Source organism: Ranitomeya imitator, chromosome 1, assembly GCF_032444005.1.
Source record: "Ranitomeya imitator isolate aRanImi1 chromosome 1, aRanImi1.pri, whole genome shotgun sequence".
In the NCBI taxonomy this organism is placed as follows: domain Eukaryota; kingdom Metazoa; phylum Chordata; class Amphibia; order Anura; family Dendrobatidae; genus Ranitomeya; species Ranitomeya imitator.
Genome location: NC_091282.1, coordinates 1,036,002,543 through 1,037,155,975, shown reverse-complemented (window position 1 = coordinate 1,037,155,975; position 1,153,433 = coordinate 1,036,002,543).

Genomic DNA, 1,153,433 nt, shown 5'->3' with positions numbered 1-1,153,433 from the left:
CGAGACAAACTGGGAACCTCTGTCAGAAACAATATTCTCAGGAATGCCATGTAAACGAACCACATGCTGGAAGAACAAAGGCACCAAATCAGAGGAGGAAGGCAATTTAGCCAAGGGCACCAGATGGACCATTTTAGAAAAGCTATCACAGACCACCCAAATGACCAACATTTTTTGAGAAACGGGAAGGTCAGAAATGAAATCCATCGAAATATGTGTCCAAGGCCTCTTCGGGACCGGCAAGGGCAAAAGCACTGGCACGTGAACAGCAGGGCTTAGCCCTAGCACAAATTCCACAGGACTGCACAAAAGCACGCACATCCCGTGACAGAGATGGCCACCAGAAGGATCTAGCAACCAACTCCCTGGTACCAAAGATTCCTGGATGACCGGCCAGCACCGAACAATGAAGTTCAGAGATAACTTTACTAGTCCACCTATCAGGGACGAACAGTTTCTCGGCCGGACAACGATCAGGTTTATTAGCCTGAAATTTCTGCAACACTCTCCGCAAATCAGGGGAGATGGCAGACACAATGACTCCTTCCTTGAGGATACTCGCCGGCTCAGATAACCCCGGAGAGTCGGGCACAAAACTCCTAGACAGAGCATCCGCCTTCACATTTTTAGAGCCCGGAAGGTATGAAATCACAAAATCAAAACGAGCAAAAAATAACGACCAACGGGCCTGTCTAGGATTCAAGCGCTTGGCAGACTCAAGATAAGTAAGGTTCTTATGATCAGTCAATACCACCACGCGATGCTTAGCACCCTCAAGCCAATGACGCCACTCCTCGAATGCCCACTTCATGGCCAGCAACTCTCGGTTGCCCACATCATAATTACGCTCAGCAGCAGAAAATTTCCTGGAAAAGAAAGCACATGGTTTGAGCACCGAGCAACCAGAACCTCTCTGCGACAAAACCGCCCCTGCACCAATCCCAGAAGCATCAACCTCGACCTGGAACGGAAGAGAAACATCAGGTTGACACAACACAGGGGCACAGCAAAAACGACGCTTCAACTCCTGAAAAGCTTCCACGGCAGCAGAAGACCAATTAACCAAATCAGCACCCTTCTTGGTCAAATCGGTCAATGGTCTGGCAATGCTAGAAAAATTACAAATGAAGCGACGATAAAAATTAGCAAAGCCCAGGAATTTCTGCAGACTTTTTAGAGATGTCGGCTGAGTCCAATCCTGGATGGCCTGAACCTTAACCGGATCCATCTCGATAGTAGAAGGGGAAAAGATGAACCCCAAAAATGAAACTTTCTGCACACCGAAGAGACACTTTGATCCCTTCACGAACAAGGAATTAGCACGCAGTACCTTGAAAACCATTCTGACTTGCTTCACATGAGACTCCCAATCATCTGAGAAGATCAAAATGTCATCCAAGTAAACAATCAAGAATTTATCCAGATACTCACGGAAAATGTCATGCATAAAAGACTGAAAAACAGATGGAGCATTGGCAAGTCCGAACGGCATCACCAGATACTCAAAATGACCCTCGGGCGTATTAAATGCCGTTTTCCATTCATCTCCCTGCCTGATTCTCACCAGATTATACGCACCACGAAGATCAATCTTAGTAAACCAACTAGCCCCCTTAATCCGAGCAAACAAGTCAGAAATCAATGGCAAGGGATACTGAAACTTAACAGTGATCTTATTAAGAAGGCGGTAATCAATACACGGTCTTAGCGAACCATCCTTCTTGGCTACAAAAAAGAACCCTGCTCCCAATGGTGACGACGATGGGCGAATATGTCCCTTCTCCAGGGACTCCTTCACATAACTGCGCATAGCGGTGTGTTCAGGTACGGACAAATTAAATAAACGACCCTTAGGGAATTTACTACCAGGAATCAAATCGATAGCACAATCACAATTCCTATGCGGAGGTAGGGCATCAGACTTGGACTCTTCAAATACATCCTGAAAGTCAGACAAGAACTCTGGGATGTCAGAAGGAATGGATGACGAAATAGACAAAAATGGAACATCACCATGTACTCCCTGACAACCCCAGCTGGTTACCGACATAGAGTTCCAATCCAATACTGGATTATGGGTTTGTAGCCATGGCAACCCCAACACGACCACATCATGCAAATTATGCAGTACCAGAAAGCGAATAACTTCCTGATGTGCAGGAGCCATGCACATGGTCAGCTGGGCCCAGTACTGAGGCTTATTCTTGGCCAAAGGTGTAGCATCAATTCCTCTCAACGGAATAGGACACCGCAAAGGCTCCAAGAAAAATCCACAACGTTTAGCATAATCCAAATCCATCAGATTCAGGGCAGCGCCTGAATCCACAAACGCCATGACAGAATACGATGACAAAGAGCACATTAAGGTAATGGACAAAAGGAATTTGGACTGTACAGTACCAATAACGGCAGAGCTATCGAACCGCCTAGTGCGTTTAGGACAATTAGAAATAGCATGAGTAGAATCACCACAATAGAAACACAGTCTGTTCAGACGTCTGTGTTCTTGCCGTTCTACTTTAGTCATAGTCCTGTCGCACTGCATAGGCTCAGGTTTACTCTCAGACAATACCGCCAGATGGTGCACAGATTTACGCTCGCGCAAGCGACGACCGATCTGAATGGCCAAGGACATAGACTCATTCAAACCAGCAGGCATAGGAAATCCCACCATTACATCCTTAAGAGCTTCAGAGAGACCCTTTCTGAACAAAGCCGCTAGTGCAGATTCATTCCACAGAGTGAGTACTGACCACTTCCTAAATTTCTGACAATATACTTCTACATCATCCTGACCCTGGCATAAAGCCAGCAGATTTTTCTCAGCCTGATCCACTGAATTAGGCTCATCGTAAAGCAATCCCAGCGCCTGGAAAAATGCATCAACATTACTCAATGCAGAATCTCCTGGTGCAAGAGAAAACGCCCAGTCCTGTGGGTCGCCGCGCAAAAAAGAAATAATAATCAAAACCTGTTGAATAGGATTACCAGAAGAATGAGGTTTCAAGGCCAAAAATAGCTTACAATTATTTCTGAAGCTCAGGAACTTAGTTCTGTCACCAAAAAACAAATCAGGAATCGGAATTCTTGGTTCTAGCATCGATTTCTGATCAATAGTATCTTGAATCTTTTGTACATTTACAACGAGATTATCCATTGAGGAGCACAGAGCCTGAATATCCATGTCCACAGCTGTGTCCTGAAGCACTCTAATGTCTAGGGGAAAAAAAAGACTGAAGACAGAGCTAAGAAAAAAAAATGATGTCAGGATTTCTTTTTTCCCTCTATTGGGAATCATTGGTGTGGCTCCTTGTACTGTTATGGCTGGCAATCAGGCAACACAGCGTGCAGTAATCAGCGCACATACAGAGATCTGGCAATAACCAAAAACAATAGGACGAGCTCTGAGACGTGGAATCTCTGTAGACTGCAGTACCTGATCTATCCTCACACAACTATAAGCAGCAGTGGATTGCGCCTATCACTACCTATGCAACTCGGCACTGCCTGAGGAGCTGACTAGCCTGAAGATAGAAATACAAGCCTGACTTACCTCAGAGAAATACCCCAAAGGAATAGGCAGCCCCCCACATATAATGACTGTTAGCAAGATGAAAAGACAAACGTAGGAATGAAATAGATTCAGCAAAGTGAGGCCCGATATTCTAGACAGAGCGAGGATAGCAAAGAGAACTATGCAGTCTACAAAAAACCCTAAAACGAAAACCACGCAAAGGGGCAAAAAGACCCACCGTGCCGAACTAACAGCACGGCGGTGCACCCCTTTGCTTCTCAGAGCTTCCAGCAAAAGTTAATAGCAAGCTGGACAGAAAAAACAGAAAACAAACTAGAAGCACTTATCTAGCAGAGCAGCAGGCCCAAGGAAAGATGCAGTAGCTCAGATCCAACACTGGAACATTGACAAGGAGCAAGGAAGACAGACTCAGGTGGAGCTAAATAGCAAGGCAGCCAACGAGCTCACCAAAACACCTGAGGGAGGAAGCCCAGAGACTGCAATACCACTTGTGACCACAGAAGTGAACTCAGCCACAGAATTCACAACAGTTCAGGGTCCGTTCCTCGCTAGCACAGATCGGGCATCTGCACTAGCGGGATTCCCGAACGCAACCCATTTTTGGAAATTGCGTTAGCGCAATCCGTTAGCGTATCCGCTAAATGGATTGCACTAACGCAATGTGAACCTAGCCTAAGGTATGCCTTGACGGTGGCAGTTGGGCACTGTGAAGCAGGGAGGGGGATCATATGCAAGGGTCAATATGTGTCCCCCAGCATGCGGATGGAGTCCTATTAAACCCGCTGGAGTGCCTTGAGTTCACAGCAGGACGCCTATGGATTACAAGGCAAAATAAAAGAAAGAATGGATTGGGTCCAAGTAGTGACTCAGTCAGATTTTTATGAAAACCTTTAGAGGCATTTGCAGGTTTGGTAGTGGGGCGAATCCCTCTCTCTACTCCAGGTTTTGGAAGTGGCTCTATGGCCACAATTTCCATTTAAATCTGTCAGTTTTTGCCTTGGGTGGGTCAATGTTGGAGTTTGCAAGTTGCAGAGCATGTGGCTCTGTGCAACCCTGATCTGTGTGGAGCTAACACAGAGCTAGGCACTTCCAGGCAGCTGACGCACCCAAAAGACACGGTGGTGCCATTGTCCACGGCAACAGGTTTTTGGAGTTCTGGACTGTGTTTATGGAAACCCGGCTGCAAACTGAAGGGCATCACTCCTTTGTGTGAGTTCTGAAAATAAAGACTCCATTTATGTTGAACTTTCTGTAGTCTCTGCTTATCTGTCGTACTGCACCAACCCCGCTGCACTAAATGCTCATAAACATTGGCCAATTTATTTGCAAAGTACCTTCTTTTTGCTGTAAATTTTCCTGTAGCAATAATACAGTTCCAATTTTCCATATGTTCTTAATGTAGCACTTACCCATTTTCTATGGCAGTAATGCAGTTCCAGGTTTTTAGATTTACTCTTCTTAACACTCCAGATTGCATCTGTTAGGTGCTGAGTTCACACTGCTGCACAGGGGGAATCTCAAACCATGTCCTCTGTGGTCTCCCATTCTTCCCCAGCCGCAGTGGAGTCAGCTCAGCAGAGACATTGGTCCCAGCGTCTGGCTCAAGCTGATTCTGAGCATCTGGTTACAGCTGCTGTCCCAGGTTCAGCCTTTGTAACCAGCATTGATCTGCGGTGAGCAGACGTTCCAGGGACTAAGTCCTGCTTTTCGTCTACTGAGCATGCCCGTGGGACGTCCTCTCATTTGAGGTCAGAGGTCACAGGCTTAGGTCCTGTAGCAGCTCCGATTGGACCACTGGAAAGGTCCCGGAAGGCTGCATCTATAAAAGACTCGCATGGCCTTACACTGAACACGCGTGTGAGTGGATGTGTGATTCTTATCTGGTGAAAGCTTCTACTCATTCTCCTCCCTAGCGTTGTTCCATGTACTTGGTTGATTGTGCTAACTAGCACCAGACTGTGCCATTCAGCACTAGGCATGAGTATACTGCATCAAATTAGCGTCAGCCAGTGCAGCGCCATGTGCAATTAGTGTGCTTTCCAGGCACTAGTCAGGGTGGTTATTCCTCGGTAGTGCGGTTCCTTGAATTAACAGAGTCCGCCTCTGTACACACTGGGTGATGTTAACCCACGCCTGTTCATTTATTATACCGCCATATAGCATCCGTCATTACCGAGCAGTAAGTAACATCACTGCACAGTGGACCCCGGGCTGCGAACGCACCTTATTACTACCTTTCTATTATTTGGTGCGTTCCGCCAGCCTTAACAGCATCTTTGTTTTTTATTAGAATTGTGTTAGCTAGCACCTGTTCACACCAGTTTGGATGTACTGGTCAATTTTTCTGTTTTTCGCAAACCTCACAAGCGGATACAAAATCCTTAATGCCATTAAGCATGGATGGCCCAAAAGAGTTTAGCTATAGCTTTCTGTGTAGCAGTGATCCCCGAGTGAACACTTAAGATGCAATTATGAAACTCCTTCAATAGATGTAATCTTAGATACATAGGCCGAAAAAGTTTAGATTGAGGAGTAGTGGATGAGGCCAATGAGTGGACCACATAAATTTCAGCTTCCGATTCTGAGAATACCATAGAAATCACAATTCCTAGAAGAATGGAGGATGGAGGTTCTGGAGGAGAAACAGGATCAAGACTGCATTACAAAGCATCAACCCTAACATTCTTAGACCCTTGCAATAAAGAAGTGATATTAAAAAAAATGTAAATTTTTATTCATATAAATCCCATTAAAAGCATTTAAAATAGAAGGGTACTGAAAAATAAGAGGGATACAAACCATAAGTATACATGCGACTCAGGTAAAGCAAGGTAAATATAATCAATATTTCTAAATGTATAATTAAATCCCATATGAGTCAAAACAAGTCTATTAACCCCTTTCTGCCATTGGACGTACTATTCCGTCCATTTGGGGTGGGCCCTACTTCCCAAGGACTGAATAGTACGACCAGCGCGATCGGCCGCACTCACGGGGGGAGCGCGGCCGATCGCGGCCGGGTGTCAGCTGCCTATCGCAGCTGACATCCAGCACTATGTGCCAGGAGCAGTCACGGACCGCCGCCGACACATTAACCCCCGGCACACCGCGATCAAACATGATCGCGATGTGCCGTCGGTATAGGGAAGCATCGTGCAGGGAGGGGGCTCCCTGTGGGCTTTCCTGAGCCCCCCGCAGCAATGTGATGTGATCGCGTTGCTGCGAGGGTCTTCTCACCTCCTTTCCTGCTCCAGACCCGGATCCAAGATGGCCGCGGCATCCGGGTCCTGCAGGGAGGGAGGTGGCTTCACAGAGCCTGCTCAGAGCAGGCACTGTGAAGCCTGCAGCGCTGTAAGTCAGATCGGTGATCTGACAGAGTGCTATGCAAACTGTCAGATCATCGATCTGTGCTGTCCCCACCTGGGACAAAGTAAAAAAGTTAAAAAAAAAATTCCTAAATAATGAAAAATAAAAAATATTATTCCCATAAATTCATTTCTTTATCTAAATTAAAAAAAACAAACAATAAAAGTACACATATTTAGTATCGCCGCGTCCGTAACGACCCCACCTATAAAACTATATCACTAGTTAACCCCTTCAGTAAACACCGTAAGAAAAAAAAAAACGAGGCAAAAAACAACGCTTTATTATCATACCGCCGAACAAAAAGTGGAATAACACGCGATCAAAAAGACAGATATAAATAACCATGGTACCGCTGAAAGCATCATCTTGTCCCGCAAAAAACGAGCCACCATACAGCATCATCAGCAAAAAAAATAAAAAAGTTATAGTCCTCAGAATAAAGCGATGCAAAATAATTATTTTTTCTATAAAATAGTTTTTATCGTATAAAAGCGCCAAAACATAAAAAAAAATATAAATGAGGTATCACTGTAATCGTACTGACCCAAAGAATAAAACTGCTTTATCAATTTTACCAAATGCGGAACGGTATAAACACCTCCCCCAAAAGAAATTCATGAATAGCTGGTTTTTGGTCATTCTGCCTCACAAAAATCGGAATAAAAAGCGATCAAAAAATGTCACATGCCCGAAAATGTTACCAATAAAAATGTCAACTCGTCCCGCAAAAAACAAGACCTCACATGACTCTGTGGACCAAAATATAGAAAAATTAAAGCTCTCAAAATGTGGTAATGCAAAAAATATTTTTTGCAATAAAAAGCGTCTTTTAGTGTGTGACGGCTGCCAATCATAAAAATCCGCTAAAAAACCCGCTATAAAAGTAAACCAAACCCCCCTTCATCACCCCCTTAGTTAGGGAAAAATTAAAAAAATTAAAAAATGTATTTATTTCCATTCTCACATTAGGGCTAGGGTTAGGGCTAGGATTAGTGTTAGGGTTAGGGTTAGGGCTAGGATTAGGGTTAGGGTTAGGGCTAGGGCTAGGGTTAGGGCTAGGGTTAGGGTTAGGGTTAGGGCTAGGGTTAGGGCTAGGGTTAGGGCTAGGGTTAGGGTTAGGGCTAGGGTTAGGGCTAGGGTTAGGGCTAGGGTTAGGGTTAAGGCTACAGTTAGGGTTGGGGCTGAAGTTAGGGTTGGGGCTAAAGTTAGGGTTAGGGTTTGGATTACATTTACGGTTGGGAATAGGGTTGGGATTAGGGTTAGGGGTGTGTCTGGGTTAGAGGTGTGGTTAGGGTTACCGTTGGGATTAGGGTTAGGGGTGTGTTTGGATTAGGGTTTCAGTTATAATTGGGGGGTTTCCACTGTTTAGGCACATCAGGGGCTCTCCAAATGCGACATGGCGTCCAATCTCAATTCCAGCCAATTCTGCGTTGAAAAAGTAAAACAGTGCTCCTTCCCTTCCAAGCTCTCCCGTTTACCCCAACATATGTGGTATCAGCGTACTCAGGACAAATTGGACAACAACTTCTGGGGTCCAATTTCTCCTGTTACCCTTGGGAAAATACAAAACTGGGGGCTAAAAAATAATTTTTGTGGGAAAAAAAGGATTTTTTATTTTCACGGCTCTGCGATATAAACTGTAGTGAAACACTTGGGGGTTCAAAGTTCTCACAACACATCTAGATAAGTTCCTTGGGGGGTCTAGTTTCCAATATGGGGTCACTTGTGAGGGGTTTCTACTGTTTAGGTACATATGGGGCTCTGCAAACGCAATGTGACGCCTGCAGACCAATCCATCTAAGTCTGCATTCCAAATGATGCTCCTTCCCTTCCGAGCTCTGCCATGCGCTCAAACGGTGGTTCCCCCCCCACATATTGGGTATCAGCGTACTCAGGACAAATTGGACAACAATATTTAGGGTCCAATTTCTCCTGTTACCCTTGGAAAAATACAAAACTGGGGGATAAAAAATAATTTTTGTGGAAAAAAAATATTTGTTATTTGCGCGGCTCTGCGTTATAAATTGTAGTGAAATACTTGAGTGAGTTCCTTAGGGGGTCTACTTTCCAAAATGGTGTCACTTGTGGGGGGTTTCTACTGTTTAGGTACATTAGGGGCTCTGCAAACGCAATGTGACTCCTGCAGACCATTCCATCTAAGTCTGCATTCCAAATGGCGCTCCTTCCCTTCCGAGCCCTCCCATGTGCCCAAACGGTGGTTCCACCCCCCACATATGGGGTATCAGCGCACTCAGGACAAATTGGACAACAACTTTTGGGGTCCAATTTCTCCTATTACCCTCAGGAAAATACAAAACTGGGGGCTAAAAAATAATTTTTGTGGGAAAAAGTGTTTGTTTTATTTTTACGGCTCTGCATTATAAACTTCTGTGAAGCCCTTGGTGGGTCAAAGTGCTCACCACACCTCTAGATAAGTTCCTTAGTGGGTCTACTTTCCAAAATGGTGTCACTTGTGGGGGGTTTCAATGTTTAGGCACATCAGTGGCTCTCCAAACGCAACATGGCGTCCCATCTCAATTCCTATCAATTTTGCATTAAAAAGTCAAACGGCGCTCCTTCCCTTCCAAGCTCTCCCATGCGCCCAAACAGTGGTTTACCCCCACATATGGGGTATCAGCGTACTCAGGACAAATTGTACAACAACTTTTGTGGTCCAATTTTTTCTCTTACCCTTGGGAAAATAAAAAATTGGGGGCAAAAAGAAAATTTTTGTGAAAAAAAATGATTTTTTATTTTTACGGTTCTGCATTATAAACTTCTGTGAAGCGCTTGGTGGGTCAAAGTGCTCACTACACCTCTAGATAAGTTCCTTAGGGGGTCTACTTTCCAAAATGGTGTCACTTGTGGGGGGTTTCAATGTTTAGGCACATTAGTGGCTCTCCAAAAGCAACATGGCGTCCCATCTCAATTCCAGTCAATTTTGCATTGAAAAGTCAAATGGCACTCCTTCGCTTCCGAGCTTCTGTCATGCGCCCAAACAGTGGTTTACCCCCACATGTCGGGTATCGGCGTACTCAGGACAAATTGTACAACAATTTTTGGTGTCCATTTTCTCCTGTTACCCTTGGTAAAATAAAACAAATTGGAGCTGAATTAAATTTTTTGTGAAAAAAAGTTAAATGTTCATTTTTATTTAAACATTCCAAAAATTCCTGTGAAACACCTGAAGGGTTAATAAACTTCTTGAATGTGGTTTTGAGCACTTTGAGGGGTGCAGTTTTTAGAATGGTGTCACACTTGGGTATTTTCTATCATATAGACCCCTCAAAATGACTTCAAATGAGATGTGGTCCCTAGAAAAAAATGGTGTTGTAAAAATGAGAAATTGCTGGTCAACTTTTAACCCTTATAACTCCCTAAAAAAAAAAATTTTTGGTTTCAAAATTGTGCTGATGTAAAGTAGACATGTGGGAAATGTTACTTTTTAAGTATTTTGTGTGACATATCTCTGTGATTTAATTGCATAAAACTTCAAAGTTGGAAAATTGCAAAATTTTCAAAATTTTCGCCAAATTTCCATTTTTTTCACAAATAAATGCAGGTAATATCAAAGAAATTTTACTACTATCATGAAGTACAATATGTCTCGAGAAAACAGTGTCAGAATCACCGGGATCCGTTGAAGCGTTCCAGAGTTATAACCTCATAAAGGGACAGTGGTCAGAATTGTAAAAATTGTCCAGGTCCATAACGTGCAAACCACCCTTGGGGGTAAAGGGGTTAATAAGCAATTTCGAGTATGTTTTTAAAAGCCCTTATTATTCTATAAAAATAGCATTAGACCATATTGGAATTTCAGCCACCCATGTGAAAGAGAGTAAACAGGAGGTAACTGCAGCTTAATACTAACAGTTTTTATGGCTACTAGTATGATTCCTGAACAAAGGGTTGAATGTAATAGATATATGTACAGCTTTCAGGAAAGTACTTTGCCATTAGAACATTATACAAAGGAAAAGCCTTTACCTGGTACTAATAATTACCAAATGGGGCTGTCAATCATACAGGTAAGCAACTGTTCAGACCTAATTTATGTTTGGATGGGACGGTCAGTTCTTTTGATATTTATATGTATTAGCCTTCTGACTGAGCACTCTGCCCCTTAGTCTCAGGCGTTTTTAATTGCAGTAGGATCCTACCCCTCCATAGAGATTTAGACTTCAGTCTAAGAGAGAATTCACATTAGGTTCCCAGAGAGATGTAGACTGTCTAAGAGAGGATTGGCATTAGGTCCGTGGAATGAGAATTGCCTTATCGTGGCTGCCAGGTACACATGAATTGGCCAATTTATGCGCTAAGCATTCTCAATTTTTCATATTTCTAGTGCAGTAATGCAAGTCAATTTTCATATTTCATGTTTGCATGCTGTAGCGCTACAGAGTGCTGTTTTATTTGTTTGATTGTATATGAGTTGGCGACTCTAGGTAAGCACCTGTTTAGACCTAATTTATGTTTGGATGTGACTGTCAGTTTTTTTGATATTTAAATAATAAGTGTCTCCCAGTCATTGGCTGGGGAAACATTAGGACAGCGCACCCTGTCCCTTTAAGACAGTGGAAGTGCGTGCATCCTAAGCACAGTGCCCGAGGTCTGTGAGCCATCCACAGGTCTCAGGCACCAGCAGCAGCAGGAGGAGTAGGTGCGGTATCGGAGCCGTGTCAGTGAGTAAGGCTGGAGTCACACTTAACGTATAAAAAAATCAGTCCAATTTTGACGGCCGAGAATCACACAAATGTTCTCATAGTAACATAGTTATTAAGGTTGAAGGAAGACTTTAAGTCCATCTAGTTCAACCCATAGCCTAACCTAACATGCCCTAACATGTTGATCCAGAGGAAGGCAAAGAGTAAGCTCCACATTGGGGGAAAAATTCCTTCCCAACTCCACATACGGCAATCAGACTTGTTCCCTGGATCAACGCCCTATCAAGGAATCTAGTATATATAACCTGTAATATTATACTTTTCAAGAAAGGTATCCAGTCCCCTCTTAAATTTTAGTAATGAATCACTCATTACAACATCATACGGCAGAGAGTTCCATAGTCTCACTGCTCTTACAGTAAAGAATCCGCGTCTGTTATTATGCTTAAGCCTTCTTTCCTCCAGACGTAGAGGATGCCCCGCTTGTCCCTGTCTAAGGTCAATCATTAAAAAGATCACCAGAAAGGTCTTTGTACTGTCCCTTCATATAATTATACATTAAAATAAGATCACCCCTTAGCCTTCGTTTTTTCAAACTAAATAGCTCCAAGTGTAATAACCTATCTTGGTATTGCAGACCCCCCAGTCCTCTAATAACCTTGGTCGCTCTTCTCTGCACCCGCTCTAGTTCAGTTATGTCTTTCTTATACACCGGAGACCAGAGCTGTACACAGTATTCTAAGTGTGGTCGAACTAGTGACTCGTACAGAGGTAAAATTATGTTCTCCTCATGAGCATCTATGCCTCTTTTAATGCATCCCATTATTTTATTCACTTTTGCTGCAGCTGTCTGACACTGGCCTCTAAATGTGAGTTTGTCATCCACCCAGGTCTTTTTCATTGACGGTTTTGCCCAGAGTTTTAAAAATAAGCACATAGTTGTACATCTTATTACTTCTACTCAAGTGCATGACCTTACATTTATCCCCATTAAAGCTCATTTGCCATTTATCAGCCCAAGCTTCTAGTTTACATAAATCATCCTGTAATATAAAATTGTCCTCCTCTGTATTGATTACCCTGCAGAGTTTAGTGTCATCTGCAAATATTGAAATTCTGCTCTGTATGCCCCCTACAAGGTCATTAACCCCTTTACCCCAATGGTGGTTTGCACGTTAATGACCAGGCCAATTTTTACAATTCTGATCACTGTCCCTTTATGAGGTTATAACTCTGGAATGCTTCAATGGATCCTGATGATTCTGACATTGTTTCCTCATGACATATTGTTAGTGATGAGCGAATATACTCGTTACTCGAGATTTCTCAAGTACGCTCGGGTGTCCTCCGAGTATTTTTTAGTGCTCGGAGATTTAGTTTTCATTGCCCCAGCTGAATGATTTACATCTGTTAGCCAGCATAAGTACATGTGGGGGTTGCCTGGTTGCTAGGGAATCCCCACATGTAATCAAGCTGGCTAAGAGATGTAAATCATTCAGCTGAGGTGAGGAAAACTTAATCTCCAAGCACTTACAAATACTCGGAGGACTCCCAAGCGTGCTTGGGAAATATCGAGTAACGAGTATATTTGCTCATCGCTACATATTGTACTTCATGATAGTGGTAAAATATCTTTGATATTACCTGCGTTTATTTGTGAAAAAAATGGAAATTTGGCAAAAATTGTGAAAATTTCGCAATTTTCCAACTTTGAATGTTTATGCCCTTAAATCACAGAGATATGTCGCACAAAATACTTAATAAGTAACATTTCCCACATGTCTACTTTACATCAGCACAATTTTGGAACCAACATTTTTTTTAGTTAGGGAGTTATAAAGGTTAAAAGTTGACCAGCAATTTCTCATTTTTACAACACCATTTTTTTTTAGGGACTACATCACATTTGAAGTCACTTTGAGGGGTCTGATAGAAAATGCCCAAGTGTGACACCATTCTAAAAACTTCCCAACTCAAGCTGCTCAAAACCACATTCAAGAAGTTTATTAACCCTTCAGGTGTTTCACAGGAATTTTTTGAATGGTTTAAAAAAAAATTAACATTAACTTTTTTCACAAAAAATTTACTTCAGCTCCAATTTGTTTTATTTTACCAAGGGTAAAAGGAGAAAATAGACCCTAAAAGTTGTTGTACAATTTGTCCTGAGTACGCTAATACCCCATATGTGGGGGTAAACCACAGTTTGGGCGCATGGCAGAGCTCGGAAGGGAAGGAGCGCCATTTGACTTTTCAAAGCAAAATTGACTGGAATTGAGATGAGGTGCCATGTCGCGTTTGGAGAGCCCCTGATGTGCCTAGCATTGAAACCCCCCACAAGTGACACCATTTTGGAAAGTAGAACCCCTAAGGAACTTATGCCCAGACTCATATTAATCAGTAAGCCAAGCGCCATCACCTAGCTACCTGTATACCACTCCATTACCATATACTAACAAAAGGAGAAACAAAGGAGCTTTATGGTAGAAAAACTTATGACAAATCTTTATTAATACAATCACACATATATTGACAAACAATTTTTAAAAAAGAATATATATGATGGTAAAGGACACCAATAAGCAACATACAGCACCATATGAATATAAACGTCCAACGAAAAGGACTAAAAGTATGAGGTCAATAACCCTACCCATTAGTGTGTCCAAAGATATCCCCTCAAGACCTCTAGGGGGAGGACAGCACAAGTTCTGTCCCAATGGTTAATGCATGATAATGTCTACAGTTGATAATAGCTCCGTCTCACATGCCACCATGTAGGTACAAAGTTACAACATAGGTATTAGACAGAAAGAATAAGGGTTAACTTTACCGGTGCCGTAATGCGCCACAGGATGCACCCTGATGTACGTTTTGCCGCTTTACAGCATGGCTTTCTCAAGGGGAACTTATCTAGATGTGTTGTGAGAACTTTGAACCTCCAAGTGTTTCACTACAGTTTATAACGCAGAGCGTTGAAAATAAAAACTCTTTTTTTTTTCCACAAAAATTATATTTCAGCCCCCAGTTTTGTATTTTCCCAAGGGTAACAGGGGAAATTGGACCCCAAAAGTTGTTGTCCAATTTGTCCTGAGTACGTTGATACCCCATATGTGGGGGGAACCACTGTTTGGGCGCATGGCAGAGCTCGGAAGGGAAGGAGCGCCGTTTGGAATGCAGACTTAGATGGAATGGTCTGCAGGCGCTACATTGCGTTTGCAGAGCCCCTTATGCACCTAAACAGTAGAAACCCCCCACCTGTGACCCCATATTGGAAACTAGACCCCCCAAGGAACTTATCTAAATGTGTTGTGAGAACTTTGAACCCCTAAGTGTTCCAGTACAGTTTATAACGCAGAGCCGTGAAAATAAAAAATCTTTTTTTTCCACAAAAATTATTTTTTAACCCCCTGGTTTTGTATTTTCCCAACAGGAGAAATTGGACCCCAAAAGTTGTCCAATTTGTCGTGAGTATGCTGATACCCCATATGTTGGGGTAAACCCCTGTTTGGGCCCACGGGAGAGCTCGGAAGGGCAGGAGCACTGTTTTACTTTTTCAATGCAGAATTGGATGGAATTGAGATCGTAAGCCATGTCGTGTTTGGAGAGCCCCTGATGTGCCTAAACAGTGGAATCCCCCCCAATTCTAACTGAAACCCTAACCCAAACACACCCCTAACCCTAATCCCAACCCTAACCACACCCCTAACCCGAATATGCCCCTAACCATAATCCCAACCACACCGTAACCCCAAAACACCCCTAACCTCAATACACCCCTAACCCTAATCCCAACCAAAACCCTAACCACACACCTAACCCTAATCCCAACCCTAATCCCAACCGTAAATGTAATCCAAACCCAAACTTTAGCCCCAACCCTAACCCTAACTGTAGCCCCAACCCTAACTTTAGCCCCAACCCTATCCCTAACTTTAGCCCCAACTCTAACCATAACTGTAGCCCTAACCCTCCGTCCCTCAAGGTTCAGTTCTAGGACCCCTGCTCTTCTCCATTTACACCTTTGGCCTGGGACAGCTCATAGATTCTCACAGATTTCAGTATCATCTCTATGCTGACGACACACAGATCTACATCTCCGGACCAGATATCACCTCTCTACTAATCAGAATCCCTCAATGTCTGTCTGCTATTTCATCCTTCTTCTCCACTAGATTTCTAAAACTTAACATGGACAAAACAGAATTCATCATCTTTCCCCCATCTCACACGACCTCCCCAACGAACCTATCCATTACAGTAAACGGCTGCCCAATCTCCCCAGTCCCACAAGCCCGCTGTCTTGGGGTAATCCTTGACACTGATCTCTCCTTCAAACCACATATCCAAACCCTTTCTACTTCCTGCCGCCTCCAACTCAAAAATATTTCACGGATCCGTACATTCCTAAACCAAGAATCTGCAAAAACCCTAGTCCATGCCCTCATCATCTCCCGCCTCGACTACTGTAACCTCCTGCTCTGTGGCCTCCCCTCTAACACTCTTGCACCCCTCCAATCTATTCTAAACTCTGCTGCCAGACTCATCCACCTGTCCTCCCGCTATTCCCCGGCCTCTCCCCTCTGTCAATCCTTGCACTGGCTCCCCATCACCCGGAGACTCCAGTACAAAAGCCTAACCATGACATACAAAGCCATCCACAACCTGTCTCCTCCATACATCTGTGACCTCGTCTCCCGGTATTTTCCTGCACGCAACCTCTGATCCTCACAAGATCTCCTTCTCTACTCCCCTCTTATCTCCTCTTCCCACAATCACATACAAGATTTCTCTCGTGCATCCCCCCTACTCTGGAACTCTCTACCACAACATATCAGACTCTCACCTACCATCGAAACCTTCAAAAAGAACCTGAAGACGCACCTCTTCCGACAAGCCTACAACCTGCAGTAACCACCGATCGACCAAACCGCTGCATGACCAGCTCTACCCTCACCCACTGTATCCTCACCCATCCCTTGTAGATTGTGAGCCCTCGCGGGCAGGGTCCTCTCTCCTCCTGTACCAGTTGTGACTTGTATTGTTCAAGATTATTGTACTTGTTTTATTATGAATACCCCTCCTCACATGTAAAGCGCCATGGAATAAATGGCGCTATAATAATAAATAATAATAATAATAACCCTAACTTTAGCCCCAACCCTAATGGGAAAATGGAAATAAATACTTTTTATAAATTTAATTATTTCTCCTTAACTAAGAGGGTGATGAAGGGGGGTATTAGGGCTAGCAGAATGCACCAAATAATTAGAGAAAAGGAATAAGGTGCGTTCGCAGCCCGGGGTCCACCGTGCAGAGATGGAACCTGCTGCTAAGCAAGATATAGACAAAAAAAAGAAAAAAGCTGCTGACCAATACCAAGGATCACCATAAACAATTGAAATATTTTATTGATACAGAACAGACCAAACACATAAAAACATGTAAAAAGTCACTAACGTGACATGAACACAGCGCATATGGCCCATAATGAAGCCAAAAGGGCCCCCACCCTAGGTGTCAAAGTATCAAAGTACAAACAAAGGCAACACAGTAACATGCAAAAATGTATATATGAATGATTGAATAATATTGTAAACCATACAATGTAGTGGGGATGAATAGTCTGTATACATCTAATACGGCAAACAAACAAAAAAAGCTCACAAACAAATAGCAGATGAAAAGCATATGCATGAAATAAAGTGAAAATCAAAAAAGGCCTAATAAGGATGAACATACCCAAGTTCAAAAAAGGGCCTAGATGAATAAAGAGGGCTTCAATGTACAGAGAATCCCTAGGGCTGAAATAGACCAAAATCCTAGAAGGGTGTCCTAGCCATTAAAAAGTAGATGGGCAAGGTACAGCAAATGTCTAAAGAAGCATACCCAGAAGCCAGCAAAGAAAGAACCGGTGTGACGATACTTAGACAACCATGTGGTGGGGGAGCCTGTGGAGATGTCCGACGCGTGTCGCCACCGCTAGGTGGCTTCGTCAGAGGCAGAAGATCTGATCCGTTCGGTAACCGTTAAATATACAAATCAATCAGAGTAAATATGATACAGCTGTAGTAGTATTACCTGAAAGGCAAGAACACCAGCTTCTGGGACGGCGAGGCGAACAGCATGGGCTGCATGTGAGTACGTAACCATGGAGGACAAAGAAGGAAGTAGTACACATAAAAATGCGCATGCGCAAGTACGGAGCAAGGAACTCGCGCTTGCGTGCTAATATTTACCATTACCATGGCAAAAAGACACGCTTCCTGGGTGCCGTAAAGCTGCACAAGCAAAGTGTAAAACTGCGCATGCGCATACGAGGGTATAAAACATGACGTCTGCACAGTGGATGTTGTCATGGTGACAACAAGCAATAACCTTCTAATACACCAAAGAGGCAGCAATGCACAAAACTAAAGCAGTCATAATTTAGACAAAATCGATATAAATATACTAGATGGTGGCCCGATTCTAACGCATCGGGTATTCTAGAATATGCATGTCCTCGTAGTATATTGCCCAGCCATGTAGTATGTTGCCCAATGACATAGTATATTGCCCAGCGACGTAGTATACAGCACAGAGCTACGTAGTATATTGCCCAGTCACGTACTATATTGCCCAGCTAGGTAGTATATTGCCCAATCACGTAGTATATTGCACAGGCCACGTAGTATATTGCCCAGTCACTTGGGTATGTTCATCCTTATTAGGCCTTTTTTGAATTTCACTTTATTTCATGCTTATGCTTTTCATCTGCTATTTGTTTGTGAGCTCTTTTTTTGTTTGTTTGCCGTATTAGAGGTATACAGACTATTCATCCTCACTACATTGTATGGTTTACAATATTATTCAATCATTCATATATACATTTTTGCATGTTACTGTGTTGCCTTTGTTTGTACTTTGATACTTTGACACCTAGGGTGGGGGCCCTTTTGGCTTCATTATGAGCCATATGTGTTGTGATCATGTCATGTTAGTGACTTTTTAAATGTTTTTATGTGTTTCGCCTGTTTTGTATCAATAAAATATTTCAATTGTTTATGGTGATCCCTGGTATTGGTCAGCAGCTTTTTTCTTTTTTTTTTGCCTATATCTTGTATGTGTTGTGTTGACCACGGGCGTATCCCTGTGTTATGGTGCGGTGCCCTCCCTTGAATAATTTCACCTGCTGCTAAGCAATGACGAACTATATGGCAGTACAATGAGGATACACACACTGGATAGCTTCACCATGTGTGAAAGAAGCGAACCCTGTTGTGTCGCAGAGCTGCAGTACCGCACGTAATAGAAATAATAATAAAGTAGCACGAGAGTGCATGCAGGACGCCACTAACCACCCAGACTTGGGTTAGGAAAACGCGGAGATAGCGCATGGCGTCGCACTGGCGGACACAGTAATAGACGCTGTTTGTGTACTAGTGTTGGTAACAAGTCGGGAGCTAGATTACATCGTCCTCCTTACGCGAGCATTCAAACACAAGGGAGGGGATGTTTAAAGAGCGACTTTCACTCACAACACACACAAGTAAACAAGAGTATGTGCAGCCATACGAACCTTTTATAGCTGCAGCAAGTTCAGGGCCTTTCTAGAGGACCAATGAGAACTGTTACAGTAACTGAGCAACTTCAGGACCTTCCTAGAGGACCAATAGGAGTTACTGCGGTACCTGAGCATGTGACCCCAGACCTCCACTGAGAGGTCTTCCTTTGGGCATGCTAAGAAGGGAAAAAGCAGGACTTCGTCCCAGAGACATCTGTTCGCCGCTAATCAGTACAAGCTACAAATGGCAGAGCCTGGAAAAGCAGCAGTAACCCTTTGCACAGAATCAGACAGAGCGAGACGCTGGGACCGACGTCTCCGCTGAGCAGGCTCAACTGCGGCTGATGCAGAATGAGAGACTGCAGCAGACATGGTTTGAGATTCCTCCTGTGCAGCGGTGGGAACTCAACTCCTAACAGGGGGTTTACTTTTATAGCGGATTTTTATGATTGGCAGCTGTTACACACTAAAAGACACTTTTTTATTGCAAAAAAATAGTTTTTGCGTCTCCACATTTTGAGAGCTATAATTTTTCCTTATTTTGGTCCACAGAGTCATGTGAGGTCTTGTTTTTTGGGCACGAGTTGACGTTTTTATTGGTACCATTTTCGGGCTCGTGACATTTTTTGATTGCTTTTTATTCCGATTTTTGTGAGGCAGAATGACCAAAAACCAGCTATTCAGGAAATTCTTTGGGGGGGTGGGGGTTGTGCGTTTATACCGTTCCTTGTTTGGTAAAATCGATAAAGCAGATTTATTCTTCGGGTCATAACGATTACAGCGATACCTCATTTATATAATTTTTTTTATGTTTTGGCGCTTTTATATGATAAAAACTTTTACATAAAAAATAATTTTTGCATCGCTTTTTTCTGAGGACTATAACTTTTTTATTTTTTCACTGATGATGCTGTATGGTGGCTCGTTTTTTGCGGGACAAGATGACGTTTTCCGTGGTACCATGGTTATTTATATCCTTCTTTTTGTTCGCATGTTATTCCACTTCTTGTTCGGCTGTAAGATAATAAAGCGTTGTTTTTTGCTTCCTTTTTTTACGGTGTTCACTGAAGGGGTTAACTAGTGAGACAGTTTTATAGGTCGGGTCATTACGGACGCGGTGATACTAAATATGTGTACTGTTATTGTGATTTTTTATTTACATAAAGAAATGTATTTATTGGAACAATATTTTTTTATTTATTTAGGATTTGTTTTTTTTTTACACATGTAAATGTTTTTTTTTTAAACTTTCTGTTGGCCTAATGCATATTGATCTGTATGTATTGCAACAACTATTGTTTGTTTAATATGATGTGATTTATATATCTGCATGCATATTGTTCACATGTCAACAAAGTTAAAAAAAAAAGAGTCCTCATTTACAGACAAGATGTTCCTCCTCCCCCTTCCCTGTGAGCACATTTCTTGTGTGTAGCTGAAGCAGAGGGACTCACATCAGATCTCTCTCTCTCAGAAACCAGATTGATCCTGTTCTCATGTTGTAATGCTGGATGTTCTTGATTCTTAATAAATGAACATTCTCTGTTGCTCGTTGTGGACATCACGCTGATTAACCCGCTGCTAACACTTTCTTACTTTGTCCCAATGTGGGACATCATGTTATAGTGTCAGATCGCTGATCTGACACTTTGCAATGCACTGTCAGATCAGCGATCTGACAGGCACTGCAGGAGGCTTGCCAGCGCCTTCTCTTAGCAGGCGCTTGCAAGCCACCTCCCTGCAGGACCCAGAAGGAGCCCCGTGGCCATCTTGGATCCGGGATCTGAAGGGAGGAGGACAGAGGAGACGCTCGGAGCAACACGATCACATCGCGCTGCTCCACGGGTCTGAGGGAAGTACGCGGGGAGCCCCCTCCCTGTGCGATGCTTCCCTATGCTGCCAGAACGCTGTGATCATGTTTTACCGCAGTGTTCCGGGGGTTAATGTGCCAGGAGCGGTCTGTGACCGCTCCTGGCACATACTGCCGGATGTCAGCTGTGATAGTCAGCTGACACCCGGCCGTGAGCGCAGCTGATCGCGTTAGACGTACTATTCCGTCGGTGGTCATACGGGCCCATACCACCTCGATGGTATAGTAAGTCTAATGTCAGAAAGGGGTTCATAAATATGTTAAAAAGAAGAGGACCCAATACTTACCCCTGTGGTACCCTACTGCTGACTGCGACCCAGTCCGAGTGTGCTCCATTAATAACCACCCTTTGTTTCCTAACCCTGAGCCAGCTCTTAACCCGCTTGCACATATTTTCCCCTATCCCCATTATTCTCATTTTATATATCAACCTTTTGTGTGGCACCGTATCAAAAGCTTTTGAAAAGTCCATATACATTACGTCCACTGCGTTCCCTTGGTCCAGTCCGGAACTTACCTCTTCATAGAAATTGATCAGATTTGTCTGACAGGAACGGTCCCTAGTAAACCCGTGCTGATATTGGGTCATGAGGTTATTCCTCTTCAGATACTCCAGCATAGCATCTCTTAGAATACCCTCCAGGATTTTACCCACAGTAGAGGTTAAGCTTACTGGCCTATAATTTCCGAGTTCAATTTTTGTACCCCTTTTTGAATATTGGCACCACATTTGCTATACGCCAGCCCTGTGGTACAGACCCTGTTATTATGAAGTCTTTAAAAATAATGGTCTATCAATGACTGCACTTAATTCCTGCAGTACTCGGGAGTGTATCCCATCTGGGCCCGGAGATTTATCAATGTTAGTGATTTTTAGATGCTGCCGTACTTCCTGCTGGGTTAAGCAGGTGACATTTAATGGGGAATTTTTGTTATCACTGATCATATTGTCTGCCATGGGATTTTCTTGTGTAAATACTGATGAAAGAAAAAAAAAAAAAAACTATAGAAAAACACTGGCGCTCACCCTAAAACACAATGCTCCTCAGCTGCTGGGATCAAACCGGGTAGTGCCCACCCGTACGCGTAATGTGTAGAATAAAATGGGGTAGAAACCGCGATTGAGGAGAAAAAACAACAATAATAACGGAGTAATCCAAAGATAAGGTGCCCCAGGCAGAATAACAATACTACTCCACTCCTTGGTGGAGTAGTATTGTTATTCTGCCTGGGGCACCTTATCTTTGGATTACTCCGTTACAATTGTTGTTTTTTTCTCAATAAGCGCGGTTTCTACCCCATTTTATTCTACTAATGAAAAAAAGTCATTTAGCATATTGGCTTTTTCCTCATCTTCATCCACCATTTCACCCAGACTATTTTTAAGGGGGCCAACACTATCATTTTTTAGTTTCTTACTATTTATGTAGTTAAAGAATATTTTGGTATTATTTTTACTCTCTCTGGCAATGAGTCTCTCTGTCTCAATTTTTGCTGCCTTGATTTGCTTTTTACAGAATTTATTTAATTTCTCTGTATAGTGATCCGTGTGTAATCCATTTGCAATGCGAGGATGCGATTTCCTCGCATCTAGTGACCGTATGACATCCGTATGCAATGCGATTTTAACATGAGCTTTTACATACAGCAGTTCTCTGTATGTAAAAGCTCATGTTAAAATCGCATTGTAATACACAACTGTACACATCGTTTTAAAACCAAATATTCTTAAAAAAAAAATTATATATATATGTATATACACATACATACATACACACACACACATATATATACAGCTCAGGCAAAAAATAAGAGACCACTGCAAAATGTTCAATTTGTCTGATTTTTCTCTTTATAGGTATATTTTTGAGTAAAATGTAAATTGTTCTTTCATTCTATAAACCTCTGACAACATGTCTCTGAATTTCCAAGCAATACATTTTATATTTTTTTCTGGAAAGGAAAAATGGTCAAAATAACAAAAAACAAAAAAACCCTCAGTGCTTTCAGACCTCAAATAATGCGAAGAAAACAAATTCATAATCATTTAGAAACAACAATTCTAATGTTTTAACTCAGGAAGAGTTCAGAAATCAATATTTTGTGGAATAACCAGGCTTTTTAATCACAGCTTTCATGCATCTTGGCATGCTTTCCACCAGTCTTTCACAATGCTTCATACGCAAAAATGTAAGCAGTTCTTTCTTAGTTTGATGGCTTGTGACTATCCATCAGCCTATTGATTACATTCCAGAGGTTTTCAATGGGGTTCAGGTCTGGAGATTGGGCTGCCCATGACAGGGTTTTGATGTGGTGGTCTCTTAATTTTTGCCAGAACTGTATATATTAGATAGATTAAAAGCCAGCAAATGATCTGCAGCATACAGTATAGATTAGAGTAGGTTATAATAGAGTAGATAGAATAGATATACACATTGAATATATATATATATATATATATATATATATATACATACACACAGTATATACACACACATATACCGTACAGATCAAAAGTTTGGACACACCTCATTTAAAGGTTTTTCTGTATTTTCATGACTATGAAAATTGTAAATTCACACTGAAGGCATCAAAACTATGAATTAACACATGTGGAATTATATACTTAACTAAAAAGTGTGAAACAACTGAAAATTTGACTTATATTCTAGGTTCTTCAAAGTAGCCACCTTTTGCTTTGATGACTGCTTTGCACACTCTTACCTTACCTGGCTTATCCATGGCTTTTCCTTTTTTTTTCTATACTATGTTGTGCATAAATATGTGATTCTTCACAATTTTTTTAGTCTTTGCCTGATGAAGAGATGTATGTAGTCTCGAAAGCTTGCAATTCGTTACCATCTTTTCAGTTAGCCAATAAAAGGTATCAACCACTGAGGACTCTCAATTCTAAATATTTTTCTATCTACTGGCTAACACGGTACCAAGATATATTTCTTTCCTGTTGCACACTCTTGGCATTCTCTTGATGAGCTTCAAGAGGTAGTCACCGGAAATGGTTTTCACTTCACAGGTGTGCCCTGTCAGGTTTCATAAGTGGGATTTCTTGCCTTATAAATGGGGTTGGGACCATCAGTTGTGTTGAGCAGAAGTCTGGTGGATACATAGCTGATAGTCCTACTGAATAGACTGTTAGAATTTGTATTATGGCAAGAAAAAAGCAGCTAAGTAAAGAAAAACGAGTTGCCATCATTACTTTACGAAATGAAGGTCAGTCAGTCCGAAAAATTGGGCAAACTTTGAAAGTGTCCCCAAGTGCAGTGGCAAAAAACATTAAGCGCTACAAAGAAACTGGCTCACATGAGAACCGCCCCAGGAAAGGAAGACCAAGAATCAATGCTTCTGAGGATAAGTGTTGTGAATTCTGTGGCTGAGTTCACTTCTGTGGTCACAAGTGGTATTGCAGTCTCTGGGCTTCCTCCCTCAGGTGTTTTGGTGAGCTCGTTGGCTGCCTTGCTATTTAGCTCCACCTGAGTCTGTCTTCCTTGCTCCTTGTCAATGTTCCAGTGTTGGATCTGAGCTACTGCATCTTTCCTTGGGCCTGCTGCTCTGCTAGATAAGTGCTTCTAGTTTGTTTTCTGTTTTTTTCTGTCCAGCTTGCTATTGTCTTTTGCTGGAAGCTCTGAGAAGCAGAGGGGTGCACCGCCGTGCTGTTAGTTCGGCACGGTGGGTCTTTTTGCCCCTTTGCGTGGTTTTCATTTTAGGGTTTTTTGTAGACTGCATAGTTCTCTTTGCTATCCTCGCTCTGTCTAGAATATCGGGCCTCACTTTGCTGAATCTATTTCATTCCTACGTTTGTCTTTTCATCTTGCTAACAGTCATTATATGTGGGGGGCTGCCTATTCCTTTGGGGTATTTCTCTGAGGTAAGTCAGGCTTGTATTTCTATCTTCAGGCTAGTCAGCTCCTCAGGCAGTGCCGAGTTGCATAGGTAGTTGTTAGGCGCAATCCACTGCTGCTTATAGTTGTGTGAGGATAGATCAGGTACTGCAGTCTACAGAGATTCCACGTCTCAGAGCTCGTCCTATTGTTTTTGGTTATTGCCAGATCTCTGTATGTGCGCTGATTACTGCACGCTGTGTTGCCTGATTGCCAGCCATAACAGTACAAGGAGCCACACCAATGATTCCCAATAGAGGGAAAAAAGAAATCCTGACATCATTTTTTTTTCTTAGCTCTGTCTTCAGTCTTTTTTTTCCCCTAGACATTAGAGTGCTTCAGGACACAGCTGTGGACATGGATATTCAGGCTCTGTGCTCCTCAATGGATAATCTCGTTGTAAATGTACAAAAGATTCAAGATACTATTGATCAGAAATCGATGCTAGAACCAAGAATTCCGATTCCTGATTTGTTTTTTGGTGACAGAACTAAGTTCCTGAGCTTCAGAAATAATTGTAAGCTATTTTTGGCCTTGAAACCTCATTCTTCTGGTAATCCTATTCAACAGGTTTTGATTATTATTTCTTTTTTGCGCGGCGACCCACAGGACTGGGCGTTTTCTCTTGCACCAGGAGATTCTGCATTGAGTAATGTTGATGCATTTTTCCTGGCGCTCGGATTGCTTTACGATGAGCCTAATTCAGTAGATCAGGCTGAGAAAAATCTGCTGGCTTTATGCCAGGGTCAGGATGATGTAGAAGTATATTGTCAGAAATTTAGGAAATGGTCAGTACTCACTCTGTGGAATGAATCTGCACTAGCGGCTTTGTTCAGAAAGGGTCTCTCTGAAGCTCTTAAGGATGTAATGGTGGGATTTCCTATGCCTGCTGGTTTGAATGAGTCTATGTCCTTGGCCATTCAGATCGGTCGTCGCTTGCGCGAGCGTAAATCTGTGCACCATCTGGCGGTACTGCCTGAGAGTAAACCTGAGCCTATGCAGTGCGACAGGACTATGACTAAAGTAGAACGGCAAGAACACAGACGTCTGAACAGACTGTGTTTCTATTGTGGTGATTCTACTCATGCTATTTCTAATTGTCCTAAACGCACTAGGCGGTTCGATAGCTCTGCCGTTATTGGTACTGTACAGTCCAAATTCCTTTTGTCCATTACCTTAATGTGCTCTTTGTCATCGTATTCTGTCATGGCGTTTGTGGATTCAGGCGCTGCCCTGAATCTGATGGATTTGGATTATGCTAAACGTTGTGGATTTTTCTTGGAGCCTTTGCGGTGTCCTATTCCGTTGAGAGGAATTGATGCTACACCTTTGGCCAAGAATAAGCCTCAGTACTGGGCCCAGCTGACCATGTGCATGGCTCCTGCACATCAGGAAGTTATTCGCTTTCTGGTACTGCATAATTTGCATGATGTGGTCGTGTTGGGGTTGCCATGGCTACAAACCCATAATCCAGTATTGGATTGGAACTCTATGTCGGTAACCAGCTGGGGTTGTCAGGGAGTACATGGTGATGTTCCATTTTTGTCTATTTCGTCATCCATTCCTTCTGACATCCCAGAGTTCTTGTCGGACTTTCAGGATGTATTTGAAGAGTCCAAGTCTGATGCCCTACCTCCGCATAGGAATTGTGATTGTGCTATCGATTTGATTCCTGGTAGTAAATTCCCTAAGGGTCGTTTATTTAATTTGTCCGTACCTGAACACACCGCTATGCGCAGTTATGTGAAGGAGTCCCTGGAGAAGGGACATATTCGCCCATCGTCGTCACCATTGGGAGCAGGGTTCTTTTTTGTAGCCAAGAAGGATGGTTCGCTAAGACCGTGTATTGATTACCGCCTTCTTAATAAGATCACTGTTAAGTTTCAGTATCCCTTGCCATTGATTTCTGACTTGTTTGCTCGGATTAAGGGGGCTAGTTGGTTTACTAAGATTGATCTTCGTGGTGCGTATAATCTGGTGAGAATCAGGCAGGGAGATGAATGGAAAACGGCATTTAATACGCCCGAGGGTCATTTTGAGTATCTGGTGATGCCGTTCGGACTTGCCAATGCTCCATCTGTTTTTCAGTCTTTTATGCATGACATTTTCCGTGAGTATCTGGATAAATTCTTGATTGTTTACTTGGATGACATTTTGATCTTCTCAGATGATTGGGAGTCTCATGTGACGCAAGTCAGAATGGTTTTCCAGGTACTGCGTGCTAATTCCTTGTTCGTGAAGGGATCAAAGTGTCTCTTCGGTGTGCAGAAAGTTTCATTTTTGGGGTTCATCTTTTCCCCTTCTACTATCGAGATGGATCCGGTTAAGGTTCAGGCCATCCAGGATTGGACTCAGCCGACATCTCTAAAAAGTCTGCAGAAATTCCTGGGCTTTGCTAATTTTTATCGTCGCTTCATCTGTAATTTTTCTAGCATTGCCAGACCATTGACCGATTTGACCAAGAAGGGTGCTGATTTGGTTAATTGGTCTTCTGCTGCCGTGGAAGCTTTTCAGGAGTTGAAGCGTCGTTTTTGCTGTGCCCCTGTGTTGTGTCAACCTGATGTTTCTCTTCCGTTCCAGGTCGAGGTTGATGCTTCTGAGATTGGTGCAGGGGCGGTTTTGTCACAGAGAGGTTCTGGTTGCTCTGTGTTCAAACCATGTGCTTTCTTTTCCAGGAAATTTTCTGCTGCTGAGCGTAATTATGATGTGGGCAACCGAGAGTTGCTGGCCATGAAGTGGGCATTCGAGGAGTGGCGTCATTGGCTTGAGGGTGCTAAGCATCGCGTGGTGGTATTGACTGATCATAAGAACTTGACTTATCTCGAGTCTGCCAAGCGCTTGAATCCTAGACAGGCCCGTTGGTCGTTATTTTTTGCTCATTTTGATTTTGTGATTTCATACCTTCCGGTCTCTAAAAATGTGAAGGCGGATGCTCTGTCTAGGAGTTTTGTGCCCGACTCTCCGGGGTTATCTGAGCCGGCGAGTATCCTCAAGGAAGGAGTCATTGTGTCTGCCATCTCCCCTGATTTGCGGAGAGTGTTGCAGAAATTTCAGGCTAATAAACCTGATCGTTGTCCGGCCGAGAAACTGTTCGTCCCTGATAGGTGGACTAGTAAAGTTATCTCTGAACTTCATTGTTCGGTGTTGGCCGGTCATCCAGGAATCTTTGGTACCAGGGAGTTGGTTGCTAGATCCTTCTGGTGGCCATCTCTGTCACGGGATGTGCGTGCTTTTGTGCAGTCCTGTGGAATTTGTGCTAGGGCTAAGCCCTGCTGTTCACGTGCCAGTGGGTTGCTTTTGCCCTTGCCGGTCCCGAAGAGGCCTTGGACACATATTTCGATGGATTTCATTTCTGACCTTCCCGTTTCTCAAAAAATGTCGGTCATTTGGGTGGTCTGTGATCGCTTTTCTAAAATGGTCCATCTGGTGCCCTTGGTTAAATTGCCTTCCTCCTCTGATTTGGTGCCTTTGTTCTTCCAGCATGTGGTTCGTTTACATGGCATTCCTGAGAATATTGTTTCTGACAGAGGTTCCCAGTTTGTCTCGAGGTTCTGGCGAGCCTTTTGTGGTAGGATGGGCATTGACCTATCTTTCTCCTCGGCCTTCCATCCTCAGACTAATGGCCAGACCGAACGAACCAATCAGACCTTGGAAACATATCTGAGATGTTTTGCTTCCGCTGACCAGGATGATTGGGTGTCATTTTTGCCGTTGGCTGAGTTCGCCCTTAATAATCGGGCCAGCTCGGCTACCTTGGTCTCTCCATTTTTCTGCAATTCTGGGTTCCATCCTCGTTTCTCTTCAGGACAGGTTGAGTCTTCGGACTGTCCTGGTGTGGATTCTGTGGTGGACAGGTTGCAGCAGATCTGGACTCAGGTAGTGGACAATTTGACCTTGTCCCAGGAGAAGGCTCAGCTTTTCGCTAATCGCAGACGCCGTGTGGGACCCCGACTTCGTGTTGGGGATTTGGTTTGGTTATCTTCTCGTCATATTCCTATGAAGGTTTCCTCTCCTAAATTTAAACCTCGTTTTATTGGTCCGTATAGGATTTCTGAGATTCTCAATCCGGTGTCTTTTCGTCTGACCCTCCCAGACTCCTTTTCCATACATAATGTATTCCATAGGTCGTTGTTGAGGAGATACGTGGCACCTATGGTTCCATCTGTGGAGCCTCCTGCCCCTGTTTTGGTGGAGGGGGAATTGGAGTATATTGTGGAGAAGATTTTGTATTCTCGTGTCTCTAGACGGAAACTCCAGTATCTGGTCAAATGGAAGGGTTATGCTCAGGAAGATAATTCCTGGGTTTTTGCCTCTGATGTCCATGCCCCAGATCTTGTTCGTGCCTTTCATGTGGCTCATCCTGGTCGGCCTGGGGGTTCTGGTGAGGGTTCGGTGACCCCTCCTCAAGGGGGGGGTACTGTTGTGAATTCTGTGGCTGAGTTCACTTCTGTGGTCACAAGTGGTATTGCAGTCTCTGGGCTTCCTCCCTCAGGTGTTTTGGTGAGCTCGTTGGCTGCCTTGCTATTTAGCTCCACCTGAGTCTGTCTTCCTTGCTCCTTGTCAATGTTCCAGTGTTGGATCTGAGCTACTGCATCTTTCCTTGGGCCTGCTGCTCTGCTAGATAAGTGCTTTTAGTTTGTTTTCTGTTTTTTTCTGTCCAGCTTGCTATTGTCTTTTGCTGGAAGCTCTGAGAAGCAGAGGGGTGCACCGCCGTGCTGATAGTTCGGCACGGTGGGTCTTTTTGCCCCTTTGCGTGGTTTTCGTTTTAGGGTTTTTTGTAGACTGCATAGTTCTCTTTGCTATCCTCGCTCTGTCTAGAATATCGGGCCTCACTTTGCTGAATCTATTTCATTCCTACGTTTGTCTTTTCATCTTGCTAACAGTCATTATATGTGGGGGGCTGCCTATTCCTTTGGGGTATTTCTCTGAGGTAAGTCAGGCTTGTATTTCTATCTTCAGGCTAGTCAGCTCCTCAGGCAGTGCCGAGTTGCATAGGTAGTTGTTAGGCGCAATCCACTGCTGCTTATAGTTGTGTGAGGATAGATCAGGTACTGCAGTCTACAGAGATTCCACGTCTCAGAGCTCGTCCTATTGTTTTTGGTTATTGCCAGATCTCTGTATGTGCGCTGATTACTGCACGCTGTGTTGCCTGATTGCCAGCCATAACAGATAAGTTTATCTGAGTCACCAGCCTCAGAAATCGCAGGTTAACAGCAGCTCAGATTAGAGACCAGGTCAATGCCACACAGAGTTCTAGTAGCAGACACATCTCTACAACAACTGTTAAGAGGAAACTTTATGCAGCAGCCCCTCATGGTAAAATAGCTGTTAGGAAACCTCTGCTAAGGATAGGCAACAAGTTTGGGCTAAAGAACACAAGGAATGGACATTAGACCAGTGGAAATCTGTGCTTTGGTCTGATAAGTCCAAATTTGAGATCTTTGGTTCCAACCACCGTGTCTTTGTGCGACGCAGAAAAGGTGAACGGATGGACTCTACATGCCTTGTTCACACCGTGAAGCATGGAGAAGGAGGTGTGATGGTGTGGGTGTGCTTTGCTGGTGACACTGTTGGGGATTTATTTAAAATTGAAGGCATACTGAACCAGCATGGCTACCACAGCATCTTGCAGCGGCATGCTACTCCATCCGGTTTGCGTTTAGTTGGACCATCATTTATTTTTCAACAGGACAATGACCCCAAACACACCTCCAGGCTGTGTAAGGGCTATTTGACCAAGAAGGAGAGTGATGGGGTGCTACGTCAGATGACCTGGCCTCCACAGTCACCAGACCTGAACTCAATCGAGATGGTTTGGGGTGAGCTGGACCGCAGAGTGAAGGCAAAAGGGCCAACAAGGGCTAAGCATCTCTTCAAACTCCTTCAAGATTGTTGGAAGACCATTTCCGGTGACTACCTCTTGAAGCTCATCAAGAGAATGCCAAGAGTGTGCAAAGCAGTCATCAAAGCAAAAGGTGGCTACTTTGAAGAACCTAGAATATAAGACATAATTTCAGTTGTTTCACACTTTTTTGTTAAGTATATAATTCCACCTGTGTTAATTCATAGTTTTGATGCCTTCAGTGTGAATTTACAATTTTCATAGTCATGAAAATACAGAGAAATCTTTAAATGAGATATGTCCAAACTTTTGGTCTGTACTGTGTATATATATATATATATATATATATATATATATATACATACATATATATATATATACACAAACATACATACACATACACGTCAGTGGCACACATATACAGTATATATTTGTCTTTATATTGCATAGAGAGATACATAGAAGACAAGCCATTAATTTATTTGTCGGCGTCTGCAAAATCACTGCAGGAGCCGACAGGATGGGAGATATGGTTTTCATACAGTAAACACATGCAAAATAGTTTGATATATAGATGTCAGTGACCAATACAATTAGTATAGTGTGTGCAAATTATGGGACTTGTATGTATTTAATAAAATAATCTTTTCTGGGAAAAAAATGGCGTGGGCTCCTGCGCAATTTTCTGCGCCAGAGAGGGAAAGCCAGTGACTGGGGGCTGATATTTATAGCTTAGGAAAGGGTTAGTACCCATGGATCTTCCCAGGCTATGAATATCAGCCCGCAGCTGTGTATTTAGCCTTTACTGACTATTAAAATTTTGTATTGTAAGGCGACATCAAGCTGGCTTAGTAATGGAGAGGTGTCAATAAGACACCTCTCCATTACTAATCCTATAGTTAGTAAAGGGTTCAATAAACACCACACAGTAAGAGTAAAGTATTTTAATGAAATCATACACCACACAGTTTTGCCATCTTTATTATACTGCTAATTCATGTGATACCCTCGACCTCCTGTAATAAAGAAAAAATAACAAACCAACAATATACCCATACCTGTCCGGCGTTCAGTCCCACGCCATAATCCATATCTGGGGTATATACAGTTTACAACCGGGAGCGGTGCTAATGTGACTGCCCTGGCTGTAAACTACTGGGGAATGAATGAAATGCTGCTGGCGCAGACTCAGTGACTAGCGGCGCCGTCACTGAAGCTACGCTCCCTCACAACCTGAACTCAGATGAACTCGAGTGTGGGAAAATGCCAGCTGATTTTCCCATGCTCAAGTGTTCAGTGTGGGTTAGCCTTTGAGGGAGAGCAGCATCAGTGACATCACCTCTTATCACTGAAGCTGTTCTCGCAGCCGGCATGAGCTGCTGTGAATTCAGGACCGTAGGGAAATGCCAGGGATGAGGTCACAGTAGTTCATGCCGGCTGCTAGAATAGCTTCAGTGAATAGAGGTGATGTCACCGATGCTGTGTTCCCTTACAGCCTGAACCACACTGAACTCTTGAGCGTGGGAAAATCAGCTGGCATTTTCCCACGCTCATGAGTTCATCTGAGTTCAGGCTGTGAGCGAGCGCAGATTCAGTGATGGCACCGCTAGTTACTGAGCTTGCATTGGCAGCCTTTCATTCATTCACCAGTAGTTTGCAACCGTGACGGTCACATTAGCACCATCCTGGTTGCTAACTGTATATAGCCCAGATATGGATTACGGTGTGGGATACAACGACGGACATGTATGGATGTATTTATATCAAGTAAGGAAAAGGGGAAGTTGTACGCCATAAAAAAATCAAGAGTTTATTGGAATATATTAAAAGATAACATGAACAGCTGAATAAAAGTATTTTAAAATGGGGAAAAAAGTACAAAAAAAGCTGCAAAGAAGGAAAGAAGCCCGACGCGCATTTCGCGTGTAGCTTTTTCCAGGGGAAACTCGCGTCAGGGTGTTTTCTCGCTGCTTAAAGGTACAGTGTCCCATATATCTTTCCTACCCATCTTTGCTCCACTGTTTCTTTTTACATAATATAGTACTCACCATTATAATATATTCATATATCTTACTAAACCTCATGGTGTTTATCATTATAGCCATGGGTCAATGGATAGTTGCACATTGTCCACATTACCTAATTTAAACTATACAGACAGGCTTAGATGATATACATATACATTGTTTATTTGGCAAACAAAGACTGCATGGTTACTTAGAAGCACTAGGCCCCTCATAATTAATGTATGCACTTGTTAAGAACATTTGCCATTTCTCTTATTGTACTCTGGGATTCATTGTATAACTAGTATATAGATGCACTATTTTGGCACTGTTTCCTTCTTTGCAGCATTTTTTTGTACTTTTGTCCCCATTTTAAAATACTTTTATTCAGATGTTCATGTTATTTTTAATAAATTCCAATAAACTTGTAACAACCCTGCCGGCATCACTGCATGACCTTCCATTCCCCACCTGCCTGTTACATCTACTCACTCACCCAGTGCCATGCTGTGAGATCTGTCTGCTGCTGGTTCCATGCCATGTGCTTCATGGCGGCCTGCTCTGTGTACACTTCCTGGCTGTGTGCACAGGGGGGCGGCGCCAGCCACTCCGGATTCTTATTGAGACTGTGTGCACCTCCCTAAGGTGCTTCTGGCCAATAGCCTTGAGGCCTCTGATACTTAAGGCATCCTCACCCATTGGAGGATGCCTGAGCAAACTATTCCCCTCAGTTAGCATTTGCTACTGAGCTGCTAGGTTGTGTCTGCTTCCTGTATCAGAGGGCTGCACTACTGCAGGCCTTCATCTGTGTTCTGTTTGCGTATCCGTGTCCGTTCCTGTCTGTACTCTGGTCTATGTCCGTCCCTGCTCCTTCTTTGTCATTAGTCATTTCCCACTCTGCTGTGTGTACCTCTGCCTTATCTTTCTGCTCTGTTCGCCACTGTCTGTGGCTCTGCTTCTCTCTGCTCAGTTCTACCACAACCTGTGGTTCTGTGTCTCTCAGCTTTTCTCTCAGCTCTGCTCTCTGTAAACTTTGCTCTGCACTCTGACCTTGCTTTACACTCTGTGGCTTTGCTCTGCGGCTCCGCTCCTTGCTGTTCCACCTGGCACCGCTCCTTGCGGTTCTACGTCTTTAGCTCTTGGCGTTACCTCCTGCGGTTCCGCTCTTGGCTCCGCCTCCAGCGTCTCCACTCTTGGCTCCGCCTCCAGCATCTCCGCTCTTGGCTCCGCCTCCAGCGTCTCCGCTCTTGGCTCCGCCTCCAGCGTCTCCGCTCTTGGCTCCGCCTCCAGCGTCTCCGCTCTTGGCTCCGCCTCCAGCGTCTCCGCTCTTGGCTCTGCCTCCTGCGGCTCCGTCCTTGGCTCTGCCTTCTCCTTCTCTACTCTCTGCTCTGTCTTCTCCTTCTCTGCTCATAGCTCTGCCTTCTCCTTCTCTTCTCTTAGCTCCACCTTCTACTCGTACTCAGCCTCCTGCTATTCAGCTTTGCTTCCACTCTTGCTCTATCTTTATTCTGCAACTTTCCATTCAGGTCTCTACCTGTTCCTTTATATTCTCCAGTCTGAACAGGTTCTTACCTGTTTCCACACATCCATCTGAATACCAGTTCCTACCAGAGTATCAGTCCTGTCTGCCAGTGCCAACCGTGCCCGCCTGTCTACCTGAGTGCCAGCCGTGCCCGTCTGCCTGCCTGTATCTCCGTCAAGCCAGTCCGCCCGTCAAGGCCTCTGCCATACCCGTCTGTCAGCCAGTGTCACAGCCGTGCCTGCCTGCCCGTGTCTTGTCCCCGGTGGGATCAGCATCCACAGTCCGACTCCACCCTGGAGTGGTACCTGGTAGCTTCCTATTGCACAAGTCTGACATCACCATAAGAGGCTCCAGCGAACACCTAGGAAGCTACTTAGTTACGCCCCTTCCAGGGAAGTTCGGTCTGTGGTCCAGTGGGGCCACACCTCCAGGCGCCAGCGCCAACCAGTCTCGGCGCGAGCGTTACAAAACTCTTGATTTTTTATTGCGTACAACTTCCCTTTTTCCTTATTTGATATATTTAAAGATTGGAAGTGCTAATAAACTAGGCAGTTATTCATATACGGTATTTTTGATATGTATGGATATATTGTTGGTTTATTATTTTATGTTTATTACAGGAGATCAAGGGCTTCAGGGAATTAGCAGATGCAGATGTTATAGGTATGGTTAAATTAAGAACAATAAAGGAGTCTGTGTGTTTATTTCAATTAAAGGATATTTTAATGGGTGTCTGTTTTATTAACTATTTCACTATATGAGGTTAGTAATGGGAGCTTCTAATTGATGCATCTTCACTACTAACCTCGGGGCTTGATGTCACAAAGGTAGCATCATCCCCCAACTATTACCCCATATGCCACAGCTTCAGGTCAGTGGGAAGAGAGAAGCCAAGTGCCAGAATTGGCGCATCTTAGAGATGCAACTTTTCTGGGGTGGCTGGTGGCAGATGTTTTTAGCCCTTTGGCAATAATCATGGTCCCTTCCTAGGCTAATATCTGCCCCCAGTCACTGGCTTTCCCTCTCTGGCGCAGAAAATTGCATGGGAGCGCACGCCATATTTTTCCCCGAAAATAATCTTTTATTAAATACATGCATGTCCCCTAATTTGCACACACACTATACTAATTGTATTGATCACACACATTTATATATCTAACTATTCTGCATGGATTTACTGTATGTAAACCATGTCTCCCATCCCGTCGGCTCCTGCATTGATTTTACAGAAGCCGACAAATAACGACTAATCTTCTATCTATCTGTCTAGGAAATATAAAGACTTATATGTGTGTGTGTGACACTGACATATATATATGAGCCAGGAGCTCAAGATGTATAGCACACTGGCTCACGAATGCCCTACACAGCTTACTGTCACCAACAAACTTGTCTGGCAACGGGAGACGGGATAATGTCGGAGCAGGGGTGGCAGTGGACAAACTAGCTGCAGCCACGCTAGCAGCCTGAACAGCAACTGCAGTAACATCCACAGCTGAGGTTGTGCGCTCGAGAGCCGCCAACCTGCCCTCCAGCTGCTCAATGTACCATTGTACTCGCTGTTCATCCGCCATTACTAGCCAGACCCTGGCGCTAGTATAATGAACTTAGGACTGGCGGAACCAAATATAAATAAGAGGTGATATAAGATGCATTCGCAGTCCGGGGTCCACCGTGCAGAGAAGACACCTACTGCTCGGTAATGGCAGACTATATGGTGGTATTAAGAGAAAACACACATGGGTTAGCTTCACCTGGTATGAAGGATGCAAACCCTGCTGCGTCACAGGGCCGCGATACTGCACAGAGAGCGCAAGCAAGGAGTCACAGAATTCTGCCCTAAGACTCAGGGTCAGAGTCCCTCGAGACCTCCTGCGCTCGACACAGCTACAGTGGTGTCAGGAGTAAACTAATCTAAAATAGGTTTAGCGCACTGGGTGCTCGCAGCGCCGCTCTGGGGAACACCACTAACCGCCCTAACTGGCTAACGCTGCTCATAGACGCTGTAGATTGTGCCTGGTGCTGGATGGCACTAACTGGTGCTAGACAGCTCCAACATTTGCGAACATTCATCAACACTAGGGATGGGAATGATTCGGAGCTTTCACCAGAACAGGCATACACCCACACACAAAAACTGATTTATACTAGCACATGGCCGAGCGGCCATGCAAACCTTTTATATCTGTAGCCTTCCAGGACCTTCCTAGTGCTCCAATCGGAGCTGCTACAGGACCTGAGCATGTGACCCCTGACCACCAATGAGAGGTCAGTCCTTGGAACGTCTGCTCGCCGCTGATCAATGCTGGTTACAAAGACTGAGCCTGGAATGGCAGCTGTAACCAAACGCACAGTATCTGCTTGAGGTGCATTTATACGGAGACTTGATTACACACAGGTGGATTATATTTATCATCATTAGCCATTTAGGACAACATTGAATCATTCAGAGATCCACAATGAACTTCTGGAGTGAGGTTGCTGCACTGAAAGTAAAGGGACCGAATAATATTAGCACGCCCCACTTTTCAGTTTTTGATTTTCCGCAAAAATTTAAAATAACCAATACATTTCGTTCAACTTCACAATTGTGTTCCACTTGCTGTTGATTCTTCACCAAAAATTTACATTTGGTGTCTTTATGTTTGAAGCATGATATGTGGGAAAAGGGTGAAAAGTTCCAGGGGGTCGAATACTTTCGCAAGGCACTGTAGATATATATTAAAGGGAACCTGTCACCTGAATTTGGCGGGACTGGTTTTCGGTCATATGGGCGGAGTTTTCGGGTGTTTGATTCACCCTTTCCTTACCTGCTGGCTGCATGCTGGCCGCAATATTGGATTAAGACGCAGACGTGTACTACGGAGGACAGAGAATGAACTTCAATCCAATATTGCGGCCAGTATGCAGCCAGCGGGTAAGGAAAGGGTGAGTCAAACACCCGAAAACTCTGTCCATATGACCGAAAACCGGTCCCGCCAAATTCAGGTGACAGGTTCCCTTTAAATAAGCAGCAGCAGAAGACCGTAACAGAGCTTTTGGAGGTATGCAGTGAGATATGTGTACTCACATACAGTGCCTGCAGGCCTTGCACTGATGTGGATATGTGCACATAGACTCCCCTGCCTACCTAGCGCTGCAATCTCTGGACTCCCGAATTAGCCCTAAAAAGGACTGTTGGTTTCTCAGGAGTTGTGGACTGAACAGTTGCAGACCTACACTAACAATTAAAAGAACGATTCTGAACCTATCTCAGCAGCAGCTCTCCCTACACTCGCTAAATCCGGAGCAGAATGCGGGGAGCATGGTGGCGCCAGGTCTCTTATAGACCTGATGATGATGTGCAGCCAGCAAATAACTTTAATACCACAACAAAGATGGCTGCGGCATTACAGTGCATGGCTGACAATTCCTGCATTGTAATTGGTGCTCTAAAGAGCGCCAGAATTGCAGGGTGGAGACCTGAGCTCCCGCCAAATAATCCCTGAAATACTTGGCGCTCGCCGAGTACACTGAGCATAGTGATACTCGGGCGAGTACCGAGTAGTGGCGAGCACGTTCGCTCATCACTAATTATTACTTTTGTCAGATTCAAGTTATTTCTGTGACCATTGTGGGATTTTCTGTCATTAAACGAGGGGTACCAACAATTTTGACCACACGTGTATGTATGCTATATGTGTGCATGCAGTATATTGTGTATATATACTGTATGTATAATCTGTTTATGTATGTAAGCATAAACTTAATTTATGTATTTGTGTGTATATACTTTATGTATGTGTCTGTACATATTTTTGTGAATCCTATTTTATGAGGATTCAGGCAGAACCCCTGAACGCACTGCAGAAGCTCATTGTGAACAGGGTTTAATGTACCATTGTATGGAATAGTGCAGTCTACTATATAATTGCAAATTATACCAGTATTCCAGCCAGTCACAGTCACCGACCAGAAGACACATTTTGTTTTTATACAAATCTACTGCAGGTCAAGTCTTTCAGCAATTTTGCAGCATTTTTTTCCGCTATTCAAATGAACGGCAAGTGAAATGGCTGCAAAAATGCAGAATTTTCCCTGCCAACACTCTGGTTTTTGATGAAGAACAGTCTGCAACAAAAATGGTGCGTGTGAACAGACTTTACAGCACAGGTCTCCACTGACTCTATAGGGTTTAGGTTCAAGTTTGGGAAGAGTTCTGGTACGCTATCCGAACTTTTCACTAAAGTTCTCTCGAACCCAACAAATCCATACATCGATGGGCCCGCTCATCCCCAGTCCTAAGGCCTCATTCAGACATCCATGTATGCCAAAAGGGTAGTTTGAATTTTATCAGTGTTTTTTTATTTGAGTGTCGGTGTATTTTTGTAATCTTTTTATTTTATCAAAAATTAAACACTGTTTCTCCTATCCTTTGCGATGAAAATCACGGACTTCAAACTATTGCCATCTGTGTGCTGTCTAATTTTCACATACCTATAGCCTTGTATTGGAACTTTTCATATTGATGCTGGTAAAAAACAGCCAGGTCTCTGATATTTGCATGGACAAATGTTCTGCAAAAATGTATAAATGTGAACAACCCCATAGACTATTGGTATGTTTTCCATCCATTAAAATCTTTTATAAAACACTTACGTGAAAAATATAAGTCTAAATGAGGCCATACACTATTATGTTAGCACAACATTAGTAAGGTTATACTGACATCATATCTGATATGTGTAGTATCGCGTTATGGACGCAATGGATTGTATTAAGTCAAAATGAAGACTAATTTGATTGAACACTATGATCATTTTCAACACTATTTCAGAAGTCACATTTAACTTTGCTCACGTTCATCATCAATTATAGAAATACATTTCTTTCCAATGGTATGATTAGTTCTCAGTTTTCTAAATTGTTGGTCAATTCATGTTACGGATTTTCATAGGGTATCCGTAGACTTTTCCAGCTTATACAGTATGCTGGAAGCACATACCAAAATTGTTAGTGAGAAGAGAGCCAAAGGTCGCTAAGGTTTCAGCCTCAGAATATTTATTTTTTACTCATTTATAAGCTACAAACATTGAAAATGTTGAGGAATATTAGACATGTATTAGAAAGTTACATAGCTTTTCATTATTTGAGGATTAAGTTTGATTGAAATAAAGCCACAAGAAACATTATTTTATCTTATGTTTTCCTTTCTCCACACACGTTAGATTCAGTACTTCACAAAAATAATTGATAAAAACTCTACTATGGATACCAAAAGCACAGTGGAGGTGAATTATATCCTCAGGCAAAAAAAAACTGAATAAGATAAAAGTAGCACATTCTGCCCTATACTTAGTGTTATGCAAGTCTTGTTTCATTACAGGTTATATCTGAGCTCGCTTGTGCCATCTGCTGTTTATTATGTGAAATACTGACAGTTTTGCTAACATGGAAAATTTTGTACAGGTAAAAGGTAAAAATATTGAAATATTCAGATTTCAATACTTTTGAAATGGAAAACTTTGATGTGGATTTCAAGAGAAATTCACCGCTAAAAAACCATGTTTTTTTTAATGAAGTTTTTAGATCTGATGAGGTTTTTGAAGAGTTTTTTTTTAATCTTTATATGGTTTTTAAGAGGTTTGAAGGTGTGTGCACACAGTGTCTTTTTGAGGCCTCAAATTCCGCCTGAAAAAGTGCTGCAAAAGTGCCCCAGAAAATGAACATAATGGACACCAATGTCAAAGCGATATTGCTGTGCACTTGTTCTGTCTTAAGTCACTTCTTTTAACCACTTCAGGGTTCAGAAACCATAAAGTCGTTAAAATAAGTAACATCAATATACCCAATTTGGACGTGTCCGTGTGTCTGTGCACAATGAGTCATCCACAGTTGGGCATAACCATGGATACCTAAGGAGAGGAGCTCCCCCTGGTGGTGAGTTAAGGCATAAGCCTTTTTTGAATGTTAGCCTGTGAGGCAACACTGTGAGGCAAGATTGCAAAGATGGATCAAATTGAGCGCGCTGCTGATGCAGCCTGACAGAGCGGCCAGAGCAAGAGAACCGAATGAAGTAACTGAATCACGTAGAGCATCTAATGCTGCAAGACAACGAGCAACACACAATTTCACAAAAAAGAGAACAAGATAGAATACGTGTCCAAAATGCAAGAGCCACTCTACGACGACAAGTTACATTTGCCGCTAGAGGACTTCTCAATCAAATTGATGAGACACGTATTGAAGAGCACTATGCTAGCAAACTGACATTTCGATGTCAGTTCTGCCAATGTAAAAATTTCAAAGGTGAAATGGCGCAGGACAAAACATTCCCTTCCTGCTGCAAGAGAGGGTGCATCCAATTATGTCCCATTTGTATGGATGATCACTTAGTCAAGTTGATGAAAGGAGAGCATCAGCACCCCAATAACTTTATGGCTATTATAAGGCAATACAATAGCTCGCTTGCTTTGGCATCAATGGGAGCAGAAGTAGCGCCACCTCCTGGGCATGGTCCATACGGTTTTCGAATTCATGGACAAATTTACCACAGAACTGCCCCATTGCATCCCGCTGTGGGTAGTACTCCCAAGTTTTCCCAGATTTATATCTTGGACAGTGAAGAAGCATTAAGTACAAGAAGTCAAGCAAATAAAAAGTGCCTCACAGCACTGCCATCTTCTCTTGGAGAGAAAATGAAAGTAATTAACCCACTTGCAAGATCCTTCACAATGATGAGGGAATTTGAAATAGAGGAAGAGAGGATTGCTGAATTAGAAAATCGCGATCCACTCGAAATAACAATGCCAATTATAAATGACTACAACCATGACCAGAGGTGCTACAATGCACCAAGGTGCAATGAAGTAGCTATAATTTATGAAAATGCAATGGGTGAACCCCCATTTAATAAGGACATCAGAGGAGTTCACCTCAAAAGTGAAAACCAAACTGTTGAAATCAGCTTTCTTCTCAGAAAGTGTAATGCAATGACATATCCACTTCTATTCCCATATGGGGACAGTGGATCGACAATAAATTTGACAACTCCAATTGCCTTAAGTGTGCAACATCAAGGAATTGTTGACATTCATACAAGAAAATATCACCCTGTTGCTGTACTATGCATACAGGCTTGCCATTCATGACGAGTTCAATCCCCTTTTAAATGCTGAGAAGTTGACGCAACAATTTATCGTTGACAGTTATGTCAAAATTGAATCTGACAGGATTGAATATATAAAACAAAATCAAAAGGCATTACGCGTTGACAGTTATGTCGGCATTATGGATCACATCCATAATGCTGCGTTACACCAAGGGCTAAAAACTGGGACACCAGTAATTTTAACATCCACTTTCATTGGAAGCCTAAGAGCTATGCAGCAAAATTACCAAGACACCATGACAATTGTCTGAAAATTTGGAAAGCCAGATCTTTTTACTACAATGACCTGTATCCCAAAGTGGAAAGAAATTACTGAATACTTAGAACCATGGCAAAGGCCAGAGTTCAAACCAGATTTGGTTGCACGAGTATGTAAAAATCAAACTCCAAGCCATGCTTAAAGGGACACTGTCACCTGAATTTGGAGGGAACAATCTTCAGCCATGGAGGCGGGGTTTTTGGGTGTTTGATTCACCCTTTCCTTACCCGCTGGCTGCATGCTGGCTGCAATATTGGATTGAAGTTTATTCTCTGTCCTCCGTAGTACATGCCTGCACCAGGCAATCTTGCCTTGCGCAGGCGTGTACTATGGAGGACAGAGAATGAACTTCAATCCAATATTGCAGCCAGCATGCAGCCAGCGGGTAATGAAAGGGTGAATCAAACACCCAAAAACCCCGCCTCCATGGCTGAAGATTGTTCCCTCCAAATTCAGGTGACAGTGTCCCTTTAACGAGATTTTGAATAGACACATTTTTGGCCATGTGGTTTCCTATGTGCATGTAATAGAATTTCGAAAGCGTGGACTACCACATGCTCACATGCTCTTAATCCTTGGAGAGGAAGATAAACCGAGGGACAAAGGAATAATTGACAAATTGGTCTCTGTTGAAATCCCAAAAGAGACAGCAAATCCGAAACTCCCAAAACTGCATGAGGCAGTGATGAAGCACATGATTCATGGCCCATGTGGCGAAGATCAACCTGGTGCTATATGCATGACAGATGGTCAATGCGCAAAAAAATCCCAAAGGAATTTAATGCAGAGATAAACCCCAATGTTGATAGTTATCCACAGTACCATCGACGCAATACTGGGCAAACCAGACGAGCAACGCGAGAAATCGACAATAGATGGGTAGTTCCATACAACCCTTATTTATTACTCAAGTACAATTGCCATATCAATGTTGAGATATGAGCTTCAATAAAAAGTGTTAAATATCTTTTCAAATATGTATACAAAGGACATGACTGTGCCAATATCAAGTTTGATACATTAAACTAGAATGAACCAGCCATTTACCTAGATTCTCGGTATATAAGCACCCCTGAGGGCATGTGGAGAATCAGAAAAAATAAAATGCATGTTGCTTCACATACCATTAATAGGCTTTCTGTTCACCTTGAAAACATGAAGCAAGTGTTTTTTGAAGATGGTAATGTGGATATGGTTATTTCAGACTCAAAAGCCTCTACTCTGCAGGCTTATTTTGAGCTAAACAGAGGTGACGCTTCAGCCCGTCAGTATTTGTACAGTGAAATCCCTGAGCACTATGTCTGGGATAGAAAGGCTGTACTAGAAGGATGGAAAAAACGATGGGCTCAATTGTGGAAAACAATTGCCCGAATGTATACAGTCTCTTTAACAGATGGTGAGCTGTGTTACCTAAAGGTACCTTCACACATAACGATATCGTTAACGATATCGGTGCTTTTTGTGATGTAGCAACGATATCGTTAAGGAAATCGTTCTGTGTGACAGCGACCAACGATCAGGCCCCTGCTGGGAGATCGTTAGTCGCTGAGGAAAGTCCAGAACTTTATTTCGTCGCTGGACTCCCTGCAGACATCGCTGGATCGGCGTGTGTGACACCGATCAGCGATGTCTTCACTGGTAACCAGGGTAAACATCGGGTTACTAAGCGCAGGGCCGCGCTTAATAACCCGATGTTTACCCTGGTTACCAGCGTAAAAGTAAAAAAAACAAACACTACATACTTACCTACCGCTGTCTGTCCCCGGCGCTCAGCTTCTCTGCACTCCTCCTGCACTGGCTGTGAGCGTCGGTCAGCCGGAAAGCAGAGCGGTGACGTCACCGCTCTGCTTTCCGGCCGCTGTGTAAACATCGGGTTACTAAGCGTGGCCCTGCGCTTAGTAACCCGATGTTTACCCTGGTTACCCGGGGACCTCGGGATCGTTGGTCGCTGGAGAGCTGTCTGTGTGACAGCTCTCCAGCGACCAAACAGCGACGCTGCAGCGATCGACATCGTTGTCGGTATCGCTGCAGCGTCGCTGAGTGTGAAGGTACCTTAAGACTCCTTTTACTTCACGTAAGAGGAGCAAAGTCTTATGCTGACTTAACCCCTTAATCCCATTGGACGTACTATCCCGTCAAGGTGACCTGGGACTTAATTCCCAGTGATGGGATAGTACGTCCAGCGCAATCAGCTGCGCTCACGGGGGGAGTGCGGCCGATCGCGGACGGGTGTGAGCTGACTATCGCAGCTGACATCTGGCACTATGTGCAAGGAGTGGTCATGGACCGCCCCCGGCACATTAACCCCCGGCACACTGCGATCAAACATGATCGCAGTGTTCCGGCGATGTGATCACGTTGCTCCGAGGGTCTGTTACCTCCTCCTCCCTGCAGGCCCGGATCCAAAATGGCCATGGGGCTGCATTCGGGTCCTGCAGGGAGCGCCTGCTCAGAGCTGTGCCTGTGTGATCGCTGATCTGACACAGTGCACAGCAAAGTGTCAGATCAGCGATCTGTCAATAAAATGTGATGCCCCCCCTGGGGCAAAGTAAAAAAAAAAGTTTTTTTACATGTGTAGAAAAAAAAAACCTAAATAAATAAATATATTGTTCCAATAAATGCATTCCATTATCTAAATAGAAAAACCAAAACAATAAAAGTACACATATTTAGTATCGCCGCGTCCGTAAAGACCCAACCTATAAAACTGTCCCCCTAGTTAACCCCTTCAGTGAACACCGTAAAAAAAAAAAAAAAACGAGGCAAAAAACAACCCTTTATTATCATAAAACCGAACAAAAAGTGGAATAGTGGAATAGCAAGCGATCAAAAAGACAGATATAAATAACCATGGTACCGCTGAAAACGTCATCTTGTCCTGCAAAGAACGAGCCACCATACAGTGTCATAAGTGAAAAAATAAAAAAGTTATAGTCCTCAGAATAAAGAGATGCAAAAATTATTATTTTTTCTATAAAATAGTTTTTATCGTAGAAAAGCGTCAAAACATGAAAAAATAATTTAAATGAGGTATCGCTATAATCGTACTGACCCGAAGAATCTAATTGCTTTATCTATTTTACCAAACGCAGAATGGTATAAACGCCCCCCCCAAAAGAAATTCATGAATAGCTGGTTTTTGGTCATACTGCCTCACAAAAATTGGAATAAAATGCGATCAAAAAATGTCACGTGCCCAAAAATGTTACCAATAAAGACGTCAACTCGTCCCACAAAAAACAAGACCCACATGACTCCGTGCACCAAAATATGGAAAAATTATAGCTCTCAAAATGTGGTAACGCCAAAAAATATTTTATGCAATAAAAAGCGTCTTTTAGTGTGTGACAGCTGCCAATCATAAAAATCCGATAAAAACCCCGCTATAAGAGTAAATCAAACCCCCTTCATCACCCCCTTAGTTAGGGAAAAAAATAAAAAAAAATAAAAAAAAGTATTTATTTCCATTTTCCCATTATGGTTAGGGCTAGGGTTAGGGATATGGTTTGGATTACATTTACGGTTGGGATTAGAGTTAGGGGTGTGTCAGGGTTAGGGGTGTGGTTAGGGTTATGGTTGGGATTAGGGTTAGTGGTGTGTTGGAGTTAGGAGTGTGGTTAGGGTTGGGGTTAGGGGTGTGGTTGGGATTAGGGGTGTGTTTGGGTTAAGGTTTAAGTTAGAATGTCATTGTTTAGGCACATCAGGGGCTCTCCAAATGCGACATGGCGTCCGATCTCAATTCTAGCCAATTCTGCGTTGAAGAAGTAAAACAGTCCTCCTTCCCTTCCGAGCTCTCCCGTGCGCCAAAACAGGGGTTTATCCCAACATATGGGGTATCAGCGTACTCAGGACAAATTGGACAACAACTTCTGTGGTCCAATTTCTCTTGTTACCCTTAGGAAAATAAAAATTTGGGGGGCTAAATAACCATTTTTGTAGGAAAAAAAATATTTTTTATTTTCACGGCTCTGCGTTATAAACTGCAGTGAAATACTTGGGGGTTCAAAGTTCTCACATCTAGATAAGATCCTTGGGGGTCTAGGTTCCAATATGCAGTCACTTGTGGGGGGGTTTCTACTGTTTAGGTACATCAGGGGCTCTGCAAATGCAACATGATGCCTGCAGACTAATCCATCTAAGTCTGCATTCCAAATGGCGCTCCTTCCCTTCCGAGCTCTGCCATGCGCCCAAACGGTGGTTCCCCCCCACATATGAGGTATCAGCGTACTCAGGATAAATTGGACAACAAATTTTGAGGTCCAATTTCTCTTGTTTCTCTTGGGAAATTACAAAACTGGGTGTTAAAGATAATTTTTGTGGAAAAAAAATAATTTTTATTTTCACGGCTCTGTGTCATAAACTGTAGTGAAACACTTGGGGGTTGAAAACTCTCACAACACATCTAGATAAGATCCTTAGGGGGTCTACTTTCCAAAATGGTGTCACTTGTGGGGGGCTTCAATGTTTAGGCACATCAGGGGTTCTCCAAATGCAGCATGGAATCCCATGCTAATTCCAGCCAATTTTGCATTGAAAAGTCAAACGGCGCTCCTTCCCTTCCGAGCTCTGCCATGCACCCAAACAGTGGTTTACCACACATATGGGGTATCACCATACTCAGAAGAAATTGCACAACAACTTTTGGGGTACAGTTTCTTCTAGTACCCTTGGGAAAATTAAAAATTGGGGGCAAAAATTTCATTTTTGTGAAAAATTATTATATTTTATTTTTACAGCTCTACATTATAAACTTCTGTGAAGCACTTGGTGGGTCAAAATGCTCACCACACATCTAGATAAGTTCCTTAGGGGGTCTACTTTCCAAAATGGTGTCACTTGTGGGGGGTTTCAATGTTTAGGCACATTAGTGGCTCTCCAAAAGCAACATGGCGTCCCATCTCAATTCCAGCCAATTTTGCATTGGAAAGTCAAATGGGGGTAAACAGTGGTTTACCCCCACATATGGGGTATCGAGTACTCAGGACAAATTGTACAACAACTTTTGGGGTCCATTTTCTCCTGTTACTGGATCGCCCCCAGACACAGGGCCGCAGGTCACTCGGTACTGGTCCTCTGCTTGCTCAGTTCTGGGGATGTCACACACCTCTAGATAAGTTCCTTAGGGGGTCTACTTTCCAAAATGGTGTCACTTGTGGGGGGTTTCAATGTTTAGGCACATTAGTGGCTCTCCAAAAGCAACATGGCGTCCCATCTCAATTCCAGCCAATTTTGCATTGGAAAGTCAAATGGGGGTAAACAGTGGTTTACCCCCACATATGGGGTATCGAGTACTCAGGACAAATTGTACAACAACTTTTGGGGTCCATTTTCTCCTGTTACTGGATCGCCCCCAGACACAGGGCCACAGGTCACTCGGTACTGGTCCTCTGCTTGCTCAGTTCTGGGGATGTCACAGTGACTGGACCCGGTCCGTGACCCTGCTAAGAGGCATCCAATAAAGAGTGATAGGAGTCTGTCAAGGTTTCGTGACGCCACCTATGGTGTTCGGTCAGGATGACCGACGCTGCTTGGGGTCCGCTGGGGTGATGGTATGGCAGCTAGATGGTATACCTTCCCACAGGTGAAGTATGTCCCCAGGGCTTCCCAGTGATGTAGATGGCGATGGTGTGAGGTGCAGACAATAACGAGGACACAAGGTTGCAGTCTCTTTACCTCTTTACTGAAGACTTCAGGATCCGCAATCCAGAGCACGATTAACAGGGCTTTCTGAGACCGGCTGGTCCGATGGGCACATCAGAGTTCCCTTTGCAGGTGGAAATCGTTGCCTACCACTAGCGCCTGTGTGTTGTAGTGCTACCCTGCTGAGCATTCGGAATAGTCCTCACAACTTCTGTTCTCGTTCGTTCGTTCTTTCTAATTCTCTCTCTCTCTCTTGTTCCAGATGTTACTAGTTTCTCGTCCCCCAGATATGTTATGGCTAGGACGCACCCATATGACGGGAAGGCTCGGAGCTCTTCCGGGACCCTAGAGGCGCCCCTCTCCACGCGTTGCCCTTTATGTCTTCGTAGGAAATTTAAGGTAGACAGCCAACTTATAATTAACTGTCCTGCGGAGTTCGAAGTAAGGCCTAGAGTCAGTTACTTCCGCGGTGTTCCGGCCACCGGCTACACGCCTCAGTAGGAAGTTGCCTCGGTCTCACGGCACGACTCCTACTGGCTCTCCTTTGTGCTTGATCTCGTTTCTCACTGTTCCACAATACCCTTCGCTTCATGTCTCTTTCTTAGGATACCACCGCAAAGTAGTGCAGGCACGGTTCCGTAACGTTCTGCTCTGTTCGCTAGGTACCTGCCAGGTTCCCACGCCCGACAGGGACCCCCCTGTGTCTTCTCCCTGCAACACCCCCTGCCACGGGATGTTGCCTGAATCCAACCCAGTCAGCTTCTGACTAACTTCCTGCCCAATCCCTAGTTTTACCAGTGTGAGGAGTGGCCCAATAAATAAAGCCTTTTTCTCCTCCTAGTGGCCGGAGTGTGAAGTGTAATGTGTGCTGGTGATACCTGGTCAATAGAATTCCTTAAGTGCCTTCAGACGTACCATCACTCCCCTTAGCGGCAGAGTGTCATACTGCAACGACCAGATCTCTGGGGCGCTGCACTACCCTTTGTAAAATAAAACAAGTTGGAGCTGAAGTAGATTTTTTGTGAAAAAAAATTAAATGTTAATTTTTTTTAAAACATTCCAAAAATTCCTGTGAAGCACCAGAAGGGTTAATAAACTTTTTGAATGTGGTTTTGAGCACCTTGAGGGGTGCAGGTTTTAGAATGGTGTCACACTTGGTTATTTTCTATCATATAGACCCCTCAAAATGACTTCAAATGTGATGTGGTCCCTAAAAAAAAATGGTGTTGTAAAAATGAGAAATTGCTGGTCAAATTTTAACCCTTATAACTCCCTAACAAAAAAAATGTTGTTTCCAAAATTGTGCTGATGTAAAGTAGACATGTGGGAAATGTTACTTATTAAGTATTTTTTGTGACATCTCTGTGATTGAAGGGCATAAAAATTCAAATTTGGAAAATTGCGAAATTTTCTAAATTTTCACCAAATTTCCGTTTTTTTCACAAATAAATGCAGGTGTTATCAAAGAAATTTTACCACTATCATGAAGTACAATATGTCTGGAGAAAACAGTATCAGAATCACCAGGATCCTTTGAAGCGTTCCAGAGTTATAACCTCATAAAAGGGACAGTGGTCAGAATTGTAAAAATTGGCCTGGTCATTAACGTGCAAACCACTCTCGGGGCTTAAGGGGTTAAGGACTGTCAATGGAGTCGTACATGACATGTATAAAAATGCGTGCATTGGTCTTTTGTAAGACAATTCCCAATGGAAAGACAGTATTACGTATGCAATCGCTTTTCAAATGCCGTACCAACTTCGCAAATTATTTGCTATAATTTGTGTATATCGGGAACCAGCCAAACCATTGGCATTATGGCAAAAATATAAAACCGAATTTATGGAGGCATATACTCCAGAAATTGCTGAGCAACTGGCTCTTTGTAATATTAATGAAGTGCTTTTAAGCAATAAAAAGTCCTGTGCTGACTATGGATTGCCAACTCCAGTAAATGTTCCAGAAGAAATACTGGACCAACTGAATTATGCTGTAATAAAGCAGGAGGCTGAGCAATTGAAAGCTATGCTTAATGAAGCTCAGAAATCAGCTTTCGATGCAATTATCTAAGCAGTCAATGCTGCATCACAGCCAGACGACACTAGCTCACACTGTTTTTTTCTGGACGCCCAGGAGGCAGTGGGAAGACATTTTTGTACAACTGCTTGCACAAGACACTACAAGCAGAAAAGAAGTCTATTTGCTCAGTAGCCTTCACTGGATTGGCGGCAACATTGCTACAAAACAATAGCACCTACCATTCCAAGTTTGGCCTTGGAATTACAACAAATGAGACCAGTGTGTCCAAATTAAGCCAACCTCACTTCAAGCAAAAGAGCTTAGGGAGTCATCTGTCGTTATTTGGGACGAAGTAACAATGACTGCTGTGAATAATTTGCTCCAAGACATATGTGGGAAAAAAAAGACCATTTGGTGGAAAAGTTTTCATAAACGGTGGTGACTTTCGTCAAACCCTACCAATAGTGGAAGGTGGAAAAAGAGCCCAAAGTGTACAGTCCACCATTAAATACTCAAAATCCTGGAATCAGTTTTCACGGTTCCAGTTACAACAGAATATGAGAACGTCTCAGGATGAAGTTGAGTACAACTCATGGTTACTGAAACTTGGCAATGGAGAGTTGTCAAATGTACAGTATATGGTCTACAGCTATTTTTGGCGACTCAATTAGTAACATAGTAACATAGTAACATAGTTAGTAAGGCCGAAAAAAGACATTTGTCCATCCAGTTCAGCCTATATTCCATCATAATAAATACCCAGATCTACGTCCTTCTACAGAACCTAATAATTGTATGATACAATATTGTTCTGCTCCAGGAAGACATCCAGGCCTCTCTTGAACCCCTCGACTGAGTTCGCCATCACCACCTCCTCAGGCAAGCAATTCCAGATTCTCACTGCCCTAACAGTAAAGAATCCTCTTCTATGTTGGTGGAAAAACCTTCTCTCCTCCAGACGCAAAGAATGCCCCCTTGTGCCCGTCACCTTCCTTGGTATAAACAGATCCTCAGCGAGATATTTGTATTGTCCCCTTATATACTTATACATGGTTATTAGATCGCCCCTCAGTCGTCTTTTTTCTAGACTAAATAATCCTAATTTCGCTAATCTATCTGGGTATTGTAGTTCTCCCATCCCCTTTATTAATTTTGTTGCCCTCCTTTGTACTCTCTCTAGTTCCATTATATCCTTCCTGAGCACCGGTGCCCAAAACTGGACACAGTACTCCATGTGCGGTCTAACTAGGGATTTGTACAGAGGCAGTATAATGCTCTCATCATGTGTATCCAGACCTCTTTTAATGCACCCCATGATCCTGTTTGCCTTGGCAGCTGCTGCCTGGCACTGGCTGCTCCAGGTAAGTTTATCATTAACTAGGATCCCCAAGTCCTTCTCCCTGTCAGATTTACCCTGTGGTTTCCCGTTCAGTGTGTAATGGTGATATTGATTCCCTCTTCCCATGTGTATAACCTTACATTTATCATTGTTAAACCTCATCTGCCACCTTTCAGCCCAAGTTTCCAACTTATCCAGATCCATCTGTAGCAGAATACTATCTTCTCTTGTATTAACTGCTTTACATAGTTTTGTATCATCTGCAAATATCGATATTTTACTGTGTAAACCTTCTACCAGATCATTAATGAATATGTTGAAGAGAACAGGTCCCAATACTGACCCCTGCGGTACCCCACTGGTCACAGCGACCCAGTTAGAGACTATACCATTTATAACCACCCTCTGCTTTCTATCACTAAGCCAGTTACTAACCCATTTACACAAATTTTCCCCCAGACCAAGCATTCTCATTTTGTGTACCAACCTCTTGTGCGGCACGGTATCAAACGCTTTGGAAAAATCGAGATATACCACGTCCAATGACTCACCGTGGTCCAGTCTATAGCTTACCTCTTCATAAAAACTGATTAGATTGGTTTGACAGGAGCAATTTCTCATAAACCCATGCTGATATGGAGTTAAACAGTTATTCTCATTGAGATAATCCAGAATAACATCCCTCAGAAACCCTTCAAATATTTTACCAACAATAGAGGTTAGACTTACTGGCCTATAATTTCCAGGTTCACTTTTAGAGCCCTTTTTGAATATTGGCACCACATTTGCTATGCGCCAGTCCTGCGGAACAGACCCTGTCGCTATAGAGTCACTAAAAATAAGAAATAATGGTTTATCTATTACATTACTTAGTTCTCTTAGTACTCGTGGGTGTATGCCATCCGGACCCGGAGATTTATCTATTTTAATCTTATTTAGCCGGTTTCGCACCTCTTCTTGGGTTAGATTGGTGACCCTTAATATAGGGTTTTCATTGTTTCTTGGGATTTCACCTAGCATTTCATTTTCCACCGTGAATACCGTGGAGAAGAAGGTGTTTAATATGTTAGCTTTTTCCTCGTCATCTACAACCATTCTTTCCTCACTATTTTTTAAGGGGCCTACATTTTCAGTTTTTATTCTTTTACTATTGATATAGTTGAAGAACAGTTTGGGATTAGTTTTACTCTCCTTAGCAATGTGCTTCTCTGTTTCCTTTTTGGCAGCTTTAATTAGTTTTTTAGATAAAGTATTTTTCTCCCTATAGTTTTTTAGAGCTTCAATGGTGCCATCCTGCTTTAGTAGTGCAAATGCTTTCTTTTTACTGTTAATTGCCTGTCTTACTTCTTTGTTTAGCCACATTGGGTTTTTCCTATTTCTAGTCCTTTTATTCCCACAAGGTATAAACCGCTTACACTGCCTATTTAGGATGTTCTTAAACATTTCCCATTTATTATCTGTATTCTCATTTCTGAGGATATTGTCCCAGTCTACCAGATTAAGGGCATCTCTAAGCTGTTCAAACTTTGCCTTCCTAAAGTTCAATGTTTTTGTGACTCCCTGACAAGTCCCCCTAGTGAAAGACAGGTGAAACTGCACAATATTGTGGTCGCTATTTCCTAAATGCCCAACCACCTGCAGATTTGTTATTCTGTCAGGTCTATTAGATAGTATTAGGTCTAAAAGTGCTGCTCCTCTGGTTGGATTCTGCACCAATTGTGAAAGATAATTTTTCTTGGTTATTAGCAGAAACCTGTTGCCTTTATGGGTTTCACAGGTTTCTGTTTCCCAGTTAATATCCGGGTAGTTAAAGTCCCCCATAACCAGGACCTCATTATGGGTTGCAGCTTCATCTATCTGCTTTAGAAGTAGACTTTCCATGGTTTCTGTTATATTTGGGGGTTTGTAACAGACCCCAATGAGAATTTTGTTACCATTTTTCCCTCCATGAATTTCGACCCATATGGACTCGACATCCTCATTCCCTTCGCTAATATCCTCCCTTAAAGTGGACTTTAGACAAGACTTTACATAGAGACAAACCCCTCCTCCTCTCCGATTTTTACGATCCTTTCTAAACAGACTGTAACCCTGTAAGTTAACTGCCCAGTCATAGCTTTCATCTAACCATGTCTCGGTTATTCCCACTATGTCAAAGTTACCTGTAGATATTTCTGCTTCTAGTTCTTCCATCTTGTTTGTCAGGCTTCTGGCGTTTGCGAGCATGCAGTTTAGAGGATTTTGTTTTGTTCCAATCTCCTCACTGTGGATTGTTTTAGAAATGTTCTTACCTCCCTTCTGAGTATGTTTTCCTGGGTCGTCTTTGTTCGAGTCTAATGTTTTTCTTCCCGTCCCCTCTTCTTCTAGTTTAACGCCCTCCTGATGAGTGTAGCGAGTCTTCTGGCGAATGTGTGTTTCCCAGGTTTGTTGAGGTGTAGTCCGTCTCTGGCGAGGAGTCCATCATACCAGTAATTCACACCGTGGTCCAGGAATCCAAATCCTTGTTGTCTGCACCATCGTCTTAGCCAGTTGTTTGCATCAAGGATCCTGTTCCATCTCCTGGTGCCATGCCCGTCTACTGGAAGGATAGAAGAAAAAACTACCTGTGCATCCAGTTCCTTTACTTTCTTCCCCAACTCTTCAAAGTCCTTGCAGATTGTCGGTAGGTCCTTCCTTGCCGTGTCATTGGTGCCAACATGTATCAGAAGAAATGGGTGGACGTCCTTGGAGCTGAAGAGCTTTGGTATCCTATCGGTCACATCCTTGATCATCGCACCTGGAAGGCAGCATACTTCTCTTGCAGTTATGTCCGGTCTGCAGATGGCTGCTTCGGTGCCTCTCAGTAGTGAGTCTCCCACCACCACCACTCTTCGTTGCTTCTTGGCTGTACTTTTTGCTGTCACTTGTTGCTGTGTGCCCTTTTCTTTTTTGCTTGCTGGTATTGCTTCATTCTTAGGTGTGCCATCTTCATCCTCTACAAAGATTTGATATCGGTTCTTCAGTTGTGTGGTTGGTGATTTCTCCATGGTCTTCTTGCTTCTTTTGGTCACATGCTTCCACTCATCTGCTTTTGGAGGTTCTCTGACACTTTTTGCACCTTCTGTGACCAGTAGAGATGCTTCTGTTCTGTCTAGAAAGTCTTCATTCTCTTTGATGAGTTTCAAAGTTGCTATTCTTTCTTCCAGACCCCGCACCTTTTCTTCTAAAAGGGCCACTAGTCTACACTTCTGACAGGTGAAATTGGATTCTTCTTCTGGTCGATCTGTGAACATGTAGCACATGCTGCAGCTCACCATGTAGGTTGTCACATCTGCCATGTTGCTCCTAGATCCTGCTGACTTGCTGTGTGTTTTCCTTCTTGTGTAATCTACTCAGCCAAGCCCTCTTGCAATAATGTCCTACAGGCAAAAAGACTTCGCTTCTCCCAGAAGGCATCTGGAATATGCAAATTAGCCTCCTGAAGCTTGAATCCCTGGTTTGGTGATGCTTTCGAAGCAGCTGGTCCCGGCTGTATGCAATTGAGATTACCAATGCAATGGTAGAAGCAATTACCAATAAAGCAATTCTTACGCCATTGAATGATGACGTTCACGCCTTGAATGACAAAATTCTTAGTCAAGTTCAAGGTGAACACTCAACATATCGCCCCATCGACACAATTGCTGAAGAGGAGGGTGTGATTCTCATAGATTACCCTGTAGCGCAGGGGTGGGCAATTAATTTTACCATGGGGCCGCATGAGAAAATTGGATGGTTTTAGAGGGCCGGACTAATATAATTAACTCATTTTTGCCCAATACTGTAGTATACATATGCTATCTTTTCATAAACAAACAGTATGTTAAACAATGCAGAGATTTACAATACAAAGAAAATATGGAAGACATACTTACATCATTATTTAATGATGAGATGATGAACTGCACTGCAACGAGCTTGTGTTAACTGTAGAAAACTGTAGAAAACTTGCTGTTGTTACAACAGTGTTGTAGATCAAGATATGTTAGTTTTTTTTAAAGACCCCATCATTGCCCATTCCAACACCTCCATCATTGCCTTCCCTCACCACCATCATTCCCCATTCCTCCACCTCTATTATTGCCTTCTCCCCCACCACTGCTATCTCCATTACCCACATCATTGCCCTCTCCAATACACACACACACAGCACCGCACCACTCTCACACGCACGCAGACAGACAGACACACAGCACCACTCTGCACGTTCCCCGCAGCCGCAACACATCCTGGTGTAACAATTAGGCCGGGGTCACACTTGCGAGTCTGATGCGAGAAACTCTCGCATCAGTACCCGGCACAGCTGCCTGCACTTGGGACCGGAGTGTGAGCTGCATAGAAATACATGCAGCCTCACAATCCGGTCCCGAGTGCCGGTGGCAGTGCTGGGTATTGATGCGAGAGACTCGTGCGAGTTTCTTGCATCACACTCGCAAGTGTGACCCCAGCCTTATGAAGGTACTATGGAATCTGATTGCATGGGATAAAACGAATCTGAGATCAAAGTTGAGGCAAATAAACTGTATTTAACAAAGCAAGGAGTATAACAAACTAACAGACAATCCTGAAATTACAGCCAACACAAAAGGAAAATTTCAAGCAACTATGATAGCATGGCCTGACCGCTAATAGGGCTCATACTCACATGCGAGAAACTCGGATGAGTCTTGCACGTCAATGCCCAGCATTCAGTTTGAAGCGTGCAGCCGAATAGCAATATGCTTCACTCTTCCGAGTTTCTCGCATGTGAGTATGAGCACATACAAGCAAGTCCGGCAAGTCCAGCAGATATATGAAGCAAGAGTGCGACCATCACTCCTACGTGGTGGTCCAGAAATATGCAGTCAGTGGAGCCGACACCTTTTATAGAAGTGCAGAAATATGCAGGTGGAGCACAAATAGAAGGTTTTTCAGTTTACCTCTTTTTGGGCTGAAAAGTCCCGCTCAAGTTCAGTACAGCAGCCCGCACAGAACAGTCCTAGAATTAGTACTCAGATAATAGAAAAGTCAGACATTCTTACGGATCACGGCAGAACCAGAAATGTATAGCTCCTCTCTTTAGAAGTTTGGACAAAAGGTAACCACCACCAGGATCAGGAAGCAGCACAGAGGACTGAAGGAAGCTGAAAGTGATGAGGCAGCACAAAGAGTAAACAAGCAGCAGCAGGAACTCCAGAAGCAAGCCAGAAGCCAACAGCAACAAAATACTCAGACAAGGATTATTTCCCGACCCAGACTTAAATAACAGAACTGACAGGAAGTTCAAGGACAGGGCAAAGTACCAGACTCCATCTTGGACGAGGGCAAAACAGGCTCCATAGAACATCCGGAAACCTTACATTACTCCCACCTTAGAAGCGGACGATCCAGGACCAGGTTTCCCAGGATTTATGCAGGCACTGGAGCATCTGGGAAAAAGGATGATAACCAAGGTTGGCAAAGAAGGGCGTTACCTTACTAGATGCTTTCTGCGAGTTACTGTAATTAGAGAACTCTGCTAGAGGAAGCAATTCCATCCAGTCATCCTGCGAGTTACTGATATAGCACCGAAGATACTGCTCCAGAGTATGATTAGTCCGTCTGTCCATTAGTCTGAGGATGATACGCTGAAGACAGACATTAGCAACAAGTGCAGAACAGAAACCCTTCCAGAATCTGGACGGAAACTGCACTCCCCGATAAAGAAATGATTTCATCTGGAACTCCATGCAGCCAGAACACATTCTGAATGATTGGATTTACCGTCTCCTTAGCTGAGGAAAGACCAGTACAAGGAATGAAGTGGGCAGCTTCAGTAAGGTAACATAGTAACATAGTAACATAGTTAGTAAGGCCGAAAAAAGACATTTGTCCATCCAGTTCAGCCTATATTCCATCATAATAAATCCCCAGATCTACGTCCTTCTACAGAACCTAATAATTGTATGATACAATATTGTTCTGCTCCAGGAAGACATCCAGGCCTCTCTTGAACCCCTCGACTGAGTTCGCCATCACCACCTCCTCAGGCAAGCAATTCCAGATTCTCACTGCCCTAACAGTAAAGAATCCTCTTCTATGTTGGTGGAAAAACCTTTTCTCCTCCAGACGCAAAGAATGCCCCCTTGTGCCCGTCACCTTCCTTGGTATAAACAGATCCTCAGCGAGATATTTGTATTGTCCCCTTATATACTTATACATGGTTATTAGATCGCCCCTCAGTCGTCTTTTTTCTAGACTAAATAATCCTAATTTCGCTAATCTATCTGGGTATTGTAGTTCTCCCATCCCCTTTATTAATTTTGTTGCCCTCCTTTGTACTCTCTCTAGTTCCATTATATCCTTCCTGAGCACCGGTGCCCAAAACTGGACACAGTACTCCATGTGTGGTCTAACTAGGGATTTGTACAGAGGCAGTATAATGCTCTCATCATGTGTATCCAGACCTCTTTTAATGCACCCCATGATCCTGTTTGCCTTGGCAGCTGCTGCCTGGCACTGGCTGCTCCAGGTAAGTTTATCATTAACTAGGATCCCCAAGTCCTTCTCCCTGTCAGATTTACCCAGTGGTTTCCCATTCAGTGTGTAATGGTGACATTGATTCCTTCTTCCCATGTGTATAACCTTACATTTATCATTGTTAAACCTCATCTGCCACCTTTCAGCCCAAGTTTCCAACTTATCCAGATCCATCTGTAGCAGAATACTATCTTCTCTTGTATTAACTGCTTTACATAGTTTTGTATCATCTGCAAATATCGATATTTTACTGTGTAAACCTTCTACCAGATCATTAATGAATATGTTGAAGAGAACAGGTCCCAATACTGACCCCTGCGGTACCCCACTGGTCACAGCGACCCAGTTAGAGACTATACCATTTATAACCACCCTCTGCTTTCTATCACTAAGCCAGTTACTAACCCATTTACACACAATTTCCCCCAGACCAAGCATTCTCATTTTGTGTACCAACCTCTTGTGCGGCACGGTATCAAACGCTTTGGAAAAATCGAGATATACCACGTCCAATGACTCACCGTGGTCCAGCCTATAGCTTACCTCTTCATAAAAACTGATTAGATTGGTTTGACAGGAGCGATTTCTCATAAACCCATGCTGATATGGAGATAAACAGTTATTGTCATTGAGATAATCCAGAATAACATCCCTCAGAAACCCTTCAAATATTTTACCAACAATAGAGGTTAGACTTACTGGCCTATAATTTCCAGGTTCACTTTTAGAGCCCTTTTTGAATATTGGCACCACATTTGCTATGCGCCAATCCTGCGGAACAGACCCTGTCGCTATAGAGTCCCTAAAAATAAGAAATAATGGTTTATCTATTACATTACTTAGTTCTCTTAGTACTCGTGGGTAGAGTTGAGCGACCTTGACCTTTTTAGAGTCGAGCCGGGTTTCGCGAAACCCGACTATCTCAAAAGTCGGGTCGAGTGAAATCGGCCGATTATGATGTAAAGTCGGGATCGACCGAAACACGAAACCCAATGCAAGTCAATGGGGCAGCATAGTCGGCAGTGAGTGGGGGCCAGGAAAACACCTAGAGTGCCCATTTTAATGTCAAAATCATCCATTCTTCTTAATGAAGCTTGTCAAGCGTAATTTACCTTATAATAATTGGAAGGCATTTGAAATTGGGGGTCATTTGGCTAAAGTTGTGGTGGGTAGGGCTGGTTCAAGTAATTAGTGGGCCCAGGAAATCTGGACCACGTCACGGCAGTGGAGCAGGGAGAGGTAAGTATTTCAACTTTGCAAGTGCTGTGAACCTGAGCAAGCAGGGGGGGCCCACTCGTTGGCATTGGCACTGGCACAGGGCCCCTCAAAGTACAGCGGTGTGTTTGCACGGCGGGGGCGCCTCCCACCGGCAGCAACACTTTTGCGTACCATGAGAGGCCCTGTGCCAGTGACGTCGCCAACTAGTATTCCTCCCCCCACCTGATGAAGGAACCTGCACTTTCATCTGCACCTTCCTGTTTGTCCCCGTGTAAGGTGGTATGGTATGCGGGAAGGGGGACCTGACTTTCAGCAGGGTCACAATCTTGCAGTGTAGCGTGCACGGGAAATGTTGCGTTATGGGTCAATGTACCAGCAGACTCATCTATCACTGGCTGGGCAATGGGCAGGATGAGGAGGAAACACAGATATAGGCCCAAAGAATAAAGTGGGCTAAATGCAGTTCAAAATTGGTAACACAGGACTAATCAGGGGGCATTGCAGTGGAGGACAACTGGAATGAGAGGCTGACACAGAGAGTAGGCCCAAATCAGTAAGTAGTCGAAATGCAGTTCAAAATTGGCAACAGTAGTAAACAGGCGGCACAGCTTTGTTCAGTGGAGGAGAACAGCAAGGAGTGGCAGACACCGATAGTAGGCCCCAACCCAACTAGTAGGCCAAATGCAGTCTAACATTAACAACTACTTAACGAGCGCCTGAAAACGGAATTACAGGACAGGAAACCAGGAGAACAGCAAGGAGCGGCAGACACCGATAGTAGGCCCCAAACCAACTAGTACGCCAAATGCAGTTGTTCCGTTTAACCACAATTTAATGAGAGCCTGAAGATAGAAGTTCAGGAAAGGCAACCTGGAGAACACCTTGGAGTGGAACACACCATCTCTCTACACCCCATACCCAATTTGTAGGTCTAATGCAGCGTAGTTTCCAACAACTACTAAACGAGAGCATGATGATCGAAGCATTGGCGAGGAAACCTGGGGAACACCTTGGAGTGGAACACACCATCTCTCTACACCCCATACCCAATTTGTAGGCCTAATGCAGCGTAGTTTCCAACAACTACTAAACGAGAGCATGATGATCGAAGCATTGGCGAGGAAACCTGGGGAACACCTTGGAGTGGAACACACCATCTCTCTACAGTGGAACACACCATCTCTCTACACCCCATACCCAATTTGTAGGCCTAATGCAGCGTAGTTTCCAACAACTACTAAACGAGAGCCGGAAGATCGAAGCTCAGGAAAGGCAACCTGGAGAACACCTTGGAGTGGAACACACCATCTCTCTACACCCCATACCCAATTTGTAGGCCCAATGCAGCGTAGTTTCCAACAACTACTAAACGAGAGCCGGAAGATCGAAGCAATGGAGAGGAAACCTGGGGAACACCTTGGAGTGTAACACACCATCTCTCTACACCCCATACCCAATTTGTAGGCCTAATGCAGCGTAGTTTCCAACAACTACTAAACGAGAGCCGGAAGATCGAAGCAATGGAGAGGAAACCTGGGGAACACCTTGGAGTGTAACACACCATCTCTCTACACCCCATACCCAATTTGTAGGCCTAATGCAGCGTAGTTTCCAACAACTACTAAACGAGAGCCGGAAGATCGAAGCAATGGAGAGGAAACCTGGGGAACACCTTGGAGTGTAACACACCATCTCTCTACACCCCATACCCAATTTGTAGGCCTAATGCAGCGTAGTTTCCAACAACTACTAAACGAGAGCATGAAGATCGAAGCAATGGAGAGGAAACCTGGGGAACACCTTGGAGTGGAACACACCATCTCTCTACACCCCATACCCAATTTGTAGGCCTAATGCAGCGTAGTTTCCAACAACTACTAAACGAGAGCATGATGATCGAAGCATTGGCGAGGAAACCTGGGGAACACCTTGGAGTGGAACACACCATCTCTCTACAGTGGAACACACCATCTCTCTACACCCCATACCCAATTTGTAGGCCTAATGCAGCGTAGTTTCCAACAACTACTAAACGAGAGCCGGAAGATCGAAGCTCAGGAAAGGCAACCTGGGGAACACCTTGGAGTGTAACAAACCCTCTCTCTACACCACGGAAGGGCTGATTCTTAGGAAGGAAGGCTGTCGGAAAGAAGCAGGGCGCGTCCGAGGGTGATTATATTCTTATTAGGTATATACTCACCCTCGGACGCGCCCTGCTTCTTTATTTGTAATGAATGTTTATTTGCAATGTGGTTTTGACTTACTCTATTTTTTTGGTAAATAATGATTTTATTATTTTCATTGTTTTGCATCTTCTTGGCAATAATATAAAGAAGACGCGACAGGACAACACTCGGTGGATGCCATATCTGTGTTTAAAATTGAAAAAACCTTTCAGTTAACTACTTGCAGGAGAAAGTTATTGTAGCTGGTGGCCATTTTTAGTACTGTACCAGATTTTTGTTGTATGTGTTTGTTTTTAATGTTAAAATGTCTGCATTTGATATCTCTCCAGTATTTTCTTTTTTATAAGCAAAATACTTATTTTTATATTTTCTGATGTTGGTTCCAGGGGTACACGGGCAGCAGTGGTGTGGTCAGTGGAGGCCTAGTGGAAGGAGTGACCGCAGACAGGCATCGAAGGCCTAAAATAATAACACATGGCTGTAGGCAATTTTAAATTGGTTCCAGGGGTACACGGGCAGCAGTGGTGTGGTCAGTGGAGGCCTAGTGGAAGGAGTGACCGCAGACAGGCATCGAAGGCCTAAAATAATAACACATGACTGTAGGCAATTTTAAATTGGTTCCAGGGGTACACGGGCAGCAGTGGTGTGGTCAGTGGAGGCCTAGTGGAAGGAGTGACCGCAGACAGGCATCGAAGACCTAAAATAATAACACATGGCTGTAGGCAATTTTAAATTGGTTCCAGGGGTACACGGGCAGCAGTGGTGTGGTCAGTGGAGGCCTAGTGGAAGGAGTGACCGCAGACAGGCATCGAAGGCCTAAAATAATAACACATGGCTGTAGGCAATTTTAAATTGGTTCCAGGGGTACACGGGCAGCAGTGGTGTGGTCAGTGGAGGCCTAGTGGAAGGAGTGACCGCAGACAGGCATCGAAGGCCTAAAATAATAACACATGGCTGTAGGCAATTTTAAATTGGTTCCAGGGGTACACGGGCAGCAGTGGTGTGGTCAGTGGAGGCCTAGTGGAAGGAGTCACCGCAGACAGGCATCGAAGGCCTAAAATAATAACCCATGGCTGTAGGCAATTTTAAATTGGTTCCAGGGGTACACGGGCAGCAGTGGTGTGGTCAGTGGAGGCCTAGTGGAAGGAGTCACCGCAGACAGGCATCGAAGGCCTAAAATAATAACACATGGCTGTAGGCAATTTTAAATTGGTTCCAGGGGTACACGGGCAGTAGTGGTGTGGTCAGTGGAGGCCTAGTGGAAGGAGTCACCGCAGACAGGCATCGAAGGCCTAAAATAATAACACATGGCTGTAGGCAATTTTAAATTGGTTCCAGGGGTACACGGGCAGCAGTGGTGTGGTCAGTGGAGGCCTAGTGGAAGGAGTGACCGCAGACAGGCATCGAAGGCCTAAAATAATAACACATGGCTGTAGGCAATTTTAAATTGGTTCCAGGGGTACACGGGCAGCAGTGGTGTGGTCAGTGGAGGCCTAGTGGAAGGAGTGACCGCAGACAGGCATCGAAGGCCTAAAATAATAACACATGGCTGTAGGCAATTTTAAATTGGTTCCAGGGGTACACGGGCAGCAGTGGTGTGGTCAGTGGAGGCCTAGTGGAAGGAGTGACCGCAGACAGGCATCGAAGGCCTAAAATAATAACACATGGCTGTAGGCAATTTTAAATTGGTTCCAGGGGTACACGGGCAGCAGTGGTGTGGTCAGTGGAGGCCTAGTGGAAGGAGTGACCGCAGACAGGCATCGAAGGCCTAAAATAATAACACATGGCTGTAGGCAATTTTAAATTGGTTCCAGGGGTACACGGGCAGCAGTGGTGTGGTCAGTGGAGGCCTAGTGGAAGGAGTGACCGCAGACAGGCATCGAAGGCCTAAAATAATAACACATGGCTGTAGGCAATTTTAAATTGGTTCCAGGGGTACACGGGCAGCAGTGGTGTGGTCAGTGGAGGCCTAGTGGAAGGAGTCACCGCAGACAGGCATCGAAGGCCTAAAATAATAACACATGGCTGTAGGCAATTTTAAATTGGTTCCAGGGGTACACGGGCAGCAGTGGTGTGGTCATTGGAGGCCTAGTGGAAGGAGTGACCGCAGACAGGCATCGAAGGCCTAAAATAATAACACATGGCTGTAAGCAATTTTAAATTGGTTCCAGGGGTACACGGGCAGCAGTGGTGTGGTCAGTGGAGGCCTAGTGGAAGGAGTGACCGCAGACAGGCATCGAAGGCCTAAAATAATAACACATGGCTGTAGGCAATTTTAAATTGGTTCCAGGGGTACACGGGCAGCAGTGGTGTGGTCAGTGGAGGCCTAGTGGAAGGAGTGACCGCAGACAGGCATCGAAGGCCTAAAATAATAACACATGGCTGTAGGCAATTTTAAATTGGTTTCAGGGGTACACGGGCAGCAGTGGTGTGGTCAGTGGAGGCCTAGTGGAAGGAGTGACCGCAGACAGGCATCGAAGGCCTAAAATAATAACACATGGCTGTAGGCAATTTTAAATTGGTTCCAGGGGTACACGGGCAGCAGTGGTGTGGTCAGTGGAGGCCTAGTGGAAGGAGTGACCGCAGACAGGCATCGAAGGCCTAAAATAATAACACATGGCTGTAGGCAATTTTAAATTGGTTCCAGGGGTACACGGGCAGCAGTGGTGTGGTCAGTGGAGGCCTAGTGGAAGGAGTGACCGCAGACAGGCATCGAAGGCCTAAAATAATAACACATGGCTGTAGGCAATTTTAAATTGGTTCCAGGGGTACACGGGCAGCAGTGGTGTGGTCAGTGGAGGCCTAGTGGAAGGAGTCACCGCAGACAGGCATCGAAGGCCTAAAATAATAACACATGGCTGTAGGCAATTTCAAATTGGTTCCAGGGGTACACGGGCAGCAGTGGTGTGGTCAGTGGAGGCCTAGTGGAAGGAGTGACCGCAGACAGGCATCGAAGGCCTAAAATAATAACACATGGCTGTAGGCAATTTTAAATTGGTTACAGGGGTACACGGGCAGCAGTGGTGTGGTCAGTGGAGGCCTAGTGGAAGGAGTGACCGCAGACAGGCATCGAAGGCCTAAAATAATAACACATGGCTGTAGGCAATATTAAATTGGTTTCAGGGGTACACGGGCAGCAGTGGTGTGGTCAGTGGAGGCCTAGTGGAAGGAGTGACCGCAGACAGGCATCGAAGGCCTAAAATAATAACACATGGCTGTAGGCAATTTTAAATTGGTTCCAGGGGTACACGGGCAGCAGTGGTGTGGTCAGTGGAGGCCTAGTGGAAGGAGTGACCGCAGACAGGCATCGAAGGCCTAAAATAATAACACATGGCTGTAGGCAATTTTAAATTGGTTCCAGGGGTACACGGGCAGCAGTGGTGTGGTCAGTGGAGGCCTAGTGGAAGGAGTGACCGCAGACAGGCATCGAAGGCCTAAAATAATAACACATAGCTGTAGGCAATTTTAAATTGGTTCCAGGGGTACACGGGCAGCAGTGGTGTGGTCAGTGGAGGCCTAGTGGAAGGAGTCACCGCAGACAGGCATCGAAGGCCTAAAATAATAACACATGGCTGTAGGCAATTTTAAATTGGTTCCAGGGGTACACGGGCAGCAGTGGTGTGGTCAGTGGAGGCCTAGTGGAAGGAGTGACCGCAGACAGGCATCGAAGGCCTAAAATAATAACACATGGCTGTAGGCAATTTTAAATTTGTTACAGGGGTACACGGGCAGCAGTGGTGTGGTCAGTGGAGGCATAGTGGAAGGAGTGACCACAGACAGGCATCGAAGGCCTAACATAACAAAAATGTCAATACAATGGTATTGTCAGTGGCAGGTATTGAAGGATGTCAGCGCATAGACTAAACATTGGTGGAGCTGTGAGATAATTTTGCAAGTGGTAGAGCACTGTTTGAGCTGGGGTGGGGGGAAACTGTCTTGTGGCCGGCGGTACAGGCCCAGGGCCCCTCATATTACAACGGTGTGTCTGACGTTGGGTGCGCACCACCACCGCCAGAGACACTTTATTGTACTAGGAGGGACCCAGTGGCAGTGCCGTCGACCAAAAGCGGGCTCACCCACCTCTTCAGACAAACTGCACTCTCACGGGTGCTGTCGCCAAGTGTCGATACCACGGCCCTGTGTGGGGAGTTTGGCCATTTAGTGAGGTGTAAACATGTCGTATGCTGGACAATCAGGTGCAGAAAATTACGAGATTGGAAAAGGCATTCAGAATAGTCCACAGGCAAGACCTTTTCATAGGAAAGCTAGGTGTCAGCCGGGCAAGGTGGGGCAAAAGATTTCGAAATCCAGTTGTGGTTCATTTTAATGAAGGTTAGATCATCTACATTTTGGGTAGCCAGACGAGTCCTTTTTTCTGTTAGTATTGAACCTGCAGCACTGAATACTCTTTCTGATAGGACACTAGCTGCCGGGCAAGCAAGCTCCTGCAATGCATATTCTGCCAATTCTGGCCAGGTGTCTAATTTTGATGCCCAGTAATCAAATGGGAATGACGGTTGAGGGAGAACATCGATAAGGGATGAAAAATAGTTTGTAACCATACTGGACAAATGTTGTCTCCCGTCACTTTGAATTGATGCTGCAGTACCTGTCCTGTCTGCGGTCATAGCAAAATCACTCCACAACCTGGTCAGAAAACCCCTCTGGCCAACGCCACTTCAGAATTTCTGCCCCTCTATCTCCTCTGGTCTGCTGGCCCCTGCAGCTCGTGTGAGAACGATCACGGGCGCTGTGTGCAGGGAATGCCAGAAGCAAACGGTCAACAAGAGTTGATTGTTTGGTTGCTAATATTAGTTCCAAGTTCTCATGTGGCATTATATTTTGCAATTTGCCTTTATAGCGAGGATCAAGGAGGCAGGCCAACCAGTAATCGTCATCATTCATCATTTTAGTTATGCGTGTGTCCCTTTTGAGGATACGTAAGGCATAATCCGCCATGTGGGTCAAAGTTCCAGTTCTCAAATCTGCGGTTGTGCTTGGTTGAGGGGCAGTTTCAGGCAAATCCACGTCACTTGTGTCCCTCAAAAAACCAGAACCCGGCCTTGTCGCGCCACCAATTTCCAGTGGCCCCGGAAAAGCTTCCTCATTAAAAATATAATCATCCCCATCATCCTCCTCATCCTCCTCCTCCTCTTCGCCCGCTACCTCGTCCTGTACACTGCCCTGGCCAGACAATGGCTGACTGTCATCAAGGCTTTCCTCTTCCTCAGCTGCAGACGCCTGATCCTTTATGTGCGTCAAACTTTGCATCAGCAGACGCATTAGGGGGATGCTCATGCTTATTATGGCGTTGTCTGCACTAACCAGCCGTGTGCATTCCTCAAAACACTGAAGGACTTGACACATGTCTTGAATCTTCGACCACTGCACACCTGACAACTCCATGTCTGCCATCCTACTGCCTGCCCGTGTATGTGTATCCTCCCACAAAAACATAACAGCCCGCCTCTGTTCACACAGTCTCTGAAGCATGTGCAGTGTTGAGTTCCACCTTGTTGCAACGTCTATGATTAGGCGATGCTGGGGAAGGTTCAAAGAACGCTGATAGGTCTGCATACGGCTGGAGTGTACGGGCGAACGGCGGATATGTGAGCAAAGTCCACGCACTTTGAGGAGCAAGTCGGATAACCCCGGATAACTTTTCAGGAAGCACTGCACCACCAGGTTTAAGGTGTGAGCCAGGCAAGGAATGTGTTTCAGTTGGGAAAGGGAGATGGCAGCCATGAAATTCCTTCCGTTATCACTCACTACCTTGCCTGCCTCAAGATCTACAGTGCCCAGCCACGACTGCGTTTCTTTCTGCAAGAACTCGGACAGAACTTCCGCGGTGTGTCTGTTGTCGCCCAAACACTTCATAGCCAATACAGCCTGCTGACGTTTGCCAGTAGCTGCCCCATAATGGGAGACCTGGTGTGCAACAGTGGCAGCTGCGGATGGAGTGGTTGTGCGACTGCGGTCTGTGGACGAGCTCTCGCTTCTGCAGGAGGACGAAGAGGAGGAGGAGGGGGTGCGAACGGCTACAGCCAATTGTTTCCTAGACCGTGGGCTAGGCAGAACTGTCCCAAACTTGCTGTCCCCTGTGGACCCTGCATCCACCACATTTACCCAGTGTGCCGTGATGGACACGTAACGTCCCTGGCCATGCCTACTGGTCCATGCATCTGTTGTCAGGTGCACCTTTGTGCTCACAGATTGCCTGAGTGCATGGACGATGCGCTCTTTAACATGCTGGTGGAGGGCTGGGATGGCTTTTCTGGAAAAAAAGTGTCGACTGGGTAGCTCGTAGCGTGGTACAACGTAGTCCATCAGGGCTTTGAAAGCTTCGCTTTCAACTAACCGGTAGGGCATCATCTCTAATGAGATTAGTCTAGCTATGTGTGCGTTCAAACCCTGTGTACGCGGATGCGAGGCTAAGTACTTCCTTTTTCTAACCATAGTCTCATGTAGGGTGAGCTGGACTGGAGAGCTGGAGATCGTGGAACTAGCGGGGGTGCCGGTGGACATGGCAGACTGAGAGACGGTGGGAGATGGTATTGTTGCCACCGGTGCCCTAGATGCAGTGTTTCCTACTACGAAACTGGTGATTCCCTGACCCTGACTGCTTTGGCCTGGCAAAGAAACCTGCACAGATACTGCAGGTGGTGCGGAAAATGGTGGCCCTACACTGCCGGAAGGGATGTTGCGTTGCTGACTAGCTTCATTGGCCGAGGGTGCTACAACCTTAAGGGACGTTTGGTAGTTAGTCCAGGCTTGCAAATGCATGGTGGTTAAATGTCTATGCATGCAACTTGTATTGAGACTTTTCAGATTCTGTCCTCTGCTTAAGGTAGTTGAACATTTTTGACAGATGACTTTGCGCTGATCAATTGGATGTTGTTTAAAAAAATGCCAGACTGCACTCTTTCTAGCATCGGATACCTTTTCAGGCATTGCAGACTGAGCTTTAACCGGATGGCCACGCTGTCCTCTACAGGTTTTGGCTTTGCCACGCGTTTTGGGCAAGATACGGGCCCGGCAGATGGAACCTGTTGTGATGTTGATGCCTGCTGCGGCCCCTCCTCCTCCGCTTCAGAACTGCTGCCGCCTGCACCCTGTTCCCCCAATGGCTGCCAATCGGGGTCAAGAACTGGGTCATCTATTACCTCTTCTTGTAGCTCGTGTGCAACTTCGTCTGTGTCACCGTGTCGGTCGGTGGTATAGCGTTCGTGATGGGGCAACATAGTCTCATCAGGGTCTGATTCTTGATCAGCACCCTGCGAGGGCAATGTTGTGGTCTGAGTCAAAGGACCAGCATAGTAGTCTGGCTGTGGCTGTGCATCAGTGCACTCCATGTCAGATTCAACTTGTAATGGGCATGGACTGTTAACTGCTTCACTTTCTAAGCCAGGGACGGTATGTGTAAAGAGCTCCATGGAGTAGCCCGTTGTGTCGCCTGCTGCATTCTTCTCTGTTGTTGTTTTTGCTGAAGAGGACAAGGAAGCGACTTGTCCCTGACCGTGAACATCCACTAACGACGCGCTGCTTTGACATTTACCAGTTTCACGAGAGGAGGCAAAAAGCTAGAGGCTGAGTCAGCAAGATAAGCCAAAACTTGCTCTTGCTGCTCCGGCTTTAAAAGCGGTTTTCCTACTCCCAGAAAAGGGAGCGTTCGAGGCCTTGTGTAGCCAGACGACGAACCTGGCTCCACAGCTCCAGACTTAGGTGCAATATTTTTTTTCCCACGACCAGCTGATGCTCCACCACTACCACTACCCTCATTACCAGCTGACAATGAACGCCCCCGGCCACGACCTCTTCCACCATACTTCCTCATTGTTTTAAAAACGTAAACAAACTAACGGTATTTGTTGCTGTCACACAAATTACACGGTGAGCTATAACTTCAGTATGATTTAGCTACCCCTTTACAGGTGAGTGAGACCACAACGAAAATCAGGCACAATGTTACACACTCTGTTGTTGGTGGCAACAAATGAGAGAGATGCCACACACGCAGGACTGTCACTGAAGCACAAATGTAAATATTAATCTCCCACTGATTTGATTTTTTTTTTTTTTTAAGGGAGACTTTAGGAAAAAAAAATAATAGAATAAAATGATTTTTTCAGGAAGAATTTAGAAACCAAATAAAATAAAATGATTTTTTCAGGGAGAATTTAGAAAACAAATAAAACAAAAAAAGGCTTTCTATGGCCCACTGAGTGAGAGATGACGCACACAGGAGTCAGGAGTGGCACACAAGCCCAGAGGCCAATATTTATCTCCCACTGATTGATGTAGTGATTTTTTCAGGTAGATTTTATAACCCAAATCAAGCAAAAAAATAAATAGGCTTTCTATGGCCCACTGAGTGAGTGATGATGCACACAGGAGTCAAGAGTGGCACACAAGCCCTGAGGCCAATATTTTTCTCCCACTGATTGATGTAGTGATTTTTTCAGGTAGATTTTATAACCCAAATCAAGCAAAAAAATAAATAGGCTTTCTATGGCCCACTGAGTGAGAGATGACACAGACAGGGATGGCACTCTAGCAGAAATGTCAATCTTAATCTCACACAAAAAAAAAAACACAGGGAGTGTCCTTCAATTACTATCTCCCTGCAGTAATCTCAGCCAGGTATGGCAGGCAGCAATAAGGAGTGGACTGATGCACAAATTAAATAAAAAGTGTGTACAAACCAAAAAGATAGCTGTGCAGAAAGGAAGGAACAAGAGGATTTGTGCTTTGAAAAAAGCAGTTGGTTTGCACAGCGGCGTACACACAGCAATGCAGCTATCAGGGAGCCTTCTAGGGCAGCCCAATGAGCTACAGCGCTGAGGGGAAAAAAAAAAAATGTAGCTTCCACTGTCCCTGCACACCGAAGGTGGTGTTGGGCAGTGGAAATCGCTACAGCACAAGCGGTTTGGTGGTTAATGGACCCTGCCTAACGCTATCCCTGCTTCTGACGAAGCGGCAGCAACCTCTCCCTAAGCTCAGATCAGCAGCAGTAACATGGCGGTCGGCGGGAACTCCCCTTTATAGCCCCTGTGACGCCGCAGACAGCAAGCCAATCACTGCAATGCCCTTCTCTAAGATGGTGGGGACCAGGACCTATGTCATCACGCTGCCCACACTCTGCGTTTACCTTCATTGGCTGAGAAATGGCGCTTTTCGCGTCATTGAAACGCGACTTTGGCGCGAAAGTCGCGTACCACATGGCCGACCCCGCCCAGGGGTCGGATCGGGTTTCATGAAACCCGACTTTGCCAAAAATCGGCGACTTTTGAAAATGAACGACCCGTTTCGCTCAACCCTACTCGTGGGTGTATGCCATCCGGACCCGGAGATTTATCTATTTTAATCTTATTTAGCCGGTTTCGCACCTCTTCTTGGGTTAGATTGGTGACCCTTAATATAGGGTTTTCATTGTTTCTTGGGATTTCACCTAGCATTTCATTTTCCACCGTGAATACCGTGGAGAAGAAGGTGTTTAATATGTTAGCTTTTTCCTCGTCATCTACAACCATTCTTTCCTCACTATTTTTTAAGGGGCCTACATTTTCAGTTTTTATTCTTTTACTATTGATATAGTTGAAGAACAGTTTGGGATTAGTTTTACTCTCCTTAGCAATGTGCTTCTCTGTTTCCTTTTTGGCAGCTTTAATTAGTTTTTTAGATAAAGTATTTTTCTCCCTATAGTTTTTTAGAGCTTCAATGGTGCCATCCTGCTTTAGTAGTGCAAATGCTTTCTTTTTACTGTTAATTGCCTGTCTTACTTCTTTGTTTAGCCACATTGGGTTTTTCCTATTTCTAGTCCTTTTATTCCCACAAGGTATAAACCGCTTACACTGCCTATTTAGGATGTTCTTAAACATTTCCCATTTATTATCTGTATTCTTATTTCTGAGGATATTGTCCCAGTCTACCAGATTAAGGGCATCTCTAAGCTGGTCAAACTTTGCCTTCCTAAAGTTCAGTGTTTTTGTGACTCCCTGACAAGTCCCCCTAGTGAAAGACAGGTGAAACTGTACAATATTGTGGTCGCTATTTCCTAGATGCCCGACCACCTGCAGATTTGTTATTCTGTCAGGTCTATTAGATAGTATTAGGTCTAAAAGTGCTGCTCCTCTGGTTGGATTCTGCACCAATTGTGAAAGATAATTTTTCTTGGTTATTAGCAGAAACCTGTTGCCTTTATGGGTTTCACAGGTTTCTGTTTCCCAGTTAATATCCGGGTAGTTAAAGTCCCCCCATAACCAGGACCTCATTATGGGTTGCAGCTTCATCTATCTGCTTTAGAAGTAGACTTTCCATGGTTTCTGTTATATTTGGGGGTTTGTAACAGACCCCAATGAGAATTTTGTTACCATTTTTCCCTCCATGAATTTCGACCCATATGGACTCGACATCCTCATTTCCTTCGCTAATATCCTCCCTTAAAGTGGACTTTAGACAAGACTTTACATAGAGACAAACCCCTCCTCCTCTCCGATTTTTACGATCCTTTCTAAACAGACTGTAACCCTGTAAGTTAACTGCCCAGTCATAGCTTTCATCTAACCATGTCTCGGTTATTCCCACTATGTCAAAGTTACCTGTAGATATTTCTGCTTCTAGTTCTTCCATCTTGTTTGTCAGGCTTCTGGCGTTTGCGAGCATGCAGTTTAGAGGATTTTGTTTTGTTCCGATCTCCTCGCTGTGGATTGTTTTAGAAATGTTCTTACCTCCCTTCTGAGTATGTTTTCCTGGATCTTCTTTGTTCAAGTCTAATGTTTTTCTTCCCGTCCCCTCTTCTTCTAGTTTAACGCCCTCCTGATGAGTGTAGCGAGTCTTCTGGCGAATGTGTGTTTCCCAGGTTTGTTGAGGTGTAGTCCGTCTCTGGCGAGGAGTCCATCGTACAAGTAATTCACACCGTGGTCCAGGAATCCGAATCCTTGTTGTCTGCACCATCGTCTTAGCCAGTTGTTTGCATCAAGGATCCTGTTCCATCTCCTGGTGCCATGCCCGTCTACTGGAAGGATAGAAGAAAAAACTACCTGTGCATCCAGTTCCTTTACTTTCTTCCCCAACTCTTCAAAGTCTTTGCAGATTGTCGGTAGGTCCTTCCTTGCTGTATCATTGGTGCCAACATGTATCAGAAGAAATGGGTGGACGTCCTTGGAGTTGAAGAGCTTTGGTATCCTATCGGTCACATCCTTGATCATCGCACCTGGAAGGCAGCATACTTCTCTTGCAGTTATGTCCGGTCTGCAGATGGCTGCTTCTGTGCCTCTCAGTAGTGAGTCTCCCACCACCACCACTCTTCGTTGCTTCTTGGCTGTACTTTTTGCTGTCACTTGTTGCTGTGTGCCCTTTTCTTTTTTGCTTGCTGGTATTGCTTCATCCTTAGGTGTGCCATCTTCATCCTCTACAAAGATTTGATATCGGTTCTTCAGTTGTGTGGTTGGTGATTTCTCCATGGTCTTCTTGCTTCTTTTGGTCACATGCTTCCACTCATCTGCTTTTGGAGGTTCTCTGACACTTTTTTCACCTTCTGTGACCAGTAGAGATGCTTCTGTTCTGTCTAGAAAGTCTTCATTCTCTTTGATGAGTTTCAAAGTTGCTATTCTTTCTTCCAGACCCCGCACCTTTTCTTCTAAAAGGGCCACTAGTCTACACTTCTGACAGGTGAAATTTAATTCTTCTTCTGGTCGATCTGTGAACATGTAGCACATGCTGCAGCTCACCATGTAGGTTGTCACATCTGCCATGTTGCTCCTAGATCCTGCTGACTTGCTGTGTGTTATCCTTCTTGTGTAATCTACTCAGCCAAGCTTTCTTGCATTAATGTCCTACAGGCAAAAATTCTTCTAGCTTAGGGAGACTCTTCGCTTTTCCCAGAAGGCACCTGGAATATGCAAATTAGCCTCCTCAAGCTTGAATCCCTGGTTTGGTGATTCTTTCCAAGCAGCTGGTCCCGGCTCTACCCAACGATCTTCTAGCTTAGGGAGACTCTTCGCTTTTCCCAGAAGGCACCTGGAATATGCAAATTAGCCTCCTCAAGCTTGAATCCCTGGTTTGGTGATTCTTTCCAAGCAGCTGGTCCCGGCTGTACCCAACGATCTTCTAGCTTAGGGAGACTCTTCGCTTTTCCCAGAAGGCACCTGGAATATGCAAATTAGCCTCCTCAAGCTTGAATCCCTGGTTTGGTGATTCTTTCCAAGCAGCTGGTCCCGGCTGTACCCAACGATCTTCTAGCTTAGGGAGACTCTTCGCTTTTCCCAGAAGGCACCTGGAATATGCAAATTAGCCTCCTCAAGCTTGAATCCCTGGTTTGGTGATTCTTTCCAAGCAGCTGGTCCCGGCTCTACCCAACGATCTTCTAGCTTAGGGAGACTCTTCGCTTTTCCCAGAAGGCACCTGGAATATGCAAATTAGCCTCCTCAAGCTTGAATCCCTGGTTTGGTGATTCTTTCCAAGCAGCTGGTCCCGGCTGTACCCAACGATCTTCTAGCTTAGGGAGACTCTTCGCTTTTCCCAGAAGGCACCTGGAATATGCAAATTAGCCTCCTCAAGCTTGAATCCCTGGTTTGGTGATTCTTTCCAAGCAGCTGGTCCTGGCTGTACCCAACGATCTTCTAGCTTAGGGAGACTCTTCGCTTTTCCCAGAAGGCACCTGGAATATGCAAATTAGCCTCCTCAAGCTTGAATCCCTGGTTTGGTGATTCTTTCCAAGCAGCTGGTCCCGGCTGTACCCAACGATCTTCTAGCTTAGGGAGACTCTTCGCTTTTCCCAGAAGGCACCTGGAATATGCAAATTAGCCTCCTCAAGCTTGAATCCCTGGTTTGGTGATTCTTTCCAAGCAGCTGGTCCCGGCTGTACCCAACGATCTTCTAGCTTAGGGAGACTCTTCGCTTTTCCCAGAAGGCACCTGGAATATGCAAATTAGCCTCCTCAAGCTTGAATCCCTGGTTTGGTGATTCTTTCCAAGCAGCTGGTCCCGGCTGTACCCAACGATCTTCTAGCTTAGGGAGACTCTTCGCTTTTCCCAGAAGGCACCTGGAATATGCAAATTAGCCTCCTCAAGCTTGAATCCCTGGTTTGGTGATTCTTTCCAAGCAGCTGGTCCCGGCTGTACCCAACGATCTTCTAGCTTAGGGAGACTCTTCGCTTTTCCCAGAAGGCACCTGGAATATGCAAATTAGCCTCCTCAAGCTTGAATCCCTGGTTTGGTGATTCTTTCCAAGCAGCTGGTCCCGGCTGTACCCAACGATCTTCTAGCTTAGGGAGACTCTTCGCTTTTCCCAGAAGGCACCTGGAATATGCAAATTAGCTTCCTCAAGCTTGAATCCCTGGTTTGGTGATTCTTTCCAAGCAGCTGGTCCCGGCTGTACCCAACGATCCTCTAGCTTAGGGAGACTCCTCGCTTTTCCCAGAAGGCACCTGGAATATGCAAATTAGCCTCCTCAAGCTTGAATCCCTGGTTTGGTGATTCTTTCCAAGCAGCTGGTCCCGGCTGTACCCAACGATCTTCTAGCTTAGGGAGACTCTTCGCTTTTCCCAGAAGGCACCAGGAATATGCAAATTAGCCTCCTCAAGCTTGAATCCCTGGTTTGGTGATTCTTTCCAAGCAGCTGGTCCCGGCTGTACCCAACGATCTTCTAGCTTAGGGAGACTCTTCGCTTTTCCCAGAAGGCACCTGGAATATGCAAATTAGCCTCCTCAAGCTTGAATCCCTGGTTTGGTGATTCTTTCCAAGCAGCTGGTCCCGGCTGTACCCAACGATCTTCTAGCTTAGGGAGACTCTTCGCTTTTCCCAGAAGGCACCTGGAATATGCAAATTAGCCTCCTCAAGCTTGAATCCCTGGTTTGGTGATTCTTTCCAAGCAGCTGGTCCCGGCTGTACCCAACGATCTTCTAGCTTAGGGAGACTCTTCGCTTTTCCCAGAAGGCACCTGGAATATGCAAATTAGCCTCCTCAAGCTTGAATCCCTGGTTTGGTGATTCTTTCCAAGCAGCTGGTCCCGGCTGTACCCAACGATCTTCTAGCTTAGGGAGACTCTTCGCTTTTCCCAGAAGGCACCTGGAATATGCAAATTAGCCTCCTCAAGCTTGAATCCCTGGTTTGGTGATTCTTTCCAAGCAGCTGGTCCCGGCTGTACCCAACGATCTTCTAGCTTAGGGAGACTCTTCGCTTTTCCCAGAAAGCACCTGGAATATGCAAATTAGCCTCCTCAAGCTTGAATCCCTGGTTTGGTGATTCTTTCCAAGCAGCTGGTCCCGGCTGTACCCAACGATCCTCTAGCTTAGGGAGACTCTTCGCTTTTCCCAGAAGGCACCTGGAATATGCAAATTAGCCTCCTCAAGCTTGAATCCCTGGTTTGGTGATTCTTTCCAAGCAGCTGGTCCCGGCTGTACCCAACGATCTTCTAGTTTAGGGAGACTTTTCGCTTTTCCCAGAAGGCACCAGGAATATGCAAATTAGCCTCCTCAAGCTTGAATCCCTGGTTTGGTGATTCTTTCCAAGCAGCTGGTTCCGGCTGTACCCAACGATCTTCTAGCTTAGGGAGACTCTTCGCTTTTCCCAGAAGGCACCTGGAATATGCAAATTAGCCTCCTCAAGCTTGAATCCCTGGTTTGGTGATTCTTTCCAAGCAGCTGGTCCCGGCTGTACCCAACGATCTTCTAGCTTAGGGAGACTCTTCGCTTTTCCCAGAAGGCACCTGGAATATGCAAATTAGCCTCCTCAAGCTTGAATCCCTGGTTTGGTGATTCTTTCCAAGCAGCTGGTCCCGGCTGTACCCAACGATCTTCTAGCTTAGGGAGACTCTTCGCTTTCCCCAGAAGGCACCTGGAATATGCAAATTAGCCTCCTCAAGCTTGAATCCCTGGTTTGGTGATTCTTTCCAAGCAGCTGGTCCCAGCTGTACCCAACGATCTTCTAGCTTAGGGAGACTCTTCGCTTTTCCCAGAAGGCACCTGGAATATGCAAATTAGCGTCCTCAAGCTTGAATCCCTGGTTTGGTGATTCTTTCCAAGCAGCTGGTCCCGGCTGTACCCAACGATCTTCTAGCTTAGGGAGACTCTTCGCTTTTCCCAGAAGGCACCTGGAATATGCAAATTAGCCTCCTCAAGCTTGAATCCCTGGTTTGGTGATTCTTTCCAAGCAGCTGGTCCCGGCTGTACCCAACGATCTTCTAGCTTAGGGAGACTCTTCGCTTTTCCCAGAAGGCACCTGGAATATGCAAATTAGCCTCCTCAAGCTTGAATCCCTGGTTTGGTGATTCTTTCCAAGCAGCTGGTCCCGGCTGTACCCAACGATCTTCTAGCTTAGGTAGACTCTTCGCTTTTCCCAGAAGGCACCTGGAATATGCAAATTAGCCTCCTCAAGCTTGAATCCCTGGTTTGGTGATTCTTTCCAAGCAGCTGGTCCCGGCTGTACCCAACGATCTTCTAGCTTAGGGAGACTCTTCGCTTTTCCCAGAAGGCACCTGGAATATGCAAATTAGCCTCCTCAAGCTTGAATCCCTGGTTTGGTGATTCTTTCCAAGCAGCTGGTCCCGGCTGTACCCAACGATCTTCTAGCTTAGGGAGACTCTTCGCTTTTCCCAGAAGGCACCTGGAATATGCAAATTAGCCTCCTCAAGCTTGAATCCCTGGTTTGGTGATTATTTCCAAGCAGCTGGTCCCGGCTGTACCCAACGATCCTCTAGCTTAGGGAGACTCCTCGCTTTTCCCAGAAGGCACCTGGAATATGCAAATTAGCCTCCTCAAGCTTGAATCCCTGGTTTGGTGATTCTTTCCAAGCAGCTGGTCCCGGCTGTATCCAACGATCTTCTAGCTTAGGGAGACTCTTCGCTTTTCCCAGAAGGCACCAGGAATATGCAAATTAGCCTCCTCAACCTTGAATCCCTGGTTTGGTGATTCTTTCCAAGCAGCTGGTCCCGGCTGTACCCAACGATCTTCTAGCTTAGGGAGACTCTTCGCTTTTCCCAGAAGGCACCTGGAATATGCAAATTAGCCTCCTCAAGCTTGAATCCCTGGTTTGGTGATTCTTTCCAAGCAGCTGGTCCCGGCTGTACCCAACGATCTTCTAGCTTAGGGAGACTCTTCGCTTTTCCCAGAAGGCACCTGGAATATGCAAATTAGCCTCCTCAAGCTTGAATCCCTGGTTTGGTGATTCTTTCCAAGCAGCTGGTCCCGGCTGTACCCAACGATCTTCTAGCTTAGGTAGACTCTTCGCTTTTCCCAGAAGGCACCTGGAATATGCAAATTAGCCTCCTCAAGCTTGAATCCCTGGTTTGGTGATTCTTTCTAAGCAGCTGGTCCCGGCTGTACCCAACGATCTTCTAGCTTAGGGAGACTCTTCGCTTTTCCCAGAAGGCACCTGGAATATGCAAATTAGCCTCCTCAAGCTTGAATCCCTGGTTTGGTGATTCTTTCCAAGCAGCTGGTCCCGGCTGTACCCAACGATCTTCTAGCTTAGGGAGACTCTTCGCTTTTCCCAGAAGGCACCTGGAATATGCAAATTAGCCTCCTCAAGCTTGAATCCCTGGTTTGGTGATTCTTTCCAAGCAGCTGGTCCCGGCTGTACCCAACGATCCTCTAGCTTAGGGAGACTCTTCGCTTTTCCCAGAAGGTACCTGGAATATGCAAATTAGCCTCCTCAAGCTTGAATCCCTGATTTGGTGATTCTTTCCAAGCAGCTGGTCCCGGCTGTACCCAACGATCTTCTAGCTTAGGGAGACTCTTCGCTTTTCCCAGAAGGCACCAGGAATATGCAAATTAGCCTCCTCAAGCTTGAATCCCTGGTTTGGTGATTCTTTCCAAGCAGCTGGTCCCGGCTGTACCCAACGATCTTCTAGCTTAGGGAGACTCTTCGCTTTTCCCAGAAGGCACCTGGAATATGCAAATTAGCCTCCTCAAGCTTGAATCCCTGGTTTGGTGATTCTTTCCAAGCAGCTGGTCCCGGCTGTACCCAACGATCTTCTAGCTTAGGGAGACTCTTCGCTTTTCCCAGAAGGCACCTGGAATATGCAAATTAGCCTCCTCAAGCTTGAATCCCTGGTTTGGTGATTCTTTCCAAGCAGCTGGTCCCGGCTGTACCCAACGATCTTCTAGCTTAGGGAGACTCTTCGCTTTTCCCAGAAGGCACCTGGAATATGCAAATTAGCCTCCTCAAGCTTGAATCCCTGGTTTGGTGATTCTTTCTAAGCAGCTGGTCCCGGCTGTACCCAACGATCTTCTAGCTTAGGGAGACTCTTCGCTTTTCCCAGAAGGCACCTGGAATATGCAAATTAGCCTCCTCAAGCTTGAATCCCTGGTTTGGTGATTCTTTCCAAGCAGCTGGTCCCGGCTGTACCCAACGATCTTCTAGCTTAGGGAGACTCTTCGCTTTTCCCAGAAGGCACCTGGAATATGCAAATTAGCCTCCTCAAGCTTGAATCCCTGGTTTGGTGATTCTTTCCAAGCAGCTGGTCCCGGCTGTACCCAACGATCCTCTAGCTTAGGGAGACTCTTCGCTTTTCCCAGAAGGTACCTGGAATATGCAAATTAGCCTCCTCAAGCTTGAATCCCTGATTTGGTGATTCTTTCCAAGCAGCTGGTCCCGGCTGTACCCAACGATCTTCTAGCTTAGGGAGACTCTTCGCTTTTCCCAGAAGGCACCAGGAATATGCAAATTAGCCTCCTCAAGCTTGAATCCCTGGTTTGGTGATTCTTTCCAAGCAGCTGGTCCCGGCTGTACCCAACGATCTTCTAGCTTAGGGAGACTCTTCGCTTTTCCCAGAAGGCACCTGGAATATGCAAATTAGCCTCCTCAAGCTTGAATCCCTGGTTTGGTGATTCTTTCCAAGCAGCTGGTCCCGGCTGTACCCAACGATCTTCTAGCTTAGGGAGACTCTTCGCTTTTCCCAGAAGGCACCTAGAATATGCAAATTAGCCTCCTCAAGCTTGAATCCCTGGTTTGGTGATTCTTTCCAAGCAGCTGGTCCCGGCTGTACCCAACGATCTTCTAGCTTAGGGAGACTCTTCGCTTTCCCCAGAAGGCACCTGGAATATGCAAATTAGCCTCCTCAAGCTTGAATCCCTGGTTTGGTGATTCTTTCCAAGCAGCTGGTCCCGGCTGTACCCAACGATCTTCTAGCTTAGGGAGACTCTTCGCTTTTCCCAGAAGGCACCTGGAATATGCAAATTAGCCTCCTCAAGCTTGAATCCCTGGTTTGGTGATTCTTTCCAAGCACCTGGTCCCGGCTGTACCCAACGATCTTCTAGCTTAGGGAGACTCTTTGCTTTTCCCAGAAGGCACCTGGAATATGCAAATTAGCCTCCTCAAGCTTGAATCCCTGGTTTGGTGATTCTTTCCAAGCAGCTGGTCCCGGCTGTACCCAACGATCTTCTAGCTTAGGGAGACTCTTCTCTTTTCCCAGAAGGCACCTGGAATATGCAAATTAGCCTCCTCAAGCTTGAATCCCTGGTTTCTACTACAATCCCTGGTGATCTACTACAACCAGGATAGAATTTTGTTATGGGCGAGCACTAAAATGCTTGGGTGCTCGTTGCTCAGGTCGAGCAAATTGGAATGCTCGGGTGCTCAACCTGAGCAACAAGCCCAATGTAAGTTTATGGGAAACTCGAGCATTTTTCCAGTGGCCCCCCTGGCGGTCTTTAGAGGGTCTAGAAATTGCAGAAATTGATGGGAACAGTGCTCAAATGACATGGTAATGGAATGCCCGTCAAGGCCATGGGGTAAGTCCGGTACTTAAAGGGATGTGTCACGGCACGGGGTGACCCGGTCCATGCCCTAGGTGCCTATGTTAAAGGAAAAGTCTTTAAAGGGGCTTGTGAAGTAGTAAAAGTTTGTGACGACACCTGTGGTACTTGGTCAGGGATGAGTGATGCTGCTTAAAGGGGTCCACTGGGGTGATGTTATGGCAGCTGGGATGGTATGGCTTCCCACAGGTGAAGCTGGGTCCCCAGAACTCCCGGTGCAGTAGGGACAGATGGTACGTGGTGTAGAAAGAAACGGAGGACACAGGATTGCAGTCTCTACCTCTTTACTGAAGGGTTCAGGCTTCCACAGTCCAGGGTACTGGATCACAGGTACTGGTATGGTCCGGCCAGCTTTGAAGCAAATCTGGAGTCCCCCTTACCAGGTGGGGTTAGAAGCCTCCCCTCTAGCACTGTGGTGTAGTCCCTTGCTGCCTTAGGCCTCATACAAGGTCCTCGCGTTCTCTCTGTCTCTTCTTGGTAGGACACTGACCCGTACGACAGGTAAATCGAGCCTTTTTACAGGATCTCTAGCACGACCTGGGCTCTATCTGCTACTGTGTCCTCGGGTGTCAATGGTGGACGAGTAACTTGCAATCTGCTGTCCACCGGTTTCATGAAGTTACCCCCACAACCTTCTGGCTACCGGTATCTGCGTTCAGCGTGGAGGAAGCTCAGTGGCAACTTCTCTCTCCAGCTCTTCACTTCGCCTTTGCTCTTTCCTCCTTTCAGTCTCTTTACAAGTTGCTCTGCTCTCTTTTTCCTTCCCAGGAGCTGCACAATCACTCATCTGCATGGCCCCAGATCTCCTTCCTCACTACTCGCTCTCCTCTCACCAACTGTCTCTCTCCAACTGCCTAGCAACTGACTCCTCCTCCCGACCAGAGAGAGCAGCTCCCCTGATGTCGGGTGTAGAGCTCCCCCCTCTGGCCAGGAGATAGAACGGTGTTGTATGTGCTTAATACCTGTAAAAGGGATCCTTCCTCGCTTCCAAGCATGACATCACTCTCCCCGTGAGGAAAGCAATGCCACTGTAACACCCAGGAACCTGTCGTGTTACAGTAACATTGTAGGGAAGACCCCTGGTAGCATTTCTGACTCCCAGGTCACTGCTGTGAATAATGTTGTCAAAGTCTTATGCCACTTATACAGACTCACAATAAAACATACAAAAACGAAACTAAAATGGATTTTCCTGGGCAATCTGTAAAGGAACATCCTTTCCAGTGTAATGACTTGTATATAAGGTAAAATAAATAACCAAAAATGCTCCTCCACCTTGGGCTATGTTCACACATAGCGCTTTTGACGCATTTTGAGTTTTAGCATTGCTTTCAACCAAGACAAATGCATTCACTGGAAATGTAATTTTAACCCCTTACTGACCTCGGACGGGATAGTACGTCCGAGGTCAGCTCCCCTGCTTTGATGCAGGGCTCCGCAATGACATGGGCCCGCAATAGCGGCGGGTGAAATCGCGATTCACCCGCCGCTATTAGCTAGTTAAATGCCGCTGTCAAACGCAGACAGCGGCATTTAACTACCGCATTGAGCCGGGCGGCCGGATATGAGCGCATCGCTGACCCCCGTCACATGATCGGGGTCGGCGATGCTTCTCCATTGTAACCATAGAGGTCCTTGAGACCTCTATGGTTACTGATCGCCGGTAGCTGTGAGCGCCACCCTGTGGTCGGCGCTCACAGCACACCTGATTTTCTACTACATAGCAGCGAACAGCAGATCGCTGCTATGTAGCAGAGGCGATCGTGCTGTGCCTGCTTCTAGCCTCCCATGGAGGCTATTGAAGCATGGCAAAAGTTAAAGAAAAAAGTTTAAAAAAATGTGAAAAAAATAAAAAAAATATAAACGTTAAAATCACCCCCCTTTTGCCCCTATCAAAATAAATCAATAAAAGAAAAATCAAACCTACACATATTTAGTATCACCGTGTTCAGAATCGCCCGATCTATCAATAAAAAAAAAGCATTAACCTGATAGCTAAACGGCGTAACGAGAAAAAAAATCGAAACTCCAGAATTACTTTTTTTAGTCACCGCGACATTGCATTAAAATGCAATAACGGGCGATCAAATGAACGTATCTGCACCGAATTGGAATCATTAAAAACGCCAGCTCGGCACGCAAAAAATAAGCCCTCAAACGACCCCAGATCATGAAAAATGGAGACGCTACGAGTATCGGAAAATGGCACAATTTTTTTTTTTTTTTTAGCAAAGTTTGGAATTTTTTTTCACCACTTAGGTAAAAAATAACCTAGACATGTTAGGTGTCTGTGAACTCGTAGTGACCTGGAGAATCATAATAGCAGGTCAGTTTTAGCATTTAGTGAACCTAGCAAAAAAGCCAAACAAAAAACAAGTGTGGGACTGCACTTTTTTTGCAATTTCACTGCACTTGGAATTTTTTTCCCGTTTTCTAGTACACGAAATGGTAAAACCAATGATGTCATTCAAAAGTACAACTCGTCCCGCAAAAAATAAGCCCTCACATGGCCAAATGGACGGATCCATCAGCTGGCTATGCTTTGTTGTTTCCATTATTAGGAAGTGGGTCTCCCATACTGTTTGCCTATGTAGTGAATTCAAGGCCTGGCCAAAATTTAGATGCACCCCAATAGCCCTTTGAAGAGACGTACACAGGACCTCCTGAAAACAATGTTCCCATTATTAGGAAATGGTTCTCCCATACTGTTTGCCTATGCAGTGAATGCAAGGCTGCCAAAAATTGGGATGCACCCTAATTCCCCTTGAAAGAGACGTACAGCAGGACCTCCTGAAATCAGTGTTCTCATTATTAGGAAGTGGTTCTCCCATACTGTTTGCCTATGCAGTGAATTGCAGTGCTAAGGCTGAAGAACCTGCAGTGGGGAATTGCAATATTGAAGCTGAAGAACCTGCAGTGAATTGCAGTGTTGAGGCTGAAGAACTTGCAGTGGAGAATTGCAGTGGTAAGGCTGAAGAACCTGCAGTGGAGAATTTCAATATTGAAGCTGAAGAACCTGCAGTGAATTGCAGTGTTGAGGCTGTAGAACCTGCAGTGGAGAACTGCATTGTTGAGGCTGAAGAATCTACAATGGAGGATTGCACTGTTGAGGCTTTCCTGACGGTGTTTGAAAGGGTCACCGAGAAAGAGAAACTCCCGCCAGAGCAGTGGGCAGAGGTACTGGCTTGAAAGTGGAAACCCCACAAAACATACTATGATTTAGCTTTTCAGGATGCTAAAGAGCATAGCAAGCTAAAAACAGAGAGTCTTGCATGCTTGGGGGTAAGGCTGGGTTCATACTGCGTTAAAGCAGCCCATTCAATGCATAGCATTGACGGGCTGTGTTAACACTATAGCATAGACGCCATCGTCCGAGGCTCCGTCACTGATTGATGGCACATCGCTAGGGCATGCCGATTATGACATGCGTTGATGATGCGCCCGATGATAGGGGTTAATGGCAGCGTTAACGGACTGCGTTAAACCACGTTATGCCGTGGTGTAACGCAGTCCAATGGACTGCCATAACGCAGTGTAACCCCAGCCTTACAATGACTTTTAGGGCACTGGGGCTTCACCGTTGGGCTTATCACTGGGAAAAACCACTGTGCTCCAAAATGTTTGACCTGTTGGTCCTGGTCCAGAAATGGATGCAGCCAAAGTCCTCTATGCCTGCGCAGATCGTAGAATGGGTGGTGTTGTGAATTCTGTGGCAGAGTTCACTCCTGTGGTCACAAGTGGTACTTCGGATGATTCTCTCTGGGATCTTCCGTTTGTGGAGGAAAGTGGTACTGCAGCTTCTGAGTTTCCTCCCTCAGGTGATCTGGTGAGCTCGTTAGCTTCTTCTCTACTTAACTCCACCTGATGCTTTGATCCATGCTTCCTGTCAATGTTCCAGTGTAGGACTTGTTTTTTCCCTGGATCATTCCTGTGGCCTGCTGCTCTGCAAAGCTAAGTTTTGCTTATGTTATTTTGTTGCTATTTTTCAGTCCAGCTTGCTTTATTGGTTTTTCTCGCCTGCTGGAAGCTCTGAGACGCAGAGGGACCACCTCCGTACCGTTAGTCGGTGCGGAGGGTCTTTTTGTCCCCTCTGCGTGGTTATTTATAGGTTTTTGTGCTGACCGCAAAGTTATCTTCCCTATCCTCGTTCTGTTCAGCTAGTCGGGCCTCACTTTGCTAAATCTGTTTCATCTCTATGTTTGTGTTTTCATCTTACTCACAGTCATTATATGTGGGGGGCTGCCTTTTCCTTTGGGGAATTTCTCTGAGGCAAGGTAGGCTTATTTTTCTATCTTCAGGACTAGCTAGTTTCTCAGGCTGTGACGAGGCGCCTAGGTTCTGGTCAGGAGCGCTCCACGGCTACCTTTAGTGTGGTTTGATAGGTTTAGGGATTGCGGTCTGCAGAGTTCCCACGTCTCAGAGCTCGTTCTATTATTTTGGGTTATTGTCAGATCACTGTATGTGCTCTGACCTCCATGTCCATTGTGATTCTGAATTGCCTTTCATAACAGGGTGGTGATGGACCGGTTTGTACACTCCCTGCTGAGGCCCATACAGACTTGGGTTGCCCAGGGTGATCCCCGAAATGTGGATGAACTGGTTGGACTGGTCGAGAGATACCAGGGGATGGAACGTTCCGTGGGAAAGCAGTCTACTCCATGCTGGGGGTCCCAACAGGGGCGGAGGCCAAAAAGGGGGTGGGGCGCTCATACTGTTTGCCTATGCAGTGAATGCAATCGCTGCCATAAATTTGGACACACCCCAACACCCCTTGAAAAAAAGACGTGGAGGACAACCTCAAAACAATTGTCCCATTATTAGGAAGTGGGTCTCACATACTGTTTGCCTATGCAATGAATGCAAGAGATGCGAAAAATTTGGACGCAGCATGATACCCCTTGAAGAGATTACAGCAGGGCCTCCTGAAAACAATATTCCCTTTATTAGGAAGTGGGTCTCCCATACTGTTTGCCTATGCAGTGAATGCAAGGGCTGCCAAAAATTTGGAGGCACTCAAATGCCCCTTGGAAGAGACGTGGAGGAGGCCCTCATAAAAAAATGTTCCCATTAGAAAGGAGCGGGTCTCCTATACTTGTAATGCCCATGCACTAAGAGTATGGCCTGACAAACATTTACCCCTGGGGGGGTATACATGAACATACTGTATAACCATTTTTTTTTTGAACGTGCATCTTTCAAAAAAAAAAAAAAAATATGTAGGTGTGCCATCACAGACCATGGTCACCTTGGTGATCTGGTGATGGAGGACGAGGAGAAGGTGGAGGGCAACAGCAAATAGCCAAAATCAGGAATAATATACCCATGTGTGGGTGTGAAGAGGTGCATGGGAATAGATCCCCCCCCCCAAAAAAAAAGACACTGGATTTGAGTATGTTATGCTGCTATCGTTCGGTTGTGTTGAGAACTCTGGCCCAATCCAGCCCTTGTTCATTTTTACAACAGTCAGCCTGTCAGCATTTCCAGTTGACAGGTGGATATGCTTATCAGTTATGATTCTACCAGCGGCACCAAAAATCAACTCTGACAAAACGCTAGCGTCAGGGCAGGCCAGGACCTCCGAGGCATAGAGAGCCAGTTCATGGCACGTGTCCAGCTTGAATAACCAATAATTATAAGGTACAGAGGAATCCCAGAGGACATTCGTATGGTCAGCAAGGTACACCCTCAGCATCTTTCAAAACTTTGCACTCCTTGTGAGAGTACCCCACACTAGGGTTGAGCGAAACGGATTGGACAAATTCAAAGATCGCCGACTTTCAGCAAAGTCGGGTTTCATGAAACCCAACCCTAGTGTGGGATCGGCCACGAGGTCAGCGATCTTCACGCCAAAGTTGTATTTCGTATGACGCTTTCAGCACCATTTTTCAGCCAATGAAGGATGACGCAGAGTGTGGGCAGCGTGATGACATAGGTCTCGGTCCCCACCATCTTAGAGAAGGGCATGACAGTGATTGGCTTGCTTTCTGCGGCGTCACAGGGGCTATAAAGGGGCATGCACGCCAACCGCCATCTTACTTCTGCCGATCGTAGCATAGGGAGAGGTTGCTGCAGCTTCATCAGAAGAAGGGATATAGTTAGGGAGGGAAGATTAACCCCCAAACCGCTTGTGCTGTAGCGATTTCCACTGTCCAACACCACCTTTTCTTTGCAGGGACAGTAGAGGCTATATTTTTGTGCATCAGCTCTGCAGCTTATTAGGCTGCCTTATAAGGCTCCCTGATAGCTGCATTGCTGTTTGTACGCTGCTGTGCAAACCAACTGCTTTTTTAAAAGCAAAAATCCTGTTGCTCCTTTCTGCACAGTTATCTTGTTTATTTGTCCACACTTTTGTGTGCAGAAGTCCTTTTTATTGCTGCCATACTTGTCCTGAGATCATTGTAGGGAGATTGAAATTGTACTACAGTCCTTGTATTTTTTCATATATTTTCCAGCCATGTACTGCCACTTACATTGTGTAGTGTTATACACTGGGCCTGAGTTTTGGTGCATTCTCCCCCCCAAAAAAGGGAGATTCAAATTGTCACAAAGTGGATCTACGTCAGTTCTGTTGGTTTGTCGTATATCAGCCAGCCACGTTCTGCCACTTACATTGTGTAGTGTTACACTCTGGGCCAGAAACCACCGGAGACTAGACGGAGGTGGACATGACTTGGGGATGGGTGGACTGAGAACTCCTGCAGCTTTTGTTTGTATTGTGGTGTAGATTTTAAACAAGAGTGATGTTGCTTTAAGAGGAAGGAGTTTAGATGTTTGTGCCTGGTGTATTACTGTGAGGAGGGTGGGGCTTATATAGGGGAGGCAACTCTGGCTCTCCCTCTTTCTCTCACACGATGGACAGGAGGAAACATTACCCGCCCTCCCGCCCTGTTTATAATCTCTGTCCTTAAACTTTTTAATTATTGCTTGTATAATGATAAATGCTTTATTGTATTTTTGAATTTGTCATTGTATATCTTGTACCAGGTTCAATTGTATATTGGCTATAAAGAGTTATTATTTGTGGTAACCTTCTAAGCCCAAGGGAAGGGCAATCCTTCAGCCATGGTTCCCTGGAGGTTTCCTCCACAGGGGGTTTTTCCTCTCCTGAGCGCTGTAGGATGACTCTTTGTGAGTCGGGGGTTTGCCAAGTTTAGTCCCATTAATGCTTTTGCAGGGACTCCTAATTTTTAAGTTTGCAAAAATGATTTAATTATAAAAAAAAAAAAAAAAAAAGGTGTCAAATGAGACTTGGAATTTATAACCCGTCACGGCTTTGCGGTTTAGGAGTCAGGTGGAAGTTGCAGACAAGTTAAGGTGGACTCATTTTAACTAATAGAGGATGTAAAACCTCTTGGTGGTGAGCAGGCTCGGCTTTGGTGGCCAGCCTCAAGGACGTTGTAATGGTAACATCAATCAGGGGGCGGGCACAGTGGTTAAGCACAGGAGTGAGGATAATAGGGTCATTGGTGCCCTGAAAGTTTACTGGCTCTGCTTGAATGGCAAGCCAGTGCGTGCCGCCCCTTTATGGCTGTCTGTCCTGGTGCTGTATGTCAGACAGCTGGGGATATCGCAGTACTTGTGAATCCCAATGTACTAGCACTCCACCTGACTCCTACTGTGATTATTTAATCCTGTGATTTGAATAAAAGCTGTGGCCATTTTGACAACCAAAATAATGTGTTTTGTGTATTTATTTTAGTACCTAGGTTTACAGTAGTTATGGTGGTTTTAAGAAGGAGTGGGGTCCATCCTATATCCAAAAGTCATGAGTTTTGGTTCAGTCTCCCCCCCCCAAAAAAAAAGGGAGATTTAAATTCTCAACAAGTTTATATACACCTTCTACCTTGTTTTACAGTACCATATAACGGTTGTTATTTTGGTTAGATTTTCCCAAAAATTAGGAAGTCTGGTGGAAGAAGCCGTGGGCGGTCATTGCCAGCTGGTACTGATGGTGGTGGTGGAGCATCTGGTGGTAGTGGGAAAAGCAAAATAGCACCTAAGGCTCGAGGTGTTTAGCCAGCGTCATCGTCTGGCTACACAAGGCCTCGAAGGCTCCCTTATCTGGGAGTAGGAAAACAGCTTTTAAAGCCGGAGCAGCAGGAAAAAGTTTTGTCTTTCCTTGCTGACTCAGCCTCTAGCTCTTTCGCCTCTTCAGAAAGTTCCAAATATAAAAGCAGCGAGTCATCAGTGGATGCTCCCGGTCAGGAACAAGTCGCTTCCTTGTGTCCTTCACCCAAACCAAAAGTGAAGGATGCGGCAGGAGACACTAAAGGTTACTCCATGGAGCTCTTTACACATACCGTGCCTGGGTTAGAAAGGGAAATTGTTAACAGCCCATTACAAGATGAATAGGACATGGAGTGCACTGATGCACAGACACAGCTAGATTATTATGCTGTTCCATTGACTCAGATCACTACATTGCCTTCGCAGTGTACTGAGCTAGAATCTGACCCTGATGAGACTATGGTGCCCCATCCCGAACGCTATAACACCTTACACGGTGACACAGAGGAAGGTGCACATAACATTGAAGAGGCGGTGATAGATGACCCAGTTGTTGACCCAGATTGGCAGCCATTGGGGGAAGAGGGTGCCACTGCCAGTAGCTCAGAAGCGGAGGAGGATGATCCGCAGCAGCCATCTACATCGCAACAGCTTTCATCTGGCAGGCCCGTATCTGGTCAAAAACATTTGTCAAAAACAGTTTTAGGACAGCGTGGCCATCCGGTGAAAGTAGCACAGCGTGCAATGCCTGAAAAGGTGTTCCATAGTAGGAAGAGTGTAGTGTGGCAATTTTTTAACCAAGATCCGAATGATCAGTGCAAAGTTATCTGTAAGAAATGCTCAAAGACCTTTAGCAGAGGGAAGAATCTTCAAAATTTAAATACAACGTGCATGCTTAAATATTTAACCATCATGCACTTGCAAGCCTGGACTAACTACCAAACATCCCGTACTGTTGGTGCACCTGCTCAGAATGAAGGTAGTTAGCAACGCTACATTGCTTTCCTCACTGTAAGCCCACCGGTTAGGACACCACCAGCAGCAAATGTGGAGGTATCGTCGCAAGGCCAAAGCAGTCAGGGAATCACAAGGTTATTGGTAGGAAACACTGTATGTAGGCCAACATCGAGAATACCATCACCAACCCTCTCTCAATCCGCCATGTCCACCACCACCACCGCTAGTTCCACCATATGCAGCTCTCCAGTCCAGCTCACCCTACAAGAGACTCTCATTAGGAAAAGGAAGTACTCATCCTCTCATCTGCGTACACAGGGTTTGAACGCCCACATTGCTATACTAATCTTATTAGAGATGATGCCCTACCAATTGGTTGAAAGCGAAGCTTTCAAAGACCTGATGGCCTACGCAGTACCACGCTATGACCTACCCAGTCGGCACTTCTTTGCGAGAAAAGCCATCCCAGCCCTCCACCAGCATGTCAAAGACCGCATTGTCCATGCACTGAGGCAATCAGTCAGTAGAAAAGTGCACCTCACAACAGATGCATGGACCAGTAGGCATGGCCAGGGACGTTACGTGTCCATCACAGCGCACTGGGTTAATGTGGTGGATGCAGGGTCCACAGGGGACAGCCATAGTGGGACAGTTCTGCCTAGCCCACGGTCTAGGAAACAGTTGGCTGTAGGCGTTCGCCACCCATCCTCCTCCTCGTCCACAGAGCACAGTCGCAAGACCACTCCATCCGCAGCTGCCAGTGTTGCACACGAGGTGTCCCATTATCGAACAGCTAGTGGTAAGCGTCAGCAGGCTGTGTTAGAAATGAAGTGTTTGGGCGACAACAGACACACCGCGGAAGTACTGGCCGAGTTCTTGCAGCAACAAACTCAGTCATGGCTGGGCAGTGTACATCTTAAGGCAGGCAAGGTAGTCAGTGATAACGGAAGGAATTTTATGGCTGCCATAGCCCTCTCAGAACTGAAACACATACCTTGCCTGGCTCACACCTTGAACCTGGTGGTGCAGTGCTTCCTGAAAAATTATCCGGAGTTACCAGCCTGCTCCTGAAGGTGCGAAGACTTTGCTCGCACATCTGCCGGTCGCCCGTACACTCCAGCAGTATGCTGAACCATCAGCGATTGCTGAATCTTCCCCAGCACCGCCTAATAATCGACGTTGCAACAAGGTGGAACTCCACACTGCTGATGCAAAGTTTGACGCACATTAAGGAGCTGGCGTCTGCAGCCGAGGAGGAGGGAAGCCTTGATGACAGTCAGCCATTGTCTGCTCAGGGAACTCTCTTGGACGAGGTGGCGGACGAAGAGGAGGAGGATGATGGGGATGAATATTTGTGGGAGGAGGATGCTTCTCAGGGGGCAATAGAAACTGGTGGCATTGCAAGGTCAGGTGCAGGGTTTTTGCAGGACACAAGTGATGTTGATTTGCAAGAAAGTGCTCCTCAACCCAGCACAAGCAGTGAATTGACACCTGGAACATTGGCCCACATGGCTGAGTATGCCTTGCGTATCCTAAAAAGGGACCCCCACATGATCAAAATGATGACTAGGGTTGAGCGACCTTGACCTTTTTAGAGTCGAGTCGTGTTTCGCGAAACCCGACTATCTTAGAAGTCGAGTCGAGTGGAATCGGCTGATTATGGCGAAAAGTCGGGTATCGCCCGAAACACGAAACCCAATGCAAGTCAATGGGGGAGCATAGTCGGCAGTGAGTGGAGGCCAGGAAAACACCTACACTGCCCATTTTAATGGCAAAAACATCCATTCTTGTTACAGAAGCTTGTCAATCGTAATTTAGCTTATAATAATTGGAAGGCATTTGAAATTGGGGGTCATTTGGCTAAAGTTGTGGTGGGTAGGGCTGGTTCAAGTAATTAGTGGGCCCAGGAAATCTGGACCGCGTCACGGCAGTGGAGCAGGGAGAGGTAAGTATTTCAACTTTGCAAGTGCTGTGATCCTGAGCAAGCAGGGGGGGCCCACTCGTTGGCATTGGCACTGGCACAGGGCCCCTCAAAGTACAGCGGTGTGTTTGCACGGCGGGGGCGCCTCCCACCGGCAGCAACACTTTTGCGTACTATGAGAGGCCCTGTGCCAGTGACGTCGCCAACTAGTATTCCTCCCCCCACCTGATGAAGGAACCTGCACTTTCATCTGCACCTTCCTCTTTGTCCCCGTGTAAGGTGGTATGGTATGCGGGAAGAGGAACCTGACTTTCAGCAGGGTCACAATCTTGCTGTGTAGCGTGCACGGGGAATTTTGCATTATGGGTCAATGTACCAGCAGACTCATCTATCACTGGCTGGGCAATGGGCAGGATGAGGAGGAAACACAGATATAGGCCCAAAGAATAAAGTTGGCTAAATGCAGTTCAAAATTGGTAACACAGGACTAACCAGGGGGCATTGCAGTGGAGGACAACTGGAATGAGAGGCTGACACAGAGAGTAGGCCCAAATCAGTAAGTAGACATGGTTAGATGAAAGCTATGACTGGGCAGTTAACTTACAGGGTTACAGTCTGTTTAGAAAGGATCGTAAAAATCGGAGAGGAGGAGGGGTTTGTCTCTATGTAAAGTCTTGTCTAAAGTCCACTTTAAGGGAGGATATTAGCGAAGGGAATGAGGATGTCGAGTCCATATGGGTTGAAATTCATGGAGGGAAAAATGGTAACAAAATTCTCATTGGGGTCTGTTACAAACCCCCAAATATAACAGAAACCATGGAAAGTCTACTTCTAAAGCAGATAGATGAAGCTGCAACCCATAATGAGGTCCTGGTTATGGGGGACTACCCGGATATTAACTGGGAAACAGAAACCTGTAAAACCCATAAAGGCAACAGGTTTCTGCTAATAACCAAGAAAAATTATCTTTCACAATTGGTGCAGAATCCAACCAGAGGAGCAGCACTTTTAGACCTAATACTATCTAATAGACCTGACAGAATAACAAATCTGCAGGTGGTTGGGCATTTAGGAAATAGCGACCACAATATTGTGCAGTTTCACCTGTCTTTCACTAGGGGGACTTGTCAGGGAGTCACAAAAACATTGAACTTTAGGAAGGCAAAGTTTGAACAGCTTAGAGATGCCCTTAATCTGGTAGACTGGGACAATATCCTCAGAAATGAGAATACAGATAATAAATGGGAAATGTTTAAGAACATCCTAAATAGGCAGTGTAAGCGGTTTATACCTTGTGGGAATAAAAGGACTAGAAATAGGAAAAACCCAATGTGGCTAAACAAAGAAGTAAGACAGGCAATTAACAGTAAAAAGAAAGCATTTGCACTACTAAAGCAGGATGGCACCATTGAAGCTCTAAAAAACTATAGGGAGAAAAATACTTTATCTAAAAAACTAATTAAAGCTGCCAAAAAGGAAACAGAGAAGCACATTGCTAAGGAGAGTAAAACTAATCCCAAACTGTTCTTCAACTATATCAATAGTAAAAGAATAAAAACTGAAAATGTAGGCCCCTTAAAAAATAGTGAGGAAAGAATGGTTGTAGATGACGAGGAAAAAGCTAACATATTAAACACCTTCTTCTCCACGGTATTCACGGTGGAAAATGAAATGCTAGGTGAAATCCCAAGAAACAATGAAAACCCTATATTAAGGGTCACCAATCTAACCCAAGAAGAGGTGCGAAACCGGCTAAATAAGATTAAAATAGATAAATCTCCGGGTCCGGATGGCATACACCCACGAGTACTAAGAGAACTAAGTAATGTAATAGATAAACCATTATTTCTTATTTTTAGGGACTCTATAGCGACAGGGTCTGTTCCGCAGGACTGGCGCATAGCAAATGTGGTGCCAATATTCAAAAAGGGCTCTAAAAGTGAACCTGGAAATTATAGGCCAGTAAGTCTAACCTCTATTGTTGGTAAAATATTTGAAGGGTTTCTGAGGGATGTTATTCTGGATTATCTCAATGAGAATAACTGTTTAACTCCATATCAGCATGGGTTTATGAGAAATCGCTCCTGTCAAACCAATCTAATCAGTTTTTATGAAGAGGTAAGCTATAGGCTGGACCACGGTGAGTCATTGGACGTGGTATATCTCGATTTTTCCAAAGCGTTTGATACCGTGCCGCACAAGAGGTTGGTATACAAAATGAGAATGCTTGGTCTGGGGGAAAATGTGTGTAAATGGGTTAGTAACTGGCTTAGTGATAGAAAGCAGAGGGTGGTTATAAATGGTATAGTCTCTAACTGGGTCGCTGTGACCAGTGGGGTACCGCAGGGGTCAGTATTGGGACCTGTTCTCTTCAACATATTCATTAATGATCTGGTAGAAGGTTTACACAGTAAAATATCGATATTTGCAGATGATACAAAACTATGTAAAGCAGTTAATACAAGAGAAGATAGTATTCTGCTACAGATGGATCTGGATAAGTTGGAAACTTGGGCTGAAAGGTGGCAGATGAGGTTTAACAATGATAAATGTAAGGTTATACACATGGGAAGAGGGAATCAATATCACCATTACACACTGAACGGGAAACCACTGGGTAAATCTGACAGGGAGAAGGACTTGGGGATCCTAGTTAATGATAAACTTACCTGGAGCAGCCAGTGCCAGGCAGCAGCTGCCAAGGCAAACAGGATCATGGGGTGCATTAAAAGAGGTCTGGATACACATGATGAGAGCATTATACTGCCTCTGTACAAATCCCTAGTTAGACCGCACATGGAGTACTGTGTCCAGTTTTGGGCACCGGTGCTCAGGAAGGATATAATGGAACTAGAGAGAGTACAAAGGAGGGCAACAAAATTAATAAAGGGGATGGGAGAACTACAATACCCAGATAGATTAGCGAAATTAGGATTATTTAGTCTAGAAAAAAGACGACTGAGGGGCGATCTAATAACCATGTATAAGTATATAAGGGGACAATACAAATATCTCGCTGAGGATCTGTTTATACCAAGGAAGGTGACGGGCACAAGGGGGCATTCTTTGCGTCTGGAGGAGAGAAGGTTTTTCCACCAACATAGAAGAGGATTCTTTACTGTTAGGGCAGTGAGAATCTGGAATTGCTTGCCTGAGGAGGTGGTGATGGTGAACTCAGTCGAGGGGTTCAAGAGAGGCCTGGATGTCTTCCTGGAGCAGAACAATATTGTATCATACAATTATTAGGTTCTGTAGAAGGACGTAGATCTGGGTATTTATTATAATGGAATATAGGCTGAACTGGATGGACAAATGTCTTTTTTCGGCCTTACTAACTATGTTACTATGTTACTATGTTAGTCGAAATGCAGTTCAAAATTGGCAACCGTAGTAAACAGGCGGCACAGCTTTGTTCAGTGGAGGAGAACAGCAAGGAGTGGCAGACACCGATAGTAGGCCCCAACCCAACTAGTAGGCCAAATGCAGTCTAACATTAACAACTACTTAACGAGAGCCTGAAAATGGAATTTCAGGACAGGAAACCAGGAGAACAGCAAGGAGTGGCAGACACCGATAGTAGGCCCCAAACCAACTAGTACGCCAAATGCAGTTGTTCCATTTAACCACAATTTAATGAGAGCCTGAAGATAGAAGTTCAGGAAAGGCAACCTGGAGAACACCTTGGAGTGTAACACACCATCTCTCTACACCCCATACCCAATTTGTAGGCCTAATGCAGTGTAGTTTTCAACAACTACTAAATGAGAGTCGGAAGATCGAAGCAATGTGGACGAAACCTGGGGAATACCTTGGAATGTAACACACCATCTCTCTACACCCCATACCCAATTTGTAGGCCTAATGCAGTGTAGTTTTCTACAACTACTAAACGAGAGTCAGAAGACCGAAGCAATGTGGACGAAACCTGGGGAACACCTTGGAGTGGAACACACCATCTCTCTACACCCCATACCCAATTTGTAGGCCTAATGCAGTGTAGTTTCCAACAACTACTAAACGAGAGCATGAAGATCGAAGCAATGGAGAGGAAACCTGGGGAACACCTTGGAGTGGAACACACCATCTCTCTACACCCCATACCCAATTTGTAGGCCTATTGCAGTGTAGTTTCCAACAACTACTAAACGAGAGCATGAAGATCGAAGCAATGGAGAGGAAACCTGGGGAACACCTTGGAGTGGAACACACCATCTCTCTACACCCCATACCCAATTTGTAGGCCTAATGCAGCGTAGTTTCCAACAACTACTAAACGAGAGCCAGAAGATCGAAGCTCAGGAAAGGCAACCTGGAGAACACCTTGGAGTAGAACACACCATCTCTCTACACCCCATACCCAATTTGTAGGCCTAATGCAGCGTAGTTTCCAACAACTACTAAACGAGAGCATGAAGATCGAAGCAATGGCGAGGAAACCTGGGGAACACCTTGGAGTGTAACACACCATATCTCTACACCCCATACCCAATTTGTAGGCCTAATGCAGTGTAGTTTCCAACAACTACTAAACGAGAGCCGGAAGATCGAAGCTCAGGAAAGGCAACCTGGAGAACACCTTGGAGTGGAACACACCATCTCTCTACACCCCATACCCAATTTGTAGGCCTAATGCAGCGTAGTTTCCAACAACTACTAAACGAGAGCATGAAGATCGAAGCAATGGAGAGGAAACCTGTGGAACACCTTGGAGTATAACACACCATCTCTCTACACCCCATACCCAATTTGTAGGCCTAATGCAGTGTAGTTTCCAACAACTACTAAACGAGAGCCGGAAGATCGAAGCTCAGGAAAGGCAACCTGGAGAACACCTTGGAGTGGAACACACCAGCTCTCTACACCCCATACCCAATTTGTAGGTCTAATGCAGCGTAGTTTCCAACAACTACTAAACGAGTGCATGAAGATCGAAGCAATGGAGAGGAAACCTGGGGAACACCTTGGAGTGTAACACACCATCTCTCTACACCCCATACCCAATTTGTAGGCCTAATGCAGTGTAGTTTCCAACAACTACTAAACGAGAGCCGGAAGATCGAAGCTCAGGAAAGGCAACCTGGAGAACACCTTGGAGTGGAACACACCATCTCTCTACACCCCATACCCAATTTGTAGGCCTAATGCAGTGTAGTTTCCAACAACTACTAAACGAGAGCATGAAGATCGAAGCATTGGCGAGGAAACCTGGGGAACACCTTGGAGGGGAACACACCATCTCTCTACACCCCATACCCAATTTGTAGGCCTAATGCAGTGTAGTTTCCAACAACTACTAAACGTGAGCATTAAGATCGAAGCAATGGCGAGGAAACCTGGGGCACACCTTGGGGAGGCAGACACCGTTAGTAGGCCCTACCAAAGTTGTACCCCCAATGTAGTTTTAAAATTCCTAGAGGCTGAAAACAAGACTATTGACGCTCAGCTTTTTTCAAAGGAACACAGCTGAATTGAGTGGCGCAGACAGACACAGGTAGTAGGACTTAAACCAAAAATGTGGCTCACTGCAGCTTAAAAAAGTTACAGGGGTACACAAGCAGCAGTGCTCTGGGCAGTGGAGGACAATTTCAATAGTGGACCGCAGACAGACTTTGTACGCCTACTATTAAAAATAAGATGCTCTATGCAATTAAAAATAGGTTCCAGGGGTCCACGGGCAGCAGTGGTGTGGTCAGTGGACGACTATTGGAAGGAGGGACCGCAGACAGGCGTAGTAGGCCTAACAACAAAATTAGGCTGTAGACACTGTAAAATTGGTTCCAGGGGTACACGGGCAGCAGTGGTGTGGTCAGCGGAGGAAAATTGGAATTAGGGACTGCAGACAGACTTTGTAGGCTGTCCCCTGTGGACCATGCATCCAACACATTAACCCAGTGCGCCGTAATGGACACGTAACTTTTTGTGGACATGCCTACTGGTCCATGCGTCTCTTGTCAGGTGCACCTTTCTACTGTTTGATTGCCTGAGTGCTATGACAATGCAGACTTTTTCATGCCGCTGGAGGGCTGGGATGGCTTTTCTCGCAAAAGAAATGTCGACTGGGTAGCTTGAACCGTTGCACAGCGTAGTTCATCTGGGCTTTCTAAATATAAAACAAAGAAAAAAAGGAGGCTACATGCACTTTCAGCTGGGTTCCAGGGGTACACGGCCAGCATTGGTCTGGTCAGTGAAGAACTATTGGAAGGAAGGACCGCAGACAGGCTTCGAAGGCCTAACATAATAACAGATGGCTGTAGGCAATTTTAAATTGGTTCCAGGGGTACACGGGCAGCAGTGGTGTGGTCAGTGGAGGCCTAGTGGAAGGAGTGACCGCAGACAGGCATCGAAGGCCTAACATAATAACTGATGGCTGTAGGCAATTTTAAATTGGTTCAAGGGGTACACAGGCAGCAGTGGTGTGGTCAGTGGAGGCCTAGTGGAAGGAGTGACCGCAGACAGTCATCGAAGGCATAACATAATACCAGATGGCTGTAGGCAATTTTAAATTGGTTCCAGGGGTACACGGGCAGCAGTGGTGTGGTCAGTGGAGGCCTAGTGGAAGGAGTGACCGCAAACAGGCATCGAAGGCCTAACATAATAACAGATGGCTGTAGGCAATTTTAAATTGGTTCCAGGGGTACACGGGCAGCAGTGGTGTGGTCAGTGGAGGCCTAGTGGAAGGAGTGACCGCAGACAGGCATCGAAGGCCTAACATAATAACACATGGCTGTAGGCAATTTTAAATTGGTTCCAGGGGAACACGGGCAGCAGTGGCCTGGTCAGTGTAGTAGTAGTAGAAAGAACGGACCGCAGACAGGCATCGAAGGCCTAAAATAAAAAAATTGGGCTGGCTGTAGGCAATTTTAAATTGGTTCCAGGGGTACACGGGCAGCAGTGGTGTGGTCAGTGGAGGCCTAGTGGAAGGAGTGATCGCAGACAGGCATCGAAGGCCTAACATATTAACACATAGCTGTAGGCAATTTTAAATTGGTTCCAGGGGAACACGGGCAGCAGTGGCCTGGTCAGTGTAGTAGTAGTAGAAAGAACGGACCGCAGACAGGCTTCGAAGGCCTAACATAATAAAATTGGGCTGGCTGTAGGCAATTTTAAATTGGTTCCAGGGGTACACGGGCAGCAGTGGTGTGGTCAGTGGAGGCCTAGTGGAAGGAGTGACCGCAGACAGGCATCGAAGGCCTAACATAATAACACATGGCTGTAGGCAATTTTAAATTGGTTCCAGGGGAGCACGGGCAGCAGTGGCCTGGTCAGTGTAGTAGTAGTAGAAAGAACGGACCGCAGACAGGCTTCGAAGGCCTAACATAATAAAATTGGGCTGGCTGTAGGCAATTTTAAATTGGTTCCAGGGGTACACGGGCAGCAGTGGTGTGGTCAGTGGAGGCCTAGTGGAAGGAGTGACCGCAGACAGGCATCGAAGGCCTAACATAATAACACATGGCTGTAGGCAATTTTAAATTGGTTCCAGGGGAACACGGGCAGCAGTGGCCTGGTCAGTGTAGTAGTAGTAGAAAGAACGGACCACAGACAGGCTTCGAAGGCCTAACATAATAAAATTGGGCTGGCTGTAGGCAATTTTAAATTGGTTCCAGGGGTACACGGGCAGCAGTGGTGTGGTCAGTGGAGGCCTAGTGGAAGGAGTGACCGCAGACAGGCATCGAAGGCCTAACATAATAACACATGGCTGTAGGCAATTTTAAATTGGTTCCAGGGGAACACGGGCAGCAGTGGCCTGGTCAGTGTAGTAGTAGTAGAAAGAACGGACCGCAGACAGGCTTCGAAGGCCTAACATAATAAAATTGGGCTGGCTGTCGGCAATTTTAAATTGGTTCCAGGGGTACACGGGCAGCAGTGGTGTGGTCAGTGGAGGCCTAGTGGAAGGAGGGACCGCAGACAGGCTTCGAAGGCCTAACATAAAAAAATAGGGCTGTTGGCAATTTAAAATTGGTTCCAGTGGTACAAGGGCAGCAGTACAATGGTCAGTGGAGGCCTAGTGGAAGGAGTGACCGCAGACAGGCTTCGAAGGCCTAACATAAAAAAATAGGGCTGTTGGCAATTTAAAATTGGTTCCAGTGGTACAAGGGCAGCAGTACAATGGTCAGTGGAGGCCTAGTGGAAGGAGGGACCGCAGACAGGCTTCGAAGGCCTAACATAAAAAATAGGGCTGTTGGTAATTTAAAATTGGTTCCAGTGGTACAAGGGCAGCAGTACAATGGTCAGTGGAGGCCTAGTGGAAGGAGGGACCGCAGACAGGCTTCGAAGGCCTAACATAAAAAAATAGGGCTGTTGGCAATTTAAAATTGGTTCCAGGGGTACACGGGCATCAGTACAATGGTCAGTGGAGGCCTAGTGGAAGGAGGGACCGCAGACAGGCTTCAAAGGCCTAACATAACAAAAATGTCAATACAATGGTATTGTCAGTGCCAGGCATTGAAGGATGTCAGCGCATAGACTAAACATTGGTGGAGCTGTGAGAGATAATTTTGCAAGTGGTAGAGCACTGTTTGAGCTGGGGGGGGAACTGTCTTGTGGCCGGCGGTACAGGCCCAGGGCCCCTCATATTACAACGGTGTGTCTGACGTTGGGTGCGCACCACCACCGCCAGAGACACTTTATTGTACTATGAGGGACCCAGTGGCAGTGCCGTCGACCAAAAGTGGGCACACCCACCTCTTCAGACAAACAGCACTCTCACGGGTGCTGGCGCCAAGTGGCGATACCACGGCCCCGTGTGGGGAGTTTGGCCATTTAGTGAGGTGTAAACATGTCGTATGCTGGACAATCAGGTGGAGAAAATTACGAGATTGGAAAAGTCATTCAGAATAGTCCACAGGCAAGACCTTTTCATAGGAAAGCTAGGTGTCAGCCGGGCAAGGTGGGGCAAAAGATTTCGAAATCCAGTTGTGGTTCATTTTAATGAAGGTTAGATCATCTACATTTTGGGTAGCCAGACGAGTCCTTTTTTCTGTTAGTATTGAACCTGCAGCACTGAATACTCTTTCTGATAGGACACTAGCTGCCGGGCAAGCAAGCTCCTGCAATGCATATTCTGCCAATTCTGGCCAGGTGTCTAATTTGGATGCCCAGTAATCAAATGGGAATGACGGTTGAGGGAGAACGTCGATAAGGGATGAAAAATAATTTGTAACCATACTGGACAAATGTTGTCTCCTGTCACTTTGAATTGATGCTGCAGTACCTGTCCTGTCTGCGGTCATAGCAAAATCACTCCACAACCTGGTCAGAAAACCCCTCTGGCCAACGCCACTTCTGATTTCTGCCCCTCTAACACCTCTGGTCTGCTGGCCCCTGCAGCTCGTGTGAGAACGATCACGGGCGCTGTGTGCAGGGAATGCCAGAAGCAAACGGTCAACAAGAGTTGATTGTTTGGTTGCTAATATTAGTTCCAAGTTCTCATGTGGCATTATATTTTGCAATTTGCCTTTATAGCGAGAATCAAGGAGGCAGGCCAACCAGTAATCGTCATCGTTCATCATTTTAGTAATGCGTGTGTCCCTTTTGAGGATACGTAAGGCATAATCCGCCATGTGGGCCAAAGTTCCTGTTCTCAAATCTGCGGTTGTGCTTGGTTGAGGGGCAGTTTCAGGCAAATCCACGTCACTTGTGTACCTCAAAAAACCAGAACCCGGCCTTGCCGCGCCAACAATTTCCAGTGGCCCCGGAAAAGCTTCCTCATTAAAAATATAATCATCCCCATCATCCTCCTCGTCCTCCTCCTCCTCTTCGCCCGCTACCTCGTCCTGTACACTGCCCTGGCCAGACAATGGCTGACTGTCATCAAGGCTTTCCTCTTCCTCAGCTGCAGACGCCTGATCCTTTATGTGCGTCAAACTTTGCATCAGCAGACGCATTAGGGGGATGCTCATGCTTATTATGGCGTTGTCTGCACTAACCAGCCGTGTGCATTCCTCAAAAAACTGAAGGACTTGACACATGTCTTGAATCTTCGACCACTGCACACCTGACAACTCCATGTCTGCCATCCTACTGCCTGCCCGTGTATGTGTATCCTCCCACAAAAACATAACAGTCCGCCTCTGTTCACACAGTCTCTGAAGCATGTGCAGTGTTGAGTTCCACCTTGTTGCAACGTCTATGATTAGGCGATGCTGGGGAAGGTTCAAAGAACGCTGATAGGTCTGCATACGGCTGGAGTGTACGGGCGAACGGCGGATATGTGAGCAAAGTCCACGCACTTTGAGGAGCAGGTCGGATAACCCCGGATAACTTTTCAGGAAGCACTGCACCACCAGGTTTAAGGTGTGAGCCAGGCAAGGAATGTGTTTCAGTTGGGAAAGGGAGATGGCAGCCATGAAATTCCTTCCGTTATCACTCACTACCTTGCCTGCCTCAAGATCTACAGTGCCCAGCCACGACTGCGTTTCTTTCTGCAAGAACTCGGACAGAACTTCCGCGGTGTGTCTGTTGTCGCCCAAACACTTCATAGCCAATACAGCCTGCTGACGTTTGCCAGTAGCTGCCCCATAATGGGAGACCTGGTGTGCAACAGTGGCAGCTGCGGATGGAGTGGTTGTGCGACTGCGGTCTGTGGACGAGCTCTCGCTTCTGCAGGAGGACGAGGAGGAGGAGGAGGGGGTGCGAACGGCTACAGCCAACTGTTTCCTAGACCGTGGGCTAGGCAGAACTGTCCCAAACTTGCTGTCCCCTGTGGACCCTGCATCCAAAACATTCACCCAGTGTGCCGTGATGGACACGTAACGTCCCTGGCCATGGCTACTGGTCCATGCATCTGTTGTCAGGTGCACCTTTGTGCTCACAGATTGCCTGAGTGCATGGACGATGCGCTCTTTAACATGCTGGTGGAGGGCTGGGATGGCTTTTCTGGAAAAAAAGTGTCGACTGGGTAGCTCGTAGCGTGGTACAGCGTAGTCCATCAGGGCTTTGAAAGCTTCGCTTTCAACTAACCGGTAGGGCATCATGTCTAATGAGATTAGTCTAGCTATGTGGGCGTTCAAACCCTGTGTACGCGGATGCGAGGCTAAGTACTTCCTTTTTCTAACCATAGTCTCATGTAGGGTGAGCTGGACTGGAGAGATGGAGATCGTGGAACTAGCGGGGGTGCCGGTGGACATGGCAGACTGAGAGACGGTGGGAGATGGTATCGTTGCCGCCGGTGCCCTAGATGCAGTGTTTCCTACTACGAAACTGGTGATTCCCTGACCCTGACTGCTTTGGCCTGGCAAAGAAACCTGCACAGATACGGCAGGGGGTGCGGAAAATGGTGGCCCTACACTGCCGGAAGGGATGTTGCGTTGATGACTAGCTTCATTGGCCGAGGGTGCTACAACCTTAAGGGACGTTTGGTAGTTAGTCCAAGCTTGCAAATGCATGGTGGTTAAATGTCTATGCATGCAACTTGTATTGAGACTTTTCAGATTCTGCCCTCTGCTTAAGGTAGTTGAACATTTTTGACAGATGACTTTGCGCTGATCAATTGGATGTTGTTTAAAAAAATGCCAGACTGCACTCTTTCTAGCATCGGATACCTTTTCAGGCATTGCAGACTGAGCTTTAACCGGATGGCCACGCTGTCCTCCAACAGGTTTTGGCTTTGCCACGCGTTTTGGGCAAGATACGGGCCCGGCAGATGGAACCTGTTGTGATGTTGATGCCTGCTGCGGCCCCTCCTCCTCCGCTTCAGAACTGCTGCCGCCTGCACCCTGTTCCCCCAATGGCTGCCAATCGGGGTCAACAACTGGGTCATCTATTACCTCTTCTTGTAGCTCGTGTGCAACTTCGTCTGTGTCACCGTGTCGGTCGGTGGTATAGCATTCGTGATGGGGCAACATAGTCTCATCAGGGTCTGATTCTTGATCATTACCCTGCGAGGGCAATATTGTGGTCTGAGTCAAAGGACCAGCATAGTAGTCTGGCTGTGGCTGTGCATCAGTGCACTCCATGTCAGATTCAACTTGTAATGGGCATGGACTGTTAACTGCTTCACTTTCTAAGCCAGGGACGGTATGTGTAAAGAGCTCCATGGAGTAACCCGTTGTGTCGCCTGCTGCATTCTTCTCTGTTGTTGTTTTTGCTGAAGAGGACAAGTAAGCGACTTGTCCCTGACTGTGAACATCCACTAACGACGCGCTGCTTTTACATTTACCAGTTTCACGAGAGGAGGCAAAAGAGCTAGAGGCTGAGTCAGCAAGATAAGCCAAAACTTGCTCTTGCTGCTCCGGCTTTAAAAGCGGTTTTCCTACTCCCAGAAAAGGGAGCGTTCGAGGCCTTGTGTAGCCAGACGACGAACCTGGCTCCACAGCTCCAGACTTAGGTGCAATATTTTTTTTCCCACGACCACCTGATGTTCCACCACTACCACTACCCTCATTACCAGCTGACAATGAACGCCCCCGGCCACGACCTCTTCCACCAGACTTCCTCATTGTTTTAAAAACGTAACCAAACTAACGGTATTTGTTGCTGTCACACAACTTACACGGTGAGCTATAACTTCAGTATGATTTAGCTACCCCTTTACAGGTGGGTGAGACCGCAAGGAAAATCAGGCACAATGTTACACACTCTGTTTTTGGTGGCAACAAATGAGAGAGATGCCACACACGCAGGACTGTCACTGAAGCACAAATGTAAATATTAATCTCCCACTGATTTTTTTTTTTTTTTTTTTTTTCAGGGAGACTTTAGAAAAAAAAATAATAGAATAAAATGATTTTTTAAGGAAGAATTTAGAAACCAAATAAAATAAAATGATTTCTTCAGGGAGAATTTAGAAAACAAATAAAACAAAAAATAGGCTTTCTATGGCCCACTGAGTGAGAGATGACGCACACAGGAGTCAGGAGTGGCACACAAGCCCAGAGGCCAATATTGTTCTCCCACTGATTGATTTAGTGATTTTTTCAGGTAGATTTTGGAACCCAAATCAAGCAAAAAAAATAATAGGCTTTCTATGGCCCACAATTGGAGAGAGAGAGAGAGATGGCACACCCAGGAGTCAAGACTGGCACACAAGCAGAAAGGGCAATATTAATCTCCCACTGATTTGATTTTTTTTTTTTTTTCAGGGAGACTTTAGAAAAAAAAAATAATTAAAAAAAATGATTTTTTCAGGAAGAATTTAGAAACCAAATAAAATAAAACGATTTTTTCAGGGAGAATTTAGAAAACAAATAAAACAAAAAATAGGCTTTCTATGGCCCACTGAGTGAGAGATGACGCACACAGGAGTCAGGAGTGGCACACAAGCCCAGAGGCCAATATTGTTCTCCCAATGATTGATGTAGTGATTTTTTCAGGTAGATTTTGGAACCCAAATCAAGCAAAAAAAATAATAGGCTTTCTATGGCCCACAATTGGAGAGAGAGAGAGAGATGGCACACCCAGGAGTCAAGACTGGCACACAAGCAGAAAGGGCAATATTAATCTCCCACTGAATAGTTTTTTTTTGTTTTTTTTTCAGGGAGACTTTAGAAAAAAAAAATAATAAAAAAAAATGATTTTTTCAGGAAGAATTTAGAAACCAAATAAAATAAAACGATTTTTTCAGGGAGAATTTAGAAAACGAATAAAACAAAAAATAGGCTTTCTATGGCCCACTGAGTGAGAGATGACGCACACAGGAGTCAGGAGTGGCACACAAGCCCAGAGGCCAATATTGTTCTCCCACTGATTGATTTAGTGATTTTTTCAGGTAGATTTTGGAACCCAAATCAAGCAAAAAAAATAATAGGCTTTCTATGGCCCACAATTGGAGAGAGAGAGAGAGATGGCACACCCAGGAGTCAAGACTGGCACACAAGCAGAAAGGGCAATATTAATCTCCCACTGATTTGATTTTTTTTTTTTTTCAGGGAGACTTTAGAAAAAAAAATAATTAAAAAAAAATGATTTTTTCAGGAAGAATTTAGAAACCAAATAAAATAAAACGATTTTTTCAGGGAGAATTTAGAAAACAAATAAAACAAAAAATAGGCTTTCTATGGCCCACTGAGTGAGAGATGACGCACACAGGAGTCAGGAGTGGCACACAAGCCCAGAGGCCAATATTGTTCTCCCACTGATTGATTTAGTGATTTTTTCAGGTAGATTTTGGAACCCAAATCAAGCAAAAAAAATAATAGGCTTTCTATGGCCCACAATTGGAGAGAGAGAGAGAGATGGCACACCCAGGAGTCAAGACTGGCACACAAGCAGAAAGGGCAATATTAATCTCCCACTGATTTGATTTTTTTTTTTTTTTCAGGGAGACTTTAGAAAAAAAAATAATAAAAAAAAAAGATTTTTTCAGGAAGAATTTAGAAACCAAATAAAATAAAATGATTTTTTCAGGGAGAATTTAGAAAACAAATAAAACAAAAAATAGGCTTTCTATGGCCCACTGAGTGAGAGATGACGCACACAGGAGTCAGGAGTGGCACACAAGCCCAGAGGCCAATATTTATCTCCCACTGATTGATTTATTGATTTTTTCAGGTAGAATTTAGAACCCAAATCAACCAAAAAAATAAATAGGCTTTCTATGGCCCACTATTTGTGAGAGAGATGGCACGCTCAGGACTGGCACACAAGCCCAGAGGCCAATATTAATCTCCCACTTTTTTTTTTTCTTTTTCAGGGAAAATTTATAAACCCAATAAAAAAAATAAATAGGCTTTCTATGGCCCACTATCTGAGAGAGAGAGAGAGAGATGGCACGCTTAGGACTGGCACACAAGCCCAAAGGCCAATATTAATCTCCCACTGATTGATTTATTGATTTTTTCAGGTAGAATTTAGAACCCAAATAAAGCAAAAAAAAAAAATAGGCTTTCTATGGCCCACTGAGTGAGTGATGATGCACACAGGAGTCAGGAGTGGCACACAAGCCCTGAGGCCAATATTTTTCTCCCACTGATTGATGTAGTGATTTTTTCAGGTAGATTTTGGAACCCAAATCAAGCAAAAAAATTAATAGGCTTTCTATGGCCCACTGAGTGAGAGATGGCACACACAGGAGTCAGGAGTGGCACACAAGCCCTGAGGCCAATATTTTTCTCCCACTGATTGATGTAGTGATTTTTTCAGGTAGATTTTAGAACCCAAATCAAGCAAAAAAATAAATAGGCTTTCTATGGCCCACTGAGTGAGAGATGGCACAGACAGGGATGGCACTCTAGCAGAAATGTCAATCTTAATTTCCCACAAAAAAAAAAAAGGAACTGTCCTTCAATTACTATCTCCCTGCAGTAATCTCAGCCAGGTATGGCAGGCAGCAATAAGGAGTGGACTGATGCACAAATTAAATAAAAAGTGTGGACAAACAAACAAGATAGCTGTGCAGAAAGGAAGGAACAAGAGGATTTGTGCTTTGAAAAAAGCAGTTGGTTTGCACAGCGGCGTACACACAGCAATGCAGCTATCAGGGAGCCTTCTAGGGCAGCCCAATGAGCTACAGCGCTGAGTAAAAAAAAAAAAATGTAGCTTCCACTGTCCCTGCACACCGAAGGTAGTGTTGGACAGTGGAAATCGCTACAGCACAAGCGGTTTGGTGGTTAATGGACCCTGCCTAACGCTATCCCTGCTTCTGACGAAGCGGCAGCAACCTCTCCCTAAGCTCAGATCAGCAGCAGTAAGATGGCGGTCAGCGGGAACGCCCCTTTATAGCCCCTGTGACGCCGCAGACAGCAAGCCAATCACTGCAATGCCCTTCTCTAAGATGATGGGGACCAGGACCTATGTCATCACGCTGCCCACACTCTGCGTTTACCTTCATTGGTTGAGAAATGGCGCTTTTCGCGTCATTGAAACGCGACTTTGGCGCGAAAGTCGCGTACCGCATGGCCGACAACGCACAGGGGTCGGATCGGGTTTCATGAAACCCAACTTTGCCAAAAGTCGGCGACTTTTGAAAATGAACGACCCATTTCGCTCAACCCTAATGATGACCAATGACGATTACTGGTTGGCCTGCCTCCTGGATCCACGATACAAAGGAAAATTACAAAATATCATGCCACATGAGAACCTGGAGCAAATATTGGCTACCAAACAAGCAACTCTTGTAGACCGTTTGAGTCAGGCATTCCCATCACACAGCAGCGGTGATGGTTCTCACACGAGCCGTAGGGGGAAACTGTTGTGAATTCTGTTGTCGGGCTCCCTCCTGTGGTCATGAATGGTACTTCGGCTGGTTCTGTCCATGGACTTCCTCTGGTGGGTGTTTCTGAGTTTCCTTCCTCAGGTGACGAGGTTAATTCGTTAGCTGGCTGCTCTATTTAACTCCACTTAGTTCTTTGCTCCATGCCACCTGTCAATGTTCCAGTATTGGTTTAGTTCACTCCTGGATCGTTCTTGTGTCCTGTCTTCCCAGCAGAAGCTAAGTTCCAGCTTGTATTTATTTGGTTTGCTATTTTTCTGTCCAGCTTGCAATTTTTATTGTTGTCTTGCTTGCTGGAAGCTCTGGGACGCAGAGGGAGCGCCTCCGCACCGTGAGTCGGTGCAGAGGGTCTTTTTGCGCCCTCTGCGTGGTCTTTTTGTAGGTTTTGTGCTGACCGCAAAGTAACCTTTCCTATCCTCGGTCTGTTCAGTAAGTCGGGCCTCACTTTGCTAAATCTATTTCATCTCTGTGTTTGTATTTTCATCTTACTCACAGTCATTATATGTGGGGGGCTGCCTTTTTCTTTGGGGAATTTCTCTGAGGCAAGGTAGGCTTTATTTTTCTATCTTCAGGGCTAGCTAGTTTCTTAGGCTGTGCCGAGTTGCATAGGGAGCGTTGGGCGCAATCCACGGCTATTTCTAGTGTGTTTGATAGGATTAGGGATTGCGGTCAGCAGAGTTCCCACGTCCCAGAGCTCGTCCTTATTATCAGTAACTATCAGGTCATTCCGTGTGCTCTTAACCACCAGGTCCATTATTGTCCTGACCACCAGGTCATAACAGGAAACATGGCAGCGGTGTTAGAGGTGCACAAATCCGAAGTGGCGTTGGACAGAGGGGTTTTATGACCAGGTTGTGGAGTGATTTCGCAATGACCGCTGACACGACAGGTACTGCTGCATCGATTCAAAGTGAAATGAGACAGCAATTGTCCAGTATGGTTACGAACTACTTTTCCTCCCTTATTGATCTTCTCCCTCACAGGTCATTCCCCTTTGATTACTGGGTATCTAAAATAGACACCTGGCCTGAATTGGCAGAATATGCATTACAGGAGCTCGCTTGCCCTGCTGCTAGTGTGCTATCAGAAATAGTCTTCAGTGCTGCTGGTTCAATACTGACCGAAAAAAAAGGACATGTCTGGCTACCCAGAATGTTGATGATCTAACCTTCATTAAAATGAACCAATCATGGATTTCAAATTATTTTACCCCACCTTCACCTGCTGACACGTAGCTTGCCTGAAAAATGTCTTGCTTTTGGCCTCCTCCTATTGACTTCTCCAATTCCTCCATTTGCAGCTGCTGAATGTCCACCATAGGCCATTTTTATACCTCCCTAAATGGGCTGACTCCCCCCACAGGGCCGTGGTCACCACCTGGCGCAAGCACCCGTGCAAGTGCCGTTTGCCTGGATAGGTGGGTGGGGCCACTCTTGGGCGACGGCATTGGCACAGGGTCCCTCATAGTACAATGAAGTGTCTCTGATGGTGGTGGTGCACAACCAACGTCAGACACACCGTCGTAATTTGAGGGGCCCTGTGCCAGTACCGCCGCCCACGATAGTGTTCCCCCCCAGCTCGAACAGTGATCTACCACTTGCAAAACTTACCTCTCCCTGCACCACCACTGTGTAGTCTGTGCTGTTAAATTCTTCAATGGCACTGCCAATACAAATTTGCTAAAATGATAGATGATAGTAAAAATATACAGGGCCTTCATTTGGACCAGTTAATACTTTGTGCCAGCTACCACTGTCTGCTACTCAGCAGAGGAGCCCACCCCTGTACCTAGCTATGCCACCAGTTTATTTATGACCAATTTTTTGGCAGACATTTAGCCCACTTTATTATTTTGGCCTACTGACTGTGTCAGCCACTTATTACAGTTGTCCTCCACTGAACAAAGCTATGTCGCCTGGGTATTCCTCTTACCAATTTTGAACTTCATTTAGCCTACTTACTTACTTGGGCCTAGTAACTGTCAGCCTCTCATTACAGTTGTCCTCCGCTGAACAAAGCAATGCCACCTGTGTACTCCTCTTACAAATTTTGAACTGCATTTAGCCTACTTACTTACTTGGGCCTAGTAACTATGTGAGCCTCTAGTTACAGTTGTCCTCCTCCGCTGAACAAAGCTATGCCGCCTGTGTACTCCTGTTACCAATTTTGAACTGCATTTAGCCTACTTTTTTATTTTAGGCCTACTAAGTCTGTGTGAGCCTCTCATTACAGTTGTCCTCCGCTGAACAAAGCAATGCCACCTGTGTACTCCTCTTACCAATTTTGAACTGCATTTAGCCTACTTACTTACTTGGGCCTAGTAACTGTGTGAGCCTCTCATTACAGTTGTCCTACTCCGCTGAACAAAGCTATGCTGCCTGTTTACTCCTCTTACTAATTTTGAACTGCATTTAGCCTACTTACTTACTTGGGCCTAGTAACTGTGTGAGCCTCTCATTACAGTTGTCCTCCTCCGCTGAACAAAGCTATGCCGCCTGTGTACTTCTCTTACCAATTTTGAACTGCATTTAGCCTACTTTTTTATTTTAGGCCTACTAAGTCTGTGTGAGCCTCTCATTACAGTTGTCCTCCTCCGCTGAACAAAGCTATGCCACCTGTGTACTCCTGTTACCAATTTTGAACTGCATTTAGCCTACTTTTTTATTTTAGGCCTACTAAGTCTGTGTGAGCCTCTCATTACAGTTGTCCTCATCCGCTGAACAAAGCTATGCCGCCTGTGTACTCCTCTTACCAATTTTGAACTGCATTTAGCCTACTTACTTACTTGGGCCTAGTAACTGTGTGAGCCTCTCATTACAGTTGTCCTCCGCTGAACAAAGCATTGCCACCTGTGTACTCCTCTTACCAATTTTGAACTACATTTACTGTAGCCTACTTACTTACTTGGGCCTAGTAACTGTGTGAGCCTCTCATTACAGTTGTCCTCCTCCGCTGAACAAAGCTATGCCGCCTGTGTACTCCTCTTACCAATTTTGAACTGCATTTAGCCTACTTACTTACTTGGGCCTAGTAACTGTGTGAGCCTCTCATTACAGTTGTCCTCCTCCGCTGAACAAAGCTATGCCGCCTGTTTAGTCCTGTTACCAATTTTGAACTGCATTTAGCCTACTTTATTATTTGGGCCCATATCTGTGTTTCCTCCTCATCCTCCCCATTGCCCAGCCACTGCTAGATGAGTCTGCTGGTGCATTAACCCAGACCACTACATTCTCCTTGCATTCTACACAGCCAGAATGTTACCCTGCTGAAAGTCATGTTCCCCTTCCCGCATACTATACCACCTTACACGGGGACAAAGAGGAAGGTGCAGATGAAAGTGCAGGTTCCTTCTTCAGGTGGGGGGCATACTCGTTGGCGATGTCACTGGCACAGGGCCCCTCATAGTACGCAAAAGTGTCTCTGCCAGTGGGAGGCGCCACCCGCCATCAAACACACCGCCGTACTATGAGGGGCCCTGTGCCAGTGCCAACGAGTGGGCCCCACCTGCTTGCTCAGGATCACAGCACTTGCAAAGTTGAAATACTTACCTCTCCCTGTTTCACTGCCATGACGTAATCCGAGTTTCCTGGGCCCACGAAAATCTTGAGCCAGCCCTACCCCCCCACAACTTTAGCCAAATGACCCCCAGATTTCAATGCCTAACTATTATTATAAAGTAAATTAAGATTGACAAGCTTAAGTAATAAGAATTGATGTTTTTGGCATTAAAATGGGCACTGTAGGTGTTTTCCTGTCCTCCACTCACTGCCGACTTTGATTCCCCATTGACTTTCATTGGGTTTTGTGTTTCAGTCGGCCCCCGACTTTTTGCAATAATCGGCCGATTTCACCCGACCCGACTTTTGACAAAGTCGGGTTTCACGAAACCCGACTCGATCCGAAAAAAGTAAAAGTCGCTCAACTCTAGTTTTGAGTTCTCTGAAATTTGACGATTTCCCTCTGATAAACTGGTCCCAAAGACCTTGGAAAGGAACATGATTCATCCTGGCACCCTGACTTGATTGTGGTTAGCGGAACCTGAATCCAGCTTACAACTTTGAGGAGGTTTTTGGAATTCATCCACCATGTCAATGACACTTTCACTCGACCTGGTGTGTGAATCCTTTTGCTCAAGGTACCAAGAACGACCGTCCCAATTGTCTAGAATGTGAGCTTGAAGGATTATTGAGTGGGCTGGAGCCCAGGCCACTGACTGAATACAGGCTGTCATGGAGCCTAAGAGCGACATTGTCTCTCGGAGTGTAGGAGATCTCATCTCTCCGAATTTTTTTACCTTTGCTACTAATGGTAGCCTGTGATCGTCTGGAAGAAAGGACATCTGTTTTGCAGAATCCAGGAGTACTCCCAAAAATTTTCTGGTTTTGGAGGGTTGAAGCTGGGATTTTTTTTAGATTTGGAATCCAACCCAGAGACCTCAATATCTCTAAAGTGGTTGACATGTGGGATATCAGGATCATCTCGGTGGGAGCTACTATCAGGAGGTCGTCCAGATAGGGCACTATACAGACACCTTGTCTCCAGATAAATGACACTACCTCTGCCATTACCTTGGAAAAGACTCTCGGCACAGATGAAATGCCAAAAGGAAGGACTCTGAACTGATAGTGCTCCACTTGACGACACCCCTGTACCGCAAACCTGAGATATTTTCTGTGTCTCGGGTGGATTGGAATGTGGAAATACGCATCCTTTAGGTCGATGGTTGCCATAAAGGAGTGATGCCCTATCAAAGGAATGGCTGATTTTACAGACTCCATCTTGAACTTGCGGTATTTCACATGTTGATTCAGACCCTTTAGATTTATAATGATATGAATGTCTCCTGACGGTTTGGGTACCATAAATAATCGGGAATAATGTCCTAGCCCCCAATCCAATTGTGGAACTGGGGAGATCACGTTTGAGTTTACAAGATCCCTGAGACCTAATAACAATAAGTTGTGATCTTTTGACGTTGGAAGGGAAGTGACCTTTAGACCCTGAGGGGGGTACAGATTAACTCTATCAATAGGCCATCTTTGATAACATTGAGGACCCAGTGGGAACTGGTGATGTTTTCCCACTGACCAGTATATCTTGAGAGTCTTCCCCCCACCGGGTCATAGTCATTGTTTGTCTTGTTGGGATTGCTGCTGCTGTGGGACAAAAATATTTTTCCCTCTACCCTTTGCATAGCTCCATCTGCCAGTCTTGCCTTTACCGCTTGCTTGAGAGGGCTAAAACTGTGAAGCTCAAAAAAACAGTTTCCTAGGAGGTTTTTGCTCCGGGAGTGCTTATTTCTTGTCAGTAGCTTTGTCAAGAATGTCGTCTAGGGCTGGACCAAAGACATATTCTCCTTTAAAGGGTATGGCACACAGTTTGGCTTTAGAAGTAATGTCAACGCTTCACATTTTGAGCCAGAGAGCTCTTCTGGCAGAGTTGGAAAGCACTAGAGACCCCTGCGGCAACTCTAACAGATTCCAGAGAAGCGTCCGCCAGGAATCCAGTAGCCTTATGAAGAATAGGAAGTGAGTCCAACATCTCACCTCTTGAGGTACTCTGAGAGATATGGGTTTCCAATTTTTCTAGCCAGCGGGAGAGGACCCTAGCTACACAAGTGGAGGCGATGTTAGCCTTCAGGATGGATGTAGAAGTTTCCCATGACTTTTTTAGGAGACTTTCAATTTTCCTGTCCATCGGATCCTTCAATTGTGAAGAATCCTCAAAGGGGAGCACGGTTCTTTTGGCAACTCTAGCCACCTGAACATCAACCCTGGGAACGTCCCACTTAACGAATTCACCCTCCAGAGGAAATCTATGTTTCATTTCTGAGGGGGTGCTGAAGCACTTCTCTGGTAGTTCCCATTCCTGATCAATCATACTAAGGATATTAGCATGTACCGGGAACCCCAACCTTTTCTCCGATCTAAGCCCACCAAACATTTCATCCTGGATGGACTGGGGTTCAGATTCCTTCTCCAGTCCCATGGTGTTATGAACATCGGACACTAAATCCTCAATATATTCCGAGGAGAAGAGGTATTTCCTGACGTTAGCCTTGGGTGAAACCGGATCCTCCCAACCAACGGACGAGGTATGAGAGAGGTCTGATTCAGAGTCAGAGTCCACGACCTGCATTTTCCTCTTTTTAGCTGGGGAATGTGGTGGTGGAGGTGGGGGTGAAGGAGTAAAAGCTGCCAAGGAAGCTTGCACTTCCTGTTTTACGTGAGAGCGTATTCCATCTAATAGAGATGGTTGCTCGGCTTTCACTATCCTGTCAGTGCACGGCTGGCAGAGTTTTTTATCCCATAGAGGAGGGAATTTGGTATTACAGACCGGGCACTTCTTCCTATAGGCGGTTTGGGGGCAGACTTTTCTCCCTAAAATGAAAGGGAGAGAGGAGTGAGGGCAGAGGATCCCCCTAATTATCACTACCTCCCGGACCCAATCCCTGCATACACTCATTGTTGCAGGGGCAGCGCTGGGCTCTGCAGATGCAGGGCATGAAGTGCCATCCATACTGAGAGTGTTCAGTCTTAATAATATAATAATAATCTTTATTTTTAATATATAGCGCTAACATATTCCGCAGCGCTTTACAGGTTGCACACATTATCATCGCTGTCCCCGTTGGGGCTCACAATCTAAATTCCCTATCAGTATGTCTTTTGGAATGTGGGAGGAAACCGGAGTGCCCGGAGGAAACCCACGCAAACACGGAGAGAACATACAAACTCTTTGCAGATGTTGTCCTTGGTGGGATTTGAACCCAGGACTCCAGCGCTGCCCTCTGTGACAACTTCTGCAGGATTTTTATGGAGATTCATCACCAGCACCTACCTCCAGTGTGGTACACTCCCCTTCCCCCTCCTTGGTCCATGTGTCAGCGACGCCGCAAATGCAGGCCTGACACGCCGGCCGGCGAAACCCGGAAGTCTAAGCTCTCCAGGAGGAACACAAGAACCAGAAGTGACGCGCGTGAGACCGCTGACGTCACTTCCGGAACACTGAGCCGAGCAAGGAGGGGGAGAAGCCGGGAAACTCAGAGAGGAGCCCGGCTGGGGATCCCTGGCCTGCTTTGCCCTCTTGGAGGCGTGGGTAGGCCAGGAGGAGTCCCGAGGTACCCACACACGGGACAACGGGAGCAGCAAAGGAAGAGGCGAGGAGCGACTAGCAGCTGCCCGGCTACACAGGCAAAGCCTGCACGAGGTACTGCAGTTGCCAGCCACTACAGCACATGGAACCTCTCCCTGTCCCATGGGGAACAGGAAAGACACTGGCAAGTGGGAGGTGGGAGGTACTTTTAACCTCTCTGTATTTCCTGTTCCCCATTAGGGCAAAGAGACAACCTCCATATGCCGTCGTGGAAGGTGACTAGAGGAAACAAAAATCTTTCTCCTCAGTATGAAAAAAAATTACATCTGGTTAAATTCCAAGTCAGTCTATTCACATCAAGCTAAGTCCTGAAAACATTGAAATTTTTTGTGTGTTTGTTATTTTGTGTTTTTTTCTTCCAGAGAACATATCTGTCTTTTGGCAATGTATTTCACAGGAAATTGTGTCATTGCGTGGTCATGCCCACGGACATTATTATGACACTCTGTTGAAACTCCTTTTTTGTACTGTCTAATAGTCTACTGGTTCTTAAATTAAGCTTTTTAAATGGCTTAATTAAAAGTTCCCTCTCTGAATTCCTCCCTCCTTTCTGATGTTCATGCTGCAGCTACTCTGGCTTCATAATTCACCACGTGTAATGAATTTTTTGAAAAATTTTATTTTTAGCGAATTGAATTGCTGTGAATCGCCATAGTACAAGATGTGCTAAATGGTTTACTACCGTACCTTCAAACAGCAAAAAACTGACCAGCACTACCCCACAGAATAAACCAAATGTGAACAAGTACAAGCTGCTATGACTGCATAATATACAAATAAAAGAATACCGAAGCACTCTAAGTGCCAAGATATTCTGCAAACGTTGAATATATTAAATTTAAGCTGCATTACTGCTGTATAGAATATATTTATAAAATAAATGAACTTTGCACACAAGTTGGGTAATTCATGAGAGCCCACCAGCTAAGACAAAGAAATTGTTCTATGGCATTACTCTAAACCCAATATCTGCGGATTTACCGCGGATTTCCTGCGTTTTTACACCTGTGGATTCCTATTGAGGAGCAAGTGCAAAACGCTGCGAAATCCGCACAAAGAATTGACATGCTGCGGAAAATAAACCGCAGCGTTTCCGCGCGGTATTTTCCGCAGTATAGGCACTGTGGATTTTTTTTTCCATAGGTCTACATGGTACTGTAAACCGCATGGGAAACTGCTACGAATCTGCAGTGGCCAATCCGCTGCGGATCCGCAGCCAAATCCGCAACATGTACACATAATGCACATACCCTCAAGGTGCTGGTAAGACTCAGCACTAACTAATAAACAGCCTTTGGACAGCCGCAGACGACCTTATGAAAAATCGTCCATGTTACATCCAGAAAGCTCTGACAATTTCCATCTGGTTTTCATTTGTGTGCCATCCGTATGTCCATTTTTTACGTACATGGGACATAATCCATGTGACGTCCTTGGACAAACTGCATTAAAAAATGCACATGATCAAACAGTTTCCTAGGTTTGTTATAGAAATCCTTATTGGAAGCCATAGGGATGTTCTGTGTAGGATTTGATTTTTTTTTTACCCACTAATAAACTTGAATGGGTGAGCCACTTCCATAACACAGAAGAAAGTGCATGCTGCAATTTTTTGCTCATGGACAATCAGACCAAGAGAAAAATCATTCATCTGAAGTTGAACATCACTATTGAATAACATGGGTCAGGCTACGTGCCCAAGTTGCGCTTTTTAAGCATTTCCACCGCATTTTTCTGCTGTGGAAGCGCTTAAAAAACACATTTCACTAATTTTAATTGCATTCCGCAATTGCTGTGCCCATGCTGCGTATTTTTCCACAGCGGAATCGCATTGCAGAAAGATAAGCAGCATGTTCATTAATTTTGTGGAATCGCAGGGATCGGTTTCACTGCCAAAGACTTGCATAGGAAAACGCTTGAAAAAAAAAAACGCAACAAAAATGCATCAAAATCAGCAAGCATTTTCCTTGGCAAGGGAGTGCAGTTTTGATGTGGAAAAATCTGCTTCTATTCTGCAACGTGGGTACATAGCCTCAGTGTGCACTCCATGTACCATCTGATTTTAAAAAAAAAAAATCAGACGGTAATTGTCCGATTTATAGGCTTGTCTATATGAGTCCTTTCAGGGCCGGCGTCAGCACCCGGCGCACCCGGGCAAGTGCCGGGGCCCTGGCGAGACGGGGGGCCCATTTATGGTAGCACACGTGACTCACTACATCCCTGCTGTGTGTTGTGTGTGACTGTCTTCAGTGAGTGACTCATATCAAATCGGACATCACCCCCCCCCCCGGCGCCTGGCGGCGCCTCAGCTGCAGGGGGCACAGAGCTCTGTCTGTGCCGTTTCGCTGGCGCTTGGCGCTGCGCAGCTGCAATAGCAGCAATACTCACCTCCGCCGGCCCTCACCATGGATACACAATATACTTCCGGGCGACGCTGGGTCATCTCTCCTGTTACTTCCGGTCAGCTCTTCATCCTAAGAGCAAGAAGACAGAGAGAGCCCCTCGTCGTCCAGCGTCCACCATCCAGGTCCAGGACACGAGGACAGGTCCAGCAGCGGCAGCACCAAGCAGGAGAAGACGAGCAGCAGCTGTGCTGCAGTGAGGACGGTGCACCCTCTCTTGCTGTGTCCACAACGAGGGCGATGGACGGGCCGGCGAAGCAGTGAGTGAGTCAGTGACTCGTCTGCACTTTGCGGGGGAGGGGGAACATGGGATGCAGCCTGCTGCTGAGCCAGGGTCTGCTGCGTGTCTCGCTGACCCTTTTACTTTCACAATCTCATCTCAGACAGCCAGTTTCACCCATTTTAGGTGTTGCCTTATATACTACGTCACGGGGCTGTGATATTACTACGTGCGCTGTGCTGTATACTGCGTGGGCTGTGCGTTATATACTGCGTGGGCTGTGCGTTATATACTGCGTGGGCTGTGCGTTATATACTGCGTGGGCTGTGTGTTATATACTGCATGGGCTGTGCGTTATATACTGCGTGGGCTGTGCGTTATATACTGCGTGGGCTGTGCGTTATATACTGCGTGGGCTGTGCATTATATACTGCGTGGGCTGTGCGTTATATACTGCGTGAGCTGTGCGTTATATACTGCATGGGCTGTGCGTTATATACTGCGTGGGCTGTGCGTTATATACTGCGTGGGCTGTGCGTTATATACTGCGTGGGCTGTGCATTATATACTGCGTGGGCTGTGCGTTATATACTGCGTGGGCTGTGCGTTATATACTGCGTGAGCTGTGTGTTATATACTGCATGGGCTGTGCGTTATATACTGCGTGGGCTGTGCGTTATATACTGCTTGGGCTGTGCGTTATATACTGCATGGGCTGTGCGTTATATACTGCGTGGGCTGTGCGTTATATACTGCGTGGGCTGTGCGTTATATACTGCGTGGGCTGTGTGCGTTATATACTGCGTGGGCTGTGCGTTATATACTGCGTGGGCTGTGCGTTATATACTGCGTCGTGGGCTGTGCGTTATATACTGCGTCGTGGGCTGTGTATTATATACTGCGTCACGGGCTGTGCCTTGCGTTATATACTGGGTCACGGGCTGTGCGTTATATACTGCGTCTGCGTGGGCTGTGTGTTATATACTGCGTGGGCTGTGTGTTATACGTCGTCCACCACCCGGGACATGAGGACCGGTCCAGCAGCGGCAGCGCCAAGCAGGAGAAGACAAGCAGCAGCTGCAGTGAGGTGCACGGTCGGTGCACCCTCTCCTGTGTCCACAACGAGGGCGACGGATGGGCCGGCGAAGCAGTGAGTGAGTGACTCGGGTATGTGTTAAAGGGGGGGGGGGCCCACTGAGACTCGTTCGCCCGGGGCCCTCAAAAATCTGGAGCCGGCCCTGAGTCCTTTGACTGATGAGAGAAATGATCATATTATAAATATATCTGTATTATAAGTATATTTTATATAACAGTAATGCAGAATACATTTTTTCATTATGTTTTGCATAGATCCTGGAACGGACATATTATTGGTGCAACCTGTGTAGTCACACAAGGGCCCAAGAGGCAGGGGTGCCCACTTCTACCTCAAAATCAGGTGGAATTGTGCATTATGATGAGCTATCAGGCTGTAAAGTGCCCCTATATTGTACTTGCACCAGGGCTCTATCCTGTTGGTGTCCGCTACTGCATAGCTCTTAGCATACACGGAGTGCAGCTGTATTCTTTTGTTTGCTAGTTTACTACTTTTTGTATTTATTTTTTTTCACAAAAAAAAAAAAAAATAATAATTTTTCGTACGGTCCTCCTGCAACTGCATTGCAATATTTCTGTGTGGCAAAGTATTATGTAAGGGTACAGCATAATGCACATTTGACTGGCTTTTAGGACCCAGTGACAGAGGATTATAAATCATTATATGGTAGAGATGCATTGTGGGGTCACACTTGTGAGTGTGATGCAAGAAAATACACGCAGCTGCATGTATTTCTATTTAGCAGCACCCTCCGGTCCCTAGAGCCAGCGGCAGCGCCCGGTATTGATGAGCAACTTTCTTGCATCACACTCGCAAGTGTGACCCCGGCCTAACTTATATTTCAGCATGCACATGTAATAAAGTGCAGGGTTGAGTATGTCACCACGGAACAGACAGACCAACTGTTGAAGGGGATTTATTAACAGGGGTAAAATTCTCCTCGCAGGGAGTAAACAGGGGGTTAATAGAGACAAATCAAACAGTAAACAGTTAAGCGGAATCAAAAGGGTTAACGAGTTTTCTTGTAACTTATTAGTCCAGGGAGGTCCTGACTGGAGGGTCCTTTTTACAACATGGGTACAGTCACCAGCAGGGCTTGAGATCCTGAAGTCTCTTCTCTGTCTCCTGGAAACTGGAAACTCCGGGGTTAAGCCTCTGCAGCCTGTTCTCCCTGTGTAGCTGGAAGTCACACAGCCACTCTGCTGTGAGTCTCTGGATATTAGGCTGACAGTCTCTCTCTCTGCAGCATGAACACACACACACTGAGCAGTTTCCTTAGTCACACTCAGGGGTCCTGGCTTGTCAGTGCGGTCACCGGGGCTGCGCGCTCAGGTCACTGTAAGGGGATACGTCATCTCTGATTATGGAGGTTTCCAAGTCCCCACTCTCACTCCAGCCTTAGTGCCCTTACGGAGTGCACTCTGTCATGGGAAGCGCGGCGCTGCAGCCTGCTTTCTTTCTGGTACGCTGTCCCCTCTGTCTGGCGCGCTCTGCTCTCCCGCACTTTTCTGACCACACCCCCGTCTCTTCCTCCCTGCCCCAGCCGTCACATGGTCCCTTCTGTGCAGGGCAGAAAGTCTACCCCCCGACAACCCAGCTGTCTGACTAAGTGGTTCCAGGTAAGGAGCAGGGAGAGCAACCTCCTTACATTCCCCCTCTCTTGAATCTCGCCATTCCACGGGCGAGGACTCTTCGTGCTTCTCTTTGTTCTTTTGAGGGGAGTCAGATACCTGCGATTCTCGCATCTCCTTCTGCCTTTCTTCTTTCACATACTGCCAAACTAAATGGTCTAGGAGTTATTCATCGGTCAAGTGGTTCCAGGTAAGGAGCAGGGAAAGCAACCTCCTTACACACATGATAGTTTGAGCAGTTTAGGGGAGAAAGAAAGTGACAGATTCCTATAAAACAGATTAAAATATATATATTATCTACTTACTAGTCACAACTCACGGACAGGCCGTGAAGCAGAGAAGTCAGACGTTTTGGGGTCAGCACCAATGGAGCACATAATAAACTAAGGGAAAAGACGAAGGTGCTAACTCAGGTCACAGTCCAGGGTCAGAATACCAGATAAGCAAAGGGGGCAATAACAAATATACCAGAGAGCAGAAACTTTTGACTGACATTTATCTGGGCCAGACAGCTCACTGAGAACAGGGGGCATCTGGAGAAATCTCTGCACTTCCCAGTCTCAGATAGGTCACCTTAGCTGTCAATCAAAGCACCAACAGCTCAGCACGCCCCAGCACAGGATTGGATGGTAGACCTGTCCATCACTGAGTCCCAAACACATTGATCCGAGGAATCGTTCGTGACACATACACATTGTTTGCTGTTTTCTGCTATATCCTTGTTGGTACGTGTGGCACTATCTGTGAAATATTAATTTCCTTTTTACTTGTCTTTCATGGCTGCTGATAACAAGCAAACATCACGTGGCATTTTTTGATCTGTGTTTCTATTTTCATAGACTTTGTTTATTTCCAGCCTTTTTGAAGAATGTCTGAAGCAGCAGCAGTACAACGTGTATACATGTAGTATTTATTAGCAACTACTAACAGGTGATATTGTGTGGAAGACCTTTCACAAGCTTTTGACACCTGCAGGAGAGAATAATATAACCTTGTGAATATAAGCCAGAAGTGTCTAATAAGTAATTCGCTTCTCTGTGAGGCAGAAAACATTTCAGCTATGTTGTAACCAGCTGTTATTTTAAAAAAATGACCATTTTTCTCAAACCTGGCGTAGAAATGTCAAAATTCTCTACATGAGACATTTGCATTTGCTCCTGCCAAACATATTACATAAGGTGTGGAGATGTCAACCTCAAAATCTACCCAGTAATAGCACAATAGCACAAACCACCCAGTGATAACACAGTAATAAAGCAATAGTGGTATTATAGCAAAGATTTGTGCTATGAAAAATGCTTTAGATATACTTAACCCCTTTCCCCCCAAGGGTGGTTTGCACGTTAATGACCGGGCCAATTTTTACAATTCTGACCACTGTCCCTTTATGAGGTTATAACTCTGGAACGCTTCAACGGATCCCAGTGATTCTGACATTGTTTTCTCGTGACATATTGTACTTCATGACAATGGTAAAAATTCTTTGATAGTACCTGCGTTTATTTGTGAAAAAAACGGAAATTTGGCGAAAATTATGAAAATTTCGCAATTTTCCAACTTTGAATTTTTATGCAATTAAATCACAGAGATATGTCACACAAAATACTTAATAAGTAACATTTCCCACATGTCTACTTTACATCAGCACAATTTTGGAACCAAAATTTTTTTTTGTTAGGGAGTTATAAGGGTTAAAAGTTGACCAGCAATTTCTCATTTCTACAACACCATTTTTTTTTAGGGACCACATCTCATTTGAAGTCATTTTGAGGGGTCTATATGATAGAAAATACCCAAGTGTGACACCATTCTAAAAACTACACTCCTCAAGGTGCTCAAAACCATATTCAAGAAGTTTATTAACCCTTCTGGTGCTTCACAGGAATTTTTTGAATGTTTAAATAAAAATGAACATTTAACTTTTTTTCACAAAACATTTAATTCAGCTCCAATTTGTTTTATTTTACCAAGGGTAACAGGAGAAAATGGACCCCAAACATTGTTGTACAATTTGTCCTCAGTACGCCAATACCCCACATGTGGGGGTAAACCACTGTTTGGGCGCATGGCAGAGCTCGGAAGCGAAGGAGCGCCATTTGACTTTTCAATGCAAAATTGACTGGAATTGAGATGGGACGCCATGTTTCGTTTGGAGAGCCCCTGATGTGCCTAAACATTGAAACCCCCCACAAGTGACACCATTTTGGAAAGTAGACCCCCTAAGGAACTTATCTAGAGGTGTGGTGAGCACTTTGACCCACCAAGTGCTTCACAGAAGTTTATAATGTAGAACCGTAAAAATAAAAAATCATATTTTTTCACAAAAATTATCTTTTCGCCACCAATTTTTTATTTTCCCAAGGGTAAGAGAAGAAATTGGACCCCAAAAGTTGTTGTACAATTTGTCCTGAGTATGCTGATAGCCCATATGTGGGGGTAAACCACTGTTTGGGCGGATGGGAGAGCTCGGAAGGGAAGGAGCGCCGATTGACTTTTCAATGCAAAATTGACAGGAATTGAGATGGGACGCCATGTTGCGTTTGAAGAGCCACTGATAAGCCTAAACATTGAAACCCCCCACAAGTGACACCATTTTGGAAAGTAGACCCCCTAAGGAACTTATCTAGAGGTGTGGTGAGCACTTTGACCCACCAAGTGCTTCACAGAAGTTTATAATGCAGAGCCGTAAAAATAAAACAAAATTTTTTTCCCACAAAAATTATTTTTTTAGCCCCTAGTTTTGTATTTTCCCGAGGGTAACAGGAGAAATTGGACCCCAAAATTTGTTGCCCAATTTGTCCTGAGTGCGATGATACACCATATGTGGGGGGAACCACTGTTTGGGCACATGGGAGGGCTCGGAAGGGAAGGAGTGCCATTTGAATGCAGACTTAGATGGAATGGTCTGCAGGTGTCACATTGCGTTTGCAGAGCCCCTAATGTACCTAAACAGTAGAAACCCCCCACAAGTGACCCCATATTGGAAACTAGACCCCCCAGGGAACTAATCTAGATGTGTTGTGAGAACTTTGAACCCCCAAGTGTTTCACTACAGTTTATAACGCAGAGCCGTGAAAATAAAAAAATCCTTTTTTTTCCCACAAAAATTATTTTTTAGCCCCCAGTTTTGTATTTTCCCAAGGGTAACAGGAGAAATTGGACCCCAAAAGTTGTTGTCCTATTTGTCCTGAGTACGCTGATACCCCATATGTTGGGGTAAACCTCTGTTTGGGCACACGGGAGAGCTCGGAAGGGAAGGAGCACTGTTTTACTTTTTCAACGCAGAATTGGCTGGAATTGAGATCGGACGCCATGTCGCGTTTGGAGAGCCCCTGATGTGCCTAAACAGTGGAAACCCCCCAATTATAACTGAAACCCTAATCCAAACACACCCCTAACCCTAATCCCAACGGTAACCCTAACCACACCTATAACCCTGACACACCCCTAATCCCAACCCTATTCCCAACTGTAAATGTAATCTAAACCCTAACCCTAACTTTAGCCCCAACCCAAACTGTAGCCCCAACCCTAACCCTAACCCTAGCCCTAACCCTAACCCTAGCTCTAACCCTAACCCTAGCCCTAACCCTAACCCTAGCCCTAACCCTAGCCCTAACCCTAGCCCTAACCCTAGCCCTAACCCTAGCCCTAACCCTAGCCCTAACCCTAATGGGAAGATGGAAATAAATACATTTTTTTAATTTTTCCCTAACTAAGGGGGTGATAAAGGGGGGTTTGATTTACTTTTAGAGCGGGTTTTTTAGCGGATTTTTATGATTGGCAGCTGTCACACACTGAAAGACGCTTTTTATTGCAAAAAATATTTTTTGCGTTACCACATTTTGAGAGCTATAATTTTTCCATATTTTGGTCCACAGAGTCATGTGAGGTCTTGTTTTTTGCGGGACGAGTTGACGTTTTTATTGGTAACATTTTCGGGCATGTGACATTTTTTGATCGCTTTTTATTCCGATTTTTGTGAGGCAAAATGACCAAAAACCAGCTATTCATGAAATTCTTTTGGGGGAGGCGTTTATACCGTTCCGCGTTTGGTAAAATTGATAAAGCAGTTTTATTCTTCGGGTCAGTACGATTACAGCGACACCTCATTTATATCATTTTTTTATGTTTTGGCGCTTTTATACGATAAAAACTATTTTATAGAAAAAATAATTATTTTTGCATCGCTTTATTCTCAGGACTATAACTTTTTTATTTTTTTGCTGATGTTGCCGTATGGTGGCTCTTTTTTTGCGGGACAAGATGACGCTTTCAGCGGTACCATGGTTATTTATATCTGTCTTTTTGATCTCGTGTTATTCCACTTTTTGTTCGGCGGTATGATAATAAAGCGTTGTTTTTTGCCTCGTTTTTTTTTTTTTTTCTTACGGTGTTTACTGAAGGGGTTAACTAGTGGGCCAGTTTTATAGGTCGGGCCGTTACGGACGCGGCGATACTAAATATATGTACTTTTATTGTTTTTGTTTTTTTATTTAGATAAAGAAATGTATTTATGGGAATAATATTTTTTTTTTTTTCATTATTTTGGAATATTTTTTTTTATTTTTTTTTACACATTTGAAAAAATTTTTTTTTACTTTTTTACATTGTCCCAGGGGGGGACATCATAGATCGGTGATCTGACAGTGTGCACAGCACTCTGTCAGATCACCGATCTGATAGCAGTGCAGGCTGCTTCACAGTGCCTGCTCTGAGCAGGCTTCTGTGAAGCCATCTCCCTCCCTGCAGGACCCGGATCCGCGGCCATCTTGGATCCGGGGCTCAAGCAGGGAGGGAGGTGAGGAGACCCTCGCAGCAACGCGATCACATCGCGTTGCTGCGGGGGGCTCAGGGAAGCCCGCAGGGAGCCCCCTCCCTGCGCGATGCTTCCCTGCACCGCCGGCACATCGAGATCATCTTTGATCGCGGTGTGCCAGGGGTTAATGTGCCGGGGGCGGTCCGTGACCGCTCCTGGCACATAGTGCCGGATGTCAGCTGCGATAGGCAGCTGACACCCGGCCGCGATCGGCGGCGCTCCCCCCGTGAGCGCCGCCGATCGCGCTGGACGTACTATCCCGTCCGTGGTTATGGGGGCCCACCCCACCTCGATGGGATAGTACGTCCCATGTCAGAAAGGGGTTAAAGTGAACCAGTCACCAGGTTTTCCTAATGCAAACTAAAGCCACCTCTCTTAACTCCTCTATGACCTGGATCTAAGCCCCCAACACACCCTATATATGCAATTTTACCACAAAACACTGGGAAAACTTATTGAATCGAGTAAAAGCCAGGTGTGTGTTGTCCCCTCATCCCCATCCTGGTAATGAATGGCCTCTTCATCCCAATCCTTGTATGATGGCTCCTCATCCCTATCCTGGTATGCGCGACCTCCTCATCCCCATCCTTGTATACATTGCCTCCTCATCCCTATCCTGGTATGCATGGCTTCCTCATCCCTCTACTGGTATGCACGACCTCCTCATCCCCATCCTTGTATGATGGCTCCTCATCCCTATCCTGGTATGTATAGGCTCCTTATCCCTACCCTGGCATGCATGGCCTCCTCATCCCTATCCTTGTATGATGGCTCCTCATCCCCATCCTCGTATGCATGGCTCTTCATCGCTATCCTGGTAGGCACGGCCTCTTCATCCCTATCCTGGTATGCACAGCCTCCTCATCCCCATCCTGGTATGCATGGCTCTTCATCCCTATCCTGGTATGTGTAAGGTATTAGCAGGAACGCAGGATGCGGTGACGAACGGGAGGCAGAGCAAGGGTTAACAGGTTTATTTACAGGGGAATACTCCACGCAGGGAGGTAAAGAGTGAAACAGTATACATGGCAAAGTGAAGTACAACCGTTCAAATAACAACAGTTCGGTAGCAAGCGTATCAGGAAGTCCCAAAACTACAGCTCCTGCTGTGAACTCAATAACATCGGCAATGGCGGGTGCAATGTAACATAGTAACATAGTTAGTAAGGCCGAAAAAAGACATTTGTCCATCCAGTTCAGCCTATATTCCATCATAATAAATCCCCAGATCTACGTCCTTCTACAGAACCTAATTGTATGATACAATATTGTTCTGCTCCAGGAAGACATCCAGGCCTCTCTTGAACCCCTCGACTGAGTTCGCCATCACCACCTCCTCAGGCAAGCAATTCCAGATTCTCACTGCCCTAACAGTAAAGAATCCTCTTCTATGTTGGTGGAAAAACCTTCTCTCCTCCAGACGCAAAGAATGCCCCCTTGTGCCCGTCACCTTCCTTGGTATAAACAGATCCTCAGCGAGATATTTGTATTGTCCCCTTATATACTTATACATGGTTATTAGATCGCCCCTCAGTCGTCTTTTTTCTAGACTAAATAATCCTAATTTCGCTAATCTATCTGGGTATTGTAGTTCTCCCATCCCCTTTATTAATTTTGTTGCCCTCCTTTGTACTCTCTCTAGTTCCATTATATCCTTCCTGAGCACCGGTGCCCAAAACTGGACACAGTACTCCATGTGCGGTCTAACTAGGGATTTGTACAGAGGCAGTATAATGCTCTCATCATGTGTATCCAGACCTCTTTTAATGCACCCCATGATCCTGTTTGCCTTGGCAGCTGCTGCCTGGCACTGGCTGCTCCAGGTAAGTTTATCATTAACTAGGATCCCCAAGTCCTTCTCCCTGTCAGATTTACCCAGTGGTTTCCCATTCAGTGTGTAATGGTGACATTGATTCCTTCTTCCCATGTGTATAACCTTACATTTATCATTGTTAAACCTCATCTGCCACCTTTCAGCCCAAGTTTCCAACTTATCCAGATCCATCTGTAGCAGAATACTATCTTCTCTTGTATTAACTGCTTTACATAGTTTTGTATCATCTGCAAATATCGATATTTTACTGTGTAAACCTTCTACCAGATCATTAATGAATATGTTGAAGAGAACAGGTCCCAATACTGACCCCTGCGGTACCCCACTGGTCACAGCGACCCAGTTAGAGACTATACCATTTATAACCACCCTCTGCTTTCTATCACTAAGCCAGTTACTAACCCATTTACACACAATTTCCCCCAGACCAAGCATTCTCATTTTGTGTACCAACCTCTTGTGCGGCACGGTATCAAACGCTTTGGAAAAATCGAGATATACCACGTCCAATGACTCACCGTGGTCCAGCCTATAGCTTACCTCTTCATAAAAACTGATTAGATTGGTTTGACAGGAGCGATTTCTCATAAACCCATGCTGATATGGAGTTAAACAGTTATTCTCATTGAGATAATCCAGAATAACATCCCTCAGAAACCCTTCAAATATTTTACCAACAATAGAGGTTAGACTTACTGGCCTATAATTTCCAGGTTCACTTTTAGAGCCCTTTTTGAATATTGGCACCACATTTGCTATGCGCCAATCCTGCGGAACAGACCCTGTCGCTATAGAGTCCCTAAAAATAAGAAATAATGGTTTATCTATTACATTACTTAGTTCTCTTAGTACTCGTGGGTGTATGCCATCCGGACCCGGAGATTTATCTATTTTAATCTTATTTAGCCGGTTTCGCACCTCTTCTTGGGTTAGATTGGTGACCCTTAATATAGGGTTTTCATTGTTTCTTGGGATTTCACCTAGCATTTCATTTTCCACCGTGAATACCGTGGAGAAGAAGGTGTTTAATATGTTAGCTTTTTCCTCGTCATCTACAACCATTCTTTCCTCACTATTTTTTAAGGGGCCTACATTTTCAGTTTTTATTCTTTTACTATTGATATAGTTGAAGAACAGTTTGGGATTAGTTTTACTCTCCTTAGCAATGTGCTTCTCTGTTTCCTTTTTGGCAGCTTTAATTAGTTTTTTAGATAAAGTATTTTTCTCCCTATAGTTTTTTAGAGCTTCAATGGTGCCATCCTGCTTTAGTAGTGCAAATGCTTTCTTTTTACTGTTAATTGCCTGTCTTACTTCTTTGTTTAGCCACATTGGGTTTTTCCTATTTCTAGTCCTTTTATTCCCACAAGGTATAAACCGCTTACACTGCCTATTTAGGATGTTCTTAAACATTTCCCATTTATTATCTGTATTATTAGTTCTGAGGATATTGTCCCAGTCTACCAGATTAAGGGCATCTCTAAGCTGGTCAAACTTTGCCTTCCTAAAGTTCAGTGTTTTTGTGACTCCCTGACAAGTCCCCCTAGTGAAAGACAGGTGAAACTGTACAATATTGTGGTCGCTATTTCCTAGATGCCCGACCACCTGCAGATTTGTTATTCTGTCAGGTCTATTAGATAGTATTAGGTCTAAAAGTGCTGCTCCTCTGGTTGGATTCTGCACCAATTGTGAAAGATAATTTTTCTTGGTTATTAGCAGAAACCTGTTGCCTTTATGGGTTTCACAGGTTTCTGTTTCCCAGTTAATATCCGGGTAGTTAAAGTCCCCCATAACCAGGACCTCATTATGGGTTGCAGCTTCATCTATCTGCTTTAGAAGTAGACTTTCCATGGTTTCTGTTATATTTGGGGGTTTGTAACAGACCCCAGAGAGAATTTTGTTACCATTTTTCCCTCCATGAATTTCGACCCATATGGACTCGACATCCTCATTTCCTTCGCTAATATCCTCCCTTAAAGTGGACTTTAGACAAGACTTTACATAGAGACAAACCCCTCCTCCTCTCCGATTTTTACGATCCTTTCTAAACAGACTGTAACCCTGTAAGTTAACTGCCCAGTCATAGCTTTCATCTAACCATGTCTCGGTTATTCCCACTATGTCAAAGTTACCTGTAGATATTTCTGCTTCTAGTTCTTCCATCTTGTTTGTCAGGCTTCTGGCGTTTGCAAGCATGCAGTTTAGAGGATTTTGTTTTGTTCCAATCTCCTCGCTGTGGATTGTTTTAGAAATGTTCTTACCTCCCTTCTGAGTATGTTTTCCTGGATCTTCTTTGTTCAAGTCTAATGTTTTTCTTCCCGTCCCCTCTTCTTCTAGTTTAACGCCCTCCTGATGAGTGTAGCGAGTCTTCTGGCGAATGTGTGTTTCCCAGGTTTGTTGAGGTGTAGTCCGTCTCTGGCGAGGAGTCCATCGTACAAGTAATTCACACCGTGGTCCAGGAATCCGAATCCTTGTTGTCTGCACCATCGTCTTAGCCAGTTGTTTGCATCAAGGATCCTGTTCCATCTCCTGGTGCCATGCCCGTCTACTGGAAGGATAGAAGAAAAAACTACCTGTGCATCCAGTTCCTTTACTTTCTTCCCCAACTCTTCAAAGTCTTTGCAGATTGTCGGTAGGTCCTTCCTTGCCGTGTCATTGGTGCCAACATGTATCAGAAGAAATGGGTGGACGTCCTTGGAGTTGAAGAGCTTTGGTATCCTATCGGTCACATCCTTGATCATCGCACCTGGAAGGCAGCATACTTCTCTTGCAGTTATGTCCGGTCTGCAGATGGCTGCTTCTGTGCCTCTCAGTAGTGAGTCTCCCACCACCACCACTCTTCGTTGCTTCTTGGCTGTACTTTTTGCTGTCACTTGTTGCTGTGTGCCCTTTTCTTTTTTGCTTGCTGGTATTGCTTCATCCTTAGGTGTGCCATCTTCATCCTCTACAAAGATTTGATATCGGTTCTTCAGTTGTGTGGTTGGTGATTTCTCCATGGTCTTCTTGCTTCTTTTGGTCACATGCTTCCACTCATCTGCTTTTGGAGGTTCTCTGACACTTTTTTCACCTTCTGTGACCAGTAGAGATGCTTCTGTTCTGTCTAGAAAGTCTTCATTCTCTTTGATGAGTTCCAAGGTTGCTATTCTTTCTTCCAGACCCCGCACCTTTTCTTCTAAAAGGGCCACTAGTCTACACTTCTGACAGGTGAAATTTAATTCTTCTTCTGGTCGATCTGTGAACATGTAGCACATGCTGCAGCTCACCATGTAGGTTGTCACATCTGCCATGTTGCTCCTAGATCCTGCTGACTTGCTGTGTGTTTTCCTTCTTGTGTAATCTACTCAGCCAAGCTCTCTTGCAATAATGTCCTACAGGCAAAAATTCGGTTTGGTGATTCTTTCCAAGCAGCTGGTCCCGGCTGTACCCAACGATCTTCTAGCTTAGGGAGACTCTTCGCTTTCCCAGAAGGCACCTGGAATATGCAAATTAGCCTCCTCAAGCTTGAATCCCTGGTTTGGTGATTCTTTCCAAGCAGCTGGTCCCGGCTGTACCCAACGATCTTCTAGCTTAGGGAGACTCTTCGCTTTCCCAGAAGGCACCTGGAATATGCAAATTAGCCTCCTCAAGCTTGAATCCCTGGTTTGGTGATTCTTTCCAAGCAGCTGGTCCCGGCTGTACCCAACGATCTTCTAGCTTAGGGAGACTCTTCGCTTTCCCAGAAGGCACCTGGAATATGCAAATTAGCCTCCTCAAGCTTGAATCCCTGGTTTGGTGATTCTTTCCAAGCAGCTGGTCCCGGCTGTACCCAACGATCTTCTAGCTTAGGGAGACTCTTCGCTTTCCCAGAAGGCACCTGGAATATGCAAATTAGCCTCCTCAAGCTTGAATGTCTTTTCCTGAATGATGCTGTAGTTGATGGTCCGTCTTCTGGCGGCAGTGGTCGGTCTCTGGTACTTAACACTGCCCTTAGTTCATATACTGCTGTGACTAACAGAGGTACGGGCCAAAGTCCTGTACAAGCCCAACGTGGCTCCTAAACTATCTTCAATAGAAAAGTCAGGTCACAAATCTTTGGGCAACTATCTGCTCACAACGTCAGGGCACAAGTGTCAGTCTAATATGTGGTCTCTCTTGAGCAGAGCTTGTACGGTACTCACGGTCACGTATTGTACAGCACCCGTTTCTGTGGCAGTCACTGGACACACACTGCACGTCCCGCTCTCCCTGGTCCCCGCTGTTGGCGGCGGGCAACAGCGGACGCTGGTCTGTGTGGTACTGGTGCTCCCAGGGCAGAGCACTCCTCTCTGTGGCTGCTGCAACACCCGGCTCTGCTCTGCTCTGTGGGCACGGCTCTGCACTGCTCTGGACGGCTCTGCTCCACATGCGATGGAGGCTCCTTCTATATGGCCCATCGCCACGCCGGTACTCTCTGGTGGGGCAGCAGAGAGCACTGCTCACCGCTCTGCATGCTGCTCTCTGTGCTGCCCTCTGCACTGCTCTGCGCCAGCACCAGACTCTCCTGCTTCTGCTGCGCACCCTTTACAGGCTCTCCCCGACCCCATTCATCAGGAGGAAGGTCCGACTCATTCAGGTTGTCCCCAGGCAGCAGGGGAAAGTCCGCCCCCTTCAAGCTTCCCCCGGGAACAGAGGATGCAGCCTTTTTAGTTCCAGAGCCGCTGTAACAGGCCAGATAACCCCCCCGCCCAGAATATACCCGGGGTTTAAGTGGCCTAGGCCAGATTATACACAGGTATATTCTGGCCTAGGCCAAACTACATCCTGGGGTATAAATTGGCCCTGTATGCTGCCTGGGGCCCTTGTATGCTGCCAGGGGCCCCTGTATGCTGCCTGGGGCACTTTTGTGCTGCTTGGGGCCCTGTGTGCTGCGTGCGGCCCCCATGTGCTGCCTGGGGCCCCATGCACTGCCTGTGGCCCCTGTATGCTGCCTGGGGCCCTGTGCACTGCCTGGGGCCCTGTGTGCTGCCTGGGGCCCCAGTGCTGCCAGGGGCCAGTGTATGCTGCCTGAGACCCCTGTGTATTGCCTGGGGCCCTTTGCGCTGCCAGGGGCCCCTGTATGCTGTCTGGGACCCCATTCACTGTCTCTTCACCTCCATTTACTGCCTGGGGCTACATTATTAAGTATATCACTCAATGGTTCTCAAACACCTGAAAAATCTGATCTACAGCAGCTGGGGTATATTCTGGCCCAGAGGGGTATAAACTGGCCTAGACCACTTGAACCCCGGGTATATTCTGGGCGGGAGGTTAATCTGGCCTATTACAGCGGCATGCAGGTACCCGCGGTCCGGTCGACCTCCCTACATATGCATGGCTCCTCATCCTTATCCTTGTATACATGACTCTTCATCTCTATTCTGGTGTGCATGGCTCCTCATCCCTATCCTGGTAGGCATGGGTCATCATCTACATCTTGGTTGCATGGCTCTTCATCCCTCTTCTGGTAGTCATGACTCTTCAACCCTATCCTTGTATGCATTGTCCCATCAGAAAAGCATAAAAATATTAAACCATTTTATTTACCATTCCTGCTCTCCCTCGCAGCGTATTACTCCGGTGCCAGCAGCTGCAGCGATGGGGCGATAACATGTGCCCGCTACTTAAGGGAATTAATATTTACTGCCCTCCATGCCTATGATCATCCCGCCACTGCAGGAAGCCGGCAGCTGCGACTACCATACCCACTGTTAAAGAGAAATGAATATTCACTGCCAGCATAGTGAATATTAATTTGTCTTTAGCAGCGGGCACTGGCTTTAGCTGCAGCAGCCGACTTCTGCCTCCTGTGACCTACTGCTCTGACGCTCCAGCTCCCCCACCGTCTTCTTGGACCCTCACTCGTGTATAAGACGAGGGAACACTTTTTCAGCACAAAAATGTGCTGAAAAACTCAGCTTATACTCGAGTATATATGGTATTTTTTTTTTGACTGATGTGGATGATGTGTCCTTCATCATGCACAGATCACCCCAAGTCTTGTACCTGCATAGTTGAAGTGCAGGCCTTCATTGGTACTCTACACTCTGCCCTACTAAAGACAGAGCAACGTCATGCATTGACACCAATTTCACTCACGGGTTAATAGGTGTCTGTGTTGGTGCATAGGCTTTACTCTACCCTTACCATTATTTATTTACTCTTCTGTCACAAAAAAATGCATAGTGAGTGCCATGCTGTGAATTGAAGCTTCGGCAAAGAGGTTAGAGGTAATTGTAATTGCTCCTTGGCATGACTGAAAGCCAGCGGCTCCTGGTAGGAATAAAGTTGTTTTTTCGCCTGTGTGCTGCGCTTTCAGTACATTGCCCTGGCGCCTTCATAACGCTATTAACCTACAGATTAACCCTATGTCTGCAAGCAATTAGCATTACCTGACCTGATAGGTTCCCTTTAAAAAACAAATTAATACATATTAATATATATCCACACAACCATTATAGCTTGAAGGCATCACTATTAAGACTCCCTTCTTAGTCCAGGGTACATTGCGACAAAATTCCTATGTGTTTTGGTCTGATGGCATACACTGATGATATTGAGGAGACAGCCTGACAGCAGAGAAAACTGCTAAGGAGGGAGCTTGAGGGCAGAGAAGAATGTTGAGTAGATAGCCTGAGAGCAGATAAGAACACTGAGGAGATGGCCTGAGGACAGGCCGTGGGGTACTCGGGTTGGATGGTCCTTTATGGGGTAGTCATGGCAGCAGTGACCCGATCCGTGGCCCTGGGTGCGCAATTAAAAGGGATGGATGTTGGAAAGGAATAAAGTTTGTAGGGAATAAAGGTAATGTTTGTGACACCACCTGTGGTAATTGGCCAGGAATGGTCGATGCTGCTTAAAGGGCCCTCTGGGGAAGGTGGTGACGCAGCTGAGATGGTTTGGCTCCCCACAGGTGGAGAGGGGGACCCCAGGGCTACCAGAGCAGTCTATGAGGGATTTTGGATGTTGGGGTGCAGGAATAATTGGAGGACACCGGGACCGTAGTTTCTTTACCTTTAATTGTAGGTGCAGTCCGGAGCACAGGTAACAGGTGGTAATGGAGATCTGGGCAGCCTGGAAGCAGTTCAGAATTCCCCTAGCCAGGTGGGATTGGAAGCCTCCCTATTCTGTTGCTCCTGGGTTCCTGATGCTTGTAGTTCTGCTCAAGTCTCTTTCTCAGACTGTCCAATTAGTGAAACATTACCCACATGACAGGCAGCTTGAACCTGTTCCAAGTATGATTCCCTCGTGGTGACTCCGGGCTCTGGCATGCGGCTGTGCCTTCGGGTGTCAGTTGTGGCAATCTCCTGTCCTCCAGACTTGGCTGCGGGCCTGTAGTTCCCACACAACCACAGACTCCGGCGTCTGCTCTGTTGCGCTCAATCCTGGGGTGAGCTCAGTCGCAGCTCCACTCCCAGGCTTCTCATCACATGCTTCCTCTCCCTTCACTGTGTCACACTGAACTCTTCACTAAACTGACTAACCCCGTCTCCAGGCCAGAATTTATAGGGAAACTACCCTGAATCCGGGTTTAGAGCTCCCCCTTCTGGTATAGAGTCAGGAAAGGTGTTCCAGGCATGTGTTATTGAAATTTGGTTTGTTAAATCTATCTCTGTGTGTGCTGCGGCCGTTCCCAATAAGACTGAGTATTTTGAGCGCTCATCAAGAATGGACTGTACACCATTGTGACAGAAAAGCATTCCATCAATACTGATCATTTATTGTACATACATAGTTTTATAATTGCATATAGAAAGGAGTGGTTAGGGGTGGTTAGTTATTACCATATTGTCTAGCTCCTCTGTTATTAGTTATCCTCGTATATATGGAATATTGTGATTAATGCACATATGAATGCTGATTAAGCAACTAAAATGTAGTTCTCTGCATCTAGGACAAAGTTGAGACATCTCATCAGCACTTAATACATCTGGAGTTCTTCTGCTTTTCGGGTGTTTGAAAAGCACCAAGGAACCATCTGGCCTAGCTCATGTGGTCAAGCTGAGCAATTGATTATAAACTAGCTGAGCATATATTAGCTGTGGATATATGAGTATATATGATTATAGAGGAGTATACATGCAAGTGAGATCTACATGATATACATATTTCTATCACAAGCCCCCCTTAGATATCACTTGCCCTAATCCTAGCCTCCTGTCCCAAAGCGCTGCAACTCTTTTGTGCTGCCGGTGAACTGATGCAAGCCTAGCGCCTACGCCCCACTCCGAACAGACTTTTCGCAAATGGGCGGTCAGGAGATCTGTCCCTAACGGGGGTTTGTTACAGTCAGTCTCTTAGTCAATAGCATGTGTAGTGTATTCTTTATCAGGTAGGTCATCTATTCGGTCAGGCAGGGCATCCACAACATCATTCTGGCTTGGGGGTCATTCTCTGGTAGGGGAGCTTTCTTCCAACGCGATGAGTGGATCCAAGTGGGTCTTCCCTCCAGTTTCACAGAGGTTGGTGTCATCAGCGGCACTTGGAAAGGACCATCAAATCTGGGATCGAGTGGTGTTCTCCTTACAAACTTTTTTCACCAACACCCAGTCTCCTGGCTTCAAGGAGTGCGTACCGGACACTGAATCTGGAGGCTGCATTAGGACTGAAGCATCAGGGATCCAGGCTCTACAATACGAAACTAGACCAAGGAAGGCCTGTAGCACCTTTGGAGTTGTTGGAGGAACCATCTTCTCCACTGTGGTCTTCCAGTCATCTGTCAGGTGTTTCGTCTGGTAAGCAATACAGTGTCCCTGGAACGTAACTCGCTTCAGACACCACTGGACCTTGTTCTTTGAGACCTTGCAGTGCTGCTCCGCCAGGTAGAATAGGAGAGACAAGGAATGGGCTTTACACGTGCACAAAGGAGTAGATTGTCTACGTATTGTAGCGGGGTTACTTCTGCATGTTCTGTGACCCAGTTGGCGAGGACTGTGGACATTGCTTTGGTGAACCGTGAATTGCTGTTCCGTGCCCGCTATGGCATCACTGTCCATGTGTGCTGTCCCCCTTGGTGCGTTAAGGCAAGCAGGTACTGGTCATCTGGGTGAAGGGGAACACTGAAGAATACATTAGCCAGGTCGGTCACTGTGAACACTTTTGCTGTGGCATTCACATTTGAGAGCAGAGTGTGCGGATTCGGCACAATTTGAATTTCAAACACCGTGGCGTCTTTCACATCTCTCAGGCCATGTACCATTTTTAACTTGGTTGGCTCTCCTTTTACAGTCTTTTTCTTGACTGGGAAAAGCAGGGTATTGCAAGGCGATGTGCAAGGAACAATGATTCCTCTTTCCAGGTAGATCTACAGTTGGTCAGAGACAGCTTGACTCTAGGCGATGGACAGGGGATGCTGGACCATACGAGGGTACAGGGTACCTGGCTTGAGTGAGACCCGTACTGGTGCAACTTGAGGTTTTCCCACATCTTGGGGTTCCTTAGACCATAGACTTTTTGGTACTACATCCAGTACCTCCTTGGGTAGGCCTCCGTTGGTTGTTTGAGGTTCTTGTAGGGCCGCCAGCATGATTCCTCTTGGGTCAGGGATGAAGAAAGTGTCACAGTCCCATCTTCCTGGAACACTGTGGTTGCCTTCAGCTTCTGCAGTAGGTCCGCTTCCAGCTGATTAAGTGGCAGGTCCTTGACACAACAAACTGGGACAGGATAGAGTGTCCTGGCTGAGTGCACACGCTCAGAGGCTTTGTAAGCTGAGAATGTCTGACGTGACCATCAATGCCCATGCGAGACACAGAGGATTCTGGTAGGCAGGTGGGATCAGGGAGTTCCACAGGTCCCATCACACTTCTGGCTGCACCGGTGTGCAGAAGAAAAGATCTGACAACGCCATCCACTTTCAGGGTAATTTGAGGTATTGGTCCTGCAGATGGGGTTTTACATGTCAGGAGCGTAGTGTCTTGTGGACCTGGCTTGCTTGCCCCTGTCCTATGGACGGGGTACTTCACTGCTTTCTGTACTTCTTCCTTGACCTGTTTCTCTGGACCAACTCTTGGGTTGCATGGGTGCTCTGCACTGGTTCCGAAAATGGCCAAACTTGCCACAGTTGCAACACTTGACACTTCTTCTGTCTTTGTAGGGTGGTTGCGCTTCCAGGTCAGTGGTCACCATGAGAGGGACTGTCTTCTGCACTCCTGGTTGGGACTCAATCCCTTTGGCTACTGTGGGCAATGGCATGATGGGCACTGTAGCAGCAGCGGGGTCCGGCCTGCTGATTGAAGCTGTGGGCCCTGCGGGGCCTGGTGGTGAGATGGGGCCTGCAGGTGCATCCGTGGCGAGGCCCGTGGGTGCCATGAGACCGGCGGCTGCATCCATCCCGAGGTCTTGGGGCATTACAGGGGCTGCGGCTGCATCTGCCACCACTTCTTCCCCCTGGTTTGACATAGCTTCTCCCCTTTGCTAACCTTGTTGAGGTCAGTATCTCCTCTCTGGAGTCTGCAGCGGTTCTTCCGGTGTGTCGCTTGGCACTTTTCAGCGTCTTCACTTCTGGCTCCTCTTCCCGTGTTCTCAGCAGCGTGGCACCTGTTTCCTTCTTTGCGCTCTTTGTGGCGCTATGATGGCGACAGTTTTGGCGACAATCGGCAATAAACAGCCGGCAACACAGAAGAAAAAGAATCTGAAACAGGAGGAGATATATGGGGCAGAGAAGAAGAGATCCAGCAGAGAAGAAGGAGGAGATGAAGAAGAAGAAGGGGTTAATGAAAGGTGTGTAGGAGGAGGAGGTGAGGAGTGAGGGAAAAGGAACAGAGGGAGGAGAAGATGGGAGGTGTGGAGGAGAGAGAAGAGGAGGAGAAGAGAGACGTGGAGATGGGTGTGGAGAAGGAAGAGCAGGAGGAGATAGGTGTGGTGGGGGAGTGAAGAAGGAGGAGAGAGAGAGCGGATGAGTGAAGTAGGAAAGAGGTGTGGAGAAGAAGGAGAAGGAGGAGTAGAGGTGTAGAGGAGAGAGATAGAGAGGGAGAGAGCGAGAGAGAGAAAAATGTGGAGAAAGAGGAGAGGAAAGGAGAGTAAGAGAAGAAGAAGGTAAGAAAGAGTGACAGAAAAAAAGGAGGATAGAGAGGAGAATTCCTCCCCTTTCTGTGCAGTCTCTTAGGGCATGGTTGGAATAAAATTACCTTCTCCCCAAAGGGAGGGTCAGGGCGCGCCACATATTGCGCAAAAACTCCCTATACCATTGATTCTGTTGAGAGCAGACTGCACATGTCTAATAGATGGGGAGGCGCTGATGGCTTAATACCTTTCCTCATTTTATACACACAAAAATCACTTCCTGGTTTGCTCACATGTCTTTCTGTACCACCTAAGCAATGTAAGCTCTGCTGCTACTTTATACCATGTATTAGTATTCAGCAATTTAGCATCAGCTAACTTCCCTTATTTTCCTTTCTACATCATGCCATTCTGCAGCTTGAAGTCTGCCATTCTTATGGATTTCACATATGTTATACCTTCTAAAATTCTTCACATACTTAACACCTTCGTGCTTTGCCACTCTCTGGGGGGCCGTTTTCTCATCAGGAAGTAGAAGACCCTCCTGTTACCTGGCCACCTTATTTCCCATTGCAAAAATAAAAATAAAAAAGACAACAACAAAAAACTTCAAAAAATTGGTATATAAAAACACAAAAACCAAAAAGAAAAGAAAACCTTCAAAAAAAAAATTGGTACAATTAGTTAAAACCAAAAGAAAAGAAACCATCAAAAACTTGGTATACAACCAAAAACTTAAAATTTTGATACAGACGGGAAAACTTTAAAAAAGTAAAGAGACAGAAAGGAAACTTTTTGAAAACTTAAAAAACGAGTAAAAAGTTAAAACGGCTTCTCTTTTTTTTTTCAAAACTCTCTGCGCTCAAACGCAGTCAGACACACACTTCCCCTTTTCTTATACTGCTATCTCCAATGTCACTAAAATCACGTATCTGAAAACAAGTATGTCACAGCAAAAATGATAGATACCACTTAGTTTCAAATCTTCAAAAATGGCTACACCATAGCCAGCACTGCAGAAACAGGAAACTTAGCAAAAAAAGAAAAAAACAGATGTGACAGTGTGATTTACAATGGATATATCTTTGCTACAGCAGAAGGGGAAGGAAAAAGAAAAAAACTTCTCTATACAATTGTATGCATTTAAAGCAGCAATACATGACAAGGACAAAAAACGATACAGACGTCTGGGAGATGCCCTTTTTATTATTCTGTGACACGTGCAGGTTACTCTGGGAACAGACTACTGCTAATCGCACTGGGCACACCTGTGCCCGGGCCGCCTGAGTGAGAAACACAACAAGCGGGAAATCTACCACCCTGGTCCGGTTGTCCTCACTGGCTCACCGGCACTATGGGAATCTGCAGTAGCCCTCTACATTATCACTACCCGAGCCTGGAACATGGGACTACCTGACCAGGGACTACCTGTCCCTCCTAGGCATGGGAATCCTGCAATAGCTTATCGAGCGATTTGACCTCCTGCGGTCTATTACCCAGCAACCACAAACAAAACAGTCACCGTCCCAACTGTCTCCTGGATCTTACACAAACATAGAACACATACACGGCACACAGCAGACACCTTGATCCCAGGGTTTTGGATACGGGCTTGGACTTTTTACACTACCTTGGAATGTGGTGGTGACCACACCTGACCGGCAAGAGGTATAGACCCGGACTGAGCACAGGGGACTTTCAGGTAAGATGATAACATTTTCTTACCTTACTTATGGAGCTGCGCAGTCTCTGTCCCGTGAACCAAGGCTGTGGTCAACACCTCCGTCTCTCCGGTCAGCAGGGTCCCCGTGTGTTTCATCCACGCCTTGCGGTAGGCGCCAGTTGTTATGGAAATTTCGTTTGGATAAATCTATCCCTGTGTGTGCTGCGGCCGTTCCCAATAAGACTGAGTATTTTGAGCGCTCATCAAGAATGGACTGTACACCATTGTGACAGAAAAGCATTCCATCAACACTGATCATTTATTGTACATACATAGTTTTATAATTGCATATAGAAAGGAGTGGTTAGGGGTGGTTAGTTAATTACCATATTGTCTAGCTGCTCTGTTATTGGTTATCTAAATATATTTGGAATATTGTGATTAATGCACATATGAATGCTGCAACTAAAATGTAGTTCTCTGCATCTAGTACAAAGTTGAGACATCTCATCAGCACTTAATACATCTGGAGTTCTTCCGCTTTTCGGGTGTCTGGAAAGCACCGAGGAACCATCTGGCCAAGCTCATGTGGTCAAGCTGAGCATTTGATTATAAACTAGCTGAGTATATATTAGCTGTGGATATATGAGTATATATGATTATAGAGGAGTATACATGCAAGTGAGATCTACATGATATACATATTTCTATCACATATGGAATTACCCCCTGTGAGGGAGGCAATGCCACTGTGGCAACCGGACTCCTGGGGTGCGACATTAGCATGGCCGATGGAAGACACAATTGTCTCTTTTGCGGGCACAACATTTGATCACCAGTGACATGAAAGATTAGCCTAATCTTTCATTTCACTGGTGATCAAATGCTGCAAAAGAGACGACAATTATGTCTTCTCCTCAGGGTCACCCATAGCTGCAGCAGCTCCTATATGTTCCATTGTGGCTACTATCTGAGTCCTCGTGTGTGCCTACTTCTTCATTGCTGTCACGATATGCAGTTACTTGGGGACTCAGAGAGCAGCCACAATGGAGCACACAGGAGCTGCTGCTGCTGGAGGTCACTGTTCTTCTTGCTCTGGCTGCAGAAATTACCTCAGTCCAGGAGATCGTAAGGAGGACGATGAGCTGAGCTCTCTGGGCGATGAGATTAGGGGGAAATAGAGGGGGTGTGTCCTGATACAAGAGGGGAAATGTCGGTTACTTCTCACTAGTACAGTGCTCCGCCTATGCTCCGCCTACTTCCGCATGAATCCTGCATCGTCCTGTGTACTTATATTTAACATTGGGCACACAGGGACATGCGTTGTATGTGGATGTGTCCGCATGCGGCATTTTGAAGTGCACGCCGACCGCTAGAAAATGCAACATGTTCCGTTCGGCGGGCACGTCAAAACACCGCATGCATACAACGCAGGTCCCTGCGTGCCCAATGTTAAAGATAGGTACACAGGACAACAAGGTGCATGCAGAAGTAGGAGGAGCAAAGGCGGAGCTTACGGGAGGAAGTAAGCAGACCAGCCAAACGCAAGTGTGAACCTGGCCTTACAAATACAAAGAGGGGCCAATATATTGTTCCTGCATAGGGGCCTTATTCTGTCTGTCTGGACTTGGTCTGCCACTGCTCAATACATTACAGGATATACACGATGTTTACATGGCACACACATATAGTATACATATAGATATATAACGGTTATGTCAAAATGAATACACAATTTTATTGATGGGATCTACCAACATTCTCTTACATAAGGGGAAGTATAATATGTACAGACCATACACATACCTAATGCAGGACCAAGAGAGAGTCCGTGTCATGCCTATGCCACTCCTTTAAGCTTTTTTCAGTTTTGCATTTTGAAAAAGTGTTACTTTACATTCACAACAAGAAGTTACACTGTTTCTACATTTGCTAGCTGTGAATATCTAAATGTAGAATAAATATTTGGAAGTTTGATATTTTCCATTAGTGCTGATGTGAATCTACCCATGGCACACTGTGATTGCCTTATTGTGCATTGGTGGCTGTGAGATCTAGATTGACTCAGCTCCTGCATAGCAGAGAACAGTGCTTGTGTAGTCAGCTTGAGGCCAAGCAAAGGAGATTGTGACCTGCTGCTAAAGCAGTAGTTGGTGAAATCCTAAGTGCATATTACGCTATTATCACAGTGGTCACTGCTGTAAAGCCATTATAAGCATTTACAAATTGAGGCTTGTATATTGTGATCATTGCAGTAAACTCTTGAACTGATGTACTGTAACAAGAAAAGTGTTGGTGTTTGTTATCTCTGGGTACAAACAGAGAAGCATAGTGCACAGCTGTGGCTAAATTAATTTTTTAAAATTTGTAATTTGTCTAGCATCAACTTTATAGCTAAAGTTATAGGTTTTACTGGTAGGTAATGAAAGCTATGTATTTTTATATGACTTTTAAGCATGATGGTGCCACGTTGTCTATGCATAGAGATGAGCAAAGTAGTGATAAGGCTGTGTAGGTGCTTTTCCCCCAACTAAAATAATAATTTTTTCTGTAGAGAACCAAATCACCACTCATGAGAAGTCTAGCATAGAAGTCATATGCAAATTAGGCTGGAAGTGCAAATTGGGGTAGAGGGGTGTGTGTTGATGCACTTGGATGAAGCAGTTAAACCACCCCAGTGCGTTGGCAACTCAGAGGCGTAGCTAGAGCTTTTGCCGCCCGGGGCTGTTCCCGAGTTTGGCGCCCCCCCCCCCCTCCCCCGGCTCAATACACACAAAGGTTACCAAAAATGGTTTTCCTGTTTTGTAGAACTTAAACTGGGCCTAATGGTGTCACCCCCACATGCCAAACCTGTGACTTAATACCACCACACCATGACCAGGCCACATAGTGACCGAATAATACTACATACAAGGGACAAATACCACAACACCATTTCCAGACCACATATTACCACCACATAGTGACTGAATACTACAATACTGATCAGTAATAAAAAAAAAACAAAACACAATACTATCACCATAAGTGCCAGTATTCACAGGAGATCTGTACTTAGTATGCAGTGTCTGTGTAGAGGTAATACAGAGATCACTGGTGACATTATACACAGGACCTCTATATAGTATACAGTGTATAGTGTCAGTGTATAGGTAACACTGACTCACCAGTGACGTCTCTAGGTGAAGTCCTTCATCTTTCATCCAGCACAGACCGCCATCATTCCTTCCAGCCAGGACTCGTTTCTGCAGGAAATAACACAGTTATCTCGAGCTCCGCTTGCAGAACACATTACTTAATTTTTCACAACTTCTACATTACATCACATGAAGATAAAAAGGCGATATAGTGTCACTCTGCACAGTAACAGGACCGCCCCCCCCATTTAAAACAGTGTCCTCAAAAAATAAAATAAATACATCACTGCAGTAATAATATCCCTTAATTAGCCCCTATGGTAACACTATTCCCCACCCTGGCCCCGTTTATCTCATTCCTGGCTCCAGCCATATGTTCTCGCATCCTGCCCTCATGAGTATCCATTCTACCCCATATGATCTCCCCATCCTGCCCCACCAGCCTCCATCGTATCCGTCCTGCCCCATGATCCAATCCTGCCCCGTGTCTCCAATCATGCCCCGTATCTACATTCTGCCCATGCCTCAAGTCCTGCCCCCAGTGTGTCCAGCAATCTGCCCCAGTGTGTCCAGCATATTACCCCCATGTTGTCCAGCAATCTGCCCCAGTGTGTCCAGCATATTACCCCCAGTGTGTCCAGCAATCTGCCCCAGTGTGTCCAGCATTCTGCCCCATGGTATCCAGTATTGCCCCAGTGTGTCCAGCAATCTGCCCCATGGTCTCCAGTATTGCCCCAGTGTGTCCAGCAATCTGCCCCATGGTCTCCAGTATTGCCCCGGTGTGTCCAGCAATCTGCCCAGTGGTCTCCAGTATTGCCCCAGTATGTCCAGAAGTCTGCCCCAGGGTCTCCAGCATTGCCTCAATGTGTCCTGAAATCTGCCCCATGGTCTCCAGTATTCAGTGTGTCCAGCAATCTGCCCCATAGTCTCCTTTATTGCCCCAGTGTGTCCAGCATTCTGCCCCATGGTCTCCAGTATTGCCCCAGTGTGTCCAGCAATCTGCCCCATGGTCTCCAGTATTGCCCCGGTGTGTCCAGCAATCTGCCCCGTGGTCTCCAGTATTGCCCCAGTATGTCCAGAAGTCTGCCCCAGGGTCTCCAGCATTGCCTCAATGTGTCCTGAAATCTGCCCCATGGTCTCCAGTATTCAGTGTGTCCAGCAATCTGCCCCATAGTCTCCTTTATTGCCCCAGTGTGTCCAGCATTCTGCCCCATGGTCTCCAGTATTGCCCCAATGTGTCCAGCATTCTGCCCCATGGTCTCCAGTATTGCCCCAGTGTGTCCAGCAATCTGCCCCATAGTCTCCTGTATTGCCCCAGTGTGTCCAGCATTCTGCCCCATGGTCTCCAGTATTGCCCCAGTGTGTCCAGCAATCTGCCCCATGGTCTCCAGTATTGCCCCAGTGTGTCCAGCATTGCTCCCAGACAGAGTCAGACATAAAGAAAAAAAAAAAAAGTAAAATCCTCACCTCTCCCGTTCCTAGCGCAGGTCCGGTGCAGCCAGTCAGCGTCTCTCCGGCTCTGCGACGCTCAGGACAGAGAGGCTGAGCGGCGCGCACAGTAGTGACGTCATCGCGCCTTCTGCTCTGAGATGTCGCAGAGTCAGAGGACGCTGCAGCTGCCGCAGGAACCAGGAGAGGTGAGTATTAGGGCGGGGAGCGGGGAGCGGGGGGCGGGGAGTGGGGGGAGCCTGGTCGTGGCGGCGGACGGCGCCGCCCGAAGATTTAAAGGGGCGTCTTTTTTTTTTTTCTCTCTCTTTCTCCTCCTGCAGCGCCGGACGCCCCCCGCATTGTGCCGCCTGGGGCGGACCGCCCCCCCCGTACCCCCCTTCCTACGCCACTGTGGCAACTTGATTCACATATAGCTTCTATGCTGGATTTATCATGACTGGCACAGTAGAGCTCTACAAAAAATGTATTTTTTTATTTCAGGATTGAATACCTACAGTATGTTGTCATACAAATGCATCCATATGTAAAAACATGCTGACATGTTCCCTTTAACCCCTTCACCACCTTGGATTTTTCTGTTTTCATTTTTTGCTCCCCTCCTTTATAGAGCCATAACTTTTTTATTTTTCCATCAATATGGCCATGTGTGGGCTTGTTTTTTGTAGGCCGAGTTGTCCTCTTGATTAACACCATTGGTTTTACCATGTAGTGCACTAGAAAATGGGAAAAAAATTCAAATGGGGTGAAATTGCAAAAAAAGTGCAATTCTATAATTTTTTTTTTTATCGTGTGCACTAAATGCTAAAACTATCCGTGATTACGATTCTCCAGGTCATTATGAGTTCATAGTGTGAAACAGTGACCTCTGTTACAGCTAGGGGGCACTGTTTGTGCTCCCCAGAATGTGCACAGAGGCATAGTGAGGCCATGAGGGGGTACTGCAGTTGCAGGCGTAGCTGTGATTTCAATGGTGCAGCAGTGACCGATGTCACAGGTAGGGTTCGCTGTGTGTTCTCCAAAGGTTGTGCATGGAGACGTATGAAGTCCATAAGTGTGCATCACAGTCACGAGCGTAGCGGTGACTGCAATGCAGGTTAAATATAATAATAAATAAGATCAGTCTTGGACATACTGTTGGTCCAAGACAGATTTAGGGAAAACCTGCTCTGGGTTTTGTGTTACGAAACTGACTGCAGTATGTCAGTATGTTAATGGTGCAGTCTATTTCATTTCCGGTCTTTGTTTTCCATGGGGCAGGAAGCCAGAGGTTTGTATGTTAAAAACCCTGCAGTAAAGGGTATGGGTGTGCTAGGTGTCAGAGTCAGTGTCTGGCTGGTGTTTGGAGGACAGAGCAAGAGGCTCTGCGGAGCTTTGTGGGTGTGCGGTGACACATGAGAGAGCGGAGCCAAGCAGCCAGGGGAGCTGAGACGCCTGGCATTCACAGCTAACACAGCGCTGCCGCCACCCACGGTAACTGGTCAGAGGAGGATCAGCATGTTTAGTGGCTGCAACCAATGGAGTTGTGAGTAAAAGCTGTGTGAGTAAAGACACTGTGATACAGCGGTGCAGGACACCCACGGGGACAAGTCAGAGGAGGACTGGCATGTGTAGTGTCTGCAACATATGAAGCTGTGTGTGTAAGAGACTTGGTCAAGTCCTGCAGTCACCCCACAGAAACTGAGCAAAGAGAAGTCAGGTGTGTGTAGGGACTGTGACTTGGAAGAGGCCATGTATTATGTAGTGCAATGTTTATTTGAACTAAACATGAATTCTATGCACTTGTGAGAAATGGACTGTGTGAAGTGAACGTTTTGTGTTTGAACTTTGTGGGTCATTGCCTCTTCACTGCATACGGGTGCTACCGCTGCACTACAATAGATACCAAACATGTGTAGGTTCTTTTTTATTTAAGTGGTAAAAAAAAAGCCGCCATTTTCCGAGACCCATAGCGTTTCCCTTTTTTCGTGATCTGGGGCCGGGTGAGGGCTTATATTTTAAGTGCTGAACTATTGTTTTTAATGATACCATTGTGGTGTAGATACAATCATTTAATTGCCAGTTATTGCATTTTAATGCAATGTTGCGGCGACCATAAAAATGCAATTTTGGCGGTTTGATTTTTTTCTCATTACACCGTTTGTATATTTTGTATTGTTTTATTTTGAATGAGGTAAATGGGACAGGATTTAAACTTATTTTTTTTTAATTTTTAAAAACTTTAAAAAAACCTTTTTACTGGCTTCAATAGTCTCCATGGGAGACCAGAAGCTGTGATCTTCTGATCACTTGTGCTACACATAGCAGGGCTTCAGCTAAAATGCTCATCAGCTATGAGAGCCAGCCATTGGGCGGTGCTCATAGCTATCCAGCAATGACAACCACAAGGGACTCCTGCAGACTCTGGGTTGTCAGGCCAATCCATCAGCGACCCACAGTCATGTGACACTGGTGCCAATGGGTGGGTCAGTGATGCGCTTCTGGTGCAAGAGATTGACAGCAGCATTTAACATGTTAACAGCTGCCATGGGATCGCAATTACACCCACGGCTATTAAGGACACATGTCAGTTTATGAAATCAGTTGACATGTGCTGGAAAAGTTGTGGGCTCGTTGCCGGAGCCCACATCAAACAGGTGGAGGTGACGTTGTACATTCCTATATGTCCAAGGTCATAAAGGGGTTAAAGAGGTTGTCCACCACTAAGACAACTACTTCTCAATCTGAATATTTGCCACCATTAAAATAAAAACACTTATACTCAACCTCTGATGCCGGTGTAATGATTATAATGGATGACTCAGGGGTCTTCTTGCGTGGAGCAAAGACACTACAGAACACAGTTTATAGGTGAAAAAGTCTATTTAAAAAAACACACGGTGTTGCAAACTAAGTGCAGAGGAAAACTCAAAGTCCATAAACACTCAGTGTAAATATTGAATGTAAACTTAACAAAGTCTTTTGGCAACCTCAGACGAAAAGGCAAACAGCGGAGCAGTCTGAGAAGCACAGTTCACACTTGAGGATGCTTGAAACAAGTAAGTCTTTGTCTAGTCCATACACAGATATATATATATATATATATATATACTAGATGGTGGCCCGATTCTAACGCATCGGGTATTCTAGAATATGCATGTCCACGTAGTATATTGCCCAGCCACGTAGTATATTTCCCAGCCACGTAGTATATTGCCCAACCACGTAGTATATTGCCCAGTCACGTAGTATATTGCCCAGTGACGTAGCATATTGCCCAGCCACGTAGTATATTGCCCAGTTACATAGTATATTGCCCAGTGACGTAGTATACAGCACAGAGCCACGTAGTATATTGCACAGCGACGTAGTATACAGCACAGAGCCACGAAGTATATTGCCCAGCTATGTAGTATATTGCCCAGCCACGTATGTCACAGGTTAAAAAATAAAAAATAAACATATACTCACCTTCCGAGGGCCCCTTGTAGTTCAGGCACATGACCGTGACGTCATGGCAGGTCGTTCTCGTGCAGGCGCGCAGGACCTGTGATGACGTCGCAGTCACATGACTGTGACATCATGGCAGGTCCTTCTCCCATACCATCCTTGCCACCGGAACCTGCCACTTGCATGGAGCGGTCACCGGAGCGTAGCGAGGAGCGGAAAAGGCGGCGGAAGGTGAGTATATAATGATTTTTTAATTTTTTTATTACTTTTAACATTAGATGTTTTTACTATTGACGCTGCATAGGCAGCATCAATAGTAAAAACTTGGTCACACAGTGTTAATAGCGGCGGTAACGGAGCGAGTTACCCACGGCATAACGCGGTCCGTTACCGCTGGCATTAACCCTGTGTGAGCGGTGACTGCGGGGAGTATGGAGCGGGCGCCGGGCGCTGACTGCAGGGGAGTAGGGAGGGATAAATCAGACTGTGGCCGTCGCTGATTGGTCGCGGCAGCCATGACAGGCAGCTGGCGAGACCAATCAGCAACTTGGATTTCATGACAGACAGAGGCCACGACCAATGAATATCCGTGACAGAAAGAAGGACAGACAGAAGGACAGACAGAAAGACGGAAGTTACCCTTAGACAATTATATAGTAGATATATATATATATATATATATATACAGTACAGACAAGAAGTTTGGACACACCTCATTTAAAGATATTTCTGTATTTTCATGACTATGAAAATTGGACATTCACATTGAAGGTATCAAAACTGTGAATTAACACATGTGGAATTATATACTTGACAAAAAAGTGTGAAACAACTGAAATTATGTCTTATATTCTAGGTTCTTCCAAGTAGCCACCTTTTGCTTTGATGACTGCTTTGCACACTCTTGGCATTCTCTGGATGAGCTTCAAGAGGTAGTCACCGGGAATGGTCTTCCAACAATCTTGAAGGAGTTCCCATAGATGCTTAGCACTTATTGGCCCTTTTGCCTTCACTCTACAGTCCAGCTCACCCCAAACCATCTCGATTGGGTTCAGGTCTGGTGACTATGGAGGCCAGGTCATCTGGCGTAGCACCCCATCACTCTCCTTCTTGGTCAAATAGCCCTTACACAGCCTGGAGGTGTGTTTGGGGTCATTGTCCTGTTGAAAAATAAATGATGGTCCAACTAAACGCAAACCGGATGGAATAGCATGCCGCTGCAAGATGCTCTGGTAGTCATCCTGTTATGATCAGGTGGCCTAGGAGCAGCATGAGATGGACTCTGGAGAAGGTGGTCCCTGTACTGACTGCAAACCCTGAACCTAGCAGCGCAACTAGAAGTAGCCGTGGGGGGTACCTAACACTCCCTAGACCCCTCGACACAGCCTAAGATCTAACTACCCCTAAAGACAGAAACAGGAAACCTATCTTGCCTCAGAGAAAATCCCCAAAGGATAGATAGCCCCCCACAAATATTGACTGTGAGAGGAGAGGGAAATAACGTACGCAGATATGAAATCAGATTTTAGCATAGGAGGCCATACTAGCTAAAAAGAAAGAATAGAACAGAGTACTATGCGGTCAGTATAAAAACACTAGAAAATATCCACCACAGAAAATACGAAACACCACATCTGACTAAAGACATGGGGGGTATATCTGCATCTCCAGAGAAATAGCTAGGCTGCAAAAAATCCTTCACAGACTAAGCTGGACAAGACAAAAACATGAAAATGCACAGAACAATAAGGTCCAGAGCAGGTGGACAGCAAAAACAAAGCCAGGACTTATCTTTGTAGAAAAGCACAGCAAACTGGAGAGACCAGCAGGGAAGTGAATCCTTCAAAAACAATGGACAACTGGCACTGACTAAAGGATCCTAAGCTATATACCCCAGTCAGTTTTGCAATTAGTAGATACACCTGTCCACTCCTGCAGTCCAGGCACAACTGCATTACCCTCTACCACCACCAGAGGGAGCCCAAAAGCTGAATTCACAACAGTACCCCCCCCCTTGAGAAGGGGTCACCGAACCCTCACCAGAGACCCCAGGCCGATCAGGATGAGCCCGATGAAAGGCACGAACCAAATCAACGGCATGGACATCAGAGGCAGAAACCCAAGAATTATCCTCCTGGCCATAACCCTTCCACTTGACAAGGTACTGAAGCTTCCGCCTCGAAAAACGAGAATCCAAAATCTTCTCAACAACATATTCCAACTCCCCATCGACCAATACAGGGGCCGGAGGATCAACAGAGGGAACAACGGGCTCCACATATTTCCGCAACAAAGATCTATGGAAGACATTATGAATAGCAAAAGAGGCCGGAAGCGCCAGGCGAAAGGACACTGGATTAATAATCTCAGAAATCCTATAAGGACCAATAAATCGAGGCTTAAACTTAGGGGAAGAAACCTTCATAGGAACATGACGGGAAGATAACCAAACCAGATCACCAACCCAAAGCCGGGAACCAACACACCGACGACGATTAGCAAAACGCTGAGCCTCCTCCTGAGACAGCACCAAATTGTCCACCACATAAGCCCAAATCTGCTGCAACCTGTCGACCACAGAATCCACACCAGGAAGGTCAGAAGGCTCAACCTGCCCAGAAGAAAAACTAGGATGAAAACCAAAATTACAAAAAAAAGGAGAAACCAAAGTAGCCGAACTAGCCCGATTATTAAGGGCAAACTCGGCCAATGGCAAAAAAGCCACCCAATCATCCTGATCAGCAGACACAAAGCATCTCAAATAGGTCTCCAAGGTCTGATTAGTTCGCTCAGTCTGGCCATTTGTCTGAGGATGAAATGCAGAAGAAAAAGACAAATCAATGCCCAGCTTGGCACAAAAGGCTCGCCAAAACCTAGAAACAAACTGGGAACCTCTGTCGGACACAATATTCTCCGGAATACCATGCAAACGTACCACATGCTGAAAAAACAACGGAACCAAATCAGAAGAAGAAGGCAATTTAGGCAAAGGCACCAAATGAACCATCTTAGAAAATCGGTCACAGACAACCCAGATAACCGAAATTCTTTGGGAAACAGGAAGATCAGAAATAAAATCCATAGAAATATGCGTCCAAGGTCTCTCAGGGACCGGCAAAGGTAGAAGCAACCCACTAGCGCGGGAACAGCAAGGCTTAGCCCGCGCACAAATCCCACAGGACTGAACAAAAGAACGCACATCCCGCGACAAAGAAGGCCACCAAAAGGACCTACTAACCAAATCTCTGGTACCAAAAATCCAAGGATGGCCAGCCAACACAGAACAATGAACCTCAGAAATCACTTTACTAGTCCATCTATCAGGAACAAACAGTTTCCCCACAGGACAGCGGTCAGGCTTATCAGCCTGAAATTCCTGAAGAACCCGTCGCAAATCAGGGGAGATGGCAGAAAGAATCACCCCTTCCTTCAAAATGCCGACCGGCTCAAGAACCCCAGGGGAATCAGGAAAAAAACTCCTAGAGAGGGCATCCGCCTTAACATTCTTAGTACCAGGAATGTACGAGACCACAAAATCAAAACGGGAGAAAAACAGGGACCATCGAGCCTGTCTAGGATTCAGCCATTTGGCAGACTCGAGGTAAATCAGATTCTTATGATCGGTCAGGACCACAATACGGTGCCTGGCCCTCTCAAGCCAATGTCGCCACTCCTCAAATGCCCACTTCATAGCCAACAACTCCCGATTGCCGACATCATAATTGCGTTCCGCAGGCGAAAACTTCCGAGAAAAGAAGGCACACGGTTTCATCAAGGAACCATCAGAATTCCTCTGAGACAAAACGACCCCTGCCCCAATCTCAGACGCGTCAACCTCAACCTGAAATGGAGGAGAAACATCTGGCTGACGCAACACAGGGGCAGAAGTAAATCGGCGTTTAAGCTCCTGAAAGGCAGAAACAGCCGCGGAGGACCAATTCGTCACATCAGCGCCTTTCTTGGTCAAATCGGTTAGAGGTTTAACCACACTAGAGAAGTTGGCAATGAAACGACGATAAAAATTAGCAAAGCCCAAGAATTTCTGAAGGCTCTTCACAGATGTGGGCTGAATCCAATCATGAATGGCCTGAACCTTAACCGGATCCATTTCTATAGATGAGGGAGAAAAAATGAAACCCAAAAAAGAGACCTTCTGCACTCCAAAGAGACACTTTGACCCCTTCACAAATAAAGCATTATTACGGAGGATCTGAAATACCATCCTGACCTGTTTCACATGAGACTCCCAATCATTGGAAAAAATCAAAATATCATCCAAATATACAACCATGAATTTATCAAGATAACTCCGAAAGATATCATACATGAAGGATTGGAACACAGATGGGGCATTAGAGAGTCCGAATGGCATCACAAGGTATTCAAAATGGCCTTCGGGCGTATTAAATGCAGTTTTCCATTCGTCACCCTGCTTGATACGAATAAGATTATATGCCCCTCGAAGGTCAATCTTCGTAAACCAGCTAGCCCCCTTAATCCTAGCAAACAAATCAGTAAGCAAAGGCAAGGGGTATTGAAATTTGACCGTGATCTTATTCAAGAGGCGATAATCAATACAGGGGCTCAAGGAGCCATCCTTCTTGGCAACAAAAAAGAACCCCGCTCCCAACGGTGAAGAAGATGGCCGAATATGCCCTTTCTCCAAAGACTCCTTAATATAGCTCCGCATGGCGGTATGTTCAGGCACAGACGGGTTGAAAAGTCGGCCCTTAGGGAACTTACAACCTGGAATCAAGTCAATAGCACAATCACAGTCCTTATGCGGTGGAAGGGAGCTGGATTTGGGCTCATCGAATACATCCTGTAAGTCAGACAAAAACTCAGGAACTTCAGAAGAGGGGGAAGAGGAAATTGACATCAAAGGAACCTGATCATGAACCCCCTGACAACCCCAACTAGTCACAGACATGGATTTCCAATCTAACACCAGATTATGTAGCTGCAACCATGGAAAACCCAGCACAATATCATCATGCAAATTATGCAACACCAGAAAACGACAATCTTCCTGATGGGCTGGCGCCATGTGCATGGTCAGCTGTGTCCAAAACTGAGTTTTATTTTTAGCGAACGGTGTAGCATCAATGCCCCTCAAAGGAATAGGGTTCTGCAAAGGCTGCAAGGGAAAACCACAACGTCTGGCAAATTCTAAGTCCATTAAGTTCAGAGCGGCGCCTGAATCCACAAATGCCATGACAGAAAATGATGATAATGAGCAGATCAAGGTCACAGATAACAGAAATTTAGGTTGTATAGTACTGATGGCAACAGAACTAGTGATTCTCTTTGTACGCTTAGGGCAATCAGAAATAACATGAGCAGAATCGCCGCAGTAAAAACACAACCTATTCTGACGCCTGAATGTTTGACGTTCAGCTCTAGACAAAATCCTATCACACTGCATAGGCTCAGGGCTCCGCTCAGATGACAACGCCACAGTGTGCACAACTCTGCGCTCACGCAAGCGCCGATCAATCTGAATGGCCAGAGACATAGAATCACTCAGACCAGCAGGCGTGGGGAACCCCACCATAACATCTTTAACGGATTCAGAAAGACCCTTTCTGGAAATTGCCGCCAAGGCATCCTCATTCCATTTAGTCAGTACAGACCATTTTCTAAATTTCTGGCAATACGATTCTGCCGCTTCTTGACCTTGACACAGGGCTAACAAGATTTTCTCAGCCTGATGCACAGAATTCGGCTCATCATACAACAACCCCAATGCCTGAAAGAACGAATCAACATTAAACAAAGCAGGATTGCCAGTTTCCAGGGAAAATGCCCAATCCTGTGGGTCACCACGCAGCAGAGATATGATGATTTTAACCTGCTGAATAGGATCACCAGAAGACCGGGGTCTTAATGCAAAAAACAGTTAACAGTTATTTTTGAAACTCAAAAATTTGGATCTGTCACCAAAGAATAAGTCAGGAGTGGGAATCTTAGGTTCTAAGGCAGGAGTCTGAACAATAAAATCTGAAATACCCTGTACCCTAGCAGCAAGCTGATCCACCCGAGAAACTAACTCCTGAACATTCATGTTAATACTAGATTCCGTAGCCACCCAGAGATAAAGAGGGAGGAACAGACCAAACAGGCTAAGGAAAAAAAAAAAGGCTCAAAAGCTTCCCTCCCTTCTTCTGAGATGCAATTAACTCTTTGTCGGCCAGTTGTACTGTTATGATCTTGTGGCCTATGAGCAGCATGAGACGGACTCTGGAGAAGGTGGTCCCTGTACTGACCGCAAACCCTGAACCTAGCAGCGCAACTAGAAGTAGCCGTGGGGGGTACCTAACACTCCCTAGACCCCTCGACACAGTCTAAGATCTAACTACCCCTAAAGACAAAAACAGGAAACCTATCTTGCCTCAGAGAAAATCCCCAAAGGATAGATAGCCCTCCACAAATATTGACTGTGAGAGGAGAGGGAAATAACGTACGCAGATATGAAATCAGATTTTAGCATAGGAGGCCATACTAGCTAAAAAGAAAGAATAGAACAGAGTACTATGCGGTCAGTATAAAAACACTAGAAAATATCCACCACAGAAAATACGAAACACCACATCTGACTAAAGACATGGGGGGTATATCTGCATCTCCAGAGAAATAGCTAGGCTGCAAAAAATCCTTCACAGACTTAGCTGGACAAGACAAAAACATGAAAATGCACAGAACAATAAGATCCACAGCAGGTGGACAGCAAAAACAAAGCCAGGACTTATCTTTGTAGAAAAGCACAGCAAACTGGAGAAACCAGCAGGGAAGTGAATCCTTCAAAAACAATGGACAACTGGCACTGACTAAAGGATCCTGCAAAGCTATATACCCCAGTCAGTTTTGCAATTAGTAGATACACCTGTCCACTCCTGCAGTCCAGGCACAACTGCATTACCCTCTACCACCACCGGAGGGAGCCCAAAAGCTGAATTCACAACACCATGCTGGTTCAGTATGCCTTCAATTTTGAATAAATCCCCAAGTGTCACCAGCAAAGCACCCCCACACCATCACACCTCCTCCTCCATGCTTCACAGTGGGAAAGAGGCATGTAGAGTCCATCCGTTCACCTTTTCTGTGTCGCACAAAGACACGGTGGTTGGAACCAAAGATCTCAAATTTGGACTCATCAAACCAAAGAACAGATTTCCCCTGGTCTAATGTCCATTCCTTGTGTTCTTTAGCCCAAATGTCATGATCCAGTTCTGAGTTTATGTTCAGCTGTTTTATCTCTGGACTGGTCATGTGGCAGTTAATCCCCTCTGCCTCACTTTGAAGCTGGCTGAGCTATTTAAGTCCTCTGCAGCCTGTGGGCCAGTGTCAGCTATAGTTCATGCTGCACGGTTTGAGCACCTGACCTGGATCCCTGTACTAGTGTTCCTCTTTATTAACCCAAAAACATATAAGGCAACCAACACTAAAATAGAAGGGATGCCAGGATGCACATATAAGGGTTCAGTGCATATAAATACAAATAACCAAAAAGAAAAAGAAGCACCAGCAGAACCAATATAACAAATATAATAATTTATTAGACAAATATTAAAAACACCAATCGGAACAGGAACACAAGACAAACGACAGGGAACACATCACAAGGGGTGGCAACATGGTGACCACTAGGCAACCCTATGTATAAGAATAACAAACATAGCACACCTATAAGTACAAGGATAACAACCATAGCACACCTGTAGGTATGTATGGCCCAAATGAAAAGCAACAGTGCAGAGTCTATGGGAGTGCCTAGGTACATACAAGCAACTATAAGGCACCAAAAGGAAGCTATGACCGTACAGAGAGGACAAGCACAGATGAGCTTGAAAGAGGGTTTACCTGCGGAGACCAAGGTGCCACCCACCCCAACGCGCGTTTCGGCTCCGTGCCTTCTTCCGGGGACCCCCGGGGACCCCCGGAAGAAGGCACGGAGCCAAAACGCGCGTTGGGGTGGGTGGCACCTTGGTCTCCGCAGGTAAACCCTCTTTCAAGCTCATCTGTGCTTGTCCTCTCTGTACGGTCATAGCTTCCTTTTGGTGCCTTATAGTTGCTTGTATGTACCTAGGCACTCCCATAGACTCTGCACTGTTGCTTTTCATTTGGGTCATACATACCTACAGGTGTGCTATGGTTGTTATCCTTGTACTTATAGGTGTGCTATGTTTGTTATTCTTATACATAGGGTTGCCTAGTGGTCACCATGTTGCCACCCCTTGTGATGTGTTCCCTGTCGTTTGTCTTGTGTTCCTGTTCCGATTAGTGTTTTTAATATTTGTCTAATAAATTATTATATTTGTTATATTGGTTCTGCTGGTGCTTCTTTTTCTTTTTAGTGTTCCTCTTTGCCTCTGACTGCCTGCACCCGTTTATGACTTGTTCCGACCTTTGGCCTGTACCCCGACTCTGTCTTACGTCTCACGTTTTGGTTACCACATTCCCGGTAGGTTCTTACGTCTTGCTTGTTCCCAACTGTTCTCTGCTCGCCCCTTCTGTACCGCGCTGCTATCTCCGTGTATGACCTTGGCTTGTCTTACGTCTCTTTCTTTACCTGTGACACCTGTGTTGTTGTTCAGTGTTGCTGCGTTGTGTGTACAACCTCCTTTCCTTAACCAGCACCCCCTGGTGGAGGTTGCTCTATACTGCACTGTAGCAGCACATTACACCAAACAAGTCTCTTCTGCTTGTTGCCTGTCCTTAGTATTGGTTTCCTAGCAGCTATTTTGCCATGAAGACCTGCTGCACAAAGTCTCCTCTTAACAGTTGTTGTAGAGATGTGTCTGCTGCTAGAACTCTGTGTGGCATTGACCTGGTCTCTAATCTGAGCTGCTGTTAACCTGCGATTTATGAGGCTGGTGACTCGGATAAACCTATGCTCAGAAGCAGAGGTGACTCTTGGTCTTCCTTTCCTGGGGCGGTCCTCATGTGAACCAGTTTCTTTATAGCGCTTGATGGTTTTTTGCCACTGCACTTGGGGACACTTTCAAGGTATGTGCACACGTCAGGATTTTTTCCTGACAAAATCCGGAGAATTCTGCCAGAAATCCACGTGCTTTTTTGTGCGGATTTCTCGTGGAATTTGCGCGTTTTTGACGCGTTTTTTGCGTGGATTTTTTGCGGAATTTTTGCGGATTTTTCCGGAATGTCCATTTTGATAGGAAATCCGCAAAAAGATAGAGCATGTCCGGATTTTTTGCGGTATGCGTTTTTTTTGCGGAAAAAAACGCTAACATATGCACAAAAAATGCGGAATGCATTATAAATGATAGGATGCATAATGTTACCATTTTTTTAGCGGATTCATAGCGTTTTTATGGCGAAATTCCGCAAAAAAAACGCTAAAAATCCGGACGTGTGCACATACCCTCAAAGTTTGCCCAATTTTTCGGACTGACTGACCTTCATTTCTTAAAGTAATAATGGCCATTCGTTTTTCTTTACTTAGCTGCTCTTTTCTTGCCATAATACAAATTCTAACAGTCTAGGACTAGTAGGACTATCAGCTGCGTATCCACCAGACTTCTGCACAACACAACTGATTGTCCCAACCCCAATTATAAGGCAAGAAATCCCACTTATTAAACCTGACAAGGCACATCTGTGAATTGAAAACTATTCCTTGTGACTACCTCTTGAAGCTCATCAAGAGAATGCCAAGAGTGTCCAAAGCAGTCATCAAAGCAAAAGGTGGCTACTTTGAAGAACCTAGACTATAAGACATAATTTCAGTTGTTTCACACTTTTTTTGTTAAGTATATAATTCCACATGTGTTAATTCATAGTTTTGATGCCTTCAGTGTGAATGTACAATTTTCATAGTCATGAAAATACAGAAAAATCTTTAAATGAGAAGGTGTGTTTAAACTTTTGGTCTGTACTGTATATATATATATATATACACAGTATGCTCTACATTCCAATCTCCTCTGCCATATTGAATGGAACTAATTTAGTCATGTAATCTGATAAAAAAAAAAAGATTTAATTTTTATAACTTTTCTACTAGATTTGGATATATAACCTTGCAGATTATTTGCGTGTCTGGATATCTATACCATTTAGATGACACTTTGAGATTTGTCCTTTGTTTAATGGAGTATTCCAGAAATTTCACTTCCTTTTCTATGCAAAAATATAGAGATTTTGCCTTCTTTTCTTCATCACCATGTTAAAGGTTTCACTTGTTTAGATGGATTCTTAAAGCCTCAGGTTTCAATAAGCAGCTCTGACCTGTGATGCCCATTTTTTTGTATTTTCTTCAAATTTCATCTTTTATTAAATACAAATGTAAAATGCAGCAATTGTAAATCTTTCACTTAATCAATGTATTTTTAATTTTATCTTAAAATCTAATTTAAAAACAAACAAAAAACAAACCAAAGAATCCCCAAAAATAAATACTATATTCCACCTCTGAATTTGCCCGAGGAACTCTAATTATGTGGATGTCATAATAAACCTGATGCATTCACTATTCAGCGGCAATATCACACTTTGTTGTAAAACCCTATGGAAGAAAGGGGAACCTAATCCTAGTTGTTTTATGCAGAAAGAAAAATTGTCAAGGGATTAAATCAATTGTTTAATGTAACAGAGACTGAATAGCAGCAGTGGTCTAATTTGTAGCTTTATAAATTAGTAACATAGATTATGGTTGAAAACTTCTTTCAAAGAGACTGAGTTCTGTAGAGGAAAATAAAGGCAATTATAGAAACATTTTAAGCCTAATGATTCATTTCTCCCATGTGGGAAATGCAAGTAACATTTTAATTCATATAGCGTCTCTGTATAATAGAAGATCATTTGAGTCAACAGTTATTACATTGGAGCAGTACACAAAATGCTTCAGTTTATGTTATTAAAATGCTGTAAAACAGTCTTGGCTTTTGATTCTCTAGACATGAAAAGCTCAAACACATTTTTAAAATCTAAAAAGCAAAAATGGATAGGTTCAGCAATTCATTTTAAATGCGTGGCCTTTATGGGACTTGTGGAGCGATCGTATTTCCAGGCAGAGGCCTGCTTGATGACATTATCGTGCCACCCTGCATATCTATGCAGCCTGTGTATGCCACTATTTGGTAAAGACCTAGGAATCCACACCCAAAGTGGGACAGAGTATAGATAAATTAAAATTGCTGGTTTGATGCTTGTGGGATTTTGAGGGATCTTTGAGACACTGGGCAAAGTGAGGAGTTTAAGTGTCACTTATGGACACTCTATGCCACTAAATTAACTTTATTGGCCCAATTCTTCTAAGTTTTTACACCAAAAAGTTGGGTAAAAGCTTTGAACAGTCACAAAAGTTTGGTGCAACTAATAGTGCTAAAATTTTGCAACTTTTGGCACTTTCATTACAATTTTTAACCAGCTCTGCCAAAATGTGTGGAACTAGGGAAGGATGGGGCTGCGGCAGGGGTATGATGCCATAGCTCAATTAATTCACCGGTCTTGATGACGGGTCTTGATGATCAAACAAATAATGGCCTCTGAACAACAATCACTTTACGAAGTATTAATTTCTCTTTAAAAAGTAATGAGTTTCCCACAGTGCTAATTTCAGCAGTAGTAATGTCCCCTTTGTGTAGGGTCAGCATGGTGGCTTAGTGGTTAGCACTGCAGCCTTGCAGCGCTGGAGTCCTGGGTTCAAATCCCACCAAGGACAACATCTGCAAAGAGTTTGCTTGCGTAGGTTTTCTCCAGGCACTCCGGTTTCTTCCCACATTCCAAAGACATACTGACAGGGAATTTAGATTGTGAGCCCCATTGGGGACAGCGATGATAATGTCTGTAAAGCGCTGCAGAATATGTTAGCGCTATATAAAAAATAAAGATTATTATAATTATTGTGTCACTATGCACAAAAAAGAAAAGTTAATACTCACCTAATCTTACAGTCTGAGTCATCTTCTCCCCTACACACAGAGCGATCAGCAATTCAGTGAGGTTGTGTAACATGCGGCCTACAGAGTGGAGAGGGGTGACAGGGAGCCTATGACTCCTTTTTACCATAAAGAGCCAAATGTATTGTTATCATGTTGAATCCACTACAGTTCAAAGTGACATACACCTGGAGATCCCATGCACCCTCTCAGGAGACCCATTACCCCAGATCTGCAGTGGTTACAACACCACTTTTAATTGCAAAAATTACACCAGGAAGAATTTTCTTCCCGAGGCAACCATTCTGGTTGCTACTACACAGGTGCGGGAGGATGATTTCTTTTTCTTCTCTAGCAAGATGGCGACGTCAGCGCCTGTGCAATTCCAGCAATATGATCACTTCTATATACACTGATAGCTGCTACTGTGCAGGTGCGGCGGGCGCCATTCTCAAATGGATTTTTTTATACTATCAGGATAACCTCAACCACATTTATTATTGGGACAGTAAACATGCGATTATGCTGCAGCGCAGGTGCTGTGGCTAGCACCAACCTGAAGAAGGGTTTTTTTTTCTTTCAGTATGTACATATATTCATTATGTATACTAGGGGGCAGGTCAGGGAGGGATCAGTCCATTATGACATGTAACTCTTTTATTTTACTTTTTTAGCTCATCTAGGCAAATTTATGACCACAGACTACATCAAAGTTGATTGTGGAGGTAAAATTAAAAGCCTGTAAAAGCCAAACGGTGCAAACATTTTCAATGCACCCAAATTGGAAAGATGATTTTTAGCTCCAAATACATGCATCTAAGTTAAATAAATGTCCTAAAAGGTGGACATCCTCTTTGAAGCTAAACTAATTTGTGCTGTAGCATGGTTATATAGTCATGGCTGAAAATGTTGGTACCCTTGAAATTGTTCCAGAAAAGGAAGTATTTCCCCCAGAAAATTATTGAAATTACACGTTTTGTATAAACACGTTTATTTTATTTGTGTGTATTGGAACAACAACAACACAAAAAAAACCCAAACTGGACACAATTTCACACAAATCCCCAACTGGTTGGATTATGTTATACTACTAACTGGGTTGGAGAAGTGAATTAATAACAATCCTAGAACTGGCAAATTAGCAAAAAACAATTGACATACACTCTTGACCTATTCACTTTATTACAGGGTATTCCCAGGTCACAGCCACAATATAGCCTTCTAAAGGTACCGTCACATTAAGGCCTCTTTCACACTTCAGTTGTTTGGCGTCAGTCTAAAACCACCATTTTCCTCAAATAACGGATCCGTCATTTTTTTTTGACGGATCCGCTATTTTCCCATAGACTTGCATTAGCGACGGATTGTGACGGATGGTCGTCCGTTCCATCCGCCATGCGTCGAAATTTGGCGGACGTTGTCTGGACATAGACAGACATTGAAACGTTTTTTGTCAATGCCGAAATGGCGGATCGCGATGGATCCGTCGCGTCCGCCATTCCATAGAATGGCCGCCTATGGGCGACGGATCCGTCGCGACCGCCATTTCGGCGGATCCGTCGCCCCAATCCGCTTTTTCAATTGTGCATGCTCCAAAAAGTAGATACTTTTCCCAGACAACCCCCAAGTAACGGATCCTTCAAAAAAATGGATCCGTTAGAACCGTTTTCTCAACAATTGTGACGGATCCGCCGATCCGCCACTATGTCGGAAGTGACTGACCCCAAACAACTGAAGTGTGAAAGAAGCCTAAGTGACGCTGCAGCGATCTAGACAACGATCGCTGTGTGGTCGCTGGAGAGCTGTCACACAGACAGCTCTCCAGCGAACAACTATGCGAAGTCCCCTGGTAACCAGGGTAAACATCGGGTTACTAAGCGCAGGGCCGCGCTTAGTAACCCGATGTTTACCCTGGTTCCCAGCGTAAACGTTAAAAAAACAAACACTACATACTTACATTCCGGTGTCTGTCCTCTCCGGCGCTCTGCTTCTCTGCACTAAGCGCCGGCCGGAAAGCAGAGCACAGCGGTGACGTCACCGCTGTGCTTTCCGGCCGGCGCTCACAGGCAGTGCAGAGAAGCAGAGTGCCGGAGACGACAGACACCGGAATGTAAGTATGTACTGTTTTTTTTTTTTTTACGTTTACGCTGGTAACCAGGGTAAACATTGGGTTACTAAGCGCGGCCCTGCGCTTAGTAACCCGATGTTTACTCTGGTTACCAGTGAAGACATCGCTGAATCGGCGTCACACACGCCGATTCAGCGATGTCTGCGGGAGTCCAGCGATGAAATAAAGTTCTGGACTCTCTGCGCCGACCAACGATGGCACAGCAGGATCCAGATCGCTGCTGCTTGTCAAACTCAACGATATCGCTAGCCAGGACGCTGCAACGTCACGGATTGCTAGCGATATCGTTCAGTGTGAAGGTACCTTAAGACGATAACTGGCTTTGGAAAATAGAAGAAATGGCAGATATAGTCAACTAACTGTAGAGATCACTGATAACAGAAGGCTTAGGTGACTGATAGATGGGAAATCATCACTTCCTGCATGATATCCCATTCATCAGTCACCTGACCTTACCATCAACCAATAGCCTCAGTTTTACACACTTGAAAAGAGCATCTATGTGGATAATAATAATAATCTTTATTTTGTGGATCAATTAATGGTGTTTACATATAGGTATTGGATAAAGCAATCCATGGGTGATAGTGAGACACTTTGTTCTTGGATACTTCTGGTTTGGAAAATTACTGGATTTCTTTTATCTTTCTATAGACAGAAGCCAAGAGTGCCAATGCTGTCTGAAATTTTGGTTAATGTACACCACGTAGTGCATACAGCATGATCTGGTCTACTGTCGTTAAGTAGTTGACACTAGCAAAGGTATTTTTTATGTTGTCCAGAAGAAGGTGATGGAGGAGAGGACAGTGAAAAAGGACCATGACAATGATGCTTTAAGCCTGAATTGATGAAGGATGCTGTGACACCTGAGCATTATGCCACATTGTCTGTAGGTTAGACTGAGGTCCTTTCATATATGAGTGAGTGTTTGGCACATCTGGTAGGCATGTATGCAGTATGCATGTGTCAGACCGAGGGACCTACTGGTAGTTGGGGGGGAAGTTTTAGCCTAGTCAGCAACTAAAAAGCAGGTGTCTTCATTACAAAGACACATGGAGGCTGGTGAGTTGCAAGGGAGGTCGTAGACTTTTCTGCTTTTCAGTCCCTAAAGAAGTTCAGCATAGTACTAAGGACCTGTGCCCTTGACAAAGGGCAAATAGAGAGTCTGACTGAAAAAAGTGTGCTGTAACCGAAGAACAAGGGGAATGTGTCTACATGCACCCATGTATCATTTTCCATTGACCTCTTGCCTTGTTGTGTCCAGTAGTTCCACTAGAAATAAGTGACCCAAAAGAACAAACAAACATAGGGCAGCACAGTCCAAGTTTAGGCAGCCTTCCTGAGAAGAAACCGACATGCGAAACCTAGATCCAGATGATAGCTGCCATGCTGTGTGGGATTTTAATGAATTTTATGTGCTTTTTATAATTTGGAATCTTGTGAGCATAATTAAACCCTTGTAAGAAGCTACTTGTTCATCTCCACAGCCTATGTTGTTTGATTGGCCTTAAGGACGATGTATTGCTGGTAGAACTACTGGACATGGTAAAGCAAGTGGACAGTTATGTTGCAGTTCAGAACAAACTCTCTCCCTGAATGATGGATGAAGGCGGATATAGAAGGATTCTTTGTAAGCTAGAATTTATTCTAAGTATGCTGTGGCAGAGACTAGTATTCAGGCAAAGCCCATAGAAGCACAATTTGTTCTCAGGTTAGAATCATTGCTCTACTTGTGCACAACCTGATTAGTATTTGTTTTATTGTGACACACACAGTCCCTTATTCCCACTAAGAGACTATATTTCTGCAACTTTTCTGAAGTCCTTGAGTGATCCACTAAGTAAGAAAGAAACCATCACACATGTGCACAACTTAAGGTTTGTCACTAGTGTTGAGCGATACCTTCCGATATCGGAAAGTATCGGTATCGGTTTGGATCGGCCGATATTCAAAAAATATCGGATATCGCCGATACCGATACCCGATCCCAATGCAAGTCAATGGGACCAAAATATCGGAATTAAAATAAACCCTTTCTTTCCTTGTAGGTTCATTCTACATGAAGGAAAACAACTAAGAATAATGCCGGATGTATTTGGGGAGGTGGCGGAGACATTAAAGTCATAGAGGTTTATCCCAATCAAATAGAATAGCATGTTTTTTGTTTTTTTTTAAGACGTTCGGAGTGACAAAGATATTGACTATGTAAATTTTTTTTTTATTTTGTCAGATATTGATGTTTCACTATTCCACGCCCTTCCCCTTCTTTTTTTTCTTTTTTTTTTTCTTTTCCCACACTTTCATCTTCATCATCATCAGCATCTTTGACATCAACTTCTTCACCTTATTCATCTTCTTCATCTTCTACCTATTTTTTTTTTTTTATTACATTCTTCATATTCATTTTATTCAACTATTATTATTCTTCTTATTCTACATATTCTTTTTATTCCACTGTTATTATTCTTCCTATTCTACTTCTTCATCATATTCTCATTTGTGACAGGCATTCCCGTAGTTGTTATCTATAAAAGTTTGAAGATTACACCTTCCGTTCTGCCAGTCACAAAAGTTACATTTGTCCGCGTTCAGTTTGGCCTGCAGCATCAGGCTTTATCCAGGGGCACCACGAGGAGGAACGGACTCACCCCCATACACTGCTTAGTCTTCTTCTGCATATAATTTAGATAATATCTTTTGCTCTGATATTAAGTCTTATGCTTAATGTTCTTCTGCTCTTTGTTCTGCAGCCTCTTGTTCTTCTGCTTCTCGGTCTTCCATGTTGTCGTCTCCAGGGTCGTCGTCTCCAGTGTCGTCATCTCCGCCGTCGTCGTCTCCGCCGTCGTCGTCGTCGTCATCGGGGTGGTCTTCCGTGTCGTCGTCATCGTGGTGGTCTTCCGGGTCGTCGACGTTAGGGTCTTCAACTTGGAAATGTAGCAGAAGGTACAAGAAGGCTGAGAAAATGCCAAGAACCAGCTGATGGAACTGGAACTCGGATGGCTACCCGAAGGTTCAAGAGCCTATGGAACTACCGAGGACCAGCTGACGTTACTGGAACCCGGTTACTAAGCAGGAGGTACCCGTGCTAAAAAGCACTACCAAGGACCGCCTGACGTTGACGGAACTCGGATACCCAGAAGGAGGCACCTAAGCCAAAGGCTCTGCCCGGAACCAGCTGACGTTACTGGAACCAGGATGGGGAGCAGAAGGTACAAGAGCAAAAGACACTGCCGAGAACCAGCTGACGGTACTGGAACCCGGATGGGTAGCCGAAGGTCCAAGAGCCAATGGAACTACCGAGGACCAGCTGACGTTACTGGAACCCGGTTACTAAGCAGGAGGTACCCGTGCCTGAAAGCACTACCAAGGACCACCTGACGTTGGTGGAACTTGGATACCCAGAAGGAGGCACCTAAGCCAAAGGCTCTGCCCGGAACCAGCTGACGGTACTGGAACCAGGATGGGGAGCAGAAGGTACAAGAGCAAAAGACACTGCCGAGAACCAGCTGACGGTGCTGGAACCAGGTGGTGGACCCGAAGGCCCACAGGAGAGGAGAGAACAGCTAGGCCGCGAGGCAGCCGCAGTTACCGAACCCCAACAGTCCTACAGGGGGAGCTGGGCCTACTGGCACTACATAACCAGCCTTGACTACCAGTTCACGCAGCCCACATAGGAAGCTCCTAAACTGGAGGCACCCTGGAGTTGGCTAACTCGACCGCACCACGACGGGGCAAGCATAGGCGTCTCAGTGAAGTTGACACAACCCGGAAACAGCTGACGGTGCTGAAACCAGGCTTGGCACGAGGGAGTACCTGTGACAAGAACACTGCCGAGAACCAGCTGGCGGTGCTGGAACCCGGATGCGTTGCCCCAGTGTGCAAGAGCCAATGGCACGACCGAGGACCAGCTGACGGTGCTGGAACCCGGTTACTAAGCTGTAGGTGCCCGCGCTTAAAAGCACTACCAAGGACCGCCTGGCGTTGGCGGAACTCGGATACCCAGGAGGAGGCACCTAAGCCAAAGGCTCGGCCCGGAACCAGCTGACGGTGCTGGAACCAGGTGGTGGACCCCAAGGCCCACAGGAGAGGAGAGAACAGCTAGGCCGCGAGGCAGCCGCAGTTAACGAACCCCAACAGTCCTACAGGGGGAGCTGGGCCTACTGGCACTACAGAACCAGCCTTGACTACCAGTTCACGCAGCCCACATAGGAAGCTCCTAAACTGGAGGCACCCTGGAGTTGGCTAACCCGACCGCACCACGACGAGGCAAGCATAGGTGTCTCAGTGAGCTTGACACAACCCGGAAACAGCTGACGGTGCTGAAACCAGGCTTGGCACGAGGGAGTACCTGTGACAAAAACACTGCCGAGAACCAGCTGGCGGTGCTGGAACCCGGATGCGTTGCCCCAGTGTGCAAGAGCCAATGGCACGACCGAGGACCAGCTGACGGTGCTGGAACCCGGTTACTAAGCTGTAGGTGCCCGCGCTTAAAAGCACTACCAAGGACCGCCTGGCGTTGGCGGAACTCGGATACCCAGGAGGAGGCACCTAAGCCAAAGGCTCGGCCCGGAACCAGCTGACGGTGCTGGAACCAGGTGGTGGACCCCAAGGCCCACAGGAGAGGAGAGAACAGCTAGGCCGCGAGGCAGCCGCAGTTACCGAACCCCAACAGTCCTACAGGGGGAGCTGGGCCTACTGGCACTACAGAACCAGCCTTGACTACCAGTTCACGCAGCCCACATAGGAAGCTCCTAAACTGGAGGCACCCTGGAGTTGGCTAACCCGACCGCACCACGACGAGGCAAGCATAGGTGTCTCAGTGAGCTTGACACAACCCGGAAACAGCTGACGGTGCTGAAACCAGGCTTGGCACGAGGGAGTACCTGTGACAAAAACACTGCCGAGAACCAGCTGGCGGTGCTGGAACCCGGATGCGTTGCCCCAGTGTGCAAGAGCCAATGGCACGACCGAGGACCAGCTGACGGTGCTGGAACCCGGTTACTAAGCTGTAGGTGCCCGCGCTTAAAAGCACTACCAAGGACCGCCTGGCGTTGGCGGAACTCGGATACCCAGGAGGAGGCACCTAAGCCAAAGGCTCGGCCCGGAACCAGCTGACGGTGCTGGAACCAGGTGGTGGACCCCAAGGCCCACAGGAGAGGAGAGAACAGCTAGGCCGCGAGGCAGCCGCAGTTACCGAACCCCAACAGTCCTACAGGGGGAGCTGGGCCTACTGGCACTACAGAACCAGCCTTGACTACCAGTTCACGCAGCCCACATAGGAAGCTCCTAAACTGGAGGCACCCTGGAGTTGGCTAACCCGACCGCACCACGACGAGGCAAGCATAGGTGTCTCAGTGAGCTTGACACAACCCGGAAACAGCTGACGGTGCTGAAACCAGGCTTGGCACGAGGGAGTACCTGTGACAAAAACACTGCCGAGAACCAGCTGGCGGTGCTGGAACCCGGATGCGTTGCCCCAGTGTGCAAGAGCCAATGGCACGACCGAGGACCAGCTGACGGTGCTGGAACCCGGTTACTAAGCTGTAGGTGCCCGCGCTTAAAAGCACTACCAAGGACCGCCTGGCGTTGGCGGAACTCGGATACCCAGGAGGAGGCACCTAAGCCAAAGGCTCGGCCCGGAACCAGCTGACGGTGCTGGAACCAGGTGGTGGACCCCAAGGCCCACAGGAGAGGAGAGAACAGCTAGGCCGCGAGGCAGCCGCAGTTACCGAACCCCAACAGTCCTACAGGGGGAGCTGGGCCTACTGGCACTACAGAACCAGCCTTGACTACCAGTTCACGCAGCCCACATAGGAAGCTCCTAAACTGGAGGCACCCTGGAGTTGGCTAACCCGACCGCACCACGACGAGGCAAGCATAGGTGTCTCAGTGAGCTTGACACAACCCGGAAACAGCTGACGGTGCTGAAACCAGGCTTGGCACGAGGGAGTACCTGTGACAAAAACACTGCCGAGAACCAGCTGGCGGTGCTGGAACCCGGATGCGTTGCCCCAGTGTGCAAGAGCCAATGGCACGACCGAGGACCAGCTGACGGTGCTGGAACCCGGTTACTAAGCTGTAGGTGCCCGCGCTTAAAAGCACTACCAAGGACCGCCTGGCGTTGGCGGAACTCGGATACCCAGGAGGAGGCACCTAAGCCAAAGGCTCGGCCCGGAACCAGCTGACGGTGCTGGAACCAGGTGGTGGACCCCAAGGCCCACAGGAGAGGAGAGAACAGCTAGGCCGCGAGGCAGCCGCAGTTACCGAACCCCAACAGTCCTACAGGGGGAGCTGGGCCTACTGGCACTACAGAACCAGCCTTGACTACCAGTTCACGCAGCCCACATAGGAAGCTCCTAAACTGGAGGCACCCTGGAGTTGGCTAACCCGACCGCACCACGACGAGGCAAGCATAGGTGTCTCAGTGAGCTTGACACAACCCGGAAACAGCTGACGGTGCTGAAACCAGGCTTGGCACGAGGGAGTACCTGTGACAAAAACACTGCCGAGAACCAGCTGGCGGTGCTGGAACCCGGATGCGTTGCCCCAGTGTGCAAGAGCCAATGGCACGACCGAGGACCAGCTGACGGTGCTGGAACCCGGTTACTAAGCTGTAGGTGCCCGCGCTTAAAAGCACTACCAAGGACCGCCTGGCGTTGGCGGAACTCGGATACCCAGGAGGAGGCACCTAAGCCAAAGGCTCGGCCCGGAACCAGCTGACGGTGCTGGAACCAGGTGGTGGACCCGAAGGTCCACAGGAGAGGAGAGAACAGCTAGGCCGCGAGGCAGCCGCAGTTACCGAACCCCAACAGTCCTACAGGGGGAGCTGGGCCTACTGGCACTACAGAACCAGCCTTGACTACCAGTTCACGCAGCCCACATAGGAAGCTCCTAAACTGGAGGCACCCTGGAGTTGGCTAACCCGACCGCACCACGACGAGGCAAGCATAGGTGTCTCAGTGAGCTTGACACAACCCGGAAACAGCTGACGGTGCTGAAACCAGGCTTGGCACGAGGGAGTACCTGTGACAAAAACACTGCCGAGAACCAGCTGGCGGTGCTGGAACCCGGATGCGTTGCCCCAGTGTGCAAGAGCCAATGGCACGACCGAGGACCAGCTGACGGTGCTGGAACCCGGTTACTAAGCTGTAGGTGCCCGCGCTTAAAAGCACTACCAAGGACCGCCTGGCGTTGGCGGAACTCGGATACCCAGGAGGAGGCACCTAAGCCAAAGGCTCGGCCCGGAACCAGCTGACGGTGCTGGAACCAGGTGGTGGACCCGAAGGTCCACAGGAGAGGAGAGAACAGCTAGGCCGCGAGGCAGCCGCAGTTACCGAACCCCAACAGTCCTACAGGGGGAGCTGGGCCTACTGGCACTACAGAACCAGCCTTGACTACCAGTTCACGCAGCCCACATAGGAAGCTCCTAAACTGGAGGCACCCTGGAGTTGGCTAACCCGACCGCACCACGACGAGGCAAGCATAGGTGTCTCAGTGAGCTTGACACAACCCGGAAACAGCTGACGGTGCTGAAACCAGGCTTGGCACGAGGGAGTACCTGTGACAAAAACACTGCCGAGAACCAGCTGGCGGTGCTGGAACCCGGATGCGTTGCCCCAGTGTGCAAGAGCCAATGGCACGACCGAGGACCAGCTGACGGTGCTGGAACCCGGTTACTAAGCTGTAGGTGCCCGCGCTTAAAAGCACTACCAAGGACCGCCTGGCGTTGGCGGAACTCGGATACCCAGGAGGAGGCACCTAAGCCAAAGGCTCGGCCCGGAACCAGCTGACGGTGCTGGAACCAGGTGGTGGACCCCAAGGCCCACAGGAGAGGAGAGAACAGCTAGGCCGCGAGGCAGCCGCAGTTACCGAACCCCAACAGTCCTACAGGGGGAGCTGGGCCTACTGGCACTACAGAACCAGCCTTGACTACCAGTTCACGCAGCCCACATAGGAAGCTCCTAAACTGGAGGCACCCTGGAGTTGGCTAACTCGACCGCACCACGACGGGGCAAGCATAGGCGTCTCAGTGAAGTTGACACAACCCGGAAACAGCTGACGGTGCTGAAACCAGGCTTGGCACGAGGGAGTACCTGTGACAAGAACACTGCCGAGAACCAGCTGGCGGTGCTGGAACACGGATGCGTTGCCTTGCCTATTAAAGATTGTCTTCCTAGAGCCCCAACTAGCGGTGTTGGAGCAAAGGGTAAGCAGGGGGAGATGAGTGTAGGCCGAAGCCTGCACTGGAGGCAGCTTTGTGTCTGCGTTGCGTTTGCAGGACACTTTGCCGGCTACACACTGGGGGAACAGCTGGCGTTGCTGAACCCCACTAACACAATGGCGTGTGTTTTTCTCTGTGCAGCTAGCACTTGCGGGCAAAAACTAGCGATGTTAGAGCCCGTGTTGAAGCAGGAGGAGGAGGAGAGGAGCAGAGTGTAGGCCGAAGCTTAGTTGAACCAATTTCAAAGGAAACCTTTAACCCCCCCCTCAGGTGTTACAAAGTACAAGAGACACACCTTGTGCAGTATTAATGCTGCACAAGTGAAAGGTTGCTCTATTAATTTGTCTACTTGCACACGCTGAATGAAAGACATACACAATTTACCCCATTCTACAGTCAAACTGTAGTGGATGCGTGACTTGGTTTTTTGATGAGACGCAGCACAGGTGTCCAAAATAACGCCTTGGTGCTTGGAGCAGCTTCCTGAGCGTTGTTATTTGCTGTACAGGAGTCTGCGCTCTTGTGTTATCCCTTGGCAATGCCCTGTTAGCGCTGCCCATCTTATGACATCATTTCATGTTGGCCGGTGCGGTTAACGATGGCCATAAATCCCAGACCCACAGTGTCTTTTCATAAAGCCACACTGCGGTGCTGGGATTCGTGGCCTTGAGCAGTAAATATTTTGGCCGCTCACACACGTCCTTACACCTGCTTCAGACTGGGCGGCCTCTGCTGATCCCTTCTCGCATGCCGCGGCCATGAGGCTGCACAGTCTGAAGAAGGCTGAAGGAGATGAGTTAAGACAGGCGAAGATATGCACTGCTCGTGCCCATCAATCACACCCTCGCAGTCAAAATAATTAAGACAACGAGGAGCATTTTATTCAGGCAGGGCGGACGAACAGGCGCAAGTAGCCAACCAATGATGTCAGAAGACGGGAAGCGCTACCAAGGGGGGTGCTGCGTATCATTAGAAAGGAAAGTCACACCTCAGGGACAGTGGAATGGTCTCAAAGAGACACATTTTGTACGTGTTGAGTTCCACGTGGGCAAGGAGAAAACATCAGCCACCTTGTACAAATGCAGCAGTACTGCTGTACAAGGTGGCTGTTATACATAGAAACACCTGGGGGTGGGGGCCAGGCTCCCTTCAATTTCAGTTCATGTGCCTGCGTGGCGTTTGCAGGTCACGTTGCAAGCTGCACAGCAGGGGAACAGCTGGCGGTGCTGAACCCCACTAACACATTGGCTGGTGTTTTTCTCTGTGCAGCTAGCATTTCCGGGCAAAAACTAGCGGTGTTTGAGCCCAGGGTCAGCAGGAGGAGGAGGAGAGGAGCAAAGTGTAGGCCGAAGCCTGCACTGGTGGCAGCTTTTGGTCGGTTGTGCCAGCGTGGCTTGTGCTGGACACGATGCCGGCTACACAGCGGGGGAACAGCTGGCGTTGCTGAACCCCACTAACACATTGGCTGGTGTTTTTCTCTGTGCAGCTAGCATTTCCGGGCAAAAACTAGCGGTGTTTGAGCCCAGGGTCAGCAGGAGGAGGAGGAGAGGAGCAAAGTGTAGGCCGAAGCCTGCACTGGTGGCAGCTTTTGGTCGGTTGTGCCAGCGTGGCTTGTGCTGGACACGATGCCGGCTACACAGCGGGGGAACAGCTGGCGTTGCTGAACCCCACTAACACATTGGCTGGTGTTTTTCTCTGTGCAGCTAGCATTTCCGGGCAAAAACTAGCGGTGTTTGAGCCCAGGGTCAGCAGGAGGAGGAGGAGAGGAGCAAAGTGTAGGCCGAAGCCTGCACTGGTGGCAGCTTTTGGTCGGTTGTGCCAGCGTGGCTTGTGCTGGACACGATGCCGGCTACACAGCGGGGGAACAGCTGGCGTTGCTGAACCCCACTAACACATTGGCTGGTGTTTTTCTCTGTGCAGCTAGCATTTCCGGGCAAAAACTAGCGTTGTTAGAGCCCAGGGTCAGCAGGAGGAGGAGAGGAGCAGAGTGTAGGCCGAAGCCTAGTTGAACCAATTTCAAAGGTTACCTTTAACCCCCCTCAGGTGTTACAAAGAACAAGAGCCACTCCTTCTGCAGCATTAATGCTGCACAAGTAAAAGGTTGCTCTATTAATTTGTCTACTTGCACAAGCTGAATGCAACACGTAGACTATTTAGCCCATTATACTGTTTAACAGTAGTGGAGGCGTGACTTGTCTTTTTAAAGAAAAGCAGCACAGGTGTCGAAAACAACACCTTTTTGCATGGGCGCAGCTTCCTGAGCGTTGTTAGTTGCTGTACAGGAGTCTGCGCTCTTGTGATCCTTTGGCCATGCGCTGTGAGCGCTTCCTGTCTTATGACCTCATTTCATGTTGGCCGTTGCGGTTAGCGATGGACATGAATCCCAGACCCACAGTGTGTTTTTAAAAAATCACACTGCGGTGCTGGGATTCGTGCCCTGGTGCAGTAAATATGTTTGCCGCTCACACATGTCCTTACACCTGCTTCAGACTGGACGGCCTCATCTGATCCCTTATCGCCTGCCGAGGCCATGAGGACACCCAGTCTGAAGAAGGCGGAAGGAGATGAGTGAACACAGGCAAACATATGCACTGCACATGCCCATCAATCACACCCTCGCTGTCCAAAAAAATAAGACACCGAGGGGCGTTGTTTCGAGCAGGGGAGATGCACAGGCGCAGCCAGCTAACCAATGATGTCAAAAGACGGGCAGCGCTAACAAGGGTGGTGCTGCGTGTCATTACAAAGGAAAGTCACACCTCAGGGACATTGTAATGGTCTCTAATGAGAAACATTTTCTACGTGTTGAGTTCCACGTGGGCAAGGAGAAAAAGTCAGCCACCTTGTACAAATGCAGCAGTACTGCTGTACAAGGTGGCTGTTATACATAGAAACACCTGTGGGTGGGGGGCAGGCTCCCTTCAATTTCAGTTCATGTGCCTGCGTGGCGTTTGCAGGTCACGTTGCAAGCTACACAGCAGGGGAACAGCTGGCGTTGCTGAACCCCACTGACACATTGACTGGTGTTTTTCTCTGTGCAGATTGCATGTCCGGGCAAAAACTAGCGGTGTTAGAGCCCAGGGTCAGCAGGAGGAGGAGGAGAGGAGCAAAGTGTAGGCCGAAGCCTGCACTGGTGGCAGCTTTTGGTCGGTTGTGCCAGCGTGGCTTGTGCTGGACACGATGCCGGCTACACAGCGGGGGAACAGCTGGCGGTGCTGAACCCCACTAACACATTGGCTGGTGTTTTTCTCTGTGCAGCTAGCATTTCCGGGCAAAAACTAGCGGTGTTTGAGCCCAGGGTCAGCAGGAGGAGTAGAGGAGCAGAGTGTAGGCCGAAGCCTAGTTGAACCAATTTCAAAGGTTACCTTTAACCCCCCCCCTCAGGTGTTGCAAGGTACAAGAGCCACACCTTGAACAGCATTAATGATGCACAAGTCAAAGGTTGCTCTATTTAATTTTGCTCCTTGCACACGCTGAATTAAACACGTACACTATTTAGCCCATTATACTGTCAAACAGTAGTGGAGGCGTGACTACTAGTCTTTTTAAGGTGACGCAGCACAGGTGTACAAATTTACACCTAGGTGCTGTGCGCAGATTCCTTACCGTTGTTATTTGCAGTACAGGAAACTGCGCTCTTGTGTTATCCCTTGGCAATACCCTGTTAGTGCAGACCGTCTCATGACCTCATTTCATGTTGGCCGCTGCGGTTAACGATGGCCATAAATCCCAGACCCACAGTGGCTTTTCATAAAGTCACACTGCGGTGCTGGGATTCGTGGCCTTGTGCAGTAAATATGTTCGCCGCTCACACATGTCCTTACACCTGCTTCAGACTGGGCGGCCTCAGCTGATCCCTTATCGCATGCCGCGGCCATGAGGCCGCACAGTCAGAAGAAGGCGGAAGGAGGGGAGTGAAGACAGGGGAACATATGCACTGCTCGTGCCCATCAATCACACCCTCGCAGTCAAAATATATGAGACAACGGGGGGCGTTGTGTCGGGCAGGGGGACGCACAGGCACAGCCAGCCAACCAATGATGTCAGGAGACGGGCAGCGCTAACAATGGGGGTGCTGCGTGTCATTAAAAAGGAAAGTCACACCTCAGGGACATTGTAATGGTCTGTAATGAGACACATTTTGTACTTGTTGAGTTCCACGTGTGCAAGGAGAAAAAGTCAGCCACCTTGTACAAATGCAGCAGTACTGCTGTACAAGGTGGCTGTTATACATAGAAACACCTGGGGGGGTGGGGGGCAGGCTCCCTTCAATTTCAGTTCATGTGCCTGCGTGGCGTTTGCAGGACACGTTGCCAGCTACACAGCAGGGGAACAGCTGGCGGTGCTGAACCCCACTAACACATTGGCTGGTGTTTATCTCTGTGCAGCTAGCATGTCCGGGCAGAAACTGGCGTTGTTTGAGCCCAGGGTCAGCAGGAGGAGGAGAGGAGCAAAGTGTAGGCCGAAGCCTGCACTGGTGGCAGCTTTTGGTCAGTTGTGCCAGCGTGGCTTGTGCTGGACACGTTGCCGACTACACAGCAGGGGAACAGCTGGCGTTGCTGAACCCCACTAACACATTGGCTGGTGTTTTTCTCTGTGCAGCTAGCCGTTCCGGGCAAAAACTAGCGGTGTTTGAGCCCAGGGTCAGCAGGAGGAGTAGAGGAGCAGAGTGTAGGCCGAAGCCTAGTTGAACCAATTTCAAAGGTTACCTTTAACCCCCCCCCTCAGGTGTTGCAAGGTACAAGAGCCACACCTTGAACAGCATTAATGATGCACAAGTCAAAGGTTGCTCTATTTAATTTTGCTCCTTGCACACGCTGAATTAAACACGTACACTATTTAGCCCATTATACTGTCAAACAGTAGTGGAGGCGTGACTACTAGTCTTTTTAAGGAGACGCAGCACAGGTGTACAAATTTACACCTAGGTGCTGTGCGCAGATTCCTTACCGTTGTTATTTGCAGTACAGGAAACTGCGCTCTTGTGTTATCCCTTGGCAATACCCTGTTAGTGCAGGCCGTCTCATGACCTCATTTCATGTTGGCCGGTGCGGTTAACGATGGCCATAAATCCCAGACCCACAGTGGCTTTTCCTAAAGTCACACTGCGGTGCTGGGATTCGTGGCCTTGTGCAGTAAATATGTTCGCCGCTCACACATGTCCTTACACCTGCTTCAGACTGGGCGGCCTCAGCTGATCCCTTATCGCATGCCGCGGCCATGAGGCCGCACAGTCAGAAGAAGGCGGAAGGAGGGGAGTGAAAACAGGGGAACATATGCACTGCTCGTGCCCATCAATCACACCCTCGCAGTCAAAATATATGAGACAACGGGGGGCGTTGTGTCGGGCAGGGGGGACGCACAGGCACAGCCAGCCAACCAATGATGTCAGGAGACGGGCAGCGCTAACAATGGGGGTGCTGCGTGTCATTAAAAAGGAAAGTCACACCTCAGGGACATTGTAATGGTCTGTAATGAGACACATTTTGTACGTGTTGAGTTCCACGTGGGCAAGGAGAAAAAGTCAGCCACCTTGTACAAATGCAGCAGTACTGCTGTACAAGGTGGCTGATATACATAGAAACACCTGTGGGTGGGGGGCAGGCTCCCTTCAATTTCAGTTCATGTGCCTGCGTGGCGTTTGCAGGTCACGTTGCAAGCTACACAGCAGGGGAACAGCTGGCGTTGCTGAACCCCACTGACACATTGACTGGTGTTTTTCTCTGTGCAGATTGCATGTCCGGGCAAAAACTAGCGGTGTTAGAGCCCAGGGTCAGCAGGAGGAGGAGGAGAGGAGCAAAGTGTAGGCCGAAGCCTGCACTGGTGGCAGCTTTTGGTCGGTTGTGCCAGCGTGGCTTGTGCTGGACACGATGCCGGCTACACAGCGGGGGAACAGCAGGCGGTGCTGAACCCCACTAACACATTGGCTGGTGTTTTTCTCTGTGCAGCTAGCATGTCCGGGCAGAAACTGGCGTTGTTAGAGCCCAGGGTCAGCAGGAGGAGGAGAGGAGCAAAGTGTAGGCCGAAGCCTGCACTGGTGGCAGCTTTTGTTCTGTTGTGCCAGCGTGGCTTGTGCTGGACACGTTGCCGACTACACAGCAGGGGAACAGCTGGCGGTGCTGAACCCCACTAACACATTGGCTGGTGTTTTTCTCTGTGCAGCTAGCATTTCCTGGCAAAAACTAGCGGTGTTTGAGCCCAGGGTCAGCAGGAGGAGTAGAGGAGCAGAGTGTAGGCCGAAGCCTAGTTGAACCAATTTCAAAGGTTACCTTTAACCCCCCCCTCAGGTGTTGCAAGGTACAAGAGCCACACCTTGTGCAGCATTAATGCTGCACAAGTGAAAGGTTGCTCTATTTGTTTTGCTCCTTGCACACGCTGACTAAAACACGTACACTATTTAGCCCATTATACTGTCAAACAGTTGTGGAGGCGTGACTTGTCTTTTTAACGAGACGCAGCACAGGTGTCAAAATTTGCACCTAGGTACTGGGCGCAGATTCCTGAGCGTTGTTATTTGCTGTACAGGAGTCTGCGCTATTGTGATCCCTTGGCCATGCGCTGTGAGCGCTTCCTGTCTTCTGACCTCATTTCATGTCGGCCGTTGCGGTTAGCGATGGACATGAATCCCAGACCCACAGTGTGTTTTCAAAAAATCACACTGCGTGGCTGGGATTCGTGGCCTTGTGCAGTAAATAGGTTTGCCGCTTACACATGTCCTTACACCTGCTCCAGACTGGGCGGCCTCAGCTGATCCCTTATCGCCTACCACGGCCAGGAGGCCGCACAGTCTGAAGAAGGCGGAAGGAGATGAGTGAACACAGGCAAACATATGCACTGCACATGCCCATCAATCACACCCTCGCTGTCCAAAAAAATAAGACACCGAGGGCCGTTGTTTCGAGCAGGGGAGATGCACAGGCGCAGCCAGCTAACCAATGATGTCAAAAGACGGGCAGCGCTAACAAGGGTGGTGCTGCGTGTCATTACAAAGGAAAGTCACACCTCAGGGACATTGTAATGGTCTGTAATGAGACACATTTTGTACGTGTTGAGTTCCACGTGGGCAAGGAGAAAAAGTCAGCCACCTTGTACAAATGCAGCAGTACTGCTGTACAAGGTGGCTGATATACATAGAAACACCTGTGGGTGGGGGGCAGGCTCCCTTCAATTTCAGTTCATGTGCCTGCGTGGCGTTTGCAGGTCACGTTGCAAGCTACACAGCAGGGGAACAGCTGGCGTTGCTGAACCCCACTGACACATTGACTGGTGTTTTTCTCTGTGCAGATTGCATGTCCGGGCAAAAACTAGCGGTGTTAGAGCCCAGGGTCAGCAGGAGGAGAGGAGCAAAGTGTAGGCCGAAGCCTGCACTGGTGGCAGCTTTTGGTCGGTTGTGCCAGCGTGGCTTGTGCTGGACACGATGCCGGCTACACAGCGGGGGAACAGCAGGCGGTGCTGAACCCCACTAACACATTGGCTGGTGTTTTTCTCTGTGCAGCTAGCATGTCCGGGCAGAAACTGGCGTTGTTTGAGCCCAGGGTCAGCAGGAGGAGGAGAGGAGCAAAGTGTAGGCCGAAGCCTGCACTGGTGGCAGCTTTTGTTCTGTTGTGCCAGCGTGGCTTGTGCTGGACACGTTGCCGACTACACAGCAGGGGAACAGCTGGCGGTGCTGAACCCCACTAACACATTGGCTGGTGTTTTTCTCTGTGCAGCTAGCATTTCCGGGCAAAAACTAGCGGTGTTTGAGCCCAGGGTCAGCAGGAGGAGTAGAGGAGCAGAGTGTAGGCCGAAGCCTAGTTGAACCAATTTCAAAGGTTACCTTTAACCCCCCCCTCAGGTGTTGCAAGGTACAAGAGCCACACCTTGTGCAGCATTAATGCTGCACAAGTAAAAGGTTGCTCTATTTGTTTTGCTCCTTGCACACGCTGACTAAAACACGTACACTATTTAGCCCATTATACTGTCAAACAGTTGTGGAGGCGTGACTTGTCTTTTTAACGAGACGCAGCACAGGTGTCAAAATTTGCACCTAGGTACTGGGCGCAGATTCCTGAGCGTTGTTATTTGCTGTACAGGAGTCTGCGCTATTGTGATCCCTTGGCCATGCGCTGTGAGCGCTTCCTGTCTTCTGACCTCATTTCATGTCGGCCGCTGCGGTTAGCGATGGACATGAATCCCAGACCCACAGTGTGTTTTCAAAAAATCACACTGCGTGGCTGGGATTCGTGGCCTTGTGCAGTAAATAGGTTTGCCGCTTACACATGTCCTTACACCTGCTCCAGACTGGGCGGCCTCAGCTGATCCCTTATCGCCTACCACGGCCAGGAGGCCGCACAGTCTGAAGAAGGCGGAAGGAGATGAGTTAAGACAGGCGAACATATGCACTGCTCGTGCCCATAAACCACACCCTCGCTGACAAAATAAATATGACAACGAGGGGCGTTGTTTCTAGCAGGGCGGATGCACAGGCGCAGCCAGCTAACCATGATGACAAAAGACGGGAAACGCTACCAAGGGGGGTGCTGCGTATCATTACAAAGGAAAGTCACACCTCAGGGACAGTGGAATGGTCTCAATGAGACACATTTTGTACGTGTTGAGTTCCACGTGGGCAAGGAGAAAAAGTCAGCCACCTTGTACAAATGCAGCAGTACTGCTGTACTAGGTGGCTGTTATACATAGAAACACCTGGGGGGGTGGGGCCAGGTTCCCTTTTAATTTCAGTTCCTGTGCCTGCATGGCGTTTGCAGGTCACGTTGCCGGCTACACAGCAGGGGAACAGCTGGCGTTGCTGAACCCCACTAACACATTGGCTGGTGTTTTTCTCTGTGCAGCTAGCACTTCCGGGCAAAAACTAGCGGTGTTTGAGCCCAGGGTCAGCAGGAGGAGGAGAGGAGCAGAGTGTAGGCCGAAGCCTGCACTGGTGGCAGCTTTTGTTCTGTTGTGCCAGCGTGGCTTGTGCTGGACACGTTGCCGACTACACAGCAGGGGAACAGCTGGCGGTGCTGAACCCCACTGACACATCACCTAGTGTTTTTTTCTGTGTAGACAACACTTCCAGGTGGCAACTGACAGTGTTGAAACCCAGGGAATCAAAGAGGAGCAGAGTGTAGGCCGAAGCCTGCAGTGGAGCAAGTTGAAAGGGACCCTTTAACCCCCCCCCCAGGCATTTGTTGCTGAAAGAGCCATCTTGTACAGCAGTAATACTGCACATGGAAAATGGTGGCTCCGAAAATTATGCTCCTTGCAAACGCTGAAGTACACACTCATATAATGTGTCCCCTCACACCGTCAAACCATCCCGGAAGTGGGACTTTCCTTTGTAATGTGACACAGCACAGCCGTCATTCCAACCCCCTTGGTGCCGGGCACCACCTCCTCAACGTTGTTTGGTTCTGTCACGGAGCCCGCACTGTAATGTTATCCCTTGGCCATGCACAGTTAGCGGTGCCCGTCTTCTGACATCATGTAGGTGTCAGGCTGGCAGTGCCTGTGCGTCCAAGCTGCCCGAGATCCAACCTTGCAGTGTCATCTAATGTAGTCCCACTGCGGGCCAGGGATCCATGGGCATGCGCAGTGCATATCATCGCCTCTCACTCACCTCCTTCCTGCTTCTTCAGACTGTGCGGCGTCACGGCCGTGGCATGCTATTAGGGATCAGCTGACGCCGCCTAGTCTGAAGAAGCGTGAAGAAGGGGAGTGAGAGGCTAGTATATGCACTGCGCATGGCCATGGATACCAGGCCCACTGTGGGATCACATTAGACGACACTGCGAGGTGTGATTTCGGGCAGCGTGGACGCACAGGCGCAGCCAGGACGACAACAAATGATGTCAGAGGACGGGCAGCGCAAACTGTGCATGGCCAAGGGATAACATAACAGCGCAGGGTCCATGACGGAATCAAACAACGCTAAGGAGGCAGCGCACGGTGCCAAGGGGGTAGCAATGACGGCTGTGCTGTGTCACATTGCAAAGGAAAGTCCCACCTCCGGGACGGTTGGACGGTGTGAGGGGACACATTACATGAGTGTGTAGTTCAGCGTTTGCAAGGAGCATAATTTCAAGAGCGACCTTTCCCTTGTGCAGTATTAGTGCTGCACATGGTGGCTCTTTCAGTAACAAACGCCTAGGGGGGGGGGGACAGGTCCCCTTACATTTTAGTTGTGCCAGCGTGGCGGTCGCATGACACGTTGCCGGATACACAGCTGGGGATCAGCTGACGTTACTGAACCCCAATAACAGAGGAGCGACTGTTGACTGTGCACACAGCACTTCCAGGCACCAACTGGCGGTGTTAGAGCCCAGGGACAGCAGGAGGAGCAGATTGGAGGTATTGCCGCACACACAGCTGGGGATCAGCTGACGTTACTGAACCCCAATAACAGAGGAGCGACTGTTGACTGTGCACACAGCACTTCCAGGCACCAACTGGCGGTGTTAGAGCCCAGGGACAGCAGGAGGAGCAGAGGAACAGAGTGTAGGCCGAAGCCTGATTGGAGCAAGTTGAAAGGAAACCTTTAACCCCCCCCCCCCCAAGACGTTTGTAGCTGAAAGAGCCATGTTGTGCAGCACTAAGGATGCAAAAGGAAAAGGTTGCTCTTTTAATTATGCTCCTTGCAAACACCGAAGTAAACACTAAAAATGTGTCCCTTTATACCGTTAAACCGTTCCGGAGGTGCGAATTTCCTTCGTAATGGGACACAGCACAGCTGTCATTCCTATCCCCTTGATGCCGTGCGCTGCCTCCTCAGCGTTGTTTTAAGCTGCCACGGAGCCTGCGCTGTTCTGTTAGCCCTTGGCCATGCCCAATTAGCGCTGCCTGTCTTCTGACATAATTTGGTGTCAGGCTGTCAGTGCCTGTGCGTCCACGCTGCTCCAGATCCCACCTCGCAGTCTCATCTAACGTAATCCCACTGCGGGCCTTGGAACCATGGGCATGCACAGTGCATAACCTCGACTCTCACTCCCCTCCTTCCCTCTTCTTCAGACTGTGCGGTGTCACGGCCGTGGCATGCTAGGGATCAGCTGACGGCGCACAGTCTAAAGAAGGCGGAGGGAAATGAGCGAGAGCCCGAGGGGAAGATATGCACTGCGCATGCCCATGGATCCCAGGCCCGCAGTGTGACTCAATCAGAAGACACTGCGAGGCGGGATCTCGGGCACCGCGGCCGCACAGGCGCAGCCAGCCTGACACCAAATTATGTCAGAAGACAGGCAGCGCAAATAGGGCATGCCCAAGGGATAACAGAACAGCGCAGGCTCCGTGACAGCTTAAAACAACGCTGAGGAGGCAGCGCATGGCACCAAGGGGGTAGGAATGACGGCTGTGCTGCGTCACATTACGAAGGAAAGTCCCAGCTCCGGGACGGTATAACGGTATCAGTGAACACATTTTATAAGTGTTAAGTTCTGCGTGTGCAAAGAGCTAAAAAAAAAGAGCTACCTTTTCCTTGTGCAGCATTACTGCTGCACAAGATGGCTCTTTCAGTAACAAACGACGGGGGGGGGGGGGGGGGACAGGTTCCCTTACATTTAGGTTGTTGTGCCAGCGTGGCGGTCGCAGGACACATTGCCGGCTACACAGCTGGGGATCAGCTGACGTTACTGAAACCCAATAACACTGGGTCGTATGTTTTTACTGTGCAGCCTGCACTTCTGAGCCGCAACTGGCGGTGTTGGAGCCCAGGAATAGCAGTTCAGGTGGTAGAAAGATGAACACAGCAGAGACCTGGATGACACCCAATTACTTAATCAGGCAGAGGAGTGGCAAATTCCTGCGAGATCCAGGCCTGGTTCATTTTCAGGAAAGTAAGCCGGTCAACGTTATCGGAGGATAGTCGCATGCGACGGTCTGTTAGTACACCACCTGCGGCACTAAAGACACGTTCCGATAAGACACTAGCCGCAGGGCAAGCCAGCACCTCCAATGCATACTGGCTTAGCTCTGGCCATGTATCCAGCTTAGAGACCCAAAACTTGAACGGGGAAGAGCCGTCTGGGAGTACAGTAAGAGGGCAAGCCATGTAGTCTGTCACCATCTGACGGAACCGTTGCCTCCTGCTGACTGGAGCCGCCGGTGATGGTGTAGACATTTGGGGCGGGCACACAAAAGTGTGCCAGAGTTGTGCCATACTGGGCTTGCCTTGGGCAGAGGCACTGCTTCTGCTCCCTCTTTGGGCAGAGCCTCCCCCACTGCCTCGACGCACTGAGCTGCTTTGTAAAGCACTAGCAGCACTCCTCTCAGTTGGACAGGAGAAGATGATGGAATTCACCAGTGTGTCGTGGTACTCCCGCAATTTACGCTCCCGGGTCAACGCAGGGATGAGGTTTTGGACGTTGTCCCGGTAGCGAGGATCGAGGAGGGTGAACACCCAATAATCAGGCATGTTGAGAATGTGGTCGATGCGGCGGTCGTTTCTCAGGCACTGCAGCATGAAATCCACCATGTGCTGCAGAGTGCCAACCGGCCCAGAAACGCTGTCCCCTGCTTGAGACATGATCTCTGCCCGCTCGTCATCACCCCACCCTCGCTGTACACACTGACCACTGGACAATTGTGTCGCTCCCTCCTCTGGACGGAGCTCTTCCTCCTCCATTGACTCCTCCTCATCCTCCTCACAAATTGGCCCCTGCGTACCCCTTTGTGAGGAACCACGTGGCGCTGACTCTCCAGAAGCTGATGGAAAAGGTGACTCCTCATCCTCCACCTCTTCCACCACATCATCCCTTAACCCTTGCAAAGTTTGCTGAAGCAGGCAGATAAGGGGGACAGTCATGCTGACTAGTGCATCATCTGCACTTGCCATCCGCGTGGAATAATCAAAAGGACGCAAAACCTGGCAGACGTCCTTCATAGTGGCCCACTCTGTGGTTGTGAAGTCTGATCGGCGCTGACTGCGACTTCTTTGCGCCTGATGCAGCTGGTACTCCATAACTGCTTGCTGCTGCTCACACAACCGCTCCAACATATGTAACGTGGAATTCCACCGGGTAGGTAGGTCACATATGATGCGGTGTTCCGGAAGGCGGAATCGGCGCTGCAGAGCAGCAATGCGGGATCTGGCCAAGCTGGAACGCCGCAAGTGAGCACACTCTAGGCGGACCTTGTGCAGCAGGGCATCAAGATCCGGATAGTCCCTCAGAAAACTCTGCACAACCAAATTGAGCACATGTGCCAGACATGGGATGTGAGTGAGGTTGCCAAGGGCCAAAGCTGCCACCAGATTTCGGCCATTGTCACACACTACCATGCCTGGCTGGAGATTCGCTGGCAGTAACCACACATCGCTCTCCTGCTTTATGGCATTCCAGAGCTCCTGCGCTGTGTGGCTTCGATGCCCCAATGAAACTAGTTTCAAGACGGCCTGCTGACGTTTGGCCACGGCTGTGCTCATGTCGGTCATAGGTAAACGTTCACGGGTCCATGTGGGGGTGGACTGTGACGGATCCTGCAGAGAGGAATCAGAGGAACTGGTGTAAGAGGAGGAGTCGATGCGTACAGACTGGATTCCTGCAATCCTTGGAGTGGGCAGGACACGTCCTGCGCCACTCGCACGATCTGTACCTGGCTCAACAACATTAACCCAATGGGCAGTGAGGGAAACATATCGCCCCTGTCCATGCTGACTGGTCCACGCATCGGTGGTGAGGTGGACCTTGCTACTGACGGCGTTCAGTAGCGCATGTTTTATGTTTGCCTCAACATGCCTGTGCAGGGCAGGGACAGCCTGCCTGCTGAAGTAAAAGCGGCTGGGCACCTTGTACTGTGGGACTGCCAATGCCATCAAGTCACGGAAGCTGTCAGTCTCCACCAGCCTGAACGAGAGCATTTCCAGGGACAACAGTTTGGCAATGCCTGCATTCAGAGCCTGTGCTCGGGGGTGGTTGGCCGAGAATGCCCGCCTTTTCTCCCATGCCTGTACTACCGATGGCTGTAGAGTAGACTGGGAGTGTGAGGATGACTGGGAAGGTGGTGCTGTGGGTGGAATTACACAAGGTCTCTGGGAGGAAGCCAAACCAGCTGTGCGTGAGCTGGAGGAAGAGGCAACACGAGCTGAAGAGGTGGTAGCTGCCGCTGTTGGTTGGCCTACATCTTCAGTGTGTTTCTGTAACTCCACCGCGTGCCTGGTCCGCACATGTTTCCACATATTTGTGGTATTGAGGTTGCTGACATTTTTCCCTCTTTTTACTTTATGATGACACAGCTTGCATTTGACAAAACAAATGTCATCTGCAACTGTGTCAAAAAAGGACCAGGCACTGCAAGTCTTGGGAGCGCCCTTTTTGGCTTTGGAAAGAGACAGGCTCCTAACGGGTGCCAAAGTGGAGGCTACAGGCTCCGCAGTCTTCCCCCTCCCTCTCCCTCTTTGGCCCGTAAGAGGAAGCTCTTCCTCTGAGCTGCTCCCACCACCTTCCTGTTCCTCACGCCACGATGGGTCAAGGACCTCATCATCTCCACTACCCTCTGCCACCAACTGCTCCTCCTGGGTAGTCTCAGCAGCACAGTACGCACGAGAAAGCGGCACCTGAGTTTCATCATCAGATGCGTACTGCGCTGTGGTCACCGGAGGCACTGGCCCACCTGCCTCTTCAGAGTCAGAGAGAAAAAGGTGTTGGGCATCACTGCACACTGCCTCTTCTTCCATTTCTCCAATGCTGCTTGGCTGGCCCCCTGTTTCCAAGCCAAGAGATTCAGAGAACAGAAGTAGAGACGGCTCCTGTCCTGGGCTCTCTGACTGCCTGGCCAATTTGGCAGGTGGTGAAGAGACAGATGGCTGCTCTCCAGTGCTCTGTGCCTGAGAGGATGTGGCACTAACTGAAGTCGATGCCGAGGCGTTAGCTGCCATCCACCCGACAACGGCTTCAATTTGGTCTTCACGCAGCAGCGGTGCACGGCGCTCTCCGACAAAGCTGCGCATGAAGGACTGTTCCCTGCTGAAACTGAGTGACGACGAGTCACCGGCGCCCGCAGCAGGCACAGAATCACCACGTCCTCTCCCTGCTCCTCTCCCTGCTCCGCGCCCACGCCCACGTGCCTTACTCCCTGCCCTCTTCATCTTGGTTGACAGATAAAGATAAGCAGAAAAGTACTAAGGCCTTAGTGTGCTTATTCCTGTAATGCTCCTCCTAACAGGTGTAAGAAACACTAATGTTGTAAATTGTGGACTAAACTTTATTATTTTTCAAATGTGGCCTACACAAGTGTAAGTTGTGTTTGGTGAACTTAACCTTTTTTTTGGTGCAGATCGGGCTACAGAGCTAGTTTAAATCACACGGAGACCGTGCAGACAGCCGTAAACGGCGCTGCAAGGCCAAGAAACCCTCCTCTAGGTTATCCTATATAGTGTTTTTCCACTATTTAGCTGGATACAAGTGGAAAGACACTAATAGGAATTTTTTTTTTCAAATTTTAAACTGGCTGCACTATTTGAAAAAAAGGAAATTGTTTTTCAAGGTATGAGGCAGTAACGCACCCTGAGCTGAATCCAACCGGCTATGGCTGCACACAGACTACAGGGCGAGCTGGGCTCACACGGAGACCGTGCAGACAGCCGTAAACGGCGCTGCAAGGCCAAAAAACCCTCCTCTAGGTTATCCTATATAGTGTTTTTCCACTATTTAGCTGGATACGAGTGGAAAGACACTAATAGGAATTTTTTTTTTCAAATTTTAAACAGGCTGCACTATTTGAAAAAAAGGAAAATTTTTCTCAAGGTATGAGCCAGTAACGAACCCTGAGCTGAATCCAACCGGCTATGGCTGCACACAGACTACAGGGCGAGCTGGGCTCACACGGAGACCGTGCAGACAGCCGTAAACGGCGCTGCAAGGCCAAAAAACCCTCCTCTAGGTTATCCTATATAGTGTTTTTCCACTATTTAGCTGGATACGAGTGGAAAGACACTAATAGGAATTTTTTTTTTCAAATTTTAAACAGGCTGCACTATTTGAAAAAAAGGAAAATTTTTCTCAAGGTATGAGCCAGTAACGAACCCTGAGCTGAATCCAACCGGCTATGGCTGCACACAGACTACAGGGCGAGCTGGGCTCACACGGAGACCGTGCAGACAGCCGTAAACGGCGCTGCAAGGCCCAAAAACCCCCCTCTAGGTTATCCTATGTAGTGTTTTTCCACAATAGAGCTGGAGACTGGTGGAAAAACACTAATAGGAAATTTGAGAAAAAATGTGCAGCAGGCTGCACTAAGAGCAAAAAAGAACAACTGTGTGAGGCAGTGTGAACCCCCCCTGAGCTGAATACAACCGGGTATATGGCTGCACACAGACTACAGAGTGAGCTGCACACACACACACACAGAGACCTTGCAGAACGCTGTTAAAACAGCGCTGCAAGGCAAGAGCAAGGTGAACAGTGAAGAACACACAGCGTTTTGCTAAATTAGCCTTTGGAAAGGAAAATAAAGCAATTAGCTAGCTCAACTGGCCCTCAGTTAGAACACAGCGTCCTGTCCCTAACTGAAATCACAGCAGAGTGAGCGCAAAATGGCGGCAGCGCTTTTTTATAGTGCAGAGTGACATCATTTCAGCAGCCAATCCAAGCCTTGCCAGTACTTACATGCCCACCATGCTAAACAGGATGTGCCCACACTTTCATTCATTCCTCATTGGCTGCTGCGTTCAATTTGAATTCTGGGAACTTCCGATTCCGGTATCCGATACGCGGGAAGTATCGGAATTCAGTATCGGAATTCCGATACCGCAAATATCGGCCGATACCCGATACTTGCGGTATCGGAATGCTCAACACTATTTGTCACTTAAATCTGCTGTCACTCTATAGAGTGTAGAATTATGAATCCTCATGGCGAGCACTGTGAGGATTCTCCAGTACCTGTGGTGAGACCAAGTGGTCATGTGATTGCAAGTATGCGATATACATACTCCCAGCCACATACTGACTGGACGTGTGCGGCTTTGTTTAATTCACTTGTATTGAGCAAGACCGCACACGTCTAGTCGAACTGTGAGGATTCACAAGTCTGCTGTCACATAGATTGACTGTAGACTTTTGTGAAAAACTGAAACAACCCCTTTAAATCTTACCCTAACTATTACAAGTTTGTGCTTCATTGTGCAAGTTTGTGCATTACTATGTGCACACGTTGCGGATTTTGATGTGGCTCCGCAGCGTTTTTGGATACGCGGAATTGCATCAAATCTGCAGTGTAGTGCACAAGCAATGTTAGTCAATGGTAAATTGACATTTGTTGTGCACATGCTGTGGAAAAAAATGCGTGGAATCATAGCTTTTTTTTCCGCAGCATGTCAATTCTTTTTGTGAATCTGCAGCGTTTCTGCACCCATTGACTTCCATTATGTCAGGCCAATATGCAGCAAAACTGCAGGTTTAAAAAAGATCTGCGGATTTGCTGCAGATGTGCCTGCGAGAAATGCTGCAGATCCGGAGGGGGAAGAGTGTGTGGGCAGATACTGTATCTGAGCGGAGACCGTGTTTGCGGAGAAGATGTGCGTGGATGTGTGCGGGTGTTTGTATCTATGTGTGGGTGTGCGGGGATGCGTGAGTGCAGGCCTGTCTGTGTGTACATGAAGGTCTTTATGTAGGCAGGCATCGTCCGATGGGTCTACTAGTCCCATCCAACTATGCCTGCTACAGTGACAGGTAGCCGGATGATGGGACAGTAGTAATCTACATCATCCGGCTGCTGTGTTCAAGTGTAAAAAACAAACAAAAAAACACATATACACATACAGCACATATAACATACAGTACATGCTCACCATACAGATAATCCCGGAAGCTCTCGGTTACCTATAAAAAATATTAAAATAATAAACCAGAAGTATACTCCCTGATCCGATGTAATCCACTTAATAATGAGTGTCCCACGATGATCTCCCATGGAAAGCTGTCACATCGGCATATGCGACTGCTCTCCAGGGGCTCCAGGATACAATGAAGGAAGGTATCCTTCCGTACTGTATCCTGGAGCCGCTGTAAGTACAGTAAGTTCATACTGTCACTTGCAGCACCGCTGCGTGGGAAAATTGTCACACAGTAGTGCCATAAAGTGAGAGGCCATTGAACCTGATGTGACTGCTCCCTATACTCGTTATATTTACTCGTTAGTAAATTGACTGTGTAGGAAGTATTTGTGTTGGTTTATTTTTTTTAACTTTTTTCCAGGAGATAGAGGGCGTCGCATGGATTGGCAGAAAAATAAAGATGTGTGGTGTTTTATTTAATTAAAATACTTTATTCTGCAAGTGTGTGTATTTATTTAACCCATTAACAACTTTAGGATTAGTAATGGATAGGTATCTTATTGACGCCTCACCATTACTAAGCCGGATTGATGTCACCTTACAATTCAAAGGTGACATTAACCCCCAATGGTGTTTTGCATGTTAATGACGGGCCAATTTTTGCAATTCTGACCATTGTCCTTCTATGAGATTACAACTCTGGAACGCTTCAACGAATCCCAGTGATTTTGACATTGTTTTCTCGTGACATATTGTACTTCATGATAGTGGTAAACAGTCCTTGACATTACTTGGGTTTATTTGTAAAAAAAACCCGGAAATTTGGCGAAAATTTTGAATATTTCGCAATTTTACAAATTTGAATTTTCATGCCCTTAAATCACAGAGATATGTCACCCAAAATACTTAAAAAATAACATTTCCCACATGTCTACTTTACATCAGCACAATTTTGGAACCAAAATTTTTTTGTTAGGAAGTTATAAGGGTTAAAAGTTGACCAGCAATTTCTCATTTTTACAACATCATTTTTTTAGGGATCACATCACATTTGAAGTGTGACATCATTCTAAAAACTGCACCCCTCATGGAGCTCAAAATCACATTCAAGAAGTTTATTAACCCTTCTGGTGTTTCACAGGAATTTTTTGGAATGTTTAAAAAAAATGAACATTTAACTTTTTTTCACAAAAAATTTACATCAGCTCCAATTTGTTTTATTTTACCAAGGGTAACAGAAGAAATTGGACCCCAAAAGTTGTTGTAAATTTGTCCTGAGTACGCAGATACCCCCACATGTGGTGCGGAACCACTGTGCCGAGCACTGGTGCATAGCAGAGCTCGGAAGGGAAATAGCGCCGTTTGACTTTTCAATGCAAAATGGGCTAGAATTGAGAAAGGATGCCATGTCGCGTTTGGAGAGCCCCTGATGTGCCTAAATAGTGAAACCCCCCAGATGTGACACCATTTTGGAAAGAAGACCTTCTAAGGAACCTATCTAGATGTGTGGTGAGCTCTTTGATCCACCAAGTACTTCACAGATGTTTATAATGTAGAGCCGTAAAAATAAAAAAATCATATTTTTTCACAAAAATGATATTTTCGCCCCCAATTTTTTATTTTCCCAAGGGTAACAGAAGAAATTGGACCCCAAAGGTTGTTGTGCAATTTGTTCTGACTATGCTGATACCCCATATATGGGGGTAAACCACTGTTTGGGCGCATGGCAGAGCACGGAAGGGAAGGAGCAACGTTTGACTTTTCAAAACAAAATTGACTGGAATTGAGATAGGATGCCATGTCACGTTTGGAGAGCCCCTGATGTGCCTAAACAGTGAAAACCCCCCACAAGTGACCCCATTTTGGAAATTAGACCCTCTAAGGAACTTATCTAGATGTGTTGTGAGAACTTTGAACCCCCAAGTGTTTCACTACAGCTTATAACGCAGAGCCCTGAAAATAAAAATAAAAATTTTTTCCATAAAAATTATTTTTAAGCCCCCAGCTCTGTATTTTCCCAAGAGTAACACGGGAAATTGGACCACAAAAATTGTTGTCCAATTTGTCCTCAGTACGCTGATACCCCATATGTGGGGGGGAACCACCGTTTGGGCGCATGGCAGAGCTCGGAAGGGAAGGAGCGCCATTTGGAATGCCGACTTAGATGGAATGGTCTGCGGGCATCACGTTGCATTTGCAGAGCCCCTGCTGTACCTAAACAGTAGAAATCCCCCACAAGTGACCCCATATTGGAAACTAGATCCTCCAAGGAACTTACCTAGGTGTGTTGTGAGAACTTTGAACCCCCAGGTGTTTCACTGCAGTTTATAATGCAGAGCAGTGAAAATAAAAAAAATCCTTTTTTTCCACCAAAAATGATTTTTTAGCCCCCAAATTTTTATTTTCCCAAGGGCAACAAGAGAATTTGGACCCGAAAAGTTGAAAGTTGTTGACTAATTTGTTCTGAGTACGCTGATACCCCATATGTTGGGTACACCCCTGTTTGGGCTTAAGGGAGAGCTCGGAAGCAGCACTGTTTTATTTTTTCAAAGCAGAATTGGCTGGAATTAAGATCGGACGCCATGTCGCATTTGGAGTGCCCCTGATGTGCCTAAACAGTGGAAACTCCAATTCTAACTCCAACCCTAACCCCAACACACCCCTAACCCTAATCCCAACCCTAACCCTAACCACACCCCTATCCCGATCACGCCCTTAACCCTAATCCCAACCCTAACCACACCCCTAACTCCAACACACCCCTAACCCTAATCCAAACCATAAACCTAAGCACACCCCTAACCCTGACACACCCCTAACCCTAATTCCAACTATAATCCTAACCGTAAATGTAATCCAAACCCTAACCCTAACTTTAGCCCTAACCCTAACTGTAGTCCTAACACTAATTTTAGCCCAAACCCTAACATTAATGGGAAAGTAGAAATAAATATATTTTAAATTTTTTTCTAACTAATTTGGTGATAAAGGGGGTTTGATTTACTATTTATAGCCAGTTTATATAGAGGGGTTTTTGTGTTTGGCAGCTGTCACACACTAAATGACGTTTTTATTGTAAAGAATAGTTTTTGAGTTACCACATTTTGAGAGCTATACTTTTTCCATATTTTGGTCCACAAAGTCATGGGAGGTCTTGTTTTTTGCAGGACGAGTTGACATTTTTATTTGTACCATTTTTGGGCACATGACATTTTTTGATCCCTTTTTATTCCGATTTTTGTTAGGCAGAATGAACAAAAACCAGCAATTCATGAATTTCTTTTGGGGGGTGTTTATACTGTTCCGCGTTTGGTAAAATTGATAAAGCAGTTTTTTCCTTGGGTCAGTACAATTACAGTGATACCTCATTTAAATCTTTTTTTATGTTTTGGCACTTTTATACAATAAAAACTATTTTATAGAAAAAATAAATATTTTTGCATCGCTTTATTCTGAGGGCTATAACTTTTTTATTTTTTCACTGATGACACTGTATCATGGGTCGATTTTTGCGGGGCAAGATGACGTTTTCAGCAGTACCATGTTTATTTATATCCATCTTTTTGATCGCGTGCTATTCCACTTTTTGTTCGGCGGTATGATGATAAAGCATTGTTTTTTGCCTCGTTTTATATTTATTTTTTTACGGTGTTCACTGAAGGGGTTAACTAGTGGGACGGTTTTATAGGTTGGGTCGTTACAGATGCGGCGATACTAAATATGTGTACTTTTATTGTATTTTTTTTTTTCTTATTTACATAAATAAATGAATTTATAATAATATATATTTTTTCTTTATTTAGGATTTTTTTTTTTACACATTTGTTTTTTTAGTTTATAACATTGTCGCAGGGGGGACATGACTATATATGGTAGGTGTCGAGTTCCCACCGCTGCACAGGGGGAATCTCGAACCATGTCTGCTGTGGTCTCCCATTCCCCTCCAGCCGCAGTATAACCTGCTCAGCAGAGACGTCGGGCTCAGCCTCATACTGTGAAATGGTTCTGCCTTTGTAGCCAGGACTGGTCAGCGGCGAGCAGGCTTTTCTAGGACTAACATTTTTTCAAACTGAGTGTTTTTGGTTTTACTATTCTCTTTTGTGTCTTCAGGTTTCTTGGTGGTGTGTGAACATGATCATACAGACTTGTTCACTGTGCAAGTAGCCCATGTGTTCCTGTTTCCATAATTGTTCTCTTGTGTCTACAAGACTGGGGAGTTCCACCACTCCTCTTGGGCTATCTGCACAAAAGCTGTTCTACCCTGTATGCACACATGGATTTTTCCTCTCTGAACCCTGTTCACACAGGTTATATACAGATGATCAGGTTTTTAAATACATCAGATAGGGATTGCATACATTAGTTAGGACTGCTCTGATAAGGGTATACCGTGAAGATTGGTAGAGCAGCTTAGTATACATTTTTTGCAAAAAACGTATCAACCAAATACCCTGTTTTTTACATCTTTTACTAGCACTTGCGGATTACTGCAACATTTTTTCAAACTGAGTGTTTTTGGTTTTACTATTCTCTTTTGTGTCTTCAGGTTTCTTGGTGGTGTGTGAACATGATCATACAGACTTCTTCACTGTGCAAGTAGCCCATGTGTTCCTGTTTCCATAATTGTTCTCTTGTGTCTACAAGACTGGGGAGTTCCACCACTCCTCTTGGGCTATCTGCACAAAAGCTGTTCTACCCTGTATGCACACATGGATTTTTCCTCTCTGAACCCTGTTCACACAGGTTATATACAGATGATCAGGTTTTTAAATACATCAGATAGGGATTGCATACATTAGTTAGGACTGCTCTGATAAGGGTATACCGTGAAGATTGGTAGAGCAGCTTAGTATACATTTTTTGCAAAAAACGTATCAACCAAATACCCTGTTTTTTACATCTTTTACTAGCACTTGCGGATTACTGCAACATTTTTTCAAACTGAGTGTTTTTGGTTTTACTATTCTCTTTTGTGTCTTCAGGTTTCTTGGTGGTGTGTGAACATGATCATACAGACTTCTTCACTGTGCAAGTAGCCCATGTGTTCCTGTTTTCTAGGACTAAGTCCTGCTTTTTATGCACTGAGCATGCCCACGGGAGGACCTCTCATTGGAGGTCGGGGGTCACACGCTCAGGCCCTGTAGCAGCTCCTATTGGTCCACCAGGAAGGTCCTGAAAGAACTGCAACTATAAAAGGTTTGCATGGCTGCACGGGCATGCACTAGTATTAATTGTGTTTGGCTTATGCCAGTAGATACTATACCACTCTATACATATGTGGTGTGAGGCTGTAGCTTTGGGACTGTACACTTAGGCAGGCAGCTAGCGTCAGTGGGGGTAATTAGTCGCTTGGCTTAGCATCTGGTTCCTTCATGTGTGTGGTTAGCACAGAAGAGTTCCAGAGCAAGCACAACCCTGATTTGGGTAATAGTTTTGTGTACAGCGTGACTCTGTGAGGCAACAGTGATCGCTTCCAGTTCACATGGGGTGAAGCTTAGTTTATCCGCCGTTACTTAGCAGCAGATATCTCTGCACGGTGGACCCCGAGCTGTGAACGCACCTTGTTGCTACTTATCTATCCTCGGTGCATTCCGCTAGCCCTAACAATATAGTGTCTGATCGCTGATCTGACACTTTACAAAGCACTGTGTCAGATCAGCGATCTGACAGGCAGTGCAGGAGGCTTGCCGGCGCCTGCTCTCAGCCACTTCCCTGCAGGACCCGGAAGGCCCACTGCAGCCATCTTGGATCCGGGGCCTGCAGGGAGGAGGATGGAGGAGACCCTCGGAACAACGAGATCACAACGCGTTGTTTTGAGGGTCTCAGGGAAGCACGCAGGGAGCCCCCTCCCTGCGCATGCTTCCCTATGCCGCCGGAAAGCTGCGATCATGTTTGATCACAGTGTTCCGGGGGTTAATGTGCTGGGAGCGGTCCATGACCTCTCCTGGCACATAGTGCCAGATGTCAACCATCATAACTAGCCACCCTGCTGCGATCTACTACTATCCCGTCCTTGGGAATTAAGTCCCAGGTCACCTTGATGGGATAGTACGTCAGATGGCAGAAAGGGGTTAACCCCCAATTACCCCATATGCCACCACTACAGGGCAGTGGGAAGAGAGAGGCTAAGTGCTGGAATTGGCACATCTTACAGGTGGCTGAGTGCTGGTGTTTGTAGCTGGGGTGGCCAATATCCATGGTCTTTTGCTAGGCTATGAATATCAACCCGCAGCTGTCTGCATAGCTTTTTCTGGCTATCAATTATAGGGAGACCCCACATCGTTTTTTTAGGGGTCCCCCTATTTTAATAGCCAGTAAAGGCTAAATATACAGCTGTGGGCTGATATTCATAGCCTGGGAAGATTCATGGGTATTAACTCCTTCTCAGGCTATAAACACCGGCCCCTAGTCGCTGGCTTTTCCTCTCTGGTGCAGAAAATTGTGCGGGAGCCCACGCCATTTTTTAAATTTTTTTTTAAAATAAATTAAACAGATATTTCTTTTAAGGCCAGGGTCACACTTGTGAGAAACTCGCATGAGTCTATCGCATCAATACCCGGCACTGACACCGGCACTTGGGACCAGAGCGTGCGGCTGCATGTATTTCTATGCAGCTGAACGCTCTGGTCCTGAGTGCCGGCAGCAGTGCCGGGTATTTAGGTGCGAGACTCGTGCGAGTTTCTCACAAGTGTGAATCCGACCTAACGCAGATTTTGTGTGTGTGTGTGTGTGTGTCTTTATTTAACTCTTTATATACCATTTTATTGTGTTTATTACTAAACATCGGGCTTGGTATTATCTATCTATTTATATATTATCTATCTCTCCATCTATCTATCTGTGTGTGTAAACATTATTCAATGGAGTATGCAAATAAGAGGTTGGACAAGAAATTACAAGAAATTTTTATTTGTTGTTAAATAGTAGATCTTTATTTAGCTTTCAAAAACGCATACAAATACGCATGAAAATGGCATGAAAATCCGAATAAAAAATGTGTAAAAAATGAGCAGATTTTTACCTGCGTTTTCTGCCAAGAGATGCAGAATCTGCGCAGAAAATTCCACAGGCACATCTACAACGTATGCACATACCCTAATAAGAGTTCTTCATTTTTGCACCATCTGCAATATTTACCAGCGAATCATAGACTCCCAAAAGGCAAGAGTTTTAGTGGCAGGCAAGTTTGCTGTGAACTAACAGGATGTCCATACTGAGAACATGTCAGGAGATTGCCAGGGGTAGATGTGGTGTCATTGTGGAAAACCACAGCAACTATTTATTTTGTTCATTCACTTTGCATTTTTCTAACTGACAAAATTACGAAATAAACCAATAACAGTTCTATTTTAAAATGATTCTTACTTTCCAGCATTTTTCATACCAGTATAAAATTTTTGCACAATACTTTGCAGATATATAGATATATATTGTGAACGTTTAGATTTCCTATTAATTATAATTATTTCTAATAAATCCATATAAATTCAATATTTGCAATTTTTTAGAATGACCTAAGTATTATTCTATCTATCTATCTATCTATCTATCTATCTATCTATCTATCTATCTATCTATCTATCTATCTATCTATCTATCTATCTATCTCTATCCTGTCATGTCCTAGAAAACTATTGCCTGTGATACACTAAAAATCCTGAAGGTGGCAGTATTGAAGAAGCAAAGACTCTAAATACTAAGAAAACCAATAATGTTCCCAGAATGAATTATTTTCTAAAAAAACAAATCCAAAATAAGCCAGTCTCTCAAGGTCCAAGAATCTCATTAAATGTATGTTTTTAATATTGCTTTTGGGTATTCGTGTGAATTTGTGTCTAAAGAGAAAACACCTTTCATAAGCCTGACCTAATTAGAAGTACTTTTCAGCAGGAAATTATTGCATGGACAATATCACAAAATTAAGAATACAGATATCTCAATATTAGGCAGCACATTACAGAATGTCTGTATATGTATTTGGGCAAAAATACATTTTGCATGTTATTTTCTTGGCAATTATTAACAGGTAAAAGTACAAATCGATCCTATTAACAAGCAAATATTTTAAAGGGGCCGATTCAAACACATTGAACCAAATTTTGTGTAAAATTGGCTTCATCTTCTGATTGTCAGTACATTTAGATTTGGTTCTCAATTTTTAGAGCTTGTGTTTTACAACTTGCATAATATCTATCTGAGAGCAATGTAAATCCTCAGTACTGGCCAGCTGCTTATTAAAAGTAAATGACTAAATCAGCATATTGAAATATATAACAAATGTCCAAAATACGGTCAGTGGGCACTTGCAGAACTACTTTTTAATGTAGATGTATGTAAGTAACCATACCAAACATAATAGTCCAAATGTTCAGTTGCTGATCAAATAAAGCTTCAGCATCGGGGAAAGACGTGACAAGTCATTTTCTCCATGGAATTATTGTCGGTGCCAGACAAGGAAATTTAAAAGGTTGCTAAATGTCTAAAAATTGTTTTAATGTTATAGCCTTTGTACATTACAGCTGATAAATTGGGGACAAGGTCCCGAGTTATTTAATGATTGTTCAGTCCATGAAAGAGAAAACAGCTTATCATCAAGCTCAATGTACAGGTTAGATAGGAAGTATATGGATCCCTGCACTGCTCTGATTGCACTTAAAGTGAACCTATCATCAGGTTTTCACAATATAAAGCAAAGTACTTTAATGCGGTTGTACTGGGAAAGGCCAAAGAGCACCAATGATCTGAAAGTAAAGTCACAGCATGCGCATTACAGTACTTTGCTCTGCCATCGGTAAGACAACGAGAAGCGCGCCTGCACATGAGCAAAATCGCTGGGCACTGTTTGGATGACGTGTCATCCACATGAAGCAGGGCAGCAATTGCAGGAAGAGAGAAGGTGCCGAAGACAGCAACACCCAATAGACTGGATCACACTGTGTGGGAGTATACTTACATTTTTTGTGCTATTCAGAGGGCATTGGGGACTTATATACAACTTACTAGAATGCTGTAAAATAGGCTTTAAAGTGAACCTGTCGGCAGGATTTTGCTAAGTAAACTACAGACATTGTCAGGTTGGCAGTTTTAAACTTGCTAAAATGATACCTGGGTTGAAGAAATCAGTCTTGTGGTTCTTGTGTAATCATTGTTATAAGTTTTCAGTTAATGAGATGCCCGGGGCAGGACTTTTTAGGCAGAGTCTTATCTTCCTGCTCTAAGCCAGAGAAACCAAGGAAAGACCTGCCCACAGGCCTGTCCCGAAGCAAAAACACATTCCTCATCATAGAGACAGAAAGAGAAACAGACTGTTTGTGCTTAGGGGCGGCCCGTGGGCAGGTTTTTTCTTGGTTTCTCTGACTTAAGGTACCTTCACACATAACGATATCGTTAATGATATCGTTGCAACGTCATGCTTTTTGTGACGTAGCAACGATCCCGCTAACGATCTCGTTATGTGTGACAGCGACCAACGATCAGGCCCCTGCTGGGAGATCGTTGGTGGTTGGGGAATGATCAGGACCTTTTTTTAGTCGCTGATCACCCGCTGTCATCACTGGATCGGCGTGTGTGACGCCGATCCAGCGATGTGTTCACTTGTAACCAGGGTAAATATCAGGTTACTAAGCGCAGGGCCGTGCTTGGTGACCCAATATTTACCCTGGTTACCATTGTAAAAGTAAAAAAAAAAAAAACAGTACATACTCACATTCCGATGTCTGTCACGTCCCCCGCCGTCAGCTTCCCTGCACTGACTGTCAGCGCCGGCCGTAAAGCAGAGCACAGCGGTGATGTCACCGCTGTGCTCTAATTTACGGCCGGCACTGACACAGTCAGTGCGGGAAGCTGACGGCAGGGGATGTGACAGACATTGGAATGTGAGTATGTAGTGGGTTTTTTTTTACTTTTACAATGGTAACCAGGGTAAATATCGGATTACTAAGCGCGGCCCTGCACTTAGTAACCCGATGTTTTCCCTGGTTACCCGGGTGCTGCAGGGGGACTTCGGCATCGTTGAAGACAGTTTTAACGATGCCGAAGTCGTTCCCCTGATCGTTGGTCGCTGGAGAGAGCTGTCTGTGTGACAGCTCCCCAGTGACCACACAATGACTTACCAACGATCACGGCCAGGTCGTATCGCTGGTCGTGATCGTTGGTAAGTCATTTAGTGTAACGGTACCTTTAGAGCAGAGAGATAAGACTCTGCCTACAGTCTAGAGTCCTGCCTCAGAGCATGAGAATATCATTAACTGAAAACGTCTTACACTGATTACACAAGAACCACAAGTCGGATTTCTTCACTCCAGATATCATTTAAATAATTTTAACAGCGGCAACATGACAAAGCCTGCAGTTTATTTAGCAATATCCTGCTGACAACTACACTTTAAAGGTGTTGGCTACATTCTATATTGGGAAAACTTGGTGACAGGTTCCCTTTAAAGATGACCTGTCAATAGTTGAAAAGTGGCCACTTTTCACTCTTATTTTATTCCTGCTGCTTCCTTGAGTTTTTCATCTTTAAAAACAAAACAAAAAACATGTTTCTTGAAATATGGGCCTTTTTATTTAGTGCTGGTTTCTATGGTCATTATCACAGATTCTCTTGGGGGTTGTCCTTGGGCTGCTTTGCATATAATTACCTTGTGAGTCACACCCCCTTAGTAAAGACCATAAAATTCACAATAAATAAAAAGGCCCAAATCTTTAGAGCAGTCTGGCGAATTAAAAAAAATAAAACAAAACACTTAGAAGTGCAGCAGGAATAAAATAAGACCAAAAACTGTCAACTTTGATCTAGTGAGTGGTCCTCTTTAAGGATAAAGTTCCTATTCTGTATTTGCTTCACACATTCATGTGTGTGCCAGTTCCTGGATCCCCATTGGATTCTTTAAACAGTGTTTACCTGGGGTTCCAAAGTCTCACTAGCAACATTCACTTTGAGGGTCCACTCTGTAGCTACATGAAAATATTATATTACCCTCATTCATAAAATGTATCTGTGCTTTTATATAATAATGAAATGGGTAGTTTGTGTTAGGGGTCGAGTTCCCGCCTCTGCACGGGAGGAATCTTGGGCCATCTCAGCTGCGGTCTCCCATTCTTCTTCTGCCGCAGTGGAGCCTGCTCAGCGGAGACGTCCGTCCCAGCATCTTGCTCAGTTTCACTCTGTGCAAAGGGTTACTGCTGCTTTTCCAGTTTCTGCCATTGAGGCCAATGCTGGGCAGCGGCAAGCAGATGCTTTTGGGACTAAGTCCTGCTTTTCCTCTTCTGAGCATGCCCAGGGCAAGATCTCCCATTGGAGATCGAGGGTCACATGCTCAGATACTGCAGCAGATTCCATTGGTCCTCCAGGAAGGTCCTGAAGGTGCTCAACTTCTGTGGCAGCCTCCCACTGGTCCTGTACATGCTGCAGCTATAAAAGGTTCGCATGACCGCACGGCCATGCGCTAGTGTACATTTGTAATCGTGTGTGTTGATGAGTGCAAGTCGTTCCTTAAAAAACCCATCCCTTGTGTATGACTGTTTGCGTAAGGTGTATGGCTGCTATCTAGCGCGCGGCTGAACTCACAGCATTAACACACGATACAGCGTCTACTGCTGTGACCACCAGTATGGCGCCATGCGCCATTAGAGCGCTTCTTTAGCCCAAGTCTGGGTGGTTGGTGGCGTCCGCCATTACGTCACAGCTCACATTCTCTTGCTCAAAATTATTATTTCAGTTTTCCTCTTACACCCAGTAACGGTGCAGAGCGCAAGTAGTCTAGATGGACTCAAATCCCGAGTCTTGGGACTGAGTTCGGTGACTCCTTGTTTGCGCTCTTTTGTGCGGTACCGCGGCCCTGTGACTTAACAGGGTTCGCTTCTACTGCCATATAGCGCTGCCATTTGCTAGCAGCAGGTTCTCACTTGCACGGTGGACCCCGGACTGCGAACGTACCTAATAACATTTTACTTTTTACTCTGTGCGTTCCGCCAGTCCTAACAGTTTGTTACATGAATAATGAAATGCTGTATTTGTCACTTACAGTGTAGGAAAGACTAAGTGCAATACAAAGGGATAAGGGAAAAGGAACCCAACACTAGGGAAGGGGGGAGTGGAGACACATAGGCAGATCTAACATCACCCTGTCTACCCTAAATGTCCCTATAAAGGTTCTGCACATATCGCCGAGCAGGAACCTAATCCCTGCCTTACCCTAGTGATAAGCCCTGCATAGGAAAGGACATGATATGCACCAGTAGACAAATAAAGGGAACACTTATCTTTAGAAGACTCGTAGAAGTAACACAGACTTCCTCTAGCAACACTAAAGAGGATGAAAGCCGACTGCTATAGCTCCAAGCCTCAACAGGGGAAAATGGAAATATCACCAGCAACTCCCAGCAGCAGGCTGGGAGTCTATAACAGGTGTATCAATTAGAGCCGGAGAAAGATTGCCACTGGGTAAAAGAGTCAGAAGGGTTAAAAACATGTCTGTAAAGCCAACTGCAAAGACCTTCTGCTGCCAGATGCAGTGCGACTTTCTGCGACTGTCTATTCTGAATATTTATTTCTCTTAAGTATCGGCACATGTGACCGCCGGCAACAGCAGGGAGGAGGCGGCAGACAGTGCGCACTACTGAAGAGGAATGGATACTCACCACGATCTCTGATGATTTCTGTAGCCCTATATACAGGCCCACTCACTGATTCCAAGATTGTAGACACCTGTGATGCTAGTTAGTAGACACACCTTGATTTAACATGTCCCTTTTGTCACATTATTTTCAGGAGTACCATCATTTCTGTCCAGGCCTATTTCATGAGTTTTAATTTTTTTTAAATTCTGTGGAAGCATGGATGAAAAGCAATGTCTGACTTTTTTTTGATCATTTTCACAGATTTATTATTACTAGTGATGAGTGAGCATGCTTGCCACTACTCAGTACTCTCACTACTCGAGATGCTTGTGTGACACCCCAGGTTCCTGGTTGTCACAGTGGCACTGCTTTCCTCATGGGGAGAGTGATGAAATGCTTGGAAGCGAGAAAGGATTTCTCTTATCAGGTAAGAAGAAACATGCAACATGTTCACACTCCAGGCCAGAAGGGGGAGCTCTGTTCCAGTTCCAGTGGCTCCCATATATATATTCTGGTCTGGAGGGAAAGGAAGTCAGTCAGTCAGTGAGTGCCAGACAGCAGACTGGAACAAATGTAGAAAAGGAAGCAGCATCCATTCCAGGTGAAGGATATATCAAAAGAGGTCTTTATTCTGCCATTACATCATACAACGTTTCGGCCAAACATGGCCTTTGTCAAGTATATAGCATAGTTCACATGGCCACCTTAAATAGTGTGGAGCCAAAACAAGCAACAATCACCAACAAGGGGCGGCCTTTATTTAATCATACAGAAAAATAAAAAAATACATAGATAACACCATTAACCCCTTAATCCCATATGACGTACTATCCCGTCCAGGTGACCTGGGACTTAATTCCCATGGACGGGATAGTACGTCATATGCGATCGGCCGCGCTCACGGGGGGAGCGCGGCCGATCGCGGCCGGGTGTCAGCTGCCTATCGCAGCTGACATCCGGCACTATGTGCCAGGAGCGGTCACGGACCGCTCCCGGCACATTAACCCCCGGCACACCGCGATCAAAGATGATCGCGGTGTGCCGGCGGTGCAGGGAAGCATCGCGCAGGGAGAGGGCTCCCTGCGGGCTTCCCTGAGACGATCGGTACACGGTGATGTGCTCACCGTGTACCGAGCGTCTTCTCCCTGCAGTCCCCGGATCCAAAATGGCCGCCGGGCTGCATCCGGGTCCTGCAGGGAGCACTTCCGGGTCAGGATCAGGCTGCAGCTGCAGCTCTAACCCTGCCCGGCTGTATGTCAGATCACCGATCTAACAGAGTGCTGTGCACACTGTCAGATCGGTGATCTGTGATGTCCCCCCCTGGGACAAAGTGAAAAAGTAAAAAAAAAAATTTCCACACTTGTAAAAAAAAATAAAAAAAAAATTCCTAAATAAAGCAGAAAAAAAAAAATATTATTCCCATAAATACATTTCTTTACATAAAAAAAAAACAAAAAAAACAATAAAAGTACACATATTTAGTATCGCCGCGTCCGTAACGACCCGACCTATAAAACTGGCCCACTAGTTAACCCCTTCAGTGAACACCGTAAGAAAAAAAAAAAAAAAACGAGCCAAAAAACAACGCTTTATTATCATAACGCTGAACAAAAAGTGGAATAACACGCGATCAAAAAGACGGATATAAATAACCATGGTACCTCTGAAAACATCATCTTGTCCCGCAAAAAACGAGCCACCATATAGCATCATAACCAAAAAAATAAAAAAGTTATAGTCCTGAGAATAAAGCGATGCCAAAATAATTATTTTTTCTATAAAATAGCTTTTATCGTATAAAAGCGCCAAAACATAAAAAAAAATGATATAAATGAGGTATCGCTGTAATCGTACTGACCCGAAGAATAAAACTGCTTCATCAATTTTACCAAACGCGGAACGGTATAAACGCCTCCCCCAAAAGAAATTCATGAATAGCTGGTTTTTGGTCATTCTGCCTCACAAAAAATCGGAATAAAAAGCGATCAAAAACTGTCACATGTCCGAAAATGTAACCGATAAAAACGTCAACTCGTCCCGCAAAAAACAAGACCTCACATGACTCTGTGGACCAAAATATGGAAAAATTATAGGTCTCAAAATGTGGAGACGCAAAAACTTTTTTGCTATAAAAAGCGTCTTTTAGTGTGTGACGGCTGCCAATCATAAAAATCCGATATAAAAAACTCGCTATAAAAGTAAATCAAACCCCCCTTCATCACCCCCTTAGTTAGGCTAGGTTCACATTGCGTTAATGGGTTAACGCTAACGGACAGCGTTGCACGGCGAAAATGTCACAATTAACGCCGTGCAACGGGTCCGTTAGCACAACCATTGACAGCAATGTGATTTTCGGGTGTAGCGCATCGCTAGAGCGTGCCATTTTCGGCTCGCGCTAGCAAGGTGCCGTTCTTTTGTGGCGCGCCTCAGACGCTGCTTGCAGCGTCCGCGGCGCGCCCGAGGTCCGATCCCCGATCTTCCAGAGCGGGGACGTTAACGCGACCACTAAACACGACACCTAAAAAGACATTGCGTTAGCGCAATCCGCTAGTGCTAAAGGAATTTCCCTAATGCAATGTGAACCTAGCCTTAGGGAAAAATAATAAAATTAAAAAAAATGTATTTATTTCCATTTTCCCATTAGGGTTAGGGTTAGGGCTAGGGTTAGGGCTAGGGTTAGGGTTAGGGTTTGTATTACATTTACGGTTGGGATTAGGGTTGGGATTAGAATTAGGGGTGTGTCAGGGTTAGGTGTGTGGTTAGGGTTACAGTTGGGATTAGGGTTAGGGGTGCGTTTGGATTAGGGTTTCAGTTATAATTGGGGGTTTCCACTGTTTAGACACATCAGGGGCTCTCCAAACGCGACATGGCGTCCGATCTCAATTCCAGCCAATTCTGCATTGAAAAAGTAAAACAGTGCTCCTTCACTTCCGAGCTCTCCCGTGCGCCCAAACAGGGGTTTACCCCAACATATGGGGTATCATCGTACTCGAGACAAATTGGACAACAACTTTTTGGGTCCAAGTTCTCTTGTTATCCTTGGGAAAATAAAAATTTGGGGGGCTAAAAATCATTTTTGTGGGAAAAAAAAGGATTTTTTATTTTCACGGCTCTGCGTTGTAAACTGTAGTGAAACACTTGGGGGTTCAAAGTTTTCACAACACATCTAGATAAGTTCCATGGGAGGTCTAGTTTCAATATGGGGTCACTTGTGGGTGGTTTCTACTGTTTGGGTACATCAGGGGCTCTGCAAATGCAACGTGACGCCTGCAGACCAATCCATCTAAGTCTGCATTCCAAATGGCGCTCCTTCCCTTCCGAGCTCTGCCATGCGCCCAAACAGTGGTTCCCCCCCACATACGGGGTATCAGCGTACTCAGGACAAATTGAACAACAACTTTTGGGGTCCAATTTATTCTGTTACCCTTGTAAAAATACAAAGCTGGGGGCTAAAAAATCATTTTTGTGAAAAAAAAAAAGAATTTTTATTTTCACGGCTCTGCGTTATAAACTGTAGTGAAACACTTAGGGGTTCAAAGTTCTCACAACACATCTAGATAAGTTCCTTGGGAGGTCTAGTTTCTAATATGGGGTCACTTGTGGGGGGTTTGTACTGTTTGGGTACATCAGGGGCTCTGCAAATGCAACGTGACTCCTGCAGACCAATCCATCTAAGTCTGCATTCCAAATGGCGCTCCTTCCCTTCCGAGCTCTGCCATGCGCCCAAACAGTGGTTCCCCCCCACATATGGGGTATCAGCGTACTCAGGACAAATTGGACAACAACTTTTGGGGTCCAATTTATTATGTTACCCTTGTGAAAATACAAAACTGGGGGCTAAAAAATAATTTTTGCGAAAAAAAAAAAAAATTATTTTAACGGCTCTGCGTTATAAACTGTAGTGAAACATTTGGGGGTTCAAAGCTCTCAAAACACATCTAGATAAGTTCCTTATGGGGTCTAGTTTCCAAAATGGTGTCACTTGTGGGGGGTTTTAATGTTTAGGCACATCAGGGGCTCTCCAAACCAACATGGCGTCCCAACTTAATTCCAGTCAATTTTGCATTGAAAAGTCAAATGGCGCTCCTTCCCTTCCGAGCTCTGCTATGCACCCAAAAAGTGGTTTACCCCCACATATGGGGTATCGTCGCACTCAGGACAAATTGCACAACAACTTTTGTGGTCTAATTTCTTCTCTTACCCTTGGGAAAATAAAAAATTGGGGGCGAAAAGATCATTTTTGTGAAAAAATAAGATTTTTTATTTTTACGGCTCTGCATTATAAACTTCTGTGAAGCACTTGTTGGGTCAAAGTGCTCACCACACATCTAGATAAGTTCCTTAAGGGGTCTACTTTTCAAAATGGTGTCACTTGTGAGGGGTTCCAATGTTTAGGCACATCAGGGGCTCTCCAAACGCAACATGGCGTCCCATCTCAATTCCAGTCAGTTTTGCATTGAAAAGTCAAATGGCGCTCCTTCCCTTCCGAGCTCTGCCATACGCCCAAACAATGGTTTACACCCATATATGGGGTATCAGCGTACTCAGGACAAATTGGCCAACAATTTTTGAGGTCCAATTTCTTCTCTTACTCTTGGGAAAATAAAAAATTGGGGGCGAAAAGATCATTTTTGTGAAAAAATATGATTTTTTATTTTTACGGCTCTGCATTATAAACTTCTGTGAAGCAATTGGTGGGTCAAAGTGGTCACCACACATCTAGATAAGTTCCTTAGGGTGTCTACTTTCCAAAATGGTGTCACTTGTGGGGGGTTTCAATGTTTAGGCACATCAGTGGCTCTCCAAAGGCAACATGGCGTCCCATCTCAATTCCTGTCAATTTTGCATTTAAAAGTCAAATGGCGCTCCTTCCCTTCCGAGCTCTGCCATGCGCCCAAACAGTGGTTTACTCCCACATATGGGCTATCAGCGTACTCAGTACAGATTGTACAACAATGTTTGGCATCCATTTTATCCTGTTACCCTTGGTAAAATAAAACAAATTGGAGCTGAAATAAATTTTGTGTGAAAAAAAGTTAAATATTCATTCTTATTTAAACATTCCAAAAATTCCTGTGAAACCCCTGAAGGGTTAATAAACTTCTTGAATGTGGTTTTGAGCACCTTGAGGGGTGCAGTTTTTAGAATGGTCTCACACTTGGGTATTTTCTATCATATAGACCCCTCAAAATGACATCAAATGAGATGTGGTCCCTAAAAAAAAATGGTGTTGTAAAAATGAGAAATTGCTGGTCAACTTTTAACCCTTATAACTCCCTAACAAAAAAAAATTTTGGTTCCAAAATTGTGCTGATGTAAAGTAGACATGTGGGAAATGTTACTTATTAAGTATTTTGCGTGAGATATCTCTGTGATTTAAGGGCATAAAAATTTAAAGTTGGAAAATTGCGAAACTTTCTAAATTTTCGCCAAATTTCCGTTTTTTTCACAAATAAACGCAAGTTATATCGAATAAATGTTACTACTAAAATGAAGTACAATATGTCACGAGAAAACAATGTCAGAATCGCCAAGATCCGTTGAAGCGTTCCAGAGTTATAACCTCATAAAGGGACAGTGGTCAGAATTGTAAAAATTGGCCCGGTCATTAACGTGCAAACCACCCTCGGGGCTTAAGGGGTTAAATGTTAAAATACATATAATGCATAAGTGCCACATTGCATAACACCTAGAAAATATATACAGAAACAGGGGAGTATTTAATTTCCAAAGACGTGCTCCAATCGTAGAATAGTTGTTTAGTTATCATGGTAACCATCCACCAATGAGCCGTTCTGTCGTCATTAGCAAACATTTCCTCCTTCCCCCAGAGGTCTTCTTGTCTGTGCTTCAACCGATATCGGCCAATCATCTCAAGTCTAACAACATGTATCAGCAACGCCATATCTGCCGGCCCGAGACCGCCAGAGCGAGCGCACAAGGCACATCACGTGCACGCGGTCACATGACCGCAGCACAGACGCAACCCACAGCGCACGCGCCAGCCGTGCAGAGCCGTACGTCACTCGCAGCAGCGCTAGGCACTGATGCGACCATGTGAATTACCGGGAGGAGCCGAGGCGGAACACCGCCCTGACACCACCCCCTGAGAATCACAGGACGCAACGAACCCACGCCCACTTAGAGGACCCAGACCCAGGCAACTCCATGGCAACCAGCGTACATGTAGATATCTAAACACATCCTGTGCATAGAGATTTGGCACACAGGGGGAAAAAAAAGGAGAAAAAAAGCATATGCTAACAATTGTAGACATATAAAAAGACTCCAATGGCTTGTAAATCTCCCTGGATGTCAAATCCCAAATGCACTACAGAAAAAAGAAAAGAAAAACAAATATTAGCACTTAAAATCAATTACACAGAATCAGACGCCACCTATATAAAGAAGGATCAGGAAATACATGGCTGTAAATTATATTCAATATTCAGCCCTTTCGGTTGCAAAGTCTCCAATATAGAAATCCATCTGAGTTCCTTTTGTTTTAATTGTTGTATTCTATTGCCTCCCCTTCTCAATACAGGGACCCCATCGATCACTTTAAATCTAAGTTGATTGACAGAGTGTCTGCATACATCAAAATGTTTAGGGACTGGTAATTCAAGTTTCTTGGTCCTAATGGTGCTCTTGTGTTTGCTTATACGAGCTCTGATCTCCATAGTAGTTTCCCCTACATACATAAGTCCACACTGACATACTATCAAATAAATAACGAAACTAGAGGAGCACGTATAGCGTTCCTTGATCAAATTTTTTTTTCCGGTCTGGGGGTGATAAAAACTATCACCCTTTAACATATTACCACAACAGGCACAATTGAGACAAGGAAAGTTACCCATCCTAGGTGGACACAAGGTCCTCTGGAGGGCAACCTTCCTTGTACCCACATCTGACCTTCCCAGTCTATCCTTCAAGTTCCGCCCCCCGCCTATAGGAAAGAATAGGACGTGAGTGAAAATCCTGAATTTGCGGCAAACCTTTGTTCAAAAAACCCCAATGCTTATTCAAAATATTCGCAATTCCACTACTAGCTGGACAATATGTAGAAACAAAAGGGGCACGTTTTTCTTTAACCCTATTTCTTTGAGCCTGTAACTCCCCGTCTGTTAACTTGGTCACTCGATTTTTTTGACTTATGACCTTCTTTCTAGGGTAACCTCTACAGATAAATTTATTGCACATTTCATCCAACCTGGCATCACATATATCATCATCAGAAACAATCCGTCGTACTCGTAGCAGCTGGCTCCAAGGAAGCGAATCCATCATCCTCCTTTGATGATAACTACAATATTCCAAAAGACTGTTTCTATTGGTAGCTTTTGTGAACAGATCATCCTGTTTATAAACCATGGTATCAGACAGGAAGTCAAAAAGATCACTCTGGGTTCCTTCCCATATACAAAAATGTCGTCGATGTAGCGCCACCAGGCTCGGACATGGCGCCAGTAGATGGAACTGTACACAAATTGGTCCTCGAGTACCGCCATATAGATGTTAGCATAAGTGGGGGCCAGTCTGAGGCAGAACGTGTGAGGAAGGGGCTGTGCAGCCAAGAGGGTGCTGCAGCTCCTGAAAGGAAAGAGATAAAACAAAATGCTGCACAAGGTATAGGGAGCGTGGAGGGGAAGAGAAGCACAGGAGAGTGAGAACTGGGGAGAATAGCTGCGACTGGACTACCTCCCTACAGAGCGCCGACACCGGTAGCCGGAAGACCGGGGTTGTGTCTTACTCAAAGTGGCACAGCAGAAACTGGCAGGACATCTGGACTACATGTCACCTGTCTGCCCTGACACCTGAGGACACAGTATCGTATGGAGCCCGGGTCATGAGAGAGACCCTGTAAAAAGGCTCGAGCTACCTGTCATATGGGTATTGTCCTACCAACCTGAAGGACAGAGAGAACACGTGAGGACCTTGTGAGAGGCATAAGGCAGCAAGGGACTACACCACAGCGCTAGAAGAAAGGCTTCTAACCCCATCTGGTAAGGGGGACTCCCAACTCGCTTCCAAGCCGGCCGGACCCTACCTGTACCTGTAATCCGGGACCGTGGCTGCCTGAATTCTTCAGTAAACCAGGTAAAGAGACTGCAAACCTGTGTCCTCTGTTTCTTCACCTGTTGGAAGCCATACCATCTTAGCTGCCATAATATCACCCCAGCGGATGGTCATCACTGTCCGAGAACCACAGGTGGCATCACAAACACAAACTTTATTCATAACTCCTTTAAAAACTTTTCCCTTAACATGGGCACCCAGAGCCATGGACCGGGTCGCCGCCGACTTGACACATCCCTTTAAGTACCAGACCCAGTACCGAGTACCCCACGGCCCTGACGGGCGTTTCATTTTGAGCTTGCAAAGTATTCAGAATATTAATTTCTCTTAATTCCAAAAATAAGGGCCATAAATCATAAGCTCATCCACAGAAATATAAGCATTAGACCAAAAGAAAAGAGTGGGCCTTAGAGCAATTCTTGAAAACATATATAGAAATTTTATTGAAAAAATTCAGACAAAACAATAATCTTATCATAAAAGCAATTAAATGCAGAGAATATCAGGGTATAATGACGTCAAGGTGCCATGTCCGCAAAACAATTGGTAAGGTTGTAGTGAAAAAGAAATAATACAAATATGTAAGTATAATCCCAATGCAGGTGGCAGAAACCCTCATTCTCTCCTTGAAAGCCCAAATGGCATCCTGTGTGCGGTCCAAAATGTCACGTGCCTCCACTGCCCAGTCTGCCACCCTGGAATCAGTGGGTGACACAGGCATGGGCACAGGGAAACGCGGATGCTGGCCGTAATTAAGGAGAAAAGGAGTCTGCCCAGTGGAATCGGCTACGGTGTTGTTCAGAGCAAATTCTGCCCAAGGTAGCAAAGATGCCCAGTCATCCTGCCTAGCAGAGACAAAATGTCGCAAATATGTCACTAGAGTCTGGTTGGCTCTCTCTACCAACCAATTCATCTCGGGATGATATGCAGAGGAGAGATTTAGTTCTATGCTGAGTAAACAACAGAGCTCTCTCCAAAACCGAGACACAAACTGGGGACCCCGGTCACTGACAGTTTTATCAGGCATGCCATGTAAACGGAAAATATGTTTAATGAACAACGCCGCCAAGGGCTGTGCAGAAGGTAACCGTGGAAGCGGCACCAAGTGCACCACCTTAGAGAAATGATTGGTGACAACCCAGATAATGGTGCAGTTACGAGACTTGGGTAAGCCCACCATGAAGTCCATCCTGACCATCTCCCAGGGCCTGTCATATTTAGCATCACCATCCTGCTTCTCTGTGTTCTGAACCGCTCTCTGCTCACAATCAGAAAGGATGAATTGCAGGCGAAGCACTATGAGATGGAGCAAGGCACCATACAGGGTGACTACACAGCCAGCCTCATCTCATCCCAACGTGGATTGGGTTACAATGAGGAAGAGGAGGAGGAGGAACAGGAGGTAGTTTCATGCGCTGTAGACAGTACTACCTGCACAACTGTCATACCGTCTGTTCAGCATGGATGGCCTGAGGACAGGGAGGAGGAGGAGGAGAGCATGGTCAGTCGTCCTCTTGGTGAGGACACGGAAGTCATGCCTGTTAGCAGTCTGGCACACATGTCTGAGTTTATGTTTCGCTGCCTTTCCCGTGACCCTCGCATTCTCAAAACTTTGGATGACAGTCATTACTGGTTGGTGACACTTTTAGACCCACACTACAAGGAGAACTTTCTAGCTCTTATTCCTGAGGTGGACAGGTTTACTAAAATGGGGCAGTACCAGAAGGTTCTTGTTGCGGAATTATTAAAAAAGTCTCATCTGAAAATGCTGGCGGAAGAGGTCACAGTTCATTGGACAGCCAAGGAGTACAGGCGAGAGAGACACAACTACAATCTAGCAGAGGCAGGGGAACACTACCAAAGTTCTGGGAGAGTTTTCTCAGACCCTCACACTGTACAGACCCTGATGCGCAGGGTGCTCTCACAAGGAGTGCAAAGTTTGGGAAGATGCTGAGGGAGAACCTTACTGACCGTACCAACATCCTCCGTGATTCCTCTGTGCCTTATAATTATTGGGAATCCAAGCTGGACATTTGGCATGAACTGGCTCTTTATGCCTTGGAGATCATGGCCTGCCCTGCCGCTTGCATTTTATCAGAGTGGGTTTTTAGTGCTGCTGGTGAAATTATAACTGATAAGTGCATCTGCCTGTCAACTGAAAATGCTGACAGGCTGACTGTTATAAAAATGAACAAAGGCTGGATTGGGCCAGACTTCTCAACACCACCGAATCATAGCAGCGTAACATAAACTCAAATTCAGTGTTTTTTTTGGGAGGTCTATTCCCATGCACCTCTTCCCACCCACACATGGGTATACACTTCCTGATTTGGGCTATTTGCTGTTGTCCTCCTCCTTCTCCTCACCCTCCACCACCATATCACCAGGGTGACCATGGTCCGTGATGCAACACCCACATAATTTTTTAAAAGGGTGTTTATGATGACCGTAATAAAAATATTTGCTATACAGTATGGTCATGTATACCCCCAGGGGTAAATGTTTGTCAGCGCATACACTTAGTGCATGGGCATTACATGTAAAGGAGACCTGCTCCTTTCTAATTGAAACTTTTTTTATGATGCCCTCCTCCATGTCTCTTCCAAGGGGCATTGGAGTGACTCCAAATTTTTGGCAGCCCTTGCATTCACTGCTTAGGCAAACACTATGGAAGACCCACTTCCTAATAATGGGAACATTTTTTCATGAGGCCTTACTCTAAGTCTCTTCAAAGGGGCATTGGAGTGGCTCCAATTTTTTGGCAGCCGTTGCATTCAATGCATAGGCAAACACTATGGGAGACATGCTTCATAATAATGGGAACATTTTTTTCATGAGGCCCTCCTCTACGTCTCTTCCAAGGTGCATTGGAGTAGGTCCAAACTTTGGCAGCCCTTTCATTCACTGCATAGGCAAACAGTATGAGAGACCCACTTCCTAATAATGGGAACATTGTTTTCAGGAGGCTCTCCTGTACGTCTCTTCAAAGGAGTATTGGGGTGCGTCCAAATTCTGGGCAGCCCTATCACTCACTGAATACGCAATAACAGTATAAGAGACCCACTGTTTAATAATGGGAACAACAAAGCATAGCCAGCTGATGAATAATGAGGTCCAACTGCTGGCCCTTTAAGAATAGTAGAGGCCGCTTGATGGCCCTATAAAAATAGGCTTTGTGACTTTTAGAGTCCCTCCTTTATAAATGAAACAGGATGTGTCTGATGATGAGTCACACACCACATGGACAGATAAGTTTGTAAAATGTTAAAATGATATTTCCCAGTGAATGCATTTGACTTGGTTGAAAGCAATGCTGAAGATCAAAAACGCTACGTGTGAACATAGCCCAAGGTGTGGAGGAGCATTTTTGTTTATTTATTTTGCCTTATATAATAATAATAATAATAATAATAATATATTATATAAAAGTGATTACCCTTGAAAGGATGTTCCTTAACATATTTCCCAGGAAAATTCATTTTGGTTTAGTTTTTGTATCTTTTATTGTGTGTCTGTAAAGGTGGCATAAAACTCTGACATCATTGTTCATAGCAGTGACCTGGGAGTCAGAAATGTTTCCAGGGGTCTTCCACATGCTGTTCCCATGTCATTTGAGCACTGTTCCTATTAATTTCCTCAATTTCTAGTACTTCTGCAGACCACTGGGGGCGCCGGAAAAATGCTCGAGTTTCCCATACACTTACATTGGGCTCGTTGCTTGGGTCGAGCACCCGAGTATTCCAATTTGCTCATCCTGAGCAACAAGCATTCAAGCATTTTAGTGCTTGCCCATCACTAATTATTACTTTTTTCATATTCAAGTTATTCTGTGACCATTGTGGGTTTTTCTGTCATTAAACGAGGAGTACCAATATTTTTGACCACGTGTGTAAATGAGTTACAGCAGCAGAAGGTCATGCAGAGTCCTTTTGGACCATACAGAAAAGCTAATGATAGTGTGTAAACCACATTTTATGAGCTCTTAACTGAGCATTTACCACTGATCTCAGTAGATGCAATACAACTTGAGATGTACTGTGATGTGAAATGTCCAGGTGTGTTCATGGAAAAATCATACTTACCATCCTATCCCTTGCAGCTCCCATTACTTGTTTCCCGCTAGTCTTTGCTTAGTAATCCTGGCCACAACCCATGGAAATGACATTCAAAGGATGACTTATCCAAATACTAGCACAGTGGTGGACCGCATCCGTCAATAATGTCTAAGTGGGGATTTTTGTCTATTTCCAGTGTGTTGAAAAAGGGACCTGGAGCAGATACAAAAGAGGACCAAATAAGAGCCAGAAACGGAGCTGCGGTAGACTGTAGATAATATGATTTATTTTATTATTTTAAAGCAGTCAAAAGTGGAGATGAGTCAATCTTTTGAAATTCAAATTTGCTGACATTTCCACAAAAATGTTATTTGCAGCAAATTAATTTGCATGATTCTCAGTACTGTAATGCTTGTAATTTCTTAGAAAACACATGGGGAGAAAGGTGAGTGAGAAAGAGAGAGAACCCTGCTGACCATAAGAACTTGCACTCTACAGGACAGAGAGATGACCCTGCTGACCATAAGAACTTGCACTCTACAGGAAAGATAGAGAGAGGACTCTGCTGACCATAAGAGCTGACACTCTACAGAGCAGAGAGAGACTCTGGTGATGGAACACAACTCTGCCCAACAAACTGGGCTCCACTGGGTATCACTGATCTATGATGGGCCAGGTACTGACTGCCACTTTATAAGGTATGATAATCCATAAGATGTTATAACTGCAGGGCATTATGGGGATGCCTGCATAGCAACAAAAAATGATATTAGCCCAATCTCTAATGTTTCATCAGGGTGGAAAATGGTTCTGGGCAAGTATTTTTTATTTTGCAAACCACAAATCGAATCTCAGAATGTACAAATTCGAATGAAATCACAAATTTAACGCGAACTCGATCCTCCGTCGATTCATCCACTAATCTCCAGATTTAAATTAGTTTTAAAAAATATTTTCTGTATATTCCTTTATTTAATCAGAGCAGATATGATTCTGCTCAATATTAGAAATGTGTAGCTAGCAAAGTACTATTTAGTGTATGTCTCTACACCGTGTGTGTATAATCTGTGGCTCACAGTGCCATTTTGTGTGGCATACAATCATGTGGACACAAAAATGCTTGTCTGGCAGGTTAATTATATGTGAGTACCAAACTCACAGAAGAGTAGTGGCAAGCAACTGAGGAACAGGCTCTGGCAAGTATGTGAAATGCACAGGTGGCCTTCCGTGCCTGCAACTTTTTTCACTGTAGTTCATTGTAGTGCGAAACTTTAGGCAGTAACAACCACAAAACCAATAACCTCTGTTGTAGAGAACTATGTGCATTTATGACCTTCATTAGAATATATTCACAGTTTTTTATGAGGACCAATAAGCAGATTTTAATACAAAATGCCATATATAAATGTCAATAAAGTTTGCATTCGTTTATCAAATTATCAAAAATTTAGTAAAAATTTATAAAACAATTGTAGTTTTTAAACGTTATATTCTTATGCCCTTATAGCAGATGGTCATACAAAAAAAGGTTAATAAATAACTTTTCCCATATGTGTCCTTTCCTTTGAGTCAGCATCATTTTTCCAGTGCTATTTTATTTTGCTAGGATGTTAGAAGGATTAAATGTTTAGCTGCAAATGAACATTTTTTCAAGTCCTATTTTGTTATTTTGCTATTCATGTTTGAAGTTACTTTGAGGAGCCTATTTAAGTGAAAATCTCCCAAAGTGATACTATTTTAAAAACTGGACCCCTTAATATACTCAATACTGCTGCCAGAAAGTTTGTTAACCATTCACGTGCTTCACAGGGATTAATGCAATATGTTCTATAAAAATGAGAAATTATATTTTTCCACTAAAATATTGTTTTAGCCCTAATTTTATTTCATTTTCACAAGGGAAAATAGGAAAAAATGAACCCTACAATTTATTTATTAAGCAATTTCTCCCAAATGTGGTAATACCCCATATGTGGTCAGAATACCACATATGTTGTTTTGGAATCTGGCAACCACAGATGCTTCACAGCAGGGGTGTCAAACTGCATTCCTCGAGGGCCGCAAACCATGCATGTCTTCAAGATTTCCTTAGCATTGCACAAGGTGCTCAAATCATTCTCTGTGCAGGTGATTAAATTATCACCTGTGCAATACAAGGAAATCCGGAAAACATGACCTGTTTGCTGCCCGTGAGGAATGCAGTTTGACACCCCTGCTTCACAGGACTCTAAATGATGATATTTTGCCACTAAATGTTACATTAGCCTCAAAGTTTTCACTCTCACAAACAGTAATAGGAGAAAGAAGACCCTAAAATTTGTTATACAATTTCACATAAATACAGCTGTACCCCCAAAAGTGGCTAGGAATTACTTTTTAGCCTTACAGTGGGGCTTGGATGCAAAGGAGTGGTGGTATTTGACTTTTGGAGTATAATTTTGGCTGGAATAGATTGGTGATGCCATGTCGCACTAGCAAAACCCCTGAGATGGCAGAGCAAAAAATAAAAACATGATTAACCCCATTTCGGAAATTATAACAGTCAATAAATTAATCTAGAGGTTTAGTGAGTATTTTGAACTCGCATTTGTGCCTGACAGCATTTTATAACATTGAGCTGTGGAAATGAAAAATTTCATTTTTATCACTAAAATGTTATATTAGTTGCAAATTTTTCATTTTCAGAAGGGGTAGTGGGTAAATTAAGCCCGCTATTACTATTATGCAATTTCTCCTGCTTGCACCTATACCCCATATGTGTTTGGAAGCTAGTGTTTGACCATACAGCGGAGCTCCAAAGAGAAGGAACACTACTTGACTTTTGGTGGAGTAGATTGTGGGCACCATTTGCAGATCCTAGACATGCCAAAACAGTAAAAATTCCTAGCAGTTACCCCATTTTGAAAAATTGCAACCCTGATTGAATTGATTTATAGTTGCAGTGTATTTGGTCTCAATGGTGTTTTTCAGAAAAAAAAGCACTGACTCCATGGTACAAAGAAAAAATGGCATGCATTCCAGTTTAAGGCTCATACATTGTGTAAATCATTTATAAATATGAAAAACAAAAATGCTCACAGTATTAAAAATTGGGTTATAAGTTAGAACTGATAACATAATGAGTCCTTGAGTTGATACATATACAGGTGCTTCTCACAAAATTAGAATATCATCAAAAAGTTAATTTATTTCAGTCTTTCAATACAGAAAGTGAAACTCATATATTATATAGAGTCATTACAAACAGAGTGATCTATTTCAGGTGTTTATTTATTTTTCTGCTGATGATTATGGCTTAAAGCCAATGAAAACCCAAAAGTAATTATCTCATTAAATTAGAATAATTAAAAAAAATAACCTGCATAGGCCTCCTAAGTGTTTAAAAAGGTCTCTTAGTCTGTTGCAGTAGGCTCCACAATCATGGGGAAGACTGCTGACTTGACAGATGCCCAGAAGGCAGTCATTGACACACTCCACAAGGAGGGTAATCCACAAAAGGTCATTGCTAAAGAAGCCGGCTGTTCACAGAGTGCTGTATCCAAGCATACTAATGGAAAGTTGAGTGAAGGTAAAAAGTGTGGTAGAAAAAGGTGCACAAGCATCCGGGATAACTGCAACCTTGAAAAGATTGTTAAGAAAAGGCCATTCAAAAATTTGAGGGAGGTTCACAAGGAGTGGACTACTGTTTAAGTCATTGCTTCAAGAGCCACCACACACAGACGTATCCAGGACATGGGCTACAAGTGCAACATTCCTTGTGTCAATGTCAAGCCACTCATGACCAATAGACAATGCCAGAAGTATCTTATCTGCGCCAAAGAGAAAAATAATTGGACTGTTGCTCAGTGGTCCAATGTGTTGTTTTCAGTTGAAAGTAAATTTAACATTTAATTTTGAAATCAAGGTCCCAGAGTCTGGAGGAAGAGTGGAGAGGCACACAATCCAAGTTGCTTGAGGTCTAGTGTGAAGTTTCTACAATCAGTGCTGGTTTGGGGAGCCATGTCATCTGCTGGTGTAGGTTCACTGTGTTTTATTAAGACCAAAGCCAGTGCAGCCGTCTACCAGGAAATTTTACTTCTCTCTGCCGACAAGTGTTTTGGAGATGGGAATTTCATTCTTCAGCAGGACATAGCACCTGTCCACACTGCCAAAAGTACCAATACCTGGTTTAAAAACAACAGTATCACTGTGCTTGATTGGCCAGCAAACTCACGTGACCTTAACTCTTTACAGAATCTATGGGGTATTGTCAAGAGGAAGATGAGAGACACCAGACCCAACAATGCAGATGAGCTGAAGGCTGCTAAATGATTTTTCAAGCTGGTGTTATAAAGCATTCTAATTTACTGAGATTATCACTTTTGAGTTTACATTGGCTGTAAGCAGGGTTGGACTGGGGTGTCTGGGGCCCACCAGGGGAATGGACTCTAGGGGTCCACCCTACAGCTATATACAAATATCTGTCATTATAGCGGGGCATCAGCTGTAAAACACAGGCGGCTGCTGCACATCTACTGTGCGCCCCAATAACTGGGATATATAATCACGATAGTTTACATTAATGGGGTTCTTGGTTAAAACAAGTTATCACCAATCCATGGGCTCCACAGGATAGGTGATCGCTTAGGTCTGACCATTAGAAACTGCACCGATCAGAAGAATGGGGAAGTTTTATCCCTGACAGGACACTTTTATCCCTATTTTAAAATGCAGCGGCAGATGGGATGTCTGACCGCAGCTCCATTCATTCTCTTTTGAGCTTCCAGAAAAAAACAAGTGCAGCCACTGAGGGAATGAATGGATCAGTGATCTAGTCGGGCATGCCACTCCAGTCTAATGGGGATAACAAGTTGCACATTTTGCTGAATGGGTCCAAGCAGTCAGACCCCCCGCCAATCAATACATTATCACCTATCCTGTGGAGAGGTGATTACTTTTTCCACAGGAAACCCCTGTAAGTGCATCTCCGCTGCTGTGTACAAAGCATTAAAACTCTAATGGAAATAAAGAATATTCTCCTAATTAATATCAGAGAGAACAAATGACCGCCATACACAGCACAATCCACTATACCAAGACCAATATTACCACATACAGGGAAGAAATACCACCACACCATGACCAGACCACATAGTGACCGAATAATACTACACATAAGGGACAAATACCACCACACCATGACCAGATCACATATTACCACCACATAGTGACCGAATAATATGACATATTAGGGCAGCACAGTTCAGAGGTTAGCACTGCAGCCTTGCAGTGCTGGGGTCCTCGGTTCAAATCCCATCAAGGACAACATCTGCAATGTATGTTTTCCCCGTGTTTGCGTTGGTTTCCTCCAGATACTCTGGTTTCCTCCCACATTTACAAAGACATACTGATAGGGAATCTAGATTGTGAGCCCCATTGGGGACAGTGGCAATAATATCTGTAAAGCACTGTGAAATTAATAGCGCTATATAAATGAGTAAAAATAAATAAAAATAAATATTACCAGCATATTGGGACCAAATGATACTACATAAAAGGAGAAATACTGCCACGCTGTGACCAGACCACAAATTACCAACATATAGTGCCCGAATACTACAATATTGATTATGAATACAAACCACAATACTAACAACACTGTTATTACCAAAAGTGACAATATACACAGTACCTCTGTATATAGTGTCAGTGTACAGGTAATACAGTGATCACAGGTGACATTATTCACAGGAGATATGCATATAGTGTCAGTATACAGGTAATACAGTGACCACCAATGACATTATACACAGGAGCTCTGTATAAAGTGTACATGTAATACAGTGATCACCATCATTGTACACAGGAGCTCTGTATATAGTGTCAGTGTCCAGGTAATATAGTGATCACCAGTGACATTATACACAGGAGCTCTGTATATGGTGTATAGTGTACAGGTAATACAAGGATCACGAATGACATTATACACAGGAGTTCTGTATATAGTGTACAGATAATACAGTGATCACCAATGACATTATACACAGGAGCTCTGTATATAGTGTATAGTGTACAGGTAATCCAGTGATCACCGGTGACATTATACACAGGAGCTCTGTATATAGTGTATAGTGTACAGTTAATACAGTGATCACCAGTGACATTATACACAGGAGCTCTGTATATAGTGTCAGTGTACACATAATAGTGATCACCAGTGACATTATACAAAGGAGCTCTGTACACAGTATACAGTATGTAGTGTAAGTGTACAAGTAACACACTGACTCACCGGTGACATCTGTAGTTGAAGTCTTTTTTCTTCATCCAGTGCAGACAGCCATTACTTCTTCCAGCAAAGACTCGTCTCTGCAGAAAATAACACAGTTTGCTATAGCTGATCGCTTCCAGAGAACATTCCCCACTATTTTCCTCGACTTCTATACTATGTCAGATGAAGAAAAGAAAGACATAGTGCCACCCTGCACAGTAGCAGGACCCCCTTTTGTTCTCCCCATGGAAGACAGTAAGCTCAAAAGTAAATTACATCAGTAATAATGTCCCCTGATTGGCTCCTACAGTAATTATGTCCCCACTTGCCACCATAAACCAATAATGTATGTTCCTCATCCTGACCTCAATACAGTAATTATGTCACCCCATTATTTAATAAGGTGCCAGATCTTTGGCCCCTTTATTTAATGTCTCCATCTTGGACCCCAATGTCCACCTTAATAAGTTCCCTATCCTGCGCCCCTTCCAGTAATAATGTCCTGATCCTGGGCCCCTTTATTTAATGTACCTTTCCTGGGCCCCATGTCCGTCCCTATGGCCACTACCTTGCCCAACTACAGAGGGTTGATTCTTCTCACCTTCTTGCGCTCCCCGGCATCCTCTCGTGGCTTCATATTCGGCGTGGTCGTTACAATGGCTGCAGCTGTGACAGGGTGCTCTGCTCTGTGACAGGCCGCACGGTGACGTCACATAGCAGTAGCATTGAAAGGCCGCCGGCCTATCAAAGGCTGCAGGAGTCATTTAACAAAACTGCTATGTTCTTCAACACATGGCCTGTCACAGAGCAGAGCACCCTGTCACAGCAGCATCCGGCATTCTTCTTGATGTGCGTTGTCGCCAGGGTCGGCTCCAGGTTTCCATGGGCCTCGGGCGAAAGAGTATCAGTGGGCCCCTTTAATTCATACCATGATTTCTGATGCACAGATAAAAAACAGATATAGTACAATATATGCGCACCACACAGTGCGCCATACAGTATTACGGGCACCTCATAGTCCTCCATACAGTATTATGCGCAACCACCTAGTGCTCCATACAGTATTACGGGCACCTCATAGTCCTCCATACAGTATTATGGGCAACCACATAGTGCTCCATACAGTATTACGGGCACCTCATAGTCTTCCATACAGTATTATGGGCAACCACATAGTCCTCCATACAGTATTATTGGCCCCATATAATGCTCCTCCATACAGAATTATTGGCCCCTCATAGTCCTCCATACAGTATTATGGCCAACCACATAGTTCACCATACAGTATTATTGCCCCATATAATGCTCCACCATACAGTATTATTGGCCCCATATAATGCTCCTTCATACAGTATTATGGGCACCTCATAGTCCTCCATACAGTATTATGGCCAACCACATAGTCCTCCATAAAGTATTATGGGCCCCATATAATGCTCCTCCATACAGCACATCATGGCCCCCTGCTCCTACATACAGTATTGTGGGCCCCGTGCTTCTCCACACAGTATTATGCCCCCCAGCTCCTCCACACAGTATTATGGGACACAGTATTATGCATCCCCGCTCCTCCATACAGTATTATGGGACCCCGTTCCTACACACAGTATCATGGGACCCCGCTCCCCCATACAGTATTATGCCCCCCACTCCTCTATACAGTATTATGTGACTCCACGCTCCTCCACACAGTATCATGTGACCCTGTTCCCCCATACAGTATTATGCCCCCCACGCTCCTCCATACAGTATTATGGGACACCACTCCTCCATACAGTATTATGACCCCCAGCTCCTCCACACAGTATTATGCCCCCGCACAGTATAATGCCCCCCAGCACAGTATTATGCCCACCCCCAGCACAGTATTATGCCTCCCCCTCACAGTATTATGCTCCGCACACAGTATTATGTCCACCCCCCGCACAGTATTATGCCCACCCCCGCAAAGTATTATGCCCCCCCAGCTCCGCCATACAGTATTATGGGCCCCCTGCTCTTCCACACAGTATTATGCCCCCCCAGCTCCTTCAGACAGTATTCCCCCCCACAGTATTATGCCTTCCACAGTATTATGCACAGTATTATGTCCACCCCCGCACAGTATTATGCCTCCCCCCTCTCCTCCATACATTACTATGGGCCCCATTCATAAAGAAAAAAAAAAAAGAAAAATCCTCACCTCTCCCGTTCCCACCGCAGGTCTGGTACTCTCAGCGCCTCTCCGACTCTGCAACGTTCAGGACAGAGAGGCTGAGCGTGCAGTGATGACATCATCGCACCCTCTACCCTGAGACGTCGCAGAGTCAGATGGCACTGAAGACACTGCAGCTGCCACTGGAACGAGGAGAGGTGAGTATTAGAAGGGTGGCCCGATGCCAGCACTGGCATCGGCGGTGTCCTGGTCGTGGCGGCAGTCGGCGCCGCCACGAGGTTTAAAGGGCCTGCATTGTTATGATAAGGTAATTGAGTACCACAATGGACATAGAAGTCAGAGCACATACAGTGACCTGACAATAACCCAAAAACATAGAACGAGCTCTGAGACGTGGGAACTCTGCTGACCGCAATCCCTAATCCTCTCCAACCACACTAGAGGCAGCCGTGGATTGCGCCTAATGCTCCCTATGCAACTCGGCACAGCCTGAGAAACTAGCTAGCCTGAAGATAGAAAATAAGCCTACCTTGCCTCAGAGAAATACCCCAAAGGAAAAGGCAGCCCCCACATATAATGACTGTGAGTTAAGATGAAAAGACAAACGTAGAGATGAAATAGATTTAGCAAAGTGAGGCCCGACTTTCTGAACAGAGCGAGGATAGGAAAGGTAACTTTGCGGTCAACACAAAACCCTACAAAAAACCACGCAAAGGGGGCAAAAAGACCCTCCGTACCGAACTAACGGCACGGAGGTACACCCTCTGCATCCCAGAGCTTCCAGCAAGCAAGGGAAAACAAATAAGCCAGCTGGACAGAAAAAAAAAGCAAACAAAATAGCAAAAGCGGAACTTAGCTATGCAGAGCAGCAGGCCACAGGAACGATCCAGGAGGAAACAGGTCCAATACTAGAACATTGACTGGAGGCCAGGATCAAAGCACTAGGTGGAGTTAAATAGAGCAGCACCTAACGACTTCACCACATCACCTGAGGAAGGAAACCCAGAAGCCGCAGTACCACTCTCCTCCACCAACGGAAGCTCACAGAGAGAATCAGCCGAAGTACCACTTGTGACCACAGGAGGGAGCTCTGCCACAGAATTCACAACAGTACCCCCACCTTGAGGAGGGGTCACCGAACCCTCACCAGAGCCCCCAGGACGACCAGGATGAGCCATATGAAAGGCACGAACAAGATCGGGAGCATGGACATCAGAGGCAAAGACCCAGGAATTATCTTCCTGAGCATAACCCTTCCACTTAACCAGATACTGGAGTTTCCGTCTTGAAACACGAGAATCCAAAATCTTCTCCACAATATACTCCAACTCCCCCTCCACCAAAACCGGGGCAGGAGGATCAACAGATGGAACCATAGGTGCCACGTATCTCCGCAACAATGACCTATGGAATACGTTATGTATGGAAAAAGAATCTGGAAGGGTCAGACGAAAAGACACAGGATTAAGAACCTCAGAAATCCTATACGGACCAATGAAACGAGGTTTAATCTTAGGAGAGGAAACCTTCATAGGAATATGACGAGAAGATAACCAAACCAAATCCCCAACACGAAGTCGGGGACCCACACAGCGTCTGCGATTAGCGAAACGTTGAGCCTTCTCCTGGGACAAGGTCAAATTGTCCACTACATGAGTCCAAATCTGCTGCAACCTGTCCACCACAGTATCCAAACCAGGACAGTCCGAAGACTCAACCTGCCCTGAAGAGAAACGAGGATGGAACCCAGAGTTGCAGAAAAACGGCGAAACCAAGGTAGCCGAGCTGGCCCGATTATTAAGGGCGAACTCAGCCAAAGGCAAAAAGGACACCCAGTCATCCTGATCAGCAGAAACAAAGCATCTCAGATATGTTTCCAAGGTCTGATTGGTTCGTTCGGTCTGGCCATTAGTCTGAGGATGGAAAGCCGAGGAAAAAGACAAGTCAATGCCCATCCTAGCACAAAAGGCTCGCCAAAACCTCGATACAAACTGGAAACCTCTGTCAGAAATGATATTCTCTGGAATGCCATGTAAACGAACCACATGCTGGAAGAACAATGGCACCAAATCAGAGGAGGAAGGTAATTTAGACAAGGGTACCAAATGGACCATCTTAGAGAAGCGATCACAGACCACCCAAATGACTGACATCTTTTGAGAGACGGGAAGATCTGAAATAAAATCCATAGAGATATGTGTCCAAGGCCTCTTCGGGACCGGCAAGGGCAAAAGCAACCCACTGGCACGAGAACAGCAGGGCTTAGCCCGAGCACAAATCCCACAGGACTGCACAAAAGAACGCACATCCCGCGACAGAGATGGCCACCAAAAGGATCTAGCCACTAACTCTCTGGTACCAAAGATTCCAGGATGACCAGCCAACACCGAACAATGAACCTCAGAGATAACTTTATTCGTCCACCTATCAGGGACAAACAGTTTCTCCGGTGGGCAACGATCAGGTGTATTAACCTGAAATTTTTGCAGCACCCGCCGCAAATCAGGGGAGATGGCAGACACAATTACTCCCTCTTTGAGAATACCCGCCGGCTCAGATAAACCTCGTTCGGTCTGGCCATTAGTCTGAGGATGGAAAGCCGAGGAAAAAGACAAGTCAATGCCCATCCTAGCACAAAAGGCTCGCCAAAACCTCGAAACAAACTGGGAACCTCTGTCAGAAATGATATTCTCTGGAATGCCATGTAAACGAACCACATGCTGGAAGAACAATGGCACCAAATCAGAGGAGGAAGGTAATTTAGACAAGGGTACCAAATGGACCATCTTAGAGAAGCGATCACAGACCACCCAAATGACTGACATCTTTTGAGAGACGGGAAGATCTGAAATAAAATCCATAGAGATATGTGTCCAAGGCCTCTTCGGGACCGGCAAGGGCAAAAGCAACCCACTGGCACGAGAACAGCAGGGCTTAGCCCGAGCACAAATCCCACAGGACTGCACAAAAGAACGCACATCCCGCGACAGAGATGGCCACCAAAAGGATCTAGCCACTAACTCTCTGGTACCAAAGATTCCAGGATGACCAGCCAACACCGAACAATGAACCTCAGAGATAACTTTATTCGTCCACCTATCAGGGACAAACAGTTTCTCCGCTGGGCAACGATCAGGTGTATTAACCTGAAATTTTTGCAGCACCCGCCGCAAATCAGGGGAGATGGCAGACACAATTACTCCCTCTTTGAGAATACCCGCCGGCTCAGATAAACCCGGAGAGTCGGGCACAAAACTCCTAGACAGAGCATCCGCCTTCACATTTTTAGAGCCCGGAAGGTACGAAATCACAAAGTCAAAACGGGCAAAAAACAGCGACCAACGAGCCTGTCTAGGATCCAACCGCTTGGCAGACTCGAGATAAGTCAAGTTCTTATGATCAGTCAAGACCACCACGCGATGCTTAGCTCCTTCAAGCCAATGACGCCACTCCTCGAATGCCTACTTCATGGCCAGCAACTCTCGATTGCCAACATCATAATTTCGCTCAGCAGGCGAAAACTTCCTAGAAAAGAAGGCGCATGGTTTCATCACCGAGCAATCAGAACTTCTCTGCGACAAAACAGCCCCTGCTCCAATCTCAGAAGCATCAACCTCGACCTGGAATGGAAGCGAAACATCTGGTTGACACAACACAGGGGCAGAAGAAAAACGATGCTTCAACTCTTGAAAAGCTTCCACAGCAGCAGAAGACCAATTGACCACATCAGCACCTTTCTTGGTCAAATCGGTCAATGGTTTAGCAATACTAGAAAAATTGCAGATGAAGCGACGATAAAAATTAGCAAAGCCCAGGAACTTTTGCAGACTTTTCAGAGATGTCGGTTGAGTCCAATCATGGATGGCTTGGACCTTAACAGGATCCATCTCGATAGTAGAAGGGGAAAAGATGACCCCCAAAAATGAAACCTTCTGAACACCAAAGAGACACTTTGATCCCTTCACAAACAAAGAATTAGCACGCAGGACCTGAAACACCGTTCTGACCTGCTTCACATGAGACTCCCAATCATCCGAGAAGATCAAAATGTCATCCAAGTACACAATCAGGAATTTATCCAGGTACTCTCGGAAGATGTCATGCATAAAGGACTGAAACACTGATGGAGCATTGGCAAGTCCGACTGGCATTACTAGATACTCAAAATGGCCCTCAGGCGTATTAAATGCAGTTTTCCATTCATCGCCTCGCTTAATACGCACAATATTATACGCACCACGAAGATCTATCTTGGTGAACCAACTAGCCCCCTTAATCCGAGCAAACAAATCAGATAACAATGGCAAGGGGTACTGAAATTTAACCGTGATCTTATTTAGAAGGCGGTAATCTATGCAAGGTCTCAGCGAACCATCCTTCTTGGCCACAAAAAAGAACCCTGCTCCTAATGGCGACGATGACGGGCGAATATGCCCCTTCTCCAAGGACTCCTTCACATAACTCCGCATAGCGGCGTGCTCAGGCACAGATAAATTAAACAGTCGACCTTTTGGGAATTTACTACCAGGAATCAAATCGATAGCACAATCACAATCCCTATGCGGAGGTAGGGTATCGGACTTGGGCTCATCAAATACATCCCGGTAATCAGACAAGAACTCTGGAACCTCAGAAGGGGTGGATGACGAAATAGACAGAAATGGGACATCACCATGTACCCCCTGACAACCCCAGCTGGACACAGACATGGATTTCCAATCTAATACTTGATTATGGACCTGTAGCCATGGCAACCCCAACACGACCACATCATGCAGATTATGCAACACCAGAAAGCGAATAACCTCCTGATGTGCAGGAGCCATGCACATGGTCAGCTGGGTCCAGTACTGAGGCTTATTCTTGGCCAAAGGCGTAGCATCAATTCCTCTTAATGGAATAGGACACTGCAAGGGCTCCAAGAAAAACCCACAACGCCTAGCATACTCCAAGTCCATCAAATTCAGGGCAGCGCCTGAATCCACAAATGCCATGACAGAATAAGATGACAAAGAGCAGATCAAGGTAACGGACAAAATAAATTTTGACTGTACCGTACCAATGGTGGCAGACCTAGCGAACCGCTTAGTGCGCTTAGGACAATCAGAGATAGCATGAGTGGAATCACCACAGTAGAAACACAGCCCATTCAGACGTCTGTGTTCTTGCCGTTCAACTCTGGTCAAAGTCCTATCGCACTGCATAGGCTCAGGTTTATGCACAGATAATACCGCCAAATGGTGCACAGATTTACGCTCACGCAAGCGTCAACCGATCTGAATGGCCAAAGACATAGACTCATTCAGACCAGCAGGCATAGGAAATCCCACCATGACATCCTTAAGGGCTTCAGAGAGACCCTTTCTGAAAATAGCTGCGAGCGCACCTTCATTCCATTGAGTGAGTACGGACCACTTTCTAAATTTCTGACAATACACCTCTATCTCATCCTGACCCTGACACAGAGCCAGCAAATTTTTCTCTGCCTGATCCACTGAATTAGGTTCATCGTACAGCAATCCGAGCGCCAGGAAAAACGCATCAATATTACTTAATGCAGGATCTCCTGACGCAAGAGAAAATGCCCAGTCCTGAGGGTCGCCACGTAAAAAAGAAATAATGATCCTAACTTGTTGAACTGGGTCACCAGAGGAGCGAGGTTTCAAAGCCAGAAATAGTTTACAATTATTTTTGAAACTCAGAAATTTAGTGCTATCTCCAAAAAACAAATCAGGAATAGGAATTCTTGGTTCTAACATAGAATTCTGAACCACAAAGTCTTGAATATTTTGTACTCTTGCCGTGAGCTGATCCACACATGAAGACAGACCTTTAATGTCCATCGCTACACCTGTGTCCTGAACCACCCAAATGTCTAGGGGAAAAAAAAGGCAAAACACAGTGCAGAGAAAAAAAAATGGTCTCAGAACTTCTTTTTTCCCTCTATTGAGAATCATCAGTACTTTGGGCCTCCAGTACTGTTATGATAAGGTAATTGAGTACCACAATGGACATAGAAGTCAGAGCACATACAGTGACCTGACAATAACCCAAAAACATAGAACGAGCTCTGAGACGTGGGAACTCTGCTGACCGCAATCCCTAATCCTCTCCAACCACACTAGAGGCAGCCGTGGATTGCGCCTAATGCTCCCTATGCAACTCGGCACAGCCTGAGAAACTAGCTAGTCTGAAGATAGAAAATAAGCCTACCTTGCCTCAGAGAAATACCCCAAAGGAAAAGGCAGCCCCCACATATAATGACTGTGAGTTAAGATGAAAAGACAAACGTAGAGATGAAATAGATTTAGCAAAGAGAGGCCCGACTTTCTGAACAGAGCGAGGATAGGAAAGGTAACTTTGCGGTCAACACAAAACCCTACAAAAAACCACGCAAAGGGGGCAAAAAGACCCTCCGTACCGAACTAACGGCACGGAGGTACACCCTCTGCGTCCCAGAGCTTCCAGCAAGCAAGGGAAAACAAATCAGCCAGCTGGACAGAAAAAAAACAGCAAACAAAATAGCAAAAGCGGAACTTAGCTATGCAGAGCAGCAGGCCACAGGAACGATCCAGGAGGAAACAGGTCCAATACTAGAACATTGACTGGAGGCCAGGATCAAAGCACTAGGTGGAGTTAAATAGAGCAGCACCTAACGACTTCACCACATCACCTGAGGAAGGAAACTCAGAAGCCGCAGTACCACTCTCCTCCACCAACGGAAGCTCACAGAGAGAATCAGCCGGAGTACCACTTGTGACCACAGGAGGGAGCTCTGCCACAGAATTCACAACACTGCATCTTTTTTTTTCTTCCTCCTCCTCTCTGGGGCGGGGCCCACCAGGCATTTCACCGGTGACCCGGTGGGCCAGTCCGACCCTGGCTGTAAGCCATAATCATCAACATTAACAGAAATAAACACTTGAAATAGATCACTGTAATGACTGTATATAATATATGAGTTTCACTTTTTGTATTGAAGAACTGAAATAAATTAACTTTTTGATGATATTCTAATTTGTGAGAAGTACCTGTACTCTTTTTATAAAGGGAACCTGTCACCCCCCCAGGCGTTTGCAACTAAAAGAGCCACCTTGTGCCGCACTAATGCTGCATTCTGACAAGTTGGCTATTTTAGTCCTGGTACCTGGCACTGCTGAAATAATCGTTTTTGAAATTTGTCCCTCATACCTCAAAATCGTCAGGTAGGCAGGTCTTTCCCCCCTAATCCAGATGCCTCACAGCCGTCATTCATGGCCTCTGCGCGCTGGGCCCGCCTCCTCTTCCCTCATTAGCGTTCCCGGGGCCTGCGCAGTTATTTTTTTTTTCGGGCATGCGCAGTTGCACTGCCCTTCGAACTTACAGCACAGGTACCGGGAACGCTAATAAAGGAAGAGGAGGTGGCTCCTGGCTCACAGAGCCCAACTTTTTGATGATATTCTAATTTTGTGAGAAGCACTTGTACTCTTTTTTAATGAGCAACCCTAATTACATAAATTAGTAATTTTTTTTTAATATGTTGCCCTCTTTGAATAACAGCACTCTGGCTGTTTTGCATTAATATGGTGACAGAGTAAGGCTACTTTCACACATCAGGTTTTTGCCGTCAGGCACAATCCGGCGATTTTTGAAAAAAAACGGATTCGTTTTTTTCCCGCCGGATCTGTTTTTTTCTCATAGAGTTATATTAGCGCCGGATTGCGCCTGATGGCCACACGTTTCATCCATTTTTTTTCGGATCTGTTTAAAATTATTTGTCCGGTAGACGGAGAAAATGTACAGAGGAACTTTTTTTTTTGTCTTGCGAAAAAAGGCACAGCGACGGTTCCAGCGATAAACAGATGAAACGTGAGATGAAATGACTGGATGCGGCCACCGATTCCGGTATTTTTACACTGAGCATGCCCCGTAGCTTCGTTTTCCATTCTGAAGTCTCTCTCTCTCTCTTCTAGGCCCGATAAACAAAAACGGATCCAGCAAAAAAAGGATCCGGCAAAAAACTTATGTGTGAAAGCAGCCTATTACATTGACACTATCCAACTACCTTTACAGCTATAAAAATAAGTTAACTTTGAGGACTTTCATAGTTCTGTCTGATGTTTATCAAAGAGTCATATAACTTAATTGTTGGCTGTATGACTTTCTTATTCCACATATTATGATTCAAAATGACGGTACACTAAAATATAAACCTCAAAAATAGGAGAAAGCTAATTTTTTTCACTTTAACAGTTATCTCAAGACTCACTGAACTGTAAAACTGAAGCGGTAGAATTTCTCTCAGGAATCAACTGTAAGTGACTCAGAAAAATGTTTTAACTTTGAGTCATAACATGCTGCTTTTCTAATCATAATGCAATTACAAGTAGCTTTCAATCAAGTAGCAAGGGAAGGATATTTTTTTATATTGCAGCTAACTTGTGCAAGGCTACTCAAAGACAACTCTATTAAATCCAAAGGAATACTAAAAGCTGCTCGGCCTTGCAGTTTAGTGCAATCAGATTGAAAGAATATACCCTTCAATCTGAGGTTGTAAAATTTTAAAATTAAATTCCTTGAGGATTCAGCTTCGCTGCAGGTATTATAGCCTTTAAATTAATTATTGTGTTAAACTGTCAGTGCAATATTTTATCTCATGGCACTCCGCTTCCTCCTTACTTGAAATTATTTGTATGCTTTATTAAATGTGTAGCCAGTAAACAGTTATTATTTTTTGTATTGTTTCCTACGGCCTGACTGTAGATAATAACTCTGGAATGAAGAAATAACTTACAAAGCTTTTTAAGAGCACTGACATAATGGAATCAATGCATTTACGTTACAAATTAAAGTTTTTGCAACTTTGCACTTAATTTTTGGTTTTCATAACATTTTTAAGATCGAAAGAAGATAAGTCCATTGAGTTGAATCTGTACTCTAGCATGCTGATTAAGAGGAATTCAAAAATCCCATATTTCAGATGCGAACTGCCCCATACTAATTTGACCTCCCTATAGTTACAATTTAGTACAGCTGTCTGCTCTTTACCCTCTGTAGGTGTTTCTGCTCATTGTTAGCCACTTGGATATGCATAGGGTGTTTATATCAATATAGAATTAAAATAGAATAAAGTGTATTCTCTTTCATAAACTTTACAGCTCCAAACTAAAAAAATAGCCTTTCTTCAGCACCAATGAATAAGAAATGGTACTTTCCTTAGCAAAAAAGCAATCGCAAAAACAGTACTTTCTCTGGGTAAGGCAAAGTAAATTAAAATGTTCTTACCAAATTGGTATTAAAGGCACTTCTCAGTCTCTAGCATAGACTGTCCGTTATTACTGGTCTTTCTTCAGCTCCAACACATCAAACTCTGTTATGCTTACCCAGTTACATGTTATAATGCCTGTAAGACCCTGACTAGTGTATTGGAGAGACCTTTTCCACCCATGCACTTTTGGTTGCTGTTATATCCCGGACCCAAAATTCATTCAAATAAAAACCCTATCAGTAATGTTGCTGTGATATCCCGGACCCAAAATTAATTCAAATAAAAACCCTGTCAGTAATCTAGTGTTACTGGTACAGACTTCCTGGAACTTACGCCACCGAGGCAAGCTGCCTCGGTGACACATACCTGTCATTTAGGACCTTAACTTCTGCTTTCTTCCATATCCCCACCTCAGTCCATAGCTGCTGAGTTCCTTCTGTCAACACTCAGTGTACCCTTGACAGAGCATCTCCATTTCCATGCAGTTTACTGGGTCTATGTTCTGCAATTGAGTCATATTACTTGAATAAAGAAAGCTTTCTATTCAAATAGACTATCAGGTGTTTCTTCCCATTGATCTCCTTGGACATGAACGCTCCTAGCCTGACATCTGATGCACTTGTCTGGATTATGAACTCTTTGGAGAGATCTGGTGCTACCAACACTGTTTGCCTATAGAGAGTGAGTTTGAGCTCCTGAAATGCCCTTTCAACCTCTAGAGACCACATAACCATAACTAATTTTGTGCACTTTAGAAGATTAGTTAGAGACTCTGAAATTATGGCAAATTTAGGGACAACCTTCCTGCAATGGCCTACAGTTCCCAGGAATGCTCTGACCTGTTTTTCTTGAGGGGGCGAGACCATCTCTAGATCACCTCCTTTGAAATTACCCCCCAGGCTTTAGAATTCCCTTAGGGTATTAAATGTACCTGACCATGAGCCTCAGTGGGTATACAGGTCCTTCTCAAAAAATTAGCATATAGTGTTAAATTTCATTATTTACCATAATGTAATGATTACAATTAAACTTTCATATATTATAGATTCATTATCCACCAACTGAAATTTGTCAGGTCTTTTATTGTTTTAATACTGATGATTTTGGCATACAACTCCTGATAACCCAAAAAACCTGTCTCAATAAATTAGCATATCAAGAAAAGGTTCTCTAAACGACCTATTACCCTAATCTTCTGAATCAACTAATTAACTCTAAACACATGCAAAAGATACCTGAGGCTTTTATAAACTCCCTGCCTGGTTCATTACTCAAAACCCCCATCATGGGTAAGACTAGCGACCTGACAGATGTCAAGAAGGCCATCATTGACACCCTCAAGCAAGAGGGTAAGACCCAGAAAGAAATTTCTCAACAAATAGGCTGTTCCCAGAGTGCTGTATCAAGGCACCTCAATGGTAAGTCTGTTGGAAGGAAACAATGTGGCAGAAAACGCTGTACAACGAGAAGAGGAGACCGGACCCTGAGGAAGATTGTGGAGAAGTACCGATTCCAGACCTTGGGGAACCTGAGGAAGCAGTGGACTGAGTCTGGTGTGGAAACATCCAGAGCCACCGTGCACAGGCGTGTGCAGGAAATGGGCTACAGGTGCCGCATTCCCCAGGTAAAGCCACTTTTGAACCATAAACAGCGGCAGAGGCGCCTGACCTGGGCTACAGAGAAGCAGCACTGGACTGTTGCTAAGTGGTCCCAAGTACTTTTTTCTGATGAAAGCAAATTTTGCATGTCATTCGGAAATCAAGGTGCCAGAGTCTGGAGGAAGACTGGGGAGAAGGAAATGCCAAAATGCCTGAAGTCCAGTGTCAAGTACCCACAGTCAGTGATGGTGTGGGGTGCCATGTCAGCTGCTGGTGTTGGTCCACTGTGTTTCATCAAGGGCAGGGTCAATGCAGCTAGCTATCAGGAGATTTTGGAGCACTTCATGCTTCCATCGGCTGAAATGCTTTATGGAGATGAAGATTTCATTTTTCAGCACGACCTGGCACCTGCTCACAGTGCCAAAACCACTGGTAAATGGTTTACTGACCATGGTATTACTGTGCTCAATTGGCCTGCCAACTCTCCTGACCTGAACCCCATAGAGAATCTGTGGGATATTGTGAAGAGAAAGTTGAGAGACGCAAGACCCAACACTCTGGATGAGCTTAAGGCCGCTATTGAAGCATCCTGGGCCTCCATAACATCTCAGCAGTGTCACAGGCTGATTGCCTCCATGCCACGCCGCATTGAAGCAGTCATTTCTGCCAAAGGATTCCCGACCAAGTATTGAGTGCATAACTGAACATTATTATTTGATGATTTTTTTGTTTGTTATTAAAAAACACTTTAATTTGATTGGATGGGTGAAATATGCTAATTTATTGAGACAGGTTTTTTGGGTTATCAGGAGTTGTATGCCAAAATCATCAGTATTAAAACAATAAAAGACCTGACAAATTTCAGTTGGTGGATAATGAATCTATAATATATGAAAGTTTAATTGTAATCATTACATTATGGTAAATAATGAAATTTAACACTATATGCTAATTTTTTGAGAAGGACCTGTACTATATCATGCTTGATGACATGAGTGAGACCTAGTATCTCTGAGAACATGTCCCTACTGTGATGTACCACTTTTTGACACTGCTATTTTTGTAAAGGCAACAAAGTTTCTGCTACTTTGACACCCGAAATGCAAATGTTGGCTTCTGACTGGGCTAATAAGCAAGGGATTTTAAATGGCTCCCTATTCTTCCATGGTTTTAGTAGATTGATATGATATATCAGAAAATGTGTCCTTTTCCCTGGTCAGTATATTTTATAGCTGACCTTGCCCACCTTTTCCATCACCTCATAGGGTCCCTGCCACTTGACAAGGAACTTGCTCTCCACTGTGAGCACTAACTAAGTACCTGATCCTCAGGCTTAAATTGTCTCACTCGAGCAGACCTACAGTGGGTACAGAAAGTATTCAGACCCCTTTAAACTTTTTACTCTTTATTTCATTGCAGCCATTTGGTAAATTTAAAAAAGTTCATTTTTTTCACATTAATATACACTCTGCACCCCATCTTGATTGAAAGAAAACAGACATGTAGAAATTTTTGCTAATTTAATAAAAAAGAAAAACTGAAATATCACATGGTCATAAGTAGGGTTGAGCGAAACGGGTCGAAATTGTTCAAAAGTCGCCGACTTTTGGCAAGGTCGGGTTTCATGAAACCCGACCCGACCCCAGTGGGGGGTCGGCCATGAAGTCGGCGATCTTTTGAATCTGGAATCGGAATTCCGATCCCGATTCCCGATATGTTTAAGATATAACGGGAATTGGTATCGGAATTCAGATTAAAGTGTAAAATATAGAATTAAAATAAAAAATATTGCAATACTTACCCTCTGACGCGCCCTGGTACTAACCGGCAGCCTTCCTCCTTCGAATCCGCGCTTCTAGGACCTTGCCGTGACGTCGCGGTGACGTCGCGGCTTGTGATTGGCCGCGCGGCCGCCCATGTGACCGCTCGCGCGGCCAATCACAAGCCGCGACGTCACCCGCGACGTCACCGAAGGTCCTGGAAGGGCTGATTCTTAGGAAGGAAGGCTGTCGGAAGGAAGCAGGGCGCTTCCGAGGGTGAGTATATACCTAATAGGAATATACTCACCCTCGGAAGCGCCCTGCTTTCTTCCGACAGCCTTCCTTCCTAAGAATCAGCCCTTCCAGGACCTTCGGTGACGTCGCGGGTGACGTCGCGGCTTGTGATTGGCCGCGCGAGCGGTCACATGGGCGGCCGCGCGGCCAATCACAAGCCGCGACGTCACCCGCGACGTCACCGAAGGTCCTGGAAGGCTGATTCTAAGGAAGGAAGGTTCCCGGTTAGTACCAGGGCGCGTCAGAGGGTAAGTATAAGGATATTTTTTATTTTAATTCTATATTTTACACTTAAATATGGATCCCAGGGCCTGAAGGAGAGTTTCCGCTCCTTCAGACCCTGGGAACCATGGAAACCCAATGCACTGCATTGGGTTTCGAGTTTCGGCCGACCCCGACCCCGACTTTTTTATAGGATCGGCCGATTTCACTCGACCCGACTTTTCCAAAAGTCGGGTTTCGTGAAACCCGACCCGATCCTATAAAAGTGAAGGTCGCTCAACCCTAGTCATAAGTATTCAGACCCTTTGTTCAGACACTCATATTTAAGTCACATGCTGTCCATTTCCTTGTGATCCTCCTTGAGATGATTCTACACCTTCATTAGAGGCCAGCTGTGTTTAATTAAACTGATAGGACTTGATTTGGAAAGGCACACATCTGTCTATGTAAGACCTCACAGCTCACAGTGCATGTTAGATCAAATGAGAATCATAAGGTCAAAGGAAGCAGCCAAGGAGCTCAGAGACAGAATTGTGGCAAGGCACAGATCTGGCCAAGGTTACAAACAGAATTTCTGCAGTGCTTAAGGCTCCTAAGAGCACAGTGGCCTCCATAATCCTCAAATGGAAGAAGTTTGGGACCACCAGAGGTCTTCCTAGACCTGGCCGTCCATCCAAACTGAACAATCGTGGGAGAAGAGTCTTGGTGAGAGAGGTAAAGAAGAACCCCAAGATCACTGTGGCTGAGCTCCAGAGATGCAGTAGGGAGATGGGAGAAAGTTCCACAAAGTCAACTATCACTGCAGCCCTCCACCAGTCGGGCCTTTATGGCTGAGTGGCCAGGCGGAAGCCTCTCCTCAGGGCAAGACATATGAAATCCCACATAGAGTTTGCTAAAAAACACAAGAAGGACTCCCAGACTATGAGAAATAAGATTCTCTTGTCTGATGAGACAAATATAGACCTTTTTGGTGATAATTCTAAGTGGTACATGTGGAGAAAACCAGGCACTGCTCATCACCTGCCCAATACAATCCCAACAAAGAAACATGGCGCTGGCAGCATCATGCTATGGTGGTGTTTTTCAGCTGCAGGAACAGGATGACTGGTTGTCATTGAATGAAACATGAATGCGGCCAAGTACAGAGATATCCTGGATGAAAACCTCTTCCAGAGTGCTCTGGACCTCAGACTTGGCTAAACGTTCACCTTCCAACAAGACAATGACCCTAAGCACACAGCTAAAATAACAAAGGAATGGCTTTGTATCACAAATATTCAGGTGTATTTGCAGTTTTCTTACAACTCTTAAAATGCAACTATTGATAATTATTTTGTGACTGATAAAGTTTTCTATGGAAGGAGCCGATAAAGAAAATAATCAATACAACTATTGTAATCTATTGTTTGCCAATATGTTGTATACTTTGTTGTATGTCAGCTATATACCAGCATTATAAAATTGTGTTTCATTTCAGTTACTGTATAGTGTCAGCCTGTGTAAATAATTAGATTACATTCCATATAACTATGGGTTTGAATAAAGGTACCGTCACACTTAGCGACGCTGCAGCGATACCGACAACGATCCGGATCGCTGCAGCGTCGCTGTTTGGTCGCTGGAGAGCTGTCACACAGACAGCTCTCCAGCGACCAACGATGCCGGTAACCAGGGTAAACATCGGGTAACTAAGCGCAGGGCCGCGCTTAGTAACCCGATGTTTACCCTGGTTACCATCCTAAAAGTAAAAAAAACAAACACTACATACTTACCTACCGCTGTCTGTCCTCCAGCGCTGTGCTCTGCACTCCTCCTGTACTGGCTGTGAGCACAGCGGCCGGAAAGCAGAGCGGTGACGTCACCGCTCTGCTTTCCAGCTGACCGACGCTCACAGCCAGTACATGAGGAGTGCAGAGCACAGCGCCGAGGACAGACAGCGGTAGGTAAGTATGTACTGTTTGTTTTTTTTACTTTTAGGATGGTAACCAGGGTAAACATCGGGTTACTAAGTGCAGCCCTGCGCTTAGTTACCCGATGTTTACCCTGGTTACCAGTGAAGACATCCTGAATCGGTGTCACACACGCCGATTCAGCGATGTCTGCGGGGAGTCCAGCGACCAAATAAAGTTCTGGACTTTCTTCCCCGACCAGCGACAGCACAGCAGGGGCCTGATCGCTGCTGCCTGTCACACTGGACGATATCGCTAGCCAGGACGCTGCAACGTCACGGATCGCTAGCGATATCGTCTAGTGTGACGGTACCTTAAGGTGAATGTCCCCTGTGGCAAAGTCACTGGCATAGTGCTTGAGGGGAGATACGTTTCACTGAGATTATTAGCTTCAGTGATTGAAACCCAATAGTTTGCTTCAGCACACTATGTGTTGAGAGGGGCCAATCAGCCATTTTAAGGGCTGGCTTTTTGTGGACAACCATAGAGCGGATGAGAGTTTGTCCACTTTATCTCCACTCCAGGGTGTGTTTGGGATTTAAATAGTCGGCTTTCTGAGGCCTTCAGAGTTCAGTGTGTCTGGAGAGGCTAACTTCACAAAATTGCTCATGTTGGTGCTAAACTAAACCATGCATTTTTGCTAACCCTAAGCGGGCAGATCCCCGAAGACGGGGATTGCCTTCCATTGCACCATGTGACCACACACAGGCTATTATGGGTGAGATATTTTTCTTTGTGCATTTACATTTGTATTGACTTAACCACATTGCGCAAATGTCTGTGGGATTGTCCGCATATACTCCTTATATTATGATATAATCATTTGACCATGCGAATACTCCCCCGCTATGGGCACATTGAACTAGCTTATATATTGACCACTTTGGTCTTTCGACTGTTGCTAGTTGATCAGTGTTTACAGTTTTTGATGTTTATCATTATAATCAATGTGCCAGTCTTTACCCTGCGCCTGACACTTTAAAGTGTGGAATAGTGCAATGGTTTCTTTTGACACTGTGCGCCATTTGTCCATTGCCTTTTTCTTTTTGAATAAAATTGTTATTTTTTACTTTTCGATTTTGTACTCTATGTCCCTTATAGGTTATAGATCTATCAGAGTGTCCATTTATTCTGGTCCAGTAATATATACTATGACATTACATGGTGTCTTAAATGTTCTTTTGGTTTGGTAGATATTGATTAGATCCCCGAAGATGTATCGACTGTGATGTGCTATTTTGTTTTAGTTTTCCTGTTTTGCCTAAAGGGCTGTTTATTTTTTACTTCACCATGGTTCTACCGCATGTACCTAATAAACCAGTGAAGGACTTAAGCTATGTGCACATGTTGCGGATTTTGATGCGTTTCTGCAACGTTTTTGGCTGCACGGATTCGTATCAAATCCGCAGTGAAGTGCACAGCCAATGTTAGTCTATGTGAAATTGACATTTGTTATGCACATGCTGTGGAAAAAAATGATACGGAATCGGGGCTTTTTTTCCGCAGGATGTCAATTCTTTTGGCGGATCTGCAGCATTTCTGCACCCATTGACTTCCATTGAGTCAAACACAACCGCAGCAAACCCGAAGATGTAAAAAAGATCTGCGGTTTTGCTGCAGATGAAACACTGCAGATCGGGAGGAAGGAGTGTGTGGGTGGAGTTTGGGCGGAGCTGAGTGCATGTATAGTGTGTGGGGGTCTGCATGTGTGTATCTGTGTGTGTGCTTGTGTCCCTGTGTGTGTACTTGTCTGTGTAGGCATCCATTGTCTGATAGGACTACTGCTTCCATCTGGCAATGAATGCTCACAGTGACAGCATTATCGATGATGTGAAAGTAGTCCCATCAGACAATGGCTGTATTCAGTAGTAAAAAAATACAAAACACATAGAACATACAACATATAACATACAGTGGACATAACATACAACACATAACATAGAGTACATACTTACCAAACACCTAGTCCCAGAAGCCCTCAATTCTCCTGTAATAAAAATAACATAGTAAGCCAACCTATACTTAGCTTTCCGCCATAGTCCAGTTAATAATGAGTGTCCCATGATGATCTCCCGTGTAGAACAGTTACATCAGGTGATGTTAGCGCTCTACAGGGACCCCGCGATGAACTGACAGCGGAGGTAATCCTCCGCGATGTATATCCCTCCACCGCTGCTGGGAGAAAGGTCACTTATGATCATTCTCTCGCTGGCAATGCTGTTTGAGAAAATTCCCATGCAACATTGCCGTAAAGCGAGAGAATGAACTAAGGTAACCTCTTGAGTGATTCACTGCAGGAGCCATTGTCTCCTAACAGTGTGTCACTGGAGGCCCTATTGAGCAGTGACATCACCCGATGTCACTGTTCTGTAGGGGAGATCGTCGTGGGACACTCGTTATTAATTGGACTGTGTCTGACCAGAGAGCATACAGTTGGTTTAATATATTTTATTTTTCGCAGGTGATCGATAGCTTCGGGGAATTAGGCGTGGTTGTAAGTATGCTGAAATGAAGGATATTAAAATACTTTTTTTCTGGCTGCGTCTTTCTTTTAACACTACTATGGGTTTAGTAATGGATAGGTATCTTATTGACGCCTCTCCATTACTAAGCCAGCTTGATGTCATCTTACAATACAAAGGTCACATTAACCCCTTATTAACCCATATGCCACTGCTACAGGGCAGTGGGATGAGAGAGGCTAAGTGCTGGAATTGGTGTATCTTACAGATGCGCCATTTCTGGGGTAGCTGGGAGCTGGTATTTGTAGCCAGGGGGACAATATCCATGGCCCCTCTCTATGCTATGAATATCAATCTGCAGCTGCTTGCATAGCCTTTCTGGCTATAAATTATAGGGGGGACCCCAAGTCATTTTCTTAGAGGGGTCCGCCCTATTTTAATAGCCAGTAAGGGCTAAATATACAGCTGCGGGCTGATATTTATAGCCTGGGAAGATCCATGGGTATTAACCCCTTCCCAAGCTATAAACATCAGCCCCCGGATGTAAGCTTTCCCTCTATGGTGCAGAAAATTCCATCTTTTGTAGCAGACATGGCAGACCATGAGTGCATGAGCGGTCTGGGACATAGATGCCGCTCGTGACACCCCCATGGCCTCCTGAGGCTCTGACGTGTTGTGAGTTCTGTTGTCGGGCTCCCTCCTGTGGTCATGAATGGTACTTCGGCTGGTTCTGTCCATGGACTTTCTCTGGTGGCTGTGGGTGTTTCTGAGTTTCCTTCCTCAGGTGTAGAGGTTAATTCGTTAGCTGGCTGCTCTATTTAACTCCACTTAGATCTTTGCTCCAGGCCACCTGTCAATGTTCCAGTATTGGTCTAGATCACTCCTGGATCGTTCTTGTGACCAGTCTTCCCAGCAGAAGCTAAGTGACTGCTTGTTTTTCTCTGGTTTGCTATTTTTCTGTCCAGCTTGCTATTTCGATTGTTCTTGCTTGCTGGAAGCTCTGGGACGCAGAGGGAGCGCCTCCGCACCGTGAGTCGGTGCGGAGGGTCTTTTTGCGCCCTCTGCGTGGTCTTTTTGTAGGTTTTTGTGCTGACCGCAAAGTAACCTTTCCTATCCTCGGTCTGTTCAGTAAGTCGGGCCTCACTTTGCTAAATCTATTTCATCTCTGTGTTTGTATTTTCATCTTTACTCACAGCCATTATATGTGGGGGGCTGCCTTTTCCTTTGGGGAATTTCTCTGAGGCAAGGTAGGCTTTATTTTTCTATCTTCAGGGCTAGCTAGTTTCTTATGCTGTGCCGAGTTGCATAGGGAGCGTTAGGCGCAATCCACGGCTATTTCTAGTGTGGTTGATAGGATTAGGGATTGCGGTCAGCAGAGTTCCCACGTCCCAGAGCTCGTCCTATATTATCAGTAACTATCAGGTCATTCCGTGTGCTCTTATCCACCAGGTCCATTATTGTCCTGACCACCAGGTCATAACACTGACGCCTGGATCGGAGATTCCAGAGGCTCGGTGAATTTAGGAGCCAACCAAAACCTCTGCTGACACTGGGCTCACTCCAACCTTCGCTCGGAGAAACGAAGGTCAATGCTAGTAGAGACTAATATTAACTCTTCCAGTGTGGCCGGAATCTCCCTAGTGGCCAGAGCATCCTTCACATGGTCAGCCAGCCTCCTCCAGAAAACAGGGATGAGGACTTTAGCCGACCTCTCTAGCTCAGATGCTAAAGTCCATAACTGGACGGCAAAGTGACTGACCATGGATGAGCCCTGAATCAATGCCTGTAGTTGGAGCGCCATATCATGGGTGACTCGCGGTCCCAAGAAGACCTGCTTGAGAGTGCTCAGAAACAACGGAGCACTCCGCACAACATGATCATCATGCTCCTACAGTGGCATAGCCCACTCCAAAGCCCAGTCCAACAAGAGTGAAGTTACAAATCCCACTCTGGCCCGCTCTGAAGGGAAACGTGCAGCCAGCAGCTCTAGGTGTATCGCACACTGGTTCACGAATCCCCTACATGACTTGCTATCACCTGATTACCTTTCAGGCAGCAGGAGGCAGGATAAGGTCGGAACAGGGGTGGCAGCAGACATACGGGCTGCAGCTTCACTAGCAGCCTGAACAGCTACTGCAGTTACATCCACAGCTGAGGTTCTATGTTCGAGAGTCACCAACCTGCCCTCCAGCTGCTGGATGTACTGCTGTAGTCCCTGTTCATCCAACATTACTAGCCAGACCCAGGCACTAGTATAATGTTAGGTCTGGCGGAACGCACCAAATAAATTAATAACAATAAGGTGCGCTTGTGGCCCGGTGTCCACCGTGCAGAGATGGTAACAGCTGCTCGGCAGTGGCGGACACTAAATGGCGGTATCGCACTGGACACACGTGTGTTAACAGATAGCCGGTGTGTACTGGCAGCGAACTCTGTTATCTCACAGAGCCACAGTACCGCAGAATATGAATGCCGTACCCTGTTAAGCCTCACAGAGCACAGCAAAATGAGCACTAGTGTTCAGGCACAGGACTCAGTCCCAAGGATGCGGGGTTAGTGTCCCTCTAGACCCACTATTATGTGCACGGTGTCGCCCTTGCGATGCCTCAGCAAGAAATAACTAAAGAGTTAGCGCACTGAGTGCGCACAGCATCGCTCTGGCAAATGCCACTAAGCACCCAGTCTAGGAAATTTAGTGCAGTGCTTGAGCACGGTGCCACCCAGGTGAACGCCACTAATAGACGCTGGTATCGTGCTCAGTGCTAGCTATGCACTACTTGGCACTGTACTTGCTCCAATCACCCTGACTCAGACACAACAGGAGGGAATGGGATAATTAGGAGCCTGCACCAGTTACATACATGCATCCACACACCACGATTACGGATATTCTAGCGCACGTCCTTGCGATCCTTTTATAGCGGCAGTCTTCTGGGACCTTGCTGATGGCCCAATCCAAACTGCTTGAGAACCTGAGCATGTGACCTCTGACCACCAATGAGCGGTCGTCTCATGGGTATGCTCAGATGGAGAAAACCACTTAGTCCCAGGAGCGTCTGCTCACTGCTGACTAATGCTAGTTGCTATAGCTGGACCTGGGACAGCAGCAGCAACAAGACGCAAAGCATTAGCCTGAGCAAGACGCTGGGACCGTTGTCTCTGCTGAGCAGGATCCTCTGCGGCTGAGGAAGAATGGGAGACCACAGAGGACATGGCTTGAGATTCTCCTGTGCAGCAGCCGGAGCTCAATGCCTAACAAGTGGCAAATCAGAAGACTAGTTTTCCACTTAAAAATTGTTAGGCCTAATATAGTAGTGCAGCCACGAGGCCCAATTAGCTACTAAAAATTAATTTGTGCTAAACCTGTGTTTCAGTGGCAAATCAGAAGGCCAGATTTCCACGTAAAAATCATTAGGCTTACTATAGTGGTGCAGCAACAAGGCCCAATTAGCTACTAAAAATTTGCTTGTACTAAAACTATGTTTCAGTGGCAAATCAGAAGGCCTGATTTCCGCTTAAAAATTGTTAGGCCTAATATATTGGTGCAGCTACGACGTCCAATTCGCTACTCCTAATCGTTTGTGCTAAAACTGTATTTCCACTTAAAAATCATTAGGCATAACAATTGTTCAGGCGCACTATCTAAGAAAATAAATAGTGATTGTTCATTGAGTGACCGGTGACTGACAGCTGTGGGCCTAAGATTGTGAAACAGCAGAGTACAAGAGGAGAAGGCTACCTCAGTGTGGGAATCTCATTGTAACACTATCGTTTGTGACATCTGAGTGTGGTAGGAACAAAAAAATATAAAAATTCGAGGTATTGCATGAGGTGTGAAGTCTCCCAGCTTAAAAGGCTTACACAGCTCTCCTAACCACCAGGTCCTCATAATAACATTAAAACTTCAGTTTCAAGCTGTAAATGCTGGTCCAGAGCTTGATACCTCATGCATGGCTCATGGCTGACTGCTGTTGTGCCATTTGCAAATTTTTACTGTGAGTCAATTAATGCCATTTTTCCTGGTGTTTGTCCTTATTTTTAGCAGTTTGGGAAGTTTTTTTTCACCCCTTAAGGTGTTGGTTAAACGTTTGGTTTTTGCCTCCCATTGAATCTACTGGGGTACGGGTACATTCATCGAACCGTTCGATAAACTATTCGGAGAATGGAGGTCCATTCTGTGAATCCAAACCTCTTTAACCCCTTCCTGATATGTGCTGTACATATACGGCGCAGCGGGAGCTGCGGTCCCACAAACCGACGTATATGTTCAGCGCTATGATCACTGAACGCCAACGCAATCAAATGTGGGTGTCAGCTCTATATGAGAGCTGGCACCCTGCATCAACGCTGACGATCAGTGCTAGTACCGATTGTGGGTGTTTAACCCCTATGATGCCACTGCAAAACTTACAAAGGCATCTATGGGCATCGCAGAGGGAGATCCCTATGGGCTCCCATTAGCACAACGCGTTATGCCAATGGACTCCATTGTGATTATGGGCAGAAAGATGGCTCCACAGTGACCCAGGGACGGTAGCATGTGAGCTCATGCTCCGAGCACGAGCTTACATGCCTCCTTCCTGCATGTCAGAAGCTTATCTAATGCTCTACAATGCAGAAGCATTGCAGAGCACTAGATCAGCCATCATTCAGTGTAAAGTTGATGTCCCTTCCAGGGACAATGTAAAAAAGTTAATAAGTTTAAAAATATTTAAAAATATTTAAAAAAATCACAAAAGAAAAAAGATGAATAAATACATTTATTTATGTAAAAAAAGTACACATAAAAACTGTCCCACTATTTAACCCCTTTATTGTACACCTTCAAAAATTAAATAAAAAATAGGCAAAAAACTATGCGCTATCATCATAGTGCCAAACAAAAAGTGAAAAAAAACTTAATCAAAAAGATGAATATAAATAAAAATGGCATCTCTGAAAACATCATTTTGTCCCACATAAGCAAGTTGCCATACAGCTCTATCAGCGGAAAAATAAAAAAGTTAAAGCTCTCAAATATGGTATCGCTCTAATCATACTGATCTGAAGAATAAAGCTGAATATCAATTTTACCACATGTGGAATGGCATAAACCCCCCCCACAAAAAAACAATTCCTAAATTGCAGATAAAATTGTGTACATTCTGCCTCCCATAAATCAGAATAGAAAGCAATTAAAAAATGTCATGTGCCGAAAATGGTACCAATAAAAATGTTGAATCATCCCACAAAAAACAAGCCTTCACATGACTGTCGCCAGAAATATGGGAAAATTATAGCTATCAAAATATGGCAATGAAAAACTTGTTTTTACAATAAAAAGCATATTTTAGTGTGCAGCCAACATAGAGGTCAGCGCACATACAGTGACCTGACAATAACCCAAAAACATAGAACGAGCTCTGAGACGTGGGAACTCTGCTGACCGCAATCCCTAATCCTCTCCAACCACACTAGAGGCAGCCGTGGATTGCGCCTAACGCTCCCTATGCAACTCGGCACAGCCTGAGAAACTAGCTAGCCTGAAGATAGAAAATAAGCCTACCTTGCCTCAGAGAAATACTCCAAAGGAAAAGGCAGCCCCCACATGTAATGACTGTGAGTAAAGATGAAAAGACAAACGTAGAGATGAAATAGATTTAGCAAAGTGAGGCCCGACTTTCTGAACAGAGCGAGGATAGGAAAGGTAACTATGCGGTCAACACAAAACCCTACAAAAACCACGCAAAGGGGGCAAAAAGACCCTCCGTACCGAACTAACGGCACGGAGGTACACCCTCTGCGTCCCAGAGCTTCTAGCAAGCAGAAAAAAACAAATAGACAAGCTGGACAGAAAAAAACAGCAAACAAAATATCAAAGCGGAACTTAGCTATGCAGAGCAGCAGGACACAGGTACTGTTGTGAATTCTGTGGCAGAGCTCCCTCCTGTGGTCACAAGTGGTATTTCGGCTGATTCTCTCTGTGAGCTTCCGTTGGTGGAGGAAAGTGGTACTGCGGCTTCTGAGTTTCCTTCCTCAGGTGATGTGGTGAAGTCGTTAGGTGCTGCTCTATTTAACTCCACCTAGTGCCTTGATCCTGGCCTCCAGTACTGTTATGATAAGGTAATTCAGTACCACAATGGACATAGAGGTCAGCGCACATACAGTGACCTGACAATAACCCAAAAACATAGAACGAGCTCTGAGACGTGGGAACTCTGCTGACCGCAATCCCTAATCCTCTCCAACCACACTAGATGCAGCCGTGGATTGCGCCTAACGCTCCCTAAGCAACTCGGCACAGCCTGAGAAACTAGCTAGCCTGAAGATAGAAAATAAGCCTACCTTGCCTCAGAGAAATACCCTAAAGGAAAAGGCAGCCCCCACATGTAATGACTGTGAGTAAAGTTGAAAAGACAAACGTAGAGATGAAATAGATTTAGCAAAGTGAGGCCCGACTTTCTGAACAGAGCGAGGATAGGAAAGGTAACTATGCGGTCAACACAAAACCCTACAAAAACCATGCAAAGGGGGCAAAAAGACCCTCCGTACCGAACTAACGGCACGGAGGTACACCCTCTGCGTCCCAGAGCTTCCAGCAAGCAGAAAAAAACAAATAGACAAGCTGGACAGAAAAAAACAGCAAACAAAATAGCAAAGCGGAACTTAGCTATGCAGAGCAGCAGGCCACAGGAACGATCCAGGAGGAAACAGGTCCAATACTAGAACATTGACTGGAGGCCAGGATCAAGGCACTAGGTGGAGTTAAATAGAGCAGCACCTAACGACTTCACCACATCACCTGAGGAAGGAAACTCAGAAGCCGCAGTACCACTTTCCTCCACCAACGGAAGCTCACAGAGAGAATCAGCCGAAATACCACTTGTGACCACAGGAGGGAGCTCTGCCACAGAATTCACAACAGGAGGCACTGTGGATGCCATCTGGCTGCCAATCTTTCCTAAGGAAACTGAGGTGTTTTAATGTGTGCAGCAAAATGTTAGAAATGTTCTACCAGTCGGTGGTGGCAAGTGCCATCTTTTTTGCAATCATATGCTGGGGTAATAGTGTGCGGGCCTCTGATGCTAATAAGCTGAATAAGCTTATCAAAAAGGCAAGCTCTGCTGTCGGCTGCAATTTGGACTCTCTTGAGGAGGTAGTGGAGAGAAGAACTCTGAGAAAGTGTATGGCGATTATGAACAATAATGCACATCCACTATATGAGCTATTCATGAGACAGAAGAGCACCTTCAGTAACCGGCTAATACTTCTGAGGTGTAAGAAGGAAAAATTTAGGAAATCGTTTGTGCCAACTGCTATGGGGATGTACAACAATAACATTAGGGTTAAATCATAAAGGTGATTGTCTACTTATTTCTTCTACTTTTCAGTTCACCCTCTGTGTATGTCCTATTCTAACGTATAATGTTCTTCTGTCAACAAACTGTCATGTCAACTAAGTAATTCATTTTCTGATTTTTATGATGTGCTGCTGTGATACCATAATTTCCCACGGGATCAATAAAGTATATCATATCGTATCGTATCGTATCGTAATCATCCAGTGGTATTTGTCTTTTTCGGCATGCATAAAAGCACAGTCAGCTACAGTTTTGTGCACCTCTGAATAGACGGACACTGCTTAACAGAGGCCCAGTAGCATAGCTACTGGGGGGGCAGAGGGGGCCGTCGCCCCGGGCCCTGTCACATGAAGGGGCCCACTGGGAGCCAGGGCGAGCCCACTTCTGTGAGGAGGCAGATCACAGCATAGGAGCAGAGCAGTATAACGTCTGCTCCCGTCTGACAGAGACTCTGCAAGCTGCTAGCACAGTGGCCGGCTGCAGAGTCTCCCTCCTGCAGTGAATGGTATTGCCTGTCTTTTCCTGGGCTGCAGCTCTGAATCTTGACTCTGTGCTGTGTGCACGCTGGGTCCTAGTGCCATTTCACTAACACAGAGACACTTCCTGGTTCTGCCTGCAAACTTCATCAGTAAGTGGGGATGGAACTTATTAGCTCTACTAAATTCAGGTATGTCACTGTGAGGTGAATGTGAGACCATTGGGGTATTGTGGGAGAGGGGAGACAGGGCACTGGGGGGTGAATGTGAGACCACGGGGGTATAGTGGGGGAGGGGACAGGGCACTGAGGGGGTGGATGTGAGATGATGGGGGTATTGTTGGGGCTGAAATGGGGGAGGGGGACAGGGCACTGGGGGCTGAATATTATGTTTTGTTATGTTTTATTATATGTACTCCACATGTAATATTTGCTGTCTGGGGGGAGGAGGGGGAAGGGGGCGTTTGATGCGTACCACTTGGGTCTTCTATGAGTATTAATATAAGAAGCCCCATACAGTAACCAAGAGCTGCATCACATTTACAGCACCATTCCAGTATTTTTCTTTTTATTTCACTGCTGGAGCGGAGCTGAAAATCCAAGTCCCCTGCTCCCTGTCTAATACTCACCTTCAGGGGTTTTCATTGGTTTTCACCTCGGCTCCGTCTCCTGCAGTGTTTCATGGAGTGGTGCAGAGGTCACTAATCATGTAAGTCTATGGGAGCCTCGTTCTGGCCTGTTCCTCGCTCTCATCGTCTTACATTGAGCGCTTGTGACATAGCTTCTCACTTCTGGCCAGTCAGAAGCTACGCTCACAAGTTTGAGCCGCCACACTGCAGCAGTACCACAAAATAGTGCGCTTAAAGCACCATTCCAGCGGTAGAAAAAAAACCCTGCAGAGAGGTGCTTTAATAATTTAATAATAAGCAATTTTTTACTATAAAGTTGATAAAGGCTTGGAATAAATGTCTGCAGTCACTTTATATGACTGCAGACTGCGAAATCATGATCGTGAGCTGCGGGCCCATCATATTGTGTATAAGGGAGCTGCGGGCCCATCATACTGTGTGTAAGGGAGCTGCGGGCCAATCATACTGTGTATAAGGGAGCTGCGGGCCCATCATACTGTGTATAGGGGAGCTGCGGGCCAATCATATTGTGTATAGGGGAGCTGTGGACCCATCATACTATGTATAAGGGAGCTACGGGCCCATCATACTGTGTATAAGGAAGCTGTGGCCCCATCATACTGTGTATAAGGAAGCTGTGGCCCCATCATACTGTGTATAAGGAAGCTGTGGGCCCATCATATTGTGTATAAGGGAGCTGCGGGTCCATCATACTGTGTATAAGGGAGCTGTGACCTCATCATACTGTGTATTAGGAAGCTGTGGCCCCATCATACTGTGTATAAGGAAGCTGTGGCCCCATCATACTGTGTATAAGGGAGCTGCGGGCCCATCATACTGTGTATAAGGGAGCTGCGAGCCCATCATACTGTGTATAAGGGAGCTGCGGGCCCATCATACTGTGTATAAGGGAGCTGTGGCCCCATCATACTGTGTATAAGGGAGCTGTGGCCCCATCATACTGTGTATAAGGGAGCTGTGGCCCCATCATACTGTGTATAAGGAAGCTGTGGCCCCATCATATTGTGTATAAGGGAGCTGCTGGCCAATCATACTGTGTATAAGGGAGCTGTCGACCCACCATACTTTGTATAATGAACTGTAAAGGCATTAAATTGTGCATATGGGAGCTGTTGGCCCATTACACTGTATATAGGGGAGCTCTGGGGGCATTATACTTTCTATAGTGGAGCTCTGTCAGCATTATACTGTGTAAAGGGGAGCATTGGGCTTATACTTTCTATACGGGAGCAGTGGGAACATCATACTGTGTAATGGGGAGCAGTGGGAACATCATACGATGTATAGGGGAGTTGTAGAATCATAATTTGTATAGGGGAGCTGTGGGGGCCTTATACTGTGTATAGGGAAGCTTTGAGCTCACCATACTGTGTATAATGGGGAAGTACATGGGGGAACTTAGGGGACATTATTAAATGTTAAGTGGGCACTTAAGCATTATTGTTATAGGGGCACTCAGAGTATTGTGACCATCAAAGTTGCATATGGGGTATTATTACTTTCTAGGTCAAAAATGTGGAGGGCACTAGCAAAGGGCATTAATATTTTCTAGGAGGCAATTTTACTCTCTAGAGAGCAAAAAAGAGTCATTATTACTATGTAAGGGGCACACAGTGGTGGCATTATTATGTGGGGTGGTAAGAGGAGCCGTTATTGTACCACACAGTAGGTGCAGTAATAGGGACACATATGGCAGCAGCGGCTCAGTATTGGGATATCAGCAGGATGAGGAGTTTGTGCAGATTGGGGAAAGATGGGGACAGTGCAGGAAATGTGAGGAGTCAGATGTGTTGTTGTCATGTCAGTGTGGGCCAGATGGAAGAGATGGGAAAGTGAATGACTCCATCAGAGAAAACGTCAGATGTAAGTCACCATCTATGACTGTAGTGCAATCTCTTATATGGTCTGCAGAACTGGTATCTACCACTATATGGTCACAATATGGCAGTAAAATCAATGTTTGTTTTTGTATATAGATTTATTTTCAATAACAGCGCGGTCATATTCTGAGGTTCCACTATATTCACAATTAGAGTGCGCAACCATAGCTGTAATCAGGGTAAGGCTACTTTCACACTAGCGTCGGAATCTCCCCGTCGCAATGCGTCGGGGAGAGATTCTGACGCTAGCGTTTGCTGCACTGCACAACGGAGGCAGCGGATGCATTTCTCCGGCGCATCCGCTGCCTCATTGTAAGGTGCGGGGAGGTGGGGGCGGAGTTCCGGCCGCGCATGCGCGGTCGGAAAAAGCGGTCCGTCAGGAGCAAAAAACGTTACATGTAGCGTTTTTTGCTCCCGACGGTCCGCCAAAGCACGACGCATCCGTCGCACGACGGATGCGATGTGTGGCAATCCGTCGCAATGCGTTGTCAATATAAGTCTATGGGGAAAAAACGCATCCTGCAAGCACTTTTGCAGGATGCGTTTTTTCTGCAAAACGACGCATTGTGATGGATTGCAGTTAACGCTAGTGTGAAAGTAGCCTAAGCTGGTTAGGGGCCCACTCAGGTGTTTCGCCCCCCCCTAAGGTGAAACCCTAGCTACGCCTCTGCAGAGGCCAGATGGAGTCCAGAAAAACTGCTGCCGAATTATAGAGAATGGATCCCTCGGAGGGTTTCATCTAAATCACATTACTCAGAGAATTAACCCCTTAATTCCCAAGGGTGGTTTGCATGTTACTAACCGGGCCAATTTTTACAATTCTAACAACTGTCCCTTTATGAGGTTATAACTCTGGAACAGTTCAACAGATCCTGATGATTATGGCATGGTTTTCTTGGGACATACTGCACTTCATGATAGTGGTAAAATTTCTTTGATATTACCTGCATTTATTTGTGAAAAAAATGGAAATTTGGCAAAAATTTTGAAAATTTTGCAATTTTCCAACTTAGAATTTTTATGCCCTTAAATCACAGAGATTTGTCACAAAATAAACGTAATAAATAACATTTCCCACATGTCTACTTTACATCAGCACAAATTTAGAACCCAATTTTTTTTTGTTAGGGAGTTATAAGGGTCAAACGTTGACCGGCAATTTCTCATTTTTAAAATACCATTTTTTTAGGGACCACATCACATTTGAAGTTACTTTGAGGGGTCTATATGATAGAAAATACCCAAGTGTGACACCATTCTGCAAACAGCACCCCTCAAGGTGCTCAAAACCACATTCAAAAAGTTTATTAACCCTTCAGGTATTTCACCGGAATTTTTGGAATGTTTAAAAAAAATGAACATTTAACTATTTTACACAAGAAATTTACTAGAGCTTCAATTTGTTTAATTTTACAAAAGGTAACAGGAGAAATTGGACCCCAAAAGTTGTTGTCCAATTTGTCCTGAGTACGCTGATACCCCATATATTGTGGGAAACAACCGTTTGGGTGCATGGCAGAGCTCGGAAGGGAAAGAGCGCTGTTTGGAATGCAGACTTAGATGGATTAGTCTGCAGGCGTCACGTAGCATTTGCAGAGCCCCTGATGTACCTAAACAGTAGAAACCCCCCACAAGTGACCCCATATTGGAAACTAGACCCCCAAGGAATCTATCTAGATGTGTTTTGAGAATTTTGAACCCCAAAGTGTTTCACTACAATTTATAATGCAGAGCCGTGAAAATAAAAAATCTTTTTTTCCACAAAAATTTTTTTTTTAGCCCCCAGTTTTATATTTTCCCAAGAGTAACAGGAGAAATTAGACCCCAATCGTTGTTGTCCAATTTGTCCTGAGTACGTTTATACCCCTTATGTGGGGTGGGGGGAAACCATCGTTTGGGCGAATGGCAGAGATCGGAAGGTACGGAGTGCCATTTGGAATGCAGACTTTGATGGATTGGTCTGCAGGCATCACATTGCATTTGCAGAGCCCCTGATGTACCTAAAAAATAGAAACCCCCCACAAGTGAGCCCATATTGGAAACTAGACCCCCAAGGAACTTATCTAGATGTGTTGTGAGAACTTTGAACCCCAAAGTGTTTCACTACAGTTTATAATGCAGAGCCGTGAAAATAAAAAATCTTTTTTTCCACAAAAATTATTTTTTAGCCCCTAGTTTAGTATTTTCCCAAGAGTAACAGGAGAAATTGGACCCCAATCATTGTTGTCCAATTTGTCCTGAGTACGCTTATATCCCTTATGTGGGGTGGGGGGGGAAACACCGTTTGGGCGAATGGCAGAGATCGGAGGGGAAGGAGTGCCATTTGGAATGCAGACTTAGATGGATTGGTCTGCAGGTGTCACGTTGCATTTGCAGAGCCCCTGATGTACCTAAACAGTAGAAACTCCCTACAAGTGACCCCATATTGGAAACTAGACCCCCAAGGAACTTATCTAGATGTGCTGTGAGATCTTTGAACCCCCAAATGTTTCACTACAATTTATAATGCAGAGCCGTGAAAATAAAAAATCTTTTTTTTCCACAAAATTTTTTTTTTAGCCACCAGTTTTGTATTTTCCCAAGAGTAACAGGAGAAATTGGATCCCAATCGTTGTTGTCCAATTTGTCCTGAGTACGTTTATACCCCTTATGTGGGGTGGGGGGAAACCATCGTTTGGGCGAATGGCAGAGATCGGAAGGGAAGGAGCGCCATTTGGAATGCAGACTTTGATGGATTGGTCTGCAGGCATCACATTGCATTTGCAGAGCTCCTGATGTACCTAAAAAGTAGAAACCCCCCACAAGTGACCCCATATTGGAAACTAGACACCAAGGAACTTATCTAGATGTGTTGTGAGATCTTTGAACCCCCAAGTGTTTCACTACAGTTTATAACGCAGAGCCGTGAAAATAAAAAATCTTTTCTCCACAAAAATTATTTTTTTAGCCCCTAGGTTTGTATTTTCCCAAGAGTTACAGGAGAATTTGGACCCCAATCATTGTTTTCCAATTTGTCCTGAGTACGCTTATACCCCTTATGTGGGGTGGGGACCACCGTTTGGGCGAATGGCAGAGATCGGAAGGGAAGGAGCGCCATTTGGAATGCAGACTTAGATGGATTGGTCTGCAGTTGTCACGTTGCATTTGCAGAGCCCCTGATGTACCTAAACAGTAGAAACTCCCTACAATTGACCCCATATTGGAAACTAGACCCCCAAGGAACTTATCTAGATGTGCTGTGAGAAATTTGAACCCCCAAATGTTTAAATACAGTTTATAAGGCAGAGCCGTGAAAATAAAAAATCATTTTTTCCCACAAAAATGATTTTTTAGCCCCCATTTTTTTTCCAAGGGTAACAAGAGAAATTGGACCCCACAAGTTTTTGTCCAATTTGTCCTGAGTACGCTGATACTCCATATGTTGGGGTAAACCCCTGTTTGGGTGCACAGGAGAGCTCAGAAGGGAAGAAGCACTATTTTACTTTTTCAACGCAGAATTGGCTGTTATTGAGATCGGACGCCATGTCGCGTTTGGAGAGCCCCTGATGTGCCTAAACAGTGGAAACCCCCCAATTCTAACTGAAACCCTAACCCAATCACACCCTTAACCCTATTCCCAACTTTAACCATAACCCTAATTACACCCCTAACCCGAACATGCCCCTAATGTAATCCCAACCACACCACTAACCCCAACACACCCCTAACCCCAACACACCCCTAACCGTAATCCCAACCCTAACCACACCCCTAACCCCAACACACCCCTAACCCTAATCCCAACCATAACCCTAACCACACCCCTAACTTTAGCCCCAACTCTAACCCTAACTTTAGCCTCTCACCCTAACCCTAACTTTAGCCCCAACCCTAACCCTAACTTTAGCCCCAACCCTAACTATAGCCCCAACCCTAACTGTAGCGCTAACCCTAAATAAATACATTTCTTTCATTTTATTATTTTTCCCTAACTAAGGTGATGATAAAGGGGGTTTGATTTACTATTTATAGTGGCCTTTTAGTGGATTTTTATGATTGGCAGCTGTCACACACTAAAAGACGCTTTTTATTGCAAAAAATAGTTTTTGCGTTACCACATTTTGAGAGCTATAATTTTTCCATATTTGTTCCACAGACTCATTTGAGGTCTTGTTTTTTGCGGGATGAGTTGACGTTTTTATTGGTACCATTTTCGGGCATGTGACATTTTTTAGTCGCCTTTTATTCCATTTTTGTGAGGCAGAATGACCAAAAACCAGCTATTCATGAATTTTTTTGGGGGGGTGGGGAGGGCATTTATACCGTTCCACGTTTGGTAAAATTGTTGAGAAAGCAGTTTTATTCTTCGGGTCAGTATGATTACAGCGATTCCTCATTTATATAATTTTTTGTTATGTTTTGGTGCTTTTATACGATAAAAATTATTTTGTATAAAAAATAATTATTTTTGCATCGCTTTATTCTATAACCTTTTTATTTTTTCGCTGATGACACTGTATGGTGGCTTGTTTTTTGCGGGACAAGATGACGTTTTCAGCGGTACCATGTTTATTTATATCCGTCTTTTTGTTCGCGTGTTATTCCACTTTTTGTTCGGCGGTATGATAATAAAGTGTTGTTTTTTGCCTCGGTTTTTTTTAATGGTGTCCACTGAAGGGGTTAACTAGTGGGACAGTTTTATAGGTCGGATCGTTACGGACACGGGGATATTAAATATGTGTACTTTTATTGTTTTTTTTAATTTAGATAAAGAAATGTATTTTCTGGAACAATATATAGATATTTTTTTCTTTATTTAGAATTTTTTTTTTTACACATGTAAATATATATATTTTTTTAACTTTTTTACTTTGTCCCAGGGTGGGACAAGGTTGTATAGTATCAGATTGCTGATCTGACACTTTGCAAAGCACTGTGTCTCTCAGCAAATGCTTGCAAGCCACCTCCCTGAAGGACCCAGAAGGAGCCCCGCGGCCATCTTGGATCCAGGGCCTGCAGGGAGGAGATGCTCGGAACAACGTGATCACATCGTGTTGTTCCAAGGGTTTCAGGGAAGCACACAGGGAGCCCCCTCCCTGCACGATGCTTCCCTATGCCGCCGGAACACTGCAATCATATTTGATCGCAGTGTTCTGGGGCTTAATATGCTGGGTGCGGTCCGTGACCACTCCTGGCACACAGTGCCGAATGTCAGCTGTAATAATCAGCTGACACCCTGAGGCGATCGTTCGCGCTCCCCCCGTGAACACGGTTGATTGCCCATGACATACTTTCCGGGCCCTGGGAATTAAGTCCTAGGTCACCTCAAAGGGATAGTACGTCATATGGCCGAAAGGGGTTAAATATAAACCCTGATGTAAGTGCTCAGTGTAGATAAATATAATAACAAATGTTATGTAAAATTTTCCCAACAAAAGCTTCAAGTCAATACACAAAAACAGCAAGTTTCTGCTAAGCTCTGTCATCTGTTAATGGAATTATTGGGGGCTTCCATGTTACTGGTAACGGAAAGTCTCTGGAAAAGAGCTATAGCTCCTCATCGCCAAAAGAGTTTCAGCAAATTCTGCACTCTCAAATACAAATTCCCCCTTCCTTTTGAGCCCCAGTGTGCCTAAACCACATGTAGCATACACATGTTTGGCATTTCTATATTGATCACAGCTCGACTAATGTAGAGGTGCGTGTTTCTAGACGCATGAGCTGAACATCACAACGTAATTTACACTACAACGTACTGGTGACCAGAATGTACTGGTGACTTCAACGTACTGGGCACTACAATGTCAGTTTGCAATTTTCACTCGGCGTCATCCTTCTGTTTGTTTCTTGAAAACAGCCATGGAGTCAAAATCATCACTACATCTGTAGATAAATTCTCAAAGGGGTATGATATCCAAAATGGGGTCACTTGAGGGGGGATTCTGCTTTTCTTGCACTTAGGGGATCTGTATATGAGGTTTGCTAACTATTCTAGCAAAATCTGCTCTCCAGGAGGAGAAAAGCACTAGATTCCTCCCGAGTCCTGCTGTATGCTCTATAGGTTAGCCAAACATACTGTCATGGTCTCCTGGCTAAATTCTATTTGGAGTATCTAGGGTTAAATCTGGATAGCCTCCTATTGGTTTCTCTGAGGCTTTTTATAGCCTCTTTGTGGGACCTGCTCTGTCGGTTATTCTTTTGCCCTCGGCAGAGAGTGTTGACCACTGTGTGTCTGTGCCTTGTGCCTGTGTTCTTGCTTGCTTGTATATTTCTGACCTGGTTCTGTCCCATATTGTGGTTTTGTCTTTTGTTTCTGTACTGTGTATCTGCTTCTCCAGTGTTCTGACTCCTGCTACGTCCCTGACTATTCCTGATTAGCTTGCCCCCTGTGTACTATGTTTGCCTCTCTAGTTTACTGACCTTGGCTTGTCTTGGATTATGCCTCCCTCTGGTGTTCCTCTGTTTCCCTGGTGTCCGGTGGGCCTGTCCCCTCTCCTCGGCCCCGGGGTCCTTGCAGCGTCCCACACTCATCTCCTACAGCAGCGCGCGAGGCCTCCTTCCCCTCTGACCTGCAGCCACATGCCACAAGTAAGATTTGAGTCATAGCAAACTCCACAGCTCATCATAAATTTGCTTTTGAATATCCCTGTCCCACCCCAGTTCTGCCCACTTTGTCAGAGACTAGTGAAAATTCTGTGAGTACGGCAAAAGTTGTAAAGTTTTAGCGCAGCCTTGAGTTGCTCCAAAATTAAGCGACTTTTCAGCAAAGCTTATGGGCCAGAATACTGCCGTAAAAATCTCTCTGTTATTATATGTAACGTCTGCAAGTATCAATTTTCTTACTTCGTTAAATAGATTACCAGATAAGAGTATGTAGATCGAGTGCTTGAAATCCAAAATGTCATTATTGCTGGCTTTGCTGCTAGTAAGATCAGATGTAAACTTTATTGTAGTAAAGTAATTTAATTGCAACATTGTCAGTATAGTCAGAATGTATGATACATTGGGTTATTATAATTTGATCTTACCTTAATATTTTCATTTTAGTATTTATAATTTTTTAAGCTTTTGCTTGCATCCTCTGTTTTTGATCCAAATATGAAAATCACAAAGCATGAATCTTAAATATTATTTACATGAGTTATGTAGGTATTGGCAATACACACATGTGAAGTGACTTCTTTCTTATCATTCAACAGCCTGGAATCTTCTTTTCCAGGCTGTGAGCTCTTTAATGTTTGTAATCCTTTTCAGTCTCCCAGAAATCTAGTGTGATTTAGTAAATACAAAAAACGGAGGAGGTAGAGGGTAAGGCCGGGATCACACATGCGAGAAACAAGTCCGTGTCTCGCATTTGAAATCCAAGTTCTGGCGCTGGCACTCCAGAGCGGAGCGTGTGGCTCCATGTGTTGCTATGCGGCGCACGCTCCGCTCTGGAGTGCCGGCGCCAGAGCTTGGATTTCACATGCGAGACACGGACGTGGTTCTCGCATGTGTGATCCCGGCCTAAGGAAGGAATCCTTCCTTCCTACACTTGCATAACAAAAAAGTGACCATACCTTGTATTCGTAAGGTAGCTTTGATAAATATGGAGCTGCTTATACATGTCATTCTTTTTATGTTAGAATGCTCCAAAAAACTACCACACAAATAGCTATAATGATAAACATTTTCAACATTTTAATTAATCCCGCCAAGGACAACATCTGCAAAGAGTTTATATGTTCTCTCCGTGTTTGCGTGGGTTTCCTCTGGGTACTCCGGTTTCCTCCCACATTCCAAAGACTTACTGTTAGGGAATTTAGATTGTGAGCCCCAACGGGGACAGCGACGATAATGTGTGTAAAGCGCTGCGAATTATGTTAGCGCTATATAAAAATAAAGATTATTATAACTGATTATTTTTATTTAACTAGATTTTTTTTCTTTTCAGCTTGTTCTACTATAATCGTAGCATTTTCAAGACACTAAAAAATTACAAGCTTAGGAATTCGTAATACTTTTTTATATTAAAAAGTTAACTTCTATAAATAAATATTTTATACATTTCAGAGAATGTCTAAAGCGAACAGATTGGTAACATATTTTTTAATTATTTGATAATATTAAGAAATCTACTAATATTAAATTACAAAAGGCTATTAACTGAGATGCATAATATAGCATCTGCACACTTTTTTTTAGAATATCTGCTGTGTTGCTCTTTAAGAATTCTGATCTCATCAACTTTCAGGGAATGTAAGACATAAACCAAAAATAAGGACAGAATCATTTGTCTGAGGCATTGGCTTGTGAGTGGGACAGGTACATTAACACCTATTCGCTTCAAAAATAATCCTGTACCCCAATAAATGACAACTATATGGTTTCAAAGTGAGTGAATTATGGCTAAGGTCAGAAAATGTACTTTTTGGTGTTGTATCATAATCAGACTTGTGATGATATATCCGCTAGTCCTGAAAATGCTGATGCTTCACCTTGGTTGCTTTGAAATATTAACATTGCAAGTGACAAGGCTCTTCTTTTTTGATGCTTATTTTATATGTGAATTGGCCCCACAGCACATAAATTTGAGGTATTGCTCAAAGTTAGTTTAGCTACTCCATATCTCAGGGGAGGAAGCCTAGCGAAAAGAGTTTGGCTTGCTTATATTTCTTTCATAATTTTGACCTTTTTAAGTAAAGGTTATATGCACTTTACAACAAAAGCATTGTCTCACTGTGCTATTTCTCAACATTGCTTGGCAAGTTTCTTGTCTAATGTACCAATGCACCTTTCACATTTATTAGTCTTTTGCACTTAGACCTAGTATTTTTGATCAACAATGTAAAGTCTGTCTTTTTATATTAGCATGGGATTTTTTTTTCCCAGTGATTAATGAAGCAAATTACTCATATAACATAAAAGGGCGTTCAGCTGGATACTTTTCTCAGCCATCATATTATAGGTATGGTGCTATGTAATTTTGTGGTGCCCAAAATGATGGGTTCACTGTGAAAGCATTTAAGTTTAAGGAATGCTGTGCAGTAAGTTTCAATTAATTTAAAATGCAAGCATATTTTCCTATTTTATACAAAGAACATAAGTGAAAGTCATAAAATAACTTTAGATATGCTTCTTTTACATTATGGGCATAAGTATTCGTCCGTGCTGGGGGGACTATATGTGGAGGTGGCTTACGACTGGAGCTTAGCTCCTTCTATTGTACTTGAGGCTGATGTCAGCTGTATTAAATAGTCTCTGAGGCCAGGGTCGCACAACACGCCATTCATGTCTATAGGCCCCTGGAAAAAAATGGACCGCGCTCCTATGACATTTAAGTGGAATCCAATTTTTACAGACGGACAGAAAGTAGAAGATGGAGGATTTTTTTTTATTCTCATTTGAGAAAGTCTGGAAGATTATGCTATCAAACTCTGATCAAACTCTGATCAAACTCTGATCAAACTCTGATCAAACTCTGATCAAACTCTGATCAAAGTTTGACCAGAGTATGACCAGAGTGCGATCCAATTTTTCTTCTACATTTTGTCAGTCTGTGAAAATTGGATTGCACTTGGATGTCATCTGAGCATGGTCCATTTTTTTCCATGGACCTATAGACTTGAATGGCCCAGTGTAATCCTACTCGTGTATGCTTCAATTATTCCTTTCACATTTGCATGGCGGCATAGAATAACATGGGGACCAGTTCTATCCATCAAGACAAACGGTAGCATTTGTCCGATTTTTACAGTCATCTGCACGAGCCTCCCTGACAGACGTCCGGAGTTTCCCCCGTGGCGATTTAATCACCACTGTCAAACATTGAACACTAGCACTGAAATTCATTTAAAAACATAAAAAAAATTGAAAAGATAAAAATTTGAATAGCCCCCTTTTCCCTTATTAAAAGTAAACAAAGAAATAAACAAATTTGCCGCAATCATAAAATTGCGATCTATTAAAATATAAAAATTAACCAGATGAGTAAATGCCGTAGCAAAAAAACAAAAACAAAGCAAAAACAGAATGTCAGAATTAAGTTTTTTTTGGTTACCAAAACTCCTTAAAAAAGCAATAAAATTAAAATGTGGTGCATTCCTTAAAATGTTATCAAAGAAAATGTAAGTTCACCGAGCAAAAAACAAGCCTCACACAGCTGCATTAATGGAAAGGTAAAAACGTTATTGGTCTTGGAAAATGATGACACAAAACAATTTTTTTTCCAAATTTCTGATTTTTTTTTAACATCTAAATATAGAAAAACAGTGCTATTGTTATAATCATACTAACATGGGGAGTAATGTTTCCAGCTAATAATTACCTTACAATGAACGTCGTAAACCCTCCCACATAAAACAATGTTTTTCACCATTTCACTCTACATGGAACTTTGCTCCCGTTATTGAGTACTACAGATGGTCTAATTTTATTTGAGTGGGATTAAATTTTATTCAAATTTTACAAAAATTCTGGAGAATACAGATTTTTGGTTATTTGCTTCCTGCTAAGGCTACTTTCACACTAGCGTCGGTACGGGCCCGTCGCAGTGCGTCGGGCCGACGTACCAACGCATGCTGTGAAGTAAAAGCACAACGGGGGCAGCGGATGCAGTTTTACAACGCATCCACTGCCCCATTGTAAGGTCCGGGGAGGAGGGGGCAGAGTTCCGGTCGCGCATGCGCGGTCGGAAAAAGCGGATCCGACAGACAAAAAACGTTGCAAACAATGTTTTTTGTCCCGACGGACTGTAAAAACACATCGCATCCGTCGCACGACGGATGCAACGTGTGGTAATCCGTCTCAATGCGTGGCTAATGAAAGTCTATGGAGAAAAAACGCATCCTGCAGGCAACTTTGCAGGATGCGTTTTTTCTTCAAAACGACGCATTGTGACGAGCGTCGAACGATGCTAGTGTGAAAGTAGCCTAACTCAGCAAAGTGACTGTTGGCTGTGGCATCCACCTTGCTGAACAATAGAGGCCTGGCAAAAGGTTGAAAAGAAAAAAAAATACTTGCCTCACCGCTCACCTTTCCATCCACCCCCGGAGGACTGGACAGGGGTATGTTTTTTTGTTTTTTATCTCTTGCTGGCAACTCACCTCTGTAGCTGCCCCCGCTGCACTCTGTCTGTTGCCTGTTCCTCCACCTCACCACATCTCAGGCGCAGTTTTCACTTTAGGCCAGAATAGGGACCCAGAGTTGACTGTGCATGCAAAGTGAACACTGGGCCGGAGATGCAGTGCAACAGTAGCGCAGAGGACTGGACTTCAGGCAATGAACAGAAGGGGCAGTTGAACAGGTGAGAATGATTTGTCTATGTGACTGCAGACTAGCGAATCCTCGCAGCACGCGCACTGCATGCTGTGAAGATTCTCCAATGAGTTGCAGTCATGTGAATGCAAGTATGCGATATGCACACTCCCGGTCAGAATCCAATTACACTGTTTCCGGCACGTTCAATGCAAGTGTATTGAGCGAGGCCGTAAATAGTCATCTAGTTGGATTCTGGCTAGGAGTATGCATAGAGCATACTTGAGGTCATAAGACCACTGTTCCCGGTGCTGACATTGAGAATCGTCACAGCGCACAGTGTGTAATTGTGAGAATTCACAAGTCTGCAATTACATATAGTGACTGAATATTTAGACTTGAGAACCCCTTTACTATTCCAGCGACTTTTAAAGTTAAAAAATTATTTTTGATCCCACTCTACTCTACCTTGCTGTCTATTTGTTTTTTTTGTTTGTTTTTTTACTTCTGATGACATTTTGTTTTAGTATCCCAGGCATACCCTGGGGATTCTCAAATGGGACGTCATCAGGGGACTGACACTGTGGTCGCTGCCCGAGCTGCTGAAAACAAGTAATGCCACGTCAGGGGTTGGGCAAGTCCCTGCTCTGCTGAGCATGTTCCGGTTGTGAATTCTTATGCATGCTCATCATACACTACCTGCTCACTGTACTATATTCTTTTGAATACTCACTGACATTATGCTCTGTTGCTGAGTTAAAAGAGAAGTGATGAACTGGCAAGAATGTGCACTGTCACTACACACTGAAAAGGAGAGAACACAGTAAGAAGGGAAGCAAAGTCCAGCTCAGGGCATTTAAGGGTGGTGATGTCCATGTAATGGGCTGTGCTGGAAACTGCAGAAGAAATAGTTTAAATTATTTAAATTCCCAGGGAAGAATTGCATGAATAATAAGTCTTACAATATCTACTTGGTGCTCTACATAAGGAGAAACTTTACCCTTTTGACCACCTGTTTGAGGACCCTCAGCTAGCCAAATCAGTTCTCCTGCTTTCCACTGATGAGAGGCAACCAATCTGAAACACAGGTCTGTAAATTGAGTTTCTAATTTGGTTTCTTATTCTAAAGGTATCATCACATTAAGCAACTTACCAACGAGAACGACAGCGATCCGTGACGTTGCAGCGTCCTGGATAGCGATCTCGTTGTGTTTGACACGCAGCAGCGATCAGGATCCTGCTGTGACATCGCTGGTCATTGCTGAAAGTCCGGAACTTTATTTGGTCATCAGGTTGGCATGATTCGTCAAGTTTGACAGCAAAGCAACGATGCCTGCAATGTTTCTTCATGGAGCGAACAACCAGCGAGAACGATAAGTACGTCACTGGATCGCTCCTGCATCGTTCTGTGTTGCCGGTGTTTGACGTCTCCTAGCGACCTAAACAGCGACGCTGCAGCGATCGGCATCGTTGTCTATATCGCTGCAGCGTCGCTAAATGTGACGGTACCTTAAGTCAAATGCCTAGGTCCTTTCAAGAGTCAATATTGACTTTTTGGATTGCTATCTCCAATATGTGGCACTAAAGTTCCAGTCCTCTTCCTTTCTGAAGAGGCTATTTGCATTTAAGTTCCCAGGAAAGTATTGAATGACCTATACGTTTCCTTACAACAACTTGGCATTTACATAATGTGTCACCAGTCATACAATGCCTTGCGAAAATATTCGGCTTCCTGGAACTTTTCAACCTTTTCCCACATATCATGCTTCAAGCATAAAGAAACTAAATGTAAATTTTTGGTGAAGAATCAACAACAAGTGGAACACAATTGTGAAGTTGAACGAAATTTATTGGTTATTTTAAATTTTTGTGGAAATTCAAAAACTGAAAAGTGGGGCATGCAATATTATTCGGCCCCTTTAACTTAATACTTTGTTGTGCCACCTTTTGCTGCGATTACAGCTGCAAGTCGCTTGAGGTATGTCTCTGTCAGTTTTGTACATTGAGAGACTGAAATTCTTGCCCATTCCTCCTTGGCAAACAGCTCGAGCTCAGTGAGGTTTGATAGAGATCGTTTGTGAACCGCAGTTTTCAGCTCTTTCCACAGATTCTCGATTGGATTGAGGTCTGGACTTGGTCATTCTAACCCCTGGATATGTTTATTTGTGATCCATTCCATTGTAGATTTTGCTTTATGTTTGGGATCATTCTCTTGTTGGAAGACAAATCTCTGTCCCAGTCTCAGGTCATTTGCAGACTCCAACAGCTTTTCTTCAAGAATGGTCCTGTATTTGGCTCCATCCATCTTCCCATAAATTTTAACATCTACCCTGTCTCTGCTGAAGAAAAGCAGGCCCAAACCATGATGCTGCCACCACCATGTTTGACAGTGGAGATGGTGTGTTCAGGGTGATGAGCTGTGTTGCCTTTATGCCAAGCATATCGTTTGGCATTGTTGCCAAAAAGTTACATTTTGGTTTTATCTGACCAGAGCACCTTCTTCCACATGTTTGGTGTGTCTCCCAGGTGGCTTGTTGCAAACTTTAAACAACACTTCTTATGGATATCTTTTAGAAATGGCTTTTTTCTTGCCACTTTTCCATAAAGGCCAGATTTGTGCAGTGTACGACTGAGAGGCTGAGATGCTTCAGATGAAAGTTTAGAGGGACAGCCGGGTCTTGGTAGATTTGCAGTGGTATGATGCGCTTCCATTTGAAAATGATCGCTTGCATTGTGCTCCTTGGGATGTTTAAAGTTTTGAAAATCATTTTGCATCCAAATCCAGCTTTAAACTTCTCCACAACAGTATCACGGACCTGCCTGTTGTGTTCCTTGGTCTTCATGATGCTCTCTGTGCTTCAAACAGAACCCTGAGACTATCACAGAACAGGTGCATTTATACGGAGACTTGATTACACACAGGTGGATTATATTTATCATCATTAGGCATTTAGGACAACATTGGATTATTCAGAGATCCACAATGAACTTCTGGAGTGAGTTTGCTGCACTGAAAGTAAAGGGGCTGAATAATATTGAACGCCCCACTTTTCAGTTTTTGAATTTCCACAAACATGTAAAATAACCAAGAAATTTCGTTCAACTACACAATTGTGTTCCACTTGTTGTTGATTCTTCACCAAAAATTTACATTTGGTATCTTTGTATTTGAAACATACTTGCTGTTTTCTTTTACTCTTGACTGTTTCCCTTTGTGTCTGTAAATTAAAGCAGGACTAGCATTCCTGCTGTCCCATGCACTAGCCAGGGCTGTTCTTAGGGTAAGACAGGGATAGGAACGTGATCGCCGCATTGAGTGAAATAACACATTTAAGGATGTCAGAGAGCTCAGGGTGTGCAGGGCAAGTTTCAGGGGTTGCCCCTCTAATCTTTCCCTAGTGGCAGTTCTCTCCTTCCCATCTGTCTTGCCGTGTGCCCTCTGGCTCCTTGGCGGAGCGTGACATTCATGTAGACAACTCAATGATATTTTATCCAAAGTTTAAACATTCAAGGAGACTGCTGCCTTGAGCGCTGGACAATATTTCATATATCACTTGGATGATCTGATATTTGTAGATTGTAATTTGTTTACTTGTGATACATAACAATTAATGTTTTCTGTAAACAACTTAATCTTGAGGACTGGTTCATGCTTCTTTCTATGACATTTTGATGTTTTCTTGGCAAGAGAATGACAACATGAAATTATGTCTTATATTCAGCTACTTGCTTTGATTTTCTTCACGTTTTCCTAAATTGAAATTGACCTTTACATTTCTGTTAGTAAACACACAATTTGTCAAGTTGTTTTAAACAGTGGTGTTTGCTAAGACAATTTAGTTATGTAATGGACTGAGATTTGGGTTAACCACTAGTCTACACCTCAAAAACTTTTAATTATTGGTCAATTAAAATAACATGACACTTACTCACGATTCTTTACAGGGATTTTTCCAATATCCTATTGGCAAAAAATTGTACCTTGGTCCCACCACCCTATAATGTCTGAATATTATCCTTATCATCTTACTGAAAAAAACACACTATACCAACATCAATATTACCTAATATCACCATACCATGTCCCCATACTACCAGCATATACAGTGGTGACTGAATAAGACCACCATACTGATCATTAACAAAACCACTGTTTTACGACCATTATTCCCACCATAAAGAGACCATGTAGCATTAGATACCAGTCATACCGAGGAGCTCTGTAGACTATATAAACATGTACAATACAGATAAATCTGATGGCTCACAGGAGACATCTTCAAATTAAATAAATCATTTTCTCTTTTCTTCTTCAACCTGCACAGACTCATGACTTCAGAATGGAAAACACAAACATCTGGCTGATCATCTTAGAGCACTCTCCCTACTTTTTCCCCCACCGCTACACAAACGCATTAGGTCATCCATAGTGCATCCTCCGATGCCCTACATAGCAATTTTCCCATAAACAAAATAAATAATAGTGGTGATATATGCACACTAGACCGTAGAAACATCCCTTTTAGAAATGAGCAAAAAGCGATTTACACTACTCTGGTGCAGCATCCAGTTTTGTATTCCGCGGCAATCAGATCAGGGTAGCGGGAACATCTGTGGCTGGCACTTGAATGTCAGTTTTCTGGGTGCCTGTTGTGAGGACCCTGCAATGTAATAATGTTGCATGAGGCTTAGTTACTAGGCTTCATGCGATGTCATTACATGACCCACTTGGCACCATACAGTATTAGTTTCCGCTTTTTTGTCCTATACAGTAATAATGTAATATATTCCCCACATTCCTCCATGATAGTAGTAGCCCTTATGTCCCCTTTTGTGACCTCCATACAATAGTAAAATTTCCCTTTGTGTTACCAACAGTAGCATTGTCTCTTTTTGGGACCAAATACTATGCGCCATGCCCTGTTTGCCACCCATATAGTATTAACATTGATATATTATGCCCCATGCAGTAATAACATGCAACTTTTAAACCACATACAGTAATAATATACATCCAACACAGCAGCAATGTCCCAATACAATAATATCAACAACAATTTTTCCCCCATACAGTAGAAAGTTCCCTCTTTATGGTCTTATAAAGTAGAGACATGCCTCCATTTTTGTGGATTCCATATAGTTGTATTATGCCTCTTTGTTCTTCTATGCAGTAATAATGCCTCACTTAGTGCCTCCTTATGTTAATAACATCTCCTTTGTGGCCCACAATAGAAATAACCCATTTCGTCAATCAATAAAGTGACACTAAAATTAGTGACACCATTTATCGGTCCTTTTCACACTAAATAGCGCTATTGCATCTTTGTACTATCAATATCATCCAAACAGAATAAATATAGTGATACAATGGTATCTCATAACTATATGTAAATAGTGGACCAAAATTAAACAAATATTGGACACTCCACCAGAACGTGTATCCTACAAGAGACTTGGAGTACAAAATCCAGAGTATATATAAAATAATGGTAGCAGTCATAACAACAGTGATAGAAATTCTCCGGGGTAACACGACCAATCAGAGAGTTATAAAACTGAGCAAGGCATACACATAAAAAAGAGCATCTTACCAAAAGTGACTTGTATGTGGTAATAGCAGCCCCAACGTGTGTTTCGCGTGGGCTGTTACCCTTTTTTTATGTTATGGCACACCAACTTAGTTAAATACTGGGGAGCCTTCCTTATTTAGCAGATAGATGAAGCTGCAACCCGTAATGAGGTCCTGGTTATGGGGGACTTTAACTACCCAGATATTACCTGGGAAACAGAAACCTGTGAAACCCATAAAGGCAACAGGTTTCTGCTAATAACCAAGAAAAATTATCTTTCACAATTGGTGCAGAATCCAACCAGAGGAGCAGCACTTTTAGACCTAATACTATCTAATAGACCTGACAGAATAACAAATCTGCAGGTGGTCGGGCATCTAGGAAATAGCGACCACAATATTGTAGAGTTTCACCTGTCTTTCACTAGGGGGACTTGTCAGGGAGTCACAAAAACACTGAACTTTAGGAAGGCAAAGTTTGACCAGCTTAGAGATGCCCTTAATCTGGTAGACTGGGAGAATATCCTCAGAAATAAGAATACAGATAATAAAAGGGAAATGTTTAAGAACATCCTAAATAGGCAGTGTAAGCGGTTTATACCTTGTGGGAATAAAAGGACTAGAAATAGGAAAAACCCAATGTGGCTAAACAAAGAAGTAAGACAGGCAATTAACAGTAAAAAAAAAAACATTTGCACTACTAAAGCAGGATGGCACCATTGAAGCTCTAAAAAACTATAGGGAGAAAAATACTTTATCTAAAAAACTAATTAAAGCTGCCAAAAAGGAAACAGAGAAGCACATTGCTAAGGAGAGTAAAACTAATCCCAAACTGTTCTTCAACTATATCAATAGTAAAAGAATAAATACTGAAAATGTAGGCCCCTTAAAAAATAGTGAGGAAAGAATGGTTGTAGATGACGAGGAAAAAGCTAACATATTAAACACCTTCTTCTCCACGGAATTCACGGTGGAAAATGAAATGCTAGGTGAAATCCCAAGAAACAATAAAAACCCTATATTACGGGTCACCAATCTAACCCAAGAAGAGGTGCGAAACCGGCTAAATAAGATTAAAATAGATAAATCTCCAGGTCCGGATGGCATACACCCACGAGTACTAAGAGAACTAAGTAATGTAATAGATAAACCATTATTTCTTTTTTTTAGGGACTCTATAGCGACGGGGTCTGTTCCGCAGGACTGGCGCATAGCAAATGCGGTGCCAATATTCAAAAAGGGCTCTAAAAGTGAACCTGGAAATTATAGGCCAGTAAGTCTAACCTCTATTGTTGGTAAAATATTTGAAGGGTTTCTGAGGGATGTTATTCTGGATTATCTCAATGAGAATAACTGTTTAACTTCATATCAGCATGGGTTTATGAGAACTCGCTCCTGTCAAACCAATCTAATCAGTTTTTATGAAGAGGTAAGCTATAGGCTGGACCACGGTGAGTCATTGGACGTGGTATATCTCGATTTTTCCAAAGCGTTTGATACCGTGCCGCACAAGAGGTTGGTACACAAAATGAGAATGCTTGGTCTAGGGGAAAATGTGTGTAAATGGGTTAGTAACTGGTTTAGTGATAGAAAGCAGAGGGTGGTTATAAATGGTATAGTCTCTAACTGGGTCGCTGTGACCAGTGGGGTACCGCAGGGGTCGGTATTGGGACCTGTTCTCTTCAACATATTCATTAATGATCTGGTAGAAGGTTTACACAGTAAAATATCGATATTTGCAGATGATACAAAACTATGTAAAGCAGTTAATACAAGAGAAGATAGTATTCTGCTACAGATGGATCTGGATAAGTTGGAAACTTGGGCTGGAAGGTGGCAGATGAGGTTTAACAATGATAAATGTAAGGTTATACACATGGGAAGAAGGAATCAATATCACCATTACACACTGAACGGGAAACCACTGGGTAAATCTGAGAGGAAGAAGAACTTGGGGATCCTAGTTAATGATAAACTTACCTGGAGCAGCCAGTGCCAGGCAGCAGCTGCCAAGGCAAACAGGATCATGGGGTGCATTAAAAGAGGTCTGGATACACATGATGAGAGCATTATACTGCCTCTGTACAAATCCCTAGTTAGACCGCACATGGAGTACTGTGTCCAGTTTTGGGCACCGGTGCTCAGGAAGGATATAATGGAACTAGAGAGAGTATAAAGGAGGGCAACAAAATTAATAAAGGGGATGGGAGAACTACAATACCCAGATAGATTAGCGAAATTAGGATTATTTAGTCTAGAAAAAAGATGACTGAGGGGCGATCTAATAACCATGTATAAGTATATAAGGGGACAATACAAATATCTCGCTGAGGATCTGTTTATACCAAGGAAGGTGACGGGCACAAGGGGGCATTCTTTGCGTCTGGAGGAGAGAAGGTTTTTCCACCAACATTGAAGAGGATTCTTTACTGTTAGGGCAGTGAGAATCTGGAATTGCTTGCCTGAGGAGGTGGTGATGGCGAACTCAGTCGAGGGGTTCAAGAGAGGCCTGGATGTCTTCCTGGAGCAGAACAATATTGTATCATACAATTATTAGGTTCTGTAGAAGGACGTAGATCTGGGGATTTATTATGATGGAATATAGGCTGAACTGGATGGACAAATGTCTTTTTTCGACCTTACTAACTATGTTACTATGTTACTATGTTATTTATATTTGGTTATCTCCATATGGGATCAATGTTATCCAACAGTGCACTTATAGCCTATTTGTTACCTATATGTAAATGCCATCTGTTGTTTGCTCCAAAAATTATTTGTGCATCTTGATTCCCATGCCTGTTATTGTTCTTGTGGACATGTGGTTTGTTGACACTGTGCGCCATTGCCTTTATTCTTTATGTATCTATTGTACTTATTACTACTTTTTTATGTGATCAATGATAAATTACTTTTCTATTATACTCTGGATTTTGTACTCCAAGTCTCTTGTAGGATGCATGGCATCTTTGTACTTTGTACTCCTTCTAGACCTTTCCTCTGCTTTCGACACAGTTGACCACTGCCTCCTACTACAGATTCTCTCCTCCTCTGGCATCAAAGACCTTGCCCTATCCTGTATCTCCTCATACCTTTCCAACCGCACATTCAGCGTCTCCCACTCCCACACTACCTCCCAATCCCACCCTGTTGTGAGTTCTGTTGTCGGGCTCCCTCCTGTGGTCATGAATGGTACTTCGGCTGGTTCTGTCCATGGACTTTCTCTGGTGGCTGTGGGTGTTTCTGAGTTTCCTTCCTCAGGTGTAGAGGTTAATTTGTTAGCTGGCTGCTCTATTTAACTCCACTTAGATCTTTGCTCCAGGCCACCTGTCAATGTTCCAGTATTGGTCTAGTTCACTCCTGGATCGTTCTTGTGACCAGTCTTCCCAGCAGAAGCTAAGTGACTGCTTGTTTTTTCTCTGGTTTGCTATTTTTCTGTCCAGCTTGCTATTTCGATTGTTCTTGCTTGCTGGAAGCTCTGGGACGCAGAGGAAGCGCCTCCGCACCGTGAGTCGGTGCGGAGGGTCTTTTTGCGCCCTCTGCGTGGTCTTTTTGTAGGTTTTTGTGCTGACTGCAAAGTAACCTTTCCTATCCTCGGTCTGTTCAGTAAGTCGGGCCTCACTTTGCTAAATCTATTTAATCTCTGTGTTTGTATTTTCATCTTTACTCACAGTCATTATATGTGGGGGCTGCCTTTTCCTTTGGGGAATTTCTCTGAGGCAAGGTAGGCTTTATTTTTCTATCGTCAGGGCTAGCTAGTTTCTTAGGCTGTGCCGAGTTGCATAGGGAGCGTTAAGCGCAATCCACGGCTATTTCTAGTGTGGTTGATAGGATTAGGGATTGCGGTCAGCAGAGTTCCCACGTCCCAGAGCTCGTCCTATATTATCAGTAACTATCAGGTCATTCCGTGTGCTCTTATCCACCAGGTCCATTATTGTCCTGACCACCAGATTATAACAGTACAGGTGCCCCAAAGTACTAATGCATCTCAATAGAGGGATAAGAGAAGTTCTGAGACCATTTTTTTTTCTTTGTAGTGTGTTTTGTCTCTCTTTTCCCCTTTACATCTGGGTGGTTCAGAACACAGGTGTAGACATGGACATTCAAGGTCTGTCCTCTTTGATGGATAATCTCACTATAAGTGTATAAAACATTCAAGATTTTGTGGTTCAGAATCCGATGTCAGAGCCTAGGATTCCAATTCCTGATTTGTTTTTTTGGTGATAGATCTAAGTTCTTGAATTTCAAAAATAATTGTAAATTGTTTCTTGCCTTGAAACCTCGCTCCTCAGGTGACCCTGTTCAACAAGTAAAGATCATTATTTCTTTGTTACGCGGTGACCCTCAAGACTGGGCATTTTCCCTTGCGCCAGGAGATCCGGCATTGCGTGATGTTGATGCGTTTTTCCTGGCGCTTGGATTGCTTTATGACGAACCTAATTCAGTGGATCAGGCAGAGAAAATCTTGCTGGCTCTGTGTCAGGGTCAGGATGAAGCGGAGATATATTGTCAGAAGTTTAGAAAGTGGTCTGTGCTCACTCAGTGGAATGAATGTGCCCTGGCAGCAATCTTCAGAAAGGGTCTCTCTGAAGCCCTTAAGGATGTCATGGTGGGGTTTCCCATGCCTGCTGGACTGAATGAGTCTATGTCCTTAGCCATTCAGATCGATCGACGCTTGCGTGAGCGTAAAGCTGTGCACCATTTGGCGGTACTATCTGAGCATGGACCTGAGCCTATGCAATGTGATAGGACTTTGACCAGAGCTGAACGGCAAGAACACAGACGTCGGAATGGGCTATGTTTTTACTGTGGTGATGCCACTCATGCTATCTCCAATTGTCCTAAGCGCACTAAGCGGTTCGCTAGGTCTGACACCATTGGTACTGTACAGTCTAAATTTCTATTGTCCGTTACTCTGATTTGTTCTTTGTCATCATATTCTGTTATGGCATTTGTGGATTCAGGCGCTGCCCTGAATTTGATGGACTTGGAGTATGCTAGGCGCTGTGGTTTTTTCTTGGAGCCCTTGCAGTATCCTATTCCATTAAGAGGAATTGATGCTACGCCTTTGGCCAAGAATAAGCCTCAGTACTGGACCCAATTGACCATGTGTGTTATGAAAGGTAATTCAGTACCACAATGGACATAGAGGTCAGCGCACATACAGTGACCTGGCAATAACCCAAAAAACAAGAACGAGCTCTGAGACGTGGGAACTCTGCTGACCGCAATCCCTAATCCTCTCCAACAACACTAAAGGCAGCCGTGGATTGCGCCTAACACTCCCTATGCAACTCGGCACGGCCTGAGAAACTAGCTAGCCTGAAGATAGAAAATAAGCCTACCTTGCCTCAGAGAAATACCCCAAAGGAAAAGGCAGCCCCCACATATAATGACTGTGAGTTAAGATGAAAAGACAAACGTAGAGGTGAAATAGATTTAGCAAAGTGAGGCCCAACTTTCTGAACAGAGCGAGGATAGGAAAGGTAACTTTGCGGTCAACATAAAACCCTACAAAAACCACGCAAAGGGGGCAAAAAGACCCTCCGTACCGAACTAACGGCACGGAGGTACCCCCTCTGCGTCCCAGAGCTTCCAGCAAGCAGAAAAAAACAAATTGGCAAGCTGGACAGAAAAAAACAGCAAACAAATAGCAAAGAGGAACTTAGCTATGCAGAGCAGCAGGCCACAGGAACGATCCAGGAGGAAACAGGTCCAATACTAGAACATTGACTGGAGGCCAGGATCAAAGCACTAGGTGGAGTTAAATAGAGCAGCACCTAACGACTTCACCACATCACCTGAGGAAGGAAACTCAGAAGCCGCAGTACCACTTTCCTCCACCAACGGAAGCTCACAGAGAGAACCAGCCGAAGTACCACTTGTGACCACAGGAGGGAGCTCTGCCACAGAATTCACAACAGTACCCCCCCCTTGAGGAGGGGTTACCGAACCCTCACCAGAGCTCCCAGGACGACCAGGATGAGCCATATGAAAGGCACGAACAAGATCGGGAGCATGGACATCAGAGGCAAAGACCCAGGAATTATCTTCCTGAGCATAACCCTTCCACTTAACCAGATACTGGAGTTTCCGCCTTGAAACACGAGAATCCAAAATCTTCTCCACAATATACTCCAACTCCCCCTCCACCAAAACCGGGGCAGGAGGATCAACAGATGGAACCATAGGTGCCACGTATCTCCGCAACAATGACCTATGGAATACGTTATGTATGGAAAAAGAATCTGGAAGGGTCAGAGGAAAAGACACAGGATTAAGAACCTCAGAAATCCTATACGGACCAATAAAACGAGGTTTAAACTTAGGAGAGGAAACCTTCATAGGAATATGACGAGAAGACAACCAAACCAAGTCCCCAACCCGAAGTCGGGGACCCACACAGCGTCTGCGATTAGCGAAACGTTGAGCCTTCTCCTGGGACAAAGTCAAATTGTCCACTACATGAGTCCAAATCTGCTGCAACCTGTCCACCACAGTATCCACACCAGGACAGTCCGAAGACTCAACCTGCCCTGAAGAGAAACGAGGATGGAACCCAGAGTTGCAGAAAAATGGCGAAACCAAGGTAGCCGAGCTGGCCCGATTATTAAGGGCGAACTCAGCCAAAGGCAAAAAGGACACCCAGTCATCCTGATCAGCAGAAACAAAGCATCTCAGATATGTTTCCAACATCTGATTGGTTCGTTCGGTCTGGCCATTAGTCTGAGGATGGAAAGCCGAGGAAAAAGACAAGTCAATGCCCATCCTACCACAAAAGGCTTGCCAAAACCTCGAAACAAACTGGGAACCTCTGTCAGAAACGATATTCTCTGGAATGCCATGTAAACGAACCACATGCTGGAAAAACAATGGCACCAAATCAGAGGAGGAAGGCAATTTAGACAAAGGTACCAAATGGACCATCTTAGAGAAGCGATCACAGACCACCCAAATGACTGACATCTTTTGAGAGACGGGAAGATCTGAAATAAAATCCATAGAGATATGTGTCCAAGGCCTCTTCGGGACCGGCAAGGGCAAAAGCAACCCACTGGCACGAGAACAGCAGGGCTTAGCCCGAGCACAAATCCCACAGGACTGCACAAAAGTACGCACATCCCGCGACAGAGATGGCCACCAAAAGGATCTAGCCACTAACTCTCTGGTACCAAAGATTCCAGGATGACCAGCCAACACCGAACAATGAACCTCAGAGATAACTTTATTCGTCCACCTATCAGGGACAAACAGTTTCTCCGCTGGGCAACGATCAGGTTTATTAGCCTGAAATTTTTGCAGCACCCGCCGCAAATCAGGGGAGATGGCAGACACAATTACTCCCTCTTTGAGGATACCCGCCGGCTCAGATACACCCGGAGAGTCGGGCACAAAACTCCTAGACAGAGCATCCGCCTTCACATTTTTAGAGCCCGGAAGGTATGAAATCACAAAGTCAAAACGGGCAAAAAACAACGACCAACGAGCTTGTCTAGGATTCAACCGCTTGGCGGACTCGAGATAAGTCAAGTTCTTATGATCAGTCAAGACCACCACGCGATGCTTAGCTCTTTCAAGCCAATGACGTCACTCCTCGAATGCCCACTTCATGGCCAGCAACTCTCGATTACCCACATCATAATTTCGCTCAGCAGGCGAAAACTTCCTGGAAAAGAAGGTGCATGGTTTCATCACCGAGCAATCAGAACTTCTCTGCGACAAAACAGCCCCTGCTCCAATCTCAGAAGCATCAACCTCGACCTGGAACGGAAGCGAAACATCTGGTTGACACAACACAGGGGCAGAAGAAAAACGACGCTTCAACTCTTGAAAAGCTTCCACCGCAGCAGAAGACCAATTGACCAAATCAGCACCTTTCTTGGTCAAATCGGTCAATGGTTTAGCAATACTAGAAAAATTGCAGATAAAGCGACGATAAAAATTAGCAAAGCCCAGGATCTTTTGCAGACTTTTCAGAGATGTCGGCTGAGTCCAATTATGGATGGCTTGGACCTTAACAGGGTCCATCTTGATAGTAGAAGGGGAAAAGATGAACCCCAAAAATGAAACCTTCTGAACTCCAAAGAGACACTTTGATCCCTTCACAAACAAAGAATTAGCACGCAGGACCTGAAACACTGTTCTGACCTGCTTCACATGAGACTCCCAATCATCCGAGAAGATCAAAATGTCATCTAAGTACACAATCAGGAATTTATCGAGGTACTCTCGGAAGATGTCATGCATAAAGGACTGAAACACTGATGGAGCATTGGCAAGTCCGAATGGCATTACTAGATACTCAAAATGGCCCTCGGGCGTATTAAATGCAGTTTTCCACTCATCGCCTCGCTTAATACGCACAAGATAATACGCACCACGAAGATCTATCTTGGTGAACCAACTAGCCCCCTTAATCCGAGCAAACAAATCAGATAACAACGGCAAGGGGTACTGAAATTTAACCGTGATCTTATTTAGAAGGCGGTAATCTATACAAGGTCTCAGTGAACCATCCTTCTTGGCTACAAAAAAGAACCCTGCTCCTAATGGCGACGATGACGGGCGAATATGCCCCTTCTCCAAAGACTCCTTCACATAACTCCGCATAGCGGCGTGCTCAGGCACAGATAAATTAAACAGTCGACCTTTTGGGAATTTACTACCAGGAATCAAATCGGAAGCACAATCACAATCCCTATGCGGAGGTAGGGTATCGGACTTGGGCTCATCAAATAAATCCCGGTAATCAGACAAGAACTCAGGAACCTCAGAAGGGGTGGATGATGAAATAGTCAGAAATGGGACATCACCATGTACCCCCTGACAACCCCAGCTGGACACAGACATTGATTTCCAATCTAATACTGGATTATGGACTTGTAGCCATGGTAACCCCAACACGACCACATCATGCAGATTATGCAACACCAGAAGCGAATAACCTCCTGATGTGCAGGAGCCATGCACATGGTCAGCTGGGTCCAGTGCTGAGGCTTATTCTTGGCCAAAGGCGTAGCATCAATTCCTCTCAATGGAATAGGACACTGCAAGGGCTCCAAGAAAAACCCACAACGCCTAGCATACTCCAAGTCCATCAAATTCAGAGCAGCACCTGAGTCCACAAATGCCATGACAGAATACGATGACAAAGAGCAGATCAAGGTAACAGACAGAAGAAATTTTGACTGTACCGTACCAATGGTGGCAGACCTAGCGAACCGCTTAGTGCGCTTAGGACAATCAGAGATAGCATGAGTGGAATCACCACAGTAGAAACACAGCCCATTCAGACGTCTGTGTTCTTGCCGTTCAACTCTGGTCAAAGTCCTATCGCACTGCATAGGCTCAGGTTTAAGCTCAGGTAATACCGCCAAATGGTGCACAGATTTACGCTCGCGCAAGCGTCGACCGATCATTCCACTAAGTGAGTACGGACCACTTTCTAAATTTCTGACAATATACCTCTATTTCATCCTGACCCTGACACAGAGCCAGCAAATTCTTCTCTGCCTGATCCACAGAATTAGGCTCATCGTACAGCAATCCGAGCGCCAGGAAAAATGCATTGATATTACTTAATGCAGGATCTCCTGACGCAAGAGAAAATGTCCCGTCCTGAGGGTCGCCACGCAAAAAAGAAATAACGATCCTAACTTGTTGAACTGGGTCACCAGAGGAGCGAGGTTTCAAAGCCAGAAATAGTTTACAATTATTTTTGAAACTCAGAAATTTAGTTCTATCTCCAAAAAACAAATCAGGAATAGGAATTCTCGGTTCTAACATAGAATTCTGAACCACAATGTCTTGAATACTTTGTACTCTTGCCGTGAGCTGATCCACACATGAAGACAGACCTTTAATGTCCATTGCTACACCTGTGTCCTGAACCACCCAAATGTCTAGGGGAAAAAGAAGGCAAAACACAGTGCAAAGAAAAAAAAATGGTCTCAGAACTTCTTTTTTCCCTCTATTGGGAATCATTAGTACTTTGGCCTCCAGTACTGTTATGAAAGGTAATTCAGTACCACAATGGACATAGAGGTCAGCGCACATACAGTGACCTGGCAATAACCCAAAAAACAAGAACGAGCTCTGAGACGTGGGAACTCTGCTGACCGCAATCCCTAATCCTCTCCAACAACACTAAAGGCAGCCGTGGATTGCGCCTAACGCTCCCTATGCAACTCGGCACGGCCTGAGAAAGTAGCTAGCCTGAAGATAGAAAATAAGCCTACCTTGCCTCAGAGAAATACTCCAAAGGAAAAGGCAGCCCCCACATATAATGACTGTGAGTTAAGATGAAAAGACAAACGTAGAGATGAAATAGATTTAGCAAAGTGAGGCCCAACTTTCTGAACAGAGCGAGGATAGGAAAGGTAACTTTGCGGTCAACACAAAACCCTACAAAAACCACGCAAAGGGGGCAAATAGACCCTCCGTACCGAACTAACGGCACGGAGGTACACCCTCTGCGTCCCAGAGATTCCAGCAAGCAGAAAAAAACAAATTGACAAGCTGGACAGAAAAAAACAGCAAACAAATAGCAAAGAGGAACTTAGCTATGCAGAGCAGAACAGGAACGATCAAGGAGGAAACAGGTCCAATACTAGAACATTGACTGGAGGCCAGGATCAAAGCACTAGGTGGAGTTAAATAGAGCAGCACCTAACGACTTCACCACATCACCTGAGGAAGGAAACTCAGAAGCCGCAGTACCACTTTCCTCCACCAACGGAAGCTCACAGAGAGAACCAGCCGAAGTACCACTTGTGACCACAGGAGGGAGCTCTGCCACAGAATTCACAACACATGTGCATGGCTCCTGCACATCAGTAGGATATCCGCTTTCTGGTGTTGCATAATCTGCATGATGTGGTCGTTTTGCCATGGCTACAGGTTCATAATCCAGTATTGGACTGGAAATCTATGTCTGTGTCCAGCTGGGGTTGCCAGGGGGTACATGGTGATGTTCCATTGTTGTCTATTTCGTCTTCCACTCCTTCTGAAGTTCCAGAGTTTTTGTCGGATTATCGGGATGTATTTGATGAGCCCAAAGCCAGTGCCCTACCTCCTCATAGGGATTGCGATTGTGCAATTAATTTGATTCCTGGTAGTAAGTTTCCTAAGGGCCGATTGTTCAATTTATCTGTGCCAGAACACGCCGCTATGTGGAGTTATATAAAGGAATCCTTGGAGAAGGGTCATATTCGCCCGTCGTCGTCACCATTAGGAGCAGGGTTCTTTTTTGTGGCCAAGAAGGATGGTTCTTTGAGACCTTGTATTGATTACCGCCTTCTCAATAAAATTACAGTCAAATTTCAGTATCCTTTGCCGTTGCTGTATGATTTGTTTGCTCGTATTAAAGGGGCTAGTTGGTTCACCAAGATAGATCTTCGAGGGGCGTATAATCTTGTGCGTATTAAACAAGGCGATGAATGGAAAACAGCATTTAATACGCCCGAGGGCCATTTTGAGTACCTGGTTATGCCATTCGAGCTTTCCAATGCTCCATCAGTATTTCAGTCCATTATGCATGACATCTTCCGAGAGTACCTGGATAAATTCCTGATTGTATATTTGGATGACATTTTGGTCTTTTTGGATGATTGGAAGTCTCATGTGAAGCAGGTCAGAATGGTGTTCCAGGTCCTTCGTGCGAATTCCTTGTTTGTGAAGGGGTCAAAGTGTCTCTTTGGAGTTCAGAAGGTTTCATTTTTGGGGTTCATTTTTTCCCCTTCTACTATCGAGATGGACCCTGTTAAAGTCCAAGCCATTTACGATTGGACTCAGCCGACATCTGTGAAGAGCCTGCAAAAGTTCCTGGGCTTTGCTAATTTTTATCGGCACTTCATTGCTAATTTTTCTAGTGTTGCTAAACCGTTGACTGATTTGACCAAGAAAGATGCTGATGTGGTCAATTGGTCTTCTGCAGCTGTAGAGGCTTTTCAGGAGTTGAAGCATCGTTTTTCTTCTGCCCCTGTGCTGTGCCAGCCAGATGTTTCGCTCCCGTTTCAGGTTGAGGTTGATGCTTCTGAGATTGGAGCTGGGGCTGTTTTGTCGCAAAGAAGTTCTGATGGCTCGGTGATGAAGCCATGTGCTTTCTATTCTAGAAAGTTTTCGCCTGCTGAGCGCAATTATGATGTTGGTAATCGAGAGTTGTTGGCCATGAAGTGGGCATTCGAGGAGTGGCGTCATTGGCTTGAAGGAGCCAAGCATCGCGTGGTGGTCTTGACAGATCACAAGAATTTGACTTATCTCGAGTCTGCCAAACGGTTGAATCTGAGACAGGCTCGATGGTCATTATTTTTCTCCCATTTTGATTTTGTGGTTTCGTACCTTCCAGGCTCTAAGAATGTGAAGGCTGATGCCCTGTCAAGGAGTTTTGTGCCTGACTCTCCGGGTGTTCCTGAGCCGGCGGGTATTCTTAAAGAGGGGGTAATTTTGTCTGCCATCTCCCCTGATTTGCGGCGGGTGCTGCAAAAATTTCAGGCTGATAGACCTGACCGTTGCCCAGCGGAGAAACTGTTTGTCCCTGATAGATGGACTAGTAGAGTTATCTCTGAGATTCATTGTTCAGTGTTGGCTGGGCATCCTGGAATCTTTGGTACCAGAGATTTGGTGGCTAGATCCTTTTGGTGGCCGTCTTTGTCACGGGATGTGCGTTCTTTTGTGCAGTCCTGTGGGACTTGTGCTCGGGCTAAGCCCTGCTGTTCTCGTGCCAGTGGGTTGCTTTTGCCCTTGCCGGTCCCGAAGAGGCCCTGGACGCATATTTCTATGGATTTTATTTCGGATCTCCCCGTCTCTCAAAAGATGTCGGTCATTTGGGTGGTTTGTGATCGCTTCTCTAAGATGGTCCATTTGGTACCCTTGTCTAAATTGCCTTCCTCCTCTGATTTGGTGCCACTATTTTTCCGGCATGTGGTTCGTTTACATGGTATCCCGGAAAACATAGTTTCTGACAGAGGTTCCCAGTTTGTTTCGAGGTTTTGGCGATCTTTTTGTGCTAGGATGGGCATTGATTTGTCTTTTTCCTCGGCTTTCCATCCTCAGACAAATGGCCAAACCGAACGAACTAATCAGACTTTGGAAACATATCTGAGATGCTTTGTTTCTGCTGATCAGGATGATTGGGTGTCCTTTTTGCCGTTTTCTGAGTTCGCCCTTAATAATCGGGCCAGCTCGGCTACTTTGGTTTCGCCGTTTTTCTGCAATTCTGGTTTCCATCCGCGTTTCTCTTCAGGGCAGGTTGAGTCTTCGGACTGTCCTGGTGTAGATACTGTGGTGGATAGGTTGCAGCAGATTTGGACTCATGTGGTGGACAATTTGACATTGTCCCAGGAGAAGGCTCAACGTTTCGCTAACCGCCGGCATTGTGTGGGTCCCCGACTTCGTGTTGGGGATTTTGTTTGGTTGTCGTCTCGTTATGTTCCTATGAAGGTTTCCTCTCCTAAGTTTAAGCCTCGTTTCATTGGTCCGTATACGATTTCTGAGGTTATCAATCCTGTGTCATTTCGTTTGGCCCTTCCTGCTTCTTTTGCCATCCATAATGTGTTCCATAGGTCATTGTTGCGGAAATACGTGGCGCCTGTGGTTCCATCCGTTGATCCTCCTGCCCCGGTGTTGGTTGAGGGGGAGTTGGAGTATGTGGTGGAGAAGATTTTAGATTCTCGTATTTCGAGACGGAAACTCCAGTACCTGGTCAAGTGGAAGGGTTATGGTCAGGAAGATAATTCCTGGGTTTTTGCCTCTGATGTTCATGCTGCCGATCTGGTTCGTGCCTTTCATTTGGCTCGTCCTGGTCGGCCTGGGGGCTCTGGTGAGGGTTCGGTGACCCCTCCTCAAGGGGGGGTACTGTTGTGAGTTCTGTTGTCGGGCTCCCTCCTGTGGTCATGAATGGTACTTCGGCTGGTTCTGTCCATGGACTTTATCTGGTGGCTGTGGGTGTTTCTGAGTTTCCATCCTCAGGTGACGAAGTTAATTCGTTAGCTGGCTGCTCTATTTAACTCCACTTAGATCTTTGCTCCAGGCCACCTGTCAATGTTCCAGTATTGGTCTAGTTCACTCCTGGATTGTTGTTGTGACCAGTCTTCCCAGCAGAAGCTAAGTGACTGCTTGTTTTTTCTCTGGTTTGCTATTTTTCTGTCCAGCTTGCTATTTCGATTGTTCTTGCTTGCTGGAAGCTCTGGGACGCAGAGGGAGCGCCACCGTGAGTCGGTGCGGAGGGTCTTTTTGCGCCCTCTGCGTGGTCTTTTTGTAGGTTTTTGTGCTGACCGCAAAGTAACCTTTCCTATCCTCGGTCTGGTCAGTAAGTCGGGCCTCACTTTGCTAAATCTATTTCATCTCTGTGTTTGTATTTTCATCTTTACTCACAGTCATTATATGTGGGGGGCTGCCTTTTCCTTTGGGGAATTTCTCTGAGGCAAGGTAGGCTTTATTTTTCTATCTTCAGGGCTAGCTAGTTTCTTAGGCTGTGCCGAGTTGCATAGGGAGCGTTAGGCGCAATCCACGGCTATTTCTAGTGTGGTTGATAGGATTAGGGATTGCGGTCAGCAGAGTTCCCACGTCCCAGAGCTCGTCCTATATTATCAGTAACTATCAGGTCATTCCGTGTGCTCTTATCCACCAGGTCCATTATTGTCCTGACCACCAGGTTATAACACCACCCTATCTCTGTTGGAGTCCCCCAAGGCTCTACTCTTCACAATCTATACACTTGGCCTGGGACAACTCATAAAGTCCCATGGATTCCAGTACCACCTTTATGCTGATGACACTCAGATCTACCTTTCTGGCCCAGACGTCACCTCTCTGCTGTCCAGAATCCAGGAGTGTCTATCAGCCATATCCTCCTTCTTCTCCTCTCACTTCCTCAAACTCAATGTGGACAAATCTGAACTCATCATCTTTCCTCCATTTCATGGCTGTGGGTGTTTCTGAGTTTCCATCCTCAGGTGACGAGGTTAATTCGTTAGCTGGCTGCTCTATTTAACTCCACTTAGATCTTTGCTCCAGGCCACCTGTCAATGTTCCAGTATTGGTCTAGTTCACTCCTGGATCGTTGTTGTGACCAGTCTTCCCAGCAGAAGCTAAGTGACTGCTTGTTTTTTCTCTGGTTTGCTATTTTTCTGTCCAGCTTGCTATTTCGATTGTTCTTGCTTGTTGGAAGCTCTGGGACGCAGAGGGAGCGCCACCGTGAGTCGGTGCGGAGGGTCTTTTTGCGCCCTCTGCGTGGTCTTTTTGTAGGTTTTTGTGCTGACCGCAAAGTAACCTTTCCTATCCTCGGTCTGGTCAGTAAGTCGGGCCTCACTTTGCTAAATCTATTTCATCTCTGTGTTTGTATTTTCATCTTTACTCACAGTCATTATATGTGGGGGGCTGCCTTTTCCTTTGGGGAATTTCTCTGAGGCAAGGTAGGCTTTATTTTTCTATCTTCAGGGCTAGCTAGTTTCTTAGGCTGTGCCGAGTTGCATAGGGAGCGTTAGGCGCAATCCACGGCTATTTCTAGTGTGGTTGATAGGATTAGGGATTGCGGTCAGCAGAGTTCCCACGTCCCAGAGCTCGTCCTATATTATCAGTAACTATCAGGTCATTCCGTGTGCTCTTATCCACCAGGTCCATTATTGTCCTGACCACCAGGTTATAACACCACCCTATCTCTGTTGGAGTCCCCCAAGGCTCTACTCTTCACAATCTATACACTTGGCCTGGGACAACTCATAAAGTCCCATGGATTCCAGTACCACCTTTATGCTGATGACACTCAGATCTACCTTTCTGGCCCAGACGTCACCTCTCTGCTGTCCAGAATCCAGGAGTGTCTATCAGCCATATCCTCCTTCTTCTCCTCTCACTTCCTCAAACTCAATGTGGACAAATCTGAACTCATCATCTTTCCTCCATCTCATAGATCTTCCTTACCTAACCTATCTATCGCAATTAACGACATTACGCTTTCCCCTGTACCGGAAGTCCACAGCCTCGGAGTAACCCTTGACTCTGCCCTGTCTTTCAAACTGCACATCGATGCTCTTTCCACCTCCTGTCGCCTCCAGCTCAAAAATATCTCCAGAATCCGTCCTTTCCTCAACCGTCAATTTACTAAAATGCTTGCGCATGCCCTCATCATCATCTGCCTTGACTACTGCAACATCCCTTTCTGTGGCCTCCCTGCTTACACCCTTGCACCTCTCCAGTCCATCCTTAACTCTGCTGCCTGACTAATTCATCTTTCTCCTCGCTACTCCTCCACTTTCCCCCTCTGCAAATCTCTTCACTGGCTCCCATTCCCTCAGCATATCCAGTTGAAATTACTAATACTAATCTCCTGATATCTTCCCTCACATAATCTCTGAACCTCCCAAGACCTCCTTCTCTCCTCCACACGTATTCGCTCCTCACCCAACCGCCTCCAAAACTTCTCCCGAATATCCCCCATCCTTCGGAATTCTTTGCCCCACATGTCCAACTATCAACCACATTTGGATCCTTAATAATAAATAAATAATAATAATAATCTTTATTTATATAGCGCCAACATATTCCGCAGCGCTTTACAGTTTAACAGTTTCAAACACAAAAGTCATAAGTAACAACATTAACAATACAATAATTAAAGCGAAATAAGACGACCCTGCTCGTGAGAGCTTACAATCTACAATGAGGAGGGGGAGATACAAAGTACAGGTGTGTATTTACTATGATGTATTTACAATGATGGTCCAGCCATCTTCAGGGATTGGGGAATAAATAGGGATAGTGAATGGGCTACACACACACAAACATAAAATGACTTTGATTAGTGAACGTGATAGGCCGCTCTGAACAAATGTGTTTTGAGCGAGCGCCTAAAACTATGCAAATTTTCCTTCAGACAGAACCTGAAAACCCACCTCTTCAGGAAAGCCTACAGCCTGCACTGACCCCACTGCATCCTCACCACTACTGAAGCTACCGCCTCACCAACACTGCAGCTCCTGCAACCCTCAACCTACAGGTCCTTCTCAAAAAATTAGCATATAGTGTTAAATTTCATTATTTACCATAATGTAATGATTACAATTAAACTTTCATATATTATAGATTCATTATCCACCAACTGAAATTTGTCAGGTCTTTTATTGTTTTAATACTGATGATTTTGGCATACAACTCCTGATAACCCAAAAAACCTGTCTCAATAAATTAGCATATCAAGAAAAGGTTCTCTAAACGACCTATTACCCTAATCTTCTGAATCAACTAATTAACTCTAAACACATGCAAAAGATACCTGAGGCTTTTATAAACTCCCTGCCTGGTTCATTACTCAAAACCCCCATCATGGGTAAGACTAGCGACCTGACAGATGTCAAGAAGGCCATCATTGACACCCTCAAGCAAGAGGGTAAGACCCAGAAAGAAATTTCTCAACAAATAGGCTGTTCCCAGAGTGCTGCATCAAGGCACCTCAATGGTAAGTCTGTTGGAAGGAAACAATGTGGCAGAAAACGCTGTACAACGAGAAGAGGAGACCGGACCCTGAGGAAGATTGTGGAGAAGGACCGATTCCAGACCTTGGGGAACCTGAGGAAGCAGTGGACTGAGTCTGGTGTGGAAACATCCAGAGCCACCGTGCACAGGCGTGTGCAGGAAATGGGCTACAGGTGCCGCATTCCCCAGGTAAAGCCACTTTTGAGCTACAGAGAAGCAGCACTGGACTGTTGCTAAGTGGTCCCAAGTACTTTTTTCTGATGAAAGCAAATTTTGCATGTCATTCGGAAATCAAGGTGCCAGAGTCTGGAGGAAGACTGGGGAGAAGGAAATGCCAAAATGCCTGAAGTCCAGTGTCAAGTACCCACAGTCAGTGATGGTGTGGGGTGCCATGTCAGCTGCTGGTGTTGGTCCACTGTGTTTCATCAAGGGCAGGGTCAATGCAGCTAGCTATCAGGAGATTTTGGAGCACTTCATGCTTCCATCGGCTGAAATGCTTTATGGAGATGAAGATTTCATTTTTCAGCACGACCTGGCACCTGCTCTCAGTGCCAAAACCACTGGTAAATGGTTTACTGACCATGGTATTACTGTGCTCAATTGGCCTGCCAACTCTCCTGACCTGAACCCCATAGAGAATCTGTGGGATATTGTGAAGAGAAAGTTGAGAGACGCAAGACCCAACACTCTGGATGAGCTTAAGGCCGCTATTGAAGCATCCTGGGCCTCCATAACATCTCAGCAGTGTCACAGGCTGATTGCCTCCATGCCACGCCGCATTGAAGCAGTCATTTCTGCCAAAGGATTCCCGACCAAGTATTGAGTGCATAACTGAACATTATTATTTGTTGGTTTTTTTGTTTGTTATTAAAAAACACTTTTATTTGATTGGATGGGTGAAATATGCTAATTTATTGAGACAGGTTTTTTGGGTTATCAGGAGTTGTATGCCAAAATCATCAGTATTAAAACAATAAAAGACCTGACAAATTTCAGTTGGTGGATAATGAATCTATAATATATGAAAGTTTAATTGTAATCATTACATTATGGTAAATAATGAAATTTAACACTATATGCTAATTTTTTGAGAAGGACCTGTATTGTCTCCATCCCCACCATCCTGTAGAATGTAAGCCCGCAAGGGTAGGGTCCTCGCCCCTCTGTATCAGTCTGTCATTGTTAGTTTGCTTACTGTAAGTGATATCTGTAATTTGTATGTAACCCCTTCTCATGTACAGCACCATTGGAATCAATGGTGCTATATTAACAAATAATAATAATAATAAATAATAATTGTAGCAAAAAAACAACAACAAACCTCTCATCAGTCCTTGATCCAACTACTAGAGTCTCCGTCTTTTTCCTCCTTTAGCCATTCACAAAGAGCAATGCAATGACATAATTCTGCTGCCTGCAACTGGGTGTCAATGTAATAGGGTTGCTGCAGGCTTCAGATAGATCTGTGACTTTCATAGTTCATGTGGGCATGGATGGAGCCAATGCCCCCTGCTCTACAATAGTTTTAAACTGGATATGCAACCGAGAAAGCAGATTCAGTTTAACATAGCAGAGGCCATTGGTGGGCACCCCACCAGTATGAGTCAGGTCATGGTTGCATCCCCTGTGACCATAATCAGTAAGCCGCTTCTTCCTACCTTCACCTTTACCAGGCACAGATTATAAACAACTAAACAAATTACTTCAACTTCTGTCCTGAGAAGTTCTATTAAGAAACATGGTGTTCTAACAGTGATTGCATTTTAATTTTTTTTTGCATTTTAAATGTTGAGTAGTGTATATAATTCAAATAAAAACAATAAAAACTCAACTAAAAACTTTACAGGGTATAGCATTACTTTTGTTAATGGTCCTTAAAAAATAAAACAGATAATTAATAGTGAAGAGCGAATATGCTCAGATAAGGTGTTATCCGAGCATGCTCATGTGCTAACAAGAGATGAGCGAACTTTTAAGGTTCGGTTCGGTTCGGTTCGGTTCAATTCATCGAATATTTAGACGTTACTAACGATTATAGATTTTATACCAGAAAATGTATCTGATCGGTATGGGAGCTTGATTAATAGGGAAAGTTTCTGGATTTTTAAGTTGGGGACTCTGGCGCCTGAAGGGTTAAATCTTACCATTGAAAGGGTTAACAAGTGATCTCTCTGTTTTTAATCGTTTTTATAGTGTTTTTATAGTGTAATTTTATTATATGTTGTCTTATTTCTGCTTTTTACCATGTTTTATATTTTAATCAGGTCTAGGGGCTTTATTTAATCTTTTTTATATATACATAGTTTTGTTCCTATTGCGTTTTTACCATGTGACCTTACTATTTTATCATGTGACTTGTTCTTATCATGTGACCTGCTGACTGTGAATTTTATTGGTTGCTATTTGTTTAAATACCCCTTCCTGCTCTCCTTTAATAAACTTCCACCTGATGAAGATGGTTTAACCGTTGAAACGAATTGTGGTTCAACACTAAAATCCTCGTTTTATTCTAATTTCCATCACTCCTAGGACAGTTATTACTATTCTTTACTGTGTTTACTATAACTTAGACATGTTTGATGTTTATGAACTCGCAATGACCTGGAGAATCATAATAGCAGGTCAGTTTTAGCATTTAGCGAACACGGAAAAAAAAAACAATAAAAAAAAACTACTGGTGAAATGCACTTTTTTTGCAATTTCACCGCACTTGGAATTTTTTTCCTGTTTTCCAGTACATATGTTAAAACTAATAGTGTTTTTCAAAAGCACAATTTGTCCTGCAAAAAACAAGCCCTCACATTGCCATAATGATGGAAAAATAAGAACGTTATGGCTCTGGGAAGAAGAGGAGCAAAAAACGAAATGCAACAACAGAAATACCTCTGGTCATCAAGGGGTTAATTCCAACAAAATTCTTAAGTTACTCTCTCCAACTCATTATAACATTATTGTTTTATTTCTCTGAACAACTTTCTACCTGCTTTTTAGAAGATATTAAAGGGTTTTTTCACTACGGTGATATTGAGAACCTATTCTTAGCTGAGAGCAATCACTAAACAGTGTGACATAATGTGGTGTACACTGTTTATATCTAGCTGCTGCCAGAGATGACAACAGCTGATGGTTCCTCATGAACCTGATATTGAAGACCTATGCTACAGTGGGTACGGAAAGTATTCAGACCCCTTTACATTTTTCACTCTTTGTTTCATTGCACCCATTTGGTAAATTCAAAAAAGTTCATTTTTTTCACATTAGTGTACACTCTGCACCCCATCTTGACTGAAAAAAACAGAAAAGTAGAAAGTTTTGCAAATTTAATAAAAAGGAAAAACTGAAATATCACATGGTCATATGTATTCAGACCCTTTGCTCAGACACTCATATTTAAGCCGCATGCTGTCCATTCCCTCGTGATCCTCCTTGAGATGGTTCTACTCCTTCATTGGAGGCCAGCTGTGTTTAATTAAACTGATTGGACTTGATTTGGAAAGGCACACACCTGTCTATATAAGACCTCACAGCTCACAGTGCATATCAGACCAAATGAGAATCATGAGGTCAAAGCAACTGGCCACGGAGCTCAGAGACAGAAATATGGCAAGGCACAGATGGGGCCAAGGTTACAACAGAATTTCTGCAGTACTCAAGGTTCCTAAGAACACAGTGGCCTCCATAATCCTTACATGGAAGAAGTTTGGGACCACCAGAAGTCTTCCTAGACCTGGTCATCCAGCCAAACTGTGCAATCTTGGGGGAAGAGCCTTGGTGAGAGAGGTCAAGAAGAACCCCAAGATCACTGTGGCTGAGCTCCAGAGATGCAGTAGGGAGATGGGAGAAAGTTCCACAAAGTCAACTATCACTGCAGCCCTCCACCAGTCGGGCCTTTATGGCAGAGTGGCCTGACAGAAGCCTCTTCTCAGTGCAAGACATATGAAAGCCTACAATGAAAGAAAAAAATCGGCACCGCTGAGACCCAAAATCTGTACCTCCACCGCTTAATGTCGCTGCTATTGCCACAACTGCCTAAACAAACAAGACCCTCGGGTGCAAAGATCCAAAGATAATGTAAAATCCAATACAAGAAAAAATAGGAATGCACTCACCGGTCTCTTGAAGCAAAAAAATCCTTTATTGGGACATGTGCAGTGAGACGACAGGGAGAGCGTGGAATAAAAAGACGACGATCGTTTCGCGCTACTGCGCTTCTAAGGGTCCTAATACGTATTAGGACCCGTAGAAGCGCAGCAGCTCGAAATGATCGTTGTCCTTTTATTCCACGTTTTCCCTGTCGTCTCCTGCACATGTCCCAATAAAGGATTTTTTTGCTTCAACAGACTGGTGAGTGCATTCCTATTTTTTCTTGTATTGGATATGAAAGCCTACAGACTGCATGGAGTTGGCTAAAAAACACAAGAAGGTCTCCCAGACTATGAGAAATAAGATTCTCTGGTCTGATGAGACAAAGATAGACCTTTTTGGTGATAATTCTAAGCGGTATGTGTGGAGAAAACCAGGCACTGCTCATCACCTGCCCAATACAATCCCAACAGTGAAACATAGCAGTGGCAGCATCATGCTATGGGGGTGTTTTTTAGCTACAGGGACAGGACGGCTGGTTGTCATTGAAGGGAACATGAATGTGGCCACGTACAGAGATATCCTGGCCAAACCAAAGGTTGACCTTCCCACAAGGCAATGACCCTAAGCACACAGCTAAAACAACAAAGGAGTGGCTTCAGAACAACTCTTGACCATTCTTGACTGACCCAGCCTGAGCCCTGACCTAAACCCAATTGAACATCTCTGGAGAGACCTGAAAATGTCTGTCCATCAATGTTCACCACCCAATATCACGGAACTGGAGAGAATCTGCACAGAAGAAAAGCAGAGGATCCCAAAATCCAGGTGTGAGAAACTTGTTGCACCATTCTCAGGAAGACTCATGGCTGTACTAGCTCAAAAGGGTGCTTCTACTCAATGCTGAGCAAAGGGTCTGAATACTTATGACGATGTGATATTTCAGTTTTTCTTTTTTAATAAATTTGCAAAAATTACTACATTTCTGTTTTTTTTGGTCAAGATGGGGTGCAGAGAGTACATTAATAAGAAAAAAAGAACTTTATTGAATTTACCAAATGGCTACAATATATAGCCATATCATTGTATGATATGTATATCATTGCAGTGGACACTCCCAGGAGCCCTGGTTAGCAATGTTTCATGAAACTTTGTAAAGACATCACATAAGGTGTAGCCAAATAACATGCATCTTAAATTAAAATTATATACTGTAGATTGTTCCCAATTATGAGCAGTAGAGATGAATGAATATATTCGAGTGGAACTGAATTCTACTTTAATATTTCAAACTTCGGAATTTCCCAAAATGCGGAGCTTTTGGAATCTGCTTTTGCACGTATTTAGTGAAATGGTGGCTAGTGGCCGACATTTTTCTGAACCATAAAGGGACATCAAACAGTTAAATTCTTTTAAAAACCTCATATTCACCTCACTACTTACCTCTATGGCCCCACTGCTCCTCACCTGTCCAGACCTCGCTGCATCTTCTTATCACCACTGCGAGTACTCAATCCCTTTTAGGTCAGGATTTGCAGCTCTGATGTGGTCCGTGACAGTTCTGTGCATACATCACATCATGAGTTTGTGAATTTTTGCTCACTTGTGTACAAACATCTGGGGCTTTGTGAAAGCAGGAAGTCCCGGCCTAGTGTGAGAGGGCCAGGGAATTCAGACCTCATGGCAGTGATAAGAAGATGCATCAAGGACCGCATGGATGACACTGAGGAGTGGAGGCACCAGAGAGATGAGAGGTACAGGTGAGTAAGTTTTTTTTTATATATATCTCATGCTTATTATGTCCTGAGGTCTAAAAAGACCCTAGAGCATAATAAGTGGCATTAAATTTGTGGAAAATATCTTCTCTCTGTGAATCAAATTTACCTGGAAAATCAGTGCGAGTTCAAATTTTGCCTGATCTGCTCATTTCTAATATATTATAAAACATGAAGTCTGCTGAAATTTCACTGACAACAGCAGAATGCAAGGCTGAAAAAATTATAATTGTCTGCCATTGGATTATAGATTCCTGCTATGAAAAAGCCTCAACAATTTTTTGTCTCATATGATATTCAGAAACCTAAATGACATAACAGTGATATCAGACATCATGTTTACGGATGAGAATTTCCTTTCTTGTTCACATGTGAATAGTACGGAATTACAAAAGCGACTGAACATAAGACCGTTATGATACTGAAGATGACTTAATCACAATACCTCACAGGAAGATAAGCATAGAAATACATTCTGGTGTTTAAATCAAACAATGACTTGTTTTCTTAAAGGCTGTTAATCTCTTTATTGAATAACAAATACATGCTTCTCTCTTATGTAATTAATATAACCAGTTGAAGTCTATGGAGGTTTCCACTGTTGAATCATACATTGAACGTGGCTACAAGTATTTCATTACCAAACAAATTTAGTAATTTCTGTAGACTTATGGAAAGTGCTATTCAACCCTGGGGAGACTTTTGGCAGCAAAACAGATTTTTGCTATGCATCTCATTTACATTAATTTAATATCTTGTTAGTCCAAACATGTATTTGATAGGCACTGTTCAAATCTTCAAGTAGCGAAATGAAGTCTGGTATTGTAAATCTTAATGTTTTTGCTCAGGGCACATTCACTCATTTTAAGAATTTTTCTATACCTCTTCCTTTATAAAGCAAATTACAGATATAAATGTTAGAAACAATTATGCTCAAGATAACATGTAATATTTGATAAATATGCTTTTATTGAGAATTAAAGCGGAAACAAAATGAATTTTCATGAGAACAAAGCAAGAAGAATGGGCTTTAACCCCTTCATGACCAGGGGATTTTTCGTTTTTCCGTGTTCGTTTTTCGCTCCCCTCCTTCCCAGAGCCATAACTTTTTTATTTTTCCGTCAATTTGGCTATGTGAGGGCTTATTTTTTGCGGGACGAGTTGTACTTTTGAACGACATCATTGGTTTTAACATGTCGTGTACTAGAAAACGGGAAAAAAATTCCAAGTGCGGTGAAATTGCAAAAAAAGTGCAATCCCACATTGGTTTTTTGTTTGGCTTTTTTGCTAGGTTCACTAAATGCTAAAAATGACCTGCCATTATGATTCTCCAGGTCATTACGAGTTCATAGACACCAAACATGACTAGGTTATTTTATATCTAAGTGGTGAAAAAAAATTCCAAACTTTGCTAAAAAAAAAAAAAAAAAAATTGCGCCATTTTCCAATACTCGTAGCGTCTCCATTTTTCGTGATCTGGGGTCGGTTGAGGGCTTATTTTTTGCGTGCCGAGATGACGTTTTTAATGATAGCATTTCGGTGCAGATACGTTCTTTTGATCGCCCGTTATTGCATTTTAATGCAATGTCGCGGCGACCAAAAAAACGTAATTCTGGCGTTTCGAGTTTTTTTCCCGCTACGCTGTTTAGCGATCAGGTTAATACTTTTTTTTATTTGATAGATCGGGCAATTCTGAGCGCGGCGATACCAAATATGCGTAGATTTGATATTTTTTTTATTGATTTATTTTGATTGGGGCGAAAGGGGGGTGATTTAAACTTTTATGTTTTTTTTATTTTTTTCACATTTTTTTAAACTTTTTTTTTTAACTTTTGCCATGCTTCAATAGCCTCCATGAGAGGCTAGAAGCAGGCACAAGCCGATCGGCTCTGCTACATAGCAGCGATCTGCTGATCGCTGCTATGTAGCAGAATTGCACGTGTGCTGTGAGCGCCGACCACAGGGTGGCGCTCACAGCGACGGGCAATCAGTAACCATAGAGGTCTCAAGGACCTCTATGGCTACAATGGAGACGCATCGCCGACCCCCGGACATGTGACGGGGGTCGGCGATGACGTCATTTCCGGCCGCCCGGCCGGAAGCGGTAGTTAAATGCCGCTGTCTGCGTTTGACAGCGGCATTTAACTAGTTAATAGGTGCGGGCAGATCGCGATTCTGCCCGCGCCTATTACGGGCACATGTCAGCTGTTCAAAACAGCTGACATGTCCCGGCTTTGGTGCGGGCTCACCGCCGAGCCCTGCATCAAAGCAGGGGAGCCGGCATCGGACGGTATAGTACGTCCGATGCCGGTAAGGGGTTAAAGGCGCAGGTATCAGGAATCCAATGCTTTTTCATGGTTGGACTACAGTAAGCTTGTTACTTTTAGTGCTTTAACCCTGGCTATTTTCTTACTGTCGTTGTTCAAGTACATGATGTTAATTGATACATTTAGCATCTGCTACCTTATGGTGAGGAAAGCATTCAATGGGTTGAATTGTACCAATGTGTTTTAAAATTACTGTGATTTGGTCTTGTTCCAAAAAAAATAACATCTGTTTTTAAATGGCTTTTGACCTGTTGCACTGACTTCAGTTATAAAGAAGTACTTTGAGAGATAAATTGTGGAACTTGAATAAGGTTATGCCGGGTTCTTATGATCAACAGCAATTCATTTAACATTCCAACAGATGCACAGATGATGATTTCATCTTGGTGACTCATGTCACACTTGAACATCTTAATTTAAGTAAGGATATTCCTTATAAGTTACACGAATTCTTTTTATATTTAATCGTTTGGACTGTATTAGCAAATTTTCAGTAGTTGCATATGATCCAACCTGCAGTTAGATTATATGTTTATAAAGAGGTTGTCTTGTTAAGACAACTACATTCCATTTACCTTATCAGAGCTTATGGATGTATTGGAGAAGGGATCCTCCTATAAGTCAGAACGTATAGTAGATAAGTAAAAGAAATTACTTCCAAATTATATCACAAATTCCCTGCAGCAACTATTCCCAGGAGCTCAATACTTCGACTAATACCTCATGTATATTATGTATATTATACTGCACATTTTTCATTTTTATGCAGGATGCGGCCTAGCTCCTCACCATTGGCCTTGTACAGTAGAAGTGCCTGTCACTGTAGGGTGCACTTATATAGTGCTGGGCAGAAGTAATAGAGTGGACACTGTGCACTGCATCTGTATAACTACCGCCGTATACAAGCCTTAACCACATGCAATTTTAAGAGTAGGCAACCACCCCCTCCTATGAACTGGTAGGTGTGTGAGTGGTTGCGTCATCAGAATTTTTCCCCTGTGCTGCCACCAACTTCATTGAGGAGGGGGCTGCTGCATCTTGCAAGTGTATTCGCTTTGTGACCTGTGTTGATAAATATGGCTGCCTTTTTTATACCCTATGTTTTTAATTTCTTGTGTCCCTTTATTGTTTTTTTTTTTAATTAACTCATTAGGTGACAAATACTTTGATCATAGAGGAGGACAAAATAAAGTTGAACGGGCTGTGCTGTGGTAAACAAGAAGCATTTGGTGTTCCAAAATGGTTCTTAATTGACCAAACGCATATCAGCGTCTTTCTCAAGGTAAAAAAGCAAATACAACTCTTCAAATACTTTACTAATATATGCAATTTAAACAACATACAATAAAAAGAAAACATTTTATTCCGCTCTGCAGCCAATATTGCTTCCTGTGTCCAGTTCAACATGAAACATTTTACGAAAGGTTCTTTTTATGTACAAAGGTAGAAATTGACAGCTCGTCACCACATTTGCAATGAATTCATCCTCGGTTCTCGGCAGCTAGAGCAATGAAGATATTTATTTCCACTCCTTTTTATCACAATCAGAAATATGTTGACATGTCCTTAGTTTAAGAGGTCCTGCTGTGATATATATCCCACATATTGCACTTTTCAAGAAATACAAATGATTAAATATGTCATAAAGTTACTGTTACAATTAATGTAGGTTTTTATAGGATATGAAATACCCATCTTCATCAATGTAAATTCTTTTTACACCAACAGACACATAATTTGCATATGTTGTGCCCACACTTATAATAACCCTTTACTTTAAAGGCCCCTTCATATTAAGCGACGCTGCAGCGATACCGACAACGATCCGGATCGCTGCAGCGTCGCTGTTTGGTCGCTGGAGAGCTGTCACACAGACCACTCTCCAGCGACCAACGATGCCGGTAACCAGGGTAAATATCGGGTAACTAAGCGCAGGGCCGCGCTTAGTAACTCGATGTTTACCCTGGTTACCATGCTAAAAGTAAAAAAAAACAAACACTAGATACTTACCTACCGCTGTCTGTCCTCCAGCGCTGTGCTCTGCTTCTCTGCTCTCCTCCTGTACTGGCTGTGAGCCGGAAAGCAGAGCGGTGACGTCACCGCTCTGCTTTCCGGCTCACAGCCAGTACAGGAGGAGTGCAGAGCACAGCGCTGGAGGACAGACAGCGGTAGGTAAGTATCTAGTGTTTTTTTTTTTTTTACTTTTAGCATGGTAACCAGGGTAAACATCGGGTTACTAAGCGCGGCCCTGCGCTTAGTTACCCGATGTTTACCCTGGTTACCAGTGAAGACATCGCTGGATCGGTGTCACACACGCCGATCCAGCGATGTCCACGGGAGATCCAGCGACGAAATAAAGTTCTGGACTTTATTCAGCGACCAACGATCTCCCAGCAGGGGCCTGATCGTTGGTCGCTGTCACACATAACGATTTCATTAACGATATCGTTGCTACGTCACAAATAGCAACGATATCGTTAACAATATCGTTATGTGTGAAGGTACCTTAAGACAAGAATTGTCACCTCTTTGCAGACTTTGAAATAGACTTGAAGATAATTTTGTGATAAACAAAGGGACTTTTTTAGAATCACTGTGACCCATTTTGTCATAATGTCACATAAGATCACATCTTGTTTTACAATCAGTTGACTGTTATAACAATTCTCATTGTTTTGCTACGTCCTACACTGTTACCTTTAGAAAAAAAAAATATAGCGCAACACATCAGAAAAAATCTATTTTTTTCTTATACACGATAGCTGTCTTTATAGACATATTTGGGTATCCTCATTCACTCAATCTTGCACATACCCTACTGCATTCTTCACCCCCAACATTTTGGAATAAACAACTCCTTGCTGCAATTATCTGCTTTATAGTGCTAAGACACATTTTTTTGTAAAGTCCCTCACTATGTCCCACACTATGAAACAACATTGGTCAGAAATGGGAGAGATCTCGCCATCTAATACTGATAAAAGATAATGTGAACAGAGTCTTTGGTTTCCAAGTAATCAGTCCAGTAGAACATCCACAGTGAAACAGGTATCCTTGTAAAGGTTACAATTTAGAAGAAGAAAATTGGATATATACTGGTGACACGTTGCTTAAACTTATAAAAAGGAATTTAGTGTAAATCCACTAGACTGGATAATTAGTTAAAAGGTATTTTGTAGTGATGAGCGCGCATGTTCGCCAGTGCTTGATAGAGTATCGTGGGTGCTCGAGAGCCATACTTGAATCACCGCCCCACATGTTTAAGAACAAGAAACAGTAATAATTATCATATAATGGCATTTATGAGAGGCAAATAGTGTGAAACTGTAATTTTATTACATATAAAGCGGAAAAAAAACAATTAAAAACACTTAAAAAGGTGGAAAATGGGGGAAAGACTAGACCACCTGTACAGAGTCCATATTATGATAAAAAATGAACAAAACAATCTCCCACATAATCCAGCAATATGGAACACATATAAGATTTATAAAATATGCAGCTCTGGCAAAAATTTAGAGACCACCACATCAAAACCCTGTCATTGGCAGCCCAGATCTGATCCCCATTGAAAAGCTCTGGAATGTAATCAAGAGGATGATGGAAAGTCACATAAAGCCACGTGCACATTGATGATACAGGGATGACATCATGTGTCATCAGTTTGACACGTATCGACGCCTGGAAATCAGTGGTACTCTTCGGCGCTGTTTCCCAGTGCCGGATGCTGAAGAAGACAGCTTACATCACTGTCCCCTGCTCACGCTGCAATCAGCACTAGCAGGGGACAATGTTGAGAGTTGTTTTCAACTGTTAACAGCAAGAGCAGGCGGCGTCTGATGGGAGTATTGATCAGCCGCTGCCTGCGCTATAAATAAATAAATGTGATAAAAAAATATGTGGGGTTCCGCTGTATTTTTGATAACCAGCTAGGCAAAACTGACAGCTGCGGGCTACAACCCTCTGCTTTTAGCTGGTTATCAAAAACAGAAGGGGACCCACCATATATTTTTTAATTGTTAAAATAAAATTTTTTTACAAAATGGCATGGAGTTCCCCCATTTTTGACAACCAGCCAAGTTAAAGAAGACAGCTGGGGGCTTGTATTCTCAGAATGGTAAGGGGCCATGGGTATTGGCCCTGGCAACTTTGAGTTTCAGCTCCCTCCAAAGATTTTCTATAGGGTTCAGGTTTGGAGACTGCCTAGGCCACTCCAGGCCCTTGAAATGCTTCTTACAGAGCCACTCCTTAGGTGCCCTGGCTGTGTGTGGTCATTGTAATGCTGGAAAACTCAGACATGACCCATCTTCAATGCTCTTACTGAGGGAAGGAAATTGTTGTCCAAAATCTCACTATACATGTCCCTATCCATCCTCCCTTCAATACAGTCTTCAATTCAATCTTTCTGTCCCCTTTGCAGAAAAGCATCCACAAAGAATGATGGTTCCCCCACCATGCTTCACAAGTGGGATGGTGTCCTTAAGATTGTACTCATCCTTCTTCCTGAAAAATACAGCGAGTGTAGTTGAAGCCAAAAAGTTCTATTTTGGTCTCATCTGACCACATGACCTTACATGCCTCCTCTGGATCATCCAGATGGTCATTGGTGAACTTCAAACGAGCCTAGACATATGCTGGTGTGAGCAGGGGGATCTTGCTTGCTTTGCTGGATTTTAATCCATGATTGCATAGTGTGTTACTAATGGTATTGTTTGAGACTGTGGTCCCAGATATCTTCAGGTCATTGGCCAGGTCCTCCAGTGTAGATTTGGGCTGATTCCTGACCTTTGTCAGAATCATCCTTGCTCCACGAGGCGAGATCTTGTCTCTTCCTATTTGTAATAATTGTGCTAACAGTTGTTGGCTTCTCACCAAGCTGCTTACCTATTGTCCTACAGCCCATTCCAGCCTTCTGCAGGCCTACAGTTTTGTCTATGATATCCTTAGACAGCTCTTTGGTCTTGGTCATGGTGGAGAGATTGGAGTGTGATTGATTGTGTGAACAGGTGTCTTTTATACAGGTAACGAGTTCAAACAGATGCAACTAATACAAAATTTTGGAGGAAAGTGAGGAGTGCATCTTATAGTCCGGATAAACCTCATCTTATAGTCTAGCTGTGGCAGAAGGGGGCAGCACTGATGGGTCTGCTGGTCACAGGAGGCAGGAGCAGGCGACTGCAGCTAACACTATGCTCGCTGCTAAAGAAAATGAATATTCATTGCTCCCCATACCCATAGACTCTCTCACCTCTATGCACTGAAACCAGCGCCGAGATTTGGGAGGGGCTATGGGTTTGGGAGCAGTGAATATTATCTTCTTTAATAGTGGACACATTGTCAGTCGCAGCCACCGGCTTCCTGCAGCGTCTGGGCAATCAGGTGTGCCCGCAATTAAAGAGAATGAATATTCACAGCTATCCACGTCCATGCCTTCATAGGTATTGTGTCTGCACACAATACCTCTAGGTGAGTGCTTCCATTGATTATGCCTATTTCTTACCAGATGGTATTGCCCTATTTTGTGTGTGCTTCTGTTCCTCTCCAGAGCTTCTCAGGTTCAGACTAGGAAATGCACTTATCTGACCCTGGTCTGCTCCTGACTGACTGATGAAGTTGGCATCCCAGGATAACACAATGACTCCCTCACTTGATGACGGCTTACCCTGAATGTCCTTAGCAGCTCCTAGGATCACTAGAGAAGCAGTTCCATAAGGATTAAAGAAATCACATGCAAAACAACTGCAACCAACACAAACTGCAGCAAAATTAATGAATCCAACAAAATCTATCACAAGCAGTAAACACAAGAAGGGGAAGGTATTTAAAGCTGCACCTGAAAAGTGATCGGGCAGACAAACAGAGTAAATGAAGAACTCCTGTGTTAAGTTAGACAAACTGCAGTCAGAATAGCAGAACGCAAACACCCAAAGAAAAGCTGTATCTCCTGTGGTTCGGCAGAAAGAGAAGCCGATCACAGAACACAAAGTCAAGGCATTGAATCCAAGAGCATGAACATATGGCATAAATTGAGAATAGCACCATAGTATTAATTGTGCAAAGTATGACATTATTGCTTGTTGTTATATTGCATTTCCATGCTTATCATATCTCATACTCAGTCCTCAGCATTCCTTCCAGGGCACATGGTATCACACATAGTTGTGGCCAAAAGTATTGACACCCCTGCAATTCTGTCAGATAATACTCAGTTTCTTCCTGAAAATGATTGCAATCACAAATTCTTAAATGAAAAAAACACAAAAGAGAATGAAGCAAAAAGCAAAACATTGATCATTTCACACAAAACTCCAAAAATGATCCAGACAAACGTATTGGCACCCTCAGCCTAATACTTGGTTGCACAACCTTTAGCCAAAATAACTGCGACCAACCGCTTTCCGGTAACCATCAATGAGTTTCTTACAATGCCCTGCTTGAATTTTAGACCATTCTTCTTTGGCAAAATGCTCCAGGTCCCTGATATTTGAAGGGAGCCTTCTCCAAACTGCCATTTTTAGATCTCTCCACAGGTGTTCTATGGGATTCAGGTCTGGACTCATTGCTGGCCACCTTAGAAGTCTCCAGTGCTTGCTCTCAATCCATTTTCTAGTGCTTTTTGAAGTGTGTTTTGGGTCATTGTCCTGCTGGAAGACCCATGACCTCTGAGGGAGACCCAGCTTTCTCACACTGGGCCCTACATTATGCTGCAAAATTTGTTGGTAGTCTTCAGACTTCAGAATGCCATGCACACGGTCAAGCAGTCCAGTGCCAGAGGCAGCAAAGCATTCTTCCAAGACTTTCAGGTAAGTTTTGGCATACTCCAGCCTGGCTTTTTTATGTCTCGGGGTAAGAAGTGGGGTCTTCCTGGATCTCCTACCATACAGTCCCTTTTCATTCAGACGTCGACAGATAGCACGGGTTGACACTGTTGTACCCTCGGACTGCAGGGCAGCTTGAACTTATTTGGATGTTAGTCGAGGTTCTTTATCCAACATCCGCACAATCTTGCATTGAAATCTCTTGTCAATTTTTCTTTTCCGTCCACATCTAGGGAGGTTAGCCACAGTGCCATGGGCTTTAAACTTCTTGATGGCACTGCGCACGGTAGACACAGGAACATTCAGGTCTTTGGAGATGGACTTGTAGCCTTGAGATTGCTCATGCTTCCTCACAATTTGGTTTCTCAAGTCCTCAGACAGTTATTTGGTCTTTCTTTTCTCCATGCTCAATGTGGTACACACAAGGACACGGACAGAGGTTGAGTCAACTTTAATCCATGTCAACTGGCTGCAAGTGTGATTTAGTTCTTGCCAACACCTGTTAGGTGTCACAGGTAAGTTACAGGTGCTGTTAATTACACAAATTAGAGAAGCATCACATGATTTTTCGAACAGTGCCAATACTTTTGTCCACCCCCTTTTTTATGTTTGGTGTGGAATTATATCCAATTTGGCTTTAGGACAATTCTTTCTGTGTTTTTTTCTGCAACCAAGTATTAGGCTGAGGGTGCCAATACTTTTGTCTGGCACATTTTTGGAGTTTTGTGTGAAATGATCAATGTTTTGCTTTTTGCTTCATTCTCTTTTGTGTTTTTTCATTTAAGACAAATTAAATGAAGATATTAATAACAAAGAATTTGTGTTTGTAATCATTTTCAGGAAGAAACTGAGTATTATCTGACAGAATTGCAGGGGTGTCAATACTTTTGGCCACAACTGTATAACGCTACTACATACTATATTTGGTGTATATTTACTGACAGTACACAGTAAAGAGACAAAGCTTATCAATCAATACACAATTGGTTAATAGTATACGCCTTAAGTGTGTAGAGTTTCACGCTCTCAGGCAGGCATTAGGTAGCCTTCACACAGTCACTGGATTCTTGGGTCAAAACAATGAGACGTTTATTTCAACATGTTGCACGGCACCAAAACAAAACCATAAACACAAAATCCCTAGCCTTGTCCAGGTACTAACTAAACAAAATAGACTCTGGCTACTAATGCATGGTTCAGCTATCCCCAGATTGGTCAAACACAAAGGCTATTGTCCAAAGCAACCAATAATACTTTCAGTTTGGTGTACATGCCCTGTGCAGACTCTAGGGATTCTTCCTTTTCTCTCTGTCCAGTCCAGTACAATCAACTCTGGTCAGCTTCTCCCAGCTGATTGACTAAGGTAAACACTTAGCCTGATTGCATGCAGAGCCAGCCAAGTGCAAACAATTAAGGTACCATTAAGGTACGTTCACACATAACGATATTGTTAACGATATCATTGCTATTTGTGACGTAGCAACGATATCGTTAATGAAATCGTTATGTGTGACAGCGACCAACGATCAGGCCCCTGCTGGGAGATCGTTGGTCGCTGAGGAAAGTCCAGAACTTTATTTCGTCGCTGGACTCCCTGGAGACATCGCTGGATCGGCGTGTGTGACACCGATCCAGCGATGTCTTCACTGGTAACCAGGGTAAACATCGGGTAACTAAGCGCAGGGCCGCGCTTAGTAACCCGATGTTTACCCTGGTTACCATGCTAAAAGTAAAAAAAAACAAACACTAGATACTTACCTACCGCTGTCTGTCCTCCAGCGCTGCGCTCTGCACTCCTCCTGTACTGGCTGTGAGCCGGAAAGCAGAGCGGTGACGTCACCGCTCTGCTTTCCGGCTCCCAGACAGTACAAGAGGAGAGCAGAGAAGCAGAGCGGTGACGTCACCGCTCTGCTTTCCGGCTCACAGCCAGTACAGGAGGAGTGCAGAGCGCAGCGCTGGAGGACAGACGGCTGTAGGTAAGTATCTAGTGTTTGTTTTTTTTTACTTTTAGCATGGTAACCAGGGTAAACATCGGGTTACTAAGCGCGGCCCTGCGCTTAGTTACCCGATGTTTACCCTGGTTACCGGCATAGTTGGTCGCTGGAGAGCGGTCTGTGTGACAGCTCTCCAGCGACCAAACAGCGACGCTGCAGCGATTCGGATCGTTGTCGGTATCGCTGCAGCGTCGCTAAATGTGAAGGGGCCTTTACACTAAACGATTTACCAACGATCATGACCAGCGATACGACCTGCCCGTGATCGTTGGTAAGTCGTTGTGTGGTCGCTGGGGAGCTGTCACACAGACAGCTCTCTCCAGTGACGAACGATCTGGGGAAAGACTTCGGCATCATTGAAATGGTCTTCAACGATGTCGAAGTCCCCCTGCAGCACCCGGGTAACCAGGGTAAACATCGGGTTACTAAGCGCAGGGCCGCGCTTAGTAGCCCGATATTTACCCTGGTTACCATTGTAAAAGTAAAAAAAAAACACTACATACTCACATTCTGATGTCTGTCACGTCCCCCGGCGTCCACAGGGTTAAAACTGCTTTCGGCAGGAGCACTGCTAATGCACGCGCTGCTGCCGAGAGTTTCCCTGCACTGACTGTGTCAGTGCCGGCAGTAACAGCGGTGATGTCACCGCTGTGCTCTGCTTTACAGCCGGCACTGACAGTCAGTGCAGGGAAGCTCTCGGCCGGAGCGCGTGCATTAGCAGCGCTCCTGCCGAAAGCAGTTTTAACCCTGTGGACGCCGGGGGACGTGACAGACATCAGAATGTGAGTATGTACTGGTTTTTTTTTAACTTTTACAATGGTAACCAGGTTAAATATCGGGTTACTAAGCACGGCCCTGCGCTTAGTAACCCGATATTTACCCTGGTTACAAGTGAACACATCGCTGGGTCGGCGTCACACACGCCGATCCAGCGATGACAGCTGGTGATCAGCGACCAAAAAAAGGTCCTGATCATTCCCCAGCGACCAACGATCTCCCAGCAGGGGCCTGATCGTTGGTGGCTGTCACACATAATGACATCGTTAGCGGGATCGTTGCTATGTCACAAAAAGCGTGACGTTGCAACGATTTCGTTAAAGATATCGTTATGTGTGAAGGTACCTTTAGAGCTTGTAGACCTAGGATTTCACCCTAGCCTACTTAACTACACTACAGATGTTAATTGCTTTGTTTGTGTCACATCTTTGGTGAGAGATGAAGGAAAGAAAGAAGAAAAGCAGATCATAAAGCCTAAAGTTTGAACTTGGGCAGGACACAAAACTTAGCTAACACAAATTCACAACATCCATAGAAATTTCACACATCTATCTTGTAAGTTCTTTTCTTAGGCTACTTTCACACATCAGGTTTTCAGTGTCAGGCTAAATCCGGCTAATTTTCAAAAAACCGGATCAGGCGAATGTTGCCGCCGGATCAGGTTTTTTTTTTTTCCCATAGACTTGTATTAGTGCCAGATTGCACCGGATGACATTGCGTTTCATCCAGTTTTCGCCGAATACAGCAAATCTGCCGCTTCCGGTTTCTCGAAAAAAGCGTCCATAGCAACATTTTTTGTCTCTGGCAAAAAAGCCTGAAGTGCCGGATCCGATGCTTCCGGCTGTTTGGTAGAATGGAAGCCTATGGGAGCCGGAAGGTGTCGGATCCGGAAAAAGGCGGATCCGGCGGCCGGATCTGGTTTTTTAAACTGAGCATGCTCCAAATTTTTTTTTATCCAATAATCTAGATATGCTAGCCAGATCCGTCAAAAAAAAAGATCCGTCGCATCAGTTTTTCCCAATCTGCGCCGCATACAGTTTTCCCAACATTCGCCTGATTTAGCCTGACACTGAAAACCTGATGTGTGAAAGTAGCCTAAACCACCAATGTGTTAAGGTACCTTCACACATAACGATATTGTTAACGATATCGTTGCTATTTGTGACGTAGCAACGATATCGTTAATGAAATCGTTATGCGTGACAGCGACCAACGATCAGGCCCCTGCTGGGAGATCGTTGGTCGCTGAATAAAGTCCAGAACTTTATTTCGTCGCTGGATCTCCCGCTGACATCGCTGGATCGGCGTGTGTGACACCGATCCAGCGATGTCTTCACTGGTAACCAGGGTAAACATCGGGTAACTAAGCGCAGGGCCGCGCTTAGTAACCCGATGTTTACCCTGGATACCATGCTAAAAGTAAAAAAAAACAAACACTACATACTTACCTACAGCCGTCTGTCCTCCAGCGCTGTGCTCTGCACTCCTCCTGTACTGGCTGTGAGCCGGAAAGCAGAGCGGTGACGTCACCGCTCTGCTTTCCGGCTCACAGCCAGTACAGGAGGAGACCAGAGAAGCAGAGCGCAGCGCTGGAGGACAGACAGCGGTAGGTAAGTATCTAGTGTTTGTTTTTTTTTACTTTTAGCATGGTATCCAGGGTAAACATCGGGTTACTAAGCGCGGCCCTGCGCTTAGTTACCCGATGTTTACCCTGGTTACCGGGGACCTCGGGATAGTTGGTCGCTGGAGAGCTGTCTGTGTGACAGCTCTCCAGCGACCAAACAGCGATGCTGCAGCGATCCGGATCGTTGTCGGTATCGCTGCAGCGTCGCTTAATGTGAAGGGGCCTTTAGACTAACGTAGGTAGCCTGTAGAAGATAAATATAAAACTTTAAAAAATGCCTCCTGCTTTACCATTAACTTTCATTCCACTTTGAATGAATTTCCCTACATCTATACTGCATGGTTGTCTTGCATCTGAGTTCCTTTGTTGACCTAGCTGCAGTTCTTGACATTGTAAATTATCCTTCTCCTTTTCTGTTCCTTCCTGGCTAAGAATTATATGACTCATTTCTTGTCGCATTCCCAATTAGCTTTGTTATACTTTATATTAGCCCAATCTCACTATTTCTTGTCAGGGTCTTGGTCTCCTGCTTTTGATTTGATCAATTTTACTGCAGGTGTCATTTTTGTGTGGCACTTCATGAATTTTTAACCAAATTGAAATTCATTACATTATAAATATTTCCAATCAATATTTAATGGTAATTGTGCACCAAACATTTGTTGGATGTGCTAAGTCCAGACAGGTACATCAGGTGCCTTTGCATTAAAATTATTAATTATTACTGGCATTACTCTTACTGAAAAACATGAGCTATATCCTTTTTATGCAAGACACTTCAACCATATGTTCAGTATACAAGAGCTGTTGGCACCAACTTAAAACTACTCCTCATTGCTCAATAGCGTTGTACACAGCTCTTATTACAGTATCTCACTTCCTTTCACATCCATTAAAAGTACATATGGGAAACCGTGTGTGCCACAAACCCCTGTCAATCCGAAAAATGTAAAGTACAACTTAGTAGTTGCTAACTTTTTTTAAACATGCTCACAGTTCTGGGTCATGCTCTCATCTGTATGCAGATCCTTCTGCTGTTAACATGACCAGCACACATATGGTCATATGACATTATCTGTGCAGATCCTTCTCTGAAAATAGTTAAGACCCTGGAGATCATTGCACTTTAGGTTTCTTTCATTTTTTAATTCAATTTGTAGAAAAAAGGGATGAACCTGTCATGTGCATAAAATCCTTGTACTCTTATTAAATTACTGATCCCAAATCTTTACTTCTAGCAAATGCCCTTGATGCCCTAATTTGGAAGTAGGCTAGACCATCAGATAACTAAAGGTACCGTCACACTCAGCGACGCTGCAGCGATATAGACAGCGAGCCAATCGCTGGAGCGTTGCTGTTTAGGTCGCTGTAGAGACGTCAAACACTGCAGCTCCAGAACGATGCAGGAGCGATCCAGTGACGCAACAGCGACACACTTATCGTTCTTGCTGGTTGTTAGCTCCATGTAAAACGTTGCTGGCATCGTTGCTTTTGATGTCAAACATGATGATACACGCCGACCTGACGACAAAATAAAGTTCTGGACTTGTAGCTCCGACCAACGATGGCACAGCGGGATCCAGATCGCTGCTGCGTGTCAAACACAACGAGATCGCTATCCAGGAAGCTGCAACGTCACAGATCGTTGTCGTTCTCGTTGCAAAGTTGCTGAGTGTGACGGTACCTTAAGTCTCTACGTTTTTGATTAAAAGGCAATCACATCATGAAGTGGGAAAGATGGAACCTTAATTTAATGGAAACTAAGCAGAAAAATAGGTCCCTTGGCACAGTCAAATTGCAAAGGGCAGAAAAAAAATACATGACTCACCATATGGCTTGTGGACCTCATGGTGCTCTACTTAAATATTATACATATGATCACCATCACTTGAATATAATTACCATCCATAAAAAATACTTTTATTAAACCATAATACCCACAAAAGTGTTTTTACAGGCAAAACGGTCCTTGTCCACACGCATTCTGTGAGCTCCTCAGCAATGTGGTTTTTAACAGTGGTACAATAAGAGTAACGGTGGTACAATAAGAGTAACGGTGGTACAATAAGAGTAACGGTGGTACAATAAGAGTAACAGTGGTACAATAAGTAACGGTGGTACAATAAGAGTAATGGTAGTACAATAAGAGTAACGGTGGTACAATAAGAGCAATAAGAGTAACGGTGGAACAATAAGAGTAACGGTGGTACAATAAGTAACGGTGGTACAATAAGAGTAACGGTGGTACAATAAGAGTAACGGTGGTACAATAAGAGTAACGGTGGTACAATAAGAGTAATGGTAGTACAATAAGAGTAACGGTGGTACAATAAGAGTAACAGTTGTACAATAAGTAACGGTGGTACAATAAGAGTAATGGTGGTACAATAAGAGTAACGGTAGTACAATAAGAGTAACGGTGGTACAATAAAAGTATTTTTTATTGATAGTGAGTGCCACTTTTCTACATTGAATCATTGGACTCATCATTTAGCCAAGACTCTGACTTGTTTTCCTAATTCAAATATTTTCAGGTTTGATACCTGTTTGCCCCAGTCCTGGGACTAACTAAATACTTGTAGCATGAATTACTCATATGAAAAGGTGGTTCTATTGGTGAATAACCCATTCTGCCGTGTCATTATCACTGGCTGTATCTGGAAGAATATTATACCACAGCATCATCTTCAAAACATTCTACTAATACTTCTCGGAAGAGTGCTACTGTGCATGCCTAATATGGTTAATAGGGCATCTAAATTCTCCTATGTGAACAGTGATATGTGATGTTTGAAGCTAAGCAACCTTGAAGTCTTTTTTGAGAATAGAATTAGTTTTATAATTTCTTATGTACTTGTTTTCTATTTTGTGTGCAAGCGTAATTTATTATGCCTGCAGCAGCCTGTGGAAACATTTGAAAATCCGATGATTTATTTCAAGTGCTTTATGCCAGTGAGCAAAATTTTAATCAGCCAGTTTTCCATTCTCATTTATTGGCATTGCCTGCATCCTTGCAAGGTCACTTCCTCTGCTTACACTGCACTTATTATAGTAAATTGCCGAACTGCAAGGAGTGGCTTCATGTGAAAATCCTAATCTATGTTTAGAATCAGATTAAATAAGTTTCAGAAGAAGCTAATATCTAGCTATCTAATTTAACTCCTTCCCATAATAGGACGTAAAAGTACATCCTACATTTAGTCCCCATGTACAGAGCACATTGAAGGCTTGAGCCTGCACATACTAGGTAGATGCCAGCTGCATTACATAGCCAGCATCTGCCTGTAACAGCAGCGACAGGAGGTTGCTCTGATTGTTCTTAATCATTTAAGTGCTGCTGTCAATCACTGACAGCGACATTAAAGGATTTAAATGACGCTTTTACCGGTGTGTTTAATGGATTGTTATGATAGCCGCAGCCTGCTAAAGGCATGACTGCCAACTTATTCCTCATTTGAAGCCTTGCCTACAGATGGGCTTCATATTTGAACTTAAGTTTTTCTATATATTGCAATACTACAGTTATAGTATGTTTAGAACCAAAATTCAGACTTAAATCCTAATTAGCCAAAGGAAGAGACCCATCAAGTAAATTTGAAATAATAGACTCTGTAGACTGTGAGCCCTCGCAGGCAGGGTCCTCTCTCCTCCTGTACTTGTGTGTGCCTTGTTTTACTCATGTTTATTGTACTTGTCTAAATTTGCCCCGTTCACATGTAAAGCGCCATGGAATAAATGGCGCTATAAAAATGTATAATAATAATTACAATTATTTAAAAAGTATATAAAAACATATAAAAAATGATCACAGAATGACCAGTAGGAGGAGCCCTAATCCAATCCTGTTCAGGGATGTGTAGAATATTATTAGAAATAATAATAGTGGCCGAAAGAATAGATATAGGTGGGATGTAGGAAATATATAAATATATCGAATAAAGAATCTCACTCATATGTTTTCAAACAGGATAACCTTCTTAATGCAAGATAAAGAAATATAATTTTACCATGATAAATATTGTCTGCCATATGTACACTCCCACATGGTATATCCTATGTAATATCGTTATGGAATGCAGGAAACCGACAACATGAATAGCACAATCATCTTGTCACATGGAGGCAAAGAGTGCTAACTTGAAAGAAGTAGATAAAACGTCCAAAATATACAAAAAAGTTTAGCGTCTGCTCACCACCTCCTAGAGCCCGCGGATCCTGCTGTTTGGCGAGTTTTTCAGAACTTGAAAGGAATAAGTCCAGCACTGTAAGTCCATAAAATCCCTTTCCTTTTATTCCATAGCTTCAAATAACATTAAAACAATTAAGCCATAGTCCAGACATTAAAATATACGCGTTTCAACATAAAAACATGCATCTTAATCATTGGCCAATCATTTAGACGCACGTTTTTGAGTTGAAACGCATATGTTTTTAATGTCTTGACTATGACTTAATTGTTTTAATGTTATTTGAAGCTATGGAATAAAAGAAAATTGATTTTATGGACTTATTCCTTTCAAGTAGATAAAACGTCCCTCTTCACCCTGACATACGTTTTGCCTTTAGCTTCTTCCAGGAGCTTTATAGTATACTGAATTAGCAAGCACACATTCACGGGTTTAAGCCCCTAAGGGGTCAAAAAATCTGAAAATGAAATAAAAAATTAAAACAAAACTTTTAAAATGATAAACAAATGTTAATATTATACAAATTTGAATTACCTCTTTTCCCAGTATAAAAGCAAAGAAATAAACAATAAGCCTATTTTGCGTTGCTGAGTCCGTAAAAGATAAATCTGTAAAGAGAAAAAAATCAAATAGCTGAGTTTTTTTGGTTGCCACACCTCGCTGAAAAAATGCAGCATAAAGTAATGAAAACATCATGTGGACTGTTGTGAATTCTGTGGCTAAGTTCACTTCTGTGGTCACAAGTGGTATTGCAGTCTCTGGGCTTCCTCCCTCAGGTGTTTTGGTGAGCTCGTTGGCTGCCTTGCTATTTAGCTCCACCTGAGTCTGTCTTCCTTGCTCCTTGTCAATGTTCCAGTGTTGGATCTGAGCTACTGCATCTTTCCTTGGGCCTGCTGCTCTGCTAGATAAGTGCTTCTAGTTTGTTTTCTGTTTTTTCTGTCCAGCTTGCTATTAACTTTTGCTGGAAGCTCTGAGAATCAAAGGGGTGCACCGCCGTGCTGTTAGTTCGGCACGGTGGGTCTTTTTGCCCCTTTGCGTGGTTTTCGTTTTAGGGTTTTTTGTAGACTGCATAGTTCTCTTTGCTATCCTCGCTCTGTCTAGAATATCGGGCCTCACTTTGCTGAATCTATTTCATTCCTACGTTTGTCTTTTCATCTTGCTAACAGTCATTATATGTGGGGGGCTGCCTATTCCTTTGGGGTATTTCTCTGAGGTAAGTCAGGCTTGTATTTCTATCTTCAGGCTAGTCAGCTCCTCAGGCAGTGCCGAGTTGCATAGGTAGTTGATAGGCGCAATCCACTGCTGCTTATAGTTGTGTGAGGATAGATCAGGTACTGCAGTCTACAGAGATTCCACGTCTCAGAGCTCGTCCTATTGTTTTTGGTTATTGCCAGATCTCTGTATGTGCGCTGATTACTGCACGCTGTGTTGCCTGATTGCCAGCCATAGCAGTACAAGGAGCCCTTCAATGATTTCCAATAGAGGGAAAAAAGAAATCCTGACATTTTTTTTTCTTAGCTCTGTCTTCAGTCTTTTTTTTCCCCTAGACATTGGAGTGCTTCAGGACACAGCTGTGGACATGGATATTCAGGCTCTGTGCTCCTCAATGGATAATCTCGTTGTAAATGTACAAAAGATTCAAGATACTATTGATCAGAAATCGATGCTAGAACCAAGAATTCCGATTCCTGATTTGTTTTTTGGTGACAGAACTAAGTTCCTGAGCTTCAGAAATAATTGTAAGCTATTTTTGGCCTTGAAACCTCATTCTTCTGGTAATCCTATTCAACAGGTTTTGATTATTATTTCTTTTTTGCGCGGCGACCCACAGGACTGGGCGTTTTCTCTTGCACCAGGAGATTCTGCATTGAGTAATGTTGATGCATTTTTCCAGGCGCTGGGATTGCTTTACGATGAGCCTAATTCAGTGGATCAAGCTGAGAAAAATCTGCTGGCTTTATGCCAGGGTCAGGATGATGTAGAAGTATATTGTCAGAAATTTAGGAAATGGTCAGTACTCACTCTGTGGAATGAATCTGCACTAGCGGCTTTGTTCAGAAAGGGTCTCTCTGAAGCTCTTAAGGATGTAATGGTGGGATTTCCTATGCCTGCTGGTTTGAATGAGTCTATGTCCTTGGCCATTCAGATCGGTCGTCGCTTGCGCGAGCGTAAATCTGTGCACCATCTGGCGGTATTGTCTGAGAGTAAGCCTGAGCCTATGCAGTGCGACAGGACTATGACTAAAGTAGAACGGCACGAACACAGACGTCTGAACAGACTGTGTTTCTATTGTGGTGTTTCTACTCATGCTATTTCTAATTGTCCTAAACGCACTAGGCGGTTCGATAGCTCTGCCGTTATTGGTACTGTACAGTCCAAATTCCTTTTGTCCATTACCTTAATGTGCTCTTTGTCATCATATTCTGTCATGGCGTTTGTGGATTCAGGCGCTGCCCTGAATCTGATGGATTTGGATTATGCTAAACGTTGTGGATTTTTCTTGGAGTCTTTGCGGTGTCCTATTCCGTTGAGAGGAATTGATGCTACACCTTTGGCCAAGAATAAGCCTCAGTACTGGGCCCAGCTGACCATGTGCATGGCTCCTGCACATCAGGAAGTTATTCGCTTTTTGGTACTGCATAATTTGCATGATGTGGTCGTGTTGGGGTTGCCATGGCTACAAACCCATAATCCAGTATTGGATTGGAACTCTATGTCGGTAACCAGCTGGGGTTGTCAGGGAGTACATGGTGATGTTCCATTTTTGTCTATTTCGTCATCCATTCCTTCTGACATCCCAGAGTTCTTGTCGGACTTTCAGGATGTATTTGAAGAGTCCAAGTCTGATGCCCTACCTCCGCATAGGAATTGTGATTGTGCTATCGATTTGATTCCTGGTAGTAAATTCCCTAAGGGTCGTTTATTTAATTTGTCCGTACCTGAACACACCGCTATGCGCAGTTATGTGAAGGAGTCCCTGGAGAAGGGACATATTCGCCCATCGTCGTCACCATTGGGAGCAGGGTTCTTTTTTGTAGCCAAGAAGGATGGTTCGCTAAGACCGTGTATTGATTACCGCCTTCTTAATAAGATCACTGTTAAGTTTCAGTATCCCTTGCCATTGATTTCTGACTTGTTTGCTCGGATTAAGGGGGCTAGTTGGTTTACTAAGATTGATCTTCGTGGTGCGTATAATCTGGTGAGAATCAGGCAGGGAGATGAATGGAAAACGGCATTTAATACGCCCGAGGGTCATTTTGAGTATCTGGTGATGCCGTTCGGACTTGCCAATGCTCCATCTGTTTTTCAGTCTTTTATGCATGACATTTTCCGTGAGTATCTGGATAAATTCTTGATTGTTTACTTGGATGACATTTTGATCTTCTCAGATGATTGGGAGTCTCATGTGAAGCAAGTCAGAATGGTTTTCCAGGTACTGCGTGCTAATTCCTTGTTCGTGAAGGGATCAAAGTGTCTCTTCGGTGTGCAGAAAGTTTCATTTTTGGGGTTCATCTTTTCCCCTTCTACTATCGAGATGGATCCGGTTAAGGTTCAGGCCATCCAGGATTGGACTCAGCCGACATCTCTAAAAAGTCTGCAGAAATTCCTGGGCTTTGCTAATTTTTATCGTCGCTTCATCTGTAATTTTTCTAGCATTGCCAGACCATTGACCGATTTGACCAAGAAGGGTGCTGATTTGGTTAATTGGTCTTCTGCTGCCGTGGAAGCTTTTCAGGAGTTGAAGCGTCGTTTTTGCTGTGCCCCTGTGTTGTGTCAACCTGATGTTTCTCTTCCGTTCCAGGTCGAGGTTGATGCTTCTGAGATTGGTGCAGGGGCGGTTTTGTCACAGAGAGGTTCTGGTTGCTCAGTGTTCAAACCATGTGCTTTCTTTTCCAGGAAATTTTCTGCTGCTGAGCGTAATTATGATGTGGGCAACCGAGAGTTGCTGGCCATGAAGTGGGCATTCGAGGAGTGGCGTCATTGGCTTGAGGGTGCTAAGCATCGCGTGGTGGTATTGACTGATCATAAGAACTTGACTTATCTCGAGTCTGCCAAGCGCTTGAATCCTAGACAGGCCCGTTGGTCGTTATTTTTTGCTCATTTTGATTTTGTGATTTCATACCTTCCGGGCTCTAAAAATGTGAAGGCGGATGCTCTGTCTAGGAGTTTTGTGCCCGACTCTCCGGGGTTATCTGAGCCGGCGAGTATCCTCAAGGAAGGAGTCATTGTGTCTGCCATCTCCCCTGATTTGCGGAGAGTGTTGCAGAAATTTCAGGCTAATAAACCTGATCGTTGTCCGGCCGAGAAACTGTTCGTCCCTGATAGGTGGACTAGTAAAGTTATCTCTGAACTTCATTGTTCGGTGCTGGCCGGTCATCCAGGAATCTTTGGTACCAGGGAGTTGGTTGCTAGATCCTTCTGGTGGCCATCTCTGTCACGGGATGTGCGTGCTTTTGTGCAGTCCTGTGGAATTTGTGCTAGGGCTAAGCCCTGCTGTTCACGTGCCAGTGGGTTGCTTTTGCCCTTGCCGGTCCCGAAGAGGCCTTGGACACATATTTCGATGGATTTCATTTCTGACCTTCCCGTTTCTCAAAAAATGTCGGTCATTTGGGTGGTCTGTGATCGCTTTTCTAAAATGGTCCATCTGGTGCCCTTGGTTAAATTGCCTTCCTCCTCTGATTTGGTGCCTTTGTTCTTCCAGCATGTGGTTCGTTTACATGGCATTCCTGAGAATATTGTTTCTGACAGAGGTTCCCAGTTTGTCTCGAGGTTCTGGCGAGCCTTTTGTGGTAGGATGGGCATTGACCTATCTTTTTCCTCGGCCTTCCATCCTCAGACTAATGGCCAGACCGAACGAACCAATCAGACCTTGGAAACATATCTGAGATGTTTTGTTTCCGCTGACCAGGATGATTAGGTGTCATTTTTGCCGTTGGCTGAGTTCGCCCTTAATAATCGGGCCAGCTCGGCTACCTTGGTCTCTCCATTTTTCTGCAATTCTGGGTTCCATCCTCGTTTCTCTTCAGGACAGGTTGAGTCTTCGGACTGTCCTGGTGTGGATTATGTGGTGGACAGGTTGCAGCAGATCTGGACTCAGGTAGTGGACAATTTGACCTTGTCCCAGGAGAAGGCTCAGCTTTTCGCTAATCGCAGACGCCGTGTGGGACCCCGACTTCGTGTTGGGGATCTGGTTTGGTTATCTTCTCGTCATATACCTATGAAGGTTTCCTCTCCTAAATTTAAACCTCGTTTTATTGGTCCGTATAGGATTTCTGAGATTCTCAATCCGGTGTCTTTTTGTCTGACCCTCCCAGACTCCTTTTCCATACATAATGTATTCCATAGGTCGTTGTTGAGGAGATACGTGGCACCTATGGTTCCATCTGTGGAGCCTCCTGCCCCTGTTTTGGTGGAGGGGGAATTGGAGTATATTGTGGAGAAGATTTTGGATTCTCGTGTCTCTAGACGGAAACTCCAGTATCTGGTCAAATGGAAGGGTTATGCTCAGGAAGATAATTCCTGGGTTTTTGCCTCTGATGTCCATGCCCCAGATCTTGTTCGTGCCTTTCATGTGGCTCATCCTGGTCGGCCTGGGGGTTCTGGTGAGGGTTCGGTGACCCCTCCTCAAGGGGGGGGTACTGTTGTGAATTCTGTGGCTAAGTTCACTTCTGTGGTCACAAGTGGTATTGCAGTCTCTGGGCTTCCTCCCTCAGGTGTTTTGGTGAGCTCGTTGGCTGCCTTGCTATTTAGCTCCACCTGAGTCTGTCTTCCTTGCTCCTTGTCAATGTTCCAGTGTTGGATCTGAGCTACTGCATCTTTCCTTGGGCCTGCTGCTCTGCTAGATAAGTGCTTCTAGTTTGTTTTCTGTTTTTTCTGTCCAGCTTGCTATTAACTTTTGCTGGAAGCTCTGAGAAGCAAAGGGGTGCACCGCCGTGCTGTTAGTTCGGCACGGTGGGTCTTTTTGCCCCTTTGCATGGTTTTCGTTTTAGGGTTTTTTGTAGACTGCATAGTTCTCTTTGCTATCCTCGCTCTGTCTAGAATATCGGGCCTCACTTTGCTGAATCTATTTCATTCCTACGTTTGTCTTTTCATCTTGCTAACAGTCATTATATGTGGGGGGCTGCCTATTCCTTTGGGGTATTTCTCTGAGGTAAGTCAGGCTTGTATTTCTATCTTCAGGCTAGTCAGCTCCTCAGGCAGTGCCGAGTTGCATAGGTAGTTGATAGGCGCAATCCACTGCTGCTTATAGTTGTGTGAGGATAGATCAGGTACTGCAGTCTACAGAGATTCCACGTCTCAGAGCTCGTCCTATTGTTTTTGGTTATTGCCAGATCTCTGTATGTGCGCTGATTACTGCACGCTGTGTTGCCTGATTGCCAGCCATAACAGTGGACCACATAAAAGTATCAATTTAAATATCAGCTGCCATACAACATGAAAAGTCCTTACGGTTATATCACTAGAAAAATAAACATTTTATCTGAGAAAATGGCGACACAAACGAAATTATTTTTTCTCACAAATTTCCAAATTTATTTTCACCACTTACATATAAAAATAGGCAAATTTGGTATCACTTTATGGGTACTGACTTGGAAAATCATGTTGCATGCTTATTTTTACTACATAATGAATACTGCAAAAGCAAACCCTGAAAGGCAATGGCAGAATTGTGTTTTTTTCACCACACTTGAAATTTCTACTGATTAAAATGATACCTTGGTTAATGAAATCCATCTTGTGGTTGTTGTTTAATCTTTATTTTCAGTTTTGAGTTAATGATATGCCTGTGGCGGGCCTGCATGTGGTGGTCTGATTAGCTATTCATAATTCAGACTGCTGACAGGTCACGTATCCATCAGTGACCTGCCACCTAGTCTGCATAATGAATATCTGTGGCACCAGCTCTGCAGCATAATCGCATGTTTTATGTGGCAGTAATACATTTTCTCGGAGATAGCCGAGAGCTACTACTGTGGAGGTTCAGGCGGCGCCAACTTGGAGGATTTTTTCTTCTCCAATAAGAAATGCACCGCTGGCGCATGCACAGTAGCAGCTATTGGATCACAGCTATAGACAACGATAGCAGCTACTGCGCAGGTGCGATGGGCGCCATTTTCAAATAGTTTTTTTTTCCAAGCTGAGTCTATGGGGCCTCGTTCTGATGCTCCATAGACTTACATTGTAATAGTCACTTTCGGATCACACATTGAGCAAAGTGTGATCTAGAGAGCCTAAATCTCCATCATGTGACTCAGAAGAGGAGTGGAATGGTGTTAAATACTGGAGAAGACAGTGAATGGTGAGTATATTAGCATCTTACATTGCAAATACATTACAAATACATTACATTACAAAATACATTAACACAGGTGAGTAAAACCATTATTGGGAGTGCTTCTTTATTTTTATTACATTAAATTTCTGCATAAATTATTAATAAATTAAAAACATTTTAATGCTCTACATTTACTAGCCAGTAAATGTAGGTTAATAAAAATCACTGAGAAATTGTCATTGTACATTTTTCTCAGATTTTCCTAAATGGTTGATGCAAATGACAGTCAGTCTAATAAACGTCATCATCACCGGTTAGAGTACACATCGAATTTTGTTGAAGAAACCTCACACTGATAACAGTATAATCTCCAAAATGAATAAAAATTCAAAATTCACTGTTCCAAATTATTAGGCACAATAGAACTTCTAAACATTTGATATGGTTTAAAGAACAGAAAATGCTCATTTGTGGAATTTGCAGCATTGGGAGGTCACATTCACTGAACAAAAAAGCTATTTAACTCCAAAACATCCTAAAAGGCCAAGTTACATGTTAACATAGGACCCCTTCTTTGATATCACCTTCACAATTCTTGCATCCATTGAACTTGTGAGTTTTTGGAGAGTTTTTGCTTGTACTTCTTTGCATGAAGTCAGAATAGCCTCCCAGAGCTGATGATTTGATGTGAACTGCCTCCCACTCTCATAGATCTTTTGCTTGATGATACTTCAAAGGTTCTCTATAGGGTTGAGGTCAGGGGAAGATGGTGGCCACATCATGAGTTTATCTCCTTTTATGGCCATAGCAGCCAATGACTCAGAGGTATTCTTTGCAGCATGAGATGGTGCATTGTCGTGCATGAAGATGATTTTGCTCCTGAAGGTACGTTTCTGCTTTTTATACCATGGAAGAAAGTTGTCAGTCAGAAACTCTATATAATTTGCAGAGGTCATTTTCACACCTTCAGGAACCTTAAAGGGCCCTACCAGCTGTTTCCCCATGATTCTGGCCCAAAACATGACTCCTCCACCTCCTTGCTGACGTCGCAGTCTTGTTAGGATATGGTGGCCATCCACCAACCATCCACTACTCCATCCATCTGAACCATCCAGAGTTGCTCGACACTCATCAGTAAACAAGACTGTTTTAAAAATTAGTCTTCATGTATGTCTGGGCCCACTGCAACCGTTTCTGCTTGTGAACACTGTTTAGGGGTGGCCGAATAGTAGGTTTATGCACCACAGCAAGCCTTTGAAGGATCCTACACCTTGAGGTTCGAGGGACTCCAGAGGCACCAGGAGCTTGAAACTGTGTGCTGCTTTGTAATGTTATTTTGGCAGCTGCTCTCTTAATCCAATGAATTTGTTAGGCAGAAACCTTCCTCGTTATGCCTTTATCTGCATGAACTCTGTGTGTGCTCTGTTTCCGTCACAAATCTCTGATGATCATTCTTAAGGTTTCGTGAAATATCTAATGTTTTCATACCTTGTCCAAGGCATTGCACTATTTAACGCTTTTCAGCAGCAGAGAGATCCTTTTTCTTTCCCATGTTACTTGAAAACTGTGGCGTGCCTAATATTGTGGAACATCATTTTTAAAGGGACTCTGTCACCTGAATTTGGAGGGAACAATTTTCAGCCATAGGGGCGGGGTTTTCGTGTGTTTGATTCACCCTTTCCTTACCCGCTGGCTGCATGCTGGCTGCAATATTGGATTGAAGTTCATTCTCTGTCCTCTGTAGTACATGCATGCACAAGGCAATTAAATCTTTATGACACTTAAATCCAATTTGCATAATAATTTTGAGCGCAGTGTATGTTTAGGACATTACTAGCTATTATTGCCAAACCTTTGGGTGCTTTCATATTGTGTTCTGTTACATGCTCATTGGCCCTGTCAGGGCATGTGGCCGAACTGCCCCTCACTCTGGGAGGTGGACACCCGAATGTAGTCAACTACAATAGACATATATGTAAGAAATTGATGCCCATGTTCACTCTGTCGGCACCATTATAGTCTATGGCCCTGTCGGAGTATATGCGCAAATCCGGTTTTGCTGGGGGCAGTTCAGATGTAGGCACCAATGGGACAGACAAGCGTGTGGCAAAACGCAATGTGAAAGCCCACTTATTTATATCAATTCTTGTGATTTTTAAATCTTACCTTGACAATAATTATATCACTTCTCCTTTTTGATTGATATTTAAGTGTGTTTTCAGACTGCCACTTACAGTATTATTGTAAATAATCAGAAACAGCTCACAATTATAGATTAGAATTATATCTGAGCTTCTCGCATAAACAATGTTTATATGTTAGCATTAAATCAATTTTATATTTCCCTGCCAAAACTCTAGACTCACTCTCTAACATCTCATGAGAATGATGTGCTGCTGGTGTGCTACAGATCCAATGAGGCATTAGTGTCATTATCATTAAATTAGACTAATATTCACCTATTGTCCAGTGAAACAATTACTATGCTTCTCACTTCAGTGGGGTCAAAAATAAAAGCAACAAGTGTGAAATACACAATATAATTAAAAATTATTGTTATGTAGGACAAAAAATGGTTCTACACCATAATAGAATAAATCATATAAAAATAAGATGTAAAAATGAACCCACATGAGAAGGAAGTATAAAAAGTATATTAATCTTTATTATTACATAGATATAAATAACAAAAAATCATAGTAGTATTCCAAAATTAGCCATACTATGGAATACTACTATGATTTTTGGTTATTTATATCTATGTAATAATAAAGACTAATATACTTTTTTATACCTCCTTCTCATGTGGGCTCATTTTTACGTCTTATTTTTATATGATTTATTCTCACTTCAGTGGCAGATTTATTTTTGTGATGTATACAAATAAATGAGTAGAAATGTTCCTATTATATGTGAATATGGCTACTATACTTCATTGACATGCATGAAATGCGAATTGTCATCAGGTTGGACCATGTCAAATCCGACAGGTGAACTGACCTTCCAAGTCAAACTAAAGTCTTACATGAATTACGGTAAGTCCAGCTACTGGACAATGAAAGTTTTTGGGTTGTTATTTTTGCCCTTAGAAGAGTGAATGGTAAGGAATATAATTCAGCAAGCATAAAATCAATGTTGTAATTTTGCTATTAACCCTTTTACAACCTTGGACGTACAGGTAAGTACAAAATCGTTCTCCTGCATTTGATGTGGGCACCGACGCTGAGCCCACATCTTTCTATTCACATGACAGCTGATCTGATCTGCTATCCACCCGCAGCTGTGAATAAGTTAAATTTTGCTGTCAATCTGCTGTCATTACAACTGGGGGTCTGCCGAAAATCCCCGCGCCTGTCATTGTTAATCTCCTATGAATGCCAGCTCGAGGTCGACATTTATGAGAGATCACAATTTATGCTACAAAAAGCAGGGCTAAAGCCCTGCTCTGTGTAGCACAGGCAATCAAATGATCACAGCTTGAAGTCTCCTAAAAAGACTATTGAAGCAAGTAAAAAGTAAAAAAAAGTTTTAAAAATAATAAATAAAAGTTCAAATCAGCCCCCTTCAAAATAAAAGATTTTAAAAAATACAAATACACATATTTGGTATCACTGAGTTCAGAAATGCCCGATCTATGAAAATATAAATTAATCTGATGGGTAAAAATGGCATAACAAGAAAAAAAATAAAAATGCCACAATTACGATTGCAATAAAATGCAATAATAGGCAATCAAAACATTGTATCTAAACCAAAATGGTATCAATAAAAAAAGTCAGCTTGGCGTGGGAAAAATAAGCCTTTCTCCAGCCCCAAGTAACAAATAAACTGAGAGGCTACGGGTCTCGGGAAATGGCGACCTTTTCTTTTTCTTACAAACTTTGGATTTTTTCACTACTTAAATAAAAAAACTTATACATGTTTGGTATCTTTATACTCGTACTTATGTGGAGAATCATATTGTCAGATCAGTTTTAGCATTTAGTGAACACAGTAAATAAAAAAAAAAATTGTGAAATTGCACTTTTTTGGCAATTTCACCGCCCTTGGAATCTTTTTCCCGTTTTCTAGTACAATTTATGGTAAAATTAATGGTGTCATTCAACTTGTCCCACAAAAAACAAGCCCTCATACTGCTATAATGTTGGAAAAATGAAAAAGTTATGGATCTTGCCAGAAGGGAGCAAAAAAATGAAAACTCTAAAAGGAAAATCGCAAGGTTGTGAAGGGATTAAGATCACACACAATGTGTAATTATAGATCATAGGTCATTAGGGAATACAAATCTAAATATGAAATTTAAAATATTTTTTTTCCTTCATTTTACTTTGTCTTAAACAAATACAGCAAAATTTTGAGTATAATTACCATTAACGTCTTGTGTTTTGATTAACCAAACATATCTCTATAGAGATTACAACAAGGTCAAAAGTCCGTCGGCATTTAATAGTCAAGAATATGCTTACCTAAAAGGAGCAAAACTCTAGAACTGCTTGGTTCTGTTTATCCGTATTATATAACCAAGCACATTAGCTGTTAATAGTATTATATAACTAATTTAAAAGACATCAAAGATTTTAGGATAGTATTAATTCTGACTCAACAGAATGCTATTCGGTGCAAATTAAAACGTACAAGTTATATGTACCGCTATTCCCGAATTGTATGATAATAGCTAAAAAAGGATTAGCAAAACGATGAGATCCTTTAAAAAAACTCTGAATTGTTTTGTTTACTACATTTATTAGTAGTTGTTCTTTATGCTTTTAAGTATTTGTAACTTTATACCAACTGGGCCTAACATGCCATATGTGAAACCCATGCAGCTGCACAGGTGTCCTGTAGACAAGGAGGGTCCACTGCTACCTTGAAAAGTATAGTACTCCCTAAAACTAGGTCACATGCAAGCTACTACACTCACTATCATCCATTTTTATAGAGCTGTGAATGGAAAACAAGGGTCCATATACTTTTCTTGCACAAGGGACTCTATACTGTTTGGGCTGGCCCCTATTGTCAGTCCCTGCCCCATGCATGGCCCATTATTCTACATATACTATTGCTGTTGACAATTGTAGAACCTTCTTGAACAATCTGTTAAAGGCCAAATACATCTATTATTATTATTATACATTTTTTATGGCGCCATTTATTCCATGGCGCTTTACATGTGAATACGGGGCAAATATAGACAAATACATTAAACATGAGCAGATAACAAGGCACACGAGTACATAAGGAGGGAGGACCCTGCCCACGAGGGCTCACAGTCTGCAGGGGGTGGGTGAGGATACACTAGGAGAGGGAAGAGCTGGCTGTGCGGCTGTTCAGTAGGTTGAGGATCACTGCAGGCTGTAGGCTTGTCGGAAGAGCTGAGTCTTCAGGTTCTTTTTGAAGGTTTCTATGGTAGGTGCGAGTCTGATGTGTTGGGGTAGAGAGTTCCAGAGTATGGGGGAAGCACGGGAGAAGTCTTGGATGCGGTTATGGGAAGAAGAGATGAGAGGGGAGTAGAGAAGGAGGTCTTGAGAGGATCGGAGGTTGCATGTAGGTAGGTACCGGGAGACCATGTCACAGATGTATGGAGGAGACAGGTTGTGGATGGCTTTGTATGTCAGTGTGAGGGTTTTGAACTGGAGTCTCTGGGCGATAGGAAGCCAGTGAAGGGCTTGACACAGGGGAGAGGCTGGGGAATAGCGGGGGGACAGGTGGATTAGTCGGGCAGCAGAGTGTAGGATGGATTGGAGTGGTGCCAGAGTGCTAGAGGGGAGTCCAGAGAGTAGGAAGTTGCAGTAGTCGAGGCGGGAGATGATAAGGGCATGCACTAGCGTTTTTGCAGTGTTGCGGTCAAGGAAAGCACGGATCCGGGAAATATTTTTGAGTTTGAGACGACAGGAGGAGGCAAGGGCTTGGATATGTGGCTTGAATGACAGGGCAGAGTCGAGGATCACCCCGAGGCATCGGGCGTGTGGGACTGGGGATAGTGAGCAGCCATTGACATTGATGGATATGTCTGGTGGAGGGGTAGAGTGAGATGGGGGAAAGATGATGAATTCTGTTTTGTCCATGTTCAGTTGTAGAAAGCGAGCAGAAAAGAAGGCTGAAATGGCAGACAGACAGTGCGGGATTTTGGTAAGCAAGGAGGAGAGGTCAGGTCCGGAGAGGTAGATCTGCGTGTCATCAGCGTACAGATGGTACTGCATACCGTGGGATTCTATGAGCTGTCCCAGGCCGAAAGTGTAGATGGAGAAGAGTAGGGGTCCTAGAACAGAGCCTTGATGAACACCGACTGACAAGGGGCGAAGTGAGGAGGTGGTGTGGGGGAGGGAGACACTGAATGTACGGTCTGTTAGATATGACGAGATCCAGGAAAGGGCCAAGTCTGTGATGCCAAGAGATGAGAGGATTTGTAGCAAAAGGGAGTGGTCTACAGTGTCAAAGGCAGAAGACAGGTCCAGGAGAAGGAGGATAGAGTAGTGTTGCTTCCTCTTGGCGGTTAGTAGGTCATTGGTGACTTTAGTTAGGGCAGTTTCAGTTGAGTGATGGGAACGGAAGCCTGATTGTAACCGATCAAAGAGGGAGCAGGAGGAGAAGTGGGAGGACAGTTCAAGATGGACGTGTTGCTCCAGCAATTTGGAGGCATAAGGGAGAAGAGATATTAAGCGATAGCTAGACACAGAGGATGGGTCGAGGGAGGGCTTTTTGAGGATGGGTGTGATCTTGGCATGCTTGAAGGATGATGGAAAGACACCTGTTGTGAGTGAGAGGTTGAAGAGGTGCGTTAGGGTTGGGATGAAGACCGTGGAAAGGTTAGGGATGAGGTGGGACGGGAGTAGGTCAAGCGTGCAGGTGGTGAGGTGTGATCTTGACAGGAGGGTGGAGAGCTGATCTTCTGTCATGGTGGAGAAGCTGGTTTTTGAGGAGCAGGGTTGAGGAGCTAAGAGGGGTAGTGGGCGCTGTGGGCCAAAGCTTTCTCTGATCGTATCGATCTTCTGTTTAAAGAAAGAGGCGAAGTCATCAGCAGAAATGAGGGGGGAGGGAGGAGGTGCGGGGGGACGGAGTAGAGAATTGAAAGTGTTGAAAAGCTGTTTAGGGTTGTGGGACAGGGAGGATATGAGAGATGAGAAGTAAGTTTGTTTTGCGGCAGTGAGCGCAGACTTGAAGCTGGCGAGGGACTGCTTGTATGCAGTGAAGTGGTCGGCAGAGTGGGATCGCTTCCATCTCCGCTCAGCAATCCTGGAAGCCCGTCTCAATTCTTTGGTCAGGCTGGTCAGCCAGGGCTGCCTGTTAATTGTACGAGTTTTACTATGCATGAGCGGGGCGGCCGAATTGAGTGTTGCTGTTATTGTGGTGTTATGAAAAGTGGCAGCAGCATCTGTGTCATGAAGGGAAGCTATGTCTGTGAGAGGGAGAAGGGACTCAGAGAGTGATTGTAAGTTGAGATGTTTGAGATTTCTGCGAGGGTGAGTGAGTTTGTGGAGTGGGGGTTGCACACTAGGAGAGGAGAGGGATGAGAATGTCAGTAGGTTGTGATCAGACAGGGGGAGGGGTGTGTTAGTGAGATTAGTAAGGGAGCAGAGGCGGGTGAAGATGAGGTCCAGCGTGTGGCCATCTTTGTGAGTGGCCTCAGAGGACCATTGAGTGAGGCCGAAGGAGGCAGTGAGTGATAAAAGTTTAGAGGCATCTGAGGTGGAAGTGTCAATGGGGACATTGAAATCACCCATGATGATAGTGGGGATGTCAACAGAGAGGAAATGAAGTAGCCAGGTGGTGAAGTGGTCGAGAAAGGTGGAGATGGCTAGTTCTGGGGGGTGGTAGATGACAGCCAGCTGGAGGTTGGAGGGGGAATAGATGCGGACAGAGGGCACCTCAAACGAGGAAAGAGAAGCGGAAGGTGGTAGCGGTATTGGAGTAAAGGAGCAGGTGTCGGACAGGAGCAGGCCAACTCCTCCACCGCGTTTGTTGCTGGGGCGAGGGGTGTGAGAGAGGTGGAATCCGCCATAGGAGAGCGCAGCTGGAGAGGCAGAGTCAGAGGGGGTGAGCCAGGTTTCAGTGAGGCCGAGGAAGGAGAGTTTGTTGGTGATGAAGAGGTCATGGATAAATGGCAGTTTGTTGCAGATGGAGCGTGCGTTCCATAGTGCTCCAAGTAGGGGGAGCGGGGGAGTGGGGGCTGGATGAATGGGTATGAGGTTGTCATGGTTGGGAAAACATGCGGAGGATCGTGGCAGAGGGTTAGAAACGAGTGTGGGGATGAATTGGGGAGGGCCGGGATTTGGGGATATGTCACCAGCAATGAGGAGTAGCAGACAGAGCATTAGAATGTGGGAGCAGGATAGGACATGATGCGGCCGTGTGTGTCTGGAGAAAAAGGATTGTATGTGGAGGAACAGTTCTGAGGAGAAGGTGAGATGACTGGGGAGGATGGAGGGAGAAATTACTATTTCCTTACTGGGTGGAGGGATTGCAGGAGATTGTAAGAAGGAATGTAGTATGGGGGTGAAAGAGAAAAGAAACCGAAACATTGTAGTGGTTGGTATTCTGTTAACTTCCAGTCAATTCCAGTCCAATTCAGTCTAATTCAGAATCATAATTAAAAAGATGTAATTTAAAAGATGGAAGTTAAAAGATGAATTGCAGCAGACTGAGTCTGTAGCAGACTCCTGCATGTGAATATATCCCCAGTTAGGGGCAATCAGGTGTGAATGAGGAGGTGGCTGGGTATGGGAGACCAGATGTAGAGACTTAAGCAGAAGTCATAAAGAGATGCTAGGATAACACAGAGATACATGAAGACAGGTCATGGAAAACAAGCTGATAGGTAAGAAAGCATACTAAAAAGGATTATATGTGCAGCACCAAGACACTCAGATCCAGGGGAAGCATAGAAAAATCAGTGCAATATACATAGTGGATGCTTTCCTGAAACGGAAAGTACTTGCAAGCAGCATAATACAAAGAATAGCAGGTTTACCCAGAATCCTTTGCAGTAGGTGGAGCTATGCAAATCATCTCTTTCCACCCCAGTCTAATCCACAGCGCTTGGAACGGCCAAGCGTGCAATGCTGCGGATTAGTTTCTAAATTTACACAGCCAACCAATTCCTACCTGTGGACACGTGTTTCGGGCTTTAGGCCCTCATCAGCACAGGGCTGGAATTGGTTGGCTGTATGGAGTGGGGCTCGGTGAGCAAGCGATACATATATGCTAGCCACCTTAGGGAGAGACCCAAGTTGGGCTAAATGTAGCGGGACGAAAGAGACCGAAAAGCCCTCTACTTAAAGGAAATACATAGTGGATGCTTTCCTGAAACGGAAAGTACTTGCAAGCAGCATAATACAAAGAATAGCAGGTTTACCCAGAATCCTTTGCAGTAGGCGGAGCTATGCAAATCATCTCTTTCCACCCCAGTCTAATCCACAGCGCTTGGAACCGCCAAGCGTGCAATGCTGCGGATTAGTTTCTAAATTTACGCAGCCAACCAATTCCTACCTGTGGACACGTGTTTCGGGCTTTAGGCCCTCATCAGCATAGGACTGGAATTGGTTGGCTGTATGGAGTGGGGCTCGGTGAGCAAGCGATACATATATGCTAGCCACCTTAGGGAGAGACCGAAAAGGTCTCTTTCGTCCCGCTACATTTAGCCCAACTTGGGTCTCTCCCTAAGGTGGCTAGCATATATGTATCGCTTGCTCACCGAGCCCCACTCCATACAGCCAACCAATTCCAGCCCTGTGCTGATGAGGGCCTAAAGCCCGAAACACGTGTCCACAGGTAGGAATTGGTTGGCTGTGTAAATTTAGAAACTAATCCGCAGCATTGCACGCTTGGCGGTTCCAAGCGCTGTGGATTAGACTGGGGTGGAAAGAGATTATTTGCATAGCTCCGCCTACTGCAAAGGATTCTGGGTAAACCTGCTATTCTTTGTATTATGCTGCTTGCAAGTACTTTCCGCTTCAGGAAAGCATCCACTATGTATTTCCTTTAAGTAGAGGGCTTTTCGGTCTCTTTCGTCCCGCTACATTTAGCCCAACTTGGGTCTCTCCCTAAGGTGGCTAGCATATATGTATGTGCAATATACAGAGACATTCGGGAGCCAGGGAGAGCTGGGTAAAGTCAGTGCATACCATGGAAAATCAATGCAGTATACAGAGACATTCAGAAGCCAGGGAGAGCTGGGTAAAGTCAGTGCATACCATGGAAAATCAATGCAGTATACAGAGACATTCGGGAGCCAGGGAGAGATCTAGATGCAGTTCATGTCTAACAAACATATCCTGAATGTTCAATAACTTCAGACTATGACCATTTTCTTTTTCCCTTGGGGAGACCCTTCCTTAGTTAAATTGCTTCTACTTTAAGTTCTTTCATGGATTTTCCCAAGGCTAGGGTCACAACTTCTAACAGGTCACTTTACTTTATTCCTGTTTTCTTATCTTCATCTAGTTAAAAAGTTTTGCACTAGCTTTACTTATAAGTTAGAATCTGCTGGTAATCTAATGCAGCTATACTTTATATGTTTTATCTACTATCTCTAATAAAAGAATCCCTGTACATTAAAATGCCAACATCACATTTCATGCTCAGCTGAACCAATTCCCAAGTCAAGCCGAGATGTTTTTTTAATATTTACTTAGTTCCTATTTGTATTCATGTTTTACAATGATTTTAATGGAAAATATGTAACAAAAATACATAACAATCTGACACATGTAATATACGTCAAATCGTTAAATTGAGAGATGCACTATTTGTTTCAATCTTTGAAACTGAGTTTTCGCTGATTAGTTTTTTAACTGTTATGGATTGTAATGTAATGTCTGTTAGATTGTAAAATGTATGATTACATTTCTTTTCATATAAAATGCTAAAGGGGTTGTCTGCTACTAGACCTCTGACCTGACTGAATTGTGAAGTCTGCCGTGGTCGAGACAGTTTATGTCAGGTGTCCTGCGGCTGATGTAGGTGTGACGTCCCGGCAGGGCCACTACGATTATGGTACTGGTGTACTGCGGTCCGAGTGCTGTTATGGTCTGACCGGGGAGCACGTGCCAGTCTTTGTCAATTTTGGGGGTTAATAATAAAATAAAAAAAGGTTTGTGGCACCAGTTGGCATGGTTGGTCTGGTATGGCTTGCCACTGATGAGAGTCCCTGGGAGTTAGGTAGTGATGAACAGTGCCAGATGATTAACCCCTTCCCAACTAGGGCTGGCTCTCAGGGGAGTTGGAGCAGGAATAGTACAGCAGAGAATAATCAGCATTAGACAGGGTAATGATCAGTTTGTACCTTTTACTGCAGTCCTGCAAACAGTTCCAAAATCTTCAATACAATTCACATACAGGGTGTTGATCAGACCTGCATGGTCAGGGTTCAGTTTCTCTGCAGTAAGATTGTGTAGCCTTCCTGCTACTAATTATACCTCTAGTAAATGATTCCTTGGACCCCCAGGGGTTCAAGGTAAACGGTCACTGGATCTATGATCCCTTCCAGTGAGTAGGCAGCTCGAATCCTGTGGCAAACACTTTCTCTTGCAGCAGTTTCCTTGATTCTATGCACTACTGCTCATTATATGAAAACCAAGCAGTCTTTCAGTTTAGCACGGACCCTGGAAATCGCTGTGCTCTAGGGACTGATACCCTGCCTCTTGCAGCTTGTCCTGGCAGGGAGAGCACTTTCCACTCCTCTGCCTGCAGACATCCATGTTTCTACCGCTTCCTACATCTTCAATGCTCTGCACATTGCAGAAACACCTCCTCCCCCCTCAGGGATCCTGCAAACTTCCTGGTTTAAGCAAAAGTGCCCAATCTCCCAGGAAGGGATAGGGTAAAATGTGTCGATGCAGTTATAACAGCAGAAAACGTAGAACTTAGTCCTCACCATAGCTGGCAATACCGTTAAATTATATTACACAAGCAGACATTTTGCAGCGCTACAGGCTAGGGTGCCACATGACTCAGAGCAGAAGAGCAGCATGTCGGAGACGTAAGTATAAATATATTTTTATTTTAGGCAGCACTCTGGAGCCTTTCGTAAGTGGACAAACCCTTTATAGGGAATCAGTCAGTAAAACACCACTCCCTTTAAAAAGACCACATCCCCTAAAACTCACATAAAAAGCTGATTCTTAGAATATAGTTTTGGACAAAAGTTTTGAGACTGTCACAAATTTTTGTTTTCTAAAAGTTTTCCAACTCTATGGTTTTATTGAAGTACAAGTCTAGGTATTTCACTGGTTTTTAAACTTTATTATCAAATGCATCAAGTATATGGAAATAATTTAGTGATTTCCATTATTTTTCAAGTGTTCTTCATACCAGAAATCAGCTTCTGAGCCAAATTCTGACTATTCTTGCCTCATCAGTGTTTGGAGTTTATAACAATTTCTGTTATTTTATTTGTGCACCCACTTTTTGAGATTGACCAAAGGTTGTCACAAATTGAGATCTGAGGATCTTACTGTTTATGGGCCCAAAATGTCAATGTGTTATTCCTCTGAGAAACTTGCTTATTACTTTTAGCTTGTGACGTTGTCTCCATTATGCAGGAAATAGCATTGGTCAACACCAAATTGCTCCTGGATTATTGGGAAAAGTTGCTACTGGAAGATGTTTAGTAGTGTTGAGCCACCTCCCTAGTGTTTGGGTTCGGTTCGTCGAACAGGGAGGTGTTCGCCGAACGTTCGACGAACACCGACGAACCCCATTGAAACCAATGGCAGGCAAACACAAACACATACAAACACATGGAAAACACATAAAAAACACCTTAAACACCTATTTGCAGCAGTATGAAAGAATGGAAGATGAGTATGTGTGTATTTTAAAACTATTAGGTAGTATTGAGCCACCTCCCTAGTGTTTGGGTTCGGTTCGGTTCGGTTCGTCGAACCCCATTGAAATCAATGGCAGGCAAACACAAACACATACAAACACATAGAAAACACCTTAAAAGGTGTCCAAAAGCTGACAAACTGCTCAGAATACACAACAAACACATGGAAAAGTAACAACTACATATAGTCATGCGAAAAGAAAAGAGGTGGAGGAGTAAAAGGAGGAGGAGACAGATATAGGCATGTCATGCCCTTCTAAAATCAAGAAAGGCTGGAGTAAAAATCTAAAATCACTCTACCAACACTCAGACGTCTTGGCAAAAGAAATAAAAAAAGAAATATCTTTAGGTAGAATGGCGGCGGGTCCATTCAGAACACTTTCCTTAGAAGACGTAGTGGTACCCCCGTTGGGAGTTGTGCCAAAAAAAGAACCCAATACATTCAGACTAATCCACCATTTGTCATATCCAAGGGGCAGGTCAGTAAACGACAACATCGAGGCGGAACCAAGTACAGTGCTATGTACTGTACCTCCTTTGATGAGGCAATCAGGCGGGTCAGGAAGTTGGTAAGGGGCAGCCTAATGGCCAAAACAGACATTGAGGGGGCGTTCCGGTTACTACCTGTGCCTCAGAATAGTGTCCTCCCATTGGGCTGCTTCTGTGAAGGAGCATAGTACTTAGGTAAACAAGCGGTGTAGCTTGCTTCATGGGTGGGGTACGCTGCTGAGTAGCACTAAATTCTAATGGGCCCAAAAGGATTTCCTGTGCTAGATGCCGTTACAAAATAGTAGTTAGGTAAACAGGCGCTGTAGCTTGCTTCATGGGTGGGGTACGCTGCTGAGTAGCAGAAATTGCTACTAGGCCCAAAAGGATTTCCTGGGCCAGATGCCATTAAGAATAGTACTTAGGTAAACAGGCGGTGGGTGGCTGGGCTACTCTGCTGACTAGCAGACACTGACGCTTTGGAGCAGACCTCTGAATCCCAGGCCATAGTATGAATAAACAACTCTGCAGATGACCCCACCCACCTGGAATTGATGATGGCAACGTCATGTAAAACTCAGCCAGGGGACTAAATAAAGAGTCTCCATTTTTTCAAAAAAATCGGCCACAGACACCACTTAAGTAGCATCAATTTCACCAGAGTTTTTTAAAACAGTTGGTGAGGTGATTTTCAAAAATCATCAAGCTTTTAGTCTCCCCAAGATGACACAGGGGTAGAAAAGTCCTTGCAGATCCAGGATTTGTTCATCTTGATGAACGTTAGTCTTTCTACATTGTCACTGGACAGCCGTGTGCGCTTATCTGTCAGCACACCACCAGCAGTGCTGAACACACGTTCAGAGAGAACGCTGGCTGCGGGGCACGACAAGATCTCCAAAGTGTGAGTGGCGAGTTCAGGCCATTTTTCAAGATTGGAAGCCCAAAATGAGCAAGGGTCCAGTTCCACAGTCATGGCATCGATGTTAACTTGGAGATACTCTTGTACCATCCTCTCTAGGCGTTGGCTGTGCGGCAGACTTCTGGTCTCCTGTAGTCTTGCAAAGGATGGTCTAAAAAAAATGTTCAAACGATTAGAAAAAATTGCTGTTACCACAAGATACGATGCTACTGTTACGATTTGAGTGATGACTCGATAGTCCCACGGTTGGCAAGTTAGAACTCAGAGATTCACTGCGTGCACCACTGGTGTTTTGTGGAAAAGCAGATGTTAGATTCTGTAACAGTCTCTACAGATACTCCTGCAAGCGTGAGTCCCTTTCTATGGCAGGAATTATTTCACCAAATTTGCTTTTGTACCGGGGATCTAAGAGTGTGGCAACCCAGTAGTCGGCATTACTTCGGATTCTGACAATCCGAGGGTCATGTTGCAGGTAGTGCAGCAAGAAGGCACTCATGTGTCTTGCACATCCAGGAGGACCAAGTCCTTGTTGTCTTGGTGGTGGCGAGGTGAGAATCATGCTTGCTTCGTCTGCCCTCTCCCCCCAACCTCACACAACAGAAATTTGATCAAGATCTCCCTCATCTGATGAGTCTTCCATGCCCAGCGCCAGTTCGTCCTCCACTTCTTCCTCGCCTCCTGCACCTTCCTCAACAGTTTGGCTGCTACCATGCGCCCTCGGTAATCCCTCTCTCCCAGCCTCCAATGCCAGCCTGTTATGGACCTGGTGGTTAGGAGCACCCGAAAAGACCTGATGGTTAAACTAACAAAGGACAAGCTCTGGGAAGTGGGAGCTCTGCTGGCCGCAACCCCTAATCCTATCACACACACTAGAAATAGCCGTGGAGCGTACCTAACTCTGCCTAGACGCCTCTTCACAGCCTAAGAGCTAACTAGCCCTAGAGATAGAAAATAAAGCCTACCTTGCCTCAGAGAAATTCCCCAAAGAAAAAGGCAGCCCCCCACATATATTGACTGTGAGTTAAGATGAAAGTCACAAACACAGAAATGAAACAGATTTCAGCAAAGGGAGGCCAGACTTACTAAACAGACTGAGGATAGGAAAGGTAACTTTGCGGTCAGCACAAAAAACTACAAAAAGACCACGCAGAGAGGGCGCATGCGCGGACCTTGGCGCCAACGGTCATGTCGTGCTGAGCTCCGCTCCTAGACCGATCCCACGCAGCCCTACCTAGCCATCAGAGCACAACTGACTCACCGGATCCGGGTCGCCTACACCTCCTAGAACGGCGCCACCGGTAATGCCGAAGAAGGGGAACGTAGCTCAACCCGCAGGCCGCTCCATTACGGACCTTCTTCTGTGCGGTAACACATCCAAGATGGCCGCCGCAGCAGCTCCGTCCCCAGCCACAGCGCCGCAGGCAGAGGAGAACACAGACCAGGGGGGAGCTGCCTCGGGCATGGAGACTGTGATCTCCACAGCAGCGCTCACAAAATCGCTGCAGGAGACCTTTAGAGCAGAGCTCTCTGCAGCCATGCAGGGCATTGCGTCTCAATTACAAGACATCATGCAGCGTACAAACAGCTTAGAAGAAAAAATGGAGACAATGACAGATGCTTTAGAGGAGGACCACGAGGCAATCAAAAATCACACAGATCGCATTAATGAGCTGGAACTCCGCTGTGAGGACTACGAAAGCAGGTCTCGCAGGAGCAATTTGAGAATAAGAGGCCTCCCGGAGCACATTGTTGCCCTTAAAGAAACAGCGACCGCACTGTTCGCAGCTCTCCTGCCTGATACAGATCCATCCCTCCTTCATATTACCAGGATCCACAGGGCTCTGGGTAAGCCTCGTTCTATTGACATGCCTAGAGACGTTATTCTGAAACTACATTACGAAGAAACGAGAGATTTGATCCTAATAGCGGCCAGGGACTGCTCCTCCTTGCCTAACTTGCCAAATACCGTGCATATATATGCGGACATAGCCACGGCTACACTAGCCAGGAGGAGATCCCTCAAACCCATCACGGCCTCCCTTCAGAAGGCCCAAATTAAATACCGCTGGGGATTTCCTTTCGCCCTGAACTTCACAGCCAACTCCCAATCATTTACCTGCAGGTCTCTGGAGGAGGGAAAACAAGCCTTGGTTAAAGCAGGAATACCGATCAGCATAGACACCCCCTCGCTCCCCCAGCAAAAATCCAGACCAGCAAGGGAATGGAAAGACTCCCCCAGAACAAGGAGTCAAAACTCACGGATCACTTGATGTGGACTTGCAGTTATGTGAAAGAAAGAGAGCTGAATCTTCCAAGACCATCTTTACCGAAAATGGAAACCTCCGTCTTGGTTGAACTCCCCTTCGTGTGAAAAATACTCTGAACTCGGATGAGTAATTAGCCATGTTGTGCCTGACCTATCTTTATCAGGTTTACTAAACCCATCTGATCCCCACCTACCCCTTCCTACCCTCCCCCACCTCACTCATTCCTTCGCCTCTTACCTCCCTCTCCCTATACTTCACCCTACCCTTTTCCCCCCCCCTCCCCTCCCTTTTTTTTTTTATTTATTATGAGTACTATTATTTTTCCTAATATATCAAGGGTTGGACCCCTTGGGATTATGGCATGCTGCCCAAAACTGGCGACCCCTGGTTTACTGCCTAATATGGGAACCCAGATCGCCATACTTGTTGGACTTAACGTCCTTTTGAAAATGTTATTGGATTTGTTTGTCGTTGTCTTCCCCCCGTTTGTCCCTTACCTACTGATTCCATACAGCAATAGATATTTTGACCTCAAATTAACCAAACGCAGAGATAGAGTGAACTTAGCTTTGACCACAACACTTAGCCTCACAAATATTAGCAATAGTATCATGCTTAATTATGTGTAGAGTTCTGTCCCATAATGTCCGGGGATTCAATTCACCATTAAAGCGCAGAAAGGCCTTCCTTGACTACCAGAAACATAAGCCCGACATAATCTGTCTGCAAGAGACCCACTTTACCACTTCTTCATACCCTAAATATTTTAACTCTCACTACTCACAACACTACCTGTCATCTTGGGACCGTAAGAGAAGAGGTGTAGCCATCTTTATTAAAAATAATTTCCCATTCCACCACTCCAGCACATATCTGAACCCTGAGGGTAGATTCATCATTCTACTTGGTACTTTACAGGGCCTGGACATCTGTATCGTTAATAGTTATTCCCCTGCAACTGCCCAGACCCACACCTTCCAACTAATCCTATCTAAGCTGATCTCACTTAAATACCACCACCTTGTGTGGTGTGGAGACTTTAACCTTACTATGAATCCATCAATCGATAGCAGCTCTCTGAAAAGGATGGACATAACAAAAACTGACAGGAAGAAAATACTCCAGCTGACGAGGGAGAGACACATTGCGGACGTGTGGAGGGAGACGAATGGGGGCATTAGAGGGTACACATACTACTCCCCAGCACAAAAATCCTACTCAAGAATAGACCTTCACTTAACCTCTGCCTCAACACTCCCATCAGTCCTCTATTCCCGACATATCCCATCTTCATGGTCAGATCATGATGTAGTCTTATCAATGTTCAAATTTAATACTGTCTCTTCCAGATTGTTCAAATGGAGACTAAACGAATCTTTACTTACTGACCCCTCCACCCTAACCGATGTCAAAATAGATCTAAACGTATATTTTGAAACCAATTCTACAGGTGATCTATCACCCGGGTCAGTGTGGATGGCACATAAAAAATTCATAACTGGAACACTGATTAAAATTGCCTCCACCAAAAAGAAGCGAAGATCGGAGCAGCAGCTGCAACTAGAAAACAAACTGTTTAGGTTAGAACAGGCAAATCAATCAGCTACATCACTCTATCTAATCAAACAGATCCATGACACTAAATTAAAATTGGATGCACTTCTCACAAACAAAACCGAAAAAGCACTGACATGGACCAAGTCGTCCTTCTACAAGCACGCCAACAAACCTAGTTCTATGCTAGCTCGTAAACTTAGACATAAAGAGCTATTAAACAGTATCCCCTCCATTAGAGACCAAACAGGTCAAACTACAGCTAATCCGGAGGCTATCTACAGCACATTCCACAAATATTATCAATCTCTCTACGCCACCCCCCAACCTCCCCCTCCGCAGCACCTTCAGACCTTCTTGGAAAGTTTGAATCTCCCTAAGATGTCTGCCTCCGCAATTGACCACCTCCAAACGCCCATTACCACAGAGGAGATAACGTCAACAATTAAGAATCTTAAAAAAGGCAAAGCCCCTGGTCCTGATGGCCTCACGGCACTTTACTATAAAAAATTTGGAGACATACTCACACCTCACATTCAACAATTTTGCAATACCCTCCTTAACGGAAACCAAATGCCACCCGAATTTTATATCACACACGTAACAATAATCCCTAAATCTAAAAAAGATCATCTCTACCCCAAGAATTATAGGCCCATTTCCTTGTTGAATGTAGACCTTAAAATATTCACATCTATTCTGACAGCCAGACTCAATTCAGTCTTGCCCTCATTGGTCCATCGAGATCAAGTGGGGTTCATACCTAAGAGACAGGGTCCAGATAATATTAGAAAGAACCTGAACCTCATACACTCAGCAAATCACCTTAAACGGCCTTTATTGATGCTGGCTCTTGACATAGAAAAAGCCTTCGATTCGGTCTCATGGACCTACCTATTTGAAGCCCTAGCAAAATGTGGTATCCTGGCAGGAATTATAACAAGCCTCAAGCTATTATATGATAACCCCACAGCCTATTTAAAGCTACCCTCTAATCAACCTGTCCCCATCAAAATTCAAAGAGGCACAAGGCAAGGCTGCCCGTTGTCACCAGCATTGTTCGCCCTGGCTATGGAGCCCCTGGCGGAAGCCATTCGAACCAACCCTAACATCCATGGGCCCCAGGATCTGGGTGACCAATATAAGACAAGTCTCTTTGCAGACGATTTACTCCTGGCCATTGTCAATCCAGTTACCTCACTCCCGAACCTATTCACCGTTCTGCGCGAATTCGAACTCATATCAGGCCTTAAGATTAATGTTGACAAGTCCGAGGCCCTATTCATCAATACTCCAAAAGATGCCCAAACCAACATAGTTTCTCAATTTAAATTCTCTAAAAAAGATCATTATCTGACTTATCTAGGAGTTAACCTGACCTCTCATAGGTCGACCTTGTTTAAATGGAATTACCTACCACTGCTAAAGAACCTGCAATCGGATCTCGCCAGATGGTCCTCTATGCAATTGTCCTGGCTCGGTAGATTGCACGCCATTAAGATGGTTACCCTCCCAAAATTTCTCTACCGCTTCCGATCTCTGCCTATCCCACTACCACCCAGGACACTGCATGAAATCCATACCTTGATCTCAAGGTTCCTGTGGCAGGGCAAAAGATCCCGGATACGGCTTAAAACCCTATTCATACACAGAAGATTGGGAGGTTTATCCTTTCCCAATTTTATTTTATACTATAAGTCGGCCCAACTGGCCCAATTAATTAGTGTTTGTACTAGCAGGGACAATCGGCCCAGATGGATTGACCTGGAATCATCTTTCATGGCCCCCTACTCTCTACCAGGTCTACTCTGGTCTATGCAGAAGCTCCCAAAGGGAATTCACATAACGGCCCCATTCTCTTTTCACTCCCTTATCATGTGGCGGAAGGAAAGATTTAAGTATGATCTACAATCTAGATCCTCTCTTCTGACCAACTTCTTCCATAACCCAGATTTTATTTCAGGATTAGATCCCCGTCCCTTCTCCTGGTGGATTCTTAACGGCATAACTAGCCTGAGACACCTTTGCACACCCTTCCATACTCTACTTTCCCAACAGGATTTCATTCAAAAACTTAAACCACCAGTAGAGGAAACACTACGCATTTGCCAAATTTTCCACTTTGCCAAACAGATCCTACAATACAAAACCCCTCCACGCCCTACAAGCTACGAACAGAGAGGTCTAAATGACCCCTTGGGCGGAGGAACTATCTCCCTTATCTACGCATCCCTAAATAACACCCAGGGTGACGAAAAACTTAAATTTATGAAACAGTGGGAGGCAGATCTAAATATATCAATGTCCCTGGAAGACTGGAGGAAAAACTGTACTACACTTTCTAAGGGTAGTTACCAGTCCTCGATGGTTGAGACGTCCATTAAACTTTTGCATAGGACATACCAGGTTCCGAGTAAATTACACACCATCTACCCAAATGTATCAGACCGCTGCTTCAGAGGGTGCGGGGCTCAGGGCAACCTAAAACATATTTGGTGGGAGTGCCCGATAGTATCTGCACTTTGGCGGAAGGTACAGTCCACAGTGGTAAAAATGTATGGTAAAGCGATCCCTCTGGACCCGGCTGTGTTTCTTTTAGGTGCTAAGTTACCCGTCTTGTCTAAAAAACTCCACAACCTAGTCAGCCAACTTTGTATGGCTACAAAGTTACATATTGCATCGAGGTGGAGAACTACTTCTTTATCAATGCCACTTGTGATGGACAAGATGAATACTATTTTGCTCTACGAAAGAATCCAAGCTACAAGGAATGACGCATGGGACATTTTCTATCAGACTTGGCAACCCTGGATGGAACTGGACACTAATGTAAATCTGGGACAGACCCTAATATTGTCCTTGTGATAGCTATGTATATTGTTTGCGATCACTCTTGTATCTTGTATGAGATATTCTATTGACCCCCCCCTATGTACTTCCCCCCTCTGTCTATGTCTTGTTACTCATGAAAGTTATTTCGAGTAATTTAATCGTTGATCGACTTTTGTTTATTTCCCACGTCTCAAACTGTATATTACCCTCTTGTACGGGAAATCTGTTGTTAATATTTCTACTTCCTGTTCGGAAAATAAAACTTATTGAAACTAAAGACCACGCAGAGTGTGCAAAAAGACCTCCGCACCGACTCACGGTGCGGAGGTGCCACTCTGCATCCCAGAGCTTCCAGCTAGCAAGGCAAAATCATGATAGCAAGCTGGAAAAGAAAACAATGAACAAATAATTAACTAGCAGGGACTTAGCTTCTGCTGGAGTAGACAGGTCACCAGAAAGATCCAAGAGTGAACAGAACCAGTACAAGAACATTGACAGCTGGCATGGAGTAACGATCTGAGCGGAGTTAAATAGAGCAGCCAGCCAAAGAATAAACTAAGTACCTGTGGAAGGAACCTCAGAAGCAGCAGCTCCACTCACAGCCACCAGAGGGAGTCCATGGACAGAACTCGCCAAAGTACCATTCATGACCACAGGAGGGAGTTCGATAACAGAATTCAAAACAGTCCCCCCCCCCCTTGAGGAGGGGTCACCGGACCCTCACCAGAGCCCCCAGGCCGATCAGGACGAGCCAAATGAAAGGCACGAACTAGATCGGCAGCATGAACATCAGAGGCAAAAACCCAGGAATTATCTTCCTGACCATAACCCTTCCACTTGACCAGGTACTGGAGTTTCCGTCTCGAAATACGAGAATCCAAAATCTTCTCCACCACATACTCCAACTCCCCCTCGACCAACACCGGGGCAGGAGGATCAACGGAGGGAACCATAGGCGCCACGTATCTCCGCAATAACGACCTATGGAACACATTATGGATGGCAAAAGAAGCTGGAAGGGCCAAACGAAATGACACAGGATTGCGAACTTCAGAAATCTTATACGGACCAATGAAACAAGGCTTAAACTTAGGAGAGGAAACCTTCATAGGAACATAACGAGACGACAACCAAACCAAATCCCCAACATGAAGTCGGGGACCAACACAGCGCCGGCGGTTAGCGAAACGTTGAGCCTTCTCCTGGGACAATGTCAAATTGTCCATCACATGAGTCAAAATCTGCTGCAACCTGTCCACCACAGTATCCACACCAGGACAGTCCGAAGGCTCAACCTGCCCTGAAGAGAAACGAGGATGGAAACCAGAATTACAGAAAAAAGGCAAAACCAAAGTAGCCGAGCTGGCCCGATTATTAAGGGCGAACTCAGCCAAAGGCAAGAAGGACACCCAATCATCCTGATCAGCAGAAACAAAGCATCTCAGATATGTTTCCAAAGTCTGATTAGTTCGTTCGGTTTGGCCATTAGTCTGAGGATGGAAAGCCAGAGAAAAAGACAAATCAATGCCCATCTTAGCACAAAAGGACCGCCAAAACCTCGAAACAAACTGGGAACCTCTGTCCGAGACGATGTTCTCCGAAATGCCATGCAAACGAGCCACATGCTGGAAAAACAATGGCACCAAATCAGAGGAGGAAGGCAATTTAGACAAGGGTACCAAATGGACCATCTTAGAGAAGCGATCACAAACCACCCAAATGACTGACATCCTTTGAGAGACAGGGAGATCTGAAATAAAATCCATGGAAATATGCGTCCAGGGCCTCTTCGGGACCGGCAAGGGCAAAAGCAACCCACTGGCACGAGAACAGCAGGGCTTAGCCCGAGCACAAGTCCCACAGGACTGCACAAAAGAATGCACATCCCGTGACAAAGAAGGCCACCAAAAGGATCTAGCCACCAAATCTCTGGTACCAAAGATTCCAGGATGACCAGCCAACACCAAACAATGAACCTCAGAGATAACTCTACTAGTCCATCTATCAGGGACAAACAGTTTCTCCGCTGGACAACGGTCAGGTCTATCAGCCTGAAACTTCTGCAGCACCCGCCGCAAATCAGGGGAGATGGCAGACAAAATTACCCCCTCTTTGAGAATACCCGCCGGCTCAGGAACACCCGGAGAGTCAGGCACAAAACTCCTTGACAGGGCATCAGCCTTCACATTCTTAGAGCCCGGAAGGTACGAAACCACAAAATCAAAATGGGAGAAAAACAGGGACCATCGAGCCTGTCTAGGATTCAACCGTTTGGCAGACTCGAGATAAGTCAAATTCTTGTGATCCGTCAAGACCACAACGCGATGCTTGGCTCCTTCAAGCCAATGTCGCCACTCCTCGAATGCCCACTTCATGGCCAACAACTCTCGATTGCCAACATCATAATTGCGCTCAGCAGGTGAGAACTTTCTAGAAAAGAAGGCACATGGTTTCATCACCGAGCCATCAGAACTTCTTTGCGACAAAACAGCCCCTGCTCCAATCTCAGAAGCATCAACCTCGACCTGAAACGGGAGCGAAACATCTGGCTGGCACAACACAGGGGCAGAAGAAAAACGACGCTTCAACTCCTGAAAAGCCTCTACAGCCGCAGAGGACCAATTGACCACATCAGCACCTTTCTTTGTCAAATCAGTCAACGGTTTAGCAACACTAGAAAAATTAGCGATGAAGTGACGGTAAAAATTAGCAAAGCCCAGGAAATTCTGCAGGCTCTTCACAGATGTCGGCTGAGTCCAATCATAAATGGCCTGAACTTTAACAGGGTCCATCTCGATAGTAGAAGGAGAAAAAATGAAACCCAAAAATGAAACCTTCTGAACTCCAAAGAGACACTTTGACCCCTTCACAAACAAGGAATTCGCGCGAAGGACCTCGAACTCCATTCTGACCTGCTTCACATGAGACTCCCAATCATCCGAAAAGACCAAAATATCATCCAAATATACAATCAAGAATCTATCCAGGTACTTTCGGAAGATGTCATGCATAAAGACTGAAACACAGATGGAGCATTAGAAAGCCCGAATGGCATAACCAGGTACTCAAAATGGCCCTCGGGCGTATTAAATGCTGTTTTCCATTCATCGCCCTGTTTAATACGCACAAGATTATACGCCCCTCGAAGATCTATCTTGGTGAACCAACTAGCCCCCTTAATCCGAGCAAACAAATCAGACAGCAGCGGCAAAGGGTACTGAAATTTGACTGTGATCTTATTAAGAAGGCGGTAATCAATACAAGGTCTCAAAGAACCATCCTTCTTGGCCACAAAAAAGAACCCTGCTCCCAACGGTGATGACGACGGGCGAATATGACCTTTCTCCAAGGATTCCTTTATATAACTCCGCATAGCGGCGTGCTCTGGCACAGATAAATTGAACAGTCGGCCCTTAGGAAACTTACTACCAGGAATCAAATTATTAGCACAATCGCTATCCCTATGAGGAGGTAGGGCACTGGATTTGGGCTCATCAAATACATCCCGGTAATCCGACAAAAACTCAGGGACTTCAGAAGGAGTGGAAGGCGAAATTGACAGCAATGGAACATCACCATGTACCCCTTGACAACCCCAGCTGGACACAGACATAGATTTCCAATCCAATACTGGATTATGGACCTGTAGCCATGGCAACCCCAAAACAACCACATCATGCAGATTATGCAACACCAAAAAGCGAATATCCACCTGATGTGCAGGAGCCATGCACATGGTCAATTGAGTCCAGTACTGAGGCTTATTCTTGGCCAAAGGCGTAGCATCAATTCCTCTCAATGGAATAGGATACTGCAAGGGCTCCAAGAAAAAACCACAGCGCCTGGCAAACTCCAAGTCCATCAAATTCAGGGCAGCGCCTGAATTCACAAATGCCATAACAGAATAGGACGACAAGGAGCAAATCAGAGTAACGGACAAAAGAAATTTTAGACTGTACTGTACCAATAGTGGCAGACCTAGCGAACCGCTTAGTGCGCTTAGGACAATCGGAGATAGCATGAGTGGAATCACCACAGTAAAAACACAGCCCATTCTGACGTCTGTGTTCTTGCCATTCAGCTCTGGTCAAAGTCCTATCACATTGCATAGGCTCAGGCCTATGCTCAGAGAATACCGCCAAATGGTGCACAGCTTTGCGCTCACGCATGCGCCGATCGATCTGAATGGCCAAGGACATAGACTCATTCAGACCAGCAGGCATGGGAAATCCCACCATGACATCCTTAAGGGCTTCAGAAAGACCCTTTCTGAAAATTGCCGCCAGGGCACACTCATTCCACTGAGTAAGCACAGACCACTTTCTAAACTTCTGACAATATACCTCCGCTTCATCCTGACCCTGACACAAAGCCAGCAAGATTTTCTCTGCCTGATCCACTGAATTTGGTTCATCATAAAGCAATCCAAGTGCCAGAAAAAACGCATCTACATCACGCAATGCAGGATCTCCTGGCACAAGGGAAAATGCCCAGTCTTGAGGGTCTCCACGCAACAAAGAAATAATGATTTTTACTTGTTGAACGGGGTCACCAGAGGAGCGGGGTTTCAAAGCAAGAAACAGTTTACAATTATTTTTGAAATTCAGGAACTTAGATCTATCCCCAGAAAATAAATCAGGAATCGGAATTCTAGGCTCTAACATCAGATTCTGAACCACAAAATCTTGAATGTTTTATACCCTTGCAGTGAGATGATCCACACAAGAGGACAGACCTTGAATGTCCATAGCTACACCTGTGTCCTGAACCGCCCAGAGGTTTAGGGGAAAAGAAAGACAAAACACACTGCAGAGAAAAAAAAATGGTCTCAGAACTTCTCTTATCCCTCTATTGAGATGCATTAACACTTTGGGCCAGCTGTACTGTTATGTTTCAAAAACCTGACCTGCACATCCAAACATAGACTAAGTGTGAACAGGTGCTGAACCTAGAGTCCTGGTATAAGAGAGATGCCGTAAAGTGGCTACCAGGTACACATAAAATTGGCCATTTTTATGCGCTGAACGCTCTCATTTTTCATATTTCTAGTGCAGTAATGCAGTTCAAATTTCGTATTTCAAGTTTGTATGTTCTAGCGCTGCAGTGTGCTGCCTCATTTATTTAACTATATACGAGTTGGCGACTCTAGGTTCAGCACCTGTTCACACTTAGTCTATGTTTGGATGTGCAGGTCAGGTTTTTGAAATGTATTCTCTAGCCTTCTGATCGTGCACTCCGCCTTCTAGCCACAGGTGTTTTAATTACAGCAGGTCCAATACCCCTCCATAGAGAGAGAGAATTTTTAGTCTAGGAAGAGGTTTCGCATGTACCCATTCAGATGGAGACGTTTATTCTCAGCGAGGTAAGGCAAGCGTAGGACCTGGTATAAGAGAGATGCCGTAAAGTGGCTACCAGGTACACATAAAATTGGCCATTTTTATGCGCTAAACGCTCTCATTTTTCATATTTCTAGTGCAGTAATGCAGTTCAAATTTCGTATTTCAAGTTTGTATGTTCTAGCGCTGCAGTGTGCTGCCTTATTTATTTAGCTGTACTGTTATGGACCTGGTGGTTAGGAGCACCCGAAAAGACCTGATGGTTAAACTAACAAAGGACAAGCTCTGGGAAGTGTGAGCTCTGCTGACCGCAACCCCTAATCCTATCACACACACTAGAAATAGCCGTGGAGCGTACCTAACTCTGCCTAGACGCCTCTTCACAGCCTAAGAGCTAACTAGCCCTAGAGATAGAAAATAAAGCCTACCTTGCCTCAGAGAGATTCCCCAAAGAAAAAGGCAGCCCCCCACATATATTGACTGTGAGTTAAGATGAAAGTCACAAACACAGAAATGAAACAGGTTTCAGCAAAGGGAGGCCAGACTTACTAAACAGACTGAGGATAGGAAAGGTAACTTTGCGGTCAGCACAAAAAACTACAAAAAGACCACCCAGAGTGTGCAAAAAGACCTCCGCACCGACTCACGGTGCGGAGGTGCCACTCTGCATCCCAGAGATTCCAGCTAGCAAGGCAAAATCATGATAGCAAGCTGGACAAGAAAACAATGAACAAATAATTAACTAGCAGGGACTTAGCTTCTGCTGGAGTAGACAGGTCACCAGAAAGATCCAAGAGCAAACAGAACCAGTACAAGAACATTGACAGCTGGCATGGAGTAACGATCTGAGTGGACTTAAATAGAGAAGCCAGCCAAAGAATAAACTAAGTCACCTGTGGAAGGAACCTCAGAAGCAGCAGCTCCACTCACAGTCACCAGAGGGAGTCCATGGACAGAACTCACCGAAGTAAAAATTCATGACCACGGGAGGGAGTTCGATAACAGAATTCACAACACCAGCCACCTTGGCGCTGCCGACCCTCTTGACCTTGGAGATATGATCCCTTCCGCATATGACTCCTCCTGTTCCTCCTCCTCCTCCTCTTGTTCCACCACCTGACTCAGAACACTGTGTAAGGTGTGCTCCAGCATGTAAATCACCGGAATGGTCATGCTGATAATGGCATCGTCAGCACTAAACATCTTCATCGCTATTTCAAAACTGTGCAGAAGGGTGCATAGGTCCCTGATCTGAGACCACTCCTGCTGCGTGACTTGCCCCACCTCTTGATCTCGTTGGCCCAGGCTATACGTCATAACGTATTGCACCAGGGCTCGTCGGTGCTGCCACAGTCGCGGCAACATGTGCAGAGTTGAATTCCACCATGTGGGCACATCGCATTTCAGCCAGTGAACTGGCAGGCCCAACGACTTCTGTAGAGTGAGCACACAGCGACTGTGCCTTCTGCAGAAGCCAATCTATTCTGGGATAGTGAGATAAAAATTGCTGGACAACCAGGTTCAAAACGTGAGCCATACAAGGCACGTGTGTGACATTGCCCCGGCGAAGGGCCGCACCCAGGTTTGCAGCATTGTCGCACACAGCCTTCCCTGGCTGCAGGTTGAGTTGAGATAACCATTGATGGAACTCGGCCTCCAGAGCTGACCACTAGAGTTGAGCGACTTTTACTTTTCAGGATCGAGTCGGGTTTCGCGAAACCTGACTTTGAGAAAAGTCGGGTCGGGTGAAATCGGACGATTATTTCGAAAAGCCAGGGGCAGACCGAAACACGAAACCCAATGCAAGTCAATGGGGAATAAACGTTGGCAGTGAGTGGAGGACAGGAAAACACATACAGTGCCCATTTTAATGCCAAAAACATAAATTCTTATTTCTTAAGCTTGTCAATCTTAATTTACTTTATAATAATAGTTAGGCATGGAAAACAGGGGGTCATTTGGCTAAAGTTGTGGAGGGTAGGGCTGGCTCAAGATTTTCGTGGGCCCAGAAAACGCTGAATACGTCATGGCGGTGGTGCAGGGAGAGGTAAGTATTTCAACTTTGCAAGTGCTGTGATCCTGAGCAAGCAGGGGGGCCCACTCATTGGCACTTGGCACTGGCACAGGGCCCCTCATAGTACGGCGGTGTGTTTGATGGCAGGTGGCGCCTCCTTTCCAGAGACACTTTTGCGTACTATGAGGCGCCCTGTACCAGTGAAATCGCCAACAAGTATGCCCCCCAACCTGATAAAGGAACCTGCACTTTCATCTGCACCTTCCTCTTTGTCCACGTGTAAGGTGGTATAGTATGCGGGAAGGGGAACCTAACTTTCAGCAGGGTCAGATTCTGGCTGTGCAGAGTGCAAGGGGAATGTAGTGGTCTGGGTCAATGTACCAGCAGACTCATCTAGCAGTGGCTGGGCAATGGGCAGGATGAGGAGGAAACACAGATATAGGCCCAAATAATAAAATAGGCTAAATGCAGTTCAAAATTGGTAACAGGACTAAACAGGCGGCCTAGCTTTGTTCAGTGGGGGACAACTGTAATGAGTGGTGCAGACACAGTTAGTAGGCCCAAAATAAAAAGATAGGCTAAAAGCAGTTCAAAATTGGTAACAGGATTAAACAGGCGGTATTGGTTTGTTCAGTGGAGGACAACTGTAATGGATGGCACAGATACGGTTAGTAGGCCCAAATACAAAAGTAGGCTAAAAGCAGTTCAAAATTGGTAACAGGACTAAACAGGTGGCATAACTAGGTACTGGGGTGGGCTCCTCTGCTGAGTAGCAGAAAGTGGTAGTAGGCGCAAAGAATTAACTGGTCTAAATGGAGGCCAGGACCCCTGTATATTTTAACTATCATCTATCATTTCAACAAATTTGTATTGGCAGTGCCATTGAAGGATTTAACAGCACAGACTATACAGTGGTGGAGCAGGGACAGGTAAGTATTGCAAGTGGTAGAGCACTGTTCGAGCTGAGGAGAACACTCTCTCGTGGGCGGCGGTACTGGCACAGGGCCCCTCATATTACGATGGTGTGTCTGACGTTGGTTGTGCACCACCATCGTCAGAGACACTTCATTGTACTACGAGGGACCCTGTGCCAGTGCCGTCGCCCAAGAGTGGGCACACCCAACTGTCCAGGCAAATGGCACTTGTACAGGTGCTTGCGCCATGTGTTGACCACGGCTGTTGTGAATTCTGTGGTCAAGCTCCCTCCTGTGGTCATGAGTGGTACTTCGGCTGGTTCTGTCTATGAGCTTCCTCTGGTGGATGTGAGTGCGGCTGCGGCTTCTGAGTTTCCTTCCTCAGGTGACGAGGTTAAGTCGTTAGGTGCTGCTCTATTTAACTCCACCTAGTTCTTTGTTCCTGGCCTCCAGTCAATGTTCCAGTATTGGTCTTGCTCTCTCCTGGATCGTTCTTGTGGCCTGTCTGCCCTGCATAAGCTAAGTTCTGCTTGTGTTACTTTTGTTTGCTATTTTTTCTGTCGAGCTTGCTATATTGGTTTTTCTTGCTTGCTGGAAGCTCTGGGACGCAGAGGAAGCACCTCCGTGCCGTTAGTCGGTACGGAGGGTCTTTTTGCGCCCTCTGCGTGGTTGTTTGTAGGTTTTTGTGCTGACCGCAAAGCTATCTTTCCTATCCTCGGTCTATTCAGTAAGTCGGGCCTCACTTTGCTAAAACCTATTTCATCTCTGTGTTTGTATTTTCATCTTTACTCACAGTCATTATATGTGGGGGGCTGCCTTTTCCTTTGGGGAATTTCTCTGAGGCAAGGTAGGCTTATTTTTCTATCTTCAGGGCTAGCTAGTTTCTCAGGCTGTGCCCGAGGCGCCTAGGTCTGGTCAGGAGCGCTCCACGGCTACCTCTAGTGTGGTATGATAGGATTAGGGATTGCGGTCAGCAGAGTTCCCACATCTCAGAGCTCGTCCTATGTTATTAGTAACTATCAGGTCACTTTGTGTGCTCTTAACTACCAGGTCCATTGTGTTTCTGAATCACCAGTTCATAACACACGGCCCTGTGGGGGGAGTCAGCCCATATAGGGAGGTATGTGTATCCTCCCACAAATTAATTACAGCACGCCTCTGTTCGCACAGCCTCTGAACCATGTGCAGTGTGGAGTTCCACCTTGTTGCAACGTCGATTATTAGGTGGTGCTGGGGAATAGGGTTGAGCGAAACGGATCGTTAATTTTCAAAAGTCGCCGACTTTTGGCACAGTCAAAACACAGTGAGGGGTCGGCCATGCGGTACGTGACCTTCACGCCAAAGTCGCGTTTCAATGACGCTAAAAGCGCCATTTCTCAGCCAATGAAGGTGGACGCAGAGTGTGGGCAGCGTGATGACATAGGTCCTGGTCCCCACCATCTTAGAGAAGGGCATTGCAGTGATTGGCTTGCTGTCTGCGGCGTCACAGGGGCTATAAAGAGGCGTTCCCGCCGACCGCCATCTTACTGCTGCTGATCTGAGCATAGGGAGAGGTTGCTGCCGCTTCTTCAGAAGCAGGGATAGCGTTAGGCAGGGTCCATTAACCACCAAACCGCTTGTGCTGTAGCGATTTCCACTGTCCAACACCACCTTTCGTTTGCAGGGACAGTGGAAGCTACATTTTTTTTCCTCAGCGCTGTAGCTCACTGGCCTGCCCTAGAAGGCTCCCTGATAGCTGCATTGCTGTGTGTACACCGCTGTGCAAACCAACTGCTCTTTTCAAAGCACAAATCCTGTTGTTCCTTCTTTTCTGCACAGCTATCTTTTTTGTTTGTCCACACTTTTGATGTAATTTGTGCAGCAGTCCACTCCTTCTTATTGCTGCCTGCAATACCTGGCTGAGATTACTGCAGGGAGATAGTAATTGTAGGACAGTCCCTTTTTTTTTTTTTTTAATTCTCCCTAAAACATAAGTTGTGGGAGATTAAGATTGGCATTTCTGCTAGAGTGCCAGTCCTGTGCGTGCCATCTCTCTTAAATAGTGGGCCATAGAAAGCCTTTTATTTTTTTATTTTTTTTAATTTGGTATCTAAATTCTCCCTGAAAAAAAAAAACGTGGGAGATTAATATTTGCCTTTCTGCTTGTCTGCCAGTCCTGAGTGTGCCATCTCTCTTAAATAGTGGGCCATAGAAAGCCTAGTTTATTTTTTTTTAATTTGGTATCTAAATTCTCCCTGAAAAAAAAAAAAAAAACGTGGGAGATTAATATTGGCCTTTCTGCTTGTTTGCCAGTCCTGAGTGTGCCATCTCTCTTAAATAGTGGGCCATAGAAAGCCTATTTTTTTTTTTTTAAATTTGGTATCTAAATTCTCACTGAAAAAAAAAAAAACCTGTGGGAGATTAATATTGGCCTTTCTGCTTGTCTGCCAGTCCTGAGTGTGCCATCTCTCTTACATAGTGGGCCATAGAGAGCCTAGTTGTTTTGTTAAAAAAATTTGGTATCTAAATTCTCCCTGAAAAAATAAAAAAAAACGTGGGAGATTAATATTTAACTTTCTGCTTGTCTGTCAGTCCTGAGTGTGTCATCTCTCTTAAATAGTGGGCCATAGAAAGCCTAGTGTTTTTTTTTTTTTAAATTTGGTATCTAAATTCTCCCTGAAAAAAAACAAACAGTGGGAGATTAATATTGGCATTTGTGCTTGAGTGACAGTCCTGCATGTGTGGCATCTCTCTCATTTGGTGCCACAGAAAACAGAGTGTGTAACATAGTGCCTGATTTTCCTTGCGGTCTCACCCACCTATAAAGGGATATCTAAATCATACAGAAGTTAGAGTTCACCTTGAAAGTTGTTTGACAGTAACAAATACCGTTAGTTTGGTGACGTTTTTAAAACAATGAGGAAGTCTGGTGGAAGAGGTCGTGGCCGTGGGCGTTCATTGCCAGCTGGTAATGATGGTAGTGGTAGTGGAGCATCGGGTGGTCGTGGGAAAAACAATATAGCACCTAAGTCTCGAGCTGTGGAGCCAGGTTCTTCGTCTGGCTACACAAGGCCTCGAACGCTCCCTTTTCTGGGAGTAGGAAAACCGCTTTTAAAGCCGGAGCAGCAAGAGCAAGTTTTGGCTTACCTTGCTGACTCAGCCTCTAGCTCTTTTGCCTCCTCTTCTGAAACTGGTAAATGTAAAAGCAGCGCGTCGTTAGTGGATGTTCACGGTCAGGGGCAAGTCGCTTCCTTGTCCTCTTCAGCAAAAACAGCAACAGAGAAGGATGCAGCAGGCGACACAACGGGTTACTCCATGGAGCTCTTTACACATACCGTCCCTGGCTTAGAAAGTGAAACAGTTAACAGGCCATGCCCATTACAAGTTGAATCTGACATGGAGTGCACTGATGCACAGCCACAGCCAGACTACTATGCTGGTCCTTTGACTCAGACCACAACATTGCCTTCGCAGGGTACTGATCCAGAATCAGACCCTGATGAGACTATGTTGCCCCGTCACGAATGCTATAACACCGACTTACACGGTGACACAGACGAAGTTGCACACGAGCTAGAAGAGGAGGTTATAGATGACCCAGTTGTTGACCCCGATTGGCAGCCATTGGGGGAACAGGGTGCAGGCGGCAGTAGTTCTGAAGCGGAGGAGGAGGGGCCGCAGCAGGCATCAACATCGCAACAGGTTCCATCTGCCGTGCCCGTAGATGGCCCAAAACGCGTGGCAAAGCCAAAACCTGTTGGAGGACAGCGTTGCTATCCGGTTAAAGCTCAGTCTGCAATGCCTGAAAAGGGATCCGATGCTAGAAAGAGTGCAGTCTGGCATTTTTTTAAACAACATCCAATTGATCAGCGCAAAGTCATCTGTCAAAAATGTTCAACTACCTTAAGCAAAGGTCAGAATCTGAAAAGTCTAAATACAAGTTGCATGCATAGACATTTAACCACCATGCATTTGCAAGACTGGACTAACTACCAAACGTCCCTTAAGGTTGTGGCACCCTCGGCCAATGAAGCTAGTCAGCAACGTTACAGTGTAAGGCCGTCAGTGTAAGGCCACCATTTTCCGCACCACCTGCAGTATCTGTGCAGGTTTCTTTGCCAGGCCAAAGCAGTCAGGGTCAGGGAATCACCAGTTTCGTAGTAGGAAACACTGCATCTAGGGCACCAGCGGCAACAATACCGTCTCCAACCGTCTCTCAGTCTGCCATGTCCACCGGCACCCCCGCTAGTTCCACGATCTCCAGCTCTCCAGTCCAGCTCACCCTACATGAGACTCTGGTTAGAAAAAGGAAGTACTTAGCCTCGCATCCGCGTACACAGGGTTTGAACGCCCACATAGCTAGACTAATCTCGTTAGAGATGATGCCCTACCGGTTAGTTGAAAGCGAAGCTTTCAAAGCCCTGATGGACTACGCTGTACCACGCTAAGAGCTACCCAGTCGACACTTCTTTTCATGAAAAGCCATCCCAGCCCTCCACCAGCATGTTAAAGAGCGCATCGTCCATGCACTCAGGCAATCTGTGAGTACAAAGGTGCACCTGACAACAGATGCATGGACCAGTAGGCATGGCCAGGGACGTTACACTGGGTGAATGTGGTGGATGCAGGGTCCACAGGGGACAGCAATTTTGGGACAGTTCTGCCTAGCCCATGGTCTAGGAAACAGTTGGCTGTAGCCATTCGCACCCCTCCTCCTCCTCGTCCTCCTGCAGAAGCGAGAGCTCGTCCACAGACCGCAGTCGCCCAACCACTCCATCCGCAGCTGCCACAGTTGCACACCAGTTGTCCCATTATGGGGCAGCTACTAGCAAGCGTCAGCAGGCTGTTTTAGCTATGAAGTGTTTGGGCGACAACAGACACACCACGGAAGTTCTGTCCGAGTTCTTGCAGAAAGAAACGCAGTCGTGGCTGGGCACTGTAGATTTTGAGGCAGGCAAGGTAGTGAGTGATAACGGAAGGAATTTCATGGCTGCCATCTCCCTTTCCCAACTGAAACACATTCCTTGCCTGGCTCACACCTTAAACCTGGTGGTGCAGTGCTTCCTGAAAAGTTATCCGGGGTTATCCGACCTGCTCCTCAAAGTGTGCGGACTTTGCTTGCATATCCGCCATTTGCCCATACAGTCCAGCCGTATGCAGGCCTATCAGCGGTCTTTGAACCTTCCCCAGCATCGCCTAATCATAGACGTTGCAACAAGGTGGAACTCAACACTGCACATGCTTCAGAGACTGTGCGAACAGAGGCGTGCTGTTATGTATTTGTGGGAGGATACACATACACGGGCAGGCAGTAGGATGGCAGACATGGAGTTGTCAGGTGTGCAGTGGTCGAAGATACAAGACATGTGTCAAGTCCTTCAGTGTTTTGAGGAATGCACACGGCTGGTTAGTGCAGACAACGCCATAATAAGCATGAGCATCCCCCTAATGCATCTGCTGATGCAAAGTTTGATGCACATAAAGGAGCAGGCGTCTGCAGTAGAGGAAGAGGAAAGCCTTGATGACAGTCAGCCATTGTCTGGTAAGGGCAGTGTACAGGACGAGGTAGCGGGCGAACAGGAGGAGGAGGACGAGGAGGATGATGGGGATGAGTATTTTTTTTAATGAGGAAGCTTTTCCGGGGCCACGGGAAATTGGTGGCGTGGCAAGGCCGGGTTCTGTTTTTTTAAGGGACACAAGTGACGTAGATTTGCCTAAAACAGCCCCTCAACCCAGCACAACCGCAGATTTGACAACTGGAACTTTGGCCCACATGGCAGATTATGCCTTACATATCCTCAAAAGGGACACACGCATTACTAAAATGATGAACGATGACGATTACTGGTTGGCCTGCCTCCTTGATCCTCGCTATAAAGGCAAATTGCAAAATATTATGCCACATGAGAACTTGGAACTAATATTAGCAACCAAACAATCAACTCTTGTTGACAGTTTGCTTCAGGCATTCCCAGCACACGGCGCCCGTGATCGTTCTCACACGAGCTGCAGGGGCCAGCAGACCAGAGGTGTTAGAGGTGCAGAAATCAGAAGTGGTGTTGGACAGAGGGGTTTTCTGACCAGGTTGTGGAGTGATTTTGCTATGACCGCAGACAGGACAGGTACTGCAGCATCAATTCAAAGTGACAGGAGACAACATTTGTCCAGTATGGTTACTAACTATTTTTCATCCTTTATCAATGTTCTCCCTCAACCGTCATTCCCATTTGATTACTGGGCATCCAAATTAGACACCTGGCCAGAATTGGCAGAATATGCATTGCAGGAGCTTGCTTGCCCGGCAGCTAGTGTCCTTTCAGAAAGAGTATTCAGTGCTGCAGGTTCAATATTAACCAAAAAAAGGACTCGTCTGGCTACCCAAAATGTTGATGATCTAACATTCATTAAAATTAACCACAACTGGATTTCGAATTCTTTTGCCCCACCTTGCCCGGCTGACACCTAGCTTTCCTATGAAAAGGTCTTGCTTGTGGACTACTCTGACAGACTTTTCCAATCGCGTAATTTGCAGCAGCTGATTGTCCAGCATACGACATGTTTACACCTCCCTAAATGGCCAAAATCCCCCCCACGGGGCCGTGGTCTCGCCACTTGGCGCAAGCACCCGTGAGAGTGCCGTTTGTCTGAAGAGGTGGGTGTGCCCGCTTTTGGTCAACGGCACTGCCACTGGGTCCCTCATAGTACAATAAAGTGTCTCTGGCGGTGGTGGTGCGCACCCAATGTCAGACACACTGTTGTAACATGAGGGGCCCTGGGCCTGTACCGCCGGCCACAAGAGAGTTCCCCCCCAGCTCAAACATTGCTCTACCACTTGCACAATTATCTCTCACAGTTCCACCGATGTTTAGTCTATGCGCTGACATCATTCAATGCCTGGCACTGACAATACCAATGTGTTGATATGTATGATGGTACTTAGCATAGTCAGGGGCAGTGTCCTATATTTACACCAGTAAATATTTATCGCCAAATTACTAGGTCTAAAACTCAGTAGAGGAGCCCACCTCTGTACCAAAGTATTCCACCCTTTTGTGTTTTGGTTTTGTTGTAATGCGAGACATTAACATCTATCTATTTTTTTGGAGTACTAACTGGCAGACACTCATTACAATCGGCCTCCGCTGACAACACCAATGCTGCCTGCGTACCCCTGCAAGAGAATTGCAAGTGCCTACAGCCAAATTTTGTTATGTTAGGCCTACTACGCCTGTCTGCGGTCCCTCCTTCCACTAGTCCTCTAGTGACCTGTCTACTGCTGCCCGTGTACCCCTGGAACCAATTTAAAAGTGCCTACAGCCAAATTTTGTTATGTCAGGCCTATTACGCCTGTCTGCGGTCCCTCCTTCCACTAGTCCTCCAGTGACCTGTCTACTGCTGCCCGTGTACCCCTGGAACCAATTTAAAAGTGCCTACAGCCAAATTTTGTTATGTTAGGCCTACTACGCCTGTCTGCGGTCCCTCCTTCCACTAGTCCTCCAGTGACCTGTCTACTGCTGCCCGTGTACCCCTGGAACCAATTTAAAAGTGCCTACAGCCAAATTTTGTTATGTTAGGCCTACTACGCCTGTCTGTGGTCCCTCCTTCCACTAGTCCTCCAGTGACCTGTCTACTGCTGCCCGTGTACCCCTGGAACCAATTTAAAAGTGCCTACAACCAAATTTTGTTATGATAGGCCTACTACGCCTGTCTGCGGTCCCTCCTTCCACTAGTCCTCCAGTGATCTGTCTACTGCTGCCTGTGTACCTATGGAACCAATTTAAAAGTGCCTACAGCCAAGTTTTGTTATGTTAGGCCTACTACGCCTGTCTGCGGTTCCTCCTTCCACTAGTCCTCCAGTGACCTGTCTACTGCTGCCCGTGAACCCCTGGAACCAATTTAAAAGTGCCTACAGCCAAATTTTGTTATGTTAGGCCTACTACGCCTGTCTGCGGTCCCTCCATCCACTAGTCCTCCAGTGACCTGTCTACTGCTGCCCGTGAACCCCTGGAACCAATTTAAAAGTGCCTACAGCCAAATTTTGTTATGTTAGGCCTACTACGCCTGTTCTCGGTCCCTCCTTCCACTAGTCCTCCAGTGACCTGTCTACTGCTGCCCGTGTACCCCTGGAACCAATTTAAAAGTGCCTACAGCCAAATTTTGTTATGTTAGGCCTACTACGCCTGTCTGCGGTCCCTCCTTCCACTAGTCCTCCAGTGACCTGTCTACTGCTGCCCGTGTACCCCTGGAACCAATTTAAAAGTGCCTACAGCCAAATTTTGTTATGTTAGGCCTAATACGCCTGTCTGCGGTCCCTCCTTCCACTAGTCCTCCAGTGACCTGTCTACTGCTGCCCGTGAACCCCTGGAACCAATTTAAAAGTGCCTACAGCCAAATTTTGTTATGTTAGGCCTACTACGCCTGTCTGCGGTCCCTCCTTCCACTAGTCCTCCAGTGACCTGTCTACTGCTTCCCGTGTACCCCTGGAACCAATTTAAAAGTGCCTACAGCCAAATTTTGTTATGTTAGGCCTACTACGCCTGTCTGCGGTCCCTCCTTCCACTAGTCCTCTAGTGACCTGTCTACTGCTGCCCGTGTACCCCTGGAACCAATTTAAAAGTGCCTACAGCCAAATTTTGTTATGTCAGGCCTATTACGCCTGTCTGCGGTCCCTCCTTCCACTAGTCCTCCAGTGACCTGTCTACTGCTGCCCGTGTACCCCTGGAACCAATTTAAAAGTGCCTACAGCCAAATTTTGTTATGTTAGGCCTACTACGCCTGTCTGCGGTCCCTCCTTCCACTAGTCCTCCAGTGACCTGTCTACTGCTGCCCGTGAACCCCTGGAACCAATTTAAAAGTGCCTACAGCCAAATTTTGTTGTGTTAGGCCTACTACGCCTGTCTGCGGTCCCTCCTTCCAGTAGTCCTCCAGTGACCTGTCTACTGCTGCCCGTGTACCCCTGGAACCAATTTAAAAGTGCCTACAGCCAAGTTTTGTTATGTTAGGCCTACTACGCCTGTCTGCGGTCCCTCCTTCCACTAGTCCTCCAGTGACCTGTCTACTGCTGCCCGTGAACCCCTGGAACCAATTTAAAAGTGCCTACAGCCAAATTTTGTTATGTTAGGCCTACTACTTCTGTCTGCGGTCCCTCCTTCCACTAGTCCTCCAGTGACCTGTCTACTGCTGCCCGTGAACCCCTGGAACCAATTTAAAAGTGCCTACAGCCAAATTTTGTTATGTTAGGCCTACTACGCCTGTTCTCGGTCCCTCCTTCCACTAGTCCTCCAGTGACCTGTCTACTGCTGCCCGTGTACCCCTGGAACCAATTTAAAAGTGCCTACAGCCAAATTTTGTTATGTTAGGCCTACTACGCCTGTCTGCGGTCCCTCCTTCCACTAGTCCTCCAGTGACCTGTCTACTGCTGCCCGTGTACCCCTGGAACCAATTTAAAAGTGCCTACAGCCAAATTTTGTTATGTTAGGCCTAATACGCCTGTCTGCGGTCCCTCCTTCCACTAGTCCTCCAGTGACCTGTCTACTGCTGCCCGTGAACCCCTGGAACCAATTTAAAAGTGCCTACAGCCAAATTTTGTTATGTTAGGCCTACTACGCCTGTCTGCGGTCCCTCCTTCCACTAGTCCTCCAGTGACCTGTCTACTGCTGCCCGTGTACCCCTGGAACCAATTTAAAAGTGCCTACAGCCAAATTTTGTTATGTTAGGCCTACTACGCCTGTCTGCGGTCCCTCCTTCCACTAGTCCTCCAGTGACCTGTGTACTGCTGCCCGTGTACCCCTGGAACCAATTTAAAAGTGCCTACAGCCAAATTTTGTTATGTTAGGCCTACTACGCCTGTCTGCGGTCCCTCCTTCCACTAGTCCTCCAGTGACCTGTCTACTGCTGCCCGTGTACCCCTGGAACCAATTTAAAAGTGCCTACAGCCAAATTTTGTTATGATAGGCCTACTACGCCTGTCTGCGGTCCCTCCTTCCACTAGTCCTCCAGTGTCCTGTCTACTGCTGCCCGTGAACCCCTGGAACCAATTTAAAAGTGCCTACAGCCAAATTTTGTTATGTTAGGCCTACTATGCCTGTCTGCGGTCCCTCCTTCCACTAGTCCTCCAGTGACCTGTCTACTGCTGCCCGTGAACCCCTGGAACCAATTTAAAAGTGCCTACTGCCAAATTTTGTTATGTTAGGCCTACTACGCCTGTCTGCGGTCCCTCCTTCCACTAGTCCTCCAGTGACCTGTCTACTGCTGCCCGTGAACCCCTGGAACCAATTTAAAAGTGCCTACAGCCAAATTTTGTTATGTTAGGCCTACTACGCCTGTTCTCGGTCCCTCCTTCCACTAGTCCTCCAGTGACCTGTCTACTGCTGCCCGTGTACCCCTGGAACCAATTTAAAAGTGCCTACAGCCAAATTTTGTTATGTTAGGCCTACTACGCCTGTCTACGGTCCCTCCTTCCACTAGTCCTCCAGTGACCTGTCTACTGCTGCCCGTGTACCCCTGGAACCAATTTAAAAGTGCCTACAGCCAAATTTTGTTATGTTAGGCCTAATACGCCTGTCTGCGGTCCCTCCTTCCACTAGTCCTCCAGTGACCTGTCTACTGCTGCCCGTGAACCCCTGGAACCAATTTAAAAGTGCCTACAGCCAAATTTTGTTATGTTAGGCCTACTACGCCTGTCTGCGGTCCCTCCTTCCACTAGTCCTCCAGTGACCTGTCTACTGCTGCCCGTGTACCCCTGGAACCAATTTAAAAGTGCCTACAGCCAAATTTTGTTATGTTAGGCCTACTACGCCTGTCTGCGGTCCCTCCTTCCACTAGTCCTCCAGTGACCTGTGTACTGCTGCCCGTGTACCCCTGGAACCAATTTAAAAGTGCCTACAGCCAAATTTTGTTATGTTAGGCCTACTACGCCTGTCTGCGGTCCCTCCTTCCACTAGTCCTCCAGTGACCTGTCTACTGCTGCCCGTGTACCCCTGGAACCAATTTAAAAGTGCCTACAGCCAAATTTTGTTATGATAGGCCTACTACGCCTGTCTGCGGTCCCTCCTTCCACTAGTCCTCCAGTGTCCTGTCTACTGCTGCCCGTGTACCTCTGGAACCAATTTAAAAGTGCCTACAGCCAAGTTTTGTTATGTTAGGCCTACTATGCCTGTCTGCGGTCCCTCCTTCCACTAGTCCTCCAGTGACCTGTCTACTGCTGCCCGTGAACCCCTGGAACCAATTTAAAAGTGCCTACTGCCAAATTTTGTTATGTTAGGCCTACTACGCCTGTCTGCGGTCCCTCCTTCCACTAGTCCTCCAGTGACCTGTCTACTGCTGCCCGTGAACCCCTGGAACCAATTTAAAAGTGCCTACAGCCAAATTTTGTTATGTTAGGCCTACTACGCCTGTTCTCGGTCCCTCCTTCCACTAGTCCTCCAGTGACCTGTCTACTGCTGCCCGTGTACCCCTGGAACCAATTTAAAAGTGCCTACAGCCAAATTTTGTTATGTTAGGCCTACTACGCCTGTCTACGGTCCCTCCTTCCACTAGTCCTCCAGTGACCTGTCTACTGCTGCCCGTGTACCCCTGGAACCAATTTAAAAGTGCCTACAGCCAAATTTTGTTATGTTAGGCCTACTACGCCTGTCTGCTGTCCCTCCTTCCACTAGTCCTCCAGTGACCTGTCTACTGCTGCCCGTGTACCCCTGGAACCAATTTAACCCTCCGTCACATACAACTGATCTGACAGGCGCTTCTCTTTTACTTTCATTTCTCCTTCCTCACCAGATTGTGAGGAAACCCCCTCCCTCCAGGTAGTCTCCTGTCTCTTGAAGGTCTGTGAAACCTGATATCACAGTTGGATTTCAGAGCTTCAGGGGAGAGGATATAGCTGCACAGATCTCTCAGGCTCATTGTATGTGAATACGTCACATTCAGTAAGGTTGGTATTTTATGTTTTTATTCATCACAATAGTTTATTTAGCTTGTTTTATGAATGTATAGCACAAAATGTGAGAATATTTCATAGAAATAAGGGAGATTTTATAAAAGAAAGTGTGCTGCTCAGGCATATACAGTAGTTCCCTAACATATTTTTTCTCTTGCTTCAGATTATCTGCTGAAATGGAGAGGAAAATGTATAATTTATCCAAACAACTTGATGTTGAGGAACAAACATGCTGTTAGATGATAGAGACCTCACACTGAATGAAGATTTAGGAGAGGAAAGTGAGATTGATTCTCATGATGAGGTGGAAGAATGTGTCCTGGATTCTGAAACAGAGCAAGATGGTGACAGTGGTGAGGATGAAGAAGTTGGATCATATTATATTGGAAAAGATAAAAATACTAAATGGAACAAGAAGCCATAGTTCAGCTCAAAAGGTTCCGCCCAGAAGATGATGGTGAAAAGTCACCATCTGCACCACCTCACAAAAGGAGATGCACCACCTGCCAAACGGAAAGCGGAACCAGAAGGCTTTCAAATTATGAATGTCTCAAATGTCATAAAGCAATTTGCCTGACACATGCAAAAATGGTGTGTAATTCTTGCTATTTGCTCTGCAAGTGTGACTTTTCTGGGGAAACCTCAGCATCTACTTCTGATTGAATATGTTTTTAATAGTACTTAAGGTACCTTAAAATTAAGTTTGTGTTCAAAAATTTTCTTTGTACATTTTTTTGAGAGAGTCGAACTGGGGACTATTTGGCGGGAGTTTTGAAAAGTTTGTATTTCATAGTTATTAGTTTTATGTTAAGTAAATGTTTTTTTTTGCAACTGATTATGTGTAGTCTCTTTTATTACATCCCTATGAAGGTCACTGATCACTTTTAGAGCACTGAAATTGCAAACATTAGATATTATAGGTATTTTTCCAGCAGGCGCCTGACAGTCACATTGTATGTGAACTCGTTAGTCCGAATATTGTATGTGACGGAGGGTTAAAAGTGCCTACAGCCAAATTTTGTTATGTTAGACCTACTACGCCTGTCTGCGGTCCCTCCTTCCACTAGTCCTCCAGTGACCTGTCTCCTGCTGCCCGTGTACCCCTGGAACCAATTTAAAAGTGCCTACAGCCAAATTTTGTTATGTTAGGCCTACTACGCCTGTCTGCGGTCCCTCCTTCCACTAGTCCTCCACTGACCAGACCACTGCTGCCCGTGTACCCCTGAAACCTATTTTAAATTGCATAGAGCATCCTTTTTTTAATAGTAGGCATACAAACTCTGTCTGTGGTCCATTATTGAAATTGTCCTCCACTGAACAGACCAATGCTGCCTGTGTACCCCTGTAACCTTTTTTAAACTGCATTGAGCCAAATGTTGTGTTTAAGGCCTACTACCTGTGTCTGTCTGCGCCACTCAATACAGCTGTCCTCCTTTTAAAAAAGCTGAGCGTCAATAGTCTGGTTTTCAGCCTATAGGAATTTGAAAACTGCATTGGGGCTACTACTACTACTTCGGTAGGGCCTACTAACGGTGTCTGCCGCTCCAAGGTGTTCCCCAGGTTTCCTCTCCATAGTTTAGCGCTTCTAGCTCTCGTTTAGTAGTTGTTGAAAACAACACTGCATTCGGCCTACAAGTTGGGTCTGGGGTGTAGAGACGGTGTGTTCCACTCCAAGGTGTTCCCCAGGTTGCCTCTCCATTGCTTCAATCTTAAAGCTCTTGTTTAGTAGTTGTTGAAAACAACACTGCATTTGGCCTACAAGTTGGGTCTGGGGTGTAGAGACGGTGTCTTCCGCTCCAAGGTGTTCCCCAGGTTGCCTCTCCATTGCTTCAATCTTAAAGCTCTTGTTTAGTAGTTGTTGAAAACAACACTGCATTCAGCCTACAAGTTGGGTCTGGGTTGTAGAGACGGTGTCTTCCGCTCCAAGGTGTTCTCCAAGTTTCCTCTCCATTGCTTCAATCTTAAAGCTCTTGTTTAGTAGTTGTTGAAAACAACACTGCATTTGGCCTACAAGTTGGGTCTGGGGTGTAGAGATGGTGTCTTCCACTCCAAGGTGTTCCCCAGGTTGCCTCTCCATTGCTTCGATCTTCTGGCTCTTCTTATGTAGTTGTTGAAAACAACACTGCATTCGGCCTACAAGTTGGGTCTGGGGTGTAGAGACGGTGTCTTCCGCTCCAAGGTGTTCCCCAGGTTGCCTCTCCATTGCTTCAATCTTAAAGCTCTTGTTTAGTAGTTGTTGAAAACACTGCATTCGGCCTACAAGTTGGGTCTGGGGTGTAGAGACGGTGTCTTCCGCTCCAAGGTGTTCCCCAGGTTGCCTCTCCATTGCTTCAATCTTAAAGCTCTTGTTTAGTAGTTGTTGAAAACAACACTGCATTCAGCCTACAAGTTGGGTCTGGGGTGTAGAGACGGTGTGTTCCACTCCAAGGTGTTCCCCAGGTTGCCTCTCCATTGCTTCGATCTTCTGGCTCTTCTTAAGTAGTTGTTGAAAACAACACTGCATTCGGCCTACAAGTTGGGTCTGGGGTGTAGAGACGGTGTCTTCCGCTCCAAGGTGTTTCCCAGGTTGCCTCTCCATTGTTTCGATCTTCTGGCTTTCGTTTAGTAGTTGTTGAAAACAACACTGCATTCGGCCTACAAGTTGGGTCTGGGGTGTAGAGATGGTGTCTTCCACTCCAAGGTGTTCCCCAGGTTTCCTCTCCATTGCTTCGATCTTCTGGCTCCTCTTAAGTAGTTGTTGAAAACAACACTGCATTCGGCCTACAAGTTGGGTCTGGGTTGTAGAGACGGTGTCTTCCGCTCCAAGGTGTTCTCCAGGTTTCCTCTCCATTGCTTCAATCTTAAAGCTCTTGTTTAGTAGTTGTTGAAAACAACACTGCATTCGGCCTACAAGTTGGGTCTGGGGTGTAGAGACGGTGTCTTCTGCTCCAAGGTGTTCTCCAGGTTGCCTCTCCATTGCTTCAATCTTAAAGCTCTTGTTTAGTAGTTGTTGAAAACAACACTGCATTCGGCCTACAAGTTGGGTCTGGGGTGTAGAGACGGTGTGTTCCACTCCAAGGTGTTCCCCAGGTTGCCTCTCCATTGCTTCGATCTTCTGGCTCTTCTTAAGTAGTTGTTGAAAACAACACTGCATTCGGCCTACAAGTTGGGTCTGGGGTGTAGAGACGGTGTCTTCCGCTCCAAGGTGTTCCCCAGGTTGCCTCTCCATTGCTTCAATCTTAAAGCTCTTGTTTAGTAGTTGTTGAAAACACTGCATTCGGCCTACAAGTTGGGTCTGGGGTGTAGAGACGGTGTCTTCCGCTCCAAGGTGTTCCCCAGGTTGCCTCTCCATTGCTTCAATCTTAAAGCTCTTGTTTAGTAGTTGTTGAAAACAACACTGCATTCAGCCTACAAGTTGGGTCTGGGGTGTAGAGACGGTGTGTTCCACTCCAAGGTGTTCCCCAGGTTGCCTCTCCATTGCTTCGATCTTCTGGCTCTTCTTAAGTAGTTGTTGAAAACAACACTGCATTCGGCCTACAAGTTGGGTCTGGGGTGTAGAGACGGTGTCTTCCGCTCCAAGGTGTTTCCCAGGTTGCCTCTCCATTGTTTCGATCTTCTGGCTTTCGTTTAGTAGTTGTTGAAAACAACACTGCATTCGGCCTACAAGTTGGGTCTGGGGTGTAGAGATGGTGTCTTCCACTCCAAGGTGTTCCCCAGGTTTCCTCTCCATTGCTTCGATCTTCTGGCTCCTCTTAAGTAGTTGTTGAAAACAACACTGCATTCGGCCTACAAGTTGGGTCTGGGTTGTAGAGACGGTGTCTTCCGCTCCAAGGTGTTCTCCAGGTTTCCTCTCCATTGCTTCAATCTTAAAGCTCTTGTTTAGTAGTTGTTGAAAACAACACTGCATTCGGCCTACAAGTTGGGTCTGGGGTGTAGAGACGGTGTCTTCTGCTCCAAGGTGTTCTCCAGGTTGCCTCTCCATTGCTTCAATCTTAAAGCTCTTGTTTAGTAGTTGTTGAAAACAACACTGCATTCGGCCTACAAGTTGGGTCTGGGGTGTAGAGACGGTGTGTTCCACTCCAAGGTGTTCCCCAGGTTGCCTCTCCATTGCTTCGATCTTCTGGCTCTTCTTAAGTAGTTGTTGAAAACAACACTGCATTCGGCCTACAAGTTGGGTCTGGGGTGTAGAGACGGTGTCTTCCGCTCCAAGGTGTTCTCCAGGTTGCCTCTCCATTGCTTCAATCTTAAAGCTGTTGTTTAGTAGTTGTTGAAAACAACACTGCATTCGGCCTACAAGTTGGGTCTGGGGTGTAGAGACGGTGTCTTCCGCTCCAAGGTGTTCTCCAGGTTTCCTCTCCATTGCTTCAATCTTAAAGCTCTTGTTTAGTAGTTGTTGAAAGCAACACTGCATTCGGCCTACAAGTTGGGTCTGGGGTGTAGAGACGGTGTCTTCCGCTCCAAGGTGTTCTCCAGGTTGCCTCTCCATTGCTTCAATCTTAAAGCTCTTGTTTAGTAGTTGTTGAAAACAACACTGCATTTGGCCTACAAGTTGGGTCTGGGGTGTAGAGACGGTGTCTTCCACTCCAAGGTGTTCTCCAGGTTTCCTCTCCATTGCTTCAATCTTAAAGCTCTTCTTAAGTAGTTGTTGAAAACAACACTTCATTCGGCCTACAAGTTGGGTTTGGGGTGTAGAAATGTTGCCTTCCACTCCAAGGTGTTCCCCAGGTTTCCTCTCCATTGCTTCGATCGTCTGGCTCTTCTTAAGTAGTTGTTGAAAACAACACTGCATTCGGCCTACAAGTTGGGTCTGGGTTGTAGAGACGGTGTCTTCCGCTCCAAGGTGTTCCCCAGGTTGCCTCTCCATTGCTTCAATCTTAAAGCTCTTGTTTAGTAGTTGTTGAAAACAACACTGCATTCGGCCTACAAGTTGGGTCTGGGGTGTAGAGACGGTGTGTTCCACTCCAAGGTGTTCCCCAGGTTGCCTCTCCATTGCTTCGATCTTCTGGCTCTTCTTATGTAGTTGTTGAAAACAACACTGCATTCGGCCTACAAGTTGGGTCTGGGTTGTAGAGACGGTGTCTTCCGCTCCAAGGTGTTCTCCAGGTTTCCTCTCCATTGCTTCAATCTTAAAGCTCTTGTTTAGTAGTTGTTGAAAACAACACTGCATTCGGCCTACAAGTTGGGTCTGTGGTGTAGAGACGGTGTCTTCTGCTCCAAGGTGTTCTCCAGGTTGCCTCTCCATTGCTTCAATCTTAAAGCTCTTGTTTAGTAGTTGTTGAAAACAACACTGCATTCGGCCTACAAGTTGGGTCTGGGGTGTAGAGACGGTGTCTTCTGCTCCAAGGTGTTCTCCAGGTTGCCTCTCCATTGCTTCAATCTTAAAGCTCTTGTTTAGTAGTTGTTGAAAACAACACTGCATTCGGCCTACAAGTTGGGTCTGGGGTGTAGAGACGGTGTGTTCCACTCCAAGGTGTTCCCCAGGTTGCCTCTCCATTGCTTCGATCTTCTGGCTCTTCTTAAGTAGTTGTTGAAAACAACACTGCATTCGGCCTACAAGTTGGGTCTGGGGTGTAGAGACGGTGTCTTCCGCTCCAAGGTGTTCTCCAGGTTTCCTCTCCATTGCTTCAATCTTAAAGCTCTTGTTTAGTAGTTGTTGAAAGCAACACTGCATTCGGCCTACAAGTTGGGTCTGGGGTGTAGAGACGGTGTCTTCCGCTCCAAGGTGTTCTCCAGGTTGCCTCTCCATTGCTTCAATCTTAAAGCTCTTGTTTAGTAGTTGTTGAAAACAACACTGCATTTGGCCTACAAGTTGGGTCTGGGGTGTAGAGACGGTGTCTTCCACTCCAAGGTGTTCTCCAGGTTTCCTCTCCATTGCTTCAATCTTAAAGCTCTTCTTAAGTAGTTGTTGAAAACAACACTTCATTCGGCCTACAAGTTGGGTTTGGGGTGTAGAAATGTTGCCTTCCACTCCAAGGTGTTCCCCAGGTTTCCTCTCCATTGCTTCGATCGTCTGGCTCTTCTTAAGTAGTTGTTGAAAACAACACTGCATTCGGCCTACAAGTTGGGTCTGGGTTGTAGAGACGGTGTCTTCCGCTCCAAGGTGTTCCCCAGGTTGCCTCTCCATTGCTTCAATCTTAAAGCTCTTGTTTAGTAGTTGTTGAAAACAACACTGCATTCGGCCTACAAGTTGGGTCTGGGGTGTAGAGACGGTGTGTTCCACTCCAAGGTGTTCCCCAGGTTGCCTCTCCATTGCTTCGATCTTCTGGCTCTTCTTATGTAGTTGTTGAAAACAACACTGCATTCGGCCTACAAGTTGGGTCTGGGTTGTAGAGACGGTGTCTTCCGCTCCAAGGTGTTCTCCAGGTTTCCTCTCCATTGCTTCAATCTCAAAGCTCTTGTTTAGTAGTTGTTGAAAACAACACTGCATTCGGCCTACAAGTTGGGTCTGTGGTGTAGAGACGGTGTCTTCTGCTCCAAGGTGTTCTCCAGGTTGCCTCTCCATTGCTTCAATCTTAAAGCTCTTGTTTAGTAGTTGTTGAAAACAACACTGCATTCGGCCTACAAGTTGGGTCTGGGGTGTAGAGACGGTGTGTTCCACTCCAAGGTGTTCCCCAGGTTGCCTCTCCATTGCTTCGATCTTCTGGCTCTTCTTAAGTAGTTGTTGAAAACAACACTGCATTCGGCCTACAAGTTGGGTCTGGGGTGTAGAGACGGTGTCTTCCGCTCCAAGGTGTTCTCCAGGTTGCCTCTCCATTGCTTCAATCTTAAAGCTGTTGTTTAGTAGTTGTTGAAAACAACACTGCATTCGGCCTACAAGTTGGGTCTGGGGTGTAGAGACGGTGTCTTCCGCTCCAAGGTGTTCTCCAGGTTTCCTCTCCATTGCTTCAATCTTAAAGCTCTTGTTTAGTAGTTGTTGAAAGCAACACTGCATTCGGCCTACAAGTTGGGTCTGGGGTGTAGAGACGGTGTCTTCCGCTCCATGGTGTTCTCCAGGTTGCCTCTCCATTGCTTCAATCTTAAAGCTCTTGTTTAGTAGTTGTTGAAAACAACACTGCATTTGGCCTACAAGTTGGGTCTGGGGTGTAGAGACGGTGTCTTCCACTCCAAGGTGTTCTCCAGGTTTCCTCTCCATTGCTTCAATCTTAAAGCTCTTCTTAAGTAGTTGTTGAAAACAACACTTCATTCGGCCTACAAGTTGGGTTTGGGGTGTAGAAATGTTGCCTTCCACTCCAAGGTGTTCCCCAGGTTTCCTCTCCATTGCTTCGATCGTCTGGCTCTTCTTAAGTAGTTGTTGAAAACAACACTGCATTCGGCCTACAAGTTGGGTCTGGGTTGTAGAGACGGTGTCTTCCGCTCCAAGGTGTTCCCCAGGTTGCCTCTCCATTGCTTCAATCTTAAAGCTCTTGTTTAGTAGTTGTTGAAAACAACACTGCATTCGGCCTACAAGTTGGGTCTGGGGTGTAGAGACGGTGTGTTCCACTCCAAGGTGTTCCCCAGGTTGCCTCTCCATTGCTTCGATCTTCTGGCTCTTCTTATGTAGTTGTTGAAAACAACACTGCATTCGGCCTACAAGTTGGGTCTGGGTTGTAGAGACGGTGTCTTCCGCTCCAAGGTGTTCTCCAGGTTTCCTCTCCATTGCTTCAATCTTAAAGCTCTTGTTTAGTAGTTGTTGAAAACAACACTGCATTCGGCCTACAAGTTGGGTCTGTGGTGTAGAGACGGTGTCTTCTGCTCCAAGGTGTTCTCCAGGTTGCCTCTCCATTGCTTCAATCTTAAAGCTCTTGTTTAGTAGTTGTTGAAAACAACACTGCATTCGGCCTACAAGTTGGGTCTGGGGTGTAGAGACGGTGTGTTCCACTCCAAGGTGTTCCCCAGGTTGCCTCTCCATTGCTTCGATCTTCTGGCTCTTCTTAAGTAGTTGTTGAAAACAACACTGCATTCGGCCTACAAGTTGGGTCTGGGGTGTAGAGACGGTGTCTTCTGCTCCAAGGTGTTCCCCAGGTTGCCTCTCCATTGCTTCGATCTTCTGGCTCTCGTTTAGTAGTTGTTGAAAACAACACTGCATTCAGCCTACAAGTTGGGTCTGGGTTGTAGAGACGGTGTCTTCCGCTCCAAGGTGTTCTCCAGGTATCCTCTCCATTGCTTCAATCTTAAAGCTCTCGTTTAGTAGTTGTTGAAAACACTACATTCGGCCTACAAGTTGGGTCTGGGGTGTAGAGACGGTGTCTTCCACTCCAAGGTGTTCCCCAGGTTTCCTCTCCATTCCTTCGATCTTCTGGCTCTCGTTTAGTAGTTGTTGAAAACAACACTGCATTAGGCCTACTAGTTGGGTTGGGGCCTTCTATCTGTGTCTGCCGCTCCTTGCTGTTCTCCTACAGTGAACAAAGCTGTGCCGCCGGTTTACTACTGTTGCCAATTTTGAACTGCATTTAGAATACTTACTGATTTGGGCCTACTCTCTGTGTCAGCCTCTCATTCCAGTTGTCCTCCACTGAACAAAACAATGCCCCCTGGTTAGTCCTGTTACCAATTTTGAACTGCATTTAGCCCACTTTATTCTTTGGGCCCATATCTGTTTCCCCCTCATCCTGCCCATTGCCCAGCCAGTGATAGATGAGTCTGGTGGTACATTGACCCATAATGCAACATTCCCCGTGCACGCTACACTGCAAGATTGTGACCCTGCTGAGTCAGGTCCCCCTTCCCGCATACCATACCACCTTACACGGGGACAAAGAGGAAGGTGCAGATGAAGGTGCAGGTTCCTTCATCAGGTGGGGGGAGGAATACTAGTTGGCGACGTCACTGGCACAGGGCCCCTCATCGTACGCGAAAGTGTTGCTGCCGGTGGGAGGCGCCCCCGCCGTGCAAACACACCGCTGTACTTTGAGGGGCCCTGTGCCAGTGCCAATGCCAACGAGTGGGCCCGCCTGCTTGCTCAGGATCACAGCACTTGCAAAGTTGAAATACGTACCTCTCCCTGCTCCACTGCCGTGACGTGGTCCAGATTTACTGGGCACACTAATAACTTGAACCAGCCCTACCCCCCACAGCTTTAGCCAAATGACCCCCAATTTCAAATGCCTTACAATTATTATAAGCTAAATTAAGATTGACAAGCTTCAGTAACAAGAATGGATGTTTTTGCCATTAACATGGGCTCTGTACATGTTTTCCTGGCCTCTACTCACTGCCGACTATGCTCCCCCATTGACTTGCATTGGGTTTCGTGTTTCGGTCGATCCCCGACTTTTCGCGATAATCGGCTGATTCCACTCGACTCGACTTTTGAGATAGTCGGGTTTCGCGAAACCTGACTCGACTCTAAAAAGGTCAAGGTCGCTCAACCCTACTTAGCACCGCAACTAGCAGTAGCCGTGGGATGTACCTAACACTCCCTAGACACCTCGACACAGCCTAAGGACTAACTTCCCCTAAAGATAGAAACGGGAAAACTATCTTGCCTCAGAGAAAATCCCCAAAGGATAGACAGCCCCCCACAAATATTGACTGTGAGAGGAGAGGGAACTGACATACGCAGACTGAAATCAGGATTTAGTAAAGGAGGCCTTTGTAGCTAAAAAGAAAGAATAGGACAGAGTACTATGCGGTCAGTATTAAAACACTAGAAAATATCCACCACAGAAAATACAAATCTCCACATCTGACTAAGGACATGGAGGGTATATCTGCATCTCCAGAGATACAGCTTGGCTGCAAAAAATCCTTACACAGACAAAGCTGGACAAGACAAAACAAGAAAATGCACTGAACTATAAGGCCCACAGCATGTGGACAGCAATAACAAAGCCAGAACTTATCTTTCTTGAAAAGAACAGCAAAACAGGAGAGACCAATCAGGGATGTGAATCCTCCAAAAACAATGGACAACTGGCACTGACTAAAGGATCAAGCAAGACTAAATAGCCCTAGTCCAAATAGCAATAAGTGGACACACCTGATAAATGCTGTGATCCAAAGACAGCAGCACTACCACTCATAACCACCGGAGGGAGCCCAAGAGCAGAATTCACAACAGCCCCCATCGCTGTTCCTTGTGTCTGGAGGTAGTTTTGATTATTAAATATGAAGCAATTGTGTTTTAGTATGAATTCCAAGAGTTCGATGATGGGGTCTGCGAGGGATCTATCCAGATCACTGGATTGGAGGAACCAAGAAACCGCTCTGATACCATCAGTATTCCTAATTGATGTATAAAGACTCTCAATGTCTGCTGTCACCATGACCATGTTGTCATAGAGAATGAGACCATCAAAATGCCCTAATGCCAAAGTGGTGTCCTTAATATATGATGGTTAGGAGGATACCAGGGGTTTGAGATAGAAATCAATCATTTCACATACCACTTCACAAAGTCCCCCAAGCCCTGATACAATTGGACGCCCAGGAGGGTCCGTCGAGTTTTTGTGTATTTTTGGAACCAAGTAAAAAGTAGATAGTCTAGGTTTAATGGAAATGATTGTTTCCATCATTTTCTTTGGAATGACATTGTTTTCGGAGGCTCTAATAACAATGGCAGTCAATTCCCCATTAAATTTATCTAATGGATTACATGAAAGTTTTTGATAACAGTTTCTATATGACAGCAACTTCATGGCTTGCCTTTCACATAGTGTTTTGGGCCATATAACAAGGTTATCGCCCTTGTCTGCTGGTTTAAAGCAGACATCAGACCATGATTGCATTTCCTTAATTGCTGGCATCATTTGCTTGTCCGACCGTTGTTTACTGCTAGTTCTCAATTTTTCCACATCAGCAGTAACAAGCTTAACAAATATGTCAATGGCAGGACATGAGTAATATGAGTATTAACATTAGGAAAGTTTTTAGATTTAGTGAACATATGAGTAGGGAAATTGCTAACCATTGTTGAACTCTCCTCGGCCAGAGATTCAAGAATGGCCAATGCTTCCTGATCCGCCTTAGTGTTAAGAACCACAGACTCAGTGTTCGATTTTTCATGGAACCGTTTTAACATCATTTTTCGTGCGAACAAATGTGTATCTTTCACTACCGTGAATGTATCTAAGAGAGCATCAGGGCAAAATGTTAAACCTTTTTCCAAGATATTCAGATGAATATCCATTAAAACATGTGATGACAAATTAAATACTGGATTTTTCTTGCGTGTTTACTGATTATTGTCAGTTTTTTTGTGCTCTGGCTATTTGAGGGGGTTTCTGTGATGATATAACCTTGAACACCAAATTCCCCTTCCACGATGGCCTCGCTTTTTCCCCGTCATGTTGCTCAGATAGTGTGGTAGGAGCACAGTATTAGGATCAAAAAATTAGATTTGTAACTCTGCAACTACTCTGCAAACAGCTGAATTTAATAGGCAGTGAATTACAAGGTGAAATATGGCATGCTGAATTGCGTTAGTCACAGAAGAAAGAATTGTTTGAGTGTGGATGAGGCATGTATGACAAAGAAGATATGCTAAAAACAATTTGAAAGTGAGATGTCCCTTACTGTATGACATTAGTAACCAGATAATTTTTCTGACGTCTCTGGAACAGGCCTCTTTAACACACTAGATGCTACAAGCAATTTGAAAGTCAGAGGTCCCCTACTGTATGACATTAGACACAGAAGAATTTTTTGGTGGCCTCTGGATCAGGCCTCTATAACAAACTAGATGCTGCAAACAATGTGAAAGTGAGATGTCCCCTACTGTATAATTTTAGCAAGAGAAGATTTTTTTTGTGGCCTCTGGATCAGGCCTCTGTAGCACAGTAGATGCTAAGAACAATTTGAAAGTCAGATGTCCCTTACTGTATGACGTTAATAACAGAAGACTGTTTGGTGACCTGTTAATTAGGCCTCTATAACACACTAGATGCTACAGACAATTTGAAAAAGTCAGGTCCCCTACTGTATGACGTTTAGCAACAGAAATAAATTTTGGGCTATGTGCGTGAGATCTGCAGACAGCTTAATTTCAACTGAACAAAATCACAAAGTGGGATATGGCGGGCTGTCTAACATTTACGAACAGAAAAATTATATATTTTTTTAAATGTGCGTTAGGTCTGCAGACAGTTTCATACCAGCACAACTCTAAATGACAAGGTTGGATACAGCAGGCTGTTTCACATTTAGCTAGTGAAAAAAAAAGATTTAGAATGCTATACTCATGCATTGAGCACAATAGAAGCAGTGCACAACACACTTGTATGACATGTGGCCTGCTGGCTTTGTCTGTGGACCAAAGTAATGGCAAAAAAAATAAATATTCTGGAAGGTCAATTTCACAGCCACACTGGACAGTAGCTAGCTAAACTATCTGACTGATAAACAACCACCTAGCTAACTAGCTAAAATCTTGCTGCTAACAGTGCCAGTGTCAGGAGCAGCCTCTGCGCTGCTACAGTGTCAAAATGGAGATATATCAACATGTCCGCTCTTTATTTGGAGAGCGACATGTGATTTCAGCAGCCAATGACACAAGCCGTTGTGTAAGGACATTGTGGATGTTTCCTGTGTCCTGATTGACTAGCCGCAATGTGCACACATAAAGTTAGGAAAAAAAATTACTGTTTACAAGAACGCCACTCCACTGAGCTCTGCAAACCCACTCCCCTCATCAAACACGTCCCAAACGCTCATGATACAACACCATTATCGTTGCTAAAGTGCTGAAAATACTTTTGTGGCCACACAAATATTTTCCCGCACTTTTTACTGAATGTTACCTATTTGTACCGATTTTATAAAATTTTGCTCGTGTTTCCGATCATGAATCCAAATGTGTCATATTTATGCCGAATTTATGTTTGGCGATCGATTACCAAAAAAATTTGCTCATCACCACTCTCTACCCTTTGAAAGCCCATGAACATTGGGCATATCATAATGTTCATGTATATAGGCGAGTCGGGAAAGATATCTGATGGGCGAATGAGTGTCAGCTAGACTGTCAGCTGTCATGTGTGTTTGGTCAGCCTTGGCCTTTTTTCGTTTACATTGTCATAAATCAAATGTAAATTTTTAGGGCCTTCTTTTTGCTGACATCTTAATCTCTCATTTGTAGAGGCTGGAACATTTAGTGTCAAGATGTATTATGATTCATTTGGATTTTTATCACTTTCAAAAGTGTATTTTTAAAGGATAATGAAATACTAGAGATGCTACACTTCGGCCTCATGATAATTAGTTGTACCTCTGTGATTGTCATACTTAAAAGAAAGGATGAATACATTTGAAAGGTATTACAGTTGATTATTAAAATTAAAGTCAGTCAAATTGTGCATACATCAACCTTGGATGAGATTACATATTTCAATATTTTTCTAATGCTTACAAATTTCAGGGTGATGTTGTAGGTAGATGGTTGCTAGAAAGAAATAAAACATTATAAGCACGTAAAAGCATTTATAATATAGAACAAAAATAAAAGTGGATGAAACCAAGCAAGAAAGACAAAGCACAAAGAGAAGACAAACACCAAACTTTCCCCACAAGAATTGAAAAACACAGCATAATGTATATCAGCTAAATGTCATTATTTCCTGGTAGCAGTTCTAAAATATCTAGAATAACATGGAAGAAGAGGCTATTTACCAGCCCAGGTCACAGAAACTAATGTACTGACAAACACCAAACTTTCCCCACAAGAATGGAAGAAGCACAGCTTAATGTATATCAGCTAAATGTCATTATTTCCTGGCTGTAGTTCTAAAATACCTAGAATAACATAGAAGAAGAGGCTATTTACCAGCCCAGGTCACAGAAACTATTGTACCAACCGGATTCAGCAGAGCGCCTTAATTATGGCAGAGGCAAAACCCCAAGAAACAACCACTTATGATCTACCAATTCATGGATGGGGTAATTGCTTAGTGTTGAAATTGCACACAAATCAGTCATACGGATGTAGTGTTTATAAAATATATGAGGTATTGGTCGATATTTTGGCTAAAGTGCTATATCCTGTTAATGTATCAGTTTCTGTGACCTGAGCTGGTAAATACTGTTGCCTCTTCTGCTGTTATTTTTTTTTTTATTATTATTATTATTTTAACTTGTTTTCTGTGGCATTGTTTTTAATTCTAAAATATCTACAGTAATATCTTAGGTTCACAATATCCAGACTATACACTAAATAGGAGACAGTGTTCGGTGGTCTCTTCTCATGCTGTCTAGATTTACATGACTGTTGAGCCAAGTGATTGACTGCAGAGGTCACATGTGGTGTAGTAATGACATCACCGCTGCAGCCTGTCAACAAAGATCGGGGCAGTGTCAGAGACATAGTTCTGGACCTAAGGTGTTTGAGTAACATGTTTGTTTATTATTTGAACTTAGTGGAAGCTGAAAACCCCTTTAACCAGAGTAAACATGTACTTTTCTGGGGCTCAATTGCTTTACTTGATATGTTGGCTACTTTTGTTCACACATGTGTTCATGTCCTTAACCAATACGTAGGTCATATAAACAGAGATGCTAGGTGTCTAATATTCCACATCAGCCTTGGTGACTTTCCAATGGGTGATTCTTTTTCCGTATAAAACCATGGCTGGATTATATGACATTATTTTATAGTTTCTGTTTCTAGGCTGTAGATTTTGTCTGCCGAGACCACAATTCTGCCCCTTTGCTTTTATGGAAATAATACAATCCCAGATAAAGAGTATTATGTAGCTTGGCATTTGTATTCCCTTATGTTGCATAATGGTGGGATAAAATGGCAGTTACAGAACATGAAATGTATTCAATGTACAGGCTGAACGGATTGTGTATATAATACTTTTTTCAGCATACGTCTCAAAGAGTGGCCGGAACCGCATCAGATGGACTGGAATTGGATAACTTTCTTTGATCATAAATCTAGTGTACTCTGCAGATAGGAAACTTTAATAAGGAACTTTCATTGCTATAGTTGTATCTTGCTCGGTGGAGTCATTAACCCTATGTAGGTGCCTCAAGGAAGCATGTGTCACTTTCGAACAGACACTACAGCACTTAAGGACAGGCTAGTTTAAAAGAATCATAGCCTTACTCTTTACTGTGCTATAAATAAGCTAAGTCTGCACTGATAAATCAGGGAAAACCAATATGTGCAATAACCAGCATCATCAAGAAATGTCTGCGGGATTTATACCCAGCAATAAAAAGACTTGAGATACAAACTTGATCTTATTTACTATAAAGTCTTGCCTATGAAACTGGCCCAATATTATTTCAATCTCTTCCGATACAGATAGCCTTTTGTAACCACTGGAGTCTGCAACTTGTTATGATTAGACTCTCTATAAATTTACTGCAGACTGTGCATTTAGACAATCTAAAATTTACAGTTATATACTCCTTGTGGTATTTCTTTTAACATCATGCAAGGGTTAAATAGATATTTTCACTGCCAGAATAGCAGACCATGTTCATCAGGATTCTGAATCCTATTTTCTCCTTTTTTTGGACAGTGTGTTGTTAGCATCAACATGTTATCTGTTTTTCTCGTATGCAAGAAATAAAATTGATGAAAACTTTAAGTTCATCCTACACATTAGATATGGATAAAACAGACATCACTAGGATGCAACACAGACAATACTCAAGCACTGTTTTTCATGGAGCTATTGATTTAAAGGGTTATTCTCTTCTCCAAAATCCTATCCTAGTATGTAATAGATGTAATAATAATAATATTAGCAAATACCTCCAATTATAAATGTAGTATAGTTTTTCTGATTCGCTATGTCTCTTTCCTCATGTGCAGGCATTGCAGGACCTTAGGTATCCATGGCTACGACTACTAGCAACTAGCTAACTGTCATTTCATCAGTGGGCATAACCATGAATACCTAAGGTCCTGCAATTCCTGCACATGCAGAATAAGACATAGCAAATCAAAAAACAACTATATTACATTTCTAATTAGAGGTATTATTTGCCATTATTATTATTATTATTATTACACCTACTACATAATTGGATAGGATCTTGGAGATGGGAATGCAACTGTAACTTTTCTTTATCTGCATATTGGATCAAAATAGATGTTTGTGCTTTAATTTGTAAACTGATGGTTTGCAAAAAACTATACATTCTATAGAATACAATACACATGTTTTATCCATGATAAATGTGAATAGAACATCTTTGACAATTTCTAAATAAGGTGCAATAACTATGATATCTGTGGCATTTTTCATTGGACAAAAAAAAATAATCCAGTTATTCCTCCTTTAATCTTCTGCTTTCATTTAGTCCTCATTCAGAAGTCCCATTTTTCCACATACAAGACAAATGGATCGATTTTTTTTTATTATACTTTGATCAGAGATCGATCAGGCTTTGATTAGAGTGTGGGCCAAGTGTTATCACTTGTTATCACTTTCTTCCATATGTAGAGAAAAAAAAGTTTTTCCATCCTTTCCATTCTCACAGTCTGTGAAAATCGGACCCATATACTTGTTTTGCATTGACGATTTTTAACCAATTCTCGGATCAACATGTCTCTGAGATTTTCCAGACATGTGACTGTATGAATGTCCCCATAGATAATCATGGATACGAGTATTATCCATGAAAACCACAAACAGCATTCGTACGCAAAAACTGGATGATTGAATGAGGTCTTTAGGCAGCTGCAGATGACTATATGAGGAATCCTCTGAGCTTCATCCAGAAAACTCAGGCTTTCTTTTTTCTAATTTAAATCCCATTTGCATTTGTGTGTTAATTTTTTACAACGACATGGTGTCCATATGATGTCCATCTACGATCCATTTTCATACAATTACAATAAAAAAGATACATGATCAAATACAGTTTTCTAAGTTTATAATAGAAACGTATCCGCACAAGTAGAGAGAAAAGAATGCGGCAATTTTTTTCACAGATGAGACAAGCCTGCAAAAACCTTATTGCTAACCGCATTGCTGAAACCTGGGGCCAACCAATGAGGAGTCGCAATACTACACATGGACTCCTTAGCTGAATAAGTGAGTCTATAGGCTAACTCTACCATCATGGAGGATGCCCCACAGTTTGATGTCTCACACACAGTATAATGCCCACATAACCCTCCTCCACAAAGTGTATGATGCCCGACAAAGTATCCACATAGCTTGGGTATGTAAGAAGAAACACCTAGCCTTCCTTTGTGTTCTACTCCTTGCCTCTATCTCCTAGTCACATGAATACAGAATTTCACATGACCGGAAGGTCCTTGCAGGACCTTCAGTCTTTACATGGACTGAATGGCTCAGAAGGGATCTGATGATTCACTGCTTCGTCATTACATTAAATTGTATCTGTGTCTTGAGGACACAAATTCAGCTACTATTGGGAAATAGAGTAAAAGCTCACCGGCACAAAAAAAGGACTTAGAAATCTTCCAAAAAATTGACAAAAAGTCACAGAGAAAAATGCAGAGATGTTTACCTGCTGAAGCCTCCAACTGAATGCACTAGCAGGGTGTGGCGGACACGATTTATGATGGCAAAAACACAGGTGCAAAAAATACTGATGAAACAACCACTTTCGATCCAGTGTTAGCTGTTTGGCATTAGTGCACAAAAAGATAAATGATAATAGTCTGTATGTGGCGTTGTTCACACAGGCAATGCAAAGCATCTGGTTTACAGCCTATTACTGACGCACATATATGCGGGCCGCCCAGTGCCACAAAATGCATGCTATGTGAACAGAGGCCAACAGTTTACAGAGCCATCTTGGTCCGACCGCACCCTGCCAGATAAAGTGCAAAAAAAAACCCAGTTGGAGGCTTCAGCAGGTAAACATCTCTGCATTTTTCTCTGTGACTTTTTTTTACTATTGGGAAATAGACCTGACCTGTATTGTCACATAATGTGTAGGAAAGGCTAAGTACAACATGAAGGGATAAGGGAAATGGAACCAAACACTAGGGAAGGGGGGAGTGGATACCACTAGGTAGATCTAATGTCACCCTGTCTGCCCTCTCGCTCCTATATAGGTTCTGTACTTATCACCGAGCTGGATACCTAATCCCGGCCTGACCCTGGTGTTAAGCCCTGCTCTGGGAAGGACAGGATACACGCTAGTCAATCCCCACTGCCACTATTTACAGATGGGATACACAAACAAAAGGGAACACTTAGCTTGAGTAGACTAAGAGAGAAACATAGACGTCCACCAGCAACACCAAGAAGGAAGATAGCTAACTGCAATAGCTCCAAGCCACAACAGGGAACTGAAAATAGAAATATCAACTGCAAATTCCACCAGCAAGCTGGAGGTTTTAAACACCGCAGTCCAGATGTGTCAACTAGAGCCAGGGGAAGCTTGCCACTGAATCCTAGAGTCAGAAGGACCAGGGAGAAGACTACAAAGCTAGAGCAGACAAAACCATGAGTTTTAGAAAACTCAGCATCTACCTTACCAACTACAAACACAGAAAATTTTCAGACCTGCTATCTAGCACCACCTCTGCTGTCCGGTCAAAACGAGAATTGCATTTTGAAGACGAACACATCCTTGATTATCAAGCTCAAGGCTCCCAGGGGTTAATCAAGTCTCTTTTTTCTTTGGGATTGCAGGACATGCCCCCATAAAATGTCCCTTCATCCCACAAAACAATACATCCTCTTTCTTGCAAATATTGAGAGAAACATGCGATGTAAATGCACCTCCCAACTGCATGGGTTCCTCAAATTCCTCAAGTACAGTTTCACCCCAGGGCCTTTCCTCTAACACGGGAAACTTGCCTGGGAAAGAGGGCACAAAAGCAGATGGTCTTACCTATCTGTCCCTCAGGTGTCTATCCACCTGAATAGCCAAAGACATGGCAGCCTCCAAAGACACTAGAGTTTCATACCCTGCTAAGGCTGCCGTCACACTAGCAGTATTTGGTCAGTATTTTACATCAGTATTTGTAAGCCAAAACCAGGAGTGGGTGATAAATGCAGAAGTGGTGCATATGTTTCTATTATACTTTTACTCCAATTGTTCCTCTCCTGGTTTTGGCTTACAAATACTGATGTAAAATACTGACCAAATACTGCTAGTGTGACGGCAGCCTAATGCGTTCTTTACCCTTTTAGTGAGGCCTTGAAGGAATTGTCTTCTGAAAGCTAGGTCATTCCATTTGGTATCACCAATTGACCACCTGCGGAATTCAGAGCTATACGTATCCATACCTCCCAACTTTTGAAGCTGGGAAAGAGGGACAAAGTTAGCAAATTTTAGGCCACGCCTCTGACCACACCCATTCACTAGTCACACCCATATCCACGTCTCAACCACACCCATTTAGCACTGCTGATCACACTATTCATAAAGAATAATTATAAACAAAAAAATATGGCCACAGTGCTCCAAACTGTATAATGGCCACACATGATGCTCAATACTGTATAATGGCCACACAGTGCTCCATACTGTATAATGGCCGCACATGATGCTCCAAACTGTATAATGGCCACACATGATGCTCAATACTGTATAATGGCCACACAGTGCTCCATACTGTATAATGGCCGCACATGATGCTCCATACTGTATAATGGCCACACATGATGCTCAATACTGTATAATGGCCACACAGTGCTCCATACTGTATAATGGCCACACATGATGCTCAATACTGTATAATGACCACACATGATGCTCCATACTGTATAATGCCCGCACATGATGCTCCATACTGTATAATGGCCACACAGTGCTCCATACTGTATAATGGCCACACACGATGCTCCATACTGTATAATGGCCGCACAGTGCTCCATACTGTATAATGGCCGCACATGATGCTCCATACTGTATAATGGCCACACATGATGCTCAATACTGTATAATGGCCACACATGATGCTCAATACTGTATAATGGCCATACAGTGCTCCATACTGTATAATGGCCACACATGATGCTCAATACTGTATAATGGCCACACAGTGCTCCATACTGTATAATGGCCGCACATGATGCTCCATACTGTATAATGGCCACACAGTGCTCCATACTGTATAATGGCCACACATGATGCTCCATACTGTATAATGGCCGCACATGATGCTCAATACTGTATAATGGCCATACAGTGCTCCATACTGTATAATGGCCACACATGATGCTCAATACTGTATAATGGCCACACAGTGCTCCATACTGTATAATGGCCGCACATGATGCTCCATACTGTATAATGGCCACACAGTGCTCCATACTGTATAATGGCCACACATGATGCTCCATACTGTATAATGGCCGCACATGATGCTCAATACTGTATAACGACCCCACATGATGCTCAATACTGTATAACGGCCACACATAATGCTCCATACTGTATAATTGCCGCACATGATGCTCAATACTGTATAATGACCCCACATGATGCTCAATACTGTATAATGGCCCCACATGATGCTCCACACTGTATAACGGCCACACATGATGCTACATACTGTATAACGGCCACACATGATGCTCCATACTGTATAATAGCCACACATGATGCTCCATACTGTATAATGGCCACACATGATGCTCCATACTGTATAATGGCCACACATGATGCTCCATACTGTATAATGATCGCACATAATGCTCCATACTGTATATTGGCCACACATGATACTTCGTACCGTATAATGGCCACACATAGCTACTCCTACACACGCGGCTGCGCTCCGTACACTTTGCATACACGGCTCCGCTCCATACACACGGCTCCACTCCATACATCTCAAACACACACGGCTCTGTTCCGTTCACCTCGTACACATTCAGCTCCGCTCCATACACCTCATACACACACGGCTCCGCTCCATACACCTCATACACATACGGCTCCGCTCCATACATCTCGTACACACGGCACTACGTACACCTCATACACACACCGCTCCGCTCCATACACATTGCAGAAGCTGCTCCGCTCCGTATACCTTGCACACACACGGCTCCGCTGCGTACACCTCATACACATACGGCTCCTCTCCATACATCTCGTACACACACGGCACTACTCCGTACACCTCGTACACACACGGCTCCGCTCTATACACATTGCACACACTGCTCCGCTCTGTATACTTTGCACACACATGGCTCTGCTCCGTACACCTCGTACACACGTGGCTCTGCTCTGTACACCGCTTACACACACGGCTCCGCTCCGTACACCTTTCACACGCTGCTCCGCTCCGTACACCTCGCACACACACGGCTGCGCTCCGTACACCTCGTACACACGTGGCTGTGCTCCGTACACCTCGTACACACGCGGCTGTGCTCTGTACACCCCTTACACACACGGCTCCGCTCCGTACACCTTTCACATGCTGCTCTGCTCCGTACACCTTGCACACACGCGGCTGCGCTCCGTACACCTCATGCACACGGCTCCGTACACCTCGTACACACGCGGCTGCGGTCCGTACACCTCATGCACACGGCTCCGTACACCTCGTACACACGGCTCCGTACACCTCGTACACACGCGGCTGCGCTCCGTACACCTCATGCACACGGCTCCATACACCTCGTACACACGCGGCTGCGGTCCGTACACCTCATGCACACGGCTCCGTACACCTCGTACACACGGCTCCATACACCTCGTACACACGCGGCTGCGCTCCGTACACCTCATGCACACGGCTCCGTACACCTCGTACACACGGCTCCGTACACCTCGTACACACGGCTCCATACACCTCGTACACACGCGGCTGCGCTCCGTACACCTCATGCACACGGCTCCGTACACCTCGTACACACGGCTCCGTACACCTCGTACACACGGCTCCATACACCTCGTACACACGCGGCTGCGCTCCGTACACCTCATGCACACGGCTCCGTACACCTCGTACACACGGCTCCGTACACCTCGTACACCTCATGCACACGGCTCCGTACACCTCGTACACACGGCTCCGTACACCTCGTACACACGCGGCTGCGCTCCGTACACCTCATGCACACGGCTCCGTACACCTCGTACACACGGCTCCGTACACCTCGTACACACGCGGTTGCGCTCCGTACACCTCATGCACACTGCTCCGTACACCTCGTACACACGGCTCCGTACACCTGGTATACACGGCTCCGTACACCTCATACACACGCGGCTGCGCTCCGTACACCTCATGCACACGGCTCCGTACACCTCGTACACATGCGGCTGCGCTCCGTACACTTCATACACACGGCTCCGTACACCTCGTACACACGCGGCTGCGCTCCGTACACCTCATGCACACGGCTCCGTACACCTCGTACACACGCGGCTGCGCTAAATACATCTCATGCACACGGCTCCGTACACCCCTTACACACACGGCTCAGCTCCATACACCTCGTACACACACGGCTCTACTACATCCACCCTGTAAACACCTCCTGACCTCACACATACGCTGCCTTACCCTCCTCCGGTGCCATGGCAACCAGCGAAGTCCTGTACACGGAGGTCCTCCTCCCGAATCCGATCATGTGACCCCTAACTCCTCCCATCCTGTGACCTCATCACAGGTCCTGTGCACAGAGCAGCCATTATGTGCTGCTGTGCTGGCCGGGTGCAGGGAGCTCTCAGCTGGCCGACCGGGTGATTCACATACCTCCCAACCAGTGCGGGACAATTAATGTCCCGCCCGGGATCGCGGGGCTGACTGTCAAAATCAGGACAGTCCCGCTGGATCCGGGACGGTTGGGAGGTATGCGTATCTACTGAACGATTTAGTAGTCCAGTACTGAGGTTCCCCCTGCTTTAGGGAAATAACAATTCCTACTCCTTGCTCTTCATCTCCAGAGGAGTAGGAACGCCGTTTAACTACTTAACGACTGGAGGTATTTTTGGTTAAGCATTTTCATTTTTTGCTCCCCTTCTTCCAAGAGCCATAACTTTTTTACTTTTTAGTCAATCTAACCATGTGTGGGCTGTATTTTTGCAGGACGAGTTGTACTTTTGAATGACACCATTGGTTTTACCATGTCATGTACTAGAAAACTGGAAAAAAATACCAAGTGAGGTGAACAAAAGTGCAATCCCACCCTTGTTTTTTGTTTGGCTTTCTTACTAGGTTCTCTAAATGCTAATAGTGAGCTGTCATTATGATTCTGCAGGTCACTACGAGTTCATAGAAACCAAACATGTCTAGATTCTTTTTTATCTAAGTGGTGAAAAAAAAAGAAAAAACTTTGTTAAAAAAAATTGTGCCATTTTTTGATACCTATACTGTCTCCGTTTTTTGTGATCTTGGGTTGGGTGAGGGCTTATTTTTTGCATGCCGAGCTGACATTTTTAATGATACCATTTTGGTGCAGACACGATCTTTTGATCGCCTGTTATTGCATTTTAATGCAATGTCGCGGCCACCCAAAAAAGTAAATCTGGCATTTTAACTTTTTTTCTCTTTACACCGTTTAGCGATCAGGTTAGTTCTTTTTCATTGATAGATCAGGTGATCCTGAACTCGGCGATACCAAATATGTTTAATTTTTTTATTGTTTTATTTTGAACGGGGCGAAAGGGGGGTGACTTGAGTTTTTATATTTTTTTTATATTTTTAAAAACATTTTTTTTTAACTTTTGGCATACTTCAGTAGTCTCCTTGGGAGACTAAAAGCTGCCATAACCCGATCGTCTTAGCTACATATAGGCGATGATCAGTTCGCCTTTATGAAGCTGAATTACTCACTTGCTATGAGCGCCAACCAATGGGAGGAGACCTCTGGTTGTCATGCAAACCCACCAGTGACCCACAATCACATGACAGGGGTCACCAGTGGGCGGATTTCTGGCGCGATTGATGGAAGCACTTGTTAAATGCTGCTCTCAGCGCTTGACAGCGGCATTTAATGTGTTAATAGCTGCGGGTGGATCGCGATTCCACCCATGGCTGTTCCAGGCACATGTCAGATGTTCAAAACAGCTGACATGTGCCAGGAAAGATGTGGGGCATCCGCTGCCCCATTGTGATCTCCGGGGAGGAGGGGGCGGAGTTTCGGCCACGCATGCGATGTGTGGCAATGCGTCACAATGTGTCGCTAATACAAGCCTATGGAGAAAAAACGCATCATGCAGACAACTTTGCAGGATGCGTTTTTTCTGCAAAACGACGCATTGTGACGTGCGTCGTACGACGCTAGTGTGAAACTAGCCTTAGAGGTGTACGGAGCCGTGTGTATAAGGTGTACGGAGCTCAGCTGTGTGTGTACGAGGGCTACGGTTTGGAGCAGCGTGTGAAAGGTGTATGGAGCGGAGTTGTGTGTGTAAGAGGTGTACGGAGCGGAGCAGTGTGTGAAAGGTTTATGGAGCGGAGTAGTGTGTAAGAGGTGTACGGAGTAGAGCAGAGTGTGCAATGTGCATGGAGTGGAGTCGTGTGTGTGTACGAGGTGTACGGAGCCATGTGTGTAAGATGTGTATGGATCGGAGCAGCGTGTGAAAGGTGTATGGAGCGGAGTCGTGTGTGTAAGAGGTGTACGGAGCTGTGTTTATGAGCTATACGGAGCGCAGCCATGTGTGTACAAGGTATACGGAGCGGAGCAGAGTGTGCAATGCGTATGGAGCAGAGTCATGTGTGTGTACAAGGTGTACGGAGCGGAGCCGTGTGTGTAAGAGGTGTACGGATTGGAGCAGTGTGTGAAAGGTGTATGGAGCGGAGTCGTGTGTGTATGAGGTGTACGAGCAGAGCCACGTGTGTACGGAGTGGAGCTGTGTGTGTACAAGGTATACGGAGCAGAGTGTGCAATGTGTACGGAGGGGAGTCGTGTGTGTGTACAAGGTGTACGGAGCCGTGTGTGTAAGATGTGTACGGATCAGAGCAGCGTGTGAAAGGTGTATGGAGCGGAGTCGTGTGTGTAAGAGGTGTACAGAGCCGTGTGTATGAGGTGTACAGAGCGCAGCCGCGTGTGTACGAGGTATGCGGAATGGAGCAGAGTGTGCAATGTGTATAGAGCAGTGTCGGGTGTGTGTACGAGGTGTACGGAGCAGAGCTGTGTGTGTACAAGGTATACGGAGGGGAGCAGAGTGTGCAATGTGTACAGAGCGGAGTCGTGTGTGTGTGTGTATGAGGTGTATGAAGCGGAGCCGCGTGTGTACGAGGTAAATGGAGCGGAATCGTGTGTGTGTATGAGGTGTACGGAGTTGAGTCGTGTGTCTGTACAAGGTGTATGGAGAGGAGCCGTGTGTGTACGAGGTGTATGGAGCGGAGCCATGTGTGTACAAGGTGTACGGAGCGGAGCCGTGTGTGTACGAGGTGTACGGAGCGGAGCCGTGTGTATACGAGGTGTACGGAGCGGAGCCGTGTGTGTAAGAGGTGTACAGATCGGAGCAGCGTGTGAAAGGTGTATGGAGCTAAGTCGTGTGTGTACGAGGTGTGAGGCGGTGGCCTCTGATACAGCTAGGGGGCGCTGTTTATTCTCCCCAGAATGTGCATGCAGACGGATGAAGTCCATAGGTGTGCATGAGAGTCACGGATCTCCGGTCTGGGTTTTCCATGTGGCTGAAGGCCACAGGTTTGTGTGTGTTTAAAATCCCTGCAGTAAGGGGTATGGGTGTGTCATGTGTCTGGCCAGGAGAGGCCAGGTGTACGTCAGTGTCAGTCTGGTGTGTGCTGGTCTGCCGAGTGCATGGAGGCAGAGGCAAGCAGAGCCAGCACCCAGGGCAGCTGAATAGCCTGGCACCCGCAGCGTACACAGAGATGCAAGTTGTCCACGGTACTGGTCTCGGATGTGGACAGTCCTGTGCCCGGAGGTGGATGTACTGTACCTGAAGGAGTCAGATGTGGACAGTCCTGTGCCCGGAGGTGGATGTCCTGTACCCGAAAGAGGACTAGCATGTGCAACGATTGCAAACAGGTGGATATGGTGCCCGGCTGGTATCCGGAGGATATCCTAAACTGTGTATGACTGTGTGAGTAAAGAGTCTGTAAAGAGACTGTGATACAGCGATGCAGGACACCCACGAGAACTAGTCAGAGCAGGGCTGGCGTGTGCAGTGTCTGCAACATATGATGCTGTGTGTATGGAGACGTATAGAGACTGTGAGATGGCGTGCGGTCGCCCAGGGAAACTGGACAAGGAATGCTGGCCTGTTTAGGGACCGCAAATCTAAAGCCATGTGATATGTATTGCTTTGAACTGGTGTAAACTGGTCACTGATAATATCCACTGAAGTTATATGCATTTTTGTGAATTGGACTTTAATGCTGTGAAGAAACACATTAAAAGAGACTTTTGGGTTTGAATTTGTGGGTCACTGCTTCTTCACTGCGTACGAAGCTGCTGCAGCTTTACAGAGGTGAACGGAGCAGAGCCACGTGTGTACAGAACGGAGCCATGTGTGTACAAGGTATATGGAGCGGAGCAGAGTGTGCAATGTTTATGGAGCGGAGTCGTGTGTGTGTGTGTGTGCGAGGTGTATGGAGTGAAGCCATGTGTATGAGGTGTACGGAGCGGAGCCACATGTGTATGAGGTGTACAGAGCGGAGTTGTGTGTGTGTGTGTGTACGAGGTGTATGGAGTGGAGTCATGTGTCTGTACCAGGTGTATGGAGAGGAGCTGTGAATGAGGTGTACGGAGCAGAGCCGTGTGTGTATGAGGTGTGCGGAGCTGAGCCGCGTGTGTACAGAGTGGAGTCATGTGTGTGTGTATGAGGTGTACGGAGTGGAGTCGTGTGTACGGAGCAGAGCCATGTGTGTATGACGTGTACGGAGCGGAGTCGTGTGTGTACGAGGTGTATTGAGAGGAGCCGTGTGTGTATGAGGTGTATGGAGCAGAGCCGTGTGTGTACGAGGTGTACTGAGCAGAACCGCATGTGTACGAGGTGTACGGAGCGGAGTTGTGTGTACGAGGTGTACGGAGCAGAGCTGTGTGTGTATGACGTGTACAGAGCGGAGTCGTGTGTGTACGAGGTGTATTGAGAGGAGCCGTGTGTGTATGAGGTGTACGGAGTGGAGTTGTGTGTGTACGAGGTGTACAGAGCGGAGTTGTGTGTGTACGAGGTGTATGGAGCAGAGCCGTGTGTGTATGACGTGTACGGAGCAGAGTCGTGTGTGTACGAGGTGTACGGAGCGGAGTTGTGTGTGTACGAGGTGTACAGAGCGGAGTTGTGTGTGTACGAGGTGTACGAAGCAGAGCCGTGTGTATGACGTGTACGGAGCAGAGTCGTGTGTGTACGAGGTGTACGGAGCGGAGTTGTGTGTGTACGAGGTGTACGGAGTGGAGTTGTGTGTGTACGAGGTGTACGGAGCAGAGCCGTGTGTGTATGACGTGTACGGAGCGGAGTCGTGTGTGCACGAGATGTATGGAGTGGAGCCGTGTGTGTATGAGGTGTACGGAGCGGAACCGCATGTGTACGAGGTGTACGGAGCGGAGTTGTGTGTGTACGAGGTGTACGGAGCAGAGCCGTGTATGTATGACATGAACGGAGCGGAGTCGTGTGTGTGTACGAGGTGTATTGAGAGGAGCCGTGTGTATGAGGTGTACGGAGCGGAACCGCATGTGTACAAGGTGTACGGCGGAGCCGCATGTGCAAGTTGTATGGAGCGGATTTGTGTGTGTACGAGGTGTATGGAGCAGACGCTAGCTGTGTCGGTTCGGAGCAGATATTGCTCCTCGCTCTGACACTGACTGGCACAGGAGAAACGGAGAGGTCTTTATCAGTGGCGTATCACAGCTGCAGCGACGTGAGCAGTCAGCAGCGCAGCTGGATGACATCATTCAGCGCCATGGGAGTGAAAGCTTCCGGATGCTGCGAGGGAGCGCGGTGAAAGGTGTGTGTGTGTAGTGATGGAGAAGGCAATGATGGGGGTGGGGTAACCATGTGTGGCCATTATACTGTACCCAGCATCATGTGGGCCATTATACTGTACCCAGCTTCGTGTGGGGCCATTATACTGTACAAAGCATCATGTGAGCCCATTATACTGTATGGACCATCACGTGGGGCCAGTATACTTTACGCTGCATCATATGGAGCCATTGCACAGTATGGAGCATAATGTGGCCATTATAGAGTATGGGGCATCATGTGTGGCCTTTATACAGTATGGAGCATCATGTGGAGCCATTATACAGTACGTAGCATCATGTGTGGCCATTATACAGTATGGAGCATAATGTGGCCATTATACAGTATTGAGCATCATGTGTGGCCATTATACAGTATGGAGCTTCATGTGTGGCCATTATACAGTATGGAGCATAATGTGGCCATTATACAGTATTGAGCATCACCTTTGGCCATTATACAGTATGGAGCATAATATGGCCATTATACAGTACGCAGAATCATGTGTGGCCATTATACAGTATGAAGCATCATGTGTAGCCATTATACAGTATGGAGCATCATGTGTGGCCATTATACAGTATAGAGCATCATGTGTGGCCATTATACAGCATGGAGCATCATGTGTGGCAATTATACTGTATGGAGCACTGTGTGGCCATATTTTTTTGTTTATAATTATTGTTTATGAAACATTGTGATCAGCAGTGCTAAATGGGTGTGGTTGGGGCGTGACTAGTTGTGAAATGGGTGTGGTCTTCGGCGTGTCCTAAAATTTGCCGATGTGCGTGCACCACTAACTTTGTCCCTCTTTCCCTTCCTCAAAAGTTGGGAGGTATAGTCTAAGGAGATATCAGGAATTGAGGACTTGAAAAAAGTCTGTACAAAAGCACATCTGTTTGACACAGGTCTGGATTAACACTCAGATACAGGGGAGTGCCCAAACCTGCTGTGGAGCACAACAAAGAGCAGGGAATGGGGAGGAGCCCATCCCAACCAAGACATCATGCCTACCCTACTACAAAATACCATGATTTTCTCCTGTCTCTAATATCATATCATCCATGTATCTGAAACTGAATCGTTACAAAACTTACCTCTCAAATGACCTTCCTAAACATGATATTTTCATTTCAGGGGCTGGTTTTACCATAACTCCCAAGTAGCACGCCCTATGTCTTGGGGTTATATTTGTGTCAGATCTTTAATTCCCTCCCTATAATAACTCACTTGCTCATGTCTCCTGAACCTCAAAAACAACTCTAAAACCTGCCGTTTTCTAATTTATGGAACTGCAAAAACTCTTACTGTCATCATGGTTCATTCTCGTTTGGATTTCTGCAACTTGCTACTAATCGGTTCCCCTCTTAATAAACATTCCCCTCTCCAATCTATTTTGAATGCGCAGACAGGCTCATATTTCTGTACTGTTGCTAAGCTAATACCTCCCATCTCTGTCAGTGATTGCACTGGTTGCACATCCACTTTAGAATACATTATACTCATCACACTCAGTCACAATGATCTCTATAATTCTTCACCACCCTGCATCTTCGCCATTATCACTTGCTAGAATTATCATTTTTTAGAATCTGAACCTTCTATTCTCATCTCCAAGACTGCTCTCATGCTGCACCAGTTCTTTGGAATGGACTACTGTTGTGAGTTCTGTTTTTGGCTCCCTCTGGTGGTTACTGATGGTACTGGGTGATTTGTGTTCTGCTGTCTCTGGTGTCCACCTGTTCTATTAGGATTTGGGAGTTTCCTATTTAACCGGGCTTTCTTGTCATTTCCCCGCCGGCTATCAAGGTTATCAGAGTGTTTTGTTACCTCAGCTTCTGGCTTCAGTAATCTTCAGGACAAGCTAAGTTTTTTATTTTCTTGTTCCACGTTTTGCTTTATTTTTGTCTTGTCCAGCTTGCATATAATTGTTTCTTTGCTGCTGGTTGCTCTAGTGGGCTGTAATTGCTCCTCATGTTCCATGAGTTGGAACATGAGTTCAAGTAATTGCAGGATGGTTTTTTGAAGGGTTTTTTGCTGACCGCGCAGTTTACTTTTGTATCCTCTGCTATCTAGTTTTAGCGGGTCTCATTTTGCTGAATCTGTTTTCATACTGTGTATGTGCCTTCCTCTCATTTCACCGTCATTATATGTGGGGGGCTGCTATTTCTGTGGGGTATTTCTCTGGAGGCAAGAGAGGTCTGTGTTTCTTCTAATAGGGGAAGTTAGATCTTCGGCTGGTGCGAGACGTCTAGGATCAACGTAGGCACGTTCCCCGGCTATTGTTATTTGTGTGTTCAGGTTTAGGGTCGCGGTCAGCTCAGGTTCCATCACCCTAGAGCTCGTTGGTGCTTGTCCTTTTGTGATTCCCTGCCATTGGAATCATGACAGTATAGCCGGCCAAAATGTTTGGGCTGAAGTAGGAGGAAAAGTAGTCTGAGGAAGTTTTTTTTTTTTTTTTCTCTCCTCTGAGGTTGTTGCCTAGCCTTAATTGCAGCCTGGCTGATTTTTTTTTTTTTTTTCCTCTTCTTAATCCTTGAATGGCTCTGACCTTAGCTGTTTATCATGGACGTCCAGAGTTTAGCTTCCAGCTTGAATAATCTTGCTGCTAAGGTTCAAAATATACAAGATTTTGTTGTACATGCTCCTATGTCTGAACCTAGAATTCCTATTCCAGAGTTCTTTGCTGGAGATAGATCTAGTTTTCTGAATTTTAGGAACAATTGCAAGCTGTTCCTTTCTTTGAAATCTCGCTCTTCTGGAGACCCTGCTCAGCAGGTTAAGATTATTATATCTTTCCTGCGGGGTGACCCTCAAAATTGGGCATTTGCATTGGCACCAGGGGATCCTGCGTTGCTTAATGTGGATGCGTTTTTTCTGGCATTGGGTTTGCTCTATGAGGAACCTAACCAGGAGATTCAGGCTGAAAAAGCTTTATTAGCTCTCTCTCAGGGGCAAGATGAAGCAGAAATATATTGTCAAAAATTTCGGAAATGGTCAGTGCTTACTCAGTGGAATGAGTGCGCCCTGGCTGCAAAGTTCAGAGATGGCCTTTCTGAGGCCATTAAAGATGTTATGGTGGGGTTCCCTGCGCCTACGGGTCTGAATGAGTCTATGACTATGGCTATTCAGATTGATCGGCGTTTACGGGAGCGCAAACCTGTGCACCATTTGGCGGTGTCTTCTGAACAGGCACTTGAGACAATGCAATGTGATAGAGTTCAGTCTAGAAGTGAACGGCAAAACTATAGGCGGAAAAATGGGTTGTGCTTTTATTGTGGTGATTCAGCTCATGTTATATCAGCATGCTCTAAACGCACAAAAAAGGTTGATAAGTCTGTTGCCATTAGTACGTTACAGTCTAAGTTAATTCTGTCTGTGACTCTGATTTGCTCATTATCATCCATTTCCGTCGATGCCTATGTAGATTCAGGCGCTGCCCTGAGTCTTATGGATTGGTCATTTGCCAAGCGATGTGGGTTTAGTCTTGAGCCTCTGGAAGTCCCTATTCCTTTGAAGGGAATTGACTCTACACCTTTAGCTATGATTAAACCTCAGTATTGGACACAAGTGACCATGCGTATGACTCCCGTTCATCAGGAGGTGATTCGCTTCCTGGTATTGTATAATTTACATGATGTTCTAGTACTTGGTCTGCCATGGTTACAAACTCATAATCCAGTCCTTGACTGGAAAACAATGTCTGTGTTAAGCTGGGGATGTCAGGGGGTTCATGATGATGCACCTCCGATTTCTATCGCTTCATCTACTCCTTCTGAGGTTCCTGTATTTTTGTCTGATTATCGGGATGTTTTTGAGGAGCCTAAGCTCAGTTCGCTTCCTCCTCACAGGGATTGCGATTGTGCTATAGATTTAATTCCTGGTAGTAAATTTCCTAAAGGTCGTTTGTTCAATCTGTCAGTGCCAGAGCATACTGCTATGCGGGATTATGTTAAGGAGTCCTTGGAAAAGGGACATATCCGTCCATCTTCGTCCCCTTTGGGAGCAGGTTTTTTTTTCGTGGCCAAAAAAGATGGGTCCTTGAGGCCTTGTATAGATTATCGTCTTTTGAATAAGATTACCGTAAAATATCAGTATCCTTTGCCTTTGTTGACTGATTTGTTTGCTCGCATTAAGGGGGCTAAATGGTTCACTAAGATTGATCTTCGGGGTGCGTATAATCTTATACGAATAAAGCAAGGTGATGAGTGGAAAACCGCATTTAATACGCCTGAGGGCCATTTTGAGTATTTGGTAATGCCTTTCGGACTTTCTAATGCTCCTTCAGTCTTCCAGTCCTTTATGCACGATATTTTCCGTGAATATCTGGATAAATTTATGATTGTGTATTTGGATGATATTTTGTTTTTTTCAGATGACTGGGAGTCTCATGTTCAGCAGGTCAGGAAGGTGTTTCAGGTCCTGCGGGCTAATTCCTTGTTTGCAAAGGGCTCAAAGTGTCTCTTTGGAGTCCAGAAGATTTTTCTTGGGGTATATTTTTTCCCCTTCTACTATTGAGATGGATCCCGTCAAGGTTCGGGCTATTTGTGACTGGACGCAGCCTGCATCTCTTAAGAGTCTGCAGAAGTTCTTGGGCTTTGCTAATTTCTATCGTCGTTTTATAACTAATTTTTCTAGTGTTGTTAAGCCTTTGACGGATTTGACTAAGAAGGGTGCTGATGTTGCTGATTGGTCTCCTGCGGCTGTGGAGGCCTTTCAGGAACTTAAACGCCGGTTTTCTTCTGCTCCTGTGTTGCGTCAGCCTGATGTTTCGCTTCCTTTCCAAGTTGAGGTTGATGCTTCCGAGATTGGAGCGGGGGCGGTTTTGTCACAGAGAAGCTCCGATTGCTCGGTGATGAAGCCATGTGCGTTCTTTTCTAGAAAATTTTCGCCCGCTGAGCGGAATTATGATGTGGGTAATCGGGAACTTTTGGCCATGAAGTGGGCATTTGAGGAGTGGCGTCATTGGCTGGAGGGTGCTAGACATCGTGTGGTGGTCTTGACTGATCACAAAAATCTGATTTACCTTGAGTCTGCCAGGCGTCTGAATCCTAGACAGGCTCGTTGGTCACTGTTTTTCTCTCGTTTCAATTTTGTGGTTTCATACCTGCCAGGTTCAAAGAATGTGAAGGCGGATGCTCTTTCTAGGAGTTTTGTGCCTGACTCCCCTGGTAATTCTGAGCCCACTGGTATCCTTAGGGATGGGGTGATTTTGTCGGCCGTCTTCCCAGACTTGCGACGTGCTTTGCAGGAGTTTCAGGCGGGTAAACCTGATCGTTGTCCGCCTGAGAGACTGTTTGTTCCGGATAGTTGGACCAGTAGAGTCATCTCCGAGGTCCATTCTTCTGCGTTGGCAGGTCATCCTGGAATTTTTGGTACTAGAGACTTGGTGGCCAGGTCTTTTTGGTGGCCTTCCTTGTCGAGGGATGTGCGTTCTTTTGTGCAGTCTTGTGAGGTTTGTGCTCGGGCTAAGCCTTGCTGTTCTCGAGCCAGTGGATTGTTGTCACCTTTGCCTATCCCGAAGAGGCCTTGGACGCACATTTCCATGGACTTTATTTTGGATCTCCCTGTCTCTCAAAAAATGTCTGTCATCTGGGTTGTGTGTGACCGCTTTTCTAAAATGATTCATCTTGTACCCTTGCCTAAGTTGCCTTCCTCCTCTGAGTTGGTCCCTCTGTTTTTCCAGAACGTGGTTCGTTTGCATGGGATTCCGGAGAACATCGTTTCTGACAGGGGATCCCAGTTTGTGTCTAGATTTTGGCGGACGTTCTGTGCTAAGATGGGCATTGATTTGTCCTTTTCGTCTGCATTCCATCCTCAGACGAATGGCCAGACGGAGCGAACTAATCAGACCTTGGAAACTTATTTGAGGTGTTTTGTTTCTGCTGATCAGGATGACTGGGTTACCTTTTTGCCACTGGCCGAGTTTGCCCTTAATAATCGGGCTAGTTCTGCTACCTTGGTTTCTCCTTTCTTTTGTAATTCGGGGTTTCATCCTCGTTTTTCCTCTGGTCAGGTGGAGCCTTCTGATTGTCCTGGAGTGGACATGGTGGTGGATGGGTTGCATCGGATTTGGAGTCATGTGGTGGACAATTTGAAGTTGTCCCAGGAGAAGGCTCAGCAGTTTGCTAATCGCCGTCGCCGCGTGGGTCCTCGACCTCGTGTTGGGGACTTGGTGTGGTTGTCTTCTCGTTTTGTTCCTATGAAGGTCTCTTCTCCTAAGTTCAAGCCTCGGTTCATCGGTCCCTATAGGATCTTGGAAATTCTTAACCCTGTGTCGTTTCGTTTGGATCTCCCGGCATCGTTTGCTATTCATAATGTGTTCCATCGGTCGTTGTTGCGGAGGTATGAGGTACCTGTTGTTCCTTCGCTTGAGCCTCCTGCTCCGGTGCTGGTGGAGGGAGAATTGGAGTATGTTGTAGAGAAGATCTTGGATTCTCGTGTTTCCAGACGGAAACTCCAATATTTGGTCAAGTGGAAGGGTTATGGTCAGGAGGATAATTCTTGGGTGGTTGCCTCTGATGTTCATGCTGATGATTTGGTCCGCGCTTTTCATAGGGCTCATCCTGGTCGCCCTGGTGGTTCTCGTGAGGGTTCGGTGACCCCTCCTCAAGGGGGGGGTACTGTTGTGAGTTCTGTTTTTGGGCTCCCTCTGGTGGTTACTGATGGTACTGGGTGATTTGTGTTCTGCTGTCTCTGGTTTCCACCTGTTCTATTAGGATTTGGGAGTTTCCTATTTAACCGGGCTTTCTTGTCATTTCCCCGCCGGCTATCAAGGTTATCAGAGTGTTTTGTTACCTCAGCTTCTGGCTTCAGTAATCTTCAGGACAAGCTAAGTTTTTTATTTTCTTGTTCCACGTTTTGCTTTATTTTTGTCTTGTCCAGCTTGCATATAATTGTTTCTTTGCTGCTGGTTGCTCTAGTGGGCTGTAATTGCTCCTCATGTTCCATGAGTTGGAACATGAGTTCAAGTAATTGCAGGATGGTTTTTTGAAGGGTTTTTTGCTGACCGCGCAGTTTACTTTTGTATCCTCTACTATCTAGTTTTAGCGGGCCTCATTTTGCTGAATCTGTTTTCATACTGTGTATGTGCCTTCCTCTCATTTCACCGTCATTATATGTGGGGGGCTGCTATTTCTGTGGGGTATTTCTCTGGAGGCAAGAGAGGTCTGTGTTTCTTCTAATAGGGGAAGTTAGATCTTCGGCTGGTGCGAGACGTCTAGGATCAACGTAGGCACGTTCCCCGGCTATTGTTATTTGTGTGTTCAGGTTTAGGGTCGCGGTCAGCTCAGGTTCCATCACCCTAGAGCTCGTTGGTGCTTGTCCTTTTGTGATTCCCTGCCATTGGAATCATGACAGACTACCACAGACAAAATGGTAAATTCCCAGTATCAACCTTTTTAAGTATTCCCTAAAAAAAATTTCTTTAGACAGACCTATTACCGTATATACTCAAGTATAAGCTGACCCGAATATAAGCCGACCCCCCTAATTTTGCCACAAAAAACTGGGAAAACTTAATGACTCGAGTATAAGGCTAGGGTGGAAATGCAGCAGCTACCGGTGAATGTCAAAAGTAAAAATAGATACCAATAAAAGTAAAATTAATTGAGACATCAGTAGGTTGTGTTTTTGAATATCCATATTGAATCAGGAGCCCCATATAATGCGCCATAAAGTTTATGATGGGCCCCATAAGATGCTCCATATTAAAATATGCCCCATATAACCCTGCATAAAAGTTAATAATGGCCCCATAAGATGCTCCATAGACACATTTGCCCAATATAATGCTGCACAAATGTTGATTATGGCCCCATAAGATGCTCCATAAAGATATTTGCCCCATATAGTGCTGCACAAACGTTGATCAGGGCCCCATACAGACACTTGCCCCATATAGACACTTGCCCCATATAGTGCTGCACAAACGTTATGGCACCATACAGACACTTGCCCCATATAGTGCTGCACAAACGTTATGGCCCCATATAGTGCTGCCCAAACATTGTGGCCCCATATAGTGCTGCACAAACATTATGGCCCCTTATAGTGCTGCACAAACGTTATGGCCCCATACAGTGCTGCACAAACGTTATGGCCTCATACAGTGCTGCACAAACGTTATGGCCCCATATAGTGCTGCACAAACGTTGTGGCCCCATAAAGTGCTGCACAATTGTTATAGCCCCATACAGTGCTGCACAAATGCTATGGCCCCATACAGTGCTGCACAAACATTATGGCCCCATATAGTGTTGCACAGACGTTGTGGCCCCATATAGTGCTGCACAAACATTATGGCCCCATAGATGCTCCATAAAGACACTTGCCCCATTTGCTGTTGCTGCGATAAAAAAAATAAAAAAAATCACATACTCACCTCTCCGTCGCTCAGGCCCCCGGCACTTTCAATATTCACCTGCTCTTCGTTTCAGCGCAGTTCCATCTTCAGCGTCTCCTGCACTGAAGTTCAGGCAGAGGGTGCGCACTAACCACATCACCTCGCCCTCTGACCTGAGCGTCACTGCTGAAGATGGAGTGGCGCCGGAATGAGGAGCAGGTGAATATCGTGCAGCGCTGCGCTCCCCTCCCCGTTATACTCACCTGCTCCTGGTGCGGTCCCTGCAAGTCTTTTCCCTGGCACCAGCAGCTTCTTCCTGTACTGAGCTGTCACCATTACAGCTCATTACAGTAATGAATATGCGGCTCCATGGGATGTGGAGCCGCATATTCATAACTGTAATGAGCGGTACCATGTGACCGCTCAGTACAGGAAGAAGCTGTCAGTGCCGGGGAAAAGACTTACAGGGACCGCACCAGTAGCAGGTGAGCAAAATAAGACAGCCCCCGCTTCCCCTCCCCTGCCGACCCCTGGGTATGACTCGAGTATAAGCCGAGAGGGGGACTTTCAGCCCCCAAAAATGGGCTGAAAATCTCGACTTATACTCGAGTATATACGGTACTTCATCTCACTAGTCTATTGCCTGTTCTACCTTCGTAAATATTCCTCAGAATCTGGTCCTTTCTATCATCTGTTTCTAAACCCTCAAAGCACTCAATAGCTCTTTGAATTTAAACATATACAGATGCTGACTGATGACTAGTTCACATAATTTCACTTGAATAGACCTACTATAAATCTCGGTGGACCATACACGACAAGCACTCTTTACATTTTTTTTACTTCATATTGTTTATACAATACATGTATTATCTAAGTTGCAAAGTGCTGCAGAATATGTTGGTGCTATATAAATTAAATTATATATTGTTATATAGTTATTATCATCTAGTTTTTTAATAAAATCAAGACAAAAGCTACATACACATAAATTGCTGCACATCCAATATTTTAAGGAAAAGAAAATATTTTATTACCAAATTAAATACAAAATAACACAAGACATTTAAAAATAAAACTGTCAAAAGACAAAAGAATCATGATCATAGATCAAAAATATAACTAACTAAGGTCCTACCCAAATATTGGAATATTGAAACAGGTGGTGCATTTCCCTATACTGGTATAAAAAAGACAAATAATAATGATACAGTACTGCTAGAGTAAGTAAATACTAAATAGTAAACAGAAAAAGTTTTTTTTACCGCAACCATAATAGATTATTTTGATCCAAAAAAGACAAAAACAAAGAAAAATGTGCTTGATTTGCATCCAAGTATAGACATGGGGGAAGATTACCCCACCCGTTTCGCCATTCCAAGATGGTATCCTCAGGGGTGATATGAATCAGTCATTAGATCTTTTTATATAATCATAATTATGACTGATATATATTTCGTATCTGAAAGATATAAAATAAAAACATTTTAAACAAAAAGTAAATGTACCAATAAATATCTTGCCTGCAAGTTACTTTGATCCACTCTCGGTCATCCACATGTTCCACAATTTGATTCCAAACATATAATGCAAACCACAAAAGTACTGGAAATAACTTAGAGATGCTAAGACATTCGGGAATGGTAAATGCCACTCATAAGACACTGTAAAAATAACTAACACGCAACAACAGACATGTCTAAAGGTTTACCATAGATTCATAAGTGCAGCTGAGTTTAGCGTTCAGCTAGCAGGATAGACAATGAATGGAGCACGGGTTGTGCATTCACATGTTCACTGCATTCAGGATGGGACCTCAGTTGCTAACCATTCAGAATGAGGCAATTTTTTGCCCTGTCCTTAAAAAAATGTAAGGTGTCCGTGATATTTTGAAGCTGAAAAAAAAAAAATCATCATTGTAGTTTACAGTGACTGTAGCTCATGTCTGTATATCAGAATTATAGGCTGTTCATATACTTGTAGGTATATTATCTATAGTTATAATGGTTTATTATTGTTTTCTAAAGTGTCCGCAAAAATTGTCTGCGATTTTCTTAAAAGCTTTAAAAAAAAAAAATAATATCCTGGTTGGGACTTCAGAGCCCCCATTATAAGAGACCAAAGTCTTGAACTCGTGATCACTGGAGATCCCAGCAGTTGAACCCCCAGCGATCAGCAAGCAGTTAGGGAATAACCCTTAGTAAATTTAATCTAAAGTTAAGATGTTTTCCAGAGTTATCTTCTTTTTTCTAATACATTACTCACCTGACATTCATTTATAAAAGTTACACTGTCTGGAGCATGTATGCTAAACCTTCAGCATCTCCATAGAGTTGGAAAAGCATAACTATTATGCAATCTACTGCACTGTGGTTCACATAATACAATTCTGAGCTTGATTAAAATAGCTTCATCTTGATGTTTCATTTGGTTGTCAATATTGTTACTCCTGAGTTTATCGTCTGAGCACATATGGTGCTTTATAGTGTTCTGCATTCCATTTATTTTGGAACTGACTGAACAGATTGTAATTCACAGGCTATTAATGGCTAAAATAATTTTAAGAATGTTAATAATTAATTAGAAAAGGAAACATTGCAAGTTATTATACAACTACTGGTACAATGGTTAAAGAAAGTTTCAGGGAAATGAAAAAAATAATTATTCTCCTAAAATAAAACATATATTCACCTACCAGACCCTTGCTGCTCCTCCACAGATCTGCCCATCTTCCCTGATGGTCTTCTTTTAGCATCCTCTTTTGGTGGGGAGCATCAGATGACCACTGCAGACAATGAGACATCACTGAAAGAATGCAGCGGTCCCTTACTGTGCAAGCCTGAAGAAAAACCTAGGAGACTGTTTCTTCTGGTTCACATGCAACATGACCTAATAGTAGAGATGAGCGGTGTTCGAGTCGAACTGTTCGCCAATTTCAAATTCGAGCTGTTTTGGGCGGTGTTCGAGTCATTCGACGAACCCGTTCAATTTGCTTAAAATTCGGCTGTTTGAGCTTCTGTTCGATAACTGTTCGTTCAGCAAAAGCCTTGCTTGATTTGCACATTAAAACTGTTTATCATTGTTAATAGACTGTTTCAGTTTATAGTGGGCGGGGGATAGATCTGTGCTGAAATAACCCCGATCTCCACAGAAGATCGGCCACCAATTATTTTTCAGTCTCTCAGGTACACAGAAGATCTACACAACCACTCTGCATGCCAGATCTGAGAAAAAGTTGGCATACAGAGCAGCGATTTAAGATTTTAAATTTTAAATCAACCTTTTTGGCGTCGATCAGTCTGTAACTATTTTTCAGCAATAACATCATGGTTACCAAATTCATTTTGACTGCTGTAATTGGTGCAGTCTCTGATTTTTTTTTTAAATCTTTTGTTAAAATGCAAGGATTGGCTGGTCAGAATTGACTGGCCAGTAACACCAGTCACCAACACGGTGGGGTGGTACAGCAGGGATGGTCTGGTGTCAGAGGAATTTGCGGCACTGTACATGTATGACGTTTAAAACACAGCATTTATGGGATGGGAGGTTACATTATTTTTTATCTCTCTTAAAAAATATTTTTACTTTGTTAGTGTGATATTTTGGAAACTTAGTAGTGCACAGGAACAAGAGAAGAATCACACATCAGATCTCCATCCTATCCCTGCAGCCATCCAGCTCCAATGTTGACAGTATGATCCCCCACAGCTTTCTACACAGTATGATTGCTCCCATAGCTGCCTTTATACACTATGATGGCCCATAGCTCACTGATCTCCACCAGTACCCAACAGTTTGAGTGCCCATAGCCCTCACACAGTATTATTGCCCCAATGGGTCTCCTCACACAGTATGATGGTTTCACAGCATCCACAGGTACTTAGAATTTGCATCAAAATTATTCTTTGCTAATTGAATGCTCCTTAGTATGCTTTGACATCTCTCCAGACTTGTGTGTATAATAAAAGTAGAATGTAAAAAAAAAATTAATATTCACCTCATCGAGTCATCGGTCACGTGATTTATCCCTTTCATCCTTTGAGCATATTCTGTTTGATCCCTTCTCTTGCCTATTGTGCAAAAGGGTATTAGAGGCCTAGTCATGCAGGAAGTCCTTGCCTGGACTGAAACATCAGGAGAGAATGTGTAAAAGTACAGTAAATGGGGAAGAAAAGAGGAATGAAAGACAGAACGACCATAGGTGGGGCAGGTGAGCAATGAGGTATTATTACTTATTTATTTTTATGTTTGCTTGAACATCTGCGGTTCAGAAAAATTGCCAATTAAATACTTGCAGCAGTATGAAAGAATGGAAGATGAGTATGTGTGTCTATTTTAAAACTATTAGGCAGTGTTGAGCCACCTCCCTAGTGTTCGGGTTCGGTTTGTCGAACAGGGACATGTTCGACGAATGTTCGTCAAACGTTCGACGAACACCGTTGAACCCCATTGAAACCAATGGCAGGCAAACACAAACACGTACAAACACATAGAAAACACATAGAAAACACCTTAAAAGGTGTCCAAAAGCTGACAAACTGCTCAGAAGACACAACAAACACATGGAAAAGTCACAACTACATATAGTCATGCGAAAAGAAAAGAGTTGGAGGAGTATAAGGAGGAGGAGACACAGATATAGGCATGTCATGCCCTTCTAAAATCAAGAAAGGCTGGAGTAAAAATCTAAACTCACTATACCAACACCCAGACGTCTTGACTAAAAAAATAAAATAAGTATCTTTAGGTAGAATGGCGGCAGGTCCATTCAGAACACTTTCCTTAGAAGACGTAGTGGTACCCCCGTTAGGAGTTGTGCCAAAAAATGAACCCAATACATTCAGATTAATCCACCATTTGTCATATCCAAGGGGCAGGTCAGTAAACGACAACTTCGACGCGGAACCAAGTACAGTACTATGGACTGTACCTCCTTTGACGAGGCAATCAGGCGGGTCAAGAAGTTGGTAAGGTGCACCCTAATGGCCAAAACAGACATTGAGGGGGCGTTCCGGTTACTACCTGTGCCTCCGAATAGTGTCCTCCCATTGGGCTGCTTCTGTGAAGGAGCATACTACATAGATCGCTGTTTGCCCATGGGGTGCTCCATATCCTGCTCACTATTTGAGGCGTTTAGTTGCTTACTCAAATGTGTCGTCATGGACGTTTGTAAGGCGGCTCATATTATCCATTACCTCGACGACTTCTTATGCCTGGGCCCAAAGATTTGCCACAGTGTGAAAACACGCGATAGTCCACCTGTGAGAAGGAGAGAGCTGGAGGGAGAGTGGACACCCAAGAGCCGAGGGGTTAAATTGAGAAAGAAAGAAGGCGGCGTAGCTTGCTTCATGGGTGGGGTACTCTGCTGAGTAGCAGAAATTGCTACTAGGCCCAAAAGGATTTCCTGTGCCAGATGCCGTTACAAAATAGTAGTTAGGTAAACAGGCGGTGTAGCTTGCTTCATGGGTGGGGTACGCTGATGAGTAGCACTAAATTCTACTAGGCCCAAAAGGATTTCCTCTGCTAGATGCCATTACAAAATAGTAGCTAGGTAAACAGGCGGTGTAGCTTGCTTCATGGGTGGGGTACGCTGCTGAGTAGCAAAAATTGCTACTAGGCCCAAAAGGATTTCCTGTGCCAGATGCCGTTAAAAAATAGTACTTAGGTAAACAGGCGGTGTAGCTTGCTTCATGGGTGGGGTACGCTGCTGATTAGCACTAAATTCTACTAGGCCCAAAAGGATTTCCTGGGCTAGATGCCGTTACAAAATAGTAGTTAGGTAAACAGGCGGTGTAGCTTGCTTCATGGGTGGGGTACGCTGCTGAGTAGCACCAAATTCTACTAGGCCCAAAAGGATTTCCTGGGCTAGATGCCGTTAAAAATTAGCACTTAGGTAAACAGGCAGTGTAGCTTGCTTCATGGGTGGGGTACGCTGCTGAGTAGCACTAAATTCCACTAGGCCCAAAAGGATTTCCTGGGCCAGATGCCGTTAAAAATAGTACTTAGGTAAACAGGTGGTGGGTGGCTTGGCTACTCTGCTTACTAGCAGACACTGAAGCTTTGGAGCAGACCTCTGAATCCCAGGCCATAGTATGAGTAAACAACTCTGCAGATGACCCCACCCACCAGGAATTGACGATGGCAACGTCATGTAAAACTCAACAAGGGGACTAAATAAAGAGTCTCCATTTTTAAAAAAAAATCTGCCACAGACACCACTGTGCCATCAATTTTGCCAGAGTTTTTTTTTAAACAGTTGGTGAGGTGATTTTCAAAAATCATCAAGCTTTTAGTCTTCCCAAGATGACACAGGGGTAGAAAAGTCCTTGCAGATCCAGGATTTGTTCATCTTGATGAACGTTAGTCTGTCTACATTGTCAATGGACAGCCGCGTGCGCCTATCTGTCAGCACACCACCAGAAGCGCTGAACACACGTTCAGAGAGAACACTGGCTGCGGGGCACAACAAGATCTCCAAGGCGAGAGTGGCGAGCTCAGGTCATTTTTCAAGATTGGAAGCCCAAAATGAGCAAGGGTCCAGTTCCACAGTCATGGCATCGATGTTAACCTGGAGATACTCTTGTACCATCCTCTCTAGGCGTTGGCTGTGCATCAGACTTCTTGTCTCCTGTGGCCTTGCACAGGATGGTCTTAAAAAATCTTGAAATGATTGGAAAAAATTGCTGTTACCACAAGATACGATGTTACTGTTACGGTTTGAGTGCTGACTCGATAGTCCCACGGTTGGCAATTTAGAACTCAGAGATTCACTTCGTGCACCACTGGTGTTTTGTGGAAAAGCAGATGTTAGATTCTGTAGCAGTCTCTGCTGATACTCCTGCATGCATGAATCCTTTTCCATGGCAGGAATTATTTCGCCAAATTTGCTTTTGTACCGGGGATCTAAGAGTGTGGCAACCCAGTAGTCGGCATTACTTCGGATTCTGACAATCCAAGGGTCATGTTGCAGTTCATCCTCCACTTCTTCCTCGCCTCCTGCACCTTCCTCAACAGTTTGGCTGCTACCATGCGCCCTCGGTAATCCCTCTCCCCCAGCCTCCAATGCCAGCCGCCTTGGTGCAGCCAACCTTGTTGACCTTGGAGATATGTTCCCTTCCGCATACGACTCCTCCTGTTCCTGCTCCTCCTCTTGTTCCACCACCTGACTCCGAACACTGTGTAAGGTGTGCTCCAGCATGTAAATCACCGGAATGGTCATGCTGATAATGGCATCGTCAGCACTAAACATCTTCGTTGCTATTTCAAAACTGTGCAGAAGGGTGCATAGGTCCCTGATCTGAGACCACTCCTGCAGCGTGATTTGCCAAACCGCTTGATCTCGTTGGCCCAGGTTATACGTCATAACGTATTGCACCAGCGCTCGTCGTTGCTGCCACAGTCGCTGCAACATGTGCAGAGTTGAATTCCACCGTGTGGGCACATTGCATTTCAGCCGGTGAACTGGCAGGTCCAACAACTTCTGTAGAGATGCAAGTTGTCGAGCTGTGGGATGCGAACGGCGGAAATGAGCACACAGCGACCGTGCCCTCTGCAGAAGCCCATCTAGTCCGGGATAGTGGGATAAAAATTGCTGGACAACCAGTTTCAAAACATGAGCCATACAAGGCACATGTGTGACATTGCCCCGGCGAAGGGCCGCATCCAGGTTTGCAGCATTGACGCACACAGCCTTCCCTGGCTGCAGGTTGAGTGGAGACAACCATTAATGGACTCGGTCTCCAGAGCTGACCACAACTCATGAGCTGTGTGACTCACATTTCCAGACATTTCAATGTAAACATTGCCTTATGCCGTTGAGCCCTGGTGACAGCATAGTGAGGAGGTGTGCAGGATTCCTTCTGCCCAGTTACAACACGGGTGGCATTAGCAGACAGGCTTTGGGTGCAGGTGGAGGACTGAGAGGAGGTTGAGGAGGCAGGAGCAGTGGAGGAACTTCAAGATACAGAGGATCGTTGAGCTACTCGTGGGGACAGCAAGACTCGGACAGTAGCCCCTTCTCCTGATGTCGCCGTAGTTACCCAGTGCCCCGTCACCGACATGTAACGCCCCAGTCCATGTCTACTTGTCCAAGTGTCTGTGGTGAAATGCACCCTGCCACACACAGAGTTTCTCAAGGAAGCAGTGATGTTGTGTGCGACTTTCTTTGAGAAGTAGTGGCGACTGGGCATCTGGTACTGGGGCACTGTGACGGACACAAGGTCTCGAAAATCCTCTGTGTTCACCAGGTGGAAAGGCAGTATTTCTGTAGCCAACAGCTTGCAGATGGATAAATTCAACCTCTTAGCTTTGTCATGGCCAAGAAGAAATGGTCTTTTACTTGTCCACATCTGAGGGACTGAGGGCTGGCTGCCGTGCTTAGACGGAGTTGAGTAGGGTGTCCCCGGCAAACTGCTGGTCTGTGAGGAAGGTGCAGGCAGAGATGTTATGTTGCCTTGATCAAAATGTGGTGTTGATGTCGGAGAGCGCTCAACACCAGCAGGTGTTTCCACATACAAATGTCCTGATGACCTGCCAATCACACTGGTTGTTGCGGGTAAAGAGGTGGAAGGTCTGCATCCAAAACCATGTGCGACTGCTGTCCCCACAGTCACAGAGGATGAAGAAGATGCAGATGCACTTGATTGGGCAGAGGGTGGTTGACCCGGCCCACTAGGCCGCATTGTAGGACAGTGAGCTTCCCACTGCAACTTATGCCTCATAACCATATGACGGTTCATGCATAAAGTACTCAAGCTAGTGATTTTTTGGCCTCTACTGAGATTTTGTTGTCAAATCTTACAGACAACATGAGTTGGGTCATCCTTTGCAATGTCAAAAAATGCCCAGGCTATGCAAGGCTTAGAGCCCGTATGACCTGAAGAGCCACCATGACTTCTGGTCTAAGGCACAGTTGTGGTTGAGGATGCAGTTGTTGAAGTGCTTCCAGTACTCCGTCTCTGTCCAGGAAGGCGCACCGTTACCTCGTCATCAGACTCGTCACTAGCATCCTCCTCCACCTCCTCTGCTGACCTCATGGACAGGCGGACTGGGGGTTGACAGTAAGTGGGGTCTACAAACTCATCACCATCATCCTGTGTGTTCTCATACCCGTCGTCCTCAGAGCCAACCTCTTCTTGCCCCGACCTAAAAGTCAAGTTTTCGTTCCAATCAGGTATCTCAGTCTCATCATCATCTTCCTCATTGTCTCCACCAACAGGAGTTACAGTTTGGGAACGAGGGTCTACATTATGCTCAGAACCTTCTTCATCTGGGCCTGGATCCGACTCACAAAGATTCTGGGCACCAGTGCAGATCATTTCCTAGTCTGGATTCACAGAAGCTCTGGAGCAGACCTCTGATTCCCAGGCTATAGTATGCGTAAACAGCTCTACAGACTCAACCATGTGTGTTACCCCATGCTCAGACGGCCAGCTGGATACTTGGGAGCTGTGAGGAAGCAAGTGCGATTGGGGTGACAACTCTGAGGATTGGAGTAGTTGTGATGTTGAAGTTGACATGGAGGAGAGCCCACTTGAACGAGCACTTGATATCCATTCAAGCACCTGCTGTTTTGTGCCTCATCTGGAATTTTTGGCGATGCTTGTAGCAATGGTCGTAAGAAAGGGATCATATCAGGTTGTCCACGAAAAGAAGTACTTTGGCTGTAAGATGGTCTTTCTTCTGCAGATGTTACTGTTGCTTTACCACCTACCCCACGGACACAACCTTTCTTTCCCTTTCCAACAAGCCTATTCCCCTTTCCACCAGCAGCAGGCCTTTTGATACTCATTTTAGTACTTAACTAATTGGCAACTCTGTATCTGTAGTTGTTGGCACAACAACCGATGGATGAAAACCGAGCAGAACTGAGTGGCCAAACTGTAGTACTAGGCCCAAAACTAATAACTGGATTAGATGCAGTGAAAATTGAGATACACAGGCAGTATATTTATTTTCACAGGCGGGCTACTCTGCTGACGTGCAGACACTGCTCCTAGGCCCTACGCTATCAACTGGATTAGATGCAGTGAAAATTGAGATACACAAGCGGTATAGTTAGTTTCACAGGCGGGCTACTCTGCTGATGTGCAGACACTGCTCCTAGGCCCTAAACAATCAACTGGATTAGATGTAGTGAAAATTGAGATACACAGGTGGTGTAGTTTGCTTTATAGGCAGGCTACTCTGCTGACGTGCAGACACTGCTCCTAGGCCCTAAACTATCAACTGGATTAGATGCAGTGAAAATTGAGATATACAGGCGGTATAGTTTGTTTCACAGGCGGGCTACTCTGCTGACGTGCAAACAGTGCTCCTAGGCCCTAAACTATCAGCTGTATTAGATGCAGTGAAAATTGAGATACACAGGCGGTATAGTTTGTTTCACAGGCAGGCTACTCTGCTGACGTGCAGACACTGCTCCTAGGCCCTAAACTATCAACTGGATTAGTTGCAGTGAAAATTGAGATACACGGGCAATAGTTTGTTTCACAGGCGGGCTACTCTGCTGACGTGCAGACACTGCTCCTTGGCCCTAAACTATCAACCGGATTAGATGCAGTGATAATTGAGATACACAGGCGGTGTAGCTAGCTTCACAGGCGGGCTACTCAGATGACTATCAGACAATGCTACTAGCCCAAAAGGATTGGCTGAGCTAGATTACACCAAATGCTGTGACAAACACTTGCACAGCACTGGCACAGACCTGCCTGGCAATCAGTGCTATGAACTGCTGTAACCTACCCTGAAAAGGGCTGATATTACAACTAGTCCAGACTCCTCCCGACTCCCTAAACCTATCTCTCTGACAATTCGCTCCAAAAAAACACTATTAGTCTGTATAGCGCCCACAACAGCAGCGGTGCCATCTAACACTAAGCTGCAGCAGTGAGGAAATGGTGGCGATGGGGGAAAATGGCTGGTTCTTATAGGGCAAGGACATGTGACATACACAGCCAATGACACATGCCCTTGCTTGTGTGCATCACATGCACATTGCTGTGTGTGTGCGCACTGCTGATAGGCTGAGAGACTGCACCGCCCCACTGTAAATGCGGGAAAGAAAAAAAAAATGGTGATCGGCGTTATTTCAGCACAGATCTATCCCCCGCCCCCCTCCCACTATACACTGAAACAGTCTATTAAAAGGGAACCTGTCACCCCGAAAATCGCGGGTGATGTAAGCCCACCGGCATCAGGGGCTTATCTACAGCATTCTACAAAGTACTGCAGTGCGCAGGCGCTGGAAAGGTCAGAGAGGCCCGGCGCCTGCACACTGTAGTACTTTGCTCTGCCCTCAACAGGGCAGACAAAGTACGCCTGCGCCGGAGCCGTGGCTGAAGATCAGAAGAGGACGTCTTGGAATGAAGATGGGAGGTGCCGCAGCGGACCAGAGACACCCATCCGACCGAACCAGTAGCGGGACCGCCCCTGGGTGAGTATAATCTAATGTCTTTTTCTCCTCTTTCAGGTAACATCGGGGGCTTATCAACAGCATTACAGAATGCTGTAGATAAGCCCCTGATGCCGGTGGGCTTACCTCACCCGCGATTTTCGGGGTGACAGGTTCCCTTTAACAATGATAAACAGTTTTAATGTGCAAATCAAGCGAGGCTTTTGCTGAACGAACAGTTATCGAACAGAAACTCGATCAGCTGAATTTTAAGCAAATTGTTACGGTTCGTCGAATGACTCGAACACCGCCCAAAACAGCTTGAATTTGAGATCGGCGAACAGTTCGACTCGAACACCTCTCATCTCTATTTGGCAGTCATCAACTGCCCTCTTCTGCTCAGAAATCCTTTCCAACATATGCAGCGTAGAGTTCCAGTGCGTGGGGACATCACACATTAGTCAGTGAGCTGGAAGCTGCAAACGCTGCTGAAGCATGGCAAGGGCAGCTGAATCTGACTTTCTAAAATGGGCAAACAGATGGCATAATTTCACTAGCAGACCTGGCAGCTCCTGGTAACTTATCAGAAAGCATTGAACCACCAGGTTAAGCACATGGGCCAAGCAAGGTAAGTGTGTGAACTCACCTTGCTTCAGAGCCGCCACAAGGTAACAGCCATTGTTCCACACGACCATGCCTGGCTGTAGGTTCAGCGGTATCATCCAAACATCTGACTGCTTTTTCAGAGCTGTCCACAACTCTTCTGCATTGTGCAGTTTGTCACCTATGCAGATTAGCTTTAGCACAGCCTGTTGCCACTTGGCTGAGGCAGCGCTGCAGTGCTTCCAGCTTCTGACTGATGTGTTTATTTCAGAGATGGAGGATGAGGAGGAGGAGGTGCAGGAGCTGTAGACTGTGGGGGTAACCCTGATTGATGTAGGGCCAGCAATCCTAGGCATGGGGAGGATGTGTTCCATCCCAAGGTCCGACTGGGTCCCGGCTTCCACTATGTTAACCCAGTGTGCCGTCAGTGAGATGTAATGTCCCTGCCCACTAGCATTTGTCCATTAGTCCGTGGTTAGGTGAACTTTCCCTGTAACAGCATTGTTCAGGGCACGGATAATGTTGTGGGACACATGCTGGTGTAATGCTGGTACATCACACCAGGAGAAATAGTGGCGACTGGTGACCGAGTACCTTGGGACAGCCGCCGCCATCAGGTTGCGGAAAGCTTCCATCTCAATGAGCCTAAGAGGCAGCATTTCTAGTGCAAGCAGAAGAGAAATTTTAGAATTTAGGACTGTGGCCTGTGGGGCGTTGGTGGGGTATTTCCGCTTGCATTCCAAAAACTGGGTTATAGGCAATTGAAGGCTGTGCTGGGACAAGGACATGGATGGGCTTGATGATGTTGTTGCTTGACTGTGGGCCACAACAGGTGCAGGGCTAGAGGCATCTTCACATGGACGGTGGACTGGGGATTGGCTTCTCTGCAAAACAGTGGAAGAAGCAGTGGCGTGACCTGCAGGCAGTGGTCCTCAAGCCTTGGCTTTGGCCCACAAAGTCAGGTGCTTTGCTGCCATGTGCCTGATCATGCTGGTGGTAGTCAGGCTGGTTGTTTTGCTACCCCTGCTGATGCGCACATGGCAGTTGCTGCAAATTGCCTGTTTGGGGTTATCAGATGAGTCTTTAAAAAATAGCCAGACTCGGGAAGATCTCACAGGTGGAATGGCAACTTCACTCATGTTAGTGTTACGGGGAACGGATGCACACCTTCTGTCTGTGGCCACCACACTGCTACTTCCTGTCTGGTGGGGGGATATGCCTCCTTCCCCCTGTGTGCTGCTGTCATTGCTATGAATGTCCTCCTGCCAGGTTGGGTGACTCACTATGTCATCCAACACCTCATCTTCCACATCCGCACCCTGCTCCTCCTGACTTTCTGGCAATTGTGTCTCATCATTGTCCACCTCTTGTGACACTTTTCCACCATCGCCTTCATGTGATTGAGGCTGGCCAAAGCTTTGGGCAGCTCTACATGCGATGTCATCTGTCCCCACTTGAGGTTGATTGGCAGAGAGTCAGGCATCTTGAAATGGAAAACTAAACAGCTCTTCAGAGTGTCCAAGTGTGGGATCAATTGTCTCAGGGCACTCGGCATGGTGGGAAGAAGGAGGATCAGTGTGAGGAATATCCAGGCCACACTCATGGCTACTCAGACTTGGCATTTTCCGCTATCCAACCAACAACCGTTTCACACTAGTCTGGCTTCAATAGTGGTGTGTGCTGCAGTCCCCTAGAAACTGGTACAGTAACGTCAAGCAAGATGTGCGTCTTTGTTGTTGCCCACTTTCAACTTGGCCACGGCCTCTGCATGCACCATCATCATCACGTCCACTTCCCCATCCCTTGCCCCTTGCCTTGCCCATTTTAAATTGACTACTGCACTATTTCAAATGCTCAACAAAAATATATTTATTAGTAGCAAAATAATATATGATCAGTATGCCAGCAAATCTATGATTTTTCTAACCCAAACACCAGGCAGGCCTCAGCCTGATCTAATAGACTGTATTCAATTTTTGGGGGCTTTTTGGTGAAGTAAATGTATGCTAAATAGTGCTGTTTAGAATTAGAGTATCAGACAGCAAAAAAAGAGGTACACCGCCTACAATGCACAAACTTGAAGCACACAGATATATGAGGGCTGTCACGGAAATACCACACTGGCAAATATGTGGCCTGTTTTTTTTTATAAAATGCAAAATACTGCTGTATAGAATTAGAGTATCACACAGAAAAAAAAGAGGTGCACAAGCCTACAATGCACAAACTTGCAGCACACAGATAAATGAGGGCTGTCACGGAAATACCACACTGTAAAATATGTGGCTTTTTTTTAAGATGCAAAATACTGCTGTATAGAATTAGAGTATCAGAGAGCAAAAAAAGAGGTACACCGGCCTACAATGCCCAAACTTGGAGCACACAGATATATGAGGGCTGTCACGGAATTACTGCACTGTAAAATATGTGGTCTGTTTTTTTTGTATTAAGATGCAAAATACTGCTGTATAGAAATAGAGTATCAGACAGCAAAAAAATAGGTACACCGGCCTAAAATGCACAAACTTGGAGCACACAGATATATGAGGGCTGTCACGGGAATACCACACTGGCAAATATGTGGCCTGTTGTTTTTAAAAAAATGCAAAATACTGCTGTATAGAATTAGAGTATCAGAGAGCAAAAAAAGAGGTACACCAGCCTACAATGCACGAACTTGGAGCACACCGATATATGAGGGCTGTCACAAAAATACCACACTGTAAAATATGTGGCCTTTTTTTTAAGATGCAAAATACTGCTTTATAGAATTAGAGTATCAGACAGCAAAAAAAGAGGTACACCGGCCTACAATGCACAGACTTGGAGCATGCAGATATGAGGCCTTTTACGGTGAATTTAAAACACACACACAAAAAAAAGGGACACAAGGCTGGCACACACAACTATGCTACGTATGCCTGACAAACTAGGATTTTTCAACAGGCCTCAGTCTGACAGAACAGACTGTATATTTTTGTTTTTTGGGGGTGAATTTTTGGAAAAAAATGTATATACTGTAGTAAAGAAGCTGCAGCTGCAGCAGAAGACAGTTATGGAGCTTCGGGAGGGATGCAGTGGTAGCAATGGACGCACATACAGTGCCTGCAGGCCTTGCTCTGATGAGCATATGCTGTGCCCTGCCTACCCAACGCTGCAATTTTGGGACCCACGAATTAGCCCTAAAAAGGACTGTTAGTTTCTCAGGAGTTGTGGATCTAAGAGTTGCAGACCTACACTACCTCTAAAAACCATGATTATGACTCTATTGTGGCACCAGCTCTCCCTACTCTTGCTGAAACAGAAACAGAATGCCGCGAGCAGGGCGACGCCAGGTCTCATACTCAGGATGATGCTGTACAGCCAAGCCAATCACTGCACGACCACAACAAAGATGGCTGCGGCGTTTCATGGCCTGGCATACAATCCCTGCACCGTGATTGGGTCTCCAGTTGGGACACCAGTTACCACCAAATAATCCTGGAAATGCTCGCTGCTCGCCGAGTACACCGAGCATAGTGATTCTCGGGCGAGTAACAAGTAGCGGTGAGCACGTTCGCTCATCACTAATAGTGACGTCTGATTTCCTTGTAGAGAAAAAAGAAATAGTAGTTAGAACCGAGTACCTTTATAGCTAGACAATAGGGGTGCAGACAGCACAGTATTAGTAATGTCTGTTTATCTTTTGTGGAACAAAAAGAATAGTTAATGCCGAGCTACTTCATGGCTAGTACATTGGGGGAGCAGAGGTTGCAGTGCTAGGGACGTCTGTTTTTCTTTTGAAGAAAAAAAGAATAATGAGATGCCTATAAAGCTACTTGGCACTTGTGTTATGGGTGTCACTATAATTTTTTTATACAAACTTTTTTTTTACTTCTACTGATTTTTTTTTATTTTTTTACTTCTAATTTTTTTAAGTGTTTCATCTAAATTTTCCTTTTTACTTTTTTCTCTATTTCTTTTTTATTTACTTTTTCTCTACTTTTTTCTCTACTTTGCCCTCTACTTTTTATAGTAAATGTATTAATAAATACTACCCTTTATATATGCCCCACACAATACATGTGCAACAAAAGCACCTCTTACACACACATAATTGGTTATAAGTATAAAATAAAAATGGTTTATTCGTCGAGAATTCAGCAGAGGAGGCATATGTTTTACTTGCCTCCAATATGGATTCAGGCAGTGAGGAAGATCTTACATTACTCTATTTTTATTCCTCCTCATCTAGTGAGGAAGTGAGGAGGGACAAAAAGCAAGGCTCCCTAGGACAAAGGCAACCCCTTCAGCAATTGATTCCATATGGACTCCACCCCCCTAAAATTATCAGCATCTTAATCTGGATTTCTGGCTGAGCTCAGGAATCAAATTTAATGCTGCAGGCCTCACTGAAATTGACTTTTTCAAAGTCTTCTTCAGTGAGGATATAATAAATCTTTTGGTGGTCCAGACAAATTTATATGCCCATACTTTTTCACCCAAAATTCAACGTTATTGTATGCTAGATGGACACCTGTAAATACTAGAGCACAGATACCTTTATACAGCACACCAGTAATCCGTATGGCCATGCAAGAACACGATCCGAAGCAATCCAAACATTTTTGCATTGCAATAATAATACACTGTGTCCTCCCTGAGACGATCACAAATTTGATTGTCTATACAAAATTCGGCCAATAGTTGAACACTTCAGCAAAAAATTTGCTGAGCCATACATCCCTCTAAGTGACATTTGTATAGGTTAATCTTTGGTTCATTTCAAAGGTAGGCTAAAATTAAATTAGAATTAAACTTTACAAGCAGTGCAAGAGTGCCCAAAGATTTAGGCTTTACAAAGGGAAGGACACTAAGATTGACCTCTTTGAATGCCCCCTTTCTAAAGGTACCTTCACACTGAGCAACTTTCCAGCGAGAACTACAATGATCCGTGACGTTGCAGCGTCCTGGATAGCGATCTCATTGTGTTTGACACACAGCAGCGATCAGGATCCCACTGTGCCTTCGCTGGTCGTAGCTGGAAGTCCGGAACTTTATTTGGTCGTCAGGTCGGCATGATTCGTCATGTTTGACAGCAAAAGCAACGATGCCAGCAATGTTTTTACATGGAGCTAACAACCAGCGAGAACAATAAGTACGTCCCTGGATCGCTCCTGCATCGTTCTGCTGTTGCCGTATTTGACGTCTCCTAGCGACCTAAACAGCGACGCTGCAGCAATCGGCTCGTTGTCTACATCGCTGCAGCATCGCTTAGTGTAACGGTACCTTAAGTTACTAATTGGGCAAATACTGAGAAAAGGTGTTACCAGAGCTCATTGTAGCAACAATATACTTGTTGTCAAGTATAAGGACAAGAGAGATGTCCTTATCTTGATCACAATACACCATGACAACAGTGTCACTGTCCGAGGTACCACAACATAAGTCCCAGTGTGAGATTGTAAAGGCACAGATGATTGGCCTCGGGGAGACCAAAACATCCAACACTGCGGAGACACCATCACGTGTTTCTCAACGCAGTGATTCCAGAACACTGCCCCCATCCCTTATGGGAAATATGCAGATGCATGTAAAGAAGCTGCGGAGACACCATCACGTGTTTCTCGACGCAAGCAGTGAATAGCCAGGCCTTTCCCTGGGAAGGAACAACCACAGGAAGGGCAGCATCCTATGAAGGAAAGCCACCTATGCCAAGCATGGTATCCATCCACAGACAGCTGTTTCGGGGTTTTTGCCCCTCATCAGTGTGGAGTAGGAATCTGGCTATTAGGAGCAGTGTTTACTAGGCACTGCTCCTAATAGCCAGATTCCTACTCCACACTGATGAGGGGCAAAAACCCCGAAACAGCTGTCTGTGGATGGATACCAGTGTGAGATTGTATCCTGGATTATATGTTATATATTATAAGTTCATGAAAGGTGAAGATCTCTCAGATGAAGTTCTCAAACCATATAGTACCATGCTAAAAGCAAAAGAATGGTACAAACAGTTAACTGTGCACATTGTACCGATAGCACTGTACAATGCTTTTGTGCTGTTTCGATGTGTGGGCAAAACTGTGACCTTTCTTAAGTTTCAGGAGATAGTTATCAAGGTCCTAATATTTGGGCAGGAAGGAGAGAGTCCCAGTACTTCTGAAACCAAAGGTGTTCGTATTGTACCAGGGCAACATTTTCCCAGTGAGAGATAGCCAAGAAAAAGATGGACACAAGAGCTAAAATTAACAATTTTATTGAGAAGACTCTAAAATATTACATATAAATACAACAATAAAAACCAGAGTAAAAAAGAAGATACAATAGAAAAAAGAGAGGCAAACCTAGTGCCATGCACGTATACAACAATCAGATGAGGAGCAAATCAGCAATCATAAGTATACCAAAAAACATATATATATATATATATATATATATATATATATATATATATAAACATGTAGGGATGTTACAGATAGGTAAAGATGTTAGCCCAACATACAATCTAATCATGGAGAGTAATTATACCAATAGGTGGGCAACTACACCAAAGAGAGAGCTCCTGAATAATTAGCGAACAGCAGGGAGGTTCAGAAGGTAAATTACCATATAGACAAAGTGTCCAATGCCCCCCGAGGAAGAAACATTTGCGAAACGCGCGTCGGGACATCTCCTTCCACGCGCGGCGGCAGCAGGTTGGTGTACCTTGCATCTTATGTTCCCCATCTCTTCCCCATCTGCCATTTGGCAGGCATAGCTTGGGCTCGGTCTTTTCCACACATATATATGGGACCTCCCGGGATATTATTTAATATGTATTTGTGTTGGTGAGCCATTAGGGGTGAGTCACTATATAACGCCTGCATTGGACACTTTGTCTATATGGTAATTTACCTTCTGAACCTCCACATTATAAATTCATAAACCAAAAAACCCAAAATAATTGTTATTATGGCCCTAACTATGCCTCCAGAAAAATTCCTTGAGGAGTGTAGTTTCCAAATTGGGGTCAATTGTGGGGGATTTTCACTGTTTAGGGACCTGAGGGTCTTTCCAAAAGCGGCATGGCATAAGCAGACCATTCCAACAAAGTTTGCATTCCAGACTCTCCTTCCTTTCAGAGCTCGGCAGTGTGTCCAAATAGTAGTTTCTCAACACATACACACGTGATCAAAATTGTTGATACCCCTCGTTTAATGACTACAAAACCCACAATGGTCACAGAAATAACTTGAATCTGACAAAAGTAATAATTAATAATAAGCCGATTTCATGAGTTTTATTTTTTTTAAATTCTGTGGAAGCATGGTTGAAAAGCAATGTCTGACTTTCATTTGTTCATTTTCATAGATTTTTTATTTATTATTACTTTTGTCAGATTCAAGTTATTTCTGTGACCATTGTTGGTTTTTCTGTAAACGAGGGGTACCAACGTGTGTATAGGCACACCAAGAAGAAATTGCACAACACATTTTGGTGTCCATTTTCTCCTGCAACCCTTGTGAAAATGAAAAAATAGGGGATAAAGAAACTTTTTTGTGGAAAAAAATAATTTTTTGCATTTTCACGATTTAACGTTGTAAAATTCTGTGAAGCTCACCACATATCTACTTAAATTCCTTGAGGGGTCTAGTTTGCAAAATGGGGTGACTTGTGGGAGGGTTCCACTTTTAGGTACATCAAGGGCTCTGCAAACGCAACATGGCATCCACTATCGATTCCAGACAATTTTGCATTCTAAAACTCAAATGCTACTCCATCCCTTCTGAGTCCTGCCATGCGCCCAAACAGTAGTTTAAATTACTTCTTTTTTTTACTGTATCTTTACATTTAATCTCCTTAACAGATTTAAAAAAGTGAGCGTCTAATTGCTTATACTATATTCTGCAATACCATACTATTGCTGAAGAGACAGTCATTGAGTTGTCAAAAGTTTTAAGACTGACATAAATTTAGGTTTTCTAAAAGTTTACAGTACCAGTGTTTTTAAAACTTTTGGTCAGATGTTTCTATGATATGTTAAAGTAAAATGAAATCAATAAAAATAATCAAGTTTATGAAAATGATTCAATAATTACCTTGTTAATCCCTTTTCAAGACTTCAGCAGGTCAATCTTGACATGCAGTATTTTACTGATAACAACCCTTTCTTACCTAATCAGTGATTGGAGTTTATGGCAAAATCTGTGTTTTTGTTTGTCCACTCACTTTTTGGCGATTAACCACAAATTCTCGTTGGGATTGAGATCTGGGGGGTCTTCTGACTATCAACCCAAAATGTATATATATGTTGCTCATCAGGTCAATTAGTTATGACTTTTGCCTTGTGACATGGTGGTCCATCATGCTGGAAAAGCATTGTTCATCACCAAATTCCTCCTCAATCGTTGGGAAAAATTTCTTTTTGAAGCTATTAGACACCATTCTCTATTCATGGCAGTATATTTAGGCAAAATAGTGATTGAATTTACTCTTCTGGATGAAAATCAAGCCTACTCTTAAACAGCAAATCATATGGTTGCATAGTACTGTACAGCATATATGTGCAGGTTCACATACATTTTTCACTCCAATTCATGTGATATTGGATAGTTTTCCTTAGTAAAAAATATGACACCTATTTTTTTTTTGGCTCTATTTTAAGGATGTGAGTGAAAATCTGATGTTTTTATAGGTCAAATGTATGCAGAAATGTGGAAATATTGTGAAGGGTTCACAAACTTTCAGGCACCACTGTATATGAGCAAAGTGTTGAGGAGGCTTTTAAAACTACAGTGGTTGGCTGAGATTTTAGAGAACATTAATCTGCATCCGCACACTTTGTATAAGGCATAGCCTTTATCTCAACTTACTAATTACATGTAGAGACTGCAAAAATGCTTTTACAGTCAGCAGGTCTACTTTTGTAGCTTTATGCAATTAGTGTCATTCTCTAGGCCTCATTTATACCTATTTATATATTCCTCAAAAAGCATAACACAATTTTTCTCTCCTTCTATCTGTACAACATTGACAGCATTTCATGGCCTACAGAGTATAACAATCACCTGAAATTAGTCTAAATTGAGCAGCAGCAAATCTCAACTAAAAGCTGGTAGCACTGTGGTAGACATATAGTACATGCTGATATGATTACAGTGTGACTCATTATCTGACAGTACTTTTCTATCAAAAAGAAATTGATGGAAAATGTTTGGCTTGGAGCAGGTGCAGTCTACCGTAAAACTATAAAATACAATACACTAAAGAAAAAAAGCCACTTTCTTTTTTGTAATAATCTCCACTTTTCCTTGTTTCATTAATGTAACTAAAACAAAAGTCACATCACCCAACATCACCCCAGATTTCTTAATTAGAAATAACTGTGTTTTTATTATTCATGGGGCAGAGAAGTTTTTATTTTGACAGCAGTTGTCCAAGTGCAGTTGTACATTGTGATTTAGTGGTTATGCTTTGTACAATTGTAAATGCATTTTTATGTACTCATTTTTCTGTAGTTCCATCTCTGGTCACTTGGCAGCTCTTAATAGGGATTCCATGATCAGGATTTACGCTGTCTACTCTATTGGGTCCCATGGATGTCCTGCCCTTCACTCTTTAATCACTGTACGTAGATTCTTTGAAGGCTGTGATGGACAATTATACTATGTACAGGGCTGTTGGGAGGACCATTATAATATAAAGGACACTGTTGGGAGGACCGTCATACTATATAGGGCAGGGGTGTCAAACTGCATTCCTCAAGGGCTGCAAACAGGTCATGTTTTCAGGATTTCCTTGTACTGCACAGGTGATAATTTAATCACCTACACACATAATGATTGCAGCACCTTGTGCAATGCTAAGGAAATCTTGAAAACACGCATGGTTTGCGGCCCTCGAGGAATGCAGTTTGACACCCCTGATATTGGGGGATTTGGGGAGGACCATCATACTATATAGGGTGCTATTGGGGAGACCATCACACAATATGGGTGGGTGACTCTTATACTATACGAGTTGCTGTGGGGATCTTCATAATGAATTGTGGTGACTGTAGTGGACCATCATACTGTGTAGCGTGGTTGTGGTGGATATTATAGTGGAGGGGGACCATCATACTGATTGGGGGCTGTGTAGGCCATCATCCTATGTGGAGGTCTGTGGCGGCCGATATACTACTGTGGTGACCATCATACAGTATGGGGGGGTTATGGGGCCATCACACTGTACGAGAGGGCATTGGTGCTCATCATACTTTACATAGGGACCTGTGGTGAACATTATACTGTGTGAGGGTCTGTGTTGCACCTCACACTGTGTAATGAGAGCTGTGGTAAATGCAAATACTGTATAAGGGGATGTGGTGACCATCTTACAGTGTGCGCTGCTCTGGGGCATCATACTTTGTGCCGGATTTGTGGGGAAATCATACTGTGTGGGGTCATCATACTGTGTGAGCTTAAAAAGGGGTATCATAGTGGGTAGGACCATTTAGGTGCTTCAATGGGGCAAAATAACAGTAAGTGCTGCATTACATATCCTTTCAATTCCTTAAAAAGTGGAGAGATATGTCCTTCTTTGACTGTGATGTGATAGGACTCTTGCTATTGCTGTAGGGCACCTGTTATTCCTATGTACGCTCCTGCTCAGAAGCATTATTACAGTAAAGAGGCACTGAGGGTTATTATTCCACGTGCATTGAAACTCAAATAAAGTGCAATTTCACAATTGTTTTTAATATTTTGTACATATAAATAAAATAGGATATTTATTAAAAGCCATCCAACTATTGCCAAGATGTACCCAATTCAGACGGTACTAACCTTTAGTATTAAAACCTTACCATGCGTCAAAAATGTTCACTTTACAGTAAAACTCACCAGGCAATATGATCGTACAGGTCAGTACGATTATATTAAGGAGAAAGACCCGGAGCATTGATGAACAAAATATAAATAGCGTTTATTACATAATTTAGTACATAAACAGACATAGAGTTCAAGTAGCAATATAACATTATTTAGTAACAGGAGCAGCGTGAATGTCTAAGAAATGCTGAAAAAAGCCCCCAACCAAACCCCACAACTAATACTCTACACATAGGGAGCATACAAACAGATCCCCCTCAGCAGTAAAGCATAATAAGGTGCTATGTGCAAATAGGCGGCCTCAATGGGCCTGACCCAAGTAGAGCACCCAGTTACCAGACCAGTGTCCAAACATCGGACCCCATAATGTCACCGCAAAAGTAAGGTGGCTGGTACTAGTGCAAAACTTACCGTTTGCGGGGGGAAGGTGGGGAGACGGTGAGGAGGAAACCCCGACGCGCGTTTCGCGGCAGCACCGTGCCGCTTCCTCAAGGGGATAGCCACTTAGTGCCGAAAAGGACCTTGAAATAGCCCCTGACCCTAACCATGTGATGTTTAACAGCCAATCATGGAGGCGCTGTCGGTGCATGCGCGTTGCGTCCGACAGGTCCTGACAGTGGAACTCGGCATCAAGGCAAGTGCGCACGCGCAGGGAGCGAAAACAGCGCCCCGGACGTGCGCACAGAGCCAGGAGACACCGTTCCACACCAGCACACAGCGGACCGCAGCGCGACACGCACGGCCACCAATGGAAGGTATACTTACAAAGTATGGGCAATCATACCACATCAAAACCACCACCCCACATCAGATCACAGGTCCCATATATACATTTCTAATTAACATATATTAAATGCATGGTGCCAACATAAATCATCAAATCCGTATCCCAGGAAAAAATTCCTTATATTCAGGTGAGCAGCGTCCATTGTGGTAGATGGTGGAAAAGATCGTCCTTTTTTTTTCTTTTTTTTCGGGAGTTTTGCATCAAATACCCCCAAGATTGGAGTGATCCTCAGTCATGAATGCTGACAGGGCCAGAAGCGCATTCAAGGGAAAAGCCTTAGGCATCGAGTCTATTCCAATCACTAATAATGCAAAGAAACACAAACATTAAAATACAAGAATTTAAAACAATGTAAAAAATAAAAACAACATCCCAACCGAAACTAAGGGATAGAGGCCGACAAGGAATGTTTTAACCCTGTCTCTATGATGGGAAGCAGGAGGTTCTTTTTACATACAGCACACCACGAACACTGGAGAAATATAGCAGTAATAGGATCCCTCATAAATAGGAGGCGAAACTAAGTGCTTCATTTAAGCCGTTGGGTGACATGGTGCCAAGCTACACTATCCATTTGGTCTCTTTTTGTGCTAAAAGCTTTTTGTTGTCCCCACCCCAAATCCCCAGATGTAAAACATCAATTCCCCTAACCTTAAGAAGTCTAGCGTCGCATTTATGGTGCAACCTAGGCATGTTGTTTTTATTTTTTACATTGTTTTAAATTCTTGTATTTTAATGTTTGTGTTTCTGTGCATTATTAGTGATTGGAATAGACTCGATGCCTAAGGCTTTTCCCTTGAATGCGCTTCTGGCCCTGTCAGCATTCATGACTGAGGATCACTCCAATCTTGGGGGTATTTGATGCAAAACTCCAAAAAAAAAAAAAAAAGGACGATCTTTTCCACCATCTACCACAATGGACGCTGCTCACCTGAATATAAGGAATTTTTTCCTGGGATACGGATTTGATGATTTATGTTGGCACTATTTAATATATGTTAATTAGAAATGTATATATGGGACCTGTGATCTGTTGTGGGGTGGTGGTTTTGATGTGGTATGATTGCCCATACTTTGTAAGTATACCTTCCATTGGTAGGCTCAGTTACATGGGAGCGATCATCAGATCGCTCCTGTGTAGCTGAATTCCTGCACTGCTATGAGCGCCGACCACAGGCTGGCGCTTATAGCAAACCAGCATCAGCAAACATAGCGGTCTCAAGGACCTCTATGGTTACTATGCCAACTATGCCTGATCATGTGATGGGGTCGGTGATGTGCTCATTTTCGGCCGATGGCCGGAAGTGCCGGTTAAATGCCGCTGTCAGCATTTCACAGCAGCATTTAACTAGTTAATATCGGCAGGTGGATCGCGATTCCACCAGTCGCTATTGCGGGCACATGTCAGCTGTTCAAAACAGCTGACATGTCCCGGCTTTGATGCAGGCTCACCGCCGGAGCTCGCATCAAAGCGCGGGGTTCTGACCTTAGACGTACTATCCCGTCCGATGTCAGAAAGGGGTTAATGGACTTGAAGCTGTGATTGTCGATCGCTTTACTACACAGGTGCTTCTCACAAAATTAGAATATCATCAAAAAGTTTAATTACTTCAGTTCTTCAATACAAAAAGTGAAACTTATATACTATATGGAGTCATTACAAACAGAGTAATCTATTTAAAGTGTTTATTTCTGTTTATGCTGGTGATTATGGCTTACAGCTAATGAAAACTCAAAAGTCATTATCTCAGGAAATTAGAATAATTAACAAAAAACACCTGCAAAGGCTTCCTAAGCATTTTAAAAAGGTCCCCAAGGCCGGCTTCACACTCAGCGTATGAAAATACGGTCCGTATATTACGGCCGTAATACGCTGAAAAGTCCCGAAAATAATGGTCCGTAGCTCCTCCGTAGGCAGGGTGTTTCAGCGTTTTTTGCGCATGGCATCCTCCGTATGTAATCCGTATGTCATCCGTACTGCGTGTTTTTATCGCAGGCTTGCAAAACCGACATACGGCTATACAAGGGATCCATGTGTAAAAAAAAAAAAAAAACATATATACTGTCCATATATATATATATATATATATATATATATATATATATGTCAGTAGACACATATACTGTATGTATATATATTAATATTTCATCCAGCGCGATATAGCAGAAAGCCGTTAATTCAATTACCGGCTTTTGCTTTCTCCTTCCTAAACCCGACATGATATGAGACCTGGTTTACATACAGTAAACCACCTCATATCACCATTTTTTTGCATATTCCACACTACTAATGTTAGTAGTGTGTCTATGCAAAATTTGGCCGTTCTAGCTAGTAAATTAAGGGGTTAAATGGCGGAAAAAATTGGCGTGGGCTCCCGCACAATTTTCTCCGCCAGAGTGGTAAAGCCAGTGACTGAGGGCAGATATTAATAGCCTGGAGAGGGTCCATGGTTATTGGCCCCCCCCTGGCTAAAAACATCTGCCCCCAGCCACCCCAGAAAAGTCACATCTGGAAGATGCGCCTATTCTGGCACTTGGCCACTCTCTTCCCATTCCCGTGTAGCGGTGGGATATGGGGTAATGAAGGGTTAATGCCACCTTGCTATTGTAAGGTGACAGTAAGCCAGATTAATAATGGAGAGGAGTCAATTATGACACCTATTCATTATTAATCCAATACTAGTAAAGGGTTAAAAAATACACAAACACATTATTAAAAATTATTTTAATGAAATAAAAACAAAGGTTGTTTTAATATTTTATTGAACGCCCAATCCAATCAATGAAGACCCTCGTTCTGTAACAAAAAAACATAATAAACCAACAATATCCTTACCTTCCGCAGATCTGTAACGTCCAACGATGTAAATCCATCTGAAGGGGTTAAAATATTTTGCAGCCACGAGCTTTGCTAATGCAACGTTGCTCATGTCTGCAAAACCCCAGAGAATGTAGGTAAAGTAGGTCAATGACCTATATTTACCTGCATTTGCGGTGAGGCGCCCTCTGCTGGCTGTTCCTAGATCGTGGGAACTTTCCTAGAAAGCTCCCTGGCTCGAGATCATAAGAGGGTGCCCGTTGGGAGCGGGGTTTTTTTTGTTGCCAAGAAGGATGGCTCCTTGAGACCCTGTATTGATTATCGCCTCTTGAATAAGATCACGGTCAAATTTCAATACCCCTTGCCTTTGCTTACGGATTTGTTTGCTAGAATTAAGGGGGCTAGCTGGTTTACTAAGATTGACCTTCGAGGGGCATATAATCTTATTCGTATCAAGCAGGGTGACGAATGGAAAACTGCATTTAATACGCCTGAAGGCCATTTTGAATACCTTGTGATGTCATTCGGACTCTCTAATGCCCCATCTGTGTTCCAATCCTTCATGCATGATATCTTTCGGAGTTATCTTGATAAATTCATGGTTGTATATTTGGATGATATTTTGATTTTTTCCAATGATTGGGAGTCTCATGTGAAACAGCTCAGGATGGTATTTCAGATCTTCCGTAATAATGCTTTATTTGTGAAGAGGTCAAAGTGCCTCTTTGGAGTGCAGAAGGTTTCTTTTTTGGGTTTTATTTTTTCTCCCTCATCTATAGAAATGGATCCGGTTAAGGTTCAGGCCATTCATGATTGGATTCAGCCCACATCTGTGAAGAGCCTTCAGAAATTTTTAGGCTTTGCTAATTTTTATCGTTGTTTCATTGCCAACTTCTCCAGTGTGGTTAAACCTCTGACCGATTTGACCAAGAAAGGCGCTGATGTGACAAATTGGTCCTCCGCGGCTGTTTCTGCCTTTCAGGAGCTTAAATGCTGATTTTCTTCTGTGTTGCATCAGCCAGATGTTTCTCTTCCATTTCAGGTTGAGGTTGACGCGTCTGAGATTGGGGCAGGGGCCGTTTTGTCTCAGAGGAATTCTGATGGTTCCTTGATGAAACCGTGTGCCTTCTTTTCTCGGAAGTTTTCGCCTGCGGAACGCAATTATGATGTCGGCAATCGGGAGTTGTTGGCTATGAATTGGGCATTTGAGGAGTGGCGACATTGGCTTGAGGGGGCCAAGCACCGTATTGTGGTCCTGACCGATCATAAGAATCTGATTTACCTCGAGTCTGCCAAACGGCTGAATCCTAGACAGGCTCGATTGTCCCTGTTTTTCTCCCGTTTTGATTTTGTGGTCTCGTACATTCCTGGTACTAAGAATGTTAAGGCGGATGCCCTCTCTAGGAGTTTTTTTCCTGATTCCCCTGGGGTTCTTGAGCTGGTCGGCATTTTGAAGGAAGGGGTGATTCTTTCTGCCATCTCCCCTGATTTGCGACGGGTTGTTCAGGAATTTCAGGCTGATATGCCTGACCGCTGTCCTGTGGGGAAACTGTTTGTTCCTGATAGATGGACTACTAAAGTGATTTCTGAGGTTCATTGTTCTGTGTTTTCTGGCCATCCTGGGATTTTTGGTACCAGAGATTTGGTTAGTAGGTCCTTTTGGTGGCCTTCTTTGTCACGGGATGTGCGTTCTTTTGTGCAGTCATGTGGGATTTGTGCGCGGGCTAAGCCTTGCTGTTCCCGCGCTAGTGGGTTGCTTTTGCCATTACCGGTCCCAGAGAGGCCCTGGACACATATTTCTATGGATTTTATTTCCGATCTTCCTGTTTCCCAAAGAATGTCGGTTATCTGGGATGTCTGTGACCGATTTTCTAAGATGGTTCATTTGGTGCCTTTGCCTAAATTGCCTTCTTCTTCTGATTTGGTTCCGTTGTTTTTTCAGCATGTGGTGCGTTTGCATGGTATTCCGGAGAATATTGTGTCCGACAGAGGTTCCCAATTTGTTTCTAGGTTTTGGCGGGCCTTTTGTGCCAAGCTGGGCATTGATTTGTCTTTTTCTTCTGCATTTCATCCTCAGACAAATGGCCAGACTGAGCGAACTAACTGCTGATCAGGATGATTGGGTGGCTTTTTTGCCATTGGCCGAGTTTGCCCTTAATAATCGGGCTAGTTCGCCTACTTTGGTTTCGCCTTTTTTTTGTCATTTTGGTTTTCATCCTCGTTTTTCTTCTGGGCAGGTTGAGCCTTCTGACCTTCCTGGTGTGGATTCTGTGGTCGACAGGTTGCTGCAGATTTGGGCTTATGTGGTGGACAATTTGGTGCTGTCTCAGGAGGAGGCTCAACGTTTTGCTAATCGTCGTCGGTGTGTTGGTTCCCGGCTTCGGATTGGGGATCTGGTTTGGTTATCTTCCCGTCATGTTCCTATGAAGGTTTCTTCCCCTAAGTTTAAGCCTCGATTTATTGGTCCTTATAGGATTTCTGAGATTATTAATCTGGTGTCCTTTCGCCTGGCGCTCCCGGCCTCGTTTGCTATTCATAATGTCTTCCATAAATCTTTGTTGCGGAAATATGTGGAGCCCATTGTTCCCTCTGTAGATCCTCCGGCCCCTGTATTGGTCGATGGGGAGTTGGAATATGTTGTTGAGAAGATTTTGGATTCTCGTTTTTCGAGGCGGAAGCTTCAGTACCTTGTCAAGTGGAAGGGTTATGGCCAGGAGGATAATTCTTGGTTTTCTGCCTCTGATGTCCATGCCGTTGATTTGGTTCGTGCCTTTCATCGGGCTCATCCTGATCGGCCTGGGGGCTCTGGTGAGGGTTCGGTGACCCCTCCTCAAGGGGGGGTACTGTTGTGAATTCAGCTTTTGGGCTCCCTCCGGTGGTTGTGGAGGGTGGTGCAGTTGTGCCTGGATTGCAGGAGTGGACAGGTGTATCTACTAATTGCAGGACTGACTGGGGTATATAGCTTTGCATAATCCTTTAGTCAGTGCCAGTTGTCCATTGTTCTTGAAGGATTCACTTCCCTGCTGGTCTCTCCAGTTTGCTGTGTTTTTCTACAAAGATAAGTCCTGGCTTTGTTTTTGCTGTCCACCTGCAGTGGACCTTACAGTTCTGTGCATTTTCATGTTTTTGTCTTGTCCAGCTTGGTCTGTGAAGGATTTTTTGCAGCCTAGCTATTTCTCTGGAGATGCAGATGTACCCCCCATGTCTTTAGTCAGATGTGGTGATCCGTATTTTCTGCGGTGGATATTTTCTAGTGTTTTTATACTGACCGCATAGTACTCTGTTCTATTCTTTCTTTTTAGCTAGTATGGCCTCCTATGCTAAAATCTGATTTCATATCTACGTAGGTTTTTTCCCTCTCCTCTCACAGTCAATATTTGTGGGGGGCTATCTATCCTTTGGGGATTTTCTCTGAGGCAAGATAGGTTTCCTGTTTCTGTCTTTAGGGGTAGTTAGATCTTAGGCTGTGCCGAGGGGTCTAGGGAGTGTTAGGTACCCCCCACGGCTACTTTTAGTTGCGCTTCTAGGTTCAGGGTTTGCGGTCAGTACAGGGACCACCTTCTCCAGAGTACGTCTCATGCTGCTCCAAGGCCACCATATCATAACATACACCATGACCTGACCACATAATACCACTACATAAAGTAATACAGAGATCACCAGTGAAATTATACACAGGAGCTCTGTACATAGTATACAGTGTATACTAATGTTTCAAGCAAGGCTTTTTAAATTGCACTCAAAAGGGAGAGATTGATGCTTTAGTGTAAAAATTAATAATCAATAGTCTATGAACACCTCAAACCCTCAAGAATATCAGTCCATAACGATGAAATGAAGTATATATAATTTATTTTTTAATTCCACAACCGATAAAGACCAACAGAAAATTTAGTTCCAACATTTCAGCCTTTATGGCCTTTCTCAAGGGTTTTCTGTAGGTAGTAGGAACGGCGTGTGTGGCATGCACCCTTCAGGTGTGATGGACTACAGTGTATAGTGTCAGTTTACAGGTAACACACTTGTCTCTGCATAAAATAACACATAATTACCTAGAGCACCGCTTCCAGAGCACATTCCCCACTTTTTCCCTTTCTTCTACACTACATAGCTGAATACAGACGTGGACCCACCATTAATATATAATTAGTTATTATACAACCTACAATTCCAAATATAAATTATAATCCACCGCCGTGCCCTGACTTAGCCACTTTCCACACCTAATAAATATATAAATTAATTAGCACCTGTACTGTTTCCCCAATTTAGTACCAGTCACTGCAGCATCCTCAATGCCCCTCAGTATGTACCTCCCGCTCCCCCGATTCATTTTATTTACATGCCCCTTCCACCCAATTCATTGTTATGTCTTCTCTCCCTCCCATGCCCTATTCATTATCATCTGCTCTACCCACATTCAATACATCATTTACTCCACCCATCCTCAAAATTCATCATTATTTGCTCTCCCTCAGGTCATCATTTGCTCTCCCCAGCCTCCACCTTCAATTCATCATTTGCTCTACCCACCCTCCACCTTCTATTCAATTGCTGTCCCTGTCCCTCACCCTCAATTCATCATTTGCAGCCCCAGTTCTCCCCTCACTTCATCATTTGCAGTCCCCCTTCCCCCACTTCTTAATTTGCAGTCCACCAGCCCCTCACGTCATCACATGCTATCCTCCTCCCCCTCACTTCATTTCCAGTCCCCCTTGCTTCATCATTGCCAGTCCCCTCACCCCCACTTCATCATTTGCAGTCCCTTTCTCCCTCCCCCACTTTATCATGTGCAGTTCACCTTCACCCCACTTCATCATTAGCAGTCTCCGATCCCTCCTTATTTCATAATTTCCAGTCCCCCTCACCCCACACTTCATCATTTCCAGTCCCTCACCCCCTTCCCCACACTTCATAATTTGCAGTCCCCCTCCCACGTCATCATTTGCTTTTAGTTCATCATTTGTAATCTCCCCTCACTTCACCATTTCCTGTCCCCATCAGACACACATCATCATTTCCAGTCCCCATCACACAATTCTTCATGCAGTCCCCATCCCCTCTCACTTCATCATTTGCAGTCCCCCCAGACACACTTCATCATGTGCAAGTCCCCCTCCCTCCATGTCATCATTTGCAGTCCTCCCTTCGCCACTTCATCTTGTGCAGTCCCCAACTCATTATTTACAGTCTCCCATCCATCCTACTTCATTATGTGCAGTCCCTCTCCCCACTTCATCATTTGCAGTCCCCTTTCTCCCTCCCCCACTTCATCATTTGCAGTCTCCCTTCCCCCACTTCATAATTTCCAGTCCCCCTCAACTTCATCATTTGCAGTCTCCCTCCCAACTTCATAATTTCCAGTCCCCCTCAACCCCTCACTTCCCCCATTTCATCATTTGCAGTCCTCCTCTGTACACTTTATCATTTTCAGTCCCCTTTACTTCATCATTTGCAGTCCCCCATCCCCCTCACTTCATCATTTGCAGTCCCCCTTCCCCATCACTTCATTATTTGCAGTCCCTGTCCCCCTATTTCATCATTTGCAGTCCCCCGTCACTTCATCATTTGCAGTCCCCATCACCATCATTTCATCATTTGCAGTCCCTCGACACACTTCATCATGTGCAATCCTCCTCCCCACTTCATCATTTGCAGTCCTCCCTCTCCCACTTCATCATGTGCAGTCCCCCACTTCATCATTTGCAGTCCCCCTCCCTTCCACTTCATAATTTCCAGTCCCCTTTATTGACCATTTGCAGTCCCCCATCCCCCCCACTTCATCATGTGCAGTCCTCCTCTCCCCATTTAATCATTTGTAGTCCCCTGTCTCCCTGCCCCACTTCATCATTTGCAGTCTTCTCCCACTTCATAATTTGCAGTCCCGCTAACTTCATCATGTGCAGCCCTCCGACTTTGTCATGTGCAGTCCTCCTCTTCCCCACTTCATTATGTGCAGTCCCCCTCCCACCCACTTAATCATTTGCAGTCCCCTTTCTCCCTCCCCCACTTCATCATTTGCAGTCTCCCTTCCCCCACTTCATAATTTCCAGTCCCCCTCACTTCATCATTTGCAGTCCCCCTTCCCCATCACTTCATCATTTGCAGTTCCTGTCCCCCAATTTCATCATTTGCAGTCCCCCGTCACTTCATCATTTGCAGTCCCCATCACCATCATTTCATCATTTGCAGTCCCTCTACACACTTCATCATGTGCAGTCCTCTTCCCCCACTTCATAATATGCAGTCCTCCCTCTCCCACTTCATCATGTGCAGTCCTCCACTTCATCATTTGCAGTCCCCCTCCCTTCCACTTCATAATTTCCAATCCCCTTTATTGACCATTTGCAGTCCCTCATCCCCCCCACTTCTTCATGTGCAGTCCTCCTCTCCCCATTTAATCATTTGTAATCCCCTGTCTCCCTGCCCCACTTCATCATTTGCAGTCTTCTCCCACTTCATAATTTGCAGTCCTACTAACTTCATCATATGCAGCCCTCCGACTTTGTCATGTGCAGTCCTCCTCTTCCCCACTTCATTATGTGCAGTCCCCCTCCCACCCACTTAATCATTTGCATTCACTCCAGACACACTTCATTATGTACAGTCCCTCTCCCCCACTTCATCATTTGCAGTCCCCCTGTTGTGAATTCTGCTTTTGGGCTCCCTCCGGTGGTTGTAGGTGGTAATGCAGTTGTCTCTGGGCTGCAGTCCTGGACAGGTGTATCTGCTAATTGCAATTCTGACTGGGGTATTTAGGTTTGCAGGACTCATTAGTCCTTGCCAGTTGTCAATGTTTCTTGGGAAGTGTTGGATCTCTGTCTGGCTTCTCCTGCTTAGCTGCCAATTCAGCAAAGATAAGTGTCTGTTTCTTTTTCCATGGCACACAAGCTGTGTGCTTGTTTTTTGATTGCATTCCTGCTCTGAGTGTATTTGTCTCTGGAGTTGCAGATATACGTTCCACGTCTTTAGTTGGATGGAGGAATTTTTTGTATATCTGCTGTGGATATTTTTGGAAGGGTTTTAATACTGACGGCACAGAACTCTGTCCTATGCTTTCCTATTTTAGCTAGAGTGGCCTCTTGTGCTAAATCCTGTTTTTATGCCTGTGCGTGTCTTTCCTCTCTGACTCACAGCCAATATTTGTGGGGGGCTGCCTATCCTTTGGGGTTCTGCTCTGAGGCAAGATAGTATTCCTATTTCCATCTGTAGGGGTATTTAGTCCTCCGGCTGTGACAAGGTGTCTAGGTTGTTAGGTACATTCCATGGCTACTTCTAGTTGCAGTGTTAAGATCAGGATTTGCGGTCAGTATAGTTACCACTTACTCCAGTGTAAGTTTTCATGCTGCTCCAAGGTCACCGGATCATAACATAATGCGTCTTTAGTGCCGCAGGTGGTGTACTAACAGACCGTCGCATGCGACTATCCTCCGATAACGTTGACCGGCTTACTTTTCTGGAAAGTAGGCCTGGATCTCGCAGGAATTTGCCACTCCTCTTCCAGATTAAATACTTGGTTGGCAACAGTATCCAGGTCTCCTGTTGTGTTCATGTTTCTACCACCTGAACTGCAATCCCTCGGCTCCAACACCGCCAGTTGCTGCTCAGAACAGCCGTCTGCACAGTCAACACATGACCCAGTGTTATTGGGTTTCAGTAACGTCAGCTGATCCCCTGCTGTGTATCTGGCAATTGCTCTTGCTACCTCCACACTCACACTACTACATCGTAGTTGTTGTGTCAGCGTGGAGGTAGCAGTAGCAAATGCAAGATACACAGCAGGGGAGCAGCTGACGTTACTGAACCCCACTAACACAGGAGCAAGTGTTTTTCTCTGTGCAAACGGTACTTCTGAGCAGCAACAGGTGGTGTTGGAGCCCAGGGATTACAGGAGAAAGAGAGTGTAGGCTGAGGCCTAATTGGAGCAAGTTGAAAGGGTACCTGTCCCCCCAGGCGTTTGTAACTGAAAGAGCCACCTTGTACAGCACTAATGCTGCACCAAGAAAAAGTGGCTCTTTTAGTTATGCTCCTTGCACACGCTAAACTTAACACTTATCAAATATGCGTCCCCTCATACTGTGAAACCCTCCCGGAGGTGGGACTTTCCTTTGTAATGAAACGTAGCACAGCCGGCATTCATACCCCCTTGGCGCTGGGCGCCACCCTCTCAGCATTGTTTGAATCTGTTCCGGAGCCTGCGCTGTTATGTTAAACCTTGGGCATGGGCAGTTAGCGCTGCCCGTCTTCTGACATAATTTGATGTCAGGCTGACTGCTCCTGTGTGGTCGCGCTGCCCGAGATCCTGCCCCGCAGTGTCTTCTGATTTATTCATACTGCAGGGCTGGGATTCTTGGGCATGCACAGTGCATATCTTTGCCTGTCACTCATCTCCTTCCACCTTCTTCAGCCTGTGCGCCGTCAGCTGATCCCACATGCCACAGCCTTGACGCCGCACAGTCTGAAGAAGGCGGAAAGAGATGAGTGATAGGCGAAGATATGCACATGCCCATGAATCCCAGCCCCACAGTGTGAATAACTCAGAAGACACTGCGAGGCGGGTTCTCGGGCAGCGCGGACGCACAGGCGCAGTCAGCCTGACACCAAATGATGTCAGAAGATAGGCAGCGCTAACTGCCCATGCCCAAGGTTTAACATAACAGCGCAGGCTCCAGAACAGATTCAAACAACGATGAGGAGGTGGCGCCCGATGCCAAGGGGGTATGAATGCCGGCTGTGCTGCGTCTCAGTACGAAGGAAAGTCCCACCTCCGGGACGGCTTCACGGTATGAAGGGACACATTTTAAAAGTGTTTAGTTCAGTGTGAGCAAGGAGCATAACTAAAAGAGCCACCTTTTCCTTGTGCAGCATTACTGCTGCACAAGGTGGCTCTTTCAGTTACTAATGCCTGGGGGGGTTAAAAGTTCCCTTTCAACTTGCTCCAATTAGGCCTCAGCCTACACTCTGTTTCTCCTGTAATCTCTGGGCTACAACACTGCCAGTTGCTGCTCGGAAGTACCGTGTGCACAGAGAAAACACTCGCTCCAGTGTTAGTGGGGTTCAGTAACGTCAGATGCTCCCCTGCTGTGTATCCGGCAATTGATCCTGCTACCTCCACGCTGACACAACAACAGATTTTAAACTGCCTAGAGTGCAGGCCTTGGCCTGCACTCTGCTTCTCCTGGATTCCCTGGGATCCCAACACCGCCAGTTGCTGCTTGGAAGTGCCGTCTGCACAATCAACACTTGCTGCCATGTTATTGTGGATTTAGTAACATCAGCTGCTCCCCTGCTGTGTATCCAGCAATTGCACCTGCTATCTCCAAACTCACACAACTTCAGATATTAAACTCGCACCAATTAGGCCTCGGCCTACACCCTGAGGGACCCTGAGCTCCAACACCACCAGTTGCTGCTCGGAAGTGCCATCTGCACAGAGAAAAACACACGCTCCTGTGTTAGTGGGGTTTAGTAACATCAGCTGCTTCCCTGCTGTGTATCCGGCAATTGCTCTTGCTATCTCCACACTCACACGACTTAAGATATTAAACTCGCTCCAATTAGGCCTCGGCCTACACTCTGATTGACCCTGGGCTCCAACACCGCCAGTTGCAGCTCCAAAGTGCCGTCTGCGGAGAGAAAAACACTCGCTCTTGTGCTAGTGGGGTTCAGTAACGTCAGCTGCTCCCCTGCTGTGTATCCGGCAATAGCTCCTGCTACCTCCACACTCACGCTACTACAGATTTGAAATTTGCTCCAATTAGGCCTTGGCTTACACTCTGTTTCTTCTGTAATTCCTGGGCTCCAACACCAACAGTTGCTGCCCGGAAGTGCTGTCTGCACAGTCAACACTCGCTGCCATGTTATTGGGTTTCAGTAACGTCAGCTGATCCCTTGCTGTGTATCCAGCAATTGCTCCTGCTACCTCCACACTCACACTACAACAGAAATTGAAGGGAACCTGTCCCCCCCAGGTGTTTGTAACTGAAAGAGCCAACTTGCGCAACACTAATGCTGCACCAGGAAAAGGTGGCTCTTTTAGTTATGCTTCTTGCACACGCTGAACTTAACACTTATAAAATCTGTCCCTTCATAGCGTGAAACCGTCCCGGAGGTGGGACTTTCCTTCGTAATGAGACGCAGCACAGCCGGCATTCATACCCCCTTGTCGCCGGGCGCTGCCTCCTCAGCATTGTTTGAATCTGTCCCGGAGCCTGCGCTGTTATGTTAAACCTTGGGCATGGGCAGTTAGCGCTGCCCGTCTTCTGACATCATTTCGTGTCATGCTGACTGCACATGTGCGGCCGCGCTGCCTGAGATCCCACCTCGCAGTGTCTTCTGATTTATTCAGACTGCGGGGCTGGGATCCATGGCAATGCGCAGTGCATATCTTTGCCTGTCACTCATCTCCTTCCGCCTTTTTCAGACTGTGTGCCATCAGCTGATCCCTAATCACATGCCCCGGCCATGACGCACAGTCTGAAGAAGGCGTAAGGAGATGAGTGACAGGCGAAGATGTGCACTGCACTTGCCCATGAAGTGTGAATAAATCAGAAGACACTGCAAGGCGGGATCTCGGGCAGCACGGCCACACAGGCGCAGTCAGCCTGACACCAAATGATGTCAGGAGATGGGCATCGCTAACTGCCCATGCCCAAGGTTTTACATAACAGCGCAGGCTCCGGGACAGATTCAAACAACGCTGAGGAGGTGGCACCTGGCACCAACGGGGTATGAATGCTAGCTGTGCTGCATCTCATTACGAAGGAAAGTCCCACCTCCATGACGGCTTCACGGTATGAGGGTACACATTTTATAAGTGTTTAGCTCAGTGTGTGCAAGGAGCAAAACTAAAAGAGCCACCTTTTCCTTGTGCAGCATTACTGTTGCACAAGGTGGCTCTTTCAGTTACTAATGCCTGGGGGGTTAAAGGTTTCCTTTCAAATTGCTCCAATTAGGCCTCGGCCGACACTCTGCTTCTCCTGTATTCCCTGGGCTCCAACACCGCCAGTTGCTGCCCGGAAGTGCTGTTCGCACAGTCAACAGTTGCTCCTCTGTTATTGGGGTTCAGTAACACCAGCTGTTTCCCTGCTGTGTGTGCGGCAAGTTCTGCCAGTTTCTTGCATTGACCCTGGGCTCCAACACCGCCAGTTGCTGCCCAGAAGTGCTGTCCCCACAGTCAACAGTTGCTCCTCTGTTATTGGGGTTCAGTAATGCCAGCTGTTCCCCTGCTGTGTGCATGGCAAGTTCTCCTGCCAGTTTCTTGCATCGACCCTAGACTCCAACACCACAGTTGCTGCCCGGAAATGCTGTCTGCACAGTCAACAGATGCTCCTCTGTTATTGGGGTTCAGTAATGCGAGCTGCTCCCCTGCTGTGTGTTCGGCAAGTTCTCCTGCTCCCTCCACACTAAGACTACAACAGATATAAAATTTGCTCCAATTAGGCCTCGGCCTACACTCTGCTTCTAGCATTGACCCTGAGCTCCAACACCACCAGTTGCTGCCTGGAAGTGCTGTCTGCACAGTCAACAGATGCTCCTCTGTTATTGGGGTTCAGTAATGCGAGCTGCTCCCCTGCTGTGTGTTCAGCAAGTTCTCCTGCTCCCTCCACACTAAGACTACAACAGATATAAAATTTGCTCCAATTAGGCCTCGGCCTACACTCTGCTTCTAGCATTGACCCTGAGCTCCAACACCACCAGTTGCTGCCCGGAAGTACTGTCTGCACAGTCAACAGATGCTCCTCTGTTATTGGGGTTCAGTAATGCGAGCTGCTCCCCTGCTGTGTGTTCGGCAAGTTCTCCTGCTCCCTCCACACTAAGACTACAACAGATATAAAATTTGCTCCAATTAGGCCTCGGCCTACACTCTGCTTCTAGCATTGACCCTGAGCTCCAACACTGCCAGTTGCCCGGAAGTGCCGTCTGCACAGTCAACAGTTGCTCCTCTGTTATTGGGGTTCAGTAATGCCAGCTGTCCCCTGCTGTGTGTACAGCAAGTTCTCCTGCCAGTTTCTTGCATTGACCCTGGGCTCCAACACCACCAGTTGCTGCCCGGAAGTGCTGTCCGCACAGTCAACAGTTGCTCCTCCGTTATTGGGGTTCCGTAACGCCAGCTGTTCCACCTGCTGTGTGTGCGTCAAGTTCTCCTGCCCGTTTCTTGCATTGACCCTGGACTCCAACACCGCCAGTTGCTGCCCGGAAGTGCTGTCTGCACAGTCAACGGGATACTCCTCTGTTATTGGGGTTCAGTAACGCCAGTTGCTCCCCTGCTGTGTGTGCAGCAAGTTCTCCTTCCAGTTTCTTGCATCGACCCTGGGCTCCAACAGTGCCAGTTGCTGACTGGAAGTGCTGTCTGCACAGTCAACAGTTGCTCCTCTATTATTGGGGTTCAGTAATGCCAGCTATTCCCCTGCTGTGTGCGACAAGTTCTCCTGCCAGTTTCTTGCATTGACCCTGGGCTCCAACACCGCCAGTTGCTGCCCGGAAGTGCTGTCCACACAGTCAACAGTTGCTCCTCTGTTATTGGGGTTCAGTAATGCCAGCTGCTACCCTGCTGTGTGTGCAGCAAGTTCTCCTGCTCCCTCCACACTAAGACAACAACAGATATTAAATTTGCTCCAATTAGGCCTCGGCCTACACTCTGCTTCTAGCATTGACCCTGGGCTCCAACACCACCAGTTGCTGCTCCGAAGTGCTGTCTGCACAGTCAACACTTGCTGCCATGTTATTGGGGTTCAGTAACGTCAGCTGATCCCCAGCTATGCATCCGGCAATTGCTCCTGCTCCCTCCACACTCACACTACTACAGACATTAAAGGGAACCTGCCCCCCCCAGGCGTTTGTAACTGAGTCACCTTGTGCAGCACTAATGATGCATTTGAACAAGGTGGCTCTTTTAGTTATTCTCCTTGCACACGCTGAACTAAACACTTATAAAATGTGCCCTGTTATGATAGGCAATTCAGTAACACAATGTACATAGCGATCAGAGCACATACAGTGATCTGACAATAACCCAAAATAATAGAACGAGCTCTGAGACGTGGAAACTCTGTAGACCGCAATTCCTGATCCTCTCCAAACACAACTAGAGGCAGCTGTGGATTGCGCCTAACGCTCTCTATGCAACTCGGCACAGCCTGAGAAACTAACTAGCCTGAAGATAGAAAAATAAGCCTACCTTGCCTCAGAGAAATACCCCAAAGGAAAAGGCAGCCCCCCACATATAATGACTGTGAGTAAGATGAAAAGACAAACGTAGGGATGAAATAGATTCAGCAAAGTGAGGCCCGATATTCTAGACAGAACGAGGATAGGAAAGATAACTTTGCGGTCTACACAAAACCCTAAAGAAAACCACGCAAAGGGGCAAAAAGACCCTCCGTACCGAACTAACGGCACGGAGGTACACCCCTTGCGTCCCAGAGCTTCCAGCAAAACAAATAGACAAGCTGGACAGAAAAAATAGCAACAAATAGCAAAGAAGCACTTAGCTATGCAGAGCAGCAGGCCACAGGAATGATCCAGAGAAACACAAGTCCAACACTGGAACATTGATAGGAAGCATGAATCAAAGCATTAGGTGGGGTTAAGTAGAGAAGCACCTAACGACCTCACCAGATCACCTGAGGGAGGAAACTCAGAAGCAGCAGTACCAGTTTCCTCCACAAACGGAAGCTCCCAGAGAGAATCAGCCGAAGTACCACTTGTGACCACAGGAGGGAGCTCTGCCACAGAATTCACAACAGTACCCCCCCCTTGAGGAGGGGTCACCGAACCCTCACCAGAGCCCCCAGGCCGACCAGGATGAGCCACATGAAAGGCACGAACAAGATCGGGAGCATGGACATCAGAGGCAAAAACCCAGGAATTATCCTCCTGAGCATAACCCTTCCATTTAACCAGATACTGGAGTTTCCGTCTTGAAACACGAGAATCCAAAATCTTCTCCACAATATACTCCAATTCCCCCTCCACCAAAACCGGGGCAGGAGAGTCAACAGATGGGACCATAGGTGCCACGTATCTCCGCAACAATGACCTATGGAATACGTTATGTATGGAAAAAGAATCTGGAAGGGTCAGACGAAAAGACACAGGATTAAGAACCTCAGAAATCCTATACGGACCAATAAAACGAGGTTTAAACTTAGGAGAGGAAACCTTCATAGGAATATGACGAGAAGATAGCCAAACCAGATCCCCAACACGAAGTCGGGGACCCACACGGCGTCTGCGATTAGCGAAAAGTTGAGCCTTCTCCTGGGACAAGGTCAAATTGTCCACTACCTGAGTCCAAATCTGCTGCAACCTGTCCACCACAGTATCCACACCAGGACAGTCCGAAGACTCAACCTGTCCTGAAGAGAAACGAGGATGGAACCCAGAATTGCAGAAAAACGGCGAAACCAAGGTAGCCGAGCTGGCCCGATTATTAAGGGCGAACTCAGCCAAAGGCAAAAAGGACACCCAGTCATCCTGATCAGCAGAAACAAAGCATCTCAGATATGTTTCCAAGGTCTGATTGGTTCGTTCGGTCTGGCCATTAGTCTGAGGATGGAAAGCCGAGGAAAAAGACAAGTCAATGCCCATCCTACCACAAAAGGCTCGCCAAAACCTCGAAACAAACTGGGAACCTCTGTCAGAAACGATATTCTCTGGAATGCCATGCAAACGAACCACATGCTGGAAGAACAAAGGCACCAAATCTGAGGAGGAAGGCAATTTAGACAAGGGTACCAGATGGACCATCTTAGAAAAGCGATCACAGACCACCCAAATGACTGACATCTTTTGAGAAACGGGAAGGTCAGAAATAAAATCCATAGAGATATGTGTCCAAGGCCTCTTCGGGACCGGCAAGGGCAAAAGCAACCCACTGGCACGAGAACAGCAGGGCTTAGCCCGAGCACAAATCCCACAGGACTGCACAAAAGTACGCACATCCCGCGACAGAGAGGGCCACCAAAAGGATCTAGCCACTAACTCTCTGGTACCAAAGATTCCAGGATGACCAGCCAACACTGAACAATGAAGTTCAGAGATAACTCTATTCGTCCACCTATCAGGGACAAACAGTTTCTCCGCTGGGCAACGATCAGGTTTATTAGCCTGAAATTTTTGCAGCACCCGCCGCAAATCAGGGGAGATGGCAGACACAATTACTCCTTCCTTGAGGATATCCGCCGGCTCAGATAAACCCGGAGAGTCGGGCACAAAACTCCTAGACAGAGCATCCGCCTTCACATTTTTAGAGCCCGGAAGGTACAAAATCACAAATTCAAAACGGGCAAAAAACAACGACCAACGAGCTTGTCTAGGATTCAAGCGCTTGGCAGACTCGAGATAAGTCAAGTTCTTATGATCAGTCAATACCACCACGCGATGCTTAGCTCCTTCAAGTCAATGACGCCACTCCTCGAATGCCCACTTCATGGCCCACATCATAATTTCGCTCAGCAGGCGAAAACTTCCTGGAAAAGAAAGCGCATGGTTTCATCACTGAGCAACCAGAACCTCTCTGTGACAAAACAGCCCCTGCTCCAATCTCAGAAGCATCAACCTCGACCTGGAACGGAAGAGAAACATCTGGTTGACACAACACAGGGGCAGAAGAAAAACGATGCTTCAACTCTTGAAAAGCTTCCACAGCAGCAGAAGACCAATTGACCAAATCAGCACCCTTTTTGGTCAAATCGGTCAATGGTTTGGCAACACTAGAAAAATTGCAGATGAAGCGACGATAAAAATTAGCAAAGCCCAGGAACTTTTGCAGACTTTTCAGAGATGTCGGCTGAGTCCAATCATGGATGGCTTGGACCTTAACCGGATCCATCTCGATAGTAGAAGGGGAAAAGATGAACCCCAAAAATGAAACCTTCTGCACACCAAAGAGACACTTTGATCCCTTCACAAACAAAGAATTAGCACGCAGGACCTGAAAAACCGTTCTGACCTGCTTCACATGAGACTCCCAATCATCCGAGAAGATCAAAATGTCATCCAAGTACACAATCAGGAATTTATCCAGGTACTCACGGAAGATGTCATGCATAAAGGATTGAAACACTGATGGAGCATTGGCAAGTCCGAACGGCATCACTAGATACTCAAAATGACCCTCGGGCGTATTAAATGCAGTTTTCCATTCATCGCCTTGCCTGATTCTCACCAGATTATACGCACCACGAAGATCTATCTTAGTGAACCAACTAGCCCCCTTAATCCGAGCAAACAAATCAGATAACAATGGCAAGGGGCACTGAAATCTAACAGTGATCTTATTAAGAAGGCGGTAATCTATACACGGTCTCAGCGAACCATCCTTCTTGGCTACAAAAAAGAACCCTGCTCCTAATGGCGACGATGACGGGCGAATATGCCCCTTCTCCAGGGATTCCTTCACATAACTGCGCATAGCGGTGTGCTCAGGCACGGATAAATTAAACAGTCGACCTTTTGGGAATTTTCTACCAGGAATCAAATTGATAGCACAATCACAATCCGTATGCGGAGGCAGGGCATCGGACTTGGGCTCATCAAATACATCCCGGTAATCAGACAAGAACTCTGGAACCTCAGAAGGGGTGGATGACGAAATTGACAGAAATGGAACATCACCATGTACCCCCTGACAACCCCAGCTGGACACCAACATGGAATTCCAATCCAATACTGGATTATGGGCTTGTAGCCATGGCAACCCCAACACGACCACATCATGCAGATTATGCAACACTAGAAAGCGAATAACCTCCTGATGTGCAGGAGCCATGCACATGGTCAGCTGGGTCCAGTATTGAGGCTTATTCTTGGCCAAAGGTGTAGCATCAATTCCTCTCAATGGAATAGGACACTGCAAGGGCTCCAATAAAAACCCACAACGTTTAGCATAATCCAAGTCCATCAAATTCAGGGCAGCGCCTGAATCCACAAACGCCATGACAGAATACGACGACAAGGAGCATATCAAGGTAACGGACAGAAGAAATTTTGACTGTACAGTACCAATGGCGGCAGACCTAGCGAACCGCTTAGTGCGCTTAGGACAATCAGAGATAGCATGAGTGGAATCACCACAGTAGAAACACAGCCCATTAAGACGTCTGTGTTCTTGCCGTTCAACTCTGGTCATAGTCCTATCGCACTGCATAGGCTCAGGTTTAATCTCAGGTAATACCGCCAAATAGTACACAGATTTACGCTCACGCAAGCGTCGACCGATCTGAATGGCCAAAGACATAGACTCAATCAAACCAGCGGGCATAGGAAATCCCACCATGACATCCTTAATGGCTTCAGAGAGACCCTTTCTGAAAATGGCTGCAAGCGCAGATTCATTCCATTGAGTGAGCACGGACCATTTTCTAAATTTCTGGCAATATACCTCTATCTCATCCTGAGCCTGACAAAGAGCCAGCAAATTTTTTTCTGCCTGATCTACTGAATTAGGCTCATCGTACAGCAATCCAAGCACCAGGAAAAACGCATCGATATCACTTAATGCAGGATCTCCTGACGCAAGAGAAAATGCCCAGTCCTGAGGGTCGCCACGCAAAAAAGAAATGACGATCCTAACCTGTTGCGCTGGGTCACCAGAGGAGCGAGGTTTCAAAGCCAGAAACAGTTTACAATTATTCTTGAAACTCAGAAATTTAGTTCTATCTCCAAAAAACAAATCTGGAATAGGAATTCTCGGTTCTAACAAAGAATTCTGAACCACAAAATCTTGAATATCTTGAACTCTTGCCGTGAGCTGATCTACACATGAAGACAGACCTTTAATGTCCATTGTAACACCTGTGTCCTGAACCACCCAAATGTCTAGGGGAAAAAAAAGACAAATCACAGTGCAAAGGAAAAAAAATGGTCTCAGAACTTCTTTTCTCCCTCTATTGAGAATCATTAGTACTTTTGGCTTCCTGTACTGTTATGATAGGCAATTCAGTAACACAATGTACATAGCGATCAGAGCACATACAGTGATCTGACAATAACCCAAAATAATAGAACGAGCTCTGAGACGTGGAAACTCTGTAGACCGCAATTCCTGATCCTCTCCAAACACAACTAGAGGCAGCTGTGGATTGCACCTAACGCTCCCTATGCAACTCGGCACAGCCTGAGAAACTAACTAGCCTGAAGATAGAAAAATAAGCCTACCTTGCCTCAGAGAAATACCCCAAAGGAAAAGGCAGCCCCCCACATATAATGACTGTGAGTAAGATGAAAAGACAAACGTAGGGATGAAATAGATTCAGCAAAGTGAGGCCCGATATTCTAGACAGAACGAGGATAGGAAAGATAACTTTGCGGTCTACACAAAACCCTAAAGAAAACCACGCAAAGGGGCAAAAAGACCCTCCGTACCGAACTAACGGCACGGAGGTACACCCTTTGCGTCCCAGAGCTTCCAGCAAAACAAATAGACAAGCTGGACAGAAAAAATAGCAACAAATAGCAAAGAAGCACTTAGCTATGCAGAGCAGCAGGCCACAGGAATGATCCAGAGAAACACAAGTCCAACACTGGAACATTGACAGGAAGCATGAATCAAAGCATTAGGTGGGGTTAAGTAGAGAAGCACCTAACGACCTCACCAGATCACCTGAGGGAGGAAACTCAGAAGCAGCAGTACCAGTTTCCTCCACAAACGGAAGCTCCCAGAGAGAATCAGCCGAAGTACCACTTGTGACCACAGGAGGGAGCTCTGCCACAGAATTCACAACAGTGCCCCCTCATACTGTGAAAGTCCCGGAGGCGGGACTTTCCTTCCTAATCAGACGCGGCATAGCCGTCATTCATACTTCCTTGGCGACGTGCACTGCCTCCTGACCGTGGTTTGTTTCTGTCCCAAAAGCCTGTGCTGTTATATTATCCCTTGGCCATGCGCAGTTAGCGCTGCCCGTCTTCTGACATCATTTTATGTCAGGCTGACTGCGCCTGTGCGGTCGCGCTGCCCGAGAACCCGCCCCGCGGTGTCTTCTGATTTATGCACACTGCGGAGCTGGGTTTCCTGGGCATGCACAGTGCATATCTCACTCATCTCCTTCCGCCTCCTTCAGACTGTGCAGTGTCACGGCCGTGGCATGTGATTAGGGATCAGCTCATGCCGCACAGTCTGAAGAAGGCGGAAGGAGATGAGTGAGAGGCGAAGATATGCACTGCGCAAGGGCATGAATACCAGCCCCGCAGTGTAAATAAATCAGAAGACACTATGGAGCTGGGATTTCTGGGCATGCGCAGTGCATATCTTCGCCTCTCACTCATCTCCTTCCGCCTCCTTCAGACTGTGTGGCATCACGGCCGTGGCATGTGATTAGGGATCAGCTGATTCTGCACAGTCTGAAGAAGGCGGAAGGAGATGAGTGAGAGGCAAAGATATGCACTGTGCATGCCCATGAATCCTGGCACCGCAGTGTGAATAAATCAGAAGACACTGCGGGGCAGGATCTTGGGCAGCGTGACTGCACAGGCGCAGTCAGCCTGACATCAAATGATGTCAGAAGATGGGCAGCGCTAACTGCGCGTGGCCAAGGGATAACATAACAGCGCAGGCTCCGGGACAGAAACAAACAAAGCTCCGGAGGCTGCGTCCAGCACCAAAGTGGTAGGAATAATGGCTGTACTGCGTCTCATTAAGAAGGAAAGTCCCGCCTCCATGACGGTTTCACAGTATGAGGGGCCACATTTTATAAGTGTTAACTTCAGCGTGTGCAAGGAGCATAATTAAAAGAGCCACCTTTTCCTTGTGCAGCATTAGTGCTGCACAATTTGACTCTTTTAGTTGCAAACGCCTGGGGGGTTAAAGGTTCCCTTTCAACTTGCTCCAATTAGGCCTCAGCCTACACTCTGTCATGTAATTCCTATGCTCCAACAATGTCAGTTGCTGCTCAGAAGTGTCTTTGGCAGGGTACTCCTTCCTGCCCAGCCTGGTTCCACGCCAGCTATTTCCGGGTATTGTCAAGGTCATTTTGCCTCTAATACGTTGTCCTGTCATGTTGCGGTCGGGTTAGCTGACTATATGGTGCCTGCAGTTTAGGTGCTTACTATGTGGGCTGCGGGAACTGGCAATCAAGGCTGGTTCCATAGTGCCAATAGGACAAGCTCCCCCTGTAGGACTGTGGGTTTTTGGTAACTACGGCCGGCTCGCGGCCTAGCAATTTTGTTTTTTCCTGTGGACCTTCTGCTGCCTATCTGAGTTCCAGCACCATTAGCTGGTTCTTAGGAAGACAATCTTGAATAGGTCCCCCTGGTTCCAGTACCGTCAGCTGGTTCCAGGCAGAGCCTTTGGCTTAGGTGCCTCCTTCTGGGTATCCAAATTCCACCACCGTCAGCTGGTCCTTGGTAGTTCCATTGGCTCATGGACCTTCGGTAGCCATCCTGGTTCCAGTACCGTCAGCTGGTCCTCGGCAGTTCCTCAGCCTTCTTGTACCTTCTGCTACATTTCCAAGTTCAAGACCTTAAAGATGACGACCCTGAAGACCACTCCGATGAAGACGACGACCCCGGAGACGACGACCCCGGAGACGGCGACCCTGGAGACGACGACCCTGGAGATGACGACCTTGGAGATGATGACCCTGAAGACCACCCCGAAGAAGACGACGACCCAGGAGATGACGACCCTGGAGATGACGACCCTGAATACCGAGAAGCAGAAGAACAAGAAGCTGCAGAACAAAGAGCAGAAGAACATTAAGCATAAGACTAAAAATCAGAGCACAAGATATTATCTAAATTAAAAGCAGAAAAATACTAAGCAGTGTATGGGGCTGAGTCCGTTCCTCCTCGTGGTGCCCCTGGAAAAAGCCTGCTGCTGCAGGCCAAACTGAATACGGACAAATCCTGTTGTAATTCTTTTGTGACAGGCAGAATGGAAGGTGTAATCTTCAAACTTTTATAGATAACAACTACAGGAATACCTGTCACAAATAAGAATATGATGAAGAAGAAGAAGAATATGAAGAAGATGAAGAAGTAGAATATGAAGAATAATAATAGTTGAATAAAAAGAATATGAAGAATGTAAAAAAAGAATAATAGGAAGAAGGTGAAGAAGAAGATGAATAAGGTGAAGAAGTTTATGAAAAAGATGCTGCTGCTGAGGATGATGAAGAAGAAGAAAGTGTGGGAGAAGTAAAAAAGAAGGTGAAGAGCATGGAATTAGTGAAACAAATATCTGACAAAATATAAAAAATCTTAACATAGTCAATATCTTTGTAACTCCGAACGTCTTAAAAAAAAAATTAATTCCTGCTATTCCATTTGATTGGGCTAAACCTCTATGCCTTCAATGTCTTCTCCACCTCCCCCAATACATCCTACATTATTCTTAGTTGTTTTCCTTCATGTAGAATTAACCTACAAGGAAAGAAAGGATTTATTTTAATTCCAATATTTTTGTCCCATTGACTTGCATTGGTATCGGGTATCGGTATCGGCGATATCCGATATTTTTTGAATATCGGCTGATCCAATCCGATACCGATATTTCCGAATATCGGAAGGTATTGCTCAACACTAACTATAACCCTTTGTGAAAATACAACATTTGAGACTAAAATAACATTTTAAAGGAAAACACATTTTTGTTGTTGACGCAACCCAAACCTATTATTATTATTATTATTATTATTATTATTATTATTATTATTTATATAGCACCATTAATTCCATGTGAAAAGGGGTTACATACTGGGTTATAGATATCGTTAACAGTAAACAAATTTACTGTGACAGACTGGTACAGAGGGGAGAGACCTATACAATTTTGTGAAGAATATGACTAAATAAATGAATGGAAAAACCCGGCGTGGGTTTCCCCCTATTTTCCTTAACCAGCCAGGCAAAACTGACAGCAGGGGGCTGCAACGCTCAGGTGTCAGCTTCAGCAAGGTTGGTTATCAAGAAAAGAGGAGTCCCCATGCATTTTTTAAAATTATTTAAATAAATAATTTTAAAAAATGGAGTGTGTTCCCCCCATTTTTGACATCCAGCTTTGCTAAAGCTCACAGCTGGGGGCTGGTATTCTCAGGCTGGTAAGGGGCCATGGACATAGGTCCCCCCAGCCTAAAAACAGCAGCCTGCAGCTGGCCAGAAAAGGAGCATCTATTAGATGTGCCTTTTCAGGCACTTTGCTAAGCTCTTCCCATTTACTCCGTAGCGGTGAAAGTGGGGTTAATATTTGTGGGGTTGATGCCATCTCTGTAATGTCAGGTGACATCAAGCGCCCACGGCTTAGTAATGGAGAGATATCTATAAGACAACTCTTCATTACTAATCCTATTTTTATATGCTAAATAAAGATACAGCCAGAATAAAATACTTTAATTGAAAAAATTACACTCCTTTATTAATCTCAATCAAACCATACTTACTGCAACGGCTAATTCCAGGGAAGCCCTCGATCTCCTGTAATAAAAGTAAAATAAAAAACAACAATACGACACCTGCCTGTTGTTCTGTCCCACGCTGTAATCCATGTCTGGGGGATAAATAGTTTTCAACCTGGATGGTGCCAAGATGCGAAGGATTTTATTCTGGCTGTGTCTTTATTTAACATATAACTATAAGATTACTAATGGGATAGGTGTCTTATAGACACCTCTCCATTACTAAGCCATGGGCTTCATGTCACCTGACATTACAGAGGTGACATCAACCCCACAATATTAACCCCACTTGCCACCATTACAGGGCAATTGGGAATAGCCAGACAAAGCCCCAGAAAAGTGAATAATAGATTTACCTTTTCTGGGCAGCTGTGGGCTGCTGTTTTTAGGCTGGGGGGCCTATATCAATGGCCCCTTACCAGTCTGAGAATACCAGTCCCCAGCTGTGAGCTTTAGCAAGGCAGGTTGTCAAAATGGGGGACCCCAAGCCAGTTTTTTAAATTACTTATTTAAATAATTTAACAAACAGCGTAGGGACCAGTCTATTCTTGATAATCAAACTTTCTGAATCTTTAGCACCTGCCACTGGGAAACAGCGCTTACTTTAGCGCTTCTTCCCCTGTGCTGCTGCATGTCACACGGAGGACATCAATGTGTGTTTTCCGTGTGCACGTGTGAGGGACATTTTGCTGTCCATGCTGTCGGTAAATAAACGGACATGTCTACGCGTGAGGCACACTGTCATGTGCACAGACCCATTCATTTGAATGGGTCAGCATGTGTACGTGTCTCTGTTACGTGTGAAAACTGTCACCACACGTACCGGAGACACGGATGTGTGAAAGAGGCCTAAAGAGGCTATTTATATATTTAATTTAAATTGGAGGTTATCAAGCTTCCTGACAGCTGTTTTGAATATTGTGAAGGGTACAGTTTTAAAAATAGTTTCACTTTTGTTTTTTTCCAGTATATAAACACTGCTTGAAAATGTAGTAGTTCATAAAATATAGGATTTATACATTTCCTTGACAAAATGAAAAATTGCTGCAAAATTTTAACCTTTCTAACATCCGAACAAAATATAATTTAATAATAATTTATTAACTAGCTTCTGGAGTGTAAACATTCAAAGTTTGAAAATTGACAATTGTTATACATTTTTGTCAAATTTTACATATTTTCATAAAAAAATGCAAAACATTGATCTAAAATTTACCTCTATCATAAAGTATATGAACCAAGAAAAAAAAACCTCAGAAACAGTGGGATATGTTGAAGCATTCTAAAGTTATTACCTCATAAAGCGATACGTTTGATTTGAAAAATGAGGCTTGGACATCATGGGTAAAATTGGCTCGTCACTAGTGTTGAGCATTCCGATACTGCAAGTATCGGGTATCGTCCGATATTTGTTGTATCGCCACACACTAGCGGTGTGGCTGTTCCAAGATGCACAATAAGGAGGCACTTAAAGAAAAATGGGCTGCGTGGTTGAGTCGCCAGAAGAAAGCCATTACTGCACAAATGCCACAAAGTATCTCACCTGCAATGCACAAAACAGCACAGAGACAAGCCTCAATACTTCTGGTACAAGGTAATTTGGAGTGATGAGACCAAAATTGAACTTTTTGGCCACAACCATAAATGTTACATTTGGAGAGATGTCAACAAGACCTATGATGAAAGGAACACCATTCCTACTGTAAAGCACAGAGGTGGATCGCTGATGTTTTGTGGATGTGTGAGCTACAAAGGCACAGGAAACTTGGTCAAAGTTGAAGGAAAGATGAATGCAGCACGTTATCATCAAATAATGGAGACAAATTTGCATTCATCAGCCTGGAAGCTGCGCAATGGACGTACTTGGATGTTCCAACATGACAATGATCCAAAACACAAGGCCAAATTGACCTGTCATTGGCTACAGCAGATTGTGAGCCATCGCGAGCAGGGTCCTTTCTCCTCCTGTACCAGTTATGATTTGTATTGTTTAAGATTATTGTACTTGTTTTTATTATGTATACCACTCCTTACATGTAAAGTGCCATGGAATAAATGGCGCTGTAACGATAAATAATAATAATAATAACAAAGTGAAGGTTCTGGAGTGGTCATCTCAGTCTCCTGATCTTAATATCATTGAGCCACTCTGGGGAGATCTCAAGTGCCCAGTTCATGCTAGACAGCCCAGGAATTTACAGGAACTGCAGGCTTTTTGCCAAGTAGAGTTGGCAGTTTTACCATCTGAGAAAATAAAGAACGTCATCCACAACTACCACAAAATACTTGAAGCTGTCATTGATGTTAGAAGGGGTTATACACGGTATGAAGAAATGGGGTATGTGAACTTTCGATAAGGGTCATTTGGATGTTTTTGGTTGTCGTTATGATTTAAAAAGAGAAAACACAGTATTTTGACAATGAATGGCTTCAACCAACCACTAACCATGAGTGGAGAAAAAGTTTTGGTGTTCTCTTTCACATTCTCTGAAAAAAGGCCAAGAGAGCAAAATTTCTGCAGGTGTATGTAAACTTTTGAGCACAACTGTATGTCTATCAATCCTGTGATTTCTATAATTCCATGACTTTTCCTTCTTAGTGTTGCCGTTTTCAATGTTGAGGAATGTAGAAATATATAATCGTACATTACTTTAACACTAGGACTACTGGTATAGTCATTTTGACTACTTGCACTTCAGTAGTTCTAGTTGGGGTCACGAGTCCAGTAGTCCTAGTGTTAAAGACTAAACTTTGCATATATGCACCTGAGACATTCATTGCAAAAATTTCTGCATCTGATAATTTGGTTTCATATTTTGGAATGTGGCTATTTCTGCAGGACATGCGTGGATTTCTTCAAAATAGATGGAAATGAATATTCACTCTTTTCATATTTGAATCTTTCTTTTAATGACATCAACAATTTTTCTTGATATGGTAGTTCTATGTTTCATAAAGTTTCCGTATGAAATTCAGAGGTTCAAATCTAGAGTGGTGTATGGTGATGCTATACTACATCACATGTGATATTTTATATTATGGCAGAGACCTTCCTGCTAAAAACACACAGTGGTAATGCACTGTTATGAACCAAGCCTTAAAAGTTAAAGAAAATTAGCTTCGATATGTTAGAGACAGAATGACAAATTGCAGCATATCAGAAACTCTAAGGAAAATATAGAAAGAAATCACTGCGAGAGAATTCATAACCATTATTTATGTATGATGTACAGGGTCTGTCAAGCAAAATATAAAAAATTAAATAAGGCAAAGAAAGTAATTTGAGAAAACTGTTTCTGAAGTGTGTTATGAGTTCAATGTTTTCTAAAGAGAAGCTTTAAAATTCCAGAAGTTCACAATTGGAATAATCAGTCATATATTGAAATGCCATGTAGTGGTAACTTATGCAGCCTTCAGTCATTCTGAGTTGATGATTATTATTTCATAACTATGATTTGATAAATTTAAAGTAACAGTATAGTTTAGAGTGATATGAAATAAAGGTATTATTGGAAAAATAATTCATGAACAATATACTGTACATGGTACAACATAACTTAGAAATAATTACATTGGTGCTTTAGCAAACAATATTGCTGCGTATTTAGTTTTGTTTTAGATTACTATCAATAATTCTCTTCTAGAAGAATCTCACTTTAACTCAGGTATCAACCAACCAAAGGCACGTATCCATGGACAGATGTATGTCAGCCTGTTGACCCTCATCAGTAGTCTGGATATACAGTAGTTAACAATGTAAAATGCTTACTGTATGATAGGACGTCATTAGAACATTGACTTCTGATGAAGATAAGCAGCACAAATAAGATAACACACAGAATACAAACCAAATTTCTCCTCTAAATACAAGAAACCTACTCCTAAAATGAAATTATAGTTCATAAAAAATGCACATTACAGGCAGATTTAAATGGCTCCAGGTGTATCTAGCCACTGATGTAGATATTTAATTTTTCTGAAAGTAAAGCAAAAGAGAAGACTGAAAGGAGACGTACTAGCTGTCTACAAATATCTCAAGAGCTGTCAAACTGTAGAGCTTTATTCTTATTTGCACAAGAAAAGGCTAGAAGCAATGGGATGAAACTCAATGGGAGGAGACACAGATTAGATACTAGCAAAAACTTTTTGACAGTGAGTTTGATCAATGAGTGGAAGAGGCTGCCATGAGAGGTGGTGAGTTCTCCTTCAATAGAAGTCTTCAAACAGAGGCTGGACAGATAACTGTGAGATAGTTTAGTGAATCCTGAATTGAGAAGGGAATTAGATCAGATGACCAAGGAGGTCCCTGTTGTGAATTCTGTTGTCAGGCTCCCTCCTGTGGTCATGAATGGTACTTCGGCTGGTTCTGTCCATGGACTTCCTCTGGTGGGTGTTTCTGAGTTTCACAGGTGACGAGGTTAATTCGTTAGCTGCTGCTCTATTTAACTCCACTTAGATCTTTGCTCCATGCCACCTGTCAATGTTCCAGTATTGGTCTGTTCACTCCTGGATCGTTCTTGTGACCTGTCTTCCCATCAGAAGCTAAGTTCCAGCTTGTATTTCTTTGGTTTGCTATTTTTCTGTCCAGCTTGCTATTTAATTTGTTGTCTTGCTTGCTGGAAGCTCTGGGACGCAGAGGGAGCGCCTCCGCACCGTGAGTCGGTGCGGAGGGTCTTTTTGCGCCCTCTGCGTGGTCTTTTTGTAGGTTTTTGTGCTGACCGCAAAGTAACCTTTCCTATCCTCGGTCTGTTCAGTAAGTCGGGTCTCACTTTGCTAAATCTATTTCATCTTTCATCTCTGTGTTTGTATTTTCATCTTTACTCACAGTCATTATATGTGGGGGGCTGCCTTTTCCTTTGGGGAATTTCTCTGAGGCAAGGTAGGCTTTATTTTTCTATCTTCAGGGCTAGCTAGTTTCTTAGGCTGTGCCGAGTTGCATAGGGAGCGTTAGGCGCAATCCACGGCTATTTCTAGTGTGTTTGATAGGTTTAGGGATTGCGGTCAGCAGAGTTCCCACCTTCCAGAGCTCGTCCTTATTATCAGTAACTATCAGGTCATTCCATGTGCTCTTAACCACCAGGTCCATTATTGTCCTGACCACCAGGTCATAACAGGTCCCTTCCAATTCTACCATATAACATTGTCCACTAAAGTGGCATCAATTTCCCAGAGTAAAAATATTATAATGGGCCTATGACACACCTTTCACTACAGGTAACCCAACAGATGGAGACCCAACATGGAGTCTCCACATTTCAAAACATTGTTTGTAACAGCAGCAGTAGCAACAGTAGGCACAGAAGCCACAACAAAGGTATCACAGACTGCAATAACGCAAGGTCAATGCATCATACTAAAATTGACACCAGCACCTAGTCCACTGGGGTGCAAAAGTCATTGGAGATCCAGGACTTGTTCACCTTGATAAAAATTAGGCAGTCTAAAATTTCAGGGGATGGCCGAATACGCTTAATACACCTTATAAGAGAACACTGGCTGCCAGGCGTGACAAAACCTCCAAGGCATGACAGGAGAGCTCAGGCCACTCTTCCATTTTTGAAAACCAAAATGCAAAAGGGTCTAAATTCCCCCTTATGAAAATGATTTTGAGATTTAGATACTCCTGCACCATCCTCTCCAGTCATCCACAATGTGCCAGACTTATATTGTTGTTCCGCTGGTGCACGGGCTGGTCTAAAAAAATGTGTGAAAAGACTCACAGAAATTGCTTATACCACTTTTCCTTGTTGCTGCTAATGTTTTTGCATTGAAGACTCGACGTTCCCAGGGTTAGAAGTCTACAACTGCGATACACACTGTGTGCATCAGTGCTGTCTTGGGGAAAACCACTGTTAAGATTGTCTACAAGTGTGTTTCGATGCTCCAGCATACCATTCCAGGGAGGAAGCATCTGGAAAAATGTACTCTTGAACCGTGAATCTAACAGAGTGGCAACCAAGCAGTCAGCACTATGTCTAAGCCTAACAATATGGTATCATGTTGCAGATAGTGCAACAAGAAGGCACTCATGTGTAAGGTGCTTCCATGAGGTCCAAGTCCATGGTGTGTTGATGGCGGGGTACACTCAAGCTTTCTTTCTCCCTCCCCTCCCACCAACCATGAACAGCAAAGAGGGGATAATTATCTTCTTCATCTCCTGACTGTTTTTCGCCCATCACCTCTTCCTCCTCGTCCTCCTCTATTTATGAAAAAAGCAAATGTTCCAGCTTCATATGGATAAAATACAAACTTTTTAATTCAAAAATTTAAAAGATACATGCTCCTCGGATCCCACCATGACCCCGTGAGGAAAGCGACGCGTTTCAACTGCTGCCGCAGTCTTTATCCAAGCTAATCTATCCTAAAACACACACCGGCATATAAGGTACCAATTACCAATCAGAGAGATCCGTACTGATCACATGGTCAGAAGGTCCTAAATATCCGATAGTAACATTACAGAAAATAGAATAAATAGGAAAGAATTTGTGGAAAAAATTAATAACATCAACATCAATTCAGTACATAACAAAAACAACAACATTTTTCAGAATGTTACAAATGCTGCAATAAGGCAGATATTAATAGTGAAGCATTATTTCGCTACTACGATTTAAGCCATCAGGAAAACGTGTGCCCAGAATGAAAATCCAATACGCTTCGCGAGTAAGTAGAAGTCTATGAGTGTCCCCACCTCGGTAGGGTTTCTTAATTTTCTCCAAACCCACAACACGAAAGGATGAAATATCCCATGAGTGATGATCAACAAAATGTTTGGCAGCAGAAGAAATGTTACGATTGTTATTTCTTGTGTTGGAGATGTCGTGTAAATGTTCCGTAATGCGGTTTTTTAATTTACGAATGGTGCAACTATATACAATTTATTACATGTGATACAATCAATTTTGTATGTAACACAACGAGTATTATAATTTATAAATTATTATATACAGAATGAATTTGTGTTATTATCGTTATAAAAAAGTTTGGTTGTAATCATATGTCTGCATGTGGAACAATTAGTTGTATTACACTTAAAACTGCCTTTGCATTTTAACCATCTTGTTTGTGGTCTGTCCGATGTGAAAATACTGGGTGAGAGAATGTTGCCTAGGGTGGGAGATTTTCTGGCAACAATATTGCAACCATTTTGTAAGATTTTAGTAAGAATAGGATCCTCATACAAAATCGGTAAGGACTTGTGAATTATAATTTTAATGGCATTAAATTGCGGGCTGTACTGTAAACATACAAATGGTTTATCCCCACAATGGCTATTACTGGCATTGGCAGCAGTCTTGTTACCAGACGATGGTGCAATGAGGTCTTTATGTTCTTTTTTGGACACTATATTTAAAGCTCTATTTAATATCCAATTAGGATAACCACGTTGTTTGAATTTAGTACATGATTTAATCAGATCCTGTTGAAGAGCAACACCATCATTACAGTTGCGCTTCAGCCTTGTAAATTCTCCCACCGGAATTGATTGTACAGTGTGTTTTGGATGGCTACTATTTGTGTGAAGAATGCTATTCCCTGCTAATGGTTTGGAAAACGTACGGGTGGCAATCAAATGTTTGGCAACTCCCAAAAGTTCCAGGTCCAGGAAAGTAATCCTAGAAATTTCATGAACGAAGATAAATTTGATATTATATTCATTATTATTAATGTAAATAATGAAATCCTGTATGGCAGATACATTTCTTTGCCAAATGATGAGCGTATCATCGATGTATCTGCCATACCATGAAATAAAAGGAAAAAATGTATTCGAAGTGTTATACAAATAATGATACTCCCAAAAAGCCATGACTAAATTGGCTAGGGATGGCGAGAATTTAGTGCCCATCACCACACCCGAGTGCTGTATATAATAATCACAATCAAAAGAAAAGAAAATATGGGTTAACAGAAAAAATGTGTCTTGAAGAATGTATTCAATTAAATCCCGAGAATAACTACTATATTTGTTTAAATGAAATTGTAAAGCTTCCAATGCTATATTATGAGGTATACACGTGTATAGAGAGACCACATCACAACTCAGCCAAGTAAAGTCCGGTAGCCATTCCTCATGTGATAAAACATCCAAAATGTCCCTAGTGTCCTTAATGTGGCCAGGCACCCTAAGAACCAGCGGCTGCAACAAAGAAACCAGCCATTGTCCCATAAGTTCATTTGTGGAACCTATGCTGGATACAATTGGACGCATAGGTGGAAACATATCTTTCTTGTGGATCTTAGGTAGTCCATATAAGATCGGTGTGACAGGGTGAGATACTTTCAAAAAATCACTTTGTTTCTTCGAAATAACACCTAGGGAAAAACCCTCATTTATAATGTTATCCAACTTATTTTTAAACTCAATGGTAGGATCTGTTCCTAATTTTCTATAAGTTGTTTCATCAGATAATAAATTTAGAATTGCTTCTTTGTATTGCACAGAGTCCATGACAACCACTACTCCTCCCTTGCCACTCATTTTTATGACTACATCCTTCATTTCTTGTATTTCTTTGATAATGCGTCTTTGGTACTTGGTCACATTGTGGATATGATCCCCAGGGGATTAAGAATTAAGAAGAAGTCCACTACCAACTTCTGTGGAACATTTTCCAATGAATGGAACTCTATTCTAGGCACCTGTTCACTGAACTTAATGTGATTAATCATTAAATATGAAGAACTCAAGCTATCAGGCATTCAAAAGGATATAGACATTTTAAAGCAACTTTGAGTTCTCATAATATTTCATTGGATGAAAACACCTCTTTTAAAAAAAAAACGCAAGAGGATTTGACCAAATTAGAAGATGACATAACGCAACGAAAAAAACGCAAATTCCAGCGAGATCTGGAGGATTATGCGGCCAGTAAGGTGTATGATTGGCATGAGTGGAATTCGTCCTCCTCTAGAACACCCAGATCCATCTTGAGATATACAAACAACAATGTTTGGTCACATTGTGGATAACACTAGTAACCGGTTCAGTAAATTTAAGATTTTTGAGTTCACGTTCAAGGACCTCTTGGAATTTGTTCATGCAGTCCACTCTGGATTGGATGGGATAAAAAAAAGTATTTTTTAGTTTAAACTGATCTGATTGACTGACACAGTCCTTAGACACAGTATTGTGATCCTGTAGCTCCTGCAGGGATAGCACGCAACCTGTTCATGGAAATCTATTGAATGAAACTCATTAACTATGGTTTCATGTTGATTTTTGCATTCTGTTATCTCATCAGACGAAAAATGTTTTCTTATTGTTAGATTACGGACAAATTTATTAATGTCAAGTATAGTAGAAAACAAGTTGAAATCATGATCTGGAGCAAAGTTCAATCCATAAGACAACACTTTTAGTTCTTCCACTGAAAAAATATGAGAGGATAAATTTAGCACATTTTCAAATTTTATTTCTGCATGCATCTCTTGAGGCGTGTCTGCATGCCAGAATTGCTGTCTGTCTTTCCGGCCACCACGCCTTTTGCATTTTTTGATCTATTAACCTGTTTGTTGGAGCTGCAAAATGAGGATTCATTTAGAGAAATGTCTGATGTGCTAAGACCAAAATCACTAAAAACACCGTCTTGAGAATTGAAACTAACAGACCGCTTGTTGTATTTTTTCTTGTTGTTTGTATATCTCAAGATGGATCTGGGTGTTCTAGAGGAGGACGAATTCCACTCATGCCAATCATACACCTTACTGGCCGCATAATCCTCCAGATCTCGCTGGAATTTGCGTTTTTTTCGTTGCGTTATGTCATCTTCTAATTTGGTCAAATCCTCTTGCGTTTTTTTTTAAAAGAGGTGTTTTCATCCAATGAAATATTATGAGAACTCAAAGTTGCTTTAAAATGTCTATATCCTTTTGAATGCCTGATAGCTTGAGTTCTTCATATTTAATGATTAATCACATTAAGTTCAGTGAACAGGTGCCTAGAATAGAGTTCCATTCATTGGAAAATGTTCCACAGAAGTTGGTAGTGGACTTCTTCTTAATTCTTAATCCCCTGGGGATCATATCCACAATGTGACCAAGCACCAAAGACGCATTATCAAAGAAATACAAGAAATGAAGGATGTAGTCATAAAAATGAGTGACAAGGGAGGAGTAGTGGTTGTCATGGACTCTGTGCATTTTTTCTGTTAACCCACAATTTTTTTTCTTTTGATCGTGATTATTATTTACATCAAACGGGTGTGGCGATGGGCTCTAAATTCTCGCCATCCCTAGCCAATTTAGTCATGGCTTTTTAGGAGTATCATTATTTGTTTAACATTTCGAATACATTTTTACCTTTTATTTCATGGTATGGCAGATACATCGATGATACGCTCATCATTTGGCAAAGAAATGTATCTGCCATACAGGATTTCATTATTTACATTAATAATAATGCATATAATATCAAATTTACCTTCGTTCATGAAATTTCTAGGATTACTTTCCTGGACTTGGAACTTTCGGGAGATGCCAAACATTTGATTGCCACCCGTACCTTTTCCAAACCATTAGCAGGGAATAGCATTCTTCACACAAATAGTAGCCATCCAAAACACACTGTACAATCAATTCCCGTGGGAGAATTTACAAGGCTGAAGCGCAACTGTAATGATGGTGTTGCTCTTCAACAGAATCTGATTAAATCATGTACTAAATTCAAACAACGTGGTTATCCTAATTGGATATTAAATAGAGCTTTAAATATAGTGTCCAAAAAAGAACATAAAGACCTCATTGCACCATCTTCTGGTAACAAGACTGCAGACAATGCCAGTAATAGCCATTGTGGGGATAAACCATTTGTATGTTTGCAGTACAGCCCGCAATTTAAAGTCATTAAAATTATAATTCACAAGTCCTTACCCATTTTGTATGAGGATCCTACTCTTGCTAAAATCTTACAAAATGTAAAGACACCCAGAAGTAAAAATTGTAACAACTTTATTCAATCTCATAATTACACAAGGTTACATAAAATGACAGACTCGACATACAGTGTACACATATAGTTCATGTACGGCGGACAGGAACCGCTGCATATAACACCCTAGGTACAGACAATGCATAAACCGAAAGCAACCAGGAATATGTCAGTCTTAAAACTTCCTCTCTTATCTCTCATCAAAGTGCATAGTGCAGACTGCACATGCCCGGTAAAGCTACATAAAGCTGTATCAGTAACATCCAACCCAGTTCAGATATATAAACGGTACTATGCCTGTCTTACCCACACTGCTAGGTGCCAGTGTCCGTCCGGCGGCCCCGACGCGCGTTTCGCGTTGGCTTCCTCGGGGGGTCGTGCTTGTGTATGTGCTAGGGGACTGGTGCGATGGACTTTAAAGCACGTGAGAAAACGTGGCTTGTATAGCTCGACAAAGTGTTCAACGATAGTACATGTACGGTTTTAGATTCCAGATCAAGGGATGTGACGGACCTGACGATTAAATTTAAGGAGCTATTACAGAAAAAAAAACCCGCCTGTGGTGGAATAAATCATTTTTGGAACGATACATTTCTTGTGGACTGATCCCAAGAGGGCTACGGATTCAAGTATTTCCGTCCTTTAGTATTGACAACGAAACTTTTAAAAATGACTGGGAGGAAGTTGCAGCAATATGCTCCAAAGGATTTATGACTCTTCTAATAAAAAATAATGAATTAACTATTAATGAACTTGATAAAGAACTGGAAGGGATTCAGGAAGAACTTATTAAGATCCTTACCCCTGAAGCTAATGTCATCTTTAAAAATGAGCTGGACTTAGATCTCCAGAAATGGGAAAAAGAGATTGTAGCTCTAAAAACCAAAAAATATCAACGAGATGTTTCTGATGCCAAAAATAACAGGGTATACAGGTGGAGGAATATCCAGCCGAACAGGAGATCAGTCTCAAGAACGAGATCTGTATCTTTCTGGTCAGTATCATCTACTGACGAGAAAAGGGAAGAGAAGGGAACGTCAGGATCAGAGAGGAATGATGTATATAAAGATCCGTGGCAGAAAGTGACCAGATATGGTAACAAAAGAAAGGTCCCTACATCCCCCCAGAAAGACAAGAGACCCAAGAACACCACACTCGAGGTAATAAATTTATCACAACACACTCTTACAGAGACTCAGTGTGAGGTTCTGGGTCTCGGCCTTTCATTTTCCTCATGAAATAATTATGATTATTTCACAGCATTGAAAGATTTGAATTTATTTTCGCGAAAACTTGTGTTGAAAAAACTACACTCCCGACACTCTATTGAGGGGACTTCGATATCCGACCAAGAGGTTGTCGCCATGTTGGAAGAACTGGAGCAAGAATCTGCTAATCCTCCTACAGGTATACCTCCTCCTTTGATTCGTGCTAGGTCGACCACGTTCCCTCCTTTGTCATTATGCCCTCAAGTAGAAATTTTTACTAACTTAGTGGCTGCTGATTTAAAAACTATTAGCAACAAAAAGAAGAGGGACAATCTGACACGTTGTCAGAGGTTGGCTTTGCAGGAAATCCGTGATTTACGGGATGTTGTTATAAAGCCATCCGATAAAGGGGGGAACGTGGTGATCTGGCCTACGGACAAATACGAAAAAGAGGCTTTCAAACAACTACGTAACAAAGAAACTTATACCATGTTGCCCCAGAACCCATTACCAAAATTTATGAGGGAACTTGGAGATATTTTGGAGGAGGCTTTGTACCAGGGTACCATCAGTAAAAAAACTTTTGATGGCTTGATAGTGGAGTACCCTGTTATGCCCACGTTTTATCTTCTCCCCAAGGTCCATAAGGATTCAGTGAATCCCCCAGGGCATCCGATTGTCTCTGGCATAGGAGGGTTATGTGACCCAGTATGCAAATACATCGATTATTACCTGAGGTCGCAAGTAGAGACCTTACCCTCTTATGTCAGAGACACTACGGACTTCCTGAGGAGACTTGATGGTCTTTCCTTGGAGCCAGACATGCTGTTGGTCACGGCAGATATCGAGACACTTTACACCTCCATCCATCATGATGATGGGATGGAGGCTGCTACTTTTTTTCTGGAATCCAGTAACATTGATCCAGATGTAGTGGGCCTGGTGTTGAGGCTTCTGCAGTTCATTCTAACACATAATTGTTTTACTTTTAAGGACCGATACTACCTCCAGAGTCGCGGGACCGCGATGGGGGCGGCGTGTGCGCCTTCGTATGCAAATTTATTTTTGGGATATTGGGAGAGAACAATATTCGGGGGCGCACACTCCACCCCCCAAGTACTGGGGTGGTATCGGTACATTGATGATATTTTGTTCATTTGGCAAGGGCCGGTAGAGCAACTTCATTTATTTATGAAAGAATTGAACTGTAACAGCCTCAACATCAGGCTTACCTATAACTTCAGTAGGGAGAGTATCTCCTTTCTCGATATCTTGCTGCAGGCCCAGATGGATGGCTCCATACACACGGATGTGTTCAGGAAGGAAACCTCGGCTAATGCACTCCTCCATGCCTCCTCATTCCATAATAGCTCCACTATAGGGGCGATTCCAATAGGACAGTTCTTAAGGATGAGGAGGATATGTTCTTCGGAGGAGGCATTTACGAGGCAATCTGTGGACCTTGGGGAGAGATTTCAATCATGTGGATACAGCAATAGAAGTATAAAACGTGGGTACTCTCGGGCCAAAAACCAGAAAAGATGTGACCTACTGTCACAGCCACTCAAAATGAAGAAAAAAGAGGATGAGAAAATCCGATATATCTCTACATTTAATCATCAATGGGGAACAATGAGAAGTATTCTGAGGAGACATTGGCCTATTCTGAAGACCGAACCCACCTTGGCCAAGTATCTCTCAGACGAACCCCTGATGACAGCAAGAAGATAAAAAAATCTGAGAGATATGTTGGTCAAGAGTCATTACATTACTAAAAATCCATCGATATTTGGAGGTGGGAAGAAAAAGTGGGGTTTCTTCCCATGTGGTGACTGCCTGGCGTGTCGGAATCATGTGAGGACACTATCCTTTGCCTCTGCCGACGGGAAAAAAGAATTTAAAATTACGGACTACATCTCCTGTAGTACCACTTATGTCGTTTACATGGCAAGATGTACATGTGGTCTATCATATGTGGGACTGACCTCACGTGAGTTGAGGATCAGAACCCGTGAACATATTAGAGACATCATGGCAGCAAAAGAGGCGACGGATATTGTGTCCCTCAAGATGATTCCTAGACATTTCACACAGCACCATAAATGTAATCCTAAAGATCTGAGTGTCTTTGGAATAGATCATGTCAGGAGTGGAATAAGAGGCGGTGACTCGAAGAAAAAACTCGCACAATTAGAGTGCCGTTGGATTACGGTGTTGGGCACTCTGGCCCCACATGGCCTAAACGAACAACTTAGTTTTGCTCCATTTTTATAGATTGAAAGATATCGGGTTCGTTAAGATATCCCTTGTCTGGATTTTAATTGTGTGTGTTTTATGTTTTTTATAGTGCCTGTATCACACGTAGTCATTCCATCATTGTTTGTTATTTTGGGGTTGTATGAAGATATCTGGACATCTGGACAGCGGCGTCTCCTGACAAAAGAAAAAGATTGGAGAAGAATCTGTCTAGCGGTTTTCTATGCCATTAAATATATGCAGTAGAAAGTAGAATGCATTTATGTATATGTGGCAGCAGTAATATGTTGTTAGGATTTGTATACTTTTTTGTATTATTTTTTGTATTTTTTGTATTTTTCTAAACATATATATATTTCACATATGTTTATTATATATTTTCACTTTTTGTATTAATATATTGTATATTTGAATATTAGTATTTATTATCTAATGGCAGAAACACTGGATGTATATTTAAGCTTTGCCGCTTTTGTCTCATGTATAATATTCTGCATTTTTATGCACACACGCTTTTGGTATATTTTATTACAAGATTAGCTTATAGGCACGAGAGGTAGTTATTTTCTACATTGGTAGGGAAACAATAGGCGGAGACGCCTTTTTTTAGGAATATGGGGCACTTCGGAATTACGTTCTTATTATTCACCCCCACATATACTGGGTATCCATGTCGTAGTTTTTTTGTTTAACGTTGTGCTTCAGTATTGTAGCATTATTAATGTATACCTGCTGCCCACGTATCTGCCATTAGTAGAAATGGCCGCTAGTGCATGCGCGCATGCGCGCCACATTGAGGTTTGCCAATCATCCTTCCCGCCATCCAGAAGCGCCGAAGCAGGATATGACGTCTTGAGGGATTTCCCTCCTCCTGCTTCTGGCGCCGGAAATGCCGGGGATGATGTAGCGGTGACTTCACGCTTGGCGGTGCGCATGCGCCAATTATGGCGCATCATTGCTGTCTCAGCTGGCATCATTCCCTTAAATACCACCCCTAGCACAAACACAACCCCCCGAGGAAGCCAACGCGAAACGCGCGTCGGGGCCGCCGGACGGACGCTGGCACCTAGCAGTGTGGGTAAGACAGGCATAGTACCGTTTATATATCTGAACTGGGTTGGATTTTACTGATACAGCTTTATGTAGCTTTACCGGGCATGTGCAGTCTGCACTATGCACTTTGATGAGAGATAAGAGAGGAAGTTTTAAGACTGACATATTCCTGGTTGCTTTCGGTTTATGCATTGTCTGTACCTAGGGTGTTATATGCAGCGGTTCCTGTCCACCGTACATGAACTATATGTGTACGCTGTATGTCGAGTCTGTCATTTTATGTAACCTTGTGTAATTATGAGATTGAATAAAGTTGTTACAATTTTTACTTCTGGGTGTCTTTATACTCTGTGGTTTGCTTGTATGATTAATCTAGTAGTGGAGTTTACCCTGTATTTGTTTATGTCCATGATAGGGAATTTCCCTGTATCTGGTTTGCATTAATATGCATCAGTGGTATCTGTATTTAATCTTACAAAATGGTTGCAATATTGTTGCCAGAAAATCTCCCACCCTAGGCAACATTCTCTCACCCAGTATTTTCACATCGTACACACCACAAACAAGATGGTTAAAATGCAAAAGCAGTTTTAAGTGTAATACAACCAATTGTTCCACATGCAGACATATGATTGCAACCAAACTATTTTATAACGATAATAACACAAATTCATTCTGTATACAATAATTTATTAATTGTAACACTCGTTGTGTTATATACAAAATTGATTGTATCACATGTAATAAATCGTATATAGGTTGCACCATTCGTAAACTAAAAAAACGCATTACGGAACATTTTCACGACATCTCCAACACAAGAAATAACAATCGTAAAATTTCTTCTGCTGCCAAACATTTTATTGATCATCACTCATGGGATATTTCATCCTTTCGTGTTGTGGGTTTGGAGAAAATCAAGAAACCCTACCGAGGTGGGGACACTCATAGACTTCTTTTTTTCATTCTGGGCACATGTTTTCCTGATGGCTTAAATTGTAGAAACAAAATAATGTTTCACTATTAATATCTGCCTTTTATTGCAGCATTTGTAACATTCTGAAAAATTTTGTTGGTTTCGTTATGTACTGAATTATGTTGATGTTATTAATTTTTTCACAAATTCTTTCCTATTTATTCTATTTTCTGTAATGTTACTACCGGATATTTAGGACCTTCTGACCATGTGATCAGTACGGATCTCTCTGATTGGTAATTGGTACCTTATATGCCGGTGTGTGTTTTAGGATAGATTAGCCTGGATAAAGACTGCGGCAGCAGTTGAAACGCGTCACTTTCCTCACGGGGTCATGGTGGGATCCGAGGAGCATGTATCTTTTAAATTTTTGAATTAAAAAGTTTGCATTTTATCCATATGAAGCTGGAACATTTGCTTTTTTCATGGACTTCACTATCAAGATTGAGTTCCGTGCTTCTTCTGAGGACTGGTGAGCTGGCTTTTCTTTTCTGTTTTGCTCCTCTATTTATACCTCGGCTCCTGCACCTTCACTAACAGTTTGTATGGTACCATGAGCTCCCATTGATTGCTTTAATGCACTCTTCCATGGCACCTGCCTGTGTGATGATAGTCCGGAACTTAGAGTTATTGTTATCCATTCCGCATCCTCCTCTATTTCTACCTGTTCCTCTGAGACCACCACCTCTTCCCACAGACTATTCAAAGTGTACTTTAGCATGTAGATTCCTGGAATAGTGATGCTGATGATGGCATCATCAGCAATAACCATCTTAGTAGCCAATTTGAAACTGCAGAAGGATGCAGAGGTCCTTCATTTGTGCCCACTCTACAAGAGCGATTTCCACCACAGCCATACTGTTGGTCCAGGCTATGCAAAAGGACATACTGCATCAGGGCTTGTCGCTGCTGCCACAGTTGCTGCAACATTTGCAGAGTGCAATTCCACTTTGTCAGCACATCACAAATCAAATGGTTAAACGGTTGACCAAAAGACCTTTGTTGCAATGCAAGTCGATGACCTGTGGAGTGCGATCGTTGGAAGTGAACATACAACAACTGTGCTTACTGCAGCGCATCCAAAAGATTGGGATAGTGGCAGGTTGAGAATGTGAGCCATGCAAGGCACATGTGTAAGGTTGCCCTGGCGTGGCATTATTTCATATGGCATTCCCTGGCTACATGTCGAGACAGCCATTGCTCAAATTTGGACTGGATAGCTGTCCACAACTCTTGAGCGGTGTGACTGCGATCTCCAGGGCATATTCATTTATGTACTGCCTGATTGCAGTGAGCCCTGGCTGTGCAGTACTGAAGAGGTTAAGGGCAAAGGTGTAGGCTATAGAAGAGGTGTAGGAGCCAAAATCAGTGGAGGAAATATTAGATACAGAGGTTTGTCCCACAAGCCTTGGAGATTCCAAGACTTGTGGAGCAGCCTCTAGACCACCTGCCCCCACAGCCACCCAGTGCCCAGCAAATGAGATGTAACGCTCCTGCCCTTGTCTGCCCTTGTTTGCTTATCCAGGTGTCAGTGGTGAAACGCACTAAGACAGATGTAGACTTTTTCAGGGAACATGTTGTCTGTGACATGCTGGTGTAGCGCAGGCACAGATTTCTTAGTGCAGTCATGACGACTGGGCAGCTTGTACTGTGGGACTGCGACGGCCATCATCTTTTGGAAGCAATCTATATCCATCAGGTAGAAAGGAAGCATTTCTGTGGCCAACAGATTGGAGATGGTGGAGTACAAGCTTTTAACTTTGGCATGTGTAGGAGGAAACATTTTTTATGTGACCACAGCTGCAAGACCGAGGGTTGGCTACTGTGCTGAAAGAGGGTGGAATAGGATGAACAGGACAAACTGCTGGACTGTGAGTGAGGTGCAGGCAGAGATATTATGGTGGATTGCGAAAGATGTGGCGTGCTCGGTGAAACCAAAATAGCAGGCATCTTCACTTCTGTAACAGCTGACAGGCTCTCACTCACCCCAACTGTAGCGGGTAAACAAGTGGAGGTTCTGCTGCTGAGAGCTGTGTGAGAACACTTGCCATGGAAATGGAGGAGAAAGAAGCAGCAGATGCAGCTGATGCGACTGCAATTGGTTGTTGAGGCCAACTAGTCCACATTTTAGCGCAGTGTGATTCTCAGACTAAAGCATAATAAATCCTCAGATCTACATCCTTCTATTAGGTTCTGTAGAAGGACGTGGATCTGGGGATTTATTATGATGGAATATAGGCTGAACTGGATGGACAAATGTCTTTTTTCGGCCTTACTAACTATGTTACTATGTTACTATGTTACTATGTTGATCTTGCATGTGCCGATTCATGCATACAGTATATTACTCAAATTATTGCAATTTTTGCCTCTACTGAGTCGTTTCTTGCAAAATGGCAGATATTTTGAGCTGGGTCATCCTTTTGTTGTCTCGAAAGAGTCCCAGGCTAGGCAACTCTTGTCGCCCCTGAAAACTGCAGACTCGCAATCAGTGCTGGCCTCTAGAGATGAGCAAACATGTTTGGAAAGTTATAGCCAATTTTGAATTTGGCACAAATGTAGCACATTCAGATTCGTATTTGCTTTCACAAGCATTTTTACTCAAGGTCGACAAAATTCGATCACAGTTCGGTAAATTATCACTTTACCACTAATGCTTTTGTCATTACTTTGGCTCAAATAGTAGTGCTGTATGATGAGTGGGGAGAACAGGGGGGATGTGTTTGATGAAGACAGGAGGTGTGGAGAGGTTAGAGGAGTATGTGGAGAGGTTAGAGAAGGGTGCATTCCTTTATTTTTTTTCCCTTAACTTTATGTGTTGATTCCCGCAGCCAATCAGGGTGCAGAAACCATCATGACACAAGGTCTTCTGTGATTGGCTGTCGAAGTCACATGTCCCTGGTCATATAAAAAGTGGACATTTTGTTTTGCTGGCACCATTGTCTTAGTGTCATAGTGCAGAGAGGTTGATCCTGCGGTAGTGCTGCTGCTGAAATGTGAACTTGCCAGTTAAATAGTTAGGATCCTGTCTTGGGTGACATCAATCTTCCAGCATCAAAATAGATTGTGCAAAAACTGTGTGGCAGTTTCTGGAGGCCCCTAACATTGGGGTGCAGCCACGTGGCCCAATTAGCTAATCCTCATTTGTCTCTGAAACACAGTTTAATCACAAACGATTTGGAGTAGCTAATTGGGCCTCATGGCTGTACCCCAATTGTCACGCTCACGCCCTAGACTGGTTGGCGCGGGCGTGCAGGGGTGTGGCCCCACTGGACCACAGACCAGACTTCCCTGGAAGGGGCGTAACTAAGTAGCTTCCTTGGTATTCGCTGGAGCCTCTGATGGTGAGGTCAGACTTGTGCGGCAGGCAGCTACCAGGTGTTACTCCGGGGTAGTGTCTGGCTGTGGCTGCTGATCCCACCAGAGAACAGAACATAGAGAGGCAAGCGGGCACAGCTGGCACTCTGGCAGACAGTTGGGCACGGCTGGGACACAGGCAGGCGGACTGGTACAACAGAGGCACTCGCAGGCAGGCGGACACGGCTGGCTCTCTGGTAGGCAGGCAGGTACGGCTGGCTATCTGGTAGGCAGGCAGGTATGGCCGGCTCTCTGGCAGAACAGGCAGACAAGACTGGTACACTGGAAGAACCGGTAGGGACCGGTCTGCAGGCAGGTATGTAAAACAGGTAAGAACCTGTTCAGACAGGAGGACTTAAGAATAGGTAGAGAAAGACCACAAGAGCAGATGCAGAGTGAAAGCACAGGAGCTAGAGCCAAGAACAGAGACGCAGGAGGCAGAGCAAGGAGCAAGAGACGTAGAACCGCAAGGAGCGGAGCCACGTGCAGAAATGCAGGAGGCGTAGCCAAGAGCAGGAGGCGGAGCCATGGTCAGAAACACAGGAGGCGGAGCCAATTGCAGAAATGCAGGAGGTGGAGCCAAGAGCAAGAGACGTAGAACCACAAGGAGCGGAGCCAGGTAGAACCGCAAGGAGCGGAGCCAAAGAGCAGAGCCACAGAGTGCAGAGCAAGGTCAGAGTGCAGAGCAAAGTTACAGAGAGCAGAGCGGAGAGCAAAGCCACAGAGTGCAGAGCTGAGAGCAGAACAAAGTCAGAGTACAGAGCTGAGAGCAGAGCAAAGTCAGAGTGCAGAGCAAGACACAGAGTGCAGAGCCCAGAGCAAAACCACAGAGAGCAGAGCAAGGTCACAGAATGCAGAGCAAGGAGCAAAGCAAGGTCACAGAGAGCAGAGCCAAAACCAGAGCAAAGCAAGACACAGAGTACGCACAGCAGGGAAAGGAAACCAAGGCAGGGATATAAACGGACACAGGAACAGAACTAGGCTAAGACAAAGTCAGGAACAGGACAAGGCTCAGAGACATGGACACAAGCCAGGGTACGATGCCCCTCTGTGAGGCGGACATAGGCCAGGGTACGAAGCCTCACTGGATGGCAAACACAGGACACAGACCAGGGTACAACGCCCCCCTGGGAGGCGGACATAAGAGTAACAGAGACAGGGCCTGGCACCTCAGCAGCTAAGAACTGACTGAGGGAGTAAGTTGCACAGGCCCCCACCAATGGGTGGGGATCTCTTAAATACAAGAAGCCTCATGGCAATTGGCCAGGAACACCTTAGCAAGGTGCACACAGACTCAATAAGACACAGGAGTTGCTGGCGCCACCCCCCTATACACACAGATCGAGCATGCACAGAGCAAGCAGCAGACAATTGGCACACAGCATGGAGCTGGCAGCAGAGAGAAGTCACAACAAGGCCCAGTGAAGTGAGTTTGAGTGTAATGCAGGTGGGGGATGGGAGGCCATGCAGTGATGCCAGCAGGGTTGCTACACCAATATTGGGCCTAATGATTTTTAAGTTATTTTCTTGCCTTCTGATTTCCCACTAAAATACAGTTTTATCAAAAAAGATTTGGAGCAGGTAATTGGCCCCCCAGGCTGCACCCCAATATTAAGCCTAATGATTTTTAAGTGGAAATCTGGCCTTCTGATTTGTCTTTAAAACGCAGTTTTATCACAACCAATTTGAAGGCCAGATTTCCATTTAAAAATCATTAGGCCTAATATTAGGGTGCAGCCATGAGTCTCAACTAGCTACTCCAAATCATTTGTGATAAAACTGTGATCAAAAGAAAAAACAGAGGGCCAGATTTTCACTCAAAAATTGCTAGGCCTAATATAGTGGTGCAGACACGAGGCCCAATTAGCTACTCCGAATCATTTGTGATAAAAACTGTTTTTGAGTGGCGAATCAGAAGGCCAGATTTCCACTTAAAAATCATTAGGCCTAATATTGTGGTGCAGTCACAAGGCCCAATTAGTCCAGATTTCCACTTAAAAATTGTTAATTCTAATTTAGTGGTGCAGCCACGAGGCCCAATTAGCTACTCCAAATCACTTGTGATAAAACTGTGTTTCAGTGACAAATCAGAAAGCCAGATTTCCACTTAAAAATCGTTAGGCCTAATATTGTGGTGCAGTCACAAGGCCCAATTAGTCACTTCAAATCATTTGTGATAAAACTGTGTTTCAGAGACAAATTAGAAGTCCAGATTTCCACTTAAAAATCGTTAATTCTAATTTAGTGGTGCAGCCACAAGACCCAATTAGCTACTCTAAATCATTTGTGGTAAAACTGTGTTTCAGTGACAAATCAGAAGGCCAGGTTTTCACTTAAAAATCGTTAGGCCTAATATTGTGATGCCGCCAAGAGTTCCATTTAGCTACTTCAAATCATTTGTGATAAAACTGTGTTTCAGAGACAAATCTTAAGGCCATGTTTCCACTTAAAAATCTTTAGGCCGAATAGTAGAGTGCAGCCACAAGGCCCAATTAGCTGCTCTTAATCGATTGTGATAAAACGATGCTTCAGAGACAAATCAGAAGGCCAGATTTCCACTTAAAAATCATTAGGACTAATATTGGGGTGCAATGCCAAAATGACTACCCCTTCTGCAAATAGGGGCAGGGTTCTCATGGTCACCACCACAAAGGAAGCTCCGGGACAAAGCATCAGCATTGACATTTTTGACCCCTGCGCGGAAAGTGATAACAAAATTGAGCCTAGTAAAAAATAGGGAACATCTAGCTTGCCTGGGGTTGAGACGTCTAGCCAATTAAAGATATGAGAGGTTCTTATGGTCACTTATTACAGTAATGGGTTGGACAGCCCCCTCCAGCCAATGTTGCCATCTTCAAATGCCAATTTAGTCGCCCCAAATTCCATATTGCCCACATCATAATTTCTTTCAGCCAAAGACATTTTCTTAGAAAAGAAAGCGCATGGATGTCATTTACCTGGGGACGGACCTTGAGACAACACAGCCTCAGCCCCCACCTCCGATGCATCAACCTTCACAACAAAGGGTTGTGAAACATTGGGTTGACTCAGTATGGGATCTGTGGCAAAACAGTACTTTAGGGAGGAAAAAGCCAGCAGGGGGCATCTGACCATTTGGAAAATTAGATCCCTTCCTTGTCATGCCAGTAAGGGGTTTTACAACTGCAGAATAATATTGGATGAATTTCCGGTAAAAATTATTAAAGCCCAGAAAATGTTGTAGAGACTTCATGTTCTCGGGATAGTCCCAATCAAGGACAGCTCGGACCCTCTACGGAATCTTGCCTTGCTCACCTCTGTTTTACTATTGATTTTGTATTGTCCTGTATTGTTTTCAACAAATGAATTTATATGTGTTATATTTTGAAGTCAGCACTCCTTTTTGTTTTCTTTAAAAAAAATCCAAAAACCTGAAGATGACAACAAGTACATCAGAAACTGTATCTCCTGGAAGGCAAAAACACATTTGTCTTGTTTGGCATGTAGTTTGTTATCCCTTAATATTTGTAAACCATAGTACCCCATTGATTATATGCACTCTACTGTTTGTCCATTAATGTTTTAGTGTTGTATGTCTTATGCACCTTGCACTTTGTGGTGAAGATTATTTTGTGATCCATTTATGGATATTTATATTAAAAGTTGAATTTTAATCCGAATTGCTGTAAGAATAATATTGGTTGGATTATACCACTGGATGATAATTGGGACTATATGAAAACTTGCAGCAGCAGGAGTGGCTTCTCTGCACTGTTACACTGAGAAAATGGTGCCAGCAATGCAACATGTCTGTTTCTTTATATGAAAAGGAACATGTGACTTTGGCAGCCAATGACTGAAGCTCTTGTGTTAAGACATTGTGAATGGATTCTGTACCCTGATTGGCTGCCGGAATGTACATACATTTATTTATTAAAAAAAATTGCACTTCGACCCTCCTCTGCTCTATACACACCCCCTCCCCTGATAAAACATGTCCGCCCCGCACATCATATAAAACCAATATCCAAGCCGAAGTCCTAGCAAAATCATTAGTGGAAATGTGATAACTCACCAAACTGCGACTGAATTTTGCTGACTTTGAGGAAAAATGCTCCAGAAACCATGTCAAATTTGAGATTGGCGACCATTTTCCGAACAATTTTGGCTCATCTCTAATCAGAAACAAGAGTAACCAGACCAGAAAGTATTGTCAACTCTAGGTAGGTAGTTTAATTGGCTATCTCTAAAGCTGGAGTCACACATAATGATATCATTAACAAAATCGTTGCAACGTCACGCTTTTGGTGATGTAGCAACGATCCCGCTAACGATCTCGTTATGTGTGACAGCGACCAATGATCAGGCCCCTGCTGGGAGATCGTTGGTCATTGGGGAATGATCAGGACCATTTTTTGGTCGCTGATCACCTGCTGTCATCGCTGAATTGGCGTGTGTGATGCCGATCCAGCGATGTGTTCACTTGTAACCAGGGTAAATATCGGGTTACTAAGCGTAGGGCCGCGCTTAGTAACCCGATATTTACCCTGGTTACCATTGTAAAAGTAAAAAAAAAAAAACAGTACATACTCACATTCTGATGTCTGTCACGTCCCCCGGCATCCACAGGGTTAAAACTGCACCAAAAACTGCATCAAAAACAGCATTAAAAAAACCGCACCAAAAACTGCACCAAAAGCTGCATCAAAACCTGCATCAAAAAATGGTGCAGTTTTGATGCAGCTTTTGGTGCGGTTTTTTAGGCCATGTTCACACGTTGCGTCCTGTCCCTGCGGGTTTTCCCACAGCGGATTTGATAAATCTGCAGGGCAAACCCGCTGCGGTTATCCCTGCAGATTTATCACGTTTTGTCCTGCGGGTTCCGCTGCGGGATTTTACTCCTACTATTGATGCTGCATATTCAGCAATATGTAGCATCAATAGTAATGTTAAAAATAATAAAATCATGATATACTCACCCTCTGACGTCCCGATCTCCTCGGCGCTGCAGACGGCGGTCCGGTTCCAAAGATGCTGTGCGAGAAGGACCTTCGTGACATCACGGTCATGTGACCGCGACGTCACCGCAGGCCCTGCTCGCACAGCAACACAGACCGGACGGCCGCGTGCAGCACTGAGACTTCAGAGGTGAGTATAACATTATTTTTTATTTTAATTCTTTTTTTTACCCACAAATATGGTTCCCGGGGCCTGGAGGAGAGTCTCCTCTCCTCCACCCCGGGTATAACCCGCACATTATCCGCTTACTTCCCGCATGGTGGGCACAGCCCCATGCGGGAAGTAAGCGGATCAATGCATTTCTATGGGTGTAGAATCGCTGCGATTCTGCACAAAGAAGTGACATGCTGCGGGTTATAAACCGCTGCGTTTCTGCGCGTTTTTTCCCGCAGCATGTGCACAGCGGTTTGCGGTTTCCATAGGGTTTACAGGTTACTGTAAACGCAATGGAAACTGCTGCAGACCCGCAGCATCAAAATCTCTGCGGTTCTGCGGTAAAAACCGCAACGTGTGCACATAGCCTTATGCCGTTTTTGATGCAGTTTGGTGCAGTTTTGATGCAGTTTTTGGTGCAGTTTTTGATGCAGGTTTTTGGTGTGGTTTTTGATGCAGTTTTGATGCAGGTTTTAGTGCAGTTTTTGGTGCAGTTTTTGATGCAGGTTTTTGGTGTGGTTTTTTATGCAGTTTTGATGCAGTTTTTGATGCAGGTATTGGTGCAGTTTTTGGTGCAGTTTTTGATGCTGGTTTCTGGTGTGGTTTTTGATGCTTTTTTATGCTGTTTTTGGTGCAGGTTTTTGGTGCAGCTTTTTTAATGCATGTTTTTCTGCAGTTTTTGGTGCAGTTTTGATGCAGGTTTTTGGTGTGGCTTTTGATGCAGTTTCTTTATGCTGTTTTTGATGCATTTTTTGGTGCAGTTTTTGATGCAGGTTTTGGTGCAGTTTTTGATGCAGGTTTTTGGTGTGGTTTTTGATGCAGTTTTGATGCAGGTTTTAGTGCAGTTTTTGATGCAGGTTTTTGGTGCAGTTTTTGATGCAGGTTTTGGTGCAGTTTTTGATGCAGGTTTTTGGTGTGGTTTTTGATGCAGTTTTGATGCAGGTTTTAGTGCAGTTTTTGGTGCTGCTTTTGATGCAGGTTTTTGGTGTGGTTTTTGATGCAGTTTTGATGCAGTTTTTGATGCAGATATTGGTGCAGTTTTTGGTGCATTTTTTGATGCAGGTTTTTGGTGTGGTTTTTGATGCTTTTTTATGCTGTTTTGGTGCAGTTTTTGGTGCAGCTTTTTAATGCAGGTTTTGCTGCAGTTTTTGGTGCAGTTTTGATGCAGGTTTTTGGTGTGGTTTTTGATGCAGTTTTTTATGCTGTTTTTGATGCAGTTTTGGTGCAGTTTTTGATGCAGGTTTTTGGTGTGGTTTTTGATGCTTTTCAGTGCAGTTTTTGGTGCAGTTTTTGATGCAGGTTTTTGGTGTGGTTTTTGATGCCTTTTTGATGGTGTTTTTGGTGCGGTTTTTGATGCAGGTTTTTGATGCAGGTTTTTGGTGTGGTTTTTGATGCTTTTCGGTGCAGTTTTTGGTGCAGTTTTTGATGCAGGTTTTTGGTGTGGTTTTTGATGCTTTTTTGATGGTGTTTTTGGTGCGGTTTTTGATGCAGGTTTTTGGTGTGTTTTTTGATGCTGTTTTTGGTGCAGTTTTTGATGCAGGTTTTGGTGCAGCTTTTAATGCAGGTTTTTGGTGTGGTTTTTGATGTGTTTTTTATACAGTTTTTGGTGCAGTTTTTGATGCAGGTTTTTGGTGTGGTTTTTGATGCTTTTTTGATGCAGTTTTTGGTGCAGGTTTTGGTGCAGGTTTTTGGTGAGCTTTTTGATGCTGTTTTTTTAAAAAAAAACAGATCCGGCAGAAAAAAATGAATCCGGGGGAAAAAACGGATCCTGCAGAAAAAAGCGGATCCTGTGGAAAAAAACGGATGCGGTGGAAAAAATGGATCCGATGGAAAAAAACAGATCTGGTGGAAAAAACGGATCCTGTGGAAAAAAACAGATCCGTCAGAAAAAAACAGATCCTGTAGAAAAAAACAGATCCGGCTGAAAAACGGATCCAGCGGAAAAAAACAGATCCTGTGGAAAAAACGGATCCGGTGGAAAAAACAGATCCGGCAGAAAAAATGGATCCGGTGGAAAAAGCAGATCCTGTGGAAAAAACGGATCCTGTGGGAAAAAGCGGATCCGGTGGAAAAAACAGATCCAGTGGAAAAAACTTAACCGGTGGAAAAAACGGATCCGGCGGGAAAACAGATCCGTTTTTGCCTGACGGCAAAAACCTGATGTGTGAAAGCAGCCAGATATATGGATAGATACATCTATGTATCTATAGATATATCTATCTATAAATATATCGATATCGATGTATCCATAGATATATAATAGAAAGGCCGATGTTTCTAAGGCTACTTTCACACTTGCGTTTTTAGCAATCGGTCGTAATCCGTTGTTTTAAAAAAAATTGATCCTGCAAATATGCTCGCAGGATGCATTTTTACCCATAGACTTGTATTAATGACAGATCGCGACAGATGACCACACATCACGTCCGTCATGCAACGAATCCATCGTGTTTTGGCAGACCGTCAATGTTTACCCTGGTTACCCGGGTGCTGCAGGGGGACTTCGGCATCGTTGCAGACAGTTTCAATGATGCCGAAGTCGTTCCCCTGATCGTTGGTCGCTGGAGAGAGCTCCCCAGCGACCACACAACGACTTACCAACGATCACGGCCAGGTCGTATCGCTGGTCGTGATCGTTAGTAAGTCGTTTAGTGTGACTAAAGCTTAAGACTGGTATTTGTTCTAATTATCTGGTATCTGCATATGGCCTGTGCAGAAGAAAGCTTTTTTTCTTCAAGAGAGTGGCCCCTATTGATGCAAGGATACTTATCATTTAGTCTACTTTCACACTTCCGTCTTTTCAGATCCGTTGCAATGCGTCGTTTTGGGAAAAAAACTGATCCTGAAAATGTGCCCACAGGATCCGTTTTTTCCCCTTAGACTTGTATTAGCGACGGATCACGATGGATGGCCACACGTCGCATCCGTCGTGCGACGGATCTGTCGTGTTTTGGCGGACCATCGTCTGGAAAAAACATTCAATGTAATGTGTTTTGTCTGCGTCGAAAAAACGTACAGCGACGGATCCTGTGGCATTCGTCGTTGGCTAGAATGGAAGCCTATGGGGACAGGATCCGTTGCTGTCCGTCAAATGACAGAATCCAGCAACAGATTCCGTTTTTTTACACTGAGCATGCCTGGATGGATTTCTATTCCTTTAATTTAACCCATTTTTCCTGCAGCTGCTGCATCGACTCATCCGTCAAAAAACAGGATCCAGTGCATCCGTTTTTTACAATCTGCATAGGATCCGTCTTTTCAACACTTTGACAGATTGTGACTGATTCTAAAAGACGGAAGTGTGAAAGTAGCCTTAAGAAGCTCATAGACTTGCAAGGTCAGTAATGTGCAAGTATTTGTGATATTTTTTATAATAGTGGTGATATTCCAATTACATACTTACTATCCCAGGCATGGTGAAATCTACTCATTTTATATTAGTGGTGATTTATTAGACGAGTTTTAAAAATCAATAAAGACATTGTGGCATATTATTATGAATAGTACTTAAATATTGTTATATTTAAATCTATTAGGCATCATTATTGCATAAGTATACGTACCCTAGTATTTTTGGTCTTATTATTAAACTGTATGTTCCAATAATGCTGTCGCTCTTATTTTAGAATACTTGAACTGATTTCCTTTCAGTGGAGCTGTTGTTTCCTGCACCCACATTTACATTTATGTGGCAAGACGTTACAAGTTGTGGAGTTTTTGTTTTCTATAAAACATGTTGGGCTGATTTTTTTTCTAGTAATAATAGATTAACTACCATTGTTCATAATCCTCAGAATGTCTGTCCCTCCTCAGGCTTTGGGTCTTATTTTCTTCCCCAATGGCAGGTTGTTTTTGTGCTAGTCCATATCAGGTTAATATGTAACCCATCAAATACCTCTGACATCATCATCATCCAAGGCCTTTTAAGGCCGGCTTAGGTAATCGTGTTCTGTCTGATTATTGAGATAACATTTCTTTCAGCAACCATGTGCTTGTCAGGATTTGCTTCATTTTTCAATTAGCTTGAGCTCCAGCCAGGTGCCTAAATATCTCCTGGTACTTCTGACTTCCATGCAACTACCAGTGTTTATTACCAAAGTTAGTCCAGTTTCACAGATACACTTTCAAACCTCCACCAGACTGATTATTAGGCCGGGGTCACACTAGACCATAATACGGACGAGTGCAATGCGATAAAAAATCGCATAGCACTCGTCCCAATGTTAATCTATGGGGCAGCTCCCATCATCCGATATTTTCTCGGCCGTATTCAGGATCCGAGTGAAATCGCAGCATGCTGCGATTGTCAGCGTTTCTCGGCCGAGAATCTCCAATGAAAGTCTATGGGGGTGAGAAAAAATAGCACAGCACACGGACCATCAGTGTGACTTGCGAGAAATTCTCAGGCATTGGGCAGGTGACAGGAATGGCTCAGCCATTATTTGCTCATTTTGCAAGTGTGTGAGAAAATCTCACCATACGGATGCCATACGGATGTCACACGGATGTCACACGGATCATTTGATGCGAGAAAATCGCATCCTCGCACTGCACACGGATCACTGTTTTGGGAACATTTGTGCGATTCTCGTCCGTCAAAAACAGACCGTTTTTTTATACGTTGTGTGTGTCCCCGGCCTCAAACTCCTAAACGATCACTCTCACCACCTCTCCATTTGTAGCAAAAATCTTAATTTTAGAACCTAGGCTTAACTTTAAGAGGTATTACCCAATCCAACCTATGCACAAATGTCTCATTGTAACACCTCTTAAATATTGTGCTCTTAACCCAATCTTTCATTTGTAGTGCCTAATGAATGAGCCTTTGTGCTCTGTGTTCTTGCAAATATAATTTTTCTGGTTAGCCAATAAAAGTATCTCTCCTAGAATTCATCTTTCTTTTTGGGACATAAAAGGAGTATACTCCAATATCATTTTTACTGTACATCATGTTATTACCAGTGTTGAGCATGCCGATACTGCAAATATTGGGTATCAGCCGATATTCACTGTATCGGAATTCCGATACCGAGTTCTGATATTTTTGCGATATCGGATTTCGGAAGTTCCCATAGTGCAATGAGGCACTATAATGGAGTGTGGGCAGAGACTGCATGTGTGTGTGGGCGGGGTCTGTGCGTGCCTGCTGGGGCACTGTGTGGCATGCGGGGTCTCTGTGCGGGGTTGCCAGGGTTCTGTGCGGGATTGCCGGGGCTCTGTGCAGCTTGTGGGGGCTCTGTGCAGGCTTGCCGGAGCTCTGTGCGGGCTCGCCGGGGCTGTGTGCAGGCTTGCCGGCGCTCTGTGTGGCTTGCGGGGGCTCTGTGCGGCTTGTGGGGGCTCTGTGTGGGCTTGCCAGGGCACTGTACGGGCTTGCCGGGGCTCTGTGCAGCTTGCGGGGGCTCTGTGCGGGCTTGCCTGGGCTCTGTGCAGGCTTGCCGGGGCTCTGTATGGCTTGCTGGGGCTCTGTGCAGGCTTGCTGGGGCTCTGTGTGGCTTGCCGGGAATCTGTGCGGCTTGCGGGGGCTCTGTGTGGGCTGCCGGGGCTCTGTGCGGGCTTGCTGGGGCTCTGCGCGGCTTGCAGGGGCTCTATGCGGACTTGCCGGGGCTCTGTGTGGGCTTACTGGGGCTTTGTGCGGGCTTGCAGGGGCTCTGTGCGGGCTTGCCGGGGCTCTGTGCGGCTTGCCGGGGCTCTTTGCGGGCTTGTGGGGGCTCTGTGCGGGCTTGCCGGGGCTATGTGCGGCTTGCCGGGGCTCTGTGCGGGCTTGCCGGGGCTCTGTGCGACTTGTGGGGGCTCTGTGCGGGCTTGCTGGGGCTGTGTGCGGGCTTGCCGAGGCTCTGAGTGGCTTGTGGGGGCTCTGTGCGGGCTTGCTGGGGCTCTGTGCGACTTGCGGGGGCTCTGTGCGGGCTTGCCGGGGCTCTGTGCGGCTTGCAGGGGCTCTGTGCGGGCTTGCGGGGGCTCTGTGCGGCTAGCGGGGGCTCTGTGTGGGCTTGCCTGGGCTCTGTGTGGGCTTGCCGGGGCTCTGTGCGGCTTCCGGGGGCTCTGTGCGGGCTTGCCGGGGCTCTCTGCGGGCTTGCCGGGGCTCTCTGCGGGCTGCCGGGGGTCTGTGCAGGCATCGTCCGACGATGCCTGCAACAGTGACAGTGATTGACACATTAGTTAATGATGGGAGAGTAGTAGTCCCATCATCCGGCTAATGTGTTGAATGTAAAAAAAAAATACTACATACTTACTACATACATACTACATACATGCTACATACATGCTACATACATGATACATACTACATACATACATGCTACATACATGCTACATACATGCAACATATTACATACATACTACATACATACTACATACATGATACATACATGCCACACACATGCTACATACATGCTACATATATGTATACATGCTACATATATGCTACATATATGCTACATACATGCTACATACATACTACATACATACTATATACATGCTACATACAATACATTCATACATTACATACAATACATACATATAGACATACAGTACATCAAACATAGAGTTCATACCCACCATTACTTGTCACTTTGTTCCCCGAAGCCAGTGTCATCGCTAAAAAAAGATTAAAATAACAAACAACCAACATACTCCCTGTCCACAGAAATCCACAACTGTCCCACGACGAGCTCCCGTAGAGAACGGCAGCATCAGCTGTTGCGACCGCTCTCTAGGGACTCCAGGAACACAATGACGGGAGGAAGGTATCCTTCCGCACTGTATTCCTCCGCCGTTGTAAAAAAAATAGTCCCTAGTCTCACTTTTGGCATTGCTGTATGAGAAATTTTCCCACGCAGCAATTGCCATAGAGTGAAACTTTGTCCTAAGGTAACCTCTCAGTGATGCACTGCAGGAGCCATTGTCTCCTGTCAGTGTGTCACTGAGGGTCCTATAGAGCAGTGACATCACCCGATGTCACTGTTCTCTAGGGGAGATCGTCGTGGGACACTCGTTATTAATTGGACTACGGCGCACAGGTAGTATACGGTTTATTATTTAACGTTTTTTGCAGGCGCTGAAGTATGGTAAGTATGGTTAAATGAAGAATATTAAAATACTTTTTTCCTAATGTGTGTGTGTTTTATTAACCCTTTATTACTATTGGATTAATAATGGATAGGCGTCTTATTGACGCCTCTCCGTTATTATCCCGGCTTAATGTCACCTTACAATAGCAAGGTGACATTAACCCCTAATTACCCCATATCCCACCTCTACACGGGAGTGGGAAGAGAGGGACTAAGTGCCAGAATTTGCGCCATTTCTGGGACAGCTGCGGACTGGTATTTGTAGCCGGGGGGGGGGGGGGGGGGCTAATATCCATGGCCCCTCTCTAGGCTATGAGTATCAGCCCGCAGCTGTCTGTGTAGCCTTTCTGGCTATAAGATATAGGGGGACCCTACGTCATTGTTTGGGGGGGTCCCCCTATTTTAATAGCCAGTAAAGGCTACGCAGACAGCGGCAGGCTGATATTCATAGCAGGCTACAAATATTGGCCCACGGCCGTCGACTCACCCCCTCTGGCACAGAAAATTGCGCGGTAGCCCACGCCATTTTTTCCTTTTTTTTTTTTTAATTCAACGCTCATTAAGGCCTCTTTCACACTTGCGTGGGTACGGGTCCGTCGCTATGCGTCGGGCCGATGTACCAACGCACGTTGTGAAATTTGTGCACCATGTGGGGAGCGGATGCAGTTTTTCAACGCATCCGCTGCCATTCTGAAGTCTGGGGAGGAGGGGGCGGAATTTCAGTAGCACGTGCGCGGTAGAACATGGCGGACGTGTCAGACAAAAAAACACTCACTTAAACGTTTTTCCGTGCTGATGGTCCACCAAAAACACGATGGATCCATTGCACGATAATACAAGTCTGTGGGTAAAAAACGCATCCTGCGAGCACATTTGCAGGATCCGCTTTTTTCTGCCGGATCCGTTTTATTCTCATAGAGTTGTATTAGCACCGGATTGCGCCTGATGGCCACACGTTTTTTGCCGGATCTGTCAAAAAAGCTGTTTCCGCTGGACGGAAAACACATACAGAGGAACGGTTTTTCTGTCCGGCGAAAAACGCACAGCGTCGGATCTGGCAAAAAAACGGATGAAACTGAGATGTTAAATGATGAATCCGGCCTCCTAATCCGTTTTTTCATGCATGTTTCCATTCAAATCATGCACATTTTCCGTTTATTTATTTATTTTCAAAAACTGGATCAAAAACCGCATCAAAAACCACACCAAAAACTGCATCAAAACCTGCAATAAAAAACTGCACCAAAAACTGCATCAAAACTGCACCAAAAACTGCATCAAAAACAGCATTAAAAAAACCGCACCAAAAACTGCATCAAAAGCTGCATCAAAACCTGCATCAAAAAATGGTGCAGTTTTGATGCAGCATTTGGTGCGGTTTTTTAGGCCATGTTCACACGTTGCGTCCTGTCCCTGCGGGTTTTCCCGCAGCGGATTTGATAAATCTGCAGGGCAAACCCGCTGCGGTTATCCCTGCAGATTTATCACGTTTTGTCCTGCGGGTTCCGCTGCGGGATTTTACTCCTACTATTGATGCTGCATATTCAGCAATATGCAGCATCAATAGTAATGTTAAAAATAATAAAATCATGATATACTCACCCTCTGACGTCCCGATCTCCTCGGCGCTGCAGGCGGCGGTCTGGTTCCAAAGATGCTGTGCGAGAAGGACCTTCGTGACGTCACGGTCATGTGACCGCTACGTCACCGCAGGCCCTGCTCGCACAGCAACACAGACCGGACGGCCGCGTGCAGCGCTGAGACTTCAGAGGTGAGTATAACATTATTTTTTATTTTAATTCTCTTTTTTACCCACAAATATGGTTCCCGGGGCCTGGAGGAGAGTCTCCTCTCCTCCACCCCGGGTATAACCCGCACATTATCCGCTTACTTCCCGCATGGTGGGCACAGCCCCATGCGGGAAGTAAGCGGATCAATGCATCTCTATGGGTGCAGAATCGCTGCGATTCTGCACAAAGAAGTGACATGCTGCGGGTTATAAACCGCTGCGTTTCTGCGCGTTTTTTCCCGCAGCATGTGCACAGCGGTTTGCGGTTTCCATAGGGTTTACAGGTTACTGTAAACGCAATGGAAACTGCTGCAGACCCGCAGCATCAAAATCGCCGCGGTTCTGCGGTAAAAACCGCAACGTGTGCACATAGCCTTATGCCGTTTTTTATGCAGTTTTTGGTGCAGTTTAATGCAGTTTTTGGTGCAGTTTTTGATGCAGGTTTTTGGTGTGGTTTTTTATGCAGTTTTGATGCAGTTTTTGATGCAGGTATTGGTGCAGTTTTTGGTGCAGTTTTTGATGCAGGTTTTTGGTGTGGTTTTTGATGCTTTTTTATGCTGTTTTTGGTGCAGCTTTTTTAATGCATGTTTTGCTGCAGTTTTTGGTGCAGTTTTGATGCAGGTTTTTGGTGTGGTTTTTGATGCAGTTTTTTCATGCTGTTTTTGATGCAGTTTTTGGTGTGGTTTTTGATGCAGTTTTGATGCAGGTTTTGGTGCAGTTTTTGATGCAGGTTTTTGGTGTGGTTTTTGATGCAGGTTTTAGTGCAGTTTTTGGTGCAGTTTTTGATGCAGGTTTTTGGTGCAGTTTTTGATGCAGGTTTTGGTGCAGTTTTTGATGCAGGTCTTTGGTGTGGTTTTTGATGCAGTTTTGATGCAGGTTTTAGTGCAGTTTTTGGTGCTGCTTTTGATGCAGGTTTTTGGTGTGGTTTTTGATGCAGTTTTGATGCAGTTTTTGATGCAGATATTGGTGCAGTTTTCGGTGCAGTTTTTGATGCAGGTTTTTGGTGTGGTTTTTGATGCTTTTTATGCTGTTTTGGTGCAGTTTTTGGTGCAGCTTTTTAATGCAGGTTTTGCTGCAGTTTTTGGTGCAGTTTTGATGCAGGTTTTTGGTGTGGTTTTTGATGCAGTTTTTTATGCTGTTTTTGATGCAGTTTTGGTGCAGTTTTTGATGCAGGTTTTTGGTGTGGTTTTTGATGCTTTTTTCGGTGCAGTTTTTGGTGCAGTTTTTGATGCAGGTTTTTGGTGTGGTTTTTGATGCTTTTTTGATGGTGTTTTTGGTGCAGTTTTTGATGCAGGATTTTGGTGTGGTTTTTGATGCAGGTTTTTGGTGTGGTCTTTGATGCTTTTCGGTGCAGTTTTTGGTGCAGTTTTTGATGCAGGTTTTTGGTGTGGCTTTTCATGCTTTTTTGATGGTGTTTTTGGTGCGGTTTTTGATGCAGGTTTTTGGTGTGGTTTTTGATGCTGTTTTTGGTGCAGTTTTTGATGCAGGTTTTGGTGCAGCTTTTAATGCAGGTTTTTGGTGTGGTTTTTGATGTGTTTTTTATACAGTTTTTGGTGCAGTTTTTGATGCAGGTTTTTGGTGTGGTTTTTGATGCTTTTTTGATGCAGTTTTTGGTGCAGGTTTTCGTGCAGGTTTTTGGTGAGCTTTTTGATGCTGTTTTTTTAAAAAAACAGATCCGGCAGAAAAAAATGAATCCGGGGGAAAAAACGGATCCTGCAGAAAAAAGCGGATCCTGTGGAAAAAAACGGATGTGGTGGAAAAAATGGATCCGATGGGAAAAAACAGATCTGGTGGAAAAAACGGATCCTGTGGAAAAAAACAGATCCGTCAGAAAAAACAGATCCTGTGGAAAAAAACAGATCCGGCTGAAAAACGGATCCAGCGGAAAAAAACAGATCCTGTGGAAAAAACGGATCCGGTGGAAAAAACAGATCCGGCAGAAAAAATGGATCCGGTGAAAAAAGCAGATCCGGTGGAAAAAACGGATCCTGTGGGAAAAAGCAGATCCGGTGGAAAAAACAGATCCAGTGGAAAAAACTTAACCGGTGGAAAAAATGGATCCGGCGGGAAAACAGATCCGTTTTTGTCTGACGGCAAAAACCTGATGTGTGAAAGCAGCCAGATATATGGATAGATACATCTATGTATCTATAGATATATCTATCTATAAATATATCGATATCGATGTATCCATAGATATATAATAGAAAGGCCGATGTTTCTAAGGCTACTTTCACACTTGCGTTTTTAGCAATCGGTCGTAATCCGTTGTTTTAAGAAAAAATTGATCCTGCAAATATGCTCGCAGGATGCGTTTTTACCCATAGACTTGTATTAACGACAGATCGCGACAGATGACCACACATCACGTCCGTCATGCAACGGATCCATCATGTTTTGGCAGACCGTCGGCACGAAAAAACTTTCAAGTGAGCAATTTTTTGTCGGTCGCGTCTGCCATTTTCTACCACGCATGCACCACTGAAACTTCGCCCCCTCCTCCCCGGACTTCAGAATGGGCAGCGGATGCATTGAAAAACTGCATCCGCTGCCCACGTCGTGCACAAATTTCACAACGGGCGTTGGTATGTCGGCCCGACGCATTGCGATGGACTTGTACTGACGCAAGTGTGAAAGTACCCTTAATGAGCATTGAATTTAAAGAAAAAAATGGAACAAAACGGCGTTGACTACCGCGCAATTTTCTGTGCCAGAGGGGGAAAGCCGACGGCCAGGCGACAATATTTGTAGCCTGCTATGAATATCAGCCCGCAACTGCTATTAAAATAGGGGGAGCCCCCCAAAAAATGACGTAGGGTCCCCCTATATCTTATAGCCAGAAAGGCTACACAGACAGCTGCGGGCTGAAATTCATAGCCTAGAGAGGGGCCATGGATATTAGCCCCCCCGGCTACAAATACAAATAATATTCCGGCACTTAGCCCCTCTCTTCCCACTCCGGTGTAGCGGTGGGATATGGGGTAATAAGGGGTTAATGTCACCTTGCTATTGTAAGGTGACATTAAGCCGGGTTAATAACGGAAAGGCGTCAATAAGATGCCTATCCATTATTAATCCAATAGTAATAAAGGGTTAATAAAACACACACATTAGGAAAAAAGTATTTTAATATTCTTCATTTAACCATACTTACCATACTTCAGCGCCTGCAATAAACGTAAAATAATAAACCGTATACTACCTGTCCGCCGTAGTCAAATTAATAGTGAGTGTCCCACGACGATCTCCCCTATAGAACAGTGACATTGGGTGATGTCACTGCTCTATAAGACCCTCAGTGACACACTGACAGGAGACAATGGCTCCTGCAGTGCATCACTGAGAGGTTACCTTAGGACAAAGTTTCACTTTATGGCAATTGCTGTGTGGGAAAATTTCTCATACAGCAATGCCAAAAGTGAGACTAGGGACTATTTTTTTTACAGCGGCGGAGGAATACAGTGCGGAAGGATACCTTCCTCCCGTCATTGTGTTCCTGGAGCCCCTAGAGAGCGGTCGCAACAGCTGATGCTGTCGTTCTCTACGGGAGATCGTCGTGGGACATTCATGAATTTCTGCGGACATGGAGTATATTGGTTGTTTGTAATTTTAATCTTTTTTACAGATGACACTGGCTTCAGGGATCAAAGTGACAAGTAATGGTGAGTAAGAACTCTATGTTTAATGTACTGTATGTCTGTATGTATGTATTGTATGTAATGTATGAATGTATTGTATGCAGTATGTATGTAGTATGTATGATTTTTTTTTTTTTTTACATTCAACACATTAGCCGGATGATGGGACTACTACTCTCCCATCATTGGCTAATGTGTCAATCACTGTCACTGTTACAGGCATCGTCCGATGGGACTTGTAGTCCCATCAGATGATGCTTGCACAGACCCCCGGCAGCCCGCAGAGAGCCCCGGCAAGCCCACACAGAGCCCCGGCAAGCCCGTACAGAGCCCCTGCAAGCCGCACAGAGCCCCAGCAAGCCCACACAGAGCCCCGGCAAGCCTGCACAGAGCCCCCGCAAGCCACACAGAGCCCCAGCAAGCCCGCACAGAGCACCCACAAGCCACACAGAGTCCCGGCAAGCCCAAACAGAACCCCAACAAGCTGCACAGAGCCCCAGCAAGCCAGCACAGAGCCCCCGCAAGCCGCACAGAGCCAGAGCAAGCCCACAAAGAGCCCCCCGCAAGCCGCACAGAGCCCCAGCAAGCCCGCACAGAGCCCCGGCAAGTCCGCACAGAGCCTAGGCAGGCCGCACAGAGCCCCGAGATGCCTGTACAGATCACCGGCAGGCCCGCACAGTCCCCGCCCACACACACAGACACGCACAGTGTCCACCCACGTACCGCCCACACTCTTCCCCCCTCCGGAACAGGATGTAGAAGGATAGAAAGGGCTTATTTACATTCCGATATTTGTGTCCTATTGACTTGCATTGGTATCGGGTATCGGTATTGGCGATATCCGATATTTTTTGGATATCGGCCGATCCAATCCGATACCGATACTTCTTGATATCGGAAGGTATCGCTCAACACTAGTTATTACATTAAAATCCAATGCATGCTTCTGTTTTTGAGACCTTGTAAAGCGATCTAAAATGTCCCTATTATTCATGTTACATTATATCAGTAAAATAATTTATATTTACATAAATTTCTATTTTTACTAAATATGGAAATATAAATCTCTTATAAGGATTTCTAATTATACTGTATCTGTATACTATAGACATGCATTTATTTTGAGGGGAAAATTACAAAAACAAATTGCATCAGCATTCAAGTGATTATGGCTTGTTACTGGCAAACTATTGCTTTGAAAAATATCCCCACTGGCATAAATATCCCACTTACCTAAAGTGACTTCGATTACATTTTCTGATTCACAGAGTCACAATGATAATGTTAATTTAGCATTCTGAAAACCCCTTACAATTTATCAAATATTTGATTTACATTTGATAATAATTTCATGACATGCATGAACATGAAATCCAACCTCCAGCGTGGTGCCTACTCTTGTCTGTCTCATTAAGACAATGGATTCTATCTCTTGTGTAATTAAAATGTATAATTTAATTCACTGGAATAGGTATGAAAAAATTAGTATAATTATTGTAGTGCTTTGCCTGGAGTGCTGTGTATCATGACTTGTTGATTTATATGTTGAATAAATATAGGCTTGCTTGGTGAAAAATGATACAAGGATATGCACTAATGTTATTTTTCCCTAAATAAAAAAGGCTGTATATATTTAAGAGATATTTTTCTTTGCTTTTAATGAAAACATAAATTTATCTACAGCAGACAAATGTAATAATACACAGTATAATAATAAATATTTATTGTAAAAAATTATATTGTAGTAGCAGATATGGTAACTATATTCTAAATTAGAATATTTTCCAACCTTGAAAATAAATAAAAATAGACTCCTCTCAATTCGAATGTATCATATCCTTCTTTAAAGTAATTGTCCAGTTCTGGAGAAAATTTCCAGCAAACATATTACACACTGTTAAAATTTGGCTTTGCATGTGATTTGTATACAATGCAATGACATGCCAACCAGATTCTCATTTGCTTCTCTCAATGTTCTACTAACAGAATCGCACAAGAATCTAGTTGTCATGTGACAAGAAGTATGCAAATCACATACTTGTGGTCTGATGATGACCGCTCAACCTGACAAACAGAGTTAAAGGGACACTGTCACCTGAATTTGGAGGGAACAATCTTCAGCCATGGAGGCGGGGTTTTCAGGTGTTTGATTCACCCTTTCCTTACCCGCTGGCTGCATGCTGGCTGCAATATTGGATTGAAGTTCATTCTCTGTCCTCCATAGTACACGCCTGCGCAAAGCAATCTTGTCTTTCCCAGGCGTGTACTATGGAGGACAGAGAATGAACTTCAATCCAATATTGCAGCCAGCATGCAGCCAGCGGGTAAGGAAAGGGTGAATCAAACACCTGAAAACCCCGCCTCCATGGCTGAAGATTGTTCCCTCCAAATTCAGGTGACAGAGTCCCTTTAATCATAAGGGTGTGTTCATCAAACACTGTTAGGTTTTGGCAAGTTGCAGCACTTGTCGGAAAATTCCCCAGAGCTGGACAACCTGTTTAAGACTAGAGCTTTTTAGTCCGTGTTCATTTTATACCATTTTTCTGAAACCAGGAGATAGTGCTGAAAGTGAATATATTACTAAACTATTTTTCTGTTTATTAATACATCTTTTAAGCAGCAGAGCTGGATTAGTGCTTTTAAAGTAAGGTCCCTGTCTTTAGTCTGGGGTCTAAGGGGTAAAGTTTCTCCTTATGGAGAGTGAAATACCAGCTCTGGTTTGTCAAGGTAAGGAGGCTTATTCGCCGTGCAATGCTCCTCTGGGAAATGTAATATGCAAATTGCCTCTTCAGAGAAAAAGAGGACTTAAACTCTATAGCGCCACCTGTTGGAAGTAGCGATCCTACATGTCACAATCAACCCTTTAACGAGTCGTGCAATATGACTTAGGATAAAAGCCAAATCAGTATCTCAATTCGCAGACACGGTGTTTCGGGCTGTTGGCCCTCGTCAGTGCAAAGCATAACATGTCTTTAGTCTAAAACTCACCCTGCGGCATCTTCACCTTTTTTTTGGCACTGCTCCATTCCCGCTGTGCCATCTTGTGACTCCAACTTCTGACTTACCGGAAGTCAGAAGTTACATCAGAAGCTCTCAATGCAAATCTTTGAGAGCCCGAACAAGGCTCCAATAGCCTTGTATTGAGTTGTGACATCTGGCTTGCTCCATGAAACACTGGAGCAATCCATCAGGTCACAAACGGCCGGAGGCCAACGAGATCGGTGGCGATAACATTGGACAATGGCGACAAGTGAGTATGAGACTAAGTGCAGGAACACAATATTTCTTGCACTATACAAGGGTAAAAAATGCAGAATTTTGTCATTTAAAACAATACTTTGCTAAAGGAGGAAGAGTGAGGATAAGGTTTGATGGACTATAGTAGTGTGGTATTTACTGAAATGTCAACTTCTTCCACAAGCATCATTTTAGTTGATTCCTGCTATTGATAGGAATTTTACTTCATTACACCCTAAGCTAAGAGTTTATAGAGGGCTCTAAGTCTAAACTCTATAATCACAAAAGTTAAAATTCTTAGTTTTTATCATTTTTATCTCTACTCCTTAACAAACAGAGCAGAGCTGAATAAAAAAATTGCAGTCTAATCTAGCAATCACATCAGAAATCTGCAGCAGCAGGACCAAAGCCCTGCTTCCTTGGTCATTTTTTCTGATTATTGGGCCTGGTATAATGTCATGTATGTGTCACGCTGCAATGATGATGTTGCACTTGACCTACTAATCAGGACATTTTGTTCAGAGCAATGTTCAGAGTTTTAGTCCCAATGACGATTTTGCACACATCGTAGTTAAATGAACTTTTTTCTTGAGTGCTTTAATTGTACTGTAAATCTGATCTATGGGGGTTCAACTGCTGGGACTTTCACCAAACACAAGAATGGAGGATGTCGGCTCCCTCATGCCATTGCTGTTGGAGGTGCATGTGTGTGATCACATTCACTGTCTATAGGACTGCTGGAGATGGTTGACCATTATGCTCAGCTAGGTTTGACACTCTTAATGACACTGAATGGAGCATTAATCACACATGCTGATAATCACACCATTCAGATGGTGACAGTTAGAAATCCATCGTGATTAGTGGTGGTACCTACCAGTGGCTGGAAGCTCACAAATTGCTACAATTGTGACTGCTCACAGCTTACTACACACTGTTTTATCATTGTATTCAATGTGTTAATAGAACAAAGAAATTGATTAATCTCACTCTAGTGGGGACCTTCAACAGCTAGAATTGTATCTACATAGGTGATGTATATATGTGCTTTGGCATTGTCTTGAAAAATAAGAGATAGGCATATGTATGTAAATGATATAATGTGCTACATTTTCAAATAGTAATATGTTTACTTTACCTCTACTTTAAATCCAAAATATATATATTTACATTTGTATGATTCCAAATGCTGCAGATTTTAAGAGGTCCTATCTAGGTTTTCTGAAAATACCTGCATTTACTTGTTTTCAAAAGCCAAGTTTTCCCAGAAGTTAAAATAAACCATTGCACTTGCAGAACATTTATTGATTTCAACTCACAATGGGTCTCTAGAGTTGAGAACAATCAGCTAATGGAAAAGGAATCTTGATTTGGGTCCTCCCCTTACTTTCTTCATCTTAAGAGGGCATTTGGTAAAGAGGACCTGGGTCAGACATCCCTTTTCATTAAATGGTGACATAATTTTATTTTACAATCTATGTTTTTAGAATTTAAATGTATGTGAATCGTTCAATATTTGTTTATTAACTTTGACAGGTGGTAAAATCATATATTTTCCTATTGTAGTAATACATCATATTTCTAAACAGGCGTCTGATACATTTTATATTTACAGGTAGCAAGTTCACCTTTCACATGCATATACTTACAATAGAAAGGCAGTACTGAAATTAGGATCCCGTATCTTCTTAAAACAAAAGTTATGCAATGTTCTGTTCACTGCTAATAGAGAAATGAAAATCTGAAAACGCATGTTGTGTACAATAAGGACAGGTTGTGAGTTTTCATTGTCCACAAATATGTCTACAAAGTCAATTTTCTAAACAGACATTTTTCATTTACTACCCCAATGGTAGTATTTAACATTTCTGTTCAGATCTAATTATAGTTTTTGTATCACAGCCATTATGCTAATGGTGTTATTCAGTAGTTTGTGAGATTGCATTCATTATCACTGGTGAATTAAGCCTTAATTAAAGAAGTATTCCCATAGGCCTCATTCTGAAGTTAAGTAATTATTCATTTGGTTTTATTCTAGCAATTAGGTTACATACTGTAGCACACATTATTGAGTTTCAATACTTCACTGAATAGGGTTAACCCACCACGGTAAATAAATGTCTGATCCTTACAACATGTTTAAATGGCAGGCATTTGAATAAACCAGACCTTTAATAAGAATTCCACTTTTGGTAAATACAAAAGGGAATATACAAAACCTGCCACAAAAAAATCAGATTTTCAAATTATATAAATAGTCCAAAAAAAAAAAAAAGAAATATATGAGCTTACAGACCTCAGGGAAAAATTACATTTTCAGTTAGCAGCATTTATGAATTCCAGAGGTAGATACTCTTGAACTTGCAGAAGAACTATTTCTTCTTTATTGATATACATGGTTAAAAAATATTCTAAAAAGGTTTCAAACACATACTTGTTCATCGCCAATGCATTTTGAACTCAAGGTTATTGTTCACAGCATTATGAACAAGTATCTTGAGTTCATAGTATGTTGGCGTCAAACAAGCATGTGATTAACACCTTCACCCCTGAAGCCTGTTTTCACCTTCCTGACCGGGAAAATTTTTACAATTCTGACCACAATCATTCTGAGATTGTTTTCTCATTATATATTGTATTTTATGATAGTGGTAAAATTTATTTGATGCGACTTGCGTTTATTTGTGAAAAAAAAAATGAAATTTGGCAAAAATTTAGCAATTTTCAAGCTTTTAATTTTTATGTCATATGGCACAAACTAGTTAATAAATAACATTTTGCACATGTCTTCTTTACATCAGCACAATTTTGGAAACATAATTTTTTGTTGCTAGGAAGTTATAAGGGTTAAAAGTTGACCAGCAATTTCTAATTTTTACAACAACTTTTTGCAAAACAATTTTTTTAGGGATCACTTTACATTTAAAGTGACTTTGAGGGGCCTATATGACAGACCATACCCCAAAATGACACCATTCTTAAAATCACTCAAGGTACTCAAAACCACATTCAAGAAGTTTATTAACTCTTCAGGTGCTTCACAGGAATTTTTGGAATGTGGAAGAAAAAAATATAAACTGTGCAGGAGGTGTGGGTTAAATCCGCGCTGCCTTAATGATGAGGTTCCAAGGATAATAAATTTAAAAGGTGGTTTTTTCTTTCCCAAAATTTTTCCTTTAGACCTATTTTTTTTACTTTTGCAAGGGTAACAGAAGAAAATGGACTATACATTCTGTCCTGCAATTTCACCTGAGCATGCTGAAACTCAATATGAAATGCGACACTTGTAGCCCATGTCCAGGATACGTCTGTGTGTGGTGACTTTTGAAGCAATGACTCCAGCAGCAGTCCACTCCTTGGGAATCTCTCTCAAATTTTTGAATGCCTTTTTCTTAACATACCTTTCAAGGCAGCAGTTATCCCGGTTACTTGTGTACCTTTTTCTTACACACTTTTTCCTTCCACTCAACTTTCTATTAATATGCTTGCATACAGCACTCTGTGAACAGCCAGCTTCTTTAGCAATGACCTTTTGTGGCTTACCCTCCTTATGGAGTGTGTCAATGACTGCCTTCTGGACATCTGTCAAGTCAGCAGTCTTCCCCATGATTGCGGAGCCTAATGAAACAGACTAAGGGACTTTTTTAAATGCTTAGGAAGCCTTTGCGGGTCTTTTTTGATAATTATTCTAATTTACTGAGATAATGACTTTTGGGTTTTCATTGGCTGTAAGCCATAATCATCAACATTAACAGAAATAAACACTTGAAATAGATCACTCTGTTTGCAATGACTCTATATAATATATTTTTTCACTTTTTGTATTGAAGAACTGAAATAAATTAGCTTTTTGCTGATATTCTAATTTTGTGAAAAGCATCTGTATATGTTTGTATAGGAAGGCAATAATAGTTAATTTGTGAAATACAGTGAATGCCAGATAATCTACACACAAAATGTATTAATTCAATTAAAGGCTATTTAGTTGTATTCTTTACAATGTTAGAACATCACAGACTTGAAGACTCTAAAATATCTACGGAATTTCAGAAATATATACACATTCTTCTGATATCCATTAATGCTCACATCACTCATTGGAAATGCAGGCTAATAATTATTATGATGAATATGAGCAGAAGACTTTTAAATATTACTGTCTACACCAGTTTTCCTTCCTGTTGTCCAATCTCTTTATTACTTATAACCTTTTCTAACTAATTATTATTATTTTTCCACTGGACAGAATTGTTGTGAGATCATAAATGGAAAGCCGATATGATGAATGTTTTTCCTACTTTTATAAGTAGGAACTTAAAGTATGGTCCTTAAGAATCTTTCAACTAAAATTACATTGCATCTGCTCTGTATGTTTGTCTTCTAACACGGTAAATCACCTGACATCTCAATTATACTGCATCCATTTTCTTTGAATGTTCATAATGTTACAAGTGCTTAGCCGTAGAGATTAATGTCTGCCCATAGGAGATATAACTTTATATTAGCTGGCACAGAAAAGAAGTATGGTTCCAGCATAGTAAGCAATAACTTTTCAATGCACATCAGCCAGAAGTAAACACTGATTAAATAGATATATTATTGCAAAATCCAGTGTGATTTATACATTTTTGTCGATAGCCACAAAAGGTACAGTCAAGGGACAAGTAAAGCTGCAAATATTTCTCACATGGAAGAAATAAGGCCACATGCACATGTTGAGTATTTGGTTAGTTTTTAGCCTCAATATTTGTAAGCCAAAACCAGTAGTGGAACAGTCAGAGGAAAAGTATAATAAAAACATGTCACCACTTTTGCATTTCTTCCCACTCATGGTTTGGGCTTACAAATATTGATGTAAAATACTGTCCAAATACTGATCGTGTGAACGTGGTCGAAACCAAAAAGTACAAATATTTCTGCATTAATATGAAACAATACTAAAAACAGAATGGAAACAATGATCTAAGAATAGTGTGGTAGATTGATTATTAGGGTAATATGCTACAGTGGTCCTCACCACATTCCCACAGTCATTTCTACTTCCCATCCATGCTCTATCACAACCTTCCATAACCTCTCTAACCTTATACCCATTCACCCAGCCCCCGCTTCCCCAGTCCCACTAACAGCAGCTCTGTGGAACGCTCACTCTGTCTGCAACAAGCTTTCCTACATCCATGATCTTTTTGTTACTACTAAACTTTCCTTCCTCGCCATCACCGAAACCTGGCTCACCTCTTCTGACACAGCCTCTCCTGCTGCACTTTCGTATGGTGGCTTCCACCTTTCTCACACATCCCGTCCCAGCAGCAAACATGGCGGAGGAGTTGGTTTTCTCCTGTCAGATATCTGCTCCTTCACCCCAATCCCACTGCCACCCTCTGTTACCCTCCCTTCCTTTGAGGTGCACTCCGTGCGCATCTACTCCCCCTCCAACCTCCAACTGGCTGTCATCTACCGCCCCCCAGGGCCAGCCACCACCTTCTTTGACCACTTCACCACCTGGCTACTTCATTTCCTTTCCGCGTACATCCCTACTATCATCATGGGCGACTTCAACATCCCCATTGACACTTCCCTCTCAGCTGCCACTAAACTTCTATCTCTCACTTCCTCCTTCGGCCTCACTCAATGGTCTTCTGCAGCCACCCACTAAGATGGCCACACACTGGACCTCATCTTCACCCGCCTCTGCTCCCTATCTAACCTCTCTAACTCACCTCTTCCTCTCTCTGACCACAACCTTCTCACATTCTCTTCCCTCTCCACTCCATGTCTACAATCCCCACCCCACAAACTTTCACACCCTCACAGAAATCTTAAACACCTTGACCTACACTCATTCTCTGAATCCCTCCTCCCTCTCACAGATATAAGTTCCTTACACAATGCAGATGATGCTGCCGCTCTATATAACACCACAATAGCTGTAGCTTTGGAATCTGCTGCCCCACTTACACATACCAAAGCTCGCAAAATCAACAGACAGCCCTGGCACACCAGCCTGACCAAAGAACTGAGGCGAGCTTCCAGGGCTGCTGAGCGCAGATGGAAAAGATCCCACTCCAACGAGCACTTCATCGCTTTCAAACAGCCCCTCACTACTTTCAAGACCACACTCGCCACAGCTAAACAAACCTACTTCTCATCTCTCATATCCTCCCTATCTCACAACCCTAAACAGTTATTCAACACCTTCAATTCTGTCCTCCGTCCCCCAGCACTTCCTCTCCTCCCCACTCATCTAAGCTGAAGACTTTGCCTCATTTTTTAGGCAGAAGATTGATAACATCAGATCAAGTTTTGGTCAACAACCCCCAGAGCCCTTCCTCCCGACTTCCCAGCCCTCCACCTCCAAAACCAACTTCTTCACCATTACAGAAGATTGACTCTCCACTCTACTCTCAAGATCACATCTCACCACCTGTGCACTTGACCCGATCCCATCCCACTTCATCTCAAACCTCGCCACAGTCTTCATCCCAACCCTAACCCTATCTCTTCAACCTATCACTAACAACTGGTGTTTTCCCCTCAAGCTTTTAACATGCCTCCATCACACCTATCCTCAAAAAGCCCTCTATTGACCCATCCCCTGTATCTAGCTATCGCCCTATATCACTTCTCCCCTATGCCTCCAAGCTACTGGAACAACACGTCTACCTTGAACTGTCCTCCCATCTCTCTTCTTGCTCCCTCTTCGACCGCATACAATCTGGCTTCCGGTAACACCACTCCACTGAAACTACCCTAACTAAGGTCACCAATGACCTCTTAACCGCCAAGAGCAAGCGACACAACTCTGTCCTCCTCCTCCTGGACCTGTCAGCTGCCTTTGACACAGTGGACTATTCCCTATTATTACAGACCCTCTCATCCTTTGGCATCACAGACTTGGCCCTATCCTGGATCTCATCATACCTAACAGACCAGACATTCAGCGTCTCCCACTCACACACCACCTCCTCTCCTCGCCCCCTATCTGTCGGAGTCCCACAAGGTTCAGTTCAAGGGCCCCTTCTCTTCTCCATTTACACCTTTGGCCTGGCACAGCTCATAGAATCTCATGGCTTTCAGTATCATCTCTATGCTGATGATACACAGATCTACATCTCTGGACCAGATATCACCTCCCTACTAACCAGAATCCCTCAATGTCTGTCCACTATTTCATCCTTCTTCTTCACTAGATTTCTGAAACTTAACATGGACAAAACAGAATTCATCATCTTTCCCCATCTCACGTGACCCCCCCAACGAACCGTTCCATTACAGTAAATGGCTGCCCACTCTCCCCAGTCCCACAAGCTCGCTGCCTCAGGGTAATCCTTGACGCTGATCTCTCCTTCAAACCACATATCCAAGCCCTTTCCACTTCCTACCGACTTCAACTCAAAAATATTTTATGAATCCGCTCATTCCTCAACCACGAATCTGCAAAAATCCTAGTCCATGCCCTCATCATCTCTTGCCTTGACTACTGCAACCTCCTGCTCTGTGGCCTCCCCTCGAACACTCTCGCACCCCTCTAATCTATTCTAAACTCTGCTGCCCAACTAATCCACCTGCCCCCCGCTATTCCCCAGCTTCTCCCCTCTGTCAATCCCTTCACTGGCTCCCCGTTGCCCAGAGACTCCAGTACAAAGCCCTAACCATGACGTACAAAGCCATCCACAACCTGTCTCCTCCATACATCTGTGACCTCGTCTCCCGGTACTTACCTACACGCAACCTCCGATCCTCACAAAACCTCCTTCCTCTACTCCCCTCTTATCTCTTCTTCCCACAATCGTGGGAACCCTCTACCATAACACATCAGACTCTCGCCTACCATCGAAACCTTCAAAAAGAGTCTGAAGACCCACCTCTTCCAACAAGCCTATAACCTGCGGTAACCACTGATCGACCAAACCGCTGCATGACCTGCTCTACCCTCACCTACTGTATTCTCACCCATCCCTTGTAGATTGTGAGCCTTCGCGGGCAGGGTCATCTCTCCTCCTATACCAGTTATGACTTGTACTGTTTAAGATTATTGTACTTGTTTTTATTATGTATACCCCTCCTTACATGTAAAGCGCCATGGAATAAATGGCGCTATAACAGTAAATAAATAACTGGTCAACAGCATTTTTGGTGCCAAAGATATTTCATCGAATTTAGGGTAACTTTGGGGTGCTGATTCTGAATATGTCATCAGTTTTGCCAGATTGGCTCAAGTTTTTGAGATTTTTCGTAAAATGTGTAAAAAAAAGACGTAATTTGCTACACGCGCATTAACTTTATTGATATTGTCATGAATACAATAAATTTAACAAAGTAAATGTTGATTTTAGTTTATTTTAACTAGTTTTAGAAAGTAATCTTCAAAAATGAACAAGACATGAAAGATAGGAGACATTTAATCGCTGGAAAAGCGCTTTTTATATGATTTTCTTCTATGTGAGCTATTCGGGCAGTCACGCTGTAGATTCCAGCAGTAATCAGCCATCATATGTCTGTCCCATCTGCCTTGGTACCTTTCCTCCATCACCATAATATCCTGATGAAATCTCTCCCCTTGTTCTTCGCTAAAATCTCCAAGGTTTTCTGGAAATCTGTCCAAGTGACTGTGAAGATAGAGTTGAGCGACCTTGACCTTTTTAGAGTCGAGCCGGGTTTCGCGAAACCCGACTATCTCAAAAGTCGGGTCGAGTGAAATCGGCCGATTATGACGTAAAGTCGGGATCGACCGAAACACGAAACCCAATGCAAGTCAATGGGGCAGCATAGTCGGCAGTGAGTGGGGGCCAGGAAAACACCTAGAGTGCCCATTTTAATGTCAAAACCATCCATTCTTCTTAATGAAGCTTGTCAAGCGTAATTTACCTTATAATAATTGGAAGGCATTTGAAATTGGGGGTCATTTGGCTAAAGTTGTGGTGGGTAGGGCTGGTTCAAGTAATTAGTGGGCCCAGGAAATCTGGACCACGTCACGGCAGTGGAGCAGGGAGAGGTAAGTATTTCAACTTTGCAAGTGCTGTGAACCTGAGCAAGCAGGGGGGGCCCACTCGTTGGCATTGGCACTGGCACAGGGCCCCTCAAAGTACAGCGGTGTGTTTGCACGGCGGGGGCGCCTCCCACCGGCAGCAACACTTTTGCGTACCATGAGAGGCCCTGTGCCAGTGACATCGCCAACTAGTATTCCTCCCCCCACCTGATGAAGGAACCTGCACTTTCATCTGCACCTTCCTGTTTGTCCCCGTGTAAGGTGGTATGGTATGCGGGAAGGGGGACCTGACTTTCAGCAGGGTCACAATCTTGCAGTGTAGCGTGCACGGGAAATGTTGCGTTATGGGTCAATGTACCAGCAGACTCATCTATCACTGGCTGGGCAATGGGCAGGATGAGGAGGAAACACAGATATAGGCCCAAAGAATAAAGTGGGCTAAATGCAGTTCAAAATTGGTAACACAGGACTAATCAGGGGGCATTGCAGTGGAGGACAACTGGAATGAGAGGCTGACACAGAGAGTAGGCCCAAATCAGTAAGTAGTCGAAATGCAGTTCAAAATTGGCAACAGTAGTAAACAGGCGGCACAGCTTTGTTCAGTGGAGGAGAACAGCAAGGAGTGGCAGACACCGATAGTAGGCCCCAACCCAACGAGTAGGCCAAATGCAGTCTAACATTAACAACTACTTAACGAGCGCCTGAAAACGGAATTTCAGGACAGGAAACCAGGAGAACAGCAAGGAGCGGCAGACACCGATAGTAGGCCCCAAACCAACTAGTACGCCAAATGCAGTTGTTCCGTTTAACCACAATTTAATGAGAGCCTGAAGATAGAAGTTCAGGAAAGGCAACCTGGAGAACACCTTGGAGTGGAACACACCATCTCTCTACACCCCATACCCAATTTGTAGGTCTAATGCAGCGTAGTTTCCAACAACTACTAAACGAGAGCATGATGATCGAAGCATTGGCGAGGAAACCTGGGGAACACCTTGGAGTGGAACACACCATCTCTCTACACCCCATACCCAATTTGTAGGCCTAATGCAGCGTAGTTTCCAACAACTACTAAACGAGAGCATGATGATCGAAGCATTGGCGAGGAAACCTGGGGAACACCTTGGAGTGGAACACACCATCTCTCTACAGTGGAACACACCATCTCTCTACACCCCATACCCAATTTGTAGGCCTAATGCAGCGTAGTTTCCAACAACTACTAAACGAGAGCCGGAAGATTGAAGCTCAGGAAAGGCAACCTGGAGAACACCTTGGAGTGGAACACACCATCTCTCTACACCCCATACCCAATTTGTAGGCCCAATGCAGCGTAGTTTAAAACAACTACTAAACGAGAGCCGGAAGATCGAAGCAATGGAGAGGAAACCTGGGGAACACCTTGGAGTGTAACACACCATCTCTCTACACCCCATACCCAATTTGTAGGCCTAATGCAGCGTAGTTTCCAACAACTACTAAACGAGAGCCGGAAGATCGAAGCAATGGAGAGGAAACCTGGGGAACACCTTGGAGTGTAACACACCATCTCTCTACACCCCATACCCAATTTGTAGGCCTAATGCAGCGTAGTTTCCAACAACTACTAAACGAGAGCCGGAAGATCGAAGCAATGGAGAGGAAACCTGGGGAACACCTTGGAGTGTAACACACCATCTCTCTACACCCCATACCCAAATTGTAGGCCTAATGCAGCGTAGTTTCCAACAACTACTAAACGAGAGCATGAAGATCGAAGCAATGGAGAGGAAACCTGGGGAACACCTTGGAGTGGAACACACCATCTCTCTACACCCCATACCCAATTTGTAGGCCTAATGCAGCGTAGTTTCCAACAACTACTAAACGAGAGCATGATGATCGAAGCATTGGCGAGGAAACCTGGGGAACACCTTGGAGTGTAACACACCATCTCTCTACACCCCATACCCAATTTGTAGGCCTAATGCAGCGTAGTTTCCAACAACTACTAAACGAGAGCCGGAAGATCGAAGCAATGGAGAGGAAACCTGGGGAACACCTTGGAGTGTAACACACCATCTCTCTACACCCCATACCCAATTTGTAGGCCTAATGCAGCGTAGTTTCCAACAACTACTAAACGAGAGCATGAAGATCGAAGCAATGGAGAGGAAACCTGGGGAACACCTTGGAGTGGAACACACCATCTCTCTACACCCCATACCCAATTTGTAGGCCTAATGCAGCGTAGTTTCCAACAACTACTAAACGAGAGCATGATGATCGAAGCATTGGCGAGGAAACCTGGGGAACACCTTGGAGTGGAACACACCATCTCTCTACAGTGGAACACACCATCTCTCTACACCCCATACCCAATTTGTAGGCCTAATGCAGCGTAGTTTCCAACAACTACTAAACGAGAGCCGGAAGATCGAAGCTCAGGAAAGGCAACCTGGGGAACACCTTGGAGTGGAACACACCATCTCTCTACACCCCATACCCAATTTGTAGGCCCAATGCAGCGTAGTTTCCAACAACTACTAAACGAGAGCCGGAAGATCGAAGCTCAGGAAAGGCAACCTGGGGAACACCTTGGAGTGTAACAAACCCTCTCTCTACACCACGGAAGGGCTGATTCTTAGGAAGGAAGGCTGTCGGAAAGAAGCAGGGCGCGTCCGAGGGTGATTATATTCTTATTAGGTATATACTCACCCTCGGACGCGCCCTGCTTCTTTATTTGTAATGAATGTTTATTTGCAATGTGGTTTTGACTTACTCTATTTTTTTGGTAAATAATGATTTTATTATTTTCATTGTTTTGCATCTTCTTGGCAATAATATAAAGAAGACGCGACAGGACAACACTCGGTGGATGCCATATCTGTGTTTAAAATTGAAAAAACCTTTCAGTTAACTACTTGCAGGAGAAAGTTATTGTAGCTGGTGACCTTTTTTAGTACTGTACCAGATTTTTGTTGTATGTGTTTGTTTTTAATGTTAAAATGTCTGCATTTGATATCTCTCCAGTATTTTCTTTTTTATAAGCAAAATACTTATTTTTATATTTTCTGATGTTGGTTCCAGGGGTACACGGGCAGCAGTGGTGTGGTCAGTGGAGACCTAGTGGAAGGAGTGACCGCAGACAGGCATCGAAGGCCTAAAATAATAACACATGGCTGTAGGCAATTTTAAATTGGTTCCAGGGGTACACGGGCAGCAGTGGTGTGGTCAGTGGAGGCCTAGTGGAAGGAGTCACCGCAGACAGGCATCGAAGGCCTAAAATAATAACACATGGCTGTAGGCAATTTTAAATTGGTTACAGGGGTACACGGGCAGCAGTGGTGTGGTCAGTGGAGGCCTAGTGGAAGGAGTCACCGCAGACAGGCATCGAAGGCCTAAAATAATAACACATGGCTGTAGGCAATTTTAAATTGGTTCCAGGGGTACACGGGCAGCAGTGGTGTGGTCAGTGGAGGCCTAGTGGAAGGAGTGACCGCAGACAGGCATCGAAGGCCTAAAATAATAACACATGGCTGTAGGCAATTTTAAATTGGTTCCAGGGGTACACGGGCAGCAGTGGTGTGGTCAGTGGAAGCCTAGTGGAAGGAGTGACCGCAGACAGGCATCGAAGGCCTAAAATAATAACACATGGCTGTAGGCAATTTTAAATTGGTTCCAGGGGTACACGGGCAGCAGTGGTGTGGTCAGTGGAGGCCTAGTGGAAGGAGTCACCGCAGACAGGCATCGAAGGCCTAAAATAATAACACATGGCTGTAGGCAATTTTAAATTGGTTACAGGGGTACACGGGCAGCAGTGGTGTGGTCAGTGGAGGCCTAGTGGAAGGAGTGACCGCAGACAGGCATCGAAGGCCTAAAATAATAACACATGGCTGTAGGCAATTTTAAATTGGTTCCAGGGGTACACGGGCAGCAGTGGTGTGGTCAGTGGAGGCCTAGTGGAAGGACTGACCGCAGACAGGCATCGAAGGCCTAAAATAATAACACATGGCTGTAGGCAATTTTAAATTGGTTCCAGGGGTACACGGGCAGCAGTGGTGTGGTCAGTGGAGGCCTAGTGGAAGGAGTCACCGCAGACAGGCGTCGAAGGCCTAAAATAATAACACATGGCTGTAGGCAATTTTAAATTGGTTACAGGGGTACACGGGCAGCAGTGGTGTGGTCAGTGTAGGCCTAGTGGAAGGAGTGACCGCAGACAGGCGTCGAAGGCCTAAAATAATAACACATGGCTGTAGGCAATTTTAAATTGGTTCCAGGGGTACACGGGCAGCAGTGGTGTGGTCAGTGGAGGCCTAGTGGAAGGAGTCACCGCAGACAGGCATCGAAGGCCTAAAATAATAACACATGGCTGTAGGCAATTTTAAATTGGTTACAGGGGTACATGGGCAGCAGTGGTGTGGTCAGTGGAGGCCTAGTGGAAGGAGTGACCGCAGACAGGCATCGAAGGCCTAAAATAATAACACATGGCTGTAGGCAATTTTAAATTGGTTCCAGGGGTACACGGGCAGCAGTGGTGTGGTCAGTGGAGGCCTAGTGGAAGGAGTGACTGCAGACAGGCATCGAAGGCCTAAAATAATAACACATGGCTGTAGGCAATTTTAAATTGGTTCCAGGGGTACATGGGCAGCAGTGGTGTGGTCAGTGGAGGCCTAGTGGAAGGAGTGACCGCAGACAGGCATCGAAGGCCTAAAATAATAACACATGGCTGTAGGCAATTTTAAATTGGTTCCAGGGGTACACAGGCAGCAGTGGTGTGGTCAGTGGAGGCCTACTGGAAGGAGTCACCGCAGACAGGCATCGAAGGCCTAAGATAATAACACATGGCTGTAGGCAATTTTAAATTGGTTCCAGGGGTACACGGGCAGCAGTGGTGTGGTCAGTGGAGGCCTAGTGGAAGGAGTGACCGCAGACAGGCATCGAAGGCCTAAAATAATAACACATGGCTGTAGGCAATTTTAAATTGGTTCCAGGGGTACACGGGCAGCAGTGGTGTGGTCAGTGGAGGCCTAGTGGAAGGAGTCACCGCAGACAGGCATCGAAGGCCTAAAATAATAACACATGGCTGTAGGCAATTTTAAATTGGTTCCAGGGGTACACGGGCAGCAGTGGTGTGGTCAGTGGAGGCCTAGTGGAAGGAGTCACCGCAGACAGGCATCGAAGGCCTAAAATAATAACACATGGCTGTAGGCAATTTTAAATTGGTTACAGGGGTACACGGGCAGCAGTGGTGTGGTCAGTGGAGGCCTAGTGGAAGGAGTGACCACAGACAGGCATCGAAGGCCTAACATAACAAAAGTGTCAATACAATGGTATTGTCAGTGGCAGGCATTGAAGGATGTCAGCGCATAGACTAAACATTGGTGGAGCTGTGAGATAATTTTGCAAGTGGTAGAGCACTGTTTGAGCTGGGGTGGGGGGAAACTGTCTTGTGGCCGGCGGTACAGGCCCAGGGCCCCTCATATTACAACGGTGTGTCTGACGTTGGGTGCGCACCACCACCGCCAGAGACACTTTATTGTACTAGGAGGGACCCAGTGGCAGTGCCGTCGACCAAAAGCGGGCTCACCCACCTCTTCAGACAAACTGCACTCTCACGGGTGCTGTCGCCAAGTGTCGATACCACGGCCCCGTGTGGGGAGTTTGGCCATTTAGTGAGGTGTAAACATGTCGTATGCTGGACAATCAGGTGCAGAAAATTACGAGATTGGAAAAGGCATTCAGAATAGTCCACAGGCAAGACCTTTTCATAGGAAAGCTAGGTGTCAGCCGGGCAAGGTGGGGCAAAAGATTTCAAAATCCAGTTGTGGTTCATTTTAATGAAGGTTAGATCATCTACATTTTGGGTAGCCAGACGAGTCCTTTTTTCTGTTAGTATTGAACCTGCAGCACTGAATACTCTTTCTGATAGGACACTAGCTGCCGGGCAAGCAAGCTCCTGCAATGCATATTCTGCCAATTCTGGCCAGGTGTCTAATTTTGATGCCCAGTAATCAAATGGGAATGACGGTTGAGGGAGAACATCGATAAGGGATGAAAAATAGTTTGTAACCATACTGGACAAATGTTGTCTCCTGTCACTTTGAATTGATGCTGCAGTACCTGTCCTGTCTGCGGTCATAGCAAAATCACTCCACAACCTGGTCAGAAAACCCCTCTGGCCAACGCCACTTCTGATTTCTGCCCCTCTAACTCCTCTGGTCTGCTGGCCCCTGCAGCTCGTGTGAGAACGATCACGGGCGCTGTGTGCAGGGAATGCCAGAAGCAAACGGTCAACAAGAGTTGATTGTTTGGTTGCTAATATTAGTTCCAAGTTCTCATGTGGCATTATATTTTGCAATTTGCCTTTATAGCGAGGATCAAGGAGGCAGGCCAACCAGTAATCGTCATCATTCATCATTTTAGTTATGCGTGTGTCCCTTTTGAGGATACGTAAGGCATAATCCGCCATGTGGGCCAAAGTTCCAGTTCTCAAATCTGCGGTTGTGCTTGGTTGAGGGGCAGTTTCAGGCAAATCCACGTCACTTGTGTCCCTCAAAAAACCAGAACCCGGCCTTGCCGCGCCACCAATTTCCAGTGGCCCCGGAAAAGCTTCCTCATTAAAAATATAATCATCCCCATCATCCTCCTCGTCCTCCTCCTCCTCTTCGCCCGCTACCTCGTCCTGTACACTGCCCTGGCCAGACAATGGCTGACTGTCATCAAGGCTTTCCTCTTCCTCAGCTGCAGACGCCTGATCCTTTATGTGCGTCAAACTTTGCATCAGCAGACGCATTAGGGGGATGCTCATGCTTATTATGGCGTTGTCTGCACTAACCAGCCGTGTGCATTCCTCAAAACACTGAAGGACTTGACACATGTCTTGAATCTTCGACCACTGCACACCTGACAACTCCATGTCTGCCATCCTACTGCCTGCCCGTGTATGTGTATCCTCCCACAAAAACATAACAGCCCGCCTCTGTTCACACAGTCTCTGAAGCATGTGCAGTGTTGAGTTCCACCTTGTTGCAACGTCTATGATTAGGCGATGCTGGGGAAGGTTCAAAGAACGCTGATAGGTCTGCATACGGCTGGAGTGTACGGGCGAACGGCGGATATGTGAGCAAAGTCCACGCACTTTGAGGAGCAGGTCGGATAACCCCGGATAACTTTTCAGGAAGCACTGCACCACCAGGTTTAAGGTGTGAGCCAGGCAAGGAATGTGTTTCAGTTGGGAAAGGGAGATGGCAGCCATGAAATTCCTTCCGTTATCACTCACTACCTTGCCTGCCTCAAGATCTACAGTGCCCAGCCACGACTGCGTTTCTTTCTGCAAGAACTCGGACAGAACTTCCGCGGTGTGTCTGTTGTCGCCCAAACACTTCATAGCCAATACAGCCTGCTGACGTTTGCCAGTAGCTGCCCCATAATGGGAGACCTGGTGTGCAACAGTGGCAGCTGCGGATGGAGTGGTTGTGCGACTGCGGTCTGTGGACGAGCTCTCGCTTCTGCAGGAGGACGAAGAGGAGGAGGAGGGGGTGCGAACGGCTACAGCCAATTGTTTCCTAGACCGTGGGCTAGGCAGAACTGTCCCAAACTTGCTGTCCCCTGTGGACCCTGCATCCACCACATTTACCCAGTGTGCCGTGATGGACACGTAACGTCCCTGGCCATGCCTACTGGTCCATGCATCTGTTGTCAGGTGCACCTTTGTGCTCACAGATTGCCTGAGTGCATGGACGATGCGCTCTTTAACATGCTGGTGGAGGGCTGGGATGGCTTTTCTGGAAATAAAGTGTCGACTGGGTAGCTCGTAGCGTGGTACAGCGTAGTCCATCAGGGCTTTGAAAGCTTCGCTTTCAACTAACCGGTCGGGCAACATCTCTAACGAGATTAGTCTAGCTATGTGTGCGTTCAAACCCTGTGTACGCGGATGCGAGGCTAAGTACTTCCTTTTTCTAACCATAGTCTCATGTAGGGTGAGCTGGACTGGAGAGTTGGAGATCGTGGAACTAGCGGGGGTGCCGGTGGACATGGCAGACTGAGAGACGGTGGGAGATGGTATTGTTGCCACCGGTGCCCTAGATGCAGTGTTTCCTACTACGAAACTGGTGATTCCCTGACCCTGACTGCTTTGGCCTGGCAAAGAAACCTGCACAGATACTGCAGGTGGTGCGGAAAATGGTGGCCCTACACTGCCGGAAGGGATGTTGCGTTGCTGACTAGCTTCATTGGCCGAGGGTACTACAACCTTAAGGGACGTTTGGTAGTTAGTCCAGGCTTGCAAATGCATGGTGGTTAAATGTCTATGCATGCAACTTGTATTGAGACTTTTCAGATTCTGTCCTCTGCTTAAGGTAGTTGAACATTTTTGACAGATGACTTTGCGCTGATCAATTGGATGTTGTTTAAAAAAATGCCAGACTGCACTCTTTCTAGCATCGGATACCTTTTCAGGCATTGCAGACTGAGCTTTAACCGGATGGCCACGCTGTCCTCCAACAGGTTTTGGCTTTGCCACGCGTTTTGGGCAAGATATGGGCCCGGCAGATGGAACCTGTTGCGATGTTGATGCCTGCTGCGGCCCCTCCTCCTCCGCTTCAGAACTGCTGCCGCCTGCACCCTGTTCCCCCAATGGCTGCCAATCGGGGTCAAGAACTGGGTCATCTATTACCTCTTCTTGTAGCTCGTGTGCAACTACGTCTGTGTCACCGTGTTGATCGGTGGTATAGCGTTCGTGATGGGGCAACATAGTCTCATCAGGGTCTGATTCTTGATCATTACCCTGCGAGGGCAATGTTGTGGTCTGAGTCAAAGGACCAGCATAGTAGTCTGGCTGTGGCTGTGCATCAGTGCACTCCATGTCAGATTCAACTTGAAATGGGCATGGACTGTTAACTGCTTCACTTTCTAAGCCAGGGGACGGTATGTGTAAAGAGCTCCATGGAGTAACCCGTTGTGTCGCCTGCTGCATTCTTCTCTGTTGTTGTTTTTGCTGAAGAGGACAAGGAAGCGACTTGTCCCTGACCGTGAACATCCACTAACGACGCGCTGCTTTGACATTTACCAGTTTCACGAGAGGAGGCAAAAGAGCTAGAGGCTGAGTCAGCAAGATAAGCCAAAACTTGCTCTTGCTGCTCCGGCTTTAAAAGCGGTTTTCCTACTCCCAGAAAAGGGAGCGTTCGAGGCCTTGTGTAGCCAGACGACGAACCTGGCTCCACAGCTCCAGACTTAGGTGCAATATTTTTTTTCCCACGACCAGCTGATGCTCCACCACTACCACTACCCTCATTACCAGCTGACAATGAACGCCCCCGGCCACGACCTCTTCCACCATACTTCCTCATTGTTTTAAAAACGTAAACAAACTAACGGTATTTGTTGCTGTCACACAAATTACACGGTGAGCTATAACTTCAGTATGATTTAGCTACCCCTTTACAGGTGAGTGAGACCACAACGAAAATCAGGCACAATGTTACACACTCTGTTGTTGGTGGCAACAAATGAGAGAGATGCCACACACGCAGGACTGTCACTGAAGCACAAATGTAAATATTAATCTCCCACTGATTTGATTTTTTTTTTTTTTTAAGGGAGACTTTAGGAAAAAAAAATAATAGAATAAAATGATTTTTTCAGGAAGAATTTAGAAACCAAATAAAATAAAATGATTTTTTCAGGGAGAATTTAGAAAACAAATAAAACAAAAAAAGGCTTTCTATGGCCCACTGAGTGAGAGATGACGCACACAGGAGTCAGGAGTGGCACACAAGCCCAGAGGCCAATATTTATCTCCTACTGATTGATGTAGTGATTTTTTCAGGTAGATTTTGGAACCCAAATCAAGCTAAAAAAATAATAGGCTTTCTATGGCCCACAATTGGAGAGAGAGAGAGAGATGGCACACCCAGGAGTCAAGACTGGCACACAAGCAGAAAGGGCAATATTAATCTCCCACTGATTTGTTTTTTTGTTTTTTTTTTCATGGAGACTTTAGGAAAAAAAAAAATAGAATAAAATGATTTTTTCAGAAAGAATTTAGAAACCAAATAAAATAAAATGATTTTTTCAGGGAGAATTTAGAAAACAAATAAAACAAAAAAAGGCTTTCTATGGCCCACTGAGTGAGAGATGACGCACACAGGAGTCAGGAGTGGCACACAAGCCCAGAGGCCAATATTTATCTCCCACTGATTGATGTAGTGATTTTTTCAGGTAGATTTTGGAACCCAAATCAAGCTAAAAAAAATAATAGGCTTTCTATGGCCCACAATTGGAGAGAGAGAGAGAGATGGCACACCCAGGAGTCAAGACTGGCACACAAGCAGAAAGGGCAATATTAATCTCCCACTGATTTGATTTTTTTTTTTTTTTTCAGGGAGACATTAGGAAAAAAAAAATAGAATAAAATGATTTTTTCAGGAAGAATTTAGAAACCAAATAAAATAAAATGATTTTTTCAGGGAGAATTTAGAAAACAAATAAAACAAAAAAAGGCTTTCTATGGCCCACTGAGTGAGAGATGACGCACACAGGAGTCAGGAGTGGCACACAAGCCCAGAGGCCAATATTTATCTCCCACTGATTGATGTAGTGATTTTTTCAGGTAGATTTTGGAACCCAAATCAAGCTAAAAAAATAATAGGCTTTCTATGGCCCACAATTGGAGAGAGAGAGAGAGATGGCACACCCAGGAGTCAAGACTGGCACACAAGCAGAAAGGGCAATATTAATCTCCCACTGATTTGTTTTTTTTTTTTTTTTTTTCAGGGAGACTTTAGGAAAAAAAAAATAGAATAAAATGATTTTTTTCAGGAAGAATTTAGAAACCAAAGAAAATAAAATGATTTTTTCAGGGAGAATTTAGAAAACAAATAAAACAAAAAAAGGCTTTCTATGGCCCACTGAGTGAGAGATGACGCACACAGGAGTCAGGAGTGGCACACAAGCCCAGAGGCCAATATTTATCTCCCACTTTTTTTTTTTTGTTCCAGGGAAAATTTATAAACCCAATAAAAAAAATAATAAATAGGCTTTCTATGGCCCACTATCTGAGAGACAGAGAGAGATGGCACGCTTAGGACTGGCACACAAGCCCAAAGGCCAATATTAATCTCCCTTTTTTTTTTAAGGGAGAATTTATAAAACCAAAAAAAAATAAATAAATAGGCTTTCTATGGCCCACTATTTGTGAGAGAGATGGCACGCTCAGGACTGGCACACAAGCCCAGAGGCCAATATTAATCTCCCACTTTTTTTTTTTTTCCAGGGAAAATTTATAAACCCAATAAAAAAATAAATAAATAAATAGGCTTTCTAGGCTTTCTATGGCCCACTATCTGAGAGAGAGAGATGGCACGCTTAGGACTGGCACACAAGCCCAAAGGCCAATATTAATCTCCCACTGATTGATTTATTGATTTTTCAGGTAGAATTTAGAACCCAAATAAAGCAAAAAAAAAAAAAAATGGGCTTTGTATGGCCCACTGAGTGAGTGATGATGCACACAGGAGTCAGGAGTGGCACACAAGCCCTGAGGCCAATATTTTTCTCCCACTGATTGATGTAGTAATTTTTTCAGGTAGATTTTAGAACCAAAATCAAGCAAAAAAATAAATAGGCTTTCTATGGCCCACTGAGTGAGTGATGATGCACACAGGAGTCAAGAGTGGCACACAAGCCCTGAGGCCAATATTTTTCTCCCACTGATTGATGTAGTGATTTTTTCAGGTAGATTTTATAACCCAAATCAAGCAAAAAAATAAATAGGCTTTCTATGGCCCACTGAGTGAGAGATGACACAGACAGGGATGGCACTCTAGCAGAAATGTCAATCTTAATCTCCCACAAAAAAAAAAAACAGGGAGTATCCTTTAATTACTATCTCCCTGCAGTAATCTCAGCCAGGTAAGGCAGGCAGCAATAAGGAGTGGACTGATGCACAAATTAAATAAAAAGTGTGTACAAACCAAAAAGATAGCTGTGCAGAATGGAAGGAACAAGAGGATTTGTGCTTTGAAAAAAGCAGTTGGTTTGCACAGCGGCGTACACACAGCAATGCAGCTATCAGGGAGCCTTCTAGGGCAGCCCAATGAGCTACAGCGCTGAGGGAAAAAAAAAAAAAAATGTAGCTTCCACTGTCCCTGCACACCGAAGGTGGTGTTGGGCAGTGGAAATCGCTACAGCACAAGCGGTTTGGTGGTTAATGGACCCTGCCTAACGCTATCCCTGCTTCTGACGAAGCGGCAGCAACCTCTCCCTAAGCTCAGATCAGCAGCAGTAACATGGCGGTCGGCGGGAACGCCCCTTTATAGCCCCTGTGACGCCGCAGACAGCAAGCCAATCACTGCAATGCCCTTCTCTAAGATGGTGGGGACCAGGACCTATGTCATCACGCTGCCCACACTCTGCGTTTACCTTCATTGGCTGAGAAATGGCGCTTTTCACGTCATTGAAACGCGACTTTGGCGCGAAAGTCGCGTACCGCATGGCCGACCCCGCACAGGGGTCGGATCGGGTTTCATGAAACCCGACTTTGCCAAAAGTCGGCGACTTTTGAAAATGAACGACCCGTTTCGCTCAACCCTATGTGAAGATAATGCAATTTAATGCTCATGTGTACACCCAGATTTCTAAATCTCAATAGCATGTTTTGTACCAGTTCTTCATAATTGTCTGCCTTTTGATTTCCCAAGAAGTTCTTCACTACCAACACAAAACTACACCATGCAGCAGCTTCAATGTCATTCATTTCCTTAGGAAAATTTGAATCTTTAATGAGTTTCCGAATTTGAGGACCATCAAAGACTCCTGCCTTCAGTTTTTCGCTACTAAGACCAGGGAAAGATCTGCAGATGTACATGAAGCAATTACCATCTTTGTCTAATGCCTTGATGAACTGCTTCATTAATCCTAACTTTATGTGAAGTGGTGGTAGAATGATTTTTTCCCTGTCCACCAAAGGTTCGTTCACTATGTTTGATGCTCCTACTGTCAAGGTGTCCCTTGAAGGCCAATTCAGTTTCTCCCAGTGCTGATGTTTTGCTCTACTATCCCACATGCAGATGAAGCAAGGATACTTTGTGTATCCACTTTGCTGTCCAAGTAAAAAGTTGATCATTTTTAAATCAACACATATCAGCCACGAATGTTCATGGTAGCACAGTTTCTCCAAGACCATTTTGACATTTTTGTATTGTTCTGCAAGTTTAGTTGAGTGAGCTACTGGAAGAGATGCACACTGATTGCCATTGTTCAACAAAACACATTTCAAACTCCTTTTAGAACTATCTATGAAAAGCCTCCAGTCTTCAGGACGATATACTTGTAAACCCATTTGCAGCATCAGGCCAGGAATATCCTTACAATATACAAGTAGGTCATCTTCACAGAAAAATTGAAGAAGTGCTTCTTCTCTGGTCCTGTAAGATGTAATTTTAGTTCCAGGCGTCAGACAATTTTTTTCACTTAGCCTTGAAGCTAAAAGTTCGGATGCACTTTTTGAGAGGTTGAGGTCTCTTATTAGATCGTTGAGCTCTCCTTGGGTAAATTGCGTAGGTGTTCTGAAACTTCCTTCATATTCTAGTTCACTTCCAGAACTGATGCTTAGCTCCATACCCTGCATTTCATCATCATCAGGTGGGGGAAGGTCGGGTAACATGGTAAACACAGGTACAGGCACATCTTCACAATGAGGGACAGGCCTTCTTGCAGATTCCATGTTAGGATACTCCCATTTTCGTTTCATATGCTTATTGAATCCTTGCACTTGCACTGCACAGAAATAACAGTCATCATGATGATTTTTTTGCTCTCTCCACACCATTGGAACACCAAATTTGAAGCTTTTTCTTTGTCCTTTGCTCCATTTTCGTAATAATTCGATACATGCTTTGCACACTATGTGTGGTGCCCAAAACTTGTCTTGGTCCCCAAGCATAACCCCAAAATAGGCAAAATACACTTTTTTTACGAAGTCTGTTATGTTTCTTCTATGTTTTGGCAGTGTGTATTCACCACAAATGTAACAGAATGAGTCTGGATCGTTAAGACAACTTCTTCTTGATGAGTTCATGCTTTTCACTGGAAAACAGACAACAACATAAAGTTAGTGCAAAAATCAAGCTATGAACAAACTTTTAGAACACTAATTAACACAAAACTATATTGGGAACTGCTCAGTTCAAGTACTAATCCAAAGAAATTAATGAGATGATGCGTCGCATTTACCAACAAGTGCTATAAATAAGATACCAAAAATCTCAAAAACTTGAGCCAATCTGGCAAAACTGATAGCATATTCAGAATCAGCACCCCAAAAATACCCCAAATTCATTAAAATATTTTGGACACCAGAAAAAAAAATTTTTTTTGTTGACCTGTGAATAATAGTGGTCAAAATTTGTTTACTAAAGTGGCCAATGGCCACATCAGGAAAGTCACACAGACATTTAAATTATGAATTAAGTGTAAATTGGAATAGATCAAGGGGATTGCAGTCCAAAATGCAAAAAAGGTCTTCAGAAAAATAATGTAATATAATCGACGAATCTGAGGACCACTGGAAGTCAATGCCAAAACTTCTTTATTATTTTAACACAATGACCAGTCATACGTAACACGAATGTTTCGGCCAAAGGCCTTTATCAAGGTATTTGTCTACAAAATAATATGACATAATAAGAAAAGGAGTTAAAATTTATAATATACTAATAGATCAACTGGTCAAATCAAATGTTCATCAGAAGCGAGCTATAAATGATAAAGAGATACATGAATATTTATACACATACATGTATATCCGTTGATCAAAGACCACAACACTATGTGTTATGAACATTCAACATCAAAGAGAGGCAAACAATAATGTTCTCATCATCCTCATTTAGTATAAATGAATTATAGAAGCTGTAAGATACAAAAAATGGTCATAATTACTATATATGGTAAATAATATCCCATAAAATATATATATAAATAAAACTTTTAAAATATATAGCAAATAGGTATGCGTTAGAGGTCCCAAAATTGAGGTAGATGATACCATCACATACATAAAGAAAATAAACAAGTGGTTACCTTTATGACGGTAAAGTAGTTTAAACTGTGGAAAATATGATGAAAAAAGAGCCATAGTCAGTAACCCACATAGATATCAGAAAGCGTAAGAAGAAGTAAAAGACCCCTAAAGAACATGAGATATTTCCTGATAATAAGGCTATGTGAATCCCGGGGTATGCCGCTGGTAGTGAGGTGTGGCATGTTAGTGAACTGGCGCCCATTTATGGTGTCAGCAAGACGCCAATGACCGGAAAGAGGGCATGGCATGTATGGAATACATGGCGCAAAAAAACGCAAGCGGCACATAATGTAAGCGGGATGCTGATGACCGGAAGAAGGGCACGACATCCGAGGAGTAAAGGCGCAAGCGCAAGAAAACACCCTCCGAAATACCCTCTCTGAGGCGGAATATATAAATTATTCTAATTTAATTTAATTATTAATAATTAAATAATTATTCTAATAATATAAAATCATCTATTAGATGATAATGTATCAGAGGACACACAGCAGCAAACTGATACAGATGAACAGGTTTCTGAGGAGGAAGATGATGTGGAATATCAACCGAAAAACACAGACAGTTCTGATCAGTCTGATGAGGAGGTCACTGGTGCTGAAGCTGCTCCTGCTGAAAGATTCAAATCCAAAAGTGGCAAGATCAGTTGGAGCTCAGTACCTCCAGATGTACATGGCAGGGCAGATGCTGCAAATGTCATCAAAATGATAACTGGGGTCACAAAGTTTGCTGTGACAAGAGTTAAGGTACCGTCACACATAACGATATCATTAACGATATCGTTGCTTTATGTGATGTAGCAACGATATCGTTAAGGAAATCGTTATGTGTGACAGCGACCAACGATCAGGCCCCTGCTGGGAGATCGTTGGTCGCTGAGGAAAGTCCAGCACTTTATTTCATCACTGGATTTCCCGCTGACATTGCTGGGTCGGCGTGTGTGACGCCGATCCAGCGATGTCTTCACTGGTAACCAGGGTAAACATCGGGTTACTAAGCGCAGGGCCGCGCTTAGTAACCCGATGTTTACCCTGGTTACCAGCGTAAACGTTAAAAAAACAAACACTACATACTTACCTTCAGCTATCTGTCCCCGGCGCTCTGCTTCTCTGCACTCCTCCTGCATCCTGTGTCAGCGCCAGTGCAGAGGAAAGCAGAGCGCCGGAGGACAGACAGCTGAAGGTAAGTATGTAGTGTTTGTTTTTTTAACGTTTATGCTGGTAACCATGGTAAACATTGGGTTACTAAGCGCGGCCCTGGTTACCGGGGAACCCGGGATCGTTGGTCGCTGGAGAGCTGTCTGTGTGACAGCTCTCCAGCGACCACACAGCGACGCTGCAGCGATCGACATCATTGTCGGTATCGCTGCAGCGTCGCTGAGTGTGAAGGTACCTTAATTGACATTAAGACATGTTGTAATCTGTTTATGCCATTGTCAATAAAAGAAGTCATTATTGCTATGACAAACCTTGAAGGAAAAAAAGTCCACGGCAACATGTGGAATGACCTTCATGATGATGTCCTGGATGCCTACATTTGTGTTCTTCTCCTTGCTGGAGTGTACAAATCCTGCAATAAGGCCACTGATAGTCTCTGGGTCGCATCGTCAGGCAGGAATATTTTCCGGGCAACAATGTCACTTCAAAAGTTTCAAATGATATCAAGAGTCCTCAGATTTGACAACAGAGACATCAGAACAAAATCTGACAAACTTGCTCCCATCAGGGATGTTTGGGAGAAATGGGTGCAGCTCCTTCCACTAATGTTCAACCCAGGGCCAGAGGTGACAGTAGACGAACGTTTTCTCCCTTTCCGCGGAAAATGCCCCTTCCGGCAATACATGCCAAGTAAGCCAGGCAAATACGGCATAAAAATCTGGGCAGCCTGTGATGCAAAAACTAGCTATGCATGGAATCTACAGATTTACACAGGCAAGTCTGCAAGCGGCATCCCTGAAAAAAAACAAGAAAAACGTGTAGTCCTCGATATGACTACTGGACTGCAGGGTGACAACATTACTTGTGACAATTTTTTTTTACCAGCTATGACCTTGGACAAGAACTTCACCATGGTGGGCACAGTGGAAAAAAACCAAACCTGAGCTGCCTGCTGAATTGTTGCAGATGAAGGACAGGGCTCCATTTTCCTCAAAGTTTGTTTTTACAGCCACCACCACTTCTGTTTCATACTGCCCCAAAAAACGAAGGAATGTGGTACTGATGTCCACACTTCACAAAGATGCAGCTGTGTCATCAGGAAGTGACAAAAAGCCCAGAATCATCATAGTAACATAGTAACATAGTTAGTAAGGCCGAAAAAAGACATTTGTCCATCCAGTTCAGCCTATATTCCATCATAATAATTCCCCAGATCTACGTCCTTCTACAGAACCTAATTGTATGATACAATATTGTTCTGCTCCAGGAAGACATCCAGGCCTCTCTTGAACCCCTCGACTGAGTTCGCCATCACCACCTCCTCAGGCAAGCAATTCCAGATTCTCACTGCCCTAACAGTAAAGAATCCTCTTCTATGTTGGTGGAAAAACCTTCTCTCCTCCAGACGCAAAGAATGCCCCCTTGTGCCCGTCACCTTCCTTGGTATAAACAGATCCTCAGCGAGATATTTGTATTGTCCCCTTATATACTTATACATGGTTATTAGATCGCCCCTCAGTCGTCTTTTTTCTAGACTAAATAATTCTAATTTCGCTAATCTATCTGGGTATTGTAGTTCTCCCATCCCCTTTATTAATTTTGTTGCCCTCCTTTGTACTCTCTCTAGTTCCATTATATCCTTCCTGAGCACCGGTGCCCAAAACTGGACACAGTACTCCATGTGCGGTCTAACTAGGGATTTGTACAGAGGCAGTATAATGCTCTCATCATGTGTATCAAGACCTCTTTTAATGCACCCCATGATCCTGTTTGCCTTGGCAGCTGCTGCCTGGCACTGGCTGCTCCAGGTAAGTTTATCATTAACTAGGATCCCCAAGTCCTTCTCCCTGTCAGATTTACCCAGTGGTTTCCCATTCAGTGTGTAATGGTGACATTGATTCCTTCTTCCCATGTGTATAACCTTACATTTATCATTGTTAAACCTCATCTGCCACCTTTCAGCCCAAGTTTCCAACTTATCCAGATCCATCTGTAGCAGAATACTATCTTCACTTGTATTAACTGCTTTACATAGTTTTGTATCATCTGCAAATATCGATATTTTACTGTGTAAACCTTCTACCAGATCATTAATGAATATGTTGAAGAGAACAGGTCCCAATACTGACCCCTGCGGTACCCCACTGGTCACAGCGACCCAGTTAGAGACTATACCATTTATAACCACCCTCTGCTTTCTATCACTAAGCCAGTTACTAACCCATTTACACACAATTTCCCCCAGACCAAGCATTCTCATTTTGTGTACCAACCTCTTGTGCGGCACGGTATCAAACGCTTTGGAAAAATCGAGATATACCACGTCCAATGACTCACCGTGGTCCAGCCTATAGCTTACCTCTTCATAAAAACTGATTAGATTGGTTTGACAGGAGCGATTTCTCATAAACCCATGCTGATATGGAGTTAAACAGTTATTCTCATTGAGATAATCCAGAATAACATCCCTCAGAAACCCTTCAAATATTTTACCAACAATAGAGGTTAGACTTACTGGCCTATAATTTCCAGGTTCACTTTTAGAGCCCTTTTTGAATATTGGCACCACATTTGCTATGCGCCAATCCTGCGGAACAGACCCTGTCGCTATAGAGTCCCTAAAAATAAGAAATAATGGTTTATCTATTACATTACTTAGTTCTCTTAGTACTCGTGGGTGTATGCCATCCGGACCCGGAGATTTATCTATTTTAATCTTATTTAGCCGGTTTCGCACCTCTTCTTGGGTTAGATTGGTGACCCTTAATATAGGGTTTTCATTGTTTCTTGGGATTTCACCTAGCATTTCATTTTCCACTGTGAATACCGTGGAGAAGAAGGTGTTTAATATGTTAGCTTTTTCCTCGTCATCTACAACCATTCTTTCCTCACTATTTTTTAAGGGGCCTACATTTTCAGTTTTTATTCTTTTACAATTGATATAGTTGAAGAACAGTTTGGGATTAGTTTTACTCTCCTTAGCAATGTGCTTCTCTGTTTCCTTTTTGGCAGCTTTAATTAGTTTTTTAGATAAAGTATTTTTCTCCCTATAGTTTTTTAGAGCTTCAATGGTGCCATCCTGCTTTAGTAGTGCAAATGCTTTCTTTTTACTGTTAATTGCCTGTCTTACTTCTTTGTTTAGCCACATTGGGTTTTTCCTATTTCTAGTCCTTTTATTCCCACAAGGTATAAACCGCTTACACTGCCTATTTAGGATGTTCTTAAACATTTCCCATTTATTATCTGTATTCTTATTTCTGAGGATATTGTCCCAGTCTACCAGATTAAGGGCATCTCTAAGCTGGTCAAACTTTGCCTTCCTAAAGTTCAGTGTTTTTGTGACTCCCTGACAAGTCCCCCTAGTGAAAGACAGGTGAAACTGTACAATATTGTGGTCGCTATTTCCTAGATGCCCGACCACCTGCAGATTTGTTATTCTGTCAGGTCTATTAGATAGTATTAGGTCTAAAAGTGCTGCTCCTCTGGTTGGATTCTGCACCAATTGTGAAAGATAATTTTTCTTGGTTATTAGCAGAAACCTGTTGCCTTTATGGGTTTCACAGGTTTCTGTTTCCCAGTTAATATCCGGGTAGTTAAAGTCCCCCATAACCAGGACCTCATTATGGGTTGCAGCTTCATCTATCTGCTTTAGAAGTAGACTTTCCATGGTTTCTGTTATATTTGGGGGTTTGTAACAGACCCCAATGAGAATTTTGTTACCATTTTTCCCTCCATGAATTTCGACCCATATGGACTCGACATCCTCATTTCCTTCGCTAATATCCTCCCTTAAAGTGGACTTTAGACAAGACTTTACATAGAGACAAACCCCTCCTCCTCTCCGATTTTTACGATCCTTTCTAAACAGACTGTAACCCTGTAAGTTAACTGCCCAGTCATAGCTTTCATCTAACCATGTCTCGGTTATTCCCACTATGTCAAAGTTACCTGTAGATATTTCTGCTTCTAGTTCTTCCATCTTGTTTGTCAGGCTTCTGGCGTTTGCAAGCATGCAGTTTAGAGGATTTTGTTTTGTTCCAATCTCCTCGCTGTGGATTGTTTTAGAAATGTTCTTACCTCCCTTCTGAGTATGTTTTCCTGGATCTTCTTTGTTCAAGTCTAATGTTTTTCTTCCCGTCCCCTCTTCTTCTAGTTTAACGCCCTCCTGATGAGTGTAGCGAGTCTTCTGGCGAATGTGTGTTTCCCAGGTTTGTTGAGGTGTAGTCCGTCTCTGGCGAGGAGTCCATCGTACAAGTAATTCACACCGTGATCCAGGAATCCGAATCCTTGTTGTCTGCACCATCGTCTTAGCCAGTTGTTTGCAGCAAGGATCCTGTTCCATCTCCTGGTGCCATGCCCGTCTACTGGAAGGATAGAAGAAAAAACTACCTGTGCATCCAGTTCCTTTACTTTCTTCCCCAACTCTTCAAAGTCTTTGCAGATTGTCGGTAGGTCCTTCCTTGCCGTGTCATTGGTGCCAACATGTATCAGAAGAAATGGGTGGACATCCTTGGAGTTGAAGAGCTTTGGTATCCTATCGGTCACATCCTTGATCATTGCACCTGGAAGGCAGCATACTTCTCTTGCAGTTATGTCCGGTCTGCAGATGGCTGCTTCTGTGCCTCTCAGTAGTGAGTCTCCCACCACCACCACTCTTCGTTGCTTCTTGGCTGTACTTTTTGCTGTCACTTGTTGCTGTGTGCCCTTTTCTTTTTTGCTTGCTGGTATTGCTTCATCCTTAGGTGTGCCATCTTCATCCTCTACAAAGATTTGATATCGGTTCTTCAGTTGTGTGGTTGGTGATTTCTCCATGGTCTTCTTGCTTCTTTTGGTCACATGCTTCCACTCATCTGCTTTTGGAGGTTCTCTGACACTTTTTTCACCTTCTGTGACCAGTAGAGATGCTTCTGTTCTGTCTAGAAAGTCTTCATTCTCTTTGATGAGTTTCAAAGTTGCTATTCTTTCTTCCAGACCCCGCACCTTTTCTTCTAAAAGGGCCACTAGTCTACACTTCTGACAGGTGAAATTTAATTCTTCTTCTGGTCGATCTGTGAACATGTAGCACATGCTGCAGCTCACCATGTAGGTTGTCACATCTGCCATGTTGCTCCTAGATCCTGCTGAGTTGCTGTGTGTTTTCCTTCTTGTGTAATCTACTCAGCCAAGCTCTCTTGCAATAATGTCCTACAGGCAAAAATGGTTTGGTGATGCTTTCCAAGCAGCTGGTCCCGGCTGTATCCAACGATCTTCTAGCTTAGGGAGACTCTTCGCTTTCCCAGAAGGCACCTGGAATATGCAAATTAGCCTCCTCGAGCTTGAATCCCTGGTTTGGTGATTCTTTCTAAGCAGCTGGTCCCGGCTGTACCCAACGATCTTCTAGCTTAGGGAGACTCTTCGCTTTCCCAGAAGGCACCTGGAATATGCAAATTAGCCTCCTCAAGCTTGAATCCCTGGTTTGGTGATGCTTTCCAAGCAGCTGGTCCCGGCTGTACCCAACGATCTTCTAGCTTAGAGAGACTCTTCGCTTTCCCAGAAGGCACCTGGAATATGCAAATTAGCCTCCTCAAGCTTGAATCCCTGGTTTGGTGATTCTTTCTAAGCAGCTGGTCCCGGCTGTACCCAACGATCTTCTAGCTTAGGGAGACTCTTCGCTTTCCCAGAAGGCACCTGGACTATGCAAATTAGCCTCCTCAAGCTTGAATCCCTGGTTTGGTGATTCTTTCCAAGCAGCTGGTCCCGGCTGTACCCAACGATCTTCTAGCTTAGGGAGACTCTTCGCTTTCCCAGAAGGCACCTGGAATATGCAAATTAGCCTCCTCAAGCTTGAATCCCTGGTTTGGTGATTCTTTCTAAGCAGCTGGTCCCGGCTGTACCCAACGATCTTCTAGCTTAGGGAGACTCTTCGCTTTCCCAGAAGGCACCTGGAATATGCAAATTAGCCTCCTCGAGCTTGAATCCCTGGTTTGGTGATTCTTTCTAAGCAGCTGGTCCCGGCTGTACCCAACGATCTTCTAGCTTAGGGAGACTCTTCGCTTTCCCAGAAGGCACCTGGAATATGCAAATTAGCCTCCTCAAGCTTGAATCCCTGGTTTGGTGATTCTTTCCAAGCAGCTGGTCCCGGCTGTACCCAACGATCTTCTAGCTTAGGGAGACTCTTCGCTTTCCCAGAAGGCACCTGGAATATGCAAATTAGCCTCCTCAAGCTTGACTCCCTGGTTTGGTGATTCTTTCTAAGCAGCTGGTCCCGGCTGTACCCAATGATCTTCTAGCTTAGGGAGACTCTTCGCTTTCCCAGAAGGCACCTGGAATATGCAAATTAGCCTCCTCAAGCTTGAATCCCTGGTTTGGTGATTCTTTCCAAGCAGCTGGTCCCGGCTGTACCCAACGATCTTCTAGCTTAGGGAGACTCTTCGCTTTCCCAGAAGGCACCTGGAATATGCAAATTAGCCTCCTCAAGGTTGAATCCCCGGTTTGGTGATTCTTTTCAAGCAGCTGGTCCCGGCTGTACCCAACGATCTTCTAGCTTAGGGAGACTCTTCGCTTTCCCAGAAGGCACCTGGAATATGCAAATTAGCCTCCTCAAGCTTGAATCCCTGGTTTGGTGATTCTTTCTAAGCAGCTGGTCCCGGCTGTACCCAACGATCTTCTAGCTTAGGGAGACTCTTCGCTTTCCCAGAAGGCACCTGGAATATGCAAATTAGCCTCCTCAAGCTTGAATCCCTGGTTTGGTGATTCTTTCCAAGCAGCTGGTCCCGGCTGTACCCAACGATCTTCTAGCTTAGGGAGACTCTTCGCTTTCCCAGAAGGCACCTGGAATATGCAAATTAGCCTCCTCAAGCTTGAATCCCTGGTTTGGTGATTCTTTCTAAGCAGCTGGTCCCGGCTGTACCCAACGATCTTCTAGCTTAGGGAGACTCTTCGCTTTCCCAGAAGGCACCTGGAATATGCAAATTAGCCTCCTCAAGCTTGAATCCCTGGTTTGGTGATTCTTTCCAAGCAGCTGGTCCCGGCTGTACCCAACGATCTTCTAGCTTAGGGAGACTCTTCGCTTTCCCAGAAGGCACCTGGAATATGCAAATTAGCCTCCTCAAGTTTGAATCCCTGGTTTGGTGATTCTTTCTAAGCAGCTGGTCCCGGCTGTACCCAACGATCTTCTAGCTTAGGGAGACTCTTCGCTTTCCCAGAAGGCACCTGGAATATGCAAATTAGCCTCCTCAAGCTTGAATCCTCGACTATAACAAAAACAAAGGAGGAGTGGACAACCTGGACAAGCTAACTGCCACCTACACTTGCCAGCGAATGACTAGGAGATGGCCAATGGTTGTATTTTACAACATCCTTGATGTGTCAGCATGCAATTCATTTGTGTTGTGGACCCACATTCACCAAGGATGGAATTCAAAGAAGAAAAAAAACAAGCGGATGATGTTTCTTGAGGAACTAGGAAATCCCTTGTCAAGGCGCACATTGACCAAAGGGAACGAGTGCCCCAAGACCCAGCTGCTGCAGCCTTAGTCCGACAACTCCAGAGCTCAACAAGTGCTTCGTCACCACCCACAGCAACACAAATAGCATCATCACCAGCATCCTCCTCAACCAGGCCTGCCTCAACATCAACCACAACAGCCACAACCCCATTGAGACCACCTGATTCTAAAAGAAAGGTGTCAGGTCTGCCCTAGCAATAAGGACAGAAAGACAAACACATCGTGCTTTGCCTGCGAAAAATACCTCTGCAAAGAACACACAAAAAGTGTCACTTTTTGCCACACACGCATCTAAATACTAATGCATCTAAAAACTAGTACTTGATTTCTGTTGATTTGATTTGCTTGATTGATTGTTGTTTGTTTGTTTGAGCGAGAAAAGCTACTTTTTATTATTACTGCTATTCATGTTAATATAATTTTCATCTTTTATTTGTATTAAAGTTCTATAAAACAAACAAACAGTTTTTTGCCTTTTTCATAAAGTAGTTAGATATGGGTCAAAATTGACCCATAACACCATAGATGTTACTAGAGTTAATAATATAACATATATATACCGTATATACTCGAGTATAAGTTGAGATTTTCAGCCCAAATTTTTGGGCTGAAAGTGCCCCTCTCGGCTTATACTCAAGTCACGGTCGGCGGTGGGGTCGGCGGGTGAGGGGGAGAGAGCGTGTCGCATACTCACCTAGTCCCGGCGCTCCTGGCGCTGTCCCTGCCTGTCCCACGGTCTTTGGTGCCGCAGCTCTTTCCCTGTTCAGCGGTCACATGGTACAGCTAATTAGAGTTATGAATATGGACTCCACTCCCATAGTGGTGGAGCCGCATATTTATTCCTCTAATGAGCGGTCACGGTGACCGCTGACAGAGGAAGAGGCTGCAGCACCCGGAGACCAGCTGTCCGGGGGAAGGAGCCAGGGACGCCGGGAGCAGGTAAGTATGTCATAGTTACCTGTCCGCGTTCCACACGCCGGGCGCCGCTCCGTCTTCCCGTCCTCTTGCTCTGACTGTTCAGGTCAGAGGGCGCGATGACGTACTAGTCTGCGCGCCGCCCTCTGCCTGAACAGTCAGTGCGGAGAGACGCCGAGACAGGACGCTGAAGAGCTGCAAGCAAGAGAGGTGAGTATGTCATTTTTTTTTTTATTGCAGCAGCAGCATTATATATTGCACAGATTTATATGGAGCGTCTATGGGGCCATAATGAACGGTGCATAGCATTCTATATGGGGCAGCTTTAGGTGGAGCATCTATGGGGCCATACTGAACGGTGCAGAGCATTATATATTGCACAGCTTTATGTGGAGCATCTATGGGGCCATAATGAACGTGGCAGAGCATTATATGTGGCACAGCTTTATATGGAGTATATATGGGGCCATTCTGAAAGGTGCAGAGCATTATATATGCATTCTATATGGCACAGCTTTATGTGGAGCATCTATGGGGCCATACTGAACGGTGCAGAGCATTATATATGCATTCTATATGGCACAGCTTTATGTGGAGCATCTATGGGGCCATACTGAATGGTGCAGAGCATTATATATGGGGCAGCTTTATGTGGAGCATCTATGGGGCCATACTGAACGGCACAGAGCATTATATATGGGGCAGCTTTATGTGGAGCATCTATGGGGCCATACTGAACGGTGCAGAGCATTATATATGGGGCAGCTTTATGTGGAGCATCTATGGGGCCATAATGAACGGTGCAGAGCATTATATATGGCACAGCTTTAGGTGGAGCATCTATGGGGCCATACTGAACGGTGCAGAGCATTATATATTGCACAGCTTTATGTGGAGCATCTATGGGGCCATAATGAACGGGGCAGAGCATTATATGTGGCACAGCTTTATATGGAGTATCTATGGGGCCATTCTGAAAGGTGCAGAGCATTATATATGCATTCTATATGGCACAGCTTTATGTGGAGCATCTATGGGGCCATACTGAACGGTGCAGAGCATTATATATGCATTCTATATGGCACAGCTTTATGTGGAGCATCTATGGGGCCATACTGAACGGTGCAGAGCATTATATATGGGGCAGCTTTATGTGGAGCATCTATGGGGCCATAATGAACGGTGCAGAGCATTATATATGGCACAGCTTTATGTGGAGCATCTATGGGGCCATAATGAAAGGTGCAGAGCATTATATATGGCACAGCTTTATGTGGAGCATCTATGGGGCAATACTGAACGGTGCAGAGCATTATATATGCATTCTATATGGCACAGCTTTATGTAGAGCATCTATGGGGCCATACTGAACGGTGCAGAGCATTATATATGCATTCTATATGGCACAGCTTTATGTGGAGCATCTATGGGGCCATAATCAATGGTGCAGAGCATTCTATATAGGGCAGCTTTGTGTGGAGCATCTATGGGGCCATAATCAATGGTGCAGAGCATTCTATATGGGGCAGCTTTATGTGGAGCATCTATGGGGCCATACTGAACGGTGCAGAGCATTCTATATGGCACAGTTTTATGTGGAACATCGATGGGGCCATACTGAACGGAGCAGAGCATTATATATGGGGCAGCTTTATGTGGAGCATCTATGGGGCCATACTGAACGGTGCAGAGCATTATATATGGCACAGCTTTATGTGGAGCATCTATGGGGCCATACTGAACGGTGCAGAGCTTTCTATATTGCACAGCTTTATGTGGAGCATCTATGGGGCCATAATGAACGGTGCAGAGCATTATATATGGCACAGCTTTATGTGGAGCATCTATGGGGCCATAATGAAAGGTGCAGAGCATTATATATGGCACAGCTTTATGTGGAGCATCTATGGGGCAATACTGAACGGTGCAGAGCATTATATATGCATTCTATATGGCACAGCTTTATGTAGAGCATCTATGGGGCCATACTGAACGGTGCAGAGCATTATATATGCATTCTATATGGCACAGCTTTATGTGGAGCATCTATGGGGCCATAATCAATGGTGCAGAGCATTCTATATGGGGCAGCTTTGTGTGGAGCATCTATGGGGCCATAATCAATGGTGCAGAGCATTCTATATGGGGCAGCTTTATGTGGAGCATCTATGGGGCCATACTGAACGGTGCAGAGCATTCTATATGGCACAGTTTTATGTGGAACATCGATGGGGCCATACTGAACGGAGCAGAGCATTATATATGGGGCAGCTTTATGTGGAGCATCTATGGGGCCATACTGAACGGTGCAGAGCATTATATATGGCACAGCTTTATGTGGAGCATCTATGGGGCCATACTGAACGGTGCATAGCTTTCTATATTGCACAGCTTTATGTGGAGCATCTATGGGGCCATATTGAACGGTGCAGAGCATTCTATATGGCACAGCTTTATGTGGAGCATCTATGGGGCAATACTGAACGGTGCAGAGCATTATATATGGGGCAGCTTTATGTGGAGCATCTATGGGGCCATACTGAACGGTGCAGAGCATTATATATGCATTCTATATGGCACAGCTTTATGTGGAGCATCTATGGGGCCATACTGAACGGTGCAGAGCATTATATATGGGGCAGCTTTATGTGGAGCATCTATGGGGCCATACTGAACGGTGCAGAGCATTATATATGGGGCAGCTTTATGTGGAGCATCTATGGGGCAATACTGAACGGTGCAGAGCATTATATATGCATTCTATATGGCACAGCTTTATGTAGAGCATCTATGGGGCCATACTGAACGGTGCAGAGCATTATATGTGGCACAGCTTTATATGGAGCATCTATGGGGCCATACTGAAAGGTGCAGAGCATTATATATGCATTCTATATGGCACAGCTTTATGTGGAGCATCTATGGGGCCATAATGAACGGCATGGAGCATCTATTTTTATTTTTGAAATTCACCGGCAAAATTAGGGGGGTCGGCTTATACTCTGGTCAGCTTATACTCGAGTATATACGGTATGTATATTTTTTTTACATTTAAGAAATGTGTTCTAAAACCCTTCAGTAATAGTCAGGTAATATAACAAACTTATTTAAGTTTATATTATTCTCTTGAGGTTCATTTGACAATATTTTTATATTGAAAATGAAAGGTATGCTCTCAAATGAAAGGCCCAGGGGGCCACAACAAAAATATTAAAATCAATCCTTCCATGGATGAGAAACCCTAACAAGGTAACTAAGAGGTAAGAAACAAATTGGATCATAAATAACTGTTTTTAAGGTATCCTAGGGGTGATTTAAGACACGGGTCAAAACCGATCCGTTAACATAAGAAAGAGTAAAGGCCCCTTCACATTAAGCGACGCTGCAGCGATACCGACAACGATCCGGATCGCTGCAGCGTAGCTGTTTGGTCGCTGGAGAGCTGTCACACAGACCGCTCTCCAGCGACCAACAATGCCGGTAACCAGGGTAAACATCGGGTAACTAAGCGCAGGGCCGCGCTTAGTAACCCGATGTTTACCCTGGTTACCATCCTAAAAGTAAAAAAAAACAAACAGTACATACTTACCTACAGCCGTCTGTCCTCCAGCGCTGTGCTCTGCTCTCCTCCTGTACTGTCTGTGAGCACAGTGGCCGGAAAGCAGAGCGGTGACGTCACCGCTCTGCTTTCCGGCTGACCGGCGCTCACAGCCAGTGCAGGAGGAGAGCAGAGCACAGCGCTGGAGGACAGACGGCTGTGGGTAAGTATGTACTGTTTGTTTTTTTTTACTTTTACGCTGGTAACCAGGGTAAACATCAGGTTACTAAAGCGCGGCCCTGCGCTTAGTTACCCGATGTTTACCCTGGTTACCAGTGAAGACATCGCTGGATCGGTGTCACACACGCCGATCCAGCGATGTCAGCAGGAGTCCAGCGATTAAATAAAGTTCTGGACTTTCCTCAGCGACCAACGATCTCCCAGCAGGGGCCTGATCGTTGGTCGCTGTCACACATAACGATTTCATTAACGATATCGTTGCTACTTCACAAAAAGCAACGATATCGTTAACAATATCGTTATGTGTGAAGGTACCTTAACAGAAAGCTAACACTAGAGGAAGGTTAGATGCAGTGAAAATAGAGATCCACAGGCGGTATAGTTTGTTTCACAGGCGGGCTACTCTGCTGAAGTGCAGACACTGCTCCTAGGCCCTAAACTATTAACTGCATTAGATGCAGTGAAAATAGAGATACACAAGCGGTATAGTTTGTTTCACAGGCGGGCTACTCTGCTGTCATGCAGACACTGCTCCTAGGCCCTAAACTAATAACTGGATTAGATTCAGTGAAAACAGAGATACACAGGTTGTATAGTTTGTTTCACAGGCGGGCTACTCTGCTGACGTGCAGACTCTGCTCCTAGGCTCTAAACTATTAACTGGGTTAGATTCAGTGAAAATAGAGATACACAGGCGGTATAGTTTGTTTCACAGGCAGGCTACTCTGCTGACGTGCAGACACTGCTCCTAGGCCCTAAACTAATAACTGGATTAGATTCAGTGAAAATAGAGATACACAGGCAGTATAGTTTGTTTCACAGGCGGGCTACTCTGCTGACGTGCAGACACTGCTCCCAGGCCCAAAACTAATAACTGGATTAGATGCAGTGAAAATAGAGATACTCAGGAGGTGTAGTTAGTTTCAAAGGCGGGCTACTCAGATGGCTATCAGACAATGCTACTAGCCCAAAAGGATTGGCTGAGCTAGATTACACCAAATGCTGTGACAAACACTTGCACAGCACTGGCAAAGACCTGCCTGGCAAACAGTGCTATGAACTGCTGTAACCTACCCTGAAAAGGGCTAATATTACAACTAGTCCCGACTCCTCCCGACTCCCTAAACCTATCTCTCTGACAATTCGCTCCAAAAACCACTCTTTGTCTGTATAGCAGCCACAGCAGCAGCGGTGCCGTCTAACACTAAGCTGCAGCAGTGAGGAAATGGTGGTGATGGGGTAAATGGCTGGTTCTTATAGGGCAAGGACATGTGACATACACAGCCAATGACACATGCCCTTGCTTGTGTGCATCAAATGCACATTGCTGTGTGTGTGCGCGCACTGCTGATAGGCTGAGAGACAGAACCGCCCCACTGTAAATGCGGGAAAGAAAAAAAATGGAGATCAACATTATTTCAGCACAGATCTATCCCCCCCCCGCCCACTATACACTGAAACAGTCTATTAACAATGATAAACAGTTTTAATGTGCAAATCAAGCGAGTCTTTTGCTGAACAAACAGTTATCGAACAGAAACTCGAACAGCCGAATTTTAAGCAAATTGTTCGAGTTCGTCGAACGACTCGAACACCGCCCAAAACAGCTCGAATTTGAGATTGGCGAACAGTTCGACTCGAACACCGCTCATCTCTAGTCCAGAGGTCCTTCACCTTTCGGGTACAGGTTATTTTTCTATATGGTTGTGGGTACTCTTATCTCTCTGTCCGTGGATCACCATATAATTAGTCTCATATACAGATCATGATAGGAGACCTTTCTCCTTACAATATACATTGTGACGGGGTGTACGGCAGAGCAAGAAGGGACAACAGGCCGAGGGATGATTCAACAGATTTATTATCAAGAACGCTGGAACAACACATGCAGGTAGATCTACAGAGTCCACAATTAGTCCAATGGAACAGGTTCAGGGGCACCTCCCGATAATCCTTGTGCCAGGTAACAAAGCAATAGTCCACAATTAGTCCAAGCAATCCCAAAACAATCTCACGAAAGACGAGATATGTCCTCAGCTCAAGTCTCGCCCCGTTCGCTTCCACAGTCCCAGATGGACATGGGGTCTTGCCTCAGCTAAGAATCCCCACTCCTTCTCCTTCAAGGATCAACTCACATCTGATCTCAAAATAAGAATGGATTGTCTGAGCTCCTGGGATCCGCCCATAAAGGGGGGTCACACCTTCTATTCAATGGTTGGGTCCACCAGACTGGTGGGCTCCAGGCAGTCTAGGTAGTATTTACATTTGACTAGCCACCTGCTGTGAGGAAGAATGGCTATTCTTTCCCTAGTGGTGTGGACAAAGCTTAATTACATTATAGCTCAGGGCTGCAAGTATTGGGGGAAGGAGACAGGTTAGTTACATACATCAAATGGCATATTATTCAAATACAGGACAGGGCAAAAGTACATATCATGACATACATCTTTTACCTCTGTATATTATCCTTCTATACATTTGGTCCCATAAATGATCACATTGAGACAATCACATTTATTGATAAATTTTGTATTTATTTTCACTTTTCCACTTTCCCATATTAATATTGACACTTTCAACTATGGCAGCGTTATAATTAGGTTTCTTTCTGGTGACATGGCAGTGTCATTACTGGAGCCTTTTCACTTGCCCCACTTCCGTCCTTTTTGTCTCTAATGCACACGCTCCGTGGAGTTTTCTTGCACTTGCGCCTTTACTGCACGGACGTCATGCCCTTCTACCATTCATCAGCATCCCTATTACATTATGCGCCACTTAGGTCTTTTTGCGCCTGTGCTTTTATTCCATACACGCTATGCCCTCTTTCCGGTCATCGGCGTCTTGCTGACACCAAAAATGGGCGCAAGTTCACTGTTACGTGTTATGGAACCACTCAGCACCCAGAATATGTTGTGCAGTTATATATATGTATAATAGGTTCCTTGTGAGATGCATCAGCCCACAGGCTGCGCCCCTGAGCAACGAGGACAAGAAATTCCCCTTCTGTCCTCCCCCCACCTTTGTAATTCCCACAGTAAATATCGACAGGCTCCGGCCTCCTGCGGCTATTGTAATGTATGTCTGGCCTGCCGCTTTTCAATTGGCCCTCCCTCTGTAACTGTGTGATATATTCTGTGTCCTGTGAATAAAGTGTTGTCAAACTGGAAATACGTGGAGAAGCAGTGAGATTTTATATGCGCCCATGTAATCAAGGAATTCCAGCCAGCGTCCTTCATTCAGACTCCAGCCAAAGAAGAGTCGACCTCCTGAAACCCGGGGTGGTACTGAAAAAGGTACCCCAGCTTGGTGGCACTGGTGGCAGACAGCAGGATATGATACCCCTTCTACAGGAGGAAAGGAATGAATGGAAAACAACTACCAGAAGTTAAAGAGGACTTCATTAAAAGATCTGGTGGAAGCCAGAGGGTTAATCGCAAGCAACAAAACAAAAGCAGATTTGATAGCAGCCATCATGGAGCACGACAGTGCAGTGACCCCCCAATGTGAATGTGGAGGAGACTGAATTCCAGAGGGAGGTAAAGAACAGACTGGCGTTGTATGGCCCAAACCCTGCAGTAGAGATCATACGAGAGGTGATGGCTGATGTGCGTACTGATCTGAAGGAAAAGATGGCCGAGCGGACCAGGATAGAGCTAGCCAAGATGGAGATGGCAGAGTGGACCAAAGTGGAGCTGGCCAAGATGGAGATGGCAGAGCGGAGAGAGGAAAGTCAGCGAGCAGGGGAAGCTCTGGCCTCCGCCCAGGTACCTTCAACAGTAAGCCACAAAAAGATCCAGTATAATGCCTTCCGACAGTTGGGGGAGGCAGAGGAAGACCTTGATGGCTTTCTGCAGGACTTTGAGCGGCAGTGTGCCCTTCATCAAGTGAAGCCGGAGGAACGGGTTCAGATTCTGGCCAGCAAGCTGACAGGCCAGGCAGCGGTACCTGATGAGGACTCTATGGACTATGAGCGGATCAAAGAAGTGATCTTGGCCCGGTATGCGCTGACACCAGAGGCATACCGCCAAAAGTTCCGCAGACTTATAAAAAGAGTAACCGATACCCACGCTGAATGGGCCTGTAAATTACAGCGGTCACTGCTACAGTGGGTACAAGGGAGCCAAGCAACCACTAAGGAGGACGTCCTCCAGCTCGTCTTGTTATAAAGATTCTTTAATGGACTAACCCCCGAGACACAGGAATGGCTTCGGGACAGGCGGCCAACGACTCTTGAGTAAGCCGCTCGTCTGGCCGATGAACATCATGATGCCAGGAGGCCTCAGTTGTCTGGATCAAAGATGGTCACTAGGGGTCCACCCATGGACCTGGAGGGCCCCAAACCACCGAAGATTGTAGGGGGACCAGCTAGAAACCCGGCCTACCACAGTACCCCTGGGGCTCGATGCTACACCAGCCGTCAGCTGGGCCACCTGCAAAGACAATGTCCCAACCGAACTCAGCATACCCAGTGGCCAAAGGCGGGAACAGCTACCTTCAGCTGGGCCACTGCACACTGCTACCAAGGTGAAGCTGACCCGACATTGGGGGCTACGACTAACCAAGGTGTGGAAGAGATGGAGGAAGTGCTGCATGAAGTAAACCCCGTGCAGGCAGCCCGGGCAGATAATCGACAACAGCATCGACAGGTCATGTGGGTTAATGGGAAACATATCCAGGGACTAAGAGATTCAGGGGCAACTTTGACCCTTGTGAAGCCTCATCCCGTCCGGGACCAAGAGAAGATGGAGTGGACAGTGGCAGTCCATGTAGCCAGTGGAGCCATACATTGACTGCCCAGTGCCAGGATAAACCTGAACTGGGGAGTCGGGGGATGGCCTTGTTGAGGTCGGCTTGATGGAGGATTTGCCTGCAGACGTCTTGCTGGGAAATGACTTGGGGCCCATGTTGTCTGCCTTCTCGGTTGCCCCTCTGGCTGAGACATATCCTGTAACCACCCGGAGACAAGCTGGAGCTGCGGAGGTGGAATTACACTCAGAGGAGGCCCAGGTAAGACATCCCAGCCCTACACGTATTCCCATAGCCAGGCACATTTCTTAGGCCACCCCAGATGAATTTAAGAGGGAGTTACTTGAGGATCCTTCATTGGAGGGATATCGTGGGAAGGCACAAGAGGGGAGAGGAGTACTGGAAGAGGAACAGTTTATATGGAAGCATGGAATCCTCTACCAGATCACAGAGCAGCACCACACAGGGACGAGCCCCACTATAAAACGACAGCTGGTAGTTCCCAAGAAGTATAGGCAGGAGTTACTGCGAATCTCTCATGACATACCCTTGGCCAGGCACTTCGGCGTCAGTCACACCAGGCATCGTCTGACACAAAACTTCTTTTGGCTGGGGGTAACCTATGATGTTCGTCAGTACTGCCAGACCTGTGACAGTTGCCAGCGCATTGGCAAGCGGGGAGATCAATGCAAGGCCAAATTATGCCCCCTCCCCATTGTGGAGGAACCATTTAGCCGAGTAGCAGTCGATCTGATAGGGCCGTTAGCCAAACCCAGTCCGTCAGGTAAAAGGTATATATTGACAGTGATAGATTATGCCACACGGTATCCAGAGGCGGTTGCGTTACCTATCATACTGGCAGAGATGGTGGCGGCTGCCCTGCTCCAGGGTTCTCACGGGTTGGATTTCCCCGGGAGATTATCTCGGACCAGGGTACCCAGTTTACAGCAGAGGTGACCAACCAACTGTGGAAGCTGTGCAGCGTAAAGTCCATTAGAAGCGCCCCGTACCACCTGCAAACCAATGGGTTGTGTGAACAACTCATTGGGACTTTTAACAGGACCTACAGGAATTGGGAGAAATTCTTGCCACACCTCCTGTTTGCCTATCGGGAGGTGCCCCAAGAATCCACGGGGTTCTCCCCGTTCGAACTGGTATACGGGAGACGGGTAAGGGGACCTCTAGACTTAGTGCTAGAACACTGGGAAGGGGAGGGCATCATAGAAGGGGTACCTATTGTACTCTATGTGCTGGAATTCCAGGACTGCCTACAGGAGCTGACCCAGGCTGTATGTGGGAACATGCAGGTAGCACAGCGGCGCCAGCGCATATGTTACGATTGGAGGGCCAGAGAGCGCACCTTGGAAATAGGACAGAAGGTCCTGGTGTTAGAGCCCACCAGGCAGAACAAGTTCCAAGCTGCATGGCAGGGGCCCTACCAGGTAGTGGGGAAAATAGCAGACACAACCTATAATGTCGCCGAATGTGACGACCCCAGGGTTATCCGCATGTTCCGCGTGAATATGCTGAAGCCCTACTGGGAGCGCCCTGAAGAGGTAGTGGCCATCTGTGCACCTGAAGCAGAGGATTTAGCCGGACATCCCTTGCCTAATGTTTTAGGGGAAAGGACTCAGTCTAAAACATGGGGCCAGGTAAACTTGAGTGAAGACAGCAGGCGGAGGAGTTGCTGAGGATGTTTTCGGGGAAACAAGGGTACACTCACCTGGCACAAAACAAGGTTGAGACCCAGGATCAGACCCCCCTGCGACAATCCCCCTTCCGCGTCCCTGAGTCTGTACGAGAAGGGATGCGACAAGAGATACAAGAGATATTGCGTTTAGGGGTCATTGAAGAGTCAGATAGTCCCTGGGCATCCCCCGTAGTGTTAGTGCCCAAGAAGGATGGGACTACATCATTTTGTGTAGACTATCGTAAGCTCAATGAGAAAACAGTGACGGATGGGTATCCCATTGTTGTGAATTCTGCTCTTGGGCTCCCTCCGGTGGTTATGAGTGGTAGTGCTGCGGTAGTTGGATCACAGCATTTATCAGGTGTATCTATTTTTTGCAATTTGGGCTGGGCTATATAGCCTTGCTTGATCCTTTAGTCAGTGCCAGTTGTCCATTTTTTATGGAGGATTCACATCCCTTCTGGTCTCTCCTGTTCGCTGTGCTTTTCTTCAAAGATAAGTCCTGGCTTTGTTTTTGCTGTCCACCTGCTGTGGACCTTTTAATTCTGTGCATTTTTCATGTTTGGTCTTGTCCAGCTTGTTGTGAAGGATTTTTTGCAGCCTAGCTGTGTCTCTGGAGATGCAGATATACCCTCCATGTCTTTAGTCAGATGTGGTGTTTTGTATTTTCTGTGGTGGATATTTTCTAGTGTTTTAATACTGACCGCATAGTACTCTGTTCTATCCTTTCTTTTTAGCTAGTATGGCCTCCTATGCTAAATCCTGATTTCATGTCTGCGTATGTTATTTCCCTCTCCTCTCACAGTCAATATTTGTGGGGGGCTGTCTGTCCTTTGGGGATTTTCTCTGAGGCAAGATAGGTTTCCTATATAAAATAGATTAAATAAATCACCTGCGCTTATGGGGTAAAATAGATAAGGTAATAGGTGCATTAAAATACAAAAGCCCCAACACAAGATGCTATCTAATAGCACAATAGAATGGCCTGGCTGAGCCTGCAACCTGGCAGGATAATAATCAATCCACTGTATGTGTAAATGATATACAGATAATGTAAATGCTATATAGCAGACTCACATACAATGACTGACTGTAGTGATGAAAGTACCTGGATAGTTTAGTAGGTGTCCGTATTGCTCCAGGAATCGGTGTGTCGGGCTGTACCGCAAATCTGCGGAGGAGTGACAGGACTGGCTATCCTCCAAGACAGGGGGTCTCTGCTTGCTGGGCGGCTGGCAGGGACAAGAAACCGCCAACTCCTAGCGTGCCCCGGCTGGAAGCAACGCAGGAGCGGTGTGTGGAGGGGGCGTGGCCAAAAACGTGACGTCACAAAAGTGGGCGGGCGCGAGACAGGGCAACCAATCCGACGCGTTTCGAAGGAAACACTCCTTCTTCGTCAGGGCTGGAGTTCCCTGTGAGACCCGTCCTTATATATCCTCCGCCCCCTTGTTAAGACCTGCCCCTGTAGCTGACCGAAGGTTAGATGAATGTATTTGTTCCAGCCACGATCTGTGCAGCAGCGTAAAATCAGCATGCACAGCAGAGCGCAGCTATATCAGATGGATAGCAAGCAGAATTATACATAAGTTTATGCCCCAAAAATGCTATGCAGTATAGATGTCTGGAACATGGTTCCCTTCACAGAGTTCGTGCGTGGCTATGTGTTACCATAAAGACCAATCTAGGGCAGACAGGAAAAAAAGGGAAAGAGTGGATAGAAAAGAATTACAGGGGATAAATGGGTGAAGATTAATGCATGGTAAATACTATTATTGCTTGGTTCTATTTATTTTTATTTATAGCTAAAAACACGCATAAAAAACAGGTAGATATGCGCCTGGTTATACACTCAAATATAAATCATAACTTCTTTATTAATCAGGAAGTAAATTAAAAAATATATAAAGAAAAATATTTTTAATACTTTTAATATTTCAATGAATACACACGTGACCTTAACGTTCATAAAATAGGCCATTTTATACTCCAATAAAATAATGTGTTAGAATGTGTAAAAATTAAAACGCATACAGCTCTAATTCTTGATTAAGGCCTTTAGGGGCCAAGCTGTCCAATGTAAAAATCCACCTAGATTCAACCCTAGACATTATTTTTATAAAGTCCCCTCCCCTGGGGTTTTGTCGAACTGTTTGGATCCCACAAAAAAGAATATTTGCACAGGAGCGATTGTGCTGCTCCAAAAAGTGGCGCGATAATGGATGGCCTTTAAAACCTTTTTGGATATTGTCCAGATGTTCTTTGATTCTAACTCTTAAGGGCCTTTTGGTTCGGCCCACATATATTTTGTTGCACGGGCATGTCAGTGTATAGATCACTCCAGCTGTTTCACAGGAGATCCTGTTCTTAATGTGAAAGCTCCTGGTGCCACTTGAGTCCAAAAATGTGGTTTGAGTACATCTTTTACGGGATGTCCGTATACAACATGGACAATGTCCACATGGTGTAAATCCCATAGAACGATGGTCCGCTGTAGTTATGGGAACACCTTTTCTCACCATAACCAGTTTCGTTGTTGGCGCTAGGAGTAGGCCCAAATTTTGCGCCTTTGTATGGATAAATCTGGGATTCTCAGATAGAAGACCCCCAATAACTTTATCACCGCATATGGAGTACTGTGTCCAGTTTTGGGCACCGGTGCTCAGGAAGGATATAATGGAACTAGAGAGAGTACAAAGGAGGGCAACAAAATTAATAAAGGGGATGGGAGAACTACAATACCCAGATAGATTAGCGAAATTAGGATTATTTAGTCTAGAAAAAAGACGACTGAGGGGCGATCTAATAACCATGTATAAGTATATAAGGGGACAATACAAATATCTCGCTGAGGATCTGTTTATACCAAGGAAGGTGACGGGCACAAGGGGGCATTCTTTGCCTCTGGAGGAGAGAAGGTTTTTCCACCAACATAGAAGAGGATTCTTTACTGTTAGGGCAGTGAGAATCTGGAATTGCTTGCCTGAGGAGGTGGTGATGGCGAACTCAGTCGAGGGGTTCAAGAGAGGCCTGGATGTCTTCCTGGAGCAGAACAATATTGTATCATACAATTATTAGGTTCTGTAGAAGGACGTAGATCTGGGGATTTATTATGATGGAATATAGGCTGAACTGGATGGACAAATGTCTTTTTTCGGCCTTACTAACTATGTTACTATGTTACTATGTTACCTTGTAAAATACCCCAATATTTTCTTACTATCCTTGTAAATTTACTGTACCCTGAATGGAATTGCGTTACTATGGGTAGATTGGTAATTTGTTGGTATACAGTGGGGCAAAAAAGTATTTAGTCAGTCAGCAATAGTGCAAGTTCCACCACTTAAAAAGATGAGAGGTGTCTGTAATTTACATCATAGGTAGACCTCAACTATGGGAGACAAACTGAGAAAAAAAAATCCAGAAAATCACATTGTCTGTTTTTTTATCATTTTTTTTGCATATTATGGTGGAAAATAAGTATTTGGTCAGAAACAAACAATCAAGATTTCTGGCTCTCACAGACCTGTTACTTCTTCTTTAAGAGTCTCCTCTTTCCTCCACTCATTACCTGTAGTAATGGCACCTGTTTAAACTTGTTATCAGTATAAAAAGACACCTGTGCACACCCTCAAACAGTCTGACTCCAAACTCCACTACGGTGAAGACCAAAGAGCTGTCAAAGGACGCCAGAAACAAAATTGTAGCCCTGCACCAGGCTGGGAAGACTGAATCTGCAATAGCCAACCAGCTTGGAGTGAAGAAATCAACAGTGGGAGCAATAATTAGAAAATGGAAGACATACAAGACCACTGATAATCTCCCTTGATCTGGGGCTCCACGCAAAATCCCACCCCGTGGGGTCAGAATGATCACAAGAACGGTGAGCAAAAATCCCAGAACCACGCGGGGGGACCTAGTGAATGAACTGCAGAGAGCTGGGACCAATGTAACAAGGCCTACCATAAGTAACACGCTACGCCACCATGGACTCAGATCCTGCAGTGCCAGACGTGTCCCACTGCTTAAGCCAGTACATTTCCGGGCCCGTCTGAAGTTTGCTAGAGAGCATTTGGATGATCCAGAGGAGTTTTGGGAGAATGTCCTATGGTCTGATGAAACCAAACTGGAACTGTTTGGTAGAAACACAACTTGTCGTGTTTGGAGGAAAAAGAATACTGAGTTGCATCCATCAAACACCATACCTACTGTAAAGCATGGTGGTGGAAACATCATGCTTTGGGGCTGTTTCTCTGCAAAGGGGCCAGGACGACTGATCCGGGTACATGAAAGAATGAATGGGGCCATGTATCGTGAGATTTTGAGTGCAAACCTCCTTCCATCAGCAAGGGCATTGAAGATGAAACGTGGCTGGGTCTTTCAACATGACAATGATCCAAAGCACACTGCCAGGGCAACGAAGGACTGGCTTCGTAAGAAGCATTTCAAGGTCCTGGAGTGGCCTAGCCAGTCTCCAGATCTCAACCCTATAGAAAACCTTTGGAGGGAGTTGAAAGTCCGTGTTGCCAAGCGAAAAGCCAAAAACATCACTGCTCTAGAGGAGATCTGCATGGAGGAATGGGCCAACATACCAACAACAGTGTGTGGCAACCTTGTGAAGACTTACAGAAAATGTTTGACCTCTGTCATTGCCAACAAAGGATATATTACAAAGTATTGAGATGAAATTTTGTTTCTGACCAAATACTTATTTTCCACCATAATATGCAAATAAAATGTTAAAAAAACAGACAATGTGATTTTCTGGATTTTTTTTTCTCAGTTTGTCTCCCATAGTTGAGGTCTACCTATGATGTAAATTACAGACGCCTCTCATCTTTTTAAGTGGTGGAACTTGCACTATTGCTGACTGACTAAATACTTTTTTGCCCCACTGTATGTCTTGAGGAGGGTTATTATTGGCCTCTTTATGGACCAACCTCTCCCTGGGTACTTGACTTACTAGCTGTCTAGCTGTGTTTAGAGATTGTGGGTTGTATCCTTTGGCTACAAATTGCTTTGTGATATGTGTTGTTTCATCCATGTAATCCTCCAAATCTGTGCAGATCCTCCTAATACGGGTATATTGGCCCTTGGGAATATTAGTAAGCCAGACTGGAAGGTGACAGCTTGTGATGTGTATGAAGCTGTTTGAATCAACCTCTTTGTGGAAACACTTCGTTTTTAGTGTATTGTTTTCCACATAAATTGTTAGGTCAAGAAAATTAATTTGCGCATTACTAATAGTAGGTGTGAATTCAAGACCGAATTGGTTATTGTTTAGGTTAGAAATGAAGGAATTAAGTTCAGTAGTAGTGCCCTCCCAAATAAACAGAATGTCGTCGATAAATCGACGCCAGAGTTTCAGACCCGGTTGGAGTTCACCCCCCTTGAAGATGTATTGTTGCTCCCAGTTACCTACGTATAGGTTAGCATAACTTGGCGCAAAACGCGTGCCCATAGCGGTGCCCCACGTTTGCAGATAGAACTGGTTCTCATACTGGAAGTAGTTATGCTTAAGGATGAACTGTATACTTTCTAGGAGAAATTGGATCTGGGGTTCCTTATATATTCCTAAAGAATGTAGGAATAATTGTGCTGACTCGCACCCTTTATCATGATTAATTACAGTGTACAAGGACTTAATATCCAAAGTACCTAAGATGAAATGGTTTTGCCAAGTGATGTGTTCCAAAGTTTGTGTAGTATCCTTAAGGTATGCCGGAATCAGTGGCATGCATTTCTGTAGATGCATATCTACATATTTTGAAAGGTTAGCCGTCAGGCAATATATGCCAGAAATAATGGGGCGGCCTGGTGGGTTTTCAGTACTCTTGTGAATTTTTGGAATATGGTAAAAAATAGCTATTGTTGGAGTTCAATTATTGATAAAATGAAATTCCTTTTTGCTCAGGATCCCCAACGATTTGCCTCTTAGGGCCAAACAATTTAGCTTCTGGGTGTAATTAATAGTAGGATTGGAAATTAATTTTTTATATGTAATGGTGTCATTAAGGAGTCTCAATGCCTCATTATGGTATGCAGCACGATCCAACACAACAATGCCGCCCCCTTTATCCGCGGGGCGGATGATAATGTTGTGGTTGGCTTGAAGGTCAATGATTGCCCTCTTTTCACTCGTGCTGAGATTGTGAGATGCATAATTACAATGCTTGGTGTTGAGCTTCCTGATGTCCGAAATCACTAGGGTCTCAATGGACCGAAAAGAGTTTGAGTATTCATTAATTGGGTTGAATGTGGATTGTAAAGCCAAATTAGTATGGATATATTCCGTAGTTGTAACAGGGTGGGTGCTGAGCCCATTAATTCCCTTTTTTAGGAAGTATTTCTTTAAGGCCAAATTGCGCATAAATTTTTTAATGCTGATAAATAAATTAAACGGATTTACTTTGGCTGTAGGGGCAAATTTTAGGCCTTTTTGTAAAAGGGTTTCCTCACTCTGGGTCAGTTGGTATGCACTAAGATTGAAAATTTTTTGAGTGTGTGCCTGAGATTTATTCAACTTCCTTAAACTTTTCTTTTGGGCGAGTTTCCCACCCCTCTTGCCTTTTTTGGTTTTGAGTTTTGGGGGTGGAAAAAATCCCGTTTTATTATAGAGTGCACCATAGGTTTAATACCTTTTGTTTTGGCTCCATGGTTTTTATATTTATTATTGGTAACCCTATTTGGAACCCTTTTCTGGTTGGTACTAGGATTTGAACCTATTATTCGTTTGGTACACAAATCTGCTTGGTTTGCAAATTGATTACTAGGTTTACTGGGTGCAGTTTTATGTGACGCACGATTGTTCGTGCTTGTTGTAGGAGTGGGATCTTCCCATTCGGTGGTGGTTTCTATACCCTCCCCCATTGTGGAAAGTTGGGAAAACTGATTAAAGGTGGAAATTTGAATGTTATCCACCAAATCCATTTCTCTTGGCGGGGGACTAGCCTCATTAGGGTAGATATTAGGAAGATCAGCATTTCTGGGATTGATTGCTTCACTGCTAATCCTGGTACGGGTTGACATTGGAGTATATTGTGTTGAATTCGTGTTGGTGTAGGTGGAGAATACTATAGATATGTCCTCCAAATGATTGGTTGGGGATAAATTGTATTCATCTACTGTTACGAATTCATTGTTTGGGCTAGGTGTGGATTCATTTGAAAAATTGTTAGGTACAATATTATTAAAAGGTAAATTATCCCTTGCAAATTTTTTCATTTTTTTTATTAATGATGTCCTTTTCCTTTTCTTTTATTCTATACATGATTTTGGGGATAAGCTCATGTAGATCTTGAATATGATTATATTTTCTTAATTGATCAAATAATTCGGTGATCGATTGATTAATTTTAGCAAGGTTAATACGGCGTTTTTCTATTATAAAATGAAGAGCTTTGTTTGAGAAAGTTTCAAACATGGAATCCCACTCTTCCTGGATTTCCGAGTCACCAAAATCCCCTGCAAGGGTTTTATGAATAACAAGCCCCTTGGGGACGATGTCCGCCTCTGCATATTTTTCTAGTGAAGCAATCTCCCAAAGATTGCGCATTTCATTAACTAGTTGCTTTTCTAGTGATCTTAACAGAGGTTTGACTTGATCTGATTCATTAAGTGATAGTTTATGATGAGAAAATTCGGTTTGAATGAATTTTCGTCTAAAATCTCTATCTGTTATTAATGCATCTAATGCTATGGTGCAGCAGCCCTAGTGTGAACGCACAGAAATGATATATAGTAAATAAAACTAGTATACACCGGCGCTGCACCGACAAAACAATGCAGACAGGAGGAAGAAAAACTAAATGCACATGGAAGGGGAGGGGGAGGGGGAAAGAGAAAAGAGCTGCTGGTGAGGTGACAGGGTCTGTGCTATACTCTGTCTAAAATAAAACAATATAAAATAGATTAAATAAATCACCTGCACTTATGGGGTAAAATAGATAAGGTAATAGGTGCATTAAAATACAAAAGCCCCAACACAAGATGCTATCTAATAGCACAATAGAATGGCCTGGCTGAGCCTGCAACCTGGCAGGATAATAATCAATCCACTGTATGTGTAAACGATATACAGATAATGTAAACGCTATATAGCAGACTCACATACAATGACTGACTGTAGTGATGAAAGTACCTGGATAGTTTAGTAGGTGTCCGTATTGCTCCAGGAATCGGTGTGTCGGGCTGTACCGCAAATCTGCGGAGGAGTGACAGGACTGGCTATCCTCCAAGACAGGGGGTCTCTGCTTGCTGGGCGGCTGGCAGGGACAAGAAACCGCCAACTCCTAGCGTGCCCCGGCCGGAAGCAACGCCGGAGCAGGAGCGGTGTGTGGAGGGGGCGTGGCCAAAAACGTGACGTCACAAAAGTGGGCGGGCGCGAGACAGGGCAACCAATCCGACGCGTTTCGAAGGAAACACTCCTTCTTCGTCAGGGCTGGAGTTCCCTGTGAGACCCGTCCTTATATATCCTCCGCCCCCTTGTTAAGACCTGCCCCTGTAGCTGACCGAAGGTTAGATGAATGCATTTGTTCCAGCCACGATTTGTGCAGCAGCGTAAAATCAGCATGCACAGCAGAGCGCAGCTATATCAGATGGATAGCAAGCAGAATTATACATAAGTTTATGCCCCAAAAATGCTATGCAGTATAGATGTCTGGAACATGGTTCCCTTCACAGAGTTCGTGCGTGGCTATGTGTTACCGTAAAGACCAATCTAGGGCAGACAGGAAAAAAAAAGGGAAAGAGTGGATAGAAAAGAATTACAGGGGATAAATGGGTGAAGATTAATGCATGGTAAATACTATTATTGCTTGGTTCTATTTATTTTTATTTATAGCTAAAAACACGCATAAAAAAACAGGTAGATATGCCCCTGGTTATACACTCAAATATAAATCATAACTTCTTTATTAATCAGGAAGTAAATAAAAAAATATATAAAGAAAAATATTTTTAATACTTTTAATATTTCAATGAATACACACGTGACCTTAACGTTCATAAAATAGGCCATTTTATACTCCAATAAAATAATGTGTTAGAATGTGTAAAAATTAAAACGCATACAGCTCTAATTCTTGATTAAGGCCTTTAGGGGCCAAGCTGTCCAATGTAAAAATCCACCTAGATTCAACCCTAGACATTATTTTTATAAAGTCCCCTCCCCTGGGGTTTTGTCGAACTGTTTGGATCCCACAAAAAAGAATATTTGCACAGGAGCGATTGTGCTGCTCCAAAAAGTGGCGCGATAATGGATGGCCTTTAAAACCTTTTTGGATATTGTCCAGATGTTCTTTGATTCTAACTCTTAAGGGCCTTTTGGTTCGGCCCACATATATTTTGTTGCACGGGCATGTCAGTGTATAGATCACTCCAGCTGTTTCACAGGAGATCCTGTTCTTAATGTGAAAGCTCTTGGTGCCACTTGAGTCCAAAAATGTGGTTTGAGTACATTTTTTACGGGATGTCCGTATACAACATGGACAATGTCCACATGGTGTAAATCCCATAGAACGACGGTCCGCTGTAGTTATGGGAACACCTTTTCTCACCATAACCGGTTTCGTTGTTGGCGCTAGGAGTAGGCCCAAATTTTGTGCCTTTGTATGGATAAATCTGGGATTCTCAGATAGAAGACCCCCAATAACTTTATCACCTTGTAAAATACCCCAATATTTTCTTACTATCCTTGTAAATTTACTGTACCCTGAATGGAATTGCGTTACTATGGGTAGATTGGTAATTTGTTGGTATATGTCTTGAGGAGGGTTATTATTGGCCTCTTTAGGACCAACCTCTCCCTGGGTACTTGACTTACTAGCTGTCTAGCTGTGTTTAGAGATTGTGGGTTGTCTCCTTTGGCTACAAATTGCTTTGTGATATGTGTTGTTTCATCCATGTAATCCTCCAAATCTGTGCAGTTCCTCCTAATACGGGTATATTGGCCCTTGGGAATATTAGTAAGCCAGACTGGAAGGTGACAGCTTGTGATGTGTATGAAGCTGTTTGAATCAACCTCTTTGTGGAAACACTTCGTTTTTAATGTATTGTTTTCCACATAAATTGTTAGGTCAAGAAAATTAATTTGCACATTACTAATAGTAGGTGTGAATTCAAGACCGAATTGGTTATTGTTTAGGTTAGAAATGAAGGAATTAAGTTCAGTAGTAGTGCCCTCCCAAATAAACAGAATGTCGTCAATAAATCGACGCCAGAGTTTCAGACCCGGTTGGAGTTCACCCCCCTTGAAGATGTATTGTTGCTCCCAGTTACCTACGTATAGGTTAGCATAACTTGGCGCAAAACGCGTGCCCATAGCGGTGCCCCACGTTTGCAGATAGAACTGGTTCTCATACTGGAAGTAGATATGCTTAAGGATGAACTTTATACTTTCTAGGAGAAATTGGATCTGGGGTTCCTTATATATTCCTAAAGAATGTAGGAATAATTGTGCTGACTCGCACCCTTTATCATGATTAATTACAGTGTACAAGGACTTAATATCCAAAGTACCTAAGATGAAATGGTTTTGCCAAGTGATGTGTTCCAAAGTTTGTATAGTATGGATAGTATCCTTAAGGTATGCCGGAATCAGTGGCATGCATTTCTGTAGATGCATATCTACATATTTTGAAAGGTTAGCCGTCAGGCAATTTATGCCAGAAATAATGGGGCGGCCTGGTGGGTTTTCAGTACTCTTGTGAATTTTTGGAATATGGTAAAAAATAGCTATTGTTGGAGTTCGATTATTGATAAAATGAAATTCCTTTTTGTTCAGGATCCCCAACGATTTGCCTCTTAGGGCCAAACAATTTAGCTTCTGGGTGTAATTAATAGTAGGATTGGAAATTAAATTTTGATATGTAATGGTGTCATTAAGGAGTCTCAATGCCTCATTATGGTATGCAGCACGATCCAACACAACAATGCCGCCCCCTTTATCCGCGGGGCGGATGATAATGTTGTGGTTGGCTTGAAGGTCAATGATTGCCCTCTTTTCACTCGTGCTGAGATTGTGAGATGCATATTTACAATGCTTGGTGTTGAGCTTCCTGATGTCCGAAATCACTAGGGTCTCAAAGGACCGAAAAGAGTCTGAGTATTCATTAATTGGGTTGAATGTGGATTGTAAAGCCAAATTAGTATGGATATATTCCGTAGTTGTAACAGGGTGGGTGCTGAGCCCATTAATTCCCTTTTTTAGGAAGTATTTCTTTAAGGCCAAATTGCGCATACATTTTTTAATGCTGATAAATAAATTAAACGGATTTACTTTGGCTGTAGGGGCAAATTTTAGGCCTTTTTGTAAAAGGTTTTCCTCACTCTGGGTCAGTTGGTATGCACTAAGATTGAAAATTTTTTGAGTGTGTGCCTGAGATTTATTCAACTTCCTTAAACTTTTCTTTTGGGCGAGTTTCCCACCCCTCTTGCCTCTTTTGGTTTTGAGTTTTGGGGGTGGAAAAAATCCCGTTTTATTATAGAGTGCACCATAGGTTTAATACCTTTTGTTTTGGCTCCATGGTTTTTATATTAATTATTGGTAACCCTATTTGGAACCCTTTTCTGGTTGGTACTAGGATTTGAACCTATTATTCGTTTGGTACACAAATCTGCTTGGTTTGCAAATTGATTACTAGCTTTACTGGGTGCAGTTTTATGTGACGCACGATTGTTCGTGCTTGTTGTAGGAGTGGGATCTTCCCATTCGGTGGTGGTTTCTATACCCTCCCCCATTGTGGAAAGTTGGGAAAACTGATTAAAGGTGGAAATTTGAATGTTATCCACCAAATCCATTTCTCTTGGCGGGGGACTGGCCTCATTAGGGTAGATATTAGGAAGATCAGCATTTCTGGGATTGATTGCTTCACTGCTAATCCTGGTACGGGTTGACATTGGAGTATATTGTGTTGAATTCGTGTTGGTGTAGGTGGAGAATACTATAGATATGTCCTCCAAATGATTGGTTGGGGATAAATTGTATTCATCTGCTGTTACGAATTCATTGTTTGGGCTAGGTGTGGATTCATTTGAAAAATTGTTAGGTACGGGACGGGTCTCACAGGGAACTCCAGCCCTGACGAAGAAGGAGTGTTTCCTTCGAAACGCGTCGGATTGGTTGCCCTGTCTCGCGCCCGCCCACTTTTGTGACGGCACGTTTTTGGCCACGCCCCCTCCACACACCGCTCCTGCTCCGGCGTTGCTTCCGGCCCGGGCACGCTAGGAGTTGGCGGTTTCTTGTCCCTGCCAGCCGCCCAGCAAGCAGAGACCCCCTGTCTTGGAGGATAGCCAGTCCTGTCACTCCTCCGCAGATTTGCGGTACAGCCCGACACACCGATTCCTGGAGCAATACGGACACCTACTAAACTATCCAGGTACTTTCATCACTACAGTCAGTCATTGTATGTGAGTCTGCTATATAGCGTTTACATTATCTGTATATCATTTACACATACAGTGGATTGATTATTATCCTGCCAGGTTGCAGGCTCAGCCAGGCCATTCTATTGTGCTATTAGATAGCATCTTGTGTTGGGGCTTTTGTACCTATTACCTTATCTATTTTACCCCATAAGCGCAGGTGATTTATTTAATCTATTTTATATTGTTTTATTTTAGACAGAGTATAGCACAGACCCTGTCACCTCACCAGCAGCTCTTTTCTCTTTCCCCCTCCCCCTCCCCTTCCATGTGCATTTAGTTTTTCTTCCTCCTGTCTGCATTGTTTTGTCGGCGCAGCGCCGGTGTATACTAGTTTTATTTACTATATATCATTTCTGTGCGTTCACACTAGGGCTGCTGCACCATGGCATTAGATGCATTAATAACAGATAGAGATTTTAGACGAAAATTCATTCAAACCCAATTTTCTCATCATAAACTATCACTTAATGAATCAGATCAAGTCAAACCTCTGTTAAGATCACTAGAAAAGCAACTAGTTAATGAAATGCGCAATCTTTGGGAGATTGCTTCACTAGAAAAATATGCAGAGGCGGACATTGTCCCCAAGGGGCTTGTTATTCATAAAACCCTTGCAGGGGATTTTGGTGACTCGGAAATCCAGGAAGAGTGGGATTCCATGTTTAAAACTTTCTCAAACAAAGCTCTTCATTTTATAATAGAAAAACGCCGTATTAACCTTGCTAAAATTAATCAATCGATCACCGAATTATTTGATCAATTAAGAAAATATAATCATATTCAAGATCTACATGAGCTTATCCCCAAAATCATGTATAGAATAAAAGAAAAGGAAAAGGACATCATTAACAAAAAAAATGAAAACATTTGCAAGGGATAATTTACCTTTTAATAATATTGTACCTAACAATTTTTCAAATGAATCCACACCTAGCCCAAACAATGAATTCGTAACAGTAGATGAATACAATTTATCCCCAACCAATCATTTGGAGGACATATCTATAGTATTCTCCACCTACACCAACAAGAATTCAACACAATATACTCCAATGTCAACCCGTACCAGGATTAGCAGTGAAGCAATCAATCCCAGAAATGCTGATCTTCCTAATATCTACCCTAATGAGGCCAGTCCCCCGCCAAGAGAAATGGATTTGGTGGATAACATTCAAATTTCCACCTTTAATCAGTTTTCCCAACTTTCCACAATGGGGGAGGGTATAGAAACCACCACCGAATGGGAAGATCCCACTCCTACAACAAGCACGAACAATCGTGCGTCACATAAAACTGCACCCAGTAAAGCTAGTAATCAATTTGCAAACCAAGCAGATTTGTGTACCAAACGAATAATAGGTTCAAATCCTAGTACCAACCAGAAAAGGGTTCCAAATAGGGTTACCAATAATAAATATAAAAACCATGGAGCCAAAACAAAAGGTATTAAACCTATGGTGCACTCTATAATAAAACGGGATTTTTTCCACCCCCAAAACTCAAAACCAAAAGAGGCAAGAGGGGTGGGAAACTCGCCCAAAAGAAAAGTTTAAGGAAGTTGAATAAATCTCAGGCACACACTCAAAAAATTTTCAATCTTAGTGCATACCAACTGACCCAGAGTGAGGAAAACCTTTTACAAAAAGGCCTAAAATTTGCCCCTACAGCCAAAGTAAATCCTTTAATTTATTTATCAGCATTAAAAAATTTATGCGCAATTTGGCCTTAAAGAAATACTTCCTAAAAAAGGGAATTAATGGGCTCAGCACCCACCCTGTTACAACTACGGAATATATCCATACTAATTTGGCTTTACAATCCACATTCAACCCAATTAATGAATACTCAAACTCTTTTCGGTCCTTTGAGACCCTAGTGATTTCGGACATCAGGAAGCTCAACACCAAGCATTGTAAATATGCATCTCACAATCTCAGCACGAGTGAAAAGAGGGCAATCATTGACCTTCAAGCCAACCACAACATTATCATCCGCCCCGCGGATAAAGGGGGCGGCATTGTTGTGTTGGATCGTGCTGCATACCATAATGAGGCATTGAGACTCCTTAATGACACCATTACATATAAAAAATTAATTTCCAATCCTACTATTAATTACACCCAGAAGCTAAATTGTTTGGCCCTAAGAGGCAAATCGTTGGGGATCCTGAACAAAAAGGAATTTCATTTTATCAATAATCGAACTCCAACAATAGCTATTTTTTACCATATTCCAAAAATTCACAAGAGTACTGAAAACCCACCAGGCCGCCCCATTATTTCTGGCATAAATTGCCTGACGGCTAACCTTTCAAAATATGTAGATATGCATCTACAGAAATGCATGCCACTGATTCCGGCATACCTTAAGGACACTACCCATACTATACAAACTTTGGAACACATCACTTGGCAAAACCATTTCATCTTGGGTACTTTGGATATTAAGTCCTTGTACACTGTAATTAATCATGATAAAGGGTGCGAGTCAGCACAATTATTCCTACATTCTTTAGGAATATATAAGGAACCCCAGATCCAATTTCTCCTAGAAAGTATACAGTTCATCCTTAAGCATATCTACTTCCAGTATGAGAACCAGTTCTATCTGCAAACGTGGGGCACCGCTATGGGCACGCGTTTTGCGCCAAGTTATGCTAACCTATACGTAGGTAACTGGGAGCAACAATACATCTTCAAGGGGGTGAACTCCAACCGGGTCTGAAACTCTGGTGTCGATTTATCGACGACATTCTGTTTATTTTGGAGGGCACTACTACTGAACTTAATTCCTTCATTTCTAACCTAATCAATAACCAATTCGGTCTTGAATTCACACCTACTATTAGTAATGCGCAAATTAATTTTCTTGACCTAACAATTTATGTGGAAAACAATACACTAAAAACGAAGTGTTTCCACAAAGAGGTTGATTCAAACAGCTTCATACACATCACAAGCTGTCACCTTCCAGTCTGGCTTACTAATATTCCCAAGGGCCAATATACCCGTATTAGGAGGAACTGCACAGATTTGGAGGATTACATGGATGAAACAACACATATCACAAAGCAATTTGTAGCCAAAGGATACAACCCACAATCTCTAAACACAGCTAGACAGCTAATAAGTCAAGTATCCAGGGAGAGGTTTGTCCATAAAGAGGCCAATAATAACCCTCATCAAGACATATACCAACAAATTACCAATCTACCCATAGTAACGCAATTCCATTCAGGGTACAGTAAATTTACAAGGATAGTAAGAAAATATTGGGGTATTTTACAAGGTGATAAAGTTATTGGGGGTCTTCTATCTGAGAATCCCAGATTTATCCATACAAAGGCGCAAAATTTGGGCCTACTCCTAGCGCCAACAACGAAACCGGTTATGGTGAGAAAAGGTGTTCCCATAACTACAGCGGACCATCGTTCTATGGGATTTACACCATGTGGACATTGTCTATGTTGTATACGGACATCCCGTAAAAGATGTACCCAAACCACATTTTTGGACTCAAGTGGCACCAGGAGCTTTCACATTAAGAACAGGATCTCCTGTGAAACAGCTGGAGTGATCTATACACTGACATGCCCGTGCAACAAAATATATGTGGGCCGAACCAAAAGGCCCTTAAGAGTTAGAATCAAAGAACATCTGGACAATATCCAAAAAGGTTTTAAAGGCCATCCATTATCGCGCCACTTTTTGGAGCAGCACAATCGCTCCTGTGCAAATATTCTTTTTTGTGGGATCCAAACAGTTCGACAAAACCCCAGGGGAGGGGACTTTATAAAAATAATGTCTAGGGTTGAATCTAGGTGGATTTTTACATTGGACAGCTTGGCCCCTAAAGGCCTTAATCAAGAATTAGAGCTGTATGCGTTTTAATTTTTACACATTCTAACACATTATTTTATTGGAGTATAAAATGGCCTATTTTATGAACGTTAAGGTCACGTGTGTATTCATTGAAATATTAAAAGTATTAAAAATATTTTTCTTTATATATTTTTTAATTTACTTCCTGATTAATAAAGAAGTTATGATTTATATTTGAGTGTATAACCAGGCGCATATCTACCTGTTTTTTTATGCGTGTTTTTAGCTATAAATAAAAATAAATAGAACCAAGCAATAATAGTATTTACCATGCATTAATCTTCACCCATTTATCCCCTGTAATTCTTTTCTATCCACTCTTTCCCTTTTTTTCCTGTCTGCCCTAGATTGGTCTTTATGGTAACACATAGCCACGCACGAACTCTGTGAAGGGAACCATGTTCCAGACATCTATACTGCATAGCATTTTTGGGGCATAAACTTATGTATAATTCTGCTTGCTATCCATCTGATATAGCTGCGCTCTGCTGTGCATGCTGATTTTACGCTGCTGCACAGATCGTGGCTGGAACAAATACATTCATCTAACCTTCGGTCAGCTACAGGGGCAGGTCTTAACAAGGGGGCGGAGGATATATAAGGACGGGTCTCACAGGGAACTCCAGCCCTGACGAAGAAGGAGTGTTTCCTTCGAAACGCGTCGGATTGGTTGCCCTGTCTCGCGCCCGCCCACTTTTGTGACGTCACGTTTTTGGCCACGCCCCCTCCACACACCGCTCCTGCTCCGGCGTTGCTTCCGGCCGGGGCAAGCTAGGAGTTGGCGGTTTCTTGTCCCTGCCAGCCGCCCAGCAAGCAGAGACCCCCTGTCTTGGAGGATAGCCAGTCCTGTCACTCCTCCGCAGATTTGCGGTACAGCCCGACACACCGATTCCTGGAGCAATACGGACACCTACTAAACTATCCAGGTACTTTCATCACTACAGTCAGTCATTGTATGTGAGTCTGCTATATAGCGTTTACATTATCTGTATATCATTTACACATACAGTGGATTGATTATTATCCTGCCAGGTTGCAGGCTCAGCCAGGCCATTCTATTGTGCTATTAGATAGCATCTTGTGTTGGGGCTTTTGTATTTTAATGCACCTATTACCATATCTATTTTACCCCATAAGCGCAGGTGATTTATTTAATCTATTTTAAATTGTTTTCTTTTAGACAGAGTATAGCACAGACCCTGTCACCTCACCAGCAGCTCTTATCTCTTTCCCCCTCCCTTTCCATGTGCATTTAGTTTTTCTTCCTCCTGTCTGCATTGTTTTGTCGGCGCAGCGCCGGTGTATACTAGTTTTATTTAAGATAGGTTTCCTGTCTCTGTCTTTAGGGGTAGTTATTTCTTAGCCTGTGTCGAGGGATCTAGGGAGCGTTAGGTACCCCCCACGGCTGCTTCTAGTTGCGCTGCTTGTTCAGGGTTTGCGGTCCGTACAGGTACCACCTTCTCCAGAGTACGTCTCCTGCTGCTCCAAGCCACCAGATCATAACACCCATGCCGCGTGTGGATGAGTTGTTAGACCGGCTGGCGGGGGCAAAGTATTTGACCACCATCGATCTATGCAAAGGCTACTGGCAGATTCCCCTTAGTCGTGACGCTATTCCCAAGTCGGCATTTGTCACCTCATTTGGCTTATTCCAGTTTCGAGTTATGCCATTCGGGATGAAGACTGCCCCGGCGACCTTCCAGAGGCTGGCTGACCGGCTTCTGGATGTTCTCTAGGACTATGCTTGTGCCTACCTGGACAACATTGCCATCTACAGCGCGACATGGGAAGAGTATCTAAATCACCTAGAGACAGTATTGGACAGGATCATAGTAACATAGTAACATAGTTAGTAAGGCCGAAAAAAGACATTTGTCCATCCAGTTCAGCCTATATTTCATCATAATAAATCCCCAGATCTACGTCCTTCTACAGAACCTAATAATTGTATGATACAATATTGTTCTGCTCCAGGAAGACATCCAGGCCTCTCTTGAACCCCTCGACTGAGTTCGCCATCACCACCTCCTCAGGCAAGCAATTCCAGATTCTCACTGCCCTAACAGTAAAGAATCCTCTTCTATGTTGGTGGAAAAACCTTCTCTCCTCCAGACGCAAAGAATGCCCCCTTGTGCCCGTCACCTTCCTTGGTATAAACAGATCCTCAGCGAGATATTTGTATTGTCCCCTTATATACTTATACATGGTTATTAGATCGCCCCTCAGTCGTCTTTTTTCTAGACTAAATAATCCTAATTTCGCTAATCTATCTGGGTATTGTAGTTCTCCCATCCCCTTTATTAATTTTGTTGCCCTCCTTTGTACTCTCTCTAGTTCCATTATATCCTTCCTGAGCACCGGTGCCCAAAACTGGACACAGTACTCCATGTGCGGTCTAACTAGGGATTTGTACAGAGGCAGTATAATGCTCTCATCATGTGTATCCAGACCTCTTTTAATGCACCCCATGATCCTGTTTGCCTTGGCAGCTGCTGCCTGGCACTGGCTGCTCCAGGTAAGTTTATCATTAACTAGGATCCCCAAGTCCTTCTCCCAAGATCCACAAGGCCGAAATCACCCTGAACCCAAACAAGTGTCACGTGGGCAAAGCAGAGGTTCAGTATTTAGGGCATTGGGTGGGAAGTGGGAAACAAAGACCAGAACCAGCCAAGATTGAGGCCATAGCCAAATGGCCCACCCCACGCACTAATACCCAGGTCATGGCGTTTCTAGGGACAGCGGGGTATTACAGGAAATTTGTTCCCAATTACAGCAGTGTAGCCAAGCCCCTCACTGATCTGACCCGTAAGAACCCCGCCAGGTAACCTGGACCCCAGAGTGTGAGGAAGCCTTCCGCCAGCTAAAGGACGCCCTCACCAATACCCCTGTATTGGCCGCACCTGATCCAACTAGACGTTTCCTTGTTCACACAGACTCTTAAATGTTTGGATTGGGGGCAGTACTGAGCCAAGTCGGGCCGGACGGCCAAGAACACCCGGTAGCTTACCTGAGTCGGAAACTACTGCCACATGAAGTAAGCTATGCGGCCATCGAGAAAGAGTGCCTGGCGGTAGTATGGGCACTCAAAAAGATGCAGCCATATTTGTATGGACAAGTTTTCCCTCCTAATGGACCATAATCCCCTAGTCTGGCTTAGGTGTCTATTTTGGATGCCCAGTAATAAAATGGGAATGACGGTTGAGGGAGAACATCGATAAGGGATGACAAATAGTTAGTAACCATATTGGACAAATGTTGTCTCCTGTCACTTTGAATTGATGCTGCAGTACCTGTCCTGTCTGCGGTCATTGCAAAATCACTCCACAACCTGGTCAGAAAACCCCTCTGTCCAACGCCACTTCTGATTTGTGCACCTCTAACACCTCTGCCCTATTGCCCCCTGCAGCTCGTGTGAGAACCATCACCGGCGCTGTGTGCTGGGAATGTCTGAATCAAACGGTCTACAAGACTTGCTTGTTTGGTTGCTAATATTTGTTCGAGGTTCTCATGTGGCAAGATATTTTGCAATTTGCCTTTATAGCGAGGATCAAGGAGGCAGGCCAACCAGTAATCGTCATCGGTCATCATTTTAATAATGCGTGGGTCCCTTTTGAGGATACGTAAGGCATAATCCGCCATGTGGGCCAAAGTTCCAGTTGTCAAATCTGCAATTGTGCTGGGTTGAGGGCCAGTTTCAGGCAAATCTACCTCACTTGTCTCCCTCAAAAAACCTGAACCCGGCCTTGCAACGCCACCAGTTTCTATTGGCCCCGGAGAAGCTTCCTCATTCAAAAAATACTCATCCCCATCATCCTCCTCGTCCTCCTCCTCTTCGCCCGCTACCTCGTCCGGTAGACTGCCCTGACCAGACAATGGCTGACTGTCATCAAGGCTTCCCTCTTCCTCGGCTGCAGACGCCTGCTCCTTTATGTGCATCAAACTTTGCATCAGCAGACGCATTAGGGGGATGCTCATGCTTATTATGGCGTTGTCTGCACTAACCAGCCGTGTGCATTCCTCAAAACACTGAAGGACTTGACACAGGTCTTGTACCTTCGACCACTGCACACCTGACAACTCCATGTCTGCCATCCAACTGCCTGCCCGTGTATGTGTATCCTCCCACAAATACATAACAGCACGCCTCTGTTCGCACAGTCTCTGAAGCATGTGCAGTGTGGAGTTCCACCTTGTTGCAACGTCGATGATTAGGCGATGCTGGGGAAGGTTCAAAGACCGCTGATGGTACTGCATACGGCTGGAGTGTACGGGCGAACGGCGGATATGCGTGCAAAGTCTGCGCACTTTGAGGAGCAGGTCGGGAAACCCCGGATAACTTTTCAGGAAGCACTGCACCACCAGGTTTAAGGTGTGAGCCAGGCAAGGAATGTGTTTCAGTTGTGAAAGGGCTATGGCAGCCATAAAATTCCTTCCGTTATCACTTACTACCTTGCCTGCCTCAAGATGTACACTGCCCAGCCATGACTGAGTTTCTTGCTGCAAGAACTCGGACAGAACTTCCGCGGTGTGTCTGTTGTCACCCAAACACTTCATTGCCAACACAGCCTGCTGACGCTTGCCACTAGCTGTCCCATAATGGGACACCTCGTGTGCAACAGTGGCAGCTGCAGATGGAGTGGTCGTGCGACTTCGGTCTGTGGACGAGCTCTCGCTTCTGCAGGAGGACGAGGAGGAGGAGGAGGAGGGGGGCGAACGCCTACAGCCAACTGTTTCCCAGACCGTGGGCTAGGCAGAACTGTCCCAATATTGCTGTCCCCTGTGGACCCTGCATCCACCACATTAACCCAGTGTGCCGTGATGGACACGTAACGTCCCTGGCCATGCCTACTGGTCCATGCATCTGTTGTCAGGTGCACCTTTGTGCTCACAGATTGCCTGAGTGCATGGACGATGCGCTCTTTAACATGCTGGTGGAGGGCTGGGATGGCTTTTCTCAAAAAGAAGTGTCGACTGGGTAGCTCGTAGCGTGGTACAGCGTAGTCCATCAGGGCTTTGAAAGCTTAGCTGTCAACTAACCGGTATGGCATCATCTCTAACGAGATTAGTCTAGCAATGTGGGCGTTCAAACCCTGTGTACGCGGATGCGAGATTGAGTACTTCCTTTTCCTAACGAGAGTCTCATGTAGGGTGAGCTGGACTGGAGAGCTGTAGATCGTGGAACTAGCGGGGGTGTCGGTGGACATGGCAGACTGACAGAGGGTTGAAATGGTATTCTTGCTGGTGCCCTACATGCAGTGTTTCCTACCACGAACCTGGTGATTCCCTGACTGCTTTGGCCTGGCGACAAAACCTGCACATTTACTGCAGGTGGTGCGGGAAATGGTGGGCATACAGTGAGGGAAGGGATGTAGCGTTGCTGACTATTTTCATTGGCCGAGGGTGCTACAACCTTAAGGGACATTTGGTAGTTAGTCCAGGCTTGCAAATTCATGGTGGTTAAATGTCTACGCATGCAACTTGTATTTAGACTTTTAAGATTCTGACCTCTGCTTAAGGTAGTTGAACATTTTTGACAGATGACTTTGCGCTGATCATTTGGATGTTGTTTAAAAAAATGCCAGACTGCACTCTTTCTACTATCGGATACCTTTTCAGGCATTGCAGACTGAGCTTCTTTAACCGGATGGCCACGCTGTCCTACAACTGGTTTTGCCACGCGTTTTTGGCCAGATACGGGCCTGTCAAATGGAACCTGTTGCGATGTTGATGCCTGCTGCGGCTCCTCCTCCTCCGCTTCAGAGCTACTGCCGCCTGCACCCTGTTCCCCCAATGTCTGCCAATCGGGGTCAACAACTGGGTCATCTATGACCTCCTCTTCTATCTCATGTGCAACTTAGTCTGTGTCACCGTGTAAGCCGGTGGTATAGCGTTCGTGATGGGGCACCATAGTCTCATCAGGGTCTGATTCTGGATCAGTACACTGCGAGGGCAATGTTCTGGTCTCAGTCAAAGGAACAGCATAGTAATCTGGCTGTGGCTGTGCATCTGTGCACTCCATGTCCGATTCAACTTTCACTTTCTAACCCAGGAACGGTATGTGTAAAGAGCTCCATGGAGTAACCCGTTGTGTCGCCTGACGCATCCTTCTCTGTTGTTCTTGGTGAAGAAGACAAGGAAGCGACTTGTCCCTTACCGTGAACATCCACTAACGACGCGCTGCTTTTACATTTAGCAGTTTCAGAAGAGGAGGCGAAAGAGCTAGAGGCTGAGTCAGCAAGGAAAGCAAAAACTTGTTCTTGCTGCTCTGGCTTTAAAAGCGGTTTTCCTACTCCCAGAAAAGGGAGCTTTCGAGGCCTTGTGTAGCCAGACGACAAACCTGGCTCAACAACTCGAGACTTAGGTGCTATATTGCTTTTCCCATGACCACCTGATGCTCCACCACCACTACCATCATTACCAGCTGGCAATGACCACCCACGGCCACGACCTCTTCCACCAGACTTCCTCATTGTTTGAAAAACGTAACCAAACTAACGGTATTTGTTACTGTAAAACCAGTTACAAGGTGAACTCAAACTTCTGTTGGATTTATATATCCCTTTATAGGTGGGTGAGACTGCAGGGAAAATCAGGCCCAATGTATAACAGTACACAGCTTCAGTGGCAGACAGATATGCCACTAACAGGACTGATGCAGATGCACACACTACCAATAAAAATCTCCCCCTTTTTATTTTTTCTGGGAGAACATTGAAGAAATGTGGCCCACTCTTATACAGTATATGTTCTGTGGCATAAAATGAAAGACAGATGCCACACACACGACTGGCGCTGAGGCAGAATTGCCAATCTTAATCTCCCACAATTTTTTTTTATTTATTGGAGAATTTAAAAGAAATCAGGCCCACTGTTAGACTCTATGTTTTCTGTGGCACAAAATGAGAGACAGATGCCACACACAGGACTGGCACTGAGGTAGAAATGCCAATCTTAATCTCCCACTATTTTTTTTTCCTGGGAGAATTTTAAAAAAATCTGTCCCAGTTTTACACACTAGGTTTTCTGTGGCACAAAATTAGAGACAGATGTCACACACAGCACTGCCACTGAGGCAGAATTGCCAATCTTAATCTCCCACTATTTTTTTTTAATTTATGGGAGAATTGGCAAGAAATCAGGCCCACTGTTAGACTCTATGTTTTCTGTGGCACAAAATGAGAGACAGATGCCACACACAGGACTGGCACTGAGGCAGAAATGCCAACCTTAATCTCCCACTATTTTTTTTTTCCTGGGAGAATTTAAAAAAAAATGGCCCAGTATTATACACTAGGTTTTCTGTGGCACAAAATTAGAGACAGATGTCACACACAGCACTGCCATTGAGGCAGAAATGCCAACCTTAATCTCCCACTATTTTTTTTTCTGGGAGAATTTTTAAAAAATCTGGCCCAGTATTACACACTAGGTTTTCTGTGGCACAAAGTTAAAGACAGATGCCACACACACGACTGGCACTGAGGCAGAAATGCCAATCTTAATCTCTCACTTTTTTTATAACTTTATTGTGGGAGAATTGTCAAGAAATCAGGCCCAGTGTTACACACTAGGTTTTCTGTGGCACAAAATTAAAGACAGATGCCACACACACGACTGGCACTGAGGCAGAATTGCCAATCTTAATCTCCCACTATTTTTTTTTCTGGGAGAATTTTAAAAAAATCTGCCCCAGTATTACACAATAGGTTTTATGTGGCACAAAATTAAAGACAGATGCCACACACACGACTGGCACTGAGGCAGAAATGCCAATCTTAATCTCCCACTTTCTTTGTAACTTTATTGTGGGAGAATTGTCAAGAAATCAGGCCCAGGGTTACACACTAGGTTTTCTGTGGCACAAAATTAAAGACAGATGCCACACACACGACTGGCACTGAGGCAGAATTGCCAATCTTAATCTCCCACTATTTTTTTTTTCTGGGAGAATTTTTAAAAAATCTGCCCCAGTATTACACACTAGGTTTTCTATGGCACAAAATTAAAGTCAGATGCCACACACACGACTGGCACTGAGGCAGAATTGCCAATCTTAATCTCCCACTATTTTTTTTCTGGGAGAATTTAAAAAAAATCTGGCCCAGTATTACACACTAGGTTTTCTGTGGCACAAAATTAAAGACAGATACCACACACACGACTGGCACTGAGGCAGAAATGCCAATCTTAAGGTACCGTCACACTAGACGATATCGCTAGCGATCCATGACGTTGCAGCGTCCTCGCTAGCGATATCGTCCAGCGTGACAGGCAGCAGCGATCAGGCCCCTGCTGTGCTGTCGCTGGTCGGGGAAGAAAGTCCAGAACTTTATTTGGTCGCTGGACTCCCCGCAGACATCGCTGAATCGGCGTGTGTGACACCGATTCAGCGATGTCTTCACTGGTAACCAGGGTAAACATAGGGTAACTAAGCGCAGGGCCGCGCTTAGTAACCCGATGTTTACCCTGGTTACCATCGTAAAAGTAAAAAAAAACAAACAGTACATACTTACCTACAGCCGTCTGTCCTCCAGCACTGTGCTCTGCACTCTTCCTGTACTGGCTGTGAGCGTCGGTCAGCCGGAAAGCAGAGCGGTGACGTCACCGCTCTGCTTTCCGGCCGCTGTGCTCACACAGACAGTACAGGAGGAGTGCAGAGCACAGCGCTGGAGGACAGACGGCTGTAGGTAAGTATGTAGTGTTTGTTTTTTTTAACTTTTAGGATGGTAACCAGGGTAAACATCGGGTTACTAAGCGCGGCCCTGCGCTTAGTTACCTGATGTTTACCCTGGTTACCGGCATTGTTGGTCGCTGGAGAGTGGTCTGTGTGACAGCTCTCCAGCGACCAAACAGCGACGCTGCAGCGATCCGGATCGTTGTCGGTATCGCTGCAGCGTCGCTAAGTGTGACGGTACCTTTAATCTCCCACTTTCTTTGTAACTTTATTGTGGGAGAATTGTCAAGAAATCAGGCCCAGTGTTTAACACTAGGTTTTCTGTGGCACAAAATTAAAGACAGATGCCACACACACGACTGGCACTGAGGCAGAATTGCCAATCTTAATCTCCCACTATTTTTTTTTTCTGGGAGAATTTAAAAAAAAATCTGGCCCAGTATTACACACTAGGTTTTCTGTGGCACAAAATTAAAGACAGATGCCACACACACGACTGGCACTGAGGCAGAAATGCCTATCTTAATCTCCCACTTTTTTGTAACTTTATTGTGGGAGAATTGTCAAGAAATCAGGCCCAGGGTTACACACTAGGTTTTATGTGGCACAAAATTAAAGACAGATGCCACACACACGACTGGCACTGAGGCAGAATTGCCAATTTAATCTCCCACTATTTTTTTTTCTGGGAGAATTAAAAAAAAATCTGGCCCAGTATTACACACTAGGTTTTCTGTGGCACAAAATTAAAGACAGATGCCACACACACGACTGGCACTGAGGCAGAATTGCCAATCTTAATCTCCCACTATTTTTTTTTTATTCATGGGAGAATTGGCAAGAAATCAGGCCCACTGTTAGACTGTATGTTTTCTGTGCCAGAAAATGAGACACAGATGCCACACACAGGACTGCCACTGATGCAGATTTGCCAATTTTAATCTGCACCCTTTTTTTTTTTCTTCAGGGAGAATAGTGAATAAATCTGGGCCACTGTATTAGAGTATATTGTCTGTGGCAGAAAGTGGCTTGAAGAGATATAATGAAACATAAAAAAAAAAGAGACTGTCCTACAATTACTATCTCCCTGCAGTAATCTCAGCAATGTATGGCAGGCAGCGATAACAAGGAGTGGACTGCTGCACAAAAAAGTCAAAAGTGTGGACAAACAAACAAGATACCTGTGCAGAAAGGAAGGAGCAACAGGATTTGTGCTTTGAAAAAAGCAGTCGGTTTGCACAGCGGCGTACAAACAGCAATGCAGCTATCAGGGAGCCTTCTAGGGCAGCCCAATGAGCTACAGCGCTGAGGAATAAAAAATGTAGCTTCCACTGTCCCTGCAAACAAAAGGTGGTGTTGGACAGTGGAAATCGCTACAGCACAAGCGGTTTGGTGGATAATGTACCCTGCCTAACGCTATCCCTGCTTCTGACGAAGCGGCAGCAACCTCTCCCTATACTCAGATCGGCAGCAGTAAGATGGCGGTCGGCATGCATGCCCCTTTATAGCACCTGTGACGCCGCAAAAAGCAAGCCAATCACTGTAATGCCCTTCTCTTAGATGGTGGGGACTGAGACCTATGTCATCACGCTGCCCACACTCTGCGTCCACCTTCATTGGCTGAGAAATGGCACTTTTCGTGTCATTGAAACGCGACTTTGGCGCGAAAGTCGCGTACCGCGTGGCCGACCCCACACAGGGATCGGGTTGGGTTTCATGAAACCCGACTTTGCCAAAAGTCGGCGACTTATGAAAATGACCGATCCGTTTCGCTCAACCCTAGTGTTCACATTTCCAAAAATTATTGGCAGATACCACCAAAGTGGCATTAATGTCACCACAGTATAGATAGTATAATAGGGACCGACAGGTCTTCCACTACACCTTATCCAGCAGATGGACACCCAACCAGGAGTGTTCACATTTAAACAAATTAGGGCCTTGCACCACAGAATTGGCATCAATTTGACCACAGTAGAAATAGTATAATAGGGACAGTTCTTTCACTACACCCAGTAAAGCAGATGGACACCCAACCAGGAGTGTTCACGTTTAAAAAAAAATAACTGGCAGACACCACAAAAGTAGTGAGATGAAGAGTGGTGCACACTCTATAATTATAATGTGGTGCTCAAAGGACAAAAATCACAATATGAAAAAAGGGGTAACCTTTGGCACTCAACAAGTCCACACCTTTATATTCTTCATGAAAATAAGTTTATTGATAGGCAGCCAGCAAAAATAAGTAACAGACTTCAAAATTCCAACGTTTCGGCGTACATCGCCTTTGTCAAGGAGGTCTGTATATACTCATGCAAGATCACAAAATGTAGCTGGCCAATAGTGGCTAATGTGGAAGGACCATCGTGTAATTAGCAAGCCGGCGTGCGTTCCGTGGCTCCAAGGAAGGGACCCTGCCTTGGAGCCACGGAACGCACGCCGGCTTGCTAATTACACGATGGTCCTTCCACATTAGCCACTATTGGCCAGCTACATTTTGTGATCTTGCATGAGTATATACAGACCTCCTTGACAAAGGCGATGTACGCCGAAACGTTGAAATTTTGAAGTCTGTTACTTATTTTTGCTGGCTGCCTATCAATAAACTTATTTTCATTAAGAATATAAAGGTGTGGACTTGTTGAGTGCCAATGGTTACCCCTTTTTTCAGACACCACAAAAGTGGCATCAATTTCACCACAGTAGAAATAATATAATAGGAAACACCAGGTCTTTCACTACACCTAATCCAGCAGCTGGACACCCAACCAGGAATGTTCACATTTTCAAAAATTATTGGCAGACACCACCAAAGTGGCATCAATTTCACCACAGTGGAAATAACATGATAGGGACTGACAGTTCTTCCACTACACCAAATCCAGCAGATCAACACCCAACCAGGAATGTTCACATTTCCAAAAATTATTGGCAGACACCACCAAATTGGCACCAATTTCACCACAATAGAAATAGTATAAAAGCGACCGACAGGTTTTTCACTTCACCCAATCCAGCAGATGAACACCCTACCAGGAGTGTTCACATTTTAAAAACTGAGTGCCTGACACCACCGAAGTGGAAAAACTGTCACGAGAATAAAAATAGTATAATTGGTTCCGAGACGTCTTCCACTACATCTAACTCAGCAGATGTAGAACAACCATGACTGTTTACATTTCCACAAATTTGTGCTAACATCAGCTGCAGCAGCAGCAGCCACAGAAGACACACTAAAGATATCACAGAGTGCAGTTATGTGACATTAATGCATCACATTAAAAAATGCAGTATCACTTAGTCTGTACAGTCTGCGATTGGGGTGCAAAAGTCCTTGGAGATCCATGACTTATTCATCTTAATGCAAGTTAGGAGGTCTACAGTTTCAGGGGACAGCTGGTTGCTCTTATCTCTCAGGAGACCACCAGCAGTGCTGAAGACACATTCTGAAAGAACATTGGCTGTCAGGCACAACAAAACCTCCAAGGCGTGTGAGGCAAGCTCAGGCCACTCATCAATTCTCTCCATTTGTTCACCACGTGTAAGAGTTGGTCTAAAAAAAGTGTTAAAGGACTCACAGAAATTGCTTCTTCCATTTCCACCACTGCTGCTGCTGCTGCTAATGTTTTGGCGATGACGCATTGACATGCCAAAGGTTGGAAGTCTACAACTGCGATAAGAACTGTGTGCTTCACTCTTAACGTTGTGTAAAAGCTTGTTTCGATACTCCAGCATTCTCGGGTCCCTTTCTAGGGCGGGAATCATCTGGCAACATTTGGTTTTATAAAGTGGATCTAACAAAGTGGCAACCCAGTAGTCAGCATTATTCCTAATCATAACTATATGAGGATCATGTTGCAGTGATAGTGGGCTCTACCATGAGGTCCAAGGCCATGCTGTGTTGGTGGCTGGGTAACAATGAGGTTTGTTTCCCTGTCCCCTTCCACCAACCATGAACAACAGAGGGGGGGAGGATTTTCCTCTTATTCTGACAGTTGCTCGCCAAACATCCCTTCCTCCTCCATTTGTTCCTCAGATCTTGCACCTTCAATAATGGTTTGTTTGTTATCACCAGCCCCTCGAGCGCAGTTACCCACCCTCCCTTGGCACCCGCCTGTGTGACAACAGTCTTTAATTTAGAGACAATGTTATCTATTCTGTATCCTCCTCTGCTTCCTCCCCTTCTTCTGAGACTACCTTCTCTTCCTGCAGGCTATTCAAAGTCTGGTTAAGCATATAGATGACCGCAATAGTGATGCTGATGATGGCGCAATCAGCACTAACCATCTTAGTAGCCATTTTGAAACTGTGCAGAAGGGTGCAGAGGTCCTTAATATGTGCCCACTCTGTAAACATGATATGTACCACATCCATACTGCATTGGACCAGGCTATGAGACATGACATAATGCATCAGGGCTCGTTGCTGCCTCCACAGTCGCTGCAACATGTGCAGAATGGAATTCCACAATGTCAGCACATCGCATATTAACCCGTTTACTGGCATGGAGAAAGACCTCTGTATCGAAGCAAGTCGATGACCAGCGGGGTGCAAATGGCGGAAAGGAGCACACAGCTTATGTGCTTTCCGGAGCAGCTCACCCATGCCAGGATAGTGGCTGAGAAAACGCTGTACCACCAGGTTGAGTACATGAGCCATGCAAGGTACATGTGTGAGCTTGCCTTGCCATAGGGTCACCACCAGGTTTGCACCGTTCAGGCTCAGCGGAGACAGCCATTGATGACACTCAGCCTGAAGAGCTTTCCACAACTCTTCAGCTGTATCTCTGCATTCTCCAAGGCATATCAATTGCATATCAATTGCATATCAACTGCCTGATTGCAGTGAGCCCTTGCTGTGCAGTATGGAGATGGTAGGGGTTCGCTCCGCACTGTTGTAATGTGTGTCTTGTTAAGGCAGAGGTTGAGGGCGCAGGTGGAGGCCCTAGAGGAGATAGAGGAGGCAGAAGCAGTGGAGGAAGTGTTACATGTAGAGGTTTGTCCTGCAGACCTTGGGGATTACAAGACTTGTGGAGTAGTGTCTGTTCCCACAGCCACCAGAGTCACCCAGTGCCCAGTCAGCGAGATGTAACACCCTTGGCCATGCTTACTCGTCCACGTGTCCGTGGTGAAATGCACCCTGGCAGACAGAGATTTTGTCAAGGAATGATGTTATCTGCAACATGCTGGTGTAGTGCAGGCACAGCTTTCTTAGAAAAGTAACGGTGACTGGGTAATTGGTACTGAGAGTCTGCGACGGCCATCAGCTTTTGGAAACCGTCTGTATCTACCAGGTGGAAAGGCAGCATTTCCATTTGGAAATGATGGAGTTCAACCTCTTAGCTTTGTCATGCATAGGAGGAAACAATCTTTTACGTGACCACAACTGTGAAACCGTTGGCTGGCTGCAGTGCTGAGAGAGTGCAGAGTACGGTGAACTGGACGAACTGCTGGACTGTGAGAGAGATGCAGGCAGAGATGTTACTGTGAATTGAGAAACTTGTGGTGTGCTCATTCTCTGAGATCAGTCAAAAACAACAGGCTTGTCCACTTTCATTACAGCTGAAGGAGGCCTCTCAGTGTCACTGGAGTGGGTAAAGAACCCGAGGTTCTGTGGTCGAAGACCTGTGTCACAATAGTTGGCATGGTAACACAGGAGGAGGAAGAAGCAGCAGTAGCGATTGATGGGGCAGCTGATGGTTTTTGAGGTCCGCTGGTCCACATTTTTGTGCAGTGGGATTCCCACAGTAAAGCATGTAGATTGCGCATGTGAAGGTTCATACATGTAGTAGTCAAATTATTGAACTTTTAACATCGACCCAGTTTTTTTGTTGCAAAGTTGGCAAATTACATGAGCTGGCTCATCCTTTGCAATGTCAAAAAAGGCCTAGGCTTGGCAACCCTTGCCACCCCTGTGAGCTGCAGACCTGCGGACTCTGCTGGTCAGAGGCACAATTGTGGCTGAGGATGCATCGCTCATCGTGGCTGCATCAGTACGTATCTGCAACATACGTTGCAACGTTACCTTCTTGTCTTCCTCCTCAGATGACCTACTCAGCTGTGTGCCTCTATGTTCACTCCAACTGGGATCTAACACCTCATCATCATCATTCTCTGTGTTATCACATTCCCCGCCATTGGAGTCACCCTCTTCCTCTTCTTGCCCTGACAGTACAGTACAGTACAGTCCCCATGATCTACAGATATCTGAATCTCAACAGGATCACTTCTCCCTCAAGGGGTTAATGTCTGATGACAAAAGTCAGGATGCTTTTCAGACCGTACTTCATCCTGTCCCAGATCCAAGCTAAAAAAAATTTGGGCCTCGATGCAGATTTCCTCACTCTTGACTTTGCAAAGCTTTTGAGTACATTTCTGATATACATGGCATAGAATGTGTGAACAGCTCTTCAGACTCACCCATCTGTGTTTCCGTACAGTCAGTTCAATGGTTGGATAGTTGGTATGCGGGGGGAAGCAAGGAGAATTTTGGTGCCACCTCTGTGGACTGTACCAGGGTGGGATGTTGACGTGAAGCAAGAGGAGGAAAGGCCACTTGAAGATGCCCCTGCCATTCAATCGAGTACTTGCTCTTTCTGGGCATCATCAGCAAGCGTACCTCTGTGTATCTGCCAAAGAAATGTAGTGGTGTAGCCTGTCCAGTAACATAAGTTGTCTTTGCATTGGATGTGACGTTGCTTCACTAGGGCTTTCACAAACATTGCCACCTACCTACACCTTGAACACCAAGCCTAATTCCCCTTCCACCATGGCCTCGCTTCTTCCCAGCCATGTTTCTCAGATAGTGTGGTAGGAGCACAGTATTTGCAACAAAAAACTACATTTTAAAATCTGCACCACCTCTGCAAACAGATGAATTTCAGCAACAGTAAATTCAAAGTTGAAATATGGTGTGCTGTACTGTGTTAGTAGCAATAAAAGAATTGTTTGAATGTGGATGAGGCCTGTATGACAAAGAAGTTATGCTACATACAATTTTAAAGGGAACCTGTCACCCCGAAAATCGCGGGTGATGTAAGCCCACCGGCATCAGGGGCTTATCTGCAGCATTCTGTAATGCTGTAGATAAGCCCCCGATGTTACCTGAAAAAGGAGAAAAAGACGTTATATTATACTCACCCAGGGGCGGTCCCGCTGCTGGTCATGTCGGATGGGCGTCTCTGGTCCGCTGCGGCGCCTCCCATCTTCATTACAAGACGTCCTCTTCTGATCGTCAGCCACGGCTCCGGCGCAGGCGTACTTTGCTCTGCCCTCTTGAGGGCAGAGGATAGTACTGCAGTGCGCAGGCACCGGAAAGGTCAGAGGCCCGGCACCAGCGCACTGCAGTACTTTGTCTGCCCTCAACAGGGCAGAGCAAAGTACGCCTGCGCCGGAGCCGTGGCTGAAGATCAGAAGAGGACGTCTTGTAATGAAGATAGGAGGTGCCGGAGCGGACCAGAGACACCCATCTGACCTGACCAGCAGCGGGACCGCCCCTGGGTGAGTATAATATAATGTCTTTTTCTCCTTTTTCAGGTAACATCGGGGGCTTATCTACAGCATTACAGAATGCTGCAGATAAGCCCCTGATGCCGGTGGGCTTACCTCACCCGCGATTTTCGGGGTGACAGGTTCCCTTTAAAGTCAGGTCCCTTACTGTATGACGTTAATAACAGAAGAATTTTTTGTGGCCTATGGATCAGGCCTCTATAACTAACACTCCACTCCACTAACCGAAACCTTTCTTCTGTTAATTACCGTGGACACCATTAAATCACTTTATCTGATTACGTTAAGTCTGAGTGCCGAGTTTTTTGCTATTACTCATGGTATTGGAACCTACTCTGGCACCTTTCTAACGGCTGTGCACGCGTTTATTCTTATATATAGAAGAAATTTTTGTGGCCTATGGATCAGGCTTCTATAACACACTAGATGCTGCAAACTATATTAAAGTCAGGTCCCTTACTGCATGACATTAATAGAAGAAGACTTTTTTGTGTCCTATGAATCAGGCCTCTGTAACATGCTAGATGCTACAAAATATTTTTAAAGTCAGGTTCCTTACTGTATAATGTTAGTAACACATAGAGTCACAAAACTCTGAACCAAGACTCTGGGAAAGAGTTCCTCTAGACCACTTCCACTCGACACCGCTATTGGGGTGTCAGAGACTAATCTGAACTTTAAAATTAAGTGCACAGGAGTGCGTGCAGCGCCACTCTGGTGGATGCCACTAACTACCCAAACTTAGGCCAGGAAAGCGCACTGTATGTGCATGGTGCAGCACTGGTGGTCATTGCTAATTAGATACAGTAACTTGTGCTAAATGTGCAGGATAGCACTGTCAGGCGCTAGGTAGTTCCACCATTCACGAACAGTCAACAACACTAGGGATGGGAATGATTCTGACCTTTCATCCATCGACAGGTATACATCCACACACACAAGTTAACAAGTTTATACTTGTGCATGACCGTGCGGCCATAAAAACCTTTTAGAGCTGTAGCTCTCCAGGACCTTCCTAGTGATCCAATAGGAGCTGCTACAGGATCTGAGCATGTGTCTCCCGACCTCCAATGAGATGTCGACCCGTGGGCATGCCCAGTAGGGGAAAAGTGCTGGCTACAAGGGCTATGCCTGGAAAGGCAGCAGTAACCAAGCGCACAGTATCAGCTTGAGCCAGATGCTGGGATTGACGTCTCTGCTGAGCAGGTTCCACTGTGGCTGGAGGAGAATAGGAGACCGCAGCGGACATGGTTCAAGATTCCCCCTTTGCAGCAGCGGGAACTCGACACCTAACATGGCCCCCCTCCTTTGGCCTCACTACGCTCGAAGGCAGCAATGAGCTGCAGAGCCTGAATATGCTCAACAGGCTCCCAGGACCTGTCCTCTGGGCCATGACCTTTCCAGTCCACTAAATAGAATTTTTTGCCACATACCACCTTACACCCCATGATAGCATTCGCCTTGTACTCATCCATGGACGAACCTGAAGTCCCGGCAGATGACTCAGAAAACCGGGACATGTGAACGGGCTTTAGGAGGGAGACATGAAAGGTGTCGTGATACCCAGGCATATGGAGGAAGTGCTAGACGATAGGCCACAGGGTTAACCTGTTCCAGAACCTTGAAGGGGCCTAAGTAGCAAGGCGCAAACTTAGTGGACTCAACTTGCAGCCTGATATTATGGGTGGAGAGCCACACTAAATTGCCAGGAGCAGAGGTCGGAGCCGGGTTCAAATGTGCATCGGCGGAAACCCTCATTCTCTCTTTGGAGGCCAGGATGGCATTCTGTGTGTGGTCCCAAATGTCACGAGCCTCCACAGCCCAGTCTGCCACTCAGGAATTGACAGAAGACGACTGGCACATCCAAACTAGTGTGAATAGGTGCATACCAGGAGCAGCTACCTCCATATACAGTATAATATACAAAAAAAGGTTGCACTCTATCATGCCAAAACACATCAAATATGAAATACATGAAATATGAATAGCAAAATGGGTTTTTGAACATTAGGAAAAAAATTTTTTTGAGACGCTTAGCACAGAATTTGGTCAAATAGTGTGAGCTAGGGTTGAGCGACTTTTACTTTCGCAAAACCCAACTTCCTCAAAAGTCGAGTCGAGTGAAATCGGCCGATTATCGCGAAAAGTCTGGGATCGACCGAAACACGAAACCCAATGCAAGTCAATGGGGAAGCATAGTCGGTAGTGAGTGAAGGTCAGGAAAGCACCTACAGTGCCCATTTTAATGGCAAAAACATCCATTCTTGTTACTGAAGCTTGTCAATCTTAATTTACCTTATAATAATAGGCATTGGAAATTGGAGGTCATTTGGCTAAAGTTGTGGGGGGTAGGGCTGGTTCAAGATTTTAGTGGGCCCAGGAAACGTGGAATACGTCACGGCGGTGGAGCAGGGAGAGGTAAGTATTTCAACTTTGCAAGTGCTGTGATCCTGAGCAAGCAGGGGGGGCCCACTCGTTCGCATTGGCAAGGGCACAGGGCCCCTCAAAGTACGGCGGTGTGTTTGCACGGCGGGGGTGCCTTCCACCGGCAGCGACACTTTTGTGTACTATGAGGCGCCCTGTGCCAGTGACGTCGCCAACGAGTATGCCCCCCACCTGATGAAGGCGCCTGCACTTTCATCTGCACCTTTCTCTTTGTCCCCGTGTAAGGAGGTATAGTATGAAGGAAGGAAGGGGAACCTGACTTTCAGCAGGGTCACATTCTGGCTGTGTAGCGTGCAAGGGTAATGTAGTGGTCTGGGTCAATGTACCAGCAGACTCATCTAGCAGTGGCTGGGCAATGGGCAGGATGAGGATGAAACATAGATATAGGCCCAAATAATAAAGTGGAATAAATGCAGTTCAAAATTGTTATCAGGACTAACCAGGCGGCATTGCTTTGCTCAGTGGAGGACAACTGTAATGAGAGGCTGACACAGTGAGTAGGCCCAAATAAGTAAGTAGGCTAAATGCAGTTCAAAATTGGTAACAGTAGTAAACAGGCGGCACTGCTTTGTTCATTGGAGGAGAACAGCAAGGAGCGGCAGACACCATTAGTAGGCCCCAACGAAACTAGTAGGCCAAATGCAGTTTAAAATTTGTAAATATAGGCTGGAAGCCTGAAGATTGAAGGTCAGCTTTGTTCAGTGGAGGAGAAAAGCAAGGAGCGGCAGACACTGTTAGTAGGCCCAACCAAACTAGTAGCCCAAATGCAGTTTTATATTAAAAATATAGGCTGAAAGCCTGAAGATTGACGCTCAGGAAAAAAAACCAGGAGAACACCAAGGAGCGGCAGACACCGTTAGTAGGCCCCAACCAAACTAGTAGGCCAAATGCAGTTAAATATCCGATATAGGCCGAAAGCTTGAAGATTGAAGCTCAGCTTTTTTCCTTGGAGGACAACACCAAGGAGCGGCAGACACCGTTAGTAGGCCCCAACCAAACTAGTAGGGCAAATGCAGTTTAATATTAAACATATAGGCCGAAAGCCTGAAGATTGAAGCTCAGGAAAGTAAACCAGGAGAACACCGAGGAGCGGCAGACACCGTTAGTAGGCCCCAACAAAACTAGTAGGCCAAATGCAGTTAAATATCTGATATAGGCCGAAAGCCTGAAGATTGAAGCTCAGCTTTTTTCCTTGGAGGACAACACCAAGGAGTGGCAGACACCGTTAGTAGGACCCAACCAAACTAGTAGGGCAAATGCAGCTTAATATTAAAAATATAGGCTGAAAGCCTGAAGATTGAAGCTCAGGAAAGTAAACCAGGAGAACACCTAGGAGCGACAGACACCATTAGTAGGCCGCAACCAAACTAGTAGGCCAAATGCAGTTAAATATCTGATATAGGCCGAAAGCCTGAAGATTGAAGCTCAGCTTTTTTCCTTGGAGGACAATACCAAGGAGCGGCAGACACTGTTAGTAGGCCCCAACCAAACTAGTAGGGCAAATGCAGTTTAATATTAAAAATATAGGCCGAAAGCCTGAAGATTGAAACTAAGGCAAAAAAACCAGGAGAACACCTAGGAGCGGCAGACACCGTTAGTAGGCCCCAACCAAACTAGTAGTCCAAATGCAGTTTAATATTAAAAATATAGGCCGAAAGCCTGAAGATTAAAGCTCAGGAAAGTAAACCAGGAGAACACCAAGGAGCGGCAGACACCGTTAGTGGGGCCCAACCAAACTAGTAGCCCAAATGCAGTTTCCTATTAAAAATATAGGCCGAAAGCATGAAGATCGAAGCTCAGGAAAGCAAACTAGGAGAACACCAAGGAGCGGCAGACACCGTTAGTAGGCCCCAACCAAACTAGTATCCCAAATGCAGTTTCTTATTAAAATTATAGGCCGAAAGCCTGAAGATCGAAGCTCAGGAAACAAACCAGGAGAACACCAAGGAGCGGCAGACACCGTTAGTAGGCCCCAACCAAACTAGTAGCCCAAATGCAGTTTCAGATTTAAAATATCAGCTGTATTGTGTGGCGCAGACAGACACAGGTAGCAGGCCTTAAACTAAAAAGTTGGCTCAATGCAGTTTAAAAAAGGTTACAGGGGTACACGGGCAGCATTGGTGTGGTCAGCGGAGGACGATTGCAAGGAGGGACCGCAGACAGACTTAGTAGGCCTAAAATTAAAAAAGTAGGCTCGATGCAGGTTTAAATAGGTTGCAGGGGTACACAGGCAGAATTGGTGTGGTCAGTGGAGGACAATTGGAAGGAGGGACCACAGACAGACTTACTAGGCCTAAAATAAAAAAGTAGGCTCGATGCAGGTTTAAATAGGTTACAGGGGTACACAGGCAGCATTGGTGTGGTCAGCGGAGGACGATTGCAAGGAGGGACAGCAGACAGACTTAGTAGGCCTAAAATAAAAAAAGTAGGCTCGATGCAGGTCTAAATAGGTTACAGGGGTACACAGGCAGCATTGGTGTGGTCAGCGGAGGACAATTGGAAGGAGCGTCTGACACAGTTAGTAGGCCAAAATAATAAAGTGAGGTTAATGTCTGGCAACATTTTTTTCACAAATAAACAGGTGGCATACCTAGGTACAGGGGTGGGCTCCTCTGCTGACTTGCAGACAGTGGTATTTGGCGCAAAGTATTAACTGGTGTAAATGTAGGACAGGGCCCCTGAATATTTTTACTAGCATCATACATGTCAACAAATTGGTATTGGCAGTGCCATTGAAGGATTTAACCGCACAGTCTAAACAGTGGTGGAGCAGTGAGAGATAAATTTGCAAGTGGTAGAGCACTCTTTGAGCTGGGGGAACACTCTCTCGTGGGCGGCGGTACTGGCCCAGGGCGCCTCATGTTACGACGGTGTGTCTGACGTTGGGTGCACACCACCACCACCAGAGACAATTCATTGTACTATGAGGGACTCTGTGCCAGTGCCATCGCCCAAAAGTGGGCACACCCACCTCTTCAGCCAAATAGCACTCGCACAGGTGCTTGCACCAAGTGGTGACCACGGCCCCATGGGGGGAGTAAGCCCATTTAGGGAGGTGTAAAAATGGACATACAGCAGCTGCAAATGGAGAAATTGGAGCAGTCAGTAAGACCAGTCCAAAAGCAAGACCTTTTTACAGGAAAGCTAGGTGTCAGCAGGGAAAGGTGGGGCAAAATAATTAGAAATCCATGATTTGTTCATTTTAATGAAGGTTAGATCATCAACATTTTGGGTAGCCAGACGACTCCTTTTTTCGGTCAGTATTGAACCAGCAGCACTGAATACTCTTTCTGATAGCACACTAGCTGCTGGGCAAGCAAGCTCCTGCAATTCATATTCTGCCAATTCAGGCCAGGTGTCTATTTTGGATGCCCTGTAATCAAATGGGAATGACTTGTGAGGGAGAACATCGATAAGGGAGGAAAAATAGTTAGTAACCATACTGGACAAACATTGTCTCCTGTCACTTTGAATTGATGCTGCAGTACCTGTCGTGTCTGCGGTCATTGCGAAATCACTCAACAACCTGGTCAGAAAACCCCTCTGTCCAACGCCACTTCTGATTTGTGCACCTCTAACACCTCTGCCATGTTGCCCTCTGCAGCTCCTGTGAGAACCATCACCGCCGCTGTGTGCTGAGAATGCCTGAACCAAATGGTCTACAAGAGTTGCTTGTTTGGTAGCCAATATTTGCTCAAGGTTCTCATGTGGCATGATATTTTGTAATATTATGTATAAGTTTTATATACTTTATAGCGTGGATCCAGGAGGCAGGCCAACCAGTAATCATCATCGGTCATCATTTTGATAACGCGGGGGTCCCTTTTTAGGATACGCAAGGCATAATCCACCATGTGGGCCAGTGTTGCAGGTGTCAATTCACTGCTTGTGCTGGGTTGAGGTGCACTTTCTGGCAAATCAACATCACTTGTCTCCCTCAAGAACCCTGTACCTGAGCTTGCAACGCCACCAGTTTCTATTGCCCCCTGAGAAGCTTCCTCCTCCCATAAATATTCATCCCCATCATCCTCCTCATCCTCCTCCTCTTCGTCTGCCACCTCGTCCAGGAGACTTCAGTGAGCAGACAGTGGCTGACTGTCATCAAGGCTACCCTCATCCTCGGCTGCAGACGCCTGCTCCTTTATGTGCGTCAAACTTTGCATCAGCAAACGCATTAGGGGGATGCTCATGCTTATGATGGCATCGTCTGCACTAACCAGGCATGTGCATTCCTCAAAACACTGAAGGACTTGACACAGATCTTGTAGCTTCGACCACTGCACACCTGACAACTCCATGTCTGCCATCCAACTGCCTGCCCGTGTATGTGTATCCTCCCAAAAATACATAACAGCACGCCTCTGTTCGCACAGCCTCTGAAGCATGTGCAGTGTGGAGTTCCACCTTGTTGCAATGTCGATTATTAGGCGATGCTGGGGAAGCTTCAACGATCTCTGATGGCTCTGCATACGGCTGGAGTGTACGGGCGAACGGCGGATGTGCGAGCAACGTCTTCACACCTTCAGAAGCAGGGTGGGTAACCCTAGATAACTTTTTAGGAAGCACTGCACCACCAGGTTCAAGGTGTGAGCCAGGCAAGGAATGTGTTTCAGTTGTGAAAGGGCTATGGCAGCCAAAAAATGCCTTCCGTTATCACTGACTACCTTGCCTGCCTCAAGATGTACACTGCCCAGCCATGACTTAGTTTCTTGCTGCAAGAAGTCGGACAGAACTTCCGCGGTGTGTCTGTTATCACCCAAACACTTCATTTCCAACACAGCCTGCTGACGCTTCCCACAAGCTGTTCCATAATGGGACACCATGGTTGCAACACTGGCAGCTGTGGATGGAGTGGTCGTGCGACTGCGCTCTGTAGACAAGCTTTCGCTTCTGGAGGAGGAGGAGGAGGAGGGGCAAATGCCTACAGCCAACTGTTTCCTAGACCGTGGGCTAGGCAGAACTGTGCCACTATGGCTGTCCCCTGTGTACCCTGCATCCACCACATTAACCCAGTGCGCCGTGATACGTGGAAGATAGCCGTAGGCACTACTATAAGTTGTGGTGCACAAGTAGGTGCCCAAACCGTACTTATGTTGTAGATAAACTTGGCACACACGTGGTCAAATGAAAGTGAGATTTAATTAAAAGAGAGAGAGACACACTCAGGACGAGCGGTGGAAGCCGCGTCCAGCACAGCACAGCACTGGCGCCCAGTGTAGCCGGCTATTTATAGCTGCTCCAGCCTCAAGCAGAGGGATTAATCTCCTATTAGTACATCAATCTATGAATATACTCTAAGAGAGGTACTTTGATGAAGGTCTAACCTAAGACCGAAACGTCAATATTGTATGCACTCTCTTTTAATTAAATCTCACTTTCATTTGACCACGTGTGTGCCAAGTTTATCTGCAACAGTGCGCCGTGATAGACACGTAATGTCCCTGGCCATGCCTACTGGTCCATGCATCTGTTGTGAGGTGCACCTTTCTACTGACTGATTGCCTGAGTGCATGGACAATGCGGTCTTTGACATGCTGGTAGAGGGCTGGGATGGCTTTTCTTGCAAAGAAGTGTCGACTGGGTAGGTCATAGCGTGGTACTGTGGAGGCCATCAGGGCTTTGAAAGCTTTGCTTTCAACCAACCGGTAGGGCATCATCTCTTACGAGATTAGTCTAGCAATCTGGGCGTTCAAACCCTGTGTACGCGGATGAGAGGATGAGTACATCCTTTTCCTAAGGAGAGTCTCTTGTGGGGTGAGCTGGACTGGTGAGCTGCATATGGTGGAACTAGCAGGGGTGGTGGTGGACATGGCAGACTGAGAGAGGGTTGGTGATGGTATTCTTGCTGTTGGCCTACATACAGTGTTTCCTGCCAAGAACCTGGTGATTCCCTGACTGCTTTGGCCTTGCGACGATACCTCCACATTTGCTGCAGGTGGTGTCGTAAACGGTGGGCTTACAGTGAGGGAAGGAATGTAGCATTGCTGACTAGCTTCATTGGGAGCGGGTGCAACAACTTTACGGGACGTTTGGTAGTTAGTCCAGGCTTGCAAGTGCATGGTGGTTAAATGTCTACGCATGCAACTTGTATTTAAATTTTTGACATTCTGACCTCTGCTAAAGGTCCTTGAGCATTTCTTACAGATCACTTTGCACCGATCATTCGGATCTTGGTTAAAAAATTGCCAGACTTCACTCTTCCTACTATCAAATACCTTTTCAGGCATTGCACACTGAGCTACTGTAACCGGATGGCCACGCTGTCCTACAACTGTTTTTGGTTTTGACACACGTTTTTGGCCAGATACAGGCCTGCCAGATGAAAGCTGTTGCGATGTTGATGCCTGCTGCGGCTCCTCCTCCTCCACTTCAGAGCTACTGCCAGCGACACTCTGTTCCCCCAATGGCTGCCAATCGGGGTCAACAACTGGGTCATCTATCACCTCCTCTTCTATGTCCTGTGCACCTTCCTCTGTGTCACCGTGTAAGCCGGTGCTATAGCCTTCGGGACTGGGCACCATAGTTTCATCAGGGTCAGATTCTGGCTCAGTACACTGCGAGGGCAATGTTGTGATCTGAGTCAATGGAACAGCATAATAATCTAGCTGTGGCTGTGCATCTGTGCACTCCATGTCCGATTCATCTTGTAATGGGCATGGCCTGTTAACAATTTCCCTTTCTAACCCAGGCAATGTATGTGTAAAGAGCTCCATAGAGTAACCTTTTGTGTCGCCTGACGCATCCTTCTCTGTTGTTCTGGATGAAAGACACAAGGAAGCGACTTGTTCCAGACCGGGAGCATCCACTGATGACGCGCTGCTTTTAAATTTTGCACTTTCCGAAGAGGAGGCGAAAGAGCTAGAGGCAGAGTCAGCAAGGAAAGCCAAAACTTGTTCCTGCTGATCCGACTTTAAAAGCAGTTTTCCTACTCCCAGAAAAGGGAGCGTTTGAGGCCTTGTGTAGCCAGATGATGACGCTGGCTCAACAACTCGAGACTTAGGTGCTATATTGCTTTTCCCACGACCACCTGATGCTCCACCACCACTACCATCATTACCAGCTGGCAATGACCTCCCACGGCCACGACCTCTTCCACCAGACTTCTTCATTCTTGGAAAAATGTAACCAAACTAACAAACATTATATGGTACTGGAAAACCAGTTAGAAGGTGTACGTAAACTTGTTGTAAATTTAAATCTCCCTTTATAGGTGTGTGAGACTGCTGGGAAAATCAGACCCACTGTATTACACTACACAGTTTCTGCGTCAGAAAGTGGCTGACAGAAATGCCACAAACAGGACTCACGCAGATGCACTCCGTGGCAATAGAAATTTCCCTTTATAGGTGTGGGAGTCTGCTGGGAAAATCAGGCCCACTGTATTACACTACACAGTTTCTGTGTCAGAAAGTGGCTGACAGATATGCCACAAACAGGACTCACGCAGATGCACTTAGTGGCAATAGAAATTTCCCTTTATAGGTGTGGGAGACTGTTGGGAAAATCAGGCCCACTGTATTACACTACACAGTTTCTGTGTCAGAAAGTGTCTGACAGATATGCCACAAACAGGACTCATGCAGATGCACTTAGAGGCAATAGAAATTTCCATTAATAGGTGTGGGAGACTGTTGGGAAAATCAGGCCCACTCTATTACACTACACAGTTTCTGTGTCAGAAAGTGGCTGACAGATATGCCACAAACAGGACTCATGCAGATGCACTTAGTGGCAATAGAAATTTCCCTTTTATAGGTGTGGGAGATTGCTGGGAAAATCAGGCCCACTGTATTACACTACACAGTTTCAGTGTCAGAAAGTGGCTGACAGATCTGCCACAAACAGGACTGACGCAGATGCACTTAGTGGCAATAGAAATTTCCCTTTATAGGTGTGGGAGACTGCTGGGAAAATCAGGCCCACTGTATTACACTACACAGCTTCAGTGGCAAACAGTGGCTAGCAAATATATATATATATATATATATATATATATATATATATATATATATATATATAAAAAAGGGACTGTGCTACAATAACAATCTCCATACAATGATCTCAGGACAAGTATGGCAGCCAGCAGTAAAAAGGACTGCTGCACACAAAAGTATGGACAAACAAAGAAACAAGAGAACTGTGCAGAAAGAAGCAAAAGGATTTTTGCTTTGAAAAAAGCAGTTGGTTTGCACAGCGGTGTACAAACAGCAATGCAGCTATCAGGGAGCCTTATAAGCTACAGAGCTGATGCACAGAAATCTAGCCTCCACTGTCCCTGCAAAGAAAAGGTGGTGTTGGACAGTGGAAATCGCTACAGCACAAGCGGTTTGGGGGTTAATATTCCCTCCCTAACAATATCCCTGCTTCTGACGAAGCTGCAGAAACCTCTCCCTATGCTCAGATCGGCAGAAGTAAGATGGCGGTCGGCGTGCAAGCCCCTTTACAGCCCTTGTGACACCGCTGAAAGCAAGCTAATCACTGTAATGCTCTTCTCTAAGATTGTGGGGACTGAGACCTATGTCATCACGCTGCCCACACTCTGCGTCCACCTTCATTGGCTGAGAAATGGCGCTGAATGCGTCATATGAAACGCGACTTTGGCGCGAAGATCGGGTTCCGCATGGCCGATCCCACACTGGGATCGGGATGGGTTTCATGAAATCCGACTTTGCCAAAGGTTTCACTCTATCGTGCCAAAACACGTCAAATATGAAATACATGAAATATGAATAGCAAAATGGCTTTTTGAACATTAGGAAACATTTTTTTTTGAGACGCTTAGCACAGAATTTGGCTAAATAGTGTAAGCCCATCAACCATTGTCAAGGTGGTCTCATTAAACTGATGGTTACCTGACCTCCCTGTCCAAATGTGAACACTTACCGAATGCTAATGTCTGTATGCTTGAGTAAATGTGGGCACCTCTCTCAGCAAAGCCTACATATGGGTTGGCTTGAACCAAGTGTGATTAGATGTAATTAAAAACCACATGTGTTTTTGTATATTATATATGGAGGTAGCTGCTCCTGGTAAGCACCTATTCACACTAGTTTGGATGTGCCAGTCGTTTTTCTGTCATTTCTAGCTTACTGACTGAGCACTCCTCCATTCACCATCTGGTTTTTAATTACATCTAATCACACTTGGTTCCGGCCAACCCATATGTAGGCTTTGCTGAGAGAGGTGTCCACATTCAACCAAGCATACAGACATAGAACTTGGGTAAACCCACCACAAAGTCCATCCCGACCATTTCCCAGGGCCTGTCCGCCACCGGCAGGGGGTAAAGTAACCCAGCAGGCCATTGTCGAGGAGACTTATTCTTGGCGCAGGAGACACATGCCCGAATATAGTCTCCGATGTCACGGGCCATATGCGGCGACCAGTATGTCCTCGCCAGCAGCTCAGATGTCCTCTTAGTCCCAAAATGTCCATCCACCCTGGAGGATTGGGCCCAAGAGAGAACCTCCGGTCGCAAATTAGGTGGAACAAAAGTCTTGCCTGGAGGCACAGACTCTAGTGAAACCGGGGCCACAGTTCTCAGGCTCTCAGAAGGGACAATAAGCCGAGGCTCCTCCTCTTCCTCCTTTGATGACACTAAGCAGCGGGAGAGAGCGTCGGCATGAGTGTTCTTCTCCCTGGAGAGAAAATGGAGGGTGAAGTGGAACCGGGAGAAGAACAGGGACCATCTGGCCTGGCAAGAGTTTATCCACTGGGCAGTTTGTAAATATACCAAATTTTTGTGGTCGGCGAATACTTGGAAGGGATAGCGAGCCCCCTCCAGGAGGTGTCTCCACACCGAAAAGGCCAACTTCATGGCTAGCAACTCCCTGTCCCCGATGGAATAATTCCTCTCTGCCGGTGAGAAGGTCTTGGAGAAGAAGAAGCAAGGATGCTTCCAACCTTGAGCATCCTTCTGGAAGAGGACTTCTCCAGCACCGACAGAAGAGGCATCCACCTCCATGATAAATGGTTTATCAACATCAGGGCAATGTAAAATGGGAGCGCTAGCGAAGTGTGAATTGATAGAGAGGAAGGCCTTGGAGAACTCTGACGACGACAATTTGGGATTAGCTCCCTTCTTGTTGAGGGCAACCAGGTACCTACCAAGGTTGAGAAGTTGGGAATAAACTGGCGATAATAGTTGATGAACCCTATAAAGCGCTGCCCCACTTTGAGAGAATTTGGGTTCCTGCCAGTCCATCACAGCCTGTAGTTTGGCAGGATCCATGGTTAACCCCCGGGCGTAGATTATATAGCCCAGGAAAGGCAAGGACTCCTGCTCAAACACACACTTCTCCAACTTGGCATAGAGGGAGTTTGCCCGTAAGTGGTCGAAGACTTTGCAAACATCTCTCCGATGAGAGTCTATATCTGGAGAGTAGATGAGAATATCATCCAGATAGACTACGACAAAGGTGGTGAGCATATCCAAGAAGATATCATTAATAAAGTCTTGGAAAACAGCAGCAGCATTACAGAGACCAAAAGGCAGCACCAGGTATTCATAGTGCATGTCCCTGGTGTTAAACGCCATCTTCATGCCATTCATCCCCCTAACAGATGCGAATCAAGTTGTAAGCACCCCGCCGATCAAGCTTAGTAAATACCCTAGCCCCCTACAACCTATCAAAGAGCTCAGATATAAGTGGCAGAGGGTACTTATTCTTAACTTTGATGGTGTTAAGGCCCCTGTAGTCTATGCATGGACATAATTCTCCATTCTTTTTCTACACGAAGAAGAACCCAGCCCCTGCGGGTGACACTGACTTCCTAATGAATCCTCTTGCCAGATTCTCCTGGATGTACTGAGACATTGCCTCCATCTCCGGGAGAGATAATGGATAGACTCGACCCCAGGGAGGCTCAGCACCAGGCAAGAGGTCAATAGGACAGTCATAGGGGCGGTGAGGCAGAAGAGTCTCCACAGCCCTCCTGGAGAACACATCCGCATAGGGCCAATAGTGCTTGGGGAGAGAGGTAAGATCTGCGGCTACCTCAGTAGTAGCAACCTGAACCCACTCCCTCTGACATCTACCCTCACATTTTCACTCCATCCCAAAATTCTCCCTGTGGACCACTCAATATGAAGGAAGTGGGACCGTAGCCAAGGTATCCCTAACAGGACCTCATCAATTCCCTCAGAAATGACCAGTAAAGAGATAATATCCTGATGGGTTTGTGACATAGAAAGAGTAAATGAGATGGTCTGGTGTGTTATCGGTGAGGGCAGCGTCGACCCATTCACCACTCGTACGGTCACTGTTTTGGTGAGCATTACCAGGGGTATTGCATGCCGTTGAGCAAAGGCAGAAGACATGAAGTTGCACTCCACCCCAGAATCCATGCAAAGCTCTACCATAAGAGTGGATGGGCTTATGGCAATTGTCCCCCTTGAAGGACAATTTGTAGGAAAACGTCGCCATGTCTAGTGTACCTCCTCCTACAACCACTAGATGCTGATGTTTTCCCGACCGCTGGGGACTAGGGTTGAGCGACTTTTAGTTTTTTAGGGTCGAGTCGGGTTTCGCGAAACCCGACTATCTCAAAAGTCGAGTCGAGTTGAATCGGCCGATTATCGCGAAAAGTCGGGGATCGACCAAAACACGAAACCCAATGCAAGTCAATGGGGAATCATAGTCGGCAGTGAGTGGAGGCCAGGAAAACACCTACAGTGCCCAATTTAATGGCAAAAACATCCATTCTTGTTACTGAAGCTTGTCAATCTTAATTTACCTTATAATAATAGTTAGGCATTGGAAATTGGGGGTCATTTGGCTAAAGTTGTGGGGGGTAGGGCTGGTTCAAGTATTTAGTGGGCCCAGGTAATCTGGACCACCTCAAGGCAGTGGAGCAGGGAGAGGTAAGTATTTAAACTTTGCAAGTGCTGTGATCCTGAGCAAGCAGGGGGAACCCACTCGTTGGCATTGGCACTGGCACAGGGCCCCTCAAAGTACAGCGGTGTGTTTGCACGGCGGGGGCGCCTCCCACCGGCAGCAACACTTTTTGCGTACTATGATGGGCCCTGTGCCAGTGACGTTGCCAATGAGTATTCCCCCCCACCTGATGAAGGAACCTGCACTTTCATCTGCACCTTCCTCTTTGTCCCCGTGTAAGGTGTTATAGTATGTGGGAAGGGGAGCCTGACTTTCAGCAGGTATACAAGTGACTAGCACACTCCAAGAAATTGTGATGCAAATAAAGTGGGGTTTATTACATACAAAGATCACAAACGTTTCGGTCTATTCTTTGACCTTCATCAGTGTGCTAAGTACACTTGTATGCCTGTATGGGCCCCAATAATGGATAGTATATTATTGCATCAGTATAATACATGTATAATACATCTGGTGGACTTGAACCAGATAGGATTTACAGGAGGCTGTCCAAAACAGAGGTAAAGCCAAAGCGAAACTACGGCTGTACAATACAAACAGCCAATCAGCGTCAAGAAGAGGATTAGATCTACGCGGTATCCACCGCAACAGCTGCGGTGGATACCGCGGAGATCTAATCCTCTTCTTGGCGCTGATTGGCTGTTTGTATTGTACAGCCGTAGTTTCGTTTTGGCTTTACCTCTGTTTTGGACAGCCTCCTGTAAATCCTATCTGGTTCAAGTCCACCAGATGTATTATACATGTATTATACTGATGCAATAATATACTATCCATTATTGGGGCCCATACAGGCATACAAGTGTACTTAGCACACTGATGAAGGTCAAAGAATAGACCGAAACGTTTGTGATCTTTGTATGTAATAAACCCCACTTTATTTGCATCACAATTTCTTGGAGTGTGCTAGTCACTTGTATACTATATATCAAGGTTTGGGCACCTATAGACTGTGCACCTCCCCTTTAGGCTGTGCTTTACGTTTTCTATACGACTTTCAGCAGGGTCACATTTTTGCTGTGTAGCGTGCACGGGGAATGTAGCGTTCTGGGTCAATGTACCAGCAGACTCATCTATCACTGGCTGGGCAATGGGCAGGATGAGGAGGAAACAAAGATATAGGCCCAAAGAATAAAGTGGGCTAAATGCAGTTCAAAATTGGTAACAGGACTAACCAGGGGGCATTGCTTTGTTCAGTGGAGTACAACTGTAATGAGAGGCTGACACAGTGAGTAGGCCAAAATCAGTAAGTAGGCTAAATGCAGTTCAAAATTGGTAACAGTAGTAAACAGGTGGCACTGGTTTGTTCAGGGTAGGAGAACATCAAGGAGCGGCAGACACCGTTGGTAGGGCCAACAAAACAAGTAGGCCAAATGCAGTGTTATATTAAAAACAATTTAACGAGAGCCTGAAGATAGAAGCTAGGGAAAGGCAACCTGGAGAACACCTTGGAGCAGAAGACACCGTTTGTAGAAACCAGACCCAACTTGTAGGCCTAATGCAGTGTTGTTTCAACAACTATTTAACGAGAGCCTGAAGATTGAAGCTCAGGAAAGGCCACCAGGAGAACACCTTGGAGCGGCAGACACTGGTAGTAGGCCCCAACCCAATTAGTGGCCCCACTGCAGTTGTTCCATTAAAAAACTATTTAACAAGAGCCTGAAGATTGAGGCTCAGGAAAGGCAACCAGGAGAACACCTTGGAGCGGCTCACACTGGTAGTAGGCCCCAACCCAACTAGTAGGCCAAATGCAGTTGTTCCATTTAACAACTATTTAACAAGAGCCTGAAGATTGAAGCTAAGGAAAGGCAACCTGGAGAAGACCTTGGAGCGGCATACACTGGTAGTAGGCCCCAACCCAACTAGTAGCCCCACTGCAGTTGTTCAATTAAAAAACTATTTAATGAGAGCCTGAAGATTGAAGCTTAGGAAAGGCAACCTGGAGAACACCTTGGAGCGGCAGACACCGTTAGTAGGCCCCAACCAAACTAGTAGCCCCACTGCAGTTGTTCGATTAAAAAACTATTTAACGAGAACCTGAAGATTGAAGCTCAGGAAAGGCAACCTGGAGAACACCTTGGAGCGGCAGACACTGGTAGTAGGCTCCAACCCAACTAGTAGCCCCACTGGAGTTGTTCCATTAAAAAACTATTTAACAAGAGCCTGAAGATTGAGGCTCAGGAAAGGCAACCAGGAGAACACCTTGGAGCGGCTTACACTGGTAGTAGGCCCCAACCCAACTAGTAGGCCAAATGCAGTTGTTCCATTTAACAACTATTTAACAAGAGCCTGAAGATTGAAGCTAAGGAAAGGCAACCTGGAGAAGACCTTGGAGCGGCATACACTGGTAGTAGGCCCCAAACTAACTAGTAGCCCCACTGCAGTTGTTCAATTAAAAAACTATTTAACGAGAGCCTGAAGATTGAAGCTTAGGAAAGGCAACCTGGAGAACACCTTGGAGCGGCACACACCGTTAGTAGGCCCCAACCAAACTAGTAGCCCCACTGCAGTTGTTCGATTAAAAAACTATTTAACGAGAACCTGAAGATTGAAGCTCAGGAAAGGCAACCTGGAGAACACCTTGGAGTGGCAGACACTGGTAGTAGGCTCCAACCCAACTAGTAGCCCCACTGCAGTTGTTCCATTAAAAAACTATTTAACGAGAGCCTGAAGATTGAAGCTCAGGAAAGGCAACCAGGAGAACACCTCGGAGCGGCATACACTGGTAGTAGGCCCCAACCCAACTAGTAGGCCAAATGCAGTTGTTCCATTTAACAACTATTTAACAAGAGCCTGAAGATTGAAGCTCAGGAAAGGCAACCTGGAGAACACCTTGGAGCGGCATACACTGGTAGTAGGCCCCAACCCAACTAGTAGCCCCACTGCAGTTGTTCAATTAAAAAACTATTTAACGAGAGCCTGAAGATTGAAGCTCAGGAAAGGCAACCTGGAGAACACCTTGGAGCGGCAGACACCGTTAGTAGGCCCCAACCAAACTAGTAGCCCCACTGCAGTTGTTCGATTAAAAAACTATTTAACAAGAGCCTGAAGATTGAAGCACAGGAAAGGCAACCAGGAGAGCACCTTGGTGCGGCAGACACTGGTAGTAGGCCCCAACCCAACTAGCAGGCCAAATGCAGTTGTTCCATTTAACAACTATTTAGCAAGAGCCTGAAGATTGAAGCTCATAAAAGGCAACCTGGAGAACACCTTGGAGCAGCAGACACTGGTAGTAGGCCCCAACCCAACTAGTAGCCCCACTGCAGTTGTTCCATTAAAAAACTATTTATCGAGAGCCTGAAGATTGAAGCTCAGGAAAGGCAACCTGGAGAACACCTTGGAGTGGCATACACTGGTAGTAGGCCCCAACCCAACTAGTAGCCCCACTGCAGTTGTTCCATTAAAAAACTATTTAACGAGAGCCTGAAGATTGAAGCTCAGGAAAGGCAACCAGGGGAACACCTTGGAGCGGAAGAATCAGTTTGTAGACCACAACGAAACTTGTGGCCCCAATGCAGTTTTATAATTCTGACAGGCTGAAAACCAGCCTTTTTTTTTTTTTTTTAGAGGAGAACAGCTGTATTAAGTGGTGCAGACAGACACTGCTAGTAGGCCTTACACCACAAAGTTGGCTCCCTGCAGGTTGAAAAAAAGGTACATGGGTACACGGTCGGCATTGGTGTGGTCAGCGGAGGACTATTGGAAGGAAAGACCACAGACAGACTTAGTAGTCCTAAAATAAAAAAAATTAGGCTCAATGCAGTTCGAATTATCTTGCAGGGGTACACAGGCAGCATTGGTTTGTTCATCAGAGGACGATTGGAAGGAGTGTCTGACACAGTTAGTACTCCCCAAAAATAAATAGATGTTAATGTCTCTCAAAACAACTAAACCCCAAAAAAAAGGGTGGCATACTTAGGTACAGGGGTGGGTTCCTCTGCTGAGTTTCAGACATAGTAATTTGGCGCCGCTAAGTATTTACTGGTGTCAATATAGGACACTGACCCTGACTATTTTAACTAGCATCATACATGTCAACAAATTGGTATTGTCAGTGCCAGGCATTGAAGGATGTCAGCGCATAGACTAAACATTGGTGGAGCTGTGAGAGATAATTTTGCAAGTGGTAGAGCACTGTTTGAGCTGGGGGGGGGGAAACTCTCTTGTGGCCGGCGGTACAGGCCCAGGGCCCTTCATGTTACAACGGTGTGTCTGACATTGGTTGCGCGCCACCACCGCCAGAGACACTTTATTGTACTATGAGGGACCCAGTGGCAGTGCCGTCGGCCAAAAACGGGCACACCCACCTCTTCAGACAAACGGCACTCTCACGTGTGCTTGCGCCAAGTGGCGAGACCACGGCCCCGTGGGGGGGAGTAAGCGCATTTAGGGAGGTGTAAACATGTCGTATGCTGGACAAACAGCTGCTGCAGATTAAGAGATTGGAACAGTCAGTAAGACCAGTCCACAAGCAAGACTTTTTATAGGAAAGCTAGGTGTCAGCCGGGAAAGGTGGGGCAAAATAATTCGAAATCCATGAGTGGTTCATTTTAATGAAGGTTAGATCATCAACATTTTGGGTAGCCAGACGAGTCTTTTTTTCGGTCAATATTGAACCAGCAGCACTGAATACTCTTTCTGATAGCACACTAGCTTCTGGGCAAACAAGCTCCTGCAATGCATATTCTGCCAATTCTGGCCAGGTGTCTATTTTGGATGCCCAGTAATAAAATGGGAATGACGGTTGAGGGAGAACATCGATAAGGGATGAAAAATAGTTAGTAACCATATTGGACAAATGTTGTCTCCTGTCACTTTGAATTGATGCTGCAGTACCTATCCTGTCTGCGGTCATTGCGAAATCACTCCACAACCTGGTCAGAAAACCCCTCTGTCCAACGCCACTTCTGATTTGTGCAACTCTAACACCTCTGCCCTTTTGCCCCCTGCAGCTCGTGTGAGAACCATCACCGGCGCTGTGTGCTGGGAATGTCTGAAACAAACGGTCTACAAGAGTTGCTTGTTTGGTTGCTAATATTTGTTCGAGGTTCTCATGTGGCATGATATTTTGCAATTTGCCTTTATAGCGAGGATCAAGGAGGCAGGCCAACCAGTAATCGTCATCGGTCATCATTTTAATAATGCGTGGGTCCCTTTTGAGGATACGTAAGGCATAATCTGCCATGTGGGCCAAACTTCCAGTTGTCAAATCTGCGGTTGTGCTGGGTTGAGGGGCAGTTTCAGGCAAATCTACGTCACTTGTCTCCCTCAAAAAACCTGAACCCGGCCTTGCAATGCCACCAGTTTCTATTGGCCCCGGAGAAGCTTCCTCATTCAAAAAATACTCATCCCCATCATCCTCCTCGTCGTCCTCCTCTTCGCCCGCTACCTCGTCCTGTAGATTGCCCTGACAAGACAATGGCTAACTGTCATCAAGGCTTTCCTCTTCCTCGGCTGCAGACGCCTGCTCCTTTATGTGCGTCAAACTTTGCATCAGCAGACGCATTAGGGGGATGCTCAAGCTTATTATGGTGTTGTCTGCACTAAACAGCCCTGTGCATTCCTCAAAACACTGAAGGACTTGACACAGGTCTTGTACCTTCGACCACTGCACACCTGACAACTCCATGTCTGCCATCCAACTGCCTGCCCGTGTATGTGTATCCTCCCAAAAATACATAACAGCACGCCTCTGTTCGCACAGTCTTTCAAGCATGTGCAGTGTGGAGTTCCACCTTGTTGCAACGTCGATTATTAGGCGATGCTGGGGAAGCTTCAACGATCTCTGATGGTTCTGCATACGACTGGAGTGTACGGGCGAACGGCGGATGTGCGAGCAACGTCTTCACACCTTCAGAAGCAGGGCGGGTAACCCTGGATAACTTTTTAGGAAGCACTGCACCACCAGGTTCAAGGTGTGAGCCAGGCAAGGAATGTGTTTCAGTTGTGAAAGGGCTATGGCAGCCAAAAAATTCCTTCCGTTATCACTGACTACCTTGCCTGCCTCAAGATGTACACTGCCCAGCCATGACTTAGTTTCTTGCTGCAAGAAGTCGGACAGAACTTCCGCGGTGTGTCTGTTGTCACCCAAACACTTCATTTCCAACACAGCCTGCTGACGCTTCCCACAAGCTGTTCCATAATGGGACACCATGGTTGCAACACTGGCAGCTGTGGATGGAGTGGTCGTGCGACTGCGCTCTGTAGACAAGCTTTCGCTTCTGGAGGAGGAGGAAGAGGGGCAAATGCCTACAGCCAACTGTTTCCTAGACCGTGGGCTAGGCAGAACTGTGCCACTATGGCTGTCCCCTGTGTACCCTGCATCCACCACATTAACCCAGTGCGCCGTGATACGTGGAAGATAGCCGTAGGCACTACTATAAGTTGTGGTGCACAAGTAGGTGCCCAAACCGTACTTATGTTGTAGATAAACTTGGCACACACGTGGTCAAATGAAAGTGAGATTTAATTAAAAGAGAGAGAGACACACTCAGGACGAGCGGTGGAAGCCGCGTCCAGCACAGCACAGCACTGGCGCCCAGTGTAGCCGGCTATTTATAGCTGCTCCAGCCTCAAGCAGAGGGGTTAATCTCCTATTAGTACATCAATCTATGAATATACTCTAAGAGAGGTACTTTGATGAAGGTCTAACCTAAGACCGAAACGTCAATATTGTATGCACTCTCTTTTAATTAAATCTCACTTTCATTTGACCACGTGTGTGCCAAGTTTGTCTGCAACAGTGCGCCGTGATAGACACGTAATGTCCCTGGCCATGCCTACTGGTCCATGCATCTGTTGTGAGGTGCACCTTTCTACTGACTGATTGCCTGAGTGCATGGACAATGCGGTCTTTGACATGCTGGTAGAGGGCTGGGATGGCTTTTCTTGCAAAGAAGTGTCGACTGGGTAGGTCATAGCGTGGTACTGCAGAGGCCATCAGGGCTTTGAAAGCTTTGCTTTCAACCAACCGGTAGGGCATCATCTCTTACGAGATTAGTCTAGCAATCTGGGCGTTCAAACCCTGTGTACGCGGATGAGAGGATGAGTACATCCTTTTCCTAAGGAGAGTCTCTTGTAGGGTGAGCTGGACTGGTGAGCTGCATATGGTGGAACTAGCGGGGGTGGTGGTGGACATGGCAGACTGAGAGAGGGTTGGTGATGGTATTCTTGCTGTTGGCCTACATACAGTGTTTCCTGCCAAGAACCTGGTGATTCCCTGACTGCTTTGGCCTTGCGACGATACCTCCACATTTGCTGCAGGTGGTGTCATAAACGGTGGGCTTACAGTGAGGGAAGGAATGTAGCATTGCTGACTAGCTTCATTGTGAGCGGGTGCAACAACTTTACGGGACGTTTGGTAGTTAGTCCAGGCTTGCAAGTGCATGGTGGTTAAATGTCTACGCATGCAACTTGTATTTAAATTTTTGACATTCTGACCTCTGCTAAAGGTTCTTGAGCATTTCTTACAGATCACTTTGCACCGATCATTCGGATCTTGGTTAAAAATTGCCAGACTTCACTCTTCCTACTATCGAATACCTTTTCAGGCATTGCACACTGAGCTACTGTAACCGGATGGCCACGCTGTCCTACAACTTTTTTTGGTTTTGACACACGTTTTTGGCCAGATACAGGCCTGCCAGATGAAAGCTGTTGTGATGTTGATGCCTGCTGCGGCTCCTCCTCCTCCACTTCAGAGCTACTGCCAGCGACACTCTGTTCCCCCAATGGCTGCCAATTGGGGTCAACAACTGGGTCATCTATCACCTCCTCTTCTATGTCCTGTGCACCTTCCTCTGTGTCACCGTGTAAGCCGGTGCTATAGCCTTCGGGACGGGGCACCATAGTCTCATCAGGGTCAGATTCTGGCTCAGTACACTGCGAGGTCAATGTTGTGATCTGAGTCAATGGAACAGCATAATAATCTAGCTGTGGCTGTGCATCTGTGCACTCCATGTCCGATTCATCTTGTAATGGGCATGGCCTGTTAACAATTTCCCTTTCTAACCCAGGCAAGGTATGTGTAAAGAGCTCCATGCATGAAGTAACCTGTTGTGTCGCCTGACGCATCCTTCTCTGTTGTTCTGGATGAAAGACACAAGGAAGCGACTTGTTCCAGACCGGGAGCATCCACTGATGACGTGCTGCTTTTAAATTTTGCACTTTCCGAAGAGGAGGCGAAAGAGCTAGAGGCAGAGTCAGCAAGGAAAGCCAAAACTTGTTCCTGCTGCTCTGGCTTTAAAAGCAGTTTTCCTACTCCCAGAAAAGGGAGCGTTCGAGGCCTTGTGTAGCCAGATGATGACGCTGGCTCAACAACTCGAGACTTAGGTGCTATATTGCTTTTCCCACGACCACCTGATGCTCCACCACCACTACCATCATTACCAGCTGGCAATGACCGCCCACGGCCACGACCTCTTCCTCCAGACTTCTTCATTCTTGGAAAAATGTAACTAAACTAACAAACATTATATGGTACTGTAAAACCAGTTAGAAGGTGTACGTAAACTTGTTGTAAATTTAAATCTCCCTTTATAGGTGTGTGAGACTGCTCGGAAAATCAGGCCCACTGTATTACACTACACAGTTTCTGTGTCAGAAAGAGGCTGACAGATATGCCACAAACAGGACTCACGCAGATGCACTCCGTGGCAATAGAAATTTCCCTTTATAGGTGTGGGAGTCTGCTGGGAAAATCAGGCCCACTGTATTACACTACACAGTTTCTGTGTCAGAAAGTGGCTGACAGATATGCCACAAACAGGACTCACGCAGATGCAATTAGTGGCAATAGAAATTTCCCTTTATAGGTGTGGGAGACTGTTGGGAAAATCAGGCCCACTGTATTACACTACACAGTTTCTGTGTCAGAAAGTGTCTGACAGATATGCCACAAACAGGACTCATGCAGATGCACTTAGAGGCAATAGAAATTTCCATTAATAGGTGTGGGAGACTGCTGGGAAAATCAGGCCCACTGTATTACACTACACAGTTTCAGTGTCAGAAAGTGGCTGACAGATATGCCACAAACAGGACTCACGCAGATGCACTTAGTGGCAATAGAAATTTCCGTTTATAGATGTGGGAGACTGCTGGGAAAATCAGGCCACTGTATTACACTACACAGTTTCTGTGTTAGAAAGTGGCTGACAGATATGCCACAAACAGGACTCACACAGATGCACTTAGTGGCAATAGCAATTTCCCTTTATAGATGTGGGAGACTGCTGGGAAAATCAGGCCCACTGTATTACACTACACAGTTTCTGTGTCAGAAAGTGGCTGACAGATATGCCACAAACAGGACTCACGCAGATGCACTTAGTGGCAATAGAAATTTCCCGTTATAGGTGTGGGAGACTGTTGGGAAAATCAGGCCCACTGTATTACACTACACAGTTGCTGTGTCAGAAAGTGTCTGACAGATATGCCACAAACAGGACTCACGCAGATGCACTTAGAGGCAATAGAAATTTCCATTAATAGGTGTGGGAGACTGCTGGGAAAATCAGTCCCACTGTATTAGGCCGGCGTCACACACAGCGTAAAACAATACGGTCCGTATATTACGGCCGTAATACGCTGAAAAGTCCCGAAAATAGTGGTCCGTAGCTCCTCCGTAGGCAGGGTGTGTCAGCGTTTTTTGCGCATGGCATCCTCCGTATGTAATCCGCATGGCATCCGTACTGCGTGGTTTTCTCGCAGGCTTGCAAAACCAACATACCGCTATAGAAGTGATCCATGTGTCCCAAAAAGAAAAAAAATATATATATACTGGATGTTCATAGATCGTGGGAACTTACCTAGAAAGCTCCCATGCTTTCTAGGTAAGTTCCCACGATCTATGAACATCCAGCAGAGGGCGCCTCACCGCAAATGAAGCTAAATATAGATCATTGATCTATATTTAGCCTCATTCCCCGGGGTTTTGCAGCAAGGAGCAGCCTGCATTAGCGGAACTCCTTGCTGCAAAATGTTTTAACCCCTTCAGAAGGATTTACATCGTTGGACGTTACAGATCTGCGGAGGGTAAGTATATTGTTGGTTTATTATGTTTTTTTACTAACAGAACGAGGGTCTTCAGTGACTGGATTGGGCGTAGAATAAAATACTCCAACAACCATTGTTTTTATTTCATTAAAATAATTTAAAATAATGTGTTTGTGTTTTATTTAACCCTTTACTACAATTGGATTAATAATGGATAGGTGTCATAATTGACGCCTCTCCATTATTAATTAGGCTTAATGTCACCTTACAATAGCAAGGTGGCATTAACCCTTCATTACCCCATATCCCACCGCTACACGGGAATGGAAAGAGAGTGGCCAAGTGCCAGAATAGGCGCATCTTCCAGCTGTGCCTTTTCTGGGGTGGCTGGGGGCAGATATTTTTAGCCAGGGGGGGGCCAATAACCGTGGACCCTCTCCAGGCTATTAATATCTGCCCTCAGTCACTGGCTTTACTACTCTGGCGGAGAAAATTGCGCGGGAGCCCACGCCAATTTTTTCCGCCATTTAACCCTTTATTTTAAGAGCTAGAATGGCCAAATTTTGCAGATACACACTACTGACATTAGTAGTGTGGAATCTGCAAAAAAAATGGAGAGAAGACATGGTTTACTGTATGTAAACCATGTCTCAAATCATGTCGGGTTTAGGAAGGAGTAAGAAAAAGCCGGTAATTTCCCTTTATAGGTGTGGGAGACTGCTGGGAAAATCAGGCCCACTCTATTACACTACACAGTTTCTGTGTCAGAAAGTGGCTGACAGATATGCCACAAACAGGACTCACGCAGATGCACTTAGTGGCAATAGAAATTTACCTTTATAGATGTGGGAGACTGCTGGGAAAATCAGGCCCACTGTATTACACTACACAGTTTCTGTGTCAGAAAGTGGCTGACAGATATGCCACATACAGGACTCACGCAGATGCACTCAGTGGCAATAGAAATTTCCCTTTATAGGTGTGGGAGACTGCTGGGAAAATCAGGCCCACTGTATTACACTACACAGTTTCTGTGTCAGAAAGTGGCTGACAGATATGCCACAAACAGGACTCACGCAGATGCACTTAGTGGCAATGGAAATTTCCCTTTATAGGTGTGGGAGACTGCTGGGAAAATCAGGCCCACTGAATTACACTACACAGTTTCTGTGTCAGAAAGTGGCTGACAGATAGCCACAAACAGGACTCACGCAGATTCACTTAGTGGCAATAGAAATTTCCTTTTATAGGTGGGAGAGACTGCTGGGAAAATCAGGCCCACTGTATTACACTACACAGTTTCAGTATCAGAAAGTGGCCGACAGATATGCCACAAACAGGACTCACGCAGATGCACTTAGTGGCAATAGAAATTTCCCTTTTATAGGTGTGGGAGATTGCTGGGAAAATCAGGCCCACTGTATTACACTACTCAGTTTCAGTGTCAGAAAGTGGCTGACAGATCTGCCACAAACAGGACTGACGCAGATGCACTTAGTGGCAATAGAAATTTCCCTTAATAGGTGTGGGAGACTGCTGGGAAAATCAGGCCCACTGTATTACACTACACAGCTTCAGTGGCAAACAGTGGCTAGCAAATATATATATATATATATATATATATATATATATATATATATAGGGACTGTGCTACAATAACAACCTCCCTACAATGATCTCAGGACAAGTATGGCAGCCAGCAGTAAAAAGGACTGCTGCACACAAAAGTATGGACAAACAAAGAAACAAGAGAACTGTGCAGAAAGAAGCAACAGGATTTTTGCTTTGAAAAAAGCAGTTGGTTTGCACAGCGGTGTACAAACGGCAATGCAGCTATCAGGGAGCCTTATAAGCTACAGAGCTGATGCACAGAAATCTAGCCTCCACTGTCCCTGCAAAGAAAAGGTGGTGTTGGACAGTGGAAATCGCTACAGCACAAGCGGTTTGGGGGTTAATATTCGCTCCCTAACAATATCCCTGCTTCTGACAAAGCTGCAGCAACCTCTCCCTATGCTCAGATCGGCAGAAGTAAGATGGCGGTCGGCGTGCACACCCCTTTACAGCCCCTGTGACACCGCTGAAAGCAAGCCAATCACTGCAATGCCCTTCTCTAAGATGGTGGGGACTGAGACCTATGTCATCACGCTGCCCACACTCTGCGTCCACATTCATTGGCTGAGAAATGGCGCTGAATGCGTCATATGAAACGCGACTTTGGCGCGAATATCGCATACCGCATGGCCGATCCCACACTGGGATCGGGATGGGTTTCATGAAACCCGACTTTGCCAAAGGTTTCACTCTATCGTGCCAAAACACGTCAAATATGAAATACATGAAATATGAATAGCAAAATGGCTTTTTGAACATTAGGAAACATTTTTTTTTGAGACGCTTAGCACAGAATTTGGCTAAATAGTGTAAGCCCATCAACCATTGTCAAGGTGGTCTCATTAAACTGATGGTTACCTGACCTCCCTGTCCAAATGTGAACACTTACCGAAGGCTAATGTCTGTATGCTTGAGTGAATGTGGGCACCTCTCTCAGCAAAGCCTACATATGGGTTGGCTGGAACCAAGTGTGATTAGATGTAATTAAAAACCACATGTGTTTTTGTATATTATATATGGAGGTAGCTGTTCCTGGTATGCACCTATTCACACTAGTTTGGATGTGCCAGTCGTTTTTCTGTCATTTCTAGCTTACTGACTGAGCACTCCTCCCTTCACCATCTGGTTTTTAATTACATCTAATCACACTTGGTTCCGGCCAACCCATATGTAGGCTTTGCTGAGAGAGGTGTCCACATTCAACCAAGCATACAGACATAGAACTTGGGTAAACCCACCACAAAGTCCATCCCGACCATTTCCTAGGGCCTGTCCGCCACCGGCAGGGGGTAAAGTAACCCAGCAGGCCATTGTCGAGGAGACTTATTCTTGGCGCAGGAGACACATGCCCGAATATAGTCTCCGATGTCACGGGCCATATGCGGCGACCAGTATGTCCTCGCCAGCAGCTCAGATGTCCTCTTAGTCCCAAAATGTCCATCCACCCTGGAGGATTGGGCCCAAGAGAGAACCTCTGGTCGCAAATTAGGTGGAACAAAAGTCTTGCCTGGAGGCACAGACTCTAGTGAAACCGGGACAACAGTTCTCAGGCTCTCAGAAGGGACAATAAGCCGAGGCTCCTCCTCTTCCTCCTTTGATGACACTAAGGAGCGCGAGAGAGCGTCGGCATGAGTGTTCTTCTCCCTGGAGAGAAAATGGAGGGTGAAGTGGAACCGGGAGAAGAACAGGGACCATATGGCCTGGCGAGAGTTTATCCGCTGGGCAGTTTGTAAATATACCAAATTTTTGTGGTCGGCGAATACTTGGAAGGGATAGCGAGCCCCCTCCAGGAGGTGTCTCCACACCGAAAAGGCCAACTTCATGGCTAGCAACTCCCTGTCCCCGATGGAATAATTCCTCTCTGCCGGTGAGAAGGACTTGGAGAAGAAGAAGCAAGGATGCTTCCAACCTTGAGCATCCTTCTGGAAGAGGACTTCTCCAGCACCGACAGAAGAGGCATCCACCTCCATGATAAATGGTTTATCAACATCAGGGCGATGTAAAATGGGAGCGCTAGCGAAGTGTGACTTGATAGAGAGGAAGGCCTTGGAGAACTCTGACGACGACAATTTGGGATTAGCTCCCTTCTTGTTGAGGGCAACCAGGTACCTACCAAGGTTGAGAAGTTGGGAATAAACTGGCGATAATAGTTGATGAACCCTATAAAGCGCTGCCCCACTTTGAGAGAATTTGGGTTCCTGCCGGTCCATCACAGCCTGTAGTTTGGCAGGATCCATGGTTAACCCCCGGGCGTAGATTATATAGCCCAGGAAAGGCAAGGACTCCTGCTCAAACACACACTTCTCCAACTTGGCATAGAGGGAGTTTGCCCGTAAGTGGTCGAAGACTTTGCAAACATCTCTCCGATGAGAGTCTATATCTGGAGAGTAGATGAGAATATCATCCAGATAGACTACGACAAATGTGGTGAGCATATCCAAGAAGATATCATTAATAAAGTCTTGGAAAACAGCAGCAGCATTACAGAGACCAAAAGGCATCACCAGGTATTCATAGTGCATGTCCCTGGTGTTAAACGCCGTCTTCATGCCATTCATCCCCCTAACAGATGCGAATCAAGTTGTAAGCACCCCGCCGATCAAGCTTAGTAAATACCCTAGCCCCCTACAACCTATCAAAGAGCTCAGATATAAGTGGCAGAGGGTACTTATTCTTAACTTTGATGGTGTTAAGGCCCCTGTGGTCTATGCATGGACATAATTCTCCATTCTTTTTCTACACGAAGACGAACCCAGCCCCTGCGGGTGAAACTGACTTCCTAATGAATCCTCTTGCCAGATTCTCCTGGATGTATTGAGACATTGCCTCCATCTCCGGGAGAGATAATGGATAGACTTGACCCCAGGGAGGCTCAGCACCAGGCAAGAGGTCAATAGGACAGTCATAGGGGCGGTGAGGCAGAAGAGTCTCCACAGCCCTCTTGGAGAACACATCCGCATAGGGCCAATAGTGCTTGGGCAGAGAGGTAAGATCTGCGGCTACCTCAGTAGTAGCAACCTGAACCCACTCCCTCTGACATCTACCCTCACATTTTCACTCCATCCCAAAATTGTCCCTGTGGACCACTCAATATGAAGGAAATGGTACCGTAGACAAGGTATCCCTAACAGGACCTCATCAATTCCCTCAGAAATGACCAGTAAAGAGATAATATCCTGATGGGTTTGCGACATAGAAAGAGTAAATGAGATGGTCTGGTGTGTTATCGGTGAGGGCAGCGTCGACCCATTCACCACTCGTACGGTCACTGTTTCGGTGAGCATTACCAGGGGTATTGCATGCCGTTGAGCAAAGGCAGAAGACATGAAGTTGCACTCCGCCCCAGAATCCATGCAAAGCTCTACCGTAAGAGTGGATGGGCTTATGGCAATTGTCCCCCTTGAAGGATAATTTGTAGGAAAACGTCACCATGTCTAGTGTACCTCCTCCTACAACCACTAGACACTGTTTTCCTGACCGCTGGGGACTAGGGTTGAGCGACTTTTAGTTTTTTAGGGTCGAGTCGGGTTTCGCGAAACCCGACTATCTCAAAAGTCGAGTCGAGTTGAATCGGCCGATTATCGCGAAAAGTGGTGGATCGACCGAAACACGATACCCAATGCAAGTCAATGGGGAATCATAGTCGGCAGTGACTGGAGGCCAGGAAAACACCTACAGTGCCCAATTTAATGGCAAAAACATCCATTCTTGTTACTGAAGCTTGTCAATCTTGATTTACCTTATAATAATAGTTAGGCATTGGAAATTGGGGGTCATTTGGCTAAAGTTGTGGGGGGTAGGGCTGGTTCAAGTATTTAGTGGGCCCAGGTAATCTGGACCACCTCAGGGCAGTGGAGCAGGGAGAGGTAAGTATATAAACTTTGCAAGTGCTGTGATCCTGAGCAAGCAGGGGGGGCCCACTCGTTGGCATTGGCACTGGCACAGGGCCCCTCAAAGTACGGCGGTGTGTTTGCACGGCGGGGGCGCCTCCCACCGGCAGCAACACTTTTTGCGTACTATGAGGGGCCCTGTGCCAGTGACGTTGCCAATGAGTATTCCCCCCCCACCTGATGAAGGAACCTGCACTTTCATCTGCACCTTCCTCTTTGTCCCCGTGTAAGGTGTTATAGTATGCGGGAAGGGGAGCCTGACTTTCAGCAGGGTCACATTCTTGCTGTGTAGCGTGCACGGGGAATGTAGCGTTCTGGGTCAATGTACCAGCGGACTCATCTATCACTGGCTGGGCAATGGGCAGGATGAGGAGGAAACAAAGATATAGGCCCAAAGAATAAAGTGGGCTAAATGCAGTTCAAAATTGGTAACAGGACTAACCAGGGGGAATTGCTTTGTTCAGTGGAGTACAACTGTAATGAGAGGCTGACACAGTGAGTAGGCCAAAATCAGTAAGTAGGCTAAATGCAGTTCAAAATTGGTAACAGTAGTAAACAGGTGGCACTGGTTTGTTCAGGGTAGGAGAACATCTAGGAGCAGCAGACACCATTGGTAGGGCCAACAAAACAAGTAGGCCAAATGCAGTGTTATATTAAAAACAATTTAACGAGAGCCTGAAGATAGAAGCTAGGGAAAGGCAACCTGGAGAACACCTTGGAGCAGAAGACACCGTTTGTAGAAACCAGACCCAACTTGTAGGCCTAATGCAGTGTTGTTTCAACAACTATTTAACTAGAGCCTGAAGATTGAAGCTCAGGAAAGGCAACCAGGAGAACACCTTGGAGTGGCAGACACTGGTAGTAGGCCCCAACCCAATTAGTGGCCCCACTGCAGTTGTTCCATTAAAAAACTATTTAACAAGAGCCTGAAGATTGAAGCTAAGGAAAGGCAACCTGGAGAAGACCTTGGAGCGGCATACACTGGTAGTAGGCCCCAACCCAACTAGTAGGCCAAATGCAGTTGTTCCATTTAACAACTATTTAACAAGAGCATGAAGATTGAAGCTCAGGAAAGGCAACCTGTAGAACACCTTGGAGCGGCATACACTGGTAGTAGGCTCCAACCCAACTAGTAGCCCCACTGCAATTGTTCGATTAAAAAACTATTTAACGAGAGCCTGAAGATTGAAGCTCAGGAAAGGCAACCTGGAGAACACCTTGGAGCGGCAGACACCGTTAGTAGGCCCCAACCAAACTAGTAGCCTCACTGCAGTTGTTCGATTTAAAAACTATTTAATGAGAGCCTGAAGATTGAAGCTCAGGAAAGGCAACCTGGAGCACACCTTGGAGCGGCATACACTGGTAGTAGGCCCCAACCCAACTAGTAGCCCCACTGCAGTTGTTCCATTAAAAAACTATTTAACGAGAGCCTGAAGATTGAAGCTCAGGAAAGGCAACCAGGAGAACACCTTGGAGTGGCATACACTGGTAGTAGGCCCCAACCCAACTAGTAGGCCAAATGCAGTTGTTCCATTTAACAACTCTTTAACAAAAGCCTGAAGATTGAAGCTCAGGAAAGGCAACCTGGAGAACACCTTGGAGCGGCATACACTGGTAGTAGGCCCCATCCCAACTAGTAGCCTCACTGCAATTGTTCAATTAAAAAACTATTTAACGAGAGCCTGAAGATTGAAGCTCAGGAAAGGCAACCTGGAGAACACCTTGGAGCGGCAGACACCGTTAGTAGGCCCCAAACAAACTAGTAGCCCCACTGCAGTTGTTCGATTAAAAAACTATTTAACAAGAGCCTGAAGATTGAAGCACAGGAAAGGCAACCAGGAGAACACCTTGGTGCGGCAGACACTGGTAGTAGACCCCAACCCAACTAGCAGGCCAAATGCAGTTGTTCCATTTAACAACTATTTAACAAGAGCCTGAAGATTGAAACTCAGGAAAGGCAACCTGGAGAACACCTTGGAGCGGCATACACCATAAGTAGGCCCCAACCCAACTAGTAGGCCAAATGCAGTTGTTCCATTTAACAACTATTTAACAAGAGCCTGCAGATTGAAGCTCAGGAAAGGCAACCTGGAGAACACCTTGGAGCGGCATACACTGGTAGTAGGCCCCAACCCAACTAGTAGCCCCACTGCAGTTGATACATTAAAAAACTATTTATCGAGAGCCTGAAGATTGAAGCTCAGGAAAGGCAACCTGGAGAACACCTTGGAGCGGAAGAATCAGTTTGTAGACCACAACGAAACTTGTGGCCCCAATGCAGTTTTATAATTCTGATAGGCTGAAAACCAGCCTTTTTTTTTTCTTTATTGGAGAGCAGCTGTATTAAGTGGCGCAAACAGACACTGCTAGTAGGCCTTACACCACAAAGTTGGCTCACTGCAGGTTGAAAAAAGGTACATGGGTACACGGTCGGCATTGGTGTGGTCAGCGGAGGACTATTGGAAGAAGGGACCACAGACAGACTTAGTAGTCCTAAAATAAAAAAAATTAGGCTCAATGCAGTTCGAATTATCTTGCAGGGGTACACAGGCAGCATTGGTTTGTTCAGCGGAGGACGATTGGAAGGAGTGTCTGACAGAGTTAGTACTCCCCAAAAATAAATAGATGTTAATGTCTCTCAAAACAACTAAACCCCCCCAAAAAAGGGTGGCATACTTAGGTACAGGGGTGGGTTCCTCTGCTGAGTTTCAGACATAGTAATTTGGCGCCGCTAAGTATTTACTGGTGTCAATATAGGACACTGACCCTGACTATTTTAACTAGCATCATACATGTCAACAAATTGGTATTGTCAGTGCCAGGCATTGAAGGATGTCAGCGCATAGACTAAACATTGGTGGAGCTGTGAGAGATAATTTTGCAAGTGGTAGAGCACTGTTTGAGCTGGGGGGGGGGAAACTCTCTCGTGGCCGGCGGTACAGGCCCAGGGCCCTTCATGTTACAACGGTGTGTCTGACATTGGTTGCGCACCACCACCGCCAGAGACGCTTTATTGTACTATGAGGGACCCAGTGGCAGTGCCGTCGGCCAAAAGCGGGCACACCCACCTCTTCAGACAAACGGCACTCTTACGTGTGCTTGCACCAAGTGGCGAGACCACGGCCCCGTGGGGGGGAGTTAGCGCATTTAGGAAGGTGTAAACATGTCGTATGCTGGACAAACAGCTGCTGCAGATTAAGAGATTGGAACAGTCAGTAAGACCAGTCCACAAGCAAGACTTTTTATAGGAAAGCTAGGTGTCAGCCGGGAAAGGTGGGGCAAAATAATTCGAAATCCATGAGTGGTTCATTTTAATGAAGGTTAGATCATCAACATTTTGGCTAGCTAGACGAGTCCTTTTTTCGGTCAATATTGAACCAGCAGCACTGAATACTCTTTCTGATAGCACACTAGCTGCTGGGCAAGCAGGCTCCTGCAATGCATATTCTGCCAATTCTGGCCAGGTGTCTATTTTGGATGCCCAGTAATAAAATGGGAATGACGGTTGAGGGAGAACATCGGTAAGGGATGAAAAATAGTTAGTAACCATATTGGACAAATGTTGTCTCCTGTCACTTTGAATTGATGCTGCAGTACCTGTCCTGTCTGCGGTCATTGCGAAATCACTCCACAACCTGGTCAGAAAACCCCTCTGTCCAACGCCACTTCTGATTTGTGCAACTCTAACACCTCTGCCCTTTTGCCCCCTGCAGCTCGTGTGAGAACCATCACCGGCACTGTGTGCTGGGAATGCCTGAATCAAACGGTCTACAAGGGTTGCTTGTTTGGTTGCTAATATTTGTTCGAGGTTCTCATGTGGCATGATATTTTGCAATTTGCCTTTATAGCGAGGATCAAGGAGGCAGGCCAACCAGTAATTGTCATCGGTCATCATTTTAATAATGCGTGGGTCCCTTTTGAGGATACGTAAGGCATAATCCGCCATGTGGGCCAAACTTCCAGTTGTCAAATCTGCGGTTGTGCTGGGTTGAGGGGCAGTTTCAGGCAAATCTACGTCACTTGTCTCCCTCAAAAAACCTGAACCCGGCCTTGCAATGCCACCAGTTTCTATTGGCCCCGGAGAAGCTTCCTCATTCAAAAAATACTCATCCCCATCATCCTCCTCGTCGTCCTCCTCTTCGCCCGCTACCTCGTCCTGTAGATTGCCCTGACAAGACAATGGCTAACTGTCATCAAGGCTTTCCTCTTCCTCGGCTGCAGATGCCTGCTCCTTTATGTGCGTCAAACTTTGCATCAGCAGACGCATTAGGGGGATGCTCAAGCTTATTATGGTGTTGTCTGCACTAAACAGCCGTGTGCATTCCTCAAAACACTGAAGGACTTGACACAGGTCTTGTACTTTCAACCACTACACACCTGACAACTCCATGTCTGCCATCCAACTGCCTGCCCGTGTATGTGTATCCTCCCAAAAATACATAACAGCACGCCTCTGTTCGCACAGTCTCTCAAGCATGTGCAGTGTGGAGTTCCACCTTGTTGCAACGTAGATGATTAGGCGATGCTGGGGAAGGTTCAAAGACCGCTGATGGTTCTGCATGTGGCTGGAGTGTACGGGCGAACGGCGGATATGCGTGCAAAGTCTGCGCACTTTGAGGAGCAGGTTGGGTAACCCCGGATAACTTTTCAAGAAGCACTGCACCACCAGGTTTAAGGTGTGAGCCAGGCAAGGAATGTGTTTCAGTTGGGAAAGGGCTATGGCAGCCATAAAATTCCTTCCGTTATCACTGACTACCTTGCCTGCCTCAAGATGTACACTGCCCAGCCATGACTGAGTTTCTTGCTGCAAGAACTCGGACAGAACTTCCGCGGTGTGTCAGTTGTCACCCAAACACTTCATTGCCAATACAGCCTGCTGATGCTTGCCACTAGCTGTCCCATAATGGGACACCTTGTGTGCAACAGTGGCAGCTGCGGATGGAGTGGTCGTGCGACTGCGGTCTGTGGACGAGCTCTCGCTTCTGCAGGAGGACGAGGAGGAGGAGGAGGGGGGCGAACGCCTACAACCAACTGTTTCCTAGACCGTGGGCTAGGCAGAACTGTCCCAATATTGCTGTCCCCTGTGGACCCTGCATCCACCACATTAACCCAGTGTGCCGTGATGGACACGTAACGTCCCTGGCCTTGCCTACTGGTCCATGCATCTGTTGTCAGGTGCACGTTTGTACTCACAGATTGCCTGAGTGCATGGACGATGCGGTGTTTTACATGCTGGTGGAGGGCTGGGATGGCTTTTCTCGAAAAGAAGTGTCGACTGGGTAGCTCGTAGCGTGGTTCAGCGTAGTCAATCAGGGCTTTGAAAGCTTTGCTTTCAACTAACCGGTAGGGCATCATCTCTAATGAGATTAGTCTAGCAATGTGGGCGTTCAAACCCTGTGTACACGGATGCGAGAATGAGTACTTCCTTTTCCTAACGAGAGTCTCATGTAGGGTGAGCTGGACTGGAGAGCTGCAGATCGTGGAACTAGCGGCGGTGCCGGTGGACATGGCAGACTGAGAGAGAGTTGGAGATGGTATTCTTGCTGGTGCCCTACATGCAGTGTTTCCTAATACGAAACTGGTGATTCCCTGACTGCTTTGACCTGGCGACAAAATCTGCACATTTACTGCAGGTGGTGCGGGAAATGGTGGGCTTACAGTGAGGGAAGGGATGTAGCGTTGCTGACTAGCTTCATAAGCCGAGGGTGCTACAACCTTAAGGGACGTTTGGTAGTGAGTTCAGGCTTGCAAATGCCTGGTGGTTAAATGTCTACGCATGCAACTTGTATTTAGACTTTTAAGATTCTGACCTCTGCTTAAGGTAGTTGAACATTTTTGACAGATGACTTTGCGCTGATCATTTGGATGTTGTTTAAAAAAATGCCAGACTGCACTCTTTCTACTATCAGATACCTTTTCAGGCATTGCAGACTGTGCTTCTTTAACCAGATGTCCACACTGCCCTACAACTGGTTTTGGTTTTGCCACGCGTTTTTGGCTAGATACGGGCCTGGCAGATGGAACCTGTTACGATGTTGATGCCTTCTGCGGCTCCTCCTCCTACGCTTCAGAGCTACTGCCGCCTGCACCCTGTTCCCCCTATGGCTGCCAATCGGGGTCAACAACTGGGTCATATATGACCTCCTCTTCTATCTCGTGTGCAACTTCGTCTGTGTCACCGTGTAAGCCGGTGGTATAGCGTTCGTGACGGGGCACCATAGTCTCATCAGGGTCTCATTCTGGATCAGTACACTGCGAGGGCAATGTTCTGGTCTGAGTCAAAGGAACAGCATAGTAATCTGGCTGTGGCTGTGCATCTGTGCACTCCATGTCCGATTCAACTTGTAATGGGCATGGCCTGTTAACTGTTTCACTTTCTAACCCAGGAACGGTATGTGTAAAGAGCTCCATGGAGTAACCCGTTGTGTCGCCTGACGCATCCTTCTCTGTTGTTCTTGGTGAAGAAGACAAGGAAGTGACTTGTCCCTGACCGTGAACATCCACTAACGACGCGCTGCTTTTACATTTAGCAGTTTCAGAAGAGGAGGCGAAAGAGCTAGAGGCAGAGTCAGCAAGGAAAGCCAAAACTTGTTCTTGCTGCTCCGGCTTTAAAAGCGGTTTTCCTACTCCCAGAAAAGGGAGCGTTCGAGGCCTTGTGTAGCCAGACGACGAACCTGGCTCAGCAACTCGAGACTTAGGTGCTATATTGCTTTTACCACGACCACCTGATGCTCCACCATCACTACCATCATTACCAGCTGGCAATGACCGCCCACGGCCACGACCTCTTCCACCAGACTTCTTCATTGTTTGAAAAACGTAACCAAACTAACGGTATTTGTTACTGTAAAACCAGTTACAAGGTGAACTCAAACTTCTGTTGGATTTATATATCCCTTCATAGGTGGGTGAGACTGCAGGGAAAATCAGGCCCAATGTATAACAGTACACAGCTTCAGTGGCAGACAGATATGGCACTAACAGGACTAACGCTGATGCAGACACTAACAATTAAAATCTCCCCCTTTTTATTTTTTTTGGGAGAATATTGAAGAAATGTGGCCCACTCTTATACAATATATGTTCTGTGGCACAAAATTAGAGACAGATGCCACACACAGCACTGGCACTGAGGCAGAATCTTAATCTCCCACTATTTGTTTTTTTTCCAGGGAGAATTTAAAAGAAATCTGGCCCAGCGTTACACACTAGGTTTTCTGTGACACAAAATTAGAGACAGGTGGCACACACAGGACTGGCACCGAAGCAGAAATGCCAATCTTAATCTCCCACTATTTTTTTTTTCAGGGAGAATTTAAAAGAAATCTGGCCCAGTATTACACACTAGGTTTAATGTGGCACAAAATTAGAGACAGGTGGCACACAAAGGACTGGCACCTGTTATGAACAGGTAATTCAGAACCACAATGGACTTTGAAGTTCAGAGCACACAAGGTGACCTGACATTTACCAAAAAACATAGGACGAGCTCTGAGACGTGGAAACTCTGCTGACCGCAATCCCTAATCCTAACACACCACACTAGAGGTAGCCGTGGATTGCCCCTAACGCTCCCTATGCAACTCTTCACAGCCTGAGAAACTAACTAGCCCTGAAGATAGAAAAATAAGCCTACCTTGCCTCAGAGAAATTCCCCAAAGGAAAAGGCAGCCCCCCACATATAATGACTGTGAGTTAAGATGAAATACAAACACAGAGATTAAATAGATTTTGCAAAGTGAGGCCCGACTTACTGAATAGACCGAGGATAGGAAAGATAGCTTTGCGGTCAACACAAAAACCTACAAACAACCACGCAGAGGGGCAAAAAGACCCTCCGCACCGACTAACGGTACGGAGGTGCTCCCTCTGCGTCTCAGAGCTTCCAGCAAGCAAGAAAAACCAATATAGCAAGCTGGACAGAAAATATAGCAAAACAAAAATAATACAAGCAGAACTTAGCTTATGCAGGATAGAGAGGCCACAGGAACGATCCAGGAGGAAGCAAGACCAATACTAGAACATTGACTGGAGGCCAGGATCAAAGCACCAGGTGGAGTTAAATAGAGCAGCACCTAATGACTTAACCTCATCACCTGAGGAAGGAAACTCAGAAGCCGCAGTACCACTCTCATCCACCAAAGGAAGCTTATAGACAGAACCAGCCGCAGTACCACTCACGACCACAGGAGGGAGCTTGGCCACAGAATTCACAACAGGCACCGAAGCAGAAATGCCAATCTTAATCTCCCACTATTTTTTTTTCAGGGAGAATTTAAAAGAAATCTTCCCCAATGTTACACACTAGGTTTAATGTGGCACAAAATTAGAGACAGGTGGCACACACAGGACTGGCACCGAAGCAGAAATGCCAATCTTAATCTCCCACTATTTTTTTTTCAGGGAGAATTTAAAAGAAATCTGTCCCAGTATTACACACTAGATTTAATGTGGCACAAAATTAGAGACAGGTGGCACACACAGGAATGGCACCGAAGCAGTAATGCCAATCTTAATCTCCCACTATTTTTTTTTTACCGGGAGAATTTGAAAGAAATCTGGCCCAGTGTTTACACACTAGGTTTAATGTGGCACAAAATTTGAGACAGGTGGCACACACAGGAATAGCACCGAAGCAGAAATGCCAATCTTAATCTCCCACTATTTTTTTTTCAGGGAGAATTTAAAAGAAATCTGGCCCAGTGTTACACACTAGGTTTAATGTGGCACAAAATTAGAGACAGGTGGCACACACAGGAATGGCACTGAAGCAGTAATGCCAATCTTAATCTCCCACTATTTTTTTTTCCCGGAGAATTTGAAAGAAATCTGGCCCAGTGTTACACACTAGGTTTAATGTGGCACAAAATTAGAGACAGGTGGCACACACAGGACTGGCACCAAAGCAGAAATGCCAATCTTAATCTCCCACAATTTTTTTTTCAGGGAGAATTTAAAAGAAATCTGGCCCAGTGTTACACACTAAGTTTAATGTGGCACAAAATTAGAGACAGGTGGCACACACAGAACAGGCACCGAAGCAGAAATGCCAATTTTAATCTCTCACTATTTATTTTTTTCAGGGAGGATTGAAAAAAAAATCTGGCCCAGTATTACACACTAGGGTTTCTGTGGCACAAAATTAGAGACAGGTGTCACACACAGGACTGGCACCGAAGCAGAAATGCCAATATTAATCTCCACCTATTTTTTTTTCCTGGGAGAGTTTAAAAAAAATCTGGCCCAGTATTACACACTAGGGTTTCTGTGGCACAAAATTAGAGACAGATGCCACATACAGCACTGGCACCAAAGCAGAAATGCCAATCTTAATCTCCCACTAATTTTTTTTTTTTTATGTGAGAATTGGCAAGAAATCAGGCCCGCTGTTAGACTGAAAACAAAAGACCTTTAGGACAGTATAAATATATATAAACGCCGGTGACCGCAGGCCTACATATCCCAGCCACCACAGGCATTAGCCATGGAACCACTCCACACAGGATTTTTAACAAAAAGAGAAATTGGAGGGACAAAATCCCCCAGAAAATAATAAAATCCAAAGAGTTTATTGTATAAACAATTACATATATGGCACTGTAAAAAATGTGTATAACACCATAAAAACAGGACATCAGCTGTATTGAAGCAAAACTCAGATGCAGCACCACATGCAGACCGACCGGACACCAGGGTAAGAAGCCAATATTAAATTGAAAAAAGTGCTCGTGCAATAAGTATAATTTATACTTTAAATGCTAATACCAGGGATAGCCATAGAGAATTTTCACAGAGTCATAGTGACCGCTAGTGCCAAACTACACTATCAATAACCTCCCATGGCATGCATAAATCATATCAGACTAAGTGATTACTTCTTACCCATCTCTGTCAGGTCGGCCGCACGTGTACCCCTATGCGCGTTTCGCGTGGGCTTCGTCAGGGGGGCTGTGATGGTGTGAGTACGTCCCTATCTCCCTTTTTATATATATACGGACTCCCCGTCCAGCTGTGAGAGATCTCTCTGATCGGCGCATGTCTTCCGCATGCAGGACCCGGAAGTCGCGTCACATCGAAGGCGCCAAGATGGCGGTGCTGGTCACCGGGAACAATATGTAAATTCATAGAGCTCTACCTTAAGCCTCAAGTGGAGATGCTGCCCTCCTATGTCAGGGACACTACGGACATCCTGAGGCGTCTGGATGGTCTATCTCTTGAATCAGACATGCATCTTGTAGTAGCAGACGTAGAGGCGTTGTACACCAGCATTTGCCATGATGATGGTATTAGGGCTACAGAATTTTATCTCAAGCAATATGGATGCAGACCTAAGAGAATTGATATTGGACTTGTTGCGATTCATCCTCACCCATAATTTTTTTACTTTTAAAGATCGTTTTTTTCTTCAGACATGGGGTACCGCCATGGGGGCGGCGTGTGCGCCGTCATATGCAAATCTCTTCCTAGGTTTCTGGGAGAGGGGTTTGTTTTGCGGCGGTGCACACGCCGTCCCCCAGGTAGCAGGGTGGTTCAGATATATAGACGATATCCTGTTTATCTGGCCTGGTACGGTTGATGAGCTTCATGATTTTATGGTGGGGTTGAATCGCAATAATTACAATATCAAACTCACGTATAACCATCATCAAGAAAGAATTTCCTTTTTGGACATCGAGCTTAGGGTGCAGAAGGATGGTTTGATCATGACAGATCTATATCGCAAAGAGACATCAGTCAATGCCTTAATGCATGCATCATCTGCACACCTGGGCTCGACAATTAAAGCAATTCCAGTAGGGCAATTTTTACGGGCCCGAAGGATATGTTCTTCGGATGAGCTATTTGAGGTGCAGGCTTCGGACCTTGGGCACAGGTTTAGGGCCCGAGGCTACAGTGGGCATAGTATAAGAAGAGGGTACTCAAGAGTGAAGAGGTCTGAGAGGGGGCAACTTCTCTGTCCACAAAATAAGGAGAAATCAAGCAATGCAGGAGTAAGGTTTATTTCTACATTGAACCAACAATGGGGAACCATGAGAACTATTCTCCAAAAACATTGGCCAGTATTAATGACAGATACTACCTTGGGTAGGGAATTGCCGGTGGAACCATTGATGACGGCTCGGAGAAGCTGCAATCTTAAGGATATGCTCGTGAAAAGCCATTATGTTACTAAACCACCTAGTATGTTTGGTAATGACAAAAAGAGGAGAGGATTTTTTCCATGTCAGAATTGCCTTGCTTGTAGGAACCATGTTCGAGCAACATCCTTTGTGTCAATGGACGGCCAAAAAAGTTTTAACATTAATGAGTATATCACTTGTACAACAACCCATGTAGTATAATACGTGAGATGTGGTTGCAACAAGGTATATATAGGGCTGACCTCACGTGAGCTACGAGTGCGAACACGAGAGCACGTGAGGGATATAAGGGCCGCCCAAGACATGGAGGATGTGGGAAACCTTAAGTCATTACCAAGACATTTTAAATTAAAACACAATTGTAATCCGGCTAGTCTTAGGATTTTTGGGATTGACCGAGTTCACATGGGGGTGAGAAGCGGTGATGCGATACGACTTCTTACACAAAAAGAATGTCGTTGGATCACTGTCCTGGGAACATTAGCCCCGGCGGGTTTAAATGAGCAATTAAGCTTCTCCTCCTTTTTATAATTCTGGATTTTTAATGAGTGTGTGTTTTTGTCCTTTTTATTTTAGTAAGTCACTCTTTGTCAATAAGCATATCTGAACTTCTCCTTTATGGGCTCCCCGTGATGGGATAACAAACTGGATTACCACCTAGGATGCATTTCTGCAGTGGACAATACAAGATCAATAATTATATCAGCATCCTATGTCCATGATCACTGTTGTTATATCACTATGGTTGTTATTTAGTATTTTTTATATTATATTTTGTTGCACTTGAATTATCATTATTATTATTAATTGTATATGATTGTAGCACTTTGCGTATATGTATTATTGTGTTTTCACATTCTATGTACATTATAGATTTTTCTTGTTATAGAGGGGACAAGTGATTAATTTTCTTTCCCCTCCGTTTTTATTCACTGCGGTATTTGCACATTAAGTGATAGGATGCAATAGGAATATGGTTTGATCGGCTGGAGTGTTCATATGATATACTCACTGAGAGACCTCTTGTGCGCATGTCGACTGCACGGGAATTGCCGGCGCGTCGTCTTGGCGCCGCTTGATGATGTGTGCGGGTCAGTGACGTCATCCGGTGTTCCCGGTGACCCGCACATCCATCTTGGCGCCTTCGATGTGACGCGACTTCCGGGTCCTGCATGCGGAAGACATGCGCCGATCAGAGAGATCTCTCACAGCTGGACGGGGAGTCCGTATATATATAAAAAGGGAGATAGGGACGTACTCACACCATCACAGCCCCCCTGACGAAGCCCACGCGAAACGCGCATAGGGGTACACGTGCGGCCGACCTGACAGAGATGGGTAAGAAGTAATCACTTAGTCTGATATGATTTATGCATGCCATGGGAGGTTATTGATAGTGTAGTTTGGCACTAGCGGTCACTATGACTCTGTGAAAATTCTCTATGGCTATCCCTGGTATTAGCACTTAAAGTATAAATTATACTTATTGCACGAGCACTTTTTTCAATTTAATATTGGCTTCTTACCTTGGTGTCCGGTCGGTCTGCATGTGGTGCTGCATCTGAGTTTTGCTTCAATACAGCTGATGTCCTGTTTTTATGGTGTTATACACATTTTTTACAGTGCCATATATGTAATTGTTTATACAATAAACTCTTTGGATTTTATTATTTTCTGGTGGATTTTGTCACTCCAATTTCTCTTTTTGTTAAAAAACCACTGTTAGACTGTATGTTTTCTGTGCCAGAAAATGAGACAAAGATGCCACACACAGGACTGCCACTGATGCAGATTTGTCAATTTTAATCTGCACCCTTTATTTTTTTTTTGTTCAGGGAGACTAGTGAATAAATCTGGACCACTGTATTAGAGTATATTTTCTGTGGCAGAAAGTGGCTTGAAGAGATATAACGAAAAAAAAAAAGGGACTGTCCTACAATTACTATCTCCCTGCAGTAATCTCAGCAAAGTATTGCAGGCAGCAATAACAAGGAGTGGACTGCTGCACAAAAAAGCCAAAAGTGTGGACAAACAAACAAGATAGCTGTGCCGAAAGGAAGGAGCAACAGGATTTGTGCTTTGAAAAAAGCAGTTGGTTTGCACAGCGGCGTAGAAACAGCAATGCAGCTATCAGGGAGCCTACTAGGGCAGCCCAATGAGCTACAGCGCTGAGGAAAAAAAAATTTAGCCTCCACTGTCCCTGCAAACAAAAGGTGGTGTTGAACAGTGGAAATCGCTATAGCACAAGAGGTTTGGGGGTTAATGTACCCTGCCTAACGCTATCCCTGCTTCTGACGAAGCGGCAGCAACCTCTCCCTATGCTCAGATCAGCAGCACTAAGATGGCGGTCGGCGGGAACGCCCCTTTATAGCCCCTGTGATGCCGCAGAAAGCAAGCCAATCACTGCAATGCCCTTCTCTAAGATGGTGGGGACTGAGACCTATGTCATCACGCTGCCCACACTCTGCGTCCACCTTTATTGGCTGAGAAATGGCGCTTTTCGCGTCATTGAAACACGACTTTGGTGCGAAAGTCGAGTACCGCATGGCTGACTCCACACAGGGATCGGGTTTCATGAAACCCGACTTTGCCAAAAGTCGGCAACTTATGAAAATGAACAATCCGTTTCGCTCAACCCTACTGGGGACATTTTCTGGCATTATGTCCCGACTGCTGGCAGACAGGATAGACCTTGAGTACACAAGCGGTCCGGGACTTAGACCCTGCTCGTGTCACCTCCATAGTCTCATGTGGCTCAGACGCCTGTGCCGGAGATTCTGGAGGTTTGGTGAAGGTGGGAGCCAGCCAAAACCTCTGCTTACACTTGGCTCGTTCCAACCGTCGCTCATTAAAATGAAGGTCAATGCGGGTGGATATTGCTATTAGCTCCTCCAGTGTGGCAGGAATCTCCCTAGTGGCCAAGGCGTCCTTCACATGGTCAGCTAGTCCCCTCCAGAATACAGGGATGAGGACTTTATCCGGCCACTCCAGCTCAGATGCCAAAGTCTGGAAGTGGACAGCAAAATGGCTGACCATGGATGAACCCTGAGTCAATGCCAGCAGTTGGTGCACCGTATCATGGGTGACATGAGGTCCCAAAAAGACCTGCTTCAGAGTGCTCAAGAACCGCAGAGCACTCTGCACCACATGATCGTGGCATTCCCACAACGCCCTGTCCAACAGGAGGGATATAATAAATCCCACCTTAGCCCGCTGCATGGGAAAACATGCAGCCAGGAGATCAAGATGTTTAGCACACTGGCTCACGAATCCCCTACACAGCTTACTGTCACCAGCAAACTAGCCTGGCAACGGAAGACAGGATAATGTTGGAGCAGGGGTGGCAGTGGACAAACTAGCTGCAGCCACGCTAGCAGCCTGAACACCTACTGCGGTAACACCCACAGCTCAGGTTGTGCGCTCGAGAGCCGCCAACCTGCCATCCAGCTGCTGGATGTACAGCTGTAGTCGCTGTTCATCCGCCATTACTAGCCAGACCCTGGCGCTAATATAATGTTAGGACTGGCGGAACGCACCAAATAATAATTAGAGATTAAAAAATAATAATTAGAGATGAAATAAAGAATGTTCGCAGTCTGGGGTCCACCATGCAGCTAAGACACCTGCTGTTTGGTAATGACTGACTATATGGCAGTATAATGTGAGTACACACACTGGTTAGCTTTACACGGTATGAAGGAAGCGAACCCTGTTGCGTCACAGGGCCGCAGTACTGCACAAAGGGCGCTAGCAAAGAGTCACAGAACTCTGACCCAAGACTCTGGGAAAGAGTTCCTCTAGACCACTTGCACTCGACACCGCTATTGGGGTGTCAGAGACTAATCTGAACTTTTGAATTAACTGCACAGGAGTGTGTGAAGCGCCACTAACCACCCAAACGTGGGCCAGGAAAGCGCACTGTATGTGCACGGCGCCACACTGGCAGACGCTGCTAATTAGATACAATAACATGTGCTAAATGTGCAGGATAGCACTGTCAGGTGCTAGGTAGTTCCACCATTCGCGAACAGTCAGCAACACTAGGGATGAGAATGATTCTGAGCTTTCATCCATCGACAGGCATACATCTACACATACAAGTTTATACTAGCGCATGGCCGTGCTGCCATGCAAACCTTTTATAGCTGTAGCTCTTCAGGACCTTCCTAGTGATCCAATAGGAGCCACTACAGGACCTGAGCATGTGACCCTCGACCTCCAATGAGAGGTCGACCCGTGGGCATGCCCAGTAGGGGAAAAGATGGATATAGTCCCTGAAACATCTGCTAGCCACTGATCAGTGCTGGCTACAAGGGCTGAGCCTGGGGTGGTAGCAGTAATCAAGTGCACAGTATCAGCTTGAGCCAGACGCTCTGATCGATGCCTCTGCTTAGCCGGTTCCTCTGCGGCTGGAGGAGAATGGGAGACTGCAGCGGATATGGTTCGAGATTCCCCCTGTGCAGCTGTGGGAACTCAACACCTAACATATACAACCACCTAGCTAACTAGCTAAAATGTGTCATACAGAAGGCATTTTCACATTTACCTAGTGAAAAAACATTAATTAGAATTCTATACTCGTGCATGGAGCACAATAGAAGCAGTGCACAACACGTGCCCTGCTGGCTTTGGCTATGGATCTCAGTAATGGCCCCCCAAAAAATTCCAGAAGGTAAATTTTACAGCTACACAGGACACTATCTAGTTAAACTATCTGACTGATATACAACAGCCTAACTAATTAGCTAAAATCTTGCTGTTATGAGTGCCAGCATCAGGAGCATCCTCTCTGCACTGTTACAGTGTCAAAATGGCGCTAAAACAAGATGTCTGCTCTTTATATGGAGAAGGACATGTACAAGCCATTGTGTCAGGACATTGTGTTTCCTGTGCCCTGATTGGCTAGCCGCATTGTGCACACATAAAGATAGGGAAAAAATAAAAAAAATGACTGCTTACCAGTCTGTTGCGCCTTGCTTTTAGAACAAATTCGCTCATCACTAGCCCCGACATGCGTTTCAGACAGCGTCCTTTGCCAGGGGTTGAGTTTAGGGGGTGGTTTAGAATTAGTGAGAAGGTTTGAGATAAGGAAGCAGTGTTTACTGCACTGTCATGCACATGACGGCATGAGAAATACCCTGTGTTCAGTTGGCCAAACCTGAACAGTAACATGGACTTCTGGTGAAATACTTGTTTGGTGTCTGTGTCCGAACAGTAAGTGTTCGGTACGGATGCCAAACTTTACTGTTCAGGTTCGCCCATCTCTAATGTTGAAAATGGACAATGAGTCTGTAATTCAATGTGGGGTGGCATCTAGAACCATGATCACAAGACTAGAGGAATCTCCAACTTCAATCTTGAGTGTTATGCACTATACACAAACTACATAACAGACAGCACATTAGCTTTTATTTGTGGGAAGTCAGGGTTCAGGAGAACAGCAGCACCTTACCACAGAAACCACCCTGGCCACCTCACACACAGACTATATTAAAGTTGAATGTACAGAAAAACAAAGAGTATGTTAAAGCAAAATGGTGAAAAATTTGTAATGAAATCCAAGTGCAAAAATGATTTTTAGCCTAATATATGTGAATTTAAATTAAAGTTAAAAAAATATTATCCCCAAATGTGTCCAGCGCCTATTTGAAAACATGGACTGTTCTAAAAGGACAGTTACATTATTTCAATCTGTGTACATATTGTTTACCCTTATGAGTATTAAATTAATTCATAATAACTTTCTAAAACAGTTTACAATAATATATATGCCCTGAAATTCTAAAGTTTAGAAAGCCAGGTTCCTATAATCACAATAATAACTAATTTTGAACATATCATAGCTCCAAACAGGGAATTTATGAAGTTAGTTAAAGCATCTTAGCTATGAATATATTAAAGTTATCTCTATGTGTACAGATTGTGATTACAGTTATGCACACTTTATAGATCCAGCTATAATGATGTTTTACCTACAGGCAAATTACTGCAAGCCAGGATGTGATAAAACATTACAAACCTGCCAGGGGCAGATCAATACATTTAGAAGCAGCCAAAGACTTGTTTGCTCTTTATGGCACGGCTGTAAATGTTGAGAAATGCTGTTAGCATTAACATTATAACCCTTTGAATTTATTGTAAAAGAGAAGTTACTAAGTTATTCCTTAATTGACTCATCTTGCTCCATCTCAAATGAAGCATCATCCTTGTCAAGTTCTTTAATAAGAACTATAATTCAGTAAGTTATGACACAGATGCATCACAAAGGAACTATAGCATAAGAGAAAAAAATCAGTATATGTTGCAGTATGAGAACATTTGCCCTGATTTAGTCATATCTAGGGATGAGTGAATATGCTCGGTGATACTTGGATTTTACTTGAGTATTTGGTGCTTGGATATGCTTGTTACTCGGTGAGCATTGGGTGGTGCTCGATTTAAAACTCAAATCTACATCCCGCATATTTAGTGCCTGTTACACAGCTAAAGACCATACGGGGATTGCCTGTGCATCACTGTAATGCCATAGTAATGTTGGTGGTGGCATTACTGTGATTTGCTGGCCATTTTACATCATCAGGGGTATAAAACGACAGGTGCAGCCATGCTCGGCTCATTGACGCCATTGCACAGCTCAGGGACAGTTCATATTGCAGAGAGAGAGTTCTATAAAGGCCAGTGTGTGCACAGTTTAACTAATCTGAGTCCTATAGCGTTGCTACTGGTGCTGATGATGAACCATCATATTAACTTCTTTGGTTCACAGGACGTCTTTCCAAAATGCATCAGGCTTCTTTAGATGTTCTTTTGCATACTTCTGATGCTGAATTCTATGGTGGGGATGCAGGAGAGGTTTTCTTCAGATTTTTTTTTCGTGCAGACCATATTTGTGCAGGTTGCTCTGAACAGTGGAACAATATATCACAACTCCAGAGTCTGCTAGATCTTTCTGAACGTCTTTTGCAGACAAGCAGTCGTTCTGATTTGCTTCTCTAGCAATCCTATGAGCAGCTCTAACTGAAATTTTGCTTGGTCTTCCAAACCTTTTCTTGACCTCCATTTTTCCTGTTAACCACCATTTCTTAGTTACATTTTGAACTGAGGAAAGGGCAACTTAAAAATGCTTTGATATCTTCTTATAGCCTTCTCCATTGTTGGCCTCCACCATTTTCATTTTCAGAGTGCTAGGAAACTGCTTAGAAGAACCCATAGCTGCTGTGTTTTGGCACAAGGTTAGAGAAGGATGGGTTTTTATAAAGCTGGGAAATTTTCATCACCTTTCTTAATAATTATAGTGAACAAGCCATAACCCTAACAGGCTAATAAACTTGAACATCATCTGTGACCTTTAATTTGCCTTTTCAAATCTCAGACTGAATTGATCACATGGAAAATAACATGGGTTATATAACACAGCCCACACAGTATATAGCAGCCACGCAGTATATAGCAGCCACGCAGTATATAGCAGCAACGCAGTATATAACACAGCCCACGTAGTATGTAACACTGGCCACGTAATATATAACACAGCCCACATAGTATCTAACAGTGGCCACGTAGTATATAGCACGCAGTATAGAACACAGGCACGTAGTATATAACACTGCCCACGTAGTATATAGCAGCCATGTAGTATATAACACAGCCCACGCAGTATATAACACTGGCCACATAATATATAGCACAGCCCATGCAATATACTGTAGAGCACAGCCCACATAGTATCTAAAACTGGCCAGGTAGTATATAGCAGCCACGCGGTATCTAACACAGCCCACATAGTATTTAGCAGTGTGGGCACCATATCCCTGTTAAAAAATAATTAAAATAAAAAAATAGTTATATATTCACCCGGCGGGATCCAGCGTAGATCCAGCGAACCTCTGGCGATATGCGCGGTTGCCGCCATCTTGCGTTCCCAGGATGCATTGCGAAATTTCTCAGATCACTTAGAGGTCTCGCGAGACCGCTAAGTCTTCTGGGTAATTTCGCAATGCATCTCTGGGACCGGAAGCTGGTGGCAGACGCGAGCGCATCGTTGGACTACCAAAGATGAGAATAGCAGGTTTTTTGTTTTTTTTATTATTTTTAACATTAGATCTTTTTACTATTGATGCTGCATAGGCAGCATCAATAGTAAAAACTTGGTCACACAGGGTTAATAGCGGCGGTAACGGAGTGAGTTATCCGCAGCATAACACGGTCCATTACCGCTGGCATTAACCCTGTGTGAGCGGTGACCGGAGGGGAGTATGGAGCGGGCGCTGACTGCAGGGAGTATGGAGCGTGCGCTGACTGCGGGGAGTATGGAGCGGGCACTGGGCACTGACTGCGGGGAGTATGGAGCGGGCGCTGGGCACTGACTGTGGGGAGTATGGAGCGGGAGCTGGGCACTGACTGTTTGGGAGTATGGAGCGGGCGCCGGGCACTGACTGCAGGGGAGTAGGGAGGGACTGATCGGACTGTGGCCATCGCTGATTGGTCACGGCAGCCATGACAGGCAGCTGGCGAGACCAATCAGCGACTTGGATTTCCATCACAGACAGAGGCCGCGACCAATGAATATCCTGGACAGATAGACAGACAGAAGTGACCCTTAGACAATTATATAGTAGATGTGCTGCCATGTACAAGGATGTTGCAGAAATTATTAATTTCAGTAATAAATTTAAAAGCACTGTGATTCTGTACCATCTTTAAGCAGTGCTGGTGGTGGTGTTGCCAAATAATATATAACCTCCTTCTGGCAAACAATGATATTCCCAAGAGACCACAGAACAGCACTTTTTACACATGTTCTGAAGCCATGACTCTAATACTAAAAACTGCAGGAGATGTAAGCTTACACTTGAATAAAGGGGCTTCCTCTTACTTCTCCTCATTCTTTCCCAATTATATCTTGGCCTCCTAGTATGTGATTTCACCATGATAAGACCTCACAGTTGAAAAGGTATGCTGGATAGTGTCTAATATTAAACACAGAAAATTTAATGGCAATCACTGTAGTTCAATAATGTCAGTTAATGCAGAAAGTAGCAAAAGAAAAAAATGAGCTGTGGCATGGAGACCAGGGTTGAGCGACTTTTACTTTTATAGGATCAGGTCGGGTTTCACGAAACCCGACTTTTTGAAAAGTTGGGTTGAGTGAAATCGGCCGATCCTATAAAAAAGTCGGGGTCGGGGTCGGCCGAAACACGAAACCCAATGCAGTGCATTGGGTTTCCAATGGTTCCCAGGGTCTGAAGGAGAGGAAACTCTCCTTCAGGCCCTGGGATCCATATTTAAGTGTAACATAAAGAATTAAAATAAAAAATATTGCTATACTTACCCTCTGACGCGCCCTGGTACTAACCGGCAGCCTTCCTTCCTTAGAATCAGCGCGTGAAGGACCTTAGATGACGTCGCGGCTTGTGATTGGTCGCGCGACCGCCCATGTGACCGCTCACGCGACCAATCACAAGCCGCGACGTCACCGAAGGTCCTTCAAGCGCTGATTCTTAGGAAGGAAGGCTGCCGGAAAGAAGCAGGGCGCGTCCGAGGGTGAGTATATTCCTATTAGGTATATACTCACCCTCGGACGCGCCCTGCTTCTTTCCAGCAGCCTTCCTTCCTAAGAATCAGCGCTTGAAGGACCTTCGGTGACGTCGCGGCTTGTGATTGGTCGCGTGAGCGGTCACATGGGCGGTCGCGCGACCAATCACAAGCCGCGACGTCATCTAAGGTCCTTCACGCGCTGATTCTAAGGAAGGAAGGCTGCCGGTTAGTACCAGGGCGCGTCAGAGGGTAAGTATAGCAATATTTTTTATTTTAATTCTTTATTTTACACTTAAATATGGATTCCGATACCGATTTCCGATATTGCAAACATATCGGAACTCGGTATCGGAATTCCGATACCAGATTCAGAAGATCGCCGACCTCATGGCTGACCCCACACAGGGGTCGGGTCGGGTTTCATGAAACCTGACTTTGCCAAAAGTCGGCGACTTCTGAAAATGGCTGACCCATTTTGCTCAACCCTAATGGAGACCACAGAAGTGGCACCAAAATCACAGGTACTGTATTGACAAACGTAAGTCCACCAATCAACCTCAAGCATAACCAACATAAATTATAAAACTTACAAAACTAGAATAACATAATTTTTCAGAGACGAAACAAGTTATTCTTTAATAAAATCATGAATCAGTCAGCTAATCATAAAGAAAATATTAAATTAATATTTTTATAAGTATAGCATTATTATAAAGTAATAATTGCTGATTATTGAAAATTATAAGTTACCACTTTGGAGATTAATATTCTCTCAGGTTTACAACACTAAGTTATAGAGACATAAAACTTTGATTGTTTCACTGTTGTGTTTACATAAGTACCAAATTATCATTATCCTACAAGACATATTGGGTAAGGTCTAAATGTCCATTGTATTACTCATCCTGTTAACTGATGGAGGTAATCACTTATATGCAAATGAACTGTCAATGGCATGCCACTATTGGCAATCACTGGACTGTGAAGGTTATAGCTTAATAAGAAGGAAAGCACTTCACATGCTTTGATTTACTGGAAATAAAACAGAAAAGTCCTTTGAGACTATGAAGGACACTTGTTTCAGATAAAATGTCTAGACAGTAGCAATATATTTTCAACATTTATTATAGGAAAACTGCAAATTAAAACAGAGTGCCGTGAAAGTTCCTGTGACCCATAGTTCAAAACCACTCTGTTAAGGAATAGACACATGACCTTTTAAATATACAAACTGAATCTCAGTTGTAAAGATTTACAGATAAGAATATAATGAAATCAATCACAAGTCACTGTTTTATTTATCTAACATGTCACTTTATTTATCCAATTAATTCAGAGTAATCGAAAAAATATAATATATTAAACTACTGTTCTTGCGCTATAGTGAGAGATACAGCAGAAGATCTTCATACGACAAAGTAACAGTATGCAACAGTTATTACCAAAAATCTAATAATATTGCATAATCAAAATTTATGAAACATTCTCAAAGTGTATAAAAGCTGTATATGTTTATTTACATTTTAATATGGACTATAAATTTCTTGGCGGATTATTTTAATGGATGGTATGATACTCTATTTTAAATATTCATTGAGTTTGAAAACATTCATGAAGTTTATATTCTTGAAATATAACTGTGATATGAATGCTTCTAGTTTGCCTGGAAAATCTCATAAAAAGAGATATTTGTAATCTGTTTCTTTTACTTTCAAAATCCCCTTAAGGTTGGATTGGGTTGGCTTTTATTACAGTTTAATGATTTTTCCAAGTATGAAATTATAGCTGACATTACAAAACATTAAAAATAATTCTTTAGAGATATGCACATTTTCAATGACATTGTAAACTGTCAATTGTCTATAAAGTTGAATGCTTTTCTGGGTGCCTTATTTTAGGAGGATTTTAAGCCAGCAATTTGTGACCTTGGCATCTATTCTTAATCCCTTAGTGACAGAGCCAATTTGGTACTTAATGACCGAGCCAATTTTTGCAATTCTGACCACTGTCACTTTATGAGGTTATAACTCTAGAATGCTTCAACAAATCCCGCTGATTCTGAGATTGTTTTTTCGTGACATATTGTACTTCATGTTAGTAGTAACATTTCTTCGATATTACTTGCGATTATTTATGAAAAAAACAGAAATATGGCAAAAAATTTTATAATTTTGCAATTTTCAAACTTTGTATTTTTATGCCCTTAAATCAGAGAGATATGTCACGAAAAATAGTTAATAAATAACATTTCCCACATGTCTACTTTACATCAGCACAATTTTGGAAACAACATTTTTTTTGTTAGGGAGTTATAAGGGTTAAAAGTTGACCAGCAATTTCTCATTTTTACAACACCTTTTTTTTTTAGGGACCACATCACATTTGAAGTCATTTTGAGGGGTCTATATGATAGAAAATAACGAATTGTGACACCATTCTAAAAACTACACCCCTCAAGGTTTTCAAAACCACATTCAAGAAGTTTATTAACCCTTTATGTGCTTCACAGGAACTGAAACAATGTGGAAGGAAAAAATGAAGATTTAACTTTTTTTTGCAAACATTTTAATTCAGAACCATTTTTTTTATTTTCACAAGTGTAAAAACAGAAATGTAACCATAAATTTTGTTATGCAATTTCTCCTGAATACGCCAATACCCCATATGTGGGGGTAAACCACTGTTTGGGCGCACCGCAGAACTTGGAAGTGAAGGAGCGCAGTTTGACTTTTTCAATGCAGAATTGGCTGGAATTGAGATCGGACGCCATGTCACGTTTAGAGAGCCCCTGATGTGCCTAAACAGTAAAAACCCCCCACAAGTGACACCATTTTGTAAACTAGACCCCTTAAGGAACTTATCTAGATGTGTGGTGAGCACTTTGAACCCCCAATAGCTTCACAGAAGTTTATAACGTAGAGCCGTGAAAATAAAAAATTGCATTTGTTTACACAAAAATGATTTTTTCGCCCACAAATTCTTATTTTCACAAGGATAACAGGAGAAATTAGACCACAAAAGTTGTTGTGTGATTTCTCCTGAATACGTCGATACCCCATATGTGAGGGTAAACCAGTGTGTGGGCGCACCACAGAGCTTGGAAGTGAAGGAGCGCCGTTTTACTTTTTCAATGTAGAATTGGCAGGAATTGAGATTGGACGCCATGTCGCGTTTGGAGAGCCACTGATGTGCCTAAACTGTGGAAACCCCCCACAAGTAACACCATTTTGGAAACTAGACCCCTTAAGGAACTTATCTAGATTTGTGGTGAGCACTTTGAACCCCCATGTGCTTCACAGAAGTTTATAACGTTGAGCCGTGAAAATAAAAAATCACATTTTTTCTACAAAAATGATCTTTTTGCCCCCAAATTTTTATTTTTACAAGGGTAACAGGAGAAATTAGACCACAAAAGTTGTAGTACAATTTCTCCTGAGTACGTCGATACCCAATATGTGGGGGTAAACCACTGTTTGGGCGCACCGCAGAGCTTGGAAGAGAAGGAGTGCTGTTTTACTTTTTCAATGTAGAATTGTCTGGAATTGAGATCGGATGCCATGTCGCGTTTGGAGAGCCCCTGATGTGCCTAAACAGTGGAAACCCCCCACAAGTGACCCCATTTTGGAAACTAGACCCCCCAAGGAACTTAACTAGATGTGTGGTGAGAACTTTGAATGCCCAAGTGCTTCACAGGAGTTTAGAATGCAGAGTCGTGAAAATAAAAAATATTTTTTTTCCACAAAAAAGATTTTTTAGCCCCCAAGTTTTTATTTTCACAAGGGTAACAAGAGAAATCAGACCCCAAAAGTTGTTGTCCAATTTATCTTGAGTATGCTGGTACCCCATATGTGGGGGTAAACCACTGTTTGGGCGCACGGCAGACCTCAGAAGAAAGGAGCGCCATTTTGGAATGCAGACTTTGATAGAATGGTCTGCGGGCGTTATGTTGCGTTTGCAGAGCCCCTGATGTACCTAAACAGTAGAAACCCTCCACAAGTGACCCCATTTTGGAAACTAGACCCCCCAAGGAACTTATCTAGATGTGTGGTGAGAACTTTGAATGCCCAAGTGCTTCACAGAAGCTTAGAATGCAGAGTCGTGAAAATAAAAAAATATTTTTTTTCCACAAAAAAGATTGTGTAGCCCCCAAGTTTTTATTTTCACAAGGGTAACAGGAGAAATTGGACCACTAAATTTGTTGTCCAATTTATCCCAAGTACGCTGATGCCCCATATGTGGGGGTAAACCACTGTTTGGGCGCACGGCAGAGCTCGGAAGGGAAGGAGCGCCGTTTTGGAATGCAGACTTAGATAGAATGGTCTGTGGGCATTATGTTGCGTTTGCAGAGCCCCTGTTGTACCTAAACAGTAGTAACCCCCCACAAGTGACCCCGTTTTGGAAACTAGACCCCTCAAGGAACTTATCTAGATGTGTGGTGAGAACTTTGAATGCCCAAGTGCTTCACAGAAGTTTAGAATGCAGAGTCGTGAAAATAAAAAAATATTTTTTTTCCACAAAAAAGATTTTGTAGCCCCCAAGTTTTTATTTTCACAAGGGTAACAGGAGAAATTGGACCCCAAAAGTTGTTGTCCAATTTATCCCGAGTACGCTGATGCCCCATATGTGGGGGTAACCCACTGGGCGCACGGCAGAGCTCAGAAGGGAGGGAGCACCATTTGACTTTTTGAGCGCAAAATTGGCTGTCGTGTTTGGAGACCCCCTGATGTACCTAAACAGTGGAAACCCCCCAATTCTAGCTCCAACCCTAACCCCAACACACCCCTAACCCTAATCCCAACCCGATCCATAATCCTAATCACTAACCCTAACGATAATCACAACCCTTACCCCAAAACAACCCTAATGTCAACCCTAACCATAACCCTAATCAAAACCCTAAATCCAACACACCCCTAATCCTAATCTCAACCCTAACCTCAAACCTAACCCTAATCCCAATACACCCTTAATCACAACCCTGTCATGATCCCAATGGCAGGGGATCACTAAAGGACAAGCACAGATACAAACAAGCTCTAGGGCGATGGAACCTGAGCTGACCGCGACCCTGAACCTAACACACAAATAAAAGTAGCCGGGGAACGTGCCTACGATGATCCTAGACGTCTCGCTCCAGCCGAAGATCTAACTTCCCCTATTAGAAGAAACACAGACCTCTCTTGCCTCCAGAGAAATACCCCACAGAAATAGCAGCCCCCCACATATAATGACGGTGAAATGAGAGGAAAGCACATACGCAGTATGAAAACAGTTTCAGCAAAATGAGGCCCGTTAAAGCTAGATAGCAGAGGATACAAAAGTGAACTGCGCGGTCAGCGAAAAACCCTTCAAAAAACCATCCTGAAATTACTTGAACTCATGTGCCAACTCATGGTACATGAGGAGCAATTTCAGCCCACTAGAGCAACCAGCAGCAAAGAATCACATATCTGCAGGCTGGACTAAAAACCAAATAAAGCAAAACACCAAAACAGGAAAATCCAAACTTAGCTTGACCAGAAGGTTCTAGGAGCAGAGGTAACAAGACACACTGGATACATTGATAACCGGCGAGGAAATGCCAGCAAAGCCAGGTTAAATAGGAAACTCCCATATCCTGATGGAACAGGTGGAACCCAGAGACCCAGGAAAGACAAGTCACCCAGTACCATCAGTAACCACCAGAGGGAGCCCAAAAACAGAACTCACAACAGTACCCCCCCTTGAGGAGGGGTCACCGAACCCTCACGAGAACCACCAGGGCGACCAGGATGAGCCCTATGAAAAGCGCGAACCAAATCATCAGCATGAACATCCGAGGCAACCACCCAAGAATTATCCTCCTGACCATAACCCTTCCACTTGACCAAATACTGGAGTTTCCATCTGGAAACACGAGAATCCAAGATCTTCTCCACAACATACTCCAATTCTCCCTCCACCAGCACTGGAGCAGGAGGCTCAAGCGAAGGAACAACAGGTACCTCATACTTCCGCAACAACGACCGATGGAACACATTATGAATAGCAAACGATGCCGGGAGATCCAAACGAAACGACACAGGGTTAAGAATTTCCAAGATCCTATAGGGACCGATGAACCGAGGCTTGAACTTAGGAGAAGAGACCTTCATAGGAACAAAACGAGAAGACAACCACACCAAGTCCCCAACAAGAAGTCGAGGACCCACGCGGCGACGGCGATTAGCAAACTGCTGAGCCTTCTCCTGGGACAACTTCAAATTGTCCACCACATGACTCCAAATCCGATGCAACCTATCCACCACCATGTCCACTCCAGGACAATCAGAAGGTTCCACCTGACCAGAGGAAAAACGAGGATGAAACCCCGAATTACAAAAGAAAGGAGAAACCAAGGTAGCAGAACTAGCCCGATTATTAAGGGCAAACTCGGCCAGCGGCAAAAAGGTAACCCAGTCATCCTGATCAGCAGAAACAAAACACCTTAAATAAGTTTCCAAGGTCTGATTAGTTCGTTCAGTCTGGCCATTCGTCTGAGGATGGAATGCAGACGAAAAGGACAAATCAATGCCCATCTTAGCACAGAACGTCCGCCAAAATCTAGACACAAACTGGGATCCCCTGTCAGAAACGATGTTCTCAGGAATCCAATGCAAACGAACCACATTCTGAAAAAACAGAGGGACCAACTCAGAGGAGAAAGGCAACTTAGGCAAGGGTACCAGATGAACCATTTTAGAAAAGCGATCACACACAACCCAGATGACGGACATTTTTTGAGAGACAGGGAGATCCGAAATAAAGTCCATGGAAATGTGCGTCCAAGGCCTCTTCGGGATAGGCAAAGGTGACAACAATCCACTGGCCCGAGAACAGCAAGGCTTAGTCCGAGCACAAACCTCACAAGACTGCACAAAAGAACGCACATCCCTCGACAAGGAAGGCCACCAAAAAGACCTGGCCACCAAGTCTCTAGTACCAAATATTCCAGGATGACCTGCCAACGCAGAAGAATGGACCTCGGAGATGACTCTACTGGTCCAATTATCCGGAACAAACAGTCTCTCAGGCGGACAACGATCAGGTTTACCCGCCTGAAACTCCTGCAAAGCACGTCGCAAGTCTGGGGAGACAGCAGACAAAATCACCCCATCCCTAAGGATACCAGAGGGCTCAGAATTTCCAAGGGAGTCAGGCACAAAACTCCTAGAAAGAGCATCCGCCTTCACATTCTTTGAACCTGGCAGGTATGAAACCACAAAATTGAAACGAGAGAAAAACAGTGACCAACGAGCCTGTCTAGGATTCAGACGCCTGGCAGACTCAAGGTAAATCAAATTTTTGTGATCAGTCAAGACCACCACACGATGTCTAGCACCCTCTAGCCAATGACGCCACTCCTCAAATGCCCACTTCATGGCCAAAAGCTCCCGATTACCAACATCATAATTCCGCTCAGCCGGCGAAAACTTTCTAGAAAAAAACGCACATGGCTTCATCACTGAGCCATCGGAGCTTCTCTGTGACAAAACCGCCCCCGCTCCAATCTCGGAAGCATCAACCTCAACCTGAAAAGGGAGCGAAACATCTGGCTGACGCAACACAGGAGCAGAAGAAAACCGGCGCTTAAGTTCCTGAAAGGCCTCCACAGCCGCAGGAGACCAATTAGCAACATCAGCACCCTTCTTAGTCAAATCCGTCAAAGGCTTAACAACACTAGAAAAATTAGTTATAAAACGACGATAGAAATTAGCAAAGCCCAAGAACTTCATCAGGAGGGCGTTAAACTAGAAGAAGAGGGGACGGGAAGAAAAACATTAGACTCGAACAAAGACGACCCAGGAAAACATACTCAGAAGGGAGGTAAGAACATTTCTAAAACAATCCACAGTGAGGAGATTGGAACAAAACAAAATCCTCTAAACTGCATGCTCGCAAACGCCAGAAGCCTGACAAACAAGATGGAAGAACTAGAAGCAGAAATGTCTACAGGTAACTTTGACATAGTGGGAATAACCGAGACATGGTTAGATGAAAGCTATGACTGGGCAGTTAACTTACAGGGTTACAGTCTATTTAGAAATGATCGTAAAAATCGGAGAGGAGGAGGGGTTTGTCTCTATGTAAAGTCTTGTCTAAAGTCCACTTTAAGGGAGGATATTAGCGAAGGAAATGAGGATGTCGAGTCCATATGGGTTGAAATTCATGGAGGGAAAAATGGTAACAAAATTCTCATTGGGGTCTGTTACAAACCCCCAAATATAACAGAAAGCATGGAAAGTCTACTTCTAAAGCAGATAGATGAAGCTGCAACCCATAATGAGGTCCTGGTTATGGGGGACTTTAACTACCCGGATATTAACTGGGAAACAGAAACCTGTGAAACCCATAAAGGCAACAGGTTTCTGCTAATAACCAAGAAAAATTATCTTTCACAATTGGTGCAGAATCCAACCAGAGGAGCAGCACTTTTAGACCTAATACTATCTAATAGACCTGACAGAATAACAAATCTGCAGGTGGTTGGGCATTTAGGAAATAGCGACCACAATATTGTGCAGTTTCACCTGTCTTTCACTAGGGGGACTTGTCAGGGAGTCACAAAAACATTGAACTTTAGGAAGGCAAAGTTTGAACAGCTTAGAGATGCCCTTAATCTGGTAGACTGGGACAATATCCTCAGAACTAATAATACAGATAATAAATGGGAAATGTTTAAGAACATCCTAAATAGGCAGTGTAAGCGGTTTATACCTTGTGGGAATAAAAGGACTAGAAATAGGAAAAACCCAATGTGGCTAAACAAAGAAGTAAGACAGGCAATTAACAGTAAAAAGAAAGCATTTGCACTACTAAAGCAGGATGGCACCATTGAAGCTCTAAAAAACTATAGGGAGAAAAATACTTTATCTAAAAAACTAATTAAAGCTGCCAAAAAGGAAACAGAGAAGCACATTGCTAAGGAGAGTAAAACTAATCCCAAACTGTTCTTCAACTATATCAATAGTAAAAGAATAAAAACTGAAAATGTAGGCCCCTTAAAAAATAGTGAGGAAAGAATGGTTGTAGATGACGAGGAAAAAGCTAACATATTAAACACCTTCTTCTCCACGGTATTCACGGTGGAAAATGAAATGCTAGGTGAAATCCCAAGAAACAATGAAAACCCTATATTAAGGGTCACCAATCTAACCCAAGAAGAGGTGCGAAACCGGCTAAATAAGATTAAAATAGATAAATCTCCGGGTCCGGATGGCATACACCCACGAGTACTAAGAGAACTAAGTAATGTAATAGATAAACCATTATTTCTTATTTTTAGTGACTCTATAGCGACAGGGTCTGTTCCGCAGGACTGGCGCATAGCAAATGTGGTGCCAATATTCAAAAAGGGCTCTAAAAGTGAACCTGGAAATTATAGGCCAGTAAGTCTAACCTCTATTGTTGGTAAAATATTTGAAGGGTTTCTGAGGGATGTTATTCTGGATTATCTCAATGAGAATAACTGTTTAACTCCATATCAGCATGGGTTTATGAGAAATCGCTCCTGTCAAACCAATCTAATCAGTTTTTATGAAGAGGTAAGCTATAGGCTGGACCACGGTGAGTCATTGGACGTGGTATATCTCGATTTTTCCAAAGCGTTTGATACCGTGCCGCACAAGAGGTTGGTACACAAAATGAGAATGCTTGGTCTGGGGGAAAATGTGTGTAAATGGGTTAGTAACTGGCTTAGTGATAGAAAGCAGAGGGTGGTTATAAATGGTATAGTCTCTAACTGGGTCGCTGTGACCAGTGGGGTACCGCAGGGGTCAGTATTGGGACCTGTTCTCTTCAACATATTCATTAATGATCTGGTAGAAGGTTTACACAGTAAAATATCGATATTTGCAGATGATACAAAACTATGTAAAGCAGTTAATACAAGAGAAGATAGTATTCTGCTACAGATGGATCTGGATAAGTTGGAAACTTGGGCTGAAAGGTGGCAGATGAGGTTTAACAATGATAAATGTAAGGTTATACACATGGGAAGAGGGAATCAATATCACCATTACACACTGAACGGGAAACCACTGGGTAAATCTGACAGGGAGAAGGACTTGGGGATCCTAGTTAATGATAAACTTACCTGGAGCAGCCAGTGCCAGGCAGCAGCTGCCAAGGCAAACAGGATCATGGGGTGCATTAAAAGAGGTCTGGATACACATGATGAGAGCATTATACTGCCTCTGTACAAATCCCTAGTTAGACCGCACATGGAGTACTGTGTCCAGTTTTGGGCACCGGTGCTCAGGAAGGATATAATGGAACTAGAGAGAGTACAAAGGAGGGCAACAAAATTAATAAAGGGGATGGGAGAACTACAATACCCAGATAGATTAGCGAAATTAGGATTATTTAGTCTAGAAAAAAGACGACTGAGGGGCGATCTAATAACCATGTATAAGTATATAAGGGGACAATACAAATATCTCGCTGAGGATCTGTTTATACCAAGGAAGGTGACGGGCACAAGGGGGCATTCTTTGCGTCTGGAGGAGAGAAGGTTTTTCCACCAACATAGAAGAGGATTCTTTACTGTTAGGGCAGTGAGAATCTGGAATTGCTTGCCTGAGGAGGTGGTGATGGCGAACTCAGTCGAGGGGTTCAAGAGAGGCCTGGATGTCTTCCTGGAGCAGAACAATATTGTATCATACAATTATTAGGTTCTGTAGAAGGACGTAGATCTGGGTATTTATTATGATGGAATATAGGCTGAACTGGATGGACAAATGTCTTTTTTCGGCCTTACTAACTATGTTACTATGTTAACTTCTGCACACTCTTAAGAGATGCAGGCTGCGTCCAGTCACAAATAGCCTGAACCTTGACGGGATCCATCTCAATAGTAGAAGGGGAAAAAATATACCCCAAGAAAGAAATCTTCTGGACTCCAAAGAGACACTTTGAGCCTTTTACAAACAAGGAATTGGCCCGCAGGACCTGAAACACCTTCCTGACCTGCTGAACATGAGACTCCCAGTCATCAGAAAAAAACAAAATATCATCCAAATACACAATCATAAATTTATCCAGATATTCACGGAAAATATCGTGCATAAAGGACTGGAAGACTGAAGGAGCATTAGAAAGTCCAAAAGGCATCACCAAATACTCAAAATGGCCCTCAGGCGTATTAAATGCGGTTTTCCACTCATCACCTTGCTTTATTCGTATAAGATTATACGCACCCCGAAGATCAATCTTAGTGAACCATTTAGCCCCCTTAATGCGAGCAAACAAATCAGTCAACAATGGCAAAGGATACTGATATTTTACGGTAATCTTATTCAAAAGACGATAATCTATACAAGGCCTCAAGGAACCATCTTTTTTGGCCACGAAAAAAAAACCTGCTCCCAAAGGGGACAAAGATGGACGGATATGTCCCTTTTCCAAGGACTCCTTAAAATAATCCCACATAGCAGTATGCTCTGGCACTGACAGATTGAACAAACGACCATTAGGAAATTTACTGCCTGGAATTAAATTTATAGCACAATCGCAATGCCTGTGAGGAGGAAGCGAACTGAGCTTAGGCTCCTCAAAAACATCCCGATAGTCAGACAAAAACACAGGAATCTCAGAAGGAGTAGATGAAGCGATAGAAATCGGAGGTGCATCATCATGAACCCCCTGACAACCCCAGCTTAACACAGACATTGATTTCCAGTCAAGGACTGGATTATGAGTTTGTAACCATGGCAGACCAAGCACTAGGACATCATGCAAATTATACAGTACCAGGAAGCGAATCACCTCCTGATGAACAGGAGTCATACGCATGGTCACTTGTGTCCAGTACTGAGGTTTATTCATAGCCAAAGGTGTAGAATCAATTCCCTTCAAAGGAATAGGGACTTCCAGAGGCTCCAAACTAAACCCACAGCGATTGGCAAATGACCAATCCATAAGACTCAGGGCAGCGCCTGAATCCACATAGGCATCGACGGAAATGGATGATAATGAACAAATCAGAGTCACAGACAGAATGAACTTAGACTGTAAAGTACTAATGGCAACAGACTTATCAACCTTTTTTGTGCGTTTAGAGCATGCTGATATAACATGAGCTGAATCACCACAATAAAAGCACAACCTTTTTTTCCGCCTATAATTTTGCCGTTCACTTCTGGACTGAATTCTATCACATTGCATTATCTCAGGTGACGGTTCAGACGACACCGCCAAATGAAGCACAGGTTTGCGCTCCCGTAAACGCCGATCAATCTGAATAGCCATAGTCATAGACTCATTCAGACCAGTAGGCGCAGGGAACCCCACCATAACATCTTTAATGGCCTCAGAAAGGCCATCTCTGAACTTTGCAGCCAGGGCGCACTCATTCCACTGAGTAAACACCGACCACTTCCGAAATTTTTGACAATAAATTTCTGCTTCATCTTGCCCCTGAGAGAGGGCCAACAAAGCTTTTTCAGCCTGAATCTCTTGGTTAGGTTCCTCATAGAGCAAACCCAATGCAAGAAAAAACGCATCCGCATTAAGCAACGCAGGGTCCCCTGGTGCCAATGCAAATGCCCAATCCTGAGGGTCACCCCGCAGGAAAGATATAATAATCTTGACTTGCTGAGCAGGGTCTCCAGAGGAGCGAGATTTCAAAGAAAGAAACAACTTGCAATTGTTCCTAAAATTCAGAAAACGAGATCTATCTCCAGAAAAAAAACTCTGGGACAGGAATTCTAGGTTCAGACATAGGAGCATGTACAACAAAATCCTGTATATTTTGAACCTTAGCGGCAAGATTATTCAGGCTGGAAGCCAAACTCTGGACGTCCATGATAAACAGCTGGGATCAGAGCCATTCAAAGATTAAGAGGAGGAGGAAATAGCCAGGCTGCAATAAGGCTAGGCAGCAAACTCTGAGGGAAAGAGAAAAAAAAAAAAAAAAAACTTCCTCAGACTACTTATCCTCCTACTTCAGCCAATACAATTAACACTTTGTGGGCCGGTTATACTGTCATGATCCCAATGGCAGGGGATCACTAAAGGACAAGCATAGATACAAACAAGCTCTAGGGCGATGGAACCTGAGCTGACCGCGACCCTGAACCTAACACACAAATAAAAGTAGCCGGGGAACGTGCCTACGATGATCCTAGACGTCTCGCTCCAGCCGAAGATCTAACTTCCCCTATTAGAAGAAACACAGACCTCTCTTGCCTCCAGAGAAATACCCCACAGAAATAGCAGCCCCCACATATAATGACGGTGAAATGAGAGGAAAGTACATACGCAGTATGAAAACAGTTTCAGCAAAATGAGGCCCGTTAAAGCTAGATAGCAGAGGATACAAAAGTGAACTGCGCGGTCAGCGAAAAACCCTTCAAAAAACCATCCTGAAATTACTTGAACTCATGTGCCAACTCATGGTACATGAGGAGCAATTTCAGCCCACTAGAGCAACCAGCAGCAAAGAATCACATATCTGCAGGCTGGACTAAAAACCAAATAAAGCAAAACACCAAAACAGGAAAATCCAAACTTAGCTTGACCAGAAGGTTCTAGGAGCAGGGAGCAGAGGTAACAAGACACACTGGATACATTGATAACCGGCGAGGAAATGCCAGCAAAGCCAGGTTAAATAGGAAACTCCCATATCCTGATGGAACAGGTGGAACCCAGAGACCCAGGAAAGACAAGTCACCCAGTACCATCAGTAACCACCAGAGGGAGCCCAAAAACAGAACTCACAACACAACCCTAACCTTAACCCTAATCCCAAACCTAACCCTAATCCCAAGCGTAACCCTAATGCCAACCCTAACCCTAATACCAACCCTAATCCAAACCCTAACCCTAATCTCAACTCTAACCCTAACTTTAGCCGCAACCCTAGCCCTAACTTTAGCCCCAACCCTAACCGTAGCCCTAAGGCTACTTTCACACTTGCGTCATTTGGCATCCGTCGCAATCCGTCGTTTTGGACAAAAAACGGATCCTGCAAATGTGCCCGCAGGATGCGTTTTTTGCCCATAGACTTGTATTGCCGACGGATCGTGACGGATGTCCACACGTCGCGTCCGTCGTGCACTGGATCAGTTGTGTTTTGGCGGACCATCGGTACAAAAAAACATTCAATGTAACATTTTTTTGTAAGTCGCGTCCGCCATTTCTGACCGCGCATGCGTGGCCGTAACTCCGCCCCCTCCTCCCCAGGACATGGATTGGGCAGCAGATGCGTTGAAAAACTACATCCGCTGCCCACGTTGTGCACAATTTTCACAATGTGCGTCGGTATGTCGGGCCGACACATTGCGACGGCCCCGTACCGACGTAAGTGTGAAAGAAGCCTAACCCTAAATTCAGCCCCAACCCTAACCCTAAATTTAGCCCCAACCCTAACCCTAAATTTAGCCCCAACCCTAACCCTAGCCCTAACCCTAGCCCTAACCCTAGCCCTAACCCTAGCCCTAACCCTAGCCCTAACCCTAGCCCTAACCCTAACCCTAGCCCTAGCCCTAACCCTAACCCTAGCCCTAACCCTAACCCTAACCCTAACCCTAGCCCCAACCCTAGTCTTAGCCGTAACCCTAACCCTAGCCCTAGCCATAACCCTAACCCTAACCCTAGCCCTAACCCTAATTTTAGCCCCAACTGCTCTTCTCCTGCCGGCCGGCAGATGGCGACAGATGGCGGGCGCACTGCACATGAGCCCGCCATTTTCTTTTGCCATGAAGACGCCGGCGGCCAGGAGGAGCAGCAGGAGGACCCAGGGACACCGGTAAGTATAATAGGGTCCCCAAATCCCCCTATTTCTCTGTCCTCTGATGTGCGATCACATCAGAAGACAGAGAATTACACTTTGCTCTTTTTTTTTTTTTTGCGGTCGCCGGTAAACAGTTAATTACCGGCGATCGCAAAACAGGGGTCGGTAAAACCGACCCCGATCATGTTCTTTGGGGTCTCGGCTACCCCCGGCAGCCGAGACCCCAAAGATTCTCGTGGTGCCGGCCAGCGGGCGCACTGCGCATGCGCCCGCCATTTTGAAGATGGCGGCGCCCATCAGGAGCCATGAGGAGCACCTGGGGAGACAGGTAATTATTGGGGGCTACCTGGGACCCCATTTCTCTGTCCTCTGATGTGCGATCACAGAGGAGGAGGACAGAGAAATTAAAAAGAAATTGCGTTTTGTTTTTTTTTGCGATCGCCGGTAAACGGTTAATTACCGGCGATTGCAAATGCGGGGTCGGTAAAAAAAAACCCCGGAGAAAATCCGACTCTGGGGGGCGCTATTTACTTTTTCCACAGCGCCGTTAATTAACGGCGCTGTGGTTTAAGTACCTTTAGCGGCCGCCGTTAAAAGGCGTATCGGCGGTCGTTAAGGGGTTAAACAACAATAATATGTATTTGACAAAATGAAAATTTATTATGGAGTGTTAGGTGTCGAGTTCCCGCCGTTGCACAGGGGGAATCTCGAACTATCTCTGCTGCAGTCTCCCATTCTCCTCCATCTGCAGTGGAGCCTGCTCAGTGGAGACATCGGTCCCAGCATCTCACTGGATCTGATACTGTGCAAAGGGTTACTGCTGCCTCTCCAGGCTCTACTATTGTACCCTGCACTGGTCTGCGGCGAGCAGGCTTTTCTGGGACTAAGTCCTGCTTTGCACACACTGAGCATGCCCAGGGTAAGATCTCTCAGTGGAGATAAAGGGTCACATGCTCAGGTACTGGCTCGGACAGTTGCTGCGCATTAGGTTACTGCTGCCTTTCCACGCTCAGCCATTATAACCAATACTGTTTAGCGGCGAGCAGGTGTCCTGGGACTAAGTCCTTTTTTACTCCTTCTGAGCATGCCCAAGGGAGGATCTCTCATTGGAGGTCAGAGGTCACACGCTCAGGTCCTGTAGCAGCTCCTATAGGTCCACCAGGAAGGTCCTGAAGAGCTGCAGCTATAAAAGGTTCGCATGGCCGCTTGGCTATGTGCTAGTATAATTCAGTATTTGTGTATGTGTGGATGTATGCCTGTTCTGGTGAATGCTCCTAATCATTCCCATCACTAGCGTTGTTGAATGCTCGCGAGTGTTGTAGCTGTCTAGCGCCAGATAGTGCCATCCAGCACCAGGCACAATATATACTGTATCACTCCCCTTTGAGAAAGCAACTTGCGAAACGCGCGTCAGGGGTCGGTGCGTATTTACTCGGTGCGTTCCGCCAGCGCTAACATGGAGTTTGTTTATAATTGGCTTTATTATCACTTAAAGACTATTTTTTTCACTTCAGCTTAAAAGGTAACTTGATTTTCCACCAAGACAATTGTTAGTCTTTTTCCCCAACAAATCAAAGACTGTTCATTGGGCATTTTCTTTATATATGGTAATATTTTATTTTGAGAGCTTCATATTGTTAGGCTGGATCAGATTCTCATTTGGATGCCAAAAGTTTATAATGGTTACATGTTCTATCTAAAAGAACACAGGTAGAACACGTATGTGAAACATGGATGCCTGAATGAGTTCTAATTCTTGATAACTATGATACTTTATGAAGACAAACACACAAATCCCCACATTTACAAATATGTAGATAAAGGTTGTTGTCATTTTAACATATAATAAAAACAACAGTGTATGGGTAAGTGATAAAATATGTAATCCCCTTTACCTGCATATACTTTTCAGTGTTTACTTTTAGCATATTATTTCCACTTTTTGACATTTATTTTTGGATATCCCACTCACTTATTTGAAAGTACATCTGATCCTTAGTCATTTAAGAATTTTTCTGTAAGGATTCAAATTCAAGGCTTCACTTTTCCACAAGGTTATGTATTCTTTGTGGGAAAATACCTTGTATTTCTGCTTTGACTTTTGTGGCTAATTGTATTTATCAGTGTGTCTAATTTTGTTAAATACGCAACTCGACGTTTCTTGGCTATACACCATAGCCAATATAAAAACCTTGATGTACCCACTATGAGTCAGCACCCTGCAACAAATGAATACATAAATTCCACTATTACTATATACATTAAAAATGTAACATACTTATTTAAACACTAGATGGTGGCCCGATTCTAATGCATCGGGTATTCTAGAATATGCATGTCCACGTAGTATATTGCACAGCCCACGTAGTATATTGGCCAGCCACGTAGTATATTGCCCAACCACGTAGTATATTGCCCAGCTACTTAGTATTCAGCACAGAGCCACGTAGTATATTGCCCAGTCACGTAGTATATTACCCAGTGACGTAGTGTATTGCCCAGTCCCATAGTATATTGCCCAGTCACGTAGTATATTGCCCAGCGACGTAGTATATTGCCCAGCGACATAGTATTCAGCACAGAGCCACGTAGTATATTGCCCAGTCACGTAGTATATTGCCCAGTCACATAGTATATTGCCCAGTCACGTAGTATATTGCTCAGTCACGTAGTATATTGGCCACGTAGGTATATAACACTGCCCACGCAGTATTTAGCAGTGTGTGCACCATATCCCTGTTAAAAAAAAAACAATTAAAATTAAAAGCTGTGTGATGCGGCCGCCATCTTCCGTTCCCAAGGTGCATTGCGAAATTACCCAGATGACTTAGCGGTCTCGCGAGACCGCTAAGTCTTCTGGGTACCGTATATACTTGAGTATCAGCCGACCCGAGTATAAAACGACCCCACTAATTTTGCCACAAATACCTGGGAAAACTTAATGACTCAAGTATAAGCCTAGGGTGGAAAATGCAGCAGCTACAGGTAAATGTCAAAAGTAAAAATAGATACCAATAAAAGTAAAATTAATTGAGACATCAGTAGGTTAAGTGTTTTTGAATATCCATATTGAATCTGGAGCCCCATATAATGCTCCATAAAGTTTAATGGGCCCCATTAGATGCTCCATATTAAAATATGCCCCATATAATCCTGCATAAAGGGTAATAAGGGCCCCATAAGATGCTCCATAGAGATGTTTTCCCTATATAGTGCTGCACAAACGTTATGGCCCCATAAGAAGCTCCATACAGACACTTGCCCCATAAGATGCTCCGTACAGTCACTTGCCCCATATAATGCTGCACAAATGTTATGGCCCCATAAGATGCTCCATACAGTCACTTGCCCCATATAATGCTGCACAAGTGTTATGGCCCCATAAGATGCTCTGCACAGTCACTTGCCCCATTATAATGCTGCACAAGCGTTATGGCCCCATATATGCTCCGCACAGTCACTTGCCCCATTATAATGCTGCACAAGCTTTATGGCCCCATATATGCTCCGCACAGTCACTTGCCCCTTATAGTGCTGTACAAGTGTTTTGGCCCCATATATGCTCTGCACAGTCACTTGCCCCATTATAATGCTGCACAAGCGTTATGGCCCCATATATGCTCCGCACAGTCACTTGCCCCATTATAATGCTGCACAAGCATTATGGCCCCATATATGCTCCGCACATTCACTTGCCCCTTATAGTGCTGCACAAGTGTTATGGCCCCATATATGCTCCGCATAGCCACTTGCCCCATATGCTTTTGCTGCGATAAAAAAAATCACATACTCACCTCTCTTCGCTCAGGACCCCTGGCACTTTCAATATTTACCTGCTCCTCGTGTGGCTCCATCTTCAGCACTGACGTTCAGCAGAGGGCGCGCACTGACTACGTCACCGCGCCCTCTGACCTGAGCGTCACAGCCAGAGGACGCTGATGACGGAGCCGCACCGGAACGAGGTAAATATCGTGCAGTGCTGCACTCCCTTCCCTGTATACTTAGCTGCTCCTGGCGCGGTGCAGTCCCTGCTTCTCCCGGCGCTGCATATTCTTCCTGTACTGAGCGGTCACCATTACCGCTCATTACAGTAATGAATATGCGGCTCCACCCTATGGGAGGTGGAGCCGCATATTCATTACTGTAATGAGTGGTCCCATGTGACCGCTCAGTACAGGAAGAATATGTAGCGCTGGAAGAAGCAGGGACTGCAGGGACCGCAACAGAACCAGGTGAGTATAATTAGATAGCCCCCGCTCCCCCTCCCCTGCCGACCCATGGGTATGACTCGAGTATAAGCCGAGAGGGGGACTTTCAGCCCAAAAAAATGGGCTGAAAATCTCAGCTTATACTCGAGTATATACGGTAAGTTCGCAATGCATCTCTGGGAACGGAAGATGGCGGCCGGCGCGAGCGCATCGTCCGACGACAGAAGGTGAGAATGGCAGGTTTTTTGCCTGCATAGGCTGCATCAGTAGTAAAAACTTGGTCACACAGGGTTAATAGCAGCGGATACGGAGTGCGTTACCCACGGCATAACGCAGTCCATTACTGCTGGCATTAACCCAGTGTGAGCGATGACTGGAGGGGATTATGGAGTGGGCACTGACTGCGGGGAGTATGGAACGGGTGCCGGGGACACTGACTGTGGGGAGTATGGAGTGGGGAGTATGTAGCGGGCGCCGGGGACACTGACTGCGGGCAGTGTGGAGCGGAGTGCCGGGGACACTAACTGCGGGGAGTATGGAGCGGGTGCCGGGGACACTGACTGCAGGGAGCATGGAGCGGGGAGTATAGAGCGGAGCACCGGGGACACTGACTGCGGGGAGTATGGAGGAGGCGCCGGGGACACTGACTGCGGGCAGTGTGGAGCGGAGTGCCGGGGACACTAACTGCGGGGAGTATGGAGCGGGTGCCGGGGACACTGACTGCAGGGAGCATGGAGCGGGGAGTATAGAGCGGAGCACCGGGGACACTGACTGCGGGGAGTATGGAGCGGGGAGTATGGAGCAGGCGCCGGGGACACTGACTGCAGGGAGTATGGAGCAGGCGGCAGGCACTGTGACTGTAGGGGAGGGACTAATCGGACTGTGCCCATCGCTGATTGGTCGCGGCAGTCATGACAGGCAGCTGCCGAGTCCAATCAGTGACCCAGGATTTCCATTACGGAATTTGAGGACAGAAAGACGGAAGTACCCCTTAGACAATTATATATATAGATTTTTATCAAAAAATGCAAAAGTCAAGGTGCTTCTTTTTTGGTGATCAAAAAATGTTAACTTACTACCTTACTGGAGTTCATGTATTTATTTATTGCAAAATGCTGACACAGTGTGTAAGTAAAGGCTTATATATAGGCCAAAGTATAGACATACATTTATTTTATGCTAATGGTGTGTGGGCCATTTTTTTTGTAATACAAATTTTGATGTGTGGCCCCTTTCAGGGCTGAGCACCCTTATCCACCCATCTTTCAGAAAAAGATTTTAGTTCTGAGGTAAGCCTGGTTTCCTTTCACTTCCTCAGTTCACATGAGGGTGACTTGGCACATAAAGACGTGAGACATGAGAAACGTGATAGGAACCATCCATATAAAAGGTACATGTTGATGTTTTTCATGTACAGTAAATAGCATTAGAGGAATTCATGTATTCATATATTACAATGTGTAGATGTATATTGTGTGTAAATACCCTTTTCATTGTCCCAGCATTAATGCGACTTTTCCTTACTAATACATGTCTTTTATCTGCTAAGTGATAAACTTTCCAGAACATTTTAACTTTATTTGCTCGGTGGAACTAACAGCACCAAATGATGTATATATTATGCTTTTAAATGTGGAGGTTTTAGGTCACATTTTGTCCATATTTTGTTTGTGTCTACCTGACACAAGAAAGCAAATTTGTGAGGTCATGACTCTACAATAGAATGCTACAATGGATCCCACTGATTCTGGGATTGTTTTCTCGTGACATATTGTACTTCATGATAGGGGTAAAATTTCTTTGATATGACTTGTGTTTATTTGTGAAAAAAGCGGAAATTTGGCTAAAATTTCACAATTTTCAAAATTTCGTTTTTATGCCCTTAAATTAGAGTCATATCACACAGCATAGTTAATAAACAACATTTACCACATGTCTATTTACATCAGCACAATTTTTGAAACATTTTTTTTTAGTTAGGAAGTTATAATGATTAAAAGTTGACCAAAAATTTCTCTTTTTTACATCAAAATTTGCAAAAAAGCATTTTTTTAGGCACCACCTCACATTTGAAGTGACTTTGAGGTGCCTACATGACAGAAAATACCCAAAAGTGACACCATTCTAAAAACTGCACCCAAAACCATATTCAAGAAGTTTATTAACCATTGAGGTGCTTCACAGGAATTTTTGGAATGTGGAAGGAAAAGAATATACATTTACTTTTCTTTCACAAAAATTTTACTTTAGACCTATTTTTTTTAACTTTTGCAAGGGTAACAGTAGAAAATGGACCATAGTTTTTGTTGTGCAATTTCTTCTGAGCATGCCGATACCGCATAGGTGGGGGAAATCTACTGTTTGGGTACACGGCAGTGCTCGGAAGGGAAGGAGCACCATTTGACTTTTGAATGTAAAATGTGGTGGAATAATTAGCGGATGCCATGTCACATTTGGCAAGCCCATGATGACCCTAAACAGTGGAAACCCCCACAAGAGAAATCATTTTGGAAACTAGACCCCTTAGGGAACTTATGTAGATGTTTATTGACCACCTTGATTGACCAGGTGCTTCACAGACGTTTATAATGTTAAGCTGTGAAAATAAAAAAAATCACATATTTCCCTCAAAAATCTTTTTTAGCTCCAAATCTTTTATTTTCACAAGGGTAACAAGTGATAATGGACCCCAAAATTAGTTGTGCAGTTGATCCTGAGTTCACTGATAGCCCATATGTCATTGAAAACTATTGTTTAGGCAGAGTGCAAAGCTGAGAAGCGAAGAAATGCCATATTACAGTGCAGATTTTGCTCCACTTGTTTGAGGGTGCCATGTTACATTGGCAGAGTCCCTGGGGTGCCAACACAGCATAACCCCCCATATTTGACCTCATTTTACAAACTAAATCTCTCAATGAATTCATCTAGGGGTGCAGTGATTATGTTAACGCCACAGGTGTGTCACAGACTTTTATACCATTGAGCAATGAAGATTAAATAATTAACATTTTTACCACTAAGATTGTGTGTTAGCCCCAAGTTTTATATTTTCATACTGGGAAATGGGTAAAAATGGCACCAAAATGTGTCCCACAATTTCTACTGAATGTGGCAATATCAACATATGTGGCTGTGCAGTACTACTTAGCCATACGGAGAAACTCAGAAGGGACGGAACACTATTTGTCTCCTGGAATGCAGAATAGATTGCTGATTCCATATGAACAGCCTCTAAGTGCTAAAAAAGCAGAATTCCCCTTCAAGTGAACCTATTTTGAAAATTATAGTTATAATATAATCTAATTTATCTATAGATGTAGTGACAATTTTGAGTTCAAGGGCGTTTTCCAGAAACAAGCAGCAGTGGTTCTCAGCCTGGATTGTCGCATTTTGGCATCGTCCAGGTTGAAAACTGTTTTTCCCCATATATGGATTCAGAACAACTGAGAGGTGAGAGATATTGTTGTTTCTTTATTTTTGTTTAATTAACACAGCTTTTTGGTACTACCCTTGAAACACTTATCCAATTGAATGTGCAACCATTTATTACCACTCTTTGAGTTCGATCACTGAGCCAGTTATGAATCCACCTAATAATCCCATACTTGGTCATTTTTTCAATAAGCATACTATGAAATACTTTATCAAATGCTTTACTGAAGTCGAGATATACTATATTTACTGCATTTCCCTGATCCACCCAGTCAGTGATTCCATCATAGAGGAAAATTAGATTAGTCTGGCATGACTTGAAGTTTACATACACTGTATAAAGACACAGATGTATGTTTTTCTCAATATCTGACATGAAAAAGTTTACATAAACTAAGATTACTGTGCCTTTAAACACTTCTGGAGTGCCCATGTGATGTCATGTGTTTGGGACCTTCTCATACATTATCCAGGAAGTTAAAGCTTTTGCAGAAATGAGTCTTCCAAATGAAAAATGACCTGAAGTGTACTGCCAAAATGGTAACAAAGTGGCTTAAATATAACAAAGTCAATGTTTTGAGGTGGCCATCACAAAGTCCTGATCTCAATCCTTTTGAAAAATTAATGATCAAAGCTGAAAAGACAGGTGTGAGCAGGGTGATTTCATGTCAGACATTGAGAAAAACATGCATATGTGTCTTTTTAAATAGTGTATGCAAACTTCTGGTTTCAACTGTACATGCTGTTTAATAATTTGTTCAAATATATTTCCTGGTATAGAAGTAAGGCTCACTGGCTTGTTATTCCCTGGCTTCACCTTTTTTCCTTTTTTGAAGAAAGGGTCAACATTTGTCCTTCTTCATTCTTCTAGGACTTCTCCTGTTTTCCAGGATTTTTCAAAGATTCTTGCTAGTGGTTCTGCAATTTCTTCTGCCAACTCTTTTAGTATCCTAGTATATAATTCATCTGGACTAGGAGATTTAATCCCTTTGTGGCTCAGCCTGTTTTCACCTTTCTGACCCGGCCAATTTTTAAAATTCTGACCACTGTCCCTTTATGAGGTAAAAACTCTGGAATGCTTCAATGGATCACACTGATTCTGAGATTTTTTTCTCGTGACATATTGTACTTTATGATAGCAGTAAAATTTCCTCTATATAACTTGTTTTTTTGTGAAAAAAACCCAGAAATTTGGCAAAAATTTTGAATATTTTGCAATTTTCCAACTTTTAATTTTTATGCCCTTTAATCACAGAGATATATCACACAAAATCTATCTATATATATAATTGTCTAAGGGTTTTTCCGTCTGTCTGTCTGTCCGTCTGTCTGTCTGTCTGTCTGTCCTGGAAATCCCGGCTCTCTGATTGGTCGAGGCCGCCAGGTCGACCAATCAGAGACCGGCACAGCATCGACGTAGAAATCCCGCGTCTCTGATTGGTCGAGGCCGCCAGGCCTCGACCAATCAGCAACGGGCACAGCGACGATGATGTCATAAAGGACGTAGAAATCCCGCGTCTGATTGGTCGAGGCCGCCAGGCACAGCGACGATGATGTCATAATGGTTGCCATGGCGACGATGTCATAAAGGTTGCCTCGACCAATCAGCGACGGGCACAGTCTGCCGCGAATTCTGGAATCATCATTGTCCATATACTACGGGGATATGCATATTCTAGAATACCCGATGCGTTAGAATCGGGCCACAATCTAGTATATATATAATTGTCTAAGGGTTTTTCCGTCTGTCTGTCTGTCTTTCTGTCTGTCTGTCTGTCTATCTGTCTGTCTGTCCTGGAAATCCCGGCTCTCTGATTGGTCGAGGCCGCCAGGCCTCGACCAATCAGAGACCGGCACAGCATCGACGTAGAAATCCCGCGTCTCTGATTGGTCGAGGCCGCCAGGCCTCGACCAATCAGCAATGGGCACAGCGACGATGATGTCATAATGGTTGCCATGGCGACGATGATGTCATAAAGGTTGCCTCGACCAATCAGCGACGGGCACAGTCTGCCGCGAATTCTGGAATCATCATTGTCCATATATTACAGGGACATGCATATTCTAGAATACCCGATGCGTTAGAATCGGGCCGCAATCTAGTAGTTAATAAATAACATTTTCCACACGTCTACCTTACATCAGCATAATTTTAGAACCAAATTTTTTTGTTAGGAAGTTATAAGGGTCAAAAGATGACCAGCGATTTCTCAATTTTATAAAACCATTTTTTTTAGAAACCACATCACATTTGAAGTGACTTTGAGGGGTCTATATGGTAGAAAATACCCCAAACTAACACTATTCTAAAAACTGCACCCCTCAAGGTACTCAAAACCATATTCAAAAAATGTGTTAACCCTTCAGGTGCTTCACAGGAATTTTTGGAATGTTAAAAAAATGAACATTTAACTTTTTTCACAAAAAAATGTATTTCAGATCCAAATTGTTTTATTTTACCAAGGGTAACAGGAGAAATTGGACCCCAAAAGTTGTACAATTTGTCCTGAGTATGCTGATGAATGAAATATGCAGGTAAATCACTGTTTGGGTGCATGTCAGAGCTTGGAAGGGAAGGAGCGCCATTTGACTTTTTTAACGCTAAATAGGCTGGAATTGAGACCCCCTAAGGAACTTATCTAGATGTGCAGTGAGCACTTTGAACCCCCAAGTGCTTCACAGAAGTTTATAATGTAGAGCCAAAAAAAATAAAAAATCATATTTATCCCACAAAAATGTTTTTTAGCTCTAAAATTTTTATTTTCACAAGGGTAACAGGAGAAATTGGACCGCAAAAGTTGTTGTGCAATTTGTCTTGAGGAACAAGACAAACAGGAGTGGCACTGAAGCAGAAATGCCAATCTTAATCTCAAACTATTTTTTTTTCAGGGAGAATTTAAAAGAAATCTGGCCCAGTATTACACACTAGGTTTAATGTGGCCCAGTATTACACACTAGGTTTAATGTGGCACAAAATTTGAGACAGGTGGCACACACAGGAGTGGCACTGAAGCAGAAATGCCAATCTTAATCTCCCACTATTTTTATTTTTTCAGGGAGAATTTAAAAGAAATCTGGCCCAGTATTACACACTAGGTTTAATGTGGCACAAAATTTGAGACAGGTGGCACACAAAGGACTGGCACTGAAGCAGAAATGCCAATCTTAATCTCCCACTATTTTTATTTTTTCAGGGAGAATTTAAAAGAAATCTGACCCAGTATTACACACTAGATTTAATGTGGCACAAAATTTGAGACAGGTGGCACACACAGGAGTGGCACTGAAGCAGAAATGCCAATCTTAATCTCCCACTATTTTTTTTCAGGGGGAATTTAAAAGAAATCTGGCCCAGTATTACACACTAGGTTTAATGTGGCACAAAATTTGAGACAGGTGGCACACACAGGAGTGGCACTGAAGCAGAAATGCCAATCTTAATCTCCCACTATTTTTTTTTCAGGGAGAATTTAAAAGAAATCTGGGCCAGTATTACACACTAGGTTTAATGTGGCACAAAATTTGAGACAGGTGGCAGACACAGGAGTGGCACTGAAGCAGAAATTCCAATCTTAATCTCCCACTATTTTTATTTTTTCAGGGAGAATTTAAAAGAAATCTGGCCCAGTATTACACACTAGGTATAATGTGGCACAAAATTTGAGACAGGTGGCACACACAAGAGTGGCACTGAAGCAGAAATACCAATCTTAATCTCCCACAATTTTTATTTTCAGGGAGAATTGAAAAGAAATCTGGGCCAGTATTACACACTAGGTTTAATGTGGCACAAAATTTGAGACAGGTGGCACACACAGGACTGTGTTATGGACCTGGTGGTTAGGAGCACCCGGAACGACCTGATGGTTAAACTCACACAGACAAGCTCTGGGAAGTGGGAGCTCTGCTGACCGCAACCACTAATCCTATCACACAACTAGAAATAGCCGTGGAGCGTACCTAACGCTGCCTGGACGCCTCTTCACAGCCTAAGACCTAACTAGCCCTAAAGATAGAAAATAAAGCCTACCTTGCCTCAGAGAAATTCCCCAAAGGAAAAGGCAGCCCCCACATATATTGACTGTGAGTTAAGATGAAAGTCACAAACACAGAAATGAAACAGGTTTCAGCAAAGGGAGGCCAGACTTACTAAACAGACTGAGGATAGGAAAGGTATCTTTGCGGTCAGCACAAAAAACTACAAAAAGACCACGCAGAGTGTGCAAAAAGACCTCTGCACCGACTTACGGTGCGGAGGTGCCACTCTGCATCCCAGAGCTTCCAGCTAGCAAGGCAAAATCAAGATAGCAAGCTGGACAAGGAAACAATGAACAAATAATTAACTAGCAGGGACTTAGCTTCTGCTGGAGTAGACAGGTCACCAGAAAGATCCAAGAGCAACTGAACCAGTACAAGAACATTGACAGCTGGCATGGAGTAACGATCTGAGTGGAGTTAAATAGAGCAGCCAGCCAAAGACTAAACTACGTCACCTGTGGAAGGAACCTCAGAAGCAGCAGCTCCACTCACAGCCACCAGAGGGAGTCCATGGACAGAACTCGCCGAAGTACCATTCATGATAACAGGAGGGAGTTCGATCACAGAATTCACAACAGTACCCCCCCTTGAGGAGGGGTCACCGAACCCTCACCAGAGCCCCCAGGCCCGATCAGGACGAGCCAAATGAAAGGTACGAACTAGATCGGCAGCATGAACATCAGAGGCAAAAACCCCGGAATTATCTTCCTGACCATAACCCTTCCACTTGACCAGGTACTGGAGTTTCCGTCTCGAAATACGAGAATCCAAAATCTTCTCCACCACATACTCCAACTCCCCCTCGACCAACACCGGGGCAGGAGGATCAACGCAGGGAACCATAGGCGCCACGTATCTCCGCAATAACGACCTATGGAACACATTATGGATGGCAAAAGAAGCTGGAAGGGCCAAACAAAATGACACAGGATTGAGAACTTCCGAAATCTTATACGGACCAATGAAACGAGGCTTAAACTTAGGAGAGGAAACCTTCATAGGAACATAACGAGACGACAACCAAACCAAATCCCCAACACGAAGTCGGGGACCAACACAGCGCCGGCGGTTAGCGAAACATTGAGCCTTCTCCTGGGACAATGTCAAATTGTCCACCACATGAGTCCAAATCTGCTGCAACCTGTCCACCACAGTATCTACACCAGGACAGTCCGAAGGCTCAAGCTGCCCTGAAGAGAAACGAGGATGGAAACCAGAATTACAGAAAAAAGGTGAAACCAAAGTAGCCGAGCTGGACCGATTATTAAGGGCGAACTCAGCCAAAGGCAAGAAGGACACCCAATCATCCTGATCAGCAGAAACAAAGCATCTCAGATATGTTTCCAAAGTCTGATTAGTTCGTTCGGTTTGGCCATTTGTCTGAGGATGGAAAGCCGAAGAAAACGACAAATCAATGCCCATCTTAGCACAAAAGGACCGCCAAAACCTCAAAACAAACTGGGAACCTCTGTCTGAGACGATGTTCTCCGGAATGCCATGCAAACGAACCACATGCTGGAAAAACAATGGCACCAAATCAGAGGAGGAAGGCAATTTAGACAAGGGTACCAAATGGACCATCTTAGAGTAGCGATCACAAACCACCCAAATGACCGACATCCTTTGAGAGACAGGGAGATCTGAAATAAAATCCATGGAAATATGCATCCAGGGCCTCTTCGGGACCGGCAATGGCAAAAGCAACCCACTGGCACGAGAACAGCAGGGCTTAGCCCGAGCACAAGTCCCACAGGACTGCACAAAAGAATGCACATCCCGTGACAAAGAAGGCCACCAAAAGGATCTAGCCACCAAATCTCTGGTACCAAAGATTCCAGGATGACCAGCCAACACCGAACAATGAACCTCAGAGATAACTCTACTAGTCCATCTATCAGGGACAAACAGTTTCTCCGCTGGACAACGGTCAGGTCTATCAGCCTGAAACTTCTGCAGCACCCGCCGCAAATCAGGGGAGATGGCAGACAAAATTACCCCCTCTTTGAGAATACCCGCCGGCTCAGGAACACCCGGATAGTCAGGCACAAAACTCCTTGACAGGGCATCAGCCTTCACATTCTTAGAGCCCGGAAGGTACGAAACCACAAAATCAAAATGGGAGAAAAACAGCAACCATCGAGCCTGTCTAGGATTCAACCGTTTGGCAGACTCGAGATAAGTCAAATTCTTGTGATCTGTCAAGACCACTACGCGATGCTTGGCTCCTTCAAGCCAATGTCGCCACTCCTCGAATGCCCACTTCATGGCCAACAACTCTCGATTTCCAACATCATAATTGCGCTCAGCAGACGAGAATTTTCTAGAAAAGAAGGCACATGGTTTCATCACCGAGCCATCAGAACTTCTTTGCGACAAAACAGCCCCTGCTCCAATCTCAGAAGCATCAACCTCGACCTGAAACGGGAGCGAAACATCTGGCTGGCACAACACAGGGGCAGAAGAAAAACGACGCTTCAACTCTTGAAAAGCCTCTACAGCCGCAGAGGACCAATTGACCACATCAGCACCTTTCTTGGTCAAATCAGTCAACGGTTTAGCAACACTAGAAAAATTAGCGATGAAGCGACGGTAAAAATTAGCAAAGCCCAGGAACTTCTGCAGGCTCTTCAGAGATGTCGGCTGAGTCCAATCATAAATGGCCTGAACTTTAACAGGGTCCATCTCGATAGTAGAAGGGGAAAAAATGAAACCCAAAAATGAAACCTTCTGAACACCAAAGAGACACTTTGACCCCTTCACAAACAAAGAATTCGCACGCAGGACCTGGAACACCATTCTAACCTGCTTCACGTGAGACTCCCAATCATCCGAGAAGACCAAAATATCATCCAAGTATACAATCAGGAATTTATCCAGGTACTCTCGGAAGATGTCATGCATAAAGGACTGAAATACTGATGGAGCATTAGAAAGCCCGAAAGGCATAACCAGGTACTCAAAATGGCCCTCGGGCGTATTAAATGCTGTTTTCCATTCATCGCCCTGTTTAATACGCACAAGATTATACGCACCACGAAGATCTATCTTGGTGAACCAACTAGCCCCCTTAATCCGAGCAAACAAATCAGACAGCAGCGGCAAGGGGTACTGAAATTTGACTGCGATTTTATTTAGAAGGCGGTAATCAATACAAGGTCTCAGCGAACCATCCTTCTTGGCCACAAAAAAGTACCCTGCTCCCAATGGCGACGACGACGGGCGAATATGACCCTTCTCCAAGGATTCCTTTACGTAACTCCGCATAGCGGCATGCTCAGGCACAGACAAATTAAACAGTCGACCTTTAGGAAACTTACTACCAGGAATCAAATCGATAGCACAATCGCAATCCCTATGCGGAGGTACGGCACTGGACTTGGGCTCATCAAATACATCCCGGTAATCCGACAAGAACTCTGGGACCTCAGAAGGGGTGGATGATGAAATAGACAGGAATGGAACATCACCATGTACCCCCTGACAACCCCAGCTGGACACAGACATTGATTTCCAATCCAATACTGGGTTATGGACTTGTAGCCATGGCAACCCCAACACGACCACATCATGCAGATTATGCAACACCAAAAAGCGAATATCCTCCTGATGCGCAGGAGCCATGCACATGGTCAGTTGGGTCCAGTACTGAGGCTTATTCTTGGCCAAAGGCATAGCATCAATTCCTCTCAATGGAATAGGATACTGCAAGGGCTCCAAGAAAAACCCACAGCGCCTAGCAAACTCCAAGTCCATCAAATTCAGGGCAGCGCCTGAATCCACAAATGCCATGACAGAATAGGATGACAAAGAGCAGATCAAAGTAACGGACAAAAGAAATTTCGACTGTACCGTACCAATGGTGGCAGACCTAGCGAACCGCTTAGTGCGCTTAGGACAATCGGAGATAGCATGAGTGGAATCACCACAGTAAAAACACAGCCCATTCTGACGTCTGTGTTCTTGCCGTTCAGCTCTGGTCAAAGTCCTATCGCATTGCATAGGCTCAGGTTTATGCTCAGATAATACCGCCAAATGGTGCACAGTTTTACGCTCACGCAAGCGTCGATCGATCTGAATGGCCAAAGACATAGACTCATTCAGACCAGCAGGCATAGGAAATCCCACCATGACATCCTTAAGGGCTTCAGAGAGACCCTTTCTGAAAATTGCTGCCAGCGCACATTCATTCCATTGAGTGAGCATAGACCACTTCCTAAACTTCTGACAATATATCTCTATCTCATCCTGACCCTGACACAGAGCCAGCAAATTTTTCTCTGCCTGATCCACTGAATTAGGTTCATCATAAAGCAATCCGAGCGCCAGAAAAAACGCATCAATATTACATAATGCAGGATCTCCTGGCGCAAGGGAAAATGCCCAGTCTTGAGGGTCGCCACGTAATAAAGAAATAATGATCTTAACTTGTTGAACTGGGTCACCAGAGGAGCGGGGTTTCAAAGCCAGAAACAGTTTACAATTATTTTTAAAACTCAGAAACTTAGCTCTATCTCCAGAAAACAAATCAGGAATAGGAATTCTTGGTTCTAACATAGAATTCTGAACCACAAAGTCTTGAATATTTTGTACTCTTGCAGTGAGATGATCCACACAAGAAGACAGACCTTTAATGTCCATCATTACACCTGTGTCCTGAACCACCCAAATGTCTAGGGGAAAAGAAAGACAAAACACAGTGCAGAGAAAAAAAAATGGTCTCAGAACTTCTCTTTTCCCTCTATTGAGAAGCATTAGTACTTTGGGCCTCCAGTACTGTTGTGAACTGGTGATTCAGAACCACAATGGACCTAGTGGTTAAGAGCACACAAAGTGACCTGATAGTTACTAATAACATAGGACGAGCTCTGAGACGTGGAAACTCTGCTGACCGCAATCCCTAATCCTATCATACCACACTAGAGGTAGCCGTGGAGCGCTCCTGACCAGACCTAGGCGCCTCAGGCACAGCCTGAGAAACTAGCTAGCCCTGAAGATAGAAAAATAAGCCTACCTTGCCTCAGAGAAATTCCCCAAAGGAAAAGGCAGCCCCCCACATATAATGACTGTGAGTAAAGATGAAAATACAAACACAGAGATGAAATAGATTTTAGCAAAGTGAGGCCCGACTTACTGAATAGACCGAGGATAAGAAAGATAGCTTTGCGGTCAGCACAAAAACATACAAACAACCACGCAGAGGGCGCAAAAAGACCCTCCGCACCGACTAACGGTTCGGAGGTGCTCCCTCTGCGTCTTAGAGCTTCCAGCAAGCAAGAAAAACCATTATAGCAAGCTGGACAGAAAAAATAGCCAACAAAAGTAACACCAGCAAAACTTAGCTTATGCAGGGCAGACAGGCCACAAGAACGATCCAGGAGAGAGCAAGACCAATACTGGAACATTGACTGGAGGCAAGGAACAAAGAACTAGGTGGAGTTAAATAGAGCAGCACCTAACGACTTAACCTCGTCACCTGAGGAAGGAAACTCAGAAGCCGCAGCCCCACTCACATCCACCAGAGGAAGCTCATAGACAGAACCAGCCGAAGTACCACTCATGACTAGTGTTGAGCGATACCTTCCGATATCGGAAAGTATCGGTATCGGTTGGGATCGGCCGATATTCAAAAAATAGCGGATATCGCCGATACCGATACCCGATCCCAATGCAAGTCAATGGGACCAAAATATCGGAATTAAAATAAACCCTTTCTTTCCTTGTAGGTTCATTCTACATCAAGGAAAACAACTAAGAATAATGTAGGATGTATTGTGGGAGGTGGCGGAGACATTAAAGGCAATGAGGTTTAGCCCAATCAAATAGAATAGCATGTTTTTTTTTTTTTAAAGACGTTCGGAGTGAAAAAGATATTGAGAATGTAAATTTTTTTTTATTTTGTCAGATATTGATGTTTCACTATTCCACGCCCTTCCCCTTCTTTTTTTTCTTTTTTTTTTTTACTTTTCCCACACTTTCATCTTCATCATCATCAGCATCTTTGACATCAACTTCTTCTTCACCTTATTCATCTTCTTCTTCATCTTCTACCTATTTTTTTTTTTATTACATTCTTCATATTCATTTTATTCAACTATTATTATTCTTCCTATTCTACATATTCTTTTTATTCCACTGTTATTATTCTTCCTATTCTACTTCTTCATCATATTCTCATTTGTGACAGGCATTCCCGTAGTTGTTATCTATAAAAGTTGGAAGATTACACCTTCCGTTCTGCCAGTCACAAAAGTTACATTTGTCCGCGTTCAGTTTGGCCTGCAGCATCAGGCTTTATCCAGGGGCACCACGAGGAGGAACGGACTCACCCCCATACACTGCTTAGTCTTCTTCTGCATATAATTTAGATAATATCTTTTGCTCTGATATTAAGTCTTATGCTTAATGTTCTTCTGCTCTTTGTTCTGCAGCCTCTTGTTCTTCTGCTTCTCGGTCTTCCATGTCGTCGTCTCCAGGGTCGTCGTCTCCAGTGTCGTCATCTCCGCCGTCGTCGTCTCAGCCGTCGTTGTCTCCGCCGTCGTCGTCTCCGCCGTCGTCATCGGGGTGGTCTTCCGGGTCGTCGTCGTCGTCATCGGGGTGGTCTTCCGGGTCGTCGTCATCGGGGTGGTCTTCCGGGTCGTCGACTTTAGGGTCTTAAACTTGGAAATGTAGCAGAAGGTACAAGAAGGCTGAGAAAATGCCAAGAACCAGCTGATGGAACTGGAACTCGGATGGCTACCCGAAGGTTCAAGAGCCTATGGAACTACCGAGGACCAGCTGACGTTACTGGAACCCGGTTACTAAGCAGGAGGTACCCGTGCTAAAAAGCACTACCAAGGACCACCTGACGTTGGTGGAACCTGGATACCCAGAAGGAGGCACCTAAGCCAAAGGCTCTGCCCGGAACCAGCTGACGGTACTGGAACCAGGATGGGGAGCAGAAGGTACAAGAGCAAAAGACACTGCCGAGAACCAGCTGACGGTGCTGGAACCAGGTGGTGGACCCGAAGGCCCACAGGAGAGGAGAGAACAGCTAGGCCGCGAGGCAGCCGCAGTTACCGAACCCCAACAGTCCTACAGGGGGAGCTGGGCCTACTGGCACTACAGAACCAGCCTTGACTACCAGTTCACGCAGCCCACATAGGAAGCTCCTAAACTGGAGGCACCCTGGAGTTGGCTAACCCGACTGCAACACGACGGGGCAAACATAGGCGTCTCAGCGAGTTTGACACACCCCGGAAACAGCTGACGGTGCTGAAACCAGGTTTGGCACGAGGGAGTACCTGTGACAAAAACACTGCCGAGAACCAGCTGGCGGTGCTGGAACCCAGATGCGTTGCCCCAGTGTGCAAGAGCCAATGGCACGACCGAGGACCAGCTGACGGTGCTGGAACCCGGTTACTAAGCTGTAGGTGCCCGCGCTTAAAAGCACTACCAAGGACTGCCTGACGTTGGTGGAACTCGGATACCCAGGAGGAAGCACCTAAGCCAAAGGCTCGGCCCGGAACCAGCTGACGGTGCTGGAACCAGGTGGTGGACCCCAAGGCCCACAGGAGAGGAGAGAACAGCTAGGCCGCGAGGCAGCCGCAGTTACCGAACCCCAACAGTCCTACAGGGGGAGCTGGGCCTACTGGCACTACAGAACCAGCCTTGACTACCAGTTCACGCAGCCCACATAGGAAGCTCCTAAACTGGAGGCACCCTGGAGTTGGCTAACCCGACCGCACCACGACGGGGCAAGCATAGGCGTCTCAGTGAGCTTGACACAACCCGGAAACAGCTGACGGTGCTGAAACCAGGCTTGGCACGAGGGAGTACCTGTGACAAGAACACTGCCGAGAACCAGCTGGCGGTGCTGGAACCCAGATGCGTTGCCTATTAAAGATTGTCTTCCTAGAGCCCCAACTAGTGGTGTTGGAGCTAAGGGTAAGCAGGGGGAGCAGAGTGTAGGCCGAAGCCTGCACTGGAGGCAGCTTTGTGTCTGCGTTGCGTTTGCAGGACACTTTGCCGGCTACACAGTGGGGGAACAGCTGGCGTTGCTGAACCCCACTAACACAATGGCGTGTGTTTTTCTCTGTGCAGCTAGCACTTGCGGTCAAAAACTAGCGATGTTAGAGCCCGTGTTGGAGCAGGAGGAAGAGGAGAGGAGCAGAGTGTAGGCCGAAGCCTATTTGAACCAATTTCAAAGGAAACCTTTAACCCCCCCTCAGGTGTTACAAAGTACAAGAGACACACCTTGTGCAGTATTAATGCTGCACAAGTGAAAGGTTGCTCTATTAATTTGTCTACTTGCACACGCTGAATGAAAGACGTACACAATTTAGCCCATTCTACAGTCAAACTGTAGTGGATGCGTGACTTGGCTTTTTAAGGAGACGCAGCACAGGTGTCCCAAATAACGCCTTGGTGCTTGGCGCAGCTTCCTGAGCGTTGTTATTTGCTGTACAGGAGTCTGCGCTCTTGTGTTATCCCTTGGCAATGCCCTGTTAGAGCTGCCCGTCTTATGACCTCATTTCATGTTGGCCGGTGCGGTTAACGATGGCCATAAATCCCAGACCCACAGTGCCTTTTCATAAAGTCACACTGCGGTGCTGGGATTCGTGGCCTTGAGCAGTAAATATTTTGGCCGCTCACACACGTCCTTACACCTGCTTCAGACTGGGCAGCCTCTGCTGATCCCTTCTCGCATGCCGCGGCCATGAGGCTGCACAGTCTGAAGAAGGCGGAAGGAGATGAGTTAAGACAGGTGAAGATATGCACTGCTCGTGCCCATCAATCACACCCTCGCAGTCAAAATAAGACAACGAGGAGCATTGTTTCAGGCAGGGCGGACGCACAGGCGCAACAAGCCAACCAATGATGTCAGAAGACGGGAAGCGCTACCAAGGGGGGTGCTGCGTATCATTAGAAAGGAAAGTCACACCAGGAAAGTCACACCTCAGGGACAGTGGAATGGTCTCAATGAGACACATTTTGTACGTTTTGAGTTCCACGTGGGCAAGGACAAAAAGTCAGCCACCTTGTACAAATGCAGCAGTACTGCTGTACAAAGTGGCTGTTATACATAGAAACACCTGGGGGTGGGGGGCAGGCTCCCTTCAATTTCAGTTCATGTGCCTGCGTGGCGTTTGCAGGACACGTTGCCAGCTACACAGCAGGGGAACAGCTGGCGGTGCTGAACCCCACTAACACATTGGCTGGTGTTTTTCTCTGTGCAGCTAGCATGTCCGGGCAGAAACTGGCGTTGTTTGAGCCCAGGGTCAGCAGGAGGAGGAGAGGAGCAAAGTGTAGGCCGAAGCCTGCACTGGTGGCAGCTTTTGGTCAGTTGTGCCAGCGTGGCTTGTGCTGGACACGATGCCGACTACACAGCAGGGGAACAGCTGGCGGTGCTGAACCCCACTAACACATTGGCTGGTGTTTTTCTCTGTGCAGCTAGCATGTCCGGGCAGAAACTGGCGTTGTTTGAGCCCAGGGTCAGCAGGAGGAGGAGAGGAGCAAAGTGTAGGCCGAAGCCTGCACTGGTGGCAGCTTTTGTTCTGTTGTGCCAGCGTGGCTTGTGCTGGACACGTTGCCGACTACACAGCAGGGGAACAGCTGGCGTTGCTGAACCCCACTAACACATTGACTGGTGTTTTTCTCTGTGCAGCTAGCAGTTCCGGGCAAAAACTAGCGGTGTTTGAGCCCAGGGTCAGCAGGAGGAGGAGAGGAGCAGAGTGTAGGCCGAAGCCTAGTTGAACCAATTTCAAAGGTTACCTTTAACCCCCCCCTCAGGTGTTGCAAGGTACAAGAGCCACACCTTGAACAGCATTAATGATGCACAAGTCAAAGGTTGCTCTATTTAATTTTGCTCCTTGCACACGCTGAATTAAACACGTACACTATTTAGCCCATTATACTGTCAAACAGTAGTGGAGGCGTGACTACTAGTCTTTTTAAGGAGACGCAGCACAGGTGTACAAATTTACACCTAGGTGCTGGGCGCAGATTCCTTACCGTTGTTATTTGCAGTACAGGAAACTGCGCTCTTGTGTTATCCCTTGGCAATACCCTGTTAGTGCAGGCCGTCTCATGACCTCATTTCATGTTGGCCGGTGCGGTTAACGATGGCCATAAATCCCAGACCCACAGTGGCTTTTCCTAAAGTCACACTTCGGTGCTGGGATTCGTGGCCTTGTGCAGTAAATATGTTCGCCGCTCACACATGTCCTTACACCTGCTTCAGACTGGGCGGCCTCAGCTGATCCCTTATCGCATGCCGCGGCCATGAGGCCGCACAGTCAGAAGAAGGCGGAAGGAGGGGAGTGAAGACAGGGGAACATATGCACTGCTCGTGCCCATCAATCACACCCTCGCAGTCAAAATATATGAGACAACGGGGGGCGTTGTGTCGGGCAGGGGGGACGCACAGGCACAGCCAGCCAACCAATGATGTCAGGAGATGGGCAGCGCTAACAATGGGGGTGCTGCGTGTCATTAAAAAGGAAAGTTACACCTCAGGGACATTGTAATGGTCTGTAATGAGACACATTTTGTACTTGTTGAGTTCCACGTGTGCAAGGAGAAAAAGTCAGCCACCTTGTACTAATGCAGCAGTACTGCTGTACAAGGTGGCTGTTATACATAGAAACACCTGGGGAGGTGGGGGGCAGGCTCCCTTCAATTTCAGTTCATGTGCCTGCGTGGCGTTTGCAGGACACGTTGCCAGCTACACAGCAGGGGAACAGCTGGCGGTGCTGAACCCCACTAACACATTGGCTGGTGTTTTTCTCTGTGCAGCTAGCATGTCCGGGCAGAAACTGGCGTTGTTTGAGCCCAGGGTCAGCAGGAGGAGGAGAGGAGCAAAGTGTAGGCCGAAGCCTGCACTGGTGGCAGCTTTTGGTCAGTTGTGCCAGCGTGGCTTGTGCTGGACACGATGCCGACTACACAGCAGGGGAACAGCTGGCGGTGCTGAACCCCACTAACACATTGGCTGGTGTTTTTCTCTGTGCAGCTAGCATGTCCGGGCAGAAACTGGCGTTGTTTGAGCCCAGGGTCAGCAGGAGGAGGAGAGGAGCAAAGTGTAGGCCGAAGCCTGCACTGGTGGCAGCTTTTGTTCTGTTGTGCCGGCGTGGCTTGTGCTGGACACGTTGCCGACTACACAGCAGGGAAACAGCTGGCGTTGCTGAACCCCACTAACACATTGACTGGTGTTTTTCTCTGTGCAGCTAGCAGTTCCGGGCAAAAACTAGCGGTGTTTGAGCCCAGGGTCAGCAGGAGGAGGAGAGGAGCAGAGTGTAGGCCGAAGCCTAGTTGAACCAATTTCAAAGGTTACCTTTAACCCCCCCCTCAGGTGTTGCAAGGTACAAGAGCCACACCTTGAACAGCATTAATGATGCACAAGTCAAAGGTTGCTCTATTTAATTTTGCTCCTTGCACACGCTGAATTAAACACGTACACTATTTAGCCCATTATACTGTCAAACAGTAGTGGAGGCGTGACTACTAGTCTTTTTAAGGAGACGCAGCACAGGTGTACAAATTTACACCTAGGTGCTGGGCGCAGATTCCTTACCGTTGTTATTTGCAGTACAGGAAACTGCGCTCTTGTGTTATCCCTTGGCAATACCCTGTTAGTGCAGGCCGTCTCATGACCTCATTTCATGTTGGCCGGTGCGGTTAACGATGGCCATAAATCCCAGACCCACAGTGGCTTTTCCTAAAGTCACACTTCGGTGCTGGGATTCGTGGCCTTGTGCAGTAAATATGTTCGCCGCTCACACATGTCCTTACACCTGCTTCAGACTGGGCGGCCTCAGCTGATCCCTTATCGCATGCCGCGGCCATGAGGCCGCACAGTCAGAAGAAGGCGGAAGGAGGGGAGTGAAGACAGGGGAACATATGCACTGCTCGTGCCCATCAATCACACCCTCGCAGTCAAAATATATGAGACAACGGGGGGCGTTGTGTCGGGCAGGGGGGACGCACAGGCACAGCCAGCCAACCAATGATGTCAGGAGATGGGCAGCGCTAACAATGGGGGTGCTGCGTGTCATTAAAAAGGAAAGTTACACCTCAGGGACATTGTAATGGTCTGTAATGAGACACATTTTGTACTTGTTGAGTTCCACGTGTGCAAGGAGAAAAAGTCAGCCACCTTGTACTAATGCAGCAGTACTGCTGTACAAGGTGGCTGTTATACATAGAAACACCTGGGGAGGTGGGGGGCAGGCTCCCTTCAATTTCAGTTCATGTGCCTGCGTGGCGTTTGCAGGACACGTTGCCAGCTACACAGCAGGGGAACAGCTGGCGGTGCTGAACCCCACTAACACATTGGCTGGTGTTTTTCTCTGTGCAGCTAGCATGTCCGGGCAGAAACTGGCGTTGTTTGAGCCCAGGGTCAGCAGGAGGAGGAGAGGAGCAAAGTGTAGGCCGAAGCCTGCACTGGTGGCAGCTTTTGGTCAGTTGTGCCAGCGTGGCTTGTGCTGGACACGATGCCGACTACACAGCAGGGGAACAGCTGGCGGTGCTGAACCCCACTAACACATTGGCTGGTGTTTTTCTCTGTGCAGCTAGCATGTCCGGGCAGAAACTGGCGTTGTTTGAGCCCAGGGTCAGCAGGAGGAGGAGAGGAGCAAAGTGTAGGCCGAAGCCTGCACTGGTGGCAGCTTTTGTTCTGTTGTGCCGGCGTGGCTTGTGCTGGACACGTTGCCGACTACACAGCAGGGAAACAGCTGGCGTTGCTGAACCCCACTAACACATTGACTGGTGTTTTTCTCTGTGCAGCTAGCAGTTCCGGGCAAAAACTAGCGGTGTTTGAGCCCAGGGTCAGCAGGAGGAGGAGAGGAGCAGAGTGTAGGCCGAAGCCTAGTTGAACCAATTTCAAAGGTTACCTTTAACCCCCCCCTCAGGTGTTGCAAGGTACAAGAGCCACACCTTGAACAGCATTAATGATGCACAAGTCAAAGGTTGCTCTATTTAATTTTGCTCCTTGCACACGCTGAATTAAACACGTACACTATTTAGCCCATTATACTGTCAAACAGTAGTGGAGGCGTGACTACTAGTCTTTTTAAGGAGACGCAGCACAGGTGTACAAATTTACACCTAGGTGCTGGGCGCAGATTCCTTACCGTTGTTATTTGCAGTACAGGAAACTGCGCTCTTGTGTTATCCCTTGGCAATACCCTGTTAGTGCAGGCCGTCTCATGACCTCATTTCATGTTGGCCGGTGCGGTTAACGATGGCCATAAATCCCAGACCCACAGTGGCTTTTCCTAAAGTCACACTGCGGTGCTGGGATTCGTGGCCTTGTGCAGTAAATATGTTCGCCGCTCACACATGTCCTTACACCTGCTTCAGACTGGGCGGCCTCAGCTGATCCCTTATCGCATGCCGCGGCCATGAGGCCGCACAGTCAGAAGAAGGCGGAAGGAGGGGAGTGAAGACAGGGGAACATATGCACTGCTCGTGCCCATCAATCACACCCTCGCAGTCAAAATATATGAGACAACGGGGGGCGTTGTGTCGGGCAGGGGGGACGCACAGGCACAGCCAGCCAACCAATGATGTCAGGAGACGGGCAGCGCTAACAATGGGGGTGCTGCGTGTCATTAAAAAGGAAAGTCACACCTCAGGGACATTGTAATGGTCTGTAATGAGACACATTTTGTACTTGTTGAGTTCCACGTGTGCAAGGAGAAAAAGTCAGCCACCTTGTACAAATGCAGCAGTACTGCTGTACAAGGTGGCTGTTATACATAGAAACACCTGGGGGGGGGGGGGTGGGGGGCAGGCTCCCTTCAATTTCAGTTCATGTGCCTGCGTGGCGTTTGCAGGACACGTTGCCAGCTACACAGCAGGGGAACAGCTGGCGGTGCTGAACCCCACTAACACATTGGCTGGTGTTTTTCTCTGTGCAGCTAGCATGTCCGGGCAGAAACTGGCGTTGTTTGAGCCCAGGGTCAGCAGGAGGAGGAGAGGAGCAAAGTGTAGGCCGAAGCCTGCACTGGTGGCAGCTTTTGGTCAGTTGTGCCAGCGTGGCTTGTGCTGGACACGATGCCGACTACACAGCAGGGGAACAGCTGGCGGTGCTGAACCCCACTAACACATTGGTTGGTGTTTTTCTCTGTGCAGCTAGCATGTCCGGGCAGAAACTGGCGTTGTTTGAGCCCAGGGTCAGCAGGAGGAGGAGAGGAGCAAAGTGTAGGCCGAAGCCTGCACTGGTGGCAGCTTTTGTTCTGTTGTGCCAGCGTGGCTTGTGCTGGACACGTTGCCGACTACACAGCAGGGGAACAGCTGGCGTTGCTGAACCCCACTAACACATTGACTGGTGTTTTTCTCTGTGCAGCTAGCAGTTCCGGGCAAAAACTAGCGGTGTTTGAGCCCAGGGTCAGCAGGAGGAGGAGAGGAGCAGAGTGTAGGCCGAAGCCTAGTTGAACCAATTTCAAAGGTTACCTTTAACCCCCCCCCTCAGGTGTTGCAAGGTACAAGAGCCACACCTTGAACAGCATTAATGATGCACAAGTCAAAGGTTGCTCTATTTAATTTTGCTCCTTGCACACGCTGAATTAAACACGTACACTATTTAGCCCATTATACTGTCAAACAGTAGTGGAGGCGTGACTACTAGTCTTTTTAAGGAGACGCAGCACAGGTGTACAAATTTACACCTAGGTGCTGGGCGCCGATTCCTTACCGTTGTTATTTGCAGTACAGGAAACTGCGCTCTTGTGTTATCCCTTGGCAATACCCTGTTAGTGCAGGCCGTCTCATGACCTCATTTCATGTTGGCCGGTGCGGTTAACGATGGCCATAAATCCCAGACCCACAGTGGCTTTTCCTAAAGTCACACTGCGGTGCTGGGATTCGTGGCCTTGTGCAGTAAATATGTTCGCCACTCACACATGTCCTTACACCTGCTTCAGACTGGGCGGCCTCAGCTGATCCCTTATCGCATGCCGCGGCCATGAGGCCGCACAGTCAGAAGAAGGCGGAAGGAGGGGAGTGAAGACAGGGGAACATATGCACTGCTCGTGCCCATCAATCACACCCTCGCAGTCAAAATATATGAGACAACGGGGGGCGTTGTGTCGGGCAGGGGGGACGCACAGGCACAGCCAGCCAACCAATGATGTCAGGAGACGGGCAGCGCTAACAATGGGGGTGCTGCGTGTCATTAAAAAGGAAAGTCACACCTCAGGGACATTGTAATGGTCTGTAATGAGACACATTTTGTACTTGTTGAGTTCCACGTGTGCAAGGAGAAAAAGTCAGCCACCTTGTACAAATGCAGCAGTACTGCTGTACAAGGTGGCTGTTATACATAGAAACACCTGGGGGGGTGGGGGGCAGGCTCCCTTCAATTTCAGTTCATGTGCCTGCGTGGCGTTTGCAGGACACGTTGCCAGCTACACAGCAGGGGAACAGCTGGCGGTGCTGAACCCCACTAACACATTGGCTGGTGTTTTTCTCTGTGCAGCTAGCATGTCCGGGCAGAAACTGGCGTTGTTTGAGCCCAGGGTCAGCAGGAGGAGGAGAGGAGCAAAGTGTAGGCCAAAGCCTGCACTGGTGGCAGCTTTTGGTCAGTTATGCCAGCGTGGCTTGTGCTGGACGCGATGCCGACTACACAGCAGGGGAACAGCTGGCGGTGCTGAACCCCACTAACACATTGGCTGGTGTTTTTCTCTGTGCAGCTAGCATGTCCGGGCAGAAACTGGCGTTGTTTGAGCCCAGGGTCAGCAGGAGGAGGAGAGGAGCAAAGTGTAGGCCGAAGCCTGCACTGGTGGCAGCTTTTGGTCAGTTGTGCCAGCGTGGCTTGTGCTGGACACGATGCCGACTACACAGCAGGGGAACAGCTGGCGGTGCTGAACCCCACTAACACATTGGCTGGTGTTTTTCTCTGTGCAGCTAGCATGTCCGGGCAGAAACTGGCGTTGTTTGAGCCCAGGGTCAGCAGGAGGAGGAGAGGAGCAAAGTGTAGGCCGAAGCCTGCACTGGTGGCAGCTTTTGTTCTGTTGTGCCAGCGTGGCTTGTGCTGGACACGTTGCCGACTACACAGCAGGGGAATAGCTGGCGTTGCTGAACCCCACTAACACATTGACTGGTGTTTTTCTCTGTGCAGCTAGCAGTTCCGGGCAGAAACTAGCGGTGTTTGAGCCCAGGGTCAGCAGGAGGAGTAGAGGAGCAGAGTGTAGGCCGAAGCCTAGTTGAACCAATTTCAAAGGTTACCTTTAACCCCCCCCCTCAGGTGTTGCAAGGTACAAGAGCCACACCTTGAACAGCATTAATGATGCACAAGTCAAAGGTTGCTCTATTTAATTTTGCTCCTTGCACACGCTGAATAAAACACGTGCACTATTTAGCCCATTATACTGTCAAACAATAGTGGAGGCGTGACTTGTCTTTTTAAGGAGATGCAGCACAGGTGTCAAAATTTACACCTAGCTGCTGTGCGCAGATTCCTGAGCGTTGTTATTTGCTGTACAGGAGTCTGCGCTATTGTGATCCCTTGGCCATGCGCTGTGAGCGCTTCCTGTCTTCTGACCTCATTTAATGTCGGCCGTTACGGTTAGCGATGGACATGAATCCCAGACCCACAGTGTGTTTTCAAAAAATCACACTGCGTGGCTGGGATTCGTGGCCTTGTTCAGTAAATATGTTTGACGCTCACACATGTCCTTACGCCTGCTTCAGACTGGGCGGCCTCATCTGATCCCTTATCGCCTGCCGCGGCCATGAGGACACCCAGTCTGAAGAAGGCGGAAGGAGATGAGTGAACACAGGCAAACATATGCACTGCACATGCCCATCAATCACACCCTCGCTGTTCAAAAAAATAAGACACCGAGGGGCGTTGTTTCGAGCAGGGCAGACGCACAGGCGCAGCCAGCTAACCAATGATGTCAAAAGACGGGCAGCGCTAACAAGGGTGGTGCTGCGTATCATTAGAAAGGAAAGTCACACCTCAGGGACAGTTGAATGGTCTCAATGAGACACATTTTGTACTTGTTGAGTTCCACGTGGGCAAGGAGAAAAAGTCAGCCACCTTGTACAAATGCAGCAGTACTGCTGTACTAGGTGGCTGTTATACATAGAAACACCTGGGGGGGTGGGGCCAGGTTCCCTTTAATTTCAGTTCATGTGCCTGCGTGGCGTTTGCAGGTCACGTTGCCGGCTACACAGCAGGGGAACAGCTGGCGTTGCTGAACCCCACTAACACATTGGCTGGTGTTTTTCTCTGTGCAGCTAGCACTTCCGGGCAAAAACTAGCGGTGTTTGAGCCCAGGGTCAGCAGGAGGAGGAGAGGAGCAGAGTGTAGGCCGAAGCCTGCACTGGTGGCAGCTTTTGTTCTGTTGTGCCAGCGTGGCTTGTGCTGGACACGTTGCCGACTACACAGCAGGGGAACAGCTGGCGGTGCTGAACCCCACTGACACATCACCTAGTGTTTTTTCTGTGTAGACAACACTTCCAGGTGGCAACTGACAGTGTTGAAACCCAGGGAATCAAAGAGGAGCAGAGTGTAGGCCGAAGCCTGCAGTGGAGCAAGTTGAAAGGGAACCTTTAACCCCCCCCCCAGGCATTTGTTGCTGAAAGAGCCATCTTGTACAGCAGTAATACTGCACATGGAAAATGGTGGCTCCGAAAATTATGCTCCTTGCAAACGCTGAAGTACACACTCATATAATGTGTCCCCTCACACCGTCAAACCATCACGGAAGTGGGACTTTCCTTTGTAATGTGACACAGCACAGCCGTCATTCCAACCCCCTTGGTGCCGGGTGCCACCTCCTCAACGTTGTTTGGTTCTGTCACGGAGCCCGCGCTGTAATGTTATCCCTTGGCCATGCACAGTTAGCGGTGCCCGTCTTCTGACATCATGTAGGTGTCAGGCTGGCAGTGCCTGTGCGTCCAAGCTGCCCGAGATCCAACCTTGCAGTGTCATCTAATGTAGTCCCACTGCGGGCCAGGGATCCATGGGCATGCGCAGTGCATATCATCGCCTCTCACTCACCTCCTTCCTGCTTCTTCAGACTGTGCGGCGTCACGGCCGTGGCATGCTATTAGGGATCAGCTGACGCCGCCTAGTCTGAAGAAGCGTGAAGAAGGGGAGTGAGAGGCTAGTATATGCACTGCGCATGGCCATGGATACCAGGCCCACTGTGGGATCACATTAGACGACACTGCGAGGTGTGATTTCGGGCAGCGTGGACGCACAGGCGCAGCCAGGACGACAACAAATGATGTCAGAGGACGGGCAGCGCAAACTGTGCATGGCCAAGGGATAACATAACAGCGCAGGGTCCATGACGGAATCAAACAACGCTAAGGAGGCAGCGCTCGGTGCCAAGGGGGTAGCAATGACGGCTGTGCTGCGTCACATTACAAAGGAAAGTCCCACCTCCGGGACGGTTGGACGGTGTGAGGGGACACATTACATGAGTGTGTAGTTCAGCGTTTGCAAGGAGCATAATTTCAAGAGCGACCTTTCCCTTGTGCAGTATTAGTGCTGCACTTGGTGGCTCTTTCAGTAACAAACGCCTAGGGGGGGGGGGACAGGTCCCCTTACATTTTAGTTGTGCCAGCGTGACGGTCGCATGACACGTTGCCGGATACACAGCTGGGGATCAGCTGACGTTACTGAACCCCAATAACAGAGGAGCGACTGTTGACTGTGCACACAGCACTTCCAGGCACCAACTGGCGGTGTTAGAGCCCAGGGACAGCAGGAGGAGCAGATTGGAGGTATTGCCGCACACACAGCTGGGGATCAGCTGACGTTACTGAACCCCAATAACAGAGGAGCGACTGTTGACTGTGCACACAGCACTTCCAGGCACCAACTGGCGGTGTTAGAGCCCAGGGACAGCAGGAGGAGCAGATTGGAGGTATTGCCGTACACACAGCTGGGGATCAGCTGACGTTACTGAACCCCAATAACAGAGGAGCGACTGTTGACTGTGCACACAGCACTTCCAGGCACCAACTGGCGGTGTTAGAGCCCAGGGACAGCAGGAGGAGCAGATTGGAGGTATTGCCGCACACACAGCTGGGGATCAGCTGACGTTACTGAACCCCAATAACAGAGGAGCGACTGTTGACTGTGCACACAGCACTTCCAGGCACCAACTGGCGGTGTTAGAGCCCAGGGACAGCAGGAGGAGCAGAGGAACAGAGTGTAGGCCGAAGCCTGATTGGAGCAAGTTGAAAGGGAACCTTTAACCCCCCCCCCCCAAGACGTTTGTAGCTGAAAGAGCCATCTTGTGCAGCACTAAGGATGCAAAAGGAAAAGGTTGCTCTTTTAATTATGCTCCTTGCAAACACCGAAGTAAACACTAAAAATGTGTCCCTTTATACCGTTAAACCGTTCCGGAGGTGCGAATTTCCTTCGTAATGGGACACAGCACAGCTGTCATTCCTATCCCCTTGATGCCGTGCGCTGCCTCCTCAGCGTTGTTTTAAGCTGTCACGGAGCCTGCGCTGTTCTGTTAGCCCTTGGCCATGCCCAATTAGCGCTGCCTGTCTTCTGACATAATTTGGTGTCAGGCTGTCAGTGCCTGTGCGTCCACGCTGCTCCAGATCCCACCTCGCAGTCTCGTCTAACGTAATCCCACTGCGGGCCTTGGAACCATGGGCATGCACAGTGCATAACCTCGACTCTCACTCCCTTCCTTCCCTCTTCTTCAGACTGTGCGGTGTCACGGCCGTGGCATGCTAGGGATCAGCTGACGGCGCACAGTCTAAAGAAGGCGGAGGGAAATGAGCGAGAGCCCGAGGGGAAGATATGCACTGCGCATGCCCATGGATCCCAGGCCCGCAGTGTGACTCAATCAGAAGACACTGCGAGGCGGGATCTCGGGCAGCGCGGCCGCACAGGCGCAGCCAGCCTGACACCAAATTATGTCAGAAGACAGGCAGCGCAAATAGGGCATGCCCAAGGGATAACAGAACAGCGCAGGCTCCGTGACAGCTTAAAACAACGCTGAGGAGGCAGCGCATGGCACCAAGGGGGTAGGAATGACGGCTGTGCTGCGTCACATTACGAAGGAAAGTCCCAGCTCCGGGACGGTATAACGGTATCAGTGAACAGATTTTATAAGTGTTAAGTTCTGCGTGTGCAAAGAGCTAAAAAAAAGAGCTACCTTTTCCTTGTGCAGCATTACTGCTGCACAAGATGGCTCTTTCAGTAACAAACGACGGGGGGGGGGGACAGGTTCCCTTACATTTAGGTTGTTGTGCCAGCGTGGCGGTCGCAGGACACATTGCCGGCTACACAGCTGGGGATCAGCTGACGTTACTGAAACCCAATAACACTGGGTCGTATGTTTTTACTGTGCAGCCTGCACTTCTGAGCCGCAACTGGCGGTGTTGGAGCCCAGGAATAGTAGTTCAGGTGGTAGAAAGATGAACACAGCAGGAGACCTGGATGACACCCAATTACTTAATCAGGCAGAGGAGTGGCAAATTCCTGCGAGATCCAGGCCTGGTTCATTTTCAGGAAAGTAAGCCGGTCAACGTTATCGGAGGATAGTCGCATGCGACGGTCTGTTAGTACACCACCTGCGGCACTAAAGACACGTTCCGATAAGACACTAGCCGCAGGGCAAGCCAGCACCTCCAATGCATACTGGCTTAGCTCTGGCCATGTATCCAGCTTAGAGACCCAAAACTTGAACGGGGAAGAGCCGTCTGGGAGTACAGTAAGAGGGCAAGCCATGTAGTCTGTCACCATCTGACGGAACCGTTGCCTCCTGCTGACTGGAGCCGCCGGTGATGGTGTAGACATTTGGGGCGGGCACACAAAAGTGTGCCAGAGTTGTGCCATACTGGGCTTGCCTTGGGCAGAGGCACTGCTTCTGCTCCCTCTTTGGGCAGAGCCTCCCCCACTGCCTCGACGCACTGAGCTGCTTTGTAAAGCACTAGCAGCACTCCTCTCAGTTGGACAGGAGAAGATGATGGAATTCACCAGTGTGTCGTGGTACTCCCGCAATTTACGCTCCCGGGTCAACGCAGGGATGAGGTATTGGACGTTGTCCCGGTAGCGAGGATCGAGGAGGGTGAACACCCAATAATCAGGCATGTTGAGAATGTGGTCGATGCGGCGGTCATTTCTCAGGCACTGCAGCATGAAATCCACCATGTGCTGCAGAGTGCCAACTGGCCCAGAAACGCTGTCCCCTGCTTGAGACATGATCTCTGCCCGCTCGTCATCACCCCACCCTCGCTGTACACACTGACCACTAGACAATTGTGTCGCTCCCTCCTCTGGACGGAGCTCTTCCTCCTCCATTGACTCCTCCTCATCCTCCTCACAAATTGGCCCCTGCGTACCCCTTTGTGAGGAACCACGTGGCGCTGACTCTCCAGAAGCTGATGGAAAAGGTGACTCCTCATCCTCCACCTCTTCCACCACATCATCCCTTAACCCTTGCAAAGTTTGCTGAAGCAGGCAGATAAGGGGGACAGTCATGCTGACTAGTGCATCATCTGCACTTGCCATCCGCGTGGAATAATCAAAAGGATGCAAAACCTGGCAGACGTCCTTCATAGTGGCCCACTCTGTGGTTGTGAAGTCTGATCGGCGCTGACTGCGACTTCTTTGCGCCTGATGCAGCTGGTACTCCATAACTGCTTGCTGCTGCTCACACAACCGCTCCAACATATGTAACGTGGAATTCCACCGGGTAGGTAGGTCACATATGATGCGGTGTTCCGGAAGGCGGAATCGGCGCTGCAGAGCAGCAATGCGGGATCTGGCCAAGCTGGAACGCCGCAAGTGAGCACACTCTAGGCGGACCTTGTGCAGCAGGGCATCAAGATCCGGATAGTCCCTCAGAAAACTCTGCACAACCAAATTGAGCACATGTGCCAGACATGGGATGTGAGTGAGGTTGCCAAGGGCCAAAGCTGCCACCAGATTTCGGCCATTGTCACACACTACCATGCCTGGCTGGAGATTCGCTGGCAGTAACCACACATCGCTCTCCTGCTTGATGGCATTCCAGAGCTCCTGCGCTGTGTGGCTTCGATGCCCCAATGAAACTAGTTTCAAGACGGCCTGCTGACGTTTGGCCACGGCTGTGCTCATGTCGGTCATAGGTAAACGTTCACGGGTCCATGTGGAGGTGGACTGTGACGGATCCTGCAGAGAGGAATCAGAGGAACTGGTGTAAGAGGAGGAGTCGATGCGTACAGACTGGATTCCTGCAATCCTTGGAGTGGGCAGGACACGTCCTGCGCCACTCGCACGATCTGTACCTGGCTCAACAACATTAACCCAATGGGCAGTGAGGGAAACATATCGCCCCTGTCCATGCTGACTGGTCCACGCATTGGTGGTGAGGTGGACCTTGCTACTGACGGCGTTCAGTAGCGCATGTTTTATGTTTGCCTCAACATGCCTGTGCAGGGCAGGGACAGCCTGCCTGCTGAAGTAAAAGCGGCTGGGCACCTTGTACTGTGGGACTGCCAATGCCATCAAGTCACGGAAGCTGTCAGTCTCCACCAGCCTGAACGAGAGCATTTCCAGGGACAACAGTTTGGCAATGCCTGCATTCAGAGCCTGTGCTCGGGGGTGGTTGGCCGAGAATGCCCGCCTTTTCTCCCATGCCTGGACTACCGATGGCTGTAGAGTAGACTGGGAGTGTGAGGATGACTGGGAAGGTGGTGCTGTGGGTGGAATTACACTAGGTCTCTGGACAACAGTGGAGGAAGAGGCAACACGAGATGAAGAGGTGGTAGCTGCCGCTGTTGGTTGGCCTACGTCTTCACTGTGTTTCTGTAACTCCACCGCGTGCCTGTTCCGCACATGTTTCCACATATTTGTGGTATTGAGGTTGCTGACACTTTTACCTCTTTTTACTTTCTGATGACACAGCTTGCATTTGACAAAACAAATGTCATCTGCAACTGTGTCAAAAAAGGACCAGGCACTGCAAGTCTTGGGAGCGCCCTTTTTGGCTTTGGAAAGAGACAGGCTCCTAACGGGTGCCAAAGTGGAGGCTACAGGCTCCGCAGTCTTCCCCCTCCCTCTCCCTCTTTGGCCTGTAAGGGGAAGCTCTTCCTCAGAGCTGCTCCCACCACCTTCCTGTTCCTCACGCCACGATGGGTCAAGGACCTCATCATCTCCACTACCCTCTGCCACCAACTGCTCCTCCTGGGTAGTCTCGGCAGCACAGTACGCATCAGAAAGCGGCACCTGAGTTTCATCATCAGATGCGTACTGCGCTGTGGTCACCGGAGGCACTGGCCCACCTGCCTCTTCAGAGTCAGAGAGATAAAGCTTTTGGGCATCACTGCACACTGCCTCTTCTTCCATTTCTCCAATGCTGCTTGGCTGGCCCCCTGTTTCCAAGCCAAGAGATTCAGAGAACAGAAGTAGAGACGGCTCCTGTCCTGGGCTCTCTGACTGCCTGGCCAATTTGGCAGGTGGTGAAGAGACAGATGGCTGCTCTCCAGTGCTCTGTGCCTGAGAGGATGTGGCACTAACTGAAGTCGATGCCGAGGCGTTAGCTGCCATCCACCCGACAACGGCTTCAATTTGGTCTTCACGTAGCAGCGGTGCACGGCGCTCTCCGACAAAGCTGCGCATGAAGGACTGTTCCCTGCTGAAACTGAGTGACGACGAGTCACCGGCGCCCGCAGCAGGCACAGAATCACCACGTCCTCTCCCTGCTCCTCTCCCTGCTCCGCGCCCACACCCATGTGCCTTACTCCCTGCCCTCTTCATCTTGGTTGACAGATAAAGATAAGCAGAAAAGTACTAAGGCCTTAGTGTGCTTATTCCTGAAATGCTCCTCCTAACAGGTGTAAGAAACACTAATGTTGTAAATTGTGGACTAAACTTTATTATTTTTCAAATGTGGCCTACACAAGTGTTAAGTTGTGTTTGGTGAACTTAACTTTTTTTTTTGTGCAGATCGGGCTACAGAGCTAGTTTAAATCACACGGAGACCGTGCAGACAGCCGTAAACGGCGCTGCAAGGCCAAAAAACCCTCCTCTCGGTTATCCTATATAGTGTTTTTCCACTATTTAGCTGGATACGAGTGGAAAGACACTAATAGGAATTTTTTTTTTCAAATTTTAAACTGGCTGCACTATTTGAAAAAAAGGAAATTGTTTTTCAAGGTATGAGGCAGTAACGCACCCTGAGCTGAATCCAACCGGCTATGGCTGCACACAGACTACAGGGCGAGCTGGGCTCACACGGAGACCGTGCAGACAGCCGTAAACGGCGCTGCAAGGCCAAAAAACCCTCCTCTAGGTTATCCTATATAGTGTTTTTCCACTATTTAGCTGGATACGAGTGGAAAGACACTAATAGGAATTTTTTTTTTTCAAATTTTAAACAGGCTGCACTATTTGAAAAAAAGTACAATTTTTCTCAAGGTATGAGCCAGTAACGAACCCTGAGCTGAATCCAACCGGCTATGGCTGCACACAGACTACAGGGCGAGCTGGGCTCACACGGAGACCGTGCAGACAGCCGTAAACGGCGCTGCAAGGCCCAAAAACCCCCCACTAGGTTATCCTATGTAGTGTTTTTCCACAATAGAGCTGGAGACTGGTGGAAAAACACTAATAGGAAATTTGAGAAAAAATGTGCAGCAGGCTGCACTAAGAGCAAAAAAGGACAACTGTGTGAGGCAGTGTGAACCCCCCCTGAGCTGAATACAACCGGGTATATGGCTGCACACAGACTACAGAGTGAGCTGCACACACACACACACACAGAGACCTTGCAGAACGCTGTTAAAACAGCGCTGCAAGGCAAGAGCAAGGTGAACAGTGAAGAACACACAGCGTTTTGCTAAATTAGCCTTTGGAAAGGAAAATAAAGCAATTAGCTAGCTCCACTGGCCCTCAGTTAGAACACAGCGTCCTGTCCCTAACTGAAATCACAGCAGAGTGAGCGCAAAATGGCGGCAGCGTTTTTTATAGTGCAGAGTGACATCATTTCAGCAGCCAATCCAAGCCTTGCCAGTACTTACATGCCCACCATGCTAAACAGGATGTGCCCACACTTCCAATCATTCCTCATTGGCTGCTGCGTTCAGTTTGAATTCTGGGAACTTCCGATTCCGGTATCCGATACGCGGGAAGTATCGGAATTCGGTATCGGAATTCCGATACCGCAAATATCGGACGATACCCGATACTTGCGGTATCGGAATGCTCAACACTACTCATGACCACAGGAGGGAGCTTGACCACAGAATTCACAACAGACCAGGTACTCAAAATGGCCCTCGGGCGTATTAAATGCTGTTTTCCATTCATCGCCCTGTTTAATTCGCACAAGATTATACGTCCCTCGAAGATCTATCTTGGTGAACCAACTAGCCCCCTTAATCCGAGCAAACAAATCAGACAGCAGCGGCAAAGGGTACTGAAATTTGACTGTGATCTTATTAAGAAGGTGGTAATCAATACAAGGTCTCAAAGAACCATCCTTCTTGGCCACAAAAAAGAACCCTGCTCCCAACGGTGATGACGACGGGCGAATATGACCTTTCTCCAAGGATTCCTTTATATAACTCCGCATAGCGGCGTGCTCTGGCACAGATAAATTAAACAGTCGGCCCTTAGGAAACTTACTACCAGGAATCAAATTAATAGCACAATCGCAATCCCTATGAGGAGGTAGGGCACTGGATTTGGGCTCATCAAATACATCCCGGTAATCTGACAAAAACTCAGGGACTTCAGAAGGAGTGGAAGGCGAAATTGACAGCAATGGAACATCACCATGTACCCCCTGACAACCCCAGCTGGACACAGACATAGATTTCCAATCCAATACTGGATTATGGACCTGTAGCCATGACAACCCCAAAACGACCACATCATGCAGATTATGCAATACCAAAAAGCGAATATCCTTCTGATGTGCAGGAGCCATGCACATGGTCAATTGAGTCCAGTACTGAGGCTTATTCTTGGCCAAAGGTGTAGCATCAATTCCTCTCAATGGAATAGGATACTGCAAGGGCTCCAAGAAAAAATCACAGCGCCTGGCAAACTCCAAGTCCATCAAATTCAGAGCAGCGCCTGAATCCACAAATGCCATAACAGAATAGGACAACAAAGAGCAAATCAGAGTAACGGGCAAAAGAAATTTAGACTGTACCGTACCAATGGTGGCAGATCTAGCGAACCGCTTAGTGCGCTTAGGACAATCGGAGATAGCATGAGTGAAATCACCACAGTAAAAACACAGCCCATTCCGACATCTGTGTTCTTGCCGTTCAGCTCTGGTCAAAGTCCTATCACATTGCATAGGCTCAGGCCTATGCTCAGAGAATACCGCCAAATGGTGCACAGCTTTGCGCTCACGCAAGTGCCGATCGATCTGAATGGCCAAGGACATAGACTCATTCAGACCAGCAGGCGTGGGAAATCCCACCATGACATTCTTAAGGGCATCAGAAAGACCCTTTCTGAAAATTGCCGCCAGGGCACACTCATTCCACTGAGTAAGCACAGACCACTTTCTAAACTTTTGACAATATACCTCCGCTTCATCCTGACCCTGACACAAAGCCAGCAAGATTTTCTCTGCCTGATCCACTGAATTTGGTTCATCATAAAGCAATCCAAGCGCCAGAAAAAACGCATCTACATCACGCAATGCAGGATCTCCTGGCGCAAGGGAAAATGCCCAGTCCTGAGGGTCACCACGCAACAAAGAAATAATGATTTTTACTTGTTGAACGGGGTCACCAGAGGAGCGGGGTTTCAAAGCTAGAAACAGTTTACAATTATTTTTGAAATTCAGGAACTTAGATCTATCCCCAGAAAACAAATCAGGAATTGGAATTCTAGGCTCTAACATCGGATTCTGAACCACAAAATCTTGAATGTTTTGTACCCTTGCAGTGAGATGATCCACACACAAGGACAGACCTTGGATGTCCATATCTACACCTGTGTCCTGAACCACGCAGAGGTTAAGGCGAAAAGAAAGACAAAACACACTGCAGAGAAAAAAAAAAGGTCTCAGAACTTCTCTTATCCCTCTATTGAGATGCATTAATTCTTTTGGCCAGCTCTACTGTTATGGACCTGGTGGTTAGGAGCACCCGGAACGACCTGATGGTTAAACTCACACAGGACAAGCTCTGGGAAGTGGGAGCTCTGCTGACCGCAACCCCTAATCCTATCACACAACTAGAAATAGCCGTGGAGCGTACCTAACGCTGCCTAGACGCCTCTTCACAGCCTAAGAGCTAACTAGCCCTAAAGATAGAAAATAAAACCTACCTTGTCTCAGAGAAATTCCCCAAAGGAAAAGGCAGCCCCCACATATATTGACTGTGAGTTAAGATGAAAGTCACAAACACAGAAATGAAACAGGTTTCAGCAAAGGGAGGCCAGACTTACTAAACAGACTGAGGATAGGAAAGGTATCTTTGTGGTCAGCGCAAAAAACTACAAAAAGACCACGCAGAGTGTGCAAAAAGACCTCCGCACCAACTCACGGTGCGGAGGTGCCACTCTGCATCCCAGAGCTTCCAGCTAGCAAGGCAAAATCAAGATAGCAAGCTGGACAAAGAAACAATGAACAAATAATTAACTAGCAGGGACTTAGCTTCTGCTGGAGTAGACAGGTCACCAGAAAGATCCAAGAGCAACTGAACCAGTACAAGAACATTGACAGCTGGCATGGAGTAACGATCTGAGTGGAGTTAAATAGAGCAGCCAGCCAAAGAATAAACTACGTCACCTGTGGAAGGAACCTCAGAAGCAGCAGCTCCACTCACAGCCACCAGAGGGAGTCCATGGACAGAACTCGCCGAAGTACCATTCATGACCACAGGAGAGAGTTCGATCACAGAATTCAAAACAGGACTGGCACTGAAGCAGAAATGCCAATCTTAATCTCCCACTTTTTTTTTTTTCAGGGAGAATTTAAAAGAATTTTGGCCCAGTATTACACACTAGGTTTAATGTGGCACACAATTTGAGACAGGTGGCACACACAGGAGTGGCACTGAAGCAGAAATGCCAATCTTAATCTCCCACTATTTTTATTTTTTCAGGAAGAATTTAAAAGAAATCTGGCCCAGTATTACACACTAGGTTTAATGTGGCACAAAATTTGAGACAGGTGGCACACACAGCACTGGCAATGAGGCAGAATTGCCAATCTTAATCTCCCACTATTTTTATTTTTTCAGGGAGAATTTAAAAGAAATCTGGCCCAGTATTACACACTAGTAGGGTTGAGCTACTTTTATTTTTATAGGGTCGAGTCGGGTTTCACGAAACCCGACTTTCTCAAAAGTCGGGTCGAGTGAAATCGGCCGATCCTATAGAAAAGTCGGGGTCGGGGTCGGCCGAAACACGAAACCCAATGCAGTGCAATGGGATACTAATGGTTCCCAGGGTCTGAAGGAGAGGAAACTCTCCTTCAGGCCCTGGGATCCATATTAATGTGTAAAATAAAGAATAAAAATAAAAAATAGTGATATACTCACCCTCGGACGAGCCCTGGTTCTAGCCGGCAGCGTTCCTTCCTAAGAATGAGCAAGTGAAGGACCTTCGATGATGTCGCGGCTTGTGATTGGTTGCGTGACCGCTCATGTGACCGCTCACGCGAACAATCACAAGCCGCGACGTCACCGCAGGTCCTTCACTCACTTATTCTTAGGAGGGGAGACTGCCGGTTAGAACCAGGGCGCGTCCGAGGGTGAGTATATCAATATTTTTTATTTTTATTCTTTAAAAGAGGGATATACTCACCCTCAGACGCGCCCTGGTTCTAACCGGCAGCCTTCCTTCCTAAGAATTAGCAAGTGAAGGACCTTCGATGACGTCACGGCTTGTGATTGGTCGCGTGACCGCTCATGTGACCACTCACGCGACAAATCACAAGCCGCGACGTCACCGCAGGTCCTTCACTCACTCATTCTTAGGAGGGGAGACTGCCGGTTAGAACCAGGGCGCGTCCGAGGGTGAGTATATCAATATTTTTAATTTTTATTCTTTATTTTACACATAAATATGGATCCTGATACCGATTCCCGATATCGCTAAAATATCGGAACTCGGTATCGGAATTCCGATACCCGATAAGAAGATCGTCTACCTCATGGCCGACCCCACACAGGGATCGGGTCGGGTTTCATGAAACCCGACTTTGCCAAAAGTCGGCGACTTCAGAAAATGACCGATCCGTTTTGCTCAACCCTACACACTAGGTTTAATGTGGCACACAATTTGAGACAGGTGGCACACACAGGACTGGCACTGAAGCAGAAATGCCAATCTTAATCTCCCACTATTTTTATTTTTTCAGGGAGAATTTTAAAGAAATCTGGCCCAGTATTACACACTAGGTTTAATGTGACACAAAAATTGAGACATGTGGCACACACAGGAGTGGCACTGAAGCAGAAATGCCAATCTTAATCTCCCACTATTTTTTTTTCAGGGAGAATTTAAAAGAAATCTGGCCCAGTATTACACACTAGGTTTAATGTGGCACAAAAATTGAGACATGTGGCACACACAGGAGTGGCACTGAAGCAGAAATGCCAATCTTAATCTCCCACTATTTTTTTTTCAGGGAGAATTTAAAAGAAATCTGGCCCAGCATTACACACTAGGTTTAATGTGGCACAACATTTGAGACAGGTGGCACACACAGGACTGGCACTGAAGCAGAAATGCCAATCTTAATCTCCCACTGTTTTTTTTTTTCAGGGAGAATTTAAAAGAAATCTGGCCCAGTATTACACACTAGGTTTAATGTGGCACAAAATTAGAGACAGATGCCACACGCATCACTGGCAGTGATGCAAAATTGCCAATCTTAATTTCCCACTATTTTTTTTTTTATTTATGGGAGAATTGGCAAGAAATCAGGCCCACTGTTAGACTGTATGTTTTCTGTGCCAGAAAATGAGACACAGATGCCACACACAGGACTGCCACTGATACAGATTTGCCAATTTAATCTGCACCCTTTTTTTTTTTTCTTCAGTGAGACTAGTGAATAAATCTGGGGCACTGTATTAGAGTATATTTTCTGTGGCAGAAAGTGGCTTGAAGAGATATAACGAAACAAAAACAAAAAAAAGGGACTGTCCTACAATTACTATCTCCCTGCAGTAATCTCAGCAAAGTATGGCAGGCAGCAATAACAAGGAGTGGACTGCTGCACAAAAAAGTCAAAAGTGTGGACAAACAAACAAGATAGTTGTGCAGAAAGGAAGGAGCAACCGGATTTGTGCTTTGAAAAAAGCAGTTGGTTTGCACAGCGGTGTACACACAGCAATGCAGCTATCAGGGAGCCTTCTAGGGCAGCCCAATGAGCTACAGCACTGAGGGAAAAAAAATGTAGCCTCCACTGTCTCTGCAAACAAAAGGTGGTGTTGGACAGTGGAAACCGCTACAGCACAAGCGGTTTGGGGGTTAATGTACCCTGCCTAACGCTATCCCTGCTTCTGACGAAGCGGCAGCAACCTCTCCCTATGCTCAGATCAGCAGCAGTAAGATGGCGGTCGGCGGGAACGCCCCTTTATAGCCCCTGTGATGCCGCAGAAAGCAATCCAATCACTGCAATGCCCTTCTCTAAGGCTGGTTTCACACTTGCGTTTTGAAACGCATGCGTTTTTTTTAAAAAGCGCACGGTGAAAAAACGCATGTACACGTGTGCAAATGCCGCATTTTTTGACGCATGCGTTTTTGCATGTGGTGAAAAAAACGCGGCGTTTTAACACGTTTATATGCGTTTTTCATGCGTTTGCATTTTTTAAACGCATGCAGATAAATGTGTCACAGCTGCCAATCATCAAAATAAAGTAAAAAACCCACTATAAACAGAAAGAGCTAGGGTTAGGGTTAGGGGTAGGGTTAGGGGTATGGATCCTAACCCTACCCCTAACCATAAAGGAATCCTAACCCTAACCCTAACCCTACCCCTAACCCTAACCCTAAAGGGATCCTAACCCTAACCCTACCCTTACCTCTAACCCTAACCCTACCCCTAACCCTAACCCTACACTTAACCCTACCCCTAACCCTACCCTTAAAGGTATTAGGGTTAGGGTTAGGGGTAGGGTTAGGGTTAGGGGTAGGGTTAGGGTTAGGGGTAGGGTTAGGGTTAGGGGTAGGATCCCTTTATCAATTTTATGTTATGGGGTGGTTTATCAGTGTGTTTTTTTGTTTGTTTTTTTTAAACGCATGCGTTTTTAACGCATGCAAACGCATGTGGTTAAAAACACATGCTTTTACATAGACAGCAATGCATTTTTTTGCCGAAAAAAAAGCATGCGTTTTTTTTGCAGCCAAAAAAACGCCGCTAAAAATACTACATGTTGCATTTCTGCAACACAACGCATGCAGAAAAAAATGCATGCGTTGCAAAAACGCGTCAAAACGCATACAAAAAAACGCATGCGTTTTTAATGTTAAATATAGGAAAAAAACGCATGCTTTTTTTGCGTTTTTAACCCAAAAACGCAAAAAAAAAACCGCAAATGTGAAACCACCCTAAGATGGTGGGGACTGAGACCTATCTCATCACGCTACCCACACTCTGCGTCCACCTTCATTGGCTGAGACTGAGAAATGGTGCTTTTCGCGTCATTGAAACGCGACTTTGGCGCGAAAGTCGCGTACCGCATGGCCGACCCCACACAGGGATCGGGTTGGGTTTCATGAAACCCGACTTTGCCAAAAGTCGGCGACTTATGAAAATGACCGACCCGTTTTGCTCAACCCTATTCATGAGGCCTTATCTGTTGTGAATTCTGTTGTTAAGCTCCCTCCTGTGGTCATGAATGGTACTTCGGCTGGTTCTGTCCATGGGCTTCCTCTGGTGGTTGTGAGTGGGGCTGCGGCTTCTGAGGTTCCTTCCACAGGTGATGAGGTTAATTCGTTAGCTGGCTGCTCTATTTAACTCCACCTAGATCATTGCTCCATGCCACCTGTCAATGTTCCAGTATTGGTCTAGTTCGCTCCTGGATCGTTCTTGTGACCTGTCTTCCCAGCAGAAGCTAAGTTCCTGCTTGTTTTTCTCTGTTTGCTATTTTTTCTGTCCAGCTTGCTATTTTGATTTCTGTCTTGCTTGCTGGAAGCTCTGGGACGCAGAGGGAGCGCCTCCGCACCATGAGTCGGTGCGGAGGGTCTTTTTGCGCCCTCTGCGTGGTCTTTGCTAAATCTATTTAATCTCTGTTTGTAATTTTCATCTTAACTCACAGTCATTATATGTGGGAGGCTGCCTGTTCCTTTGGGGAATTTCTCTGAGGCAAGGTAGGCTATATTTTTCTATCTTTAGGGCTAGCTAGTTCCTTAGGCTGTGACGAGTTGCATAGGGAGCGTTAGGAGCAATCCATGGCTATTTCTAGTGTGTGTGACAGGATTAGGGATTGCAGTCAGCAGAGTTCCCACGTCTCAGAGCTTGTCCTGTATTATTAGTAACTATCAGGTCATTCCGTGTGCTCTTAACCACCAGGTCCATTATTGTCCTCACCACCAGGTCATAACACTTATCCCAGGCGCAACCTGGATCACCGGCGGTGTGTTTTTAATTTGAGGCTTTCCAGGGCGCGTAGACTGGTGGAGTGTGCTTTTGGGATTCTGTGTGCCAAATGGCGTCTCCTCCAGTCTTCCATTCAGCTGAGTGAGGCTACTATTAATGAAGTTATTAAAGCATGTGTTGTTTTGCACAATTTTACTAGACTTCATTAGGGTTGAGCGAAACGGGTCGTTCAATTTCAAAAGTCGCCAACTTTTGGCAAAGTCGGGTTTCATGAAACCCGATCCGACCCCTGTGCGGGGTCGGCCATGCGGTACGCGACTTTCGCGCCAAAGTCGCGTTTCAATGACGCGAAAAGCGCCATTTCTCAGCCAATGAAGGTAAACGCAGAGTGTGGGCAGCGTGATGACATAGGTCCTGGTCCCCACCATCTTAGAGAAGGGCATTGCAGTGATTGGCTTGCTGTCTGTGGCGTCACAGGGGCTATAAAGGGGAGTTCCCACCGACCGCCATGTTACTGCTGCTGATCTGAGCTTAGGGAGAAGTTGCTGCCGCTTCGTCAGAAGCAGGGATAGCGTTAGGCAGGGTCCATTAACCACCAAACCGCTTGTGCTGTAGCGATTTCCACTGCCCAACACCACCTTCGGTGTGCAGGGACAGTGGAAGCTACATTTTTTTTTTTTCCCCCTCAGCGCTGTAGCTCATTGGGCTGCCCTAGAAGGCTCCCTGATAGCTGCATTGCTGTGTGTACGCCGCTGTGCAAACCAACTGCTTTTTTCAAAGCACAAATCCTCTTGTTCCTTCCTTTCTGCACAGCTATCTTTTTGGTTTGTACACACTTTTTATTTAATTTGTGCATCAGTCCACTCCTTATTGCTGCCTGCCATACCTGGCTGAGATTACTGCAGGGAGATAGTAATTGAAGGACACTCCCTGTTTTTTTTTTTTTTTTTGTGGGAGATTAAGATTGACATTTCTGCTAGAGTGCCATCCCTGTCTGTGTCATCTCTCACTCAGTGGGCCATAGAAAGCCTATTTATTTTTTTGCTTGATTTGGGTTATAAAATCTACCTGAAAAAATCACTACATCAATCAGTGGGAGAAAAATATTGGCCTCAGGGCTTGTGTGCCACTCTTGACTCCTGTGTGCATCATCACTCACTCAGTGGGCCATAGAAAGCCTATTTATTTTTTTGCTTGATTTTGGTTCTAAAATCTACCTGAAAAAATCACTACATCAATCAGTGGGAGAAAAATATTGGCCTCAGGGCTTGTGTGCCACTCGTGACTCCTGTGTGCATCATCACTCACTCAGTGGGCCATAGAAAGCCCATTTTTTTTTTTTTTGCTTTATTTGGGTTCTAAATTCTACCTGAAAAAAATCAATAAATCATTCAGTGGGAGATTAATATTGGCCTTTGGGCTTGTGTGCCAGTCCTAAGCGTGCCATCTCTCTCTCTCAGATAGTGGGCCATAGAAAGCCTATTTATTTTTTATTTTTTTTATTGGGTTTATAAATTTTCCCTGGAAAAAAAAAAAAAAAGTGGGAGATTAATATTGGCCTCTGGGCTTGTGTGCCAGTCCTGAGCGTGCCATCTCTCTCACAAATAGTGGGCCATAGAAAGCCTATTTATTTATTTTTTTTTGGTTTTATAAATTCTCCCTTAAAAAAAAAAGGGAGATTAATATTGGCCTTTGGGCTTGTGTGCCAGTCCTAAGCGTGCCATCTCTCTCTGTCTCTCAGATAGTGGGCCATAGAAAGCCTATTTATTATTTTTTTTATTGGGTTTATAAATTTTCCCTGGAACAAAAAAAAAAAAGTGGGAGATAAATATTGGCCTCTGGGCTTGTGTGCCACTCCTGACTCCTGTGTGCGTCATCTCTCACTCAGTGGGCCATAGAAAGCCTTTTTTTGTTTTATTTGTTTTCTAAATTCTCCCTGAAAAAATCATTTTATTTTCTTTGGTTTCTAAATTCTTCCTGAAAAAAATCATTTTATTCTATTTTTTTTTTCCTAAAGTCTCCCTGAAAAAAAAAAAAAAAAAAACAAATCAGTGGGAGATTAATATTGCCCTTTCTGCTTGTGTGCCAGTCTTGACTCCTGGGTGTGCCATCTCTCTCTCTCCAATTGTGGGCCATAGAAAGCCTATTATTTTTTTTAGCTTGATTTGGGTTCCAAAATCTACCTGAAAAAATCACTACATCAATCAGTGGGAGATAAATATTGGCCTCTGGGCTTGTGTGCCACTCCTGACTCCTGTGTGCGTCATCTCTCACTCAGTGGGCCATAGAAAGCCTTTTTTTGTTTTATTTGTTTTCTAAATTCTCCCTGAAAAAATCATTTTATTTTATTTGGTATCTAAATTCTTCCTGAAAAAATCATTTTATTCTATTTTTTTTTTCCTAAAGTCTCCCTGAAAAAAAACAAAAAAAAAAACAAATCAGTGGGAGATTAATATTGCCCTTTCTGCTTGTGTGCCAGTCTTGACTCCTGGGTGTGCCATCTCTCTCTCTCTCTCCAATTGTGGGCCATAGAAAGCCTATTATTTTTTTTAGCTTGATTTGGGTTCCAAAATCTACCTGAAAAAATCACTACATCAATCAGTGGGAGATAAATATTGGCCTCTGGGCTTGTGTGCCACTCCTGACTCCTGTGTGCGTCATCTCTCACTCAGTGGGGCATAGAAAGCCTTTTTTTTGTTTTATTTGTTTTCTAAATTCTCCCTGAAAAAATCATTTTATTTTCTTTGGTTTCTAAATTCTTCCTGAAAAAATCATTTTATTCTATTTTTTTTTTCCTAAAGTCTCCCTGAAAAAAACAAACAAACAAACAAATCAGTGGGAGATTAATATTGCCCTTTCTGCTTGTGTGCCAGTCTTGACTCCTGGGTGTGCCATCTCTCTCTCTCTCTCCAATTGTGGGCCATAGAAAGCCTATTATTTTTTTAGCTTGATTTGGGTTCCAAAATCTACCTGAAAAAATCACTACATCAATCAGTGGGAGATAAATATTGGCCTCTGGGCTTGTGTGCCACTCCTGACTCCTGTGTGCGTCATCTCTCACTCAGTGGGCCATAGAAAGCCTTTTTTTGTTTTATTTGTTTTCTAAATTCTCCCTGAAAAAATCATTTTATTTTATTTGGCTTCTAAATTCTTCCTGAAAAAATCATTTTATTCTATTTTTTTTTTCCTAAAGTCTCCCTGAAAAAAAAAAAAAAAAAAACAAATCAGTGGGAGATTAATATTGCCCTTTCTGCTTGTGTGCCAGTCTTGACTCCTGGGTGTGCCATCTCTCTCTCTCTCTCCAATTGTGGGCCATAGAAAGCCTATTATTTTTTTTAGCTTGATTTGGGTTCCAAAATCTACCTGAAAAAATCACTACATCAATCAGTGGGAGATAAATATTGGCCTCTGGGCTTGTGTGCCACTCCTGACTCCTGTGTGCCTCATCTCTCACTCAGTGGGCCATAGAAAGCCTTTTTTTGTTTTATTTGTTTTCTAAATTCTCCCTGAAAAAATCATTTTATTTTCTTTGGTTTCTAAATTCTTCCTGAAAAAATCATTTTATTCTATTTTTTTTTTCCTAAAGTCTCCCTGAAAAAAACAAAAAAAAAAACAAATCAGTGGGAGATTAATATTGCCCTTTCTGCTTGTGTGCCAGTCTTGACTCCTGGGTGTGCCATCTCTCTCTCTCTCTCCAATTGTGGGCCATAGAAAGCCTATTATTTTTTTAGCTTGATTTGGGTTCCAAAATCTACCTGAAAAAATCACTACATCAATCAGTGGGAGATAAATATTGGCCTCTGGGCTTGTGTGCCACTCCTGACTCCTGTGTGCGTCATCTCTCACTCAGTGGGCCATAGAAAGCCTTTTTTTGTTTTATTTGTTTTCTAAATTCTCCCTGAAAAAATCATTTTATTTTATTTGGTTTCTAAATTCTTCCTGAAAAAATCATTTTATTCTATTTTTTTTTTCCTAAAGTCTCCCTGAAAAACAAAAAAAAAAAACAAATCAGTGGGAGATTAATATTGCCCTTTCTGCTTGTGTGCCAGTCTTGACTCCTGGGTGTGCCATCTCTCTCTCTCTCTCCAATTGTGGGCCATAGAAAGCCTATTATTTTTTTTAGCTTGATTTGGGTTCCAAAATCTACCTGAAAAAATCACTACATCAATCAGTGGGAGATAAATATTGGCCTCTGGGCTTGTGTGCCACTCCTGACTCCTGTGTGCGTCATCTCTCACTCAGTGGGCCATAGAAAGCCTTTTTTTGTTTTATTTGTTTTCTAAATTCTCCCTGAAAAAATCATTTTATTTTATTTGGTTTCTAAATTCTTCCTGAAAAAATCATTTTATTCTATTATTTTTTTTTCCTAAAGTCTCCCTTAAAAAAAAAAAAAAATCAAATCAGTGGGAGATTAATATTTACATTTGTGCTTCAGTGACAGTCCTGCGTGTGTGGCATCTCTCTCATTTGTTGCCACCAACAACAGAGTGTGTAACATTGTGCCTGATTTTCGTTGTGGTCTCACTCACCTGTAAAGGGGTAGCTAAATCATACTGAAGTTATAGCTCACCGTGTAATTTGTGTGACAGCAACAAATACCATTAGTTTGTTTACGTTTTTAAAACAATGAGGAAGTATGGTGGAAGAGGTCGTGGCCGGGGGCGTTCATTGTCAGCTGGTAATGAGGGTAGTGGTAGTGGTGGAGCATCAGCTGGTCGTGGGAAAAAAAATATTGCACCTAAGTCTGGAGCTGTGGAGCCAGGTTCGTCGTCTGGCTACACAAGGCCTCGAACGCTCCCTTTTCTGGGAGTAGGAAAACCGCTTTTAAAGCCGGAGCAGCAAGAGCAAGTTTTGGCTTATCTTGCTGACTCAGCCTCTAGCTCTTTTGCCTCCTCTCGTGAAACTGGTAAATGTCAAAGCAGCGCGTCGTTAGTGGATGTTCACGGTCAGGGACAAGTCGCTTCCTTGTCCTCTTCAGCAAAAACAACAACAGAGAAGAATGCAGCAGGCGACACAACGGGTTACTCCATGGAGCTCTTTACACATACCGTCCCTGGCTTAGAAAGTGAAGCAGTTAACAGTCCATGCCCATTACAAGTTGAATCTGACATGGAGTGCACTGATGCACAGCCACAGCCAGACTACTATGCTGGTCCTTTGACTCAGACCACAACATTGCCCTCGCAGGGTGCTGATAAAGAATCAGACCCTGATGAGACTATGTTGCCCCATCACGAACGCTATACCACCGACCGACACGGTGACACAGACGAAGTTGCACACGAGCTACAAGAAGAGGTAATAGATGACCCAGTTCTTGACCCCGATTGGCAGCCATTGGGGGAACAGGGTGCAGGCGGCAGCAGTTCTGAAGCGGAGGAGGAGGGGCCGCAGCAGGCATCAACATCGCAACAGGTTCCATCTGCCGGGCCCGTATCTTGCCCAAAACGCGTGGCAAAGCCAAAACCTGTTGGAGGACAGCGTGGCCATCCGGTTAAAGCTCAGTCTGCAATGCCTGAAAAGGTATCCGATGCTAGAAAGAGTGCAGTCTGGCATTTTTTTAAACAACATCCAATTGATCAGCGCAAAGTCATCTGTCAAAAATGTTCAACTACCTTAAGCAGAGGACAGAATCTGAAAAGTCTCAATACAAGTTGCATGCATAGACATTTAACCACCATGCATTTGCAAGCCTGGACTAACTACCAAACATCCCTTAAGGTTGTAGCACCCTCGGCCAATGAAGCTAGTCAGCAACGCAACATCCCTTCCGGCAGTGTAGGGCCACCATTTTCCGCACCACCTGCAGTATCTGTGCAGGTTTCTTTGCCAGGCCAAAGCAGTCAGGGTCAGGGAATCACCAGTTTCGTAGTAGGAAACACTGCATCTAGGGCACCGGTGGCAATAATACCATCTCCCACCGTCTCTCAGTCTGCCATGTCCACCGGCACCCCCGCTAGTTCCACGATCTCCAGCTCTCCAGTCCAGCTCACCCTACATGAGACTATGGTTAGAAAAAGGAAGTACTTAGCCTCGCATCCGCGTACACAGGGTTTGAACGCACACATAGCTAGACTAATCTCGTTAGAGATGATGCCCTACCGGTTAGTTGAAAGCGAAGCTTTCAAAGCCCTGATGGACTACGCTGTACCACGCTACGAGCTACCCAGTCGACACTTTTTTTCCAGAAAAGCCATCCCAGCCCTCCACCAGCATGTTAAAGAGCGCATCGTCCATGCACTCAGGCAATCTGTGAGCACAAAGGTGCACCTGACAACAGATGCATGGACCAGTAGGCATGGCCAGGGATGTTACGTGTCCATCACGGCACACTGGGTAAATGTGGATGCAGGGTCCACAGGGGACAGCAAGTTTGGGACAGTTCTGCCTAGCCCACGGTCTAGGAAACAATTGGCTGTAGCCGTTCGCACCCCCTCCTCTTCCTCTTCATCCTCCTGCAGAAGCGAGAGCTCGTCCACAGACCGCAGTCGCACAACCACTCCATCCGCAGCTGCCACTGTTGCACACCAGGTCTCCCATTATGGGGCAGCTACTGGCAAACGTCAGCAGGCTGTATTGGCTATGAAGTGTTTGGGCGACAACAGACACACCGCGGAAGTTCTGTCCGAGTTCTTGCAGAAAGAAACGCAGTCGTGGCTGGGCACTGTAGATCTTGAGGCAGGCAAGGTAGTGAGTGATAACGGAAGGAATTTCATGGCTGCCATCTCCCTTTCCCAACTGAAACACATTCCTTGCCTGGCTCACACCTTAAACCTGGTGGTGCAGTGCTTCCTGAAAAGTTATCCGGGGTTATCCGACCTGCTCCTCAAAGTGCGTGGACTTTGCTCACATATCCGCCGTTCGCCCGTACACTCCAGCCGTATGCAGACCTATCAGCGTTCTTTGAACCTTCCCCAGCATCGCCTAATCATAGACGTTGCAACAAGGTGGAACTCAACACTGCACATGCTTCAGAGACTGTGTGAACAGAGGCGGGCTGTTATGTTTTTGTGGGAGGATACACATACACGGGCAGGCAGTAGGATGGCAGACATGGAGTTGTCAGGTGTGCAGTGGTCGAAGATTCAAGACATGTGTCAAGTCCTTCAGTGTTTTGAGGAATGCACACGGCTGGTTAGTGCAGACAACGCCATAATAAGCATGAGCATCCCCCTAATGCGTCTGCTGATGCAAAGTTTGACGCACATAAAGGATCAGGCGTCTGCAGCTGAGGAAGAGGAAAGCCTTGATGACAGTCAGCCATTGTCTGGCCAGGGCAGTGTACAGGACGAGGTAGCGGGCGAAGAGGAGGAGGAGGACGAGGAGGATGATGGGGATGATTATATTTTTAATGAGGAAGCTTTTCCGGGGCCACTGGAAATTGGTGGCGCGGCAATGCCGGGTTCTGGTTTTTTGAGGGACACAAGTGACGTGGATTTGCCTGAAACTGCCCCTCAACCAAGCACAACCGCAGATTTGAGAACTGGAACTTTGGCCCACATGGCGGATTATGCCTTACGTATCCTCAAAAGGGACACACGCATAACTAAAATGATGAATGATGACGATTACTGGTTGGCCTGCCTCCTTGATCCTCGCTATAAAGGCAAATTGCAAAATGTAATGCCACATGAGAACTTGGAACTAATATTAGCAACCAAACAATCAACTCTTGTTGACCGTTTGCTTCTGGCATTCCCTGCACACAGCGCCCGTGATCGTTCTCACACGAGCTGCAGGGGCCAGCAGACCAGAGGAGTTAGAGGGGCAGAAATCAGAAGTGGCGTTGGCCAGAGGGGTTTTCTGACCAGGTTGTGGAGTGATTTTGCTATGACCGCAGACAGGACAGGTACTGCAGCATCAATTCAAAGTGACAGGAGACAACATTTGTCCAGTATGGTTACAAACTATTTTTCATCCCTTATCGATGTTCTCCCTCAACCGTCATTCCCATTTGATTACTGGGCATCAAAATTAGACACCTGGCCAGAATTGGCAGAATATGCATTGCAGGAGCTTGCTTGCCCGGCAGCTAGTGTCCTATCAGAAAGAGTATTCAGTGCTGCAGGTTCAATACTAACAGAAAAAAGGACTCGTCTGGCTACCCAAAATGTAGATGATCTAACCTTCATTAAAATGAACCACAACTGGATTTCGAAATCTTTTGCCCCACCTTGCCCGGCTGACACCTAGCTTTCCTATGAAAAGGTCTTGCCTGTGGACTATTCTGAATGCCTTTTCCAATCTCGTAATTTTCTGCACCTGATTGTCCAGCATACGACATGTTTACACCTCACTAAATGGCCAAACTCCCCACACGGGGCCGTGGTATCGACACTTGGCGACAGCACCCGTGAGAGTGCAGTTTGTCTGAAGAGGTGGGTGAGCCCGCTTTTGGTCGACGGCACTGCCACTGGGTCCCTCCTAGTACAATAAAGTGTCTCTGGCGGTGGTGGTGCGCACCCAACGTCAGACACACCGTTGTAATATGAGGGGCCCTGGGCCTGTACCGCCGGCCACAAGACAGTTTCCCCCCACCCCAGCTCAAACAGTGCTGTACCACTTGCAAAATTATCTCACAGCTCCACCAATGTTTAGTCTATGCGCTGACATCCTTCAATGCCTGCCACTGACAATACCATTGTATTGACATTTTTGTTATGTTAGGCCTTCGATGCCTGTCTGTGGTCACTCCTTCCACTAGGCCTCCACTGACCACACCACTGCTGCCCGTGTACCCCTGTAACCAATTTAAAATTGCCTACAGCCATGTGTTATTATTTTAGGCCTTCGATGCCTGTCTGTGGTCACTCCTTCCACTAGGCCTCCACTGACCACACCACTGCTGCCCGTGTACCCCTGGAACCAATTTAAAATTGCCTACAGCCATGTGTTATTATTTTAGGCCTTCGATGCCTGTCTGCGGTCACTCCTTCCACTAGGCCTCCACTGACCACACCACTGCTGCCCGTGTACCCCTGGAACCAATTTAAAATTGCCTACAGCCATGTGTTATTATTTTAGGCCTTCGATGCCTGTCTGCGGTCACTCCTTCCACTAGGCCTCCACTGACCACACCACTGCTGCCCGTGTACCCCTGGAACCAATTTAAAATTGCCTACAGCCATGTGTTATTATTTTAGGCCTTCGATGCCTGTCTGCGGTCACTCCTTCCACTAGGCCTCCACTGACCACACCACTGCTGCCCGTGTACCCCTGGAACCAATTTAAAATTGCCTACAGCCATGTGTTATTATTTTAGGCCTTCGATGCCTGTCTGCGGTCACTCCTTCCACTAGGCCTCCACTGACCACACCACTGCTGCCCGTGTACCCCTGGAACCAATTTAAAATTGCCTACAGCCATGTGTTATTATTTTAGGCCTTCGATGCCTGTCTGCGGTCACTCCTTCCACTAGGCCTCCACTGACCACACCACTGCTGCCCGTGTACCCCTGGAACCAATTTAAAATTGCCTACAGCCATGTGTTATTATTTTAGGCCTTCGATGCCTGTCTGCGGTCACTCCTTCCACTAGGCCTCCACTGACCACACCACTGCTGCCCGTGTACCCCTGGAACCAATTTAAAATTGCCTACAGCCATGTGTTATTATTTTAGGCCTTCGATGCCTGTCTGCGGTCACTCCTTCCACTAGGCCTCCACTGACCACACCACTGCTGCCCGTGTACCCCTGGAACCAATTTAAAATTGCCTACAGCCATGTGTTATTATTTTAGGCCTTCGATGCCTGTCTGCGGTGACTCCTTCCACTAGGCCTCCACTGACCACACCACTGCTGCCCGTGTTCCCCTGGAACCAATTTAAAATTGCCTACAGCCATGTGTTATTATTTTAGGCCTTCGATGCCTGTCTGCGGTGACTCCTTCCACTAGTCCTCCACTGACCACACCACTGCTGCCCGTGTACCCCTGGAACCAATTTAAAATTGCCTACAGCCATGTGTTATTATTTTAGGCCTTTGATGCCTGTCTGCGGTCACTCCTTCCACTAGGCCTCCACTGACCACACCACTACTGCCCGTGTACCCCTGGAACCAATTTAAAATTGCCTACAGCCATGTGTTATTATTTTAGGCCTTCGATGCCTGTCTGCGGTCACTCCTTCCACTAGGCCTCCACTGACCACACCACTGCTGCCCGTGTACCCCTGGAACCAATTTAAAATTGCCTACAGCCATGTGTTATTATTTTAGGCCTTCGATGCCTGTCTGCGGTCACTCCTTCCACTAGGCCTCCACTGACCACACCACTGCTGCCCGTGTACCTCTGGAACCAATTTAAAATTGCCTACAGCCATGTGTTATTATTTTAGGCCTTCGATGCCTGTCTGCGGTCACTCCTTCCACTAGGCCTCCACTGACCACACCACTGCTGCCCGTGTACCCCTGGAACCAATTTAAAATTGCCTACAGCCATGTGTTATTATTTTAGGCCTTCGATGCCTGTCTGCGGTCACTCCTTCCACTAGGCCTCCACTGACCACACCACTGCTGCCCGTGTACCCCTGGAACCAATTTAAAATTGCCTACAGCCATGTGTTATTATTTTAGGCCTTCGATGCCTGTCTGCGGTCACTCCTTCCACTAGGCCTCCACTGACCACACCACTGCTGCCCGTGTACCCCTGGAACCAATTTAAAATTGCCTACAGCCATGTGTTATTATTTTAGGCCTTCGATGCCTGTCTGCGGTGACTCCTTCCACTAGGCCTCCACTGACCACACCACTGCTGCCCGTGTACCCCTGGAACCAATTTAAAATTGCCTACAGCCATGTGTTATTATTTTAGGCCTTCGATGCCTGTCTGCGGTCACTCCTTCCACTAGGCCTCCACTGACCACACCACTGCTGCCCGTGTACCCCTGGAACCAACATCAGAAAATATAAAAATAAGTATTTTGCTTATAAAAAAGAAAATACTGGAGAGATATCAAATGCAGACATTTTAACATTAAAAACAAACACATACAACAAAAATCTGGTACAGTACTAAAAATGGCCACCAGCTACAATAACTTTCTCCTGCAAGTAGTTAACTGAAAGGTTTTTTCAATTTTAAACACAGATATGGCATCCACCGAGTGTTGTCCTGTCGCGTCTTCTTTATATTATTGCCAAGAAGATGCAAAACAATGAAAATAATAAAATCATTATTTACCAAAAAAATAGAGTAAGTCAAAACCACATTGCAAATAAACATTCATTACAAATAAAGAAGCAGGGCGCGTCCGAGGGTGAGTATATACCTAATAAGAATATAATCACCCTCGGACGCGCCCTGCTTCTTTCCGACAGCCTTCCTTCCTAAGAATCAGCCCTTCCGTGGTGTAGAGAGAGGGTTTGTTACACTCCAAGGTGTTCCCCAGGTTGCCTTTCCTGAGCTTCGATCTTCCGGCTCTCGTTTAGTAGTTGTTGGAAACTACGCTGCATTGGGCCTACAAATTGGGTATGGGGTGTAGAGAGATGGTGTGTTCCACTCCAAGGTGTTCCCCAGGTTGCCTTTCCTGAGCTTCGATCTTCCGGCTCTCGTTTAGTAGTTGTTGGAAACTACGCTGCATTAGGCCTACAAATTGGGTATGGGGTGTAGAGAGATGGTGTGTTCCACTGTAGAGAGATGGTGTGTTCCACTCCAAGGTGTTCCCCAGGTTTCCTCGCCAATGCTTTGATCATCATGCTCTCGTTTAGTAGTTGTTGGAAACTACGCTGCATTAGGCCTACAAATTGGGTATGGGGTGTAGAGAGATGGTGTGTTCCACTCCAAGGTGTTCCCCAGGTTTCCTCTCCATTGCTTCGATCTTCATGCTCTCGTTTAGTAGTTGTTGGAAACTACGCTGCATTAGGCCTACAAATTGGGTATGGGGTGTAGAGAGATGGTGTGTTACACTCCAAGGTGTTCCCCAGGTTTCCTCTCCATTGCTTCGATCTTCCGGCTCTCGTTTAGTAGTTGTTGGAAACTACGCTGCATTAGGCCTACAAATTGGGTATGGGGTGTAGAGAGATGGTGTGTTACACTCCAAGGTGTTCCCCAGGTTTCCTCTCCATTGCTTCGATCTTCCGGCTCTCGTTTAGTAGTTGTTGGAAACTACGCTGCATTAGGCCTAGAAATTGGGTATGGGGTGTAGAGAGATGGTGTGTTCCACTCCAAGGTGTTCCCCAGGTTGCCTTTCCTGAGCTTCGATCTTCCGGCTCTCGTTTAGTAGTTGTTGGAAACTACGCTGCATTAGGCCTACAAATTGGGTATGGGGTGTAGAGAGATGGTGTGTTCCACTGTAGAGAGATGGTGTGTTCCACTCCAAGGTGTTCCCCAGGTTTCCTCGCCAATGCTTCGATCTTCATGCTCTCGTTTAGTAGTTGTTGGAAACTACACTGCATTAGGCCTACAAATTGGGTATGGGGTGTAGAGAGATGGTGTGTTCCACTCCAAGGTGTTCCCCAGGTTTCCTCTCCATTGCTTCGATCTTCATGCTCTCGTTTAGTAGTTGTTGGAAACTACGCTGCATTAGGCCTACAAATTGGGTATGGGGTGTATAGAGATGGTGTGTTACACTCCAAGGTGTTCCCCAGGTTTCCTCTCCATTGCTTCGATCTTCCGGCTCTCGTTTAGTAGGTGTTGGAAACTACGCTGCATTAGGCCTACAAATTGGGTATGGGGTGTAGAGAGATGGTGTGTTACACTCCAAGGTGTTCCCCAGGTTTCCTCTCCATTGCTTCGATCTTCCGGCTCTCGTTTAGTAGTTGTTGGAAACTACGCTGCATTAGGCCTACAAATTGGGTATGGGGTGTAGAGAGATGGTGTGTTACACTCCAAGGTGTTCCCCAGGTTTCCTCTCCATTGCTTCGATCTTCCGGCTCTCGTTTAGTAGTTGTTGGAAACTACGCTGCATTGGGCCTACAAATTGGGTATGGGGTGTAGAGAGATGGTGTGTTCCACTCCAAGGTGTTCTCCAGGTTGCCTTTCCTGAGCTTCGATCTTCCGGCTCTCGTTTAGTAGTTGTTGGAAACTACGCTGCATTAGGCCTAGAAATTGGGTATGGGGTGTAGAGAGATGGTGTGTTCCACTGTAGAGAGATGGTGTGTTCCACTCCAAGGTGTTCCCCAGGTTTCCTCGCCAATGCTTCGATCATCATGCTCTCGTTTAGTAGTTGTTGGAAACTACGCTGCATTAGACCTACAAATTGGGTATGGGGTGTAGAGAGATGGTGTGTTCCACTCCAAGGTGTTCTCCAGGTTGCCTTTCCTGAACTTCTATCTTCAGGCTCTCATTAAATTGAGGTTAAACGGAACAACTGCATTTGGCGTACTAGTTGGTTTGGGGCCTACTATCGGTGTCTGCCGCTCCTTGCTGTTCTCCTGGTTTCCTGTCCTGAAATTCCGTTTTCAGGCGCTCGTTAAGTAGTTGTTAATGTTAGACTGCATTTGGCCTACTAGTTGGGTTGGGGCCTACTATCGGTGTCTGCCACTCCTTGCTGTTCTCCTCCACTGAACAAAGCTGTGCCGCCTGTTTACTACTGTTGCCAATTTTGAACTGCATTTCGACTACTTACTGATTTGGGCCTACTCTCTGTGTCAGCCTCTCATTCCAGTTGTCCTCCACTGCAATGCCCCCTGATTAGTCCTGTGTTACCAATTTTGAACTGCATTTAGCCCACTTTATTCTTTGGGCCTATATCTGTGTTTCCTCCTCATCCTGCCCATTGCCCAGCCAGTGATAGATGAGTCTGCTGGTACATTGACCCATAACGCAACATTTCCCGTGCACGCTACACTGCAAGATTGTGACCCTGCTGAAAGTCAGGTCCCCCTTCCCGCATACCATACCACCTTACACGGGGACAAACAGGAAGGTGCAGATGAAAGTGCAGGTTCCTTCATCAGGTGGGGGGAGGAATACTAGTTGGCGACGTCACTGGCACAGGGCCTCTCATGGTACGCAAAAGTGTTGCTGCCGGTGGGAGGCGCCCCCGCCGTGCAAACACACCGCTGTACTTTGAGGGGCCCTGTGCCAGTGCCAATGCCAACGAGTGGGCCCCCCTGCTTGCTCAGGTTCACAGCACTTGCAAAGTTGAAATACTTACCTCTCCCTGCTCCACTGCCGTGACGTGGTCCAGATTTCCTGGGCCCACTAATTACTTGAACCAGCACTACCCACCACAACTTTAGCCAAATGACCCCCAATTTCAAATGCCTTCCAATTATTATAAGGTAAATTACGCTTGACAAGCTTCATTAAGAAGAATGGATGGTTTTGACATTAAAATGGGCACTCTAGGTGTTTTCCTGGCCCCCACTCACTGCCGACTATGCTGCCCCATTGACTTGCATTGGGTTTCGTGTTTCGGTCGATCCCGACTTTACGTCATAATCAGCCGATTTCACTCGACCCGACTTTTGAGATAGTCGGGTTTCGCGAAACCCGGCTCGACTCTAAAAAAGGTCAAGGTCGCTCAACTCTAGACTTCATGATTGCCCGTCATCTGTTATTGGTGAAGAAATGTTGCAGAATGAGAGTAGGCCTACATCACATGGCCCTCCTCTGTGCCGTCCCCTTTCTGGAATAAAAGTGAGAGATATTTTCACCAATTTTTTGTTTCTCCTCAGGGTGCTACTTCCAGGCAAAATTATGTTGTTTCTCAGTTTGATTTCCTTATTTTCAAAATATATTATCACCATAAAATATTTTATGCCTACAGAAACTGTACTTTGTGTGTTGTATTTACTTAATTACCAGATGGTTATGAACAGAGCCATGGGCGGACATACCGCCGGTTCAACCTGTGCAACTGCATCGGGGCCCAGAGCCGGAGGGGGCCCCTGAAGGACCGAGAAAACAGGGCGGTGAATGACAGCCGGCGGCAGGATTACTGATAACAGGAGAAGCAGGGGGCCCACTCTGCTGCACATGTGATATGACGGTCAAAAGGGGCCCCCTGCCTGACCTCTCCTGTTAGCATACATTACGCTGCTGTCCGGCTGTCACTGGTGCAGTGTGGTGAGGGGCGGCAGACGCTGGAAGAGAGGAGTGAGGGAGTCACTGAAGATGCATCTCTGACTCACTACTGTGCAGGTACACAGAGCCCCAGTGATCGGCAGGACTGGGATAGTGGATACACGTGAAAATAGGGGGAGGGGAGGAGGAATTACTACTCTAGGTAGGAGATAGGAGAAGGCCTGGCCCGCCGGGAGTCTGCAGGGATGAGTGCTGACAGGCTCCATTTCTCCCCTGCTCATTTCCTGTGTTCTGGGCCTGACCAGCTCCCTGCAACTGCACTCTCTGTAGGTACTGTACATATTCCATGTCATGTCTGTTGATCTATCTAGTGTGTGTGTGTGTGTGTGTGTGTATGTGTATACTGCTATGTGTATATATATTGCTAGTGTGTGTGTGTGTATATATAGCTAGTGTGTGTGTGTGTGTATACTGCTGTGTGTATATATAGCTAGTGTGTGTGTGTGTATACTGCTGTGTGTATATATATTGCTAGTGTGTGTGTGTATATATATTTATAGCTAGTGTGTGTGTGTGTACTGCTGTGTGTATATATATTGCTAGTGTGTGTGTTCTGCTGTGTGTATATATATTGCTAGTGTGTGTGTATATATATTGCTAGTGTGTGTGTACTGCTGTGTGTGTATATATATATTGCTAGTGTGTGTGTACTGCTGTGTGTGTATATATATTGCTAGTGTGTGTGTGTATACTGCAGTGTGTATATATATAGGGCTAGTATATGTGTGTGTATACTGCTGTGTGTGTATACGGCTAGTGTGTATACTGCTGTGTGTGTATATATAGGGTTAGTGTGTGTGTATACTGTTGTGTGTGTATATAGGGCTAGTGTGTATACTGCTGTGTGTGTGTATATATAGGGCTAGTATGTGTGTGTATATATAGGGCTAGTATATGTGTGTATGCTGCTGTGTGTGTATACTGCTGTGTGTGTGTGTGTGTGTGTGTGTGTATATATATAGGGCTAGTATATGTGTGTATACTGCTGTGTGTGTATACTGCTGTGTGTGTATATATAGGGCTAGTATGTGTGTGTATACTGCTGTGTGTGTGTGTATATATAGGGCTAGTATGTGTGTGTATACTGCTGTGTGTGTGTGTGTATATAGGGCTAGTATGTGTGTGTATACTGCTGTGTATACACATATGTTATTATAGGTATTTTATATACAGTGTACATGCATGAGGGGGGCCCCGAATGTATTTCCTGCACAGGGGCCCATTGCTGCTTGTGTCCGCCCCTGAACAGAGCATATGTGTGTGATGTAGGAATGATTGTCCCACAAACGTCAATTGGCTTTTGACAACATTTTTTACTTGTAGCAAAAGCCTTTTGGTGTTAACTTTAAACCGTATTTGTTTCATAAGGTTGGTTTTTTTTGTTTGTTTTTTTTGTAAACCACAACAGAACAAAGTGCAATTACAGCACAAGGTTAACCAAAACATGGTTAGGCGGAACAAATATAAACAAAAATAACTTTGAGTTACAGATTTCTGTAAGTTGGTGGAGGTGATGGCGGCAGCTCAGGGTCCTGCTCAGGTGGCCTTTGTTGGGACAATTGTCCTTCACCCTGTGTGGATGCTGTGTGTGGCGGATCCAAATACAGGCCTTGATCATATTGGCCAGTTGGGTATTGGCCATAAGGGATTTGTCTCTGGCCCTCATGCTGCTGAACATATTGGCTGGACTCATAGCCACCCCCAATATGGCCATGTCGTCCAAATCCAGGTTGGGACCAGCCTACAGCACTGGGTCTGGAAAAGTGGGCATATTTGGAAGGTTGGTTGTAGGCTGCCATATGGTACGGTGCTGGCCTTGGTTGATTTTGGGTGGGGAGGGGTTGAGGTGTAGGCTCACGTGGAGGAGGTGCTTCAAATCCGGATTGACCATGCACCTGTTGAGATCCAGGAAGGCGCAAGAGGTTATGTGGTGAAAGCTGCCTTCTCTCAATAAATTCCAAAATCTCATAGGGGTCATTTGGGGAGGTGCATAAATCAATCAGGATTTGAATACACCCTCTAACACGTAACCTCACCTCACGGGGAAGGGGAAGAAGGCACCGGGCCAGGCTGCGAGCAAAGGCCTCCTCACCATCATCCGTGGCTACCCTGGCCAAATAATTGAGGACCCCAGCATCCACATCCCGCCTACTGGCTTGCAGCTCTCTCCTTCTGCGGCCTCTGCGTAAAGGGCCAGCTGCCTGTGGGGAGGACACCAGTGGGACAGTAGGGCTGCTGCTGTGTCCTTGCTCTTCCTGGCTTACAGGATCATGTGTTGCTGAGGGTGGTGGTGCTGCATCTTGGACACTTGTTGCTGTCTCTTGGGATGCAGAAGCCGATGGTCCAGGAAGGATGGAGGTAGAAGAGGCCAAAGATGAGCCTGTCACCTCTTCTTCTACACCAACCGGATCTATGACAACCTCCAAGTCTGACCCGGTCTCCCTCTCAGTGAGGTTGGTGTCACGCTCGCGCCGAGACTGGTTGGCGTGGTCGTGCGGGGGTGTGGCCCCACTGGACCACAGACCAAGCTACCCTGGAAGGGGCGTAACTAAGTAGCTTCCTAGGTGTTTGCTGGAGCCACTGATGGTGAGGTCAGACTTGTGCTAAAGGAAGCTACCAGGTACCACTCCAGGGTGGTATCTGGCTGTTGCTGCTGATCCCACCGGTGAATGGAACATAGGCAGGCAAACGGGCACAGCTGGCACTCTGGCAGACAGGCGGGCACAGCAGGGACACAGGCAGGCAGATGGGTACAACAGGGACACTGGCAGGCAGGCGGGCAAGGCAGGTACACTGGAAGAACCGGTAGGGACCGGTCTGCAGGCAGGTATGTAAAACAGGTAAGAACCTGTTCAGACAGGAGGACTTAAGAATAGGTAGAGAAAGACCGCAAGAGCAGATGCAGAGTGAAAGCACAGGAGCTAGAGCCAAGAACAGAAACGCAGGAGGCAGAGCCAAAAGCAGGAGGTGGAGCCAAGCACAGAAACGCAGGAGGTGGAGCCAAAAGCTAGAGGCAGAAGTGCAGAAATGCAGGAGATGGAGCCAAGAGCTGGAGGCAGAGCCAAGTGCAGAAACGCAGGAGGCGGAGTCAAGAGCTAGAGGCGGAGCCAAGTGCAGAAACGCAGGAGGTGAAGCCAAGAGCTGGAGATGGAGCCAACTTACTCCCTCAGTTAGTTCTTAGCTGCTGAGGTGCCAGGTCATGTCTCTGTGACTCTTGTGTTCCGCCACCCAAGGGGGCCGTGGTACCCTGGTCTGTTTCCTGTGTAGCCACCCAGCGGGGCTTCGTACCCTGGCCTATGTGCACCACCCAGAAGGAGTAAGGAGTAAGTTGCACAGGCCCCCCCCCAATGGGTGGGGATGTCTTAACACTAGAAGTCCTGGGAATTTCAAGATCCCCCCTGAAGTCCTGAGAGAGGGTCAAATGACCCTCAGTCCATAGTGACACCTTAATTAGCATCCTTTCATTTGTAAATGTGCTCTTGCCTGAGTAATCTGCAGGGGGGATTATCTAAGATAAGAGTGTGTAAACAGAATAATGCAAGCTATTCCTGAGTGTGCAGTTGCTGCTCACAAGAAAAACCTATTTTGGTTTCTCCCTGAGTGTGGGGGAGAAACCTATTTTGTTCACAGGAAAGAAAATGGAGAGAAGGTACACCATTGAAGAGACATTGGAACTGATTCTGAGCCACGCAAACCCTTCAGACTCAGATGGAGAAGACATAGTCCTTCAACCGGCACATGTGGGGTCTGTGCTGACACATGCCGTAGGCACGGACATATGGGACACATGTTCCCCTATGGCCCCATTCCGCACGAACTGTGTCTCTGTGTGGAGCACATGCGTGTCCGTCTGTTCCACACAGAGACATGTCCGTTGTTTTGCAGAAGCACGGACCGCTTTTTGCCGAAAACATCCATGCACACAGATGTCATCCGTGTGACTTCCGTGTGCACGGACAACGGAGGAAAGTGAAAAGCCTAAAAATAAAGAATTTCATATTCACCTTAGTCCAGTGCTGACAGTTCCTCTCACTTCCGGTGCCGCTCATTAGGCTATGAATATTCACTTCACTGAGCCCAAGAGTGAACCGGAAGTGAGAGGAGAAGAGGCGCTGGAGGGAGGTGAGTATGTGGTGACAGCAGACAGCGCTATCTGTGGATTCACGGATAGCACACGGACATCACCCACGGTGCACGGGGGCCAAAAGGGATCCTGTTCTGCTTGTTTCAAAAACGGACGGAACAGGATGCCAAAAAAGGCAGTGTGAGTTACCTATTTTATTTCCTGACTATCTTTTTTATTTTGAACCAAAACAAAATGCTTATTTGAAATTAGTTATCTTGCAGATGAGGAGACTCCTCCTCTACCAAAAAAGAGAGCTCGGTTGGCGAGTGAGCCGACAGAGACCGCAAAAGATGGCACAGTGTGGCATGAAGTACAAGTGGGGAAACATTTCCATTTTACCCCAATAGAACCGTACCCTACAGATGGAGAGCCAAGTGCTAAGGCCAGACGAAGTGTCCAGAGTCGCCTTCTGAGCTTCCTCTGTTTTATCAGTCTTGACATGCTTCGTAGCATTGAAGAATGGACTACTCAACATGCACGTCACACGGAGCAGGTGGATTGGTTCATGGGTCTCCCGGAACTAATGGCATTTATTTCAGTCATTATCTTGCGGGGGGTGACCAAGATTCCATCACTACGTGACAGCTGGTCAGCAAACCTGGGAAACCCAAGGATCATTGCCACTATGACCCGAAACCGCAGAACTGTAACCAAGGACAATTTCTTTACATCATTGTCACTTGCACAACGACTGCTTAGCCGGAAAACCACTATCCTCGGCACAGTCAACAAGAGTCGACGGGAAATTCCTCAATCCGCTAGACAGATGGACCGCACTGAATTCACCACTCAGGTGTTTTCAACCACTGGTGCCACACTGACAGTGTATGCACCCAAACGAAAGAAAGCCGTCTACATTCTCAGCAGCATGCTCAGTATGGTTGAGACTGAGGATACCAACAAAAGGAAGCCAAACACGGTCACACAATACAACCACACAAAGTGCGGTGTGGATGTAATGGACCAAATGGTGCGGGAGTACAGCATGCATGCAGGAACACAGAGATGGCCAGTCGCCGTGTTCTACAACATGATTGACATGGCAGCACTCTATGCTCATGTACTTTATCAGGCATGCACTGGGGTGCGGGAGAGACGGGTGGACTTCCTGGTTGAGCTTGCAAAAGAGTTAGGTGGCCGTCATGTGACTGAAAAGAAGGCACACAAGGAGAAACTCCTTTGGCAACTTCCTTCCACACCCAGCCCTGGCAAAAGGGTGAAGTGTCAGGTAAACCATCGATGCACGAACAATTGTGCAACTGAGAGATGTGTTGACTGCTACAAATACACGTGTGGCAAATGTACCAGGGACATACCCAGGCAATGCCAGGTATGTTCCGACATGTTCAGACAGACTGCTGAGTGAGTGCTGAAATGCTAGTCACACAAGGACATGCCACTCACACACACAGCCCCCCACTGCATCCTATGGAAAATATGTGTGGAATTGTTTTATTCCTTGTATTTTTTTAACATTTTTATAACAAAAATAAAAAGCATCCTTTGATGCGTGCTCCTTTACTCCCCTACCCCCATGTATTTGTCTTTACCCTTTCCCCCCTCTTCCCACTCCTCCACCAGCATCCCTCCCTGTTGTATAATTTGATTATAATGTTTTCTTGTTCACTGTTTGATCACATTTGTTTGGCCATGCCGCTTATACACTGCTCATCTTGAAAATGTGACTATTTGTTTGATGTTGGTGTGAAATAACCCTTTAGTGAAAAAAAAATCTTATTGGTTTTTTAAAAAAAATTAAAAGCATCAAAACAAATAACAGTTGTTGTTTTGTATATTTTTCACACTAAAATTTCAGTCCTCTTGTGGGAATTATTTTCACGCCAAATTTGCACAAGAATGAACATGCTGCAATTTTTTTTCGTTAGTGTGATTGAGGCCTAAAGGTACAGTTACACGTTACGATCTCATTGATGATATCATTTGAAAACGTCACATGATCACGTCGTTCATGCAATGTCGTTTTCACATCGTTGCGTGTAACGTGAAGATATCGGATGAACACATCGTTGGATCGCTGATCGCAGATTTGAGGTCAGGATCTCAAATCTGACGATCCTCGTCCAATTATGTGTCAGAAGATGTGCAGCATCGTTCAGTGTAACGCTGAGATGAACGATTTTGGTGTAAATTCTCCTATTCCTGCCATTGTGAAAAATCGTTCTGCAAACGTTTGCAATGAGGCTAACGCGGAGCCAAAATTTACATCGTTAACAAGATAGTTGCATGTGATGCCTCTTGGAGGATGTGAAACTGATTGCACGAACGATGTGATCACGTGACATTTCTAACTATATCGTCGACGAGATCGTAACATGTAACATGTACCTTTGACCGCTGCGGATCCGCAGCAGTTTCCCCTGAGTTTACAGTACAATGTAAACTTATGGGAAACAAAAAACGCTGTGCAAATGCTGCGGAAAAATCCGCGCGGAAACGCTGCGGATTACATTCCGCAGCATGTCACTTCTTTCCTGCGGATTTTCACCTGCTCCAATAGGAAACTGCAGATGAAAATCCGCAGACGAAACCGCAGTAAAAAACGCGATAAATCCGCAGTAAAATGGCAACGGGTTTTCACTGCGGATTTTGGAATTCCGCTGTGGAAAAATCCGCAGTGGAATCTGCAAAGTGTGCACATAGCCTTAGACACAAATGCTTCTGGTCATTACTCACAGCTGTACCTTGCTCTAAAATTTCTAATTCTCTATTTAAAATATATAAAAAATGATTAATTGTTTCAGCGCTTTTTTGCACAAATAATACTAACCTAAATACAATATGTATAGTCTTTATATTATCAAATACAATAAACTGAACAGAACTAAAGGCCCCTTCACATTAAGCGACGCTGCAGCGATACTGACAACGATCCGGATCGCTGCAGCGTCGCTGTTTGGTCGCTGGAGAGCTGTCACACAGACCGCTCTCCAGCGACCAACGATGCCGGTAACCAGGGTAAACATCAGGTAACTAAGCGCAGGGCCGCGCTTAGTAACCCGATGTTTACCCTGGTTACCATGCTAAAAGTAAAAAAAAACAAACACTACATACTTACCTACCGCTGTCTGTCCTCCAGCGCTGCGCTCTGCTTCTCTGCTCTCCTCCTGTACTGTCTGTGAGCCGGAAAGCAGAGTGGTGACGTCACCGCTCTGCTTTCCGGCTCACAGCCAGTACAGGAGGAGAGCAGAGCACAGCGCTGGAGGACAGACGGCTGTAGGTAAGTATCTAGTGTTTGTTTTTTTTTCTTTTAGCATGGTAACCAGGGTAAACATCGGGTTACTAAGCGCGGCCCTGCGCTTAGTTACCCGATGTTTACCCTGGTTACCAGTGAAGACATCGCTGGATCGGTGTCACACACTCCGATCCAGCGATGTCAGCAGGAGTCCAGCGACGAAATAAAGTTCTGGACTTTATTCAGCGACCAACGATCTCCCAGCAGGGGCCTGATCGTTGGTCGCTGTCACACATAACGATTTCATTAACGATATCGTTGCTACGTCACAAATAGCAACGATATCGTTAACAATATCGTTATGTGTGAAGGTACCTTAACTTGAAACTTGAAACTACATGGGTAAACTGGATGGAAAACAGCAAACAACCTCCTGTGGTGCAACAGTAATGGCCTTAATTACAGAACAAAAGACAGTGAATAGAGATAAGATAAGCTATAGATAAAATCCTTTAGGTCATTTGACCCTTCTCTGGGTTTCAAAGGTAGAAATGTCAAATGACCCGTCTCTGGGACTTCTAGTGTTAAATACAGGAAGCCTCATGGTGATTGGCTAGGGACACCTTAGCAAGGTGCACACAGTCTCTATAAGAAACAGGAGTTGCAGGCGCCACCCCCCAATGCACACAGACAGGGCATGCACAGAGCAAACAGCAGACATGAGGCACACAGCATGGAGCTGGCAGCAGAGATAGGTCACCAAGGCCCAGAGAAATGAGTGAGTTTGAGTGTAATGCCTTGTCTCCTACAGAAATCGAGGCAGAGACCATCCAGTTTTAGTGGAATTGGCCGAGGAAGCAGACGGCGGCACCACCAAGAAATTTACTGACCATCTTCTCCCGAAATCTAAGAAGTTCCCTCAAATCAGCACTGTACCGGTCCTTGATCTTTTTATTAAATCAGTCATGAAAGAGGTGAGCTTGGTTCCTGAGACCATTAGAGGTGATAACCTCAATAGAGAAGAAAGACTAGCTCTCAGGGAGCTGAGAAATATTCAGGGGGTGGTCATCAAGCCATCTGATAATGGTGGCAATGTGGTGGTATGGTCAGTTTCTGCGTATGAGAAGGAGATGACACGACAGCTTAAAAATACGTCCTGCTACCAGAAATTGACTTTCAACCCTTTATCTAAATTTAGAGATGAGCTGCGAGTTCTTTTACAGGAGGCAGTCGACAACGGTGTCTTAACGGCCAAACAGATGGAGGGGCTCTGGATTGAAGAACCAACGGTCGCAAGCATCTACTTGCTTCCAAAAATTCATAAGGACTCTCACACCTCCAGGTAGGCCCATAGTGTCTGGGACTAATAATATCTCTGATCCTCTTGCTAAATTTGTCGACCACCATTTGAAATCTTTGGTGGAAATCCTACCTTCGTATCTTAAGGACACCATGGATACGTTGAAGAAACTTGATGGGATTCATTTGGAGGCTAATATGATTTTGGTGACATGCGACGTTGAGTCGTTGTACACTTCAATCCGTCATGCTGATGGTCTATCAGCAGTTTCCTATTTTCTTAGCCACAGTGGTCTTCATGACAATTTATGTGTCTTCCTTATCAAGGCTTTGAAGTTTATTTTGACACATAATTTTTTCATATATCGTGATGCTTTTTTTCTCCAGGTACAAGGTACCGCTATGGGGGCGTCTTGTGCGCCCTCATATGCGAACCTCTTTTTAGGCCTTTGGGAATGTGACATATTTCAGGTTTGTCCACATTGGCTTAGTGCCAAAGTTATATCCTGGTGGAGGTACATCGACGATGTGCTTATGATTTGGCAGGGTACTCAAGATGAATTGAAATCCTTTTTTGCCATTCTGAATGACAATTCTAAGAACATCAAGCTAACATACAAACATAGCACCAGTTCGATTGAATTTTTGGATATCTCTATTTTTGTGGATAAAGATGTTTTTTTGCAAACCGATTTGTATCGTAAGAGTACTTCGGTTAATTCATTATTGCACGCTTCCTCCCAGCACCCCCAACATTTGATTAGGAATATTCCAACAGGGCAATTTTTGCGCGCCAGAAGAATCTGCTCTAACAATTTTCTTTTTGAAAAACAGGCTTTGGATCTCTCCAAGCAGTTTAAGGATAGGGGGTATGGAAGGAGGACCATCTGCCGTTCATACCAGCGTGCCTTTCGGAGCCAGAGAACTGAATTATTACAGCAAAAGAGGATTACAGAACCACAAGATCAGGTAAGATGTATATTGGACTTTAACTCTAGGAGTCAGGAAATCAGGGACATCATTTCCAAACACTGGCACATCCTTCATCTGGATGAGGTTATTTCCAAATTTATTGGCAATACCCCAGCGGTCACCTTCAGAAGATCGCAGAACCTTAGAGACCAACTGGTTCACAGCTACCACAGTGGTCCACGACAAAAATATATCTTTGGCTCAAAAGGTCCAAAATGGGGATGCACTCGATGTGGCAAGTGTGTTGCGTGTAAAAATATCTGTGAATCTACTGAGTTTTCCAATTCTACCAATGACAAGCTCTTTGTCATTACCCACACTATTACTTGTACCACCAAATCAGTAGTTTATCATGCCACATGCCCTTGTGGCTTGATTTATGTGGGAATGACCACACGGGAACTCCGCCGCCGGGTACGGGAACATGTCTTGGACATCGAAAATGCAGCCAACGAGGTTGATCTTTATAAACTCAAACCTACACCTCGACACTTCAAATCCGTACATAACTGTGATTCCACCGGATTGATGGTGAAGGGCATTGATCGCGTTTTTATTGGCCCTCGTGGTGGAAACTGGAAAAGACTTCTTGCCCAGAGAGAGACTAAGTGGATACATAGATTGAATACTATTATACCATTTGGTCTTATTGATCATAATAGTTTTGTCCCATTTTTGCCGGTTTAATAATATATTTATTAGCAGATTTCTTTATTGTATGCTGTTTTCTGTCTGTTGTTGTTTTTAACTGGCTTTTTTCCTTTTCTTGTATATTGTTGTGTTTTAATTAATAAACATTTGATTTTATGTCTCAGTTTTATTTATTATCTTTTATTCTTTATTAAGGGTATATGGTCATGTCCTGTTATCTGCTTTCTATATGGATCTCTTTTCTTGGCCCCCGGTCCTGTTGGATGATGTACAATAGACTTGTCGGCATAATCATATGAAGATTCCTGGACATCTAGCAACATAATTGTCTTTGTTTTATGTTTTTATTAATTGTTGTTTATTAGTGTGTTTTTCCACATTTTGTTATGTCTTGTTTTCTTTCTTTTTCGTTGTCACACGGCGTCTCATATCTCTTATTACCTAGCTACCAGTATGTATTGGTTTGGTAGAGATTTTATTATTATTATCATCATTATTTTTTATCTTTATTCATTGTGTGTTTATTTATTTATTACTTTGCTTATGTGTCTGTATATAGTTTTATGTATATTTATGAGTATACTTATCGGTGTATATAAATTTATTCTTATATATTTATGAGTCAGTCACTCTCACATCATCTTACGTGTTGATACTGTATTACTAGGATTTGCGTGACACTTTGTTATCTAGTTACGTTTACTGTTTCCTTTTTTACACTTACTTGCATCCCTGGTGTGCCATTCACTTGTATGTTTACTGTTTGTCTTTTGTCCTTTGTTATGTCCTTCAAGCTGGCGCTGGTACGCTGGTATCTATCCATCTTATGTGCGCATGCGCCGGTTTACTCCCTTCTGGCTGTATGCGTCCCTGACAACCATCTCTTTGTTAATAGGCACCTGCACTTGTATGATAGTATGGCCGGTGTTTTCGTTCGGCCGTCTCTTTTTCTAGCTGCTATTATTACGGATAGACCGATGTCTATTGTGTTTTCGAGGGCTGTTTCCTCTCTGTTTGATTGTTATTTATGCGTTTTTATTTACACCTACTGCCTCATATGTTGGTGCGTCTATTTGGCTTTATTATCTATGCGCACGCGCGGCTTAGATATATTGTTGACTGTAGGTGCCCTTGCTAACTATCTCCCTGCTATTACGCGCCTGCGCTAGGGTTACAACATGGAGGCTGTCCATTTTTTACCGTACTTCCTCTAGTTGTCTTGGCAACAGTAGCCCTCCTTTTTATATGGCTGCGTAGTATTTTTGCATATGGCCGGTTTTGGTCGGTGTTCCTTTTTTATACACTGGCGCTTTTTACTTATATTTTCTTATGGTTATTTGCGTGTTGTTATTTATTTATTTTATCGATACCGACACCAGCGCTGGTGTGTTCATGTTGTATCTTGTTATGTATGCGCACGCGCGGTCTAGACACAGTGTTGGTAGTATGTGTCCTTGACAACCATCTCCCTGCTATTATGCGCCTGCGCTAGTGTTTCAATACGGCCGTTGTCCATTGTTTTCGCATCTTTTCTAGTTGTCCTAGTAACGATGGCTTCTTGTCCATGGCTGCGCAGTTCCTTCTTATTTTGCCGATATCGTCACTTCCGGTTTCCGGTCTCCATACACCGGCGCTGTTTTACTATCTGGGACGCTTTTCCATCTGGAGTTTCTGCTTACACAGGTGCCGCTTATTTTTTCTTTAACCTCTCCTTATTTCTATTGGTCATGACCTCCTTATAATCTCCCTCTGGCCAGTACCCAACCACCCCTGGACGAAGCATTTCCTTGCGAAACGCGCGTCGGGTGTGGTGGGTCTCCGGGTGCCTCCTCGTGGTAACTATACCGCTTATTTATACAGGGTTTATATATATGGCTTATTTATTAATCTTAGATAGTCTCTTGTCTATGCTAGGGGACACAGTTTACTAGTTTTTCACTTTATACTCGGTATTGTACACATTATTGTATTACCTCTGTCTTTTGTTTTATATGTACCCACTTGCTATCTATTCATTTACTTATGTGGTTACTGTTGTAATTATCTAGACATTGCTATCTGCTTGCCATATACCATTGCCATACATGCTGTGTTATTGAGGTTGCCCCTGTATGAGTCCCACCTTTGCTGCTGCACTGGTGGCTACTGCCTTGTTTTTATTGTTATTTTTTATATTTAATAAAGTTTATATTTTTTGCTATATATTATTCTGGATCTTTTTTGTGAAGGTTTGTTTTTTGGTATTTGTTTGGTTTATGCCTTCATGGTCTTGTTAGGGATATCATTTGGTGTTTCTTGTACAGGTCCTTCTCAAAAAATTAGCATATAGTGTTAAATTTCATTATTTACCATAATGTAATGATTACAATTAAACTTTCATATATTATAGATTCATTATCCACCAACTGAAATTTGTCAGGTCTTTTATTGTTTTAATACTGATGATTTTGGCATACAACTCCTGATAACCCAAAAAACCTGTCTCAATAAATTAGCATATCAAGAAAAGGTTCTCTAAACGACCTATTACCCTAATCTTCTGAATCAACTAATTAACTCTAAACACATGCAAAAGATACCTGAGGCTTTTATAAACTCCCTGCCTGGTTCATTACTCAAAACCCCCATCATGGGTAAGACTAGCGACCTGACAGATGTCAAGAAGGCCATCATTGACACCCTCAAGCAAGAGGGTAAGACCCAGAAAGAAATTTCTCAACAAATAGGCTGTTCCCAGAGTGCTGTATCAAGGCACCTCAATGGTAAGTCTGTTGGAAGGAAACAATGTGGCAGAAAACGCTGTACAACGAGAAGAGGAGACCGGACCCTGAGGAAGATTGTGGAGAAGGACCGATTCCAGACCTTGGGGAACCTGAGGAAGCAGTGGACTGAGTCTGGTGTGGAAACATCCAGAGCCACCGTGCACAGGCGTGTGCAGGAAATGGGCTACAGGTGCCGCATTCCCCAGGTAAAGCCACTTTTGAGCTACAGAGAAGCAGAACTGGACTGTTGCTAAGTGGTCCCAAGTACTTTTTTCTGATGAAAGCAAATTTTGCATGTCATTCGGAAATCAAGGTGCCAGAGTCTGGAGGAAGACTGGGGAGAAGGAAATGCCAAAATGCCTGAAGTCCAGTGTCAAGTACCCACAGTCAGTGATGGTGTGGGGTGCCATGTCAGCTGCTGGTGTTGGTCAGGAGATTTTGGAGCACTTCATGCTTCCATCGGCTGAAATGCTTTATGGAGATGAAGATTTCATTTTTCAGCACGACCTGGCACCTGCTCACAGTGCCAAAACCACTGGTAAATGGTTTACTGACCATGGTATTACTGTGCTCAATTGGCCTGCCAACTCTCCTGACCTGAACCCCATAGAGAATCTGTGGGATATTGTGAAGAGAAAGTTGAGAGACGCAAGACCCAACACTCTGGATGAGCTTAAGGCCGCTATTGAAGCATCCTGGGCCTCCATAACATCTCAGCAGTGTCACAGGCTGATTGCCTCCATGCCACGCCGCATTGAAGCAGTCATTTCTGCCAAAGGATTCCCGACCAAGTATTGAGTGCATAACTGAACATTATTATTTGATGGTTTTTTTGTTTGTTATTAAAAAACACTTTTATTTGATTGGATGGGTGAAATATGCTAATTTATTGAGACAGGTTTTTTGAGTTATCAGGAGTTGTATGCCAAAATCATCAGTATTAAAACAATAAAAGACCTGACAAATTTCAGTTGGTGGATAATGAATCTATAATATATGAAAGTTTAATTGTAATCATTACATTATGGTAAATAATGAAATTTAACACTATATGCTAATTTTTTGAGAAGGACCTGTAATGCAGGTGGGGGATGGGAGGCCATGCAGTGATGCCAGCAGAGTTGTTACAGTTGGACTGTGTTCTGTTATGAAAAAAAAATTATTACCCCTAATTAATAGTTAAGTCTGTTAGGTCTCGAGTTCCCGCTTCTGCACAGGGGGAACCTCGAGCCATCTCCGCTGCAGTCTCTCATTCTTATCCAGCCGCAGTGGAGTCTGCTCAGCAAGGACGTCGGTCCCAGCGTCTTGCTCAGTCTCACTCTGTACAGAGAGTTACTGCTGCTTCTTCAGCTTCTGCCATTAAAGCCAGTGCTGGTCAGCAGCGAGCGGACTTCTCTGGGACTAAGTCCTTGTCTGCACACACTGAGCATGCCCAGGGCAAGGTCTCCTGTTGGAGATCGAGGGTCATGTGCTCAGGCTCTGCAGCACATTCCATTGGTCCTCTTGGCAGGTCTTGGAAGGGCAAAGTTTCTGTGGCCACTTCCTGTGCTGCAACTATATAAACTGCGCATGACCGCACGGCCATGCGCTAGTGTACATTTGCATACGTGTGTTTGTTGTGAGTGCAAGTCGTCCTTGGATACCCCTTCCCTATTGAATGTCTGTTCGCGGAAGGTGTATGGTTGCTATCTAGCGCCCGACTTATCCTACAGCACGAATCACACATTACAGCGTCCAGTTGCTGTGACCGCCAGTACGGCGCCGTGCACTTCCTCTGTGCTTTCCTTACCCAAGCCTGGGTGGTTAGTGGCGTTCGTCAGTGCGGCACCGCATGCACTCTTGTGCCTTAATATTGTTGTTTGGCTTCTTTACACACCCAGTTGCGGTGTTGTGCCAGCAAGGGTCTAATCGGACTTCAATCCTAGTTGGGGTTGAGTTCGCTGACTACTTGCTCGCGCTCTATGTGCGGTACCGCGATCCTGTGACGCAACAAGATCACTTCTTTCACGCTGGGTGAAGTTTAACCCACGTGTGTATACTTATGAGTACCGCCATATAGTCCGTCATTACTTGGCAGCAGGTTCCATCTCTGCACGGTGGACCCCGGGCTGCGAACGCACCATACTCTATCTGTCTTATTATTTGGTGCGTTCCGCTAGCCCTAACATTACACTAGCGCCAGGGTCTGGCTAGTAATGACGGACAAACAGCAATCCTTGCGGTATATCCAGCAGCTGGAGGGTAGGTTGGCGGCTCTTGAGAGCGCAACCTCAGCTGTGGATGTTACCGCAGTTGCTGTACAGGCTGCTAGCGTGGCTGCAGCAACCCTGTCCATTGCCACCCCTGCTCCGACATTTTCTCGCCTCCCGCTGCCAGAGAAATTTTCTGGTGATAGCAAATTTTGTAGGGGATTTGTGAGTCAGTGCTCTATTCACCTCGAGCTCCTGGATGCACGTTTTCCCACAGAGCGGGCTAAGGTGGGATTTATAGTGTCTCTCTTGTCGGACAGGGCGTTGGAATGGGCTACGCCGCTGTGGGAGCGTGGCGATCATGTGGTGCAGAGTGCTCCGCTGTTTCTGAGCACTCTGAAACAGGTCTTTTTAGGACCTCAAGTCACCCATGATACTGCGCTCCAACTGCTGGCATTAACTCAGGGTAAGTCCTTGGTCAGTCATTTTGCCGTCCAATTCCGCACTTTAGCTTCTGAGCTGGATTGGTCAGATAAAGCTCTTATCCCCATATTTTGGAGGGGCCTGGCTGACCACGTTAAGGACGCTCTGGCCACTAGGGAGATTCCTGCCACACTGGAGGAGTTAATAACTGTCTCCACTCGAATTGACCTCCGTTTTAACGAGCGGAGGTTAGAGCGAGCCCAGTGTAGGCAGAGGTTTCGGCTGGCTCCTACCTTCGCCAAACCTCTGGAATCTCCGGTCCTGGTTCCTGAGTCACATGAGGCCAGGGAAGTGTCACAAGCGGGACCTAAGTCCCGGACCGCTTGTGCACTCAAGGTCTGTCATGTTTGCCAGCAGTCAGGACATCTAGTCACCAGATGTTCTCAGCGGTCGAGGAAACGTCAGCGTCTAGTGGTAGTAGGTGGAGGTACACTAGACACGGTGACGTTTGCCTCTAAATTGTCCTTTAAGGGGACAATTACTATAGGCTCATTCTCCCACTCGGTAGAGCTCTGCGTGGATTCTGGGGCGGAGGGCAATTTTATGTCTTCTGCCTTCGCCCAACGTCACGCAATACCCCTGGTTATGCTAGCTCAACCAGTAACAGTACGAGTGGTGAATGGGTCGACACTGCCCTCACAGATAACACACCAGACCATCCCTTTTACTCTGTCCATGTCGCCATCTCATCAGGAGATTATATCTCTGCTCGTCATTCCTGAGGGAATTGATGAGGTCCTGTTGGGAATACCTTGGCTACGGTACCACTCTCCTCATATCGAGTGGTCCTCTGGCAGAATCCTGGGATGGGGCGAATCTTGTGGGGGTAGGTGTCAGAGGGAGTGCGTTCAGGTTGCTACTACAGAGGTACCCGCAGATCTTTCCTCTCTCCCCAAGCAGTATTGGTCTTATGCAGACGTGTTCTCCAAAAAGGCGGGGGAGATCCTTCCGCCCCATCGCCCCTATGACTGTCCTATTGATCTCTTGCCTGGTGCTGAGCCTCCCCGGGGTCGAGTCTATCCGCTATCTCTCCCGGAGACGGAGGCAATGTCACAGTACATCCAGGAAAATCTGGCAAGAGGATTCATTAGGAAATCAGTGTCACCTGCTGGGGCAGGGTTCTTCTTCGTGCAGAAGAAGAATGGGGAATTGCGTCCATGCATAGACTACAGGGGTCTTAATGCCATCACCGTTAAAAATAAGTATCCTTTGCCCTTGATATCTGAGCTCTTCGATAGGCTTCTGGGAGCAAGGGTATTTACTAAACTAGATCTGCGGGGTGCTTACAACCTGATTCGCATCCGTGAGGGGGACGAATGGAAGACGGCTTTTAACACCAGGGATGGGCACTATGAATATCTGGTGATGCCCTTCGGGCTCTGTAATGCCCCAGCCATTTTCCAAGACTTTGTGAATGATATCTTCCGGGATATGCTTTCCACCTTGGTCGTAGTCTATCTGGATGATATTCTCATCTACTCTCCAGATATTGACTCCCACCGGAGAGATGTTTGCAAAGTCTTCGACCTCCTACGGGCAAACTCCCTCTATGCCAAGTTGGAGAAGTGTATGTTTGAGCAGGAGTCCTTACCTTTCCTAGGCTACATCATCTCTGCCCAGAGATTGGCTATGGATCCTGCCAAACTACAGGCTGTGATGGACTGGCAGGAACCCCATTCTCTTAAAGCGGTGCAGCGCTTTATGGGGTTCATTAATTATTATCGCCAGTTCATTCCGCACTTCTCAACTTTGGTAGCTCCCTTGGTTGCCCTCACCAAGAAGAGGGCGAATCCCAAATTGTGGTCTGAGGAGGTCTCCAAGGCCTTTAACTCTATAAAGTCACACTTCGCTAGCGCTCCCATCCTACATCGCCCCGATGTTGATAAGCCATTTATCATGGAGGTGGATGCCTCTTCTGTTGGTGCTGGAGCAGTCCTCTTCCAAAAGGATGCTCAAGGTCGGAAGCATCCTTGCTTCTTTTTCTCCAAGACCTTCTCACCAGCGGAGAGGAATTATTCCATCGGGGACAGGGAGTTGCTAGCCATGAAGTTGGCTTTCTCGGAGTGGAGACATCTCTTGGAGGGTGCACGTTTTCCCTTCCAAGTCTTCACAGACCATAAAAATTTGGTGTACCTGCAGACAGCCCAGCGGTTGAATTCTCGCCAGGCCAGATGGTCCTTATTCTTCTCCCGGTTTCATTTCACCCTCCATTTTCTTTCTGGGGAGAAGAACATTCAGGCCGACGCTCTCTCTCACTCCGTTGTGTCATCTGCGGAGGAGGAGGAGGAGCCTCGGCTTATTGTCCCCACCGAGAGCTTGAGAACTGTGGCCCCGGTTTCGCTAGAGTCTGTGCCTCCGGGCAAGACTTTTGTACCATCCAGTTTGCGACCGGAGGTTCTCTCTTGGGCACACTCGTCCAGGGTGGGTGGACATTTTGGTACCAAAAGGACATCTGAGTTACTGGCGAGGACATACTGGTGGCCGCATATGGCTCGTGATGTCGCAGAGTATGTTCGGGCGTGTGTCTCTTGCGCCAAGAACAAGACTCCTCGGCAACGGCCAGCTGGTTTGCTTTATCCTCTGCCGGTGGCGGACAGGCCCTGGGAGATGGTCGGGATGGACTTTGTGGTGGGCTTACCCAAGTCTCGTAACTGCACCATTATCTGGGTGATCACCGACCATTTTTCCAAAATGGTGCACTTGGTGCCTCTTCCACGGCTACCTTCTGCACGGGCGTTGGCTGTCTTGTTCGTCAAGCATATCTTTCGCCTACACGGTATGCCAGACAAAATTGTTAGTGACCGGGGTCCCCAGTTTGCGTCTCGATTCTGGAGAGAGCTTTGTCGTCTACTCAGTATTGAGTTGAATCTCTCTTCGGCATATCATCCCGAGACGAATGGGTTGGTAGAGAGGGCCAACCAGACCTTGGTCACATATTTACGACATTTTGTTTCTGCCAGGCAGGATGACTGGGCATCCTTGCTACCGTGGGCAGAGTTTGCACTTAACAATGCCGTAGCCGACTCCACCGGTCAGACTCCATTCCTCCTAAATTACGGCCAGCATCCGCGTGTTCCTGTGCCCATGCCTGTGTCTTCTGCTGACTCCAGGGTGGCAGACTGGGCTGTGGAGGCACGGGACATTTGGGACTGCACGCAGGATGCCATTCGAGCCTCCAAGGAGAGAATGAGGTCCTCCGCCGATGTTCATCGGCGCCCCGCTCCAGCCTTTGCTCCTGGCGACTTGGTGTGGCTCTCCGCCCGTAACATCAGGCTGCGAGTTGAGTCCACTAAGTTTGCTCCTCGCTACTTGGGTCCCTTCAAGGTTCTCGAACGGGTTAATCCTGTGGTCTACCGTTTGGCTCTTCCTCCACGCTTGGGTATCACCGACACCTTTCATGTGTCCCTCTTGAAACCCGTATACATGTCCCGGTTTTCCGAGTCATCTGCCGGGACATCGGGTTCGTCTACGGACGATTACGAGGTGAACGCTATTTTGGGGTGCAAGGTGGTACGCGGCAAAAAGTTCTATCTGGTGGATTGGAAGGGTCATGGCCCAGAGGACAGGTCATGGGAGCCTGCTGAAAACATTCGGGCCCCACAGCTCATTGCTGCCTTCGAGCGTAGCGAGGCCCAAGGAGGGGGGGGCCCTAGGAAGGGGGGTAATGTTAGGTCTCGAGTTCCCGCTTCTGCACAGGGGGAATCTCGAGCCATCTCCGCTGTGGTCTCCCATTCTTATCCAGCCGCAGTGGAGTCTGCTCAGCAAGGACGTCGGTCCCAGCGTCTTGCTCAGTCTCACTCTGTACAGAGAGTTACTGCTGCTTCTTCAGCTTCTGCCATTAAAGCCAGTGCTGGTCAGCAGCGAGCGGACTTCTCTGGGACTAAGTCCTTGTCTGCACACACTGAGCATGCCCAGGGCAAGATCTCCCGTTGGAGATCGAGGGTCATGTGCTCAGGCTCTGCAGCACATTCCATTGGTCCTCTTGGCAGGTCTTGGAAGGGCAAAGTTTCTGTGGCCACTTCCTGTGCTGCAACTATATAAACTGCGCATGACCGCATGGCCAGGCGCTAGTGTACATTTGCATACGTGTGTTTGTTGTGAGTGCAAGTCGTCCTTGGATACCCCTTCCCTATTGAATGTCTGTTCGCGGAAGGTGTATGGTTGCTATCTAGCGCCCGACTTATCCTACAGCACGAATCACACATTACAGCGTTCAGTTGCTGTGACCGCCAGTACGGCGCCGTGCACCTCCTCTGTGCTTTCCTTACCCAAGCCTGCGTGGTTAGTGGCGTTCGTCAGTGCGGCACCGCATGCACTCTTGTGCCTTAATATTGTTGTTTGGCTTCTTTACACACCCAGTTGCGGTGTTGTGCCAGCAAGGGTCTAATCGGACTTCAATCCTAGTTGGGGTTGAGTTCGCTGACTACTTGCTCGCACTCTATGTGCGGTACCGCGATCCTGTGATGCAACAGGATCGCTTCTTTCACGCTGGGTGAAGTTTAACCCACATGTGTATACTTATGAGTACCACCATATAGTCCGTCATTACTTGGCAGCAGGTTCCATCTCTGCACGGTGGACCCCGGGCTGCGAACGCACCATACTCTATCTGTCTTATTATTTGGTGCGTTCCGCTAGCCCTAACAAAGTCATTTGCTAACTTAAGTTTATTATACATCTGTGACCTCGTCTCCCGGTACTTACCTACACGCAACCTATGATCCTCACAAGACCTCTTTCTCTACTCCCCTCTTATCTCCTCTTCCCACAATCATATACAAAATTTATCTTATGTATCACCCCTACTCTGGAACCCTCTACCACAACACATCAGACTCTCGCCTACCATCGAACCCTTCAAAAAGAGGCTGAACACCCACCTCTTCCGACAAGCATATAATCTGCAGTAACCACCGATCTACAAAACCACTGCATGACCAGCCCTACCCTCGCCTACTGTATTCACACCCATCCCTTGCAGATTGTGAGCCTTCGCAGGCAGGGTCCTCTCTCCTCCTGTACCAGTTATGACTTGAATTGTTTAAGATTATTGTACTTGTTTTTATTATAGAAAAATCAAAGAACTTACAAAGGACTCCCAATACTAGTAAAGAAATATATATGTATATATATATAAACCAAAACGATATACCTATATATATATATATATATAAAAAGGCACAGAAAGATAAGTCAAATAAAAAAAGCCTTTATTTATAATAGTATGGCAACATCAGCACAAAAGTTCATGTGCTTGGGGAATAAATATACACAGGTGTACAGGTAAGCAATACGATATATAAAAAAATATATAAAAACAGTCCCACAATCTAAATATAAGTGCATGTATAAGAAAAAATTATTGTTATGTGCATACAAGGGGAAATAGTGTAAAAAATGAAAAAAGGGTCAGGGTTCCCCTGACGAAGGAATCACTGAAACGCGCGTCGGGGTGCTCTGTGCTTGGGCTTGCAAGATCGACAGGTATATATACGCTCAGTATTTTTGTCAATTCCCACATATCTTTTATAGCGGACATCTGTGCGCATGTTTTGTTACTCTTGTGCAGCGGGGGATGTACGATTTCACTGGAGACTTTTGTCTCTTTTCCCTTTATATGCAATTTTGCACGAATTATATGGTTATACTTATTTGCACGTTTCCTTGAGGACACACATATATAATATATTTCATTTATTTTTTTAGCGTAGATTTAGCACTTTTTTCATTTTTTACACTATTTCCCCTTGTATGCACATAACAATAATTTTTTCTTATACATGCGCTTATATTTAGATTGTGGGACTGTTTTTATATATTCTTTATATATCGTATTGCTTACCTGTACACCTGTGTATATTTATTCCCCAAGCACATGCACTTTTGTGCTGATGTTGCCATACTATTATAAATAAAGGCTTTTTTTATTTGACTTATCTCTCTGTGCCTTTATATATATATATATATATATATATATATAGGTATATCATTTTGGTTTATATATATATACATATATATTTCTTTACTAGTATTGGGAGTCCTTTGTAAGTTCTTTGATTTTTCTATGTCAAATCCGGGTGGTCTGCCAATCTTCTTTTTTACTTTTTAGCAACTAGGTTTATATATATATATATACATATACCTTTTTATTATTTATTAATACTTCCATTGTTGCTATTACGTTCTTCTTGTTTTTATTATGTATACCCCTCCTTACATGTAAAGCGCCATGGAATAAATGGCGTTATAACAATAAAAAATAATAATAATAATAAGATTTGTGTTGTGATGTTTTTACTTACGGTCTTAGATCCATACTGGGATCCAAAAAGGAAAGCCTATCATAGTATATATACTTTTGCTTTTTGGTTGGAGCTGCTGACCTACTTCTTGCCCGCTGCTGCCTTTCCCAGCGATATTGGTCCCTGATGCTGCGCCATTATGTCATAACATCTTCCACTGCAATGACATGGTAACAAATATTCTATAAGCTCATTCTGCACATTGCTTGAAACAGTTGGCATTGATTGATCATATTTTAACGATGCTAATAAAAATTTCTTAAATGAATTTCCTAAAGTTTAAATTGCTTAAAACCACAAAAACATTATACACAATAAAATGAAACAACACAAGGACAGGGTCCACTTGCCTCTGTACCAGTCTGGCGTTACCAAAAATAGTACCCAACGCAACATCTATATTATCTATGTACGTAAACCCTTTCTCATGTTAAGCATCTTTGTTTTTGCTCAAAAATCCTCCCCCAAAAAACAGACTAACCCAAAAAATAATCTTCATGAAATCATGTAGGTAAAGCATTTTTCAAGGTCAATTAATGTCGCAACATGAGTGTATTTACAAAGTTGTGTCTGCTCCGCACGTGTGCGTTGGTCATAATATAGGAATAGGATCCCACAGATGGTCCTCCAAGCTGCCTCTTTCCTGGCCTGGTTGGAATAGTTTGGATCCTGCTGATCCCATATTTCAGGCCTTTCTTGGACCAGGATGAGGAGCATATCCACATTAATGATGGATGCCATGCTGTTTGCAACTCCGTGGAGGCGAGCGCCAGACTTCCGGGATGTCTGTCTGGCTTTTTCAGCTAATTAGCATGTCTGAGCTTCCTGATTGAGGGCTTGGCACATTTCCTGGCACCTGGAGATGTCTGGCGTATTTCTCGCAAGTCACACTGCTGGTCCGTGTGTAATCCGTATTTTTCTCGCCCCCATAGACTTTCATTGGCGTATTTTTTGCGTAATACGCTGACAAACGCAGCATGCTGTGATTTTCTACAGCCATACAAGACCGTATAATACGGATACGTAAAATACGGCAGATAGGATCTGGGCCATAGAGAATCATTGTACCGTGTGCAATCCATATTTTCTGCACCTCTCATACGTCCGTAAAAGTCGCTAGTGTGATGCCGGCCTATAGCTGAGAGCACTTGAGCCTTCAGGACCAATTTCAAAGTTTTTTCAGGAGTATACCAAATTCCAACTATATTTTCTAATAAAAAAAATATATATTTAGACAAATATCTCAACAAGTGCTGTCAACCAGCGCTGCACTGAAGATGGTAGGATTGCCAGATCTTCAGCGTTCGTGCACTCCTCCAATGCTAAAAAAAATAAAGCTGCCTCTGCTGGCCACACTAGAAAGTGCACAATTTGAATCAGTGGCTAAACAATGCAAATCATCGCAGTGCACCAGCACTCCAACGCCCAACCAGTGCAAGCCGGGAGGCTAAGGAGCGGTTTGCTCTTGAAAATACATAATGAAATAACCCCTTTAATTGAAAAAGGGGAAAAGGCATTGGAAAATTACATTTTTTAAGCCAGCTCAACAAGCACCTTCAACCAAATACTCTACATGCTCTGGAAATTGCCAAAAGTAATCTCTTGTCCTCTCTATCAGCAAAATACATTTTGTAAACAGTTTTTGCATAAAGAAAAATAATTAAATAAATAAAAATATTGGGTAATATCTGACAATGTAATTAATCATTGATATGAAGCATATACAAATACAATTTGGATTACTTTATTGTATTGGGAATGTCAGCACAAAACAGAGGCTTTAAGCTAAACTGGCAGACAAGTGCAACAAAAAAGTGCTGGTTTCATACCAACGACAATCATTCTGAAGTTGGCAAATTTCAAGGTGCCTTATTTTTCCTTAACAGATGGATTTCCCTTTCTACCTCCTGGCACCTAAGAGAAGCTCACAACCTAATGTATATATTTTTAGAACTAGTAAGGTAAATACAAAACAACATTGTTTAAAAACTACAAACATTTAATGGCTGTGATTAAATGTACTTTGCAAATATTTGTGTTTTTAACTAGTGATGAGCGAACGTGCTTGCCACTACTCAGTACTTGCCCGAGTATCACTGTGCTTGGTGTACTCGGCGAGCACCGAGTATTTCCGGGATTATTCAGCGGGAGCTCGGATCTCCTCCTTTTAGTTTTGGCGCTTTTTAGGGCACCAATAAGCATGCAGGGATTGTCTGCCATGCACTGTAATACCACAGCCGTTTTTGTTGTAGTAACACAGTGATTGGCTGGCTGCACAGCGTCATTAGGTCTATAAGAGACCTGGCGCCACCCTGCTCGGTGCATTCTGCTCCGGACTCAGTTTGTGTAGAGAGAGCTGCTGCTGAGCTAGGGTCAGATTCTAACATTTATTAGTTAGTGTGGGTCTACCATCACAGAATCCACAAATCCTAAAAAAATCAGCAGTCCTTTTTAGGGCTAATTTGGGGGTACATAGATTGCAGCGCTAGGTAGGCAGGGGATCCTATATGCACATATACACATCAGTGCAAGGCCTGCAGGCACTATATGTGAGTATATACTGTAGATCTCACTGCATACATCAAAAAGCTCCATTCCAGACAGGGCAGGAGTAGGGCGCAGCTATATGGAGGTCCCCCATGACTGCATTTGGCCGGGAGGTTTTCGAATAATGCTAATGGGTTTTGATAGGTGGATCGTAGTGGGGGGGAGGAGCTATAAGGAAGGGGGGAGTCTTGGAGGAAAAGTGCGGGAAAACCGCCATTCCTTCCCATATACCCAGAGGAAGCAGATGCGTAACTTATGGAGTCGGCGGAAGCATTGATGGCCCAGCTGCAGGAGGTGGCTCGGTCCAGGAGAGGGGGTTGGCTCGAAGCCCAGCTATCCTCCATTCTTGACGCGGCAGGACGCTCTGGAGTGAGCACAAGGGGCAGGAAGACCAGGCCCCCGGAACGACTGTCTCCTGAGGTGGCAGTGCGTGGCAGGCGCAGGCTCCGGAGCCCCTCCAGGGACCCTGCGGGCGGTGAGTGCGGCGGCGCGGCCTCCCCCACCGCACCCGCTTCCCCAGGAATCTACTCACCCGGCCTGCAAGCGCCCATCGGTGACCGTCGGACACCGCTGCTCCTCCAGTTAGAGCTGGCCTGGAAGTAAGTCGGGCGACAAGCATCCTGCGCCCCCACTGAATCCCCCCCGGTCCATGGCTCGCAGGGGGATGTCGGCAGCTGCACGAGGAGGGACACAGCCAGGACCGGCAGAAGCGGCGAGCAGGTGTCCGGAGACATCACATGCAACAGGCACCTTCAGCGGCACTCCCCCCAGAAGGCCTGCCGGGAACAGCACCAGGCTCTGACAATCTGCAGGCAGGCATTAGCAGGGAGCCCCATTGCTGCCTGAATGCGGCAATCAGTGAAGGGATGTTGCATAGGTGGGCAGCAGTGTGGAGCTGCCTGCCGGTCAGCAAGGGAGAGTTTACGACCGGGCTGGCCCATCCGGGTCTGCTCATCAATATCGGTCCAGGTTGCCTGCGAGGTCTGCAGTGTGGAGAGCTTCATACACCTCTGGCAACAAAGAAGCTGGGGGCACTGGCCGTGGTCGGGGAAGTGTGTCAGTTCCGCAGTATCAACACGCTCGGGTCCCCCCTGGTGACGAGGAGGCCAGGGGCATGGGCCTGGGGCAGAGAGATTTGGTGGTGCAGCAGTCCCAACACGCTCGGGTCGCCCCTGATGACGAGGAGGCCAGGGGCGCGGGCCTGGGGCAGAGAGGTTTGGCGGTGCAGCGGTCTCAACACGCTCGGGTCCCCCCTGGTGATGAGGAGGCAAGGGGCGCGGGCCTGGGGCAGCAGCAGAATGAGGAGGAGTTGGCAACTGGCAGCGATCGTCGTGGAGCAATGGGGATCCAGAGGTTCGGCTGGTGGGGACACAGCACCCGCACAGTTGAGTGAGTATGATTCCATGTCTTGTTTGTTGCCCGCAGGGGCCAGGTTGCAGGAGGCTAGTGGGGGCCAGGTGGTAGGGAGTGAGGAGCGGCAGCGAGGTGGGCCTATTGTGGGGGAGGGGCCAGGCCTCCAGGACATCTTGCATAGTATAAATTGAAGAGAAGGACAGCGCCACACCAGGAAGTGACAAGCAGCAACACACTTTATTCTGCCTCCTGCGGCAACGTTTCGGTCCAAGGACCTTTATCAAGCACAGTACAATCACATTTCAACCACCATTATATATCAATAAGACCACCCCCATAGTTAACAAACAGCCAATAGGAGTGCCATGATCCAATAGAAAAAACCTACAATATTACAAACTTCATAGAAACAAATAAAATCAATACAAAATATTAAGCAGCCTATATCTACCCTCCCCAAATATAGAGAAATCCCCCTTGATCGCTCCCCTTATCACATTCCAACCCATAAATAAAGTACAAACGCTCCCAGCTTCCCAGATGTAAACACACTCCATCATCCTATTAGGACAATGCATCGGCGGTTACTATGGCTCCGTAGGCGTGTGCAGGATAGGCGCAGCATAATCAGGCAACAGCGCTGATCCCATGTGACCGCACTGTACCCAGCATGCAGCGCCCACCACCGCGCAGGCCCACAAACGCCACCACCACCGCGCATGTCCCAATGGAGGATCCGCCCACTAAGGTCCCAGTCCAGGGCTTCAGTATACGCCGCAGTAGAAGAAATCATTACGAGCGCTATGTTCCACAGCGCTCATCACTGCGCAGGTCCGGATACAGTCCACCAATGCACATGTCATTGTTTAGGATCCACCCATCACAGTCAGAGATCGCATGTCCGTAATGCCACAGTCTCAATTAAATTCAGTGCGCAAGTCCTTGTTCCAATTCTCCGAAGGGTTCCAGTGCGCATGACATGCAGTGTCCATACCAGTATAACTTGTGCTCCGTGCGCATATTCAGAAGGATGGAACTACCGAAAGCGTTTTTAAATTCCAGAATCAGATGATATATAGGTGCATTTAAATGGATATAGTACCGGATCCGTTATGTATTATACATAATACTCATATTTTATCACAGGCACTACACAGTATCCTCTTATTCCTTGGACCTTAGTCAGACCCTGCAACGATACTTTAAAAGAGAGAAACCGTTCCGATCGCACGATGTACATAATGATGTCAAAACAAACACATCAATATGGGAATAACAGAGCATACATCATACGTCACAACCGAAAACGAATATGGTATATGTTATATGTTACATCACAACATGATAAGGACATCTAAATAGCCTTCTGTTCTGACAAAACCACTGACTAACATAGGTGGATTTAAAATATCGTAGATGCATATCCAAACGGATGATGGCAGTCAAGACACCTATTGCACATACCATCAGTGTCATTCCCCTTATACCAGGGAAATACAAGGATGCCCAATCTCACATATCACATATAGCATGGGGAAGTGGGGATACCTAATCATATGGGGTATTATATCAGATATCACTTATCCTAAACAATAATAAAAACAAAAACAATAATATGGTTAAAAACAATACACCAATCAGGAACCACAACCAACCCAACGAACGCTAAAGGAGACAACTCTGTTGGTACTCAATATTCATGCCTCTCGGAAAGAGCGTATCGAGCTCAAATATCCATTTTAGCTCTTTCTTTTTCAAAAGGGAAACCCGGTCTCCACCTCGCCTGAGCACAGGAACATCGTCTATGACCCTATATCTTAGCTGATTGACTGAGTGTCCCATTTCATGGAAATGCCTAGGTACCGGGAGCTCAATGCGTTTGGTTCTGATAGTGCTCTTATGTTTGCTGATCCTAGCCCTGACCTCCATCGTGGTCTTCCCTACATAGTAGAGGCCACATGGACAGCTAAGAACATAGACCGCAAAACTACTTTTACAAGTATATCGTCTCCGTATCTCATACTTTCTACCCGTATGAGGGTGGCAAAAAGACGCTCCCTTCACCATGTTATTACAACACGCGCAATTGAGACATGGAAAATTCCCCAAACTCGGTGACTCAGAGTGGTCTGTAGATCCTTATTAGAGCTGCCAACATCCAACACCACCAACTCATCCCTAAGATTTCAATTTCTCCTATAGGAGAGTAAAGGGGGCAATTGGAATTCATGAACATTGGCATGACCTCTACTAAGTAGTGGTCAATGCCTCCATATGTCACCCGAGATCCGGTTGCTAAAGCCATTATATGCTGTAACAAACGGAATTCTCTTGTTTGCTACAACTGCCACTCTAGGATTAAGGAGCTCACCACACTCTTTAGATAAGGCTCTAGCTTTAAATTCATCCAAATCGGTCCTAGAATAGCCTCTTGCAAGAAATTTTTGACACATTTCGTTCAGTCTCTCATCAACGAGAGTGTCGCTGGAGACAATTCTTCTAACTCGCAGCAGTTGGCTCCATGGCAAGGACTCCACCATATGGCGTGGATGCTCACTGGAAAAGTGCAACAAATTGTTTCTATCCGTATGCTTAACGAACAAGTCGGTGTGCAGGAGACCATCAGATTTATAGACACAAGTGTCCAAAAATTGCATCTTAGACTGCGAACAATCCATGGTGAACCCCAACCCAGGGTGAACACTATTCAAATAAAGATGGAACTGCTCAAGTTCACTCCGATCCCCATCCTATACCAGGAAAATGTCGTCAATGTAGCGCCACCAGCCCCTAACACGGCCCCAGAACTGCGACCCGTACACGTGTTCGCCCTCCAGGACAGACATATAGATGTTAGCATACGTAGGGGCCACATTGGACCCCATGGCTGTCCCACAGCGCTGCAAATAGAACTCATCCCCAAAGAGAAAAAAATTCCTCCCAAGGATGAACTCCAGCAGCGCCAGGGCGAACCGCGCGCAGTCCGGAGCCATATCGGAACCAGCGAGCCCCACACCGACAGCAGACAGACCCCTGGCATGTTCGATAGATGTATACAAAGAAGTAACATCAAAGGAGACCAACCAAGTGGAATCACTGACCCGTACACCCTCCATTGTCCATAGAGACAATGTCGGTATTGGGTGCGGTCTGACTTATTTTTGTTGGATACTTATCTTGCATAGTATGTCACAAATTCTGTGGAAGTTAGATGGCGGGGCAGCAACTGGGGCCGTTACATCACCAGTGGGGGCATGGATGGCAGGGCCGGGGGGAGAGCCCCAGTCGGGAAGTTTATTGTTGAGTCCTGGTCGGGTAGCAGAAGTCGCATCCTCAGTTGTATCGGTTTCGGTTCAGACAGAAAAGGAAAAAGGGGATGCGGGTAAATTAGATGACAGAGCGAAAGGGGAAGTTTATGTTTGCTTTGAAGGGCCTTTGGGAGCTCATTTGAAGAAGGAGGTAAAAGAGAAGATTTGGTGGGATGAGAATGTGGAGATTTTTTTTTTCCTTCTCCCTTTGGAAAAGTTTAATTTAGATAAAGGGAAGAAAGATGACAGCAAAAATGAGGAGGAGGAGAAGCGGAGGTGGAGAATTATTCGCAGACATTTGTGAATTGGTTGCAGGCGTTTCCGATATTGGCAAGTGTGGTGGGGGAAAAGTCGCCTGAGAATTAGTGTTCAGCATTCCGATACCGCAAGTATCGGGTGTCGGCCGATATTCACGGTATTGGAATTCCAATACCGAGTTCCGATACTTTGTATATCGGATACCGGAATCGGAAGTTCCCATAATGCAAAGTACTGGTTTTATTTAATTCAGCCAATGAGGAATGATTACAAATGTGGGCACAGCCTGTTCTGCATGGTGGGCATGAAACTACTGGCATGGCTGTGATTGGCTGATGAAATGATGTGACAATGCCCTATAAAAGTCGCCGCCACCATTTTGGGTTCACTCTGCTGTGAATTCAGTTAGGGACAGGACGCTTTGTTCTGGCTGAGGGCAAGTTTTGAGATAGCGATTTGCTTCATTGTGCTTTACCCAGGTTAATTTAGCAACCGCTGTGTGAGAACCTTGCTTTTGCCTTGCATCGCTGTTCACAGCTGTTTGCACGGTATCTGTGTGTGTGAGTGCAGCTCACGCTGTAGTCTGTCCACAGCCACAGCCAGTCGTGGTCAGCTCATGGTGCGTCACTGCCTCATACTACTCAATCCATTGTCCTTTGTTGCAATTAGTGCAGCCTGCTGCACATTTTTTCAAATTTATCCTATTAGTGGCTTTCCCTCCTTATCCTGCTAGATTGTGGAAAAACACTATATAGGATTACATGGAGGAGCTTGTTTTGGCCTTGCAGCGCTGTTCACGGCTGTCTGCATGGTCTGTGTGTGAGTGCAGCTCGCTCTGTAGTCTGTTCTACCGCCACAGCCGGTTGTAGTCAGCTCAGGGTGCATCACTGCCTCATACCATTCCATTGTCCGTTTCTCAATTAGTGCAGCCTGCTGCACATTTTTTCAAATTTATCCTATTAGTGGCTTTCTATCCGTATCCTGCTAGATTGTGGAAAAACACTATATAGGATTAGATAGAGGTGCTTTTTTGGCCTTGCAACGCCATTTTCGGCTGTCTGCACGGTCTGTGTGTGAGTGCAGCTCACTCTGTAGTGTCTGTTCTGCGAAACAAACCAAAAGTTTACAGAGTTCACCAAACACTCCACTTCACAGTTGTGTAGGCCACATTAGCTCATATTAAAGTGTAGTCCACACTTTATAAAATAAGTGTTTCTTATACCTGTTAGCAGCTGTTCAGGAATAAGCACACTAAGCCCTTATTACTTTTCTGCCTATCTTTATCAGTCTTCCAAGATGAAGAAGGCAGGGAGTAAGGCACGTGGTCGTGGAGCAGGGAGAGGACGTGGGGATTCTGTGCCTGCTGCGGGCACCAGTGACTCATCATCCCCCATTTTTTGCAAGGAACAGACCTTCATGCGCAGCTTTGTAGGAGCTCGCCATACCCCCCTGCTGCGGGATGAACAAATTGAAGCCATTCTTGGATGGATGGCAGCTAACGCATCGACTTCAATTAGTGCCACATCCTCTCAGGCATAGAGCACGGAAGAGCAACCATCTATCTCTTCACCACCTGCCAAATTGCCCAGGCAGTCAGAGAGCCCAGGACAGGAGCCATCTCTACTTCTGTTCTCTGAATCTCTTGGCTTGGAAATAGGGGACCAGCCAAGCAGCATTCTAGAATGTGAAGAAGAGGCAGTATGCAGTGATGCCCAACAGCTTTGTCTCTCTGAATCTGAAGAGGCGGGTGGGACAGTGCCTCCGGTCAGCACACCTCAGTATGCATCTGATGATGAGACTCAGGTGCCACTTTCTGGTGCATACTGTGCTGCCGAGACTACCCAGGAGAAGCAGTTGGTGGAAGAGGTTAGCGTAGATGATGACATCCTTAACCCATCAAGGCGGGAAGTAGCTCTGAGGAAGAGATTCCCCGAACGGCCCAAAGAGGAAGAGGGAGGGGGAAGACTGCGGTGCCTGTAGCCTCCACTTCGGCACCCATTAGGAGCATGCCTGTTATGAACTGGTGGTTTAGGAGCAACATGGGACGAGCTCTGAAGGAAGTGGTACCTGTACTGACCGCAGTCCCTAAGCTCAACACAACACTAGAAGTAGCCGTGGGATGCTCCTGACACTCCCTAGGCACCTCGTCACAGCCTGAGAACTAACTACCCCTAAAGATAGAAACAGGAAAACTATCTTGCCTCAGAGAAAATTTCCAAAGGATAGATAGCCCCCCACAAGTAATGACTGTGAGTGGAGAGGGAAAAGACATACACAGAATGAAACCAGGATGTAGCACAGGAGGCCAGTCTAGCTAGATAGATAGGACAGGATGGAATACTGTGTGGTCAGTATAAAACACTACAAAAAATCCACACAGAGTTTACAAAAATCTCCACACCTGACTAAAGGTGTGGAGGGTAAATCTGCTTCCCAGAGCTTCCAGCTTCACTGAATTAATTCATACTGACAAGCTGGACAAAACATAGAAAGCACAGAACGGATAAGTCCACAACCTGTGGACAGAAAAGAGCAAGCAAGGACTTAACTTTGCTGAACTGGTCAGGATAACAGGGAAATCCAAAAGAGGTGTGAATCCAACCAGGAACCATAGACAAGTGGCACTGGCTGAAGGGAAGAGCCAGGCATAAATAGCCGAGCAGAAAGACAATCAGTGGAAGCAGCTGCAGACTGCTAAATCCAAGGAGCAGCCATACCACTTAAAACCACCTGTGGGAGCCCAAGAGCAGAACTCACAAAAGTGCCACTTACAACCACCGGAGGGAGCCCAAGAGCGGAATTCACAACAGTACCCCCCCCTTGAGGAGGGGTCACCGAACCCTCACCAGAGCCCCCAGGCCGATCAGGACGAGCCAAGTGAAAAGCACGAACCAAATCGGCGGCATGGACATCGGAGGCAACAACCCAAGAATTATCCTCCTGGCCATAACCCTTCCACTTGACAAGATACTGAAGCCTCCGCCTCGAAAAACGAGAATCAAAAATTTTCTCAACCTCATATTCCAACTCTCCCTCAACCAACACAGGGGCAGGAGGATCAACCTAGGGAACAACGGGCACCACATATCTCCGCAACAAAGATCTATGGAAAACATTATGAGTGGCAAAAGAGGCTGGAAGAGCCAAACGAAAAGACACCGGATTGATAATTTCAGAAATCTTATAAGGACCAATAATCCGAGGCTTAAACTTAGGGGAAGAAACCTTCATAGGAACATGACGAGAAGACAACCAAACCAAATCAGCAAAACGTTGAGCCCTTTCCTGAGACAACGTCAAATTGTCCACCACATGAGTCCAAATCTGCTGCAGCCTGTCCACAACAGAATCCACACCAGGACAATCAGAAGGCTCAGCCTGCCCCAAAGAAAAATGAGGATGAAAACCAAAATTACAAAAGAAAGGTGAAACCAAAGTAGCCGAACTAGCCCGATTATTAAGGGCAAACTCGGCCAACGGCAAGAAAGCCACCCAATCATCCTGATCACAGACACAAAGCATCTCAAATAGGTCTCCAAGGTCTGATTAGTTCGCTCAGTTTGGCCATTAGTCTGAGGATGAAACGCCGAAGAAAAAGACAAATCAATGCCCATCCTAGCACAAAAGACCCGCCAAAACCTAGAGACAAACTGAGAACCTCTGTCAGACACAATATTCTCCGGAATGCCATGCAAACGAACCACATGCTGAAAAAACAATGGAATCAAATCTGAGGAGGAAGGCAACTTAGGCAAAGGTACCAGATGGACCATTTTAGAGAATCGGTCACAAACAACCCAGATAACAGACATCTTCTGGGAAACAGGAAGATCCGAAATAAAATCCATGGAAATATGCATCCAGGGCCTCTCAGAGACCGGCAAAGGCAAAAGCAACCCACTAGCGCGGGAACAGCAAGGCTTGGCCTGGGCGCAAGTCCCACAGGACTGCACAAAAGCACGCACATCGCGCGACAAGGAAGGCCACCAAAAGGACCTAGCAACCAAATCTCTGTTACCAAAAATCCCAGGATGACCAGCCAACACTGAACAATGAACCTCAGAAATCACCTTACTTGTCCATCCATCAGGAACAAACAGCTTCCCCACTGGACAGCGGTCAGGCCTATCAGCCTGAAATTCCCGAAGCACCCGCCGCAAATCAGGGGAGATGGCAGAAAGAATCACCCCTTCCTTAAGAATGCCAACCGGCTCAAGGACTCCAGGAGAATCAGGCGAAAAACTCCTAGAGAGTGCATCAGCCTTAACATTCTTAGATCCCGGAAGATACGAGACCACAAAATCAAAACGGGAGAAAAACAGGGACCATCGAGCCTGTCTAGGATTCAGCCGCTTGGCCGACTCGAGGTAAATCAGATTCTTATGATCAGTCAAGACCACAACGAGGGGCTTAGCTCCCTCAAGCCAATGTCGCCACTCCTAAAACGCCCACTTCATAGCCAACAACTCCCGATTGCTGACATCATAATTGCGTTCCGCAGGCAAAAACTTTCTGGAAAAAAAAGCACACGGTTTCATCAAAGAACCATCAGAATCCCTCTGAGACAAAACGGCCCCTGCCCCAATCTCAGAAGCGTCAATCTCAACCTGAAAAGGAAGAGAAACATCCGGCTGACGCAACACAGGGGCAGAAGTAAATCGGCATTTAAGCTCCCGAAAGGCCTCAACAGCCGCAGACGACTAATTCGTCACATCAGCGCCTTTCTTCGTCAAATCAGTAAGGGGCTTAACCACACTGGAAAAGTTGGCAATGAAACGGCGATAGAAATTAGCAAAGCCCAAAAATTTTTGAAGGCTCTTCACAGATGTGGGTTGAATCCAGTCATGGATAGCTTGGACCTTAACAGGATCCATTTCCATAGACGAGGGAGAAAAAATAAAACCCAAAAAAGAGACCTTCTGAACTCCGAATAGGCACTTAGACCCCTTCACAAATAAAGCATTATCACGAAGGATCTGGAATACCATCCTGACCTGCTTCACATGAGACTTCCAATCATCGGAAAAAATCAAAATATCATCCAAATGTACAACCATGAATTTATCAAGATAATTGCGGAAAATATCATGCATGAAGGATTGGAACACAGATGGAGCATTAGAGAGCCCGAATGGCATCACAAGGTATTGAAAATGGCCTTCGTGCGTATTAAATGCAGTTTTCCATTTGTCACCCTGTTTAATACGAACAAGATTATATGCCCCTCGGAGGTCAATCTTAGTAAACCAACTAGCCTCCTTAATCTGAGCAAACAAATCAGAAAGCAAAAGCAAGGGGTATTGGAACTTGACCGTGATCTTATTAAGAAGACGATAATCTATACAGGGTCTCAAGGAGCCATCCTTCTTAGCAACAAAAAAGAAACCCGCTCCCAATGGTGACGAAGACGGCCGAATATGCCCCTTCTCCAAAGATTCCTTAACATAGCTCCGCATGGCGGCATGCTCTGGCACAGACAGATTGAAAAGTCGGCCCTTAGGGAACTTAGAACCTGGAATCAAGTTAATAGCACAATCACAGTCCCTATGTGGAGGAAGGGAACTGGACTTGGGCTCATCAAATACATCCTGGAAATCCGACAAAAACTCAGGGACCTCAGAAGAGGGGGAAGAGGAAATTGACATCAAAGGAACATCACTATGTACCCCTTGACAACCCCACCTAGTCACAGACATAGTTTTCCAATCCAGCACCGGATTATGGTCCTGTAACCATGGAAAACCCAGTACAACAACATCATGCAGGTTATGCAACACCAGAAAACGGCAATTTTCCTGATGTGCTGGAGCCATGTACATGGTCATCTGCGTCCAGTACTGAGGTTTATCCTTGGCCAATAGTGTAGCATCAATGCCCCTCAAAGAAATAGGGCTCTGCAAAGGCTGCAAGGAAAAACCACAGCACCTGGCGAATTCTAAGTCCATTAAGTTCAGGGCAGCGCCTGAATCCACAAATGCCATGACAGAAAAGGACGACAATGAACAAATCAGGGTCACAGATAAAAGAAATTTAGGCTGTACAGTACTGATGGTAACAGACCTAGCGACCCTCCTAGTACGTTTAGGGCAATCGGAAATAACATGAGCAGAATCACCACAGTAAAAACACAGCCTATTCCGACGCCGGAATTCCTGCCGTTCTGTTCTAGTCAAAATCCTATCACATTGCATAGGCTCAGGACTCCGCTCAGAGGACACTGCCATATGGTGCATAGCTTTGTGCTCGCACAGACGCCGATCAATCTGAATGGCTAGAGACATAGATTCGCTCAAACCAGTAGGCATAGGGAAGCCCACCATAACATCTTTAAGGGCTTCAGAAAGACCTTTTCTGAAAATAGCAGCCAGAGCATCCTCATTCCATTTAGTGAGCACAGACCATTTCCTAAATTTCTGGCAGTATAATTCTGCCGCTTCCTGACCTTGACACAGGGCCAACAGGGTTTTTTCTGCATGATCCACAGAATTAGGTTCGTCATACAATAATCCGAGCGCTTGAAAAAATGCGTCTACATTCAGCAATGCCGGATCCCCTGATTCAAGGGAGAATGCCCAGTCCTGAGGGTCACCACACAGCAAGGATATGATGATTTTAACTTGCTGAATGGGATCACCAGAAGAACGGGGTTTCAAAGCAAAAAACAATTTGCAGTTATTTTTAAAGTTCAAAAACTTGGATCTGTCCCCAAAAAACAAATCAGGAGTAGGAATTCTAGGCTCCAAAGCCGGAGTCTGGACAACATAATCTTGGATACTCTGTACTCTTGCAGCAAGCTGATCCACACGAGAAAACAAACCCTGAACATCCATGCCAGAGCATAAATCCTGAACCACCCAGAGATCAAGAGAAAAAAAAAGACAAAACAGAGCACAGAAAAAAAGTGGCTCAGAATTTTTTTTTCCTTCTTTTGAGATGCATTTAATTCATTTTCGGCCACTTGTACTGTTATGAACTGGTGGTTTAGGAGCAACATGGGACGAGCTCTGAAGGAAGTGGTACCTGTACTGACCGCAGTCCCTAAGCTCAACACAACACTAGAAGTAGCCGTGGGATGCTCCTGACACTCCCTAGGCACCTCATCACAGCCTGAGAACTAACTACCCCTAAAGATAGAAACAGGAAAACTATCTTGCCTCAGAGAAAATCCCCAAAGGATACATAGCCCCCCACAAGTAATGACTGTGAGTGGAGAGGGAAAAGACATACACAGAAAGAAACCAGGATGTAGCACAGGAGGCCAGTCTAGCTAGATAGATAGGACAGGATGGAATACTGTGTGGTCAGTATAAAACACTACAAAAAATCCACACAGAGTTTACAAAAATCTCCACACCTGGCTAAAGGTGTGGAGGGTAAATCTGCTTCCCAAAGCTTCCAGCTTCACTGAATTAATTCATACTGACAAGCTGGACAAAACATAGAAAGCACAGAACGGATAAGTCCACAACCTGTGGACAGAAAAGAGCAAGCAAGGACTTAACTTTGCTGAACTGGTCAGGATAACAGGGAAATCCAAAAGAGGTGTGAATCCAACCAGAAACCATAGACAAGTGGCACTGGCTGAATGGAAGAGCCAGGCATAAATAGCCAAGCAGAAAGACAATCAGTGGAAGCAGCTGCAGACTGCTAAATCCAAGGAGCAGCCATACCACTTAAAACCACCTGTAGGAGCACAAGAGCAGAACTCACAAAAGTGCCACTTACAACCACCGGAGGGAGCCCAAGAGCGGAATTCACAACACATGCCTCTTCGGAAAGCCAAAGTGGGCACTCCCAAGACTTGCAGTGCCTGGTCCTTTTTTAACACAGTTGCAGCTGACATTTGCTTTCTCAAATGCAAGCTGTGTCATCAGAAATTCAAAAGAGGGAAAAGTGTCAGCAACCTCAATATCACAAATATGTGGAAACATGTGCGGAACAAGCACGCGGTGGAGTTACAAAAATACACTGAAGACCTAGGCCAACCTACAGCGGCACCTACCACCTCTTCAGCTCGTGTTGTAGCTTCTTCCTCCAGCTCACACACAGCTGGTTCGGCTTCCTCACAGGATCGCCATGGAAGAACCTCTGGCACCGTTGTCCAGAGACCCAGTGTAATTCCACCCACAGCACCACGTTCCCAGTCATCTTCACACTCCCAGCCCACTCTACAGCCATCGGTAGCACAGGCATGGGAGAAAAGGCAGTCATTCTCGGCAAACCGCCCACGAGCACAGGCTCTGAATGCAGGCATTGCAAAACTACTGTCCCTTGAAATGCTCTCATTCAGGCTGGTGGAGACTGACAGCTTCCGTAACTTGATGGCATTGGCAGTCCCACAATACAATGTGCCCAGCAGCTTTTATTTCAGAAGGCAAGCCGTCCCTGCCCTGCAAAAGCATTTGGAGGGAAACATTAAACACTCGCTACTAAACGCCATCAGTAGCAAGGTCGACCTTACCACCGATGCGTGGACCAGTTACCATGGACAGGGACGATACCTTTCTCTCACCGCCCATTGGGTTAATGTTGTGGAGCTGGGTACAGATCAAGAGAGTGGCGCTCTACGTGTATGCCAACTCCTAGGATTGCAGGAATCCAGTCTGTGTACATTGACTCCTCCTCATATTCCAGTTCATCAGAATCATCGCTGCAGGAGCTGTCACGGTCCACCTCCACATGGACCCATGAACGCTTACCTTATCTGACCGATATGAGTACAGCCATGGCCAAACATCAACAGGCCATATTGAAATTAATTTATTTGGGGAATCGAAGCCACACAGCACTTTAGCTCTGGAATGCCATCAAGCAGGAGAGCAACGTGTGGTTTGTGCCAGCGAATCTTCAGCCAGGCATGGTAGCGTGTGACAATGGCCAAAATCTGGTGGCAGCTATGGGCCTAGGCAACCTCACTCACATCCCATGTCTGGCACATGTGCTCAACTAGGTCATTCAGAGTTTTTTGAGGGACTATCCGGATCTTGATGCACTGCTGCACAAGGTGCGCCTAAAGTGTGCTCACTTGCGGCATTCCAGCATGGCAAGATCGCGCATTGCAACTCTGCAGCACCGATTCCGCCTTCCGGAACATCGCATCATATGTGACCTACCCACCAGGTGGAATTCAATGTTACATATGTTGGAGCGGTTGTGTGAGCAGCAGCCAGCAGTAGTGGCGTACCAGCTGCATCAGACGCAAAAAAGTCACAGTGCGCGCCGTTCAGACTTCACAACCACTGAGTGGGCCACTATGAAGGGCGTCTGCCAGGTGTTGCGTGCCTTCGATGATTCCTCGCAGATGGCGAGTGCAGATGATGCACTAGTCAGCACTCAGCATGACTGTCCCCCTTATCTGCCTGCTTGAAAGAACACTGCAAGCGCTAAGGGATGAGGTGGTGGAAGAGGTGGAGGATGAGGAATTAGAAATGCCCTCTGCTTCTTGACAGTCTGCGCCACGTGGTTCCTCACAAAGGCCTAGGCAGGGAACCCTTTGTGAGGAGGATGAGAAGGAGTCAATGGAGGAGGAAGAGATCTGTCCAGAGAAGGGAGTTACACAAATCTCCAGTAGTCAGTATGTAGAGCGAGCATGGGGTGATGCAGAGCAGGCAGACATCATGCCTCAAGCAGGGGACAGAGTTTCTTGGCCAGTTGGCAGTCTGCAGCACATGGTTGATTTCATGATGCAGTGCCTCAGAAACAACCGTCGCATCGCCCACATTCTTACCACGGCTGATTATTGGGTGTACACTCTCCTAGATCTGCGCAACCGGGACAACTTACAAACCCTCATAACACTGTTGCAGCGGGAGTACTGTTATGACCTGGTGGTCAGGACAATAATGGACCTGGTGGTTAAGAGCACACGGAATCACCTGATAGTTACTGATAATAAGGACGAGCTCTGGGACGTGGGAACTCTGCTGACCGCAATCCCTAAACCTATCAAACACACTAGAAATAGCCGTGGATTGCGCCTAACGCTCCCTATGCAACTCGGCACAGCCTAAGAAACTAGCTAGCTCTGAAGATAGAAAAATAAAGCCTACCTTGCCTCAGAGAAATTCCCCAAAGGAAAAGGCAGCCCCCCACATATAATGACGGTGAGTAAAGATGAAAATACAAACACAGAGATGAAATAGATTTAGCAAAGTGAGGCCTGACTTACTGAACAGACCGAGGATAGGAAAGGTTACTTTGCGGTCATCACAAAAACCTACAAAAAGACCACGCAGTGGGCGCAAAAAGACCCTCCGCACCGACTCGCGGTGCGGAGGCGCTCCCTCTGCGTCCCAGAGCTTCCAGCAAGCAAGACAACAAATAAATTTGGGCTGAAAGGTGGCAGATGAGGTTTAACAATGATAAATGTAAGGTTATACACATGGGAAGAAGGAATCAATATCACCATTACACACTGAATGGGAAACCACTGGGTAAATCTGACAGGGAGAAGGACTTGGGGATCCTAGTTAATGATAAACTTACCTGGAGCAGCCAGTGCCAGGCAGCAGCTGCCAAGGCAAACAGGATCATGGGGTGCATTAAAAGAGGTCTGGATACACATGATGAGAGCATTATACTGCCTATGTACAAATCCCTAGTTAGACCGCACATGGAGTACTGTGTCCAGTTTTGGGCACCGGTGCTCAGGAAGGATATAATGGAACTAGAGAGAGTACAAAGGAGGGCAACAAAATTAATAAAGGGGATGGGAGAACTACAATACCCAGATAGATTAGCGAAATTAGGATTATTTAGTCTAGAAAAAAGACGACTGAGGGGCGATCTAATAACCATGTATAAGTATAAGGGGACAATACAAATATCTCGCTGAGGATCTGTTTATACCAAGGAAGGTGACGGGCACAAGGGGGCATTCTTTGCGTCTGGAGGAGAGAAGGTTTTTCCACCAACATAGAAGAGGATTCTTTACTGTTAGGGCAGTGAGAATCTGGAATTGCTTGCCTGAGGAGGTGGTGATGGCGAACTCAGTCGAGGGGTTCAAGAGAGGCCTGGATGTCTTCCTGGAGCAGAACAATATTGTATCATACAATTATTAGGTTCTGTAGAAGGACGTAGATCTGGGGATTTATTATGATGGAATATAGGCTGAACTGGATGGACAAATGTCTTTTTTCGGCCTTACTAACTATGTTACTATGTTACTATGTTACTATGTAAATAGCAAGCTGGACAGAAAAATAGCAAACCCAAGAAATACAAGCTGGAACTTAGCTTCTGATGGGAAGACAGGTCACAAGAATGATCCAGGAGTGAACTAGACCAATACTGGAACATTGACAGGTGGCATGGAGCAAAGATCTAAGTGGAGTTAAATAGAGCAGCAGCTAACGAATTAACCTCGTCACCTGTGAAACTCAGAAACACCCACCAGAGGAAGTCCATGGACAGAACCAGCTGAAGTACCATTCATGACCACAGGAGGGAGCCCGACAACAGAATTCACAACAGTACCCCCCCTTGAGGAGGGGTCACCAAACCCTCACCAGAGCCCCCAGGCCGACCAGGATGAGCCAAATGAAAGGCACGAACCAGATCGGCAGCATGAACATCAGAGGCAAAAACCTAGGAATTATCTTCCTGACCATAACCCTTCCACTTGACCAGGTACTGGAGTTTCCGTCTCGAAACACGAGAATCCAAAATCTTCTCCACCACATACTCCAACTCCCCCTCAACTAACACCAGGGCAGGAGGATCAACGGATGGAACCACAGGCGCCACGTATCTCCGCAATAACGACCTATGGAACACATTATGGATGGCAAAAGAAGCAGGAAGGGCCAAACGAAATGACACAGGATTGATAACCTCAGAAATCTTATACGGACCAATGAAACGAGGCTTAAACTTAGGAGAGGAAACCTTCATAGGAACATAACGAGACGACAACCAAACTAAATCCCCAACACGAAGTCGGGGACCCACACAGCGCCAGCGGTTAGCGAAACGTTGAGCCTTCTCCTGGGACAATGTCAAATTGTCCACCACATGAGTCCAAATCTGCTGCAACCTATCCACCACAGTATCTACACCAGGACAGTCTGAAGACTCAACCTGCCCTGAAGAGAAACGAGGATGGAAACCAGAATTGCAGAAAAACGGCGAAACCAAAGTAGCCAAGCTGGCCCGATTATTAAGGGCGAACTCAGCCAAAGGCAAAAAGGACACCCAATCATCCTGATCAGCAGAAACAAAGCATCTCAGATATGTTTCCAAAGTTTGATTAGTTCGTTCGGTTTGGCCATTTGTCTGAGGATGGAAAGCCGAGGAAAAAGACAAATCAATGCCCATCCTAGCACAAAAGGATCGCCAAAACCTTGAAACAAACTGGGAACCTCTGTCAGAAACGATGTTCTCCGGGATACCATGTAAATGAACCACATGCTGGAAAAATAATGGCACCAAATCAGAGGAGGAAGGCAATTTAGACAAAGGTACCAAATGGACCATCTTAGAAAAGCGATCACAAACCACCCAAATGACCGACATCTTTTGAGAGACGGGGAGATCCGAAATAAAATCCATAGAAATATGCGTCCAGGGCCTCTTCGGGACCGGCAAGGGCAAAAGCAACCCACTGGCACGAGAACAGCAGGGCTTAGCCCGAGCACAAGTCCCACAGGACTGCACAAAAGAACGCACATCCCGCGACAAAGACGGCCACCAGAAGGATCTAGCCACCAAATCTCTGGTACCAAAGATTCCAGGATGCCCAGCCAACACTGAACAATGAATCTCAGAGATAACTCTACTAGTCCATCTATCAGGGACAAACAGTTTCTCCGCTGGGCAACGGTCAGGTCTATCAGCCTGAAATTTTTGCAGCACCCGCCGCAAATCAGGGGAGATGGCAGACAAAATTACCCCCTCTTTGAGAATACCCGCCGGCTCAGGAACACCCGGAGAGTCAGGCACAAAACTCCTTGACAGGGCATCAGCCTTCACATTCTTAGAGCCCGGAAGGTACGAAACCACAAAATCAAAATGGGAGAAAAATAATGACCATCGAGCCTGTCTCGGATTCAACCGTTTGGCAGACTCAAGATAAGTCAAATTCTTGTGATCTGCCAAGACCACCACGCGATGCTTGGCTCCTTCCAGCCAATGACGCCACTCCTCGAATGCCCACTTCATGGCCAACAATTCACGATTACCAACATCATAGTTACGCTCAGCAGGCTTAAACTTTCTAGAAAAGAAAGCACATGGCTTCATTACCGAGCCATCAGAACTTCTCTGCGACAAAACAGCCCCTGCTCCAATCTCAGAAGCATCAACCTCAACCTGAAACGGAAGCAAAACATCTGGCTGGCACAACACAGGGGCAGAAGAAAAACGACGCTTCAACTCCTGAAAAGCCTCTACAGCCGCAGAAGACCAATTGACCACATCAGCACCCTTCTTGGTCAAATCAGTCAACGGTTTAGCAACAGTAGAAAAATTAGCGATGAAGCGCCGATAAAAATTAGCAAAGCCCAGGAACTTTTGCAGGCTCTTCACAGATGTCGGCTGAGTCCAATCGTAAATGGCCTGGACTTTAACAGGGTCCATCTCGATAGTAGAAGGGGAAAACATGAACCCCAAAAATGAAACCTTCTGAACTCCAAAGAGACACTTTGACCCCTTCACAAACAAGGAATTCACACGAAGGACCTGGAACACCATTCTGACCTGCTTCACATGAGACTCCCAATCATCCGAAAAGACCAAAATATCATCCAAATACACAGTCAGGAATTTATCCAGGTACTCTCGGAAGATGTCATGCATAAAGGACTGAAATACTGATGGAGCATTGGAAAGCCCGAATGGCATAACGAGGTACTCAAAATGGCCCTTGGGCGTATTAAATGCTGTTTTCCATTCATTGCCTTGTTTAATACGCACAAGATTATACGCCCCTCGAAGATCTATCTTGGTGAACCAACTAGCCCTTTTAATACGAGCAAACAAATCAGACAGCAACGGCAAAGGATACTGAAATTTGACTGCAATTTTATTAAGAAGGCGGTAATCAATACAAGGTCTCAATGAACCATCCTTCTTGGCCACAAAAAAGAACCCTGCTCCTAACGGTGATGACGACGGGCGAATATGGCCTTTCTCCAAGGATTCCTTTATATAACTCCGCATAGCGGCGTGTTCTGGCACAGATAAATTGAACAATCGGCCCTTAGGTAACTTAATACCAGGAATCAAATTAATTGCACAATCGCAATCCCTATGAGGAGGTAGGGCACTGGCTTTGGGCTCATCAAATACATCCCGATAATCCGACAAAAACTCTGGAACTTCAGAAGGAGTTGAAGACGAAATAGACAAAAATGGAACATTACCATGTACCCCCTGGCAACCCCAGCTGGACACAGACATAGATTTCCAGTCCAATACTGGATTATGAACCTGTAGCCATGGCAACCCCAAAATGACCACATCATGCAGATTATGCAACACCAGAAAGCGGATATCCTTCTGATGTGCAGGAGCCATGCACATGGTCAATTGGGTCCAATACTGAGGCTTATTCTTGGCCAAAGGCGTAGCATCAATTCCTCTCAATGGAATAGGATACTGCAAGGGCTCCAAGAAAAAACCACAGCGCCTAGCATACTCCAAGTCCATCAAATTCAGGGCAGCGCCTGAATCCACAAATGCCATAACAGAATAGGATGACAAAGAGCAAATCAGAGTACCAGACAGTAGAAACTTAGACTGTACCGTACCAATGGTGGCAGACCTAGCGAACCGCTTAGTGCGCTTAGGACAATCGGAGATAGCATGAGTGTAATCACCACAGTAAAAACATAGCCCATTCCGACGTCTGTGTTCTTGCCGTTCAGCTCTGGTCAAAGTCCTATCACATTGCATAGGCTCAGGCCCATGCTCAGATAGTACCGCCAAATGGTGCACAGCTTTACGCTCACGCAAGCGTCGATCGATCTGAATGGCCAAGGACATAGACTCATTCAGACCAGCAGGCATGGGAAACCCCACCATGACATCCTTAAGGGCTTCAGAGAGACCCTTTCTGAAGATTGCTGCCAGGGCACATTCATTCCACTGAGTGAGCACAGACCACTTTCTAAACTTCTGACAATATATCTCCGCTTCATCCTGACCCTGACACAGAGCCAGCAAGATTTTCTCTGCCTGATCCACTGAATTAGGTTCGTCATAAAGCAATCCAAGCGCCAGGAAAAACGCATCAACATCACGCAATGTCGGATCTCCTGGCGCAAGGGAAAATGCCCAGTCTTGAGGGTCACCACATAACAAAGAAATAATGATCTTTACTTGTTGAACAGGGTCACCTGAGGAGCGAGGTTTCAAGGCAAGAAACAATTTGCAATTATTTTTGAAATTCAAGAACTTAGATCTATCACAAAAAAACAATTCAGGAATTGGAATCCTAGGCTCTGACATCGGATTCTGAACCACAAAATCTTGAATGTTTTGTATCCTTGTAGTGAGATTATCCATCCAAGAGGACACACCTTGAATGTCCATGTTTACACCAGTGTCCTGAACCACCCAGAGGTAAAGGGGAAAATAGAGACAAAACACACTGCAAAGAAAAAAAAATGGTCTCAGAACTTCTCTTATCCCTCTGTTGAGATGCATTAGTACTTTGGGCCACCTGTACTGTTATGACCTGGTGGTCAGGACAATAATGGACCTGGTGGTTAAGAGCACATGGAATGACCTGATAGTTACTGATAATAAAGGATGAGCTCTGGGACGTGGGAACTCTGCTGACCGCAATCCCTAATCCTATCAAACACACTAGAAATAGCCGTGGATTGCGCCTAACGCTCCCTATGCAACTCGGCACAGCCTAAGAAACTAGCTAGCCCTGAAGATAGAAAAATAAAGCCTACCTTGCCTCAGAGAAATTCCCCAAAAGAAAAGGCAGCCCCCCACATATAATGACGGTGAGTAAAGATGAAAATACAAGCACAGAGATGAAATAGATTTAGCAAAGTGAGGCCCGACTTACTGAACAGACCGAGGATAGGAAAGGTTACTTTGCGGTCAGCACAAAACCCTACAAAAAGACCACGCAGAGGGCGCAAAAAGACCCTCCGCACCAACTCACGGTGCGGAGGCGCTCCCTCTGCGTCCCAGAGCTTCCAGCAAGCAAGACAACAAATAAATAGCCAGCTGGACAGAAAAATAGCAAACCCAAGAAATACAAGCTGGAACTTAGCTTCTGATGGGAAGACAGGTCACAAGAATGATCCAGGAGTGAACTAGACCAATACTGGAACATTGACAGGTGGCATGGAGCAAAGATCTAAGTGGAGTTAAATAGAGCAGCAGCTAACGAATTAACCTCGTCACCTGTGAAACTCAGAAACACCCACCAGAGGAAGTCCATGGACAGAACCAGCTGAAGTACCATTCATGACCACAGGAGGGAGCCCGACAACAGAATTCACAACAGAGTACCAAGAAACACTTGTGCAGACCATCATCTTCGCCAGTCCAATCGAGAGAAGTGCTGCTAGTGCTTTACAAAGCAGCTCGGTGCATCGAGGCAGTGGAGGAAGCTCTGCATAAAGAGGGAGCAGAAGCAATGCCTCAGCACAAAGCAAGACCAGTCTGGCCCAACAGTGGCAATGTTTTGTGTGCCCGCCACAAATGTCTACACCATCACAGATGGGTCCACTCAGCAGGAGGCCACATTTCCGTCAGATGGTGACAGATTACATGTCTTGCACTCTCAGCGTACACCCAGACGGCTCTTCCCCCTTCAAGTTTTGGGTCTCTAAGCTGGACACATAGCCAGAGCTTAGCCAGTATGCTTTGGAGGTGCTGACTTGCCCTGCTGCTAGTGTATTATCGGAATGTGTCTTTAGTGCCGCAGGTGGTGTACTAACAGACCGTAGCATGTGACTATTCTCCGATAACGTCGATTGGCTTACTTTTCTGAAAATGAACAAGGCCTGGATCTCGCAGGAATTTGCCACTCCTCCTCCAGATTAACTACTTGGTTGGCAACAGTATCCAGGTCTCCTGTTGTGTTCATGTTTCTACCACATGAACTTTAATCCCTGGGCTCCAACACCGCCAGTTGCTGCTCGCTCATGTGTCAGTTGGGTCCAGTAACGCCAGCTGCTCCCCTGCTGTGTATCCGGCAACGTGTCCAGCGACTGCCATGCTGGCACAACAACAGACATCAACCTGCCTCCATTGCAGGCCTCGGCCTACACTCTGCTCCTCCTGGATTCCCCGAGCTCCAATACCGCCAGTTGGTGCCCGGAAGTGCTGGCTGCACAGAGAAAAACACTAGCTCATGTGTCAGTGGGGTTCAGTAACGCCAGCTGCTCCCCTGCTGTGTATCCGGCAACGGGTCCAGCGACCGCCATTCTGGCACAACAACCGCCATGCTGGCACAACAACAGACATTAACCTGCCTCCAATGCAGGCCTTGGCCTACACTCTGCTCCTCCTGGATTCCCCGGGCTCCAATACCACCAGTTGGTGCCCGGAAGTGCTGGCTGCACAAAGAAAAACATTCGCTCATGTGTCAGTGGGGTTGAGTAACGCCAGCTGCTCCCCTGCTGTGTATCTGGCAACATGTCCTGCGACTGCCACGCTGGCACAACAACAGACATTAACCTGCCTCCATTACAGGCCTCGGCCTACACTCTGCTCCTCCTAGATTCTCTCGGCTCTTATACACCAGATGGTGCTTGGAAGTGCAGGCTGCACAGAGAGAAACATTCGCTCATGAGTCAGTGGGGTTCAGTAACGCCAGCTGTTCCCCTGCTGTCTAGCCAGCAACGTGTCCTGCGACCGCCACGCAGACACAACAGACATTAACCTGCCTCCAGTGCAGGCCTCGGCCTACACTCTGCTCCTCCTAGATTCCCTGGGCTCTAATACAGCCAGATGGTGCTCGGAAGTGCAGGCTGCACAGAGAAAAACACTCGCTCATGTGTCAGTGGGGTTCAGTAACGCCAGCTGCTCCCCTGCTGTGTAGCCAGCAACGTGTCCTGCGACCGCCACGCAGACACAACAGACATTAACCTGCCTCCATTGCAGGCCTCGGCCTACACTCTGCTCCTCCTAGATTCCCTGGGCTCCAATACCGGCAGTTGGTGCTCAGAAGTGCAGGCTGCACAGAGAAAAACATTCGCTCATGTGTCAGTGGGGTTTACTAATGCCAGCTACTCCCCTGCTGTGTAGCCAGCAACGTGTCATGCGACAGCCACGCAGACACAGCAGACATTAAACTGCCTCCATTGCAGGCCTCGGCCTACACTCTGCTCCTCCTAGATTCCCTGGGCTCCAATACTGCCAGTTGGTGCTCGGAAGTTCAGGCTGCACAGAGAAAAACATTCGCTCATGTGTCAGTGGGGTTCAGTAACGCCAGCTGTTCCCCTGCTGTGTAGCCAGCAACGTGTCCTGCGACCACCGCGCAGACGCAACAGACATTAACCTGCCTCCATTGCAGGTCTCAGCTTACACTCTGCTCCTCCTAGATTCCCTGGGCTCCAATACCACCAGATTGTGCTCGGAAGTGCAGGCTGCACAGAGAAAAACACTCGCTCCTGTGTCAGTGGGGTTCAGTAACGCCAGCTGCTCCCCTGCTGTGTAGCCAGCAACATGTCCTGCGACCGCCACGAAGACACAACAGACATTAAACTGCCTCCAGTGCAGGCCTCGACCTACACCCTGCTCCTCCTAGTTTCCCTGGGCTCCAATACCGCCAGTTGGTGCTCGGAAGTGCTGGCTGCACAGAGAAAAACATTCGCTCATGTGTCAGTGGGGTTCAGTAACGCCAGCTGCTCCCCTGCTGTGTAGCCATCAACCTATCCTGCGACCACCACGCAGACACAACAGACATTAACCTTTCTCCAGTGCAGGCCTCGGTCTACACTCTGCTCCTCCTAGATTCCCTGGGCTCTAATATCACAAGTTGGTGCTCGGAAGTGCAGGCTGCGCAGAGAAAAACACTTGCTCATGTGTCAGTGGGGTTCAGTAACGCCAGCTGTTCCCCTGGTGTGTAGCCAACAACGTGTCCTGCGACCGCCACGCAGACACAACAGACATTAAACTGCCTCCAGTGCAGGCCTCGGCCTACAATCTGCTCCTCCTAGATTCTCTCAGCTCTAATACCACCAGATGGTGCTGGGAATAGCAGGCTGCACAGAGAGAAACACTCGCTCATGTGTCAGTGGGGTTCAGTAACGCCAGCTGTTCCCCTGCTGTGTAGCCAGCAACATGTCCTGCGACTGCCAGGCAGACACAACAGACATTAACCTGTCTCAAGTGCAGGCCTCGGCCTACACTCTGCTCCTCCTAGATTCCCTGGGCTCCAATACTGCCAGTTGGTGCTTGGAAGCGCAGGCTGTAGAGAGAAAAACAATCGCTCATGTGTCAGTGGGGTTCAGTAACGCCAGCTGTTCCCCTGCTGTGTAGCAAGCAACGTGTCCTGCGACCGCTACGCAGACACAACAGACATTAACCTGCCTCCATTGCAGGCCTCAGCCTACACTCTGCTCCTCCTAGATTCTCTGGGCTCTAATACCACCAGATGGTGCTCGGAAGTGCAGGTTGCACAGAGAAAAACACTCTCTCATGTGTCAGTGGGGTTCAGTAACGCCAGCTGTTCCTCTGCTGTTTAGCCAGCAAAGTGTCCTGCGACCGCTACGCAGACACAACAGACATTAACCTGCCTCCAGTGCAGGCCTCGGCCTACATGCTGCTCCTCCTAGATTCTCTGGGCTCTAATACCACCAGATGGTGCTCGGAAGTGCAGGCTGCACAGAGAAAAACACTCGCTCATGTGTCAGTGGGGTTCAGTAACGCCAGCTGTTCCACTCCTGTGTAGCCAGCAACGTGTCCTGCGACCGCTACGCAGACACAACAGACATTAACCTGCCTCCATTGCAGGCCTCAGCCTACACTCTGCTCCTCCTAGATTCTCTGGGCTCTAATACCACCAGATGGTGCTCGGAAGTGCAGGTTGCACAGAGAAAAACACTCTCTCATGTGTCAGTGGGGTTCAGTAACGCCAGCTGTTCCTCTGCTGTTTAGCCAGCAAAGTGTCCTGCGACCGCTACGCAGACACAACAGACATTAACCTGCCTCCAGTGCAGGCCTCGGCCTACATGCTGCTCCTCCTAGATTCTCTGGGCTCTAATACCACCAGATGGTGCTCGGAAGTGCAGGCTGCACAGAGAAAAACACTCGCTCATGTGTCAGTGGGGTTCAGTAACGCCAGCTGTTCCACTCCTGTGTAGCCAGCAACGTGTCCTGCGACCGCTACGCAGACACAACAGACATTAACCTGCCTCCAGTGCAGGCCTCGGCCTACACTCTGCTCCTCCTAGATTCTCTGGGCTCTAATACCACCAGATGGTGCTTGGAAGTGCAGGCTGCACAGAGAAAAACACTCGCTCATGTGTCAGTGGGGTTCAGTTATGCCAGCTGTTCCCCTGCTGTGTAGCCAGCAACGTGTCCTGTGACCGCCACGCAGACACAACAGACATTAACCTGCCTCCATTGCAGGCCTCAGCCTACACTCTGCTCCTCCTAGTTTCCCTGGGCTCCAACACCGCCAGTTGCTGCTCGCTCATGTGTCAGTTGGGTCCAGTAACGCCAGCTGCTCCCCTGCTGTGTATCCGGCAACGTGTCCAGCGACTGCCATGCTGGCACAACAACAGACATCAACCTGCCTCCATTGCAGGCCTCGGCCTACACTCTGCTCCTCCTGGATTCCCCGAGCTCCAATACCGCCAGTTGGTGCCCGGAAGTGCTGGCTGCACAGAGAAAAACACTAGCTCATGTGTCAGTGGGGTTCAGTAACGCCAGCTGCTCCCCTGCTGTGTATCCGGCAACGGGTCCAGCGACCGCCATTCTGGCACAACAACCGCCATGCTGGCACAACAACAGACATTAACCTGCCTCCAATGCAGGCCTCGGCCTACACTCTGCTCCTCCTGGATTCCCCGGGCTCCAATACCACCAGTTGGTGCCCGGAAGTGCTGGCTGCACAAAGAAAAACATTCGCTCATGTGTCAGTGGGGTTGAGTAACGCCAGCTGCTCCCCTGCTGTGTATCTGGCAACATGTCCTGCGACTGCCACGCTGGCACAACAACAGACATTAACCTGCCTCCATTACAGGCCTCGGCCTACACTCTGCTCCTCCTAGATTCTCTCGGCTCTTATACACCAGATGGTGCTTGGAAGTGCAGGCTGCACAGAGAGAAACATTCGCTCATGAGTCAGTGGGGTTCAGTAACGCCAGCTGTTCCCCTGCTGTCTAGCCAGCAACGTGTCCTGCGACCGCCACGCAGACACAACAGACATTAACCTGCCTCCAGTGCAGGCCTCGGCCTACACTCTGCTCCTCCTAGATTCCCTGGGCTCTAATACAGCCAGATGGTGCTCGGAAGTGCAGGCTGCACAGAGAAAAACACTCGCTCATGTGTCAGTGGGGTTCAGTAACGCCAGCTGCTCCCCTGCTGTGTAGCCAGCAACGTGTCCTGCGACCGCCACGCAGACACAACAGACATTAACCTGCCTCCATTGCAGGCCTCGGCCTACACTCTGCTCCTCCTAGATTCCCTGGGCTCCAATACCGGCAGTTGGTGCTCGGAAGTGCAGGCTGCACAGAGAAAAACATTCGCTCATGTGTCAGTGGGGTTTACTAATGCCAGCTACTCCCCTGCTGTGTAGCCAGCAACGTGTCATGCGACAGCCACGCAGACACAGCAGACATTAAACTGCCTCCATTGCAGGCCTCGGCCTACACTCTGCTCCTCCTAGATTCCCTGGGCTCCAATACTGCCAGTTGGTTCTCGGAAGTTCAGGCTGCACAGAGAAAAACATTCGCTCATGTGTCAGTGGGGTTCAGTAACGCCAGCTGTTCCCCTGCTGTGTAGCCAGCAACGTGTCCTGCGACCACCGCGCAGACGCAACAGACATTAACCTGCCTCCATTGCAGGCCTCAGCTTACACTCTGCTCCTCCTAGATTCCCTGGGCTCCAATACCACCAGATTGTGCTCGGAAGTGCAGGCTGCACAGAGAAAAACACTCGCTCCTGTGTCAGTGGGGTTCAGTAACGCCAGCTGCTCCCCTGCTGTGTAGCCAGCAACATGTCCTGCAACCGCCACGAAGACACAACAGACATTAAACTGCCTCCAGTGCAGGCCTCGACCTACACCCTGCTCCTCCTAGTTTCCCTGGGCTCCAATACCGCCAGTTGGTGCTCGGAAGTGCTGGCTGCACAGAGAAAAACATTCGCTCATGTGTCAGTGGGGTTCAGTAACGCCAGCTGCTCCCCTGCTGTGTAGCCATCAACCTATCCTGCGACCACCACGCAGACACAACAGACATTAACCTATCTCCAGTGCAGGCCTCGGTCTACACTCTGCTACTCCTAGATTCCCTGGGCTCTAATATCACAAGTTGGTGCTCGGAAGTGCAGGCTGCGCAGAGAAAAACACTTGCTCATGTGTCAGTGGGGCTCAGTAACGCCAGCTGTTCCCCTGGTGTGTAGCCAACAATGTGTCCTGCGACCGCCACGCAGACACAACAGACATTAAACTGCCTCCAGTGCAGGCCTCGGCCTACAATCTGCTCCTCCTAGATTCTCTCAGCTCTAATACCACCAGATGGTGCTGGGAATAGCAGGCTGCACAGAGAGAAACACTCGCTCATGTGTCAGTGGGGTTCAGTAACGCCAGCTGTTCCCCTGCTGTGTAGCCAGCAACATGTCCTGCGACTGCCAGGCAGACACAACAGACATTAACCTGTCTCAAGTGCAGGCCTCGGCCTACACTCTGCTCCTCCTAGATTCCCTGGGCTCCAATACTGCCAGTTGGTGCTTGGAAGTGCAGGCTGTAGAGAGAAAAACAATCGCTCATGTGTCAGTGGGGTTCAGTAACGCCAGCTGTTCCCCTGCTGTGTAGCAAGCAACGTGTCCTGCGACCGCTACGCAGACACAACAGACATTAACCTGCCTCCATTGCAGGCCTCAGCCTACACTCTGCTCCTCCTAGATTCTCTGGGCTCTAATACCACCAGATGGTGCTCGGAAGTGCAGGCTGCACAGAGAAAAACACTCTCTCATGTGTCAGTGGGGTTCAGTAACGCCAGCTGTTCCTCTGCTGTTTAGCCAGCAAAGTGTCCTGCGACCGCTACGCAGACACAACAGACATTAACCTGCCTCCAGTGCAGGCCTCGGCCTACATGCTGCTCATCCTAGATTCTCTGGGCTCTAATACCACCAGATGGTGCTCGGAAGTGCAGGCTGCACAGAGAAAAACACTCGCTCATGTGTCAGTGGGGTTCAGTAACGCCAGCTGTTCCACTCCTGTGTAGCCAGCAACGTGTCCTGCGACCGCTACGCAGACACAACAGACATTAACCTGCCTCCAGTGCAGGCCTCGGCCTACACTCTGCTCCTCCTAGATTCTCTGGGCTCTAATACCACCAGATGGTGCTTGGAAGTGCAGGCTGCACAGAGAAAAACACTCGCTCTTGTGTCAGTGGGGTTCAGTTATGCCAGCTGTTCCCCTGCTGTGTAGCCAGCAACGTGTCCTGTGACCGCCACGCAGACACAACAGACATTAACCTGCCTCCATTGCAGGCCTCAGCCTACACTCTGCTCCTCCTAGTTTCCCTGGGCTCCAATACCGCCAGTTAGTGCTCAGAAGTGCAGGCTGCACAGAGAAAAACACTCGCTCATGTGTCAGTGGGGTTCAGTAATGCCAGCTGCTCCCCTGCTGTGTAGCCAGCAACGTGTCCTGCGACCGCCACGCAGACACAACAGACATTAACCTGTCTCCAGTGCAGGCCTCGGCTCCTCCTGCTGTCCCTGGGCACTTACTCCGCCAGTTCGTGCTCAGAAGTGCAGTCTGCACAGACAACACTTTCTGCCGTATGATTGGGGTTCAGTAACGTCAGCTGATCCCCAGCTGTGTGCGTGGCAATGTGTCATGCAACCGCCACGCTGGCACAACATTAAATATTAAACTCCCTCCAGTGCAGGCTTCGGCCTACATTCTGCTCCTCCTGCTGTCCCTGGGCACTTACACCGCCAGTTCATGCTCAGAAGTGCTGTCTGCGGAGTCAACACTAGCTGCCGTGATATTGGGGTTCAGTAACGTCAGCTGATCCCAAGCTGTGTGTGCGGCAATGTGTCATGCGACCGCCACGCTGGCACAACATCAGATATTAAACTCCCTCCAGTGCCGCTTCGGCCTACACTCTGCTCCTCCTGTTGTCTCTGGGCACTTATGCCACCAGTTCATGCTCGGAAGTGCTCTCTGCACAGTCAACACTTGCTGCCGTGTTATTGGGGTTCAGTAACGTCAGCTGATTGCCAGCTGTGTGTGCGGCAATGTGTCATGCGACCGCCACACTGGCACAACATCAGATATTAAACTTCCTCCAGTGCAGGCTTCGGCTTACACTCTGTTCCTCCTGCTGTCCCTGGGCACTTACACCGCCGGTTCGTGCTCGGATGTGCTGTCTGCACAGTTTACAGCTGCTCCTCTGTTATTGGGGTTCAATAATGTCAGCTGATCCCCAGCTGTGTGTGCGGCAATGTGTCAGGCGACCGCCACGCTGGCACAACATCAGATATTAAACTCCCTCCAGTGCAGGCTTCGGCCTACACTCTGTTCCTCCTGCTGTCCCTGGGCACTTACATCACCAGTTCGTGCTCGGAAGTGCTGTCTGCAGAGTCACAATTAGCTGCCGTGTTATTGGGGTTCATGTTATGAATTCTGTGGCAGAGCTCCCTCCTGTGGTCACAAGTGGTACTTCGGCTGATTCTCTCTGTGAGCTTCCGTTGGTGGAGGAGAGTGGTACTGCGGCTTCTGAGTTTCCTTCCTCAGGTGATGTGGTGAAGTCGTTAGGTGCTGCTCTATTTAACTCCACCTAGTGCTTTGATCCTGGCCTCCAGTCAATGTTCTAGTATTGGACCAGTTTCCTCCTGGATCGTTCCTGTGGCCTGCTGCTCTGCATAGCTAAGTTCCGCTTTGCTATTTTGTTTGCTGTTTTTTCTGTCCAGCTTGTCTATTTGTTTTTTCTTGCTTGCTGGAAGCTCTGGGACGCAAAAGGTGTACCTCCGTGCCGTTAGTTCGGTACGGAGGGTCTTTTTGCCCCCTTTGCGTGGTTTTTGTAGGGTTTTGTGTTGACCGCAAAGTTACCTTTCCTATCCTCGCTCTGTTCAGAAAGTCGGGCCTCACTTTGCTAAATCTATTTCATCTCTACGGTTGTCTTTTCATCTTAACTCACAGTCATTATATGTGGGGGCTGCCTTTTCCTTTGGGGTATTTCTCTGAGGCAAGGTAGGCTTATTTTCTATCTTCAGGCTAGCTAGTTTCTCAGGCTGTGCCGAGTTGCATAGGGAGCGTTAGGCGCAATCCACGGCTGCCTCTAGTGTGGTTGGAGAGGATTAGGGATTGCGGTCAGCAGAGTTCCACGTCTCAGAGCTCGTTCTATGTTTTTGGGTTATTGTCAGGTCACTGTATGTGCTCTGACCTCTATGTCCATTTTGGTACTGAATTACCTTATCATAACAGTACTGGAGGCCCAAAGTACTAATGATTCTCAATAGAGGGAAAAAAGAAGTTCTGAGACCATTTTTTTTTCTCTGCACTGTGTTTTGCCTTTTTTTTCCCCTAGACATTTGGGTGGTTCAGGACACAGGTGTAGCGATGGACATTAAAGGTCTGTCTTCATGTGTGGATCAGCTCACGGCAAGAGTACAAAATATTCAAGACTTTGTGGTTCAGAATTCTATGTTAGAACCGAGAATTCCTATTCCTGATTTGTTTTTTGGAGATAGAACTAAATTTCTGACTTTCAAAAATAATTGTAAACTATTTCTGGCTTTGAAACCTCGCTCCTCTGGTGACCCAGTTCAACAAGTTAGGATCATTATTTCTTTTTTACGTGGCGACCCTCAGGACTGGGCATTTTCTCTTGCGTCAGGAGATCCTGCATTAAGTAATATCGATGCGTTTTTCCTGGCGCTCGGATTGCTGTACGATGAACCTAATTCAGTGGATCAGGCAGAGAAAAATTTGCTGGCTCTGTGTCAGGGTCAGGATGAGATAGAGGTATATTGTCAGAAATTTAGAAAGTGGTCCGTACTCACTCAATGGAATGAAGGTGCGCTCGCAGCTATTTTCAGAAAGGGTCTCTCTGAAGCCCTTAAGGATGTCATGGTGGGATTTCCTATGCCTGCTGGTCTGAATGAGTCTATGTCTTTGGCCATTCAGATCGGTCGACGCTTGCGTGAGCGTAAATCTGTGCACCATTTGGCGGTATTACCTGAGCTTGGACCTGAGCCTATGCAGTGCGATTGGACTTTGACCAGAGTTGAACGGCAAGAACACAGACGTCTGAATGGGCTGTGTTTCTACTGTGGTGATTCCACTCATGCTATCTCTGATTGTCCTAAGCGCACTAAGCGGTTCGCTAGGTCTGCCACCATTGGTACGGTACAGTCAAAATTTCTTCTGTCCGTTACCTATATCTGCTCTTTGTCATCGTATTCTGTCATGGCATTTGTGGATTCAGGCGCTGCCCTGAATTTGATGGACTTGGAGTATGCTAGGCGTTGTGGGTTTTTCTTGGAGCCCTTGCAGTGTCCTATTCCATTGAGAGGAATTGATGCTACACCTTTGGCCAAGAATAAGCCTCAGTACTGGACCCAGCTGACCATGTGCATGGCTCCTGCACATCAGGAGGTTATTCGCTTTCTGGTGTTGCATAATCTGCATGATGTGGTCGTGTTGGGGTTGCCATGGCTACAAGTCCATAATCCAGTATTAGATTGGAAATCCATGTCTGTGTCCAGCTGGGGTTGTCAGGGGGTACATGGTGATGTCCCATTTCTGACTATTTCGTCATCCACCCCTTCTGAGGTTCCAGCGTTCTTGTCTGATTACCGGGATGTATTTGATGAGCCCAAGTCTGATACCCTACCTCCGCATAGTGATTGTGATATCGATTTGATTCCTGGTAGTAAATTCCCAAAGGGTCGACTGTTTAATTTATCTGTGCCTGAGCACGCCGCTATGCGGAGTTATGTGAAGGAGTCCTTGGAGAAGGGGCATATTCGCCCGTCATCGTCGCCATTAGGAGCAGGGTTCTTTTTTGTAGCCAAGAAGGATGGTTCGCTGAGACCTTGTATAGATTACCGCCTTCTAAATAAGATCACTGTTAAATTTCAGTACCCCTTGCCGTTGTTATCTGATTTGTTTGCTCGGATTAAGGGGGCTAGTTGGTTCACCAAGATAGATCTTCGTGGTGCATATAATCTTGTGCGTATTAAGTGAGGCTATGAATGGAAAACTGCATTTAATACGCCCGAGGGCCATTTTGAGTATCTAGTAATGCCATTCGGACTTGCCAATGCTCCATCAGTGTTTCAGTCCTTTATGCATGACATCTTCCGAGAGTACCTGGATAAATTCCTGATTGTGTACTTGGATGACATTTTGATCTTCTCGGATGATTGGGAGTCTCATGTGAAGCAGGTCAGAACGGTGTTTCAGGTCCTGCGTGCTAATTCTTTGTTTGTGAAGGAATCAAAATGTCTCTTTGGTGTTCAGAAGGTTTCATTTTTGGGGTTCATCTTTTCCCCTTTTACTATCGAGATGGACCCTGTTAAGGTCCAAGCCATCCATGATTGGACTCAGCTGACATCTCTGAAAAGTCTGCAAAAGTTCCTGGGCTTTGCTAATTTTTATCGTCGCTTCATCTGCAATTTTTCTAGTATTGCTAAACCATTGACCGATTTGACCAAGAAGGGTGCTGATGTGGTCAATTGGTCTTCTGCTGCTGTGGAAGCTTTTCAAGAGTTGAAGCGTCGTTTTTCTTCTGCCCCTGTGTTGTGTCAACCAGATGTTTCGCTTCCATTCCAGGTCGAGGTTGATGCTTCTGAGATTGGAGCAGGGGCTGTTTTGTCGCAGAGAAGTTCTGATTGCTCGGTGATGAAACCATGCGCCTTCTTTTCCAGGAAGTTTTCGCCTGCTGAGCGAAATTATGATGTGGGCAATCGAGAGTTGCTGGCCATGAAGTGGGCATTCGAGGAGTGGCGTCATTGGCTTGAAGGAGCTAAGCATCGCGTGGTGGTCTTGACTGATCATAAGAACTTGACTTATCTCGAGTCTGCCAAGCAGTTGAATCCTAGACAGGCTCGTTGGTCGCTGTTTTTTGCCCGTTTTGACTTTGTGATTTCGTACCTTCCGGGCTCTAAAAATGTGAAGGCGGATGCTCTGTCTAGGAGTTTTGTGCCCGACTCTCCGGGTTTATCTGAGCCGGCGGGTATCCTCAAAGAGGGAGTTATTGTGTCTGCCATCTCCCCTGATTTGCGGCGGGTGCTGCAAAAATTTCAGGCTAATAAACCTGATCGTTGCCCAGCGGAGAAACTGTTTGTCCCTGATAGGTGGACGAATAAAGTTATCTCTGAGGTTCATTGTTCGGTGTTGGCTGGTCATCCTGGAATCTTTGGTACCAGAGAGTTAGTGGCTAGATCCTTTTGGTGGCCATCTCTGTCGCGGGATGTGCGTTCTTTTGTGCAGTCATGTGGGATTTGTGCTCGGGCTAAGCCCTGCTGTTCTCGTGCCAGTGGGTTGCTTTTGCCCTTGCCGGTCCCGAAGAGGCCTTGGACACATATCTCTATGGATTTTATTTCAGATCTTCCCGTCTCTCAAAAGATGTCAGTCATTTGGGTGGTCTGTGATCGCTTCTCTAAGATGGTCCATTTGGTGCCCTTGTGTAAATTACCTTCCTCCTCTGATTTGGTGCCATTGTTCTTCCAGCATGTGGTTCGTTTACATGGCATTCCAGAGAATATCGTTTCTGACAGAGGTTCCCAGTTTGTTTTGAGGTTTTGGCGAGCCTTTTGTGGTAGGATGGGCATTGACTTGTCTTTTTCCTCGGCTTTCCATCCTCAGACTAATGGCCAGACCGAACGAACCAATCAGACCTTGGAAACATATCTGAGATGCTTTGTTTCTGCTGATCAGGATGACTGGGTGTCCTTTTCGCCTTTGGCTGAGTTCTCCCTTAATAATCGGGCCAGCTCGGCTACCTTGGTTTCGCCGTTTTTCTGCAACTCTGGGTTCCATCCTCGTTTCTCTTCAGGGCAGGTTGAGTCTTCGGACTGTCAAGGTGTGGATACTGTGGTGGACAGGTTGCAGCAGATTTGGACTCATGTAGTGGACAATTTGACCTTGTCCCAGGAGAAGGCTCAACGTTTCGCTAATCGCAGACGCTGTGTGGGTCCCCGGCTTCGTGTTGGGGATTTGGTTTGGTTATCTTCTCGTCATATTCCTATGAAGGTTTCCTCTCTTAAGTTTAAACCTCGTTTCATTGGTCCGTATAGGATTTCTGAGGTTCTTAATCCTGTGTCTTTTCGTCTGACCCTTCCAGATTCTTTTTCCATACATAACGTATTCCATAGGTCATTGTTGCGGAGATACGTGGCACCTATGGTTCCATCTGTTGGTCCTCCTGCCCCGGTTTTGATGGAGGGGGAGTTGGAGTATATTGTGGAGAAGATTTTGGATTCTCGTGTTTCAAGACGGAAACTCCAGTATCTGGTTAAGTGGAAGGGTTATGCTCAGGAGGATAATTCCTGGGTCTTTGCCTCTGATGTTCATGCTCCCGATCTTGTTCGTGCCTTTCATATGGCTCATCCTGATTGTCCTGGGGGCTCTGGTGAGGGTTCGGTGACCCCTCCTCAAGGGGGGGTACTGTTGTGAATTCTGTGGCAGAGCTCCCTCCTGTGGTCACAAGTGGTACTTCGGCTGATTCTCTCTGTGAGCTTCCGTTGGTGGAGGAGAGTGGTACTGCGGCTTCTGAGTTTCCTTCCTCAGGTGATGTGGTGAAGTCGTTAGGTGCTGCTCTCTTTAACTCCACCTAGTGCTTTGATCCTGGCCTCCAGTCAATGTTCTAGTATGGACCAGTTTCCTCCTGGATCGTTCCTGTGGCCTGCTGCTCTGCATAGCTAAGTTCTGCTTTGCTATTTTGTTTGCTGTTTTTTCTGTCCAGCTTGTCTATTTGTTTTTTCTTGCTTGCTGGAAGCTCTGGGACGCAGAGGGTGTACCTCCGTGCCGTTAGTTCGGTACGGAGGGTCTTTTTGCCCCCTTTGCGTGGTTTTTGTAGGGTTTTGTGTTGACCGCAAAGTTACCTTTCCTATCCTCGCTCTGTTCAGAAAGTCGGGCCTCACTTTGCTAAATCTATTTCATCTCTACGTTTGTCTTTTCATCTTAACTCATTATATGTGGGGGCTGCCTTTTCCTTTGGGGTATTTCTCTGAGGCAAGGTAGGCTTATTTTCTATCTTCAGGCTAGCTAGTTTCTCAGGCTGTGCCGAGTTGCATAGGGAGCGTTAGGCGCAATCCACAGCTGCCTCTAGTGTGGTTGGAGAGGATTAGGGATTGCGGTCAGCAGAGTTCCACGTCTCAGAGCTCGTTCTATGTTTTTGGGTTATTGTCAGGTCACTGTATGTGCTCTGACCTCTATGTCCATTGTGGTACTGAATTACCTTATCATAACAGGTTCAGTAATGTCAGCTTAACCCCAGCTGTGTGTGCGGCAATGTGTCAGGCGACCGCCAAGCTGGCACAACATCAGAAATTAAACTCCCTCCAGTGCAGGCTTCGGCCTACACTCTGTTCCTCCTGCTGTCCCTGGGCACTTACATCGCCAGTTCGTGCTCGGAAGTGCTGTCTGCACAGTCAACACTTGCTACCGTGTTATTGGGGTTCAGTAACGTCAGCTGATCCCCAGCTGTGTGTGCGGCAATGTGTCAGGCGACCACCATGCTGGCACAACATCAGATATTAAACTCCCTCCAGTGCAGGCTTTGGCCTATACTCTGCTCCTCCTGCTGTTCCTGGGCACTTACACCGCCAGTTCATGCTCAGAAGTGCTGTCTGCACAGTTAACAGCTGCTCCTCTGTTATTGGGGTTCAGTAGCATCAGCTGATCTCCAGCTGTGTGAGCGGCAATTATTACAGTCAGTTTCTAGTTATTACCCTGGGCTCCAACACTGCCAGTTGCTGCTCAGAAGTGTCTTTGGCACGGGTACTCCCTCCTGCCCAGCCTGGTTCCAGCATGCCTGCTGTTTTTGGGTAGTGTCAAGGTCACTTAGACTCCAAAACGTTGTCCTATCGTGTTGCGGTCGGGTTAGCCGACTCTATGGTGCCTGCAGTTTAGGTGCTTCCTATGTGGGCTGCGGGAAGTGGCAATGAAGGCTGGTTCAGTAGTTCCAATGGGACAAGCTCCCCCTGTAGGACTGTGATTTTTCGGTAACTGCGGCCGGCTTGCGGCCTAGCTATTGTTTCTTTTCCTGTGGAGCTTCTGCTGCCTATCTGAGTTCCACCTGGTTCTTGGGAAGACAATCTTGACTAAGTCCCCCTGGTTGCAGCACCGTCAGCTGGTTCCGGGCAGAGCCTTTGACTTAGGTGCCTCCTTCTGGGTGTCCGAGTTCCACCAATGTCAGGTGGTCCTTAGTAGTGCTTTCAGGCATGGGTACCCACCTGCTTAGTAACGGGTTCCAGTACCGTCAGCTGGTCCTCGGTCGTGCCATTGACTCTTGCACCTTGGGCATTGCATCCGGGTTCCAGTACCATCCGCTGATTCTCGGCAGTGTCTTTGGCATGGGTACTCCCTCCTGCCCAGCCTGGTTCCAGCAGGCCAGCTGTTTCCGGGTTGTGTCAAGGTCACTTAGACTCCAAAGCGTTGTCCTGTTGCATTGCGGTCGGGTTAGCCGACTCCATGGTGCCTGCAGTTTAGGTGTTTCCTATGTGGGCTGCAGGAAGTGGCAATCAAGGCTGGTTCAGTAGTTCCAATAGGACAAGCTCCCCCTGTAGGACTGTGGTTTTTCGGTAACTGCGGCAGGCTCGCGGCCTAGCTATTGTTTCTTTTCCTGTGGACCTTCTGCTGCCTATCTGAGTTCCAGCACCGTTAGCTGGTTCTTGGGAAGACAATCTTGACTAGGTCCCCCTGGTTGCAGCACCGTCAGCTGGTTCCGGGCAGGGCCTTTGGCTTAGGTGCCTCCTTCTGGGTATCCGAGTTCCACCAACGTCAGGTGGTCCTTGGTAGTGCTTTCAGGCACAGGTACCGCCTGCTTAGTAACCGGGTTCCAGTACCGTCAGCTGGTCCTCGGTCGTGCCATTGGCTCTTCTACCTTCGGGTAGCCATCCGGGTTGCAGTACCATCAGCTGGTTCTCGTCAGTTCCTCAGCCTTCTTGTACCTCCTACTACAGTTCCAAGTTCAACACCCTAAAGATGACGACCCTGAAGACCGAGAAACAAAAGAACAAGAAGCTGTAGAACAAAAAGCAGAAGAACATTAAGCATAATACTAAAAATCAGAGCAAAAGATATTATCTAAATTATAAGCAGAAGAAGACTAAGCAGTGTATGGGGGTGAGTCCGTTCCTCCTCGTGGTGCCCCTGGAAAGTACCTGCTGCTGCAGGCAAAACTGAACGCGGACAAATACTGTTGTAAATCTTTTGTGACGGAACGGAAGGTGTAATCTTCAAACTTTTATAGATAACAACTACAGGAATGACTGTCACAAATAAGAATATTATGAAGAATATGAAGATGAAGAAGTAGAATATGAAGAAGAATAAGAGTTGAATAAGAAGAATATGGAGAATTTTTACAAAAAGAATAATAGGAAGAAGGTGAAGAAGAAGATGAATAAGGTGAAGAAGATATTGATGAAAAAGATGCTGCTGCTGAGGATGATGAAGAGGAAAGTGTGGGAGAAATAAAAAAAAAGGTGCAGAGCATGGAAGTAGTGAAGCATAAATATCTGACAAAATATAAAATATCTAAACATAGTCAATATCTTTGTAACTCCGAACGTCTTAAAAAAATTAATTCCTGCTCTTCCATTTGATTTGGGCTAAACCTCTATGCCTTTAATGTCTCGTCCACCTCCCCCGATACATTCTATGTTATTCTTTATTGTTTTCCTTCATGTGGAATTAACCACAAGGAAAGACAGGGTTTATTTTAATTCCGATATTTTTGTCCCATTGACTTGCATTGGTAGCGGGCATCGGTATCGGCGATATCCGATATTTTGTCGATATCGGCCGATCCAATCTGATACCGATACTTCCGAATATCGGAAGGTATCGCTCAACACTACTGAGAATTGCTCGGGATTGTTTTTTTTATTTGGACTGATTGGGGAAGCGCATCGTACCTATGGTGGTCAGACATGGCTGCGGTATGATGAGCAGTTTAGGCAGAGGAAGGCGGTGAGGCCGGAAATTAGGTGGGATCAGAAGGATATAGGGCTCTGGTTGAAGGTTATGGCCCCAGCCAGGCATGGGCAGTCCTTTCAACGGGGGGGGGGGGGAGGTGGTGGCAACCAACAGGCGGGACACGGAAGTGGTAGTCAGGGGGCACAGGGATCAAAGGAAAAATCCGGAACATGCCGGCAGTTTAAGGACGGCTAGTGTAAATACGGGAATACCTGTAAGTTTAAGCATGTGTGTTCCCATTGTAACGGAAGCTCCCATGGGGCCTCAAAATGATTCAAAAAAGGTAAGAGAAAGCCATTGATGGGTGTCGGTCAAGGGGGAGAGCCCGGTAAGGCTTCAAGAGATGGCCCCCTTTTTAAATAGGTACCCGGATCAAGTGAAAGCCGGTGTTATTTGTCATGGTTTTGCGGACGGTTTTAGGATTCCCGCTCCGGGTCACGAAGTTCCTTTCTCGATGAAGAGTTTGCGGTTGGCAATGTTGCATGCCGAGGTTGATGATGTTAAGCTTAAAAAAGAAGTGGAGCTGGGTAGGATGGCAGGTCCGTTTTTGCATCCGCCGACTGAAGAGATGGTTGTTTCCCCTTTGGGGGTGGTGCCCAAAAAAGAGCCAAATACATTTCGGTTGATTCAGCATTTGTCATACCCAAAAGACCTGTCGGTGAACAATGGCATCGCCCAGGAGTTGTGCTCTGTGGAATAAACTTCGTTTGATGCGGCGGTACAGTGGGTGAGGAGGCACGGCCCTGGAGCTTTATTAGCAAAAATGGATATTGAATCGGCCTTCCGCTTGCTTCCGGAACACCCGGATAGTGTTCCATTGTTAGGTTGTTTTTGGAATGGTGGTTACTATTTGGATAGATGTTTGCCAATGGGTTGTGCAATTGTTTCTTGTTTGAGATGTTCAATACTTTCTTAGAGTGGGTGGTTAGGGATGTTGTGGGAATTCAGTCAATTATTCTTTATCGGGATGATTTTTTGTTTATTGGTCCGCCTGATTCACCAGTGTGCAGGAATGCGTTACCGGCCATGTTTTGGGTTGCTGAGCGTTTTCGGGGTTCCATTAGCGAAGGAAAGGTCTTAGTACAGTTTTGAGTTTTTTGGGTATTCTAATTGATTTGGAGAGAATGGAGTGTCGGTTACCAGACGACAAGCTGGCCCTGCTGCAACAAGAGGTGGATAGAGCTAGGAAGATGCGGAAGTTGACTTTGAGAGAGTTGCAGTCTTTGTTGGGCAGTTTGAATTTCACGTGCAGGATCATGCCCATGGGCAGGATATTTTGTCGCAGGTTGTCAGTCGCGACAGAAGGGGTGAAGGCGCCTCACCATTTCATTCGTTTGAATAAGGAGCATAGGGACGATTTGATAGTGTGGCAACGTTTTTTGGAAAATTACAATGGGCGGTCATTGATTCAACAGGAGATATTAACCAATTTTGACTGTGAGATATACACGGATGCAGCTGGTGTGGCTGGGGTCTATTGCAAGAGAAGGTGGTGTGCTGGACGATGGCCGCAGCCTTGGAGGAAGTTGGGTCTTACGAAAAACCTGGCTTTGTTGGAATTGTTTCCTATTGTCGTGGTGGTTTCCATTTGGGGGGGAAATGTTCGCTAACAGGAGGATTCGTTTTCATTGTGACAATATGAGCGTGGTGTCGGTGATTAACAGCTTATCGGCTTCGTCTCCCCGTTATTAAGTTGGTGAGGGAGCTGGTTCTCAGGTGTTTGAAGCTGAATGCTTGTATTTCTGCGGTTCATGTGCCAGGTGTTCAGAATTCAATAGCGGATGCATTGTCTCGCTTTCAGTGGGAGCGTTTTCGGGAATTGGTGCCGGACGCAGAGGTCTCGGGAGAGGAATGTCCTTTGCATCTATGGAACGTGATTATGGACGAGCAGAACGGTTGATTGGGAGTTTGTTACAAGCAGACCTGGTCATCATACGAAGCCTCGTGGCAGGTATGGCAAAGTTGGGTGTCTTGTTGGGGTGATTTGGTGTCCGAGGAAGACACGATGTTGGCGGTGTTATTCTTAATTGGCAAGGCGGCCGAGGTAGATTGGTCAATTTCTAAAGTTAATAAATTCGTGGCTGGACTTGCTTTTGCTTTTAAGTTGCAAGGGTTGGTGGATGTTACAAAACATTTTTGGTTAGACAGGCACTTAGAGGTTTTAGGAGAGGCAGTCAGACGCTTGATAGGAGTCGTCCAATTTCGTTCAGCCTCTTAGAACAGTTGGGTGGAGTTTTGGAGATGATTTGTTATTCCAATTTTGAGTTGGCATTGTTTCGACTTGCTTTTTCTTTAGCCTTTTTTGGGGCCATGCGGTTTGTTGGCAGAGGATGTAGAATTTTGGACGGGGGGTATTTTTTTTTTGATTCGGTGTTCGAAGAATGATCAATTTGGAAGAGGTAAGCGGGTGTTTTGTGGAGTGTTAGCGGGTTGGTGATGTGCCAGATGTATTGGCACTTGTGGTCAGGCAGAGTAGGCCCTTTGTTGTGTCATGCTGGGGGGCATTTCTGTCTCGTTTTCAGTTTATTGCAGTATTGAAAATGGGTTTGCAGGAGTTAGGCCTCCCCCTAGATATCTTCGGGTCGCACTCTTTTAGGATTGGGTCTGCATCGGAGGCAGATAGTCTGGGCTTGGGTGCAGATGCGATAAGGAGAATTGGTAGGTGGACTTCGGACCGTTACTTAACTTATGTGCGTCATTGAAATATTGGTTAGCATGTCAGGATATTGGTTGAAGTTGATTGTTTTATGTATTTTGTTGCAGGTGGTTCTCCCTATTTAGCCTGGATTTTTGGAAATTCGTTTGTGCATTGGGGGGCGATTCGTGCTGATGTGAGGCTGGATGGTAGGCAACTGAGTTTTAACAGGCAGCAAGTCGTCATTCGATGGTTGGGATTTAGAGGGATGGTTTGGAGTAGGGTTCTTTCTGAATTCTCGAGGGCGGTTCGTTTGGATAGACAGCCTGACATTTTGGTGGTGCATATGGGTGGGAATGATTTGGGGGTGCGGCCGGTTAGAGAGTTAATTAGAGATATACGGTTTGACCTATTGTGATTGTGGACATCGTTTCCGGGGGTGTTGACCGTGTGGTCGGATATTGTGCCTAGGAAAAGGTGGAGGGTGGCTATATCTTTGAAGGGGATTAACAGAGCTAGGGTGAAATTAAACAGGGCAGTATCGGGTTTCGTATCCAGAAATGGGGGTATTAGCGTCAGGCATTTTGAATTGGAATTGGGGGTTGGTAATTATTGGTTGGAGGATGGAGTTCACTTAAATGCAATTGGGATTGATTTGTGGACTTTGGCATTACAAGAAGGGGTGGAGAGAGCATTGGTGGCGTTAGGGCACTCACGAGCCTGAGGTGGTCAGGGCTGTTCCTGGCTGGTGGGGGGGTGGGGGTTCTTGGAGTTCACGCTGATTAGTAGGGGGAAGGAATTGTAACATAATTACAGGTAATTGAAAATAGTGTGGAGTTTGATCTGGCATTTTGGTATGGGCTCTGGATGGGGAACGGGATGTACGGTGCCCTCGAGCTGGTGATGTACGGCTGAGGGTAACATGGTGGTTGATCTTCATTTTGGGGTTTTGCCAGATCTTTTTAGCTCCAAGAACCCTCCCCTCGAATTTATATACTTTTTGTATTACTGTTTATGTTAATTTTTGTTAATAAAAGTTGGCCGCTGTGGCCAAAATATCCAAAGAACATAAATGGTTGTGTTTTATTCAAGGAATAGGTTGGGACAGTATGTCGCGGTTTGTCGGTATTTAGGTTTATGCCCGAAGGAAAACTGTATTCAGCATATGCGGTCATGTCTGCTGCTGCGTGTTTTATATATGCGTAGCTGCAGGTCTCCGTGGCAACTTTTTTTTTTCAGCTTATACCTGCTCATTTTATTTGAAAGTAATTCATAGCCCCTTTTTTCTACATTTATTTGCTTGGTCATCTGCAAACTACATCCAGGTCATTGCAATACAAAAGCATGAAAACCTCACAATTTATTTTTTTTTTTTTGTCCCAGTCATCGGAAGTGAGTGCGCAGAAAAATCTAGCCTTTTTATTTGGTAATATATTATTTTTTAAAGTGTCTTCCATCATTTTAGGACACCATTTTGCTGCCCAAAAAATCTGTAGCTGGCCCATAAATATTTAGCTACAGTTCTTATATTTATCACTGTGATTTGTATATTTCAGTAGTCCATTTAAAATGGGCAAGGCAAGGGCAAGGGATGGGGAAGTGGACGTGATGCTGATGGTGCATGCAGTGGACAAGGCCATGGCCAAGCTGAAGGTTGGCCACAACAAAGACCCACATCTTCTTACTTGACCTTCCTGTCCCAGTATCTAGGGGACCGCAGCACACCACTATTGAAGCCAGAGCAGTGTGAAACGATTGTTGGTTGGATAGCAGATAATGCTTCCAGTCACTTAGCCACCACCACCACCACATCTTCCACACGGTCAAGACTGAGTAGGCGTGAGTGTGGACTGCATATTACTCACCCTGATCCTCCTTCCTCCCACGATGCCGAGTTCCCTGAGATAACTGATCCCACACTTGGACACTCCGTAGAGCTGTTCAGTTTTCCCTTTAAAGATTCCGGATGCCCGGCCGCTCAACTTTAAGTGGGGCCAGATGAGATTGCATGTAGCTATGCCCAAAGATTTGAACAGCCACGGTCATATGAAGGCGATGGTGGGAAAGTGTCACAAGAGGTGAACGATGATGAGACACAATTGCCAGAAAGTCAGGAGGAGGAGCAGGGTGCAGATGTGGAAGACGAGGTGGTGGATGACATAGTAACTGACCCAACCAGGCAGGAGGACATACAGAGTGAGGACTGCAGCACATATGTGGAAGGAGGCATATCAGCCAAACAGGCAGGAAGAAGCAGTGTGGTGGCCGCAGACAGAAGGAGTGCATCCGTTCCCCGTAACACCAACATGACATAAGTTGCATTCCAGCTGTTAGATCTTCTCTTGTCTGGTTATTTTTAAAGACTTTGCCGATAACCCCAAACAGGCCATTTGCAGCACCTGCCATGCCCGCATGAGCAGGGGTAGCAAAACTACCAGCCTGACTACCACCAGCATGAACAGGCACATGGCAGCACCCGACTTTGTGGGCAGAACACCAGGCTCCTGGAACACTGTCTGCAGTTGACACTAGAGTTGAGCGACTTTTACTTTTTTAGGATCGAGTCGGGTTTCGCAAAACCCGACTTTCTCAAAAGTCGGGTCGGGTGAAATCGGTCGATTATTGCGAAAATTCAGGGGCCGACCGAAACACGAAACCCAATGCAAGTCAATGGGGAATCAAAGTCGGCAGTGAGTGGAGGACAGGAAAACACTTACAGTGCCCATTTTAATGCCAAAACACTAAACAGGCAGCATTGCTTTATTCAGCAGAGGACAACTGTAATGAGAGGCTGACACAGTTAGTAGGCCCCAAAAAGTAAGTAGGCTAAATGCAGTTCAAAATTACTAACAGGACTAAACTGGCGGCATTGCTTTGTTCAGCAGAAGACAACTGTAATGAGGGGCAGACACAGTTAGTAGGCCCAAATAAGAAAGTAGGCTACATGCAGTTCAAAATTGGTAACAGGACTAAACTGGCAGCATTGCTTTGTTCAGAGGAGGACAACTGTAAGGATAGGCTGACACAGTTACTAGGCCTAAAATAAAAAAGTAGGCTAAATGCAGTTCAAAATTGGTAAGAGGAGTGCACAGGCGGCATAGCTTTTTTCAGCGGAGGAGGACAACTGTTATGAGAGGCTCACACAGTTACTAGGCCCAAGTAAGTAAGTAGGCTAAATGCAGTTCAAAATTGGTAAGAGGAGTACACAGGCAGCATAGCTTTTTTCAGCTGAGGAGGACAACTGTTATGAGAGGCTCACACAGACTTAGTAGGTCTAAAATAAAAAAGTAGGCTAAATGCAGTTCAAAATTGGTAATAGGAGTACACAGGCGGCATAGCTTTGTTCAGCGGAGGAAGACAACTGTTATGAGAGGCTCACACAGTTACTAGGCCCAAGTAAGTGGGTAGGGTGAAAGAAGTTCAAAATTGGTAAAAGGAGTACACAGGCGGCATAGCTTTTTTCAGCGGAGGAGGACAACTGTTATGAGAGGCTCACACAGACTTAGTAGGTCAAAAAGAAAAAAGTAGGCTAAATGCAGTTCAAAATTGGTAACAGGAGTACACAGGCGGCATAGCTTTGTTCAGCGGAGGAGGACAACTGTTATGAGAGGCTCACACAGTTATTAGGCCCAAGTAAGTAAGTAGACTAAATGCAGTTCAAAATTGGTAAGAGGACTACACAGGCGGCATAGCTTTTTTCAGCGGAGGAGGACAACTGTTATGAGAGACTCACACAAACTTAGTAGGCCTAAAATAAAAAAGTAGGCTAAATGCAGTTCAAAATTGGTAACAGGAGTACACAGGCGGCATAGCTTTGTTCAGCGGAGGAGGACAACTGTTTTGAGAGGCTCACACAGACTTAGTAGGCCTAAAATAAAAAAGTAGGCTAAATGCAGTTCAAAATTGGTAACAGGAGTACACAGGCAGCACAGCTTTGTTCAGCGGAGGAGGACAACTGTTTTGAGAGGCTCACACAGACTTAGTAAGCCTAAAATAAAAAAGTAGGCTAAATGCAGTTCAAAATTGGTAACAGGACTACACAGGCGGCATAGCTTTGTTCAGCGGAGGAGGAAAACTGTTATGAGAGGCTCACACAGTTATTAGGCCCAAGTAAGTAAGTAGACTAAATGCAGTTCAAAATTGGTAAGAGGACTACACAGGCGGCATAGCTTTTTTCAGCGGAGGAGGACAACTGTTATGAGAGACTCACACAAACTTAATAGGCCTAAAATAAAAAAGTAGGCTAAATGCAGTTCAAAATTGGTAACAGGAGTACACAGGCGGCATAGCTTTGTTCAGCGGAGGAGGACAACTGTTATGAGAGGCTCACACAGACTTAGTAGGCCTAAAATAAAAAAGTAGGCTAAATGCAGTTCAAAATTGGTAACAGGAGTACACAGGCAGCACAGCTTTGTTCAGCGGAGGAGGACAACTGTTATGAGAGGCTCACACAGACTTAGTAGGCCTAAAATAAAAAAGAAGGCTAAATGCAGTTCAAAATTGGTAACAGGAGTACAAAGGCGGCATAGCTTTGTTCAGCGGAGGAGGACAACTGTTATGAGAGGCTCACACAGACTTAGTAGGCCTAAAATAAAAAATTAGGCTAAATGCAGTTCAAAATTGGTAACAGGAGTACACAAAAGCGGCATAGCTTTGCTCAGCGGAGGAGGACAACTGTTATGAGAGGCTCACACAGTTACTAGGCCCAAGTAAGTAAGTAGGCTAAATGCAGTTCAAAATTGGTAACAGGAGTACACAGGCGACATTGCTTTGCTCTGTGGAGAACAACTGTAATAAGGGGCTCAGACAGACTTAGTAGGCCTAAAATAAAAAAGTAGGCTAAATGCAGTTCAAAATCGGTAAGAGGGGCACACAGGCGGCATTGCTTTTTTCAGTGGAGGACAACTGTAATAAGTGGCTGACGCAGTTAGTAGGCCAAAATAATAAAGTGGGCTAAATGTCAGCCCACAAAATGTTCATAAATAAACTGGTGGCATAGCTAGGTACAGGGGTGGGCTACTCTGCTGAGTAGTAGACAGTGGTAGTTGGCGCAAAGTATTAACTGGTCTAAATGGAGGCCAGGGCCCCAGTATATTTTTACTATCATCTATCATTTCAACAAATTTTTATTGGCAGTGCCATTGAAGGATTTAACAACAAAGACTACACAGTGGTGGAGCAGGGAGAGGTAAGTTTTGCAAGTGGTAGAGCACTGTTCGAGCTGGGGGGGAACACTCTCTCGTGGGCGGCGGTACTGACAAAGGGCCCCTCATATTACGACGGTGTGTCTGATGTTGGTTGTGCACCACCACCATCAGAGACACTTCATTGTACTATGAGGGACCCTGTGCCAGTGCCGTCGCCCAAGAGTGGGCACACCTACCTGTCCAGGCAAATGGCACTCGCACGGGTGCTTGCGCCAAGTGGTGACCACGGCCCTGTGGGGGGAGTCAGCCCATTTAGGGAGGTATAAAAATGGCCTATGGTGGACATTCAGCAGCTGCAAATGGAGGAATTGGAGCAGTCAGTAAGAGGAGGCCAAAAGCAAGACATTTTTAAGGCAAGCTACGTGTCAGCAGGGGAAGGTGGGGCAAAATAATTTGAAATCCATGATTGGTTCATTTTAATGAAGGTTAGATCATCAACATTTCGGGTAGCCAGACGTGTCCTTTTTTTGGTCAGTATTGAACCAGCAGCACTGAAGACTCTTTCTGATAGCACACTAGCAGCTGGGCAAGCGAGCTCTTGTAATGCATATTCTGCCAATTCAGACCAGGTGTCTATTTTAGATGCCCAGTAATCAAAGGGGAATGACCTGTGAGGGAGAACATCGATAAGGGAGGAGAAAAATTTGGTAACCATACTGGACAAATGCTGTATCCTGTCACTTTGAATTAATGCAGCAGTACCTGTTGTGTCTGTGGTCATTGCGAAATCATTCCACAACCTGGTCATAAAACCACTCTGTCCAATGCCACTTCGGATTTGTGCACCTCTAACACCTCTGCCATGTTGCCCCCTACAGCTCGTGTGAGAACCATCACCGCCTCCGTGTGCTGGGAATGCCTGAACCAAATGGTCTACAAGAGTTGCCTGTTTGGTAGCCAATATTTGCTCAAGGTTCTCATGTGGCATGATATTTTTTTATAATTTTCCTTTGTATCGTGGATCCAGGAGGCAGGCCAACCAGTAATCGTCATCGGTCATCATTTTGATAATGCGGGGGTCCCTTTTTAGGATATGCAAGGCATACTCTGCTATGTGGGCCAATGTTCCAGGGTTGAGGAGCACTTTCTTGCAAATCAACATCACTTGTGGCCCGTAAAAACCGTGTACCTGACCTTGCAACGCCACCAGTTTCTATTGCCCACTGAGAAGCATCCTCCTCCCATAAATATTCATCCCCATCATCCTCCTCCTCTTCATCCGCCACCTCGTCCAGAAGACTTCCCTGACCAGACAATGGCTGACTGTCATCAAGGCTTCCCTCCTCTTTGGCTGCAGACACCTGCTCCTTGATGTGCATCAAACTTTGCATCAGCAGATGCATTAGTGGGATGCTCATGCTTATGATGGCGTCGTCTGCCATCATCAAGGACTTGACAGAGGTCTTGGAGCTTCGACCACTGCACAGCAGACAACTCCATGACTGCCATCCAACTGCCTGTCCGTGTATGTGTATCCTCCCACAAATAAATGATAGCACGCCTCTGTTCGCACAGCCTCTGAAGCATGTGCAGTGTGGAGTTCCACATTGTTGCAATGTCGATTATTAGGTGGTGCTGAGGAAGATTCAGCGATCGCTGATGGTTCTGCATACGGCTGGAGTGTACGGGCGACCGGTGGATGTGCGAGCAAAGTCTTCGCACCTTCAGGAGCAGGGCTGGTAACTCCGGATAATTTTTCAGGAAGCACTGCACCACCAGGTTCAAGGTGTGAGCCAGGCAAGAAATGTGTTTCAGTTCTGAAAGGGCTATGGCAGCCATAAAATTCCTTTCGTTATCACTGACTACCTTGTCTGCTATGTTTGTTGCTGCAAGTACTCGGCCAGTACTTCCGCAGGGTGTCTGTTGTCGCCCAAACACTTCATTTGTAGCACAGCATGCACGCTTACCACTAGCTGTTCCATAATGGGACACCTTGTGTGCAACACTGGCAGCTGCGGATTGAGTGGTCGTGCGACTGCGCTCTGTGGACAAGCTTTCACTTCTGGAAGAGGAGGAGGAGGGGTGGCAAACGCCTACAGCAAACTGTTTCCTAGACCGTGGGCTAGGCAGAACTGTCCCACTATGGCTGTCCCCTGTGGACCCTGCATCCACCACATTAACCCAGTGTGCCGTGAAGGACACGTAACGTCCCTGGCCATGCCTACTGGTCCATGCATCTGTTGTGAGGTGCACCTTTCTACTGACTGAATGCCTCAGTGCTTGGACAATGTGGTCTTTGACATGCTGGTGGAGGGCTGTGATGGCTTTTCTCGCAAAGAAGTGTTGATTGGGTAGGTCATAGCGTGGTACTGCGTAGGCCATCAGGGCTTTGAAAGCTTCGCTTTCAACCAACCGGTAGGGCATCATCTCTAATGAGATTAGTCTAGCAATGTGGGCGTTCAAACCCTGTGTACGCGGATGACAGGATGAGTACTTTCTTTTCCTAATGAGAGTCTCTTGTAGGGTGAGCTGGACTGGAGAGCTGCATATGGTGGAACTAGCGGGGGTGGTGATGGACATGGCAGATTGAGAGAGGGTTGGTGATGGTATTCTTGATGTTGGCCTACCTACAGTGTTTCCTACCAAGAACCTTGTGATTCCCTGACTGCTTTGGCCTTGCGACGATACCTCCACATTTGCTGCTGGTGGTGTCCTAACCAGTGGGCTTACTGTGAGGGAAGCAATGTAGCCTTGTTGACTACCTTCATTCTGAGCAGGTTCACCAACAGTACTGGATGTTTGGTAGTTAGTCCAGGCTTGCAAGTGCATGCTGGTTAAATGTCTACGCATGCACATTGTATTTAAATTGAGGAGATTCATCCCTCTGCTAAAGGTCTTTGAGCACTTCTTACAGATAACTTTGCACTGATCATTCGGATCTTGGTTAAAAAATTCCCACCCTGCACTCTTCCTACTATGGATTACCTTTTCAGGCATTGCACGCTGTGCTACTTTCACTGTATGGCCACGCTATCCTAAAACTGTTTTTGGTTTTGACAAACATTTTTGGCCTGATACGGGCCTGCCAGATGAAAGCTGTTGCGATGTAGATTACTGCTGCGGATCATCCTCCTCCGCTTCTTATCTACAGGCAGCGGCACCCTCTTCCCCCAATGGCTGCCAATCTGGGTCAACAACTGGGTCATCTATCATGTCCTCTTCAATGTCATATGCACCTTCCTCTCTGTCACCGTGTAAGGTGCTATAGCGTTCGGGACAGGGCACCATAGTCTCATCAGGGTCAGATTCTGGCTCAGTACACTGCGAGGGCAATGTAGTGATCTGAGTCAATGGAACAGCATAATAATCTAGCTGTGTATCAAGCCAATTACTGCGATAAAGGGGCAGGACGGCGTATTTGGAACCCACACCTGTCCCTGCCACTATAAGGGGCCCTGGCTTTCCCTTATCTCGGGGGTACCTATGAAGGTTAGGAGGCCCGAGCCACCAGCTCTGTCTCTTATGCAGGCCCTATAGTGACCCCCACTCCCCCAAAGGGAGGTAGACTGCACCAGTATATAACTTTGCAATAAACAGGAAAACAGACTATGTAAAGGAAAATCAAACTTAGCTTAATTTTGCAAGGCACAGCACAGCAGAAAGGCACAGCAGAAAGAAGCACCAGATAAAAGGGACACAGCTGTAGAACACCAGTTCCCAGCTAGCTCCTACTCCTGGCTTGGTCGCTGAAGAATGAACTAACACCGACAGTCAGCTGATGAACCAGGTGACCTTTTAAAGGATGGAGGGAGTGGTCATCACAAGCATCAGCTGAGCCAGCAGCAATGCAGTAACATCAGTGGCCACCGGGGGGAAGAAACTGCATTAACCCCCGATGACCAGAAAGGAAAAAATGTCTTTAACTGAGGCAAACCAGATCTGCCACAGATCCAAACATGGATCGTGACACTGTGGCTGTACATCTGTGCACTCCATGTCCGATTCATCTTGTAATGGGCTTTTAACAATTTCCCTCTCTAACCCAGGCACGGTATGTGTAAAGAGCTCCATGGAGTAAACTGTAGTTTCGCCTGCCGCATCCTTCATTTTGGTTTGGGTGAAGGACACAAGGAAGCGACTTGTTCCTGACCGGGAGCATCCACTGACGACTCGCTGCTTTTAGATTTCGAACCTTCTGAAGAGGAAGGGAAAGAGCTAGAGGCTGAGTCAGCAAGGAAAGCCAAAACTTTTTCCTGCTGCTCCGGCTTTAAAACCTGTTTTCCTACTCCCAGTTAAGGGAGCCTTCGAGGCCTTGTGTAGCCAGACGATGACGCTGGCTCAACACCTCGAGCCTTTGGTGCTATTTTACTTTTCCCACTACCACCAGATGCTCCACCACTACCACCACCATCAGTACCAGCTGGCAACGACTGCCCACGGCCTCTTCCACCAGACTTCCTAATTTTTGGAAAAATCTACCCAAAATAACAACCGTTATATGGTACTGTGAAACAAGGTAGAAGGTGTGTATAAACTTGTGGAGAATTTAAATCTCCCTTTTTTTGGGGGGGAGACTGCAACAAAACTCAGGCATAGTGTATTACACTACACAATGTAAGTGGCAGAACGTGGCTGGAAGATTTACGACAAACTAACAGAACTGTGACATAGATCCACTTAGTGCCAATTTAAATCTCCCTTTCTTTGAGGGGAGACTGCACCAAAACTCAGACCCAGTGTATTACACTACACAATGTAAGTGGCAGAACATGGCTGGAAGATGTACGACAAACTAACAGAACTGTGACGTAGATCCAGTTAGTGCCAATTTAAATCTCCCTTTTTTGGGGGGGAGACTGCAACAAAACTCAGGCCCAGTGTATTACACTACACAATGTAAGTGGCAGAACGTGGCTGGAAGATATATCAAAAAATACAAGGGCTGTAGTACAATTTCAATCTCCCTACAATGATCTCAGGACAAGTATGGCAGCAATAAAACGGACTGCTGCACACAAAAGTGTGGACAAATTGACAAGAGAACTGTGCAGAAAGGAGCAACAGGATTTTTGCTTTTAAAAAAATAGTTGGTTTGCACAGCGGCGTACAAACGAGCAATGCAGCTATCAGGGAGCCTTATAGGGCAGCCTAATAGGCTACAGAGCTGATGCACAAAAATATAAACTCCACTGTCCCTGCAAAGCAAAGGTGGTGTTGGACAGTGGAAATCGCTACAGCACAAGCAGTTTTGGGGCTTAATCTTCCCTCCCTAACTATATCCCTTCTTCTGATGAAGCTGCAGCAACCTCTCCCTATGCTAAGATCGGCAGAAGTAAGATGGCGGTCGGCATGTCCATTAATAGCCCCTGTGATGCCTCCCGCAGAAAGCAAGCCAATCACTGTCATGCCCTTCTCTAAGATGGTGGGGACCGAGACCTATGTCATCACGCTGCCCACACTCTGCGTCCTCCTTCATTGGATGAGAAATGGCGCTGAAAGCGTCATACGAAACTCGACTTTGGCGCGAAGATCGCCGAGCTCATGGCCGATCCCACACTAGGATCGGGTCGGATTTCACGAAACCCGACTTTGCCGAAAGTCGGCGACTTTTGAATTTGTCCGATTCATTTCGCTCAACCCTAGTTGACACCACTGCTTCTTTCACTGTTTTGTGCAGAAGCCAATCCCCAGTTCACGATGCATGTCAAGAGGCCTCGTGCCCTGCACCTGTTGTTGCCCACAATCAAACAGCACCATCATCAAGACTTTCTATGTCCTCGTCCCAGTGTATCCTTCAGTTGTCTATACACCAGTCATTGGAACACAAGCAGAAATACCCAGCCAATGCCCCACAGGTCACAGTAATAAATTCTAACATTTCTCATCTGTTTGTGCTCAAAATGTTGTCTTTTAGGTTCGTTGAGGTGGAAACTTTCAGCAACCTCGTGGCGGCCATCCCAAGGTACTCATTCCACAGTCGCCACTATTTCTACCGGTGTGCCGTACCGGCAATACACCAGCACGTGGGTTAACATAGTTGAAGCAGGGACCCAGTCGGACCTGGGGTTGTTACACATCCTCCCGATGCTGAGAATTGCAGGCCCTACGTCAATCAGGGTTGCACAATTGCCAGAAAGTCAGGAGGAGGAGCAGGGTGCGGATGTGGAAGACGAGGTGGTGGATGACATAGTAACTGACCCAACCTGGCAGGAGGACATGCTGAGTGAGGACTGCAGCACACACGGGGAAGGAGGCATATCACCCCAACAGGCAGGAAGAACCAGTATGGTGGCCACAGACAACAGAAGGCATGCATCCGTTTCCTGTAACACCAGCATGAGGGAAATTGCCATTCCAACTGTTAGATCTTCCCGAGTTTGGTTACCTTTTAAAGACTCTGCCGATAGACCCAAACAGTCCATTTGCAGCACATGCCATGCCCGCATCAGCAGGGGTAGCAAAACTACCAGCTTGAACACCACCAGCATGATTAGGCACATGGCAGCAAAGCACCCGTCCTTGTGGGCCGAACCCCAGGCTCCAGGAACACTGTCTGCAGGTGACACCACTGTTTCTTCCACTGTTTTGCATAGAAGCCAATCCCCAGTTCACCGTGCATGTGAAGTTGCTTTGTGCCCTGCACCTGTTGTTGCACACAGTCAACCACCACCATCATCAAGCCCGTCCATGTCCTTGTCCCAGCGCAGCCTTCAGTTGTCTATACTCCAGTCATTGGAACACAAGTGGAAATATCCAGCCAACGCCCCACAGGCCACAGTACTAAATTCTAACATTTCTTGTCTGTTTGCACTCAAAATGTTGCATTTTAGGCTCGTTGAGACGGAAGCTTTCTGCAACCTGATGGTGGCGGCCATCCCACGGTACTCGGTCCCCAGTAGCCACTATTTCTCCCAGTGTGCCATACCGGAATTACACCAGCACGTGTCCCATAGCATTACCCGTTCCCTCAACAATGCTGTTACTTGGAAAGCCCACTTAACCACTGACACGTGGACAGGTGCTTGTGGGCAGGCATGGTACATCTCACTGATGGGACACTGGGTTAGCATAGTGGAAGCCAGGACCCAATTGGACCTTGGGATGGAACACATCCTCCCCACACCGAGGATTGCGTGCCCTATGTCAATCAGGGTTGCCTCCACAGTCTACAGCTTCTGCACCTCCTCCTCTTCCTCTTCAGCCTCCATCTCTGAAATAAGTACATCAATCAGAAGCTGGAAGCACTGCAGCACTGCCTCAGCCAAGCGGCAACAGGCTGTGCTGAAGCTAATCTGTTTAGGTGACAAACAACACAATGATGAAGAGTTTTGGACAGCGCTGAAAGAACAGTCAAATATTTGGATGACACCGCTGAACCTACAGCCAGGCATAGTTGGATTGGTAGACAATGAGGAGGAGGAGGAGGATGAAGAGGAGCTACTTTCATGTGCTATAGATGGTACTACAAGCACAGCTGTCATACTGTCTGTTCACTGTGGATGGCCCGAGGACAGGGAGGAGGAGGAGAAGGATGAGGAGGCGGAGGACAGCATGGTCAGTTGTCCTGTTTTTGAGGACACGGAAGTATTGCCTGTTAGTAGTCTGGCATGCATGGCTGACTTTATATTGCTCTGCATTTCCCATGACCCTTGCATTATTAAAATTTTCAGTACACTCATTACTGGTTGTTGGTGACACTTCTAGACCCACGCTACAAAGGACAACTTTCAATCTCTGTTTCCCGAGGCAGACAGGTGTACTAAAATGATGCAGTACCAGAGGACCCTTGTAGTGAAATTACTTAAAAAATTCCCATCTGAGAATGCTGGCAGCAGACAGATTCTATAAGAGACCTGACGCTGCCCTGCTCGGGAGCATTCTGCTCCAGACTCAGCTAGTGTAGGGAGAGCTACTGCTGAGATAGGGTCAGATTTGTTCTTTTATTAGTTAGTGTGGGTTTACAATTGTTCAATCCACAAATCCTGATAAACCAACAGTACTTTTTAGGGCTATTTCAGGGGTATATAGATTAATGTGCTAGGTAGGCGGTAGGCAGGGGAGTCTATGTGCACATATCCACATCACTGCAAGGAATACAGGCACTGCATGTGAGTCTATAGATCTCCCTGCATTAATCAAAAGAATCCATTACTGTCTGCTGTGGCGTATTTTCGTTCTGTCTGTATCTGGTTTTCGGCGTGATAATGCATGTCTTTGCTTTAACCCTTTGTTCCTTTTTCCCTAAATGAGCTGGGATACTGTTGGCTGTTACCTGTATGGAGCCTTCTCAGTTCCCTGCTGTGCTGCGTAGCTGTACATGGTGATTATGTCTTTTCTCTGCAGGATGACCATCCGCTTGTGCGGTCCCTATTTGCCGCTGTGGAAGCTGTCCGCAGGTTGCGAAGTCATTGCAGCTGTTGCATGACTTTCCACGTGTGTCAGGGTGTGCAGTGACAGCCAGGTGCCCTGAGCCTCAGTTCCTGCACCGATTGTGCTGTAATGGTTTCTGTTTGTGCTAAGGGCATGCGCGGCCACACCTCCCCTGCTTTTATCAGGTCTAGTGTGTATTTGAAATGCTGTCCCCAGCAAATTGCTGAGGGGCAGCTCCTATATAAAGTTCCCCTGCTCTATGGGCGGGGCCTGAGCTACTCACAAAGCTCCTGAACTTTGCTATGTGTTTTTGTGTTCCTGCACCTCTCCTCTCTATGTTTTGGTACCAAAGTCCTTGCCTTGATTTCTGTTTTGTCGTGTTTTGGTGCCTGTCCTGGTGGCAGTATATCCAGGCCCGAATCCTTGATCCTGTACATGACCATGTCTGAACTGTGTCTGCTGTGTTATGTTCCTGGAATCCCTCTGCATCTGGAGCCTCGCACTCAGTGACTGTGAGTCTCTTGTAACTGGTGTTTCTGCTAAGAATCTACTACTCTGTGCTCTGACTACCATGTGGTGCTAGCTCCTGGCAGGTCCAGCAATCCTGCGGTTCTAGCACCATATTGCTTGAGTTCCTTCCTAGGTCCGATGCCCAGAGCCTGACGACCATAGTCTGGAACCTGATGACCGCTGCCTGGAGCTTGAAGCCTTATGACTGGTGGTGCCTGTAGGTCGTGTCGGATGTCCGGTACCGAATGACTCCTGTCTAAAGTCTGCCGGTGAACCTGGGCCCAGATGTCCTGATGTCCTGTCTGTACCCCGATGTCCTGCCTGTGTCCTGATGACCTCATGTTCCCTGATGTCCTGCTATTCTTCCTGTGTCTGATGTCCTGATGTAAGTTATGCCCTGGGCTGCCACGCCAGTGTCCCAGCTGGCGACCTGGGCTGCGATGTCAGTGTCCCAGATGTCTATCCGGTATTCCTGATATCCTGATGCCCTGCCTGTGTCCTGATGTCCTGATGTCCTTCCAGTGTCCAGATGTCTTGATGTGCTGTCTGTACTCTGATGTCTTGCCTGCGCCCTGATGACCTCATGTACCCCGATGTCCTGCCTGTGTCCTGATGTCCCGCCTATGTGTGTCTTGGTGATCCGTTGGTGCCTTAGGGTCCACTGGGTGGAATTGGGTGCCTGACATCATTATGTTTTGTTTATGTACTGTGTGACTTGACTTTAGTAAACTTTATTTTCTCTATACCTGAAGTTGTGTGGTGTAATCAAGTCTTACGTGTCTCTTTCTTTGTTCACATGCTCAGCTACTACAGAACCCCGGTCTCTGCCCTCCCCTAGTTTGGTTAGGCCCGGGTCCCCCTCTGCGGTATAAAGAGTCCGTATTGCGTCCAATGCCAATGTGGTCGGAGGCGTCTATGGGCTGGGCCGCATCACGGCTGCAGCTGACAGTAACATTATATATAACCAGCTGCAGGTATCTGTGGCCAGGATTCTTTTGGGGGCACCTTATACCTGCTAATTTTAGTAACATTATTTAACATTTATTTGCTTGGTCACACTGCAGACTACAGCCAGGTCATTTTCATAAAAGAGCGTTAAAATCTAACAATTTAAAACAGTTGTTTTTGTCCCAGGCATCACATATGAGTGTTCCTAAAATTCTCACCATTTTTGGGGGTACTACTGATGTTTTTTTTTTTCTGGAGTGTCTTACAACATTTTTGGACAACATTTTGGTGACCAAAAAATCTTTAGCTGGCAAAAAAATATTTAGCTCCAGTTCTTATATTTAGCACTGTGATTTGTACGCAACATGCATCGCACATCATTGGGCTAAATATTGTACAATTTTAGTACTCCAAATTTTTATTTTAGTGTCATAGCCTTCTTATTGACACAATTTTGGTGGCCCCAAAAAAATCAAGGTCACATTTTGATCAGTATGTTATCTCCGTCAGATGCACGGTATATCTGTGGTGTCCAAATCCTCACTTTGCAGGCATACATTGCATTTTTTGGTCTGCTACCCTGGCTGTATACAGAATTTTGTGGTTTAAATTTGTTTACAAAATACAGGCCACATATTGTGCTTTTCAGGCTTCCATTCACTTTTTCTGCCTTGTTACCCTAACTCTAAACAGAAAACACTAATTTGGGCTGAATTTTTTTTTAAAGGAATCCCCATGGGGAGATGTTTGTCAGTCCATACACTTAGTGTATAGGCATTTCAAGTCTAGGAGACCAGCTCCTTTAAATTGTGACTTTTTTTTAATGAGGCCTTCCTCCACGTCTCATCAACCACCGCTACTAGAACACCAGGGTGAATGTGTTCTATGCTGCTACAGCCAGTCAATTTTTTGGTAAGGGTGTCTATGATCCCCATAAAAAATTGTTTAAAAAATGTACCCCCCACAGGGAAATGTTTGTCAGCCCGTATGGGCATTATAAGTGTAGGAGACCCTCTCCTTTGTAATGGGACAATTTTTATCAGACCTTCCTCCATGTTTCTTCCAAGGGGGGTCAAGGCGGTCCTTGCATTCAATGCATAAGGAAACTGTATGGCAGGACCAACTGAAGACTGTGAAGTGGGATTTCCTGTGGCCATCCAGCACCTGGGTTCAAAGGCTAATTGGGGTGCATGTGAGTTGATAACAGGGCAGGCCTTGCATTCAGTGCAACATTTTTTTGATGAAGCCCTCCTGTACCTCTCGTGAAAAGGGTATTGGGGTGCATCCTAATTTTTGGCAGCCCTGCCACTCACTGCATAAGCAAAAACCGTATAAGAGACCCACTGTTTAATAATGGGATCAACAAAGCAAAGCCAGTTGATGTCACAGGGTAAAAGAAAGTTCTACTTCCGCACTGCCCCGATAATCTGACCCCAATGTGCACAACAGCAAAAACCACATGCAAAGGGCATATATGGCTGATAATTTCCTTTTCATTACCAACGGGGTGCTGCATCCAACAAAAGCATACAGAGTTCATAAAGGAAAAACGAGGAAAAAGATTGGAGCGCACTTACCCAGGTAAAATAGTCACCACTTTATTAGGACTTTGTAGAAAAAACAGGGAAGGGAGTGGATAAAGATCGGATGACGGCCGTTTCGTGCAGAGTGGCACTTCAACGGGTACCGGAGTAACCCTAGGGATCCTAACCCTAACCCTAACCCTAACCCTAAAACACAAACTCTAACCCTAACCCTAACCCAAACTCTAACCCTAACCCTAACACAAACTCTAACACAAACTCTAACACAAACTCTAACCCTAACCCTAACCCTAAAACACAAACTCTAACCCTAACGCTCACCCAAACTCTAACCCTAACCCTAACACAAACTCTAACACAAACTCTAACCCTAACCCTAACCCAAACTCTAACCCTAACCCTAAAACACAAACTCTAACCCTAACCCGATCTCTAACACAAACTCTAACAAAAACGCTAACACAAACTCTAACCCTAACCCTAACCCTAAAACACAAACTTTAACCCTAACCCTTACCCAAACTCTAACCCTAACCCTAACACAAACTCTTACACAAACTCTAACACAAACTCTAACACAAACTCTAACCCTAACCCTAACCCTAAAACACAAACTCTAACCCTAACCCTTACCCAAACTCTAACCCTAACCCTAACACAAACAAACTCTAACACAAACTCTAACACAAACTCTAACCCTAACCCTAACCCTAACACAAACTCTAACCCTAACCCTAACACAAACTCTAACCCTAACCCTAACACAAACAAACTCTAACACAAACTCTAACACAAACTCTAACCCTAACCCTAACCCTAACCCTAAAACACAAACTCTAACCCTAACCCTAACCCAAACTCTAACTCTAACCCTAACCCTAATACAAACTCTAACCCTTACCCAAACTCTAACCCTAACACAAACTCTAACACAAACCCTAACACAAACTGTAACACAAACTCTAACACAAACTCTAACCCTAACCCTAACCCTAAAACACAAACTCTAACCCTATCCCTAACCCTAAAACACAAACTCTAACCCTAACCCTAACCCAAACTCTAACTCTAACCCTAACCCTAACCCTAACACAAACTCTAACACAAACTCTAACCTGACCCTAACCCTAACCCTAAAACACAAACTCTAACCCTAACCCAAACTCTAACCCTAACCCTAACCCAAACTCTAACCCTAACCCTAACACAAACTCTAACACAAACTCTAACCCTAACCCTAACCCTGAAACACAAACTCTAACCCTAACACAAACTCTAACCCTAACCCAAACTCTAACCCTAACCCTAGCCCTAACCCTGACCCTAACCCTAGGGATCCTAACCCTAACCCTTATGGTTAGGGTTAGGATCCCTAGGGTTAGGGTTAGGGTTATGGTTTGGGGGTGGCTTATCAGTGTGTATTCTTGTGTTTTTCTATAAAAACGCATGCAAACGCATGTGCTTAAAAACGCATGCGTTTACATAGACATCAATAGGTTTTTTTGCCGCAAAAAACGCATGGGTTTTTTTGCGGCAAAAAAATAAATAAAATTACTACATGTTGCATTTCTGCAACACATCGCATGCAGGGAAAAACGCATGTGTTGCAAAAACGTGTCAAAATGCATGCAAAAAAAGCATTCATTTTTAATGTTAAGTATAGGGAAAAAACGCATTTTTTTTGCGTTTTTTTGCGCAAAAACGCAAAAAAAAAACGCAAATGTGAGACCAGCGTTAGCCCTGACAACATGCACTAAGTGGGTATTAATCACACTGCACCCACTAGAGAGTGTGTATGGTATATAGTACCAGATATCAATTCCACCATGCACACACTAGAGAATGTAGGCATCAGGCGCTAATGCTGAGTCGTACCTGATGGTGTGTAGTGAGCGAGTGTTAGTCCCACTATACACACTAAGGACTGTGAGTATCAGGCACTAATGTTATATTATACGGGAGTGATAATCTCTCCAAATAGTGCTATAATCGTTCCGGATAAGATGGCATAAAATGTGTGCGCTTCTTAACATTAGCAATGTATGTTAATCAGTCAATGAGGTATCCAGAGCAAGGCTGATTTCTTACCTAATTGGTATTAATAAGATGTTAGGTTCATACGCTTATTTCTATAAGCACAGGTGGTGGGCGAATGCTAATGCTTGATGCTCCAGTCCTAAGTAACCGGTGTCTGCCGTGCAGAGCCAGAAGTTACCCCGGCCAAGCTACCTGTTGTATTCGGTCAGTGGGGACCGATGCTACTTTAAGGGGTCCTCTGGGGTGATGTTATGGCAGCTAGATGGTATAACTTCCAACAGGTGAAGTGTATCCCCAGGGCTCCCGGTGTGTAGATAGAAGATGGTGAATGGCGCAGTAAAGAACGAGGACACAGGATTGAAGTCTCTTTACCTGATATACTGAAGACTTCAGCAGCCACAGTTCAGAGCACCAGATCACAGGGCAGGCAGGGTTCGGCCGGCTTGGAGGCAAGTTAGGAGTCCCATTATCCAGGTGGAAATCAAAGCCTTCCTCTAGCGCCGTGGTGTTGTAATCCCTTACTGCCTATGGCTTCAGATAAGGTCCTCAGAGATGTTCTCTCTCTCTGTCCCCCGTATAGGATAGGACATAACCTGTATGACTGGTGACTTGAGTCTGTTTATAGGGACTCTAGCATGCCCCGGGCTCTAAAGGTGTCACCGTGTCTCCTGGGTTTTAGGGCGGACAGGTAACTTGGAGTTCAGCTGTCGTGCCGGTCTCTGATGTAAGTCGTGGAGGGCTTTACAACCTCGGTGTTCCGGCTACCGGTCTCTGCGCCTCAAAAGGAGGCAGCCTGCTTGTGTCTGGTCTCCCCCTGGTATCCTTCTCCTCTGCTTTGCTCTCCTTCACGCTCAGTGCAAGATACTCGGCTTTCTGTATGTCTCTTTCCAGGAACTGCTGCACTGCGGCTACACAGCTCCGTAAACCTTCTTCTGCCTCAGACTGATCCAGTCTGTTTCCTGGCAAGAACTGACTCACTTTCCCTACTGACTACCATATATGGGGGGAGTCACCTAGTGAATAGGATCAAAAGCTCCCCCTGTGACCTGGAGTGTGAATGTGTTGCATGATTGTGTTTACCTGGTGCCAGTTATCCCTTCTTGCCTCCAAACATAACATCACTCTCCCCGTGAGGAAAGCAATGCTACTGTGATGAACAGGACCCTGGGGCACCACACTTCACACTCCCCCCATTAAATCCAGTACTCCTGGACTGGGATAAGAAGAACAACAATATTTTAGTAAAAAAGACATACAGTTTTTGGAATGCTATAAACATGTAAAACAAGTTACTATTATAAACTAAAGCTTCCCTTCATGGGAGGTGTGGACACTTGAACATTACAAGAACATATTTACATTGTAGGCCTACTTTTAAGAATAGAGCAATTTAACAGAACAGTATAATAATGAATTAACTATGAAAAACTATTACCTGCTATGGGTATACTATCTTAAGGCTTCAAAGTGTAAAACAAGCATCCTCTTTATTCAAAATGAAGAACTTTTCTAGCAAACAGCGACTACCCCTACAGGTATGCTACATCGAGTCCATCTGATTCAAAAGTGTAACATTAGACATTTTCACTGCTTCCTGCACATAACACTGTCTAAGTTCAAGTTTCAATTTTATTCTTATTCAATATATTAACTCTCTAATATACTAACTAGCTGGCATATAATGTACATTTCTAACTAACTGTAGGTATTAGTTCAGCAAAGTGCAACAAATCAACATTCCTTTTAAGGGTGCAAACAACATTCAAGTCCTTTTTCATTAATACTGAGGTAGCAATTTAATACTCAAGTCAATCAACAACTTTATAACAGCAGCAACGATGCAAGGGACCCGTCATTAACCCCCAACGTTGGCTTGGACAGGCTACAAGGCCCATATCCAGACACGGAATCCTGCTGCGCCAAACGGGTTTTTCTTCAGGTCTCTGTAAAACAAAGCAACTTTCACAGCAATGTTAGAAGCAGTCTTTTAAAAGCTTATTTGTAAAACCAGTAGGAAGCACCTTTTAGAATTTGCAAACTATTTACAAGACAGTTTGTGAATCATTCACTGTCCATGATTCAAATGTCCTTGAAACAAACAAACTCTGTAAACAGGATCCCTTTAAATGAGGGACCCCTTTAAATAGAAACCTGGCCAGGTTTATTTAACTGTTAAATGGTAGCAGTCATTTTTAAACTGTTAGCATCAATGGGCAAACTTTCAACTATTTACAGTCAGGTTCAAACTTTTTTTATTTAGTTCGGCAGTGTCCAGGGTAACACTTAGTATTGAGCACTTCCTGGCCTGGGAAGAGTTGTATCCAAACTTACACCTGATGCCAGATCAATGTCTTGGGTTTGCTTCTCATGTACAGTAAAGTCATGGGCTGTAATTAGAGATTGCGTGTTCTGAGTGTGAATGTCTACTGGTGTAGCTGTCACGGTTGTTTCAGTGGTGGAGATTATGCACACTGTGGTAGTGGTGATGGTCTGAGGGGTTACTGGCTCTGTGACCAGAGGAATAATGATAGTATCGACTTTGGCACTAGGTGACACTGCTGTGGGTGTGCATTTCTTAACATTCATGGCGTACCAGCCTTTTTCACTCCAGTGATGGGTGTAGGTCACATGGCCCCCTCGGCACAGATCGCGGTCTGGATGTCCCTCCCGGAGATAAAATTCCATGTCACGGCGGGTGACATAGACCTCTGCCAGCAGTCCGGTTTCCTTAATGAAACCCAAACCCCTTTTTAGGTGGAAGGCCACTACCATACCCCGTTTCACTGGGCTTTTGTTACATCGCTTGGTTTTATGGGCCTGCGCTTTGCATTGGGCCTCACTCCCACTTCCCTCCTTCCATTTTAGCACCAGACATTGGTTATATTCCTCCCAGGTGAGGGTTTCATTATGGGATCCTTCTGGTTGGGACTCCCCAGGGGACCCAATTGGTTCTGCTCTCAGATTGTCCCAATGGAAGACCACCCCCTTGGGGCTCACCTCCAGTGGTGTGCCTATGGGTGTTGGGAGTGGGCCTGTCAGTGTCTTGTTGGTGGTGGTAATAGTCACTGGAACAAGGCCTTCATCTGGGGCAGGAGCTGTCGCTGGAGCATGGTCAGTGCCTGGGGGTGGAGAGGTCGCTGGAGTGGGATCGGTCACCGGGGCAGGGTCATTTTCTGTACCTGCGTCTGATGTGGTTCCACCGATGCTGGTCCGCTGTGCTGACGAGGCTGCTGATGAGGCAGCTGGCGTCAGCTGCTGCACGGACTGCAACTCCTCCAGTGCGATCTTCTTGCACAGGGCTGACTTCCATTTCTTCACCGCGGTCAGCTGGTGTCCAGGAGCTGGCGGATCAGTTCCTCCACTTGTGTTCCCAGGAAGTCCAGATCCTCCGGCAATGGCATGTCTGGGTCATCCTCTGTTGGCCTGGGATTGTCCCGGATCGCTTCGCCATCTTTCGGGTACCCGCCAGTCACCATCTTCTCTTCCGGGTCTGCAGCCACACGTGCATGCTGCTCCTCTGTCTCCCAGGGGTGGGGCTTCTTCTCCTCCTTGTTCCCGCCATAGCATATCAGGAGGCGGACCTCTTTTGCAGACGGGCACATCCTCGTTGTATAATAACATTCGTAGGAGGCGTTCATCACTGTTCACACTGATCTGGTAGTCTCCTCCCATACTGGCACGCCCTCCTTCTCCAGCGCTCCTCATGGCGGTGTAATGGTGGCGGTTTTGGTGGCAATTTTTAGCGGCAATTCACAGTGCACAGTCTCTCACTAAAGCACAGTTCGGGAACAGTCTTTTAGGCGCACATGACCAGATTTGCAAGGTCAGTCCATCCTGTTCATGATGCCAAGATGAGTCGCCCGCCAGGGCCGTGTGGCACTAGGTACCGGGTCCTGCAGTTCACAGGAGATGTCAAGGAGGTGACCCAGTCCATGGCCCTGGTCGCCCATGTAAAAGTGGAAGGGCATTAAAGGGATTAAAGTTTATATACATGATGCCACCTGTGGCGCCGTGGTGTTGTAGTCCCTTACTGCCTATGGCTTCAGATAAGGTCTGTTGCTTGAACTAAGATAAGTAGAGAGGTGTGGGTTCACCTAGGCTTTGAAATTCATCAGTTCATTGTCTTTGTTTGTTAGTTTTCTGTGCATCTTAGATTGGATAAAAGTTGTTATTACATGAACTAAGACAGGCAGAGCAGCATGGACAGATAACGGACGTACACGAAGGAGTGTCGTGCTATACTGTGTGCTTAGACCTTGAAGTTTGGATGGATAACATGGCTTTTTTTAAGACCTGATGCAGGATACAACTAAAGTCAGTGTACCTTAGTGTTACGTTTAGATTTCCTAGGGTGTTAAGTAGCTGCGAGGGTTGTATGTTACTCTTTTGAATTATGGAAAACTGGTAGAGGTGTCTGTATAGTCAACAGAAGCAATTGACTAGGATCATACAAAAAGGAATTTTGCATTTAACTTTGTTGGGGTTCAGGGTAGTCGAGACATTAGCTGACTTACAGGGCAGCTCAAGAAAGGTTAACAGGGGGAGGTCACCCTGAAGTAAAGAATGAGTGAGTTTGGTTGGACAGGGAAGCATCAAATAAGGAAGGTTATCCTATTCCTTAATCCCATTTTAGGTATAACACCTATCACTCAAGAGAGAAGACTTGACCTTTGCCCAGATCCCCCTTAGAGACTCCAGAAGATCCCTCTTGAGTTTGACGCTGACCCGAAGCATCTCCTCTCAGATTTCAGCCATGAGGAGACCGTAATAAAGCCCAATGCTAACTCTTCCTGTCATCTTCCTCCTGGTCATTATTTTATCTATATTGGACTGTTTATGATCTGTGGGAGGACCAAAAGACTGGACACCCAACTGCACGGAAGTCAGGCTGAGCACCATTAACTCAGCCAGAGAAGGGATTTAAGGACATAAGACAAATCCAGTCATTTACCCCAAATCCAATATATATATATATATATATATATTGTATATAAATAATGATGTTATGTAAATTGATCAGTTACTGTTTAGTAAATTCCATATGCGTGCACATAGACACTTTAGGTGTAGGTGCAGGACTACCTGTACATAAACATACTCAGTAAATGTGTTCATGTGAAGGTGTTCATGCATTTATAGTCCATGCTATTTTAGCTTAAGTCTCTATATGCATTATGGAAGTGTAATATGTGTTTTGTGTGTATGGGGAAAAAGAGTTAGGTTCTCTAGGGACAGGTCCCCTCACCTTCTAAAATATTTGCCACTTTAACCCTAGCAATGGTGAAGTTCATAAGAGATTAAATGAATGTTGGTTAGAAATAGACGGTGTTCTTTCCAGCAGTCAACTAAGGTATTGTGACATCACTCCCTGCTTAAGAAATTCTTACCTGCCTAGTAAAGATCTGCATATCTATCCATGGAGGAACCTTACCACCAATCTTCAATCAAGACTACAGGAGAAGTGCCTGATGGAAGTTGTGTCTGATGCATGTCTGATGAAAGTCAATTCCAGTACCTGAGTCCAGTCATTTGAAGTGCTTGAGTCTGCAAGGCCCAGAAAAAAAAACAAGCTGTGACATCCAGCAGTCTCATCTTCCAGACATACTCAAAATCCTGCTGAATCAAGCTACAGGAGAGTAACGTGAAGTCTGGCAGGGTGACGGGTGCACACAGGATGATGTTGACTGACCTATGGACTGTGAGGGTGAAGCCGTTCCAGAGTCTGACCAATCTCAACTGGAGAAAGATGGCTTTTGGATAGATGGATACCTGAAGATTGACAATGACATGAATGCAGAAAAAACCAGAACAAAGAGACTGAAGACTGCAATAAGACTCCAAGAAAGGAGAAGAATGTGTACTCTGTGGATAGAGATGTGGGTTATGGTGAATGGCAGGGAACAGCTGATGGCCTTATGGATGATGTCTAGGTAATTAAGTGCAGAATTATGCTTCATTCCATCCTGAACTGTCACTAGTTATAATTGGGGTTGATTAAGCAAATAAATCCCAGCACAACACTTCCCTCAAATTTCATTGTCGTCTTCTCAACAACAGCGGGATTGTAGAAGGGAAGTGTTATGATCTGGTGGTTTAGGAACAACATGAGACAAGCTCTGAAGGAGGTGGTATCTGTACTGACCGCAGACCCTGAACCTAGCAGCGCAACTAGAAATAGCCGTGGGGGGTACCTGACGCTCCCTAGACCCCTCGGCACAGCCTAAGATCTAACTTCCCCTAAAGAAGGAAACAGGAAACCTATCTTGCCTCAGAGAAAATCCCCAAAGGAAAGATAGCCCCCCACAAATATTGACGGTGAGAGGAGGGGAAAATAACATACGCAGAGATGAAATCAGATTTTAGCATAGGAGGCCAGTCTAGCTTGATAGATAGGACAGGAAAGGATACTGTGCGGTCAGTATAAAAACTACAAAAATCCACGCAGAGTTTACAAAATCTCCACACCTGACTAAAGGTGTGGAGGGTAAATCTGCTTCCCAGAGCTTCCAGCTAACAGAAAAAATCCATAATGACAAGCTGGACAAAAATAGAATGCACAGAACAATAAGTCCACAACATGTGGACTGAAATGAGCAAAGTCAGAACTTATCTTTGCAGAACTGGTCAGAAAACTAGGAGAATCCAAGCAGAGATGTGAATCCAGCCAGAGAACATTGACAAGTGGCATAGGCTGAAGACTAGAGCCAGGTTAAATAGCAGAGCCAGGAGAGACGATTAGTGAAAGCAGCTGCAAAAGCTACACCAAAGGAGCGGCAGTTCCACTCAAAACCACCAGAGGGAGCCCAAGGGCAGAATTCACAAAAGTGCCATTTACAACCACCGGAGGGAGCCCAAGAATGGAATTCACAACAGGGAAGTACTCCAAAATGTACATCTTCATATAGAGGTGTGTATAGTAATATATATATATATATATATATATATATATATATATATATAATTCCCCCACATGTGCTCAGAAGCTCCTGCTCCACCTTCTGCCATGTGTTCCACATGAGGCCCCCTCCTCTAGCTTGCTGTAATCATTCAGGATTGAGGGATGTACCTTTGCCATTGAATAATAGACTTGTGACATCATTCCCCACACCTGAGGCTGGACAAACCTCTTTTTAGCTGGACATAAATAGACAAGACATGTGGTTGGATGCTCTCTTGCCTTGCTTGCTTCCTGGAAAACAACATGAGGACCACATGGCCGAGTATTAGGGATAGTGGACCATAGTTAGGAGGGCTGATATTGCAAGTGTGATTTGGGTAATTTGAACAGTTAATTGTAGGTTTTTACTGTGTGATATTGTGGTGATATTACTGTATTAGTGTTGTAGTATCAGCATATACTGTATGGGTATATATACTGTATATATATTTATAATCGCCAGCTTGGGTATAAATATATATGCATGTATTGACTGTAGACTCATGTGTGTAATAAATATCCTTTATTGATACACAGTTTTGTCTCAGTTAGTACATAGTATAAGGAAAAGATAACGTTGAGGCATATTTAGTGGATATTAATTATTAATAGTCAATTTCTGCGTTAATAGTTAATATCTGATCTCAATAGAGGTGCAGAGAGAGTTCCTCCTTTAATAACTATAAGTTTTAGCTACAATATTGCTAGAGGGAAAACTCGTTCTTTTGCAGTGCAAGAGCCACATATTGTCTGTGTACATCTGGGCATCATGCATTTTGCAGAGGCATACTGTATGCCAAAGTCTATATTGGGGCACATGAAATCCTGTGCAGCTTATAGTACAGAGCCAACAAGTCATATGCAACTGTATCATTCTCCTGCCACTTGTTTTTTTCTGCACAATTTGTCCAGAAACTTACAGAAGAAAACTCCCTTTACCTTTCCATGTGCCTCACTGGTTGCAGTATTACAACTCTGTACAAAACAGAGCAATAACAATGCAATTTGCAGTGCACACATCTTAATTCCCATAGTTATTCATTCTATACCATCAAAGAGTTGAAATAAGGTTCACTTTAAAAAAGGTTAGGTGGTACGTAAAATATCAAGAAATGAACTAAATATCTCAAGTAGATTTGACCACAAAATATTTCGGATTGCACCACTAAAAATATCTATTTTTGAACAACCATTATTCTTCTGTAAAATAATTCATCATGAGAACAGTCATTAAAGGGTATGCTAAAACAATCTTAACTTTTGTAACCACTTTTTGTTCCTTGGAGATTATTACAAAGTCAGATGAATAGTAGACATATATGTGCACTCAGCATTCCCACTGTTCCTTGGCTGCTCAGATAATTGAAATCCGAATATGTCTAGAAACTCTACAAAGCCTTAGACTGAAGACAATTTAGAAAATTTCACTATGTATTGCTTCTGGCTGCATGAAAAGCAGTGGTATAAATAAATTCTCATTTAACAGTTCTTGACTAAATCAATACAGTTTGCAGTGCAGTTTTAATTTAAAATATCAGTTGTGATTAAAACTCGCAGTAAGTCCTATTATAAACTTATGCTTATCTTTACCAATGAGCACATCCTTGGCAATAGCTAAATGAAAATATGAAGCACCTAGGTTCTAGTTACAATTTAAAAAGAAGCTGCTAATTCAAATTGGGAAAAGGAAAACCTTGAGAAATTTCAAATCACAAAATAATATTGTTATGTACATTACATAAACAACCCAAATTTACCGTTAATTCTATTCATGAATTATTTTGATATTTTTGGACATACAATAAAAGTAATTTGTATATATCAATGTCTCTAGGACTTCACATCACTACTATAATATTTTGCATTCAAGAATATGTTTTATAGTCTTTTTGTAGATATTGCAAGATGTAACTTTAATAATTACTTGTTAAAATGATTTTGTATTGAAATGATCTTACAGTTTTGATACTTCAAAGAGTAGCTGCCATTTTTTATTGCTTCAAATAATAGCCCTAGAGATTTTGTATGATTGAAATTAAGGTAAAGTGCATTAAAAATGTTTGCCCTTTAAAATCTTCAAAGGTACCACTTCTTCCAATCTGCATCAGGATTCTGTTGCTATGGTCTGTATTAGCTGAATATGCATACTTGATGAGAGACTGAGTCCATTCTCCCAACATGCACTGTGTATGGTTCTACATTGAAACAGCATCCTGTGTTCCCTTAGTTGCATGCTCTTATCATTTTCCCTGTTACATGCATTCTCTAGTTTATTTATTAGCACTAATTACAATTTGAACAGCACATAACCAGTATGGCTGTGCCATAGATAGCTGCATACTTAATAGACTCAACTCCAGCCAAACAATACTCCAAAGCAAGCAGTATAGCATGATGGGGAGGGAGGGCAGTCTGTATGATGCAGAGAGTGTTGACAGCACCGAAGTGTAATCACATCTCACCATACCTGTTCCGAGGAGGAACAGCCTGTTAATATGAAGGAAAAAAGGCCATAAGCAAAGTGATAGTTAATTTTGTCCATTAACAATATTTAAAGAACATTATAAAGGTATGTGCACATGTATTTGCTGTGTTTTTGTCTAGTTTTTTTTGTGCAGTTTTGCCACAAAAACTGAAGCATTTACTAGTACTAGGAAATTGAATGAGATTCTTGAAATTTCTTTTGCTAATTTTTTGCAGGTTTGAAGCAGTTTCAAATCTGAAGCATGTCAATTATTTCAGCATTTTTGCATCATTTTCCCCCTTTTCAAATGCATGGGAAAATACGCAAGCAAAAAATGCATCAAAAACACAAGTGAAAAACTTAGCAAAAAAGTGGCAAAAACATGCTTTACGCAGCATTTTTCCTGGCAACACATCAATATTTGTAGTAGATTTTACTGCTGCAAATATTGAGCATGTTGCACATATCACCTCCTGGCATGTATCTACCATGCAAGATCAGCCAGGCAATAGTGGCCAGGCACCATGGAAAGAAGCTCTACACCATGTATGATAAAAGCTCTCACTGCAGGAGAATGGCAAGTTTATAGAAAAAGCAAATCAACTGCAAACTTGCTTATTTTCATGCTGTTTAAATAAAACAATGTAATAACATACGAATACTCCTTAAATAAAGCCTTTTTTTAGTTCTTTGCACACTGAAAGCAAGTAAAGCAATATTAAACCCCTCCATGCTATTTATAAAACTAAAACAAATCCAAGGCCGTGTCACAGAAATTGTGACCAAGTTGGACAAGCATTTTTTTTACAGCAAAAAGAAAGATTTCCAACTGTCTAGCTCAAAAGTACGGGCATTTAAAAAAATGTATTTATTTTTTGCAAAAAATAAAACATAAGCCAGCTTACGAGTCTTCACCACAGGTGCTCGGAACTTCGCTACCGACAAGCGTAGTATTCCATAGGAAAAAAAATGGGTTGAGTTCCAGCTCCTTAAAATAATTCTTTTATTGATGCCTTTAAAAACATATTGTACATGGTGTACATTCTCCCTCCAGTATGTGCCGATGGACAGCAGAGACACGGCAACGCGTCTCGATCAAACGATCTTTGTCAAAGCTCGTTTGATCGAAACGTGTTGCCGTGTCTCTGCTGTCCATCGGCACATACTGGAGGGAGAATGTACACCATTTACAATATGTTTTTAAAGGCATCAATAAAAGATTTATTTTTTGCACACATCTTTGGTGTGAGAGTTGAATATTACACTTACACACATTTTGGGACATGAATCTCCCTATCTTTTCTTCCTCTGTCCTATTTTGTCATGCAGCTATGTTTTTTGTCTTTTTTTAAATCTTTTAAAGTAAGGTAACATTTTATTTTAAAACTCTTGAAAATGTTGTTTAGTTTGCCTCTTGTGAGCAGATAAATACAAACACAAATGACTGCTACCAAATGCATAGTGTCTCTGCGCAGCATTTTCATAGAATATTCGTTGAAACTAGGCTAGTCAGGAGGAAGGTTGTCCTTTGTATTCAGGTTCATAATTATCCCTTGTAATGCTTATAATTATTTTGGATTAGTTCCAGACTGTTTTATAGGGAAAGATGATTTTTCATCAGTTGGTCCTCTTATTGGTTGTACTAATTTTATTCAGGTGTCTTCTGTACATTTGTTTTTATTGTAAATGTGTTTTGTAACATGATGTAATTGATGTAGTCATGTGTTTGTCTTTTCACAAAGGTGTACCTGGCAATTACTGGATCTGGTGTGCATGGTTTGAGTGGGAGGGTCCATTTGTGACTCACCTACTTCAGCCGGCGTCACTTCCCAGTTTGCTAGACCTGTAGAAGCGCTGGTAGAGCGCGAAACAGCTGTTGTCTTCCCCTGCTGACTTCCACTATGTCCGCACTCCCCCGAGCCGTGAACACGTCATGATGGATTTTTTACCTTCAATAAAGGTTTGATCTACGCAATCTGGTGAGTGCTGCCGCAGTTCTTCTTTTTTCATATTAAAACTATGTACCTGTTGTCAGTCTGTCAGCTACTGCTTCTGATATGCACTTTCAAAATCTTTGGAAAATAACAAAAAATATATAAATTCCAATGGCAAAATCAAGACAAAAATTCAAAACAAAACTGTCATAAGTGAACAATGCATAGTAATGCCTAAATTTACAGTACCCTAACTTACTACTGTATAGATCATGGAAGATATGTAATGAAAGTTTGCTACTGCGCTGCTACATCTGTATTTATTTAATTTTATATTTAGACTATAGAGTCTAGAAGATATTTTATACTTACTGTATAGTATTTACTGCACGTTTTAGAATTTGCAAGTGCTACGTTTATTAAGTTTCTCATACTGTACATACCAATGTTTGTTAATAAAAGTTTATTTAAAAAGTGCAGAATTGCAGTTATAAGGTAAGAACAGATGTTAGAAAATCACAGCGCTGCATGTTTATTTAGGTAAATTGGAAAACATATGGTATATCCAGCACAGAAAAAATGCAAAAGATAATTAAAGTAACCTAGTTTTAGTAGAAAGACAGAATACACCTGTCTCATTAAGTATTATTTCGTAGATATTAATAGAAAACTCTCGTTCAGAGACTGGCTCTAACTTATTTTGCACATAAAAGTTCTAATTCTAAAAACAACTAAACATAATAATACACATACTTGATTTACTTATGAATGTAGTAACTTATTTATGAGAAGCAGATTTCAGCTTTCACTTTTTCCTAATTTTATGGTAGTACTACTGTATATATGCTATGATAGGGACTAGAAATAAAACTCAAGCTGTAGTGATCACATCAAAAGCATCACTGAAGTATGTAATGGGTCTAAACAGTTCAGTCCACTATAACACATTTATTAGAAGCTGACATAATGGTTAAAGGGAACCTGTCAGCAGTAGGGTTGAGCGACCTTGACCTTTTTAGAGTCGAGTCGTGTTTCGCGAAACCCGACTATCTTAGAAGTCGAGTCGAGTGGAATCGGCCGATTATCGCGAAAAGTCGGGTATCGCCCGAAACACGAAACCCAATGCAAGTCAATGGGGGAGCATAGTCGGCAGTGAGTGGAGGCCAGGAAAACACCTACACTGCCCATTTTAATGGCAAAAACATCCATTCTTTTTACTGAAGCTTGTCAATCATAATTTAGCTTATAATAATTGGAAGGCATTTGAAATTGGGGGTCATTTGGCTAAAGTTGTGGGGGGTAGGGCTGGTTCAAGTAATTAGTGGGCCCAGGAAATCTGGAACGCGTCACGGCAGTGGAGCAGGGAGAGGAAAGTATTTCAACTTTGCAAGTGCTGTGATCCTGAGCAAGCAGTTGGGCCCCACTCGTTGGCACTGGCACTGGCACAGGGCCCCTCAAAGTACAGCGGTGTGTTTGCTCGGCGGGGGCGCCTCCCACCGGCAGCAACACTTTTGCGTACTATGAGATGCCCTGTGCCAGTGATGTCGCCAACTAGTATTCCTCCCCCCACCTGATGAAGGAACCTGCACTTTCATCTGCACCTTTCTCTTTGTCCCCGTGTAAGGTGGTATGGTATGTGGGAAGAGCAACCTGACTTTCAGCAGGGTCACAATCTTGCTGTGCAGCGTGCATGGGGAATTTAGCGTTATGGGTCAATGTACCAGCAGACTCATCTATCACTGGCTGGGCAATGGGCAGGATGTGGAGGAAACACAGATATAGGCCCAAAGAATAAAGTGGGCTAAATGCAGTTCAAAATTGGTAACACAGGACTAACCAGGGGGCATTGCAGTGGAGGACAACTGGAATGAGAGGCTGACACAGAGAGTAGGCCCAAATCAGTAAGTAGTCGAAATGCAGTTCAAAATTGGCAACCGTAGTAAACAGGTGGCACAGCTTTGTTCAGTGGAGGAGAACAGCAAGGAGTGGCAGACACCGATAGTAGGCCCCAACCCAACTAGTAGGCCAAATGCAGTCTAACATTAACAACTACTTAACGAGAGCCTGAAAATGGAATTTCAGGACAGGAAACCAGGAGAACAGCAAGGAGTGGCAGACACCGATAGTAGGCCCCAACCCAACTAGTACGCCAAATGCAGTTGTTCCATTTAACCACAATTTAATGAGAGCCTGAAGATAGAAGCTCAGGAAAGGCAACCTGGAGAACACCTTGTAGTGTAACACACCATCTCTCTACACCCCATACCCAATTTGTAGGCCTAATGCAGTGTAGTTTCCAACAACTACTAAACGAGAGCAGGAAGATTGAAGCAATGGCGAGGAAACCTGGGGAACACCTTGGAGTGGAACACACCATCTCTCTACACCCCATACCCAATTTGTAGGCCTAATGCACTGTAGTTTCCAACAACTACTAAACGAGAGCATTAAGATCGCAGCAATGGCGAGGAAACCTGGGGAACACCTTGGAGTGGAACACACCATCTCTCTACACCCCATACACAATTTGTAGGCCTAATGCACTGTAGTTTCCAACAACTACTAAACGAGAGCACTAAGATCGCAGCAATGGCGAGGAAACCTGGGGAACACCTTGGAGTGGAACACACCATCTCTCTACACCCCATACCCAATTTGTAGGCCTAATGCACTGTAGTTTCCAACAACTACTAAACGAGAGCATTAAGATCGCAGCAATGGCGAGGACACCTGGGGAACACCTTGGAGTGGAACACACCATCTCTCTACACCCCATTCCCAATTTGTAGGCCTAATGCACTGTAGTTTCCAACAACTACTAAACGAGAGCAGGAAGATCGAAGCAATGGCGAGGAAACCTGGGGAACACCTTGGAGTGGAACACACCATCTCTCTACACCCCATACCCAATTTGTAGGCCTAATGCACTGTAGTTTCCAACAACTACTAAACGAGAGCATTAAGATCGCAGCAATGGCGAGGAAACCTGGGGAACACCTTGGAGTGGAACACACCATCTCTACACCCCAGACCCAACTTGTAGGCCGAATGCAGTGTTGTTTTCAACAACTACTTAAGAAGAGCCTGAAGATCAAAGCTCAGAAAAGGCAACCCGGGGAACACCTTGGAGCGGCAGACACTGGTAGTAGGCTGTAAACCCCAAATTTTGGTCAATGGAGTTTATGAAATGTTCCAGGGGTACACAGCATCTCTCTACACCCCATACCCAATTTGTAGGCCTAATGCACTGTAGTTTCCAACAACTACTAAACGAGAGCATTAAGATCGCAGCAATGGCGAGGAAACCTGGGGAACACCTTGGAGTGGAACACACCATCTCTCTACACCCCATACCCAATTTGTAGGCCTAATGCACTGTAGTTTCCAACAACTACTAAACGAGAGCATTAAGATCGCAGCAATGGCGAGGAAACCTGGGGAACACCTTGGAGTGGAACACACCATCTCTCTACACCCCATACCCAATTTGTAGGCCTAATGCACTGTAGTTTCCAACAACTACTAAACGAGAGCAGGAAGATCGAAGCAATGGCGAGGAAACCTGGGGAACACCTTGGAGTGGAACACACCATCTCTCTACACCCCATACCCAATTTGTAGGCCTAATGCACTGTAGTTTCCAACAACTACTAAACGAGAGCATTAAGATCGCAGCAATGGCGAGGAAACCTGGGGAACACCTTGGAGTGGAACACACCATCTCTACACCCCAGACCCAACTTGTAGGCCGAATGCAGTGTTGTTTTCAACAACTACTTAAGAAGAGCCTGAAGATCAAAGCTCAGAAAAGGCAACCCGGGGAACACCTTGGAGCGGCAGACACTGGTAGTAGGCTGTAAACCCCAAATTTTGGTCAATGGAGTTTATGAAATGTTCCAGGGGTACACAGGCAGCATTGGTGTGGTAAGCGGAGGACAATTTATATTTGGGACTGCAGACAGACTTTGTAGGCTGTCCCCTGTGGACCATGCATCCACAACATTAACCCAGTGCGCCGTAATGGACATCTAACCTTTCGTGGACATGCCTACTGGTCCATGCATCTGTTGTCAGGTGCACCTTTCTACTATTAGATAGCCAGAGAGCATGGACAATGCAGATTTTTACATGATGCTGTAGTGCTGGGATGGCTTTTCTTGCAAAAGAAGTGACGACTGGGTAGCTCTTACCGTGGTACAGCGTAGTCCATCTGGGCTTTATAATTGTAAAATAGAGAAAAAAAATTGGCTGTATGCACTTTAAAATAGGTTACAGGGGTACACGGGCGGCAGTGGTCTGGTCAGTGTAGTTGTAGTAGAAAGAAGGGACCGCAGACAGGCTTCGAAGGCCTAACATAACAAATTGGACAGGCTATAGGCACTTTTACATTGGTTCCAGGGGTACACGGGCAGCAGTACAATGGTCAGTGGAGGCCAAGTGGAAGGAGGGACCGCAGACAGGCTTCGAAGGCCTAACATAAAAAAATAGGGCTGTTGGCAATTTAAAATTGGTTCCAGGGGTACACGGGCAGCAGTACAATGGTCAGTGGAGGCCTAGTGGAAGGAGGGACCGCAGACAGGCTTCGAAGGCCTAACATAACAAAAATAGGGGTGCAAGCAATTTAACATTGGTTCCAGGGGTACACGGGCAGCAGTGGTCTGGTCAGTGTAGTAGTAGTAGAAAGAAGGGACTGCAGACAGGCTTCGAAGGCCTAACATAACAAAATTGGGCTGTTGGCAATTTAAAATTGGTTCCAGGGGTACACGGGCAGCAGTACAATGGTCAGTGGAGGCCTAGTGGAAGGAGGGACCGCAGACAGGCTTCGAAGGCCTAACATAACAAAAATAGGGGTGCAGGCAATTTAACATTGGTTCCAGGGGTACACGGGCAGCAGTGGTCTGGTCAGTGTAGTAGTAGTAGAAAGAAGGGACTGCAGACAGGCTTCGAAGGCCTAACATAACAAAATTGGGCTGTTGGCAATTTAAAATTGGTTCCAGGGGTACACGGGCAGCAGTACAATGGTCAGTGGAGGCCTAGTGGAAGGAGGGACCGCAGACAGGCTTCGAAGGCCTAGCATAACAAAAATAGGGGTGCAGGCAATTTAACATTGGTTCCAGGGGTACACGGGCAGCAGTGGTCTGGTCAGTGTAGTAGTAGTAGAAAGAAGGGACTGCAGACAGGCTTCGAAGGCCTAACATAACAAAATTGGGCTGTTGGCAATTTAAAATTGGTTCCAGGGGTACACGGGCAGCAGTACAATGGTCAGTGGAGGCCTAGTGGAAGGAGGGACCGCAGACAGGCTTCGAAGGCCTAACATAACAAAAATTGGGGTGCAGGCAATTTAACATTGGTTCCAGGGGTACACGGGCAGCAGTGGTCTGGTCAGTGTAGTAGTAGTAGAAAGAAGGGACTGCAGACAGGCTTCGAAGGCCTAACATAAAAAATTGGGCTGTCGGCAATTTAAAATTGGTTCCAGGGGTACACGGGCAGCAGTACAATGGTCAGTGGAGGCCTAGTGGAAGGAGGGACCGCAGACAGGCTTCGAAGGCCTAACATAACAAAAATAGGGGTGCAGGCAATTTAACATTGGTTCCAGGGGTACACGGGCAGCAGTGGTTCGGTCAGTGTAGTAGTAGTAGAAAGAAGGGACTGTAGACAGGCTTCGAAGGCCTAACATAACAAAATTGGGCTGTTGGCAATTTAAAATTGGTTCCAGGGGTACACGGGCAGCAGTACAATGGTCAGTGGAGGCCTAGTGGAAGGAGGGACCGCAGACAGGCTTCGAAGGCCTAACATAACAAAAAAAGGGGTGCAGGCAATTGAACATTGGTTCCAGGGGTACACGGGCAGCAGTGGTCTGGTCAGTGTAGTAGTAGTAGAAAGAAGGGACTGCAGACAGGCTTCGAAGGCCTAACATAACAAAATTGGGCTGTTGGCAATTTAAAATTGGTTCCAGGGGTACACGGGCAGCAGTACAATGGTCAGTGGAGGCCTAGTGGAAGGAGGGACCGCAGACAGGCTTCGAAGGCCTAACATAACAAAAATGTCAATACAATGGTATTGTCAGTGCCAGGCATTGAAGGATGTCAGCGCATAGACTAAACATTGGTGGAGCTGTGAGAGATAATTTTGCAAGTGGTAGAGCACTGTTTGAGCTGGGGGGGGGGAACTGTCTTGTGGCCGGCGGTACAGGCCCAGGGCCCCTCATATTACAACGGTGTGTCTGACGTTGGGTGCGCACCACCACCGCCAGAGACACTTTATTGTACTATGAGGGACCCAGTGGCAGTGCCATCGACCAAAAGCGGGCACACCCACCTCTTCAGAAAAAAAACAGCACTCTCACGGGTGCTGGCGCCAAGTGGCGATACCATGGCCCCGTGTGGGGAGTTTGGCCATTTAGGGAGGTGTAAACATGTCGTATGCTGGACAATCAGGTGCAGCAAATTACGATATTGGAAAAGTCATTCATAATAGTCCACAGGCAAGACCTTTTCATAGGAAAGCTAGGTTGCAGCCGGGCAAGGTGGGGCAAAAGATTTCGAAATCCAGTTGTGGTTCATTTTAATGAAGGTTAGATCATCTACATTTTGGGTAGCCAGACGAGGGTACAGCCGGGCCAGCTGCTTGGAAAGAATCACCAAACCAGGGATTCAAGCTTGAGGAGGCTAATTTGCATATTCCAGGTGCCTTCTGGGAAAGCGAAGAGTCTCCCTAAGCTAGAAGATCGTTGGGTACAGCCGGGACCAGCTGCTTGGAAAGAATCACCAAACCAGGGATTCAAGCTTGAGGAGGCTAATTTGCATATTCCAGGTGCCTTCTGGGAAAGCGAAGAGTCTCCCTAAGCTAGAAGATCGTTGGGTACAGCCGGGACCAGCTGCTTGGAAAGAATCACCAAACCACGCGCCTGACGGCGCGCGAATTTTTGCCTGTAGGACATTATTGCAAGAGAGCTTGGCTGAGTAGATTACACAAGAAGGAAAACACACAGCAAGTCAGCAGGATCTAGGAGCAACATGGCAGATGTGACAACCTACATGGTGAGCTGCAGCATGTGCTACATGTTCACAGATCGACCAGAAGAAGAATTAAATTTCACCTGTCAGAAGTGTAGACTAGTGACCCTTTTAGAAGAAAAGGTGCGGGGTCTGGAAGAAAGAATAGCAACTTTGAAACTCATCAAAGAGAATGAAGACTTTCTAGACAGAACAGAAGCATCTCTACTGGTCACAGAAGGTGAAAAAAGTGTCAGAGAACCTCCAAAAGCAGATGAGTGGAAGCATGTGACCAAAAGAAGCAAGAAGACCATAGAGAAATCACCAACCACACAACTGAAGAACCGATATCAAATCTTTGTAGAGGATGAAGATGGCACACCTAAGGATGAAGCAATACCAGCAAGCAAAAAAGAAAAGGGCACACAGCAACAAGTGACAGCAAAAAGTACAGCCAAGAAGCAACGAAGAGTGGTGGTGGTGGGAGACTCACTACTGAGAGGCACAGAAGCAGCCATCTGCAGACCGGACATAACTGCAAGAGAAGTATGCTGCCTTCCAGGTGCGATGATCAAGGATGTGACCGATAGGATACCAAAGCTCTTCAGCTCCAAGGACGTCCACCCATTTCTTCTGATACATGTTGGCACCAATGACACGGCAAGGAAGGACCTACCGACAATCTGCAAAGACTTTGAAGAGTTGGGGAAGAAAGTAAAGGAACTGGATGCACAGGTAGTTTTTTCTTCTATCCTTCCAGTAGATGGGCATGGCACCAGGAGATGGAACAGGATCCTTGATGCAAACAACTGGCTAAGACGATGGTGCAGACAACAAGGATTCGGATTCCTGGACCACGGTGTGAATTACTTGTACGATGGACTCCTCGCCAGAGACGGACTACACCTCAACAAACCTGGGAAACACACATTCGCCAGAAGACTCGCTACACTCATCAGGAGGGCGTTAAACTAGAAGAAGAGGGGACGGGAAGAAAAACATTAGACTTGAACAAAGAAGATCCAGGAAAACAAACTCAGAAGGGAGGTAAGAACATTTCTAAAACAATCCACAGCGAGGAGATTGGAACAAAACAAAATCCTCTAAACTGCATGCTTGCAAACGCCAGAAGCCTGACAAACAAGATGGAAGAACTAGAAGCAGAAATATCTACAGGTAACTTTGACATAGTGGGAATAACCGAGACATGGTTAGATGAAAGCTATGACTGGGCAGTTAACTTACAGGGTTACAGTCTGTTTAGAAAGGATCGTAAAAATCGGAGAGGAGGAGGGGTTTGTCTCTATGTAAAGTCTTGTCTAAAGTCCACTTTAAGGGAGGATATTAGCGAAGGAAATGAGGATGTCGAGTCCATATGGGTCGAAATTCATGGAGGGAAAAATGGTAACAAAATTCTCATTGGGGTCTGTTACAAACCCCCAAATATAACAGAAACCATGGAAAGTCTACTTCTAAAGCAGATAGATGAAGCTGCAACCCATAATGAGGTCCTGGTTATGGGGGACTTTAACTACCCGGATATTAACTGGGAAACAGAAACCTGTGAAACCCATAAAGGCAACAGGTTTCTGCTAATAACCAAGAAAAATTATCTTTCACAATTGGTGCAGAATCCAACCAGAGGAGCAGCACTTTTAGACCTAATACTATCTAATAGACCTGACAGAATAACAAATCTGCAGGTGGTCGGGCATCTAGGAAATAGCGACCACAATATTGTACAGTTTCACCTGTCTTTCACTAGGGGGACTTGTCAGGGAGTCACAAAAACACTGAACTTTAGGAAGGCAAAGTTTGACCAGCTTAGAGATGCCCTTAATCTGGTAGACTGGGACAATATCCTCAGAAATAAGAATACAGATAATAAATGGGAAATGTTTAAGAACATCCTAAATAGGCAGTGTAAGCGGTTTATACCTTGTGGGAATAAAAGGACTAGAAATAGGAAAAACCCAATGTGGCTAAACAAAGAAGTAAGACAGGCAATTAACAGTAAAAAGAAAGCATTTGCACTACTAAAGCAGGATGGCACCATTGAAGCTCTAAAAAACTATAGGGAGAAAAATACTTTATCTAAAAAACTAATTAAAGCTGCCAAAAAGGAAACAGAGAAGCACATTGCTAAGGAGAGTAAAACTAATCCCAAACTGTTCTTCAACTATATCAATAGTAAAAGAATAAAAACTGAAAATGTAGGCCCCTTAAAAAATAGTGAGGAAAGAATGGTTGTAGATGACGAGGAAAAAGCTAACATATTAAACACCTTCTTCTCCACGGTATTCACGGTGGAAAATGAAATGCTAGGTGAAATCCCAAGAAACAATGAAAACCCTATATTAAGGGTCACCAATCTAACCCAAGAAGAGGTGCGAAACCGGCTAAATAAGATTAAAATAGATAAATCTCCGGGTCCAGATGGCATACACCCACGAGTACTAAGAGAACTAAGTAATGTAATAGATAAACCATTATTTCTTATTTTTAGGGACTCTATAGCGACAGGGTCTGTTCCGCAGGATTGGCGCATAGCAAATGTGGTGCCAATATTCAAAAAGGGCTCTAAAAGTGAACCTGGAAATTATAGGCCAGTAAGTCTAACCTCTATTGTTGGTAAAATATTTGAAGGGTTTCTGAGGGATGTTATTCTGGATTATCTCAATGAGAATAACTGTTTAACTCCATATCAGCATGGGTTTATGAGAAATCGCTCCTGTCAAACCAATCTAATCAGTTTTTATGAAGAGGTAAGCTATAGGCTGGACCACGGTGAGTCATTGGACGTGGTATATCTCGATTTTTCCAAAGCGTTTGATACCGTGCCGCACAAGAGGTTGGTACACAAAATGAGAATGCTTGGTCTGGGGGAAAATGTGTGTAAATGGGTTAGTAACTGGCTTAGTGATAGAAAGCAGAGGGTGGTTATAAATGGTATAGTCTCTAACTGGGTCGCTGTGACCAGTGGGGTACCGCAGGGGTCGGTATTGGGACCTGTTCTCTTCAACATATTCATTAATGATCTGGTAGAAGGTTTACACAGTAAAATATCGATATTTGCAGATGATACAAAACTATGTAAAGCAGTTAATACAAGAGAAGATAGTATTCTGCTACAGATGGATCTGGATAAGTTGGAAACTTGGGCTGAAAGGTGGCAGATGAGGTTTAACAATGATAAATGTAAGGTTATACACATGGGAAGAAGGAATCAATGTGACCATTACACACTGAATGGGAAACCACTGGGTAAATCTGACAGTGAGAAGGACTTGGGGATCCTAGTTAATGATAAACTTACCTGGAGCAGCCAGTGCCAGGCAGCAGCTGCCAAGGCAAACAGGATCATGGGGTGCATTAAAAGAGGTCTGGATACACATGATGAGAGCATTATACTGCCTCTGTACAAATCCCTAGTTAGACCGCACATGGAGTACTGTGTCCAGTTTTGGGCACCGGTGCTCAGGAAGGATATAGTGGAACTAGAGAGAGTACAAAGGAGGGCAACAAAATTAATAAAGGGGATGGGAGAACTACAATACCCAGATAGATTAGCGAAATTAGGATTATTTAGTCTAGAAAAAAGACGACTGAGGGGCGATCTAATAACCATGTATAAGTATATAAGGGGACAATACAAATATCTCGCTGAGGATCTGTTTATACCAAGGAAGGTGACGGGCACAAGGGGGCATTCTTTGCGTCTGGAGAAGAGAAGGTTTTTCCACCAACATAGAAGAGGATTCTTTACTGTTAGGGCAGTGAGAATCTGGAATTGCTTGCCTGAGGAGGTGGTGATGGCGAACTCAGTCGGGGGGTTCAAGAGAGGCCTGGATGTCTTCCTGGAGCAGAACAATATTGTATCATACAATTAGGTTCTGTAGAAGGACGTAGATCTGGGGATTTATTATGATGGAATATAGGCTGAACTGGATGGACAAATGTCTTTTTTCGGCCTTACTAACTATGTTACTATGTTACTATGTTACTATGATAGGACACTAGCTGCCGGGCAAGCAAGCTCCTGCAATGCATATTCTGCCAATTCTGGCCAGGTGTCTAATTTGGATGCCCAGTAATCAAATGGGAATGATGGTTGAGGGAGAACGTCGATAAGGGATGAAAAATAGTTTGTAACCATACTGGACAAATGTTGTCTCCTGTCACTTTGAATTGATGCTGCAGTATCTGTCCTGTCTGCGGTCATAGCAAAATCACTCCACAACCTGGTCAGAAAACCCCTCTGTCCAACGCCACTTCTGATTTCTGCCCCTCTAACACCTCTGGTCTGCTGGCCCCTGCAGCTCGTGTGAGAACGATCACGGGCGCTGTGTGCAGGGAATGCCAGAAGCAAACGGTCAACAAGAGTTGATTGTTTGGTTGCTAATATTATTTCCAAGTTCTCATGTGGCATTATATTTTGCAATTTGCCTTTATAGCGAGGATCAAGGAGGCAGGCCAACCAGTAATCGTCATCGTTCATCATTTTAGTAATGCGTGTGTCCCTTTTGAGGATACGTAAGGCATAATCCGCCATGTGGGCCAAAGTTCCAGTTCTCAAATCTGCGGTTGTGCTTGGTTGAGGGGCAGTTTCAGGCAAATCCACGTCACTTGTGTCCCTCCAAAAAGCAGAACCCGGCCTTGCCGCGCCAACAATTTCCAGTGGCCCCGGAAAAGCTTCCTCATTAAAAATATAATCATCCCCATCATCCTCCTTGTCCTCCTCCTCCTCTTCGCCCGCTACCTCGTCCTGTACACTGCCCTGGCCAGACAATGGCTGACTGTCATCAAGGCTTTCCTCTTCCTCAGCTGCAGACGCCTGATCCTTTATGTGCGTCAAACTTTGCATCAGCAGACGCATTAGGGGGATGCTTATGCTTATTATGGCGTTGTCTGCACTAACCAGCCGTGTGCATTCCTCAAAACACTGAAGGACTTGACACATGTCTTGAATCTTCGACCACTGCACACCTGACAACTCCATGTCTGTCATCCTACTGCCTGCCCGTGTATGTGTATCCTCCCACAAAAACATAACAGCCCGCCTCTGTTCGCACAGTCTCTGAAGCATGTGCAGTGTTGAGTTCCACCTTGTTGCAACGTCTATGATTAGGCGATGCTGGGGAAGGTTCAAAGAACGCTGATAGGTCTGCATACGGCTGGAGTGTACGGGCGAACGGCGGATATGTGAGCAAAGTCCGCGCACTTTGAGGAGCAGGTCGGATAACCCCGGATAACTTTTCAGGAAGCACTGCACCACGAGGTTTAAGGTGTGAGCCAGGCAAGGAATGTGTTTCAGTTGGGAAAGGGAGATGGCAGCCATGAAATTCCTTCCGTTATCACTCACTACCTTGCCTGCCTCAAGATCTACAGTGCCCAGCCACGACTGCGTTTCTTTCTGCAAGAACTCGGACAGAACTTCCGCGGTGTGTCTGTTGTCGCCCAAACACTTCATAGCCAATACAGCCTGCTGACGTTTGCCAGTAGCTGCCCCATAATGGGAGACCTGGTGTGCAACAGTGGCAGCTGCGGATGGAGTGGTTGTGCGACTGCGGTCTGTGGACGAGCTCTCGCTTCTGCAGGAGGACGAGGAGGAGGAGGAGGGGGTGCGAACGGCTACAGCCAACTGTTTCCTAGACCGTGGGCTAGGCAGAACTGTCCCAAAATTGCTGTCCCCTGTGGACCCTGCATCCACAACATTCACCCAGTGGTCCATGCATCTGTTGTCAGGTTCACCTTTGTGCTCACAGATTGCCTGAGTGCATGGACGATGCGCTCTTTAACATGCTGGTGGAGGGCTGGGATGGCTTTTCTGGAAAAAAAGTGTCGACTGGGTAGCTCGTAGCGTGGTACAGCGTAGTCCATCAGGGCTTTGAAAGCTTTGCTTTCAACTAACCGGTAGGGCATCATCTCTAACGAGATTAGTCTAGCTATGTGGGCGTTCAAACACTGTGTACGCGGATGCGAGGCTAAGTACTTCCTTTTTCTAACCATAGTCTCATGTAGAGTGAGCTGGACTGGAGAGCTGGAGATTGTGGAACTAGCGGGGGTGCCGGTGGACATGGCAGACTGAGAGACGGTGGGAGATGGTATTGTTGCCGCCGGTGCCCTAGATGCAGTGTTTCCTACTACGAAACTGGTGATTCTCTGACCCTGACTGCTTTGGCCTGGCAAAGAAACCTGCACAGATACTGCAGATGGTGCGGAAAATGGTGGCCCTACACTGCCGGAAGGGATGTTGCGTTGATGACTAGCTTCATTGGCCGAGGGTGCTACAACCTTAAGGGACGTTTGGTATTTAGTCCAAGCTTGCAAATGCATGGTGGTTAAATGTCTATGCATGCAACTTGTATTGAGACTTTTCAGATTCTGCCCTCTGCTTAAGGTAGTTGAACATTTTTGACAGATGACTTTGCGCTGATCAATTGGATGTTGTTTAAAAAAATGCCAGACTGCACTCTTTCTAGCATCAGATACCTTTTCAGGCATTGCAGACTGAGCTTTAACCGGATGGCCACGCTGTCCTCCAACAGGTTTTGGCTTTGCCACGCGTTTTGGGCAAGATACTGGCCCGGCAGATGGAACCTGTTGCGATGTTGATGCCTGCTGCGGCCCCTCCTCCTCCGCTTCAGAACTGCTGCCGCCTGCACCCTGTTCCCCCAATGGCTGCCAATCGGGGTCAACAACTGGGTCATCTATTACCTCTTCTTGTAGCTCGTGTGCAACTTCGTCTGTGTCACCGTGTCGGTCGGTGGTATAGCGTTCGTGATGGGGCAACATAGTCTCATCAGGGTCTGATTCTTGATCATTACCCTGCGAGGGCAATGTTGTGGTCTGAGTCAAAGGACCAGCATAGTAGTCTGGCTGTGGCTGTGCATCAGTGCACTCCATGTCAGATTCAACTTGTAATGAGCATGGACTGTTAACTGCTTCACTTTCTAAGCCAGGGACGGTATGTGTAAAGAGCTCCATGGAGTAACCCGTTGTGTCGCCTGCTGCATTCTTCTCTGTTGTTGTTTTTGCTGAAGAGGACAAGGAAGCGACTTGTCCCTGACCGTGAACATCCACTAACGACGCGCTGCTTTTACATTTACCAGTTTCACGAGAGGAGGCAAAAGAGCTAGAGGCTGAGTCAGCAAGATAAGCCAAAACTTGCTCTTGCTGCTCCGGCTTTAAAAGAGGTTTTCCTACTCCCAGAAAAGGGAGCGTTCGAGGCCTTGTGTAGCCAGACAACGAACCTGGCTCCACAGCTCCAGACTTAGGTGCAATATTTTTTTTCCCACGACCACCTGATGCTCCACCACTACCACTACCCTCATTACCAGCTGACAATGAACGCCCCCGGCCACGACCTCTTCCACCAGACTTCCTCATTGTTTTAAAAACGTAACCAAACTAACGGTATTTGTTGCTGTCACACAACTTACACGGTGAGCTATAACTTCAGTATGATTTAGCTACCCCTTTACAGGTGGGTGAGACCACAACGAAAATCAGGCACAATGTTACACACTCTGTTTTTGGTGGCAACAAATGAGAGAGATGCCACACACGCAGGACTGTCACTGAAGCACAAATGTAAATATTAATCTACCACTGTTTTTTTTTTTTTTTTTTCAGGGAGACTTTAGAAACAAAATAAAATAAAATGATTTTTTCAGGAAGAATTTAGAAACCAAATAAAATAAAATGATTTCTTCAGGGAGAATTTAGAAAACAAATAAAACAAAAAATAGGCTTTCTATAGCCCACTGAGTGAGAGATGACGCACACAGGAGTCAGGAGTGGCACACAAACCCAGAGGCCAATATTTTTCTCCCAATGATTGATGTAGTGATTTTTTCAGGTAGATTTTGGAACCCAAATCAAGCAAAAAAAATAATAGGCTTTCTATGGCCCACAATTGGAGAGAGAGAGAGAGATGGCACACCCAGGAGTCAAGACTGGCACACAAGCAGAAAGGGCAATATTAATCTCCCACTGATTTTTTTTTTTTTCAGGGAGACTTTAGAAAAAAAAAATAATAGAATAAAATGATTTTTTCAGGAAGAATTTAGAAACCAAATAAAATAAAATGATTTCTTCAGGGAGAATTTAGAAAACAAATAAAACAAAAAATAGGCTTTCTATGGCCCACTGAGTGAGAGATGACGCACACAGGAGTCAGGAGTGCAACACAAGCCCAGAGGCCAATATTTTTCTCCCAATGATTGATGTAGTGATTTTTTCAGGTAGATTTTGGAACCCAAATCAAGCAAAAAAAATAATAGGCTTTCTATGGCCCACAATTGGAGAGAAAGAGAGACGGCACACCCAGGAGTCAAGACTGGCACACAAGCAGAAAGGGCAATATTAATCTCCCACTGATTTGATTTTTTTTTTTTTTTCAGGGAGACTTTAGAAAAAAAATAAATAAAATAAAATGATTTTTTCAGGAAGAATTTAGAAACCAAATAAAATAAAATGATTTCTTCAGGGAGAATTTAGAAAACAAATAAAACAAAAAATAGGCTTTCTATGGCCCACTGAGTGAGAGATGACGCACACAGGAGTCAGGAGTGGCACACAAGCCCAGAGGCCAATATTTTTTTCCCAATGATTGATGTAGTGATTTTTTCAGGTAGATTTTGGAACCCAAATCAAGCAAAAAAAATAATAGGCTTTCTATGGCCCACAATTGGAGAGAGAGAGAGAGATGGCACACCCAGGAGTCAAGACTGGCACACAAGCAGAAAGGGCAATATTAATCTCCCACTGATTTTTTTTTTTTTCAGGGAAAATGTATAAACCCAATAAAAAAAATAATAAATAGGCTTTCTATGGCCCACTATCTGAGAGAGAGAGATGGCATGCTTAGGACTGGCACACAAGCCCAAAGGCCAATATTAATCTCCCTTTTTTTTTCCAGGGAGAATTTATAAAACAAAAAAAAAATAAATAAATAGGCTTTCTATGGCCCACTATTTGTGAGAGAGATGGCACGCTCAGGACTGGCACACAAGCCCAGAGACCAATATTAATCTCCCACTTTTTTTTTTCAGGGAAAATTTATACACCCAATAAAAAAAATAATAAATAGGCTTTCTATGGCCCACTATCTGAGAGAGAGAGATGGCACGCTTAGGACTGGCACACAAGCACAAAGGCCAATATTAATCTCCCTTTTTTTTTTCAGGGTGAATTTATAAAACCAAAAAAAAAAAAAAAATGCTTTCTATGGCCCACTATTTGTGAGAGAGATGGCACGCTCAGGACTGGAACACAAGCCCAGAGGCCAATATTAATCTCCCACTTTTTTTTTTTTTTTTCAGGGAAAATTTATAAACCCAATAAAAAAAATAATAAATAGGCTTTCTATGGCCCACTATCTGAGAGAGAGAGATGGCACGCTTAGGACTGGCACACAAGCCCAAAGGCCAATATTAATCTCCCTTTTTTTTTTCAGGGAGAATTTATAAAACCAAAAAAAAAAAAATAATAGGCTTTCTATGGCCCACTATTTGTGAGAGAGATGGCACGCTCAGGACTGGAACACAAGCCCAGAGGCCAATATTAATCTCCCACTTTTTTTTTTTTTTTTTTCAGGGAAAATTTATAAACCCAATAAAAAAAATAATAAATAGGCTTTCTATGGCCCACTATCTGAGAGAGAGAGATGGCACGCTTAGGACTGGCACACAAGCCCAAAGGCCAATATTAATCTCCCTTTTTTTTTTCAGGGAGAATTTATAAAACCAAAAAAAAAAAAATAATAGGCTTTCTATGGCCCACTATTTGTGAGAGAGATGGCACGCTCAGGACTGGCACACAAGCCCAGAGGCCAATATTAATCTCCCACTTTTTTTTTTTTTTCAGGGAAAATTTATAAACCCAATAAAAAAAAATAATAAATAGGCTTTCTATGGCCCACTATCTGAGAGACAGAGATGGCACGCTTAGGACTGGCACACAAGCCCAAAGGCCAATATTAATCTCCCTTTTTTTTTTCAGGGAGAATTTATAAAACCAAAAAAAAAAAAAAATAGGCTTTCTATGGCCCACTATTTGTGAGAGAGATGGCACGCTTAGGACTGGCACACAAGCCCAAAGGCCAATATTAATCTCCCTCTGATTGATTTATTGATTTTTTCAGGTAGAATTTAGAACCCAAATAAAGCAAAAAAAAAAAAATAGGCTTTCTATGGCCCATTGAGTGAGTGATGATGCACACAGGAGTCAGGAGTGGCACACAAGCCCTGAGGCCAATATTTTTCTCCCACTGATTGATGTAGTGATTTTTCCAGGTAGATTTTGGAACCCAAATCAAGCAAAAAAATAAATAGGCTTTCTATGGCCCACTGAGTGAGAGATGGCACAGACAGGGATGGCACTCTAGCAGAAATGCCAATCTTAATCTCCCACAAAAAAAAAAAGGAACTGTCCTTCAATTACTATCTCCCTGCAGTAATCTCAGCCAGGTATGGCAGGCAGCAATAAGGAGTGGACTGATGCACAAATTAAATAAAAAGTGTGGACAAACAAACAAGATAGCTGTGCAGAAAGGAAGGAACAAGAGGATTTGTGCTTTGAAAAAAGCAGTTGGTTTGCACAGCGGCGTACACACAGCAATGCAGCTATCAGGGAGCCTTCTAGGGCAGCCCAATGAGCTACAGCGCTGAGAAATAAAAAAATGTAGCTTCCACTATCCCTGCACACCGAAGGTGGTGTTGGACAGTGCAAATCGCTACAGCACAAGCGGTTTGGTGGTTAATGTACCCTGCCTAACGCTATCCCTGCTTCTGACGAAGCGGCAGCAACCTCTCCCTAAGCTCAGATCAGCAGCAGTAAGATGGCGGTCAGCGGGAACGCCCCTTTATAGCCCCTGTGACGCTGCAGACAGCAAGCCAATCACTGCAATGCCCTTCTCTAAGATGGTGGGGACCAGGACCTATGTCATCACGCTGCCCACACTCTGCGTTTACCTTCATTGGCTGAGAAATGGCGCTTTTCGCGTCATTGAAACGCGACTTTGGCGCGAAAGTCGCATACCGCCTGGCCGACAACGCACAGGGGTCGGATCGGGTTTCATGAAACTCGACTTCGCCAAAAGTCGGCGACTTTTGAAAATGTTCGACCCGTTTCGCTCAACCCTACTCAGCAGAGTTTTGTATAGCAAGCTGCTATAATCTATGTAAGGATGCTGAAATGCAGAATAAATCCATACTTTTGTTTTAACTACCATTAATTCCATTGCAGAGAAATCCCTATTCCACTTTTTATGCTAAATAAGCTGCAAGTGCAGAGAGGTGGGTCCTGAACATACAGCTCTTCTGGTTCTCTTGCTATTTTCCCACCTTCCAGAAGTATCCTGTCACTGACTAATACGTGACTCTTCTCTGTGACCCGCTCCCCTACCTGAGATCTCGTGCAGGCATCATAATCCCTGGGAATGGCACATGCCCAATAATGTAGTTCTGATGACATTGCAAGAACAGGGAAACCATACAAAATCCTTGAGGATTTTGTGACACCTTTTCCTGTCCAATTTATTCCTGCTTTTATCTTGGCTGATGCAGAGTGACTATTCACTAGTCCAGTTTCATTCCTGGGACTTACTGCTCTTGCCATTCCAGTGCTATGGTGTTAATTCTGTTAGGTTGGATTTCTTCCTGCACTGGGTAGGACTGCTCTCTATTTTAACCCCTGAGAATCAAATCTCATTTCCAGTCAATGTTTGTGTTACCTGGTTTACCTGTGTTCTGTGTATTTGTGTTTCATTCTCATTTATCATGTTCCCCTGGTCACTCGTAGTTTATTGATAATTCTCCTACCTGACGATTTTGTACCTCTCGTACCTCCTGGTGATGACACGGCTACTTGATTATCTTTCTTGCACAACAAACGGCAGCTGACTCTGCAGTCCTAGCCCAGGGACCCTGTTTAAGTCAAAATCCCCGTTCTGGGTTTAATGAGTGAAGGCCAGAACAACTTCTCATTCTGGGAAATTGAGTAGCTTGCACCAAGCCTGTTCACAGTTGCCTTTTTGGAGTTGCCAGGTGACTACAAACAGTGTCCACGTGATAGGAAGTTGTGCTTCGTGGGATTTAAACCTCTTAATGACAGCCAATACGTCTTTTAACTGACCTGAGATATAAGAGAATAGTCTCCCCATACAGGTGACAATCCAGCAGCTGTCGGCTGTACACTATAGCTGACAACTTGCTGCATTAGTCACGATCAGTGTTTGCACCGTCCAAATCTGTTTAACCCCTTAGATGCTGCTGTCAATAGTGACTACATCATTATAAATGGTTAACAGAGTGTGGGGGCTTCCTCTTTGTCCAAACTTGTGCCCTCAGATCATGATTTTTTGGTCCTGATGTTTCCCATGGCAATTCACGACCAAATAGTGGCCTTAGAGTTTGACAGCTATAGTAATCTGTTCAGAAGTTAGAGGCATTTAGGTAGTAAAAAAAAACATTTTCATTTCTGTCATACCACTTTGCATTAATTCCTGTAAAGCACCTGAAGGGTTAATAAACTACCTGACAGCAGTTTTCAATTTGTTTAGGGGTGCTGTTTTGAAAATGGTATCATGTTTGGGGGTTTCCCAATATATAGGACCCGTAAAGTCACTTCAAACATGGATAGGTCCCTAAAAATATAAATTTTGTAAATATCCTTGAAAAAATGAAAAATTGCTGCTACATTTTTAAACCTCCTAAAATGCTTAAAAAATAAAAGAACATTTTACAAATGGTAATGATGTAAAGCAAACATGAGGGAAATGTTATTTATTAATGTTTTCCTGTGGTATGACCATCTGGACTAAAGGGATAATCATTAAAATTTAGAAAATTGCAAATTTTTTAACATTTTTCTCAAATGTTTGATATTTTTAATAAATAAACACAAAACATATTGACCTAAATTTACCATTATCATAAAGTATAATGTGTCAGGAAAAAACAATGTCAAAATCACTGGGATTTGTTGAAGCGTTGCAGAGTTATTACCACATAAAGTGACACTGGTCAGATTTCAAAAATTTGGCTCCGTCACTAAGGGGTTAAACACAGTACCCCAGCATTGCTAGACTATGTACATCTGATAAATAAATTAATAAATAAGCCAATAGCGAGTTTTTATGCCAAATCTTTAAGGTTCTCTGGATCTGGCATGAAAAAGTAATCCAAAACTCAGCGCTGTTGGTAAATATTGCAATTAATTTAGTTCAGAAGGTAACCAAATATGGTACAAGGTCACCAAGTTCATCTGTAGGACCTGTTTACTCAGTGACTATAGTGGCAGATGATTTTCTTAATAAATTGGTAACAACCAAAGCTTTGAGGAAACAAGGTTTGAAAATGGTTATGAGACAAGAATAATAATGCCGCTTAGTTCAGCTACCGCTTCTGATCTGTACTTTAAAAATGTCTGGAAAAATAATAAAAAATAAAGCATACCATGTAAAAATCAGTCTGACTGTAACGGAATAGTCAGTTATAATTTATATATATATATATATATATGTCATTGAGGACAACCAGCAGAGGGCGCCTCTTATGAACTCGAGCCTAGGAGCTTTCTAGGAAAGTTCCCACGATCTAGGAACAACCAGCAGAGGGCGCCTTACCGCAAATGAAGGTAAATATAGGTCATTGACCTACTTTACCTTCATTCCCCGGGGTTTTGTAGCCACGAACAACGTTGCATTAGCAAAGCTTGTGGCTGCAAAATATTTTAACCCCTTCAGATGGATTTACATCGTTGGACATTACAGATCTTCGGAAGGTAAGGATATTGTTTTTTTTTTTGTTTTTTTTTTGTTACAGAACGAGAGTCTTCAGTGACTGGATTGGGCGCTGAATAAAATATTACAACAACCTTTGTGTTTATTTCATTAAAATAATTTTTAATAATGTGTTTGTGTTTTTTTAACCCTTTACTAGTATTGGATTAATAATGGATAGGTGTCATAATTGACGCCTCTCCATTATTAATTTGGCTTGATGTCACCTTACAATAGCAAGGTGACATTAACCCTTCATTACCCCATATCCCACCGCTACACGAGAATGGGAAGAGAGTGGCCAAGTGCCAGAATAGGCGCATCTTCCAGATGTGCCTTTTCTGGGGTGGCTGGGGGCAGATGTGTTTAGCCAGGGGGGGCCAATAACCATGGACCCTCTCCAGGCTATTAATATCTGCCCTCAGTCATTGGCTTTACTACTCTGGCGGAGAAAATTGCGCGGGAGCCCACGCCGATTTTTTCCGCCATTTAACCCTTTAATTTAGTAGATAGAATGGCCAAATTTTGCATATACACACTACTAACAGTAGTGTGGAATATGCAAAAAAAATGGGGATATGACATGGTTTACTGTATGTAAACCATGTCACATATCATGTCGGGTTTAGGAAGGAGATAGCAAAAGCCGGTAATTGAATTACCGGCTTTAAAGCTATCTAGCGCTGTATGAAGTAATAATATATATACATATATGTGTCTCAATGACATATATATATATATACATATATATATATGTATATATACCTATTCTATGTGTACACATTTATTCTACCTATTCTATTGTAACCTGTCAGTGTGAGTTTACTGTACACCGCACTGAATTGCCAGCTTTTCTCTCTAACACTGCTGCGTATTTCTCGCAAGTTACACTGCTGGTCCGTGTGTGATCCGTATTTTTCTGGCTTCCATAGACTTTCATTGGCGTATTTTTTGCGCAGTACGGTGACAAACGCAGCATGCTGGGATTTTCTACGGCCGTAGAAGCCAGTATAATACGGATCAGTAAAATACGGCAGATAGGAGCAGGGGCATAGAGAATAATTGTGCCATTTGTTTTGTGAGTTTTACGGACGTATTTTCTGCGCTCTTACGTCCGTAAAACTCGCTAGTGTGACGGCAGCCTTATACACATTTTGTATACTAGTCAAAAAACTTCACAGAACAAAAAAAGCCCAACTACTTTTTAAGGAATGAAGCTGCACACAAAACTGAATAAAGTTCTGTTGCACTCAAAGAACAGCTTTAGTTGTAATGATTTCAGAGTATTTAATTCTTTCTGTGGAGAAACTGCACAACATTTTTGGAAAATCAGAGGGGCACATTGCTGAACAATAAGATTAAAATCAGGATTAGCTGCTGACCAGAATGGCAAAGAGTGTAAACACATTTTCTTGTACAATGTGATGAACGATGTTCAACTGGACAAATAAATCATAAAGACAGTCTACTCTTTCAATGACACCTGGTTCCATTCATCAGGGGAGAACACTACATTATTTTGGATAAAACCAAGGTGATGGCGGTAAAGCTAGTAATCCAAACAATTTTAAATCTTCTCTATTCACGCTGAAGCTCTGAATTCAGATGGTGAGTAAAATCCAATGATGACATTCATACTTCTTTGATGAATGCTATTTCTTCTCCTGCTATCTAGTTCAAGAAAATGTATGAAACCTATATTACAATGAGTGAAAGGATTTTCTAAAAAACAGTTATCCACAGACATTACTACATTTTACAAATATTTCACAAGCAATAATATTAACTTGTAATCAATTTACATTAAATCAAATGTATAGTTGTGTGTGTTGTGTCTGACTTTTCATGTGTAGATAATTTCTGTATTTCTCCAGGTCACTTTTTTACAGTTAATAAATAGTTGCATGGCTTAAGAACTGTGCAACTCATTTTAAATAAAAAGTGTTTTCCAAGTTTTTGCAAGCCTATACAACCTAAATTAAAAATAATACAACAGTGTCTATCTGAGTAAAAATTCCAATATGCCTTAAAACAGAAGCCCGATTCACCATTGCCTTTTTTTCTAGTTGCACCAGTCTTTTTAACCCCTTAACGACCCCCGATACGCTTTTTAACAGCGGCAGTTAAGGGTACTTACTCATCAGCTCTGCTTTTTAACGACACTGAGAAATAAGTGTGTAGCACCCCCAGCGTTGGGGGTAGCTGAGACCCCAGAGAACATGATTCGGGTCAGTTTTTACCGACCCCAGTAAAAATTCTGATTGTCCATTTAACTTCTCTCTCCTTTGATGTGATTGCACATCAGAGGAGAGAGAAATGGGGTACACCAATCCACCCCCGGTGTCTCTGGACCCTCCTGCATCCCTCCATGATGTCCCCTGGCCATTTGAATGAAACCTACAATTTTTTGTACAATTGTGTCACTTTTGGGTATTTTCTGCTATATTGAACTCACTTCAAATGTGAGGTGGTCCCTAAAAAATGGATTTGGAAATTTTGCTGAAAAAATGAGTAATCGCTGGTCAACCTTTACTTGTTATAATATCCTAACAAAAAAAATTACAGTGCCTTGCGAAAGTATTGGGCCCCCTGGAGCTTTTCAACCTTTTCCCACATATCACACTTCAAACATAAAGATACATAATGTAAATTTTTGGTGAAGAATCAACAATTGGAACACAATTGTGAAGTTGAACGAAAGGTATTGCTTATTTTAAATTTTTGTGGAAATTTGAAAAGTGGGGCGTGCAATATTATTTGGCCCCTTTTACTTAATACTTTGTTGCGCCACCTTCTGCTGCGATTACAGCTGCAGGTCGCTTGGGGTATGTCTTTATCAGTTTTGTACATCGAGAGACTGAAATTCTTGCCCATTCTTCCTTGGCAAACAGCTCGAGCTCCGTGAGGTTTGATGGAGATCGATTGTGAACAGCAGTTTTCAGCTCTTTCCACAGATTCTTGATTGGATTGAGGTCTGGATTTTGACTTGGCCATTCTAACACCTGGATACGTTTATTTGTGAACCATTCCATTGTAGATTTTGCTTTATGTTTGGGATCATTGTCTTGTTGGAAGACAAATCTCCGTCCCAGTCTCAGGTCTTTTGAGCTTGCCTATTTTGTTTTTCTTTCCGTTTTCTGTGAACAATCTAGCGATTCCAGATGTGTTCCTCTGATTCACCAATTATGACTTTTTGTCACAAAGTTTGATTTAACTTCACTCCATTTCCCTGGCACTCCCCAAAGTATTTTTAAGTAAGCAATTACTTGCGCAATTTTCAGAACTTTTAGTGCCAAAAGTTGCAAAAACAGTTCAAGACAAGAAAAAAACATCTTTGACATTGCTCCAGATTCATGAATTCCATGTGCCATTTTGATGATTTTGGCAACAAAAATGGCAAATGGTACATCAGTAAAAAAAAGAAAAGTATCTTAACAAATGATGAACCAGAGCCAGAGCCAGAGTTTAGAATGGCTGATAAGTAGTGTTGAGCGATACCTTCCGATATCAAGAAGTATCGGTATCAGATTTGATCGGCCGATATCCAAAAATACTGGATATCGCCGATACCGATATCAGATACCAATGCAAGTCAAGGGGACCCAAATATCGGAATGTAAATAAGCCCTTTCTGTCCTTCTACATCCTGTTCCGGAGGGGGGAAGAGTGTGGGTGGTGAGTGGGCGGACATTGTGCGTGTCTGTGTGTGCGGGCGGGTCTGTGCGGGCCTGCTGGGGATCTGTACGGGTGTCTCAGGGTCTGTGCGGCCTGCCGGGGCTCTCTGCTGCCTGCCGGGGCTTTGTGCGTGCCTGCCAAGGCCCTGTGTGGCCTGCCGGGGCTCTGTGCGGCCTGCTGGGGCTCTGTGAGGGCCTGCCGGTGCTCTGTGCGGCCTGCCGGGGCTCTGTGCGGCCTGCCGGGGCTCTGTGTGGGTTTGCTGGGGCTCTGTGCGGACTTGCTGGGGCTCTGTGCAGGCCTGCCGGGGCTCTGTGTGGCCTGCCCGGGCTCTGTGCGGGCTTGCCGGGGCCTTGTGTGGGCTGCCGGGGCTCTGTGCAGGCTTGCCGGGGCTCTGTGTGGGCTGCCGGGGCTCTGTGCGGCCTGCCGGGGCTCTGTGCAGGCTGCCGGGGCTCTGTGTGGGCTAGCCGGGGCTCTGTGTGGGCTTACCAGGGCTCTGTGCGGGCTGCTGGGGCTCTGTGCGGGCTTGCTGGGGTTCTCTGCGGGCTGGCCGGGGCTCTGTGTGGGCTGGCCGGGGCTCTGCAAGTCCCATCGGATGATGCCTGCAACAGTGACAGTGATTGACACATTAGGCAATGATGGGACAGATGGGGCAGTTGTAGACCCATCATCGGGCTAATGTGTTGAATGTGAAAAAAAACATACATACAACATACTTACTACATACATTACATTCATACATTACATACAATACATACATACAGATATACAGTACATATAACATAGAGTACATACTCACCATTACTTGTCATTTTGATCCCTGAAGCCAGTGTCACCTATAAAAAAAAATTTAAATAACAAACAACCAATATACTCTCTGTCCGCAGAAATCCATGAGTGTCCCATGGCGTTGGGGTAGCCCCCTCACAGAATATAATGTAGCCCCCCAGGGCCGTATTTAGAGTTTCTGCTGCCCTAGGCACTTTTAGCGCTGCCTCCCCTTTTGGTGAGTATGACACTATTGGCAGTGACTTTGGCAAGAATCGCTGATGTGAAAGTCGCCTTTTGCAGCAGATCCAGCGTTTTTTCTGCATCTGCCACGTAATGGATCACTTACAGCAACACTGCCTTCGGCCTCATTCATTCCCTATGGGATTTGCGGCACTTGCCATGATCTGGCAAATGTGGTACCATACCTCCCAACTTTTGAAGGCAAAGACGTATAACGTTTGCGGTGCACTATGTGCGCCGCGGCAAATTTTAGTCCACGCCTCTGACCAGACCCATTTCACAACTAGTCACACCCATATCCACGTCCCAACTGCAGCCATTTAGCACTGCTGATCACACTGTTTTATATACAATAATTATCAGCAAACAAAAATATGGCCACACAGTGCTCCATACTGTATAATGGCCACACATGATGCTCCATACTGTATAATGGCCACACATGATGCTCCATACTGTATAATGGCCACACATGATGCTCCATACTGTATAATGGCCACACATGATGCTCCATACTGTATAACGGCCACACATGATGCAGCATACTGTATAATGGCCACACACAGTTCTTCATACTGTATAATGGCCACACATGATGCTCCATAGTGTATAATGGCCACACATTGCTCCATACTGTATAATGGCCAGACAGTGCTCCATACTGTATAATGACCACCAACACATAGTTCTCCATAGTGTATAACGGCCACACAGTTCTCCATACTGTATAATGGCCACACATGATGCTCAATACTGTATAGTGACCACAAATGATGCTCCATACTGTATAATGGCCACACATGATGCTCCATACTGTATAATGACCCCACATGATGCACCATACTGTGTAATGGCCACACATGATGCTCCATACTGTATAATGTCCATTGGCCACACATGATGCTCCATACTGTATAACGGCCACACATGATGCTCCATACTGTATAATGTCCATTGGCCACACATGATGCTCCATACTGTATAACGGCCACACATGATGCTCAATACTGTATAATGACTGTATATTTCGTCTTCCACTCCTTCTGAAGTTCCAGAGTTTTTGTCGGATTATCGGGATGTATTTGATGAGCCCAAAGCCAGTGCCCTACCTCCTCATAGGGATTGCGATTGTGCAATTAATTTGATTCGTGGTAGTAAGTTTCCTAAGGGCCGATTGTTCAATGTATCTGTGCCAGAACACGCCGCTATGCGGAGTTATATAAAGGAATCCTTGGAGAAGGGTCATATTCGCCCGTTGTCATCACCGTTAGGAGCAGGGTTCTTTTTTGTGGCCAAGAAGGATGGTTCTTTGAGACCTTGTATTGATTACCGCCTTCTTAATAAAATTACAGTCAAATTTCAGTATCCTTTGCCGTTGCTGTCTGATTTGTTTGCTCGTATTAAAGGGGCTAGTTGGTTCACCAAGATAGATCTTCGAGGGGCGTATAATCTTGTGCGTATTAAACAAGGCGATGAATGGAAAACAGCATTTAATACGCCCGAGGGCCATTTTGAGTACCTGGTTATGCCATTCGGGCTTTCCAATGCTCCATCAGTATTTCAGTCCTTTATGCATGACATCTTCTGAGAGTACCTGGATAAATTCCTGATTGTGTATTTGGATGATATTTTGGTCTTTTCGGATGATTGGGAGTCTCATGTGAAGCAGGTCAGAATGGTGTTCCAGGTCCTTCGTGCGAATTCCTTGTTTGTGAAGGGGTCAAAGTGTCTCTTTGGAGTTCAGAAGGTTTCATTTTTGGGGTTCATTTTTTCCCCTTCTACTATCGAGATGGACCCTGTTAAAGTCCAGGCCATTTACGATTGGACTCAGCCGACATCTGTGAATAGCCTGCAGAAGTTCCTGGGCTTTGCTAATTTTTATCGGCGCTTCATCGCTAATTTTTCTACTGTTGCTAAACCGTTGACTGATTTGACCAAGAAGGGTGCTGATGTGGTCAATTGATCTTCTGCGGCTGTAGAGGCTTTTCAGGAGTTGAAGCATCGTTTTTCTTCTGCCCCTGTGTTGTGCCAGCCAGATGTTTTGCTCCCGTTTCAGGTTGAGGTTGATGCTTCTGAGATTGGAGCAGGGGCTGTTTTGTCGCAAAGAAGTTCTGATGGCTCGGTGATGAAGCCATGTGCTTTCTTTTCTAGAAAGTTTTCGCCTGCTGAGCGTAATTATGATGTTGGTAATCGTGAGTTGTTGGCCATGAAGTGGGCATTCGAGGAGTGGCGTCATTGGCTTGACAGATCACAAGAATTTGACTTATCTTGAGTCTGCCAAACGGTTAAATCCGAGACAGGCTCGATGGTCGTTATTTTTCTCCCGTTTTGATTTTGTGGTTTCGTACCTTCCGGGCTCTAGGAATGTGAAGGCTGATGCCCTGTCAAGGAGTTTTGTGCCTGACTCTCCGGGTGTTCCTGAGCCGGCGGGTATTCTCAAAGAGGGGGTAATTTTGTCTGCCATCTCCCCTGATTTGCGGCGGGTGCTGCAAAAATTTCAGGCTGATAGACCTGACCGTTGCCCAGCGGAGAAACTGTTTGTCCCTGATAGATGGACTAGTAGAGTTATCTCTGAGATTCATTGTTCAGTGTTGGCTGGGCATCCTGGAATCTTTGGTACCAGAGATTTGGTGGCTAGATCCTTTTGGTGGCCGTCTTTGTCACGGGATGTGCTTTCTTTTGTGCAGTCCTGTGGGACTTGTGCTAAGCCCTGCTGTTCTCGTGCCAGTGGGTTGCTTTTGCCCTTGCCGGTCCCGAAGAGGCCCTGGACGCATATTTCTATGGATTTTATTTCGGATCTCCCCGTCTCTCAAAAGATGTCGGTCATTTGGGTGGTTTGTGATCGCTTTTCTAAGATGGTCCATTTGGTACCTTTGTCGAAATTGCCTTCCTCCTCTGATTTGGTGCCATTATTTTTCCAGCATGTGGTTCGTTTACATGGTATCCCGGAGAACATCGTTTCTGACAGAGGTTCCCAGTTTGTTTCGAGGTTTTGGCGATCCTTTTGTGCAAGGATGGGCATTGATTTGTCTTTTTCCTCGGCTTTCCATCCTCAGACAAATGGCCAAACCGAACGAACTAATCAAACTTTGGAAACATATCTGAGATGCTTTGTTTCTGCTGATCAGGATGATTGGGTGTCCTTTTTGCCGTTGGCTGAGTTCGCCCTTAATAATCGGGCCAGCTCGGCTACTTTGGTTTCGCTGTTTTTCTACAATTCTGGTTTCCATCCTCGTTTCTCTTCAGGGCAGATTGAGTCTTCGGACTGTCCTGGTGTAGATACTGTGGTGGATAGGTTGCAGCAGATTTGGACTCATATGGTGGACAATTTGACATTGTCCCAGGAGAAGGCTCAACGTTTCGCTAACCGCCGGCGCTGTGTGGGTCTCCGACTTCGTGTTGGGGATTTGGTTTGGTTGTCGTCTCGTTATGTTCCTATGAAGGTTTCCTCTCCTAAGTTTAAGCCTCGTTTCATTGGTCCGTATAAGATTTCTGAGGTTATCAATCCTGTGTCATTTCGTTTGGCCCTTCCTGCTTCTTTTGCCATCCATAATGTGTTCCATAGGTCGTTATTGCGGAGATACGTGGCGCCTGTGGTTCCATCCGTTGATCCTCCTGCCCCGGTGTTGGTTGAGGGGGAGTTGGAGTATGTGGTGGAGAAGATTTTGGATTCTCGTGTTTCGAGACGGAAACTCCAGTACCTAGTCAAGTAGAAGGGTTATGGTCAGGAAGATAATTCCTGGGTTTTTGCCTCTGATGTTCATGCTGCCGATCTGGTTCGTGCCTTTCATTTGGCTCATCCTGGTCGGCCTGGGGGCTCTGGTGAGGGTTCGGTGACCCCTCCTCAAGGGGGGGTACTGTTGTGAATTCTGTTGTCGGGCTCCCTCCTGTGGTCATGAATGGTACTTCGGCTGGTTCTGTCCATGGACTTCCTCTGGTGGGTGTTTCTGAGTTTCCTTCCACAGGTGACGAGGTTAATTCGTTAGCTGGCTGCTCTATTTAACTCCACTTAGATCTTTGCTCCATGCCACCTGTCAATGTTCCAGTATTGGTCTAGTTCACTCCTGGATCGTTCTTGTGACCTGTCTTCCCAGCAGAAGCTAAGTTCCAGCTTGTATTTCTTTGGTTTGCTATTTTTCTGTCCAGCTTGCTATTTTTATTGTTGTCTTGCTTGCTGGAAGCTCTGGGACGCAGAGGGAGCACCTCCACACCGTGAGTCGGTGCGGAGGGTCTTTTTGCGCCCTCTGCGTGGTCTTTTTGTAGGTTTTTGTGCTGACCACAAAGTAACCTTTCCTATCCTCGGTCTGTTCAGTAAGTCGGGCCTCACTTTGCTAAATCTATTTCATCTCTGTGTTTGTATTTTCATCTTTACTCACAGTCATTATATGTGGGGGGCTGCCTTTTCCTTTGGGGAATTTCTCTGAGGCAAGGTAGGCTTTATTTTTCTTTCTTCAGGGCTAGCTAGTTCCTTAGGCTGTGCCGAGTTGCATAGGGAGCGTTAGGCGCAATCCACGGCTATTTCTAGTGTGTTTGATAGGATTAGGGATTGCGGTCAGCAGAGTTCCCACGTCCCAGAGCTCGTCCTTTATTATCAGTAACTATCAGGTCATTCCGTGTGCTCTTAACCACCAGGTCCATTATTGTCCTGACCACCAGATCATAACAGGTAAGTAAAAAAGTAAAAGTGCATTTAAATAACAGAGTTTTTAGTAATACTGTTTTTTGATTAAAAAAAATAGCACAAAAGCCATCCCACCGCGTCAAGGTAAATCTGATAGGGGCAGTCCTTACACTGTCTAATATTAAAACCTTATCATGTGTCAATGTTGACCTCAGTGTGAATAAGGGCAGACAAAAGGACTGGGCCCAACCAGTTAAACACCAGACTGGGGAAGCCTTATATATAGTCTCTAGCTCAGAAAATCTACAAAAAAAACACACAAAAATTGAGCTTAACTTGAGTTGGTACACATGCAGAGATTAAACACATGTTCACATTAAAACCTACAAGAGAAAAAAGTAAGCAAAAACCCTGATGTAACTAAGTAAAAAAGCAAAAGTGCATTTAAATAACACAGTTTTTAGTAATACTGTTTTTTGATCAAACAATAGCACAAAAGCCATCCAACTGCATCAAGGTAACTCTCTTGACCAGTTGCGACTTCGGCAGAGAAGGCGTATTTCCCAAAGGAGATATTGGATCCATGAAGTGAATTTTTTTATGGAATACATATGGTGCCTTTCACACCCTGTATGTTCAGCTTCGGGATCATCCCTTTAAATTTCAACGTTATCTTCGGATGTCCATTGAAACCTTTGATATTCTGCGCTCACATGTGAAGGATGAGATACATCATCAGCGCAGCACTTTCCGTGATAGTATTTGTGCGGAGCAACATTTAGTGGTGACTCTGAGCTAATTATCCTTTTTTAACATTGTTCAATTGACAAAGACAGGATGTAATGTATTGTGGAGCATGTCTTTTAATTATGTACACTTTGGCAATTGTCCAATTCCATTTTATCTTGCCTTTATTTTAGTTGTCCTTTAAAATCTTAACAATATGTCCATAGTGCTAATTTTTTTTTTGTGATTGTCGACAGATAACTGGCTACCAGAGAATCTCTTGTGTCACTGCATTTTCAATTTTGACTGGGGAAATCAAACATTTACCAACTAGTTTGTGAAACTTGTGATGCCATTTGGAACAACTTACAACCACTTGTGCTACCAACCCCAACATCAGAAATGTGGCTATCGATTTCCAAACATTTTGAGGATGTGGCTAATTTCCCCAATTGTATTGGTGCCATGGATGGCAAGCACATTCGGATTCAGAAACCAGTGCATAGTGGATCCATATACTATAACTATAAGAAATACTTTTCCATTGTACTGATGGCTATTGCGGATGCTAGATACCGTTTTGTTGCTGTGGATATTGGTGCCTATGGACGGACGAACGATTCCAGAGTCTTCAAAGAGTTCAACATGGGGAAATGTTTGTACAGCAACAACTTCAACATACCCTCAGCACGACCACTCCTGGGGACCGAAGGCCCAAGTTTGCGCAATGTTTTAGTTGGGGATGAGGCGTTCCAACTCGGACGCAATCTCCTAAAGCCGTACTCAAGCAGTAGTCAAAACTACACCAGGCGCATTTTTAATTATCGCTTGAGCCGGGCAAGATGTTATGTGGAATGTGCCTTTGGTATTTTGACTGCAAAATGGCGTATCTTACTAACTTGCATGCAACTGCAACCTGGAAATGTGGACCGTGTAGTGAAGGCATGCATCTGTCTGCACAATTTTGTTTTCAGACATGAACCCCTATGGGATCTCATATGCTGATTGTTGGTAGACATTTTAACATATGAAATCCCATAGGGATGAACAAAAACATACACGATTAACTTGGGTACAAAAAAATTTTACACAAACATTTTAAACACAGTAATTGCCAAAGTTTGGTGATTGTTTTAACAGTAGTTACAGACTGTGATATTGTGCAAGCGTACTGTCTGCCCAACTGTACGCTGGACAGCTACATTGCCTTTGCATTTCCATACTTAGTTCACCCTGGCCTCTGTATTGTGGTTTGTATGACGCATGTCCATGGTTCTTGATCTCGAGGAAGTGGGTTCCTTAGGGCCCAAAAATTCCTCGACTAGGTCATTAAATCTGTGCCTAAACATTATATTTCTGTGCGGCGGTATCTTTTGGACTACAGGCACATATGACAAAAGCAGGAGCTTCCACTCATTGGCTGCATATACTGATTCACGGGATGCAGTTTTTGGTGCAGTTTTTGATGCAGGTTTTTGATGCTGTTTTTGATGCAATTTTTGGTGCAGTTTTTAATGCGGTTTTTGATGCTGTTTTTGGTGCAGTTTTTGATGCAGGTTTTTGGTGCTGTTTTTGATGCTGTTTTTGGTGCAGTTTTTGATGCTGTTTTTCATGCAGTTTTTGATGCAGGTTTTTGGTGCAGTTTTTGATGCAGGTTTTTGGTGCAGTTTTGATGCAGTTTTCATTCCATTTTTTGCGTGGTTTTGATGCAGTTTTTGGAAATAAATAAATAAATGGAAAATGTGCATGATTTGAATGGAAACATGCAGGAAAAAACGGATTCGGAGGCCGGATTCATCATTTCACATCTCAGTTTCATCCGTTTTTTGCCGGATCCATCGCCGGACAGAAAACCCGTTCCTTGGTATGTGTTTTCCGTACGGCGGAAACAGCTTTTTTGACGAATCCGGCAAACAACGGATGAAACATGTGGCCAGCAGGCGCAATCCGGCGCTAACACAACTCTATGAGAAAAAATGGATCCGGCGTTTTTACTCATAGACTTGTATTAGCGACGGATGGCCACACATCGCGTCCATCGTGCAACGGATCCGTCGTGTTTTGGCGGACCGTCGGCAAGAAGAAACGTTCTGCCATTTTCTACCGCGCATGCGTGGCTGAAACTCCATCCCCTCCTCCCTGGACTTCAGAATGGGCAGCGGATGCGTTGAAAAACTGCATCCGCTACACACGTCATGCACAAATTTCACAAAGTGCATCGCTACATCGGCCCGACGCATAGCGATGGACCCGTACCAACGCAAGTATGAAAAAGGCCTTAATGAGCATTTAATTTTTTTTAAAAAATTGGCGTGGGCTCCAGCGCAATTTTCTGTGCCAGAGGGGGAAAGCCAACGGCCGGGGGCCAAAATGTGTAGCCTGCTATGAATATCAGCCCGCAGCTGTCTGCGTAGCCTTTACTGGCTATTAAAATAGGGGTACCCCCCAAAAAATGACGTGGGGTCCCCCTATATTTTATAGCCAGAAAGGCTATGCAGACAGCTGCGGGCTGATATTCATAGCCTAGAGAGGGGCCATGGATATTGCCCCCCCCCGCCCGGCTACAAATGCCAGTCCGTGTAGCGGTGGGATATGGGGTAATAAGGGGTTAATGTCACCTTGCTATTGTAAGGTGACATTAAGCGGGGTTAAAAAGACATCAATAAGACGCCTATCCATTATTAATCCAATAATAATAAAGGGTTAATAAAACAAGCACACATTAGGAAAAAAGTATTTTAATATTCTTCATTTAACCATACTTGCCATATTTCAGCGCCTGCAAAAAACATAAAATAATAAAACATATTCTATCTGTCCGCCATAGTCCAATTAATAATGAGTGTCCCACAACGATCTCCCCTATAGAACAGTGACATCAGGTGATGTCACTGCTCTATAGTACCCTCAGTGACACACTGACAGGAGACAATGGCTCGTGCAATGCATCACTGAGGTTACTAAAGTTAAAAGTCTCACTTTATGGCAATTGCTGCGTGGGAAAATTTCTCACACAGCAATGCCAAAAGTGAGACTAGGGACTTTTTTTACAACGGTGGAGGAATTCAATGCGGAACGATACCTTCCTCCCATCATTGTGTTCCTGGAGCCCTTGGAGAGCGGTCGCATCAGCTGATGCTGCCGTTCTCCATGGGAGATCATCGTGGGACACTTGTAGCTTTCTGTGGACAGGGAGTATATTGTTGTTTGTTATTTTAATTTTTTTTACAGATGACGCTGGCTTCGCGGAACAAAGTGACAAGTGATGGTGAGTATGTAACCTATGTTTTATGTACTGTATGTCTGTATGTATGTATTGTATGTAATGTATGAATGTATTGTATGTAGCATTTGTGTAGTATGTATGTATGCAGTATGTATGTAGTATGTATGTAGTATATATGTAGTATGTAGTATGTACTGTATGTAGTATGTATGTATGTACAGTGGGGCAAAAAAGTATTTAGTCAGTCAGCAATAGTGCAAGTTCCACCACTTAAAAAGATGAGAGGCGTCTGTAATTTACATCATAGGTAGATCTCAACTATGGGAGACAAACTGAGAAAAAAAAATCCAGAAAATCACATTGTCTGTTTTTTTTATCATTTTTTTTGCATATTATGGTGGAAAATAAGTATTTGGTCAGAAACAAACAATCAAGATTTCTGGCTCTCACAGACCTGCAACTTCTTCTTTAAGAGTCTCCTCTTTCCTCCACTCATTACCTGTAGTAATGGCACCTGTTTAAACTTGTTATCAGTATAAAAAGACACCTGTGCACACCCTCAAACAGTCTGACTCCAAACTCCACTATGGTGAAGACCAAAGAGCTGTCAAAGGACACCAGAAACAAAATTGTAGCCCTGCACCAGGCTGGGAAGACTGAATCTGCAATAGCCAACCAGCTTGGAGTGAAGAAATCAACAGTGGGAGCAATAATTAGAAAATGGAAGACATACAAGACCACTGATAATCTCCCTCGATCTGGGGCTCCACGCAAAATCCCACCCCGTGGGGTCAGAATGATCACAAGAACGGTGAGCAAAAATCCCAGAACCACGCGGGGGGACCTAGTGAATGAACTGCAGAGAGCTGGGACCAATGTAACAAGGCCTACCATAAGTAACACACTACGCCACCATGGACTCAGATCCTGCAGTGCCAGACGTGTCCCACTGCTTAAGCCAGTACATGTCCGGGCCCGTCTGAAGTTTGCTAGAGAGCATTTGGATGATCCAGAGGAGTTTTGGGAGAATGTCCTATGGTCTGATGAAACCAAACTGGAACTGTTTGGTAGAAACACAACTTGTCGTGTTTGGAGGAAAAAGAATACTGAGTTGCATCCATCAAACACCATACCTACTGTAAAGCATGGTGGTGGAAACATCATGCTTTGGGGCTGTTTCTCTGCAAAGGGGCTAGGACGACTGATCAGGGTACATGAAAGAATGAATGGGGCCATGTATCGTGAGATTTTGAGTGCAAACCTCCTTCTATCAGCAAGGGCATTGAAGATGAAACGTGGCTGGGTCTTTCAACATGACAATGATCCAAAGCAAACCGCCAGGGCAACAAAGGAGTGGCTTCGCAAGAAGCATTTCAAGGTCCTGGAGTGGCCTAGCCAGTCTTCAGATCTCAACCCTATAGAAAACCTTTAGAGGGAGTTGAAAGTCCGTGTTGCCAAGCGAAAAGCCAAAAACATCACTGCTCTAGAGGAGATCTGCATGGAGGAATGGGCCAACATACCAACAACAGTGTGTGGCAACCTTGTGAAGACTTACAGAAAACGTTTGACCTCTGTCATTGCCAACAAAGGATATATTACAAAGTATTGAGATGAAATTTTGTTTCTGACCAAATACTTATTTTCCACCATAATATGCAAATAAAATGTTAAAAAAACAGACAATGTGATTTTCTGGATTTTTTTTTCTCAGTTTGTCTCCCATAGTTGAGGTCTACCTATGATGTAAATTACAGACGCCTCTCATCTTTTTAAGTGGTGGAACTTGCACTATTGCTGACTGACTAAATACTTTTTTGCCCCACTGTATGTATGTAGTATGTAGTATATATGTAGTATGTAGTATGTATGTAGTATGTATGTATGCATGTAGTATGTATGTAGTATGTAGTATGTATGTATTATGTATGTATTATTTATTTTTATTTTTTTACATTCAACACATTAGCCGGATGATGGGACTACTTCTGTCCCATCATTGGCTAATGTGTCAATCACTGTCACTGTAGCAGGCTTCATCTGATGGGACTTGTAGTCCCATTGGACGATGACTGCACACATGCACAGACCCCCGGCAGCCCGTACAGAGCCCCAGCAGCCTGCACAGAGCCTTAGCAGCCTGCACAGAGCCTCAGCAGCCCACACAGAGCCCGGGCAGCCCGCACAGAGCCCCGGCAGGCCCGCACAGACCCCCAGCGGCTCGCACAGACCCCGGCAGGCACGCACAGACCCCCAACAGGCCGCACAGAGCCCTGACAGGCACGCATAGACCCCTGGCAGGCCACACAGAGCCCCAGCAGGCACGCAAAGAGCCCTGGCAGCCCGCACAGATCCCCGGCAGGCCTGCACAGACCCCACCCGCACACACACACGCAGTCTCCACCCATCAGACGATGCCTGCTACAGTGACAATGATTGACACATTAGCCAATGATGGGACAGTAGTAGTCCCATCATCTGGCTAATGTGTTGAATGTAAAAAAAAAATACAACATGCATACTACATACATACTACATACATACATGCATACTACATACTACATACATACTACATGCATACTACATACATACTACATGCAGTACATACATGCATACATACTACATACATACATACTGCAGACATGCATACTACATATATACTACATACTACATACATACTTCATACATACTGCATACATACAACATACATACTGCATACAATACATTACATACAATACATACATACAGACATACAGTACATATAACATAGAGTATACTCACCATTTCTTGTCACGTTGTTCCCCGAAGCTAGTGTCATCTGTAAAAAATATTAAAATAACAAACGGCGATGACGAATCCATTGCACAACGCACTCGACGTGTGGCCATCTATCGCGATCCGTCGCTAATACAAGTCTATTGGTAAAAAACGCATACTGCGAACACATTCGTAGGATCCGTTTTTTATGCCGGATCTGTTTTTTTCTCATAGAGTTGTATTAGCGCCGGATTGCGCCTGATGGCCACACGTTTCATCCGTTTTTTGCCAGATCTGTCAAAAAAGCTGTTTCCGCCGGACAGAAATCACATACAGAGGAATGATTTTTCTGTCCAGCGAAAAAATGCACATTGACGGATCCAGCAAAACACGGATTAAACTGTGATGTGAAATTATGAATCCGGCCTCCAAATCTATTTTTTCATGCATGTTTCCATTCAAATCATGTACATTTATTTATTTATTTCCAAAAACTGCATCAAAACCACGCAAAAACCGCACTAAAAACTGCACCAAAACTGCATCACAAAACTGCATTATAACTGCACCAAAACTGCACCAAAAACTGCATCAAAAACCGGACCAAAAACAGCTTAAAAAACCGCTCCAAAAACCTGCATCAAAAACTGCATCAAAACTGCACCAAATACTGCATCAAAAACTGCACCAAAAACCTGCATCAAAAACTGCACCAAAAACTGCATCAAAAACAGCACCAAAACCTGCATCAAAAACCTGCACCAAAAACTGCATCAAAACTGCACCAAAAACTGCATCAAAAACATAATCAAAAACTGCACCAAAAACCTGCATCAAAAACTGCATCAAAAACTACATCAAAACCTGCTTCAAAAACTAGTGCAGCTTTGATGCAGTTTTTGGTGCAGTTTTTGATGCAGGTTTCTGGTGCTGTTTTTGATGCTGTTTTTGGTGCAGTTTTTGATGTGGTTTTTGATGAAGGTTTTGATGCAGGTTTTTGGTGCAGTTTTGATGCAGTTTTCGTTCCGTTTTTTGCACGGTTTTGATGCAGTTTTTGGAAATAAATAAGTAAACGGCATTTTGACCGCAAAATGGCATATCTTACTAACTTGCATGCAAATGCAACCTGGAAATGTGGACCATGTAGTGAAGGCATGCATCTGTCTGCACAATTTTGTTTCCAGACATGAACCCCAGGAGATTAACCCCCGCATGACCAGTCTCAAAAGAGGAAAGATGAAAATAAACTCCGGACTGGACCATGACAGTGGGAAGGCGAGTGGTGACTGGGGGCTGCGTCCAACAGGGTTCAGGGGAAGGATAGTGGGAACTGCCAGCCCCCACTAGCCTTCCCCCTGGACCCTGCAGCCCCCACTAGCCTACCCCCTGGACTCTGCAGCCCCCACTAGCCTCCCCCTGGGCCCTGCAGTCCCCACTAGCCTCCCTCTGGGCCCTGCAGCCCCCAGTCCTCACAAGCCTCCCATGGACCCTGCAGCCCCCACTATTCTCCCCCCTGGTCCCTGCAGCCCCCAGTCCCCACTAGTCTCCCCCCTGGGCCTTGTAGCCCCCAGTCCCCACTAGTTTCCACCCTGGGCCCTGCAGCCCCCACTAGCCTCCTATTGGGCCCTGCAGCCCCCAGTCCCCACTAGTCTCCCCCCTGGGCCCTGCAGCCCCAGTCCCCACTAGTCTCCCCCCCATGGGTCCTGCAGCCCCCACTAGCCTCCCCCTGGCCCCTGCAGCCCCCAGTCCTCACTAGCCTCCCCCTGGGCCCAGCAGCCCCCAGTCCCCACTAGCTTCCCCTGGACCCTGCAGCCCCCACTAGCCTCCCCCCTGGGCCCTGCAGCCCCCAGTCCCCACTAGCTCCCCTGGACCCTGCAGCCCCCACTAGCCTCCCCCTGGACCCTGCAGCACCCACTAGCCTCCCCCTGGGCCATGCAGCCCCAGTCCCCACTAGCCTCCCCTGGACCCTGCAGCCCCCACTAGCCTCCCCTGGACCCTGTAGCCCCCACTAACCTTCCACCCTGGGCCCTGCAGCCCCCAGTCCCCACTAGCCTCCCCTGTACCCTGTAGCCCCCACTAACCTTCCACCCTGGGCCCTGCAGCCGCCAGTCCCCACTAGCCTCCCCTGGACCCTGCAGCCCCTTCTAGCTTCCCCCATGGGCCCTGCAGCCCCCAGTCACCACTAGCCTACCCTGAACCCTGCAGCCCCCACTAGCCTCCCCCCTGGGCCCTGCAGCCCCCAGTCCCCACTAGGCTCCCCCTGGGCCCTGCAGCCCCCACTAGTCTCCCCCTGGCCCCTGCAGCCCCCAGTCCCCACTAGGCTCCCCCCTGGGCCCTGCAGCCCCCACTAGCCTCCCCTGGACCCTGCAGCCCCCACTAGCCTCCCCCTGGGCCCTGCAGCCCCCCAGTCCTCACTAGCCTCCCACTGGGCCCTGCAGCCCCCAGTCCCCACTAGGCTCCCCCTGGGCCCTGCAGCCCCAACTAGCTTCCCCCGGGGCCCTGCAGCCCCCAGTGCCCACTAGGCTCCCCCTGGGCCCTGCAGCCCCCACTAGCCTCCCCTGGAACCTGCAGCCCCCAGTCCCCACTAGGCTCCCCCCTGGGCCCTGCATCTCCGACGACTAGCCTCCCCCTGGGCCCTGCAGCCCCCTAGCCCCCACTAGGCTTTCCCCTGGACCCTGCAGCCCCCACTAGTCTCCCCCTGGGCCCTGTTGGGGCCGCAACCAACAGGGCCCAGGGGAGGCTAGTTAGGACTGGGGAGCGCGTCCAACAGGGTGAGAGGAGGCTGCTCAGTGGAGTGAGGGGAGGCTAGTAGGGGAAGGGTGCTAAGGGGAGTATGCATCCAGCAGGTGGAGATTTCTAGGGTGAGCCTGCGTTCCGCAGGTGGAATCTGCTGCGGGGAGGCTGAGGAGATAGCGAGGTCAACCTCGGCTAGTTGACGATTGCGTTTCAAGAGAGTGCCAACCTCTGTGAACAGGTAGCAAACAAGAATAGTTGACAAGTGTAAAGAGTTGTGGAATTAATGGTGCTATAAAAGTGAGTAAAATAAATAATAATAATAAATAATAATTTTATTTAAATAGCGCCAACATATTCCGCAGTACTTTACAAATTATAGGGGGATTTGTACAGACAATAGACATTACAGCATAGCAGAAATCACAGTTCAAAACAGATACCAAGAGGACTGAGGGCCCTGCTGCTCGGAAGCTTACAATCTATAGGAAAAAGGGGAGACACGAGAGTTGGATGGTAACAATTGCTTTTGTTGTTTGGACCAGCCATAGTGTAAGGCTCGGGTGTTCATGTAAAGCTGCATAAACCAGTTAACAGCCTAAATATGTAACAGTACAGACAGAGGGCTATTAACTGCATAAAGCGCATGAGAACATGATGCGAGGAACCTGGTTATGGTTTAAGTTTTGTGAATGGGTCACTCAGGGATAGTTAGGTTCAGGTCCTCACCCCTCTGTATCAGTCTGTAATTGTTAGTTTACTGTAAGTGATATCTGTAATTTGTATGTAACCCCTTCTCATATACAGCACCATGATATCAATGGTGCTATATAAATAAATAATAATAATAATAATGCGTTGAGGAGGTAGGCCAGTCTGAACAAATGCCTTTTTAGGGCACACTGAAAACTGTGGGGATTGGGGATTAATCGTATTAACTTGGGTAGTAAATAAATGGGGTGATCACCCCTTTACTGTTGACTACTTTTTATTTTTATATGATCACTTAGTTAAGTTTTGAGGTGTATTTATGTTCTAGAATTTATAGATTTTTAATAAATACCAATAAAGATATTTTTTAATTTTGCATAATTGGTGATTATAAATGCAATAATATACACTGTTTCTATTTATTTGGTGGGCAGGCTGAGGCAGCAGCGGTGGGCAGGCTGAGGCAACCATTAGATTCTTCTTGACTGGGTACTGGGCGCGGTGGCAACATCGGCTGTGTGAGTAAATAACAAGTCCATGTACAGTATTTGTTTGTCCACCATTTCAGTTTCATTGATGCAATTGTTGATGCAAGTGAGTATATATGACTGAGAAGCATCTTTATTATTATGGCAGTGTAATTATTGAAAGGGGAAATAGGTCTGCGCTCGCACAGCAGTACATGCACTGGGCGCCGATCTCCTGACCAGCATCCTCATACGTGCTGTGAGGCTGCCCAGTTCAGGTCAGGAGACCCGCAGCCGGTCCATGCACTGCAGTCCAGGTGCAGACCAATATTCACCAACAGTTCCTCTAATCAGATCAAGAGTCTACCTTGTCATGGTGGCATGCTTAAAAAATCTATATATGTGATATGGTGTATGTGTGATGATTGGTGAAGACGTGGTGCAGAAGTGGAGTTTTTCCAAGAGAGGGAAGAGGGACTGTGGAAGGTTTGAAGGGTGGAGGCGGAGCTAGGGTGGAGGCAGAACTGGGGGGTGGAGCCTGGGTGGAGTTTCAAGGGTGCCCCGAAATTTTGACTGTATGGGGCCCTGAAATTCCTAGTGGCAGCCCTGGCCTCACATACAGCTTCTTACAAGGATATTTAATAGTGTATATCACACTTTCGGTAATGCAGGTGATATATTTATGAATTTTATATTCTTTATTTCACCCTATAAATGTCAATTGTTTAGAGGTTTTCATTTGTCGACATATCATGCATTTCTTGCAAGGAAAAAATCCTTTGAGGTTAAATAAAAAAGAAGCTAAAGATTTTTTTGAACGGTTAGACTGAATAGTGGGGGCAATAATATTCTTGAGATTGTAAACCTTTTTATACACAAATCTTGGATCTTTACGGACTAGTGATCCTATGGTTTTCTCTCAGTGCACCCAATGTTTTCTAACTATTCTAGATAGAATATGGGAGTTGGAATTGTATTCTGTGATAATGAAAATAAACTCATCCGAATTTACACTGGGGTTCTTGTTCACATTCTTATCTTCATTATGGTTGTCACTGCTCTTTAAAAGGTCCTGAATAGGTTTATTTTCAACAGTTATCCTAAATTCTTCAAGGAGAATTTTATCATATCCCTTTTCCAAAAATTGATTAGAAAGAAAAAGGGTTTCTGAGTCAAAATCATGACTCCTAGAGCAGTTACTACAAATTCTGGTGAATTAACTTTTAGGAACATTTAATAGCCAGCTGGGTAAGTGGCAGCTATCAATCGGGATAAAACTATTTGAGTCTGAAATTTTTTTGAAAAGTTTGAGTCTGAATTTTGCCATCCTCAATAAAAATAGTGAGGTCTAAAAGGTTAATAGTATTCATAGTAAGAGAAGATGTAAAATTTAAAAAATAATCGTTTTTATTAATATTGGTTAAAAACTAATGAAACTCCAGACCAAATAAAAATGACGTCATCATTAAAACATTGCCAGAGCAACAGGCCCGTGGCAGCACACCTGCCGGTTTGATGATGTCCCCCTCCCATCTTCCAACATAGAAATTAGCATAGCTGGGTACGAACCTGGTGCCCATGGCCCGTGCCCCACTGCTGGGAGTAGTAGTCCACCTAATATTTAAAATAGTTGTGAGTTAAAATAAAAACCATACACTCTTTTATTAATTCAATTTGTCCTTCTGGGAGTATTTTATGTTTACTCAAAAAGTAGGCGGCTGATTTGCTGCCTCTATCGTGTTCGATCACTGTATAAAGAGAAGTAGTATTTAGAGTGCCAAAAATATAGTTATCCTGCCATTTTATGCCCTTAGGCAATTGTAATATATGAGAAGTATCTTTCAGATATGCCTGTCTTTTGATTTGATTTAAGTTTTTTATACGTATGTTTGTCATTCAAAAGTCATTCAAAAGTTGTAGAGCCTCTTTATGATAGTTCTCCTTCTCAAGAATGACAATTCCACCCCCTTTGTCTGCCTGATGCATTACGATTTTCTTGTTATTTTGTAGGGACTTAATAGCATTTCTCTCTGATAGTGTGAGGTTATATTTAAAACTGGAACACCTTTTGTCACTGATTTTACTGATATCTGCTTTAAAATTTCTTTGAAATGTGTTCATTGACTCTGAGTATTCGTTGAGCGGGTGAAAATGAGATTTGTTTAGGAGATTGGTGTGTTCAAAAGTATTAGTAGGGCAAAGCTCATCTCTTATAGGATTTTTCATAAAATGCTTCTTAGTTTCTAATTTGCGCATAAATAATTTAATTCCTATAAAAGCTTGAAATATATTAAATTTATAGGCAGGAGCATAATAAAGACCTTTATTTAGTATAGAAATCTCATTTTGACTTATGGTGTGTCTGCTTAGATTGAAGATTGACTGTGGGGTCTTATTGTTTAAATTCAATTTCTTTTTGGAGAGTTTCCCCTCCCGGGCAGCCCCTCCTGTAGATTTTTTGGGGGCCACCTGACATTTTTTTTATTGATTTGTTTCTTCCATATCTGTTGGCTGGAGATAGAATTCCCCATTCTCTTCCCACTTGTGGTATTAGTGGTAGATACCTCTCTTTCAGTGTTTGAAGTGTTAGGTGAATCTTCAATCGATTCAAGCAATTGAAATCGATTATATGAGTATTTGTCGATATTATGGGTGAATTCGACAAGGGAGGATGGGTAATAACCAGAGACATAGGTGACATTCTGTCTGGCCCAATAGGATTACGAGACACTGACCTAGTGGTAGTGTTCGTGACAGGGGGAGAAGGGGATGAGGGTTTCTCTCCTTCTAAGATAGGATGAACAGAGAACCTGTCTTCCGATATGGAGATGTCTGAAAGACTGCCGTTCACCTCATCAATTACTTGAAATACTTCTCCAGATTGCTAGTAGCTTCATGTTACATCATCTGGGATGGCATCATTACCAATCTTTTTTTGTTTTTTAATATTATCTCACATTCCTTGTTTATAATACTGTTGCAGATGCTGGTTGATAAATGGATAATTTCAGGGTGGTTTTCAAAAGCTTTGATAGTTTCAAATAGTTTAGATATTTTTTCTTTGCTTTCCAAGAGTTGTTTCTTCCTTTTATCAATAATGAAACTGACTGCTCACTTGGAAAAATCTTTAAACATAGGGTTCCACTTGGAGAGCATGGTCTCTTCTCCAATGTCACCTGATAGAGCTTTATGTACAATCAAACCATTGGGAATACAATCATAGGCCAAATAGCATTCTAATGTGACCACTTACCAAAGATCCCGCATCTTTTTTATGAATAGTTGCTCTAATGTTCTTAGAGATTCCTTAAGTTTAGCAATGCTATCCTTCCTGGGGTTGGAGGGGGTTTGTTCCTGTGCCCGATTTAAAAATATAAAATTCATAATTATATCACCTGCAATACCAAAAGTGTGATATACACTATTAAATGTCCTTGTAAGAAGCTGTATGTGGGGTTTCCTAAACGTCCATTGAAGGTTAGGATAAGTGAACATATTAGGAATATAAAATAAATCAGTCATCCTTTGTCCAAGCATTTTGCTGATTACCATGAGGGTTCTGTATATAATATGGCTTCCTCAACCCTCACTCTACCAAAATGCTTGTGCATGCCCTAATCATCTCCCGCCTCGACTACTGCAACATCCTCTTTTGTGGCCTACCTTCTAACACTCTTGCACCCATCCAGTCCGTCCATAACTCTGCTGCCCGACTAATTAATCTTGCTCCTCGTTACACTCCTGCTTCTCATCTTTGCAAATCCCTTCACCGACTCCCAATTTCCCTGCGTGTCCAGTTTAAACTACTAACACTGACCTACAAAGCCATCCATAACCTTTCTCCTCCGTATATTTCCAAACTAATCTCTCAATATCTTCCCTGACGTAATCTCTGGTCCTCCCTTCTCTCCGCCACGCTTATTCGCTCCTCACCGAATCACCTCCAAGACTTGTCTCGAATATCCCCCATCATCTGGAATTCTGTGACCCAACATGTCCAGTTATCCACCACATTTGGATCCTTCAAACGGAACCTGGTAAAACCCATCTCTTCAAAGAAGCTGACAACCTGTAATGACTGTCATGATCCGTTCCGGAGTTTAGTCCTGTCTGCTCTTTCTCTGGATGGATCATGTCAAGGGTTAACTTTGATCTGCCTCATTCTGGTCTCGGGTTTTCTATTTAGCTCCCAGGTATCCTGAGGGTGGTGTCAGCTATAGCTCTGTCTTTGGCGTGTGAACCTGACTCTGGAAACCCTTGATTTGGCCTTCTGTGAACCTTGACTTGTCCTATGCCTGTTATCTCCCCCTGCCTGCCCTTTCCCAGTGTCTCTTTATTTGTCTGTATTTCTTCTTGACTCTCTGGTTCTGATCTCCTGGCTTGGCTTTTTGACTCCGTTTCAGTTTGTCCCTGTTGTATCGTATTTTGCCCATCGTGGTTTACTGATCCCTAGCTTTGTCCTGACCATTCTGTCTAAATCCTTTTGTACTGTTGTGCTGTCTTGTGTTCAGACTTGGTTTAACTGACCTCGCTCTCGCCACTAGGTGGTGTCTGTTCAGTTGCTCTGTGTGTGCAGTCTGGCTTGCCTACCAAGCTCCCCCTGGTGGAGGTTGCGCTGTACTGCACTGCAGCTGCATGACAATGACCACATGACCACCTCAACACCATTGGAGCTATTGCAACCCCCAACCTACTGTCTCCTTCCCCACAATCCTATAGAATGTAAGCCGGCAAGGGCAGGGTCATCTCCCCTCTGTATCAGTCTGTCATTGTTAGTTTTGTTTACTGTAAGTGATATTTGTATTTTGATGTAACCCCGTCTCATGTACAGAACCATGGAATTAATGGTGCTATATAAATAAATAGTAATAATAATACTGGTGTAGAATTTGAACACATTCCCACAGGAAACCACATCAAATTATTGTCACACGCCTAAAGCTTCTGGATATTTGCTCTTGACACTCTAATTCCAAGAAGTCTGAACAACGAAATTGAACTATTTGGCTTTTATTGACTGATTGCCAGCCTTAATTGGCTAACCCATTAACACCATTAGTTCATTCAGTGAGATTGCATAAATATCTTCAGTACCACAAGCAGGACCATCCCTGAAGAAGGAAACAGAGATTTCTGAAACAAGTCGGAAGGTTTTTTAGTCCTTGCTGCACTTCCTAGCTACTACAGCCTGGCGGTGTCACGTACCGCCTGACGTCACGCAGGTCCCTACAGTGGGGAAATAAGTATTTGATCCCTTGCTGATTTTGTAAAGGTACCTTCACACATAACGATATCGTTAACGATATCATTGCTTTTTGTGACGTAGCAACGATATCGTTAAGGAAATCGTTCTGTGTGACAGCGACCAACGATCAGGCCCCTGCTGGGAGATCGTTGGTCGCTGAACAAAGTTCAGAACTTTATTTCGTCGCTGGATCTCCCGTGGACATCGCTGGATCGGCGTGTGTGACACCGATCCAGCGATGTCTTCACTGTTAACCAGGGAAAACATCGGGTAACTAAGCGCAGGGCCGCGCTTAGTAACCCGATGTTTACCCTGGTTACCAGCGTAAAAGTAAAAAAAAAACAAACACTACATACTTACCTACCGCTGTCTGTCCCCGGCGCTGTGCTCTGCATTCCTCCTGCACTGGCTGTGAGCGTCGGTCAGCCGGAAAGCAGAGCGGTGACATCACCGCTCTGCTTTCCGGCCGCTGTGCTCACAGTCAGTGCAGGAGGAGTGCAGAGAAGCACAGCGCCGGGGACAGACAGCGGTAGGTAAGTATGTAGTGTTTGTTTTTTTTTACTTTTAGGATGGTAACCAGGGTAAACATCGGGTTACTAAGCGCGGCCCTGCGCTTAGTAACCCGATGTTTACCCTGGTTACCGGGGACCTCGGGATCGTTGGTCGCTGGAGAGCTGTCTGTGTGACAGCTCTCCAGCGACCAAACAGCGACGCTGCAGCGATCCGGATCGTTGTCGGTATCGCTGCAGCGTCGCTTAATGTGGAGGGGCCTTAAGTTTGCCCACTGACAAAGACATGAACAGTCTATGATTTTAAGGGTAGGTTACTATTAACATTGAGAGAATGGAATATACTCAATGTGATTTTCTGGATCTTATTTTTATATACTATCTCTTAATGTTAAAATTAACCTACCCTTAAAATTATAGACTGTTCATGTCTTTGTCAGTGGGCAAACTTACAAAATCAGCAAGGGATCAAATACTTATTTCCCCCACTGTATCTGTTTTATTATATTCCCATTTGATTGTATGGACAGAGTGTTCAATTGAAAACTGTCGATTAGCGATTTCCACTGTTATTTGGTGGTCTGGACTGCATTTGAGCCAATGGGCTTGCAACCGAATTCACTTGCTATTGTTTGACTTTGTAACATGATGATTAGTCGAGCTGCATGTTTATGCATTGTATAATGGTTATGTTGCAGCCCAGTTAAAACATGCATGTGCAAGCCTGATGTATGTGCTGATAATATATAATCCTGTAGAATGTAAGCCCGCAAGGGCTGGGTCCTCGCCCCTCTGTATCAGTCCGTCATTGTTAGTTTGTTTACTGTATGTGATATTTGTAACTTGTATGTAACCCCTTCTCATGTACAGCACCATGGAATCAATGGTGCTATATGAATAAATAATAATAATAATAATAATAATAATATAGTCGATCATCATGACAAGTCACTTAGCTCTTTCTGACCCGTGTTGAAATGACGTAGATTGTCAGTCACTTATATGGGCCCACTAGAGGATCTGATAATATTACTGGATTAGCACACTGTATTATATAGCAATCATTGCTATGACGTGTGATTTTTGACATGCTAAACAGAAGCTTCTTTATTTTGGAGTTATTAAAACGGTATGGGTTAGAGTTTGCTAGCAATTGGTGAGTTATGATAATGGGGGTGTGACCCAAAGTATGAAGGAAGGTATTTAGTCTCAGGGGATATAAATAGTGTGATGGAACAGATACTCAGGAGCAACCATTAAACAAGGCGATGGAGCTACTGTGTTTGCTCCATCAAATTGTTTACATCTGGTAACAGCTAATCAATAGGGGTGCCGCATCAATCTAATATACATGACATATGCTAAACATGACAGTATATTGGAGCGCCACCGTAGGGCAGTGGGGTACTCGAAGCCGGAAACTTCGGTTCTCGAGGGGGATGTCACGGTGGCTGACCCAGTCCGTGGCCCTAGCGATGTCTGTTAAAGATAGGGGAAGGTCTTTAAAGAGTTTGTGTTCGTGACACCGCCTGTGGTATTCGGTCAGGGTGACCGACGCTGCTTAGGGGTCCGCTGGGGTGATGTGATGGCAGCCAGTTGGTATACCTTCCCACAGGTGAAGTATGTCCCCAGGGCTTCCCAGAGTGTAGATGGTCGATGGTGTGAGGCACAGTAAAGAACGAGGACACAAGGGTGCAGTCTCTTTACCTTTACTGAAGGCTTCAGCATCCACAGTCCAGAGCACCGGATCACAGGGCTGGCAGAGTCCGGCCGGTCTGAAGGCAAATCCAGAGTCCCCTTATCCAGGTGGAAATCAGTAGCCTTCCTCTAGCGCCTGAGTGTTGTAGTCCCTCCCTGCTGAGCTTCTCAGTGAGGTCCTCACAACTGTTGTTGGTGTTCTAGATGTTAAGTCTTTCTCTCTGTCCCCCAGATGGATAGGAACAACCCGCATGACTGATGGCCTGAGGCTTTTTACAGGGACCCTATCACGCCCCAGCCCCCACAAGTTGCCACCGTGCCTCCTGGGTATAAGGTCGGGCAACTAATATGGGACTAGCTGTCCTGCCAGTCTCTGGAGCCAGGCTTGGAGACGATGACTCCCTTGGTGTTCCGGCTACAGGCTTCTGCGCCTCAGAAAGGAGGCAGCCATTTACAGGGCAGAACTCCTTCTGGTTTCCTCTCCTTTTGCTATGACTTCGTTTCTCACCTGTTACAACACAATTCTCTTTGAGTCCTTTCTTAGGATGCTGCCACACATGGGGCAGGCACAGCTCCGTGGCCTTCTATCTAGGTCTCTGACAGGATCCCACCCCTGTCAGGGACCACTCTGTCTGCAGCTCTTAGATGTTCTTCCTTTCCCCCTGTCTGCCTGACAGGTGCTTCCTGGGTGAAGCCCAGTCAGCTTCTGCCTAACTTCCCATCCAGCCCACCAGTTTTACCTAATTGAGAAGAGTGCCCTAATAGATAGGAGCATAGCTCCCCCTGGCGGACTGGAGTGTGAAGTGTGGCATATGGCTTGTGATACCTGGTAAGGTGATCTCCTTTATTGCTTCCAGATGTAACATCACTCCCCCCAGTGGGAAACGATATTACTGCAACGACCAGGACCCTGGGGCCCTGCACTCCGCCCCCCCCTCCCGTTAAATCCAGTACTCCTGGACTGGGAAAAGAAAACAACAATACATTAGCTAAAGACATGCAAATTTTTAAATGTAAACAAATTAGTTTAACTGTGCTTCCCTTTATGGGAGGTGAGAATGCTTGAACGCTGCAAACAATAACATCTTTACACGACTGCTTGGCTCATCATGTTAAGGTACCTTCACACATAACGATATCGTTAACGATATCATTGCTTTTTGTGATGTAGCAACGATATCGTTAAGGAAATCGTTCTGTGTGACAGCGACCAACGATCAGGCCCCTGCTGGGAGATCGTTGGTAGCTGAGGAAAGTCCAGAACTTTATTTCGTCGCTGGACTCCCTGCAGACATCGCTGGATCGGCGTGTGTGACACCGATCCAGCGATGTCTTCACTGGTAACCAGGGTAAACATCAGGTTATTAAGCGCAGGGCCGCGCTTAGTAACCCGATGTTTACCCTGGTTACCAGCGTAAAAGCGTAAAAGTTACCAGCGTCGGTCAGCCGGAAAGCAGAGCGGTGACGTCACCGCTCTGCTTTCCGGCCGCTGTGCTCACAGTCAGTGCAGGAGGAGTGCAGAGAAGCACAGCGCCGGGGACAGACAGCGGTAGGTAAGTATGTAGTGTTTGTTTTTTTTACTTTTACGCTGGTAACCAGGGTAAACATCGGGTTACTAAGCGCGGCCCTGCGCTTAGTAACCCGATGTTTACCCTGGTTACCCGGGGACCTCGGGATCGTTGGTCGCTGGAGAGCTGTCTGTGTGACAGCTCTCCAGCGACCAAACAGCGACGCTGCAGCGATCGACATCGTTGTCGGTATCGCTGTAGCGTCGCTGAGTGTGAAGGTACCTTTACTGTTTTACTATCTATTATTTACTAAGTGCATATGCAAACATCTTATCTTTATTCAAGTATAAAACAGTTATTCATCTCAAAGTATAAACGTTTAACTAAGTACTCACTAACTGACTCACTGACCCCCACGGGTTCACTTTATTGCAACACAGAACAGATATCACCTCCCTTATGGGCTCACTGTATCTTCCTTCCAATTTTATTCTCAGTACATCATTTTAATTATCTAACCTTAATTCTACCATATTAGCTACATACTACCAGCTATACAACAAAGCAAGCAAGGCCCGCACCTAATACCAAAGTAAAGGCTGGTGCAGAAAATAAAGGGTAAGTGCCAAAACCAACAGGAACTCATATAAAGAAAGAAGCACTAATCTATGTCTATCACATATTGTACTCAAGTGAGGCACAGTTGTGCTAAATGTGTAAGGAAAGCAAAGTGCCACCCTTAAAAAATAGAGCAAGAGAAACACTGGAGCTCTGAGGTGCCACCGTCCCCAACGCGTGGCATCCCCCGGAAGAAGGCTTTTAGCGCCGAAACGCGCGTTGGGGACGGTGGCACCTCAGAGCTCCAGTGTGCATCCAGGTAATTTACTCATTCTATTAGGTCGTACCTCTGGACTTTCTCTTGCTCTATTTTTTAAGGGTGGCACTTTGCTTTCCTTACACATTTAGCACAACTGTGCCTCACTTGAGTACAATATGTGATAGACACTTAGAGCATTGGTTTTCTACTGTATTTATGTACCTGGATGCACCTGTCTCTGTCTGTGGTGCCACTTTTGTCTGGCTTACCTTGTCACATCCCTTTGTGTTTACGTTTCTGTTTACAACTTTTAATGTATTTAATAAAATTTGGTATTTTATATTGGGTGTTGATTAGTGCTTCTTTCTTTATATGAGTTCATACTACCAGCTATGTAAACATTATTGCTATCTACTTTCTATTGATTACATTAACTTTATGGCTATATTACTCCATAATATATTAACTCTTTAGCAAAGTGCAACAAATGTACATTCCCTTTAAGGGCAAAGTCAAGTCTTTTCTGAGGTAGTGCAAACAATCACATCATCAATATTCAAGTCAATTTAACCCTCTGTCAGGGGCAATATGTTTCATAACGAGTTTAGGGGCATTGCGGCTGTCCGGCACAGGCTAGAAAATTGGCTATATTTTCCTTTTTTTAAAATTTCAATGCTCTAAAAGTGATCAGTTACCTTAATAGGAATGTAATAAATGAGAATACACATAATCAGGTGTAAAAAAAAAAGTTTAATAACCAGAAAAGTTATATGTTTCTATGTCTTGAGCATCCTCCTCACTCTCTCCATCTTGATCTGTATCAGACACATCTGGACATTCTTCCACATCATCTTCTGAATCAATGTCACTTTCTTCCCCTAAATCTTCCAGCTGTAAGGGGTCTGTCTCATCATCAAGCAGTATATTTTGCACTTGCTCAACATGAAGGGCATTGGACAAGTCAAATATTCTCCTCGCCATTCAATAAGAAAAGCAGAAGCAAGAGAGAGAATATGTGTTAGGGCGTAAAGTGCCTGAGAAGCACACTCTTATTTCTAACAAAACCTTCTATGACAAATCCACAAATTTAGCACTAGCTATTCATAAAACAAGCTAAAAAACAATTGGGATGGATAAAAACAGCAAATTCTAATCTTCAAAGGTGTGACGCATTCAGTGGCAATGAGCCTGAGAGGCCAAAACACTGATATCTGATCTCCTGCAGCTCTGCAGCACAAGAGGCTTCTCAGGTTTCACACAGCCTTTAAAGTTAGGAAGGTACTGGGAGGATGGTGTTTCCCAGACAAACCACTGAAAATAGAGAAATGAAACTAAGTGAGCTGCGCCTGTCAGATCAGTTGCCCCTGACGGAGGGTTAAAGGTGACGTGTTGCGAGGGACCCATGACGAACCCCCAACGTTGGACTTGGGTGGGCTACAAGACGTGTAATCCTGACCCAGAACTCTGCTACACCAACAGGTTTTTCTTCAGGTCTGTAGAGTAAAGCAATGAATACAGCAAGATTTAACAGCAGTTTCTGTTAAGAGGCAGTCTCTGTAAAAGCCTACTGTTGTAAAACCAGTAGGGAACACCTTTAACCCCTTAGCGACCGCCGATACGCCTTTTAACGGCGGCCGCTAAGGGTACTTAAACCACAGCGCCGTTAATTAACGGCGCTGTGGAAAAAGTCCATAGCGCCCCCCAGAGGCCGATTTTCTCCGGGGTCTCGGCTGCCGAGGGTAGCCGAGACCCCAGAGAACATGATTCGGGGGGGTTTTAACCCACCCCGCATTTGCGATCGCCGGTAATTAACCGTTTACCGGCGATCGCAAAAAAAAAAGCGATCTCTTTTTAATTTCTCTGTCCTCCGATGTGATCGCACATCGGAGGACAGAGAAAAGGGGTCCCAGGTGGCCCCCCAATACTCACCTAGCTCCCCCGATGCTCCTCGTGTCTCCCGGTGGGCGCCGCCATCTTCAAAATGGCGGGCGCATGCGCAGTGCGCCCGCTGGCCGGCACCGGGAGAATCTTTGGGGTCTCGGCTGCCGGGGGTAGCCGAGACCCCAAAGAGCACGATCGGGGTCGGTATTACCGACCCCTGTTTTGCGATCGCCGGTAATTAACTGTTTACCGGCGACCGCAAAAAAAAAAAAAAAAAAAAGTAAAGTGTAATTCTCTGTCCTCTGATGTGATCGCACATCAGAGGACAGAGAAATAGGGGGATTCGGGGACCCTAGCATACTCACCTAGGTCCCTGGATCCTCTTGCTGCTCCTCCTGGCCGCCGGCAGCAGAACATGGCGGACGCATGCCCAGTGCGCCCGCCATCTGTCTCCATCTGCCGGCCGGCAGGAGAACAGCAGTTGGGGCTTAAATTAGGGTTAGGGGTAGGGTTAGGGGTAGGGTTAGGGGTAGGGTTAGGGGTAGGGTTAGGGTTAGGGTTAGGGTTAGGGGTAGGGTTAGGGGTAGGGTTAGGGATAGGGTTAGGGGTAGGGTTAGGGTTAGGGTTAGGGGTAGGGTTAGGGGTAGGGGTAGGGTTAGGGGTAGGGTTAGGGTTAGGAGTAGGGTTAGGGGTAGGGTTAGGGTTAGGGGTAGGGTTAGGGGAAGGGTTAGGAGTAGGGTTAGGGTTAGGGGTAGGGTTAGGGGTAGGGTTAGGGGTAGGGGTAGGGTTAGGGGTAGGGCTAGGGTTAGGGCTAGGGTTGGGGCTAAATTTAGGGTTAGGGTTGGGGCTAAATTTAGGGTTAGGGTTGGGGCTAAACTTAGGGTTAGGCTTCTTTCACACTTACGTCGGTACGGGGCCGTCGCAGTGCGTCGGCCCGACATACTGACGCACGTTGTGAAAATTGTGCACAACGTGGGCAGCAGCTGTAGTTTTTCAACGCATCCGCTGCCCAATCTATGTCCTGGGGAGGAGGGGGCGGAGTTACGGCCACGCATGCGCGGTCAGAAATGGCGGATGCGACGTACAAAAAAACGTTTCATTGAACGTTTTTTTGTGCCGACGCTCCGCCAAAACACAACTGATCCAGTGCACGACGGACGCGACGTGTGGCCATCCGTCACGATCCGTCGGCAATACAAGTCTATGGGCAAAAAACGCATCCTGCGGGAACATTTGCTGGATCCGTTTCTTGTCCAAAACGACGGATTGCGACGGAATGCCAAACGACGCAAGTGTGAAAGTAGCCTTAGGGTTAGGGTTGGGGCTAAAGTTAGGGCTAGGGTTGGGGCTAAAGTTAGGGTTAGAGCTGGGATTAGGGTTAGGGTTTGGATTAGGGTTGGTATTAGGGTTAGGGTTGGCATTAGGGTTACGCTTGGGATTAGGGTTAGGTTTGGGATTAGGGTTAAGGTTAGGGTTGTGATTAGGGGTGTATTGGGATTAGGGTTAGGTTTGAGGTTAGGGTTGAGATTAGGATTAGGGGTGTGTTGGATTTAGGGTTTTGATTAGGGTTATGGTTAGGGTTGACATTAGGGTTGTTTTGGGGTAAGGGTTGTGATTATGGTTAGGGTTAGTGATTAGGATTATGGATCAGGTTGGGGATAGGGGTGTGTTGGGGTTAGGGTTGGAGCTAGAATTGGGGGGTTTCCACTGTTTAGGTACATCAGGGGGTCTCCAAACACGACAGCCAATTTTGCGCTCAAAAAGCCAAATGGTGCTCCCTCCCTTCTGAGCTCTGCCGTGCGCCCAAACAGTGGGTTACCCCCACATATGGGGCATCAGCGTACTCGGGATAAATTGGACAACAACTTCTGGGGTCCAATTTCTCTTGTTACCCTTGTGAAAATAAAAACTTGGGGGTACAAAATCTTTTTTGTGAAAAAAAAAATATTTTTTATTTTCACGACTCTGCATTCTAAACTTCTGTGAAGCACTTGGGCATTCAAAGTTCTCACCACACATCTAGATAAGTTCCTTGGGGGGTCTAGTTTCCAAAATGGGGTCACTTGTGGGGGGTTACTACAGTTTAGGTACATCAGGAGCTCTGCAATCGCAACATAATGCCCACAGACCATTCTATCAAAGTCTGCATTCCAAATAGGCGCTCCTTCCCTTCCGAGCTCTGCCGTGCGCCCAAACAGTGGTTTACCCCCACATATGGCGCATCAGCGTACTCGGGATAAATTGGACAACAACTATTGCAGTCCAATTTCTCCTGTTACCCTTGTGAAAATAAAAACTTGAGGGCTACAATATCTTTTTTGTGGAAAAAAAAATATTTTTTATTTTCACGACTCTGCATTCTAAAGTTCTGTGAAGCACTTGGGCATTCAAAGTTCTCACCACACATCTAGATAAGTTCCTTGGGGGGTCTAGTTTCCAAAATGGGGTCACTTGTGGAGGGTTTCTACTGGTTAGGTACATCAAGGGCTCTGCAAACGCAACATAATACCCCCAGACCATTCTATCAAAGTCTGCATTCCAAAACGGCGCTCCTTCCTTCCGAGCTCTTCCGTGCGCCCAAACAGTGGTTTACCCCCACATATGGGGTACCAGTATGCTCAGGACAAATTGGACAACAACTTTTGGGGTCCAATTTCTCTTGTTACCCTTGTGAAAATAAAAATTTGGTGGCTAAAAAATCTTTTTTGTGGAAAAAAAAAATATTTTTTATTTTCACGGCTCTGCATTATAAACTTCTGTGAAGCACTTGGGCATTCAAGGTTCTCACCACACATCTAGATAAGTTCCATGGGGGGTCTAGTTTCCAAAATGGGGTCACTTGTGGGGGATTTCTACTGTTTAGGCACATCAGGGGCTCTCCAAACGCGACATGGCGTCCGATCTCAATTCCAGCCAATTCTACATTGAAAAAGTAAAACGGCACTCTTTCTCTTCCAAGCTCTGCGATGCGCCCAAACAGTGGTTTACCCCACATTTTGGGTATTGACGTACTCAGGAGAAATTGCACAACAACTTTAGTGGTCTAATTTCTCCTGTTACCCTTGTGAAAATAAAAATTTGTGGGCAAAAAGATCATTTTTGTAGAAAAAATGCAATTTTTTTTTTCACGGCTCTACGTTATAAACTTCTGTGAAGCACATGGGGGTTCAAAGTGCTCGCCACACATCTAGATAAGTTCCTTAAGGGGTCTAGTTTCCAAAATGGTGTCACTTGTGGGGGGTTTCCACTGTTTAGGCACATCAGAGGCTCTCCAAACGCGACATGGTGTCCAATCTCAATTCCAGCCAATTCTACATTGAAAAAGTAAAATGGCACTCCTTCTCTTCCAAGCTCTGCGGTGCGCCCTAACAGTTGTTTACCCCCACATATTGGGTATCAGCGTACTCAGGAGAAATTGCACAACAACTTTTGTGGTCTAATTTCTCCTGTTACCCTTGTAAAAATAAGAATTTGTGGGGGAAAATATCATTTTTGTGTAAACAAAAGCGATTTTTTATTTTCACGGCTCTACGTTATAAACTTCTGTGAAGCACTTGGGGGTTCAAAGTGCTCACCACACATCTAGATAAGTTCCTTAAGGGGTCTAGTTTCCAAAATGGTGTCACTTGTGGGGAGTTTCCACTGTTTAGGTACATCAGGGGCTCTCTAAATGTGACATGGCGTCCATGTCAATTCCAGCCAATTCTGCATTGAAAAAGTCAAACGGCGCTCCTTCACTTCTAAGTTCTGCGGTGCGCCCTAACAGTGGTTTACCCCCACATATGGGGTATTGGCGTATTCAGGAGAAATTGCATAACAAAATTTATGGTAACATTTCTGTTTTTACACTTGTGAAAATAAAAAAAATGGTTCTGAATTAAGATGTTTGCAAAAAAAAGTTAAATGTTCATTTTTTCCTTCCACATTGTTTCAGTTCCTGTGAAGCACGTAAAGGGTTAATAAACTTCTTGAATGTGGTTTTGAGAACCTTGAGGGGTGTAGTTATTAGAATGGTGTCACACTTCATTATTTTCTATCATATAGACCCCTCAAAATGACTTCAAATGTGATGTGGTCCCTAAAAAAAAATGGTGTTGTAAAAATGAGAAATTGCTGGTCAACTTTTAACCCTTATAACTCCCTAACAAAAAAAAATTTTGTTTCCAAAATTGTGCTGATGTAAAGTAGACATGTGGGAAATGTTATTTATTAACTATTTTTCATGACATATCTCTCTGATTTAAGGGCATAAAAATACAAAGTTTGAAAATTGCAAAATTTTAAAAATTTTCGCCATATTTCCGTTTTTTTCATAAATAATCGCAAGTAATATCGAAGAAATGTTACCACTAACATGAAGTACAATATGTCACGAAAAAACAATCTCAGAATCAGCGGGATCCGTTGAAGCGTTCCAGAGTTATAACCTCATAAAGTGACAGTGGTCAGAATTGCAAAAATTGCCCTGGTCATTAAGTACCAAATTGGCTCTGTCACTAAGGGGTTAAGAAGGTGCAAACTATTTACAAGGACAGTTTGTGATCATGCAACAGTCCATGATTCTGCAGTTCGTTGATAAAAGTAGAAAACTTGTGCAAAACTTAGGATCCCTTTAAGTAGGGGATCCCTTTAAGAGTTAACCCTGGACGGGTTTAAAGGCAGGAACAGGAAAATATTAATAACTATTTACAATCTTTTTGCAGGGCTTTGAGGTTTATTGTAGTTCTGGAGGTAGCACTGGTGGAGGTAGCCCGGCCGGATACTGGCGGCTACCAGGTGCTACATAAGGGGCTCCCTCACTCCAGATGGGGGTCCAAGTACCCACAGTGTTCCGCACAGGGGTAGCCTTAGCATAGGCTACCATTGTAGTTGTTTCAGTAGCCACGACAGTCTCGGTAGTTGTTACAGTACATGTCGGAGTAACTTTGGTAGTAGTGGTAGTTGCAGTGGTCCTAACGCATGGTGGCGCTGCTACGGGGCCTATTAGCAGGTCTTCGGTCACCGGGGCAGGGTCAGCGTTCTTACCTGCTGCAGCGGTGTCCTCGATGTCGGCTGGCTCTGCTGGCGGTGGCGTCTGCAGCGGTGTTGGCAGCGGCTCCTGGAGCGGTGTCAGTGGCGGTGCTTATGGGTCCTCCACAGGCGGTGTCCGGTACGGGGCCTTGGTCTTCACCCGCAGCTGCAGAAGCTGTTCAATCAGCTTGTCCTCTCCAGCCTGCAGGGAATTGGCATCAGCGGTGGAGACCTGGTCGCGCTGCCTCTCTGGGTAGCTGGGGGAGTCTTCTTCTCCGACCCCACACTCTGGCACCATGGCATCCTCCACGTAGCTGGCTCCTTCCTTGTCCTTTTCCCGCTCTCTCCTCCATGGGCGGTTTCTGTTTCTTTGTCTCCGCCCGCCATTGAGGATCAGGAGGCGGATCTCGGCTGCTGACGGACATGTCCTCAAGGTACAGAGATATTTTGACTGGGCCGCCATATTTTTTGCGCTTCTCAGTTCGTTTACGCCCACAACGCCACGCCCTTCTTCCCTTGCACTCCTTGTGGTGTTGTAATGGTGGCAGTTTTGGTGGGAAATTTGGCAGCAAATGGCAATACACAGTTCTTAAGCAAATCACAGTTCAAATACAATTCTGGCACAATTCTTAGGCGCACATGACCCGATTTTCAGGCTTAAGTAGATCCTGTTCGTGACGCCAAATTGGAGCTCCCCCATAAGACAGTGGGGTACTCGGAGCTGGGCCCTTCGGTTCTTGAAGGGGATGTTACAGTGGCTGACCCGGTCTGTGGCCCTAGCGATGTCTGTTAAAGAAAGGGCAAGGTCTGTAAAGGGATAGAGTTTGTGTTCGTGACGCCACCTGTGGTATTCGGTCAGGGTGACCGATGCTGCTTAGGGGTCCGCTGGGGTGATGTGATGGCAGCCAGTTGGTATACCTTCCCACAGGTGAAGTATGTCCCCAGGGCTTCCCAGAGTGTAGATGGTCAATGGTGTGAAGCACAGTGAAGAACGAGGACACAAGGGTGCAAGTCTCTTTACCTTTACTGAAGGCGTCAGCTTCTCTCTCTGTCCCCCAGATGGATAGGAACAACCCGTATGACTGATGGCCTGAGGCTTTTTACAGGGACCCTATCACGCCCCAGCCCCCACAAGTTGCCACCGTGCCTCCTGGGTATAAGTTTGGGCAACTAATATGGAACTAGCTGTCCTGCCAGTCTCTGGAGCCAGGCTTGGAGACGATGACTCCCTTGGTGTTCTGGCTACCAGCTTCTGTGCCTCAGAAAGGAGGCAGCCATTTACAGGGCAGAACTCCTTCTGGTTTCCTCTCCTTTTGCTAGGACTTCGTTTCTCACCCGTTACAACACAATTCTCTTTGAGTCCTTTCTTAGGATGCTGCCGCACATGGGGCAGGCGCAGCTCCGTGGCCTTCTATCTAGGCCTCTGACAGGATCCCACCCCTGTCAGGGACCACTTTCTACTGGGTTCTGCGCCTCAGAAAGGAGGCATCCTTTTACAGGGCAGAACTCCTTCTGGTTTCCTCTCCTTTTGCTATGACTTTGTTTCTCACCCGTTACAACACAATTCTCTTCGAGTCCTTTCTTAGGATGCTGCCACACATGGGGCAGGCGCAGCTCCGTGGCCTTCTATCTAGGCCTCTGACAGGATCCCACCCCTGTCATGGACCACTCTGTCTGCAGCTCTTAGATGTTCCTCTTTTCCCCCTGTCTGCCTGACAGGTGCTGCCTGGGTGAAGCCCAGTCAGCTTCTGCCTAACTTCCCATCCAGCCCACCAGTTTTACCTAATTGTGAAGAGTGCCCTAATAGATATGAGCATAGCTCCCCCTGGTGGACTGGAGTGTGAAGTGTGGTGTATGGTTTGTGATACCTGGTAAGGTGATCTCCTTTATTGCTTTCAGACGTAATTTCACTCCCCCCTAGAGGGAAGCGATATTACTGCAACGGCCAGGACCCTGGGGCCCTGCAATATCTTAACACTGGAAATTCTTTTGTGAGGTGATGGGGAATGTGCTGTTGACTGTCACCTACCTTTAACAATTTGCATGTAATTTGCAGCGGCTGTTCTATTTTGTTACTAATGTTGAATAGACAATATTATTGCCTGCAGTACTATTCACCAGCCACATGAGGCCACTGTTTCCTCTGCAACTGCTTGATGACTTAAACTGGTTTGTGCAGGATTTTTATTCTGAGGAGCTGACCCCATTTCTGTGAGGAGAAATAGAAACAGAGATTCTGTTGACAGGGACTTGTGTTATGCTAAATGGACTCGGTCCTGCTGGTTTGAACTGCAGTTGGGACAGAACTAGACAGAACCCCAGGCTTGTGGGCATTGCAAGCAATTGGGAAGAAGTACCTGACAGGAAGGCATTGGGTCCGTGGCCATCTTCAGAAAGTTTGGTGCAATCTCGAAGGAGAAGGACGTGTGACATCTTCATTTAGCGCCATCGGTGGAGCCGAAGTCCCCAGGATCCAACATCCGTTGCATACCCAGAGGGCCCTTCAGCTGGATAATTTCTCCTCTTATCTCCATACCCGGAGGGCCCTCCAGGAAGTCAGCTGTGGTACCATGCACCGGTTAGGCTTCTTTCAAATCTACGTCGGTAGTGTCCCGTCCTAATATGGCGCCAAGACGTAGTGATGGACGTTTAGAAAATAGTGTTAAAACGTACACAACGTTTCCAGTATTTCAGCGGATGACCGCCTGAATTTTTATGAGAGAGAGAAGTTTCCCTGACTAGAAAATCCTTCCGGGCATGCTCAGAACACAAAAACATGATACGTCACTGGATTCCTGTTTTCACAGTCGGCGACGCATCCTGCGGCCATAGGCTGCCAGCGACGGGCAGCTCAGGATGCGTCGCTGAGCGATTTTCCAACGTGCAGAAAAAAAGATCCTCTGAACTTTTTCTCTGACCGACGGACCGTTTTTGGCCGACAGATCCAGTGCACGACGGATGAAACGGATGGCCATCCGTCACAATCCGTCTCTAATACAAGTCTATGAGAAAAAACAGGATCCTGTAGAAAAATTTGCAGGATCCTGTTTTCTCAAAACTCGACGGATTGTGACAGGAGATGAAAGACAGAAGTGTGAAAGAGACCTTAGAAACACGTAATTCCTTGTTCAAACAGCCATTGTCCAGGCAGGCTTATCTCTGCAATGATAGAGTGACTAGACACAGGTCTATAAATCCTGAGCTCAGGCCCACTGCAAGGACTACGGTTGGAGCATGCACCACACACTGTTAGTTAAAAGATTATTATTTGGCGACAAGCTCAGACTGGCAGATACAGGTGCTTGAATGCATCAGTGCCCATCAGACTCAGTTTTGTACAGCTGACATGTGCGCGCAATAGCGGCGGGTGAAATCGCGATTCACCCGCTGCTATTAACCTGTTAAATGTCGCTGTCAAATGCTGACAGCGGCATTTAAATACTGCTTCCGGCCGCGCGGCTGGAAATAAGTGCATCGACGACCGCACGTCACATGATCGGGGTCGGCGATGCGTCAGGATGGTAACCATAGAGGTCCTTGAGACCTCTGGTTACTGATGCCGGCCTGTTGTGGGCACCACCCTGTGGTCGGTGCTCATAGCACACCTGCATTTCAGCTACATAGCAGCGATCTGATGATTGCTGCTATGTAGCTGAGCCGATCGAGTGGTGCCAGCTTCTAGCCTCCCATGGAGGCTATTGAAGCATGGCAAAAGTAAAAAAAAAATGTTTTTAAAATATGAAAAAAAAGTTAAAATCACCCCCCTTTCGCCCCATCCTAAATAAAACAATAAAAAAATCAAACCTACACATATTTGGTATTGCCGCGTTCAGAATCGCCTGATATTTCAATTAGAAAGGATTAACCTGATCGCTAAACAGCGTAGCAATAAAAAAATTTGAAACGCCAGAATTACGTTTTTTTGGTTGCCACGACATTGCATTAAAATGCAATAACGGGCGACCAAAAGAACATATCTGCACAAATGTATCATTAAAAACGTCAGCTCAGCATGCAAAAATTAAGCCTTCAACCGACCCCAGATCACGAAAAATGTAGACGCTATGGGTATCGGAAAATGGCACTTTTATTTTTTAGCAAAGTTTGGAATTTTTTTCACCACTTACATAAAAAAGAACCTAGACATGTTAGGTGTCTATGAACTCATAATGACCCGGAGAATCATAATATCAGGTCAGTTTTAGCATTTAGTAAACCTAGCAAAAAAGCGAAGCAAAAAACAAGTGTGGGATTGCACTTTTTTTGCAATTTCACCACACTTGGAATTTTTTTCCCGTTTTCTAGTACAAGACATGGTAAATCCAATGGTGTCGTTCAAAAGTACCACTCGTCCCACAAAAAATAAGCCCTCACATGACAATATTGACGGAAAAATAAAAAAATGATGGCTTTGGGAAGGAGGGGAGCGAAAAACGAAAACGCAAAAACAAAAAAGGACCGCGGCGTGAAGGGGTTAAAGTGAACACAACGGTGTATAATTCCATAACTGGGTTCTACTTAGGGGGTTTAGAGTCATCATATTATGTTTGTAAGCTGCTGTGCTACATCACCAATAGGCCACCCCTGGCATTCATTTGATTTTTCCAGTTTTCCAGGTAAATGCTCGGAAGCCTCACTAGGCGGCTGGACAATTAGGTACATTACAGTCAAAATTTCCATGCCTACTGAGTGACGCATCACAGTGGTCCCGGTCAGTTCTAAAGGGGTGTGTGTGAATTATCCTGTCAAATTTTGTTAATTGGTGGAAGCATAACCAGTTTGAGTTTAAGGGCAGAGACAGACTGCTGTATTTCTCCTGAAAGAATGGCATCATAAACCTCATACTGGCTGTCACCTCTCCTGACCTGAGCTTGACAGCTGCACAGTAATCCATCACGCTGTCTTGCTCAGGTTGGAAGAGGTTCCAGGCAAGTCAGTGCAGTGCAATGTGATTCACACAGGAGAAATATATCAGTCTGACTCGGCCCTGACAGTAAAAACCCCACATTTCACAATTAATTAGAATGAATCTAATGCAAGTAAGTTCACAATCAGTGTAAGGTAATAAAAATAATAGAACACATAGCTATGTTATCGCAAAACTATTCATGGCTGGAAATCAAATGGTTACATTTCATAAGTCTACCTTTACATTTATTCAATAAGTCTATTCAAAATATCGCTTTCTGGTTTTTTTTTTTATAATTTGGTTATAATAAGCTTTTTACATGTAAAAATTTCATGTGTCTGAAAAGGCACCACTATTCATCAACATTAAGAAGACTCACAATATTCTTCATACTCTCACCTACACATAGTAACCCTGAGAGATGAAAATTTCTTTTTTTCAGGATAATCATATCTGTCTCTTGAATGATTTAGAAACGTGGGTAAGTCTAAATTTTGATGAACACTGTACTGACTTTTTGGACTAGTGAACGATGTATAAAGCATATATAATGCATGTCCCCAGTCTATCATGAATAGTGCAGAGCAGTCTTTGAAATATACTAAGTCAAATTTAGATATATACGGCAGTAAGGGAATTTTGCTTTTTAAGTTAAAAGATTGGGAAAATATATAATGAAGCTTCTCATCATTATTACATACCAGGTACCTTTTTCTAATGACACTTTTAATATGCAATCCAAAATTTAAACACCTCTTGATGTAGGTATGACAAATATGTCCTCAAAGTCCAAACCTTCAAGTATGTTTACTGCAAAACTCTGGAAGGCGACAAAATAATACAATTACAGCTGTGTGAAATACAAAAATGACATATTTTTTTATTTCTGACACAATGAAAAAAAATATCGTAACCTGCCTATACAAATGTATGATATGTTTGAACTTAACAAAGGCTTCCTTTTACAATATTAAGCCCCAGCTTGACAGGTACTGAATACTTTCCTGGTAGCGACTACACAATTTGCATATAGCACCAAAAGGAATGCAAGAGCTTTGCAACATTAAATCACTAGTTATAGTTGGCCAAACATTTATTTTTCATTTGCTAAATGTGTGTCTCGCAGTCACTATAATGCACTGGCTCTTAGCTTAAGTGCTCATTCAGACGTTCGTTTTTTGCGTGCGTAAAAAAAACTGAAGACTGAATAATTCCTAAAGATGTGGTTCATAATTCTGCCAAAAGTCTACAGTCACTCTATATGCATACTAATGAATGCTTAGAGATCTTGCATTGCATGCTGTCAGCATTTTCTATGCGGCTAGGTAGAGCAGATGGTCACATGACAGCAAGTATACAATTTGCATAATTCGAGCCAAATTCTGACTAGACGTGTTTTGCCTTGCTCCATTTACTTATATTGAGTTAGGCCGAACACGTCTAGTCGGTATGTGACCAAACATATGCAAATAATAAACTTGTGCTCACATGACTGTCTGCTCTTGACAGCATGCAATGTGTGCACTGTAAGGATTCATTTGTCTGCAGGCACATAAAGTGGCTACAGACATTTAGAAGAAGACCAAGCAACCCCTTTAAAGGGTTATTCCCAGAATAATGTTTGTTACTTGCTGCTGAGAGACAAGTGATGTGAAACTGCAAATTCAATTCAATTCAATTCCAATGAGCTTTAATGGCAGGACTAAGTACATGTTAGCATTGCAAAAGCATATGGTAAAAATAGGGGGATAGGGGGTGGGGTAGGGAGACATATAGAGGTCCAGGATATATCAGGCTCCTTTTAGAGGAAAGGGACATGTCCAGGGTGGGGTACAGGAGTCCATAACATATCAGGCTCCTCTTAGTCTGTGTCAGGCACTGGCATATTTTGCTGCTATGGCCGCTGCACTTTCCTCTTCCCCCAGTGATATCGGTAGTTTCTCTTCCTCCTCCATGGAGGAGAAGTCTGGGAGGAGATCATACAGTCTCTTGAATTGAGTGTCCCTCACTGCGCAGTATTGCGGGCACATGAGCAGGAAGTGGGTCTCATCCTCCACGGCCTCCTGGGGGCACTGCTGGCAGAGTCTGCTCTGTCGGGGCTTGTAGTTTTGTCGGTGCCGCCTGGATTCGATGAGTAGGCTGTGGGTGCTCAGTCTATATCGGCTCAGGATCTGTCGCTCTTTGGAGTTTTCTAGTTTCTCTAGATATGGGGCCAGTTTGTACTCCCTCTATAGGTTCTGGTATATCATCAGTTTCTGGGTTTTGTTTATGTCGTTCCTCCAGATGCGGCTGTTGATGGGGTGGCTGATGGTTGTTGATGTCCGCTGGTCCACATTTTTGCGTAGTGGGATTCCCAAATTAGAGCATGTTGATTTCGCATGTGAAGGTTCATACATGTAGCTGTCAAATTATTGCAATTTTTGCCTCGATTCAGTCTTTTTTTGCAAAGTTGGCAGATTATGTGAGTTGGCTCATTTTTTGCAGTGTCAAAAAAGGCCCAGTCTAGGCAACCCTTGCCACCCCTGTGAGCTGCAGGCCTGCGGACACTGCTAGCAAGTTGCACAGTTGTGGCTGAAGAAGCATTGCTCGTTATGGCTGCATCACTATGTGTCTGCGACGGATGGCACAACGTTACCTCCTCGTCTTTTTCCTTTGATGAACGACTTAGGTCTGTGTCCTCTATGCTCATGCCAACTGGGATCTAACACCTCATTATCATCCTCTGTGTTATTGGAGCGCCCGCTAGGACCATGGGGTACTCGGTACTGGGTCGGCACAGTTCTTAAAGGGGAAGTCACAGTCACTCGGTCCGTGACCCTGGGCGTCCAATTAAAGGGGATGAAGTGTAGTGACAAATAAAGTCTAATGTAGTAATGTTCATCATGCCACCTGTCGTACTCGGTCAGAGATGGCCGACGCTGCTTAAAGGGATCCTCTGGGGCCGATGGTAATGCAGCTTAGGTGGTTTTTGCTCTTTACAGGTGGAGCGGAGGTCCCAGGGCTACCTGGGCAGTCTGTGAGGGGTTGTAGATGTTGGGGTTCAGGAAATAATTGGAAAACACAGGATTTGCAGTCTCTTTACCTTTTAATTGCCATTGCAGTCCAGGGCAGAGGTTGCAGGTGATGTTTGTCTCACACAGAGTAACCTCTAACTCGTCCTCCAGACCAGAACTTATAGGGAAGCTACCCTGAAACCTGGTCTAGAGCTCCTGCTTCGGGCCTGTAGTCAGGAAAGTGTTGTATGCTAGTGTTAACTGCTCAGAGGATTCTTTCTCACTTCCAGGCATGGCATCACCCTCCCCGGGAGGCAGGCAATACCACTGTGACAACCGGATTCCTGGGGTGTCACATTATCACTTTCCTCGCCATTGAAGTCACCCTCCTCCACTTGCCCTGACAGCACAGTACAGTCCTCATGAGCTTCAGATATCTGAGTCTCATCAGATCACCTCCCCACCAGGGGTTAACATCTGATGACAAGGTTCAGGATGCTGTTCAGACTGTACTTCTTCCTGCCCCGGATCTAAGATAAAAAAATTTGTGGCATCGGTGCAGATTTCCTCATATTGTCTCTGCGAAGCTTTTGAGTACACTTCTGATGAATGTGTGAACAGCTCTTCAGACTCACCCATCTGTGGTTCCGTACAGTCTGTTGAACGGTTGGATAGTTGGGACACGAGGGGAAGCAAGGGGAATTTTGGTGCCACATCTGTGGACTGTACTGGGTGTGACGTTGAGGTGGAGGAAGAGTAGGAGAGGTCACTTGAAGCTGCATTTGCCATCCTCCCGAGTACATGCTCTTTCTGGGCATCATTGACAATGCGTACCGCTGTGCGTCTGTCAAAGAAACGTAGTGGTGTAGCCTGTCGAGTAACATAAGTTGTCAGTTGTCTTTGCATAGGATGTGATGTTGCTTCACTAGTATTTTCACAAACATTACCACCTACCCCACGTACACCTTGAACACCAAGCCTAATTCCCCTTCCACCATGGCCTTGCTTTTTCCCAGTCATATTGAACAGATAGTTTGGTAGGAGTACAGTATTAACAGCCAAAAATTAGATTTTAAACTCTGCACGACCTCTGCAAACTGCTAAATTTCAGCGATAGTAAATTCAAAGTTGAAATATGGCATGCTGTATCGTGTTAGCCACAGAAAAAAAATTGTTTGAGTGTGGCTGAGGCCTGTCTGACAAAGAAGATATGCTACAAACAATTTGAAAGTCAGGTCCCTTACTGTATAATGTTAATAACAGAAAATTTGTTTGCGGCCTATGGATCAGGCCTCTATAACACACTAGATACTACAAACTATTATTAAAGTCAAGTCCCTTATTTTATGACGTTAATAACTGAATAACAGAAGAATCATGACTAATCCTGTTTCTACCTATAGATGAGAGGGAAGAAAGGCAATATGAGTAATAGTAAGTACATAGTGGTATATAATATGATAATTACAATATATTAAAAAGGTAAAAAGTTTGATATGAGTGATTGTTTAACTGTTAAAGAAGCACTCCTATTAGTTTTTTCCCCTGAAAACTATGTTAATGTTAGTGTAGTGTACCTCTCTGCTCTTCTTCTGGGTCACATGAAGGCAACTCTGACCCTTTGGATCACATTTGCTCTGCGTAATACAGACGTGGCTTTTAGGCCTCCTTCACACATCCGTATCAAATACCTATGGCCACATTCATATTTTCAGCATTTGGTCAGTATTTTACATCAGTATTTGTAAGCCAAAACCAGGAGTAGGTGAAGAATGCAGAAGAGGTGCGTGCTTCTATGTTACTGTTTCTCTGATTGTTCCTCACCTGGTTTTGGCTTACAAATACTGATGTAAAATACTGATCAAATACTGAACGTGTGAACACAGTGTTAGTGTATACGGTGTAAGAACAAGGCTCCATGGTCTTACATTGTAAAAGAGGCTGAATTGGTCTCATGTGACTCAGAAGAGGAGTGGAACTGTGTAGGACACTGGAGAAGAAGGCAATCGATGAGTATATTAATACACTGAAACTGCACTATGCAAACATTTACACAGGTTTAGGGAATAAAAAAGTTAATGAACGCTACTTTAAATATTTTGCATGATATTCTGATTAGCGATGAGCGAGTATACTCGTTGCTTGGGTTTTCCCGAGCACGCCCGGGTGGTCTCCGAGTATTTGTGACTGCTCGGAGATTTAGACAGCTTGATTACATGTAGAGATTCCCTAGCAACCAGGCAATCTCCACATGTACTCAGGCTGGCTACCAGCTGTAAATCATGCAGCTGTGTCAACAAAAACTAAATCTCCGAGCAGTGACAAATACTCGGAGACCATCCCAGCGTGCTCGGGAAAACCCAAGCAACGAGTATATTCACTCATCACTAATTCTGATTAACCCCTTTCTGCCATTAGACGTACTATTCCGTCCATGTGGGGTGGGCCCTACTTCCCAAGGATGGAATATGTTGTGGATTCTGTTTTTGGGCTCCCTCTGGTGGTTACAGATGGTACTGGGTGACTTGTGTTTTCTGCGGTCTCTGGTGTCCACCTGTTCTATCAGGATATGGGAGTTTCCTATTTAACCTGGCTTTCTTGTCATTTCCTCGCCGGCTATCAATGTAATCAGTGTGTCTTGTTACCTCTGCTTCCTGCTTCTGTAATCTTCAGGACAAGCTAAGTTTTTGATTTTCCTGTTCCACGTTTTGCTTAATTTTTGTCTTAGTCCAGCTTGCAGATATGTGATTCCTTTTTGCTGGTTGCTCTAGTGGGCTGATATTACTCCTCATGTTCCATGAGTTGGCACATGAGTTCAAGTAATTTCAGGATGGTTTTTTGTAGGGTTTTTCGCTGACCGCGCAGTTCACTTTTGTATCCTCTGCTATCTAGCTTTAGCGGGCCTCATTTTGCTGAATCTGTTTTCATAACTACGTATGTGCTTTCCTCTCATTTCACCGTCATTACATGTGGGGGGCTGCTATTTCTGTGGGGTGTTTCTCTGGAGGCAAGAGAGGTCTGTGTTTCTTCTAATAGGGGAAGTTAGTCCTTCGGCTGGCGCGAGACGTCTAGGAATCATCGTAGGCACATTCCCCGGCTACAGCTAGTTGTGTGTTTAGGTTCAGGATCGCGGTCAGCTCAGTTTCCATCACCCTAGAGCTTGTTTTGTTTTTTGTGCTTGTCCTTTTGTGATCCCCTGCAATTGGGATCATGACAGTATAGCCGGCCTGAAAGTGGTAATCGTATTGGCTGAAGTAGGAGGAAAGTAGTCTGAGGAAGTTTTTTTTTTTTTTTTTCTTCTCCCTCAGAGTTTGCTGCCTAGCCTTAATTGCAGCCTGGCTGCGTCTTACCTCCTCTTAATCCTTGAATGGCTCTGACCTCAGCTGTTTATCATGGACGTCCAGAGTTTGGCTTCCAGCCTGAATAATCTTGCTGCTAAGGTTCAAAATATACAAGATTTTGTTGTACATGCTCCTATGTCTGAACCTAGAATTCCTATCCCAGAGTTTTTTTCTGGAGATAGATCTAGTTTTCTGAATTTTAGGAACAATTGCAAGTTGTTTCTTTCTTTGAAATCTCGCTCCTCTGGAGACCCTGCTCAGCAAGTCAAAATTGTTATATCTTTCCTGCGGGGTGACCCTCAGAATTGGGCATTTGCATTGGCACCAGGGGATCCTGCGTTGCTCAATGTGGATGCGTTTTTTCTGGCATTGGGTTTGCTCTATGAGGAACCTAACCTAGAGATTCAGGCTGAAAAAGCTTTATTGGCTCTCTCTCAGGGGCAAGATGAAGCAGAAATATATTGTCAGAAATTTCGGAAATGGTCGGTGCTTACTCAGTGGAATGAGTGCGCCCTGGCTGCAAGATTCAGAGATGGCCTTTCTGAGGCCATTAAAGATGTTATGGTGGGGTTCCCTGCGCCTACAGGTCTGAATGAGTCTATGACTATGGCTATTCAAATTGATCGGCGTTTACGGGAGCGCAAACCTGTGCACCATTTGGCGGTGTCTTCTGAACAGGCACCTGAGACAATGCAATGTGATAGAATTCAGTCCAGAAGTGAACGGCAAAACTATAGGCGGAAAAATGGGTTGTGTTTTTATTGTGGTGATTCAGCTCATGTTATATCAGCATGCTCTAAACGCACAAAAAAGGTTGATAAGTCTGTTGCCATTAGTACTTTACAGTCTAAGTTCATTCTGTCTGTGACTCTGATTTGTTCATTATCAGCCATTTCCGTCGATGCCTATGTGGATTCAGGCGCTGCCCTGAGTCTTATGGATTGGTCATTTGCCAACCGCTGTGGGTTTAGTCTGGAGCCCCTGGAAGTCCCTATTCCTTTGAAAGGAATTGACTCTACACCTTTGGCTATTAACAAACCTCAGTACTGGACACAAGTGATCATGCGTATGACTCCCGTTCATCAGGAGGTGATTCGCTTCCTGGTACTGTATAATTTACATGATGTCTTAGTGCTTGGTCTGCCATGGTTACAAATTTATAACCCAGTCTTGGACTGGAAAACTATGTCTGTGTTAAGCTGGGGATGTCAGGGGGTTCATGATGATGCACCTCCGATTTCTATTGCTTCATCTACTCCTTCTGAGGTTCCTGTATTTTTGTCTGATTATCGGGATGTTTTTGAGGAGCCTAAGTTCAATTCGCTTCCTCCTCACAGGGATTGCGATTGTGCTATAGATTTGATTCCTGGCAGTAAATTTCCTAAAGGACGTTTGTTCAATCTGTCAGTGCCAGAGCATACTGCTATGCGGGATTATGTTAAGGAGTCCTTGGAAAAGGGACATATCTGTCCATCTTTGTCCCCTTTGGGAGCAGGTTTTTTTTTCGTGGCCAAAAAAGATGGTTCCTTGAGGCCTTGTATAGATTACCGTCTTTTGAATAAGATTACAGTCAAATATCAGTATCCTTTGCCATTGTTGACTGATTTGTTCGCTCGCATTAAGGGGGCTAAATGGTTCACTAAGATTGATCTTCGGGGTGCGTATAATCTTGTGCGGATAAAGCAGGGTGATGAGTGGAAAACCGTATTTAATACGCCTGAGGGCCATTTTGAGTATTTGGTGATGCCTTTTGGACTTTCTAATGCTCCTTCTGTCTTCCAGTCCTTTATGCACGATATTTTCCGTGAATACCTGGATAAATTTATGATTGTGTATTTGGATGATGTTTTGGTTTTTTCTGATGACTGGGAGTCCCATGTTCAGCAGGTCAGGAAGGTGTTTCAGGTCCTGCGGGCCAATTCTTTGTTTGTAAAAGGTTCAAAGTGTCTCTTTGGAGTCCAGAAGATTTCTTTTTTGGGGTATATTTTTTCCCCTTCTACTATTGAGATGGATCCCGTCAAGGTTCAGGCTATTTGTGACTGGACGCAGCCTACATCTCTTAGGAGTCTGCAGAAGTTCTTGGGCTTTGCTAATTTTTATCGTCGTTTCATAACTAATTTTTCTAGTGTTGTTAAGCCTTTGACGGATTTGACTAAGAAGGGTGCTGATGTTGCTGATTGGTCTCCTGCGGCTGTGGAGGCCTTTCAGGAACTTAAGCGCTGGTTTTCTTCTGCTCCTGTGTTGCGTCAGCCAGATGTTTCGCTTCCTTTTCAGGTTGAGGTTGATGCTTCCGAGCCAGATGTTTCGCTTCCTTTTCAGGTTGAGGTTGATGCTTCCGAGAGGTTTTCTTCTGCTCCTGTGTTGCGTCAGCCAGATGTTTCGCTTCCTTTTCAGGTTGAGGTTGATGCTTCTGAGATTGGAGCGGGGGCGGTTTTGTCGCAGAGAAGCTCCGATTGCTCGGTGATGAAGCCATGTGCGTTCTTTTCTAGAAAGTTTTCGCCCACTGAGCGGAATTATGATGTTGGTAATCGGGAGCTTTTGGCCATGAAGTGGGCATTTGAGGAGTGGCGTCATTGGCTTGAGGGTGCTAGACATCGTGTGGTGGTCTTGACTGATCACAAAAATCTGATTTACCTTGAGTCTGCCAAGCGTCTGAATCCTAGACAGGCTCGCTGGTCACTGTTTTTCTCCCGTTTCGATTTTGTGGTTTCATACCTGCCAGGTTCAAAGAATGTGAAGGCGGATGCTCTTTCTAGGAGTTTTGTGCCTGACTCCCCTGGAAATTCTGAGCCCACTGGTATCCTTAGGGATGGGGTGATTTTGTCGGCTGTCTCCCCAGACTTGCGACGTGCTTTGCAGGAGTTTCAGGCGGATAAACCTGATCGTTGTCCGCCTGAAAGACTGTTTGTTCCGGATAATTGGACCAGTAGAGTCATCTCCGAGGTCCATTCTTCTGCGTTGGCAGGTCATCCTGGAATATTTGGTACTAGAGACTTGGTGGCCAGGTCTTTTTGGTGGCCTTCCTTGTCGAGGGATGTGCGTTCTTTTGTGCAGTCTTGTGAAGTTTGCGCTCGGGCTAAGCCTTGCTGTTCTCGCGCCAGTGGATTGTTGTCACCTTTGCCTATCCCGAAGAGGCCTTGGACGCACATTTCCATAGACTTTATTTCGGATCTCCCTGTCTCTCAAAAAATGTCCGTCATCTGGGTTGTGTGTGACCGCTTTTCTAAGATGGTTCATCTGGTACCCTTGTCTAAGTTACCTTCCTCCTCTGGTTTGGTCCCTCTGTTTTTTCAGAACGTGGTTCGTTTGCATGGGATTCCGGAGAACATCGTTTCTGACAGGGGATCCCAGTTTGTGTCTAGATTTTGGCGGACGTTCTGTGCTAAGATGGGCATTGATTTGTCCTTTTTGTCTGCATTCCATCCTCAGACGAATGGCCAGACGGAACGAACTAATCAGACCTTGGAAACTTATTTAAGGTGTTTTGTTTCTGCTGATCAGGATGACTGGGTTACCTTTTTGCCGCTTGCCGAATTTGCCCTTAATAATCGGGCTAGTTCTGCTACCTTGGTTTCTCCTTTATTTTGTAATTCGGGGTTTCATCATCGTTTTTCCTCTGGTCAGGTGGAGCCTTCTGATTGTCCTGGAGTGGACATGGTGGTGGATAGGTTGCATCAGATTTGGAGTCATGTGGTGGACAATTTGAAGTTGTCCCAGGAGAGGGCTCAGCAGTTTGCTAATCGCCGTCGCCGCGTGGGTCCTCGACTTCGTGTTGGGGACTTGGTGTGGTCGTCTTCTCGTTTTGTTCCTATGAAGGTCTCTTCTCCTAAGTTCAAGCCTTGGTTCATCGGTCCCTATAGGATCTTGGAAATTCTTAACCCTGTGTCGTTTCGTTTGGATCTCCCGGCATCGTTTGCTATTCATAATGTGTTCCATCGGTCGTTGTTGCGGAAGTATGAGGTACCTGTTGTTCCTTCGCTTGAACCTCCTGCTCCGGTGCTGGTGGAGGGAGAATTGGAGTATGTTGTGGAGAAGATCTTGGATTCTCGTGTTTCCAGACGGAAACTCCAATATTTGGTCAAGTGGAAGGGTTATGGTCAGGAGGATAATTCTTGGGTGGTTGCCTCTGATGTTCATGCTGCTGATTTGGTCCGTGCATTTCATAGGGCTCATCCTGGTCGCCCTGGTGGTTCTCGTGAGGGTTCGGTGACCCCTTCTCAAGGGGGGGGTACTGTTGTGGATTCTGTTTTTGGGCTCCCTCTGGTGGTTACAGATGGTACTGGGTGACTTGTGTTTTCTGCGGTCTCTGGTGTCCACCTGTTCTATCAGGATATGGGAGTTTCCTATTTAACCTGGCTTTCTTGTCATTTCCTCGCCGGCTATCAATGTAATCAGTGTGTCTTGTTACCTCTGCTTCCTGCTTCTGTAATCTTCAGGACAAGCTAAGTTTTTGATTTTCCTGTTCCACGTTTTGCTTAATTTTTGTCTTAGTCCAGCTTGCAGATATGTGATTCCTTTTTGCTGGTTGCTCTAGTGGGCTGATATTACTCCTCATGTTCCATGAGTTGGCACATGAGTTCAAGTAATTTCAGGATGGTTTTTTGTAGGGTTTTTCGCTGACCGCGCAGTTCACTTTTGTATCCTCTGCTATCTAGCTTTAGCGGGCCTCATTTTGCTGAATCTGTTTTCATAACTACGTATGTGCTTTCCTCTCATTTCACCGTCATTACATGTGGGGGGCTGCTATTTCTGTGGGGTGTTTCTCTGGAGGCAAGAGAGGTCTGTGTTTCTTCTAATAGGGGAAGTTAGTCCTTCGGCTGGCGCGAGACGTCTAGGAATCATCGTAGGCACGTTCCCCGGCTACAGCTAGTTGTGTGTTTAGGTTCAGGATCGCGGTCAGCTCAGTTTCCATCACCCTAGAGCTTGTTTTGTTTTTTGTGCTTGTCCTTTTGTGATCCCCTGCCATTGGGATCATGACAGGAATAGTACGTCATAGGCGATCGGCCGCGCTCACGGGGGGAGCGCGGCCGATCGCAGCCGGGTGTCAGCTGCTTATCGCAGTTGACTTCCGGCACTATGTGCCAGGAGCGGTCACGGACCGCCCCCGGCACATTAACCCCCGGCACACCGCGATCAAACATGATCGCGATGTGCCGGCGGTGCAGGGAAGCATCGCGCAGGGAGGGGGCTCCCTGCGTGCTTCCCTGAGACCCCCACAGCAACGCGATGTGATCGCGTTGCTCCGGGGTCTCCTACCTTCCTCCCTGCAGCAAGTCCCGGATCCAAGATCGCCGCGGATCCGGGTCCTGCAGGGAGGGAGGTGCCTTACCAAGTGCCTGCTCAGAGCAGGCACTTGGTAACGCTGCAGCACTCTGAGACAGATCGGTGATCTGTCAGAGTGCTGTGCAAACTGGCAGATCACCGATCTGTATTGTCACCCCCTGGGGCAAAGTAAAAAAGTTAAAAAAAATTTTTTACAAGTGTGTAAAAAAAATTAAAAAAAAAATCCTAAATAATGAAAAAAAAAATATATATATTATTCCCATAAATACATTTCTTTATCTAAATAAAAAAAACAAAACAATAAAAGTACACATATTTAGTATCGCCGCGTCCGTAATGACCCGACCTATAAAACTGTCCCACTAGTTAACCCCTTCAGTAAACACCGTAAGAAAAAAAAAAAAAGAGACAAAAAACAACGCTTTATTATCATACCGCCGAACAAAAAGTGGAATCACACGCGATCAAACAGACGAATATAAGTATGCATGGTACCGCTGAAAGCGTCATCTTGTCCTGCAAAAAACGAGCCGCCATACAGCAAGATCAGCAAAAAAATATAAAAGTTATAGTCCTCAGAATAAAGCGATGCAAAAATAATTATTTTTTCTATAAAATAGTTTTTATCGTATAAAAGCGCCAAAACATTAAAAAAATGATATAAATGAGGTGTCGCTGTAATCGTACTGACCCGAAGAATAAAACTGCTTTATCAATTTTACCAAACGCGGAACGGTATAAACGCCTCCCCCAAAAGAAATTCATGAATAGCTGGTTTTTGGTAATTCTGCCTCACAAAAATCGGAATAAAAAGCGATCAAAAAAGTCACGTGCCCGAAAATGTTACCAATAAAAACGTCAACTCGTCCCGCAAAAACAAGAACTCACATGACTCTGTGGACTCAAATATGGAAAAATTATAGCTCTCAAAATGTGGTAACGCAAAAAATATTTTTTGCAATAAAAAAGCATCTTTCAGTGTGTGATGGCTGCCAATCATAAAAATCCGCTAAAAAACCCGCTATAAAAGTAAATCAAACCCCCCTTCATCACCCCCTTAGTTAGGGAAAAATAAAAAAATTTAAAAAATTTATTTATTTTCATTTTCCCATTAGGGTTAGGGCTAGGGTTAGGGTTAGGGCTAGGGTTAGGGCTAGGGTTAGGGCTAGGGTTAGGGTTAGGGCTAGGGTTAGGGCTAGGGCTAGGGTTAGGGCTAGGGTTAGGGCTAGGGTTAGGGCTAGGGTTAGGGCTAGAGTTATGGTTAGGGCTAGGGTTAGCACTAGGGTTAAGGCTACAGGTAGGGTTAAGGCTACAGTTAGGGTTGGGGCTAAAGTTAGGGTTAGGGTTTGGATTACATTTGCGGTTGGGAATAGGGTTGGGATTAGGGTTAGGGGTGTGTCTGGGTTAGAGGTATGGTTAGGGTTACCGTTGGAATTAGGGTTAGGGGTGTGTTTGGATTAGGGTTTAAGTTATAATTGGGGGGTTTCCACTGTTTAGACACATCAGGGGCTCTCCAAACGCGACATGGCGTCCTATCTCAATTCCAGCCAATTCTGCGTTGAAAAAGTAAAACAGTGCTCCTTCCCTTCCGAGCTCTCCCGTGTGCCCAAACAGGAGTTTACCCCAACATATGGGGTATCAGCGTACTCAGGACAAATTGGACAACAACTTTTGGGGTCCAATTTCTCCTGTTACCCTTGGGAAAATACAAAACTGGGGGCTAAAATATAATTTTTGTGGGGGGGTCTAGTTTACAATATGGGGTCACTTGTGGGGGGTTTCTACTGTTTAGGTACATTAGGGGCTCTGCAAACGCAATGTGATGCCTGCAGACCATTCCATCTAAGTCTGCATTCCAAATGGCGCTCCTTCCCTTCCGAGCCCTCCCATGCGCCAAAACGGTGGTTCCCCCCCACATATGGGGCATCAGCGCACTCAGGACTAATTGGACAACAACTTTTGGGGTCCAATTTCTCCTGTTACCCTCGAGAAAATACAAAACTGGGGGCTAAAATAATTTTGGGGGGAATTTTTTATTTTTTTATGTTCACGGCTCTGCGTTAGAAACTGTAGTGAAACACTTGGGGGCTCAAATTTCTCACAACACATCTAGTTAAGTTCCTTGGGGGGTCTAGTTTCCAATATGGGGTCACTTGTGGGGGGTTTCTACTGTTTAGGTACATTAGGGGCTCTGCAAACGCAATGTGATGCCTGCAGACCATTCCATCTAAGTCTGCATTCCAAATGGCGCTCCTTCACTTCCGAGCCCTCCCATGCGCCCAAACGGTGGTTCCCCCCCACATATGGGGTATCAGCGCACTCAGGACAAATTGCACAACAACTTTTGGGGTCCAATTTCTCCTGTTACCCTCGGGAAAATACAAAACTGGGGGCTAAAAATAATTTTTGTGGGAAAAAATGTTTGTTTTATTTTTACGGCTCTGCATTATAAACTTCTGTGAAGATCTTGGTGGGTCAAAGTGCTCACCACACATCTAGATAAGTTCCTTAGGGGGTCTACTTTCCAAAATGGTGGCATTTGTGGGGGGTTTCAATGTTTAGGCACATCAGTGGCTCTCCAAACGCAACATGGCGTCTCATCTCAATTCCTGTGAATTTTGCATTGAAAGGTCAAATGGCGCTCCTTCCCTTCCAAGCTCTCCCATGCGCCCAAACAGTGGTTTACCCCCACATATGGGGTATCACAGTACTCAGGACAAATTGTGCAACAACTTTTTGGTTCAAATTTCTTCTCTTACCATTGGGAAAATAAAAAATTGGGGGCGAAAAGATAATTTTTGTGAAAAAAAATGATTTGGGCTCCTTCGCTTCCAAGCTCTGTCATGCGCCCAAACAGTGGTTTACCTCCACTTATGGGGCATCGGCGTACTCAGGACAAATTGTACAATAAGGTTTGGGGTCCACTTTCTCCTGTAACTCTTGGTAAAATAAAACAAATTGGAGCTGAATTAAATTTTTTGTGAAAAAAAGTTAAATGTTAATTTTTATTTAAACATTCCAAAAATTCCTGTGAAACACCTAAAGGGTTAATAAACTTCTTGAAAGTGGTTTTGAGAACCTTGATGGGTGCAGTTTTTAGAATGGTGTCACACTTGGGTATTTTCTATCATATAGACCCCTTAAAATGACTTCAAATGAGATGTGGTCCCTAAAATAAAATGGTGTTGTAAAAATGAGAAATTGCTGGTCAACTTTTAACCCTTATAACTCCCTAACAAAAAAAATTTTGGTTCCAAAATTGTGCTGTTGTAAAGTAGACATGTGGGAAATGTTACTTATTAAGTATTTTGTGTGACATATCTCTGTGATTTAATTGCATAAAAATTCAAAATTAGAAAATTGTGAAATTTTCAAAATTTTCGCCATATTTCCATTTTTTTCACAAATAAACGCAGGTAATATCAAAAGTTTTTTACCACTATCATGAAGTACAATATGTCACGAGAAAACAATGTCAGAATCACCGTTATCCGTTGAAGCGTTCCAGAGTTATAACCTCATAAAGGGACAGTGGTCAGAATTGTAAAAATTGGCCCGGTCCATAACATGCAAACCACCATTGGGGGTAAAGGGGTTAAATGTTAGAAACATTAAAGGTTTTACTATTGCTGATATTTCCAATTTTTATTTTGTAAATGTTTTTTCTTTTAAAGTAAAGTAAAAATTAGGGTTGAGCGAAACGGATTGTTCATTTTCAAAAGTCGCCGACTTTTGGCACAGTCGGGTTTCATGAAACCCGACCCGATCCCTGTGTGGGGTCGGCCATGCGGTACGCGACTTTCGCGCCAAAGTCGCGTTTCAATGACGCAAAAAAAGGGCCATTTCTCAGCCAATGAAGGTGGACGCAGAGTGTGGGCAGCGTGATGACATACGTCCTGGTCCCCACCATCTTAGAGAAGGGCATTGCAGTGATTGGCTTGCTGTCTGCGGCGTCACAGGGGCTATAAAGGGGCGTTCCCGCCGACCGCCATGTTACTGCTGCTTATCTGAGCATAGGAAGAGGTTGCTGCCGCTTCGTCAGAAGCAGGGATAGCGTTAGGCAGGGTCCATTAACCCCCACACCGCTTGTGCTGTAGCGATTTCCACTGTCCAACACCACCTTTTGTTTGCAGGGACAGTGGAAGCTACATTTTTTTTCCTCAGCGTTGTAGCTCATTGGGCTGCCCTAGAAGGCTCCCTGATAGCTGCATTGCTGTGTGTACGCCGCTGTGCAAACCAACTGCTTTTTTCCAAGCACAAATCCTGTTGTTCCTTCCATTCTGCACAGCTATCTTGTTTGTTTGTCCACACTTTTGATTTAATTTGTGCAGCAGTCCACTCCTTGTTATTGCTGCCTGCCATACCTTGCTGAGATTACTGCAGGGAGATAGTAATTGTAGGACAGTGCTTGTTTTTTTTTTTTTTTTTTAATTCTCCCTGAAAAAAAATAAATAGTGGGAGATTAATCTTGGCATTTGTTCTTGAGTGCCAGTCGTGTGTGCCATCTCTCTCCAATTGTGGGGCACAGAAAGCCTAGTGTCTATAATCCTTTTTCTTTTTTTTTTAAATCTCCCTAAAAAAAAAATAGTGGGAGATTAAGATTGGCATTTCTGCTAGAGTGCCAGTCCTGTGTGTGCCATCTCTCTCCAATTTTGGGGCACAGAAAGCCTAGTGTGTAATACTGGCCCTGATTTCTTGGCAATTATCCCTAACAAAAAAAAGTAGTGGGAGATTAAGATTGGCATTCCTGCTAGAGTGCCAGTCCTGTGTGTGCCATCTCTCTCCAATTTTGGGGCACAGAAAGCCAAGTGTGTAATACTGGGCCTGATTTCTTGGCAATTCTCCCTAACAAAAAAAAGTAGTGGGAGATTAAGATTGGCATTTCTGCTAGACTGCCAATCCTGTGTGTGCCATCTCTCTCCAATTTTGGGGCACAGAAAGCCTAGTGTGTAATACTGGCCCTGATTTCTTGGCAATTCTCCCTAACAAAAAAAAGTAGTGGGAGATTAAGATTGGCATTTCTGCTAGAGTGCCAGTCCTGTGTGTGCCATCTCTCTCCAATTTTGGGGCACAGAAAGCCTAGTGTGTAATACTGGCCCTGATTTCTTGGCAATTCTCCCTAAAAAAAAAAAAGTAGTGGGAGATTAAAGGGACACTGTCACCTGAATTTGGAGGGAACAATCTTCAGCCATGGAGGCGGGGTTTTTGGGTTTTTGATTCACCCTTTCCTTACCCGCTGGCTGCATGCTGGCTGCAATATTGGATTGAAGTTCATTCTCTGTCCTCCGTAGTACATGCCTGCACAAGGTAATCTTGCCTTGCGCAGGCGTGTACTATGGAGGACAGAGAATGAACTTCAATCCAATATTGCAGCCAGCATGCAGCCAGCGGGTAAGGAAAGGGTGAATCAAAAACCCCAAAACCCCGCCTCCATGGTTGAAGATTGTTCCCTCCAAATTCAGATGACAGTGTCCCTTTAAGATTGGCATTTCTGCTAGAGTGCCAGTCCTGTGTGTGCCATCTCTCTCCAATTTTGGGGCACAGAAAGCCTAGTGTTTAATACTGGGCCTGATTTCTTGACAATTCTCCCAGAAACAAAAAAAAAGTCGGAGATTAAGATTGGCATTTGTGCTTGAGTGACAGTCCTGCGTGTGTGGCATCTCTCTCAAATTGTGGGCCACAGAAAGCCTAGTGTCTGCAATACTGTTTTTTTTTGTTTTTAATTCTCCCTTTAAAAAAAAAAATGGGAGATTAATATTGGCATTTGTGCTTGAGTGCCAGTCGTGTGTGCCATCTCTCTCAAATTGTGGGCAACAGAAAGCCTAGTGTCTTTTTTTTTTTTTTTTTTGGTTTTTAAATTTTCCTTGAAAAAAAATAAATAGTGGGAGATTAATATTGGCATTTGTGCTTGAGTGCCAGTCGTGTGTGCCATCTCTCTCAAATTGTGGGCCACAGAAAGCCTAGTGTCTGGTTTTTTTTTTTTTTTGGTTTTTAAATTCTCCCTGAAAACAAAAAAAATAGTGGGAGATTAATATTGGCATTTGTGCTTCAGTGCCAGTCGTGTGTGCCATCTCTCTCAAATTGTTGGCCACAGAAAGCCTAATGTCTGTTTTTTTTTATTTTGGTTTTTAAATTCTCCCTGAAAAAAATTAAATAGTGGGAGATTATTATTGGCATTTGTGCTTGAGTGCCAGTCATGTGTGCCATCTCTCTCAAATTGTGGGCCACAGAAAGCCTAGTTTTGTTTTTTTGTTTTGTTTTTTTTTAAATTCTCCCTGAAAAAAAATAAATAGTGGGAGATTAATATTGGCATTTGTGCTTCAGTGCCAGTCCTGCGTGTGTGGCATCTGTCTCATTTTGTGCCACAGAAAACCGAGTGTGTAACATTGTGCCTGATTTTCCTTACAGTCTCACCCACCTATAAAGGGATATCTAAATCCTACAGAAGTTTGAGTTCACCTTGTAAGTTGTTTTACAGTAACAAATACGGTTACTTTCGTTACGTTTTTAAAACAATGAAGAAGTCTGGTGGAAGAGGTCGTGGCCGTGGGCGTTCATTGCCAGCTGGTAATGATGGTAGTGGTGGTGGAGCATCAGGTGGTTGTGGGAAAAACAATATAGCACCTAAGACTCGAGCTGTGGAGCCAGGTTCGTCGTCTGGCTAGACAAGGCCTCGAACGCTCCCTTTTCTGGGAGTAGGAAAACCGCTTTTAAAGCCGGAGCAGCAAGAGCAAGTTTTGGCTTTCCTTGCTGACTCAGCTTCTAGCTCTTTTGCCTCCTCTTCTGAAACTGGTAAATGTAAATGCAGCGCGTCGTTAGTGGATGTTCACGCTCAGGGACAAGTCGCTCCATTGTCCTGTTCAGCAAAAACAACAACAGAGAAGGATGTGTCATGCGACACAACGGGTTACTCCATGGAGCTCTTTACACATACCGTTCCTGGGTTAGAAAGTGAAACAGTTAATAGGCCATGCCCATTACAATTTGAATCGGACATGGAGTGCACAGATGACCAGCCACAGCCAGATTACTATGCTGTTCCTTTGACTCAGACCACCACATTGCCCTCGCAGTGTACTGATCCAGAATCAGACCCTGATGAGACTATGGTGCCCCGTCACAAACGCTATACCACTGGCTTACATGGTAACACAGACGAAGTTGCACATGAGATAGAAGAGGAGGTCATAGATGACCCAGTTGTTGACCCCGATTGGCAGCCATTGGGGGAACAGGGTGCAGGCAGCAGTAGTTCTGAAGCGGAGGAGGAGGGGCCGCAGCAGGCATCAACATTGCAACAGGTTCCATCTGCCGGGCCCGTATCTGGCCCAAAACGCGTGGCAAAGCCAAAACCATTTGGAGGACAGCGTGGCCATCCGGTTAAAGAAGCTCAGTCTGCAATGCCTGAAAAGGTATCCGATGGTAGAAAGAGTGCAGTCTGGCATTTTTTTAAACAACATCCAAATGATCAGCGCAAAGTCATCTGTCAAAAATGTTCAACTACCTTAAGCAGAGGTCAGAATCTGAAAAGTCTAAATACAAGTTGCATGCATAGACATTTAACCACCATGCATTTGCAAGCCTGGACTAACTAACCAAACGTCCCTTAAGGTTGTAGCACCCTCGGTCAATGAAGCTAGTCAGCAACGCTACATCCCTTCCGTCACTGTAAAGCCACCATTTTCCGCACCACCTGCAGTATCTGTGCAGGTTTCGTTGCCAGGCCAAAGCAGTCAGGGTCAGGGAATCACCAGTTTCATAGTAGGAAACACTGCATCTAGGGCACCGGCAAGAATACCGTCTCCAACCGTCTCTCAGTCTGCCATGTCCACCGGCACCCCCGCTAGTTCCACGATCTCCAGCTCTCCAGTCCAGCTCACCCTACATGAGACTCTCGTTAGAAAAAGGAAGTACTCATCCTCGCATCCGCGTACACAGGGTTTGAACGCCCACATAGCTAGACTAATCTCGTTAGAGATGATGCCCTACCGGTTAGTTGAAAGCGAAGCTTTCAAAGCCCTGATGAACTACGCTGAACCACGCTACGAGCTACCCAGTCGACACTTCTATTCGAGAAAAGCCATCCCAGCCCTCCACCAGCATGTTAAAGAGCGCATCGTCCATGCACTCAGGCAATCTGTGAGCACAAAGGTGCACCTGACAACAGATGCATGGACCAGTAGGCATGGCCAGGGACGTTACGTGTCCATCACGGCACACTGGGTGAATGTGGTGGATGCAGGGTCCACAGGGGACAGCAAGTTTGGGACACTTCTGCCTGGCCCACGGTCTAGGAAACAGTTGGCTGTAGCCGTTCGCCCCCCCTCCTCCTCCTCCTCGTCCTCCTGCAGAAGCGAGAGCTCGTCCACAGACCGCGGTCGCACAACCACTCCATCCGCAGCTGCCAATGTTGCACACCAGGTGTCCCATTATGGGGCAGCTACTGGCAAGCGTCAGCAGGCTGTATTGGCTATGAAGTGTTTGGGCGACAACAGACACACCGCGGAAGTTCTGTCCGAGTTCTTGCAGAAAGAAACGCAGTCGTGACTGGGCACTGTAGATCATGAGGCAGGCAAGGTGGTGAGTGATAACGGAAGGAATTTCATGGCTGCCATCGCCCTTTCCCAACTGAGACACATTCCTTGCCTGGCTCACACCTTAAACCTAGTGGTAACTTCCTGAAAAGTTATCCGGGGTTATCCGACCTGCTCCTCAAAGTGCGCGGACTATGCTCGCATATCCGCCATTCGCCCGTACACTCCAGCCGTATGCAGACCTATCAGCGGTCTTTGAACCTTCCCCAGCATCGCCTAATCATCGACGTTGCAACAAGGTGGAACTCAACACTGCACATGCTTCAGAGACTGTGCGAACAGAGGCGGGCTGTTATGTATTTGTGGGAGGATACACATACACGGGCAGGCAGTAGGATGGCAGACATGGAGTTGTCAGGTGTGCAGTGGTCGAAGGTACAAGACATGTGTCAAGTCCTTCAGTGTTTTGAGGAATGCACACGGCTGGTTAGTGCAGACAACGCCATAATAAGCATGAGCATCCCCCTAATGCGTCTGCTGATGCAAAGTTTGACGCACATAAAGGTGCAGGCGTTTGCAGCAGAGGAAGAGGAAAGCCTTGATGACAGTCAGCCATTGTCTGGTCAGGGCAGTGTACAGGACGAGGTAGCGGGCGAACAGGAGGAGGAGGATGAGGAGGATGATGGGAATGAGTATTTTTTTAATGAGGAAGCTTCTCCGGGGCCACTGGAAATTGGTGGCGTGGCAAGGCCGGGTTCTGGTTTTTTGAGGGACACAAGTGACGTAGATTTGCCTGTAACTGCCCCTCAACCCAGCACAACCGCAGATTTTACAACTGGAACTTTGGCCCACATGGCGGATTATGCCTTACGTATCCTCAAAAAGGACACACGCATTATTAAAATGATGACTGATGACGATTACTGGTTGGCCTGCCTCCTTGATCCTCGCTATAAAGGCAAATTGCAAAATGTTATGCCACATGAGAACTTGGAACAAATATTAGCAACCAAACAATCAACTCTTGTTGACCGTTTGATTCAGGCATTCCCAGCACACAGCACACAGCGCCAGTGATCGCTCTCACACGAGCTGCAGGGGGCAGCAGACCAGAGGTGTTAGATGTGCACAAATCAGAAGTGGCGTTGGACAGAGGGGTTTTCTGACCAGGTTGTGGAGTGATTTTGCTATGACCGCAGACAGGACAGGTACTGCAGCATCAATTCAAAGTGACAGGAGACAACATTTGTCCAGTATGGTTACTAACTATTTTTCATCCCTTATCGATGTTCTCCCTCAACCGTCATTCCCATTTGATTACTGGGCATCCAAATTAGACACCTGGCCAGAATTGGCAGAATATGCATTGCAGGAGCTTGCTTGCCCAGCAGCTAGTGTGCTATCAGAAAGAGTATTCAGTGCTGCTGGTTCAATATTAACCGAAAAAAGGACTCGTCTGGCTACCCAAAATGTTGATGATCTAACCTTCATTAAAATGAACCACTACTGGATTTCGAATTATTTTGCCTCACCTTTCCCGGCTGACACCTAGCTTTCCAATGAAAAGGTCTTGCTTCTGGACTGCTCTGACTGAGTTTTCCAATCTCGTAATTTGCAGCTGCTGTTTGTCCAGCATACGACATGTTTACACCTCCCTAAATGGCCAAACTCCCTCCACGGGGCCGTGGTCTCGCCACTTGGCGCAAGCACCCGTGAGAGTGCCATTTGTCTGAAGAGGTGGGTGTGCACGCTTTTGGTCGACGGCACTGCCACTGGGTCCCTCATAGTACAATAAAGTGTCTCTGGCGATGGTGGCGCGCAACCAACGTCAGACACACCGTTGTAACATGAGGGGCCCTGGGCCTGTACCGCCGGCCACAAGACAGTTTCCCCCCCCCAGCTCAAACAGTGCTCTACGATTTGCAAAATCATCTCTCACAGCTCCACCAATGTTTAGTCTATGCGCTGACATCCTTCAATGCCTGGCACTGACAATACCTGTGTTGACATGTATGATGCTACTTAAAATAGTCTGGGGCAGTGTCCTATATTTACACCAGTAAATACTTTGCGCCAAATTAATAGGTCAGAAACACAGCAGAGGAGCCCACCCCTGTACCTAAGTATGCCACATTTTTGTATTTTGGTTTTGTTGTATTGCGAGACATTAACATCTATTTTTTTTTGGGAGTACTAACTGTCAGACACTCATTACAATCGGCCTCCGCTGACAACACCAATGCTGCCTCTGTACCCCTGCAAGATAATTCCAAGTGCATAGAGCCTACGTTTGTTATGTTAGGCCTACTAAGCCTGTCTGCGGTCCCTCCTTCCAATAGTCCTCCACTGACCAGACCAATGCTGCCCGTGTACCCCTGGAACCTATTTTAAAGTGCCTACAGCCTGCTTTTGTTATGTTAGACCTACTAAGCCTGTCTGCGGTCCCTCCTTCCAATAGTCCTCCACTGACCAGACCAATGCTGCCCGTGTACCCCTGGAACCTATTTTTAAGGGCCTACAGCCTACTTTTGTTATGTTAGGCCTACTAAGCCTGTCTGCGGTCCCTCCTTCCAATAGTCCTCCACTGACCAGACCAATGCTGCCCGTGTACCCCTGGAATCTATTTTTAAGGGCCTACAGCCTACTTTTGTTATGTTAGGCCTACTAAGCCTGTCTGCGGTCCCTCCTTCCAATAGTCCTCCACTGACCAGACCAATGCTGCCCGTGTACCCCTGGAAGCTATTTTAAAGTGCCTACAGCCAACTTTTGTTATGTTAGGCCTACTAAGCCTGTCTGCGGTCCCTCCTTCCAATAGTCCTCCACTGACCAGACCAATGCTGCCCGTGTACCCATGGAACCTATTTTAAAGTGCCTATAGCCTACTTTTGTTATGTTAGGCCTACTAAGCCTGTCTGCGGTCCCTCCTTCCAATAGTCCTCCACTGACCAGACCAATGCTGCCCGTGTACCCCTGGAACCTAACAGTGTAAGTGCAAGTAGCCCATGTGTTCCTGTTTCCATAATTGTTCTCTTGTGTCTCTTGTGTCTACAAGACTGGGGAGTTCCACCACTCCTCTTGGGCTATCTGCACAAAAGCTGTTCTACCCTGTATGCACACATGGATTTTTCCTCTCTGAACCCTGTTCACACAGGTTATATACAGATGATCAGGTTTTTAAATACATCAGATAGGGATTGCATACATTAGTTAGGACTGCTCTGATAAGGTTATACCGTGAAGATTGGTAGAGCAGCTTAGTATACATTTTTTGCAAAAAACGTATCAACCAAATACCCTGTTTTTTACATCTTTTACTAGCACTTGCGGATTACTGCAACATTTTTTCAAACTGAATGTTTTTGGTTTCACTATTCTCTTTTGTGTCTTCAGGTTTCTTGGTGGTGTGTGAACATGATCATACAGACTTGTTCACTGTGCAAGTAGCCCATGTGTTCCTGTTTCCATAATTGTTCTCTTGTGTCTACAAGACTGGGGAGTTCCACCACTCCTCTTGGGCTATCTGCACAAAAGCTGTTCTACCCTGTATGCACACATGGATTTTTCCTCTCTGAACCCTGTTCACACAGGTTATATACAGATGATCAGGTTTTTAAATACATCAGATAGGGATTGCATACATTAGTTAGGACTGCTCTGATAAGGGTATACCGTGAAGATTGGTAGAGCAGCTTAGTATACATTATTTGCAAAAAACGTATCAACCAAATACCCTGTTTTTTACATCTTTTACTAGCACTTGCGGATTACTGCAACATTTTTTCAAACTGAGTGTTTTTGGTTTCACTATTCTCTTTTGTGTCTTCAGGTTTCTTGGTGGTGTGTGAACATGATCATACAGACTTGTTCACTGTGCAAGTAGCCCATGTGTTCCTGTTTCCATAATTGTTCTCTTGTGTCTACAAGACTGGGGAGTTCCACCACTCCTCTTGGGCTATCTGCACAAAAGCTGTTCTACCCTGTATGCACACATGGATTTTTCCTCTCTGAACCCTGTTCACACAGGTTATATACAGATGATCAGGTTTTTAAATACATCAGATAGGGATTGCATACATTAGTTAGGACTGCTCTGATAAGGGTATACCGTGAAGATTGGTAGAGCAGCTTAGTATACATTTTTTGCAAAAAACGTATCAACCAAATACCCTGTTTTTTACATCTTTTACTAGCACTTGCGGATTACTGCAACATTTTTTCAAACTGAGTGTTTTTGGTTTCACTATTCTCTTTTGTGTCTTCAGGTTTCTTGGTGGTGTGTGAACATGATCATACAGACTTGTTCACTGTGCAAGTAGCCCATGTGTTCCTGTTTCCAACCTATTTTTAAGGGCCTACAGCCTACTTTTGTTATGTTAGGCCTACTAAGCCTGTCTGCGGTCACTCCTTCCAATAGTCCTCCACTGACCAGACCAATGCTGTCCGTGTACCCATGGAACCTATTTTAAATTGCATAGAGCATCCTTTTTTTAATTGTAGGTGTACTAAGTCTGTCTGCGGTCCATAATTGAAATTGTCCTCCACTGACCAGAGCAATACTGCCTGTGTACCCCTGTAACCTTTTTAAAACTGCATTGAGCCAAATTTTTTGTTTAAGGCCTACTACCTGTGAATGTCTGCGCCACTCAATACAGCTGAGTGGCGTCAATAGTCTGGTTTTCAGCCTATAAGAATTTGAAAACTGCATTGGGGCTACTACTTCGGTAGGGCCTACTAACGGTGTCTGCCGCTCCAAGGTGTTCTCCAGGTTGCCTCTCCATAGCTTCGATCTTCTAGCTCTCGTTCACTAGTTGTTGAAACAACACTGCATTAGGCCTACAAGTTGGGTCTGGGTTGTAGAGACGGTGTCTGCCGCTCCAAGGTGTTCTCCAGGTTGCCTCTCCATAGCTTCAATCTTCTAGCTCTCGTTAAGTAGTTGTTGAAACAACACTGCATTAGGCCTACAAGTTGGGTCTGGGTTGTAGAGACGGTGTCTGCCGCTCCAAGGTGTTCTCCAGGTTGCCTCTCCATAGCTTCGATCTTCTAGCTCTCGTTCAGTAGTTGTTGAAACAACACTGCATTAGGCCTACAAGTTGGGTCTGGGTTGTAGAGACGGTGTCTGCCGCTCCAAGGTGTTCTCCAGGTTGCCTCTCCATAGCTTTGATCTTCTAGCTCTCGTTAAGTAGTTGTTGAAACAACACTGCATTAGGCCTACAAGTTGGGTCTGGGTTGTAGAGACGGTGTCTTCCGCTCCAAGGTGTTCTCCAGGTTGCCTCTCCATAGCTTCGATCTTCTAGCTCTTGTTAAGTAGTTGTTGAAACAACACTGCATTAGGTGTTATGAACAGGTGATTCAGAACCACAATGGACCTGGTGAATACGAGCACAGAAAATGACCTGATAGCTGCTAATCACATAGGACGAGCTCTGAGACGTGGGAACTCTGCTGACCGCAATCCCTAATCCTATCACACCACACTAGAGGTAGCCGTGGAGCGCTCCTGACCAGACCTAGGCGCCTCGGGCACAGCCTGAGAAACTAGCTAGCCCTGAAGATAGAAAAATAAGCCTACCTTGCCTCAGAGAAATTCCCCAAAGGAAAAGGCAGCCCCCACATATAATGACTGTTAGTAAAGATGAAAATACAAACACAGAGATGAAATAGATTTTAGCAAAGTGAGGCCCGACTTACTGAATAGACCGAGGATAGGAAAGATAGCTTTGCGGTCAGCACAAAAACCTACAAACAACCACGCAGAGGGCGCAAAAAGACCCTCCGCACCGACTAACGGTACGGAGGTGCTTCCTCTGCGTCCCAGAGCTTCCAGCAAGCAAGACAAACCAATATAGCAAGCTGGACAGAAAAAATAGCAAACAAAGTAACACAAGCAGAACTTAGCTTATGCAGGGCAGACAGGCCACAAGAACGATCCAGGAGAGAGCAAGACCAATACTGGAACATTGACTGGAGGCCAGGAATAAAGAACTAGGTGGAGTTAAATAGAGCAGCACCTAACGACTTAACCTCGTCACCTGAGGAAGGAAACTCAGAAGCCGCAGCCCCACTCACATCCACCAAAGGAAGCTTATGGACAGAACCAGCCGCAGTACCACTCATGACCACAGGAGGGAGCTTGACCACAGAATTCACAACAATTAGGCCTACAAGTTGGGTCTGGGTTGTATAGACGGTGTCTTCCGCTCCAAGGTGTTTTCCAGGTTGCCTTTCCTGAGCTTCTATCTTCAGGCTCTTGTTAAATAGTTGTTAAATGGAACAACTGCATTTGGCCTACTAGTTGGGTTGGGGCCTACTAACAGTGTCTGCCGCTCCTTGCTGTTCTCCTGGTTTTTCTGTCCTGAAATTCCATTTTCAGGCTCTCGTTAAGCAGTTGTTAATGTTAGACTGCATTTGGCCTACTAGTTGCTTTGGGGCCTACTATCGGTGTCTGCCGCTCCTTGCTGTTCTCCTCCACTGAACAAAGCTGTGCCGCCTGTTTACTACTGTTGCCAATTTTGAACTGCATTTAGACTACTTACTGATTTGGGCCTACTCTGTGTCAGCCTCTCATTACAGTTGTCCTCCACAACTCGACTGTTGAGATAGTCGGGTTTCGCGAAACCCGACTCGACCCTAAAGAACTAAAAGTCGCTCAACTCTAGTAAAAATGTTTAATAAATCCAAGCATAATTTAGCGTAACACTGTCACTGTGAAAAATGTAGTGCAATCTGCTGGCACCACATTGTAGAGCAGGGGGAGCAGAGAAGAATTAAAGGTAAAAGTCATATTTTTCATAATGCATTGTTTGCATACATTTATATTGAAAATAATATTTTGATCTTATTTTTGTATATATATATATATATATATATATTGTATATACTCGAGTATAAGCCGAGATTTTCAGCCCATTTTTGGGGCTGAAAGTCCCCCCTCTAGGCTTGTACTCGAGTCATACCCAGGGGTCAGCAGGTGAGGGGGAGCGGGGGCTGTCTAATTATACTTACCTGCTTCTAGCGCAGGCCCTGCAGGTCCCAGGCTTCCCGACACTGGCAGTTTCCTCCTGTACTGAGCGGTCACATGGTACCGCTCATTACAGTAATGAATATGCGGCTCCACCTTCCATAGAGGTGGAGCCGCATATTCATTACTGTAATGAGCGGTAACGGTGACCACTCACTACAGAAAGAAGCTGCAGCATCGGGGAAGCAGGGACTGCACAGAGCCAGGAGCAGGTAAGTATAACGTGGAGGGGGAGCGCTGCGTGATACTCACCTGCTCCTCGTTTCGGCGCAGCTCCATCTTCAGCAGTGGCGCTCAGGTCAGAGAGCGCGGTGACGTGGTTAGTGCGCGCCCTCAGCCTGAATGTCAGTGCTGAAGATGGAGCGGCGCCGGAACGATGAGCACGTGAATATGGAAAGCGCAGGGGGTCTGAGCGACGGAGAGGTGAGTATGTGATTTTTTTTATCACAGCAAATGGGGCAAGTGTCAGTATGGAGCATCTATGGGGCCATAACGTTTGTGCAGCACTATAAGGAGCCATAACATTTGTGCAGCACTATAAGGGAACATTACGTTTGTGCAGCATTATATGGGGCCATAATGTTTGTGCAGCACTATAAGGAGCCATAACGTTTGTGCAGCACTATAAGGGGCCATAACGTTTATGCAGCACTATAAGGGGCCATAACGTTTGTGCAGCACTATATGGGGCCATAACGTTTGTGCAGCATTATATGGGGCCATAATGTTTGTGCAGCACTATCTGGGGCCATAATGTTTGTGCAGCACTATAAGGGGCCATAACATTTGTGCAGCACTATAAGGGGCCATAATGTTTGTGCAGCACTATATGGGGCAAGTGTCTGTATGGGGCCATAATCAATGTTTGTGCAGCACTATATGGGGCAAATATCTTTATGGAGCATCTTATGGGGCCATAATCAGCATTTGCGCAGCATTATATTGGGCAAATATGTCTATGGAGCATCTTATGGGGCCATTATTAACCTTTATGCAGGATTATATGGGGCATATTTTAATTTGGAGCATCTTATGAGGCCATAATGAACTTTATGGAGCATTATATGGGGCTCCTGATTCAATATGGATATTCAAAAACACTTAACCTACTGATGTCTCAATTAATTTTACTTTCATTGGTATCTATTTATACTTTTGACATTTACCGGTAGCTGCTGCATTTCCCACCCTAGGCTTATACTCGAGTCATTAAGTTTTCCCAGTTTTTTGTGGCAAAATTGGGGGGGGTCGGCTTATACTCGGGTCAGCTTATATACGGTATATATATGTATATATATATATATGTATATACATTGCTCAAGAAAATAAAGTGAACAATAAAAACCTACATTCTAGATATCACTGAATGAAATATTCCAGTTGTAAATCTTTATTCATTACATAGTGGAATGTGTTGAGAACAATAAAACCTAAACATTATCAGCATAAATCACAACTAATATTCCACGGAGGTCTGGAGTTGGAATGATGCTCAAAATCAAAGAGGAAATTGAAGTTACAGGCTGATCCATCTTCAGTGGAAATGCCTCAAGAAAAGGAAATGATGCTCAGTAGTGTATGTGGCCTCCACGTGCCTGTATGACCTCCCTACAATGCCTGGTCCTCATGAGCTGGCGGATGGTCTCCTGAGGGATCTCCTCCCAGACCTGGACTAAACCATCCGCCAACTCCTGGACAGTCTGTGGTGCAATGTGACGAAGGTGGATGGTGCTAGACATAGTAACATAGTAACATAGTTAGTAAGGCCGAAAAAAGACATTTGTCCATCCAGTTCAGCCTATATTCCATCATAATAAATCCCCAGATCTGCGTCCTTCTACAGAACCTACATGATGTCCCAGATGTGTTCAATCGGATTCAGGTGTGGGGAACGAGCAGGCCAGTCCATAGCTTCAATACTTTCATCATGCAGGAACTGCTGGCACACTCCAGCCACATGGGGACTGGCATTGTCTTGGATTAGGAGGAACTCAGGTCCAACCGCACCAGCATATGTTCTCACAAGAGGTCTGAGGATCTCATCTCGGTACCTAATGGCAGTCAGGCTACCTCTGGTGAGCACATGGAGGGCTGTGTGACCCACCAAAGAAATGCCACCCCACACCATTACTGACCAATGCCAAACCGGTCATGCTGAAGGATGTTGCAGGCAGCAGATCGCTCTCCATGGCATCTCCAGACTCTGTCACTTCTGCCACATGTGCTCAGTGTGAACCTGCTTTCATCTGGGAAGAACACAGGGCACCTGTGGCGAATTTGCCAATCCTGATGTTCTGTGGCAAATGCCAAGCCTCCTGCACGGTGTTGGGCTTTGAGCACAACCCCCATCTGTGGACGTCAGGCACTCAGACCACCATCATGGAGTCGGTTCCTAACCATTTGTGCAGAGACATGCACATATGTGGCCTGCTGGAGGTCATTTTGCAGGACTAAGGTAGAAGGGGGAAAACTGACCCTGCACTATTACTAGGCTGAAACCCTACGATTGAGTGGCCGACCAATTCCTTGCAAATAGACCCACCGACGATCCTAGGTTAATCTGAAGTGAAGACCTATAGATAAGGGGAAGGGGTTCCCTAAAAGAACTAAGGATTGGGTACAAAAACGGGTCACCTCCTAATAGAGAACACAGAGAAGGCTGCAGAAACCAATAGAAAACAGAAACTAAGGCTAGCAGAACCAGAGGTACCAGCACTGCACAGATAACACACACAGAACACAAAGCAAAGCACCAAGCTAGAGCTCAAGCAGATAAACACTGTTGTCCAGCATGGAGTGGGAGGCAGGTGCTGGTTAATAAAGAGTGATACAAACACCTGACCCAAGGCAAACCCAGCACCAGGGGAAAAAGACCGGCAGCCAGAACTCCACAAGAAAATGGCGGATAGTCACAAATTAATCAGATTCTAACACAAAGGCTGAGGTAGTGGTCCTGCTGCTGGGTTGTTGCTCTCCTATGGCCCCCTGCACATCTCCTGGTGCACTGGCCTGTCTCTTGGTAGTGCCTCCAGCCTCTGGACACTACGTTGACAGACACTGCAAACCTTCTTGCCACAGCTCACATTGATGTGCCATCCTGGATGAGCTGCACTACCTGAGCCACTTGTGTGGGTTGTAGAGTTCGTCTCATGCTACCACAAGTGTGAAAGCACAACCAACATTCAAAGTGACCAAAACATTAGCCAGAAAGCATTGGTACTGAGATGTGGTCTGTGGTCCCCACCTGCAGAACCACTCCTTTATTGAGTGTGTCTTTATAATTGCCAACAATTTCCACCTGTTGTCTTTCCATTTGCACAACAGCATGTGATTGTCAAACAGTGTTGCTTCCTTGGACAGTTTGATTTCACAGAAGTTTGATTTACTTGGGGTTATATTCTGTTGCTTAAGTATTCCCTTTATGTTTTTGAGCAGTACGTGTGTATATAATAAATAATAATCTTTATTTTTTTATAGCGCTAACATATTCCGCAGCGCTTTACAGGTTGCACACATTATCGTTGCTGGCCCCCGTTGGGGCTCACAATCTAAATTCCCTATCAGTATGTCTTTGGAATGTGGGAGGAAACCTACGCAATCACGGAGAGAACATACAAACTCTTTGCAGATGTTGTCCTTAGTGGGGCTTGAACCCAGGACTCCAGCGCTGCAAGGCTGTTGTGCTATCCACTGCGCCACCGTGCTTCCCCATATATATATATTTACAGTACAGACCAAAAGTTTCGACACACCTTCTCATTTAAAGAGTTTTCTGTCTTTTCATGACTATGAAAATTGTACAGTACATTCACACTGAAGGCATCAAAACTATGAATTAACACATGTGGAATTATATACTTAACAAAAAAGTGTGAAACAACTAAAAATATGTCTTATATTCTAGGTTCTTCAAAGTAGCCACCTTTTGCTTTGATGACTGTTTTGCACACACCAAGGATCCAAGCAATAAATTTTGTATTTATTTTCTGAAAATTACCTCAAATAATGCAGATTTTTATTCACAGCTTTCATGCATCTTGGAATGCTTTCCACCAGTCTTTCACACTGATTTTTGGTGACTTTATGCTCCTGTGAGGCATGATGTCAAGGGACAGGGAGGAGTCTCATGGATTATACTGCTGTGCTCATAACAGGAAGCTGCTGTGCAAGTTTGAGGGTTAGAAAAGAGTGTGGTGAAAATGAGAGGAATGAGGGGAAAATGAGAGGAGTGAGGTGAAAATGAGAGGAGTGAGGGGAAAATAAGAGGAGTGAGGGGAAAATGAGAGGAGTGAGGGGAAAATGAGAGGAGTGGGGGAAAATAGCGGAGTGAGGGGAAAATGAGAGGCGTGAGGTGAAAATGAGAGGTGTGACGTGAAAATGAAGAGGTATGAGTGGAAAATGAGAGATGTGAGGGGGAAAATTAGAGGTGTGATTGGAAAATAATAGATGTCAGGTGCTGCTGCAGTATGAGGCTGTGTATAGAGAAGAGTGAGGCGCTGTAGGTGGAGGCTTTGTATAAGGCCACATTCACACATTAAGCTTTTGGTCAGTATTTCACCTCAGTATTTATAAGCCAAAACCACGAGTGGGATAAAAATATAGAAGTGGTGACTTGTTTCTAATATACTTAGTCTGTTTTACACCAAGTTTTAGCTTATAAATACTGAGGTAAAAATACTGACCAAATAATGTGTGAAAGAGGTCTAAAGGAGAAAAGTGTGGTGCTGCAGAAGAAGTACGCTGTGTATGCGATACGCTTTATTGCAATTAGTGTAATTCCTCTCGGGATCAACTGTTTCCAATTGTATATGGTAGAGTAGTGGGAGATGTTGCTGGAGGTGACGACTATAAGGGTATGTGCATACGTAGAATAATCCTCTGTGGATTTTTCGGCAGCGGATTTGATAAATCCGCAGGGCAAAAACTGTGCGTTTTTCCTGCGGATTTATTGCGGATTTTCCACGGATTTACTGTGGTTTTTGTGCAGATTCCACTGCGGTTTTACACCTGCGGTTTTCTATTATGGAGTAGGTGTAAAACCACTGCGGATTCCGCACAAAGAATTGACATGCTGCAGAATGTAGACCGCTGCGTTTCCGCGTGTTTTTTTCCGCAGCATGTGCACTGCGGATTGTGTTTCCCATAGGTTTACATTGTACTGTAAACGCATGGGAAACAGCTGCGGACCCGCAGCTGCGGAAACGCTGCGGATCCGCAGCAAAATCCGCAGCGTGTGCACATAGCCTAAAGGAGAAAGGCTGTGCTGCAGAAAAATGTTTATAAAGGAGGAGCGTGAGGTGCAAAAGGTGGCTGTGTAAAAAGAAGAAGCATGAGGTGTAGGAGGAATAAAGATTTGGAACTGCCAAAAATCTGTTCATCTTTGCATCGGAAGGATAAACCAAAAATGTTGTTTATCAAAAGGCTCTTGAATGAGTTGAAAATAAAATACTATCAATACTTGGGTAATCATTTAGTTAATTTGTGTTGCAAATCTGTAGTGTTGAGTATATGATGTGAAATGTTTTCATGTGCAACATAATCATTATTGTTATAACTAACCACAGTTAGTTACTATGACCGGGCAACACCGGGTTCTTCAGATAGTGTATATATATTATTTTTGATTTGCAGCTTCCCTTTGAACCTATGTTCTTTTGGGGGGATTTTTGGTCTAGTGGGTGGTCTCATTGGTGACATACAGCTTTTTTTGTATGAGTGTGTATCCAGACATAGCTGTCAACAACTAATCGGACCGCGCACTGGACTGAAAATCCCAGAAAAAACAGAGGTTTTAATGAATAAAACACAAATTATACTGAACATTTTATCACAAAAATACTGTATATACTGTCTCAATCTACTGAGCTCCCCCTGCTCTATAACATAGTGCCTGCAGATTGCTGTGCATTTTCCTGGTGACAGGCCTTCTTTATCTGTAAGTGTAAAGTACAATGTGTCACAAAAAATATTCTCAGTATCAGCATAATTACTAAATGAATTCTAAGGTTATTGGCAAGTAAAGTGAAACATACCAGAGTTAAAATAAGGCTGCAAGCTAATATTCCAAATACAGTAGTCTTAGAGAGAAACAATGGTTGTACAAATGTGAAACAGGGTCTGTTCAGTTATTTTTCCAGTAAATCTTATAGGATTAGATGGATTACAGTCTAGGGGCAAATAGCCACTTCATAGAGGAAAGGTACCTCAACTCTGGTGCCACCTATTGGATGTAGCAATCCTAAAAGTCAATATCGACCCTTTAAGGAGCCATGCAACATATTTTAAGATAAGAATCTAAACCAGAAATCTATTTGCAGATGTGGGTGTTTTTTTCCCCTTTATTGCAAAGCAGGAGATCTGATTTGGGTAGGTAGGTATTCACGGGGGGGAGCGCGGCCGATCGCGGCCGGGTGTCAGCTGCCTATCGCAGCTGTCATCCGGCACTATGTGCCAGGAGCGGTCATGGACCGCTCCCGACACATTAACCCCTGGCACACCGCGATCAAACATGATCGCGATGTGCCGGCGGTACAGGGAAGCATCGCGCAGGGAGGGGGCTCCCTGCGGGCTTCCCTGAGCCCCCCGTAGCAACGCGATGCGATCGCATTGCTGCGAGGGTTTCCGTACCTCCCTCCCTGCTCCAGGCCCGGATCCAAGATGGTCGCGGCATCCGGGTCCTGCAGGGAGGGAGGTGGCTTCACAGAGCCTGCTCAGAGCAGGCTGTAACAACTCTGCTGGCATCACGTCATGGCCTCACATCTCTCACACAATCTTACCCACTGCTCCAGGTCATGATGTGGTTTCTGTTTCATGCCAGCTCCATGTTCTGTGTCTCTGTTCTCTGCATGCCGCATGGCTATGTGTATAGGAGGCCGGCGCCTAAACTCTCTGGTTCTTATAGGAATCAGGTGCATCTGTCTAATCAGTTCCTGACCAATTATCAAGAGGCCTCCTGTATATAGTGCAGCTCCACCCTGTGGTCTGGGCCTGTGCAATGTGTTAGCTCAGTTAGTGTTTAGCTGCTGAGTTTGCCTGGCCTTGCTCTGAGTTACTCCCTCTCGGGAGGCTTTTCTCTGTGCTATTGCCTTGATCTTGTAGTCCGCCCTCCAGGAGGCAGAATATCCTGGTCCCTGTGTCTTTGTCCCTGTGTCTTGTTCCATTGCCTTGTCTGTACTTTGTCTTTTCTCGGTCTCCTTGTCTGTGGCTTCCTTCCCTGCTTTATCTTTCCTTGTGTTCTCAGTCTGCTTACACTCCGCACTATTGCGGCTCTGCACTCAGACCTTGCTTCGCACTCTCTGGCTTTGCTCTGTGGCTCCGCTCTTTGCGGTTCTATCTGGCTCCGCCTCCTGTGTTTCTGCACTTGGCTCCGTCTCTGCTCTTGGTTCCGCCTCCAGCGTCTCCGCTTTTGGTTCCGCCTCCAGCGTCTCCACTCTTGGTTCCTCCTCCAGCGTCTCCGCTCTTGGCTCCGCCTCCAGTGTCTCCGCTCTTGGCTCCGCCTCCAGCGTCTCCGCTCTTGGCTCCGCCTCCAGCGTCTCCGCTCTTGGCTCCGCCTCCAGCGTCTCCGCTCTTGGCACCGCCTCCAGTGTCTCCGCTCTTGGCTCCGCCTCCAGCAACTCCGCTTTTGGTTCCGCCTCCAGTGTCTCCGCTCTTGGTTCCGCCTCCAGCGTCTCTGCTCTTTGCTCCGCCTCCAGTGTCTCCGCTCTTGGCTCCGCCTCCAGCGTCTCCGCTCTTGGCTCCGCCTCCAGCATCTCCGCTCTTGGCTCCGCCTCCAGCGTTTCCCTCTTGGCTCCGCCTCCAGCGTCTCCGCTCTTGGCTCCGCCTTCGGCATCTCTGCTCTTGGCTCCGCCTCCGGCATCTCCGCTCTTGGTTCCGCCTCCAGCGTCTCCGCTCTTGGCTCCGCCTCCAGCGTCTCCGCTCTTGGCTCCGCCTCCAGCGTCTCCGCTCTTGGCACCGCCTCCAGTGTCTCCGCTCTTGGCTCCGTCTCCAGCGTCTCCGCTCTTGGCTCCGCTTCCAGCGTCTCCGCCCTTGGCTCCGCCTCTTGCGGCTCCGCACTTGGCTCTGCCTTCTCCTTCTCTTCTCTTAGTTCCACCTTCTACTTGTTACTAGGGTTGAGCGAAACGGGTCGTTCATTTTCAAAAGTCGCCAACTTTTTTTTTTTTTTCCTCAGCGCTGTAGCTCATTGGGCTGCCCTAGAAGGCTCCCTGATAGCTGCATTGCTGTGTGTACGCCGCTGTGCAAACCAACTGCTTTTTTCAAAGCACAAATCCTCTTGTTCCTTCCTTTCTGCACAGCTATCTTGTTTGTTTGTCCACACTTTTTATTTAATTTGTGCATCAGTCCACTCCTTATTGCTGCCTGCCATACCTGGCTGAGATTACTGCAGGGAGATAGTAATTGAAGGACAGTTCCTTTTTTTTTTTGTGGGAGATTAAGATTGGCATTTCTGCGGAATATGTTAGCGCTATATAAAAATAAAGATTATTATTATTATAAGGTTGACCACTATGACCGACACACTACTGCTACGGTCATACCTTTGTATAACCAGAGACCAAGACAAGACAGAGAAGGAAAGGAAGCAGTGAAAGATGTGAGACCAATATTGAAACAGGCAAAAATGCCAGTGAGTGGATGGATATTTGGTATTTTTCAAATCCCATCGGATATGACACAGATTATCTTTGTATCAGGCCTCCTGAGGAGCCCGCATGGGCGAAACGTGTAGAGGCGCGCTATATTATAAAGGCGTATAGGGTACCACCGCTGACAGATTGGGAGATGAGTATATTTATGTATTCCATATACTTTGGCACGTTTGAATTGTGATCTTGTTGTTACCAGGACCAGACTGGTTCTTGTAGGGGATTTAATTAATGTGCTATACTTGTCCTGCATTGCACTTAATGACGTATGTATCTAATCAAGATTGTGCATTGTCCTGGTCTGCATACATTTTGACCTTTGCTCTACTGTTTGGGACACTTATTAAATTGATACCTAGATCATAGAGGTTGGTACATAAGTGATCCCCTAAAAGGGCGTGATATCTGTTTCCCTATTTTATATACGCCTATGTGTTCATACAATGTTTTTATTCTGGGGGTTCTAGATTTTCCCTAGCATAGGTAGTCCTCTGTCTAGTGCTAGAGGATCCTTTAGCTTGTGGGTAGAGGTGCTCACTAGCAGTGGTAGTATTTATCAGGGCCAATAGGGACAGCCAACGTGGAGCGGGGGCGCCATTACGCTCCCCCATAGGGTGCCAACCTCCGCAGCTAGGCAGGGACGTATATAGGTGCCGTAGCTAGGGCAATCTAGTCTTTTTTCCCCTTTAGCATTTTTTGTTGTTTTGAGCACGTTTTGTTTGGTTCTTTTTTGTGTTGGTTTTCTTTTTCTTCTGTACACGGCAGTTGGCCTTGGTTTTAACAATAAAGTATATATTTTAAATGTTAGGGCATTCTCTTTATGATTTATACCTTTTCCCTAGTATATGCATTTATTATTAGAAGTATTTTTCAAATCCCTTCTTTTTGTATTTGGAACTGTTAGTTACGGATTTATATAGGGCTGTTACTTTCTTAGAATAAGCTTGTGCTTTGCTGTGGCCTATGGCATTGTGCTCCCCCGTTTTATGACTCAGTATCTTTCGTAATTATATATATATATATATATATATTCATATATATAATTTTCTTTTGGTAACATTTTGTGAATCAAATTTAGTTTTTTTTTAAGGGGTACTCTACCCAATCAAATACGGGTAGAAATATTTGGACATTAATGTGTGACTTATGTAAACACTTGTGTAATATTGCAGAAAGGGTGTATGTGGCAAGAGTAGTGAAAGTATCACCTGACACCAGAATGTCTGAGGACAGGGAAAAGAGTCAGGTACCAGACACCGTTTGGGCAAGGGGAAAATCTGAGATGGGTCGGCTGCCCATTCCCCCTGTCATGATAAATCACGAGAAGTAATCACTCCTCTCTGGTTAAGGCAATACCCCTTAAGTCTAGTCAAATCAATGGCCCTGAGCAGGAATATTAAAGAGTATGTTAAGGCAGGGGTTCAAGTGCAGAGATATTCCCCCTGCAACACCCCTTTGTATCCCATTAAGAAAAAAAGGACCCAAGGGTTCCCCTGACACTTACAGAATAGTTCATGACTAACGAGCTATTAATGATGTTACAGTGAGTGTGACCTCAACAGTCCCTAATACACACACCGTACGGTCACAGATCCCCGCGACGTCAAAATGTTTCACAGTTATTGATTTGGCAAATGCATTCTTCTCTGTACCACTGCACTTTCACTGTCAGTATCGTTTGTCTTTCACTCACGAAGGTAAACAATACTGTTGGACGGTCCTCCCACAAAGGGGGAAAGAACTCCCCAACCATCTATTCAACAGCGATGGTAGGGATTCTTGAGCAGTGGCAACCACCTCATCCACAGATTGTACTATTACAGTACGTGGATGACCTCTTGCTCTGCTGCCCGGACCAGATGTCCGGAAGCTACAGTTTCCTTGCTGTGTTTTTTTTTTGGCAGAAAAGGGTTGCAGAGTCTCACGTGACAAATTACAGTATTGCAAACAAAAGGTGACATTTTTAGGACATTGTATTGCTGAAGGTACAAGACACCTGACTGAAGACATAAAACAGGCAATACAAATCTCCCTTTACCCAGGTCACACCAGCATCTACGCACTTTTCTAGGTTTGGTGACCTACTGTAGGCCTTGGATAAGGTCTGCTTCACAAATGATGCACCCACTCTATGACTGTTTGCCATCAGACCCCTACAATCTCACTCAAGAAGCAATTGACTCCTTCCACTCTCTCAATCTGCTCATTGTGTCAGACATTCCAAACTATGATCAGCCATTTTTCTTATTTTGCACAGAGCAGGGTGGACATGCTACCGCAGTACTGACACTACAACATGGAAAGAAACAGAGACCGATAGATTACTACTTAGCACAATTAGACCCCGTGATTAGAGGGTCTTCTACATGTGTACGTGCTGTAAGAGCTGCTGTATTACTGAAAGGCATGTGAGATCACACTGACTTTTTCTTTTTGACAATTTGTTCCCCACGTGACATTAATGCCAGACTCGTACAAGTTCAACCAAAACACCTGTCTAAGATCAGACAGATCAGACTTGAATATGCTCTAATACTAATCCCTGAATATGTCACCCTCAAAAGACATAATGTTCTGAATACAGCCACTCATCTGCCTGTGGATTCAGAAAAGGGGGAATTGGTGACAACAGTGGCAGGTGGGAAAGAGAACATGACATGACGTTGACATGACGCACGAACATGACTGCATAGGAACTGATGAGTCAGGAGACAGTGGGTTTTACATATGTTCGTGGGAAGAAAAAAACCTATTCCTAATGCATATTTTGAGGTTCTTTTTATTTTTGTAGATGGCTTCAGATACCACCAGAATGGGCGACTCTACATTGGATATGCAGTAGTATCCTCACATGAGGTAATCCGAGCTGAACCACTCGCTCCTCACATGTCTGTGCAGGAGGCAGAGTTGAAGGCACTCACTGAGGCGTGTAGAGCTGCTGCAGGTAAAGTCGCTAACAGTTACACAGATTCGAATTGCGCATGGGGAATATCCCATGATTATTGCCCTATCTGAAGAAGCAGAGCGTTTCTTACATCAGCCGGTAAAGCCCATTAAAATTGCAGAGCTGGTGAAACAATTAGTGGAGGCATTGCCGTTATCAGTCCAGGTTGGCATCGTCAAGGTAAAAAGCACACACGGACGGTGACTCTGTGGAGGAAAAGGGCAACAGAAGGACGGACGAGGCTGCTAAAGTAGCAGCAAGGCAGCCTAGGGAGCAGTGGACGGTGGCGGGGAGTCAGCGTATTCCAGCCACACTGAGCCTAGATGTCCTGAAATCCCTCCAGCTGCCCAAACAGAGAAGGAACACTGAGAGAATGGGAGCTGAGCTGAACTCAGAAAGAGTATGGGAGAATCAGGATAAATCGTATATACCAAGATCCCTGCTCCCAATCATGGCGCAAGCAACACAAGATGCCTTCTGGATCGCTCCTGGTTTCAGTTACGCAGCCGCAAAGCTCGTACAGTCATGCCTCATCTGTGCACAGCACAACCCAGGTAAAACAGTAAAAATCCCTAAGAAAGCGACACCCAGGCCTCTCTACCCGTTTCAGAGACTGCAGACTGGCTACATACAGCTACCCAAGGTAGGAGTGTGTGAAAAATATCCTAGTATGTGTATATCTCTTCTCTGGTTGGCAGGAAGCCTATTTTGTAAAATGTGCAAATACTAAAGCGACTGCAGACAAACTCATGAAAAAAAAAAAAAAAACTGATCTGCAGGTATGGTGTCCTAGAAACCATAGACAGCGATAGGGACACACACTTCACGGGAAAAATAATGAGGGAAGTCATGCAGGTCCTGGGAGTACAGAAAGCATATCATGCACCATATAGACCACAAAGTAGTGGGAAAGTGATGAGACTAAATGGGACACTTAAACTGGAAAATCAAAGGCCACGGCAGACAAAGGAAAGAGCGGGGTAGCGTATTTGTCTCTTGCACTCTTTTCAGTCACACACACTCCAAATAGAAAGACAGACTTGTGTCCTTTTGAAGTCCTGTTTAGTAGTTTGCCAGAGACTGGTCTGTACTTCCCACTGGTGCTACAAAAGCAACACGGTGCTATAACAGCCCATGTCCAGGCCTTACAGAAAAGACTTAATGTAGTGCATAAACATGTGTTTTCATCCATTCCAGATCCTAATGCCAGTGCAGACGTATATCAGCTGAATCCAGGTGATTGGTGGTCATACACAGACACGTGAGAAGGAGCCTAGATCCACGGTTTGACGGCCCGTTTTAAAGTCCGTTTTAAAGCTGACCACATTCACCTCAGGGAAACCTGAGGGAAAGCCCACCTGGATCCTTGCCAGTCACTGCAAAAAGATATTTTCACCAGCAGAATGACTGTTGTCCTAATCACCTTGCTGGCTGTGGTAGGATGTTTGCACCTTACAGAGACACTGGATAAACAAACTTATTCAACATCTTGCTTTTCTTATAAAAGACGCGGAAGGACAAAAACTGCTGGACTGTTGGATCTGTGCACACAGCCCAGTATCTGCAAGGACTATGCTGTACTTAGCCTTACCCCAGGACCCAAGGAAGGTATTAACACCCCACTGCATGCACAAGTGAGACTTGGACTCAGATTTTCGTGGTTCCTTAAGGCTCTTAATTAAGACTAATACAATATAGAAACTCCTTTTTAAATCCAGCCAATTGGCTTAGCGGCCTAGTGGGATGGATTATTTTTGGTGTTTTACAGACTTGTATGCAAATTTTGTTGCTTTGCTTATTCTTTTATGTAGCCGTAAAAGCGCTAATATATATATTACCTAAGCTATGGAATAATGTAGGTGTAGAAAAAAATCTAAGGCTGAACCTTCTGTAGTGTATCATAGGCCCCGTATGGCCACTGCTGATGGGGAAGTTGAGTGTCCACACTGAGGGTGGATGGGTGAAGCAGGTAGGAAGTCCCCTTGTGGGTACTAGACCCATGAGACAGTAGCTCCTTTGTGGACATCAGCTGACCCCGTAGCAGAGGTTATACCATTTACAAAAGGGGGAAATTGATATAGAAGGGTTAATAGTTTGCCTTTAACTACCTTGCCTTTAAGTGCCTTTTGCCTTTAAGTGTTAGAATTACTAGAATCTGTTGACTCAGTAGTTCGACGGTCTCCTCTTCAAGGAGACTGTACTTCTTATCATGTATGTTCCCAATATTCAGTCACAACATGCTCCGGGTACGTTAGAGAATAAAGGTCAGTATGACCCTGGGTGATGGTGGGCGCTACATGAGTTACATTGAAATGCATTATGTGTAAATGGTATAAAATATTGCTTCTTGCTCTATTACTTCAGATAAAAGTGACTTGCTCACAGGATATGTGTGAGGTGTCTTTTTGTCTCCAAGCGCGCTTGTAAAATGACGGGCGTAACTCCACAATTTGGTCTCACTGGTGATCTGTAAGCTGACATTTGGGTCAGAATGAAAAACAGCTATAACATGGGCCATAGAAAGCCTATTTATTTTTTTTTTTTTGGTTTTATAAATTCTCCCTGAAAAAAAAAAGGGAGATTAATATTGGCATTTGGGCTTGTGTGCCAGTCCTAAGCGTGCCATCTCTCTCTCTCAGATAGTGGGCCATAGAAAGCCTATTTATTATTTTTTTTATTGGGTTTATATATTTTCCCTGAAAAAAAAAAAAAAAAAGTGGGAGATTAATATTGGCCTCTGGGCTTGTGTGCCAGTCCTGAGCGTGCCATCTCTCTCACAAATAGTGGGCCATAGAAAGCCTATTTATTTTATTTTTTTTGGTTTTATAAATTCTCCCTGAAAAAAAAAATGGAGATTAATATTGGCCTTTGGGCTTGTGTGCCAGTCCTAAGCGTGCCATCTCTTTCTCTCAGAGAGTGGGCCATAGAAAGCCTATTTATTATTTTTTTTATTGGGTTTATAAATTTTCCCTGAAAAAAAAAAGTGGGAGATTAATATTGGCCTCTGGGCTTGTGTGCCAGTCCTGAGCATGCCATCTCTCTCACAAATAGTGGGCCATAGAAAGCCTATTTATTTATTTTTTTTGGTTTTATAAATTCTCCCTGAAAAAAAAAGGGAGATTAATATTGGCCTTTGGGCTTGTGTGCCAGTCCTAAGCGTGCCATCTCTCTCTCTCAGATAGTGGGCCATAGAAAGCCTATTTATTATTTTTTTTCTTGGGTTTATAAATTTTCCCTGAAAAAAAAAAAAAAGTGGGAGATTAACCCCTTCATGACCCAGCCTATTTTGACCTTAATGACCTGGCCGTTTTTTGCAATTCTGACCAGTGTCCCTTTATGAGGTAATAACTCAGGAACGCTTCAACGGATCCTAGCGGTTCTGAGATTGTTTTTTCGTGACATATTGGGCTTCATGTTAGTGGTAAATTTAGGTCAATAAATTCTGCGTTTATTTGTGATAAAAACGGAAATTTGGCGAAAATTTTGAAAATTTCGCAATTTTCACATTTTGACTTTTTATTCTGTTAAACCAGAGAGTTATGTGACACAAAATAGTTAATAAATAACATTTCCCACATGTCTACTTTACACCAGCACAATTTTGGAAACAAAATTTTTTTTTGCTAGGAAGTTATAAGAGTTAAAATTTGACCAGCGATTTCTCATTTTTACAACGAAATTTACAAAACCATTTTTTTTAGGGACCACCTCACATTTGAAGTCAGTTTGAGGGGTCTATATGGCTGAAAATACCCAAAAGTGACACCATTCTAAAAAATGCACCCCTCAAGGTGCTCAAAACCACATTCAAGAAGTTTTTTAACCCTTCAGGTGCTTCACAGCAGCAGAAGCAACATGGAAGGAAAAAATGAACATTTAACTTTTTAGTCACAAAAATTATCTTTTAGCAACATTTTTTTTATTTTCCCAATGGTACAAGGAGAAACTGAACCACGAAAGTTGTTGTCCAATTTGTCCTGAGTACGCTGATACCTCATATGTGGTGGTAAACCACTGTTTGGGCGCACGGCAGGGCTTGGAAGGGAAGGAGCGCCATTTGACTTTTTGAATGAAAAATTGGCTCCACTCTTTAGCGGACACCATGTCACGTTTGGAGAGCCCCCGTGTGCCTAAAAATTGGAGCTCCCCCACACGTGACCCCATTTTGGAAACTAGACGCCCCAAGGAACTTATCTAGATGCATAGTGAGAACTTTGAACCCCCGGGGGCTTCACAAATTGATCCGTAAAAATGAAAAAGTACTTTTTTTTCACAAAAAAATTCTTTTAGCCTCAATTTTTTTCATTTTCACATGGGTAACAGGATAAAATGGATCCTAAAATATGTTGGGCAATTTCTCATGAGTACGCCGATACCTCACATGTGGGGGTAAACCACTGTTTGGGCACATGGTAAGGTTCGGAAGGGAAGGAGCGCCATTTGACTTTTTGAATGAAAAATTATCTCCATCGTTAGCGGACACCATGTCGTGTTTGGAGAGCCCCCGTGTGCCTAAACATTGGAGCTCCCCCACAAATGACCCCATTTTGGAAACTAGACCCCCCAAGGAACTTATCTAGATGCATATTGAGCACTTTAAACCCTCAGGTGCTTCACAAATTGATCTGTAAAAATGAAAAAGTACTTTTTTTTTCACAAAAAAATTCTTTTCGCCTCAGTTTTTCATTTTCACATGGGCAATAGGATAAAATGAATCCTAAAATTTGTTGGGCAATTTCTCCCGAGTACGCCGATACCTCATATGTGGGGGTAAACCACTGTTTGGGCACACGGCAGGGCTCGGAAGGGAAGGCGCGCCATTTGACTTTTTGAATGGAAAATTAGCTCCAATTGTTAGCGGACACCATGTCGCGTTTAGAGAGCCCCTGTGTGCCTATGCATTGGAGCTCCCCCACAAGTGACCCCATTTTGGAAACTAGACCCCCCAAGGAACTTATCTAGATGCATATTGAGCACTTTAAACCCCCAGGTGCTTCACAGAAGTTTATAATGCAGAGCCATGAAAATAAAAAATAATTTTTCTTTCCTCAAAAATGATTTTTAGCCTGGAATTTCCTATTTTGCCAAGGGTAATAGGAGAAATTGGACCGCAAATGTTGTTGTCCAGTTTGTCCTGAGTATGCTGATACCCCATATGTGGGGGTAAACCACTGTTTGGGCGCACGGCAGGGCTCGGAAGGGAAGGCACGCCAATTGGCTTTTTAAATGGAAAATTAGCTCCAATCATTAGCGGACACCATGTCACGTTTGGAGAGCCCCTGTGTGCCTAAACATTGGAGATCCCCCACATATGACCCCATTTTGGAAACTAGACCCCTAAAGGAACTAATCTAGATGTGTGGTGAGGACTTTGAACTTCCAAGTGCTTCACAGAAGTTTATAACGCAGAGCCATGAAAATAAAATAAAAATTTTATTTTCTCTAAAATGATTTTTTAGCCTGCAATTTATTATTTTCCCAAGGGTAAAAGGAGAAATTTGACCCCAAAAGTTGTTGTACAGTTTCTCCTGAGTACGCTGATACCCCATATGTGGGGGTAAACCACAGTTTGGGCACATGTCGGGGCTCGGAAGTCAAGTAGTGACATTTTGAAATGCAGACTTTGATGGAATGCTCTGCGGGCGTTACGTTGCGTTTGCAGAGCCCCTGATGTGGCTAAACAGTAGAAACCCCCCACAAGTGACCCCATTTTAGAAACTAGACCCCGAAAGGAACTTATCTAGATGTGAGGTGAGCACTTTGAACCCCCAAGTGCTTCACAGAAGTTTATAACACAGAGCAGTGAAAATAATAAATACGTTTTCTTTCCTCAAAAATAATTTTTTAGCCCAGAATTTTTTATTTTCCCAAGGGTTACAGGAGAAATTGGACCCCAAAAGTTGTTGTCCAGTTTCTCCTGAGTACGCTGATACCCCATATGTGGGGGTAAACCACTGTTTGGGCACACGTCGGGGCTCAGAAGGGAAGTAGTGACTTTTGAAATGCAGACTTTGATGGAATGGTCTGCGGGCGTCACGTTGCGTTTGCAGAGCCCCTGGTGTGCCTAAACAGTAGAAACCCCCCACAAGTGACCCCATTTTGGAAACTAGACCCCCCAAGGAACTTATCTAGATATGTGGTGAGCACTTTGAACCCCCAAGTGCTTCACAGACGTTTACAACGCAGAGCCGTGAAAATAAAAAATCATTTTTCTTTCCTCAAAAATGATGTTTTAGCAAGCAATTTTTTATTTTCTCAAGGGTAACAGGAGAAATTGGACCCCAGTAATTGTTGCCCAGTTTGTCCTGAGTACGCTGATACCCCATATGTGGGGGTAAACCACTGTTTGGGCACATGTCGGGGCTCGGAAGTCAAGTAGTGACGTTTTGAAATGCAGACTTTGATGGAATGGTCTGCGGGCGTCACGTTGCGTTTGCAGAGCCCCTGGTGTGCCTAAACAGTAGAAACCCCCCACAAGTGACCCCATTTTGGAAACTAGACCCCCCAAGGAACTTATCTAGATATGTGGTGAGCACTTTGAACCCCCAAGTGCTTCACAGACGTTTACAACGCAGAGCCGTGAAAATAAAAAATCATTTTTCTTTCCTCAAAAATGATGTTTTAGCAAGCAATTTTTTATTTTCTCAAGGGTAACAGGAGAAATTGGACCCCAGTAATTGTTGCCCAGTTTGTCCTGAGTACACTGATACCCCATATGTGGGGGTAAACCACTGTTTGGGCACACGTCGGGGCTCAGAAGGGAAGGAGCACCATTTGACTTTTTGAATAAAAGATTGGCTGGAATCAATGGTGGCGCCATGTTGCGTTTGGAGACCCCCTGATGTGCCTAAACAGTGGAAACCCCTCAATTCTAACGCCAACACACCCCTAACCCTTATCCCAACTGTAGCCGTAACCCTAACCACAACCCTAACCGCAACACACCCCTAACCACAACCCTAACCCCAACACACCCCTAACCCTAACCACAACCCTAATTCCAACCCAACCCTAACCCTAAGGCTATGTACCCACGTTGCGGATTCGTGTGAGATTTTTCCGCACCATTTTTGAAAAATCCGCGGGTAAAAGGCACTGCGTTTTACCTGCGGATTTACTGCGGATTTCACCTGCGGATTCCTATTGAGGAATAGGTGTAAAACGCTGCGGAATCCGCACAAAGAATTGACATGCTGCGGAAAATACAACGCAGCGTTTCCGTGCGGTATTTTCCGCACCATGGGCACAGCGGATTTGGTTTTCCATAGGTTTACATGGTACTGTAAACCTGATGGAACACTGCTGCGGATCCGCAGCGGCCAATCCGCTGCGGATCCGCAGCCAAATCCGCACCGTGTGCACATAGCCTAATTCTAAAGGTATGTGCACACGCTTCGGAAAACGCTGCGGATCCGCAGCAGTTTCCCATGAGTTTACATTTCAATGTAAACCTATGGGAAACAAAAATCGCTGTACACATGCTGCGGAAAAACTGCACGGAAACGCAGCGGTTTACATTCCGCAGCATGTCACTTCTTTCTGCGGATTCCACAGCGGTTTTACAACTGCTCCAATAGAAAATCGCAGTTGTAAAACCGCAGTGAAATGCGCAGAAAATCCGCGGTAAATCTGCCATAAATCCGCAGCGGTTTAGCACTGCGGATTTATCAAATCCGCTGCGGAAAAATCCGCAGAGGACCAGAATACGTGTGCACATACCGAAACCCTAACCCTACCCCTAACCCTACCCCTAACCCTACCCCTAACCCTACCCCTACCCCTAACCCTACCCCTAACCCTACCCCTAACCCTACCCCTAACCCTACCCCTACCCCTAACCCTACCCCTAACCCTACCCCTAACCCTAACCCTAGTTCTAACTCCAACCTTAGTGAAAAAAAAAAAAAATTCTTTATTTTATTATTGTCCCTATCTATGGGGGACAAATGGGGGGGGTCATTTACTGTTTTTTTATTTTGACCACTGTGATAGATTATATCACAGTGATCAAAATTCACATTGGAACGAATCTGCCGGCCGGCAGATTCGGCGGGCGCACTGCGCATGCGCCCGCCATTTTGGAACATGGCGGCGCTCGGGGAAGAAGACGGACGGGACCCCGCCAGGATCGGTAAGTATAAGGGGGGGAGATCAGGGCACAGGGGGGGGAGATCAGGGCACGGGGGGGCGTCGGAGCACGGGGGGGAGGGATCGGAGCATGGGGGAGAGTGATCGGTGTGCGGGCGGGTGGATCGGTGTGCAGGGGGGGTGGATCGGTGTGCAGGGGGGGTGGTTCGGAGCACGGGGGGGGATCGGAGTGCGGGGGGGTTTGATTGGAGCACGGGGGGGTGTGATTGGAGCACGGGGGGAGCGGGCAGGAGGACGGGGGAGCGGAGCACAGGACGGAGGGGAGCGGGCCACAGATCGGGGGGCTGGGGGGGCGATCGGTGGGGTGGGGTGGGGGCACATTAGTATTTCCAGCCATGGCCGATGATATTGCAGCATCGGCCATGGCTGGATTGTAATATTTCACCATTTTTTTAGGTGAAATATTACAAATCGCTCTGATTGGCAGTTTCACTTTCAACAGCCAATCAGAGCGATCGTAGCCACGAGGGGGTGAAGCCACCCCCCCTGGGCTAAACTACCACTCCCCCTGTCCCTGCAGATCGGGTGAAATGGGAGTTAACCCTTTCACCCGGCCTGCAGGGACGCGATCTTTCTGTGACACAGCATATGCGTCACAGGTCGGATTGGCACCGACTTTCATGACGCATACGCTGTGTCACAGGTCGGGAAGGGGTTAATATTGGCCTCTGGGCTTGTGTGCCAGTCCTGAGCGTGCCATCTCTCTCACAAATAGTGGGCCATAGAAAGCCTATTTATTTTTTTGGTTGATTTGGGTTCTAAATTCTACCTGAAAAAATCAATAAATCAATCAGTGGGAGATAAATATTGGCCTCTGGGCTTGTGTGCCACTCCTGACTCCTGTGTGCGTCATCTCTCACTCAGTGGGCCATAGAAAGCCTATTTTTTGTTTTATTTGTTTTCTAAATTCTCCCTGAAAAAATCATTTTATTTTATTTGGTTTCTAAATTCTTCCTGAAAAAATCATTTTTTTTTATTATTTTTTTTTTCTAAAGTCTCCCTGAAAAAAAAAAAAAAATCAAATCAGTGGGAGATTAATATTGCCCTTTCTGCTTGTGTGCCAGTCTTGACTCCTGGGTGTGCCATCTCTCTCTCTCTCTCCAATTGTGGGCCATAGAAAGCCTATTATTTTTTTTGCTTGATTTGGGTTCCAAAATCTACCTGAAAAAATCACTACATCAATCATTGGGAGAAAAATATTGGCCTCTGGGCTTGTGTGCCACTCCTGACTCCTGTGTGCGTCATCTATCACTCAGTGGGCCATAGAAAGCCTATTTTTTGTTTTATTTGTTTTCTAAATTCTCCCTGAAGAAATCATTTTATTTTATTTGGTTTCTAAATTCTTCCTGAAAAAATCATTTTATTCTATTATTTTTTTTTTCTAAAGTCTCCCTGAAAAAAAAAATCAAATCAGTGGGAGATTAATATTGCCCTTTCTGCTTGTGTGCCAGTCTTGACTCCTGGGTGTGCCATCTCTCTCTCTCTCTCTCCAATTGTAGGCCATAGAAAGCCTATTATTTTTTTTGCTTGATTTGGGTTCCAAAATCTACCTGAAAAAATCACTACATCAATCATTGGGAGAAAAATATTGGCCTCTGGGCTTGTGTGCCACTCCTGACTCCTGTGTGTGGCATCTCTCACTCAGTGGGGCATAGAAAGCCTTTTTTTTTTTTTTTTTTTTTATTTGGTTTCTAAATTGTCATTGGAAAAATCATTTTATGTTATTTGGTTTCTAAATTCTTCCTGAAAAAATCATTTTATTTTATTTTGTTTCTAAAGTCTCCCTGAAAAAAAAAAAATAAATAAAAAAAAACAGTGGGAGATTAATATTTACATTTGTGCTTCAGTGACAGTCCTGCGTGTGTGGCGTCTCTCTCATTTGGTGCCACCAAAAACAGAGTGTGTAACATTGTGCCTGATTTTCGTTGTGGTCTCACCCACCTGTAAAGAAGTAGCTAAATCATACTGAAGTTATAGCTCACCGTGTAAGTTGTGTGACAGCAACAAATACCGTTAGTTTGGTTACGTTTCTAAAACAATGAGGAAGTCTGGTGGAAGAGGTCGTGGCCGGGGGCGTTCATTGTCAGCTGGTAATGAGGGTAGTGGTAGTGGTGGAGCATCAGGTGGTCGTGGGAAAAAAAATATTGCACCTAAAGGTACCGTCATACATAGCGACGCTGCAGCGATACCGACAACGATCCGGATCGCTGCAGCGTCGCTGTTTGGTCGCTGGAGAGCTGTCACACAGACAGCTCTCCAGCGACCAACGATCCCGAGGTCCCCGGTAACCAGGGTAAACATCGGGTAACTAAGCGCAGGGCCGCGCTTAGTAACCCGATGTTTACCCTGGTTACCATCCTAAAAAGTAAAAAAACAAACGCTACATACTTACCTACCGCTGTCTGTCCTCGGCGCTCTGCTTCTCTGGTCTGGCTGTGAGCGCCGGGCAGCCAGAAAGCAGAGCGGTGACGTCACCGCTCTGCTTTCCGGCTGACCGACGCTCACAGCCAGAGCAGGAGGAGAGCAGAGCACAGCGCTGGAGGACAGACGGCTGTAGGTAAGTATGTAGTGTTTGTTTTTTTACTTTTGAGATGGTAACCAGGGTAAACATCGGGTTACTAAGCGCGGCCCTGCGCTTAGTTACCCGATGTTTACCCTGGTTACCAGCAAAGACATCGCTGAATCGGTGTCACACACGCCGATTCAGCGATGTCTACGGGGAGTCCAGCGACGAAATAAAGTTCTGGACTTTCTTCCCCGACCAGCGATCTCCCAGCAGGGGCCTGATCGCTGCTGCCTGTCACACTGGACGATATCGCTAGCGAGGACGCTGCAACGTCACGGATCGCTAGCGATATCGTCTAGTGTGACAGTACCTTAAGTCTGGAGCTGTGGAGCCAGGTTCGTCGTCTGGCTACACAAGGCCTCGAACGCTCCCTTTTCTGGGAGTAGGAAAACCGCTTTTAAAGCCGGAGCAGCAAGAGCAAGTTTTGGCTTATCTTGCTGACTCAGCCTCTAGCTCTTTTGCCTCCTCTCGTGAAACTGGTAAATGTAAAAACAGTGCGTCGTTAGTGGATGTTCACGGTCAGGGACAAGTCGCTTCCTTGTCCTCTTCAGCAAAAACAACAACAGAGAAGAATGCAGCAGGCGACACAACGGGTTACTCCATGGAGCTCTTTACACATACCGTCCCTGGCTTAGAAAGTGAAGCAGTTAACAGTCCATGCCCATTACAAGTTGAATCTGACATGGAGTGCACTGATGCACAGCCAGACTACTATGCTGGTCCTTTGACTCAGACCACAACATTGCCCTCGCAGGGTAATGATCAAGAATCAGACCCTGATGAGACTATGTTGCCCCATCACGAACGCTATACCACCGACCGACACGGTGACACAGACGAAGTTGCACACGAGCTACAAGAAGAGGTAATAGATGACCCAGTTCTTGACCCCGATTGGCAGCCATTGGGGGAACAGGGTGCAGGCGGCAGCAGTTCTGAAGCAGAGGAGATGGGGCCGCAGCAGGCATCAACATCGCAACAGGTTCCATCTGCCGGGCCCGTATCTTGCCCAAAACGCGTGGCAAAGCCAAAACCTGTTGGAGGACAGCGTGGCCATCCGGTTAAAGCTCAGTCTGCAATGCCTGAAAAGGTATCCGATGCTAGAAAGAGTGCAGTCTGGCATTTTTTTTAAACAACATCTAATTGATCAGCGCAAAGTCATCTGTCAAAAATGTTCAACTACCTTAAGCAGAGGGCAGAATCTGAAAAGTCTCAATAGAAGTTGCATGCATAGACATTTAACCACCATGCATTTGCAAGCTTGGACTAACTACCAAACGTCCCTTAAGGTTGTAGCACCCTCGGCCAATGAAGCTAGTCATCAACGCAACATCCCTTCCGGCAGTGTAGGGCCACCATTTTCCGCACCATCTGCAGTTTCTGTGCAGGTTTCTTTGCCAGGCCAAAGCAGTCAGGGTCAGGGAATCACCAGTTTCGTAGTAGGAAACACTGCATCTAGGGCACCGGCGGCAACAATACCATCTCCCACCGTCTCTCAGTCTGCCATGTCCACCGGCACCCCCGCTAGTTCCACGATCTCCAGCTCTCCAGTCCAGCTCACCCTACATGAGACTATGGTTAGAAAAAGGAAGCACTTAGCCTCGCATCCGCTTACACAGGGTTTGAACGCCCACATAGCTAGACTAATCTCGTTAGAGATGATGCCCTACCGGTTAGTTGAAAGCGAAGCTTTCAAAGCCCTGATGGACTACGCTTTACCACGCTACGAGCTACCCAGTCGACACTTTTTTTCCAGAAAAGCCATCCCAGCCCTCCACCAGCATGTTAAAGAGCGCATCGTCCATGCACTCAGGCAATCTGTGAGCACAAAGGTGCACCTGACAACAGATGCATGGACCAGTAGGCATGGCCAGGGACGTTACGTGTCCATCACGGCACACTGGGTGAATGTTGTGGATGCAGGGTCCACAGGGGACAGCAAGTTTGGGACACTTCTGCCTAGCCCACGGTCTAGGAAACAGTTGGCTGTAGCCGTTCGCACCCCCTCCTCCTCCTCGTCCTCCTGCAGAAGCGAGAGCTCGTCCACAGACCGCAGTCGCACAACCACTCCATCCGCAGCTGCCACTGTTGCACACCAGGTCTCCCATTATGGGGCTGTTCCTGGCAAACGTCAGCAGGCTGTATTGGCTATGAATTGTTTGGGCGACAACAGACACACAGCGGAAGTTCTGTCCGAGTTCTTGCAGAAAGAAACGCAGTCGTGGCTGGGCAATGTAGATCTTGAGGCAGGCAAGGTAGTGAGTGATAACGGAAGGAATTTCATGGCTGCCATCTCCCTTTCCCAACTGAAACACATTCCTTGCCTGGCTCACACCTTAAACCTGGTGGTGCAGTGCTTCCTGAAAAGTTATCCGGGGTTATCCGACCTGCTCCTCAAAGTGCGTGGACTTTGCTCACATATCCGCCGTTCGCCCGTACACTCCAGCCGTATGCAGACCTATCAGCATTCTTTGAACCTTCCCCAGCATCGCCTAATCATAGACGTTGCAACAAGGTGGAACTCAACACTGCACATGCTTCAGAGACTGTGCGAACAGAGGCGGGCTGTTATGTTTTTGTGGGAGGATACACATACACGGGCAGGCAGTAGGATGGCAGACATGGAGTTGTCAGGTGTGCAGTGGTCGAAGATTCAAGACATGTGTCAAGTCCTTCAGTGTTTTGAGGAATGCACACGGCTGGTTAGTGCAGACAACGCCATAATAAGCATGAGCATCCCCCTAATGCGTCTGCTGATGCAAAGTTTGACGCACATAAAGGATCAGGCGTCTGCAGCTGAGGAAGAGGAAAGCCTTGATGACAGTCAGCCATTGTCTGGCCAGGGCAGTGTACAGGACGAGGTAGCGGGCGAAGAGGAGGAGGAGGACGAGAAGGATGATGGGGATGATTATATTTTTAATGAGGAAGCTTTTCCGGGGCCACTGGAAATTGTTGGCGCGGCAAGGCCGGGTTCTGGTTTTTGGAGGGACACAAGTGACGTGGATTTGCCTGAAACTGCCCCTCAACCAAGCACAACCGCAGATTTGTGCTTCCCCCATACTCTGGAACTCTCTACCCCAACACATCAGACTTGCGCCTACCATAGAAACCTTCAAAAAGAACCTGAAGACTCATCTCTTCCGACAAGCCTACAGCCTGCAGTGATCCTCAACCTACTGAACAGCCGCACAGCCAGCTTTTCCCTCTCCTAGTGTATCCTCACCCACCCCCTGCAGACTGTGAGCCCTCCCGGGCAGGGTCCTCCCTCCTTATGTACTCGTGTGCCTTGTTATCTGCTCATGTTTAATGTATTTGTCTATATTTGCCCCGTATTCACATGTAAAGCGCCATGGAATAAATGGCGCTATAAAAATGTATAATAATAATAATAATAATAATTTGAGAACTGGAACTTTGGCCCACATGGCGGATTATGCCTTACGTATCCTCAAAAGGGACACACGAATTACTAAAATGATGAACGATGACGATTACTGGTTGGCCTGCCTCCTTGATCCTCGCTATAAAGGCAAATTGCAAAATATAATGCCACATGACAACTTGGAAATAATATTAGCAACCAAACAATCAACTCTTGTTGACCGTTTGCTTCTGGCATTCCCTGCACACAGCGCCCGTGATCGTTCTCACACGAGCTGCAGGGGCCAGCAGACCAGAGGTGTTAGAGGGGCAGAAATCAGAAGTGGCGTTGGCCAGAGGGGTTTTCTGACCAGGTTGTAGAGTGATTTTGCTATGACCGCAGACAGGACAGGTACTGCAGCATCAATTCAAAGTGACAGGAGACAACATTTGTCCAGTATGGTTACAAACTATTTTTCATCCCTTATCGACGTTCTCCCTCAACCATCATTCCCATTTGATTACTGGGCATCCAAATTAGACACCTGGCCAGAATTGGCAGAATATGCATTGCAGGAGCTTGCTTGCCCGGCAGCTAGTGTCCTATCAGAAAGAGTATTCAGTGCTGCAGGTTCAATACTAACAGAAAAAAGGACTCGTCTGGCTACCCAAAATGTAGATGATCTAACCTTCATTAAAATGAACCACAACTGGATTTCGAAATCTTTTGCCCCACCTTGCGCGGCTGACACCTAGCTTTCCTATGAAAAGGTTTTGCCTGTGGACTATTCTGAATGACTTTTCAAATCTCGTAATTTTCTGCACCTGATTGTCCAGCATACGACATGTTTACACCTCACTAAATGGCCAAACTCCCCACACGGGGCCGTGGTATCGCCACTTGGCGCCAGCACCCGTGAGAGTGCTGTTTGTCTGAAGAGGTGGATGTGCCCGCTTTTGGTCGATGGCACTGCCACTGGGTCCCTCATAGTACAATAAAGTGTCTCTGGCAGTGGTGGTGCGCACCCAACGTCAGACACACCGTTGTAATATGAGGGGCCCTGGACCTGTACCTCCGGCCACAAGACAGTTCCCCCCCCCAGCTCAAACAGTGCTCTACCACTTGCAAAATTATCTCTCACAGCTCCACCAATGTTTAGTCTATGCGCTGACATCCTTCAATGCCTGGCACTGACAATACCATTGTAATGACATTTTTGTTATGTTAGGCCTTCGAAGCCTGTCTGCGGTCCCTCCTTCCACTAGGCCTCCACTGACCATTGTACTGCTGCCCGTGTACCCCTGGAACCAATTTTAAATTGCCAACAGCCCTATTTTTTTATGTTAGGCTTTCGAAGCCTGTCTGCGGTCCCTCCTTCCACTAGGCCTCCACTGACCATTGTACTGCTGCCCGTGTACCCCTGGAACCAATTTTAAATTGCCAACAGCCCTATTTTGTTATGTTAGGCCTTCGAAGCCTGTCTGCGGTCCCTCCTTCCACTAAGCCTCCACTGACTACACCACTGCTGCCTGTGTACCCACGGAACCAATTTAAAATTGCCTACAGCCATCTGGTATTATGTTAGGCCTTCGATGCCTGTCTGCGGTCACTCCTTCCACTAGGCCTCCACTGACCACACCACTGCTGCCCGTGTACCCCTGGAACCAATTTAAAATTGCCTACAGCCAGCCCAATTTTTTAATATTAGGCCTTCGAAGCCTGTCTGCGGTCCGTTCTTTCTACTACTACTACACTGACCGGGCCACTGCTGCCCGTGTTCCCCTGGAACCAATTTAAAATTGCCTACAGCCATCTGTTATTATGTTAGGCCTTCGATGCCTGTTTGCGGTCCCTCCTTCCACTAGGCCTCCCCTGACCATTGTACTGCTGCCCGTGTACCCCTGGAACCAATTTTAAATTGCCAACAGCCCTATTTTGTTATGTTAGGCCTTCGAAGCCTGTCTGCGGTCCCTCCTTCCACTAAGCCTCCACTGACCACACCACTGCTGCCCGTGTACCCCTGGAAACAATTTAAAATTGCCTACAGCCAGCCCAATTTTTTTATTTTAGGCCTTCGATGCCTGTCTGCGGTCCGTTCTTTCTACTACTACTACACTGACCAGGCCACTGCTGCCCGTGTTCCCCTGGAACCAATTTAAAATTGCCTGCAGCCATCTGTTATTATGTTAGACTTTCGATGTCTGTTTGCGGTCACTCCTTCCACTAGGCCTCCACTGACCATTGTACTGCTGCCCATGTACCCCTGGAACCAATTTAAAATTGCCTACAGCCATCTGTTATTATGTTAGGCCTTCGATGCCTGTCTGCGGTCACTCCTTCCACTAGGCCTCCACTGACCACACCACTGCTGCCCGTGTACCCCTGGAACCAATTTAAAATTGCCTACAGCCAGCCCAATTTTTTTATTTTAGGCCTTCGATGCCTGTCTGCGGTCCGTTCTTTCTACTACTACTACACTGACCAGGCCACTGCTGCCCGTGTTCCCCTGGAACCAATTTAAAATTGCCTACAGCCATGTGTTATTATGTTAGGCCTTCGATGCCTGTCTGCGGTCACTCCTTCCACTAGGCCTCCACTGACCACACCACTGCTGCCCGTGTACCCCTGGAACCAATTTAAAATTGCCTACAGCCAGCCCAATATTATTATGTTAGGCCTTCGAAGCCTGTCTGCGGTCCGCACTTTCTACTACTACTACACTGACCAGGCCACTGCTGCCCGTGTTCCCCTGGAACCAATTTAAAATTGCCTACAGCCATCTGTTATTATGTCAGGCCTTCGATGCCTGTTTGTGGTCACTCCTTCCACTAGGCCTCCACTGACCATTGTACTGCTGCACGTGTACCCCTGGAACCAATTTAAAATTGCCTGCAGCCATCTGTTATTATGTTAGGCCTTCGATGCCTGTCTGCGGTCACTCCTTCCACTAGGCCTCCACTGACCACACCACTGCTGCCCGTGTACCCCTGGAACCAATTTAAAATTGCCTACAGCCAGCCCAATTTTTTTATTTTAGGCCTTCGATGCCTGTCTGTGGTCCGTTTTTTCTACTACTACTACACTGACCAGGCCACTGCTGCCCGTGTTCCCCTGGAACCAATTTAAAATTGCCTACAGCCATGTGTTATTATGTTAGGCCTTCGATGCCTGTCTGCGGTCAATCCTTCCACTAGGCCTCCACTGACCACACCACTGCTGCCCGTGTACCCCTGGAACCAATTTAAAATTGCCTACAGCCAGCCCAATTTTTTTATTTTAGGCCTTTGAAGCCTGTCTGCGGTCCGTTCTTTCTACTACTACTACACTGACCAGGCCACTGCTGCCCGTGTTCCCCTGGAACCAATTTAAAATTGCCTACAGCCATGTGTTATTATGTTAGGCCTTCGATGCCTGTCTGCCGTCACTCCTTCCACTAGGCCTCCACTGACCACACCACTGCTGCCCGTGTACCCCTGGAACCAATTTAAAATTGCCTACAGCCAGCCCAATTTTTTTATTTTAGGCCTTCGATGCCTGTCTGTGGTCCGTTCTTTCTACTACTACTACACTGACCAGGCCACTGCTGCCCGTGTTCCCCTGGAACCAATTTAAAATTGACTACAGCCATGTGTTATTATGTTAGGCCTTCGATGCCTGTCTGCGGTCACTCTTTCCACTAGGCCTCCACTGACCACACCACTGCTGCCCGTGTACCCCTGGAACCAATTTAAAATTGCCTACAGCCAGCCCAATTTTATTATGTTAGGCCTTCGAAGCCTGTCTGCGGTCCGTTCTTTCTACTACTACTACACTGACCAGGCCACTGCTGCCCGTGTTCCCCTGGAACCAATTTAAAATTGCCTACAGCCATCTGTTATTATGTTAGGCCTTTGATGCCTGTTTGTGGTCACTCCTTCCACTAGGCCTCCACTGACCATTGTACTGCTGCCCGTGTACCCCTGGAACCAATTTAAAATTGCCTACAGCCATCTGTTATTATGTTAGGCCTTCGATGCCTGTCTGCCGTCACTCCTTCCACTAGGCCTCCACTGACCACACCACTGCTGCCCGTGTACCCCTGGAACCAATTTAAAATTGCCTACAGCCAGCCCAATTTTTTCATTTTAGGCCTTCGATGCCTGTCTGTGGTCCGTTCTTTCTACTACTACTACACTGACCAGGCCACTGCTGCCCGTGTTCCCCTGGAACCAATTTAAAATTGCCTACAGCCATGTGTTATTATGTTAGGCCTTTGATGCCTGTCTGCGGTCACTCCTTCCACTAGGCCTCCACTGACCACACCACTGCTGCCCGTGTACCCCTGGAACCAATTTAAAATTGCCTACAGCCAGCCCAATTTTATTATGTTAGGCCTTCGAAGCCTGTCTGCGGTCCGTTCTTTCTACTACTACTAAATTGACCAGGCCACTGCTGCCCGTGTTCCCCTGGAACCAATTTAAAATTGCCTGCAGCAATCTGTTATTATGTTAGGCCTTTGATGTCTGCTTGCGGTCACTCCTTCCACTAGGCTTCCACTGACCATTGTACTGCTGCCCATGTACCCCTGGAACCAATTTAAAATTGCCTACAGCCATCTGTTATTATGTTAGGCCTTCGATGCCTGTCTGCGGTCACTCCTTCCACTAGGCCTCCACTGACCACACCACTGCTGCCCGTGTACCCCTGGAACCAATTTAAAATTGCCTACAGCCAGCCCAATTTTTTTATTTTAGGCCTTCGATGCCTGTCTGCGGTCCGTTCTTTCTACTACTACTACACTGACCAGGCCACTGCTGCCCGTGTTCCCCTGGAACCAATTTAAAATTGCCTACAGCCATGTGTTATTATGTTAGGCCTTCGATGCCTGTCTGCGGTCACTCCTTCCACTAGGCCTCCACTGACCACACCACTGCTGCCCGTGTACCCCTGGAACCAATTTAAAATTGCCTACAGCCAGCCCAATTTTATTATGTTAGGCCTTCGAAGCCTGTCTGCGGTCCGTACTTTCTACTACTACTACACTGACCAGGCCACTGCTGCCCGTGTTCCCCTGGAACCAATTTAAAATTGCCTACAGGCATCTGTTATTATGTCAGGCCTTCGATGCCTGTTTGTGGTCACTCCTTCCACTAGGCCTCCACTGACCATTGTACTGCTGCCCGTGTACCCCTGGAACCAATTTAAAATTGCCTACAGCCATCTGTTATTATGTTAGGCCTTCGATGCCTGTCTGCGGTCACTCCTTCCACTAGACCTCCACTGACCACACCACTGCTGCCCGTGTACCCCTGGAACCAATTTAAAATTGCCTACAGCCAGCCCAATTTTTTTATTTTAGGCCTTCGATGCCTGTCTGTGGTCCGTTCTTTCTACTACTACTACACTGACCAGGCCACTGCTGCCCGTGTTCCCCTGGAACCAATTTAAAATTGCCTACAGCCATGTGTTATTATGTTAGGCCTTCGATGCCTGTCTGCGGTCAATCCTTCCACTAGGCCTCCACTGACCACACCACTGCTGCCCGTGTACCCCTGGAACCAATTTAAAATTGCCTACAGCCAGCCCAATTTTTTTATTTTAGGCATTCGAAGCCTGTCTGCGGTCCGTTCTTTCTACTACTACTACACTGACCAGGCCACTGCTGCCCGTGTTCCCCTGGAACCAATTTAAAATTGCCTACAGCCATGTGTTATTATGTTAGGCATTCGATGCCTGTCTGCGGTCACTCCTTCCACTAGGCCTCCACTCACCACACCACTGCTGCCCGTGTACCCCTGGAACCAATTTAAAATTGCCTACAGCCAGCCCAATTTTTTTATTTTAGGCCTTCGATGCCTGTCTGTGGTCCGTTCTTTCTACTACTACTACACTGACCAGGCCACTGCTGCCCGTGTTCCCCTGGAACCAATTTAAAATTGCCTACAGCCATGTGTTATTATGTTAGGCCTTCGATGCCTGTCTGCGGTCACTCCTTCCACTAGGCCTCCACTGACCACACCACTGCTGCCCGTGTACCCCTGGAACCAATTTAAAATTGCCTATAGCCAGCCCAATTTTATTATGTTAGGCCTTCGAAGCCTGTCTGCGGTCCGTTCTTTCTACTACTACTACACTGACCAGGCCACTGCTGCCCGTGTTCCCCTGGAACCAATTTAAAATTGCCTACAGCCATCTGTTATTATGTTAGGCCTTCGATGCCTGTTTGTGGTCACTCCTTCCACTAGGCCTCCACTGACCATTGTACTGCTGCCCGTGTACCCCTGGAACCAATTTAAAATTGCCTACAGCCATCTGTTATTATGTTAGGCCTTCGATGCCTGTCTGCGGTCACTCCTTCCACTAGGCCTCCACTGACCACACCACTGCTGCCCGTGTACCCCTGGAACCAATTTAAAATTGCCTACAGCCAGCCCAATTTTTTTATTTTAGGCCTTCGATGCCTGTCTGTGGTCCGTTCTTTCTACTACTACTACACTGACCAGGCCACTGCTGCCCGTGTTCCCCTGGAACCAATTTAAAATTGCCTACAGCCATGTGTTATTATGTTAGGCCTTCGATGCCTGTCTGCGGTCACTCCTTCCACTAGGCCTCCACTGACCACACCACTGCTGCCCGTGTACCCCTGGAACCAATTTAAAATTGCCTACAGCCAGCCCAATTTTTTTATTTTAGGCCTTCGAAGCCTGTCTGCGGTCCGTTCTTTCTACTACTATTACACTGACCAGGCCACTGCTGCCCGTGTTCCCCTGGAACCAATTTAAAATTGCCTGCAGCCATGTGTTATTATATTAGGCCTTCGATGCCTGTCTGCGGTCATTCCTTCCACTAGGCCTCCACTCACCACACCACTGCTGCCCGTGTACCCCTGGAACCAATTTAAAATTGCCTACAGCCAGCCCAATTTTATTATGTTAGGCCTTCAAAGCCTGTCTGCGGTCCGTTCTTTCTACTACTACTACACTGACCAGGCCACTGCTGCCCGTGTTCCCCTGGAACCAATTTAAAATTGCCTACAGCCATCTCTTATTATGTTAGGCCTTCAATGCCTGTTTGCGGTCACTCCTTCCACTAGGCCTCCACTGACCATTGTACTGCTGCCCGTGTACCCCTGGAACCAATTTAAAATTGCCTACAGCCATCTGTTATTATGTTAGGCCTTCGATGCCTGTCTGCGGTCACTCCTTCCACTAGGCCTCCACTGACCACACCACTGCTGCCCGTGTACCCCTGGAACCAATTTAAAATTGCCTACAGCCAGCCCAATTTTTTTATTTTAGGCCATCGATGCCTGTCTGCGGTCCGTTCTTTCTACTACTACTACACTGACCAGGCCACTGCTGCCCGTGTTCCCCTGGAACCAATTTAAAATTGCCTACAGCCATGTGTTATTATGTTAGGCCTTCGATGCCTGTCTGCGGTCACTCCTTCCACTAGGCCTCCACTGACCACACCATTGCTGACCGTGTACCCCTGGAACCAATTTAAAATTGCCTACAGCCAGCCCAATTTTTTTATTTTAGGCCTTCGATGCCTGTCTGCGGTCCGTTCTTTCTACTACTACTACACTGACCAGGCCACTGCTGCCCGTGTTCCCCTGGAACCAATTTAAAATTGCCTACAGCCATGTGTTATTATGTTAGGCCTTCGATGCCTGTCTGCGGTCACTCCTTCCACTAGGCCTCCACTGACCACACCACTGCTGCCCGTGTACCCCTGGAACCAATTTAAAATTGCCTACAGCCAGCCCAATTTTATTATGCTAGGCATTCGAAGCCTGTCTGCGGTCCGTTCTTTCTACTACTACTACACTGACCAGGCCACTGCTGCCCGTGTTCCCCTGGAACCAATTTAAAATTGCCTACAGCCATCTGTTATTATGTTAGGCCTTCGATGCCTGTTTGCGGTCACTCCTTCCACTAGGCCTCCACTGACCACACCACTGCTGCCCGTGTACCCATGGAACCAATTTAAAATTGCCTACAGCCATCTGGTATTATGTTAGGCCTTCGATGCCTGTCTGCGGTCACTCCTTCCACTAGGCCTCCACTGACCACACCACTGCTGCCCGTGTACCCATGGAACCAATTTAAAATTGCCTACAGCCATCTGGTATTATGTTAGGCCTTCGATGCCTGTCTGCGGTCACTCCTTCCACTAGGCCTCCACTGACCACACCACTGCTGCCCGTGTACCCCTGGAACTAATTTAAAATTGCCTACAGCCATCTGTTATTATGTTAGGCCTTCGAAGCCTGTCTGCGGTCCTTCCTTCCAATAGTTCTCCACTGACCAGACCAATGCTGGCCATGTACCCCTGGTACCCAGCTGAAAGTGCATGTAGCCTCCTTTTTTTCTTTGTTTTATATTTAGAAAGCCCAGATGAACTACGCTGTGCAACGGTTCAAGCTACCCAGTCGACATTTCTTTTGCGAGAAAAGCCATCCCAGCCCTCCAGCAGCATGAAAAAGTCTGCATTGTCATAGCACTCAGGCAATCAAACAGTAGAAAGGTGCACCTGACAAGAGACGCATGGACCAGTAGGCATGTCCACAAAAAGTTACGTGTCCATTACGGCGCACTGGGTTAATGTGTTGGATGCATGGTCCACAGGGGACAGCCTACAAAGTCTGTCTGCAGTCCCTAATTCCAATTTTCCTCCGCTGACCACACCACTGCTGCCCGTGTACCCCTGGAACCAATTTTACAGTGTCTACAGCCTAATTTTGTTATGTTAGGCCTACTACGCCTGTCTGCGGTCTCTCCTTCCAATACTCGTCCACTGACCACACCACTGCTGCACGTGGACCCCTGGAACCTATTTTTAATTGCATAGAGCATCCTTTTTTTAATAGTAGGCGTACAAAGTCTGTCTGCGGTCCACTATTGAAATTGTCCTCCACTGCCCAGAGCACTGCTGCTTGTGTACCCCTGTAACTTTTTTAAGCTGCAGTGAGCCACATTTTTGGGTTAAGTCCTACTACCTGTGTCTGTCTGCGCCACTCAATTCAGCTGTGTTCCTTTGAAAAAAGCTGAGCGTCAATAGTCTTGTTTTCAGCCTCTAGGAATTTTAAAACTGCATTGGGGGTACAACTTTGGTAGGGCCTACTAACTGTGTCTGCCTCCCCAAGGTGTGCCCCAGGTTTCCTCGCCATTGCTTCGATCTTAATGCTCTCGTTTAGTAGTTGTTGGAAACTACACTGCATTAGGCCTACAAATTGGGTATGGGGTGTAGAGAGATGGTGTGTTCCACTCCAAGGTGTTCCCCAGGTTTCCTCGCCAATGCTTCGATCTTCATGCTCTCGTTTAGTAGTTGTTGGAAACTGCACTGCATTAGGCCAACAAATTGGGTATGGGGTGTAGAGAGATGGTGTGTTCCACTCCAAGGTGTTCTCCAGGTTGCCTTTCCTGAGCTTCGATCTTCATGCTCTCGTTTAGTAGTTGTTGGAAACTACACTGCATTAGGCCTACAAATTGGGTATGGGGTGTAGAGAGATGGTGTGTTCCACTCCAAGGTGTTCCCCAGGTTTCCTCTCCATTGCTTCGATCTTCATACTCTCATTTAGTAGTTGTTGGAAACTACGCTGCATTAGGCCTACAAATTGGGTATGGGGTGTAGAGAGATGGTGTGTTCCACTCCAAGGTGTCCCCAGGTTTCCTCTCCATTGCTTCGATCTTCATGCTCTCGTTTAGTAGTTGTTGAAAACTACACTGCATTAGGCCTACAAATTGGGTATGGGGTGTAGAGAGATGGTGTGTTCCACTCCAAGGTGCTCCCCAGATTTCCTCTCCATTGCTTCGATCTTCATGCTCTCGTTTAGTAGTTGTTGGAAACTACACTGCATTAGGCCTACAAATTGGGTATGGGGTGTAGAGAGATGGTGTGTTCCACTCCAAGGCGTTCCCCAGGTTTCCTCTCAATTGCTTCGATCTTCATGCTCTCGTTTAGTAGTTGTTGGAAACTACGCTGCATTAGGTCTACAAATTGGGTATGGGGTGTAGAGAGATGGTGTGTTCCACTCCAAGGTGTTCTCCAGGTTGCCTTTCCTGAGCTTCGATCTTCATGCTCTCGTTTAGTAGTTGTTGGAAACTACACTGCATTAGGCCTACAAATTGGGTATGGGGTGTAGAGAGATGGTGTGTTCCACTCCAAGGTGTTCCCCAGGTTTCCTCTCCATTGCTTCGATCTTCATGCTCTCGTTTAGTAGTTGTTGGAAACTACACTGCATTAGGCCTACACATTGGGTATGGGGTGTAGAGAGATGGTGTGTTCCACTCCAAGGTGTTCCCCAGGTTTCCTGTCCATTGCTTCGATCTTCATGCTCTCGTTTAGTAGTTGTTGGAAACTACGCTGCATTAGGCCTACAAATTGGGTATGGGGTGTAGAGAGATGGTGTGTTCCACTCCAAGGTGTTCCCCAGGTTTCCTCTCCATTGCTTCGATCTTCATGCTCTCGTTTAGTAGTTGTTGGAAACTACGCTGCATTAGGCCTACAAATTGGGTATGGGGTGTAGAGAGATGGTGTGTTCCACTCCAAGGTGTTCCCCAGGTTTCCTCTCCATTGCTTCGATCTTCATGCTCTCGTTTAGTAGTTGTTGGAAACTACACTGCATTAGGCCTACAAATTGGGTATGGGGTGTAGAGAGATGGTGTGTTCCACTCCAAGGTGTTCCCCAGGTTTCCTCTCCATTGCTTCGATCTTCATGCTCTCGTTTAGTAGTTGTTGGAAACTACGCTGCATTAGGCCTACAAATTGGGTATGGGGTGTAGAGAGATGGTGTGTTCCACTCCAAGGTGTTCCCCAGGTTTCCTCTCCATTGCTTCGATCTTCATGCTCTCGTTTAGTAGTTGTTGGAAACTACGCTGCATTAGGCCTACAAATTGGGTATGGGGTGTAGAGAGATGGTGTGTTCCACTCCAAGGTGTTCCCCAGGTTTCCTCTCCATTGCTTCGATCTTCATGCTCTCGTTTAGTAGTTGTTGGAAACTACACTGCATTAGGCCTACAAATTGGGTATGGGGTGTAGAGAGATGGTGTGTTCCACTCCAAGGTGTTCCCCAGGTTTCCTCTCCATTGCTTCGATCTTCATGCTCTCGTTTAGTAGTTGTTGGAAGCTATGCTGCATTATGCCTGCAAATTGGGTATGGGGTTTTGAGAAATGGTGTGTTCCACTCCAAGGTGTTCCCCAGGTTTCCTCTCCATTGCTTCGATCTTCATGCTCTTGTCTGGTAGTTGTTGGAAACTACGCTGCATTAGGCCTACAAATTGGGTATGGGGTGTAGAGAGATGGTGTGTTCCACTCCAAGGTGTTCCCCAAGTTTCCTCTCCATTGCTTCGATCTTCATGCTCTCGTTTAGTAGTTGTTGGAAACTACGCTGCATTAGGCCTACAAATTGGGTATGGGGTGTAGAGAGATGGTGTGTTCCACTCCAAGGTGTTCTCCAGGTTGCCTTTCCTGAGCTTCGCTCTTCTGGCTCTCGTTTAGTAGTTGTTGGAAACTACGCTGCATTAGGCCTACAAATTGGGTATGGGATGTAGAGAGATGGTGTGTTCCACTCCAAGGTGTTCCCCAGGTGTCCTCGCTATTGCTGCGATCTTAATGCTCTCGTTTAGTAGTTGTTGGAAACTACACTGCATTAGGCCTACAAATTGGGTATGGGGTGTAGAGAGACGGTGTGTTACACTCCAAGGTGTTCCCCAGGTTTCGTCCACATTGCTTCGATCTTCCGACTCTCGTTTAGTAGTAGTTGAAAACTACACTGCATTAGGCCTACAAATTGGGTATGGGGTGTAGAAAGATGGTGTGTTACACTCCAAGGTGTTCTCCAGGTTGCCTTTCCTGAGCTTCTATCTTCAGGCTCTCATTAAATTGTGGTTAAATGGAACAACTGCATTTGGCGTACTAGTTGGTTTGGGGCCTACTATCGGTGTCTGCCACTCCTTGCTGTTCTCCTGGTTTCCTGTCCTGAAATTCCATTTTCAGGCTCTCGTTAAGTAGTTGTTAATGTTAGACTGCATTTGGCCTACTAGTTGGGTTGGGGCCTACTATCGGTGTCTGCCACTTCTTGCTGTTCTCCTCCACTGAACAAAGCTGTGCCGCCTGTTTACTACGGTTGCCAATTTTGAACTGCATTTCGACTACTTACTGATTTGGGCCTACTCTTTGTGTCAGCCTCTCATTCCAGTTGTCCTCCACTGCAATGCCCCCTGGTTAGTCCTGTGTTACCAATTTTGAACTGCATTTAGCCAACTTTATTTTTTGGGCCTATATCTGTGTTTCCTCCTCATCCTGCCCATTGCCCAGCCAGTGATAGATGAGTCTGCTGGTACATTGACCCATAACGCAAAATTCCCCGTGCACGCTACACAGCAAGATTGTGAACCTGCTGAAAGTCAGGTTCCTCTTCCCGCATACCATACCACCTTACACGGGGACAAAGAGGAAGGTGCAGATGAAAGTGCAGGTTCCTTCATCAGGTGGGGGGAGGAATACTAGTTGGCGACGTCACTGGCACAGGGCCTCTCACAGTACGCAAAAGTGTTGCTGCCGGTGGGAAGCGCCCCCGCCAGGGGCCCTGTGCCAGTGCCAATGCCAACGAGTGGGCCCCCCCTGCTTGCTCAGGATCACAGCACTTGCAAAGTTTAAATACTTACCTCTCCCTGCTCCACTGCCGTGACGTGGTCCAGATTTACTGGGCCCACTAATTACTTGAACCAGCCCTTCCCCCCCCAACTTTAGCCAAATGACCCCCAATTTCAAATGCCTTCCAATTATTATAAGCTAAATTATGATTGACAAGCTTCTGTAACAAGAATGGATGTTTTTGCCATTAAAGTGGGCAGTGTAGGTGTTTTCCTGGCCTCCACTCACTGCCGACTATGCTCCCCCATTGACTTGCATTGGGTTTCGTGTTTCGGGCGATACCCGATTTTCGCCATAATCGGCCGATTCCACTCGACTCGACTTCTAAGATAGTCGGGTTTCGCGAAACACGACTCGACTCTAAAAAGGTCAAGGTCGCTCAACCCTACCGGTTCTTCCTATGTTCCAGCCGTACCCGCCTGCCTACCAGAGAGCCAGCCGTGTCCGCCTGCCCGCCAGTGTCTCTGTTGTACCCGTCTGCCTGCCTGTGTCCCAGCCGTGTCAGCAAGAGTGCCAGCCGTGCCCGCTCCGTTCCTTAGTGGGATCAGCAGCCACAGCCAGACATCACCCTGGAGTGGCACCTGGTAGCTTCCTATTGTACAAGTCTGACCTCACCATCAGAGGCTCCAGCGAACACCTAGGAAGCTACTTAGTTACGCCCCTTCCAGGGAAGTTTGGTCTGTGGTCCAGTGGGGCCACACCCCCGTATGCCCGCGCCAACCAATCTGGGCGCGTGCGTGACACAGGCACTGTGAAGCCTGCAGTGCTCTCAGACAGATCGGTGATCTGACAGAGTGCTGTGCAAACTGTCTGATCACTGATCTGTGATGTCCCCACCTGGGACAAAGTAAAAAAGTAAAAAAAAAAATTTCCACATGTGTAAAAAAAAAAAAAAAAAAATCCTAAATAATGAAAAAAAAAAAAAAATTATTCCCATAAATACCTTTCTTTATCTAAATAAAAAAAAACAATAAAAGTACACATATTTAGTATCGCCGCGTCCGTAACGACCCGACCTATAAAACTGGCCCACTAGTTAACCCCTTCAGTAAACACCGTAAGAAAAAAAAAACGAGGCAAAAAACAACGCTTTATTATCATACCGCCAAACAAAAAGTGGAATAACACGCGATCAAAAAGACGGATATAAATAACCATGGTACCGCTGAAAACATCATCTTGTCCCGCAAAACACGAGCCGCCATACAGCATCATCAACAAAAAAATAAAAAAGTTACAGTCCTGAGAATAAAGCGATGCAAAAATTATTATTTTTTCTATAAAATAGTTTTTATCGTATAAAAGCGCCAAAACATAAAAAACATGATATAAATGAGGTATCGCTGTAATCGTACTGACCCGAAGAATAAAACTGCTTTATCCATTTTACCAAACGTGGAACAGTATAAACGCCTCCCCCAAAAGAATTTCATGAATAGCTGGTTTTTGGTCATTCTGCCTCACAAAAATCGGAATAAAAAGTGATCAAAAAATGTCACGTGCCCGAAAATGTTACCAATAAAAACGTCAACTCGTCCCGCAAAAAACAAGACCTCATATGACTCTGTGGACCAAAATATGGAAAAATTATATCTCTCAAAATGTGGTAACGCAAAAAATATTTTTTGCAATAAAAAGCATCTTTCAGTGTGTGACGGCTGCCAATCATAAAAAGCCGCTAAAAAACCCGCTATAAAAGTAAATCAAGCCCCCCTTCATCACCCCCTTAGTTAGGGAAAAATTAAAAAAATGTATTTATTTCCATTTTCCTATTAGGGCCAGGGCTAGGGTTAGGGCTAGGGTTAGGGTTAGAGTTAGGGTTAGGGTTAGGGCTAGGATTAGGGTTAGGGCTAGGGTTAGGGTTAGGGCTAGGGTTAGGGCTAGGGTTAGGGTTAGGGCTAGGGTTAGGGCTAGGATTAGGGCTAGGGTTAGGGTAGGGTTAGGGTTGGGGCTTGGGTTAAGGCTACAATTAGGGTTGGGGCTAAAGTTACGGTTAGGGTTTAGATTACATTTACGGTTGGGAATAGGGTTGGGATTAGGGTTAGGGGTGTGTCAGGGTTAGAGGTGTGGTTAGGGTTACTGTTGGGATTAGGGTTAGGGGTGTGTTTGGATTAGGGTTTCAGTTATAGTTTGGGGGGTTTCCACTGCTTAGGCACATCAGGGGCTCTCCAAACGCAACATGGCGTCTGATCTCAATTCCAGCCAATTCTGCGTTGAAAAAGTAAAACAGTGCTCCTTCCCTTCTGATCTCTGCCGTGTGCCCAAACAGGGGTTTACCCCAACATATGGGGTATCAGCGTACTCAGGACAAATTGGACAACGATTGGGGTCCAATTTCTCCTGTTACCCTTGGGAAAATACAAAACTGGGGACTAAAAAATAATTTTTGTGGAAAAAAAAAAGATTTTTTATTTTCACGGCTCTGCGTTATAAACTGTAGTGAAACACTTGGGGGCTCAAAGTTCTCACAACACATCTAGATAAGTTCCTTGGGGGGTCTAGTTTCCAATATGGGGTCATTTGTGGAGGGTTTCTACTGTTTAGGTACATTAGGGGCTCTGCAAACACAATGTGACGCTTTCAGACCATTCCATCTAAGTCTGCATTCCAAATGGTGCTCCTTCCCATCCGAGCCCTTCCATGCGCCGAAACGGTGGTTCCCCCCCACATATGGGGTATCAGCGCACTCAGGACAAATTGATCAACAAATTTTGAGGTCCAGTTTCTCCTGTTACCCTTGGGAAAATACACAACTGGGGGCTAAAAAATAATTTTTGTGGGAAAAAATGTTAGTTTTATTTTTACGGCTCTGCATTATAAACTTCTGTGAAGCCCTTGGTGGGTCAAAGCGCTCACCACACATCTAGATAAGTTCGTTAGGGGGTTTACTTTCTAAAATGGTGTCACTTGTGGGGGGTTTCTACTGTTTAGGTACATTAGGGGCTCTGCAAACGCAATGTGACACCTGCAGACCATTCCATCTAAGTCTGCATTCCAAATGGCGCTCCTTCCCTTCCGAGCCCTCCCATGCGCCCAAACAGTGGTTCCCCCCCCACATATCGGGTATCAGTGCACTCAGGACAAATTGGACAACACATTTTGGGGTCCAATTTCTCCTGTTACCCTCGGGAAAATACAAAATTGGGGGCTAAAATATAATTTTTGTGGGAAAAAATTTTTGTTTTATTTTTACGGCTCTGCATTATAAACTGTGAAGCCCTTGGTGGGTCAAAGCGCTCACCACACATCTAGATAAGTTCCTTAGGTGGTCTACTTTCCAAAATGGTGTCACTTGTGGGGGGTTTCTACTGTTTAGGCACATCAGTGGCTCTCCAAACGCAACATGGCGTCCCTTCTCAATTTCTGTCAATTTTGCATTGAAAAGTCAAACGGCGCTCCTTCCCTTCCGCGCTCTCCCATACGCCCAAACAGTGGTTTACCCCCACATTTGGGATATCAGCATACTCAGGACAAATTGTACAACAACTTTTGGGGTCCAATTTCTTCTCTTACTCTTGGGAAAATAAAAAATTTGGGGGCAAAAAGATAATTTTTGTGAAAAAATATGATTTTTTTATTTTTACGGTTCTGCATTATAAACTTCTGTAAAACACTTGGTGGGTCAAAGTGCTCACCACACATCTAGATAAGTTCCTTAGGGGGTCTACTTTCCAAAATGGTGTCACTTGTGGGGGGTTTCAGCACATCAGGGGCTCTCCAAACGCAACATGGTTTCCCCATCTCAATTCTAGTCAATTTTGCATTGAAAAGTCAAATGGCGCTCCTTCGCTTCCAAGCTCTGTCATGCGCCCAAACAGTGGTTTACCCCCACATATGGGGTATCGGTGTACTCAGAACAAATTGTACAACAACTTTTAGGGTCCATTTTCTCCTGTTATCCTTGGTAAAATAAAGCAAATTGGAGCTGAAGTAAATTTTTTGTGAAAAAAAGTTAAATGTTCATTTTTATTTAAACATTCCAAAAATTCCTGTGAAACACCTGAAGGGTTAATAAACTTCTTGAATGTGGTTTTGGGCACCTTGAGGGGTGCAGTTTTTAGAATGGTGTCACACTTGGGTATTTTCTATCATATAGACCCCTCAAAATGACTTCAAATGAGATGTGGTCCCTAAAAAAAAATGGTGTTGTAAAAATGAGAAATTGCTGGTCACTTTTTAACCCTTATAACTTCCTAACAAAAAAAAATTTTGGTTCCAAAATTGTGCTGATGTAAAGTAGACATGTGGGAAATGTTACTTATTAAGTATTTTGTGTGACATATCTCTGTGATTTAATTGCATAAAAATTCAAATTTGGAAAATTGCGAAAATTTCAAAATTTTCGCCAAATTTCAGTTTTTTTCACAAATAAACGCAAGTAATATCAAAGAAATTTTACCACTATCATGAAGTACAGTATGTCACGAGAAAACAATGTCAGAATCACTGGGATCCGTTGAAGCGTTCCAGAGTTATAACCTCATAAAGGGACAGTGGTCAGAATTGTAAAAATTGGCCCGGTCATTAACGCGCAAACCACCCTTGGGGGTGAAGGGGTTAAGCATTTCACATCTCCAAATTACTTCTTGATTGTTAGATATAAATATGAATTTCTTTGATGATCTAATGGAAACCAAAAGGCCCATATACCTTTCTTAGGCCAGTTTCACACTTACTGATATTTCTGGTACTGGAAAAAACGGTATCGGAGATATCCGTGTCCGTGTGTACCATCCGTGTGCTGTCTCTGTGTCCATGTCCGTGTGTTGAACCAATTTGTTTGACTTTAAAAGCACACACAGATGGCACACGGATGGCACACGGACGCCATCCGTGTGCAGTTCGTGTTTACACGGACCCATTGACTTGTATGGGTCCATGTGATCCGTACTGTCGCTCAAAAACAGACATGTCAGCGTGTTTTGCACACGAACACACGGTCCTTGAAAACACGCTGAGGTGCATAGATCCATTGATTTGAATGGGTGTAGGTGTGTTAGTGTCTCCGGTATGTGAGAAAACTGTCACCACATGTACTGGAGACACTGACGTGTGAAACCAGCCTTAGGCCAGTCTCACACGTCCAGATAATTCTGGTACCGGAAAAATCGGTACCGGAATTATCCGTGTCCATGCGTTTATGTGGCACATCAGTGTGGCACACGTGCGGCATCCGTGTGCCACCCGTGTGTCGACTGAGGACCACACGCACCGTGCAGGAGGCAGCGCTATAGTTAAGCGCTGTCCCCTGCATCTGGTGCTGAAGCCGCTAATCATTTCTTCTCTCCAGCATCGTTTGCTGGAGAGAAGATATGAAAACTCTTATTTTTGTGTTAAAAAAAGATTCCTGTCCCCAACCCCCTCCCACCCCCTGTGCGCCCCCCCCCCACTGTTAATAAAATACTTACCCGGCTCCCTCTCTGGTGCTGCTTCCTGTCCTCGCCGCAGCTTCTCCTGTATGAGCGGTCACGTGGTGCCACCTATTAGGCTGCCGTCACACTAGCAGTATTTGGTCAGTATTTTACATCAGTATTTGTAAGCCAAAACCAGGAGTGGAACAAATAGAGGAAAAGTATAATAGAAACATATGCACCTCTTCTGTATTTATCACCTACTCCTGGTTTTGGCTTACAAATACTGATGTAAAATACTGACCAAATACTGCTAGTGTGACGGCAGCCTTACAGTGATGAATATGCGGCTCCACCTCCCATAGGGGTGGAGCCGCATATTCATCACTGTAATGGGCGGCACCACGTGACCGCTCATACAGGAGAAGCTGCGGCGAGTACAGGAGGCAGCGCCAGCGAGGGAGCCGGGTAAGTATTTTATTAACAGCGGGGGGGGGGGGGGGGAGGGCGCACAGGGGGTGGGAGGGAGTTGGGGACAGGAATCTTTTTTTTAAACACACAAAAAAAAGAGTTTTCATACCTTCTCTCCAGCGAACGACGCAGGAGAGAAGAAATGATTAGCGGCTTCAGCACCACGTGGGGGGGACAGCGCTTACAGTAGCGCTGTCTCCTGCGCGGCACACGGACTGCACACGGACAACATCCGTGTGCGGTACGTGTTTTACACGGACCCATTGACTTTAATGGATCCGTGTAATACGTGCGCTCCCATGAACACTGACATGTCTCCATGTTTTCAAAACGGATTCACGGTCCGTGAAAACACGCTGACATGTACAGAGACACATTGATTTTAAAGTGTCTATGTGAGTCAGTGTCTCCGGTACGTGAGGAAACTTTCACCTCACGTACCGGAGCCACTGACGTGTGAAACAGGCCTTACACAGAGGCTCTTTACTGTCTGTTAAAAATTAAAACATTAACAAATTTTAGCTTCTGCCTCAAAGTCTTTTTTTCCAAATGGTCACTCTGAACTATAACTCATTTTAGAACTTTAGAAGTTTTGTGATTTTATTGAGCTATATTTAGTATAACATAAAATAATTTAGCCCCGACCTGTATCTGACCACAAAGGATTACAATTGTCAACCATTGATCTAACAACAGACTTAACATCTGCTTGCCTTTAATTAGCACACTGATGACTTAATTGTGATGATTCTTGTGAATTTGGAACAATTTTAATTGAAAGACTGTGAGAGCAGATGTACAGGTTAGCTGTTGTTATAATCTTGATAAGTAATTTCTGTAAAAAATATAGCTTAAAAGTTTCTGAGCAACAATGCATATCCTCTGATATTCTGTCTGCAAGTTTTTTTTCTCATTTGAATATTCCAGTCCAAAAACTTAATTTATTTATTGGATATGTTTATCTCCATTCATTTATGGACCTTAGGCATATAAAAACGAGGAATAAGTAACTTAGAGTATTCTGTTCCTTTGTAGGCAAATATACAGTATCTCCATGACAACAGACAAGAAACAATCCTACGCAGTCTGTTCCTGCAAACAAACTATATTCCATCTCCAGAGTGTAGCAATTGTGGTTGTAGACCCACTGTGCCATAGGGTATGCTTATGCTATAGGAGTGTGACTAAGTGTTCTTTTTATTATTCACTAGATCCTCTGATGGTGTGAATAAGCTTATAGTGTGAATTAGCTGCCAGGTGACACCAGGTACTACTCCAGGACAGTCACTGGGACTGCAGCAGTTGAACGGAGGTTAAGAGACTCAGGTATGGGGTACAGGTGGTTGAGGCAAAAGTGGAGTTTGTCAGTTTGAGATCAGGGTAGGCAGCATAAGTTCAGAATTTGTTGCTGATGTCTAAAGCAGAGAGCTCAGAGTAGATGAGAAGGCAAGCTGGGTCAATAACAGGCGAGTCAAAGCAGAAATATTGCCAATACAGAAAGATAGAGACTGAACTACAAAAACTTAAAGGGCCACTATCACCCCCTCCAGCTGTTATAAACTAAAAGAGCCACCTTGTGCAGCAGTAATGCTGCATTCTAACAAGGTGTCTCTTTTAGTTTTTTGTTCATGTATTCCCAAAATAAAGCGCTTTGAAACGTATCGAAAATACCTCTCTTTGTCCATGGAGGCGGGTCCTCACTCCCCAGCTTGAACCGGTACTCTGCCGTCACTCCAATCTTCAGGGGCTTTCGGCGCCACCCCCTCCGCGCTGTTTTTGCTTCAAAACCTGGAGGGAGGCCTGAGCTTGCTGCCAGATCTGTAGAAAGTTGCCAAAAGAAGAATCAGCAGCTGGTACCCCAGAATAAGCAGACATAGGTACTTGAGGATGTTGGAAGTAAACAATGAAGAATGGAGGCAGTATGGAAGACTCCCCAACATGCTTGTTGTAGGAGAACTCCACCCAGTAGTTGTACACAGTCATACTGGCAGGCAGAAACAAAAGTGGTGAAGATATTGAAGCTACAACACATAATCTTATATTTCAGTTACATAGTTTAAGCTTTTTCAATAACACTTTAAGCTACATCATAAGCTAATGTACTTATGTAGGAACCCTGTTTCAGGTTTTATGAAGTTACAACACATAATTTTATATCTCAGTTACACTGTTTAAGATTTTACAATAATACTTTAATCTACACTATAAACTAATGTACACGTAGGAACTCTGTTTCAGGATGTATCGTAAAAATGACTTCTATACATTTGTAAACCTGTCACTTTCCCCCTATTTTCAAAGGGGTTTCCTTTCCTAATTTCATATCCCTTCCCTTCCTCCCCCTCCTGGTTTACCCTACCCAGTTAAAAATTGTTAAAATCCTAATAAAAATTATTGGGAAAAAGTGGTGAAGATAGTTTATGAGAGTCTGGTTAACCCATTCCACTTGTCCTTTGGTCTATGGCTGGTACTCAGAGGATATATCAAGCTGGACATTCATCAGCTTGCAAATATCCCTAACAAATGTGGAGAGGAAGGTAATAAAGACAAAACACATGCTGGAAGAACTGTGTGGCAAACTTGGATTTTGGAAGGCTGGCCAACAAAGAGGATAAAGTGAGCCATATTGAGAACTGGTTCATCATAAACCTGGGAGAGGGGAAACCCTTGGAAAGTTTGTTGCAACTATTGGAGAGAAGAAGGTCCATGATAAAATCCTCACATGACCGCTCAGCGACCAATCACAAGCCGCGACATCATCGAAGGTCCTTAACGCGCTCATTCTTAGAAAGGGAAGCATGGCGGTTGCAGCGGTGACAACCAGGGCGAGTCCAAGGGTAAGTATATCAATATTTTTTATTTTTATTCTTTATTTTACACATGAATATGGATCCCAGGTCCTGAAGGAGAGTTTCCTCTCCTTCAGACCCTGGGAACCATAGAGGATACCTTCTGATATTTGTGTCCCATTGACTTGTATTGGTATCGGATATCGGTATCGGCGATATCCGATATTTTTCAGATATCGGCCGATACCATCCGATACCGATACTTTCAAATATCGGACGGTATCGCTCAACACTACTAAATGCGAGCGTCTGGCTTAACCCCTTCCCGACCCATGACGCCACGTAGGCGTCATGAAAGTCGGTGCCAATCCAACCCATGACGCCTATGTGGCGTCATGGAAAGATCGCGTCCCTGCAGATCGGGTGAAAGGGTTAACTCCCATTTCACCCGATCTGCAGGGACAGGGGGAGTGGTAGTTTAGCCCAGGGGGGGTGGCTTCACCCCTCCGAGGCTACGATCGCTCTGATTGGCTGTTGAAAGTGAAACTACCAATCAGAGCGATGTGTAATATTTCACCTATTAAAACTGGTGAAATATTACAATCCAGCCATGGCCGATGCTGCAATATCATCGGCCATGGCTGGAAATACTAATGTGCCCCCATCCCACCCCACCGATCGCCCCCCCAAGCCACCGATACACTGCTCCGGCTCCCCTCCGTCCTGTGCTCTGCTCCCCCCGAGGTCTTGTCCGCTCCCCCCGTGCTGTGATCCAACCCCCCCGCGCTCCGATCCCCCCCGTGCTCCGATCCACCCCCCCGTGCTCCGTTCCACCCCCCTCCCGTGCTCCGTTCCACCCCCCGTGCTCCGTTCCACCCCCCGCGCTCTGATCCACCCCCCCACGCTCCAATCCACCCCCCATGCTCCGATCCCCCCCGTGCTCCCCCCCACCCCATCATACTTACCGATCCTGCCGGGGTCCATCCGTCTTCTCCCTGGGCGCCGCCATCTTCCAAAATGGCGGGCGCATGCGCAGTGCGCCCGCCGAATCTGCCGGCCGGCAGATTCGTTCCAAAGTGCATTTTGATCACTGAGATATAATCTATCACAGTGATCGAAATAAAAAAAATACTAAATGACCCCCCCCTTTGTCACCCCCATAGGTAGGGACAATAAAAAAATACATTTTTTTTTCCACTAAGGTTAGAATAGGGTTAGGGCTAGGGGTAGGGTTAGGGCTAAGGCTAGGGCTAGGGTTAGGGCTAGGGTTAGGGTTAGGGCTAGGGTTAGGGTTAGGGTTAGGGTTTCGGTATGTGCACACGTATTCTGTTCCTCTGCGGATTTTTCCGCTGCGGATTTGATAAATCCACAGTGCTAAACCACTGCGGATTTATGGCGGATTTACCGCGGTTTTTCTGCGCATTTCACTGCGGTTTTACAACTACGATTTTTTATTGGAGCAGTTGTAAAACCACTGCGGAATCCGCAGAAAGAAGTGACATGCTGCAGAATGTAAACCGCTGCGTTTCCGTGCAGTTTTCTGCAGCATGGGAAACTGCTGCGGATCCGCAGCGTTTTCCGCAGTTTGTGCACATACCTTTAGAATTAGGCTATGTGCACACGGTGCGGATTTGGCTGCGTATCCGCAGCGGATTGGCCACTGCGGATTCGCAGCAGTGTTCCATCAGGTTTACAGTACCATGTAAACCTATGGAAAACCAAATCCGCTGTGCCCATGGTGCGTAAAATACCGCGCGGAAACGCTGGATTGTATTTTCCGCAGCATGTCAATTCTTTGTGCGGATTCCGCAGAGTTTTACACCTGTTCCTCAATAGGAATCCGCAGGTTAAATCCGCACAAAAAACACTGGAAATCCGTGGTAAATCCGCAGGTAAAACGCAGTGCCTTTTACCTGCGGATTTTTCAAAAATGATGCTGAAAAATCTCACACGAATCCGCAACGTGGGCACATAGCCTTAGGGTTAGGGTTGGAATTAGGGTTGTGGTTAGGGTTGTGATTAGAGTTATGGCTACAGTTGGGATTAGGGTTAGGGGTGTGTTGGGGTTAGTGTTGGAGGTAGAATTGAGGGGTTTCCACTGTTTAGGCACATCAGGGGTCTCCAAACGCCACCATTGATTCCAGCCAATCTTGTATTCAAAAAGTCAAATGTGCTCCCTCACTTCCGAGCCCCGACGTGCGCCCAAACAGTGGTTTACCCCCACATATGGGGTATTAGTGTACTCAGGACAAACTGCGCAACAATTACTGGGGTCCAATTTCTCCTGTTACCCTTGTGAAAATAAAAAAATGTTTGCTAAAACATCATTTTTGAGGAAAGAAAAATGATTTTTTATTTTCACGGCTCTGTGATGTAAACGTCTGTGAAGCACTTGGGGGTTCAAAGTGCTCACCACATATCTAGATAAGTTCCTTGGGGGGTCTAGTTTCTAAAATGGGGTCACTTGTGGGGGGTTTCTACTGTTTAGGCACACCAGGGGCTCTGCAAACGCAACGTAACGCCCGCAGACCATTCCATCAAAGTCTGCATTTCAAAAGTCACTACTTCCCTTCTGAGCCCCGACGTGTGCCCAAACAGTGGTTTACCCCCACACATGGGGTATCAGCATACTCAGGAGAAACTGGACAACAACTCTTGGGGTCCAATTTCTCCTGTAACCCTTGGGAAAATAAAAAATTCTGGGCTAAATAATTATTTTTGAGGAAAGAAAACGTATTTATGTCTTTCACGGCTCTGCATTATAAACTTCTGTGAAGCACTTGGGGGTTCAAAGTGCTCACCACACATCTAGATAAGTTCCTTTCGGGGTCTAGTTTCCAAAATGGGGTCACTTGTGGGGGGTTTGTACTGTTTAGCCACATCAGGGGCTCTGCAAACGCAACGTGATGCCCGCAGAGCATTCCATCAAAGTCTGCATTTCAAAACGTCACTACTTCAATTCCGAGCCCCGGCATGTGCCCAAACAGTAGTTTACCCCCACATATGGGGTATCACCGTACTCAGGAGAAACTGGACAACAAATATTGGGGTCAAATTTCTCCTGTTACCCTTGGGAAAATTAAAAAATTCTGGGCTAAATAATTATTTTTGAGGAAAGAAAACGTATTTATTATTTTCACGGCTCTGCATTATAAACTTCTGTGAAGCACTTGGGGGTTCAATGTGCTCACCACACATCTAGATAAGTTCCTTTCGGGGTCTAGTTTCCAAAATGGGGTCACTTGTGGGGGGTTTCTACTGTTTAGCCACATCAGGGGCTCTGCAAACGCAACGTGATGCCCGCAGAGCATTCCATCAAAGTCTACATTTCAAAACGTCACTACTTCACTTCCGAGCCCCGGCATGTGCCCAAACAGTGGTTTACCCCCACATATGGGGTATCAGCGTACTCAGGAGAAACTGGACAACAACTTTTGGGGTCAAATTTCTCCTGTTACCCTTGGGAAAATAAAAAATTGCAGGCTAAAAGATCATTTTTGAGAAAATACATTTTCTTTTTAATTTCATGGCTCTGCGTTATAAACTTCTGTGAAGCACTTGGGGGTTCAAAGTCCTTACCACACATCTAGATTAGTTCCTTTGGGGGTCTAGTTTCCAAAATGGGGTCATTTGTGGGGGATCTCCAATGTTTAGGCGCACAGGGGCTCTCCAAACGTGACATGGTGTCCGCTAATGATTGGAGCTAATTTTCCATTTAAAAAGCCAAATGGTGTGCCTTCCCTTCCGAGCCCTGCCGTGCGCCCAAACAGTGGTTTACCCCCACATATGGGGTATCAGCGTACTCAGGACAAACTGTGCAACAAAATTTGGGGTCCAATTTCTCCTATTACCCTTGGCAAAATAGGAAATTCCAGGCTAAAAAATCATTTTTGAGGAAAGAAAAATTATTTTTTTTTTTCATGGCTCTGCGTTATAAACTTCTGTGAAGCACCTGGGGGTTTAAAGTGCTCAATATGCTTCTAGATAAGTTCCTTGGGGGGTCTAGTTTCCAAAATGGGGTCACTTGTGGGGGAGCTCCAATGTTTAGGCACACAGGGGCTCTCCAAACGCGACATGGTGTCCGCTAACGATGGAGATAATTTTTCATTCAAAAAGTCAAATGGCGCTCTTTCCCTTCCGAGCCTTACCATGTGCCCAAACAGTGGTTTACCCCCACATGTGAGGTATCGGTGTACTCAGGAGAAATTGCCCAATAAATTTTAGGATCCATTTTATCCTGTTGCCCATGTGAAAATGAAAAAATTGAGGCTAAAAGGATATTTTTGTGAAAAAAAAGTACTTTTTCATTTTTACGGATCAATTTGTGAAGCACCTGGGGGTTCAAAGTGCTCACTATGCATCTAGATAAGTTCCTTGGGGCGTCTAGTTTTCAAAATGGGGTCACTTGTGGGGGAGCTCCAATTTTTAGGCACACGGGGGCTCTCCAAACGTGACATGGTGTCCGCTAAAGAGTGGAGCCAATTTTTCATTCAAAAAGTCAAATGGCGCTCCTTCCCTTCCAAGCCCTGCCGTGCGCCCAAACAGTGGTTTACCCCCACATATGAGGTATCAGCATACTCAGGACAAATTGGACAACAACTTTAGTGGTTCAGTTTCTCCTTTTACCATTGGGAAAATAAAAAAATTGTTGCTAAAAGATAATTTTTGTGACTAAAAAGTTAAATGTTCATTTTTTCCTTCCATGTTGCTTCTGCTGCTGCGAAGTACCTGAAGGGTTAATAAACTTCTTGAATGTGGTTTTGAGTACCTTGAGGGGTGCATTTTTTAGAATGGTGTCAATTTTGGGTATTTTCAGCCATATAGACCCCTCAAACTGACTTCAAATGTGAGGTGGTCCCTAAAAAAAATGGTTTTGTAAAATGGTTTTGTAAATTTCGTTGTAAAAATGAGAAATCGCTGGTCAAATTTTAACCCTTATAACTTCCTATCAAAAAAAAATTTTGTTTCCAAAATTGTGCTGATGTAAAGTATACATGTGGGAAATGTTATTTATTAACTATTTTGTGTCACATATATCTCTGGTTTAACAGAATAAAAATTCAAAATGTGAAAATTGCGAAATTTTCAAAATTTTCACCAAATTTCTGTTTTTATCACAAATAAACACAGAATTTATTGACCTAAATTAACCACTAACATGAAGCCCAATATGTCACGAAAAAACAATCTCAGAACCGCTAGGATCTGTTGAAGAGTTCCTGAGTTTTACCTCATGAAGGGACATTGGTCAGAATTGCAAAAAACGTCTTTAAGGTCAAAATAGGCTGGGTCATGAAGGGGTTAACACTGTGACAACTTTAAATTTGTGTTCACCTGTTAAACGTACAATCACATAAAGGACATGCAAAGCGTATGTGTCACAGGTTTACCTTGACAGAGAGGAGCCCGAAGACCACAGCGTCTGTTTTCTCTTACTCCTGCACTGATTAAAAGCACTTCACCTTCCTATTAAATGGAATAAATTTATTTTATTGGTGCAAGGATTAATCTGTTCTGTTGAGAGCTCCTGGAGTGTTTATCCTTTCAGCTGTGCCCATCTCCTATATAAACTAGGCCCTGGCAAGCACTCATTGTCGTAGCAGGCTTATGCTGCATGGCTGGAGGTTGTTGTTGGTTATTATAGAAGACCTTTGATGGGTTTATCTATGAGTGTTGCTAGGTTTTGAATGTGTGATAATTCCCCTTTCTTCTACTTTGGTTTAACCTCATCCTCCACTCCCCAGTGCATTCCTTTGTTAAATGTGAGTATATTTGTATCTTTGCTATTTTTCGCTACCCCTGTGCGTATTACCTTGCTAGTTTGGTTGGTGTATTGTGGTACACTACTACACCCCTCTTCCCTTTGATGGTGAAGAGGATTCAGGAGCTAAGGCAGAGTACATGGCCCCTGCAATTTCAACATCAGAAGTAATGGGGAGAAAGGAGCGAGCTAGTGTGCCCTTAGGGTTTGGGACAGGGAAGGAGCCACTGCTTCTGGGATACCCAGCAACAGAGTTGTGACAATATGAGTACAGAATCTGGACATATTGTCACTATAGAGGTCAGTGTTTGTTGTCTGTTATCATGGAGATGTATAAGACTGCATAAGATCTCTAGAGACACAATGATTAATGTTTAATTAAGGCCCATTGCAAAGTTCCCATATTTTCATGTTAGATGCATTGGGACAGTAGAATAATTGATTGCAAATTGATTGAAAAACTGACTTGAAACTAGGAATGCAGATGTATATCAAAGTATGTTAATAAAGTAAAGCTTAGTTTGGAATTTAGCACATTTATATTTCAATTTGGTGATGCTATGGTATCACAATATATTGCTTTATTTTACCATAGATAAACCTAAACATACAAGATGTGTTAGCACACTGCGATTAATGAATACATGAATTCCAATATTGTATTCATTAATTCATAGAATTATAGAATCATAGAATGTTAGAGTCGGAAGCAACCTCCAGGGTCATCATGTTCAACCCCCTGCTCAATGCGAGATTCACTAAAATATCTCAGACAGATGTTTGTCCAGCCTCTGTTTGAAGACTTCCAATGAAGGAGAACTCACCACCTGTCGTGCCAGCCTGTTCCTCTCATTGATCACCCTCACTGTCAAAACGTTTTTTCTAATATCTAATCTGTATCTTCTCCCTTTCAGTTTCATTCCATTGCTTCTCGCGTTTCCATGTGCAGGTGAGAATAAGGATGATGCCTCTACACTGTGACATCCCTTCAGATGTTGGTAGACAGCTATTAAGTCTCTTCTTAGCTTTCTCTTTTGCATGCTAAGCATTCCCAGATCATTTAACTGTTCCTCGTAGGAAGAACTTTGAACTTTCTCCTGTTTTTCAATATTTTTTTAAAATGTGGTGCCCAGAACTGGACACAGTATTCCAGACGAGGCATGACTATGGAGGAATAGAGGGGGAAAATTACATCATGTGATCTATACTCTATGTTTCTCTTAATACATCCTAGAACTGTGTTTACCTTTTATGCTACTGCATCACACTGTTGACTCATGTGCAAATCTGTGATCTATTAGTATACCCAAGTTTTTTTTCACATGTGCTGTTAATTAGTTCTATTCCTACCATTCTGTAGATGTAATTTTCATTTTTCTTGCCCCATTTTAAAATCTTGCATTTCTCCCTGTTAAATAACATTCCATTAGTCACTGTCCATTGTTCAAGTTTATCTAGATTCTTCTGAATCATTTCTCTATCTTTTCTAGAGTTTGCTATCCCTCCTAGCTTTCTAACTTTGCATCATATTCAAATTTGATTAGTTTACCTTCCATTCACTTACCTAGATCATTTATAAAAATGTTCAACAACACTATGCCCAAAACAGAGCTTTGTAGTACTGCACTTGAAACACTCTCCGAATTGGATGTGCAACCATTTATCATTACTAGTGTTGAGCGATACCGTCCGATACTTGAAAGTATCGGTATCGGATAGTATCGGCCGATACCCGAAAAATATCGGATATCGCCGATACCGATATCCGATACCAATACAAGTCAATGGGACATCAAGTATCGGAATGTATCCTCATGGATCCCAGGGTCTGAAGGAGAGGAAACTCTCCTTCAGGCCCTGGGATCCATATTAAAGTGTAAAATAAAGAATTAAAATAAAAAATATTGTTATATTCACCTCTCCGGCGGCCCCTGGACATCAGCGGGAGGATCCGGCGTCCGGCACGGCTTCTTTCTTCAAAATGCGCGCCTTCAGGACCTGTGGAATGACGTCCCGGCTTCTGATTGGTCGCGTGCCGCCCATGTGACCGCCACGCGACCAATCAGAAGCCGCGACGTCATTCCTCAGGTCCTAGAAGGCGCTCATTCTAGGACTTTAGCTGAGGAATGACGTCGCGGCTTCTGATTGGTCGCGTGGCGGTCACATGGGCGGCACGCGACCAATCAGAAGCCGGGACGTCATTCCACAGGTCCTGAAGGCGCGCATTTTGAAGAAAGAAGCCGTGCCGGACGCCGGATCCTCCCGCTGATGTCCAGGGGCCGCCGGAGAGGTGAATATAACAATATTTTTTATTTTAATTCTTTATTTTACACTTCCGATACCGATACCCGATATCACAAAAATATCGGATCTCGGTATCGGAATTCCGATACCGCAAGTATCGGCCGATACCCGATACTTGCGGTATCGGAATGCTCAACACTAATCATTACTCTTTGAGTACGATCACTGAGCCAGTTAAAGGGACACTGTCACCTGAATTTGGAGGGAACAATCTTCAGCCATGGAGGCGGGGTTTTTGGGTGTTTGATTCACCCTTTGCTTACCCGCTGGCTGCATGCTGGCTGCAATATTGGATTGAAGTTCATTCTCTGTCCTCCATAGTACATGCCTGCACAAGGCAATCTTGCCTTGCGCAGGCGTGTACTATGGAGGACAGAGAATGAACTTCAATCCAATATTGCAGCCAGCATGCAGGGAGCGGGTAAGGAAAGAGTGAATCAAATACCCAAAAACCCCGCCTCCATGGCTGAAGATTGTTCCCTCCAAATTCAGGTGACAGTGTCCCTTTAAGATTCCACCTAACTGTAGCCTTGTCAATCCCATACTTGTTCATTTTATCAATAAGGATAGTGTGAGATACTTAATCAAATACTTTGCTGAAGTCGAGATATGCTATGTCTTCTGCATCCACCCACTCAGTGATTTCATTACAGAAGGAAATTAGATTACTTGTTTGCTACAAAGCCATGCTGGCTCTGGTTAATTACTGCATTATTATCCAAGTACTTACATACATGCTGTTTAATATTTTTTACAAAGATCTTTCCTGGTATAGAAGTAAGGCTCACTGACTGTAATTTCCTGGCTCCATCTGCTTTCCTTTTATGAAGCTAGGGACAGAATTTGCCCTTCTTCAATCTTCTGGGACGTCTCCTGTTTTCCAGGATTTAGCAAAGATTCTGGCAAGTGGTTCTGCAATTTCCTCTGCTAACTCTTTCAGTACCCTAGGATGTAATTAGTCTGGACTAGGAGATTTAACTTAATTTAAATTAGCTAAGTCTTCCCACACTATCTCCCTGTTTGTAAATATAGATGTGTGGATTATTTTATTCCTTTGATAGTACAGTTCGGATCAATTGATGTTACAATTGCTATCTTAGGCCTTCTCATCATCAATTTTAAACATTTCTCAATTTTCATTACGTAAAAGTTGTATAGCATCTTTTACTTTTGTTTTGCTTTTGACATACCCCCAAAATTCTTTTTCATTGCTTTTGGTCTCCCTTGCAAGCCTGACTTCTTTACTGGCTTTAGTTCTTCTAACACTTGCCCTGCATTCCCTACAGACAGCTTTATATTTTTCTTTTGATCTACCCCCTCTTTCCTTTTAATATATATATTTTTTTTCTTTTTTAACCCATTATCTACCAATGTCCTTTTTTTGGGAGGCCTAATCTTTAGCTTCTAGCAACTAAGATTTTATAATTTTTATAATTAGGTCCAATTTTTTGTGTTGTGTTTGTAAAATGAATGTTTTCAAAATAGGAAATCATGTCATTGTCATTTGTAAATGAATATTAAGACGCCCTTTTCTGAAAAATCCGTACTTGTAAAAATTTTAATTTGGCAAGCAATGGGTTAACAAGTGTTTAAGTTCTGTGTTCATCCATCCTGGTCTCTATAAATTCTTGCTTTTTAGGGGATTTTTACTGATTGTGCAGTGAGAATTTTATTTAGCAAAATCTCCCATTCTTCTTGAATATTTCTGTCCTTTAGAATATCCAGCCTTTGGACCTTTCCTACTGTCTTTCTGAGTCCATTAAAATCAGTCTTTCTGACAACCTTAAAGTCTGAGTCGTCGCTGATCTTCCTCCTCTTGCAATCTAAAATTTGAAGATAGTATGATCATTGCCTATTTCCTCCTTGTTGCTGTGTGCTGACTCATCATACATTTATGTCTTTGTATATTGACAACATAACATATTTGTGCACCTGTTCATTAATTTAATACTAAAGATGTGTGGGAGCCATTTTTGCTTTTTTTATAGATAAATCAGTGTACAGGACCTGGCTGGCAAATTTTAGCCTGGGGGGCAAGCACACAGCAGTGGCCCATGTGTAGCGACCCATCCTTAAAGGGAACCTGTCAACCCCAAAATCGATGGTGAGGTAAGCTCACCGGCATCAGGGGCTTATCTACAGCATTCTGTAATGCTGTAGATAAGCCCCCGATGTTACCTAAAAGAGGAGAAAAAGTGGTTAGATTATACTCACCCAGGGGCGCTCCCGCTGCTGTCCGGGTCCGATGGGTGTCACAGGTCCAGTCCGGGGCCTCCCATCTTCATTCCATGATGTCCTCTTCTTTTCTTCATGCCGCAGTTGCGGCACAGACGTACTCTGTCTGTCCTGTTGAGGGCAGAGCAAAGTACTGCAGTGTACAGGCACCGGGACAGGTCAAAGAGGCCTGGCACCTGCGCACTGCAGTACTTTGCTCTGCCCTCAACAGGGCAGACAGAGTACGCCTGTGCCGCAGCCGCGGCATGAAGACAAGAAGAGGACATCATGGAATGAAGATGGGAGGCCCCGAACCGAACCTGAGACATCCATCGGATCCGGACCACAGCGGGAACGCCCCTGGGTGAGTATAATCTAACCTCTTTGTCTCCTCTTTTAAGTAACATCGGGGGCTTTACTTCAGCATTACAGAATGCATTACAGAATGCTGTACATAAGCCCCTGATGACAATGAGCTTACCTCACCATCGATTTTGGGGGTGACAGGTTCCCTTTAAAGGGGTTGTCGGATCTTATGCTACATGTCTACAGTCACTATGTGTGAATCCTCATATCGTGTGCACTGTGCGCTGTGAAGATTCTCTGGTGCCGGCGCCGGGAACAGGTGGTCTTGTGTCCACAAGCATGCAATATATATTCCCAGCCACATTCCGACTAGACTGTTTCTGGCCTTGTTCAATACAGTTGCATTAGGCCATGCAAGTCTAGTCAGCATGTGACCTCATGTATGCAAATCAAAAACTTGCAGTAACACACCCGCTGAATAAGCACAGCACTGCGAGCAATGTGAAGATTCACAAGTCTGCAGTCACATAGAATGACACAGTGAATGCACCAATGACACACGCACAGCCCCACTGTATAATGACACACACACACCACAGTCCTTGAAATGCGCTAGCAGTAAAACACTTTGCCCAATACTCCCTTCGCTCCTTTCCCCTTGTCAGGCCATGTAATCGTCAGTTCATATGTGGATCACTGCTCACCATTCCCGCTGTTCACCGCCAATACAGTACCTCCATAATGGCACCATACAAAACTTCCATAACACCACCATACAGAACCTTCAAACAGGGCTGCCACTAGGAATTTTGGGGCCCCATACTGGCCAAATTTTCGTGGCCCATTGAGACTCTGCCCAGGCTCCAACCCCAGCCTCGCCTCCACCCCTCGAACTGTCCACAGTGCCACCGCTCTCTCTTGGAAAAATTCCACTTCTCACCAATCACACATTAACAGTTCCCATCACCAGATCACACATATAGCCAGCAGCTTTTGTTTTGGCCAAAAGATCTTTCTAATCTGCCACCACGACAAGGTAGACTCATTTGGCCGGGCCCTACTCTACGCTAACCTATTAAAAATTTGTTAAAATTTGCGATACAATTTAGGCATGTTTTTATTTATTTTTCAATTTTTTAAATGACCAATAATATCACATCCAAAGGGACAAATACAACTGTACCATGACCAGACAACACATTACCATCACAGTGACCCAACAATATCACATACAAGGGACAAATGTAACCGCACCATGTCCAGACCACATATTACCACCACATGGTGACCAATAATACCACATACAAGGAACAAATACCAGCACAACATGACCAGACAACATATTACCACCACATAGTGACCAAATAATACCACATACAAGAAACAAATACTGCCACACCATGTCCAGATTACATATTATCACCACAGTGACTGACTAATATCACATACAAGGGACAAACACCATCGCACCATATCAAGATCACATATTACCACCACATGTGACCAATAATACCACATACAGGGAACAAATACCGCCACACCATGACCAGTCCACATATTACCACCACAGTTACCGAATAATAGCACATACAAGAGACTGCTACACCATGACCGGACCACATATTACCACCACACACTGACTGAATACTACAATACTGATCATTAATAAAAAAAACACAATACTAATATCACCATCAGTGCCATTATACACAGGAGATCTGTACTTAGTATGCAGTGTCTGTGTATAGGAAATACAATGATCACTGACAATATTATACACAGGAGCTCTGTTTACAGTGTCAGTGTACAGGTTATACAGTGATCACCAGTGACAATATACACAGGAGCTCTGTATATAGTGTCAGTGTAAATGTAATACAGTGATCACTGGTGACATTGTACACAGGACCTCTGTATACAGTGTATAGTGTCAGTTTACAGGTAACACACTGTCTCACCAGTGACATCTCTAGGTGAAGACCTTTAGCTTCGCTTTTCATCCTCAACCAGCATAGACCGCCATCACATCTTCCAACCAGGATGGGACTCTGCAAGAAATAACACAGTTATCTTGCGCTCCACTTGCAGAACACATTACTTAATTTTTTCCCAACTTCTACACTGCACCAGATGAAGAAAAAAGGGCGACATACTGTCGCTCTGCACAGTAACAGGACCGCCGCGTCATTTAAAACAAAATCCTCAAAAAATAAAATAAATACATCACTGCAGTAATAATATCCCTTAATTAGCCCATAAGGTAATAATATTCCCCATCCTGGCCCCATGTATCTCATTCCTGGCTCCAGCTTTATGTTCTCCCATTCTGCCCTCTTGAGGAACCATTTTGCCCCATATGATCTTCGCATCCTGCCCCATCTGTCTCCATCGTATCCATCCTGCCCCATCTGTCCCATGATCCTGCTCCATCTGTCCCATCCTACCACCCCATCTGTCTCCATCGTATCCATCCTGCCCCATCTGTCCCATGATCCTGCTCCATCTGTCCCATCCTACCACCCCATCTGTCTCCATCGTATCCATCCTGCCCCATGATCCTGCACCATGTGTCTCCATCCTGCCCCATGATCGTGCACCATGTGTCTCCATCCTGTACCATGATCTTGCCCCATCTGCCTCCATATTCCTGCCCTCTGTCTCCCATGCCCCTTGTGTTGTTTCCATTCCTGCCCCTTTTGTTGTTTCCATTTCTGCCTCGTGTTGTTTCTATTCCTGCCCCCGTGTTGTTTCCATTACTGCCCCCGTGTCTCCATTCTGCCCCGGACTTGCCGCATTCAATAAAAATGAAAAAACACCTTTCTCCTTACCTGGTAACGGTCCAGCGCCGACATCGATCCCAGGCATTTCAGAGCGAACTCGCCAGCGAATAACAATGACGTCATACGCTGGCGAGATGTGCGCTGATGTCAGCTGCCAGCCTCTGATTGGCTTGCAGCTTTAACTGCTGCCTTGCGGGCACATGTGCGCACACACACACTCAGGAAAACTCACACGCACACACCCCCACCCACACACACACTGAGGAAAACACCCACACACTCAGGAAAATACACATACTCTGACCTGCCATGTGTAGTTTGTTAAATGCCCCCCTCCCCCTTAGCACAGCAAGTGTTGAGATGAGCAGTTGGAGAGGTTACCTGGCGTGTGCTGGACAGTGGGCACACAGAGCAGCCTGCCTCTCATCTTGTCCTGCCGTCCTGTGCTGCTGCTCTAGTCTGCACGCTGCAGCTCCTCCCCCTCCAGGTCTGGCTGAGCAGACATCGGAGACAGATCTGCACACAGAAGAGGAGGCTGTGTGCGATCACTATTCCTCTTCTTGTGTGCCAGGAGCTGCCCCCTCTCACCGCAGCGTGCACATTACTGAAGCCGGCCATGACTCCAGCCACAGGTGCACGCTGCGTGTCCCGCCCTCCTGTTCCTGCTCATCACAGGTCCTCCAGTGGCCCTGTGCAGTGGCTTAGGCCCCGGTCCGGGGGGCAAATGCATTCTTGCCACCTGGCCCAGTCCGCCCCTGCCAGTGTACATCTTGCCACATGTATGTAATCTTTGAACTAATGGTCAAGGGTGCATACTGCTGTGCGAGATGTGAGCACATTGTGAATTTGGAAGCACAGGTTCTGGATCTAAATGTGCAGCTGGATACACTGTGATCCATAAACAATATGGAATGGAGTCACTGAGCAGATGCTCAATGGTATAGATGAGGGGGAGGATGGTATTATGGAGCTGCAGGAAAGTGAGGCAGCTAGCTGGGTGACAGAAGGTGGGGTAGAGGGATGAGTGCCAGGGAGGCTAGTCCTGATCTGGCTCACCCCAATAAGTTTGCTAAGTTGGCAGATGAGGGGAGTGCCAGTACAGGGGTAGCACTGCTGCATCAAGGCATGTCCTCTGAAAGCTGGAGGAGTGTCTGCCCAAGTAAGAGGGGAAATAGGAGAGTAGGGCAGACCAGACAGGTGCTGGTAGTGGGGGATTCAATTATTAGGGGAACAGATAGTGCAATCTGTCACAAAGACAGGGATCATCAAACAGTGTGCTGCCTACCTGGCGCTCGAGTCTGGGAGGGGCTGGTGAGAACCCAGCAGTCATGGTGCACATTGGCACAAATGACAAAGTTAGAGGTAGGTGGAAGGTCCTTTAAAATGATTTCAGGGAATTAAGCTGCAAGCTTAAAGCTAGGACCTCCAAGGTAGTATTCTCTGAAATACTGCCTGTACCATGTGCCACGCCAGAGAGGCAAAGGGAGATTAGGGAAATAAATAAGTGGCTCAGGAATTAGTGTAGGAAGGAGAGGTTTGGGTTCTTGGAGAACTGGGCCGACTTCTCAGTTGGCTACAGGTTCTACGCTAAGAACGGTCTGCACCTCAATGGGGAGGGTGCAGCTGTTGGGGGAGAAAATGGCTAGAAGGTTAGAGGAGTGTTTAAACTAGGGATAGGGAAGGGTATTCATTTTATAGGAGGGGAAGATAGTGCAGATAGTGACCTGGGCACAAATAAAGAAATTGGGGGTGGGGTTAGAACAGTTAATAATTTAAGAAAGAATAGAGGTACAGAGAGATGCACAAAGTGCATGTAAACTAATGCCAGGAGCCTTACCAACAAAATGGAGGAGTTAGAATGAATTTTGTTGGAACATAATTATGACTTGGCAGGGATACCTGAAACATGACTAGACGAGAGCCATGACTAGGCTGTTAATTTACAGGGCTATAGTCTGTTCAGAAATGACTGTATAAATAAGTGAGGGGAGGTGTGTTTATATGTAAAATCATCCTTAAAAACCCATCTTCAGTGATAATATAGGTGAATCTAATGAAAATATAGAGTCCCTGTGGGTGGTGATAAGAGAAGGAGGAAACAATAGAAAATTATTGATAGGGGGTTGTTATAAGTCTCCAAAAATAATGGAAGCAACAGAGAATATCCTGGTAAAGCAAAAAGATGAAGCTGCGAGTAAAGGAGATCAAAATACAGATTCAAAAAGCAGAAATAGCTAATCTTAGCCAGAAGCATTCTTGTACTTGCTTCTCTATCAATAGTAACCAACCTAGTAGAAATTAGTGGACAAATCCATATAGCTACCACAAAATGAGTACCAGGTACCTACAGACCACTATATCACAAATGCCATAAAATCAATAAAGTTTATTGAAAACAAGTTTAAAAATTGTACATAATACCATGTGAGTTTTATCAAAGAGAATTAGTCAAAAAACCCCTGAGCCGCGGAAGTACCACATCTAACCATGTCATGTTGAGCATTGAGGCACACTATGATTAATATAACTCCCATATAAGATTCCCAAACACATCCTTTAAGGTGATTACACATATATTGTTCCCGGATGATGAGAATTCAGTATATAGTATGATAATCGAATATTGTAAGTGGATCAATGCTTACCCATAATTGTGTACCGCTGCCCAGGAACGCCCCAGACCAAACCTCATTAGTATTATGTTCCAAAAGTGCATAAATCGGTTACACACACCCCCGGCAGACCCATCGTGTCTGGGATAGGGTCGCTCACCGAGCCCCTATCCCAGTACATTGATTGGCTTCTGCGTCCGTTGCTCAAAGACATTCCGTCTTACATTAAGGACACTAAGTCTTTTCTAGGTCACGTCCAGGATTTTACATGGCAGCCAGGGTTCTCCTTAGCGTCCATCGATGTGTTCAACTTGTACACCAAAATTCCACAGCAGATGGGTGTACGTGCTATTAGTCATATTTTGGAAACCACAGACAGAAGTCGAGATTTCATAGATTTTGGCTGTGAGGGTCTCGGCTTCATACTTACACACAATGCTTTCATCTTCATGGACACTTAGTACATGCAGACCACCGGGACCGTTATGGGGATCCCAGCTGCATGTACATTTGCTAATCTCTTCTTGGCAGTGTTCGAGGAAGATTACATTTACTCAGCTAGGAATACCTTTCTCAAACACATCAAGCTTTAACTGAGATATGTGGATGATGTATTTCTAGTGTGGGCCGGTACAGAGGAGGAGTTCACACAATTTGTAGGGTACCTTAATGACACCAACATTATGGGGATGTCTTTCACGTCTATTTTTGGGGGGTCCAATTTGGAATTCCTAGATGTGCTGGTAGCGATTCAAGAGGGGGAGGTATGTACGTCTATTTACCGCAAACCCACCGCTACCAATTCGATACTCCATTTTAATAGTTTCCACCTGAGTTACATCAAGTGGTCCTTACCTTACAGCCAATTGTTGAGGACATGGAGGGTTAATAACACACATGAAGGTTTCGAACAACAGTCGAGGGAATTATGTCACAGGCTTCACAGTAGGGGCTACCCAGATACATTGCTGCAGACAACATTGGAGCGTGTAAATCATCATTCTCAGGATAGTAAGGAGAAAGAAGTTAATATGGTGGGTCAGCGGTTTGCCTTTTGTTTCCAGTATGGTCCTATGGATCAGGAAATAAGAACCATCATTAGGAAACATTGGCATGTTCTGTAGAGGGATAAGGATCTAGCAGGTAATTTGGCTGGGGGTCGTTGATCTCAAATAGACGCAGTACACGTATAAGAGATGTTTTAGTTCGCAATCGCATCATGAAGCAGAATACTACCTGGTTAGAGCAAGCAGCCCTTAAGGGCAAATACCGTTGCGGACACTGTCAGTATTGTAAATATCATGTCTCCGGACGGGCATTAAATATTGGTCCTATAACACATACTGTCCAACAATTCATTTCTTGTAAGACCGACTATGTGGTATACATAGACTTTTGCCCATGCAAAAGATACTACATAGGCAAAACAACACGTAAGGTGTACATAAGATTCAGGGAACATTTCAAGTCGATTCTTTCAGGTAAGGGAGTACAGAGGTTGATTAGCCATGTCAGGGAGGTACATGAAGGAAACCCAGAGGTCTTGAAATTTGCGGGAATAGAGAGGATGGTATTACTGGTGCAGGGAGGGGATTTACATAAATTATTATTAAGGCAGGAGGCCAGGTGGATTATGCAGACACAGGTGACAGGTCCGGCTGGTCTCAATGATAGAATTGATCTGTCTATCTTCTCATGAACCGCTAGCCAGGTTAGTATTATTATCTTTATTATGATATTATATCTATACCCCATATCCCCAACGCGCAAGGTGGTCTCTAGCGTGTTGTTAGACCCGCTGGAGTATGAGGCAAATGCACCGATAATCACCCACAATTTATTGTTTATTCCATTCTTGCATATTATTGTTTTTATGAATGAAATTTGATGTCAGAGCTACATGCGGTAAATAAGGATTCAGTGCTCTTGCCCGGTCAGAGTCGCCGGTTTTTTTTTTAATGTATATGCATGATATATTTCATTGGTGTCTGATTGGAATGTGGGGTGGGAGGAGTTTGCATGCACTTACCTATTTCTTCCAGCGTCACTTCCCGACAGGCATTGACCCGTAGAAGTGCTACACTTAGCGCGAAACGGCCATCGTCGCTTCCTGCACACCCTTGTAATTTAGCACACCCCCAAATCATGAAAAAGTTGTCTCACATGCTTGAATAAAGGATTATTTTCACTCCAGGATCAGTGAGTGCTGCCACATTTTTCTGTGACATTCAACTCTATTTTCATGCGGGAATATTTAGAGAGTTAGGGAGCACCACAACTGGGCGACTACCATAATTATGATGAACATATAAAGGGGTGCAGCTCAATGCATAGCAAAAACATCATGGAAAAACAACAAGAGAAAGAAAGCTATGCAAATAGGGTGCACGCCCAAAAAAATACAAACTGAATAACAAAAAATACAAAAATAATTTATTAAAGAAAGAAACAAATGCACAAAAATAAAAACATATAAAATACAACAACCACACTACTGGTCCCAAGATATTCATATATAAACAGCCCAAATATAAATTATATTTAATGACAGCAATAAAGACATGCCACAATTGGATTGTTATACCATAGAAGTATATGCATGAATATATATACATACCTTTCCCAAAACAATATATGGGAAAGGCCTATAATATGGAAAAATAAGAACCCCCTGATGCTTATATAGGTAAAATATGACTCAATATTTCAAATGGCCACAATATAACAATATCTATACAAATATAAACATATATGAGCATAAAGAGTCTGGGCGTCCCCAGACAACCTTGCAATAAATAAAGTGCCCTAATATAGAGAAAGAGACTAGTACCATCAATGGGGCCCCAATAAGCGCATAAGAGAATAATATAAAAAAAAATGCCCCCCCCCAAAAAAAAATTATGAGATATTAGCTAAGTAAAGAGATGCGACAAGCAAAGCAGCCAGGTGGGGAAATAAACCCACTCAGGTATAGAGAAGGTGTCCATAAAAATGGAAGTATGTGGCACAATGATGTAAAAAGATACAGGGGTTAAAGATAAATACCTAGGGTAGGTCATCCAGTATGTGGCATGGGTCGTCGGCAGTCACTAGTCAAAGGTGGAAAAGGGCGAACCCGGGATACAGAGAGTGTGGGGGGAGCCCCACGCGTACCGCTGCTAGACGCAGCTTTGTCAGGGGACGAAGCTGCGTCTAGCAGCGATACGCGTGGGGCTCCCCCCACACTCTCTGTATCCCGGGTTCGCCCTTTTCCACCTTTGACTACTGACTGCCGACGACCCATGCCACATACTGGATGACCTACCCTGGGTATTTATCTTTAACCCCTGTATCTTTTTACAGCATTGTGCCACATACTTCCATTTTTATGGACGCCTTCTCTATACCTGAGTGGGTTTATTTTCCCACCTGGCTGCTTTGCTTGTCGCATCTCTTTACTTAGCTAACATCTCATAATTTTTTTTTTATTTTTCTTTTTGGGGGGGATTTTTTTTTATATTATTCTCTTATGCGCTTATTGGGGCCCCATTGATGGTACTAGTCTCTTTCTCTATATTAGGGCACTTTATTTATTGCAAGGTTGTCTGGGGACGCCCAGACTCTTTATGCTCATATATGTTTATATTTGTATAGATATTGTTATATTGTGGCCATTTGAAATATTGAGTCATATTTTACCTATATAAGCATCAGGGGGTTCTTATTTTTCCATATTATAGGCCTTTCCCATATATTGTTTTGGGAAAGGTATGTATATATATTCATGCATATACTTCTATGGTATAACAATCCAATTGTGGCATGTCTTTATTGCTGTCGTTTAATATCATTTATATTTGGGCTGTTTATATATGAATATCTTGGGACCAGTAGTGTGGTTGTTGTATTTTATATGTTTTTATTTTTGTGCATTTGTTTCTTTCTTTAATAAATTATTTTTGTATTTTTTGCTATTCAGTTTGTATTTTTTTGGGCGTGCGCCCTATTTGCATAGCTTTCTTTCTCTTGTTGTTTTTCCTCTATTTTCATGCGAGCACCCGTGATCAGCAGTCGGGCATTCAGTTGTTTTGAAGTACGCTTCGTAGTCTATCCCGTGTACTCAGGCTGTGCTGCTTTATGTTTTCCTCTTCTTGGTCTACAGTCATTGATAGACCATTATTTTTAATCTTTAAAGATTCTATAATACCAGGGTCTGTGCCACAGGACTGGGTATAGCAAATGTGGTGCCAATATTCAAAAACTGAACTGGGAAATTATAGGCCAGTAAGCTTAACCTCTACTGTGGGTAAAATCCTGGAGGGTATTCTAAGAAACCGGACCAAGGACATGCAGTGGACGTGGTGTATATGGACTTTTCAAAAGCTTTTGAAACGGTGCCTCTCAAAAGGTTGATACATAAAATAAGAATAATGGGAATAGGGGAAAATATGTGTAAGTCGGTTAAGAACTGGCTCAGGGATAGGAAACAAAGGGTTGGAACACACTCAGTCTGGGTCACAGTTACAGTGGGGTACCACAGGGGTCAGTATTAGGCCCACTTCTTTTTAACATATTTATTAATGACCTTATAGGGGGCATACAGAGTAGAATTTCAATCTTTGCAGATGACACTAAACTCTGCAGAGTAATCAATACAGAGGTGGACAATGTTATATTACAGGAATATTTAGGTAAACTAGTAGCTTGGGCTGATAAATGGCAAATGAGTTTTAATGGGGATAAATGTAAGGTCATGCACTTGGGCAGAAGAAATAAGATGTATAATTATGTGGTTAATTGTACAACACTGAGCAAAACCGTCGCTGAAAAGACCTGGGGGTATGGGTGGATGACAAACTCACCTTTAGTGGCCAGTGTCAGGCAGCTGCTGCAAAGGCTAATAAAATAATGGGATGCATTAAAAGAGGCATAGATGCTCATGAGGAGAACATAATTTTACCTTTATACAAGTCACTAGTGTGACCACACTTAGAATTCTGTGTACAGTTCTGGTCTCCAGTGTATAAGAAAGACATAGCTGAACTAGCTGAACTAGAGCGGGTGCAGAGAAGAGCGACCAAGGTTATTATATCACTGGGGGTCTGCAATACAAAGACAGGTTATTACACTTGGGGTTATTTAGTTAGGAAAAATAAAGGCTAAGGGGAGATCTTATTACAATGTATAAATACATGAGGGGACAGTACAAAGACCTTTCTAATGATCTTTTTACTCGTAGACCTGAGATGGGGACAAGGGGGCATACTCTATGTCTGGAAGAAAGAAGGTTTAATCATTATAACAGACATGGTTTCTTTACTGTAAGAGCTGTGAGATTATGGAACTTTCTGCCATATGATGTTGTAATTAGAGTTGAGCGACCTTGACCTTTTTAGAGTCGAGCCGGGTTTCGCGAAACCCGACTATCTCAAAAGTCGAGTCGAGTGGAATCGTCCGATTATCGCGAAAAGTCGGGGATCGACCGAAACACGAAACCCAATGCAAGTCAATGGGGGAGCAAAGTCGGCAGTGAGTAGAGGCCAGGAAAACATGTACAGAGCCCATTGTATTGGCAAAAACATCCATTCTTGCTACTGAAGCTTGTCAATCGTAATTTAGCTTATGATAATTGTAAGGCATTTGAAATTGGGGGTCATTTGGCTAAAGTTGTGGGGGGTAGGGCTGGTTCAAGCAATTAGTGGGCCAAGGACATCTCGACCACGTCACGGCAGTGGAGCAGGGAGAGGTAAGTATTTCAACTTTGCAAGTGCTGTGATCCTGAGCAAGCAGGGGGGGCCCACTCGTTGGCATTGGCACTGGCACTGGGCCCCTCAAAGTACAGCGGTGTGTTTGCACGGCGGGGGCGCCTCCCACCGGCAGCAACACTTTTGCGTACTATGAGAGGCCCTGTGCCAGTGACGTCGCCAACGAGTATTCCTCCCCCCAACCGGTGAAGGAACCTGCACCTTCATCTGCACCTTCCTCTTTGTCCCCGGTAATGTGGTATCGTATGCGGGAAGGGGGACCAGACTTTCAGCAGGGTCACAATCTTGTAGTGTAGCGTGCACGGGGAATGTTGCGTTATGGGTCAATGTACCAGCAGACTCATCTATCACTGGCTGGGCAATGGGCAGGATGAGGGGGAAACAGATATGGACCCAAAGAATAAAGTGGGCTAAATGCAGTTCAAAATTGGTAACAGGACTAACCAGTGGGCATTGCTTTGTTCAGTGGAGGACAACTGGAGTGAGAGGCTGACACAGAGAGTAGGCCCAAATCAGTAAGTATTCTAAATGCAGTTCAAAATTGGCAACAGTAGTAAACCGGCGGCAGAGCTTTGTTCACTGTAGGAGAACAGCAAGGAGCGGCAGACACAGATAGAAGGCCCCAACCCAACTAGTAGGCCTAATGCAGTGTTGTTTTCAACAACTACTAAACGAGAGCCAGAAGATCGAAGCAATGGAGAGGAAACCAGGGGAACACCTTGGAGTGGAAGACACCGTCTCTACACCCCATACCCAATTTGTAGGCCTAATGCAGTGTAGTTTTCAACAACTACTAAACGAGAGTCGGAAGACCAAAGCAATGGAGAGGAAACCTGGAGAACACCTTGGAGCGGAAGACACCGTCTCTACACCCCAGACCCAACTTGTAGGCCGAATGCAGTGTTGTTTTCAACAACTACTTAAGAAGAGCCAGAAGATCGAAGCAATGGAGAGGCAACCTGGGGAACACCTTGGAGTGGAAGACACCGTCTCTACACCCCATACCCAATTTGTAGGCCTAATGCAGTGTAGTTTTCAACAACTACTAAACGAGAGTCAGAAGACCAAAGCAATGGAGAGGAAACCTGGAGAACACCTTGGAGCGGAAGACACCGTCTCTACACCCCAGACCCAACTTGTAGGCCGAATGCAGTGTTGTTTTCAACAACTACTAAACGAGAGCCAGAAGATCGAAGCAATGGAGAGGAAAACTGGAGAACACCTTGGAGTGGAACACACCGTCTCTACACCCCAGACCCAACTTGTAGGCTGAATGCAGTGTTGTTTTCAACAACTACTTAAGAAGAGCCAGAAGATCGAAGCAATGGAGAGGCAACCTGGGGAACACCTTGGAGTGGAACACACCGTCTCTACACCCCAGACCCAACTTGTAGGCCGAATGCAGTGTTGTTTTCAACAACTACTTAAGAAGAGCCAGAAGATTGAAGCAATGGAGAGGCAACCTGGGGAACACCTTGGAGTGGAACACACCGTCTCTACACCCCATACCCAATTTGTAGGCCTAATGCAGTGTAGTTTTCAACAACTACTAAACGAGAGTCGGAAGACCAAAGCAATGGAGAGGAAACCTGGGGAACACCTTGGAGTGGAACACACCGTCTCTACACCCCATACCCAATTTGTAGGCCTAATGCAGTGTAGTTTTCAACAACTACTAAGCAAGAGTCGGAAGACCGAAGCAATGGAGAGGAAACCTAGGGAACACCTTGGAGTGGAACACACCGTCTCTACACCCCATACCCAATTTGTAGGCCTAATGCAGTGTAGTTTTCAACAACTACTAAACGAGAGTCGGAAGACCAAAGCAATGGAGAGGAAACCTGGGGAACACCTTGGAGTGGAACACACCGTCTCTACACCCCATACCCAATTTGTAGGCCTAATGCAGTGTAGTTTTCAACAACTACTAAACGAGAGTCGGAAGACCGAAGCAATGGAGAGGAAACCTGGGGAACACCTTGGAGTGGAACACACCGTCTCTCCACCCCATACCCAATTTGAAGTCCTAATGCAGTGTAGTTTTCAACAACTACTAAACGAGAGTCAGAAGACCAAAGCAATGGAGAGGAAACCTGGAGAACACCTTGGAGCGGAAGACACCGTCTCTACACCCCAGACCCAACTTGTAGGCCGAATGCAGTGTTGTTTTCAACAACTACTAAACGAGAGCCAGAAGATCGAAGCAATGGAGAGGAAACCTGGAGAACACCTTGGAGTGGAACACACCGTCTCTACACCCCAGACCCAACTTGTAGGCCGAATGCAGTGTTGTTTTCAACAACTACTTAAGAAGAGCCAGAAGATCGAAGCAATGGAGAGGCAACCTGGGGAACACCTTGGAGTGGAACACACCGTCTCTACACCCCAGACCCAACTTGTAGGCCGAATGCAGTGTTGTTTTCAACAACTACTTAAGAAGAGCCAGAAGATTGAAGCAATGGAGAGGCAACCTGGGGAACACCTTGGAGTGGAACACACCGTCTCTACACCCCATACCCAATTTGTAGGCCTAATGCAGTGTAGTTTTCAACAACTACTAAGCAAGAGTCGGAAGACCGAAGCAATGGAGAGGAAACCTGGGGAACAGCTTGGAGTGGAACACACCGTCTCTACACCCCATACCCAATTTGTAGGCCTAATGCAGTGTAGTTTTCAACAACTACTAAACGAGAGTCGGAAGACCAAAGCAATGGAGAGGAAACCTGGGGAACACCTTGGAGTGGAACACACCGTCTCTACACCCCATACCCAATTTGTAGGCCTAATGCAGTGTAGTTTTCAACAACTACTAAACGAGAGTCGGAAGACCAAAGCAATGGAGAGGAAACCTGGGGAACACCTTGGAGTGGAACACACTGTCTCTACACCCCATACCCAATTTGTAGGCCTAATGCAGTGTAGTTTTCAACAACTACTAAACGAGAGTCAGAAGATCGAAGCAATGGCGAGGAAACCTGGGGAACACCTTGGAGCGGCAGACACCGTTAGTAGGCCCTACCGAAGTAGTAGCCCCAATGCAGTTTTCAAGTTCCTAGAGGCTGAAAACAAGACTATTGACGCTCTGCTTTTTTCAAAGGAGGACAGCAGTATTGAGTGGCGCAGACAGACACAGGTAGTGGGCCTTAAACCAAAAATGTGGCTCAATGCAGTTTAAAAAAGGTTACAGGGGTACACAGGCAGCATTGCTCTGGTCAGTGGAGGACAATTTCAATAGTGGACCGCAGACAGACTTTGTACGCCTACTATTAAAAAAAGGATGCTCTATGCAATTAAAAATAGGTTCCAGGGGTCCACGGGCAGCAGTGGTGTGGTCAGTGGAGGAGTATTGGAAGGAGGGACCGCAGGCAGGCGTAGTAGGCCTAACATAACAAAATTAGGCTGTAGGCACTTTAAAATTGGTTCCAGGGGTACACGGGCAGCAATGGTGTGGTCAGCGGAGGACAATTTGAATTAGGGACTGCAGACAGACTTTGTAGGCTGTCCCCTGTGGACCATGCATCCAACACATTAACCCAGTGCGCCGTAATGGACACGTAACTTTTTGTGGACATGCCTACTGGTCCATGCGTCTCTTGTCAGGTGCACCTTTCTACTGTTTGATTGCCTGAGTGCTATGGCAATGCAGACTTTTTCATGCCGGTGGAGGGCTGGGATGGCTTTTCTCGCAAAAGAAATGTCGACTGGGTAGCTTGAACCGTGGTACAGCGTAGTTCATCTGGGCTTTCTAAATATAAAACAAAGAAAAAAAGTAGGCTCCATGCACTTTCAGCTGGGTTCCAGGGGTACACGGCCAGCATTGGTCTGGTCAGTGGAGAACTATTGGAAGGAGGGACCGCAGACAGGCTTTGAAGGCCTAACATAATAAAATTGGGCTGTAGGCACTTTATAAATGGTTCCAGGGGTACACGGGCAGCAGTGGTCTGGTCAGTGGAGGCCTAGTGGAAGGACGGACCGCAGACAGGCTTCGAAGGCCTTACATAATAAAATTGGGCTGTAGGCACTTTAAAATTGGTTCCAGGGGTACACGGGCAGCAGTAGACAGGTCAGTGGAGGCCTAGTGGAAGGAGGGACCGCAGACAGGCTTCGAAGGCCTAACATAATAAAATTGGGCTGTAGGCACTTTATAATTGGTTCCAGGGGTACACGGGCAGCAGTAGACAGGTCAGTGGAGGCCTAGTGGAAGGAGGGACCGCAGACAGGCTTCGAAGGCCTAACATAATAAAATTTGGCTGTAGGCACTTTATAATTGGTTCCAGGGGTACACGGGCAGCAGTAGACAGGTCAGTGGAGGCCTAGTGGAAGGAGGGACCGCAGACAGGCTTCGAAGGCCTAACATAAAAAAATTGGGCTGTAGGCACTTTAAAATTGGTTCCAGGGTACACCGGCAGCAGTACACAGGTCAGTGGAGGCCTAGTGGAAGGAGGGACCGCAGACAGGCTTCGAAGGCCTAACATAATAAAATTTGGCTGTAGGCACTTTATAATTGGTTCCAGGGGTAAACGGGCATCAGTAGACAGGTCAGTGGAGGCCTAGTGGAAGGCGGGACCGCAGACAGGCTTCGAAGGCCTAACATAATAAAATTGGGCTGTAGGCACTTTATAATTGGTTCCAGGGGTACACGGGCAGCAGTAGACAGGTCAGTGGAGGCCTAGTGGAAGGAGGGACCGCAGACAGGATTCGAACGCCTAACATAATAAAATTGGGCTGTAGGCACTTTATAATTGGTTCCAGGGGTACACGGGCAGCAGTAGACAGGTCAGTGGAGGCCTAGTGGAAGAAGGGACCGCAGACAGGCTTCAAAGGCCTAACATAATAAAATTGGGCTGTAGGCACTTTAAAATTGGTTCCAGGGGTACACGGGCAGCAGTACACAGGTCAGTGGAGGCCTAGTGGAAGGAGGGACCGCAGACAGGCTTCGAAGGCCTAACATAATAAAATTTGGCTGTAGGCACTTTATAATTGGTTCCAGGGGTACACGGGCAGCAGGAGACAGGTCAGTGGAGGCCTAGTGGAAGGAGGGACCGCAGACAGGCTTCAAAGGCCTAACATAATAAATTGGGCTGTAGGCACTTTATAAATGGTTCCAGGGGTACACGGGCAGCAGTGGTCTGGTCAGTGGAGGCCTAGTGGAATGAAGGACCGCAAACAGGCTTCGAAGGCCTAACATAATAAAATTGGGCTGTAGGCACTTTAAAATTGGTTCCAGGGGTACACGGGCAGCAGTAGACAGGTCAGTGGAGGACTAGTGGAAGGACGGACCGCAGACAGGCTTCGAAGGCCTAACATAATAAAATTGGGCTGTAGGCACTTTATAATTGATTCCAGGGGTACACGGGCAGCAGTAGACAGGTCAGTGGAGGCCTAGTGGAAAGAGGGACCGCAGACAGGCTTCGAAGGCCTAACATAATAAAATTGGGCTGTAGGCACTTTAAAATTGGTTCCAGGGGTACACAGGCAGCAGTACACAGGTAAGTGGAGGCCTAGTGGAAGGAGGGACCGCAGACAGGCTTCGAAGGCCTAACATAATAAAATTTGGCTGTAGGCACTTTATAATTGGTTCCAGGGGTACACGGGCAGCAGTAGACAGGTCAGTGGAGGCCTAATGGAAGGAGGGACCGCAGACAGGCTTCGAAGGCCTAACATAATAAAATTGGGCTGTAGGCACTTTATAAATGGTTCCAGGGGTACACGGGCAGCAGTGGTCTGGTCAGTGGAGGCCTAGTGGAAGGAGGGACCGCAGACAGGCTTCGAAGGCATAACATAATAAAATTGGGCTGTAGGCACTTTAAAATTGGCTCCAGGGGTACACGGGCAGCAGTAGACAGGTTAGTGGAGGCCTAGTGGAAGGAGGGACCGCAGACAGGCTTCGAAGGCCTAACATAATACAATTTGGCTGTAGGCACTTTAAAATTGGTTCCAGGGGTACACGGGCAGCAGTAGACAGGTCAGTGGAGGCCTAGTGGAAGGAGGGACCGCAGACAGGCTTTGAAGGCCTAACATAATAAAATTGGGCTGTAGGCACTTTATAATTGGTTCCAGGGGTACACGGGCAGCAGTAGACAGGTCAGTGGAGGCCTAGTGGAAGGAGGGACCGCAGACAGGCTTCAAAGGCCTAACATAATAAAATTGGGCTGTAGGCACTTATAATTGGTTCCAGGGGTACACGGGAAGCAGTAGACAGGTCAGTGGAGGCCTAGTGGAAGGACGGACCGCAGACAGGCTTTGAAGGCCTAACATAATAAAATTCAGCTGTAGGCACTTTATAATTGGTTCCAGGGGTACACGGGCAGCAGTAGACAGGTCAGTGGAGGAGTAGTGGAAGGACGGACGGCAGACAGGCTTCGAAGGCCTAACATAATAAAATTGGGCTGTAGGCACTTTATAATTGGTTCCAGGGGTACACGGGCAGCAGTAGACAGGTCAGTGGAGGACTAGTGGAAGGACGGACCGCAGACAGGCTTCGAAAGCCTAACATAATAAAATTGGGCTGTAGGCACTTTATAATTGGTTCCAGGGGTACACGGGCAGCAGTAGACAGGTCAGTGGAGGCCTAGTGGAAGGAGGGACTGCAGACAGGCTTCGAAGGCCTAACATAATAAAATTGGGCTGTAGGCACTTTGAATTCTCTTGCAGGGGTACACAGGCAGAATTGGTGTTGTCAGCGGAGGCCGATTGTAATGAGTGTCTGCCAGTTAGTAGTCCCAAACAATAAATACATGTTAATGTCTCGCATTACAACAAAACGAAAACACAAAAGGGTGCAATCATTAGGTACAAGGGTGGGCTCCTCTGCGTAGTTTCAGATCTAGTAATTTGGCACAAAGTATTTACTTGGGTAAATATAGGACACTGCCCCTGACTATGTTAAGTACCATCATACATGTCAACACAATGGTATTGTCAGTGGCAGGAATTTACGGATGTCAGCGCATAGACTAAACATTGGTGGAACTGTGAGAGATAATTGTGCAAGTGGTAGAGCAATGTTTGAGCTGGGGGTGGGGGAACTCTCTTGTGGCCGGCGGTACAGGCCCAGGGCCCCTCATGTTACAACAGTGTGTCTGACGTTGGGTGCGCACCACCACCGCCAGAGACACTTTATTGTACTATGAGGGACCCAGTGGCAGTGCCGTCGACCAAAAGCAGGCACACCCACCTCTTCAGACAAACAGCACTCTCACGGGTGCTTGCGCCAAGTGGCGATACCACGGCCCCGTGTGGGGAGTTTGGCCATTTAGGGAGGTGTAAACATGTCGTATGCTGGACAATCAGCTGCTGCAAATTACAAGATTGGTAAAGTCATTCAGAGTAGTCCACAGGTAATACCTTTTCATAGGAAAGCTAGGTGTCAGCCGGGCAAGGTGGGGCAAAAGAATTCGAAATCCAGTTGTGGTTCATTTTAATGAAGGTTAGATCATCAACATTTTGGGTAGCCAGACGAGTCCTTTTTTCGGTTAATATTGAACCTGCAGCACTGAATACTCTTTCTGATAGGACACTAGCTGCCGGGCAAGCAAGCTCCTGCAATGCCTATTCTGCCAATTCTGGCCAGGTGTCTAATTTGGATGCCCAGTAATCAAATGGGAATGACGGTTGAGGTAGAACATCAATAAGGGATGAAAAATAGTTAGTAACCATACTGGACAAATGTCTCCTGTCACTTTGAATTGATGCAGCAGTGCCTGTCCTGTCTGCGGTCATAGCAAAATCACTCCACAACCTGGTCAGAAAACCCCTCTGTCCAACGCCACTTCTGATTTCTGCACCTCTAACACTTCTGGTCTGCTGCCCCCTGCAGCTCGTGTGAGAACGATCTCGGGCGCTGTGTGCTGGGAATGCCTGAAGCAAACGGTCAACAAGAGTTGATTGTTTGGTTGCTAATATTAGTTCCAAGGTCTCATGTGGCATAATATTTTGCAATTTGTCTTTATAGCGAGGATCAAGGAGGCAGGCCAACCAGTAATCATCATTGTTCATCATTTTCGTAATGCGTGTGTCCCTTTTGAGGATACGTAAGGCATAATCCGCCATGTGTGCCAAAGTTCCAGTTGTCAAATCTGCTGTTGTGCTTGGTTGAGGGGCAGTTTCAGGCAAATCTATGTCACTTGTGTCCCTCAAAAAAACAGAACCCGGCCTTGCCACGCCACCAATTTCCAGTGGCCCCGGAGAAGCTTCCTCATTAACAAAATACTCATCCCCATCATCCTCCTCGTCCTCCTCCTCCTGTTCGCCCGCTACCTCGTCCTGTACACTGCCCTGACCAGACAATGGCTGACTGTCATCAAGGCTGTCCTCTTCCTCTGGTGCAGATGCCTGCTCCTTTATGTGCGTCAAACTTTGCATCAGCAGACGCATTAGGGGGATGCTCATGCTTATTATGGCGTTGTCTGCACTAACCAGCCGTGTGCATTCCTCAAAACACTGAAGGACTTGACACATGTCTTGTATCTTCGACCACTGCACACCTGACAACTCCATGTCTGCCATCCTACTGCCTGCCCGTGTATGTGTATCCTCCCACAAAAACATAACAGCCCGCCTCTGTTCGCACAGTCTCTGAAGCATGTGCAGTGTTGAGTTCCACCTTGTTGCAATGTCTATGATTAGGCGATGCTGGGGAAGGTTCAAAGAACGCTGATAGGTCTGCATACGGCTGGAGTGTACGGGCGAACGGTGGATATGTGAGCAAAGTCCGCGCACTTTGAGGAGCAGGTTGGATAACCCCGGATAACTTTTCAGGAAGCACTGCACCACCAGGTTTATGGTGTGAGCCAGGCAAGGAATGTGTTTCAGTTGGGAAAGGGAGATGGCAGCCATGAAATTCCTTCTGTTATCACTCACTACCTTGCCTGCCTCAAGATCTACTGTGCCCAGCCACGACTTCGTTTCTGTCTGCAAGAACTCGGACAGAACTTCCGCGGTGTGTCTGTTGTCGCCCAAACACTTCATAGCCAATACAGCCTGCTGACGCTTGCCAGTAGCTAGCCCATAATGGGACAACTGGTGTGCAACAGTGGCAGCTGCGGATGGAGTGGTTGGGTGACTGCAGTCTGTGGACGAGCTCTCGCTTCTGCAGAAGGACGAGGAGGAGGAGGAGGGGGTGCGAACACCTACAGCCAACTGTTTCCTAGACCGTGGGCTAGGCAGAACTGTCCCGAAATTGATGTCCCCTGTGGACCCTGCATCCACCACATTCACCCAGTGTGCCGTGATGGACACGTAACGTCCCTGGCCATGCCTACTGGTCCATGCATCTGTTGTCAGGTGCACCTTTGTACTCACAGATTGCCTGAGTGCATGGACGATGCTCTCTTTAACATGCTGGTGGAGGGCTGGGATGGCTTTTCTCAAAAAGAAGTGTCGACTGGGTAGCTCGTAGCGTGGTTCAGCGTAGTCCATCAGGGCTTTGAAAGCTTCGCTTTCAACTAACCGGTAGGGCATCATCTCTAACGAGATTAGTCTAGCTATGTGGGCGTTCAAACACTGTGTACGCAGATGCGAGGATAAGTGCTTCCTTTTTCTAACCAGAGTCTCATGTAGGGTTAGCTGGACTGGAGAGCTGGAGATCGTGGAACTAGCGGGTGTGCCGGTGGACATGGCAGACTGAGGGACGGTTGGAGACGGTATTGTTTCCGCCGGTGCCCTAGATGCAGTGTTTCCTACTACGAAACTGGTGATTCCCTGTCCCTGACTGCTTTGGCCTGGCAAAGAAACCTGCACAGATACTGCAGGTGGTGCGGAAAATTGTGGCCTTACAGTGACGGCAGGGATGTAGCGTTGCTGACTAGCTTCATTGGCCGAGGGTGCTACAACCTTAAGGGACGTTTGGTAGTTAGTCCAGGCTTGCAAATGCATGGTGGTTAAATGTCTATGCATGCAACTTGTATTGAGACTTTTCAGATTCTGACCTCTGCTTAAGGTAGTTGAACATTTTTGACAGATGACTTTGCGCTGATCAATTGGATGTTGTTTAAAAAAATGCCAGACTGCACTCTTTCGAGCATCGGATCCCTTTTCAGGCATTGCAGACTGAGCTTTAACCGGATGGCCACGCTGTCCTCCAACAGGTTTTGGCTTTGCCACACGTTTTGTCACATCTACGGGCCCGGCAGATGGAACCTGTTGCGATGTTTATGCCTGCTGCGGCCCCTCCTCCTCCGCTTCAGAACTACTGCCGCCTGCACCCTGTTCCCCCAATGGCGGCCAATCGGGGTCAACAACTGGGTCATCTATAACCTCCTCTTCTAGCTCGTGCGCAACTTAGTCTGTGTCACCGTGTAAGTCGGTGGTATAGCGTTCATGACGGGGCAACATAGTCTCATCAGGGTCTGATTCTGGATCAGTACCCTGCGAGGGCAATGTTGTGGTCTGAGTCAAAGGACCAGCATAGTTGTCTGGCTGTGGCTGTGCATCAGTGCACTCCATGTCAGATTCAACTTGTAATGGGCATGGCATGTTAACTGTTTCACTTTCTAAGCCAGGGACGGTATGTGTAAAGAGCTCCATGGAGTAACCCGTTGTGTCGCCTGCTGCATCCTTCTCTGTTGTTGTTTTTGCTGAAGAGGACAAGGAAGCGACTTGTTCCTGACCATGAACATCCACTAACGACGCGCTGCTTTTATATTTACCAGTTTCAAAAAAGGAGGCAAAAGAGCTAGAGGCTGAGTCAGCAAGGTAAGCCAAAACTTGCTCTTGCTGCTCCGGCTTTAAAAGCGGTTTTCCTACTCCCAGAAAAGGGAGCGTTCGAGGCCTTGTGTAGCCAGACGACGAACCTGGCTCCACAGCTCCAGACTTAGGTGCAATATTTTTTTCCCACGACCACCTGATGCTCCACTACCACTACCATCATTACCAGCTGACAATGAACGCCCACAGCCACGACCTCTTCCACCAGACTTCCTCATTGTTTTAAAAACGTAACCAAAGTAATGGTATTTGTTGCTGTCAAACAACTTACACGGTGAGCTACAGCTTCAGTATGATTTAGATATCCCTTTACAGGTGGGTGAGACAGCAAGGAAAATCAGGCACAATGTTACACACTCTGTTTTCGGTGGCACCAAATTTGAGAGATGCCACACATGCAGGACTGTCACTCAAGCACAAATGTCAATATTAATCTCCCACTTTTTTTTTTTTTTTTTTTAGGGAGAATTTAGAAACCAAATAAAAAAAATTGATTTTTTTTTCAGGGAGAATTTAGAAACCAAATAAAAAAAATAGATTTTTTCAGGGAGAATTTAGAAACCAAAAAAAAAAAAAAAGGCTTTCTATGGCCCACTATTTGAGAGAGAGAGATGGCACACCCAGGAGTCAGGACTGGCACACAAGCAGAAAGGCCAATATTAATTTCCCACTGATTTTTTTAGATTTTTTCAGGGAGAATTTAGAAAACAAATAAAAAAAAAATAGGCTTTCTATGGCCCACTATTTGAGAGAGAGAGATGGCACACCCAGGAGTAAGGACTGGCACACAAGCTGAAAGGCCAATATTAGTCTCCCACTGATTTTTTTTATTTTTTCAGGGAGAATTTAGAAACCAAATAAAAAAAATTGATTTTTTCAGGGAGAATTTAGAAACAAAAAAAAAAAATTGATTTTTTCAGGGAGAATTTAGAGACCAAATAAAGAGAAAAATAGGCTTTCTATGGCCCACTATTTGAGAGAGAGAGAGATGGCACACCCAGGAGTCAAGACTGGCACACAAGCAGAAAGGCCAATATTAATCTCCCACTGATTTTTTTTTATTTTTTCAGGGAGAATTTAGAAACCAAATAAAAAAAAACAAAAAATAGGCTTTCTATGGCCCACTATTTGAGAGAGAGAGATGGCACACCCAGGAGTCAGGACTGGCACACAAGCTGAAAGGCCAATATTAATCTCCCACTGATTTTTTTTTTTATTTTTCCAGGGAGAATTTAGAAACCAAATAAAAAAAATTGATTTTTTCAGGGAGAATTTAGAAACCAAATGAAAAAAAACAAAAAATAGGCTTTCTATGGCCCACTATTTGAGAGAGAGAGATGGCACACCCAGGAGTCAGGACTGGCACACAAGCTGAAAGGCCAACATTAATCTCCCACTGATTTTTTTTTATTTTTCCAGGGAGAATTTAGAAACCAAATTAAAAAAAAACATAGGCTTTCTATGGCCCACTATTTGAGAGAGAGAGATGGCACACCCAGGAGTCAGGACTGGCACACAAGCTAAAAGGCCAATATTAATCTCCCACTGATTTTTTTTATTTTTTCAGGGAGAATTTAGAAAACACATAAAAAAAAATAGGCTTTCTATGGCCCACTATTTGAGAGAGAGAGATGGCACACCCAGGAGTCAGGACTGGAACAGAAGCTGAAAGGCCAATATTAATCTCCCACTGATTTTTTTTTATTTTTTCAGGGAGAATTTAGAAACCAAATAAAAAAAAAGAAGATTTTTTCAGGGAGAATTTAGAAACCCCCCCCAAAAAAAAAGCTTTCTATGGCCCACTATTTGAGAGAGAGAGATGGCACACCCCGGAGTCAAGACTGGCACACAAGCAGAAAGGCCAATATTAATCTCCCATTGATTTTTTTTGTTTCTCCAGGGAGAATTTAGAAACCAAATAAAAAAAATTGATTTTTTCAGGGAGAATTTAGAAACCAAATAAAAAAAAAAAATAGGCTTTCAATGGCCCACTATTTGAGAGAGAGAGATGGCACACCCAGAAGTCAGGACTGGCACACAAGCTGAAAGGCCAATATTAATCTCCCACTGATTTTTTTTATTTTTCCATGGAGAATTTAGAAACCAAATAAAAAAAAATAGGCTTTCTATTGCCCACTATTTGAGAGAGAGAGATGGCACACCCAGGAGTCAGGACTGGCACACAAGCTGAAAGGCCAATATTAATCTCCCACTGATTTTTTTTATTTTTCCAGGGAGAATTTAGAAACCAAATAAAAAAAAAATAGGCTTTCGATGGCCCACTATTTGAGAGAGAGAGATGGCACACCCAGGAGTCAAGACTGGCACACAAGCAGAAAGGCCAATATTAATCTCCCACTGATTTTATTTTATTTTTTCAGGGAGAATTTAGAAACCAAAAAAAAAAATAGGCTTTCTATGGCCTACTATTTGAGAGAGAGAGATGGCACACCCAGGAGTCAGGACTGGCACACAAGCAGAAAGGCCAATATTAATCTCCCACTGATTTTTTTTTATTTTTTCAGGTAGAATTTTGAAAACATATAAAAAAAAAATAGGCTTTCTATGGCCCACTATTTGAGAGAGAGAGATGGCACACCCAGGAGTCAGGACTGGCACACAAGCTGAAAGGCCAATATTAATCTGCCACTGATTTTTTTTTATTTTTCCAGGGAGAATTTAGAAACCAAATAAAAAAAAAAATTGGCTTTCTATGGCCCACTATTTGAGAGAGAGAGATGGCACACCAAGGAGTCAGGACTGGCACACAAGCAGAAAGGCCAATATTAATCTCCCACTGATTTTTTTTAATTTTTTCAGGGAGAATTTAGAAACCAAATAAAAAAAAATAGGCTTTCTATGGCCCACTATTTGAGAGAGAGAGATGGCACACCCAGGAGTCCGGACTTGCACACAAGCTGAAAGGCCAATATTAATCTCCCACTGATTTTTTTTTATTATTCCAGGGAGAATTTAGAAACCAAATAAAAAAAAAATAGGCTTTCTATGGCCCACTATTTGAGAGAGAGAGAGATGGCACACCCAGGAGTCAGGACTGGCACACAAGCTGAAAGGCCAATATTAATCTCCCACTGATTTTTTTTTTATTTTTTCAGGGAGAATTTAGAAAACAAATTAAAAATAAATAAATAAATAAATAGGCTTTCTATGGCCCACTATTTGAGAGAGAGATGGCACACTCAGGACTGGCACACAAGACCAAAGGCCAATATTAATCTCCCACTGTTTTTTTTTTCAGGGAGAATTTAAAACCCCCCCCCCAAAAAAGACAGAAAAATAAAAAGGCTTTCTATGGCCCACTATGTGAGAGACATGGCACACACAGGGATGGCACTCTAGCAGAAATGCCAATCTTAATCTCCCACAACTTATTTTTTTAGGGAGAATTAAAAAAAAAAAACAGGGACTGTCCTACAATTACTATCTCCCTGCAGTAATCTCAGCCAGGTATGGCAGGCAGCAATAAGGAGTGGACTGATGCACAAATTAAATAAAAAGTGTGGACAAACAAACAAGATAGCTGTGCAGAAAGGAAGGAACAACAGGATTTGTGCTTTGAAAAAAGCAGTTGGTTTGCACAGCGGCGTACACACAGCAATGCAGCTATCAGGGAGCCTTCTAGGGCAGCCCAATGAGCTACAGCGCTGAGGAAAAAAAAAGAGTAGCTTCCACTGTCCCTGCAAACAAAAGGTGGTGTTGGACAGTGGAAATCGCTACAGCACAAACGGTTTGGTGGTTAATGGACCCTGCCTAACGCGATCCCTGCTTCTGACGAAGCGGCAGCAACCTCTCCCTAGGCTCAGATCAGCAGCAGTAAGATGGCGGTCGGCGGGAACGCCTCTTTATAGCCCCTGTGACGCCACAGACAGCAAGCCAATCACTGCAATGCCCTTCTCTAAGATGGTGGGGACCAGGACCTATGTCATCACGCTGCCCACACTGCGTCCACCTTCATTGGCTGAGAAATGGAGCTTTTAGCGTTATTGAAACGCGACTTTGGCGCGAAAGTCGCGTACCGCATGGCCGACCCCACACTGAGGTCGGGTCGGGTTTCATGAAACCCGACTTTGCCAAAAGTCGGCGACTTTTGAAAATGAACGATCCGTTTCGCTCAACCATAGTTGTAATGAGTGATTCATAACTAAAATTTAAGAAGGGACTGGATGCCTTTCCTGAAAAGTATAATGTTACAGGTTACATATATTAGGTTCCTTGATAGGGCATATATCCAGGGAACTAGTCTGATTGCTGTGTGTGGAGTCGGGAAGGAATTTTTTTCTCCAATGTGGAGCTTACTGTTTGCCACATGGGTTTTTTTTGCCTTCCTCTGGATCAACATGTTAGGGCATGTTAGGTTAGGATATAGGTTGAACTAGATGGACTTAAAGTCTTCCTTAAACTTTAAAAACTATATTACTACACTGCTCAATAAAATAAAAGGGAACACTTAAACAACAGAATATAACTTCAAGTAAATCAAACTTCTGTGAAATAAAACTGTCCACTTAGGAAGCAACACTGTTTGACAATCAATTTCACATGCTGTTGTGCAAATGGAATAGACAACAGATGGAAATTATTGGCAGTTATCAAGACACATTTAAGAAATGAGTGATTCTGCAGGTGGGGACCACAGGCCATATCTCAGTACCAATGATTTCTGACTGATGTTTTGGTCACTTTTGAATGTTGGTTGTGCTTTCACACTCGTGGTAGCATGAGATGGACTCTACAACACACACAAGTGGCTCAGGTAGTGCAGCTCATGCAGGATGGCACATCAATGCGAGCTGTGGCAAGAAGGTTTGCTGTGTCTGTCAGCGTAGTGTCCAGAGGCTGGAGGCACTACCAGGAGACATGCCAGTACACCAGGAGATGTGGAGGGGACCATAGGAGGGCAACAACCCAGCAGCAGGATCACTACCTCTGCCTTTGTGCAAGGAAGAACAAGAGGAGCACTGCCAGAGCCCTGCAAAATGACCTACAGCAGGCCACAAATGTGCATGTGTCTGCACAAAAGGCTAGAAACTGACTCCATGAGGATAGTCTGAGTGCCCGACGTCCACAGATGGTTGTTGGGCTCACAGCCCAACATCGTGCAGGACACTTGGCATTTGCCACAGAACACCAGGATTGGCAAGTTCACCACTGACGCCCTGTGCTCTGCACAGTGTTCTTGTGCTCTTCCGGTTTGGCAGTGGGTCATTAATGGTGTGGGGTGGCATTTCTTTGGAGGGCCGCACAGCCCTCCATGTGCTCGCCAGAGGTAGCCTGACTGCCGTTAGGTACCGAGATAAGATCCTCAGACCCCTTGTGGGACCATATGCTGGTGCAGTTGGCCCTGGGTTCCTCCTACTGCAGGATAATGCAAGACCTCATGTGACTGGAGTGTTTCAGCAGTTCCTGCAAGATGAATGCATTGAAGCTATGGACTGGTCCACCCGTTCCCCAGACCTGAATCCAATCGAACACATCTGGGACATCATGTCTCGCACCATCCACCAACATCTCGTTGCACCACAGACTGTCCAGGAGTTGGCAGATGCTTTAGTCCAGGTCTGGGAGGAGATCCCTTAGGAGACAATCGGCCACCTCATCAGGAGCATGCCCAGGCACTGTATGGAGGTCATACAGGCACATGGAAGCCACACACACTACTGAACATAATTTCCTTGTCTTGAGGCATTTCTACTGAAGTTGGACAAGCCTGTAACTTCATTTTCCACTTAGATTTTGAGCATCATTCTAACTCCAGACCTCCGTGGGATATTAGTTGTGATTTACGTTGACAATTTTGGGTTTTATTGTTCTCAACACATTCCACTATGTAGTGAATAAAGATTTACAACTGGAATATTTCATTCAGTAATATCTAGGATGTTGGATTTTAGTGTTCCTTTTATTTTTTGAGCAGTGTATGTTACTATGTAAAACTTACTGTTATGAGTAGTGATGAGCGAATTTGTTCGAAAAACGATTGCCAAACATAACATTGGCATGGATATGGCACATTTGGATTTGTGATAGGAAACACAAGCAACATTTTAAAAAATTGGAAACAATTGGTAACATTCGGTAAAAAGTACTGAAAGATATTTGCATAATGGTGGTGTATGATGAGCGTTGAGTACGTGTTTGATGAGGGTAGAAGTTAGCAGAGCTCAGAGGAGTGACGTGCTTGTAAACTTTTTTTTTCTTCTAACTTTATGTGTGCTCATAAGTTAGCCAATCAAGGCTCAGGAAACATCCACAATGTCCTGACAAAATGGCTTGTGTCATTGGCTACTGAAATCATATGTCCTTCTCCATATAAAGAGCATACATTTTGATTTAGCACTATTTTGACAATGTAACAGAGCAGAGAGGCTGCTCCTTATGCTGGGACTGTTTGCTGATAGATTTTAGCTAGCTAGCTAGGCGGTTATTTCCTATTCAGATAGTTTAGATAGCTAGTGTCCTGTGTGGCTCTGAAATCAGCGTTCCAGCAGATTATTTTTCGTGCCATTACTGAGGTCCACAGGCAAAGACAGCAGGGCATCTTTCACAGATGAGTGTTATGCACTGCTTCTATTGTGCTCCGTTCCGCCAGCCCTAACACCCACCATACCCCATGTTGTAATTTTGTGGTGGTGAAATTAAACTGTCTGCAGAGCTCATATACATTAGCAAAATATTTTTTTTCTGTTGCTAAACATGATATAACCTGCCATATCCCATGTTGTAATTTTGTGGTGGTGAAATTAAAGGGAAGGTGCCGCGTTTTAATATTGTAAAAAAAAAAAAACCTCTTTAATTCCTTATTTTTATAAGTTATTTTCAAGTGCATAGTATTTATTGTTTTTTTTTATTCATTTTTTTTTTCTGCCACTGGGCGCCGCCATTTTCATTTGCAGGACTGTAAGTGTAGCTGCACGACACTTACAGTCTTCACATACAGCAGCCCTGGACATAGACATCTGTAGTCGGAAGGCGACCCCATAGCTACCATTATAAGCTGCTCTGCTCTGATGTGGCCACGCCCCCCTGGGCTGTCTCCACATCACAGCAGAGGCAGGAGATCGGCGCCATCTTGCTTCAGCCTACAGTGGAGTGTACCTGTGAGCTCCACTGTGACTGAGAGCTGTGCTGTTGTAGGAGCAGCTATATCTGTCTCCCCTCACACTGTCGTGCATCTATCACTATACTGTGCTGAGCCATGTATCTAATCCTCTCCTGTGTGATAGTGTCTGCTGAGCAGTGTATCTAATCCTATCCTGTGCTGACCTGTGTATCTAATCCTGTGGAATACTGACTGCTGAGCCGTGTATCTAATCCTATCCTGTGCTGACCTGTGTATCTAATCCTCCTGTGGAATACTGACTGCTGAGCCGTGTATCTAATCCTCTCCTGTGTGATACTGTCTGGTGAGCCGTGTATCTAATCCTATCCTGTGTGATACTGTCTGCTGAGCCGTGTATCTAATCCTATCCTGTGCTGACCTGTGTATATAATCCTGTGGAATACTGACTGCTGAGCCGTGTATCTAATCCTCTCCTGTGTGATACTGTGTGGTGAGCCGTGTATCTAATCCTCTCCTGTGCTGACCTGTGTATCTAATACTGTGGAATACTGACTGCTGAGCCGTGTATCTAATCCTATCCTGTGCTGACCTGTGTATCTAATCCTCCTGTGGAATACTGACTGCTGAGCCGTGTATCTAATCCTCTCCTGTGTGATACTGTCTGGTGAGCCGTGTATCTAATCCTCTCCTGTGTGATACTGTCTGAGCCGTGTATCTAATCCTCTCCTGTGTGATACTGTCTGGTGAACCGTGTATCTAATCCTATCCTGTGCTGACCTGTGTATCTAAGGCTATGTGCACACGTCCGGATTGTTAGCGTTTTTTTTGCGGAATTTCGCCATAAAAACGCTATAAATCCACTAAAAAAACGCTAACATTATGCATCCTATCATTTAGAATGCATTCCGCATTTTTTGTGCAGATGTTAGCGTTTTTTTCCGCAAAAAAAAACGCATACCGCAAAAAATCCGGACATGCTCTATCTTTTTGCAGATTTCCTATCAAAAAGGACATTCCGGAAAAAAAGAAAAAAACTAAAAAAAAACTGCGCAAATTCCGCGAGAAATCCGCGGGAAAAAAGCACGCGGATTTCTGGCAGAATTCTCAGGATTATGTCAGAAAAAAATCCTGACGTGTGCACATAGCCTAATCCTGTGAAATACTGACTGCTGAGCCGTGTATCTAATCCCCTCCTGTGTGATATTGTCTGCTGAGCCGTGTATCTAATCCTCTCCTGTGTGATACTGTCTGCTGAGCCATGCATCTAATCCTATACTGTTTGATATTATGCTGAGCCGTGTATCTAATCCTCTCCTGTGTGATACTGTCTGGTGAACCGTGTATCTAATCCTCTCCTGTGTGATACTGTCTGCTGAGCCATGCATCTAATCCTATACTGTGTGATATTATGCTGAGCCGTGTATCTAATCCTCTCCTGTGTGATACTGTCTGGTGAACCGTGTGTCTAATCCTCTCTTGTGTGATACTGTCTGGTGAACCGTGTATCTATGACCGCGTATCGCCAAAACAGGGTCTTTCCCGTACTCAATCTTCCTGACCCCCACCCCATCCCCAGGGGGCCATTCTCCCCTTCTCCTGTAAATTTAAATTAAACACCAACACGTAAATTTCTTTGGATAATTTTGGCCACAGCGGCCATTTTATTAAACAAACAATAACATAAATAACAACATATATACCATATGTAAAAACCTGGAGGGGAGGGTTCTTGGGGGTAAGAAATCTGGCTCAAAAATAGGCATAAAGCCACCACCAACTTTAAAACCAAACACTTCTTTACCCTCAGCCGTGACCACCAGCTCAAGGGCACCATGTAACCCATTTCGGGCAAACCAAAACCCCAAAGCTCCCGAGGTAAATTCCCCGTCCAGAGCCCGTAAACAAAAGCCAGATCAACCCCGTAAAAACGTCATCACCACCTCCAAGAACCCCACCCCCCGCCAAAACTGCCACTGTGACAATGATAACGAAAACTCCCCTCTGGCAATAACTGATTAAAAAACCGAGATGAGAAAAAACCCAACTCCCCGGCTACCCCTCCATCAAACTGTTCACTTAAACTAATCCACAATAAAGGGAGGGAGGGTGGGCTTCTCTCCTGATGATTCACCTCACAAGTGATCCTTCCCGCACTTCTCCAGCCCCTGCCTCCTTTCCCCACTAGGTCCACCCCTTATTCAAAAATTTCCACCAATCACCTATAAGATCCCTTTTTTTTTTATTCAAAACTCTAAAACTCCCTTCTTGGCAACGCAGTCATGTGGGGGCTTTCATCCAGCTGCGCCCATTACAGCCCCCCTTCTTGACCGCGTATCGCCAAAACAGGGTCTTTCCCGTACTCAATCTTCCTGACCCCCACCCCATCCCCAGGGGGCCATTCTCCCCTTCTCCTGTAAATTTAAATTAAACACCAACACGTAAATTTCTTTGGATAATTTTGGCCACAGCGGCCATTTTATTAAACAAACAATAACATAAATAACAACATATATACCATATGTAAAAACCTGGAGGGGAGGGTTCTTGGGGGTAAGAAATCTGGCTCAAAAATAGGCATAAAGCCACCACCAACTTTAAAACCAAACACTTCTTTACCCTCAGCCGTGACCACCAGCTCAAGGGCACCATGTAACCCATTTCGGGCAAACCAAAACCCCAAAGCTCCCGAGGTAAATTCCCCGTCCAGAGCCCGTAAACAAAAGCCAGATCAACCCCGTAAAAACGTCATCACCACCTCCAAGAACCCCACCCCCCGCCACACACGAACAGCCCTGACCACCTCAGGCTCGTGAGTGCCCCACCGCCACCAAAGCTCTCTCGACTCCTTCCTGTAGCCCGAGTGCCCATAAATCCATACCAACATCATTAAGATGCACTCCATCATCCCTCCAATAATTGCCAATCCCATCCTCCAGCTCCAAATGTCTAACGGCAATACCCCCGTTCCGAGACACAAATCCTGCCACCGCCCTATTCAGCTTCACCCGGGCTCTATTGATCCCTCTATGGGACCGTACATCACGCCACTTCCGCCTTGGTACAATGTCCGACCACACCGTCACAACACCCGGGAAAGATACCCACAACCGTAAAAAATCAAAACGAATGTCTCTGATCAACTCCCTCACTGGCCTAACTCCCAAATCATTTTCTCCAAGGTGAACCACCAAAATGTCCGGGGGTCGATCCAATCTAGCGGCGTTGGCAACTGCCGGCAACAAACTCCGCCATAACATACCCCGGAATCCCAACCATCTAATAACCACCGAATCCCTTACAAAGCCTAATTGCCTACCATTTCGCCTGACATCCGCACGAAGCGCACCCCAATGAACAAATGAATGTCCGATAATCCATGCCAGGAGGGAGGTTCGACCTGAAAAAACACAACAATGATTAACACCATAACAAGGCTCTCTCCCCCACAGACCTAATTCCTAATATAAGACAGATATCGATCCGAACTCCATCTGCCTATTCTTTTGATAACATCAACGCCTAGGCCCAGACCATCCGCCTCGGACGCAGCACCAATTCGAAATGAATGCGACCCGAAATTCTTCGGGTCAACACCCAACGATCCCAAACCCCTCTTCAACAGCGCCGTAAATTGGTAGCGCGACAAAAATTCCCCGTTCTGATGTCGTAACAAAGGGCCTGCCCTCAGTGCCGACAGACGCCAATAAGATTCCAAACAGTGCTGCGGGCACATCCCGCTACCGTCAACTCTCCCCAGCACCACTCGCCTACCCCTACCAAGCTGATCAGTCTTAGAACGCCTGATCCAAAATACAATACCTCCTGCCCAAAAGTCAACATCTTCCGCTAACAGACCACCCACCTTATTTTTATTTGGGGACACCAGCTCCCCCAGGCGCAAAGCGCCAAAGAACGCTAAAGAGAAGGCTAACCTAAACAATACAACCTCAAACTGCGAACTACAAATACCGCCCAAAGCCTCCCCAAGCCGTTCCAGCATACCAAAAGAAATCGGCCTACGCTTATCAAAAGACACATTGCCCTTCCGAAAACCCTTCAAAGCCTGCCTTATCAAAAAATCTTTTGTCAGATCAGCTGAACCTTGCAACCGAAAACCAAAGGCCAGACCCGCAACAACTTTGTTTAACCTCGAAACGGACCATCCCCATTCGGCCGCCTTACCCATCAAAGCCAGCAGAGCCATAATCTTATCGCCGTCGGATTCCACTGGGCCGCATTGGACCAACCAACCTTCCCACATCTCCCACGCCGCTGCATAATCCGACCATGTCCTGCTCGACAGTGAGGCCTGTATCAAGCGACCTCCCCTTCCGCAACAATCTGCCACAGATGCGAAGGACATCCCGCTCCTGTAGGTTCCGAATCTGGCGCCAGTTCCCGGAATCGGTCCCACTGAAAACGAGATAAAGCATCAGCTATATTGTTTTGGACACCTGGTACATGCACCGCCGAAATCCACGAATTCAATTCCAAACACCTCAACACCAATTCCCTAACCAACCTAATCACGGGGGGAGAAGAGGAAGATAAACTGTTGATAACTGACACGACACTCAAGTTATCACAATGGAATCGTACCCGACGATCCTTAAAATTCTCGCCCCAAATAAACGCTGCCACTACAATTGGGAACAACTCCAACAATGCCAAATTTTTGGTTAGCCCGTTTTGCCGCCATTCTTCCGGCCACACTCCGACACTCCATTTGCCTGCACAGTAGGCGCCATAACCGGCTCCCCCTGCTGCGTCCGTATAAATTTCACAATCAAAGGCGTTCAAATCCTCCTGCTGAATCAATGATCTGCCATTATAATTTTCCAAGAAACGCTGCCAAACCAACAGATCGTCCTTGTGCTCCCGGCTCAAACGTATGAAATGATGAGCTGCACGGACTCCCGCCGTAGCTCTGGACAACCTTCGGCAAAAAATCCGGCCCATAGGCATGATCCGGCACGCAAAATTTAAGCGCCCTAGCAACGACTGTAACTCCTTCAACGTCACTTTCCTCAATTTTCCGATTCTGGACACCTCCTGCTTCAGCAACAACAATTTGTCGTCGGGCAACCTGCATTCCATCTTTCTAGAATCGATAAGAATCCCGAGAAAACTTAAGACCGTACAGGGACCCTCTGTTTTCTCCTGCGCCAAAGGGACCCCGAAATGCCCGGACACCCATTCCATGGTGGCCAATAAATTACCGCAAACCGCAGAGTCCGGGGGGCCCACAAACATGAAGTCATCCAAATAATGAATGACCGAAGCAACATCAGAAACGTCTCTAACAACCCATTCCAAAAAAGTACTGAAAGTTTCAAACAACGAGCAAGAAATGGAACAGCCCATCGGCAAACACCTGTCTAAATAAAATTCTCCATTCCAAAAACAACCTAGTAACGGAATGCTCTCCGGATGTACCGGCAGAAGCCGAAAGGCAGACTCGATGTCTGTCTTCGCCATCAAGGCCCCCGCTCCGTACATACGAACCCATTGCACTGCCGCATCGAACGACGTGTATACAACCGAGCATAATTCCTCCGCAATGCCATCGTTAACAGAACAACCTTTTGGGTACGATAGGTGCTGGATTAAACGAAACTTATTTGGCTCCTTCTTGGGCACCACCCCCAATGGAGAAACGATCACCCCTTCCATAGGCAGCGAACTAAACGGGCCCGCCATTCTTCCTAACTCCACCTCTTTTGCTAACTTACTCGAAACAACATCCGCATGTAAACTTGCTGACCTCAGATTTTTTGTAGAAAAGGGGACCGTATGATTCGGGTGAGGAATCCTAAAACCTTCAGCAAAACCGTCCCTAATCACCACCGCCTTCAACCGGTCCGGATATCTACTTAGATAAGGGGCCATCTTTTGAAGCCTCACCGGCGTCACCCCCATGACCGCTACCCCCTGCTGGCTTGCCCCTTGCTTTTCTGAAACATTTTGAAGCCCCGTGTGAAGCTCCGCTACAATGGGAACACACGTGCTTAAACCTGCAGGTATTGCCATACTTGCACTGGCCGTCATTGAACTGCCAGCACGTTCCCGTTTTTTCCTTCGCCCCTTGATACCCCTGTCCTCCTCCTCCCCCTTGTCCTGATTGCTGACTACTACTCCCCGCGCCCCCTTGAAAGGACTGCCCGTACCTCACAGGGGCCATCACCTTCAGCCACAATCCAATGTCCTTATGCTCCCATTTTATCTCAGGCCTAACCGCCTTCCGCTGCCTGAATTGTTCATCGTAACGCTGCCAAGCCTGGCCCCCATACGTACGATGTGCCTCACCAATAGAATCAAAGTAACAGAAAAGACCCGAGCAATTTTCCGGGAATTTTTCTCCTATCACACTGGCCAAGATAGCAAAAGCCTGTTGCCAATTAACAAACGTTTGCGGAATCAGGCGCCAACGCCTTTTTTCCTCCTCTTCCTTTTTGCTATCATCTTTTTTCCCTTTGTCCAGATTAAATTTTTCCAAAGGGAGGAGGGAGAAAATCTCAACAAATTCATCCTTCCAGATCTTCTCCTTCACCTCCTTCTTTAAATGGGCACCGAGGGGACCCTCAAAGCACACAAAGACCTCCCCTTTTGCCCGATCATCCAACTTTATCTCATCCTTCTTACCCGTCTCCGTTTGAACCGACACTGACACCCCAGCTGCCTGGGCCGACGCGGCCGCCCCAGACCTCACTAATTCACCGGAGCCCCCTCCCCCGGCTGTACTAACAGGATCCACCAACCAAGCCCCAGCAGGTGACCCTCCCATATTACTTGCTGGCCCCGCGTCCAATCGCCTCAAAATATGCGACATACCTGCCAAAAGCTCTCTAACGCCAGGAAGCCCAGAACCAGCGTCCCCTACCCCCTCCACTAACCCCACCGTACCCGGCACCGAAATAGGAATAGACATGTACTCACGAGGCTGCGCAGGTGCTGTGTCCCCACCAGCCGTGTCTCCGGAATCCCGCTGTTCGCCATCTTCTGGATGTTCGCTCTCAGATCCGGGGTCGTCGCTGCCGCTGAATTGCCCCAGGCCCGCGCCCCTGGCCTCCACGTCACCAGGGGGGACCGAGACTGGCGATACACTCCTGTCGCTGGACCTCCTGGCGGATCTTGACCTGACGGCTGTTTGCAATCCACCTCGGCCTCCTGGCCTACTTGCCCGACCGGCACCTGCCCCACGACCAACGCGTCCCGGGCCCAGCTGAACCACCGATGCCAGCCTGCCCGTCGCCCTACTCTGTCGTCTCGTGCCGCTGCCAGGCCCACCTAGGGGAGGTGAGCCCGCCGCTGTCACCGCTGCTCCATAGCTCCCCCTCACTGCTGCCGTCGCTGGACTCCTGGCTCCTCCTGTTGTCGCCGCCGCTGACTGTGCTGTAAGTCTGCTGTTCCTGGCGCCGCTGGGGGGCGCCGCACTTCCCCTCGATCCCGGACTAGGCCGCACTACCTGTGCGGCCCTCACCGCTGACGTCGCTGTGCTCCCTTCTCCTCCTGACTCTGCCGCCGCTGCCCGCGCTGTGCTCCGGCTGCTTCTGGCACCGCTAGAGGGCGCCGCACCGCCGCTCGCTCCCGGACTAGGCCGCACTTCCGTTGCGGCCCTGGCTTCCGCTGCGGCCCTGGCATCGGGCCGTGCCTGGCTGGTCGCCGCTCCACGTCGCCGCCTCGCGCCGGCAGAGCCGCCGGGTGGATTCCTGCCGGAGGGGGGGACGGGCAGGATGGTCGCGCCGCGTCCCGCAGCCCCCGCAGGGTCCCCGGAGGGGCTCCGCGGCCTGCGCCTGCCGCGCGGTGACATGTCGGGGGACAATCTTTCTGGGGGCCGGGTTCTCCTGGTCCTGCTGCCCCGGCTCCCGCAGTCGCCCAGCAGCCTGGTGAGCTGCTCTTCCAGCCATCCATCGCTCCTGGACCTGGATTCCCTGCGCAGCTGCTCCACGAGGCTGTCTATGGAGGCCATGGTGAGTAGCTGCACACTTCTTCTCTCCTGATGATTCACCTCACAAGTGATCCTTCCCGCACTTCTCCAGCCCCTGCCTCCTTTCCCCACTAGGTCCACCCCTTATTCAAAAATTTCCACCAATCACCTATAAGATCCCTTTTTTTTTTATTCAAAACTCTAAAACTCCCTTCTTGGCAACGCAGTCATGTGGGGGCTTTCATCCAGCTGCGCCCATTACAGCCCCCCTTCTATCCACTTCTATGCACTCCTCTCCCCCCCGCATATCTTTCCCCATTGCACACACAACTCAATGCATGCGATAACAGGAGCTGCGGGCGTCATGCTGTATTATGGCATTATGTGAGATCTATATGACGGTATTATGTGATCTGTATGGTGGTATTATGGTTGATCAGTATTGTGAGAATTATATGGTGGTATTGTGTGTGATCTATATGGCGGTATTATGTGAGAACACTGGCAGCATTATGTGTGATCTATATGGCGGTATTATGTGAGAACACTATGGCAGTATTATGTGTGATCTATATGGCGGTATGTGAGAACACTATGGCAGTATTGTGTGATCTATATGGCGGTATTATGTAAACACTATGGCAGTATTATGTGTGATCTATATGGCGGTATTATGTGAGAACACTGGCAGCATTATGTGTGATCTATATGGCGGTATTATGTGAGAACACTATGGCAGTATTATGTGTGATCTATATGGTGGTATGTGAGAACACTGGCGGTATTATGTGTGTTCTATATGGCGGTATGTGAGAACACTATGGCAGTATTGTGTGATCTATATGGTGGTATTATGTGAACACTATGGCAGTATTATGTGTGATCTATATGGCGGTATTATGTGAGAACACTGGCGGTATTATGTGTGATCTATATGGCGGTATGTGAGAACACTGGCGGTATTATGTGTGATCTATATGGCGGTATGTGAGAACACTGGCGGTATTATGTGTGATCTATATGGTCATATTATGTGAGAACTGTATGACAGTATTGTGTGATCTATTTGATAGTATTGTGTGTGATCTATATGGCGGTATTATGTGAGAACACTATGGCAGTATTATCTTCAGAAAGCGGACCCATTCTATGGTGGTTCTGGCTGAGCACCTGCACGCGGGTCTGGGGTAATAGAGGGGGCAGCATGACCTCCAGTTAGGTGCAGTCAGGGGAAGGCTGGTGAGGTAGCTGAAGAGAGGGGTCTCATTTTTATTGTTACTATATGGCTACATTTCCTTCCCAGCGTCACCCCGACTGCGCCTGTCACCTCGCTTTCACATATTGCTAGGACAGGATGGGGAAGGCAGGATCTGAGGAGGGGAATGGGGTCTGCATGCAAAGTCTGGATCAGAACAGGCCATCAATCCGCAGAAATGTTTCCTGGATTTCTGTGGAGCAAACAAGCAGATGGTCCATCCATGAGTATAAAAGACAGCGCTCTATGTACAATCCCTGGCTGCTCCGCACACCGAACAGGGGGCCCCCATAGACCAGCACACTGCTCTCCTGAAATACTCTGTGCTGCTGTCACCCTGCTCCCTCCACCACATATCTCCCAGAATCCATGCTGCCTGCCATCCTCAGTAACCGTCTACTTGTCAGTATAAGGCTGCTTTCACACTAGCATCGGTACTGGCCTTTCGCAGTGCGTCGTACCGACGCATGCTGTGAAAGAAATGCCCGACGTGGGCAGCGGAAGCAGTCTTACGATGCTTCCGCTGCCCCATTGTAAGGTCTGGGGAGGATAGGGCGGAGTTTCTGCCGTGCATGTGCGGTTGAAAATGGTGGACTCGACGCACAAACGTTACATGTAACTTTTTTTGTGGCGGCGGTCCACCAAAACATGACGCAACCGTCACACGACAGTTACGACGTGTGGCAATACGTCGCAATGCGTCGGTAATGTTAGTCTATGGGGAAAAAACGCATCCTGCAGACAACTTTGCAGGATGCGTTTTTTCTCCTGAATGACTCATTGCAACGTACAGCCAACAACGCTAGTGTGAAAGTAGCCTAAGGCTGCCGTCCACTAGCAGTATTTGGTCAGTATTTTACCTCAGTATTTGTAAGCCAAAACCAGGAGTGGGTGATAAATGCAGAAGTGGTGCATATGTTTCTATTATACTTTTCCTCTAATTGTTCCACTCCTGGTTTTGGCTTACAAATACTGAGGTAAAATACTGACCACAGTATGCAGTGTGACGGCAGCAATACTCTGCAGTCACCAACAAAATGGCTGCTCACTGGGTTCCTGAATATCATCCTCTCTAATCCCTTAGCAAACACCCAGAAGGGGAGGAGAGGAGTGACATCACACACGTCAGCAGACTCCGCCCATAATTACTGCAGTGCTGTAATGTGAGCTATTTGTACACTAGGTTTTTCTGAAATTTCAGCAGCTGCTCCCCCTAGTGTTGAAAAGTGGAAATTCCAAAACTTTTCAAATTCTTTTTCATATTTTACTAAATTATAAACAAATGATAATATTTTTTAAGAAAATGTAATCATTAATTCTTTACATTTTTACAATTTCTGAAAAAAAAAATTTTTGATGGCACTTTCCCTTTAAGCCATCTTTAGAGCTCATGCTTATTGAAAAAAAAAATTCTGTTGGTAAACATGATAAAACCTGCCATATTCCATGTTCTCATTTTGGGGTGAAATTGTTCTACGTGTAGAGCTATTGTACATTAAAACAGTTTTTGGGGCAGGTACTAACGTTATTAAGCACGCCATATATCACCTGATGCACACAGAAAAAAAATTCTGTTGCTAGACGTAACACAGTTCGCCATATCCCCCGTTGTCATTTTGTGGTGGTGAAATTGTTCTGTGAGTAGAGCTGTTGTACATTTAAACATTTTTTTGGGCAGTTGCTAGTGTGATTCAGCACACCATATATGACATTGCCATTTAGTGGTGGTGAAATTGAACTGTCTCCAAGCTCATGCAGATTTTAAATTTTTTTTTTTCTGCTTCTAAATGTGATACAGCACGCCACATCTCAGGTTGTAATTTTGTGGCAGTGTGTATGTCTTTGGAGTGTGGGAGGAAACCAGAAGAGACGCAAACATGGGGAGAACATACAAACTCCTTGCAGATGTTTTCCTTGGTGGGATTTGAACCCAAGACCCCAGTGCTGCAGTGGTAACTACTGAGCCACCATGCTGCTTTATTGTGGTATTGTGCTGGCATTATGCTTTAGCCAGGAGTCCATATTTCACAATATAAATTCTTAGTGCTAATAGTGTGGTCCTTAAACCAAGCCACATTTAAGCATTGGACAGGGCTTATGGCAGTATTTCTTGCTTAACCCCTTAAGGATCAAGGGTATTTCCGTTTTTGAGTTTCCATTTTTTGCTCCCCTTCTACCCACAGCTATAACTATTTTGTATTTCTATCAATATGGCCATGGAAGGGCTTGTTTTTTGTGGGATGAGTTGTACTTTTGAATAGCATCATTGGTTTTACTATATCATGTACTGGAAAATGGGAACAAAATTCCAAGTGCGGTGAAATTGCCAAAAAAAGTGCAATTCCACAAAAAAAAATTTTTTGTTACCACATTCAGTAAATGGTAAAACTGACCTGCCATTATGATTTTCCAGGTCCATTTTTCAGGATTTGGAGCTGGGGAAGAGCTTATTTTTTTCTGTGCCAATCTGACATTATTATTGATACTATTTGGGTGCAGATATGATCTTTTGATTGACCGTTATGGCATTTTATTGCAATGTTGCTGCGACCCCCAAAAAAATGAATTCTGGAGTTTTGATTTTTTTTCTCATTAAGCCGGATACCATTTGGATTAATTATTATCTGAATGGGTTGATACCAAATATGTGTATATTTGATTTTTTTTTAAATTATTTTATTTTGAATGAGGGTGATTTGAACTTTTAGATATTTTTATTTTTGTAAAAATTTTTAAAGCTTTTTTTTACTTTTTACATGCTTCAATAGTCTCCATGTGAGACTAGAAGCTACAATCATTCGATCGCTTGTGCTACATAGAGCAGGGCTGCTGCTTTGCTCTATGTAACAGAAATGCTCACTTGCTATATGCGTCGATCATCCGAGCTATCGATGACAACCACAGGGGTCCTGTCATGCCAACCCATCATCAACCCACCTTCAAGTGACATGGGTGCCGATTGGTGGGGTTAATGATGTGCTTCCTGTGCGTGCATGATTAATGCCATTGTCAGAGTTTGACAGCGGCATTTAACAGATTTATCAGCCGTGCGTGGATGACGATTCCACTCTCAGCTGTTAGGAGCACATGACAGCTGATCAGATCAGCTGTCATGTGCTAAAAAAGGTGCGGGCTCCGGTCGATGAGGGGTGAGGCATCCAATGCCAGAAATATCCATCATTGGTCGTTAAGGGGTTACAGTTTGATTAGTAACTGGTGGATGAGTGATAGGTGTAGGCCTGGTGCTCTGAGAGTTGTGCCAAATTCAGGCAACACAAATGAAGGAAACCTAACTTGGAGAGCAAATATTTCCACAAATTTTGGGTAGATACCACAAAATAGTGGTATCGATTTCTATGTATTTTTTTAATCAAGATATAGCCAATAATTCCACATTGTTTGACAGAAATCTACAGACATTAGTGGCACTGTCCTTATTGGGACTCACAATCTAAATTTCCTATCAGTAGGTCTTTGGAGTCTAGAAAGAAAAATGAGTACTGGGAGGAAATGCTCACAAAGATGGGGAGAACATACAAACTCTTTGAAGATGCTGTCCTTGTGGGTTTGAAACCCAGGACTCCAATGCTGCGAGGCTGCTAATGTTTTTGCATTGACGACTCAATGTTCCCAGGGTTGAAAGCATATCACTGCAATGCACACTGTAAGACTCACTACTGTCCTGGGGAAACCACTGTCAATATTGTCTTCAAGCATGTTTTGATACTGTAACATGAGAGCGTCCCTTTCCAGGGGGGAAGCAATTGTCAAAATATCCTTTTGTATCATGGATTGAACTGGCAACCCAGTAGTCAGCACTAGGGTTGAGCGAAACGGGTTGTTCATTTTCAAAAGTCGCCGACTTTTGGCAAAGTCGGGTTTCATGAAACCCGATTCGACCCCTGTGCGGGGTCGGCCATGCGGTACGCGACTTTCGCGCCAAAGTCGCGTTTCAATTACGCGAAAAGCGCCATTTCTCAGCCAATGAAGGTAAACGCAGAGTGTGGGCAGCGTGATGACATAGGTCCTGGTCCCCACCATCTTAGAGAAGGGCATTGCAGTGATTGGCTTGCTGTCCGCGGCGTCACAGGGGCTATAAAGGGGCGTTCCCGCCGACCGCCATGTTACTGCTGCTGATCTGAGCTTAGGGAGAGGTTGCTGCCGCTTCGTCAGAAGCAGGGATAGCGTTAGGCAGGGTCCATTAACCACCAAACCGCTTGTGCTGTAGCGATTTCCACAGCCCAACACCACCTTCGGTGTGCAGGGACAGTGGAAGCTACATTTTTTTTTTTTTCCTCAGCGCTGTAGCTCATTGGGCTGCCCTAGAAGGCTCCCTGATAGCTGCATTGCTGTGTGTACGCCGCTGTGCAAACCAACTGCTTTTTTCAAAGCACAAATCCTCTTGTTCCTTCCTTTCTGCACAGCTATCTTTTTTGTTTGTCCACACTTTTTATTTAATTTGTGCATCAGTCCACTCCTTATTGCTGCCTGCCATACCTGGCTGAGATTACTGCAGGGAGATAGTAATTGAAGGACAGTTCCTTTTTTTTTTTTTTTTTTGTGGGAGATTAAGATTGGCATTTCTGCTAGAGTGCCATCCCTGTCTGTGTCATCTCTCACTCAGTGGGCCATAGAAAGCCTATTTATTTTTTTGCTTGATTTGGGTTCTAAAATCTACCTGAAAAAATCACTACATCAATCAGTGGGAGAAAAATATTGGCCTCAGGGCTTGTATGCCACTCCTGACTCCTGTGTGTGCCATCTCTCACTCAGTGGGCCATAGAAAGCCTATTAATTTTTTTGCTTGATTTGGGTTCTAAATTCTACCTGAAAAAATCAATAAATCAATCAGTGGGAGATTAATATTGGCCTTTGGGCTTGTGTGCCAGTCCTAAGCGTGCCATCTCTCTCTCTCAGATAGTGGGCCATAGAAAGCCTATTTATTATTTTTTTTATTGGGTTTATAAATTTTCCCTGGATAAAAAAAAAAAAGTGGGAGATTAATATTGGCCTCTGGGCTTGTGTGCCAGTCCTGAGCGTGCCATCTCTCTCACAAATAGTGGGCCATAGAAAGCCTATTTATTTTTTTGGTTGATTTGGGTTCTAAATTCTACCTGAAAAAATCAATAAATCAATCAGTGGGAGATTAATATTGGCCTTTGGGCTTGTGTGCCAGTCCTAAGCGTGCCATCTCTCTCTCTCAGATAGTGGGCCATAGAAAGCCTATTTATTATTTTTTTTATTGGGTTTATAAATTTTCCCTGGAAAAAAAAAAAAGTGGGAGATTAATATTGGCCTCTGGGCTTGTGTGCCAGTCCTGAGCGTGCCATCTCTCTCACAAATAGTGGGCCATAGAAAGCCTATTTATTTTTTGGGTTGATTTGGGTTCTAAATTCTACCTGAAAAAATCAATAAATCAATCAGTGGGAGATAAATATTGGCCTCTGGGCTTGTGTGCCACTCCTGACTCCTGTGTGTGTCATCTCTCACTCAGTGGGCCCTAGAAAGCCTATTTTTTGTTTTATTTGTTTTCTAAATTCTCCCTGAAAAAATCATTTTATTTTATTTTGTTTCTAAATTCTTCCTGAAAAATTCATTTTTTTGTATTTTTTTTTCTAAAGTCTCCCTGAAAAAAAAAAAAAAATCAAATCAGTGGGAGATTAATATTGCCCTTTCTGCTTGTGTGCCAGTCTTGACTCCTGGGTGTGCCATCTCTCTCTCTCTCCAATTGTGGGCCATAGAAAACCTATTAATTTTTTTGCTTGATTTGGGTTCCAAAATCTACCTGAAAAAATCACTAAATCAATCAGTGGGAGATAAATATTGGCCTCTGGGCTTGTGTGCCACTCCTGACTCCTGTGTGCGTCCTCTCTCACTCAGTGGGCCCTACAAAGCCTATTTTTTTTTTATTTGTTTTCTAAATTCTCCCTGAAACAATCATTTTATTTTATTTTGTTTCTAAATTCTTCCTGAAAAATTCATTTTTTTGTATTTTTTTTTCTAAAGTCTCCCTGAAAAAAAAAAAAAATCAAATCAGTGGGAGATTAATATTGCCCTTTCTGCTTGTGTGCCAGTCTTGACTCCTGGGTGTGCCATCTCTCTATCTCTCCAATTGTGGGCCATAGAAAGCCTATTAATTTTTTTGCTTGATTTGGGTTCCAAAATCTACCTGAAAAAATCACTAAATCAATCAGTGGGAGATAAATATTGGCCTCTGGGCTTGTGTGCCACTCCTGACTCCTGTGTGCGTCCTCTCTCACTCAGTGGGCCCTACAAAGCCTATTTTTTTTTTATTTGTTTTCTAAATTCTCCCTGAAACAATCATTTTATTTTATTTTGTTTCTAAATTCTTCCTGAAAAATTCATTTTTTTGTATTTTTTTTTTCTAAAGTCTCCCTGAAAAAAAAAAAAATCAAAAAATCAAATCAGTGGGAGATTAATATTGCCCTTTCTGCTTGTGTGCCAGTCTTGACTCCTGGGTGTGCCATCTCTCTCTCTCTCCAATTGTGGGCCATAGAAAGCCTATTTATTTTTTTGCTTGATTTGGGTTCCAAAATCTACCTGAAAAAATCACTAAATCAATCAGTGGGAGATAAATATTGGCCTCTGGGCTTGTGTGCCACTCCTGACTCCTGTGTGCGTCATCTCTCACTCAGTGGGCCCTAGAAAGCCTATTTTTTGTTTTATTTGTTTTCTAAATTCTCCCTGAAAAAATCATTTTATTTTATTTGGTTTCTAAATTATTCCTGAAAAAATCATTTTTTTTGTATTTTTTTTTTCTAAAGTCTCCCTGAAAAAAAAAAAAAAATCAAATCAGTGGGAGATTAATATTGCCCTTTCTGCTTGTGTGCCAGTCTTGACTCCTGGGTGTGCCATCTCTCTCTCTCCAATTGTGGGCCATAGAAAGCCTATTAATTTTTTTGCTTGATTTGGGTTCCAAAATCTACCTGAAAAAATCACTAAATCAATCAGTGGGAGATAAATATTGGCCTCTGGGCTTGTGTGCCACTCCTGACTCCTGTGTGTGTCCTCTCTCACTCAGTGGGCCCTACAAAGCCTATTTTTTTTTAATTTGTTTTCTAAATTCTCCCTGAAACAATCATTTTATTTTATTTTGTTTCTAAATTCTTCCTGAAAAATTCATTTTTTTGTATTTTTTTTTCTAAAGTCTCCCTGAAAAAAAAAAAAAAAATCAAATCAGTGGGAGATTAATATTGCCCTTTCTGCTTGTGTGCCAGTCTTGACTCCTGGGTGTGCCATCTCTCTCTCTCTCCAATTGTGGGCCATAGAAAGCCTATTTATTTTTTTGCTTGATTTGGGTTCCAAAATCTACCTGAAAAAATCACTAAATCAATCAGTGGGAGATCAATATTGGCCTCTGGGCTTGTGTGCCACTCCTGACTCCTGTGTGCGTCCTCTCTCACTCAGTGGGCCATAGAAAGCCTATTTTTTTTTATTTGTTTTCTAAATTCTCCCTGAAACAATCATTTCATTTTATTTGGTTTATAAATTCTTCCTTAAAAAATCATTTTTTTTATTATTTTTTTTTTCTAAAGTCTCCCTTTTAAAAAAAAAACAACAAATCAGTGGGAGATTAATATTTACATTTGCGCTTCAGTGACAGTCCTGCGTGTGTGGCATCTCTCTCATTTGTTGCCACCAACAACAGAGTGTGTAACATTGTGCCTGATTTTCGTTGTGGTCTCACCCACCTGTAAAGGGGTAGCTAAATCATACTGAAGTTATAGCTCACCGTGTAAGTTGTGTGACAGCAACAAATACCGTTAGTTTGGTAACGTTTTTAAAACAATGAGGAAGTCTGGTGGAAGAGGTCGTGGCCGGGGGCGTTCATTGTCAGCTGGTAATGAGGGTAGTGGTAGTGGTGGAGCATCAGGTGGTCGTGGGGAAAAAAATATTGCACCTAAGTCTGGAGCTGTGGAGCCAGGTTCGTCGTCTGGCTACACAAGGCCTCGAACGCTCCCTTTTCTGGGAGTAGGAAAACCGCTTTTAAAGCCGGAGCAGCAAGAGCAAGTTTTGGCTTATCTTGCTGACTCAGCCTCTAGCTCTTTTGCCTCCTCTCGTGAAACTGGTAAAAGTAAAAGCAGCGCGTCGTTAGTGGATGTTCACGGTCAGGGACAAGTCGCTTCCTTGTCCTCTTCAGCAAAAACAACAACAGAGAAGAATGCAGCAGGCGACACAACGGGTTACTCCATGGAGCTCTTTACACATACCGTCCCTGGCTTAGAAAGTGAAGCAGTTAACAGTCCATGCCCATTACAAGTTGAACCTGACATGGAGTGCACTGATGCACAGCCACAGCCAGACTACTATGCTGGTCCTTTGACTCAGACCACAACATTGCCCTCGCAGGGTGCTGATCAAGAATCAGACCCTGATGAGACTATGTTGCCCCATCACGAACGCTATACCACCGACCGACACGGTGACACAGACGAAGTTGCACACGAGCTACAAGAAGAGGTAATAGATGACCCAGTTCTTGACCCCGATTGGCAGCCATTGGGGGAACAGGGTGCAGGCGGCAGCAGTTCTGAAGCGGAGGAGGAGGGGCTGCAGCAGGCATCAACATCGCAACAGGTTCCATCTGCCGGGCCCGTATCTTGCCCAAAACGCGTGGCAAAGTCAAAACCTGTTGGAGGACAGCGTGGCCATCCGGTTAAAGCTCAGTCTGCAAAGCCTGAAAAGGTATCCGATGCTAGAAAGAGTGCAGTCTGGCATTTTTTTAAACAACATCCAATTGATCAGCGCAAAGTCATCTGTCAAAAATGTTCAACTACCTTAAGCAGAGGTCAGAATCTGAAAAGTCTCAATACAAGTTGCATGCATAGACATTTAACCACCATGCATTTGCAAGCTTGGACTAACTACCAAACGTCCCTTAAGGTTGTAGCACCCTCGGCCAATGAAGCTAGTCATCAACGCAACATCCCTTCCGGCAGTGTAGGGCCACCATTTTCTGCACCACCTGCAGTATCTGTGCAGGTTTCTTTGCCAGGTCAAAGCAGTCAGGGACAGGGAATCACCAGTTTCGTAGTAGGAAACACTGCATCTAGGGCACTGGCGGCAACAATACCATCTCCCACCGTCTCTCAGTCTGCCATGTCCACCGGCACCCCCGCTAGTTCCACGATCTCCAGCTCTCCAGTCCAGCTCACCCTACATGAGACTATGGTTAGAAAAAGGAAGTACTTAGCCTCGCATCCGCGTACACAGGGTTTGAACGCCCACATAGCTAGACTAATCTCGTTAGAGATGATGCCCTACCGGTTAGTTGAAAGCGAAGCTTTCAAAGCCCTGATGGACTATGCTGTACCACGCTACGAGTTACCCAGTCGACACTTTTTTTCCAGAAAAGCCATCCCAGCCCTCCACCAGCATGTTAAAGAGCGCATCGTCCATGCACTCAGGCAATCTGTGAGCACAAAGGTGCACCTGACAACAGATGCATGGACCAGTAGGCATGGCCAGGGACGTTACGTGTCCATCACGGCACACTGGGTAAATGTGGTGGATGCAGGGTCCACAGGGGACAGCAAGTTTGGGACAGTTCTGCCTAGCCCACGGTCTAGGAAACAGTTGGCTGTAGCCGTTCGCACCCCCTACTCCTCCTCCTCGTCCTCCTGCAGAAGCGAGACCTCGTCCACAGACCGCAGTCGCACAACCACTCCATCCGCAGCTGCCACTGTTGCACACCAGGTCTCCCATTATGGGGCAGCTACTGGCAAACGTCAGCAGGCTGTATTGGCTATGAAGTGTTTGGGCGACAACAGACACACCGCTGAAGTTCTGTCCGAGTTCTTGCAGAAAGAAACGCAGTCGTGGCTGGGCACTGTAGATCTTGAGGCAGGCAAGGTAGTGAGTGATAACGGAAGGAATTTCATGGCTGCCATCTCCCTTTCCCAACTGAAACACATTCCTTGCCTGGCTCACACCTTAAACCTGGTGGTGCAGTGCTTCCTGAAAAGTTATCCGGGGTTATCCGACCTGCTCCTCAAAGTGCGTGGACTTTGCTCACATATCCGCCGTTCGCCCGTACACTCCAGCCATATGCAGACCTATCAGCGTTCTTTGAACCTTCCCCAGCATCGCCTAATCATAGACGTTGCAACAAGGTGGAACTCAACACTGCACATGCTTCAGAAACTGTGTGAACAGAGGCGGGCTGTTATGTTTTTGTGGGAGGATACACATACACGGGCAGGCAGTAGGATGGCAGACATGGAGTTGTCAGGTGTGCAGTGGTCGAAGATTCAAGACATGTGTCAAGTCCTTCAGTGTTTTGAGGAATGCACACGGCTGGTTAGTGCAGACAACGCCATAATAAGCATGAGCATCCCCCTAATGCGTCTGCTGATGCAAAGTTTGACGCACATAAAGGATCAGGCGTCTGCAGCTGAGGAAGAGGAAAGCCTTGATGACAGTCAGCCATTGTCTGGCCAGGGCAGTGTACAGGACGAGGTAGCGGACGACCAGGAGGAGGAGGACGAGGAGGATGATGGGGATGATTATATTTTTAATGAGGAAGCTTTTCCGGGGCCAGTGGAAATTGTTGGCGCGGCAAGGCCGGGTTCTGGTTTTTGGAGGGACACAAGTGACGTGGATTTGCCTGAAACTGCCCCTCAACCAAGCACAACCACAGATTTGAGAACTGGAACTTTGGGCCACATGGCGGATTATGCCTTACGTATCCTCAAAAGGGACACACGCATAACAAAAATGATGAACGATGACGATTACTGGTTGGCCTGCCTCCTTGATCCTCGCTATAAAGGCAAATTGCAAAATATAATGCCACATGAGAACTTGGAACTAATATTAGCAACCAAACAATCAACTCTTATTGACCGTTTGCTTCTGGCATTCCCTGCACACAGCGCCCGTGATCGTTCTAACACGAGCTGCAGGGGCCAGCAGACCAGAGGTGTTAGAGGGGCAGAAATCAGAAGTGGCGTTGGCCAGAGGGGTTTTCTGACCAGGTTGTGGAGTGATTTTGCTATGACCGCAGACAGGACAGGTACTGCAGCATCAATTCAAAGTGACAGGAGACAACATTTGTCCAGTATGGTTACTAACTATTTTTCATCCCTTATCGACGTTCTCCCTCAAGCGTCATTCCCATTTGATTACTGGGCATCAAAATTAGACACCTGGCCAGAATTGGCAGAATATGCATTGCAGGAGCTTGCTTGCCCGGCAGCTAGTGTCCTATCAGAAAGAGTATTCAGTGCTGCAGGTTCAATACTAACAGAAAAAAGGACTCGTCTGGCTACCCAAAATGTAGATGATCTAACCTTCATTAAAATGAACCACAACTGGATTTCGAAATCTTTTGCCCCACCTTGCCCGGCTGACACCTAGCTTTCCTATGTAAAGGTCTTGCCTGTGGACTATTCTGAACGTCTTTTCCAATCTCGTAATTTGCAGCACCTGATTGTCCAGCATCCGACATGTTAACACCTCCCTAAATGGCCAAAGTCCCCACATGGGGCCGTGGTATCGCCACTTGGCGCCAGCACCCGTGAGAGTACTGTTTGTCTGAAGAGGTGGGTGTGCCCGCTTTTGGTCGACGGCACTGCCACTAGGTCCCTCATAGTACAATAAAGTGTCTGGCGGTGGTGGTGCGCACCCAACGTCAGACACACCGTTGTAATATGAGGGGCCCTGGGCCTGTACCGCCGGCCACAAGACAGTCCCCCCCCCAGGTCAAACAGTGCTCTACGACTTGCAAAATTTTCTCTCACAGCTCCACCAATGTTTAGTCTATGCGCTGACATCCTTCAATGCCTGGCACTGTCAATACCATTGTATTGACATTTTTCTTATGTTAGGGCTTCGAAGCCTGTCTGCGGTCCCTCCTTCCACTAGGCCTCCACTGACCTGTCTACTGCTGCCCGTGTTCCCCTGGAACCAATTTTAAATTGCCTACAGCCAGCCCAATTTATTATGTTAGGGCTTCGAAGCCTGTCTGCGGTCCCTCCTTCCACTAGGCCTCCACTGACCTGTCTACTGCTGCCAGTGTTCCCCTGGAACCAATTTTAAATTGCCTACAGCCAGCCCAATTTATTATGTTAGGGCTTTGAAGCCTGTCTGCGGTCCCTCCTTCCACTAGGCCTCCACTGACCTGTCTACTGCCGCCCGTGTTCCCCTGGAACTAGTGTTGAGCGATACCTTCCGATATCGGAAAGTATCGGTATCGGTTTGGATCGGCCGATATTCAAAAAATATCGGATATCGCCGATACCGATACCCGATCCCAATGCAAGTCAATGGGACCAAAATATCGGAATTAAAATAAACCCTTTCTTGCCTTGTAGGTTCATTCTACATGAAGGAAAACAACTAAGAATAATGCCGGATGTATTTGGGGAGGTGGCGGAGACATTAAAGTCATAGAGGTTTATCCCAATCAAATAGAATAGCATGTTTTTTGTTTTTTTTTAAGACGTTCGGAGTGACAAAGATATTGACTATGTAAATTTTTTTTTTATTTTGTCAGATATTGATGTTTCACTATTCCACGCCCTTCCCCTTCTTTTTTTTCTTTTTTTTTTTCTTTTCCCACACTTTCATCTTCATCATCATCAGCATCTTTGACATCAACTTCTTCACCTTATTCATCTTCTTCTTCATCTTCTACCTATTTTTTTTTTTTTATTACATTCTTCATATTCATTTTATTCAACTATTATTATTCTTCTTATTCTACATATTCTTTTTATTCCACTGTTATTATTCTTCCTATTCTACTTCTTCATCATATTCTCATTTGTGACAGGCATTCCCGTAGTTGTTATCTATAAAAGTTTGAAGATTACACCTTCCGTTCTGCCAGTCACAAAAGTTACATTTGTCCGCGTTCAGTTTGGCCTGCAGCATCAGGCTTTATCCAGGGGCACCACGAGGAGGAACGGACTCACCCCCATACACTGCTTAGTCTTCTTCTGCATATAATTTAGATAATATCTTTTGCTCTGATATTAAGTCTTATGCTTAATGTTCTTCTGCTCTTTGTTCTGCAGCCTCTTGTTCTTCTGCTTCTCGGTCTTCCATGTTGTCGTCTCCAGGGTCGTCGTCTCCAGTGTCGTCATCTCCGCCGTCGTCGTCGTCGTCATCGGGGTGGTCTTCCGTGTCGTCGTCATCGTGGTGGTCTTCCGGGTCGTCGACGTTAGGGTCTTCAACTTGGAAATGTAGCAGAAGGTACAAGAAGGCTGAGAAAATGCCAAGAACCAGCTGATGGAACTGGAACTCGGATGGCTACCCGAAGGTTCAAGAGCCTATGGAACTACCGAGGACCAGCTGACGTTACTGGAACCCGGTTACTAAGCAGGAGGTACCCGTGCTAAAAAGCACTACCAAGGACCGCCTGACGTTGACGGAACTCGGATACCCAGAAGGAGGCACCTAAGCCAAAGGCTCTGCCCGGAACCAGCTGACGTTACTGGAACCAGGATGGGGAGCAGAAGGTACAAGAGCAAAAGACACTGCCGAGAACCAGCTGACGGTACTGGAACCCGGATGGGTAGCCGAAGGTCCAAGAGCCAATGGAACTACCGAGGACCAGCTGACGTTACTGGAACCCGGTTACTAAGCAGGAGGTACCCGTGCCTGAAAGCACTACCAAGGACCACCTGACGTTGGTGGAACTTGGATACCCAGAAGGAGGCACCTAAGCCAAAGGCTCTGCCCGGAACCAGCTGACGGTACTGGAACCAGGATGGGGAGCAGAAGGTACAAGAGCAAAAGACACTGCCGAGAACCAGCTGACGGTGCTGGAACCAGGTGGTGGACCCGAAGGCCCACAGGAGAGGAGAGAACAGCTAGGCCGCGAGGCAGCCGCAGTTACCGAACCCCAACAGTCCTACAGGGGGAGCTGGGCCTACTGGCACTACAGAACCAGCCTTGACTACCAGTTCACGCAGCCCACATAGGAAGCTCCTAAACTGGAGGCACCCTGGAGTTGGCTAACCCGACCGCACCACGACGAGGCAAGCATAGGTGTCTCAGTGAAGTTGACACAACCCGGAAACAGCTGACGGTGCTGAAACCAGGCTTGGCACGAGGGAGTACCTGTGACAAGAACACTGCCGAGAACCAGCTGGCGGTGCTGGAACCCGGATGCGTTGCCCCAGTGTGCAAGAGCCAATGGCACGACCGAGGACCAGCTGACGGTGCTGGAACCCGGTTACTAAGCTGTAGGTGCCCGCGCTTAAAAGCACTACCAAGGACCGCCTGGCGTTGGCGGAACTCGGATACCCAGGAGGAGGCACCTAAGCCAAAGGCTCGGCCCGGAACCAGCTGACGGTGCTGGAACCAGGTGGTGGACCCGAAGGTCCACAGGAGAGGAGAGAACAGCTAGGCCGCGAGGCAGCCGCAGTTACCGAACCCCAACAGTCCTACAGGGGGAGCTGGGCCTACTGGCACTACAGAACCAGCCTTGACTACCAGTTCACGCAGCCCACATAGGAAGCTCCTAAACTGGAGGCACCCTGGAGTTGGCTAACCCGACCGCACCACGACGAGGCAAGCATAGGTGTCTCAGTGAAGTTGACACAACCCGGAAACAGCTGACGGTGCTGAAACCAGGCTTGGCACGAGGGAGTACCTGTGACAAGAACACTGCCGAGAACCAGCTGGCGGTGCTGGAACCCGGATGCGTTGCCCCAGTGTGCAAGAGCCAATGGCACGACCGAGGACCAGCTGACGGTGCTGGAACCCGGTTACTAAGCTGTAGGTGCCCGCGCTTAAAAGCACTACCAAGGACCGCCTGGCGTTGGCGGAACTCGGATACCCAGGAGGAGGCACCTAAGCCAAAGGCTCGGCCCGGAACCAGCTGACGGTGCTGGAACCAGGTGGTGGACCCGAAGGTCCACAGGAGAGGAGAGAACAGCTAGGCCGCGAGGCAGCCGCAGTTACCGAACCCCAACAGTCCTACAGGGGGAGCTGGGCCTACTGGCACTACAGAACCAGCCTTGACTACCAGTTCACGCAGCCCACATAGGAAGCTCCTAAACTGGAGGCACCCTGGAGTTGGCTAACCCGACCGCACCACGACGAGGCAAGCATAGGTGTCTCAGTGAAGTTGACACAACCCGGAAACAGCTGACGGTGCTGAAACCAGGCTTGGCACGAGGGAGTACCTGTGACAAGAACACTGCCGAGAACCAGCTGGCGGTGCTGGAACCCGGATGCGTTGCCCCAGTGTGCAAGAGCCAATGGCACGACCGAGGACCAGCTGACGGTGCTGGAACCCGGTTACTAAGCTGTAGGTGCCCGCGCTTAAAAGCACTACCAAGGACCGCCTGGCGTTGGCGGAACTCGGATACCCAGGAGGAGGCACCTAAGCCAAAGGCTCGGCCCGGAACCAGCTGACGGTGCTGGAACCAGGTGGTGGACCCGAAGGTCCACAGGAGAGGAGAGAACAGCTAGGCCGCGAGGCAGCCGCAGTTACCGAACCCCAACAGTCCTACAGGGGGAGCTGGGCCTACTGGCACTACAGAACCAGCCTTGACTACCAGTTCACGCAGCCCACATAGGAAGCTCCTAAACTGGAGGCACCCTGGAGTTGGCTAACCCGACCGCACCACGACGAGGCAAGCATAGGTGTCTCAGTGAAGTTGACACAACCCGGAAACAGCTGACGGTGCTGAAACCAGGCTTGGCACGAGGGAGTACCTGTGACAAGAACACTGCCGAGAACCAGCTGGCGGTGCTGGAACCCGGATGCGTTGCCCCAGTGTGCAAGAGCCAATGGCACGACCGAGGACCAGCTGACGGTGCTGGAACCCGGTTACTAAGCTGTAGGTGCCCGCGCTTAAAAGCACTACCAAGGACCGCCTGGCGTTGGCGGAACTCGGATACCCAGGAGGAGGCACCTAAGCCAAAGGCTCGGCCCGGAACCAGCTGACGGTGCTGGAACCAGGTGGTGGACCCGAAGGTCCACAGGAGAGGAGAGAACAGCTAGGCCGCGAGGCAGCCGCAGTTACCGAACCCCAACAGTCCTACAGGGGGAGCTGGGCCTACTGGCACTACAGAACCAGCCTTGACTACCAGTTCACGCAGCCCACATAGGAAGCTCCTAAACTGGAGGCACCCTGGAGTTGGCTAACCCGACCGCACCACGACGAGGCAAGCATAGGTGTCTCAGTGAAGTTGACACAACCCGGAAACAGCTGACGGTGCTGAAACCAGGCTTGGCACGAGGGAGTACCTGTGACAAGAACACTGCCGAGAACCAGCTGGCGGTGCTGGAACCCGGATGCGTTGCCCCAGTGTGCAAGAGCCAATGGCACGACCGAGGACCAGCTGACGGTGCTGGAACCCGGTTACTAAGCTGTAGGTGCCCGCGCTTAAAAGCACTACCAAGGACCGCCTGGCGTTGGCGGAACTCGGATACCCAGGAGGAGGCACCTAAGCCAAAGGCTCGGCCCGGAACCAGCTGACGGTGCTGGAACCAGGTGGTGGACCCGAAGGTCCACAGGAGAGGAGAGAACAGCTAGGCCGCGAGGCAGCCGCAGTTACCGAACCCCAACAGTCCTACAGGGGGAGCTGGGCCTACTGGCACTACAGAACCAGCCTTGACTACCAGTTCACGCAGCCCACATAGGAAGCTCCTAAACTGGAGGCACCCTGGAGTTGGCTAACCCGACCGCACCACGACGAGGCAAGCATAGGTGTCTCAGTGAAGTTGACACAACCCGGAAACAGCTGACGGTGCTGAAACCAGGCTTGGCACGAGGGAGTACCTGTGACAAGAACACTGCCGAGAACCAGCTGGCGGTGCTGGAACCCGGATGCGTTGCCCCAGTGTGCAAGAGCCAATGGCACGACCGAGGACCAGCTGACGGTGCTGGAACCCGGTTACTAAGCTGTAGGTGCCCGCGCTTAAAAGCACTACCAAGGACCGCCTGGCGTTGGCGGAACTCGGATACCCAGGAGGAGGCACCTAAGCCAAAGGCTCGGCCCGGAACCAGCTGACGGTGCTGGAACCAGGTGGTGGACCCGAAGGTCCACAGGAGAGGAGAGAACAGCTAGGCCGCGAGGCAGCCGCAGTTACCGAACCCCAACAGTCCTACAGGGGGAGCTGGGCCTACTGGCACTACAGAACCAGCCTTGACTACCAGTTCACGCAGCCCACATAGGAAGCTCCTAAACTGGAGGCACCCTGGAGTTGGCTAACCCGACCGCACCACGACGAGGCAAGCATAGGTGTCTCAGTGAAGTTGACACAACCCGGAAACAGCTGACGGTGCTGAAACCAGGCTTGGCACGAGGGAGTACCTGTGACAAGAACACTGCCGAGAACCAGCTGGCGGTGCTGGAACCCGGATGCGTTGCCCCAGTGTGCAAGAGCCAATGGCACGACCGAGGACCAGCTGACGGTGCTGGAACCCGGTTACTAAGCTGTAGGTGCCCGCGCTTAAAAGCACTACCAAGGACCGCCTGGCGTTGGCGGAACTCGGATACCCAGGAGGAGGCACCTAAGCCAAAGGCTCGGCCCGGAACCAGCTGACGGTGCTGGAACCAGGTGGTGGACCCGAAGGTCCACAGGAGAGGAGAGAACAGCTAGGCCGCGAGGCAGCCGCAGTTACCGAACCCCAACAGTCCTACAGGGGGAGCTGGGCCTACTGGCACTACAGAACCAGCCTTGACTACCAGTTCACGCAGCCCACATAGGAAGCTCCTAAACTGGAGGCACCCTGGAGTTGGCTAACCCGACCGCACCACGACGAGGCAAGCATAGGTGTCTCAGTGAGCTTGACACAACCCGGAAACAGCTGACGGTGCTGAAACCAGGCTTGGCACGAGGGAGTACCTGTGACAAAAACACTGCCGAGAACCAGCTGGCGGTGCTGGAACCCGGATGCGTTGCCTTGCCTATTAAAGATTGTCTTCCTAGAGCCCCAACTAGCGGTGTTGGAGCAAAGGGTAAGCAGGGGGAGATGAGTGTAGGCCGAAGCCTGCACTGGAGGCAGCTTTGTGTCTGCGTTGCGTTTGCAGGACACTTTGCCGGCTACACACTGGGGGAACAGCTGGCGTTGCTGAACCCCACTAACACAATGGCGTGTGTTTTTCTCTGTGCAGCTAGCACTTGCGGGCAAAAACTAGCGATGTTAGAGCCCGTGTTGAAGCAGGAGGAGGAGGAGAGGAGCAGAGTGTAGGCCGAAGCTTAGTTGAACCAATTTCAAAGGAAACCTTTAACCCCCCCCTCAGGTGTTACAAAGTACAAGAGACACACCTTGTGCAGTATTAATGCTGCACAAGTGAAAGGTTGCTCTATTAATTTGTCTACTTGCACACGCTGAATGAAAGACATACACAATTTACCCCATTCTACAGTCAAACTGTAGTGGATGCGTGACTTGGTTTTTTGATGAGACGCAGCACAGGTGTCCAAAATAACGCCTTGGTGCTTGGAGCAGCTTCCTGAGCGTTGTTATTTGCTGTACAGGAGTCTGCGCTCTTGTGTTATCCCTTGGCAATGCCCTGTTAGCGCTGCCCATCTTATGACATCATTTCATGTTGGCCGGTGCGGTTAACGATGGCCATAAATCCCAGACCCACAGTGTCTTTTCATAAAGCCACACTGCGGTGCTGGGATTCGTGGCCTTGAGCAGTAAATATTTTGGCCGCTCACACACGTCCTTACACCTGCTTCAGACTGGGCGGCCTCTGCTGATCCCTTCTTGCATGCCGCGGCCATGAGGCTGCACAGTCTGAAGAAGGCTGAAGGAGATGAGTTAAGACAGGCGAAGATATGCACTGCTCGTGCCCATCAATCACACCCTCGCAGTCAAAATAATTAAGACAACGAGGAGCATTTTATTCAGGCAGGGCGGACGAACAGGCGCAAGTAGCCAACCAATGATGTCAGAAGACGGGAAGCGCTACCAAGGGGGGTGCTGCGTATCATTAGAAAGGAAAGTCACACCTCAGGGACAGTGGAATGGTCTCAAAGAGACACATTTTGTACGTGTTGAGTTCCACGTGGGCAAGGAGAAAACATCAGCCACCTTGTACAAATGCAGCAGTACTGCTGTACAAGGTGGCTGTTATACATAGAAACACCTGGGGGTGGGGGCCAGGCTCCCTTCAATTTCAGTTCATGTGCCTGCGTGGCGTTTGCAGGTCACGTTGCAAGCTGCACAGCAGGGGAACAGCTGGCGGTGCTGAACCCCACTAACACATTGGCTGGTGTTTTTCTCTGTGCAGCTAGCATTTCCGGGCAAAAACTAGCGGTGTTTGAGCCCAGGGTCAGCAGGAGGAGGAGGAGAGGAGCAAAGTGTAGGCCGAAGCCTGCACTGGTGGCAGCTTTTGGTCGGTTGTGCCAGCGTGGCTTGTGCTGGACACGATGCCGGCTACACAGCGGGGGAACAGCTGGCGTTGCTGAACCCCACTAACACATTGGCTGGTGTTTTTCTCTGTGCAGCTAGCATTTCCGGGCAAAAACTAGCGGTGTTTGAGCCCAGGGTCAGCAGGAGGAGGAGGAGAGGAGCAAAGTGTAGGCCGAAGCCTGCACTGGTGGCAGCTTTTGGTCGGTTGTGCCAGCGTGGCTTGTGCTGGACACGATGCCGGCTACACAGCGGGGGAACAGCTGGCGTTGCTGAACCCCACTAACACATTGGCTGGTGTTTTTCTCTGTGCAGCTAGCATTTCCGGGCAAAAACTAGCGGTGTTTGAGCCCAGGGTCAGCAGGAGGAGGAGGAGAGGAGCAAAGTGTAGGCCGAAGCCTGCACTGGTGGCAGCTTTTGGTCGGTTGTGCCAGCGTGGCTTGTGCTGGACACGATGCCGGCTACACAGCGGGGGAACAGCTGGCGTTGCTGAACCCCACTAACACATTGGCTGGTGTTTTTCTCTGTGCAGCTAGCATTTCCGGGCAAAAACTAGCGTTGTTAGAGCCCAGGGTCAGCAGGAGGAGGAGGAGAGGAGCAAAGTGTAGGCCGAAGCCTAGTTGAACCAATTTCAAAGGTTACCTTTAACCCCCCCTCAGGTGTTACAAAGAACAAGAGCCACTCCTTCTGCAGCATTAATGCTGCACAAGTAAAAGGTTGCTCTATTAATTTGTCTACTTGCACAAGCTGAATGCAACACGTAGACTATTTAGCCCATTATACTGTTTAACAGTAGTGGAGGCGTGACTTGTCTTTTTAAAGAAAAGCAGCACAGGTGTCGAAAACACCTTTTTGCATGGGCGCAGCTTCCTGAGCGTTGTTAGTTGCTGTACAGGAGTCTGCGCTCTTGTGATCCTTTGGCCATGCGCTGTGAGCGCTTCCTGTCTTATGACCTCATTTCATGTTGGCCGTTGCGGTTAGCGATGGACATGAATCCCAGACCCACAGTGTGTTTTTAAAAAATCACACTGCGGTGCTGGGATTCGTGCCCTGGTGCAGTAAATATGTTTGCCGCTCACACATGTCCTTACACCTGCTTCAGACTGGACGGCCTCATCTGATCCCTTATCGCCTGCCGAGGCCATGAGGACACCCAGTCTGAAGAAGGCGGAAGGAGATGAGTGAACACAGGCAAACATATGCACTGCACATGCCCATCAATCACACCCTCGCTGTCCAAAAAAATAAGACACCGAGGGGCGTTGTTTCGAGCAGGGGAGATGCACAGGCGCAGCCAGCTAACCAATGATGTCAAAAGACGGGCAGCGCTAACAAGGGTGGTGCTGCGTGTCATTACAAAGGAAAGTCACACCTCAGGGACATTGTAATGGTCTCTAATGAGACACATTTTGTACGTGTTGAGTTCCACGTGGGCAAGGAGAAAAAGTCAGCCACCTCGTACAAATGCAGCAGTACTGCTGTACAAGGTGGCTGTTATACATAGAAACACCTGGGGGGGTGGGGGGCAGGCTCCCTTCAATTTCAGTTCATGTGCCTGCGTGGCGTTTGCAGGTCACGTTGCAAGCTACACAGCAGGGGAACAGCTGGCGTTGCTGAACCCCACTGACACATTGACTGGTGTTTTTCTCTGTGCAGATTGCATGTCCGGGCAAAAACTAGCGGTGTTAGAGCCCAGGGTCAGCAGGAGGAGGAGGAGAGGAGCAAAGTGTAGGCCGAAGCCTGCACTGGTGGCAGCTTTTGGTCGGTTGTGCCAGCGTGGCTTGTGCTGGACACGATGCCGGCTACACAGCGGGGGAACAGCTGGCGGTGCTGAACCCCACTAACACATTGGCTGGTGTTTTTCTCTGTGCAGCTAGCATTTCCGGGCAAAAACTAGCGGTGTTTGAGCCCAGGGTCAGCAGGAGGAGTAGAGGAGCAGAGTGTAGGCCGAAGCCTAGTTGAACCAATTTCCAAGGTTACCTTTAACCCCCCCCCTCAGGTGTTGCAAGGTACAAGAGCCACACCTTGAACAGCATTAATGATGCACAAGTCAAAGGTTGCTCTATTTAATTTTGCTCCTTGCACACGCTGAATTAAACACGTACACTATTTAGCCCATTATACTGTCAAACAGTTGTGGAGGCGTGACTTGTCTTTTTAACGAGACGCAGCACAGGTGTCAAAATTTGCACCTAGGTACTGGGCGCAGATTCCTGAGCGTTGTTATTTGCTGTACAGGAGTCTGCGCTCTTGTGTTATCCCTTGGCAATACCCTGTTAGTGCAGGCCGTCTCATGACCTCATTTCATGTTGGCCGGTGCGGTTAACGATGGCCATAAATCCCAGACCCACAGTGGCTTTTCCTAAAGTCACACTGCGGTGCTGGGATTCGTGGCCTTGTGCAGTAAATATGTTCGCCGCTCACACATGTCCTTACACCTGCTTCAGACTGGGCGGCCTCAGCTGATCCCTTATCGCATGCCGCGGCCATGAGGCCGCACAGTCAGAAGAAGGCGGAAGGAGGGGAGTGAAAACAGGGGAACATATGCACTGCTCGTGCCCATCAATCACACCCTCGCAGTCAAAATATATGAGACAACGGGGGGCGTTGTGTCGGGCAGGGGGGACGCACAGGCACAGCCAGCCAACCAATGATGTCAGGAGACGGGCAGCGCTAACAATGGGGGTGCTGCGTGTCATTACAAAGGAAAGTCACACCTCAGGGACATTGTAATGGTCTCTAATGAGACACATTTTGTACGTGTTGAGTTCCACGTGGGCAAGGAGAAAAAGTCAGCCACCTCGTACAAATGCAGCAGTACTGCTGTACAAGGTGGCTGATATACATAGAAACACCTGGGGGGGTGGGGGGCAGGCTCCCTTCAATTTCAGTTCATGTGCCTGCGTGGCGTTTGCAGGTCACGTTGCAAGCTACACAGCAGGGGAACAGCTGGCGTTGCTGAACCCCACTGACACATTGACTGGTGTTTTTCTCTGTGCAGATTGCATGTCCGGGCAAAAACTAGCGGTGTTAGAGCCCAGGGTCAGCAGGAGGAGGAGGAGAGGAGCAAAGTGTAGGCCGAAGCCTGCACTGGTGGCAGCTTTTGTTCTGTTGTGCCAGCGTGGCTTGTGCTGGACACGTTGCCGACTACACAGCAGGGGAACAGCTGGCGGTGCTGAACCCCACTAACACATTGGCTGGTGTTTTTCTCTGTGCAGCTAGCATTTCCGGGCAAAAACTAGCGGTGTTTGAGCCCAGGGTCAGCAGGAGGAGTAGAGGAGCAGAGTGTAGGCCGAAGCCTAGTTGAACCAATTTCAAAGGTTACCTTTAACCCCCCCCTCAGGTGTTGCAAGGTACAAGAGCCACACCTTGAACAGCATTAATGATGCACAAGTCAAAGGTTGCTCTATTTAATTTTGCTCCTTGCACACGCTGAATTAAACACGTACACTATTTAGCCCATTATACTGTCAAACAGTTGTGGAGGCGTGACTTGTCTTTTTAACGAGACGCAGCACAGGTGTCAAAATTTGCACCTAGGTACTGGGCGCAGATTCCTGAGCGTTGTTATTTGCTGTACAGGAGTCTGCGCTCTTGTGTTATCCCTTGGCAATACCCTGTTAGTGCAGGCCGTCTCATGACCTCATTTCATGTTGGCCGGTGCGGTTAACGATGGCCATAAATCCCAGACCCACAGTGGCTTTTCCTAAAGTCACACTGCGGTGCTGGGATTCGTGGCCTTGTGCAGTAAATATGTTCGCCGCTCACACATGTCCTTACACCTGCTTCAGACTGGGCGGCCTCAGCTGATCCCTTATCGCATGCCGCGGCCATGAGGCCGCACAGTCAGAAGAAGGCGGAAGGAGGGGAGTGAAAACAGGGGAACATATGCACTGCTCGTGCCCATCAATCACACCCTCGCAGTCAAAATATATGAGACAACGGGGGGCGTTGTGTCGGGCAGGGGGGACGCACAGGCACAGCCAGCCAACCAATGATGTCAAAAGACGGGCAGCGCTAACAAGGGTGGTGCTGCGTGTCATTACAAAGGAAAGTCACACCTCAGGGACATTGTAATGGTCTCTAATGAGACACATTTTGTACGTGTTGAGTTCCACGTGGGCAAGGAGAAAAAGTCAGCCACCTCGTACAAATGCAGCAGTACTGCTGTACAAGGTGGCTGTTATACATAGAAACACCTGGGGGGGTGGGGGGCAGGCTCCCTTCAATTTCAGTTCATGTGCCTGCGTGGCGTTTGCAGGTCACGTTGCAAGCTACACAGCAGGGGAACAGCTGGCGTTGCTGAACCCCACTGACACATTGACTGGTGTTTTTCTCTGTGCAGATTGCATGTCCGGGCAAAAACTAGCGGTGTTAGAGCCCAGGGTCAGCAGGAGGAGGAGGAGAGGAGCAAAGTGTAGGCCGAAGCCTGCACTGGTGGCAGCTTTTGTTCTGTTGTGCCAGCGTGGCTTGTGCTGGACACGTTGCCGACTACACAGCAGGGGAACAGCTGGCGGTGCTGAACCCCACTAACACATTGGCTGGTGTTTTTCTCTGTGCAGCTAGCATTTCCGGGCAAAAACTAGCGGTGTTTGAGCCCAGGGTCAGCAGGAGGAGTAGAGGAGCAGAGTGTAGGCCGAAGCCTAGTTGAACCAATTTCAAAGGTTACCTTTAACCCCCCCCTCAGGTGTTGCAAGGTACAAGAGCCACACCTTGAACAGCATTAATGATGCACAAGTCAAAGGTTGCTCTATTTAATTTTGCTCCTTGCACACGCTGAATTAAACACGTACACTATTTAGCCCATTATACTGTCAAACAGTTGTGGAGGCGTGACTTGTCTTTTTAACGAGACGCAGCACAGGTGTCAAAATTTGCACCTAGGTACTGGGCGCAGATTCCTGAGCGTTGTTATTTGCTGTACAGGAGTCTGCGCTCTTGTGTTATCCCTTGGCAATACCCTGTTAGTGCAGGCCGTCTCATGACCTCATTTCATGTTGGCCGGTGCGGTTAACGATGGCCATAAATCCCAGACCCACAGTGGCTTTTCCTAAAGTCACACTGCGGTGCTGGGATTCGTGGCCTTGTGCAGTAAATATGTTCGCCGCTCACACATGTCCTTACACCTGCTTCAGACTGGGCGGCCTCAGCTGATCCCTTATCGCATGCCGCGGCCATGAGGCCGCACAGTCAGAAGAAGGCGGAAGGAGGGGAGTGAAAACAGGGGAACATATGCACTGCTCGTGCCCATCAATCACACCCTCGCAGTCAAAATATATGAGACAACGGGGGGCGTTGTGTCGGGCAGGGGGGACGCACAGGCACAGCCAGCCAACCAATGATGTCAGGAGACGGGCAGCGCTAACAATGGGGGTGCTGCGTGTCATTACAAAGGAAAGTCACACCTCAGGGACATTGTAATGGTCTCTAATGAGACACATTTTGTACGTGTTGAGTTCCACGTGGGCAAGGAGAAAAAGTCAGCCACCTCGTACAAATGCAGCAGTACTGCTGTACAAGGTGGCTGATATACATAGAAACACCTGTGGGTGGGGGGCAGGCTCCCTTCAATTTCAGTTCATGTGCCTGCGTGGCGTTTGCAGGTCACGTTGCAAGCTACACAGCAGGGGAACAGCTGGCGTTGCTGAACCCCACTAACACATTGGCTGGTGTTTTTCTCTGTGCAGCTAGCATGTCCGGGCAGAAACTGGCGTTGTTTGAGCCCAGGGTCAGCAGGAGGAGGAGAGGAGCAAAGTGTAGGCCGAAGCCTGCACTGGTGGCAGCTTTTGGTCGGTTGTGCCAGCGTGGCTTGTGCTGGACACGATGCCGGCTACACAGCGGGGGAACAGCAGGCGGTGCTGAACCCCACTAACACATTGGCTGGTGTTTTTCTCTGTGCAGCTAGCATGTCCGGGCAGAAACTGGCGTTGTTTGAGCCCAGGGTCAGCAGGAGGAGGAGAGGAGCAAAGTGTAGGCCGAAGCCTGCACTGGTGGCAGCTTTTGGTCGGTTGTGCCAGCGTGGCTTGTGCTGGACACGTTGCCGACTACACAGCAGGGGAACAGCTGGCGGTGCTGAACCCCACTAACACATTGGCTGGTGTTTTTCTCTGTGCAGCTAGCATTTCCGGGCAAAAACTAGCGGTGTTTGAGCCCAGGGTCAGCAGGAGGAGTAGAGGAGCAGAGTGTAGGCCGAAGCCTAGTTGAACCAATTTCAAAGGTTACCTTTAACCCCCCCCTCAGGTGTTGCAAGGTACAAGAGCCACACCTTGTGCAGCATTAATGCTGCACAAGTAAAAGGTTGCTCTATTTGTTTTGCTCCTTGCACACGCTGACTAAAACACGTACACTATTTAGCCCATTATACTGTCAAACAGTTGTGGAGGCGTGACTTGTCTTTTTAACGAGACGCAGCACAGGTGTCAAAATTTGCACCTAGGTACTGGGCGCAGATTCCTGAGCGTTGTTATTTGCTGTACAGGAGTCTGCGCTATTGTGATCCCTTGGCCATGCGCTGTGAGCGCTTCCTGTCTTCTGACCTCATTTCATGTCGGCCGTTGCGGTTAGCGATGGACATGAATCCCAGACCCACAGTGTGTTTTTAAAAAATCACACTGCGGTGCTGGGATTCGTGCCCTGGTGCACTAAATATGTTTGCCGCTCACACATGTCCTTACACCTGCTTCAGACTGGGCGGCCTCATCTGATCCCTTATCGCCTGCCGCGGCCATGAGGACACCCAGTCTGAAGAAGGCGGAAGGAGATGAGTGAACACAGGCAAACATATGCACTGCACATGCCCATCAATCACACCCTCGCTGTCCAAAAAAATAAGACACCGAGGGCCGTTGTTTCGAGCAGGGGAGATGCACAGGCGCAGCCAGCTAACCAATGATGTCAAAAGACGGGCAGCGCTAACAAGGGTGGTGCTGCGTGTCATTACAAAGGAAAGTCACACCTCAGGGACATTGTAATGGTCTCTAATGAGACACATTTTGTACGTGTTGAGTTCCACGTGGGCAAGGAGAAAAAGTCAGCCACCTCGTACAAATGCAGCAGTACTGCTGTACAAGGTGGCTGATATACATAGAAACACCTGTGGGTGGGGGGCAGGCTCCCTTCAATTTCAGTTCATGTGCCTGCGTGGCGTTTGCAGGTCACGTTGCAAGCTACACAGCAGGGGAACAGCTGGCGTTGCTGAACCCCACTGACACATTGACTGGTGTTTTTCTCTGTGCAGATTGCATGTCCGGGCAGAAACTGGCGTTGTTTGAGCCCAGGGTCAGCAGGAGGAGGAGAGGAGCAAAGTGTAGGCCGAAGCCTGCACTGGTGGCAGCTTTTGGTCGGTTGTGCCAGCGTGGCTTGTGCTGGACACGATGCCGGCTACACAGCGGGGGAACAGCAGGCGGTGCTGAACCCCACTAACACATTGGCTGGTGTTTTTCTCTGTGCAGCTAGCATGTCCGGGCAGAAACTGGCGTTGTTTGAGCCCAGGGTCAGCAGGAGGAGGAGAGGAGCAGAGTGTAGGCCGAAGCCTAGTTGAACCAATTTCAAAGGTTACCTTTAACCCCCCCCTCAGGTGTTGCAAGGTACAAGAGCCACACCTTGTGCAGCATTAATGCTGCACAAGTAAAAGGTTGCTCTATTTGTTTTGCTCCTTGCACACGCTGACTAAAACACGTACACTATTTAGCCCATTATACTGTCAAACAGTTGTGGAGGCGTGACTTGTCTTTTTAACGAGACGCAGCACAGGTGTCAAAATTTGCACCTAGGTACTGGGCGCAGATTCCTGAGCGTTGTTATTTGCTGTACAGGAGTCTGCGCTATTGTGATCCCTTGGCCATGCGCTGTGAGCGCTTCCTGTCTTCTGACCTCATTTCATGTCGGCCGTTGCGGTTAGCGATGGACATGAATCCCAGACCCACAGTGTGTTTTCAAACAATCACACTACGTGGCTGGGATTCGTGGCCTTGTGCAGTAAATAGGTTTGCCGCTTACACATGTCCTTACACCGACTCCAGACTGGGCGGCCTCAGCTGATCCCTTATCGCCTACCACGGCCAGGAGGCCGCACAGTCTGAAGAAGGCGGAAGGAGATGAGTTAAGACAGGCGAACATATGCACTGCTCGTGCCCATAAACCACACCCTCGCTGACAAAATAAATATGACAACGAGGGGCGTTGTTTCTAGCAGGGCGGATGCACAGGCGCAGCCAGCTAACCATGATGACAAAAGACGGGAAACGCTACCAAGGGGGGTGCTGCGTATCATTACAAAGGAAAGTCACACCTCAGGGACAGTGGAATGGTCTCAATGAGACACATTTTGTACGTGTTGAGTTCCACGTGGGCAAGGAGAAAAAGTCAGCCACCTTGTACAAATGCAGCAGTACTGCTGTACTAGGTGGCTGTTATACATAGAAACACCTGGGGGGGTGGGGCCAGGTTCCCTTTTAATTTCAGTTCCTGTGCCTGCATGGCGTTTGCAGGTCACGTTGCCGGCTACACAGCAGGGGAACAGCTGGCGTTGCTGAACCCCACTAACACATTGGCTGGTGTTTTTCTCTGTGCAGCTAGCACTTCCGGGCAAAAACTAGCGGTGTTTGAGCCCAGGGTCAGCAGGAGGAGGAGAGGAGCAGAGTGTAGGCCGAAGCCTGCACTGGTGGCAGCTTTTGTTCTGTTGTGCCAGCGTGGCTTGTGCTGGACACGTTGCCGACTACACAGCAGGGGAACAGCTGGCGGTGCTGAACCCCACTGACACATCACCTAGTGTTTTTTTCTGTGTAGACAACACTTCCAGGTGGCAACTGACAGTGTTGAAACCCAGGGAATCAAAGAGGAGCAGAGTGTAGGCCGAAGCCTGCAGTGGAGCAAGTTGAAAGGGAACCTTTAACCCCCCCCCCCAGGCATTTGTTGCTGAAAGAGCCATCTTGTACAGCAGTAATACTGCACATGGAAAATGGTGGCTCCGAAAATTATGCTCCTTGCAAACGCTGAAGTACACACTCATATAATGTGTCCCCTCACACCGTCAAACCATCCCGGAAGTGGGACTTTCCTTTGTAATGTGACACAGCACAGCCGTCATTCCAACCCCCTTGGTGCCGGGCACCACCTCCTCAACGTTGTTTGGTTCTGTCACGGAGCCCGCACTGTAATGTTATCCCTTGGCCATGCACAGTTAGCGGTGCCCGTCTTCTGACATCATGTAGGTGTCAGGCTGGCAGTGCCTGTGCGTCCAAGCTGCCCGAGATCCAACCTTGCAGTGTCATCTAATGTAGTCCCACTGCGGGCCAGGGATCCATGGGCATGCGCAGTGCATATCATCGCCTCTCACTCACCTCCTTCCTGCTTCTTCAGACTGTGCGGCGTCACGGCCGTGGCATGCTATTAGGGATCAGCTGACGCCGCCTAGTCTGAAGAAGCGTGAAGAAGGGGAGTGAGAGGCTAGTATATGCACTGCGCATGGCCATGGATACCAGGCCCACTGTGGGATCACATTAGACGACACTGCGAGGTGTGATTTCGGGCAGCGTGGACGCACAGGCGCAGCCAGGACGACAACAAATGATGTCAGAGGACGGGCAGCGCAAACTGTGCATGGCCAAGGGATAACATAACAGCGCAGGGTCCATGACGGAATCAAACAACGCTAAGGAGGCAGCGCACGGTGCCAAGGGGGTAGCAATGACGGCTGTGCTGTGTCACATTACAAAGGAAAGTCCCACCTCCGGGACGGTTGGACGGTGTGAGGGGACACATTACATGAGTGTGTAGTTCAGCGTTTGCAAGGAGCATAATTTCAAGAGCGACCTTTCCCTTGTGCAGTATTAGTGCTGCACATGGTGGCTCTTTCAGTAACAAACGCCTAGGGGGGGGGGGGGACAGGTCCCCTTACATTTTAGTTGTGCCAGCGTGGCGGTCGCATGACACGTTGCCGGATACACAGCTGGGGATCAGCTGACGTTACTGAACCCCAATAACAGAGGAGCGACTGTTGACTGTGCACACAGCACTTCCAGGCACCAACTGGCGGTGTTAGAGCCCAGGGACAGCAGGAGGAGCAGATTGGAGGTATTGCCGCACACACAGCTGGGGATCAGCTGACGTTACTGAACCCCAATAACAGAGGAGCGACTGTTGACTGTGCACACAGCACTTCCAGGCACCAACTGGCGGTGTTAGAGCCCAGGGACAGCAGGAGGAGCAGATTGGAGGTATTGCCGCACACACAGCTGGGGATCAGCTGACGTTACTGAACCCCAATAACAGAGGAGCGACTGTTGACTGTGCACACAGCACTTCCAGGCACCAACTGGCGGTGTTAGAGCCCAGGGACAGCAGGAGGAGCAGAGGAACAGAGTGTAGGCCGAAGCCTGATTGGAGCAAGTTGAAAGGAAACCTTTAACCCCCCCCCCCAAGACGTTTGTAGCTGAAAGAGCCATGTTGTGCAGCACTAAGGATGCAAAAGGAAAAGGTTGCTCTTTTAATTATGCTCCTTGCAAACACCGAAGTAAACACTAAAAATGTGTCCCTTTATACCGTTAAACCGTTCCGGAGGTGCGAATTTCCTTCGTAATGGGACACAGCACAGCTGTCATTCCTATCCCCTTGATGCCGTGCGCTGCCTCCTCAGCGTTGTTTTAAGCTGCCACGGAGCCTGCGCTGTTCTGTTAGCCCTTGGCCATGCCCAATTAGCGCTGCCTGTCTTCTGACATAATTTGGTGTCAGGCTGTCAGTGCCTGTGCGTCCACGCTGCTCCAGATCCCACCTCGCAGTCTCATCTAACGTAATCCCACTGCGGGCCTTGGAACCATGGGCATGCACAGTGCATAACCTCGACTCTCACTCCCCTCCTTCCCTCTTCTTCAGACTGTGCGGTGTCACGGCCGTGGCATGCTAGGGATCAGCTGACGGCGCACAGTCTAAAGAAGGCGGAGGGAAATGAGCGAGAGCCCGAGGGGAAGATATGCACTGCGCATGCCCATGGATCCCAGGCCCGCAGTGTGACTCAATCAGAAGACACTGCGAGGCGGGATCTCGGGCACCGCGGCCGCACAGGCGCAGCCAGCCTGACACCAAATTATGTCAGAAGACAGGCAGCGCAAATAGGGCATGCCCAAGGGATAACAGAACAGCGCAGGCTCCGTGACAGCTTAAAACAACGCTGAGGAGGCAGCGCATGGCACCAAGGGGGTAGGAATGACGGCTGTGCTGCGTCACATTACGAAGGAAAGTCCCAGCTCCGGGACGGTATAACGGTATCAGTGAACACATTTTATAAGTGTTAAGTTCTGCGTGTGCAAAGAGCTAAAAAAAAAGAGCTACCTTTTCCTTGTGCAGCATTACTGCTGCACAAGATGGCTCTTTCAGTAACAAACGACGGGGGGGGGGGGGGGACAGGTTCCCTTACATTTAGGTTGTTGTGCCAGCGTGGCGGTCGCAGGACACATTGCCGGCTACACAGCTGGGGATCAGCTGACGTTACTGAAACCCAATAACACTGGGTCGTATGTTTTTACTGTGCAGCCTGCACTTCTGAGCCGCAACTGGCGGTGTTGGAGCCCAGGAATAGCAGTTCAGGTGGTAGAAAGATGAACACAGCAGGAGACCTGGATGACACCCAATTACTTAATCAGGCAGAGGAGTGGCAAATTCCTGCGAGATCCAGGCCTGGTTCATTTTCAGGAAAGTAAGCCGGTCAACGTTATCGGAGGATAGTCGCATGCGACGGTCTGTTAGTACACCACCTGCGGCACTAAAGACACGTTCCGATAAGACACTAGCCGCAGGGCAAGCCAGCACCTCCAATGCATACTGGCTTAGCTCTGGCCATGTATCCAGCTTAGAGACCCAAAACTTGAACGGGGAAGAGCCGTCTGGGAGTACAGTAAGAGGGCAAGCCATGTAGTCTGTCACCATCTGACGGAACCGTTGCCTCCTGCTGACTGGAGCCGCCGGTGATGGTGTAGACATTTGGGGCGGGCACACAAAAGTGTGCCAGAGTTGTGCCATACTGGGCTTGCCTTGGGCAGAGGCACTGCTTCTGCTCCCTCTTTGGGCAGAGCCTCCCCCACTGCCTCGACGCACTGAGCTGCTTTGTAAAGCACTAGCAGCACTCCTCTCAGTTGGACAGGAGAAGATGATGGAATTCACCAGTGTGTCGTGGTACTCCCGCAATTTACGCTCCCGGGTCAACGCAGGGATGAGGTTTTGGACGTTGTCCCGGTAGCGAGGATCGAGGAGGGTGAACACCCAATAATCAGGCATGTTGAGAATGTGGTCGATGCGGCGGTCGTTTCTCAGGCACTGCAGCATGAAATCCACCATGTGCTGCAGAGTGCCAACCGGCCCAGAAACGCTGTCCCCTGCTTGAGACATGATCTCTGCCCGCTCGTCATCACCCCACCCTCGCTGTACACACTGACCACTGGACAATTGTGTCGCTCCCTCCTCTGGACGGAGCTCTTCCTCCTCCATTGACTCCTCCTCATCCTCCTCACAAATTGGCCCCTGCGTACCCCTTTGTGAGGAACCACGTGGCGCTGACTCTCCAGAAGCTGATGGAAAAGGTGACTCCTCATCCTCCACCTCTTCCACCACATCATCCCTTAACCCTTGCAAAGTTTGCTGAAGCAGGCAGATAAGGGGGACAGTCATGCTGACTAGTGCATCATCTGCACTTGCCATCCGCGTGGAATAATCAAAAGGACGCAAAACCTGGCAGACGTCCTTCATAGTGGCCCACTCTGTGGTTGTGAAGTCTGATCGGCGCTGACTGCGACTTCTTTGCGCCTGATGCAGCTGGTACTCCATAACTGCTTGCTGCTGCTCACACAACCGCTCCAACATATGTAACGTGGAATTCCACCGGGTAGGTAGGTCACATATGATGCGGTGTTCCGGAAGGCGGAATCGGCGCTGCAGAGCAGCAATGCGGGATCTGGCCAAGCTGGAACGCCGCAAGTGAGCACACTCTAGGCGGACCTTGTGCAACAGGGCATCAAGATCCGGATAGTCCCTCAGAAAACTCTGCACAACCAAATTGAGCACATGTGCCAGACATGGGATGTGAGTGAGGTTGCCAAGGGCCAAAGCTGCCACCAGATTTCGGCCATTGTCACACACTACCATGCCTGGCTGGAGATTCGCTGGCAGTAACCACACATCGCTCTCCTGCTTTATGGCATTCCAGAGCTCCTGCGCTGTGTGGCTTCGATGCCCCAATGAAACTAGTTTCAAGACGGCCTGCTGACGTTTGGCCACGGCTGTGCTCATGTCGGTCATAGGTAAACGTTCACGGGTCCATGTGGGGGTGGACTGTGACGGATCCTGCAGAGAGGAATCAGAGGAACTGGTGTAAGAGGAGGAGTCGATGCGTACAGACTGGATTCCTGCAATCCTTGGAGTGGGCAGGACACGTCCTGCGCCACTCGCACGATCTGTACCTGGCTCAACAACATTAACCCAATGGGCAGTGAGGGAAACATATCGCCCCTGTCCATGCTGACTGGTCCACGCATCGGTGGTGAGGTGGACCTTGCTACTGACGGCGTTCAGTAGCGCATGTTTTATGTTTGCCTCAACATGCCTGTGCAGGGCAGGGACAGCCTGCCTGCTGAAGTAAAAGCGGCTGGGCACCTTGTACTGTGGGACTGCCAATGCCATCAAGTCACGGAAGCTGTCAGTCTCCACCAGCCTGAACGAGAGCATTTCCAGGGACAACAGTTTGGCAATGCCTGCATTCAGAGCCTGTGCTCGGGGGTGGTTGGCCGAGAATGCCCGCCTTTTCTCCCATGCCTGTACTACCGATGGCTGTAGAGTAGACTGGGAGTGTGAGGATGACTGGGAAGGTGGTGCTGTGGGTGGAATTACACAAGGTCTCTGGGAGGAAGCCAAACCAGCTGTGCGTGAGCTGGAGGAAGAGGCAACACGAGCTGAAGAGGTGGTAGCTGCCGCTGTTGGTTGGCCTACATCTTCAGTGTGTTTCTGTAACTCCACCGCGTGCCTGGTCCGCACATGTTTCCACATATTTGTGGTATTGAGGTTGCTGACATTTTTCCCTCTTTTTACTTTATGATGACACAGCTTGCATTTGACAAAACAAATGTCATCTGCAACTGTGTCAAAAAAGGACCAGGCACTGCAAGTCTTGGGAGCGCCCTTTTTGGCTTTGGAAAGAGACAGGCTCCTAACGGGTGCCAAAGTGGAGGCTACAGGCTCCGCAGTCTTCCCCCTCCCTCTCCCTCTTTGGCCCGTAAGAGGAAGCTCTTCCTCTGAGCTGCTCCCACCACCTTCCTGTTCCTCACGCCACGATGGGTCAAGGACCTCATCATCTCCACTACCCTCTGCCACCAACTGCTCCTCCTGGGTAGTCTCAGCAGCACAGTACGCACGAGAAAGCGGCACCTGAGTTTCATCATCAGATGCGTACTGCGCTGTGGTCACCGGAGGCACTGGCCCACCTGCCTCTTCAGAGTCAGAGAGAAAAAGGTGTTGGGCATCACTGCACACTGCCTCTTCTTCCATTTCTCCAATGCTGCTTGGCTGGCCCCCTGTTTCCAAGCCAAGAGATTCAGAGAACAGAAGTAGAGACGGCTCCTGTCCTGGGCTCTCTGACTGCCTGGCCAATTTGGCAGGTGGTGAAGAGACAGATGGCTGCTCTCCAGTGCTCTGTGCCTGAGAGGATGTGGCACTAACTGAAGTCGATGCCGAGGCGTTAGCTGCCATCCACCCGACAACGGCTTCAATTTGGTCTTCACGCAGCAGCGGTGCACGGCGCTCTCCGACAAAGCTGCGCATGAAGGACTGTTCCCTGCTGAAACTGAGTGACGACGAGTCACCGGCGCCCGCAGCAGGCACAGAATCACCACGTCCTCTCCCTGCTCCTCTCCCTGCTCCGCGCCCACGCCCACGTGCCTTACTCCCTGCCCTCTTCATCTTGGTTGACAGATAAAGATAAGCAGAAAAGTACTAAGGCCTTAGTGTGCTTATTCCTGTAATGCTCCTCCTAACAGGTGTAAGAAACACTAATGTTGTAAATTGTGGACTAAACTTTATTATTTTTCAAATGTGGCCTACACAAGTGTAAGTTGTGTTTGGTGAACTTAACCTTTTTTTTGGTGCAGATCGGGCTACAGAGCTAGTTTAAATCACACGGAGACCGTGCAGACAGCCGTAAACGGCGCTGCAAGGCCAAGAAACCCTCCTCTAGGTTATCCTATATAGTGTTTTTCCACTATTTAGCTGGATACAAGTGGAAAGACACTAATAGGAATTTTTTTTTTCAAATTTTAAACTGGCTGCACTATTTGAAAAAAAGGAAATTGTTTTTCAAGGTATGAGGCAGTAACGCACCCTGAGCTGAATCCAACCGGCTATGGCTGCACACAGACTACAGGGCGAGCTGCGCTCACACGGAGACCGTGCAGACAGCCGTAAACGGCGCTGCAAGGCCAAAAAACCCTCCTCTAGGTTATCCTATATAGTGTTTTTCCACTATTTAGCTGGATACGAGTGGAAAGACACTAATAGGAATTTTTTTTTTCAAATTTTAAACAGGCTGCACTATTTGAAAAAAAGGAAAATTTTTCTCAAGGTATGAGCCAGTAACGAACCCTGAGCTGAATCCAACCGGCTATGGCTGCACACAGACTACAGGGCGAGCTGGGCTCACACGGAGACCGTGCAGACAGCCGTAAACGGCGCTGCAAGGCCAAAAAACCCTCCTCTAGGTTATCCTATATAGTGTTTTTCCACTATTTAGCTGGATACGAGTGGAAAGACACTAATAGGAATTTTTTTTTTCAAATTTTAAACAGGCTGCACTATTTGAAAAAAAGGAAAATTTTTCTCAAGGTATGAGCCAGTAACGAACCCTGAGCTGAATCCAACCGGCTATGGCTGCACACAGACTACAGGGCGAGCTGGGCTCACACGGAGACCGTGCAGACAGCCGTAAACGGCGCTGCAAGGCCCAAAAACCCCCCTCTAGGTTATCCTATGTAGTGTTTTTCCACAATAGAGCTGGAGACTGGTGGAAAAACACTAATAGGAAATTTGAGAAAAAATGTGCAGCAGGCTGCACTAAGAGCAAAAAAGAACAACTGTGTGAGGCAGTGTGAACCCCCCCTGAGCTGAATACAACCGGGTATATGGCTGCACACAGACTACAGAGTGAGCTGCACACACACACACACACAGAGACCTTGCAGAACGCTGTTAAAACAGCGCTGCAAGGCAAGAGCAAGGTGAACAGTGAAGAACACACAGCGTTTTGCTAAATTAGCCTTTGGAAAGGAAAATAAAGCAATTAGCTAGCTCAACTGGCCCTCAGTTAGAACACAGCGTCCTGTCCCTAACTGAAATCACAGCAGAGTGAGCGCAAAATGGCGGCAGCGCTTTTTTATAGTGCAGAGTGACATCATTTCAGCAGCCAATCCAAGCCTTGCCAGTACTTACATGCCCACCATGCTAAACAGGATGTGCCCACACTTTCATTCATTCCTCATTGGCTGCTGCGTTCAATTTGAATTCTGGGAACTTCCGATTCCGGTATCCGATACGCGGGAAGTATCGGAATTCAGTATCGGAATTCCGATACCGCAAATATCGGCCGATACCCGATACTTGCGGTATCGGAATGCTCAACACTACCTGGAACCAATTTTAAATTGCCTACAGCCAGCCCAATTTATTATGTTAGGGCTTCGAAGCCTGTCTGCGGTCCCTCCTTCCACTAGGCCTCCACTGACCTGTCTACTGCTGCCCGTGTTCCCCTGGAACCAATTTTAAATTGCCTACAGCCAGCCCAATTTATTATGTTAGGGCTTCGAAGCCTGTCTGCGGTCCCTCCTTCCACTAGGCCTCCACTGACCTGTCTACTGCCGCCCGTGTTCCCCTGGAACCAATTTTAAATTGCCTACAGCCACCCCAATTTATTATGTTAGGGCTTCGAAGCCTGTCTGCGGTCCCTCCTTCCACTAGGCCTCCACTGACCTGTCTACTGCTGCCCGTGTTCCCCTGGAACCAATTTTAAATTGCCTACAGCCAGCCCAATTTATTATGTTAGGGCTTCGAAGCCTGTCTGCGGTCCCTCCTTCCACTAGGCCTCCACTGACCTGTCTACTGCTGCCCATGTTCTCCTGGAACCAATTTTAAATTGCCTACAGCCAGCCCAATTTATTATGTTAGGGCTTCGAAGCCTGTCTGCGGTCCCTCCTTCCACTACGCCTCCACTGACCTGTCTACTGCCGCCCGTGTTCCCCTGGAACCAATTTTAAATTGCCTACAGCCAGCCCAATTTATTATGTTAGGGCTTCGAAGCCTGTCTGGGGTCCCTCCTTCCACTAGGCCTCCACTGACCTGTCTACTGCTGCCCGTGTTCCCCTGGAACCAATTTTAAATTGCCTACAGCCAGCCCAATTTATTATGTTAGGGCTTCGAAGCCTGTCTGCGGTCCCTCCTTCCACTAGGCCTCCACTGACCTGTCTACTGCTGCCCGTGTTCCCCTGGAACCAATTTTAAATTGCCTACAGCCAGCCCAATTTATTATGTTAGGGCTTCGAAGCCTGTCTGCGGTCCCTCCTTCCACTAGGCCTCCACTGACCTGTCTACTGCTGCCCGTGTTCCCCTGGAACCAATTTTAAATTGCCTACAGCCAGCCCAATTTATTATGTTAGGGCTTCGAAGCCTGTCTGCGGTCCCTCCTTCCACTAGGCCTCCACTGACCTGTCTACTGCCGCCCGTGTTCCCCTGGAACCAATTTTAAATTGCCTACAGCCAGCCCAATTTATTATGTTAGGGCTTCGAAGCCTGTCTGCGGTCCCTCCTTCCACTAGGCCTCCACTGACCTGTCTACTGCTGCCCGTGTTCCCCTGGAACCAATTTTAAATTGCCTACAGCCAGCCCAATTTATTATGTTAGGGCTTCGAAGCCTGTCTGCGGTCCCTCCTTCCACTAGGCCTCCACTGACCTGTCTACTGCTGCCCGTGTTCCCCTGGAACCAATTTTAAATTGCCTACAGCCAGCCCAATTTATTATGTTAGGGCTTCGAAGCCTGTCTGCGGTCCCTCCTTCCACTAGGCCTCCACTGACCTGTCTACTGCCGCCCGTGTTCAACTGGAACCAATTTTAAATTGCCTACAGCCAGCCCAATTTATTATGTTAGGGCTTCGAAGCCTGTCTGCGGTCCCTCCTTCCACTAGGCCTCCACTGACCTGTCTACTGCTGCCCGTGTTCCCCTGGAACCAATTTTAAATTGCCTACAGCCAGCCCAATTTATTATGTTAGGGCTTCGAAGCCTGTCTGCGGTCCCTCCTTCCACTAGGCCTCCACTGACCTGTCTACTGCCGCCCGTGTTCCCCTGGAACCAATTTTAAATTGCCTACAGCCAGCCCAATTTATTATGTTAGGGCTTCGAAGCCTGTCTGGGGTCCCTCCTTCCACTAGGCCTCCACTGACCTGTCTACTGCTGCCCGTGTTCCCCTGGAACCAATTTTAAATTGCCTACAGCCAGCCCAATTTATTATGTTAGGGCTTCGAAGCCTGTCTGCGGTCCCTCCTTCCACTAGGCCTCCACTGACCTGTCTACTGCTGCCCGTGTTCCCCTGGAACCAATTTTAAATTGCCTACAGCCAGCCCAATTTATTATGTTAGGGCTTCGAAGCCTGTCTGCGGTCCCTCCTTCCACTAGGCCTCCACTGACCTGTCTACTGCCGCCCGTGTTCCCCTGGAACCAATTTTAAATTGCCTACAGCCAGCCCAATTTATTATGTTAGGGCTTCGAAGCCTGTCTGCGGTCCCTCCTTCCACTAGGCCTCCACTGACCTGTCTACTGCTGCCCGTGTTCCCCTGGAACCAATTTTAAATTGCCTACAGCCAGCCCAATTTATTATGTTAGGGCTTCGAAGCCTGTCTGCGGTCCCTCCTTCCACTAGGCCTCCACTGACCTGTCTACTGCTGCCCGTGTTCCCCTGGAACCAATTTTAAATTGCCTACAGCCAGCCCAATTTATTATGTTAGGGCTTCGAAGCCTGTCTGCGGTCCCTCCTTCCACTAGGCCTCCACTGACCTGTCTACTGCTGCCCATGTTCTCCTGGAACCAATTTTAAATTGCCTACAGCCAGCCCAATTTATTATGTTAGGGCTTCGAAGCCTGTCTGCGGTCCCTCCTTCCACTACGCCTCCACTGACCTGTCTACTGCCGCCCGTGTTCCCCTGGAACCAATTTTAAATTGCCTACAGCCAGCCCAATTTATTATGTTAGGGCTTCGAAGCCTGTCTGGGGTCCCTCCTTCCACTAGGCCTCCACTGACCTGTCTACTGCTGCCCGTGTTCCCCTGGAACCAATTTTAAATTGCCTACAGCCAGCCCAATTTATTATGTTAGGGCTTCGAAGCCTGTCTGCGGTCCCTCCTTCCACTAGGCCTCCACTGACCTGTCTACTGCTGCCCGTGTTCCCCTGGAACCAATTTTAAATTGCCTACAGCCAGCCCAATTTATTATGTTAGGGCTTCGAAGCCTGTCTGCGGTCCCTCCTTCCACTAGGCCTCCACTGACCTGTCTACTGCTGCCCGTGTTCCCCTGGAACCAATTTTAAATTGCCTACAGCCAGCCCAATTTATTATGTTAGGGCTTCGAAGCCTGTCTGCGGTCCCTCCTTCCACTAGGCCTCCACTGACCTGTCTACTGCCGCCCGTGTTCCCCTGGAACCAATTTTAAATTGCCTACAGCCAGCCCAATTTATTATGTTAGGGCTTCGAAGCCTGTCTGCGGTCCCTCCTTCCACTAGGCCTCCACTGACCTGTCTACTGCTGCCCGTGTTCCCCTGGAACCAATTTTAAATTGCCTACAGCCAGCCCAATTTATTATGTTAGGGCTTCGAAGCCTGTCTGCGGTCCCTCCTTCCACTAGGCCTCCACTGACCTGTCTACTGCTGCCCGTGTTCCCCTGGAACCAATTTTAAATTGCCTACAGCCAGCCCAATTTATTATGTTAGGGCTTCGAAGCCTGTCTGCGGTCCCTCCTTCCACTAGGCCTCCACTGACCTGTCTACTGCCGCCCGTGTTCCCCTGGAACCAATTTTAAATTGCCTACAGCCAGCCCAATTTATTATGTTAGGGCTTCGAAGCCTGTCTGCGGTCCCTCCTTCCACTAGGCCTCCACTGACCTGTCTACTGCCGCCCGTGTTCCCCTGGAACCAATTTTAAATTGCCTACAGCCAGCCCAATTTATTATGTTAGGGCTTCGAAGCCTGTCTGCGGTCCCTCCTTCCACTAGGCCTCCACTGACCTGTCTACTGCCGCCCGTGTTCCCCTGGAACCAATTTTAAATTGCCTACAGCCAGCCCAATTTATTATGTTAGGGCTTCGAAGCCTGTCTGGGGTCCCTCCTTCCACTAGGCCTCCACTGACCTGTCTACTGCCGCCCGTGTTCCCCTGGAACCAATTTTAAATTGCCTACAGCCAGCCCAATTTATTATGTTAGGGCTTCGAAGCCTGTCTGCGGTCCCTCCTTCCACTAGGCCTCCACTGACCTGTCTACTGCTGCCCGTGTTCCCCTGGAACCAATTTTAAATTGCCTACAGCCAGCCCAATTTATTATGTTAGGGCTTCGAAGCCTGTCTGCGGTCCCTCCGTCCACTAGGCCTCCACTGACCTGTCTACTGCTGCCCGTGTTCCCCTGGAACCAATTTTAAATTGCCTACAGCCAGCCCAATTTATTATGTTAGGGCTTCGAAGCCTGTCTGCGGTCCCTCCTTCCACTAGGCCTCCACTGACCTGTCTACTGCCGCCCGTGTTCCCCTGGAACCAATTTTAAATTGCCTACAGCCAGCCCAATTTATTATGTTAGGGCTTCGAAGCCTGTCTGCGGTCCCTCCTTCCACTAGGCCTCCACTGACCTGTCTACTGCTGCCCGTGTTCCCCTGGAACCAATTTTAAATTGCCTACAGCCAGCCCAATTTATTATGTTAGGGCTTCGAAGCCTGTCTGCGGTCCCTCCTTCCACTAGGCCTCCACTGACCTGTCTACTGCTGCCCGTGTTCCCCTGGAACCAATTTTAAATTGTCTACAGCCAGCCCAATTTATTATGTTAGGGCTTCGAAGCCTGTCTGCGGTCCCTCCTTTCACTAGGCCTCCACTGACCTGTCTACTGCTGCCCGTGTTCCCCTGGAACCAATTTTAAATTGCCTACAGCCAGCCCAATTTATTATGTTAGGGCTTCGAAGCCTGTCTGCGGTCCCTCCTTCCACTAGGCCTCCACTGACCTGTCTACTGCCGCCCGTGTTCCCCTGGAACCAATTTTAAATTGCCTACAGCCAGCCCAATTTATTATGTTAGGGCTTCGAAGCCTGTCTGCGGTCCCTCCTTCCACTAGGCCTCCACTGACCTGTCTACTGCTGCCCGTGTTCCCCTGGATCCAATTTTAAATTGCCTACCGCCAGCCCAATTTATTATGTTAGGGCTTCGAAGCCTGTCTGCGGTCCCTCCTTCCACTAGGCCTCCACTGACCTGTCTACTGCTGCCCGTGTTCCCCTGGAACCAATTTTAAATTGCCTACAGCCAGCCCAATTTATTATGTTAGGGCTTAGAAGCCTGTCTGCGGTCCCTCCTTCCACTAGGCCTCCACTGACCTGTCTACTGCCGCCCGTGTTCCCCTGGAACCAATTTTAAATTGCCTACAGCCAGCCCAATTTATTATGTTAGGGCTTCGAAGCCTGTCTGCGGTCCCTCCTTCCACTAGGCCTCCACTGACCTGTCTATTGCTGCCCGTGTTCCCCTGGAACCAATTTTAAATTGCCTACAGCCAGCCCAATTTATTATGTTAGGGCTTCGAAGCCTGTCTGCGGTCCCTCCTTCCACTAGGCCTCCACTGACCTGTCTACTGCCGCCCGTGTTCCCCTGGAACCAATTTTAAATTGCCTACAGCCAGCCCAATTTATTATGTTAGGTGTTATGGCTGGCAATCAGGCAACACAGCGTGCAGTAATCAGCGCACATACAGAGATCTGGCAATAACCAAAAACAATAGGACGAGCTCTGAGACGTGGAATCTCTGTAGACTGCAGTACCTGATCTATCCTCACACAACTATAAGCAGCAGTGGATTGCGCCTATCAACTACCTATGCAACTCGGCACTGCCTGAGGAGCTGACTAGCCTGAAGATAGAAATACAAGCCTGACTTACCTCAGAGAAATACCCCAAAGGAATAGGCAGCCCCCCACATATAATGACTGTTAGCAAGATGAAAAGACAAACGTAGGAATGAAATAGATTCAGCAAAGTGAGGCCCGATATTCTAGACAGAGCGAGGATAGCAAAGAGAACTATGCAGTCTACAAAAAACCCTAAAACGAAAACCACGCAAAGGGGCAAAAAGACCCACCGTGCCGAACTAACAGCACGGCGGTGCACCCCTTTGCTTCTCAGAGCTTCCAGCAAAAGTTAATAGCAAGCTGGACAGAAAAAACAGAAAACAAACTAGAAGCACTTATCTAGCAGAGCAGCAGGCCCAAGGAAAGATGCAGTAGCTCAGATCCAACACTGGAACATTGACAAGGAGCAAGGAAGACAGACTCAGGTGGAGCTAAATAGCAAGGCAGCCAACGAGCTCACCAAAACACCTGAGGGAGGAAGCCCAGAGACTGCAATACCACTTGTGATGACAGAAGTGAACTCAGCCACAGAATTCACAACAGTACCCCCCCCTTGAGGAGGGGTCACCGAACCCTCACCAGAACCCCCAGGCCGACCAGGATGAGCCACATGAAAGGCACGAACAAGATCTGGGGCATGGACATCAGAGGCAAAAACCCAGGAATTATCTTCCTGAGCATAACCCTTCCATTTGACCAGATACTGGAGTTTCCGTCTAGAGACACGAGAATCCAAAATCTTCTCCACAATATACTCCAATTCCCCCTCCACCAAAACAGGGGCAGGAGGCTCCACAGATGGAACCATAGGTGCCACGTATCTCCTCAACAACGACCTATGGAATACATTATGTATGGAAAAGGAGTCTGGGAGGGTCAGACGAAAAGACACCGGATTGAGAATCTCAGAAATCCTATACGGACCAATAAAACGAGGTTTAAATTTAGGAGAGGAAACCTTCATAGGAATATGACGAGAAGATAACCAAACCAGATCCCCAACACGAAGTCGGGGTCCCACACGGCGTCTGCGATTAGCGAAAAGCTGAGCCTTCTCCTGGGACAAGGTCAAATTGTCCACTACCTGAGTCCAGATCTGCTGCAACCTGTCCACCACATAATCCACACCAGGACAGTCCGAAGACTCAACCTGTCCTGAAGAGAAACGAGGATGGAACCCAGAATTGCAGAAAAATGGAGAGACCAAGGTAGCCGAGCTGGCCCGATTATTAAGGGCGAACTCAGCCAACGGCAAAAATGACACCCAATCATCCTGGTCAGCGGAAACAAAACATCTCAGATATGTTTCCAAGGTCTGATTGGTTCGTTCGGTCTGGCCATTAGTCTGAGGATGGAAGGCCGAGGAAAAAGATAGGTCAATGCCCATCCTACCACAAAAGGCTCGCCAGAACCTCGAGACAAACTGGGAACCTCTGTCAGAAACAATATTCTCAGGAATGCCATGTAAACGAACCACATGCTGGAAGAACAAAGGCACCAAATCAGAGGAGGAAGGCAATTTAACCAAGGGCACCAGATGGACCATTTTAGAAAAGCTATCACAGACCACCCAAATGACCGACATTTTTTGAGAAACGGGAAGGTCAGAAATGAAATCCATCGAAATATGTGTCCAAGGCCTCTTCGGGACCGGCAAGGGCAAAAGCAACCCACTGGCACGTGAACAGCAGGGCTTAGCCCTAGCACAAATTCCACAGGACTGCACAAAAGCACGCACATCCCGTGACAGAGATGGCCACCAGAAGGATCTAGCAACCAACTCCCTGGTACCAAAGATTCCTGGATGACCGGCCAGCACCGAACAATGAAGTTCAGAGATAACTTTACTAGTCCACCTATCAGGGACGAACAGTTTCTCGGCCGGACAACGATCAGGTTTATTAGCCTGAAATTTCTGCAACACTCTCCGCAAATCAGGGGAGATGGCAGACACAATGACTCCTTCCTTGAGGATACTCGCCGGCTCAGATAACCCCGGAGAGTCGGGCACAAAACTCCTAGACAGAGCATCCGCCTTCACATTTTTAGAGCCCGGAAGGTATGAAATCACAAAATCAAAACGAGCAAAAAATAACGACCAACGGGCCTGTCTAGGATTCAAGCGCTTGGCAGACTCAAGATAAGTAAGGTTCTTATGATCAGTCAAAACCACCACGCGATGCTTAGCACCCTCAAGCCAATGACGCCACTCCTCGAATGCCCACTTCATGGCCAGCAACTCTCGGTTGCCCACATCATAATTACGCTCAGCAGCAGAAAACTTCCTGGAAAAGAAAGCACATGGTTTGAACACCGAGCAACCAGAACCTCTCTGTGACAAAACCGCCCCTGCACCAATCTCAGAAGCATCAACCTCGACCTGGAACGGAAGAGAAACATCAGGTTGACACAACACAGGGGCACAGCAAAAACGACGTTTCAACTCCTGAAAAGCTTCCACGGCAGCAGAAGACCAATTAACCAAATCAGCACCCTTCTTGGTCAAATCGGTCAATGGTCTGGCAATGCTAGAAAAATTACAGATGAAGCGACGATAAAAATTAGCAAAGCCCAGGAATTTCTGCAGACTTTTTAGAGATATCGGCTGAGTCCAATCCTGGATGGCCTGAACCTTAACCGGATCCATCTCGATAGTAGAAGGGGAAAAGATGAACCCCAAAAATGAAACTTTCTGCACACCGAAGAGACACTTTGATCCCTTCACGAACAAGGAATTAGCACGCAGTACCTGGAAAACCATTCTGACTTGCTTCACATGAGACTCCCAATCATCTGAGAAGATCAAAATGTCATCCAAGTAAACAATCAAGAATTTATCCAGATACTCACGGAAAATGTCATGCATAAAAGACTGAAAAACAGATGGAGCATTGGCAAGTCCGAACGGCATCACCAGATACTCAAAATGACCCTCGGGCGTATTAAATGCCGTTTTCCATTCATCTCCCTGCCTGATTCTCACCAGATTATACGCACCACGAAGATCAATCTTAGTAAACCAACTAGCCCCCTTAATCCGAGCAAACAAGTCAGAAATCAATGGCAAGGGATACTGAAACTTAACAGCGATCTTATTAAGAAGGCGGTAATCAATACACGGTCTTAGCGAACCATCCTTCTTGGCTACAAAAAAGAACCCTGCTCCCAATGGTGACGACGATGGGCGAATATGTCCCTTCTCCAGGGACTCCTTCACATAACTGCGCATAGCGGTGTGTTCAGGTACGGACAAATTAAATAAACGACCCTTAGGGAATTTACTACCAGGAATCAAATCGATAGCACAATCACAATTCCTATGCGGAGGTAGGGCATCAGACTTGGACTCTTCAAATACATCCTGAAAGTCCGACAAGAACTCTGGGATGTCAGAAGGAATGGATGACGAAATAGACAAAAATGGAACATCACCATGTACTCCCTGACAACCCCAGCTGGTTACCGACATAGAGTTCCAATCCAATACTGGATTATGGGTTTGTAGCCATGGCAACCCCAACACGACCACATCATGCAAATTATGCAGTACCAAAAAGCGAATAACTTCCTGATGTGCAGGAGCCATGCACATGGTCAGCTGGGCCCAGTACTGAGGCTTATTCTTGGCCAAAGGTGTAGCATCAATTCCTCTCAACGGAATAGGACACCGCAAAGGCTCCAAGAAAAATCCACAACGTTTAGCATAATCCAAATCCATCAGATTCAGGGCAGCGCCTGAATCCACAAACGCCATGACAGAATATGATGACAAAGAGCACATTAAGGTAATGGACAAAAGGAATTTGGACTGTACAGTACCAATAACGGCAGAGCTATCGAACCGCCTAGTGCGTTTAGGACAATTAGAAATAGCATGAGTAGAATCACCACAATAGAAACACAGTCTGTTCAGACGTCTGTGTTCGTGCCGTTCTACTTTAGTCATAGTCCTGTCGCACTGCATAGGCTCAGGCTTACTCTCAGACAATACCGCCAGATGGTGCACAGATTTACGCTCGCGCAAGCGACGACCGATCTGAATGGCCAAGGACATAGACTCATTCAAACCAGCAGGCATAGGAAATCCCACCATTACATCCTTAAGAGCTTCAGAGAGACCCTTTCTGAACAAAGCTGCTAGTGCAGATTCATTCCACAGAGTGAGTACTGACCATTTCCTAAATTTCTGACAATATACTTCTACATCATCCTGACCCTGGCATAAAGCCAGCAGATTTTTCTCAGCTTGATCCACTGAATTAGGCTCATCGTAAAGCAATCCCAGCGCCTGGAAAAATGCATCAACATTACTCAATGCAGAATCTCCTGGTGCAAGAGAAAACGCCCAGTCCTGTGGGTCGCCGCGCAAAAAAGAAATAATAATCAAAACCTGTTGAATAGGATTACCAGAAGAATGAGGTTTCAAGGCCAAAAATAGCTTACAATTATTTCTGAAGCTCAGGAACTTAGTTCTGTCACCAAAAAACAAATCAGGAATCGGAATTCTTGGTTCTAGCATCGATTTCTGATCAATAGTATCTTGAATCTTTTGTACATTTACAACGAGATTATCCATTGAGGAGCACAGAGCCTGAATATCCATGTCCACAGCTGTGTCCTGAAGCACTCTAATGTCTAGGGGAAAAAAAAGACTGAAGACAGAGCTAAGAAAAAAAAATGATGTCAGGATTTCTTTTTTCCCTCTATTGGAAATCATTGGAGGGCTCCTTGTACTGTTATGGCTGGCAATCAGGCAACACAGCGTGCAGTAATCAGCGCACATACAGAGATCTGGCAATAACCAAAAACAATAGGACGAGCTCTGAGACGTGGAATCTCTGTAGACTGCAGTACCTGATCTATCCTCACACAACTATAAGCAGCAGTGGATTGCGCCTATTAACTACCTATGCAACTCGGCACTGCCTGAGGAGCTGACTAGCCTGAAGATAGAAATACAAGCCTGACTTACCTCAGAGAAATACCCCAAAGGAATAGGCAGCCCCCCACATATAATGACTGTTAGCAAGATGAAAAGACAAACGTAGGAATGAAATAGATTCAGCAAAGTGAGGCCCGATATTCTAGACAGAGCGAGGATAGCAAAGAGAACTATGCAGTCTACAAAAAACCCTAAAACGAAAACCACGCAAAGGGGCAAAAAGACCCACCGTGCCGAACTAACAGCACGGCGGTGCACCCCTTTGCTTCTCAGAGCTTCCAGCAAAAGTTAATAGCAAGCTGGACAGAAAAAACAGAAAACAAACTAGAAGCACTTATCTAGCAGAGCAGCAGGCCCAAGGAAAGATGCAGTAGCTCAGATCCAACACTGGAACATTGACAAGGAGCAAGGAAGACAGACTCAGGTGGAGCTAAATAGCAAGGCAGCCAACGAGCTCACCAAAACACCTGAGGGAGGAAGCCCAGAGACTGCAATACCACTTGTGACCACAGAAGTGAACTCAGCCACAGAATTCACAACAGTTAGGGCTTCGAAGCCTGTCTGCGGTCCCTCCTTCCACTAGGCCTCCACTGACCTGTCTACTGCTGCCCGTGTTCCCCTGGAACCAATTTTAAATTGCCTACAGCCAGCCCAATTTATTATGTTAGGGCTTCGAAGCCTGTCTGGGGTCCCTCCTTCCACTAGGCCTCCACTGACCTGTCTACTGCCGCCCGTGTTCCCCTGGAACCAATTTTAAATTGCCTACAGCCAGCCCAATTTATTATGTTAGGGCTTCGAAGCCTGTCTGCGGTCCCTCCTTCCACTAGGCCTCCACTGACCTGTCTACTGCCGCCCGTGTTCCCCTGGAACCAATTGTAAATTGCCTACATCCCAATTTTTGTTATGTTAGGCCTTCGAAGCCTGTCTGCGGCCCGTTGTTTCCACTACTACTACACTGACCTGTCTACTGCTGCCCGTGTACCCCTTGAACCAACATCAGAAAATATAAAAATAAGTATTTTGCTTATAAAAAAGAAAATACTGGAGAGATATCAAATGCAGAGATTTTAACATTAAAAACAAACACATACAACAAAAATCTGGTACAGTACTGCAAGTAGTTAACTGAAAGTTTTTTTCAATTTAAAACACAGATATGGCATCCACCGAGTGTTGTCCTGTCGCGTCTTCTTTATATTATTGCCAAGAAGATGCAAAACAATGAAAATAATAAAATCATTATTTACCAAAAAAATAGAGTAAGTCAAAACCACATTGCAAATAAACATTCATTACAAATAAAGAAGCAGGGCGCGTCCGAGGGTGAGTATATACCTAATAAGAATATAATCACCCTCGGACGCGCCCTGCTTCTTTCCGACAGCCTTCCTTCCTAAGAATCAGCCCTTCCGTGGTGTAGAGAGAGGGTGTGTTACACTCCAAGGTGTTCCCCAGGTTGCCTTTCCTGAGCTTCGATCTTCATGCTCTCGTTTAGTAGTTGTCGGAAAGTAGGCTGCATTAGGCCTACAAATTGGGTATGGGGTGGAGAGAGATGGTGTGTTACACTCCAAGGTGTTTATTATTATCATTATTATACATTTTTATAGCGCCATTTATTCCATGGCGCTTTACATGTGAATACGGAGCAAATATAGACAATTACATTAAACATGAGCAGATAACAAGGCACACGAGTACATAAGGAGGGAGGACCCTGCCCGCGAGGGCTCACAGTCTGCAGGGGGTGGGTGAGGATACACTAGGAGAGGGAAGAGCTGGCTGTGCGGTTGTTCAATAGGTTGAGGATCACTGCAGGCTGTAGGCTTGTCGGAAGAGATGAGTCTTCAGGTTCTTTTTGAAGGTTTCTATGGTAGGCGCAAGTCTGATGTGTTGGGGTAGAGAGTTCCAGAGTATGGGGGAAGCACGGGAGAAGTCTTGGATGCGGTTATGGGAAGAAGAGATGAGAGGGGAGTAGAGAAGGAGGTCTTGGGAGGAATGGAGGTCGCGTGTAGGTAGGTACCGGGAGACCATGTCACAGATGTATGGAGGAGACAGGTTGTGGATGGCTTTGTATGTCAGTGTGAGGGTTTTGAACTGGAGTCTCTGGGCGATAGGAAGCCAGTGAAGGGCTTGACACAGGGGAGAGGCTGGGGAATAGCGGGGGGACAGGTGGATTAGTCGGGCAGCAGAGTGTAGGATGGATTGGAGTGGTGCCAGAGTGCTAGAGGGGAGTCCAGAGAGTAGGAGGTTGCAGTAGTCGAGGCGGGAGATGATAAGGGCATGCACTAGCGTTTTTGCAGTGTTGCGGTCAAGGAAAGCACGGATCCGGGAAATATTTTTGAGTTTGAGACGACAGGAGGAGGCAAGGGCTTGGATATGTGGCTTGAAAGAGAGGGCAGAGTCGAGGATCACCCCGAGGCACCGGGCGTGTGGGACTGGGGATAGTGAGCAGCCATTGACATTGATGGATAGATGTGGTGGAGGGGTAGAGTGAGATGGGGGAAAGATGATGAATTCTGTTTTGTCCATGTTCAGTTGTAGAAAGCGAGCAGAAAAGAAGGCTGAAATGGCAGACAGACAGTGCGGGATTTTGGTAAGCCAGGAGGAGAGGTCAGGTCCGGAGAGGTAGATCTGCGTGTCGTCGGCGTAGAGATGGTACTGCATACCGTGGGATTCTATGAGCTGTCCCAGGCCGAAAGTGTAGATGGAGAAGAGTAGGGGTCCTAGAACAGAGCCTTGAGGAACACCGACTGACAAGGGGCGAAGTGAGGAGGTGGTGTGGGGGAGGGAGACACTGAATGTTCGGTCTGTCAGATATGACGAGATCCAGGAAAGGGCCAAGTCTGTGATGCCAAGGGATGAGAGGATTTGTAGCAAAAGGGAGTGGTCAACAGTGTCAAAGGCAGAAGACAAGTCCAGGAGAAGGAGGACAGAGTAGTGTCGCTTGCTCCTGGCAGTTAGTAGGTCATTTGTGACTTTAGTTAGGGCAGTTTCAGTTGAGTGATGGGAACGGAAGCCTGAATGTAACCGATCAAAGAGGGAGCAGGAGGAGAAGTGGGAGGACAGTTCAAGATGGACGTGTTGCTCCAGCAATTTGGAGGCATAAGGGAGAAGAGATATTGGGCGATAGCTAGACACAGAGGATGGGTCGAGGGAGGGCTTTTTGAGGATGGGTGTGATCTTGGCATGCTTGAAGGATGAGGGAAAGACACCTGTTGTGAGTGAGAGGTTGAAGAGGTGCGTTAGGGTTGGGATGAAGACCGTGGAAAGGTTAGGGATGAGGTGGGATGAGAGCGGGTCAAGCGTGCAGGTGGTGAGGTGTGATCTTGACAGGAGGGTGGAGAGCTGATCTTCTGTCATGGTGGAGAAGCTGGTTTTGGAGGAGCAGGGTTGAGCAGCTAAGAGGGGCAGTGGGCGCTGTGGGCCAAAGGTTTCTCTGATCGTATCGATCTTCTGTTTAAAGAAAGAGGCGAAGTCATCAGCAGAAATGAGAGGGGAGGGAGGAGGTGCGGGGGGACGGAGTAGAGAATTGAAAGTGTTGAAAAGCTGTTTAGGGTTGTGAGACAGGGAGGATATGAGGGATGAGAAGTAAGTTTGTTTTGCGGCAGTGAGCGCAGACTTGAAGCTGGCGAGGGACTGCTTGTATGCAGTGAAGTGGTCAGCAGAGTGGGATCGCTTCCATCTCTGCTCAGCAATCCTGGAAGCCCGTCTCAATTCTTTGGTCAGGCTGGTCAGCCAGGGCTGCCTGTTAATTGTACGAGTTTTACTATGCATGAGTGGGGCGGCCGAATCCAGTGTTGTTGTTATTGTGGTGTTATAAAAAGTGGCAGCAGCATCTGTGTCATGAAGGGAAGCTATGTCTGTGAGAGGGAGAAGGGACTCAGAGAGTGATTGTAAGTTGAGATGTTTGAGATTTCTGCGAGGGTGAGTGAGTTTGTGCAGTGGGGGTTGCACACTAGGAGAGGAGAGGGACGAGAATGTCAGTAGGTTGTGGTCAGACAGGGGGAGGGGTGTGTTAGTGAGATTAGTAAGGGAGCAGAGGCGGGTGAAGATGAGGTCCAGCGTGTGGCCATCTTTGTGAGTGGCCTCAGAGGACCATTGAGTGAGGCCAAATGAGGCAGTCAGTGATAAAAGTTTAGAGGTAGCTGAGGTGAAAGTGTCAATGGGGACATTGAAATCACCCATGATGATAGTGGGGATGTCAACAGAGAGGAAATGAAGTAGCCAGGTGGTGAAGTGGTCGAGAAAGGTGGAGATGGCTAGTTCTGGGGGGCGGTAGATGACAGCCAGCTGGAGGTTGGAGGGGGAATAGATGCGGACAGAGTGCACCTCAAACGAGGGAAGAGTAGCGGAGGGTGGTAGCGGGATTGGAGTGAAGGATCAGGTGTCGGACAGGAGCAAGCCAACTCCTCCACCGCGTTTGTTGCTGGGGCGAGGGGTGTGAGAGAGGTGGAATCCGCCATAGGAGAGCGCAGCTGGAGAGGCCGAGTCAGAGGGGGTGAGCCAGGTTTCAGTGAGGCCGAGGAAGGAGAGTTTGTTGGTGATGAAGAGGTCATGGATAAATGTCAGTTTGTTGCAGATGGAGCGTGCGTTCCATAGTGCTCCAAGTAGGGGGAGCTGGGGAGTGGGGGCTGGATGAATGGGTATGAGGTTGTCGTGGTTGGGAAAACATGCGGAGGATCGTGGCAGGGGGTTAGAAACGAGTGTGGGGATGAAATGAGGAGGGCCGGGATTTGGGGATATGTCACCAGCAATGAGGAGTAACAGACAGATCATTAGAAGGTGGGAGCAGGATAGGACATGATGCGGCCGTGTGTGTCTGGATAAAAAGGATTGTATGTGGAGGAACAGTTCTGAGGAGAAGGTGAGATGGCTGGGGAGTATGGAGGAAGAAATGACTAGTTCCTTACTAGGAGGAGGGATTGCAGGAGATTGTAAGAAGGAAAGTAGTATGGGGGTGAAAGAGAAAAGAAACCGAAACATTGCAGTGGTCGGTGTTCTGTTACCTTCCAGTCAATTCCAGTCTAATTCAGAATCATAATTAAAAAGGTGTTCCCCAGGTTTCCTTGCCATTGCTTCGGTCTTCCGACTCTCGTTTAGTAGTTGTAGAAAACTACACTGCATTAGGCCTACAAAATGGGTATCGGGTGGAGAGAGATGGTGTGTTACACTCCAAGGTGTTCCCCAGGTTTCCTTGCCATTGCTTCGGTCTTCCGACTCTCGTTTAGTAGTTGTAGAAAACTACACTGCATTAGGCCTACAAAATGGGTATCGGGTGGAGAGAGATGGTGTGTTACACTCCAAGGTGTTCCCCAGGTTTCCTTGCCATTGCTTCGGTCTTCAGACTCTCGTTTAGTAGTTGTAGAAAACTACACTGCATTAGGCCTACAAAATGGGTATCGGGTGGAGAGAGATGGTGTGTTACACTCCAAGGTGTTCCCCAGGTTTCCTTGCCATTGCTTCGGTCTTCCGACTCTCGTTTAGTAGTTGTAGAAAACTACACTGCATTAGGCCTACAAAATGGGTATCGGGTGGAGAGAGATGGTGTGTTACACTCCAAGGTGTTCCCCAGGTTTCCTTGCCATTGCTTCGGTCTTCCGACTCTCGTTTAGTAGTTGTAGAAAACTACACTGCATTAGGCCTACAAAATGGGTATCGGGTGGAGAGAGATGGTGTGTTACACTCCAAGGTGTTCCCCAGGTTTCCTTGCCATTGCTTCGGTCTTCAGACTCTCGTTTAGTAGTTGTAGAAAACTACACTGCATTAGGCCTACAAAATGGGTATCGGGTGGAGAGAGATGGTGTGTTACACTCCAAGGTGTTCCCCAGGTTTCCTTGCCATTGCTTCGGTCTTCCGACTCTCGTTTAGTAGTTGTAGAAAACTACACTGCATTAGGCCTACAAAATGGGTATCGGGTGGAGAGAGATGGTGTGTTACACTCCAAGGTGTTCCCCAGGTTTCCTTGCTATTGCTTCGGTCTTCCGACTCTCGTTTAGTAGTTGTAGAAAACTACACTGCATTAGGCCTACAAAATGGGTATGGGGTGGAGAGAGATGGTGTGTTCCACTCCAAGGTGTTCTCCAGGTTGCCTTTCCTGAGCTTCTATCTTCAGGCTCTCGTTAAATTGTGGTTAAATGGAACAACTGCATTTGGCGTACTAGTTGGTTTGGGGCCTACTAACAGTGTCTGCCGCTCCTTGCTGTTCTCCTGGTTTCCTGTCCTGAAATTCCGTTTTCAGGCGCTCGTTAAGTAGTTGTTAATGTTAGACTGCATTTGGCCTACTAGTTGGGTTGGGGCCTACTATCGGTGTCTGCCACTCCTTGCTGTTCTCCTCCACTGAACAAAGCTGTGCCGCCTGTTTACTACGGTTGCCAATTTTGAACTGCATTTCGACTACTTACTGATTTGGGCCTACTCTCTGTGTCAGCCTCTCATTCCAGTTGTCCTCCACTGCAATGCCCCCTGGTTATTCCTGTGTTACCAATTTTGAACTGCATTTAGCCAACTTTATTCTTTGGGCCTATATCTGTGTTTCCTCCTCCTCCTGCCCATTGCCCAGCCAGTGATAGATGAGTCTGCTGGTACATTGACCCATAACGCAACATTCCCCGTGCACGCTACACAACAACATTGTGACCCTGCTGAAAGTCAGGTTGCTCTTCCCGCATACCATACCACCTTACACGGGGACAAAGAGGAAGGTGCAGATGAAAGTGCAGGTTCCTTCATCAGGTGGGGGGAGGAATACTAGTTGGCGACGTCACTGGCACAGGGCCTCTCATAGTACGCAAAAGTGTTGCTGCCGGTGGGAGGCGCCCCCGCCGTGCAAACACACCGCTGTACTTTGAGGGGCCCTGTGCCAGTGCCAATGCCAACGAGTGGGCCCCCCCTGCTTGCTCAGGTTCACAGCACTTGCAAAGTTGAAATACTTACCTCTCCCTGCTCCACTGCCGTGACGTGGTCCAGATTTCCTGGGCCCACTAATTACTTGAACCAGCCCTACCCACCACAACTTTAGCCAAATGACCCCCAATTTCAAATGCCTTCCAATTATTATAAGGTAAATTACGCTTGACAAGCTTCATTAAGAAGAATGGATGGTTTTGACATTAAAATGGGCACTCTAGGTGTTTTCCTGGCCCCCACTCACTGCCGACTATGCTGCCCCATTGACTTGCATTGGGTTTCGTGTTTCGGTCGATCCCGACTTTACGTCATAATCGGCCGATTTCACTCGACCCGACTTTTGAGATAGTCGGGTTTCGCGAAACCCGGCTCGACTCTAAAAAGGTCAAGGTCGCTCAACTCTAGTCAGCACTATTTTGAAATCTTAACAATACGAGAAACAATCATGTTGCAGATAGTGGTGCAAGAAGGTGCTCATGGGTCAATCTCTTTCATGAGGTATAAGTCCATAGTGTGTTGGGGGTGGGATAACACTCAAGCTTGCTTCCTAAGTCCTCTCCTGACAGCTACGGACAACAGAGTGGGAATCTATATCCTCTTCATCTCCTAACTGTTGCGCTTCCGTCACTTCCTTCTCCTTCTCATTCTTCTCCAATTGTTCCTACCATGGCAATCGCCTGTGAGACGCCAGGCCTGAACATAGAGATATTGTTAACCCTTGTGCATCCTCCTCTGCTTCCTCCTGTATCCCCGGGACAACCACCAACTCCTCTCAAAGTGTGCTCCAGCATGTAGATGACAGTAATAGTGTTTCTGATGATGGCATCATTACCGCTAACCGTCTTAGTAGCCATTTCGAAAACATTCAGAAGGGTGCACAGGTCCTTATACTAATAATTTTTATTTATATAGCGCCAACATATTCCGCAGCACTTTACAATTCAGTGGGGACATGTACAGACAATAAATTCAAAACACGTTTAGACAATTTAAACAGTGACATTAGGAGTGAGGTTCCTGCTCGCAAGCTTACAATCTACAAGGAAATGGGGGGGACACAATAGGTGGAAAGTGCTTGTTATTTCAGGTCTTGCAATTATAGTAAATAGGGATTTTAATATAAAGCTGCATGATCTGGTTATCAGCCCGTGTGTTTAAGTGCAATTGTCAAGTATCAAGTGCAGTTATCGTGTGCATGGAGGGTGTGGAGATAGATGAATAATAGGGTGCAGATTCAGAATAATATTTCGATGGAGTGAACAGGGCAAAGTTAGTTTACTGAGTAGTTGATGTGGTAGGCTTGTTTGAAGAGATGGGTTTTCAAAGTGCACTTGAATAGGTGGGGCTAGGTATCAGCCTGATCGACTGGGGAAATGCATTCCAGAGAGCTGGCGCAGCACGAGAGAAGTGTTGGAGATGGAGGTGCGAAGTTCAGATTACGAGGGATGTTAGTTTTAGGTCATTTGTAGAACGAGGGCACATGTAGGGCGATAGGTAGAGATGAGAGAGGAGGTACAAGGTGGTGCAGAACTGTGGAGAGCTTTGTGGGTAAGAGAGATGAGTTTATACTGGACCCTGTAGCGAATGGGTAGCCAGTGTAATGCCTGGCACAAAATGGAGGCATCGGTGAAGAGAATGGACCCTGGCTGCCGCATTCAAGATGGATTGGAGAGGAGAAAGTTTGGTAAGCGGGAGACCGATCAGAAGAGAGTTGCAGTAGTCCAGACGAGAATGAATAAGAGCGACAGTAACAGTCTTAGCAGGTGAAAAAAAGGTCGGATTTTGGAGATGTTTTGATGCAGGTGACAAGAGCGAGTAAGTGATCGGATATAGGGAGTAAAGGAAAGTTCGGTGTCGAATATGACCCCAAGACAGCAGGCATGCTGCTTGGGAGCTATGGTTGAACCCTCCAGGGTTATTTCAATGTTAGGCAGAATGAGGTTAGTAGAAGGGAGAAACACAAGAAGTTCAGTTTTGGAGAGATTTAGTTTCAGATTGAGGGAGGACATGATCTTAGAGACAGCAGACAGACAATCCTTGGTGTTTTCAATTAGGGTAGGGGTGATGTCAAGGGAAGAAGTGTATAATTGGGTGTCATCAGCCTAGGGATGATACTGGAACCCATATTTGCTGATTGTTTGTCCAATAGGGGTAGTGTATAGAGAGAAGAGGAGGGGGCCTAGGACTGAGCCCTGCGGTACCCCAATAGCAAGGGGACGAGGAGAGGAAGAGGAACCGGCAAAAGATACAGTGAAGGAGCTGTCAGAGGAGTAGGAGGAGAACCAGGAGAAGGCTGTGTCATTGAGGCCTATAGAGCGGAGCATAGTGAGGAGAAGCTGGTGATCCACAGTGTCGATTGCTGCGGAGAGATCCAGGAGAATAAGCAGGGAGCAATGACCTTTAGATTTAGCTGTTATTACATAATTAGAGACTTTAGTGAGGGCAGTTTCAGTGGAGTGTTAAGAGCGGAAACCAGATTGAAAGGGGTTGAGAAGAGAATTATTTGAGAGATAGTGGATTAGATGGGAGTGGACCAAGTGTTACAGGAGTTTAGAGATGAAGGAAAGGTCCTTCATCTATGTCCACTCTGCAGAGTGAATTGCACTGCGTCCCTACTGCGTTGTGCCAGGTTATGCAAAATGTCATAATGCATCAGGTCTCAGTGCTGCTGGCATTTTTTAAGCCGCCATAATGACAAGGTAGACTCTTTTGGCAGAGCCCTATTCTACTCTAACCTATGAAACATTTCTTAAAATATCCAATACTCTTTTAGGTCTATTTTAATTTATTTTTCTTTACGTGAATGACCGTTAATACCACATACAAGGGACAAATACTGTCACACCATGACCAGACCATATATTACCACCACATGGTGAATGAATACTACCACATGCAAGGGATAAATACCACCACACTATGACCAGATCACATAGTGACCGAATACTACCACATAGAAGGGAGAAATATAGCCACACCATAACCAAACCACATATTACCACCACAAATTGAACGATTATTACAAAACTGATCATTAATAAAAAAAAATTCTAAGTGCCATTATACACAGGAGCTCTGTATTTACTGTCAGTGTACAGGTAATACAGTGTTCACCAGTGACATTACTCACAGGAGCTCTGTATATAGTGATAGTGTACAGGTAATACAGGGATCACCAGTGATATTATACACAGGAGCTCTGTTTATAGTGTAATTGTATATTGTCAGTGTACAGGTGACACGCTGCCTTACCAGTGATGTCTCTAGCTGAAGTCCTTCATCTTCGCTTTTCTTTTTCATGCAGTGCAGATCACCTCACTTATTCCAGCCAGAATTCGTCTCTGCATAAAGTAGCACATAAATACCTAGATCACCACTTACAGAGCACATTCCCCACTTTTTCCCTTACTTCTACACTATGCAGCTGAATACCGACATGCACCCACCATTAATATGTAATTAGTTATCATGCAATCCACCATTCCAAATATAAATTGTAATCTATCACTGTGCCCTCACCAACTATAAATAGCCATTTTCTCTACCTAATAAATATATAAACTAATTAGACCCTGTACTCTTCCCCCAATTCATTAGCAGTAACTGCATCTTCAACACCCCTCACTATGTACGTCCCGCTCCCCGATTCATTATATTTACATGGCCCTTCTGACCCAATTCATTGTCATGTCTTCTCTCTCTCCCATCCTCACCTTGTATTTATTATCAACTGCTCTCCCCACAAATTCAATAAATCATTTACCCCCACCACCCTCCAAATTCATCATTATTTGCTCTCCCTAAGGTCCTCATTTGCTCTTCCCACCCACCACCTTCAATTCAATTACTGTCCCCATCCCTCACCCTCAATTCGTCATGTGCAGCCTACCTCTCCTAATTCATCATTTGCAGTCCCCCATCTGCCCCTCATATTATTATTTGCAGTCCGCCTCACTTCATTTGCCATCCCTCTCCCTTCATCATTTGCAGTCTCCCTCCCCTTCAGTTCATCATTTGCTGTTCCCCTCACTTCATCATTTGCCATCTCCCTCCTTCCCCCTTATTTCATTTGCAGTCATCACAGTCATGGGACCAAAAAATTACCGCACACTCAGACTCGATATGATGCAAAAAGTGTTCAACAAGTTTATTACAAAAAGAGTTGCCATGAAATAGACAGAAGCACAATAAATTCAGATTAGACCAAACCCAATGTTTCGACTCACCAGGGTCTTATTCATGGGTAACTGGGAAGATAAAGAAACAATATAAATAACAGGTCATAGTATGGCAAAATATCATTAAGGACAGAAAACATACAATCACCAAAATCTAAATATATACAAATATATACAAATAAAACAACTACACTAACAGTTAAATTAAATATGTACAGAGAATGTTCGCTAAAGTTACTAGAGAGAGTATCACTAAACAAGAGGGAAGACAGTTGTAATGGGGGGGAAATGCAAGGAGCGACTCACGTGTTATAGGATGATTACCTTGGTTTCCAGAGATGCGTATACAAATGGCAGAAAAGGAAAGCAGGTGGGCAATCTTTTAATGTAAATCCTGTCACTGTGATAAATAGAACAGCATTAGAATAAAGAATATTGAAGGCCCGAGGGTCCCGGGTAATGATGGCTACAATGGGATGTCTGGCAGTAGAGAGATGGTGTAGTCACATCGATGGAGATAGTATGGGGTGTAGGGTAGGGGTGCCTACATAGATGATGCTAGGAGACATCATACTACAACAGAGAGTATAAGGTAGGCCCAGAAGGCTGTATCTGTATGTGGGAGGTAAAGTCAATATATGATGTATAGTCATACCTATGGTGTTCCCGGAAGGCGCATCGGTGTCATCAGCAATAAAGTGCATAGAGATGAAAGCAAATGGCAAATGATAGCGTTGTAACGCATAAGCTGAGCCTGAAAGTAGAGGGGTCATGTAAGGTTGCATAGGAAAAGTAGTTCCACTAGTGGCATAATAGAGGCAGATGTAATGGGATACCTGTTACGGTTTGGAGCTGCAGTACTTCCGTATGGAATTCAAAATAGTGCAATAGATGTGGGGGGGAGTTAGCGAGTCCACACACCCTTACTGGTAAGGCAGGACTGGATGTGACGGACCTATAGGTAATGATATTGAGGAGGAGAAGAGTCAGGATAAGTGGCTGTAATGCTATGTGTGACCCAAGCGATAGATAGTACCTGTATTGTCCTTGAACCAGAGTGCATATATGCCCAGTATAGTAGGATGCACTGGGGTAGTGGGGGATGCTGGATGTCTTGGCTCCCACTGTGACCGCTGCACCCAGGGTACTGCAAATAAGAGTGCAAATATGGTGGGTAGAAGGAGGAGGGCAGTGGTGGCGCAGCGCACAGTAGTGGAGGACATACCTGTTTAGTCCGATGTGGTAGAGTATAAGAGCGGCACTCCCGTGCCCTGCTCAGGGTGGTGTGTGGTGTGGGGACACATAGCCGGTTTAAGTAGCACCAGCGGTACTGCCAGACCGGAAGTGCGGCCGCGAAACCGGAAGTGACGTCACGCGCATGCGCAATGGCCGCTAATGGTAGCGCTGGTGTGTGGGCAGAGTCTGCCAGGTGGTGGTTTGTAAAGGAGGGGGCATGGAGTGCAATAGAGGTTTCTGAACTGGACTTAGAGTGTCCTGTTGTGAATTCTGTGGCGGAGCTCCCTCCTGTGGTCACAAGTGGTACTTCGGCTGATTCTCTCTGGGAGCTTCCGTTTGTGGAGGAAACTGGTACTGCTGCTTCTGAGTTTCCTTCCTCAGGTGATCTGGTGAGGTCGTTAGGTGCTTCTCTACTTAACCCCACCTAATGCTTTGATTCATGCTTCCTGTCAATGTTCCAGTGTTGGACTTGTGTTTCTCTGGATCATTCCTGTGGCCTGCTGCTCTGCATAGCTAAGTGCTTCTTTGCTATTTGTTGCTATTTTTCTGTCCAGCTTGTCTATTTGTTTTGCTGGAAGCTTTGGGACGCAAAGGGTGTACCTCCGTGCCGTTAGTTCGGTACGGAGGGTCTTTTTGCCCCTTTGCGTGGTTTTCTTTAGGGTTTTGTGTAGACCGCAAAGTTATCTTTCCTATCCTCGTTCTGTCTAGAATATCGGGCCTCACTTTGCTGAATCTATTTCATCCCTACGTTTGTCTTTTCATCTTACTCACAGGTATTTCTCTGAGGCAAGGTAGGCTTATTTTTTCTATCTTCAGGCTAGTTAGTTTCTCAGGCTGTGCCGAGTTGCATAGGTAGCGTTAGGCGCAATCCACGGCTGCCTCTAGTTGTGTTTGGAGAGGATCAGGGATTGCGGTCTGCAGAGTTCCCACGTCTCAGAGCTCGTTCTATTATTTTGGGTTATTGTCAGATCACTGTATGTGCTCTGACCTCCATGTCCATTGTGATACTGAATTGCCTCGCATAACAGTACAGGAAGCCAAAAGTACTAATGATTCTCAATAGAGGGAAAAAAGAAGTTCTGAGACCATTTTTTTTTCTTGGCTTTGTGTTTTGTCTTTTTTTTCCCCTAGACATTTGGGTGGTTCAGTACACAGGTGTAGCGATGGACATTAGAAGTCTGTCTTCATTTGTGGATCAGCTCTCGGCAAGAGTACAAAAGATTCAAGACACTATTGATCAGAAATCTATGTTAGAACCAAGAATTCCTATTCCTGATTTGTTTTTTGGAGATAGAACTAAGTTTCTGAGTTTCAAAAATAATTGTAAGTTATTTCTGGCCTTGAAACCTCGTTCCTCTGGTGATCCAGTTCAACAGGTTTTGATTATTATTTCTTTTTTGCGCGGCGACCCTCAGGACTGGGCATTTTCTCTTGCGCCAGGAGATCCTGCATTGAGTAATATCAATGCGTTTTTCCTGGCGCTCGGATTGCTGTACGATGAGCCTAATTCAGTGAATCAGGCAGAAAAGAATTTGCTGGCTCTTTGTCAGGGTCAGGATGAGATAGAGGTATATTGCCAGAAATTTAGAAAATGGTCAGTGCTCACTCAATGGAATGAATCTGCGCTGGCAGCTATGTTCAGAAAGGGTCTCTCTGAAGCCCTTAAGGATGTCATGGTGGGATTTCCTATGCCTGCTGGTTTGAATGAGTCTATGTCTTTGGCTATTCAGATCGGTCGACGCTTGCGTGAGCGTAAATCTGTGCACCATTTGGCGGTATTACCTGAGCTTAAACCTGAGCCTATGCAGTGCGATAGGACTTTGACCAGAGTTGAACGGCAAGAACACAGACGTCTGAATGGGCTGTGTTTCTACTGTGGTGATTCCACTCATGCCATCTCTGATTGTCATAAGCGCACTAAGCGGTTTGCTAGGTCTGCCACCATTGGTACGGTACAGTCAAAATTTCTTCTGTCCGTTACCTTGATCTGCTCTTTGTCATCATATTCTGTCATGGCGTTTGTGGATTCAGGCGCTGCTCTGAATTTGATGGACTTGGAATATGCTAAGCGTTGTGGGTTTTTCTTGGAGCCCTTGCAGTGTCCTATTCCATTGAGAGGTATTGATGCTACGCCTTTGGCCAAGAATAAGTCTCAATACTGGACCCAGCTGACCATGTGCATGGCTCCTGCACATCAGGAGGATATTCGCTTTCTGGTGTTGCATAATCTGCATGATGTGGTCGTGTTGGGGTTGCCATGGCTACAAGCCCATAATCCAGTATTGGATTGGAAATCCATGTCGGTGTCCAGCTGGGGTTGTCAGGGGGTACATGGTGATGTTCCATTTTTGTCAATTTCGTCATCCACCCCTTCTGAGGTTCCAGAGTTCTTGTCTGATTACCGGGATGTATTTGATGAGCCCAAGTCCGATGCCCTACCTCCGCATAGGGATTGTGATTGTGCTATCAATTTGATTCCTGGTGGTAAATTCCCAAAAGGTCGACTGTTTAATTTATCCGTGCCTGAGCACACCGCTATGCGCAGTTATGTGAAGGAATCCCTGGAGAAGGGGCATATTCGCCCGTCATCGTCGCCATTAGGAGCAGGGTTCTTTTTTGTAGCCAAAAAGGATGGTTCTCTGAGACCTTGTATAGATTATCGCCTTCTTAATAAGATCACTGTTAAATTTCAGTACCCCTTGCCTTTGTTATCTGATTTGTTTGCTCGGATTAAGGGGGCTAGTTGGTTCACCAAGATTGATCTTCGTGGTGCGTATAATCTGGTGCGAATCAGGCGAGGCGATGAATGGAAAACTGCATTTATTACGCCCGAGGGTCATTTTGAGTATCTAGTGATGCCATTCGGACTTGCCAATGCTCCATCAGTGTTTCAGTCCTTTATGCATGACATCTTCCGAGAGTACCTGGATAAATTCCTGATTGTGTACTTGGATGACATTTTGATCTTCTCGGATGATTGGGAGTCTCATGTGAAACAGGTCAGAACGGTTTTTCAGGTCCTGCGTGCTAACTCTTTGTTTGTGAAGGGATCAAAGTGTCTCTTTGGTGTGCAGAAGGTTTCATTTTTGGGGTTCATCTTTTCCCCTTCTACTATCGAGATGGATCCTGTTAAAGTCCAAGCCATCCATGATTGGACTCAGCCGACATCTCTGAAAAGTCTGCAAAAGTTCCTGGGCTTTGCTAATTTTTATCGTCGCTTCATCTGCAATTTTTCTAGTATTGCCAAACCATTGACCGATTTGACCAAAAAGGGTGCTGATTTGGTCAATTGGTCTTCTGCTGCTGTGGAAGCTTTTCAAGAGTTGAAGCGTCGTTTTTCTTCTGCCCCTGTGTTGTGTCAACCTGATGTTTCTCTTCCGTTCCAGGTCGAGGTTGATGCTTCTGAGATTGGAGCAGGGGCTGTTTTGTCGCAGAGAGGTTCTGATTGTTCAGTGATGAAACCATGCGCTTTTTTTTCCAGGAAGTTTTCGCCTGCTGAGCGGAATTATGATGTGGGCAACCGAGAGTTGCTGGCCATGAAGTGGGCATTCGAGGAGTGGCGTCATTGGCTTGAAGAAGCTAAGCATCGCGTGGTGGTATTGACTGATCATAAGAACCTGACTTATCTCGAGTCTGCTAAGCGTTTGAATCCTAGACAGGCTCGTTGGTCGCTGTTTTTCGCCCGTTTTGACTTTGTGATTTCGTACCTTCCGGGCTCTAAAAATGTGAAGGCGGATGCTCTGTCTAGGAGTTTTGTGCCCGACTCTCCGGGTTTATCTGAGCCGGCGGGTATCCTCAAGGAAGGAGTAATTGTGTCTGCCATCTCCCCTAATTTGCGGCGGGTGCTGCAAAAATTTCAGGCTAATAAACCTGATCGTTGTCCAGCGGAGAAACTGTTTGTCCCGGATAGGTGGACAAATAAAGTGATCTCTGAGGTTCATTGTTCGGTGTTGGCTGGTCATCCTGGAATCTTTGGTACCAGAGAGTTAGTGGCTAGATCCTTTTGGTGGCCGTCTCTGTCGCGGGATGTGCGTTCTTTTGTGCAGTCCTGTGGGATTTGTGCTCGGGCTAAGCCCTGCTGTTCTCGTGCCAGTGGGTTGCTTTTGCCCTTGCCGGTCCCGAAGAGACCTTGGACACATATCTCTATGGATTTTATTTCAGATCTTCCCGTCTCTCAAAAGATGTCAGTCATTTGGGTGGTCTGTGATCGCTTTTCTAAGATGGTCCATCTGGTACCCTTGTCCAAGTTGCCTTCCTCCTCTGATTTGGTGCCATTGTTCTTCCAGCATGTGGTTCGTTTGCATGGCATTCCAGAGAATATCGTTTCTGACAGAGGTTCCCAGTTTCTTTTGAGGTTTTGGCGAGCCTTTTGTGGTAGGATGGGCATTGACTTGTCTTTTTCCTCGGCTTTTCATCCTCAGACTAATGGCCAGACCGAACGAACCAATCAGACCTTGGAAACCTATCTGAGATGCTTTGTTTCTGCCGATCAGGATGATTGGGTGTCCTTTTTGCCTTTGGCTGAGTTCGCCCTTAATAATCGGGCCAGCTCGGCTACCTTGGTTTCGCCATTTTTCTGCAATTCTGGGTTCCATCCTCGTTTCTCTTCAGGACAGGTTGAGTCTTCGGACTGTCCTGGTGTGGATACTGTGGTGGACAGGTTGCAGCAGATTTGGACTCATGTAGTGGACAATTTGACCTTGTCCCAGGAGAAGGCTCAACGTTTCGCTAATCGCAGACGCCGTGTGGGTCCCCGACTTCGTGTTGGGGATCTGGTTTGGTTATCTTCTCGTCATATTCCTATGAAGGTTTCCTCTCCGAAGTTTAAACCTTGTTTCATTGGTCCTTATAGGATTTCTGAGGTTATTAATCCTGTGTCTTTTCGTCTGACCCTCCCAGATTCTTTTTTCATACATAACGTCTTCCATAGGTCATTATTGCGGAGATACGTGGCACCTATGGTTCCATCTGTTGACCCTCCTGCCCCGGTTTTGGTGGAGGGGGAATTGGAGTATATTGTGGAGAAGATTTTGGATTCTCATGTTTCAAGACGGAAACTCCAGTATCTGGTTAAATGGAAGGGTTATGCTCAGGAGGATAATTCCTGGGTTTTTGCCTCTGATGTCCATGCTCCCGATCTTGTTCGTGCCTTTCATGTGGCTCATCCTGGTCGGCCTGGGGGCTCTGGTGAGGGTTCGGTGACCCCTCCTCAAGGGGGGGTACTGTTGTGAATTCTGTGGCGGAGCTCCCTCCTGTGGTCACAAGTGGTATTTGTTGCTATTTTTTCTGTCCAGCTTGTCTATTTGTTTTGCAGGAAGCTCTGGGACGCAAAGGGTGTACCTCCGTGCCGTTAGTTCGGTACGGAGGGTCTTTTTGCCCCTTTGCGTGGTTTTCTTTAGGGTTTTGTGTAGACCGCAAAGTTATCTTTCCTATCCTCGTTCTGTCTAGAATATCGGGCCTCACTTTGCTGAATCTATTTCATCCCTACGTTTGTCTTTTCATCTTACTCACAGTCATTATATGTGGAGGGCTGCCTTTTCCTTTGGGGTATTTCTCTGAGGCAAGGTAGGCTTATTTTTTCTATCTTCAGGCTAGTTAGTTTCTCAGGCTGTGCCGAGTTGCATAGGTAGCGTTAGGCGCAATCCACGGCTGCCTCTAGTTGTGTTTGGAGAGGATCAGGGATTGCGGTCTGCAGAGTTCCCACGTCTCAGAGCTCGTTCTATTATTTTGGGTTATTGTCAGATCACTGTATGTGCTCTGACCTCCATGTCCATTGTGATACTGAATTGCCTCGCATAACAGTGTCCCTGCTGTGCTAAAGAAATGGCGCATGAGCAGTGGTCGCAATAGACAGAACTGGTGTGTGCAAAGTATGCCAGATATATGCCAATGTGGAAGAAGCATAATGATGTTAAAGGGGCATAATAATGTTAGGATTGCAAACAGAGGGACATACGTTATAATAAATGTCATAGGGGAATAGGATGTTTTAACCCAAACATATATGGAGGGGCAGTGGAAATACTAAGAGCCTAATGGAGCGAAGCTAAGGCGAATAGGAGCATGCTACCGGGGGGGGAGAAATATGTTGAAGGGGTGGGGATAGATGCGGGGAGGTAGAAGGAGACTCACCTAAAGGGAGGTAGATTCAACGTGTCTGGAAGAGAAATAACAGGTTAGTAGGGATTCTAACAGGTTAGTAGGCTATCACAACAGCCAATCTATTTCTCTATTTACTCCCTTCGGGGTCAGTGTCTATAGTTTGTGGATCCAGAAGGTTACTCTGAGTTTGAGCAGTTTGATATGGTCTCCGCCTCTTCTGGGTCTGGGTACTTGCTCGATGACCTGATATTTCAAATGGGCTATCGTGTGCCTAGATTTAACAAAATGATCCAGGATGGGGAGCCACATTTTCCCACAGCAGATAGTAGACTTGTGGCTATCTATCCTATCCTTGATGTATTGAGTAGTCTCCCCAACATACAGCAGGCTGCAGGGGCATTTTATTACATATACCACAAAATTGGAGTTGCAAGTATAGTAGCCCTGTATGGGGTAAGATTTCCCTGTTCTGGGGTGGGTAATATTGTCAGATTTGATGATGTTTGAGTATGAAGCACAATTGAGGCAAGGGAATGTTCCGTGGCGGCGTGTGGAGAGTACCCCTTGACTGGTAGTAGGGCGTGCGCTACCGATGTCAGCCCGGACCAGTCGGTCTCTGACATTGGGTGCCCGTCTGTTGCACATAAGGGCCGGACGGGAAAAACTGTCTATTTTAGGGTAGGCTCTTGTTAATAGGGGCCAGTGTTTTTTGATAACAGCTTCGACCTTTGGCATGAAAGGGTGGAAAGTATGAATGAAGGGTACCCTATCTGTGTTGGCTTCCCTCAGTGGTGGAGGTTGAGGATTCAGTGCCCGTGTTTTTTCTTGATCCAGTAAATGTTGGGGGCAGTTCCGCTCTCTAAATTTGTTTGCCATGCTCTCAAGGCGTATGGGGAGGATATCGGGGTCAGAAACGATTTTGGTCACCCTAGTAAATTGGGAATGGGGAAGGCTATTACGTGTTGCCTTGGGGTGGCTGCTGGAATAGTGAAGTAGACTATTACAGTCAGTAGGCTTAGAATATAAATCAGTAGATAGGCGGCCCTGGTCATTCTTGCATACAAGGGTGTCCAGGAAAGAGATCTGTTTGGGGTTATGATGCATTGTGAACTGGAGTTCCGGGTAGATGCCATTGAGAGACTGATGAAATGCCAACAGTGTTTCTAAGGGCCCTGTCCAGACAAAGAATATGTCATCTATATAACGATGGTAGCATTGTATGTAGTGTCTGAATCCGTCATCAGTGTAGACAAAATCCAGTTCAAATGCTTTCATGTATGCATTCGCATACGCGGGTGCGACATTTGATTGCATAGTGGTCCCTTGTTGCTGAACGTAGTAGGTGTCCTCGTACAAAAATAAATTTTCATATAGGACCAGTCTTAACAAATCAAGATAGAATTGTATGGAATTAATGGAGAGAGTAGATGCCTCTGTGGAGACACTCTGTTCTCAAAGTTCCCCGCCAGAGTCCCGAAATGAGTCTTAAGTCTCACCAACCGGTAAAACCGTTGTAAGTCCCTCTCCAGCTGGAAGCTATCCCAGTTGGGAGTGGGACAGAAGGAGAGTCCTTTCTGGAGTAAATTCAATTCCGCAGGAGAGAGCGTATCACTCGAGATGTTGATGACTAGATTAGGTATCTTACCTGTGAACGGGTTGTCATTCTTTCTTGATCTTCTTGTCGGTCGGTACGCTGATGACCTCCCCTGCGGCCTTTCGATAAAAAACGCGGTCTGTTGGAGCCCGTGGAGGATTCGCTTTCGTGCTGAATGAGCCGGTTTTCCGTTGGTAAGGACGTCGCCAGGGGTTGTTGCCTGAAATATCGCTCCATTTGTAGACTCTGTTATAGGTGTAGTCGTCGTTATCACGTTGAAACTTTTGACGTTTTCTTTCTTGTAGAAACTTTTGATGGTCAAGGAGGATTTTGTCTGTTTTTTCTTTTAGGTTGTTCCAATCGGAAGATGCTAGGGTTGAAGACAGTTGAGTTTCAATAGCCTTAATGTTATCCTTAGACTCCGTAATAGCCTTCTGAAAAATTCAATCGTTAAGATGAGGATGTCCAATGAACATTTGTTTAGTATCTTTTTATACTTATCACAAAAATCAGAGTTCTCAGAAAAAAGAGTAGGGCGCAGATTGCATCTGAGGCCCCTGGGGATTTTCCCCTGCTTGTGATATTCTGCCAGTGTTATACTGTGCAAATCGTAGGAAATTAACTTCCTTCGCTCCTTCTCATAGTCCCTTGTCCTCAATTCGTGGAGGGGAGTTTTAAGAAACTCACTCGAATTGGTAACTTGGGAAAGAATGCTGGAACTGGTTGCAGTGTCGTATGCGAATGTTTCTGACGACATCTGGTGGATCGGTGCATTACCAAGAAAAAAATCATATAGAGAGAATAATGGTATGCACTCTGATGCAAAATAATACGAGGTGCTGGTAAGACAGACCCGAAGGCCCAAAGAGTCATGTAACCAAAAAAGCAATAACGCTTATTCGTTAAAACGCTATCATTTGCCATTTGCTTTCATCTCTATGCACTTTATTGCTGATGACACCGATGCGCCTTCCTGGGACACCATAGGTATGACTATACATCATATATTGACTTTACCTCCCACATACAGATACAGCCTTCTGGGCCTACCTTATACTCTCTGTTGTAGTATGATGTCTCTTAGCATCATCTATGCAGGCACCCCTACCCTACACCCCATACAATCTCCATCTATGTGACTACACCATCTCTCTTCCGCCAGACATCCCATTGTAGCCATCATTACCCGGGACCCTCAGGCCTTCAATATTTTTTATTCTAATGCTGTTCTATTTATCACAGTGACAGGATTTACATTAAAAGATTGGCCACCTACTTTCCTTTTCTGCCATTTGTATACGCACTTCTGGAAACCAAGGTAATCATCCTATAACATGTCAGTTGCTCCTTGCATTTCCCGCCCTTTTACAACTGTCTTCCCTTTTGTTTAGTGATACTCTCTCTAATAACTTTAGCGAACATTCTCTGTACATACTTAATTTAACTGGTAGTATAGTTGTTTTATTTGTATATATTTGTATATATTTAGATTTTGGTGATTGTATATTTTGCCATACTATGACCTGTTATTTATACTGTTTCTTTATCTCCCCAGTAACCCCATGAATAAGACCCTGGTGGGTCGAAACTTTGGGTTTGGTCTAATCAGAATTTATTGTGCTTCTGTCTATTTCATGGCAACTCTTTTTGTAATAAACTTGTTGAACACTTTTTGCATCATATCTAGTCTGAGTGTGCGGTAATTTTTTGGTTACATGACTCTTTGGGCCTTTGGGTCTGTCTTACCAGCACCTCGTATTATTTTGATCAGAGTGCATACCATTATTCTCTCCTCACGGTCATGGGAGCAGCAGCGGAACATGAACAAAGCCACGTGTGCCAGACTGCCAATAGTCAAGACTTCTCTGTCCCCACCAAGAGGGTGACTGTTGTCCTCCTCGTCATCCTCCTCATCTTCCCTCTCCTCCTCATCTTCATGTCATCCATGCTGTACAGATGGGATGAAGGGGGAGTAGCTACTACCATCTGTAGTGCAGGCAATCAGAGAAGATAAGATGAGTCTGGGCTGGGTAGCATAACTTAATACAGTTTATTTCTCCATCTCAACTTGTTCCTCCTGCAAAGCCTGTGTGAGCAGCGAGCATTTCAGTAGACTGAGAAGCCGGATGGTGATGCTGATTATTGCATCATCACTGCTCACCATCTTAGTTGAGTCCTCAAAGTTTTTGAGAACCCCACAGATGTCAGATATACATGCCCACTCATCAGCTCTTAAGTTCAGTGGCTGATGGGAATACTGACATGCATGGTGCAGCTATATATGCAATTGTTGCACCCCAGGAGTCTGGTTGCCACAATGGCATTGCCTTTCTCATGGAGGGGGGTGAAGTCATGCCTGGAGGTAAGAAGGGATTCACTTAGCAGGTAACACAAACATACAGCACCTTCCTAACTCCAAACCAGAAGGGGGAGCTCTAAACCCAGTTTCAGGGTAGCTTCCCTGTAAGTTCTGGTCTGGAGGTGGGGTTAGTGAGTTCAATGTGAGACAGTGAAGGGAGAGGAAACATGAGGAGTGAGACTGGGAGTAGAGCCATGTCTGAGCTCTTCCCAGGATAAAGCGCAAAAGAAACCGGACACCGGAGTCCGTGGTTGCATGGGTACTAAAGGTACAGCAACTAAAACTGGAGGGCAGGAGATTGCAGGTCTCCTGACCCATCTAACACCTAGAGGCACCACAGCAAGTCAGGAGCCTGGGGATGCCAGTGAGAAGACAGTGCCCATGCAAGGCTCATGCTGTCAATCATACGGGTTAGGAGAAACAGACACTAGGAGGAACTTGTGTAAAGCTTCAGACAGCAAGGGACAGAGAGCACAGTGGAAAAGGAAGGCTTTCAAACCCACCTGGCTAGGTGGATCCCAAGATGCTCCCAGGCTGCCAGGACCCCATCAACACCTGTAACATGTGCCCCGGATTTCACCTACAATTTCACAAGTAAAAGGTAAAGCAAACTTCAATACCTGTGTCCTCCAATTATTTCCTGCACCCTCAGTCCTGCACCCCATCATCTATCATCCCTTACCAACTGCACCAGTAGTCCTGGGGACTGAGCTCTACCTGTGGGGAGCTATACTAACTCTGCTGCAACACCATCCTCCCCAGTGGTCCCCTTTAAGCAGCGTCGGCCATCCCTGACTGAGTACCACAGGTGGTGTCATGAACATTTCTCCATAGATTTTATTTGCCACTACACTTCATCCCCTTTAATTGGACGCCCAGGGCCACGGACCAGGTCACCACTACCGTGACCTTCCCCTTTAAGTACCACTGGACCCGGTTCGAGTACCCCACGGTCCTAGCGGGCGCTCCACAATTACTGCCCTCTACTGCTCACAAAGCCTTGCCAAAATATGTAACATTGAGCTCCAATGTGTGGTGACATCGCACACCACACCAATCTGTGAGCCAAAAGTTGCAAATGTTGCTGCAGCACTGTTAGGGTGGTGGCAGTTGTAGCTGACTTGCTGGAATGAATACAAATGTGGTGTACTTTCACAAGTAGCTTAGTCAGATCTCGGTGGGTTTTGAGAAACCGCTGAACCACTAAGTTCAGCATGTGGGCCAGGCATGGTATGTGTGCGAGGTTACCAAGCTTCAGAGCTGCCACGAGGTTATGGCCATAGTCACACATGACCATTCCTGGTTGTAGGTTCAGGGGCAATAGCGACAGGTCAGTCTTCTCTGTTAGACCTTATAATAACTTTGCGGTGGTGTGTGGTTTTTCACCTAAGCAGATTACATTCAGCACAGCTTGTTGCTGCTTGGCCGAGGCAGTGCTGCAATGCTTCCATCTTGTAACTGATGTTGATGCTTGTGAGATGAAGGGTGAGGAGGAGGTGCAGGAACTTCTGTAGAAGGTGGGGGCAACCCTGATTGAACCAAGGCCTGCAATCCTCAGTGGCGGTAGCACATATTCCGTCTCAGGGTCTGACTGGGTTTTGGCATCCACAATGTTTACCCAGTGTGCCATCAGGGGAATATAGAGTCCCTGGCCACAAGCACTTTCCCAGGTGTCCATGGTTAAGTGAACCTTTCCAATCAAAGCAATGGTATGGGAAAGGCTAATGTTATGGGACACATGCTTGTGTAAGGTGGGGAGGGCACGATAAGTGTCATATAAAACGTCACTGCTGAAAAAAATTTCAGTATGATAATGCCAGCAAAATTTGCCCACTTCAGTTGGACGTATAAAACTGCAGTATCAATATAGCAATTCAATTTTTTTTTAACAAACTTTTTTTGAGGGGAGGGTTTTGAGGCCCAACTCTAGCACGATTTTTTATCAATTTATTTTTTGGAGGGATTTTGAGGACTAACTGTAGCACATTGAATGCTGTATAAAAATTTTACAGCTAAAAAAAAAAGGCTGTATTACAATGCCAGGTAAATTTGCAAATTTGCACATGTCAGACAGATGGATCAGACTGCAGTATAAATATGGCAATGCAATTTTTTTAACAATTTGTTTTTTGGGAGTTTTGTGGCCCAACTATGGCATGGTAAATGGTGCATAAAATTTCACAGCTAAAAAAAAAGGGTGTATTACAATGCCAGGTAAATTTGCACACCTCAGATGAACGTATCAGACTGCAGTATAAATATAGCAATATGATTTTTTCACAGTTTCCTTTTTGGGGGATTTGAGCCCCAACTGTAGCATGCTAAATGTTGTATAAAATTTCACAGCTAAAAAAAGGGCTGTATTACAATGCCAGGCAAATTTGCACACCTCAGACGGATGTATCAGATTGCAGTATAAATATATCAATGTAATTTTTTTAACAATTCCATTTTTAAGGGGATTTTGAGGCACAACTTTACCATGCTAAATGTCATATACAATATCACCGCTAAAAAAAGGCTGTATTACAAGACCAGGGAAATTTGCACACCTTAGGCCGGGGTCAAACTAGCGAGTTTTACGGACATATGAGAGGCGCAGAAAATACGCATTGCACACGGAACAATGATTTTCTATGGCCCAGCTCCTATCTGCCGTATTTTACGCATCCGTATTACACGGTCTTGTACGGCAGTAGAAAATCGCAGCATGCTGCGTTTGTCAGCGTATTGAGCAAAAAATCCGCCAATGAAAGTCAATGGGGGCGAGAAAAATACGGATTACACGCGGACCAACAGTGTGACTTGCGAGAAATACGAAGCGGTGTTCTATAGAAAAGCCGGCAATTCAGTGCGGTGTACAGTAAAATCACACTGACAGGTTTTATTACCGTAGAATAGATAGAATAAATGTCTACACATAGTATAGGGATATATATATATATATATATGTCAATAAGATATATATATATATTTATATTTCATACAGTGCTAGATAGCAGAAAAAATTCAATTGCCGGCTTTTGCTATCTCCTTCTCAAACCCGACATGATATGAGACATGGTTAAATGAACATTTAACTTTTTAGTCACAAAAATGAACTTTTAGCAACAATTTTTTTATTTTCCCAAGGGTAAAAGGAGAAACTGGACCCCAAAAGTTATTGTACAATTTGTCCTGAGTACGCCGATACCCCATATGTGGGAGGAACCTCTGTTTGGGCGCACGACAGGGCTTGCAAGGGAAGGAGCTCCATTTGACTTTTTCAATGAAAAATTGGCTCCAATCTTTAGCAGACATCATGTCGTGTTTGGAGAGCCCCTGTGTGCCTAAACATTGGAGATCCCCCACAAATGACCCCATTCTGGAAACTAGACCCCCCAAGGAGCTTATCTAGATGCATAGTGAACATTTTGAACCCCCAGGTGCTTCACAAATTGATCCGTAAAAATGAAAAAGTACTTTTTTTTTTTACAAAAAATTATTTAAGCTTCAATTTTTTCATTTTCACATGGGCAACAGGATAAAATGGATCCTAAAATGTGTTGGGCAATTTCTCCTGAGTACACTGATACCTCACATGTGGGGGTAAACGGCAAAGTTCGGAAGGGAAGGAGCGCCATTTGACTTTTGAATGAAAAATTAGGTCCAATCGTTAGCGAACACCATGTCACGTTTGGAGAGCCCCTGTGTGCCTAAACATTAGAGCTCCCCCATAAGTGACCCCATTTTGGAAACTATACCTCCCAAGGAACTAATCTAAATGTGCAGTGACCACTTTAAATCCCCAAGTGCTTCACAGAATTTTATGACGCAGAGCCGTGAAAATAAAAAATCATTTTTCTTTCCTCAAAAATTATTTTTTAGCCCACAATTTTTTATTTTCACAAGAGTAACAGGATAAATTGGACCCCAAAAGTTGTTCTCCAGTTTGTCCTGAGTACGCTGATCCCCCTTATGTGGGGGGAACCACTGTTTGGGCACGCGTCGGGGCTCGGAATGGAAGTAGTGACATTTTGGAATGCAGACTTTGATGGAATGGTCTGTGGGCATCATGTTACGTTTGAAGAGCCCCTGATGTGCCTAAACAGTAGAAATCCCTCACAAGTGACCCCATTTTGGAAACTAGACCCCCCAAGGAACATATCTAGATATGTGGTGAGCACTTTGAACCCCCCAAGTGCTTCACAGAAGTTTACAACGCAGAGCCGTGAAAATAAAAAATAATTTTTCTTTCCTCAAAAATTATGTTTTAGCAAGCAATTTTTTATTTTCACAAGGGGAACGGGAGAAATTGAACCCCAATAGTTGTTGCCCAGTTTGTCCTGAGTACGCTAATACTCCATATGTGGGGGTAAACCACTGTTTGGGCACACGTCGGGGCTCAGAAAGGAAGTAGTGACGTTTTGAAATGCAGACTTTGATGGAATAGTCTGCGGGCATCATGTCGCATTTGGAGAGTCCCTGATGTGCCTAAACAGTGGAAACCTCCCAATTCTAACTCCAACCCTAACCCCAACACACCCCTAATCCTAACCCTACCCCTAATCCTAACCCTACCCCTAATCCCAACCCTAATCCTAACCCTACCCCTAATGCCAACCCTAATCCTAACCCTACCCCTAATGCCAACCCTAATCCTAACCCTACCCCTAAGGCCAACCCTAATCCTAACCCTACCCCTAATCCCAACCCTAATCCTAACCCTACCCCTAATCCCAACCCTAATCCTACATCAGCGGGGCAGAGGGAACATCAGCGGGGCAGAGGAGACATCAGCAGGGCAGGGGAGAACATCAGCGGGGCAGGGGATTACATCAGCGGAGCAGGGGGCAATCCACAGGGCAGGGGGGACATCAGCGGGGCAGGGGAGGACAGCAGCGGGGCAGATGGGACAGCAGCGGGGCAGGGGAGGACAGCAGCGGGGCAGGGGAGGACAGCAGCGGGGACATCAGTGGGGCAAGGGCGATCCATAGGGCAGGGGGAAGATCAGGGTGGCGATCAGGGGGAAGCTCAGGGGGACGATCAGTGGAGAAGATCAGGGGGCGATCAGTGGGGAAGATTAGGGGGGCGATCAGTGGGGAAGATCAGGGGGCGATCAGGGGGAAGATCAGGGGGGCAATCAGTGGGGAAGATCAGTGGGGCGATCATGGGGGCGATCAGGGGTGTGATCAGGGGGGCGATCAGTGGGGAAGATCAGGGGGGTGATCAGTGGGGAAGATCAGGGGGCGATCAGTGGGGAAGATCAGTGGGGAAGATCAAGGGAGCGATCAGGGGGGCGATCAGTGGGGAAGGTCAGGGGGTGATATGGGGGGCGATCAGTGGGGAAGATCAGGGGGGCGATCAGAAGGGAAGATCAGGGTGGCAATCAGTGGGGAAGATCAGTGGGTAAGATCAGGGGGTGATCAAGGAGGCGATCAGTGGGGAAGATCAGTGGGGAAGATCAGGTGGGAAGATCAGGGGGCGATCAGTGGAGAAGATCAGGGGGGCGATCAGTGGGGAAGATCAGGGGGGCGATCAGGGGGATCACTGGGACTGGGGCTGTCAGGTGCGATGCAGCAGAAGGAAATGGAGCTGGCAGAAGCGGAGGGGTGATCTTCGGGGCAGGGGGGAGGGGGTGAACACTGGGGGGGCAGGGGGAGGGAGTGAAGGTCGGGGGGCATGGAATCGCAAAGCAAGGGGGGAAGAGAAGCAGAGAGGAGTACCTGACGTCGGCAGTGGTGACGACGGCGGTAACTGCAGCGGCGGTGGTGACAGCAGCGGTAACTGCAGCGGCGGCAGTGACTGCAGCGGCGGCGGCGATCGCGGTATGTGGCAGGGCAATATGTAGGCACCTCACTGTACAGCTTCCACGGAAGGCATAAAGCTGGACAGCGAGGCAGCCATGGTTTTCTCCACCCCTCCACATCTGAATGGAGAGCTAGCATCACATGGATGCTAGCTCCAATCAGATCTGAGGGGTGGTGACAAAGTGGTCACCAGGGCAATCACAGCTAAGTGGGGGCAAAGCCACCCCCCATGGGCCAAAGTACAAGTCCCCCTGTATCTGCAGGTCGAGTGCAATTTCAGTTAACCCTTTCACCCGACCTGCAGGAACGCGATCCCACCATGATGCATACGCTGCATCACAGGTCGGATTGGCACCGAATTTCATGATGCAGCGAATGCGTCATAGGTCGGGAAGGGGGTAATATCAGTTGCAGGCTCCAGCATAATGGACATCATGGAAGAACAGAAATATAACTGTGGATGAATCCCTAGATAATATGCATATACAATTCTGACTCTCTTTCAAAAGGCATCTCGCCCTACATTGCTTGTATCCAGGGTACAGTGTGCCAAGCATGATGTCACATGTCTTATATAGACGTGATGATGCTATGTGGCCAGCCAATTGCAGTAATGCCACAAGTAAGATGGCTAGGGGCATTACAGTGACTGGCAGGCAATCCCCACATGTTTATTGGCTGTCTAAAAAGTGCCACACATTTGAGGCGGGGACTTGAGCTCCTGATCGAGCATTCAAAAAAATACTCGCCGAGTAACAAGCACACTAGTGACGAGGACGCTCGCTCATCACTAGTACTAACATGTCTGTTGATGATAAGTCAAGTATTCCTCGATGTATAAATCTCTACTAATGGTTTTATGCAAGTGTATTTATTCTTTTTGTTTCTTTTTTACATGTATTATATGGTGATATGCACATACTTTTTGTTCATATAACTTGTATATATCCTTTTTAAGACTGATGAAGTTCACCATCAGAGCTGCTGGCTCAATGCTTCTCTCAGTAAGACATAGATACTCTGATAAGAGTGTCACTACCCACACCTGTGAAAGGCAGCACTTTTCACAATTAGCGGAGATATTGAGGAGCGTGGATTACAATGGAGTAATTTTGTGGGAACTTTTTTTTTAATAAATTGGTGAACCAGGAATAGTGTGGGGTAGGGTTGAGAGAAACGGATCATTCATTTTCAAAAGTCGCCGACTTTTGGCACAGTCGGGTTTCACGAAACCCGACCCGACCCCTGTGTGGGGTCGGCCATGCGGTACGCGACTTTCGCGCCAAAGTCGCGTTTCAATGACGCGAAAAGCGCCATTTCTCAGCCAATGAAGGTGGACGCAGAGTGTGGGCAGCATGACGACATAGGTCCTGGTCCCCACCATCTTAGAGAAGGGCATTGCAGTAATTGGCTTGCTGTCTGCGGCGTCACAGGGGCTATAAAGAGGCGTTCCCGCCGACCGCCATCTTACTGCTGCTGATCTGAGCATAGGGAGAGGTTGCTGCCGCTTCGTCAGAAGCAGGGATAGCGTTAGGCAGGGTCCATTAACCACCAAACCGCTTGTGCTGTAGCGATTTCCACTGTCCAACACCACCTTTTGTTTGCAGGGACAGTGGAAGCTACATTTTTTTTCCTCAGCGCTGTAGCTCATTGGGCTGCCCTAGAAGGCTCCCTGATAGCTGCATTGCTGTGTGTACGCCGCTGTGCAAACCAACTGCTTTTTTCAAAGCACAAATCCTGTTGTTCCTTCCTTTCTGCACAGCTATGTTTTTTGTTTGTCCACACATTTGATTTAATTTGTGCAGCAGTCCACTCATTCTTATTGCTGCCTGCCATACCTGGCTGAGATTACTGCAGTGAGATAGTAATTGTAGGACAGTCCCTCTTTTTTTTTTTTTAATTCTCCCTAAAAAAATAAGTTTTGGGAGATTAAGATTGGCCTTTGTGCTTGTGTGCCAGTCCTGAGTGTGCCATCTCTCTTAAATAGTGGGCCATAGAAAGCCCCGTGTTTTTTTTTTTTTTAATTTGGTTTCTAACTTCTCCCTGAAAAAATAAAAAAAACAGTGGGAGATTAATATTGGCCTTTCTGCTTGTGTGCCAGTCCTGAGTGTGCCATCTCTCTTAAATAGTCGGCCATAGAAAGCCCCATGTTTTTTTTTTATTATTTGGTATCTAAAATCTCCCTGAAAAAAAAAAAACAGTGGGAGATTAATATTGGCCTTTCTACTTGTGTGCCAGTCCTGAGTGTGCCATCTCTCTTAAATAGTGGGCCATAGAAAGCCCCGTGTTTTTTTTTTTTTAAATTTGGTTTCTAAATTCTCCCTGAAAAAAAAAACAGTGGGAGATTAATATTGGCCTCTCTGCTTGTGTGCCAGTCCTGAGTGTGCCATCTCTCTTAAATAGTGGGCCATAGAAAGCCTAGTTTGTTTTTTTTTAAATTTGGTTTCTAAATTCTCCCTGGAAAAATAAAAAAAACCATGGGAGATTAATATTGGCCTTTCTGCTTGTGTGCCAGTCCTGAGTGTGCCATCTCTCTTAAATAGTGGGCCATAGAAAGCCTAGTGTTTTTTTTTTTTTAATTTGGTATCTAAATTCTCCCTGAAAAAAAAACAGTGGGAGATTAATATTGGCCTTTCTGCTTGTGTGCCAGTTCTGAGTGTGCCATCTCTCTTAAATAGTGGGCCATAGAAAGCCTAGTGTTTTGTTTTTTAAATTTGGTATCTAAATTCTCCCTGAAAAAAAAAAACAGTGGGAGATTAATATTGGCCTTTCTGCTTGTGTGCCAGTCCTGAGTGTGCCATCTCTCTTAAATAGTGGGCCATAGAAAGCCACGTGTTTTTTTTTTTTAAATTTGGTTTCTAAACTCTCCCTGACAAAAAAACAAACAGTGGGAGATTAATATTGGCCTTTGTGCTTAAGTGACAGTCCTGCGTGTGTGGCATCTCTCTCATTTGGTGCCACAGAAAACAGAGTGTGTAACATCGTGCCTGATTTTCCTTGCGGTCTCACCCACCTATTAAGGGATATCTAAATCATACAGAAGTTAGAGTTCACCTTGTAAGTTGATTGACAGTAACAAATACCATTAGTTTGGTGACGTTTTTAAAACAATGAGGAAGTCTGGTGGTAGAGGTCGTGGCCGTGGGCGTTCATAGCCAGCTGGTAATGATGGTAGTGGTAGTGGAGCATCGGGTGGTCGTGGGAAAAACAATACAGCACCTAAGTCTCGAGCTGTGGAGCCAGGTTCGTCGTCTGGCTACACAAGGCCTCAAACGCTCCCTTTTCTGGGAGTAGGAAAACCGCTTTTAAAGCCGGAGCAGCAAGAGCAAGTTTTGGCTTACCTTGCTGACTCAGCCTCTAGCTCTTTTGCCTCCTCTTCTGAAACTGCTAAATGTAAAAGCAGCGCTTCGTTAGTGGATGTTCACAGTCAGGGACAAGTCGCTTCCTTGTCCTCTTCAGCAAAAACAGCAACAGAGAAGGATGCAGCAGGCGACACAACGGGTTACTCCATGGAGCTCTTTACACATACCGTCCCTGGCTTAGAAAGTGAAACAGGTAACAGGCCATGCCCATTACAAGTTGAATCTGACATGGAGTGCACTGATGCACAGCCACAGCCAGACTACTATGCTGGTCCTTTGACTCAGACCACAACATTGCCCTCTCAGGGTACTGATCCAGAATCAGACTCTGATGAGACTATGGTGCCCCGTCACGAACGCTATACCACCGACTTACACGGTGACACAGACGAAGTTGCACACGAGCTAGAAGAGGAGGTTATAGATGACCCAGTTGTTGACCCTGATTGGCAGCCATTGGGGGAACAGGGTTCAGGCGGCAGTAGTTCTGAAGCGGAGGAGGAGGGGCCGCAGCAGGCATCAACATCGCAACAGGTTCCATCTGCCGGGCCCGTATCTGGCCCAAAACGTGTGGCAAAGCCAAAACCTGTTGGAGGACAGCGTGGCCATCCGGTTAAAGCTCAGTCTGCAATGCCTGAAAAGGGATCCGATGCTAGAAAGAGTGCAGTCTGGCATTTTTTTAAACAACATCCAATTGATCAGCGCAAAGTCATCTGTCAAAAATGTTCAACTACCTTAAGCAGAGGTCAGAATCTGAAACGTCTAAATACAAGTTGCATGCATAGAGATTTAACCACCATGCATTTGCAAGCCTGGACTAACTACTAAACGTCCCTTAAGGTTGTAACACCCTCGGCCAATGAAGCTAGTCAGCAACGCTACATCCCTTCCGTCACTGTAAGGCCACCATTTTCTGCACCACCTGCAGTATCTGTGCAGGTTTCTTTGCCAGGCCAAAGCAGTCAGGGTCAGGGAATCACCAGTTTCGTAGTAGGAAACACTGCATCTAGGGCACCGGAAGCAGCAATACCGTCTCCAACCGTCTCTCAGTCTGCCATGTCCACTGGCACCCCCGCTAGTTCCACGATCTCCAGCTCTCCAGTTCAGCTCACCCTACATGAGACTCTGGTTAGAAAAAGGAAGTACTTAGCCTCGCATCCGCGTACACAGGGTTTGAACGCCCACATAGCTAGCTACCGGTTAGTTGAAAGCGAAGCTTTCAAAGCCCTGATGGACTACGCTGTACCACGCTACGAGCTACCCAGTCGACACTTCTTTTCGAGAAAAGCCATCCCAGCCCTCCACCAGCATGTTAAAGAGTGCATCGCCCATGCACTCAGGCAATCTGTGAGTACAAAGGTGCACCTGACAACAGATGCATGGACCAGTAGGCATGGCCCCCGCTAGTTCCACGATCTCCAGCTCTCCAGTCCAGCTCACCCTACATGAGACTCTGGTTAGAAAAAGGAAGTACTTAGCCTCGCATCCGCGTACACAGGGTTTGAACGCCCACATAGCTAGACTAATCTTGTTAGAGATGATGCCCTACCGGTTAGTTGAAAGTGAAGCTTTCAAAGCCCTGATGGACTACGCTGTACCACGCTACGAGCTAGCCAGTCGACATTTCTTTTCGAGAAAAGCCATCCCAGCCCTCCACCAGCATGTTAAAGAGCGCATCGTCCATGCACTCAGGCAATCTGTGAGTACAAAGGTGCACCTGACAACAGATGCATGGACCAGTAGGCATGGCCAGGGACGTTACGTGTCCATCACGGCACACTGGGTGAATGTGGTGGATGCAGGGTTCACAGGGGACAGCAATTTTGGGACAGTTCTGCCTAGCCCACGGTCTAGGAAACAGTTGGCTGTAGCCGTTCGCACCCCCTCCTCCTCCTCCTCGTCGTCCTCCTGCAGAAGCGAGAGCTCGTCCACAGACCGCAGTCGCCCAACCAATCCATCCGCAGCTGCCACTGTTGCACACCAGTTGTCCCATTATGAGGCAGCTACTGGCAATCGTCAGCAGGCTGTATTGGCTATGAAGTGTTTGGGCGACAACAGACACACCGCAGAAGTTCTGTCAGAGTTCTTGCAGAAAGAAAAACACTGTCGTGGTTGGGCACTGTAGATCTTGAGGCAGGCAAGGTAGTGAGTGATAACGGAAGGAATTTCATGGCTGCCATCTCCCTTTCCCAACTGAAACATATTCCTTGCCTGGCTCACACCTTAAACCTGGTGGTGCAGTGCTTCCTGAAAAGTTATCCGGGGTTATCCGACCTGCTCCTCAAAGTGCGCGGACTTTGCTCGAATATCCGCCGTTCGCCCGTACACTCCAGCCGTATGCAGACCTATCAGCGGTCTTTGAACCTTCCCCAGCATCGCCTAATCATCGACGTTGCAACAAGGTGTAACTCAACACTGCACATGCTTCAGAGACTGCGAACAGAGGCGTGCTGTTATGTATTTGTGGGAGGATACACATACACGGGCAGGCAGTAGGATGGCAGACATGGAGTTGTCAGGTGTGCAGTGGTCGAAGATACAAGACATGTGTCAAGTCCTTCAGTGTTTTGAGGAATGCACACGGCTGGTTAGTGCAGACAACGCCATAATAAGCATGAGCATCCCCCTAATGCGTCTGCTGATGCAAAGTTTGACGCACATAAAGGAGCAGGCGTCTGCAGCAGAGGAAGAGGAAAGCCTTGATGACAGTCAGTCATTGTCTGGTCAGGGCAGTGTACAGGACGAGGTAGCGGGCGAACAGGAGGAGGAGGACGAGGAGGATGATGGGGATGAGTATTTTTTTAATGAGGAAGCTTTTCCGGGGCCACTGGAAATTGGTGGCGTGGCAAGGCCGGGTTCTGGTTTTTTGAGGGACACAAGTGACGTAGATTTGCCTGAAACAGCCCCTCAACCCAGCACAACCACAGATTTGACAACTGGAACTTTGGCCCACATGGCGGATTATGCCTTACGTATCCTCAAAAGGGACACACGCATTACTAAAATGATGAACGATGACGATTACTGGTTGGCCTGCCTCCTTGATCCTCGCTATAAAGGCAAATTGCTAAATATTATGCCACATGAGAACTTGGAACTAATATTAGCAACCAAACAATCAACTCTTGTTGACCGTTTGCTTCAGGCATTCCCATCACACAGCGCCCGTGATCGTTCTCACACGAGCTGCAGGGGGCAGCACACCAGAGGTGTTAGAGGTGCAGAAATCAGAAGTGGCATTGGACAGAGGGGTTTTCTGACCAGGTTGTGGAGTGATTTTGCTATGACCGCAGACAGGACAGGTACTGCAGCATCAATTCAAAGTGACAGGAGACAACATTTGTCCAGTATGGTTACTAACTATTTTTCATCCCTTATCGATGTTCTACCTCAACCATCATTCCCATTTGATTACTGGGCATCCAAATTAGACACCTGGCCAGAATTGGCAGAATATGCATTGCAGGAGCTTTCTTGCCCGGCAGCTAGTGTCCTATCAGATAGAGTATTCAGTGCTGCAGGTTCAATATTAACTGAAAAAAGGACTCGTCTGGCTACCCAAAATGTGGATTATCTAACCTTCATTAAAATGAACCACAACTGGATTTCGAATTCTTTTGCCCCACCTTGCCCGGCTGACACCTAGCTTTCCTATGAAAAGGTCTTGCTTGTGGACTACTCTGACTGACTTTTCCAATCGCGTAATTTGCAGCAGCTGATTGTCCAGCATACGACATGTTTACACCTCCCTAAATGGCCAAACTATCCCCAAGGGGCCGTGGTCTCGCCACTTGGTGCAAGCACCCGTGAGAGTGCCGTTTGTCTGAAGAGGTGGGTGTGCCCGCTTTTGGTCGACGGCACTGCCACTGGATCCCTCATAGTACAATAAAGTGTCTCTGGCGGTGGTGGTGCGCACCCAACGTCAGACACACTGTTGTAACATGAGGGGCCCTGGGCCTGTACCGCCGGCCACAAGAGAGTTCCCGCCAGCTCAAACATTGCTCTACCACTTGCACAATTATCTCTCACAGTTCCACCAATGTTTAGTCTGTGCGCTGACATCATTCAATGCCTGGCACTGACAATACCATTGTGTTGACATGTATGATGGTACTTAACATAGTCAGGGGCAGTGTCCTATATTTACACCAGTAAATATTTAGCGCCAAATTACTAGGTCTAAAACTCAGTAGAGTAGCCCACCCCTGTACCTAAGTATTCCACCCTTTTGTGTTTTGGTTTTGTTGTAATGCGACACATTAGCATCTATTTATATTTTTGGAGTACTAACTGGCAGACACTCATTACAATCGGCCTCCGCTGACAACACCAATGCTGCCTGTGTACCCCTGCAAGAGAATTGCAAGTGCCTACAGCCGAATTTTGTTATGTTAGGCCTACTACGCCTGTCTGCGGTCCCTCCTTCCACTAGTCCTCCACTGACCAGACCACTGCTGCACGTGTACCCCTGGAAACAATTTTAAAGTGCCTACAGCCAAATTTTGTTATGTTAGGCCTACTACGCCTGTCTGCGGTCCCTCCTTCCACTAGTCCTCCAGTGCCCTGTCTACTGCTGCCCGTGTACCCCTGGAACCAATTTTAAAGTGCCTACAGCCAAATTTTGTTATATTAGGCCTACTATGCCTGTCTGCGGTCCCTCCTTCCACTAGTCCTCCACTGACCTGTCTACTGCTGCCCGTGTACCCCTGGAACCAATTTAAAATTGCCTACAGCCAAATTTGTTATGTTAGGCCTACTGCGCCTGTCTGCGGGCCCTCCTTCCACTAGTCCTCCACTGACCTGTCTACTGCTGCCCGTGTACCCCTGGAACCAATTTTAAAGTGCCTACAGCCAAATTTTGTTATGTTAGGCCTACTACGCCTGTCTGTGGTCCCTCCTTCCACTAGTCCTCCTCTGACCAGACCACTGCTGCCCGTGTACCCCTGGAACCAATTTTAAAGTGCCTACAGCCAAATTTTGTTATGATAGGCCTACTACGCCTGTCTGCGGTCCCTCCTTCCACTAGTCCTCCCCTAACCTGTCTACTGCTGCCCGTGTACCCCTGGAAACAATTTTAAAGTGCCTACAGCCAAATTTTGTTATGTTAGGCCTACTATGCCTGTCTGCGGTCCCTCCTTCCACTAGTCTTCCACTGACCTGTCTACTGCTGCCCGTGTACCCCTGGAACCAATTTAAAAGTGCCTACAGACAAATTTTGTTATGTTAGGCCTACTACGCCTGTCTGCGGTCCCTCCTTCCACTAGTCCTCCACTGACCTGTCTACTGCTGCCCGTGTACCCCTGGAACCAATTTTAAAGTGCCTACAGCCAAATTTTGTTATGTTAGGCCTACTACGCCTGTCTGCGGTCCCTCCTTCCACTAGTCCTCCACTGACCTGTCTAGTGCTGCCCGTGTACCCCTGGAACCAATTTTAAAGTGCCTACAGCCAAATTTTGTTATGTTAGGCCTACTACGCCTGTCTGCTGTCCCTCCTTCCACTAGTCCTCCACTGACCAGACCACTGCTGCCTGTGTACCCCTGGAACCAATTTTAAAGTGCCTACAGCCAAATTTTGTTATGTTAGGCCTACTACGCCTGTCTGCGGTCCCTCCTTCCACTAGTCCTCCACTGACCTGTCTACTGCTGCCCGTGTACCCCTGGAACCAATTTAAAAAGCCAAATTTTGTTATGTTAGGCCTACTACGACTGTCTGCGGTCCCTCCTTCCAGTAGTCCTCCACTGACCTGTCTACTGCTGCCCGTGTACCCCTGGAACCAATTTTAAAGTGCCTACAGCCAAATTTTGTTATGTTAGGCCTACTACGCCTGTCTGAGGTCCCTCCTTCCACTAGTCCTCCAGTGACCTGTCTACTGCTGCCCGTGTACCCCTGGAACCTATTTTAAATTGCATAGAGCATCCTTTTTTAATAGTAGGCATACAAACTCTGTCTGTGGTCCATAATTGAAATTGTCCTCCACTGAACAGACCAATGCTGCCTGTGTACCCCTGTAACCTTTTTTAAACTGCATTGACCCAAATGTTGTGTTTAAGGCCTACTACCTGTGTCTGTCTGCGCCACTTAATACAGCTGTCCTCCTTTTAAAAAAGCTGAGCGTCAATAGTCTGGTTTTCAGCCTATAGGAATTGGAAAACTGCATTGGGGCTACTACTACTACTTCGGTAGGGCCTACTAACGGTGTCTGCCGCTCCAAGGTGTTCCCCAGGTTTCCTCTCCATAGCTTCGAGCTTCTAGCTCTCGTTTAGTAGTTGTTGAAAACAACACTGCATTAGGCCTACAAGTTGGGTCTGGGTTGTAGAGACGGTGTCTTCCGCTCCAAGGTGTTCTCCAGGTTTCCTCTCCATTGCTTCAATCTTCATGCTCGTCTTAAGTAGTTGTTGAAACAACACAACATTAGGCCTACAAGTTGGGTCTGGGTCGTAGAGACGGTGTCTGCCGCTCCAAGGTGTTCTCCAGGTTGCCACATAATCGAAGTTGCATAGAGCCTATTTTGTAATTTTACGCCTACAAAGTCTTTCTGCGATCCCTCCTTCCAATTGTCCTCCACTGAGCACAACAATGCAGAACGTGTACCCATGTAACCTTTTTTAAACCAGCATCGAGCCAACTTTGTAGTTTAAGGCCTACTTGTAGTGTCTCTAAAAAGCTATGATGGCTAGCACTCAACTGAGGTGAGGGTGACGGTGTTAGTGAAGGGAACCGAAAGTTCCAAAGTCACTGAATAAAAAGATCACTGCACACGTACAAGAGGAAGGTATGCTTGCAAGTGGAAGTTTATTTGTAGTGGTTTCAAGGTAAAGCGACTGGTAAATTTTGACGTTTCGGCCAATACATAGCCTTGGTCACAACGTCGCTGCAAAAAACATAAAGATACAACTATTTACAATACAATATTTACAAAAGACGATGAAGACATGTTCTGTACACTATATACAAGATATAAAATAAAGGATATAGATGGTAATCATGTACAGAGTAATGACTCTGTGAGACTAAGTAGCGAAATATACTAAAATTGGAGTGAATAATTACCAAGGGTTGTATATAAAGCAAGAAGATCAAAGAAGGGATTCCATATTGACACGGATGGGCGTACATAAAATAGTGCATGCAACTCAAAACATGGATGTAATAGAAATTCGTCCATAGGTCAAAGAGTGGCCTAGATGGTTCTGTCATATAAATGGATCATATTTATTTCTAAGTGAAAACACAAGGCAAATAAGAGTGGCCCACCTAATATGCAGAGTTAAGTTTCAGTTCAGGGTTTTACAAGTACGGTACTGACGACAGGTTATGTCCTGGTAGAAATGGAGGGTAAAACATAAATATGAGTGTAACTGTTCACTGGGTATCTGTTATGGTGTGTAGAAATATATAGACGGGAACATAGACCTACCCTGTAATTTTCATAGGAACTCATATATTTAGGGCTGAGCGATTTCTCTTTGGAACAAATGGAGTAGATGGCTATCAAGGTCGTGTGCCAGAAGCCTGTTGAAAGGTATAGTGATGAGGGTGCGTCATAATAGTAAGGTGCTACTATCACTTAAGGAAAAAGAAAGGCACCTGACCTGTGGATATGTTTGGCGAAAGAGATATAATATGGGGTCCAAGAGCAGACTAATTTCATTAGAGCTGCATAGGGTACGATGCCCATGTGTGTGACACTAGCAGAGAGTAAAGTTATATGAGATATGTGGCATTAGATAACGGATAAAAAGGTAAAGGAAATGTGGAAATACTTATCTGGTAAATTAGACATACGTCCAAGGAATGGCGTGTCAGTGTACAGCTGACACAGTGGTGTCATGAGTAGAAGCAGGAGCTCCGATGTGCAATGTGGCCCTCTGAGTTGCGCCTGGCGTTTAGGCGATGTGTGGAACTCCTGACACAGCCGTGTCTAGGTGGGTGCTGGCGCTGGCGTCGGGGCTCCCAGGTGGGTCCGGTGCTGACACTCCCGTGTCTTAAGCTGTGACCGGCGTAGTAGGGAATGAGACCCCTCCATGACGAGCGCTCAGATGTAGAGCGCTAATGGGACATGTGACCGGAAGCGCTGTGGATGCCGGCGCATGCGTAATAGGACGGAGTAGCATTCCATCAAATAGAAAGGGCGCTTGCAGGGTTGGCGCGTGCGCATATCAGGTTGCAGGACAGGATGACGTTCTGACATATAAAGGGAGCGCTGGAGATACTGGTGCATGCGTATATGGGATAATGGGACGGAAAAGTGTTTTATCATATAAATGAAGAGGTGCCTTATCAGTATATTGCGCATAACGGAGTCAGCGATGGTAAAATGACATATATGGGATAATGGGACGGAAAATTGTTTTATCATATAAATGAAGAGGTGCCTTATATTGTGTATAACGGAGTCAGCGATGGTAAAATGACATAAACCCATGCCATAATATGTGTGTCTGTGTAGTAAAGAATGGGCACTACTTGTAGTGTCTGGCTGCGCCACTCAATATAGCTGTCCTCTTTAGAAAAAATGACCTACAATTATCTGGTTTTCAGCCTATCGGAATTTTAAAACTGCAGTGGGCCTACTAGTTGGGTTGGGGCCTTCTATCGGTGTCTGCCGCTCCTTGCTGTTCTCCTACAGTAAACAAAGCTGTGCCGCCTGTTTACTACTCTTGCCAATTTTGAACTGCATTTAGACTACTTACAGATTTGGGCCAACTCTCTGTGTCAGCCTCTCATTTCAGTTGTCCTCCACTGAACAAAACAATGCCCCCTGGTTAGTCCTGTTACCAATTTTGAACTGCATTTAGCCCACTTTATTCTTTGGGCCTATATCTGTGTTTCCTCCTCATCCTGCCCATTGCCCAGCCAGTGATAGATGAGTCTGCTGGTACATTGACCCATAACGCAACATTCCCCGTGCACGCTACACTGCAAGATTGTGACCCTGCTGAAAGTCAGGTCCCCCTTCCCGCATACCATACCACATTACACGGGGACAAAGAGGAAGGTGCAGATGAAGGTGCAGGTTCCTTCATCAGGTGGGGGGAGGAATACTCGTTGGCGACGTCACTAGCACAGGGCCCCTCATAGTACGCAAAAGTGTTGCTGCCGGTGGGAGGCGCCCCCGCCGTGCAAACACACCGCTGTACTTTGAGGGGCCCTGTGCCAGTGCCAATGCCAACGAGGGGGCCCTCCCTGCTTGCTCAGGATCACAGCACTTGCAAAGTTGAAATACTTATTTCTCCCTGCTCCACTGCCGTGATGTGGTCCAGATTTACTGGGCCCACTAATTACTTGAACCAGCCCTACCCCCCACAACTTTAGCTAAACGACCCCCAATTTCAAATGCCTTACAATTATTATAAGCTAAATTAAGATTGACAAGCTTCAGTAACAAGAATGGATGTTTTTGCCATTAAAATAGGCTCTGTACATGTTTTCCTGGCCTCTACTCACTGCCGACTATGCTCCCCCTTTGACTTGCATTGGGTTTCGTGTTTCGGTCGATCCCTGACTTTTCGCGATAATCGGCCGATTCCACTCGACTCGACTTTTGAGATAGTCGGGTTTCGCGAAACCCGACTCAACTCTAAAAAGGTCAAGGTCGCTCAACCCTAGTGTGGGGGAGTTTTTATTCAAATAAAGTATTTTTTTCTGTATGCGTGTGTTTTTTTAAATTACTTATGGGGTTGTCTGATAGAGGCCTCTCTATTACTAACCCCTGTGCTTAATGCCAACTTACATTATACAGCTGACATCAACCCCCAAAAATATTTACCCACTGCAACAGGGCATTCAGGAAGAGCTGGGCAAGGTGCCAAAATTGGCATATCTAATGCATTGGGGGTGGCTGTGGGTTGGAATTTTTAGGCTGCGACGGACCTTCACAGCCTAACAAATAACATCCCCCAGCTGTCTGCTTTACTGGTTATCAAAAATGGGGGGGAACCCGCTTCATTTTTTTAAATTATTTATTTATTTACTTCTCTAGCAATCTGGCATCTTCCCCATGCTGTTTCCATTACATTTCAATGCTGTTTCCATCCATTTCAGTGATTTTCGTGTCCCTGCAGCCCTTCACAGGCAGCATTTATCAGTCATTGGATGTATTATTTCAGCCTTGTATGTATGAGAGAAAAGTGTGCGGGGATTAGTTGTTGAGGACCAGGGGCGTGCATATCATTGGTGTAACCTGTTCTGCTCCACAGAGGCCCGAGAGGATAGGGGATCCACGCCCATTTCCAAAATACTGTATGTGAAATTTTTCATTATTTGACTGCCATGCACACAGATATTGTTATTGCTGCAGCACAATCAAATATACGTACATGGCTGGAATCATAGCCGATTGTTTGATACTTGCTGCCCATTGACTGGGTAGCATGTATCAGCTGTCAGGTTCCCTCTAAGTCTGTGACAGTTTTATGAACATCTCTTCTGTCTTTGATTCCATGGTTATGGAAATCTATAGAAGGAATGTGAGTCTAATATTTGCATTATCATTTCAATACAATGTGTCCAGTTTATTTGACTTTACTCTGCATTAGTTGAGTGACGATATTTGACCTCTTTTTCAAATACACTTTCATAATGGCACTCGTTCAGCTACTTTTAAAAGTTATGTCTCTGTCCTTAACATACTCTTTACTGTGCGTTCATTTTACATTAGCGTTTTTCTAATCTGAAATGTTGATATAAAACGTATCCTGCGAGACTGCGTTAGTTGCCATAGAGACCAGCATCAGGTATTGTTTATGGGTGGCCACTCTACTGTATTTTCAATCACAACACAAAAAAGCAATTAAGTAAAAAAATATACTTTAAAAACATCACAATAATGACTAGACTTTAAAAATGTTTACTATCCTATAACTCTACATTACAAACAGCTAATAAGCGAATAAGATATGAATAAAATAGATGTTTCCAGATGATTTTTTCATGCTATTTTCTATTCTAAATAATAGATAGATGTATTTTCATATTCAGGATTCATTGTGCCTTCACTTTAAATTGTTTCTTGAATAATGAAAAAACCTCTTTACATTAAACAATTCTTGACTAGACCATGTAATTTTTTAACATGCCATCTAACGGTGCTTTCAAACTAGATGTAAAGAAACCTAGCACTCAACTTAATTGCACATGAGGAAGAACTTTTATTTACTTCATGGAATGTAGTACAGCAAAAAACGTTTCGGTCAAACTTGACCTTTTTCAGTTACTACAAAGTATATACAGAAAAAATTGCCAATTTAAACATAGTTAAACAAAAGCTGGTTATAAAAAAGAGGAGGGCTGAAAAAAAGAAAAGGAAAATAAAATTGGATAAAGGCACGTGCAGAAAATCGGACAACTGATTGATGAAGATCTAACAGATTAGGCAAGTGAATCTCAAGCTATTGGACAATCAGGTAGTGGATTATTTAAGTGTATAGGTGATGAACAGTTCATAGGGATAAAATGACATACCGTACTAAGTATATCAGAAAAATCTGGTTGATGTCACTGAATTCCAATGAATATCTAATTTTCTAATTTTATAATCATTTGTAGTAATACAGCGAAGTGAGATACAGGTAAGCAAAGGGGAAATAACATACCTGTAAGGACTGTGTATGATGGATAAAATAGGAGACTGTATTAATCTTATTGTCGGTCACTTTAGATGGCCTAAAACAAAAGGTGGAGCAAAATAGGAGTAAATAGATGAAACACCGCTGCAATACTGGAAATGGTCGGAAAGTCAATATCTTGTCTTTTAGATGGGATATGCCTGAATAGTCTTTGACGCGGTATCCACCTATTTTATCCATTTCCTGATTGTCCAATAGCTTGAGACTCACTTGCTTAACTATTAGATCTTCATCAATCAGTTGTCCGATTTTCTGCACGGGCCTTTATCCATCTTTATTTTCCTTTTCTTTTTTTCAGCCCTCCTCTTTTTTACAACCAGCTTTTGTTTAACCATGTTTAAATTGCCATTTTTTTCTGTATATATTCTTTGTAGTAACTAACGAAGGTCAAGTTTGACCAAAACGTTTTTTGTTTTTTTGCTGTGCTACATTCCATGGACTGAATAAAAGTTCTTCCTTATGTGCAATTAAGTTGAGTGCTAGGTTTCTCTATTTAACATAACACGGTTTGGGTACCTACCTTAGCACCCTCTACAGTAAAGCTCACATTATTAATATTTATATGTGTTTCCCGTACGTGTAAGCACACTGTCCGGCAATGTCCTCCACTACCTTCTCGTATAACGCAGAAGAATCCTCAACGATTTTGGCACAATCAAAACACTCTAGCGATTTCCTTAAGGTTCCACCTAGGAAAACTCGGGGAAGGGATTTGGAGTGGGCACTTCTGCACCAAACTAATATAGAACTGCACTGCGCAACTCTCTCGCAGTATCTCAGGGTTAAATGGATCACAAGGGGTCTTAGAGTTCCACTACATCCCACCCTCTTCTGAGAATCTCCTGACTTTTGTTCTAGATATGAACACATACTTAATAAATGCTCTTTCAACTTAACAACCCTAACTGTAGAGCATCTCCACAAAGCCATTGAGATCAATGCGGAACAGATCAAGAACATAGGAACTCAATTGGCCACCAATGGATCCACAGAAGAACTTTCTTCTCTAAAAGCAAAGATACAAAGTCATATAGATCAACACAGGAGAGACAGAAAGCACAATAAATTCAGTAGAGACAACGAAGACTACGAATCCAACCAAGTGTATAAATATACATAGTTACATAGTTATTAAGGTTGAAGGAAGACTATAAGTCCATCTAGTCCAACCCATAGCCTAACCTAACATGCCCTAACATGTTGATCGAGAGGAAGGCAAAAAAAACCCATGTGGCAAGAGTAAGCTCCACATTGGGGAAAAAAATTCCTTCCCGACTCCACATACGGCAATCAGATTAGTTCCCTGGATCAACACCCTATCAAGGAATCCTCCAAATGCAGAGGATGCCCCCTTGTCCCGGTTTTAGGTCTATGATTAAAAAGATCATCAGAAAGGTCTTTGTACTGTCCCCTCATTAACATTAACATAAGATCACCCCTTAGTCTTCGTTTTTCCAAACTAAATAGCCCCAAGTGTAATAACCTATCTTGGTATTGCAGACCCCCCAGTCCTCTAATAACCTTGGTCGCTCTTCTCTGCACCCGCTCTAGTTCAGCTATGTCTTTCTTATACACCGGAGACCAGAACTGTGCACAGTATTCTAAGTGTGGTCGAACTAGTGACTTGTACAGAGGTAAAATTATGTTCTCCTCAGGAGCATCTATGCCTCTTTTAATGCATCCCATTATTTTATTTGCCTTTGTAGCAGCTGCCTGACACTGGCCACTGAATATGAGTTTGTCATCCGCCCATACACCCAGGTCTTTTTCATTGACGGTTTTGCCCAGAGTTTTAGAATTAAGCACATAATTATACATCTTATTTCTTCTACGCAAGTGCATGACCTTACATTTATCCCCATTAAAGCTCATTTGCCATTTATCAGCCCAAGCTTCTAGTTTACATAAATCATCCTGTAATATAAAATTGTCCTCCTCTGTATTGATTACTCTGCAGAGTTTAGTGTCATCTGCAAATATTGAAATTCTACTCTGAATGCCCCCTACAAGGTCATTAATAAATATGTTAAAAAGAAGAGGGCCCAATACTGACCCCTGTGGTACCCCACTGCTAACCGCTACCCAGTCCGAGTGTGCTCCATTAATAAACACCCTTTGTTTCCTATCCCTGAGCCAGCTCTCAACCCACTTGCACATATTTTCCCCTATCCCCATTATTCTCATTTTATGTATCAACCTTTTGTGTGGCACCGTATCAAAAGCTTTTGAAAAGTCCATATACACTACATCCACTGGGTTCCCTTGGTCCAATCCAGAACTTACCTCTTCATAGAAACTGATCAAATTAGTCTGACATGAACGGTCCCTAGTAAACCCGTGCTGATACTGGGTCATGAGGTTATTCCTCTTCAGATACTCCAGTATAGCATCCCTTAGAATGCCCTCCAGGATTTTATCCACAGTAGAGGTTAAGCTTACTGGCCTATAATTTCCGAGTTCAGTTTTTGTCCCCTTTTTGAATATTGGCACCGCATTTGCTATACGCCTGTCCTGTGGTACAGACCCTGTTATTATGGAGTCTTTAAAGATTAAAAATAATGGTCTATCGATGACTGTACTTAATTCCTGCAGTACTCGAGGGTGTATCCCATCCGGGCCCGGAGATTTGTCAATTTTAGTGATTTTTAGACGCCGCCGCAATTCCTGCTGGGTTAAGCAGGTGACATTTAATGGGGAATTTTTATCACTAGTCATTTTGTCTGCCATGGGATTTTCCTGTGTAAATACTGATGAAAAAAGTCATTTAGCATATTGGCCTTTTCCTCATCCTCATCCACCATTTCACCCAGACTATTTTTAAGGGGGCCAACACTATCATTTTTTTAGTTTCTTACTATTTATGTAGTTAAAGAATATTTTAGGATTATTTTTACTCTCTCTGGCAATGAGTCTCTCTGTCTCAATCTTTGCTGCCTTGATTTGCTTTTTACAGAATTTATTTAATTTTCTGTATTTATTTAATGCCTCATCACTAGTGTTGAGCATTCCGATACCGCAAGTATCGGGTATCGGCCGATACTTGCGGTATCGGAATTCCGATACCGAGTTCCGATACTTTTGTGGTATCAGGAATCGGTATCGGATCCATATTAATGTGTAAAATAAAGAATTAAAATAAAAAATATTGATATACTTACCTCTCCGGAGGCCCCTGGACATCACCGCTGGTAACCGGCAGCCTTCTTTGTTTAAAATGAGAGCGTTTAGGGACTTCCATGATGTCACGGCTTCTGATTGGTCGCGTGCCGCTCATGTGACCGCCACGCGACCAATCAGAAGCCGCGACGTCATTCTCAGGTCCTAAACTCCTCATTCTAGGAATTTAGGACCTGAGAATGATGTCGCGGCTTCTGATTGGTCGCGTGGCGGTCACAAGAGCGGCACGCGACCAATCAGAAGCCGCGACGTCATCCTCAGGTCCTAAACGCGCTCATTTTAAGCAAAGAAGGCTGCCGGTTACCAGCGGTGATGTCCAGGGGCCTCCAGAGAGGTAATTATATCAATATTTTTTATTTTAATTCTTTATTTTACACATTAATATGGATCCCAGGGCCTGAAGGAGAGTTTCCTCTCCTTCATACCCTGGGAACCATCAGGATACCTTCCGATACTTGGTGTCCCATTGACTTGTATTGGTATCGGGTATCGGTATCGGTGATATCCGATACTTTTTGGGTATCGGCCGATACTATCCGATACCGATACTTTCAAGTATCGGACGGTATCGCTCAACACTACTCATCACTACCTACTTCCTTTAATTCTCTAAATGCTTTCTTTTTGTCACTTATTGCGCCCCTTATAGCTCTATTTAGCCATATTGGTTTCCTCCTATTTCTAGTATGTTTATTCCCATATGGTATATACTGTGCACAGGTCCTATCCAGGATGCTAATAAATGTCTCCCATTTTCTTTGTGTATTTTTGTGTCTCAGGATATCGTCCCAGTTAATTGCACCAAGATCCTCTCTCATCCGTTGGAAATTTGCCCTCCTGAAGTTTTGTGTCCTTGTAACCCCTCTATTACACATCTTTTTAAAGGATACATGAAAACTTATTATTTTGTGATCGCTATTACCCAAGTGACCCCCAACCCTTATATTTGATATGCGGTCTGGCCTGTTGGTTAATATTAGGTCTAGCAGTGCCCCCCTTCTTGTTGGGTCCTGAACCAGTTGTGAAAGGTAATTGTCTCTCACAGTTGTCAAAAACCGATTACCTTTGCTGGAACTGCAGGTTTCTGTTCCCCAATCTATTTCAGGGTAGTTGAAGTCCCCCATAATAATGACTTCTCCTTGAGTCACAGCTTCATCTATTTGCTTTACGAGGATATTCTCCATTGCTTCCATTATTCTTGGAGATTTATAACAAACCCCTATCAGTAATTCATTATTTTTTCCCCCTCCCCTTATCTCCACCCACAGGGATTCTACATTTTCATTAAATTCACCTATATTATCACGCAGGATGGGTTTTAAGGACGATTTTACATATAGACACACCCCACCCCCTCGCTTATCTGTATGGTCATTTCTGAACAGGCTATAGCCCTGCAAGTTAACAGCCCAATCATGGCTCTCATCTAGCCATGTTTCAGATATCCCCACCATGTCATAACTATGCTCCAACAACATTAGTTCTAATTCGTCCATTTTGTTGGCGAGGCTTCTGGCATTAGTATACATACATTTTATGTATCTCTCTGCGCCTCTATTATAAATGGCAGTACAAATCCTCTTCAAGACGGAATACCACTCGACCAAACCAAAGATCACCGATGGATTACTCGATGTCAGGCTCAGAACGAGACAGGGATTGCATCCCCACAACTTCTGGACATTTTTAGGAAAAACCAGGTGCTTCCCCAGAAGAAGAGGACCTGACGGGGACGGGGACGGGGACACAAAAAGAAACAAGGATTAGATGAGAGTCACAAGATCCCAGGTATTACCACTTTAGTAATTAATATCTCCTCTAGATCCCGTGGCATTTGTGAATATCAGGTCCTACAAAAGGGGCTCTCATTTTGTCCTACACATAGGTGCAAGACATTTGAATTGGAGATGGATCTCTAACGCTTCTTCCGCCTTTTAAGACTTAAGGTCTATTTCTTCATGATGCCAACCACAGACTACCTCTTACCTACTACCACTTACAATAACAAACTATTTTCAGCACATGACTTGGGATTATGTAGCAAAAGTAATTTCCGTCCACCACACGGATACGATGCAACACGAGACGTGTTGGAGCCCAGGGTCAATGCTAGAAGCATAGTGTAGGCCGAGGCCTAATTGGAGCAAATTTCATATCTGTTGTAGTCTTAGTGTGGAGGGAGCAGGATAACTTGCTGCACACACATCAGGGGAACAGCTAGCGTTACTGAACCCCAATAACAGAGGAGCAACTGTTGACTGTGCGGACAGCAATTCCGGGCAGCAACTGGTGGTGTTGGAGCCCAGAGTCAATGCAAGTAACTGGCAGGAGAACTTGCCACACACACAGTAGGGGAGCAGCTGGTATTATTGAACCCCAATAACAAAGGAGCAAATGTTGACTGTGCGGACATCACTTCCGGGCAGCAACTGGTGGTGTTGGAGCCCAGGGTCCATGCTAGGAGCAGAGTGTAGGCCGAGGTCTAATTGTAGCAAATTTAATATCTCTTATAGCCTTAGTGTGGAGGGAGCAGGAGAACTTGCCGCACACACAGCAGGGGAGCAGCTGGCGTTACTGAACCCCAATAACAGAGGAGCAACTGTTGACTGTGCGGACAGCACTTCTGGGCAGCAACTGGTGGTGTTGGAGCCCAGGGTCAATGCAAGAAACTGGCAGGAGAACTTGCTGCATACACAGAAGGGGAGCAGCTGGCGCTACTAAACCCCAATTACAGAGGAGCAACTGTTGACTGTGTGGACAGCACTTCCGGGCAGCAACTGTCAGTGTGGAAGCCCAGGGTCAATGCAAGAAACTGGTAGGAGAACTTGCCGCACACACAGCAGGGGAGCAGCTGGCGTTACTGAACCCCAATAACAGAGGAGCAACTGTTGACTGTGCGGACAGCAATTCCGGGCAGCAACTGGTGGTGTTGGAGCCCAGGGTCAATGCTAGAATCAGAGTGTAGGCCGAGGCCTAAGTGGAGCAAATTTAATATCTGTTGTAATCTTAGTGTGAAGGGAGCAGGATAACTTGCTGCACACACATCAGGGGAACAGCTAGCGTTACTGAACCCCAATAACAGAGGAGCAACTGTTGACTGTGCGGACAGCAATTCCGGGCAGCAACTGGTGGTGTTGGAGCCCAGGGTCAATGCAAGAAACTGGCAGGAGAACTTGCCGCACACACAGTAGGGGAGCAGCTGGTATTATTGAACCCCAATATCAAAGGAGCAACTGTTGACTGTGCGGACATCACTTCCGGGCAGCAACTGGTGGTGTTGGAGCCCAGGGTCCATGCTAGGAGCAGAGTGTAGGCTGAGGTCTAATTGTAGCAAATTTAATATCTCTTATCGTCTTAGTGTGGAGGGAGCAGGAGAACTTGCCGCACACAGCAGGGGAGCAGCTGGCGTTACTGAACACCAATAACAGAGGAGCAACTGATGACTGTGCGGACAGCACTTCCGGGCAGCAACTGTCAGCATGGGAGCCCAGGGTCAATGCAAGAAACTGGCAGAAAAACTTGCCGCACACAGCAGAGGAACAGCTGGCGTTACTGAACCCAATAACAGAGGAGCAACTGTTGACTGTGCGGACAGCAATTCCGGGCAGCAACTGGTGGTGTTGGAGCCCAGGGTCAATGCTAGAATCAGAGTGTAGGCCGAGGCCTAAGTGAAGCAAATTTAATATCTGTTGTAATCTTAGTGTGAAGGGAGCAGGATAACTTGCTGCACACACATCAGGGGAACAGCTAGCGTTACTGAACCCCAATAACAGAGGAGCAACTGTTGACTGTGCGGACAGCAATTCCGGGCAGCAACTGGTGGTGTTGGAGCCCAGGGTCAATGCAAGAAACTGGCAGAAAAACTTGCCGCACACACAGCAGCGGAACAGCTGGCGTTACTGAACCCCAATAACAGAGGAGCAACTGATGACTGTGCGGACAGCACTTCTGGGCAGCAACTGGCAGTGTTGGAGTTCAGGGTCAATGCTAGAAGCAGAGTATAGGCCGAGGCCTAATTGGAGCAAATTTAATATCTGTTGTAGTCTTAGTGTGGAGGGAGCAGGAGAACTTGCCACAAACACAGCAGGGGAACAGCTGGTGTTACTGAACCAAAATAACAGAGGATCATCTGCTGACTGTGCGGACAGCACTACCGGGCAGCTACTGTCGGTGTTGGAGCCCAGGGAATCCAGGAGAAGCAGAGTGTAGGCTGAGGCCTGCACTCGAGGCAGTTTAATATCTGTTGTTGTTGTGTCAGCATGGAGGTAGCAGGAGCAATTGCCGGATACACAGCTGGGGGTCAGCTGACGTTACTGAAACCCAATAACACGGCAGCAAGTGTTGACTGTGCAGACGGCTCTTCCGAGCAGCAACTGGCTGTGTTGTAGCCCAGGGAATCCAGGAGAAGCAGAGTGTAGGCCAAAGCCTAATTGGACCAATTTGAAAGGGAACCTTTAACCCCCCAGGCATTTGTAACTGAAAGAGCCACCTTTTGCAGCAGTAATGCTGCACAAGGAAAAGGTGGCTCTTTCAGTTATGCTCCTTGCACACGCTGAACTAAACGCTTATAAAATGTGTCCCCTCATACCGTGAAAGTCCTGGAGGTGGGCCTTTCCTTCCAAATCAGATGGGGCACAGCTGTCATTCATACCCCCTTGGCACCGTGCACCGCCTCCTGAGAACTGAGAATTGCTTGAATCTGTCCCAGAGCCTGCGCTGTTAGGTTATCCCTTGGGCATGTGCAGTTAGCGCTGCCCATCTTCTCACATTATGTGTTGTCCGGCTGACTGCACCTGTGCGGACGCGCTGCCCAAGATCCCGCCCCGCAGGGTCTTCTGATTTATTCACACTGTGGGGCTGGGATTCATGGCCATGCACAGTGCATATCTTCGCCTCTCACTAATCTTCTGCCTTCTTCAGACTGTGCAGCATCACAGCCGTGGCATGTCATTAGGGATCAGCTGACGGTGCACAGTCTGAAGAAGGCAGAAGGAGATGAATGAGAGGCGAAGATATGCACTGCGCATGGCCATGAATCCCATCCCCGCAGTGTGAATAAATCAGAAGACACTGCGAGGTGGGATCTCCGGCAGCGTGGCAGCAAAGGCTCAGTCAGCCTGACATCAAATAATGTCAGAAGATGGGCAGCGCTAACTGCTCATGCCCAAGGTTTAACATAACAGCGCAGGCTATGGGACAGATTCAAGCAACGCTGAGGAGGCAATGCCCGGCAACAAAGGGGTATGAATGACGGCTGTGCTGTGTCTTATTACGAAGGAAAGTCCCACCTCCCGGAGCATAACTAAAAGAGCCACCTTTTCCGCGTGCAACATTAGTGCTGCACAAGGTGGCTCTTTCAGTTACAAATACCTGGGGGGACAGGTTCCCTTTAATTTCTGCAGTAGTGTGAGTGTGGAGGGAGCAGGAGCAATTGCCGGATATACAGCTGGGGATCAGTTGACGTTACTGAAACCCAATAACACGGCAGCAAGTGTTGACTGTGCAGACAGCACTTCCGGGCAGCAACTGGCGGTGTTGGAGCCCAGGGATTACAGAAGAAACGGAGTGTAGGCCAAGGCCTAATTGGAATAAGTTTTAAATCTGTAGTAGTGTGACTGTGGAGGTAGCAGGAACTATTGCCTGATACACAGCAGGGGAGCAGCTGACATTACTGAACCCCACTAACACAGGAGCGAGTGTTTTCACTGTGCAGACAGCAATTCCGAGAACCAACTGGCCGTGTTGGTGCCCAGGGTCAATGCTAAAATCAGAGTGTAGGCCAAGGACTAATTGGAGTAAATTTAATATCTGTTGTAGTCTTAGTGTGGAGGGAGCAGGAGAACTTGCCGCACACACAGCAGGGGAGCAGCTGGCATTACTGAACCCAAATAACAAGGAGCAACTGTTGGCTGAGCAGACAGCACTTCCGGGCAGCAACTGGCGGTGTGGGAGCCCAGGGTCAATGCAAGAAACTGGTAGGAGAACTTGCCGAACACACAGCAGGGGAGCATCTGGCGTTACCGAACCCAAATAACAGAGGAGCAACTGTTGACTGTGCGTACAGCACTTCTGGGCAGCAACTGGCCGTGTTGGAGCCCGGGGTCAATGCTAGAAGCACAGTGTAGGCCGAGGCCTAAGTGGAGCAAATTTCATATCTGTTGTAGTCCTAGTGTGGAGGGAGCAGGAGAACTTGCCGCACACACAGCAGGGGAGCAGCTGGCGTTACTGAACCCCAATAACAGAGGAGCAACTGTTGACTGCGTGGGCAGCACTTCCGGGTAGCAACTGGCGGTGTGGGAGCCCAGGGTCAATGCAAGAAACTGGCAGGAGAACTTGCCGCACACAAAGCAGGGGAGCAGCTGGCGTTACTGAACCCCAATAACAGAGGAGCAACTCTTGACTGTGTGGACAGCACTTCCGGACAGCAACTGGCGGTGTTGGAGCCCAGGGTCAATGCTAGAATCAGAGTGTAGGCCGAGGCCTAAGTGGAGCAAATTTAATATCTGTTGTAGTCTTAGTGTGAAGCGAGCAGGAGAACTTGCTGCACACACATCAGGGGAACAGCTGGCATTACTGAACCCCAATAACCGAAGAGCAACTGTTGACTGTGCGGACAGCACTTCCAGGCAGCAACTGGCGGTGTTGGAGCCCAGGGTCAATGCAAGAAACCGACAGGAGAACTTGCCTAACACACAGCAGGGGAGCAGCTGGCATTACTGAACCCCAATAACAGAGGAGCAACTGTTGTCTGTGCAGACAGCACTTCCGGGCAGCAACTGGCCGTGTTGGAGCCCAGGGTCAATGCTAGAAGCAGAGTGTAGGCCAAGGCCTAATTGGAGCCAATTTAATATCTGTTGTAGTCTTAGTGTGAAGGGAAGCATCTTTGCCTGTATACTGATGTTTTTTTGTTTAGATTAGTGTGGAGAGAGCAGGAGAACTTGCCGCAAACACAACAGGGGAACAGCTGGTCTTACTGAACCCCAATAACAGAGGAGCAACTGTTGACTGTGCGGACAGCACTTCCGGGCAGCAACTGGCAGTGTTGGAGTCCAGGGAATCAATGAGAAGCAGAGTGTAGGCCGAGGCCTGCACACGAGGCAGTTTAATATCTGTTGTTGTGTGAGCATGGAGGTAGCAGGAGAAATTGCCGGATACACAGCTAGGGATCAGCTGATGTTACTGAAACCCAATAACATGGCAGCAAGTGTCACCTTTTGCAGCAGTAATGCTGCACAAGGAGAAGGTGGCTCTTTCAGTTATGCTCCTTGCACACGCTGAGCTAAACACTTATAAAATTTGTCCCCTCATACCGTGAAAGTCATGGAGGCAGGACTTTCCTTCCAAATCAGATGGGGCACAGCTGTCCTTCATACCCCCTTGGCACCGTGCACTGCCTCCTGAGAACTGAGAATTGTTTGAATCTGTCCCAGAGCCTGCGCTGTTAGGTTATCCCTTGGGCATGCGCAGTTAGCGCTGCCCGTCTTCTCACATCATTTGTTGTTTGGCTGACTGCACCCGTGCAGGCGCACTACCCAAGATCCCGCCCCGCAGTGTCTTCTGATTTATTCACACTGTGGGGCTGGGATTCATGGCCATGCACAGTGCATATCTTCGCCTCTCACTCATCTCCTTCCGCCTACTTCAGACTGTGCGGCGTCACGGCCGTGGCATGTGATTAGGGATCAGCTGACTGTCCACAGTCTGAAGAAGGCAGAAGGAGAGTGAGAAAAATTGAAAATTGAGATACACAGGCAGTATAGTTTGTTTCACAGGTGGGCTACTCTGCTGACGTGCAGACACTGCTCCTAGGCCCTAAACTATTAACTGGATTAGATGCAGTGAAAATTGAGATGCACAGGCGCTGTAGTTAGTTTCACAGGCGGGCTACTCTGCTGACGTGCAGACACTGCTCCTAGGCCCTAAACTAATAACTGGATTAGATGCAGTGAAAATAGAGATACACAGGCGGTATAGTTAGTTTCACAGGCGGGCTGCTCTGTTGACGCGCAGACTCTGCTCCTAGGCTCTAAACTATTAACTGGATTAGATGCAGTGAAAATAGAGATACACAGGTGGTGTAGTTAGTTTCACAGGTGGGCTACTCTGCTGACGTGCAGACACTGCTCCTAGGCCCTAAACTATTAACTGGAATAGATGCAGTGAAAATTGAGATACACAGGTGGTGTAGTTTGTTTCACAGGCGGGCTACTCTGCTGACGTGCAGACACTGCTCCTAGGCTCTAAACTATTAACTGGATTAGATGCAATGAAAATTGAGATACAAGGGCGGTGTAGTTTGTTTCACAGTCGGGCTACTCTGCTGACGTGCAGACACTGCTCCAAGACCCTAAACTATTAACTGGATTAGATGCAGTGAAAATAGAGATGCACAGGCGGTGTAGTTAGTTTCACAGGCGGGCTACTCTGCTGACATGCAGACACTGCTCCTAGGCCCTAAACTATTAACTGGATTAGATGCAGTGAAAATTGAGATACACAGGCGGCATAGTTTGTTTCACAGGCGGGCTTCTCTGCTGACATGCAGACACTGCTCCTAGGCCCTAAACTATTAATTGGATTAGATGCAGTGAAACTAGAGATACGCAGGCAGTGTAGTTAGTTTCACAGGCGGGCTACTCTACTGACGTGCTGACACTGCTCCTAGGCCCAAAACTATTAACTGGGTTAGATGCAGTAAAAAATGAGATGCACAGGCGGTGTAGATAGCTTCACAGGCGGGCTAATCAGATGACTATCAGACAATGCTACTAGCCCAAAAGGATTGGCTGAGCTAGATTACACCAAATGCTGTGACAAACACTTGCACAGCACTGGCACAGACCTGCCTGGCAAACAGTGCTATGAACTGCTGTAACCTACCCTGAAAAGGGCTGATATTACAACTAGTCCCGACTCCTCCCGACTCCCTAAACCTATATCTCTGACAATTCGCTCCAAAAAAACACTCTTATTCTGTATAGCGCCCACAGCAGCAGCGGTGCCGTCTAACACTAAGCTGCAGCAGTGAGGAAATGGTGGCGACGGGGAAAATGAGTGGTTCTTATAGGGCAAAGACATGTGACATACACAGCCAATGACACATGCCCTTGCTTGTGTGCATCACATGCAAATTGCTGTGTGTGTGCGGACTGCTGATAGGCTGAGAGACTGCACTGCCCAACTGTAAATACGGGAAAGAAAAAAAAATGGAGATCGGCGTTATTTCAGCACAGATCTATCCCCCGCCCACTATACAATGAAACAGTCTATTAACAATGATAAACAGTTTTAATGTGCAAATAAAGCTAGGCTTTTGGTGAAAGAACAGTTATCGAACAGAAACTCGAACAGCCGAATTTTAAGCAAATTGTTCGGGTTCGTCGAACGACTCGAACATCGCCCAAAACAGCATGAATTTGAAATTGGCGAACAGTTCGACTCGAACACCGCTCATCTCTAGTCAGCACATGAGGAAATAGAGAGTGGATAGGGTGGGGGGATAGATTCTCAACGCTGTAAAGCCTTCCTGCATCGTGACATTGCAGCCCTCGCATCGGGCTTCCATCTAGTTATATATATTGATCTTTTGAATAAACTTTGACATCATTTTTATAGGATATCTTTTGCTATTTCCTTATTCTATTGTTTTCATTCATTATGGGAGCATCCCCTGCTAATATAGCCCCTCTCACCACTTTCTATGGGCCTTGACCTACTATTACTATGTATTCTGTTTCAAAAATTTAATTTATATGCTTCGCCAGGCTGTATGCAAGCATGCTACACCAGACTGTATTATAGACATGCTACATCAGGCTGTATTACGGGCACACTACACCAGCCTTTATTATGAGCATGCTACACCAGACTTTATTATGGGCATGCTATACCAGCCAGTGTTACGGACACACTACACCAGTCTTTATTACAGGCACGGTATACCAGCCAGTATTACCAGTACGCTGCACCAGGCTGTATTACGAGCATGATGCACCAGGCTATTATGGCACTCTACACAATAGTATAGGGCACGCTAGACAATTTATTTTTTAAACTCTGCACCAGGCTCTTAAAGCACCAGGCTCTGAACACAGAATGGCAGTGCAACACGTGATCCAGCTTTTATACAGGTTGGGTCACGTGGTGAGCCAGCCAATCACAGCTATGTCCATACTTTACATGGCTGTGATGAAGCTGGAGGTGCGAACAGCCTTAAGGCTTGTTAATTGGCTGCACTTTATATGGTTGGTGAACCCAAACAGTAACACAGATTTTCATTTTAGAAGTCCATGTTCGGGTGCTCTCATCCCTAATAGTGATAACTTATTTTGATTCCGATGTAACCACTGACTTCCCTTGTTACTGTTTGCTATTTGTGCAGACAAACATTAAGAAGTATACTAATAAAGTCAAGTAGCATCGAATATTAGAACTGGAATAGAATAGAACTGGATGGGGGCAAAATTGTCATGTAGTCGTAAATTTTAGATACCATGTGAATTTTTAGATGGAAAAATTATAACTGGCCAAGTTAGCATAAAGAACTTCATCTGACATAAAAAATTTACTAGGTTTTAATATTAAAATTTCATAACTAACTATTAGGCCGGCGTCACACTAGCAATATTAGGTCAGTATTTTACATCAGTATTTGTAAGCCAAAACCAGGAGTGGGTGATAAATACAGAAGTGGTGCATGTGATTCTATTATACTTTTCCTCTGTTTGTTCCACTCCTGGTTTTGGCTTACAAATACTGATGTAAAATACTGACCAAATACTGCTAGTGTGACGGCAGCCTTAATAGTAAATGAACAGACCAAGTGGTGTTGACTTTGGATGGGTGCTCAGTCTGGAGCTTGGCCAAGATGGCTGCGTCCCTGCATCTCTCTGTGCATCTGATTGGTATCAGCCTTTTGAACAAGTTCTTGCCCTCTAAAAATCACTGTGCGTACGTATATATACTTGCTGGGAATCCAGCACAGTATGCTATTTCTCCCTGAGGAAGCCACCTTTTTCACGGCGATACGCGTGGGATCCTATCCCGCACCTGTTCTTTTTCCCCCCCCTTTGCTCATGCTGGCTCCGTCTTCAATATCTGGACTCTGGGTATCTGGGTTTATTTATAATTAGATTTTGGCATGCTTTATTTCTGCCGTCTCCATCTGCTTTCCTATGCATTGCATTTTCCTTACAAGGATGTAATTTAACATCTTTCTGCAACCATACTGTGACTGTGACATCGGTTTAGGCATATAGATTTTCCATCCGCACACTCTGTCTGGATATATGCATATTGAGATCTGTATGGTACCTCACCTAGGAGCCAATCTTTGTATTTTCCACATATTTTGCTTCTTTCATTTTTGCACATCAATTGCATATTGTTTTCTGTGTGGAAAATAAGGGGGGAGAGGGACTCTGGGTGCTAGTCATCATTGCCCCTATACTAGGGTATGGTTTCTTGTATAGGTATCTGTTTGCAATTTAGTGTTTTTAACTGTAGTTTGTGCTATGTATTCCCACCAATAAAGCTTTTTTGACTTTTATATTATCTGAGGTGTTCCCAGTATATGGGCATGATCTTTTTTCTATGTGTTCTCATGTTGTTTCCAAGCCCATGGTGAACTCTCTGGCTGGCTAATTAGTGTGTGGTGCCCTCCGCATTTCTTATCAATATTGTTCTTTATCCAGGGGTCTTTGTTCCCTGGTATTTCACTCCGGAGTGTTGGCACGCAAATAATTATAATTGCAATGAGTATGAAAAAAATTGAATATGTTGGGATTTGATATGATCGTTTAAATTGCTATTTCTTTGGTAGTTTTTGTGTATATATACTAGTATTCACCATGAATTTGGAGATGAGGGAGTTGGCATGGAGAGGCCAAGAAGACAATGTCTTAGCTCTGTCAGTTCAGAAACGGTGCAAGAGGGCTCCTCTACCAACTTGTGCTTGGAGATCAAAAATTTGCACAAATCATTAACTAAAACATGGTGGAATGTAAGGAACTTGGATGAGTATATTAAAATGGGTATTATACCTAGAGGATTAAGGGTGACGATTTTCCCAGCTTGGGAAGCGGACAATGACTTTAAGCACACTTGGAAGGCAGGCTTTTTAAAATGCTCTGCTATATTAATTAATTTATTGATTGACCATGACCGCAACCTCAAGGAAAAATTAAAAGTGAGCATAAAAGAAAAAGAAGCTCAGCTTAACAAACTTGATGCACAAAGTGTTGTTGCACCATTTCAACAACGCCTTAAGGAGGCCAATGAAGCTTTTGATAAAAATATCATACAGAAGAAAAAGAAAAAATTTCTACGTGACAAATTGGATTTTGACAATCAGCAAAATCTTTAAGTGGACACACCATGGTAACGGGCGATTTAATAGAATCAGTGGTGTAAAGAAACCAATATCTTCTGAAATAGCTGGTGGCTCCTCCACGAGTGATTTTTTTTATCCTCAGGCATGAGCGACCAAGAAAGCGCAATATAAGAGGTCGCCGGAGATCAGCCAAAACCAACGCAAGAAGGGATGACGACCACAGGTATGGTCCCCCACATGCAAGAGACCACTGAGGCACAACAGGAGGAAGTGACACTTGGAGCAAGCACCTACGATACAGGTAATCTCCAAAAAATCAATTTATCTGACTGTGCTTTGTCCGAGGAAGAGAAACAATTATTAGCTATGGGATTATCCTTTTCGCCAATGAATAGACTAGACAAATTTGTTCTTATTAAAGACATATATCTATTTTGTCGACAACTTGTGTTTAAACTTTTATACCATCAGCCCTCCATTATTGACTCTCTTCTGCCGGATGAGAGACAAGTTTTCAATGATTTGATACAGCTGCTTGAAGAAAGTGAAGGCCCCCGGAGTCAGGACACGAATAGGCTATGGCGTCTACCCTCACAAGCAACACCATCCTTCTCGGTTTCCCCCACGAATCAGATCTTTTATAATATGGTAAGCCAGGATGTTGGTAGACTTAAGCTCAAGGACTTTCAGGGGGAAAACTTGGGCTTGAGGGACAATCAATCCTTTGTGATAAAGGAAGCAGACAAGGGTGGTAATATTGTACTGTGGCCTGTTGACATGTACAAAAATGAAGCACGGCGACAATTGAGTGATCTGAGCTGTTACCAAATCTTACCCTCTGATCCTACACAAAATTTTAAGAAAAAATTGGATCGACTGCTTGTCTTGGCGAAAAACAATCAGATTTTGGACAACAGAGAGTTTAAGTTTTTAACCACAGCCTCCCCCATTGTCCTGACTCTATACTTACTTCCAAAGATTCACAAATCTATCTGTGAACCACCAGATAGGCTAATAGTGTCTGGCATTGGCAGCCTCTATGAGAGTCCTTGCGTTTACATGGATCATTTTTTAAAACCGTTTGTTGTTCATCTAGGGTCCTATGTCCAAGATACTTCACATCTGATTAGGCAACTGCAGGATTTGACTGTCCCGGATAATACCATTCTTGTCACGATGGACGTCGCATCACTCTACACATGCATTAGCCACAAATTGGGGGTCGAGGCAGTATTATTTTTTCTCAACCAACAAGTAACAGGTGATCGCAGGCATCAATCTTTTGTGGTGGATTTGCTCTCATTCGTTCTCTCAAACAGTTATTTTGTTTTCGACAGGGTGTTCTATAAAAAGATCTCCGGCACTGCAATGGGCGCACGCTGTGCTCCCTCTTACACCAACCTTTTCATGGGTTGGTGGGAGGAGACTCAGGTGCACCCACTGCGTGTTTTTCAAACACCTGTTTTTCACTGGTTCCGTTATATCGACGAAGAGTTGGTTCTTTCGACAGGGTCGGAAGAGGACAGCATGGACTTTATCTCTGTGCTGAACAATAACAAATTTAACATTTCTTTAAGAGCTTCTCTTTCCACAACCACGGTGGATTTTTTGGATTTGAAGATAGTTAAAGTTGGTTGTCGAATTGAGACCAAGATTTATCGAAAATCAACTGCCACCAACAATTTGCTCCATTACTCAAGCTTTCTTCCCTCACACTTGCGAAGAAACATTCCCAAGGGTCAATTTTTATGGGTAAGGCGCAATTGTAGTAAAGACACTGACTTTTGAGAGGGAGCGCGAGAGCTCCCTGCCCGTCTATCCGATAGAGAGTACCCATGTAGAATTATATCGTATGCCTTTCAGTATTCCCAGAAGTGTGATAGGTGGAGGCTCTTACAACCAAAAGTGAGGGAGGACATTTCATCAACAAATTTAATCACAGTTTACAATAACCAGTGGCAGGATATCTATGGGATTTTAGAGAGACATTGGGGTATCTTGTTAAATTAGCTAAAGCTTAGACACCATTTATCTGACAAGCCCAAGATTATTGCTAGAAGAGCCAAGAATCTTAAGGATCATCTTACCACTAGTCATTTTAGAAGGCCAACCATGAGACTGGGGACAGGGAGCCATAACGTGTGCCCCTTTATGACTGCAACTGACATCTTGACTCTTCCAGTTTTTCCGGGGAAGATTGAAACAAAAATCTATGCTAAGTAACCATAGAGAAAAACAGGTACATGCATATAAGTGTAGGATCACCACACAAAACAAGAGTAGTTTCCAAAAATATGCAAATTTTATTTGACACACCAAAAGCAAAAACAGACAATACACACTTTTAAAAACATTTAAAACTCGTTCCACATTGGACAATAACTGTTAGATCCAAACAATTCAAATATCACATACACAGATATATACATATAGTGATAATAGCAATGCCCGACTGTTAGGTACCATTATATAGGGGAGAAGCCAATAATACATTCCTAGTCAACCAATGCACATAGTTATCTACTATATAAAGCTGAATGTGTGTATGTGTGTATGTGTGTATGTATGTCCGGGATTGGCATCTGCACCGTCGCAGCTACAGCCACAAAATTTTGCACAGTCACACGTCTGGACCCCGAGAGCGTCATAGGCTATATTGTGAGGTGAAATTTTAACCCCGCGCGTTCCAATTCACCAAACAATTTTGCCCCTATCTACATAATGGGGAAAAAAGTGAAAGGAAAAGTGTTGGAGGCGTTGAAGCTACAGCCACAAAATTTTGCACAGTCACACGTCTGGACCCCGAGAGCGTCATAGGCTATGTTGTGAGGTGAAATTTTAACCCCGCGCATTCCAATTCACCAAACAATTTTGCCCCTATCTACATAATGGGAAAAAATGAAAGGAAAAGTGTTGGAGGCAAATTGACAGCTGCCAGATGTGAACAAGGGGGACGTAAAGAGTGAGAGCGATGGCGCCAAAGAGTATATACCGTACAGTTGCTAAGGTGGGGCCCCGACATGGGATACTCACCACACACGGGGATATGAACACACACACAAAATGCGCCACACACTTCCACGTGCTTGAACACATATCACCCTCAGCACACATTTCACCACACATTCTCCAACCTCGCCACATAAAAGTCGAAACACAAAAGTCGCCGCTCAAAACTCGCCACGCGCAGAACTCGCCACATGCAAAAACTAGGCTCTTGCAAAACTCGCCACAAGTGCAAAACTCACCTCATGGAAAACTCGCCACACGCAAAACTTGCACATGCGGAAAAATTGCCACATGCACAAAAGTTGCAACACATGCAAAATGTCTTCACACAAAACTTGCACATACTCAAAAGGCACCACACAAAACTCGCCACGTGCAAAACTCGCCATGCGCAAAACTTGCTGCACACAAGTTGCTACACTAACCTGTCACATGCAACTCGACACACAAAAAGTTGCTACACGCATGTTGCCACACACAACTCATCTCACAAAAGTCGCTACATACAAATCGCCACACGCAACTCAACACACACAACTTGACAAACGAAACTCGCCCTAAAACACACACAAGTCTGGTCTTATCCTTCAAAAATAAAAATCTGATTAATAAGCAGACAAACTACAACAAATGTACCATAAAGGAAATACGGCAGCTGTCAGTCACATGACCTGTCTATTATGTGTATGTGTGAGCTAATATATACTGCCAGGGGGAGGGCTTCCTGCTGGCTGGGGATTTATCAGGCTGTCAATTTAGCTTACAAATACTGAGGTAAAAATACTGAGCAAATAATGTGTGAACGAGGTCTAATACAGGAGGAGATGACACACAGGTATATACTATATACAGGAGAGATGACACACAGGTATATACTATATAGAGGAGGAGATGACATACAGGTACATATATATACAGGAGGAGATGACATACAGGTATATGCTATATACAGGAGGAGATTACACACAGGTATATACTATATACAGGAGCAGATGACCTACAGGTATATACTATATACAGGAGGAGATGACATACAGGTATATGCTATATATAGAAGATGACATGCAGGTATATACTATATACAGGAGGAGATGACACACAGATATATACTATATACAGGGGAGATGACACACAGGTATATACTATATACAGGAGGAGATGACATACAGGTATATACTATATATAGGGGAGATGACACACAGCAGGTATATAATATATACAGGGGAGATGACATACAGGTATATACTATATACAGGAGATGACATACAGATGTATACTATATATAAGGGAGATGACAAACATGTATATACTGAGGTGATGAGGTGAAAATGAGAGGTGTGAGGTGAAAATGAAAAGGTGTGAGTGCAAAATGAGAGGAGTGAGGAAAAATAATGGAGTGATCAGAAAATGACAGATGTGAGGTTGAAATGACAAGTGTTAGGGGGGAATGAGAGGAGTGAGGGAGAAAATGAGAGATGTGAGGGAGAAAATGAGAGATGTGATTGGGAAAATGAGAGGCGGGATGGGAAAATAAGAGAAGTGACGTGCTATAACTAACCACAGATATTTACTATGCCCAGGCAACGCCGGGCTCTTCAGCTAGTACATATATATAAACCATTCGGTGTGGACTAGAGTGATCTAGAGGGGAAACCGGAGCCCTAAATACGCCCTGGAAAAACGTGTCTCAAAGTATGGCATGCAAATTCTAATAGCAGAAAACATGAGTACTAACAACACATGCCCCAATATGCGTAGCAGTCCCCAGTGTTGTGTACACATAAGTGTGTTATCCTATAGACTGCCCAGGGAAGCAGACATCCAGAAATGTATTCCCCTAAGTCCTAGAGGTGACAGGCTGATCATACAGTGCTTAGCCAAAGTGCTATTTATACTTCACCCTACACCGTCTCAAGGTCCACTACCGTCCTCATGGTCCTAAGTGCAAGATACAGTCCGGGCAAAGTTACAGGACCCACGCGTTTCGACACACCCTGTGTCTTTCTCAAGGTGGTAATGTCTGTGGTTTGGCAATTGTGTCTATTTATAGATACCTTTTAAGGTACCTATAAATAGACACAATTGCCAAACCACAGACATGGTTACTATGGTTATGGTTATGGTTACTATGAATATGTTTTACATGCATAGTGGTGATCCCAGACAAGTACTATTATAATATTATGTGATGGTGCCCACTTAAATAGCTATCTTCCAAAAATCTATGCTAACTGTCGATCCAGGAATGTCGTCGATTTACTAATTTGCCCATGTCCGAAAATATATGTTGGACAGACAGGTCAAGAAGTTAGAAAGAGGGTCCAGCAACACGTATCGAATATCGGCAAAGCAAGAGGTGACAAAGAAAAGGGTAAGCCCATTTCATCGGTCGCGTCCCATTTTCTTGAACATCACGATAGCAGACACTGCAATTTGCGTGTTATGATTATGGATCAAGTCGTGGGCAGCATCCGTGGGGGTGATCAAACAAAAGAACTTCTCCGGCGGGAGTCATGCTGGATTTATAATTTGAATAGTTTGTCACCCAATGGACTTAATGAGGAGCTCCTTTTTTTCTGGTTTCTATGGGCAGTCCTAATTGGATGCATTGTAGTTAGTATTCATTTTTTTCATTTTTTACTTACGTTGTTTTCTTTGACTTTTTCTCTCTCTTTTTTTAAACTTCATGTCTTTTTCTTCTTATAGATTCTTGTACCATCTGCGGTTTTTGCTTGAGTTGAAGACAAGCTCTGCTGTGGTGTGCATCAGAAAACTTGGCTTCTTACCAAATTGGACATATAGCTCTTGGCCACTCTTAGCGTGAAAAAACTCCTGGGATAATCTTCATGTGACATCATGATTCTGACCCTCTCTGCAGGACCTATGGACTTTGGCTCTGAATGATTCCTATAATAGCTTGCTGTGTTAAATCTTATAAAGTTTTTGTGTCTTTTTTCAGTAATTCATCCCGCAATCTCGTTTGATATACAACCACAGTACTGTATGGGTCCCTGACTTCCTTATTACGTCTTCTTTATCCCGTTTCTGACTGACCAACTGGCTGTTATTTACAGCCTTATATTGGACACATGGTGTCAGATCACTATTACCGTGAAAAAAAAAAAATTGGGGGGGACAACTCCCATATGATACTATGTATCGGATTCATTCTGTAGGATCTATGGATTCTCTGCTTCTGGAATGCTTTATAACAATTCGCCTTGTTAAATCACACACCGTTTTGGGTTTGGTGATGTTTTCCAGCAAGCCAGCCCCCATTTCATTATACAATCATAGTATGTTTTTTTTTTTATCGTTTCTTACCTCGGGTTTAGTGATTGATCAACTGGCTGTTCCTAACTACAGTTTTCTATTTGATCTTTTCTCTGGATCATTTCACATTCGGGCCATTGTATGTGTTTGTCATTCCCCCCATATTTGGGGAATTTCATACAACAAGGATTATGAACTAACCAGTGCATCATTTTTTCAAAAAAATATATTTGTGGGTTATTTGGCCCAATATATTTTCATAGTAATACTCAGTCAAAAAGGCATAGAGTTACGCTTTGATATCTGTATTTAATGGCCATTCAAGTCTAATGTGCTCGTTCGCATTCGTTTGTTATTTGCTAAGCAGCCAAAGGCTAGGCAAGCATCAGTATGGGAGACAGGCCGGGACTTTGCTCTTCAAACACAGTATTATATTGCTTTTTTCTTTTGTATTTTTTATACATTATACTTTTTTCATATTATAATAAACAATGAATAAGAATGTAATACAATAGCTTTGTGTCTCCTTTGCTTACTATCGCTATTCCTCAAGGTTTCTAAGTCTAACCACCATGCTCTAACTGCACCATCTATGCAGCTGCATTTTCTGGTTTGGTGTGTATGTTGTATGATGTGAATGGGAGGTACCGGTACCTGTGTTTTGAGTGTGTGTGCGCGCACCTTTCTTTTACCAGCACGTTTACTTTCATCTTTAGTGCGCCCCTCTCCACCAATTGGGTTTTTAATGCGTATGCACGTGCTGTGTTCTTGCTGTGCTGTACTATCTCTGGCCCCATTGCGCCTGTGCACGTGTGTGCGATCTGTTTTCTTCATGCATGCGCCATGTGGCTTGCACTTTCTGCACATGCGTGTGCTCACAGCACATTTCTGCTGCTTTGTCTCAGTCTGGAGCAGGGCCAAGATGGCTGCGTCCCTGCATCTCTCTGTGCACCTGATTGGTATCAGCCTTTTGAACAGGTGCTTGCCCTCTAAAAATCACTGTGAGTACTTAGAAATACTTGCTGGGAATCCAGCACAGTATGCTATTTTTCCCTGAGGAAGCCGCCTTTTTCGCGTCAATACGCGTGGGATCTTATCCCACACTTGTTATTCCCCCCCTCCTTTGCTCATGCAGGCTCCATCTCCAATATCTGGATTCTGGGTATCTGTGTTTATTTATTCTTAGATTTTGGCATGCTTTATTTCTGCCGTCTCCATCTGCTTTCCTATCGTTCATTGTGCATTGCATTTTCCTTATAAGGATATTATTTAACATCTTTCTGCACCCATATGTTACTTTGACTTCGGTAATGTAGGTCAATGACCTGTAATTACCTTCATTCACGGTGATGCGCCCTCTGCTGGATGTCCTCATATGAACTCGAGCCTGGGAGCTTTCCAGGAAAGTTACAGGCACGAGCACAGCTGCATTATAGCAGAGCTCTTGCCTGTAAAATATTTTAACCCCTTCAGATGGATTTACATCGTGGGACGTTACAGATCATCAGAAGATATGTATATTGTTGGTTTATTATTTTTCCTTTGTTACAGAGCGAGGGTCTTCAGGTGGATTGAGAGTGCAATAAAATATTACAACATCCTGTGTGTTTATTTCATTAAAATAAATTTTAATAATGTGTGTGTGTGTTTTTTAACCCTTTCATACAATTGGATTAATAATGGATAGGTGTCAGAATTGACGCCTCTCCATTATTAATCTGGCTTAATGTCACCTTACAATAGCAAGGTGACATTAACCCTTCATTACCCCATATCCCACCACTACACGGGAATGGGAAGAGAGTGGCCAAGTGCCAGAATAGGCGCATCTTCCAGATGTGCCTTTTCTTGGGTGGCTGGGGGCAGATGTTTTTAGCCAGGGAGGGGGGGGGGCAAAAACCATGGACCCTCCCCAGGCTATTAATATCTGCCCTCAGTCACTGGCTTTACCACTCTGGCAGAGAAAATTGTGCGGGAGCCCACACCAATTTTTTCCGCCATTTAACCCTTTAATTTAATAGCTAGAGCGCCCAAATTTTGCACATACATACTACTAACATTATTAGTGTGGAATATGCAAAAAAAAATGGGGATATGAGATGGTTTACTGTATGTAAACCATGTCTCATATCATGTCGGGTTTAGGAAGGAGATAGCAAAAGCCGGCAATTGAATTACCGGCTTTCTGCTATATCGCGCTGAAGTAAATATAAATGTATATATGTATATATTTATATATGTGTCTCAATGATATATATATATACATATATATATATAGACCGTATATATGTTTTTATGATTTTTTGAGCACATGGATCCATTGAATGTCCGTATGTCGGTTTTGCAAGCCTGCGAAAAAATCTCGCAGTACGGATGCCATACGGATTACATACGGAGGATGCCATGCGCAAAATACGCTGACACACCCTGCCTACGGAGGAGATATGGACCACTATTTTGGGGACTTTTCTGGGTATTACGGCCGTAAATTACGGACTGTATTTTTATACGCTGAGTGTGACGCCGGCCTTAAGGTGAGAGTAGCCCAATGTTTTTTTTTTTGTTTTTTTTTTAAACAATGTACAGCTGAAAGATAGAGGTTTTGCAAATCCAGAAAATATCTTTACTATATTTCCAGGTAAAAACCAATAAGATTTTATGATTTTAAGGGGCTTCATTAAATCTATTTAATAGAAAAATATACACACACAGCACACTAGGAAAATGTGTTGTGAAAGTGACTTTCCAGTCTGATGCCATCTAATTTTATCATTGCTAGTAAAAGCTTGATGAAAAAATATTGTCATGGCTAGATTCCCACGAGGTTATATAATGCCAATGTGAGTTACTGTCCACATTTGTAACAAGAATAAATTGGCTTTTCTCTACATGACACTAGCCAACTACAAGTGTCCTAACTAATAATACTTTATAAAATATTGGGATAACTGTTTTCTACAGCTATGTTAAATCAGACTGGAAACCAAAGTGAATAAATCGACCTCAGGTTCCTAATCATGACAACTTTTTTACAGCAAGAACCACAAATGGTAAAACAGTCTTGGCAGCATTTGAGTTTTCATCCAAAATCCACAGTAAATTCCCACTGATTTTATTATGTTATATCATTATTTAGTAAAGCCTTAAAGTAGAAAGTACAATACTTAATAAAAGATAAATTTGTCCTAAAAAGCTAAAACAAAGGGACTAATCCCTAATAGAGAAATTTAGTAATTCAGCGTAATAGCTGAAGCTGATACACTTATTTCATGCTTTTAACCCCTTCATGACCCAGCCTATTTTGACCTTAAAGACCTTGCCGTTTTTTGCAATTCTGACCAGTGTCCCTTTATGAGGTAATAACTCAGGAACGCTTCAACGGATCCTAGCGGTTCTGAGATTGTTTTTTCGTGACATATTGGGCTTCATGTTAGTGGTAAATTTAGGCCAATAAATTCTGCGTTTATTTATGATAAAAACGGAAATTTTGCGAAAATTTTGAAAATTTCGCAATTTTCACATTTTGAATTTTTATTCTGTTAAACCAGAGAGATATGTGACACAAAATAGTTAATAAATAACATTTCCCACATGTTTACTTTACATCAGCACAATTTTGGAAACAAAATTTTTTTTTGTTAGGAAGTTATAAGGGTTAAAATTTGACCAGCGATTTGTCATTTTTACAACGAAATTTACAAAACCATTTTTTTTAGGGACCACCTCACATTTGAAGTCAGTTTGAGGGGTCTATATGGCTGAAAATACCCAAAAGTGACACCATTCTAAAAACTGCACCCCTCAAGGTACTCAAAACCACATTCAAGAAGTTTATTAACCCTTCAGGTGCTTCACAGCAGCAGAAGCAACATGGAAGGAAAAAATGAACATTTAACTTTTTAGTCACAAAAATTATCTTTTAGCAACAATTTTTTTATTTTCCCAATGGTAAAAGGAGAAACTGAACCACGAAAGTTGTTGTACAATTTGTCCTGAGTACGCTGATACCTCATATGTCGGGGTAAACCACTGTTTGGGCGCACGGCAGGGCTTGGAAGGGAAGGAGCGCCATTTGACTTTTTGAATCAAAAATTGGCTCCACTCTTTAGCGGACACCATGTCACGTTTGGAGAGCCCCCGTGTGCCTAAAAATTGGAGCTCCCCCACAAGTGACCCCATTTTGGAAACTAGACGCCCCAAGGAACTTATCTAGATGCATAGTGAGCACTTTGAACCCCCAGGTGCTTCACAAATTAATCCGTAAAAATGAAAAAGTACTTTTTTTTCACAAAAAAATTCTTTTAGCCTCAATTTTTTCATTTTCACATGGGCAACAGGATAAAATGGATCCTAAAATGTGTTGGGCAATTTCTCCTGAGTACACCAATACCTCACATGTGGGGGTAAACCACTGTTTGGGCACATGGTAAGGCTCGGAAGGGAAGGAGCGCCATTTGACTTTTTGAATGAAAAATTATTTCCATCGTTAGCGGACACCATGTCGCGTTTGGAGAGCTCCTGTGTGCCTAAACATTGGCGCTCCCCCACAAGTGACCCCATTTTGGAAACTAGACCCCCCAAGGAACTTATTTAAATGCCTAGTGAGCACTTTCAACCCTCAGGTGCTTCACAAATTGATCTGTAAAAATGAAAAAGTACTTTTTTTTCACAAAAAAATTCTTTTCGCCTCAATTTTTTCATTTTCACATGGGCAGTAGGGTAAAATGGATCATAAAATTTGTTGGGCAATTTCTCCCGAGTACGTCGATACCTCATATGTGGGGGTAAACCACTGTTTGGGCACTCGGCAGGGCTCGGAAGGGAAGGCGCGCCATTTGACTTTTTGAATGGAAAATTAGCTCCAATTGTTAGCGGACACCATGTCGCGTTTGGAGAGCCCCTGTGTGCCTAAACATTGGAGCTCCCCCACAAGTGACCCCATTTTGGAAACTAGACCCCCCAAGGAACTTATCTAGATGCATATTGAGCACTTTAAACCCCCAGGTGCTTCACAGAAGTTTATAACGCAGAGCCATGAAAATAAAAAATAATTTTTCTTTCCTCAAAAATGATTTTTTAGCCTGGAATTTCCTATTTTGCCAAGGATAATAGGAGAAATTGGACCCCAAATATTGTTGTCCTGTTTGTCCTGAGTACGCAGATACCCCATATGTGGGGGTAAACCACTGTTTGGGCGCACGGCAGGGCTCGGAAGGGATGGCACGCCATTTGGCTTTTTAAATGGAAAATTAGCTCCAATCATTAGCGGACACCATGTCACGTTTGGAGAGCCCCTGTGTGCCTAAACATTGGAGATCCCCCAGAAATGACACCATTTTGGAAACTAGACCCCCAAAGGAACTAATCTAGATGTGTGGTGAGGACTTTGAACCCCCAAGTGCTTCACAGAAGTTTATAACGCAGAGCCATGAAAAAAAAAAAAAATTATTTTCTCAAAAATGATCTTTTAGCCTGCAATTTTTTATTTTCCCAAGGGTAACAGGAGAAATTTGACCCCAAAAGTTGTTGTCCAGTTTCTCCTGAGTACGGTGATACCCCATATGTGGGGGTAAACTACTGTTTGGGCACATGCCGGGGCTTGGAATTGAAGTAGTGACGTTTTGAAATGCAGACTTTGATGGAATGCTCTGCGGGCGTCACGTTGCGTTTGCAGAGCCCCTGATGTGCCTAAACAGTAGAAACCCCCCACAAGTGACCCCATTTTGGAAACTAGACCCCGAAAGGAACTTATCTAGATGTGTGGTGAGCACTTTGAACCCCCAAGTGCTTCATAGAAATTTATAATGCAGAGCCGTGAAAATAATAAATACGTTTTCTTTCCTCAAAAATAATTATTTAGCCCACAAATTTTTTATTTTCCCAAGGGTTACAGGAGAAATTGGACCCCAAAAGTTGTTGTCCAGTTTCTTCTGAGTACGCTGATACCCCATGAGTGGGGGTAAACCACTGTTTGGGCACACGTCGGGGCTCAGAAGGGAAGTAGTGACTTTTGAAATGCAGACTTTGATGGAATGGTCTGCGGTTGTCACGTTGCGTTTGCAGAGCCCCTGGTGTGCCTAAACAGTAGAAACCCCCACAAGTGACCCCATTTTAGAAATTAGACCCCCCAAGGAACTTATCTAGATATGTGGTGAGCACTTTGAACCCCCAAGTGCTTCACAGACGTTTACAACGCAGAGCCGTGAAAATAAAAAATAATTTTTCTTTCCTCAAAAATTATGTTTTAGCAAGCATTTTTTTTGATTCACAAGGGTAACAGGAGAAATTGGACCCCAGTAATTGTTGCGCAGTTTGTCCTGAGTATGCTGGTACTCCATATGTGGGGGTAAACCACTGTTTGGGCACACGTCAGGGCTCGGAAGTGAGGGAGCACCATTTGACTTTTTGAATACGAGATTGGCTGGAATCAATGGTGGCGCCATGTTGCGTTTGGAGACCCCTGATGTGCCTAAACAGTGGTAACCCCTCAATTCTACCTCCAACACTAACCCCAACACACCCCTAACCCTAATCCCAACTGTAGCCATAACCCTAAACACAACCCTAACCGCAACACACCCCTAACCACAACCCTAACCCCAACACACCCCTAACCATAACCACAACCCTAATTCCAACCCTAACCCTAAGGCTATGTGCCCACGTTGCGGATTCGTGTGAGATATTTTCGCACCATTTTTGAAAAATCCGCGGGTAAAAGGCACTGCGTTTTACCTGCGGATTTTCCGCGGATTTCCAGTGTTTTTTGTGCGGATTTCACCTGCGGATTCCTATTGAGGAACAGGTGTAAAACGCTGCGGAATCCGCACAAAGAATTGACATGCTGCGGAAAATACAATGCAGCGTTTCCGCGTGGTATTTTCCGCACCATGGGCACAGCGGATTTGGTTTTTCATATGTTTACATGGTACTGTAAACCTGATTGAACACTGCTGCGAATCCGCAGCCAAATCCGCACCGTGTGCACATAGCCTAATTCTAAAGGTATGTGCACACGCTGCGGAAAACGCTGCGGATCCGCAGCAGTTTCCCATGAGTTTACAGTTCAATGTAAACCTACGGGAAACAAAAATCGCTGTGCCCATGCTGCGGAAAAACTGCACGGAAACGCAGCGGTTTACATTCCGCAGCATGTCACTTCTTTGTGCGGATTCCGCAGCGGTTTTACAACTGCTCAAATAGAAAATCGCAGTTGTAAAACCGCAGTGAAATGCGCAGAAAAACCGCGGTAAATCCGCCATAAATCTGCAGCGGTTTAGCACTGCGGATTTATCAAATCCGCAGCGGAAAAATCCGCAGAGGACCAGAATACGTGTGCACATACCGAAACCCTAACCCTAGCCCTAACCCTAACCCTACCCCTAACCCTAGCCCTAACCCTAACCCTACCCCTACCCCTAACCCTACCCCTAACCCTAGCCCTAACCTTAACCCTAACCCTACCCCTAACCCTACCCCTAACCCTAACCCTAACCCTATTCTAACATTAGTGGAAAAAAAAAAATTTCTTTATTTTTTTATTGTCCCTACCTATGGGGGTGACAAAGGGGGGGTGTCATTTATTATTTTTTTTATTTTGATCACTGAGATAGATTATATCTCAGTGATCAAAATGCACTTTGGAACGAATCTGCCGGCCGGCAGATTCGGCGGGCGCACTGCGCATGCGCCCGCCATTTTGGAAGATGGCGGCGCCCAGGGAGAAGACGGACGGGACCCCGGCTGGATCGGTAAGTATGATGGGGTGGGGGGGGGACCACGGGGGGGGATCGGAGCACGGGGGGGGAATCGGAGTGCGGGAGGGGTGGAACGGAGCACGGGGGGCGTGGAACGGAGCACGGGGGGGCTGGAACGGAGCACGGGGGGGTGGAACGGAGCACCGGGGGGGGGTGGATCGGAGTGCAGGGGGGGTGATTGGAGCACGGGGGGGTGATTGGAGCACGGGGGGAGCGGACAAGAGCACGGGGGGGAGCGGAGCACTGGACGGAGGGGAGCCGGAGCAGTGTACCGGCCAGATCGGAGGGCTGGGGGGGCGATCGGTGGGGTGGGGTGGGGGCACACTAGTATTTCCAGCCATGGCCGATGATATTTCAGCATCGGCCATGGCTGGATTGTAATATTTCACCCGTTATAATAGGTGAAATATTACAAATCGCTCTGATTGGCTGTTGAAAGTGAAACTGCCAATCAGAGCGATCGTAGCCACGAGGGGGTGAAGCCACCCCCCCTGGGCTAAACTACCACTCCCCCTGTCCCTGCAGATCGGGTGAAATGGGAGTTAACCCTTTCACCCGATCTGCAGGGACGCGATCTTTCCATGACGCCGCATAGGCGTCATGGGTCGGAATGGCACCGACTTTCATGACGCCTACGTGGCGTCATGGGTCGGGAAGGGGTTAAAGTGATGACTGCACTAGACCGCCAAACTGGACTCAAAAACTGTACATCAGACGAGGAGGCGCAGACTAAACATCGGCTTTATGAAAAAACAGAGGACTATCTGCCAGGCAATAAGGATCATTGTAAAGAGAACATTAATATTAGATACAAAGAGAGATAGCTGGAATGTGTCACACAAGCTGCATTCCAGCTATGGTAATGCACAGTTCATTACAAACAAGTTTCACAAAATAGTCTATTCTAATTTACTACCTGGCTTCCGATAATTGGGCCACACTGCTACAGTGTCCTAGACAAAGAAGCTTGCTCTTCACCCTAAGGCCGGTGTCACACTTAGCGTAGGGAAATACGGTCTGTATTTTACATGCGTAATACGCAGAAATGTTCCCAAAATAGTGATCCGTAGGCAGGGTGTGGCAGCGTATTTTGCTCATGTCAACCTCCGTATGTAATCCGTATGGCATCCGTACAGCGAGATTTTCTCGCCGGCTTGCAAAACGGACATACAATGGATCCATGGGCTCAAATATTCATGAAAACATATATACAGTCTCTCTCTATGTATATATATAATGTCATATCCCTTATATTTTAACATATTCCTCACTAATAATGTTCCAATAATTTTACAAGCAGGAGCCTGCTAATGCAGCCGCCCCTGCCTGTAAAAACTGGGGAATGAATGGAAAGCAGGGGAACGTAGCTACCTAGACTTGCGGTGCTGTGCCCCCTGCTGGTATAACCTCAGATAAACTCGAGCGTGGGAATTTTTCTGAATATTTTCTCACACTAGAGTTCATCTGAGGTTATGCCAGCAAGGGGCGCAGCACCGTGAGTCTAGGTAGCTACATTCCCCTGCATTCCATTCATTCCCCAGTTTTTACAGGCAGGGGCGGCTGCATTAGCAGGCTCCTGCTTGTAAAATTATTTAACCCCTTCAGATTGATTTACAGCGTGGGACATCACTGTAACAGCGGAAAGGTATGGGATATTGTTGTTTTTTTATGTTTCCTTTTTTACAGAACGAGGGTCATCATTTGGATTAAGAGTATAATAAACTATTACAACACCCTGTGTCTTTATTTCAAAAAAATACTTTTTTCCTGTGTGTGTGTTTTATTAACCATTTACTACTATTGGATTAATAATGGATAGGTGTCTTATTGACACCTCTCCATTATTAACCTGGCTTAATGTCACCTTACAATAGCAAGGTGACATTAACCCTTTATTACCCCATATCCCACCACTACAGTGGAGTGGGAAGAGAGAGGCGAGGCTAAGTGCCAGAATAGGCACATCTGTAAGATGTGCCTTTTCTGGGGTGGCTGGGTGCAGATGTTTTTAGCCAGGGGGGGCAATAACCAGGGGCAGCGTCAGCACCCGACATACCCGGGCAAGTGCCGGGGCCCTGGCGAGACAGGGGGGCCCATTCAAGGCCGGCATTAAGGGCAGGCAGCTGCCAGTGCCTAGGGCCACCGCTCCCCCCGGGGCCCTCAGCTAGGGGCACATCACGGAGCTGACTTGGCAGGGGAGTGGGAGCAGCCGGGGGCTGTCTCATTATACTCACCTACTCCTGGTGGCTGGCACGGTCCCTGCAGGTCCCCGGCTCCCCAGCTTCTTCCTGTACTGAGCGGTCACATGGTACCACTCATTACAGTAATGAATATGCGGCTCCACCTCCCATAAGGGTGGAGCCGCATATTCATTACTGTAATGAGCGGTAACGGTGACCGCTCAATACAGGAAGAAGCTGCTGGCGCCGGGAAGCAGGGACTGCACAGCGCCAGGAGAAGGTGAGTATAACGGGGAGGGGAGCGCAGCGCTGCGCAATATTCACCTGCTCCTCGTTCCGGGCGCCGCTCCATCTTCAGTATCTTCTGCAGTGACGCTGAGGTCAGAGGGCGCGGTGACGTGGGTAGTGCGCGCCGTCTGCCTGAGCGTCAGTGCAGATGATGCTGAAGAAGATGGAGCGGCGGCCGGAACGAGGACAGGTGAATATTGAAAGTGCTGGGGGCCTGAGCGATGGAGAGGTGAGTATGTGATTTTTTTTTTATCGCAGTAACAGCAAATGGGGCAAGTGTCTGTATGGAACATCTTATGGGGCCATAACGTTTGTGCAGCAATATATGGGGCAAGGGTCTGTATGGGGCCATAACATTTGTGCAGCACTATATGGGGCAAGTGTCTGTATGGGGCCATAACGTTTGTGCAGCACTATATGGGGCAAGTGTCTGTATAGGGCCATAACGTTTGTGCAGCACTATATGGGGCAAGTGTCTGTATGGAGTATCTATGGGGCCATAACGTTTGTGCAGCACTATATGGGGCAAGTGTCTCTATATACTACATGGCTGTTCTATATACAACGTGGGCCGTGTTAAATACTACATGGGCTGTTATATGCTACGTGGGCTGTGCTATATACTAGATGGTTGTTCTATAAACTACGTGGGTTGTGTTATATACTATGTGGCTGTGCTATATACTATATGGACTGTGCAATATACTACGTGGCTGTGTTATATGCTACGTGGGCTGTTATATACTACATGGCTGTGTTATATGCTACGTGGCTGTGCTATATACTACATGGCTGTGTTTATATGCGATCATGAATCGTAGTATGTGTTAAAGGGGGGGCCCACTGAGACTCTTTCACCCAGGGCCCTCAAAAACCTGGAGCCGGCCCTGCCAATAACCATGGTTCCTCTCTAGGGTATTAATAACTACCCTCAGTCACTGGCTTTCCCACTCTGGCGGAGAAAATTGCGCGGGAGCCCATGCTAATTTTTTTCCGTGATTTAACCATTTATTTTAACAGCTAGAGCCCCCAAATTTTGCACACATACACTTGGAACATTATTAGTGAGGAATATGTAAAAAATAAGGGATATGAAATGGTTTACTGTATGTAAACCATGTCTAATATCCTGACGGGTTTGGGAAGGAGATAGCAAAAGCCGGCAATTGAATTACCAGCTTTTCTGCTATCTAGTGCTGTATGAAATATAAATATATACCGTATTTTTCGCTTTGTAAGACGCTCCGGATTATAAGACGCACCCCAAATTTTGAGGAGAAAAATAGGAAAAAACTATTTTTTAATAAATTGGTGGGGCGTCTTATAATCCATGCGTCTTATTACTTACCAGGGGTTGTGGTTGTGGTGGATCAGGGTCCCAGGCTCGTTGCCGGAGGCAGGAGTGGAGCATTGCTGCAGGCTGGGATGAGGGGGTCTGCAGGGGGCTCCTGTGCTGCAGGGGGGCTCCTGTGCTGCAGCCTGGGATGAGGGGTCTGCAGGGGGCTCCTTTGCTGCAGGCTGGGATGAGGGGTCTGCAGGGGGCTCCTTTGCTGCAGGCTGGGATGAGGGGTCTGCAGGGGGCTCCTGTGCTGTAGGGCTGTCTCCGCTGCTGCGGGGGGCTCTGGCGACATTTTGTGAAAGACCAGAGCCCCCCGGCAGTTCTTCCATGCGTTCCAGTATGACTAATTCCGGGAAAATGGCCGCCGGAATCTCGAGAGATGAGATCTCAGCGCTGAAATCTCATCTCCCGAGATTCCGGCGGCCATTTTCCCGGAGTCAGTCATACTGGAACTAACTCCGGGAAAATGGCCGCCGGAATCTCGAGAGATGAGATCTCAGCGCTGAAATCTCATCTCCCGAGATTCCGGCGGCCATTTTCCCGGAATTAGTCATACTGGAACGCATGGAAGAACTGCCGGGGGGCTCTGGTCTTTCACAATATGTCGCCAGAGCCCCCCGCAGCACCGGAGCCTTCAGCATCACCCGGGGCAGCAGCGGACAACCCCGGCAGTGGCGGCGGACGACAGCGGCGGCAGGCGGTAGCGGCGGCGGACACCCCCTCCTCCCAGCCTGTAATGGTAAGCGGTATATCCGCTTTGTTAGACGCACCCACATTTCCCCCCCAAATTTGGGGGAAATAAAGTGCGTCTTACAAAGCGGAAAATACGGTATATATATTTTCTATAGAACACCGCTGCGTTTTTCTCGCAAGTCACACTGTTGTTCCGTGTGTAATCCGTATTTTTCTCACCCCCATAGACTTTCATTGGAGGATTTTTTGCGAAATACGCTGACAAATGCAGCATGCTGCGATTTTCTACACCCGTAAAATACGGCAGAGAAATATATGGCAGATACGAGCTGCCCCATAGAGAATCATTGGTCAGTGTGCAATGCGTAGTTTTTACGCCTCTCATACATCCGCAAAACTCTCTAGTGTGACACCGGCCTAACACAGTTAACACCCGAGTAACTCACACTTCTTTAGACTTAAAAGAAAGTTTGGTAGCTGTTACTTGGTCCTGATGCAGCTGAGCTTAGTTGGCTGTGTTGAGCTCTTCCTTCAGGTTAATGCATCTCTCTTTCCTGGATCTGGGAAAGTCTAGTTCTCTCTTTCAATGTGGAGAGATGGCTGCTACCACAGTGCTATTTTCCTTTTGGGTTAGAAGTGTTTCAGGAAAACTGCCCTGGATAGACAATGTGATTCTTTCCCTCTTTGAACAAGGTACCGGTGATGAATCCTGCAGTGGACAGGTGCTATTGTCTACCTTGAAGCCGTTAGTTCACTTATATCAGTCTCTCAGAGTAACAATCATCTTGTCAGACTCCCTCAGACATGAGGATCAAATCAGGGGGGAGCATGGTCTCTTAAAGTCACAGTGTAATTTAGTGCCTGCAAGGGCCGACCCCCTACATGCCTAGCCACTTAAAGGCGGTCATCCTCAGCCTTGTTGCATATTCCAGAAAGAAGAATTAAAGCCTCTATGCAACTGCTGTACCTTTTAGGCCTCCTGCATCTCCAGAGGTATTTGCTCTCTTCAATGGGAACAGTAAGAGTAGGACTGTCCTCTTCAGCTGAAGTATCAGATTGGGCCTGGGGTAACTCTCCTCTGTGAGCTGGAATTGGTTCTATGTCAGGAATGTCAGAATTCATGGACTGGGGACCTTCCGCAGTCTCAGGAATGGTCCACCAGTCTTCACTAGAGTAACTGTCTGGGAAAACCAGCCTTGATGAAGGAACATGATGAGTAGCACTCAGTACAGTTGTGGGATCTTTACAATAGCATGGCCATAATATATTCCTGAGTCGGCCAAGCTTCCTCATTTTCAGCTTGTACTTTGTACAGTTGGGGTACACTCTCACTTGATATGGTTTCACCTCCCAAAGTTTATTCAATTTGCCTTTGGGATGTTTTTCCCAGACCAGAACCTGGTCTCCAGGCTGGAGTGAAACCTCCTGAATTGGAGGTCGGCTGTTATACATCTTCTCCTGTAACCACTGGCCTGTTAGCCGGCAGATGGTATGAAGTCATCGACAATGTTCTTTCACCCATGAGGTGGTAGATCATTTGAAAAGATTCTCTAGCTGTTCCAAATTTAGATTGATGATTTCTCACCCGGCTCTACCGAGCAGTACCATATATGGGGTATAACACATGATGATGTCGACCCGATTGTTACATGACCAGGCCAATTCGGGCCCAAAGTCAAGCCAGGAGTTCGGCACCCCAGGAGTTTGGGTACCACAGTAGTGCTGACTTCATCTCGGGGAGGGTAGTGCTATACCTGGAGACAAGTGAGATTCCCATTGGCAGGTTATCACACACACAACAACATCCAAATCCAGGCCAGGAGGGGGAGCTCAAAACCCTGTTTTAGGGCAGATTCCCTCAATAAAGATCCTGGTTTGGAGGCGGAGTCAGTTTAGTCTATGCAGAAAGTCTGTGAGCAAGGACATGAAGGTATGGAGCACAATGGAGATGCAGGACTCCAGGAGGCTAAGAGTAGGCCTCCAGGGAGTCAGTGCACAGAATCCAGGTACCAGGAGCCTGAGGCTTTTGTGAAACTATAAGATACAGAGCAGAACTGGAGAGCAGAGGATTACATGGACTTTGCCCATATTTACCTGTGGTACAGCAGCACCTTTAAGCCTGGAGTCTCCGTGAAAAGATCCCAGTAAGCACGGCTCAAGCTGCCTACCATACAGTTACCTGTCCCAGGACAGGGGAACGAATTAGGACTTTGCTGGGAACACTTAGTGGCAACAGGGACCTCAGTTACAGCAAGCGCAGAGTTGAAGGCTTCTACCTGACCTGACAAGGGGATTACATTTGTCTCTGGACTGCCTGGACTCCTAATTCACCTCTTGCCAGTGCCCTAGACTGTGGCCTGTCACCCATAGTAAACCAGGTAAAGACTTACAACTGTCTCCTCTATTTATTCATCGGCACATACTATTATCCAGCCACACACCATAGGACCCCTGGGGATTTGGCTTCACATGTGTGAAGTGTAATATCTGTGCTGCCGACTTTAATGCAGCGTCGGTCCTATTACTGACCAAACTCCACAGGTGGCATCACGACAAACTTTGAACATTTCCCCCTTTAAATACTGTTCCCCTTTAACGTTGAGGCCCAGGGCCACGGACCAGCAGGTCGCAGCCATCATGACATCCCCCTTGCGACTGGACCCGGTACAGAGTACCCCCTTACCTGTGGGCGACTCAACTTTGGCGTCACGAACAGGATTTCATGCCCTGGCATCGCTAGGTACTGTGTGCCAGAGACTGTGACAGTTTGTTGCCAAAGTCCGCCATTGCTGCGCCGCGTGGAGCACGAGGGGAGAGAGGAGACGTACCTTCGTGAGCGGAGCAAGCCAGAAAGAGCGCAATGCAGGAGAAACGGTTGCCGTGCTGCTGATCAGAATGCTGGAAGTGAAGATGCCGTACAGCATCGCCAGAAGTGAGGATGTTGCAAAGTGCCGAGCGGCGCACCAGAGGAACCGCTGCAGACGCCGTAGAGGAGACCCAGCCTCTACCAGGTTAGCGAGGGGGAAGAGCCATGTCTGACATGGGAGGGGAATTGGCGGCAGTCACAGCCGCATGCCCCATATTATCCCCAGGCCCTGCAGAGCCCGCAGCTCCAGCAAGCCGGCCGTACACCACCACAGCTACAGCGCCCACCATGCACCTCTCCATGCCATATATACCTGGAGCAGCATGGCTCCCACAGTATTGTGGAGAGTCCCATGCATTAAATGACTTTAAAGAAAGGCTCTGCAGCCTGTTTGAAGTTTATCCTTTGACAGAACATTAGAAAATTAATATCTTAACTGGCCAACTGATTGGTGCGGCCCTGTGAGAGGTAAAATCCTGGCAGGATGTGGAAAAAAGAACTGTGCAGCAGATCTTTGCTAAGCTCAAAATTACCTTTGACACCTGCACCGCCGCAGAGATAAAAATGAAGTTCTTCGGGTGTAAGCAAAAATCACAGGACAGTATACGGGACTATGACCTTAATTTGCAGGAGGCGCTCCGGGCTGTTATCCAAGTGGATCCTAACAGCATACAGGATGGAGATAAACTTTTGAAAGAACAGTTCATTGAGGGGCTCCTGTCTGACACCCACACGACTCAGCTACGCATCCTGGCCTTGCAAAACCCTGACTGTTATGAAAGGCAATTCAGAATCACAATGGACATGGAGGTCAGAGCACATACAGTGAACTGACAATAACCCAAAATAATAGAACGAGCTCTGAGACGTGGGAACTCTGCAGACCGCAATCCCTAAGCCTATCAAACCACACTAAAGGTAGCCGTGGAGCGCTCCTGACCAGAACCTAGGCACCTCGTCACAGCCTGAGAAACTAGCTAATCCTGAAGATAGAAAAATAAGCCTACCTTGCCTCAGAGAAATTCCCCAAAGGAAAAGGCAGCCCCCCACATATAATGACTGTGAGTAAGATGAAAACACAAACATAGAGATGAAACAGATTTAGCAAAGTGAGGCCCGACTAGCTGAACAGAACGAGGATAGGGAAGATAACTTTGCGGTCAGCACAAAAACCTATAAAAAACCACGCAGAGGGGACAAAAAGACCCTCCGCACCGACTAATGGTACGGAGGTGGTCCCTCTGCGTCTCAGAGCTTCCAGCAGGCGAGAAAAACCAATAAAGCAAGCTGGACAGAAAAATAGCAACAAAATAACATAAGCAAAACTTAGCTTTGCAGAGCAGCAGGCCACAGGAATGATCCAGGGAAAAAAACAAGTCCCACACTGAAACATTGACAGGAAGCATAGATCAAAGCATCAGGTGGAGTTAAGTAGAGAAGAAGCTAACGAGCTCACCAGATCACCTGAGGGAGGAAACTCAGAAGCTGCAGTACCACTTTCCTCCACAAACGGAAGATCCCAGAGAGAATCAGCCGAAGTACCACTTGTGACCACAGGAGTGAACTCTGCCACAGAATTCACAACACCTGACCTGGACTTTGCACAATTTAACTCCTTCATGACCCAGCCTATTTTGACCTTAATGACCTGGCCGTTTTTTGCAATTCTGACCAGTGTCCCTTTATGAGGTAATAACTCGGGAACGCTTCAACGGATCCTAACGGTTCTGAGACTGTTTTTTCGTGACATATTGGGCTTCATGTTAGTGGTTAATTTAGGTCAATAATTTTTGCTTTTATTTGTGAAAAAAATGGAAATTTGGCTAAAATTTTCAAAATTTTGCAATTTTCAAATTTTGAATTTTTATTCTGTTAAACCAGAGAGTTATGTGACACAAAGTAGTTAATAAATAACATTTCCCACATGTCTACTTTACATCAGCACAATTTTGGAAACATTTTTTTTTGCTAGGAAGTTATAAGGGTTAAAATTTGACCAGCGATTTCTCATTGTTACAACAATATTTACAAAATCATTTTTTTAGGGACCACCTCACATTTGAAGTCAGTTTGAGGGGTCTATATGGCTGAAAATACCCCAAAATGACACCATGCTAAAAACTGCACCCCTCAAGGTACTCAAAACACGGCGATACCCCATATGTGGGAGGGAACTACTGTTTGGGCGCATGACAGGGCTCGGAAGGGAAGGAGCGCCATTTGACTTTTTCAATGAAAAATTGGCACCAATCTTTAGCGGACACCATGTCGCATTTGGAGAGCCCCTGTATGCCTAAACATTGGAGCTCCCCCACAAGTGACCCCATTTTGGAAACTAGACCCACCAAGGAACTTATCTAGTTGCATAGTGAGCACTTTGAACCCCCAGGTGCTTCACAAATTGATCCGTAAAAATTAAAAAGTACTTTTTTTTCACAAAAAAATTTATTTTGGCCTCAATTTGTTCATTTCTACATGAGCAACAGGATAAAATGGATCCTAAAATGTGTTGGGCAATTTCTCCTGAGTACACCGATACCTCATATGTGGTCACAAACCACAGTTTGTGCACACGGCAAGGCTTGGAAGGGAAGGTGCGCCATTTGACTTTTGAATGAAAAATTAGCTCCAATCGTTAGCAGACACCATGTCGCGTTTGGAGAGCCCCTGTATGCCTAAACATTGGAGCTCCCCCACATGTGACCCCATTTTGGAAACTAGACCCCACAAGGAACTTATCTAGATGCATAATGAGCACTTTGAATTGCCAGGTGCTTCACAAATTGATCCGTAAAAATGAAAAAGTACTTTTTTCACAAAAAATTTCTTTTACCCTCAATTTGTTCATTTCCACATGGGCAACAGGATAAAATGGATCCAAAAATGTGTTGGGCAATTTCTCCTGAGTACACCGATACCTCATATGTGGTCACAAACCACTGTTTGTGCACACGGCAAGGCTCGGAAGGGAAGGAGCGCCATTTGACTTTTGAATGAAAAACTAGCTCCAATCGTTAGCAGACACCATGTCGCGTTTGGAGAGCCCTTGTATGCCTAAACATTGGAGCTCCCCTCCATGTGACCCCATTTTGGAAACTAGACCCCCCAAGGAACTTATCTAGATGCATAGTGAGCACTTTGAACCCCCAGGTGCTTCACAAATTGATCCGTAAAAATGAAAAAGTACTTTTTTTTCACAAAAAATTTCTTTTAGCCTCAATTTGTTCATTTCCACATGGGCAACAGGATAAGATGGATCCTAAAATTTATTGGGCAATATCTCCTGAGTACACTGATACCTCACATGTGGGGATGAACCACTGTTTGCGCACATGGCAGGGCTCGGAAGGGAAGGAGCGCCATTTGACTTTTTGAATGAAAAATTTGCTCCAATCGTTAGCGGTCACCATGTCGCGTTTGGAGAGCCCCTGTGTGCCTAAACATTGGAGCTCCCCCACATGTGACCCCATTTTGGAAACTAGACCCCCCAAGAAACTTATCTAGATGCATATTGAGCATATTGAACCCCCAGGTGCTTCACAAATTGATCCTTAACAATGAAAAAGTACTTTTTTTTCACAAAAAATTTATTTTCGCCTCAATTTGTTCATTTCCACATGGGCAACAGGATAAAATCGATCCTAAAATGTATTGGGCAATTTCTCCTGAGTACACTGATACCTCACTTGTGGGGGTAAACCACTGTTTGGGCACACGGCCGGGCTTGGAAGGGAAAGAGCGCCATTTGGCTTTTTGAATGAAAAATTAGCTCCAATCGTTAGCTGACACATGTCATGTTTGGAGAGCCCCTGTGTGCCTAAACATTGGAGCTCCCCCACATGTGACCCCATTTTGGAAACTAGACCTCCCATGGAACTAACCTAGATGTGTGGTGACCACTTTAAACCCCCAAGTGCTTCACAGAAGTTTATAACGCAGAGCCGTGAAAATAAAAAATCATTTTTCTTTCCTCAAAAATTATTTTTTAGCCCGCAATTTTTAATTTTCACATGAGTAACAGGAGAAATTGGACCCCAATAGTTGTTTCCCAGTTTGCACTGAGTATGCTGGTACCCCATATGTGGGGGTAAACCACTGTTTGGGCACACGTCGAGGCTCGGAAGGGAAGTAGTGATGCTTTGAAATGCAGACTTTGATGGAATGGTCTGCGGGCATCATGTTGCATTTGCAGAGGCCCTGATATACCTAAACAGTAGAAACCCCCCACAAGTGACCACATTTTGGAAACTAGACCCTAAAAGGAACTTATCTAGATATGTGTTGAGCACTTTGAACCCCCAAGTGCTTCACAGAAGTTTACAACGCAGAGCCGTGAAAATAAAAAAAATATTTTTCTTTCCTCAAAATGATGTTTTAGCAAGCAATTTTTTATTTTCACAAGGGTAACAGGAGAAATTGGACCCCAATAGTTGTTACCCAGTTTGCACTGAGTATGATGTGGAGGTAAACCACTGTTTGGGCACACGTCGGGGCTCGGAAGGGAAGTAGTGATGCTTTGAAATGCAGACTTTGATGGAATGGTCTGCGGGCATCATGTTGCATTTGCAGAGGCCCTGATGTACCTAAACAGTAGAAACCCCCCACAAGTGACCACATTTTGGAAACTAGACCCTAAAAGGAACTTATCTAGATATGTGTTGAGCACTTTGAACCCCCAAGTGCTTCACAGAAGTTTACAACGCAGAGCCGTGAAAATAAAAAAAATATTTTTCTTTCCTCAAAATACACAGTAACATAGTAACATAGTAACATAGTTAGTAAGGCCGAAAAAAGACATTTGTCCATCCAGTTCAGCCTATATTCCATCATAATAAATCCCCAGATCGACGTCCTTCTACAGAACCTAATAATTGTATGATACAATATTGTTCTGCTCCAGGAAGACATCCAGGCCTCTCTTGAACCCCTCGACTGAGTTCGCCATCACCACCTCCTCAGGCAAGCAATTCCAGATTCTCACTGCCCTAACAGTAAAGAATCCTCTTCTATGTTGGTGGAAAAACCTTCTCTCCTCCAGACGCAAAGAATGCCCCCTTGTGCCCGTCACCTTCCTTGGTATAAACAGATCCTCAGCGAGATATTTGTATTGTCCCCTTATATACTTATACATGGTTATTAGATCGCCCCTCAGTCGTCTTTTTTCTAGACTAAATAATCCTAATTTCGCTAATCTATCTGGGTATTGTAGTTCTCCCATCCCCTTTATTAATTTTGTTGCCCTCCTTTGTACTCTCTCTCGTTCCATTATATCCTTCCTGAGCACCGGTGCCCAAAACTGGACACAGTACTCCATGTGCGGTCTAACTAGGGATTTGTACAGAGGCAGTATAATGCTCTCATCATGTGTATCCAGACCTCTTTTAATGCACCCCATGATCCTGTTTGCCTTGGCAGCTGCTGCCTGGCACTGGCTGCTCCAGGTAAGTTTATCATTAACTAGGATCCCCAAGTCCTTCTCCCTGTCAGATTTACCCAGTGGTTTCCCGTTCAGTGTGTAATGGTGATATTGATTCCTTCTTCCCATGTGTATAACCTTACATTTATCATTGTTAAACCTCATCTGCCACCTTTCAGCCCAAGTTTCCAACTTATCCAGATCCATCTGTAAATGATGTTTTAGCAAGCAATTTTTTATTTTCACAAGGGTAACAGGAGAAATTGGACCCCAATAGTTGTTACCCAGTTTGCACTGAGTATGATGTGGAGGTAAACCACTGTTTGGGCACACGTCGGGGCTCGGAAGGGAAGTAGTGATGCTTTGAAATGCAGACTTTGATGGAATGGTCTGCGGGCGTCATGTTACATTTGCAGAGCCCCTGATGTGCCTAAACAGTAGAAACCCCCACAAGTGACCCCATTTTGGAAACTAAACCCCCCAAGGAAATTATCTAGATATGTGTTGAGCACTTTGAACCCCCAAGTGCTTCACAGAAGTTTACAACGCAGAGCCGTAAAAATAAAAAAAATCATTTTTCTTTCCTCAAAAATGATGTTTTAGCAAGCAATTTTTTATTTTCACAAGGGTAACAGGAGAAATTGGACCCCAATAGTTGTTGCCCAGTTTGCACTGAGTATGCTGGTACCCCATTTGTGGGGGTAAACCACTGTTTTGGCGCACGTCGGAGCTCAGAAGGGAGGGAGCACCATTTGACTTTTTGAACGCAAGATTGGCTGGAATCAATTGTGGCTCCATGTTGCATTTGGAGACCCCTGATGTGCCTAAACAGTGGAAACCCCTCAATTCTAACTCCAACACTAACCCCAGCACACCCCTAACCCCAATCTCAACTCTAGCCATAACCCTAATCACAACCCTAACTCCAACACACCCCTAACCACAGCCCTAACCCCAACACACCCCTAACCCTAATCCCAACCCTAAACATAATCCTAACCCTAATCCAAACCCTAACCCCAACACACCCCTAACCACAACCCTAACCCCAATACACACCTAACCATAACCCTAACCACAAGCCTAATCTTAACCCTATTTCCAACCCTAGCCCTAATTCCAACCCTAACTCTAATTCCAACCCTAACGCTAAGGCTATGTGCCCACGTTGCGGATTCGTGTGAGATTTTTCCGCACCATTTTTGAAAAATCCGCGGGTAAAAGGCACTGCGTTTTACCTGCGGATTTAACATGGATTTCCAGTATTTTTTGTGCAGATTTCACCTGCGGATTACTATTGAGGAACAGGTGTAAAACGCTGCGGAATCCGCACAAAGAATTGACATGCTGCGGAAAATACAACACAGCGTTCCCGCGTGGTATTTTCCGCACCATGGGCACAGTGGATTTGGTTTTCCATAGGTTTACATGGAACTGTAAAGCTGATGGAAAACTGCTACGAATCCGCAGCGGCCAATCCGCTGCGGATCCGCAACCAAATCCCCTGCGGATCCGCAGCCAAATCCGCACCGTGTGCACATAGCCTAATTCTAAGGGTATGTGCACACGATGCGGAAAACGCTGCGGATCCACAGTGTTTCCGCCACTGCGGGTCTGCAGCAGTTTCCCATGAGTTTACAAAAAACGCTGCGCACATGTTGCGGAAAAAACTGTGCGGAAACGCAGTGGTTTACATTCCGCACATTTCACTTCTTTCTGCGGATTCCGCAGCGGTTTTACAACTGCTCCAATAGAAAACCGCAGTGAAATCCGCAGAAAAACCGCGGTAAATCCACGATAAATCCACAGCAGTTTTGCACTGCGGATTTATAAAAACCGCTGCGGAAAAATCCTCAGAGGACCAGAATACGTGTGCGCATAACCCTAACCCTAACCCTAGTTCTAACTGTAGTGGAAAAAAAATATTTTCTTTATTTTATTATTGGCCCTACCTATGGGGGTGATAAAGGGGGGGGTCTGTTATGTTTGCTAATGACAGGTGTTATGAAGGCAATCCAGAAACACAGTGTGCTTAGCGATCAGAGCGCACACAGTGATCTGACAAATACCCAAAAATACAAGAACGAGCTCTGAGACGTGGAAACTCTGTAGACTGCACACCTGATCCTATCCTAAACACAACTAAAAGCGGCTGTGGACTGCGCCTAACAACTACCTAGGCAACTCGGCACAGCCTAAGAAACTAGCTAGCCTGAAGATAGAAAAATAGGCCTGACTTGCCCCAGAGAAATTCCCCAAAGGAAAAGGCAGCCCCCCACATATAATGACTGTGAGTAAGATGAAAAGACAAAACGTAGGGATGAAATAGATTCAGCAAAGTGGGGCCCGATATTCTAGGACAGAGCGAGGACAGTAAAGCGAACTTTGCAGTCTACAAAAAACCCTAAAGCAAAACCACGCAAAGGGGGCAAAAAATACCCACCGTGCCGAACTAACGGCACGGCGGTACACCCTTTGCGTCTCAGAGCTTCCAGCAAAACAAAAGACAAGCTGGACAGAAAAAAAGCAACAAAAAAAGCAAAAAGCACTTAGCTATACAGAGCAGCAGGTCACAGGAACAATCAGGAGAAGCTCAGATCCAACACTGAAACATTGACAAGGAGCAAGGATAGCAGCATCAGGCGGAGTTAAGTAATGAAGCAGTTAACGAGCTCACCAGAACACCTGAGGGAGGAAGCTCAGAAGCTGCAGTACCACTTGTGACCACAGGAGTGAATTCAGCCACAGAATTCACAACAGTACCCCCCCCTTGAGGAGGGGTCACCGAACCCTCACCAGAGCCCCCAGGCCGACCAGGATGAGCCGCATGAAAGGCACGAACAAGATCGGAAGCATGAACATCAGAGGCAAAAACCCAGGAATTATCTTCCTGAGCATAACCCTTCCATTTAACCAGATACTGGAGTTTCCGTCTAGAAACACGAGAATCCAAAATCTTCTCCACAATATACTCCAATTCCCCCTCCACCAAAACCGGGGCAGGAGGCTCAACAGATGGAACCATAGGTGCCACGTATCTCCGCAACAACGACCTATGGAATACATTATGTATGGAAAAGGAGTCTGGGAGGGTCAAACGAAAAGACACAGGATTGAGAACCTCAGAAATCCTATACGGACCAATAAAACGAGGTTTAAATTTAGGAGAGGAAACCTTCATAGGAATATGACGAGAAGATAACCAAACCAGATCCCCAACACGAAGTCGGGGACCCACACGGCGTCTGCGATTAGCGAAAAGTTGAGCTTTCTCCTGGGACAAGATCAAATTGTCCACTACCTGAGTCCAGATCTGCTGCAACCTATCCACCACAGAATCCACACCAGGACAGTCCGAAGACTCAACCTGTCCTGAAGAGAAACGAGGATGGAACCCAGAATTGCAAAAAAATGGAGAAACCAAGGTAGCCGAGCTGGCCCGATTATTAAGGGCGAACTCAGCCAACGGCAAAAAGGACACCCAATCATCCTGGTCTGCAGAAACAAAACATCTCAGATATGTTTCCAAGGTCTGATTGGTTCGTTCGGTCTGGCCATTAGTCTGAGGATGGAAAGCCGAGGAAAAGGATAGGTCAATGCCCATCCTACCACAAAAGGCTCGCCAAAACCTTGAAACAAACTGGGAACCTCTGTCAGAAACAATATTCTCAGGAATGCCATGCAACCGAACCACATGCTGAAAGAACAAAGGTACCAAATCAGAGGAGGAAGGCAATTTAGCCAAGGGTACCAGATGGACCATTTTAGAAAAGCGATCACAGACCACCCAAATGACAGACATCTTTTGAGAAACGGGAAGGTCAGAAATGAAATCCATCGAAATATGTGTCCAAGGCCTCTTTGGGACCGGCAAGGGCAAAAGCAACCCACTGGCACGAGAACAGCAGGGCTTAGCCCTAGCACAAATCCCACAGGACTGCACAAAAGTACGTACATCCCGTGACAGAGATGGCCAGCAGAAGGATCTAGCCACTAACTCTCTGGTACCAAAGATTCCAGGATGACCAGCCAACACCGAACAATGAAGTTCAGAGATAAGTTTATTAGTCCACCTATCAGGGACGAACAGTTTCTCTGCTGGACAACGATCAGGTTTATTCGCCTGAAATTTTTGCAGCACCCGCCGCAAATCAGGGGAGATGGCAGACACAATGACTCCTTCCTTGAGGATACCCGCTGGCTCAGATAAACCCGGAGAGTCGGGCACAAAACTCCTAGACAGAGCATCCGCCTTCACATTTTTAGAGCCCGGAAGGTACGAAATCACAAAGTCGAAGCGGGCAAAAAATAACGACCAACGGGCCTGTCTAGGATTCAAGCGCTTGGCAGACTCGAGATAAGTCAAGTTCTTATGATCAGTCAATACCACCACGCGATGCTTAGCTCCTTCAAGCCAATGACGCCACTCCTCGAATGCCCACTTCATGGCCAGCAACTCTCGATTGCCCACATCATAATTACGCTCAGCGGGCGAAAACTTCCTGGAAAAGAAAGCACATGGTTTCATCACTGAGCAATCAGAACCTCTCTGTGACAAAACCGCCCCTGCTCCAATCTCAGAAGCATCAACCTCGACCTGGAACGGAAGAGAAACATCTGGCTGACACAACACAGGGGCAGAACAAAAATGACGCTTCAACTCCTGAATAGCTTCCACAGCAGCAGAAGACCAATTAACCAAATCAGCACCCTTCTTGGTCAAATCGGTCAATGGTTTGGCAATGCTAGAAAAATTACAGATGAAGCGACGATAAAAATTAGCAAAGCCCAGGAACTTTTGCAGACTTTTCAGAGATGTCGGCTGAATCCAATCCTGGATGGCTTGGACCTTAACTGGATCCATCTCGATAGTAGAAGGGGTAAAGATGAACCCCAAAAATGAAACTTTCTGCACACCGAAGAGACACTTTGATCCCTTCACAAACAAAGAGTTAGCACGCAGAACCTGAAAAACCATTCTGACCTGCTTCACATGAGACTCCCAATCATCTGAGAAGATCAAAATGTCATCCAAGTAAACAATCAGGAATTTATCCAGATACTCACGGAAGATGTCATGCATAAAAGACTGAAACACAGATGGAGCATTGGCAAGTCCGAACGGCATCACTAGATACTCAAAATGACCCTCGGGCGTATTGAATGCAGTTTTCCATTCATCTCCTTGCCTGATTCTCACCAGATTATACGCACCACGAAGATCTATCTTAGTGAACCAACTAGCCCCCTTAATCCGAGCAAACAAGTCAGATAACAATGGCAAGGGATACTGAAATTTAACAGTGATCTTATTAAGAAGGCGGTAATCAATACACGGTCTCAGCGAACCATCCTTCTTGGCTACAAAGAAGAACCCTGCTCCCAGTGGTGATGACGATGGGCGAATATGTCCCTTCTCCAGGGATTCCTTCACATAACTGCGCATAGCGGCGTGTTCGGGCACGGATAAATTAAATAATCGACCTTTAGGGAATTTACTACCAGGAATCAAATTGATAGCACAATCACAATCCCTATGCGGAGGTAGAGCATCGGACTTGGGCTCTTCAAATACATCCTGATAATCAGACAAGAACTCTGGGACCTCAGAAGGGGTGGATGACGAAATCGACAAAAATGGAACATCACCATGTACCCCCTGACAACCCCAGCTGGATACCGACATGGAATTCCAATCCAATACTGGATTATGGGTTTGTAGCCATGGCAACCCCAACACGACCACATCATGCAGATTATGCAACACCAGAAAGCGAATAACTTCCTGATGTGCAGGAGCCATGCACATGGTCAGCTGGGCCCAGTATTGAGGTTTATTCTTGGCCAAAGGTGTAGCATCAATTCCTCTCAATGGAATAGGACACCGCAAAGGCTCCAAGAAAAACCCACAACGTTTAGCATAATCCAAATCCATCAGATTCAGGTCAGCGCCCGAATCCACAAACGCCATGACAGAAAACGACGACAAAGAGCATATCAAAGTAATGGACAGAAGGAATTTGGACTGTACAGTACCAATGACGGCAGACCTAGCGGACCGCTTAGTGCGCTTAGGACAATCAGAAATAGCATGAGTGGAATCACCACAGTAGAAACACAGACCATTCAGACGTCTGTATTCCTGCCGTTCAACTCTAGTCATAGTCCTATCGCACTGCATAGGCTCAGGTTTAACCTCAGGCAGTACCGCCAAATGGTGCACAGATTTACGCTCGCGCAAGCGTCGACCGATCTGAATGGCCAAAGACAAAGACTCATTCAAACCAGCAGGCATAGGAAATCCCACCATGACATCCTTAAGAGCCTCAGAGAGACCCTTTCTGAACAAAGCTGCCAGCGCAGATTCATTCCACTAAGTGAGTACTGACCATTTCCTAAATTTCTGACAATATACTTCTATATCATCCTGACCCTGGCACAAAGCCAGCAAATTTTTCTCAGCCTGATCCACTGAATTAGGCTCATCGTACAGCAATCCGAGCGCCAGGAAAAACGCATCGACACTATTCAATGCAGGGTCTCCTGGCGCAAGAGAAAATGCCCAGTCTTGAGGGTCGCCGTGCAAAAAAGAAATAATAATCAAAACCTGTTGAATAGGATTACCAGAAGAATGAGGTTTCAAGGCCAGAAATAGCTTACAATTATTTTTGAAACTTAGAAACTTAGTTCTATCTCCAAAAAACAAATCAGGAATAGGAATTCTTGGTTCTAACATAGATTTCTGATCAATAGTATCTTGAATTTTTTGTACATTTATAACGAGATTATCCATTGAAGAGCACAGACCCTGAATATCCATGTCCACACCTGTGTCCAGAATCACCCAAATGTCTAGGGGAAAAAAAAAAAAAAGTGAACACAGAGCAGAAAAAAAAAAAAATGATGTCAGAACTTTTTCTTTCCCTCTATTGAGAATCATTAGTTAGGCTCCTTGTACTGTTATGTTTGCTAATGACAGGTGTTATGAAGGCAATCCAGAAACACAGTGTGCTTAGCGATCAGAGCGCACACAGTGATCTGACAAATACCCAAAAATACAAGAACGAGCTCTGAGACGTGGAAACTCTGTAGACTGCACACCTGATCCTATCCTAAACACAACTAAAAGCGGCTGTGGACTGCGCCTAACAACTACCTAGGCAACTCGGCACAGCCTAAGAAACTAGCTAGCCTGAAGATAGAAAAATAGGCCTGACTTGCCCCAGAGAAATTCCCCAAAGGAAAAGGTAGCCCCCCACATATAATGACTGTGAGTAAGATGAAAAGACAAAACGTAGGGATGAAATAGATTCAGCAAAGTGGGGCTCGATATTCTAGGACAGAGCGAGGACAGTAAAGCGAACTTTGCAGTCTACAAAAAACCCTAAAGCAAAACCACGCAAAGGGGGCAAAAAAAACCCACCGTGCCGAACTAACGGCACGGCGGTACACCCTTTGCGTCTCAGAGCTTCCAGCAAAACAAAAGACAAGCTGGACAGAAAAAAAGCAACAAAAAAAGCAAAAGCACTTAGCTATACAGAGCAGCAGGTCACAGGAACAATCAGGAGAAGCTCAGATCCAACACTGAAACATTGACAAGGAGCAAGGATAGCAGCATCAGGCGGAGTTAAGTAATGAAGCAGTTAACGAGCTCACCAGAACACCTGAGGGAGGAAGCTCAGAAGCTGCAGTACCACTTGTGACCACAGGAGTGAATTCAGCCACAGAATTCACAACAGGGGTCATTGGCAGTTTCACTTTCAACAGCCAATCAGAGCGATCATAGCCACGGGGGGGTGAAGCCAACCCTCCTGGGCTAAAGTACCACTCCCCCTGTCCCTGCAGATCGGGTGAAATTGGAGTTAACCCTTTCACCCGATCTGCAGGGACGCGATCTTTCCATGATGCCACATAGGCGTCATGGGTCGGATTGGCACCGACTTTCATGACTCCTACCTGACGTCATGGGTCAGGAAGGGGTTAAGGACAGAGCCATCTGGGCGTTGCATGAACTTCCACCCAGCCTCACAGTGCCTCTTAAGCATCCAGCCCTCACGTACCACCAGGAGGTGGCATCATATCCTCAGGTCTCCGTTGAAGCTGATGCACAGGTCCTAGATGAGTATTCTTCTACAGGACTATGCCTCCAGATGCAGGAACTGACCAAGAGTGTTGCTGCATTAGCCCGGACCCTACAGTCTCTACAGGAATCCCGTAAGGAGAAAATCAAGCTGACTTCCAGACCGGAGGACGTCCCCTGGCGATGACAGAAGAGGATCCCGTCGACCAGAGGGAGAGACGACGACTGCTATCACCAGGATGGGCGACCCATCTGCCGCCGCTGCAACCAGGTAGGACACATTGCAAGTCATTACTGTCATACAAACGTGCAACCCCTGGGGCAGAGGGTAAACCCCCAGGAATAGGATGACCAGGCCCACACAACTGGCGAGCCAAATACGTCGGAGGACGACTTGATCTCCCCATTGTGATTGACGGCATCCCAATGAACACTTTGTTGGACACCGGTTCACAGGTTACAACTATGCCTTACATCCTTTATAAGTGTTATTGGGCTGATACAGACATTACCTGTGGTCCAGATAGTGACTTATCGATAGTGGCCAGTTCTGGTCAGCCTTTGCCGCAGGTGGGATACAAGGAGGTCACCATTAAAGTGGGGCGGGTAGAATTAAAAGCCCAAGGGATGGTGATTGTTGATATTGATCGACGTGAATGTAACCCTATGATGACCATTGGTACTAATGTTATTGAAAATTGTCTGTCCGAGGTTATTGTCTTGTTACAGCAGGTGGCAGAAACTGCTGGTTCCAGTGAACAGAGAGTCCTGCAAAAGGAAATCAGAGCCCTGGTACAGAGACAGCAGGTAGAACTATCTGGTGGAGAAATTGGCAGAGTCACAGTGAGTGATCCAATCCCCATTGCTATACCCCCCAGAAGTGAAATGTTGATATGGTGTCGGGCAGCAATAGGTATCAGAGGTAAAGACTACCAGGCCCTGATAGAACCTGTGTATTCGGACAGTAGGCCTAGAATCCTGACAGCCAGAGGGGTGGTTGAAGTCCGCAAGGGGAGGGTACCAGTACGTGTTCTCAACTGTGGGGAGAAGTAGGTTCACTTAACCAGATATGCCACACATGGGAAACTGTTTACTGCTGATAATAATGTGATACAGGCAACAGAACCCATGGTCCCGTCCATCCAGGTGGAGGACAATGGCTCTGCAGGACAAATGGAAGATTGGTGTCAGAAATTACATGTGGGCACTGACTGTACACCTTCATACCAGAAACAAGGGGCTTTCCGGGTGGTCCATGAGTATGAACGGATATTCGGTAAACACCCACTTGATTTTGGGCAGGCAAAAGGGGTACAACATCATATCCCCACGGGAAGTCATCCACCCATCAAGGAGAGGTACCAGTCTGTACCTCCAGTTCATTACCAGTGTGCCAAAAGTATGTTGCGAGAGACGAAGGAGGCTGGGGTAATCAGAGATAGTTGTAGCCCCTGGGCAGCTCCATTAGTCCTCATCAGGAAAAAGGATGGCACCATGAGAATGTGTGTAGATTATAGGCAGATAAATCGCATTACACACAAGGATGCATACCCCATTGCTTAGAATAGAAAAGTCATTGGCTGCGTTAAAATCTGCTAATTACTTTTCTACTTTGGATCTCACCAGTGGGTATTGGCAGGTTCCCGTAGCAGAGGCGGGCAAGGAGAAGATGGCCTTCACAACATCAATGGGTCTTGCTGAATTTAATTACATGCCGATTGGACTGTGCAACGCCCCAGGAACATTTCAGAGAATGATGGAGTGCTGTCTCGGGCACGAGAACTTCGAAGCTGTCTTGTTGTACCTGGATGACGTCATTTTCTTCTCCAAGATGTATGAAAAGCACCTGAAGCACCTGGCCAAGGTGTTTGAATCCCTGTCCAACTTTGGCTTGAAGGTAAAACCATCTAAATGTCACCTGTTGAAACCCAAGGTGCAGTACCTGGGCCATGTGGTAAGCTCGAAGGAGTGGCACCAGACCCAGACAAGTATAGCAAACAGAGAAAGAAACATGCAAAAACACAGGGAACGTCAAATATAACAAATTTTATTAGTAACAAATCCTTAGACCACACACTATGCAAATTTAAAAACATTTAAAAAACAAAACAGAAAGATTACCCAAGAAGATAAATAATCCACTTGGGAGATGGTCCCCCAAGAATTCCCCTCAAAGGTCAGATATTACCCTAAACTGGCAAGTCCACTGATGTAGTGATCTCTAATATAAATCACAAAGTGCAACAGTATCCATATAAAGATTTCAATCTACCATATCCTACATTCTAATGGCATATAACAAGATCTACATAATGGCCAACAATAAGGCAGATAAACCAGAGCACATATTACCAAAATAAGCTCCCAATGGACATGCCCATAGATGATCAGATTGCTGAGGAGAAAAAAGTAGGTAGGGAATCAGCCCCCATGGAATCAGCCCCCATGTGGGCCACATGGGGGCTGATTCCCTACCTACTTTTTTCTCCTCAGCGATCTGATCATCTATGGGCAGGTCCATTGGGAGCTTATTTTGGTAATATGTGCTCTGGTTTATCTGCCTTATTGTTGGCCATTATGTAGATCTTGTTATATGCCATTAGAATGTAGGATATGGTAGATTGAAATCTTTATATGGATACTGTTGCACTTTGTGATTTATATTAGAGATCACTACATCAGTGGACTTGCCAGTTTAGGGTAATATCTGACCTTTGAGGGGAATTCTTGGGGGACCATCTCCCATGTGGATTATTTATCTTCTTGGGTAATCTTTCTATGTTTTGTTTTTTAAATGTTTTTAAATTTGCATAGTGTGTGGTCTAAGGATTTGTTACTAATAAAATTTGTTATATTTGACGTTCCCTGCGTTTTTGCATGTTTCTTTCTCTGTTTGCTATATTTGTACCTGACATGCAGCAGGTTGAGCGCATAGAAAATTATAGATGGTGCCCTCTATCAAGTAGTTTTGTCACCAGACCCAGACAAGGTCACGGTGATCAAGAACTGGCCGAAAACCAGTAACAACTATGAAGTCCGACAGTTCCTCGGCTTGGTAGGCTACTACAGAAGATTTATTAAAGACATCACCAAGATAGCCACACCACTGGAAGACCTGTTATTAAGCCAATCTAAGAAATCCAAGGGTAAGAATATCCTGTTTGACTGGAACGACAGGCTGGAAGGATCCTTCACCCAGTTGAAGTTGGCTCTCACAGGAGATGAGGTACTGGCCTACCCAGAATATGATCAACTGTTTGTGCTGTACACGGATGCCAGCAACGTGGGATTGAGAGCAGTACTGTCCCAGGTACAAAAAGGCAAGGAAAGGGTAATTGCGTATGCCAGCAGGAAGCTTCGCCCCACAGAAAGGAATCCTGAAAATTATAGTTCCTTTAAGCTGGAGTTCCTCGCCATTGTGTGGGCAGTAACAGAGAGGTTCAAGCACTATCTGGCCTCAGCAAAATTCTCAGTCTACACAGACAACAATCCGCTGACTCACCTGGAGACGGCAAAACAAGGTGCTTTGGAGCAGCGATGGATGGCCCGGTTGTCTAATTACGATTTCACTATTAAAAACCGTGCAGGGCACAAGAATGCCAACACCGATGCATTATCCACGATGGACCACGGTGAGTCATTGGACGTGGTATATCTAAATTTTTCCAAAGCGTTTGATACCGTGCCACACAAGAGGTTGGTACACAAAATGAGAATGCTTGGTCTGGGGGAAAATGTGTGTAAATGGGATAGTAACTGGCTTAGTGATAGAAAGAAGAGGGTGGTTATAAATGGTATAGTCTCTAACTGGTTCGCTGTGACCAGTGGGGTACCGCAGGGGTCGGTATTGGGACCTGTTCTCTTCAACATATTCATTAATGATCTGGTAGAAGGCTTACACAGTAAAATATCGATATTTGCAGATGATACAAAACTATGTAAAGCAGTTAATACAAGAGAAGATAGTATTCTGCTACACATGGATCTGGATAAGTTGGAATCTTGGGCTGAAAGGTGGCAGATGAGGTTTAGCAATGATAAATGTAAGGTTATACACATGGGAAGAAGGAATCAATATCACCATTACTGTTGTGAATTCTGTTGTCGGGCTCCCTCCCTGGTCATGAATGGTACTTCGGCTGGTTCTGTCCATGGACTTTCTCTGGTGGCTGTGGGTGTTTCTGAGTTTCCTTCCACAGGTGACGAGGTTAATTCGTTAGCTGGCTGCTCTATTTAACTCCACTTAGATCTTTGCTCCATGCCACCTGTCAATGTTCCAGTATTGGTCTAGTTCACTCCTGGATCGTTCTTGTGACCTGTCTTCCCAGCAGAAGCTAAGTGACTGCTTGTTTTTCTCTGGTTTGCTATTTTTCTGTCCAGCTTGCTATTTAGATTGTTGTCTTGCTTGATGGAAGCTCTGGGACGCAGAGGGAGCGCCTCCGCACCGTTAGTCGGTGAGGAGGGTCTTTTTGCGCCCTCTGCGTGGTCTATTTGTAGGTTTTTGTGCTGACCTCAAAGCTACCTTTCCTATCCTCAGTCTGTTCAGTAAGTCGGGCCTCACTTTGCTAAATCTATTTCATCTCTGTGTTTGTATTTTCATCTTTACTCACAGTCATTATATGTGGGGGGCTGCCTTTTCCTTTGGGGAATTTCTCTGAGGCAAGGTAGGCTTAATTTTTCTATCTTCCGGGCTAGCTAGTTCCTTAGGCTGTGCCGAGTTGCATAGGGAGCGTTAGGAGCAATCCACGGCTATTTCTAGTGTGTGTGATAGGATTAGGGATTGCGGTCAGCAGAGTTCCCACGTCCCAGAGCTCGTCCTATATTATCAGTAACTATCAGGTCATTCCGTGTGCTCTTAATCACCAGGTCCACTATTGTCCTGACCACCAGGTCATAACAGTACAGGTGGCCAAAAGTACTAATGCATCTCAATAGAGGGATAAGAGAAGTTCTGAGACCATTTTTTTTTTCTTTGCAGTGTGTTTTGTGTTGTGAATTCTGTGGCAGAGCTCCCTCCTGTGGTCACAAGTGGTACTTCGGCTGATTCTCTCTATGAGCTTCCGTTAGTGGAGGAGAGTGGTACTGCGGCTTCTGAGTTTCCTTCCTCAGGTGAAGTGGGGAAGTCGTTAGGTGCTGCTCTATTTAACTCCACCTAGTGCTTTGATCCTGGCCTCCAGTCAATGTTCTAGTATAGGACTTGCTTCCTCCTGGATCGTTCCTGTGGCCTGCTGCTCTGCATAGCTAAGTTCCGCTTTTGTTATTTTGTTTGCTGTTTTTTTCTGTCCAGTTTGCTTATTTGGTTTTTCTTGCTTGCTGGAAGCTCTGGGACGCAGAGGGTGTACCTCCGTGCCGTTAGTCGGTACGGAGGGTCTTTTTGCCCCCTTTGCATGGTTGTTTGTAGGGTTTTGTGCTGACCGCAAAGTTACCTTTCCTATCCTCGCTCTGTTCAGAAAGTCGGGCCTCACTTTGCTAAATCTATTTCATCTCTACGTTTGTCTTTTCATCTTAACTCACAGTCATTATATGTGGGGGCTGCCTTTTCCTTTGGGGTATTTCTCTGAGGCAAGGTAGGCTTATTTTCTATCTTCAGGCTAACTAGTTTCTCAGGCTGTGCCGAGTTGCATAGGGAGCGTTAGGCGCAATCCACGGCTGCCTCTAGTGTGGTTGGAGAGGATTAGGGATTGCGGTCAGCAGAGTTCCCATGTCTCAGAGCTCGTTCTATGTTTTTGGGTTATTGTCAGGTCACTGTATGTGCTCTGACTTCTATGTCCATTGTGGTACTGAATTACCTTATCATAACAGTACTGGAGGCCAAAAGTACTAATGATTCTCAATAGAGGGAAAAAAGAAGTTCTGAGACCATTTTTTTTTCTCTGCACTGTGTTTTGCCTTTTTTTTCCCATAGACATTTGGGTGGTTCAGGACACAGGTGTAGCGATGGACATTAAAGGTCTGTCTTCATGTGTGGATCAGCTCACGGCAAGAGTACAAAATATTCAAGACTTTGTGGTTCAGAATTCTATGTTAGAACCAAGAATTCCTATTCCTGATTTGTTTTTTGGAGATAGAACTACCGTATATACTCGAGTATAAGCCGAGATTTTCAGCCCAAATTTTTGGGCTGAAAGTGCCCCCCTCGGCTTATACTCGAGTCACGGTAGCGGTGGGGTCGGCAGGTGAGGGGGTGAGGGCGCTGAGGTATACTTACCTAGTCCCAGCGATCCTCGCGCTGTCCCTGCCTTCCTCCCCGTCTTCTGTGCTGCAGCTTCTTCCCCTCTTCAGCGGTCACGTGGGACCGCTCATTAGAGATATGAATAAGCGGCTCCACCTCCCATAGGGGCGGAGCCGCCTATTCATTTCTCTAATCAGCGGTGCCGGTGACCGCTGACAGGAAGATGCTGCAGCACAGAAGACGGGGAGGAAGGCAGGGACAGCGCGAGGATCGCTGGGACTAGGTAAGTATGTTATATTCACCTGTCCGCGTTCCAGCCGCCGGGCGTCGCTCCATCTTCCCGGCGCCTCCATCTTCCCGGCGTCTGCACTCTGACTGTTCAGGCAGAGGGCGCGATGACGCATATAGTGTGCGCGGCGCCCTCTGCCTGATCAGTCAGAGCAGAGACGCCGGGAAGATGGAGGTGCCGGGACCGGACGCTGGGAGCTGCAATCAAGGGAGGTGAGTATGTGGTTTTTTTTTTTTATTGCAGCAGCAGCAGCGGCAGCACAGATTTATGTGCAGCATCTATGGGGGCAGTATGAACGGCACACAGCACTATATGGGGGCAGTATGAACGGCACACAGCACTATATGGGGGCAGTATGAACGGCACACAGCACTATATGGGGGCAGTATGAACGGCACACAGCACTATATGGGGGCAGTATGAACGGCACACAGCACTATATGGGGGCAGTATGAACGGCACACAGCACTATATGGGGGCAGTATGAACGGCACACAGCACTATATGGGGCATCTGTGCAGCATCTATGGGGGCAGTATGAACGGCACACAGCACTATATGGGGCATCTGTGCAGCATCTATGGGGCAGTATGAACGGCACACAGCACTATATGGGGCATCTGTGCAGCATCTATGGGGCAATATGAACGGTGCAGAGCACTATATGGCACAGCTATGGGGAAATAATGATCTATTTTTATTTTTGAAATTCACCGGTAAATGCTACATTTCCACCCTAGGCTTATACTCGAGTCAATAAGTTTTCCCAGTTTTTTGTGGCAAAATTAGGGGGGGTCGGCTTATACTCGGGTCGGCTTATACTCGAGTATATACGGTAAATTTCTGAGTTTCAAAAATAATTGTAAACTATTTCTGGCTTTGAAACCTCGCTCCTCTGGTGACCCAGTTCAACAAGTTAGGATCATTATTTCTTTTTTACGTGGCGACCCTCAGGAATGGGCATTTTCTCTTGCGCCAGGAGATCCTGCATTAAGTAATATTGATGCGTTTTTCCTGGCGCTCGGATTGCTGTACGATGAACCTAATTCAGTGGATCAGGCAGAGAAAAATTTGCTGGCTCTGTGTCAGGGTCAGGATGAGATAGAGGTATATTGTCAGAAATTTAGAAAGTGGTCCGTACTCACTCAATGGAATGAAGGTGCGCTCGCAGCTATTTTCAGAAAGGGTATCTCTGAAGCCCTTAAGGATGTCATGGTGGGATTTCCTATGCCTACTGGTCTGAATGAGTCTATGTCTTTGGCCATTCAGATCGGTCGACGCTTGCGTGAGCGTAAATCTGTGCACCATTTGGCGGTATTATCTGAGCATAAACCTGAGCCTATGCAGTGCGATAGGACTTTGACCAGAGTTGAACGGCAAGAACACAGACGTCAGAATGGGCTGTGTTTCTACTGTGGTGATTCCACTCATGCTATCTCTGATTGTCCTAAGCGCACTAAGCGGTTTGCTAGGTCTGCCACCATTGGTACGGTACAGTCAAAATTTCTTTTGTCCGTTATCTTGATCTGCTCTTTGTCATCTTATTCTGTCATGGCATTTGTGGATTCAGGCGCTGCCCTGAATTTGATGGACTTGGAGTATGCTAGGCGTTGTGGGTTTTTCTTGGAGCCCTTGCAGTGTCCTATTCCATTGAGAGGAATTGATGCTACGCCTTTGGCCAAGAATAAGCCTCAGTACTGGATCCAGCTGACCATGTGCATGGCTCCAGCACATCAGGAGGTTATTCGCTTTCTGGTGTTGCATAATCTGCATGATGTGGTCGTGTTGGGGTTGCCATGGCTACAAGTCCATAATCCAGTGTTAGATTGGAAATACATGTCTGTGTCCAGCTGGGGTTGTCAGGGGGTACATGGTGATGTCCCATTTCTGTCTATTTCGTCATCCACCCCTTCTGAGGTTCCAGAGTCCTTGTCTGATTACCGGGATGTATTTGATGAGCCCAAGTCCGATACCCTACCTCCGCATAGGGATTGTGATTGTGCTATCGATTTGATTCCTGGTAGTAAATTCCCAAAAGGTCGACTGTTTAATTTATCTGTGCCTGAGCGCGCTGCTATGCGGAGTTACGTGAAGGAGTCCTTGGAGAAGGGGCATATTCGCCCGTCATCGTCGCCATTAGGAGCGGGGTTCTTTTTTGTGGTCAAGAAGGATGGTTCGCTGAGACCTTGTATAGATTACCGCCTTCTAAATAAGATCACGGTTAAATTTCAACACCCCTTGCCGCTGTTATCTGATTTGTTTGCTCGGATTAAGGGGGCTAGTTGTTTCACCAAGATAGATCTTCGTGGTGCGTATAATCTTGTGCGTATTAAGCGAGGCGATGAATGGAAAACTGCATTTAATACGCCCGAGGGCCATTTTGAGTACCTAGTGATGCCATTCGGACTTGCCAATGCTCCATCAGTGTTTCAGTCCTTTATGCATGACATCTTCTGAGAGTACCTGGATAAATTCCTGATTGTATACTTGGATGATATTTTGATCTTCTCGGATGATTGGGAGTCACATGTAAAGCAGGTCAGAACGGTGTTTCAGGTCCTGCGTGCTAATTCTTTGTTTGTGAAGGGATCAAAGTGTCTCTTTGGTGTTCAGAAGGTTTCATTTTTGGGGTTCATTTTTTCCCCTTCTACTATCGAGATGGACCCTGTTAAGGTCCAAGCCATCCATGATTGGACTCAGCCGACATCTCTGAAAAGTCTGCAAAAGTTCCTGGGCTTTGCTAATTTTTATCGTCGCTTCATCTGCAATTTTTCTAGTATTGCTAAACCATTGACCGATTTGACCAAGAAAGGTGCTGATGTGGTCAATTGGTCTTCTGCTGCTGTGGGAGCTTTTCAAGAGTTGAAGCGTCGTTTTTCTTCTGCCCCTGTGTTGTGTCAACCAGATGTTTCGCTTCCATTCCAGGTCGAGGTTGATGCTTCTGAGATTGGAGCAGGGGCTGTTTTGTCGCAGAGAAGTTCTGATTGCTCGGTGATGAAACCATGCGCCTTCTTTTCCAGGAAGTTTTCGCCTGCTGAGCGAAATTATGATGTTGGCAATCGAGAGTTGCTGGCCATGAAGTGGGCATTCGAGGAATGGCGTCATTGGCTTGAAGGAGCTAAGCATCGCGTGGTGGTCTTGACTGATCATAAGAACTTGACTTATCTCGAGTCTGCCAAGCGGTTGAATCCGAGACAGGCTCGTTGGTCGCTGTTTTTTGCCCGTTTTGACTTTGTGGTTTTGTACCTTCCGGGCTCTAAAAATGTGAAAGCGGATGCCCTGTCTAGGAGTTTTGTGCCCGACTCGCCGGGTTTATCTGAGCCGGCGGGTATTCTCAAAGAGGGAGTAATTGTGTCTGCCATCTCCCCTGATTTGCGGCGGGTGCTGCAAAAATTTCAGGCTAATAAACCTGATCGTTGCCCAGCGGAGAAACTGTTTGTCCCTGATAGATGGACAAATAAAGTTATCTCTGAGATTCATTGTTCGGTGTTGGCTGGTCATCCTGGAATCTTTGGTACCAGAGAGTTAGTGGCTAGATCCTTTTGGTGGCCATTTCTGTCGCGGGATGTGCGTTCTTTTGTGCAGTCCTGTGGGATTTGTGCTCGGGCTAAGCCCTGCTGTTCTCGTGCCAGTGGGTTGCTTTTGCCCTTGCCAGTCCCGAAGAGGCCTTGGACACATATCTCTATGGATTTTATTTCAGATCTTCCCGTCTCTCAAAAAATGTCAGTCATTTGGGTGGTTTGTGAACGCTTCTCTAAGATGGTCCATTTGGTGCCCTTGTCTAAATTACCTTCCTCCTCTGATTTGGTGCCATTGTTCTTCCAGCATGTGGTTCGTTTACATGGCATTCCAGAGAATATCGTTTCTGACAGAGGTTCTCAGTTTGTTTCGAGGTTTTGGCGATCTTTTTGTGCTAGGATGGGCATTGACTTGTCTTTTTCCTCGGCTTTCCATCCTCAGACTAATGGCCAGACCGAACGAACCAATCAGACCTTGGAAACATATCTGAGATGCTTTGTTTCTGCTGATCAGGATGACTGGGTGTCCTTTTTGCCTTTGGCTGAGTTCGCCCTTAATAATCGGGCCAGCTCGGCTACCTTGGTTTCGCCGTTTTTCTGCAACTCTGGGTTCCATCCTCGTTTCTCTTCAGGGCAGGTTGAGTCTTCGGACTGTCCTGGTGTGGATAGTGTGGTGGACAGGTTGCAGCAGATTTGGACTCATGTGGTGGACAATTTGACCTTGTCCCAGGAGAATGCTCAACGTTTCACTAATCGCAGATGCTGTGTGGGTCCCCGACTTCGTGTTGGGGATTTAGATTTGGTTGTTTTCTCGTCATATTCCTATGAAGGTTTCCTCTCCTAAGTTTAAGCCTCGTTTCATTGGTCCGTATAAGATTTCTGAGGTTATCAATCCTATGTCATTTCGTTTGACCCTTCCTGCTTCTTTTGCCATCCACAATGTGTTCCATAGGTCGTTATTGCGGAGATACGTGGCACCTATGGTTCCATCTGTTGATCCTCCTGCCCCGATGATGGTGGAGGGGGAGTTGGAGTATGTGGTGGAGAAGATTTTGGATTCTCGTATTTCGAGACGGAAACTCCAGTATCTGGTTAAGTGGAAGGGTTATGCTCAGGAAGATAATTCCTTGGTCTTTGCCTCTGATGTCCATGCTCCCGATCTTGTTCGTGCCTTTCATATGGCTCATCCTGGTCGTCCTGGGGGCTCTGGTGAGGGTTCGGTGACCCCTCCTCAAGGGGGGGTACTGTTGTGAATTCTGTGGCAGAGCTCCCTCCTGTGGTCACAAGTGGTACTTCGGCTGATTCTCTCTATGAGCTTCCGTTGGTGGAGGAGAGTGGTACTGCGGCTTCTGAGTTTCCTTCCTCAGGTGATGTGAGGAAGTCGTTAGGTGCTGCTCTATTTAACTCCACCTAGTGCTTTGATCCTGGCCTCCAGTCAATGTTCTAGTATAGGACTTGCTTCCTCCTGGATCGTTCCTGTTGCCTGCTGCTCTGCATAGCTAAGTTCCGCTTTTGTTATTTTGTTTGCTGTTTTTTTCTGTCCAGCTTGCTTATTTGGTTTTTCTTGCTTGATGGAAGCTCTGGGACACAGAGGGTGTACCTCCGTGCCGTTAGTCGGTACGGAGGGTCTTTTTGCCCTCTTTGCGTGGTTGTTTGTAGGGTTTTGTGTTGACCGCAAAGTTACCTTTCCTATCCTCGCTCTGTTCAGAAAGTCGGGCCTCACTTTGCTAAATCTATTTCATCTCTACGTTTGTCTTTTCATCTTAACTCACAGTCATTATATGTGGGGGCTGCCTTTTCCTTTGGGGTATTTCTCTGAGGCAAGGTAGGCTTATTTTCTATCTTCAGGCTAGCTAGTTTCTCAGGCTGTGCCGAGTTGCATAGGGAGCGTTAGGCGCAATCCACGGCTGCCTCTAGTGTGGTTGGAGAGGATTAGGGATTGCGGTCAGCAGAGTTCCCACATCTCAGAGCTCGTTCTATGTTTTTGGGTTATTGTCAGGTCACTGTATGTGCTCTGACTTCTATGTCCATTGTGGTACTGAATTACCTTATCATAACAGTTTTGTCTCTCTTTTCCCCTTTACATCTGGGTGGTTCAGAACACAGGTGTAGACATGGACATTCAAGGTCTGTCCTCTTTGATGGATAATCTCACTATAAGTGTACAAAACATTCAAGATTTTGTGGTTCAGAATCCGATGTCAGAGCCTAGGATTCCAATTCCTGATTTGTTTTTTGGTGATAGATCTAAGTTCTTGAATTTCAAAAATAATTGTAAATTGTTTCTTGCCTTGAAACCTCGCTCCTCAGTTGACCCTGTTCAACAAGTAAAGATCATTATTTCTTTGTTACGTGGTGACCCTCAAGACTGGGCATTTTCCCTTGCGCCATGAGATCCTGCATTGCGTGATGTTGATGCGTTTTTCCTGGCGCTTGGACTGCTTTATGACAAACCTAATTCAGTGGATCAGGCAGAGAAAATCTTGCTGGCTCTGTGTCAGGGTCAGGATGAAGCGTAGATATATTGTCAGAAGTTTAGAAAGTGGTCTGTGCTCACTCAGTGGAATGAATGTGCGCTGACAGCAATCTTCAGATAGGGTCTCTCTGAAGCCCTTAAGGATGTCATGGTGGGATTTCCCATGCCTGCTGGTCTGAATGAGTCTATGTCTTTGGCCATTCAGATCGATCGACGCTTGAGTGAGCGTAAAATTGTGCACCATTTGGCGGTACTATCTGAGCATGGGCCTGAGCCTATGCAATGTGATAGGACTTTGACCAGAGCTGAACAGCAAGAAAACAGATGTCGGAATGGGCTATGTTTTTACTGTGGTGATTCCACTCATGCTATCTCCGATTGTCCTAAGCACACTAAGCGGTTCGCTAGGTCTGACACCATTGGTACAGTCGAAATTTCTATTGTCCGTTACTCTGATTTGCTCTTTGTCATCCTATTCTGTTATGACATTTGTGGATTCAGGCGCTGCCCTGAATTTGATGGACTTGCAGTATGCTAGGCGCTGTGGTTTTTCTTGGAGCCCTTGCAGTATCCTATTCCATTGAGAGGAATTGATGCTACGCCTTTGGCCAAGAATAAGCCTCAGTACTGGACCTAATTGACCATGTGCATGGCTCCTGCACATCAGGAGGATATCCGCTTTCTGGTGTTGCATAATCTGCATGATGTGGTCGTTTTGGGGTTGCCATGGCTACAGGTTCATAATCCAGTATTGGACTGGAAATCTATGTCTGTGTCCAGCTGGGGTTGCCAGGAGGTACATGGTGATGTTCCATTTTTGTTTATTTCGTCTTCCACTCCTTCTGAAGTTCCAGAGTTTTTGTCTGATTATCGGGATGTATTTGATGAGCCAGTGCCCTACCTCCTCATAGGGATTGCGATTGTGCAATTAATTTGATTCCTGGTAGTAAGTTTCCTAAGGGGCGATTGTTCAATATATCTGTGCCAGAACACGCCGCTATGCGGAGTTATATAAAGGAATCCTTGGAGAAAGGCCATATTCGCCCGTCGTCATCACCGTTAGGAGCAGGGTTCTTTTTTGTGGCCAAGAAGGATGGTTCTTTGAGACCTTGTATTGATTACCGCCTTCTCAATAAAATTACAGTCAAATTTCAGTATCCTTTGCCGTTGCTGTCTGATTTGTTTGCTCGTATTAAAGGGGCTAGTTGGTTCACCAAGATAGATCTTCGAGGGGCGTATAATCTTGTGCGTATTAAACAAGGCGATGAATGGAAAACAGCATTTAATATGCCCGAGGGCCATTTTGAGTACCTGGTTATGCCATTCGGGCTTTCCAATGCTCCATCAGTATTTCAGTCCTTTATGCATGACATCTTCCGAGAGTACCTGGATAAATTCCTGGTTGTGTATTTGGATAATATTTTGGTCTTTTCGCATGATTGGGAGTCTCATGTGAAGCAGGTAAGAATGGTGTTCTAGGTCCTTCGTGCGAATTCCTTGTTTGTGAACGGGTCAAAGTGTCTCTTTGGAGTTCAGAAGGTTTCATTTTTGGGGTTCATTTTTTCCCCTTCTACTATCGAGATGTACCTTGTTAAAGTCCAAGCCATTTACGATTGGACTTAGCCGACATCTGTGAAGAGCCTGCAAAAGTTCCTGGGCTTTGCTAATTTTTATCGGCGCTTCATCGCTAATTTTTCTAGTGTTGCTAAACCGTTGACTGATTTGACCAAGAAGGGTGCTGATGTGGTCAATTGGTCTTCTGCAGCTGTAGAAGCTTTTCAGGAGTTGAAGCGTCGTTTTTCTTCTGCCCCTGTGTTGTGCCAGCCAGATGTTTCGCTCCCGTTTCAGGTTGAGGTTGATGCTTCTGAGATTGGAGCTGGGGCTGTTTTGTCGCAAAGAAGTTCTGATGGCTCGGTGATGAAGCCATGTGTTTTCTTTTCTAGAAAGTTTTCGCCTGCTGAGCGCAATTATGATGTTGGAAATCGAGAGTTGTTGGCCATGAAGTGGGCATTAGAGGAGTGGCGTCATTGGCTTGAAGGAGCCAAGCATCGCGTGGTGGTCTTGACAGATCACAAGAATTTGACTTATCTTGAGTATGCCAAACGGTTGAATCCGAGACAGGCTCGATGGTCGTTATTTTTCTCCCGTTTTGATTTTGTGGTTTCGTACCTTCCGGGCTCTAAGAATGTGAAGGCTGATGCCCTGTCAAGGAGTTTTGTGCCTGACTCTCCGGGTGTTCCTGAGCCGGCGGGTATTCTCAAAGAGGGGGTAATTTTGTCTGCCATCTCCCCTGATTTGCGGCGGGTGCTGCAAAAATTTCAGGCTGATAGACCTGACCGTTGCCCAGCGGAGAAACTGTTTGTCCCTGATAGATGGACTAGTAGAGTTATCTCTGAGATTCATTGTTCACTGTTGGCTGGGCATCCTGGAATCTTTGGTACCAGAGATTTGGTGGCTAGATCCTTTTGGTGGCCGTCTTTGTCACGGGATGTGCGTTCTTTTGTGCAGTCCTGTGGGACTTGTGCTCGGGCTAAGCCCTGCTGTTCTCGTGCCCTCTCCTCAAGGGGGGGTACTGTTGTGAATTCTGTTGTCGGGCTCCCTCCTGTGGTCATGAATGGTACTTCGGCTGGTTCTGTCCATGGACTTTCTCTGGTGGCTGTGGGTGTTTCTGAGTTTCCTTCCACAGGTGACGAGGTTAATTCGTTAGCTGGCTGCTCTATTTAACTCCACTTAGATCTTTGCTCCATGCCACCTGTCAATGTTCCAGTATTGGTCTAGTTCACTCCTGGATCGTTCTTGTGACCTGTCTTCCCAGCAGAAGCTAAGTGACTGCTTGTTTTTCTCTGGTTTGCTATTTTTCTGTCCAGCTTGCTATTTTGATTGTTGCCTTGCTTGCTGGAAGCTCTGGGATGCAGAGGGAGCGCCTCCGCACCGTGAGTCGGTGCGGAGGGTCTTTTTGCGTCCTCTGCGTGGTCTTTTTGTAGGTTTTTGTGCTGACCGCAAAGCTACCTTTCCTATCCTCAGTCTGTTCAGTAAGTCGGGCCTCACTTTGCTAAATCTATTTCATCTCTGTGTTTGTATTTTCATCTTTACTCACAGTCATTATATGTGGGGGGCTGCCTTTTCCTTTGGGGAATTTCTCTGAGGCAAGGTAGGCTTAATTTTTCTATCTTCAGGGCTAGCTAGTTCCTTAGGCTGTGCCGAGTTGCATAGGGAGCGTTAGGAGCAATCCACGGCTATTTCTAGTGTGTGTGATAGGATTAGAGGTTTGCGGTCAGCAGAGTTCCCACGTCCCAGAGCTCGTCCTATATTATCAGTAACTATCAGGTCATTCCATGTGCTCTTAACCACCAGGTCCATTATTGTTCTGACCACCTGGTCATAACACATTACACACTGAATGGGAAACCACTGGGTAAATCTGACAGGGAGAAGGACTTGGGGATCCTAGTTAATGATAAACTTACCTGGAGCAGCCAGTGCCAGGCAGCAGCTGCCAAGGCAAACAGGATCATGGGGTGCATTAAAAGAGGTCTGGATACACATGATGAGAGCATTATACTGCCTCTGTACAAATCCCTAGTTAGTCCGCACATGGAGTACTGTGTCCAGTTTTGGGCACCAGTGCTCAGGAAGGATATAATGGAACTAGAGAGAGTACAAAGGAGGGCAACAAAATTAATAAAGAGGATGGGAGAACTACAATACCCAGATAGATTAGCGAAATTAGGATTATTTAGTCTAGAAAAAAGATGACTGAGGGGTGATCTAATAACCATGTATAAGTATATAAGGGGACAATACAAATATCTCGCTGAGGATCTGTTTATACCAAGGAAGGTGACGGGCACAAGGGGGCATTCTTTGCGTCTGGAGGAGAGAAGGTTTTTCCACCAACATAGAAGATGATTCTTTACTGTTAGGGCAGTGAGAATCTGGAATTGCTTGCCTGAGGAGGTGGTGATGGCGAACTCAGTCGAGGGGTTCAAGAGAGGCCTGGATGTCTTCCTGGAGCAGAACAATATTGTATCATACAATTATTAGGTTCTGTAGAAGGACGTAGATCTGGGGATTTATTATGATGGAACATAGACTGAACTGGATGGACAAATGTCTTTTTTTGGCCTTACTAACTATGTTACTAGGTATGTTACTATGTTACCTAACCTACCAGATGTGGAAGAGGATGCAGAGGAACTTAAAGAGGTAGAGCTGCCAGCTTTCCATCGCCCTGGAGCAACTCAGTACTCTCATTATGTAAGGAACAGGCACAAAAACAAACAATAAGCCACACCGAACCCGTTGCCCCACCATGGATGCGCAGAAACCCAGGACAGTGACCCCGCGGTCCTTCTGGTGAAAGAGCTGCTAATGCAAGCAGATTCACACCCTGGTCCAAATTATCTGCAAGAGACGCAACTACACTGTGTGCAGAATTATTAGGCAAGTTGTATTTTGATCACATGATACTTTTTATACATGTTGTCCTTCTCCAAGCTGTTCAGGCTTGAGAGCCAACTACCAATTAAGTAAATCAGGTGATGTGCATCTCTGTAATGAGAAGTGGTGTTGTCTAATGACCTCAAAACACTATATAAGGTGTACTTAATTATTAGACAACTTCCTTTCCTTTGGCAACATTGGTCAGAAGAGAGATTTGATGGGCTCTGAAAAGTCCAAAATTGTGAGATATCTTGCAGAGAGATTCAGCAGTCTTGAAATTGCCAAACTTTTAAAGTGTGATCACTGAACAATCAAGCGTTTCATGGCAAATAGCCAACAGGGTCACAAGAAGCGCGTTGGGCAAAAAGGCGCAAAATAACTGCCCATGAATTTAGGAAAATCAAGCGTGAAGCTGCCAAGATGCCATTTGCCACCAGTTTTGCCATATTTCAGAGCTGCAACGTTACTGGAGTAACAAAAAGCACAAGGTGTGCAATACTCAGGGACATTACCAAGGTTAGGAAGGCTGGAAAACGACCACCTTTGAACAAGAAACATAAGATAAAAAGTCAAGACTGGGCCAATAAATCTTATGACTGACTTTTCAAAGGTTTTATGGACTGATGAAATGAGTGTGACTCTTTATGGGCCAGATGGATGGGCCAGAGGCTGGATCAGTAAAGGGCAGAGAGCTCCACTTCGACTCAGATGCCAGCAAGGTGGAGGTGGGGTTCTGGTATGGGCTGGTATCATCAAAGATGAACTTGTGGGACCTTTCCGGGTTGAGGATGGAGTGAAGCTCGGCTCCCAGACCTAATGCCAGTCTCTGGAAGATAACCTCTTCAAGCAGTGGCACAGGAAGAAGTCGGTATCATTCAAGAAAAACATGATTTTCAAGCAGGACAATGCTCCATCACATGCCCCCAACTACTCCACAGCGTGGCTGGCCAGTAAAGGTCTCAAATAAGAAAAAATAATGACATGGCCCCCTTGTTCACCTGATCTGAACCCCATAGAGAACCTGTGGTCCCTCATAAAATGTGAGATCTACAGGGAGAGAAAACAGTGCACCTCTCGGAACAGTGTCTGGGAGGCTGTGGTGGCTGCTGCACGCAATGTTGATCGTAAACAGATCAAGCAACTCACAGAATCTATGGATGGAAGGCTGTTGAGTGTCACCATAAAGAAAGGTGGCTAATTTTGGGGGGTTTTGTTTTTGTATTTCAGAAATGTTTATTTCTACATTTCGTGCAGTTATATTGGTTTACCTGGTGAAAATAAACAAGTGAGATGGGAATATATTTGGTTTTTATTAAGTTGCCTAATAATTCTGCACAGTAATAGTTACCTGCACAAACAGATATCCTCCTAAGATAGCCAAATCTAAAAAAAACACTCCAACTTCCAAAAATATTACGCTTTGATATTTATGAGTCTTTTGTGTTGATTGAGAACATAGTTGTTGATCAATAATAAAAATAATCCTCTAAAATACAACTTGCCTAATAATTCTGCACACAGTGTACTGTAGAAGGAGAAAAGCAAACTATTCATCTACGATGGTAAGCTGTGCTGAAGAAACATCGATCCACGCACTCATGAGTTAGTCTGACAGATAGTGGTCCCAAGACAAGATGCGCCAATGGTCTTGGAAGCATACCACGATGGAGCAGGACACTTCAGTTGGAAGAAGTTGGAGATCCTGTTACGTGGAAGATTTTACCGGATTGGCATGAGGAAAGCCATCAAAAAGTGGTGCTGAGAGTGTGGCCCATGTAACCTACACAGAAGGGACCGTGACAGCCAGTGGGCTCCCTTATAGCCCATAGTCACCAAACAGCCACTTAAGCTGGTAGCCTTAGAACATGTGAAGCTAACTGCAAGCCGGTCAGGCTATCTCTATGCCGTGACTATTGTGGATCAGTACTCCAGATTCCTGGTAGTTGTACCTGTCAAGGATCAGACAGCAAAGACAGCAGCCAGAGCCTTCCAACAGCACTTCTGTAGACCACATGGATATCCTGAAAAAGTACTCACTGATCAAGGACCAGCCTTTGAAGCAGAAGTATTTCAAGAATTCTGCAACCTGTATGGATGCAAAAAGATCAGAACAACTCCGTATCACCTGCAAACCAATGGAGTGTGCGAAAAGATGAACCATGTAGTGATTGACTTACTGAACACCTTGCCTTTACATGAAAGAAACATATGGCCAGAGATGTTACTAGACTTGGTAGACTTGTATAACCACATCCCAGTGAATTCCACCAACTGCACTCCAGCATAACTGAGGAGAGGAAGATCTAGTAAACTGCCAGTTGATCTAGATATGGGAGTCCTAACCCCAGAAAATACCTCACCAGATGTAGATTGGGATACCGTGAGACAACAAAAGTACCGCCAAGTACAAGAGTGCATCGAAAGAAGTCTATCACAGGCGAGACAAAAGCAAGAAAGAGACTATAACCAACGTGCCTCTGCAATTCCCTTGTCACCAGGTGAACAAGTGCTAAAACGTAAAAGAAGACTGCACAAACTTGACGACAAGTGGGATGCAGAACCGTATACTATCCTACCTTCAGACTTCGACAACATGAAGGTCTGCCTTATCAGTAAAGATGGAGGAGAAACTTCAACTGCTGTATCCAGAAACCATCTCAAAGTATGCCCTGATAAACTGAGGAACAAAGAAACAGACAAAGGAACATCTCCACCCATGGAAGAAAAAGAAAAGAAAATTCACACCATTCTTGGAGAATTTCCCCAGTCTTGGGCTAAGATACATCAGGCCATAGAAATACCTGTTTTAACTTTTCCCCAGCCGGAAATACAAGAAGAAGTGACTCAGAACCATCCTGAACCAGAAGAGACTTTACACCAGCAGGTTCAAGCAGCCAATGTCACCCCAGCAGTGGAACCAGACAATCCACCCTCTGCTATTGGTGAAACTGTCAGATGTATGGTGAATCTGAGAAGTCGTAGATGATTACCTAGTTTACCTACACAGTGCAGGTCTACAAATAGTACATGCACCTCAAGTGCAGGCTGGCACAGCTTGTGTGTCGCTGGATCATAACCTTGGATACTATAACCCCATCGGGATTAAATGAAAAAATAAGCTTTTCTTCATTTTTACAATCATGTGTGTCTCTTCAGGGGTTACCCTGTCTTTATTGCGGCAATTTTGATCATCTGCCCTTGGAGTCCCTGTTTTTAATTTGATTATAATGTTGGTGTGTTTTTTTGTGTTTTTTACCTATCTCATTAGTGGACGTTATACTGGATCCCAAACTTTCGACTTTCAATATCATGCTATATCCCTATTGTGATTGTTGTTCCTGTGGGCAGGGAATGGCCCGATGGCCTGGATTTTTCCATCGGTGACAAATCATCACTGAAGTCAGCAGCATATTATGAATATTGGACTACTGTCATTACTCCTCCATTATAAGTTGATAGCAATATTGTAATGTACTATTGGCATATATTTTGTCAGATATATACCTTTGTATTTTAATGCTGTCAATTTTGGGATTATATTTATTCTTTTATATATATATATATATATATTCTTACAGTATTATGTGTCCTATTTTTCGCTGCTGCCCATAGTAAAGATGGCCACTATCTTATTTCTACCCTCTGCCCTTTATTGCGTGTTGTGAAGCACTGAGTATAATTGTTGTTATGGGAAACCTTTCCCAATACTCATTGTTTCCTGATGCGAGGTCATTTCCTGCCACGGGTAGCGCATGCACGCTGGTGCCTCCTCCACCTTTCATCCACAACGGTGTCTGTGTGACGCGGAGAGTGTAACCGTTGCCATGGGAACCCTGTCCCAACACTCACTGCTTCTTGATGCCAGATGGGATGATTGGCTGGGGGGAGCTCCGCCCCCATGCGTTCGTCAGACGCGGCTGGGGCTAATCCTGTTCCATGCAGGTGATTGGCTCCTGACCTCACATAGGGATATTTAAACCTTCAATACGGCACAATTACACACTGCCCCCCGAAGAAGCAGCAGCGAAACGCGCATTGGGGCATCTGCGCAGTTGGTTTTGGCATCCATGGGTAAGATATGCCTATCTTTGATACATACAGTATGCACTTTTGGCACTTTATTTCTAGCTCTATAGGAACATGGTAATTTTGCTACACGCTATATTGAATAGTGAATCTGTTCCTGTAATATGTGTTATATTTCTTGCCCATTTACATCAGGTTCTTATTAGGCCACTCTCTTCTTTATTTGCATGTGATGTTATGTCACCAAGTTTAATATATATTTTCTACTGGGTATATACTTTATATATTTTTGAGTGCCTTTATCATATGGATCGCCTACCTCTGCCAGTTTGCATCATTGCTCACTAGACCTGTCCAGTACTTTCCTGATTTTATTATATGCACTTGTTTGTCTTGCTTGTATTTTGAAATACTAATAAAGTTACATACATTTTCAACGGTTAGTGGCCTGACATTAGTGATCATTTATTTTACTTTTACATAGCTACATTTCGGAATCCAAAAGCTCTTGTTTTTTTTATGTGTATCTTATAGCTCTATCTGAGTATACCTCAAAAATATGGTCATTTTATACTATCAGTTCTGGTATGTAGGGTTGAGCGAAACGGATCGTTCATTTTCAAAAGTCGCCGACTTTTGGCACAGTCGGGTTTCATGAAACCCGACCCGATCCCTGTGTGGGGTCGGCCATGCGGTACGCGACTTTCGCGCCAAAGTCGCATTTCAATGACGTGAAAAGCGCCATTTCTCAGCCAATGAAGGTGGACGCAGAGTGTGGGCAGCGTGATGACACAGATCCTGGTCCCCACCATCTTAGAGAAGGGCATTGCAGTGATTGGCTTGCTGTCTGCGGCGTCACGGGCTATAAAGAGGCGTTCCTGCCGACCGCCATGTTACTGCTGCTGATCTGAGCATAGGGAGAGGTTGCTGCCGCTTCGTCAGAAGCAGGGATAGTGTTAGGCAGGGTCCATTAACCCCCAAACCGCTTGTGCTGTAGCGATTTCCAGTCATTTTTTTTCCTTAGCGCTGTAGCTCATTGGGCTGCCCTAGAAGGCTCCCTGATAGCTGCATTGCTGTGTGTACGCCGCTGTGCAAACCAACTGCTTTTTTTAAAGCACAAATCCTGTTGTTCCTTCCTTTCTGCACAGCTATCTTTTTTGTTTGTTCACACTTTTGATTTAATTTGTGCAGCAGTCCACTCCTTCTTATTGCTGCCTGCCATACCTGGCTGAGATTACTGCAGGGAGATAGTAATTGTAGGACAGTCCCTGTTTTTTTTTTGTTTTTTTTAAATCTCCCTGAAAAAAAATAAAGAGTGGGAGATTAATATTGGCCTTTGTGCTTGTGTGCCAGTCCTGTGTGCCATCTCTCAAATATAGGGCCACAGAAAGCCTAGTGTCTGTTTTTTTATTTTTTTTTTTATTTTGGTTTTAAAATTCTCCCTGAAAAAAAATAAACAGTGGGAGATTAATATTGCCCTTTGTGCTTGTGTGCGCCAGTCCTGTGTGCCATCTCTCAAATATTGGGCCACAGAAAGCCTAGTGTCTGATTTTGGTTTTAAAATTCTCCCTGAAAAAAAAATAAACAGTGGGAGATTAATATTGGCCTTTGTGCTTGTGTGCGCCAGTCCTGTGTGCCATCTCTCAAATATTGGGCCACAGAAACCTAGTGTCTGATTTTGGTTTTAACATTCTCCCTGAAAAAAAAAATAAACAGTGGGAGATTAATATTGGCCTTTGTGCTTGTGTGCGCCAGTCCTGGGTGCCAACACTCAAATATTGGGCCACAGAAAGCCTTGTGTCTGATTTTGGTTTTAAAATTCTCCCTGAAAAAAAAAAAAAAACAGTGGGAGATTAATATTGGCCTTTGTGCTTGTGTGCGCCAGTCCTGGGTGCCATCTCTCAAATATTTGGCCACAGAAAGCCTAGTGTCTGATTTTGGTTTTAAAATTCTCCCTGAAAAAGAAAAATAAACAGTGGGAGATTAATATTGGCCTTTGTGCTTGTGTGCGCCAGTCCTGGGTGCCATCTCTCAAATATTGGGCCACAGAAAGCCTAGTGTTTGATTTTGGTTTTAAAATTCTCCCTGAAAAAAAAAAAACAGTGGGAGATTAATATTGGCCTTTGTGCTTGTGTGTGCGTCCGTCCTGTGTGCCATCTCTCAAATATTGGGCCACAGAAAGCCTAGTGTTTGATTTTGGTTTTAAAATTCTCCCTGAAAAAAAAAAAACAGTGGGAGATTAATATTGGCCTTTGTGCTTGTGTGCGCCAGTCCTGGGTGCCAACACTCAAATATTGGGCCACAGAAAGCCTTGTGTCTGATTTTGGTTTTAAAATTCTCCCTGAAAAAAAAAAAAAAACAGTGGGAGATTAATATTGGCCTTTGTGCTTGTGTGCGCCAGTCCTGGGTGCCATCTCTCAAATATTTGGCCACAGAAAGCCTAGTGTCTGATTTTGGTTTTAAAATTTTTCCTGAAAAAGAAAAATAAACAGTGGGAGATTAATATTGGCCTTTGTGCTTGTGTGCGCCAGTCCTGGGTGCCATCTCTCAAATATTGGGCCACAGAAAGCCTAGTGTTTGATTTTGGTTTTAAAATTCTCCCTGAAAAAAAAAAAACAGTGGGAGATTAATATTGGCCTTTGTGCTTGTGTGTGCGTCCGTCCTGTGTGCCATCTCTCAAATATTGGGCCACAGAAAGCCTAGTGTCTGTTTTTTTATTTTTTTTTATTTTGGTTTTAAAATTCTCCCTGAAAAAAAAAAAAAAAAAAACAGTGGGAGATTAATATTGGCCTTTGTGCTTGTGTGCGCGCTAGTCCTGTGTGCCATCTCTCAAATATTGGACCACAGAAAGCCTAGTGTCTGTTTTTTGTTTTCTTTTATTTTGATTTTAAAATTCTCCCTGAAAAAAAAAAATAAACAGTGGGAGATTAATATTGGCCTTTGTGCTTGTGTGTGCGCCAGTCCTGTGTGCGATCTCTCAAATATTGGGCCACAGAAAGCCTAGTGTTTGATTTTGGTTTTAAAATTCTCCCTGAAAAAGAAAAATAAACAGTGGGAGATTAATATTGGCCTTTGTGCTTGTGTGCGCTAGTCCTGGGTGCCATCTCTCAAATATTGGGCCACAGAAAGCCTAGTGTTTGATTTTGGTTTTAAAATTCTCCCTGAAAAAGAAAAATAAACAGTGGGAGATTAATATTGGCCTTTGTGCTTGTGTGCGCTAGTCCTGGGTGCCATCTCTCAAATATTGGGCCACAGAAAGCCTAGTGTTTGATTTTGGTTTTAAAATTCTCCCTGAAAAAAAAAAATCAGTGGGAGATTAATATTGGCCTTTGTGCTTGTGTGTGCGTCCGTCCTGTGTGCCATCTCTCAAATATTGGGCCACAGAAAGCCTAGTGTCTGTTTTTTTGTTTTCTTTTATTTTGGTTTTAAAATTCTCCCTGAAAAAAAAAATAAACAGTGGGAGATTAATATTGGCCTTTGTGCTTGTGTGCGCGCCAGTCCTGTGTGCGATCTTTCAAATATTGGGCCACAGAAAGCCTAGTGTCTGATTTTGGTTTTAAAATTCTCCCTGAAAAAAAAAATAAACAGTGGGAGATTAATATTGGCCTTTGTGCTTGTGTGCGCGCCAGTCCTGTGTGCGATCTTTCAAATATTGGGCCACAGAAAGCCTAGTGTCTGATTTTTTTTTTTTTTTATTTTGGTTTTAAAATTCTACCTGAAAAAAAAAATAAACAGTGGGAGATTAATATTGGCCTTTGTGCTTGTGTGCGCGCCAGTCCTGTGTGTGATCTTTCAAATATTGGGCCACAGAAAGCCTAGTGTCTGATTTATTTATTTTTTTTTATTTTGGTTTTAAAATTCTACCTGAAAAAAAAATAAGCAGTGGGAGATTAATATTGGCCTTTGTGCTTGTGTGCGCCAGTCCTGGGTGCCATCTCTCAAATATTGGGCCACAGAAAGCCTAGTGTCTGATTTTGGTATTAAAATTCTCCCTGAAAAAAAAAAAAACAGTGGGAGATTAATATTGACCTTTGTGCTTGTGTGCGCCAGTCCTGGGTGCCATCTCTCAAATATTGGGCCACAGAAAGCCTAGTGTCTGTTTTTTTTTTTTTTTATTTTGGTTTTAAAATTCTCCCTGAAAAAAACAAATAAACAGTGGGAGATTAATATTGGCCTTTGTGCTTGTGTGCGCGCCAGTCCTGTGTGCCACCTCTCAAATATTGGGCCACAGAAAGCCTAGTGTCTGTTTTTTTTTTTTTTTATTTTGGTTTTAAAATTCTCCCTGAAAAAAAAAAATAAACAGTGGGAGATTAATATTGGCCTTTGTGCTTGTGTGCGCCAGTCCTGGGTGCCATCTCTCAAATATTGGGCCACAGAAAGCCTAGTGTCTGATTTTGGTTTTAAAATTCTCCCTGAAAAAAAAAAAAACAGTGGGAGATTAATATTGGCCTTTGTGCTTGTGTGCGCCAGTCCTGGGTGCCATCTCTCAAATATTGGGCCACAGAAAGCCTAGTGTCTGATTTTGGTTTTAAAATTCTCCCTGAAAAAAAAAAAAACAGTGGGAGATTAATATTGGCCTTTGTGCTTGTGTGCGCCAGTCCTGGGTGCCATCTCTCAAATATTGGGCCACAGAAAGCCTAGTGTCTGATTTTGGTTTTAAGATTCTCCCTGAAAAAAAAAAAAAACAGTGGGAGATTAATATTGGCCTTTGTGCTTGTGTGCGCCAGTCCTGGGTGCCATCTTTCAAATATTGGGCCACAGAAAGCCTAGTGTCTGATTTTGGTTTTAAAATTCTCCCTGAAAAAAACAAGTAAACAGTGGGAGATTAATATTGGCCTTTGTGCTTGTGTGCGCCAGTCCTGGGTGCCATCTCTCAAATATTGGGCCACAGAAAGCCTAGTGTCTGATTTTGGTTTTAAAATTCTCCCTGAAAAAAAATAAACAGTGGGAGATTAATATTGGCCTTTGTGCTTGTGTGCGCCAGTCCTGGGTGCCATCTCTCAAATATTGGGCCACAGAAAGCCTAGTGTCTGTTTTTTTTTATTATTTTTTATTTTGGTTTTAAAATTCCCCCTGAAAAAACAAATAAACAGTGGGAGATTAATATTGGCCTTTGTGCTTGTGTGCGCCAGTCCTGGGTGCCATCTCTCAAATATTGGGCCACAGAAAGCCTAGTGTCTGATTTTGGCTTTAAAATTCTCCCTGAAAAAAAAAAAAAACAGTGGGAGATTAATATTGGCCTTTGTACTTGTGTGCGCGCCAGTCCTGTGTGCCATCTCTCAAATATTGGGCCACAGAAAGCCTAGTGTCTGATTTTGGTTTTAAAATTCTCCCTGAAAAAAAAAAACAGTGGGAGATTAATATTGGCCTTTGTGCTTGTGTGCACCAGTCCTGTGTGCCATCTCTCAAATATTGGGCCACAGAAAGCCTAGTGTCTTTTTTTTATTTTTTATTTTGGTTTTAAAATTCTCCCTGAAAAAAACAAATAAACAGTGGGAGATTAATATTGGCCTTTGTGCTTGAGTGACAGTGCTGCGTGTGTGGCATCTCTCTCATTTGGTGCCACAGAAAACCGAGTGTGCAACATTGTGCCTGATTTTCCTTGCAGTGTCACCCACCTATAAAGGGATATCTGAATCCTACATAAGTTTGAAATCACCTTGTAAGTTGTTTTACAGTAACAAATACCGTTACTTTGGTTACGTTTTTAAAACAATGAGGAAGTCTGGTGGAAGAGGTCGTGGCCGTGGGCGTTCATTGCCAGCTGTAGTGGTGGTGGTGGTAGAGCATCAGGTGGTCGTGGGAAAAACAATATAGCACCTAAGTCTCGAGCTGTGGAGCCAGGTTCGTCGTCTGGCTACACAAGGCCTCGAACGCTCCCTTTTCTGGGAGTAGGAAAACCGCTTTTAAAGCCGGAGCAGCAAGAGCAAGTTTTGGCTTACCTTGCTGACTCAGCCTCTAGCTCTTTTGCCTCCTCTTCTGAAACTGGTAAATGTAAAAGCAGCGTGTCATTAGTGGATGTTCACGGTCAGGGACAAGTCTCTTCCACATACCGTCCCTGGCTTAGAAAGTGAAACAGTTAACAGGCCATGCCCATTACAAGTTGAATCGGACATGGAGTGCACTGATGCACAGCCACAGCCAGATTACTATGCTGTTCCTTTTACTCAGACCACAACATTGCCCTCGCAGTGTACTGATCCAGAATCAGACACTGATGAGACTATGGTGCCCCGTCACAAACGCTATACCACCAACTTACACGGTGAAACAGACGAAGTTGCACACGAGATAGAAGAGGAGGTTATAGATGACCCAGTTGTTGACCCCGATTGGCAGCCATTGGGGGAACAGGGTGCCGGCTGCAGTAGTTCTGAAGCGGAGGAGGAGGGGCCGCAGCAGGCATCAACATCGCAACAGGTTCCATCTGCCGGGCCCGTATCTGGCCCAAAACGCGTGGCAAAGCCAAAACCTGTTGGAGGAGAGCGTGGCCATCCGGTTAAAGCTCAGTGTGCAATGCCTGAAAAGGTATCCGATGCTAGAAAGAGTGCAGTCTGGCATTTTTTTAAACAACATCCAATTGATCAGCGCAAAGTCATCTGTCAAAAATGTTCAACTACCTTAAGCAGAGGTCAGAATCTGAAAAGTCTAAATACAAGTTGCATGCATAGACATTTAACCACCATGCATTTGCAAGCCTGGACTAACTACCAAACGTCCCTTAAGGTTGTAGCACCCTCGGCCAATGAAGCTAGTCAGCAACGCAACATCCCTTCCGTCACTGTAAGGCCACCATTTTCCGCACCACCGGCAGTATCTGTGCAGGTTTCGTTGCCAGGCCAAAGCAGTCAGGGTCAGGGAATCACCAGTTGCGTAGTAGGAAACACTGCATCTAGGGCACCGGCAGCAACAATACCGTCTCCAACCATCTCTCAGTCTGCCATGTCCACCGGCACCCCCGCTAGTTCCACGATCTCCAGCTCTCCAGTCCAGCTCACCCTACATGAGACTCTCGTTAGAAAAAGGAAGTACTTAGCCTCGCATCCACGTACACAGGGTTTGAACGCCCACATAGCTAGACTAATCTCGTTAGAGATGATGCCCTACCGGTTAGTTGAAAGCGAAGCTTTCAAAGCCCTGATGGACTACGCTGTACCACGCTACGAGCTACTCAGTCGACACTTCTTTTCCAGAAAAGCCATCCCAGCCCTCCACCAGCATGTTAAAGAGCGCATCGTCCATGCACTCAGGCAGTCTGTGAGTACAAAGGTGCACGTGACAACTGATGCATGGACCAGTAAGCATGGCCAGGGACGTTACGTGTCCATCACGGCACACTGGGTGAATGTGGTGGATGCAGGGTCCACAGGGGACAGCAATTTTGGGACAGTTCTTCCTAGCCCACGGTCTAGGAAACAGTTGGCTGTAGCCGTTCGCACCCCCTCCTCCTCCTCCTCGTCCTCCTGCAGAAGCGAGAGCTCGTCCACAGACCGCAGTCGCACAACCACTCCATCCGCAGCTGCCACTGTTGCACACCAGGTGTCCCATTATGGGGCAGCTACTGCCAAGCGTCAGCAGGCTGTATTGGCTATGAAGTGTTTGGGCGACAACAGACACACTGCGGAAGTTCTGTCCGAGTTCTTGCAGAAAGAAATGCAGTCGTGGCTGGGCACTGTAGATCTTGAGGCAGGCAAGGTAGTGAGTGATAACGGAAGGAATTTCATGGCTGCCATCTCCCTTTCCCAACTGAAACACATTCCTTGCCTGGCTCACACCTTAAACCTGGTGGTGCAGTGCTTCCTGAAAAGTTATCCAGGGTTATCCGACCTGCTCCTCAAAGTGCGCGGACTTTGCTCGCATATCTGCCGTTCGCCCGTACACTCCAGCCGTATGCAGACCTATCAGCGGTCTTTGAACCTTCCCAACCATCGCCTAATCATCGACGTTGCAACAAGGTGGAACTCAACACTGCACATGCTTCAGAGACTGTGCGAACAGAGGCATGCTGTTATGTATTTGTGGGAGGATACACATACACAGGCAGGCAGTAGGATGGCAGACATGGAGTTGTCAGGTGTGCAGTGGTCGAAGATACAAGACATGTGTCAAGTCCTTCAGTGTTTTGAGGAATGCACACGGCTGGTTAGTGCAGACAACGCCATAATAAGCATGAGCATCCCCCTAATGCGTCTGCTGATGCAAAGTTTGACGCACATAAAGGAGCAGGCGTCTGCAGCAGAGGAAGAGGAAAGCTTTGATGACAGTCAGCCATTGTCTGGTCAGGGCAGTGTACAGGACGAGGTAGCGGGCGAACAGGAGGAGGAGGAGGAGGACGAGGAGGATGATGGGGATGATTATTTTTGTAATGAGGAAGCTTCTCCGGGACCAATAGCAACTGGTGGCGTTGCAAGGCCGGGGTCAGGTTTTTTTAGGGAGACAAGTGACTTAGATGTGCCTGAAACTGCCCCTCAACCCAGCACAACCGCAGATTTGACAACTGGAACTTTGGCCTACATGGCGGATTATGCCTTACGTATCCTCAAAAGGGACACACGTATTTGTAAAATGATGGCCGATGACGATTACTGGTTGGCCTGCCTCTTTGATCCTCGCTATAAAGGCAAATTGCAAAATATTATGCCACATGAAAACCTGGAACAAATATTAGCAACCAAACAATCAACTCTTGTTGACCATTTGATTCAGGCATTCCCAGCACACAGCACCGGTGATCGTTATCACACAAGCTGCAGGGGGCAGCAGGCCAGAGGTTTTAGAGGTGCACAAATCAGAAGTGCGTTGGACAGAGGGGTTTTCTGACCAGGTTGTGGAGTGATTTTGCTATGACCGCAGACAGGACAGGTACTGCAGCATCAATTCAAAGTGACAGGAGACAACATTTGTCCAGTTTGGTTACTAACTATTTTTCATCCCTTATCGATGTTCTCCCTCAACCGTCATTCCCATTTGATTACTGGGCATCCAAATTAGACACCTGGCCAGAATTGGCAGAATATGCATTGCAGGAGCTTGCTTGCCCAGCAGCTAGTGTCCTATCAGAAAGAGTATTCAGTGCTGCAGGTTCAATATTAACCGAAAAAAGGACTCGTCTGGCTACCCAAAATGTTGATGATCTAACCTTCATTAAAATGAACCACAACTGGATTTCGAATTCTTTTGCCCCACCTTGCCCGGCTGACACCTAGCTTTCCTATGAAAAGGTCTTGCTTGTGGACTGCTCTGACTTTTCCAATCTCGTAATTTGCAGCAGCTGTTTGTCCAGCATACGACATGTTTACACCTCCCTAAATGGCCAAACTCCCCCCACGGGGCCGTGGTCTCGCCACTTGGCGGAAGCACCCGTGAGAGTGCCGTTTGTCTGAAGAGGTGGGTGTGCCCGCTTTTGGTCGCCGGCACTGCCACTGGGTCCCTCATAGTACAATAAAGTGTCTCTGGCGGTGGTGGTGCGCACCCAATGTCAGACACACCGTTGTAACATGAGGGGCCCTGGGCCTGTACCGCTGGCCACAAGAGAGTTCCCCCCCCAGCTCAAACAGTGCTCTACCGCTTGCAAAATTATCTCTCACAGTTCCACCAATGTTTAGTCTATGCGCTGACATCCTTCAATGCCTGGCACTGACAATACCAATGTGTTGACATGTATGATGGTACTTTAAATTGTCAGGGGCAGTGTCCTATATTTACACCAGTAAATACTTAGCGCCAAATTACTAGGTCTGCAACTCAGCAGAGTAGCCCACCCCTGTACCTAATTATTCCATCCTTTTGTGTTTTCGTTTTGTTGTATTGCGAGGCATTAACATCTATTTATTTTTTGGGAGTACTAACTGTCAGACACTCATTACAATCGGCCTCCGCTGACAACACCAATGCTGCCTGTGTACCCCTGCAATAGAATTCAAAGTGTCTACAGCCCACTTTTGTTATGTTAGGCCTACTAAGCCTGTCTGCGGTCCATCCTTCCAATAGTCCTCCACTGACCACACCACTGCTGCCCCTGTACCCCTGGAACCTTTTTTAAAGTGCCTACAGCCTAATTTTGTTATGTTAGGCCTACTAAGCCTGTCTGCGGTCCATCCTTCCAATAGTCCTCCACTGACCACACCACTGCTGCCCGTGTACCCCTGGAACCTTTTTTAAAGTGCCTACAGCCTGAGCCCACTTTTGTTATGTTAGGCCTACTAAGCCTGTCTGCGGTCCCTCCTTCCACTAGTCCTCCACTGACCAGACCACTGCTGCCCGTGTACCCCTGGAACCTTTTTTAAAGTGCCTACAGCCTACTTTTGCTATGTTAGGCCTACTAAGCCTGTCTGCGGTCCATCCTTCCAATAGTCCTCCACTGACCACACCACTGCTGCCCGTGTACCCCTGGAACCTTTTTTAAAGTGCCTACAGCCTGAGCCCACTTTTGTTATGTTAGGCCTACTAAGCCTGTCTGCGGTCCCTCCTTCCACTAGTCCTCCACTGACCACACCACTGCTGCCCGTGTACCCCTGGAACCTTTTTTAATGTGCCTACAGCCTGAGCCCACTTTTGTTATGTTAGGCCTACTAAGCCTGTCTGCGGTCCATCCTTCCACTAGTCCTCCACTGACCACACCACTGCTGCCCGTGTACCCCTGGAACCTTTTTTAAAGTGCCTACAGCCTAATTTTGTTATGTTAGGCCTACTAAGCCTGTCTGCGGTCCATCCTTCCAATAGTCCTCCACTGACCACACCACTGCTGCCCGTGTACCCCTGGAACCTTTTTTAACCCCTTTACCCCCAAGGGTGGTTTGCACGTCAATGACCAGGCCAATTTTTACAATTCTGACCACTGTCCCTTTATGAGGTTATAACTCCGAAACGCTTCAACGGATCCTGGTGATTCTGACATTGTTTTCTCGTGACATATTGTACTTCATGATAGTGGTAAAATTTCTTTGATAGTACCTGCGTTTATTTGTGAAAAAAACAGAAATTTGGCGAAAATTTTGAAAATTTCGCAATTTTCAAACTTTGAATTTTTATGCAATTAAATCACAGAGATATGTCACACAAAATACTTAATAAGTAACATTTCCCACATGTCTCCTTTACATCAGCATAATTTTGGAACCAAATTTTTTTTTTGTTAGGGAGTTATAAGGGTTAAAAGTTGACCAGCAATTTCTCATTTTTACAACACCATTTTTTTTTAGGGACCACGTCTCATTTGAAGTCATTTTGAGGGGTCTATATGATAGAAAATGCCCAAGTGTGACACCATTCTAAAAACTGCACCCCTCAAGGTGCTCAAAACCACATTCAAGAAGTTTATTAACCCTTCAGGTGTTTAATAGGAATTTTTTGAATGTTTAAATAAAAATGAACATTTAACTTTTTTACACAAAAAATTTATTCAGCTCCAATTTGTTTTATTTTACCAAGGGTAACAGGAGAAAATGGACCCCAAAAGTTGTTGTCCAATTTGTCCTGAGTACGCTGATACCCCATATGTGGCAGTAAACCACTGTTTGGGCGCATGGGAGAGCTCGGAAGGGAAGGAGCGCCGTTTGACTTTTCAATGCAAAATTGACAGGAATTGAGATGGGACGCCATGTTGCGTTTGGAGAGCCACTGATGTGCCTAAACATTGAAACCCCCCACAAGTGACACCATTTTGGAAAGTAGACCCCCTAAGGAACTTATCTGGATGTGTGGTGAGCACTTTGACCCACCAAGTGCTTCACAGAAGTTTATAATGCAGAACCGTAAAAATAAAAAATCATATTTTTTCACAAAAATTATATTTTTGCCCCCAATTTTTTATTTTTCCAAGGGTAAGAGAAGAAATTGGACCTCAAAAGTTGTTGTCCAATTTGTCCTGAGTACGCTGATACCCCATATGTGGCAGTAAACCACTGTTTGGGCGCATGGGAGAGCTCGGAAGGGAAGGAGCGCCGTTTGACTTTTCAATGCAAAATTGACAGGAATTGAGATGGGACGCCATGTTGCGTTTGGAGAGCCACTGATGTGCCTAAACATTGAAACCCCCCACAAGTGACACCATTTTGGAAAGTAGACCCCCTAAGGAACTTATCTGGATGTGTGTTGAGCACTTTGACCCACCAAGGGCTTCACAGAAGTTTATAATGCAGAGCCATAAAAATAAAACAAAATTTTTTTCCCACAAAAATTATATTTTAGCCCCCAGTTTTGTATTTTTCCAAGGTTAGCAGGAGAAATTGGACCCTAAATGTTGTTGTCCAATTTGTCCTGAGTACGCTGATACCTGATATGTGGGGGGAACCACCGTTTGGGCGCATGGGAGGGCTCGGAAGGGAAGGAGCATCATTTGGAATGCAGACTTAGATGGATTGGTCTGCAGGCGTCACATTGCATTTGCAGAGCCCCTAATGTACCTAAACAGTAGAAACCCCCCACAAGTGACCCCATATTGGAAACTAGACCCCTCAATGAACTTATCTAGATGTGTTGTGAGAACTTTGAACCCCCAAGTGTTTCACTACAGTTTATAACGCAGAGCCGTGAAAATAAAAAATCTTTTTGTTTTCCCACAAAAATTATTTTTAGCCCCCAGTTTTGTATTTTCCCAAGGGTAGCAGGAGAAATTGGTCCACAAAAGTTGTTGTCCAATTTGTCCTGAGTACGCTGATACCCCATATGTGAGGGTAAACCCCTGTTTGGGCACACGGGAGAGCTCGGAAGGGAAGGAGCACTGTTTTACTTTTTCAACGCAGAATTGGCTGGAATTGAGATCGGACGCCATGTCGTGTTTGGAGAGCCCCTGATGTGCCGAAACAGTGGAAACCCCCCAATTATAACTGAAACCCTAATCTAAACACACCCCTAACCCTAATTCCAACGGTAACCCTAACCACACCTCTAACCCTGACACACCCCTAACCCTAATCCCAACCCTATTCCCAACTGTAAATGTAATCTAAACCCTAACCCTAACTTTAGCCCCAACCCTAACTGTAGCCCCAACCCTAACCCTAGCCCTAACCCTAATCCTAGCCCTAACCCTAGCCCTAACCCTAACCCTAGCCCTAACCCTAACCCTAGCCCTAACCCTAACCCTAGCCCTAACCCTAACCCTAGCCCTAACCCTAGCCCTAACCCTAGCCCTAACCCTAGCCCTAACCCTAGCCCTAACCCTAACCCTAGCCCTAACCCTAGCCCTAGCCCTAGCCCTAACCCTAGCCCTAACCCTAGCCCTAATGGGAAAATGGAAATAAATACATTTTTTTTTATTTTTCCCTAACTAAGGGGGTGATGAAGGGGGGTTTGATTTACTTTTATAGCGAGTTTTTTAGCGTATTTTTATGATTGGCAGCCGTCACACACTGAAAGACGCTTTTTATTGCAAAAAATATTTTTTGCAATACCACATTTTGAGAGCTATAATTTTTCCATATTTTGGTCCACAGAGTCATGTGAGGTCTTGTTTTTTGCGGGACGAGTTGACGTTTTTACTGAAAACATTTTCGGGCACGTGACATTTTTTGATCGCTTTTTATTCCGATTTTTGTGAGGAAGAATGACCAAAAACCAGCTATTCATGAATTTCTATTGGGGGAGGCGTTTATACCGTTCCGCGTTTGGTAAAATTGATAAAGCAGTTTTATTCTTCGGGTCAGTACGATTACAGCGATACCTCATTTATATCATTTTTTTATGGTTTGGCGCTTTTATACGATAAAAACTATTTTACAGAAAAAATAATTATTTTTGCATCGCTTTATTCTCAGGACTATAACTTTTTTATTTTTTTGCTGATGATGCTGTATGGCGGCTCGTTTTTTGCGGGACAATATGACGCTTTCAGCGGTACCATGGATATTTATATCTGTCCTTTTGATCGCGTGTTATTCCACTTTTTGTTCGGCGGTATGATAATAAAGCGTTGTTTTTTGCCTCGTTTTTTTTTTTTTTTTCTTACGGTGTTTACTGAAGGGGTTAACTAGTGGGACAGTTTTATAGGTCGGGTCGTTACGGACGCGGCAATACTAAATATGTGTACTTTTATTGGGTTTTTTTTTTATTTAGATGAAGAAATGTATTTATGGGAATAATATTTTTTTTTTTTCATTATTTTGGAATATTTTTTTTTTTTTTTACACATTTGGAAATTTTTTTTTTAACTTTTTTACTTTGTCCCAGGGGGGGACATCACAGATCAGTGATCTGACAGTTTGCACAGCACTCTGTCAGATCACTGATCTGACATGCAGCGCTGCAGCCTTCACAGTGCCTGCTCTGAGCAGGCTCTGTGAAGCCACCTCCCTCCCTGCAGGACCCGGATCCGCGGCCATCTTGGATCCGAGGCTGGAGGGAGCAGGGAGGGAGGTGAGACCCTCGCAGCAACGCGATCACATCTCGTTGCTGCGGGGGGCTCAGGGAAGCCCGCAGGGAGCCCCCTCCCTGCGCGGTGCTTCCCTGCACCGCCGGCACATCGCGATCATGTTTGATCGCGGTGTGCCAGGGGTTAATGTGCCGGGGGCGGTCCGTGACCGCTCCTGGCACATAGTGCCGGATGTCAGCTGCGATAAGCAGCTGACACCCGGCCGCGATCGGCCGCGCTCCCCCCGTGAGCGCGGCCGATCGGCTATGACGTACTATCCCGTCCAGGGTCAGATAAGCCCAGGGCACCTCGATGGGATAGTACGTCTAAGGTCACAGAGGGGTTAAAGTGCCTACAGCCTGAGCCCACTTTTGTTATGTTAGGCCTACTAAGCCTGTCTGCGGTCCCTCCTTCCACTAGTCCTCAACTGACAAGACCACTGCTGCCTATGTACCCTGTTGTGAATTTCCTATCATCTGTCTGTTTAGTAAGTCGGGCCTCTCTTTGCTAAATCTATTTCATCTCTGTGTTTGTGATTTCATCTTAACTCACAGTCAATATATGTGGGGGGCTGCCTTTTCCTTTGGGGAATTTTCTCTGAGGCAAGATAGGCTTATTTTTCCTATCTCTAGGGCTAGCTAGTTCTGAGGCTGTGACAAGGCGCCTAGGTCTTGATAGGAGCGCTCCACGGCTATTTCTAGTGTGCGTGATAGGATTAGGGATTGCGGTCAGCAGAGGTTCCACTTCCCAGAGCTTGTCCTATGTTAATGTTCTATCAAGTCTTTCCTGGTGCTCTAACTACCAGGTCCACTATTTGTCCTAACCACCAGATCATAACAGTACCCCTGGAACCTTTTTTAAAGTGCCTACAGCCCACTTTTGTTATGTTAGGCCTACTTAGCTTGTCTGCGGTCCCTCCTTCCACTAGTCCTCCACTGACCAGACCACTGCTGCCCGTGTACCCCTGGAACCTATTTTAAAGTGCCTACAGCCAACTTTTTTTATTTATTTTCTAATTATAAAGCCAAGATGGACTACGCTGTACCACGGTACGAGCTACCCAGTCGTCACTTCTTTTGCAACAAAAGCCATCCCTGCCCTCCACCATCATGTAAAAATCCGCATTGTCCATGCTCTCAGGCAATCTAATAGTCGAAAGGTGCACCTGATAACAGATGCATGGACCAGTAGGCATGTCCACGGAAGGTTACATGTCCATTACAGTGCACTGGGTTAATGTGGTGGATGCATGGTCCACAGGGGACAGCCTACTAAGTCTGTCTGCAGTCCCAAATTGAAATTGTCCTCCGCTTACCACACCAATGCTGCCTGTGTACCCCTGGAACATTTTATAAACTGCATTGAGCCAAATTTTTGTTTTAAGGCCTACTACCAGTGTCTGCCGCTCCAAGGTGTTCTCCAGGTTGCCTTTCCTGAACTTCGATCTTCAGGCTCTTGTTAAACAGTTTTTTAATCAAACTGCAGTGGGGATAGTACTTGGGTTGGGGCCTACTACCAGTGTCTGCCACTCCAAGGTGTTCTCCGGGTTGCCTTTCCTGAGCTTTGATCTTCAGGCTCTCGTTAAATAGTTTTTAAATCAAACTGCAGTGGGGCTAGTACTTGGGTTGGGGCCTACTACCAGTGTCTGCCGCTCCAAGGTGTTCTCCGGGTTGCCTTAACTGAGCTTCGATCTTCAGGCTCTTGTTAAACATTTTTTAAATCAAACTGCAGTGGGGCTAGTACTTGGGTTGGTCCACAGGGGACAGCCTACTAAGTCTGTCTGCAGTCCCAAATTGAAATTGTCCTCCGCTTACCACACCAATGCTGCCTGTGTACCCCTGGAACATTTTATAAACTGCATTGAGCCAAATTTTTGTTTTAAGGCCTACTACCAGTGTCTGCCGCTCCAAGGTGTTCTCCAGGTTGCCTTTCCTGAACTTCGATCTTCAGGCTCTCGTTAAATAGTTTTTAAATCAAACTGCAGTGGGGCTAGTACTTGGGTTGGGGCCTACTACCAGTGTCTGCCGCTCCAAGGTGTTCTCCGGGTTGCCTTTCCTGAGCTTCGATCTTCAGGCTCTTGTTAAACATTTTTTAAATCAAACTGCAGTGGGGCTAGTACTTGGGTCGGGGCCTACTACCAGTGTCTGCCGCTCCAAGGTGTTCTCCGGGTTGCCTTTCCTGAGCTTTGATCTTCAGGCTCTCGTTAAATAGTTTTTAAATCAAACTGCAGTGGGGCTAGTACTTGGGTTGGGGCCTACTACCAGTGTCTGCCGCTCCAAGGTGTTCTCCGGGTTGCCTTTCCTGAGCTTCGATCTTCAGGCTCTTGTTAAACATTTTTTAAATCAAACTGCAGTGGGGCTAGTACTTGGGTTGGGGCCTACTACCTGTGTCTGACGCTCCAAGGTGTTCTCCTGGTTGCCTTTCCTGAGCTTTGATCTTCAGGCTCTTGTTAAACATTTTTTTAATCAAACTGCAGTGGGGCTAGTACTTGGGTTGGGGCCTACTACCAGTGTCTGCCGCTCCAAGGTGTTCTCCAGGTTTCCTCTCCATAGCTTCGAGCTTCAAGCTCTCGTTTAGTAGTTGTTGAAAACAACACTGCATTAAGCCTACAAGTTGGGTCTGGGTTGTAGAGACGGTGTCTTCCACTCCAAGGTGTTCCCCAGGTTTCCTCTCCATTGCTTCAATCTTAAAGCTCTCGTTTAGTAGTTGTTGAAAACAACACTGCATTAGGCCTACAAGTTGGGTCTGGGTTGTAGAGACGGTGTCTTCCACTCCAAGGTGTTTCCCAGGTTTCCTCTCCATTGCTTCGATCTTCTAGCTCTTCTTAAGTAGTTGTTGAAAACAACACTGCATTAGGCCTACAAGTTGGGTCTGGGTTGTAGAGACGGTGTCTTCCGCTCCAAGGTGTTCCCCAGGTTTCCTCTCCATAGCTTCAATCTTAAAGCTCTCGTTTAGTAGTTGTTGAAAACAACACTGCATTAGGCCTACAAGTTGGGTCTGGGTTGTAGAGTCGGTGTCTTCCGCTCCAAGGTATTCCCCAGGTTTCCTCTCCATTGCTTCAATCTTCATGCTCATCTTAAGTAGTTGTTGAAAACAACACTGCATTAGGCCTACAAGTTGGGTCTGGGTTGTAGAGACGGTGTCTTCCACTCCAGGGTGTTCCCCAGGTTTCCTCTCCATAGCTTCGAGCTTCTAGCTCTCGTTTAGTAGTTGTTGAAAACAACACTGCATTAGGCCTACAAGTTGGGTCTGGGTTGTAGAGACGGTGTCTTCTGTTGTGAGTTCTGTTTCTGGGCTCCCTCTGGTGGTTACTGATGGTACTGGGTGACTTGTGTTCTCTGCGGTCTCTGGTGTCCACCTGTTCCATCAGGTTATGGGAGTTTCCTATTTAGCCTGGCTTTTTTGTCATTTCCTCGCCGGCTATCAATGTAATCAGCGTGTCTTTTTACCTCTGCTCCCTGCGTCTGTTATCTTCAGGACAAGCTAAGTTTTGATTTTCCTGTTCCACGTTTTGCTTTATTTTTGTTTTAGTCCAGCTTGCAGATATGTGATTCCTTGCTGCTGGTTGCTCTAGTGGGCTGAAATTACTCCTCATGTTCCATGAGTTGGCACATGAGTTCAAGTAATTTCAGGATGGTTTTTTGAAGGGTTTTTCGCTGACCGCGCAGTTCACTTTTGTATCCTCTGCTATCTAGCTTTAGCGGGCCTCATTTTTGCTGATTCTATTTTCATAACTACGTATGTGCTTTCCTCTCATTTCACCGTTATTATATGTGGGGGGCTGCTATTTCTGTGGGGTGTTTCTCTGGAGGCAAGTGAGGTCTGTGTTTCTTCTGATAGGGGAAGTTAATCCTTCGGCTGGCGCGAGACGTCTAGGAATCATCGTAGGCACGTTCCCCGGCTACTGCTAGTTGTGTATTTAGGATCAGGATCGCGATCAGCTCAGGTTCCATCACCCTAGAGCTTGTTTTGTTTTTGTGCTTGTCCTTTTGTGATCCCCTGCCATTGGGATCATGACAGTATAGCCGGCCAGAAATAATTGGTCATCGTTTTGGCTGAAGTAGGAGGAAAAGTAGTCTGAGGAAGTTTTTTTTTTTTTTTTTTTTTTCCCCCCCTCCTCAGTGTTTGCTGCCTAGCCTTAATTGTAGCTTGGCTGCTTCTTTCCTCCTCTTAATCCTTGAATGGCTCTGATCTCAGCTGTTTATCATGGACGTCCAGAGTTTGGCTTCCAGCCTGAATAATCTTGCTGCTAAGGTTCAAAATATACAAGATTTTGTTGTACATACGCCTATGTCTGAACCTAGAATTCCTATCCCAGAGTTTTTTTCTGGAGATAGATCTAGTTTTCTGAATTTTAGGAACAATTGCAAGTTGTTTCTTTCCTTGAAATCTCGCTTCTCTGGAGACCCTGCTCAGCAGGTTAAGATTGTTATATCTTTCCTGAGGGGTGACCCTCAGAATTGGGCATTTGCATTGGCACCAGGGGATCCTGCGTTGCTCAATGTGGATGCGTTTTTTCTGGCATTGGGTTTGCTCTATGAGGAACCTAACCTAGAGATTCAGGCTGAAAAAGCTTTATTGGCTCTCTCTCAGGGGCAAGATGAAGTAGAAATATATTGTCAGAAATTTCGGAAATGGTCGGTGCTTACTCAGTGGAATGAGTGCGCTCTGGCTGCAAAATTCAGAGATGGCCTTTCTGAGGCCATTAAAGATGTTATGGTGGGGTTCCCGGCGCCCACAGGTCTGAATGAGTCCATGACTATGGCTATTCAGATTGATCGGCGTTTACGGGAGCGCAAACCTGTGCACCATTTGGCGGTGTCTTCTGAACAGGCACCTGAGATAATGCATTGTGATAGAATTCAGTCCAGAAGTGAACGGCAAAATTATAGGCTGAAAAATGGATTGTGTTTTTATTGTGGTGATTCAGCTCATGTTATATCAGCATGCTCTAAACGCACAAAAAAGGTTGATAAGTCTGTTGCCATTGGTACTTTACAGTCTAAGTTCATTCTGTCTGTGACTCTGATTTGTTCATTATCATCCATTTCCGTCGATGCCTATGTGGATTCAGGCGCTGCCCTGAGTCTTATGGATTGGTCATTTGCCAATTGCTGTGGGTTTAGTCTGGAACCTCTGGAAGTTCCTATTCCTTTGAAAGGAATTGACTCTACACCTTTGGCTATGAATAAACCTCAGTACTGGACACAAGTGACCATGCGTATGACTCCCGTTCATCAGGAGGTGATTCGCTTCCTGGTACTGTATAATTTACATGATGTCTTAGTGTTTGGTCTGCCATGGTTACAAACTCATAACCCAGTCCTGGACTGGAAAACAATGTCTGTGTTAAGCTGGGGATGTCAGGGGGTTCATGATGATGCATCTCCGATTTTTATCGCTTCATCTACTCCTTCTGAGGTTCCGGTATTTTTGTCTGATTATCGGAAGGTTTTTGAGGAGCCTAAGCTCAGTTCGCTTCCTCCTCACAGGGATTGCGATTGTGCTATTGATTTGATTCCTGGCAGTAAATTCCCTAAAGGTCGTTTGTTCAATCTGTCAGTGCCAGAGCATACTGCTATGCGGAATTATGTTAAGGAGTCCTTGGAAAAGGGACATATCCGTCCATCTTCGTCCCCTGTGGGAGCAGGTTTTTTTTTCGTGGCCAAAAAAGATGGTTCTTTGAGGCCTTGCATAGATTATCGTCTTTTGAATAAGATTACAGTCAAATATCAGTATCCTTTGCCATTGTTGACTGATTTGTTCGCTCGCATTAAGGGGGCTAAATGGTTCACTAAGATTGATCTTCGGGGTGCGTATAATCTTGTGCGGATAAGGCAGGGTGATGAGTGGAAAACCGCATTTAATACGCCTGAGGGCCATTTCGAGTATTTGGTGATGCCTTTTGGACTTTCTAATGCTCCTTCTGTCTTCCAGTCTTTTATGCACGATATTTTCCGTGAATATCTGGATAAATTTATTATCGTGTATTTGGATGATGTTTTGGTTTTTTCTGATGACTGGGAGTCTCATGTTCAGCAGGTCAGGAAGGTGTTTCAGGTCCTGCGGGCCAATTCTTTGTTTGTAAAGGGTTCTAAATGTCTCTTTGGAGTCCAGAAGATTTCTTTTTTGGGGTATATTTTTTCCCCTTCTACTATTGAGATGGATCCCGTCAAGGTTCAGGCTATTTGTGACTGGACGCAGCCTACATCTCTTAAGAGTCTACAGAAGTTCTTGGGCTTTGCTAATTTTTATCGACGCTTCATAACTAATTTTTCTAGTGTTGTTAAGCCTTTGACGGATTTGACTAAGAAGGGTGCTGATGTTACTGATTGGTCTCCTGCGGCTGTGGAGGCCTTTCAGGAACTTAAGCGCCGGTTTTCTTCTGCTCCTGTGTTGCGTCAGCCAGATACGTCGCTTCCTTTTCAGGTTGAGGTTGATGCTTCCGAGATCGGAGCGGGGGCGGTTTTGTCACAGAGAAGCTCCGATGGCTCAGTGATGAAGCCATGTGCGTTCTTTTCTAGAAAATTTTCGCCCGCTGAACGGAATTATGACGTTGGTAATCGGGAGCTTTTGGCCATGAAGTGGGCATTTGAGGAGTGGCGTCATTGGCTTGAGGGTGCTAGACATCGTGTGCTGGTCTTGACTGATCACAAAAATCTGATGCATCTTGAGTCTGCCAAGCGTCTGAATCCTAGACAGGCTCGTTGGTCACTGTTTTTCTCCCGTTTCAATTTTGTGGTTTCATACCTGCCAGGTTCAAAGAATGTGAAGGCGGATGCTCTTTCTAGGAGTTTTGTACCTGACTCCCCTGGAAATTCTGAGCCCACTGGTATCCTTAGGGATGGGGTGATTTTGACGGCCGTCTCCCCAGACTTGCGACGTGCTTTGCAGGAGGTTCAGGCGGATAAACCTGATCGTTGTCCGCCGGAAAGACTGTTTGTTCCGGATAATTGGACCAGTAGAGTCATCTCCGAGGTCCATTCTTCTGTGTTGGCAGGTCATCCTGGAATATTTGGTACTAGAGACTTGGTGGCCAGGTCTTTTTGGTGGCCTTCCTTGTCGAGGGATGTGCGTTCTTTCGTGCAGTCTTGTGGAGTTTGCGCTCGGGCTAAGCCTTGCTGTTCTCGGGCCAGTGGATTGTTGTCACCTTTGCCTATCCCGAAGAGGCCTTGGACGCACATTTCCATGGACTTTATTTCGGATCTCCCTGTCTCTCAAAAAATGTCCGTCATATGGGTTGTGTGTGACCGCTTTTCTAAGATGGTTCATCTGGTACCCTTGCCTAAGTTACCTTCCTCCTCTGAGTTGGTCCCTCTGTTTTTTCAAAACGTGGTCCGTTTGCATGGCATTCCGGAGAACATCGTTTCTGACAGGGGATCCCAGTTTGTGTCTAGATTTTGGCGGACGTTCTGTGCTAAGATGGGCATTGATTTGTCCTTTTCGTCTGCATTCCATCCCCAGACGAATGGCCAGACGGAACGAACTAATCAGACTTTGGAGACTTATTTGAGGTGTTTTGTTTCTGCTGATCAAGATGACTGGGTTTCCTTTTTGCCGCTTGCCGAGTTTGCCCTTAATAATCGGGCTAGTTCTGCTACCTTGGTTTCTCCTTTCTTTTGTAATTCGGGGTTTCATCCTCGTTTTTCCTCTGGTCAGGTGGAGCCTTCTGATTGTCCTGGAGTGGACATGGTGGTGGATAGGTTGCATCAGATTTGGAGTCATGTGGTGGACAATTTGAAGTTGTCCCAGGAGAGGGCTCAGCAGTTTGCTAATCGCCGTCGCCGCGTGGGTCCTCGACTTCTTGTTGGGGACTTGGTGTGGTTGTCTTCTCGTTTTGTTCCTATGAAGGTCTCTTCTCCTAAGTTCAAGCCTCGGTTCATCGGTCCCTATAGGATCTTGGAAATTCTTAACCCTGTGTCGTTTCGTTTGGATCTCCCGGCATCGTTTGCTATTCATAATGTGTTCCATCGGTCGTTGTTGCCGAAGTATGAGGTACCTGTTGTTCCTTCGCTTGAGCCTCCTGCTCCGGTGCTGGTGGAGGGTGAATTGGAGTATGTTGTGGAGAAGATCTTGGATTCTCGTGTTTCCAGACGGAAACTCCAGTATTTGGTCAAGTGGAAGGGTTATGGTCAGGAGGATAATTCTTGGGTGATCGCCTCTGATGTTCATGCTGCCGATTTGGTCCGTGCTTTTCATAGGGCTCATCCTGGTCGCCCTGGTGGTTCTCGTGAGGGTTCGGTGACCCCTCCTCAAGGGGGGGGTACTGTTGTGAGTTCTGTTTCTGGGCTCCCTCTGGTGGTTACTGATGGTACTGGGTGACTTGTGTTCTCTGCGGTCTCTGGTGTCCACCTGTTCCATCAGGTTATGGGAGTTTCCTATTTAGCCTGGCTTTTTTGTCATTTCCTCGCCGGCTATCAATGTAATCAGCGTGTCTTTTTACCTCTGCTTTTCCTGTTCCACGTTTTGCTTTATTTTTGTTTTGCAGATATGTGATTCCTTGCTGCTGGTTGCTCTAGTGGGCTGAAATTACTCCTCATGTTCCATGAGTTGGCACATGAGTTCAAGTAATTTCAGGATGGTTTTTTGAAGGGTTTTTCGCTGACCGCGCAGTTCACTTTTGTATCCTCTGCTATCTAGCTTTAGCGGGCCTCATTTTTGCTGATTCTATTTTCATAACTACGTATGTGCTTTCCTCTCATTTCACCGTTATTACATGTGGGGGGCTGCTATTTCTGTGGGGGGTTTCTCTGGAGGCAAGTGAGGTCTGTGTTTCTTCTGATAGGGGAAGTTAATCCTTCGGCTGGCGCGAGACGTCTAGGAATCATCGTAGGCACGTTCCCCGGCTACTGCTAGTTGTGTGTTTAGGTTCAGGATCGCGGTCAGCTCAGGTTCCATCACCCTAGAGCTTGTTTTGTTTTTGTGCTTGTCCTTTTGTGATCCCCTGCCATTGGGATCATGACAGTCTTCCACTCCAAGGTGTTCCCCAGGTTTCCTCTCCATAGCTTCAATCTTAAAGCTGTCGTTTAGTAGTTGTTGCAAACAACACTGCATTAGGCCTACAAGTTGGGTCTGGGTTGTAGAGACGGTGTCTTCCACTCCAAGGTGTTCCCCAGGTTTCCTCTCCATTGCTTCAATCTTAAAGCTCTCGTTTAGTAGTTGTTGAAAACAACACTGCATTAGGCCTACAAGTTGGGTCTGGGTTGTAGAGACGGTGTCTTCCACTCCAAGGTGTTCCCCAGGTTTCCTCTCCATAGCTTCGAGCTTCTAGCTCTCGTTTAGTAGTTGTTGAAAACAACACTGCATTAGGCCTACAAGTTGGGTCTGGGCTGTAGAGACGGTGTCTTCCACTCCAAGGTGTTCCTGTTGTGAATTCTGTGGCCAAGCTCCCTCCTGTGGTCGTGAGTGGTACTTCGGCTGGTTCTGTCTATGAGCTTCCTTTGGTGGATGAGAGTGGTACTGCGGCTTCTGAGTTTCCTTCCTCAGGTGATGAGGTTAAGTCGTTAGGTGCTGCTCTATTTAACTCCACCTAGTGCTTTGATCCTGGCCTCCAGCCAATGTTCTAGTATTGGTCTTGCTTTCTCCTGGATCGTTCCTGTGGCCTGCCTATCCTGCATAAGCTAAGTTTTGCTTGTGTTATTTTTGTTTGCTATTTTTTCTGTCCAGCTTGCTATATTGGTTTTTCTTGCTTGATGGAAGCTCTGGGACGCAGATGGAGCACCTCCATACCGTTAGTCGGTGCGGAGGGTCTTTTTGCCCCCTCTGCGTGGTTGTTTGTAGGGTTTTCTGTTGACCGCAAAGCAATCTTTCCTATCTTCGGTCTGTTCAGTAAGTTGGGCCTCACTTTGCTAAATCTATTTCATCTCTGCGTTTGTATTTTCATCTCAACTCACAGTCATTATATGTGGGGGGCTGCCTTTTCCTTTGGGGTATTTCTCTGAGGCAAGCTAGGCTTATTTTTCTTTCTTAGGCTAGCTAGTTTCTCAGGCTGTGCTCGAGGCGCTTAGGTCTGGTCAGGAGCGCTCCACGGCTACCTCTAGTGTGGTTGGAAAGGATTAGGAATTGCGGTCAGCAGAGTTCCCACGTCTCAGAGCTCGTCCTATGTTTTTGGTAATTGTCAGGTCACTTTGTGTGCTCTGAACTTCAAAGTCCATTGTGGTTCTGAATTACCTGTTCATAACAGTACTGGAGGCCCAAAGTACTAATGCTTCTCAATAGAGGGAAAAGAGAAGTTCTGAGACCATTTTTTTTTCTTTGCACTGTGTTCTGTCTTTCTTTTCCCCTTTACATCAGGGTGGTTCAGAACACAGGTGTGGACATGGACATTCAGGGTATGTCCTCTTTGATGGATAATCTCACTATAAGTGTACAGAACATTCAAGATTTAGTGGTTCAGAATCCTATGTTAGAGCCTAAAATTCCTATTCCTGAGTTATTTTCTGGAGATAGAGCTAAGTTTTTGAATTTTAAAAATAATTGTAAACTATTTCTGGCTTTGAAACCCCGCTCCTCTGGTGACCCAGTTCAACAAGTTAAGATCATTATTTCTTTATTACGTGGCGACCCTCAAGACTGGGCATTTTCACTTGCGCCAGGAGATCCTGCATTATGTAATATTGATGCGTTTTTTCTGGCGCTCGGATTGCTGTAAGATGAACCTAATTCAGTGGATCAGGCAGAGAAATATTTGCTGGCTCTGTGTCAGGGTCAGGATGAGATAGAGATTTATTGTCAGAAATTTAGAAAGTGGTCCGTGCTCACTCAATAGAATGAATGTGCGCTGGCAGCTATTTTCAGAAAGGGTCTCTCTGAAGCCCTTAAGGATGTCATGGTGGGATTTCCTATGCCTGCTGGTCTGAATGAGTCTATGTCTTTGGCCATTCAGATCGGTCGACGCTTGCGTGAGCGTAAATCTGTGCACCACTTGGCGGTATTATCTGAGCATAAACCTGAGCCTATGCAGTGCGATAGGACTTTGACCAGAGCTGAAAGGCAAGAACACAGATGTCAGAATGGGCTGTGTTTCTACTGTGGTGATTCCACTCATGCTATCTGCGATTGTCCTAAGCGCACTAAGCGGTTCGCTAGGTCTGCCACCATTGGTACGGTACAGTCGAAATTTCTTTTGTCCATTACTTTGATCTGCTCTTTGTCTTCCTATTCTGTCATGGCATTTGTGGATTCAGGCGCTGCCCTGAATTTGATGGACTTGGAGTATGCTAGGCGCTGTGGGTTTGTCTTGGAGCCCTTGCAGTGTCCTATTCCATTGAGAGGAATTGATGCTACGCCTTTGGCCAAGAATAAGCCTCAGTATTGGACTCAGCTGACCATGTGCATGGCTCCAGCGCACCAGGAGGATATTCGCTTTCTGGTGTTGCATAATCTGCATGATATGGTCGTGTTGGGGTTGCCATGGCTACAAGTCCATAACCCAGTATTAGATTGGAAATCAATGTCTGTGTCCAGCTGGGGTTGTCAGGGGGTACATGGTGATGTTCCATTTCTGTCTATCTCATCATCCACCCCTTCTGAGGTCCCAGAGTTCTTGTCTGATTACCGGGATGTATTCGATGAGCCCAAGTCCAATGCCAAACCTCCGCATAGGGATTGTGATTATGCTATCGATTTGATTCCTGGTAGTAAGTTTCCTAAGGGTCGACTGTTTAATTTATCTGTACCTGAGCACGCCGCTATGCGGATTTACGTGAAGGAGTCCTTGGAGAAGGGTCATATTCACCCGTCATCGTCGCCATTGGGAGCAGGGTTCTTTTTTGTGGCCAAGAAGGATGGTTCACTGAGACCTTGTATTGATTACCGCCTTCTAAATAAAATTACGGTCAAATTTCAGTACCCCTTGCCGCTGCTGTCTGATTTGTTTGCTCGGATTAAGGGGGCTAGTTGGTTCACCAAGATAGATCTTCGTGGTGCATATAATCTTGTGCGTATTAAACAGGGCGATGAATGGAAAACAGCATTTAATACACCCGAAGGCCATTTTGAGTACCTGGTTATGCCATTCGGGCTTTCTAATGCTCCATCAGTGTTTCAGTCCTTTATGCATGACATCTTCCGAAAGTACCTGGATAAATTCCTGATTGTATACTTGGATGATATTTTGGTCTTCTCGGATGATTGGGAGTCTCATGTGAAGCAGGTCAGAATGGTGTTCCAGGTCCTGCGTGCGAATTCTTTGTTTGTGAAGGGGTCAAAGTGTCTCTTTGGTGTTCAGAAGGTTTCATTTTTGGGGTTCATTGTTTCTCCTTCTACTATTGAGATGGACCCTGTTAAAGTTCAGGCCATTTATGATTGGACTCAGCCTACATCTCTGAAGAGTCTGCAGCAGTTCCTGGGCTTTGCTAATTTTTATCGTCGCTTCATCAATAATTTTTCTAGTATTGCTAAACCGTTGACTGATTTAACCAAGAAGGGTGCTGATGTGGTCAATTGGTCTTCTGCTGCTGTGGAAGCTTTTCAGGAGTTGAAGCGCCGTTTTTCTTCTGCTCCTGTGTTGTGCCAACCAGATGTTTCGCTTCCGTTCCAGGTCGAGGTTGATGCTTCTGAAATTGGAGCAGGGGCTGTTTTGTCGCAGAGAAGTTCTGATTGCTCGGTGATGAAACCATGCGCCTTCTTTTCCAGGAAATTTTCGCCTGCTGAGCGAAATTATGATGTTGGCAATCGAGAGTTGCTAGCCATGAAGTGGGCATTCGAGGAGTGGCGTCATTTGCTTGAAGGAGCTAAGCATCGCATGGTGGTCTTGACTGATCACAAGAACTTGACTTATCTCGAGTCTGCCAAGTGGTTAAATCCTAGACAGGCTCGTTGGTCGTTGTTTTTCTCCCATTTTGACTTTGTGGTTTCGTACCTTCCGGGCTCTAAAAATGTGAAGGCGGATGCCCTGTCTAGGAGTTTTGTGCCCGATTCTCCGGGTTTGCCTGAGCCGGCGGGTATTCTCAAAGAGAGGGGTAATTTTGTCTGCCATCTCCCCTAATTTGTGGCGGGTGCTGCAAAAATTTCAGGCAAATAGACCTGACCGTTGCCCAGCGGAGAGACTGTTTGTCCCTGATAGGTGGACGAATAAAGTTATCTCTGAGGTTCATTGTTCGGTGTTGGCTGGTCATCCTGGAATCTTTGGTACCAGAGATTTGGTGGCTAGATCCTTTTGGTGGCCGTCTCTGTCGTGGGATGTGCGTTCTTTTGTGCAGTCCTGTGGGATTTGTGCTCGGGCTAAGCCCTGCTGTTCTCGTGCCAGTGGGTTGCTTTTGCCCTTGCCGGTCCCGAAGAGGCCTTGGACACATATCTCTATGGATTTTATTTCGGATCTCCCCGTCTCTCAAAGAATGTCGGTCATTTGGGTGGTTTGTGATCGCTTCACTAAGATAGTCCATTTGGTGCCCTTGTCTAAATTGCCTTCTTCCTCTGATTTGGTGCCATTGTTTTTCCAGCATGTGGTTCGTTTACATGGCATTCCAGAGAACATCGTTTCTGACAGAGGTTCCCAGTTTGTTTCGAGGTTTTGGCGAGCCTTTTGTGCTAGGATGGGCATTGATTTGTCTTTTTCCTCGGCTTTCCATCCTCAGACTAATGGCCAGACTGAACGAACCAATCAGACCTTGGAAACATATCTGAGATGTTTTGTTTCTGCTGATCAGGATGACTGGGTGTCCTTTTTGCCTTTGGCTGAGTTCGCCCTTAATAATCGGGCAAGCTCGGCTACTTTGGTTTCGCCGTTTTTCTGCAATTCTGGGTTCCACCCTCGTTTCTCTTCAGGGCAGGTTGAGTCTTCGGACTGTCCTGGTGTGGATACTGTGGTGGATAGGTTGCAGCAGATTTGGACTCATGTAGTGGACAATTTGACTTTGTCCCAGGAGAAGGCTCAACGTTTCGCTAACCGCAGGCGCTGTGTGGGTCCCCGACTTCGTGTTGGGGATTTGGTTTGGTTGTCATCTCGTTATATTCCTATGAAGGTTTCCTCTCCTAAGTTTAAGCCTCGTTTCATTGGTCCTTATAAGATTTCTGAGGTTCTTAATCCTGTGTCTTTTCGTTTGACTCTTCCTGCTTCTTTTTCCATTCATAACGTGTTCCATAGGTCATTGTTGCGGAGATACGTGGCACCTGTGGTTCCATCTGTTGATCCTCCTGCTCCGGTTTTGGTTGAAGGGGAGTTGGAGTATATAGTGGAGAAGATTTTGGATTCTCGTGTTTCGAGACGGAAACTCCAGTATCTGGTTAAGTGGAAAGGTTATGAACAGGAAGATAATTCCTGGGTCTTTGCCTCTGATGTCCATGCTGCCGATCTGGTTCGTGCCTTTCATGTGGCTCATCCTGGTCGGCCTGGGGGCTCTGGTGAGGGTTCGGTGACCCCTCCTCAAAGGGGGAGTACTGTTGTGAATTCTGTGGCCAAGCTCCCTCCTGTGGTCGTGAGTGGTACTTCCGCTGGTTCTGTTCATGAGCTTCCTTTGGTGGATGAGAGTGGTACTGCAGCTTCTGAGTTTCCTTCCTCAGGTGATGAGGTTAAGTCGTTAGGTGCTGCTCTATTTAACTCCACCTAGTGCTTTGATCCTGGCCTCCAGCCAATGTTCTAGTATTGGTCTTGCTTTCTCCTGGATCGTTCCTGTGGCCTGCCTATCCTGCATAAGCTAAGTTTTGCTTGTGTTATTTTTGTTTGCTATTTTTTCTGTCCAGCTTGCTATATTGGTTTTTCTTGCTTGCTGGAAGCTCTGGGACGCAGAGGGAGCACCTCCGTACCGTTAGTCGGTGCGGAGGGTCTTTTTGCCCCCTCTGCGTGGTTGTTTGTAGGGTTTTGTGTTGACCACAAAGCAATCTTTCCTATCTTCGGTCTGTTCAGTAAGTTGGGCCTCACTTTGCTAAATCTATTTCATCTCTGCGTTTGTATTTTCATCTCAACTCACAGTCATTATATGTGGGGGGCTGCCTTTTCCTTTGGGGTATTTCTCTGAGGTAAGCTAGGCTTATTTTTCTTTCTTAGGCTAGCTAGTTTCTCAGGCTGTGCTCGAGGTGCTTAGGTCTGGTCAGGAGCGCTCCATGGCTACCTCTAGTGTGGTTGGATAGGATTAGGGATTGCGGTCAGCAGAGTTCCCACGTCTCAAAGCTCGTCCTATGTTTTTGGTAATTGTCAGGTCACTTTGTGTGCTCTGAACTTCAAGGTCCATTGTGGTTCTGAATTACCTGTTCATAACATGTTCCCCAGGTTTCCTCTCCATTGCTTCGATCTTCTAGCTCTTCTTAAGTAGTTATTGAAAACAACACTGCATTAGGCCTTCAAGTTGGGTCTGGGTTGTAGAGACGGTGTCTTCCGCTCCAAGGTGTTCCCCAGGTTTCCTCTCCATAGCTTCAATCTTGAAGCTCTCGTTTAGTAGTTGTTGAAATAATCGCTGCATTAGGCCTACAAGTTGGGTCTGGGTTGTAGAGACAGTGTCTTCCGCTCCAAGGTATTCCCCAGGTTTCCTCTCCATTGCTTCAATCTTCATGCTCGTCTTAAGTAGTTGTTGAAAACAACACTGCATTAGGCCTACAAGTTGGGTCTGGGTTGTAGAGACGGTGTGTACCGCTCCAAGGTGTTCCCCAGGTTTCCTCTCCATTGCTTCGATCTTCTAGCTCTTCTTAAGTAGTTGTTGAAAACAACACTGCATTAGGCCTACAAGTTGGGTCTGGGTTGTAGAGACAGTGTCTTCCGCTCCAAGGTGTTCCCCAGGTTTCCTCTCCATAGCTTCAATCTTAAAGCTCTCGTTTAGTAGTTGTTGAAAACAACACTGCATTAGGCCTACAAGTTGGGTCTGGGTTGTAGAGACTGTGTCTTCCGCTCCAAGGTGTTCTCCAGGTTGCCTTTCCTGAGCTTCTATCTTCAGGCTCTTGTTAAATAGTTGTTAAATGGAACAACTGCATTTGGCCTACTAGTTGGGTTGGGGCCTACTAACAGTGTCTGCCGCTCCTTGCTGTTCTCCTGGTTTCCTGTCCTGAAATTCCATTTTTAGGCTCTCGTTAAGTAGTTGTTAATGTTAGACTGCATTTGGCCTACTAGTTGGGTTGGGGCCTACTATCGGTGTCTGCCGCTCCATGCTGTTCTCCTCCACTGAACAATGCTGTGCCGCCTGTTTACTACTGTTGCCAATTTTGAACTGCATTTAGACTACTTACTGATTTGGGCCTAGTCTCTGTGTCAGCCTCTCATTACAGTTGTCCTCCACTGAACAAAGCAATGCCCCCTGGTTAGTCCTCTTACCAATTTTGAACTGCATTTAACCCACTTTATTCTTTGGGCCTATATCTGTGTTTCCTCCTCATCCTGCCCATTGCCCAGCCAGTGATAGATGAGTCTGCTGGTACATTGACCCAGAACGCTACATTCCCCGTGCACGCTACACAGCCAGAATGTGACCCTGCTGAAAGTCAGGTTCCCCTTCCCACATACCATAACACCTTACACGGGGACAAAGAGGAAAGTGCAGAGGAAAGTGCAGGTTCCTTCATCAGGTGGGGGGGGAATACTCGTTGGCGACGTCACTGGCACAGGGCCCCTCATAGTATGCAAAAAGTGTCGCTGCCGGTGGGAGGCGCCCCCGCCGTGCAAACACACCGCCGTACTTTGAGGGGCCCTGTGCCAGTGCCAATGCCAACGAGTGGGCCCCCCCTGCTTGCTCAGGATCACAGCACTTGCAAAGTTTAAATACTTACCTCTCCCTGCTCCACTGCCCTGAGGTGGTCCAGACTACCTGGGCCCACTAAATACTTGAACCAGCCCTACCCCCCACAACTTTAGCCAAATGACCCCCAATTTCCAATGCCTAACTATTATTATAAGGGAAATTAAGATTGACAAGCTTCATTAAGAAGAATGGATGGTTTTGCCATTAAAATGGGCACTCTAGGTGTTTTCCTGGCCCCCACTCACTGCCGACTATGCTGCCCCATTGACTTGCATTGGGTTTCGTGTTTCGGTCGATCCCGACTTTACGTCATAATCGGCCGATTTCACTCGACCTGACTTTTGAGATAGTCGGGTTTTGCGAAACCCGACTCGACTCTAAAAAAGTCAAGGTCGCTCAACCCTACTGGTATGTTATTACATGCACCAGTGGGTACACTTCAGCAAACATGGTAGACCAGGATGTACGTAAGTCTACTCGTAGCGCCAAGGGTCAAATCCCAGCCCGTTACATGGACTGTCAATAATTGGTGTTACCTGTTGAAAATGTTTGTATCTATTCTGTTACAGGTTAATAATGGACATTGAGGTAATGGACAGTGATTACCCAAAAACTTTCATTGTAAATAGTTTGGCACCCTCAAGGTGCATCCTGGTTCTGCCCACTTGCCGGCGTGGGTAGAGCCTTCTTTGTTTCAGCAGACCGAAGATAAAACCGTATGGCGTGTTGAATACCGGGTCTCGATATGCCTTGTAGCCGAGCCAAGTTCTACGTTGGGGGTTTATGACGGGTCCCTCGAATTGGTACTGTTTAACTTATGAACATGGACACCCTGGTATAAGGCCAGATGTACTTTTATAAATTGTTTGCAACGTTCAAGAATCGTGCCTCCCATAAGGGATGAAAAGTTTAACCTGTTTTGATGTGTTTTCAATGTATTTACAAAAATGTCTGTTTAACCTGTTGTTTATGTTTCCTTCCCCAGTCCAGGAGTACTGGATTTAATGGGGGGGATGTGGCACCCCAGGAGTTCAGGTACCACAGTAGTGCTGCCTTCCTCTCGGGGAGGGTAGTGGTATGCCTGGAGACAAGTGAGATTCCCTTTGGCAGGTTATCACACACACAATACCTTCCAAATCCAGGCCAGGAGGGGAGCTCAATACCCTGTTTTAGGGCAGCTTCCCTCAATAAAGATCCTGGTTTGGAGGCGGAGTCAGTTTAGTCTGTACAGAAAGTCTGTGAGTGAGGACAGACAGGGACAGAGCACAGTGGAGATACAGGACTCCAGGAGACTAGGAGAGTCTATCCAGGGAGTCATCCAGGGAGTAGGCATCCAGGGAGTCAATGCGCAGAATCCAGGTACTGGGAGCATGCGGCTTTTGTGGAACTATAAGACACAGAGCAGAACCGGAGGGCAGAGGATTACACGGACTTTGCCCATATTCACCAGTGG